We start from the raw sequence: 1,140,516 nt of genomic DNA, 5'->3' as shown, positions 1-1,140,516 counted from the left end.
TTATTATTATTATAAATTATTATTTTTGCTTAAGCCCAGGGCCCCGGACTGGGAGTGTTTTCTGATAAAGTGACCACAAGTGCCTTTCAAGTAATGAACAATGACGAAACAGTGCGTTTTTATCTTTTTAAGTTAAAATGAAAGGCAACATGTATAAACATTAATTAAATGATTCTTAATACTTAAAAGCCACGGTGTACAGAACAGCACACAAAGATAATACACAAAACATTTTTGATAACTAAACCTAAAAAATAACAAATGTGATCCTGTCTGGGCAAGTTCAGTGATCTTAATTCATTTTGAGATTTAGCGCATAAAAGTAGTGAATGACGAAAATGACATATAATTTGTTACTGTAAATGATAAAAACGTAGCCAGCATAAACAATTTCTTAAACGTTGATTTATAACAACAACAAAAATGCTAAAATTAATAGTTTTATAGACACTTATTATTTTGCACAGAAATATCTGCTTGCTTTCACTTTGATTATCTCTCCATTCACTTTAAACACCTAATGTTTTCTATATCATTTGTTTTAGAAATCCCTTTTCTATCATCTGAAACACCTAATATTAAATAAAAGACAATCGTGTCAGGTTCGGTGCAGATATTTTTGGTGTCATCATCAAAATTTAAAAAACGGCTTACCTGTTTTGTAGCTCAACTTTGGAAAAGATAACCATCCTGATAAACACTTAAATATGATCACGAAGAGCACCTAGCATGTTCGGCTAAATTGAATGTGACAGCACGCAACAGCATAACATCGACACAACCATGAGCAATCAAAAATGTACAGACTTAAATTAGATCAGAATTTACCGTTATAATAAATAATAAATCAAAAATAAAAACAAAATTAAGTCAGAATCTACGGAGCCCGTCTCATGACATGGTAAAACTTTTTTTTTAATCGTGGCCTCCTTTTTCGTTCCCTCGTTTAAGAAATCGTTTAAGAAATATATACTCTCCCCCTCATTATTTACCATTTTCATTGAGCCATTAGCAACAGCTATCCGTCAAAACAGCTACATCAAAGGTATTCAAACACTAAATATGCATCATAAAATTAGACTTTACGCTGATGATATATTACTATATTTACAAGACCCGTCATCCTCATTACAAGAAACGATTAAAGTCATCGACACATTCTCAAATATCTCTGAATACTCGATCAACTGGAGCAAATCTTCAATACTTTCATTACATCCCAACAGCTTGGATGTGACATCCCAAACACCACCAATTCATTTGTGCTCCAATCACATCACATACTTAGGCATTAATGTTTCCCCCAGACTGTCAGAGCTGTTTGGACTTAACTTTACTCAATTACTTAAAACAATAAATGATGACCTTCAGCGTTGGATGAACTTACCTCTATCTATTATGGGCAGAATATCAGTAATTAAAATGACAATACTCCCTAAATTAAACTATTTATTCACAATGACTCCAACAATACCCACCCTCACCTGGTTTAAATCTTTAGATTCAACCATCACTAAATTCTACTGGAAAAATAAGACCCCACGAATCAAATTGACTACCCTACAAAAACAAAAAACACAAGGAGGACTAGAAGCACCAAATTTCTACCACTACTTTTTGGCTAATCAGCTCCAAATTATATATAAATGGTTTCATCCTAACCCATCAGAAAGCACGTGGCAAGATATTGAACAGTCAATTTGTAAGGACATTAACATTTCAGAATTACCCTTCTTTAATCAAACAATCAGAAAGCATCACTGTTTTAAAACACCAACAATAGCCGCAGCTCTGACAGCCTGGTGGAAATTTCACCAAATCACAAACACTCCTCTTGCACCATCTAAATACACCCCGATTTGGAATAACCCAGACTTTACAGTTAACAGGAAGCCACTCAATTTACAAACATGGGTAGATAAGGGCATCACACAACTTCAGCACATCTTTCTTAATAACAAACTGGCACCATTCTCACACTTGGTCCAGAAATATGGCATTGGAAGTAATTGTTTTTTAGAATATTTACAAGTCAAATCATCTATTCAATCAAAAATCAACACTCAGACAATTAATTTAGACCTTTCCCCTCCAATCTTTGAATTAATTAATATATCCTCCCCCAAAAAGCTACTTTCCAAATTGTATAAATTAATATCCAAATCAGACAACACATTAAGCCTACCCAGTGCTAAATGGGAATCAGATTTATCTATTGCTCCCAATGCCGATTTCTGGACACAAATCTGCAAAAATATATACTCCATGACAAAAAATGCCAACTTACAACTCATACAGTATAAAGTACTTCATAGGTATCATCTAACTGGACGGAAATTATTTAAAATGGGCTTCACTTCGGAAACATGCTCACATTGCACACAAAACACCCCAGACACTTATTTACACGCTATTTGGCATTGCACCTCGGTTAAAAATTTTTGGGAAAACATTACTGACTCACTATCCAACCTTTTGGGATGTCACATCCCGCTGTCTCCATCCCTCTGTATATTAGGTGACATATCTATAATTAATCTAAACAATATAAACACTCAATTACTCCTAGTGGCCCTAACTATCGCCAAGAAAACTATCCTCATGAACTGGAAATCAAGGAACTCCATACACATTACAACTTGGAAAAATTTATTAATAGAGTACATCGCCATGGAAAACTTGTCTATCTCAACACAAAACAATACATCAGAATTACACCCCTCTTGGTCATCTCTCCTTAACTTCCAACCGTCTTAAATCTACTGACCTTCTTTGTCTGAAGCCATCCCCAATGACACACTATCAATAGTCATACATGATTGAGGGGAGGGGGTCAGGAAGAGATAGAACCTTTGAATAATATCAAATATATATAAAATACTTTTAATAATATACTTAAATCTCTCTCTCTCTCTCTCACTCACTCTCTCTTTCTCACCCAATATTGGCTGTGGCATATCAATCCCTGCACTGTGCGAACGTTATTATTTGTGGGTGGGTGTGTTGTGGGGCCGGGGACCCTGGGCTTTCGCGCCATAGCTTGTCCTCTCGACCGGCATTTCTTGTCTCCGGCCGATGCATCACATGTCTCGCGGTTTTAATGCATCACATTAGACAAGGTGCTCACACACACACACATTCATTTGAAGCTTTAAAAATAATAAAAATTAAGCACACACGAAAAAAAAAAATATATAAAAAATACTAATAAATAAATTAAAATACAACACATATAGGGTAAGCGAGGCTTGGGCGTGGCGGCCTCGGATTTGCACCGGGTTGGTTCCATGCTGCACGCCTTGCTTTTTTAATGCATCACACTCTAGTTGACACAAACAAATGCTTGAACATAATAATAAAAGGGAAAAAAAAAAAACATAGACAGGGAAGACGGGGCATGTGTATGGGTCGGCCTGGGGATGGATTTTGGGTCCCTGGGCCCCGCAGCACCTCACCTTGATGGCTCGTTGTAACATGACAGTGGTGGGGATCTAACCTATGCCATAGCCATGAGGGGGGTCAGAGGCAGTTTTATAACACCTTATTATTAATATCTGTATTAATATTATCATTAATATATCATTATTAATATCCTTATCAAATATTATCATGATTACTATTATTAATATTATTATTACTATTATCATACATTATAACTACTATTATCATTACTACTATTGGATGTATCAATATTACTATTATTTTGATTTTTTTTTTTTTTTTTAAATATTATTATTGTTATTATCTCTACTATTATTTATAATCCTCTTCCTGATCCTCCCTCTAAGTCCAGATGAAATTTGTATATTTATTAATTAATTTGTTTATTATTTCTATTACTACTATCTGCCATTTCATATTAATAGATTTTTCATTATTATTAATATTGATACTATTATTATTATTATTATTATTGCTATTATCACTTTCCTTATCCATTTTGTTTATTTATTTACTCCTAATTATGTCTGCTCCTTTATTCAACAATTTCAACTGTCATGTCTATTATAGTTACACACACACACACACACACACACACACACACACACACACACACACACACACACACACACACACACACTACTGGCTGTTATGTTATGTGTTTTGTTGGTCTTTGTACTTGTATTTTTTTTTTCATCTGTAAATATTGTATTTTTCTGTTTGCAAAAAAATAAAAATAAATAAATAAAATAAAAAAAGAACTAAAGATAAAAAAAAAGAAAAAAAAAAGAAATCGTGCCCACGTTTTATCTTATTAATTAGTGCCCAGAATTTCATTTAAACCATCGGGACATTAACACAATTAAAATATCAAGTTTACTATAGACATAATTAATGACGCATACTAAATACAGTTTTATAAATTCCTGCCAAGAATTTCATTAAAATCATCGGAATAGTGACGCGTATCGCAGCTCAATGCATTAATACTGTTATGAACTCTGTCTGTGTACCCTGTCTTGTACTCTTATTTTGAAGTCATGTCTGTGTCATCCATGTCTGTAGTTCTTTGTAGTTCTTTTGTTCATTGGTCTGTGTGATGATTGTTCCCCAGGTGTGTCTTGTTTTCCCTGATTACTCTGTGTATTTAAGCCTAGTGTTTCCAGTGTCTGATGTCGATCGTTGCTCAATGTTATGGTGTTTTTTTCGTGGTCCTGTCTTGTTGGATTACCTGCTATGTTTTTGTTTGTTTGTTGTTATTTTTTAATAAACCTCACTGCATTTGGATCCGCATCCTGTCTTACCTGGATTTATCCGTAACAGAACGATGGACCACTCAGGATCCAGCAGTAATTCCTCGTTCCCGTGTTTTTCCGAGTTCCCTGGTGTGTCCCTAGTGTTAGTATGTCCATTTACAGCCGTGCAGATTTTTGTGTTCCCTCCCCCACCTCTGACAAGGAGTTCTGGCAGAGGCGTAACAAACTTGCTTCCCTTCGTCCGCGGGGCCAACCAGTGGAGGATTTTGCTCAGAGGTTTTGGGCAGAGTCACAGGGTCTGCGTCTCAACGAAACAGAGATGAAGATCTGGTTCAATCACTGCTTGGGTGAGCCTGTCTCGATGCAGGAGATTTATGAGCTTAAGGTGTTGGACTTTTTCACTTTTGCCCGTCATGCGGACTTGCGTAGCAGAGGGCATGTGCGATTCAGGCCGGAGTTGCCCGAGGCAAAATCTGCAGCCTCCGCGCTACAGACTCTCGTGCCAGTGGACGTTAACCCCTCACGTTGCTCACGACACCGGCGACGGAGGAGGAAACCCATGCCCGAGCGAGCTACTGTGAGCACGGACGCTATTCTCCCGAGTCCTGTTTCCCCTGTGTCACCGCCCGTGCTGAAGATGGCCGCCACGTCATCCCACTCCATGCCTCAGTTCGCTGATGTTCATCCTGCCCCAGTATTCGAGTTTGCCACAACTATACCAGCCCCGACTTGTCAGAAAGCCACCATCATCACCGTTCCAGTAGTTAAAGGTGCAGTAGGAACACCCGCACCCATTCTCGAGATGGCTCCCATACCCGAACCAACTCATAGAATGACTGCAACACCCACTCCACTTCACCAAACTGCTTTGATGAACTCTCCAGCACTGCCAAAAATCCGACAGTTAATCACCAGTCTGATGGATGTACCATTGGTATCCGTACGGGTGGCCGGGGTGCCCCGTCCTGTGGTTTCCAGCTCCGTGGTGCATAATAAGTCTGAGGTATGTTCTCTGCACTCAGTAATTTCCATATTTGGCATGGCTTTGTGGAGTGTGTGGTCCGCGTACTGCTCTTCTGTCTCCTATGATGCTTTCCAGGTATCCATTGAGTCATCTGAGCCCATTGAGTCCTCTGAGCCGAGTGAATCTCCCGAGTCCTCTGAGCCGAGTGAATCTCCCGAGTCCTCTGAGCCGAGTGAATCTCCCGAGTCCTCTGAGCCGAGTGAATCTCCCGAGTCCTCTGAGCCGAGTGAATCTCCCGAGTCCTCTGAGCCGAGTGAATCTCCCGAGTCCTCTGAGCCGAGTGAATCTCCCGAGTCCTCTGAGCCGAGTGAATCTCCCGAGTCCTCTGAGCCGAGTGAATCTCCCGAGTCCTCTGAGCCGAGTGAATCTCCCGAGTCCTCTGAGCCGAGTGAATCTCCCGAGTCCTCTGAGCCGAGTGAATCTCCCGAGTCCTCTGAGCCGAGTGAATCTCCCGAGTCCTCTGAGCCGAGTGAATCTCCCGAGTCCTCTGAGCCGAGTGAATCTTCCGAGTCCTCTGAGCCGAGTGAATCTCCCGAGTCCTCTGAGCCGAGTGAATCTCCCGAGTCCTCTGAGCCGAGTGAGTCTCCCGAGTCCTCTGAGCCGAGTGAGTCTCCCGAGTCCTCTGAGCCGAGTGAGTCTCCCGAGTCCTCTGAGCCGAGTGAGTCTCCCGAGTCCTCTGAGCCGAGTGAGTCTCCCGAGTCCTCTGAGCCGAGTGAGTCTCCCGAGTCCTCTGAGCCGAGTGAGTCTCCCGAGTCCTCTGAGCCGAGTGAGTCTCCCGAGTCCTCTGAGCCGAGTGAGTCTCCCGAGTCCTCTGAGCCGAGTGAGTCTCCCGAGTCCTCTGAGCCGAGTGAGTCTCCCGAGTCCTCTGAGCCGAGTGAGTCTCCCGAGTCCTCTGAGCCGAGTGAGTCTCCCGAGTCCTCTGAGCCGAGTGAGTCTCCCGAGTCCTCTGAGCCGAGTGAGTCTCCCGAGTCCTCTGAGCCGAGTGAGTCTCCCGAGTCCTCTGAGCCGAGTGAGTCTCCCGAGTCCTCTGAGCCGAGTGAGTCTCCCGAGTCCTCTGAGCCGAGTGAGTCTCCCGAGTCCTCTGAGCCGAGTGAGTCTCCCGAGTCCTCTGAGCCGAGTGAGTCTCCCGAGTCCTCTGAGCCGAGTGAGTCCTCTGAGCCGAGTGAGTCATCTGAGCCGAGTGAGTCATCTGAGCCGAGTGAGTGATCTGAGCCGAGTGTGTCATCTGAGCCGAGTGAGTCATCTGAGCCGTGTGAGTCATCTGAGCCGAGTGAGTCATCTGAGCCGTGTGAGTCATCTGAGCCGAGTGAGTCATCTGAGCCGAGTGAGTCATCTGAGCCGAGTGAGTCATCTGAGCCGAGTGAGTCATCTGAGCCGAGTGAGTCATCTGAGCCGTGTGAGTAATCTGAGCAGCGTGAGTCAGCTGAGCCGGGTGAGTCATCTGAGCCGGGTGGGTCATCTGAGCCGGGTGGGTCATCTGAGCCGAGTGAGTCATCTGAGCCGAGTGAGTCATCTGAGCCGAGTGAGTCATCTGAGCCGAGTGAGTCATCTGAGCCCCATTGGTCACCTAGGGTGGTCACCGCGATGCCCCAGAGACTCTTTGTCGTCACCAAGACTATGACCAGTGCTGAACTCTCTGCATGTCCTAAGAAGACTGTCCCCAAGCTCTTTGCCCTCACTGTCTGGTCTGAGATGTCAATATGTGAACTCACTGCCCTGTCTAACCAGGCCCAGAGGGCCTCTCTCTGTTCTCTTCTACCCAGGTTCATGATACCACCAGCACCACCCTGGTATCCAGTCCCTCTCTGGTCTCCGGCTCCGCCCTGGCTTCCCGCCCTGCCGGCTCCGCCCTGGCTTCCCGCCCTGCCGGCTCCGCCCTGGCTTCCCGCTCTGCCGGCTCCGCCCTGGGTTCCCGCTCTGCCGGCTCCGCCCTGGGTTCCCGCTCTGCCGGCTCCGCCCTGGTTGCCAGTTCTGCCGGCTCCTCCTTGGTCCCTGTCTCCGCCTGCGGCTCCTCCTTGGTCCCTGTCTCCGCCTGCGGCTCCTCCTTGGTCCCTGTCTCCGCCTGCGGCTCCTCCTTGGTCCCTGTCTCCGCCTGCGGCTCCTCCTTGGTCCCTGTCTCCGCCTGCGGCTCCTCCTTGGTCCCTGTCTCCGCCTGCGGCTCCTCCTTGGTCCCTGTCTCCGCCTGCGGCTCCGCCTTGGTCCCTGTCTCCGCCTGCGGCTCCGCCTTGGTCCCTGTCCCCGCCTGCTGCTCCGCCTTGGTCCCTGTCCCCGCCTGCGGCGCCGCCTTGGCTCCAGCCTCCGCCCGCGGCTCCGCCCTGGCTCCAGCCTCCGCCCGCGGCTCCGCCCTGGCTCCAGCCTCCGCCCGCGGCTCCGCCCTGGCTCCAGCCTCCGCCCGCGGCTCCGCCCTGGCTCCAGCCTCCGCCCGCGGCTCCGCCCTGGCTCCAGCCTCCGCCCGCGGCTCCGCCCTGGCTCCAGCCTCCGCCCGCGGCTCCGCCCTGGCTCCAGCCTCCGCCCGCGGCTCCGCCCTGGCTTCAGCCTCCGCCCGCGGCTCCGCCCTGGCTCCAGCCTCCGCCCGCGGCTCCGCCCTGGCTCCAGCCTCCGCCTGCGGCTCCGCCTTGGTCCCTGTCTTTGCCTACGGCTCCGCCCTGGCCCTTGGACTTTCATGGCCTTGGCCCACCATCCCTCCCCCGGGTCCACCTCCATGCCACCGCCCTCCTAGACTGTTGTACTTTGGGGTTTTCTGGGGGGCGTCTGGAAGCCGCCTTTTGAGGGGGGGCTATGTTATGAACTCTGTCTGTGTACCCTGTCTTGTACTCTTATTTTGAAGTCATGTCTGTGTCATCCATGTCTGTAGTTCTTTGTAGTTCTTTTGTTCATTGGTCTGTGTGATGATTGTTCCCCAGGTGTGTCTTGTTTTCCCTGATTACTCTGTGTATTTAAGCCTAGTGTTTCCAGTGTCTGATGTCGATCGTTGCTCAATGTTATGGTGTTTTTTCGTGTTCCTGTCTTGTTGGATTACCTGCTATGTTTTTGTTTGTTTGTTGTTATTTTTTAATAAACCTCACTGCATTTGGATCCGCATCCTGTCTTACCTGGATTTATCCGTAACAAATACATTGCAATTAAGGATAAAATTCATACACCTTATGGGTCGTATACAGTTTTATTAACCACTTCCAAGAATTTCATAAAAAACTTCGGGACATAACGAATTGATGCAGTATAAGGATCAAATTCATACATCTTGGGTCTTAAACCGTTTTATTCATTCCTGCCCGGAATAATAATAAAACATCGGGACATTAACGCTTAACGCATCAACACAGTGCTATTTAAAGTTCAAGTTTGCTATATAGGCATACCTTATTAATGAGTCATACTTCATATACAGTTTTATTAAATCCTGTGCAAAATAAAAAAAAACTTAACACAACCTTAGGGACATTAACATGACGCTTAATGCATGCTTATGCATTAAATACAGTGCTATTAAGATCAAAATCACTATATACCTTATTAAGAAGTCATATACATATTCCGTTTTATTTATTCCTGCCCAGAATTAAAAAACATATTGGGACATTAACGTGACACAGTAATTAATTCTGTATATATACGACCCATAAGGTGTATGAATTTTATCCTTAATAGCAATGTATTAATGCACTGAGCTGCGATAAGCGTCACTATTCTGATGATTTTAATGAAATTCTTGGCAGGAATTTATAAAACTGCATTTAGTATGCGTCATTAATTATGTCCATAGTGAACTTGATCTTTGAATAGATGTGTTAGCATTGTGTTAATGTCCCCATGAAATTCTGGGCACTAATTAATAAGATAAAACGTGGGCACGATTTCTTAAACGATGGAACGAATTACTAAAAGGAGGCCACGATTTAAAAAAAAAGTTTTACCATGTCATAAGACGGGCTCCGTAGATTCTGACTTAATTTTGTTTTTATTTTTTATTTATTATAACGGTAAATACTGATCTAATTTAAGTCTGTAAATTTTTGATTGCTCGCTAAATCTCAAAATGAATTAAGATCACTGAACTTGCCCAGACAGGATCACACTTGTTATTTTTTAGGTTTAGTTATCAAAAATGTTTTGTGTAGGGATGTCCCGATCAGGTTTTTTTGCCCTTGAGTCCGAGTCATTTGATTTTGAGTATCTGCCGATACCGAGTCCCGATCCGATACTTCTATAATACATAAAAAAGAATAAAGAAGAGCGAAAAAAACACGCGTTGCTGTTTCTGTGTGGAGTCAAAAGAGTGTAACTCTGTGCCAGCGCATAACTATAAATGTGTTAAAAAATAATGAGAATATATGAAGAGTTTGGTTCCAAAACGCAATAAACGCCATTTTTGAAAAAAATGAGTTACTGCCAAAATCAGTATTATATCAGGTCAGTATTTAAAAGTAAATAATTAATTTTACGCAAAATCCAATATCCGCCGTGTTATTCTGTCATCTTTTCTACCTTTTTTCCCAAAATGCGATAAACGCCACTCCTCCTTTTTTACAGAACGCAACAAATCCATTCCTGATATTACAGCGGACCATTCACGCAATGTAAACAAACATGGCGGGGCGCGCTGAGTACACGGAGTCCTAGTTTTCCTCATCTACTTTGTACTTCGTGATCAACAAACAAAACAAAATAATACTTTAATTGCATTGATAAACCTGTGATGGTTTACTGTGACGGGAAAGATTGTCATCAACATCTAATAATTTACGCGAAGCACTCGGGAGACTGGTGCTTATCTCCCGACAGCATCAAGCTTCTCATGCTAACACATTGACCCCAGGAGATCTTATGAAAAACTTTCCATTATTTTACTCAAAGTCAACGAAAATCGAGCAGGACCAAAACATTTTACAGCTGATCGCTGTGAAAAATGCTAAGCAACGGCGTCAAGTATAACCGCTGCAATATGACAGTGATCTTAATATGACAAAGTGTTTTGATTAATGCCATTAATGTTTATTTTTTATCAATGTGTACAACTGTTCAACTAAATGAATACAAAATGGCAAAGATGAATGCACATTTGTACATTGAATTAATAGATTTCTAGCATTTCGAAACAAAAACTGTCATGGATTTATTGCATTTTGTGGAAAAAATAATTCGTTTTTATAATAAATCTTTGAAAATCAAGTTATGGATTTGATTTTTTTATGTATTTATAACCTAAAGATGCTGTGTGAAAGTTTGTAACAGAAAATAGTGGTTTTCATCTTGTCACTTTCTTGGTATAGAAAACACGTTTTTACCGAAATTTGTCAAAATGGATTTATTGCGTTTTGGAACCAAACTCTTCATATATAGTATATGTTCAGGGGTTAAATTGGGGTTTGTTTTGTGGGGATGCTCTGTTGGGAGGGAGGGTTCGAGGGGTAACATGTTTAATCCTGATGACAGCAAAGCCACTGGTGTGTTTCAATGACATTTTGTACCTCTGATAGGATTTTATAAGTTTCAGTTTTAAAGCTTTGCCACAGGTTGACCCAAACTTTAAAACCTGAACTTTAAATTATGCAAATCTATGAGTCTGACACTTTATATGCATTTGTTGCACATGTCATTACGCACAATTGATAAACTTTGAAGGAAGTTTTAAGAATCAACCTCCTTGACTAATTCTAAGCATAAGACTCAATTAACAAGAAAAACAACATACTGATTCAGCAATATATCTTATAAATTAGCCATAGAGATTCCCTAAGCTGGTCAGCAGTTAGTTAAAAAATACCTATGTCGTTGGTCCCGTATGTTCGAGTTGTGCAGCCTTCCTTCATTCATACATACAAAACATTACCACTTGCATTCTGTGAAGACTCGTGCTCTACCTCTGATTGGGTTATGTCATCAAGCCAAGCTAATATAAAAACAATAAATATTACAATTGAAACTATTAATAGAATGTGCTTTGGCGGGCACCTCACAGACTCTGTGCAGGCTACCTACTGCCCGCGGGCACCACGTTGGAGACCCCTGTGTTAAGATATCAGGGCCAGGGGTTTCTTAAATTAAGGCAGCTCAAACATGCATTTTATTCAGGGAGTAGGATAAGACCTGTCCAGCAAACCGCCCCATAATGTGAAGTATCTAGGCCTACATTATGCCTGTATAGCCTATAATTACCAAAATGCTAAATGGAAACTGAATAAATAATTACATAATAAAACTGGTTAAAAGTAGCTTGGATGTAGCAAGCTACTATTGATGTAGCTTAGCTTGCTACATTTCCCAGGGGGGTAGCTTCAGTGTAGTGAAGCTTCATTTAATGTGAAGTAACTGGTAGCTTAGCTCACTACATTTTCCAAGTAGCTTGCCCAGCACTGTGTGTTATTACCTTAACTAAGAATTGTTGATACATCCCTCTATCATCTGTGTGCGTGCAACGTAAGCGCTGGAGCGGGCTGCGACACTTCAATAGCATTTAGCTTAGCCCCATTCATTCAATGGTACCATTTAGAGATAAAGTTAGAAGTGACCAAACACATCAACGTTTTTCCTATTTAAGACGAGTAGTTATAGGAGCAAGCGGATTTAAAAGAGGAACTATATTGTATGCGTAATAGCACTTATGAGAGTACTTCGACTCGGCGCAGTAACACCCTCCCTCTCCCATTATGAGAGGGAGAAGGGGAGCGGACTTTTCAGGCGAGTCGAAGTACTCCCAAAAGTGCTATTACGCCATAAAATATAGTTCCTCTTTTAAATCCGCTTAGAAAAGCGCTACGTTTTATTTTGTACCACCAAACTTGCTCGTATAACTACTCGTCTTAAATAGGAAAAACGTTGATGTGTTTGGTCACTTCTAACTTTATCTCTAAATGGTACCATTGAATGAATGGGGCTAAGCTAAATGCTAATTATGCTATCGTAGCGTCGCAGCGCGCTCCAGCGCTTACGTGCACGCACACAGATGATAGAGGGATGTATCAACAATTCTTAGTTAAGGTAATAACATATTTTAATATTGAAAATGAGTAGACTATTCCTTTAAGTGCCATGTCCTAAAATACAGCCATTGTTTCAGCTTTTTAGAAAGTTCAATAGTGTCAAATACATATCATGTTTAAATCTTTAAAAAAGTGTTTGCACTTTGAAAATGTTCATTTATGAATGTGATATTTGGCTAACAGAAACATTAGGTTTACAAAATAAATTTTTTCCTTTCACATTCATGAAAGCCAAAAATTGCATTTCTGTATGTACATTTACAATTATGATAAACATATCATTTAAAATAGTCACAAAGTCACACCAAAATTTCAGTGTGTGATAGTTAAAATAATCGTACCGAAGCGGTATACTAAGCTTTTATGGTTTTATGACACAAGGAGCTGAATGCTTTCCCCCCAGCAATTTGCACTAGACATTTAAACATAGCAGTGGAATTAAAACCCGTATTTTGAGTGCCCCTGCTTTTTGTTCATGTTTGTTTTTAACTACAGTTCAACTACCAATGTAACACTCCATACATTTTATAAAGTAAACATTATGTTGTGATATTTAGATGTGAACATCAAATGAAACATTATGCGGAGTGCACAATGTTTGAAAAACGCTTTGGAAAAGGAGACTGGCCTACTAACAAAACACACTTATAGCCAATCAGCAGTAAGGAGCGTGTCTACTAACTGAGATCCTTGCCGGGTTGCGTATGTGTGGGGCAGGTCTTTTAAAAGAATGTCCAGATTCTATTGGGGTAGGGGCGTGTTGGTTTAGGTGATTTCAAATATCAACATTGGCTTTCAAACATTGTGCACTCCACCTTTAAATAAATTTATATTAAAATGAAAACTATAAATAAATTTAATTTAGAACTAAATCAGAATTTTGCATTTAAAGCTAAATAACAACATGAGTCATCCCAGAGTTATGGATGTGACATCTGCAGTGAAACTCAATAGAATGCAGTCATTACCAATACATTTAACAACCTTTTTAAAAGTTTTCTAAACATCTAATGTTAAGAGTCCAGACAACCGCTATCAATCTATACTCAAATTTTCTATTTTAGATTAGGGAAACATGTATGCGTTTTGGTTGTGACAAGGACACTGGTTTTGTAGGAATTATATAAATTATAAGGCATAAATCAGGATTAATAATACCCCCAAAAATGGGGAAGGAATGGATCTTCAAAGAACAAATTATATTTATTTAAATTTTTGTATGCACATTTATGAGGAATAAAAAGATTTACAGATGTGACAATTATGACATTTTCTTTGAAAATATCAAAATATGGGGGAAAATGCTTAAAACTTTTAACAGACATTGCATGGGTATTTAAACCATGTTTGACATATGAGATACCAGTGTGATTAAAAACTTTACTTTTCGTGATAAGTTTAACATTTGCAAGGAATTGCTCATATACAAATCAGCTACAGTGAAATAATGAAGAATCCACAATTTCCACAATTTTACCAGTTTTAATTGTTTTTGAGTAAATACAAAAACCATCTTATGCTATTTTAACAACATACATGAAGTTTAAGTGACCACAAGTGTTAAAGTAAAGACACATTGTGCCTGCACACACACACACATTCTGGTTTCCATGTTTTGTGGGGACATTCCATAGACGTAATGCATTTTATACCGTACAAACTGTATATTCTATTCCCCTTACCTACCCCATTCCCTAAACCCAACCATCACAGAAACACTTCTACTACTTCAAAATTTCAAGAAACATCATTCTGTTTGATTTATAAGCTTGTTTCCTCATGGGGACATCAAAATGTCCCCACAAGGTCACAAAAACACTGGTATTCCTATCTTTGTGGGGACAATTGGTCCCCACAACGTGATAATTACCAGGTACACACGCACACACACACACACACACAAATGCACGCATGCACACACACACACACGCACGCACACACACACACGCATGCACGCACACACGCGCACACACACACACACACACACACAGCACTATTCTGTCTATGAAGCAATCCCAGTAGCCAGGGTGGTCATCTGAGGAGTAAAACCACAAAAGCACTCCACGTTGTTCATTTCCCTAGAAGCCAGCCCCATAGTCTTTGAAAACTTGCTGCACTGTAGGCGGCTGCACCTAGAGATGATTTACGGTTTTCTGTACATTGTCCGGCGTCTCTCTGACAGTCTATTCTAATTCACTACACCTGTTTAGTATCAAAACACAATCATAACAGCACATTAAGTCACACAATTCAGACAGTGAATTAACACATCTTTAACAGTCAAAAATGTCATGTTATGGAAATGAAAGGAAGTGTGATTAACATAACCTAATTGTTATACCCACAAAAAGCATGATGGAGCATCCACACTTATTAAACTCACTATAAGGCCAGCTGAAGTGTTCCTCCTGCTGAAAATCCTCCTGGCTTTCAATGTTGTTGAATCTTTGTCATGTTAAAGCCAGTCGGATTGCAGAGCAGCCGTCTTCTACAGAAGAACAAAGACAAGGATCCTCTGGAGCATACATGGGCAATATACAGCCCGGGGGCCGGATCCGGCCCGCATAGTGCTTCAATCCGGCCCTCGCGATGCACTCGCAAATTTCAATGAAACTGTCATGGTTGCAGTGTTTCCATACAGTGATTTATCAGTGACAGAATCAACACTGGCTGCCACATAGATTTTTCATGATTCCCATTTACACTTTTTTTTACCATTTAAAACGTCTTAATTCATTGCAGCGAGCGCTCAGCGTGCCTCCTCTCTATCTCTCTCTCTCTCTCTAGCCGTTTCTCAATACCAAGTACGCCAAGTTCGGACTTGTGTCCTTCCTAGTTTGGACTTGCAAGTTCAGACTCGGAAGAACGAACTTCCGACGCGAAATGCATTCTGGGAAACTTCGCTGTCATAAGTCCACACAAGTATCCTCTGATGCATCCTCGATAAAATGGGCGGATCAAGAACACATCCGGGGATTTTATGTGAACTTGGGCTTGATGCGAACTTTGAATTGGAACAGTACTTGGGCCGCGACTGATGACGTTTCACAAGTCCACAAGAACGCAAGTACAGACAAGAACACATATTGAGAAACGGCTTCTCTTTCTCTCTCTCGATACGTGCAGCGCCTCAACAGCGCTCGGCCCCTCCCCTCTCTCATGTTGCATGCAGCACAGCTTTCTCACATAACAGTGAAAAGTATTTTAAATCCACGTTACTGCGTGTACTTTCTTTTTCGCGTTAACGTCAACAGTCACGGATGTTATAAACAGAGAAGATGGCTGATCATATTCATCATGACTTAACAAAAGGTTAGCAGTAGTGTTTCCCACAGATACCCGTTCTGGTGTGAGTCTGTGTCCGAGCTCTCTCCCTACCTATGATGCGGTATGCCCGTGCACATGTTCTGTAGTAACAGCAACCGTGTAGTCTCTCATATTTTTGAATTTGCAACAAATTGTCAGCGATATACAATAAAACTACCACTCATATTTAAAATAAAAAAGCGCTCATAACACAACAACACTGATGAGAAGAGCAACATTAGTACAGCCTCAATGTAAATGTATGATGATTTTTTTTAGACAATGTCGCGTTTTTAGCAGCAGTTAAAGAAAGAGCTGGTTAGATTAGGGTCCTGTTTAGTCACTATTTTATAGACAACAGAACAGATAATATGTAAAAAAAAAAGCATTCAGTTGTGTTAAAATGCAATATAATGTGACAAATCAAAGAGTAAAACACGACGCAATGATGTCACATATATGCTAATCAGTGTGTGACGTCATCACCGCCCCAGTCTCTCAAAATCCTGTGGGAAACACTGTGGTTGTCAATATAAAATAAAATATAAAAGAAATAATAATAAATCGTGTGTGTGTGTGTGTTGCTGTAGTATGAATGACAGTTGAACAATATGCAGGGTAAGAAATGAATCCTTGAAATTTAATCCAGTTATTGTAATGTTAGAGTAGCCTAGCAAAAATAAATATCAGGCCTTGAAATAGGCTGTCAAAGTAACTGTAGAGTAGCCTTAATTTTAATTAATTTTTTACCATTTAATCATGTAACTATGTTTAATGGCAGTTTTCCCAAGTGTGGCCCTCCGCTAACTTTGCCAAAGTAAATGTGGCCCTCAGGCTAAAACTGTTGCCCACCCCTGCTCTGGAGAATATCATCTGGCAACTGCAGATATGAAACATGGTTTATTATAGAGACATTACAAGCAATTTTCATCAAAATTAAAGTGATTATGAACACATGCCTGCAAAATGTCAGTAGCCACTGCAACATTGTCATTTTTGCTGGGAGTGTAGGTACGTAAAACGGTCAAATATCTGCATCATGCTCAGGGTGGCCATTCGTGCCAGTTCCGCCGGACACATCCCGAACATGTTTTCAGGTTTGTTCTCCGGAAGTCCCGTTGCTCGACCGCATACGTCATCGAGGTTCTCACATTTTAGTTAAAATACATTAGAAAATTAAGATTTATTTCTTTTAAGACATACAATCATTGTAGTTTCATTCTTACCTTGAAATGTAAAAGTTGCTTTTCTGAAATTAAACCCGAAATATTAAACCTTGATGACGTTTGCGGTCGACCAACGCGACTTCCGGAGAACATGTTCCGGACGGGTCCGTCGGAACTGGCACGGATGGCCACCCTAATCATGCTTTCCACATAACGTTTCCTATAAAGGAGTGAGAAATTAAATGTGAAAACAGCCTCCTCGTACTACTTTTAACTAGGGGTGTAACGATTCATCGTGCAAATGCACGTTTTCTCAATGAATGAATTTGAATGAATTACGGCGAAATCCCGGCACATCTGAACGCCAGAGGGCGCTCTCATGCAGAAACTCCTTTGTGCCACAGAAGTAGCAGCATTACAAACGCTATTGCAGGAAATGTCTACACAGGAATATTTATACGCTGTTCTTCAAATTGTTTCAGGTATTTTCATGATAATAAAGAATATTTTGAATGATTTTGTTTAACGAAATACACGTTATAAACGACTCCGACTCATAATGATTTTAGATTGATAAGGACTTCCTACTGACCAAATGCCGTAATACAGGCACAAGCTGTGCATAAAACAAAGAATCGCAGCCTTGCGATTCAGAATCGATTTCAGACAGGCATTTTTAATGAGGACCGCGATTGAATCGCGATTGAATCGTTACATCCCTACTTTTAACGTTATACTACAAATGCAACAAACACATATACAAAACGATCGTGTACTTTCATTACTACTTTGTTTTAACACAATAAGCCATCAAAATATAGGTTACGAATATGTTGTCATTATCAGCTAACGTTAACATTCGCGAGACATAAATGTTGTTCGTCAGAATAAAATATATATATATATAAATTGTTTATTCATTCTTTTGTGTTTGATTACATGCAAACCCTATGTGTTCTGCTTACATTGCATGTTACAATAATGTCAGTTTCCCAGTGTAATAAGGTAAATTACCTGAATTTAAGTTCGAACTAAGAGCTCCCGGTGACGACATCTTCATCTCATAAATTCAAGTGGAGGTGACGTATTTCCGCTTGCCCGCTAGTGGAGGTGACGTATTTCCTGTTTGAGAGTGGAGCTCCACTCGCCCATGGTCTGCAGCCAGACCCTCTTGAACCTAACACCCAACATCTCGCGAGATTTGGCCGTAACTGTATCCTCTCTAGCAAAAACCCTAGGAACGGGACAAAACGGCTGCAGCTGACTTGCTGCCTCGCTGTCTCTGTCAGTGTTACAGATATTATATTACACATTATTTTTTAGTGGACAAAAATAAGTAAAACAAGCAGACTGTAATTTAAATATGTATTGTCAGATGACAAGTGATAACATACACTTTAATGAAGCAATGATGCTCTTTTATTTACTTAGGGTGACCATACGTGCCATTCTTCCCGGACGCATTCCCGTCCAGGATTTTGTGTTCGTCTCCCGGAAGTCGTATTTGTCGACCGCATACGTCATGGAGGATTATTATTATAGAAAAGCAACCGTTACATTTTAAGGTAAGAATGAAACTATGATTGTATATCTTATGTTTTTAACTGAATGGTGTATGCGGTCAACAAATACGACTTCCGGAAGATGCACCGAAATCCTGGACGGGATGCGTCTGACTTGCTGATGACACAGGGATAGTTCACCCAAAAATTAAAATTCTGTCATCATTTGCTCACTCATATGTTGTTACAAACCTGTATAAATTTCATTGTTCTGATGAACACAAAGGAAGATAATTTGAGAAATGTCTGTAACCAAACCGTTCGTGGACCCCATTTACTTCCATTGTATTATTTTTTCCTACTATAGAAGTGAATGGGGTCCACGACTGGTTTGGTTACAAACATTTCTCAAAATATCTTCGTGTTCATCAGAACAAAGAAATTTATACAGCTTTGTAACAACATATGAGTGAGCAAATGATGACAGAATTTTCATTTTGGGGTGAACTATCCCTTTAAAGTGCCCATCTTATGACTGCTTTTCCACAAGTTAAATAGGTGTATGAGTTCCATAAAGCATGTTTCAAAAGTTGTTTGCTCGAAATAGCTTGTAGGAAAAGATTGTTACCCATCTCTAGAAGCCTCTGTTTCAGGGCATTTCAGATTGTGCCGTTTTGAGCTAGTCATTAGATATTTATGAGCTGCTGCTCCTTTGATCACGCCCCATTACTAACGTCATGTGCGCGTGCATAGTGATATCGTGAGCAGTACAGACCATACTGTGTTATTATTTTATATATTATTATTATTAACGGTTTATGTTGCCAACAGACAAATCATGCAGAAAAGTATCACTAATAAACACAGTACAGGAGAAGAAACTCATGACACACAATGATTCCAGAGGTCCGGACCGTAAAGTTATAAGAGGCTCGGGGGTTAGCCTCGTCGGAAAAAACGGGGCGGTAAGGCCCGGTCTCTGTGTGTCAAACTCATCATGACACACAAAGATTCCAGCGTAAATTGTGATGTAGCAGTCTCAACAATACACTCGTTTTCCCTGGACAATACTAACATATTCCCGTTATAAAACATTTTCAAACGCATTATTTTCGCAAATTACAGACATTAAGACCCGGCGGGGGATGTATACTGCTTGTGGACCACGTGCTAATTGCTAGAAACTAGCGGGAGGTCCGGGCCGTAAAGTTATAAGAGGCTCTGGGGTTAGCCTCCTCAGAAAAGCCGGGGAGGTAAGGCCCGGTCTCGGTTAGTTTGGCAAAAAACTTTTCGTTTGGCAAAGCACTATTACTTAGTTCTTGTAGAATTGTAAAATAAAGCTGTTACATTTTTTTTTACTTTCGAAACCATGCTGTAAACTATCTAGCCTGCAAAAATATCTATATAGCCTACTGTCTACAAACAATTTTAACATCACTATACATTTAAAAGGTATAATTTACTGGATTAGCATCAATGTATGATCTCTGTTTGAGAGACAGATGCTCTAGCATCATAAATGTGGTATTTTGTGACAGAAGATGACAACATGTAAAATATAACGTGACTTCTTACCTTTTGTGTTGATACAACGATCGCGAATCGAATCCAGTCTGTTTCAGATGTGTGAATGATCCATGAAAGTCCAATAAAATACATCCAATGACATTTTTGTCCACAAATGCGTATAATCCGTGAAATATAGATACATAGTCTGTTGTTTACATCAGATTTCGCATGATGGTCTTATCGCCTACAATCTGATGACTATTTGCGTCATAACACACTGTATATAAGATTACTCCGGGTTCCAATAACCACGCGTTAAAACTTTGTTTTTAAAAGTAGGCGGGAGTATAATACATAATATCCAAATAGCCCTGTTATTTTTGTGAGAAATGATGACAGCACAGAGGGTATCAGCGAAGTGACTGCTCTCTGTGCTCTCTAGCTACCTGGTGGGTGGAGACCTGCGAGTGGGGTGGTGTGCTGGAAAATTCAAACTGAATGTGACGAAACGGCTAGTTACGTCACTTCGGAGCTGAGTTTGAAACCGTGTAATCTGAGCCTCAAGGCAGAGGACATTCAGAAACCTGTATCTCACTCAAAACAGCATGGATGGATTTTTTTCCAAGTTTGTATGCGTGTGGAAGCATCAAAGACACAAATGAACACCCCAAAACCCAGAAAAAGTTTTTCATAATATGGGCACTTTAATGCTTAGTGGCCCGAGGATGTCAGCTGATGACTTCTTAATTCTAAAAACTCTAATTCCTGTAGTAGTCTTTATATTTATTCAATTGTTCTTGCCTTATGACATTTATATTTTTAATGAATTCCTGTAAACTTTTGTATTTGTGTTGATACATGTGAGCTGTTTATATTTCACACAGAAACGACTTAGTATGACCACTATAGATTACATCCCAATATTTACTAAGTAGCCTTTTCCAGAAAGGAACAGTTCACCTTTTTTGATTCTCATTATAAACATCTTATTGTAAATGCATTCGTTGGTATTTCAGTTCCATCTATTTAATCCGGGATAAAATACACGAACGCAAACGCGATCCCTTCCATTGCTGACGCTTGCAGTCCACAACACAGCGATATTCAGGAAATGTCCGGTGTCATGAGCAATTCGGTCCCCCCAGCCGCCTACTCTCGCCTATTGTAGTATCCTGGAGTATCAACTAGGGGTCAGTGTTGGTTTATATAGGTGATGTATTTCATGGTGTAACACAAAGTAGAGTGCAATGTGAAGCACGTTGTGAATTGTTTGTCTTGTGTGTAACTGGAACACATCAGTAAAGTGTAAGCTTTGATATGCAGCATCTGTTGTTGCAGGGACGTGCACAGGGGATTTGCTCAGTTTGCCCGGGCAACTGCCCATATGCCCTTCTCGACTCAAGTTGCCCTTCCGAGGTGGAAACAAATAAATTGTACTTTTACTTCGTTACACTGTGCGGCGTTCCTTCTTACTGTAGCCTATTTTAATTAATTACGAAATGGGTATTTTATTTTTAAAGTGCCGTCTTGTGTTTCTGGGGCATTCGCGTATTAATGACTCGTTTGAGTTGATTCCTTACAAAGTATTGCAAATAAATTAGTCTTTTGAGTCGATTCTTTACAAAGCAAATGGGCCAAACGTTTTGAATTGATTTGCGAACCAGTTTGCATGATTTGTTCTGATCTCTTCAAAAACTGAATCGTCTGATGATGTTTTACTCGTAGCTTATGTAGAAACACGCAGAATATAAAAAGTTTTGGATAATGTGAATATAAGTACTATGTATTATGTACTAATCTTTTAACTAAAAGCAAAACTTCACACATGTACCCGCCATTATATATGCGCGACCTGTTCGTTGTCAGACACGCGTGCAACCTCCAGAAACACTGTAGCACAGATTGAAGAAAATCCATTGATGCTTGATGTCTGATTCACTGTATAATGTAGTGCAGGGGTCTTCAACTAAAATTGGTTGAGGTCCAGTAAATGAACCCTCCGCACCAGCCGAGGTCCGGACATGTACTGCACGTAAAAACATAAATTGACAGCTTTCGCCAGATTAAAGAAATTAGTGTAAATATTTGTTTTACTAAACAAAATATAGTGTTATCAAGTATATTGAAGTGTTTCTTCATATGTATAAGCATAAATAATCCTTCACAAAGGAGTGACAAATTACTAGGAATGCATTAGTCTCCAACAAAACATAAGAGTTCATCACCTTTCAAATCCTATTTTCCGGTGACCAGAGGTAATACTGTCGGACTAATTCAGCAATAATCAAAATATACATTGGAAGCAATAAAGTGTAAACATGTAAGAGCATTAAACAAAAAAACTCTCCAGCCTTTTTTTTAAGAAGAAGAATATAGAACAACTTAACTAGAGTTCAAAAACGTAAACTGTAACATCTCTAGTGCAAATACGAACTGTCAGGTGACTCATTCAGTGACCCAGCTCCCATAACGTAACGGTTGTCTGCGCTGACGCTGGGGCCGAGGTTTGCGCGAAGACTGGTGGTGTGGCTCTCCCACCACACCCCCACCATGGTCAAGCATCACATGGGAAAGGGTGGAGGGACGAGACCCGACCACGCGAGGATTAGGAGGGAACTGGTGATGTGGCTCCCCCACCGCACCCCCACCATGGTCAAGCATCACATGGGAAGGAGTGGATGGAAGAGCAGTGGCGGATTTAGCAAATTGGGGGCCCTAGGCGAAGGTATTTTTACTCCAAAATAAAGATGGAAAGCAGAGGTCACACAAAGTGCAGCACTACACAAACCAATAGAGAATAAGTCAATGGGGCAAAAACAGCCACGAACAGTAAATGAGGAAGAAATAATTGAAATCTGATGCTGCACAAAAACTAGCAATGCATCAAAGCCAATGTTGTTACTAATCTTTCACATACCCAAGACTGTGATAAAAGGTTTAAAAAATCCAGTCTACAATCACTTTATATTAAAACTATGTTTTCTTTGATGTTTTCTTCACAAACATAACAAAAGGGTTGTGAATTTTACCACAGTGTATTGTTGAGTTTTTGAAAAATGTTCAAAGCATTTTCCCAAAATATGTGTCAACATAAGATTTTTCACCAAAAATCATTCCATATGCTGAAAGTTGTGGCCAAATTAAGACTCAACAGCACCCCATAGTGGACGAAAACATCCCCAACATAACATCAGCAGGGCTCCAGACTAACATTTGAGAGAAACGTCCAAACAAGTTTAATGCATTAACAAATTAATTACAAATACAAATAATTGTATTCTTTATATACATTAATTTTTTTTTACTTTACCATACTTATTATTTTTAACATTTGCCTTACTGTAAACTATTAAATTTACAATCAACTTTTTATTACTTTGTTGTAAAAGCTTTAGGTTACTTTAACACAGACTTGAGTAAAGAAATCACATTCTTGTGCTGTAATCACTACAAAATGTCTCCATGCACTCTGAAGATATCATTTGGCCAGGACTTGTAATCTGAGGTACTGAGCACAATGTATTACGTTTTTTCTGACTTTTAGCGTGAATACGCAGTGTACCGCGCTATTTTTAGACTTTCATTGATTAAACGAAAGCAGCTGATCTCCGCCTCTTTTATTAGTGTCATTTTGCGAGCGTGTGGAGGTTGTGGGGAGATTATTTCATCAACTGCGCTGAAATATCAGAGAAAGCTCTTACATACACATAAAAAAACACTGTGCAGCATCGTTAATTACAACACCAGACTCTGACATCACATAATATTAGTTCGCGTCATTTTAAACCCGTCATTTCTCCCGAAAACGAAAGCAGAGGCTCTCGCCCGCAGTCTCCATAGACCACCCCTCAAAACAATCAGGGCAGAAGCGGTCGAAAGTGGACAAAAGAGACGGATTTAGAGAGGTGATATGCACCTGAACTGTGATAGAAAGGCAGGGGAGCGGGCAACAACAGGAAGAGTGACTGAATGCGTCGCAGACGTAATCGCCTGCGCATTATATTAATATAATTGTATTTAAATTTCACAGTCCAGCCAGTGCGACATTTAATAAAAAATAGTCGCATAGGTAGGGAAAATACTCGCAAAATGCGACTATTTACTCGCAGTCTGGAGCCCTGTAGGGTTACATTAGTTTTTTGCTGTAGTAACATTATTTACTTCACCACAAAATAATTTTTATCAATGTAGGGCTATTACTAGCCGGTTGACTTACCAAAGCCCCATTTTCGCGTTTATATTTGTCTTTAAGTCTCTGTTCATGTACTTTCCCAGTCCCCGTGTCACTTTGTGTTTATCTTTCGCGCCGCAGCACGCACCGTTATGGACTAGTCCATTTCATTGTGAAAGAAGGGGGTGTAAGTGTTTAGTGAAAGAACATGAACTGGACATTTTATCTACTATTTCAAAGTTTCAACGTATTTCTTAAGAATATTAATACAATTTACAATGCTTTTGAAGTGTTCGTGATGATAAGGGTTTTATTTATTTATGTAGAGTTCTTTTGGAGTGTGGCGTTGAAACGTTCAACCTGGCCGTCGGACTGCGGTCTGAATGGTGTAGTGTGGGTTTTGTCGATGCCAAACAACCGGCACATTTCTTGGAATACCTCTGATTCAAAGTTGCGTCCTTGGTCGCTGTGCAGAGAGTGAGGCATTCCAAAGCGACATACCCATTCAGTTGCTACAACGTTTGCCACTGTCACAGACTTTTCGTCTGGGATTGCAAATGCTTCAGTCCATTTTGTGAAGTACTCCTGTATTACGAGAATATAACTATTTTTCCGGTCTGTCTCATTGAGTGGGCCCATAATGTCTAGTGCAATGCGCTCCATGGGGGCTCCGACTCTGACAGTTCCCATGGGTGCTTGTGGAGCCTTGTGGGGAAGAACAATTTGAGGATAGAACTGTGTGTCGTCCAAACAGTAAAAGCGGCGGACCAATACTCCATCTTTGAAGTAAAGTCTTCTCCATTGACTCCAGTACGTTTTAGTGGCTGGGCTGCATGGGGAGACTGTGACCCACGGGGGCCGTTCACCGCTGGTTTCTAACCAAGATCTGATTGGTGCAATATCTGCATCGGCAGCTTGAGCCTGGCGCAACTCCTCCATAGTCCAGCCCGAAAACGGTATGGTCTCGCTTATGTTTGTTACATAAACTTTCTCTGTTTGTTTTAAAATGTCTGTGTTGGTAACATTGGCAACGCTTACCCCCACTGGACTCAACAATAGGGGGCTGGTGTCTGAGTCCAAATTACACTGAATTGCTTGGTGACTTGTGGTTTTAGGCTGTAATGAAGGGTCCTGCAGATTACAAGGGCAGAACTGACGGCAGGGCCTGCGGGAGAGACTGTCAGCATTTGTGTGTAAGCGACCTGGACGATGGATGATTTCGAGCTCGTATTCCGCTAGCTTCTCAAGCCACCGGGCTAACTGACCTTCCGGCTCTTTCATTCGCGTGAGCCACCGCAGGCTGCTGTGGTCAGTTCGTACCTTGAAAGGTCTCCCCAGTAAGTATTGCCGAAAGTGAGATGTGAAATCAACAATGGCTAACAGCTCCCGCCTCGTAGTGCAAGAATTGTGTTCAGCTTTGGCTAATTTACGACTGCCGTATGCTAACACACGTTCCGTGCCGCCCTGCATTTGCGTCAGGACAGCACCGATACCTATGTCGCTGGCATCGGTGTCCAGGATCATTTCACCATGGTCCAGAGGATAACCCAAGACTGGGGCTATTGTGAGGCGGTGCTTGAGCATGTCAAAGGCAGCTTGGTGTTCAGCGTGCCACCGGAAGTGCGCATTCTTTTTCGTCAGGTTATGTAACGGTTCGGCAATGGACGCAAAGTCTTTCACAAACCTGCGATAGTAAGAGGCGAGGCCAATGAAACGTCTGACCTCCTGGACTGATGTGGGATTGGGCCAAGCTTGGACCTTGTTGACTTTATTGGGGTCAGTGGCCACACCGTGTTCAGACACAATATGACCTAGATAGGCCACTCGGCGGCGGAACAAGCAGCATTTGGCGGGTTTCAGTTTGAGATTTGCCTGTTTAAGTCTCTGGAACACCTGGCTCAGTCGCTGCATCATCTCAGGCACATTTTTAGCCAGCACAATGATGTCGTCCAGGTAGACGAGGCAAGTCTCCCACTGCATGCCGGCAAGGACACGGTCCATAAGACGTTGGAACGGTGCCGGCGCATTACATAACCCGAATGGCATAACGTTCCATTCGAATAGTCCATTACAGTGGCAAAAGGCGGCTGCTCGGCGGGCTCTGGGTGTTAGCTCAACTTGTCAATAACCTGAAGCAAGATCTAAAGTGCTGAACCATTTGGCCGTAGCGAGTGTATCCAGCGTGTCTTGGATGCGGGGTAGCGGGTACGCGTCGGTGATGGTGTGGCTGTTTAGTGCTCTGTAGTCTATACACAGGCGATAGGTTCCATCTTTTTTTTTTACCATCACGATCGGTGAGGCCCAACTGCTGTGACTGCGTGCGGCGATGCCGCTTTGGAGGCCCTCACTGATCTGCTGTTCCGCGCTTCGCTGCTTTTCCCCAGCCATACGACGAGGAGGCTGCTTTACTGGAGGTCCCGGCCGGGTTATGATGTCGTGCTGAACAAGACTGGTCCGGCCCAGGTCACCAGATCCCCTGGAAAAGACACTTTCATAGGCACATAACAGGTTAGTTAGTTCAAGTTTTTCATTATCATTAAAGTCAGTGGAACTCTGGGCATAGAGCTCCTGAAGGTGCTCTGGCACTACAGGGGGACTGGCTGAGGAATCTGCCGCTGTGGGGACACTGGGCGAGGACAGAGCTTCAGCTGGCTGGAGAAGGCCTGCTATGGCACCTTCTTTAATAGTCACCGCCTTGTTACCAGGGTTAAAGAGGCGTAATGGAACGAGGTTGGTGGGCTGTGTGTTGACTATGGCTCTGGCAATGAGTACTTTGTGTTTTTCAACAAAACCTTTTGTGGGACTAAGCATCATGTCTCCCTTAACTTCTTTGCAAAAGTGCACGTTGCCCTTAACTAGGTACTCTTGTCCCGCTTCAACCACAACAGTTCTGGCTACTCTTACTGCGTGTGACTTTGGAGCAGCCTCTGGGTGAAAGTAGGGCACTTCCTCACCAAACAGAATTATGCGGTGCTTACGGAAATCAAGGCGGGCCTCTGCCTGGGTGAGGAAAGGGTGGCCAAGCAGCACCTCATTGCCCTCTATGTCCGCAACAAGGAAGTCCACTTCAACTTGACGGTTGTTAATACTGACTGGTACCTTGGCCTCCCCAAGCACCGGCACGTCTCCCGGTCCCACCCCGAACAGAGTCTCTACGATGGATGACTGAAGCGGTGGTCTCACGTCTTGGTGAATGGCATTGTATTGGTGAAGAGGCAGCACGCTCCTCCTTGCTCCACTGTCCAGGACTGCACAGACCTCCAGTTCAGATATGCGCATGTGAATGTTCATTTCACAATTCTGGCCTTTAAGGTGGAACACTGTGGTCAGCGGAATTTCTTTGGCAGCGCTCGACAGAAAAGTCTTTGCATTTCTTTGAGGAGACGAACACTGACTATGTTTGTGACCCCAACCATTACAGTTATAGCAGCGAATGTCACCCTTTTTAAAGTTCTTGTGCTGCTTTGGTGTTTTTGCAGATGTGCGTGGGACAAAGTGATTTGGTGACGGGCTAACTCAGTGTTTCCTCTAGGATTTTTTTCAGCTGTGGCGGCAGGGGGCGCCCATGATGATTATAAATGTACATTATTTTTTTTAAAGTAGAATATAGGCTACAGTAAACTAACATGTATTTTTTATCATTTTCATGCTGTCATTTACTTTTCCTCATATTTATAGCATATTGCTTTTCTATGTTTGATCTAAAATGTATTTTCTTAAAAAACGTTAGATAGCTACGTACGTAGTTCGGATATTTCATTGTAGTTTTAATGTAGTATGCATTGCAAGTTGTGCTCGTGTTTAGCGTTACAGAGCTGTTGCAAACTCACGCACAGTCCTGTTTGATAATCCGCACCACTGTGATTGACCGAACATCCATCAGCAGCAATTTTATTTCACACCCGGTCCGGACCATTTGACATAAAGACCCCGAGCCGGTCACACCGCAAATCGCGCAGTTGAATAGAAACCTTTAACGGTCTTCAGACAGATCTTAAACACAAAGCACGGGGCCATTTAAAAACGAGTCGAATTTTGGTCTTGGATGTTAGACCCGCATTTTACTCTTGTCTATTGACTCCCGACCTGCATCTACAACACAAATGACACGCGAATAGTCTATTATTACACCCGTTAGATCAAATCCCGCGGGTACCCCGACCCTGCTGTTTCGTCTGAAAACAGATAAAACAGTCTCACCGTCTGCCTCAAGTTTCTATTACCAACGTTCTTCTCTTCCACGGGAATAATGTAAGTTTCCTTACAAACAGATTCGACTATTAATGTCTTGCAGTCGCATATAAGTAGTATTCAGTATTTAGCCTTTTGTTTTTGGGACAAATATCATATAATTTAATGTGAAACTTTGTGAGTGTCGATCTAAAGCACAGAAGATTGATTGACAGCTGAGCGGTCAGCAGCGCGCTACTGCGCTTATTCTGAATAACTAATGACCAGATAAGTTGATAATATGACTGAGTACAGTGATTCCAAATGAATGTCCAAAAAACTCGTAATATGTTAAATCGAAAGTTTAATAATGTCTTTTCTCGCAGCCCTGCGCTGCGTCCGCGTTGAACATCAAATGCGTGATGACCTTGCACCTTAAATTACCCTAAATTTATAGTCATAAAGATAAAAGTAAAACAATATTCGAAACTTCAAATTATGTATTTTTATTTGTGTAAACTCACAATAAGGAGAAAACTTTGTGCTTACTTAAAATCATTAAAAACATGACGTGCTTTCTGCTGCTTTGGTCAGCGCGTCACAAAAAAAACAGAAACTCAAATACTTTTTTATTCGTTTTGTCAATTTAATTATTATTTAAGTGTAACATATTTCGTATAGGCTTATTTATTTTATTATTATTTCTCAAAACAGAGACGAAGCCTAATCATCCTCTGTTGATTTAAATCTATTTGTTCATTAAACTAAACCCATGGAAGAATTTATGATACTTAAGGAGATTTATTTATAAATGAGTTAACAACGCGAATCCAGAAAGGAATTTATTTCTAAGACAGCCAGTCTGGCAGGGCGGACATTTCTGTAGCTTTTTTGCGAGCTGCCGCCGTGGGTTTTGTCTAGAAGGGATACAGCAAATGCCGAAAAGTTAATGATTAGATTTGGAGGTAGGATTATTAGGATGAAAACAGCGGCTCTGGCTAAATGAGATACAAATACATCCTACAATCGTGTGAAATTTTGTGTTTAGAGTTGGGTTTGGTTGAAGGATTAGATTAAAACAGTGGTCATCCAGCGAGATTTCGTTTGCTGTATCCCTTCTATCCACAACCGCAGGCGTGGCGGGGATGTTTTAGGCATGGCGGGCCGCCACGGTTGAATGTATATAGCGGAAACACTGCTAACTGCAGAGGTAGTGGTAATCACAGTCTCATTTTTGTCTCTTTCTCTGACAACAGCGGCCCGGGGCCTGCGTTCAGGGAAGTTTTGGGCCCCTGGCTGCATGATGCTGGTGACATAGGAAGCAGCTCTCTTGGTGGTGTCATAGCGGTGGGCTATTTCATAAGCTTTGGCTAATGTAGCTGGACGTTTTTCTAATAGTCTGTGAACTAGCTCTGCATCACCCAGACCGTTTGTGAAAACTTCAACAGCTATAGCGTCTTGCTCAGCCTCTGACCAATCACCATAAGCTATAGCTATTTTTCCATAAATGTCATCCCTGAATACATGAAGCGCCTCGCCGGGTTTACGCACTCTTTGCCTCAGCTCTACTGCTACTGCCGCTGCATGATCTGAAGAAGGGCCATAAGCAATTTCGAGTTCCTCCAGAAGGCGGTGGTAGTCCCATTTGGATGAACGAGGGTTTCTGTGGACGATGGCGCCTGCAGCCCCAGTGAGGCAGAATTTCAGCTGAATGGCCATTGTTTTGACTGACCAGTGATTTGCCTCGGCACAGCTCTCAAATCTGTGCAGAAACTCCCTCCACGGTGTGCTGCCGTCGTAGTGGCCGGGACGTAGAGTGGGGACTCTCTCTTTGGGGTCATAGTCATCATCACTGTCCGACTGAGGAGGCGGACGGGGCGCAAAACGTCTCTCTTGTGTTGGAGATGAGGGACAAGGGTGGCGCAATGGGAAATGTCTATGTTTTACAGCCATGTCTGCATTAATAAAAGGACAGGGCATGGGAAGCGTACTGGCTTCAGGTTTGGATATAAATGGTGTGCTCTGTACAAAACTTCCCATGTGAGCATTGGCAAAGGGGTTTGTGACTTCATAGTGTCCCTTTAACGGCATGTCTGGAGCGGTATATGTGAAAATGTTTACGTCTGGGCTCCCTGCAGAACCATAGCTTTGATGGTGGTCTCTGCTAAAAGGGTTTGTGGGCGGGACATGGCCGGGGCTGTTAAATGCTGCAAACAAATCCTCTCCATTAGCAATGGTGTTAATGCAACTGTCATCACACAGGAATGGGTTATAATGTTCACATTTTCTCTCAGCCTTGCATTCATAAGCTGTCACAATACCACGACTGTTGTCCTCAACATTGATTAGCGACATGAATGGATTTGAGTAATTAGTTTCTCGTCCGTAAACATCGGAGGGATAGCGAGCGGCCGCCATTTTGTATTGGCTTAGACACGCCGCTATTAACCTACAGTTGTATTACAATCACTTTGTTTTATTCATTATTCATTCTGTTTAATTGTCCTTTGATTTCAAATGCTCACCAGCTTATCTTTTCGTTGTAACAACGCTCAGTCCCTTCGTGGTCGCCAGTGTTAACCTTTCCTGTTTATCACCTAACCGTGGTTGGGTGACGCAGTGGAGATCTGTCTTCTCCAGGGCCGGTCGTTCTCCTTCCGGGGTTAACTCCTTTAAACTTCACGCTGTTAACGTTAGATGTGGTGGCATATATGAAAACAGGAGGCTTTCGTGCTGAATAGTTATTTGCTTTATTTCCAGCCGCACTTAATACACTGCATACCATCAAAACAACTTGCTACCCGCCGCAGATCACCGTCTCTCCTATACACACTCTACACTCTTAGCAGCGAGCATCCAAAAAAAACAGAGCGGGCGGGGGGGAAAGCACGCCACGGGCATGCGCACTCCCTCACTCTCATTCGCACACAAACTGAGCTGTCCTAAACGAACACATTGGAGACACATCCCACAACAAAGCTCATAGTTGCAGTAAGTATAATCTTAATCGCATTTATTCTGCACTAACTGAAGTGCACGTGTGTTTTAATCACGCACCTTAAGCACAAATTCGATTTAACCTTTTCATTAGGAAGTTTTACGTGAACTCTGCCAACACGACTCGCTGTCAGCAGTCTGTCTTCATTCAGAAATAGCTCAAATAACACGACATCAGTGTATTAAACCATTAAGGGACATTATAACAATAATTATAACGATAAATATATTAGTGACTACATCATAATGATAACTTCATGCTGATTCGCTCAACCAGCACGGCATTACCTAATATTGGATATTTCTTGTAATAAAAACTTTTTACAATTGTTTACATGTCACTGAATTTGCTGTTCTTGTTGCATTTACACAGCGGGAAACCAGCAAATGTCCTCATCTCGCTGTGTTTCGCGTAACTAAACATTGAATGTAGTAGTGTGTAATAATATCTTACCTTTTGGTGTAGTCAGTGTGGTAGAAAAAGCATTAAGTAGTAAATTTCACAGCAACTGCATCAGCACTGGATACCTGAGGTAATTTTATGTTACAGACCTCAGCAACGAATTATCTTTTTTACTGCATTTAAGTGCGCATGCACTTCAAGTTAAAATAGATTTGATTGGCTGTCAATGGTTCATCGTTCATCATGTGCCAAAATCGCTATCGTTATAGTTGTTATGTGAACTCTGCTATTATCTTTAATATAAAACGATTTTTAAAACTATATTTTTATATCGTTTTAATGTGAACGCCCTTTACAGGCACTGTATATTTATATCTTCATCACGGCACCGGATAATGAAATACATCCATAACAACGTGTTTGTCATTTAACGTAAGTAAACTAAAACAGTGGACCATATATGTGAGTTCATCATTTGTGCTCTGCACTGGGCTATGTGTGAATAATCCGAAAATAAAAACTGCATGTAAACCGGAGTGAAGAGGTTAGCTCCAGTCATGTAAACATCTTACTGCGATTAAGTCCTTACCCGCCTTATTGGAAATAATCGCATTATTGGTGTGCATGTAAACGAGCTGATTGTCTGACAAAAATATGAAGGGAACAGTGCAAAATGCATTCACTTCTAAATCTTCAAAACACACATTCATTTCCACAAAACAACTTAAAAGGAAAACTAAAGTGCTCTTTTCTGCTAAACTGAGATTAACAATCATAATAAATGATTACAAACCTCTTTGGCTCAATCAAATCATATCACATGTTACCTTCATTCTCATTTATTGTCTGTACTTAACTAAATTTAAGGTTGAACACTCTCTTCTGTGCTTCAAGTTGCACTGGTAAAAGATCATCATCAATATCAGTCAGAAACACAAACAGGCAACACTAAACTGCCACTGTTGGAAAAATAAAAAAAGTGCAGGAAAATATCTCTCCTAATTTGTACTGTTTCTTCAAGTCTATAGAAATGTAATTAAGCTCAAATGAAAAATAAATAAAATAGGCTGAACTAAGTTGAACTTAAAGAGTAACTAAACCCTAATCCAACTTTTTTTAGTTAATGATATGTAAGAATGATGCTTTATTAGTGCTGTTCATTGATTTTAGTAAGTTTTTTGACATTTGGATATAAAGTGTTTCAATACTACAATATATGGTGTAAAACGTCTGAGTGCTGCCCTCTTCAGGTTGAATGGTGGCTACTGCAGTTGAATTTTTCTATTGGATGGTGGGTCCAAAAAATAACTCGTGACGTAAGCAGGTTCAAGCTTACCATGCCCTTTTTACGATCTCACCACACACTTAGTTCGTCCCTCTATCTCCGTTGGGATCTGCCCACTTTTCTTGCATTTTTCAAATATTGCCAGTGGGTGGAGTCAGGCTCTCACCAGGGGTTTAGTTATGCTTTAAAGACGAAAGCATGAAGTCCTAGTAAAAAAAAAACAATGTTTATTGATCATTTTTGACATGTATTTACTTTTGATAATGTTAAGTGTTGAGTATGCTGACTCGCAACTATACAAGCCAAAAATCCAGTATCCATGCACTACTATTTCCCATCTGTAAATGGCTTGTTATGCTTTCCTAAAATCCACTGTATTTTCAGTGAACACTCATAGATGACTCGTCATAACTCATTGTTGGGCAATGAGTGAGTGAGAGAGGACCTGTGTAGGTCACTCATACTGGGCTTTTAGTTCATTTATTTTTTATTTTTTTATATATATCTGTGAAACAACACATGTAAACCAATAATATACTCTGAGTAACAGTCATAGGAATACTTACCGGAAGTGTCGCCGAGGGAGACCGCCAGCGATTGGTAACCGATGGTGGAAGAGTATTCGACAGCTAAAAGGAGAAGGAGACAAAGGAAGAGTGTAATCACCACTTGTGAGTAACTCTGAGCATTGCTATATTACATCATATTGTAAACCATCTAGCGAGTGTTGTGAGTTTCTAGCATGCAGGTTAGCGGCCCCACTGTAGAAAGGAGTTGTGGGTGAGCCGGGGATCACAAGTACAGGAGGACGCAGGGGGTTGCGACGGTCCCATTTCGACCCTCCGTCGCAATCAGCGCCCAGTGAATCCCTGGACGAGTCCTAGTCAGCCGTGGTTCTGACCCTATTTCACTTAGAGTGTGTGGAGTGCAGTGGGTGAGTCATTGTCATTGCCGTGAGTGTGTACACTTGAAAAACTTGCAGTGTTATGCTGTGTTTGTGCCATCAGTAACCACCTCTAGGCTGGACGAGTCGTGGTGAAACAAGTGGAAGTCAAGGCTGGTGAGGTGACATCTTATTCACATGCCATTCGCGACTTCCTGCATGAATACCCTACATTGATGCCCTAGATCCACATCTTGGATCTTCCTGTCCCTGCGGAGGCAGTGGTGAACTAACCACGCATGAAAGACGGGTTTGAGTAAAGCGGGAAGTATATATTTGCAAGGAGAAAGCTTGGCTGCTGCGTGAGGAAAGGTAGCTGTGTGGATAACCTTACCCGCCGTGGAGCCCCTTCAAAGGTTCGCCCCTGTCTAGATCTCTGTCCCGTCAGCTGGAGGAGAGGAGAGGGAAGCGTTCGGCTTGGCACAGCAGTTCCCAGCTCAACCGTTGTCCATTGGAGGCTCAACGTAGGCCAGTGCAAGACGCTCTCGCTGTTTAGGGTCTGTAAGCTCCATTTACTCACTGTTTCGCAGTCTACCTACCAAAAGTCCACCGCCCAGGAAGAGTCATGTATGTGAAGTACCCGCCTGTTGTTGAGAAGTCATAGAGGAAAAGTAAAGCCCCAGTCACCTGCAAATTACTTACCTTTCTGCCTAAAGCTAAGAGCTAATGGAGTGAGTTGTATGTTACCTGAAGTAACTGTAAAGCCCCAGTCGTCTGTAAACTACTTACCTTCTGCCTAACGCTGAGAGTCAGGGGATTGAGTGGTACGTTACTTGAAGTAACCGTGAAGCCCCAGTCACCTGTGAATTTCTTACCTTCTGCCTAACGCTAAGAGCCGTCAGATTGAGTCATACGTTACCTGAAGTAACTGTAAAGCCCCAGTCCTCTGTACAATACTTGCCTTCGGCATAAAGTTAAGAGCCCGCAGTTTGAGTTATACGCTACCTGAAGCCGAAGCAAAGGCCCAGTCGTCTGCAAAGTACTTACCCTTCGTCCATAGGAGAACTAGCAGATTGTGCCGTACGCCACCTGAGAGAAAACCAAAGCCCCAGTCATCTATAAACGCTGCTCATCCGGCCGTAGGGCGAGTAGGGACACCCCTACGGGGCCGACTTGGAGTTGGACACGTACAAGTGCAGGTACCAATACACCAGCCTCCAAATACTCACCCTCTGTTCTCCTTATACCCAGGAAGAGGAGAGTGCCCCGGACCGGGCCGCTATAAGCAAAACAAAGAAAATTAGTGAATAAACTGTTTGTTGTCGCAAGGCCAAGAGATAAGCAAAGGAAGGACCCACCTGAGATTTGCCTGCGACGGAGTTCAGGAGACTCGGAACTGTGCCAGCCAAGTGGATTTTAGCTTTCCCCTCCCTCATATTTTAAAGTAATTTAAATAAAGTTTGTTTTAATTATACTTACGCTCTCTGTGTGTCTGGTCATTGGGGTGTTCTTGGGACCTCCTCGAGGTGGAAACTAGGAAGGGGCGTGACTCACGACATCTGTGGTCCGCTCCGACCTGTGACAGCTCTCTGCTTTCTTCCCTGCACACCTGTCTGTAACTGTTCGCGCTGGCACAGCACTCGAAACCTGTGTCGATGTAGGACCCATATAGCGCTACTGGGCTGACCATATATGTGCCTGATATAAATTGGATTTTATAATAAGTTTAAATAGCGTTTGCTATTTATGTAGTTTATTGTGTTAAAAGTCTTTGCTGTCCGGATGGACGCATCTCGCGGTCCGGATTCGGACCGGAGTCCGCCAGTTGGGGATAGGGTTGCCGCGGTGATGTAATTTTCCCACCGGTTAATCGGCGCGTCACAAACTTAGTGATCCCGGTATCACCAGGTGGGAGGGGCTTATAAATGCGCATACAGACGTGCACATTTTACTTTCACTTTTGAATTACGCAAAAGCATTGCTTGCGTACGCTGCGTTAAATCGCGTATGAATTTGCGTGCAATGTGAGTGCAACAGCTGGTTTAATTAAGTGCTTGAGTCAATGTGCGCAGATAATTCTCACAGAACCCCCCCAGTCCCAAGCAGAGCAACCGGCTACTTCTCCATAAAAGCGCTGCTTGAATGATGGGTTTAATATTTTTCTTGATGAAAAACACAACAAAAAAACGATCTCGCTTATATTAAACATCATATATGTATATTATAACAAAAACGAGTAAGCACGTGGCTTCTGTCATCATCAGCTCGTCTCGCAAACTCTGACAGAAATAAATGAAATCTGACACCTGCTGCTCTGTGACGTGATGCGCGTTCAGCTCCGCAGCAGACACATTCAGTTGTAAGTGTTTGCTCTCTCTAACGAAACTAAATTATTTAATTACACAAAAATATCAAAACGACGGTGTCGCGGTGGGTAAGTGATCTAACCGGTGAGAGGCTGAAGCACCGGTTATCACCGTTTCACCGACTATCGCGGCAAGCCTAGTTGGGGACCCCTGCTGTAGTGTATGATGTAAGTGCTTCTCACAACACACACGTGACATGAGATTCACAACATAAGAAAACATGAGTTTTGTCTAAAATCAGTTTGTATCATGTAAGTGTAAACTGTCGATGTCCTCAGACCATCTTAGGAGATTCTATAACTTATGTTGGGTACACACCAAAAGATAATCGGACTGATTTTGGTCCGATTTCCCCCCTTCCGACAATCCTAGCTATGTCCCGAGTATCGCGATGGTTCTACAGATTATTTTATCAGATTGTCCCTTCGTGTGAGGTGTTAACAGTGTCCGAACCTTCTCGGAAGAATGAAATCCTGATGTGTGTGAGGAATCCCGAGGACAAACGCGAGCACGCTATTGAGATTATCACGTGAAATGAAATTATATCCAATCAGAAAGCGAGATGAGGGAAGACGGAAGCAATCATGGCGCAGCACAAAGGCCGCTTCTCAATCCGTAGGTTGCATTTCCAAGCTGTATATACGTCATCAACGTCTTATTTCAGAATATTAACAGTTATAAAATTGACTATTATTCCTAGTTTATCATATTGTGTTAATATAATTATGGTTCGACATTTCCGACTCGTTCGACATTTCCGACTTCCTGTTCCTGATGAAAGATGCTGAGGAGTGACAAGAGACGCTGAGTCGCAAGCACGGAGCTCTGTTGAGCTTATCTAAATCCTATTTTCTCACTATCTTATTCCTATCTATATAATATAACCTATTAGTTTATCTTAGAAATATTTACCTTGTTGATTACTGAATTGTATTACTTAGCTAAACGATTTATCACGAGTAACACCCTGTTAGCATATAGCCCGCTAGCATCACCAGTCGGTGCCGGCTATAGTTAGCATTTCTTACCGTCTTTTACCGTAAACCTGCCCTCATTGCCGATTTAATGGCGGATTCATCCGATGTATGCTTTTCTGACCTATCCACACCAGATCGGGAAGCTGTGGAGGAGCTGCTGCCCGGCTGTGGCAGATCCAATTTGCGGTACAGCGTGCCTCATATCACCCTGGCTCCAGACGTTCGCAGGCGACCGAGGCGTACTGCAAGCGAGCACCCTTCGCAATGCAGCTTCACGGACCACGTTCAGGCGAACGGAGACGCCATCGCCCAGCATGAAAGCAGTAAGACTCCGCTTGTTATTGTAACCTGCACTACCTGCCACATGTACAGTTTAGCTTCTTCCGTCAGCACAGAGGGGTTTACATGTGCTAAGTGTATTGAAGTAGTAAGGCTGACGGAGAAGGTTGCAGAACTAGAAGCGCGCATCCAAACGCTCGTTGAGGACAGTAAGGCCGCTAATGCTAATGTTAATGTTTCAAACACTGTTTCGGGTGCGCCTACTGTAACGCGTAATACACATAGCTCGGATCCGGAAACTGAGTTAAGGCGGCCGACTAACTGGGTGACCGGTTTTCAATTAAAAAGTAGTGGAGAGGGGGTAGGATTAAATAAGCTTATGCTTCTTCCTACTCCTTTTCGGACATGTGTAAGTTAAAATTGTTTTCTTGTTTTCCATTTTAAAATAGAGAAAAGGGGAAAAAACGTATAATTATTATTATGATTGTTTGTTTTGTCTTACTTTTTGTATTGCATGTTCGAAATAAAATCTATTCATTCATTCATTCATTCACTGTCAGGCGGCACCCACCAAGCAAAACCAGGTTGAAAAGACGTCGAAACGACGACTTCTCCAGACGTCTTAATGACGTGAAATTCTGGTTGAAAAGTGAAAGGCTAAAAGACGTCTTTTCATGGTCGTTGAAAAGACGTCTATAAATGGGCTAAATTTCTATAATATTTCCTATGTCTTTCCAAGGGTTTAACCTCGTTTCAAGAATGTATTATGTAATATTAATTATATATTATTATTAGGCTAATAATTATCTCAAAATAGGACAGCTAACAAAAAGGTAATACGAATATATATGTCAAACACACATATGACATGAATATTTCATTAATTGGTTATTGTTTTTTCAGCCATAATATACCCCTTACCTGGCATGGTTAAGGTTCTTACCTTTATGATCAGTTATCCTTGTTGTCCCACTTTTTGACTGCATTTCTAATGACACAGAAAGCCTTTGTGTTCTGCTATTTATACCAGAAACTGCCTTTCACATGATCTGAGATAGCCATACATACATGGAATTGTTTTAAAATTCAAATTACTATCACAAATTCAGATATCACAAATACAAAATACTGTGTGGAAAAATTTATTTAAATACACATACTTCGGGAAAATTATGGGACCACTGGGCATTCTATGGGCAAACTGTGAGCACATATCTGTGTCTTAAAACACATAAAAGCTGTTCATTTCTTAAAGTACAAAATAAGCTTGGCTGAATAATTAGTCTTGTTGAAAGTAGCAGTAACAAAAAAAGACTAACTAAAAATGTTTAACATACATTTCTTTTACCCCTGGGTAGGGTTGTGCACGAAGCCGAATACGTTATTCGGAAGGGCACGGATAATAGCTTCAAAACGAATACCGAATTCATCCGAATAACAGAGAAAATATTCGGCCAGACATTATCACGTGTTTACTGGAACAGCTCTAAATTATAAACCCCTTAAAGCACGAATAATATGTGTGTGAAGTAAATGAGTGCAATCTATAAAATGACATTTTCGGCGCAACCCTTATTTAGAAACGCGAGCTGTTTTGGAATTAGTTTAAAATCTTAAAAACGCTGCTAATATCAAACTTCTTTTAACCCAAATGTAAAAAAAATTCAGTTTTATTTAATTAGACCAGAAAACCTTGATAAAATGCTGCACTCTGATAATAAAATATTCGTTAATAACTCTGTATCTCTGTGGCACAGGTAGATGATATTTTAATTACTTCTAGTCGAAGCACGCTTTATTGTCAATCTAGCTGAATATAAAATAAATAAGTAAATAGATAAAAATATGAAAATGTAACATTTTAAAAGCAAAATTTAAACTGAAGAATACTATGACATGAATTGCAATTAATATAAAAATAAAGTAAGCAAATAACAACTGAAACATTTTAATTAAATATTTCTAATTACATTATTGTTTTAAATCATGTTGCTGGTTTTGAACTAAGTCAAAACTGATTTTTAATAGAGCATATTTTTATTAAAAAATTTAAACAAATATCTGATTATTTATTTATTTAGATGAAGATTAATAAGAAAGTTTTTTTTTAAACAATTCGTTAAATTCGCGCAAACGCTATATGGACATAGATAAAAATGAGCTCAGCAAGTTTGTTCTAATGCTTATTATGCTTTCGTAAATTCTTATCAAAACAGATGATTTTGAACTATTCTGTGCATATACTGCGCCACTTGCGTGTCTCTGCGTTGCATTTCGGATCTGTCAGTCAGCGCGAGTTTGTCGATCTTAATAACTTTTTTAACATAAATCAGTTCCCGAACTTTATCTCCCTTAATAGCTCTTTAAACATCAAGCAAGTCCTGCATTTTATTCTCAAATTCCTGCATGTTTTTAAACTGAAACCAAGATGTCAGACACGGATATAAGAGTAGTATTAGGTTATATTTCACTCTTTTAGAAAACTTACAAATAACGATCATTTTAGATGTTTAATTACTATATTTAAATCGCTAGACTAGGGATTAATGTAGGCTACTTATTTTTTCTGAAAACATCGCACTCATTTAGATAGAATGGGTCTCATGGAACTGTGCTGACAGGCACAATAAACATTTAAAGGTGATGTAGCCTACAGTTTTGTCAACGTGCTTTCAAGTTTGTTATTTTAATGCTACAATACAATGATGCATAGCACAAGCTGTATGAGGCTTTAAAAGTGAGTTGTTTGCTTTCCATGAGTATTACTAACGAGAATCAAGTTATTTGTCTTTTTGATAAAAAATTTGTATTATTATTTTTAATAACTATTTACAGTTATTTAAGTTATAATTATAATAAAAAGCAAAAATGCATTTAAAATGCCATTTTAATGTAATATGACAAACTTCCGGTTTAAGACACGCCCACTTCCGGTTCCATCCGAATACAAATACAGATACAAATAATTTTGAGACTGTTACAGATACAAATATTGACTCCGCTGCACACCCCTACCCCTGGGTATAAAAATGTTAAAGGGGTGCTTCACCCAAAAATGAAAATTATGCCATCATTTACACACTCTCATGTTGATACAAACCTGCATAAATTTCTTTGTTCTGATAAACAGGAAGGCAGATATTGTGAGAAATGTTTGTAACCAAACTGTTTGTGTAAATGACAGAATTTTCTTTTTTGGGTCAACTACCCTTTTAAGAAAATGTAGGAAATTTAGCTTGTGGATTGAATATTAAATTACTTTTATGTAACCACATAAAACCACTTATTACTAAACAGAAAAAGCAGGTCCAAGAACAATATGTCTCCTCATGGGCACCAGTTGACATTTTCTCATCCAATTCTTTCTTCATCCTGCTCTCGGTCACTCCAGGTGTGTTGTCCTGGTTGCATTATGGTTACAGCATCCAAGTGAGAACATAAAAAAAATTAAATGTAAACATTAAAAACAGGGGTTGTCTTAACAAAAGGTAAAGCATGATCAATCCAATTAGGTACACTAATATTTAAAGGAATGTATATTTTATTTTACCTTTGTTTTTTAGTCCCAATTATGTATTGCTATACTCCATTTAAAACCTTAAAGCGATAATTCAGACAGATTTTAAAATTACCACATGATGTACTCACACTCAGTAACTCCAGATACACATGTTCAGACAAACACATTTGGAGTTATTCTAGTAAACGTCGGAGCTTTTCCGAGCTTAATATGGGAAAAAACATGGATCAGGGTACATTTTCTGACTTTCCAAAGAAGTGTAGCCTTTAAAGAATTAATCCACGCTCCAAGGGGTTAATAAAGGTCTTCTGTGGGTAATCGATGCTATATAGTAAGAAAAGATAATGTTTTAAAATTTATAAACTATAATAACTAGTTTCCGGTAACAATGTCTTGGACTCACACGATTCAATGCGCAATGAGTGGCAATATTTGAGTATGGATTACCTCTGTGAAGGATGAATGCACTTTATTGAGGTTTAAAGTCAGAAGTTGTCCCCTAACTGTTGTTTTCTACCATTATAACGCTTGGAAGCGCAAGTAAAAAAGGGGGCGTTTACACTCGGTATTAAGATGTGCTGTTGTCGATCGGATCACAAGTGGACGATGCTAAAGACAGGTGTAAATGATGTTCAAAACATCTTGAGCTCGTCCACTTTTGACCACATTCAGAGGTAGTTGAAAACACTTTTGATTGGATTGCTTTTGTAGTGTAAGCGCGCATGTGGTAGAATGTGTTCCAACAGCCACAAGAGAATATCAAAGAAATATCAAAGAAAGCTTTTACATATAAAAGTACAAAACACTGTGCAGCATGTTTACTTACAAGCAGCGGACTCTGGCATAATATTAGTTGCATCCATTTAAACCCGTCATTACTCCTCCTCATGTTTAAATGACAGCAGAAGGAATCGCCCACAGTATCCACAGACCATCACCTAAAAGTATTCAGAACAGAAGAGGTTGAAAGGGGTCAAAACTGACGGATTTAAATACCAGGTGTAAACAGAATTTGTCCTTCTCATCCACTTATGATCCGATCAACAAAAAAAAAAAAACACACACATCTTAATACCAAGTTTAAACAGCCCCAAAAACACAATCACTTCACCAAAGTGTGTCATTCTGCTTATAAAAGAAATGTGCATGCAGTGAGCAAAGACGTTTCTCATGATGATGACGACTCACCTTTATGGTTTCAGTCTTGCATAAGCAATGTGACACGAAACAGGAATTTGCAGAAATACTGATGGGAAAGGAAAGAAACTGAAGTTAGTTTCAAGTTAGACAACTGTTCCCATATTTATCAAGCTTCTGAAAATGCCATTTTTGTCTTAAGTACTAAGAATTCATGAAATATACTCCTACTTTCAATCTTAAGTATAAAAGCAAGTTGTCAAAATTCTTAAAGCTAAGAATCACTCTTAGGGGCCAATCACACCAAATGCATTTATGGCAGTTGCAGGCGCCTGTTTTTTAATGATATTCTATGGGCAGGGAGTATTTGCGCACTGTTTATGCGCGCCGAACGCCTTGTGTTTTTTGCCACCAGCCGCAGCACACGCTTTTGAAGAAGCGCTGAGAGTGGAAAAGCAGCCGACGTCATTCGCATCTTTCCATTGTCCAATTGCAAGCCTTACGGTGTGGTGAGGGAAGTTTACAGTTGCTTTGAAGAACCGGACTCCACTCGCTCACTCTCCTGCGTGTTTGTGCACCTCTCATCCTCAAACAAGATCAGAGCAAGCGTCCTCTTTTTAAAGTTTCTGCTAATATGACAGTTAATAGCAAAATAATATAACGCTTCAATATTTGATTGACAAGACAGCTGACTCGTTGGTTGCTAGCAATATGAAAAGCTGTGTCACACTGCTCTTTTTTAAAAAACGCAGTGCGTCGCGCCTTGCATTTCCAAGCATTTAAAGCGCGTTTGGAGTGATTATTTGAGAAAAATAAAACTGAATTCCGGACAAAAAATGTATGGATTTCATAGGATCCTACTAGATGCCGCTCCTCCACGGCTTTAAAGAATGATTCTACAGCCCTAGAAATATGACATCAAACACGGAACAGGAAAGGAGATTCCTGTGGCAGACACCCTCTCCAAAAAGTCCATAGCAACAAAACATGACAATCTCATCAAAGATATGGACATGTAGATTCACTTAATTATAAAAACTTACCAGTCAGTGACACAAAGCTCCAACAGATAGATGATCTTGGATGGATGGCCTGCAAAGAGGAGAGAATTTCCACATACATTATTGACTTTTAAGACAAACTTTCATTGACCAGTGAAGATAAGAAAATAGTCATATCTGACCTGAGATATGCGCACACGCTGAGAAGTCTAAGCTAAGAGCACGAAATGTTATTCTGGCTAGGAATGTGTAAGTAGACAGAACACATGATCGAAAGATGGAGTACTTGCCTGGTTCAACATAATTCAAATACCAAGGAACCCATGATTCCTCATGAAATACCAATCAGACCGTGGCAGGTATTAGCTTCAGACCTCTTCACCTCGGAAAATGAATAAATGGTTAATGTAGATTACTATTACCATTTCTTCCAATTAGACAAACTCAACACTACTATGGCTGCTACTGTCATCAGCAAGCTTCGTCACTTTCGCGAGACATGGCATACCAGAGAATTAAATGGTCCACAAAATCAACACAAAGAGTTTAAAGACTTTGCAAAAACATTAAGTTTCACACACATTGGCCCACATGACTGATCCCTATCTCATTTTGGTAGAGTATAGGAACACACCTGTTGAAAACCTCTTCATGTCTCCAGACCAGCTCCTCATGAGTCGCAGACCGTGATCCATACTGCCAACCACAAACCAGCAGTTCCACCCTGAGATTGTCAGTTTCACAGAGACTTGCTACAATGGAGTAAACAGCAGCATCATTATTATTATCGTAGTTATACGAGCAAGTTTGGTGGTACAAAATAAAACGCAGCACTTTTCTATTTCTTTCAAACGAATGGCGATGTAACATTCACGTCAGTACTAAAAGCTCAATTTGTACTTACTCTAAATCTCCTTATTTGCACTACAAAAAATCAAGAACAAGACAGAAGCAATAATAAGAGAAGTGCTTAGGATACCATAATTCATATCTACACTGTACTAGTTTTTCTTACCCCAAAACAAGTATGTTTACTGCTGTAACTGTATATGTTTTACTGGCTCCTGAAGGATTATCTTATAGTTGTCTTTGCTTTATATATCTCTATGCTTTTATTGCTATAAAAAGAAAGCAGACATATAGCCAGTGTCACTGTTTGATTTGTATGAATGAGCTGTGTTTTGACCTCGAGCAAACTGTACATAAAGTCAAAGTGAGATATGACTATTTCATTAGTTATAACTATTTTATTTATCATTGCATTGAAGAGGCCAACATGCTATTTTACTTTTGAGCACTTACTTCTGATTCTGGTGGCTGTGAAAATATGAACAAAGTAATACTTACTCTTTAGCCAATAGAAAACATCAACACACCAAGAAAAGGATCTGAAAGAAGTAACAATAAATATACAACAGTTATTTATTCAGAATGGCCTTTTAACATTTTAAAGTAGACTAGTTAATGTAATTTTGATAGGGAGCTGAACAAAGCACACATACATTGCAATACATGGAGTAAACTTGCGATATAATTTGTTTAATACATTTAAGAAAAAAGCACAACACGTTTTTATAAAAGATATAAAACAAACATCCACTAACGTTAACTGCTAGCTCACAGCTGTGCCACGAGCTCAATCAGGCTAGCCGTAAGCTGAAAAAAGCCCACACTACAATACTTGGAGTAAACTTGCATTATAATTAACTAAACAATTTAAAATACATTTAAAAACAAGCATAACACAATTATATAGAAGATATAAAGACAAATAAAAGATTTCCATTAACTGACCTGCTCGTCACCTGCGCGACGAGCTCAGTCAAGCTGACAGCGCTTGAACATTACTAACAAACGATAAACATTCAAATTGATCATTTATTAGTCGTATCGACATATACTGACAACTGAATTAACATCCCTGTGAACTAATTTCAATAAAGTAACCACGAATTTAAGGAAACTTACCCCAGAATCGACCACAAAACAGAAACACTTGTCTGAGGAGAAAATCGGTAAATCCAGAACGCGCGTCTCCCCGTTGAATAATCACGTGATCACAAAGCATGAGACGGACGCGCGCCTCTGCCAATAATATCATATATAAAAAAAAAGATATTTGTTAAAAGATGAAAATGAAGTGCTTCTGTCAGTGTTGTACAGGACCGAAATTACCTGTTTAGAGCACATTTAACATATTTATTTAATTAAAATAAACAGAAATATTAATAGACTTTAAACAAAGCATGTGTTTCATTATCGTTCAATGTGCTCAGTATTTATACATTCATGCATATTTTGTCAGGATTATTATTGAATGGAGACACGTTGAAAAGTGGTCCGAAAAAGACGTCTAATTTTAGGCTAAATTTGGACTGAATTAGACGGACCAAACAAAGACCCGTTTTCAACGTCTTTTTTTGGGCTAAATGAAGGTCATGACGGGCCGACGTGATTTAGCCCAAAAAACAACGTCTAAATGACGTCTTGTGCTGGGTGGGCATAGTCATATCCGATGCCCACCCAAGACCCCCCTAGTAATTTCTAACAGATTCAACATTCTAAGCAATACACCGGCTGAGACATCTGTTAAAAGTGCCTTGGTTATTGGAGACTTGATACTCAAGAACGTGAACATTGAGGCACCAGCCACCATAGTTGACTGTAAACCGGGAGCCAGATCGTCAGACATTAGATCCAAACTTAAAGTGCTGGCCAATGCTAAGCGTAAGTTTTCTAAAATTGTTATTCATGCCGGCACAAATGACACCAGACTCCGCCAGTCGGAGATCACCAAAGATACTATTAAAGAGGTGTGTGAAATTGCAAAAACAATGTCAGATAATGTTATATGCTCTGGTCCCCTCCCTGCCTACCAGGGTGATGAAACTTATAGCAGATTAGTTTCTCTTCACGACTAGATGTCAAAATGGTGCCCTCAGCATAACGTAGGGTTTATTAACAATTGGAAGTATTTCAGGGGGAGACCTGACCTGCTAAAGAGAGATGGCCTTCATCCGTCATCGGAAGGAAATGCTATACTCTCTAGAAATCTGACCAATACTCTTACTTCTAATACAGTCTGACTACCAAAGGCCCAGGTCAGGAAACAGATAAATCGGCTTACCCGTCCGTCTGTTAGCTGCCTTGACATGTCAAGATCACATATATCCCAGCACATCTTACCAGAGTATCAACACATTTCAACTAGGTTCGTTCCTCGAACAAACAAATACAGAGCACCGTTTACCTCATCTCGTACAAATCTTATTAACATAAAATTAGAAAACAATACACTTACAGATGAACCTCGAATGTTAAAATTTGGCCGCCTTAACATTAGATCGCTTACAAATAAAGAACCTATTGTCAATGAAATAATAATGAAATAATTACTGACCAAAACTTAGATGCACAGAAACCTGGCTTAAAGTAGACGATTACATTAGTTTAAACAAATCCACCCCACAAGACTACTATTATAAACACAAACCTCATTTAAAAGGGAGAGGGGGTGGTGTAGCTACAATATACAACAACATTTTTAAAGTAAACCATAAATCCGAACTAAATTTTAATTCATTTGAAATAATGTTGTTAAATATGTAAATAACTGATCGTAACCACAAACAGCTTTCTTTTGTCCTTGCTACAGTCTATAGACCTCCGGGCCATCACGCAGATTTTCTTAAAGAAATATCAAATTTCCTGTCTGAGCTTGTAGTCACTGTAGATAAAGCTCTTATCGTTGGTGACTTTAATATACACGTTGATAACCCAACAGATACATTAGGATTAGTGTTTATGGATATTCTAAATTCTCTTGATATTAGACAAAACGTGACAGGGCCCACGCATACCCGTAGACACACATTAGACTTAATTCTGTCACTCGGGCTCAATATTAATGACATCGAAATATCACCTCAGAGCGATGCAGTTTCAGATCATTGCCTTGTCTCATACACGGTACTTCTAGATAGGATCACTTGATCCACAATATGCTACGGACTAGCCAGAACACTAATTTCCACCACTAAAGCTAACTTTATTAGCACTCTTCCAGACCTGTCCCAAATGAAACATGTAGCAGATAACCATGAAGATCTAGATATTGTAATTGAAAACCTGAACAATATTTGTTCTAACACATTGGATGCCTTTGCTCCCATTCGAAAAAAGAGAATCAAAGAAAAAACACCAGTTCCATGGTATGACCATCATACTGCAGCCCTTAAAAAAGTAGCTAGAAAAATGGAAAGAACTTATAGAAGCACAAAACTAGAGGTATGGCGTGCAGCATGGAAAGAGAGTGTTCAACACTACAGACAGGCTATAAAAATCGCCAGATCTACGTATCTCAGCAATCTTATTAAAGAAAATCATAATAACCCTTGCTTCCTCTTTAGCACAGTTGCGAAACTGACTAGAAATAAAGAACAAACAGAACCCACTAATAAACTCCCACACAAAAGTAACAACTTCATGAACTTCTTTACTAAGAAAATGACGATTATTAGGGAAAACATTGTAGGTACGCAAGCACCCACCACTCTACCCAATAATACATTTAACGCTAGCTTACCATATGAACATCTTGAGTCATTTAAACCTACAACAATAGAAGAGCTATCTAAATTAGTAACGTCATCCAAATCATCGTCATGTATATTAGACCCCGTTCCCACAAAATTACTTAAAGAGGTATTTCCTGTAGTGTCAGACCCAGTACTAAATATCTTTAACTCATTACTAGAATTTGGCTACGTTCCAACAGCTTTCAAACTAGCAGTTATTAAACCGCTCATTAAAAAAGCAGACCTTGACCAGGGAGATCTTAATAACTTTACACCAATCTCAAATCTCCCTTTTCTTTCTAAAATATTAGAAAAAGTAGTGGCAAGCCAGCTACGCACATTCTTAGCAAATAATAGTACGTATGAAAAGTTCCAATCAGGATTCAGGCCCCACCATAGCACAGAGACAGCACTGCTTAGAGTTACAAATGACCTTCTCCTAACATCTGATCGTAGCGAAATCTCACTCCTTATATTATTAGACCTTAGTGCAGCCTTTAACACAATAGATCACACAATCTTACTCAATAGGCTTGAAAACTATGTTGGCATCAGTGGTCAGGTGCTAGCCTGGTTCAGATCGTATCTAACCAATCGCGATCACATTGTTTATGTAAATGAGGAGGAGTCATATCACTCCCTGGTAAAATACGGCGTACCGCAGGGATCAGTTTTAGGTCCTATCCTGTTCTCGTTATATATGTTACCTCTAGGAGATATTATCAGGAAACATAACATACGGTTTCACTGCTATGCAGATGATACCCAGCTGTACATCTCCTCACATCCCAGCAAAACACACCAGTTTTCTACGCTAACAGACTGCATCAGTGATATTAGTGACTGGATGGCACATAACTTTCTTATGCTAAACTCCAATAAGACAGAGATACTTGTTATCGAATCGAATCGCCACAAACATAATATGACAGATTACAAGTTGCCCATAGATGGCTGCACTGTGGTGCCAACCTCCACGGTAAAGAATTTAGGTGTGGTGTTCGACAGCAATTTATCCTCCGATAGCCATATCTCCAATGTCTGCCGCACAGCATTCTTCCATCTTAGAAATATCTCAAAAATATGCCATATGTTGTCTGCATCAGATGCAGATAAGCTTATCCATGCTTTTATGACCTCTAGAATAGACTATTTTAACTTGTTACTCGGGGGATGCCATGCAACTCAGGTAAACAGGCTTCAGCTAGTTCAAAACGCTGCTGCAAGAGTGCTTACTCGTTCTAAGAAGTATGACCACATAAGCCCAATTCTGGCATCTTTACACTGGCTACCAGTTAAATATCGCATACAATTTAAAATATTACTAATCACCTACAAAGCCTTAAATGGCCTAGCACCCTCATATCTTAGAGAAATTCTGGTCTCTTAATTATCCCTAAAATATCAAAAGTGTCTAAAGGTTGCAGATCCTTTTCCTACTTAGCCCCTTTTCCTTCTTAGCCCCTACTTAGCCCCCGATGTCCGATAATCAGAGAAGTAGATAACTTTAAATCTAGACTTTAAACTTTTCTCTTTAACAAGGCATTCAAATAATTTGTTTTTGTAATGGTACTTATCTCACAATAGCTAGCTTGTACAAGCTAGCTAAATAAATAAATTAAAACCTTATTTTCGTCAACACTCCAAAGCATGGTAAATGTCATTAATACTCTTTAGTAATATGTTGAAACTTTGAATTAGTTGTCGGTTGAGTCTTAATTTCCACATATGGTCGGGTTGCAATTTTAACCTTTTCCCATGATCTTGAGAATAGTATGTCATACAGAACCGTTTGCCACTGTGCGTTAGTATTAACGACGGCAGTGGGGCCTCAGGCCTTAGTCAAACGAGTTTCTGTTTTTGTTCTAAAGATCATATGGGGGGCCCCATACATAGGCTCACCCTGGGCCCACAAATTTTCTAAAATCATCAACTATATGTAATACACTTAACCAGCAATAGTTAGCCTGTCCGGAACCGAGCTGACTTAAACCACATCACTGACACCCTGACTACTTTGTGAGTTTCACATCTTTGTAAACGAAAGCTTAATGCATTTTAGGAAGGATTGTTCCAGTGCACCTATACAACCATTGTAGAGGTGGGAGGGGATAAAAAACACCAGAAAATTTTCGGGGCAGCCGCATATGTCGAAATTTTAGTCAAAACCGTTCTATTTCATCATAAACAATCTGAAAACAGGACTTTAAGTGTAAAATAACGAACTTGCCGTTTAACTTGAATAAACCAGGTTTCATGAGGTATGCAGCCTGCATATGCGACCTCCGCAGGCTACAGCCTTCGGATTGAGAAACGGCGAAAGTGAAGTTGATGTGGACAGCAGAGATGAAGGATCAGCTTGTTGATTTGTGGCAACAGCATGAATATACAGTGTGTCTTGTAAAAATTATTCCAAGCACTATCATTGAAATGTCTTCCTGCATATCGTCCGCCATGCTTATTCTAAAGTTTCGCAAGATTTTGTGGGATTTCCTGTGTTCACAGTCGAGACTCTGGTTAAAAATCTTTGTTTAGTTTGTGTGTGGTGTGCTGTCTTTGACACATATGGCACACCACACACTATAGGAACAAAATGGTTAAATCTAGGATTTTTTATCCTCGTGTTTGTGGTCTATCACATTTTTAAAATCTTTTAAGATCTTTTGGTGTGTACCCAGCTTTAGTGAATGCAAAACTCTTGTCATTTTACTTGTCTGATATTACAGCTAAAAGCTACATCAACATTGAGACTAGAGTTAATTTGTTAATTAAAAATGCTTGTCTATTCTGTGTTTGTATTCTTTTTTTCTGTACTGTTTGTGTATGTTGCAGTTTTACACATACTCTATAAGTGCCCTTTATAAGTATTGGGAAAATACAGGCAAAGTTCCTGTTTGCTGTGGGGTCAAGAAATGTCTAAACATTAAAAGATGAACATGAGACAAAAGTACAGAATCTGTCACAATTAATTTTTTACTTGTTTTAACAGACAATATTCCACCTCAATTGAACAACACATTTGTATGTTAATACTCCTATCTAATGTGGGAATATTGAGACCATTACAGAAGTGTTGAAGTGATGAACTGTGTCCTGATGCATTAACTGTTCACACATGAAAGCATAAAATGTGTAGGACCAGTTTGATTCACTTATGTGCATTTGGGTACAACACACATAAGTCAGCATTAAATGCTGTTGTTCTTTGTTGGTAAAGCATGTAGGCTATATGTTGAAACATAATCAAAGGTTAATAAAATGTGACATTCTGTACTTCTGACATACTGATATTCATCTTACCAATTTCTGGTCTCCACAGCAAACACAAAAATATTTTCTTTACTCTTCTGATACTTATGGAGGGCAAATTTAAATCTTTACTAATAATTATTTATTTAGTTACTTGTACTTTTACTTAAAGACTAAACCAACTTTTTTAGTTAATGATCTGTAAGAATGGGGCTTTATTTTTCCTGTTCATTAATTTGAGTAACTTTTTGACCTTTGGGTAAAAAGTGTTTCAATGCTACAATGGTGTAAAAACATCTGAGTGCTGCCCTCTTCAGGTTGAATGGTGGCTACTGCAGTTGAATTTTCCTATTGGATGTTGTAGTACTGCGTGATGTAAGCGGTACGATCCTACGTAAGCAAGTTCAAGCTCACCACGCCCTTGTTACGATCTCACCACCAGAGTATGTGAGCAGAGTGGAGTGGAAAGAATTTGCGCTCCGCGCTCAAAGCATTTCATAATTCCATAATTCCTACTTCCTGCTTCCCTACTGTTCCCTAGTTCCCTAGTGGAAAGAATATGCGCTCCGCGCTCAAAGCATTTCATAATTCCTACTTCCTGCTTCCCTACTGTTCGGACGCTCTTGCTTACTGCTCTGCGCTTTGCTCTATCGCTTTTTATATTTTATCTTATAATTTTAACTTCAGCAAATCAGCATAGTGCTCAAACAACAAAGCTTGGCATCAACGTTAAACTTTCGGGACTGTAGGATTACAAAAAAGTGGCATTTTTCATCTGTCTAGCCTCCCACCGCCATCAGCTTACATTCCAGAAGGAAAAACACAGCTGCCTTCATTCAAAAGGATAAGAAAAAGAAATGCCTCATCAAAAATCTACTTGCTGCACAAACTGCCACAGACTTTTACAAAGGATTGCTGTTCTTGAAACAAAGTTACTTACAGGACTACAAAACCAGACGGAACACACAACAGAGCTTCGTCATCATGGACACCCTCAGCATACAGCCGGTAAGTCCCATGAATCTAATGGTCAACACACCAATCAATGGTACAAACAGGGAGCAAGACCCAAAATCACTCGAGAAATCAGACTGTCACGAGCATCACATTTTGCTGCAGTTCAAATCACAAATGCTCTTCCAAATTTAAGAATAAAAAGGGGAAATTAAAGATTACGAGATTAAATTATAAGAATAAAGGGTTTCATTTTCAAAAGGAATGTGTGCTAGGACAGATGATGGTTTGTTGTGTGAATGAGTTTCATTGTTTTATTTTTGTCGTTGAGTGGCTTGGATAAAGATTTAATGTTAAGTTGAGAAAATGCCTAAGAAGTTTCGCGAACCTGAGTGTTACCGTGTCGGGGCAGACACGTTGGGGTTCGGAGAGAAGAGTTATTAAAGTCCTGCAGGTCAGGTACGGTCTATGTGTTATTTGTCTTGTTGTTTTGGAAGGCCCGGGCTGATGAGAGATATTGTTTTTGTTTTATTTGTCATGTCGGATTGGTAAATTGTGTAAGTGAATTTTTTCCACGTTGATGGAGGTGTAGTGGAAAGATGAATTTGGCCAGGTAGTCTAGATAGAGTTGTTTTATTTTATTTGTGTGAGAATGCAATGTGTCTGTGATATACAGAGTCTGTGTGTGTGTGTGAAGGTCTGAGATGGAAAGAGTGGGGGCTGAGTGAGCAGTGGGTGTGTCTTTCTTCTGCTGCTCTGTAGAGAAGCACAGAGAGTTGTTGTGTTACAGGAGTGAAGATTGTTCAAAACTATAAAAAAGGGGATAAAGTTTGAAAGTATGTGAATAAGAGTAAGAATATGATTATGGATAAGAGACAGTTACAAATGCTGGGTATTAAAGATTAGATTTGAAGACATTGTGGTTCTGAGGTATTGTAGTCAAAAATTTTAGTTAAGTATACAGCTACTTCTAGAAATTAAATAATTCGTTTAAATGATTGATTAAAAATAATAAAAAATTGTGCTCAATAGGAAAAGATTGCTTGTCCAAAAAAGGACAATGTTGGTGAAGGTATTTGATTCTATTTGACAAAACATTACAAAATATTATAAAGGAAATTTTATTTTAAAGACACATTGGAAATCTAAGTAATTATTTGGAGAATATATAAATTGGATAAATAAAAACAATAAGTTTGTGAAGTGGTTAAATGAGAAATAACTATAAAATATAAGGTGTGTTATATTGCAAAGGAAAGATTATGGCAGTCACATTAATGGAAAAATAAGGATTAAACAACTGTTGTGTGGAGAATTAGAAAATAGAATAATTGGATGTTCAAATGAGGAAACATTTGATGTGGCATTGTGTGAGGAGAAGTACAACTAAATAAAAATATAAACTAATGAAAGATAAGAGGAGATAATTAACAGACAAAGAAATGCTCAAAGGGAGAAGGAGAGAAAGAGAGAGAGAGAGAGAGAAAGGGAGGGGGAAAGCCATAGCTCAAGGGAATTGTGAGATTAAAATCTAGCAGGAAGACAGAAGTAAAGCCTTGAAAAGAAAAAACAACAAATTAGAGAAAAAAGTAGAGACCAAGTTATTAAAGGTGGAATTAAAGAGAAAAATAAAAAGGACAGGAAAATTATTAAAAGGTGAATGACACAGATAAATTATACAAAGATAAATTATTACAAAATGAAGAGGAGTCTTCATCTGATGATGGAAGGTGGTCACAAAATAAATTTTATTTTAAATCAAAAGGCAATATTTTGCATGGGTCAAGCTAAAACCTTGTGGGCTGATCATTCTGATCCTTTGACATTCAAGAAAGTGAACAAAAGCTGGCGATGAAAAGACAATGGCAAAAACTGTGTGACATCAAAGTGTTGGAGTTGCAAAGAGGACTATGTGAAGCAGTGATGGGGGCACTGCACAATGTTCTGAAACATGTTCAGAAAAAAGACTGAGTGGAGTCCAGAAAGACCCACAGAGACAATAATGTTCTTGGAGGCAAGAAAAACTGGACTATACTTTTTCATTTTCATACGAGACTTTGAGTGAAAGAGGGGAAGAGTGAAAGCAGCCGTTCAATGTTTAGCAAAGGAGTTTATAACTGTAGGGACACATACAATCTTTAGGTGAAAATCAGCTAGACAAATTTAAAGGCTGATCAAGAACTTATGTTGTTAGGTGTGACTACCTTTTCTGAAATCAAATCAGACTCCTATTAATCTGACAGGAAGAAATGCATAATGAAAATTGGGGGGTTTGAATTTGGTATCTACAGAGGAAGTTAGAACTCCAATGATGGTACTAAGCTAAAAAGCAAATATATATGGCATCGAACAGCTATGGCAGAAAGGAAAATAAAATAGATAAAAGAAATAAATTGAAAAAACACCATAGGATACTATAAAAGGTAAACAAGAAAAAGCTGTGAGAATAGAAAAAAGAAATAACTAATTATTGTAACAAACATACAATTTAAGGAAATAAATCTAAATTGTATCTAGTCACGATTTAAGAGCAATTAATGACAAGAAAAGATTGATGATCCAAAAAAATTACATACTTTGCTTACAAGTGTTTCTCCATTTGTTAAACATTTTTACTGTGACTTATTATTTGCAGAAGTAGATACTTGCATTTACGTATTTAATTATAAGGGAAAATATTATACAGGTTTAGAATGGAGGAACTACTATTCCAACATGCGGAAAGTTAATTTGGTTGCTTACTGCTAAAAAGGTGCTAAAATGATTGGTTGTTATTGAGTTATAGGGACACAGGAGAACAGTTGATTTTGCCAGCAGGGGCAAACAGATGGGGAAGCTAAAAAGGGCCTCAGAGTGTCAGGAGATCTTTTTAGATTGTATAAGAAGTGAAGAAATCTCAGTCATAAATATTATTATCATAGATGTACATGGGGCGAATAAGTGGAATGAGAATAAATCATTTGATTCATGAGAAGAATAAAGATTTTGAGTTGAGATAAAAAGGGAAAAATTGATGTGACGGGTAAGAGAGAAGAAAAATTAGACTATCATCTATAATCACAAAGGATGGTAGATAAAATGGTATAGAAAAGGAATAATCATCAAAGCCATACTTAACAAAATGTGTGAAAATACTAATCGTAACAGAATTGATGTTTTACCTAAACTAACAACCGTACACCTTTAACACTGCATGAAATATTCGCCGATAGACCTATGCGTATTGTAAAAACATCTGGAATTAAGTGTTATATGAACAAACTAATTGTCTATGTATTGAGTTATTTGTGTACAGAAAAAGCTGAAAGGAGTGGAGGAGGAGATGAGAAACATGACTCCTTGTGCGAGATGATCTAGCTTATCTGAGGTTCGAGAGGTCGGAGGAGGCCAAACACGGCCACAGGGCGCCTAACTGGGGGAGACAAGATGAGACCAGCTCCAGAATGTCCAAGTGGAAGGAGCAGCCACTGTATAGCAGAGCTCGTAGGAAGGAGAGAAGGAGAAAGAATGCCAATGATATGAAAGAAGAAACATCAAAACCAAATCAAAGTTAAAGCAATTCAAGTATACCGACGGATGGAGAGCAAAGTTTTGAACACCGAGAGGAAAAAGTGAAAAAGAGAAATTGTCAAAAGAAATTGAATTGAAAAAAAAACGAAACTGATTACTACAGAAGATTTGCATTGCTACAGTCAATTAAACTTCATGGCGATGGACTTTTGCCTTAAACGAGGCCCAGTGAAATATCTGCAATAATTTCAAAGGAACAGACTCTGAAAGAAAGACTGAAAACATAGAGACATTGAACAGAGAACTTAAGGTGGACATTTTATGGGAAACATCCCAAAGATAACAATGATACAAATGGGTAATATTTACAGTTAAGGAAATATATTTGCAAAACCAGATTTCAATAATTCAATAACATTTTCAAGTCCACATACTTTGGGGTGATAAATTCAACAAGAATTCTTATGGATTACAAGAAAAAGTTTAAGGTCAACTTATCTGGATAATATTTAGGTCTTTTGGGAAATTCTGAGTTTAAAAATACATCTGGTAGGCCACAATTTGGAAATTTGTGTCAATGGAAGTAAATAACACTAAAAATAAAAAAGGAAGGACAGATATTTCAGAATGGTACAGTAAAATTCTGAATGGTACAGTAAGATTACAATCAAGAAAATATAAGCCTTATGGAATTATACACTTAAGGAAATTAAATAGGAAATGTTTTATAACAGGAATTTTGAATGAATCAACTAAAAAACCTCTAGATCTATTATGAAGACATCAAAAAGTATAACTTAAGGTGTAAAAGTGAGAAGAGAAATGCTATTAGAAGAATAATATAATCAAATCAGAGCAACATATACAATGAAGGTATTGGAAGATCAAATAATATCGATTGGAGAATTATTTTGGATTGGTAGAAAAAGAAAATGCTTGACCTCATTAGGAGGGAGAGAAAAAGTACTTAAATATGATGGAGACAAGAAATCACTACAAAAGAAGGGTATTTAGAATCCTTATAAAAGGATGAACACAACAATTAATCATCAATTATATGTAGATTCTGTTGATCAACCAAATGGATACCAAATTAGATTAAGGCGTGGGATTAAGCTAAATAAGGAATTTAATAAAGTTTTGTCAGAATAAGAATACAGAATAAATAAATTATGTACAGTACTACAATCAAAAAGTAGATTATTAAGTTTATAAATAAGGCATTAATTTATATCTTAGGATAACAACTAGATGCAGCCATTAGAAATACATGATAACATATACTGAATCAATTTTAATTAGAGGTTAGTGGGTAAATGAGGCATTAGTGTCTGGTTAGAGAACCAAATGAAAGTTAAAATATTAGGATGATGGAAAATTTACTTGAAATCAACAAGAATGTTATCAGGAATTACGTTACAAGACAGTAATGAATTTACAAATAGTAAATGAGAATTCAAGCACCTCTGATAAGGATGGGAAAAAAATTATTTAAATTGTTATCAAGAATTATTATGGATGATTTACTTAGTTATATTATGGGTTATTTCCATTTACTAGTTTTATTTGAATTAATTACATTTATGCGTGTAAAATGCAATCTTTAATTAGTTTATTATTGGTTATTTACATTTAATTGTTTTATTTGGAGTAATTTACTTTCATTTGTGTTGAAATCTTTCTTTACCTAGTTTTATTATTGGTTATTGCTCTTTACTTTGTTTATTTGAATTAACTTACATTTATACTTGTTTATTATACTTAATTTTTGAGTTTTTATGGTTCAATTCAGTATCAATTATTTATATTTACTTGTTTTGAATTTGAATATTGAATCTATAACATTTAATTTGTGTTTATTATGCATACTTTACTTTTGTTTTATTATTTTTTACTTGGATTCATTAACGTTGACTTTACATTTACGATGCTTTATCATATACTCTACAAAGCTAAAACGATAACTGTAAGCGTAGAACCAATTGCGCACAAACTGTTTAGGGCTTAAGTACTTTTACTTTTACATTCAAGTCAAAATGAGAATGGAAAGATGTTTGTCTTATTGTCCATAGTTCGAAGTGCAGTGGCATAATTTAGTAATTGGTAAGGTATAGTGGCTTTCTTTAGCCACAAAATATTAATAATTGAAACGCTGAATTATGAAACTGCACTCCGGATTAAAATAAACAGGAAAGGTGAGGCTAAATTAAGCCTCAGAGCGGGGATTATGAAGAAGTTTTATTTTAATCCCAATCTACATGAATATGATGAATATGAGTTTACCATTATAATCACACGTAATTTGTTTACTATGAAGTTATGCAGGTCATGTGTTATGTTGTGTGGATCAGGAGTTTGTTTGCCATGGGATTGCTATTGGAACCCAGCTGTGTGTCTTCATGTTTCAGGGCACAAAGGATTTTAGTATTAGCAAATAGCCAAGGGTCAAATAGGTCAAGGAAAGGAGACACTGGTCTGGTCTGGGGACTGTCATGTGATTCTTCAAGTTACAAGCCTGAACAGAAACATATTGTTAAAGCATATGGAGGGGAGGGGACAAGGACCCGTATATTTACCAAGCCTGGCTGAGAGATTCAGACTGATTTGGAGAATGTCCCCAGAACTTCACTCGGGTTCTGGGGAGATTCATCAGGCAGGCTCGGCTTCTTATTTTGTCCGGAAAATAAAAGTCTATCTCTTGAAATCGGAACCTAAGACTGAAGATTGTTTTATTTGAGGAAAAGGAAAACCACAACACTCCTCACTAGATATGTCATTCCTCTCTCCAGCATCCCCGCTTTTGACCTTCTCCGGAAAAATGGAGGAACTGGTTTATGCTGGAACTAAACTATCCCACTCTTTTGCTGCGAGCCCCCAGCTTTCGACCAGAAAACGGCAAGCCCCACAACCACCAAAACCAGTGGGCCCAGCTTCCCCTCCTCGTCCTGTGAGAGCTCTTCGGTCTCAGACACAACGCCAAGACACACACCCTCCTCCATCTGCTGTAGGTGAACCAAAAACAACTGATAACGGCTCTCAGTGATGTGTGTCGAGTTTCTGCTATGAAAATACTAATACTTTCAATTATATACATAAAAAGCAGAAACTCAGTGTACCTATATCTTTCTCTATTTCTGTTTTAGTACATGATAGAAAGCCTAAGGCTGTATCAAACCGTGTGGCAAATCAATCTAATCTGCTGCCTGTGATATATCAAACTAAGATCTCTGTTAGGGAAAAAATTTGTACTGTTACGTTAGCACTTTTAAACATCTGTTCACTTAAAAATAAATCACTTCTAGTCAGCGACTTAATAACCACAAACAACCTGGATTTTATGTTTCTAAATGAAACATGGCTAGAAGAAAGCTACAGTGCAACAGTCCTTAATGAAACAGCCCCTCCTAACTTTACTTATATGAATGTCTGCAGAAATGCTAGGAGAGGGGGAGGTGTAGCTTCTCTTTTTAAAGATGTCTATCAATGTAAGCAAGTGTCATTTGGGAATTACCCGTCTTTTGAACATCTAGGTATTGTGTTGAAAGGTACCCCACGCATTCTACTGATCATTATTTACAGGCCCCCAAAATACTCTTCAGCATTTGTTGAGGACTTTACAGAACTGTTATCAATGATTTCCTCAGAGTTTGCCTGTTTTGCTCTTGCAGGAGATTTTAACATTCACATAGATAAGCCAGACAGTATTATGGCAAAAGATGTCACAGCTGTTTTAAATACTTTTGATCTGACTCAACATGTACATGGACCCACACACAATCGTGGACACACTCTAGATTTAATTATCAGTAAGGGTTTAAACATCTCATCAATTGTTATTAAGGATGTAGCACTGTCTGATCATTTCTGTATTTTCTTTGATATATTAATCTCTCCTACTATTGAAACTAAATCTGTGTCTGTCAAAAAGAGATGCTTAAATGAGAACACCAGTGTGCTATTTATGAAGGCTATATCTTTAACACCAAGCATATCTGCAGACTCTGTTGATTTTCTCCTTGATTCCTTTAATTCTAAAGTTAAGAGTGCAATCGATGATATTGCTCCTGTGAAAGTCAGGAAGAAGAATGGCAGGCAAAAATCACCTTGGAGAAACTCAAGAGCAGTGCAGAATATGAAGAGACAATGCAGAAAAGCTGAGCGCATGTGGCGGAAGACAAAACTTGTAGTCCATTATCATATCTATAAAGACAGCCTTCGTGCTTTCAGTGTGGAACTAGGCAAAGCTAGACAGACTTTCTTTTCAAATATTATAAACAACAACATAAATAACACACGCACTCTTTTTGCTACTATAGAGAGACTAACAACCCCACCAAGTCACATTCCAAGTGAAATGCTCTCAGACAGCAAATGCAGTGAGTTTGCTAACTTCTTCTCTGAGAAAATCAATAATATCAGAAAGGTGATCAGTACATCCTTGAGCTGCGCAGGGGTCGGACAAGTCAGATCACAACATCAGAAAGTAGTTACGATGTCTGATTTCGAAGCAGTTGATGGTAAAATTCTGGAAGAAACAGTACAGCATCTTAAAACATCAACCTGCGCCCTTGACACAATCCCAACATCTTTTTTCAAAAGTGTCTTTAACTGTTTAGCAGCAGATCTCCTAGAAGTGGTAAATTCATCACTTATCTCTGGGACTTTTCCAAAGTCCCTTAAAACTGCAGTTGTTAAGCCCCTCCTGAAAAAGAGCAACCTAGATAACACTGTATTGAGCAACTACAGACCAATCTCAAATCTTCCTTTCATAGGCAAGATCATTGAAAAAGTTGTTTTCAATCAGCTGAACAAATTCTTAATTTCGAATGGTTACTTTGACATTTTTCAATCTGGTTTCAGACCACACCACAGTACAGAGACAGCGCTCATAAAGATAATAAATGATATTCGCCTCAATACAGACACAGGCAAACTATCAGTGCTGGTGCTACTCGACCTCAGTGCTGCTTTTGACACTGTCGATCACAACATACTTCTTGACAGGCTGGAAAACTGGGTCGGGCTTTCTGGGATGGTCCTAAAATGGTTCAGGTCATACTTAGAAGGGAGAGGTTATTATGTAAGTATAGGTGGCCATAAATCTGAGTGGACATCCATGACATGCGGAGTCCCGCAAGGCTCAATTCTAGCGCCACTCCTGTTCAACCTGTATATGCTCCCACTAAGCCAAATAATGAGAGAGAACCAAATTGCCTATCACAGTTATGCAGACGACACTCAGATCTACTTAGCTCTATCCCCTAATGACTACAGCCACATTGACTCCCTGTGCAAATGCATTGATGTAGTTAACAGTTGGATGTGCCAAAACTTTCTTCAGTTAAACAAAGAGAAAACTGAAGTAATTGCGTTTGGAAACAAAGATGAAGTACTCAAGGTGAATGCATACCTTGACGCTAGGGGTCAAACAACTAAAAATCAAGTCAGGAATCTTGGTGTGATTTTGTAGTCGTACCTTAGTTTCAGTAGTAATGGGAAAGCAATAACTAAATAAGCATATTATCATCTCAAAAATATCGCAAGAATTAGATGCTTTGTTTCCAGACAAGACTTAGAGAAACTTGTGCATGCTTTTATCACCAGCAGGGTGGATTATTGTAATGGCCTCCTCACTGGCCTTCCCAAAAAGACCATTAGACAACTCCAGCTCATTCAGAATGCTGCTGCCAGAATTCTGAGCAGAACCAGAAAATATGAACATATCACACCCGTCCTCAGGTCTCTACACTGGCTACCAGGTACATTTAGGATTGATTTTAAAGTATTATTAATGGTATATAAATCACTCAATGGACTAGGACCTCAATACATTGTTGATATGCTCATTGAATATAAACCCAACAGGTCACTCAGATCATTAGGATCACATCAGCTAGAAATACCAAGGGTTCACTCAAAGCAAGGAGAGTCAGCTTTTAGCTATTATGCCAGTCGCAGCTGGAACCAGCTTCCAGAAGAGATCAGATGCGCTCCAACAGCAGTCACATTCAAATCCAGACTCAAAACACATCTGTTTAGCTATGCATCCACAGAATGAACACTATGCTGCGTCCGAACTGATTGCACTATATTTTATATGCACTATTTTAATTATTTTTATTTCTCTTGTTTTTATTCTTATTTTTTAAAGTTTTAAACTTGTATTCCTGTTTTATTCTTTTTCATACATGTAAACAGTTTTTTATTAAAATCACATTTATTTTCTTTTAATTGATATTTAAAATTCATGTATATTTGATTTTTTTGTTTTCTCATTTCTATGTAAAGCACTTTGAATGACCTCTGTGTATGAAATGTGCTATACAAATAAACTTGCCTTGCCTTGCCTAATAACTCCGCTCAAGCTCCGCTCTGGATGTACAATATTCCGCTCCTCGCTCCCTCCCCACGCCCTCCTTATTAACGCCTCGCTCCGCATTCACTCCATTGTAAATTTTAATTCTCTTTTGAAACAACACCAACCTCGTTGGCTCGTTAAAATATCAGAGTCCATTGCAGTTCTGTAGCAGAATGGGCCATTTATTGTTCAACTTTAATAAAGCATATGGCATAACTGTGTCACTTCGCAAATCGCGAAGGGGTCAGTAAAATATAATTAAAACCTTAAAAAATAAATAACATGATATTATATTAATGTTTGTTTAGTTAAACAATACAAAACAAATGCAATTGGGGCCAAAATATATGTTTAGAAACATTTTCAGTGCCCCTCCCTTGTCTCACAGTGTTTTTGGTTCTTGCTCGTGACTGAGTGATAGTGGAGCTTTTTCGGACAAGAGAAAATCACGACGCTCCGACATTCAAAAAATCCGCTCCTCGCTCCTGGCAAAATCACGCCACTCCACTCCTCGCTCAGCTCCCACTCCGCACCGCTCACATACTCTGCTCACCACACACTTGGTACGAGCTCAGTTCGTCCCCTTTATTTCCGTTGGGGTCTGCCCACTTTTTTTGCATTTTTCAAATATTGCCAGTGGGTGGAGTCATGCTCTGAATAGGGTTTACTTACTCTTTAAAGCTCCACTGTGTAGGATCTACTCCCATCTAGCGGTGAAATTCAACCAACTGATTATTACTTTCTAGCCCCCCCCATTCGGAACGCGTTTTAACTCGTATGGTGGCCGTGTCATTCCAAGGTTAACATGGCTTCCAGTAGCTACAAAGCAAAAGCAATGAAAAATATAGCTGCAAGCAGCAATTGCGGGGCCAAGCACCTTCAGCGCAATGAGCACCCAAAGCACAGCAAAAACCACACGACGCAGCAAATGTGCAAAGCGCAGAAAGCGCGCAATACAGAGGCCGAACCCGAAGCAAAGCAAATGCAGAGCAGAACCACTGCAGTGCGGAGCAACAACAGTAAAGATGGCAAAAATATAACACGTGTGGAAAACCAGACAGGTCGAGAAGAACGTGTTAAAGTGAACACAAAAGGAAATCTCAATAAGTGAAAGTAAGAGCTGGGATTTGAACCCTTGACCTCAGGCTCCCAAAGCACAGCACTAACCGCATGCACCACTGAGTAAACGATTAAACCACTGAGTTGGTGTGTCCAATACGGTGGCCTCTGGGTGCAAAAATAAATTACAATGGTAAATTACTTATTTACAAGATTAAAAACAAATTTACATTTTTTTTAACAAATTTACAAGTCTTTTAACAAATTTACAATGAGTGAATAAATGTACAAGTTTTCTTAACAAATTTACAATGAGTGAACAAATTTACAAGTCTTTAAACAAATTTACATGTTTTTAACAAATTTACAATGAGTGAACAAATGTACATGTTTTTTAACAAATTTACAATGAGTGAACAAATTTACAAGTTTTTAAACAAATTTACAATGAGCAAACAAAATTACAAGTTTTAAAACAAATTTACGTTTATTACGGAAAGGGTAGGTACAATACGATGACGTCACGCATCCGAGCCTCCGGTGAGAAGAAACCCGGAAGTATCGCCGTGAATCTCATGAGAGTTGTGAATGCGATGTTGTGTATTAGGCTGTATAATATTAACGTAAAGAGAGTGATAATATAACCTTTCATCGCTTCCGAAAGTGACTAAAAGGGATATTGGACCTTATTTTCAGGTAAGTGAAATAGTTTTAGTTAGCTAACGCTAGCTGTCCAAGTTGCACACGTTTTGGATGGCAGTTATCAAAATAATTCACTGACTTTCTCATTAGATTACAGACAACACGACAGGGTGCTTAGAACGTTTTAATCAGGACTGCATTGTTCGTTCGCTCCCGGGGTTACATAGACTGAAACGAGGAAGTGTGACAAGTTTGTTTACATGGTGCTGTAAACTCCAACCCAGGAGGACACTTCAGAGGAATCAAGGGTGCGTTAACTTGTTCGATGATATAATCTGAATAATCTGAAAAAGAGTAGGATTTTATGTAATGAGACGATATGTTAAAATTACCTATATTTATACTATAAATTATATTTTCATTAAATCATTTAAACCTCTTGTGACAGTACTGTAATGTTTTATCATATTACTAATACTCTAATGTTGCCTAAGCAAACTGACATTTGTCAGATAGATAGATAGATAGATAGATAGATAGATAGATAGATAGATAGATAGATAGATAGACTGCCAAGACTGAAATCATGATTATGTTAATTTCCAGTGTCTGTGATATTGAAACACTAAAGGAAGAAGAGGAGGACCACCATTCGTTTCCTGATCAGAACACGAGAGAAGAGTGAGAAAAAAATTAAGCATGTTATTCATTGATGAAAATTAGAACAAATAAATCTTATGTCCTCATTGATCTTTCTTTTTTTACATGCAATTTTCTCCTCTTTCTCAATACACAGATCTAACAGTGGTTTGGGGGCATTGCAAGACTATGATTACCTGGAAACATCTCCTATTATGGAAGATTATTGCAACATTTGTGTCTTGGATCAGTTTTTCTTGTTTCTCTGCCGTATGAGGCAGGGGCTTCTTTCCGCAGATTTAGCTGTAAGGTTTAAAGGTCCCGTTTATCCTGATCCCATTTTTTAAACTTTAGTTGGTGTGTAATGTTGCTGTTAGAGCATAAATAATATCTGTAAAATTATAAAGCTCAAAATTCTATACCAAGCGATATATTTTCTTTAATATAATTTCCCTTTCAAAGCCTATAGCAAACGGCCAGTTTGGACTACAGCCCTCTACTTCCCGATTGAATGACATCCAAAGAAGAGTTTTTTTTACTAACCTCCACCCACTGGAATACGTCAGTCGCCAGCTAAGCTCAAGTGGCTCTACTAAGCTAAGCTGCTGTTAAATCACAGCACACTGAACAAACTACACAATCAGAACTCTATATGCATTTCTGAAGGAGGGACTTTATAGAACAAGGAAAACATCAGCTCGTTTTTAGGAAAGTGAAAACAGCGCTATAGAGAGTAATTATGTGAAAAATATTGTCTTTTTTTACACACAAAACATGAACACATGCTATATTGCACACCATAAACACAATCATAGTTTGTGTTAAATACTCATATTCTTACGGCACCCATTCACTGCAGAGGATCCCATTGTAAGCATAATGCTTAATTTCTCCAAATCTGTTCCAATGAAAAAACAAACCATCTATATCTTGGGTGAAAAATTCCTTTAATCCTAAAAACAAACGTTTTTCATTTAAATGTTTTTACTTTGCTTTATTGTTACAATTTGTACAGTAGATAGAAAATATACATTGGAACAAATTTATAAACAGTGGTGTGAAAAAGTGTTAGCCCCCATCCAGATTTCCCATGTTATTATTGCATATTTGTCACACTTTAATGTTTCAGATCATCAAACAAATTAAAATATTAGTCAAAGAATAAAACCCAAGTGAACACAACATGCAGTTTTTAAATGAAGGTTTTTATTATTAAGGGAAAAAAATCAAAACTACATGGCCCTGTGTAAAAAAAGTGTGTTTGTACCCACTGGCTTTTAATGTAAATATGATTGGTTCTAAAAATGTACATATATATTTTTTCATACTTGAGACAATATACATTGAAGTTAATTTATAAATAAAACTATATTTTGAACAATGAGGGAAATTAAGTTTCTTTAATGTATAAATGAGTTGTTCTAAAACCGTACAGTTATTTACTTAACACGTATCTAATGTGTGCATTGCATGTCTGTTAGAAGTGTGTGTGTGTGTCTGCTATTTCTGGGTTTATAAGCAGTTTGTTAGGCAGCCAGTAGTTAAAAAGAACGAGTCCAACTTAATTTTTACTGACTTCCATTTCTCTAAACATACTATTTGGAGGGTTTAGCCTCCGCCCACATCTGCATCAAAGTAAATGCGTTCGAGGTGGATTCGGAAGTCAGTTCTGGTTTTGACAAAAAAAATCACACCATGTTATCCCTGTGATTCCTCTGAAGTGTCCTCCTGGGTTGGAGTTTACAGCACCATGTAAACAAACTCGTCACACTTCCTCGTTTCAGTCTATGTAACCCCGGGAGCGAACGAACAATGCAGTCCTGATTTAAAAAGTTTGAAGCACCCTCTCGTGTTGTCTGTAATCTAATGAGAAAGTCAGTGAATTATTTTGATAACTGACATCCAAAACGTGTGCAACTTGGAAAGCTAGCGTTTCACTTACCTGAAAATAAGGTCCAATATCCCTTTTAGTCACTTCGGAAGCGATGAAAGGTTATATTATCACTCTCTTTACGTTAATATTATGTACAGCCTAATACACAACATCGCATTCACAACTGTCATGTGATTCACGGCGATACTTCCGGGTTTCTTCCCACGTGACCGGAGTCTCGGATGCGTGACGTCAGCGTATTGTACCTACCCTTTCCGTAATAAACGTAAATTTGTTTTAAAACTTGTAATTTTGTTCGCTCATTGTAAATTTGTTAAAAAAACTTGTAAATTTGTTCACTCATTGTAAATTTGTTAAAAAACTTTTACTTTTGTTCGCTCATTGTAAATTTGTTTAAACACTTATAAATTTGTTAAAAAAAACTTGTAAATTTATTCACTCATTGTAAATTTGTTACAAAACTTGTAAATTTGTTTAAAAACTTGTAAAGTTGTTAAAAAAAGTGTAAATTTGTTTAAAAAACTTGTAAATTTGTTTTTAATATTGTAAATAAGTAATTTACCATTGTAATTTATTTTTGCCTTTCCAGGCCACGGTAGTCCAAGCTATAGAATAGAGATTTAGAGCTGTAAACATTGATATCCAGCAATTACCAAAAGTGCAGAAATGACAACAGAGAGCACAAATAACTAAAATACAATGTATAGTATGAGATTCACAAAACTTAAGTGAGAAAAAAGTTAAGACAAAATATCACTGCACATGGGATTCGAACCCATGACCTCAGAATCTCATGGCATGTGGTTAACCAGATGCACAACTCAGTTAACACAGCTCAAAGGGCAGCAAAAAAAACAGCTTAGGTGCTGCAAGGATTGACATGTGCCAATCAACACAGATGCAGAACTGACAGTGCAGAGCAGAACTAACAGAAATACAATGTATATGAGAATCAAAAAGCTCAAGTGAGATTGAAGACAGGAAGATCATTCTATATAGTAATGCTATACAATGTAATATACAGTCACATTAATTTACTATGACAAATGGACAATGTCACAGGCACGGTCAACTTTGGAGTGGTATTTCTAAGAAAGAGAACAGAATATCAAAAATCTGTTCGGTCATTTCTGTGCGGATTGCTCCAAACATTATACGAGCAGTACCTGGCATAAAATAAACAAAATTTGTAAAAGGAGTAGCGAAAAAATCATCTACCATATGCTTTACAATAACACATGAACAGAATGTTGGAAAATGCCAAACGAGGTATCGTTGCAATCGGCATAAACCAGTGAATACAATTTCACAAAGAAATTAATATCAGACAAAGTATTCAGAAGTTATAAGCAGTTCCATAAGAACTGTTATAGTTTATAACCCCTAGGTGGCGCTGTACTCTGACTTCCCAGGTACCTTCAGGACATCATGTCGAAGCTCCTTACTAATTTTTGCGCGGATATGTCCAACTGTTCAAAAAATATAACAAATTATTTGAAATTTCAAAATGGCGGACAGGCGGTTTGGTCAAACCCGACATAATACACATCGACAGATGCGGCATGAGGTAAGCAATCCATAGACATCAAGATCATAATTTTCTGACAAACAGTTCAGAAGTTATGGGCAAAAATAGCCTATTTTCATATCTCATGACCCATAGGTGGCGCTGTCACCAAATTTGTCATGAACCCCAAGTTCATGTTCCACATGAAGTGTACCAAATTTCATTTCAATTGATCAAAGAATGACCGAGCTACAGCTTCAGAACCATTTCTGCGTCAACCTCGTTAAGTTTGCGCATTTATTACTTTTGAACAAAGATAAATATCAAAATTCTGTTCGGTCATTTCTGTGTGGCTCACTCCAAAGTTCACCTGTGCCAAATTTCATAACAATTGAACCAAATTTGAAGGAGGAGTAGCGAATAAACGGAATACTGTACATTTCAAAATGGCCACTACTGTAATGGGTGGAGTTTTACTGTAAGGTATTAAAAACAACAAGCATGAGGAGAGCAATCACGTGAACTAAGTATAATTTTCATAGATCAAGCGGATCAGCAGTTATAACCATTTGAACATTGAATTTTTGCACTGCTGGTGGCGCTATAGAGTTAGGACTAGAGAACCCATTTTTGGTCACATGACTTTTTAAGACCACCACTACAACTGTGCCAAATTTCATCATTTTCCTACGTACGGTTCATAGGGCTGCAATAGAGTCCCATTGGGGAAGAAGATGAAGAATAATAATACTGACAGTTCCAATAGGTGCCTCAGCACCTTCGGTGCTTGGCCCCTAAAAATGAACAATTTGCAATGTCCTTTGCCTGTGATCCGTTTATGTTAAACATGGAAAAAGTCTGATTTTCATTATAGCCTATGTCCGCTTAAAATCACAAAAAGCAACCACAAACGCAGCTTAGACACTCCTTTTTCATCGACACGAGGAATAATATCCCAGGGGCTGTTACACTTGGTATTAAGATGTGGTTTTGTCGATCGGATCACGAGTGGACGAGAGAGACACATCACGTTTACACTTGGTGTTTAAATCCGTCTTTTTTTTGTCCATTTTCGACCGCTTCTCTCCAGATTACTGAGGGGATGGTCTGTGGACGAGTCCCTCTCCTGTCTTTTAATCATGAGCGGGAGTAATGACGGGTTTAAATGGACGCAAACTAAAACCGTGTCACCGTGTGTTTGTGCTAGAGGTCAGAAAAGATGTAAAACATTTATCTCAGTACCTCAGATTACATAAATGGGCAGAGAGACGGCATGTGGCTGTTCGAACACATTAAACCACATGCGTGGTTACACTAACAAGTGTTATGCATAACCATGCTATAGTTAGCCAAGGAACTATAAAACTTCAAGTTTACAACATAGACTGTATAGATGTTAACGAATATGCTGAATTACCTGTGAAGAAGATAAAAGTAGGCAACTTCGGTTTCCCTTGAGCTCCATCTTGGAAAACTAACATTACTCCAATACTGACTTTGGTCTTGTTGTTTTTCCTGTCGCGTTGTCGTTTTAAATCCCCTTTTCGCTTCCTTGGCGACGTGTTTTAATGTCCTCGAAAATAGGTCTTCAACAGGCTTTCAAATCTGCCTCAAATCAAAGCATTAGATTGTTCTAAATATACAAAAATCCAAGGCACTCGAGTGAGAAAAATATTAAAAAGCCTTTAATACACTGGGCTACATACAAAATTAAAAGGTAGAAGGTAGAACATTAGATTGTTCAGTCTGAAGGATTCAGTTTACACAGGTTGCATATGCGGGCTGCATACGTCATCAAGCCTGGTTTATTTAAATTAACTGAGCATTACATTCGCAAGTCATAAGCATATTACATCAATTTACAATTAACTAAGAATATTGTCAGCTTTATAATTGTTAATTGTGAATTTGTACAGTGAATTTGTACAGAGATTTAAATTTGAACAAAGACACCAACAAAGACTGTAACTGAGTATGAAGCAGAGTTACGATGTTTAGCACAAGACTGTAATTACGGCACAACATTAGATCAAATGCTAAGAGATTGACTTGATTGTGGCATAGAGGAGGATCGAATTCAAAGACGATTGCTTTCAGAGCCTAATCTGACATTTGAAACTGCTTTTAAAATTGCATTAGCCTCCGAAGCAGCTAACAAAAATGTGCTAGATTTACAAAGTAAATCCAAGGTGCAAACATGTAATAACGTCAGGTTTAAGGCAAGGAAACCAGTTCACGAAATCAAAGGAGAAACAGGTGAACAAAAAGAAGCTAAAGCATGCTACAGGTGCCATGGAAAAGGTCACATGTCTAATGAATGTAGATTTAAAAAGAACAAATGTTATGTATGCAGTAAAATTGCCCATATTGCAAGAGCCTGTCACTATAAAGCTAAACCGAGGGGACGAGATGTCACCGAAAAGAGAGGAAAAAGTCTGCGGCCGTATAAAGCATTTAATGTCAGTGAAAGTAATTATGAAAGTGACGAACCAGAGGAAACGTTCACTTTGGCATGTGTTAAAACTGATTCAGCGAAGAAAGTCAAGCCTTTTACTGTTGAATTACAAGTGGAGGACAGACCTGTAAATTTTGATACAGGAAATTGATACAGGATGCAGCATAAGTCTGATGAATGAAGGAATGTTGAAAGACATTTGGAAAGACTCTAAAGTTCCTAAAAGATCTTCAAAAAACGTATACAGACAGTCTGACGTGATGACATTACAAGAAGTACTGTCTAAGCATGATGAAGTATTTAAAGAGGAGCTAGGAACTTTAGGGCACCACTGCTACTCTTCATGTGCCAGCTGATGCTAGCCCAAGATTTTTTAAACCTAGAAAGCTAAGGTGGAAGAAGAAATTAAGCGGTTGTTGCAAAACAAAATGATCTCACCTGTTAAATATGCAGAATGGGCAGCTCCTGTGGTTCCTATCCTAAAACCAGATGGTAGTATGTGGTGACTATAAACTTACTGTCAATAGAGTGTCAACCTTGGAACAATACCCTATACCAGTGGTTTTCAAACTTGGGGCCACGAGATGGTGCCAGGGGGCCTCAGTTTTATGACATTTTATAAAATACATTCATTTATCATGAATTCTGTGTAATTAAACCTAAAAAATAATAAGCCAACTAACCAACAGCCCTACTAGGTATAATTTTATATGTTTTGTTTAATTAAAATATTACATTTAAAACTGTTTTTGTCATACATTTTCTTTCGGGGGGCTGTAAAAAATGCACCGTACACAAGGGGGGCCGCACGCTGAAAAAGTTTGGGAACCACTGCCCTATACCAAGAGTGGAAGATCTGTTTGCTCGATTGGATGGGGGTAAGCAGTTTACAAAGTTAGACATGACTCACGCACAGAGGCGGACAGAGTAAACAAGTTCATTACTTGAGTAAGAGTACAGTTACCCCTCGCTAAATTTTACTCAAGTACAAGTAAAAGTACTGCAGTCAGATGTCTACTCAAGTAAAAGTAAAAAGTACTTGTAAAAAGTACTTGTTTTTAAAAGTACTTGAGTATCAAGAGTACAAGAGTAAATTTTTTAATTTTGCATTGCTATTGCCACAGTGCACATTGAACCACGTGAGATGATTGACAGCTGTACAGCAAATGATAGAGCTCTGAGGTCACAATCTGACACAAATCAGGAAGAGGAGACACACATCAGGAAGAGGAGAAACACATCTCACTCCGTTTCGCTCTTTGAGCTCTTCAGATCGCATAATTCAGTGGAAAATGAATAGAAATCTTATTCTGTAAGACTAAATATTTTACTAACATGTGATAATTAATCATTATTTCTTCAAATATGCGCACCATTTTACTAATAGCCCTGGCGGATTGTGTATATTTTATGTATGTGAATACAAAAAAACCCCGGAGAAGACGAGAATAAATGTTTAATGATTTCTATTCAAAAACGTTTCAGATTAATTATTTTGCACTCCTGGCATAAATTAAGAAATTAATGTCACTGCAAACCAGTTCAATAACAAATAGTGGTCAAATGTCGAAGCTGGAGTCTTAAACCTGTCTTATGATGTTGAGTTTGTCCAGATCAAGTAAGAGTGTGATGTTTTGAAGAGGAATGAATTTTGAAGAACAATAATCCGGGATCACCAGTGATTCCTGACGCTCTCAAGGGGTTGGATTTTTGTTAGCGGTGATGAAGCTCTGTTTTGGTAAACACAGCAAACACTTAAAGCGAAAACTATCATCAACTTGTTTATAAAATTAAAATAGTCTGGCGAGGTGGAGCCACGGGTTGTCACATTCCCGGGATGGACCTGCTATGTCTTCATCCATTGTTTCGTCCATGATTTCTTCTCTTATCTAAATCTGACTATTGGGACTTTGGCGGAAAGCTCAAGGTGATAGCTGATTGGCTGTCCCAATCAGTGGCGCCTGCACAATCCAATCACGTTTGAGAAAAGGAAAACAACAATTCGAGGGTTTCTGAGATTTTTATTTTTTCCTTCTTTTTAAGAAGAAGTAACGGGTACTCACGGTTATGGATAGAAATATAATGGAGTAAAGAATACAATATTTGCCTCTCAAATGTACTTGAGTAAAGTCATGAGTACTCCCCAAAAATAATACTAGAGTAAAGTACAGATCCCTCAAAATTGTACTTAAGTACTGTACTCAAGTAAATGTACTCCGTTACTGTCCGGCTCTGGTCACGCATAGCAACAAATTGTTATGGATGACAACTCTAAGAAGTGTTGGACTGTAAACAGGATTATTTACCTATAATTGTTTACTATTAGGAATTTATTCAGCCCCTGCTATTTTCCAGAGAACCAGGAGGGACTGTTACAAGACATTCCAGGAGTGGTTGTGTATCTGGATGATATACTGGTGACTGGTGTTACCCAGGAAATTCACTTAAAGACAATAAATGAAGTGTTAGTGAGATTGCAAGAAGCTGGTTTGCGCCTGAAGCGAGGAAAATGCACATTTCTGGCAGACAACGTGGAATATTCACAACAAAAGTCACAACAGAAAGCATTTAAGGAATCTAAAGCCCTATTAAAAACGTGCAATGTGCTAGTGCATTATTCAACCGATACAGACCTGATTCTGGCCTGTGATGGAAAGAGTGTGGAGAAACCTCTGGGATTTATGTCAATAACGTTAACGCCTGCAGAGAAGCATTATTCACAGTTGGACAGAGAAGCTTTGATTTTTGGCATTCAGAGATTTCACAGGTATTATAATGGTAGATCATTTACAATTCTTGCTGAGCAAAAGCCCTTGATTAATCTTTTCAATGAATCCAAGGCAATTCCTCAAATGGGATCACCTAGAGTACAGAGGTGGGCTGTAATGTTACAAGCATACCAGTACAAAAGTGAATATAAACCAGGGAAATGTCATCAAAATGCAGATGCTCCGAGTAGACTCCCAATGCCTGGTAACAGAGAACCTGATGACAATGACGATCAATTACTGATGATGGAATTAATGGATGATTTGCCTGTTAGTGCTGAAATTAAGAAATGGACAAAAAATGACATCACACTCTCACATGTACATGAGTACATTCTGAAGGGCTGGCCTAGCATAGTGAAGCCACAATTCTTGCCATATTATCATAGGAAAGATGCACTGTATGTTAAAGATGGATGTGTGACTTGGGGAGCTCAAATTATTATACCATCACGGGACAAGCTGCTTTATTGACTTTATTGAATGAAAGGATTGGCCCGATCATACATGTGGTGGTCTGGGATGGATCAGGATGTGAAGAGAGTCGTGCAGAAATGTGAGGTATGTCAAAGTTTTAAGAAGGCACCTGCTCAAGATCTTTTGCACCCATGAGAGTGAACGGGCTCACCCTGGGAAAGACTTTATGTAGACTACTAAATGTTTTTAATTTTTGGTAGATTCTCATTCTAAATGGTTGGAAATTTACCCTGTAAAACATGCCACTTCACAAACTACCATCATGAAATGAGACAGTGTTTTAGCACACATGGATTACCTAAAATGATTGTAACGGACAATGAAACATGTTTCACAAGTAAAGAGTTTAAGATTTTCATAAAGAGAAATGCCATTCAGCATGTTATGTCTGCTCCTTATCATCCTTCATCAAATGGCCATACAGAACGTGCTGTACAAACCTTCAAGGAGGAAATTAGGAAGTTAACAGGTGACACTGTGGAGACAAGAGTAGCAAGATTCTTGTTTAATTATAGAGTCACTCCTCATGCAACAACTGGATTAGCACCTGCTGAAATGTTAATGTCCCGTAGGTTGAGATCAACCTTTGATTTGCTCATTCCTGACCTGAGGACCAAAGTCCTACAAAAACAACAAAAGCAAAAAGAAAGCCATGATAAACATTGTAAACTCAGAAGTTTTAAACCTGGAGATTCCGTGTATGTGAGGAACTATAGTTTTGGTCCAAAGTGGATTCCGACCATAGTGGAAAGTTGTACTGGACCCTTAACATACAAAACTGCTATCGGACAAGGACAAATTGTGGAAAAACATGTGGACCAAATGCAAACTCGCTGTGCTGATGAGATGTTGGAGATATTTCTACCCTCAGAAAATGAACAGGGTGTTGATGCTTCTGTCTTGCCAAATGTGGATTTTCCTACATCACCTTTAGGGAATGAAATGTCTGCCCTTGAAACAGAACAACCATCAGAATTGCCTGTTACTAAGAATCAACAATAATCTGAATTGCCTGTTACTGAAAAAGACACTAATAATGCCCTCCAGCTTATTTGAAAGACTATGTTAAGTAAATGCATAAAAAAGGATCAGTAAAATACATTGGTCCAAGTGTTTATGTGATATGTTGGATAATGTGTTGTTAATACACGGTTGTATAACTTATGTAATTCTATTTGTAAATTCTACTTGTTAATTAGTCCTATTATGTGAAAACCTTGAGTACAATAAAAAAAACACATTTCCAGCTTAAGAAGGAGGGGATGTAGTATCATGGAGTATCCACTAGGGGTCAGTGTTGGTTTTAATATATATATATATATATATATATATATATATATATATATATATATATATATACATACACACTCACCGGCCACTTTATTAGGTACACCTGTCCAACTGCCTGTTAATGCAAATTTCTAATCACCCAATCACATGGCAGCAACTCAATGCATTTAGGCATGTAGACATGGGCCCTGTTTACACGTACATGGTTATTTTTAAAAACTGAAAGATTTACCTTCGTTTGTGCCCCTCGTTTACACGCAAACGAAGAACTCGCCTCTGAAACCGATTGTTTCTAAAAACTCTGGCCAGAGTGGGGATCTTGAAAATCTTCGGTTGCACGGTTGCATGTAAACTGAGACAAATGGATGTTTAAGCAGGCAACGTCACAGAGTATGCGCCAGAGCTCGCACTACGTCAAAAGTGAGACCTATGTTTACATGTGACTGCTACTCTGAATGCTTCCAAGATCACATTTATGTTCGTGCCAACTCGTTTCGTGTGTTTGTATTTGCAAATACAGCTGCTCCATTATGTCGAGGAGCAGAGACGAGTGCTCGGAGGTCAGCAATTTTATGCGTGTTTGACTTCATGCGGCGCTGCAAGAACCAACAGATGGATGATGTCAAAGTACAGTGAGAGCGATTCGAAATTAGACCTCTACGTGTGATTCCGCAACTCGCTCTTGCGGTACTTTGACGTCATTGATCACCTACTGCAACAACTCCTCCCTCCAACATGAAGAACCAGTCCGCGTCACCACCAGCGCTGCCGGTGATTGGCTTACGTGGGCTTGAGCTTCTCTTGATGGCATGTATGCACGGGTACGTGTAAATAAACACTTTTCTGAAAACTGACATGTGTGCACGATATTATTTTTGAAACCGGAGAGGTTGAAATGTCCGTTTATGAAAATAGCCGCCCACGTGTAAATATAGCCATGGTCTAGACCAGTGTTTTCCAACCCTGGTCCTCGGGCACCCCCTCCCAGAAAGTTTTAGATGTCTCCTTATTTAACACACCTGATTTAACTCATCAGCTTGTTAGGGACACATGTTTACCATTTTGGAAGGAGGCTGATGAGTCGAATCAGGTGTGTTAAATAAGGAGACATCTAAAACTTTCTGGGAGGGGGTGCCCGAGGACCAGGGTTGGGAAACACTGGTCTAGACGATCTGCTGCAGTTCAAACAGAGCGTCACAATGGGGAAGAAAGGTGATTTAAGTGACTTTGAAAGTGGCATGGTTGTTGGTGCCAGATGGGCTGGTCTGAGTATTTCAGAAACTGCTGATCTATTGTGATTTTCAGACACAACCATCTCAAGGGATTACAGAGAATGGTCCGAAAAAGAGAAAATATCCAGTTCTGTGGGCGCAAATGCCTTGTTGATGCCAAAGGTCAGAAAAGAATGGCCAGCCTGGTTCGAGCTGATAGAAAGGCAACAGTAGCTCAAATAACCACTCGTTCCAGCAGGATAACGCGCCATGTCATTAAGCGCAAATCAACTTAGGTTTCTTGAACATGACAATGAGTTCACTGTACTTAAATGGCCTCCACAGTCAACAGATCTCAACCCAATAAGGCATCTTTGGGATGTGGTGGAACGGGAGCTTCATGCCCTCGATGTGCAGCCGACAAATCTGCAGCAAGTGTGTGATGTTATCATGTCAATAGGGACCAAAATCTCTGAGGAATGGTTCCAGTACCTTGTTGAATCTGTGCTACGAAGGATTAAGGCAGTTCTAAAGGCAAAAGGGGGTCCAACCCGGTACTAGTAAGGTGTACCTAATAAAGTGTCCGTGAGTATATATGGAAGCTTAGCAAAGCGTAGCGTAAGTTCTACCAGGAAACTCGAATGTTACGTCATTCATTGCACAAAGCGCAATCAATCACTCCTAATACTGAAAGTATTTAAGCCTCCCACTCACCTGTCTTTGCGTTCGCAGATACTGATGTCAGCTTTTACACGCTTGATGTCCAGTGCATATGCTAATGCTAACTAAAGCGTTAGTTACCCGAATCACGCCGATTTAAATGTTGAGTGATTTTATCGGGCATTCGAACTGGTTTCCTGGGATTTTCTCATCTCGTTTCGTTTCACCTGCAACATCGCGTGGAGCTCTTACAGAAGGTTAAAGACTTAAAAAGGGAAGTCTGCAAGCTTCCTTAAGTGTGTAACCCTGCAGTAGAGAAGGATACCACAGGCCGTTTCTTTTTATGAACAGTGCATGAATATTTGGATGATCTGTAAAGTGTAAAATTAATATTGACTGTCGCACACTCTGAACGCCCGCAGCAGATGTCAGTAATCATCATTGAGTGGCGAAGCGCCGCACCTGCACGGGTTTGGAAGAATGCCGAAGCTTGTTATCTCCCTCATCACAGGATCTTTGTCTTTCATCTACAACCCCAAAACAGAAAAAGTTGGGACATAGTAGAAATTGTGAGTAAAAAGGGAATGGAATAATTTACAAATCTCATAAACTTATATTTTATTCACAGTAGAATATAGATAACAATCAAATGTTGAAAGTAAGATATTTTGAAATGTCATGCCAAATATTGGCTCATTTTGGATTTCATGAGAGCTACACATTCCAAAAAAAGTTGGGACAGGTAGCAACAAGAGGCCAGAAAATCCAAATGTACATACAAGGAACAGTTGAAAGACCAATTTGCAACTTATTATGTCAATTGGCAACATGATTGGGTATAAAAATAGACTCTCAGAGTGGAAGTGTCTCTCAGAGTGCAAGATGGGAAGAGAATCACCAATTCCCCCAATGCTGCAGCGAAAAATAGTTTTCTGAGCTTCTCAGAGAAAAATTGCAATGAGATTGAAGTTATCATCATCTACAGTGCATAATATCATCCAAAGATTCAGAGAATCTGGAACAATCTCTGTGCGTAAGGGTCAAAACCGGAAAACCATACCGGATGCCCGTGATCTTCGGGCTCTTAGACGGCACTGCATCATATACAGGAATGCTACTGTAATGGAAATCACAACATGGACTCAGGAATACTTCCAGAAAACATGGTCAGTGAACACAATCCACCGTGTCATTCGCTGTGGCCAGCTAAAACTCTGTAGGTCAAAAAAGAAGCCATATCTAAACATGATCCAGAAGCACAGGCGTTTTCCCAGGGCAAGGCTCATTTAAAATGGACTTTGTTAGAGTGGAAAACTGTTCTGTGGTCCAACGAATCAAAATTTGAAGTTCTTTTTGAAAAACTGGGACGCCATTTCATCCGGACTAAAGAGGACAATGACAACCCAAGTTGTTATAAGCGTTCTTTTCAGAAGCCTGCATCTCTGATGGTTTAGGGTTGCATGAGTGCGTGTGGCATTGGCCGCTTACACATCTGGAAAGGCTCTATCAATGCTGAAAGGTTTATCCAAGTTCTAGATACATATGATCCCATTCAGATGTCGTCTCTTTCGGGGAAGACCTTGCATTTTCCAACATGACAATGCCAGACCACATACTGCATCAATTACAACATCAAGACTGCGTAGAAGAAGGATCTGAGTACTGAAATGGCCAGCCTGCAGTCCAGATCTGTCACCCACAGAAAACATTTGGTGCATCATCAAGCGGAAGATGCGACAAAGAAGACCTAAGACCGTTGAGCAACTAGAAGTCTGTATTAGACAAGAATAGGACAACATTCCTATTCCTAAACATTGGTCCTCCTCCAGCTGTTCCTTGTGTGCACATTTGACTTTTCTGGCCTCTGGTTGCTGCCTGTCCCGGCTTTTTTTGGAATGTGTGGCTCTCATGAAATCCAAAATGAGCCAATATTTGGCATGACATTTCAAAATACCTTACTTTCAACATTTGATTGTTATCTATATTCTACTGTGAATAAAATATAAGTTTATGAGATTTGTAAAATATTCCATTCCCTTTTTACTCACAATTTCTACTATGTCCCAACTTTTTCTGTTTTGGGGTTGTACAATACCAAATGCTCCGCTTATTATTGGTTTTAAACCGTACGCAAAAGTTTTGTGAAGCAAAGACATGGAATCGACTTGGATGAACGACTATTGCTCGCGAAAATTTCACACATTAAATACGGCGTGTATGCAATGCATGACATGCTGCAAACAGGCAAATGACGTGGTCTAATGTTCGTGTGTTTCATTGGAATAAGGAATGCGCAAAGTATACGAGCTTTATCTGAACTGTCCCTTTCAGTGTTTCCCTAAAACATCAATAATATAAGGTACTATTTATTCATGTAACAGGTTCTTGCAACGTCCTATACCTGCTACGGTACTACAATGCAAGTTGCTTAATGCCTAACAGTATTCATGCAAACTGTTCATATCAAATGCAAATATTCACGTTAGATCTTCACTCACCTGACCTTAATTACAGACTTTAAGGATACGGGGATACGCTGTTTTCGAACTTTAAATCTTATGGTAGGACACACCATTAAAGGTGTTTGAAAAACGCGTTGGAAAAGGAGACGGGCCGACTACCAAAACACACTTATAGCCAATAAAATCAAATCAAATGCCGGGTTGCGTATGTGTGGGGCGGGTCTATCAACAGAAGGTCCAGATTCTATTGGAGTAGGGGTGTGTTTGTTTAGGTGATTTCAAATATCAACATTGGCTTTCAAACATCATGGACTCCGCCTTTAATATATCATTGGAGAATAAATCCTGGTTATACAGCGTAAAGTTTTCAAGCACACATTTTGTTGCTGAGCAAATCGTAAGTGTGTGTGTGGTCGAATGGCAACAGTAATGCATATTGTCAATTTTTTTGAGCACGGGGTTCAGCATAAATGTTTCCATCTAAAGCTTTGTGCTTTAAGATCTTCAGTTATGCACATGTATAAAGTACGAGAATGCATCAACTTTTAACTGTACTTTTCAAATGAGACTTTATTCCAGATCTCAGTCAACTTCTTATCCGAGCTCGGTTGCGTTGAACATCCCATCTATTCATTTGGATTATCTTCTCCTAAGGTAAGCTCTCTTATTATACTGGATTGGCTGGCACATGTACATGCTTTTACAACCGAAAGATGGCAATGACTATGTCTTACAGCGCAATAAGGAGACGGAGATGAGGTTGTGTGGTGTATTTAATACAATTAAAACGTGCATTGGTGTTATTCCTGAGGGCTTGCCGTTGTTTTGATCGGTGTGCATTCTGCGGATGTCTCAACAAAAGTTGAGCCTGTACACCCTCATGTTGAGTTTGTTTGTTATGCAGTAGACCTCACAGTTGAAAAACGCGCGCCTTGCTTCTTTAAGAACACGACAGGTTGCATCAGTTTGAACCATTTAAGTGCAATGTGCTTTGCGCATGCGCATGGGTACCCTGCAAGCAAGCCTATGATGGCCCCATACAGGCCTACTTTGGGCTTGCCTTAGGGCCCCTAGCTGGCTGCTAGAGCAGGGCCCCTGAGATTTTGCTCATCGGCAAAATGTTGGCCCCTTAGCACTGGCCCTGCATGGGCAGCCCTCACTTAGCCCACAAAAAGCCCCCACAGGCCCTGCACGTGCAACCCTAACATGTCCCACAGAAAGCCCTCACCAAGCCCACACAGGCCCTACACAGGCAGCCCTCACATGGCCCACAGCAAGCCCTCACTAGGCTCATACAGGCCCTACACAGGCAGCCCTCACATGGCCAACAGAAACCCCTCACTAGGGCCATACAGGCCCTGCATGGGCAGCCCTTATTTATCCCCCAGGAAGCCCTTACAAGGCCCACACAGGCTCTGCAAGGGCAACCCTCATTTAGCCCCCATAAAGACTACACTCGGCCCACATGGGGCCTGCACTATTAATCTACAACAATACATCTTTTACACCATAAATACTTTCTGGCTGCTACAACTTCAGTCTTAGAGAAAAAAAGTATTATTCATCTGAAATGGATTTAGGCACCACATAACTAATGTTTGTATTGTCAAAGATGTACAGCAGTCAGAGGAATTTCAAGCAAATGGATTTATTAAACACAAAACAAGAAACTTTTAATTTAAATCAACACCCTGAAAAGGTAAATTTATTCAAATAAAAAACAGAACAAAAAATAAAGCTTTGCAAATGGATACTTTTGAAAAAAAAAACATTTTCAGCAGAGGTCACTCCCCCCCCCCCCAAGGTCTCAACTCAACTGATGGTGGTAGCGCTCCTTACGTCCACCTGCTCTGTCTCTTGAATTACGCAACCAGACCTTAATTTCATCCTCAACTTCAGAATCAAGAGGACTTGGCTGAAAGGAGCATTTTCTTACAGCCTCTGAAAAGCAAATGGGCCTATATGAAACACCACTATGTGCGGAATGTAATTCATATATGCAACTTCTCATATCTCATGCTAGTAGCTTACCTGTTACAACCCTCCTTAGCCTTAGGTTATTAAAAGGTCTTTTTTGATTTGTGCCACTCCAGTTCAACTGAGTGGCTAGAGAATGGCCAATCAATGTTGATAATATTCTTCTTGTTGCCACTTGGACACTACACCCACCAATGGTTCCGAGATAGGCAGTCTAACATGAAGAAAAAAAACAAAAATTACAAAGTGATTTGCATTTGGAAAAATATAGTTTCAGGACAAACATTTTTCTTTTTTTTTTAAATCTGACTACATAATTCTCAAATTAATTTAGATATCAAAGATTTGAATATAAAAACAGAAATCAAACAACATATATGTGTTGCTTGGCAGAAAGTCAGTTGCAGTTGCACTGCTGCCAGTTTGGGGACTTTGTCATTATGTTCTCTTACATTTCAAAGACATGTTTTGGGGGGGTGACTTCTTGTCAAATGCAAATGACATTTTTATGCAAAACTTTGTTGAGAAGCTGCAGTGCTTAGAACAGCATCACTAGTTGATCAATATGACAATGGGTCAATTTCCAGGCAAGGGACTGAAAGTAAAAGTGACAAGCTTTGTCAAGTATGCAACACAATGTGATTCCTGCATTTAACATATCCCAGTGAGTCGTGAACACACACCCACAGCAGTGGGCAGCTATCCCAGCACCTGGGGAGCAATTAAGTGCCTTGCTCAAAGTTGCAACTTGCCTGCCGTGAGACTCGAAATGCAGACTGCAGATAAACTATATGGACACTATAACACCCACAAGAACACTCTTGTGGATGAATGAGCTTAAAATTCCACTGACCCCCCCCCATAATCTTGTACAATTCCTTTTCAGAAGAGTGGATGTTGTTGCAACTGCAAAGGGGTCAATGGACATAATTTTTTAATAGCATGCCATTTAAGTGTAACAAATAGTACTTTGGTCCATATAGTGTCAGGAACAGGAGCTATGACATGTAGTGTATGTTAGAGCCGGAAGCTCTGTCAATACTTAATACTTGAAATACTAAAAAGTATTTCCAGTCTTGAGAAGAGATATTGTTGACAAACCAAATCATTCCGGCATTGATGATCTTCCATTTTTTGCTCCAAAATATCCATGTCCTGGTAGCTTTGAATGGGTAATATGATGTCATCAGGCAATGTGATGTCTTTTGTGCTTGATCGTGAGATTCTTGATACAGTTCTCTCTAGCATGGTCAGTCTGTCCTTTATCTCATCTAATGTAGTGACTATATATCTCTCAATACCTGAAAAAGAAAAAAAAACAATTGAAACTGAACACAAACATTGTTTTAGCAGATTAACAAAATAAAGTGTTACAATGTGCACAAACAGTGTGCCCCTGGATTTCTATATTGTACAGCATTTTGGCTACGTTCAGACTGCAGACCAAAATGACCCAAATCTGAACAGCCCAAGTTCTTTTCGATTTGGGGTAAAACACTCAGGAAGAACCAATACTCAATAAATACCCATTATTACAAGATGTAACATTAAAGGGATACTCAATCATTTTGTCATATTAAACTATGTTATTAGCTTAACTAAGAAGAGTTGATACATCCCTCTATCATCTTAGTGCATGCACTTAAGCTTTGCCCAGTTCATTCAATGGTACCAAACAGACATGAAGTTAGAAATGACCAAACACATCAACGTTTTCCCTATTTAAAACAAGTAGTTATACGACTAAATATGGTTGCACAAACTAAAACGTGGGGCTTTTCAAAGCGGGTTATAAAGGGTAACTATAATGTATTGCAGAATAGCACTTTTGGGATTACTTCGACTCTGCGCAGTAAAACTCTCCCTCTCATTATGAGAGGGACTAGGGGAGCGGATTTTTCAGGTGTGACTTTTTACTGCGCCGAGTCAGGTTTAATTTTGTGCCACCATACTTGGTCATATAACTACTCGTTTAAATAGGGAAACGTTGATGTGTTTGGTCATTTCTAACTTCATCTATGTTTGGTACCATTGAATGAACTGGGCTAAGCTAAGTGCTATCAAAGTGTCGCTGCACGCCACAGCGATTAAGTGCACGCACTAAGATCATAGAGGTATTTATCAAAGTTAAGGTAATAACATAGTTTAATATGGCAAAACGATGGATTATCCCCTTAAAAAATGCCTTTGCTTATTGATGCTAGAGAGGTGTAACTACATTTTTACAGCCTACTAAACATACCTGCTGATAGAGGCACTTTCGTTGCAATAAACTGAAAAACATGGACAAAATGTTTTCATGGCTGGCAAGTTATACTGTAGTACCACAATCATTTTTAATAACCTAATGTCTAAACATGAAATCTGCTATTTCTAGACCATTACAATAATCAATTTTTTTAAATATCAGAAATCAAAATTCTTAACAAAATTTTAATTTTGACAACAGTACATTGTGTTGTCGACAAGTGCACCAGAGAATGCAATTCATGCCTGCGCCTTTGCTTATTGATGCTAGAGAGGTGTAACTACATTGTTACAGCCTACTAAACATACCTGCTGATAGTGTCACGGTGTGTATAACACCGAATAAAGGAAACTAAAGAAGACGAACCCAAACGCAAAGAAGTACAAAAATATAACTATAGGTTTATTTACAAGGGAGAACAAAAACACCCACGTGGGGGTAAAACAGAAAGTAAACCAAACACTGTGATGAACACAAACTAAACACTGGTAAACAGGAACAGATATGGACACGAAGCACATGAACCGAGTTTCCTCAAACAACGCACGCACACCACACAGAGAACACGAGGGCATTATATAGACAGCGCATCAATGGGGAACAGGTGAACATAATTAATCACTTAAGACACGAGTACGTAAGGGAGTAGGGTAAAAGTGACAAGACACTGGGAACACGTGTTACACATAAACACCATGCTGCCATAGTCTTGCCCTCTAACATACCACCTGGATAATAACCAGGGTCAGGCAAGACTATGACAGCCACAAAACACTGGGAACACGTGTTACACAGACATAATGTGAAACACACGTGTTCCCATGTAGACACAATGCTGTCGGGATCTTGCCCTCTAACATAGACCTGAACTATACTAAGGTCTGGCAAGATCACGACAGCAACAAGACACCGGGAACATGTGGAAGCCACACACACCATGTGATTCCACATGCGCCCACACAGAACATGATACTGCCACGGTCCTGTCAGATGCACTCAGACCTACATCTAGCACAGATGTCTGACAAGACCGTGACAGTACCCCCTTCTTCAAAGACGGATACAAGACATCACAAACAAACAAAAACATTAAACACGAGGAACGAAAGACTGTACTACAGAAGACAACCACGACAACACAACAATAAACATCAACGGTAAACAAACATATGTAACAAAAGGGTTGGGATGATTCAACAAAAACAATACATGATGAAGGGGTGGAGGGGCAAAAACAGGGGGAACAAAATGTCCAGGGTGCATAAACCGAGTCCCAAAGTTCAAAGGCTGAGATGCCGAGGGATGACGTGGTCCTGGTCGCGCGTGTGATTGCGCATGCGTCTGCGCAGGTGGCTGCGCCGGCGTGTCACGTGTCTCCGGCTGCACCGGCGTGTGACGTGTCTCCGGCTGCACCGGCGTGTGACGTGTCTCCGGCTGCACCGGCGTGTGACGTGTCTCCGGCTGCACCGGCGTGTGACGTGTCCCCGGCTGCACCGGCGTGTGACGTGTCTCCGGCTGCACCGGCGTGTGACGTGTCCCCAGCTGCACCGGCGTGTGACGTGTCCCCGGCTGCACCGGCGTGTGACGTGTCCCCGGCTGCACCGGCGTGTGACGTGTCTCCGGTTGCACCGGCGTGTGACGTGTCCCCGGCTGCACCGGCGGGTGACGAGTCCCCGGCTGCACCGGCGGGTGACGAGTCTCCGGCTGCACCGGCGGGTGACGAGTCTCCGGCTGCACCGGCGGGTGACGAGTCTCCGGCTGCACCGGCGGGTGACGAGTCTCCGGTTGCGCCGGCGGGTGACGTCTCTCCGGCTGCGCCGGCGGGTGACGAGTCTCTGGCTGCACCGGTTGGTGACATGTCTCCGGCTGCGCCGGCGGGTGACGAGTCTCCGGCTGCGCCGGTTCCGAGGCCCTCTTCGTCCTCTTCCTCCTCCTTCTGGACGCAGAGAGTGCAGGACCGAGACTGGCCCCGGGAATAGTCTCCAGCACCGGGGAGACGGGAGTCGACCTCTCCAGCCGGGTAGCCCCGGTCCTAATGCCCCTCAAGCTGGCCTGAGTCTGGCGGGATCCAGCCGTTCCGGTTGGTCGCCGCCCGGCGTAAACTTCGGGTCCGCATACGAGTGGGTCATAGAATTCGTAACCCGACTCGTATGCGGGACGTGAACCCCTACCCCGTATCGCCAGGCGGCTACCGGCAAACATCTTCGCTGGGTTCTAGTTTGGTGCGTGCGTTATGTCACGGTGTGTATGACACCGAATAAAGAAAACTAAAGAAGACGAACCCAAACGCAAAGATGTACAAAAATATAACTATGGGTTTATTTACAAGGTAGAACAAAAACACCCACGTGGGGGTAAAACAGAAAGTAAACCAAACACTGTGATGAACACAAACTAAACACTGGTAAACAGGAACAGATATGGACACGAAGCACATGAACCGAGTTTCCTCAAACAACGCACGCACACCACACAGAGAACACGAGGGCATTATATAGACAGCACATCAATGGGGAACAGGTGAACATAATTAATCACTTAAGACACGAGTACGTAAGGGAGTAGGGTAAAAGTGACAAGACACTGGGAACACGTGTTACACATACATGATGTGAAACAACACGTATTCCCACATAAACACCATGCTGCCATAGTCTTGCCCTCTAACATACCACCTGGATAATAACCAGGGTCAGGCAAGACTATGACAGCCACAAAACACTGGGAACACGTGTTACACAGACATAATGTGAAACACACGTGTTCCCATGTAGACACAATGCTGTCGGGATCTTGCCCTCTAACATAGACCTGAACTATACTAAGGTCTGGCAAGATCACGACAGCAACAAGACACCGGGAACATGTGGAAGCCACACACACCATGTGATTCCACATGCGCCCACACAGAACATGATACTGCCACGGTCCTGTCAGATGCACTCAGACCTACATCTAGCACAGATGTCTGACAAGACCGTGACAGATAGAGGCACTTTCGTTGCAAAAAACTGAAAAACATGGACAAAATGTTTTCATGGCTGGCAAGTTATACTGTAGTACCACAATCATTTTTAATAACCTAATGCCTAAACACGAAATCTGCTATTTCTAGACCATTACAATAATCAAAATTTTTAAATATCAGAAATCAAAATTCTTAACAAAATGTTAATTTTGACAACAGTACATTGTGTTGTCGACAAGTGCACCAGAGAATGCAATTCATGCCTGCAAGTTATGTCCATATTGTTATGTCATATTGCACAACACTACTCTGGAGAAAGAAAGCATACTGAAATACAGTGCCAGCAGAACTCACACTATGGCTAATATTTAAACACCAAAGATAATGGATTAACTTAGAACTAAAACTCACCTCAGAATCAGGAGAATTCCAGTTGATTGAAGGCAATTAGGTGTTGATAAGTGACATGTGATATATCACCACGCACTTAGGAGTCAAATGCTGCTTATTAGCGTTCTTCAGCCAAAAAAGTAGTTCCAGGAAAAGTAACATTTTTAGCTTCACAAATAAATTAGAATTATTAATTTTATTCCTGATATGCAGTATTCTAAATATACTAGGGTGGTAGATTTTTTAATTATGAGACAGACAGATTTTTACCACATATTTGCTTGGTACACTGTTAATTTTGAACCCTGTTTTAAATATTATATTATATCCAGTAAAAATAATCATCTTTTTAAAGTAACATTTGTTCATGGGTTTTAAGGAATCATGCATTGACTTGTAGACACAATCCAATTTAAATGTGCAGACTTATGAGGTCGTATTGAATTTCACATTGCATTTTTTAAAGTAGCCAAACAGAGCATGGACTGCCTACACAAAACCTGCATGGGCCCTATGGTCCAAAAGTTGTTCTGGGCCCAAATGGCTTGGCCCACACTGGGCCATCATAGCCTTAATTAGGGCAGATTGCCTGTGTGGGCTGCTCACAGAGAGCCTAGTGTGAGTGTAGTGGGTTGAAAAAAATGAATGTGTTTTAAAATAAAATGCATGTGTATATGTGTAGAGAGGAAGGGAAAAAAAGACACGCCCCCTTTAAAATTTAAATGTCATGTGGCATTTATGTGTTAAAAGCATTTTCATCATATTCTTCAGTTCATTTTATTGATATAAATTGATGTAAATTCATCATTTTCATTCATACGGAGCCCCTCTGGTCACCCCCTGGATAAAAGAAAACAATCCGTGATCACGGTTTTGTGGTTCGTCCCCTCAGTTTGTAGACCGTGCTCACGGATTGTTGAACTGTTCCCTCAGTTTTGCAAACCGTGCGCTCGGATTGATGGACCGTGCGCGCGAGTTGGCGATCCGTGCTCTTGGATTTGTGGACCGTGCCATCGGTTTTTGCAATCCGTGCCCACGAGTTTGTGAACCGTGCGCACGCTTTTGCGGTCTGTTCTCGCAGTTTTGCTGGCTGGATTTGTGGCCCCTCCCTCGTTTTGGAAATCGCTGTTCATTCTTGTTCATTCTTTCCAAGTTTCCTGTTGATGTTTGATATTTTCGGAAATTGGTAAGGTTTGGGCCGTGTTGGGCTGTTTTGTGCGTTCCTGACTGGAAACGTGCTTTAGTGTTTGCGAAGTGTTTTGATCGGATGCTACAGTAAACAGATATCTTTGTGTAATATTAACATATGTTATTTAGATTTATTCATCAAATAAAATAAATATTTAACTAACAAATGATTTCTACATATCCTTAATATTTTAATCAATATACTTAGGCTTGCTATATATTTTCGTTTTTAATTGCTCATTTCAAATTCATATTTTATGTATTTAACATCAACTTATTAGGTAAGATTAAAAAATTATTAAGAGCTGCACAATTATAAACATATAAGTTTTATATACCTATAATTCTTAATTATTGTAAATCAATATTATTTGCATTTAACATCAACTTCATGCCAAACTTTTATTATGATTTACTTAATTTTTTGGTGAAACATTTTTACATTATGTTTATTATCTGAGCTAATGTAAGCAAAAAAGTAGTTAGAAATTAAGTAGATCACATGTTAATTTAAGGATCAATGAGAAAATAATCATCAAAGGAAACTTCTGGGATGACAAACATCTGAGAAACTCTTTAAAAAATCCAGATAAATTTGGAGTTTATTAATATTTAAACTTAAAATTTGTACTTTGTTAATTAAATATTGTCTTTGTCCTTGCGTAAAGTTTTTTTATCTGAATACTTGAAGTTATACTGTTATATTAACTGGGTAACAGCTTTCTGTGCAAATACTGCTAGAATAATCGTGACTATTTGTATTGTACGTATTTATTTAGGTCACCAAAGTGTTAAAATAGCTGTGCTCTTTGAAATGTGTGTAAAATAATCAATTTCTGGTCATATTTTTAATGCACAATGAGCGGGTATATGAGCCACACTCTGTAAAACATTTACTATGATTTATTCAAGTTTTGGTAAAACATTTTATACTTACAAATACTGAGTAAATTTGAAAGCTTTAAATCTGGTATTAACAATAATTAAATTGATTTCCTATTAAAAATAAAATTGAGTAAAAATAAGTAATTGCAAATGTTAAGTAGATGTAGCTGTTTTTTATGAATTTTATTTAAATAAAAAATGAGTTGAATTTACTTAATGTAAAGTGAATTTATTTCATACCATCCTTTATGAACGATGAACAAAGCAATTGTACACAATTATTTTATTGAACATTTATTTACACATGACATAACTCTACAGTCATCACGAAACTCCAAAAATGCCAAACAGTACATGTTACAAATACAATGAGCTGAATAAACTCTGAGAGGTTGCAGAATCACTTCTTCATTCCAGACAGGTGGATCAGCAGAATCCTGCACCTATATTGTAAATGTAATTACTCATACTCCACACTTACCAGGATTTTTGAGGAGATTCGGAGATGTTCATTGTCTGCAAAAGACGCAATTTCATCTGCTGCTGAATAAAACCCGTTTGCTTTGTTGATTTTTAAATTAACACGTGATCTACTTTGTTTGCCTATATTTACTCAAATAATAGGCTACAATGTAAAAATGTTTGATTGTCGATGTTATGTTGATGTTAAATACATAAAATATGAATTTGAAATGAACAATTATTATTATAAGTTTTAAAACCTGTAAATATTTAAGTGTGAAATTCTCAAATATATTGATAATCAGATATAATAATATTGATTTACAATAATTAAGAATTAAATGTATATAAAACTTATATGTATATAATTGTGCAGCTCTTAATAATTTTTTAATCTTACCTAATAAGCTGATGTTAAATACATAAAATATGAATTTGAAATGAGCAATTAAAAACGAAAATATATAGCAAGCCTAAGTGTGGCATTCTCAAATATATTGATTAAAATATTAAGGATATGTAGAAATCATTTGTTAGTTAAATATTTATTTTATTTGATGAATAAATCTAAATAACATATGTTAATTTTACACAAAGATATCTGTTTACTGTAGCATCCGATTAAAATATTTCGTAAATATTAAAGCACGTTTCCAGTTAAGAATGTATAAAACAGCTTAACACGGTTTAAACTTTATTAATTTCCGAAAATATCAAACATTAATAGCAAACTTGGAAAGAATGAATAAGAATGAATAGCGATTTCTAAAATGAGGGAGGGGCTACAAATCCAGTTAGCAAAACTGTGAGAACAGATTGCAAAAGCGTGCGCACGGTTTATAAATTCGTGGGTACGTATTGCAAAAACTGAGGGTACGGATTACAAATCTAAGAGCACGGATTGTTAACTCGTGCGTACGGTTTATTAATCCGAGCGCACGGTTTGTAAAACTGAGGGAACAGTTTAATAATCCGTGAGTACGGTTTATAAACTGAGGGGACGAATTACAAAACCGTGATCACGGATTGTTTTCTTTTATCCAGGGGGTGACCAGAGGGGCTCCGTACATTCATCTTTTCATTGAGTAGAAAAAATAATGCTTTGTTGCTGTTTATAATTGCTGCCTGTAGAGGGCGCTGAGCGCTATTGCTTCTAGGTGATGAACCGGGTGAGTCAGAGTCAATTAAACATTGTCCATGACTGCAGCCAGTACTCCGGTTTCACAGTGTCTTTTATTATTACCTTACAGGTGAGCAAAACTGTTTCAAAAACTGGTTTACACTAATGTTAAACACTGTGCTTCAAAGACGTATGTGTTTATTTCTGTTAGATGACTGAGAAATACTGTTGTTAAGACACATTGAGCATTACTGGGTTATGTATTAGACATAAGATGTATGAATAGGTGAATGTAAAGTGAAATATGATAAAATATACATGTGAAAAGTGTTCATGGACGTTTTAAAAGAGTTTATAATGTTGATTGTTATCGGATGACCACGTTTGAGTGAGTTTAAAAGGCGTTTGCAACTGAAAGTATCTCGAGCCAAAATGGCTGCGTAAGCATGAGTGAGTCAGAGCCAAAATGGCGACGTACATGTAAAACACGAGGATAATGTGAAACAAAATGCAACTTCATTTGTGACAGTTTAGAAAATGAAAACATAGTCTTGTGAATGTTGTTATGATGTGAACAATATGATATTTGGTTAAAAACTCAGATTAAAATGATTATGATTAAAATGTAACTACTCTTATTGAACTATGTTAATGTTGTTAATGCATTGAAATGATGATGATTTAAATGTTGGTTTTGTAACAAAGTTTTCATATTTTGATATACATTTTGAATGATCTGCAAATGTTCACAGTTAACATTTTGGAGTATGTTGGACACATTTATTAAGACATTTGCACTTGTGATTTATGTCACTGTTTAAATGCACATGTTTTGTAAAGTGTTTTATATTTGACTTTAATGAACACTATTTCTATGAGAGTCAATTAAACATTGTCCATGACTGCAGCCAGTACTCCGGTTTCACAGTGTCTCTTATTATTACCTTACAGTGCTGGCCAGTGTGGTACATGCAACTTACTCCCTCAGGCTTACCAGACTTGAGGAGGGTAACATGAGCCCAAAGTTGTGGGCCTCAACTGGGCAAGCTCGCACTGGGCCTGTTTCGGTTTAGTGTGGGCTGGCCCTAGCCCACTGTGCCCACAAAAAGCCAACATGGGCCCCGCAGTGGCATGTTTGCAGGGTAGGCTACAGCAGATGTCTGGACACTGGTTTGAAGATGTAATGTGACTGCTAGCTTTTAAATCACAGCACGTAATTCCAATTTAAAGTGCTGTTGAACGTTGGCAATGTATGTTTCGCCCGAAATGGTGGTGCCACCAGCTATAAACACAGAATACAAACACAATTTCCTTCTTGTTTTAACATGGAACCCAATGGAAATAATGTCTAATATTTCTTCAAGTGGTGTTATGTTTGAATATGGTGGTGTTCGATTATCTTATGTGTTTCAACTATTTAATTTCAATTGTCTCATGCTGTTTTAATGACGTCCAACATGACTGGAGAATTGGAATGCATCTGAAATAACTTGTTTCTAATTTAATTCTATGTTCTGTTTAAAGCCTGGAATACACCACAGTAGTGATGGTCAACCCGGATCTTTTTAAGGATTCGGGTTAATCTGAGTCACTCACTAATATGATCCGGGTTGTGCGAGTCACTTGAGTCACTTGAATCACTTGGTCAAAATCTCCCAGTTCCAATCGCTAATACTAATGTAACCAAGCAACTCAGATCACGCATGCAGCTACGAGTCTACGACTCCTCTGCTCGCAAAAAAGGGCTCATGTGACCTGAGGAACTTGTAAAAAAACATGCATGTCCGTGGTAACATCAATAATATAATTGTAAAAGTTCGGTGTGTGTGTTTAGTTTCATTTCATAACGACAAATATATCAACACCACGTTTAAAAGATGTGAGGCTTTGTTGAATTGGGACGTGAGAGGAACATGTCCTGTTTCAGATTGACTTACAAGATCCATGATAGGCTTCCGTTAATGCAGCCACACAGTCACTCATCCGCGCAAGAACATGATCTTGTAAGTGAGTCCCAGACAGAGCCGCTCGCCCGCTCCTGCACGGGTCCTGTGAGTGAACCACTCACGTCACTCTGAGTGACTAAGTCAACAAGAGGAGCCGTATACGTCCGTCGGTGGTGGATCTTTACAGCAGCACTGCTGCAACAGTCCTCGTATTTAAATTTTTTAAACATTTGCAGCTTCTACCCAAAACATTGTGCCAGTCAAATATTGCAACAGATTAGCCTACATGAGTCAGTGGGTTAATAACACGAGCAAGGCTCGGCGGATTCAAGCTCTATTGAGTCACTCTCTGTGTGAATCCCCGAGCCGCCGACCAACTCATTGTCGCACGCACGCATCCCTTTGTACTCGGACTCGGAGCTGCAGAAAATTACGAGTGAGCTTTTGCTCACTCGGTACCCCCAGTCGACATTTGGTGATGTAAATTAACTCATTGTTGCAAGTTATAGAACATATGGCAGCTTATGTAGAGTTATGTGTTGTAATTCTGTTGTAAACATTTGAAGAGCTTTGTGTTTGATCCAATTTCTCATTTTAAAGCAAAATCTGAGAGGATTCAACTGACTCGGGTTAATGGTCACTAAGGACTCATGGTTCTCGAGTCATTTTAGGGATCGGGTTAAATGATCCGAGTTTCGAGTGACTCGCTCATCACTAGTGCGATTTTCACAGCCCACGACACAAGTAGGCATTTTTGACAGTAACGAATAATACGCAACTCAACCTGCTGTAATGACTTTTCTGACCCCGACAAGCACAGTGGGAACCGCCTGTGACATGAAATGTGAAGGGGTCTATATATAGGTGATGTACTTCATGGTGTAACATGAAGTAGAGTGCAATTTGAAGCACATTGTGAATTGTTTGTCTTGTGTGTAACTGGAACAGATCAGTAAAGTGTAAGCTTTGATATGCAGCATCGGTTGTTGGTGATTCTTTACTGGAAGATACTACACCTATATTTGAGGCAAGGCAAGCTGCATCTCAAACAAGCCTATTTCTACAGCTTTATTTTCATGAATCAGCTGAGCACTTTGTGGTATATCCTGGGTCTGTGCATGAAGTCAGGGTGCTGAGGAACAGCCCTGTGTAACGTATCGAAGTCACCTGATTGGCTGGTCTCTGGTTGATAGCTTTGCTTTCCTGTGGCATCATGGGAAAGCTGGGATAGAAGTGTCCATCTGGTGCCGTATTTTGAGCCTAATTATTTTGTCCCGTATGGGACGTCTCGCATCCCATTGTTTGACTGCTGCACTGATCTAACCAGTGACTGATACAACAGGCTTGTTCAACTTTATGTGGCGTCACAAGAACCGAGCGGCAAATAAAATCAAAATCCAGCGATTCGAGAAATCATAGAGGAGACTGCATTCAAAATGCTCTCGGTACTTTGATGTCATCCACCTGTCAGCTCTTGCAGCGCCACAAGCAGCAACAGCAGCAGTGCTGATGACGATACTTAATGATGATCTCCGACACTTTTCATCCTAGGACAATCAGTATACGTTTAAGAGGGTCAAATAATAAGATTTCATGTTTTCTTTTTTATAAAGTGCGTTATTTAGCTGTCTGAGCATGTATAAGATTTGCATAGTTACAAAGTTTGTTTTCAAATCTGAAGAGATTGCTGATCCTGAGACCTACCTAAAACGTGTAAGTGTGCTTTAATTAAAGTATTTAATGTTGACTCAAAAACTACAGCTCACAGAATCTATGTAAGTTTAAGTTTGTCACACGTACGATTAACATAAAGAGGAGAAAGTTTTTTACCCTTAATGCAGGAGTCACAAGTGTTTTGTTTTAGACAGATATTAAAAGTATATGGTTAAATTAATTACAAACTATAAATAAACCTGTTGGCAAGGCATAAAAGTTATAAATTACAAAATAACAAAATATTTAAAGTAAACCATAAATCCGAACTAAAATTTAACTCATTTGAAATAATGTTGTTAAATATGAAAATAAATGATCGTAACAACAAACAGCTTTCTTTCATTTTAGCTACCATCTACAGACCTCCAGGCAACCACACAGATTTTCTTAAAGAAATTGCAGATTTCCTTTCTGAGCTTACAGTCACTGTAGATAAAGCTCTTATCGTTGGTGATTTTAATATCCACGTGGATAACCCAAAAGATATATTAGGACGAGCGTTTATGGATATTCTAAATTCTCTCTGTATTAGACAGGGCCTATGCATACTCGTAAGCACACATTAGACTGAATTCTGTCACTTTGACTCAATATTAATGACATCGAAATATCACCCCAGAGCGATGCAGTTTCAGACCATTGCCTTGTGTCATACACGGTACTTCTAGATAGGATCACTCAGTCTACAACATACTACAGATTAGGGATCGACCGATATGGATTTTTTTTGTGCCGATGCCGATACCGATTTTTTTCCCATCAGCCTTAGCCGATGACCGATACAGTCTGCCGATTTTCTTTAGCCGATATTTGGAGCCGATACTGCTTTTGCTCATTCAGTTTTTATCATAAAAATGACACAATGATTTTACATTTAAAAAAGGAACATTTATTGAACTATATTTAACAAATAGTAAAAACAGGTGAGGTAGAACAAGTAAGAAAATTCAGGGCTGCTTAAAATATATAAATAAAATAATTACACCATTGCACACAGTAGCAGCAACCAAGCAGCATAACAAGGGGAACACTTTACTTTATCCATGAAAGTAACCAACTATTTACAACCTATTTAATGCTTAGGTCTTAAGTTTTAGTGCACTTAACTTAATCTTTTGTAGAGCAAATGTCTTTCATAAGAAGACAAGGAAAATGTAAACAGCAATACTGATCAAAAAACAACTTAAAAAGAATTCTGAATAACATGCGGATTGCCCCACTTCTGTATCTCACACACCCTAGTGCCCTATAATAAATGCGAGGGATAGTTAGTTTGCCTCAGCTCGCTTGAAATGCATAAAACTGAACAAACACATGAGGATTTGTGTACGGACTTCGGTCAGATAGTAGAGCGCGTGCACGTGGGAGAGGTGCAGTGAGAGAGACATGGATGAGAGAGTGCATGTATCTTTGCGCTCCCAGTGAACGGAAATGTTGACAAAACTTACAAAATAACACTTCTCAGGTCACATAAAAGTCATGTAGGAACTGTTTGGAACTAAGTGCTTTGGGTCGAATTCCTTTTTTTTTTTCGCTGACGAACATTCCGCGAAACTCCGCGTTAACAACCATAAACGTATGCAACCATGAACTGCGCTATCCACAATGACGAGAAACTATCAGCAATGGATATTGATTTTTAGCCTTTTACTACTACATATATTTATGGAGATGAGAATTAAAAACCCACCCTGTCCAGCTATGATCAGCTGTTCGGTTGATCACATGACCTGCGTTTGCTTGCGGCATTATGAGCACGCGTCGCGTCCAAATGTCAGACTGGTGGTCGCTGAATAAAACTCCTACAAATACCACGGAATCACGGAACAACGTCAGCATTATTTAATCCTATGACCAGTTTTCGTAACAGCTGCCGTATGTATACGGTTAGCCTAAAAGCTATTTGAAGCTCCCTAAATACAATGGCAAGCAGTTTTATAAGCATTCGCGTTTTCCATTATGACCACCAAACTTTCTTAGCTATGATTGCACGCACATATAGAGCAACGTGTTTACACTTTCAAAGTATATGGCAATATTTCAGTCAAACAGTTAAAAGATGCTTTGAAGTTTAAAACTTACCAGCGCAGGCTTGGAGCGCTCCGCTCTGCTAGTGGGGGGAGGGGGACTGCACGATACACCTAAAACCTAGTAAAATCGGCCCGATGTATCGGCCGGCCGATATATCGGTCGATCACTACTACAGATTAGCCAAAACAATAATTTCCACCACTAAAGATAGCTTTATTGGCACTCTTCCAGACCTGTCCCAAATGAAACGTAGCAAATTACCGTGAAGATCTGGATATTGTAATTGAAAACCTGAACAACATTTGTTCTAGCACGCTGGATGCCGTCCTTAAAAAAGTAGCTAGAAAAAAATGGAACGAAACTATAGAAGCACAAAGTTAGAGGTATGGCATGCAGCATGGAAAGAGAGTGTTCAACACTACAGACAGGCTATAAAAATGCCAGATCTACCTATCCCAGCAAGCTTATTAAAGAAAATCATAACAACCCTCGTTTCCTCTTTAGCACAGTTGCGAAACTGACTAGAAACAAAGCACAAACAGAAACCAATAGTAAATTCCAACACAATAGTAACGACTTCATGAACTTCTTTACTAACAAAATTATGGTTATTAGGGAAAACATCGAAGCTACACAAGCAGCCATCACTCTACCCAATAGTACATTTAACACTAGATTACCATACGAACATCTTGAGTCATTTAAACCTACTACAATAGAAGAGCTCTCTAAAATAGTAACATCATCCAAATCATTGTCCTGTATATTAGACACAGTTCCCACAAAATTACTTAAAGCGGTATTCCCTGTAGTGTCAGACCCGGTACTAAATATCTTTAACTCATCGCAAGAATTAGGATACGTTCCAACAGCTTTCAAACTAGCAGTTATTAGACCACTCATTAAAAAAACACACATTGACCAATAGGGGTGTCAACAATAATCGATTCGGCGATACATCGCAATGTGCACATGCACGATTCAGCATCGATACAGCAAGTGCCATAATCGATTATGTCACTGGTCTCGAGTGGACAATAAAGTTGTGAAGTTTCAAATACTTCCGGGGCATAACAACAACAATCAAGATGGCTGAGGCGGAGAGAGATGATCGCGAGAAACGGGTAATTAAAGACGCACCCAAAGCTTGAAAAGCGGACATATGGGCACATTTAGGTTTCTACGAAATCAACAGGAAACTTGACAAGACTTATGCAGTGTGTAAAACGTGCCACACTAAAATCAAGCATGTTGGCAATACAACTAACTTCACGAACCATGTTGATCGTTGGCATACTGAGTTGGCTTCAACAACAACAACACAAAAAGTCGACACAACACAGCCAAGAATTGACGAGTCGCTAATGTCAACATTGCCACACAACTCTGAGAGAGCAAAGAGGATCACACGATTGGTGGCATGTTTTATAGCCAAGGATCTACGTCCCTATTCAGTGGTTGAAAATGCGGGGTTTCGCCACATGCTTAAAACAATTGAGCCCCGGTATAAGCTACCGACAAGAGCTACCTTCACTGATTCTGCGCTTCCCGCATTGTACAAAGAAACCAAAGCAAAGGTAATGGAATCAATGTGTAAAGCCAGTCGTGTAGCCATTACAAGTGACGCCTGGACTTCAGTCGCAACAGAGTCCTATGTAACCAAAACGGCACATTATATTAGCGAGGATTGGCAGATTGTATCACATGTGCTGCAGACGAAAGGAGTTTATGAAAGCCACACTGGTGCTCATATGGCGAGGCTACTTTTGGATGTTGTGGAGGAATGGCAGCTAACAGAAAAATGTGTTGTGCTTGTGACGGACAACGCCGCTAATATGATTAGTGCTGCTGAAATTGGTAAGTTCCCTCACGTTAAATGCTTCGGGCATACGTTGAACCTCGCTGCGCAGCGAGCGCTTAAGCTACCGCCGGTCTCCAGGCTTCTGGGCAGAGTCTGACGTATCTCAGCATACTTTCACCGCAGCACAAAGGCAAAGCACCTGTTTGAAGAAAACCAGAGAGTTGTTCTTAAACTGACAAGTCCACTTAAATTGATGACTGATGTCGCCACAAGGTGGAATAGTGCTCATGATATGATGGAGAGGTTTTTGCAACTGCAAGCTGCTGTGCATGCCACCCTGCTGTCACCTGCCCTAAATGTAGATGAAAGTGACATTGTCACTCTCAGCAGATCAGATCTGGCTAACGTGGAGGAAGTAGTGAAGACATTAAAACCAGTGAAGGATGCCACTGTTTTTATGTCAGAGGAGAGTAGTCCTACAGCCAGCCTCATTGCACCAGTATATGCCCAACTCCTCCAGAGCATGTCAGACTGTATTGGAGATCAACCACTGATCCGCGATGTGAAGAATGCTATCAAAACAGATTTCCTTAAATGGTACAACAGTGGGGCAGCGAAGAAGATCCTGTATACATCCTCTGCCCTGGATCCTCGCTTTAAGGGGTTACCTTTTCTGACAGAGGAGGAGAGATTGGATGTCTCAGCAGGAGTGACTTCAGTGACTGGACCTTGGACTGGTGGCTTCGCCATAAGGGCACATTTCCTCTCCTCTCTAGGTTGGCAAAGAGATACTTGTGCATCCCAGGGACAAGTGTGTCAGCAGAGAGAGTGTTCTCCACTGCAGGAGATGTTATCACTGCAAAAAGAAGTGCTCTCAAACCAGACCATGTCGATCAGCTTGTGTTCTTGCACAAGAACCTTGAAATTCCCAAATGCTGAACAGTGAGAAGTTATGATGTAGGCTTAGGTCAAACTATATATTTCCTCACTCTGAAGAAACAGATTGTTGTTGATAGTTATGTTGAACTTAGACCGAAGGTGTTGTTTGCACAAATTTGGTAGTATGCTACACTTTTTTTTTACATTACAATCAATGTATTTCACATCTTGATATTTTGTTGTATGCAGCTGATGTGATTGCAAGATGGGATTCTCATCTCAGATTTGTCTTAAATCTGCTAAGCTGCTATTTTGTTGTGAATAGTTGCACTTTTGACTTTAATACTTGAAAAAAGTTTGACAGTAATAAGTGGTTACTGTGTGTTGCACTGAATATTTTTATTGCTGGGTGCCTGTTACACTAATGTGACTGTGATTACTGATTAATGTTTGCACAGGAGTTCAGGAAGTGCTGCTATTTTACTGTGTGTAAAAAAACTTATGGTCACTTCTGGAAAAAGTTGGCTGTTATTGCTCTATTTAATTTCAAACGGTTCTAAAGCAGAGAGAGAAAAGAAAAAATTCTCAAAGCACTAAAAGCGGTTTATTTTCTTTTTTAGGTTTTAAATGCCATTCTATCCAATACACCCTGTACCATTTTATTTTATGACATTTATGTCAAAGATACAGGAAAGTGATAGTACACACATAGCAGCCAATAAAATCTTTTTTTAAAATATCTGACTGCTTCAGTGCTTGTATTGCCTCATGACTGATGAAAATTTGCCTTGTTGTGTGCAGTAGAATTTCGATGCATCGCAATGCATCGTAGAATCAAATTGAATCGTTACCTGGTGAATCGTAATTGAATCGAATTGTGAGGGCAGTGCCAATGCACACCCCTATTGACCAGGTAGATCTTAATAACTTTAGACCAATCTCAAACCTACCTTTTCTTTCTAAAATATTAGCAAAAGTAGTGGCAAGCCGGCATACGCTAAATTCCAGGGGTTTCATTACCACGACGTAAAGTGGGCGTTTCTGGGCGTCTTGGAAATGTCATGGGCTTCCCAGACCTTTTGTACTAGACTCAGGTCTGAGTGTATCTGGCAAGGCCATGACAGTATTATGTTCTGTGTGGGGACATGTGGAGTCATATATTATGTGTGGCTGCCACGTGTTCCCAGTGTTTTGTGGCTGTCATGGTCTTGCCTGACCTTGGTTATGTTTCAGGTCGGATGTTAGAGGGCAAGGTTATGGCAGCATTGTGTTTACGTGGGGACACGTGTTTTTTCACATCATGTATGTGTGACACGTGTTCCCAGTGTCTTGTCACTTTCACCCTACTCCCTTATGTACTCGTGTCTTACGTGATTAATTATGTTCACCTGTTCCCCATTGATGTGGTGTCTTTATTATGCCCTCGCGTTCTCTGTGTTGTGCGCGTTCGTTGTCTAAGTTCAGTGTTCGTGTCATCCGTGTTTGCTGATATCTGTTCCCGTGTTTGTGTTCCATCACGGTCTTTAGTTATCCTTTGTTTTACCCCCACGTGGGTGTTTCTGTTATTTTGTAAATAAATTCATAGTTATATTTTTGTATCCTTGCGTTTGGGTTCTTTCCTTTAGTTTTGTGTAAACGTATCGTGACAGGAAAACGCCCTTTTTCAAAAAAAGAAAAAAAAGAGGTCATCGATCATGCGCAGAATGCTGTTTTACGAGTTCGCCTCACTGACAATAAAGTGGGACTGCTAATATGCGTGAGTGGCGTGCTGTCCTGGGGCGAAGGTTCCGAGCTCGGGAAATACCCCCCGAGTTCAGAACGTTCGTCCCTTGACCGGGGAAGGAGCCCCGGGCCTGGGGCGTGCCCTGACCTGGGTTATCCCCGGTGCTGAGCTAAATGTACGTAGTGAGGCGAAGGGGTGGAGGTGGGTTTGCAATAATGTCCCAGAGAATTGAGGGTAAGGACTCTATGATTATTTATAGAGCTGGTACTAAGTTGTTGTGTTGATTAGTGATTGATAACCAGCCGTGTTCATTGCTTAATCATCGAGAGCCAGCCGTGTTCATTGATTAGTGATTGAGAGCCAGCCAAGTTCATTGATTAGTGATTAAGAGCCAGCCATGTTCATTGATTAATGATTGAAAGCCAGCCGAGTTCATTGACTGATCAGCTCCTCCCAAACCTTGTTTATATAAAACATCATTTTATTGCGCGGGAATTTCCAATCCCGGGATTAACTCCGATGGATAACGATGGAGAAATAAAAGCACCTATGATGGATAATGAAGGAGGTCATACAGGTAGATTTTATATTAATTATGCTTTATTATCTTACAGTTAAGCTATTTTCAAGAACAAGACATGTAAAACGTGCCGTAACGTTGGTACTCAACTTACGTTTTACTGTAAATTTGACCACAAACCAAACAAACATGGTTATTGAAGTCCATGGTAACAAATAGGGATGCTCCGATCAGGATTTTTGCAGGCCGATACCGATCACCGATTTGTTGTCTTCGTGATCGGCCGATATCAATGCCGATACCGATTTTTCAAGCTGCTATGCAAGCTCTTTGATGACTGTAACTTTTAACATTTTTTCTAGGTAAAGTAAAACCACAGATGTTGCCTTTGTTATATTACTTGCAGTAATTAGGTATATTATTGTTTTAATAGAGAATCAAATAAATTAGCACAACAAATATTTCTTCTGCAAAGAGAAATTTAATATGCCTTTAAAAAGGCTTATGTCTGTAAAAACTAATGAAAATAAAACAGTTAACAGTCTTTACTGTATAAATTAAATATACACGCATTCGTATGAAGTACAACAGTTCTTTAGTGAAGAGCAGAGAGTGATTTTATTGAGAGATGAATTAGGTTACTGTAGCTTTAAGACTTGACAGAGATCGCTCTGTTCACGTGCACTGATGACAGGCTGCTGTGTGCGCGCGGCGGGTGTATGCAGACGAGAGCAGCTGTGAGGAAAATGAAAGTTTAAACGCTCAAAACTTTAAAACGCATGCAAATAAACTTTTGACACGAGGATGCAATTGTCCGCGATAGATATGTGTTGTATATGCTGTTTGATGGGGATGTGAAGACGGGTCGCGCTGTTAGGACCGGACCGCGTCCTCATAGAAAATACACATATCTCTGTGAAGGCAAAGAGAGAAATGCAAATCTACACGTCGCTCATCAGCCACGGCCCACGGGTTATAAAAATGCTCTCACTGCGTAAAAAAGGTCTCTACGTGCAGCCGCATTGAGGAGCCATTTCATGGCAGACAAAAGTAAACAGAAAGATCGGTTCACGAGATCGGCAAATTTAACGAGGACCGATTGAGTCATTTAATGCCGTTATCGGCCGATACCGATCTGCGGCCGATCGATCGGAGCATCCCTAGAAACAAATGAATCATGGGTTTGATAATCTTACCATAGTTTAATCATGGCATTTGTATAAAAACCGTGGTTATACAAATGGTAATCAATCCGCCAACGTTTACTACACTTTTACTATAAAAAACATGGTTAATATGATCTTAGTAAAACGTGCCGTAACGTTGGTACTCAACTTACGTTTTACTGTAAATCTGACCACAAACCAAACAAACATGGTTATTGAAGTCCATGGTAACAACAAATTAATCATGGGTTTGATAATCTAACCATAGTTTAATCATGGCATTTGTATAAAAACCGTGGTTATACAAGTGGTAATCAATCTGCCAAAGTTTACTACACTTTTACTATTAAAAAACATGGTTAATTTGATCTTAATTAATTAACTTACGTTTTTGTATAGCGCATTTTTCCACAGTTTAGTTATACTGAATGAATATAAATAAAAAGAACATGGAGACGAAAGTAATAAACCTCTTTATACTTTAATACTTTATTAATATACTTTGTTTCTATCAGATTGGCTCCCAACAAATTTCAAAATATGTACATCATCGGAAGAGTACATCACAGGAATAGTTTCTTCAGAAGAAGAACTGAAACACCTACTGGAAAATCACAAGCGTGCATCAGGCACATCTTACACAGTTTGGTAATTTAACACTCCATATATTTACTGCATGTTTTTCCCCTTATGAGAAATAAATACTTTTGTAACGTTACTTGTTTCTGTATTATGTAGGGATGCACCGAATCCAGGATTCGGTTTCGGATTCGGCCGAATACTGGGCTTTTTGGCGGGGTTCGGGTTCGGCCGAATCCTAGATTTTTTTTCCACCGAACCGAACCCTAGGCTTGCGCTACGCTTGTCGACGTCACGCAGCCGTTGATTACACACATCGGGTGCTGACGTGGAGATGAGCTTTTTCTTTCGGTCAGCTGGACACACCAAAACTTTTAAACACCGCTGAAAACGCCTTGAGGACCCCAAAATGCCAGCTGTTTTTCAGCCGAGCGCTTGGTAGCTGTGATGCTTCAGCTGTGAGCCGGTTGGTTGCTGTGGTAATGTCCCGCCCCTCCTCCACTGTAATTGGACGGCCGTGTGAAGACTGACATTGACGAGCGGAGCTTCTCACTCAAAGTTAAATATAGTTTTCAGCGCGGAGCTGCTTGCTTATTGGAAAAACGAGCGTGTCGCAACGCATCGCTTTCATTATGCATAGGCTTATGGTAATTGTCAAAATAGTTTTTCCAACTTGTCATCCTGGCATAATGTACAGTTAAAATTAAATAAAATGAAAAATACACTGCTGTGGACGTTGTTTACTTCATTCATGTGTTTTACTGTGTTAATGGATAAGGATGCGAGTAGGATTCAGTTTTCGGCCGAATCTTAAACGGTGGATTCGGTATTCGGCCGAACCCAAAAAATCTGGATTCGGTGCATCCCTAGTATTATGGAAATATCTTGTAAACATTATTTGCCATGATATAAGAAATGTATATTGTTTCAGATATATTCACTACAGAAAATACATTACAACAAATATAGTATAATTCTCTTATAGAGAAATATTAGGTAACACTTTACAATAAGGTCTCATTTAACAACAGTTAAAGCATTTACTAACAGTGAGCAATACATTTATTTATTTATTCATGCTGTGCCCGTCCCATAATGTTCTGTTTTTCTTTCATTTTTAATTTTAAGTGTATTTTTCCTCATAAAAGGTCTGATGACAGTCACAAAAAACAGAAAGTGACACCACGATGTCTATGGAAAGTAGAAGACTATTCAGAACATGTCCCACTCTCTGTGAAAAGAAGGGTGATATATGCTTGTCAGCACGGAAATAACTACAAGAAGATAACCACAACAGATGATTTGGTATGTATTGCTAAACATTTTGTTGACCACACTGGTTATGAATTCCATGTGGAAATGACAGAAAATGACAGAAATTTCATTTCTGGATGAACTAACCCTTTAGTGCCAAAAATGTTTAAAGGTACACTATGTCATTTTTGCCACTTTAGGGGGTAATAAATACAATTTTATGCATTTAGCAGAAGAACATTGCAGCTGGAGCTACTCCACAGCAATTGGTGTCTCACTTGGTTTTAAATAGTATAATATGAATACGTACACTCTTAAAAGTGAACGGTACTGATTCAGGACAAAAGACAAAAACATGTTTTGGAAGATGTGTTCATGGTGTACTCAACCATTATATAAATGTTGTAAAAGAAATATATGGGGCGGTTTCCCGGACAGGGTTTAGGTTAATCCAGAACTAGGCCTTAGTTATGACATTCAAGTAGGTTTTACAAACAAGCCTTACAAAAACAATACTGGTGTGCATCTTGAGACAAAACAATGACACTGATGTATGTTAAGATATATCAGTACAAGATGTTTTTAAATTAATTTGCATTTTAATCTGGGACTTGGACAAACCCTGTCTGGAAAACCACCCCATATAGTATGCATTTACAATTTAAGAAATTCATATATTTGCAGAGTTTATATTTGTTGACATAACTAATTTGTACCATTTGAGCATAAAACATTCAATCTTTTTTTAAATCAGGGAAATTGGGTTTCTGCTGTAATTCAACAAATTTATATACATACAGTGCCCTCCATAAGTATTGGAACAGTAAAGACAAAATTGTTCTGTTGCCTGTGGTGTCAAGACATCTATAAATACGATCAAAATATCAACATGAGGCAGAAGCACAGAATGTCACATCTCACCATTGACTGTTTCAACACAAAATGCCTCACTAAGTAGTACAGCACTTTTCATCATCACAGCAAAATCAGCAGCGCCAAATCAACACTTCTGGTGTTTATATGAGTAACACCAGACCTGGTGATCCCCATATATATACACCAACAGTGTTGATATAACACTGGTGACCTTGCTGTGATCCCTCTGCCTAATGTGAGCATAAGTATTGGTATGGTTTAACTTTTATAAAAGTGAATGTAAAATGTAAAATTGTGTAAAAGCTTATATCCAATTGTAAATCCCCTGCAAGCACAGGAGCGAGTCTGTGACCCACAGACACCACCAGACCCCCGGTTCCACACTTTTTCAGGCCTTTAATCCAGCCATTCTAACAGTTGCTTGTTTTGGGTGATTTTACTGACAGTAATTTTAGTGTTTTTTTTTTTTTCATTTGTCTGTCATCAAGTGCTGTTGATCTTCTCATCTGACCTGGTTGTTCTTGGTTGCTGAAGTTTGCCAGTGGTTTCTATCTTTTTCAGAACATTCCAAGTCAATCTCCAGATTTAAATCCTATTGAACAAGCATTTCACCAGTGGAAGAGGAGACTTCCTGAACAAGCACAGTTGAAAATGGCTATTTTAAAGGCCTTGCAAAGTTTCAAAGCGTAAAACCAAACGTCTGGCGACGTCCATGGGCCACAGACTCACCCCTGTAAATGATTGCAAGGGATTCACAACTAAATATCAGCTCTTACACTTTTATATTTACCTTGTTAAACTGTTCCAGAACTTATGCTTACAAGGGGTTGACACTTTAAAAGTGCTGTACTTCTTAGTTGGTAAAACATTTTGTGTTGAAACAGTCAATAATTAAAGGTGACATTCTGTACTTCTTCCTCATGTTCATATTTTAATTATATTTAAAATGCCTCGACACCACAGCCAGCAGACCAATCCTGTCTCCACTGCTCCAACACCCATGGAGGGAACTGTATGCTATATGAAAATGTTTGTTCACTTACAAATAAATGTTTGTGCCTGGCCCAAAAAATATTTAATCTAAGTTTTATTTTCTTTTGTTCTGCAGCATACTGAACATGACTACAGAAGAAGAAAAAGGTTCCATATTCAAAACAGCAAGAAAGTGGATTGCCCAGCAAAACTTTGTCCGATATGTAGAAAGGTAAGTACATATTGGACTTAGCATGGCTTTATATACAGTTTACATAATCTGTAGACAGAGATACATTTTTAAAAGTGATTGATATACAAAAAAAGTTTGAAATAAAAAGCAATTTCTCTTCTTTAAAATGTCACTTAATATTTACTATTTGAATACTACTTAATATTTATCTTTTGAATACAAATAGTTGTACAACTTAATGTAGCTTTAAAACAGCGGAAACACCGGGTCTCATTCACTAACATTTGTGTAATTTTCATGTTTATAAGACCATCAAGAGTATTTAATTTATTTTTATTAGTTCCTACATTTTCCAGTAAATGTAGAATACGATTTAGAATCAAAGTTGTTGATGAAACATAATTTGTTCATGAAAATGTTCATACACAAATTTGTGTGTTGCGTAGTGAATGAGACCCAGTGGTTCTCAACTGTTTTTGCTTAGTGCCCCAGTTTGACATCAAGTGCTGATGAATCAACTAAGCTACAGATTTGTAACTACAGTATTTCTACCATGTTTTTCATGACTATATAAACAGACTCACACAATTGAGAACCACTGCTATATAGTTTATACGAATACGATTTGTTTCTTTTTGTGTAAAATCTATTTAATTAGTGATGAATTGCATATTTGTTGTGTTGTCTTATAACAGGGTGGTTCAACATATTGAAAAGTTATTGAATGGGTATCATTAAACAATGTTGTTTTCACAGATATGATCAGTTTGCAGTGGCTAAAACAAGTTCTAGAACTGAAAAACAAGTTGCAATTAAGGGTGTTCTGGAGTCATTAAAAGAAAACGGCACCGTCACTTCAGAAATTATCCATGTCAAAATACCTTTGGCAGGAGCACACAAAAACCACAACACTTCACGAAACTGTCATTTCTCAAATAACATTCATTACATGGTGCGTGACAAAATACAGGAATATGTGTCACTTGGAATAACCTCAGTTCCTTTCCTTAAGAAGGTTCTGAAAACCTTTGTCCAGAAAGAGCTTTCAGGGATGGGAAGCTTTCTACCGCATCCACAAGACCCATCGTACTACCCTTCAAGCCATGTTATCCAAAACCATGTGCATCAAGCCTTAGTTTGTGGAAAATATTCTGGCTTTGATCAACTGCAGGTAGAAAAAAATGTATGAATGGAAATTAACAGATCCAAATGCCAAGTTTTTCTTTCGGAAATGTACAGAGAACAACATCGAGCAGACAGTTCTGAAGTTTGAAATGAAAGCAGAAGAACAAGGATTTCCAGGCACTGAAGACTCTGATTTGGAGGGAAACAACACACAGGAGATAACATCTTCACAAGAAACTTTCTTGTTTATTCATCAAAATGTACAACAACAGGAATTACTTAAGGGTTATGGAGATATGGTCCTTCTTGATGCTACTTATAGAACAACTAAATATGCTTTGTTGCAACTGTTTGTGAAGGATACTTTTTATTCCAACATGAAAATACAACTGTTATATTACTTTTGTTTTTTCTTGCAATAGCCAAGCCTGTTTACGGTATTAAAAGTTAAGTTGTATCACTTGTCTAATAACACTTAATCTCCCATGTACTCTCCCTGACAGCCAAGAACAAGTTGTCCCTCTCTGAGCAAAATGAACTGCTTAACCACCTTCGTGACATAGCTAGTGCTCCAAGTGAAGCATCTTGTGATAGGGAGGTTGAAAGACTCAAGGAGAGCAAAGTTTACAAATCCCTTGAAGTCAAAAATTATGTTGATAGAAGGTGGTTGTGTGTTCGGGAGGTGAGGTAGGGGAGACCCGGGCTGGTTGTCTCACGGGTTGGTTGTCACACTGCTTATTCCAGACATACTACATGGCACTGTGGTACAATTTTGATATCAATTTGTTAGCCTTTAATAGCTTACTCATTTGCAATTGAAGTTTTGCGAGCAGACACAAAAACATTGATGTTAGGAGACAATTTTTTATTTTTATTGGTCAGAGTAAATTTTCATGTTGGTGTTGTTTTTGTGTTGAGATCTTGTAGGATATTAGTCATTCAAAAACAAAACACTCATTAAAAAGCTAAAAGTAGTAGCTTTATTTTGAGTCATCTTTTAGTGATCAAGTTAAAGCCGTGTGGCAGCTAGCTTATTATGTTCGTCAAGAAGTCAGTTGGGGATGGTTGTCACATAGCTTGCGGGGTTGGTTGTCACATAAGAATATTGGACATGTAGACCTTTTAAGACTGTTTGTGTGTTTGTTTGTTTTTGTTTGCTGTTAAAATAAAATAAATAAAGCATTAAATAAAGAGGTTTTAACACTAAAAATTATTTCATTTTATTTCTCAACACAGTAGACAATAGGTTTATGCCCAGCTGCACTACTTCCTGAACTTCAGCCAGCTTCTTGTTTCCTGTCTGCCATTATTGGACAAACTGATTAATCCAGGGGCCTATACCATGAAGGTAGCTGAACAAACTCGGGGTTACAGGATTGGTTTTGAGTTGACAAAACCAAACCAATGCAATCAGGCTTTATTGGTCCCATGAAGCGGCTTATCAACTTTCTCTGTCAACTCAGGCTTTGATCTTTAGGCTATGATTACTCCACCCGCGCGTGCACGTAAAAGAGTGACGTCGGCACCGAACAACCAATCGGAATAGAAATAGAGGGAGCACGTACGAGCAGTGTATTTTTTTAGCGGAGGAGCATGAGCTAATTATACAAAGTATGAAGATTAATTTTAAAAGCGAAATAATACTGCCTCTGCTCTTTTTAATATAACATGTACATTAACATGTACTTCATTGAATAATATATTTAGGTACCCAAAGTGAAACATGCTTTTTTAAAAAAAAATTTTGTACATTGTTAAATTTGTTAATAATCTTACAGATAATTTTATAATACTAATAGCCCTCTTTTAAAGACATGGTCGGGAAATGTCCGGGGAACACTATGAAGATGTTAATGTAGGCTTTTTTACAGTGCGAGGACCACCTTGCGCATGCAAACCGTGTTTTCCCCATCGACCGCATGTACCACTTGCAAAAAAGCGCAACGCTATACACATCATTTAAGGTATAGTAAGGGCACGGATTCAACGTAATACATTTCTTATGTGAGGCTAGAAGTTGGCAAAGATAAGATATTCCTTCCGTGGAAAATCTAGATATTTCATACAAATAACGGGGCAAGGGAAAACTAAAAACTCTCTCTCTACGAAGTGCTCTAACAATTTGCGTGGAGAGACTTCTTTCTGCTTTGGATGTTTAAGATTAAGACCCTCACCCTCCTTTTCTTTTTGTTTTTTCTTAGTTTTTTTTCCTCTTTTTTTCTTTAAATGCGGTATCAACACGGAAAATAGTGATTGTTAAATATGCCTTAATGTTTGTATTTGAATATGTTCAATAAAAAAATACAAATAAATAAAGTTTGCGCGAAGACGCTAGTAGTTACGTCACCTACATATTTCTTTGCTCGCAGCTGATTGGTCAAACTGCAGTCTCAGATCTCGAATCCAGAACATAACCTTCCCCGGGGCAGGTTAGCCGTGCAGCGTAAGATACCATGGCGACGAACACTGATTAAAGCCGCGCTACTTTCATGGTACCTAAAACCCAGGGTTGGCGCAAACTAATCTTAAACTTACCTGGCTATCCACTTAAACCGGCTCCATGGTATAGGCCCCAGGTGTGCCTGACCTCAGTAGTCACAACAACAATAATCAGACACACCTGGATTAATCAGTTTACCAAGTCGCTTGAAGAAAGTCAAACAAAAAACATCCAGGAAACGTAAAACAGTTTTTTTTTTAGAAATACAGTATCAAACTAAAAATTATTTTTTTCATCCTTTACTCATGCTCATGTTGTTCCAAACCCATATGGTATACGGTTAATGATAAATTAGTGAAGTTTGATCTCGCAAGTCTTTTTGAGTTTTCATTTACCGTATTTAATGTGTGTGTTGATCAGTGTTTATGTGAATAAAAATCTAAATGAATATTAGTTTATCATTTTTTACGTTTTATTTGTCTCTCTTCAAAACTTTGATGTCTATGTACTTTTTGAAGGGTGAGGTTTTTATTTCATAGACTTTAATAGTTCAATTTGTATTTCAAAGATTAACTTGAGGATGAGTAAGGATGAAAGAATTTTCATTTCTGGGTGAACTATCCCTTTTACTGTGCTAATGTTATTTTCCTGTTTACAATTTTGTGAACAATTCATCTTAGCTCATACAGTACCTGGTGCCGGTACCCTTTTATGGTTCATTGTTTAAAATGCCTTTGTGTTATTTTCTCATGAAAATGTAATGTTTTGATTTAATTAATGTCATTATCAGAGGATGCAGATATCCATAAAAAGTCAAAAACAAATATACCAGAATTCCAGAGGACCGAAGACACAGAGATGGACAAAAACTCTGTTCAGGTAATATGCACTTCTTTGACCTATACTATTCTGTTGTTGTTACTGAAAATCTCACTTGTAACTTAGCAAGTTGTTTTGTGCATTTGCCTTGACATAAAAAAGGCATGTGGTGTGGATCTCTCCAAAGAAGACTTGACACAAGCAACCTCTATGATACATGGTGAACCATGTGCTTATTTGTCCCATAGTGAGCACTTACCCAGGCTGTCAAAGGTGAAATTAAATGTTTAAATATAAATAAATTAATGTATTTGTGTATACACACACACACACACACACACACACACAAAGTGATGGTGAAATGTTTACAGTGTGTTTTGTAAATAAAGTCTGTCCACAGATCAAGATTATTTTAGCTTGTTTATTAAGTTTTTCTGTTGTGTAGGACATGGAATCAGAGGTGAAGGATATTCTGGCACTACAAGACCCAAACCTGGTAATCAGCAAAGCCTTCAAACTGTGTATTACACAGGGTGACTTGGCAACACTGAAGGACTTGATATGCCTAAGACAAATACCTTGGTTTATTGGAAATAATGCATCACTACAAAGGTTTGTCCACAATATTTTATCAAAATAAATAAATAAATTGGTTCTGCACTCACTGCACATTCGGGCTGGGTATTGACACAAAATTAACAACCAATTCAATGTCAACAGAATCAAGTAAACAGACAATTGTTGATCATAAAGCACTTGGATGGATATCACCAATGTCACGCATTCCTAATGAGTATTTTTCCCCCTTGTCACTTTTCAAGGTTATCAACTTCTATTTGTCTAATGAAGAGAAACGGTGATCAGCTGGGGAGCCTTAAAGTCTTCTTTTTCAGCACTTTTTTCTACTCAAAGCTTCAGAGTGGTGAAGGCCATGCTGGAGTGAAGAACTGGACAAAAACTCAAGACCTCTTCCTCTTTGATCTTATTTTTGTTCCTTTGCACCTAGGCATGCACTGGGCTTTGGCTGTAAGTCATTTATAAGTTGGGATGCATTGTTTTAATATTTACATGTTTTTAAAAGTGTAAAACAATATTAATTCTTTAACTTGCCTATATTGCTTTTAACCACCAGGTAATTGATTTAAAATCCCAGACCATACAGTGCTATGACTCAATGAGTCAGAGACATGATGAAATCTGTCACATGTTGTGGTGAGTCTCTCCTTATTTTTGCTGTTATTCTGTGGTTTGATCATTCATCTTTAAAAAACTGGATATGCATCTTCTGTTTTATTTAACAGTGCGTACCTTACTGAGGAGCACAGGGTCAAGAAAGGATGCATCTTGGAGGCTTCCAGTGTCACGGTGTGTAAACACAGAAAAAGGAAAACTAAACGAGAACCCAAACGCAGACTCAAATACAAAAATAAACGATGCTTTATTAATAAATAACTGAAACACCCACGAGGGGGTAAAAACAGAAAGTAACCAAACACTGTGATGAAACACAAAACTGGAACAGATCTAACACGAAGCATATACACGTAAAGAATTCAACAATGATCGCGCACACAACAGAGGACGAGAGGGCATTATATAGACAGCACATCAATGGGGAACAGGTGAACATCATTAATCACGTAAGACACGAGTACATAAGGGAGTAGGGTAAAAGTGACAAGACACTGGGAACACGTGTTACACATACATGACGTGAAACAACACGTATTCCCACATAAACACAATACTGCCATAGTCTTGCCCTCTAACATACCGCCTGGATACTAACCAGGGTCAGGCAAGACTATGACAGCCACAAAACACTGGGAACACGTGTCACACAAACATGATGTGAAACACACGTGTTCCCACAAAACACAATGCTGCCCTGACCTTGCCCTCAGAACATAGACCTGAACCTATACTAAGGTCTGGCAAGATCACGACAGCAACAAGACACCGGGAACATGTGGAAGCCACACACAGAATGTGATCCCACATGTCCCCACACAGAACATGATACTGCCACGGTCCTGTCAGATGCACTCAGACCTACATCTAGCACGGATGTCTGACAGGACCGTGACAGTACCCCCCTCTTTAAAGACGGATACAAGACGTCACAAACAAAAACAAACAAAAACATTAAACACGAGGAACGAAAGACTGAACAACAGAAGACAACCATGAAATCATAACAACAAACATTAATGGGAGACAAACATAAGTAATGAACGGGTTAGGATGGTTTAACAAAAATAAAACATGATGAAGGGGTGGTGGGGCAATAATAGGGGGAACAAAATGTCCAAGATAAGGAAAATGAGTCCCAAAGTTCTGCTGACAGACTGAGTGGTGATGTGGTCCAAGTTGCGGCTGCGCCTGCGACTGCGCAGGTGACTGCGGCGGCGTCTGACGTGTCCCCGGCTGCACCGGCGGGTGACGTGACTCCGGCTGCACCGGCGGGTGACGTGACTCCGGCTGCACCGGCGGGTGACGTGACTCCGGCTGCACCGGCGGGTGACGTGACTCCGGCTGCACCGGCGGGTGACGTGACTCCGGCTGCACCGGCGTGTGACGTGTCCCCGGCTGCACCGGCGGGTGACGTGACTCCGGCTGCACCGGCGGGTGACGTGTCCCCGGCTGCACCGGCGGTTGACGTGTCCCCAGCTGCACCGGCGGGTGATGTGACTCCGGCTGCACCGGTCCCGAAGCCCTCTTTGTCTTCCTCCTCCTCCGACTAGAGGCAGAGAGTGCCGGACGGAGACTGGCCGTGGAAGTAGTCTCCAGCGCCGGAGGAACGAGAGCCGGCTTCCCCAGCTTGATCGCCCCCGAGAGAAGACCCTCCAGCTTCGAAGCGGGTGGACGGGGTTCGGCCCTCTCGGTTGGCCGCTGGAACTGTTGTCGATGGCCAAGACAGTCAACCAAATCCCAATAGGGCAGCTGGAGTAACTCCTCTCGCTCCTGAAACGGTGGAGGCTCGTCCAACCCGGCCACCAGATAAGCGCAGGCGAGAACTTCCGGGTAACACCCCCTACTCTCTTCCACCGCCTGGGCATAGTCCCTGAGGGGAAGACCCCTCTGCGGAGGGAACGGCCCACAGCCAGAGAGCGTCTGGTCCGCAATCGACGACCACCACTCTGGGTCGGAAGCACACTTCATTCTCCTTGGTCTGCTGGGTTCAGTTTGGCGCGATCATTCTGTCACGGTGTGTAAACACCGAAAAAAGGAAAACTAAACAAGAACCCAAACGCAGACTCAAATACAAGAATAAACGATGCTTTATTAATAAATAACTGAAACACCCACGAGGGGGTAAAAACAGAAAGTAACCAAACACTGTGATGAAACACAAAACTGGAACAGATCTAACACGAAGCATATACACGTAAAGAATTCAACAATGATCGCGCACACAACAGAGGACGAGAGGGCATTATATAGACAGCACATCAATGGGGAACAGGTGAACATCATTAATCACGTAAGACACGAGTACATAAGGGAGTAGGGTAAAAGTGACAAGACACTGGGAACACGTGTTACACATACATGACGTGAAACAACACGTATTCCCACATAAACACAATACTGCCATAGTCTTGCCCTCTAACATACCGCCTGGATACTAACCAGGGTCAGGCAAGACTATGACAGCCACAAAACACTGGGAACACGTGTCACACAAACATGATGTGAAACACACGTGTTCCCACAAAACACAATGCTGCCCTGACCTTGCCCTCAGAACATAGACCTGAACCTATACTAAGGTCTGGCAAGATCACGACAGCAACAAGACACCGGGAACATGTGGAAGCCACACACAGAATGTGATCCCACATGTCCCCACACAGAACATGATACTGCCACGGTCCTGTCAGATGCACTCAGACCTACATCTAGCACGGATGTCTGACAGGACCGTGACATCCAGATGGACCATTGGCCGAATGAGAACTTTTGTATAACACCATATCATTAATTATATGGATCTTCTCTGAATTAAGTGCCATTTTAAGACTTTGGGCCCTATTTTAACGATCTGAAACGCAAGTCCGAAGCGCAAAGCGCAAGTGACTTTGTGGGCGGATCTTAGGAGCTGTTGCTATTTTCCCGGCGGGAGAAATAAGTCTTGCGCTGGGCGCAAATCAATAAGGGGTTGGTCTGAAGTAGGTTCATTATTCATAGGTGTGGTTTGGGCGTAACGTCAAATAAACCAATCAGAACGCTATCCAACATTCCCTTTAAACGCAAGGGTGCAAGTTCCATGGCGGGGTTGCTATTATTATGAAGGATTTGACAGGCGCAAGCCAGGAGCGGTTCACAGCCTAGGAGACCGACGTTCTTGTAAGAGCAGTCAAAGACAGAGAAGTTGTTTTGTATGAGGATAGGAGAAACCCGCCCAAATCAGCGTCGGTTAAACAGGCGTGAGAGGAAATAGCCGCAATTGTCTCATCAGCTGCGCCAATGATGTCAGGAGACGGGGGGATCCCAAGCTTGCCAGCATAAATCGGGCACGCCGGGCACACAGGAGTGTAATGTTTCTTATTTCAATAAAGTAAACATTGCGTAATTAAATGATCTTTTATTCATGCGAGGCTCACTCAGCAGTCTACACCCAGCATTAATCACTACACAGGTGTTCTTGTAGTCTTCTCACTCTTCAGCTGTATACTCTACAGATAAATGTAATGCTACTGACACCTAGTGGTTAGGTTCTGTACCGTACACATATATATACACACTATCACTACATCCCCTTTCCACTAGACATCAAGAACAAGTTATTACAAAAACACTAGTGACTTAATTCAGATAAATACTAAGCTAACAATAAGCACATTATACAAGATGTACTGCATTGCACAACAATATTTAAGCAATATCGCTTGAGTAGGAGTGTGATATAGCTCTATATCATCACGGCTGTGATTAGGCCAGAGGCACGAGGCCGCAGGCCGAGTGCCGGAGGCAATCACAGCCGTGATGATATAGAGCTATATCACACGACTCCGAGAGCGATATTGCTTTTATACAACAGTTCGACGGCACATGTTTGAAAAACGAAAACTAGAAAACAACAACGGAGTTATTTTAAAAGCCTCTTTGTTTGAGAACTACTTCTTCCGCCACGGCTTTGAGGGCGGCCAGAATGACAGGTAAAACTTTCGGCTGCTTTGAAGCTCATAACAACTCAATGGACAGAAAAGCCGTTACTTTATATTACCGTTTCTTGGTCACAAAGTGTAGTTTTAAGATTAGTTCAGTCGAGAATGTATATGTATTATATTTAAATCTGCAGTCGATTAGTAAAGATAGCGCCTGTTTGAACGTTTGCTTAGTGAGATTCGGTACGAATGAGAACCAAAGCATGAGCGGACATCAGTGTTCACTCGCCCCGCTGACCACCGCCCTCTCTGGGCTACATTTCTGAAAGAGATACCCTGGCTCTCATGTTGGCCTTGTTTGTTTATGATCGTCAAAATGAGATCAAATCAGCAGTATCTGGTGTCATGATCAAACTATTACTTGTTTTTTAATTCATATTTAGTGTCTTTTGTGTTGTTATTGTTTTGGCGCGAGGTAAAAGTTAATAAAACTATTTGTATAACGTTACTATTGCGTTCTCATTTATTCTTAACGTGATACGAGCACTCGATTATTATTATTAAACTTTGTTCTTGTCAGTACTATATAAAACTGTTTTTTATAAGTGTCAGAGATATGTTTTTGCATGCTGCTTATAAATATACCAGTGGCGATATCTCATAACATGTTTTAATAGTCAGGTCACGATAAAGTAAATGATCAATGTCCACATTTAAAAGCTGCGGTGCTTACCTGCAGTTCCACGGTGTTTTCGCGTTCTGATAAGAAATATAGCTCCAGAAAAAAAACGAGTGTTTATATTCCTCTTTCCAAGTGTTAATCGTCCACACGATGTGATAAGACATTACTCCCATTAACTGTAACGTAACATCCAAGAGCGCTGATCTTTGACGGAATAATACTTCTGATTGGGGATTCAGACTGATTTATGAGCCAACTAATGAGACACACGGAGCGTGATTCAAACGGCGCGTCTGTGTTTTTCCATTCAGAGATGAGCCTGCTTAGGACCTCCATTCACTAGGTGGCGGAATAATACGAAAGGTGAAGAGGTTACAGTGCTGTTATCAGCACAATATCGTATGGCTCTTAGCCAATCAGATTCGAGAACCAGAAAGAACTGTTGTATAACAATAATTATTGCCTTACCATCCCAATAACACTAATCAATTGTTAACATTTAGTATTAGCTTGACTTTTATGATAATTCAAAAACTTAAGATATATTTCAGCAATATTCAGAGGTTCAGTCTATCAGGAGGTTTTACTGTGCGTTGAGATCTTCTCAGTACAGGTGAATGCAACTCTGAATGTTCTTTAGTTGGCTCTTTGTTAGACAAATCTGAACACATTTCTTTAACTAACTCTTCGTTATGCACTGGAAGTGTTTCAGATGTGGTTGTTGACTCTGCACAGTCTATATCACCTGTATCTGCATCTCCTAGCACAGTCTCTTTTGTTTTCAACAGGCTTCTTCGATTTCTCCTAAGAATTTGACCATCCTCTGTCCTGACAGTGTAAGATCTTGGCTTCACCTCCTCCAGGACTGTAGTTCTTTTAGTCCAAGTACTGTTCCCCTCAAGTCTTACTGTGTCATTATTGGAAAGTGGTTCTAAGCTTTTTGTTGTCTTGTCATAGTTAGCTTTTTGTCTCAGTTTCAGATATTCTTGTTTTCTTTTCAGGTAATTGTTCTTATTTGATGTTACTAAGCAAGGAAGTGTGGTTTGTAATCTGCGCCCCATCAGTATTTCGCCAGGAGACACACCGTGTTCTAGTGGAGACGCACGGTAATTCAACAAAGCTAAATAAGGATCTGATTGACTTTCCATTGCTTTCTTGAGTAGTAGTTTCACTATATGAACTCCTTTCTCTGCCTTTCCATTTGACTGTGGATAAAATGGGCTTCACATGCTGAAATCCATATTCCTTAGCAAACTTCTGGAAGTCTTTACCACTGTAGCACGGCCCGTTATCACTGTAAACCACCTGCGGAATGCCGTGTCTTGCAAAGATGGATTTTATGTGTGTTATCACACAAGCAGCAGATGTATTAGAAAGCAAAGCAATCTCTGGGTAGTTTGACAGATAGTCTATCACAAGCAAATAATTTTGACCATTGAGGAAGAATAAGTCTGTCCCAACTATCTGCCATGGTTCATCTGGTGGATCAGTAATGATCATTGGCTCCTTCTGTTGCTTAACATGATGCTGCAAGCATGTATTACAGGTTGACACCATCCTGTCGATGTCTGCGTTTATTCCGGGCCAGTAGATTGCAGTTCTAGCCCTCCTTTTACATTTTTCTACTCCAAGGTGTCCCTCATGCAGTTTCTTTAACATCTCCTGTCGCAGTGACTGAGGGATAATGATCCTGTTCTGTCTCAGCAGAAGTCCCTTTACAACACTTAACTCTGCTCTGATGTTGTAGTACTGGGCACATTCTCCTCTAGTCCAACCTTCATTCAGATGTGTAATTACCAATTGCAGACACTTATCCTTCTCAGTCTCCACTGCAATTTGTTTAAGTTTAGCATCTGTGACTGGAAGAGCTTCAGCTACCATGTTCACATGCTGAATCACATCAGCTTCAGTGGAGCTTTCACATTTTTCACTCTGTTCCACAGCTCTGGACAGAGCATCTGCCATAACTAGATGCTTCCCTTGAGTGTAAATAAGCTCCATGTCATACCTCTGCAATCGCATCATCAGTCGTTGGATTCTTGGAGACATTTGGTTCAAGTTCTTATTAATGATGTTAATTAATGGCTTGTGATCAGTCTCTGTCACAAATGTCGGTAAGCCGTACACATAACCATGAAATTTCTCCACTCCATACACTAAGCCCAGGCACTCTTTCTCGATTTGTGCGTATCGCCCTTCAGACAGAGTCATTGTTCTCGAGGCATATGCAACAGGCCTCCAATTCTCTCCCTCCGCCTGCAGCAGAACCGCACCTATTCCATCTTTGGATGCATCAGTCGATATCTTTGTTCTCTTTGTAGGATCAAAGAATGTCAGAACAGGTTCTGTAGTGAGGAGAGTTTTCAGTCGTCCCCATTCTTGTTCATGGTCAGCTGTCCATTTGAACTCACCTTTATCACTTAACAGTTCTCTCAAATAAAATGTTTTTGAAGACAGGTTAGGTATGAACTTTCCGACGAAATTGATCATCCCCATCACTCTCAATACAGCCTTTCTGTCTGTGGGTCTGGGCATTTTGAGTATTGCCTGTATCTTTCTCTTGTCTGGTTCTACACCCCTTTCTGACAGCTTATCTCCCAAAAATGTGATTTCCTTCACTCCAAACTCACATTTGTCCTTATTCAACTTGAGCCCATACTTCTTTACTCGCTGTAGGACATCCATGAGTCTTTTATTGTGCTGTTGTATTGTGGATCCCCACAATACTATGTCATCCACATAAACACGCACACCTTCAATGTCTTCTATTATGTGTTCCATTGCCCTGTGGAATACTTCTGGAGCTGAGGAAATTCCAAATGGCATCCTTAAGAAGGAGTAACGGCCAAAGGGTGTGTTAAATGTGCAATACTTTGTGCTGTCCTTATGTAATTTCAGCTGCCAAAAACCCTGAGATGCATCTAACTTTGTAAAGAATTTAGCACCTGCCATCTCACTTATAATTTCCTCACGTGTTGGAATTTGATAATGTTCTCTCTGTATGTTTGCGTTTAAATCCTTTGGATCCATACATACACGTAGATCACCATTGGCTTTCTTCACACACACCATTGAATTAACCCACTCTGTAGGCTCTTCCACTTTTTCTATGACTCCCATTGTTGTCATTCTATCCAGCTCTCGCCTCAGCTTATCACGAAGTGGTGTTGGAACCCTTCTTGGTGCGTGGACTACTGGCTGTGCATCTTTTTTCAACTGCATTTTATAAGTGAATGGTAATACTCCAAACCCCTTCAAAAATTTCTGGAAATTGTTTCACTATATTTTCCACACTGTTCTGTATTTCTTCATTATTTATAGTGTATACTCTTCTTACCAGACCCAGATCTTCACATGCCTCGTCTCCCAGAACAGAATCATGACCATCTGGAACAACTACAAACTTGAGGTGATGTTCTCTACTTTTACCTTTTACTTTAAGAGTGCATGTCCCTTTTGTTGGAATGTTCTGCCCATTATAGGCTTTGAGTTGCACCGTTTTTTGACTTATATGTGGCTTGATTTTCATTGCTCTGACATCATACTCTGAAATCAGATTGACTTTTGCTCCTGTATCTAACTTGAGTGATACTGTTACTCCATTTATTTCCAGAGCAGTCATCCACTTATCCTGTGCAACACTATTCACATCAGTCTGTTCTGTTCTTTCATCAAAGATATCAGCTTGCTGCACCATTCCAATGAAGAATGTGTCACTAAGGTCTGTTTCTTCTACTGTATGCACACGCTCTCTTTGATTTTGTCCACATTTTGAAAAGCATTGCTTGGCAAAATGATTCTGCCCTTTACATCTGGCACATATTTTACCGTAAGCTGGGCACTGTTTGGGAGGGTGTCTTTTACCACATCGTTTACAGTTAAACTGCTCTTTCTCCTTTTGTTGTTTCCATTTACTTATTCTGTTTTTCTGCATCTTCTCTGTTACTGCAGCTATAGCTGAATTATCACTCATTTTTGAGCTTTCACTGAAGGTCTTAGCATGCTGAAGAGCTATCTCACTGCCATGACATATCCGCACTGCTTCATTCAAGGTTAGCTCTGTCTCTCTCAAGAGCCTCTCCCTCACTTTTTTATCATTGATGCCAAATACAATCTGATCACGGATCATTGAATCTTGCAACAGTCCGAAATTGCATGACTTAGCTTTCAACTTTAATTCTATTAAAAAACGGACCTTTCAAAAGTCTCGTTTTTTCTGGGTGTGCAGTGTGAATCAAACTTCTCCATTACCACATCGTATTTGCCTTTATCCGCTGCCTCTTCAAACACAAGTGTATTAAACACCTCTATCGCCTGAGGTCCCGCGACGGTAAGAAGCAATGCAATCCTGCGTGCATCCGATGCTCCATCCAGGCCCACTGCTTGCAAGTACAGCGTAAACCTCTGTTTAAACATGCGCCATTCGTGATCAATATTCCCAGTCCAGTTTACAGCGTCAGGCGGTTTAACACTTTCCATGACGACTGTCGAAATTGGTGCTTATCACCACTCCTGGTACCATGTAATGTTTCTTATTTCAATAAAGTAAACATTGCGTAATCAAATGATCTTTTATTCATGCGAGGCTCACTCAGCAGTCTACACCCAGCATTAATCACTACACAGGTGTTCTTGTAGTCTTCTCACTCTTCAGCTGTATACTCTACAGATAAATGTAATGTTACTGACACCTAGTGGTCAGGTTCTGTACCGTACACATATATATACTATCACTTCATCGCTGCGTCCACCATCACCGCTAAAAGGGTTTGGGGGCTTTGAAATCGGACACAAGAAACGCAAGCAAGGTCCAACCCCAAAGTACACTTACAAATCAAGTTCACATACATGAAGGTTTCTTATGAAAACATTTTAATTATTATTTAGATAAAATAAACGTAATACAGCCACACAACAAAAATATTTTAATCGTTATTTGCATGATAATTGTTTAACGCTGCCACACAAAATAAATAAAAACTATCACCACAATGCTCACCAAAATGATTTCCCTTATCTCATGTATTAATATTTTTTATTGTAACAATTTATGATTTAATGATTTTCCTTATCTTATATTTTTTATTGTAACAATTTATGATTTGCAAAAATAACTGTTGCATCTGTGTAGATTAGATAAGCAATGCGCGTTGTGCACGCTATACATTATGGTCAAGCATGCGCCCTTAAAATAGCATAATGAACCACGCGCAAAGCGCCACTGACTTTAGACTAGTTTTTTTTGGTTAGGGTTAGGGTTAGGGCCCTAAATGTTCTGCTTACAATTGTGTCTAGGCAATTCCTAAACAGTTGAATGGCAATGACTGTGGTGTTTTTGTCTGTAAATATGCAGACTTCCTTTCTCAAGGAAAGCCACTCACATTTAGACAGGTACAAAAGTGCTCCTGTTCACACATTTAATCGTCAAACAGTTTATTATGCTCCAGATTCATCTTTCTCTGTAGGATGACATTCCACTCTTCCGAAAAGTGATGGTTTGGGAGATAGTACATCAGAAGATCCTGTAAGCCCTGAAGCAACCAGTCCTTCAAACATCATCAAACTTTTTTATATTCCATGTTTACATTGAATACTTTTTGTGTAAATTAAATTTACACACAAGGATGGAATTGTGAATAATTACAAAGGTTTTCTATACAAGCAGTGGGATGTGGAGAAGTACAGAGATGAATAAAATCTGAGGTTAAACTGGAGATTTGTCTTGTGTGATAGAACTCATAATAGAAGTAAAGTAAAGCCATTGAAGTGAAATGGCCATACCATAACTGGAATATTATATTGTGAACATGGACGGGTATCTTAAGTTACAACAATATTAATATAATTTTAATAATATTAATGTAATTTAACATGAAACACCTGAAGTCATAACTATATTAATGTAATTTAACATGAAATACCTGCGATCAGGACGGGTATCTGAAGTCATAACTGTATTAATGTAATTTAACATGAAACACCTGAGATCAGGACGGGTATCTGAAGTCATAACTGTATTAATGTAATTTAACATGAAATACCTGCGATCAGGACGGGTATCTGAAGTCACAACTGTATTAATGTAATTTAACATGAAATACCTGCGATCAGGACGGGTATCTGAAGTCATCACTGTATTAAAGTAATTTAACATGAAACACCTGAGATCAGGACGGGTATCTGAAATCACAACTGTATTAATGTAATTTAACATGAAACACCTGCGATCAGGACGGGTATCTGAAGTCACAACTGTATTAATGTAATTTAACATGAAATACCTGAAGTCATAACTATATTAATGTAATTTAACATGAAATACCTGCGATCAGGACGGGTATCTGAAGTCACAACAGTATTAATGTAACATGAAACACCTGCGATCAGGACGGGTATCTGAAGTCATAACTGTATTAATGTAATTTAACATGAAACACCTGAGATCAGGACGGGTATCTGAAGTCATAACTGTATTAATGTAACATGAAACACCTGAGATCAGGACGGGTATCTGAAGTCATAACTGTATTAATGTAATTTAACATGAAACACCTGAGATCAGGACGGGTATCTGAAGTCATAACTGTATTAATGTAACATGAAACACCTGCGATCAGGACGGGTATCTGAAGTCATAACTGTATTAAAGTAATTTAACATGAAATACCATGTGATCAGGACGGGTATCTGAAGTCACAACTGTATTAAAGTAATTTAACATGAAATACCTGCGATCAGGACGGGTATCTGAAGTCACAACTGTAATAATGTAACATGAAACACCTGCGATCAGGACGGGTATCTGAAGTCATAACTGTATTAATGTAACATGAAATACCTGCGATCAGGACGGGTATCTGAAGTCATAACTGTATTAATGTAACATGAAACACCTGCGATCAGGACGGGTATCTGAAGTCATAACTGTATTAATGTAACATGAAACACCTGCGATCAGGACGGGTATCTGAAGTCATAACTGTATTAATGTAACATGAAACACCTGCGATCAGGACGGGTATCTGAAGTCATAACTGTATTAATGTAACATGAAACACCTGCGATCAGGACGGGTATCTGAAGTCATAACTGTATTAATGTAACATGAAACACCTGCGATCAGGACGGGTATCTGAAGTCATAACTGTATTAATGTAACATGAAACACCTGCGATCAGGACGGGTATCTGAAGTCATAACTGTATTAATGTAACATGAAACACCTGAGATCAGGACGGGTATCTGAAGTCATAACTGTATTAATGTAACATGAAACACCTGAGATCAGGACGGGTATCTGAAGTCATAACTGTATTAATGTAACATGAAATACCTGCGATCAGGACGGGTATCTGAAGTCATAACTGTATTAATGTAATTTAACATGAAACACCTGCGATCAGGACGGGTATCTCAAGTCACAACTGTATTAATGTAACATGAAACACCTGCGATCAGGACGGGTATCTGAAGTCATAACTGTATTAATGTAACATGAAACACCTGCGATCAGGACGGGTATCTGAAGTCATAACTGTATTAATGTAACATGAAATACCTGCGATCAGGACGGGTATCTGAAGTCATAACTGTATTAATGTAATTTAACATGAAACACCTGCGATCAGGACGGGTATCTGAAGTCATAACTGTATTAATGTAACATGAAATACCTGCGATCAGGACGGGTATCTGAAGTCATAACTGTATTAATGTAATTTAACATGAAACACCTGCGATCAGGACGGGTATCTGAAGTCATAACTGTATTAATGTAACATGAAATACCTGCGATCAGGACGGGTATCTGAAGTCATAACTGTATTAATGTAATTTAACATGAAACACCTGCGATCAGGACGGGTATCTGAAGTCATAACTGTATTAATGTAACATGAAATACCTGCGATCAGGACGGGTATCTGAAGTCACATCTGTATTAAAGTAATTTAACATGAAACACCTGAGATCAGGACGGGTATCTGAAGTCATAACTGTATTAATGTAACATGAAACACCTGCGATCAGGACGGGTATCTGAAGTCATAACTGTATTAATGTAATTTAACATGAAACACCTGCGATCAGGACGGGTATCTGAAGTCATAACTGTATTAATGTAATTTAACATGAAACACCTGCGATCAGGACGGGTATCTGAAGTCACAACTGTATTAATGTAATTTAACATGAAACACCTGCGATCAGGACGGGTATCTGAAGTCATAACTGTGTTAATGTAATTTAACATGAAACACCTGCGATCAGGACGGGTATCTGAAGTCACATCTGTATTAAAGTAATTTAACATGAAATACCTGCGATCAGGATGGGTATCTCAAGTCACAACTGTAATAATGTAACATGAAACACCTGCGATCAGGACGGGTATCTGAAGTCACATCTGTATTAAAGTAATTTAACATGAAACACCTGAGATCAGGACGGGTATCTCAAGTCACAACTGTATTAATGTAACATGAAACACCTGCGATCAGGACGGGTATCTGAAGTCACAACTGTATTAATGTAATTTAACATGAAACACCTGAGATCAGGACGGGTATCTGAAGTCATAACTGTATTAATGTAATTTAACATGAAACACCTGCGATCAGGACGGGTATCTGAAGTCACAACTGTATTAATGTAATTTAACATGAAACACCTGCGATCAGGACGGGTATCTGAAGTCATAACTGTGTTAATGTAATTTAACATGAAACACCTGCGATCAGGACGGGTATCTGAAGTCACATCTGTATTAAAGTAATTTAACATGAAATACCTGCGATCAGGATGGGTATCTCAAGTCACAACTGTAATAATGTAACATGAAACACCTGCGATCAGGACGGGTATCTGAAGTCATAACTGTATTAATGTAACATGAAATACCTGCGATCAGGACGGGTATCTGAAGTCATAACTGTATTAATGTAATTTAACATGAAACACCTGCGATCAGGACGGGTATCTGAAGTCATAACTGTATTAATGTAATTTAACATGAAACACCTGAGATCAGGACGGGTATCTGAAGTCATAACTGTATTAATGTAATTTAACATGAAACACCTGCGATCAGGACGGGTATCTGAAGTCACAACTGTATTAATGTAATTTAACATGAAACACCTGCGATCAGGACGGGTATCTGAAGTCATAACTGTATTAATGTAATTTAACATGAAACACCTGCGATCAGGACGGGTATCTGAAGTCATAACTGTATTAATGTAACATGAAATACCTGCGATCAGGACGGGTATCTGAAGTCATAACTGTATTAATGTAATTTAACATGAAACACCTGCGATCAGGACGGGTATCTGAAGTCATAACTGTATTAATGTAACATGAAACACCTGCGATCAGGACGGGTATCTGAAGTCATAACTGTATTAATGTAATTTAACATGAAACACCTGCGATCAGGACGGGTATCTGAAGTCACATCTGTATTAAAGTAATTTAACATGAAACACCTGCGATCAGGACGGGTATCTGAAGTCATAACTGTATTAATGTAATTTAACATGAAACACCTGCGATCAGGACGGGTATCTGAAGTCACAACTGTATTAATGTAACATGAAACACCTGCGATCAGGACGGGTATCTGAAGTCATAACTGTATTAATGTAACATGAAATACCTGCGATCAGGACGGGTATCTGAAGTCATAACTGTATTAATGTAACATGAAACACCTGCGATCAGGACGGGTATCTGAAGTCATAACTGTATTAATGTAACATGAAATACCTGCGATCAGGACGGGTATCTGAAGTCATAACTGTATTAATGTAATTTAACATGAAACACCTGAGATCTGGACGGGTATCTGAAGTCACAACTGTATTAATGTAATTTAACATGAAACACCTGCGATCAGGACGGGTATCTGAAGTCACAACTGTATTAATGTAATTTAACATGAAACACCTGCGATCAGGACGGGTATCCGAAGTCACAACTGTATTAATGTAATTTAACATGAAACACCTGCGATCAGGACGGGTATCTGAAGTCATAACTGTATTAATGTAACATGAAATACCTGCGATCAGGACGGGTATCTGAAGTCATAACTGTATTAATGTAATTTAACATGAAACACCTGCGATCAGGACGGGTATCTCAAGTCACAACTGTATTAATGTAATTTAACATGAAACACCTGAGATCTGGACGGGTATCTGAAGTCACAACTGTATTAATGTAATTTAACATGAAACACCTGCGATCAGGACGGGTATCTCAAGTCACAACTGTATTAATGTAACATGAAACACCTGCGATCAGGACGGGTATCTGAAGTCATAACTGTATTAATGTAACGTGAAATACCTGCGATCAGGACGGGTATCTGAAGTCACAACTGTATTAATGTAACATGAAACACCTGCGATCAGGACGGGTATCTGAAGTCACAACTGTATTAATGTAACATGAAACACCTGCGATCAGGACGGGTATCTGAAGTCATAACTGTATTAATGTAACGTGAAATACCTGCGATCAGGACGGGTATCTGAAGTCACAACTGTATTAATGTAACATGAAACACCTGCGATCAGGACGGGTATCTGAAGTCACAACTGTATTAATGTAACATGAAACACCTGCGATCAGGACGGGTATCTGAAGTCACAACTGTATTAATGTAATTTAACATGAAACACCTGCGATCAGGACGGGTATCTGAAGTCATAACTCTATTAATGTAATTTAACATGAAACACCTGAGATCAGGACGGGTATCTCAAGTCACAACTGTATTAATGTAATTTAACATGAAACACCTGCGATCAGGACGGGTATCTGAAGTCACAACTGTATTAATGTAATTTAACATGAAACACCTGCGATCAGGACGGGTATCTGAAGTCACAACTGTATTAAAGTAATGTAACATGAAACACCTGAGATCAGGACAGGTATCTGAAGTCACAACTGTATTAATGTAATGTAACATGAAACACCTGCGATCAGGACGGGTATCTGAAGTCACAACTGTATTAATGTAATTTAACATGAAACACCTGCGATCAGGACGGGTATCTGAAGTCATAACTGTATTAATGTAATTTAACATGAAACACCTGCGATCAGGACGGGTATCTGAAGTCATAACTGTATTAATGTAACATGAAACACCTGCGATCAGGACGGGTATCTGAAGTCATAACTGTATTAATGTAATTTAACATGAAACACCTGCGATCAGGACGGGTATCTGAAGTCACATCTGTATTAAAGTAATTTAACATGAAATACCTGCGATCAGGACGGGTATCTCAAGTCACAACTGTATTAATGTAACATGAAACACCTGCGATCAGGACGGGTATCTGAAGTCATAACTGTATTAATGTAACATGAAACACCTGCGATCAGGACGGGTATCTGAAGTCATAACTGTATTAATGTAACATGAAACACCTGCGATCAGGACGGGTATCTGAAGTCATAACTGTATTAATGTAACATGAAATACCTGCGATCAGGACGGGTATCTGAAGTCATAACTGTATTAATGTAATTTAACATGAAACACCTGAGATCTGGACGGGTATCTGAAGTCACAACTGTATTAATGTAATTTAACATGAAACACCTGCGATCAGGACGGGTATCTGAAGTCATAACTGTATTAATGTAACATGAAATACCTGCGATCAGGACGGGTATCTGAAGTCACAACTGTATTAAAGTAATGTAACATGAAAAACCTGCGATCAGGACGGGTATCTGAAGTCACAACTGTATTAAAGTAATGTAACATGAAACACCTGCGATCAGGACGGGTATCTGAAGTCACAACTGTATTAAAGTAATTTAACATGAAACACCTGAGATCAGGACGGGTATCTCAAGTCACAATTGTATTAATGTAATTTAACATGAAACACCTGTGATCAGGACGGGTATCTGAAGTCACAACTGTATTAATGTAATTTAACATGAAACACCTGCGATCAGGACGGGTATCTGAAGTCACAACTGTATTAAAGTAATTTAACATGAAACACCTGAGATCAGGACGGGTATCTCAAGTCACAACTGTATTAATGTAATTTAACATGAAACACCTGAGATCAGGACGGGTATCTGAAGTCACAACTGTATTAAAGTAATTTAACATGAAACACCTGAGATCAGGACGGGTATCTCAAGTCACAACTGTATTAATGTAATTTAACATGAAACACCTGAGATCTGGACGGGTATCTGAAGTCACAACTGTATTAATGTAATTTAACATGAAACACCTGCGATCAGGACGGGTATCTGAAGTCATAACTGTATTAATGTAACATGAAATACCTGCGATCAGGACGGGTATCTGAAGTCACAACTGTATTAAAGTAATGTAACATGAAAAACCTGCGATCAGGACGGGTATCTGAAGTCACAACTGTATTAAAGTAATGTAACATGAAACACCTGCGATCAGGACGGGTATCTGAAGTCACAACTGTATTAAAGTAATTTAACATGAAACACCTGAGATCAGGACGGGTATCTCAAGTCACAACTGTATTAATGTAATTTAACATGAAACACCTGTGATCAGGACGGGTATCTGAAGTCACAACTGTATTAATGTAATTTAACATGAAACACCTGCGATCAGGACGGGTATCTGAAGTCACAACTGTATTAAAGTAATGTAACATGAAACACCTGCGATCAGGACGGGTATCTGAAGTCACAACTGTATTAAAGTAATGTAACATGAAAAACCTGCGATCAGGACGGGTATCTGAAGTCACAACTGTATTAAAGTAATTTAACATGAAATACCTGCGATCAGGACGGGTATCTGAAGTCACAACTGTATTAATGTAATTTAACATGAAATACCTGAGATCAGGACTGGTATTTGAAGTCACAACTGTATTAATGTAATTTAACATGAAACACCTGCGATCAGGACGGGTATCTGAAGTCACAACTGTATTAATGTAATTTAACATGAAACACCTGCGATCAGGACGGGTATCTGAAGTCACAACTGTATTAATGTAATTTAACATGAAACACCTGCGATCAGGACGGGTATCTGAAGTCACAACTGTATTAATGTAATTTAACATGAAACACCTGCGATCAGGACGGGTATCTGAAGTCACAACTGTATTAATGTAATTTAACATGAAACACCTGAGATCAGGACGGGTATCTGAAGTCACAACTGTATTAATGTAACATGAAACACCTGCGATCAGGACGGGTATCTGAAGTCACAACTGTATTAATGTAACATGAAACACCTGCGATCAGGACGGGTATCTGAAGTCATAACTGTATTAATGTAACGTGAAATACCTGCGATCAGGACGGGTATCTGAAGTCACAACTGTATTAATGTAACATGAAACACCTGCGATCAGGACGGGTATCTGAAGTCACAACTGTATTAATGTAATTTAACATGAAACACCTGAGATCTGGACGGGTATCTGAAGTCATAACTGTATTAATGTAATTTAACATGAAACACCTGCGATCAGGACGGGTATCTGAAGTCATAACTCTATTAATGTAATTTAACATGAAACACCTGAGATCAGGACGGGTATCTGAAGTCACAACTGTATTAATGTAATTTAACATGAAACACCTGCGATCAGGACGGGTATCTGAAGTCACAACTGTATTAATGTAATTTAACATGAAACACCTGCGATCAGGACGGGTATCTGAAGTCACAACTGTATTAAAGTAATGTAACATGAAACACCTGAGATCAGGACAGGTATCTGAAGTCACAACTGTATTAATGTAATGTAACATGAAACACCTGCGATCAGGACGGGTATCTGAAGTCACAACTGTATTAATGTAATTTAACATGAAATACCTGCGATCAGGACGGGTATCTGAAGTCAAAACTTTATTAATGTAATTTTACATGAAATACCTGCGATCAGGACGGGTATCTGAAGTCATAACTGTATTAATGTAACATGAAACACCTGCGATCAGGACGGGTATCTGAAGTCATAACTGTATTAATGTAATTTAACATGAAACACCTGCGATCAGGACGGGTATCTGAAGTCACATCTGTATTAAAGTAATTTAACATGAAATACCTGCGATCAGGACGGGTATCTCAAGTCACAACTGTATTAATGTAACATGAAACACCTGCGATCAGGACGGGTATCTGAAGTCATAACTGTATTAATGTAACATGAAACACCTGCGATCAGGACGGGTATCTGAAGTCATAACTGTATTAATGTAACATGAAACACCTGCGATCAGGACGGGTATCTGAAGTCATAACTGTATTAATGTAACATGAAATACCTGCGATCAGGACGGGTATCTGAAGTCATAACTGTATTAATGTAATTTAACATGAAACACCTGAGATCTGGACGGGTATCTGAAGTCACAACTGTATTAATGTAATTTAACATGAAACACCTGCGATCAGGACGGGTATCTGAAGTCATAACTGTATTAATGTAACATGAAATACCTGCGATCAGGACGGGTATCTGAAGTCACAACTGTATTAAAGTAATGTAACATGAAACACCTGCGATCAGGACGGGTATCTGAAGTCACAACTGTATTAAAGTAATTTAACATGAAACACCTGAGATCAGGACGGGTATCTCAAGTCACAATTGTATTAATGTAACATGAAATACCTGCGATCAGGACGGGTATCTGAAGTCATAACTGTATTAATGTAACATGAAACACCTGCGATCAGGACGGGTATCTGAAGTCATAACTGTATTAATGTAACATGAAACACCTGCGATCAGGACGGGTATCTGAAGTCATAACTGTATTAATGTAACATGAAATACCTGCGATCAGGACGGGTATCTGAAGTCATAACTGTATTAATGTAATTTAACATGAAACACCTGAGATCTGGACGGGTATCTGAAGTCACAACTGTATTAATGTAATTTAACATGAAACACCTGCGATCAGGACGGGTATCTGAAGTCATAACTGTATTAATGTAACATGAAATGCCTGCGATCAGGACGGGTATCTGAAGTCACAACTGTATTAAAGTAATGTAACATGAAAAACCTGCGATCAGGACGGGTATCTGAAGTCACAACTGTATTAAAGTAATGTAACATGAAACACCTGCGATCAGGACGGGTATCTGAAGTCACAACTGTATTAAAGTAATTTAACATGAAACACCTGAGATCAGGACGGGTATCTGAAGTCACAACTGTATTAATGTAATTTAACATGAAACACCTGCGATCAGGACGGGTATCTGAAGTCACAACTGTATTAAAGTAATTTAACATGAAACACCTGCGATCAGGACGGGTATCTCAAGTCACAACTGTATTAATGTAATGTAACATGAAACACCTGCGATCAGGACGGGTATCTGAAGTCACAACTGTATTAAAGTAATGTAACATGAAACACCTGCGATCAGGACGGGTATCTGAAGTCACAACTGTATTAAAGTAATGTAACATGAAACACCTGCGATCAGGACGGGTATCTGAAGTCACAACTGTATTAATGTAATTTAACATGAAACACCTGAGATCAGGACGGGTATCTGAAGTCACAACTGTATTAATGTAATTTAACATGAAACACCTGCGATCAGGACGGGTATCTGAAGTCACAACTGTATTAAAGTAATTTAACATGAAACACCTGCGATCAGGACGGGTATCTCAAGTCACAACTGTATTAATGTAATGTAACATGAAACACCTGCGATCAGGACGGGTATCTGAAGTCACAACTGTATTAAAGTAATGTAACATGAAACACCTGCGATCAGGACGGGTATCTGAAGTCACAACTGTATTAAAGTAATGTAACATGAAACACCTGCGATCAGGACGGGTATCTGAAGTCACAACTGTATTAATGTAATTTAACATGAAACACCTGAGATCAGGACGGGTATCTGAAGTCACAACTGTATTAATGTAATTTAACATGAAACACCTGCGATCAGGACGGGTATCTGAAGTCACAACTGTATTAATGTAATTTAACATGAAACACCTGAGATCAGGACGGGTATCTGAAGTCACAACTGTATTAATGTAATTTAACATGAAACACCTGCGATCAGGACGGGTATCTGAAGTCACAACTGTATTAATGTAATTTAACATGAAACACCTGCGATCAGGACGGGTATCTGAAGTCACAACTGTATTAATGTAATTTAACATGAAACACCTGAGATCAGGACGGGTATCTGAAGTCACAACTGTATTAATGTAATTTAACATGAAACACCTGCGATCAGGACGGGTATCTGAAGTCACAACTGTATTAATGTAATTTAACATGAAACACCTGAGATCAGGACGGGTATCTGAAGTCACAACTGTATTAATGTAATTTAACATGAAACACCTGCGATCAGGACGGGTATCTGAAGTCACAACTGTATTAATGTAATTTAACATGAAACACCTGCGATCAGGACGGGTATCTGAAGTCACAACTGTATTAATGTAATTTAACATGAAACACCTGCGATCAGGACGGGTATCTGAAGTCACAACTGTATTAATGTAATTTAACATGAAACACCTGCGATCTGGACGGGTATCTGAAGTCACAACTGTATTAATGTAATTTAACATGAAACACCTGAGATCTGGACGGGTATCTGAAGTCACAACTGTATTAATGTAATTTAACATGAAACACCTGAGATCTGGACGGGTATCTGAAGTCACAACTGTATTAATGTAATTTAACATGAAACACCTGAGATCAGGACGGGTATCTGAAGTCACAACTGTATTAATGTAATTTAACATGAAACACCTGCGATCTGGACGGGTATCTGAAGTCACAACTGTATTAATGTAATTTAACATGAAACACCTGCGATCTGGACGGGTATCTGAAGTCACAACTGTATTAATGTAATTTAACATGAAACACCTGCGATCAGGACGGGTATCTGAAGTCACAACTGTATTAATGTAATTTAACATGAAACACCTGCGATCAGGACGGGTATCTGAAGTCACAACTGTATTAATGTAATTTAACATGAAACACCTGCGATCAGGACGGGTATCTGAAGTCACAACTGTATTAATGTAATTTAACATGAAACACCTGCGATCTGGACGGGTATCTGAAGTCACAACTGTATTAATGTAATTTAACATGAAACACCTGCGATCTGGACGGGTATCTGAAGTCACAACTGTATTAATGTAATTTAACATGAAACACCTGCGATCTGGACGGGTATCTGAAGTCACAACTGTATTAATGTAATTTAACATGAAACACCTGAGATCTGGACGGGTATCTGAAGTCACAACTGTATTAATGTAATTTAACATGAAACACCTGCGATCAGGACGGGTATCTGAAGTCACAACTGTATTAATGTAATTTAACATGAAACACCTGCGATCAGGACGGGTATCTGAAGTCACAACTGTATTAATGTAATTTAACATGAAACACCTGCGATCAGGACGGGTATCTGAAGTCACAACTGTATTAATGTAATTTAACATGAAACACCTGCGATCAGGACGGGTATCTGAAGTCACAACTGTATTAATGTAATTTAACATGAAACACCTGCGATCAGGACGGGTATCTGAAGTCACAACTGTATTAATGTAATTTAACATGAAACACCTGCGATCAGGACGGGTATCCGAAGTCACAACTGTATTAATGTAATTTAACATGAAACACCTGCGATCAGGACGGGTATCCGAAGTCACAACTGTATTAATGTAATTTAACATGAAACACCTGCGATCAGGACGGGTATCCGAAGTCACAACTGTATTAATGTAATTTAACATGAAACACCTGCGATCAGGACGGGTATCCGAAGTCACAACTGTATTAATGTAATTTAACATGAAACACCTGCGATCAGGACGGGTATCCGAAGTCACAACTGTATTAATGTAATTTAACATGAAACACCTGCGATCTGGACGGGTATCTGAAGTCACAACTGTATTAATGTAATTTAACATGAAACACCTGCGATCAGGACGGGTATCTGAAGTCACAACTGTATTAATGTAATTTAACATGAAACACCTGCGATCAGGACGGGTATCTGAAGTCACAACTGTATTAATGTAATTTAACATGAAACACCTGCGATCAGGACGGGTATCTGAAGTCACAACTGTATTAATGTAATTTAACATGAAACACCTGCGATCAGGACGGGTATCTGAAGTCACAACTGTATTAATGTAATTTAACATGAAACACCTGCGATCTGGACGGGTATCTGAAGTCACAACTGTATTAATGTAATTTAACATGAAACACCTGAGATCTGGACGGGTATCTGAAGTCACAACTGTATTAATGTAATTTAACATGAAACACCTGAGATCAGGACGGGTATCTGAAGTCACAACTGTATTAATGTAATTTAACATGAAAGACCTGAGATCTGGACGGGTATCTGAAGTCACAACTGTATTAATGTAATTTAACATGAAACACCTGAGATCAGGACGGGTATCTGAAGTCACAACTGTATTAATGTAATTTAACATGAAACACCTGCGATCAGGACGGGTATCTGAAGTCACAACTGTATTAATGTAATTTAACATGAAACACCTGCGATCAGGACGGGTATCTGAAGTCACAACTGTATTAATGTAATTTAACATGAAACACCTGCGAACAGGACGGGTATCTGAAGTCACAACTGTATTAATGTAATTTAACATGAAACACCTGCGATCAGGACGGGTATCTGAAGTCACAACTGTATTAATGTAATTTAACATGAAACACCTGCGATCTGGACGGGTATCTGAAGTCACAACTGTATTAATGTAATTTAACATGAAACACCTGAGATCTGGACGGGTATCTGAAGTCACAACTGTATTAATGTAATTTAACATGAAACACCTGCGATCAGGACGGGTATCTGAAGTCACAACTGTATTAATGTAATTTAACATGAAACACCTGCGATCTGGACGGGTATCTGAAGTCACAACTGTATTAATGTAATTTAACATGAAACACTTGCGATCAGGACGGGTATCTCAAGTCATAACTGTATTAAAGTAATTTAACATGAAATACCTGCGATCAGGACGGGTATCTGAAGTCATAACTGTATTAATGTAATTTAACATGAAATACCTGCGATCAGGACGGGTATCTTAAGTCATAACTGTATTAATGTAATTTAACATGAAACACCTGCGATCAGGACGGGTATCTCAAGTCACAACTGTATTAATGTAATTTAACATGAAACACCTGAGATCTGGACGGGTATCTGAAGTCACAACTGTATTAATGTAATTTAACATGAAACACCTGCGATCAGGACGGGTATCTGAAGTCACAACTGTATTAATGTAATTTAACATGAAACACCTGCGATCAGGACGGGTATCTGAAGTCACAACTGTATTAATGTAATTTAACATGAAACACTTGCGATCAGGACGGGTATCTCAAGTCACAACTGTATTAAAGTAATTTAACATGAAACACTTGCGATCAGGACGGGTATCTCAAGTCACAACTGTATTAATGTAATTTAACATGAAACACCTGAGATCTGGACGGGTATCTGAAGTCACAACTGTATTAATGTAATTTAACATGAAACACCTGCGATCAGGACGGGTATCTGAAGTCACAACTGTATTAATGTAATTTAACATGAAACACCTGCGATCAGGACGGGTATCTGAAGTCACAACTGTATTAATGTAATTTAACATGAAATACCTGCGATCAGGACGGGTATCTGAAGTCACAACTGTATTAATGTAATTTAAAATGAAATACCTGCGATACGGGTATCTGAAGTCATAACTGTATTAGTGTAATTTAACATGAAACACTTGCGATCAGGACGGGTATCTGAAGTCATAACTGTATTAAATTAATTTAAAATGAAATACCTGCGATCAGGACGGGTATCTAAAGTCATAACCGTATTAGTGTAATTTTAACAATATTAATGTAATTTGACACGAAAGGCCTGCGATCGCGGACGGATAGTTTATGCTATAAGTATTAATGTCACGAAACGATCGCGAGTGCGGAAATGTTATCTTAAGTCCTAACAGTATGAATAACATTTTAAAAACACCCACCACCTCGGACAAGTAACGTTATCTGAAGCAATTTATGCCAACGGATTTCCTCCCAATCTGCGCATGATCGTTGACCTCTGCAGATTATCAAATAGGCCACGCCTACCCGAAGACGCAATATCTGTTACGCTGTTCTGAAATCCCTGGAAATAAGTGCATCCCGTGGCAAGCCAGCTACGCACATTCATAGCGAATAATAATACATATGAAAAGTTCCAATCAGGATTCAGGCCCCACCATAGCACAGAGACAGCACTGCTTAGAGTTACAAATGACCTCCTTTTGACATCCGATCGTGGTGAAATCTCAATCCTTATACTACTAGACCTTAGTGCAGCCTTTGACACAATAGAAATTAGAAAACTATGTTAACATCAGTGGTCAGGCGTTAGCCTGGTTTAGATCGTATCTAACCAATCGATATCACTTTGTTTATGTAAATGAGGAAGAGTCATATCACTCCCCGGTTAAATACGGCGTACCACAGGGATCAGTTTTAGGCTCTATCCTATTCTCGTTATATATGTTACCTCTAGGAGACATTATCAGGAAACATAACATACGTTTTCACTGCTATGCGGATGATACCCAGCTTTACATCTCGTCACACCCTAGCGAAACCCACCAGTTCTCTAAGCTAACAGACTGCATTAGCGATATTAGTGACTGGATGGCCCATAACTTTCTTATGCTAAACTCCAATAAGACAGAGATACTTATTATTGAACCAAATCGCCCCAAACATAATGTCAGATTACAAATTGCCCATAGATGGCTGCACTGTGGTGCCATCTTCCACGGTTAAGAAATTAGGCGTGATGTTCGACACCAATCTATCTCTCGATAGTCATGTCTCCAACGTCTGCCGCACAGCATTCTTCCATCTTAGAAATATCTCAAAAAAACGCCACATGCTGTCTGCATCAGATGCAGAAAAGCTTATCCACGCTTTTATGACCTCTAGAATAGACTATTGTGGAATGATTTAACAAATAATGTTCGAGTATCAGACACAGTCAATCAATTTAAATCTAAACTTAAGACATTCTTCTTTAACAAAGCATTCACATAAAAAATGTCCAGTAAATGTACTTATCCCACAATAGTTAGTTTGTCTAGAACAAAGCATTCACATAACTCAACTGGGCAATATACTTATGCCACAATAGCCTGTCTGGAACCGAGCCGATTTAAACCACAATACTGTATGACACTTGTATTACATGTGAACGCTAATAGGATTCTGTTTTTCTCTCCTTGTCTCGTCCTCGACCCTGAGGACAATGAGACAAACAGACCCAGTTCCTGATGCTGTGAAGGTCATCACACCACTGATGCACTCAAAAAAAGATTTTTCAATGCAGTTCACTTTACATAAACTATTCATGTTGATTTAATGTGATTGTGGCTATTTCTTATTTAAACACGATTGCATCATGTTAAACTGAATTCAAATTGGGACTCTTTGGCTTAACTTGATGTTTTCATTTTGAAAGAACATGTTTCAATCAAGGTGCAGTTCATATGGCTGAAGAATAAATTATACAACTAAAATAAAGGATATTCTTGCTTCATTTTAAATAATTGTATTATTATTTTCTAGCTTGACCAGATTATATGATTGCAGAGCCGGACAGTAACGGAGTACATTTACTTGAGTACAGTACAATTTTGAGGGATCTGTACTTTCCTCGAGTATTATTTTTGGGGAGTACTCATGACTTTACTCAAGTACATTTGAGAGGCAAATATTGTACTCTTTACTCCACTACATTTCTATCCATAACCGTGAGTACCCGTTACTTCTAAAAAAAGGGGGAAAAAAAAATCTCAGAAACCCTCAATTTGTTGTTTCCCTTTTCTCAAATGTGATTGGATTGTGCAGGCGCCACTGATTGGGACAGCCTATCAGCTATCCCAATCAGCCTTTCCGCCAAAGTTCCAATAGTCAGATTTAGATAAGAAAAGAAATCATGGACGAAACAATGAATGAAGACACAGCAGGTCCATCCTGGGAATGTGACAACCCGTGGCTCCACCTCGCCAGACTATTTTAATTTTCTAAACAAGTTAATGATAGTTTTCGCTTTAAGTGTTTGCTGTGTTTACCAAAACAGAGCTTCATCATCGCTTACAAAAATTTAAACCCTTGAGAGCGGCAGGGATCGCTGGTGATCCCGGATTATTGTTGTTCAAAATTCATTACTCTTCAAAACATCACACTCTTACTTGATCTGGACAAACTCAGCATCACAAGACAAGCTTCGACATTTGACCGCTGTTTGTTATTAAAATGGTTTGCAGTGACATTAATTTCTTAATTTATGCCAGGAGTGCAAAATAATTAATCTGAAACATTCGTTATTTTGAATAGAAATCATTAAACATTTATTCTCGTCTTCTCCGGTTTATTTGTATTCAAATACATAAAATATACAGAATCCGCCAGGGCTATTAGTACAATGGTGCGCATATCTGAAGAAATAATGATTAATTATCACATGTTAGTAAAATTTTTAATCTTACAGAATAAGATTTCTATTCATTTTCCACTGAATTATGCGATCTGAAGAGCTCAAAGAGCGAACGGAGTGAGATGTGTGTCTCCTCTTCCTGATTTGTGTCAGATTTGACCTCAGAGCTCTATCATTTGCTGTACAGCAGTCAATCATCTCACATGGTTCAATGTGCACTGTGGCAGTAGTAATGCAAAATTTAAAAATGTACTCTTGTACTCTTGATACTCAAGTACTTTTAAAAACAAGTACTTTTTACTTTTACTTGAGTAGACATCTGACTGCAGTACTTTTACTTGTACTTGAGTAAAATTTAGCAAGGGGTAACTGTACTCTTACTCAAGTAATGAACCTGTGTACTCTGTCCGCCTCTGTATGATTGTAGAAGCGAAATCAAATTGTTCTATTTTTTTGTTATTTGTCTTAAATTGCTGTTGTGTTAAAAACAACGTTGTCAAATATGCACATATTAGCCTGAGTATTAAAATGTAATTTAAATAATTAAATAATTGAAAGCAACATAAATGAAAACTAGCCTATTTAAAGGCTATTAAAATAAAATACAATTGGCCTTTACATGTATTTTTCGACAAAGGTCTAGTTTTTGAAAAAGAATACACGTACAACATTCACATGTACTGTAGCTTCAAATTAAAATAACTTTTTAAAATGAAAAACCTACTGCTGTAAAATGGACATTCATGATTGGATGCTGTCTCCTGACATCACACCTTATTAATGGACTGATATAAATCATATTTTAAAATTGAATCGGACTAATGAAAAATAATATTTTACAAAGTCGGACTGAGGGTCAAAACATCTGAGGAAAAAATATAATCTTAACCTAAGAAAGCTGTATGAAAGTTGCTTTGACGCAATGTGCATTTCTTGGTGGCAACATTCACCAGGACTGCTGCGCATGCCCCATTTTAAGCCTGATTGACATCTCCGTGGCGTGGCATCAACGCACGTGCAACATTAAGCGAACAGGTATGTGGCAATCTTTTGCATCTGTGTTATTAGAAACAATTTTAGACAACTTTGTGTCGGTTGATACTAATGTATTTCTGACAGAATATTCATATATATTTGTAGACGGAACGTAATTCGGTTCATCTTCTAAAACTTGGGGCGTTCTCGGTCAAAAATGACTGGCCTACAAACAATAGCGAATATATCTCTCATTATGCTATATTATCAACAAATGCTGGCTTCAATCTTTTTGTCTACTTTTTTTTGTTGTTTTTTCATTTAGGACTAGTTTTGTATTTCGTTTTGCATCTGATTAATTGCATAGACTAACTGTGTTCCGTACACTTTCTGGCTTTTCCGGAAGCTTTTCATACTCATCGAAGCAACTTGCTAAAAACAAGCATGTTTGTGTGCGCATTCTCTGGGGGAAGTCTTTATATACCAATACATAAGTAAAATGTAAATACTCTGAAAAAGCGAGTATAAAAGTTAAAGCTCCCGTTCTGTCTGTGATTTTGCAGCCATATCACCCTGTAGCCCAAGACAGCTTGCCCACTGAAGCTAAGCAGGGCTGAGCCTGGTCAGTACTTGGATGGGAGACCACCTGGGAAAACCAGGTTGCTGCTGGTAGAGGTGTTAGTGAGACCAGCAGGGGGTGCTCACCACCCTGTGGTCTGTGTGGGTCCTAACACCCCAGTATAGTGATGGGGACACTATACTGTCAAAAAAAGCACCGTCCTTCGGATGAGACGTTAAACCGAGGTCCTGACTCTCTGTGGTCATTAAAAATCCCAGGATGTCCTTCGAAAAAGAGTAGAGGTGTTCCCTGGCATCCTGGCCAAACTTGCCCATTGGCCTACTAATCATCACTCAAACTAATTGGTTATATCACTCTATCTCTTCTCCACCAGAGTTGTATAATAAGAGAGTTACGACAATCACATAGACGTCCATTGTAAGAATGGAATGCGGAAGTAACAGCGTGTCATGGAGTGACGCATAGTTACAAACGCAGCACTGAAGCCCATTCATTTCAATGGCACCTGCTGGTAAATCGATGAAATTACAGTTTCTCTTTACATTTTCAGACATTTTATGAATATAGTCAACAGTGATATTTTATGAACTCTGCTGTAGGTAATGATTATCGTTAATAATAAGTAGTAAAATTTTTATATTTTAATGAGTTATATATAATGTGTGAATAATATAGATTTAATGGTTTAATATTTTATTACTGGTGGCCATCTACTTTATACTTATCTTTTTTTATATATTACGAGTAACTAGGGGGCAAGAAAGTCACACTGCTTCACAATGCTGCTATGTGTTTCATTGTGTTTGGTAAGTAATACGAGTGATATATCCTCGAAAATCGTGTATAATTATTTTAACATTTAATGTGTACTATAAATACAATTAAATATAAATTTAGTGTGTTTCTGTTATGCTTCACTGTTACAAATAACCGCGTTGGCGATCTTTTTTGTGATTTTAATATAGCAAAAGTGTAGGAATTATGTTTTTAGCAGATTGAAAGCCATTTATATATCCATATTTTTGCTACAAAAATAAAAGATAAACTGTGTTGCTGTAGTTGGTATAGATAACTACAGTTATCTTTGGGTCACCATTAACTGTTTTTTTTTTTAATAAAGAGTAACTAAACCCTTAACCAACTTTTTTTAGTTAATGATCTGTAAGAATGATGCTTTATTAGTGCTGTTCATTGATTTTAGTAAGTTTTTTGACATTTGGATATAAAGTGTTTCAATACTACAATATATGGTGTAAAAACGTCTGAGTGCTGCCCTCTTCAGGTTGAACGGTAGCTATTGCAGTTGAATTTTCCTATTGGATGTTGGGTCCAAAAAGTAACTCGTGACGTAAGCAGGTTCAAGCTCACCACGCCCTTGTTACGATCTCACCACATGCTTGGTATGAGCTCAGTTCGTCCCCTCTATCTCCGTTGGGATCTGCCCACTTTTCTTGCATTTTTCAAATATTGCCAGTGGGTGGAGTCAGGCTCTGACCAGGGGTTTAGTTACGCTTTAACTGATTTACTGTATTTCCATCACTCCCTAGTAAAAAACAGTTACATTGCAAAAAAATACCACTAGATGGCAATTACATTAGAGTAAAGACACCAATAAATAGAACTCTTAAAAAAAAAAAAATTACAAAAAGGGACTAAAGTCAATTTCATCATTGAGTTTCATCAAGAGTTCTATTTATTGGTGTCTTTACTCTAGTGTAATTGCCATCTAGTGGTCTTTTCTTGCAATGTTTTACATATGGGAATTCATTACCTTTGTGATGTCATTCAGGTTTTTGTGATTAGCTGACTTTTTAAGTGAAGATTGTTTGTTTGATCAGTATACCCTGAAGAAGGCTATCTGTGCCGCTACGCGTGGGTTACTGCCCTGTTATATGTTTTTAATGTTACAGCCATATTTAAATAAAGGCTTTTTACCTTTTGATATATGAAGAGTGCCATGGATTTCCCTTTTTTTCCACAATTATTATTATTATTTGAAGCTTTGATTGTGTTTATAGTAACATGTTTATAGTATTCTTCAGTAACATGTGATCATGTTTCACGTGTAAAAAAACACGGTATTTTTCACACAATTTACTTTTCACTGTCCTCAAAACAGACTGATGTCTTCCTTGTTATGTGAAGTCCCTCCTGCAGAAATACGTATCGAGTTCTGATTGTGTAGTTTGTTTAGTGTGCTGTGATTCGATAGCAGCTTAGCTTAGCAGAGCCGTTTGAGCCAAAGCTGGTGACTGACCTATTCCTGTGGGCGGAGTTTAGTCAACAAACTGTTTTACTGACGTCATTAAAGCAGGATATAGAGGGCTGTAGTCCAAACCGGCTGTTCGTTGTAGGCTTTTAAAGAGGAATTCTATTGAAGAAAATATACCGCGTGACAGTGAACTTTGAGCTTTATCATTTTACAGGTATTATTTATGCTATTAGAGCAACATTACACACTAACTAGGGTTTAAAAAATGGTATCAGGAAGAACGTGACCTTTAAGGGTCTGTAGACCTTTCACGACTGTTCACAGCTAATTATTTCCATTCCCAAAACAAATGATTGGCTTGCGCGCTCTCGCGACCATGGCTACCACCCCCCCGTTGATACAGGATCTGCCCGCACATGCGCACACCGGATTGTTTTGAGAGTGCACGAGGGACGGAGTCTAGGAAGAGCAGAAGTACAGCCGAGAAAGAGAGTTAAAAAGGAATAAACAAAGAAATCAAACAAGAGTAAATATCGCGTGGCTTTTCCTCGAGTTGACGATGCGGTAAGTTAGCGGTACTGTCGAATCTTCCACGAAATTCACCTTCATCACAGTGTAACTGATGGTAATGGAAAAACGTGTATCAATGCAACATGTTTTTTAGCTTTGCCTTATAAATATAACTAGCTTGTTCGTTACCAAATCAAACACAATATATTTTAAACTTTACCAGTATCGATATGCTAATTTGATCATGAGTACTAAATGACATCCTATTTGTTTATGTTATAAGTGATTCATGTGATTCTGACATAATGTTACTACATGCACTAAATAAATCCAAACTGAATGATGATAACACAGAATAACATACAGTCAGACTAGTGTTCATTAATCCCTTTTTATATACATATACCTCCACACTAACTAGGGATGCACCGAATCCAGATTTTTTAGGTTCGGCCGAATCCCGAATCCACCGTTTAAGATTCGGCCGAATCCGAAACCGAATCCTACTCGCATCCTTATTCCAACACAGTAAAACACATTAATGAAGTAAAAAAACGTCCACAGCAGTGTATTTTCCATTTTATTTAATTTTAACTGTACATTATGCCAGGATGACAAGTTGGAAAAACTATTTTGACAATTACCATAAGCCTATGCATAATGAAAGCGATGCGTTGCGACACGCTCGTTTTTCCAATAAGCAAGCAGCTCCGCGCTGAAAACTATATTTAACTTTGAGTGAGAAGCTCCGCTCGTCAATGTCAGTCTTCACACGGCCGTCCAATTACAGTGGAGGAGGGGCAGGACATTACCACAGCAACCAACCGGATCACAGCTGAAGCATCACAGCTACCAAGCGCTCGGCTGAAAAACCGCTGGCATTTGGGGTCCTCAAGGCGTTTTCAGCGGTGTTTAAAAGTTTTGGTGTGTCCAGATGACCGAAAGAAAAAGCTCATCTCCACGTCAGCACCCGATGTGTGTAATCAACGGCTGCGTGACGTCGACCAGCGTAGCGCAAGCCTAGGGTTCGGTTCGGTGGAAAAAAATCTAGGATTCGGCCGAACCCGAACCCCGCCAAAAAGCCCAGTATTCGGCCGAAACCGAATCCTGGATTCGGTGCATCCCTAACACTAACACAATATAACAACATAGAACACAACTTCCATATACATATATACCCTAGGGGTGTAATGATACACCAATGGCACGGTTCGGATTGGTTTACGGTTTTGGAGCCACGGTTCGGTCTGATTCAGTTCAGTTTTCTGTGGGTGTAGGGTTCCTGTCATTTTACCAGCAATGCTAAGGAATGATAGATTAACTTAAAACTGTTTTTATTTTACTGTTGAAGTCAACTAATGCATGAAATGAATGTACTATGAATCTGTTAATTTGAATATAATGTGGTTTATTATCAGTAATGAACTAATCAAGGTAATCAACACCAGGGTCGGACTGGGAACAAAATTCGGCCCTGGCAATTTTCTTGTGGAACGGCCCACAACTGGACCAACGACACCCCCCTCCCCCCACTAAAATCGCCCCACTAACCCAATGCTTTGATTTATTGAACATTTATATTAATTTCACAGTAGGCTATAGTTAAAATTCAACCGCCGCAAACTCTCTTTGCCATGAACAAAGCTGACACTGTTTTGTCAAAGCACCACAAAAACACTTTACAATTTTTGCACTGATATATAAAGCAATAATTGTGTAGATAACCCCTTTTATATTGAATACAATAATATGTAAAGTATATTACTGATAGAAAGTGCAGGTCTACAGATTATAAAAGTGACCGGTGTTATAAAGTTTATGTAGCTTTCTTCACTTTCTATTAGATAGAGCAGAAGCAGTAAAAGTGCCTCTCTTTCTATTCCTCCCTTGCAGATTAAAAGAGCTTAATCCACTCATTATGTCAGATTCAAAATTTTACTTGCTGTCACTAGCTAAGTTTCCATCCACTTGTCAATCGAATTATCTGAAGTTCGTTTAAAAAACGTATGCGAATAAAGCTGGTGAAAGTGTGTTTCCATCCAACGGCTTTAAAGCGAATAAAAACCTGTGCGTAATGACGTCACATGCTGGTTTGCGATCAAATTGGTATATCGAATTGATTTGAGACATTTGAAGGTGTTTCCATTCATTTTCGCACTGAATCGCACAATATTCAAGCAAACATTTGCGAACAAAGTTTTGCTAGACAAATTTGCGGCATTTCACAAGTTATAAGTGCTTATGTGCCAGCTGAGCTGATAGCAACATATCAAGCTATAATAATAAGAAAATTACGTTAACATCAAATTGCTATCAAATGATAGTCCGGATCAATTCTTAACGTAAATGAGAATGAAAAAATATCTTTAGAGTTGTTAATAAGCCAATAAAGCTACGAGGGTTCTTTGGCCGAGGATCCATCTACTCAAGGTCGAATTTGCTTTTATTTTCCCTCCGGCACCGTTGCGAGATAACGTCTCGGTTACGGATGTAACCCTCGTTCCCTGAAGGAAGGGAACGGAGACGTCACGTCATGACCGACGAATTGGGAACTCGCATAGAGAGACCAATCAGCTTCGCTTGTATGTAAAAGAGCCAATGAATGTTGGCATGCAGTATTTGCATAATGCTGGCTCCACCCCGCCAGGTGGGTATAAATGCCAGCAGCAGACTGCATTCAGTAGTTTTTTGCTGAGGAGCCATCTAAAAGGCCGGCCGACTCAGCAATGGTACAGCGGCCGTGGCGACGGGACGTGACGTCTCCGTTCCCTTCCTTCAGGGAACGAGGGTTACATCCGTAACCGAGACGTTCCCTTTCAGTCGGTCACTACGACGTCACGTCGTGACCGACGAATTGGGAATCCCTACCAAAACGCCACGGAAGGCTGTCCCTTCCAGTGCCCTGCATTAACCTTTCACCCCTTTACGTAAGTGAAACCTGGGTCTATGCAGAGGAGGCCGGTCACTGCTGTTCCAACCCACTCAGTAACCACTAGGCACCACTGGGAGTGTTCCCGTTGGCGGTAGCAGAGAACACTGCGGAAGCCACATCCCATAAAGGTTTCTTAGGCGGCATATTACGATATGGAATAACCGCATAGGGCTTTCTGCATATCAAAAAATCTCTGGGGTGGCTATCTAATAAGACTACACCTATACAGAGACTGCAGACTTAAAGTCTGCTGAGGGAAAAATGTGGGATTGAATTAGCTCCATAGACATTACACACATGGGATCCCCTGTCTAGGGGTCGCTCATATGGACGCCAAAGCTCAACACAGGTTTTCAAGAATTCATCTGATGCAAAGCCGTCATCAAACGCTCCGCCACGTCTGATTATCATGGGCGTTGGAGGAAGTACCAAACTCTACCAAAACATCTCTTTGGGATTTATGGCACCGAAATAACGCCATACCGGCAAGGCAAGCTGACACATGAACCTGGGGCTCCCAGTGTCTCTACCTATTAGAGGTGAGTACACAGGAGGAAACCGGTTCAACACGAACACTATAAAATCTAGTGAAGGTATTGGGCGTCGCCCAGCCCGCAGCCCTGCAAATGTCTGTCAGCGAGGCGCCACGCGCCAGCGCCCAGGAAGACGCTATGCTCCTAGTGGCATGCGCCCGTAACCTGAGCGGGCACGGGAGGTCTTGCGATTGATACGCAAGGGAAACGGTGTCCACTATCCAGTGTGACAGCCTCTGCTTGGAGACAGCTTTTCCCTTCTGCTGTCCTCCGTAACAGACGAAGAGCTTGTCTGAGGTCCTAAAGCTTCGCGTTCGGTCCACGTACAGTCGCAAAGCGTGGACGGGACACAGCAAAGCTAAGGCTGGGTCTGCCTCCTCCGGGGGCAGTGCTTGCAGACTCACCACCTGATCTCTGAAAGGAGTGGTGGGAACTTTGGGCACATAGCCAGGCCTGGGTCTCAGTGTAACACTGGAGTCAGCAGGCCCGAACTGTAGGCACGACTCGTCGACCGAGAAAGCGTGCAGGTCCCCTACCCTCTTTATCGAGGCCAATGCGAGTAGGGTCAAAGTTTTCATAGAAAGAAACTTGACATGCGCTGACTGCAGAGGCTCGAAGGGGGCGTCCTGGAGAGACTTTAGCACCACGGACAGATCCCAAGAGGGTATGGAGGGGGGACGGGATGGATTCAACCTCCTCGCCCCCCTAAGAAACCTGATGACCAGGTCGTGCTGACCGACCGACCTGCCTGCTATAGGGGCATGGTAGGCGGAGATTGCCGCAGCATAGACTTTAATGGTGGAGGGGGACAGCCTCCTCTCCAACCGGTCCTGTAAAAAAGAAAGCACGACACCGATCGGGCAATCCTGGGGGTTCTCTTGCTGAGAGAAACACCACTTGACGAACAGGTTCCACTTCAGTGCGTAAGCCTCTCCGCACGCAAGACATGGGCATCTACATCTTTCACCGTGGTGAAGAGGACGCCCGCAAACTTGGGGGGACGCCGGGCGAACTGGATCGCGTAGCCGAGTCTGATGGTGCGCAGAAGCCGCGACGGGCTGGGGAGCTCTGACCAGGCTTCCAGGTACCGTACGAGCGGGACTAGAGGCACCACAGACGTACCCACAGTGGGGCAGCCAAGCGAAGCCGAGATGCCCACAGCGGTGCGCTGTGTAGGCGCCCGTGAGGGGACAGGCGAGCGTATGGGAACACTCGGCCGGCTCCGCTGTTGGACGGCGGGGCAGCGAGGATGCCCGTGCACGTCCGCTGGCGAAGGAGGAATGAGCGGGCGGGTTGGCTCCAGAGGGCCACCCTGCATGCTCATCACTCTCTGATAACCTGGAGAAGAAATAGGAAATTGCTCTTTTGGTGAAGTTGTGGGTGCCGTCTCAGGGCTGCTTACCCTTATGTTTCCTACCGGGATTCGCGGGAGCCTGGACGGGCGTGGCGCCCTGCCGACGACCGGATCCACGACGCCGCTTAGGTCGCTGCTGGGGCGGCGCAGGACCGGAGGCAGCCGCCGGTGGACGCCCTCGGCGGGAAGCAGGCTGAGGCGCTGCCACTGGCGCAGTGATGGTAGCAGCAGGCTGACGCCGAGGCAGGATGTGACGGATCGCCTCAGTCTGCTTCTGTGCGGCCGAAAACTGCTGGGCGAAGCTTTCGACCGCATCGCCGAAGAGGCCGGCCTGGGATATGGGGGCGTTCAAGAACTGTGTCTTGTCCGCCTCGCTCATATCAGCCAGGCAGATGGCCAGAGATGGCGCTCCTGGACCACCATGGTGGACATCGCACGCCCAACAGCCTGTGCGGTGACCTTGGTCGCCCGTAGCGCCAGGTCGGTAGCCGCACGCAGTTCTTTAAGGGCTGTCTGGTCGTGACCACCCTCGTGCAGGTCCTTCAGTGCCTTAGCCTGATGGACCTGGAGCAGCGCCATGGCGTGCAGGGCTGAGGCCGCTTCCCCACAGGCCCTGTAAGCAGCTCCCGTCAAAGCGGACGAGTACTTACAAGCCCGCGAGGGCAGGGACGGCTTATCCCTCCACGAGGCAGCAGTGGCTGGACACAATTGCATCGCAACCGACCGTTCCACGGTTGGAATAGCTGTGTACCCCTTGGCGGCCCCGCCGTCGAGAGTGGTGAGGGGGGAAGGCTTACAAGGCCGGTTACGGGGGGCAAAAGGAGCCGTCCACGACCTCGTAAGCTCCTCATGCACCTCGGGAAAGAAAGGAACCGGGGCGGAGCGGGATGGACCAGCGCGAGCCGCCCCGAGAAACCAATTGTCTAGGGGCGAGACGGTTCAGGTGGTGGAGGTGGAGTCCAATCCAAGCCGACCGTCTCAGCCGCCCGAGCGAGCATGGCAGCCACCTCCGGATCTGACTCGGTTTGCGCTACAAGCCCCGACGGCGGCAGCGGGTCCGAGCCGGCATCCGAGAGTGACTGCCCACCCTCCGATGCTGCGACCGACATACGGTCCTCATCGGGAGAGCCGAAGGATAGGTGTGGTACACTCGGTCCACTACCTCCCTCCGAACTCTCAGCTGGCAGCAGAGCTGAAGAGTGAGAGGACCCGGAGGGTTGGTTCCCTGCGGGGAGCACTCCCACTGTCACCCGTGGCAGCCCGGAGCTCGTCGACACCGAACGAGGCAGCGGGACGGGGGGCGTCTTACCCAGGATATAAGACAGCCTAGTCTTCAGCTCCGAGATGGTCATCTTCCCGCAATGGGAACATGAACCATCCACGAACGCTGCCTCAGTGTGTGTAACACCCAGACACGAGAGGCAGCGATCGTGACCATCCGACGGTCCCATATATCGACCGCATCCAGCAGCACACGGACGGAACGCCATCTTTAAAAAGACGCGAAACCGCCCGTGGAGCACAGAGAAATGTAGTCTTTAAAAAGACACAAATCACTGTGCAGCTCTTTTTGTGAGGAAACTACTCTTTTAGTGCAGATGGAAGATGAAGCACACAGGGGAACAGTAACCACACGCTCTGGTTTAAACTCAAAAATGAACGCAGGCAGTGGAAGCCGCTGTAGCGCTGTCACGCCAACTACCACGCACAGGTTCCTACTAATAACACACACAAGTTGCTTCTGACTCAGCAGTGCAAAGCTGATGGCTCCGAAGCGAAAAGCTACTGAATGCAGTCTGCTGCTGGCACTTATACCCACCTGGCGGGGTGGAGCCAGCATTATGCAAATACTGCATGCCAACATTCATTGGCTCTTTTACATACAAGCGAAGCTGATTGGTCTCTCTATGCGAGTTCCCAATTCGTCGGTCATGACGTGACGTCGTAGTGACCGACTGAAAGGGAACTCTCTTTTTTGAAACACGTATCGCTGTTTGAGCGCCTCATTTACTCCGGAGGACGTCCCACGTCTTGTCATAACCATTGTTGGACATTTCCTTCGCGAGTTCCTGATAAATTATGGCATTTCTTAGATTTTTGCTATCTAAAATAGAGCTGTAATCGAACCCGAAAGTATATTTAGATTGACATATTTTTAAAAGCCCGAATCCGTTTACAGCCATACATTATTTAAATTTGCGCACACAAACAGCTTTTATCAAGAATGAGTAATTTACAGGTTTTAACATTATTTATTAATGACTAACTGGGCTACACGTCACTTGGAAGTTGAAACAAAGAAAAAAAATTAGTAATCTGTAACATCTCGTTCTAAATAGGCATATGCAATACATTATAGGCCAACATGCCAATAAAAACAATTATTTCTTAACGAATTAAATTAAGATAATACATTCTGAATAAGATGGTTATTTGGGAATAACGAAATTAGGATAAAGGTTCTGTGGTATTTGCTTCGGCACTTTACATTAATGCCAACATTAGTCTATATCCTCTGTCTAAATTATGTATTTAAGACTAAGTAATATTTAGTTATACATTAAAAAACCTTTACTCACCAAGATTAGGCATTTTTGTTGAGGAAATTATTAAATCCACTGTAAATGGCTTCAGCGTGGTCCTGCGCTTACTGATAAGGCATTCAGCAGCATTGAACTTGACCGCTCATTTACCGTGCAAAGGCGGAGCACGAGCCTGTGTAAAATGTTAGAAATGAAGCCCGAATCCGACCGAACCCGTTGGGTTCGGGCAAAGATCTTCCGCTCTATAGCCGTTATTTTCTCTGCTAAATTAAATTTAAAATGAATCTCGTCTCGTCGTTTGTCCACTTACATCTGACTTTGTTGACACACGCCATTTGTGACACTAGAGCGGAAATGACCTAAAACTTTTTCTTCTTGTTTTGTGTGTGGGTTGCAACCATAAAAGGACCTAAACCTTAATCCCAAATCATTATTTATTCGGCAAATAACGTTTCCATCAGCGTTTATCGCATAAGCCATATATCGATCAAGATAAAATCCGATGAGATCGAACGTATTTCTTTTGAGTCGATATTCATGAAATTCAATCGAATTTTACTGTTTCCATAACGCATTTTTCATTCAATATCACTTAATTCGGATAAAAACATGTGGATGGAAACATGGCTACTGTGACGGGTGACTTGACTTTACAGCTTTGCGTTTTTATATCTTGAGTCAGCTTATAATGACTGTTTGCCCATCTGAGCTATAACTGCTTGTTTAGTGCAATGGGCTTGATATTAACTTTGCTTATTTGCTACCATCTCCATCTCTTATATCTAAAATGTTTGTTCAGAAAGCAAAGATGGTTCATTAATAATATTTATAAAAATACGAAAAAGAAAGTGCATTGTGACTTTCAAAACAAGAGGCAGTTGTTATAGCCATAGAAACCAGAGGCACGCTTGAGACTGCACATACGCTTTAACGCATTAGCGCCGACTGACTCTGATCACGGACCGAAGTAATTAAACTGGAACAGACCCAGTCCCAACTGCCCCTTTAAAATATAGACCCGGAAGTGTACGGGTCCTCTGTGAAGACCTCTAATGCATACAACTCTGCTCAAGTTCAGAAACATGGACACAATGTGACACTGAGCTTGCCTCGGCTCGCACTTCATCGAGAAGCATGCAAACACATACCGAACTCGTTGGAAGAGACACGTGCTCGCACGCAAATGTCATTGTCACGAAAAAACAAAAAAAAGTTATGCTAGATATACTTGGGTGGTTGTTAATATACCTGGCCGACTTTTTCTCGCGGATCTTCTCCGCTCCCCCTTTCTTCTTTTTGGAGCCTCTGTTGTCCATAATGATTATTCTTAAGTGCAAGGCTAAATGATGCGCTATCATCACTGTATATTTCCCCATGAACCTCGCGGCTGCTTGGACAAATCCACTTGAGGGGTGGAGCAGGGGTGCGCGATCGTAACACACACTGAACCTGTCATGAAGAGGCCGAAAATATTTACCTGTCACCCGCCCCCCAAGCTAAATGCAACTGCATTTATACATCACGTGCCGAAAATAAATAACTTTAACATTTTGGCATTAAAAAAAATTAATCTCGGGGGCCACCGGCCCACCGGGCATTTGCCCGGTTGTACAGATTATCAGTCCGAGCCTGATCAACACACACACACACACACACACACACACACACACACACACCAGAAGTCGCGTTAGACTTCTTCACTTTTAAGAATTCCGCCATCACTTATCCGTCATTTCATGCTTTAATGATAATAATTGTTTTTGTTTACATGATCATTTTTAATCATGAACTTATGAATCATGAGTCTGTTAGCATTAGCTAGCCCATCTGTCTTTTTCAAACCCAGGGGGCGCACCCTGAAGGCTTCCTGAATAATCACTGAAACAGTTTGCAGGAGGTTCTCTTTCCTGGTCGTGGATGAAAGTTGTGGAAATGAGGATGACACAATAAATAATTTAAGGTCACACATAAAATTTATATCTGAGTAAGTGGCAGTTAAAGGTCGTCTGCACAGAACATTGTTGTGTATGGAACACAGTTAGTCTACGTTAATTGTCTCACGACCTGCCACCTCATTTTAGGAGTGAAAAAAACATTATTTTATTAATAATATTCACAGTATGAAATAAAAATTACTTTACAATTTTTGGTGTTACAGGTATTTGAACACAAAACTTAACATTTATTTACAATAAATTTCAAAAAACTCTCAAGTGTTATATGTAGCATTTTTAGAAGTATAAGATGAACAATAACCACCTGACATTTTCCAATGTCAGCACATGGTCGAAAAGGGTTGGTCCTATTGTAATGGAAGTATTTTGGGCGTAACGTGCAATAAACCAATGAGAGTCTCAGCTCTCATCCCCTTTAAAAGCCAGTTGCGCTGGCGCTATGTCTAATCCCTATTTGGATGACGGACTTTGTAAACTGAAAAACTAAGCGGAGGAAGAAAATCCCCAGTTTAAGCCTAATGTTAAATAATTGTGTTGTTTTTCACTTGTATTGAAATTGTAATTTTTTTATTAAAACCTTTAAAAATCGTTTTCTTTTAGTCATGGAAGTAAAAAAGCTGACTTTTAATTGCTTTAAATGTATGGCTGTCCAATATCAACAAAAAATAGTTTACAAGTATGTCAGAGAAGGTTTGTACTCTATAAATACTTTATTTGTAACAAACAAGGAGATAAGGAATTTACAAATGGCTCTCTGGACGTTTCACCACTTGGACACCGTTTTTTTTTAAAGCAATGAGTTTTTAAGCATTACTTAAAAATGTTTCTCATCTCACCATATCCACAGGTACAGAGTCATCTTATACAATAAATCCGTGAGGTAGCATTTAAAAAAAAAACATTTAAAAACAGATGCATTTGTTTAAAGCAAAGCATTTATTTACTTACCAGGCTGCAGGTGTAGCAGCTCTTTGTGCCTTCTAACGTCTCATAATTAGTCCTCATTTATGTCCAAGAGACTCAATAATAATCTTTTACATTTCAATCCTTTAATCTTTTTATATTTGAAAAGCGTTTTTGTGCTTCTGAGCATTCATATGTGATAAGCAAACCTGCGTTTTCGTCCCGTTTATATAGCTCATATTTCTAACGCGCTCTTTAAATAACAAAAAACATATTGCGCCATTGACTTTAGAGCAGGTTTGTGTTGGTCAATGGCGTAGTATATTTTAGTTGCCTCAAAATAGCAACGCGCCAACAATGCGCCTGAACACACCTCGTTTTTAGATCAGAACGCCCATGGGCGCAAACATGGGCGCAGGTACAGAAGATGACGGAGACAGATATTAGAGCAGAATGTAACAGTTTATTAAAATGATGCAAAATGATAAATAAATAGCAGATGATATGGCTTTGTAGATCCAAACGGGAAACACAGACACACACTCTGGCTCTGGAAGTCCCACAGAAGACGATGAAGATTATATTGATCTGAATAATAAACAGAGAGTCAGGTTAGTCCAAAGTAGCTCACAGTAATGTTTGCTTAGACGAGACCGGACAAAGAGTGTGTGTCTGTGACTGCCTTATATTGAGTGGGTGATGATGAGGCAACAGGTGCAGTAAATCAATATTCCGGTAAATTTGATCTGGGATAATGAGTGATGTGTGTGGAAGGACCTGGTGTATCCGTGACATATGTTCTCCAGTTGTGATTTTAAAACAAATGTTTATGGTACCTTTAGGTCCCACAAAAACAGAAAACATAGTCCCCATTCATTGAGTGACTTTAAGTTTGGTGTAGTTTCTACTTCTGGGACACGAGTCTGACAGTGGTGTTCACAATATTGTACAGATTAATGAGGCTGCTTCTAATAGTTTGTGTTCACAAAGCAGTGCAGAAGTTCAGGAGCTACTTGGTGTTATTGTTGAAAATTTTGCATCAATGTTATTAAAACTGGAACATTTCTTTCATGTTCCTGGCGTAGCAGTTGATGAGTTTTTAGAAGAGCTACACTTTTTGTTGAGTGTCTCATCCCAAACTGTTACATGTGACAGGTTCAAAGATCTGTTTCAGGAGCACAGTGTTGCCTGTGATGATGCACTTAATCAAGACATTGCTAATGCTTTGTGTGATTCTCATCCATTGCACACAGCAATAGGACAGTGTGGTCCACTAAGCACAGTGTATCGGAAAAACATTTCAGTATGTTCCAGTTTTAAAATTTCTGCAACAGCTGTTAGCCAAGGAGGATGTGATTCAAACAATACAGGCAAACCACAGATCACAGCATAATGAAGGTATTTATTCATCCTATCAGGATGGCAGTATATTTAAGGAAAATGCATTCCTGTCAGGAGATGATCTAAGACTTTTGTTAAGGCTGTATGTTGATGATTTTGAGGTGTGTAACCCACTTGGTACCTCTCGTAGAGTACACAAGCTCTGTGCAGTGACTGGACTTTGAGCAATTTGCCTACTAGCTCTCATTCAACAATGTCGTCCATTTACTTGGCTTTGTTGTGTAAAAGCAATGAAGTGAAACAGTACGGCTTTAACAAAATCCTTGAGCCTCTTCTTGAGGACCTGACACATTTAGAAGAAGTTGGCATTTTCATTCCTTCAATTGGTCAGTTTGTGAAGGGTACTGTTCATGTTGTGATTGCAGACAACCTTGGGGCCCATAGTGTAACTGGCTATGTCGAGAGCTTTTCTGCCGAGTATTACTGCAGATTTTGCACTGGGAAGAGCTTGGACATTCAGACTAATGAGGTTTGGTCAGGTGCGTTTAACCTTAGAAAGAGAGAGAGGTATGATGATCACCTGAAGTCTGCACAACAGACCGGTAGCAGTTGTTTTGGGGTTAAAAAAGAATGTTTCTTCTCCAAACATCTTGCACATTTTCATGTTCTCTCTGGTTATCCACCAGATGTCATGCATGATGTTTTTGAGGGTGTTGTGCCATTTGAGCTTAAACATTGTTTATCAATGCTTTTATCCAAGAAGTGCTTCACCTTTGAATTTCTCAATGAACGTATTGTTAGTTTCCCGTATAAGTGGACGGATAAGACGAACAGACCTCATGCAGTCACTCGCTCAATGCTCAGCCAGAATACTGTTGGAGGTAATGCTCACGAGAACTGGAACCTGATAAGATTGCTTTCGTTCCTTGTAGGACACATGGTGCCAGAAGATGAGCCTGCATGGCTGGTGCTTATGGATCTTAAAGATATTGTTGAGTTTGTGGTGTCACCAATTCACACTGATAAGTCAATTGCGTACCTTGATGGTAAAATTTCAGAACACAGATGTTTATGGAAGTTTGTCCTGGTGTAAGGTTAATACCAAAACAACACTTCTTGGAACACTATCCTGGCCTTATTAAGTCATTTGGTCCACTGGTGCATCTGTGGACTATGCGCTTCGAATCCAAGCACAGCTTTTTCAAGCAAGTTGCTCGACTCACCAATTGTTTCAAAAATATCCCCCTTACACTTGCAGCTAAGCACCAGCTTATGATTTCTCACTGTTTGAAATCGTATCGCCTTAAAAAAACTGCACTAGATGTATCAAGTGTGTCAACAGTGCCTCTGACTGTTTTAAGAACAGAAATTACACAGGTCATCCAGGACAAGTACCCAGACACTGAATTCATCCAGATTGCCACAAGTGTCACCAGTGAAGGCCTCAGTTACAGAAATGGGATGATTGTTCTTTGTCGCTCTTTAGACGGACTCCCTAATTTTGCAGAGATTATTCAGATATGTATAGTGGAGAAGACACTGTGTTTTGTACTTAAAGATCTGTGTGGATGGTATAGGGAGCATTTTAGGGCCTTTGAACTTACCCCTTCTCCATCAAGGGAGATTTTCTTTCTCAAACTAAGTGAGTTGGCTGATGACTATCCATTGGCTGACTACAAGGTTGGAGGTCTTCGTTTGGTGTCACTGAAAAGACAAATTCATTCATAGCAGGTGCCCTTGTAAATATGTTTATCTTGTTTAAATGTATGAATGCAGCTTATGTACCTACAGTGCAGACAATACTGATTTGTTTTTTCTTGTTTCAATAGGATTTAAAAATGACCTCCCCTGTCACCCTGCGTGTTTTTCTGGGAGAGAACAATTCCCATAAAGTGACACTTCAGAATGGTGTGCCTTGTTCATTGGAAGAATTACTGAAAGAGATACAGGCACAGTGTAATTTGATGGAAGGAATCAGACTTCAAATTATGGACCCTGACTTCAATCATTTTTTGAACCTGACTTCCACAAATGATGTTCAGAACAAAAGTACCTTAAAGGTCATCAAACTCTCTGAATCTTTAGCAGTATCTTCATCTCCCTCATCATGTGACACAGACATTTTGACTTCTCCTGCAAGATCATCCTCTGAACCATGACCTCCTTCATTCTTTGACCCCCAGGAGTCAACTTCGAACCCCAAGTCTTCTTGGCCAACATGTTTTGTTGTGCCCTGTTTCTTCTATGATGCTGAAATTCAGCTGGAAAAAGGCAATTCAGATAACCAAAAAGATGGCTTTCTACTAAATCCAGATCCGAAGCTGAAATCGGCAATTTTGGATGGACTTGCTGAAGAAATTATCAAATTCAAAGTTTACCTCTCTGATGCAGAATTTGGCGAAGTTGCTGAAGCTCTTATAAAACGGCATCCTTGCCTTAAGGAATGGGGATCAATAACAGGCTGCAGTGGTTGGAAAAGAAGCCTTAAATATGAAATGGCAAATTACAGAACCAAGTTGCGTAATCTTGGTTGTAGTGAAGTGACCATTAATTCCATGAAGCACAAACCTACTGGTATAACCAATCCGGCCTTTGGTGTTAAAAAACCACGCAAGGCTGAAGTTAACTTTTGTCCATCATTTCCTCCAGGTGGAACGGCTGACAGAGCAAATCAGATGCTCCCTTCTTTCTGAGGTTAAGAAGAAAAACAACGAGCAAACTGTGAGGAGATTAATGAATCTTTCTTTTGCGTTCAGGAGAGAAGAGGTGGTCAAAGGATCTCCACTTATTGCTGACTTTAAGAGCAGATGGCCAGCTTTGTTCCAAGAAAGTGAGGTAATTCAGTTAATGTGTTAAAGTGGGATTTTAAATAAAATCAATCAAAATGTCAATAAGTAAAATAAAATTAGTTTGCAGTAGTGTACTCTGTATTAATGTTAATACATTATTTAACCATATGAGCACATATTTTTGCCAAGAGAGGTGGAGCTCAGGGACAAAGAATGAGGAAACTTCTTGTGCTATCTACACAAGTGTGATAACTGTGAATATTGTTTTTAGGGTTTACACCTTCTCATTGTGATTTGTGTAACTTAAAAATATTAGTTTATGGGTATGTATTGCTCATTTTGTTTTTTACCCCTAGTATGACTGCATTCATGTTAAGAGGGAGTTCATCATGAAAGCCTGATTGTCTATCTAAATGAGGATCCTGACAACCTCATCAAGGAGTACATGGTATATATTGTGACAAAGGGTTGGTGTATAACAGTGTATTTTATATTATTATTAATGTACTTTGTTTTGTTTTTATAGGATGTAGATTTTTCTAACGCCCAGGCTGCAATTGAAGAAATGGTGACAGGCATTGTTGTCATCAGGCGTGAAGTTGGTGCTAAACCTGCTGACGTTGGAGTAATTCTCGAAGGGGTTGAAGCTTTTCAAGAGCTTGGTAATGTAGCTAATGGTGTTGCGTTGCTAATTGGGCTAATATATGCCCTAAATCTAAGTTATCCGAAGGTGCTTCGACACACCTTTGAACTCCTGCAAAAAGTGTTCATGGAGCTTGATGGACACACACTCTCATCCCAACTTCAAACACTTAAGACCAAGCTGTTTACACTTGATTAAAGAATTTTCATGTTCAAAAAACACAGATATGTTCTTGATTTATTCTTCTGTTTATTGTTGTTTTAAATGTTTTAGGACTTTAAGGTATACACACCTTTTTAAGACTCTTTAATACTATGAAGAGTGGTGTAAATGCACTTTAAAATAATAGTTTGCCTGAAAAGTCATTAACTCACCTCTGTGTTTTTCAATTCCTTGATGGCTTTAATTGATCTGTAGAAACACTAATATTTAAACAAAACAAAACAACCTCTTAAGATGTAACTAATGGGGTTTTGAAGGTCAAGGGTTTGAATGACACGTATAGTAAATAGTGGCAATTTTCATTTTTGAGTAAACTGTCCATTTAAGCAGTTTGTTTCCAAGGATGGTTTTAAATGCTTTTAAATGTTCTTGAAAGAAAAGAGATATTTATATAAGCAGAGTTGTTTTAAAAGAGCACAACAGGTCTAAAGTTTATATATTTTTGCTTTTCCTTTACAAAAATTGTGCAGACACATTTTGGCATCAGAATGGATTTACAGACAGCTTGTTAGACACAAACTGTTAGGTAAATTAAGCACTTAAGGCCAAGCTTTTTACACTTCGTTGAATGGCTGAAATTTTCAGTTTTTTTATATTTTTTATATATATATATATATATATATATATATATATATATATATATATATATATATATATATATATATATATATATTAGGGCCGGGACTTTAACGCGTTAATTAAGATTAATTAATTACACAAAAATAACGCGTTAAACATTTTTAACGCATTTTAATCGCACTTATTTTTGCACCGCGGAACATTTCTCATGAGTTTCGGCGGACCGATTATACTGGAGCACCAACTAGCGTTCATGACTTCACAACAAACCACAGTGAGCATGAACCAAGAGGCTGATGAGATCGCATTGGTTGGCCCCGTGGATGGGAATTTTTTTATAAAAAACGAACGGATGTAAGCGTCGATAAAAGCATGGTTGTGTGTAAGCTATGCAACAAGGAATTCACATATCACCGCAGCACATCGAGCATCTCAATGCAAAACATACAGCAGCTAGCGTGGACATTAGCCCGACTCTGGGCACAACGACTTATTCGGACGGGATTAGTTTTACATAGGGATGTGGGGTAAAGCAAGTTTTTATCAGAGCTTCTCAGTGATTTTAGTCCAGTCCGAATGCTCCATGTCAGTAATCATTACGGACAATGTCAGTAAAGATTACGGCGTCTTTTACCTTCTGTAAAAAGGTCCGGAGAAATTACCTCAGGTAATACACATCCAGTGCGAATAGACCAGCTGTAAATATACACGTAAATCGCGTCATTCCCTTTTAATTTGCGGGTTTCTTTTAAATATAAAAACGCTTAAAGAAGCATTTACTGGCGTTCTAGACGGAGAAACAAGTCAGTTACAAGTCATGTTTCTGAATAAAACACGACACAAACTTAAAAAAAAAAAAAGTCAAATTTACTTCTCAGAGGCATGGAACTGTTTATGAAACTGACGTTCTCCCCAAACTGAAATTAAACACAGTGTTTCGCGTTTTCCTTGTCTGTGTCATGTTGTTTGCACATCTGATATCTGGAAGCAAGGTAACGTGCACGTGAAGACGAGAGGTGACGCGCTGCGCCAACGAGTTACCCCTCCCACTTCTGAATGTTTTACAGAGATTTCTAATCCCGTCCGAATTGACCATTAATATTACCGACGTCCTGTGGTAAAATTACATTACGCCATCTACCCCTGTAAAACTAATCCTGTCCGAATAAACAATATTTTGTTGCTTAAGCATTCAGTCATTATTCATGGTACACTCTAAGAACGAATGTGTTAAAAACAACACATTAGTGTTGATTCTGGGACAACACACTAACTGCGTCGTCCTGGAATCCACCCATCTCTGTGTTATTATTGAAACAACACATTTTGTGTTACTTTTAACACAACATGTGTTATACTTGAACACAAAATCAAGACAAAATGACTCATAATGTGTTAAAATTACACATAATGTGTTAAAAGCTTACAGCACAATGATGTGTATAAAATTAACACATCCTTTCTAAGAGTGTATACTAAAAATCCATGTAAAAAATGACTTCTTAATGTTCTCAGGTCAAATATTTATATGCGATTAAAATGCGATTAATTTAGATTAATTAATTACAAAGCCTCTAATTAATTAGATTAATTTTTTTAATCGAGTCCCGGCCCTAATATATATATATATATATATATATATATATATATATATATATATATATATATATATATATATATATATATATATATATATATATATATATATTGTTTTGATTGTGTTGCCAAGGAGGGTTTTCCTCCTTAAAAGGTGTTCTTAACAGTGGCGGAGCCAGAGGGGTGTCCAGGGTGGCACTGGACACCCTTGACATGTCACTGGCCACCCCGTGTGCCACCCCAAATTTAATGCGCTACTTTCACTTAATCGCTATGTTTATTTTCAACGTGCGGCAGCGCAGCACATTGTTAAAAACAAACATTATGAATATTAACCCTCCCTGCGGTCGTGGCGCAAACTCTTTATTTTTCAATCACTGCGCAAAGAGACTTGGATTACTCTGCTGGTTTTGGACATACAGATATGATTTATACATCATTTAAAACGTTCAAATGTCATTTTTTTGTGTGTCTATAAAACTGAATGTTGTGCTTTTCACAAAATTAAGAAAATATACATAATTCGCGTTCTGTTATCTCTTCATCAGTGACGTCTTTTCAAAAACGCGTCAGAAAAATTGCTGCAACTTAACGAATAATTTTCATACCATCAGAAGATAAATGTCATGTCTACATAATGCTTGGAATCTTTAAAATGATGTAAGTGAAGTCGTACATTTTGCTAATACTACATGATTTATTTTCTCCGTATATGCTGGAAGTGTAGTAATTGTCTAAGATTGCCAATTCTTTTTACAACAAAACCCAGCACCATGTTTTCATTCTTGACGTGATCTTTGTATAATTGTTAATTCGGCTGGATTGCCACATTGAACTTGAAAGCGCGACGCGCATATCCGATAGTGCGCGTGCACAGCCAGAGCAAACGACTTCATATTCGCGTCTTTTTGGCTTAAACGGACAAATGCTCATATGTCAAAATAGCTGTCTTGGTGATTTTCATACTAAACATTTGGTTACTGTACGTCTTAAACGAATAAACATTTTATTGCATTCGTTCTTAGCCTAACCTGTTGAAGTCTCTCTGTCATTAAAGTTACTTTAATATCAAAAGAAAAAAGAAAACTTTTGCATCTTCTGTATCTTCGTAAATAAATATTAATAGAAACATCCTTTGTTTTGAGCTCTGCTATATTTGAAGTAAGTTTAAGGTTTATCATGTAGTTTAGATTTCCTGATCTTTTGCTTCATTAAAGGGATAGTTCACAAAATTAAAACTCTGTCATCATTTCTACATCCCCATGTTGTTCCAACCCTGTACGAATTTCTTTTTTCTTATGAACACAAAAGAAGATATTTTGATAAATGATGGTATATGCACACAGCTGTTAACCATTGACTTCCATAGTAGGAATAAAAACAACATAATGGAATTCAATGGATATACCATTAATTGTGTGCTTACCATCATTTATCAAAATATCTTCTTTTGTGTTTATTAAAATAAAATACAGGTTTAGAACAACATAAGGGTGAGTAAATGCCTTTAACAGACAGTAAATCAGATGTAAGAAATACAGTAGAAAGATTTAAAATTCACCCTTATTATGTTTACATCTAATGCGATCAAAAGATTAATTTATACTTTCTTGATACATGGTTACATGTCATTTTCTTTTATGGACTATGGACCCCCTAAAGTAGCTTTGGCCACCCCCTGGCCACCCCATTAAAAAAATTCTAGTTCCGCCACTGGTTCTTAATGGGGATCTTTCCTTAAGGGCACGTGGTCATGGACAAATAGAAAGAAGCAGCAGGTTCAGTAGTTCCTGTCTAAAGGAACATGCTTCTGTGTTTTAATCAAATTTGTTTAAATACATTTGTAAGCCAAAATGTTTATAGTGTTTTATGAAAATATGGCAAATTTTGTAAGCTATTTCACAGTAAAATGCTTTATTACATATTGTTTGCTGCTTCTGTCATTCTTGAAAGTTACTGAAACATTGATATTCATTATTTTATAACATGTAGTTGATTAAATCTTTAATTAAATTCAATTCAATTCAATTCAATTTTATTTATATAGCGCTTTTCACAAGTGTTAATTGTTGCAAAGCAGCTTTACATGAGAAGATGTAGAGGAGAACACAGAAAATCAATAGATAATATAAGAAGTAGAGAAAGCGGTTAAACCGTACAAGCGAGCATATTAATAAAGTAACGTATACTGTAAAGTGCTAAGTTAAGCCAAAGTTGGCTGACTCTCCCTGGGATTAAAAACCCTCTAGGAAAAAAAACCCAATGGGAAAAAGTCCTAGAAGGACAAAAACCCTTGGGAGGAATTAATATATATTTATATATATATATATATATATAGAAACGGTAGGGATAGGAGGCGGGTAAGCGAATTAAACTGGTTTAGCCGGTGGTCGTTGGTCGGGCATCGGCTGGTCATCACGTTGAAGGAGAGCCAGTGGATCAGTGATGCAATGATCTTCACAGCAACCGGAACTGGGTCTGTTTGTCTCATGGTCCTCGTGGTTGAGGACGAGACAGGGAGAGAAAAACAGAATTCTATTAGCGTAGGGGCCGTTCGCATGCAATGCAAGTGTCAAACATTATAGTGGTTCAAGTCGGCTCGGTTCCAGACAGGCTAACTATTGCGGCATAAGTATATTACCCATATGAGGTATGTGAGTGCTTTGTTCTGGACAAACTAACTACTGCGGGAAATGTACATTTACTGGACATTTTATGTGAATGCTTTGTTAAAGAAGAATGTCTTAAGTTTAGATTTAAATTGATCGACTGTGTCTGATACTCGAACATTGTTTGGTAAATCATTCCAGAGCTTAGGGGCTAAGTAGGAAAAGGATCTACCACCTTTAGACACTTTTGATATTCTAGGGATAATTAAGTGAACAGAATTTTGTGAGCGCAGTTTACGTGATGGATTGTATTCTGATAGTAGTTCTTTAATATACGAAGGCGCTAGGCCATTTAAGGCTTTGTAGGTGATTAGTAATATTTTAAATTGTATACGATATTTAACTGGTAGCCAGTGTAAAGATGCCAGAATTGGACTGATGTGGTCATACTTTTTAGATCGAGTAAGCACTCTTGCGGCGGCGTTTTGAACCAGCTGTAGCTTGTTTACCTGATTTGCATGGCATCCCCCGAGTAACGAGTTACAATAGTCTATTCTAGAGGTCATAAAAGCATGTATAAGCTTTTCTGCGTCTGATGCAGACAGCATATGGCGTATTTTTGAGATATTTCTAAGATGGAAGAATGCTGTGCGGCAGATGTTGGCGATATGACTATCAAAAGATAGATTGCTGTCGAACATTACGCCTAAATTCTTAACCGTGGAAGATGGCACCACCGTGCAGCCATCTATGGGCAACTTGTAATCTGACATATTATGTTTGTAGCGATTCGGTTCAATAATAAGTATCTCTGTTTTATTGGAGTTTAGCATAAGAAAGTTTTGTGCCATCCAGTCCCTAATATCACTAATGCAGTCTGTTACCTTAGAAAACTGGTGGGTTTCGCTAGGATGCGACGAGATGTAAAGCTGGGTATCATCCGCATAGCAGTGAAAACTTATGTTATGTTTCCTGATAATGTCTCCTAGAGGTAACATATATAACGAGAATAGGATAGGGCCTAGAACTGATCCCTGAGGTATGCCGTATTTAACGGGGGAGTGATATGACTCTTCCTCATTTACATAAACAAAGTGATATCGATTGGTTAGATACGATCTGAACCAGGCTAACGCCTGACCACTGATGCCAACATAGTTTTCTAGTCTATTGAGTAAGATTGTGTGATCTATTGTGTCAAAGGCTGCACTAAGGTCTAGTAATATAAGGATTGAGATTTCACCACGATCGGATGTTAATAGGAGGTCATTTGTAACTCTAAGCAGCGCTGTCTCTGTGCTATGGTGGGGCCTGAATCCTGATTGGAACTTTTCATATGTATTATTATTTTCTACGAATGTGCGTAGCTGGCTTGCCACTACTTTTTCTAATATTTTAGAAAGAAAAGGTAGATTTGAGATTGGTCTAAAGTTATTAAGATCTCCCTGGTCAAGGTTTTGCTTTTTAATGAGCGGTCTAATAACTGCTAGTTTGAAAGCTGTTGGAACGTATCCTAATTCTAGAGATGAGTTAAAGATATTAAGTACAGTGTCTGCCACTACATGAAATACCTCTTTTAGTAATTTTGTGGGAACGGGGTCTAGTATACAGGACGATGATTTGGATGACGTTACTAGTTTAGAGAGCTCTTCTATTGTAGTAGGATTAAATGACTCAAGATGTTCGTTTGGTAATCTAGTGGAAAATGTACTATTGGGTAGAGTGATGGCTGCTTGCATAGTTTCTATGTTTTCCCCAATAAACATAATTTTGTTAGTAAAGAAGTTCATGAAGTCGTCACTATTGTGTTGGAGTTTACTATTGGTTTCTGTTTGTTCTTTGTTTCTAGTCAGTTTCGCAACTGTGCTAAATAGAAAACGAGGGTTGTTATGATTTTCTTTAATAAGCGTACTGAGATAGGTAGATCTGGCAGTTTTAATAGCCTGTCTGTAGTGTTGAACACTCTCTTTCCATGCTGAACGCCATACCTCTAACTTTGTGCTTCGGTAGTTTCTTTCCATTTTTCTAGCTACTTTTTTAAGGGCTGCAGTATGATGGTCATACCATGGAGCTGGCGGTTTTTCTTTGATTCTCTTTTTTCGAATGGGAGCAACGGCATCCAACGTGCTAGAGCAGACGTTGTTCAGGTTTTCTATTATAATATCTAGATCTTCACGATTATCTGCTACATGTTTCATTTGGGACAGGTCTGGAAGAGTGCTAATAAAGCTATCTTTAGTGGTGGAAATTATTGTTCTGGCTAATCTGTAGCATGTTGTAGACTGAGCGGTCCTATCTAGAAGTATTGTGCATGACACAAGGTAATGGTCTGAAACGGCATCGCTCTGGGGTGATATTTCGATGTCATTAATATTTAGTCCGAGTGACAGAATTAAGTCTAGTGTGTGATTACGAGTATGCGTGGGCCCTGACACGTTTTGTTTAATGCCGAGAGAATTCAGAACATCCATAAACGCACGTCCTAATGCATCTTTTGGATTATCCACATGGATATTAAAATCACCAACGATAAGAGCTTTATCTACAGTGACTGTAAGCTCAGATAGGAAGTCTGCTATTTCTTTAAGAAAATCTGTGTGGTGGCCTGGAGGCCTATATATGGTAGCTAAAATGAACGAAAGTCGTTTGTTGTTGCGATCAGTTATTTCCATATTTCCATATTTAACAGTATTATTTCAAACGAATTAAATTTTAGGTTGGATTTATGGTTTACTTTGAATATTTTATTGTATTCAAAGTAATATTTTATTTATATTTTATTGTATATTGTAGCTACACCACCCCCTCTCCCTATTAGGGATTTATTAAAAGTGATGTAAATATTTGGACTTAACATAAATAATTAAAATAAGGATAACACCCAGAGGCGTCATGCCCATTCAAACTGAGGGGGCACATGCCCCCGTGGTTTTTTTGAGCCAATGGATGGTGCATCCAACCTCAAAATCAACTAAGCGTCCATTAATCTGTTATTTGACTTTTAATCTGTTTAATATGCACAATATTATACATTCTGTGCTGCATCCTTGTCACTTTTCTGAGATTTTCGCCGTTTTGATAGTGTTTTGATCATGTTACATTACTTTTATGTTGACGGCTGCAGTCAGGGCAGTCGCAGACGTCATCAGCGTCTGGGCACGCTCACAAGCTCTCTGCTGTTGCTGGCTTGCTGCTGCATTTGGCTATCTGAGGAATTAAAATGTGTTAGAAATGCTCACAACATTTCCAAGCCCCAGTAACTTACGGTAATGTGCAGTTAACCTCCTCTGTGTAGAAAATGTATGGTTTTAAATGTGACCGTCTCAACGTTATATTAGTAGAGATTCATCTTCTTGGCACAATGCCAAAGTTCACGCGGGCGCGGAATCTCACATGCTCACATGAGGTAAAATTTAATGCAAAAATCCGTTCCTCTAATAATTTTATCTAAACATATTTTTTAAAATCATTATTGAACATTAAAATCAATCCCGTGGCTATAGCTTATGTCATTTTCGTTGTTTATATACTTTATGGATTTAAAATTACATTAATTTTATATGATAATGTAGTTGTTGTGCAAAATGCATTAATGACACAATTAAACAAGCCATTAAGTCTTAAATAAAACATGCCATTTCAGATGTAAATATGATGCAAATGTGTCATTATTCCGATTGAATAGTATTTGATATTAAAGTTAGTCTTCACTCTTATTTTGGAGGTTTTTGCATGAAAGCAGGGGTTTTCAGATTGTTAGAAATGTAAGTGCCATGGAAAAGACTGAAAGCTCTATAATATTTTGTTTGATGTCTGTGTATGCACAAATTTCTGTGAGCTGTTGACACTGTGCCCCCTTAAAAAACAATTGGTGCATGACGCCCCTGATAACACGAATAATTAAAATTCAACAAAAAACGTTCATTCAAATTAAATAAATCCATTTCAATCATGTTTAACGAAAGTCATTTGTTTATGTTAAACGAACATATAAAAAACGTTTATTCAAGTTAAATAAATACATTTCAATCATGTTTAATGAAAGTCATTTGTTCATGTTAAACGAACATGTCAAAAAAACGTTCATTCAAATTAAAAAAATCCATTTCAATCGTGTTTAATGAAAGTCATTTGTTCATGTTAAACGAACATATGAAAAAACGTTCATTCAAATTAAATTAATATATTTCAATCATGTTAAATGAAAGTCATTTGTTCATGTTAAACGAACATATAAAAAAACATTCATTCAAGTTAAATAAATACATTTCAATCATGTTTAATGAAAGTCATTTGTTCATGTTAAACAAACACACGTATTTAGAATAGATTTAACATCATCCAGGGTTGTTAAGATAATGTGGTGTAATCATGTGGCACCACTGTCCATGACTGAATCATGTTTAACCAAATGTCTATTTTTTGAGTGTACTGATCATCCTTCAACGTGATGCCCAGCCTGACCAATGACCACCAGCGGAACCAGTTTAATTCACTTACCCGTTCACATACCTTGATAGTATTTATATATATAAATATATATGTATCTCTCTCAGGGGTTTTTCCTCCTCCTAGGAGTTTTCACCCTGGACTAGCCAGGAGGGTTTTTCTCCTAGGGGTTTTTTTCATCCCCTGGCGAGTCCGCAATCTTTGGCTTAACTTACTACTTTACTGTATATGTATATTACTACTACGCTCGCTTGTCTATGCTTTTCCTACATCTATTAATGTAAAGCTGCTTTGAAACAATTAACAATTGTGAAAAGCACTATATAAATAAAATTGAATTGAATTAAATGATTATTTAATTAGGAGATAAGCTATCAGGTTAAATACACTGTATACACAAAACCATATCCTCACTGCTGCGGCAGGCCATCCTTTGTCCGGTATCAGAGTGAGAAAGTTGGCATCTCTAATTACAACTATAAGATTTCAAATTGTTGTGTCTATTGTGACGCTATGGGTCATGCAAAATCTTCAGTATTCACCTCTGTTGCCAAGATTTAGGGAATACACACAAAAAAGCATGTAAGAGCAAATAGAAGGATAATAAAAAATGATTGATTAAAAAATAATGATTTTGACATTTTTTTTTTTATTAGTTTTCAGTCTTATTGAAGGAACAGAACATAGAACATGCATTATCTCCTTCTATAATAAAATGGTGGCTAACCTTGCTCCATTAAGTCAGAATTTAAAATTTCTCAAACTGAGCTGGAAAAATCCAAAGTTGCCTTGATTGTTAGAGCGTTTCCAATTTATTGGGAGATAGACAGGAGTACAAAAAGTAATTAAAATAAAATTAAAACATTGCTTACTCTTTTCCTTGATCTTCTCTGTGTTTTTTCCGAACATGTCAATGTCAGTGTTATCTGAATCCTCTGACACTGGAGTAGATGTTATTGGTGGTACTTTTTTCTTTTGTAAGTTCTGGATGTCTCTTTTGAGTTTGTCTCCCATTGCAACATCAGCTGTACTTTGTGATGTACGTACAATCTAAAAACAAACATTCATATTTAACATTTCACCAAAAAGAAAAAAAGAAGAGAAAAATAAAAAAGCAGGCAGTTATTATTGTTAAACAGTACAATCATTCTGAAGGATAAGAGAAACAAAAACCTTTACGGATGTTTGCTGTGTGGTGGTCTCCCAGATATATTCTCCTTTCTTAAAAGCATCTCTCTTCACAATTAAGTCTTTGTAAACATCTGTAATTACAATATAAATTTACCAAAAAATTACATACTTATAGGGTTAAAAGCATAATGAAGTTAAAAATGTTCTGATGCTATTACTATAAAGACAAAACAAGTTATTTAAAGTTCGTCCCGTGTTGTATCATGGGAAAATATTGAGTTAGTGAGTGTACATCGCATGTACATTCAAAATCTCAATGCAGTGTGGGTTCTTCACTTAGGTTTCATACAGACACTACTACAAAATGGCGGATGCCCAATATAGTTAACTATTTTAGAGATAGAAAGCAAGGGGTGCACGATTCAGAAAATGTTGCGATTCGTTTCCGATTTTTAGCCTCAAGATTTGATTCAAAATCGATTTTCGATTTAAAAACGATTCTCGATTTTTTAAAATGATTCACAGTATGTAAATGTAGTTAGCTTTTTCCTATGCGATTGATTGTAGTAGATATACAATTTTAAAGAAAAGAAACACAACAAATTAAATGTAGTTTGATATTACTTTGTCTGCATGCAAAAATAAAAACTTGCCACCAAAAAGTGCAAAGTGCCAAGCTTTGGCCAGCTTTCAAATACATTTCAAGTTTCATTTAGCTTTAAAGTGCTGTAGGCTAACAGGTTAACTGTTGAAATGTGAACTTGACTAGGCACATTGAACTTCATAAAGCCCCTTCTTTTTAGCAATCTGGCAATATAGTCCATTCAACAGAACTGTGATGTATCAGAATCACATAATGGATCAACATTTATGCGTATGTGTGTGTGTAACCACATTATAGTCCACCACTTGCTGGAATGTGTAAATTCTTTTGCAGAAACACAAGCTGGTCTACGTGTTCTGGAGTGAGCATGCTCCGCTGTGCAGTTATTATGTCTCCGGCAGTTGAGAACACTCTCTCTGACGCAACGCTAGTACCAGGCATGCATAAACCCAGCTAACAGGGAACGTTCCCATAACTTTGGCTAACGTTCTCTAAAGGTTCTGCTAAAGTTATCCAAAAACGTTCTTGCAATAACATTAGTAGACCGTTTCCCTAACATTATCTGCAATTAACAAACGTCCTTAAAACGTTAGCATTAAAAACGTTATTATTGCATTGTTAGTGGAACGCTCTACACACCTTAGCCATGAAAACTGTTACATTACATACACAATAGTAAATTCTTAAAACTGTAGCATTGAAAACGTTACCATTGTGTATGTAATGTAACATTCTTAAAATAGTAACATTAAAAACGTTATAATTGCATTGTTAGCAGAACGTTCTACACACCCTAGCATTGAAAACGTTACTATTGTGTATGTCATGTAACATTCTTAAAACTGTAGCATTGAAAACGTTACCATTGTGTATGTAATGTAAGGTTCTTAAAACAGTAAAATTAAAAACGTTATAATTGCATTGTTAGCGGAACGTTCTACACACCCTAGCCTTGAAAACGTTACTATTGTGTATGTAATGTAACATTCTTAAAACTGTAGCATTGAAAACGTTGTGATTGCATTGTTAACAGAACGTTCTACACACCCTAGCCTTGAAAACGTTACCATTGTGTATGTAATGTAACGTTCTTAAAACAGTAACATTGAAAACGTTATAATTGCATTGTTAGCAGAACGTTCTACACACCCTAGCCTTGAAAACGTTATTATTGTGTATGTAATGTAACATTCTTAAAACAGTAACATTAAAAACTTTATAATTGCATTGTTAACAGAACGTTCTACACACCCTAGCCTTGAAAACGTTTCTATTGTGTATGTAATGTAACATTCTTAAAACAGTAACATTGAAAACGTTATAATTGCATTGTTAGCAGAACGTTCTACACACCCTAGCCTTGAAAACGTTACTATTGTGTATGTAATGTAACATTCTTAAAACAGTAACATTAAAAACGTTATAATTGCATTGTTAACAGAACGTTCTACACACCCTAGCCTTGAAACGTTACTGTTGTGTATGTAATGTAACATTCTAAAAACGGTAACATTAAAAACTTTATAATTGCATTGTTAGCAGAAAGTTCTACACACCCTAGCATTGAAAACGTTACTATGGTGTATGTAATGTAACGTTCTTAAAACGGTAACATTAAAAACGTTATAATTGCATTGTTAGCAGAACGTTCTACACACCCTAGCATTGAAGACGTTACTATTGTGTATGTAATGTAACATTCTTAAAACAGTAACATTAAAAACGTTATAATTGCATTGTTAACAGAACGTTCTACACACCCTAGCCTTGAAACGTTACTATTGTGTATGTAATGTAACATTCTTAAAACAGTAACATTAAAAACGTTATAATTGCATTGTTAGCAGAACGTTCTACACACCCTAGCATTGAAGACGTTACCATTATGTATGTAATGTAACATTCTTAAAACAGTAACATTAAAAACGTTATAATTGCATTGTTAGCAGAACGTTCTACACTTTCCTAGAACATTAATATAACAACAAACCGAACCATTCTAGAAACGTTTTTAAAAACGTTCTTGTAACCAAACAATAACGTTAATACTACGTCTAAAAAACTGGACGCTTTTAACGTTCCAAGAACGTTTAAACTTAGTGTTTTTGTAACCAATTACAAACGGTAGAAAAACGTTCATAGAACATTAATATAATGGCAAATGGAAGGTTTCAAGAACGGTTTTAAAAATGTTCTTAGAACATTAATATCATGGTGAATGGAACGTTTGAATAACGTTTTGAAACTTGTTCCTAGAACATTAATATAACCACAAACCGAACCATTATAGAAACGTTTTTAAAAACGTTATTGTAACCAAACAATAACGTTAATACTACGTCTAAAAAATTGGACGCTTTTACTGTCTAAGAACGTTTAAACAATGTTTTTATAACCTGTTACGAACGTTAGAAAAACGTTCTGAGAACATGAATATAATGGTGAATTTAACGTTTCAATAACGTTTTCAAAAATGTTATTAGAACATTAATATAACAACAGACTGATCCTTTCTAAAAACGTTTTGAATAACGTTCTTATAACTAAACATTAATGTTAATACCACGTCTAAAAAACTGGACGCTTTTAACGTTGTAAGAACGTCAAAAAATAAACGTTTTCCAAACTTTCGCAAGACGTTCTGGGAACGTTTTTATAACGTAAAATTATTAGCTGGGAATAGCTCTTAGCTAACTTAGCCAGGAGGGGAAAGACAGTCTCATGGCTCCTCCACCAGATGAGGGGGTCTTCTGAGAGTGATAATGGAGAGGTTTTTCCAGATACTTTTTCATCTCCTCCTCAGCTCTGGTGTTGGAGGATTAAGGGACCACCCCGGCATCACTGAATGTCTTGCCTAACAGGCTCCAGTGAAGTAAATATTCTTTTGGATCCAAGAGGGCCTTCAATTTCATCATTTAGCCATTCACCTGGGCCACTGGGCATGGTCACCTCAGCATAATTAGGACCCACCTCTTGCTGCAGTAAAAGATCATAAAAGAAATCACAATCAACAAATAAGCCTCATATTTCAATTCAAAGTTCAGTGTTTTAATCCCTTACCTTGTTTATAATAACAAGGTCCCACTACAAGATAAAATGGAATACATCAAAAATATGTGACCCTGGACCACAAAACAAGTCACACAGGTATTTTTGTGGTAATAGCTAACAAAACATTGTATGGGTCAAAATTATTGATTTTCTTTGATGCCAAAAATCGATCTTTAAAACATACACGGAGTTCTTTCTCTTTCACGTGAGAGTTAAACATACCAAAAATGTATTTTGGTGAGTGAATGCAGCACAATTGTCACCAAAAATGGAAAATTTTAAAGGCAATTTTCTTAATATTTAGATTTTTTTGCACCCTGAGATTCCAGATTTTTAAAGGGCCATTTCACCCATAGGAACATTAATCTTTATGGAAAGTGGGTCATATTTGTAGTCGAAATGTAACATAAATGTAGAATTTTGTGCCTATTTGACTTTAGAACACATTTGTATGAAAAACTACAACCCCCACTATGCACCACAATGCACAGCTCTGCAAGCCACTCCCATTAATCGGAACACCGCTCAGATATGCTATTGTGTACATAAATGGCAAGTTAGTAAAACAAAGAAATTAGCCACCACCACTGTTTCTGACAGACACCAATCATGAGTTACTTTTAAAAGTGATGTTACATTGTGTTACACACAATAACACTCTGGTCTGGTGTGTAGCAAAGTCTTATTCAAACAGTAATGTGAGGTGTCAGATCTGCAGTACAAATGTCTTTTCAAGTACTTAAAGGGTATGCATTTTAAATGTTTATTTAGTTTTACCAATTTTCTTTTTGTCTCTTGTTTACTGTAATTACATCTGTGTTATATCGGCCTCATTGCTTTCACAATATAGACATATAAAACTATATTGTGTACATAAATGCCACCTTAGTATAACACAGAAAATAGAAACACTCACTTTAGTCAGACGTCCGTTTATCCCTGCATCCTCCACACAAATGCGTCCCCTGCACAATATCTCCACAGACGCGCTGCCTCAGCTCTTGGAGCTTGTAAGCCGAAACACGTCTTTGAATAAGCACGCGTCCGGAAACATTCACAAAACAAACTTTCATATCCTTATATCCTATTATAAATATTCAAAAATGTTGGCAAACTATATATTGTTGGAAAGCTCTACGAATGTAGTTTTCATATTTTAAAACATTTTAGCAGTAATAATAATGCAGTGAGAGTAATTGAATAAATTGTGACAAGAGTATGCAGCAAACCGTTGACACCTAGTGGCCTTTGTTGGTAAAACGACTAGTGACACAAACCACATTTTTTGTGATTTTAACTTGAAATTTGGATCACAACTACTTGAGACGTATGGCTTCAAGTTTACATTATTTCTTTTTTGAAACATTTACTTTTTTATACTTTCATTTATAAATGTAACATATACTGCATTATTTTTAATTATTAAACATACATTTTAACTGCTATAATTTTTTTCTGTTCAACATTTAACACCTCCAGACACTTCAGTGAAGAACCTTAAATTGTCTTCTTTAAAACTGTTGTGGAAATGAAGGACTCAAATGCAGGAATTAGCAGATAAATGTTCTCAGTTTAATGAAGCTGACCACAGGCAAAATAACGGCATCAACACAAACTCTGATGAACAGAAAAATATCCAGATGGCTGGCAAAAGGTCTACTTAATAGTCCTCTGTGGCAGAGAAAAACAAAAGTGGCAGCAAGGCTTCACAGGGCAGCCGGTCTAGGTGAAGAGCCCGACGAGAGATTGGCAGTGGCACCAATGAGGCGACAAAACTCTCTCCAGAATAGAGAGGAAAATTGTGGTCCTCTGTCAGAAACTACTTCAGAGGGTAGACCATGTAATTTGAATACATGATTGACAACAATCTGGGCGGTCTCCTTGGCAGAGGGGAGTTTAGTGAGCGGTATAAAGTGTGCAGACTTAGAAAACCGATCAACCACCGTCAAAATGACCGTGTTACCATCTGACGAGGGAAGACCGGTGATAAAGTCGAGCACGATGTGAGACCATGGGCGAGTGGGTACGGGTAACGGACGAAGCAGACCCGCTGGCGGGGCATTACCAGCCTTAGTCTGAGCACAAACGGCACACGAAGCAATAAAACGGCGAGCATCGCGATCTAAGGTAGACCACCAAAAACGCTGGCGGATCGCCGCAAGTGTGCCCCGAACACCGGGATGAGCAGATAATTTAGAAGCGTGTCCCCATTGGAGGACAGCCAAGCGTGTGGGCACCGGAACAAAGAGTAAGCCTTTAGGGTAATTTCGTGGCACGGCAACGCGAGATAATGAGCGCTTAACCTGTCCCTCGATTCCCCACCCTGCGGCCCCCACCACGAGACCTGGAGAAATAATTTCCTTCTGTGACGTGGAGGGGGTCGAGGAATCAAAGAGCCGAGACAATGCATCCGGTTTAACGTTCTTAGAACCGGGGCGGTAAGAGATAGAAAAATCAAAGTGCGTGAAAAATAATGCCCAACGAGCCTGACGCGCATTTAATCTCTTAGCGGAGCGGATATATTCTAAATTACGATGGTCGGTCCAAACAATAAAGGGAATAGAAGAACCCTCCAACCAATGTCGCCACTCGCCAAGCGCTAAGCGTATGGCGAGCAGCTCCCGGTTGCCGACATCGTAATTACGTTCCGCAGGCGAAAGACGATGGGAATAATAGGCGCACGGGTGGATCTTTCCATCAGCTGCAGATCGCTGTGATAGAACAGCACCCACCCCTACCTCAGATGCATCAACCTCGACGATGAACTGTCTTGTGACATCAGGCGTAATAAGAATTGGTGCGGTAGTGAAAAGAGACTTTAAATGATCAAAAGCCCTTTGAGCGGATTCTGACCATTCAAAGCGTGACTTGACAGATGTTAGAGCGGTGAGAGGGGCGGCTACCTGACTAAAGTTTCGGATAAAGCGGCGATAAAAATTTGCAAAACCAATGAAGCGTTGTAACGAGACGCGAACCTTAGAAGGATCCATACTAATCCCCTCTGCCGAGATTACTGAACCCAGAAACGTGACCGAAGATACGTGAAACGAACGCTTCTCTGCTTTGACAAATAGCCGGTTCTCTCGTAAGCGTTGAAGAACGCGGCGTACATGCTGGACATGAACTTGGAGAGACGGGGAGAAAATTAGTATGTCGTCAATATAGACAAACACAAAAATGTTAAGCATGTCACGGAAAACATCATTGACAAGAGCCTGAAACACGGAGGGGGCGTTGACTAGACCGAAAGGGAGGACCCGATATTCAAAATGACCGAGGGGCGTGTTAAAGGCGGTCTTCCACTCGTCTCCCTCTTTAATACGCACCAAATGGTATGCGTTGCGGAGATCGAGCTTGGTAAAAATCTTAGCTCCCGGCAGGATCTCGAAGGCTGAAGACATCAATGGCAAAGGATAGCGATTCTTAACAGTGATGTCATTCAGCCCTCGATAATCTATGCAGGGACGGAGCGATTCGTCTTTCTTCTTTACGAAGAAAACCCCCGCACCAGCGGGAGAAGACGACGGAACAATGGTACCCGCACTAAGTGAATCAGAAAGATAATTCTCTAGCGCCTCCCGTTCAGGAGCCGACAGAGAATAGAGTCTACCCCTAGAAGGCGTGGTCCCCGGTAAGAGAGAGGGAACAGCTCAGCTTGTAATACGAGTTCACACTGAATTAACAATCTGACAATGAGACAAAGGCAGAGCACGATAGATAAAGCCAAAGTTAATGAGAGAAGATGAGAGACAGGTGGAGAGAGGAGAGAGTGGAAACAGCTGCGGCTGTAGGTAAAGAGAGCGGCTAATGAGTGAGTGAATGTGTGTGTATGTGTAAAAGAATGTAGAGAAAGAGAGAGAAAGAAACTAGGTCATAACAAAAACAAGACCAAGATTAGGCTTCTAGCTCAAAAAATGCCAGAGTTATATTCATTTGAAGTGCAAATCAACTTTTCACCCCCCCCCACTCAAAAGGGTTGTGTGGCAGTTATTAACAAATGCTGTGTTTAGTACACAGAGATAGGTGTACAGCAAATAAAAGACCACTTACCACCAACATAAATACCCCACAATCAATTCCTCCTTGCTGTAGAGGGGCACCCTGTTAATTATAGACAATACAATTAGACTATATACAATTAATACAGTATATAGCTGTCACATCTAGGGATTGATTTTTTTTTAAGTTAAGTCTTTCTGTTTGTTTACAGTTTTGTTAAAAACGTGTACTTGGTTTACTTAACTGACCCTCAGTGGGTTATTTGTGACAACTGTGTACTTTGTTCTTTCTTAATACTCCATAAAGATATTTAAACAAGTTTACAAGCAAGAAGTTAAAAAGCTGTACCTCAAAATCAGTACAGACATGTTCCAATGTCGAGGGGATATAAAGTTGGGGATGCTGATGCTGGGGATGAAGGTGGTGCTGCAGCCAATAGGAGGTTGTCCAGAGGCTGGATTTTTACACATTTTAAAATGCTGATGTACAGCAGTGAACATGTGGGATCGTCTGCACTTGAGACCAGGCTTGATGATGATAAAATCTAAAACATTGAAAGAATAAATTAGCATCATTGTCTTGTTTACATGTTTTGTACAGTGCATTGCATATAAACAGCTTTTGTGATGAATCACCTTGCTCAAGAGCACAACATAAAGAGTATTTATATACATGTTTTTAACTTGTCATAAGTAATGTTACGTAGAAAAACTATTATAACAACAGATAGTTTAAATTCAGACATCCCAAAGGTTTCACAACACAAGAAAATATTAAATAAACAATATGTTTTAGTTTTAAATGCAAGGAAGAAATTACTATGACATGCACAAACAGAAAGGTTCAACAAACATGATGTTTATCACACACAGTATAATTAAAATATTTAATTCACACACACATACCTTTTTGTTGAACTGCATGATTTCAGAGCTCGTGTTAATTTTTATTTACAGTAGGCACAGTGATATAGACAGCAGAAGATCCTGTCCTCGCAAAAGTATTGTCTGGTGCACCTGTGCAGGCTAAACAAATATTTAAATACAAAAAATAAAAACTACAATAAAAACACTACGTACCACTTGTGGTGAACAGAAGAATGTTAGCACATTAGCTATCGAGTGTTGAACGCGAAACTCAACATACTCCCGAAAATCACGTTGAGACAGCGATAATTGTATGATTAAGATTTTATATACATATTAAAGCTCAGTTTATCTTTAAATTACCGTTTTCTTCCCGTGCAATACTCAAGAGTACTTGATACAGGCTGTACAGGAAGTTTAAACAAACTCTATCTGCACCTGCGCATTTGATGCTGCCAAGCCCACTAGATCCAGCGAGGGTGCCCCACTTCGCTAGAACTCCAGCTCCGCCCATTTGGCTCTGCAGCGGGCACCACTTGCAATTAACGAAAAATGAATTGACTGAAGTTCAAAGACACTCTTTATTTTTTGTTTAAAAAGGAATAACAATAAAATGATCGCCAAAAAACGAAAAACGGGACGTTTTTAATTGTTTTTTTTATTCTGACACCAAGAACGGTTATTTGGTTTTTCGTTTTGAAACAAAAAACAGAAAAACGTTATTTTTTCGTTTTATAATTACAAACGAATTACGGATTATCCAGAGATCCCCTGACCGGTACAGAAATTAGTTAAAAACTGCAAACATTATAAACAATAATTACATTATTAATATAACTTCAATGTACAATTATTTAATAATAGAGATGCTTAATGCTTTTTTTAGTTTTACTCTGTAAAGACAAAGACTTGTAAATGTTACATGTTCATTTAACTTTGAACAAAATGTTGCCAGTAAATAACATACTTTGAAATCTAATTACCGGCAACCCAGCTGCAATTTCTACTGATTTTTTTTACAGTGTAACTTTATAACATGCAATGATGTACACATAAATACTGTACACATAATTGTTGTTTATTGTTTATACTGTATATCATGCCAGCAAAAAAAAGAACTAAAACACACACGTGTGCACCACAGATCCCGAAGAAACATTTAACAATAATTGAGAGAGACTGACAGAAACAATAGCAGAACACAACTTTTATTTTTCAGACAAAGTTTATTGTACCCACTATATAGTATGGAAGTAGGTGGTTTCGGACACAGCATCTGTTTCACTTGGAAATACGTCATAACCCAGAAGTATAAAGTTGATCGTGACTTCCTGATCATGGGGACTAAAGTGCAAGTTATAGTTGTGCATAAGGTCTATGCCGTAGTTATGTACGTAGCTCAGTGTAGCCTGACGCGCACCCCGCCAAAATTTTAACAGCGCGTCCGTTCTCTCTTTTATTCTTTTTGATTATGCAAGTCTTTATCCTTATAGCTGATTAAAAGAGGGGTGAAAGTGGAAATGTTTTTTTTTATGTTTTAAGTGCAATGGAAATTTCATTTTGTTCAAGGTTTTCACACTGTTTTAAACCATTGGCCTGTGTGTTAAGGCAATTATTAATTAAGCTTTTACGGACAGAATAGACCCCTTCAAGGTTTGTAAACATTGAATGACTATCGGGTGCGCGCGCAGCATGGGGTCAAACTGTTCATACAATCGAGGCTTTATAATTTTATCTAGCAGGGCTGAAAAATGATGACTTACCTCAAATGAAGTGAGCACTACAAACACAAGCCTCTTTGCAAAGCTGATCTTTGCATTGTCCCAGTCTGCACGTTAATTGCTTGCAGTCGCAGATGTGTTATTTTTGTTTTGTTTTTGTGATTCTGCATGAATTGCGAAAACTTAACGGAAGACCTGGTGCGATTTTCACAGCCCACGGCGTAAGTAGGCATTTTTTATGATACCGAATATTACGCAACTCAATCTGCTGTAATGACTTTTCTGACCCTGATTCATATTGTCAGGATGAATAAACTGTAGTAGGCTAATCTGTTTTGCAGCACTTTCTTATTCCATGCCTTGTTGAAAGCACATATGTCGGGTCAGGTTTCTCTATAACCCTGCTGAATGCCTCATCCTTTAACTTTCAAAACAGCTGTGAATTTTTTATGATCATACCCACTAAAGCCACAAGCTACTTTTATCATCTATTTAAAATAAAATCATTTTTGAATGTATTTTTTGTAAATTTATTTAATGTTAGTAGCATATGTAGGGTGTAAAACAGGTGCCATTAGATGCCCAGAAAATTAGGTGTGAAATATACATACCTTGGCTATAAATATATGGTTTTATCTTGCTACGCCACGTTGCTAACTTTAGCCCGTCCCGTAGTTCAGCACGCAGATACGATATTACATGGTTTGTCGCAAGTCTTTATCTAACTTCTCTTTAAACTAATGAGCACTCGAGAAGAGGTTAAATTCTATCTAAAGCGGATGGCATTATTCGTGCTCTCTGCACTTTACATACTTATTCTACAAACCTCCGCGTTACGGCTACGGACGAGACCGAACCATATGGACGTCGAGCGCTTTCGAGTTGAAAGAGCTCCTTTAAAACCTAAACAGCCCCCGCATATTATCTTCATCCTTACGGATGACCAGGGCTTCAATGACATCGGTTATCACAGCAGGGACATCCACAGTCCGACGCTGGACAAACTGGCGGCAGAAGGAGTCATACTAGAAAATTACTATGTTCAGCCGCTGTGCACCCCGTCCCGCAGCCAGCTCATCACGGGCAGGTCATTCTCTGAACCATATCTTATTCATATATTTTTTACAGTGTGAAGATGACATTGTTTTGGTGAAAGAGACCTGTGTGTAAAAGAAAGGTTACAAATGCAAAAAAAAAAATGTTCAGGAGTTTAACATTTTCTCATAAAGTTAAACATATCTTGTGTTTTTTTACATTATATTATAACCAAAATAACATTGTCAAATAGTTGTTTACAAGACAACATCATAGATGTAAAATACACGGTGTTCCTATGGTACTACATAAAATAAACATAATGTAGCCAAATGCAGCATACAAAGCCAGATCAGCTGGTTGGCTGGTTTCACAACCTGATTAAGCTGGCGTAGCTGGTTTTAAAGGAGTTTTAGCCACGTTTTAGGCTGATAGACCAACTCACCCACTGGCTTTAGCCATCAGCTAAAGCTTTAGACAACAGGAATAGATTAATATGTATTTGCAAGTGGGTAAATGTAAGATAATAACCGAAAACAGTGTAATTGTCAGGAAAAATGCAAACATTTTGAAACAAAATATATTATGTATTAATAATAAATGGTCTATAAAAAATGACCACTATACCATTACAGAGTAAAAAGTGCTCATTGATATTTGAAGGGATGTCCTTATTCATTCTTTATTCCCATTGCCATTTCTGATCATTTTACTGTGCAGCTTAATTATGCGTGGGATCTTTGGAAACTACATAAAATGTAACCAATCACTTTAAGCTTTAAGTCAAAGATATCTTTTGTCTCCTGCAAAGGAAACTTTGTGGTTTCTTAGACTTCTGAAAGATGTTGTCCTCACAATAATCTCTCCTGCCATCTGATCCTTACTTGAAATGGAGAAAATACACACATCATTAATCGTTTAAAAATCACATTGTTTGTAACATATCAAAGGAAGATGAGCAAAATATTTTTATATGTATTAATAAAAACATTGAAAATATAAATAGGACCTGGCTGTCACAGCTAAAATTTAAGAAGTACTCAAATTATAAACAAATGTAAAGCTTTTTAGATTAACGCTAAAATTGGCTATATGAATGTGAAATTAAAAATAGTACAAATGTAAATGCATTTTTTTTACTCTGAGGATGACACATTGTTTACATCACAAAACATGATATGGAGGGCCAAATCTGACAAAATAAATAAATATATGAGGAAATGTAAACAAACAAAAATACATACAGAATATATACAGAACAAGAAAATATGAGTATACATTTTCTTATTTTTCCACATTTGTTTATACATTTATTTATTTCCACTTTTATTTATTTTCCATGGGAACCAGGAAGCTATAAAAAGAGCATTCGGCAATGCTGGCTTCAGCGTTTTGTGCCTCAGCAAGCATGTGTGTCTTTCATGTCCAAGCAAAGTTTCAGAGTGTGACTTCCCTGTCCTCGCTTCATAACGACCGAGGACTTGCATCATCTTTTAGTTATGTGTCCCATGGCACAACAAGCACGGTCAGCCCTTCAGAGGATTTACAGCCCTTGCGTACATTGTGAAGCGATGCCGCTCCGCTCTTTGAGGAGGGTGCTGAGTAGTGATGCACCGTAGGGGTGGGCGATATGACCAAAATCTTCTATCACGATAGGATTAATTTTATATCATGATAACGATATGTATCACGGCAGTTTATAATAAAGGTTTAAATCTTTAATACCATAGAAATTTTCATAATTCTCACAAAAAACATATAGAAAGAAGATAAAAACAAACAAAACTCAAGCTCACTGAAGATAAACAGTCAATGACATAAGAATGATAATAAATAATTATGCATGTATGTATAAGCCTATATATTTTTTTATTTAAGGTAGAAAAGTGATTTAATCCGGAGCAGTGAAAGATTTTCTCTCAATGCTGTTTGATTAACAGGAGTGACAGACAGGAGCAAAATTATGTAACTTCCCCTTTAAGACCAAAGTCCAGATCCAATACACTGTTAAACATGCGCTTTCTCTTTAAGCTGTTTACTTTCTCTTAAGACCTAACTGGTTGTGTTAATGATGAGGATGCTTGCAAAGACGTGAATTTTGACGCATATGTGTATTTAAGGCCAATAAAGCGGAAAAATGCTCACGAGCTTAATGAGCAGCGGTCGCGCGACTTGCGCGCTCCTCACAGACAGAAAGATCAGCGGTTGCGCGACGTGTCCGCTCCTGACACACAGAAAGAACGCACGCTTACAGATCTGTTGTCTGTGTTTCAATGGCTTACAATAACTTGTTTTAAAACTAAATACGTGTACAAACGTTACGTTTTGCGGCCACGCTCACAGGAGCGTGACGTGGGCGCGTAACCTTGATAGAAACGATAGTCCAAAATCTCTACCGGTTGACAAATTTCTACTGGTTAATTATGTCTACCGGTTTATCGCCCACCCCTAATGCACCGATGTGAAAATTTTGGCGATAACGATAACCGATATGACTCTTGTCTGTTATGCCGATATGTCTCTGTATAGAAAACACATTTTTATAATAATCAAATAAAGTGCTATTTTCCAAAACACTTTTTTAACTTTAATAATTTATTTCCAGAAATGACTGATTGGGCACCTTTAGCCATGTGCAAAATGTCATCAATTAGCTGATTTCCCATATTCTTTGTAAGCTTCGGGATGCTTATTTTTTAAGTGGGTGATCAAATTGGTTGTGTTGAACAATTTGGCCCGAACTCCCCCTCGCATCACCCGGCCCTCACTCTCATTGCATACAGCAGGGGTGTCCAGACTTTTTTGTGTGGTGATCTACTTTTAAAATGATAAAGCCGACAAGATCTACATGCTAAAAAACACTTTAAATGCGTGGACTATACTGCATATATCTCTACATTGGATTAAGGGCTGTCACCATTAGAGCCCGACCGATTTATCGTTTTGCCGATTTTATCGGCCGATATGAGCATGTCGCAGATATATCTGTATCGGCGTATAAGCCGCAGATATGCGCCGATATGAACGTTTGTTACAGAACACATTAAATGCATTTGAAAGATGTAAGTACTTGTTTGTCCAGCAGAGTGCGCCATACTGGTTGCTAATGGCGACCCAGGTCACTCACTGTAGTGACACCATCCAATCCCCCACCCCCTTCACTTCAGTCAGTCTCTCAGTTCAGGTGGCATGGAAGCAGTCACGCAGTGTCTTCTTCACAACATTGTTACACCTGGTATTAAGACACGCTTTGGTCAATTGGATTATAAATGGACAAGAGAGACGCATTCCCGTTTACATTTGGTGTTTTTAATCCGTCTCTTTGTCGACTTGCGAGTTAAAACGCAAGCGGGAGAAATGACGCGAGACGGAGAAATGACACGTTTAAACTACCCGTAGCCGTGCACTTATATATCACTATATGAGATTACTGCTGCTTGTGTTGTTAGTTAACATGCTAATTTCAGAGCAATTGATTCAATAAGCTCGCGCAACTCTACCCCCTTGCTAAATAAAAGAGGCGGAGCGAAGACGCTTTAGTTTTATAAAAGTCTAAAGTTTGCACGGAACCCTGGGTTTGTGTTATAAAAACGTTGTGCACAACATTAAACATAGCGTACATTAGTATGTGCTCCATCAAGCATTGTCTTCGTAACGGTGAGTGGCTAACAAATTTGTGAAGTACACAACTTACTTTAAAGCTAATAATCAATGACTTCATAAGTTTCTCTTTATAACGTTCTTGTCAAAATTGCAAATGATGCAAGTTTTATGTATTTTGTTCTCTTTGTGTTTTAAAGTTATTTATAATAAGTCAAGTTTACTGTTTAGTGCACTGATATCCGACTAATTTTGGATAATAAAGTTATTGTTACATATCTTTGTCACATCAATATAAGTGTTGGATCACCACATTTGTGAGTGATCATTGCATTTAATTGTATTTATTCATATACAGTATATTATGTTGAAGTATATAGTGTATTCTATGTACAGTACTGTAGTATAATATACAGCAGTATATGTCTACTGAACTATAATATACACATAAAGATATCGGCCGATATATCGTTATCTGTCTTTTTTTACTCCCTAATATCTGTATCGGCATTGGCCCAAAAAAACGCATATCGGTCGGGCTCTAGTCACCATTACTCTATTTTTTTGAGGAGTTTAAAAAAATCCTAGAGTACATGTTGAGTACTGTTTTAAATAGCGGAGATACGGTTTAGTGAAACAAACCAAAAAGAAAATTACAATAGTATCAGAAGCATATAAATCAGCACAACGCTTCCTCTCACTCTACCTCGTTCGCTCGCTCGTGTGCGTGAACACACACACACACACACACACACACACACACACACACACACATTCTGGTTTCCATGTTTTGTGGGGACATTCCATAGGCTTAATGCATTTTATACTGTACAAACTGTATATTCTATTAACCCTTTATAGGGCACTCATTGAAATCTTTGGAAATTCTAATTTTTAACCTCAGAAAGCTAATGGGGGATGTTACAGGACATTCTTTAAAAAAATGTAACAATATTTTTCACCTTTGGCTGAGAGAAAACTACATGACTCTATTACTTCAAATGAAGGCAGGTGGAGGGCACTTTGAATGTGTGCGGAAGTGACTAAATATGGTCACTTGCCCCATAAAGGGTTAATAATAATAATAATAATAATACCTTACATTTATATAGCGCTTTTCAAAGCGCTTTACATATGAACGGGGGAATCTCCTCAACCACCACCAATGTGCAGCATCCACCTGGATGATGCGACGGCAGCCATATTGCGCCAGACCGCTCACCACACACCAGCTTATTAGTGGAGAGGAGACCGAGTGATATAGCCAATTAGTATGAGGGATGATTAGTAGGCCAATGGGCAAGTTTGGCCAGGATGCCGGGGCACACCCCTACTCTTTTCGAAGGACATCCTGGGATTTTTAATGACCACAGAGAGTCAGGACCTCGGTTTAACGTCTCATCTGAAGGACGGTGCTTTTTTGACAGTATAGTGTCCCCATCACTATACTGGGGTGTTAGGACCCACACAGACCACAGGGTGAGCACCCCCTGCTGGTCTCACTAACACCACTACCAGCAGCAACCTGGTTTTCCCAGGTGGTCTCCCATCCAAGTACTGACCAGGCTCAGCCCTGCTTAGCTTCAGTGGGCAAGCTGTCTTGGGCTACAAGAGGTTCCCCTTACCTACCCCATTCCCTAACCCCAACCATCACAGAAACCCTTCTACTACTTCACATTTTCAAGAAACATCATTCTGTTTGATTTATAAGCTTCTTTCCTCATGGGGACATCAAAATGTCCCCACAAGGTCACAAAAACACTGGTATTCCTATCTTTGTGGGGACAATTACCAGGCACAGACACACACACACACACACACACACACACACACACACACACACACACACACACACACACACACACACACATAAGATTTATAAAAAGACATTTGAGAAGAAAGGCACAGCAACTCAAAAAGACTTACGTGATTCACAATTACTCTAAGACCATGCTAATTTCACGCTCGGTTTTTCGAAGCTCGTAGAGGCATGGAGCAGCATGAGGATACACAGTTAACTTATGTGCGATCTACCGGCATTGCCTTTGCGATCGACTGGTTCAGACACTTTGAAGAATGACCAGGCAGACGACAGAACCTGCTTCAGCACACACGTGTAACTTATGCGCTCGTGCAAAAACAAGCATCCTCACCCCCACACTCACATCTCCTACACACACGTCAAATACACAGGAATGATTATTGGCCTGTTCACATTGGCCCTATTTTGACATCGGAACGATGTATCGTGCATCACTAGTGCTGAGCCGTGTGTTCCTCACGGTTCGCCTACGCTTCCCACTAAAACGGTCAGGGTAACATCTTTACTAGTGGGCAAAGCATATAAATTGGCAGGGCAGGCTGGGGCTTCTCTGCACACTTAAGCTATCCTGCAAGCGTATAAAGCAGAGATGCTGAAAATTTTAAATGAAGAGGCAGGGGGTACGTCTGATACTTTGTCGAGTCACGGATGTGTTGCTCAGGGCTATTGAAGGAACTGCTGGAGCTGTGGGGAGATCGATGGGAGCTCTTGTAGCCACAGAAAGACATTTATGGCTCAATCTGTCTAAGCTTAGCTTTTAGATGCACCCGTTTTGCCCTTTGGTCTCTTCAGGGGTGCTGGGAACACCTCAGCGTACGGTGCCTGACTCTTCTCGATGCCCTCTGAATGCCAGTCGGACAAAATCTAAACAGTTCAATTCAATTTTATTTATATAGCGCTTTTCACAATAGTTAATTGTTTCAAAGCAGCTTTACATTAATAGAAGCAGTGAAAAGCACAGAAAAACGTCAGATAGCATTACATAATACACAATAGCATAAGCAGTTAAATTTGTTGTGGCTATGACTGAACATTATAAGCGAGCGTATTACTAATGTAACGTCTAGAAGAGGAAGCTAAGTTAAGCCCAAGAAGGCTGCCTCCCTGGGTTGAAAAACCCCCTAGGAGAAAAAAAACCCAGGCTTTTTAGCCGAGTAAATAAAAAAGTCCTAGGAGGAAAAAACCCTTGGGAGATATTAGGGGTGTCCTCGACTAAGGATTTACATATTCGAATCAGAATTGTCGAATCTTTCCATAGTCGACCGATAGTCGAATCATATCTGTCTGCATGGGTCTAGACAAGGTACAAATTGGTAACTTTTATTTTCTTTCACAAGCAGCACACATAAACAACTTTCTGTTAAATTGAACTAACCTGTCTTTCAAGTGATGAACAAAGACAAAACTGACGATGCATTTATATATATATGGGTCAAAGACGAAAAGGGGGTTTAAAGCATAAAAAAAATTAAAGTGTAAAAGAGCTTTAAATTTAGTCTATTTCACATACATTAGAATATGTCCTGTTTAACTTTATGTTTTTCTGAGCAAAAAATAATTACTACCATACATTTTTACTGGAATTGTACAGAAGACACCAACTAAAATGTCATTCAGTGTAACAATATTTTTATGCAAAAAATATTATCAGACATTTTTAGAAAAACTATTATTTGATGACACATTACAAGACTCTATTTATAGATCACAGTGCAGACACAAAATACTAACTATTTGTCATTTTAAAGCATTTTACTTCGCCAATATCCTTTAAACCATTAGGTTTTACCCATTTGTCAGCAAGAAGTTTTTGTAAGGAAGTGAAAATCAATTTAAATAAAAAATTTTGAAGGATCACACATTATTATACATTTTTTAATAAGTACAGCTCAGAATAAGTATATTGTTTCATTTCTACATAAATATATGTGTTACACCGAATGACCATGGTTTGTTACACTGAATGACATTTTTGACAAAAATAGTGTCATTTTTCCATTATTGCAATGTTTTGAATATTCTGTATCATTTTATTCCTTAACAAATCACAGAAGTAGATGCTGAAATTAATAATCATTTTTATTCCATAATGCATATCATATTCGTAAAAATTAACTGAACAGGTGGTAATACTGTATAATAAGATCCAGAACTGCCCTTATACATTTAGCTTCTGCCCTGTGTTTTCTTTGATTTTTCCGCCATTGCTTTCGCCTCTTCTCAGCTGCAGCATCTGATAAATTCCTGATTGACAGCTGATCAGGATTTGCAGCCAAGGCAGCTTGCTTTCTTCTCTGGTTGCTGAAATACAGATTCCATGTAATTATTGACACAGATCTATATAAAACGTGTTATTAATTAAAAATACTTTCTGTTTGGCAACATAAATGACATGTTATCAGGATTTGTATTATGGGCGGAGAATCCCCTCAGTGGCCTCTCTTAAAGGGATAGTTCACCCAAAAATGAAAATTCTGTCATCATCCACCCACCCCCGTGTTGTTTCAAACCCGCATAAATGGAAGGAAGATATTTTGAGAAATGCTTGCAACCAAACCTTTTGTGGACCCCATACTATGATACTAAAAATAATACTATGGAAGTAAATGGGGTCCACGGACGGTTTGGTTACAAACATTACTCAAAATATCTTCCTTTGTGTTTATCAGAACAAAAAAAAAATCATACAGGTTTTTACCAACATGAGAGTGAGTGAATAATGACCAAATTTTCATTTTTGGGTGAACTATCCCTTTAACTTGTGGTATAGGTAGGGTGGAGTCTCTATCTAAAAACAGCAGTAAACTATTATTCTGTAGGGCTAGGCTTGGACACAAATTTCACGGTTTGATTCAATTTCAAATCAATTTGATATTGATTAACATCAGCTGAAAACAGCATAGACTGATTATTGGGATTTACAAATCACTTTTGTTTCTTCAAAATTAGAATTGATTAAAATGGGGAAATCTATCTTTTTAAACCCAGCCCTATTATTTTTACATTGCACTCCTCAATACCTTTCTCGTATCCTTGCTAAATGCATTGCCCTAGCTACTGGGTCTGCATTAACTTTCTGCCAGTGCCTAGAAACTTTCTCTTTGTTTGTGGGCATCTAAAAGAAATCAGTACCAAAACGACAAAAATACATTAAAACATTAATATTGATAAAGTTTGATATATTTTTTTGTGCTAAACATCCCTCATTTATCTGAAATAGAAATAAAATGCTAAAAATGTTATCTAAACAGTGACACTATCATTCAGTGTAATGGATGACACTGTGGTGTAACATACAATTTGCATTACACCGAATGACAAAACATTACCCTGAATGACGAAACTTTTACTTAAGCTAATATTAGAAGTTAACAACTAGATACCTATATCAAACAGTGAACTTGACCAGAAAGGTTTATCATCATTATTCACAACATCTACTTATTTTTCAAAAAATCTAACAATAAAAGTGTTTTTTTGCATTTCACTGAATGACAGTCGTTTTTGTAACTCAAGATACCACACTATGAAAAGGTGAAATTATCAAATATTTAAGAGCAATAAACTTACCTTGCTGAATCAACAGATGGTCTTCAGGGGTCCTTTTGATGATGTCACAGACTGCTTGATGAGTATTGTTTGTTTATTTAATTTCAAAATGGTTTCCTGATCCCGTTACACTGAATGACCTCTGACAAACTGCATATTCGGGACAAAAGTCACCTATTTGTTTCAATATTTAACGAAAAAAATAACACATAGTCCTATTAATATAAAACAGCCAACACTTATGTGAACATGCCAAGGAAGCAAATATATTTTTTAACATGGTATTTTATACGTTTATTTAAAAATGTATTAGTAAAATCATAGTCCGGACCATTACGCTGAATGACGATTTTACACTTTGGAGCATTATTAAACTCATATTTGGTCATTGTATTTTCACAAAAGTTATTTGAAACATAAAAGTAGACATTTTACTTGCATTTTATATGTTTTTTTTGTATGTAAAATCACTTTTGTAAATTATATTTGATGCGGACACCAAAATGGTGACGTCTCGTCTTTGACCCATATATATTTTTTTTAAGGTAAAATATATAAGGCAACATTTGTTTATTTATTCTTCATAACATTTTAAAGCCACGATCTACAGAACATCACACAAAAATACATTTTGATAACTAAACCTAAAAAGCCTTGGAAACCCCGGCTACAATTAAGTGTTTTTATTTAATTTGGAGATATAGCGCGTCAAAGCAATCATGAACCAAAAAAACCCCGACAAATGAGAAATGACAAATAATTTGTGATTGTGACTGTAAATAATAAAAAAATGTGCAAAATGCCTCAAGTGCACAGAAACAAAACACAAGCCAAATAGTTAAATCAGATAACCCAGAGTGATTTATAAATAAAATAAAATAAATTATTAAAAGAATAGAAAAGTATAGCCATAATATAATTGCCAGCTTTGTCTTTTAAATGTAGAAACAAAGAGGCAATGGTTTATTAACGAAGAAACCTCCGTGTAGTCCGGGTTGCTGGATTTATTAACGCATTTTAAAAATATTTATTGAAAGCTGTTACTTCACATATTATTTGCAGCATTATCATATAATGCTGTATATTAATATATTGTGAGAAAGCTGTTATATGTGAAATCAGATAATGTGTGCACCCATATACGGCCAAAATTGAATGATCCTCATTTCATAACACATCTGCGACGATTCGACTGTGAGATTGGTAGTCGAATCAGGCTTCTCCTATCGATGCATCGAATCTTCGACTATTCGGGGTCACCCATAGGAGATATATATAGACACTAGGGATGCCACAATTCTCAATACATTATTGAACCGTTCGGTTCGACCCCCACGGTCCAATACGCGCAGGTGAATTGCGGTTTTTCGGTTTATCCATCTAAATCTGTCAGATTTACATTCCCTGCTCTTTTGTTAATGTGCGCATGCGCGTGATCTGCACGCTTATAAACGCCACAGCGAGTTGATATCCAGTCACTGTGCGCTAGCTGCTAGCTGCGTTAAACTCTGCTTGAACTCTGCTTGCAATGCTGGTGTCAGATTTCATTCGCGTGCGCACACACCCAACAGAAGTACGACAACAAAAAGAAGCAGCACAACTGTCTTTTAAATCTGAGGTGTGGATTAATTATTTGCGGGTGTAGATTACATACAACATCAATGTAAAGATGCAAATTCGTGTGGGGCAATGCGCATAACGCAAATTGGGCTTGTTATTGATGCAAACGCGCGTTATTTGCCTCAAACACGTCTTCTGCGCAAGTTGAAAAAGTTTAACTCAAGAAGAGAATGCGCATGATGCTAAAATAAATCCCACCAGTAATCTTGATTGAGGAACGCATTTTTGGTTTCTACACAGACAGCATGATGTTGGATTTAACAGTATAGTGCAGTAAGGTATAGCCTTCATTTACAATGTAAAGTTTATTTTACTAAGTACAGGTAAATAAAATGGCCAATTTATGTAATGTAATGAATTCACATGTTCCCCAGTTTGAATAGGATATCATTTTTATATGTCTTTATTTAATTATATCTTATATTATTGTATCAATACACTAGAAATATGATGATTTTTGCATTTATATAAAATAAAGAGAACCGCAATTAAACCAGTATTTTTTCTTCTTAACATCTCAATGTTCCTGTTACCTAAGCATAGAATAATTAAAAACACTTTAATAGTCCAAGGCATCAGAACCGAAACCGAACCGTGAACAAGAACCGAAATATGTATTGAACCGTAAACTAAGTGTATTGTTGCATCACTAATATACACACATATAAACGGATAAGGAGATTAAGCGTGTTCTGCCGGTGATCGTTGGTCAGGCATCAGCTGGGCATCACGTTGAAGGACGGCCAGTAGATCAGAGGTGTGCTGAGTTTCACATTTACCGGAATTGGGTCTGTTTGTCTCATTGTCCTCGGGTCGAGGACAAGACAGGGAGAGAAAAACAAAATCATATTAGCATAAGGGGCCGTTCACATGTAATGCAAGTGTCACACAGTGATGTGGTTTAAATCAGCTTAGTTCCAGACAGACTAACTATTGTGGCATAATTATGTTATCCACAGTTGAGGATTTAGCAAATTGGGGGCCCAATGCAAAGGTATATATGGTAACTAAGGGTCACCTTTCGATCTTTAACACTCTGGGGTCGGCTGCGGCGCGGGCGCCGCCAACTCTTTATTTTTCAATCACTCCGTAAAGAGACTTAGATAACTCTGCTGATTTTGGACATACATATATGATTTATACATCATTTAAAACGTTAAAGTGTCTAGTTTTTTTTCTGTCCACTCCCAATAAAAACAGAATGTTGTGCTTTTCGCAAAATTAAGAAAATAAACATGATGCGCGTTTTGTTCTCTCTCCCTCAGTGAAGCCATTTCAGAAACGCGTCAGAAAATTAACTGTAACTTCACACATACATGTCATATAAACAAAAGATAAATGTCTACATAATGCTTGGAATGTCAGCTTTTAAATGATGTAAGTGAGATCGAAAACATATATTGTCATTCGGTGTAAACTGTATGAGAAGTAGGAGAGGGACCATCTTTCTAATGTTACCTGATTATCTGTAATGAGAAGAGATCGCCACGCCCCCGCGCCATTGAAGTGAATGAGCAGAGACATCCATATGCATAACTTGTGCCTCCTGCAGTCAATGTTTACGCAATCCAGTCCACAACCCAGTCTCTCTATTCCTTGTTGTTTCATCCGATTGCACCAAAACATGACATCTAAATCCTTATTTACTTGCGTACGTTATGTGTGTCAGTATCTCCAGACGCGAGTGTTTTCATTGTTCTTCCGTCAAACATTTCACGTGAGGGGAACACACATAAACAAACACGCGAGTCAGGAAACTCGACGCGGTTTTTGGTATTCTTATAAAATACACGATTGAAAACAGTACAATCCTTATTTACTTGCGTATGTGTGTCACTATCTCCAGACGCGAGTGTTTTCTTTGTCTTCCGTCAAACAGTTCACGCGATGGGAAACGCATGCACAAACACGCGAGTCAGGAAATCGACGCGGTTTTTGGTATTCTTATAAAATACGCGACTGCAAACAGTACAATCCTTATTTAGTTGCGTCTAAGCATATATCTCCGCACAGCACGTTTATTAAATACAGGATCACTCTGTGCACACATAAGTTAATAGGCTTGTTCGACTCAATGCGGCGCCACAAGAACCGGCAGCCGAATGACGTCAGAGTTTCGCGAGAGCGATTTAAAAGCAACCTCTTCCATATAATTTCGCGGATCACTCTCGCGGTAGTTTGACGTCACCCGGCTGTCGATCTCTGCAGCGCCGCATGAAGTCGAACAAGCCGACTGCTTTCATGAGCAACACGTGAGGTAATGGCGGCGGCTGTAAACAAACATTGAGCAAGTTTATCGTGCAAGTTTATCATGCTTGTCCCTTGTTGTGTTTCTACTATAATGATATAATGATTACAAAAACACAACTAAGAGTCCAAACAACGATAGGCAGTTGTTCTTTTGAGCTTTTTGCTGCACACAAACCCTGTGTTCACTTTGATTAGGCTACTATGGTTTTTAAAAGGTAACTTATAGCCTACATGTGAAATTAATGTAATATATATATATATATATATATATATATATATATATATATATATATATATATATATATATATATATATATATATATATATATATATATATATTGTGTGTGTATTTACATTTAAATTGAAAAGTAAACCATCATGGTTTTACTACAGAGAAAGTTACATTCCTGTTGAACATCACCACAAGGCTCATGTGGCTCATTATGCAACCCTTTTGTTTCTCAGCTGTCAATCACTGATTATTCAGGAGCTTTCCCCGCCTCCACGCATACAGCCTTTCCCAAGCAAAAGTGTCTTAGAAATTCTAAATCAATATCTTGCTTTATGTGAACGAGTAGGCCGAATGATTTTCACATCATTTTGAAGAAAAAACTCTAGACTACTAGATCCTGTTTTGAAAAGTCTTGGGAAAACATGTTTAGAATTAGTTTTGTGGACTTATATCAGTGACTTAAAATTTTTGCTTTTTCAAAAACCACGCATAAACATTTTTCTCTCAAAAATACAAACATGTACATACATGTTGATTATATGATATTGTAGCCCAGTTTGTGCTGAACGCAGTGTTATGAGACTTTTGCCATTAATATGTTTTTAAGCAACTGAAAAAAGCACAAATGTCAGTGGATGTCAAAACTTCCCCAGGGCCCTAAAAACCCCTTAGACCCCAGAGGGTTAAGGGAAAATGAAACCTGTCGACCCGTTTGACTAAGGCCTGAAGCCCCACTGTCGTCGTTAATGCAGGTTCACATATTGCATACTATTCACAAGACACGCGAAAGCGCAAAAATCGTAGCCCGACCATATGTGCCAACCCGTTTGACTAAGGCCGGAAGCCCCACTATCGTTGTTAATGCAGGTTCAGTGGCAAACGGGTCTATATTGCATACTATTTACAAGACTACGAGAAAACGCCAACATCGCAACCTGACCATACGTGTCAACCCATTTGACTAAGGCTGGAGGCCCCACTGTCGTCGTTAATGCAGGTTCAGTGGCAAACGGGTCTGTATGGCATACTATTCACAAGACACACGAAAGCGCCAAAATCGCAACCCAACCATACATGCCAACCCGTTTGACTAAGGCCAGAAGCCCCACTGTCGTCGTTAATGCAGGTTCAGTGGCAAACGGGTCTGTATGGCATACTTTTTCGCAAGATACAAGAAAGTACCAAATTCCCAACCCGACCATATGTGCCAACCCGTTTGACTAAGGCTGGAGGCCCCACTGTCGTCATTAATGCAGGTTCAGTGGCAAACGGGTCTGTATGGCATACTATTCACAAGACACACGAAAGTGCCAAAATCGCAACCCGACCATACGTGCCAACCCAAACGGTGGCAAACTATTTAATGCAATTCATTTTGAAGTGTTCATGCTGATAAGGTTTTTATTTATTTATTTGGTTGGTCTGTGTTATGACCGTGAGTGCTTTGTTTCGTAAAAATAACTATTGCGAGTTAAGTATCTTTGCTAGACAAATTATGCAAATGCTTTGTTGAAGAGAAAAGTTTTAAGTCTAGATTTAAAATTATCGACTGTGTCTGATTCTCGGACATAGGTTGGTAAGTCATTCCAGAGCTTAGGGGCTAAGTAGGAAAAGGATCTTCCACTTTTAGACACTTTTGATAGTCTAGGGATAATGAAGAGACCAGAATTTTGCGACCGTAGTGTGCGTGATGGATTGTATTCTGATATAATTCTCTAAGATATGAGGGTGCTAGGCCATTTAAAGCTTTGTAGGTGATTAGTGATATTTTAAATTGTATGCAATATTTAACTGGTAGCCAGTGTAAAGATGCCAGAATTGGGCTTATGTGGTCATACTTCTTAGATCGAGTAAGTACCCTTGCAGAAGCGTTGTGAACTGGCTGAAGCTTGTTTACCTGATTTGCATGGCATCCCCCGAGTAGCGAGTTACAATAGTCTATTCTATAGGTCATAAAAGCATGGATAAGCTTCTCTGCGTCAGATGTAGACAGTATATGGCGTATTTCTGAGATATTTCTAAGATGGAAGAATGCTGTGCGGCAGACGTTGGCGATATGACTATCGAAGGATAAGTTGCTGTCGAACATCACACCTAAGTTCCTAACCGTGTAAGGTGGCACCACAGTGCCGCCATCTATGTGCAACTTGTAATCTGACATATTAGTAGCGATTCGGTTCAATAATAAGTATCTCTTAGTGTCTTATTGGAGTTGAGCTTAAGAAAGTTATTTGCCATCCAGTCACTTACATCGCTAATGCAGTCTGTTAGCTTAGAAAACGTGTGTGTTTCGCTGGGATGTGAGGAGATGTAAAGCTGGGTATCATCCGCATAGCAGTGAAAACTTATGTTATGTTTCCTGATAATGTCTCCTAGGGGTAACATATATAACGAGAACAGGATGGGACCTTAAACTGATCCCTGCGGTACACCGTATTTAACCAGGGAGTGATATGACTCTTCCTCATTTACATAAACAAAGTAATAGCGATTGGTTAGATATGACCTAAACAAGGCTAGCGCCTGACCACTAATACCAACATAGTTTTCTAGTCTATTGAGTAAGATTGTGTGATCTATTGTGTCAAAGGCTGCACGTTTATACTTTCATGATTTCTGTGGTAACTTAGCAGACACGCCCATTACTACTTCAATACACTTAGTGCATGTAAACCCATCTATGCTAACGGCAGAAGCTAAACTATACGTGTGGCAAGTAGTACATGTTACAATTACAAGCGGAGTCTTACCGCTTTCATGTTGGGAGATGGCATCTTCGTTTACCTAAACGCGGTCCGCGGAGCTGCATCACGTGGGGTGTTCGCTTGTTGCATGCCTCGGTCGCCTGCAAACATCTGGGGCCAGGGTGATGTGGGGCAAGCTGAATCTGCGATGGCCGGGCAGCGGCCCCTCCACAGCTTCCCGATCGCTTTCATGCTGGGCGATGGCGTCTCCGTTCACCCGTTCACGGTCCGTGAAGCTGCATCGCGTGGGGTGCTCGCTTTTTGCACACCTCGGTCGCTTGTGAACGTCCGGAGTCAGGGTGAAGTGGGCGCTGTACCTCGCGTTGGATCTGCTAAAACCGGGTATCAACTCCTCCACAGCTTCCCGCTCAGGTGAGGACAGGTCAGAAAAGCATATATCAGATGAATCCGCCATTAGATCGGAAAATGCTATGTTCAGCCGGCACCTTTGGTTGATGCTAGCGGGCTATATGTTAACACTGGGTGTTTATTAGTGATAAATAGTTTCACGTGGTAGTACTGCTCAATAATCGTCACGGTAAAGTATTCCTAGGATAAACTAATAAGTTATATTATATAAATAGGAATAAGATAGTAAGAAAAAATGATTTAGGTGATGAACTCGATGGAGCTCCGATGCACGATGTGTTCAGCATTATCAGCAGTAAGGTTGACTGAGAAAGTTGCTGAACTAGAATCATGCATCCGAACACTAGTTGAGAATAGCAAAACCGCTAATATTATTGTTGCAAATACTGTATTGAGCGAAAAGACTAATGGCTCCGTTCCGACATCAGATGCGAATGTAAATATTACAAATACTGTATCGAGCGCGCACGGTGTTTATCAAAATACACATGGGTCAGTTCCGACATCAGAGTCAAGTCGGCGGACTAACTGGGTGACTGTCAGGCGGCATAGTCATATACGGCGTCTTTCTAAGACCCATACAGTAATTTCTAACAGATTCGATCCCCTAAGCAGTACACCAGCTGAAATGCCTGTTAAAAGTGCCCTGGTCATTGGAGATTCTATACTCAGGAACACTAACATTGAGGCACCAAACACCATAGTCGTCTGTATACCGGGAGCCAGAACGTCTGACATTAGATCCAAACTTAAAGTGATGGCTCATGCTAAGCGGAAGTTTTCACGCTGGCACCAATGACACCAGGCTCCGCCAGTCGGAAATCACCAAAGATACTATTAAGGAGATGTGTGAAATTGCAAAAAAATGTCAGACAATGTAATATGCTCTGGTCCCCTCCCCGCCTACCGGATGTTAATAGGAGGTAATTTGTAACTCTAAGCAGCGCTGTCTCTGTGCTATGGTGGGGCCTGAATCCTGATTGGAACTTTTCATATGTACTATTATTTGTCAACAATGTGCGTAACTGGCTTGCCACTTTCTAATATTTTCGAAAGAAAAGGGAGATTTGAGATTGGTCTAAAGTTATTAAGCTCTCCCTGATCAAGCTGTGGTTTTTTAATCAGCGGTTTAATAACTGCTAGTTTGAAAGCTGTTGGAACGTATCCTATTTCTAGCGATGAGTTAAAGATATTTAGTACCAGGGTTGACACTACAGGGAATACCTCTTTAAGTAGTTTTGTGGGAATGGGGTCTAATATACAGGACGATGATTTGGATGATGTGACTAGTTTAGAAAGCTCATCTATTGTAGTAGGATTAAATGAGTCAAAATGTTCGTATGGTAATCTAGTGTTAAGTGAACTAATGGGTAGAGTGGTGGTTGCTTGGGTAGCTACAATATTTTCCATAATAGCCGTAATTTTGTTAGAAAAGAAGTTCATGAAATCATTACTGTTGTGTTGAAGTTTACTATTGTTTCTGTTTGTTCTTTGTTTCTAGTCAGTTTCGCAACTGTGCTAAAGAGGAAACGAGGGTTATGATGATTCTCATTTATAAGCTTGCTAAGATAGGTAGATCTGGCGGTTTTAATAGCCTGTCTGTAGTGTTTAACACTCTCTTTCCATGCTGCACGCCATACCTCTAACTTTGTGCTTCTATAATTTCTTTCCATTTTTCTAGCTGCCGTTTTAAGGGCTGCGGTGTGATGGTCATACCATGGAGCTGGCGGTTTTTCTTTGATTCTCTTTTTTCGAATGGGAGCAACGGCATCCAATTTGTTAGAACAGCCATTGTTCATGTTTTCTATTACAATATCTAGATCGTCACAGTTATCTGCTACATGTTTCATTTGGGACAGGTCTGGAAGAGTGTTAATAAATCTTTAGTGGTCGAAATTATTGTTCTGGCTAGTCGGTAGCATGTTGTGGATTGAGTGATCCTATCTAGAAGTACAGTGTATGACACAAGGTAATGGTCAGAAACTGCATCACTCTGAGGTAATATTTCAATGTCATTAATATGTGACCCGTCACGGAAACCAGGGACACAAGTCGGCAGCACAAGTTTCGAGAAAATGAGAAACAAAGGTTTTTTTCAAAATTTGTGATTTTTGTTTTATTGCAGAATCTGTTAGTTGAGATCACAAAGAAGCCTCTCCATGTTTGAGATAGCAGTTTTTGTATATTTAAAAGTGTACATTTTGCGGTTAAAATAGGCTTGTTTTTCCGGCGATTCTAGCATGCAGCGGGGGGGGTCATTGTCTGTGTATATTTACATACTGGATAAGCTTGTGTTTTCGCCTCCGCCCCCAAAGGGAACAGCGTGACTACTAAATAAGGATAGTTCGCCCAAAAATGAAAATAATGCAATTAATGACTTACCCTTATGTCGTTCTAAACTCGGAAGACCTCCATTCATCTTCGGAACACAGTTTAAGATGTTTTATCGTTAGATTTAGTCCGAGAGCTTTCTATCTCCTTCATTGAAAATCTATGTAACGTTATGGTTTCCATGTTCAGAAAGGTAATAAAAACATCATCAAAGTTGTCCATGTGACATCAGTGGGTCAGTTAGATTGTGTTGAAGCATCGGAAATACAGTTTGGTCAAAAAATAGCAGAATTACGACTTTATTCAGCATTGTCTTCTCTTCCGGCTCGAGCGTGAAGTCACGTGACTGTAGTGACGCGGCTGCCCTGTTCATCAGACATGTTTGCTAAGTTTTTTTTTTTCAAACTTATAGCGTGCATCTCCCCAGACTGTAAAGCTCTGGCACACAAAACAAAAGAAAAATAAAAGAAGCTGGGGCGGAACAAATAACAGTCAGCCGCATCGTACGTCAGCCGCGTCACTGACTTTATGCGGTGCCGCAGTCGGATGACGTCAAAGTACCGCGAGAGCTCTTCAAGAAATCTTGTGGAGTAGTTTAGTTTCGACTCGCTCTCGCGGTACTTTGATGTCAACTCTATGTCAGTTCTTGCAGCGCAGCATGAGTCCAAACACACAGAAGTTACACAGAGATCGTTGTCTTTATATAATTGGCTACATGCTTTGTCTATCAATATTTTCCATGAAGTTATTGGCTGATGGAGGAACGAGCGAGCGATTGGTTACATCCCTAAAGGACTTCACGTTTTCGACGGCGCTGTTTGGATGATCTATGATACTACCTCCCTCCCTATTTAAAATACAAACTTTGAAGGCGGGTTCATGTGTTTAACGGAGTGTAATCTCATATACCCTTACATGTTACGTTGTAAATAGTCTTCAGATTGTATTTTATATTGTATTACCAGACATTCATGCGAAATCGGATGTAAACAATCTATATATGGTCATTGGATAATCTGAAACAGACTGGATTCGACTTGTGATCCCCACAAAGGTAAAAAGAGTCATGTTTATTTTTGCATGTTGTTATTTGGTTATAAAATACTATAGCATATTATGCTATAACATCTGTATCTCAAAACGGCTTTACAGGGGGTATGGCTTAGCTAAATGAGATGTAAATGAGCCCTATTGTCTCCCTCAGTTGGAAAGAAGAGTCCCTTTCGTCTCGATTTTCTCGGTTTGAGTATTTCTGAGTTCCTATATTCAAATGGCCACAACTTCTCCAAATCTTATCAGATTTCCACGTGTTACACATCGTTGGAAAGCTTAGAAACTGCACTTTCAGAATCTGTCAAAATGCCCCAGATCCGACTTGTGTCCCTACTTTCCGTGACTGGTCACATATTGAGTCAGAGTGACAGAATTAAGTCTAATGTGTGCTTACGAGTATCCGTTGGCCCTGTCACGTTTTGTCTAATGTTGAGAGAATTCAGAACATCCATAAACGCACGTCCTAATGCATCTTTTGGCTTATCCACATGGATATTAAAATCACCAACGATAAGAACTTTATCTACAGTGATAAACTTTATCTACAAGCTCAGACAGGAAATCTGCTATTTCTTTAAGGAAATCTGCATGGTGGCCTGGAGGTCTATAGATTGTAGCTAAGGCAAAAGAAAGCTGTTTGTTGTTACGGTCAGTTATTTCCATATTTAACAACATTAGTTCAAATGATTTAAATTTTAGTTCAGATTTTTGGTTTACTTTAAAAATGTTGTTGTAAATTGTAGCTACACCACCCCCTCTCCCCTTTAATCGAGGTTCGTGTTTATAATAACAGTCTTGTGGGGTGGATTCGTTTAAACTAATGTAGTCGTCTAGCCTGGGTGCCAGCCGATCTTAGCCCCGCCCACCACATTTGAAAAACGGGGAAGATCGGTCTGGGGATTCACCGTTGAGGAGCTACTATGCGAATACCAAAACCGGCCGACGAATCAAATTGTGAGGGCGGGCTTTATACGATGATGGACAGATGATCAACAGTAACGTATCAACCACGTCACCAAAGAGCGCGTGTGTTCAATCTGTTTACAATGAAATGGCTGCCGCTGGTGAATTCAGATGTGTGGATTCTGACATTGAGTCTGTTCTAAAAGATATCGACAGAGCATTGATTTAAAAAGAGGAACAGTGAAACGCGATCAAGGCATTTGTTTATGTTTTCGCCGTCCTTTCTATGGAGGACAAAGTTAAAGAAGCAACTGAAATGGGTATCATGGCGATGCAACTCGGCGTGCACGACGAGATGGATATAATTAGCGGTCGTTGCCAGCTTCTTTTCGGAAGCCTGGAATCATGACTGCTGAATAAGTGGAGGGATATGCTAGGCTCCGATATTTTTCAAGCCAACGTAATGGGTAGCTATCGTCGTGGATGAAGTTCACCTAACGTACAAATGGTAAGAGATAACGTTAGTCTTACTGTATGACCAGAGATGGGCATAAATACATGGAAATGTATTTCAAATACAAATACAAAATACTGTGTTGAAAAATGTATTTAAATACAAATACAAAATACTGTGAGGAAAAATGTATTTAAATACAAATACAGTATTTTGTATTTTGAAAATACAGAAAATACATGTGAAATTGGTGATTCTGTGCAAGTATCCCTATTAGGCTGAAATCTATCTGGGTCTATTTCTGAATGCTAAAAAGCATTTAGATGTGTGCAACTGCTTAGAAACTTTCATTTTATTTTACGTACCTCTTGCTTTCCCCTGCCCTGTAGGAAACAAAAAACTAGAAAAAAAACTTGGTAACACTTTACTTGAAGGGGTGTGCACAAGACCGACATGACACACTCACAATCACGACACGACACGTGTCATGAACACGAAGAAGATTTTATTCACATCTATGACAACTGCCATTAAGTGTCATTTACTCAATTATGTAATTTTTAATAGAAAGATGGCATTGTTAGAGATATCTTTGTTATGACAACTTGACACATAAACCAATACAACACAACTTGTTATAAATCATAAACAATAATTATCAAACTTAAGAAACTACCTTTGTGGATTAACATTACATCAAACTGTGATTTAAATGTCATTAAGTATTGATACTATGTCAAATATTATTAATACTCAGTCAAATAAACATTATGAACTGAAGAATATTCATGATGCTGTTATAAAACTAACAGAGTATTAACACTTAGGCCTAATGACATTTTAATGACAAATTCAATTTGTATCACTGGTACAAAGTGGTCAGTAATGTTGTCTTGATTAAAGTCAAGTTGTCATGACAAGTTATGATGTATGGGTTAATGTCAAGTTGTCATAACAAAGACATTTCAAACAATGTCATCTTTGCATTAAAAATGAAATGACATAATTGAACAAATGACACTTAATGGCAGTTGTCATAAACGTCCATAAAATCTTCTTCATATTCATGACACGGGTCATGTCATGATTATGAATGTGTCATGTCAGCCTTATGAACATCATAAAAACTTTTTCATGTGTCGTCGACCAACAACCTAATCAGTTTATATGTGGAAAAAATCCACGTATTTACTTCTCACGAGACGAGTGTTTGACAAATTATTCGGCAAACTACTTTCTCTCATCGCTGCTTTTTGATGATTTTGAGAACAATTACTCACGAGTCGCCCTCTGTCATTTCACAGAATTATACAACGGAGAGCACGTCAAACATAAAAGTCTTGTAGGTTTACTGAGGAGTCTGCAGGTTCAGCAGGTTCACGCCGTAGAGTAGAGCCATGTGAATTGCAAAAGTGTAAACAAGGCTTCAACTGCACAAAGCTAAAAAGAACCACTTGCCGCGTCCGTGTGAAAGGGCCTTTTATAGGAAAACACCACAGTTTTTCAATATTTTACAATGTTCTTACCTCAACTTACCTCAAGATGAATGAATACATGCCTATCTTTATTCAATATGTGCACTTCATCTTTGCACAGCGTGTCATGAATGTGTTAGCATTTAGCCTAGTTCCATTTATTCCTTAGGAGCTAAACATGGAAGAATTTAGAAGCCACCAAACACTTCCATGTTTTCCCCATTCAAAGACTGTTACATGAGTAGTTACATGAGTAAGTATGATGGCACAAAATAAAACGTGGTGATTTTTAAGTGAATAAAAAATGAGAACTATATTGTATGGCGGAAGAGCACTTAGTTTGCAGCACTTCAACCTCTGGCACAGTTACATCATCACTCCTGTGAAGATGTTACTGTGCGCTGAGGTCGAAATGCTGCAAACTAAGGGCTCTTCCTCCATGCATTGAAAATAGATAATTATTCATTTGTCTAAGTTGAGGTAAGAACATAGTAAAATATTAAAAAATTGTGGTTTAGGCAAAAGTGTAGGCCTATTTGTCAGCATTCCACACTCTGTCTCAGGCATGCATTAAACTGCCTGCCAACGTGCAAGTGTGAATTTGAATTTCCTTTCGCGACAGTTATAATAAAACAAATCACATCACACCCAATAATTCAATCGCTCTTGCTTTTTCCCACTTCGACATTTCAATTATTGCCCATTAAAAGCTGCACAGATATATTTGCTTACCTGAACTCTGGTGTCTGGTCTGAACTGTTGATGCATGAAAACAGCACCCTGACTGGTTGACTGGCTCAAAGTATTTTGAGTATTTTAAAAATACAAAAATACTCATCTTAAATGTATTTAAATACAAATTACATTTCATTTTTTTCAGAGGCTTTAAAATACAAAATACTATTTTGTATTTCAAATACGTATTTGAAATACATGTATTTGAAATACTGCCCATCCCTGTGTATGACTTAGTAAATACTTAATGTTGTGATATAAATGAAATGTTGTAAACATAGTAGGTGTTGATATACCTTCGCTAACTCAGACTTAGTATAATTACAATGATGTTAGTATCATTGTAGCGAAATTACTAGCAGTTCGGTCAGGCTGCTAAAGACGCCATTTCAACATCACACACTCCGTTGCTCTGATTGGTCGTATGTCTATCCAATTGAGTGCAGAGGCATTTTTCGGTTGAGACACGCCTCATAATTTGAGCTCAATGGAGCGGTATCAGACTCAAATTCTGACTAGATTTGAGTATGACAACGTCAGGCTAGTATTCGTCTGCTTTAAGCCAGGTTTCTGTTAAACAGAGTGCATCTAAGTTTTGGTCATTAGTTATTTCATTGACAATAGGTTCTTTATTGGTAAGCGATCTAATGTTAAGAAGGCAGAATTTTAACATTCGAGGTTCATCTGTTAATGTATTGTTTTCTAGTTTTATGTTAATCAGATTTGTACCAGATGTGGCAAGCGGTGCTCTGTATTTGTTTGTTTGGGGAACAGATACAGTTGAAATGTGTTGATATTCTGGTAAGATCGACTCAAAGTGCTGGGATATAAGTGATCTTGACATATCACGGCAGCTAACAGATGGACGGTTAAGCCGATCCGTCTGTTTCCTGACGTGGGCACTGAATAGTCAGACTATATCAGAATTAAGACTATTAATCAGATTTCTAGTGAGTATAGCACTTCCTTCCAATGACGGATGAAGGCCATCTCGGGATAGGAGCAATAGTCTCCCCCAGAAATGCTTCCAATTGTCTATAAACCCTACATTATGCTGAGGCCACTTTGACATCCAGCCATTGAGAGACACTAATCTACTATTTGTTTCATCTCCCCGGTAGGCGGGCAGGGGACCAGAGCATATGTGACCAGTCACGGAAAGTAGGGACACAAGTCGGATCTGGGGCATTTTGAGTTATTCACAGATTCTGAAAGTGCAGTTTCTAAGCTTTCCAACGATGTGTAACACGTGGAAATCTGATAAGATTTGGAGAAGTTGTGGCCATTTGAATATAGGAACTCAGAAATACTCAAACCGAGAAAATCGAGACGAAAGGGACTCTTCTTTCCAACTGAGGGAGACAATAGGGCTCATTTACATCTCATTTAGCTAAGCCATACCCTCTGTAAAGCCGTTTTGAGATACAGATGTTATAGCATTATATGTAGTATTTTATAACCAAATAACAACATGCAAAAATAAACATGACTCTTTTTACCTTTGTGGGGATCACAAGTCGAATCCAGTCTGTTTCAGATTATCCAATGACCATTTTGTCCACAAATGCGTATAATCCGTGAAATATAGATTGTTTACATCAGATTTCGCATGACCCGGCAAAACGTGACATTTTCACGTTGGTCCATACGTGAAATAGTCACGTATTTGCGTGATATAGGGTTGCAATCTGAAGACTATTTACAACGTAACATGTAAGGGTATATGAGATTACACTCCGTTAAACACATGAACCCACCCTCAAAGTTTCTATTTAAAATAGGGAGGGAGGTAGTATCATAGATCATCCAAACAGCGCCGTCGAAAACGTGAAGTCCTTTAGGGATGTAACCAATCGCTCGCTCGTTCCTCCATCAGCCAATAACTTCATGGAAAATATTGATAGACAAAGCATGTAGCCAATTATATAAAGACTACAACGATCTCTGTGTAACTTCTGTGTGTTTGGACTCATGCTGCGCTGCAAGAACTGACATAGAGATGACGTCAAAGTACCGCGAGAGCGAGTCGAAATTAAATTACTCCATAAGATTTCTTGAAGAGCTCTCGCGGTACTTTGACGTCATCCGACTGCGGCGCCGCATAAAGTCAGTGACGCGGCTGACGGCTGCCGACTGACTGTTATTTGTTCCGCCCCAGCTTCTTTTATTTTTCTTTTGTTTTGTGCGCCAGAGCTTTACAGTCTGGGGAGATGCACGCTGTAAGTTTGAAAAAAAAAAAAACTTAGCAAACATGTCTGAGGGACAGGGCAGCCGCGTCACTACAGTCACGTGACTTTACGCTCGAGCCGGAAGAGAAGACAATGCTGAATAAAGTCGTAATTCTGCTATTTTTGACCAAACTGTATTTCCGATGCTTCAACACAATCTAACTGACCCACTGATGTCACATGGACTACTTTGATGATGTTTTTATTACCTTTCTGAACATGGAAACCATACATAGATTTTCAATGAAGGAGATAGAAAGGTCTCGGACTAAATCTAACGATAAAACATCTTAAACTGTGTTCCGAAGATGAATGGAGGTCTTCCGAGTTTAGAACGACATAAGGGTAAGTCATTAATTGCATTATTTTCATTTTTGGACGAACTATCCTTATTTAGTAGTCACGCTGTTCCCTTTGGGGGCGGAGGCGAAAACACAAGCTTATACAGTATGTAAATATACACAGACAATGACGCCCCCCGCTGCACGCTAGAATTTTTGGAAAAACAAGCCTATTTTAACCGCAAAATGTACGCTTTTAAATATACAAAAACTGCTATCTCAAACATGGAGAGGCTTCTTTGTGATCTCAACTAACAGATTCTGCAATAAAACGAAAATCACAAATTTTGGAAAAAAAACTTTGTTTCTCATTTTCTCGAAACTTGTGCTGCCGACTTGTGTCCCTGGTTTCCGTGACGGGTCACATATTACATTGTCTGACATTGTTTTTGCAATTTCACACATCTCCTTAATAGTATCTTTGGTGATTTCCGACTGGCGGAGCCTGGTGTCATTCGTGCCAGCGTGAATAACAATCTTTGAAAACTTCCGCTTAGCATTAGCCAGCACTTTAAGTTTGGATCTAATGTCAGATGTTCTGGCTCCCGGTAGACAGTCGACTATGGTGTTTGGTGCCTCAATGTTAGTGTTCCTGAGTATAGAATCTCCAATGACCAGGGCACTTTTAACAGGCGTTTCAGCTGGTGTACTGCTTAGGGGATTGAATCTGTTAGAAATTACCGTATGGGTCTTAGAAGGATGCCGTATATGACTCTGCCGCTTGACAGTCACGGAACCGAGCCATGTGTATTTTAAAAACACTATGCGCGCTTGATACAATATTTTTAATATTTACATTAGCATCTGATTATGGAACCGAGCCATTAGTCTTTTCGCTCGATACAGTATTTGCAACAGTAACATTAGCGTTTTTGCTATCCTCAACTAGCGTTCGGATGTGCGATTCTAGTTCAGCAACCTTCTCAGTCAACCTTACTACTTCAATACACTTAGTGCATGTAAACCCCTCTATGCTAACGGCAGAAGCTAAACAATACATGTGGCAAGTAGTACATGTTACAATAACAAGCGGAGTCTTACCGCTTTCATGCTGGGCGATGACGTCTTCGTTTACCCGAACGCGGTCCGCGGAGCTGCATTGCGTGGGGTAGAGGTCTGCGCGGGACACAATTTTCAGTCCCGCTCCCGCCCGCACCCGCAATGTTTAGTCCCACTCCCGCCCGCTCCCGCAAAGATTTTTAATTTTTAGTCCCGCTCCCACCCGCATCTGTGATATTTTGTCCCGCTCCCGCCCGCAAATGCCGCAGGCAGGATGGATGGATGTTTACTTTCTGTCTCAGGAAACGTCTTAAAAAAACGTGCGTGCACATATAATTCCTTACCAATACATGGTAACAGGCCAGATGGCTAATCGGACAAGGAGAAATCCTGATGGGCCGGTCTGTTTTGGCAACGAGGCCGGTTGTTGTCATGCCACCAGGTTGAAGGTTGCTGTCATAGGCTGCCTGCAGTCACAGCAGCCCCACCACTTTATGCCCAAATTGATTGTGTCCTGAGTCCCGACCACTTATTGGAATAATTTTTGCATTTGAGTCCATTAACTTAACATCTAAAATGAATGGAAAACGCAGGACGCACTGAATTTTAAATACGAGTTTCTAAATACGAGTTTTGTTTCAGACGCATCTATATTTGAGTGTGCTTGACGCCTATCAAGATTTAAAATAAACTTGGCAACTTGATGCGAACGATCTCTAAAAAGAAAAGGATACAAATCGTAATTTTTTAAGTCATAGATGTAACAATGAATCGTCTGTGAATCGTCATAAATCGTCTATTGCAAGAGTATCAAAAATCTATTTGATGCAAAACTCATCAGTTTATTGGAAAATAAAATAAGTTTCATATATGATGTTAAGTTAAAAAAATTCACTATATTAATTCTTTTTGGACACAAAGTATGCGTATCTTACGACGTTATTTACCTATATACATGAATAACATGATATAATTACTAATAAAAAAATTAAAAAGATTTGATAAAGCTTTGATCAATCTTGCTTATGTATTAAAGGGGTTTGCAAACTTTTTCAACCCCACAGGTAATCTCAAGACCCACCATTTAAAAATAGAAACAAACACATTTATTTCCTTTCAGTAGTTTTTGAATAAGTTTAACTGAATAATATTTTAAAAAGTTCTGAATTTATATATAAATTTCATAGTGTGGCCAATTCAAACAAATTAGCGTCGCACACCTGAAGTCAATAGATAGGTGCGTAGGATAAGATGACAAAAAGTCTCAAAATTTACAAGGAACAATTCCAGCACACTATCTGATTGCTGAAAAAAATTATTTAATGAAAGTTGCGTTGCAACGTTTTGATCAACTGATCTTCATCAGGCAACTACAATTGTTCATAATCAAATTTAAATGGACAAATGTCCAATCACAATGTAGATACATCAAGTCACATGATAGGTGCATCATTCAGAAAAGTCACATGATTACATCTCAATTCAATAATTCAATAAACTCATGATATCATTTAACATATGCAACCCGATACAACACTCATATGTAAGTCTAATCAACATTTCAAAGCATCACATTAAACAGTGTTTCATCATTTAACCCTAAAGGTGATAAAGTTTGAAGAGTATCAATCCAATAGAGTTCACGTCTCAGTAATAGTAAATCAATATCACCACCTCTAGGTGGCATATTCACCTTTTCAATTCCACAAAAGCGTAGAGAGGAAATATCATGATTAAGTGCATTAAAATGGGTAGCTACTGGGTAATTCATATCCTTTCTTCTGATTGAACTTTTGTGTTCACTAATTCTTAGCTTAAGTTGACGTGTTGTTTTGCCCACATATCCCAAACCACAAGGACAGCGTATCAAATAAATCACGTGTGTAGAGACACAAGTGATTACTGACTTAATGTCAAACTTTTTTCCGGTTCTAGGATGACAAAAAAAAGGAAGTTTTAAAGGTGTTGTTACATTGTGCACAATTTCCACTGCGATAATTTCCATTAGGTAAAGGGCTGATTAATCTCTGTGAGGGACTCGGAGTACTCTTCTGAAATTGAGCATGTACAAGACAATCTTTTAAGTTCCTAGCCCTTCTAAATACAATCAATGGGGGATCTTGGAAAATGACACTTAATTCTGAATCGGAAGACAAAAGGTGCCAATGTTTTTTGAAGATCGATCTAATCAGATGAGATTGAGAAGAATGGGTGGTAATGAAAGAGAAAGAATGTTTTTTAGATAATTTGGTCTTCTTTTTTAACAACTCTGCGTGTGTCTTATGGAGAGTTACAGTCCGTTTGTCCAAAAAAGCAGAAGAAGAATCATGGGCGCTGGAGTCACTGTCCATAGTGAAATCACTGCTCGTTGCAGCAACAGATCCATGATCGATACGTACTCCACCTCTCCTCTGTGTATGCGAGCGCCATGCTACTCTCGCGGCTCCTCGGGCTGCTGAAGTAACCGAGCGCTGGAGGGTAATGGTCGGCTCGGATGGACTAAGATCTATAGAGACTTCCACGAAGAAATACACGGAGAACTTGAAGGAGATTAAACTTAGGAAATATAAACGTGACACTGAGGATTATCTCCGTAATGAAGTTTACCCATGGGATCTTAGTCCATTCGAGCCGACCATTACCCTCCAGTGCTCGGTTACTTCAGCAGCCCAAGGAGCCGCGAGAGGAGCATGGCGCTCGCATACACAGAGAGAGGAGAGGGTGGAGTACGTATCGATCATGGATCTGATGTTGCAACGAGCAGTGATTTCACTATGGACAGTGACTCCAGCACCCATGATTCTTCTTCTGCTTTTATGGACAAACGGACTCCGGTAAACAGACCACACAGAAGAAAAATGCCGAAGAGGCCGTAGAGCTTTAGACACTCACGTCCGTGGACCCGCAACTTCGTAAAAAGACGGTAATTAACATTTCGGGCAAAGAACTTTCTGATGATCAAAACATTATCCTGTCTAAAGGTTTGTCTTTTGTCCCGACTAGTGGTGTTAATGCATTTGGCCTGAAAGTTGATTTATTTAAATGTTTCAGACAGATAAAATTGCGTTACTTCTTTTCTCAGTCCACTAGTACGGATTCTTCTAAGACCCCTTTCAAACCTAAGAGCACTTTTTGTCCATATGTTAATAACCACAAGATTCATACCTTTTTTCGGGTGGTTGAACAAGACATTATGAAATCCTGCTCAGTGTCTAACAAACTGTCTCACAATCTTTCTCTTCCTGAAAAAAAGCCCTGTCTGAATTGATTAATGACCCGACGATTATCATTAAACCAGCGGACAAAGGAGGGGCTATTGTAGTCCAACATGTGATTAAGTATCAGCAGGAGTGTCTCTCACAACTACAAAACTTGAAATTTTATAAAAAACTTCCTAATGACCCTACTAAGAGGTTCCAAACTGAAGTTCTAAAGTTTTTGGAAAATGCTAAAGCATTATATTGGATATCTCAAGCTGAGTTTCAATTTTTGAATTGTTTACATCCTGTGATACCTGATTTTTACACTCTACCTAAGATACATAAGAGGTTAACACACCCTCCAGGTCGCCCTATTGTGGCACAGACTAATTCCCTGTTAGCTCCTTTATCTGAATATGTGGACTATTTCATTAAACCTTATGTACAGGCCTAACCTGCATACATTAGGGACTCAACTGATTTTATTAACAAGATTTCTGAATTACATGATTTACCTAAGAATGCTCTGTTACTGACTTTGGACATTACTAGTCTATATACCAACATCTCACATGAGAAGGGACTAGATGCCCTGAAGTATTATCTTTTTACACGTAGTGATGTTACACCTCCGACTGATTTTTTGTTCGACATGGCAAAATATGTTCTGAAATATAACTATTTCAGCTTTGATAAAGACTATGTTCGATTCTTGCCCCCAATTACGCCAATTTGTTTGTTGGTCATTTTGAACATTGTTTTGTGTCTAATACTGAAAAAAAATCCATATTGTTCCCAGATCTTGAAATGGTACAGATATATTGATGATGTGTTTTGTATTTTTTTGGGCGATCACAATGATGTTTGTAAATTTGTGTCGATCTTGAACAGCTTTATTGAGGATTTGGAATTCACTTGTGAGATCAATGACACCAAAGTGCATTTTCTTGATATGTGGGTCTTGAAAAATGATGGGAAATTGATTACGACTTTATACACAAAAGATACTGATCGTAACACATTACTATTAGCCAACAGCTTTCATCCTATCGCTTTGAAAAAGGGCCTTCCAAAAAGTCAATTCTTCAGACTAAGAAGAATTTGCCATTCTGACACTGATTTCATCGAGAAGGCTTCAATTATGAAAAATTAATTCTTAGAGCGGGGATATCCCTCTAAATGGATTGACAAAGGTTTTAGTGTAACTCTCCATAAGACACGCGCAGAGTTGTTAAAAAAGAAGACCAAATTATCTAAAAAACATTCTTTCTCTTTCATTACCACCCATTCTTCTCAATCTCATCTGATTAGATCGATCTTCAAAAAACATTGGCACCTTTTGTCTTCCCATTCAGAATTAAGTGTCATTTTCCAAGATCCCCCATTGATTGTATTTAGAAGGGCTAGGAACTTAAAAGATTGTCTTGTACATGCTCAATTTCAGAAGAGTACTCCGAGTCCCTCACAGAGATTAATCAGCCCTTTACCTAATGGAAATTATCGCTGTGGAAATTGTGCACAATGTAACAACACCTTTAAAACTTCCTTTTTTTGTCATCCTAGAACCGGAAAAAAGTTTGACATTAAGTCAGTAATCACTTGTGTCTCTACACACGTGATTTATTTGATACGCTGTCCTTGTGGTTTGGGATATGTGGGCAAAACAACACGTCAACTTAAGCTAAGAATTAGTGAACACAAAAGTTCAATCAGAAGAAAGGATATGAATTACCCGGTAGCTACCCATTTTAATGCACTTAATCATGATATTTCCTCTCTACGCTTTTGTGGAATTGAAAAGGTGAATATGCCACCTAGAGGTGGTGATATTGATTTACTATTACTGAGACGTGAACTCTATTGGATTGATACTCTTCAAACTTTATCACCTTTAGGATTAAATGATGAAGCACTGTTTAATGTGATGCTTTGAAATGTTGATTAGACTTACATATGAGTGTTGTATCGGGTCGCATATTAGTGATGCGCGGGTCGTCTTGTAACCCGCGGGCCCCGCGGGTAACCCGCGGGTCGGGTTGGGGCGGGTAAAGAAATTGTAACTTTAATGCGGGACGGGTTGGGGCGGGTCATTAAAAACAAAATTAAAAAACTGATATGTTGCGTCTAATTCCCTGTAGCATATATATTAAATATTTGGGAATATATATTTTTACATTTAATTACGTTCTTTGATAAGGTTAAATTACGTAGGCCTATGTGGCAACGTAACTTTCGCAACGTAACTTGATATCCCCAAACCTTTGACGTCACGGAAGCGCCAAGTAGCTCCCGCTGGCTGCCAGCCACAACAACAAAACAAACGGAGAATTAAAAGATGAAAGACGATCTGCAGGAGAAATTAAGGTAGGGAATTTGTGAATAGATAATACAAATGCTGCTTTTTTGTGTGGTGATCTACTTTTAAAATGATAAAGCCGACAAGTTCTACATGCTAAAAACACTTTAAATGCGTGGACTATACTGCATATATCTCTACATTGGATTTAGGGATGTGACCATTACTCTATTTTCTTGAGGAGTTAAAAAAAATCCTGGAGCACATGTCAAGTACTGTTTAAAATAGCGGAGATTTAGTGAAACAAACTTGAAAGAAAATTACAATATTATCAGAAGCATATATCAGCACAACGCTGCCTCTCTCTCTCTCCCTCCCTCGTTCCTCGCTCTCGCGTGCTTCAGCTCGTGCATGAAAGCAAGAATGCGATGCGATTGCATGCTTGTAAATTTCGGAAGTTTACACGACTGAGCTGCAGCGGGCAGGCATAAGATTTACAAAAACACATATGAGAAGAAAGGCACAGCAACTCAAAAAGACTTAAGTGTTTCACAATTACTCATAATGCCAATTTTCCCGTGGAGGCATGGAACAGCATTAGGGCTGGAATGACGCATCGACGTAGTCGATTACGTCGATTACGTAATTACGTCGATTTGCCGGAAATGCGTCGATGCGTCGCATTGTTTACGTTTTCAAATGACGGCGGCTTCAGCTCCGACCGGATAATACAAGTGTTATACCAAACAGCCAGAACGTGATCAAAAGTGTGGGAATACTTTAAGCAGAGACCAAATAAAACACATACTGTGTAAAACTGAAATGGCATACCACAGCAGCGCAACATCTGTGCATGATCATCTTAAAAGAAAACAACTTGGAGCTCTCCAACCTCAGAATGACGCGACGGCAGCGTAAGTATTTGAATTTTTACAGTAAGTTTTTATACAACAATAGAATCAATGCAGGCATATATGGTGCTTAACCCATTTGCGCCTGATGCTGCGCGCCGAAACATTACATCTACTGCCGGTGCGCACAGCATCAGGCGCCAATGGGTTAATACAGCTGTGTTTACATCTTAGTTTAATACGAGCTGCGAGACGCCTGACAGACACGACTGTGTTACACTGAGATAGGCATGTGCCCGCGTGCACTGAAAGCCAGCTGGCAGCGCGGAGTTCCCATAGCTTATTTTTTTGCTATGTGCGCAGATATTATAAAAGCTCGTCTCGTTAGGTATTCCTGACATGCGTTTATTTAAAGTAACAGCAGCGTAAACGCAGTTTATAAAATATTAGAAGATCATGCTAACTAAATTTGTATTTACCCGAGACTTAAGAAAAGTTAAATGTTAAAGTTGATGCTAAATGAGAATGCAGTAACGTTACTACTGATAGTAATAATATTAACAGTAATAATATAATGGTTACATTTTATAATAAGGGTTCATGAATCACAATGAACTTATTTTTACTTCAGTCTGAACTAATGCTGAGTAAATGCATGTACTAATCATAAACTAATGAAGTCATCATTAAGTACAACATGACATGTTTTTTAGTTAATGTATTAATAAACAATGATTTCATGTGAGTCATTTTGTAGTTAATGATGACTCTTCATTAGTTTATGATTAGCACTAGGGCTGGAACAATAAAGAGCGGGAGATGTTTTTATATTAATAAGGAGTTATTATTCAGTTTGATTTATTTTTATTTTTTTTCTTTAATATTAATATATTTTATTTGTTTAAGGTGAATAATGCCCCTTTTGCACTGTTAATGTTAGGCTGAATTAATGTTGGACTTGTTTTTATGTGATTTGTTATATTTTCCTTGGCACTGGCACTGTTTGTGTATTTGTTTAATTGAGAAAATGCTTCAATAAAATGTTGGCATTAATAGTAGATGTTACATTTATTATTTGTAAAAAAAATCTTTAGACTTTTCGATTAATCGAAAAAATAATCGATAGACTAATCGGTTGAAAAAAAAAGTCGAAATTTGCAGCTCTAAACAGCATGAGAATACACAGTTAACTTATGTGCGATCTACCGGCATTGCCTTTGCGATCGATGTATTGGACACCCCTGGTTTACCATTATCCTATCTTTATATTAATATGACCATACTGGTTTCTGTGGCTCATTGGTGTATGTTGTTGCCAGTTTACAGGGCGATGTAATCTAATGGTTGTTTCCAAGCACTCTTAGGCTGAAATAAAGCCTCTTTTTATTTACATTACAAATGCCTAGTATGTCTATTTTAATGGTTGCGGGCGCGGGGCGGTTATATTTTATAAAAGTGGGACCCGCGGGTTGGAAAAACGCAGACCCGCGCATCACTATTGCATATGTTAAATGATATCATGAGTTTATTGAATTATTGAATTGAGATGTAATCATGTGACTTTTCTGAATGATGCACCTATCATGTGACTTGATGTATCTACATTGTGATTGGACATTTGTCCATTTAAATTTGATTATGTCTGGAACAATTGTAGTTGCCTGATGAAGATCAGTTGATCGAAACGTTGCAACGCAACTTTCATTAAATAATTTAATGTTAGTAGTAAATATGAGGGACATACTGTCAAAATGATTGATGGTGACCTTTGACCTCAGGGGAGGGGGCTAACCTTTGACCTTAGGGGAGGGGCTAACCTTTGACCTCTGAGGGAGGGGCTAACCTTTTGACCGGACCACCCACGTCATGAACTTTTGACCGGACCTCCCACGTCGTGAACTTTTGACTGGACCGGCCACGAAGTGTTGAACTTTTAACCGGAACAGTCACATAGCGTTGACATGTTTATGACCGAGGTTATCTCCGGGGGCACGTTAAATCATGTACTCCTACCCTATTAATCCAAGCTGGAACATTACAAAGCTTCCGGCCTCTGACAGGGTTAATCGACGCGTTGAACTTTTAACCGGAACGGTTACATAGGGTTTACATGTTTATGACCTGGGTTATCTCCGGGGCCCCTTAAATCATGTCCTCCTATGCTGAAACAATAAAAACAGTGTTTACACAAGTGGCCATTGTTAAAACCACATTCCGTGCTCCCATCATAAATTATATAAGTTGGGGCCCCAATATGTATAATAAAAGCCGGGAAAATCAGAGTTACGAAAATCACAAACATGGATAGCCCAATGCGGCTCGCGATATATATTGTGAAATCCTCTCATTGAATAGTTTCATTAAACACAAATTTTTTGGTAAAATGTTCAAAGAAATTAAGTGTTCTTCTTTTCTTTAAAAAGCCATACCGGTTTCTTAAGCTATATTCATGGTAAAATTAAACTGTAATTAAATAAAGTAAGACTAGAAAAGATGTTTAAAATTAAATTCCTCTAAAAATCTTAGCACTATGTCTGATTAAAAAACATTTTCAAAAGTATCAACAGAATAAAAAAGTTTTTTTCACGGCGGTAGATGAAATACAATCTAGAAGAATAATGAACAATGAATTCTGTCAAGATAAACATTTTTGGTGTATTTTCTCCAGAGAGTAAAAAACAATGCGTCATTTTAAATGTCCTATTCTGCATTTTTGTGAAGATGACCTGATTCTCAAAACAGAAATTATGTTTTTCAAATAAATTGTTCAATACACTCTGTGATCATACTGATACATACCCAGAGTGTGGTCCTTTCCTTCAAGCTGCAGTCCTGAGAGAGAGAGATGTCTGCTGGTGGGCCGGGGTTATTTGAACAAAGATGAAATGTCTTTGTTTTAACTCGCAAATCATTAGCGTCCTAATACGATTATCTCAAGACCCTCCATCCTAAAGTCATTAGTGGAGGTCTCCATAGGTCAGGAGAGACATTCGTTCGCTTCCGTTATGCCTTAGTCAGTCGCTCCATGGAGCATTGCTTTCATCATACTAATAAGTACAGCATAAGTAAAGACAAAAAGACACATATTACAAAACATTGCCTGTCTAAAAACTGAGACTTTTAACTTTAGGTTATTAGTACATTAGGTTTAGTATAGTTTTCAGACTTCCAGAAAGAACTTATCAACTCTAGTATTTATTATTGTACCTGAAATACAAGTACCTAAAACATTTTAAAACATGCTCACACTTCTTAGCCGAAACACTGAAACTTTTAGTGCTTTTGTATTTAATTTAATATTTAATAATATTAAGACAAACAAATTAGATACATTCAATGAACACACACAATCTTACTTCATTACATGCTTTGATGCCCTAATGTTACCGTCTCTGCTGTTCTCCGTTAGTAATGTCTATAAGACAGAAGTTAAAAATCAAACTCCTTACACATTTGTTGGCTATATAAACTGTTAAGTTTTTTTAATAAAGTGTATTAAACTCACACTACTCTTTACCCAGAATAACATCTACTTCTTCGGTGCTGACAAAGCGATGTGCATGATTTCTTCAATGTATAAAATCACAAGTAAACATTTTATTGTAAAATGGTCAAATAAAAGAGTAAGACAATCACTAAAGACATAGGCTAACTGATGAGTCTTACACATGAAATACACTCACAGAAGCATCTAGGTATATTCTTAAAGTGAAGTTGGTTTTGTTACACCATAATATAAGACGTATAAATCAGTATATATTATAAAGATACACTTTGCTATCATTACCAACTAATGTTGATTTATTGTGTTGTACGCAAAACATCTGACCTTATTCATTTATTTTTAAAGATTCCAACATCTAGTTGATTTTGGAAGATTCCAATATCTAGTTGATTTTTAATCCTTACCTATACATGATGCTTGGTTCACTGTAAACCGGCATGCTTACCGTTATGTTTAGCTTTAAATGACAACAGAGAATATAATAGTACTTACAGCATAAAAACAAAAAATGACATCACAGAAAACAGAAACAAACAATCTGGTAAATCGTGTGTTGTATAACAACGAGTGAAATCTAAGTGTTAGTTCAGATAAAAAATACCTCACTTTATTATATACAGCTCCACAAGACAAATCAAAGATCTCACGTAGTCCATCATGTTACACCGGCAGTTTGATTATCGTGACTTCCGTATCCTTTAGTGCACTAGAGGCATTATGGGAAATGTACTCATTTTCAAGGCGAATTGAATGCTGTATATGTTAAAGGTGTATTGTGTTACTTTTAAAAGGGACCTTGACAATAATTTAAATAATTATGTCAACAGTGGTGTATAAGGACCTTACATAATGAACTGAATTGTTTTTATTACCTAAGATTGACACCGTGGGTCCCCTTATATGGAAGTTGCCATCATATCTCTACAGTAGCCCTAAACGTACAAACTGCTCTACAGAGCACGTTTCTTCCCTACGTTGTCTCAGACGATGAAATGTTTGTCCTGCGACAGCTACCATATGAGTTTTAAAATTGAAAAGTGAGTTGTCTGTGGCAATTCACAATCTCACCACTAGATACTGCTAAACTCTACACACACCACCTTTAACTGGTTTCTGTTTCCAAGATCCATTATGATCTAAGCCATCGCACTGGGAGAGAGACTACATAGTGAGACATATTATTTACCATTTTATTTGTAGTTGTTGACGCAATTTAATGTAAAGTGTAAGATCTTATTCATTTATAAAAAATAACAGCTTAAAGACAACTATTAGGACTGAAACTAAAAACCCTCGTATTAGCTGTGTACATTATGAAACTGATTTTATTTCACGTGTTTTACAAGTTAAGAAAAATGTAAGGGTTCCAAATAAGAAGCAAGAATTCCTTTTCCTACGGGTGCATAGAGCGGAGAGGATGATAGAGAAAATACGGGGAAAGACTTGTCCCACTGACACTTTAATATTCTATAGCTTCATAACTCACACCGCTGACTACGTGATGAGGGGCGTGTGAATTGCTACAGCAACCCATTTGATGCACTCAGACCTTAATCTAGTACAAAAGGTCTGGCAAGCCCATGACACATATGACAAAACTATAAGTGACGATTGTACTAGTTAAACATTATTAGTTTTCTTCCTACTGTTTTTACAATTTGAACTCGTCTGTACATCATTTTACAGTTTTCAGTTAAACGAAATAAGTATAGTGTGAGATGTTGAAGGGCTCTTGTTTGGATTATAAACCTTCAGGATTGTGGCATGATTACAGTTTAGGGATGGGACGATTACCGGTTATACGATTAACCATGATAAAATGTCCTGACAGTTAGTATTATCGTTTAAAATTTAATTATCATTACAACCGTGTTTGATTACCGTGATTTTGAAAACCGCGGGAAATCCTGTCCAGCCAGAATCAGTTTGACGCAGGCGCGCACATGCAACAGTTTTTTGCACAAGAAGGCATTTAAGGGATAATCTATTGTATTCATTCACAGTAAACTTATTAGACAGATTTATTTATTTTTTTTACCACAGAAATAATTTCAGGGACATTAAATATTAAATTGTGATTTTTAAAAATAAAACTTGTTCAAATGTTTTCAGTGTGTGTATCAATTCTTTTTGAACATTTCCATCTCATTTTAACAAAACCATGATAATGTTAATAACCGTGATAACTTTGGTCACTATAATCATGATATGAAATTTTCATACCGTCCCATCCCTATTACAGTTTACCCCTGTTAAACCAGCACTCACTCCTGGGGACAATTAAAAGTAAAATGTATCATAATTCCGTGTAAATGTGAGTTTCTGAAACTTTCTATAAAAAGGAATGGTGTAAACTAAAAAATATGACATAAAGTATAGCAAATAACAGATAAGTAATAAATACATTGATGGCATTAAGACAAAGGTTTCAAAGGTTTATGAAATCTGAGAAAGATATACAGAAGAAATTGGACATGAACAGATCAAAACTATGAAAACAAAAGATAGTCTAAATAAATACAGCTAAAAACAGCAAAGACATAGGTTTGGTGTAAGTGTTCAGATGAATAATGTAAACTTTCGGAAACTAAAAAACAAGCAACGTTTTGATGATTCACTGTTGCTTTCTGTGAATTATGTCAAAAATCAAAGTGCTTAACTACACTTGTTTGCAAATGTTTGTATTCCTGTTTGCCATTGTTAAGATACACTTAGGTGTAGTGTGTTGTCTGTAAATATAAGCAACCTTTTAGAAAAAAACACAATGTAAAGTGTAGAAATGTAAAGTCTAACTGAATGGTAGTGTTGCAACTACGCATGTTTTACGAATGGTAAATAAATGAAGGTTTGTTTTAATGTGCTTAAAATGGTCCTGATAAGTATTGAATTGATGATTCAGTTATTGCACAGGTTTCATAGATTTATATAGGTTATGCAAAGTAACTGACGTGTCTATGTAAAAAAATCACTGAGTAACAAAATCACCAAATTTATATCAGGTCATGCATGCGAATTTAGCTTTTCATACTGATGCAAGTCACTTTTATTTTACATAACATAACAAGTGTCACACTTTGTATGAACAAGATGTCTACATGTCCAAATGACCGAATGTGGCGGTTACATTTCACACAAACATTTATCACGAACTTTCTAAGAGCTGAAACCAGAACTTATTCAATAAACAGCCTATAGATGGAAAGAAGTTGAAGAAAAATTAAAAGACCATGTTCAAATGTTTAAAGTTAGGTCGTGAAAAAAAAGTGAATGAGTTTTCAGGTGTACGAGGTGTCCCAGGAACTCGCATTGTTTTCAATCATCACCAAAGGTTATGATGTTGTCTAGATACAATAGAAAGTGTATGCATGCGCCAAGACCTTTGTCGATCATAAAGTCAGCGGCAATTTCAGCAATTTCACGCACATTGATTTGGTCCTTCTTTGTCGCTATGGCAACACATACATCTATTACATATGCAGACATGAAGAGGATGTTAGCAATGTCAAACTCCTCCTCATCATCACATACATACCTAGCATCTAGGGCTTTTTTGATGAACACATTGATCGGTTCATCGGCGTTAACAGACACTTGAACCATCTTATCAAAAGATTTGTCCAGACTTTTCACGACATCTGTTTTTTTCTTGAGGTTGGTTACACGCTCAGCATCAGTTTTGCAGTAATTTTGTGGCAAGCACACATCAGCATTTGCAGATATTACCGCACACAAAAGATTAACAAGCTCACTCCTGCAGTGTTCTGAAAGCATTTCTTTAAAAACTGGAGGACCGCGCACATATGGCATCTTGCGTTTGTGATCACGCTCAAGCGACATTTGTGCTCTCTTTTCAAGAATCCACAGCGTCGTAGACAACTTTACACAATGTACGTCCACAAGTCTCTCCTTGATTTTGTTAAGCTTCCGGTCGTCCTTGCAGCGTCCTCAAAAATAGCGTCTGCAACTCCTTGAATCCTGCACAGTTGAGCTATGCCGTGTTAAAAACTTTGCTTTAAAAATTTACTGGAGAATTCCTGATAGTAGCCTTCAAATTTGCCGCTAAACGAACATGCCAGAGTGTCGTCTGAGTAGTGAGAGCTCCAAGTTTCAGGCTCTGATTTGAAACCTAAAAATCCTGACCCGTCCCCTCTAAACACAGCAATTCACACGGCCCTCATCACGTAGGCAGCGGTGTGAGTTATGAAGCTATAGAATATTAAAGTGTCAGTGGGAAAAGTCTTTCCCGTATTTTCTCTATCATCCTCTCCGCTCTACGCACCCGTAGGAAAAGGAATTCTTGCTTCTTATTTGGAACGCTTACATTTTTCTTAACTTGTAAAACATGTGAAATAAAATCAGTTTAATAATGTACACAGCTAATACGAGGGTTTTTAGTTTCAGTCCTAATAGTTGTCTTTAAGCTGTTATTTTTTATAAATGAATAAGATCTTACACTTTACATTAAATTGCGTCAACAACTACAAATTAAATGGTAAATAATATGTCTCACTATGTAGTCTCTCTCCCAGTGCGATGGCTTAGATCGTAATGGATCTTGGAAACAGTAACCAGTTAAAGGTGGTGTGTGTAGAATTTAGCAGTATCTAGTGGTGAGATTGTGAATTGCCACAGACAACTCACTTTTCAATTTTAAAACTTATATGGTAGCTGTCGCAGGACAAACATGTCATCGTCTGAGACAACGTAGGGAAGAAACGTGCTCTGTAGAGCAGTTTGTACGTTTAGGGCTACTGTAGAGATATGATGGCAACTTCCATATAAGGGGACCCGCGGTGTATGGAGATGAAAATGGGTCAATCTTAGGTAATAAAAACAATTCAGTTCATTATGTAAGGTCCTTATACACCACTGATGACATACTTATTTATATTATTGTCAAGGTCCCTTTTAAAAGTAACACAAGACACCTTTAACATTCGATTCGCCTTGAAAATGAGTACATTTCCCATAATGCCTCTAGTGCACTAAAGGATACGGAAGTCACGATAATCAAACTGCCGGTGTAACATGATGGACTACGTGAGATCTTTGATTTGTCTTGTGGAGCTGTATATAATAAAGTGATGTATTTTTTATCTGAACTAACACTTAGATTTCACTCGTTGTTTATACAACACACGATTTACCAGATTGTTTGTTTCTGTTTTCTGTGATGTCATTTTTTGTTTTTATGCTGTAAGTACTATTATATTCTCTGTTGTCATTTAAAGCTAAACATAACGGCAAGCATGCCGGTTTACAGTGAACCATGCATCATGTATAGGTAAGGATTAAAAATCAACTAGATATTGGAATCTTTTAAAATCAACTAGATGTTGGAATCTTTAAAAATAAATGAATAAGGTCAGATGTTTTGCGTACAACACAATAAATCAACATTAGTTGGTAATGATAGCAAAGTGTATCTTTATAGTATATACTGATTTATACGTCTTATATTATGATGTTACAAAACCAACTTCGCTTTAAGAATATACCTAGATGCTTCTGTGAGGGTATTTCATGTGTAAGACTCATCAGTTAGCCTATGTCTTTAGTGATTGTCTTACTCTTTTATTTGACCATTTACAATAAAATGTTTACTTGTGTTTTTATACATTGAAGAAATCATGCACATCGCTTTGTCAGCACCGAAGAAGTAGATGTTATTCTGGGTAAAGAGTAGTGTGAGTTTAATACACTTTATTAAAAAAACTTAACAGTTTACATAGCCAACAAATGTGTAAGGAGTTTGATTTTTAACTTCTGTCTTATAGACATTACTAACGGAGAACAGCAGAGACGGTAACATTAGGGCATCAAAGCATGTAATGAAGTAAGATTGTGTGTGTTCATTGAATGTATCTAATTTGTTTGTCTTAATATTATTAAATATTAAATTAAATACAAAAGCACTAAAAGTTTCAGTGTTTTGGCTAAGGAGTGTGAGCATGTTTTAAAATGTTTTAGGTACTTGTATTTCAGGTACAATAATAAATACTAGAGTTGATAAGTTCTTTCTGGAAGTCTGAAAACTATACTAAAACTAATGTACTAATAACCTAAAGTTAAAAGTCTCAGTTTTTAGACAGGCAATGTTTAGTAATATGTGTCTTTTTGTCTTTACTTATGCTGTACTTATTAGTATGATGAAAGCAATGCTCCATGGAGCGACTGACTAAGGCATAACGGAAGCGAAGTAATGTCTCTCCTGACCTATGGAGACCTCCACTAATGACTTTAGGTTGGAGGGTCTTGAGATAATCGTATTAGGACGCTAATGATTTGCGAGTCAAAACAAAGACATTTCATCTTTGTTCAAATAACCCCGGCCAACCAGCAGACATCTCTCTCTCAGGACTGCAGCTTGAAGGAAAGTACCACACTCTGGGTATGTATCAGTATTATCACAGAGTGTATTGAACAATTTATTTGAAAAAAATTATTTCTGTTTTGAGAATCAGGTCATCTTCACAAAAATGCAGAATAGGACATTTAAAATGACGCATTGTTTTTTACTCTCTGGAGAAAATACACCAAAAATGTCACGGTTTATGAATACATTGTTTCCTTCTGATTCACATGGCTGTGTTGTGTAGTGGTGTGTGTGTGTGTGGGTGTGTTTGGCACTTACCTCCAGCGCACCTGATGCTCATCACTCGCTCCAGCTGCAGCTCATTAACTCACCTATTTATACTCACTCAGTTCTCGTGTTCTTTGTCAGATCGTTCTGGATGTTCTAGATGTCAGTGAGGTCTCGTGCTGTGTGTTCCTGTCTGCTGTGTTCCTGCTCTCGTGTTCGTGTTCGTGATCGAGTTTTGGATTTTGGATTTGGATTATCACAGACTGGAGTTCACTGTCTTCACGCTGGCCACCTCAACTGCCTGTGTCACCCGCTCAGCTGTTCGCATTGATCATATTACTCTTTTTACAATAAAACTCTTAACTTGCATTTGCTTCCTCTCATGTTTCGTAACAAAACGATCTGACCACATCATGGAAGCAGCGAGTTCAAATATTACATCCATGGAGGAGTTCTTCAATCGCAGCAACAGACGTATGGAGTCTCAGGAACGTAATCTTTGTGAGACTGGTCGCGCTGTTCAGGCGTTGGTGGCACAGGTATCGGAGCTCACCCAACAATTTCAACAACTTCAGATGCCCACTGCGCCGCCCACACCGCCTGTTCAACCCATACCACCGAATAACAACACGTCCTCGGAGCCCCGCCTACCGATTCCCGAATCCTACACTGGTGAGCCGAATTTTTGTAGAGCATTTCTAACACGTTGCTCAATGCATTTCTCTTTGCAACCTAGAACCTTCAACAATGAACACACCAAGGTGGCGTTTGTGTTAACCCTTTTGACGGGTAAGGCGGCGCTCTGGGGAACGGCGGTGTGGGAGAACCAAGATCCATGCTGCGCCTCATTCCAGACACTTTCAGCGGAGATGAAGCGAGTCTTCGATCGAGCTCTCGCTGGTAGGGAAGCGGCTCGTCTACTGGCGGAGTTGAAGCAAGGAGAGAGGTCAGTTTCTGATTATTCGATTGAGTTCAGAACGCTTGCTGCCGAGTGTCAATGGAATGAGGAGGCGCAGTGGGACATGTTCCTGCATGGGTTGGCTGATCGCGTCCATCGGGAGATTTACACCATGGAGTTACCCACTACACTCAACAGACTCATTGAACTGGCTTTAAGAGTCGATTCCCGGTTGATCGCAGAGTCACGCCCAGCTCCGGCATCAGCAGAACGGAGGGAGTTCGAGTCACTGGTGGAGACGCGGTCAGCCCTGTCAACGATCCCGAGCCCATGCAGGTGGGTCGAGCCCGACTCTCCCGGGAGGAGAAGGAGCGGCGGAGGTCCCAGGGCCTTTGTTTATATTGCGGTGGAACTGGTCACTTTGCCTACAACTGTCCCGTAAAAGGCCCAGCCCGGTAGTAAGTTCGAGGCTACTATCGGGCGGGGTCTCAGCCGAAAAGTCCTCATCTACGTTCCTTCCGGTGAGACTGAGGTGGTCAGAGGGTGATTCAGGGGCAGAGGGTAATTTCATGGACCGTTCATTTGCTGTCAAACACCAGATTCCCTTCAGACCTCTTTCACGTCAGATTTCAGTTCATGGACTCAACGGACAAGATCTTCCCACCATTGTTTCTGTCACTGAGAATATCACACTCATCACCTCGGGCAATCACACTGAAACTATTTCATTTTACATTCTGGACACACCTCTGGCTCCTGTTGTACTCGGACATCCCTGGCTAACATTACACAACCCCAAAGTGGACTGGCAGACTAATTCAGTGTGTGCTTGGAGTGTAAAGTGTCATGAGTCTTGTCTTGTTTCTGCTTGTTCGTCTGTGCCTTTGTCTGTGTTTCAGGAGGAGGCAGTGGATTTATCTAACGTGCCCGCAGAGTACCATGACCTGAAGGAAGTGTTCAGTAAGTCGTGGGCTGCTTCTCTTCCTCCGTCCCTATGACTGTGCTATAGAATTAATGTCAGGTAAGTCTCCGCCTAAAGGCAAGTTATATTCGCTTTCGATTCCCGAAAGGGAGGCTATGGAGAAATACATTTCTGATTCTCTAGCAAACGGGTTCATCCGCCCTTCCTCTTCTCCAGCAGGGGCGGGGTTCTTTTTTGTGGGGAAGAAGGATGGTTCTCTGCGACCTTGTATTGATTACCGAGGGCTGAACAACATCACGGTTAAGAATACTTATCCTTTGCCGTTGATGTCTTCAGCTTTTGAGAGGTTGCAGGGAGCATCCATTTTCACAAAATTGGATTACGTAACGCTTATCATTTGGTCCGCATTAGGGAGGGGGATGAATGGAAAACTGCTTTTAACACCCCTCGTGGCCATTTTGAATATTTAGTGATGCCTTTCGGGCTATCTAATTCGCCGGCAGTTTTCCAAGCACTCGTCAATGATGTGTTGCGAGATATGGTTGACCAGTTCATATATGTCTACCTGGATGACATATTGATTTTTTCTTCATCTCTCCAGGAACATGTGCAACACGTCAGATGAGTGCTTCAGAGGTTGCTAGAGAATGGGCTTTTTGTCAAGGCGGAGAAATGCGAGTTTCATGCACAGTCCGTACCATTTTTGGGGTACATCATCTCTACTGAGGGAGTGCGTATGGATCCTGAAAGGGTTAAGGATGTGGTATATTGGCCAAGTCCAGATTCCCGTAAGGCCCTGCAAAGGTTTCTGGGGTTCGCCAATTTTTACCGGCGTTTTATTCGCAATTTCAGCCAACTAGCCGCGCCTCTGACTGCCTTGACCTCTCCACGAACTACGTTCAGGTGGTCAGACGTAGCTGAAGCTGCGTTTGCCAAACTGAAAGGTTGCTTCGTTTCAGCCCCTATTCTCATTTCCCCTGATCCTTCACGTCAGTTCGTGGTCGAGGTCGATGCGTCAGAGGTGGGGGTAGGAGCAGTGTTATCCCAACGCTCTTCCTCAGATGACAAGATGCACCCTTGCGCGTTTTTTCACATCGATTGTCCCCCGCGGAACGTAATTACGATATTGGTAATAGAGACTTGCTGGCAGTCAAGTTAGCATTGGAAGAATGGCGCCACTGGTTAGAGGGTTCCGGGGTACCTTTTATTGTTTGGACCGATCATAAGAACTTGGAATATATTAGAACTAAAAGACTGAATTCCAGGCAGGCTCGGTGGGCACTTTTTTTCGGTCGTTTTGATTTTTCTCTCTCGTATCGTCCGGGTTCCAAAAACATCAAACCCGATTCTTTGTCACGCATTTTTGATCGTTCCGAACGCCTGTCTACTCCCGAGTGTATTTTACCAGAGAAGATAGTTATCTCTGCACTCGTATGGGAGGTCGAATCGAAAGTCAAAGCGGCTCTAGAAGGGGTAACGCCTCCGGTCGGGTGTCCACCAAACCGTTTATTTGTGCCGGAGAGGTTAAGGTCCAATGTTATTCAGTGGGGTCATTGTTCCAATATTGCTTGTCATCCCGGAGTAAGTCGAACCAGATTTTTGGTCAAGCAACGATTCTGGTGGCCACCTATGGCTCGGGACATTCACAGTTTTGTTTTGGCTTGTTCGGTTTGTGCCAGCGGTAAGACTTCCAATCGTCCTCCTGATGGGTTACTTCAACCGCTGCCTGTCCCTTCGAGACCCTGGTCCCATATCGCTCTAGATTTTGTTACCGCCCTCCCGCCCTCCCAGGGCAACACGGTTGTTTTGACCGTGGTGGACCGATTCTCGAAGGCGACTCATTTCATTCCCTTGCCCAAATTACCGTCAGCCAAGGAGACAGCGGTGATTGTCGTAAACCACGTCTTTCGCTTACATGGCCTCCCGACAGACGTGGTTTCCGACAGGGGTCCCCAGTTCGTGTCCAAATTTTGGCGTGAGTTTTGTAGATTACTAGGGGCGACAATTCTTTACCGGTATCATCAACGGGCCTATCGCCGTTTCAGTGTAGTGTAGGTTACCAACCACCTGTTTTTCCCAGTCTGGAATCCGAAGTCACGGTCCCCTCTGCTCACGCATTTGTTCAGAGGTGTCGTCGTACCTGGACTAGAACCCGTGAGGTTTTACTCCAGGTGCGGGAGCGCACCAAGGCCAAAGCCAATCGCCACCGGTCTAGGCCTCCGAGATACGTCGTTGGTCAAAGAGTGTGGCTTTCTACCAAGAATATTCCTCTCCGATCCGTATCTAATAAGTTAGCTCCCAAATTCATTGGCCCGTTCAAGGTCACTAAAATCATTAATCCAGTGACTGTCCGCCTTAGTCTTCCTCCTGCGTACAGGAGAGTTCATCCCGCCTTTCATATTTCCAAGATTAAACCTGTGTTTTTGTCACGCCTTAATCCGCCTGCCCCGGTCCCCCCCCCCGCCTCGTCTCGTAGATGGGGAAACCACGTATTCGGTAAATCGTATTCTGGACTCTAGGCGGAGGGGACGCGGATTTCAGTACTTGGTGGATTGGGAAGGTTACGGTCCGGAGGAGAGAAGTTGGGTTCCTGCTCGGGACATATTGGATCACTCTCTTATCGAGGAATTCAATCGACAGGTAAAGGAGTCTGGGAACGCCAGGCGGCGTTCCTAGGAGGAGGGGTACTGTCACGGTTTATGAATACATTGTTTCCTTCTGATTCACATGGCTGTGTTGTGTAGTGGTGTGTGTGTGTGTGGGTGTGTTTGGCACTTACCTCCAGCGCACCTGATGATCATCACTCGCTCCAGCTGCAGCTCATTAACTCACCTATTTATACTCACTCAGTTCTCGTGTTCTTTGTCAGATCGTTCTGGATGTTCTAGATGTCAGTGAGGTCTCGTGCTGTGTGTTCCTGTCTGCCGTGTTCCTGCTCTCGTGTTCGTGATCGTGTTTTGGATTTTGGATTTGGATTATCACAGACTGGAGTTCACTGTCTTCACGCTGGCCACCTCAACTGCCTGTGTCACCCGCTCAGCTGTTCGCATTGATCATATTACTCTGTTTACAATAAAACTCTTAACTTTCATTTGCTTCCTCTCATGTTTCGTAACAAAAAATGTGTATCTTGACAGAATTCATTGTTCATTATTTTTCTAGATTGTATTTCATCTACCGCCGTGAAAAAAACTTTTTTATTCTGTTGATACTTTTGAAAATGTTTTTTAATCAGACATAGTGCTAAGATTTTTAGAGGAATTTAATTTTAAACATCTTTTCTAGTCTTACTTTATTTAATTACAGTTTAATTTTACCATGAATATAGCTTAAGAAACCGGTATGGCTTTTTAAAGAAAAGAAGAACACTTAATTCCTTTGAACATTTTACCTAAAAATTTGTGTTTAATGAAACTATTCAATGAGAGGATTTCACAATATATATCGCGAGCCGCATTGGGCTATCCATGTTTGTGATTTTCGTAACTCTGATTTTCCCGGTTTTTATTATACATATTGGGGCCCCAACTTATATAATTTATGATGGGAGCACGGAATTCAATTCAATTTTATTTATATAGCGCTTTTCACAAGTGTTAATTGTTGCAAAGCAGCTTTACATGAGAAGATGTAGAGGAGAACACAGAAAATCAATAGATAATATAAGAAGTAGAGATAGTGGTTAAACCGTACAAGCGAGCATATTAATAATGTAACGTATACAGTAAAGTGCTAAGTTAAGCCAAAGTTGGCTGACTCTCCCTGGGACGAAAAAACCCCCTAGGAAAAAACCCAATGGGAAAAAATCCTGGAAGGACAAAAACCCTTGGGAGGAATTAATATATATTTATATATGTATAGATACGGTAGGGATAGGAGGCGGGTAAGCGAATTAAACTGGTTTAGCCGGTGGTCGTTGGTCGGGCATCGGCTGGTCATCACGTTGAAGGACAGCCAGTGGATCAGTGGTGCGATGATCTTCACAGCAACAGGAACTGTGTCGAGGACGAGACAGGGAGAGAAAAACAGAATTCTATTAGCGTAGGGGCCGTTCACATGCAATGCAAGTGTCAAACATTATAGTGGTTCAAGTCAGCTCGGTTCCAGACAGGCTAACTATTGCGGCAATAGTATATTACCCATATGAGGTATGTGAGTGCTTTTGTTCTAGACAAACTAACTACTGCGGGAAAAGTACATTTACTGGACATTTTATGTGAATGCTTTGGTAAAGAAGAATGTCTTAAGTTTAGATTTAAATTGATCGACTGTGTCTGATACTCGAACATTATTTGGTAAATCATTCCAGAGCTTAGGGGCTAAGTAAGAAAAGGATCTTCCTCCTTTAGACACTTTTGATATTCTAGGGATAATTAAGTGACCAGAATTTTGTGAGCGCAGTTTACGTGATGGATTGTATTCTAGTTCTTTAATATATGAGGGCGCTAGGCCATTTAAGGCTTTGTAGGTGATTAGTAATATTTTAAATTGTATGCGATATTTAACTGGTAGCCAGTGTAAAGATGCCAGAATTGGACTGATGTGGTCATACTTTTTAGATCGAGTAAGCACTCTTGCGGCGGCGTTTTGAACCAGCTGTAGCTTGTTTACCTGATTTGCATGGCATCCCCCGAGTAACGAGTTACAATAGTCTATTCTAAAGGTCATAAAAGCATGGATAAGCTTTTCTGCGTCTGATGCAGACAGCATATGGCGTATTTTTGAGATATTTCTAAGATGGAAGAATGCTGTGCGGCAGACGTTGGCGATATGACTATCGAAAGATAGATTGCTGTCGAACATTATGCCTAAATTCTTAACCGTGGAAGATGGCACCACCGTGCAGCCATCTATGGGCAACTTGTAATCTGACATATTATGTTTGTAGCGATTCGGTTCAATAATAAGTATCTCTGTCTTACTGGAGTTTAGCATAAGAAAGTTATGTGCCATCCAGTCCCTAATATCACTAATGCAGTCTGTTAGCTTAGAAAACTGGTGGGTTTCGCTAGGATGCGACGAGATGTAAAGCTGGGTATCATCCGCATAGCAGTGAAAACTTATGTTATGTTTCCTGATAATGTCTCCCAGAGGTAACATATATAAGGAGAATAGGATAGGGCCTAAAACTGATCCCTGAGGTACGCCGTATTTAACGGGGGAGTGATATGACTCTTCCTCATTTACATAAACAAAGTGATATCGATTGGTTAGATACGATCTGAACCAGGCTAACGCCTGACCACTGATGCCAACATAGTTTTCTAGTCTATTGAGTAAGATTGTGTGATATATTGTGTCAAAGGCTGCACTAAGGTCTAGTAATATAAGGATTGAGATTTCACCACGATCGGATGTTAATAGGAGGTAATTTGTAACTCTAAGCAGCGCTGTCTCTGTGCTATGGTGGGGCCTGAATCCTGATTGGAACTTTTCATATGTATTATTATTTTCTACGAATGTGCGTAGCTGGCTTGCCACTACTTTTTCTAATATTTTAGAAAGAAAAGGTAGATTTGAGATTGGTCTAAAGTTATTAAGATCTCCCTGGTCAAGGTTTGGTTTTTTAATGAGCGGTCTAATAACTGCTAGTTTGAAAGCTGTTGGAACGTATCCTAATTCTGGAGATGAGTTAAAGATATTAAGTACCATGTCTGACACTACATGAAATACCTCTTTTAGTAATTTTGTGGGAACGGGGTCTAGTATACAGGACGATGATTTGGATGACGTTACTAGTTTAGAGAGCTCATCTATTGTAGTAGGTTTAAATGACTCAAGATGTTCGTTTGGTAATCTAGTGGAAAATGTACTATTGGGTAGAGTGGTGACTGCTTGCGTAGTTTCATTGTTTTCCCTAATAAACATAATTTTGTTAGTAAAGAAGTTCATGAAGTCATCACTATTGTGTTGGAGTTTACTATTGGTTTCTGTTTGTTCTTTGTTTTTAGTCAGTTTCGCAACTGTGCTAAATAGGAAACGAGGGTTGTTATGATTTTCTTTAATAAGCGTACTGAGATAGGTAGATCTGGCAGTTTTAACTCATTCACCGCCATTGACGAGTTATCTCGTCATTTATGAGTTCATATTTAACTAATAAATATGCCTTTTTGGACGAATTTCAAAGTGAAAGTGTAATACCACTTTTATCCACTTGATGGCGCCAAATCGTATTTATCAAAAACGGAAGTTAAAAAGATTGAATGGTTATTTTAACTGCCTTTATGTTTGATAGTCATTCTGAGTCTGATCTCTAACATAAATTCCTTTACAAAAACGCAATTTTTTAAGCTTTTTGCTCAAAATGTTGTATTTTTGAAGAGAAATATCCATATTTCAGTGGTTAAATTAAGTAGAAAAAGTAAATATATAATGAAACGTTTTTTCCCCATTTTGTTTGTTTGTTTATTGTTTGTTTGAAAACAGAGGGTGTGTTCTTTAATTTAATATAATTTGTATGTTTATATATTTATAGAAAATGATTTTTCCTGCAAGGAATTTTGTGAAAATTTTGTTAAAATCACAAAAATGCAGGTGGGCAACTTTTCTCAAAAAGGCTGGCGGTGAATGAGTTAATAGCCTGTCTGTAGTGTTGAACACTCTCTTTCCATGCTGAACGCCATACCTCTAACTTTGTGCTTCGGTAGTTTCTTTCCATTTTTCTAGCTACTTTTTTAAGGGCTGCAGTATGATGGTCATACCATGGAGCTGGCGGTTTTTCTTTGATTCTCTTTTTTCGAATGGGAGCAACGGCATCCAACGTGCCAGAGCAGACGTTGTTCAGGTTTTCTATTATAATATCTAGATCTTCACGGTTATCTGCTACATGTTTCATTTGAGACAGGTCTGGAATAAAGCTATCTTTAGTGGTGGAAATTATTTTTCTGGCTAATCTGTAGCATGTTGTAGACTGAGCGGTCCTATCTAGAAGTATTGTGTATGACAGAAGGCAACGGTCCGAAACGGCACCGCTCTGGGGTGATATTTCGATGTCATTAATATTGAGTCCGAGTGACAGAATTAAGTCTAGTGTGTGATTACGAGTATGCGTGGGCCCTGACACGTTTTGTTTGCGGAATGCGGTTTTAACAATGGCCACTTGTGTAAACACTGTTTTTATTGTTTCAGCATAGGAGGACATGATTTAAGGGGCCCCGGAGATAACCCAGGTCATAAACATGTCAACACTATGTAACCGTTCCGGTTAAAAGTTCAACGCGTCGATTAACCCTGTCAGAGGCCGGAAGCTTTGAAATGTTCCAGCTTGGATTAATAGGGTAGGAGTACATGATTTAACGTGCCCCGGAGATAACCCGGTCATAAACATGTCAACGCTATGTGACTGTTCCGGTTAAAAGTTCAACGCTTCGTGGGCGGTCCGGTCAAAAGTTCACGACGTGGGCGGTCCGGTCAAAAGTTCATGATGTGGGTGGTCTGGTCAAAAGGTTAGCCCCTTCCTCAGAGGTCAAAGGTTAACCCCTCCCTCGCAGGTCAAAAGGTTAGCCTCTCCCCTAAGGTCAAAGGTTAGCCCCCTCCCCTGAGGTCAAAGGTCACCATCAATAATTTTGACAGTATGTCCCTCATATTTACTACTAATGTTTGTTCATTATTATTCCTTATATATGTATCAGGGGCGGAGTGAGACCAAAAAATCTACCGGGAAATTTCGTATACCACCGGCCCTCCGTGGTAAAAAAAAGGTCTTGTATTTGTAGTAAAACGGTAATACAAATCGCAATCAATCTGCAAAAAAAAAAAACATTTTCATAATAATAATAAAATCTTCAAATCATGGATAATTTCCCTAAATGAGTAACTTTACAAAATGATACCTGTTTGAAAGAAGGAGATGCGCACCTGTCAATCAGCTATTACATAACAGAGCGAGGCCAGAGATGAACGTGCTCATAAACGGGAGTAATATGGAATACTTTCTTTACATCTTTGAAAAACTGTAAGAATTTTTCCTTTAAATATCATTTTTGTCATATAAAGTTTTGAGAGATAATAATGTTTTTTTTCACTGTGATTGCTCATTTATTTTAACGTGTTTACCTCGCGCATTTACCTCAGAGTTAATTTCAGTTATTTTGCTGTTTTTCCGGTAATAATAATACAATTTACATGCCAATCCTACTTCCTTGTCTTTTATTCATTTCATTATGCTGTTATATTAAGTTATGTGGATATGTATTGCCATATAAGCAGAGATGGGCATAAATACATGGAAATGTATTTCAAATACAAATACAAAATACTGTGTCGAAAAATGTATTTAAATACAAATACAAAATACTGTGAGGAAAAATGTATTTAAATACAAATACAGTATTTTGTATTTTGAAAATACATCTGAAATTGGTGATTCAGTGCAAGTATCCCTATTAGGCTGAAATCTATCTGGGTCTATTTCTGAATGCCAAAAAGCATTTAGATTTGTGCAACTGCTTAAAAAACTTTCGGTCACACTTTATTTTACGGTGTCACTGTTACAGTGTAATTATACATTTAAGTACTAAGTAACAATCATTAATAACATGTACTTACTATAGGGTTGGGGTTAGGATTAGGGTTTGGTTTAGGGTTAGTTGCATGTAATTATGCATAATTAACTGTTATTACAATAATAATTACATGTAGCATGTGTAACAAAGACACCGTAAAATAAAGTGTTACCAAACTTTCATTTTATTTTACGTACCTCTTGATTTCCCCTGCCCTGTAGGAAATAAAAAACTACAAAAAAAACTTGGTAACACTTTACTTGAAGGGGTGTGGACAAGACTGACATGACACCCTCACAATCACGACATGACACGTGTCATGAACATGAAGAAGATTTTATGCACATTTATGACAACTGCCATTAAGTGTCATTTACTCAATTATGTAATTTTTAATGCAAAGATGACATTGTTTGAGATATCTTTGACAACTTGACACATAAACCAATACAACACAACTTGTTCTAAATCATAAACAATAATTATCAAACTTAAGAAACTACCTATAGCTTTGTAGGTTAACATTACATTAAACTGTGATTTAAATGTCATTAAGTGTTGATACTTTATCAAATATTATTAATACTCGGTCAAATAAACATTATGAACTGAAGAATATTCATGATGCTGTTATAAAACGTCAAGCATAAAAATCTTGTAGGTTTACTGAGGAGCCTGCAGGTTCACGCCTTAGAGTAGAGCCATGCGAATTGCAAAAGTGTAAACAAGGCTTCAACTGCCCAAAGCTAAAAAGAAATCAGCAACTGTGTGCTGATTCCACCACTTGCCGCGTCACGTGTGAAAGGGCCTTTAAAGGAAAACACCACAGTTTTTCAATATTTTACTATGTTCTTACCTCAACTTATATGAATGAATACATGCCTATCCTCTTTCAATATGTGCACTTCGTTGCACAGCGTGTCATGAATGTGTTAGCATTTAGCCTAGTCCCATTTATTCCTTAGGATCTAAACAGGGAAGAATTTAGAAACCACCAAACACTTCCATGTTTTCCCCATCCAAATACTGTTATGAGTAGTTAAATGAGTAAGTATGGTGGCACAAAATAAAACGTGATTTTTAAGTGAATAAAAAATGAGAACTATATTGTATGGCGGAAGAGCACTTAGTTTGCAGCACTTTGACTTCTGGCGCAGTAACATCATTACTCCTGTGAAAATGTTACTGCGCGCTGAGGTCGAAATGCTGCAAACTATGTGCTCTTTCTTCATGCATTGAAAAAAGATAGTTATGTATTAATTTGTCTAAGTTGAGGTAAGAACATAGTAAAATATTAAAAATAGTAGTTTTCCTTTAAGTCAAAAGTGTAGGCCTATTTGTCAGCGTTCCACACTCTGTCTCAGTCGTGCAACGTGCAAGTGCAACTGCAACTGCCTGCCAACGTGCAAGTGTGGATTTGAATTTCCTTTCGCGACAGTTATAATAACACAAATCACATCACACCCAATAATTCAATCGCACTTGCTTTTTTCCCACTTCAACATTTCAATTATTGCCCATTAAAAGCTGCACAGATATATTTGCTTACCTGAACTCTGGTGTCTGGTCTGAACTAGTTGATGCATGAAAACAGCACCCTGATTGATTGACTGGCTCAAAGTATTTTGAGTATTTTAAAAATACAAAAATACGCATCTTAAATGTATTTAAATACAAATTACATTTAATTTTTTTTAAAGGGTTTAAAATACAAAATACTATTTTGTATTTCAAATACGTATTTTAAATACATGTATTTGAAATACTGCCCATCCCTGCATATAAGTTAATTGCTGTTATATACTCTCGACTAATATTCAAATCATATGCGGAAAAATGTGTGCATCTTTGAATAACTGTAAGAATACAGTTAATCCTTAAAAATAATTTTTGTCAAAGTTTTGAGAAATAATAATGTTGTGAGGATATATATTGCCATATTGCAGTTGAATACTCTCGTTTATAATATGAATTATATTCACATCAAGCCGCCAGACGGGGTTGCTATAACTCGCATTGTGTAACTATTATCAGAGCGACCCTTGCAGCCTCAAAATCAACACCAATAAAATAGTAGGCTTACAATGACAAACTCACTTATATTAACTCTTTCCCCGCCAGCATTTTTCATGATTTTCAAAAAAGTTTAATGCCTTCCAGAAAATGCTCCTTTTCAAATATATAAACATACAATACATGTATTAAAAATAAAAGAACAGACCCTCTGCTTTTAAACAAAAAAATCTGTTTCATCCTACCTTCCTGTGTTCTGTTTTTATCACCTCTCAAATATGTGTAGGTTTCATCAAAAACACCAAATTTTGAGCAAAAAGCTGAGAAAATTCCATTTTTGTGAAGGACTTTTGATAGAGATCAGATGCAGAGCGATCTTTAAAACCGGATTTTATAAGTTGCGGAATAGCGCCACATGGTGCATAATAGCGGTATTGCAGATTGACGAGATAACTCGTCAATGGCGGGGAAAGAGTTAAACAGTTTGTTTTATTAATAAAACGAATTCGACGGATGCTATCTGCGTTATAACGAATAAATGAAAGACATAATTTTCCATTACTATGAATAGTATTTTTTTTTATTAAAACAGAACAACAATAAATTAGTTAAATGACTCATTTATATTAAACAGAACGTTTAACAAATATTAATAGACAGAAAACATTTACCCATCTTTTAACATAAATAAATCTAAAGTTTTGTAACTAATATTTAATTTGCGGGAGTGCAGCATATCATCCCTCCCCCCCGCACCCGCAAGTGCATCTCTATCATCCCGCCCGCTCCCGCAATGACCATTCAAAATTTGTCCCGTGCCGCACTGTTTTGCATCGGGACCCGCGGGAGTGCAGACCTCTAGCGTGGGGTGCTCGCTTGTTGCACGCCTCGGTTGCCTGCGAACGTCTGGGGCCAGGGTGATGTGGGACACGCTGAATCTGTGAAGGCCATGCAGCGGCTCCTCCTCAGCTTCCCGATCGCTTTCATGCTGGGGATGGCGTCTCCGTTCACCCGTTCAAGGTCCGTGAAGCTGCATCGCGTGGGGTGCTCGCTTGTTGCACGCCTCAGTCGCTTGTGGACGTCCGGAGCCAGGGTGAAGTGGGCGCTGTACCTCGCGTTGGATCTGCTAAAACCGGGTATCAACTCCTCCACAGCTTCCCGCTCAGGTGAGGACAGGCCAGAAAAGCATATATCAGATGAATCCGCCATTAGATCGGAAAATGCTAGCTTCAGCCGACACCGTTTGTTGATGCTAGTGGGCTATATGCTAACACTGGGTGCTTATTAGTGATAAATCGTTTCACGTGGTAGTACTGCTCAATAATCGTCATGGTAAAGTATTCTTAGGATAAACTAATAAGTTATATTATATAAATAGCAATAAGATAGTAAGAAAAAAGGATTTAGGTGATGAACTCGACAGAGCTCCGATGCACGATGCATGATCTGTGTAGCAGCTCAGGTAGCACGTCTGCTCAGGACGTATATTAAGAGGCTGGTCCCCATTATAGAAAATCAGGCAGCGTGGGAAATGCTTCAGTTTTGCTACCAGCCGCCCCGATTCAACGCAGTGTTACCTACCATAGTGGGCGCTGGGCAGGATCTAATAATGGAACAAGAAGTTGAAACCCATAGAATATGTACCTCCTCACGACAGGGAGTCAGGGTTTTACAGAGTTATTTCATAGTTCCAAAGAAAGATGGGGGCTATATCCTATCTTAGATCTGCATCATCTAAATTGGTATGTTGCAAAATTAAAGTTCAAGATGTTAACTCATTCACCGCCAGCCTTTTTGAGAAAAGTTGCCCACCTGCATTTTTGTGATTTTAACAAAATTTTCACAAAATTCCTTGCAGGAAAAAATATTTTCTATAAATATATAAACATACAATTATTTCAAATTAAAGAACACACCCTCTGCTTTCAAACAAACAATAAACAAACAAACAAACAAACAAAATTGGGGAAAAACGTTTCATTATATATTTACTTTTTCTACTTAATTAAACCACTGAAATATGGATATTTCTCTTCAAAAATACATTTTGAGCAAAAAGCTTAAAAAAATGGCGTTTTTGTAAAGTAATTTATGTTAGAGATCAGACTCAGAATTACTATCAAACATAAAGGCAGTTAAAATAAATCATTAAATCTTTTTAACTTCCGTTTTTGATGAATTCAGTTTGCGGATAAAAGCGGTATTACACTTTCACTTTGAAATTCGTCCAGAAAGGCATATTTATTAGTTAAATATGAACTCATAAATGACGCGATAACTCGGCAATGGCGGTGAACGAGTTAACTGTGATACAACACACCAGGGGCGTTACTAGGCCCTTTTAAAATTCTGCCCAGCCCCCCTAAAAAAATATTTGATTCCTTTGTGATCGCTTCAGTCAGTTCCCTATAAAAACTCTTTAGAAAAGGCGACATGCTGCGTCAAGTTTCGGCTCCTCCCCTATCTGAGTCAGCATGGATTTAGCGCATTTTTAAATCCGCAGGGGGGCCGAGCAGAGCGAACATCAGGTGCAAAAATGCCACGACATGACCTACGGCGGCAACCCACTGCCTTTTTGGTTTATCTAACAAATATGCAGCGCAAAGGAGAAGCAGAGAGAGAGACAGACGCAGCGAGATGTTGCAAAATCACAGAAATATTTGTCAAGAAAGGAGCAGGTCAGTCAAGTTAACATTAAAAGCACACATCTATATATTGCTGATTAACGTTACATGTACAGTGTCCATATTAGGACATCCTCAGACCTCAGCGTCAGTACTCAGGCATCAGATGAAAAGGCATCGCGCTTCAGACTTAAAAGCATCAGTTCTCAGAAAAACATGGTCTCGTACATTAGACATCGGGCAATACGGCCTCGGACTAAACGGCATCAGGTGAAACGGCATCAGGTGAACTGGCATTAGGTCTCGCACAACAAGACATCGGACAAAACAGCGTCAGACTTAAAAGCATCAGGTCTCACTATCAGGATCAGACGAAGCGGCCTCAGAGGAAACGGCCTCAGGCTGAAAGGCTTCAGATGACTTTTCGCGTAACCCCAAACTTCCACCAGCACTTTTAACAGCGAACGGAGACGGCTAAAGATGTAAGGTAAGGCGTCTTTGATATCGTTTATTTTTATTTTATTTTACTGTTTTTATTGATCGTTGCAATCTCTTAAGTGTACAACGTGTTGCATGACCAAACATTTATAACACCAATAGCTAAAATAAATGTAATTAGCATGCGTTAATGCTTGCTGTGCTTAACATCTCTCTCTTTCTCTCTCTCTCTCTCTCTCTGTGTGTGTTAACGAAGAATGGATTCACATAGAAGTATCCTACAATTAACGTTTTAAGCTGGCTAGAACACTTACAACTACACACATTGCTGTTTTTAATCTTAGTACTGTGGTTTTCTGTTAACGCAGCTATCTAGAACTTTGATTTATTTACATTTTATATTCATGGATTAAAGTTCTCCGTCATAGCGACGGATTTCCGTCGATTGCAGCGAGTCTACGACGGATTTCCGTCATTTGCAAAATTATTAAATTAACGTTTCATAAAGACGCAGTGTATTTACCTTGTTAAATGGAATGTGATCAAAGCCTGGAGTGGAGCGAAATCACGTTCCTCTCTCCACTGTAAGCGTTCTGTAATCACCACGCAACGGCGGATCCACTCCGGGTTTTCTGGCTGCATCACGTTAAGCTGAGGTAAAACTTTATTTCTGCTAGCATGGACATACTTGTAATGCAGAAAGGATCCGATGTTTTGGACATCGATAAAGGTGTATAAGACCAATGGAGATTAACTTGGCTTAGTGAAATGAGGAAGATTGGCAAGCCTTTCAGTTCGTGGGCTAAGAAAATCAAACAACCAGGTAATTTACGTGTCTTTGCACAGTAAGCATAGGGTCCTGTATTTTGGGGGTAATTGATTTGTCTCGTCCGTGATCGTTTTTGACTGCTCCGCTGATCTAACCAGTGGCTGATACAACGAGTTTGTTAAACTCATGGGTAAACTTCACATGGCGCCACAAGAACCAAGAGGCAGTCAGATGACATCAGAGTCCCGTGAGAGTGAACCGAGAACTCATTAGACGAGACTGCTTCCGAAATGCTCTCGCAGTACTTTGATGTCATCCACCTGTCAGTTCTTGCAGTTGCATGTGCGGTCAGGAAATCTTGACGTTTGTACATGTATCCGCATTCAAAAACAAGTGATTTTAAATTGAAACAATAACAACAGTGTTAAATGTGCGCACTGTTTCTGTATGAGGGGAATAAGCAAGTCGTGCATTCGCTTCTCTTTGAGCTTGTGAGTACTTTTGCCGCTTTATTGGCCTTAAATACACATAAGGTTATGCGTCAAAAATCCCGTGCGTCAAAAATCCCAAGTATCCTCAAACACGACCATTTAGGGCTTAGGAGAAAAGTAAACAGCAGAAAAAAGGGTAAGTTACCTTTTTTTTGCTTATATCTGTCACTAATGTTAATCAAACAATTAATATCTCACTGCTCTTGACTAAATTAATTTATACCTTTACTAAGATATATACATTATTGTTTTTTATCCTTATTTTATCACTGACTGTTTATCCTTAGAGACCTTGAATTTTGTTTTTGTGTAATATACGCACGTTGCGCACAATGCGTTGTTTTAAGTGCATAACATTGCGCCTAAAATAGCACCTCAGCTCTGCCTCTATTGTAAAATAATAATTTGTTGATAAAGGGTACAGTCATTTAATGTACAACTGTCACTATGATTACAGGCATCCTGTGTGAATTGTACACAAGTTTTATTCGAGTTGCTCGTTCAGGGTTTATATTCACACATACTGTATTAGAGCTGTGACTGTAAGCTGTTGTGTGAGCAGAACAGACCCTGGATTATTCGTTTATGTGCACTGAATAATATGATATAAACATTTCTATACCACTTTTTAAAAAAGTTGTATTGTTCACATTATTAAATGTATTATATAACATGAACAAACTATGAAAAATATAGAGTATATAAGCATTTATTAATTCATGTTTATGTCCTTAAAGTAATTGATGTTAGTTCATGGTGCATTAACTAATGTTAACAGTTTCAACCTTGATTTAAAAAAATGTATAAGTAAATGCCAAAATTAATAAGATTTACAATTAATAAATAATTAAGATTCATTAAAGGTGGTGATATTCATATTTCTTATAGTGAGTTATTTAGCTGTTTCACCTTAATCTAAAATGTCCTGCAAACTACATCTTACAGAATAAATTTTTTTTGTCTGTCACAAGTAGATTAACATGACCGGATAACGTTTTTAACCCTTAGTGCAGGAGTCACAAGTGTTTTGTTTTAGACAGATATTAAAGGTAATGGTTCAATTAAAGGACTGTGTTAAAAGTAAAGCTGTAAATTAACAAACTATTAATAAACCTATCACATGTTGTAATTAAGTGTTAACACTGTTTATTCACAAAAAAACATATGGTATTAATGGCAAAAAAATCTCCCCTTAGAATGCTATTGGTGTCACCTATTTACAAGGAATATGACTTGGCCTGAAAAAAAATTCAGTCAGAAGAATTTTTTTCACTTTAATCCATGTATATTAAACGTAAACATTAATGATTGTAATGTGTCAGTTTATAAAATGAATACAAAGTCACTTAAAGGGCCTTGACTTAAGTAGATGAAATGATAAAATTCCCAATGGCTGTAAACAGAGAGAAATATTCTCTATTCTTTGTGCATCTGGATTCAAAATCAGGTGATTTTTAAATTGTTGTACAGTATGCTACTGTTACTGATAATATTGTTCATAATGTAAAAAATACAATGAAACTTTGCAGTTAACATGTTTGCTTTTGCCTAGCTTCTGTGGTATTTTAAACAATTTACATTTTCATCTTTTATCAGTGAAAGGCATTTAAATTTAAGAAGATTAATTAAATCCCTTGGTTTAAGGCGGAGGAGTTATGACAGGCCCCTTGATGAAATACGTCAAGCTATAATGGTTTGTTATGAAATAACTTTGCTTATAATATAATGGAATTGTAATAAATGTACAATTTTATTTTTATATGAATGCGTCTGATGCAAAATTGTAATCATTTACAGAGTGAGTTGAAACACTTGTCACCTTGGCAGGGCATCCGTGCCATGCACAAACGAGTACGTGATGTCAGAGCAATCCAGCCTTGCTACAGGTACTTTAACACTATCATTCAATTTACCCTATAAAGGTTCTTATTGCCCATACTTATAATGTTCCTTTGTCTGTTTATTTCTAGGAACGATGTAGGTGTAATAATGGGAGAGCTTGATGCCAGTGGTCTAATTAGAAGATGTCCTGGGAAAAAAAAATTGAACGAAGGAACTACTTTAGTCGTGGACCAAATTATACTTGGCACATTGATGGTAAGTACTATTAACAGGGTAACCTTTAAAAAATCATTATTTATCCATCCTTTTGTTGTAAGCCTCATATAAAACCTGCTTGGGCACCATTCACTTCATTGTATGAAAAATATTTTATTGTTGAACACAAAAAGTTGCCAAGACATTTCAAAGACATACTAAACAAAGTAAAAATTGCCAGAATTTTCATTTTTTGACAGAACTATATATGTTTTTGAATCTTGATGTTTTGTCTCAAAAATAGATTTTTGTATTATACATCGATGGTGATACATCTTTTATAATTGGTTGCAGGAAATGACAAATTGAAATTCTTTGGAATATGGGTGCATCTTGGTATTGATGGGTATGTAACTTGTACAGTACATACATTAGAATTAATTAGGCTTTTATTCTCAATATTTTGCACTGAGATCTAAAGATTTGATTTATTGTTTTGCAGTTTTGTATTGTTAAAGCAATTTTGTGCTTTAAAGTTGTATGTCTTAATAGATTTTCTAGGAAAATGATTTGGCTTAAGGTTGGCACCACTAACTGACAGCATAGCTTCATTTCAAGGTACTTCTATGATGCTGTTTGGGAACACAACGGTATGTATTTTTGGCTGCTTGCATGACAAAATTGTGTATATACACTTTATACAGTTGTGTGAAAAAGCTAAGATGCCCCATTAAATATTAAGTTTTTGTTAAGAATGTCAACATGTTATTTTTTAATCTTGTTTTAATGTGTACCTATTAGAAGAAAGTGATGTACCGTAATTGCATACGAACAACAAAAAATTAACTTTTTTTCACTTATTAAACAATCAATCAAAAACGAGTATTTCAACAAGGTAGTAAGTTACCCATTGGTAACTTAAGCTGTTTTAAAGGAATATTCCATTTTCTTAAAGGAACACGCCCACATTTTGGGAATTTAGCTTATTCACCGTATCCCCCAGAGTTAGATAAGTCCATACATACCTCTCTCATCTCCGTGCGTGCTGTAACTCTGTCTGACGCAGCCCCCGCTAGCTTAGCTTAGCACAAAGACTGGAAATGCATGGCTCCAGCTAGTATACTGCTCCCAATAAGTGACAAAATAACGCGATCATTTTCCTATTTATGTGTTGTGATTTGTATTGTCAAACCGTGTACAAATAACAAGGTGATATGAGACACAGCGATCTTTTAACAGTATACATACTGAGAACTATATTCTCTGAAGACGAAGCACTGCCGCATGGGCGGAGTGATCTGCTCGCAGCACACGAGAAGCCCCTGGTGAGGAGCAGAGAATTCGGTCAGAGTTGTGCAAATCACTCCGCCCATGCGGCAGTGCTTCGTCTTCAGAGAATATAGTTCTCAGTATGTATACTGTTAAAAGATCGCTGTGTCTCATATCACCTTGTTATTTGTACACGGTTTGACTATACAAATCACAACACATAAATAGGAAAATGATCGCGTTATTTTGTCACTTATTGGGAGCAGTATACTAGCTGGAGCCATGCATTTCCAGTCTTTGTGCTAAGCTAAGCTAGCGGGGGCTGCGTCAGACAGAGTTACAGCACGCACGGAGATGAGAGAGGTATGTATGGACTTATCTAACTCTGGGGGATACGGTGAATAAGCTAAATTCCCAAAATGTGGGCGTGTTCCTTTAAAAGAAAAATCCAGATAATTTACTCACCACCATGTCTTCCAAAATATTGATGTCTTTCTTTGTTCAGTCGAGAAGAAATTATGTTTTTTGAAGAAAACATTGCAGAATTTTTCTCATTTTAATGGACTTTATTAAAACCCAACATTTAATACTTAATTCAACACTTAACAGTTTTTTTCAACGGAGTTTCAAAGGACTATAAACAATCCCAAACGAGGCATAAGGGTCTTATCTAGCGAAACGATTGTCATTTTTGACAAGAAAAATAACAAATATACACTTTCAAAGCACAACTTCTCGTCGTGTAGATCCGGTCGTGATGCGCCAGCTGACCCCACTACGTCACCGCAATACGTCATCACGTCAAGAGGTCACAGTGGACGAACGCGAATCTCCGCCCCAGTGTTTACATGTGTTGAGAAAGAGGACCGTTCCTACGTTGTTGTATGTAAACTGATACTAATTAATGTCTTTGTGGCAGTTTATTGTTTAAAATGGTCCGCAAATGTGCATTTTAGATATGTAACACGTGACCTCCCTACGTCATTACGCATTTACGTTAGATCGCGCTGGACTGGACCTTGACGAAAAGTTGTGGTTCAAAAGCATATATTTTTCATTCTTCCTGTCAAAAATGACAATCGTCTCGCCAGACAAGACCCTTATGCCTCGTTTGGGATCGTTTATAGTCCTTTGAAACTCAGCCGAAAAAAACCGTTAAGTGTTGAGTCAAGCACCAAATGCTGGGTTCCACCAAAGTCCACCAAAACTAGAAAAATTCTGCAATGTTTTCCCCAAAAAACACAATTTCTTCTCGACTGAACAAAGAAAGACATCAACATTTTGGATGACATGGTGGTGAGTAAATTATCTGGATTTTTATTTTAAGAAAATGGACTAATCCTTTAAGTACAAATAAATGTGGGGGTGTCCTTACTGTTTCCTCACAAGAAATTGGATTTTTGGAAATTCTGGATTTTTTTTCAAATTTACAGAACATTTTTTTATACTTTTCTTTAGTTTTTGCTTAGTTTTATTACTTTATTATCCCAATATTGTTAATATATAGATGAAATGTCCATAACAGGGTTTCATGGGGAGTTTTTCACATGACTGTATTAAATGCTTTAAAATAATAATTTTGATTCTAGGTTGTCCAAGATTTATTCGGGCAGACAGAGGAAAGGAAAACCTTACTTACAGATGCAAGTGGCATTTCACTTCAGGCAGGCTAGTGATCACGGACGAGACTCTTTCAGAATGGGCAAATCAGTACACAATCAGGCATGTAATTGTTGTTGCTTAATTACTGCATAATTTAATTAAACATTAGTTTAAAATGTTTTTGGAGTATGTGCTGTGCAGACAAACCTGTATTATACAAGAAAGTTTAAAGCAAAAATAGCCAACATATAATGATTTAATTGGAAGTAACTCAATTGCTTTTGCATTTCTTTTGTTATTCTAAATATCATCTATTTTAAATATTAATATTTTGTGCCCAATTATTAACTTATGCAATAAGTAGTTATTTAAAGCAGTGGTTCTCAATTCCAGTCCTTGGGACCCCCCTCCCAGAATGTTTTAGATGTCTCCTATATAAAACACCTGGTTGGTGTATTATTGTATTGTTCTTATTTTTTCCTCATTAGAGAGCTTAATTCTTCAACAGCATCTTGAAGAAAACCTGGATCAAAAAATGGCAGGTGACATTTGAGGTCAGGATTTTATTTTCTTTAGTCAGACGTTCCAAATTGCAGATAAATGTTGATTAATTACAATAGTGATGGCAGTTTTATGCACTTTTATTTTAGACTATGGTGGAATCAGGGATCCTTGATTTGGACAATCCAGTACATATGTTAGTTAAGGCTGGTTGTTTACTGCAGATTAAATGAACTTGTAGTCAAATGAAATAACCAGATGATGTTGACCAACAGAAATTGCCTGCAATACACACACCTTCCCCATCTCCAGAAAGAGCTGACCACAGAACAAAGACTATGGAACACTCACGACATTCGCAAGCAGCGGAATGTTGCAGGTCCATTCGGAAAGCCAGACATTTTGTTCACTTTACCCCCTCAAGGTACAGTAAGTCTCAAATTTATATAAATTCAAATGGTTATAAAGCAGTAGCCTATTTCTAAATACATCTTACTCTCTTCAATGTAGGTTTTGCTGATATGCTCTGCAAAGTGTATGATGACCTTCTGCAATATGCAGAACAACTTGTGTGTGCCACACATGAGCCTTTGTTGGTGGCGAATGAAACATTCAGAACAATAGCAGAGGCCATTCTTAGAGACGCAAACTTCCCATTATCTCCAGATGGGTCTCTAGCAGCTTACCTTATGCTGGTGGAGAAATTCATCACATGCATTGAAAGAAGAGACATTCACATACCATCCACATATGCAGAAGCAAATACTATATATGAGCTACTGGCTAATGACACCTTCTAGTTGTTTCAATTATTTAATGTTTTATAGCGATTTTAATTTTAAGCATTAAAAATGTGTAGAGGTGCTTATTGAATAAAAATGTCCAAACAAGAAATCCAACAAGACTTATCTTTAATCTTTACTGATCTGAGCTACTTGCTCATTGAAACTGCAAAACGCAGCAAATATTCAAACATGTCAGTAGCAATATGGAACATTCTGACAGATGGATAAATAACACAGCAGTAGGCCAAAAACTGAACTACTAACACACTTCCAAGGTCACGACAGTTAGTTACATTCACCACGTGTAACCATAACGACTCAGATAATCTGGCCCTTCAACTTTTTTTAGAGAGAGAACAACTGATGAAGCTTCAGGTCTTGATGCTGGGTCATAGTGTAGCATCATGGAAATGAAACTGTATTTTTCACACAGATGTTCAAGAGCATGTGGCTGTGCATTTTTGGTCATTAGGCCAGACAACTGCTTTTGTTTTTTTTACTGTCCAGGGCTTTAACTTTGTGAAAAGTTCAAGGTATGTTGCTCCCAAAGACCAAATGTCAGAGCTTCTAGAAGCCTCTTCAAACTCAATAGCCGCTTTTGCACTATCGGGCCTGTGCGAGCCAGGGCTTCAAACGGGCCTCACGGAGCCAATAGCCTTAGACCTCCAGCTGTGTAGCCAAAATCACGACGCGTTTGCATTGTCAAGCCAATAGCGCCGCAGCGCTTCAGAAAACCCCGCCCTTAATACGCCTACCTGGATGTAACTTCACACAACTCCGCCTGTTTTACCGTGAGGAAGTCACTTCAATCTGACAGGAGACGGGAGTGAGATCGCATCATCATACAACAAACATAAAGAACATAACTGAGGCGGCTGTTTGCACGGTGGAAGCCAAGATGAGAAGATAGAGATGTTTGCTCCATCCGCGGTGTTACTCTTGAAGTTTATGTTGGCTGCACACGAGCGATCTCACAACAAGACAATTTCAGATCAATAAGCAATAGTAAACTTTATGAAGTAGGATAATTACAAATAAAGCGTTCATCTACCTAATGTGCCATTAAACACAATATTTTAAAGAATATAACGAGTCCTAGTTTTACATTTATGTAAAATAATATTATTTTAAAATACAGGTATGCACGTGTGTCTAAATACGTTAAGTTTGTAATTATAGTTCTATGGCGATGTAATCATACTTACACATTATAAGATATCTTTGATATCTTTAATCATGAAAACGTTAATAGTTGAGCATCACATGAAACACAAGGTAACTGTCTAATAGCTATTTCAATAATGTGTCAATCAATAAATACTTTTGTCTATAAAGAACTGCCTCGAATAGCTGAATAGGACTGAAAATCACTTTACTTGCATCTCAAAAATCAAAACGTTTGAGAAATCATTAGAAAATTTACTCGTTAAGAATCAACTCTGAATATACACAAGTATTTAAAAAGCTATGTTAACAGTGGTTAAGTTAATGATGGTTATATTTACCATTTGTTGCATCTTACCATTTCTGTGTTTCAGATGTGATCCTTATTAAGCAATCATTTTCAATAAACTGACAAGCAGCCGTAGTAATAATAGCGCAGTACTTTATTTACATATGAAGTTTATATCAGTGCACAAACAGTGTATTTAAAGACATCTCCTCCGGACGGATTTTAACATCCATGGCTCCTGTCGTCTCATCATCATCATCTTCGTTTCATCTCCTGCTCTTGCATTTGTTGCTGTGTCATCTCTCATATACAAAATAAAAACTCCTGGATGACAAACTGAAAGCTTTACGTTGGCATTTTTTCTGTAAAACGTACACAAAAGAATAAAGCAGCACGTGTGATGTTTTGTATAAAGGGTTTGTAAATACACATACAGTATACCCACATATAAAGTTTGCTACATTCATATAAGAGTTAAATTAATCTCCAAAATACCATAAAGCATGGCTATGACTAATATAATAAAACCATGGTTACTTTTTCTAAGGGCTGACTAAAAATTCAACAGAGATGACAATATAACACAAAACACACAATAAACACCCATGTAAGACATTTATGCAATCGTTATTTGTATTGTATTTTAAGTGTTTTGTATGCAAACGTTATGTAGCATGTTAACTCACCGACTGTAGATACCATCGTGACTTGAGTGATCGCTTCTTTAATACATGGACGATGAAATGATGATCCAACACACATCTTTAATTTCTCAGCACTGTTGCACTTTAAACACTTTGTTCTGTGCCCGAAACTTTATAAACTTCTCCCGAACCGGTAGCGGTGTGCGCCGGATCCTTAGCATGGCGAGTTCGGCATTGTAAAGCGTCTTTGTTTTTTACATATGCAGATCATTTTCTTCAGTCCGAAGTACAAACATAGCAGGCATCTTCCGTTAAACAGTAAATTACTGGTGATCCCGATTATTTTTAAAGTTTTAAATCTGCAGACAGATGGATGCGCATCTTGCCAGAGACTCAGATAAACTCCGCCTTTGACCTTTACCACTCCCCTAGCCCCGAGAAGCCCGCTCTGGCCCAAGGAATTCGGCGGGCCAGAAAAGCCGGGCCTTAAGCCCCAACGAAGCACCAGTGAAGCACGATCATGCCCCGGAAGTGACAATGCAAACGCCACAGGCCTCGGCAGGCACTCGCACGCCCGCTTGAAGCCCGATAGTGCAAACACGGCTAATAAGGCACTCTGGAGCCATGTAAAGAAAAGTTCCACCCATTGGTCCTAACCTGCCTCCGGTAATTCTTCTTCCTTGTCGTAGTACAACAGTGTCCCTTATGTTGGCTAGTCCCCAGTCAGTAAGTACAGCTTTTTTAGAGAATCTGTCAATCTGTTGACAATTAAAAAGAAAAGTTCAATTATACAGATGTATAATATAAAAGATAACACTTTACAAAAAGGTTGTATTTGTCACACAGTTCGGAGCGGACCCGAGATAGCTAAAGGGTCACGCCCCTTCCTAGTTTCCACCTCGAGGAGGTTCCCAAAGCCACCCCAATGACCAGACAGACAGAGTGAACTACGTTTAAAACAAATCTTTATTTAAATATTTAAAAGTAAAGGGGACGGGGGAAAGGCAAATTAAAAGTACTCTCTTCCTTCTTGCTCCCAGGACTGAACTCTGCAGGAAGCAGAGGGTGGGGCTCCTGTCTAGGCTCTCTGCTAGCCGTGGCGCCCTCCGCTTCTCCTGGAGGCAGAACAAAGGAAATGCAATGAGTACTTGATTCAATGGTTCTCAGCTTCTTGCCAGCTAAGCTCGTGTAGATCGTATCTAAGATGGTGTTTGCTTTTCTCGCCCTTAGGATTCTCTTCCAGATCGTGTTGGAACAGGGGTCGAAGATCTGCGTTCCAGGTGCTCTCGTCCTTCTTCGAAGTCGTACTGCAGATAGAGGTAGGTAGGCACCACAAAGGTAAGTTCGTCCTACGCTGGGGCTCTTCGTTCCTCCCCACAGGCGTACTGAAAGCAGAGGTGGGTTATACTTCACAAACCTACGTGGTACACAGACTGGAGCTTCCCGTTTCTCCTCACAGGTATGCTGAAAGCAGAGGTAAGTTGCACTTCCTAGCTGTAAGTGTTACACAGACTGGGGTGTTTCCGTTTCTCTCCACAGGCGTGCTGAAAGCAGAGGTAAGTTATACTTCACAGGCACACGTGATACACAGACTGGGGCTTTTCGTGTCTCTTCGCAGGCGTGCTGAAAGCAAAGGTAAGTTATATCTCATAGGCATACGTGATACACAGACTGGGGGCTTTTCGTGTCTCTTCGCAGGCGGGCTGAAAGCAGAGGCAAGTTATCTTCATAGGCATACGTAATACACAGACTGGGCTTCTCGTGTCTCTTCGCAGGCGGGCTGAAAGCAAAGGTAAGTTATATCTCATAGGCATACGTGATACACAGACTGGGGCTTTTCGTGTCTCTTCGCAGGCGTGCTGAAAGCAAAGGTAAGTTATATCTCATAGGCATACGTGATACACAGACTGGGGGCTTTTCGTGTCTCTTCGCAGGCGGGCTGAAAGCAAAGGTAAGTCACACTTCATATGACATATGTTGATATCATACCTCACCCAACGCTTCTCCCGGGGGCGGTGGACTTACAGGGCCATGGCAGACAGGGCATGCGAGGCCGAACGCTTCCCTAGCTCTCCCTCTCTCTTTTCTGATTCCAGGGATGCTGAGCAGGGGCGAACTTTCTGAAGAGGCTCCGCACACAGGTGGTTAATATGAAAGGCTGCCCACAACAATGGCCTTCGGCCCAAACAGTAAATACTCGTAAGTTACTCACTCAGATACACAATGTGTTTCACCACCGCCCTCTCTCAGGATCGGCGATGGTTCAACTGGTCACACTGGAGATACTGGTAATTGTTTCCCTTCACTTGCACTGGGCTATACTCGACGTGTTGTTGCTCTCACACGGGGTCTCTGGGCTAGGGCAGCCTCTATCTCTAAAAGCACAGCACTGCACTGCAAGCTTTAGTGTACATACACAGAATAAAAATCAAGACTCACCCACAGCATCGCACACACACACTTCGTGAACTAAGGATATGGCCTGCTAGGTCCCAGGTTTCTCGTGCGGCTCGTCGGGCGTGGTCTCCAGCACAAAGAGAAAGGTGGTTAAGATTTATCGGTGGATCTCTTGTCCGTTTTCACCATGCGACCATCAGCTCACCCACACTTCTTTCTCCGGTGGGGCCGAAACTATATAATGACATTCACAACACACGCCAAACAGTTCCTCCTTCTCAATGTTTGTATGATACTCCAACGTTACTCACGTGTCAGCATATCAGTGAATCCATACTGCTTATCCTCCTTTACCCAGTACGTAATACATCGATCTCCTGTTCGCCCAGTCACCTTCAATGTGAACTTCTCCTAGCTGGAATGTTTTGTAGTCATCCACTTCTTTTCCCCAAGGGAATGGTTTCGTCGCACACCAGCCTATAGCGCAGCCAAACACAGCACAATAACACACCACCACGGGCGCAACAGAGAAGCACACTCCGGTGTAGTGCTCCTTTAACTCTCTCTCCCAGCTCCGACCTTTTCGCCTCTCTTGGCTGCCGCACTCTTTCCTTTTCGCTATAAGTGCTTCGCGGATCAACGGCGCCCTCCGGCTCCTCCAGGGATGGAGCGTGGGGTTTGGACTGCCCTAGGAATAAAGGATCACACTTCAGAAAACAACTCTCTCTTTGTGTGTTGCTACAGCTCTATTTATGTTGCCTTTCCTCATTTCATCTTCGAATCGTGGTTCACCACATTAATGCTGCGCACCGGTTTCTTATAAGCCCTGATTGTGTTGTCAGGGAAACCAGGAAGTACAAATGATTAAAAATCGGGTCCGGGCGGAAACCATCTTCAGGCGGAACCAATCTGCCACTTTTGGTTCCGCCCCTCAATAGTCACCCTGTTACATATTAGTTAACATTAGTAAATGCATTAACTAAAATGAACAATATAGTTTTTCAACATTTATTAATTCTTGTTAATGTTAGTTAATGGTGCATTAATTAATGTTAACAGTTACAACACTTGATTTTAAATGTATTAGTACAGTATGTTGAAGTTAACATGAACTAAGATTAATAAATGCTCTAGAAAGAAGTATTGCTTATATAATGGTTAACCGATTCAACCTAACTGTAAAGTATTTCCATACAAATTATATTTTCTACATATGCTTAAAATGTTATTGCCAAGCTGTTACTGTTTGTTTTTTACTTTCTCTAGTAAACCCATAACTTACCAAAATATTTTCAGGCTTTAGATCCTGATGAATGACATTTTTTGAAAATGTATTCAACGGCCATGGATATGTCAAGGGCAACAAAATGACTGTCGTTTCCTTCAAACTAAGAGGGAATTAAAATAGTTTTTAAAATAGTATAAAAACAGTAGAGAGATTTGAATGCACATCACAAATCTTATGCTACTTAACAAAATAAAAAGCTGCAATTCATAACCATCACTGCCTCCATTGTCATCTATCTAAAACAAAGTTGAGGTCAAACGACATCATACATTTTCAGTGAAATCATACCCGACAGCTCAAATTTAAAATCATTATTTTAAGCTTACCAATGTGAATAAGGATATAGTAAGGTCACAGTTTTGAACACTGTCTGTATCTTGCTCAATAATAATTTGTTTATTTTTAAATAAAATAATTAAAGATTGCAGCTTTAAAGGAAAAACTATTACGCTGTATAGATTAAAGGTGCAGTGTGTAAATGTAAGCGTCATCTAGTGGTGAGGTTGCAAATTGCAACCAACGGCTCAGTCCTCTGCTCACCTCTTGCTTTTGAAACACATAAAGAAGTTACGGTAGCCGCCACCGGACAAACATGTCATCGTCGGAGACAACTTAGTAAAAAAGTTTGTCCGTTAAGGGCTTCTGTAGAAACGTGGCTGCACAAAATGGCGGCTTCCATGTAAGGGGATCCTCTGTGTATGTAGATAAAATGTCTCATTCTAAAGCAATAAACAGATAACGGTTTATTATGAAAGGTCTTTATACACCCCTGATAATGTAGTTTTGTATATTATTTTGCATTTTTGTCAAAACATCCTTCTTAAAATTACACACTGCACCTTTAAGAAAAACTACATGAAACACATCATGACAAAATAAACAGACTCTCACCTTAACACAAGCATTGCCATTGTGTATCACATGATCCAGGATTGTGCCATGAACGTATTCATTGGCCAGCAAAAAGGTGTTTTCAGTGCGGGCTGCTGCCATGAGTCGAACAATATTGGGATGGCTCAGTCGCCTGAGAATTACAAATACCAGGCATTCACCAGGCTATCAACAAAACCAAAGCAATTAACAATATATGATCTAATAACAACAATAATGTCTTTATCCCAAAACAATCTTCTTTTTTAACAAACATCTTACAGTGAGACGAGAATCTCATGCTGTATGTCCCGATCTTCAAGTCCTGCTATGCCATATGGAATCCTTTTTATGGCAGCTGGGGTTCCCTGGAAAGAACCTCTATACACCTTTCCAAATGATCCTTCACCCAAGAGGTCCCGTTCCTTGTAATTGATAAGTGACTCATCCAAAAATGGCAGGCGTGGAACATACACTATTGAGATATCAAATAACAAAGATACATAACGTCACCTTTTACTCTTAATATATCTTTAAAGGCAAGCCATTTCTGGTAACCGCTGTCCCCACCCCAAAAAGATCTGGAGCCTCTTTTGATAGACCCGCCCCACATGTACCAGGCAACAATGTCGTGAATGAGTGAAAACAATGTGCGTTACTATGGTAAACCAGGTCGAATGTGTTTTTATAGTACTGTGTGTTTTAACGTGTGAATAGTTTGGCTCCGTTTACATAGATAGTACTCTACCCAACTAGCATTTTTCAAAAATTGCCTAACCTACCTTTAACAGCAAGACATTATTCCAATAGTAGCATTTTATAAAACATAAAATGAACTTAAATGATTAAAAATTTAGTTGAATTACTTACATGATGGTAAGATGGTGACAACATTAGATGATACATAAAACACCTCATTCTGTGGGCAAACACCTTTGACTACAGATACCGCTATTCCTCCTTCCACACACCTCTCTGCATCATGTTCTGGTTTTGTAGACTCCTTTGCACCCTGATCTAATATTAGTCCACATAAAAAATTTAACTGTCATCATTATGTACTTTTGGACAGACACTAATCAAAAGAAACTTACAGTGCATTTAAGCTATTAATTTTTATATAAGTATGTCAACATGTGTGTTGTAGCGTGGTCACCTTTAAGTGGGTTAGTTGGGCGCCAGACAGTTAAACTGTCACAAATAATGTTGTAAACATAAAATGGAAACCACACTCAGCAAACCTTCATTAATAATACACTCCACAACCAACGTGATATTATGATAATATTATTTCATAAACTTCAGTTCTCATATAATCAAACACATAATTAAATTAAACACATTATACAACATGATTTGCACACTCAAAAACAGATTAGACATAAAGAGCAAATCGTCAATAATCTGCTTTAGACCTCAATAACAAGTGAAAATAAATAATAATAAAAATTAAATGAATACCCAACTCAAAATAGTTTAAAAAAAAACGTGTGTTGGCCTTGGGAGGAACAAAGGGATTTAATTGCGACTGGATGATTCCTTCGTTAAAGAATAGATGAAATCAAGTAGGGGGGTTTTTAAGCATGGCAAGGTGAAGTATACTAGTTCTCCGTTATCCAAATCTTCATTGAAGAATTTAGTGGGCACCAGTAGAACAAAAGAATATTCAAACCGTTATGGCGTGTATCTCTCGCGGAGTATCATCAATTGTGGCTCAGAATTCGTGCAGGATATATTAATCCTCAACTTCAGGAACAATATCCACAAACTTGAGACGTAGATAGATGAAAATCCAAACGGTAAACGAGGATTCCTCACACAGCACACGCCGCCGCCATTACCACTGCGCTTCCCCCTTTCCGCTCACCTGTTCTCTTTCTTCACCTTTCCCGCAGACCACACCCTTTTCCCGTGCCTTCCGTGGGTTTTTTCGTTAGTATAAATAAAAACACTAGTTTTAATAAAGAAATGAACTATGGTTTTTAATTTTCTAAGGATTATTCGTTTATTGAAAATAAACAAGAAGATTTAATCTTGTATGCAACCAGTGTATTTCGTTACAGTGTTTCCTGGGAATAAAACCCATAACCTTTTGAACTGCTAACTCAATGATCTACCAATTGAGCTAGAGGAACACTTAATAACATATTCCACTATTGCTTGAAACTCAAAAGAAGAATAACAAGAATAATTGTCTGTGTACAGTTTGTAGGGCAATGTCTGTCAAACTCCTAAAATACAAAAAAGCAATATATACAACTAATGCATTTTATTCCTATAATAGCTGTGTGTGAAAAACATACAGAAATGTAAGTTATTCACTTAGTATCTATAAGGAACTAAAATGGCTTTATTTTGAATTTAAATCAGAATTTCATGTCTATTTATTTATTTTGTGTGCCATGTAATAAAATGATAGCGTAATGTCAGTTAATTGTTAAAGAGACTAATGACACCAATCCACTCTAAACAGCATTGGGACAAGAACTACTTTATCATTTATAGGTAAAGTGTACGTTTAAGTATTTACCAGTAGGTGGATCTGAGTTCGGATCAGTGTGTGTGCTTGTTTCTGTGCCTCCATTCAAGGATCTCTCTGAACCTGGATCTGGACCACCATCAGCACTTTTAATTTTTCAATTCAATTTTATTTATATAGCGCTTTTCACAATACTCAATTGTTTCAAAGCAGCTTTACATTAATAGAAGCAGTAAAAGCACAGAAAAACGACAGATAGCATAACATAATACACAATAGCATAAGCAGTCAAATTTGCTGCGGCTATGACGCGACATTATGAGCGAGCATATTACTAATGTAACGTCTAGAAGAAGAAGCTAAGTTAAGCCCAAGCAGGCTACCTCCCCGGGTTAAAAAACCCCCTAGGAGAAAAAAACAAAAACCCCGGGTTGTTTAGCCGAGGAAATAAAAAGTCCTAGGAGGGAAAAACCCTTGGGAGATATACATGTATATACACACATATAAACGGATAAGGAGCTTAAGCGGAGATTAAGCGGAGATTAAGCAGAGATTAAGCGGATATTAAGCGGGTCCTGTCGGTGGTCGTTGGTCAGGCATCAGCTGGGCATCACATTGAAGGACGACCAGTAGATCAGAGGTGTGCCGACTTTCACATCTACCAGAACTGGGTCTGTTTGTCCCATTGTCCTCAGGGTCAATGGGACCCAGGGACGAGACAGGGAGAGAAAAACAAAATCATATTAGCGTAGGGGCCGTTCACATGTAATGCAAGTGTCACACAGTGATGCGGTTTAATCAGCTTAGTTTCAGACAGACTAACTATTGAGGCATAATTGTTTTATCCACTTTTACCTGAACCTAAGGATTTCCCTGTACACCTGGATCTCTTAGGCTGGAAATCCTACAGTCATTTAAAAAGCAAAATAAATAAGCAGCAGGGCCTAGTTAAGCATTAAACTAGCTTCTAAAGACACTGATTACACAAACAAGATGAATCAATCAATTTTGTCTTACCATATCAGAGTCCATATCAACTTTGCTATTTTCTTGAAAAAAGAAGCAATTCATAATTAATTTAAAAATATTAATTTACACATTAAAAAATAATAACAACAATAAAAACATCATTTTCTCACTGGACTACCACAAACATTTTGGTACATACCTGATGGTGAACTGGTTTCACCAAGGCAGATAATATCTGTAGACACAACACAATATGTAAGTTCCAATAAGCTCATAAATTAGACATTATGATCTTATTGGAACTTACATACTGTGTTGTGACTACAAATATTATCTGCCTTGGTAGAGAAAACATTTTCTACTATAACCATTTCTCTACGTCCAATATAAAATGTCCTCTTCCAAAGGGTTGGGATCTCCGAAACAGATCCATATTCTTGGTTAAACTGCTCCTTTGTCTCCACCTCGTGCCATCTGCATGGCAGAGAGTAAATGTACTTCCCTCTCTTTCTTTTGCCGTCCAAAAACGCCTCCTGTGTCATGAATTCGGTCTTATCGGCCGCTTTGTCTTTGTTTCACTATGTGTTGTGTTTTGTTTGGACAGCTCCACATGTGTACACTTCCCACCTGGTGATCTCATTATCTCCGACTCTTTTCACCGGCGTCACACACCTGAATTTAATTATTTGCCCAATCCGGTTTGATTTAAATTCCCCTCGTTTCCTCTGTTCTTTGCTAGTTCGTCATTGTATGTTCATGCCCGCTAGCCTTGTCTAGTTCATGTCTTGTCGTGCTTTAGAAAGTTTTCTTATTTATATCCATGTTCTCTGCTGCCTTTGCCCCTTCAGATTCCCCCGACCCGTTGTTACTCCCCTGTTGATTTATTTCCAGTCCTCGCCTTCACGCTGCTGGATTATATTAATCTCTGCTGTCTGGCTCTCTCGACTGGTGTGGCAACAGCCGAGTTAGCGCTCTATCTATCAGTGGATTCTCCGAGCGCTGTCCATCTTCCTGCGCTGACCAGCATTAGAGCGCTGTCCAGCGCCATAATCAGCTGAAGGCTTGCCTGCTAAATCTCTCTCTCTCTGTGCCCGCCAGGATTTTCTCTCTGTGTCCCGCGAGGATTTGCCTCAGTGACTTTCGGATTTTGTGGATGTCCTATAGCCTCGCTGTGTTTCCCACATTTGTGATCTACCGAGAGGATATCGCTGTGGCCACCTCTCTAGTGTTTTCTCTTCATCACATTTTTTACATACAGTCACTGAGTGTTTTTCTATTATACATACAAAGGATCTACAAGTGTTTTTTTCCATTTATATTTCTGATGACATTGAGTGTTCTCTTCTATACATATTGGCCCTCATTTATCAAAAGTGCGTACACCAAATTTCCAGCGTACACCTGGCGTACACCCAAAACCACGGTGACTTTGAGATTTATCAATAAGGACGTTGGCGTACGGCACGCTCAAATCCTACGCCAGCTCAGAAGGTGGTGTACGCACATTTTGAGTTAGTGCAGAAATGCGCAAACACTTCCTAACACCACAAAACGCACTGACAAACTAAAAGATATGATATATTATGACCCACTGTAAAAAAACATAGTAATTATAAACTTCATTGTTTATTTGTATGCAACATGGACTTCAATGTTTAATTTGTGAGATTTTACCAAAGCATTTGATTTGTATGCATATGTATTCCTTCATTTGAGAGCCTGTGCGCTTTGCCTGACGTTTCAGAGCGAGCATGTGAACGGAGCTTAGCGGGAGCGGAGCGTTGAGCGGTGCGGTAACATCAGAGCCCCTTTCCGAAAATTGCTACCGCTCGTAATTGAACCCAGAACGCCCTTTGATAATTTGCTAGTTCGAGAATCTGTAAAAACGTCTACCAATAAGTTATGGAATTCAAGCCTTATACATAAATGTAAAGTAATTACTATTACAATTATTATTATTTCAAATTATGAATAGCTTAGTAAAACATGTGAATGTCGTGGAAACACAAATTGTTAATTTGAATTATATCCGGAGCTCCGTATCAAACTGGATCTAAGATACAGCTAACAAACAACTGTATGTAAATACAGAACTACACATAACAAAAGTTACTCCATCATTTTAAAATATTATTTAAAACAAAACTTAACTGAACCATTAAGCAGACATAGAATTTAGATGTAGGCAACAGTAAATAATAATAATAATAATAATAATAATAATAATAATAATAATAATAATAAATAATTATTCTTCTAAATATCAATAAGCGGCATTTATAATAAAAAAATAATACAAATATTACAAATTGTCATGCAATTATTAATGTGTCTTTAATCCCACTCTTTAAACTCCTAAATAAAACAGCTTTGTTTCTTTCCACGTCCCCGTCTTGTGTTCTTTGCCGTCTGACGTGTGTCAATGGCGTAAAATGAGGGCGTGGGGGAGGCGGAGACTTGAATTTATATGGGCGTGTTATTCTAATGACGATCGTTTTCAGCCGCGGCATTTATGAAGGGCAGGTATTGCTTACACCTGAATATCAAGGGTACGCACAATTTCATAAATCAGGCGGTGAGAGTGAGCATAATCTTACGCCAACATATACGGCCGTTTCTACGCAAGAATGATAAATGAGGGCCATTGTGAATAAACACCTCTGCGCTGGGATTCCCGTGTTGTGTCTTCCTAACATCCTGAGCAATATTGATGAGTTCATCATAACCCTCGTTGCCTGTGACTATGATCCTTGGTGGGGCCTCTTCAAGAATTAGTTTTTGGTACCTCCCAGGTTTTTTGGATGTTCGTGGTTTCCACTCCATGGGACTCAGTTTTATCTTGCAGTAAAACAAAAATATATGGTTGGTAACATTCTTTAGGCCTACACAAATCAAATTACATACATACAACAATGCCATAATAATTGCAAAAACTAACCTTTAATAAGGACTTTTCTTTTTGGAAAAGGGGAAACTGACATTTTTTCACCTGTGGTTTGATTAATTGTTTTGCCTTTGTAAATATTTGTGCTGCTACTGTGGTATAGAAATCAGTTAAGATTTGCAATAAACAGTAACAACACTGTAAAACTAAAACTGCAAGCAGTGATGGAAGGGCCCTCGCACACATGACACCGCCACGCCGGGGCATAAGAATTAAAGGGAACAGTAGTAAATAGGCATTTAAGCATGTAAACATAGGTGAACCATTTAAAAGTGTAGTATAATGTGCCACCTTTCCTTGTTGCTAATTACAAATGACAGCGAGGTAGCATCGTGTAAGATAGCATGAGAGAGAGAGAGAGAGTGAGCGAGTGTGTGTGCGTATGAGTGACTACATGTAAATATGGCACGTAGATGTGTTCAGTCCAGGACTCTTATCAATCATGTGAAGTTTGGGACAAATCCGACATTGCATTATCATTGTAAACATGTTACTTCCTGTTACCAGCTGGTGGCGCTATGATCATAACTGACTATTGGCATCATAAGTGACTATCAGTGATGGGAGTAACGCGTTACAAAGTATCATCAAACTGTAACTCCACTTCTTTTAGCAGTAACGAGCATGTAACGAAGTATTTTTTTAAATCAAGTAACGCAATTACAATTACTGAAATTTAAATGAGTTCGTTACTCGCGTTACTCTATTTTGACATATCTGACGTCGCAGGACCGTAGTTGGCGGCGCAATGATTCATTACACTTCATCATAGCTGACAGTGCATATAGAATGAACATGAAAAATCCGGTCTCATGTTTGTAAATTATCTTCACCAAGCAATCGCAGTATGACATCAACTTGCATTTGTAGTCCACAAAGGTAATAAATCTAAGAAATGTTCATATATTCTTAGATGTTTACATCGGCTTCATGGAAGAGAACGATCCGCGATTGTTGTTTCCACTAAAATATTCAAACTGCGCTGTACACCCGTAGTATGCGTGAGCTAGCTTTTAGTTTTAGTTTCAGTCTCTCCGTATCCGAACAAACAATCCACTCGCTCTGTGTTCGTCTGACAAAACAATCCACTCGCTCTGTGTCCGTCCGACAAAACAATCCACGTAGCCTACTCCGTTTTCTGATTAAATATCTTCCTTTAATCCTGTGTATCATTTAAATCCAACAGAAAACAAACAATATATGACCAAAGAGCGCAGTCCCTGCGGCAAGCTTCACAAGCTGTGTTCCAATTCAAGGGCTGCACCCTACTAAGCATGCGATAAAAGGTGAGCACTCTGCCTTTCAAGGCGCTCAGAAGTTCGCGAAGAGAACTGAAATGAGACGGTCTAACCTTCGGAGGACCTATAATTTGCCTCATCTGCTGTACGCGCATCGCGCCTGTCAGCAGGACACAGCGGAGACGTTTCTAACTTATTAAAATAAATATGAAATCAGAAAAATTATAATTTATTTTAGAAAATATGACATGTTGACACAATTGTCTCCAAATTTTTAAAGAGACACTACACAATTGTAACACATAATATATTTTTGTAAACATGCAGAATATTTGTCTAAATGGTCTAAAATGATATACATAAATAAACTAAGTTTGAATCTAAAGCAAAATAGGCTCCTACAGTGTGTGATATATTAGAGTCTTACGTGTAAAATAGCCCATCCATATCATTTTACTGTTTGACTGTTCAGTACTGTTCATATTTACATTTAAAAAGCAGACATAAAAGTAACTTAAAAGTTACTTTTCTAATTAACTAATTACTTTTTATATACAGTAACTGGTAGAGTAATTCAGTTACTTTTAAAAGAAGTAACTAGTAACTGTAACTAATTACTAATTTTCAGTAACTTGCCCAACACTGGTGACTATTGACATGTAGATGTGTTCAGTCCAGGACTTTTATTAATCATGTGAAGTTAGTGAAAGATCGGACATTGCATAATCAGTGTAAACATGTCACTTCCTGTTGCCAGCGGGTGGCGCTATAACCATAAGTGACTATTGACATGTAGATGTGTTCAGTCCAGGACTCTTACTAATCATGTGAAGTTAGGGAAAGATCAGATATTGCATAATCAGTGTAAACATGTCACTTCCTGTTGCCAGCTGGTGGCGCTATAACCATAAGTGACTATTGACATGTAGATGTGTTCAGTCCAGGACTCTTATTAATCATGTGAAGTTAGGGAAAGATCGGACATTGCATAATCATTGTAAACATGTCACTTCCTGTTGCCAGCTGGTGGCGCTATAACCATAAGTGACTATTGACATGTAGATGTGTTAAGTCCAGGACTCTTATTAATCATGTGAAGTTTGGGACGGATCAGACATTGCATAATCATTGTAAACATGTCACTTCCTGTTGCCAGCTGGTGGCGCTATAACCATAAGTGACTATTGACATGTAGATGTGTTCAGGTCAGGACTCTTAGCAATCATGTGAAGTTTGGGACAGATCGGACACTGTATGCCTGAGTTCCAGCCACCTGTTTCATAGCGAAACATCAAATTTTGGCTGGCCGAAACAGACACAAATTTTACTATAGAATCAAATCCTTCGCAATTTAGCATCACAAAGGCCTTAAGATGAGACTCGCCAAATATGATGATGATCCGACGAAAACTGTAGGAGAAGTTAGTTAAAGTATGACTACTAGAAATGAAAAAAACTGAGCCAAAATCTGAGAAATAATTCAAAATAGCTGACTTCCTGTTTGGTGTAGGGCGTTGCTCCAAGAGACTTTTTGTAGGGCTTGTAATAATACATGAGCATACCGAAATTCGTACATGTAAGTTAAACACAGTCCAAGGGCTGCTTCATTCAATATTTGAAAGTGGCGCTAAAACATGTTCCTTCAGGTTGCCAGCTGGTGGTGCTATGGCTATAAATGAAAATTGTTATGTAGATGTGTTCAGGTCAGGACTCTTAAGGGCTCGTTATAGTCGTGCGTAGGTCCTACGGCGTAGCAGCGACGGCGTAGGTTCCGCGTCGGTTTTCATTTATACTTTTGCGTCGTCCTCCGCGTCGACGTGCAAACACCGCGCGACCGCTGGTGGGCAGTATCCTCGCGTGTAACCACAGTAGCAGCACACACGTGAAAGAAGAAGAAGAAGCCTAGCAAGTTAACCCACAAACGAAGAAGAAACAGCAACTTGTTGTGTATAATTTGAGAAGACCAGCAATAATTGAAGTAAATAAACAGCGACTTTTGATGCAGTTTTAGTTAAATCACTCCTCAACTTGGCTCATCTTTGTTTTCACTGTCACAAAAGGAAATACCTGTGACGCATCGAGCCATTTCTACACGCCCACTTCTGACGCCTATACTACATGTAATTTTTCACCACCTTTGACATGTGTGCAACGTTTCATGACATTTTGAACTTGTTTAGACTGTCAAAAATGCGACTCATTTAACAATATTTTGCGAGGCCGCCACGGACACACCCTTTAACGAAAAGTCAAGGTTGTCACTAGTGATGGTCAACCCTAGCCTAGAAATCTAGACGCACCCTAGCGGCCGCAAAATATATTTGCTGCCAGGGTTTAGTCTAGGCACTCACAATACACTTAACAGCTCCAAAAACCAAAATTTGGTCAGGCCAATCACATCGTGTGTAGCGTCTGTGGGGCGGGCTTAACATGATGACGACAGAGCTGCCTGCGACGGTTCCTACTTGAAAACAAAGAATGGCTGCGGCTGCTGGCGAACAGCTTTCTTTTGAAGCGGCTTTGGCCGCGACTCTGGAGGACTTAGACTTATGTTTTTCTTTGAGAGAAGAGCAAATAACCCTACTGAAGTCCTTTTTAAGCAAGAAAGATTTGTTTGGAGTTTTGCCGAATGGTTACGGTAAAAGTTTGATATACCAATTAGCTCCACTGGTGGGGAAACGCAGGGGACTCATACGTCACCTTCTTCGTTGCTCTGATTGGTCATAGCGCTATCCTATTGCGTGCAGAGGCATTTTGAGGGACAACCTTATATCCCGCCCCTTGCATTGAGCCGTTTGTGTGAAGAGTTGCCAGACCTTACATCTTGATGTAGGTCTGGCTAACCAGGCTAGGTCAACCCGGATATTTTTAAGGATTCGGGTTAATCTGAGTCACTCACTAATATGATCCGGGTTGCGCGAGTCACTTGAGTCACTTGAATCACTTGGTCAAAATCTCCCAGTTCCAATCGCTAATACTAATGCAACCAAGCAACTCAGATCAAGCATGCAGCTACGAGTCTACGACTCCTCTGCTCGCAAAAAAGGGCTCATGTGACCTGAGGAACTTGCATGTCCGTGGTAACATTATCAATAACATAATTGTAAAAGTTCGGTGTGTGTGTTTAGTTTCATTTCATAACGACAAATATATCAACACCACGTTTAAAAGATGTGAGGCTTTGTTGAATTGGGACGTGAGAGGAATATGTCCTGTTTCAGATTGACTTACAAGATCCACGATAGGCTTCGGTTAATGCAGCCACACAGTCACTCATCCGCGCAAGAACATGATCTTGTGAGTGAGTCCCAGACAGAGCCGCTCGCCCGCTCCTGCACGGGTCCTGTGAGTGAACCACTCACGTCACTCTGAGTGACTCGGTCAACAAGAGGAGTCGTGTACATCCGGCGGTGGCGGATCTTTACAGCAGCACTGCTGCAACAGTCCTCGTATTTAAAATTTTTAAACATTTGCAGCTTCTACCCAAAACATTGTGCCAGTCAAATATTGCAACAGATTAGCCTACATGAGTCAGTGGGTTAATAACACGAGCAAGGCTCGTCGGATTCAAGCTCTATGAGTTGAGTCACTCTCTGTGTGAATCCCCGAGCCGCCGACCAACTCATTGTCGCGCGCACGCATCCCTTTGTACTCGGACTCGGAGCTGCAGAAAATTACGAGTGAGCTTTTGGCTCACTCGGTACCCCCAGTCGACATTTGGTGATGTAAATTAACTCATTGTTGCAAGTTATAGAACATATGGCAACTTATGTAGAGTTATGTGTTGTAATTCTGTTGTAAACATTTGAAGAGCTTTGTGTTTGATCCAATTTCTCAGTTTTAAAGCAAAATCTGAGAGGACTCAACTGACTCGGGTTAATGGTCACTTAGGACTAATGGTTCTCGAGTCATTTTAGGGATCGGGTTAAATGATCCGAGTTTCGAGTGACTCGCTCATCACTAGTTGTCACTATTTATCATCACACAAGGTCTTGAGATTAGACTAATGAAATATGATGTTGATATGGTTAAATCTCTAAGAGCAGTAAGTCACAGCATAAAAGGTGGTATTTCCTGCTGCCTCTAGGTGGCGCTATGACTGATACTGAATGATGCCATGTTGATGTGTTCAGGCCGGGACCCTTATGAAACGTGTGAAGTTGGGGGCAGATCGGACAATGTATGTCTGAATTACAACAGCTTCCTGTTTCATCGTGAAACATCACACTTTGCCAGGCCGCCACGGACACGCCCTTCAACGAAAAGTCAAGATCTTTGCAATTTATCACCGCAACGGGCTTAACATCAGTCTGACCAAATATGATGATGATTTGATTAAATCTCTAAGAGCAGTAAATCACAGCGTAAAACATGGTATTTCCTCCTACCTCTAGGTGGCGCTATGAGTGAAGTTGAATATTGGCATTGAAATGTGTTCAGGTCAAGACCCTTATCAAACGTATGAAGCGTGGGGCAGATTGGACATTGTATGCCTGAGTTAGAGCCACTTCCTGTTTCATGGCGAAAATGCAGAAATTTGTCAGGCCGCCACGGACACACCCTCTGACGAAAAGTCAAGATCTCCGCAATTTAACATCGCAAAGGCCTTTAGATGAGATTGACCAAATATGACCATGATCGGATTAAATCTGTAGGAGGAGTTCGTTAAAGTACGAAGCCTGGAAAAGCCAAAATTTGCTCAGAAATCACAGTGAAAATTAAAAATGGCCGACTTCCTGTGGGGTTTAGAGCTTCCCTCCAAGAGACTTTTTTGTAGGTCTTGGGGTGATAGATGATCCTACCAAATTTCGTATCTGTACGTTTTTCGTAGCGGGGGGGCTGTTCTCTTTTAATTTTGCAGGTGGCGCAGGTGGCATTAGATTGGACATTGTATGCCTGAGTTATAACAACTTCCTGTTTCATGGCGAAAATGTCTAACTTTGTCAGGCCACCACAGACACACCCTCCAACGAAAAGTCAAGATCTCCGCAATTTATCATTGCAAAGGCCTTTAGATGAGACTGACCAAATATGATAATGATCGGATTAAATCGCTAGGAGGAGTTCGTTAAAGTACGACGCTTGGAAATGTCAAAAAATGACAGAGAAATTTAAAAATGGCCGACTTCCTGTGGCGTTTAGAGCTTCGCTCCAAGAGACTTTTTTGTAGGTCTTGGGGTGCTAGATGATCCTACCAAATTTCGTATCTGTAAGTTTTTTTGTAGTGGGGGGCTGTTCTCTTGAAATTTTGCAGGTGGCGCTATCGAGCCATTTCTACACGCCCACTTCTGACGCCTATACTACATGTAAATTTTCGCCACTTCTGATGCGTGTGCAAATTTTCATGAGTTTTCGGGTATGTTTAGGCCCTCAAAAATGCGATCCATTTCGGAGAATAATAATAATAATAATAATTAAAGCTGCAAGCAGCGATGGAAGGGCCCTCGCACGCATGTGCACTGCCACCCTATGGCATTAGTAAAGCAGTAAACCGGGGGGTATGAATTAAATTGGGTAAATACAGGTGAATATTCAAAGGGAAACTGATGTGCCACACCGCCTGTGTGCAGCAGGTGGCGCTATGACGGTACCTGATTATTGTTATATTGACGTGTTCAGGCCGGGACCCTTATCAAACGTGTGAAGTCTGGAGTAGATCAAACAATGTATGCCTGAATTACAACAGCTTCCTGTTTCATGGTGAAACATCACACTTTGCCAGGCTGCCACGGACACGCCCTTTAACGAAAAGTCAAGATCTTCGCAATTTATCATCGCAAAGGGCTTAAAATCTGTCTGACCAAATATAATGATGAGTTTATTAAATCTCTAAGAGCAGTAAATCACAGCGTACAACATGGCATTTCCTGCTACCTTTAGGTGGCGCTATGACTGAAGCTGAATATTGGCATTGAAATGTGTTCAGGCCAAGACTCTTATCAAACATTTGAAGTGTGTGCCAGATTGGACATTGTATGCCTTAGTTATAACAACTTCCTGTTTCATGGCGAAAACGCTGAACTTTGTCAGGCCGCCACGGACACACCCTCCAACGAAAAGTCAAAAGCTCCGCAATTTAACATCGCAAAGGCCTTTAGATGAGATTGACCAAATATGATGATGATCTAATAAAATCTCTAGGAGGAGTTCGTTAAAGTACGACGCTTGGAAATGTCAAAAAAATGACAGAGAAAATTCAAAATGGCTGACTTCCTGTGGGGTTTAGAGCTTAGCTCCAAGAGACTTTTTTGAAGGTCTTGGGGTTATAGATAACCCTACCAAATTTCGTATCTGTACGTTTTTCGTAGTGGGGGGGCTGTTCTCTTGAAATTTTACAGGTGGCGCTATCGAGCCATTTTTATACGCCCACTTATGACACCTATACTACATGTAAATTTTCGCCACTTCTGACGCGTGTGTAAATTTTCATGAGTTTTCGGGTATGTTTAGGCCCTCAAAAATGCGATCCATTTCGGAGAAGAAGAAGAAGAAGAAGAAGAAAAATAATAATAAACTGAGCAAAAACAATAGGGCTTTGCACCCACGGTGCAGGCCATTCTGGCCTGCTCCTCGGTGCTCGGGCCCTAATAATAATAATAATAATAAACGGAGCAAAAACAATAGGGTCCTCACACGCTGGTGTGCTCGGGCCCTAATTAAAGCTGCAAGCAGCGATGGAAGGGCCCTCGCACGCATGTGCACCGCTACCCTATGGCATTAGTAAAGCAGTGAACCAGGGGGATATGAATTAAAATGGGTAAATATAGGTGGATATTCAAAGGAAAATGTATGTGCCACACCGGCTGTGGGCAGCAGGTGGCCCAATGATTATATCTGATATTTGTTATATTGACGTGTTCATGCCAGGACCCTTATCAAACGTGTGAAGTTGGGGGCAGATCGGACAATGTATGCCTGAATTACAACAGCTTCCTGTTTCATGGCAAAACATCACACTTTGCCAGGCTGCCACGGACACGCCCTTCAACGAAAAGTCAAGATCTTCGCAATTTATTATCGCAAAGGGCTTAAGATCAGTCTGACCAGATATGATCATGATTTAATTAAATCTCTAAGAGCAGTAAATCGCAGCGCAAACATGGCATTTCCTGCTACCTCTAGGTGGTGCTATGACTGAAGCTGAATATTGGCATTGAAATGCGTTCAGGCCAAGACCCTTATCAAACATGTGAAGCGTGGGGCAGATTGAACATTGTATGCCTGAGTTAGAACAAATTCCTGTTTCATGCGAAAAATCCGAAATTTGTCATGCCCCCACGGACACACCCTTCAGTGAAAAGTCAAAAGGTCCGCAATTTAGCATCTCAAAGGCCTTTAGATGATACTGACCAAATATGATGAAGATCGGATTAAATCTCTAGAAGGAGTTCGTTAAAGTATGAAGCCTGGAAATGACAAAATTTGCACAAAAATCTCCGATAAAATTCAAAATGTCTGACTTCCTGTGGGGTTTAGAGCTTCGCTCCAAGAGACTTTTTTGTAGGGCTTGGGGTGATAGATGACCCTACCAAATTTCGTATCTGTACGTTTTTTGTAGCGGGGGGCTGTTCACTTGAATTTTTGCAGGTGGCGCTATCGAGCCATTTCTACACGCCCGCTTCTGGCGCCTATACCACATGTAAATTTTCGCCACTTCTGACGTGTGTGCAGATTTTCATGAGTTTTCGAGCATGTTTCGCTCCTCAAAAATGCGATTCACTTTGGAGAAGAAGCGGAATAATAATAATATTAAAGCTGCAAGCAGCGATGGAAGGGCCCTCGCACGCATGTGCACCGCTACCCTATGGCATTAGTAAAGCAGTGAACCAGGGGGATATGAATTAAAGTGGGTAAATATAGGTAGATATTCAAAGGAAAATGTGCAGCAGGTGGCGCTATGACTGTACATGATTATTATTATATTGACGTGTTCAGGCCGGGACCCTTAACACACATGTGAAGTCTCGAGCAGATCGAACAATGTATGTCTGAATTACAACAGCTTTCTGTTTCATGGCGAAACATCACACTTTGCCAGGCCGCCACGGACACGCCCTTCAACGAAAAGTCAAGATCTTCTGAATATATCATATTAAAGTCCTTAAGATCAGTATTACCAAAAATGATGATGATTTGATTAAATATCTAAGAGCAGTAAATCACAGCGTAAAACATGTAATTTCCTGCAACCTCTAGGTGGCGCTATGATTAAAGCTGAATATTGGCATTAAAATGTGTTCAGGCCAAGACCCTTATCAACCTTGTGAAGCATGGGGCAGATTGGACATTGTATGCCTGAGTTAGAGCCACTTCCTGTTTCATGGCGAAAATGCCGAAATTTGTCAGGCTACCACGGACACACCCTCAAACGAAAAGTCAAGATCTCCGCAATTTAACATCGCAAAGGCCTTTAGATGACATTGACCAAATATTACGATGATTGGATTAAATCTGTAGGAGAAGTTCGTTAAAGTATGAAGCCTGGAAATGACCAAATTTGCACAGAAATCACAGAGAAAATTCAAAATGGCCGACTTCCTGTGGGGTTTAGAGCTTAGCTTCAAGAGACTTTTTTGTAAGTCTTGGGGTGATAGATGATCCTACCAAATTTCATATCTGTATGTTTTTCGTAGTGGGGGGGGCTGTTCTTTTGAAATTTTGCAGGTGGCGCTATCGAGCCATTTCTACACGCCCACTTCTGGCGCCTATGCCACATGTAAATTTTCGCCACTTCTGATGTGTGTGCAACGTTTTATGACTTTTTGGGCTTGTTTAGCCTGTCAAAAATGCGATTCATTTATCGATACTTGGCGAGGCCGCCATGGACACGCCCTTTAATGAAAAGTCAAGGTCGTTGTTTTTTATCATCACACAAGGTCTTGAGATTACACTGGTGAAATATGATGTTGATATGGTTAAATATCTAAGAGCAGTAAATCACAGCGTAAAACATGGTATTTCCTGCTGCCTCTAGGTGGCGCTATGAGTGTTACTGAATTATGCCATGTTGATGTGTTCAGGCCTGGACCCTTGTCAAACGTGTGAAATCAGGGGCAGATCGGACATTGTATGCCTGAGTTATAACAACTTCCTGTTTCATGGCGAAACATCACACTTTGCCAGGCCGCCACGGACACGCCCTTTAACGAAAAGTCAAGATCTTCGCAATTTATCAAGGAAAAGGGCTTAACATCAGTCAGACCAAATATGATGATGATTTGATTAAATCTCTAAGAGCAGTAAATCAGAGCATAAAACATGGTATTTCCTCCTACCTCTAGGTGGCGCTATGAGTGAAGTTGAATATTGGCATTGAAATGTGTTCAGGCCAAGACCCTTATCAAACGTATGAAGCGTGGGGCAGATTGGACATTGTATGCCTGAGTTAGAGACACTTCCTGTTTCATGGCGAAAATGCCGAAATTTGTCAGGCCGCCACGGACACACCCTCTGACGAAAAGTCAAGATCTCCGCAATTTAACATCGCAAAGGCCTTTAGATGAGATTGACCAAATATGACGATGATCGGATTAAATCTGTAGGAGGAGTTCGTTAAAGTATGAAGGCTGGAAATGACCAAATTTGCACAAAAATCAAGGCAAAAATTCAAAATGGCCGACTTCCTGTTGGGTTTAGAGCTTCGCTCCAAGAGACTTTTTTGTAGGTCATGGGGTGATAGATGATCCTACCAAATTTCGTATCTGTACGTTTTTCGTAGTGGGGGGGCTGTTCTCTTGAAATTTTGCAGGTGGCGCTATCGAGCCATTTCTACACGCCCACTTTTGGCGCCTATGCCACATGTAAATTTTCGCCACTCCTGACATGTGTGCAAAATTTCATGAGTTTTCGAGCATGTTTCGCCCCTCAAAAATGCGATTCACTTTGGAGAAGAAGAAGAATAAATAATAATTAAAGCTGCAAGCAGCGATGGAAGGGCCCTCGCACGCTTATGCACCGCTACCCTATGGCATTAGTAAAGCAGTAAACCAGGGGGGTATAAATTAAAGTGGGTAAATACAGCTGGATATTCAAAGGGAAACTGGTGTGCCACACCGCCTGTGTGCAGCAGGTGGCGCTATGATGGTACCTGATTATTGTTATATTGACGTGTTCAGGCCGGGACCCTTATCAAACGTGTGAAGTCTGAAGCAGATCGGATAATGTATGCCTGAATTACAACAGCTTCCTGTTTCAAAACATCTCACTTTGCCAGGCCGCCACGGACACGCACTTCAACGAAAAGTCAAGATCTTCGCAATTTATCACGGCAAAGGGCTTAACATCAGTCTGACCAAATATGATGATGATTTGATTAAATCTCTAAGAGTAGTAAATCACAGCGTAAAACATGGCATTTCCTGCTACCTCTAGGTGGCGCTAGGACTGAAGCTGAATATTGGCATTGAAATGTGTTCAGGCCGAGACTCTTATCAAACATGTGAAGTGTGGGGCAGATTGGACATTGTATGCCTGAGTTAGAACAACTTCCTGTTTCATGGCGAAAACGCTGAATTTTGTCAGGCCGCCACGGACACACCCTCCAACGAAAAGTCTAAAGCTCCGCAATTTAACATCGCAAAGGCCTTTAGATCAGATTGACCAAATATGATGACAATCTGATAAAATCTCTAGGAGAAGTTCGTTAAAGTACGAAGGCTGGAAATGACAAAATTTGCACAGAAATCACAGCGAAAAATCAAAATGGCCGACTTCCTGTGGGGTTTAGAGCTTCGCTCCAAGAGACTTTTTTGTAGGTCTTGGGGTGATACATGATCCTACCAAATTTCGTATCTGTACGTTTTTCGTAGTGGGGGGGCTGTTCTTTTGAAATTTTGCAGGTGGCGCTATTGAGCCATTTCTACACGCCCACTTCTGGCGCCTATACCACATGTAAATTTTCGCCACTTCTGACGTGTTTGCAAAATTTCATGAGTTTTCGAGTATGTTTAGGCCCTCAAAAATGCGATTCACTTTGGAGAAGAAACGGAATAATAATAATAATAATAATAAACCGAGCAAAAACAATAGGGTCCTCACACTGGTGTGCTCGGGCCCTAATTAAAACTGCAAGCAGTGATGGAAGGGCCCTCGGACTCATGTGCACCGCCACTCTATGGCCTTAGTAAAGCAATAAACCAGGGGGATTGAAATTTCCGTGGATAAATATAGGTGGATATTCAAAGGAACTTTGAAGTGCCACTACTCCTTTATGCAGCAGGTGGCGCTATGATTGTAATTGATTGTTGTAACATTGATGTGTTGAGGCCAGGACCCTTGTCAAACGTATGATGTCTGTGACAGGTCGGACATTGCATGTCTGAGTTACAACAGCTTTCTCATGGCGAAAAATCAAACTTTGACAGGCCACAACGGACACGCCCCTTTAACGAAATGTCAAGATCTTCACAATTTATCATTGTGAAGTCCCTAAGTTCAGACTGACCAAATATGATGATGATCTGAATACATTTCAATGAGCAGTAAATCCCAGTGTAAAACATGTAATTTCCTGCTTCCAGCAGGTGGCGCTATAACTTTTACTGAATATTGACATATTGATGTGTTCAGGACAGGACAATTATCAAACTTGTGAAGCGTGGGTCAGATTGGACATTTTAAATCTGAGTTAGAACAACTTCCTGTTTCTTTGAGAAACATAGAAATTTGGCAAGCCGCCACATACACACCCTCCATTGAAATGTCAAGATCTCCGCAATTTAGCATTGCAAAGCCCTTTAAATGACACACACAAAATATGATGATTATCTGATTAAATTTATAGGAGGAGTTCGTTAAAATACGAAGGCAAGAAATGGCAAAATTTGCACTCAAATTAAAGAGAAAATTAAAAATGGCTGACTTCCTGTGGGGTTTAGAGCTTTGCTCCAAGAGACTTTTTTGTAGGTCTTGGTGTGATACATGATCCTACCGCATTTCGTATCTGTACGATTAACGTAGTGGGGGGGCTGCTCTATTGAATTTTTGTAGGTGGCGCTATAGAGCCATTTTAACACCCCAAGTTCTGAAGCCTATATCACATGAAAATATTTGCCACCTTTGACATGTGTGCAACGTTTCATGACTTTTTGAGCTTATTTAGGCTGTCAAAAATGTGATTCATTTAACAATACTTTGCGAGGCCGCAACAGACACGCCCTTTAATGAAAAGTCAAGGTCGTTGCTATTTATCATCACACAAGGTCTTGAGATTAGACTGATGAAATATGATGTTGATATGGTTAAATCTCTAATAGCAGTAAGTCACAGCATTAAACATGGCATTTCCTGCTGCCTCTAGGTGGCGCTATGACTGTTACTAAATTAAGCAATGTTTATGTGTTCAGGCTGTGACCCTAATCAAACGTGTTAAGTCGGGGGCAGATCGGACAATGTATGCCTGAATTACAACAGCTTCCTGTTTCATGGTGAAACATCACACTTTGACAGGCCGCCACGGACACGCCCTTTTTACGAAAAGTCAAGATCTTCCCAATTTATCATCGCAAAGGGCTTAAGAACAGTCTGACCAGATATGATGATGATTTGATAAAATCTCTAAGAGCAGTAAATCCCAGCGTAAAACATGGTATTTTCTACTACCTCTAGGTGGCGCTATGACTGAAGCTGAATATTGGCATTGAAATGTGTTCAGGCCAAGACCCTTATCAAACATGTGAAGCGTGGGGCTGATTGCACATTGTATGCCTGAGTTAGAACAACTTCCTGTTTCATGGCGAAAACGCTGAAACTTGTCAGGCTGCCACGGACACACCCTCCAATGAAAAGTCAAAAGCTCCGCAATTTAACATCGCAAAGTCCTTTAGATGATACTGACCAAATATGATGAGCATCGAATTAAATCTCTGGGAGGAGTTCGTTAAAGTACGACGCTTGGAAATGTCAAAAAATGACAGAGAAAATTCAAAATGGCTGACTTCCTGTGGGGTTTAGAGCTTAGTTCCAAGAGACTTTTTTGTAGGTCTTGGGGTGCTAGATGATCCTACTAAATTTCGTATCTATATGTTTTTCATAGCGGGGGGGCTGTTCTCTTGAAAATTTGCAGGTGGCGCTATCGAGCCATTTCTACACGCCCACTTCTGATGCCTATACCACATGTAAATTTTCACCACTTCTGACGCGTGTGCAAAATTTCATGAGTTTTCGAGTATGTTTAGGCCTTCAAAAATGCGATTCATTTCGGAAAATAATAATAATTAAAGCTGCAAGCAGCGATGGAAGGGCCCTCGCACGCATGTGCACCGCCACCCTATGGCATTAGTAAAGCGGTAAACCGGGGGGTATGAATTAAATTGGGTAAATACAGGTGAATATTCAAAGGGAAACTGATGTGCCACACCGCCTGTGTGCAGCAGGTGGCGCTATGACGGTACCTGATTATTGTTATATTGAAGTGTTCAGGCCGGGACCCTTATCAAACGTGTGAAGTCTGGAGTAGATCAAACAATGTATGCCTGAATTACAACAGCTTCCTGTTTCATGGTGAAACATCACACTTTGCCAGGCTGCCACGGACACGCCCTTTAACGAAAAGTCAAGATCTTCGCAATTTATCATCGCAAAGGGCTTAAAATCTGTCTGACCAAATATGATGATGATTTTATTAAATCTCTAAGAGCAGTAAATCACAGCGTAAAACATGGCATTTCCTGCTACCTCTAGGTGGCGCTATGACTGAAGCTGAATATTGGCATTGAAATGTGTTCAGGCCAAGACTCTTATCAAACATTTGAAGTGTGTGCCAAATTGGACATTGTATGCTTTAGTTATAACAACTTCCTGTTTCATGCGAAAACGCTGAACTTTGTCAGGCCGCCACGGACACACCCTCCAACGAAAAGTCAAAAGCTCCGCAATTTAACATCGCAAAGGCCTTTAGATGAGATTGACCAAATATGATGATGATCTAATAAAATCTCTAGGAGGAGTTCGTTAAAGTACGACGCTTGGAAATGTCAAAAAATGACAGAGAAAATTCAAAATGGCTGACTTCCTGTGGGGTTTAGAGCTTAGCTCCAAGAGACTTTTTTGAAGGTCTTGGGGTCATAGATAACCCTACCAAATTTCGTATCTGTATGTTTTTCGTAGTGGGGGGGCTGTTCTCTTGAAATTTTGCAGGTGGCGCTATCGAGCCATTTTTATACGCCCACTTCTGACACCTATACTACATGTAAATTTTCGCCACTTCTGACGCGTGTGTAAATTTTCATGAGTTTTCGGGTATGTTTAGGCCCTCAAAAATGCGATCCATTTCGGAGAAGAAGAAGAAGAAGAAGAAGAAGAAGAAGAAGAAGAAGAAGAAGAAGAAGAAGAAGAAAAATAATAATAAACAGAGCAAAAACAATAGGGCTTTGCACCCACGGTGCAGGCCATTCTGGCCTGCTCCTCGGTGCTCGGGCCCTAATTAAAGCTGCAAGCAGCGATGGAAGGGCCCTCGCACGCATGTGCACCGCCACCCTATGGCATAAGTAAAGAAGTGAACCAGGGGGATATGAATTAAAGTGGGTAAATATAGGTGGATATTCAAAGAAAAATTGATGTGCCACACCGCCTGTGTGCAGCAGGTGGCGCTATGACGGTACCTGATTATTGTTATATTGATGTGTTCAGGCCGGGACCCTTATCAAATGTGTGAAGTCTGGAGCAGATCAAACAATGTATGCCTGAATTACAACAGCTTCCTGTTTCATGGTGAAACATCACATTTTGCTAGGCTGCCACGGACACGCCCTTCAACGAAAAGTCAAGATCTTCGCAATTTATCATCGCAAAGGGCTTAAAATCAGTCTGACCAAATATAATGATGATTTTATTAAATCTCTAAGAGCAGTAAATCAAAGCGTAAAACATGACATTTCCTGCTACCTCTAGGTGGCGCTATGACTGAAGCTGAATATTGGCATTGAAATGTGTTCAGGCCAGAACACTTATCAAACATGTTAAGTGTGGGGCAGATTGGACATTGTATGCCTTAGTTATAACAACTTCCTGTTTCATGGCGAAAAAGCTGAACTTTGTCAGGCCGCCACGGACACACCCTCCAACGAAAAGTCAAGATCTCCGCAATTTAACATCGCAAAGGACTTTAGATGAGATTGACCAAATATGATGACGATCTAATAAAATCTCTAGGAGGAGTTTGTTAAAGTACGAAGGCTGGAAATGACAAAATTTGCACAGAAATCACAGCGAAAAATCAAAATGGCCGACTTCCTGTGGCGTTTAGAGCTTCGCTCCAAGAGACTTTTTTGTAGGTTTTGGGGTGATACATGATCCTACCAAATTTCGTATCTGTACGTTTTTCGTAGTGGGGGGGCTGTTCTTTTGAAATTTTGCAGGTGGCGCTATCGAGCCATTTCTACACGCCCGCTTCTGGCGCCTATACCACATGTAAATTTTCGCCACTTCTGACGTGTGTGCAGAATTTCATGAGTTTTCGAGCATGTTTCGCCCCTCAAAAATGCGATTCACTTTGGAGAAGAAACGGAAAAATAATAATAATAATAATAATAATAATAATAATAAACCGAGCAAAAACAATAGGGCTTTGCACCCACGGTGCAGGCCATTCTGGCCTGCTCCTCGGTGCTCGGGCCCTAATTAAAGCTGCAAGCAGCGATGGAAGGGCCCTCGCACGCATGTGCACTGCTACCCTATGGCATTAGTATAGCAGTGAACCAGGGGGATGTGAATTAAAGTGGGTAAATACAGGTGGATATTCAAAGGGAAACTGATGTGCCACACCGCCTGTGTGCAGCAGGTGGTGCTATGACTGAAGCTGAATATTGGCATTGAAATGTGTTCAGGCCAAGAACCTTATCAAACATGTGAAGTCTGGGGCAGATCGAACAATGTATGTCTGAATTACAACAGCTTCCTGTTTCATGGCGAAACATCACACTTTGCCAGGCCGCCACGGACACGCCCTTCAACGAAAAGTCAAGATATTCACAATTTATCACCGCAGAGGGCTTTACATCAATCTAACCAAATATGATGATGATGTGATTAAATCTCTAAGAGCAGTAAATCACAGCGTAAAACATGGTATTTCCTGCTACCTCTAGGTGGCGCTATGACTGAAGCTGAATATTGGCATTGAAATGTGTTCAGGCCAAGACCCTAATCAAACATGTGAAGCGTGGGGCAGATTGGACATTGTATACCTGAGTTAGAGCCACTTTCTGTTTCATGGCGAAAACGCCGAAATTTGGCAGCCCGCCACGGACACACCCTCCAACGAAAAGTCAAGATCTCTGCAATTTAGCATCGCAAAGGCCTTTAGATAAGACCGACCAAATATGACGATGATCGGATTAAATCTGTAGGAGGAGTTTGTTGCAGTATGAAGCCTGGAAATGACCAAATTTGCACAAAAATCAAGGCAAAAATTCAAAATGGCCGACTTCCTGTGGGGTTTAGAGCTTCGCTCCAAGAGACTTTTTTGTAGGTCTTGGGGTGATAGATGATCCTACCAAATTTCGTATCTGTACATTTTTCGTAGCGGGGGGGGCTGTTCGCTTGAAATTTTGCAGGTGGCGCTATCGAGCCATTTCTACACGGCCACTTCTGGCGCCTATGCCACATGTAAATTTTCGCCACTTCTGACATGTGTGCAACGTTTTATGACTTTTTGGGCTTGTTTAGCCTGTCAAAAATGCGATTCATTTACCGATACTTTGCGAGGCCGCCACGGACACGCCCTTTAATGAAAAGTCAAGGTCGTTGCTTTTTATCATCACACAAGGTCTTGAGATTACACTGGTGAAATATGATGTTGATATGGTTAAATATCTAAGAGCAGTAAATCACAGCGTAAAACATGGTATTTCCTGCTGCCTCTAGGTGGCGCTATGAGTGTTACTGAATTATGCCATGTTGATGTATTCAGGCCTGGACCCTTATCAAACGTGTGAAGTCAGGGGCAGATCGGACATTGTATGCCTGAGTTATAACAACTTCCTGTTTCATGGCGAAACATCACACTTTGCCAGGCCGCCACGGACACGCCCTTCAACGAAAAGTCAAGATTTTCGCAATTTATCAAGGAAAAGGGCTTAATATCAGTCAGACCAAATATGATGATGATTTGATTAAATCTCTAAGAGCAGTAAATCAGAGCATAAAACATGGTATTTCCTCCTACCTCTAGGTGGCGCTATGAGTGAAGTTGAATATTGCCATTGAAATGTGTTCAGGCCAAGACCCTTATCAAACGTATGAAGCGTGGGGCAGATTGGACATTGTATGCCTGAGTTAGAGCCACTTCCTGTTTCATGGCGAAAATGCCGAAATTTGTCAGGCCGCCACGGACACACCCTCTGACGAAAAGTCAAGATCTCCGCAATTTAACATCGCAAAGGCCTTTAGATGAGATTGACCAAATATGACGATGATCGGATTAAATCTGTAGGAGGAGTTCGTTAAAGTATGAAGGCTGGAAATTACCAAATTTGCACAAAAATCAAGGCAAAAATTCAAAATGGCGGACTTCCTGTTGGGTTAAGAGCTTCGCTCCAAGAGACTTTTTTGTAGGTCTTGGGGTGATAGATGATCCTACCAAATTTCGTATCTGTACGTTTTTCGTAGTGGGGGGGCTGTTCTCTTGAAATTTTGCAGGTGGCGCTATCGAACCATTTCTACACGCCCACTTCTGGCGCCTATGCCACATGTAAATTTTCGCCACTCCTGACGTGTGTGCAAAATTTCATGAGTTTTCGAGCATGTTTCGCCCCTTAAAAATGCGATTCACTTTGGAGAAGAAGAAGAATAAATAATAATAATAATAATAATAATAAACGGAGCAAAAACAATAGGGTCCTCACACTTGTGTGCTCGGGCCCTAATAATAATAATAAACCGAGCAAAAACAATAGGGTCCTCACACTGGTGTGCTCGGGCCCTAATTAAAGCTGCAAGCAGCGATGGAAGGGCCCTCGCACGCATGTGCACCGCTACCCTATGGCATTAGTAAAGCAGTAAACCAGGGGGGTATAAATTAAAGTGGGTAAATACAGCTGGATATTCAAAGGGAAACTGGTGTGCCACACCGCCTGTGTGCAGCAGGTGGCGCTATGATGGTACCTGATTATTGTTATATTGACTTATCAAACGTGTGAAGTCTGAAGCAGATCGGATAATGTATGCCTGAATTACAACAGCTTCCTGTTTCATGTCAAAACATCTCACTTTGCCAGGCCGCCACGGACACGCACTTCAACGAAAAGTCAAGATCTTCGCAATTTATCACGGCAAAGGGCTTAACATCAGTCTGACCAAATATGATGATGATTTGATTAAATCTCTAAGAGTAGTAAATCACAGCGTAAAACATGGCATTTCCTGCTACCTCTAGGTGGCGCTAGGACTGAAGGTGAATATTGGCATTGAAATGTGTTCAGGCCGAGACTCTTATCAAACGTGAAGTGTGGGGCAGATTGGACATTGTATGCCTGAGTTAGAACAACTTCCTGTTTCATGGCGAAAACGCTGAATTTTGTCAGGCCGCCACGGACACACCCTCCAACGAAAAGTCAAAAGCTCCGCAATTTAACATCGCAAAGGCCTTTAGATCAGATTGACCAAATATGATGACGATCTGATAAAATCTCTAGGAGGAGTTCGTTAAAGTACGAAGGCTGGAAATGACGAAATTTGCACAGAAACACAGCGAAAAATCAAAATGGCCAACTTCCTGTGGGGTTTAGAGCTTCGCTCCAAGAGACTTTTTTGTAGGTCTTGGGGTGATACATGATCCTACCAAATTTCGTATCTGTACGTTTTTCGTAGTGGGGGGGCTGTTCTTTTGAAATTTTGCAGGTGGCGCTATTGAGCCATTTCTACACGCCCACTTCTGGCGCCTATGCCACATGTAAATTTTCGCCACTTCTGACGTGTTTGCAAAATTTCATGAGTTTTCGAGTATGTTTAGGCCCTCAAAAATGCGATTCACTTTGGAGAAGAAACGGAATAATAATAATAATAATAATAATAATAATAATAATAATAATAAACCGAGCAAAAACAATAGGGTCCTCACACTGGTGTGCTCGGGCCCTAATAATAATAATAAACCGAGCAAAAACAATAGGGCTTTGCACCCACGGTGCAGGCCATTCTGGCCTGCTCCTCGGTGCTCGGGCCCTAATTAAAGCTGCAAGCAGCGATGGAAGGGCCCTCGCACGCATGTGCACCGCTACCCTATGGCATTAGTTAAGCAGTGAACCAGGGGGATATGAATTAAAGTGGGTAAATATAGGTGGATATTCAAAGGAAAATTGATGTACCACACTGCCTGTGTGCAGACTGAACCTGATTATTGTTATATTGACGTGTTCAGGCCGGGACCCTTATCAAACTTGTGAAGTCGGGGGCAGATCGGATAATGTATGCCTGAATTACAACAGCTTCCTCTTTCATGGCGAAATATCACACTTTGCCAGGCTGCCATGGCACGCCCTTCAACGAAAAGTCAAGATCTTCGCAATTTATCACCGCAAAGGGCTTAACATCAGTCTGATCAAATATGAGGATGATTTGATTAAATCCCTAAGAGCAGTAAATCACAGCGTAAAACATGGCATTTCCTGCTACCTCTAGGTGGCGCTGTGACTGAAGCTGAATATTGGCATTAAAATGTGTTCAGGGTCAAGCCCCTTATCAAACATGTGAAGCGTGGGGCAGATTGGACATTGTATGCCTTAGTTATAACAACTTCCTGTTTCTTGGCGAAAACGCTGAATTTTGTCAGGCCGCCACGGACACACCCTCCGACGAAAAGTCAAAAGCTCCGCAATTTAACATCGCAAAGGCCTTTAGATGAGATTGACCAAATATGATGACGATCTGATAAAATCTCTAGGAGGAGTTTGTTAAAGTACGAAGGCTGGAAATGACAAAATTTGCTCAGAAATCACAGCGAAAAATCAAAATGGCCGACTTCCTGTGTGGTTTACAGCTTAGCTCCAAGAGACTTTTTTGTAGGTCTTGGGGTGATACATGATCCTACCAAATTTCGTATCTGTACGTTTTTCGTAGTGGGGGGGTTGTTCTTTTGAAATTTTGCAGGTGGCGCTATTGAGCCATTTTTACATGCCCACTTCTGGCGCCTATGCCACATGTAAATTTTCGCCACTTCTGACGTGTGTGCAAAATTTCATGAGTTTTCGAGTATGTTTAGGCTCTCAAAAATGCGATTCACTTTGGAGAAGAAACGGAATAATAATAATAATAATAATTAAAGCTGCAAGCAGCGATGGAAGGGCCCTCGCACGCATGTGCACCGCTACCCTATGGCATTAGTAAAGCAGTGAACCAGGGGGATATGAATTAAAGTGGGTAAATATAGGTAGATATTCAAAGGAAAATGTGCAGCAGGTGGCGCTATGACTGTACATGATTATTGTTATATTGACGTGTTCAGGCCGGGACCCTTAACAAACGTGTGAAGCCTGGAGCAGATCGAACAATGTATGTCTGAATTACAACAGCTTTCTGTTTCATGGCGAAACATCACACTTTGCCAGGCCGCCACGGACACACCCTTCAACGAAAAGTCAAGATCTTCTGAATATATCATATTAAAGTCCTTAAGATCAGTACCAAAAATGATGATGATTTGATTAAATATCTAAGAGCAGTAAATCACAGCGTAAAACATGTAATTTCCTGCAACCTCTAGGTGGCGCTATGATTAAAGCTGAATATTGGCATTGAAATGTGTTCAGGCCAAGACCCTTATCAAACTTGTGAAGCATGGGGCAGATTGGACATTGTATGCCTGAGTTAGAGCCACTTCCTGTTTCATGGCGAAAATGCCGAAATTTGTCAGGCTTCCACGGACACACCCTCTAACGAAAAGTCAAGATCTCCGCAATTTAACATCGCAAAGGCCTTTAGATGACATTGACCAAATATTACGATGATTGGAATAAATCTGTAGGAGGAGTTCGTTAAAGTATGAAGCCTGGAAATGACCAAATTTGCACAGAAATCACAGCAAAAATTCAAAATGGCCGACTTCCTGTGGGGTTTAGAGCTTAGCTTCAAGAGACTTTTTTGTAAGTCTTGGGGTGCTAGATGATCCTACCAAATTTCATATCTGTATGTTTTTCGTAGTGGGGGGGCTGTTCTTTTGAAATTTTGCAGGTGGCGCTATCGAGCCATTTCTACACGCCCACTTCTGGCGCCTATGCCACATGTAAATTTTCGCCACTTCTGACGTGTGTGCAACGTTTTATGACTTTTTGGGCTTGTTTAGCCTGTCAAAAATGCGATTCATTTAGCGATACTTGGCGAGGCCGCCATGGACACGCCCTTTAATGAAAAGTCAAAGTCGTTGTTTTTTATCATCACACAAGGTCTTGAGATTACACTGGTGAAATATGATGTTGATATGGTTAAATATCTAAGAGCAGTAAATCACAGCGTAAAACATGGTATTTCCTGCTGCCTCTAGGTGGCGCTATGAGTGTTACTGAATTATGCCATGTTGATGTGTTCAGGCCTGGACCCTTATCAAACGTGTGAAGTCAGGGGCAGATCGGACATTGTATGCCTGAGTTATAACAACTTCCTCTTTCATGGCGAAACATCACACTTTGCCAGGCCGCCACGGACACGCCCTTCAACGAAAAGTCAAGATCTTCGCAATTTATCAAGGAAAAGGGCTTAACATCAGTCAGACAAAATATGATGATGATTTGATTAAATCTCTAAGAGCAGTAAATCAGAGCATAATACATGGTATTTCCTCCTACCTCTAGGTGGCGCTATGAGTGAAGTTGAATATTGGCATTGAAATGTGTTCAGGCTAAGACCCTTATCAAACGTATGAAGCGTGGGCCAGATTGGACATTGTATTCCTGAGTTAGAGCCACTTCCTGTTTCATTGCGAAAACGCTGAAATTTGTCAGGCTGCCACGGACACACCCTCCAACGAAAAGTCAAAAGCTCCGCAATTTAGCATCGCAAAGGCCTTTAGATGATACTGACCAAATATGACGATGATCGGATTAAATCTGTAGGAGGAGTTTGTTAAAGTATGAAGGCTGGAAATGACCAAATTTGCACAAAAATCAAGGCAAAAATTCAAAATGGCCGACTTCCTGTTGGGTTTAGAGCTTCGCTCCAAGAGACTTTTTTGTAGGTCTTGGGGTGATAGATGATCCTACCAAATTTCGTATCTGTAGTTTTTCGTAGTGGGGGGGCTGTTCTCTTGAAATTTTGCAGGTGGCGCTATCGAGCCATTTCTACACGCCCACTTCTGGCGCCTATGCCACATGTAAATTTTCGCCACTCCTGACATGTGTGCAAAATTTCATGAGTTTTCGAGCATGTTTCGCCCCTCAAAAATGCGATTCACTTTGGAGAAGAAGAAGAATAAATAATAAATATAGCTGCAAGCAGCGATGGCGGGCCCTCGCACGTTTGTTTACCGCTACACGGTGCCTCCGAGAAAACGATGCACGGTGGGCATGTGCATCAAGTGGGTAAATATCAGTGGGCTATTTAATGTTGTTTCTGAGCCATTTGGGGACTGTAGATAAAAGAAACCCCACATTTTAAACAAACGGGGGCACTAGTGAGCCACTTAAGAGACACGCCTATGTCTGACCTTTTTGTCAACACTTAACAGCCGACAACTCTGATGTGTGTGCCAAATTTAAATTTAATCTAAGCACGCCAAGAGCCTTAAATATGCCTGAAATGAAAGTAAAGTTTGACGCGTTGCCATGGGAACAGCGTTCGAGATGTCAAAAATTCCTTCGCAATTTATCATCTACAATGTCTCTGCATGATGTTGACCACTTTTGGTGTCAATCGCATGAATCCCATACAAGGAGTATTCAAAAGTTCACAGCATGTAACTGTCAGTCTTAAATATGTGTAAAAATGAAAGTAAAGTTTGACACGTTGCCATGGGAACAGAGTTGGAGATATCAAAAATCCCTTCGCAATATATCGTCTACAATGTCTCTGCATCATGTTGACCACTTTTGGTGTCAATTGCATGATTATTCTAGAAGGAGTATTTAAAAGTTAAATGCATGCAACTGAAGGGCTTAAATATGCCTTTAAAATGAAAGTAAAGTTTGATGCGTTGCCATGGGAACAACGTTTGAGATATCAAAAATCCCTTCGCAATTTATCATCTACTATGTCTTGGGATCATGTTGACCACTTTTGGTGTCAATCGCATAAACATTCTAGGAGGAGTATTTCACATGGAACTGTCAAAAAAATCAACCTTTGTGACTGCAACACTTCCTGGCGCCTGGTGGTGGCGCTATACCCGAGACTCACAATAGGCACATCAATGCGATCGGAATCTTCAGACGAACAAACACCCCACGTGTCATCACTATAAGACATTTTTTGCCTTAGATATTAGACACTTCCTGTTTCTCTGATTTCGCCATGACTTTGCCACTTCGCCATGGCAACACCGTTCGAGATATCAAAAATCCCTTCGCAATTTAGCAAGTCCAATGTCTTGACATCATGATCACCACATTTGGTGTCATTTGCATGAATCCCCTAGGAGGAGTATTCAAAAGTTCACCGCATGCATTTTTTAAACAATCCAAAATGGCGGACTTCCTGTTGGGCGGAGCTAAAATGTTAGAGGGCGAAAGTTGTTCGGGTCGATGAGATCTATATGTGTACCAACTTTCGTAAATGTGCGTACATGTTTGCCCGATCTGTGCACTCCTGTTTGTTTTTGCATTACAGGGGGCGCTACAGAGCCCCCGTGCCACGCCCGTGTTCCAGCCTTTGGCTTTCGGCGATCACGGACGACTCTGATGTCTGTGCCAAATTTCAAGAGTTTTCGAGTATGTTAAGGCCCCCAAAATGTCCAAAAGTGTTGAAAAAAAAAAAAAAAAAAAAAAAAAATAAAAATAATAATCTGAGCAAAAACAATAGGGCTTCGCACCTTTCGGTGCAGGCCATTCTGGCCTGCTCCTCGGTGCTCGGGCCCTAAATATAGCTGCAAGCAGCGATGGCGGGCCCTCGCACGTTTTTTTACCGCTACACGGTGCGTCCGAGAAAACGATGCACGGTGGGCAAGGGCATCAAGTGGGTAAAATATCAGTGGGCTATTTAATGTTGTTTCTGAGCCATTTGGGGACTGTAAGTAAAAGAACCCCCACATTTTAGACAAACAGGGGCACTAGTGAGCCACTTAAGAGACACGCCTATGTCTGACCTTTTTGTCAATACTTAACAGCCGAAAACTCTGATGTGTGTGCCAAATTTAAAGTTCAACTAAGCACGCCAAGAGCCTTAAACATGCCTGAAATTAAAGTAAAGTTTGATGCGTTGCCATGGGAACAGCGTTCGAGATGTCAAAAATTCCTTCGCAATTTATCACCTACAATGTCTCGGCATCATGTTGACCACTTCTGGTGTCAATCGCATGAATCCTATACGAGGAGTATTTAAAGGTTCACAGCATGTAACTGTCAGCCTTAAATATGTGTACAAAATGAAAGTAAAGTTTGATGCATTGCCATGGCAACAGCGTTCGAGATATCAAAAATCCCTTCCCAATTTATCATCTACAATGTCTCAGCATCATATTGACCACTTCTCGTGTAAATCGCATGAAAATCCTAGAAGGAGTATTTAAAAGTTAACTGTATGCAACTGAAAGGCTTAAATATGCCTTTAAAATGAAAGTAAAGTTTGACAGGTTGCCATGGAAACAGCGTTTGAGATATCAAAAATCCCTTCGCAATTTATCATCTACAATGTCTCGGCATCATGGTGACCACTTTTGGTGTCAATCGAATGAATATCCTAGAAGGAGTATTTAAAAGAACATCGGATGGAACTGTCAAAAAAATCCACCTTTGTGACTGACACACTTCCTGGCGCCTGGTGGTGGCGCTATACCCGAGACTCACAATAGGCACATCAATGTGATCGGAATCTTCAGACGAACAAACGCCCCGCGTGTCATCACAATAAGACATTTTTTGCCTTAGATATTAGACACTTCCTGTTTCTCTGATTTCGCCATGACTTTGTCGCTTCGCCATGGCAGAACCGTTCGAGATATCAAAAATCCCTTCGCAATTTAGCAAGTACAATGTCTCGACATCATGATCACCACGTTTGGTGTCAATCCCATGAATCCCCTAGAAGGAGTATTCAAAAGTTCACCGCATGCATTTTTTAAACAATCCGAAATAGCCGACTTCCTGTTGGGCGGAGCTTAAATGTTAGAGGGCGAAAGTTGTTCGGGTCGATGAGATCTATATGTGTACCAACTCTCGTACATGTGCGTACATTTTTGCCCGATCTGTGCCCCAATGTTTGTTTTTGAATTACAGGGGGCGCTACAGAGTTCCCTTGCCACGCCCGTATTCCAGCCTTTGCATGAGCCTAGTGGCACGCGACTCTGATGTGTGTGCCAAATTTCAAGACTTTTCGAGTATGTTAAGGCTCCCAAATTAGCACAAGTGTTAAAAAAAATAAAAAAAATAAAAATAATAAATTTGAGCAAAAACAATAGGGCTTCGCACCTTTCGGTGCAGGCCATTCTGGCCTGCTCCTCGGTGCTCGGGCCCTAATTAAAGCTGCAAGCAGCGATGGAAGGGCCCTCGCACGCATGTGCACCGCCACCCTATGGCCTTAGTAAAGCTGTGAACCAGGGGGATATGAATTTAAGTGGGTAAATATAGGTGGATATTCAAAGAAAAATGTATGTGCCACACCGCCTGTGTGCAGTAGGTGGCGCTATGACGCTACCTGATTATTGTTATATTGATGTGTTCAGGCCGCCACCCTTATCAAACGTGTGAAGTCTGGAGCAGATCAAACAATGTATGCCTGAATTACAACAGCTTCCTGTTTCATGGTGAAACATCACACTTTGCCAGGCTGCCACGGACACGCCCTTCAACGAAAAGTCAAGATCTTTGCTATTTATCATCGCAAAGGGCTTAAGATCAGTCTGACCAGATATGATGATGATTTTATTAAATCTCTAAGAGCAGTAAATGACAGTGTAAAACATGGCATTTCCTGCTACCTCTAGGTGGCGCTATGACTGAAGCTGAATATTGGCATTGAAATGTGTTCAGGCCAAGACTCGCATCAAACGTGTGAAGTGTGGGGCAGATTGGACATTGTATGCCTTAGTTATAACAACTTCCTGTTTCATGGCGAAAACGCTGAACTTTGTCAGGCCGCCACGGACACACCCTCCAACAAAAAGTCAAAAGCTCCGCAATTTAACATCGCAAAGGCCTTTAGATGAGATTGACCAAATATGATGACGATCTGATAAAATCTCTAGGAGGAGTTCGTTAAAGTACGAAGGCTGGAAATGACAAAATTTGCACAGAAATCACAGTGAAAAATCAAAATGGACGACTTCCTGTGGGGTTTAGAGCTTCGCTCCAAGAGACTTTTTTGTAGGTCTTGGGGTGATACATGATCCTACCAAATTTCGTATCGGTATGTTTTTCGTAGTGGGGGGGCTGTTCTTTTGAAATTTTGCAGGTGGCGCTATCGAGCCATTTCTACACGCCCACTTCTGGTGCCTATGCCAAATGTAAATTTTCGCCACTTCTGACGTGTGTGCAAAATTTCATGAGTTTTCGAGTATGTTTAGGCCCTCAAAAATGCGATTCACTTTGGAGAAGAAACGGAATAATAATAATAATAATAATAATTAAAACTGCAAGCAGTGATGGAAGGGCCCTCGCACGCATGTGCACCGCCACTCTATGGCCTTAGTAAAGCAATGAACCAGGGGGATTGAAATTTCAGTGGGTAAATATAGGTGGATATTCAAAGGAACTTTGAAGTGCCACACCTCCTTTGTGCAGCAGGTGGTGCTATGATTGTAATTGATTGTTGCAACATTGATGTGTTGAGGCCAGGACCCTTGTCAAACATATGATGTCTGTGACAAATCGAACATTGCATGCCTGAGTTACAACAGCTTTCTCATGGAGAAACATCAAACTTTGATAGGCCACCACGGACACGCCCCTTTAACGAAATGTCAAGATCTTCACAATTTATCATTGTGAAGTCCCTAAGTTCAGACTGACCAAATATGATGATGATCTGAATACATTTCAATGAGCAGTAAATCACAGTGTAAAACATGTCATTTCCTGCTTCCAGCAGGTGGCGCTATAACTTTTACTGAATATTGCCATGTTGATGTGTTCAGGAAAGGACACTTATCAAGCCTATGAAGCGTGGGTCAGATTGGACATTTTAAACCTGAGTTAGAACAACTTCCTGTTTCTTTGAGAAACACAGAAAATGTGGCAAGCCGCTACGTACACACCCTCCATTGAAATGTCAAGATCTCCGCAATATAGCATTGCAAAGCCCTTTAGATGACACACACCAAATATGATGATTATCTGATTAAATTTATAGGAGGAGTTCGTTAAAATACGAAGGCCAGAAATGCAAAATTTGCCCTCAAATTACAGAGAAAATTCGAAATTGCTGACTTCCTGTGGGGTTTAGAGCTTTGCTCCAAGAGACTTTTTTGTAGGTCTTGGGGTGATAAATGATCCTACCGCATTTCGTATCTGTACGATTAACGTAGCGGGGGGGCTGCTCTATTGAATTTTTGTAGGTGGCGCTATATAGAGCCATTTTAACACCCCAAGTTCTGAAGTCTATATTACATGAACATTTTCGCCACCTTTGACACGTGTGCAACGTTTCATGACTTTTTGAGCTTGTTTAGGCTGTCAAAAATGCGATTCATTTAGCGATACTTTGCGAGGCCGCAACGGACACGCCCTTTAACGAAAAGTCAAGGTCGTTGCTATTTATCATCACACAAGGTCTTGATATTAGACTGATGAAATCTGATGTTAATATGGTTAAATCTGTAAGAGCAGTAAGTCACAGCGTTAAACATGGCATTTCCTGCTGCCTCTAGGCGGTGCTATGACTGTTACTGAATTATGCCATGTTGATGTGTTCAGGCTGGGACCCTAATCAAACGTGTGAAGTCGGGGGCAGATCGGACAATGTATGCCTGAATTACAACAGCTTCCTGTTTCATGGCGAAACATCACTCTTTGCCAGGCCGCCACGGACACGCCCTCCAACGAAAAGTCAAGATCTTCGCAATTTATCATTGCAAATGGCTTAAGATCAGTCTGACCAAATATGATGATGAGTGGATTAAATCTCTACGAGCAGTAAATCACAGCGTAAAACATGGCATTTCCTGCTAGCTCTAGGTGGCGCTATGACTGAAGCTAAATATTGGCATTGAAATGTGTTCAGGCCGAGACTCTTATCAAACATGTGAAGTGTGGGGCAGATTGGCCATTGTATGCCTGAGTTAGAACAACTTCCTGTTTCATGGCGAAAACACTTAACTTTGTCAGGCCGCCACGGACACACCCTCCAACGAAAAGTCAAAAGCTCCGCAATTTAGCATCGCAAAGGCCTTTAGATGATACTGACCAAATATGATGATGATCGGATTAAATATCTGGGAGGAGTTCGTTAAAGTATGACGCTTGGAAATCTCAAAAAATGACAGAGAAAATTCAAAATGGCTGACTTCCTGTGGGGTTTAGAGCTTAGTTCCAAGAGACTTTTTTGTAGGTCTTGGGGTGATAGATGATCCTACCAAATTTCGTATCTGTACGTTTTTCGTAGTGGGGGGGCTGTTCTTTTGAAATTTTGCAGGTGGCGCTATCGAGCCATTTCTACATGCCCACTTCTGACGCCTATACCACATGTAAATTTTCACCACTTCTGACGCGTGTGCAAAATTTCATGAGTTTTTGAGCATGTTTAGGCCTTCAAAAATGCGATTCATTTCGGAAAATAATAATAATTAAAGCTGCAAGCAGCGATGGAAGGGCCCTCGCACGCATGTGCACCGCCACCCTATGGCATTAGTTAAGCAGTGAACCAGGGGGATATGAATTAAAGTGGGTAAATATAGGTGGATATTCAAAGAACAAAAAATGTGCCACACCGCCTGTGTGCAGCAGGTGGCGCTATGACTGTACCTGATTATTGTTATATTGACGTGTTCAGGCCGGGACCCTTATAAAACTTGTGAAGTCGGGGGCAGATCAGATAATGTATGCCTGAATTACAACAGCTTCCTGTTTCATGGCGAAACATCACACTTTGCCAGGCTGCCACGGACACGCCCTTCAACGAAAAGTCAAGATCTTCACAATTTATCATGGCAAAGGGCTTAACATCAGTCTGACCAGATATGATGATGATTTGATTAAATCTCTAAGAGCAGTAAATCACAGCGTAAAACATGGCATTTCCTGCTACCTCTAGGTGGCGCTATGACTGAAGCTGAATATTGGCATTAAAATGTGATAAGGTCAAGACCCTTATCAAACATGTGAAGTGTGGAGCAGATTGGACATTGTATGCCTGAATTATAACAACTTCCTGTTTCATGGCGAAAATGTCGAACTTTGTCAGGCCGCCACGGACACACCCTCCCACGAAAAGTCAAGATCTCCGCAATTTAGCATCGCAAAGGCCTTTAGATGAGACTGACCAAATATGATAATGATCGGATTAAATCGCTAGGAGGAGTTCGTTAAACTACGACGCTTGGAAATGTCAAAAAATGACAGAAAAAATTTAAAATGGCCGACTTCCTGTGGGGTTTAGAGCTTCGCTCCAAGAGACTTTTTTGTAGGTCTTGGGGTGCTAGATGACCCTACCAAATTTCGTATCTGTACGTTTTTCGTAGTGGGGGGGGCTGTTCTTTTGAAATTTTGCAGGTGGTGCTATCGAGCCATTTCTACACGCCCACTTCTGACGCCTATACTACATGTAAATTTTCGCCACTTCTGATGAGTGTGCAACGTTTTATGACTTTTTGAGCTTGTTTAGGCCCTCAAAAATGTGATTCATTTAGCGATACTTTGCGAGGCCGCCACGGGCACGCCCTTCAACGAAAAGTCAAGATCTTCGCAATTTATCACCGCAAAGGGCTTAAAATCAGTCTGACCAAATATGACGATGATTTGATTAAATCTCTAAGAGCAGTAAATCACAGCATAAAACATGGCATTTCCTGCTACCTCTAGGTGGCGCTATGACTGAAGCTGAATATTGGCATTGAAATGTGTTCAGGCCGGGACCCTTATCAAACGTGTGAAGCGTGGGGCAGATTGAACATTGTATGCCTTAGTTATAACAACTTCCTGTTTCATGGCGAAAACGCTGAACTTTGTCAGGCCGCCACGGACACACCCTCCAACGAAAAGTCAAAAGCTCCGCAATTTAACATCGCAAAGGCCTTTAGATGAGATTGACCAAATATGATGATGATCGGATTAAATCTCTAGGAGGAGTTCGTTAAAGTACGACGCTTGTAAATGTCAAAAAATGACAGAGAAAATTCAAAATGGCAGACTTCCTGTGGGGTTTAGAGCTTAGCTCCAAGAGACTTTTTTGTAGGTCTTGGGGTGATAGATGACCCTACCAAATTTTGTATCTGTACGTTTTTCGTAGTGGGGGGGCTGTTCTCTTGAAATTTTGCAGGTGGCGCTATCGAGGCATTTTTACACGCCCACGTCTGACGCCTACACTACATGTAAATTTTCACCACTTCTGACGAGTGTGCAAATTTTCATGAGTTTTCGGGTATGTTTAGGCCCTCAAAAATGCGATCCATTTCGGAAAATAATAATAATAATAATAATAATAATAATAATAATAATAATAAACGGAGTAAAAACAATAGGGTCCTCACACCCTGGTGTGCTGGGGCCCTAATAAACGAAGCAAAAACAATAGGGCTTTGCACCCACGGTGCAGGCCATTCTGGCCTGCTCCTCGGTGCTCGGGCCCTAATAATATTAAACAGAGCAAAAACAATAGGGCTTTGCACCCACGGTGCAGGCCATTCTGGCCTGCTCCTCGGTGCTCGGGCCCTAATTAAAGCTGCAAGCAGCGATGGAAGGGCCCTCGCACGCATGTGCACCGCTACCCTATGGCATTAGTAAAGCAGTGAACCAGGGGGATATGAATTAAAGTGGGTAAATACAGGTGGATATTCAAAGGGAAACTGATGTGCCACACCGCCTGTGTGCAGCAGGTGGTGCTATGACTGAAGCTGAATATTGGCATTGAAATGTGTTCAGGCCAAGAACCTTATCAAACATGTGAAGTCTGGGGCAGATCGAACAATGTATGTCTGAATTACAACAGCTTCCTGTTTCATGGCGAAACATCACATTTTGCCAGGCCCCCACGGACACAGGGCCGGATTAACATAAGGGCTAGGTGGGGCTGAAGCCCCAGGGCCCGCGGGATTAGGGGGCCCGTGATTGGCTGGAGGAAATGAGATTGTCAAATCATAGGTGGTTGATTTGTGTATAATAAAATAACAAGACGTTATTGGAAAATCTGACTTGAATGATATAATTCACCGCCCAATCAAATTAACTCTACAATTTGCGCAATGACGTTGGGAAACGCCTCTTTTCCTTATGCTTTCATGAACATTGTAGCACTAAAAAACACTCGCTGGAGCAATAGTTACGCCCATCTCTTGCAGACAGACCCTAGAGCCCTGCAAGCCCATCGGGGCCAGCTTATTTTAACGTCTCTCCTCATTGTGTGTGTGTTTGCGTGTGTAGCAGAGACAGCGCGCATCTGAGGCTTACATTAATGGGTTTATCCTTTAAACGTTACTTTTGCTACGTTTACTCCTTTCATTTACACGCCACCGTTTTCGACCCTCATAAACGGATTCGTTCGCAAAAGCTGCAGACCTTGTTTTAGTTTGAGAACTCAAGACGTTGCGCTGCAGTGTAAATGAACGTAGATGGAGTCTTATGTAAATGAACAGCTCATGTTAATGTGACAGGCGCTGTCAGTGACAGGGTGTGACAGCGCATCATTTTCAAAGTAAAAATTATTTTTATTCAGGTAAATGGAGGTTTGCAACTGAGGTTTTGCCAAAAATATTAAACATCTATACCAACCAGCTATTATAAACGCTATATCAGATTGTTTTATGTATCCTTATAGATAATATTTTCAAAGTAAAAATTATTTTTATTCAGGTAAATGGAGGTTTGCAACGGAGGTTTTGCCAAAAATAGTAAACATCTATACCAACCAGCTATTATAAACGCTATATCAGATTGTTTTATGTATCCTTATAGATAATATTTTCAAAGTAAAAATTATTTTTATTCAGGTAAATGGAGGTTTGCAACGGAGGTTTTGCCAAAAATAGTAAACATCTATACCAACCAGCTATTATAAACGCTATATCAGATTGTTTTATGTATCCTTATAGATAATGTCTGTTTAATATTTATGTTTGAGTATTGTTAGGTTTGAATATTGTTGTAATGTTGTTGTTGTTGTTTTGTTTAAATGTATTTAGCTTATTACGAAAGATTGACCGTCATTTTAAACGCCATACGCATTGTAAAGATTAATTTGAAGGGAGAATTGTAATGGGTAAAACATTATTTTCGAGTTTAATTTAAGTTTTCTTGCTACTTTAAAATGAATTTCGTTTTATATAATTTGTCTCTTAATTTTAATCGATGTTTTGTTGATAAGTTTTGTGAATATAAATGAATAAAAACAAAAAAACCAACGTCATATTAATATTTAATGCTCGTTTAGCCGATTGCGCTTTTTGCTATAGCGGAGGACGTGCACGGACCTCGCACACTTTTAAAAATTAACGTCATACTAATTTTTATTTATTAATTGCACACTGAACAGCGACAGGTAAGGGAAGATAAGTTATTTAGTGTTTTTCTGAAGAATACAGTCAGTTCGTACAAAAATGTTCAAATGGACTATAAGATCATAAATATGAACTGTGAACAATGAACTATTAACTCCCTACATTAAAGCAATAAGCCTTTCTGTAGGCTAAAGCTATACTTCACCTCTTATTAGGCATCCGAGAAAGAGAGCGCGCATCAAAGAGCGCGCGCGTCAGAGAGAGCATACAAGTGATTGATATTGGTCTCGGGTCACGTCGGGTTCGGCTGAAAAAATTGCATGCATTTTCGGGCTGTGGTCGGGTAGGGCTTGAACACTTCGGGCCAGGGCCGGGTTAGGGCTGGAGTTTTTGGCCCGTGCAGGGCTCTAACAGACCCATCTCCGCTGGAGTTCAAAAATTATGAAAAAAGTGATAGTGGTTCACAAAAAAAGGAGAAACAAGCTTCACCCCCCTGCCTCGTCCCCGATCCGCGTGTTTTATATGTCGAAAAGGGTAAGCAAGCAGCTGAAGTTAATGAGTTAAGCACTATTTGGATGATAATCGCAGTGTTTCCCGTACATTATTTGTGGCACGCCGTCACAGAATCAACACTGGGCGCCACGAATAGATTTTTCATGATTACCATTTACATTTTTTATTTTAATATTTAAAACGGCTTAATTCACTATTGCTAGGGCTCAGCGGCGCCTCTCTTGTGCGCACGCGCTTTCTCTGTCTCATGCTGTGTGCGGCACCTCGACAGTGCATCTCTCACATGACACTGAGTGAAAGAATTAAAAGTTGGCGGTGTTCATTTTTCAATGTACTTGTATTTTCACGTAAACGTCAACAGATGTTACTGACAGAGAAGACGGCTGACAGACTTTATCATGACTTAACGAAAGGTTAGTAGTGTTTTCCCACACACACATCGGTTCTCTGTGTGCGAGCTCTCTCCTTCCCTATGGTGCGGTTCGTTATGCGCGCGCGTTCTGTAGTTCTGTGTATTCTCTCATATTTTTTAATTTGCGCTGAATTGTCTTCGCCATACGCGATCTACAATCCAACTTGCATTTAAAATTAAAAGCGCTCATAAACACAACAAGATGAGAAGAGCATCAGTAGCCTAAAGCTCTGCAATGCTTGAGAGGTAGTGTAGCCAAAATCACCTTGTATATCAGCTCTTTAATAAACTCTTCTAAAATAACAATCATAGCATTTATGTAATTGTAAATGCAGTGTAAATGTAGGCTATTAATAACCCTCATGCTATCAACATGAGGGTGATGTTTTTGAACTATCCCTAAATTATTCAAGTACTTATTGAGGAAGTATGACTGAAGTAGGAGTAATGTTTTTGCTAATTTTTGGCAACCTTTATGTTTTTGAGTTCATATCTGGAGTAAATGCACTACATAGGGTACAAATGTTTTATCAATAAAATGTTCCCAAAATCTGTGCAGTTGTACCCTTACTGTGTTAAATAGCCTGAACTCTTTAGTGTGCAAAAATAATAATAATAAATAATGATAAAGAAAAACATTAATTAAATACATTGATTAATAACAATAAAAAATATGTAGGCTATTGCTATTGCGGTAGAAGACTGGCTTGGCAATCAGATGAAGGGGGGCCTTTGGTGTTTGCTATAGCCCCAGGGCCCAAAGTCCTCTTAATCCGGGCCTGCACGGACACGCCCTTCAACGAAAAGTCAAGATATTCACAATTTATCACCGCAGAGGGCTTTACATCAATCTAACCAAATATGATGATGATTTGATTAAATCTCTAAGAGCAGTAAATCACAGCGTAAAACATGGCATTTCCTGCTACCTCTAGGTGGCGCTATGACTGAAGCTGAATATTGGCATTGAAATGTGTTCAGGCCAAGACCCTAATCAAACATGTGAAGCGTGGGGCAGATTGGACATTGTATACCTGAGTTAGAGCCACTTCCTGTTTCATGGCGAAAACGCCGAAATTTGGCAGCCCGCCACGGACACACTCTCCAGCGAAAAGTCAAGATCTCTGCAATTTAGCATCGCAAAGGCCTTTAGATAAGACCGACCAAATATGACGATGATCGGATTAAATCTGTAGGAGGAGTTTGTTGCAGTATGAAGCCTGGAAATTACCAAATTTGCACAAAAATCAAGGCAAAAATTCAAAATGGCCGACTTCCTGTGGGGTTTAGAGCTTCGCTCCAAGAGACTTTTTTGTAGGTCTTGGGGTGATAGATGATCCTACCAAATTTCGTATCTGTACATTTTTCGTAGCGGGGGGGCTGTTCGCTTGAAATTTTGCAGGTGGCGCTATCGAGCCATTTCTACACGCCCACTTCTGGCGCCTATGCCACATGTAAATTTTCGCCACTTCTGACATGTGTGCAACGTTTTATGACTTTTTGGGCTTGTTTAGCCTGTCAAAAATGCGATTCATTTACCGATACTTTGCGAGGCTGCCACGGACACGCCCTTTAATGAAAAGTCAAGGTCGTTGCTTTTTATCATCACACAAGGTCTTGAGATTACACTGGTGAAATATGATGTTGATATGGTTACATATCTAAGAGCAGTAAATCACAGCGTAAAACATGGTATTTCCTGCTGCCTCTAGGTGGCGCTATGAGTGTTACTGAATTATGCCATGTTGATGTGTTCAGGCCTGGACCCTTATCAAACGTGTGAAGTCAGGGGCAGATCAGACATTGTATGCCTGAGTTATAACAACTTCCTGTTTCATGGCGAAACATCACACTTTGCCAGGCCGCCACGGACACGCCCTTCAACGAAAAGTCAAGGTCTTCGCAATTTATCAAGGAAAAGGGCTTAACATCAGTCAGACCAAATATGATGATGATTTGATTAAATCTCTAAGAGCGGTAAATCAGAGCATAAAACATGGTATTTCCTCCTACCTCTAGGTGGCGCTATGAGTGAAGTTGAATATTGGCATTGAAATGTGTTCAGGCCAAGACCCTTATCAAACGTATGAAGCGTGGGGCAGATTGGACATTGTATGCCTGAGTTTGAGCCACTTCCTGTTTCATGGCGAAAACGCTGAAATTTGTCAGGCTGCCACGGACACACCCTCCAACGAAAAGTCAAAAGCTCCGCAATTTAGCATCACAAAGGCCTTTAGATGATACTGACCAAATATGATGATGATCGGATTAAATCTCTGGGAGGAGTTCGTTAAAGTACGATGCTTGGAAATGTCAAAAAATGACAGAGAAAATTCAAAATGGCTGACTTCCTGTGGGGTTTAGAGCTTAGTTCCAAGAGACTTTTTTGTAGGTCTTGGGGTGATAGATGATCCTACCAAATTTCATATCTGTACGTTTTTTGTGGCGGGGGGGCTGTTCTCTTGAAATTTTGCAGGTGGCGCTATCGAGCCATTTCTACACGCCCACTTCTGACGCCTATACCACATGTAAATTTTCACCACTTCTGACGAGTGTGCAAAATTTCATGAGTTTTTGAGCATGTTTAGGCCTTCAAAAATGCGATTCATTTCGGAAAATAATAATAATAATAATAAACGAAGCAAAAACAATAGGGCTTTGCACCCACGGTGCAGGCCATTCTGGCCTGCTCCTCGGTGCTCGGGCCCTAATAATAATAATAATAATAATAAACGGAGCAAAAACAATAGGGTCCTCACACTTGTGTGCTCGGGCCCTAATAATAATAAACCGAGCAAAAACAATAGGGCTTTGCACCCACGGTGCAGGCCATTCTGGCCTGCTCCTCGGTGCTCGGGCCCTAATAATAAACAGAGCAAAAACAATAGGGTCCTCACACCCCGGTGTGCTCGGACCCTAATAATAATAATAAACGGAGCAAAAACAATAGGGTCCTCACACTTGTGGGCTCGGGCCCTAATAACTCCTTGAAGAACAATAGGGTCCTCACACCCCGGTGTGCTCGGGCCCTAATAAAAGAACTTGCAACCAAACAAATTAAGTTTTTTCATAATGCCATTGATATAAATTTGAATTGTGTCTCCTTACCCATAAATGCCTTCTCATTTTTTTCTTTTGTCTCTAAAATATTAGGTAGAGATATTTTAAATATAGATGAAAACAAGTAAAAAATATTAGGGCTGCATAACAATTAATCGCAACTATTCGTTTACAGAATAATAGGTTTTATTTACGTCATATTTGTATGTATACTTTACTGTGAATAATAATTATGTATATAAACACACATACACACTAGGGGTGGAACGGTACACACAAGTCCCGGTTCGGTTCGTACCTCGGTTCAGGCTTCACGGTTCGATTCACTTTCGGTACAATGGAGGAAAAAAGCAAACAAAAATGAAGAAGGCATTTTTTTTAAGCTAATCTTAAAAACATAGGTGTCCTTATCAGTGTTATTTTGAGATGTCATGAATATGAACTGAAATGCATTTAACATACTATCTCGTATTTCAAAAATATATACCACTTTAAGTAATCTTGTACTCATCTTTCATACAAATAGAGGTTCAAATGTATTACAAGTGTTACCTAAATACATTTTTAAATTACATTTTTGGCCTTATTTCATATTAATGTACTAAAGAACAAAAAATAGGCTTGTAGGATGCCTGTTGTATATAGCAGGACAATTTATCTCCTACTTCTCAGCGTGAGAAATACAAAGTGTGGCGTTTGAACTGACTGAAATGCGTGTTTGTCAAGGTGAATGCGTGAGACTTGAGAGCCCTGATTAGATGTATTTCCACTCACATACCTAACAACTGCTGAACAACGCCGACGCAAAGTCCTAGTCTTTTCCACCACTCTCTCGCCTGTACTATTGTAACTGACTGGAAAACTGAAGTTTTGCCAAACTTGCGATCTTAAAGGGGCCGGCGGATCCTCACCACCATTTGCCATACTCGCTGTCGCTGCTATTTCACTCACTGGACCGTGAACCTGACAAAAAACTGCAGAGTGCCAGAATGTAGACGGGCTCTGATAGAGCGCATACATAGGCGGAGCTCGGATGCATCAGCGCCAATCAGAGCTTCAGAGCTAAAGCGGAGCAACAGATTAGCTGTCCATAAAGAACCCGCGGATCTAACAGTAGTTCCGCATTACATTAATTATTTTGCACGCAAGTTTTTTTTTATTTTCATACCGTGTATTCTCCGTTTAAATTCATGCACCGAACCGTGACCCCCATACCGATTCGGTTCGAAACGAATACATGTATTGTTCCACCCCTAATACACACACATGCATGTAAAATTTCAAGAAAACAATATATTAAGCATTTTTATACAACAGTTCTTTCTGGTTCTCGAATCTGATTGGCTAAGAGGCGTGCAATATTCTACTGATAATGGCACAGTAACCGCTTCACCTTTCGTTTCATTCCGCCACCTAGTGAATGGAGGTCCTCTAAACAGGCTCATCTCTGAATGGAAAAACTGCCCACACACGGACACACACAAACGTGCTGTTTTGAATCACTCTCCGTGTGTCTCATTATTTCACTAGCTCGTAAATCAGTGTGTGAATCCCAAGTTATTATTCCGTCAAAGATCAGTGCTCTTGGATGTTACGTTAAACTTAATGGAAGTTATGTCTTGTCACATCGTGTGGACGATTAACACTTGGAAAGAGGAATGTAAACTATTTTTTTCTGGAACAATATCTCTTCTCAGAACGCGAAAACACAGTGGAACTGCAGGTAAGCACCGCAGCTTTTAAATGTGGACATTGATCATTTACTTTATCGTGACGTGACTATTAAAACATGTTATGAGATATCGCCACTGATACATTTATAAGCACCATGCAAAAACATCTCTCTGACACTTATAAAAAACCGTTTTATATAGTACTGACAAGAACAAAGTTTAATAATAATCGAGTGCTCGTATCGCGTTAAGAGTAAATGGGAAAGCAATAGTAACGTTATACAAGTATAGTTTTATTAACTTTAACCTCGCGCCAAAACAATAACAACACACAAGACACTAAATATGAATAAAAAAAAAACAAGTAATAGTTTGATCATGACACCAAATACTGCTGATTTGATCTCATTTTGACGATCAAAAACAAACAAGGCCAACATGAGAGCCAGGGAATCCTTGTCAGAGATGTAGCCCAGAGAGGGCGGTGGTCAGCGGGGCGATATTGCTTTTATACAACAGTTCGACGGCACATGTTTGAAAAACGAAAACTAGAAAACAACAACGGAGTTATTTTAAAAGCCTCTTTGTTTGAGAACTACTTATTCCGCCACGGATTTGAGGGCGGCCCGAATGACAGGTAACACTTTCGGCTGCTTTGAATCTCATAACAACTCAATGGACGGAAAAGCCGTTTCTTTATATTACCGTTTCTTGGTCACAAAGTGTAGTTTTAAGATTAGTTCAGTCGAGAATGTACAGTAAAGAGAATGTATTAGTAAAGATAGCGCCTGTTTGAATGAGAACCAAAGCATGAGCGGACGTCAGTGTTCACTCGCCCCGCTGACCACCGCCCTCTCTGGGCTACATCTCTGACAGGGATTCCCTGGCTCTCATGTTGGCCTTGTTTGTTTTTGATCGTCAAAATGAGATCAAATCAGCAGTATTTGGTGTCATGATCAAACTATTACTTGTTTTTTATTCATATTTAGTGTCTTGTGTGTTGTTATTGTTTTGGCGCGAGGTAAAAGTTAATAAAACTATACTTGTATAACGTTACTATTGCTTTCCCATTTACTCTTAACGCGATACGAGCACTCGATTATTATTAAACTTTGTTCTTGTCAGTACTATATAAAACGGTTTTTTATAAGTGTCAGAGAGATGTTTTTGCATGGTGCTTATAAATATATCAGTGGCGATATCTCATAACATGTTTTAATAGTCACGTCACGATAAAGTAAATAATCAATGTCCACATTTAAAAGCTGCGGTGCTTACCTGCAGTTCCATGGTGTGTTCGCGTTCTGAGAAAAGATATTGCTCCAAAATAGTTTCCATTCCTCTTTCCAAGTGTTAATCGTCCACACGATGTGACAAGACATAACTTCCATTAAGTTTAACGTAACATCCAAGAGCGCTGATCTTTGACTGAATAATAACTTGGGATTCCCAGACTGATTTATGAGCTAGTGAACTAATGAGACACACGGAGAATGATTTAAAACAGCGCGTTTGTGTGTGTCCGTGTGTGTGCAGTTTCTCCATTCAGAGATGAGCCTGTTTCGAGGACCTCCATTCACTAGGTGGCGGAATGATACGAAAGGTGAAGCGGTTACTGTGCCGTTATCAGTAGAATATTGCACACGCCTCTTAGCCAATCAGATTCGAGAACCAGAAAGAACTGTTGTATAAAGCTCTATATCATCACGGCTGTGATTGCCTCTGGCCTAATCACAGCCGTGATGATATAGAGCTATATCACACTCCTACTCGAGCGATATTGCTTAAATATATAGGTCTATAATATTATAAACATTTATATACACGTCTAAATTATTTCTTACACATGAACTATTATAGACAGTACACACATATTATGTCAAAAAAAAAATGTTATTATGCATAATTGTTATGCAGCCCTAAAAACATTTGCACTTGTCAATAGGTACATAAAAAGGGATATCAGAAGCTCTTTTACCTCTTCCACTGTGTGACGACTCTTCACTCAGCAAATGTTTCACTCTGGCATCAAAGCCCTTTTGAGTAAGTTCATCTAAAAGTCTAATTTGTTGATGGATTAACTACGAGCAGATGTGAATATTACAGAAGTATGCATTTAATGTACACAGAAAGGTAATACAATGTAATTCAATGTTATAGAAATGTTTCCCCATTACATTCCACGTTCAAGTTGTTTTTTAAAATCTTCATATTCTTTTATCTTATCCATCCTTTTAAAAGAAACAAATGTAAAACATTTGTACATTACTTTAGTTTATATATATATATATATATATATATATATATATATATATATATATATATATATATATATATATATATATATATATTAGGGCTGTCAAAATTAACGCGTTAATAACGCGTTAACGCAAATTCATTTTAACGCCACTAATTTTATTAACGGAGATTAACGCAACGCGCAATTTCTTTTTGACCCTTGGTCCAGCCCATAGTTGAATGAACAGAGACGCAGACAAATGTGACTCTCTCTAAATGAGTAAAAGGTTTTCATAGAAATAAGAACATTAAGCAAATCGTCTACCAAATCCAATGCTCTAAATGCTCGTTGGACATCTGATATGATCGTTATTTATACGTCTGAGAGGTGTAACGTTACCGTCCTCCTAATGCTTAATCTAATACAAAATGCGTCTCAATTCATTTTGGTTTCGCTTTTATGCATGACTTAGAAAATAGACTGCAGGACTTGCTTGATGTTAAAATAGTCATTAAGAGAGATAAAGTTCGGTACCTGATTAATGTTAAAGAGTTATTAAGAGCGACAAGACTCAAAAGCGATCCCCTCACGCTGACTGACTGATATCTGAAGCGCGTGCACACAGACGCGCGAGTGCGCGACCCGGATATAGAGACATCTACACAAAATTACAGTTTTACAAATATCTGTTTTGATAAGAATTCACGCAGGTAGGCTCTATAATCTGTTATGTTTTAAGTAAATGTTTGGTTAACTGTTGGGTAAAAATATCTGATGTGTAACATTATATTAGATCACTTAGATTTTAAGCAGTCTGTCTCAATGTCAATCAAACAAAAGGAAAAAAAGTTGAACATACATTGATGATGTTTTTGCTTTGTGTGTGCTAAATCTATTAGTTTTACCAGTGATTTTAAGGTATTGATGTGGTAATATAATGTATGGATGTGAAAATTTTTGTAGTAATTTGACTCTTTCAACTTCAAACACGTGTAGTTCTGTCATATTTTGTTATATTTCAACAAATCATGCATTGTTCTATGTTTTAATAGAGAATGTCAAAATATGAACAACTATTTTTTAAAAATTTGCTAATTCCGACTCAACTTGCCAGCACAGGTCACAAATGATGCAGCAGCAAACAAAAATGGAGAAAGAAAAATCTTCTGAAAGGAAAATTCATATACAAAGCAATGGCTGGTGATTCTGTTAAAATGTAAACAGGCTGTTGTTAACATACATTTGCATAAAGCATCTATATATGTATATATGATTAGAATATTAAAAACCTGAAAAGTGTTAAATTAGGGTAAATTTAGAATGGATAAAAATGTGCGATTAATTTGCGATTAATCGCAGTTAACTCATGAAATCATGCGATTAATCTAGATTAATTTTTTTAATCTATTGACAGCCCTAATATATATATATATAAGATTACCTACTGAAAAATCCAGCTAAGACCAACATAAGCCGGTGAGCTGGTTTTAGCTGGTCTACCAGCTTGGTTTTAGCTGGTATTGCTGGTGTAGCAAGCTGGTCTAGCTGTGTTTTAGTCACCTTTTAAGCTGGTCATGCTGGAAGACCAGCTGGCCCACCAGCTTGACCAGCTTTGCCAGGCTGGGAGGACCAGCTTAGACCAGCAACTGCTACCTTAAACCTGCTAAAACCAGCTACCAGCTTATGCTGGTCTTTGCTGGATTTTCAGTAGGGTTTTTATATATTTTGTATGTTTTTGACGTGTACTACTGTGTGTACGATATCATTTTTTGTAAACAGTTTATCAGGAGGTTCATTTATAGAATGCAATGACGCATCATTATCATTTTAAGCAATACAACTTTTTAACTTTTAAGACAAACTCCAATCATGTTTTAATAACAATTGCTCACCAGCATGCACGCTAACGTTAGATGATGGTTTGCAACGTGATGTTAACAATCTAACTGCTTAAACGTAAAAATTAAATGTACTAATAATTGAGGCAATGTGTTCCACACTTTAAGGGACTGCAACGATCAATAAAACAGTAAAAAAAAAAATTAAATAAACAATGTCAAAGACGCCTTACCTAAAGCCCGGAATACACTGCACGATTTTTGCCCTCCAATAGACCTTTTGCGTGTTTGCAAACAGAGATGACGTTTTTTGTGGGCAGAGCCCAACTGGTGGCAGAAAGTGAATGCTTCTCAATAGCTGTGTGAAGTGTTTTAGCATTAAACTGTGATTTTTAACGATCCGGTGTTCTGTAGAAGTCTGTTTCCCCTATATTTCTCTTAAGTGTAATGTTTCTTATAACGTTTTCACCAAGTTACGTTTATTTTTTAAATAAATTAAAAGTTTAAATGGCTTGGCTACTGATATGTGTGCATGCATGTAATGTATATGTTTTGTTCTTTATTGGTAAATAAATTATTTTTACAGTATGAATCGCTGAAGTACTTATAAGAGCAATACTATCATGTATTCTGTATAATATAATTTATTAAATATTTCATCATTTCCTGTTTTCAATTTCTTCCTCATATTTTTAGCCTACGTGTTTGATCTAAAACTATTATGTTTGCATACAAATTAATTTGTATAGGCCTGTTTATATATTATTAACACTTTACATCGTGTGTGTGTGTGTGCTATGTTTATATATTTATTAGTAAACATCATAATTTAGAACAAACAGGAAGAAGACATAGGCTAAGATAGAATGTAAAAAGAAGTAATAGAAAACGGAAAAAAAACGAAAACTTTAATAAATGGTAATATTATTGATATTATGAACTAATTCAAATCTTTAATCTTTCTAAATAAATTATAAACGTAACGTGATGAAAACACTATAAGAAACACATAGAGGGATCAGACTTCGACAAACACCGGATATCTTCTCTAATTATTTTATATTCAAATTATTAAAAGATTTTCAGATGATTTCATCACTCCAGTCTGTCCGGTTGAGGGCTTTTATTGCAACCATAAACACCTACATTTATCTTCAAATGGTGTCTTCGACGACGGTATACTATAAAAATGAAGGTCATCTATTTTGGCATTCCTATTCTGACACTCAACAGCACAACAAAACATTTTCTAGTGAGTTATATTGTTCGTTTTACTCGTGTCTCATTCATTTCCACAGTTTTTCTGCCACCACATGCGCGCGTGACGTAACTGTGACGTCGACTAGCAAAAGGTCTATAAGATCATTACCTTATCACACTGTGTGACATGTCTCGTTTAAACTCGGGTACGAGAGGCATGTAGACTGTACGATGATGACACGGAAGCTTCAGCGGCAGCGGCACACGTTGCGCAACGTCACCAGCATGCGCTTGTGGTAAACAAATACCGGCGCGCAGGTCGTAGCAGCAAACACACTGTGCGGTGATCATGCCGAATTTCTGACACTGTCAGAAAACTATTGTAGGCTATCTTTGGACGCAACACCGGGAAAACGGCTGTCTTTGAACCTCTCTCATTGTACAACATAGGACCACCGATGAAGAGCCATGATCACAGAAATCGCGGCGATTGTTTCATGATGGCAATCTTTCGTCTGGGACAGCCAATAATCGTGCAGTGTATCCCGGGCTTTACATCTTTAGCCGTCTCCGTTTGCTGTTAAAAGTGCTGGCCGGATGTTTACGGAAGTGACGTCACGCTAAGGGGCGGGGTTACGCAAAAAGTCCTCTGAAGCCTTTCTGCCTGAGGCCGTTTCGTCTGATACCTGATTTACTGAGACCTGATGCTTTTAAGTCTGACGCCGTTTCGTCAGATGCCTTGTTGTGCGAGACCTGATGCTGTTTCATCTGATGCCGTTTCACCTGATGCCTTTTAGTCCGAGGCCGTATTGCCCGATGTCTAATGTACGATAGAGCTGAAGATCTTTGCCCGAACCCGACGGGACCCGTCGGAACCCGACGGGCTCGGGCGGGTTCGGGCTTCATTTCTAACATTTTACTAAATATTAATTGAGTCTTAAATACATAATTTAGACAAAGGATATAGACTAATGTTGGCAGTAATGGAGAGAAGTGCTGACGCAAATCCCACGGAGCCTTTCTCTTAATTTCGTTATTGCCAAATACCCATCTTAATTCAGAATGTATTATCTTAATTTAATTCGTTGAGAAATAATATTTTTTATTGGCCTATTTATAGTGTATTGCATAAGCCTATTTAGAATGAGATGTTACAATGTTACAGATGACTTATTTTATTTCTTTGTTTCAACTTCCAAGTTTGCATGTAGATTATTAGTAATGAATAAATAATGTTAAAACCTGTGTAAATTACTCATTCTTGACAAAAGCTGTGTGTGTGCGCACATTTAAATAATGTTGGGCTGTAAACGGGTTCGGGTTTTTAAAAAGCTGTCAATCTAAATGTACGTTCGGGTTCGGGCTGCATTCTGTCGGGCTCAGGTCATTTCGGGCAATCCAACCGTCTCCATTGACTTTGTATTGCGAGAGGCCGCCTCCTTGTCATTTTTGGCTTATAACAAAAAGCTGAATGTGTGACAATATGTACAGGTAACAAGCCAAAGAACCCAGAAATAAGTTTTTATAAGCTGTCGAGTCGTAAAACCCAGCCTTTAAGGAGAATAAAGTGGATCGCCGACTACGTTTCCCCCTAGTGGACGCAGTTTTACTAATAGTAGTACTATGAAAAGTTGCCTGTTTCCATTTCTGTGTCTTTAAACGCTCGTTTTTTAAAGTCGACAGCTTATAAAAACGTATTTGGGTTTTTTTTGGCTTGTTAGATGTACACCTTGTCAAACACCAGCTTTAAGGTATTATTCTGATTTTAAGTAATCTGTAAATAAGTTTTTATAAGCTGTCGACCCCAAAAAACGAGCGTTTAAAGCAGGGCCGGGGCTGGGGGGGGCATTGCCCCCCCAGATATTCCTTCTGCCCCCCCAAAAATGTCCAGCCAACCATAAAATAACGGAGTCTATTTAAACAAAAAGCGACTTCTGTTGGCAAACGCTAATGTCTACAGCTTTCGCCTACTATTGTCTGATTAACTTATTCACCCTTAAAAGGTCTTTTCAGCAGTATTTAACTCACAGCAAAAGTACTACTGTTCTCTATGACGGTAACTAAAAAAACGCAAATAAAATATATATCAGAAACAATGCAATTTAGTATTACACAAACGTAATAACACAACACATATTAAAATGAAACTTTTTTTATAGTAAGACATGCCCAAAATAGCCCCTTATCCTTTCTTAGACTCACCTCATTATTTATTCATGCAAATACAACAGCAAGTCTCCAGCAGCATTTAATGTGTTTTAGACGTAGTTCTGTTTATTCAAATTGGAATATGCAGTTTGCTTGTGGCATACTAGATATAAATGATATAAGATGGTTATACAGTGAATATACAGTCCCACTGCGCAAAGTGACGTCAGAATGACGTCTTTTTCATGGAATTTTTGGACGTCCGAATTCGGTACATAAAAGGGGTTGTTTTGTAACGCCAGGCGACGTCTTTTTTGCGACGTCTTCTGCACGTCTAAATGTTTACATCCGTAGGACCTCCGTGTAAGGAAAAAAGACATGAAAAAAGCGAAAAGAAATGATTGTCTCTGCACTTCACCCATCCATTGCAACACCGAACGCTTCAGTCATTTCTTGCCGGCCGCGGGTTTCGAACCACCAATCTCTGGATTACAAGCCAATGTCGCTAACCACTCAGCCACAAGGCCATATGTTAATTTTGTATATAAGGCACACTTATTGCATTCATAACACGAACGCAACATTATGAGAACAGGTGAGAATATTTTCATGTTAAATTGTTAGTATGATCATATATTGTAATATAACGAACTACGCATTTAATTACAGATTTTTAATTGTACATTTAGATGAATTTGTATATAAATAAAGAAAGCAGAAAACACAGTACTGTATAAAATAATATAGACTATACGTAAGTATTAATCATGTTGGTACAATAATGCTGATATTTGTAAATAAATTTTTTTTAATAGGCCTAATCATGTAATACAGACATAGGCCTGTCATAGACGTCCAAATGACCTCCAAAGAATTACCCAGTTCAAACGTCAAATGTTGCCCGTAAATATGACGTCCAAATGACGTCCAAAATATTACCCAGTTTAAACGTCAAATGTTGCCTGTAAATATGACGTCCAAGTAGGGTCATGGTTGGACGTCCAAATAGTGGACCTAGTTTGGACGTCGAATAGATCCAGAATTGGTCATGGACCGACGGACCCAATATAGACACAATCTGCACGTCTATTCGACGTCCTGTGTTTAGTGGGGTATTGTAACAGCTGAGCATCGTGTGCAGTTTTAAAATCAAATTTTAGCGGTTTTGTCATCGTCATTCATCAGCTCATTCAGCTCGCGTTTGAAAAAAACTTCACACGCAAAAATTTACAGACTTTTAAGTTCAGTCACTCTGCAAGGTCATCGTAAGGTAAACGTTGTATTTTATAATGTTGTGTTGTGTTAGTAGTAGTTGTCTAATTTGCTGTGTTATGAACAAAGCAGGGTGATTTATCTTTGGTCTCGTCGCAAATCACACTTACAGTATTTTAGGGCTTGTGCTTTTGTCTGGTGCTACAGGATAACCTTTGACGAATTTGTCATGCATGTCACATTGCTTTCATGATGTTTCAAAATAGATTATTTAAAGTGTTGTGCTTTGTTGTGATATTTGAGGTTGCTGCAGCAGCATGTATGATAGGGTCAATAATTAATGAAAATATTTCTTATCACATATCACATTGAAAATGCATTATTTTAAATGAAGAAAATGTTTGAGAAATGGAAATAAAGTTCCTAACAAGTGTTTATTTAGAATAAAGGCATATGTTGGATAGGGTAGGTATAAGAATGGCTTTAATTTATCTAAAAGTGAAATAATAGATTAAATGCATTGCACATTAATAAAAAATAGCTATGTACAGCTTTGCATTCATATCACCTGCTTGCCTGATTTCATTAACTGTGACTTAATGTGTAAAACTACATTAAGTGTAATCATTATAACATAAGTCATTATTAATAAAGGGCCATTTATATGTCCTTAGATTTATAAGACATATGCAAAATAATATTGGATCGAAACATCCATAATTTTAGTGTATGAATCATTTTATTCGAGAAATGGCCACCCAAAAATCCTGACTGCCCCCCCAGTCCAGCAAGCCTAGTACCGGGCCTGGTTTAAAGACACAAAAATGGATACAGGCAACTTTTCATAGTAATTCTTTTAGTAGAACTGCGTCCACCAGGGGGAAATGTATTCGGCAATCCACTTTATTCTCCTTAAAGACTGAGTTTTACGGCTCGACAGCTTATAAAAACGTATTTCTGGGTTCTTTGGCTTGTTAGCTGTACATATTGTCACACAGCAGCTTTTAGGCATTATTCAGTTTTTTGTTATAAGCCAGAAATGACAAGGAGGCGGCTTCTCGCAATACAAAGTCAATGGAGACGTTGGATTGCTTCCCCCCCGGTGGGCGTGGTTTTCAAATTTGCATAAATGCGCTCTGTCTCTGTAGTAGAAACACTGATCAGCAACGCTGTTATTGGCCAGTTGTTACAATGGCCAAGAACACGCCCATTTTTAACCCCTGCAGTCTGAGAGTTATTGATGAAAGTTTGTGAACTTTTTATGACACTGAATTTAAAAACCCAGTTAAAGCTACTTTTGTACATAAATCACCATAAATTATGTAAAATTTTCTGTAAAAATATAATCTTGATATCTTTACTATGCTTGTCAAAGATTGAAATTAATGATTGTAATTAAAATTTGATGCTTGTAAAGTACTTTAAATCTCTTTTAAAAACAGTTAAATGCTATTTTGTCCATTTATAACAGCAACCTAAAAAGCAGAATAAAAAAACCAAGGTGGTGGTCCTGTATCTTCATGTGATGTGCTAGCAGGAGTGATGTCTCTAAACTGATTGATTGTGCAGATCATCTATGGAGGAAGCTGCTCTCTTAAACCTATAGCCAATGCAACAATTTAATTTCTGATGAATAAAATTTGAATTGTAGTGCACTATACGATTGTGTTTTCCTCTCTTTTGTGCAGCTGTAGATAATGCACCAACACTTTTAGCATTTCCCAAGAATGTGGTAAATAAAGTATGATGTGCTGTAACTGAATGTTAATGTTGTTGTACATCAAAAGGTTATAAAGTGCAACTGTTTCTGAGCAATGCACAGGACAGTAAAGAAATCCTCTCAGATGACAGTCCTTTAGAGAAACTATATGCAAGTGGTTAAATAAGTTTACTTTAATTGCATTATTCTTAACTGATTTCTGACTTTATTAGCAATATTAGTAGTACTCCACATTAACTGAAAGTTAATATTAATTCGAAAATATTAGAAAAGGTAGTGGCAAGCCAGTTACGCACATTCTTGACAAATAATAGTACATATGAAAAGTTCCAATCAGGATTCAGGCCCCACCATAGCACAGAGACAGCGTTGCTTAGAGTTACAAATGACCTCCTATTAACATCCGATCGTGGTGAAATCTCAATTCTTATATTATTAGACCTTAGTGCAGCCTTTGACACAATAGATCATACAATCTTACTCAATAGACTAGAAAACTATGTTGGTATCAGTGGTCAGGCGCTAGCCTGGTTTAGGTCGTATCTAACCAATCGCTATCACTTTGTTTATGTAAACGAGGAAGAGTCATATCACTCCCTGGTTAAATACGGTGTACCGCAGGGATCGGTTTTAGGTCCTATCCTGTTCTCCTTATACATGTTACCTCTAGGAGACATTATCAGGAAACATAACATAAGTTTTCACTGCTATGCGGATGATACCCAGCTTTATATCTCCTCACATCCCAGCGAAACACACACGTTTTCTAAGCTAACAGACTGCCTTAGCGATGTTAGTGACTGGATGGCACATAACTTTCTTAAGCTGAACTCCAATAAGACAGAGATACTTATTATTGAACCGAATTGCTACAAACATAATATGTCAGATTACAAGTTGCACATAGATGGCTGCACTGTGGTGCCATCTTCCACGGTTAGGAACTTAGGTGTGATGTTCGACAGCAACTTATCCTTCGATAGTCATATCGCCAACGTCTGCCGCACAGCATTCTTCCATCTTAGAAATATCTCGAAAATACGCCATATACTGTCTACATCTGACGCAGAGAAGCTTATCCATGCTTTTATGACCTCTAGAATAGACTATTGTAACTCGCTACTCGGAGGATGCCATGCAAATCAAGTAAACAAGCTTCAGCTAGTTCAAAACGCTTCCGCAAGGGTACTTACTCGATCTAAAAAATATGACCACATTAGCCCAATTCTGGCATCTTTACACTGGCTACCAGTTAAATATCGCATACTATTTAAAATATCACTAATCACCTACAAAGCTTTAAATGGCCTAGCACCCTTATATCTTTGAGTTTTACTATCAGAATACAATCCATCACGCACACTACGGTCGCAAAATTCTGGTCTCTTGATTATCCCTAGACTATCAAAAGTGTCTAAAAGTGGAAGGTCATTTTCCTACTTAGCCCCTAAGCTCTGGAATGATTTACCAACCGATGTCCGAGAATCAGACACAGTCGATAATTTTAAATCTAGACTTAAAACTTTTCTCTTCAACAAAGCATTCGCATAATTTGTCTAGTAAAAGTACTTAACTCGAAATAGTTATCTGTACGGAACAAAGCACTCGCGGTCATAACACAGATCAACCAAATAAATAAATAAAAATCTTATCTTAACCTATAGTCGGATTGCGATTTTGGAACTTTCGTGTTCTTGTGAATAGTATGCCATACAAACCCGTTTGCCACTGAACCTGCATTAACGACGACAGTGGGGCCTCCAGCCTTAGTCAAACAGGTTGGCACGTATGGTTGGGTTGTGATTTTGGCGCTTTCTTTGTATTGCGAATAGTATGCCATACAGACCCGTTTGCCACTGAACCTGCATTAACGACGACAGTGGGGCTTTTGGCCTTAGTCAAACGGGTTGGCACGTATGGTTGGGTTGTGATTTTGGCGCTTTCTTTCTATTGCGAATAGTATGCCATACAGACCCGTTTGCCACTGAACCTGCATTAACGACGACAGTGGGGCCTCCAGCCTTAGTCAAACGGGTTGACACGTATGGTCAGGTTGCGATGTTGGCGTTTTTCGTGATCTTGTAAATAGTATGCAATATAGACCCGTTTGCCACTGAACCTGCATTAACGACGACAGTGGGGTTACAGGCCTTAGTCAAACGGGTCGACAGGTTTCATTTTCTCTTAAAAATCGGAAGGTGACCCTTAGTTACCATATATACCGTCGCAGTGGGCCCCCAATTTGCAAAATCCTCAACTGTGGATAATATAATTATGCTGCAATAGTTAGTCTGTCTGAAACTAAGCTGATTCAACCACATCACTGTGTGACACTTGCATTACATGTGAACGGCCCCTACGCTAATATGATTTTGTTTTTCTCTCCCTGTGTCGTCCCTGGGTCCCATTGACCCTGAGGACAATGGGACAAACAGACCCAGTTCCGGTAGATGTGAAAGTCGGCACACCTCTGATCTACTGGTCGTCCTTTAATGTGATGCCCAGCTGATGCCTGACCAACGACCACCGGCAGGACCCGCTTAATATCCGCTTAATCTCTGCTTAATCTCTGCTTAAGCTCCTTATCCGTTAATATGTGTGTATATACATGTATATCTCCCAAGGGTTTTTCCCTCCTAGGACTTTTATTTTTATTTCCTCGGCTAAACAACCCGGGGTTTTTGTTTTTTTTCTCCTAGGGGGTTTTTTACCCCGGGGAGGTAGCCTGCTTGGGCTTAACTTAGCTTCTTCTTCTCGACGTAACATTAGTAATATGCTCGCTCATAATGTCGCGTCATAGCCGCAGCAAATTTGACTGCTTATGCTATTGTGTATTATGTTATGCTATCTGTCGTTTTTCTGTGCTTTTACTGCTTTTATTAATGTAAAGCTGCTTTGAAACAATTGAGTATTGTGAAAAGCGCTATATAAATAAAATTGAATTGAATTGAATTGAAAGTCCTGCATCTGCTGAGTCTGCCCAGAAAAGTGTAGTAAAGATGATAAAGATATGTGAAAATATATGCAAAAAACCTATTTGGTTATTTTGGTCATTTTTGTCAGGAAAGGGACAGGGTAACATATTTGTAGACAACGTTTTAAAGATAGAACAGATAGAAATTCCTAAACGAAAACCCTTTCATGCATGACATTGTAAGCTACTTGACAATTAAAATAGGAGATTAGTTTATTCAAATGAAAATTATTTCACACTGAGTAATAGTCTTTATTGTACATAACATCTTTTAGTGCTGGGTATGATTGATTGCTGTTTTTTTTATTAAGGAAAATTCAAACTAATTTAAAATGAATGTGATCAGCATGTTCGTCTTCTCGTTCGTTTAAGAATAATAATCAAAACACCTGTTACACAAAAACAAGTTGCACAAGTACAGAAAAAGAATATTAGTTATATTATATATTTTTTAAATAACATTGCTAAAAGATTTAATTAATCTATCCTTTTTTATTATGTGTTGAATTTGAAAAGCTCTTTATATTAATCATGCATCTTGCGCAGATTGCGCTTGTATAATAGAGAATACGCGACTGCGTCTGTTAAATCCTCTCTTGTTCAATTTCCAAAGGACACAAGAACAACTCAAATTTCCAGCTTAATCACTTTTATTTTTCATTTGGCTTTGTCAGTTGATTAATTTGTTCAGTGAATTAGGCAGTGAATTAGCAGCGAATTAGGTTGTAAACCTTTAAACAGAGAACAAAAGTAAAAGTTTTTAACTAAACAGTTCAATTAAACATTCTTATTAAACATTTCATTTAAACATTTCACTTAAACATTCTAATGAAACATTTTAATCAAATATTTTAACTAAACATTTTACATGAATTTTATGATAAATTAAGTACTTAAACCTTTTACATGGAATAAAACAGTACACTACAAAGTAAATAAACATTTCACAAACCATTGGCATCTTTGGACTGAACCTATGAGTGAATTTGGAGTGTGTTCTATGTGAAGTTTGTTTGTCTGAATGGCTGAGGAACTCCATGTTTTAACAGGTGCTCCAAATCAGTGACAATGACTGATCACATGACAAGCAGCTGATTTACTGCTGCTGATGCACTCTGGGAAATGTAGTTCTTTAAGTCTCATTTCTGAGATTCTGCTCAACAGCGTCAGACTTTCTGTATCACATCCGCTTAAAAAGGTACAAACTAATCTTGTTTACATGAAATAAGCCTGCTCCCGAGCAGGTTTGAGCTTACGGACCTGTTGCTATGACAGCAAGTCTAGGACAAGCTTCGAAGAACCAAATAATCCAAGATCATGCCAAATCGTCAACAATCAAATACAGCTAACTGAGTTAGCGACGTTCGAAGAACGGGCCCCTGTAATATTTTTGTAAGGTGTGCTTGTAAAAACTACATAAACATCCTAATATAACTAAGATCTAGTCCTGGATTAATCTAAACCCTGTCCTGAAAACCACATCATACTGCATCTTGACAACTCGGTATTAAGGTAGATAACTTGTTCGTCAGTTCCCTTTCTATATTTTAGATCTGTATAAATTTGTTCCCAGATTAACACAGTGGCTATATCAACTAATAATATTAACCTTTAAAGCAACACTATGTAGTTCCCTTTCAGTCGGTCACAACGACGTCACGTCGTGACCGACGAATTGGGAAACGCTCCGCGGCGACCTATCTACCTTGAGAAACTATAAAAACGCCAATTGAACTTGGCATGCAGGTATTTGCATAATGCCGGCGCCGCTTCGCCAGGTGCGTATAAGCCGCAGGTGCACAATAACAAATTAGCTTTTTTTGCTTCGAAGCCGGCAGATATCTGCTCACGAGAAGCTAAACTGATCTTCGTAGATCCTGTGCTTTAAAGAATGCATATTTTGCAGCGATTTTTGTGTGAGCATACCAGTGAACACCCCTGACCACTCGGTGAGTTTCATGTATTTGTAGACGAAAGTTTAATGCATTTTAGGAAGGATTGTTCCAGTGCACCTATCAACCCATTGTAGAGGTGGGAGGTGAAACACAAACACCCGAAAAATCTCGGGGCAGCCGCATATGTCGAAATTTCAGTCAAAACCGTTCTATTTCATCATAAACCATCTGAAAACAGGGCTTTAAGTGTAAAATAATGAACTTGTCCTTTAAAGAAAAAAGTCTTAAGTTTAGATTTAAAGTGATCGACTGTTTCTGATTTACGGACATCAGTTGGCAAATCATTCCAGAGCTTAGGGGCCAAGTAGGAAAAGGATCTACCACCTTTAGACACTTTTGATATTCTGGGGATAGTTAAGAGACCAGAATTTTCCGACCGCAATGTACGTGGTGGATTGTATTCTGATATTCTCTAAGATACGAAGGTGCTAGTCCATTTAAGGCTTTGTAGGTTATTAGTGTTATTTTATATTGTATGCGATATTTAACTGGTAGCCAGTGTAAAGATGCCAGAAGTGGGCTTATGTGTTTATACTTCTTAGAGTGATTAAGCACTCTTGCAGCGGCGTTTTGAACTAGCTGAAGCCTGTTTACCTGATTTGCATGGCATCCCCCGAGTAACAAGTTGCAATAGTCTATTCTAGAGGTCATAAAAGTGTGGATAAGCTTCTCTGCATCTGATGCAGACAGCATTTGGCATATTTTTGAGATATTTCTAAGATGGAAGAATGCTGTGCCGCGAACGTTGGAGATATAACTATCGAAGGATAAATTGCTGTCGAATGCCAGACCTAAGTTCTTAACCGTGGAATATGGCACCACAATGCAGGTATCTATGGGCAACTTGTAATCTAACATATTTTGTTTTGAACGATTCGGTTCAATAATAAATATATCTGTCTTACAGTTCACAGTTACAGCATAATGAAGTTATGTGCCATCCAGACACTTATATCCCTAATACAGTCTGGAACTGGGGTGTATTGCTAGGATGAGAGGAGGTGTAAAGCTGGGTATCATCCGCATAGAAGTGAAAACTTATGTTTCCTTATGATGTCTCCTAGAGGTAACATATGTAACGAGAACAGGATAGGACCTAAAACTGATCCCTGCGGTATGCCGTATTTAACTGGGGCATGATATGACTCTTCCTCATTTACATAAACAAAATTATAGCGATTAGTTAGATAGGATCTAAACGATGCAAGCGCCTGACCACTGATGCCGACATAGTTTTCTAGTCAATTAAGTAAGACTATGTGATCTTTAAAAGATTTTAAAGAGGAACTATATTTTATGGCGTAATAGCACTTTTGGGAGTACTTCGACTCGCCTGAAAAGTCCGCTCCCCTTCTCCCTCTCATAATGGGAGAGGGAGGGTGTTACTGCGTCGAGTCGAAGTACTCCCATAAGTGCTATTACGCCATACAATATAGTTCCTCTTTTAAATCCGCTTAGAAAAGCGCTACGTTTTATTTTGTACCACCAAACTTGCTCGTATAACAACTCGTCTTAAATAGGAAAAACGTTGATGTGTTTGGTCACTTCTAACTTTATCTCTAAATGGTACCATTGAATGAATGGGGCTAAGCTGAATGCTATCGAAGGGTCGCAGTGCGCTCCAGCGCTTACGTGCACGCACACAGATGATAGAGGGATGTATCAACAATTCTTAATTAAGGTAATAACCAATGTTCCCTCTAAGCTGCGCGCGCGCGCACCCGCGCAGGCCAGTCAAAGTGGCCGCGCAATAGATTTGTCAGACCGCGCACATTTTTCAGACCGCACAGTCTGAATGCATTTGCTGTTGTAAAAGAATTAAGAGAGAGAGAAGGCGAGTGTTCTAGAAGGAGAAGAAACTTTCAACCAATCGCTGATCTTGCTACGGTGACAGACACTTTTATGAGCCAATGTTAGCAGCGCATTCAGTTCACACAGGTGCCAGCACGAGCACAGAGCGAGTCAGATGAGCAGCTGCACGGGGCGATCTGAAGAAACTAAAATATTTATTCAGAGGAAAAAGTGATTCAAAACAGTGATTTAAAACAAATTATTGGATTCCTGAAGTGATGCGATAACTTGGAAAAGCTGTCGCTAGAGTGAGGAGAGAGCAAAATAGAGAATTAGAACGGAGGCAGATGCAGAATCACAGAGCATCAAAACACTGCGAATGAACTTCTTCTTTTAAATAAGAAGTTAAAATTTATGCTTTGCTGAGTTATATTCTAAATATTAACTTGACATTATGGCATAAGTGTTGCAAATTTGGCAGCAAACTATGAGTTTTATTAGTTTGTTTACATTGGCCGTTGGTATATAACGAACGAGCTGAAGCTATTTACATTTGAAAGTTACAGTCAAGTAACGTAAATGTGATTAAAAGATAACATTTTAAGTGTCAATATGTTCAATAAGTGTTGAAACCCTGAGTTAGGTTGATATTTGAAATGTTTACATGATGCTTATTGATAAATCTGTTAGATTAAAGATTAATTACTGTTCTGCCTTGTGTTTTTACAAGGCTGGGTTTTTTTGTGAGAATTGCGAACATCTGTGAAGTTCTCCTGCTCCATCTTGGACACGCGAGACAATTAAGTATATACTGAAGGTGTATACAAAAAGGCGAGCCAACCAGAACTGTGCTTTAAACTCATCAGAACTGGTAGGAGGATATTTTTCCTTTTTGTTTCGGACAACTACTAGGACGTAAATTCGCTGAAACTTAATTTTCCGTATTTTCTTGGATTTTCTTCAAAGGACACTGACTTTGAACTGAACTATTTGAACTATTTAAAGGAACAAACGGTCCTTTGAACCTAATCAATTGATTCATGAATTTAATCCAACTGAGTCATTTAAGTGCATCATGAATTTGATTACAAACAAAATGAAACAGTGTTACACTTTTACAAGTATTTTATTTATTTATTTATTTATTTGCACTGTAGTATATGAGAACTGATTTTCAGCTTGAGTTGAACGGTTCAATCTGCTAAACCCAGGTACCTGGTAAATTCAAAGAGAGTGTTAATTACATGTATTGGGATTTATAAACAGGCCCACATTGAACATTATACGTGTGTATACACTAAACCCCGTTACACGCTACACTGTCATCTCTTTGAATCTCCTATGGTTAACGCAGGCTCGTGGTCATTTTCGGCAGGTCGTGTGGTTGCGAATTGGTCACAGTACTGAAATGTGCGCTCAGAAAAAAAAGAATTTGCTCAGTGCTGAAAAAAATTAGAGGGAACATTGGTAATAACATATTTTAATATTGAAAATGAGTGGACTATTTCTTTAAAGATATTTAATACTGGGTCTCACACTACAGTAAATACCGTTTTAAGTAATTTTGTAGGAACGGGGTCTAATATACAGGACGATGATTTGGATGATGTTACTAATTTAGAGAGTTCTTCTATCGTAGTAGCCTTAAATGATTCAAGATGTTCGTATGGTAATCTAGTATTAAATGTAGTACTGGGTAGGCTGCTTGTGTAGCTACGATGTTTTCCCTAATAACCATAACTTTCTTAGTAAAGAAGTTCATGAAGTCGTTACTACTGTGTTGAAATTTAGTATCAGTTTCTGTTTGTTCTTTGTTTCTAGTCAGTTTCGCAACTGTACTAAAGAGGAAACGTGGGTTATTATGATTTTCTTTAATGAGCTTGCTGAGATGGGTAGATCTGGCGGTTTATATAGCCTGTCTGCAGTGTTGAACACTCTCTTTTGTTGGACTTTAAATGTCCTGCATGTTCTTTGAATGAGGAGAATAGATACATAACTCAAATCAAATTATTTTTAATAAGTATCTCAAATGAAGTATTACAGAGCTCTGGGTCAAAACTGTCCCTATCTTTACACAACACCAATGCAGAAACAGGTCCCCCGAGGAGCGGTTGATCTGATCTGCCTCTCCCTCTGACCCAAAAATATATATGTGTAGTTGGGTGGGGGCCTGTTCGATGGAAAGTTTTACTTCTTTCACCAGACCCGTTCGATGGAAAGTTTTACTTCTGTCTCAGAAGTTCATGCTGCTATAAACAACATTGACCTTTAGTTTACCCTGTCGCCCCGACATCCTGTTTTTCTCCCCAGGTGTCTCTGCAAAGCAAAAGTTAAAAAACACACATACATACATACCACACAAGACTGCAAGCCTCCAAAATTCTGCAGACATGACCTTTTAGAGTCAAATGCAATGGATTCATATATAAGCTTTGATCATGCACAACAAATAAGACCAATCATAAACATAACTAATTTCAATACTATGTGATAAACTGCTAAATATTAATACTCATAACTGCTTTATAATATTAGAAGCAATGCAATTATTAATAATGAAAGGATATACTGATGTGGGAAATGTTCTAATTTTCCTTCATTCCCCCTTTTGATCTCCTTTACAGGAGATCAACCACTGGTTCATCCTCCTCCTAGCAGTGGCATCTATTCAATTCAATTCAATTCAATTTTATTTATATAGCGCTTTTCACAATTGGTGATTGTTTCAAAGCAGCTTTACATTAATAGAAGCAGTGGAAAGCACAGAAAAACGACAGATAGCACAACATAATACACGATAGCACAAGCAGCTAAATTTGATGCGGCTATGAATCAACATTATAAGCGTGCGTATTGCTAATGTAACGTAAAGAAGAGGGTGCTAAGTTAAGCCCAAGAGGGCTGCCTCCCCGGGTTGAAAAACCCCCTAGGAGAAAAAACCCCAGGCTCAGCCGGGGAAGTAAAAAAAAGTCATAGGAGGGAAAAACCCTTGGGAGGTATATTTATATATACATTGAAACGATTAAGGATAAATTTATATATAATTGAAACGATTAAGGAGATTAGGCGGAGGTTAAGCGGGTTCTGCCGGTGGTCGTTGGTCATGCATCAGCTGGGCATCACGTTGAAGGTCTGCCGGTGGGTCAGAGGTGTGCCGACTTTCACATTTACCGGAACTGGGTCTGTTTGTCTCATTGTCCTTGAGAGAAGGACGAGACATAAAGAAAGAAAAACAAAACCCAATTAGCGTAGGGGCCATTCATATGTATACACATGTACATATACACAAACATATATCCATATATATCTATATATATATTCACACATACCTATACATACATACATACATATATACATATATATATATATATATATATATATATATATATATATATATATATATATATATATATATATATATATATATATATATATATATATATATATATATATACACATACATACACATACATACACATACACATACATACACACACATGTACACATACGTATTGAAGATACAACGTCATCCTAGTGAAAGACTCTGCACAGTTTGGTTTAGGGAGAAAGAGAAAAATGCACGGGACGGCGAATGTTTTGGAAATGGGTGCAGTGACACCCTTTTAAGGACTGAAGTCCCGCCCCCGACTAGTGGGCTTAACACCACAAATCTATACCCATCGTGCTTTATTGAAGTCCGGACGAGCAAGGGAGTAAAGGGGAGACGGGGACGTGACTGCGCCAGCCATCTCCCTGATGCCTGTCTGGGCTTCACAGTACTCCCCTACTCGACTCAGAAACCTTAGGAGAAGGGCCGAGCAAGTGATAACATAATGCCATACATAACTTTCAATCACTCCTCTGCGCTTGGCAATTAATGGCCCGATTCGGGGATTTATTGGTGTAGGTTTGAAGTTTTGGCCTTGTATTGTGGTTTGTATGTGCACAGAGTAGCGTTTCTTTTCCTTGTATGTAGCCTTTTCTATTTTATACGTGACATTTGTTTTTAAAAGTTTATGCCCGGCTCATGGTTTGCTGCACATATGTAAACGAGTAAGGAGAGATTAAACATTTTTCTTAAGAATATTAATAGCATTTACCATGCTTTGAAGTGTTGACGAAAATGAGGATTTAGTTTATTTATTTATTAGGTTGTTCAAGCTATCTTTGTGAGATGAGTACCATTAATAAAACAATTATGTGAATGCCTTGTTAAAGAGAAAAGTTTTAAGTCTAGATTTAAAGGTATCTATTGTGTCTGATTCTCGGACAACGGTTGGTAAATCATTCCAGAGCTTAGGGGCTAAGTAGGAAAAGGATCTTCCACCTTTAGACACTTTTGATATTTTAGGGATAACTAAGAGACCAGAATTTTGCGAACGCAGTGCACGTGATGGATTGCATTCTGATAGTAATTCTCTAAGATATGAGGGTGCTAGGCCATTTAAGGCTTTGTAGGTGATAAGTGATATTTTAAATTGTATGCGATAATTAACTGGTAGCCAGTGTAAAGATGCCAGAATTGGACTTATGTGGTCATACTTCTTAGATCGAGTAAGCAGTCTTGCAGAAGCGTTTTGAACTAGCTGCAGCTTGTTTACCTAGTTTGCATGGCATCCCCCAAGTAGCGAGTTACAATAGTCTATTCTAGAGGTCATAAAAGCATGGATAAGCTTCTCTGCGTCAGATGTAGACAGCATGTGGCGAATTTTTGAGATATTTCTAAGATGGAAGAATGCTGTGCGGCAGACAATGCCGATATGACTATCGAAGGATAAGTTGCTGTCGAACATCACACCTAAGTTCCTAACCGAGGAAGATGGCACCACAGTGCAGCCATCTATGTGCAACTTGTAATCTGACATATGTTTGTAGCGATTCGGTTCAATAATAAGCATCTCTGTCTTATTGGAGTTGAGCTTAAGAAAGTTATGTGCCATCCAGTCACTAACATCGCTAATGCAGTCTGCTAGCTTAGAAAACGTGTGGGTTTCGCTGGGATGTGAGGAGATGTAAAGCTGGGTATCATCCGCATAGCAGTGAAAACTTATGTTATGTTTCCTAATAATGTCTCCTAGGGGTAACATATATAACGAGAACAGGATAGGACCTAAAACTGATCCCTGCGGTACACCATATTTGACCAGGGAGTGATATGACTCTTCCTCATTTACATAAACAAAGTGATAGCGATTGGTTAGATACGACCTAAACCAGGCTAACGCCTGACCACTGATACCAACATAGTTTTCTAGTCTATTGAGTAAGATTGTGTGATCTATTGTGTCAAAGGCTGCGCTAAGGTCTAGTAATATAAGGATTGAGATTTCACCACGATCGGATGTTAACATGAGGTCATTTGTAACTCTAAGCAGCGCTGTCTCTGTGCTATGGTGGGGCCTGAATCCTGAATCTGATACGGTGGAGAATCCTTTCCCTCCACCGTCTTTACGATCCACCTGTTACACAAAGATCTGATACATGGAATACAACAACATCCACAGTTTACTATTATTGCTGCCGCCACCGCAATAGACATTATCAATGAGGTTATCAGTGCACTGTATTGCCCAAACCATTTTGTCATCCAGCTATTACATGGGTTCTTAATCCCTGAATTTTTGTCACTTTATTTCTTTGTTCATTTATTTATTTCAACAGGCACTACCACAAATATATGATTTTGTGTAAATCTTATCTCGGCTTGAAAATATTCCAAGAAGATAGGCACAAACCTATATTTAATATCGTAAAAGAGGTATGAAAAATTTAAATTTGGTGAACGTATTATAAACGTATTGTAAAATATAGCAAAAGAATTTCCTCCACACACTGTCAAATATAACCAAAATATAGTAAATATTCCTCTAAAAACTGTCACGTAATAAAAATGTAAAATATCCCAGAAATAAAAGAATTATAAAACATTTATAAAAATATAGATGAAGGCTGTAAAATATAGTCAAACTGGATGTAAAATAATTTCAAAACACACACGTTAAAAGTAAACTGATAAGCCTACAAATCTATACCACAATATATTTTAATTCAAGATAATTGTAGAATGTCTTCAAAATGCCTTTGTAAAATAATCCATAAACATGTAAAACAATAGTATTAAAAAATACTCCTGAAAGGATATATGAAAATTGTAGAATTTTATCAAATATTTTCAACAATGCTCACAAAAGGATATATTAAAATGTAAGTCCTTTGAAAATCATAAAATATTGTAAACTGGAAAACCCTTGAAAATCACAATATGTAGAAAAATGTAAAATCTTTAAAATCTGAAAATAGAAAAGTGTCAAATATTTGAAAATCATGAAATAGAAAAACGTAAAATATTTGAAAAATCTCAAAATAAAAATGTAAAATATTTCACAATCTCCCCTTTTTTCCACTTATTATTCCCTTACATACACAGTAATGGTTATTTTAGTGTTTTGGAACTCTTCTTTGATTAAATCCCTTACTTTTTCCCACTCTAATTTATCCAGACCACACCCAATCCTGGGTATAACCAACTTTTTTACCCTTTGTTCTTCACAGTGTTTTTTGAGTTCTTTTATTGCCTGTCTCAATGTGTCGTATTTTGGCAAATCTTTGGCTTTCTCTTTTGAAAAATTGTTCTTTTTGCCCTTCCTGTGTTACCGCACACTGTCCCACCACTTTCTGTTGTCTAACTACTTTGTCTACTCCATATCTTTTTCTGAATTCCAATGCTATTCCTTTTCCAAATGCACAATCTTTGCTAATGCAGTGAGCTAATGCTTCATGTTCTGGACTGTTGAATAAGTCCCCCTTTAGTTCTTTGAGTGTTAGTTTTGTGTTCTTTTGGGAAATGTCAACCTGCTGTTGTGAAATGTCAACCTGTTGTTGTTCCCCTGTGTTGGATTCCCCCTTTTGGTCCTGCAGTTCCTGCAGGTCCAATCTTACCGTATCCAACGATCTTTCTGGTTGGTTGGTAGGGGAACAACAAGACCAATGGAACCCAGTGTCACCTTTACCAGCTACTCTGACACTATGTGTTGTGCGCTCAGTCACTCTGTATGGCCCAGTCCAACGAGGTTCGTTCCACTTCCGCTTAAACACCCTGAGAAGCACCCACTCTGCCGATGGAGTGATTTCTGCGTCTGGATGGGCCGGGGAGATGGTTTTCTGTTTGGAAAAGCTTGAGACAAGAACATTCAGCTTGGTAAAATACGTTCTGTGATCAAGATCATTAATCGGTTCAGGGTGCACTGGGTTGAACGGACCAGGAAATGAGCGACCTGTCAAAAGTTCGAACAGTGTGAATGACGTCATGCGGTTAATGGACGATCGTACAGACAAAAGTGCCAAAGGCAACGCCGTTACCCAGTTCACTTTCCTCTGTGTACAGATTTTTGCGATTTTTGTTTTCAGCGTGAGATTCATGCGTTCGACCTTACCCTGTGATTGATGATGGTATACGGTACCGAAACGGAAGCGCAATCCCAGTGCACTCTCAACCTTTTGCAAATCTGTATTCTTAAAATGTGTACCGTTGTCTGAGCGAATAATTCGTGGAAAACCGTGACGCGGAATATATTGGTTAATCAAAAACTTAATCACCGAAATCGAATCTTCCTTCCCCGTGGGCCACGCCTCTGGCCAACCTGAAAACACATCTACGAAAACCAAAAGATACCGTTTACCTTCCACTCTGTCCCCCATGTCTGTGTAATCGATAACCACTTCCTCACCAGGTCCCCGTGGCGGGAAGACACCTGGGGCACATTTCACTCCAGCACGTACATTGTGTATGGAGCACACCCTGCAGTTAGCGATAAATTCTTTAACTGTAGCAGCCAGGTATGGGTGCCACCACTGGTTAAGATTGGAAATGGTTTGTTTGATTCCAACATGTGAGGGGGTGTGTGCTTCAGTGATAAGAGGTTTTTTCATACTAGGTGGAATAACTGGTTTACCGTCCGGTCCTACCCAGCCAGTTTGCGTCCATACAGCTCCTTTTTGGAGCCACATGGATTTTTCCTCATGCTTTATCTTGTTCTACTGCTATGTTTGGATCATGCAAAATGTCGGTGGTACATTCTTGTGTGGCATTCTGCAATACCATCTGTGTTACGTACTCTGCACCTATCTTTACTGCCATGTCCGCTATCCGGTTACCTTGTGCTGCATCTGAGTTACTGTTATCATTACCTTTGCACTTTATGATCGCCACCTACTTGGGTCTCAAAATAGCTGCTGCTAATGCTATGATGTCTTCCTGATGTTTAATAGGTATGTTGTTAGCTGCCATAAAAACACATCTTTTCCACTTAGGTAATTCTGTTACTACTGCACCCACTTCATAGGCAGAGTCACTAAAAATGTTAATTATTTTCCCTCTCCCCACTCCAAAGCCTTTGTCATTGCCACAATTTATGTTCTCTGAGCTGACTGATGTCCCTGTAAAGGTTCTGCTCTCAATATTTTAATCTCTTTCTCTTCCAGTGCTGCAATACCTATTCCTGACCTCAGTGTTCCACTCGAATCTCTGAAAAAACATCCATTTGAAAACACCATAACTCCCTCCGTAATGATGTGTGTCAACAAATCTGGTCTAATTTTCTCTTCCCTTTCCACGGTCATACAACAGTCATGGGGTTCTCCTTCTGTCCAATATGAGGCCATGTTTATGCCCTCATGTGTGAAAACCAAATTTAGTTGTGCAGACTGTTTTCCAACCGTCTTTGTCTCAGAGTGGAAAGTATAAATGATGATTAATTAACATAAGTTACCACATAGTGCGCGGTGAGTACGGTCAAACAATGTCCCTCACGTGCTCTGCAAGAGGTAAACAGAAGAAAGCATTAGCGAGATCGATGCAAGTATACCATGATTGATTTTGAGTGATTTCATTCAGAAAAGTGTATGGATTTGGAACAGGTAAAGTTGGAGTTTTAATGATTTGATTGATTGTTCTCAAATCATGTGCCATTCTGAATTTTCCTGTGTTTTGTTTTTCCACAGGCAGAATGGGTGTGTTCCAATTGGAATCAGCATACTCTAAAACCCCTGCGGTTAACAAACCTTCAATGGTATCTCTGATCCCTTCCTCTGCCTTTGGTTTGTGCTTGTATTAAGGCCTCCAAATTGGATCATCACATGTCAGCTCGAACGAAATTTCTGGGTAATTTTTACAAAACCCTACATCTGTGGGACTCTATGTCCATAATTGATCGGGCAAACTTTTTAACATTGTTTCAGCATCTTCATGATCACTTTTCTCCCTACCATGCCATCTTGTGAGCCATTCGTGTTCCAACACTACAGTGTCTTTTGTTTCTTGTGTGATCAAATAATACCCTGAGCTAGGTGAATATTTTACACCAGGAAGTTGGGTTTCCCTCCAATCTGTTAAATTTATTCCCTTCTTTACCATTGGTCCTAGATCTTTAGCTTGGTGTTGGGGATGTACTAATAATGATATATGGGGTGATGCCTCTTCCCTCATTCTATACCATTGTTCCTGTTCGGGGGTAAGTTCTACTATAGCTGCCACTCCCTCTTTGCCTATCATTATTCCTGCCCCACAAATTTCCCATTGTTCTCCTGCGATGTTATCAAATTGTTCTTGGTACCAGTACTCTTGTGTTCTATCATAAAACAAAGTGACATGCAGTGGATCTATTAGCTGAGTGTATGGCGCTAATGATAATATCCAAGGTTCCTATTGACAGTACAGATCATTCAGGGTGTCCCCTGTGTCCCCCAGAAGCACCCTCCCCCAGTAAATGTCAGCTCCCTGTGGAGAGGTGTTTGCAGAAAGTAACCATTGTCCATGCGTTCTCATTGTGGTCATGATGGAACAGTTCATGGTGATACCATTTTTCATAGTTACTATAATCCCCTCCGGGCTGCATAGTATTTCAGCTCCAAGTTTCACTAGCAAGTCTCTTCCCAACAAATTTGTCGGTGAGGAATATGACAGCAGAAAAGAATGAGTCAGTGATTGTTTTTTCATGCACTGCACTGTGAGTTCTTTGGAGAATGGCAGTCTAGTTATAGCCCCGGAAAACCCCCTTACTTCAGTGGTTTCATCTGAAATAAGATTTTTTGGAAGTTCATAGTTCAGTGTGGAGTATGTTGCTCCACTATCCACCAGGAATTCAACAGGACGTGAGTTCACCTCCAAAGTCAGCAAGGGTTCCGCCCTAACACTGCTGAGGTCGTTCCGTGGGCTGTCTCAGTATCACTCCCCTTCCCCTCCAGTGGACAAAGGGTACTGGGAGTGTGTTCGTGGTGCTTTTTCCACGTTAGGGGCCATGTGTGTGTTATGGCCTCTGCCCCGGTATGGTCTCTGTTGGGGTCCGCTAACAGGTTGCCGACACTCACGAAAGAAGTGTCCCGGACGACCACAATGGAAACACCCGTCTTGATACTGTACTATTCCCCTCCCTCGATTGTAATCCCCACCCCTACCTCTATTGGAGTAATACATTGGTCTTTGGGTGGTTCTTTCCCATTTAACATTTGATTGGTCAGCTTCCTGTTCTTTGTTAAATCTTGGAGGGGTTTTCATTTCCTGAACTACCATTTGTTTATCCTTCTTTTTCCCTTTTTCTTCATTTATTTTAGATCTGGCCTCATGCAACTGTAATTTTAGCAACTGTTTTTTCAATTCCTCTACTTCCCCTACTTTTTCTTTTTCGTTCGCCCTTGACATGTGATGAAGGAAATGTCGTTCCCAAACCTCACATACAGCACCTGGTAAATCGGGGTTGGCTTTTATTTCATCTTGTACAGATTTAGGAGTTCCTTCCAATACAGCAGCTCTGAACATTTGTTCTTGTATTTTGTCTGCATGTGGATGAGCCCCAGTGTGCTCCTCCCATTCTCCTTTGCATCGACTCGGGTATGCTGCTGCTGTTTCTTCCCCTTTTGGAGAAAATTTGATATTATAAAGAGTGCCTGCTGGCGCTGGGTACAGCTTTCGCAGGGCCTTTCCCCAAACTGATGCCACTTGACAATATGGGTGGTCATCATATATCCCAACCGTTCCTGCCTCTTGCTCAATTTCCGTGATCTGTCCTACAGTCAGTACCTGTCCCAATAATGCCCTCAGGTCTCCTATCGCCAACGTATGGCCCTGCGTCAAAGTTATTACCTTCCCTATCCATTTACCCCCTCCACTCGTGATATGAGGTAACTTTGCAAGGATAGCTCCCATGTCTGTGAATGACCATGGTTTATATTCTAAGTTTCCATTTGTGTCCACTAGTGGGCACATATTTGGTATCCCTTGAATGAGACCTAGTTCCCTATATTCCTGTACTTCTCTTTCCTGCTCTCTTTCTTTGGTGTCTTTATACTGGAGTTATATTTGCTCTCCTTTCTCATCTTCTTACCCATCCTCATTTCTCCTCTGATTTCCACTGGATATGTTCCCTGATTTTCAACCTCTATCTGACTCCCAGTCTCATCCACTGTTATAAATCTGCTGCTCAATGTTTCTCCTGGGGTGCTTTGTGCTCTGGGCTGAAATGTCCTTTCCTGTGCTACGCTGTTCCATTGTTCCCTTATTTCCTTTTCCAGAGCTGCCATCCTCTGTTCTGCCTGTGCAGCTTGCTCTCTATGTGTTCTCATTAATTCAGCTGTTTCTCTTGCTATCTCTCTCTCCTCCATCTCATTTTCTGTTATTAAATCTAATTTACCTGATTTTATTTTCCAGCGATTTCCCTCCCTCTGCTCCATGTCCAACACACCCTTTTGTACTTCAAATACAGGTAATTGTGTGCGGGGCGGGACATATGGAGGTGGAACAGTGGGTGGCAGTACTGGATATATGGATGCTATCTCCCTCCCTTCTTGAATTGTGTTTGCTTCCTTTTCTTTAACGTCACTCTTTTTTATTTCCACTTTCTTTTCTGTCTCTTTTCTCTCTTTGTCCAGCTGTACCAAAGCCACACAACTTACTGCCATACTATGCCACAAGTGAAACTCCTCACGTAGTCTCTTCACTTCCTTTTCATGCTTCTTTCTAGCGAGAAGCCCCACTTCCTTTTTGTCCTCTCTCTGAAACTTCCTGTGTGCGTCACTTTCTTGTGCTATTATGTGTTCTTTCAAACGTATTTTTGTTCTATCCTCATAACCTTTAAGTTGTTTCCACTCTTCATACATTTCCTGCAATTTCTTAATTTTCTTGAGCCTTGCTTTTTCTGGTAAACCGCTCACTAACTGTTCTACTGCTGCCTCCCATTGTTCTTTAAGAATCTTCATTTTATCTTCCACTACAATATTTCTTACCCTGAATATCTCGTTTATTCTTCCTTTCAATGTTATTCGACACCAGGCCTTCTGTGTTTTTTCTTAGTCAAATGAATAATAATCACCTCTTTATTGAAATTAAAGTTCACCTTAATAATAAAATACTTGCCAGACAATAAAATTCAGTACTGTTACTTCTTTATTGTAATGAAAATGTAATAATATTCAACTCCTGCTCGATGATGATTCAAAGAGGATTCAAAGGCGTTGTCAAAACTTAAAAGAAATTCAATTTGGTATTATGTAATTCTTGTCAAAATTCAAACTAAATTCATTATATAATACTGGTCAAATTTGAAATTTAAAATCTGTCAAAGCCCAAAAAATGTAATGATATTTAACACTTGTTAAATAAAAAAAAATTCAATTCAATCAATAACATTTCATTCTTATCACTCGTTGAAATGCCAATTTCCATAAAACAATGAGCACTTCTCTAATCTCTTTACTGATCTCACTAATATTCTAACGTTTTTCCTAAAAGTTACAATATTCTTATTAGAAGTCAAAACAATTTATACAATACGCGTCTCAATCAATTCACAGGCACTGTATACTTTTATGATAACCATGGCCGAGTTTCAAACAGAGTCGGTTGATTTTTATTAAACCCTGTCCCATTACTGCAATCAAAACTATTAGATATAAGTAACCGTTTGAATCTTTTACACTTCAACACTTTATGTCTCTTGTCTATCTCGGACTGGGTTTATCTCTCTTCCGCACGCCTTTTTACCATGGATACTCTATAATATATAACTACTTCAATTTTATTTTTCCAAAATGAAAGTAAAACTACAGCCCCGTAGCGGACAAACAACAGAATAAGAGAACAACTTCTAAAGTGAAACTAAATTACGCTACGAGCTGAGAAGTTCACAGTTTCCTCTCCCTTATTTTATAACCTGTTAAATATGAAACAATCTCTTCTGGTAATAAATTCACCGAAATCAATTCTCAATTTCAATGTATTTTAAAATCAACTACAAATAAACCACTCTTTCTTCCCGAGTCACACCCCGGATTGAAATAAGAAAATGGACATCCACACTAAAATACAATAAACATAAAATATACTGCAGAAACGTCTACTCCTTTAAACATGAAATAACACTAGACAACTCCGGAGAATCACACATTCACACTAACAAAACAAAAATAACAACTGGATCCGTCTAAACTTGTACCGTGCAAATAAAAATGATACTAAACACAATCCCCCAAATACACACAATAGTAAAATATAATATACACAGGATATAAAATATGCTTTTCTACAAATTGAGTTAAAATTTGCTGACAGTAAATTGCAACCACAATAAATTTTCTAAAGACGGAATCCGACGACTTTTAAAACTAGAAATTTTATTCCAACTTCACTTACAATAAAACGATTAATAATTGAACACATAAAAACTGAATTATAATTTTACTGATAATAAAACTAGATAATACTCAAACTTTAAAAAAAACTGAATTGAAATTTACTGATCATAAATCTGAATCACAGTAAACTGTAAAACGTAAAAATAGGAAATGATAGCTTTAGCGTAGCGTTGCGCAAGTTCTACCAGGAAACTCGAATGTTACGTCATTCATTTCACAAGGTGCAATCAATCACCCCTGATACTGAGAGTATATAAGACTCGTACTCACCTGTCTTTGTGTTCGCAGATACTGATGCCAGCATTTACAAACCCACCCTCCCTACCACCATCACCAGGTCGGTTCCGTCCATACTCAAGGGGGATTAGATTCTGGCCTGTCTTCATCTTCAGACAGGAACCGCAAGAATCCGTGACCCCCGGATTTGAACTATGGTCGGGGCCTACGCCAAAGAACTATACTGTGTTACATTCTAACCTTGGTTGCTAACTACTGTTAAATAAACTCATATATCAAGTCTTAACCTATCTTCGAGTCTTTCTGGTAGAACTTAAATTAAAACTTAAGTAAGAAAATTAAGTAACATTTTTACTGATAGTAGAACTGAATTAGGAAAATTGAATTAAAATGTTCTAATAGTGAAACCGAATAATAATAAAAATGTTTCATAAAAATATAACACTGAACTGCAATTTCACTGGCAGCAAAAATCAATAAAAATATTTATCCAAAGAAGAAGTTGAATTAAAATATACTCACAGTAAAGCTGATAATATACCGGTAGCAAGCAGATAGCACATTTACAAATAAACAGCCATTCCGTACAATCTTCAATTTAGCACAACTTAACAATATTGCTTACAATAAAACTTTTTCATATATCATTATTCTCTTCATATTTTCAACTACTTCGTGGCTTTCTTACCACTTTCTTACTTTCACTTTCTCTTATGCGGTCTAACCGCTGCGTTGTGCTTTCCTCGCACTTCCTCGGGTATGAGACCCAATTTAATCTCCATGTATCGCGGTCCAACCGCTCTGTATCATCCGCGGCTAAGCCGCCCGTGGTCCTTGACCACGCTCCGGGTCTGCACCCTGACCTTTAAAGGATGAGCTACGTCCTAGGGATTGGAAACCCAGAAAATTTAAGCCCCCGTCGGGGCTAGCGTTGCCAACGTCGAGCCCCCTTTTTATATTTTCTTTTCTTTTACTATTTTTATTTTATTTTGTTTTATTTTAATTTTATTACTGTTAATTCCCTTTTTATTTTATTGACACATTTAATAGTTCATTTGAGATATGCAATTTAGATAAAAATGACAATATTCATTGTATCATTAATTATTCTTCACGACATTTAAATAAAGCAGAATTTTGATATAACAGGTATCTGCTTACCTTTCCTATTTTGCGCAAGTGGAATGTCGAGAAGAAAAATCAATGATGTCGGATTCTCCTCATCACGTCGACGGGGTCACCAATTGTTGGACTTTAAATGTCCTGCATGTTCTTTGAATGAGGAGAATAGACACGTAACTCAAATCAAATTATTTTTAATAAGTATCTCAAATGAAGTATTACAGAGCTCTGGGTCAAAACTGTCCCTATCTTTACACAACACCAATGCAGAATCAGGTCCCCCGAGGAGCGGTTGATCTGATCTGCCTCTCCCTCTGACCCAAAAATATATATGTGTAGTTGGGTGGGGGCCTGTTCGATGGAAAGTTTTACTTCTTTCACCAGACCCGTTCGATGGAAAGTTTTACTTCTGTCTTAGAAGTTCATGCTGCTATAAACAACATTGACCTTTAGTTCACCCTGTCGCCCCGACATCCTGTTTTTCTCCCCAGGTGTCTCTGCAAAGCAAAAGTTAAAAAACACACATACATACATACCACACAAGACTGCAAGCCTCCAAAATTCTGCAGACATGACCTTTTAGAGTCAAATGCAATGGATTCATATATAAGCTTTGATCATGCACAACAAATAAGACCAATCATAAACATAACTAATTTCAATACTATGTGATAAACTGCTAAATATTAATACTCATAACTGCTTTATAATATTAGAAGCAATGCAATTATTAATAATGAAAGGATATACTGATGTGGGAAATGTTCTCATTTTCCTTCACTTTCCATGCTACTCGCTATACCTCTAACTTTGTGCTTCTATAATTTCATTCATTTTTTCTAGCTACCTTTAAAAAAAAAATTATTCTCTTTTTCCGAATGGGCGCAACGGCTTCCACCGTGTTAGAACAAACGTTGTTCAGGTTTTCTATTACAATATCCAGATCTTCACGGTTATCTGATATATGTTTTATCTAGGACAGGTCCAGAAGAGTGCTAATGAAGCTATCTTTAGTGGTGGAAATTATTGTTCTAGCTAATCGGTAGCATATTTTGATGTCATTAATATTGAGCCCAAGTGACAGAATTAAGTCTAATGTGTGTTTACAGGTATGCGTGGGCCCTGGCACATTTCATTTAATACAGAGAAAATGTAAAGCTGAAGTGTTTCTTTAAACCAAAGACTTTCTTTAAAATTGAAATGGTGTCTATATATCCAAGGGCATAAGTTTAATTTTGACATTGGTGGGGAAATAAATAAAATAAAATAAATAAAGCCGCATTGTCACCGCATTGTGGTTTATCGCTGTTTACTTGAACAATAGTTAAAATAGTATTCCACCCCCCTCCCCCTCTTACCCAGAAAAAAGTATATAAATGGTAGGTATGTTTATTATGAAAAATGGAAAAAAATAGGAGATTACAAAATTGTGAACATCATACTGCCATATATATTTTTATGGGTGGCCAAACAGGAAATAATTAATGAAAATATAGTTATACGTTTGAATATATAAATGTAAATCTGAATATATAAATGTAAGTCTGAATATATAAATGTACGTTTGAATATATAGTTACAAGTTTGAATATATAAATATAAGTCTGGATATATAAATGTAACTTGTGAATATATAATTATAAGTCTGAATATATAAATGTAAGTCTGAATATATATTTATAAGTCTGAATATATAGTTATACGTTTAAATATATATTTATAAGTCTGAATGTATAAATGTAAATCGTGAATATATAAATATAAGTCTGAATATATAAATGTAAGTCTGAATATATAAATGTAAGTCTGAATATATAGTTATAAGTTTGAATATATGGTTATGAGTTTGAATATATAAATATAAGTCTGAATATATAAATATAAGTTTGAATATATAAATATAAGTCTGAATATAAATGTAAACCGTGAATATATAGTTATAAGTCTGAATATATAAATATAAGTTTGAATATATAAATGTAAGTCTGGATGGTGACACACTGGATGTGTGGCATAAGCATCTCTGCGTGGCGTGTCCATTTTTATATCGGCTCCCATGTTAACAGGTTAGAGCTTGCAGACTGCCTGCGTGAGACACGCGTCTCAGGCGAGGCCCTAGCCACACGGAAAATGCGTGCATGCTAGAAATAGAACCGATGCCTATTTTTCACGCGACGCGCAAGCGTGTTGGAAGCGTGAATTCCAAATTTCAGGATTCACTTGACAGGAATTTATCAATTCAGTTCGCATTTACAAAAACCCTATAAAAAACATGCTTCATGCTTACAGTAACAGATTATGACACATATGGTCAACAATTTTGTATGTGAAGAAGTTTATTTTAATCACAATCTACATGAATATGAGTTATAATCACATGCAATTTGTTTACTATGAAGTTATGCATGTCATGTGTTATGCTGTGTGGGTCAGGAGTATAAAAGCCATCTGTGTGGTGTCTTATGTGTTAGAAGTTTTAAAAGCCATCTGTGTGGATTTGAGAACAGCTGTGTGTATTCAAGTTTCATGGTAGTTTAAAGAGCCATCTGGACAGGCACAAAGGGTTTTCAGCCAAAGGGCAAATAGGTCATGGGAAGGAGCCACGGGTCTGAGGAATGTCATGTGTTTCTTTGGATTACAAATCCTGTGTTGTTTTGGCCATGAGGGGAGGGAACCAGGACCTGTATATTTGCCAGGCCCTGGCTTGGAGAAGCAGACTGATTTGGAGAATCCTCCCAGAACGTCACTCTGTTTTTGTCCGGAAAATAAAAGTCTATCTCTTGAAATCAAAACCTAAGACTGAAGAGCGTTTCATTGGAGGAAAAGGAAAACCACAACATTTGGTGCCGAAACCCGGGATAGAAAAGAGCTGGACAGTCACACCACCTGAGCGAACCTGACGAGCAACACAAACAGCGTATGGCCATATATAAGGTAAGCACTTTTTGCTTATTAATTAGGTTTGTGTTGTTTGCCAGAATTTGCTCAACGTGGTAAGAAATTTAAGCTCTTCTAAATTTAAGAACCATACATGTGAACTGGGTTTTGATTTCAAGGGTACAATCTAATTAAGGCATGCATGCAGGAATCTGTATTTAGTTACTTTGGCTTTGATGATCAAGGTGAAATGAAACAGATTTTAAGTGAAGAGAACGCGTAAGAGTTTCCTGTATCTGTCGGTGTAAGTGTATGATACAGAAGTCTATACTAGTGGAAGGAGGTGTATGGTATAGAGGTCAATTTTGTGTGGGTGTAAGTGTATCAAAATTGACAGTATACCGCTTTAAAGTGGTATATTTTATTGTTTTAGTTAACGACCGTGTTGAAGGAGGTGTAATGGTCATTTGATTTGGTAATATAAGGTGATATCAAGGGGTGGCGTACAAGGTTTTATGTATGAAAATATATGTACTCTGTGTGTTTGAATTTTGAGTGTGTATGCAGCTGCAGAGTGTGTGTTAGTGAGAGAAATGTGAACGTGCATCTGGCAGGCAGGGAGAGAGTTTCCCTTAGGCAGTCTCTGCGGGCTGTTAAGGGGGGTGTAAGTGCTGTCCTTTGAGTGTATGGTGAATGAATACTGTGTTATAGTGTGGAAGAATGAGCCCTAAAAAATAAATAAATAAATGCTAATTGGTTATTACTGAAAAATGGTTGGGTTAACAATTTGGTTTATAGGTTATCAAACATACATTTGAAATTTAAGGTTTGGTAAAGACAATTGACACCAGATGGGACATCAAAAAGAGCACAGAACCAGAGACCACAGCTGGCTTTCTCAATGGACAATGCAATCAGGTGGCCACCTACAGAGATGAGCAGTTTTGCTTGTTTAAAGATTGTATTGTTCACCTGAGATGGCTCGTGGGGGTCAAATCACAAATGCTCTTCCAAATTTAAGAATAAAAAGGGGAAATTAAAGATTATTAGCTTAAATGATTAGAGTAAAGGGTTTCATTTTCAAAAGGAATGTGTGTTAGGACAGATGATGGTTTATTGTGTGAATGAGTTTTATTTTTTGTCATTGAGTGGCTTGGATAAAGATTTAATGTTAAGTTGAGAAAATGCCTATGAAGTTTTGCGAAAGAGTCATGAGGAACCTGAGTGTTACCGTGTCGGGGCAGACACGTTGGGGTTCGGAGAGAAGAGTACTCAAATCCTGTAGGTCAGGTACGGTCTATGTGTTATTTGTCTTGTTGTTTTGAAACGCCCGGGCTGATGAGAGATATTGTTTTTGTTTTATTTGTCATGTCGGATTGGTAAATTGTGTAAGTGAATCTTTTCCACGTTGGTGGAAGTGTAGTGGAAAGATGAACTTGGCCAGGTAGTCTAGGTAGAGTTGTTTTATTTTATTTGTGTGAGAATGCAATGTGTCTGTGATACAGTGAGTCTGTGTGTGAATGTCTGACATGGAAAGAGTGGGGGCTGAGTGAGCAGTGGGTGTGTCTTTCTCCTGTGGCTCTAAAGAGCCCACAGAGAGGTGTTGTGTTACAGGAGTGAAGATTGTTTAAAACTATAAAAAAAAGGGGATAAAGTTTGAAAGTATGTGAATATGAGTATACGGATAAGAGACAGTTATAAATGCTGGGTATTAAAGATTAGAGTTGAAGACATTTTGGTTCTGAGGTATTGTAGCCAAAAATATTAGTTATTACAGTGAAGTATACAGCTTAATTTTATTTTAAAGACACATTGGAAATCTAAGTAATTATTTGGGGAATATATAAATTGGACAAATAAAAACAATAAGTTTGTGAAGTGGTTAAATGAGAAATAATTATAAAAAATTAGGTGTGTTATATTGCAAAGAAAAGATTATGGCAGTCACATTAATGGAAAAATAAGGATTAAACAACTGTTGTGTGGAGAATTAGAAAATAGAATAATTGGATGTTCAAATGAGGAAACATTTGATGTGGCATTGTGTGAGGAGAGATACAACTAAATAAAAATATAAACTAATGAAAGATAAGAGGAGATAATTAACAGACAAAGAAATGCTCAAAGGGAGAAAGAGAGAGAGAGAGAGAAAGGGAGGGGGAAGGTCAACTCCCATAGCTCAAGGGAATTGTGGGATTAAGCAAAATCTAGCAGAAAGACAGAAGCGAAGCTTTGAAAGAAAAACAACAAATTAGAAAAAACCCCAAGTTATTAAAGGTGGAAATAAAGAGAAAAATAAAAAGGACAGAAAAATTATTAAAAGGTGAATGACACAGATAAATTATACAAAGATAAATTATTACAAAATGAGGAGGAGTCTTCATCTGATGATGGAAGGTGGTCACAAAATAAATTTTATTTTAAATCAAAAGGCAATATTTTGCATGGGTCAAGCTAAAACCTTGTGGGCTGATCATTCTGATCCTTTGACATTCAAGAAAGTGAATAAAAGCTGGCGATGAAAAGACAATGGCAAAAACTGTGTGACATCAAAGTGTTGGAGCTGCAAAGAGAGGAGAACTCATAAACTAAACTGTGGACACATCCTATATGAATGGGACTATATGAAGCAGTGAAGGGGGCACTGCACAATGTTCTGAAAAAAAAAGACTGAGTGGAGTCCAGAAGGAGACTCACAAAGACAATAATGGTCTTGGAGGCAAGAGAAACTGGACAACACTTCACTGGACACTGAACTTTTTCATCTTCATACGAGCCTTTGAGTGAAAAAGGGGGAAGAGTAAACAGCCATTCAATGTTTAGCAAAAGACCCTGTTACTATAGGGACACAGACAATCTTCATGAGAAAATCAGCTAGACAAATTTAAAGGCTGATCAAGAACTTATGTTGTTAGGTGTGACTACCTGTTCTGAAATCAAATCAGACTCCTATTAATCTGACAGGAAGAAATGCATAATGAAAATTGGTTTTTTTTATTTTTTTTATTTGGTATCTACAGAGGTTAGAACTCCAATGATGGTACTAAGCTAAAAAGCAAATATAAATGGCATAGAACAGCTATGGCAGAAAGGAAAAATAAAATAGATAAAAGAAATAAATTGAAAAAAACACACCATAGGATACTATAAAAGGTAAACCAGAAAAAGCTGTGAGAATAGAAAAAGAAATAACTAATTATTGTAACAAACTTAGGATTTAAGGAAATAAATCTAAATTGTATCTAGTCACGATTTAAGAGCAATTAATGACAAGAAAAGATTGATGATCCAAAAAACCACATACTTTGCTTACAAGTGTTTCTCCATTTGATAAACATTTTTACTGTGAATTATGATTTTGCATAAGAAGTAGATTGCATTTACATATGTAATTATAAGGGAAAATATTATACAGGTTTAGAATGGATGAACTACTATTCCAACATGCGGAAAGTTAATTTGGTTGATTAATGCTAAAAAGTTGATAAAATGATTGGTTGTCATTGAGTTATAGGGACACAGGAGAACAGTTGATTTTGCCAGCATGTGCAAACAGATGTGGAAGCTAAAAAGGGCCTCAGAGTGTCAGGAGATCTTTTTAGATTGTATAAGAAGTGAAAAATCTCAGTCATAAATATTTTTATCATAGATGTACATGGGGGAAATAAGTGGAATGAAAATAAATTATTTGATTCATGAGAAGAATAAAGATTTTGAGTTAAGAAGGGAAAAATTGATGTGACGGATAAGAGAAAAGAAAAATTTGACTATCATCTATAATCACAAAGGATGGTAGATAAAAAGGTATAGAAAAGGAATAATCATCAAAGCCATACTTAACAAAATGTGTGAAAATACTCATCGTAACAGAAGTTATGTTTTACCTTGTATTAATGAGCATGTAAACTAACAAACGTACACCTTTAACACTGCATGAAATATTCGCCGATAGACCTATGCGTATTGTAAAAACATCTGGAATTAAGTGTTATATGAAGAAACTAATTGTCTATGTATTGAGTTATTTGTGTACAGAAAAAGCTGAAAGGAGTTAAGGAGATGATGAGACAACATGACTCATTGTGCGAGATGATCTAGCTTATCTGAGGGTCGAGAGGTTGGGGGAGCCTAAACACGGCCACAGGGGGCCTAACTGAAGGATGAGACCAGCCCCAGAAATGTCCAAGTGGGAGGAGCAGCCAATATAGCAGAGCTCGTAGAAAGGAGAGATGGAGAAAAGAATGCCATGATATGAAAGAAGAAACATCAAAACCAAATCAAAGTAAAAGCAATTCAAGTATACCGACGGATGGAGAGCAAAGTTTTGAGCACCGAGAGGAAGAAGTGAAAAAAAGAAATTGTCAAAAGAAATTGAATTAAAAAAAACGAAGCTGATTACTACAGAAGATTTACATTGCTACAGTCAATTAAAGAACAAAGCCAATTACTACAGAAGATTTGCATTGCTACAGTCAATTAAACTTCCTGGCGATGGACTTTTGCCTTAAACGAGGCCCAGTGAAAGATCTGCAATAATTTCAAAGGAACAGACTCTGAGAGAAAGACTGAAAACATAGAGACATTGAACAGAGAACATAAGGTGGACATTTTATGGGAAACACCCCAAAGATAATAAATTATACAAATGGGGAATATTTACAGTTAAGGAAATATATTTGCAAAGTTGCTTTTTATGCTTTAAACTAAACCACCTTTTAATAAGGTAATAACAATTTCAAGTCCACATAAATATGATAAAGGTGATAATTCAACAAGAATTCTTATGGATAAGAGGAAAAGTTAAGGTCAACTTATCTGGATAATATTTAGGTCTTTTGGGAAATTCTGAGTTTAAAAATACATCTTATAGGCCACAATTTGGAAATTTGTGTCAATGGTAGTAAATAACAAAACAATAAAAATAAAAAAGGAAGGATAGATATTTCAGAATGGTACAGTAAAAATTCTGAATGGTACAGTAAGATTACAATCAAGAAAATATAAGCCTTATGGAATTATAGACTTAAGAAAATTAAATAGGAAATGCTTTATAACAAGAATTTTGAATGAATCAACTAAAAAAAACTCTAGATCTATTATGAAGACATCAAAAAGTATAACTTAAGGTGTAAAAGTGAGAAAAGAAATGCTATTAGAAGAATAATATAATCAGAGAAACCTATACATTGAAGATATTTGAAGATCAAATAATATCGATTGGAGAATTATTCTGGATTTGTAGAAAAAGAAAATGTTTGACCTCGTTATCATTAGGAGGGAGAGGAAAAGTACAAGAAATCACTACAAAACAAGGGTATTTAGAATCCTTATAAAAGGATGGCCAAAACAATTAATCATAAATTATATCTAGACTCTGTTGATCAACCAAATGGGTACCAAATTAGATAAAGGGATGGGATTAAGCTAAATAAGGAATTTACTAAAGTTTTGTCAGAATAAAAATAGAGAATAAATAAATTATATAAAATACTACAATCAAAAAGTAGATGATTAAGTTTACAAATAAGGCATTAATTTATCTTAGGATAACCACTAGATGCAACGATTAGAAATACATGATAACATATACTGAATCAATTTTAATTAGAGGTTAGTGGGCAAATGAGGCATTGGTGTCTGGTTAGAGAACCAAATGAAAGTTAAAATATCAGGATGATGGAAAAATTTACTTGAAATCAACAAGAATGTTATCAGGACTTACGTTACAAGACAGTAATGAATTTACAAATAGTAAACGAGAATTCAAACACCTCTGATGAGGATGGGAAAAATTCATTTAAATTGTTATCAAGAATTATTATGCATGATTTACTTAGTTGTATTATTGGTTATTTCCATTTACTAGTTTTATTTGAATTAATTACATTTATGTGTGTATTATGCAATCTTTACTTAGTTTATTATTGGTTATTAACATTTACTTGTTTTATTTGGAGTACTTTAATTTGTGTTGCAATCTTAACTTAGTATATTAGTGGTTCACATTTTCTTATGTTATTTGAGTTAATCTACATTTATTTGTGTTTTTGATGCCATCTTTACCTAGGTTTATTATTGGTTATTGCTCTTTACTTTGTTTATTTGAATTAACTTACATTTATACTTGTTTATTATAATTAATTTTTGAGTTTTTATGCTTCAATTCAGTATCAATTAGTTATATTTACTCGTTTTAAATTTGAACATTGAATATTTAACATTTATTTTGTGTTTATTATGCATACTTTACTTTTGTTTTTATTATTTTTTACTTGGATTCATTAACATTAACTTTACATTTACAATGTTTTTCATATACTCTACATAGCTATAATGATAACTGTAAGCGCAGAACCAATTGCGCACAAACTGTTTAGGGCTTAAGTTCTTTTACTTTTACATTTAAGACAAAATGAGAATGGAAAGACGTTTGTTCTTAATGTCCATAGTTCAAAGTGCTGTGGCATAATTGGGTAATTGGTAATGTATAGTGGCGTTCTTTAGCCACAAGACAGTAGTAATAAGGGAGATACTGAATTATGAAACAGCACTCCGGATTAAAATAAATAAACAGGAAAACTGAGGCTAGGTAAGCCTCAGAGCGGGGATTATGAAGAAGTTTATTTTAATCCCAATCTACATGAATATGAGTTTACCATTATAATCACATGCAATTTGTTTACAATGAAGTTATGCATGTCATGTGTTATGCTGTGTGGGTCAGGAGTATAAAAGCCATCTGTGTGGTGTCTTATGTGTTAGAAGTTTTAAAAGCCATCTGTGTGGATTTGAGAACAGCTGTGTGTATTCAAGTTTCATGGTAGTTTAAAGAGCCATCTGGACAGGCACAAAGGGTTTTCAGCCAAAGGGCAAATAGGTCATGGGAAGGTCTGAGGAATGTCATGTGGTTCTTTGGATTACAAATCCTGTGTTGTTTTGGCCATGAGGGGAGGGAACCAGGACCTGTATATTTGCCAGGCCCTGGCTTGGAGGGGCAGACTGATTTGGAGAATCCTCCCAGAACGTCACTCTGTTTCTGGGGGGATTCACTAGGGCGGCCTCGGCTTCTTATTTTGTCCGGAAAATAAAAGTCTATCTCTTGAAATCAAAACCTAAGACTGAAGAGCGTTTCATTGGAGGAAAAGGAAAACCACAACATATGCAGGGGCGTCATGCACCAATTTTTTTTTAGGGGGCACAGTGTCAACAGCTCACAGAAATTTGTGCATACATAGACATCAAACGAAATATTATAGAGCTTTCAGTCTTTTCCATGGCACTTACATTTCTAACAATCTGAAAACCCCTGCTTTCATGCAAAACCCTCCAAAATAAAAGTGATGACTAACTTTCATATCAAATACTATTCAATCGGAATAATGACACATTTGCATCATATTTACATCTGAAACGGCATGTTTTATTTATTTAAGTCTTAATGGCTTGTTTAATTGTGTCATTAATGCATTTTTCACAACAACTGCATTATCATATAAAATTAATGTAATTTTAAATCCATAAAGTATATAAACAACGAAAATGACATAAGCTATAGCCACGTGATTGATTTTAATGTTCAATATGATTTTAAAAAATATGTTTAGATAAAATTATTAGAGGAACGGATTTTTTCATTAAATTTTACCTCATATGTGAGCATGTGAGATTCCGCGCCCGCGTGAACTCTGGCGAACTTTGGCGTTGTGCCAAGAAGATGAATCGCTACTAATATAACGTTGAGACGGTCACATTTAAAACCATACATTTTCTACACAGAGGAAGTTAACTGCACATTACCGTACTGGGGTTTGGAAATTTTGTGAGCGTTTCTAACACGTTTTAATTCCTCAGATAGCCAAATGCAGCAGCAAGCCAGCAACAGGAGAGAGCTCGTGATTGCGCCCAGACGCTGATGACGTCTGCGACTGCGCTGACTGCAGCACCAGCTGCCGCCAGAATAAAAGTAATGCAACATGATCAAAACACTATCAAAACGGCGAAAATCTCCGAAAAGTGACAAGGATGCAGCACAGAATGTATAATAGTGTGCATATTAAATAGATTAAAAGTCAAATAACAGATTAATGGACGCTTATTTGATTTTGAGGTTGGATGCAAAATCCATTGGCTCCAAAAAAACCAAGGGGGCACGTGCCCCCTTAGTTTGAATGGGCATGACGCCTCTGTTTGTATGACATGCCTTGCACGATGCACTAATTCCTAAATGTGTTGATATGTAAGACTATTCAACAGAAAACAGTATAATGTATTTAATTGAAAATGAAAATTGAAAATGTTGAAAACAGCAGTCAATTGTATATAATCATCTGCTTGATTGTATGAATGCATTAGCAATGTGTCCAGTCAATGAGAATTAAACTGTAAAAATTCTATAACTATATGTTTTGAACAATGTGATTTCTATTTTTTGGTGTAGTGTTTACTCACTGTTTGGTAGTGTATATAATTATGATCACTTTGTTTATGGATTGAGGGCAGTGCTTGATTTTGAACTCAAGTAAAACTGTTTTGGGGCGAAATTTTCATTTTGCAAGAGGAGTCAGAGGTTTTGCAAATAGTGCTTGAAGATGAGGTTTTGTGTTTAATGTTTTCAGAAAAGGTTTCAGAAATTGTGTTTTAGCAATTGAGAAAAACTGTAATATGTGAAAAACTGCTAAAACTGTTCTCAAATTGTCACGTTACGGTTTAACACAAAGAGAGAACCCAAACGCAGATACTATAAAATAAACTGAAGGTTTATTTCCACAGACACAAAAACCCACGAGGAGATAAAACAGACGATAACTACGATGATGAACACGAAACTGAGAACAAACACTGGAACAAATTAACACAGGTACAAAATAACAAAGATCAGAGACACGATTCAGGCAGCCCGGATGACGGGAACAAAACACACTGAATCAAGAGGAACGAACGAGCACACGACAGAGAACGAGAGGGCATTATTAAGAAACACACTAATGGGGAACAGGTGTACAAGATAATTAATCAAGACAAGAGCACATAAGGGAGTAGGGTAAAAGTGACAAGACACTGGGAACACGTGACACAAATACATGATGTGACTACACGTGTCCCCACACAAAACACAATGCTGCCATGATCTTGCCCTCTGAAATCAGACCTGAATCTTACCCAAAGGTCTGGCAAGACCATGACAGTGACAAGCACTGGGAACACATGGAAGCCACACACACAATATGACTCCACGTGTCCCCACACAGAACATAGTACTATCATGGTCTTGCCAAATGTACTCAGACTTGAATTTCGTACAAAGGTCTGGCAAGCCCATGACACAAATAGAATAAAAGTGGTATATTTTCATTCTATTTTCTAGTTTAATACACTAAATTTATGTGCACATTTTTATAGAAATTAATCTATTAAATAAACAATTTATGTATATAAATAAATAAAAGTAATGTTTTTCCTACATTTTTATTTTTAAATTTAAAGTTATTTGGCATATATCAAACTATTTTGGGTCAATTTGACCCCAAACATTAAAAGTGTTGCTAAAATTTTAACATAACATGAGGGTTAAAATGTCTTTGCACACATTCTAGAAAATGTGCATCATCAACAGATCTGACACTTGTACATGGAAGCATGAAATGATCTACTATTAATCACATTTAATGTAAATGCACTGACAGCACTGTGTACTCATAAGGAGCCTCCAGCCCCTTCTCCCATGGTATAGTCAATTCAACCATGAGGACTGTATTAACAGGGGTGGACCAGAGGACTATGCTAGGGCGTAAAGAGGTTACAGTGATCTCAACTTCAATAAACTGTAGCCTTTCTCAACAACCATTACAAGTCATTGTCCCAGAATGTACTGAAACCGCACAGAAAACGCCCGTACCCCTTTCTTTCAGATGTGAAATCTATAAATAGCAAATGATCTTGAAATGGTGCGCAACTGAGCAGTTTCAAATCTCCGCCTTAATTAATGTAATTGACATATAAAAGAGCATCTGTTAAAGTTCAAATCCTTTTCGAGCAGCAAGAATGTTTTTTTTTTTCCAAAAAACCTGCAGCAATCAGACAAGCAAAAGTGTGTATGTCTGCTCAGACCCTGACGTGGCGCTAAGCACTTTTCCACGTCAAAGACATTTTTTATAGATGGATTTTGCTGTGGATTTTTGCATACGCACACTTTATGATCAAAATTTGTGTACCCACAATTTATAAATGAGACCCCTGATATGCACACAAAGCAAATTAGGGCCACCCCGATCATATCAAACATATTTGATATTTAGGAGTTTAAATTGGGATAATTGCACAAGTTAGCAAAAGTGCATATTACTACTACAGTTTTTTTCCAATTGCTAACACACAATTTTGCAAACTAGTCTGGTTTTATCAAAAAACTTAACACAATTTACAAAACCACACACCCAAATAGCAAAATAACACATATATCCTGCAAAATGAAGCACTCCAACCTAAACTACATATAACATTATCAAAATCAAACTTTGACACAAATTGGAACACACTTCATTCATATTACCAGATTTTTGTCTAACCAACTACACACAGTTGGGCATAATGAAAGTGCACTTTTCTTTAGTATGCTTTGCCATAATACTAAAATACTGTATGTATTAGATTGTTCACATGCACAAAAATATTTGCAGATACAACACATGCTGTTGAATTTTTTTTATTTTTCACCAAACAAGTCACAACGCCTCGTCCACATAACAGGCAATATATTCCCTTGCCAGACATCGAGGGAAAAAGCGCCTTGATCCCCTTATCCATCCCTAAATTGCACCAACATCAATCTCATCACATGCCTCTTCCATCGCCTGCAAAAGAGGCATGCGCACAAAGGGCTGCTGGTCATATACCTTCCATATAACTCTTCTATGGGGTTCAAAAATGGCAAGTATGGGGGGAGGTATTGCACGATAAATGTTTGGTAGTCAGCAAACCAGTTTTGGACTGGGGCTGCACGATGAAAGCTCATGTTGTGCCATACTACAACATACCGGTTTCTTTGGTCTGCATAATTCATACACTGTGATGGTATGAGAATGTTGTTACAGTTTTTTCCAATTGCTAACACACTAAAATGACATGAACAGCACGACTATTTAAACTGACACACAGAGAGCAACACCTCTTCTCTAGTCTCCAAAAGTCTAAACACATTTCCTGCTTTACACACATTTTGCAATTCACAATGGCACTTTTTAAATGCACTGAACACGGTTCTCTGCACAAGACACAACAATCTGACATAAAGTCACATGTTTGCCTTTTCAAAACACTACCATTCAAAATGACACTACATGAGCTAAATGGCCAATATATGTGCCACCTGCCCAAACACCTGAATGGTTAATTGTTAACACTTCAATCAGGATGTAAGCACTAGAAAAGACCACAGGACGGTCAATGGCCACAGAGCCATTATAGATGTTCCTGGCTAACGTGGTGGGAACATCCCAATGTGTGCTGCCATCTCCAATATGGATGGTGTCCTCCACCGTCATGCCAACCTTGGACCATACAACACACCCCATATTCTCACATTTCTAGAAAGACTCCACAACATTCTCATACCATCAGAGTGTATGAATGATGCAGACCAAAGAAACCGGTGTTGTAGTATGGCACAACGTGAGCTTTCATCGTGTAGCTCCAGTCCAAAACTGGTTTCCTGACTACCAAACATTTATCGTGCAATACCTCCCAACATACTTGCCATTTTGAACCCCATAGAAGAGTTATATGAAAGGTATATGACCAGCAGCCCTTTGTGCGCATGCCTCTTTTGCAGACTATGGAAGAGACATATGATGAGATTGATGTTGGTGCAATTTAGGGATGGATAAGGCGCTCAAGGCGCTTCTTCCCTCGATGTCTGGCAAGGGAATATATTGCCTGTGATGTGGACGAGGCGACTTGTTTGGTGAAAAATAAAAAAAATTCAACAGCATCTGTGTGTATCTGCAAATATTTTTGTGCATGTGAACAATCTAATACATATTTTAGTATTATGGCAAAGCATACTAAAGAAAAGTGCACTTTTCATTATGCCCAACTGTGTGTAGTTGGTTAGACAAAAATCTGGTTATATGAATGAAGTGTGTTCCAATTTGTGTCAAAGTTTGATTTTGATAATGTTATATGTAGTTTCGGTTGGAGTGCTTCATTTTGCAGGATATATGTGGTATTTTGCTATTTGGGTGTGTGGTTTTGTAAATTGTGTTAAGTTTTTTGATAAAACCAGACTAGTTTGCAAAATTGTGTGTTAGCAATTGGAAAAAACTGTAAGTCTTTCTAGAAATGTGAGAATATGGGCTGTGTTGTATATTCCAAGGTTGGCATGATGGTGGAGGACACCATCCATATTGGAAATGGCAGCACACATTGTGATGTTCCCACCACCGTTAGCCAGGAACATCTATAATGGCTCCGTGGCCAATGACGTTCCTGTGGTCTTTTCTAGTGCTTACATCCTGATTGAAGTGTTAACAATTAACCATTCAGGTGTTTGGGCAGGTGGCACATATATTGGCCATTTAGCTTGTGTAGTGTCATTTTGAATGGTAGTGTTTTGAAAAGGCAAACATGTGACTTTATGTCGGATTGTTATGTCTTGTGCAGAGAACCGTGTTCAGTGCATTTAAAAAGTGCCATTGTGAATTGCAAAATATGTGTAAAGCAGAAAATGTGTTAAGACTTTTGGAGACTTGAGAAGAGGTGTTGCTCTCTGTGTGTCAGTTTAAATAGTTGTGCTGTACATATCATTTTAGTGTGTTAGCAATTGTAAAAAACTGTAATAATAAATCTGTCACAATCTCTGTTGAAATCAGCTTCACCATGAGGTCACAAGTGCTTTCAATGGAACTATAATCATAATAATATCTTATAGTGCATCATGCACCATGATTTTCAGATCTTGTAGTGTGAGCATGTTTAAGATTTGAGAGGAGAAAATCTGTCAAGATTCTCTTTGTTTGTGCTGCAACCTGCAATCCTAGTGTGAGCCTGGTCTTATGTGATATGTTATTTGATTCTATGCAAAAGATCTTACAGCAGGGCTTCAGACAAGCGTTTAAACCTATCTGTTTCCCTGTTTGGCTCAAATTTTATCTGAGACTGCTTGTCACCTTGACCTTCATCTTCCTCCTACTCTTTCACCACGTCCTCCTCCTCTTCCTCCTCCTTCACCATGTCCTCCTTCTTTCCCTCCTCCTGTTCCTCCTTCTTTCCTCGACCTATTACTTCAATTCTCTGTGGATCCATTGTTCCAAAGCTCAGTGAACTGATTCAGGCCCTTGTATCTATTTGTTGAAGGATCTGAATGATGTGTGTTCAATTTTGACTCTTAGGGCTCTATCTTACACCCGGCGCAATGCAGCGCAATGCGCGACGCAAGTGTCTTTCGCTAGTTTCCACCCTAATTTTCACGTTTAACGCCGCGTTGTTTAAATAGCAAATGCATTTGCGCCCCCTTTGCGTCCATGGGCGTTCTGGTCTGAAAAACGAGGTGTGTTCAGGCGCATTGTTGGCGCGTTGCTATTTTGAAGCAACTAAAATAGACTACGCCATTGACCAACAAAAACCTGGTCTAAAGTCTAAAGTCAATGGCGCAATATGTTTTATGTTATTTAAAGAGCGCATTAGTAACATGCGCCTATAAACGGGAGGACAACGCGGGTTTGCTTATCACAAAGTACATGAATGCGCAGCAGCACAAAAATGCTTTTAAATATGGAAGATTAAAGGATTGAATGTAAAAGATTATTATTGAGTCTCTTGGACATAAATGAGGACTAATTACGAGACGTTAAAAGGCACAAAGAGCTGCTTCACCTGTAGCCTGGTAAGAAAATAAATGCTTTGCTTTAAACAAATGCATCTGTTTTTAAATGTTTTTAAATGCTACCTCGCGGATTTATTGTATATGATGACTCTGTACCTGTGGATTTGGTCAGATGAGAAACATTTTTTAGCAAAAACTCTTTGCTAAAAAAACGCTGTCCAAAGTGCTGAAACGTGCGGAGAGCCGTTTGTAAATTCTTTATCTCCTGTTTGTTACAAATAAAGTATTGTTAGAGTACAAACCTTATCTTACATACTTGTAAATTATTTTTTGATTATATTGGATAGCCATACATTTAAAGCAATTAAAAGCCTGGTTTTTTACTTCCATGACTAAAAGAAAACGGGTTTTAAAGGTTTTAATAAAAAAATTAACAATTTCAATACAAGTGAAAAACACAATTATTTAACATTAATCTTAAATTGGGGATTTTCTACCTCCGCTTAGTTTTTCAGTTTACAAAGTCCGTCATCTAAATAGGGATAAGACATAGCGCCAGCACAACTTGCTTTTAAAGGGGATGAGAGCTGTGACTCTCATTGGTTTACTGCACGTTACGCCCAAAATACTCCCATTACAATAGGACCTACCCTTTTCGACCATGCGCTCGGCGCAAAAAAACATTTTTCCCGTCGTTAAATTAGCAAAAGTGGATTTGGACACGCCCATTTAAACCGTGCGCCGTCCGCTTTCGACCATGCACTTAGATCGTTAAAATAGAGCCCTTAGTGTTTCCACCTTGGTAATTGTTTGCTAATTGAGACTAAGCTGTTCTGACTTGAGTAAACAGTATTGAATGCTAGTGCTTTCCATATGACCATATGGTGTAAGGATTGAGAAATGTAGGGATTTGTGTGTAGAGTTTTGAAGTAAAAGTTAAATCTGACTCATGTGTTAAAGCAGGGGAGTAGTGTTTATAGTTCAGCAAAATTATTGTGTTTCTTGAAAAATGCCGTAATGGTTTTGAAATTTCAGTTCAAAAGCCTGGTTATAGTGTTTTAGCAATTGAGAAAAACTGTAATCTACTGTAAACATGTAAATGAGCGGTAAAAACCATGGGTGCCCCATGCCACAAAAGGCGACAATTTCGTCACAGTCTTGAGCCCTAAATGGTTATAAGAACAACAAACATGGTAATACTGTACGGAGAACTACTTTATTTGAATTATTTAAGATAAAAACATCTAAGGTATTAGAAACCTGAAGGTTTTTTAAATTTGGGTAAAGCTTGTGTCATCATTTTCTAGTGCAGCAGGTCAGAATACAGCTTGTTTACACAAACCAAATAGTGACACATTGGCAGTCTGCTTTGAGTTTTTTTTAAAGGGGACATATCATGAAAATCTGACTTTCCATGTTGATACCAATTTGGGTATCAACTAGGGGTGTGCATTGGTACTGCCCTCACAATTCAATTCAATTAAGATTCACCAGGTAACGATTCAATTCGATTCGATTCTACGATGCATTGGGATGCATCAGAATTCTACTGTACACAACAAGGCAAATTTTTAATCAGTCAAGTAGTAAAGTCAAGTGCAACTATTCTCAACAAAAACGGAAGCTTAGCAGATTTAAGACAATGACAATTATATACCTGAGATGAGAATTTTACACACAGCATAAGTCTTGTCTAGTTTCCCATTAACTTCATAGACTCCGAAATGTGCCCATATGTCCACTTTCCATGGAAAAGGGTGCGTTTTTATTTACCCATCTATCACGGTCATCTCTCCGCCTCAGCCATCTTGATTGTTGTTGTTATGCCCCCGGAAGTAATTGAAACTTCACAACTTTACTGTCCACTCGAGGCCAGAAAATAAACAGTGACATAATCGATTATGGCACTTTGCTGCATCGATGCTGAATCGTGAATGCGCGCATTGCTATGTATTGCCGAATCGATTATTGTTGACACCCCTAGTATCAACCTAAAAACAACCCAGTAACTTAGTTTTGGTAAACCATTCTCTGCAAGCATGTGAAAAAAATAGGTAATTGAAATCTGACTCCCCTTGTGATGTGTGCCACTTAATCTGCACTAACCAACCATGGCACTGCCATTTAGTGCAGAGATTAGCTCATTTGCATTTTCGTTACTCGGAGAATGCCATGCAAATCAGGTAAACAAGCTTTAGCTAGTTCAAAACGCTTCTGCAAGAGTGCTTACTCGATCTAAGAAGTATGACCACATAAGCCCAATTCTGGCATCTTTACACTGGCTACCAGTTAAATGGGGCGGCAGTGGCTCAGTGGTTCATGTAGGTTGTCTACAAACCGGAAGGTTGGTGGTTCAATCCCCGGCTCCACTGGACCAAGTGTCGAGGTGTCCTTGAGCAAGACACCTAACCCCAGCTGCTCCCGATGAGCTGGCTGGCCCCTTGCATGGCTGACACCGCCATCGGTGTATAAATGCGTGTGTGAATGGGTGAATGTGAGGCTAATTGTAAAGCGCTTTGGATGGCCATAGGTCTGTTAAAAGTGCTATATAAATGCAGTCCATTTAAATATCGCATAGAATTTAAAATATTACTAAACACCTACAAAGCCTTAAATGGCCTAGCACCCTCATATCTTAGAGAATTACTATCAGAATACAATCCATCACGTGCATTGCGGTCGCAAAATTCTGGTATCTTAATTATCCCTAAAATATCAAAAGTGTCTAAAGGTAGCAGATCCTTTTCCTTCTTAGGCCCTAAGCTATGAAATGATTTACCAACCGATGTCCGAGAATCAGAGACAGTAGATAACTTTAAATCTAGACTTAAAACTTTTCTCTTTAACAAGGCATTCACATAGTTTGTTTTAGTAATGGTACTTATCTCACAATAGCTAGCTTGTACAAGCTAATAAATACCGTATTTTCCGCACTATAAGGCGCACTGGATTATAAGGCGCACCTTCAATTAATTACCTATTTTAGAACTGTTTTCATATATAAGGCGCACCGGATTATAAGGCGCATAGAATAGAAGATACTAGAGTCAAACGTTTAACTGGGTTTGCGTTATGCAACCACTAGATGGAGCTGTGCTAAAGAGAATGTCACCAAAACAGTCAAATAAAGTCAAACTTTATTTAGCGCTCTGACAACTCCGTTCACTCCCATGGTAACGTTGTTTAAACATTGATGTGCATATTAACAATTTCCTTAATTCAGTAAACACGTAGTAAAAGTAACAGTCTGATACCACAAAATCAAACATTAGTGCAAATGCTCACTTTTCAGTTCATTTCGAATTCTTCTCCCAAATGCGGAGGGGAACTTTTTCCAAAATTCAATAAACATGTAGTAAAAGAAACAGTCTGATACCACAAAATCAAACATTAGTGCATAACTCAACATTGTTCAGCTACGTATAACATGTAAAGCTCACTTTTTCAGTTCATTGCTCATCTCCCAAACGTAAACATGTAGTAAAAGAAACAGTCTGATACCACAAAATCAAACATTAGTGCATAATTCAACATTGTTCAGTTACGTTTAACACGTAAAGCTCACTTTTTCAATTCATTCCCCGTCCACGAATCCCTCGAATTCTTCTTCTTCAGTGTCCGAATTAAACAGATGGGCGATTACGGCATCCAAACTGAACGGCTCCCTCTTGCATCATCCGAGTAGGTGTCGCTGCTGTTGCCTGGCAGTTCAGCGATTCTTCCTGCCTTCGTGAAAGCTCGGGTCACAGTTGAGGCTGATATATCACCCCAGGCATCCACGATCCATTGGCAAATAGTAGCGTAAGTCGCCCGGCGCTGTCTCCCCGTCTTGGTAAACGTGTGTTCACCTTCTGTCATCCACTGCTCCCACGCAACTCGCAGTTTAGCTTTGAACGCCCTGTTGACACCAATATCTAGCGGCTGGAGTTCTTTAGTTAATCCACCCGGAATGACGGCAAGCTCCGAATTAGTATGCTTCACTTGTTTTTTGACAGCATCGGTGATATGGGCGCGCATGGAGTCGTAGATCAATAGGGACGGAGCTGTGTGGAAAAGCCATCCTGTCTCTTGACGTAAATTTCTCTCAGCCACTCACTCATCTTTTCCTCATCCATCCATCCCTTCGGGTTAGCTTTGATGACGACACCAGCCGGAAAGTTTTCTTTTGGCAAGGTCTTCCTCTTAAAAATAATCATGGGTGGAAGTTTCTGGCCATTAGCCTGGCAGGCGAGAACTACAGTGAAGGACGACTTCTCATTCCCTGTGGTGCGTACAGACACCGTACTGGTCCCCGTTTTCTCCACAGTGCGGTTCACAGGAATATCAAAGGTGAGTGGAACCTCGTCCATGTTGATGATGTGCTCGGGCCGGATCTTATTTTCAGTGATCTTTTTTTTGCAGTATGCGCGGAAAGTGGCCAGCTTTTCTTGGTAATCTTTTGGCAGTTGCTGCGAGACGGTAGTTCGTGTGCGGATGGAGAGATTACGTCTTTTCATAAAACGAAAGCACCAAGAAGGACCGCCTCGAAATTCATCGATGTTCATGTCACGTGCTAGCGCTATTGCCTTCATTCGAATAGTGACTGTAGAGACGCTTCTACTTGCCGCTCTCTGTTCAACAACCCACTGTTCGAGTTTGTCCTCTAACTTTGGCCATCTCGCTTTGTTCCCTCTGAAACTCTTTTTAGTCTTTTTTACTTGGCGCAGGTCATCTTCTTGCTTCCTCCACTTACGTACCATTGATTCATTAATGTTGAATTCTCTCGCTGCTGCTCTATTCCCATGTTCTACTGCGTGACAGACAGCCTTGAGCTTAAACTCTGCGTCGTAAGCGTGTCTCTTAAAAGGTGCCATTTTTGTGGTCTTTATACACACACAAGTGAGAAAGCGCAGTAGTGTTTACGGACTACGGTAGCCGTAATGCTGCACGCGCTGCATTTTTTCATACTACAAATTTCTGACAGTGATCCGTATATAAGGCGCTCCGAATTATAAGGCGCACTGTCATTTTTTGAGAAAATTAAAGGCTTTTAAGTGCGCCTTATAGTGCGGAAAATACGGTAAATAAATTAAAACCTTATTTTCGTCAACACTCCAAAGCATGGTAAATGTCATTAATACTCTTTAGTAATATGTTGAAACTTTGAATTATTTGTCGGTTGAGTCTTAATTTCCCTGGGCCCACAAATTTTCTAAAATCATCAACTATATGTAATACACTTAACCAGCAATAGTTAGCCTGTCCGGAACCGAGCTGACTTAAACCACATCAATGTGTGACACTTGCTTTACATGTGAACGGCCCTTACGTTAATAAGATTTTGTTTTTCTCTCCCTGTCTCGTCCTCGATCCCGAGGACAATGAGACAAACAGATCCAGTTCCGGTAAATGTGAAAGTGGGCACACCTCTGATCTACTTATCTGTTATACATATATATATATATATATATATATATATATATATATATATATATATATATATATATATATATATATATATATATATATATATATATATATATATATGAAGAGTTTGGTTCCAAAACGCAATAAATCCATTTTGACAAATTTTGGTAAAAACGTGTTTTCTATACCAAGAAAGTGACAAGATGAAAACAACTATTTTCTGTTACAAACTTTCACACAGCATCTTTAGGTTATAAAAACATAAAAAATTCAAATCCATAAGTTGATTTTCAAAGATTTATTATAAAAACTGATTATTTTTTCCACAAAATGCAATAAATCCATGACAAGTTTTTATTCAAAATGCTATAAATCTATTGAATCAATAGCCTATATAAATGCGCATTCATCTTTGCCATGTTATATTCATTTAGTTGACTAGTTGTACACACTAATTAAAAATATAAACATTAATGTTATTAATCAAAACACTTACTTTGTCATATTAAGAACCCTGTCATTGCGGTTACTTGACGTCTTCGCTTAACGTCTTTCACAGCGATCAGCTGTAAAATGCTTTTGGTCCTGCTCGATTTTCGTTGACTTTGAGTAAAATTATGTAAAGTTTTTCATAAGATCCTCTGGGGTCAATGTGTTAGCATGAGAAGCTTGATGCTGTCGAGAGAACAAGCACCCGTCTCCCGAGTGCCTCTCAGGGAAATTATTAGATGTTAATGGCTTACGTTTCTTTCCCATCACAGAAAACCATCACAGGTTTATCAATGCAATTAAAGTATTATTTTGTTTTGTTTGTTGATCACAAAGTACAAAGTAGATGAGGAAAACTAGGACTCCATGTACTCAGCGCGCCGCCATGTTTGTTTACATTGCGTGAATGGTGCGCTGTGGGATTTATTGCGTTCTGTAAAAAAGGGGGAGTGGCGTTTATCGCATTTTGGGAAAAAGGGAGAAAAGATGACAGAATAACACGGCGGATATTGGATTTTGTGTACAATTAAGAATTTACTTTTAACTACTGACCTGATATAATGCTGATTTTTTCAAAAATGGCGTTTATCGCGTTTTGGAACCAAACTCTTCATATATATATATATATATATATATATATATATATATATATATATATATCCCAAGGGTTTTTTCCCCCTAGGACTTTTTTTTACTTCCCCGGCAAAAAGGCAGAGGTTGTTTTTCTCCTGGGGGGGTTTTCAACCCGGGGAGGCAGCCTTCTTGGGCTTAACTTCGATACGTTACATTAGTAAAACGTTCGCTTATAATGTTGATTTATAGCCGCAGCAAATTTAGCTGCTTGTGCTATCGTGTATTATGTTGTGCTATCTGTCGATTTTCTGTGCTTTTCACTGCTTCTATTAATGTAAAGCTGCTTTGATACAATTACCAAATTGTGAAAAGCGTTATATAAATAAAATTGAATTGAATTGAATTAAAGGACACACCCAAAACAGCACATTTTTGCTCACAGCTACAAAGTGGCAATTTTAACATGTTATAATCATTTATTCATATGCATCTGAGCTAGAACTACACATACATACTCTGGGGACACCAAAGATTTATTTGACAAAAAAGTCTTGTGAAATGTCCCCTTTAAAGGAATGATTGTATACAGTTATACTCCAAAACAGACAATTAAAAAGACTATATAAGTTCTTATGGATCCATAAAATATTTATAGTTACAGTGGTAAAAATTGTGCTTGTAACCCAAAGTTCATGTGTGTGAGTCTCACATCCAGCAGATAATGACTGTGGTGCCTTGAGCAAGGCACTCTTTGTGCAGTTGCTCCCTGGATAGCTGCCCACTGCTCTGTGTGTGTGTTCATGACCTGCAATGTATGTGTTCACTACGCACTGGGATGGGTTATTTGGAGAGGTCACATTTTAAGTATTGGCTACCAGAGCATGTGAGCGGAGCTGAGCGGTGAGAAATTCCACTCCCCGCTCATGTGGGTGTTCGCTAACTCCTCTTCGTTGGACCAGACAGTTTCACTCAATTCTGCTTCCCGCTCACCAGAGATGTATAGTAATGAAGTAGAACTACTTCACTACTGTGCTTAAGTACTAAATGGCCATATCTGTACTCTACTGAAATATAATTTTTTTCCTCCTACTTCCACTTTTACTTCAGTACATATTTTTGATGAGTTTAATACCTTTACTCCGATACATTTTTTATGTGCTGCATCGTTACTCGTTCCACTCATTATAAAAATGTTACGAATCATTCCAAACCCACATTATTACTGCCAGAGCGGTGATACACATTAGAAATAAACACACATCGTGGTCTAAACCAGTCGGAGATAGTGAAGGGTGGACCCCTCCCTCTCACTCACAAATATGAGCCGCGGTTGTGGACAAATGTGAAGCGAAGAGAGAGACAAAGTGCGTGAGAGAGACTGAGTCTGTGCGCGGGAGAGAGAGAAAAAATGCATGAAAGAGGCAGAGTCTGTGCGCGCTAGAGAGAAGGAGAGCCAAAATGCGCGAAAGAGATCGAGGCGAGTTTGCGTGAAAGAAGGAAACCTAAATACATTGAAACACCTTGTACCTTTACCTATTACCCTTATATTGACTATTATTTCCATTAATACTGAATTCTCTATTGCCATATCAGTTAAATTAATCTGAATTAATCAGAACATTCCTGTCCTTGTACTGCTGCTACAGCCAAAGGAATTGTGAGTGTCCTTTAGCTTAAATATTTGAAATAATATAAACAATATTATATGCAAACTTTTGACTATTTTCTTTAATAACTAGATTACACAATACTTGTACTTTTACTTTCAGTACTTGAGTAGTACATTTTAAAATCAACTACTTGCAATACTTTAGTACTTCCACTTAAGTGTGGTGCTTAAAGAGCACTTCAACTTTTACTCAAGTCACTTTTTTGATAGAGCACTTGTACTTTTACTCAAGTCTGGGTCCCTAGTACTTTATACATGTCTGCCACTCACCTAGAATTTCATCACGCTCCAGTGAAATTGTCCACGCTCCCTCAAATTAAAAATTCCTCTGCAGGCCTAACACCCAACGTTTTCGATCGATCCGGCCTTTGGATAAAAACCCGCTCTGCTCTCTAAATATATTTCGCACACTCTGCTACTCGCTCACTCCCCGCTACGCTCCCCTCACATGCTCTGTTGGCTACCATACTTGACAATCACTTTTTTGTAGTATGTACATATATGCATTATTTCTATTTTACAGTATTTCAAACTGAATGCACTCAAAAAAATTAACTTGGTTGGAGTCAGTTTTACTAAATAATTTCTTGTTCACTTTACTTAACAAACAAAAGTAAAGGTGTAACACTTTCCAATGTATAAATGATAATTCACAGTGGGGGTTGCATATTTATTGTATTTTCTTTTAAATCTGTAACACAGATAAACACAATCATCAATGGCAGTCGCACATGTGACCGTGAAAATCACACACAGAAGGTCTCATTTCACAAATCACGTTATATGAAATCATTTATGCATACAACTAAGTCACCCAATCTATTTGATCAAATATTCAAACACATCAAAATCAGACAAGATACTATTTACTTGCTGCATAGCAATATGATAGGATAGTTTAACCTTCACATGAACTCCCATTAAACTCATCAAACTTTGGATTGCAACACCATTGTTCAACTATATGCATTTAATTTATCTCTCTCAAAGTTACTTTAATATATGACACAATATAATCAACAGAACGATTAAAACGTTAGAATAAACTTCCATCAGCTTACCTGTAACACAGATAAACACAATCATCAATGGCAGTCGCACATGTGACCGTGAAAATCACTCACAGAAGGTCTCATTTCACAAATCACGTGAGACCTCGCGAAAGTGCGGTTTCACGACAGACACAGCGCTGCTGCCATCTACTGGCAAACACTTCAAACTGCAGCCCTTTAACATTATGCTTTAATATGCTATATCAAACACTTTTATTCTTCTATTAATTACCAATGTATGTAGTGCAAATACTGAACACATTTATTGCGCTACACTCTCCCCTACTAATTTCAAATGTATACAACATTTTGGATTCAAACATTGTTTCATCCTGAACAACTCTGACCTTTTAAAAGTTATTAGTGACTTAAATTTCAAAGTGATTAAAATTCACCCTCTACATAAGGTCAAAATAACCATTACTTCTATTATATATTGTCACGTAGATACTTTCAACAACAGTAAACAGTTGTCTAACTAATACTCCATTGTAATAGACTCGCAATTCCGGCCAGACAATTCTTCAGTCCATTACCAATCTTTGTCGTTTACCTTACAGAGTTAATCAATGATGTTTAGTTTTTTTTCTTCAACCAAAGAAACAAATCTTATTGAAACATTAACTTTCACTCACGATTTGTCCAGTGTTTTTATGAAGGGTAATTTCAACGGATTGCCTCTAACATTGCCCATGGTCGCCATAGTCCCTGTGCTATTGGAGCATTACCCATGACCAGTCTATCCACATCAATTTCCACTACAGACGGCCGATTCATAAGTTAGAATTCTTGGACGGCGCCCTCTCTTTTTGGGTGCATATTGAAGGAGGGGAGGTCAAGCCCATTATCCTCTAATGCTTGTCCTTCTGAAAATTCGGACTGTTCCTCAGATGTTTCGATATCCTCCTCAATTTGTTCCTCAGGTAAGTCCTCCTCTGTCTCCTCAGTTTGTTCCTCTGGTAAGTCCTCCTCTGTCTCCTCAGTTTGTTCCTCTGGTAAGTCCTCCCCTGTCTCCTCTGCAATTCCTTGCTGAAGTCTTTCCGACTGTTGTTCCATTGCTGGTGTAAATGGATCTGCTTCAGGGTTTAGACCACTAGGAGTTTTGCACTGATCAAGGTAAGAAGGAAACTGTAACACCAGTTCAACATCTTGGAAGTCCTCACCCTCTGCCATGTCATCTTGTACCTCCTTTGTATTTTGTCTATTTTTTCTTAGTGTCCTTTCTTTAACTGCCTTTTGTTTCAGGTTTGCTTCCGAGCTCTCCAGTGGCAAGCTATCACAAGGGAGAAGGAGATTTTGATGGAGCACCCTCATCTTACCCCCTTTTTCTGGTATCACCTCATACACAGGGCTATCATTACTCCTCCTTTTGACAATGACATAAACTCTGTTTTCCCAATAGGATCTGAGTTTTCCGGGTCCCCCTCTTTGTGACAGATTGCGAGAACCCTTCCACCAGATTGAAGACCTACTCCATGGATTTTCCTGTCATACCCCTGCTTACTTCTAGAGGATTCTTTGCCAGTTTGGAAAAATCAGGTATATATGCACGGTAATATGAGAGAAATCCAAGCAGTTTTCTCAAATCACCTACAGTTGTGGGAACTCTTTCTTTTAAAGCTTGTACAGAAGCCACTTCAGCCGGATCCATACTGTATCCATCACCTGACACCAGGCGTCACAGGAATCGTACTTTTCTTTTGAAGACCTCACACTTACGTGGACTGAGCTTCACACCGTACTGCTGATATCTCCGTAACACAGCCCTGAGGTGGTCAACATGGTCTTCAAAACTAGGGCTGTGTACGAGATTATCATCAAGGTAGGGCTGACATATAACATCCCGAAGGCCTACGAGACACTCCTCCATACTTCGCTGAAACTCAGCAGGTGCCGAACTAAGGCCAAACGGGATCATTACCCGCCGATATAATCCCCAAGGGGTTATGAAGGCAGTCAGGGGCCTGCTTTCCTCGTCCAAAAACCCCTGGTGGTATGCTTTACCCTGGTCCAGCACCGAAAACCAGGAACTGCCTATCAGGGAGTCCAGCATATCTTGAATTCTTGGAATTGGATGTCGGTCCGGTACTTATTTTCTGTTCAGCTCTCTGTAATCACAACACAATCTTAATGTCCCATCTCTTTTTCTCACACAAACAACAGGTGATGCATAAGGTGAACGGGATTTGGTGATCCACCCACGATTCAACAGATCTTGTAAGTACTCTTTTACTTCTTGATGTAATGGTTTTGGGACTGACATGTATGTTTTGTTTACAGGTGGGGTGTCTTTAAGTGTGATATGCAGGTTCAGGGAAGGAATACAGCCAATATCATCTTCATTGTATGCAAAGGCATGACACTCCTCTCTCAACATCTGTCTCACCATTTCTTGCTGTGCTTCACATAGGCTAGGCTTTTGTGTCTTTGAATCATCACTGCTCACATTAGCCTTTACTTTTGGTTTGTCACTATCATTATCTTTATTGCTGTCTGTGGAATTATCTTCATTTGCCTGTTCTGTGTTCACAGGAAGTGTAGATTTTATGGTTTGGAGATGACCTATGACTGCTCGACGACCTAGAGTAACAGCATAGTTATTGGTATTTGCGATGGGCACTGACAGGACTGAGGGTCTGTCAACAGGGACAGTAACTAATCCCTCTTCAATGACAACTCCTTCTGGCAGTGAAGGCTCTTCATTAGGAACTAAGAGTAGGCTGTGACCCTTGTACTGAGACCCTGCATTGACTTTGACTAAAACAGTAGTGACTTGTTTGGCTGCCAAATGGATTTGTCTTTTCCCTGTTTGTACAATACCGGCATCAACACTAAAATTTGGAGACTGGATTAACTTCAGTACTAACTTTGCAGTCTTGAATGTCACAGAGAAAGCTCTACTCACATTGCAGATAATGTCTTTTTCTGTCTGATGGTCCCTGTTTTGGCTGAGAACCGCTTCAATTACATTGAACCCGATGATGGGCTGTTCTGCCACCTGTGGGTCAGTCGATACTAAGATGGGTACCAGAAGTGATGGTATAGTGCTTGAGTCTTGGCTTAAATTAAATTCAGCTTCAATCCAGCCTGAGAATGGTATTTCGGTTTGATTTACAGCCAGTCCGACCAGTGTGCAGGAATCCAAGAGTTCATGGAGAGGTCTTACGGCCCGGTGGGGTATGTTTGCTTTTCTCCATTCTTCATTGATTACACTTGCCTGTGCACCTGTGTCCCACAGCACTTCCACAGGAACTCCTTCTAGTAAACACTGAACAAGACATTTTCTGCCGATGAGGTTTAAAAGTTTTGCATTTTTACAGGGAGACATGGTTTTAACAATCTTTTCTGTGTCCTCTGGTTTTAAAGTATGTACCAAGTGTTTTAGAGGGGACTCCAACTCATAGGCTACTGAGGGTCCCATCACAGCAGCCCTCTTCCATTTCCCTGCTGTTCTCTGGGTCGCCGGCAGCCTCTAGAGAGATGTCCCTCTTGTCCACAACGAAAACAATGTCTGCACTGCTCACCAACTTGGGCTTCCTGACATTCTCTGCATCCACGTGGTCTGTTGATGCTCGTAAGAGTTGCCCGTTCAGTTCTGCTTCGCAGTTTAGATGTTTCCATGGTCTCATTTACCATCTTTTTCATTTCTAGGACCTCTGCTCTGAGCTGCTCAATAACTGCCTTGTGCTTGAGTCTGTCCCTTCATGCCTCTCTTGGCTCTTTTTGCTGGTGGTGGCAGAGTCAACTTTACCTGCAGACGATCTAACATCTCTTTTTGGCTCTGTGGAATTGTGTGGATGTACCTGAGGCTCCAATGGGCATATGTTAGTTTGTATTTCCTGCAGTCTAGTGGGTTTTGTCAGTGCAGTCTTTTTCAACTTTTGCTGGCGCTCCTGTTCTAAGTTTGCAGCTTCATTTACTCGCTCAATCAGCTCCACGTCCGAGACTTTAGGGTTGCTCAGGTAAGGCTTCAGTTGCAACTTCACAGCATCATTTAACAATCCAGTTTCTATGGAGCGAAGGAATTTCCTTTGAATTAATTCTGGGCTGAACTGCTCGTCCTCATCCTCTTCACTTAGTTTCCACAGTAATTTCTCTCTGAGCTCGATTCCTCTGAATAGAAAATTTTGTGCTGACTCTTTCGGGTCTTGTGATATGTTCATTAGCTTTTGTAACAGGTCGGAGGGAGGATCAACTTTGAAATGGCCCCTTAGAATTGTCTTCAAGGTAGGGAGAGTGAGGTCTCGTTTTATTTCAACCATGTCCCTCAAGTGAAGGCCTGGGCTCACTGCTCGAGTCACAGCTTCAATGATTTCTGTCTCTGAATGACCTTTTCTCAGTCCCGACTCAATCTGGTTTATAAGGCTGGTGTACGACAGTTTCTCTCTCTGTCCTGCTTCGCCAATTTGCCCAGAGATTCGAAACTCCCTTCTGAGGGTCACTTCAGATAGCACAGGTTGTGACACTGCAGTAGCTCTTGTCTCCTCCACTGTAACTCTGGTTTTTAGCCTTTGTTCTATTGCAGCGATCTCCCCCTCGAGTGACTGTCTCATTTGGTATGGTTTTTGATTCTGTGTCTATAGGCTGTTTCAGAGTATCTATTACGGACAACATATCCTCAAGACACTGTAGAAATACCTCACTCTCCTCTGTTTCTTCAATGTCATCCAATGACCCCTCCACCACCCTGATAAGGGCCCGTTTGGTTTTGCTGGCATAGCCACCCTCTGGCTACTCACATTTTAGGTGTTTACAAACATGAATGAGGTCTGAGGTGTGCAGCATCAGAAGTGCTTGGCTAACTTTATTGCGTAGTTCTTCCATGCTTGATATTTACACTGCTTTATCCTCTAAATTCGGCTCTGAAGCTCACTCACAATTTTTAGGAGGCTGGCTCGCCAAAATATGTAACACTTTCCAATGTATAAATGATAATTCACAGTGGGGGTTGCATATTTATTGTATTTTCTTTTAAATCTGTAACACAGATAAACACAATCATCAATGGCAGTCGCACATGTGACCGTGAAAATCACTCACAGAAGGTCTCATTTCACAAATCACGTTATATGAAATACATTTATGCATCCAACTAAGTCACCCAATCTATTTGATCAAATATTCAAACACATCAAAATCAGACAAGATACTATTTACTTGCTGCATAGCAATATGATAGGATAGTTTAACTTTCACATGAACTCCTATTAAACTCATCCAACTTTGGATTGCAACACCATTGTTCAACTATATGCATTTAATTTATCTCTCTCAAAGTTACTTTAATATATGACACAATATAATCAACAGAACGATTAAAACATTAGAATAAACTTCCATCAGCTTACCTGTAACATAGATAAACACAATCATCAATGGCAGTCGCACATGTGACCGTAAAAATCACTCAGAGAAGGTCTCATTTCACAAATCACGTGAGACCTCGCGAGAGTGCGGTTTCACGACAGACACAGCGCTGCTGCCATCTACTGGCAAACACTTCAAACTGCAGCCCTTTAACATTATGCTCTAATATGCTATATCAAACACTTTTATTCTTCTATTAATTACCAATGTATGTAGTGCAAATACTGAACACATTTATTGCGCTACAAAGGCATATGATTCATTTAACTTAGTCATTTCAACAAAAGACTGTGTCTTGTCAGCTTTACTTCAAAATTATTTGTTCAGCCAATATAACATTGTTGCGTAAAAGTAACAGATAAATAAAACCAATACAGACTTGCATCTCATTGGCTAATGATGCTGCAGTGTATTATGGGTAAATTGTTGTTCTGGCAGAATTGTTGTACCCTCTTGCAGAAGTGTAGCACGATTAGATAGGTACGTGAGTAATAAGTGGCCAATTATAAGTTATTTAACTTGTTCTGATATATTTTAGAACATTACAAACCAACAAACGGTTTGAAATGTTACATTGTATTTCAAATATGTTTGTGATATGTTTGATAAACTGTAATTAAATAAAGGTTTTATTGAGCAGCTGCACCCCTATTGATTGATTCGTTGTTATGGAGTTATTAAATCATTATTTTTAATTTTGTTTCATCAATTAAATGTTTCATAATAGTGACTTTACTGGGATTTCTTTAGTCCATGCAACATTTAAATTGTCAATTTTACACAAACTTTTTTAGTAAATACAACTTACATTTTATTTGTTGACATTACTTAACAAAGCTATGTGGAACCCACTTGACGAAGTTTTTTTTAAGTAAATCCAACTTTTTATTTTTTTGAGTGTGCAGTGTGTTCTGACCATAGATATCATGTACTTTATATGAGTAAATGATACTAGTCTCCACAGTAAGAAAAATAAGCCTAAACATGTGTTTTCATAATTCCTTATGACAACAAATAATTTTCCACGCCTGTTAAGATTCAACTGAAATAACTGGAGACTAAAACTTTTTTTGTATAAACTTGTGTTGTGTTATAATTTTTCAACCTACTACATTTTTAATTGTGCCTTAGCATTGCTAATTTATTTTTGCTTTCCTTTAGATATCAAATTCACACGGGCCTGCAGCATTCCATTATCAGACCACGCCAGCCAAATTGTCTCCCTTTAGACGTGGTCACACTCCCTCAACACCTACAGAAGGTTGGGTACTCTACTCACATGGTGGGGAAGTGGCATTTGGGCTTTTACCGAAAAGATTGTTTGCCCACACGTCGTGGATTCCACACATACTTTGGTTCATTGACTGGCAGTGTGGACTATTATACGTATGGCTCATGTGATGGCAAGGCCTTGTGTGGCTTTGACCTCCATGAAGGTGAGTCAGTGGCATGGGGCAGAGGGGGCAAGTACTCAACTCACCTCTACACCCAGAGAGTGCGTAAAATCTTAGCAACACATGACTCAACCAGTCAGCCTCTTTTTATCTTCCTTTCCCTTCAGGCAGTGCACACGCCTCTAAAGCCACCCAAAGAGTATATCTATCCATATCGCCACATGAGCAATGTTCCCCGGCGGAAATATGCAGCAATGGTTTCTATTGTTGATGAAGCGGTCCAGAATATTACTTATGCACTGCGCAAGTATGGCTTCTACCGTAATAGTGTTGTCATTTTCTCCACTGATAATGGAGCTCAGCCACTCACTGGAGGCAGTAATTGGCCCCTACGGGGGTGCAAGGGAACATATTGGGAAGGAGGGGTTAGAGGAGTGGGTTTTGTGCACAGTCCCTTGATACGCCATCGAAGACGGGTCAGCAAAGCTCTTATACACATTACTGACTGGTACCCAACCCTAGTTGGACTTGCTGGGGGCAATATATCTCAGTTTCAAGGATTAGATGGGTTTGATGTTTGGCCAACCATTAGTGAAGGAAAAGAATCCCCACGGATGGAAATTCTTCACAACATTGACCCTCTACATCGACGTAGCCAGGGCTCAGTCAGGGAAGGCTATGAATTATGGGACACAAGTGTTCAAGCAGCCATTAGAGTGGGTGACTGGAAACTCTTGACTGGTGATCCAGGTCATGGAGATTGGGTGCCACCACAGGTCCTTACAAACTTCCCTAGTAGCTGGTGGAACTTGGAACAACAGAGTGGAAAAAACAGGAAATCAATTTGGCTGTACAATATTACCGATGACCCTTGTGAACGGCATAATCTTGCAGTACAAAGGCCTGATATTGTTAAGAAACTCCTAGCACGACTAACATTCTACAATCACACAGCATTGCCTGTTCGCTACCCCCCAGATGATGCCCGTGCGGATCCTAGTTTAAATGGAGGTGCATGGAAACCTTGGGTAGCTGATGATGAAGAGGAGGAAAACTGGGATGGAATTTATTACAAAAGAGGAAAGAATCGTAAAAGGAAGAAATGTAGGCTCTGCAAAATACAATCTTTCTTTAAGACGTTTAATTCAAAGATCATGTCAAACCAAATGTAATTATTTAATGTGTAACTCTTATTTAAAGTAACTATGAATTAACTTCATATCAACAGTCACATACATTGAAATAAGGTCTGATCCTGTAAACTTTTTCGGCGTGCCGTCCCCCTTTGTGTAAGGTGCCCCCCACAAAAAAGTAAAACCTATTAATTTGTATGACACAAAACATATTAAATTCTACAATGTGGTGCTGTTGCTGTAGTAGCCTTATTTTTCTGAGGTTCAAACAGAATTTATGATAATGTACTTTACAAAATGTTATAAAATTTGGGGGCCCCAGTTTGAGAACCACTGTTGTAACTATAAATAATACATTCTGAAAAAAATATGTTTACTTAATTACTTTGAATTACTCATGTTACCTATCATCACTGAAAGGGTCAAATATGGTACTGTAACTCTTTAGGATTCAATTCTTATGTTGCATTACATTTTTATTCTGTTTTCTATCTTATTGATTTAACCATAAACAACCTAAGAATACACCTCTTAATCTCAAACTAACTTACCTCACAAAATACAGATTCCATGTTTTCAACCTCTGTTAGATATATCCCTCCTTATTGATGTTTAGACTGACTTAATAGGAAAATCATGGTAACCCATTAGTAATTATTCAAGGATTACCACACTGTTCTTAATGAATTACTTAAAATCTTGACCATTATTTTAAAGTGAAAAACACGGTAACTTATTAGTAATTACTAAGGACCTAAGACATAAATCTTAAGAAATTATTAAAAATTTTGACCATTATTTTAAAGTGAAAAACATAGTAATGTACTAGTAATTAGCACAATGAATTATAAGAAACTGTATTCTAAGGCATGGGTCTTCAACCCGGGGGTCCGTGACGGAACTGCATGGGGTCCGCCAAATGATGTTTAACAACAAGCTATTTTTTGCTTAAAACGTAAAATATATGTACAAAACGTTACGTCCCCTTTAAGTTGTGCACGTGCGTTTCCGTATAGGTTTGAAGGCACGCGTTCAGTTTAGCCAGCGGACCAAAATAAAATATCTAAAGATTATAAATGTCCACTCAGGAAGCAGCAGTAGCGACTGAAAAGTCATCATAAAACAGGTAAATCTTATGTGTGTCTTTCTTTCAGAATGTCATTTTAGAATCAATGCGACATGTTGTCTCATCAATATTTCTGAACTTGGACGGCTGTTTCACGCGGTTAAGATTTAAAGCGCTAATTCAACAGGCAAATGACACCACACCGCGTCTGCATTTTAAACTGACAAAACTATCGCTTGCATTTAAAAATTAATGAAACGTGCGCCGTGATGGTGCTTTGTGCAAGATTCATAGTCAGGTTGAAATCCGCCTCTCAAAACGTTTCCCCAAAGAGATGCGCTCGGACTCGTTGCATGTTGTTCTCCTGAGTCTGATATGAAGCTATACAGAAAATAAACCTGCGTTACTTAAACTCGTGACAATGATGATATACGAGCAAGGCAACAGACCTCAAAATTATAAAGTAGCACAACCTCTATCCCCACCAGAATAGAGTTTTTGTGCCATTCACCATGATCAGTCATCTTTATAAACTGAAAGCCCTTGTCCAATTCACAGTAAAATGAAAATTTATTACACTGCAAATACCTAAAAATTATTAATTATTATTATTATTATTATTATTATATTAATATAAAAACTAAATCTACTTTAACAAAAAAATTATGCATGTTAATATAGTATGGCTGTGTGCCAATATGGTTTGTTTCTATTTATAAAACAGTTCCAGTCCTTGATTCTGACCTTACTGCTTACTTAAATATCTCTGTCTTACACATTTATTATTAGGGGGTCCCTGCTCCATGCCTCTCTCATCTAAGGGGTCCCCGACCCAAAAAACGTTGAAGACCCCTGTTCTAAGGTACAAATCATGGTAGCCCCCTAGTAAAGACACAATCCTGTACTTTTATAATAATAACACCATTACCAATAAAAGAAATGGTACTGTAAAGGCATAAAGTAACGTTATGCAACTTGAAGTGAGTAACAACACAAACAGTAGAGCAGACCTTTGTCTGCACCCAACCCTAGTAATCAAAATAATTTTGATTTGGTATAATGGTTTTAAATTATCTTTAGATCAAGGGGACCCCCTAGTGGTGTATGCACTCTAAAAAAACAAACGGTGCTATATAGAACCAAAACTGTTGATTTGAATCGTAACCATAGAAGAACCGTTTTTAGTGCCATATAGCACCGGTGAAGCACCTGTGTAGAACCATATAGGGGCCATATAGAACACTATAGCACCACATTTGGTTCTACATAGCACTATATGGTTCTACACAGGTGCTTCACCGGTGCTTCACCGGTGCTATATGGCACTAAAAACGGTTCTTCTATGATTACGAGCAAAGAACCACTTTTGGTGCTATATAGCACCGTTTGTTTTTAGAGTGTGGTATGACTTTTGTGTCAATATTATTCAATCAAACATACAGTATTTGAGAGCAAAACTATTAAATTGTTGTAAAAAAATTAATTCTCATTTAAAAAATGTTATTTTAAAATTATTTTAGTTACAAAATACAGGAATTGTTAACCAAATTCTTTGCAATATGAATTTTTCTTTGAGTAGTTTCATCGCGTGTTCCTACATTTTGCTCTCTACTACGCTGTTTTTGTTTGCGGATCAAAAATCTTTGCTTTTGAGTCAAAAAGGTTTGGATGCAAGTTACAAGCGTCTCATTGGGCGGGATCAACCTAGTTGAATGAAAGACCCGTTTCTATTGGCCACTACTGTCACCATTTGGCCACGCCCACCACGGAAGTCTGCCACCGAGGAGAGCGATGCTGTGCTATGGAGAGCGGCATATTGTTTGTAAGGTACGAAAGAACATTTAATGTCATAAACTCTGTGGAATGTCTATAAAAATGAATATCTTGTGTTTAACCTTCCATATGTTTTAATCTCTCTTATCTAAATATGCAACGTTAGTTATTAGCATTAGCTTCCGGAGGCTATTGTGTCCAGAGTTTGCTTTATCCAGCTAACGCTAAGTCTTACACCGATATTAATACCACGCTTTTATAAGAAGTTAATCACTTACTGCATACGGACATCAAATTTACTCATGATGTGACGCAATCGTGCAAGTTTGCTTTTGCAGGCTGAATATTTTTGCGTAATTGACTACTAAATTAGTATTTCTTTTTTTGAACAGAAATGATAAATTATACAATTATTTTATACAACTAATTCTAGCATAGCAGCTATGACATATAGGGGCGGTTTCCCGGACCAGGATTAGCTTAATCCAGGACTAAGCCTTAGTTTAATTAGGAAATATAACTAGTTTTAACAAACATGCCTTACTAAAAACATTACATGTGTGCATTTTGAGGTAAAACAAAGGGCACTGATGTATTTAAAGACATGTCAGTGCAAGTTGTTTTCAGTTTGTCGAGCTCTTAAAAGTGTTTAAGTCTAGGACTAGTCTAAACCCTGTCCGGGAAACCGCCCCATAATAGAGTAAGATCATGTGGGCATTTAATGACATTGATAGATCCAAATATGACTATGCCAAAAATGTTAGATTAAACCGATACAAGAAGCAAGTCCAGTTCACTAGTTCTTAGTTTTACTAGACCTCTCTTTTAGTCAGGAAAATGACTTTGTCCATTGCTCAAAGATAGACAACTCTGTGGTGAGTTAATGCTTTTACTCAATCACAAGGTAGACAGAGATGAGAGCATCAGGCAGGGGACAAAATGATGAAGAATAAAATAAAAATGATTTATTGAATAATCTTAGCTGCACTGTCAATGGTCTGTCTGACTCGTCTTGTAACATATTTTAAACAACATATAAAATATTACACAATGCTACTTTGTCTTATGACATTATCAAAAATCTTTAGCCAGAGGAGACCACTGATATACCTATATCTACTAATGAAGACAATGCGTCACCCAACATAAATAATCTGCAGTAATGAAACAACAAGCAAAATAGTTTAGGATAAAATGAATGAAAATGAAAAAATGTGTAAATGTAAATAAATATATTGGTAACTAAACAAAATTCATTAATAAACATCCAGTATTTAAGACATTTTGATATGAAGATCTTTTAAAAGTAGCAAGTAGACCAGACTTTAATGACAAACTGTGATTTGTGACATAAAAGTAATTTGTGCTTCTTGTGTTACAGGACTGATTGGGAGGATTGTAATCAGAGAGGCTAAGAAAGATGTCAATATCACTTTGTAATGCAAGATCTGTTGTGGAGAGGATGCATTGTGGCATCCTCATCTCTGCTGTTGACTTCAAACAATTCAATTTTGTTCACATTTATTTGTATAGCGCTTTGAACAGTTTTGAAGTCCTCGTGATGGCCGATGTCAACTTTCCTTATGTGTAGGGTCATCTGATAGAGACAGGATCCAGACTGGGGTAATCTGAAGTTTTAAAAAAAAGCAAACAGAGAAAATTACCATAGCTGCTGTTTAGAGCTTTTAGGTTAAGGATAATTTAAAAAAAAAGTTATTTTAACTTAATGCAAAGTTACAGGATGAAATTATGTTTATGCACACTGAAGAGGTGTCTTTAAGTTAGATTTAAACTGGGAGAGAGTGTCTGAACAGTGTCAGTAAGGCTGTTCCACAGTTTCCATAGGTGGAAAAAACTTGCCCTGCTTTGGTAGATTTTGCTATCCTAGGAACTACTAAAAGTCTGAGTTTTGAGATATTGTGGAGCATGATTGTTTGTAGCATACTAGAAGTTCTGTCTGTGGGAGCTAAACCATTTGGGACTTTATAAGTGAGTAGCAATATTTTGTAATCGATACAGAATTTAACTGGTAACTATTGTAGAGATGCTAAATTTGGGGTTATATGAACTTGCGTGACCTTGTAAGAACTCTAGCAGCTGGGATTTTGCACTAATTGTAGCCTATTAATTAAGGATGCAGGACAACCACCCAGTAATCTAATCTAGATGTTATAAATGCATGAACAACGTTCTTCACATCAGAGACGGTTGATATGTTCTACTGGAAGAAGGCTGCTTTTGTGATGTGAGATATGGGTTTCAAAAGAAAGATTTCTGTAAAAGTCATTTACTGTATTTGCTGAGGTGACCAACATCCTTCTATTTGAAAACTGTACTCCAAATTATTCTGCTTACAGGTCTTTGGTCCCATGAGTAGTCCAAGTATCTTCATGTAACTTTTTTTATTAGATCTTGGAATCCCCAGCCATCCTTCCTGTCATTGCCTGACTTCAATGTAACCTCTAGTGAAGAATCATCTGAGAAATAAATACAAATTACTGAGATACAAAATGATAAACAAGTGTTGTATATTTAGTGTCTTACTAAACATTACATGGGCCTTTGGACAAAACATTTTGGGGCGGTTTCCCGGACAGGGATTAGACTAGTCCTAGACTAAAATAAATGTAAGAGCTGTCAAAACTGAAAACAACCTGCACTGACATATCATAAAATACATCAGTGTCCTTTGTTTAGCCTCAAAATGCACACAAGTAACGTTTATAGTAAGGCATGTTTGTTAAACCTTGTTATATTTCCTAATTAAACTAAGGCCTAATCCTGGTTTAAGATAATCCCTGTCCAGGAAACTGCCCTTAAATGTTTTTTCATTTGTAAATGGATTTGAATAAAGGCATCTGCTATGTGAATAAACGTACATTCAAATTTCTTCACCTGGATATTGTTTGAATACATAAACATTTACATAAGTGCCATTACAGGATTAATTCTACACGTATTGAGTAATATTTAAGCAGTATCAACACTAAGAACTTCCAATGTAAAAATAACTTGGGGAAAATATAGTCATGCAATTACATAATATGTAATATTAATATTTGTTTTATGTCCGTATGCAGTAAGTGATTAACTTACTAATAAAAGCGTGGTATTAATATCTGTGTAAGACTTAACGTTAGCTGGATAAAGCAAACTCTGGACGCAATAGCCTCCGGAAGCTAATGCTAATAACTAACGTTGCATATTTAGATAAGAGAGATTAAAACATATGGAAGGTTAAACACAAGATATTAATTTTTATAGACATTCCACAGAGTTTATGACATTAAATGATCTTTCGTACCTTACAAACAATATGCCGCTCTCCATAGCACAGCATCGCTCTCCTCGGTGGCAGACTTCCGTGGTGGGCGTGGCCAAATGGTGACAGTAGTGGCCAATAGAAACGGGTCTTTCATTCAACTAGGTTGATCCCGCCCAATGAGACGCTTGTAACTTGCATCCAAACCTTTTTGACTCAAAAGCAAAGATTTTTGATCCGCAAACAAAAACAGCGTAGCAGAGAGCAAAATGTAGGAACACGCGATGAAACTACTCAAAGAAAAATTCATATTGCAAAAAATTTGGTTAACAATTCCTGTATTTTGTAACTAAAATAATTTTAAAATAACATTTTTTAAATGCGAATTAATTTTTTTTACAACAATTTAATAGTTTTGCTCTCAAATACTGTATGTTTGATTGAATAATATTGACACAAAAGTCATACCATAGTGGTGCGGGGCCCTATGCAAATTGCGTAATTTGCTTATAGGAAAGACCGACACTGATTTGAATGCATTTGTAAATTAGTTAATATACATTGATAAACACATTTTTACATGCTTTATAAAGTGAACCCTAATGTAAAGTGTTACCAGTTGACATGTAGTTGCAAATGAATGACAATAAGTTGACAAGAAATTGCAAAGTTAAGAGTAGCCTATTTACTGTAAGTTTAGAATTGGTGCCTCAGTGCTGTTAAACATATTCTTAGGTGAATGCATATTTGAGACTAAAATATTTGTATAGTTAACAGCTTACTGGTGCTATTTGATCACTTACCATCTAACAATACCCTTTTTCACATTAAAACAAAGCTGGCCAGTATGCATTGTATGCCTACGGTTATTCTTGTAACTAGTATTAAGAAACATGTAGTCTCCAACCTGTATGTGGCAGATAACTTTGAGAACTATTGAAAATGTGAGTGTTTTGACATGCCATCTTGAGTACAGGTTTAAAACATGCTCCTAGACATGAGTATGCTTTTTACTTTGTTTAAAAAAAAGAGAGCTCCAATATAAATGCAATGATACCCAAAAATAATTGCAAACGCTCTGTTATTTTTGAAACCCAGTCTTGGGTCAAAACAGGACAAACCCAACCCTTTATGTTGCATGTTTTTAACCAATGAAAAGCTTCAAAATAAAGGCAATGTTACACTCAAAAAAATGTTCAACCCATTGTTGGCTCTTATATAAACATTTCCTGGTTTAATTTCACCAAGTGGTTGGGTTGTCGTTTTTTGATCCTACCATGGATAACACAAAATTCTTTAGGTTGTAATGGTTTAAAAAAATATTTTACTCATAGATTTTAAACTAACTTAATTGTTTGCTGGATTTATGGAACATAGTGTGCTGATAGACGGGCTCTTAGGAGTATACTTTACTTTTCCACCCACCTCATGCTTCAGGCATCTGAATGTGCTCTAAAAATGAATCATACCTTACTGTTACCATGGTGATGTGGCTACATGTCTTGGGAGATGGTTTGAGAGAGCATAGGCACGCATTAACACTGATTGCACAAGCATGCAGCAAACAACAATACTAATGGCTCCATCTTATTCGGGCATTTATATTAGGTATTGCAAAAATAGTGACACTCAAATATATGAAGGTACAAATCCTTTACTCAGTTCTCAAATTGTGGGTGATGCTAATTACTACACTCGATAGTACGGTTTAATCTTAGCCGCTGTACTCTGCAGACAGGGGTGTCATGCACCAATTTTTTAAGGGGGCACAGTGTGGACATCTCACAGAAAATTATGCATACACAGACATCAAACGAAATATAGTATAGAGCTTTCAGTCTTTTCCATGGCACCTTCATTTCTAACAATCTGAGCGTCTTCATGCAAAAACCTCCAAACAAAAGTGTTTACTAACTTTTATATCAAATACTATTCAATCGGAATAATGACATATTGGCATCATATTTACATTTGAAACGCCGTGTTTTGTTTATTTACGTTTTGTTTAATGACTTGTTTAATTGTGTCATTAATGCATTTTGCACAACAACTGCATTATCCTATGAAATTAATGTAATTTTAAATCCATAAAGTATATAAACAATGAAAATGACATAAGCTATTGTTAGAATCTAATTCTAAGCAGGTCTAGAGGTATGAGATTTTTGTTGAATCTGTAGTGGAAAGACAGGTCTGAGATGAGCAGCAGAGAATTTTGATATATATCAGGGGTTATGAAAGACACTGACAAAGAGATGCAGTTCAAACATAGACCAAAGTTTACTATACAGACTTCAGATTATATAGGGTACAAAAAGGAAGTACTAGTCACCTGTTAGACAATATGTGATATCTGGCACATATCTTGTGATCAGCACATTGAGTAAATCCGTCAGGCATGATCAATATCTCTGCACAATGGCATTATTCCTAAATGGGTGCACATTCTAGATTTAGGGAAGTAATGTTTAGAACAGAGAAGTAGGGCCCGAACACGTCCTTAGATGCACTTACACTGCATGAAAAGAGCTGTATATGGACAAATACGGGATGGGAAATCCCTGCTAAACTGTAGGTTTGCCAGATTTTTCAGGAAGAGTGCTTGGAAAGGTAATACACAGAAGTAAACTCGTGAAACATGCAGAAACCTTACTTAGCCTATGTGGATGTATATAGGAACTGGTGGAAGTTTCCAGGAATCATTACAGCTGGTTGTGAGGAGGGGTGGGTGTGAGGGGCTTTTTATATGTTAATGACCCACAGGTAGAGTGAGGTGCCTTTTCTGTTTTCAAAGCTGGGTGGGGGGTGGGGGGAGGGTTGACCATGTCTCTTTAAGACAGCACATACAGTATTGTGGTACATAAAAACTGTCTTTGCTAAATACGTTTATATAATTAATATAATTGAATTAGTCTATTCAAGACACTTACCATCATTCAAAATAACTGAAATTCAGTGGACACAATTACCATTTTAATGTGTGAAAATTGTGTCTCTGACTTAATGTAGTCAAGAGGAATGCAAATGTTATTTGAGAATATAGATTTCCAACCCTTTGAAAACATGTCTCCAACTGCCATAGGTCAGGATGTTGGGCACGTATCTCTCATTGCTGCATACATCGTTTAAAAGAAGATGTTCAAAGGAGACAGTTTGTTTAAAAAACATCATGTAACACATTTTGCTAGCTAGGATATTGATAAATTTAGTACCATTTTCATAAGTCAGTGAAATGTTAAGCTGCTTGTTTTGTTAAATGCGGCTTGTTTTTGCTGATGTCTCATGATTTGAAGTTCACTGTTTCTATTGTTATTATAATTTTACCCTAACATTTCATTAAATTGTTTAAAAAAAATCAATAGACAGGTCCACAATCTAAAAGACAGTCTTTCACATGTGAATGCAAAACGTTGTGGGTGATACAGACCAGTCGCGTAGCTATGGGTGGGCCTCACCCACCTGTCAGCTAGGCCCACCCACCTGCCTATCCAGTAAAGCCTATTAGTTATCCTAATGAGTAAATTATGTTGCAATTATCACTATACTTGACCTATAAAATATTTTTTTAAAACTCTTGTTTGTTATTATAATAAGGAATAAGTTAATTTGTAAATAGTATTGTAATAAATAGCGCATTTCGAACAGCCTCCTCGCCCCTCCTACACCCCACATCATAGAAATGAACACCCGGTTTAAGGCTGACACGTAAGGAATAATGAGAGCTGCGATGCTTCATTGTCTTAGAATGAAGGTCACGAAGACCTTCGGTGAGAAGACTTTATTGAAGCTTGATGGTGCACCCTTTAACATTACCATTGAGGATTCTGAACATGAGGTGTTAATTCGGCAGCTAAAAAAAGAAAAGTCTTTGCAGATAATAACATTTGCGCCCACTTTTGCGCCCATGAGCCTTCTGGTCTGAAAATGAGGTGTGTTCAGGCGCATTGTTGGTGCGTTGCTATTTTGAAGCAAATAAAATAGACTACGTCACTGACCAACTAAAACCTGCTCTTAAGTCAATGGAGCAATATTGCTTTTGTTATTTAATGAGCGCGTTAGTAATATGCGCATACGGGACGACAACGCGCATTTGCTTATCGCATGGATGCGCAGCAGCACACAAATGTTTAAAATATGAAAAAAATCAAAGGATTAAAATGTTAAAATGTTTAAAAAGATTATTATTGAGTGCCTTGGACATAAATGAGGACCGAGTATGAGACGTTAGAAGGCGTATAAAGCTGCTTCACCTGTAGCCTGGTAAGTAATTAAATGTTTTGCTTTAAATAAATGCAAATATTGCATTTATTTAGAATTTTTTTAATGCTACCCCACAGATTTATTATATATGATGACTTTGTACCTGTGGATATGATGCGATGAGAACTGTTTTTATGTTATGCTTTTATTTCAAAACACCCGGCGCTGTTCTATTGCTGAAACGGCACGCTTGTAAATTATTTATCTCCTGTTCGTTACAAATAAACTATTTTAAAGTACAAACCTTTTCTTGCATATTTGTAAACTATTCTTTGAGATTACACCGATCATGCTATCCATACATTTACAACAATTAAAAGCCTGCTATTTTTACTTCCATGACTGAAAGAAAACGACTTTTAAAAGCTTAAATGAAGAATTTCGTTGCAAAACAATATAACTACGTTTTTAACATTTTTGTCAAATTATTATTATGTTATCAGGTTATTATTTTGTTTTATGGTGCTACTTAGCTGTATTTTTTTAAGTTATGAAGGTTTAAATCAAAACAAACCAACTGCAGTTGAATTGATATTATTTGGAATGCACAACCAAAAAACAAGATTTCTGGAAAAAAAACCCCGGAATTATCTCTTTTTGCAACGAAACTCTTCAAATACCAACAAATTATGATACTATTTAAAGTATTTTTAAAGTACAAAGCTTTTCTTGCATATTTGTAAAATATTCTTTGAGATAACACTGATCATCTGGGCTATCAATACATTTACAGCAATGAAATTACAGAAATGAACCTGCTATTTTTACTTCCATGACTGAAAGAAAACAACTTTTAAAGGTTTTAATACCAAAAACTTACAATTTCATTACAAATAAAAACAACTCAATTTTTTAATATCAATCCTAATTCTGCCAAAATATGGAATCGGGATGGCGCCACCAACTGGCTTTTAAAGGGGATGAGAGATGAGACTCTTATTGGTTTATTGCACATTGCGCTTAGATTGTTAAAATAGGGCCGGGCCCATACAGGCTTTTGTTCTTAATAAACGGTGATATATTGAAGCTGGTGTAGTTGTGTGTTTGTATATTTTGATAACAGATGCATTTTGGGTTAAGGCCCACCTGATTTTCTCTGGGCCCACCCACATTGTGAATCCTGGCTACGCTAGTGATACAGACTGACAAACTCGGGTAAACATATCTGCAGATACCTGTCAGCTACTGTACTTCTTGTCCAGAGGTGCCCAAAGTTGCCCCACAATAGACCTTTAATTTGGCCTGTCATGCCACGTGAGATAAGGAAAAGGGATAAAAGTCATTGACGCAGATATTCATATTTCTAATTAAAAAAAAATTATAATGTATCTTTTGTATTTGTACATAACAAAAATGTAAATTAAAATTAAATGCAAGGGATTAAAGTGAATTTTTTTATGTACATGCATACTTGAAGGTGTATAACATGCGTCACGAAACTTAATGAACTCTGGTACTACAGGCTAAAAATGAAGAGGTTGTGGCAGTGGCACACAGACAAAAGGATATTTAAAATTGATTGGAAAAATGAAAATAAAACTGCATTAGTTATGCATAAACAGAGTAATGTTTGCTTTTTTTTTTTTAAATATTAGAAAATTATACATTAGGGGTTATCAGGGCAACTTTAATTTTAATATGACACAGCAACATTTACTTTGGCCCACGGCCCTCAGTCAGGTTTTATTTTTGACCCTTGGTAGGAAAATGTTTGGGCACCAATCAATGTTGTAGTCTATCTGAGGAGATAACTTTTAGCATATGATAATGCATGCCTGTACAAAGTCAGACCACATATTATAATATTTGTATTCAATCAATCAATTTAAACAAAAGAGATGGGGACTTTTTAAATATAATAAGGGTCCACAGTGATAAAAGACATACATTTATTTTTACTGAACTAATGCTGAGTTAAGGCATATACTAATCATTAACTAATGAAGAGTCATCATTAACTACAACATGTTTTCATTGTTAGTTAATGCATTCATTTACAATAAATTAATTTGAGTTCATGTTGTAGTTAAGTAAGTTCAGTAAGTTACATGTCTTAACTCAGTGTCACGAGTGACTATCGGTGCGGAACCAAAATTATGAATAAGGGTTCCGCCCGGACCGATTTACCCGAACACCGGCACTTTTGGGTTACCCCAGGCAACGAAATTAGCGGAAACCAGCGTCAGCTGTGAGCGTCGGCGTGGCGAACGCTGATTGGAGGATTCAAGGGAAAAGGAAGTATAAATAGAGCATGTGAAACACAGTATGTGGTTCATTGTTTTGCTCTGCTCCCTTGTTGGTGGATGTTGGAGCGGGCGTTGTGGCAAGCGGTGTATTGTGGTGGCAAAGTGGACAAGTAGGAACTGAAGATAGGATTCGCTGGAGGAAAGAGGACAGAGAAACAAGTGATTGGAAACAGGTTTGGAAGAACATTGACCGTATTGAAGCAGTACATTCTCACTTGTGTGTATTAGTGATGCAAAGTCCGATTCATTTCCGCGAACCCGCTCTTTTCGGACTGTTCGGCTCATTGAACCGGTTCAAAAAGCTGATTCGCCGGTTCCTGACGTCATCAAGAAATGACATCACTACGCATTTATTGTATCAATGAAACATTCAAATAAAGTTGTTTGTGTTAACACATTAAAAAATGTAAATAAAAAGTTGTTTTTGTGAAGGCATAGCTGATTTATTGCCTTTTATTCACAAGTTATATTTGTGGTCACAGTTTTAATCGCGGATTATAAATATTAAATAAATAGTAAATGCCAGATACAACTGACCAGTTTTAACAAGCCTACAACAATGAGATTCCTAAAAGTCACTGATGCACAATTGCGGATGTGTAAGTATAAATAATAAGGGTTAAACTCATTGGTCTTCCTTAAACAACTACAATATGATTTGCATGCACAATAAATCATACCAAAACTAAAGCTTTTTAATAAAACAAGCATACCAAGAAACTAATAAAACACGAAACTTCGCGCATCAGGCTTGTTCAAATCCTCGGTGATTCACACGCAGTGCAACTGATCCGTCAGAATCGTCGGCAATCATCGACAAACTTCGTTCGGTTCATTTTGAGTCCGCCGTGCTATTTCGGCTGTACGTCCTGTGTCATCAACCCGGAACCTATGCCCAAAACTAAAGTTCGATTCAGTTCGATTTGTGAACCGGCTCAACCGGTTACTTCCGAGAACCGGCTCAAAAGAACGATTCGTTCAAAAACCTAACATCACTAGTGTGTATCTGTAGTAAAAGCCACCGTGGAGCACGACCTCTGGCAGAGAGTCCGGGAGTCGAGTGACTTCGTGGGAAACTGCAAAAAGGAAAGGAGAACAACACAAAAGGAGAGAAATGAGTATCATCGGATTGTGAGTACCAGTGGTTTATTATTCATCCTGAAAGCATTAGAGGAACAGACAGTGACTATTTGCAAGGGGTGTGTTGTTGTGTAGTGGCCCTACCGTGGAGAATGAAGCCGGTGGGAGAGCCCGTGGTTTGCAGGACATCTGGAGCGCAGTGCGGGGACCCGTGTCATCTGTCCAAATCGCGGGTGTCCGCGAATGTAAACATCTCCCTTCTCAGCGAAGTGTATTGACCCAGCGTGGAGGTATGGACCTAAATTGTTACTAACAAAGGTGTGGATTGCTGTGTTTGTGTGTGCATTATTGACGTGTGTGCACCTGGAGTATTTGCAGTGCTGTGCCATGTCTCCTGTCGCTCCTACCGCCCCTAGGTCAAGTCAATCGTTGTGAGGTGTGTCGTGGAGCCGCTGTGGTGTTATCATCGTGGACTTACCTGTCTATTCTCCCCGCCTGCGTGTCCAGCAACGACAGATTCCGTGAGTACTGGGTCTGAATGCTGTAGAAGAGATCAAAGTGGAAATTAAAGGAAGTAGAGTAATTGCGAAGGGGCAAACTAACTTATGTGTGTAAGCCCTGTGTGGAGGAAGAGCCTAGCTGTTGTTCCATCAGTATAGGTATCGTCCTGACCTTGAGGAGGAAGCGACGCCGGCGAGCCTGCTACAGATACCATCTTGCAGCCCCATCTGCCTTCCCACCACCGGTCTGGATGGCATCGGCCGTGACGGGTCAGACAAAATTGTGTGGAAGAGAGGTAACGACCATACTCGCTTGTCGAGGACCAAGGCCAGGTGACGTACAATCTTTTCCCTACTTATGGTGTAACACCCGCCTGTGATGTGTCGAGTGTGAGGGAGGAAGAACAAAGTTAAAGACCATACTTACCTGAAGAAGCATTGAATTAGAATTAAAAGTCATACGTACCTGGATGTCTGTCGATGCAGAGCAGCACGTTTATTGAACCATAGAGCCACATCAGAGCCGAGCTAAGAGCTATATGAACTTGAACTGTCTTGTCGATACAGTGCAGCACGTCTATTGAACCATAGAGCCACATCAGAGCTGAGCTAAGAGCTATATGAACTTGAACTGTCTTGTCCATACAGAGCAGCACGCCCACTGAACCGCAGGGCCACGTGAAAGCCCGAGCTAAGAGCTACATGTATTTGAACTGTTCGTTGATATAAAGCAGCGCGCCCATTGAACTACAGAGCCACATCAGAGCCCGAGCTGAGAGCTACATGTCTCTGAACTGTCTTGTCTTTACAGAGCAGTACGCCCATTGAGCCGCAGAGCATATCAGAGCCAGAGTCAAAGCTGTACGTACCTGGACTGTCTGGGATCACAGAGCCACCCTAGAGTGAGTAGAGTTAAACTTACCTGAGAGACCGTAGATGCAGTTCTGTGCGCCGCTTGAAGTCCACACCTGCCTGGGACGTTCGCAGGCCCAGTAGAGTCACCTCCTCGAAGAACCCTGGAAGAGAAAGTAGAGGGTGTTTATTCCAGCAGCCTGTCATTGCAAATCAGTGAGGTTTTTCCCCTAACCTGTTTCTTGTGTGTGTGTGTGTGTGTGTGTGTGTGTGACTGCAGTAGGCCCCCGGGACGAGCGTGGACTCCAGTGGGTTGTGGATGGAGAGGAGTGGGTTCGGTACCCTGTGTTAGAGAAAACAGAAGAGAGAGAGTTACGGACACGGAAAGGATCCCGCTTATACTTACCTGATTCAACACGGTCGAGTACTGGAACAAGCTGTGGAACGGCTGAAAAGCCACGGAGCAGGTAGTCGCCCTATACCCCCTTACAGCCATTATTTTGTGTTTATTCTGCCTCCAGGAGCAAAGGAGGGTGCCACGGGTTCAAGAAAACAAAGAGAAGAGTCTCCGTCTCCCTGGCTCCCCCTTTCCCTCAGTAGTGCTTTGGCCCGGCACTTGGCTCCTCTTCCCCCGAAGAGTCTGTGGAGGACAGACGAGGAGACCCTTTTAAATCCCCCCTTCCCCTCCTGCTTAACAGCATTTTAAATAATTTAAATAAAATTTATTTTAATTTTATTTACCTGTTCGTGTGATTGGTCATTGGGGTGCTTTTGTGGACCTCCTCGAGGTGGAACGCGCTGGAGGGGCGTTCAGTAACCCGCTCCGGCTAGTAACATCAGCATTAGTTTATTTTTACTTTAAGTAAGAATTCATTTAGGTACAGTATACGTTCAATGTTTCCAATGATGAGCCGTTAATCCACTAAATGATGTTTATTAACCCTCTGGGGTCTAAGGGGATTTTAGGGCCCTGGGGAAGTTTTGACATGCACTGACATTTGTGCTTTTTTTAGTTGCTTAAAAACATATAAATGGCAAAAGTCTCATAACACTGAGTTCAGCACAAACTGGGCTACAATATTATATAATCAACGTGTATGTACATGTTGGTATTTTTGAGAGAAAAATGTTTATGCGTGGTTTTTAAAAAAAGCAAAATTAAGTCACTGATACAAGTCCACAAAACTCATTCTAAACATGTTTTCCAAACACTTTCCAAAACAGGATCTAGTAGTCTAGAGTTTTTTCTTCAAAATGATGTGAAAATCATCTGGCCTGCTCATTCACGTGAAACAATATATTGATTTACAATTTCTAAGACATTTGCTTGGGAAAGGCCGTATGTGTGGAGGCGTGAAAGCTCCTGAATAATCAGTGATTGACAGCTGAGGAACAAAACAGTCGCATAATGAGCCACATAATGAGCCTTGTAGGAATGTTCAACAGGAATGTAACTTTCTCTGTAGTAAAACCATGATAAGGTTTACTTAGGAATTTATGACAAAAAATTATATATAATGTGTGTATATATAGAAATATATAGAAATATTTCCTATTAATTTCACAAGTATACCTTTAAAAACCATAGTAATTATAGTAAAGGTACTGTTTGGCCATCGTAAAAATTAACACAGGGTTAGTATTTGGTTGGCCAGCGAGAGGTTTACTTTTGTGCAGTAAACAACTCTAAAGAAGAACTGCCTATCGTTGTCTGGACTCTTATTTGTGTTTTAGTAATCATTATAGTAGAAACACACACAACAAGGGACAGCCCAGATAGCAGACGGACTCGGCCCGAATGTGGCCTCATGATGGCACTGCTGGCGTGCTGCCGGCAACGGCATGCAACATGTCAGCCAAGTATGGGCCAGGTGTGGCAATGATGGCACTGGATTCATAATGGCAGATAATATTTGGGCCAGTTGTGGATGGGATGTATGTGGCCCAGATCAGTGTAGTGATTCTGGCCCAGATCAGTCTAGTGATTGTAAGCCACATTTAAAATACTGATTTATAATAAATAATTATAAGAATAGATAGATTTTCAGGCTATCTTAATCTTAATCTTAATTTAACCTTTATTAAATAAAATGTTAGTTTTGTATTAAAAGAAACTAATATATTTGGACAATAATGTTTGTCTACATTTCAATCACATAAACTTGCCTTCAGATCATGGGTCAAGATTATTTTGTTCAAATGACCCTGAACTTCCAGACGTTTTTCTTTCTGAATTTAAAAGTTTCTATAATGTTGCTTTGAGAAGCATGTGGATCGTTTCTATTTTATTTATTTTATTTATTTATTTATTTATTTTGATAGGGACAATGCTCATTGATCAACAGACAAAATAACTTGCTGTAAACAAGCCAGAATTAGCTACAAGTGCTAGTTTCCATCTGTAGTCCCTAGCCAGATCTTAACAGGCACCCTAAAATACAAAAGCGATAAAAAATAAACTTGCTTTTGCGCGATTTTCATTGTAGCAGGGGTTTATTCCTGCTGAAGATTTCTGACTTCAATGACTTATGCTGCGTTCCAGGCAGGCTTTTAAACCCATGAGTTACGACTTCAAAACCACGACTCACGACCCTATGCGTTCCAGGCAGCTTGTAACTCGTGTTTTTACAACCTTCTACCGGTGAAAGTGCACTGGAACGGCAGTCAAACCTGTGACTTCCCACCCGTGAACTCGTACTAGATCGATGTACTCCCAGTTCAGAGTCGTGATTCATGGTTTTGAACTCGTGAGTTATGGGTTACCGGTTGCCTGGAACGCAGCATAAGTAAAACTATCATTGTGTACAATCAAATGTTAGATACTGCAGAAATAAACAATATGTTCACTGTGCTTTTGCCTGCCGAAGTGTTAAAAAAGATAAAAATCTTTGTATCAGTTATCCTTCGCGTTACGTTAAGGATGCGCAGTTTATTTATGAAATGCAACAAGAACATACACGCGGATGACATCAAAGTACTGCGAGAGCGACTCGAAAGATCATGGACAGCATTCTGATTTCAAATCACTCTCGCGGTATTTTAACGTCATCCGTTTGTCAGTTCCTGCAACTCAACATTACGTTGAACACCTTATCAAAAATGATTGAGATGGCCAATCAAATCATAAAAGGCGAGTGCCACTGGCCAATCACGAGGTTTCCTGTTAACGGAAGTCGAGCGGCGGCCAATCAAATTAACCAATAGGCGGGGTTACCGTTGGAGTAGCAGTTACACCGCGCCACAATCATAACGGACACAGATTTCAAAGGCAGCAGGATGAAAGATAACCAGTAAGTACCTGAACTTAAATATTTAAACTTTTCCAATCATAAAAATGTTTTTGTTTAAATGTCTAACAAACGTATTAAGGGATGCAAACGTTTATGTGATTCGTGTGTAACGTAATGTGTGACAATTAACGTTATATTGATATTAAATTAGCTGTTTTCTATCAGGTTAAAAATAACTGTGATCATATTATAATGAAGTAATCGAATTTGGTTATCTGGTCTTCATGATGTTAGAACATTTATATAAAAACATATTTAAAAATGTATTTCTGTAACGTTTAATTTTCTTTTTTGGTGAAATTGTGTCTGTGTTCATCAAGACATAAAGACTCTGGAGTGGGACAAGAGAAGGATGATGGGGTGTATAGCCTATTCCAATAGACACATCAAGGTAATATTGAGGCTCATGTTTGCATCTTTGTGTTTATTTATCAAAAGATTGCTCTATATGGCTAAATAGTCACATTGTGATTTCAGTGAAAGCTGATAAATACAGAGGGCTAGACAGTGGTTTCATTCATTAGGTGAGTAATAACTGACCATATCCTAACATTGCTTTAATTACCTGAATTGCATTGTTGAATACCAAGGAAAATTGTAAAAATACAAATATTTTGAATATATGGAATACTGTGAAATTATTTTCTGTTAATCATCTGCTGTGTTTGCTTCAGGTAAAGAGGTGGGACAATGATGCTGACAGGACAGGAGGAGGTGACATTCAGGTTAGTTACAGTACATCAGGGCCACCATTTAATTTAATGTTAATTTGTTTGCTTCCAAAATCAATACTTGACAAATCTTTAGAATTATATCTGCAAAGCTGAATTTCTCATAGGTGGATAGAGTATGACAGCAATTGTGAAGACCTTAGTCGTGCAGTATATGGTTCTTCTCTCTTTCATTTATATTGATTTGACTTAATTGTCTTGGTAACTAATAATGGGGATATTCCTAATAATATATTTTAAATACATGCTTAGAACATATCTCATTTGCTCTGTATCTAAATGAAAAGTACCTCTTTAAGGTCTAAGCTATGTTTCATTTTATTTAGACATTCAACGCAGACATTTTCATCCAAAGCAACTTGAGGAAGAAAACAGAAGCAGTTCATCCTAAAAAGGTTACTCTTCTATTTCTCTATCTAACTGTTTGTTTTAAAGTATATCACTATGCTTTTAATTACTTTATTATATGGCTTTTGCTTCATAACAATTATTGATTTGCATTTGTTTTCTTTTATATAACAGTGGGCTGCTGTAATGTTTACATCTATGGAAAGAGGAGCCGAGAAGAAAAGAGACACTGGAAAGCAGTACTTCTTGTTGAGGACAATCCTGAATAGGAACACTTTCTCATACACATAGATTATTATTAGTGTTTGATTTTTTTCTTTATGAATTGTATTGTTTTAATTTTTCGTTTTATTTGAAATTACCTAAGTTAGATTCATGCTAATACTTTAACTGGACCTTTTATCTTTGCTGGCTGGCTGTAGAGTTGGATTCACATACACATGAAGTTTCTATAATTAACTAACTTTTAAGTTCAGTTTGGTTTAAACTTGTATTTACCCATGGTAATTCATTTAAATTTCTATTCATGCTAATATATTAATTTCAATGAACTTCTGTATTTGTATATAGGTGGCAATTTGGGCAAACTACGTTTCACACACAAATGTAACTGTCAAAAAGTTTTTTTTTTATTATCAGTTTGTTCTAAACTTTTGTTTGTTTACTAAGGATGAAATTGCTTTGTAATTTAAGTTGTTGGTGTTAGATTCATGCCAATAATGTATTTGAACAAACTAGTATTTTTGTTTATTGCTGGCAGTTTATAGTAGAAGAGTTTTAACACATACAATGTTGTAGTGTTAAATTGACTTGTGTGCTATTGATTAATAAAAAGGCAAACAATTTGAAAGTAATTTTTCGTGTGATTTATTTATTAATATAATTTGGGCAAGATTAGGCTGAGTTATGGCTCAGTTTTGGAAGTTCTGGTTAAATGCTGGTTTTAATTTGGTTGACCTATGGCTGAGAACTGGTACCGATGTTAGAAGGTTTGGGCCAATTATGGGCTATTATATGGCAGGGACATGGGCCAGTTGTGGCTCATGTGTGGCCTTTGTCTGTAATTCAGAACTGGGCCACTGTAGGGCCGTCATTCTTCGTTGTATGTGGGCCGAGGAAAAACTGGTTGTGTGGGCCGGAGCTGGGCCGAAACAAAATTGCTATCTGGGAGGCATGACAAACTTGTTTTTTTACAGCCGCCGCCGCCATTACTCCCTCACGTGTTGATCATGAAAGCAGTAATGCGAGTGATCCTGTGTTTAATTAACTTGCTGTGCGGAGATATAACCTTAGACGCAAGTAAATAAGGATTGTACTGTTTGCAATCGCGTATTTTTTGTACGAATACCAAAAACCGCGTCGATTTCCTGACTCGTGTGTTTGTGTATGTGCGCTTTCCCTCGCGTGAAATGTTTGACGGAAGAACAAAGAAACTCTCGCGTCTGGAGATATTGACACACATACGCAAGTAAATAAGGACTTAGAAGTCATGTTTTGGTGCATTCGGATGAAACAACAAGGAATGGAGAGACTGGATTGTGGATTGCGTATCCATTGACTGCAGGAGGCACAAGTTATGCATATGGATGTCTCTGCTCATTCACTTCAATGGTGTGGGGGTGTGCCGATCTCATCTCATTATAGATAATCAGGTAACATTAGAGAGACGGTCTCTCTCCTACTTCTCATACAGTTTACACCAAATGACAATATATGTTTTCGATCTCACTTACATCATTTAAAAGCTGACATTCCAAGCATTATGTAGACATGTATCTTTTGTTTCTTTGACATCTATTCGTTAAGTTACAGTTAATTTTTCTGACGCGTTTGAGAAAGGACTTCCCTGAGGGAGAGAGAACAAAACGCGCATCATGTTTATTTTCTTAATTTTGCGAAAAGCACAACATTCTGTTTTTATTGGGTGTGGACAGAAAAAAATAGACACTTTAACGTTTTAAATGATGTATAAATCATATCTGTATGTCAAAAATCAGCAGAGTTATCTAAGTCTCTTTGCAGAGTGATTGAAAATTAAAGAGTTTGCGGCGCCCGCGCCGCAGCCGACCCCAGAGTGTTAACAAGGTTCGGGAGGAGCACGATCAGATAATTAACTAATCAAGCACAGGTGCATCTCATTTGGTAATCAGCCAAACACTACATATACAGACATCCTACCACCTCAGTCTTGAGATTGCTTACCAATATACTGCATCATACAGCTATGTCCGAGATCGAGCTTTATCCATCCGACAACGAGCTAGATGCTCCACCTCAAGCCACCGGCATAAAGAAAACCTCCGGTTCAAAGCAAGCAACGGGCTCTAAGGTGTTTCCCTCTACTAGCTCTAAGGGAATCCCGAGCCAACCTGGACCTTCTGCAGAGCCCCACGCCTCAGTTTGCGGGCGGAAGCTCACAAGGCCCGTCGCCCGCACTCCTAAACCACGCAATACCCGTTCACCTCCCCCTTCAAGACAGCCTTCACAATCCCCTACATCATACGGCTTGGCTTCACCATCCATCCCTCCCATTGGAAAATGGACCGTTGTGGGTCTAAGACAAGCTCTCACCAACTCCGAAGTCAAGTTTTCTCGTAAAATGAGCAAAGCTCAACTTTACAGCCTTTACATTTCTATGGGAAATAATTTACCATCATCAAAGAAGGTAACAAAATCTCACAAATCAGAAAAACAACATGTCTTTCTAACATCTCCTTCCAGTTCAAGCTCCGGTTCCTCTCAACCTCAGGACGCAGTAGACCGTCAGCAAGGCTAGACCACGCCTCAGGCTCAGTAATCCTTCTAACTACACGGCCTCCTTCCTTTCAACCAATCACTGCAACAGTTTCAATTCCAGCAAACCAATCAGCTACAGGCATGGTTTCACAAACCTCTGTTTTTTCTCTGGCTGAAAACGCCGACGTGAGGATGCCTCCGCCAGCCGCTCAAACTCAGCCTCTTCTCCCTTTTCCTCCCGCTACCTATTCCTACCAATGGCCAGCAGCTCCTGCTGCGGGTGCCGAAGCAGGGCACCATCAGTCAGCTACAACGCACTGGTCTCCTACCACCTTTCCACTTTCTGTATCATACGGGCTTCTCCAAGCACCAGGGGCTAATCCGTGTGTGAGGCTGCCTCTGCAAACTGCGACGCCCCCCGTATGTCCTCCTTTCCATTCTACATCTTTCTATGGGCTACTCCAAGACCCAGGCGCTGATCCCTGCATGAGGCTCACAATTCATCACGCCCCCTTTCTTTTCCCGAATTCACAATTGCTTTCAGCCGCTACACAGAAATAATCTGGTCCGGTTTTCACCATAGACGGCCCGAACTTAACGATTACCCGACAATTATAGCAGATCTTGCGCTGTCTTATGGCGGAACACATTTTTACACTTACCATAAATTATTGCAGTACGCATTGCCCAGTGGAACCAGTGTCCATATTGGGGTGCCCTGGATTCCAATCTCCACAACAGAGTATTTTTTCAGCTGCAAAAACATCTCATGCGCAGTTTGACGATCAGTAGCTCACTCTACCACCTCATGCCCTCAAACAATCTTGCCATAGCACCCTGCCCAGAACCAAGTGCAATAAAATCCACCATCTATGTCTCTCGCCCAGCAACCACAAATCCAGCACTGGAATTCAGCAGAGAAAATCACCATTTCTCTAACAGCCAGGTGTGCGGAAATCTCAACAGGGGGAAATGCGTGAGACAGCATTGCAAATACCTACATGTCTGCAATTATTGTGGCGAGGCTCATGCCCGTTCCATTTGCCCTGTCATGAGGAATTCTAATAAAAAATAGTAGTTATAGCAGGCCACCACTTGTCAAAATATGATTTATGACCCTGTCAATCAATTTTTGACAGGTAGTACCCGACCAGCTTTTGAGGGACGTTTTTATGGGTTTTCTACCCGGCTGTCCGGAGCTGCGCGTTTTACGACGTGTCAATCAGCGCGTTGTTTTTCCTGTGTGTGTTTTTTGTCATGCGAATGTTTGTCATATTTATTGATGTGAAAAAAGTTTGTTGTTTTGGCTGTCCAGTTTCTGGACTGTCAGTTTTATGACCGGAGCTTCTCTCTCCCCCTCTCACCCCATCAGTTCTCAAACCTGCAGCCCCCAGCGTGTCTCACAGCAGGCGTGTGTTGTGTAAGTGGTTGTTATAAAATAGGCTTGTTTAAAACAGGTTATAGGTTTTCAGTGAATGAAAAGACTGTGGCTCTGTCTTAACCGCTGAACAATGGCTGGCTCGTTTAATACCCCTATGGCTTCTGGTATGGAAATGGATGAGGATCTGACTTTTGCACCTAAGAGGGGCGTGGGACATTGTGTTCGTATGACAGAGTTTTTACAGGATTCTGAAGAATTGGTTAAATACAAGTTTCCAATGGCTGACACGCGTGTGGGGTGCTATGAGTTTGACAAGAAATTGCGCCCTGTAAAGCTTTATAGTATGGATTCTGGCGAGAAACATGCATACGGCGATCCAAGCCTTTTTCTCCCTGCTAAAGACTAGACCTTGTTCTACAAATTTATTCCTGATGTACCATTGTACGTTGGAGAGTGGAACGGCGTGACACGGGGCATGCGCTATCGTGTGGTCGCCAACTAGTGTAAAAAGAAACTTGATGAGCTCGTATACGTTTTCACCTGTAGAGACACATCAAAGATTTGTGAGCGTACATGGCCTATCCCAGAGGATGAGCACAACAACCACTACGATCTGCAATTCATATTCCAGTGGCGTGATGTTCGTGTGCTTGGAGATGTTTTTTCACACATTGACAAAATGTTTAGATGGTGCAAGATGCACGACCAATACAACTCCGTAAGGGTTAAATTGTTTGACCCCCGGGGAAGCATGGCAGGGACCGACGAGCTTCCGTCTCCGCCCACTTACTACCAGCATTAAATGAACTGGACCACAGACCCCAGACACATTGATGGATCATGTCTCAAGCCTCTGAAACTACCTGTCACACCGTCAAATTCAATTCAATGCAATTTTATTTATATAGCACTTTTCACAATAGTTAATTGTTTCAAAGCAGCTTTACATTAATAGAAGCAGTGAAAAGCACAGAAAAATGACAGATAGCACAATAAAATACACGATAGCATAAGCAGTTAAATTTGCTGCGGCTATGACTCAACATTATAAGCGAGCGTATTACTAATGTAACGTCTAGAAGAGGAAGCTAAGTAAACCCCAAGAAGGCTGCCTCCCCGGGGTAAAAAACCCCTTAGGAGAGAAAAAAAGACACACCCGATACCATGAATGCTGCCTGTGCTGAAAACAGCCAAGTGCTGAAAACAACCTGCCTATTAACAGGTGGCTGGATGATTTCTGCAGAGAGCTGGGGTATCACAACCTGACTTTCCTAACAACGCGTAGCTGTAATATCGCCGCAGCCGTGCACGGAGCAACAAAGGACTGCGTGGACGGCTGTATCGGCGTCGCTGGCTTTAACCTCCTGGGGTCCAAAAACGCGGGGCCGCGTTTTGACGTGTTTTTTCCTTATCATGGCAGAATCAACTTAAAATACTCCATCATTAATAATCATACACTTACGTGTTTGACATCATTTGAAACGGTAAAGGGTCTTCTTTAATATATGTTCATTCACAATAACAAGAGATCTTTGTGTTTTTGTCAAATAAAGAAAATAAACAGGGTGCGCATTCAGACATTTCTGTCTCCGCCAGCTGTCTCTCAAATCACGTTAGAAAAAATTAGTTGAAACTCCGCGACTACTCGTCACACAAACATAATACATATATCCAAAGAAAGCCTGAAATGTCTACTTTTAAACAAGCTAATTATAATCAAAAACAAATATTTCCTTTTTATATAATCTGCATTGAAGTAAAGAGAGTACCGTTTTTCCTGGCTGAGCTCATTATCTCTAATTCGGTCACGCTCACACGCTGTTGACATGGTAATGAAGAGACAGCAGTTCCAACAATAATAAACAAAACGTAAAGTTTTATCAGATTTAAAGACTTTACCGCATGTTTGGACTATAAACTTTATACACACACGTGAGGAATATCTTCATTTAACGTTATGTATGGACATTAAGGAAGAGAAGCGTTTATCTTTAACGTTACCTAAGAGGAAGAACAATGGAAGACGCAGCAATGGAGGAAGATATATTCCTGAAGAAACTGTAAGTCATTTGTCTTCATTTATATTTGGTATCATTTAATATGTTATGGCTTGTGCAGTTCAGCCTACATAAGCAACCTTAGCAGACTGCACGCTTCGGATTGAAAAACTTTCGCATTGTTTACAAACGAGTACGCGTGATCACGTAATGGCGGATTGCATTGTTACATGCTGTACAGTGTTAAACACAGTTATTCACTTCGTATCCTTCATGGCAACTTTGAGTAATGCTGCACTGCTGTATCTTTTAAGTGTGTGCTGTAATATGATTCCATGTTTACATGCTTATTTACAAACGATTACACGCGTGATCATGAATGCCGTTTTATTATGAGCTCCGCGTTGTTTACACGGAGACACGCCATGTGCGATGTGTTTTTAAAGTTCATACTCGCTTACAGAAACGCGTTTAAAACAGAAGCTAGACGATAAGGGGATGGGCATCTGAAAACAGTCATCTGAAAACAGCTTTTTATATAACTTATCATTGCAGATGTTTATCTGAGATACTAATTTAGTTTATGATAGTTTATCTGAATGTAGTGCTATCATTTACCCATCTGTTATGTATGTAAGGGTATTTCTGTGGACAATTTATGCTAACAGCTGTTCATAACTCTCTTACAGGTCTGCATCCCTCTCATCAGTACAAAAATATGAAGTGGAAAAACATATTCACACTTTTTGGGCATAAAGTTATATGGTAACATGAGCCACATGAAGTTTACAGCTCTGTTGTTTATCAGTTTCTTATACAAGTTAAGTTTTTTAATAGGGTTAGTTTCCAAATAAACTGAAAATGTCCTACTGACCTTCATTTCTATTTTGATTATATTGTTAACTTCTTAATAAACCTCAAACAAACATGTATACATTTGTCCTCACATTCTTTACTGTAGTTCCCTCCTGCCTCATTATGCAGCTCATTATGCGAGCCTTTGTTTGCTAGCTGTCAATCAATCCTTCTCGCATACGGCCCCTCTAAACAAAAAGTGTCTTACCATTTCTAAATCAAAATATTGGTTTATGTGAATGAGTAGGCAGGATGATTTTCACATCATTTTAAAGAAAAAACTCTAGACTACTAGATTCTGTTTAGGAAAGTCTTGTTAAAACATGTTTAGTATGGGTTTTGTGGACTTATATCAGTGACTTAAAATTTTTGCTTTTTTAAAAACCACGCATAAACCTTTTTCTTTCAAAAAATACAAACATGTACATACATGTAGCTCATATAATATTTTAGCCCAGTTTGTGCTGAACACAGTGGTATGAGACACTTGCCATTATTATGTTTTAAAGGAACTGAAAAAAGACCAAATGTAAGAGCATGTCAGAACCTCTGACAGTGTCCCAAAAGGGTTGGACCCCAGAGGGTTAATATGCTCATGGCTTGTGCAGTTCAGCCTACATACAGTAACGTTAAGCAACCTTAGCAGACTACACGCTTCGGATTGAAAAACTTTCGCATTGTTTACAAACAGACGCGATCTCACGTAATGGCGGATTTCACTGTTGCATGCTGTAACAGTGTTAAACACAGTTATTCACTTATATCCTTCATGGAAACTTTCAGTAAGCCTGAACTGCTGTATCTTTTAAGTGTGTGCTGTAATATGATTCCATGTTTACATGCTTATTTACAAACGAGTACGCGTGACCTCCCGTAATGGCTGATATCTGTTACATGTTGTACAGTGTTAAGACACAGTTATTCACTTTCGTATCTGTCATGGCAACTTTGAGTAAATGCTGCACTGCGGGATTTGCTGTAAAATGATTCCATATTGTTTACATGCAAGGTAATTCCATACATTGCGCTTTACACGCGACACCGTTTTTATGAGCGCTGCGTTACATGAAGACGCGGGCTCGCGCACATGGACGCGCCATATGCGATGTGTTTTTAAAGTTCATACGCGCTTACAGAAACACGTTTAAAACAGAAGCTAGACGATAAGGGGATGGGCATCTGAAAACAGCCATCTGAAAACAGCTTTTTATATTAATTGCTGCAGATGTTTATCTGAGATTAAGTTTATGTACAAGATAGTATAATGTAACTTAGTATCAGTGACATTTACCCATCAGTTATATAAGTAAGGGTATTTCTGTGGACAATTTATGCTAACAGCTGTTTATAACTCTCTTAGAGGTCTGCATCTCTCTCATCAGTACAAAACTATGAAGTGGAAAAACACTTTTTGGACATAAAGTTATATGGTAACATGAACCACATGAAGTTTACAGCTCTGTTGTGTATCAGTTTCTTAGTTTATACAACGTTTTTGAATAGGGTTTCTTTCCAAATAAACTTAAAATGTCCTACTAACCATCATTTCTATTTTGATTATATTGTTAACTTAATAAGCCTCAAACAAACATGTATACATTTGTCCTCACATTCTTCACTGTAGTTCATTCTCACATTCCTGCCTCATTATGCAGCTCATTATGCGAGCCTTTGTTTGCTAGCTGTCAATCAATCCTTCTCGCATACGGCCCGTCTAAACAAAAAGTGTCTTACAATTTCTAATTGGCGCCGCCAACTCTTTATTTTTCAATCACTCCGTAAAGAGACTTAGATAACTCTGCTGATTTTGGACATACAGATATGATTTATACATCATTTAAAACGTTAAAGTGTCTAGTTTTTTTTCTGTCCACTCCCAATAAAAACAGAATGTTGTGCTTTTCGCAAAATTAAGAAAATAAACATGATGCGCGTTTTGTTCTCTCTCCCTCAGTGAAGCCATTTCAGAAACGCGTCAGAAAATTAACTGTAACTTCACACATACATGTCATATAAACAAAAGATAAATGTCTACATAATGCTTGGAATGTCAGCTTTTAAATGATGTAAGTGAGATCGAAAACATATATTGTCATTCGGTGTAAACTGTATGAGAAGTAGGAGAGGGACCGTCTTTCTAATGTTACCTGATTATCTGTAATGAGAAGAGATCGCCACGCCCCCGCGCCATTGAAGTGAATGAGCAGAGACATCCATATGCATAACTTGTGCCTCCTGCAGTCAATGTTTACGCAATCCAGTCCACAACCCAGTCTCTCCATTCCTTGTTGTTCCATCTGATTGCACCAAAACATGACATCTAAATCCTTATTTACTTGTTGCGTACGTTATGTGTGTCAGTATCTCCAGACGCAAGTGTTTTCATTGTTCTTCCGTCAAACATTTCACGTGAGGGGAACACACATAAACAAACACGCGAGTCAGGAAACTCGACGCGGTTTTTGGTATTCTTATAAAATACGCGATTGAAAACAGTACAATCCTTATTTACTTGCGTATGTGTGTCACTATCTCCAGACGCGAGTGTTTTCTTTGTCTTCCGACAAACAGTTCACGCGATGGGAAACGCATGCACAAACACGCGAGTCAGGAAATCGACGCGGTTTTTGGTATTCTTATAAAATACGCGACTGCAAACAGTACAATCCTTATTTAGTTGCGTCTAAGCATATATCTCCGCACAGCACGTTTATTAAACACAGGATCACTCGCATATGCACACATAAGTTAATAGGCTTGTTCGACTTAATGCGGCGCCACAAGAACCGGCAGCCGAATGACGCCAGAGTTTCGCGAGAGCGATTTAAAAGCAAACTCTTCCATATGATTTCGCGGATCACTCTCGCGGTAGTTTGACGTCACCCGGCTGTCGATCTTTGCAGCGCCGCATGAAGTCGAACAAGGCCGACTGCTTTCATGAGCAACACGTGAGGTAATGGCGGCGGCTGTAAACAAACATTGAGCAAGTTTATCGTGCAAGTTTATCATGCTTGTCCCTTGTTGTGTTTCTACTATAATGATATAATGATTACAAAAACACAACTAAGAGTCCAAACAACGATAGGCAGTTGTTCTTTTGAGCTTTTTGCTGCACACAAACCCTGTGTTCACTTTGATTAGGCTACTATGGTTTTTAAAAGGTACATGTTAAAAGGTGTATAGCCTACATGTGAAATTAATGTAATATATATATATATATATATATATATATATATATATATATATATATATATATATATATATTGTGTGTGTATTTACATTTAAATTGAAAAGTAAACCATCATGGTTTTACTACAGAGAAAGTTACATTCCTGTTGAACATCCCCACAAGGCTCATGTGGCTCATTATGCATACCCTTTTGTTTCTCAGCTGTCAATCACTGATTATTCAGGAGCTTTCCCCGCCTCCACGCATACAGCCTTTCCCAAGCAAAAGTGTCTTAGAAATTCTAAATCAATATCTTGCTTTATGTGAACGAGTAGGCCGAATGATTTTCACATCATTTTGAAGAAAAAACTCTAGACTACTAGATCCTGTTTTGAAAAGTCTTGGGAAAACATGTTTAGAATTAGTTTTGTGGACTTATATCAGTGACTTAAAATTTTTGCTTTTTCAAAAACCACGCATAAACATTTTTCTCTCAAAAATACAAACATGTACATACATGTTGATTATATGATATTGTAGCCCAGTTTGTGCTGACCACAGTGTTATGAGACTTTTGCCATTAATATGTTTTCAAGCAACTGAAAAAAGCACAAATGTCAGTGCATGTCAAAACTTCCCCAGGGCCCTAAAAACCCCTTAGACCCCAGAGGGTAAGCTAATAAAGGCCATCTTGGGTCTGTGCTGGGAAGCGCCATTGGCTCAAAGATGAAGCGTGAATGCTACGGCTGCGAAGTGAACCACCCTAGCCAAATACAACGCGGCTGTCTTTATGAACCCACACCCTATTACTTTGACTTTCATTATGAAGATTTCACCAGTACATTGTTTAAACCGGAGTTTAAACACATCATCGTTCAAGCCCTGAACCAGATCGGTCTGAAATCTCATCCCCTGAGGATTCAAGGTGATGTGGACGCTGTTATGTTTGAATTAACTCATTCACCACCAGCCTTTTTGAGAAAAGTTGCCCACCTGCATTTTTGTGATTTTAACAAAATTATTTTCTATAAATATATAAACATACAAATTATATCAAATTAAAGAACACACCCTCTGCTTTCAAACAAACAATAAACAAACAAACAAAATGGGGAAAAAACGTTTCATTATATATTTACTTTTTCTACTTAATTTACCACTGAAATATGGATATTTCTCTTCAAAAATACAACATTTTGAGCAAAAAGCTTAAAAAATTTCGTTTTTGTAAAGAAATTTATGTTAGAGATCAGACTCAGAATGACTATCAAACATAAACGCAGTTAACCCACATGGAAGAAACATATATAAACATATATGTTTCAATATAGGTTTTGATATAGGTTTTACATATATGTGACATATATAAAATTGGCCGTTTTCCTATATTATATGTACATATATGTACATATATGTTAACCTATATATTGGTAAAATTATTAAAATCTGTAGCTGCTAATAAATTAAACATAAATAAAGGTCCAACCAATGACAGTCTGCACCTGCAGGAGCCAGGATTCAAACATCCTACCTTTCTGATTACAAACATGCAATCTCACCCGCCACTGCTGGGATTCGAACACCCAACCTTCCGATCATTAGACAACTCACTCTACCATCTGCGCTACTGTCACTCTTAAAGAACTTGAAACAGTAGCTCTTAAATTGTAAACCATTTTGTTATACATGTCCTAGACAGACCTTGTAAATGTTTTAAAATGTGCAGACATCATAACTTTTCTCCCTGTATTTGCCATACACTCTTAAAACGAATGTATTAAAATAACACATCTAATGTGTTGTCCTTAACTTAACACAACTCTGTGTTATTTTTGTGACAACACACTTTGTGTTGTTTTAACACATCTTGCCCCTTTTCTTTATTAAACTCAAAATCAAGATGGAATGACACATAGTGTGTTAAATAGGATTAACACATCCTTTCATAGAGTGTAGTTAAATTCCATAAAATGCCAATTACATACAAATTTCATGTGTTTGCACATACATGAGTTATTGCATTTTTTTTGTTAGTTCTTAGTTATTGCCTTGATAATAGAAAATATGAGCTGGGCATGTATGACATTTGCCAAAGTGAGATATGAGCTACAATATGACCAGATCCTGCTTTATAGGAGACATAACTAATAGGGCTCATATGTGGATATAAAGCAGCAATACAGGAGACCTATATGGCCTGTATATGCACCTCAATTTTGCATATATGCAGCATATATATTATCATATATGGGCATATATGCTGTATATGTGCAGCATATATGTGCATATTAGCTGCATATAGGTTTCATATATGTGCATAAATATTATTATATATGTGCATATATGCTGTATATGTGCTGCATATATGTGCATATTAGCTGCATATATGTTTCATATATGCACATATATATTTTTATATATGTGCATATATGCTGTATATATGCAGCATATATGTGCATATAAGCTACATATAGGTTTCATATATGCAGATATATCCACATATAAGTTCTTTCCATGTGGGAAAATAAACCATTAACTCTTTTTAACTTCCGTTTTTGATAAATTCGTTTTGGCGCCATCTGGTGGATAAAAGCGGATATTACACTTTCCCTTTGAAATTCGTCCAGAAAGGCACATTTATTAGTTAAATATGAACTCATAAATGACGAGATAACTCGTCAATTGCGGTGAATGAGTTAAGGAACGAGCCTTATATCGTGGCTAAGTTACAGACTAACTTGTGGATGAGAGCTGTGAAAAACTTGTCTTCGATTGTGTGGACTCCTGGAGTAAAGTTTGCTGACTACCGCTGATTTGACATCGACTTTCAGATGGGGAATCTGTGTTTTACCGGCCTGATTAAAAATATGTTTAAAAACCATTATAAACATGAACTGGTTAATCTCTTATGTAGTGTGATATCTCTTGAAACTAACTCTGATATGAAAATTGATGCTTGTGAAAGCAGAACCAAACGTGTGACCAATCTCAAACAACAAATGTCTGATGTGCGTAAAATTGCTACGTCATGGGATACCATGGTCCAGATGTGTGTTAATGCCGAAGAGCAACCTTGTATTTTTATTTAAAACAACTCTAGATTTGATGTATAAAAGTAATGATAATTTTTACATAGGTGATGTAATCACAATGTCTACATATGTAATTGATTTATGCATTGCTATGATTTTAAGAAATCCACAATTTACAAACTTGATGTGGCGTTTTTTTAACAGCCACAAACTCCAGGAGGTATATTGACGTGTTACAAGATATCACGCTGGGCTATAACACCAGTTATCACAGGAGTATTAAGATGAGACCTGTGGAGGTCAACAAGGATATTGCACACATTGTGTTTAAAAATCTGTATGGATCTGCAGGAGTGCGACGAGACAAGCCAGTGTGTTTTAAATACAAGATCGGTGATGTTGTTAGAATCTTTAAAGTTAGGGGGGCGTTCGCGAAAGGTTATGAACAGAATTACACAGAAGAGTATTTTACAATCGCAGTGCATACCCCGGGATCCACCGGTCTACAAATTACAGGATTATGATAACAATGTTATTGATGGTTGCTTCTATGAACAAGAATTACAAAAAAAATCTGTGTGAAAACAAAGCATTTAAGGTAGAAAAAAATCTTAGACAAGAAAAAACGTGGTAAAAAAACAATAGTTTTAGTGAAATGGCTCGGGTGGCCTGATAAATTTAATAGTTGGGTCGCAGAAAAAGACGTTGTTGATATACAGAATTCTTAAAAAGGAGGAACCCACGCAGAATACAGACAGTCCAATAAAAAACAGACATGGGTGAGGGCAGCTTTATGTTACATTACCATGCAACACATCTTCGGATGTCTACACCAACAATACTATCTCAAATTATAGGACCAGGTTAGGCTATCCTATAGAGGTAAATGGGAGGTTGGGATTGTTGAAATTGAATATCCTAGAACATGGTACAAATTTAGTACCGAAGATGCATTTTTTTTATTTAAATACAGAAGTAGGATTGTCCAATATTTTTAACGACAGCAAGCGACATTTTATAAAAGCAGGATATTTGAAAATGTCACATCGGTGATTAGTGAAATAAACAAGGCTCTAAAACCAATCGGATTCATGGGCTATGATAACATAAGAAACAAGGTCTTCTTAAAAGCAGCGCCCTGTATTTTGTTAATGTTTAGTGGAAAGTTGGCTGTTATTTTAGGACTGCAGCCGAATGTGCCTATAGGGATCGCCATGCGAGCACCTGCCTCTCCTGAGTCTGTCAAGGATGTTGTGACAAGAGCCCCGTATCAAGAAGACATACACGGCGGTTTCTACACGCTCTATATCTACACTGACTAGGGATGGGCGATATCTTATCGTCTGCGATATATCGTCAAGATTTAGCCTCGCGATGAAAATCTGTCGCCTCGCGATAACAACGATAAATCTTGTTGATGAGTTAGTTTGTGCGCGCCCAATTCACTGTTCACGTGCGGAGTGAAAACAAACATTGCGGAAGGCGGACGTGAGGCTGAGGAGGTACTTGTTATTACCATGAATTTACCAGAGAATGCATTTACCAGTAAATACAAAAACGTGCTGTTCACACATGCAGTGATGTTCCGTCTTTTTACATCATTCACACATATCAAAATACCAGTAAACTCAGAGAAAAAGCGGAGGTTACCTGTGGCGCGCGGCCGGCGAGCTCAGTGTCGTATTTGTAAACAATGGCGGGTTATGACTTAATATCCACGGTACGTATTTTGTTGTTTTCACATCTGTGGCAAACGCTGATGGTCGCGAAGTTGCTCGTGACCAAACAACATTAGGCGGCGTCAAACGTTTAGCGAGGTAAAGTTAGTTTTAGGTTTGATATTCGCTGCATATCCGCCTAGGCTGCTTAAGAAGCCGTCTGCAAATCACAGAGGGTGTGCTAAGGATGTCGGCAATTTGGCAAATAGATGAAAAAGCGGTTTGAAACAACTTTGGTGAAGAAATGTGGATGTTAACTTCAGGTGTGCTCGACTTTTAAGCAGCACATGTGTGCTGTCTGTCTGTAAACAGTGCGGGGGTAAACGCGTCATCTATAAAAAAAAACGTTCTGATTGGCCCGAAGCTCTCCACGCGGTCTGACGTCGTCTGTTCTAAATGACGGTAATCCTATATTTTTCGTTCATAAATAGCACTTACTGGTAAATTACTGGTAATCTTACAACCTGTCTTACTGGTAAATTGGGAGCTCTGATTTACTGGAAAGGTTCTGTTCACACATTACCTGTTAACTGCAATTTACCAGTAAATTACCAGACTGTATGTGTGAAAGGCGAAATATCACTCCTTATATTATTAGACCTTAGTGCAGCCTTTGACACAATAGATCACACAATCTTACTTAATAGGCTAGAAAACTATGTTGGCATGAGTGGTCAGGCGCTAGCTTGGTTTAGATCGTATCTAACCAATCGCTATCAATTTGTTTATGTAAATGAGGAGGAGTCACATCACTTCCTGGTTAAATACGGCGTACCGCAGGGATCAGTTTTAGGTCCTATCCTGTTCTCGTTATATATGTTACCTCTGGGAGATATTATCAGGAATCATAACATACAGTTTCACTGCTATGCAGATGACACACAGCTTTAAATCTCCTCACATCCTAGCGAAACACAAAACTTTTCTAAGCTATCAGACTGCATCAGTGATATAAGTGACTGAATGTCACATAACTTTCTTATGCTAAACTCCAATAAGACAGTGATACTTGTTATCGAACCGAATCGCTACAAATATAACATGACAGATTACAAGTTGCCCATAGATGGCTGCACTGTGGTGCCAACCTCCACGGTTAAGAATTTAGGTGTGATGTTTGACAGCAATTTATCCTTCGATAGCCATATCTCCAATGTCTGCCGCACAGCATTCTTCCATCTTAGAAATATCTCAAAAATACACCATATGCTGTCTGCATCAGATGCAGAAAAGCTTATCCATGCTTTTATGACCTCTAGAATAGACTATTGTAACTCGTTACTCGGAGGATGCCATGCAAATCAGGTCAACAAGCTTCAGCTAGTTCAAAACTCTTCTGCAAGAGTTCTTACTCGATCTAAGAAGTATGATCGCATAAGCCCAATTCTGGCATCTTTACACTGGCTACCAGTTAAATATCGTATACAATTTAAAATATTACTAATCACCTATAAAGCCTTAAATGGCCTAGCACCCTCATATCTTAGAGAATTATTATCAGAATACAATCCATCACGTGCATTGCGGTCACAAAATTCTGGCCTCTTAATTATCCCTAAAATATCAAAAGTGTCTAAAGGTGGCAGATCCTTTTCCTACTTAGCCCCTAAGCTATGGAATGATTTACCAACCGACATCCGAAAATCAGAGACAGTAGATAACTTTAAATCTAGACTTAAAACTTTTCTCTTTAACAATGCTTTCACATAGTTGTTTTAACAATGGTACTTATCTCCTAATAGCTAGCTTGTACAACCTAATAAATAAATTAATTAATGAATAAATTAAAACCTTTTTTTCGTCAACACTCCAAAGCATGGTAAATGTCACTAATACTCTTTAGTAATATGCTGAAACTTTGAATTGGTTGTCGATTGAGTCTTAACTGCCAAATATGGCCGGCTTGCAATTTTGGCCTTTTCCCATGACCTTAAAAATAGTATGTCATACAGAACCGTTTGCCACTGTACGTTAGTATTAACGACGGCAGTGGGGCCTCTGGCCTTAGTCAAACTAGTTCTGTTTCCGTTTCTAAAATCATCAACTATATGTAATACACTTAACCAGCAATAGTTAGCCTGTCCGGAACCGAGCTGACTAAAACCACATTACTGTGTGACACTTGTTTTCTATGTGAACGGTGAAGAAGTTTTATTTTAATCCCAATCTACATTAATATGATGAATATGAGTTTACCATTATAATCACACGTAATTTGTTTACTATGAAGTTATGCAGGTCATGTGTTATGTTGTGTGGATCAGGAGTTTGTTTGCCATGGGATTGCTATTGGAACCCAGCTGTGTGTCTTCATGTTTCAGGGCACAAAGGATTTTAGTATTAGCAAATAGCCAAGGGTCAAATAGGTCAAGGAAAGGAGACACTGGTCTGGTCTGGGGACTGTCATGTGATTCTTCAAGTTACAAGCCTGAACAGAAACATATTGTTAAAGCATATGGAGGGGAGGGACAAAGACCATATATATTTACCAAGCCTGGCTGAGAGCTTCAGACTGATTTGGAGAATGTCCCCAGAACTTCACTCGGGTTCTGGGGAGATTCATCAGGCAGGCTCGGCTTCTTATTTTGTCCGGAAAATAAAAGTCTATCTCTTGAAATCAGAACCTAAGACTGAAGATTGTTTCATTTGAGGAAAAGGAAAACCACAACATTTGGTGCCGAAACCCGGGATAGAAAAGAGCTGGACAGTCACACCACCTGGGCAAATCTGACGAGAAACACAAACAACGTATGGCCATATACAAGGTAAGCACTTTTTTGCTTAGTAATTGTGTTGTTTGCCAGAATTTGCTCCAGGTGGTGAGAAATTTAAGCTCTTCTAAATTTAAGAACCATATAGGTGAACTGGGTTTTGATTTCAAGGGTACAATCTAATTAAGGCATGCATGCATGAATCTGTGTTAATTACTTTGGCTTTGATGATCATGGTGAATTGAAAGAGGTTTAAGTAAAAGAGAACGCGTAAGAGTTTTGTATGCAAGGTTGCATATGCTGCGTCCATCGGGGAAAAGGATGACGTAGAGGTTTAAGTAAAAGAGAACGCGTAAGAGTTTTGTATGCAAGTTTGAATATGCTGCGTCTATCGGGGACAAGGATGACGTAGAGGTTTAAGTAAAAGAGAACGCGTAAGTGTTTTGTATGCAAGGTTGCATATGCTGCGTCCATCGGGGAAAAGGATGACGTAGAGGTTTAAGTAAAAGAGGAACACGTAAGAGTTTTGTATGCAAGGTTGCATATGCTGCGTCTATCGGGGAAAAGGATGACGTAGAGGTTTAAGTAAAAGAGAACGCGTAAGAGTTTTGTATGCAAGGTTGCATATGCTGCGTCTATCGGGGAAAAGGATGACGTAGAGGTTTAAGTTAAGAGAACGCGTAAGAGTTTTGTATGCAAGGTTGCATATGCTGCGTCGGTCAGTAAGTGGATGACGTAGAGGTTTAAGTTAAGAGAACGGATAAAAGTTTAAATCGTTATGTGAATTAACGATTGGTTATTTGTTGAATGATTTGTGTTTGAGTGTGTATGTATGCAGCTGCATAATGTGTGTTAGTGAGAGAAATGTGAACGTGAATCTGGTAAACCAGGGAGAGGCTTTCCCTTGGGCAGTTGTGCTGTTAAGGGGGGTATATCCTGTGAGTATAGGGTAAATTACTATGTTAGAGTGTGGAAGAATGAGCCCTAAAAAATAAATAAATAAATGCTAATGGGTTATGGGTTAACAATTTGGTTTATCTGTTATCAAACATACATTTGAAAGGTAAGGTTTGGTAAAAATAATTGACACCAGATGGGACATCAAAAGGAGCACAGAACCTGAGACCACAGCTGGCTTTCTCAATGGACAATGCAATCAGGTGGCCACCTACAGAGATGAGCAGTTTTGCTTGTTAAAAGATTGTATTGTTCACCTGAGATGGCTCGGGGTGGTCAAATCACAAGTGCTGGTCAAATCACAAATGCTCTTCCAAATTTAAGAATAAAAAGGGGAAATTAAAGATTACGAGATTAAATTATAAGAATAAAGGGTTTCATTTTCAAAAGGAATGTGGGATAGGACAGATGATGGTTTGTTGTGTGAATGAGTTTCATTGTTTTATTTTTGTCGTTGAGTGGCTTGGATAAAGATTTAATGTTAAGTTGAGAAAATGCCTAAGAAGTTTCGCGAACCTGAGTGTTACCGTGTCGGGGCAGACACGTTGGGGTTCGTAGAGAAGAGTTATTAAGTCCTGCAGGTCAGGTACGGTCTATGTGTTATTTGTCTTGTTGTTTTGGAAGGCCCGGGCTTATGAGAGATATTGTGTTTGTTTTATTTGTCATGTTGGATTGGTAAATTGTGTAAGTGAATCTTTTCCATGTCGACTGAAGTGTAGTGGAAAGATGAATTTGGACAGGTAGTCTAGATAGAGTTGTTTTATTTTATTTGTGTGAGAATGCAATGTGTCTGTGCTAGAAAGAGTCTGTGTGTGTGAATGTATGAGATGGAAAGAGTGGGGGCTGAGTGAGCAGTGGGTGTGTCTTTCTTCTGTTGCTCTGTGGAGAGCCCACAGAGAGGTGTTGTGTTACAGGAGTGAAGATTGTTTAAAACTATAAAAAAAAAAGGAGATAAAGTTTGAAAATATGAGTAAGAGTATGAATAAGAGACAGTTATAAATGCTGGGTATTAAAGATTAGAATTGAAGACATTGTGGTTCTGAGGTATTGTAGCCAAAAATATTAGTTATTACAGTGAAGTTTACAGCTACTTCTAGAAATTAAATAATTCGTTTAAATGATTGATTAAAATAAAAAAATTGTGCTCAATAGGAAAAGATTGCTAGTCCAAAAAAGGACAGATGTTGGTGATGGTATTTGATTCTATTTGACAAAACACTACAAAATATTATAAAGGAATTTTTATTTTAAAGACACATTGGAAATCTAAGTAACAATTTGGGGAATATATAAATTGGATAAATAAAAACAATAAGTTTGTGAAGTGGTTAAATGAGAAATAATTATAACATATAAGGTGTGTTATATTGCAAAGAAAAGATTATGGCAGTCACATTAATGGAAAAATAAGGATTAAACAATTGTTGTGTGGAGAATTAGAAAATAAAATAATTGGAGTTCAAATGAGGAAACATTTGATGTGGCATTGTGTAAGGAGAAATGCAATTAAATAAAAATATAAACTAATGAAAGATAAGAGGAGATAATTAACAGACAAAGAAATGCTGAAAGGGAGAAACAGAGAAAGAGAGAGAGAGAGAGAGAAAGGGAGGGGGAAGGTCAACTCCCATAGCTCGAGGGAATTGTGAGATTAAAATCTAGCAGGAAGACAGAAGTAAAGCTTTGAAAAGAAAAAACAACAAATTAGAGAAAAAAGTAGAGACCAAGTTATTAAAGGTGGAAATAAAGAGAAAAATAAAAAGGACAGGAAAATTATTAAAAGGTGAATGACACAGATAAATTATACAAAGATAAATTATTACAAAATGAAGAGGAGTCTTCATCTGATGATTGAAGGTGGTCACAAAATAAATTTTATTTTAAATCAAAAGGCAATATTTTGCATGGGTCAAGCTAAAACCTTGTGGGCTGATCATTCTGATTCTTTGACATTCAAGAAAGTGAATAAAAGCTGGCGATGAAAAGACAATGGCAAAAACTGTGTGACATCAAAGTGTTGGAGTTGCAAAGACAGGAGAACTCATAAACTGGACTGAGAACACATCATACAAGAATGGGACTATAACTGATCTCAAGCAGTGAAGGGGGCACTGAACGGAAAAAAAAAGACTGAGTGGAGTCCAGAAAGAGACCCACAAAGACAATATTGTTCTTGGAGACAAAAGAAAAACTGGACTATACTTTTTCATTTTCATCCGAGCCTTTGAGTGAAAGAGGGGAAAGAGTGAAACAGCCGTTAAATGTTTAGCAAAGGACTTTATAACTGTAGGGACACATACAATCTTTAAGTGAAAATCAGCTAGACAAATTTAAAGGCTGATCAAGAACTTATGCTGTTAGGTGTGACTACCTTTTCTGAAATCAAATCAGACTCCTATTAATCTGACAGGAAGAAATGCATAATGAAAATTGGGGGGTTTGAATTTGGTATTCTACAGAGGAAGTTAGAACTCCAATGATGGTACTAAGCTAAAAAGCAAATATAAATGGCATCGAACAGCTATGGCAGAAAGGAAAATAAAATAGATAAAAGAAATAAATTGGAAAAAAAAAACACCATAGGATACTATAATAGGTAAACAAGAAAAAGCTGTGAGAATAGAAAAAAGAAATAACTAATTATTGTAACAAACATACAATTTAAGGAAATAAATCTAAATTGTATCTAGTCACGATTTAAGAGCAATTAATGACAAGAAAAGATTGATGATCCAAAAAATTACAGACTTTGCTTACAAGTGTTTCTTCATTTGATAAACATTTTTACTGTGAATTATGATTTGCATAAGAAGTAGATACTTGCATTTACGTATTTAATTATAAGGGAAAATATTATACAGGTTTAGAATGGATGAACTACTATTCCAACATGCGGAAAGTTAATTTGGTTGATTAATGCTAAAAAGTTGATAAAATGATTGGTTGTCATTGAGTTATAGGGACACAGGAGAACAGTTGATTTTGCCAGCATGTGCAAACAGATGTGGAAGCTAAAAAGGGCCTCAGAGTGTCAGGAGATCTTTTTAGATTGTATAGAAGTGAAAAATCTCAGTCATAAATATTATTATCATAGATGTACATGGGGCAAATAAGTGGAATGAAAATAAATTATTTGATTCATGAGAAGAATAAGGATTTTGAGTTGAGATAAGAAGGGAAAAATTGATGTGACGGATAAGAGAGAAGAAAAATTTGACTATCATCTATAATCACAAAGGATGGTGGATAAAAAGGTATAGAAAAGGAATAATCATCAAAGCCATACTTAACAAAATGTGTGAAAATACTAATCATAACAGAACTTATGTTTTACCTAAACTAACAAACGTACACCTTTAACACTGCATGAAATATTCGCCGATAGACCTATGCGTATTGTAAAAACATCTGGAATTAAGTGTTATATGAACAAACTAATTGTCTATGTATTGAGTTATTTGTGTACAGAAAAAGCTGAAAGGAGTTGAGGAGGAGATGAGAAAACATGACTTGATGAGTGCGAGATGATCTAGCTTATCTGAGGGTCGAGAGGTTGGAGGAGGCCAAACACGGCCACAGGGGGCCTAACTGGGGGAGACAAGAGGAGACCAGCCCCAGAATGTCCAAGTGGGAGGAGCAGCCAATGTAGCAGAGCTCGTAGGAAGGAGAGAAGGAGAAAGAATGCCAATGATATGAAAGAAGAAACATCAAAACCAAATCAAAGTTAAAGCAATTCAAGTATACCGACGGATGGAGAGCAAAGTTTTGAGCACCGAGAGGAAGAAGTGAAAAAGAGAAATTGTCAAAAGAAATTGAATTGAAAAGAACAAAACTGATAACTACAGAAGATTTGCATTTCTACAGTCAATTAAAGAACAAAGCTGATTATTACAGAAGATTTACATTGCTACAGTCATTTAAAGAACAAAGCCAATTACTACAGAAGATTTGCAATGCTACAGTCAATTAAACTTCCTGGCGATGGACTTTTGCCTTGATGGACTTTTGCCTTAAACGAGGCCCAGTGAAAGATCTGCAATAATAATAATAATAAGGAACAGACTCTGAAAGAAAGACTGAAAACATAAAGACATTGAACAGAGAACATAAGGTGGACATTTTATGGGAAACATCCCAAAGATAACAATGATACAAATGGGGAATATTTACAGTTAAGGAAATATATTTGCAAAACCAGATTTCAATAATGCAATAACATTTTCAAGTCCACATACTTTGGGGTGATAAATTCAACAAGAATTCTTATGGATTACGAGAAAAAGTTTAAGGTCAATTTATCTGGATAATATTTAGGTCTTTTGGGAAATTCTGAGTTTAAAAATACATCTGGTAGGCCACAATTAGGAAATTTGTGTCAATGGACGTAAATAACAAAACACTAAAAATAAAAAAGGAAGGATAGATATTTCAGAATGGTACAGTAAAAATTCTAAATGGTACAGTAAGATTACAATCAAGAAAATATAAGCCTTATGGAATTATAGACTTAAGGAAATTAAATAGGAAATGTTTTATAACAAGAATTTTGAATGAATCAACTAAGAAACCTCTAGATCTATTATGAAGACATTAAAAAGTATAACTTAAGGTGTAAAAGTGAGAAGAGAAATGCTATTAGAAGAATAATATAATCAAATCAGAGCAACATATACAATGAAGATATTTGAAGATCAAATAATATCAATTGGAGAATTATTTTGGATTGGTAGAAAAATAAAATGCTTGACCTCATTAGGAGGGAGAGAAAAAGTACTTAAATATGATGGAGACAAGAAATCACTACAAAAGAAGGGTATTTAGAATCCTTATAAAAGGATGAACACAACAATTAATCATCAATTATATGTAGATTCTGTTGATCAACCAAATGGATACCAAATTAGATTAAGGGATGGGTTTAAGCTAAATAAGGAATTTAATAAAGTTTTGTCAGAATAAGAATACAGAATAAATAAATTATGTACAGTACTACAATCAAAAAGTAGATTATTAAGTTTACAAATAAGGCATTAAGTTATCTTAGGATAACAACTAGATGCAGCCATTAGAAATACATGATAACATATACTGAATCAATTTTAATTAAAGGTTAGTGGGTAAATGAGGCGTAGGTGTCTGCTTAGAGAACCAAATGGAAGTTAAAATATTAGGATGATGGAAAATTTACTTGAAATTAACAAGAATATTATCAGGACTTACGTTACAAGACGGTAATGAATTTACAACTAGTAAACGAGAATTCAAGCACCTCTGATGAGGATGGGAAAAAGTCATTTAAATTGTTATCAAGAATTATTATGCATGAGTTACTTAGTTGTATTATTGGTTATTTCCATTGACTAGTTTTATTTGAATTAATTACATTTATGTGTGTATTATGCAATCTTTACTTAGTTTATTATTGGTTATTTACATTTACTGGTTATATTTGGAATACTTTACTTTCATTTGTGTTGCAATCTTTACTTAGTATATTAGTGGCTCACATTTTCTAATGTTATTTGAATTAATCTACATTTATTTGTGTTTATTATGCCATCTTTACCTAGTTTTATTATTGGTTATTGCTCTTTACTTTGTTTATTTGAATTAACTTACATTTATACTTGTTTATTATAATAATTTTTGAGTTTTTATGCTTCAATTCAGCATCAATTAGTTATACTTACTCGTTTTGAATATTGAATCTTTAATATTTCTTTTGTGTTTATTATGCATACTTTACTTTTGTTTTTATTATTTTTTACTTGGATTCATTAATGTTGACTTTACATTTACGATGCTTTATCATATACTCTACATAGCTAAAATGATAACTGTAAACGTAGAACCAATTGCGCACAAACTGTTTAGGGCTTAAGTACTTTTACTTTTACATTCAAGTCAAAATGAGAATGGAAAGATGTTTGTCTTAATGTCCATAGTTCGAAGTGCTGTGGCATAATTGGGTAATTGGTAATGTATAGTGGCTTTTTTTAGCCACAAGATATTAATAATTGAAACGCTGAATTATGAAACTGCACTCCGGATTAAAATAAACAGGAAAGGTGAGGCTAAATTAAGCCTCAGAGCGGGGATTATGAAGAAGTTTTATTTTAATCCCAATCTACATTAATATGATGAATATGAGTTTACCATTATAATCACACGTAATTTGTTTACTATGAAGTTATGCAGGTCATGTGTTATGTTGTGTGGATCAGGAGTTTGTTTGCCATGGGATTGCTATTGGAACCCAGCTGTGTGTCTTCATGTTTCAGGGCACAAAGGATTTTAGTATTAGCAAATAGCCAAGGGTCAAATAGGTCAAGGAAAGGAGACACTGGTCTGGTCTGGGGACTGTCATGTGATTCTTCAAGTTACAAGCCTGAACAGAAACATATTGTTAAAGCATATGGAGGGGAGGGACAAAGACCATATATATTTACCAAGCCTGGCTGAGAGCTTCAGACTGATTTGGAGAATGTCCCCAGAACTTCACTCGGGTTCTGGGGAGACTCATCAGGCAGGCTCGGCTTCTTATTTTGTCCGGAAAATAAAAGTCTATCTCTTGAAATCAGAACCTAAGACTGAAGATTGTTTTATTTGAGGAAAAGGAAAACCACAACAACGGCCCCTACGCTAATAAGATTTTGTTTCTCTCTCCCTGTCTCGTCCTTGATCCCGAGGACGAGACAAACAGATCCAGTTCCAGTACATGTGAAAGTCAGCACACCACTGATCTACTAGCTCTTCTTCAACGTGATGTCCAGCTGATGCCTGACCAAAGACCACTGGCAGAACCCGCTTAATCTCCGCTTAATCTCCGCTTAAACCGTTTCAATGTGTATATATATATAACTCCCAAGGGTTTTTTCCTCCTATGACTTTTTTTTTTCAACCCGGGGAGGCAGCCTTTTTGGGCTTAACTTCTATACGTTACATTAGTAATACGTTTGCATATAATGTTGATTTATAGCCGCAGCAAATTTAACTGCTTGTGCTATCGTTTATTATGTTGTGCTATCTGTCGATTTTCTGTGCTTTTCACTGCATCTATTATGTAAAGCTGCTTTGATACAATTACCAAATTGTGAAAAGCGCTATATAAATAAAATTGAATTGAATTGAATTGAAAAGGGACTATTGACTGTTCCACACTAAACTTCTTTACTTTATCAGGTTACTTTAACATGTTTTTTATTTTATCAGGATTTATTTGCAGTTGTACTCTGTTGTAATTTTGAAACGCATCTAAAGACAACTAACGAGCCTGATGGATAATTTCATGCAACACACATTTCCTAGGAGTGGTGCCGTTTGACCATTTACCAGATGACCCCTTAAGAACATTGCCGGCCATGGTCATAATTAATACACACCCATCCAGACTCCCTGGCGAACATTGGTTAGCTATTTACATAAACAAATACGGAGTGGGTTGTTTTTTTGACAGTTTTGACAACAGACCGGATCATTACAGTTTTCCCCATCAAATCAATGACTTTTTAAATCTCAATTCTGTAACTGTGCAATACTCTGTCAAGCAAGTCCAGGATTTCTCAGCAAAACAACATCGTTCTTGCCGTAAAGTGCCAGTTCTTTTTTAAAGTCAAATAGTTTACACTCTATGGACTTGTACCATTCGTCAAACTGCTCCCTTTCCTTCTCTGACATTGTGTCATATCCGTAAATTTTTTTGTCCGGATATGGGCCTATGTAGCTTTCATTCTCCAGCCGGTTAAAATGATGTGTAAAATATCCCTTCTCTGCACAGGTCAGATTCATGGCAGACCCTGTCTTGGCTAGACGCATTGGGAGAAATGAGAAGCTATCGAGAAATCTTTTGCTTGAAACTCACGTCGAGTTGTAGTGGGGCTTATTTTTTGTCATGTATTTTTCCAAAGCACCAGTGCTTGATCTGTGGAAAACCACAATTTTGATGTTTAGCAATTTTTCAAACAAGGCAACGTCATTAAATTGTATCATGTTGGGTTGAAAATCCAGCAGCATTTTGCATGGCAGCAGCTATGGGCACTTGTTCTGGGTCTGTTGTTTGGGGGTTCAGGAAGTGTGCCAGACAAATTGCGAAGCATAGCTTATCATATTAGCTATGGGCATATTAGTAGGGCAAAAAAGATTCATTCTGTTTTTTTTATAACCTAATTGTGTGCTAGATCGCGGAATTTTCTGCGAGCGCCGCCGTTTTTGCTTCTGACAATAGACACGTTTAACATCAGATTTTCATCAATGCACACGTCTGTGTTGCTTTGCATGATTTTTTCATGCTGATCTGTGAACGCAGAGACGTTATAATCGTTGGCGGGGGTAATCAGTGCGTTTACGTCAGATGTTAAGGTCGTTCCTCGTAATATTATATTTATAATTCCCCCTTCACCCCCCAAAATTCTAGATAGAGAGACTATTTCATTCAGAACTCAATCCAAAAATACACCGAACAAGGCCATATCTGTAGAAGCAATTAACGTCATATGTATATTCCTGCGTACTTCCAGACTGTTAAATCTTGTACGAGACACGATGGTATAGCCATTAAATTCACCTTAGACCCATTTCAGAATTGTGATGGGGGTCGTCCGACCCCTCACCAACCTGGTGAACATTTACATTTTCGACGGCCCCATCGAGAACCTGATGGCCGTTTAAATTATCGCCTGGAACCTCTGGATCAATTTGATTATTGATAAAACCAGTATCTGAAGCCCCAGGTTCAATCTGCTGATTGATAAATCCAGTTTCTGGAATCTCAACAACTTGATGCGTATTTAAAACATCAGGATCTAAGACCATACTCGGCTCTGGCGGGCATGTGAAAGGGAGCGCACCGTATTTATTAAATCTGTGAAACCGTCTGTAATAGCGTCATCTCTATTCATAGATCTGACAGTTTGTACTAGCCTTTGCATCCCCAATGTGATATCAGATTCATCTGCATCCGCGGATTCATCGCGCCTTATAATTAGTGACGGGAAGTCCGATTCTTTTTTGTGAATCAGTTCTTTCGGACAGTTCGTTTCAAAGAACTGGTTCAAAAAACCGATTCACCAGTTCTTTAACGTACTTTAAGTAATGACGTCATTCGCATCTAATTTTATCATCCAGGAGGGTAAAATACATTAAAAAAAATCTAAAATTCCAACTAAAGCACATTCAAAAACTTTTAACAGAAATCATGATCAAGCACATAACAACTTAAAATATAATCTGCAAACACACTGTGTTTAATAAAACTGTTCCATGCATATTTCGCGTAAGTTTTATGGTAAAATTAAATAAACTTACTTTATGTCTGTCAATCATCTTAGTTCATGTAGGCTATAGTATTAGCACAGCAACTCACTGATGTCCGTACTGTTTGGCTCATGCTAGCTCAGTATCCACAGTTCTTTGATTAGTTCTTTGAATTATTTTGTGGTGAAGTAAATAATGTTACTACAGAAAAAAAACTAATTTAACCCTACAGGGCTCCAGACTGTGAGTAAATAGTCGCATTTTGCGAGTATTTTCCCTGCCTATGCGACTATTTTTTATTAAACGTCGCACTGGCGATTTAAATACATTTATATTAATATAATGCGCAGGCGATTACGTCTGCGGTGCATACAGTCACTCTTCCTGTTGCTGCCCGCTCCCCCGCCTTTCTATCACAGCTCAGGTGCATATCACCTCTCTAAATCTGTCTCTTTTGTCCACTTTCGACCGCTTCTGCCCTGATTATTTTGAGGGGTGGTCTATGGAGACTGCAGGCGAGAGCCTCTGCTGTCGTTTTCGGAAGAAATGACGGGTTTAAAATGACGCAAACTAATATTATGTCGGAGTCCAGTGCTTGTGTTGTAAATAAACATGCTGCACAGTGTTTTATATGTGTAATTGTGTATGTAAGAGCTTTCTCTGATATTTCAGCGCAGTTGATGAAATAATCTCCCCGCAACCTCCACAAGCTCGCAAAATGACACTAATAAAAGAGGCGGAAATCAGCTGCTTTAGTTTTATCAATGAAAGCCTAAAAATAGCTCTGTACACTGATATTCACGCTAGAAGGCAGAAAAAACGTAATACATTGTGCTCAGTAACTCAGATTACAAGTCCTGGCTAAATTATATCTTCAGAGTGCGTGGAGACATTTTGTAGTGATTACAGCACAAGAATGTGATTTCTTTACTCAAGTCCGTGTTAAAGTAGCCTAAAGCTTTTACAACAAAGTAATAAAAAGTTGATTGTAAGTTTAATGGTTTACAGTAACGCAAATATATGTTAAAAATAAAAGTATGGTAAAGTAAAATAAAATTAATGAATATAAAGAATACAATTATTTGTATTTGTAATGAATTTATTAATGCATTAAACATGTTTGGACTCAGTTTTTAATTAATTCATTAATGCATAAAAGTGGCCATCTTATGACCCCAAAACCCAGAAAAAGTGAGTTTTTCATAATATGGGCACTTTAAACGTATTTGGACTTAGTTTTAGTGTTAATTTTTTGTTTTTACACCACCCAGTGACTGGTGCCACCAAATTCAGGCCCAGCGCCACCAGCTGTACAACTTGGTGGCGCCAGTGCAACCTCTCTCAAATGTTAGTCTGGAGCCCTGCTGATGTTATGTTGGGGATGTTTTGTCCACTATGGGGTGCTGTTGAGTCTTAATTTGGCCACAACTTTCTCTGTGTTTCAGCAAATGGAATGATTTTTGGTGAAAAATCTTATGTTGACACATATTTTGGGAAAATGCTTTGAACATTTTTCAAATTTTTTTGAAAGATTTGCAGTGTTATGCTGTGTCTGTGTTGTCAGTAACCACTTCTAGGCTGAGTAAGTCTTGGTGAAGTGAGTGGACGTGAGGCTGGGGAAGCAACATCTCTATTCATATGCCATTCGCGACATCCTGTATGGACATCCTGTATTGACATCCTGTATGGACATCCTGTATGGACATCTTGTATTGACACCCTGTATTGACATCCTGGATCTTCTTGTCCCCGCGGAGGCGGTGGTGAACTAACAAGGCAAGTAAGACTTGTGTGAGTAAAGTGGAAAGTATATATATACAAGGAGAAAGTTGGCCGCTGTAGGAGGAATTTAGCTGTGTGAATAACATTACCTGCTGTGGAGCCTCTTCAAAGGTTCGCCCCTGTCTAGATCTAGAGGGAAGCGTCCGGCCCACCCAGTGCAGTGTACCTAAGGCGAAGTCTCTTACTGGAGTCGATCGGTGTGCTGACACCAGCGGTAGGCCGCGTTCGGCCCAGCACAGCAGCCTCCAGCTTTATCAGCTTTCCCATTGGAGCCTCAAAGCAGGTCAACGCCAGGACATTCTTCACCGCTTAAGGTCTGTAAATTTCATCTACTTACTGTTCCGCAGTATACTCATCATAAGTCCACCGCCCAGGATAAATTATGCTGTGTGAAGTGCTCACCTGTTGTTGAAAAGTTGTAGAGGAAAGCAAAGCCCTAGTCATCGTAAAGTACTTACCTTCTGCCCATAGCTAAGAGCCAACAGATTGTGTTGTACGCCGCCTGAAGTCAATGTCAAGTTCCAGTCACCTGTAAAGTACTTACCTTCTGCCCATAGCTAAGAGCCAGCAGATTGTGTTGTACGCCGCCTGAAGTGAAAGTAAAGCCCCAGTCACCTGTACATTACTTACCTTCTGCCCATAGCTAAGAGCCAGCAGATTGTGTTGTACGCCGCCTGAAGTGAAAGTAAAGCCCCAGTCACCTGTACAGTACTTACCTTCTGCCCGTAGCTAAGAGCCAGCAGATTGTGTTGTACGCTGCCGGAAGTCAAAGTAAAGCCCCAGTCACCTGCAAAGTACTTCCCATACACGAACAGCTATAAGCCAATATACTGTATTGTACATCCCCGTGCGGGCCAAAGGGAACCCCGTGCCCGCCCCCCTTTATCCATCGTGTTGCATACTTACCTGTTGTTCCACCGCAGATCGAGTGGTCTCCTTCCCACAGTACTCATCCGTGCCACGACCTAGGGAACCGGTGGAGCACTCACACCAGCACCATCTTGTATATCTACCTGGACGGGCGGAGCCGAGCCCGGCAACAGGAGCGCTGTTCCCCTGGTGGTAGGACAAGCGGGAACACCCCTGCTGGATCAACTTGGAGTTAAGCATGCACAAACCCAGGTACTGATACTCCATCCTCTAAATACTCACCCTCTGTTCTCCTTACGCCCAGGAAAAGGCGAGAGCCCCGGACCGGTACCCTGGAAGCAGATCACAAAGAAGCCTGTGAGTAAACTGTTCGACGTCGCAAGGTCAGGAGAAAAAGCAAGGAAGGACCCACCTGAGACTTACTGGCGACAGAGCCAAGGAGGCTCGAGACTGTGTCTTCCCAATTGGACGATTGGATTTTAGCTCTCCTCTTTCCCCTCCCCCTATATTTTTAAGTAGTTTAATAAAGTTTGTTTTAATCATACTTACGCTCTCTGTGTGTCTGGTCATTGGGGTGCTCTTTGGACCTCCTCGAGGTGGAAACTAGGAAGGGGCGTGACTCACGACACCTGTTGTCCGCCCCGACCTGTGACAATTACCCTATGCTTGAACGAAAAACAAACTTGCCTGTTGTTCACTCTATACAATAAGTTAAAAGATTTGAATTTTAATTCCTGGTGTTTCCTTGTATTTGGTCTGACAGCTGGGGAGTCTAATGTCACGGTTTTAACAATGAAACAAACCCAAATGCAGTCGTAGATGAAAAATAAGGAATTTATTAAACAGACAGGAAAAACAAAACCCACGAGGGGGCAAAACAGGACAGGTCTCTATCAGTAAGTAGTCAGTCTATTAGGTTCAGGAAAGAAAAAACATAAGTTGCTTGAAACATAAATATCTCACTTCAGAAGACATTTTGCATCATAATCGATCAACAACTGACCATATGCGACCATATGGTTCTCCTTTGCAGAGAGAAAGATTTTCAGTTTTTTGGGCAGGACTTGGTGATGGGACAGCTGCTAAAGGACCTCAAAGACCTAGAAGTCAGTGGCATCCAAATGGTGAGATTTGGAAAGCAATTTTTTGTGTTATTGCTGGAGATAATTCAATTCAATTTATTTATATAGCGCTTTTCATAATTGTTTAATTGTTCCAAAGCAGCTTTACATTTTTAAAAACATGAGAAAACAGAAGAAATCATAGGAGAACAAAACAACAAAGTACAGTGGCTAAAATTATTCCATACTAGTGAGCAGAGTAATAATGTAACGTAATGTCATGTAACATAGTTCTAAGTTAAGCTAATGCCAGCTGACTCTCAAGATGTTGAAAAAAAACTGAGGGGAAAAGTCATTGGGGGGAAAAAACCCTTGAAAGAGAGTTAAACATAGCTGATCCTATAGAAGATATACTATATATTTGTCATGAACTCTGTCTGTGTCTCCCCTGTCATGTCTCTTATTTTGAAGTCCTGTCCATGTCTGCCGTGTTTTGTAGTTCTGTGTAGTCCTTTTGTTTCATTGGTCTGTGTGCTGATTGTTCCCCCAGGTGTTTCCCATTAACCAGTGTATTTAAGCCCAGTGTGTGCAATGTGACGATTAATAGAATGTGCTTTGGCAGGTACCTCACAGACTCTGTGCGGGCTACCTATTGCCCGTGGGCACCACGTTGGAGACCCCTGTTCTAGGCCAGTGGTTCCCAAACTTTTTTAGCGTGCGTCCCCCCCTTGTGTACGGTGCATTCCTTCGCGGCCCCCCAAAGAAAATTTGTGACAAAAAACTGTTCTAAAACTCATTATTTTAATAAGAAAAAACATTAAATTATACAAAAAAGTAGTGCTTTTGGTTAGTAGCCTTATTTTTTAGGTTTAACTACACAGAATTCATGATAAATTAATGTATTTCATAAAATGTCATAAAACTGGGGCCCCCCTGGCACCATCTCGGCCCCCAGTTTGAAAACCACTGTTCTAGACGATTTAAGGCTTTATAGGTGATTAGCAAAATTTTAAAATGTATGTAATATTTATACTAGAATTGGGTTTATGTGATCATTCTTCTTAGATTGAGTAAACACTCTTGCCACAGTCTTTTGAACCAGCTGAGTCTTGCTTACCCATCATGCATGACAAACCCAGTGTAACGAGTTACAATAGTCAATTCTTGAGGCCATAAAAGCATGGATGAGCTTCTCTGCATTTGATGCAGACAGCATATGGCATATTTTAAAAATATTTTTATGATATAAATATGACCTAAACTAGGCTAATGCCTGACCACTGATGCCAACATAGTTTCCTAGTCTATCGGGTAAGATTGTGGGATTTATTGTGTCAGAGGCCGCACTAAGGTAGGCATGTTCTTTTCGAAGGTGTTGTGTTTTGATTTGGCTTTATGCATTAAACCAAGTTGAGAAACAGTTTGTATGTAGAACTGATGTAACGAATCAGCTGGAGGAGGATAACGGCGTTATTTACAACACTATAAACCTCCGACCGAAACACTACAGGAATTTAAGGGAATTTGGGGAAATTCCCAGATTTAGCTCAAATGGAATAATAAGTACAATTAACTGTAATTAATTATACAAATTATTAAGATTTTAAACTGATTTAGCAGAATAATAATAACAATTAAGTAGTGTATTTGTCCAGCAAATACTCATAATTGTACATTTAAGAAGTTAATTCCGTGGCTTTTAGAAAATAACATTCTTACTGCTATAAAGTATTTTTAAGCATGTAGCTTTAAGATCTTAAAGGCAGATTAAGTGACATTGATTTCATGAGCATTTTACAGCGAATGAACAAGCGATACTTGCGTTGGCTTTTGTGATGCGCATCTTTACATTGGCTACCAGTTAAATATCGCATACAATTTAAAATATTACTAATCACCTACAAAGCCTTAAATGGCCTAGCGCCCTCGTATATTAAAGAACTACTATCAGAATACAATCCACCACGTAAACTGCGCTTACAAAATTCTGGTCACTTAATTATCCCTAGAATATCAAAAGTGTCTAAAGGTGGTAGATCCTTTTCCTACTTGGCCCCTAAGCTCTGGAATGACTTACCAAACAATGTTCAAGTATCAGACACAGTCAATCAATTTAAATCTAAACTTAAGACATTCTTATTTAACAAAGCATTCACATAAAATGTCCAGTAAATGTACTTTTCCCGCAGTAGTTATTTTGTCTAGAACAAAGCACTCACATAACTCATATGGGTAATATACTATTGCCGCAATAGTTAGCCTGTCTGGAACCGAGCTGACTTAAACCACTATAATGTATGACACTTGCATTATATGCGAAACAGCCCCTACGCTAATAGAACTCTGTTTTTGTCTCCCTGTCTCGTCCTCGACCCCGAGGACAATGAGACAAACAGACCCAGTTCCCGTTGCTGTGAAGGTCATTGCACCACTGATCTACTGGCTGTCCTTCAATGTGATGCCTAGCCGATGCGCGACCAACGACCACCGTCTGAACCAGTTTAATCCGCTTACCCGTTTCCTATCCCTACCGTTTCTACATATATGAATATATTAATTTCTCCTTAAGGGTTTTTGTCCTTCTAGGAGTTTTTCCCACCGGGTTTTCTCCTAGGGGTTTTTTTCGTCCCAGGGAGAGTCAGCCAACTTTGGCTTAACTTAGCACTTTACTGTATACGTTACATTATTTATACGCTTGCTTTTATGGTTTAACCTTAGCCGCTAGTGATGCGCGGGTCATCTCGTAACCCGCGGGCCCCACGGGTAACCCGCGTGTCGAGTTGGGGCGGGTAAAGAAATTGTAACTTTAATGCGGGGCGGGTTGGGGCGGGTCATTAAAAACAAAATTAAAAACTGATACGTCTAATTCCCTGTAGCATATATATTAAATATTTGGGAATATATATTTTTACATTTAATTACGTTCTTTGATAAGGTTAAATTACGTAGGCCTATGTGGCAACGTAACTTCCGCAACGTAACTTGATATCCCCAAACCTTTGACGTCACGGAAGGGCCAAGTAGCTCCCGCTTGCTGCCAGCCACAACAACAAAACAAACGGAGAATTAAAAGATGAAAGACGATCTGCAGGAGAAATTAAGGTAGGGAATTTGTGAATAGATAATACAAATGCTGCTTTTTTGTGTGGTGATCTACTTTTAAAATGATAAAGCCGACAAGTTCTACATGTTAAAAACACTTTAAATGCGTGGACTATACTGCATATATCTTTACATTGGATTTAGGGATGTCACCATTACTCTATTTTCTTGAGGAGTTAAAAAAATCCTGGAGCACATGTCGAGTACTGTTTAAAATAGCGGAGATTTAGTGAAACAAACTTGAAAGAAAATTACAATAGTATCAGAAGCACATTTCAGCATAACGCTGCCTCTCTCTCTGTCCCTCGTTCGCTCGCTCTCGCGTGCTTCAGCTCGTGCATGAAAGCAAGAATGCGATGCGATTGCATGCTTGTAAATTTCGGAAGTTTACACGACTGAGCTGCAGCGGGCAGGCATAAGATTTATAAAAACACATATGAGAAGAAAGGCACAACAACTCAAAAAGACTTAAGTGTTTCACAATTACTCATAATGCCAATTTTCCCGTGGAGGCATGGAGCAGCATGAGAATGCACAGTTAACTTATGTGCGATCTACCGGCATTGCCTTTGCGATCGATGTATTGGACACCCCTGGTTTATCATTATCCTATCTCTATATTAATATGACCATGCTGGTTTCTATGGCTCATTCGCACATGTTGTTGCCAGTTTACAGGGCGATGTAATCTAATGGTTGTTTCCAAGCACTCTTAGGCTGAAATAAAGCCTCTTTTTATTTACATTACAAATGCCTAGTATGTCTATTTTAATGGTCGCCGGCGCGGGGCGGTGTGGGTTGTAAAAATAGATACAGTGTTGCGGTGCGGGTTGGGGCGGGCCAAATATTTCATAAAAGCGGGACCCGCGGGTTGGAAAAAACGCTGACCCGCGCATCACTATTAGCTGCTATATTCTACTTCTTATATTATCTATTGATTTTCTGTGTTCTCCTTTACTCATGTAAAGCTGCTTTGCAACAATTAACAATTGTGAAAAGCGCTATATAAATAAAATTGAATTGAATTGAATGTGCACGTCCAGCTGTGGGTGCGTGGAAGAGAGTTCCTGAGTTTGTGGTCACATGAGGAGTCCTGAGGTGTCCATAGGAGTTGTTCCTTTTTAGGTTAATCCGTCGGTCTGGTTAATCTGTGGCGATTAATTTGTCCAGTTTGTTCGAAGTTTGTCCAAGTGGCGGATGCCCGTAACTAGAGGGATAGGCGTCCCACAGCAGGAAGCTGTAAGCCAACTGTGAGCTGTGAGCAGGCCTCTTAACCTGAGCTTAGACCAACCCCTTTGAAGTTTAGATGACAAATCCAAATGGGTGTTGATAGAGCGGGAAGACAAGTCTTTGTTCTCCCAAGACTTAATCTGCATGGTTTGTTTAATGCAGAGATGTTTCAATAATAACTTGGATTAATCTTAAATGGGTTTGATATCAGTTAGAATAAGATGATGCACATCATTGATCAGGAAAGGAAAAGGGAATTATTTAGAGTGTAGACAAGATATTAAAAACGTATTTATACTCTTGTGCGTTTAATGTTTTGTAAATGTTGATTTTTATTTCTTGGAGATATGTTGTACAGCACTTTGGTCAACCAAGGTTGTTTTAAATGTGCTTTATAAATAAAGTAAACTTGAAACTTGAAGATATTACTTAAACACACATCAAATAGTAATCTCATAAATGTGAATTATGAGACATGCTAAGATAAACAAAGCATCCCTATAGTGTTACAAGAAAGTGGTTCATTACAGATACCAACATGCAATACAAGGATATATAATATATACAATTTAAACCAATTTATTTTGGTCTTAGCTGTGATCTTAGACACATTTTTGTGTCATGGCTGCTTCGTCTCTGGCCACGGTTTGAAGTTTGCTTTGAGGTGTTAATTTGCTTAGATTGGCGCAATAAAGACAGCCAGAGAGAGTCGATAGGTCTGGAAATGTGTGTTATCAGGAGATTAGGATCTTCTGATGAAAGCGTCCAAGCAGACCTGGTTACAAAACTCAATCTAGGGTCACAGCATAAAACCGTTAACGACCCAGACTGAAGAGACCTCCAGTTAACGTCCAGCCAGATGTTACATATCCCCCCTTCACGACCGTTAAAGTCCAGGGAGACTTTGGTGGGCGATGATTAGGCAGGTCATGAAGTCTGGATGGCAGGTGTTTCTTAATTGTCAGCAGTATTCGGTCAAACAGGCAAAGGGTGATTTGAATGAGTTTGGGTTCTGGCTCTGCCTGGGTGTCCTGCCTTCCACGGTTCCATTTGAATTTCTGACAGGAGGGCAGCTGTGCACCTGTCCACCGAACTCTTGCATCCCGTTGACTCTTTGTTATGGGATGAAGGCTAGGCTGAGAGTAAGGACATATCCTATTCCTGCAGGGAGGCATAGCACCGTATCAGTGGCGGTCCAAGATCAGACAACACAAAGGCTGTCTGTAGTGGGCATCCGAGCGAGTCTCTGGAGGACAGTGTCGAAGGCTGTGACATCAATTAGTTTGGGTCCCCCCCTTACGCAATCCTCATTTCTAGTTCAGGGTTAACGATGAAGTGGTGGTCCCTGAAGAAAGGTGAGATTTCCAGTTTGATGTGGTACTACTCACTGTAAAAGTGATCAAGTGCCAGGTCATCAATGCGGAGGATCCCATCTTTTGAAGTTTGAATCCACTTTGTCTGGTTGTGCAGGCTGATGTGGGTGGTGGTGTAGGTTAAAGCGTTTGTATAGGCTGGGGTGTTGAACAGCCATCAGTCACCTGCGAGTGTTAGTGGCATCGGCTAGTGGTTTAACCGAAGCGGAACACTGGGAGTCGATCTTCATGTTCATGGGCTGCAGCCCATAGATGTCATCAGTGTTGTCCTTAAAAAGGAATGCTTGGGCAGAGATGGTGAATGTCTTTAGTGTGGCTGCACCTGCGCAGGTTTGATGCAAGATGCAGTTGCTTGTTTGGTGGTGAGGCATTAAGGAGGCGGTTTGGTCTAGTTGGAACTAGTCCCCCCTTTTCTGTTATGCCTCAATGTTTAGGGTGTTGGTTGTGTTATGATGGACCCATCTGAAGATTGTTTCTTTCTGCTCCCTGTCCATCCTGGTCTGGCATGCAACAGCAGAGATTTTGTCCACAATCTGATGGGGTCCTGTCCAGCGTGGCAGAACTTTCTTCGACAGTCACTGGTGAGTTGTGTGAAGTGACTGTGCAAAGCTGTTGTACCAAACATCGTCATACACGTCCAGTTCCTCTGATGATGATTCTAGCCCTCAGCCATCTTCTGTAGCTGTTCCTGGATGGAACCGAAGGGTTCCAGATGGCTGTGAAGTGCATTGGGATTCTGGTGAGTGGTGTTGGCTGTGATGAGATTGGAATCTCAAGGTTGGTACAACAGCTGTACTGGCAGTGTCATCTCCCGTCCCGTCAATGGTTTAAAGGGAGACACACCAGTAAATTAATTTGCGGTTGATCTGATAGCCATAAACACTAAAGGGAGGTTTCGATCCCAGTCCATCTGATTTGTTGACACAAATTTCTTTAACATGCTAACCACAGTCTGTTTGGTTCGTTTCACTGGGTCCGATGATGGCTGATGTGGAGTTGTGTGCCTATGGGTCTTCACACATCTTTACTAATTTCAGCAGTGAAATGGGTACCTCTGATTGAGTTGACTCTCAGTGGCAGTCCGAACCAGGCGAAGATGTGGATCATGTGTAGAGGGTTGTGAGGTTAATGGGGCCCATTCAACTTCATTGATAGGTTCAGATGAGTTTTGAGATGAGCCAGGAAGTAGTTGGTTAAACACTGGCTGTTCCATTTCAAGTTCAGTGTGTCGATGCCCATGGCAGTCACCATGGTTGACAGGTGTGCGTTCAATGTGAATCGAGTGAGCTTGGCAGCAACTGAAATGTCTGGTGTCTTCTCGATGAGTGAGATTTGCAGTTGCTTATAATCCAACTTGACACTTTCTGACTGCCGGTCCAGGAAGCTCCTCACCTAATGGCTTGAAGTAATCCATAGCAGATACAGCTTGTCTCTTGTGGTTACATTAGGCAGCGTTTGCATATAAAAAGTCAATGTTCTGCAGGTAAGCATGGATGTCATGGCCACCTGCAGTGTTTGGACTAAATGTTGGACTGTTTCTAGCCAGCTTGTTGAGGTCCTTGGGTGCCACGCTGTGTGTCTGCAGACACCCTTGGGAAAGGTGTTGGCCCCATCCCCCATGTGTTCTTGTGAGAGGGTTGTGGACGCTGGCAAAGTTCTTAACAATGGGCTCTCACCCCCCTCTTTTTCAGCAGGACGCTTTGGTGGGGGAGTGCAGAGACACTGATTGGATGAGAGGAGAATGATGCTTTCTCTCTCAATGGTTAAGCTTGCATTCTGAAACCATATAACAGTTCTTTTTGGACGGAATCACGTTCGTCCTTAGGTTGGTGATGTTGCTGAACAAGAACTTGAATTTCAGCTTGAGCAGCTTGCAGGTGGTTTTCGTAGGCCTTGGACTTGGCATCATGTTCTTTCTGTTCTGCCTTGGCTCTTACCGGAAGACTTTCGGCCTGCAGGAGCTTTCCCAACAGCTCCTCTTTGGGGGTCTTTTCCTGCTGCTCTCTGTGCTCGGTGTCTGTGTGGAGTTGTGACATGGCCTTATGAATTTGTCTCGCCTCATTCTTTATCCTCTTGTGTTCCTCCTCAATCAGCTGCTGCTGATCCTTGGATTCCTGTGTCAGCCGATCTAGACGAGTCTGCGCGTCCTCCTGAGTACTCCATGCTTCCTTTGCTTGGAGCTTTAGCGTTGCTGCATCCTGTTCCTGTTGGGTGATGTTCCTTTTGTCCCGCTTAAGCTGGATGATGAGGTTGTGAGCGATGGCACCTGTGATCCTTGCCATCTCCTTGTGGCTGTAGCTCTGTGTTGAATCACGGGCTATGATCCTGTCCAGGTTGCCATTCTGTTGCTCTCGGTCTCTGCGCTGCAGATCGTTGGCGACATTGGGCAGGAAGTCAGATGTCGGATCGTTGAGCCATGCCTCCAGCTGGTCACAGTGGTTGGCAGGGCTGGGTGATCTGGACACGTTGGCACACTGGTGGGTGACAGAACACAAAGAGCCAATACAAGTCTGCACAATTTTAACAAGCTAAAATAAATAAAAATGTGGGCTATGCGGGTCTAACTGATGTGATCAGCTAGTGGCACAAAAAAAACTATTATCAGGGCCTTGCTTCGGCGGCGCAGATAATTAGTGTGGGCAAAAAGAGAAAAAGTTTAGTGAATGGGCAATGTGTTTTAACCTATTGGTCGCTTCAGACATTTGGTTAATCGGTCGCATTACTAATACATTTTCTCATGGTTTGTGCAGATATGGTCTTTCAGCCCAAAATAAAATAAGATCAAAATAATTAAAGTTGATTAATTATAATAATAAAATAAAATAAAAAGAAAATAAAAGAAAATAAATAAAGGATGAGAAATATAAACTGCTGAAAATTAAATGAATAAAACAAAATGGATAAAAATTAAAGAGATTCAAATAAAAATAAAATTGAAAATAAAATAAGACAGCCGAACAGACAAAGCCAGAAGGCTGAAAAATGAAAAGGATAGGAGATGAAAAATAGAGATGAGAAAGTGTTCCCTGTTTCCGCTTACCAGGTTCTCTACCCTAGATTTAATGACAGGGCCTTACAGGGAGAGGGCACTATGGAGTCTTGCGAGCTAGAGGAGTGGCTTAGCTAGAATGGCTGGGCTAGGCCCAATCTGAGAGGGATCTGGTGCCTCTAGTGGCTACAGAGGGGAGAAAAGTGCATCTCTTTGCGCTACACTTGTTGACTATTTAAGACAACCCAGGGTGGAACACAGAAACAAGGCGCTTCCCTGAGCACGCAGCCAAGAGTGCCAGGCCTTCTGCCCTCCCCACCTCGACTGCTCAACAGTCACGGCCCTTCACACCACCGGGCCGCACTCAAAGGTTTCACCCACCAACTGGCACAGCCGCTAGGGCTTTTGTGTGTCAGCTGGCACGGTTAGCGATTGGAGTGGCCGGTGGCAGAGGTCGCACTTCGTCTTGCTGCCTAAGGTGCTAAAGGAAGGAGCTACCGCAGCACCCCGACTGTAACACACTCGAGTCAGTTCAGCGGGACCGGTCTCTTGTAGAACTCACCGCTGGCGAAGCCTTTGATTCATCTATCAAGTGTCAACTTACAGAGATGCACAGGGGCTTATCACATTGCACCAGTTAAAAACATAAATAAATTCACTGAGAATGGGACTTATGGGGATGGATTCTATTCACAGTAGAGAATTGATTAAATTAAAATTTAAAAATAAATCAAACTGCATTACATTTAAATTCAAACTTAATTAAAAATGCAATCTCTACAATAGAAAAGAGAATAAGAGGTAGTAAGGAGTGAGAGAGAACAGCAAAAATGAAATAAAAGAAAAAAAAATGTAAATAAAGAAATAATAAATTAATAAAGCCATAGCAATATTTAAGGGGACAGAGAATGAAAAACCATTTTTACCTTGTCTTTGTTGAATAATGGTAGTCTACCCGCATTCACAAACATACAAAAAGTTATAGACATTCTAAACATCTCAGTCTCATAGAAATTCCTCTTTTAGAAATGTCAGCCAGAAAACAGCCCAATCTGAAAAACTGATGCTTATGACATCACATGCATCTCCCTGCCCCTTCACTTTAAAATAATTGGCTACATTTTTAGAGTGGCAGCAAAGTCAGCCAATCAGTAATGAGATTGCAAGTTAAGCCAGTAGGGGGAGCCAAATAGGTGCAAAATTGTTTAAATTCCCCCACCCTAATAGAGCTATTTGAGAGAGGTTTTTAGGAAGCTTGTAAGGCATTACAGACCCAAACAAAAACATTTTTGTCTACATGTCACATCACAGAACAAGGATAAATACCCTGTTCAATCATTCTATGCCACCTTTAATTATTATTATAATTTAAGACCATAACATTTCAATACGTAGGACATCAAACTAGCTAGTAGTATGATAACTAATGATTAAAGTAAGATCAAAATAAAGGTAAGCAAATCAGATTTTACTCCCAAAAAATGTATGAGAGGACCAAACGAGATTTTCCACCAGATGGCGATCTATCGCCCAACAAAGCGGAAGTCAGGCGTAAAGTAATAGAGAAGGAGAAGTGTTAGACACTCAAGACTGACATCTAGTGTTAGAACTAGGTAGTACGCTTTAAACTGACAAAGATTCACTTCCATACAATAATTACCTCGGCGACCGCTGCGTTGCTAAGACGACGGATATAATTCTGAGCTCGTGTTCGTCCGGCGCCTGTTTTGGCTTATTTTAACTGGGACACGGAATAAATAAGAGTCCAACGTGCTTTCTTCTACGTTGTGACATAAGTTACTTGATCAAGGTTTCATCTCCTTTAAAATTGAAAAGTCTTACCCTCGGTGCTTACAATTTAAAAAATCCACGTACGTGAATAAAAATGGAAACATACAAATAGACAGCTTCTCTAATTGTAAATGATTTCCTGGAGATTTAAAAGAAGGCCTTATCAGATGGGAGTACTCACTCGACCAAGAGAGTTCCTGAGTTTGTGGTCACATGACGGAGTCCTGAGGTGTCCATAGGAGTTGTTCCTTTTTAGGTTAATCCGTCGGTCTGGTAAATCTTTTGCGATTATTAATTTGTCCAGTTTGTTCGAAGTTTGTCCAAGTGGCGGATGCCCGAAACTAGAGGGATAGGGGTCCCACAGCAGGAAGCTGTCGTTGAGAACTGTAGGCCAACTGTGAGCTGTGAGCAGGCCTCTTAACCTAAGTTTAGACCAACCCCTTTGAAGTTCAGATGACCAATCCAAATGGGTGTTGATAGAGCGGGAAGACAAGTCTTTGTTCTCCCAAGACTTAATCTGCATGGTTTGTTTAATGCAGAGATGTTTCAATAATAACTTGGATTAATCTTAAACAGGCCCGGCTGGAGGATGAAATGACTGAGGGGGCATGTGAAATTGTTGAGGGGACTTAACTTTATACCATCAATGATACAATGAGATCTTGCTTTGAAAAGACATATTTTTAAATGCAGCAGTCAATAAAAAACTCCATATTCAACTGCACAGCACAGGTAACCAGAAACTCACTAATGATGATAGAGCATGAGATATTATTTGATAGACTAGTAAGCAGGGCTTGACATTAACTTTTTTGCTCACCAGCCAAAGTGGCTAGTTGTTTTCCAAAGCTAATAGCCACTCATTTCACTGTCCACAATTTTGTTGCTGGTAAAATACATTTATTTATGATTAAACTTGACTTAATCATAAAATGACTTTAATTTGAGCAAATTTGCTTGGTTTAGCTATATTAGATGCAGATTGAATTTCAAATGCAGTGTGCCCACCCAAATTAAGACTACATTTATTAGCTGGTATATACCAGGTATATTAGTATAGATCATATCATATATTTAGGTACATGAAAAACATGCTAGTAAGGTATAAATAGGTTAGCTTTGAATGAATATATTAAAAGTGGAGCAGGGGTGTATAAGATTAACTGAAAAAATAAACACAAAACCCCTCGACAACCACTTTAAATATTTATTAACAGCAGTAAATACTGTCAAGAAATGTATATGATTTTTACTCTCGACTTGTTTATGCAGATTGTATTTTATATGCTTGATCATGGTTTCTGTTAAAAGTGATTTAAGACTTTTAATGACAAATGTCGAGAGGGAATTATTGTTGTCCAAAGTAGCCTACATTAAAATGATGCTCAAACCTCTTAGCTGGCGGGTTTCCTTTGATTTCATGTGCATTCAGGTATGCGCTATGAATTTCTCTCCGCACGCAATTTATATCTCTTCAATCACTTCCATGCACTTGTTTTATCTTTCCCGAAGTGTTTATGCGCTCAGACTGCGTCCTCTTGTTCATCAAATCCATCAGCTCGCGTGCGCGCTCTGGAAGGTGGCGCTTTGGTCCGCAACACTCCGCTGATCGCGCGCGCGTCTCAACCAACAGTCTCTGTTTGTTGCGCTGGGTGCAGAGTGCTCATGGGAGTTGTAGTTTCGGGGGGCGCATTGCTTATCATTTCGCATAACTTTTTAGAAAACTCCAAATAAAAAATTATATTCAACCTGCCAAAGTGGCTAGTGGGATTGGCTGTCTTACCTGCCACAGCCGAAATCTACCCGCATTTGGCGGGTGTTAATGGCAAGCCCTGCTAGTAAGTGTGGATTAAGAATGTTTAAAAATTTCTTGCCTTGTGGTCAGGACATGAATGTATCACGGAGTGACACAACATGCAGCTGCGCCGTTGACGTGGCGAACGGCGATTGGGTGAGTCACGCTGAGTAGAGAGTATATGAGTGAGAGCGAGAGGAATTAGGTGTGTTCGTATTGAGTGGAAGAAGATCGCTGGGAGTAGTCACGGGCCGAGTCGTTGTGTGAGGAGACCACAGTAGGCGAGTGTTGTAGACCTGTAAACAGGAAACCATCGTTAGAGAGGATAACAGGGTGAATATCCCACCAGTTAAGCTGTTGATGATCATTTGGATTACTGTTACATGTGGACGTCGGGCAGACTGCATCCTTTGTGTTGACAACGAAGAATTCTCCTGGAGGAGAGAGACGTCATTCAGCGATCCCGGAACTGTGAGTAGCCGCTGTTAAGTGGGCAGGACGGTTGTTATATTAAAGGAGTGTGTGTTGTATCATCCGTTAGCGGCCCCACTGAGTTAAGCCGGTGGGCGAGCCGGGAATTGCATGTGGCGATCTGAGACAACGAAAGAGTGAGTAAACCCAGCATTTGTATACGATAACTCGTAATGTATTAAAGGAGTGTGTGTTGTATCATCTTTTAGCGGCCCCACTGAGGAAGCAGGTGGGCGAGCCGGGAATTGCATGTGGCGATCTGAGACAACGAAAGTCTGAGTAAACCCAGCATTTGCATACGATAACTCGTAATGTATTAAAGGAGTGTGTGTTGCATCATCCGTTAGCGGCCCCACTGAGTGAAGCTGGTGGGCGAGCCGGGAATTGCATGTGGCGATCTGAGACAACGAAAGTGTGAGTAAACCCAGCATTTGCATACGATAACTCGTAATGTATTAAAGGAGTGTGTGTTGTATCATCCGTTAGCGGCCCCACTGAGTGAAGCCGGTGGGCGAGCCGGGAATTGCATCTGAGGCAACGAAAGTGTGAGTAAACCCAGCATTTGTATACGATAAATTGTAATGTATTAAAGGAGTGTGTGTATTAAAGGAGTGTGGGGCTGCTTCCTCAGCGGCCCCACTGAGGAAGCAGGGGGCGAGCCGGGAATTGCAAGTGGTGATTTGGAACAACAGGAGTGTGAGTAACCTCAGATTTGTGTGTACAATAATCCGAATATATTAAAGGAGTGTGTGCTTTGTTATCTCGTCGGCCCCACCCAGTGTGTAGTAGGTGGGTGAGCCGGGGACCAAGTGTGTTCACAGGCGAAGGCCAGCGAAGTATCCAAGCTCGTTGAGGACCTCATCGGCATCATTAGTAAGATCTTTCTCCCTTTTCCTCAGCGCTGGTCTGCGCCCACGGAAGAGTACAGACCCTATTTATTCACCGGAGTCTTCTAGGAAAAGGGCCAGTGTCTGTAGGCTCCATTGTTACCTAGTAACATTACCTGTGACACGATCTAAGCCTTCACTTACCTAGCGCCACTCGTAAAGCCAGACGCCCTGAACAGCAACATACCCATTATGATACGAGCTAAGAGCTACCACTCCCCTAACTGACTCGAAGCCCTGACATCCTGTAAAGTAAGATACTCACCATTGTACAAGTTAACCCCCTGGGGTCCAAAAACGCGGGGCCGCGTTTTGACGTGTTTTTTCCTTATCATGGCAGAATCAACTTAAAATACTCCATCATTAATAATCATACACTTACGTGTTTGACATCATTTGAAACGGTAAAGGGTCTTCTTTAATATGTGTTCATTCACAATAACAACAGATCTTTGTGTTTTTGTCAAATAAAGAAAATAAACAGGGTGTGCATCCAGACATTTCTGTCTCCGCCAGCTGTCTCTCAAAACATGTTACAAAAATTAATTGAAACTCCGCGAATACTCGTCACACAAGCATGATACACACACCCAAAGAAAGCCTGAAATGTCTACTTTTAAACAAGCGAAAAATAATCAAAAACAAATATTGCCTGTTTATGTAATCTGCATTGAAGTAAAGAGAGTACAGTTTTTCCTGGCTGACTTCATTATCTTTAATTTGGTCACGTCCACAGCGGTTGACATGGTAATGTAGACACGAGCTGTTCAACCATAACAAGCAAAGCGTAAAGTTTGATCAGATTTAAGGACTTTTTACCGCATGTTTGGATTATAAACTTTATTCACACACGTGAGGAATATCTTAATTTATGTCTGGACATTGAGGAAGAGAAGCATTTATCTTTAACGTTACCTAAGAAGAACAATGGAGAACGCACTGCTGGATTAGAAGTAAGTAACGTTAACAGTTAATTTATACCATTTATATTTGCTATCATGTAACTTAATATGCTCATGGCTTGTGCAGTTCAGCCTACATACAGTAACGTTAAGCAACCTTAGCAGACTACACGCTTCGGATTGAAAAACTTTCGTTGTTTAAAAACGGACGCGATCTCACGTAATGGCGGATTTCACTGTTTCATGCTGTAACAGTGTTAAACACAGTTATTCACTTATATCCTTCATGGAAACTTTCAGTAAGCCTGAACTGCTGTATCTTTTAAGTGTGTGCTGTAATATGATTCCATGTTTACATGCTTATTTACAAACGAGTACGCGTGACCTCCCATAATGGCGGATATCTGTTACATGTTGTACAGTGTTAAGACACAGTTATTCACTTTCGTATCTGTCATGGTCACTTTGAGTAAATGCTGCACTGGGGGATTTGCTGTTAAATGATTCCATATTGTTTACATGCAAGATAATTCCATACATTGCGCTTTACACGCGACACCGTTATTATGAGCTCCGCGTTGTTTACACGGAGACGCGAGCTCGCGCACATCCATTTGCGATGTGTTTTTAAAGTTCATACTCGCTTACAGAAACGCGTTTAAAACAGAAGCTAGACGATAAGGGGATGGGCATCTGAAAACAGTCATCTGAAAACAGCTTTTTATATAACTAATTATTGCAGATGTTTATCTGAGATACTAGTTTAGTTTATGATAGTTTATCTGAATGTAGTGCTATCATTTACCCATCAGTTATGTATGTAAGGGTATTTCTGTGGACAACTTATGCTAACAGCTGTTTATAACTCTCTTAGAGGTCTGCATCCCTCTCATCAGTACAAAACTATGAAGTGGAAAAACATATTCACACTCTTTGGACATAAAGTTATATGGTAAAATGAGCCACATGAAGTTTACAGCTCTGTTGTTTATCAGTTTCTTATACAAGTTAAGTTTTTTAATAGGGTTCGTTTCCAAATAAACTGAAAATGTCCTACTGACCTTCATTTCTATTTTGATTATATTGTTAACTTCTTAATAACCTCAAACAAACGTGTACATTTGTCCTCACATTCTTTACTGTAGTTTCTTCCTCCCTCATTATGCAGCTCATTACAGCTCATTATGCGAGCCTTTGTTTGCTAGCTGTCAATCAATCCTTCTCGCATACGGCCACTCTAAACAAAAAGTGTCTTACAATTTCTAAATCAATACATTGTTTTATGAGAATAAGTAGGCAGGATGATTTTCACACCATTTTAAAGAAAAAACTCTAGGCTACTAGATTCTGCCTAGGAAAGTCTTGTTAAAACATGTTTAGTATGGGTTTTGGGAACTTATATCAGTGACTTAAAATTTTTGCTTTTTTAAAAACCACGCATAAACCTTTTTCTCTGAAAAATACAAACATGTACATACATGTAGCTCATATAATATTTTAGCTCAGTTTGTGCTGAACACAGTGGTATGAGACACTTGCCATTATTATGTTTTAAAGCAACTGAAAAAAGACCAAATGTAAGAGCATGTCAGAACCTCTGACAGTGTCCCAAAATGGTCGGACCCCAGAGGGTTAAACTTACCTCTTCTAGCGCCAAGCCGACCACCTGAGAAAGAAGATACTTACCGTTACGCACATTGAACCCACCCTAGTGTGACCCCCAAGCCCAGAGATCCTGTAAAGTAAGATACTCACCATTGTACAGGTTAAACTTACCCCTTCTAACGCCAAGCCAACCACCTGAGAAAGAAGATACTTACCGTTACGTACGTTGAACCCACTTTAAGTGACCCCAAGCCCAGAGACCCGGTAAAATCAGATACTCATAGTTGGACAAGTAAACTTACCGCATCTAACGCCAAGCTGAACACCTGAAAGGGAAGATACTTACCGTTACGCAAGTTGAACTTACCTCAAGTGACCTCGAGCCCAGTGGCCCTGTAAAGTGAGATACTCACCGTCATACAAGTTAAGCTTAACTTACCCGACGTCAGTGGAAAACCTGAAAAGGAAGATACTCACCGTTACATCAGCCCGATCCATCGTCGAAGGGAAAGAAAGCTTATCTAGGAAGTACAGAGTCGATTGGAAGTATACGCATTACTTACGTCTGTTTGCTTTACCCTCAGGAGGAACCAAGGAGCCCCGGGAAGTCTTCCTTTGCAGGAGGTGGGCCGAGGTTGAAGGAGCTCCGCCCGGCCCTTGCCCTGCCCCCTTCCTGGATCCCCTGGAACCAGGCTCCTCTCCCTCCAATGCCCCCTGGCCCGTAGTTCCCCCTGAGGGAGAGAGAGAGAGAAATTTTAGATTCCCTTTCCCGTTCCCGTTTGCTATTTTAATTAAATTAAAACTTTAATAAAAATTATTTTTCTATTTTACTTATCTCTTGTTGGCTTGGTCATTGGGGTGCTTTGGGGACCTCCTCGAGGTGGAACTGTTGTAGGAGCGTGACCCACGTAGTCTGTGGTCCGCTCAGGCCATGACAAATGGATCAAATCAGCAGATTTGCAAAGGTTTATTTATCTCCACATATAAATTAAAATTAGCAGGGTAACTGTGCAGTATAGCACATTATATAGCCTATGTCCTATGTGATTTCCATATAGACGAGAGTATTCAACGGCAATAAACGTCTGCAATAAACATCCTAACTACATTATTTCTCAAAACTTTGATTATTCCGCATATGATTTGAATATTAGACGAGAGAATTTATATAACGCCAATGGACGTCTCATATAAATATCCACTTTTTTTTTATAAAGGACAACACACATTAATCAACATTTTTGTAAATGTGCCAGTATTAGCCAGCTGGCTAATTTTCAACTGCAGTCCTTTGGCCAGATGTTTTTGGACCAGAAAACAACAAGAAAACAGCAAAAACAATTAATACAGGTTAAAAACTATACATACAAGATACAACAAAACACATTTTAGCATATCTAAACATTAAAACAGAAATTCCTCATACGCATCCATGCAATGTGGGGCATATTTAAATTTTGATACAAGGCATGTTAAACAAAACAAAAAAAAAACATCAGGAACGTTAGCAGCAAGTCAGCCTAAGAACAACTTCAAAAATGTATGATAATAATAATAAAACTAAAATAGATAATTAAAAATGTTCACATGTCTGACTATCCAAGAGCCAAGTCTTGAGACTTTTTCTGAAATTAAGATACGTAGTACAATTTCTTAATTCATTTGGTAGAGTATTCCACGTCTTAGAGGCTCTAACCGAAAAGCATGATTGACTGAAAGAGCTGGACCTGTAAGGGGTTTCACAGTCCCCTCTCAGAACCGACCGAGTGGTTCTATTGTTAGAATTTTTTGTATAATAAAAGAATTCAGTGGTGGAGGAGCTTTACCATGCAGAATCTTATAAATTAAGCAGATTCATTGTATTTAATTAAATTTTCCCAACTAAGGATGTCATATTTGTGAATTATTTTACAATAATGATATGTATTTTTTTTCTGTCTAGCACTTTCAGTGCCCGTTTATAAAGATAGAAAACAGGCTTCAGGGTTGTGTCTTTTGCATGCGTCCAGCTAGTCATACAATACAAGTAGATGAGGAATAATCATTGAATCCAAATATAATTTTGCTGCTGAGGTTGTAAGGCAGTGTCTTATATACCTAAAATTTGCAATATTATATTTAGTTATTCAAGTTACCTTTTCCACTTGTTTTTTGAAAGATAAGTTGGAATCTAGGATGATACCAAGATATTTAAAATAAGAAACAACTTGAATACTCTCACCAGACACATAAACTTTATGCTCACAGTCTGAGATGGATTTTGTCTTTGAAAAAAACATACAAACAGTTTTCTTCATATTAAGACAGGTGAGAGTTTTCAAGCCATGTAGTTATATTTTCCATTGTTGAGTTAAGTTTAAGAGTTGCTTCTTTTTTGTTTTTTGCATGGACATATATTACAGTATCATCTGCATACATCAGAACTTCACACCCAGTACAAAATTGATGGTAAATCATTTACATATAGGCTAAACAAAAGTGGTCCTAAAATTGAGCCCTGAGGCACGCCCATCTCATTGATCAGAAAGTGTGATGTTTCATTACCCACTCTCACACACTGAATGAAAAATTAAAATTGGCCAACCTGGAGTTGAGTATTTGATGATTCACCGTTTCAAAAGCCTTTTTAAAATCCAGGAATATAGCCCCAACAACACCTCCTTTTATCTAGTTTAACTTTGATGTTCTCCAGAAGGAAGCAGTTTGCCGTCTCAGTTGAATGATTTACTCTAAAACCAAATTGCCTATAATGCAGTGTGTAAGGGCTAGTGTTGAGATGAGTGGTAATTTGTTCAACAACACATTTCTCTGCAATTTTTGAAACGACTGGTAAAATACTAATAGGTCTATAGTTACTCACATCAGTTGGGTCCCCCGTTTTATATATTGGGACAACTATAGCTGATTTTCAGTCTTTCGGAAATGTCCCTTCTCTAATTGACGCATTTATTAACTTTGTTATTGGCTTAATTAAGGTATCAGTATGTCTTTTTATAAGCATGACATCCAGTCCAAAAACATCCTTTGATTTAGAATTTTTAAGAGAATTTAAGGTTGTTCTAACTACAGATTCCGTTACATTTGTTAGGGAAAAGACTGGTTGAGAGACATCTATAGATGGTAAATCATGGACTACTGGAATTGTAGGATTTACAAGTTTCTTTACCGAGCTCACAAAGTAGGAGTTAAGCAATGTTGCTGTTTCAGCAGCTCCTTTTACCAGGCATCCGTTGTTGTTAATATCTGGCTGTTTTGTTAAATTATTAGGCAGTTTTCCAGTTAATTTTTTTAGATTGTCCCAGATTTGTTTGGGATTTCCTTTAGCTTCCCCTATCAAACTTATAAAGTAATTAGCTTTTGCCACTCGGATATCCTTTGTTACCTTATTCCTAAGTGAAGTGAAAATAGGTCTATCATTCTGTAATTTTGTCTTAAGAGAGCTTCGCAGAGCAAGATCTCTCTTCTTCATTAGTTTCCGTATGTCACAATTTATCCAGGGCAGTGTGCATTTCCCATTACCTTTAAATTTACTTTTCTTTAGAAATCGTTCTGTTATATTTTGCATTGTAGATAGAAACACATTAGTGTCAGCATCCACATTTGAGCCAGACAGTAGATCATTCCAATTTATATTCATAATTGCGTTTTCGTAGTTACATAATTCACTCTTTGGTATTCTAAATTGGCTACGCTTTACATTTGATGACATATAAAACCGTTTTTTTATAAGTTTTCTATTTAAGAGAATTATATTATGGTCTGATAGACCTGTAATTATATTAAATGATTTAATTATTCTATCAGATTTATTTCTAAAAATTAAATCAATTTGTGTTCTGGATGATGTGGTTATCCTAGTCGGTCCCTTCACTAACTGTCTAAAATCAAATTTATTTGTTATTTTTTCCAGTGCCTTTTTATCTGATTTATCATCCCAATTTATGTTAAAATCACCCATTAAAATTACTTCCTTATCTGAACCGCATTCTCTTAATATTGCATGTAATTTTTCAAAGAAAACTGATTTTGCAGAGGGTGGTCTATATACCCCAATGAGAATCAAACCCATTTGCGGTGACAGTGTTACATTTAAACAGATACGTTCTATATCATTCTCAGCAGAGTTATGAATCTCTTTACAGGAGATTTTATCTTTAACGTAAAATAACACACCTCCACCCCTTCCCCCTATTCTATCTCGCCTAAAGTCATTATAGCCATGAATGGATAGGGCAGAAGATGGGGAGTTTTTATGCAGCCATGTCTCTGACAAGCAGAGGAAATCTAGATTAGAATCTGTAAGAAGATTATTAATTTGTTCACTTTTTGGGACAATACTGCGAATATTCAGGTGCCCACTAAGCAAACCTTTTGGTTTAGCTCCGGGATCCCACAGTATTTTGGCACTGTTAACAGTTTGAAAAAAATTCAGTTTTCGTAGCTTCTTTATTGCTGGGTTTAATCCAGTGGTTTTTCGTAGCTGATTAACTTGAGCTTTGTTATCGCTATGGTCACTTGATAGGGTTATATTTGGACAGTCCTGCAACACTCTGGAGTTGTTTTTTATTGGCCAATGGTTACCTGAACAACCGCGGGTGCCGACCTGTCGTTTGTGCTGAAATGAGCCTGCACAGTTGGACTCAGTAGTCCTCGGATCATCCACAGTGGTCAATCCCCAAAACCCCTCCATGCAGCCGACATCGCGACAGCCCGGGGAGCTCACCACGCCACCGGCCCTCTCGTAGCCATCACCGCAACAACATCCGGTATTCGCCACTCCGCAGGGCCGCTGCAGCGTGCCCGCAGGTGTGCGCTCGTCCCCTCTCCGTTCAGGTGACAGCGCCCCTCCGCAACACCGCGCCGGAACATCCACTTCGTCATCCAAGCCCTCCGGTCCCGACCAACCAGCAACCGAGGCTGACATAGTCCACATGTCACTCGAGAAGCACACAGCCTTCCTAGGTGGGTAGTCCGCCTTTAAAGTCTCATTGTTACTGATGTTTGTTTGTAATTGTAGAACGGAATGCACACCCGCCGTGGTGTGTTTGTTAGCCATGTAAATTTCTGTTGCAACTGTGGGGCTAGACAATGGGCCTGGGCATTGGTGAATATCGCCCGCTAATAGTAGATTAAACACGATTAGCAATAGGTCCCCTTGTTGACAGTCTGCCTGGATGAGATATTTTTTGTTTGTAGTCCGATTTGCCATGCCTGGCCAGATGAAGGTGTTAAGCAAGATGTTTACCAAACATGTTTTTTTGCACCCTGGTTTCTTTGATAATTCAGCAGATTCAATTCGCTTAAATTATCGTAAAAGCAACATTGCAATTTAAAATGTGGGTTTAACGAATTCCAAGAGACATAAAAGTTTATAAGAAGTGCATATAAAAGGACCGCTGCTAATGCGCCCGTCCTGCCTGCCGCCATATTCCATTTATGAAAGTGTACTATTCTCTAGTACATAGGCTATAACTTATCATAACAGCATAATAAAATTAATAAACAGCGAAGGTAGCAGGATTGACATGTTAAATGTATTATTATTACCGGAAAAACAGCAATATTACTGAAATAAACTCTGTGGTAGGCTAAATGCGCCAAACACACTGTTAACCGCAAGTTTAAATAAAAGTGGATAAAACATTATTATATTTTTGTCATATTAAGCTTTATATGACAAAAATGATATTTAAAGGAAATGTATTCTTACAGTTATACAAAGATGCACAAATTATTCCATATAGCCTATTATTTCCTGCACGTTTGTCTCTGGCCTCGCTCTGTTATGTAATAGCTGCTTGACAGGTGCGCATCCTCGTCTTTCAAACAGGTATACTTGTAACCTTTATAATAATAGAGTAAACTTTATAGTTGCTTCCACTGTGTTTGTCTGATATGAATAACACGCATCTGCAAAATAATATTACTTGAAAATAATTTTTATTTATTATTTGCAAATGATGATCTTATTTGAATAGATTTTTATTGCTGCTTCCACAGACATCAGGGTGTATTTTACAAACTATAGGCTAATGTTTTACCAGTGTTTGTGTATTTAAATGTCTGAAATCTAAAATAAACATTATGAAGTTGAAAACACTCAATAGTGTTGATATATAGTATGACACCGCTGAGCTCATCCTTCTGGCTCAGCGCCAAACAACGCGAAAGACGTTTGAATCTGGCAGTAATGTCACGTCATTGAACATTCAAAATCCCGTATGGGGATAAGGTTAAATTATTATTTAACTCAAAAGGATTAAAATTTTATTTGTAACCAGGAATATAAAAATAAAACAGAGGGGGCACAAATTAGATCTGAGGGGGCAATGCCCCCTTTTGCCCCCTCGTGGCGCCGGGCCTGATCTTAAATTAGTTTGATATCAGTTAGAATAAGATGATGCACATCCTGTACTGTCACTTCCGGTTAGAGTCGAACACACCTTGAGCATCGTGCATCAGAGCTCCGTCGAGTTCATCATCCAAATCCTATTTTCTGACTACCTTGTTCCTATTTATATAATATAACATATTAGTTTATCTCAAGAATACTTTACCGTGACGACTATTGAGCAGTACTACCACGTGAAACGATTTATCACTAATAAACACCCAGTGTTAGCATATAGCCCGCTAGCATCAACAAAACAGGTGCCGGCTTTAGTTACATTTGCCGATCTAATTCACCTGAGCGGGAAGCTGTGGAGCAGTTGATACCCGGTTATCGCAGATCCTACGCGACGTACAGCGCCCAGTTCTTCCAGGCTCCAGACGTCCACAAACGACCGAGGCGTGCAAAAAGCGAACACCCTACGAGGTGCAGCTTCACGGACCGCGCTCGAGGGAACGGAGACGCAATCGCCCAGAATGAAAGCGATCGGGAAGCCGTGGAGGAGCTGCTGCCCGGCCTTCGCAGATTCAGCGTGCCTCACATCACCCTGGCTACAGACGTCTGCAGGCAATGGGGCGTGCTGCGAGCGAGCTTCCCTCCCGATGTAGCTTCACGGACCACGTCCAGGTGACCGAAGACGCCATCACCCAACATGAAAGCGGTAAGACTCCGCTTGTTATTGTAACCTGCATTACTTGCCACATGTACAGTTTAGCTTCTTCCATCAGCATAGAGGGGTTTACTTGTGCTAAGTGTATTGAAGTAGTAAGGCTGACGGAGAAGATTGCAGAGCTAGAAGCGCGCATCCAAACGCTAGTTGATGACAGTAATACCGCTAATGCTACAAACGCTAATACCGCTAATGCTACAAACACTGTTTCGGGTGCGCCTAGTGTTAAACGTAATACACATAGCTCGGTTCCGGCATCTGAGTCAAGGCGGCCGACTGACTGGGTGACTGTCAGGCGGCACAGTCGTATCCGGTGCCCACCCAAGACCCCCCTGGTAATTTCTAACAGGTTCCATATTCTAAGCAAAGCAATACACCGACTGAGACGTCTGTTAAAAGTGCCTTGGTTATTGGAGATTCGATACTTAGGAAACCGCGAACATTGAGGCACCAGCCACCATAGTCGATTGTATACCGGGAGCCAGGTCTTTAGACATTAGATCAAAACTTAAAGTGCTGGCTAATGCTAAGCGTAAGTTTTCTAAAATTGTTATTCACGCCGGCACGAATGACACCAGACTCCGCCAATCGGAGATCACCAAAGATAATATTAAAGAGATATGTGAAATTGCTAAAACAATGTCAGACAATGTAATATGCTCTGGTCCCCTCCTCGCCTACCGGGGGGATGAAACTTACAGTAGATTATTGTCTCTTCACAACTGGATGTCAAAATGGTGCCCTCAGCATAACGTAGGGTTTATAGACAATTGGAAGCATTTCCGGGGGAGACCTGACTTGCTAAAGAGAGATGGCCTCCATCCGTCTCAGGATGACCAATAGTCTTACATCTAATACAGTCTGACTATCCAGGGTACAGGTCAGGAAACAGACGGATCGGCTTAACCGTCCGTCTGTTAGCTGCCGTGATATGTCAAAATCACTTATATCCCAGCACTTCGAGTCAATCTTACCAGAATATCAACACATTTCAACTGTATCTGTTCCCCGAACAAATAAATACACCGCTTGCCACATCTGGTACAAATCTGATTGATATAAAATTAGAAAACAATACATTAACAGATGAACCTCAAATGTTAAAATTCGGCCTTCTTAACATTAGATCGCTTACCAATAAAGAACCTATTGTCAATGAAATAATTACAGACCAAAACTTAGATGCACTCTGTTTAACAGAAACCTGGCTTAAAGCAGACGACTACATTAGTTTAAACGAATCCACCCCACAAGACTATTATTATAAACACGAACCTCGATTAAAGGGGAGAGGGGGTGGTGTAGCTACAATATACAACAAAATTTTTAAAGTAAACCAAAAATCTGAACTAAAATTTAAATCATTTGAACTAATGTTGTTAAATATGGAAATAACTGATCGTAACCACAAACAGCTCTCTTTTGCCTTAGCTACAATCTATAGACCTCTGGGCCACCATTCAGATTTCCTTAAAGAAATAGCAGATTTCCTGTCAGAGCTTGTAGTCACTGTAGATAAAGCTCTTATCGTTGGTGATTTTAATATTCATGTGGATAACCCAAAAGATGCATTAGGATGTGCGTTTATGGATGTTCTAAATTCTCTCAATATTAGACAAAACGTGACAGGGCCAACGCATACTCGTAAGCACACATTAGACTTAATTCTGTCACTCGGACTTAATATTAATGACATCAAAATATCATCTCAGAGTGATGCAGTTTCTGACCATTACCTTGTGTCATACACTGTACCTCTAGATAGAATCACTCAATCCACAACATGCTACAGATTAGCCAGAACAATAATTTCCACCACTAAAGATAGCTTTATTAGCACTCTTCCAGACCTGTCCCAAATTAAACATGTAGCAGATAACTGTGACGATCTAGATATTGTAATAGAAAACCTAAACAATGTCTGTTCTAACAAATTGGATGCCGTTGCTCCCATTCGAAAAAAGAGAATCAAAGAAAAACCGCCAGCTCCATAGTATGACCATCACACCGCAGCCCTCAAAAAGGCAACTAGGAAAATGGAATGAAATTATAGAAGCACAAAGTTAGAGGTATGGCGTGCAGCATGGAAAGAGAGTGTTAAACACTACAGACAGGCTATTAAAACCGCCAGATCTACCTATCCTAGCAAGCTTATGAATGAGAATCATAATAACCTCGTTTCCTCTTTAGCACAGTTGCAAAACTGACTTGAAACAAAGAACAAACAGAAACCAATAGTAAACTTCAACACAATAGTAACGACTTCATGAACTTCTTTTCTAACAAAATTACGGCTATAAGGGAAAACATCGTAGCTACCCAGGCAGCCACCACTCTACCCATTAGTTCACTTAACACTAGACTACCATACGAACATCTTGATTCATTTAAACCTACTACAATAGATGAGCTCTCTAGACTAGTTACATCATCCAAATCATCGACCTGTATATTAGACCCCGTTTCCACAAAACTACTTAAAGAGGTATTCCCTGTAGTGTCAACCCCGGTTTTAAATATCTTTAACTCATCGCTAGAAATAGGATACGTTCCAACAGCTTTCAAACTAGCAGTTATTAAACCGCTGATTAAAAAACCACAGCTTGATCCGGGAGAGCTTAATAACTGTAGACCAATCTCAAATCTCCCTTTTCTTTCGAAAATATTAGAAAAGGTAGTGGCAAGCCAGTTACGCACATTCTTGAAAAATAATAGTACATATGAAAAGTTCCAATCAGGATTCAGTTACAAATGACCTCCTATTAACATCCGATCGTGGTGAAATCTCAGTTCTTATATTATTAGACCTTAGTGCAGTCTTTGACACAATAGATCACACAATCTTACTCAATAGACTAGAAAACTATGTTGGTATCAGTGGTCAGGCGCTAGCCTGGTTTAGGTCGTATCTAACCAATCGCTATCACTTTGTTTTTGTAAACGAGGAAGGGTCATATCACTCCCTGGTTAAATACGGTGTACCGCAGGGATCGGTTTTAGGTCCTATCCTGTTCTCTTTATACATGTTACCCCTAGGAGACATTATCAGGAAACATAACATAAGTTTTCACTGCTATGCGGATGATACCCAGCTTTACATCTCCTCACATCCCAGCAAAACATACATTTTCTAAGCTAACAGACTGCCTTAGCGATGTTAGTGACTGGATGGCACATAACTTTCTTAAGCTCAACTCCAATAAGACAGAGATACTTATTATTGGACCGAATTGCTACAAACATAATATGTCAGATTACAAGTTGCACATAGATGGCTGCACTGTGGTGCCATCTTCCACGGTTAGGAACTTAGGTGTGATGTTCGACAGAAACTTATCCTTCGATAGTCATATCGCCAACGTCTGCCGCACAGCATTCTTCCATCTTAGAAATATCTCGAAAATACGCCATATACTGTCTACATCTGACGCAGAGAAGCTTATCCATGCTTTTATGACCTCTAGAATAGACTATTGTAACTCGCTACTTGGGAGATGCCATGCAAATCAAGTAAACAAGCTTCAGCTAGTTCAAAACGCTTCTGCAAGGGTACTTGCTCGATCTATAAAGTATGACCACATAAGCCCAATTCTGGCATCTTTACACTGGCTACCAGTTAAATATCGCATACAATTTAAAATATCACTAATCACCTACAAAGCTTTAAATGGCCTAGCACCCTCATATCTTAGAGAATTACTATCAGAATACAATCCATCACGCACACTGCGGTCGCAAAATTCTGGTCTCTTGATTATCCCTAGACTATCAAAAGTGTCTAAAAGTGGAAGGTCATTTTCCTACTTAGCTCCTAAGCTCTGGAATGATTTACCAACTGATGTCCGAGAATCAGACACAGTCGATCATTTTAAATCTAGACTTAAAACTTTTCTCTTCAACAAAGCATTCGCATAATTTGTCTAGTAAATGAACTTAACTCAAAATAGTTATTTGTACGGAACAAAGCACTCGTGGTCATAACACAGACCAACCAAATAAATAAATAAAAACCTTATCTTATCGTACGGTCGGGTTGCGATTTTGGAACTTTCGTGTGTCTTGTGAATAGGATGCCATACAGACCCATTTGCCACTGAACCTGCATTAACGACGACAGTGGGGCTCCCGGCCTTAGTCAAATGGGTTGGCACGTGTGGTCGGGTTGGGATTTTGGTGTTTCGTGTGTCTTGTGAATAGTATGCCATACAAACCCGTTTGCCACTGAACCTGCATTAACGACGACAGTGGGGCCTCCAGCCTTAGTCAAACGGGTTGACACGTATGGTCAGGTTGCGATGTTGGGGTTTTCTCGTGGTCTTGTAAATAGTATGCAATTAGATTTGATTAGATCAGCCTTTATTTGTCTCACAAGTGAGAAATTTCAGCATTTACAGCAGAAAGCAAAGAAAAAAGTATACATATTATATAGTACAATATATTAAACATGAGATACCACAATAAAAATAATTAAAAAATATAAATACTTTATACCTACAAAATTACGACTATAAAAACCAGTGCATTCATCATATTTACATAAATGGCTTGCTTTCCATTCCACTTAATCACAGATTCTATATAATAATTCATGATCAACAGTTCTGGTTATAGAGTCTCACGGCTGCAGGGAGAAAAGATCTCCTGAATCTCTCGGTCACACAGCGTGGATGTATAAGTCTGCCACTAAAAGAGCTACTCAGTGATGTTAAAGTCCCATGAAGGGGGTGGGACGAGGTCTTTTGTATGGATGACAGTTTAGCTCTCCCCCTCCTCTCTCCCACCACCTCAACTAGCTCAAGTGGACAACCTATCACAGAACTTGCCTTCTTGATCAGTCTATTTAGCCTCTTCCTATCAGACGCTGTAATACTGGAACTCCAGCATACCACACCAAAAAAATGGCTGATGCCACAACAGAATCATAAAAAGTATTGAGAAGTGGACTTTGAACTCCAAAAGACCTTAGTCTCTTGAGCAGGTACAGTCTCTTCTGGCCCCTCTTATAGAGGGCATTAACGGTGTCAGAACAATTTAATTTATTGTTTACCTGGAAACCAAGGTACCTGTTTGAGTCCACGATCTCAATATCCAACCCCTGAATATTCACAGGTACTGTCGGGCCACTCTTACTCCTTAGGAAATCCACCACCAACTCCTTAGTCTTAGCTGCATTTATAACAAGGTGGTTTTGATTACACCAGACCACAAAGTCCTGATTCAGTTCTCTATACACACTGTCATTCCCATCGGAGATAAGGCCAACGATGGCAGAGTCATCAGAGAACTTCTGAAGGAAACAGTCCGAGTTGTTAAAGGTGAAGTCTGCAGTATAGAGTGTGAAAAGGAACGGTGCCAATACAGTTCCTTGTGGTACCCCCGTACTGCAGACCACTGTGTCAGACTGACATTCCTTGCTCCTCACGAACTGCGGTCTATTGGTGAGATAATCCAAGATCCAGGCTGCGAGGTGGGGATCAACTCCAGCATCCCCTAACTTATCCTTCAGCAGTACTGGCCGGATGGTGTTAAACGCACTGGAGAAATCATAAAACATGATCCTCACAGAGCTACCAGCTTTCTCCAGATGAGACAGTGATCTGTGGAAAAGGTAGATGAGGGCGTCATCGACTCCGATGCCAGCCCGATAGGCGAACTGGAGTGGGTCCATTGATGGATTCACCAGGGGACGGAGATATCCCAGGACAAGTCTTTCGAATGTTTTCATTAAATGAGACATCAGAGCCACCGGTCTGTAGCTGTTCATGTCCTTGGGGTGCGATGTCTTAGGGACAGGAACCAGACATGATGTCTTCCATAGCTGAGGTACCTGCCCCAGCCTCAAGCTCAGATTGAACATGTACTGAAGAGTGTCACACAATTGATCAGCACAAGACCGAAGGAGCCTAGAACTAATCCCGTCTGGTCCCGCTGCTTTCCTCATCTTCAGTCTCTTCAGCTCTCCTCTCACTCTCTCCTCTGAGAGGTTGGATAATGAGAAGTAAAAGCTCCAGGGATATGAGGCTCAAGACCAGGTGTCAGTGATGGTAATATGCTTGGTGGGAGTGGCTGAATAGTAGGAGGGGCAGATGCCTGATCAAATCTATTAAAAAAAATGTTTAGGTCATTCAGCCACTGATGGTCCACCTCAGATTGTGGTGTGATGGCTTTATACCCAGAGATGGTATTCAGGCTCTTCCAGACCCCTCTGATGTCATTATTTTGCAGCTGATCCTCCATTTTCTTCCTATATCTGCATTTGCCATCCCTGATTTTTTTCCTCAACTCCCTCTGCACAATTTTTAGCTCTTCTTTGTTTCCTGACTTGAAGACCCTCTTCTTCTCCCTAAGAAGCACTTTTATATCTGGAGTAATCTACGGTTTGTTATTGGAAAAACACCGAATGTTTTGTTTGGGTACAGTGTTTTTAACACAAAAATTTACATAATCAGTAATACAATGTGTCAGGTCGTTTATATCATCCCCATGATCCTTTATCAAAACGTCCCACATGGTCATCTCAAAACAGTCTCTCAAGGTCTCCTCCGCCTCCTCCGACCATTTCCTCACCGTGTGGGTCACAGCTGGCTGCCTGCATACCAAAGGTTTGTACACAGGCATGAGATGCACCAGGTTGTGATCAGATCTTCCCAACGGGGGGAGAGGAGCAGAGGTATATGCATCCATGGTGTTAGTAAATAATAAATCCAATATTTTATTGACCCTGGTATGACAGGTGACATACTGCTTAAAAGTGGGCATAATCGAGGACAGGGTGCAGTGATTAAAATCACCAGAGATAAGGAAGAAAGCATTTGGGTGCTGTGTCTGCAGTCTGCTGGTAGCATTATGGATAAATTCACATGCAACATTTGCATCAGCTGATGGAGGACCATACACAGCTAACACAATAACATGTGTAAACTCCCTCGGCAAATAGCCAGGACGCATGCTTACTGCTAACAGTTCTATGTCCTTATCGCAGTATTGTTCTTTAACAGTGATGTGATTTTGGTTACACCATCTGTTATTCACATACACTATCAGTCCTCCTCCTTTACTCTTACCGCACACTCTCGTCCTGTCAGCCCGTCTCATCTCGAAGCCACGCAGCATAATGTCTGTGTCCGGAATTTGCTCCGTAAGCCATGTTTCCGTAAACACCATGACGCTGCTCTCTCTGTACTCCCACTGATGCCGCACTAGCACCCCAAGCTCGTCCATCTTGTTGGAGATCGATCTTACATTCCCCATAACAATAGAAGGAAGAACTGGATGGTATCGTCTCCTTCTGACTCGTCGTCTTATTCCAGCACGGCACCCTCTCATTTTCCGCCTCAGCTCTGGGGGGATTTCAGGTCTTTCTCTCAGTAGCAGCGCCGAGCTGCGGAATGCTAACAGCTGATCCCTAGTGTAAACAAAGGGACCGCTGCCAGCTACCCCGTCTCCGAAAACAACCGTCATAAAAAGTGTTCCAGTGAGTAGATAGGCCAGCAAGACCACTTCAATATTACTATACATACTAAAAAAGAAAATATTGCAACAATATATAAAATATGAGTATATAAAAATATATAAAAAGGAAAAGAAGGCTCGTCGAGCCGGAGCTGCTGCAAATAGGCTGCCGCTGCGTGCAGCGCCACCATAAACAATTTTAGACCTGTTTGCCACTGAACCTGCATTAACGACGACAGTGGGGCCTCAAGCCTTAGTCAAACGGGTTGGCACGTATGGTCGGGTTGCGATTTGGCGCTTTCATGTGTCTTGTGAATAGTATTCCATACAGACCCGTTTGCCACTGAACCTGCATTAACGACGACAGTGGGGCCTCCAGCCTTAGTCAAACGGGTTGACACGTATGGTCAGGTTGCGATGTTGGGGTTTTCTCGTGGTCTTGTAAATAGTATGCAATATAGACCCGTTTGCCACTGAACCTGCATTAACGACGACAGTGGGGTTACAGGCCTTAGTCAAACGGGTGGACAGGTTTCATTTTCTCTTTAAGACCGGAAGGTGACCCTTAGTTACCATATATACCATCGCAGTGGGCCCCCAATTTGCAAAATCCTCAACTGTGGATAATATAATTATGCCACAATAGTTAGTCTGTCTGAAACTAAGCTGATTAAACCACATCACTGTGTGACACTTGCATTACATGTGAACGGCCCCTACGCTAATCCAAGACCCCAAGGACAATGGGACAAACAGACCCAGTTCCGGTAGATGTGAAAGTCGGCACACCTCTGATCTACTGGTCGTCCTTCAACGTGATGCCCAGCTGATGCCTGACTAACGATCACCGACAGAACCAGCTTAATCTCCGCTTAATCTCCTTATCCGTTTATATGTGTGTATATACATATATATCTCCCAAGGGTTTTTCCCTCCTAGGACTTTTTTTTATTTCCTCGGCTAAACAGCCCAGGGTTTTTTTCTTCTAGGGGTTTTTTTACCCCGGGGAGGCAGCCTTCTTGGGCTTAACTTAGCTTCCTCTTCTAGACGTTACATTAGTAATACGCTCGCTTATAATGTCGAGTCATAGCCGCAGCAAATTTGACTGCTTATGCTATCGTGTATTATGTTGTGCTATCTGTCGTTTTTCTGTGCTTTTACTGCTTCTATTAATGTAAAGCTGCTTTGAAACAATTAAGTATTGTGAAAAGCGCTATATAAAATTGAATTGAATTGATATTTAATGTACTTAAGTATTTGAAGTAAAAGTAAAAAGTTTTTTTTTTTAAAGCAAGTGGTTAGAACTTTGATTGTGAACTTTATTGTGGCTTTCTTATAGTAAAGCATATTCAGGGTTCCCATTATCTTCTTAATCTCAATCATCAAATAAAAATCGGTCTTTTCCAGGACTTTTCAGGCACAATTCTCTTAAGTTCAAACAGCAAACAGCATGTTTTTAGAGCTGACATCAAATAAAAAAGCAGAAATTTCACTTTTGTATGAACTTCAGGTAAAAATGAAAAATACATAATAACTTATTTCTTTCAAAACATGAGCATATTTTTGAAAAAAGTGGAGTATCCCTTTAAGTTAGCTACTCTACTAAGAATAAAAATTCCAACTAGTCGTGTGGCAATGAAAGCACTGTGACTTTGATCAACAATGCAAACGTACATTCACAATGTATAACATTAGCACAACATTATCCTATAAGTTTTGAGTTAATTAACATAAAAGGAAATCTCAAGTTTGACAAAACGTATGATGCTTTTGAAGATGTGAATACAGTCCTTAACACTTTCTTTCTAACCTGCCACTGATTAACATAGCAGTTTTAAAAATATATATTTCTCAATCTAACATTAGCCTACCGGAGTTATGCTATAATGTTACCATAAACAGTTAAGCGTGTTTCAGTTGAGAGTTCTCTGTGAATTAAATAAATCCATGGGAAAATCAGCGGTGTAACATTAACGTTGACGTTTATTAAACGTGCGCCTGGCCATCACATTAGACAGATAATTATCTAATACGGCTTATGATAACTAATGTTTAATCACATTGACATTGTGGCTTACCTTAATAACTATTATTTTAACGTACCTTGATGTGATTCTTCAGGTTGGACGGGGAGTTTTTAAATTACAAAATGTAAGTGATTGAGAAAAATATGTCCTGGGACGTAACAGGGTCTAATATACAGAATGATGATTTGGATGATGTTACTAATTTAGAGAGCTCTTCTATTGTAGTAGCCTTAAATGACTTAAGATGTGCGTATGGTAATCTAGTATTAAATGTACTACTGGGTAGAGTGGTGGCTGCTTGCGTAGCTTCTATGTTTTCCCTAATAACCGTAATTTAGTTAGTAAAGTTGTTCATGAAGTCGTTACTATAGAGTGCCGAAGTAATGGCGTCACTTTGTAGGCTAAAATGCGGAAGTGAGTTAGCATTTTAGCACTTACGGTTCCCTCGCCCTGAGGTCTATGGGTTTTTTAATGGGTTTTTGCTAAATCGCCTGAAATAAGATCTGTGGTTAGCGCAAGGCCTAAAATAACAAACAAAACAACACACTAACTATTTTTGTGAGGAGTCCTACCTAACCTAGGAGAGGTTAAATAAAAAAAAATAAACAACAAAAACTTCCCTTAACTCCCTAGCTATACAAAAAACAGGGGTAAAACAGTATTAAAGAAAATAGGCACTCACCTCCTACAGCTTCCCTTACATGCAACTACTAAACAGGTTAACTAAGCCTCTAAATATTTTCACGTTTTGTTCTATGACATAAAATACACCAGTTATAATCTGCTTGTGATTTTTTAAAACTTTATTGTGTCATAAAAACGGTGGTTGCTAACAAGTTGCTAATAGGGACTACATCCTTGGCGGGGAGTTTAGACGTCATCATGAAAAGAAATCTGTCACTAGCCTTTCAGCCTCACGTTCTCAGAAGTTTACCTTTCAGTTAATATACATAACGTTATATATTTAGTCTTTTCAAATTGTAGTTTTTCCAAATGTTGTTGTACTGTGGAGAGACTGTAGTTTGACATGTTTTTTTTTGTCCGGAGATGCAACCACAAGTCCACAAGATGCAACATGAAAGATGCTCGTTTACCATCCGATGTTCCCCAGCGGAGACTGTTCGTGCTGTAAGGTAAGCTCACACAACGATGATTTCCATGTGAACACCGTATTTAGTGCCTTAATGTGGCCATGACCAAACTTTAATTGTGCATATTACTTAACACGCTAATGATATGGTACTTCGACGGTCAGATGGAATTAACTCATTCACCGCCATTGACGAGTTATCTCGTCATTTATGAGTTCATATTTAACTAATAAGTATGCCTTTCTGGACGAATTTCAAAGTGAAAGTGTAATACCGCTTTTATCCACCAGATGGCGGCAAAACGAATTTATCAAAAACGGAAGTTAAAAAAATATAACGTTTTATTTTAACTCTCTTTATGTTTGATAGTCATTCTGAGTCTGATCTCTAACATAAATTTCTGTACAAAAACGCAATTTTTTAAGCTTTTTGCTCAAAATGTTGTATTTTTGAAGAGAAATATCCATATTTCAGTGGTTAAATTAAGTAGAAAAAGTAAATATTAGGGCTGTCAATAGATTAAAAAAATTAATCTAGATTAATCGCATGATTTCATGAGTTAACTGCGATTAATCGCAAATTAATCGCACATTTTTATCCATTCTAAATTTACCCTAATTTAACACTTTTCAGGTTTGTAATATTCTAATTATATATTCATATATAGATGTATATACAAATGTATGTTAACAACAGCCTGTTTACATTTTAACAGAATCACCAGCCATTGTTTTGTATATGAATTTTCCTTTCAGAAGATTTTTCTTTCTCCATTTTTGTTTGCTGCTGCATCATTTGTGACCTGTGCTGGCAAGTTGAGTCGGAATTAGCAAATTAAAAAAAATAGTTGTTCATATTTTGACATTCTCTATTAAAACATAGAACAATGCATAATTTGTTGAAATATAACAAAATATGACATAACTACACGTGTTTGAAGTTGAAAGAGTCAAATTACCACAAAAATTTCCACATCCATACATTATATTACCACATCAATACCTTAAAATCACTGGTAAAACTAATAGATTTAGCACACACAAAGCAAAAACATCATCAATGTAGGCTATGTGCAACTTTTTTTCCTTTTGTTTGATTGACATTGAGACAGACTGCTTAAAATCTAAGTGATCTAATATAATGTTACACATCAGATATTTTTACCCAACAGTTAACCAAACATTCAAAAACATAACAGATTATAGAGCCTACCTGCGTGAATTCTTATCAAAGCAGATATTTGTAAAACATTAATTTTGTGTATACAGTATGTCTATATATCCGGGTCGCGCACTCACGCGTCTGTGTGCACGCGCTTCAGATGTCAGTCAGTCACCGTGAGGAAGATCGCTTTTGAGTCTTGTCGCTCCTAATAACTCTTTAACATTAATCAGGTACCGAACTTTATCTCTCTTAATGACTATTTTAACATCAAGCAAGTCCTGCAGTCTATTTTATAAGTCATGCATAAAAGCGAAACCAAAATGAATTGAGACGCATTTTTGTATTAGATTAAGCATTAGGAGGACGGTAACGTTACACCTCTCAGACGTATATATAAAGATCATATCAAATGTCCAACGAGCATTTAGAGCATTGGATTTGGTAGACGATTTGCTTAATGTTCTTATTTCTATGAAAACTCTCATTTAGAGAGAGTCACATTTGTCTGCGTCTCTGTTCATTCAACTATGGGCTGGACCAAGGGTCAAACATATATTGCGCGTTGCGTTAATCTCCGTTAATAAAATTAGTGGCGTTAAAATGAATTTGCGTTAACGCGTTATTAACTCGTTATTAACGTTTTTTCCCCATTTTGTTTGTTTGTTTGTTTGTTTATTGCTTGTTTGAAAGCAGAGGGTGTGTTCTTTAATTTTATATAATTTGTATGTTTATATATTTATAGAAAAAAAATTTTCCTGCAAGGAATTTTGTGAAAATTTTGTTAAAATCACAAAAATGCAGGTGGGCAACTTTTCTCAAAAACACAATGTTAAACTATTGTATACTATTGTAACTATACACCAGTCAGCTCACAGTAATGTGAGATAAAATTTACTACACAGGCTCTCACATTGGGGCTTGTGGATTACCAGGTAAAAATATATAGAAAATGTGAACAAAATTAGTATATATGGTTTATTTAGGGAACATATATGGTTTAGTTATAATATATTGTATTTAAGCATTGATGCTATTGGACAATTCTCTTTAAATTCAACATATATAATTATATATAACTATTATATTAAATGTTTGGAATGTAACAGTGTTCTGTTTGTTCAGAGATTGTATTCAATTCAATTCAATTTTATTTATATAGCGCTTTTCACAAGTGTAAATTGTTGCAAAGCAGCTTTACATGAGAAGATGTAGAGGAGAACACAGAAAATCAATAGATAATATAAGAAGTAGAGATAGCGGTTAAACCGTACAAGCGAGCATATTAATAATGTAACGTATATAGTAAAGTGCTAAGTTAAGCCAAAGTTTGCTGGCTCTCCCTGGGACGAAAAAACCCAATGGGAAAAACTCCTAGAAAGAAAAAAAACCCTTGGGAGGAATTAATATATATTTATATATATATAGATACGATAGGGATAGGAGGCGGGTAAGCGAATTAAACTGGTTTAGCCGGTGGTCGTTGGTCGGGCATCGGCTGGTCATCACGTTGAAGGACAGCCAGTGGATCAGTGGTGCGATGATCTTTACAGCAACAGGAACTGGGTCTGTTTGTCTCATTGTCCTTGTGGTCGAGGACGAGACGGGGAGAGAAAAACAGAATTCTATTAGCGTAGGGGCCGTTCGCATGTAATGCAAGTGTCAAACATTATAGTGGTTCAAGTCAGCTCGGTTCCAGACAGGCTAACTATTGCGGCAATAGTATACTACCCATATGAGGTATGTGAGTGCTTTGTTCTAGACAAACTAACTACTGCGGGAAAAGTACATTTACTGGACATTTGATGTGAATGCTTTGTTAAAGAAGAATGTCTTAAGTTTAGATTTAAATTGATCGACTGTGTCTGATACTCGAACATTATTTGGTAAATCATTCCAGAGCTTAGGGGCTAAGTAGGAAAAGGATCTACCACCTTTAGACACTTTTGATATTCTAGGGATAATTAAGTGACCAGAATTTTGTGAGGGCAGTTTACGTGATGGATTGTATTCTGATAGTAGTTCTTTAATATACGAGGGCGCTAGGCCATTTAAGGCTTTGTAGATGATTAGTAATATTTTAAATTGTATGCGATATTTAACTGGTAGCCAGTGTAAAGATGCCAGAATTGGACTGATGTGGTCATACTTTTTAGATCGAGTAAGCACTCTTGCGGCGGCGTTTTGAACCAGCTGTAGCGTGTTTACCTGATTTGCATGGCATCCCCCGAGTAACGAGTTACAATAGTCTATTCTAAAGGTCATAAAAGCATGGATAAGCTTTTCTGCGTCTGATGCAGACAGCATATGGCGTATTTTCGAGATATTTCTAAGATGGAAGAATGCTGTGCGGCAGATGTTGGCGATATGACTATCAAAAGATAGATTGCTGTCGAACATTACGCCTAAATTCTTAACCGTGGAAGATGGCACCACCGTGCAGCCATCTATGGGCAACTTGTAATCTGACATATTATGTTTGTAGCGATTCGGTTCAATAATAAGTATTTCTGTCTTATTGGAGCATAAGAAAGTTATGTGCCATTCAGTCCCTAATATCACTAATGCAGTCTGTTAGCTTAGAAAACTGGTGGGTTTCGCTAGGATGCGACGAGATGTAAAGCTGGGTATCATCCACATAGCAGTGAAAACTTATGTTATGTTTCCTGATAATGTCTCCTAGAGGTAACATATATAACGAGAATAGGATAGGGTCTAGAACTGATCCCTGAGGTACGCCGTATTTAACGGGGGAGTGATATGACTCTTCCTCATTTACATAAACAAAGTGATATCGATTGGTTAGATACGATCTGAACCAGGCTAACGCCTGACCACTGATGCCAACATTGTTTTCTAGTCCATTGAGTAAGATTGTGTGATCTATTGTGTCAAAGGCTGCACTAAGGTCTAGTAATATAAGGATTGAGATTTCACCACGATCGGATGTTAATAGGAGGTAATTTGTAACTCTAAGCAGCGCTGTCTCTGTGCTATGGTGGGGCCTGAATCCTGATTGCAACTTTTCATATGTATTTTTATTTTCTACGAATGTGCGTAGCGGGCTTGCCACTACTTTTTCTAATATTTTAGAAAGAAAAGGTAGATTTGAGATTGGTCTAAAGTTATTAAGATCTCCCTGGTCAAGGTTTGTTTTTTTAATGAGCGGTCTAATAACTGCTAGTTTGAAAGCTGTTGGAACGTATCCTAATTAGGGCTGCACGTTTTTAAGTTTTGAATTAACCGTTAACCGACACCCTTAGCGGTTAATACTCGGTTAACCATATTATGCGCAAGGCAACCCAGAGATACAGACACACGAGAAAGGGGTAGTTATTCATTTTTAACACCTTTAATAATTGGTTGGACCACATTTAAAACAAAATTAATTTATAGAAATAAAACGCAGTGGTAAGGACAGAGCAGCTTAAGTATGTCACTGACTTTTGCGTTCGCGGGGATGGTAGGCTGGGCGAAGGTACTCGCAGGCTCCGCGGCCGCCTCTCTATGATGCCCGGGTGTTGGCTGGGTTTGCCGCGATAGTCGGTGAAACGGTGATTGCCGGTGCTTCAGCCTCTCACCGGTTAGATCACTTGCCCACCCCGACACCGTCTTTCACCGTCGTTTTGATATTTTCTTGTAATTAAATCATTTAGCTTCGTTAGAGAGAGAGCAAACACTTATAACTGAATGTGTCTGCTGCATGAATTCACAGCGGAGCTGAACGCAAGTCACGTCACAGAGCAGCAGGTGTCAGATTTCATTTATTTCTGTCAGAGTTTGCAAAGCGAGCTGAATGACCAGACGATAGCAGAAGCCGCGTGCTTACTCTTTTTTGTTATAATGCACATATATGATGTTTAATATAAGCGAGATAGTTTTGTTGTATTTTTTTATCAAGAAAAATAATAAACCCATCATTCAAGCAGCCCTTTTGGAGGAGCCGGTTGCACTGCTTGGAACTGGCGAGTTCTGTGAGAATTACCTGCGCACATTGACTCAAGCACTTAATTAAACCAGCTGTTTATTCATAAACACGCAAATTCATACGCGATTTAATGCAGCTTACGCAAGCGCTGCATTTAAACAATTGCGTAATTCAAAAGTGAAAGCAAAATGCGCATGTCTGCATGCATTAACCGGTGGGAAAATTCTGTCACCGCAGCAAGTATATAAGCCGCAGCAAGTATATAAGCACTGCATTGCAATACTTGCATTTTGCCCTGTCATTCTCGATTTTAAAGTGCTCCCACGCTGTGCTTTTCTTTGTCCGCTTCATATTAGAAAACTGCTACTACTTGTGGACATTACAAATGTCTGGGAGCGCTTTGGCGGTCTCTGGTGGTGCAAAAATGTATTTCAATTCAATGCACACCATTGATGCCATTTAACCGAGCAAAATGTTTCACTCGGTTAAACAATTTTTAACGGTTAATCGGTTAATCGGTTAACCATGGACACCCCTAATCCTAATTCTAGAGATGAGTTAAAGATATTAAGTACCGTGTCTGACACTACATGAAATACCTCTTTTAGTAATTTTGTGGGAACGGGGTCTAGTATACAGGACGATGATTTGGATGACGTTACTAGTTAGAGAGCTCTTCTATTGTAGTAGGATTAAATGACTCAATATGTTCGTTTGGTAATCTAGTGGAAAATGTACTATTGGGTAGAGTGGTGGCTGCTTGCGTAGTTTCTATGTTTTCCCTAATAAAATAATTTTGTTAGTAAAGAAGTTCATGAAGTCATCACTATTGTGTTGGAGTTTACTATTGGTTTCTGTTTGTTCTTTGTTTCTAGTCAGTTTTGCAACTGTGCTAAAGAGGAAACGAGTGTTGTTATGATTTTCTTTAATAAGCGTACTGAGATAGGTAGATCTGGCATTTTTAATAGCCTGTCTGTAGTGTTGAACACTTTCTTTCCATGCTGAACGCGATACCTCTAACTTTGTGCTTCGGTAGTTTCTTTCCATTTTTCTAGTTTCTTTTTTAAGGGCTGCAGTATGATGGTCATACCATGGAGCTGGCGGTTTTTCTTTGATTCTCTTTTTTCGAATGGGAGCAACGGCATCCAACGTGCTAGAGCAGACGTTGTTCAGGTTTTCTATTATAATATCTAGATCTTCACGGTTATCTGCTACATGTTTCATTTGAGACAGGTCTGGAAGAGTGCTAATAAAGCTATCTTTAGTGGTGGAAATTATTGTTCTGGCTAATCTGTAGCATGTTGTAGACTGAGCGGTCCTATCTAGAAGTATTGTGTATGACAGAAGGCAATGGTCTGAAACGGCATCGCTCTGGGGTGATATTTCGATGTCATTAATATTGAGTCTGAGTGACAGAATTAAGTCTAGTGTGTGATTACGAGTATGCGTGGGCCCTGACACGTTTTGTTTAATGCCGAGAGAATTTAGAACATCCATAAATGCACATCCTAATGCATCTTTTGGATTATCCACATGGATATTAAAATCACCAACGATAAGAGCTTTATCTACAGTGACTGTAAGCTCAGACAGGAAATCTGCTATTTCTTTAAGAAAATCTGTGTGGTGGCCCGGAGGCCTGTAGATGGTAGCTAAAATGAACGAAAGCTGTTTGTTGTTACGATCATTTATTTCCATATTTAACAGTATTATCTCAAACGAATTAAATTTTAGTTCGGATTTATGGTTTACATTAAATATTTTGTTGTATATTGTAGCTACACCTCCCCTCTCCCTTTTAAACGAGGTACGTGTTTATAATAATAGTCTTGTGGGGTGGATTCGTTTAAACTGATGTAATCGTCTGCTTTAAGCCAGGTCTCTGTTAAACAGAGTGCATCTAAGTTTTGGTCTGTAATTATTTCATTGATAAAAGGTTCTTTATTGGTAAGCGATCTAATGTTAAGAAGGCCGACTTTTAACATTTGAGTCTGGTGTCATTCGTGGCGACGTGAATAACAATATTAAGAATCTTACGTTTAGCATTAGCCAGCACTTTAAGTTTGGATCTAATGTCAGACGATCTTGCTCCCGGTATACATTCGACTATGGTGGCTGGTGCCTCAATGTTAACGTTCCTGAGTATAGAATCTCCAATAACCAGGGCACTTTTAACAGGCATCGAACCAAAAGTAGGGAAGATGGGTTCCGCCCGACGATGGGTTCCGCCCGGAAGACAAACTGCAAACACCGGAACTTCCGGTGTTCCCCCGAAGGCAAATCAAGCCGTATTGAGTACAGGTGCGGGCAATAAGCAAAGCGATCGCCGATAGGTCGTTGAAGAGGAGGAGCAGAGTATAAGAAGAGCTCTGAAAACACAAAAGGGGTGCTTTTTGTGTTCTTTGTTCTCTGCTGTGCAGGCCCGTGTGTGTGGTCAAAACCGATCCCTTAGGGAAGGAAACGGAAGCTTGATTGCGGTCCAAATAGGAGAAACAGAGGTTGGAGGTGACTGGGTGAAAGGAATACCGATGATCTACGCAACTGGGCTGAGTATAGAGGAATAGCAATGTTGACTTACGGATGTATTGACATGTGAGGGTGTTTTGAAGATCTCTCACCAGAGCTGACACCTATAAAGGCTGCTGACGCCGGAGGAGCTGGAATCAGAAAGGAAGACCGGCAGCGGGTTAGCAATGCAGTGTGAGTAACAGTTTGGAATATCGTACAAAATATTAAGAAGGTAGAGTTGCCTGACGTGTGTTGTGAGTGTGCCGAACAGTTACGGCCCCACGGTGGAGGGAAGCGTGGGCGAGCCGGGGAATAACATTGGAGCACAAGTAGGAAAACACGCCCTGTGAAACGGACCCCATTACATGTGAGTAATTCGAATTTATCGTACGGAGTAATGTTAAAGTGAGTCTATTTACCTAACCTATGTTGTGAGTTTTGACAATTCAAAGTTTGGCCCCACTGGTGAGAGAAGCGTGGGCGAGCTGAGAGAAGTGTACTAAGAGTATTTGGGAGGTCCGACGACGATATCCAAGAGCCTTTCCCTTTTGTGTTAAGAACAACGCCCAACCAATCACACGAGAGACCTGGGTTGAGCTGGCCAAGTCTCTTTTTCACGTGAAGTGTGTGCGTAATGCTGTGGGTGAGTCTTGGTCTTCATTTTGTGTGTTTACACTAAAGCTTGCAGTGTGGTGCTGTGCTCGTAGTGACAGAAGCTGCTCCCAGTCCAGCGAAGTCGTGGGGAGATACTAGCACGTTGAGGCCAGAACCACGCAAGGGAAGGCAACTAAATATAGGACCTCCTGTGTGCCAGCGATAGCCCTCGCCGATCCTGAGAGGGGGCAGTGGTGAAACGTACCTGCGTATCAGTGTAAGTAAGCGATTGGTGTTTACTGTTTGGACCAAGGGTCATTGTTGTGCATATTTGCATACACTAATCACCTGCGTGCGGAGCCTCTTCAAGAGTTCGTCCCAGCTCAGTACCCCTGGAACCGTATAGGAGGGGGGGAGCTAGGGAAGCATCCGGCTCCGTGCGCCTCGACCCGACGTCCCCACAACGCCCAAAGGGCCCCAGGTACACTGTGCACAGTTGTCGCCCTGAGAGTCCACTGCCCGGAGAAGCGTTGGGTGAGATAACCCTTGTGAATAACTTACCTCTGTGGTGTATAACTTACCTCTGCTTTCAGCACGACCCTGAAGAGGAACGAAAAGGCCCAGTTTGTGAATAACTTACCTCTGTGGTGTATAATTTACCTCTGCTTTCAGCACGACCCTGAAGAGGAAAGAAAAGTCCCAGTTTGTGAATAACTTACCTCTGTGGTGTATAACTTACCTCTGCTTTCAGCACGACCCTGAAGAGGAACGAAAAGTCCCAGTTTGTGAATAACTCACCTCTGTGGTGTATAACTTACCTCTGCTTTCAGCACGACCCTGAAAAGGAACGAAAAGTCCCAGTTTGTGAATAACTTACCTCTGTGGTGTATAACCTACCTCTGCTTTTAGCTTGACCCTGAAGAGGAACGAAAAGTCCCAGTTTGTGAATAACTTACCTCTGTGGTGTATAACTTACCTCTGCTTTCAGCACGACCCCGAAGAGGAACGAAAAGTCCCAGTTTGTGAATAACTTACCTCTGTGGTGTATAACTTGCCTCTGCTTTCAGCACGACCCCGAAGAGGAACGAAAAATCCCAGTTTGTGAATAACTTACCTCTGTGGTGTATAACTTACCTCTGCTCTCAGCACGACCCTGAGGAGAAACGATAAGTCCCAATCCTGTGAAATAACCTACCCTTGTAGTGTGTAATTTACCTCTACTTTCAGCACGACCCTGAGGGGCGACGATAAGTCCCAGCCTGATGAAGTAACTTACCTCCGTGGATTTAAGTAGACCTCCTCTCCTCCCCCCTCTCACCGACTCATTCTTGCCGTCTGGGAAGGGTCCAGCAGACTCTACCATGGCGACCCTAAGAGGCGAGAAAAGAGACGAAGTATCAGACACAGATTAAACATCGAAGGGTTGAGTGTACCCCCATCGACCCCTACAGTCGCTAGTGGCAGGTAACGGAAATTACTGGACCAAATCACTAATTGCATGTTCCTTGTTCTGCCTCCAGGAGAAGCGGAGGGCGCCACGGATTAAAGGAAGCCCCCTGGAAAGGAGTCCTACTCCCCGCTCCACGTAAAGTCCGGTCCTGGGGGCAAGAAGAGAGAGTTGTTTTAATTTGCCCTTTCCCCTTCCCCTTTAAATATTTAATAAAGTTGTATTTTAAAGTAGTATACTCTGTCTGTCTGGTCATTGGGGTGGCTTTGGGACCTCCTCGAGGTGGAAACTAGGAAGGGGCGTGACCCTTTAGCTATCTTGGGTCCGCTCCGACCTGTGACATATTGCTGAGTGGAGAAAATAGATATTACTACAAGAACATAATTTGGGCGCCGTATGTGACTATGCCACCTGAAAGTCACCCAGTTAGTCAGCCGCCTTGACTATGAAGTCAGAACCGAGCCATGTGTATTACGTTTAACACTAGGCGCACCCGAAAGTGTTTGTAACGTTAACATTAGTGGTCTTACTATGCTCAACTAGTGTTTGGATGCGCGCTTCTAGTTCTGCAACCTTCTTTGTCAGCCTTACTACTTCAATACACTTAGCACATGTAAAACCCTCTATGCTGACAGAAGAAGCTAAACTGTACATGTGGCAAGTAGTGCAGGTTACAATAACAAGCGGAGACTTACCGTTTTCATGCTGGGCGATGGCGTCTCCATTATGTTGGGCGATGGCGTCTCCATTTATCAGAAGGCACGGAGAACTCCAGGCTGTAACTCGGTTTGGCAAATCATTTTTCAGTAAGTAATTAACTTTCATCACTGACCTTTTAGTGGCATTAATTCGGTAAGGGAGTTGTTTAATAGGAATAGCATTACCAACATCAATGTCATGTTGTAATACTGTAGTTTGGGTGGGAATGTCACCAAAAAGGGATGACAAATTACAAATTATTTGTACAATGTCATGTCCCTGCGAATCTGACAAATGAGTGAAGTGTGATGGTAAATCTTTTAATATTTCAGAGTTGGAGAGTCGTGCACACTGCTGAGGACCTTTGCGTAACACAATGCCATCCTCATCTGTACCATTCACAAGAGCGAGAGAGTCAGCAGAAGAGACCGCAGCGACCGGGAGAACAACAGACTCACTCGCATTCTCTGTATCCCTTTCATTATATGCCTTTAACATGTTTACATGGCATACACAAGACTGGCGTTTTCGGTCAGGAGTACGAATGGCGTAGGTGGTTTCACAGATTTTTTTAAAATTAAAAATAAAATAAAAAGAATTAAAAAGGGCCAGCAAAGTGTGCCGATAATGCTGAACCAGGGATGGGTAGTAACACCAAAACTTTATCACCAATTTTAAATGAGCGGGGCACAGCGTTTTTATCAAAAAGATGTTTCATGCCCTTCTGTGCGTCAGCGAGAGATTTTTTGCGATAGCACAGGCAGAATGCAGCCACTCTTGGAATTTACAAACATATTATGTTGTGCTATCTGTCGTTTTTCTGTGCTTTTACTGCTTCTATTAATGTAAAGCTGCTTTGAAACAATTGAGTATTGTGAAAAGCGCTATATAAATAAAATTGAATTGAATTGAAATTGAATAACCAAGATGTTAGTTTTTGGACTTAACCCAATTTCCATCATGCTCTCTTTTAGTACTTTTAATGGTCCCCTAACCGTATGACCAAAGACAAGCTTCGCTGGACTAAAGCCGAGACTTTCTTGCACGGTTTCACGAGCAGCGAACAACACTAAGGAGATTCCCTTGTCCCAGTCTTTTTCCGTATCCAAGCAATACTTTCTTAACATAGACTTTAGAGTCTGATGAAACCGTTCCAGCGCATCCTGGCTTTCAGGATGGTACGCACTGGAAATTCGGTGAGTAATGTTTATTGACTTTAGTACTTGTGTAAATAAATTGGATAGGAAATTCGTACCCTGATCAGTCTGTAAAATTTTTGGCAAACCAAAAAAAAAGAATTTAATCAGCGCCTTAACAATGACAGGTGCAGTAATCTTACGCAGCGGAATTGCTTCAGGGCGAGTGGCACTACACATTCTTGTGAGCAAAAACTGGTTTCCCGATTTCGTTTTAGGCAAGGGACCCACGCAATCCACAATAATGTGCTCAAAGGGCTCCCCAATAATGGGAATGGGTGAGAGGGGAGCCGGCGGAATCACCTGATTCGGCTTTCCCACATACTGACAGGTATGACAAGAACAACAAAAATTTGCTACGTCCTTCTTTAAAGCAGGCCAAAAGAAATATCCGGTTGTATGTTTTCGTGATACCAAGATGACCAGACAATTCATGGTCATGAGCCAAACTTAATACATGGTGTCTGTAAGGAGTAGGGACAACAACCTGACACACAACATCCGTGTATTTAACAAGTGTATTTATATTCTTCTGTTTATCAAACCAGAGCGGTGATGATGTGGAGAGGCAGACCAGAGGGATACATGGCGAGACTGTCTCCTCATGTACGGGCAAAAGTTGTTCTCCTAAATGGCCCTGCAGTGCTTTTTGGACTGTTTATGCCCTCTATTTAGAGAAGACTTAATTCTGTATGTTCAGTTTGTATGATAAGTGACTGAAGTTAATAATTTTTATGTGACTGAAGTTAATAATTTTGTTAACAACACCAGCCTAAATTATTTGATAATTAAAAAAAGTTTATTAAAAATTCCCAAATAATAAATATTAATTGAAGTAATAAATACTTAAATTTTAATTGAGAGTCTTTGCTGTACGTTTTTTTAAGATTCAACTGATTAAAACATTTTTGTTGAATGAACTAAAAAGCTAGTTCAGCAAACATACTTTTTAATATTCGAGTCAAGTTTGGGCAGAGCCGATCCTGACCTCCCTGGGGCCCTAAGCAAAATTCTGCTAAGGGGCCCTCCTACCTAACCCATGAGCCATGGTACTGTACCTGACCCGGGCGTGAGCCATGACCTGTGAGCTTTGACACACATTCACACTTGACACTAGGGCTGGGCGATATGGAGTGAAAATTATCCGTGTGTCTCAATCAGCTCCCTTGTTCAGTAGTCAGGGCACTGATCAGGGAGTCGGCCATTTTAAGGGTTGTCTCAATCGCAAAATCCGTTCAGTGCACTGGAACGTTCGTTCCCTAAAAATTCCCACAATGCAACGCAAAAACCAGTGAGCATCGATGATCCCTATGTTCCCTAACCGGAAATCACGTGACCTTTTCTAAAGCTCGACAACCGAACATCACGTGATCCAACGCAATAAACTTTATGAAATGTTACAGAACTTTTATAAAGACAAACGTTTGTTTTAGTTGTAAATATAAACACACATTGCTACACAGTAAGGGACCACAATCTACTCAATATTTAAAAGAATAATATTTATTTAAAATTGTAAATATATTTATTACATTTAAAATGTAATTATATGCCTCCAATTTTATGCACAGATATGTAAGAGAATAATGACAGCATTTTTCACAATGTACTGCTTTTAAAATTAAGTCAGAAAGATGTTGGTTTTGCCGGTTGTTGATGAGTAACAGCTGTGAGTGATTACAACGCGCTTAAGCAGCCGTGACAGAAAAATAAGTGAACATCGTCCCAATGTGAAGTGAGCTAGGGTCCTTACCAGTGCCCGAACCTGTGTACACGATATACTGATTCACGACCTCGGGAGCTAGGGAACGAATTGAGACACGTGGTATATCTCGGTATATTTGGCTATATCTCGATAGGCGATATATATCTCATTGGCTTTGCGTGAAAAATACCCTCCCCCAAAAACTACTGCAAAACAAATATGTCAAAATCCACAAGGTCTATTTTTATTGAAGTGCAAAGAGGTAGTTCACGTAGGAACAAAGTGCTTCTGCAACATAAAAAAATTATATATATACAAAAATTATACTTTAACTATAAAATAAGAAAATACATATTGTCTTCTTTTTATTCAAAAATAAAACAACTCAAATTCAAATATTAAGTTTTTAGTAGACATTGACAAATATACACGCATATCTCAAAGAGCCGCTTCTGGGAAGTCCGCGGCTGTATAAGCGTTGACTAAAAAGGCCGCAATCAGGTCCGGTACTTCCGCACACGCATGCAGGGTAAAAAATAAGGTAACACTTTATTTTACGACCCGCAAAGTGCCGCGTGGTTGAGCCGAATTTGCAGCGTGCCTATTTGTAGCAACGGGGTGCCTCTACAGTACGTGCTTGTAGTTATAGGGGAACGGTGTTTTGAGTTTGGGGTAATAAGGGGGTAGGAATATATGGAAAATTATTCTCTTAGTATTTCATAACTACAGGGTACCTATTGTAATATTACGTGGTATGTATGACTTACGTCTATCGGTAATATGGTCTATGTGTAATATGTTTTTTTTTCATATTTGCTACTTACCTGATGAAGTGTTTTGTATAGCCTACAGTTGATGTCTACAAGCCACGTCGGCAAATAAAATATAACACACAATAAAAATAATAGCAACTTGTACCTCTTTGATCTGTATATGTATACATGAGTTACGAGGTAACTCTTATATTTGCGGGCTGTAAATTAAAGTGGGGCTTATTCCCCGATTGTTCTGTGTATGTACCAGGTAACTCTCATATTTGCGGGCTGTAAACTAAAGTGGTGCTTTGTTCACCTCTTGTTAATAAATGTTATAGGGTAAATACCATAAACATACAGAATATTGTTATTTTTATTTTAAAACAACTTATTTCAAAACATCTTTAAAACACTATAATTAAGCCAACACTTAATGTTTATTATCACATAACTTTTATTTAAAATAAAAAGTCATGACAATTTTTAATTGTTTTTGCGGCTTGGCTTCCTCTGTTCATGTTCTTGTCCACTCGGATGATGAGTTGATGTCGTCTCACAAATGCTGTTCTGCATCACATATAAAAAACATAAATGAAAGCCTTCAGTAAATGTTTCTTCACTGTGCCTTGACAGAAACAGAGTTTTCTGAGCCAGTTACGTTAATAACTTTAGGCTAACTTATGTGCTAGCTAACCTGCGTGAGTCATGCATTAACAAAACCAGTCACCTTATCCAGCATGCGGATCCTGCTAACATCACTCGCAGCCGTACTCCACAGTGTAGAACGTTTTTAAAACCTCTTAAAGAAATTTCACCTCAGGATCGCGTTCCAGCAAACCTCCTACAGACGGCCGCGCGCTCTACACCTGCGCAGTAGCCTACGCATGTAGTCGTCTTTTGCTTTAGCGGGAGCTGCTGTTGTTTCATTCTGGTTTGCCATTGCATAAATTATATTTGGCTAAAATACTTGTGTTTACAGTAAATAAATTTCAAAGCACCACTTCAAATATGTTCGCAAATGTAGGAGTTTCCTGGTAAATAGGGAATAAGTTGCTATTTTTATTGTATTTACCTTAAAAAAAAGATAACCACATTAAATCAGCTGGACTTTTGTTATTAAAAGCAAGTATAGGCTACTAAAATAAAAGTGATGTGCTGTTATATTTATTTGCCAATGTGGCTCGTAGACATTGACTGTATACAACATTCAGTAGTCAATATGAAAAATTCACAATAAAAAAAAAATAATAAAACATAATTTTCCCCATAGACTAAGTCATACATACCACGTAATATTACAATAGGTACCCTGTTGTTATAAAATACTTAGAGTATAAATAATTTATAATTCTTCATATTCTTACCCCCTTATTGCCCTAAACTTAAAATATTATTTCCTTATACCTACAAGTACGTACTGGTGAGGTACCCTGTTGTTACAAATAGGTACGCTGTAAATTTAATTACGCGGTACTTTGCGGGTCGTAAAATAAAGTGTTACCAAAAATAATTCTGCGAATGAGAGCACTAAGTAAAAGCAACCGAAAGTTTCTATCGGTCTCACATGCTGCTTGAACCCCAGAAGTAAAGAGACTTTTAGAAAGCTTGTCAATAAAATCCATATCAACACCAGCAATGACAAGGTAAGCTAACATTGCTATGGTTACAGTCCATATACATAATAAATTGCTAGGCTATTCCTATGCTAAATACAGTTTTATAACAAACAGCAACCAAAACCACAACGTAACATTAGTGTAGACTTAAACATAGTTATCTAAATATAATTTAATACATTTAAACATCACTGTTTAAAGTTTTTACCAGCCTTTGTATGGTAGCCTATATGCATTGTTTGGCAAAAAGCAGTGTTCCTCTGTTTGTCTGTTTTATTAAGCAATTATATGTTAGCCTACATGTAATCCTTATATTGTACTGAAATGAGCTGTAATTCCTTGATGCCTAATTCTCCAATAGCAATTTCTGATAAGTTGTGTCAACCCAGTGCATTATAGGTTTGTGCTGTGAATCTGAATTAAAAGTGAATTAAAGAAAAGAAATGAAATGAAATGAAAAGAGGTTGCGTGTCTTGCCATGTTATTAGGCTATAGGTTGCATTATAGTGGGCTCTAGCTCTATTGTGTTTGGTATGTGTACCATAATTTACCAGACTTTTACCAGATCATTTGTCTATGTTTATGATTCGGACAGTGATTGTTACTGTATTTTGCCATAAGTCTTCACTGTGCCTATTCAAAGCTCGAGGGCCAACACATAACTTCTAGATTTATAAGCAGCAACAAACTACATTTGAAAATTTTTGTAATGCCTAGTCATACTTCTGTTATTTTGATGAAAGTAACTCAAAAGTAACTCATTACAGTTCAGAGACAGTTATATTGTAATGTAACTAATTACTTTCAAATGACAATAATTGTTGATATATAATGTATAACACTTTGGAAGTAACTTGCCCAACACTGATGGTTACTACCATAAATCACACTCTTAATATTTATATTTTAAGTAGTGAAAACGTCTCGGGTTACGAATGTAACCATTGTTCCCCGAGAAGGGACGAGACGCTGCGTCGCCGAAGCTACGCTATGGGAACGCCCTCTGCGTGATTGCGTCTGAAGCACGTATGTCAAATCAGTCCAATGGTCAAGTGACACGTCATAGGCGGGTGACGTGGGAACCAGGAAGCTATAAAAAGAGCACCCAGCAAGCCAACTTCAGCTAGATTGTGCCGAAGCAAGGCGAGACAGGGATGCAGGGAGTATGGCAGGGAGATGCAGCGTCTCGTTCCCTTCTCGGGGAACAATGGTTACATTCGTAACCCGAGACGTTCCCCTTCGAGGGAACTCGAGCTGCGTCGCCGAAGCTACGCTATGGGAACGATGTACCAAAACACCATACTACCAAATGCCTGTCTGTGTGTAAAAACGCACACAGCTTAAGACATAAGCACCTGGGCTCCAGGCGTAGCACCAACATCTAACTCGTAAAACCGAACGAATGTGAGCGGAGAGGACCAGCCTGCCGCATCACAGACATCCTGCATTGAAGCCCCTAGCCACAAGGCCTTAGAGGCTGCCATACCCCGGGTAGAATGAGCCCTGATGGCGATAGGTGAAGGCCGTCCAGTGGTCTCATAAGCCAGAGAGATAGCCTCAACTATCCACTTACTGAGTGTCTGCTTGGTCGCCGGCAGGCCTTTCTTGGGCGAGCCAAAGCACACAAACAGTTGCTCAGACCTCCTCCACAAAGAAGATCTGTGAACATAGGCATCCAGTGCTCGCACTGGACACACCAAGTTAAGCTTTTCCTGATTCCTATCCCTAAATGGGGGAGGACAGAGGGCCTGAAGTACGACAGGTCGTGGCACATTAGTCGGTACCTTAGGCACATAGCTGGGCCTTGGGTACAAGAAAGCCTTAACCATCCCCGGTGCGAATTCAAGGCACGTAGGGGAAACCGACAGGGCCTGAAGGTCACCCACTCTCCTCAGAGAAGTGACTGCCAACAGAAGTACTGTCTTAAGTGCCACAAACTTGACTGGAACGGTCTCAATGGGCTCAAACGGAGCCAAGGACAGACCTTCCAGCACAACGGCCAGGTCCCAAGCTGGGACCCTGGGTCGGACTACAGGCCTCAGCCTCCGAGTGCCACGAAGGAAGCGAACCACCAGCGGGTCTCTCCCAAGGGATTGCCCGACCAAAGGAACATGGTAAGCCGAGATGGCCGCCACATACACCTTCAGTGTAGAAGGAGATAACCCTGCGGTGAACTTTTCCTGCAGAAACTCCAAGACTGTACCAATTGGGCAGTTCACAGGGTCATGCAGTTGTTTGCTGCACCAGGAAGTAAAGACTCTCCATTTAAAGGCATAAAGCTTCCTCGTGGAGGGAGCTCTGGAGTGAAGAATGGTCTCAGCAGCCTCAGCTGAGAGACCAGATTCTATGAGTCTGGACCCCTCAGTGGCCAGACCCACAGTTTCCATAACTCTGGGCGGGGGTGAAGAATCGAGCCACCCGCCAGAGAGAGGAGATCCCTCCTGACGGGTATTTCCCAAGGTGAGCCGTCGAGGAGGGACACCAGGTCCGAGAACCATATTCGGTTCGGCCAGAATGGGGCTACCAACAACAAGCGGACGTTGTTGCGACGAACCCTCCCCAGAACTCTCGGGAGCAGAGCGATCGGGGGAAAAGCGTACAGCCGTAGCCTCAGCCATGGCTGAACCATGGCATCCAGTCCCAGCGGTGCTGGATGTGTGAGAGAAAACCATAGCGGACAGTGTGTCGTCACTCTGGACGCAAACAGATCCACTTCCGCCTGGTAAAATCTCGTCCAGATGGACTCCACCACCTGAGGGGGGAGCCTCCACTCTCCGGGCCTCAGCCCCTGTCTCGACAGGACGTCTGCTCCCTGATTCAGACACCCGGGAATGTATACTGCTCTGAGGGACAGCAACTTCCCCTGTGTCCAAAGAAGGATATGCCGCGCCAATTTGTACAAAGGGCGTGAACGCAAACCCCCCTGGTGGTTGATGTACGCGACTACCGACGTGTTGTCTGTCCGGACTAACACGTGATGGCCCTGCAGGTGAGGGATGAAACATCTCAGGGCGTAGAAAACTGCCATCATCTCTAGGCAATTTATGTGCCAGCTGAGCTGTCTGGCCCCCCATAATCCATGAGCCAGATGGCTCCCCATAGTTGCTCCCCAGCCTGTGAGGGAAGCATCCGTTGTCAGTGTAACTCGACGGTACTGAGCCCCCAACATCAGTCCTTGGGAGAGAAACCATGTTCTCTTCCAAAGATCTAAGGCACGAAGACATCTGCGCGGGACCTTGATCAGACGGAACGGGTTGCCCCTCGGGGAAAACCCTTTGGTTTTGAGCCACCACTGTAGCGGTCTCATGTGAAGCAGCCCAAGGGGTATCACATTGGATGCTGCTGCCATGAGCCCCAACAACCTCTGAAATTGTTTTACAGTGTGTGACTGGCCTAACTTCACTCTGCCTACAGCCAAAAGAATGGATTCCACACGAGCAGGGGACAGATGTGCCTGCATTGTTGTTGAATCCCATATAACGCCAAGAAAAGCTGTCCTCTGTACTGGAGAGAGCATGCTTTTCTTTGCATTTAGCCTTAACCCCAGTTCTCTCATGTGGGTCAGCACAGCATCTCGATGCTGCGCTGCCATACTCTCTGATTGGGCTAAAATTAGCCAATCGTCTATGTAGTTTAAGACACGGATGCCCCGGAGTCGTAATGGAGCCAGCGCTGCATCCATGCACTTTGTAAATGTACGGGGTGACAGAGATAGACCGAAAGGGAGAACCCGATATTGGTAAGCCACGCCCCCGAAGGCGAACCTCAGGAATCTCCTGTGTTGCGGGAGGATAGATATGTGAAAATACGCGTCTTTTAGATCTATCGTCACAAACCAGTCCTCGGATCTGATTTGTGTGACGATCTGCTTTATAGTTAACATCTTGAACTTTAGTTTTGCAACAGACCGGTTCAGATGACGTAGATCTAAAATCGGACGTAACCCCCCGTCTTTCTTTGGAACTATGAAATAGCGGCTGTAAAACCCTGACTCCCTGTTGTGAGGAGGAACACATTCTATGGCTTCCTTGCACAAGAGAGTTTCTACTTCTTGTTCCATTGTTAGAGTCTGCCCAGCACCCACTATGGTAGATAACACGCCGTTGAATTGGGGTGGCTGGTTGCAAAACTGAATTTTGTAGCCCTTTTCTATTATTTGCAGAACCCACTGAGACACGTTTGGCAGGAGTTTCCACGCTGCCAAATTTTCTATAAGGGGGACCAGCCTCTCGAGACTGGCTTTTTGTGTACTGCTTAAACTTTTCCCGGTGCCCTGAACCAAACTGGCAGGGTTCAACCTGGGTGATATTAATGCCTCCCTCCTCGGAGAGAGGTGTTGCGTGCCTCGGGCACGAGGCACACAAGAATATGAAGCCGCTGTGCCCCGAAACACACACTGCGGCGGGGTTAACACACTGGCATCCCGAGGGCATCGAGGAGAGACGGGCACCGTGTTGTGAGGTGACTGCCGGCTCTCCCCGATTGGGGGCTGCCCTCGGAAATATGACACTACGTCCCTCAGGACTTCTTTTTAGCCGACGCCTTCCTCGCCATAATAACAGCCCTCAGGTCTGTTTTCTGCTTGGATGATGTCTGAGCGCGACCGCCCAAACCCCAGTTTTTTTGAGGGGGACCACGAGTGGCAACACTATGCTTTTGCGATGCTCTATATGATGTCGATGGCTGCTCCCGCCCAGCAGCCCTATAATCAAGAGCACGGCGGGGGAGATAGCGTTCGAACGCCGCCGACTGCTTACGAGCCTCCGCAAATCTCTCGACGACAGTATTAACGGCATCGCCGAAGAGACCGGAGGGCGCAACGGGCGCGTCTAAGAAAAAAGCCCTATCTGAGGTTTTAAGCTCGGACAGATTAAGCCATAAATGGCGTTCCGTGGCTACGAGAGCTCCCATCGATCTACCCACGGCTTTCGCAGTTTCTTTAATCGCCCTGAGTGACACATCAGTGAGTCGACGAAGCTCTTTAAATACATCAGACGTACCCCCTGCCTCGGTATCTAAATCTTTAAGCAGTTCTGCTTGGTACGCCTGTAAGACAGCTAGGGTATGCAGTGAAGCCCCAGCCTGCCCTGCAGACGTATAAGCTTTACCCACTAAAGATGAGGTTAACCTAACCGGTTTCGTGGGAAGCGAAGGCGATTTTAATGATGACGCCGCAGCGGGGGAGAGATAGCTCGCAAGCGTCTGCTCCACCCGGGGCATCGTTAAATATCCGTGCTCACCCATCCCCACAATGTTGGAATACATGGTGGCGTGAGGGGTATGAACACGGGCTGAATACGGGGCTTTCCATGATCTCGACAGCTCGCAATCCAGGTAACACTTTGGAGACAGAAATTGAGTGAACGTAAAATTTCTGTGGAACTAGTTACTAAAAAGTAATTCATTGAGCCAACATTTTTTACAGTGTAGTCTGCCTGCTCTGCTACACACTGTATTTAGAGTGTATTTAAAAATCGCTCTTTGCACATATCCATTTTTTATAGATGGACATATATTTTTTTTAAGATGTCAGCAAAAGGTGAGAAAGTATATAGCCTAGTTACTAAGTATATAGGCAGCTCATGTTTTGCTTATATGTATTTCACTAAAAATTCACCTCAGAAATACATTGAAAGAAATTATGAAAAGTGAATTCCTAATCTCTTGCATAACAATATGCTTATGTGTGATAATTGTCAGTGCAAAGAGGGAGAGATCGCTTTCATAAGCAGGTGGGAATTTGTTCTGCTAGTGAAGTCAAAATTGTTTTTCTTTCTTATGTAGTTTCATTACTGGATAACAGCATAACGTATTTTGCCAATTTTTGGATAAGAGAAGTTAAAGTGTCATTGTCAAAATTTGTTATGTTACAGTTTTAAAATGATAATACAGAGAACACTTAGATTAACATTTTTTTTGATAAAGCTGCTGTAAATGGAGAAAAAATATCAGCTGGGGACCATGCTTTGGAACACCTAGATTTGGGCTAAGTCCCCAAAGTCTACAATGTCTGGCTCCGTCCCTGGTCATTGCTAACCCTTGTGAGAGCAGCTACACTTTTTCACTGTTTTTAAAACAATAATAATAAATATCTATTGTATTCAACACCTTTCACACACACAGCTTGCAGAAAAGACATTTTAGCACATACTGTTGCATGCTATATTGTTGCACATTTGACTTTGGTAAATGTTATTTTTTTTTAAAAGGCACAGTAAAATAAAATCAGTCATTCTACCAAATGTGTTTTTAACACAAGGTGCAGCACATCCCACTTCCTTTATTTAGTCAAAGGTCACGTTATTTATTTATTTTTTTGCGTTATTTTCTGTTAGAGCCTGTAACAATTTTGCATTGGATGGTGCATATCCCTGCATACGCTGTATACCTTTTTCCTTTCCTTGGTTTATTATTTTTCCTTTTTTATGTATACTGTAGATACAGAAGATAACATACATCATTAATTGTCATCATTGACAATATACAATATGCAGATCTTTTCAAAACATTGTCCTCTGAATTTACAAATTAAAAGCTATTGTAGCCATTATTTTATTTGTCTACTCATACAGTTTTTATGGCTGCTCTTAAGTAACAGTGGGGTGCACTCAAAAGGTGTGTGGGTGTGTTTTACATATCGTCATGTGTGTAAGCATGTGATGAGAGGCATGTGGCTGCCATGGCAACGGGTGCTGTGTATGGAGAATAGCAGCCAGTAACAAGCAGCCAGAGAAAGATCTGTCCTTCCTCCTTCATTCCACTTCCACTTTTCTGATCTACAATCTGATCATCTCTACAGACCAGATTTCACACTTTTATAACACTTATATCACTTGGAGAAACTCACACATCCAGGATGGCAACCATCACCTGCACACGCTTTACGGAGGAATACCAGCTGTTTGAGGAACTAGGAAAGTAAGTTGAAACAGCTTATTTCTCAATAATTTTTGAACATCCATTTTGAGATGCCAAATTTACCATATTATTAGATTCAGGTTCATTACTTTTGACATTTAGTTGATTTCTGCAGAGCTTCAATATATCAGTAGCAAAATATCAGTGTGTTGTATACTATAAAGTCAGTTGTCAGAATGTAAGGAATTGCTTACTTAATTTTTTTTAAAGTAGACATTGGTTGACAAGTTTATTGCAAAATCTTAAGACAATATGGATGCACTGATAGAATATTTCTTTGACCTTATGCTTATACTGGGAATAAACATGTAGGTGGTAACAAACTGATTTGGTTAAGCTATATGGACTATATGGACTACTCAATTTTAAAGTTCACCACAGTCTGACTGTACACAACAAAGATTTTATGAATACATGCTTTTTATCTTTGAGATATAAGAGAATTTGACAGAGCATTACACAAAACGAATCCTTCGTTTACATTTATATATTTTGCATTGCAGTATTTAAAAGAAATGCAATGCAATAAAATGATCAAGAGTACATCTCATAAATCTATAATTTGGATGATGGTTATATAGAATTTATACAGTAACCACTAAAGTGCTAGTCACAGTGTTCCAAAATATTTAAGTAGATTTGGAAAAAAGATCACCCATCCACCCACTCTATACTACAACATTCTTTTCTGAGTGATCACACTGTATACTTGTTTGCTTGATTTGAGAGCATGTAACACCTCCACAGAGATGGGTCTCTAACTCCATCTGGCCTTGTGTATACAGCTGTACTCCCACATACACCCTCATACTGCACACATACTTTTCTGCATGTGGGCAGTCAAACCGCTTACATAACTGCATTTGTGGGTGGCAATTCAATATGAGATTGGGAAATTGCATAATTCAGTATATTAAAACTGGTTTTGTTTTCTTAGAGGTTATATTTGCAATGACATATTGTACTACAATTTTCTAAATATATAGACAAATTTCATTTATTTTCCTCTGATTATTAGGGGGGCCTTTTCTGTGGTGCGGAGATGTGTGAAGGTTCTCTCTGGGCAAGAGTATGCTGCCAAGATCATCAATACAAAAAAGCTGTCTACTAGGGGTAGGTACTGTGGATATCTTGGTCCAATATATAGTTTAAACAGGGTAATGTCTTTTCATAGCTAAAGCTTATCAACCATTACACAGAGCTAATTTTACTGTGTAAAATGTATGTACACAATGTTAGCTTTAGATCCTTAAATTCTTATCTGGCTGTCAAATTATCCATGCACACTGTCTCCCCTCGTATTTTGGAAACTGAAACATTTTTATTTTCCACAAGGTATTTGTTCCAGATGTCAGTTTAATCATTAGCCAAACCAATAAACAAGTACAGACTAAAATTTACCTTCGGGCCAGGCACATAACCACGGCAACGCACATGCATCCCAGGCATGAAAATGGGTCATGGGTGAAAAAGGTGAATAGGGTACTCGAGGAGGGATGTGGCCTCTGATGGGGCAGGGAGGTGAGGGACTACACCAGATGGTATAGATGGTGTAGATCCGAAGAGTTTTTGTGTGTGTGTGTGTGTGTGTGTGTATGTTGGGGGGGGTCGGTCCGTCAGTCAGTCAGAAATTGTAAGATCATAGACTAAAGTGAGACCATTTTTCAAGCTGATGCCACGCGTCTCTATCATCCTCCCGTCTTTTGGACCAATCAGCATTCAAAAGCAATATAAGGTCATCCTCTTATTTTTCATGTACTACTTTTCGTGATAACTTTTTCAGCAATTCTGAAGTTTGTTTCTAATGATGTTATGCTTTTAAATTGACTTGGTACTAGTTGCTAAAGTTTGCCAAATTAAGTGTAGTCTGTTAGCGTAACAAAGGGTGCTGCTTACGCAAAGCGAGAGAGGAAGTGGGAAGGTGAAGTGTGACATGACCAGAATTCAAAATAAAAAGACTGGAAACAAGAACATGATATCAAAATAAATGACCTTACAACCAAACACAAGACAAAACCCCTTACATAACCCCCCCCCCCTCTAAAGGTTGACTCCTGGAGCCCATAAAACAGAACACAAGACAAAAAACATAAATACAAAGAGTCCATGGATGGGTGGACCACGGTCATGGGGCCAGGACAGACCATGATTACAGGGCAGCAGAAGACCATAATCGGGAGGCAGATGTGGACCTGGATCGTGAAGCAGACGAGGACATGGATCGTGAGACAGCAGCAGACCTGGATCATGAGGCAGCAGCGGACCTGGATCATCGTGAGGCAGCAGCGGGCCAGGATCGTGAGGCAGACATGGATGATTAGACACCTCGGCCACGTCCTCGGGGTCCTCTGCCTCCTCCATGCGGTACTACCCCCCCAAAAAATACTTAGGGGAGCTTCAGCCAACACACTGGAAACCAGGGTGGTGCTGGTGGCGCTCTAGACCTGCAGATAGTGACAGCAGAGAGAGAGAGAGGCTGGCATAGCCAGGTTAGCAGACAACAGGTATATAAATGTAATTCATTCAGTGAGTTCATTAATGTCCATCTTGAGCAAAGCAGAGAGTTTAGGGTTGGCTATCTTGAAACAGGCAGAGAGTTCAGTGTTGGTTATTTTGGGCAGGATAGAGAGTCTAGAGTTGGTCATTTTTAACAGGGCAAAGAGTTCTGAGTCGGACATCTTAGGCAAGGCAAGGAATCTATAGGAGTCATGCACGGCCATTTTGGAAAGGGCAGAGAGTCTATGGAGCTTAGGAGTGACCATCTTAGCTGACATACAGGGCACAGGGAAATCAGGAGTAACCATCTCGGCCTCTAAATGAAACTCAGGGAACTTAGAAACGGGCCTTATGTTCATTACAGGAAATTCAGGAAACTTGGGATAATAAGCTCAGGGGACTCAGAATCGGACCTTCCAACAGAAACAAGAAGTGTAGGTGACTCGGGTGAACCAGGCGACTTAGGTAAAACAGGTGAACCAGGTGATTCAGACGATTCACTTTGACAGAATGTGCAGGAGACTCAGGTTCTAACCGTGACAGGAGGTGTACCAGATGATTCAGATTTATGGGCTGTTTCTTCACATGAAACAGAAGAGTAGAAAACAGACCACGCACACCACAGGCCCTGGCAAATACAGGAAGCACATAATTCAAAAGACATACCTCCATTGCCATAGGGACCATGGACCAGGACATAACTGGACTAAGGCTGGTACACACCAAAAGATTTTTTACATCTTATAAGATTTTAAAAATGTGATAGACCACAAACATGAGGATAAAAATCCTAGATTTAACCGTTTTGCTCCTATAGTGTGTGGTGTGCCATTATGTGTCGAAGACAGCACACTACAAACAAACTGATTTTTAACCAGAGTCTGGACTGTGAACACAGGAAGTCCCACAAAATCTTGCGAGACTTCAAAAAAGCATGGCAGACGATATACAGGAAGACATTTCAATGATAGTGCTTGGAATCATTTTTGCAAGACACGTTGTATAAACATTCGTGCTGTTGCCACAAATCAACAAGCTGATCCTCCATCTCTGCTGTCCACATCCACTTCACATTGGCCGTTTCTCAATCCGAAGGCTGTAGCCTGCGAAGGTCGCATATCCAGGCTGCATACGTCATGAAACCTGGTTTATTCAAGTTAACTGAGCATTACATTCGCAAGTTATAAGTATATTACAACAACAATAATCAATTTTATAACTGTTATTATTCTCAAATAAGACAGTCTTGATGACGTATGCAGCCTCTAAATGCGACCTACGGATTGAGAAGCGGCCTTTGTGCTGTGCCATGACTGCTTCCGTCTTCCCTCATCTCGCTTTCTGATTAGATAAGGTTTCGTTTCACGTGATAATCTCAATAGCGTGCTCACGTTTGTCCTCAGGATTCCCCACACACATCAGGATTTCTGATCGTAAATATTTAACATGTTGAATATTTACGATTCACGATCGGCGCGGCTCAGACATTCTTCCGAGCAAGTTCGGACACTCGTAACACACCTCACACGAAGGGACAATCTGATAAAATAATCTGTAGAACCATCGCGATACTCTGAACATAGCTAGGACTGTCGGAAGGGGGGAAATCGGCCCAAAATCAGCCCGATTATGTTTTGGTGTGTACCCAGACTAAGACTCCTATTGGTCTGTACAGACATCAACTAGGCATCCATCAAATTAGAAATCAATTGTCAGGTCTTGGCATGAACTGGAGAGTTTGCTGAGGCAGCCATTTTGTGAAGTGGCTCGGGTGTGACAGCCATCTTGTGAAGTGGCTCAGGTGTAGGCATGGCGGCCATCTTGATAGCAGGTGCAGGGATGACAGTGGCCCTCTGGAAGACATGTGTGGTCGTGGTGACAGCTCTCTAGACAGCAGAAAACAGAGACAGGCATTGCGGCAGCCATCTTGGAAACAGAGACAGGCTTGGTGGCGATCATCTTAAGTACAGACATTACTTGAGCTGGTTCTGGTGAGGTGGTTGCTGTGGGAATGTGGAGCTCCTCATTCATAGCTCCCACATTGAAGGAAGACCCACTCCATATCAAAGCCAAGTCTATGTACCAGCCTCCAATGATAAGTATTACCTGGCATCAGGCAGGATATATCAAAACAAGGCAATGAACAGAACGCTTGGTAATGCAGTGTTACACAAACAATACTTAGCAATGTGACTATGAGTTTGAATTAGATATATAGTGACAAACAGAAGTGGAAAGGTGAAGTGTGACATGATCAGAATTCAAAATAAAAGACTGGAAACAAGAACATGATATCAAAATAAAAGACCTGACAACAAAACACAGGACAAACCCTTACAGTTAGTAAGTTTAGTAAGTTTGTCGTGATTCATTTTTTCCCTAAGGTTAACATTACCGCATTAAACTTATTCTTAAGCTTGTTAGCATGCAAGGGATGGGCAACAGCAACTGACAGGCAAGGGACTCATACAGACTGCAGTGTCTATAAATAAGGCCCGCAGAAACATATTAAACTAGAAGTATTAATTTTAAAACATTTGAAAAGTCAGTCACGAAACAGCATTCTGATTATGCAAACTACACCTAGAAGACAACGCTTATTTCAAGGCTGCGTCCTCCGGAGGACACATTTAAAGGCTGCACACGCCATCAAGGATGTCTTAAAACTAGGGCTGTCAATAGATTAAAAAAAATCATCTAGATTAATCGCATGATTTCATGAGTTAACTGGCGATTAATCGCAAATTAATCACACATTTTTATCCGTTCTAAATTTACCTTAATTTAACACTATTCATGTTTTTAATACTCTAATCATATATACATATATAGATGCTTTATGCAAATGTACGTTAACAACAGCCTGTTTACATTTTTAACAGAACCATCAAGCCATTGTTTTGTATATGAATTTTCCTTTCAGAATAATTTTCTTTCTCCATTTTTGTTTGATGCTCCATCATTTGTGACATGTGCTGGCAAACTGATTCGGAATTAGCAAATAAAAAAATTGTTGTTCATATTTTGACATTCCCTATTAAAACATAGAACAATGCATGATTTGGTGGAATATAACAAAATATGACAGAACTACACCTGTTTGAAGTTGAAAGAGTCAGCAAAGTTAAAGAGTAACTAAACCCTAAACCAACTTTTTTTAGTTAATGATCTGTAAGAACGCTTTATTAGTGCCATTCATTGATTTTAGTAAGTTTTTTGACATTTGGATATAAAGTGTTTCAATACTACAATATATGGTGTAAAAACGTTTGAGTGCTGCCCCCTTCAGGTTAAATGGTGGCTACTGCAGTTGAATTTCCCTATTGGATGTTGGGTCCAAAAAATATCCCGTGACGTAAGCAGGTTTAATCTCACCACGCCCTTGTTACGATCTCACCACACACTTGGTACAAGCTTAGTTCATCCCCTCTATCTCCGTTGGGATCTGCCCACTTATCTAGCATTTTTCAAATTTGCCAGTGGGTGGAGTCAGGGTCTGACCAGGGGTTTAGTTACGTTTTAAATTACTAGAAAAATTACCACATCCATACATTAAATTACCACATCAATACCTTAAAGGCATTCTAAGCGAATCGGTGTGTTGATTTTTGAAATGTGTTTTCAAACAAACTGAGCCTAGTTAACTCCTCCCCCTTCCCCTCTCTTCCGTGCTTTCATGAATGCGCCCAAACCCAACCCCCAAATCCTTCTTGGTGTTTATTGGCTGGAACACTTTGTTTTGTGGTGCAGGTTTGGCCACTGTGTTTATATTGAAGTTTGTAGAGCCTGGGCTGTCTACAGAGATCGCGTTTTTTTACAGTTTGATCAGCGGATAGGCAGCAAGCAGATAGTGAGGAGATGTTTGCTGTATGTAACAAAAATGTTTTATGGTCTAAAACGCATGAATTCGCTTAGAGAGCCTTTAAGGTAATAACATATTTTAATATTGAAAATGAGTAGACTATTCCTTTAATGTGTGTATTGCTAGTGGTTCAGTGGTTAGTGTAGGTTGTCTACAAAATGGAAGGTTGGTGTCTCAAACCCCAGCTCCACCTGACCAAGTGTTGAGGTGTCCATGAACAAGACATCTAACCCCAACTGTTATATGTCATAAAAGTCATGAACTGAGGGTGCATGAAACGATTTGTCACAGGGCCACCTAGTTGTCACGAGATTTGAAAAGTGATTATTTTTGCTTATAACTACTGCAAAATTGAGTCTAAATTCATGAAATTGCTATTGTTAGATTCCTTGAGGCATGCAGAGTCAAACGATACCAAAATGTTTTCGGATGGCCATTTTCAATTACAAAGCATACCAACTTTTTCAAACTCCTCCTACAGCATTCATTTGATTGGCTTGGATTTGGTACACACAATTTAGACTCTAGACAAAAAGTCATAAAAAGATTTTGATAGACCAATCAGTTATTGTATAGCGCATCAACAAATATGATGACGAGCACGCCGAAATGGATTTGAGGACAGGCAGCAAGCAGATAGTGAGGAGATGTTTGCTGTATGTAACAAAAATGTTTTATGGTCTAAAACGCATGAATTCGCTTAGAGAGCCTTTAAGGTAATAACATATTTTAATATTGAAAATGAGTAGACTATTCCTTTAATGTGTGTATTGCTAGTGGTTCAGTGGTTAGTGAAGGTTGTTTACAAATCGGAAGGTTGGTGGTTCAAACCCCAGTTCCACCTGACCAAGTGTTGAGGTGTCCATGAGCAAGACACCTAACCCCAACTGTTATATGTCATAACAGTCATGAACTGAGGGTGCATGAAACGATTTGTCACAGGGCCACCTAGTTGTCACGAGATTTGAAAAGTGATTATTTTTGCTTATAACTACTGCAAAATTGAGTCTAAATTCATGAAATTGCTATTGTTAGATTCCTTGAGGCATGCCGAGTCAAACGATACCAAAACGTTTTCGGTCGGCCATTTTCAATTACAAAGCATACCAACTTTTTCCAAACTCCTCCCACAGCGTTTGTTTGATTGGCTTGGATTTGGTACATACAATCTAGACTCTAGACAAAAAGTCATAAAAAGATTTTGATAGACCAATCAGTTATTGTATAGCGCATCAACAAATATGATGACGAGCACGCCGAAATGGATTTGAGGCTATATCTTCGCAAAAGTTTTGGCTGACACTGTATAAATAGGCAAATGTTTTACAACTTGTAAATGTCATGAACTGAGGGTGCATGGAATGTTTTGTTACAGCGCCACCTATTTCATCAGCGACATTTTTTGAAAGCCCTCGTAAACTTTTCAGTGCCCGCTGGTGGTTAAGAGTTTTGAGGCTTTATCTCCAGATCGCTTTATTGTGTGTACACCATATTTGGTGGGTGTCATCACAATCATGACCTGAGGCACCATCTATTGTTTCGGTGCAGTGCCCACTAGTGGTCAAGTCATTTGAGGCTATATCTCAACACTGCTTAATCATATGTATATCAAATTTGGTGGGTGTTATCACAATCATGACCGAGGCACCATCTATTGTTTCGGTGCAGTGCCCCCTAGTGGTCAAGTCATTTGAGGCTATATCTCAACATTGCTTAATCATATGTATATCAAATTTGGTGGGTGTCATCACAATCATGACCCCAGGCACCATCTATTGTTTCGGTGCAGCGCCACCTAGTGGTGTTAAGATTTGAAAAATTGTTATTTTTGCCTTAATCTACTGAAAACTTAGATCTAAAATCATGAAAGTCATTACTGATACTTTATTTGGTGCCCTTTTTGGCTTGACCCCGGCATCACTGCTTTGCAGCTATATTTTCAAATTGGTTTCTTGAACATGAAAATGAGTTCACTGTACTAAAATGCCCCACTCAGATCTCAACCCAATAGAGCATCTTTGGGTTGTGGTGGAACGGGAGCTTCGTGCCCTGGATGTGCATCCCACAAATCTCCATCAACTGCAAGATGCTATCTTATCAATATGGGCCAACATTTCTAAAGAATGCTTTCAGCACCTTGTTGAATAAATGCCACGTACAATTAAGGCAGTTCTGAAGGTGAAAGGGGGTCAAACACAGTATTAGTATGGTGTTCCTAATAATCCTTTAGGTGAGTGTATATCATAGATTCTTTTTCCATTTCTTTCATTCCAATATTATACTGTTTTGCCAGGAAAAAAAAGAAAGATAAATAAAAAAAATGTTGGGATAATGTACATGTTTCCAGGTTCAGGTGTCTACTAAACTGAAATATTGTAGAAATGGGTTCCAGATTGTTGTGATTGAGGGCATTGTTTTTTATTTTGTATTGGTGAATGTCGTTTTTTCTAATGTGATGTATTCTATAAGGGTATTGGTCCAATGATTAAAATGTAAACAGATTTTAGATTTCCAATTTCTTTCTTGGCGATAGTTAGAGAAATAAGAAATGTATTTTTATATTTGGCTGGAAAATTATCAATTTCTGTAATTGCCAAGTAAACAGAGTGATAGAGAGAGGGATTCTACAGCCCAAAATTGTAGAGAGTTTCTTAGTGACAGGTTGACAGGCAGGGCCGCATTAATACATGGGCTTACCTGGGCTTAAGCCCAGGGCCTCGGGCTGGGAGGGGCCCCGAGATGCCGGAAAAAAATAACAACCGCATTTTATAAAAAGTTGATACTCCCTTTAAAATTATGCTTAATCACTTTGCTTTGAGTGTCCGTGCGTGAATGCAGTTCCTGCGCAAGAAAATCTCTCACTTACTGTAGGCTACCCTGCAATCATTAGTGAGCTTTTTAAAATTTCTGTCTGAAATATCCATTATTGCATTTCTGAAGGCAAAACACCGACAGCTTTCTGATAAAGTGACCACAAGTGCCTTTCAAGTGATGAACAAAGACTAAACTGAGGGCGCGTTTTAATCTTAATATGAAAGACAACGTGTATATAAACATTCATTAAATGATTCCTCGTAACATTTTAAAGCCAAGATGTACAGAACAGCACACAAAGATATTACACAAAACATTTTTGATAACTAAATCTAATAAATAACAAATTCGATTCTGCCTCGGAAGACACGGCTAAGTTCAGTGATCTTATTTCATTTTGAGATTTAGCGTGGCAAGGAAATAAAAGACGAGAAATTACATATAATTTGTTACTGTTAATTATAAAAACAAGCTTTATGACTTCCGGTTGGCGAGCGGAATGGAGTAGCGGTGTTTTTCCAGGCTCCCGCCACACAGTCCCTGTTTTTCAGTATTACCCGGTCGGATTTATCCTAACTTTGCCACATTCGCCTCGTAAACATTAGTTTGTCAGTAATAACCAGCCAATATGTCCAAAACCGCCAAACAATCAAAGAAAGAACCTGCCCCACCGGACTCTGCTATCGCTAATGCTACTTTAGCCTGCATGCTAGCTGAACTACGGGCAGACTTGCTAACGAAGCCTGACTCACTATCCGTCAGATTTGAAAACAAACTCGCGGCCATCGACACCAAATTAGATGGTATGCAGACCACGGTCACTAACCATGAACAACGTATTTCTGACCTGGAATCCGGGCTGAACCAGCTGCAGTCATTGGAATCCCAGCTAACCAACATGGCTGACGATAACGCTAAACTGAAAGCTAAGATAACTGACCTGGAAGGGAGAAGTAGACGGTGCAACGTGCGTCTCATTGGAATACCTGAATCCGTGGAGGGATCACGACCAACAATATTCTTTTCTAATCTCTTGGTGGACTTACTGGGCAAAGATGTGCTGACTTCTCCTCCGGAGCTTGACAGGGCTCATCGGGCGTTGAGACCCAAACCAACAGAGGGGGATAAACCTAGACCCGTAATCATTTGCTTCCACAAATTTCAGACCAAGGATCTGGTAATTCGCGCGGCCCGCAAGAAACGTGACGACCTAAAATATGACGGCAAGTCAGTGTTTCTATATGAGGATTACTGTCCGGAAGTGATGGACCAGCGAGCAGAGTATAAAGAAGTCATGCATCAGTTGTTCACTCGCAAGCTTAAACCCTCACTTCTATATCCGGCGCGACTGTTCATCAAAGCTGGCGACGGAGAGAGACGGCGCTTATTTTCGGTGAAGGAAGCCAAACAATTCCTGGCATCGTACCAGAAACCCTGATCTTTGATGTCAAATGGTGTCTGATCCTTACGAGAGGCGAATTGCTATCCATATTACCCATATTTCTACTCACACACTTTGTTCCCTTTTTCCTGACATGCGTTCTTCTCTACCACAAATGACTAAGTTGCTTAGTAACCAAAAGCCCAAGCTAATCTATGATCCCAGACGGTCTGATGACTTTACAGGTAGGCGCTTGGGTTTTTTTTTTTTTTTTTTTTTATATATTTTTATTATTTTTTTTTATTTGACATTCCGTTGATACTTTGATCCAATTCTAATTTAACCTATATATTTTTTATGTAACCTCTGTTTGAAGTAAATATGGCCATGGACAATGCAATACGTATGTGGTTTTCTTTTGGCCAAGTGGGAACGCATGTCAGTGTGAGTTTCGGTGTGAGTTGTAGTGGAGCGTTTTCTCTCCTCCTGGACTGTAACAACTATCAGCTCACCGCGCTGGTACAAACTGTTTAAAAAAAAAGGGGGGGGGGAGTGAGAATTCACTGTTCAGAGGTGTTTTGAAAAGTTAAAGGTGAATCACTTGTTCATATTACTGTGTGGGGGGGGCGGGAGGTTAAACGACAGAGGAGCTCCGGGAGAATCTTGATAAGTAGAGTACATGTCTGTCTCTGGGGTGGGGGTGTTTACGGGTTGGGGGGTGCTACCTGTTCATTAATTTACAAATATTTGTCTGGTTGCTTTTTTTGTTATTATTTTTCCTTTTTTTTTTTCTCACAAACTGCTCATATCTCATTGTATATCTTAACCCACTTTTGCTTTAATGGAAAATAGACATACAATAAATAACATTCGCTTTATATCATGGAATGTCAAGGGGGCAAACCGACCTACTAAGATAAATAAGATTATTTCTCATCTTCAAGATTTGAAAGGAGATATAATATTTCTACAAGAGACTCACTTAAATAGTGGAGAGTCCATGCGCATCAAAAGGAGTAGATTTAGCCAATTATACCACTCTAAATTTAGTGCAAGAGCCAGGGGTGCAGCTATTTTGATTCAAAACAATATTCCATTTGAAGCAGAAAATGTTATTGCGGACTCAGCCGGACGGTTTGTTATTGTGTCAGGGACACTTTGTCACATTAAAGTCATCCTAGCTAGTGTCTATGCACCTAATTGGGATGACGAAAAATTTATTTCAAGGATTTTTACTTCTATTCCCAATATTGAAACACACCACATTATCATTGGGGGAGATTTTAATTTTGTACAAAATGCTGATTTGGACAGGTCTTCCAATAGACCGCATACCCTTACAAAGTCTGCTAAGCAGCTACTAGCATCCTTTGCAGAAGAGCTGGGCATGTCTGATCCATGGAGGCATAAATTTCCTGAAAAAAAATCTTTTTCCTTTTTTTCACATGTCCACCGCACCTATTCGCGAATAGATTTTTTTCTGATAGATAACAGACTGCTTTCAAATGTCTTATCATGCGATTACAGTAGCATTGTGATCTCAGATCATGCTCCCACATTGCTAGACATAAACTTCCCCAACTACAACCGTTCTTTCAAACCATGGAGATTTAACTCGAATCTGCTTGCCAATGAGTCAGTACTGGACTTTTTAAGATCAAGCATTGAACTATTCTTTACAACGAATGACAAACCAGATGTGACAAGGGGCACTTTATGGGAGACTTTTAAAGCGTATTTAAGAGGTCAGATAATTTCCTACACAGCCCACCTCAGAAGAACTGCCATGTCTGGTCAAACTGAGCTAGCACGAAAGATTCAGGAAATTGACGACGACTTTGCAAATAACCCAGACCCCTCACTTTATAAAAAGCGTCTACAATATCAAACGGAGTTCAATCTTTTAACCTCAAATGATACAGAAATACAGCTACTTAAGTCAAGACAAAGAATATTTGAGTCAGGGGACAAGGCTGGTAAACTCCTTGCCCAGCAAGCCAGAGCTGCAGCAGCATCAAGGTTCATTCCTAGTATTAGATCCTTATCAGGCGCCATTACCACTGACCCAAAGCTTATAAATGAAACGTTTTCTAAATTTTACTCTGATCTATATGCCTCTGACCACCCTAATATTAGCTTAGCAAATGGGCTAAGCGCCATTGAGCTTCCTAAAGTAGATCAGGGGCAAGTGGAGAATCTAGCTGAGCCAATCTCCACAACTGAGATTATGGAGGCGATTACTACACTGCAGAGTGGGAAATCACCCGGTCCAGATGGATTCACAGTGGAATTCTATAAGAAATTTGCGCCACTTGTCTCCACAGTTTTAAGTGACATGTATAATGAGGCTCTGTCACTCGGCCGACTTCCTCCAACTCTGACCAATGCCACAATTACACTACTCTTAAAAAAGGATAAGGATCCCTTACTTTGTAGCAGCTTCAGACCCATATCATTATTGAATGTAGACTACAAAATTCTTGCTAAAATTTTAGCGCTCCGCCTTCAGAAGGTCTTACCAGGAATCATTTCAGCAGACCAAACCGGCTTCATGCTGGGGAGACAGTCTTTCCACAACACCAGGAGACTCCTAAACATTTTGAGCACGCCTAGCTCCAGCACCCCCGAGTTATTGGTGTCGCTGGATGCTGAGAAAGCTTTTGACAGGGTGGAGTGGGAGTTTCTTTTTGAGATGATGGATAGATTTGGTTTGGGTTCAGGTTTTATATCATGGGTAAAGTTGCTATATTCATCCCCAGTTGCATCTGTACAAACAAACAATGTGCTCTCACCCTCTTTTCAACTTCACCGTGGCACAAGACAAGGGTGTCCGCTGTCCCCTTTATTGTTCGCCATAGCCATTGAGCCTTTGGCTATCTGGCTAAGATCTGAAGAAAAATTTGAGGGAATTCTACGTCAAGGAACAGTACACAAGCTATCACTGTATGCGGACGACCTGCTTCTGTACGTATCTAATCCTTCTACCTCCCTCCCCACAATTTTAGAAATCTTAAAACAATTTGGCCAACTGTCAGGCTATAAATTAAATCTTGGGAAGAGTGAGTCATTCGCAATCAATAATTTAGTAGGCAAATTGCCAAACCATATAGCCCCTTTTAAATGGGTAGACCAAGGTTTCAAATATCTGGGTGTTTTTATTACTGGAACCTTGGCAAACACTTTCAATAGCAATTTTGTCCCTTTGCTTAAAAAAGTCGAGGCAGACTTCAATAGATGGTCTACTCTCCCCCTCTCTTTAGCTGGTAGGGTTAATTTAATCAAAATGGCCATTCTCCCCAAGTTCCTTTACCTATTTCAACATATCCCTGTACTTTTTCTAAGAAGTTTTTTGCTAAAGTAGATAAATTAATCTCACATTTTCTTTGGGGCAATAAACCAGTGCGCATGCGGAAAAACTTATTACAGCTCCCTAAAATGTCTGGGGGGCTAGCCCTCCCCAATTTTTTACATTATTACTGGGCGGCTAACATTCAAAAACTTCTATATTGGACAATTGAACCTGCTGCTAATCAACCAGCCTGGGTCCAAATAGAATCCTCCTCCTCAAAGACCTCATTACGATCATGGCTATGCTCCCAATTTCCAATGTCGGCTATGGACATAACTGTCAACCCTGTAGTCACCCAATCGCTCAAAATATGGATACAATTTAGAAAGCATTTTAGCCTGCAGCATGCCTCTATCCATGCCCCAGTTTTTCATAATCATAGCTTCAAACCATCCATTATGGACTCGGCCTTTCAACTCTGGAATGACAGAGGTATTATGGCTATCAAAAACCTCTTTGACAAAGGCACCTTCATGTCTTTCGCCGACCTGACAGCCAAGTTTCAACTCCCATCTGCTCACCTTTTCCGCTTCTTTCAAATTAGGCATTTTGTACAGAGAACCTACCCTGACTTTCCAAATCTCCCTCCGGAGTCCTTGGTAGACATGCTTTTCAAAGTAAGCCCCAATCAGAGAGGGGCTATTTCTCATATCTGTAAAGCCCTTGACTCCACCTTCTCTAATTTTCCCCAAAAAAACAGAGACTCATGGGAGCAGGACTTGGGGCATATTGAGGAAGACCAGTGGGAACGGATTCTGGAGTTAGTCCATAACTCCTCTATTTGTGCCCGCCACGGACTGATTCAATGTAAACTAAAACATAGGACTTACTACACTAATCACAGATTGTCCAAGTTTTACCCTAATGTTGCTGATGCCTGTAATAGGTGCAAACAATCTCCCGCAGACTTCATCCATATGTTCTGGTCATGTCCCAAGCTGGCAAATTTTTGGTTTAAAATATTTGACACTATCCACACGGCTTACCATTGTGTAATAAACCCGCATCCCCTGTCTGCCCTTTTTGGTATACCACAAGGCAATGCTCTATCAGCTGAAGCACAACATTCTTTGGCCTTTTGCACCCTGCTTCCCAGGCGTCTGATCCTTCTTAACTGGAAGCAGGCTCTGCCTCCGTCATATGACAGATGGATTAAAGAAGTTTTATATAATCTTAAACTTGAGAAGCTAAGATTCTCTCTTAGAGGCTCCTTGAGTAAATTTTTTAAAACTTGGAACCCCTTGCTTGCCATTATAGACTCCCTAGACATCATGCCAGATGAGTGAAATATTCAAGACTGTTGTTTTTTTTTTTTTTTTTTTTTTTCATTTGCCTATGTTTGGCTCTTATTTATTTATTTATTTATCGTATGTATGTATATGTGTGTTTTGATATCCAGGAACAGGGGGCCTAGGGTGTGGGTCTTCATGTAGGGGACAGGGACGTTGTGCAGAGGGAGGGGATGAGGTGAATGGGGGGGGGAGAATTGTAAAAATTGAAAAAAATTGTGAGCACTGTCTTATTGATTTTAAGCATTGTTTCATTTGATGTACTCTCTGTATGCTTCGTGCTCAATAAAAAAAAAAAAAAAAAAAAAGCTTTACATATTTGATTGCTTACTTTCACTTTTATAATCTCTGTATTCACTTGAAACACCTTTTCAATTCAATTTTATTTATATAGCGCTTTTCACAATAGTTAATTGTTTCAAAGCAGCTTTACATTAATAGATGTATGAAACAGAGAAAAACGAGCATAGTAATAATGTAACGTATACAGTAAAGTAGTAAGTTAAGCCAAAGGTGGCGGACTCTCCAGGGGATGAAAAAAACCCCTAGGAGAAAAACCCTCCTAGCTAGTCCAGGGGGAAAACTCCTAGGAGGGAAAAAACTCTTGAGAGAGATACATATATATTTATACTACCGGGGTATGTGAACGGCTAAGCGAATTAAACTGGTTCCGCCGGTGGTCGCTGGTCAGTAGAGATGCGCGGATGGGCTATTATTTCATCCGCAACCGCATCACAAAACTCATCATCCGTCCGCCATCCATCCGCACCAACATTTCTGAACGGTTTTCAAAACCGCACCCGCCCGCCATCCGCTGACTACAGATTCAGTCTCCCAAAACGCCGGATCCGTGTGGATGAATCGGCAATACGATAACAAATTTATACGTATACGGTGATACGCGTCTCCGTGTGGACAGCCTCTCAGTCAGTCATCAGATCCTCGTTCACGAATCATATAATTTCGGTCATGTCGTTCAAGACTTCGTTCAGATGCAGATGACTGATTTAAGTTCAGTGAAAGGGTTGATTAAACTATATAGAAAACTATATTAAACAGAAATACCAAATTTTACTAAATTTCTACTAAAATTTTTTGCTTTATTTTTACTAAAATAAAACCACATGATTCTTTCACAAGATTGTTTACGTTGCACTCGCTTTCTATACGATCTCTCTCATTCATTAGGTTGTAACTTGTACCAGTCATTCAGTTTGTTTAAGAACGCGATCTCTCTCTCTCTCTCTCTCTCTCTCTCATTCAATCAGACCTAAAACAGCGGTGGTCAGTGAAGGGCGTATTCATTCAATACGTTGAGCCAATCATATGCTCGGCCACAGCTTATACTCGATTGCCATTGGCTCGTAGTTTTCAGGCATGTGATTGGCCAAGGACAAAAAAGAAGGAAGGAACTTAACATCCCTTCACGTGGGCAGAAACAAAATGCACACCATAACATACGCAGAAAATACATTATGACCATTATTTCAATTATTTAATTCTGACGGAAAATTTAGATTTCAAATTTAAAATGTAAACATTTGACTGACAGAAACCATGTTTAATTAAATGGGTTGATAAATGTGGAAAGCTGTAACAAGTAGCATTCCCTTACTATTTTACATCTGCAATAATTTTATTTTGCCATAATCTGACTATGACTCGCAAGGTTATACAATTTTAAGTTGGCCTTGGAATAAGGTGGACCTGAAGGCCTACATCTAATTTGAAATGAATTAATTTTACAATATAGTACTGGTTAAATGAATTGCATTATGGTTTTTGAATCATGGGTTGAATAATTTTCAGATAAGCAAAAAAGTGATGTGGGAAAATAAAATAAGAACAAAAAAAGAAATTACAAGCATATAAAATAGAAAATTACAAAGTTACAAATAAAGTAAGATGATCTAACAGTATTGATTAGGTAGAGAAACAGTATTAAATTAATATATAACACTGTTTTCATTCTATAAATTAAATATAATGATCTTTTTAAAGCTATAAAAGTGATTTTCCTTTTGTCTTGTAGTTTGATTAACATAATGACTCAAACATAAGCATTTCTTATAAGATGAACTGTCCCTTTAACACCGTGAGAATACTTGCAGAGGCTGTGATATTACAATATAGTTTTTGCGCATATCTCCTGTCAAGCCCAAAGAAATTATGTGTTTGCGTGATTTTTGAAACGCGCGTGGGCTTTGGAGTTTATGCGCGTATGCGCACTGAAAACAGTTCACTTTAGCATCTTTGTCGCTCAAATAGTCTAAAATCGCTTAAATGTTACTGTAAACTGTAAACTTTCTTATTAACAGTATTAGTAACAGTATGTCAGTATGTTCTTATTACAGCATTTCATGCAATATTTTGCAGTTTCACCATATTTACATTTAAGTACTTACAGCCGTAGACTAATGTGACTTACAAGCGAGGAGTACGTCCATAATCCGTTCAAATCCATTCCAACAAAAATCTTTTAGGTCACTTTGCAATGTCAGTCTGTGTATATGTTGTTTTAATTGATTGATGCCTTAATATTCAACAATGAAAGTTTTACAGCGCTTTGTGTTGACTTTACATCCCGAAGGCAGTCGCTCTACGCATCTTCAACAAGCTTGTATGACGAAGAACACAGAAATGCGGATGACATCAAAGTAGCGCGAGAGCCGTTCGAAAGCAGACTTCCTTATGACATCTCGATTCGCTCTCGTGATACTTTGATGTAAGTGTGGGATATATATAGAAATACATTTGTGATCAGACAGTGGAGATGGAATCATGTCAGAAGATGCATTAATTAAGTCTCTAGAAATAAGCCACATATCAATACGTGACTGGTTAGAGAGAGAATTGTTGTTAATTATTTAGATTAACTATTTAAGCGCAAATAATCCTGCGCTGAATCGAGCGGACTGTGGGTGGCAGTAGTCTTCATAGTTTAAAGACAGATGGGGAAAGTTTGTCGTATTTGCCCAGATTGCCCTTCCTCCTCTGCATCTGTGCGCAACAGTGAAACACACATCGCCAACAGACAGACAGGTAGGCAGGAGCTCTTCACACAGGTCGTATTCCAGCTGTGTTTTTCTTGACTTGTGGGGAAGTCAGTGGAGATCAAATGACATAACTACCAGTACCTCAGTTTTACAGCTCATTATCCAAAAGACAATTGTTGTCTTGCTAACATGACTCATAATACGTTTTGTAAAGTGTAGATAAGCCAATAGTAACAGGTTTTAGTTTAAAGTTGAATACTTTTTGAAACAGTTTCAGTTGCTTTATTTTTTATTTTGTCAATCTATCTGTAGTTTTTTCCCCACTTTTTTGCAGCATTTTTCCTGTGAAATTAACAATATAGCAGCAACCCTCCTTTTTTAGTTTAGTGTAAATATGTGTTATTTTAACACCAAAAGAATTAAAAAGATTTACTACCACGTGCAAAATAAACAAACACATTATTAGTGAAACTGTACCCTCTCCTTGGCGCAGTCATTTATTCTAAATATATTTGAAACCAGTAGAACAGACAACATGCACATTGTTGGCAGTATCATTTGCTGTCTTTTGTTCTTGTGATAAACACTTTGTGTGAACTGATTATTTTGTATTTTGTAGAAATCTGTAGAGTATGAAACAGTTGGGTGTGTGTGAAGGAATTAAAATAAGGAAGTTGTGTCAATATATGTAATCTTTTGTTTAAAAAAGAATTTGTCCTAAGAGAAGTGCCCTTTTTTCACTTGAGCATCTGCCCCCTGTGCAGGTCTCTGTGCAGGTCCCTGCTTGCAACAAAAATATCTACATGTATTGAAATTGTCCTACAGGTAGTGATCATCGGCTGTAATGTGTCAGTGTAAATCCTGTAAAAGTAGAGGTGTTTCTAACGAAAATAACCATATATAACCATTTTATATATATATAGTTTGATTGTGTGCGTGGAGGGCCTACAAGAAATTGTGCCCAGGGGCCTCAGAATTCTTAATCCGGGCCTGGCTCCACGTAAACATTTTTTGAGAGGGATGAGCTTCTCTCCAGCAGTCGATTAAAGAAAATCGTTGCATAAAAGCCTTCGAATAAAGATTAGATTTATCGGGTGGTTTTGGGGGCCATCTATCTAAGGAATTATCTAAAGCCACATTGAAGTCCCCTCCAAAAACTAAGTAATAATTTCAGTACAAGTTCCTCTACATGTTCAATAAGTTTTTCATTCTCTTTATGTTGATTGAAGCCATAAAAATTAACAATTACCCATGTTGCATTTGACATTTCAAGTACTAAGCAAATAAAGCGCCCACCAGGGTCACAATCGGAACATAAAATCTTTCTATTAAAACGGTTTTTAAGAATGCAGACACCTGCTGAATTATACGTCCCATGAGCCATCCATAACTCTGATCCCCATTGAGATTTCCAAAAATTATAATCCTCTTTAACTGAATGACACTCTTGCAAAAAACAAAAGTCAGACTTAAAGTGCTTAAGATATAAGAACACTGCTTTTCTTTTAGTAATGTTTCTTAACCCTCTAGTGTTTAAAGAAAGTACAGAAAAAGACATAAAGAAAAATTATATATATATAAAGGAATATTAAACCAGTCTCTGGAAATGTGTGTTAACAAGTATGAACACAGAACAATGAGAACAACAAACTCTGTTAACATACATAATGTAGTGCATTCAAACAAACGTATCAAATCCCCTATAAACAGAAGTGTAGGAGAAAATAGCAGCAATATTACCTTATTTTAACGCAAAGGCCCGAATGCCAATTGTAACCCTGTTGAAAAAGTTCATTAGTATAAGATATTAAAGTTTGAATTAATAATTTCATAATTTAATAAATAGAATTTAAGGTTAAAACAAGCTAAAATGTATTGATCAGGAATGAAGTTATTATTTTGCAATGAGAGAAATGCATATTTGGTAATGTTCATGGTTTAATGAATACAGCATTTAAAGTGTTAAATATTTTTTGGTAACTAATATGTGAAAATGTGTTAAAAAATGTCTTTAAAAATAAGAAGAAAGTGTTACACAAATGTTTGTGAATTTATTTTATTTCTGAAAGTTTTGTTTATGAGCCAATCAGAGTAGAGGTCAAAGAACCAGGAAGTAGAGACGAACGCGAGTTGTGTGAGCAAGCGAGTGAGATCGACGGGGATTGAAAATGTAATGTATGCACGTGTTTAGTGAAAGTGTTCAACAAGGACTCTTGTACTGAACATAAAGTGTGATAGTTTTGTCTGTGTGAGTGGTAAACTCATCACACAAAGACAGAAATAAGTAAAAGTTAGCAGCTGATTAAGTGGTTAGTGTTTTTGCATGGACTTTTCTGATAAGTTTGCGGCCAGCGACCTCGTTCAGTTAAGCCTGTGTGTAACTGGAATCGACGATGATCAAAGACCCTGACGAAGCCGGATAGTGTTATCGAGTTGTGGACTTTGCTGAGATCGTCAAATATGTGAAATCTTCTTTTCAATCGTCTTTTCTCCATCGTGAATCCTCTCGTCCTGTTCTCTGCTGCTGATGCCTTTGATCCTGTGCGTGTGAGGCTATTCACGTTGAGTAAAGGTACCATATTTTTTGTTTGGCCTGTGTGGTGAAGCAGCCATTTGGTTTGAGGCTACAACGTACCCGAGCTACATTCAGGCCTGCATCGTTTGAACATTTTAAAGGATATTTTCACTTTAAACTAGGGTGTTGCCGGCTAGTTTATTGTTTTGGGCCCTTATGTGTTAAATGTGAATTTGAATGCCTTTGTGATCTGAACAGTGATTTGATTATTTACATTTAATTTCTAATCTACATTTTACTAAGTAAATCTGTTATTTTTTTATAAACGGTTGTGATTACTGACTCTATTGATAATATTTTAAGTTAATTAAGAAAGAGTTTAAGGTTTATTTAAAGGTGAAAGTGTTAATTTAAAGGTGAAAGTGTTTATAGGTTAAAAGTAAGTCAAAGACATTTCAGTTTCTGTTAAAAGTGTATTTTCTGTTAAAGGGTACCTATTACTGCTTAAGTAGTATTTAAAAGTTCAGAGGGGAAAAGTATTTCATATTTTTACAAGTAGTAAACACACACACAAGTTAAACACTGATACATTTATTAGTGAAACCTCACTTATTTAATTGAAAAGGTATTTAAAGAACTCAGGATAGCCACCTCTCATTATAGTCAAGCACGCTAGAGAGGCGCTACATAAAATGGAGGCACCGCTGGGATAATAAGTGTGGGTTTTTGTTATTTTGGGTTATTTTTTTTTTCTCTTCACTCTACATTGAAAATTAGCTTTTGAGGCTTTAAATAGAGCTAATATGGAACGCCAGAAAGAGTTAGTTTCAGAATTAAAAGGTTGGTGCCGTGGCGAGGCATTAGATGAGGCTCATGCAGTGCTGGTGCTCATTCGAGAAGATGTAGACACAAGTGCAATAGAAGAGACAATGCAAACTGTAAAGTGTTTTGGACGTGTGCGCGTCAGAGGGCGAACTTACAACCGTCAACTAAACCAATACTTGGTCTTGTGTGAATGTAAGGAAGTAGTAAAAAGTGGAATTGTCCCCTTTGAAGTGTTTCCTACAGACGGTGGAGGGCCATGGCCGGTTATCACAGCACATGCAGCTACACATGCCGGTCCACAAGTTGATACGTCCGGAACGCAACAAGCTCCAGCTAAACCTGTTGAACACCTGCGCACATTGTTCCCAGAAGATGAGGCTGCTGCTAAGTCAACCGAGGCCATTCTGCGAGCTGTGAGTGATTTACTGGACAAGACATCCAAGTCCTCAAGTGAGCAGGGAAGCTATCGCCGCCTACGAACTTTCTCTGGGTTGTTGCCCACCCCTGCTGGAGAAGAGCAGTTTGACCACTGGTTGGGTCAAGCACGGCTCATGGTGGAAGAGTGTGACTGTTCTCACAAAGGGAAGAGGCGGAGGCTGATGGAAAGTCTTAGAGGCCCGGCGCTGGACATTGTAAAAGCAGTACGGGCCAGTGATCCTGACGTGGGCCCCGAAGACTGTTTGGAGTCAGGAGAAGAGTTGTATTTCGCATTTTGCTTACTGCAGCAACAACCAGGTGAGAAGCTGTCTGACTTCCTCAGACGTCTAGAGCAGTCATTGAATAGGGTGGTGCAGAGGGATGGACTCCCCCTAGGATGTGCAGATAAAGCAAGACTCGACCAATTGTTGCGTGGTGCGATAGCCTCTGATCTAATGCTAGTTAACCTTCGTCTGAGAGAGAGGAGAGCAAAGCCCCCAACGTTTCTCCAGCTATTAAAGGAGATACGCACAGAAGAGGATTATGAGGCCTCACGAAAGAAGATTACTCCTGTCATGCAAGGTGGAAATGTAAGGCAGAATGCTGATGTGAAACAGACTGAAATTCAGAACCTGAAGTCTGAGATAAAAGAACTTAAGGCCTTGGTTGCTGCTGTCGTGTCTAAGCCTGCAAACGACCTGTCAGTTAACAGTGAGAAAGTTCCCCCACCTGTAGTACACAGTGAGTGCGGTTTGGACAGTGAGATAACAGCTTTGAAGAAACAAATGAAGCGTTTGCAACAGAAAGTAACAAATAAAGTAGCTGAACATCAAGCTGCCATTTCAGCTGTGAACACCTCAAATCCAGTAGTCAGCCCCCCACAACGATCATTCAAAGTATCGGAGGAACATTTCTGTTACAGATGTGGTGAGAATGGGCATTTTGCAAGGAAGTGTCAAGGCCCAGAAAACTAGGCTAAAGTTATTAAGAGACTTATACAAGCTCTGAAGCTGTCCAAGAACAACCAGCCATCAAGTGAGGCCACCGCTAATTCAGTTAACTGTTCTGTTGAGAAAAGTACAGCTGAAATGCCTGAAGGTGTGTCTATTCCAGATGGATTAGTTGGGCCACCTAGCCTGGTGCCGCTGAAGGTCAATGGACAACCCTGCACTGCTCTTTTAGATAGTGGCTCTCAGGTGACGATCATTTTTGAACCCTGGTACCTGAAGTACTTGTCTGATATCCCAAATCAACCAGTATCTGGTCTTTCCCTGTGGGGCTTAAGTGAGTCTGGATCTAGTTACCCTTACCGTGGCTATGTGGTAGTTGATTTGGAGTATCCAGCTGAGGTTTTAGGAACCAGTCATACTGTAACTGTCCTAGCTCTCATATGTCCCAATCCTAGGCCTGAAGATAAGACGTCTGTCATTGTGGGCACCAATGCAAGCCATGTTCGACGTTTGGTGACTCAATGCAAAAATAGTGGCATTGATATCACTCGTACACTAGGCCTTCGTGTTCATGTTGAGGAAGATCGACCTGCAGTAAAGAGTGTGGAGGCTCCAGTCCAAGAGGAGGAGGCTGGCTGTGTCCGATGGATGGGCCCAGGCCCCTTGGTCTTACCCCCAGATGGTGACACGCAGGTTGTGTGCAAAGTTGAGCTAAAGAAGCCTGTTGCTCAAGAAATCTTGATGATAGACACCTCACCAACTGCTGCCTTACCTGCTGATGTAATTTTTCATCCCATGGTTGTGCCTAGTGGAGCATTGGATGTCAACAGTTTGAGAATACTACTAAAAAATGACTCTTCAAGAGAAACTTCCATACCTGTGGGATCATTGATTGGATGTGTGTACCACATTGATTCAGTTGCGACGATTCCCCCTAAGGAGACTGCTTCCTCTGGTTTCGATGAGAGCATGATCAACTTCGGGGACTCTCCAATCTCAGAACAATGGAAAAACAGACTACGTAAGAAACTGGCTCAGAAGTCTCATGTATTCTCAATGCACGAGTGGGACGTGGGATTAGCAAGAGGAGTAGAGCACAGGATCCGTCTTTCTGATTCCCGGCCTTTCTGTCAACGATCACGCAGGCTAGCCCCAGCAGATATCGAAGATGTGAGAAAGCATTTACAAGAGCTGCTGCAGGCAGGGATAATAACAGAGTCGCGAAGCCCCTACGCATTCCCAATAGTTGTAGTCAGAAAGAAGACTGGTGCTATTAGGATGTGTATAGATTACCGACTGTTGAATAGCCGCACAATACCGGACCAATACACAACACCATGCATTGAAGATGCACTAAATGCCTTAACGGGGAGTCAGTGGTTCTCTGTACTGGATTTGCGCTCGGGCTACTACCAGATAGCTATGTCTGAAGAGGACCAAGAGAAGACGGCATTCATTTGTCCTTTAGGATTTTTTCAGTTCCAACGAATGCCACAAGGCATTACAGGGGCACCAGCAACCTTTCAAAGGTTGATGGAAAAGGCTGTCGGAGACATGAACCTTTTACAAGTGCTGGTGTACCTTGACGACGTGATAGTGTTTGGGAAAACTCTCGAGGAGCACGAAGAGAGGTTGCTCAAGGTCCTAGATCGTCTCGGTGAAGTTGGGCTGAAACTTTCAGTAGACAAGTGCCAGATCTGTCTGCCAAAGGTCAAATACCTGGGGCACATCGTGTCTGCGGAAGGAGTTGCTCCCGATCCAAACAAGATTAAGGCAGTCACTACATGGCCCATGCCAACAAACCTGAAGACGTTACAATCTTTCCTGGGATTTTGCGGTTATTACCGCCGATTCATTCAGAACTATTCTGAAATTGTTAGACCACTGACTGAACTCACAAAAGGATATGCTCCGACGCAGAGGAGAAATAAGTATGTCCAAGATCTGAACAAAGTCTACTTGAAAGAATCAGAGCCGTTCGGGAATAGATGGGACAAATCCTGTACAGATGCATTTCATCTCATCATCCACTGTCTGACACATGCGCCTGTCCTGGCATTTGCCAATCCCCAACGTCCATACATCCTGCATGTGGATGCCAGCTTGAAAGGCCTTGGTGCTGTTATCTACCAAGAACATCCTGAAGGCCTAAGACCAGTTGCCTTTGCAAGCCGAAAGCTTAGCTCTGCCGAGAGAAACTACCCCATACATCAGCTAGAATTCTTGTCACTCAAGTGGGCAGTAGTCGACAAATTCCATGACTATTTGTATGGGGCAAGATTCACCGTACGCACAGATAACAACCCACTTACGTACGTGCTGTCCACAGCCAAGCTCAATGCGGTGGGACATCGCTGGCTAGCTGCCCTATCGACATACGAGTTTGATGTGCAGTATCGCCCAGGCCGTCAGAACATTGATGCTGACCTGTTGTCCAGGAATATGTCAGAGGAGGATGATGATGGCTGGGTAACCATACCTCAGTCTGGAGTGAAAACCATCTGCCAAAGAGTCTGTGTCCCAGAGTCTACAAACAGTACTCCAGTCTGTGTTGCTCAGCTTGGAGCATCTCCTCACTGTGTTCCTGACCTGTATGCATTTCCCACACACATGGAGTTAAAGTCCCTAGAACTCATGTCCAAACCAAGTCTCAGGAAGGCTCAGGAAGAGGATGAAGCCATAGGACCAGCCATCCAAGCCGTCAAGAAGGGATGCTGGCAAGAGGAGGGAAACATGAGTCCTGAGTTGTCCAGATTGAAAAGGGAAGTGGGAAAGCTGACAATGAAAGATGGATTATTGTACCGGTACAGCAAGAGACCATCTGGAGAGGTGATTAGTCAACTCGTTCTGCCAAGAGAGTTCCGTGAGATGGTTATGAAGGCCATGCATGATGACTTGGGACATCTTGGACAAGAAAGAACTGTGGACCTGCTCCATAGTAGATTCTTTTGGCCTAGGATGTCGATGCAAGTGGAGGAATACATCAAAAACTGTGGGGAGTGCATCACTCACAAGACCCCTATACAGAGAACTGCTCCGTTGCACCAGATCATAAGCCATGGACCTATGGACTTAGTGTGCATGGACTTTCTTTCCATGGAGCCTGACTCCAAAGGAATAAGTAATGTGCTAGTGGTCACAGACCATTTTACAAGATATGCTCAGGCTTTCCCAACCAAAAGCCAGAAGGCCCATGTTGTGGCACAGGTCCTAATTGAGAAATATTTCATACATTATGGACTGCCTTCAAGGATCCATTCAGATCAAGGAAGGGATTTCGAGAGCCGTCTGATCCGAGAACTGTTAACCTTGATGGGGATACGCAAGTCGCGGACAACGGCGTATCATCCGCAAGGAGACCCACAGCCAGAAAGGTTCAACCGTACTCTGCTCTCTATGCTAAGTACATTAGGCCGGGAGAAGAAGCGTACGTGGAGTCAACATGTGCCTCACTTGGTACACGCGTACAACAGCACCAAGTGTGATGCCACAGGATACTCGCCTTATCATCTAATGTTTGGGCGAGAGGCAAGACTTCCTGTTGATCTGTGTTTTGGAACATCCCCAGATGGCATAGAAGAGGCGTCTCACACCCGATATGTCACAAAGCTGAAGGAAGACTTGAAACAAGCTTACAAGTTAGCTTCTGATGCTGCAGACAAACGGCACCAGAGAAACAAGAGATTGTATGATCGCCGAGTTACCTTTCAGTCCATAGAGATTGGCGACAGAGTACTGCTCCGGAATCTAGGTTTGAGAGGCAAGCACAAACTGGAAAGTAAATGGAGTCCTGATCCGTATGTTGTCATTGGAAAGATGCCCAACCTACCGGTGTTCAAGATCAAACGAGAAGATGGAAGGTTAGGAACAAAGACTATACATCGGGACCACCTTCTTCCGATTGGACAGCTAGTAAGAATGCCAAGCACTGACCAGGATGTTGATCCGCCTAAGAAACCTAAGACCAGAGCAGACACTCATAAGAGAAATCAAAGGGACTCAAGACCAGTGACTCCAGAGTTACAGGAGTTTTCTGATTCGTCCTCTGACATGGAGTATTATGTCTCTCACCATGTCACTCAGAGAGAGCCTGTCCCAAGGGTGCTAAATACTGCCAGACCAGTAATTGAATTAGAAGATGACCATGAGACAGAATATGAAAATGACCTTGAAGCTGAACCTGTTCCTGAAAATGATTCAGATTTGGAAAAGAGTGATCACAACACTCTGTGTGATCCAGAAGTAGCCAACTATTAGACTTACCTATGATGAGCCTGGTAAATCAAGAGATGAGCCTTTGACCATAGTTCACAGAGGGATAGTCATTAAAATAGGAAAACACTAGACACCTTAGTTATTATGCCCTTCAGACTCCTTTGTTAGTTTTTAGTGTCTGATGAGGACATGCAGACATTTAAAAAGGGGGAGGGTGTAACCCTGTTGAAAAAGTTCATTAGTATAAGATATTAAAGTTTGAATTAATAATTTCATAATTTAATAAATAGAATTTAAGGTTAAAACAAGCTAAAATGTATTGATCAGGAATGAAGTTATTATTTTGCAATGAGAGAAATGCATATTTGGTAATGTTCATGGTTTAATGAATACAGCATTTAAAGTGTTAAATATTTTTGGTAACTAATATATGTGAAAATGTGTTAAAAAATTTCTTTACAAATAAGAAGAAAGTGTTACACAAATGTTTGTGAATTGATTTTATTTCTGAAAGTTTTGTTTATGAGCCAATCAGAGTAGAGGTCAAAGAACCAGGAAGTAAAGACGCACGCGAGTTGTGAGCAAGCGAGTGAGATCGACGGGGATTGAAAATGTAATGTATGCACGTGTTTAGTGAAAGTGTTCAACAAGGACTCTTGTACTGAACAATAAGTGTGATAGTTTTGTCTGTGTGAGTGGTAAACTCATCACACAAGGACAGAAATAAGTAAAAGTTAGCCGCTGATTAAGTGGTTAGTGTTTTTGCATGGACTTTTCTGATAAGTTAGCGGCCAGCGACCTCGTTCAGTTAAGCCTGTGTGTAACTGGAATCGACGATGATCAAAGACCCTGACGAAGCCGGATAGTGTTATCGAGTTGTGGACTTTGCTGAGATCGTCAAATATGTGAAATCTTCTCTTCAATTGTCTTCTCTTCATCGTGAATCCTCTCGTCCTGTTCTCTGCTGCTGATGCCTTTGATCCTGTGCGTGTGAGGCTATTCACGTTGAGTAAAGGTACCATATTTTTAGTTTGGCCTGTGTGGTGAAGCAGCCATTTGGTTTGAGGCTACAACGTACCCGAGCTACATTCAGGCCTGCATCGTTTGAACATTTTAAAGGGTATTTTCACTTTAAACTAGGGTGTTGCCGGCTAGTTTATTGTTTTGGGCCCTTATGTGTTAAATGTGAATTTGAATGCCTTTGTGATCTGAACAGTGATTTGATTATTTACATTTAATTTCTAATCTACATTTTACTAAGTAAATCTGTTATTTTTTTATAAACGGTTGTGACTCTATTGATAATATTTTAAGTTAATTAAGAAAGAGTTTAAGGTTTATTTAAAGGTGAAAGTGTTAATTTAAAGGTGAAAGTGTTTATAGGTTAAAAGTAAGTCAAAGACATTTCAGTTTCTGTTAAAAGTGTATTTTCTGTTAAAGGGTACCTATTACTGCTTAAGTAGTATTTAAAAGTTCAGAGGGGAAAAGTATTTCATATTTTTACAAGTAGTAAACACACACACAAGTTAAACACTGATACATTTATTAGTGAAACCTCACTTATTTAATTGAAAAGGTATTTAAAGGCGGAGTCCACGATGTTTGAAAAACGCGTTGGAAAAGGAGACGGGCCGACTACCAAAACACACTTATAGCCAATCAAATCAAATCAAATGCCGGTTTGCGTATGTGTGGGGCGGGTCTATCAACAGAAGGTCCAGATTCTATTGGGGTAGGGGCGTGTTTGTTTAGGTGATTTCAAATATCAACATTGGCTTTCAAACATCATGGACTCCGCCTTTAAAGAACTCAGGATAGCCACCTCTCATTATAGTCAAGCACGCTAGAGAGGCGCTACACAATCAAATTATTAATATGTCCATAATATTATACGGTTTGCTTAAGCAAAAAATATAATAAACTTAAAGAAAACACTCCTGAGAGTACCATATAAGCTCATATTTTAAAAGTTTTCACGAGCTTCCCAAAGAAATACCGCTTAAAAAAATCCTCCACACACAGTATTTGTATAATAAATCTAGTTTCATATCCAGACCAGCTTTATGAACTTTCAGGCCGGTGGAAATATTTAGTTTCCGTCAACAAATGCCCTACCTCCAATAAAGTAAGCACGCTTATTAGCTTGCCTTGCTTTTTCCACCATCGGCCACAATTTGTTTCTCATCTCCTTATCCGCTGTTGACAGGTCCTCTGAAATTTTCAATTTCTTTTCTCAGAGATAAGTTGCGTTCTTTGCTGAACGCCATACAGCATCGCGATAGAAGCGGGAGGTAAACTGAAATAATATTCCCCTGGTTTTGTTTGGTTGTTTGCGACCGAGCCGGTGCACAGTGTCGATAGCATTTGGGAGTTGGTCCTTGTTCTCTGGCAAGAGTTGCTGACATATCTGGATGATCTTTCCTCTGACATCCTCTCCATCGTTTTCTGGAATTCCATGAATCCTTAAGTTCCATCGTCGCTAGTAGTTTTCCAGATGTGAGAGCCTTCTTTCTTGTTCCATGGTATTTTGCTCCACTTTTACCACCTTGGACTCCATTAATCCATGCTTGACTTTTAGACTGTTAACTTCAGTACTTATAAATTCAATAGCTTCTTTCACACTTGTGATTTGTTTGGTATTTTCATTAATTACCTCCTTCATGCTAGTAATCGCGCGTGTGTTCTCACCGATTATATTATCCAGGGAATCAGACCGAGTGTTTATTAATTGTGTGAGTGCCCCGAGTTGTGAGAGAATGTCGTCAGTATCAAAGCTTTCCGTCTTGCGTTGTTTTGCGGCTGGGGATTTGCATGGAGTCTCTACAAGTGTAAGAAGTTCCTCCTCACAAAGCAAAAATTCGTCTGATTCAATGCTTGTTGTGGCATAATCATGTGAAACATCCATCACAAGACTTCTAGAAGTTTGCCCCGTTTCGCTGCCTGCTTTGCTAACAGGGTTAGCATTTGCAAGAGACACGCTCTTGTTCTTTCTTTTTTCAGATCTGCTCATATTGCTGGTGGTTTGTATAAGTGTTATTACCAACGTACTAGTTAAAAAGAGTCATTCATTTTTCCGCTAATTGCACTGAAAACAAAAAACACGATTTGAGTTTGCAGAGCTCACCGATTCACATGTTGCTAGAGCGCCATCTTGAACCGCCCCAAGTCTGTCAGTCATTTGTGCATGATGGGGACGCAGAATGATGCCACCATGGCTGAAAACTCGCTCCACTGGAGCACACGAAGCAGCCACTGCTAAGACTTGGAAGGCTACTTGAAAGAGTGAAGGAAGAGTCTTACTTTTCAGTGCCCAGAACAAAAGGGCATTCTGTCCTTCTGCCATGTCAATGTTGTGACTTAGCTGTACTGCTGGTGGGGTCCCAACATTATTTTTCATTTTGCAACATATAAAGCTTTAAAATTATTATTTAATTTACATATTAAAATTAGTGTATGAAATGGCAAATTATATAATTGAATTTTCATTTTCATTTTGCACCACACATTGCACAAATGTATGGGAAAATTCAAATTTAAATACAGAAATGCATTGCCATTTTGCCTATTACATTTCAAATTGAATATCGCTACACATAAGGGTCCGTGTACTTTTTCGTTCATTCATTATTCTATTTCGGAATGACAGATGAAATTTAAAAAAGGGTGCAGCTTGATTTTTTGTTTAAAAGAAAAAAGCAGAAATGGCTGTTTTTTGTTTTTCAAATGTATTTGTTATCATTAAATAATAGTATTAGAAAAATGGACGACATTTCGGGTCCGTGTACTTTTGCGTCCATTCATTTTTCTTTTTTAACCAATAAATATAAAAACGAAAAATGTGATTTTCTCTTTTTCTGTTTTTAAACTGGTGAAAAGATAATCAAAATACAAAGTTATTCTAATTATTTAATAGAATTTTACAATTGAAAAGCAAATAATTGTAATTTATTTACTTTACTTACACAGTTTTGCTGTTTCACATTAAGGCTTCTTCTGGCTGTGAATTCGCAGAGCGCGGCTTTATGCACGTGAACATCACAGCCTTTCTTACTCATTTAGACTATATTAAAACGCGTAGATTATAACTGGCAAGACTGAACATCTACAATTTTTGAAATTATAAATGTTGATTTGTGATAATGGGCTCTATCTTACACGCGGCGCAATGCAGCGCAACAAAAACCTGGTCTAAAGTCTAAAGTCAATGGCGCAATATGTTTTTTTTTTGTTATTTAAAGAGCACATTATAGTAATATGCGCCGAGACGGGACGACAACGCGGGTTTGCTTAACACATATGATACATGAATGCGCAGCAGCACGAAAACGCTTTTAAATATGAAAGGTTTAAGGATTGAATGTGAAAGATTATTATTGAGTCTCTTGGACATAAATATGGACTAATTATGAGACGTTAGAAGGCACAAAGAGCTGCTTCACCTGCAGCCTGGTAAATAAATGCTTTGCTTTAAACAAATGCATCTGTTTTTAAATGTTTTTAAATGCTAACTCACGGATTAATTGTATATGATGACTCTGTACCTGTGGATATGGTGAGATGAGAAAATTTTTAAGTAATGCTTAAAAAAACTGACGCTGTCCAAGTGCTGAACCTTGCGGAGACTTTGCGGTATGTAAATTCTTTATCTCCTGTTTGTAACAACGTAACGAATAAAGTATTTTTACAGTACAAACCTTTTCTTATATACTTGTAAATTATTTTTTGATGATATATTGGATAGCCATTTAAAGCAATTAAAAGCCTGCTTTTTTACTTCCATGGGGCAAGTGGCCTTTCTGTGTGGAGTTTCTGCATGTTCTCCCTGTGTCAGCGTGGGTTTACTCCAGGTACTCCGGTTTCCTCCCACAGGCCAGAAACATGAAAGTTAGGAAAATTGGAGATACCAAATTGTCCCTCCCACAACTTGTGTATAAATCAACTTGTCTGAATAAACTTGTGTATGGATTACCTGGTTCTCGCCATGCAACCCAGTATCACGAAATTGCGTAACTATTTCACGCATGGACCAGCGTGACAATGTCACGCTTTGCCGCGTTTGAGCGTGAGCATGTCACGCTTTCTGTTTGTGTCGCTGTCACGTATTGGTTACTCAACTTTTTTGTCCTAATTTCTTACCATTGTCGCTTCGGTTTAGGGTTAGATTTACATAAAATGACACCCTTACCTAAACAAACTCTAACCCCAACGTCAGGTGACAATGGCTTAAAGTTTAGAAAATATAAAAGAATAAGTATTGTATCTTTTTATTTTATAAACCAATACTTTAAAGTGACATATAACACAAGCACCAAATCTAACCCTAAACCGAAGCGACAATGGTTTGAAAATAGAACAAAAAAAGTTGAGTAACCAATACGTGACAGCGACACAAACAGAAAAGCGTGACATGCTCACGCTCAAACGCGGCAAAGCGTGACATTGTCACGCTGGTCCATGCGTGAAATAGTCACGCAATTAGATGCTGGAATGGCGTTAAGAAATAAAGGAAGAAGATTTTACTTCCATGACTAAATAAAAACGGGTTTTAAAGGTTTTAATGAAAAAATAACAATTTCAATACAAGTGTAAAACAACACAATTATTTTACATTAATCTTAAACTGGGGGTCTTCTTCCTCCGCATAGTTTTCCAGTTTCAATTGAGGGGTTTTACCATTAACGGCAGTCGGTGTTCATGCCAATTTGATTGTTTTAGATAGAGCCTGATTTGTGAAAATTATATCATATATATAAATAACAAACTACTTTTTTTACTGTTTCAGACGGACGTCTGTCTTTTTTTATACTGCATAATCTCTCTATTTTCGCACAGTCCTTCCCGTTCACTTTGAACATTTCTCGTTGTGAATGAATGTTGATTTGCGTTTAAATACCTGTGTCTGAACCATAACTTGTTGCGATGACAGATGAGCACAGGCTGAATCTAAAACTAGTCGATTGTTTCTGACTGCAACACTGCATGTTCATTTAAATAGCCGTTAATTAAATAGCCGTTAATTATAAAATGTGTATCTGTCTTCCGCATGCACCGGCTTCCCAGCAAGCAATTTTGGCTAAAACAAGGCAAAATTTAGGTTGTCAGTGAAAGTCTAATAGTCTAGCCCAAGAATAGACGATGCGTATGTTTACAACATGTAAAAGAAATGAAAGCAAACACCTTGAACACCTGTTGCTTGCTTACATAATGGAATACAGTAGGCCTACTTCTCCAAGTTATTTTGACAAGCGGAATGTAACCAAATTTAAGGTTATTTAGGGTAGAAGTGTGTTCCTATTGCACATGGCCGGACTAGAGTCTCGGTTTTTGCTTGCTGTGTTAACATAATTTGACAAAACTTGAAGAAATGTACAAAATGCGTAGAATGATGATGTTTACATGCATGAAACAAAGCACTGCGATCACTGCCAAAGAAGTCTGAATGTGAAATAGCTAATAATCGCGTTTTTTAATTTTAGTTTTAAATGTATAATAAAGGTGCAAAAATCATAAACAAAAACCTGAAAATACATCAATATTTGTTTTTTTGGGGTAGGATGTTCTAAATACAGTTTGAATTTAAATTTTGAAATGTAATATTGCATTTTAAAAATACAACAACCGTTTATATTTTATTTTTCATATCATGGTTTATAAAGGAAACATGAATGGACGCAAAAGTACACGGACCATTTCGGTAAGAAACAGGGTATGTTTTACTAATTTGATATCCTATCTGAAATCAAGTAAAGAGAAATTGGAAATCGGCTAGTTTTTTTTTTGTTTGTTTAACAAATGGAAAATGAGATTACAGCTCGATTTTTCCATTTGTGGTTTACAAATCAGTTCATGAGTTCTATATTTCATTTAAGCCTCTGGTCGTCGCTAAAACGCCCCCTCCATCTGATTGGCCAAACCGTGCCCTGGCTTTCTTGTGTCAGGCAGAAAAAGAGTCCCTCAAGTAACTCCCCATGATATTTGATGCAGAAATATATTTCGGAACACATAATTAATGCTGCTGCGAAGCTTTGCCTCTAATAAACAACACTTGAGAGATCAGTATACTGACACAGAGTTTGAGATTGTATAATTTTTTATTTTTGTGAGGATCATTTTTGTAGTAGCTCTTTACGTATCCCAGCGATAAATGCAAAAGTAAAACGTACTGTAGCCTATTACCCACTGGATGGAAAATTATTTGACGTAAAAAAAAATCATTATAATGTTAATATTAAATATGTTAAAATGTTGATTTTTACGTCAAGTACAAGTGTAAAATATTACAATATATATCACACTTAATAGCCTACACAACCTCGGTGTGCATGTGTCACAACTGAATTAATAATAATAATAAGTTAAAGTTAAAACTTTTAAGTTAAAAAGTCCGACTGTAAGCGTGTGTACTCCATTTACACGAAAAAAATAGCTTTGTATGTTTGTAATATTCCTGCAGTGGTTTTTGTCGCTATATAAGCAAATCTAGAAATCACAAAAGGGGTTGACATAATGACATGTAAAACATTTTTTTCTAATTCCTGCAGTATGTTGTTCAGTAAGTAAAGGTCAAACAGGGTATGAGCATTAATAAACACTTTTGTGATGATATCTTGATTCTCAAAACAAGCTTATTTGCATCTTTGTGAAATTTAAATCAGATGTTTGCATATAATTTTCTATCGCATTAACTGACATGCATCTGTCTGCACCTATGCATCTTAGTTATTTAATTGTTCTGCACTTGTTAAAGGAATAAAATTATCATGAAAATGGCCTAGATAAAAAAACAACTGAACATTCTAATAAAAACACAATTTATTTAATATTTTATTTATTTATTTAATATTTTCAATGTGTTTATAGGGTTTTTAAAGACTCCCTTTGAAATCTTGCACTGTAAAAAGTATCTTAATAAAATGTATTAATGTTTTTTTTAAAAAAAAACTTTATATAGATCACATTAATTAGATCACATTAATTTAAAAATCACAGAGCCAGCGGTTTTTAATCAGCAGCAGAAGAAACGTCTCGGTTACGTATGTAACCCATGTTCCCTGAAGAAAGGGGACGGAGACGTCACGTCGTGACCGACGAATTGGGAACTCGCTTAGAGAGACCAATCTGCTTCGAATACTACAAAAAACGCCAATGAACTTGGCATTGAGATATTTGCATAATGCTGGCGCCGCCCCGCCAGGTGCGTATATAAGGCGCACGTGCAAATAAGGAAATCAGCTTCTGTTCGCTGAGAAAGCCGGAAGGTGACCGGCCTAAACAGCAGGTGGCAGCACCTGTGGCGACGGGACGTGACGTCTCCGTTCCCTCCTTCAGGGAACGAGGGTTACATCCGTAACCGAGACGTTCCCTTTCAGTCGGTCACTACGACGTCACGTCGTGACCGACGAATTGGGAATCCCTACCAAAACGCCACTAGGGGCTGACCTCTTCCAGTGTCTGCGTAAAGCCCTCCGGTTCCACTTAAGGATAAGGAGAATTAGGTTTTAAGGCAGAAGGCCGGGCACTAGATGTTCCTTTAACCCACAGTAGTGCCAGCGACTGGGAAGCGCCCTATCTGAGCGGTATAGGGACGCTGCGGAAGCCACCGCCCCGTTAAGGGCTATTGGTGGGCGAAAGTCAACCGTAGTTGAGGTCTAAATGACAGCCGTGGCTGTGTAAGCAAAGCAGTGCTCTGCTAAGGGAGACGTGGGCTGGTAGGATTAACCCCACGGAATAATACTCACAAAGGAACCCGTTGGGACGCAATGTGGAGCCCAAGCCAAACACGTAGGTTCGTAAGAATACAGCTAGTGAAAGGCTGACAGCCAATGCTCCGCAACAAAGGCTGTCAAGGCAGTGGAGGGAGCAAATCAAACCATTACGCATTTTTGCTCTGTTAGCCTTCCATACTGAAAACTCAATTTGGAGCCTCAGTCGGAGGCTGCAAGCCGACTTGCGAGTCTGCTCTCCGTGCCCTCCCTGGTGAGGAAAGAACACGAGAGGATACAGGCTCGATACGAACATTGTACAATCTAATGAACGTATTAGGTGTCGCCCAACCCGCAGCTCTACAAATGTCTGTCAGCGAGGAACCACGAGCTAATGCCCAAGATGAGGCAACACTCCGTGTGGAATGCGCCCTCAGTTTAAGGGGGCAAGGAATGCCCTGCAAATTGTAAGCAAGGACGATAGTATCAACTATCCAATGAGACATCCTCTGCTTAGTGACAGCTTTCCCTTTCTGCTGGCCACCATAACAAACAAAGAGCTGGTCCGAGGTCCTGAAGCTTTGCGTGCGGTCCACGTAGAATCGCAGTGCGCGTACGGGGCACAACAAAGCCTCGGTTGGGTTTGCCTGCTCCAAAGGCAACGCTTGCAAGCTCACCACCTTATCTCTGAAGGGAGTGGTGGGAACTTTGGGCACGTAGCCTGGTCTGGGTCTTCAGTGAGACAGCAGGACCAAACTAAAAGCACGAATCGTCAACAGAGAATGCATGTAAATCCCCTACTCTCTTCATGGAGGCCAATGCTAGCAGGGTCAGAGTTTTCATTGATAAAAACTTCAGACTCGCAGACTGCAAAGGCTAAAATATGAGACCAGAAGGCTTCAGCACCATGGACAGGTCTCAGGAGTAAAGAGGGAGGGCGCGAGGGGTTTAGCCTGCGAGCGCCTCTTAAAATCTAATAACCAAATCATGCTGGCCAACTGATCTGCCGTTAATAAGTGAGTGATGAGCAGAAATAGCGGCGATATCAACTTTAATGGTGGAGGGTCACAGCCTACCATCTAACCTATGTTGAAGATATATAAAAGCACAATGTTAAGCATTCTCTGGGGTCCTCGCGTTGCGAAGAGCACCAGCTGACGAAAAGCGTTTCATTTAAGCGCGTAAGCCCTTCTTGTGGACGGTGCTCGTACCGCGTCGATGGTGTTAGATACCGCGGGTGCCATAATGTGCCCCTTCCTTGAGAAAGAAAGTCCTTCCTCCGGGGAATTCGCCAGGGAGGGGCTGTCGCAAGGAGCATTAACTCTGAAAACCAATTCCTGGTCGTCCAGTACGGGGCGACTAATAAAAGGCTCTCCTCGTCCTGCCTGACTTTGCACAGTGTCTGTGCGATTAAGCTCACTGGAGTGAATGCGTATTTGTGCGTCCCCCGCGGCCAGCTGTGTGCCAACGCATCCACGCCGAGGCTGCCCTCGGTTAGTGAATAAAACAGGCGACAGTGGCTATCGTCCGGTGACGCAAATAGATATATCTGCGCACGACCGAACTTCTTCCAAATTAGCTGAACCGTCTGGGGGTGGAGTCGCCATTCGCCGGGGCGTGCAGCTCGGGAAACGCATCTGCTGCTGTATTGAGCGTACCCAGGATGTAAATGGCACGAAGGGACCTCAGATGCTTCTGACTCCAAAGGAGGAGATGACGAGCGAGATGCGACAGGTGACGAGAGCGCAAAAACCGCCTTAACTGTAAATAACGCAACAGTCGCAATGTTGTCGGTGCCGGCTAATACATCCTTCCCTCGCATCTCCATAGCTGAGCGTACAAGTCCCAGATATACAGCGCACCGCTCGCGGCAGTTGGGGTGCTAAGCACACCCCTGAGACTGCAAGCCCGTCATACGTGGCTGCTCATCCTGTGCTGGGGGCATCGCATGTGCGACAGAATGCCAGGAGACCAGACTCAGGGGCATATCTTGCTATCAGCAATGCTGGGTCTGACCACAGGGTAAAATAGAAATGACACGCAGGTGTAATGGTTACACGTGTATGCCGTTGCGCCATGCTCTCCTCGAGACTCGATCGTAAAACCAACGCTGAAGCGGTCTCAAATGAAGCAGCTCGAGTGGTGTCAAAGCCGCATCTGCTGCCATATGTCCAGGAGCTTCTGAAATTGTTTCAGAGAGACCGCGTACTTCCCTCGAATTAAACCAAGGCAAGTCAGAACTGACTGGTTGCGCGCTCTTGTAAAACACGCCAATTAGTCGATCGAGTCTATTTTCATACTGAGAAAAGGATCCTCTGCACGGGGCAACGTTGCTCTCTTCCCAGTTGACCTGATGATATAAACGAGCAAGATGCCGAAGCATTAAATCTCTGTGTTCGCGCACGTCTGCCAAGAACGCTATTATAAGTTGACGTAAATATAAGCAGAATGCGAACAACGCTCTCTCTCTTGGAGATTTTAATGCCGTGACTAGCACTTTCATGGAGACACGGGGAGAGAGAGACAGCTCGAATGGTGTACTTAGTATTACTATACCCACCCGCAGAGCGAAAAACGGTCTAAGGCGAGGGGAGATGGATACATGAAGTACACGTCTAAAGGTCTAAGGCTGCAACCGATCTGAATATAGAAATACGAGCCTCAGCGTATCATCCTAAAGGATCACATTTGTAGAGCCGGTGCGTAAATAAATCTGTCGTAACCCGCTGCGTATTTTGGGTACTATGAGATAACGGCTGGAAAAACCCTATCATCATCTCAGTAAGAGGGACCGGCTCAAAACGTCCTTCGCCAGCAGGACATCGACTTTTGCACGCAGTACATGTGCATCGGACGCTTTCACTATAGTGAAACGAATGCCCGAGAAGTTGGGGGAGTGCTGGTAATTGTATTTTGTAACCGAGGCGGACAGTGCGTAAAACTCAACGAGACGGGCTGGGAATTGAAGTGAAGCATCGAGGGACCGTACGAGGAGAATTAACGACACTACTGAAGTACCCGTGGTGGGGCAGCGAAGCGAGACAGGTAGGACTGCTGGTGCGTCTGCTGTGACAGCATAAACATCTACAGTATGAGTGTGTGTGACACTGACCTGAGCCCCCTGAGGGTGACGGTCGTCTGGTCTCCGCGCAGACTCCGGAAAAACACCCGCTGGCGATAGAGGAGAGGTAGGGTAAGCTGGTGTGTGCCCGCTCACGGCTCTCTCGATCCTCCGGAGACCTGGAGAGGGAAGAGGAATGCACTCTTATGTGTGGTTAAGTGGGTACCAGCTGAACAGCCGGTGGAACAGATGCAAACCAAGGATTTTCCACCCGACCCTCTACCGGGGGAAGGAGCGAATCACCGTCTCCTGAAGAGTGATCCTCTGCCACTCCGGGTCACCCATCTCTGGCCACAAACTCCCGATTTTCACGGGAAGTGGCTAAGCGGGCGGGGCGAGCTGCTGACGACTGGTTCCCATGCGCTGCCGAGATGGGTCCGAGGAGGGGAACAGAGGTGGCCGCCGCAGGACGCCGACGGCGAGAGACAGACTGAGGAGCCGGTGTGGTGGACCAAGGGCAGCTCTCTTTCGCCGGGGCATGACCTAGGAGATCGCCTCAGTCTGCGCAGCGGAGCTGTACGACTCCACGGGCTCGCCGAAGAGGCCGGTCTGTGAGACAGGAGCATTCAAGAAGTTGTTCTCGTCTGCGTCCGTCATGTAAGCCAGACATAGCCAAAGGTGGCGATCATCAACACTGTGGTGGACATCGCACGACTGAAGGTCGCGGCTTCCCTCGTAAATCTTCGCTTGGTGAACCTGCAGTAACCATATTGCTTGCAGGGCTGAAGCCGCGTCTCCGCATGCCTGATGGGCAGCGCCCGTAACCGGACGCCTGTCTATACAAACACGGGAGGGAAGGGTTGGGTGGTTCCTCCAGGAACGCAGCTGAGTCGCAACCCCCCGCTCCACTGAAGGGATCCCCCCCTTAGCGGCTCCGTTGGTGAGGGAGGTGAGGGGTGAAAGCTGAACGGCCGAGACGGCCGCAAATCACGTCAGCTCTTCGTGCCGTCTGGAAAGGCAGGCACAGGAGGTGAGGACCGTAGAGGCCCGGGCAGCTCCAAAGTACCAATCATGTGGGGGGGAGGTTCGGGCAGAGAGGGGTTAACCCCTCCAACTCTACCGTTTCCACCGCTCGAGCGGGCACGGCCGCCATCTCCGGGACGACTCCGCCTCGGAGGGAAAAAATGGGCACCCCTGATGCTGCAGAAGTGACGGGACCAGAAGGAGGTCCAATGGATTCGGCAGAAATCGCAGAACACGACTCTGCAGTCTCCACCGGAGCCTCAACCGGCTGAGGATGAGAAGGCCGGTAGGTGAAGGACGCATCCTCCGTCCTACTTAGCGTAGTGATGCGAAGAGCGTCCTGCGAGTGCTTGACAGCCGCACCATAGCGGCGTTCAGTACTGCAAAGGCGCGGACATCGTTCCCGTAGAAACGACAGTCGTCTCCGCAATCCAAGAGATTTATGCTCTCACAGAGAGAACAAAAGCTCTCCACGAACGCAGCCTCGGAGTGCTCGATGTGCAAGCACGAAGACAGCGCTCGTGACCGTCACTGGAATCCCTGTACTTCTCGCACCCAAGATCGCACAGAGGAAAAGCTATCCTGAAAAGGACGCTGATCTCCGAATATACGAGAGAGTGGCTGTCTTTAAAAAGACACAGAGTTCTCATGTTTCACTCTTTAGGGAAATCACTCTTTAGGTGCTCAGCTGATGATGCGCACAGGGAGAGACAACGCACACACTAAACTCAAAACAAAAAATATGCAGAGCAATGGAATACTGCGAGCATGTTAGTACTGCTTGTCAATCAACTTCAGCAACCGTTCCCAGAAGAGCAGAGAGTAGCTTCTCAGTAGCAGATAATGCCAGCTTTCGAAGCGAAAAAGCTAATTTCCATATTTGCACCTGTGGCTTATATACGCACCTGGCGGGGCGGCGCCAGCATTATGCAAATATCTCAATGCCAAGTTCATTGGCGTTTTAGCAGAGTACGAAGCAGATTGGTCTCTCTAAGCGAGTTCCCAATTCGTCGGTCACGACGTGACGTCGTAGTGACCGACTGAAAGGGAACTGCGCATTTTGCAGACGAGAAACACCTTAGAAACTCCTCAAAAATCCTGGTAAGTGTTGAGTTTATGAATATTTACATTTACAATATTTACTTTGTTAATAAAATATTGTCTGTGTTTTTGTGTAAACAACTTTAATTTAATTTATCTGAATACTGTCGGAGTCTGTCATGTTAACAGCTTTTTGTGCACATCGTGACTATTTTTATTTTACGTATTTATTCAGGTCACCAAAATGTTAATAAGACTTTGCCACTTGAAATGTGTGTAAAATAATCCATTTCTGATCGTTTTATTACTGCACAATGTGGCTGTATGCGTAGACAAACACGCCGCGTCAGAGTTTATTCAGCTCATTGTATTTAAAACTTCTACACTGTTTGTGTTTTACTTGTCATATTTGACAAACAAATGTTAAAATAACGTGTGTACAATTGCTTTGTATATAATTGATAATTGATGGTTCAGTATGAAATAAATTCACTTTACATTAATATTGTAAATAGTGCTGCTATATAGTAACAGATGGCATGCATTGTTTATGAAGTAAATATGAAATCCTTAATAACATATTTTACCTGGCCCACTTATTCAGCTCGCATATCTTTCATATATTTCATAAAATATCAAAACTGCAAGTGGGAGATACTACAGACATTGTAATTTTTGTTAGTGATTTTAAAGTATGTAAAATCACTTCCCATCCAGTGGGTAATAAAGTAACGTTACTTTTGCATTTATCAACACGAAAAGGTAGACCTACAACAAGAATGATAAAATGCTCTTAACAAACTCAAACTCTGTGTCAGTATACTGTGCTTGTGATCTCTCAAGTGTTATTTATTAGAGGCAAAGCTTCGCAGCAGCACTAATTATGTGTTCCGAAATATATTTCTTCATCAAATATCATGGGGAGTTATCAGTGAGCCCTGCTTCACGTCGCAAACTTGAGTGACTCCTACTCTGCCCGACACAAGAAAGCCAGGGCGCGGTCCGGCCAACCAGATGAAGGGGGCACTCCAGCGACGACCAGAGGCCCAAACGAAACACAGAACTCATGAACTGATCTGCAAACCACAAATGAAAAAAGAAAAATTGAGCCGTAATCTCACTTTCCATTGTTAAACCAAACGGAACAACGAAAAAACGAGCCGATTTCCAATTTTTCTTTACTTGATTTCAGATAGGATATCAAATTAGTAAAACATACCCTGATTCTTACCGAAATGTCGTCCATTTTTCTAATACTATTATTTAATGATAACAATACATTTGGAAAACCAAAAACAGCCATTTCTGCCATTTTCTTTTAAACGAAAAACCAAGCTGCACCCTTTTTTAAATTTCATCTTTCATTCTGAAATAGAATAATGAATGAACGAAAAAGTACACGGACCCATAAGCTTCCATACAGTTCAGCTTAGTTCTGATTAACCAAAATTACATAAACAACCTCAATGAGGCAGCACACCAGCAACTCTGAAACTGAATAATTGAAAGAGTAAAACTGGAAGGCCTGATTTTTTTCTTATATGTGTGTTGGAGAGACTGAGATATACATTTGTGTTTATCCATCTAGCAGCAAGGTAGAAATGGTCCTTAAAAAATGAAGTTGACATGATGTTGGCGAGGTTTTCCATCTGAGTGTGCTACACTCATGTACCTCATATAATCCGGGTTCAAAAATCCCTATTTTGTTAGCATAACCAGCAAGGGAGACGTGCGTTTACTGTCTCGTTGATACAGTAATATGCAGCAGCTAGTAAGTTACGGTACGTGCTTAGCATTCGTTCAAAACTTACCTTTCTTTGTGCAACTTCAGGTGTCGAACAAAGTTGGACGTTGTGGCAGCTCTGTCTGTCATCTTTTTATAGTTAAACGGCACGTTGTTGCTTGTTGCGCTTCAGTGGCTGTCTTGCAATGTGCCTGCTTAGATGCTGTCGAATCAAACCAACGTGGGACTACAGTGACTGGATGTCGTGCAGGCAGCGCGCGTGCTCTCTGCATGCATACAGGTGGTGCACATTTTTTTCACAGATGCAGAATCACTGAAAGCGGCGCAGCTGTGTAAGCATTTTCCCCCCCAGGTTTTCATTGGAAGTAGCAAGTCTTCTCGAGTCAAAAGGCGCAAGTCCAAGTGAAGTCACGAGTCATTGATGTTAGACTCCAAGTCAAGTTGCAAGTCTTTGTGCATTTTGTCGAGTCGAATCTGAAGTCATCAAATTCATGACTCGAGGCCACACCTCTGCTTCATACTTTGGTAGTGAAAACCAGAGTCGTATAATAAGAGAGTTACGAAACGCTTTGATCTCGCCGCCGCACGGTCACGTGATTCATGTAACGTTCTACAGTTCCAAACCAAGCAGGGCTGTCAATCTGTTTGCATAGGTTTTCAGCTATTTTAGGTAAATATTAGCTTGTAATGTGAATTGATCACTATACTTTACTTACTATGTTTATAACGTTTTTTTTTTACTAGGGAGTGATGGAAATACAGTAAATCAGTTAATAAAGATAACCAGTTAATGGTGACCCAAAGATAACTGTGGTTATCTATACCAACTACAGCAACACAGTTTCTCTTTTATTTTTGTAGCAAAAATATGGCTATATAAGTGGCTATCAATCTGCTAAAAACATAATTCCGACACTTTTACTATATTAAAATCACAAAAAAGATTGCCAACGCGGTTATTTGTAACAGTGAAGCATAACAGAAACACACTAAATTCATATATAATTGTATTTATAGTACACATTAAATGTTAATATAATTATACATGATTTTCGAGGATACATCACTCGTATTACTTACCAAACACAATGAAACACATAATATGGAATACATTTCCCGCCTAATGTATTTAGGTCATGGGTTAAAAAATAATATGCATGAATAAAAAAATAATAAGCACAAATCAGAACTTTAAACAGATTTAAAGTTATATTGCAGAAAACTGAAAAACGAATGCAAAGTTATCCAAATTGCATACAAAATGACGTTTTCTTCGTTTATATTTTTCATTTGTTTCTTCTCTCTAATATATTCTGCTCATATAATTTTTTTTGTATGCTTGTGCTGTTTTTCCCTTGCTCTTATTTCCACACTCTGCGCTTGCATTTCCAAAAGTTGCAGTTAGAGTTTCATGCAAATCAAGGCAGACTTTAAGTGTTGCCATTGGTCCGCTAGTTTTAGATTGACAGCTCCTCCTCTAGCCAATCAGTCGAAGAGAGGGTGATGACGTAACTTCGGTGCGACTCAAAGAAGGCGATCGTGCAGGTGAAGATGGATAACCTTCAGATGGGCTTTGATAATTTCAGATAACTTTTTGTATATTCACAGGTAGTGAAGTGCGCATGTACAGTTTCTTTAAATATAATTATTGGCATTTATAGAGTCCGTTTTGAGAGAAAATGTAATTTTTCTACTGTTATTGAGCTTATTTAAGCTTAGCGGTTAGCGCTTAGCGTATTTACCTCAAAGTTTACTTCAGTAATATTAACTTTATTTTAGTAATAATAGTACAGTTTGCATATCAATCCTGCTTCTTTATGTTTATTCATGAATTTATGCTGTTATGTGCAGTCATGAGAGCTATGTTTATTGTAATACGAGACATTAAATGCCGTTATATGAATGCTTTTGCTTTTAATGTGCTCATTATACACTCACAGTGGCATTTTTGTGCTGGATTTAAATGCATGTTTTTTATATTTGTTTTTACGTTTATATTGCAAACTTTTTGGCACAATATAACGTGGTACTATAAAACTGTACACGTGCCTTCCCGTGTACAGATTGAAACACATGTAGCCTTTCTACAACCCTGCCTGTCGCCTTAATAATCTTAATATATGTGGAGATAAATAAACCTTTGCACTAAATCTGGCTACTTTGATCCATTTCTGTGTTCTGGCTGACACACCAAGAGACAGGGTGGAGATTTTAAACATCTTTAAACCACTCTCCTTTATATGTTCAATAATATCTAAAGTATATTGTTATGTGTATCTATTTATTCACACACGTCATATCATATGCAATAAAGTAATGCAGTGTTTTTAAACTTATTTTCTTTGTATGCTGTCAGAATATGAATATTGGCTCAAAAGTACTATTAATGGAAATTCACAATTCAGAGATTTTTGGCAGATATATTTAGTTTCATTTTGTGCAGCTTGCTGGATACTTTGGAGCTTAAAGCATCAGTTTATAATTGATGTAAATTTAGCATACAGTTATTTTAATTTGTGTCATTTAACTCGGTTATGCAGTTCATCTATACCCAGCACAGATAATAAACAAAGCTTTGTCTGTATTGTTGAGTTGTATTATTTATTATTTATTTGTATTAATACAAATAATGTAATGCCCGAGTAAACACAATGGGTCTCAAAATAAAACAAAAGCAATTGGTTTGAAAATGCTTTATTTCTTATCAATATTGGGAAATCCCCTACAAGTAAACACAAAGCTTCCTTTTATATCATGTTATAACTACTGTGACGTCACGCTGAACAGATCACGCTGAACAGATCGTGCATCGGAGCTCCGTCGAGTTCTTCATCTAAAAACCTTTTTTTACTATCTTATTCCTATTTATATAATATAACTTATTAGTTTTACCTAGGAATACTTTACCGTGACGATTATTGAGCAGTACTACCACGTGAAACTATTTATCACTAATAAACACCCAGTGTTAGCATATAGCCCGCTAGCGTCAACAAACGCTGCCGACTGAAGCTAGCATTTTCCGATCTAATGGCGGATTCATCTGATATATGCTTTTCTGACCTGTCCTCGCCTGAGCGGGAAGCTGTGGAGGAGTTGATCGGTTTGAGCAGATCCAACGCGAGCTACCGCGCCCACCTCACCCTGTCTCCGGACGTCCACACGCGACCCAGGCGTGCAGCAAACAAGCACTCCACGCGATGCAGCTTCACGGACCATGAACGAGTGAACGGAGACGCCATTGCCCAACATGAAAGCGATTGGGAAGCTGTGGAGGAGCCGCTGCCCGGGTTTCGCAGATTCAGCATGCCCCACATCACCTTGGACCCAGATGTTCGCAGGCGACTAAGGAGGCGTGTCACAACCGAACACCCCACGCGATGCAGCTCCGCGGAGCGCGCTCGGGTAAACGAAGACGCCATCGCCCAGCATGAAAGCGGTAAGACTCCGCTTGTTATTGTAACATGTACTACTTGCCACATGTATAGTTTAGCTTCTGCTGTTAGCATAGAGGGGTTTACATGCACTAAGTGTATTGAAGTATTAAGATTAACTGAGAAGGTTGCTGAACTAGAATCGCGCATCCGAACGCTAGTTGAGGATAGCAAAACCGCTAATGTTACTGTTGTAAATACTGTATCGAGCGAAAAGACTAATGGCTCGGTTCCGACATCAGATGCTAATGTAAACATTACAAATACTGTATCGAGCGCGCATAGTGTTTATCAAAATACACATGGCTCGGTTCCGACATCAGAGTCAAATCGGCGGTCTAACTGGGTGACTGTCAGGCGGCATAGTCATATACGGGGTCCATCTAAGACCCATAACGTTACGGTAATTTCTAACAGATTCGATCCCCTAAGGAGTACATCAGCTGAAACACCTGTTAAAAGTGCCCTGGTCATTGGAGATTCTATACTCAGGAACACTAACATTGAGGCACCAAACACCCTAGTCGACTGTATACCGGGAGCCAGAACGTCTGACATTAGATCCAAACTTAAAGTGCTGGCTAATGCTAAGCGGAAGTTTTCTAAGATTGTTATTCACGCCGGCACAAATGACACCAGACTCCGACAGTCGGAAATCACCAAAGATACTATTAAGGAGATGTGTGAAATTGCAAAAACAATGTCAGACAATGTAATATGCTCTGGTCCCCTCCCCGCCAACCGGGGAGATGAAACACATAGTAGATTAGTGTCTCTAAATGGCTGGATGTCAAAGTGGTGCCCTCAGCATAATGTAGGGTTTATAGACAATTGGAAACATTTCTGGGGGAGACCATTCCTCCTAACCCGAGATGGCCTTCATCCGACATCAGAAGGAAGTGCTATACTTACCAAAAATCTGATTAATAGTCTTAATTCTGATATAGTCTGACTATCCAGGGCCCAGGTCAGAAAAAAGACGGATCAGCTTAACCGTCCGTCTGTCAGCTGGCATGATATGTCAAGATCACATATATCCCAGCACTTCGAGTCGATCTCACCAGAAACTCAACACATTTCAACTGTATCTGTTCCCCGAACAAGCAAATACAGAGCACCGCTTGCCACATCACGTACAAATTTGATTAACATAAAATTAGAAAACAATACATTACCAGATGAACCTCAAATGTTAAAATTCGGCCTTCTTAACATTAGATCGCTTACCAATAAAGAACCTATTGTTAATGAAATAATTAATGACCAAAACTTAGATGCACTCTGTTTAACAGAAACCTGGCTTAAAGCAGACGACTACATTAGTTTAAACGAATCCACCCCACAAGACTATTATTATAAACACGAACCTCGATTAAAGGGGAGAGGGGGCGGTGTAGCTACAATATACAACAACATTTTTAAAGTTAACCAAAAATCTGAACTAAAATTTAATTCATTTGAACTAATGTTATTAAATATGGAAATAACTGATCGTAACAACAAACAGCTTTCTTTTGTCTTAGCTACAATCTATAGACCTCCGGGCCACCATGCAGATTTCCTTAAAGAAATAGCAAATTTCCTGTCTGAGCTTGTAGTCACTGTAGATAAAGCTCTTATCGTTGGTGATTTTAATATTCATGTGGATAACTCAAAAGATGCATTAGGACGTGCGTTTATGGATGTTCTAAATTCTCTCGGTATTAAACAAAACGTGTCAGGGCCCACGCATACTCGTAAGCACACATTAGACTTAATTCTGTCACTCGGACTCAATATTAATGACATCGAAATATCACCTCAGAGTGATGCAGTTTCTGACCATTACCTTGTGTCATACACTGTACTTCTAGATAGGATCACTCAATCCACAACATCCTACCGACTAGCCAGAACAATAATTTCCACCACTAAAGATAGCTTTATTAGCACTATTCCAGACCTGTCCCAAATGAAACATGTAGCAGATAACTGTGACGATCTAGATACTGTAATAGAAAACCTGAACAATGTCTGTTCTAACACACTGGATGCCGTTGCTCCCATTCGAAAAAAGAAAATCAAAGAAAAACCGCCAGCTCCATGGTATGACCATCACACCGCTGCTCTTAAAAAGGCAGCTAGAAAAATGGAAAGAAATTATAGAAGCACAAAGTTAGAGGTATGGCGTGCAGCATGGACAGATAGTGTTAAACACTACAGACAGGCTATAAAAACGGCCAGATCAACCTATCTCAGTACGCTTATTAAAGAAAATCATAACAACCCTCGTTTCCTCTTTAGCACAGTTGCAAAACTGACAAGAAACAAAGAACAAACAGAAACCAATAGTAAACTTCAACACAATAGTAACGATTTCATGAACTTCTTTTCTAACAAAATTACGGCTATTAGGGAAAACATTGTAACTACCCAAGCAGCCATCACTCTACCCATTAGTTCACTAAACACTAGATTACCATATGAACATTTTGATTCATTTAAACCTACTACAATAGATGAGCTCTCTAGACTAGTTACATCATCCAAATCATCGTCCTGTATATTAGACCCTGTTCCCACAAAACTACTTAAAGAGGTATTCCCTGTAGTGTCAACCCCGGTACTACAAATCTTTAACTCATCGCTAGAAATAGGATACGTTCCAACAGCTTTCAAGCTAGCAGTTATTAAACCGCTGATTAAAAAACCACAGCTTGATCAGGGAGAGCTTAATAACTTTAGACCAATCTCAAATCTCCCTTTTCTTTCGAAAATATTAGAAAAGGTAGTGGCAAGCCAGTTACGCACATTCTTGACAAATAATAGTACGTATGAAAAGTTCCAATCAGGATTCAGGCCCCACCATAGCACAGAGACAGCGTTGCTTAGAGTTACAAATGACCTCATGTTAACATCCGATCGTGGTGAAATCTCAATCCTTATATTACTAGACCTTAGCGCAGCCTTTGACACAATAGATCACACAATCTTACTCAATAGACTAGAAAACTATGTTGGTATCAGTGGTCAGGCGTTAGCCTGGTTTAGGTCGTATCTAACCAATCGCTATCACTTTGTTTATGTCAATGAGGAAGAGTCATATCACTCCCTGGTCCAATCTGGTGTACCGCAGGGATCAGTTTTAGGTCCTATACTGTTCTCGTTATATATGTTACCCCTAGGAGACATTATCAGGAAACATAACATAAGTTTTCACTGCTATGCGGATGATACCCAGCTTTACATCTCCTCACATCCCAGCGAAACCCACACGTTTTCTAAGCTAGCAGACTGCATTAGCGATGTTGGTGACTGGATGGCACATAACTTTCTTAAGCTCAACTCCAATAAGACAGAGATGCTTATTATTGAACCGAATCGCTACAAACATAATATGTCAGATTACAAGTTGCGCATGGATGGCTGCGCTGTGGTGCCATCTTCCTCGGTTAGGAACTTAGGTGTGATGTTCGACAGCAACTTATCCTTCGATAGTCATATCGGCAACGTCTGCCGCACAGCATTCTTCCATCTTAGAAATATCTCAAAAATTCGCCACATGCTGTCTACATCTGACGCAGAGAAGCTTATCCATGCTTTTATGACCTCTAGAATAGACTATTGTAACTCGCTACTTGGGGGATGCCATGCAAATCAGGTAAACAAGCTGCAGCTAGTTCAAAATGCTTCTGCAAGACTGCTTACTCGATCTAAGAAGTATGATCACATAAGTCCAATTCTGGCATCTTTACACTGGCTACCAGTTAATTATCGCATACAATTTAAAATATCACTTATCACCTACAAAGCCTTAAATGGCCTAGCACCCTCATATCTTAGAGAATTACTATCAGAATACAATCCATCACGTGCACTGCGTTCGCAAAATTCTGGTCTCTTAGTTATCCCTAAAATATCAAAAGTGTCTAAAGGTGGAAGATCCTTTTCCTACTTAGCCCCTAAGCTCTGGAATGATTTGCCAACCGTTGTCCGAGAATCAGACACAATAGATACCTTTAAATCTAGACTTAAAAATTTCTCTTTAACAAGGCATTCACATAATTGTTTTATTAATGGTACTCATCTCACAATAGATAGCTTGAACAACCTAATAAATAAATAAACTAAATCCTCATTTTCATCAACACTTCAAAGCATGGTAAATGCTATTAATATTCTTAAGAAAAATGTTTAATCTCTCCTTACTCGTTTACATATGTGCAGCAAACCATGAGCCGGGCATAAACTTTTAAAAACAAATGTCACGTATAAAATAGAAAAGGCTACATACAAGGAAAAGAAACGCTACTCTGTGCACATACAAACCACAATACAAGGCCAAAACTTCAAAACTACACCAATAAATCCCCGAATCGGGCCATTAATTGCCAAGCGCAGAGGAGTGATTGAAAGTTATGTATGGCATTATGTTATCACTTGCTCGGCCCTTCTCCTGAGGTTTCTGAGTCGAGTAGGGGAGTACTGTGAAGCCCAGACAGGCATCAGGGAGATGGCTGGCGCAGTCACGTCCCCGTCTCCCCTTTACTCCCCTTTACTCCCTTGCTCGTCCGGATTTCAATAAAGCACGATGGGTATAGATTTGTGGTGTTAAGCCCACTAGTCGGGGGCGGGACTTCAGTCCTTAAAAGGGTGTCACTGCACCCATTTCCAAAACATTCGCTGTCCCGTGCATTTTTCTCGTTCTCCCTAAACCAAACTGAGTCTTTCACTAGGATGACGTTGTATCTTCAATACGTATATGTACATGTGTGTGTATGTATGTGTATGTATGTGTGTGTATGTATATATATATATATATATATATATATATATATATATATATATATATATATATATATATATATATATATATATATATGTGTGGATATATATAGATATATATGGATATATGTTTGTGTATATGTACATGTGTATACATATGAATGGCCCCTACGCTAATTGGGTTTTGTTTTTCTTTCTTTATGTCTCGTCCTTCTCTCCGAGGACAATGAGACAAACAGACCCAGTTCCGGTAAATGTGAAAGTCGGCACACCTCTGACCCACCGGCAGACCTTCAACGTGATGCCCAGCTGATGCATGACCAACGACCACCGGCAGAACCCGCTTAACCTCCGCCTAATCTCCTTAATCGTTTCAATGTATATATAAATATATCTCCCAAGGGTTTTTCCCTCCTATGACTTTTTTTTACTTCCCCGGCTGAGCCTGGGTTTTTTTTTCTCCTAGGGGGTTTTTCAACCCGGGGAGGCAGCCTTCTTGGGCTTAACTTAGCACCCTCTTTTTTACGTTACATTAGCAATACGCACGCTTATAATGTTGATTCATAGCCGCATCAAATTTAGCTGCTTGTGCTATCGTGTATTATGTTGTGCTATCTGTCGTTTTTCTGTGCTTTCCACTGCTTCTATTAATGTAAAGCTGCTTTGAAACAATCACCAATTGTGAAAAGCGCTATATAAATAAAATTGAATTGAATTGAATTGTACATTTATTCAAAATAAAAACCTGAAGCACCACACTGATATTCAGGCCGTTTGCTATTATGTTTTTTTTTTTGTGAAGATCGTTCAGATGTACAACTTGGCTGAAGTCTACCAATGGTAATTTTATAAATGTATTTAATTTGTCCTAAAAAGCAGACAGCCATCTATGAAAGGTCTGAATGCCTATGATATCGTAATATAGTTTTATACGGTAACTATTATCACTTTATCATTATAGTGTACTGAGCATAGAATGTGTAAAGCCAATGTATGTAATTCATTTTAGCCTTAAAGGAATAGTCTACTCATTTTCAATATTAAAATATGTTATTACCTTAACTAAGAATTGTTGATACATCCCTCTATCATCTGTGTGCGTGCACGTAAGCGCTGGAGCGCGCTTCGACGCTTCGATAGCATTTAGCTTAGCCCCATTCATTCAATGGTACCATTTAGAGATAAAGTTCGAAGTGACCAAACACATCAACGTTTTTCCTATTTAAGACGAGTAGTTATACGAGCAAGTTTGGTGGTACAAAATAAAACGTAGCGCTTTTCTAAGCGGATTTAAAAGAGGAACTATATTTTATGGCGTAATAGCACTTTTGGGAGTACTTCGACTCGCCTGAAAAGTCTGCTACCCTTCTCACTCTCATAATGGGAGAGGGAGGGTGTTACTGCGCCGAGTCAAAGTACTCCCAAAACAACAAAAACTTGTCATCACAGCATCTTCTAGATATGATGTTTACACACTAACTAGCTGAAGTGTCTGTGGGCAGGTCCGGGTTTTTGTTTCCCAAGGGCAAGACTGTAGGTGGAGATTATTATGCAAAGTGTTCGTATCTACGTAGATAGAGACAAGCAGGAGATTCAACTATATGACGACTCGGTTCAGTGATTCAGAGTCGACTCCCTACTTTAAAAGCCAATAACCATACAACAGTCACCAAAAGATATCCCCCGATAATAGGTGGTGCAGATGAAACTTTTTTTGTTCATTCTATATGTGTGTGTGTGTGTGGGTTTTGTTTGTGTTAAATGTATTTATTTTCTTTTTTGTTTTGTTGCTGTTGTTGTTTTTGTTTAATAGATTCTACCTGCAATGTAAGCCTGAAGGGTTGCAATTGTATTGTCTTTATTATTTTTTTCCTTCATTAAAATACTATTATGGAAAAATCATTAAAATTAACTAGAAAATGCACTTCCAGAGGAACCGCAAAAGTGTGCTTGCTCTGGTGCGGTCACTAACGTGATTTGTGAAATGTAAAATTTTAGAATTTTTTTATATCTTTTGCATCCTCGCATTGGAGTCCTAAGTTCATGTACAAAGTTTGGTTTCAATACGTGAAAGCATTCCTGACACACACACACACACACACAGAAATGTACACAGGCTTGTAACCAGGGATGTCTCCAGCATTGAAGGCCATCCGGGGCTTAGCCCAGACCATTTTATGTAAATACAGGGATCACTAGCCTACATCACCTGCTCTAGCTAGCCTAGAACCAATTATAATGGCTGTGCTGCACATGTTCAGTGTTTTCTTATAAAAATAAATTAGAATTGTAATTTAAATAATTTGAATTTTGGGTGAACAATCCCTTTAAAGTGCCCTATTTTCACACACTAGTTTTGTACATAATATACCAAAAATTCTTCTTTAGTACTTAAAGCTCCACTGTGTACTTTTTTGAGTTAATTCTTAGCAAAAACCCATGTTTTCTTTCAAAAGTATGTGCTCATTTATGTGTAATTACTTCCACCCACTAATCAAAGTATTCTCGTAAGTGTAGAATCTGCTATTTAAAATACATACGGTCGAGTCGCTCGCCTGGCTGAATCCATGTTGTGCCTCCATCTTTGAAATACATTCGCCGACGAGGGACATTCCTGAAATTCAAGCTCCGCGCTTCGCGCTTTCAGACTACACTCACGCTGCCCGCTAGCTGAAGCCTCCAGAGGTTGCATGTGTGGGAGGTATACGTCATCAAGACTTATTTCGGAATATTAACAATTATAAAGCTGACAATTATTATTAGTTAATTGTAAATTGATGTAATATGCTTATGACTTGCGAATGTAATGCTAAGTTAATTTAAATAAACCAGGCTTGATGACGTATGCAGCTCAAATATATGCGACCTTGTAGACTGAATCCTTCGGATTCAACAACAGCTGCACACCGTGATGATCCCGCAATCTAATGCTTTGATTTTAGGCAGATTTGAAAGGGACATTATTTTCTAGGACATTAAAACACGTCGCCAAGGAATCGAAACGGGGATTTAAAACGACAACGCGACAGGAAAAACAACCAGAACAAAGTCAATATTGGAGTAATGTTAGTTTTCCAAGATGGGGCTAAAGGGACACCAAAGTTGCCTATTTCTATCTCCTCCACAGGTAATTCAGCATATTCGTTTACATCTATACAGTCTATGTTGTAAACTTGAAGTTTTATAGTTCTTTGGCTAACTATAGCATGGTTATCCATAACACTTGTTAGTGTAAACAAGCACATGGTTTAATGTGTTCGAACAGCCACACGCCGTCTCTCCACCAATTGATGTAATCTGAGGTACTGAGATAAATGTTTTTATCTTTTCTTTTTAGCCTTTCATTGATAAAACTAACACCGCTGATCTGTGCGTCTTTTGTTTCATTTTACAAGCGTGTGAAAGTTGCGCAATTTATTTCACCAATATCAGAGAAAGCTCTTAGCCTATATACACTGACATGTAACATGTTTACTTAAAACATAAGCATTGGACTCTGACATAATATTAGTTTGTGTCCATTTAAACCCGTCATTACTCCCACTCATGATTAAATGACAGGAGAGGGACTCGTCCACAGACCATCCCCTCAGTAATGTGAAGAGAAGCGGTCGAAAATGGACAAAAAGAGACAAATTTAAATACCAGGTGTAAACGTGATGTGTCTCTCTGCTCCACTTGTGATCCGTTTGGCGAAAACGCATCTTAATACCAAGTGTAACAGCCCCTGGGCTAGTAAGTAATATTCAGTTGGTTGTCATATAGAATTTTACCGCTAGATGGGAGTAGATTCTACACAGTGGAACTTTAAGATAATCTTAAAAACATGAGCCTTAAAGGTGCAGTGTGTAAATTTTAGCGGCATCTAGTGGTGAGGTTCCAAATTGCAACCAAAAGCTCAGTTCACAGCTCACCCCTTGCTTTTGAAATGCATAGAGAAGCTACGGTAGCCACCACCAGATAAACATGTCATGATTGGAGACAACGTAATAAAAAAGTTTGTCCATTAAGAGCTTCTGTAGAAACATGGTGGCACAAAATGGCGACTTCCATGTAAGGGGACCCTCTGTGTATGTAGATAAAACGTCTCATTCTAAAGCAGTGTTTCTCAAACTTTTTCAGCCCAAGGACCACTTTATCTTCCAATTTTTTTCTGAGGACTACCTAACAGAATCTCACTCTAACACTCCCCCAAAAAACATCAAAATAGGAAGGATAAGCTAAGTTTAAGCTTAACTGTTTCAATCAAAAACTAATTTTTTAAAAACAAATGCAATGCTAAGTTCAGAAATTATTATATGAATTTTATTTCATTTGAAAAAGTAAATGTGAAATGAGTTGCAGCTTAATATGAACAACAAACTGCACATTTGTAGAAAAAAATGCAGTTAAACATACTAAAACTGAGGTGGTGGGTATATGAAGTCTATGATTGTAACTATGGTAACAATAAAATACTGGAAAAAAATGTTCCTTAATGTCCAAAATCACTGAAATTACAGGGATTTTACACATGAACAAAAACTAGTACATTACAAAACTAATAGATCTGTGGATCTGTGGATTTTAGCTGCTTTCAGTTGATGCTTGATCTTTTATTTTGACTCCTCTTTGGTTTAGCCAACCGATCCATTTTTATGTTATTAAAACAGAAAGGCAAGAACTGATATCACAGTTTCCCAAGTGCACTCGTTTTATTTTCGGACCAGGAATACTCTTAAAGTAGCAAATGCACACATTTAGCAATCACATAGAAATTAATGCACTTGTAATATGAAGTGGACGCGGGTCCGGATCCGGACCGCAGTTCGGACTTTGAGAACCCCTGGTATAAACACTTGCCTACTTTAGGTCATCTTTTGGCGGACCACTGGGGGGGGTTTGGCGGACCCCTTGCTTCTAAAAATTACACACTGCACCTTTAATGTAGGCCAGAGTTCACGTCACAAAAAAGCAGCAGATATAAGCTGCATTTTATTGATCATAAGCTCATTTTTAAAATAAGCGATAGGAAAGAGCGACAGCAGCACTGATACCCTAATATTGTTTCATTTCTTTACTATTTATGAATATGATTGTGTGTTGAGCGTCTACGACAGGGCTATTCAATTAGTTTGTCATGGGGGCCAGAGATATATCAGTGATGATGACTACATATACATTTAAACATACTCATGTTGTATTTTGAAACTGCATAACAACAAAATAAGTGCATTGTACAATATACTTTTTCTAACAAACATGTATTTTCAAACTGCATACAACAAAACTTGTGCATTGTAATATGACCAAGTAGGCTTTATCTACATCCAGACATGTTCGTATTTTGTATTTTAAAACTGCATAACAAAATAAGTGCATTGTAAGATACCCGAGTAAGCTTTATTCTACATTTAAAGGGGTAAATAAGAGCCATATCACACTCATTGAGAATTTAACTTATTTACTCACTTAAGTACACATAACCAAAAGTTTATAATATGGAACATAACATTGTTTTATGCAGTTTTTTGTCAATGCTAATTAGGGTTGTGCCGATAGACTATAGTATCGTGTATCGACGATCTTCAGACATATCGCCAATGGCAGGCTTTCATGGCGATAGTCAAGACGATAGTTAGCGAATGGTTATTATTATTATCATCATAGTTTTATATTAACACCGACAATGCATGCTTTTCCTCACATGAGGGTTTGTGGGCTTCACTTTACGCGGAGAGCTTGTAAAGAGAGTATTCCTTAATGCGCGCGTCTTGGTCTCCTTCTACCACTAAATCCAGCGCGCCGCGTCATGAGCAGCTGCGCTTCTCTCTGTTTCACGTGCACGCGCTCTCGCGTCTGTCCGCAGTCTAAACATAAACTAAAGTAGTAATCCTTATTTGTTCAGTTTAATGCGTTTCATGCGAGCTAATGCAAACTTTACTTTTTGTTTAAAATATGACCCGCTGCATATTAGCGCCTCTCTCTCACTCTCGCGTACGTGCAGAGAGCTGCGCTCTGTCCGAAGTCAGATCACTAGGTATTAATCCTCTTTATGATATGCATTTCAATGAGTTGTAGCAACACGTCCCTCGTGTTTAATATGTGATTGTGTTTAAAATATGATCGCGTTCCGCTGGACCGATGCGTTTAACTGCACCTCATGAGAGCACCACTGCTTGACAGGTGTAGTCTTCTAATAAGAGAAATTATACTTTTAGATTTCATCAGGGCAGTAAAATCAGGTGGATGTTTGTCAGCGCGATACGCATACAGTGGTGCAGGTGCTGTGCTGTGAGCGATGGCCGATTAACTTACTCGTTTAAATTGCATTCTTGTGTGAGAACGATGACTCGCATAATATTTGAGCCTTTGCTGTATGAACAAGCACAGAGAAAACATTCGCGTGTGGAGATAACTGTAGTTACAGTCCCGAGTAAACAAGTAGATGTGATGTTTTCAGCACTCGGATTAAAACTCAACACTGAATGGCTGCAGAGACGGAGTCTCCATTGACTGTGGCGTTGACTAATGAATATGGATGATCTCTGTTCTTCTCTTCAATGGAGCGGGGCGTGGCTCTTTATAAATAATGCAGTAACATGAGAGACGGTACATCCTCTTTTAATACAGTTAACAACGAATTACAATATTTGTTTTCGATTTCACTTACACCATTTAAAAGCAGACATTCCAAGCATTATGTAGACATTTATCTTTTGTTTCTATGACAACAATTCGTTAAGTTACAGCTCATTTTTCTGACACGTTTCTGAAAGGACGTCACTAAGACAGAGAACAAACGTGCATATGTTTATTTTCTTAATTTTGCGAAAAGCACAACATTCTGTTTTTAATGGGAGTAGACAGAAAAAACACTAGACACTTTAACGTTTTAAATGATGTATAAATCATATCTGTAAGTCCAAAATCAGCAGAGTTATCTAAGTCTCTTTGTGGAGTGATTGAAAAATAAAAAGTTTGCGGTGCCCGTGCCTCTGTCGACCCAGACTGTGAAATTAATGATAAAAGAAAATATTTCACTCAGTGATTGACAGCATAATGCAATCAATCGTGTTCCCGTTCAACAGTAGCTAAGCATACGATTTAGATATATGTATCTTCTTACCTGAAGATTATGTAAATGTCATATATATGCAGTCTTCTGGCAAAAGCTGTGTTTTTAAATATGTCATACATTTCTCAAAGTCATTACTGTTTAAATACACTTGGCATCACATGCATGATTTAAGGTAAAGTGACACTTTTTCGCGTCAATTCACAATCATTTAAACCATGCAGCTGTCATAGAGCCGACGCCACACGATCACTGCTACGCGAGCGAGGACGCGATACTGATGCGCGCGGATCCTATGCGTCTTAACAAACTAATACGTTTACAATGTATTACATTGATGAAAAAGGGAATTAAACTTGTCATGTCATATGTCACTGAAATAAAAGAAAGGGTTTTAAGTGTGAATCCCTGAAACATTCCTACCTGTACTGCACGTTCTCCAGAGAGCTCGCGTTGATTCAATCCTTCAGAATATAACATCCATTTGCACAAACGTATATGAGAAATATTAATATTCCATCGGATTTAGTATCAAATAATCCTCAGTATATAAAGTTTTCAATAGGCACGCACTTAGTTTCGGTCTAGTCACGTGTGAAGACAATAAAACTCGCATGGGTTGCCCTCTAGTGGTAAAGTCGTATAAAAATGTCATTTTTTACATAGGGTTTTAGTGGACATTTTAAAGTGAAAATAACATAATATAGACATGTTACTGCAATGTTTTTTATCATGGGCATCTTCACATTGGAGTACAGAGTTCATATAAAATATTTGGTAAATAAATGTTTTAGGCATACTGAGATATGAACTACTTCCTGTTTGGCGACTACGCCACAGGTATATTTTGAGCTGTGATGGGCAAATGCTTCTGAAAATCAAAAATCCTTTTAGTAACTTTTGTGAGGCTTGGTCCAAGGATCGTGTACGTGTAATTTCATGAAGTTTCGACAAAATTTGTGACCTGTGAAACTTTTTTAAGGTTTTGTGTTCTATTCAATATGGTGGAAAAACGACATGGATCTGTGACTTCATCTTCTCAAGCAACTTACACCAGTACTGCCCGAACATTTTAAAGTTTGAACGGTGTCTCTGCGTCAAACGGTCTGGTCACTAGAGCTGACACAAAAAATCTACCCGGGAATAATATTAATAACTAGAAAATGCATTTCGGGACGAACTGCAAAAGTGTGCTTGCTCTGGTGCCGCCGATTTAGTTTGTGCATCCTCACATTGGAGTCCCAAGTTCATGTACAAAGTTTGGTTTCAATACGTGAAAGCGTTCCTGAGATAAACTACTTCCTGTTTTGGCGGCGTCGACGCACATTTAGTTTTTGCGGTTAACTTATTTACTCACTTAAGTACACATAACCAAAAGTTTATAATATGGAATATAACATTGTTTTATGCAGTTTTTTGTCAATGCTAATTATTTCACGACCTCTATTTAAACTACAACCGCCATTTTAATAGCTGGCAAACATTAGGCTAGCTTCTAATAAGAGAAATTATACTTTTAGATTTCATCAGGGCAGTAAAATCAGGTGTATGTTTGTCAGCGCGATACGCATGCAGTGGTGCAGGTGCTGGGCTGTGAGCGATGGGCGATTAACTTACTATCTGTCTGATTATTTAGGCTTCAACGTGGCAAACTCAGCCTAGATTCATGAAGATTTTAACAGAGGTGGAAAGAGTAGCCAAAAACTTTACTGAAGTTAAAGTAAAAGTAACTAAATAAATAATTACTCAAGTAGAAGTAAAAAGTATGCAATGAAAATAATACTCAAGTAGCGAGTTACTAGTTACTCATGAAAAAATAAATCTAGATATATGCACACACACGCACACACACACGCACACACACACACACGCGCACACACACACACACACACACGCAGTGCCCTCCATAAGTATCAGAACAATAAAGACAAGCTTTTTCTGTTTGATGTGGAGACCAGAAATTGGTAAGATAAATATCAGTATGCCAGAAGTTTAGAATGTCACATTTTATTAACCTTTGTTTATGTTTCAACACATACATGCTTTAACAACAAAGAACAACAGCATTAAATGCTGACTTATGTGTATTGTACACAAATGCACATAAGTGAATCAAACTGATCCTACATATTTTATGCTTTTCATGTGTAAACAGTCAGGACACAGCTCAGTGCCCATTAAAAAAAATAATGTGACAGATTCTGTACTTTTGTCTCATGTTCATCTTTTAATGTTTAGACATTTCTTGACTCCACAACAAACAGAAGAATACTTATGAAGGGCACTTCTACAGTATGTGTAAAACTGCAACATACACCAACAGTACAGAAAAAGAATACAAGCACAGAATAGACAAGCATTTCAAATTAACAAATTAACTTTAGTCTCAATGTTGATGTAGCTTGTAGCTGAAATATCAGACAAGTAAACTGACAACAGTTTTGTATATGTATAAAGTTGGAATCTCCTAAGATGGTCTGAGGACATTGACAGTTTACACTATAACAAAACTCATGTTTTCTTACGTTGTCATGTCACGTGTGTTTTGTGAGAATCACTTACATCATACAGTACATTAAACAGCGAATCAGACGTCAATCATCGAATTCATGGATCATGGATTTTCTTCAATCTGTGCTACAGTGTTTCTATAGGTTGCACGCGTTTAACTGTGTCTGACGACGAACAGGTCGGCGGTCGCGCGTATGTAATGGCGGGTACATGTGTGAAGTTTTGCTTTTAGTTAAAAGATTGGTAAATTAATTTCCACGTCACCCAACACTGGTTATATTCTGCGTGTTTCTACATAGGTTACGAGTAAAACAGCTTCGGACGATTCCGTGTTTGAAGCGATCTGAACAATTCATTCAAACTGATTCGCGAACCACTTTAAAACATTTGGCCCATTCGCTTTGTAAAGAGTCGACTCAAAAGACTCATTTATTTGCAACACTTTGTAATGAAAACGACTCAAATGAGTCATTAATCCGCGAATGCGCCAGAAACACAAGATAGCAATTTAAAAATAAAATACAAATTTCGTAATTAATTAAAATACCGATGCCAAACGATCACTGCTACGCGAGGACGCGAAACTGACGTCTTTACAAACTAATACGTTTACAATGTATTACATTGATGAAAAAGGGAATTAAACTTGTCGTGCCATATATCACTGAAATAAAAGAAAGGGATTAAAATATGTCTGAATCATATAATTCCTACCTGTATGTGAAAATGCACGTTCTCCAGAGAGCTCGCGTTGATTCAAGCATTCAGAATATAAAATCCATTTGCAGTTTTGCGTCCGAAACCGCATATTGTATAGTGAATAAGATGAAGTTTACGATTCTAAAAATATGTATCCAGGAATCTGTCCATATACGATACGAAGATTGGGTGGCAGCCGAGGTTACTGAGTCCTCCACGGGCTCGCAGCAGAGTCTGAGGGTGTCGCCTCTTCTCCGGGCTTCTCTGCTTTCTCTTCCTCAGCTCTTCGCTGTATTGTGGCTCTTAAAGGAACACCGATTCTCTGAAAAGCTCTTTTAAATTCCATTTTGCCATTTTAACATTAAAACTACATCCCGCCATTGTTATTCAAACTTTTCCACGGAGCAATAGCCTGTTAGCTTAGCTTCTAAAGATGGCTGCCGCTATCTTTACATTCTGTCTAAAAAACACGTTTGAACGTAAAGGCTGCCCTCTACTGGTAAAGGCTAATGACATTTTTTATTTTTACACAGGTTTTAATTGGACATTTTAAAGTGAAAATAACATAATATAGACATGTTACTGCAATGTTTTTTTATCTTGGGCATCTTCACATTGGAGTAAAGAGTTCATATACAAATTTTGGTTAATAAATGTTACAGACATATTGAGATTTGAACTACTTCCTGTTTTGGCGGCGTTGACGCACATTTAGTTTGGGCTGTGGCGCGCAAACGCTTCCGAAAATCAAAAATCCTTCTAGTAACTTTTGTGAGGCTCGGTCCAAGGATCGCGTACGTGGAATTTCATGAAGTTTGGACAAAATTTGTGACCTGTGAAACTTTTTTAAGGTTTTGTGTTCTTTCCAATATGGCGGCCGAACGACATGGATCTGTGACTTCATCCTCTCAAGCAACTTACACCGGTACTGCCCAAACATTTTAAAGTTTGAACGGTGTCTCTGCGTCAAACGGTCTGGTCGCTAGAGCTGACACAAAAAATCTACCCGGGAATAATAATAAGAATAATAAAACTTAAGAAGAACAATAAGTGTGCTTTTGCAAGCACACTTAACTAGAAAATGCATTTCCGGAAGAACTGCAAAAGTGTGCTTGCTCTGGTGCCGCAGATTTAGTTTGTGCATCCTCATATTGGAGTCCCAAGTTCATGTACGAAGTTTGGTTTCAATACGTGAAAGCGTTCTTGAGATATAAACTACTTCCTATTTGGCGGCGTAAAATTTTAGAAAAAATGTTTTTTCTTTTGATGTTGTTCATCCTCACATTGGAGACCCAAATTCATGTACAAAGTTTGGTTTCAATACTTGAAAGCATTCCTGAGATATAAACTACTTCCTGTTTGGCGGCGTAAAATTTTAGAAAAAAAAATTTCTTTTGATGTTGTGCATCCTCACATTGGAGACCCAAATTCATTTACAAAGTTTGGTTTTAATATATGAAAGCGTTCCTGAGATATAAACTACTTCCTGTTTGGCGGCGTAAAATTTTTAGAAAACAAAATGTTCTTTTGATGTTGTGCATCCTCACATTGGAGACCCAAATTCATGCACAAAGTTTGGTTTCAATACGTGAAAGCGTTCCTGAGATATAAACTACTTCCTGTTTGGCGGCGTAAAATTTTAGAAAAAAATTGTTCTTTTGATGTTGTGCATCCTCACATTGGAAACCCAAATTCATGTACAAAGTTTGGTTTCAATATGTGGAAGCGTTCCTGAGATATAAACTACTTCCTGTTTGGCGGCGTAAAATTTTAGAAAAAAAATGTTCTTTTCATGTTGTGCATCCTCACATTGGAAACCCAAATTCATGTACAAAGTTTGGTTTCAATACATGAAAGCGTTCCTGAGATATAAACTACTTCCTGTTTGGCGGCGTAAAATTTTAGAAAAAAAAAAATGTTCTTTTGATGTTGTGCATCCTCTCATTGGAGACCCAAATTCATGTACAAAGTTTGCTTTCAATACATCAAAGCGTTCCTGAGATATAAACTACTTCCTGTTTGGCGGCGTAAAATTTTAGAAAAAAAAATGTTATTTTCATGTTGTGCATCCTCACATTGGAAACCCAAATTCATGTACAAAGTTTGGTTTCAATACGTGAAAGTGTTCCTGAGATATAAACTACTTCCTGTTTGGCGGCGTAAAATTTTAGAAATTTTTTTTTCTTTTGATGTTGTGCATCCTCACATTTGAGACCCAAATTCATGTACAAAGTTTAGTTTCAATACGTGAAAGCGTTCCTAAGATATAAACTACTTCCTGTTTTGGCGGCGTCGACGCACATTTAGTTTGAGCTGTGACGGGCAAACGCTTCCGAAAATCAAAAATCCTTCTAGTAACTTTTGTGAGGCTTGGTCCAAGGATCGTGTACGTGGATTTTCGTGAAGTTTGGACAAAATTTGTGACCTGTGAAACTTTTTTAAGGTTTTGAGTTCTATCCAATATGGCGGAAGAACGACATCGATCTGTGACCTTATCTTCTCAAGCAACTTACACCGTTACTGCCCGAACATTTTAAAGTTTGAACGGTGTCTCTGTGTCAAACGGTCTAATCGCTAGAGCTGGCCAAAAAAATCTACCCGGGAAAAATAATAACTAGAAAATGCATTTCGGGACGAACTGCAAAAGTGTGCTTGCTCTGGTGCCGCCGATTTAGTTTGTGCATCCTCACATTGGAGTCCCAAGTTCATGTACAAAGTTTGGTTTCAATACGTGAAAGCGTTCCTGAGATAAACTACTTCCTGTTTTGGCGGCGTCGACGCACATTTAATTTTTGCGGTTAACTTATTTACTCACTTAAGTACACATAACCAAAAGTTTATAATATGGAATATAACATTGTTTTATGCAGTTTTTTGTCAATGCTAATTATTCACGACCTCTATTTAAACTACAACCGCCATTTTAATAGCTGGCAAACATTAGGCTAGCTTCTAATAAGAGAAATTATACTTTTAGATTTCGTCAGGGCAGTAAAATCAGGTGTATGTTTGTCAGCGCGATACGCATGCAGTGGTGCAGGTGCTGGGCTGTGAGCGATGGGCGATTAACTTACTATCTGTCTGATTATTTAGGCTTCAACGTGGCAAACTCAGCCTAGATTCATGAAGATTTTAACAGAGGTGGAAAGAGTAGCCAAAAACTTTACTGAAGTTAAAGTAAAAGTAACTAAATAAATAATTACTCAAGTAGAAGTAAAAAGTATGCAATGAAAATAATACTCAAGTAGCGAGTTACTAGTTACTCATGAAAAAATAAATCTAGATATATGCACACACACGCACACACACACGCACACACACACGCGCACACACACACACACACACACACGCAGTGCCCTCCATAAGTATCAGAACAATAAAGACAAGCTTTTTCTGTTTGATGTGGAGACCAGAAATTGGTAAGATAAATATCAGTATGCCAGAAGTTTAGAATGTCACATTTTATTAACCTTTGTTTATGTTTCAACACATACATGCTTTAACAACAAAGAACAACAGCATTAAATGCTGACTTATGTGTATTGTACACAAATGCACATAAGTGAATCAAACTGATCCTACATATTTTATGCTTTTCATGTGTAAACAGTCAGGACACAGCTCAGTGCCCATTAAAAAAAATAATGTGACAGATTCTGTACTTTTGTCTCATGTTCATCTTTTAATGTTTAGACATTTCTTGACTCCACAACAAACAGAAGAATACTTATGAAGGGCATTTCTACAGTATGTGTAAAACTGCAACATACACCAACAGTATACAGAAAAATGTAGCTTGTAGCTGAAATATCAGACAAGTAAACTGACAACAGTTTTGTTTTGTATATGTATAAAGTTGGAATCTCCTAAGATGGTCTGAGGACATTGACAGTTTACACTTAGACAAAACTCATGTTTTCTTACGTTGTCATGTCACGTGTGTTTTGTGAGAATCACTTACATCATACAGTACATTAAACAGCGAATCAGACGTCAATCATCGATGGATTTTCTTCAATCTGTGCTACAGTGTTTCTGGAGGTTGCACGCGTTTAACGGTGTCTGACGACGAACAGGTCGGCGGTCGCGCGTATGTAATGGCGGGTACATGTGTGAAGTTTTGCTTTTAGTTAAAAGATTGGTAAATACATTTCCACGTCACCCAACACTGGTTATATTCTGCGTGTTTCTACATAGGTTACGAGTAAAACAGCTTCGGACGATTCTGTGTTTGAAGCGATCTGAACAATTCATTCAAACTGATTCGCGAACCACTTTAAAACATTTGGCCCATTCGCTTTGTAAAGAGTCGACTCAAAAGACTCATTTATTTGCAACACTTTGTAATGAAAACGACTCAAATGAGTCATTAATCCGCGAATGCGCCAGAAACACAAGATAGCAATTTAAAAATAAAATACAAATTTCGTAATTAATTAAAATACCGATGCCAAACGATCACTGCTACCCGAGGACGCGAAACTGACGTCTTTACAAACTAATACGTTTACAATGTATTACATTGATGAAAAAGGGAATTAAACTTGTCGTGCCATATATCACTGAAATAAAAGAAAGGGATTAAAATATGTCTGAATCATATAATTCCTACCTGTATGTGAAAATGCACGTTCTCCAGAGAGCTCGCGTTGATTCAAGCATTCAGAATATAAAATCCATTTGCAGTTTTGCGTCCGAAACCGCATACTGTATAGTAAATAAGATGAAGTTTACGATTCTAAAAATATGTATCCAGGAATCTGTCCATATACGATACGAAGCTTGAGTGGCAGCCGAGGTTACTGAGTCCTCCACGGGCTCGCAGCAGAGTCTGAGGCTGTCGCCTCTTCCCCGGGCTTCTCTGCTTTCTCTTCCTCAGCTCTTCGCTGTATTGTGGCTCTTAAAGGAACACCCGATTCTCTAAACAGCTCTTCTATATTCCATTTTGCCATTTTAACATTAAAACTACATCCCGCCATTGTTATTCAAACTTTTCCACGGAGCAATAGCCTGTTAGCTTAGCTTCTAAAGATGGCTGCCGCTATCTTTACATTCTGTCTAAAAAACACGTTTGAACGTAAAGGCTGCCCTCTACTGGTAAAGGCTAATGACATTTTTTAATTTTACACAGGTTTTAATTGGACATTTTAAAGTGAAAATAACATAATATAGACATGTTTCTGCAATGTTTTTTTTATCTTGGGCATCTTCACATTGGAGTAAAGAGTTCATATAAACATTTTGGTTAATAAATGTTACAGACATATTGAGATTTGAACTACTTCCTGTTTTGGCGGCGTTGACGCACATTTAGTTTGGGCTGTGGCGCGCAAACGCTTCCGAAAATCAAAAATCCTTCTGGTAACTTTTGTGAGGCTCGGTCCAAGGATCGCGTACGTGGAATTTCATGAGGTTTGGACAAAATTTGTGACCTGTGAAACTTTTTTAAGGTTTTGTGTTCTCTCCAATATGGCGGCCGAACGACATGGATCTGTGACTTCATCCTCTCAAGCAACTTGCACCGGTACTGCCCGAACATTTTAAAGTTTGAACGGTGTCTCTGCGTCAAACGGTCTGGTCGCTAGAGCTGGCCAAAAAAATCTACCCGGGAAAAATAATAATAACTAGAAAATGCATTTCGGGACGAACTGCAAAAGTGTGCTTGCTCTGGTGCCGCCGATTTAGTTTGTGCATCCTCACATTGGAGTCCCAAGTTCATGTACAAAGTTTGGTTTCAATACGTGAAAGCGTTCCTGAGATAAACTACTTCCTGTTTTGGCGGCGTCGACGCACATTTAGTTTTTGCGGTTAACTTATTTACTCACTTAAGTACACATAACCAAAAATGTATAATATGGAATATAACATTGTTTTATGCAGTTTTTTGTCAATGCTAATTATTTCACGACCTCTATTTAAACTACAACCGCCATTTTAATAGCTGGCAAACATTAGGCTAGCTTCTAATAAGAGAAATTATACTTTTAGATTTCGTCAGGGCAGTAAAATCAGGTGTATGTTTGTCAGCGCGATACGCATGCAGTGGTGCAGGTGCTGGGCTGTGAGCGATGGGCGATTAACTTACTATCTGTCTGATTATTTAGGCTTCAACGTGGCAAACTCAGCCTAGATTCATGAAGATTTTAACAGAGGTGGAAAGAGTAGCCAAAAACTTTACTGAAGTTAAAGTAAAAGTAACTAAATAAATAATTACTCAAGTAGAAGTAAAAAGTATGCAATGAAAATAATACTCAAGTAGCGAGTTACTAGTTACTCATGAAAAAATAAATCTAGATATATGCACACACACGCACACACACACGCACACACACACACACACACGCGCACACACACACACACACACACACGCAGTGCCCTCCATAAGTATCAGAACAATAAAGACAAGCTTTTTCTGTTTGATGTGGAGACCAGAAATTGGTAAGATAAATATCAGTATGCCAGAAGTTTAGAATGTCATATTTTATTAACCTTTGTTTATGTTTCAACACATACATGCTTTAACAACAAAGAACAACAGCATTAAATGCTGACTTATGTGTATTGTACACAAATGCACATAAGTGAATCAAACTGATCCTACATATTTTATGCTTTTCATGTGTAAACAGTCAGGACACAGCTCAGTGCCCATTAAAAAAAATAATGTGACAGATTCTGTACTTTTGTCTCATGTTCATCTTTTAATGTTTAGACATTTCTTGACTCCACAACAAACAGAAGAATACTTATGAAGGGCACTTCTACAGTATGTGTAAAACTGCAACATACACAAACAGTACAGAAAAAGAATACAAGCACAGAATAGACAAGCATTTCAAATTAACAAATTAACTTTAGTCTCAATGTTGATGTAGCTTGTAGCTGAAATATCAGACAAGTAAACTGACAACAGTTTTGTATATGTATAAAGTTGGAATCTCCTAAGATGGTCTGAGGACATTGACAGTTTACACTATAACAAAACTCATGTTTTCTTACGTTGTCATGTCACGTGTGTTTTGTGAGAATCACTTACATCATACAGTACATTAAACAGCGAATCAGACGTCAATCATCGAATTCATGGATCATGGATTTTCTTCAATCTGTGCTACAGTGTTTCTGGAGGTTGCACGCGTTTAACTGTGTCTGACGACGAACAGGTCGGCGGTCGCGCGTATGTAATGGCGGGTACATGTGTGAAGTTTTGCTTTTAGTTAAAAGATTGGTAAATTAATTTCCACGTCACCCAACACTGGTTATATTCTGCGTGTTTCTACATAGGTTACGAGTAAAACAGCTTCGGACGATTCCGTGTTTGAAGCGATCTGAACAATTCATTCAAACTGATTCGCGAACCACTTTAAAACATTTGGCCCATTCGCTTTGTAAAGAGTCGACTCAAAAGACTCATTTATTTGTAACACTTTGTAATGAAAACGACTCAAATGAGTCATTAATCCGCGAATGCGCCAGAAACACAAGATAGCAATTTAAAAATAAAATACAAATTTCGTAATTAATTAAAATACCGATGCCAAACGATCACTGCTACGCGAGGACGCGAAACTGACGTCTTTACAAACTAATACGTTTACAATGTATTACATTGATGAAAAAGGGAATTAAACTTGTCGTGCCATATATCACTGAAATAAAAGAAAGGGATTAAAATATGTCTGAATCATATAATTCCTACCTGTATGTGAAAATGCACGTTCTCCAGAGAGCTCGCGTTGATTCAAGCATTCAGAATATAAAATCCATTTGCAGTTTTGCGTCCGAAACCGCATATTGTATAGTGATTAAGATGAAGTTTACGATTCTAAAAATATGTATCCAGGAATCTGTCCATATACGATACGAAGATTGGGTGGCAGCCGAGGTTACTGAGTCCTCCACGGGCTCGCAGCAGAGTCTGAGGGTGTCGCCTCTTCTCCGGGCTTCTCTGCTTTCTCTTCCTCAGCTCTTCGCTGTATTGTGGCTCTTAAAGGAACACCGATTCTCTGAAAAGCTCTTTTAAATTCCATTTTGCCATTTTAACATTAAAACTACATCCCGCCATTGTTATTCAAACTTTTCCACGGAGCAATAGCCTGTTAGCTTAGCTTCTAAAGATGGCTGCCGCTATCTTTACATTCTGTCTAAAAAACACGTTTGAACGTAAAGGCTGCCCTCTACTGGTAAAGGCTAATGACATTTTTTATTTTTTACACAGGTTTTAATTGGACATTTTAAAGTGAAAATAACATAATATAGACATGTTACTGCAATGTTTTTTTATCTTGGGCATCTTCACATTGGAGTAAAGAGTTCATATAAAATTTTTGGTTAATAAATGTTACAGACATATTGAGATTTGAACTACTTCCTGTTTTGGCGGCGTTGACGCACATTTAGTTTGGGCTGTGGCGCGCAAACGCTTCCGAAAATCAAAAATCCTTCTAGTAACTTTTGTGAGGCTCGGTCCAAGGATCGCGTACGTGGAATTTCATGAAGTTTGGACAAAATTTGTGACCTGTGAAACTTTTTTAAGGTTTTGTGTTCTTTCCAATATGGCGGCCGAACGACATGGATCTGTGACTTCATCCTCTCAAGCAACTTACACCGGTACTGGCCGAACATTTTAAAGTTTGAATGGTGTCTCTGCGTCAAACGGTCTGGTCGCTAGAGCTGACACAAAAAATCTACCCGGGAATAATAATAATAATAATAATAATAATAAGAAGAATAAAACTTAAGAAGAACAATAAGTGTGCTTTTGCAAGCACACTTAATAAAACTTAAGAAGAACAATAAGTGTGCTTTTGCAAGCACACTTAATAATAATAATAAGAAGAAGAATATAGCTGCAAGCAGCAACACGGGGTCAAGCACCTTCGGCGCAATGCAAACACAGCACAGCAAGCACACAAAGCACAGCAAGCTCACAATGCACAGCAAGCTCACAAAGCACAGAAAGCACACAAAGCACAGAAAGCACACAAAGCGCAGCAAGTACTCAAAGCACAGCAAGCACACAAAGAACATCAAACACCCAAAGCACAGCAATAAACATACAACGTATCAATCACCCAGGGCGCATTGAGCACCCAAGGTGCATCAAGAAGACAAGGCACTGCAAAGAACCCAAAGCGTAGCAATCACAGAGCACAACCACCGCAGTGCCAAGAAGCAACCGAAAACATGGCAAAAACTGAACATATGTGAACTACAGACAGGTCGAGAAGAATAGGTGAGAAAGAACAAAATGTAACAGAAGCGATGAACACTTGCCTCAGGCGGGATTAGAACCCAAGAACTCAGAATCTCATTGCGTTTGCCTTACCCGCCACGCCACTCAGTTGACACAGTTCAAGGAACAGCAGAAAATAAATTACAGAGATGCAAGGATTGACATATGCCAATTACCAAAGATGTGGAAATGACACTGCAGAGCAGAAATAACAGAAATACAATGTATATGAGAATCAAAAGGCTCAAGTGAGATCAGTGCTTTAAGTGGCCCAAAAGAGGTGCCGGTACTCTATTTTTTTTTGCTGACTCGACTCCTATATTGAAGGGGTTTTATATTTAGCAGTCAACAGACGACCTTGTAAAAAATAATTAATCCTTTTATAAATTTGTGGATTTGCTTGAGCTAGAAATAGCTACTGAACATAAATAAAATGTGCAAAAGGATTTTGAAAAAATACCATTAGAAAGAGCTATTGTAGAAAGAGTTTTTGAACATAAATAAAATGTGCAAAAGGTAGATATGTGAGTAAAATTTTCAGCATGGTTAAATGCTAAAACTAGTGGTTCAGATAGAAAAAGCTTGAAAAAAAAAACATTAAAATGACACCAAGACCATGTCTATGGGGTCAAGAATAACAAAATTCTGGCCATTTGAAACTCTAAAGTCATTTATTTTGTCCCATTTTTCCATTTTGCGGGTGGTAAAACTACTGTGCACGTCGTTCAAATTCATTGAAATTTCGTCTACTTTTAGTTTAGCAATTAAACTAAATGTATATTACAATTTCAAGAAAGTTTTCTGCACATCGCCTGAGGAAATCCGAAGTTGCGTCGAGGGGAACCAAACTGAAAGCCGCGACAGCGGAGATTATCACGTACCTACAAGGCTTGCGTCTGACCTGCAGCTATCATTCTGGCTTGGTGGGATGTCAGCGAGTCCTCTGATTCTGACCTTGTTCTTTTACTACTCAGAGTCTAAAACAAGGAGGGCATATTACCTGTTCATTGTATTTTCATTTTAACCGAGCAGCTATGGTTGAGCGTTTCACACACAAACACACACCTCTCCAGAGCACGTTGACACTGCCTGAAGGACGCATGCGCTTTTAACTTGTAAACGCAAGGGTGTATGGGTAATGTAGTCTCTGCTCTCGGTGGAACGAATTAGGAAGCGTACATTAAGGGCGCTCTGAAAAGCGGCAGCGCAGCCAAATGCTTAAATTAAACCTCTGATTTTTAAACAGATGAGCGTTCCGGTACGCTAAAATCACGTTCTGGGCGCACGTAGAGGTGGTGGTACGCTCAAGAGCTATTTTTAGAAGTGGCGGTACTGAGTAATAATACACATCCACAGATGCGGCATGAGCCAAGGAATCCGTAGACAACACAATCATAGTTTTCTGACAAACAATTCAGTAGTTATGGGCAAAAATAGCCTTTTTTCATAACTCATGACCCATAGGTGGCGCTGTCACCAGATTCAGCATGGTCCCCCAGTTTATGCTTGACATGACGTGTACCAAATTTCATTTCGATTGATAAAATAATGACCGAGATACAGCTTCAAAACCATTTTTGCGTCAACATCGTTAAGTTTGTGCATTTATTACTTTTAAACAAAGACAAATATCAAAATTCTGTTCGGTCATTTCTATGCGGCTCACTCCAAAGATCACCTGTGCCAAATTTCATAACAATTGCACCAAATTTGAAGGAGGAGTAGCGAAAAAACAAAATACTGTACATTTCAAAATGGCTGCTACTGTAATGGGTGGAGTCTTACTGTAAGGTATTAAAAACAATAAGCATGAGGAGAGCAATCACGTGTGCTAAGTAGAATTTTCATAGATCAAACAGATCTGCAGTTATAACCATTTGAACATTGAATTTTTGCACTGCTGGTGGCGCTATAGAGTTACTGCTAGAGACCCCATTTTTGGCCACCTGACTATTTATGACCACCACTACAACTGTGCCAAATTTCATCATTTTCCTACATACGGTTCATAGGGCTGCCATAGACACCAATGGCTAAGAAGAAGAAAAAAGTACAATTCCAATAGGTGTCTCAGCACCTTCGGTGCTTGACCCCTAATAAAACTTAAGAAGAACAATAAGTGTGCTTTTGCAAGCACACTTAATAATAATAAAACTTAAGAAGAACAATAAGTGTGCTTTTGCAAGCACACTTAATTACTTACAGCTAGGGCAAACTTTAACACTCTGGGGTCGGCTGCGGCAAAATAGTCTTTATTTTTCATTCACTCCGCAAAGAGACTTAGATAACTCTGCTGATTTTGGACATACAGATATGATTTATACATCATTTAAAACGTTAAAGCAGGGGTCTCAAACTCAAACTGGCTTGGGGCCATTTCTGAGACTGACATTTCATCAGAGGGCCGCAGAGCTATTTTAACGTTCAAAAAAGTACAATATTTCTTTAAAATATTTTTTAATGTATAATAATACTTGAAAATATATAAACAGTGTTTTTTATTTTTTAATATACATTATTTTATAAAAGTAAGTAAATATTTTCTTAACCTTATTAGGCTTTGAATTATTAACTAAGGCCTATTAAAACTAACAAATTTTCCTATACATTTATAAACTATTATAAAAAAAATTACCAACAGTACGTGTTTCTGTTTTTATTTATTTTTGACTGTTTTCAGTCATAGTATTGACTTCATTATGTTCCTTTTTGTTATTCCACCGTTTTAATGAATTTGCTATTATATTTAGAAAAATATTTGATTGAAAGTGAAAGTGATCCTAAAACATTTGGATGGGTAGTCAATGTTACATAAGCTAGTTGGACAGTAAAAATAAATAATACTGCTCTATGTATAAGCAAGCAAGATAATAATGTATTATACTTCATATATATTTCATATAGAAGTGTACATACTTGTATCCTCTGTAATTTCTCCTCATCTTTCCTCTTTTCCTAACCTGGGCACTTTGATGGGTCATTTTCTCATCCGTAGTTTAATATTAAACTGTTGCAGTACATCTCCCACTGCGGTGTCTCCATTAGAAGCTGTGACTTAATGTGAACTACGGTAATAACCCCACAGCAGCTCTTCTCTGAGTAACAGAGTATAAACCCGGAAGTAACAAATCTTCTCTGGACAAACACTACAAAGTCGCGATCAGATGAACTGATCGCATTGTGACAATGATATGATTGACGCGAGAGGAATTAAAATTCGATCACGCATTCCGTTACCCTCGTCATCACGGAGCGCGCGCTCGTGGCTGCGTAGCAACGGGTGACGCGATCCCACGCTGCGCAACCTCCGCTCCCAAGCAAGCACTTTGAAAAGTAAACATACTTTAAGAAACGCCCCGACTCGTTTTAACTCGCGTTGTTAGACGCGACATGTGACCGAACCCTTAAACGTTTAAATAAAAAAAAACGAATTTAAATAAAAATCTTTCTGCGGGCCAGATTACGTTATATTGTTGAAAGGTGACGCGGGCCGCAGAGAGGGGGAGGGCGGGCTGCAAATGGCCCGCGGGCCGGGAGTTTGAGACCACTGCGTTAAAGTGTCTATTTTTTTCTGTCCACTCCCAATAAAAACAGAATGTTGTGCTTTTCGCAAAATTAAGAAAATAAACATGATGTGCGTCAGAAAAATAAACTGTAACTTAACGAATACATGTCATAGAAACAAAAGATAAACGTCTACATAATGCTTGGAATGTCAGCTTTTAAATGATGTAAGTGAGATCGAAAACATATATTGTCAGTCGGTGTAAACTGTATGAGAAGGAGGAGAAGTACCGTCTATCTCTTGTTACCTGATTATCTCTAATGAGATGAGATCGCCACACCCCCACGCCATTAAAGTGAACGAGCAGAAACATCCATATGCATAACTCGTGCCTCCTGCTGTCAATGGATACGCAATCCACAATCCAGTCTCTCCATTCCTTGTTGTTTCATCCGATTGCACCAAACACGACATCTAAATCCTTATTTACTTGCGTATGTGTGTCAGTATCTCCATACGCGAGTGTTTTCTTTGTTCTTCCGTCAAACATTTCACGCGAGGGGAACACACATAAACAAACACACGAGTCAGGAAACTCGACGCGGTTTTTGGTATTCTTATAAAGTACGCAATTGCAAACAATACAATCCTTATTTAAATGCGTTTAAGTGCATATCTCCGCACAGCAAGTTTATTAAACACAGGCTCACTCGTGTGTGCACACATTCACTGCTTTCATGATCAACCAACCCATCCTCACCCCATGTCGTCAATATTTGACGACACTTGACCATTCGTCAATATGTGACGGGGAGGGTATACCTTTCGCGTAGTTTTTTGACGAACTGGGGACTTCAATACTGTTGCGTCCGTTGCATTCTCTTTCCTATTTTCTTGCCATTTTCGCGTCGGTTTAGAGTTAGATTTACATAATGACATCCCTACCCAAACCTAACTCTAACCCCAACGCCAGGTGACAACTGTCGTACCTAACTCTAACCCCAACGCCAGGTGACAACTGTTTAATTTCGCGTACACTGTTTAATTTTGCGTAATCTAACCCTAAACCGACGCGAAAATGGTAAGAAAAGAGGAAAGACAATGCAACGGACGTAATAGGATGGAAGTCCCCACTTCGTCAAAAAATGACGCGAAACGTATACCCTCCCCGTCACATAGTGACGAATGGTCAAGTGTCGTCAAATATTGACGACATGGGGTGAGGATGTGTTGGATCAACACGTGAGGTAGCAATTGCGGCGGCTGTAAACAAACATTACAAAAACACAAATAAGAGTCCAGACAACGATAGGCAGTTTTTATTTTGAGCTGTTTACTGCACAAAAGTAAAACTCTCGCTGGCCAACCAAACACTACCCTGTGTTCATTTTTACGATGGCCAAAACAGTACCTTTATATGATTACTATGGTTTTTCAAGGTATACTTGTGAAATTAATAGAAAATATTTCTATATATACACACATTATATATATCATTTTTTGTTATAAATTCCCAAGTAAACCTTATCAGGGTTTTACTACAGAGAAAGTTACAATATTTTTTTTTTTATTCGCAGCCAACGCCGCACGCCACACGGTGCCTGAAAACTTTAAATCATGCGAAAAAGCAATTTTGGGCCATTTTACACCAATTAACATGCTAAAAAGTAACTGTACACGTTTTTATCTATTTACTTACACTAGTCAAAGACGACTTCTCTTTCTACTCACGTCTCGACAACAGCTCGGTGTCTAACACTGCATAGCTAGCAAAAATGTGCATGTGGCTCCTGATTAACGTTAACTTACCAATCAAGTTGTCTTAAATCAATACGCAAACGAAACAAGCCTATTTTTTTACATGAAAGAAAGAACAAATCGGGGTATTCTTACTATAAAAAACATCTGTAGTCGTTCAAATAAGAGCTCGTGTAGTGATCTTGTCCTCTCGTGCAGAAAATGGCGATGGCGCGTTCAAATTCGTTAAAGTAGTACGTCATTATGACGTAGAGATTCTGGCACATGCGCATGAGGCAAAAAATTGAAAGAACCTATGTTTTGTTGTTTAAGTTTTCAATTTCCCTTCAAGTTGAGGTTGTTATAACTCATCCTATTGCGTAGTGAAACACTGCAAGTTGACAGGACATGATTTTACTGGTCCACCTGACTAAAACTCAGAATCACTTTTTACAGTGTGGTAATTATCACGTTGTGGGGACCAATTGTCCCCATGAGGAAATAAGCTTATAAATCAAACAAAATGATGTTTCTTGAAAATGTGAAGTGGGAGAAGGGTTTCTGTGATGGTTGGGGTTAGGGAATGGGGTAGTTTGTACGGTATAAAATGCATTACGTCTATGGAATGTCCCCACAAAACATGGAAACCAGAATGTGTGTGTGTCTGTGTGTGTGTGTGTGTGTTTGGTTGATGTATTTGGTAGTTTTGGAGTATTGATGTCTTTGAGGTTTTTTGTGATTGTGTCATGTGTGTAATATGTATTAAAATTTTGCATTCACAAGATTTGTACATCCTTTTAGTTCCATCTATATTAACTGAAATGGGAAAACAAACCTTTTGGTACACGGCACCCAGTGCAGGGGCGCGGCACCCCCTGATGGCAAAGATTTAAAACTGCGATGACAATAAAATGATGGCTTAAAATATCTCTGATTGTTTGTTTCTGTTCGAAGACATTTTGTATGTCATTGGGGTGTGTGATGAAGAGAGGGATAATAGGCTAGTAGCTGTGTCTGTAAGTCAAAATGCCAAGGAGTTGTTGCGTGGAAAATAGTACCAACAGAGTCAGTGCTGGGTGCCTGATGTTAACATAGGTGCAACTATTACGTTACTAGTCTAACATTATAATTCATACATGTATCACAGTAACACTGCAAAAATAAAGACAGAAAAACAGACCCAACTAAAATCAAGTTTTATTTATATACAAACAATAAAGAACGCTTCAATAATTAAGGTTGTTGCAGTAGCGGATCAGCTCACCAAGCGGGCTTTCTGCCTCCTGGATGCGCGCGCACCCAGTAGTAAACCTGCAACCGGTCTATACGTATAAGCATAACAGACAAGCTAAGCATGCACACTCACAGCCACAATGACAAATGCATTTAGGCTATCTGTATCTAACAGCTTCGCAATGTCTTTTTGGATTTTTTTCAATCACACAGCCCAAAAGTTACTATAAATTATTCCCATGCATCGATTTTAATGTTAAACATCTATAAATCCAAATGAATCTATATGGAATATATTCCGACAATTCAGGATATGATGTTTGAATTCTAAAGTCGAAAAATATCTTATTTTTACACCGCCGTGCAGGAGGCATGACAAACTGAAACAAAACTTAAGACAAAAATAGAATTAAATGAAACCCGTGAATTAAAAGGTCCACTAATCGCCTTAACTCTAGTGATGTCAATAAAGTTTCCATGTTAGAATTTAGAAATACTAAAAACTTAAGCAAAGGAAAACAAAGGCGGCGTATAGGCTACTGGCACAAGTGAGAATGTATACATAAACTGTTTCCATGCCTTCGACTTTCCTGCAAACTTGCTCAAAGTTAATTCTCCTGTTTTTCTTTTTTTCTTTACATCTTTAAACTCCATGTTGCACTAAAGCTACACCATACAGAACAGCAGACCTGGTGCGTGATGCGTGCCAGAGGAGAAACCGCACATGACTCGCGTTGCATTTTGTAACTTTTACAAAGCATTTTGTAATTTGTGTAACTTTTTGGACACCTTTGTTACTTTGGCCTAGTCTATATATAATATTTCTGATTATATGGCATAGCTTTCTCCCCACCCAATGAGGCTAATAAAGTAATAATGAAAAATATGCTTAATCAACGGCCGGCTAGAGGATATTAGCAGAAAATATTGACCCTGGCAGAGAATTTAAACTCTACTATGTTGCAATAGGCTATATACAGTGGGGCAAAAAAGTATTTAGTCAACCACCAATTGTGCAAGTTCTCCCACTTAAAAAGATGAGAGAGGCCTGTAATTTTCATCATAGGTACACTTCAACTATGAGAGACAAAATGAGGAAAAAAATCCAGAGGATCACATTGTCTGATTTTTTGGGAATTTGTTTGCGATTTGTGGTGGAAAATAAGTATTTGGTCAATAACAAAAAAGCAAGATTTCTTTCTCTCACAGACCTGTAACTTCTTCTTTAAGAGGATCCTCTGTCCTCCACTTGTTACCTGTATTAATGGCACCTGTTTGAACTTGTTAGCAGTATAAAAGACACCTGTCCACAACCTAAAACAGTCAGAATGCAAACTCAACTATGGCCAAGACCAAAGAGCTGTCAAAGGACACCAGAAACAAAATTGTAGACCTGCACCAGGCTGGGAAGACTGAATCTGCAATAGGTAAGCAGCTTGGTGTGAAGAAATCAACTGTGAGAGCAATTATTAGAAAATGTAAGACATACAAGAACACTGATAATCTCCCTCGATCTGGGGCTCCACGCAAGATCTCATCCCGTAGGGTAAAAATTATCACCAGAATGGTGAGCAAAAATCCCAGAACCACACGGGGGAACCTAGTGAATGACCTGCAGAGAGCTGGGACCAAAGTAACAAAGGCTACCATCAGTAACACACTATGCAGCCAGGGACTCAATTCCTGCAGTGCCAGATGTGTCCACCTGCTTAAGCCAGTACATGTCCGGACCCGTCTGAAGTTTGCTAGAGAGCATTTGGATGATCCAGAAGAAGAGTGGGAGAATGTCATATGGTCAGATGAAACCAAAACATAACTTTTAGGTAGAAACTCAACTTCTTGTGTTTGGAGGAGAAAGATGCTGAGTTGCATCCAAAGAACACCATACCTACTGTGAAGCATGGGGGTGGAAACCTCATGCTTTGGGTCTGTTTTTCTGCAAAGGGACCAGGACAACTGATCCGAGTTAAGGAAAGAATGAATGGGTCCATGTATCGTGAGATTTTGACTCAAAACCTCCTTTCGTCAGCAAGGGCATTGAAGATGAAACGTGGCTGGATCTTTCAGTATGGCAGTGATCCCAAACATACCGCCCGGGCAAAGAAGGAGTGGTTTCGTAAGAATAATTTCAAGGTCCTGGAGTGGCCTAGCCAGTCTCCAGATCTCAACCCCATAGAAAATCTTTGGAGGGAGTTGAAATTCCGTGTTGCCCAGCGACAGCCCCAAAACATCACTGCTCTAGAGGAGATCTGCATGGAGGAATGGGCCAAACTACCAGCAACAATATGTAAAAACCTTGTGGAGACTTACAGAAAACGTTTGATCTCTGTCATTGCCAACAAAGGGTATATAACAAAGTATTGACATAAACTTTTGTTATTGACCAAATACTTATTTTTCACCATAATTTGCAAATGAATTCTTAAAAAATCAGACAATGTGATTTTCTGGATTTTTTTTCTCATTTTGTCTCTCATAGTTGACGTGTACCTTTGACAAAAATTACAGGCCTCTCTCATCTTTTTAAGTGTGAGAACTTGAACAATTGGTAGCTGACTAAATACTTTTTTGCCCCACTGTAGTTTGTATGCGCCTTCAGCTCATCTTTACTTTATGGGTGGGAGGTGCGAGTGAGTTTTTAAAAGAAGACATTTATAGGTAGAGTGGTCTGCATAATAAAAAGCTTGTGAACAACTTTAACATTTTATAACTCTAATGCCACCCCCCCCCAACTGCATACGCACCACAGCACCCTGTACGAAAAAATCTTCCCGCGCCTCTGACCAAGTGATTGGAACATTTTACAAAATACCTTGAAATTACAGACCCTAGTGTTGATTAACACTTTAAAATCTTTTTTAGTGAGCTGTTAGTGGAAGTATGGAATAATTTGTAATTTTTTAAATCTGGACTAATGTGTTTATACTATGTTTGATGTGGTGGTGTTGTTGTTTTTTGTAATTTAAATACTGTGCTGCTCATTTTGGCCAGGTCACTTCTGTAAAAAAGAGATTTTTAAACTCAAAAGTTATCTGGTTTAACAAAGGGAATAATAATAATAATTTGTATGTATTTCAGATCACCAGAAGCTAGACAGGGAGGCTAGAATCTGTAGACTGCTGAAACACTCCAATATTGGTAAGTTCCCCGCACACGAGATCTAACTGTTAATTTTTTTTCTCAAGACTCCTAAAGGTACATTCGACTTTGACATCAGCAGCCAAACTTAAGATACATGTTTTATTTACTTGCAAATTGTTAATAAATTACATTTGTAATTGTTAAGTAGTTTCTTTCGAAAAAATTTTTTATATTTGGTTCTTGCATGGTTGGGGAAACAAAGACAACAGGTACACACAGGTAGAGGTCAGTCAGAATTGTTACCAAATAAAATTTAGGGTATTTATCGTCAACCCTTTACAGCCACAGGTTGCCTTATGCTTATAACTTAGAAACAAAATTGAGATTCTTCTGATTCCTGGGCAAATGCAAAAGCGCAATGGTTCAAATTTCCTGTGACTATATTTTCTGTCATTTCGAATTTTTAGGGAAACGCCTTTTGAATTTTTTTAGACCCTTTATTTTTCTGCTGAAACACTACAATATTGGAAAGTTCACAACACACATGCATGTTTATTTGTTGGGAATGGATGAGAATCTAAAGGTTAATTATTTCTCAAGACTCAAAAATGTACAACTGACTTTGACATCAGCTGCAAAAATTATAATACATTTATTTAAAAAACTTTATTAAAAACTGTTCATTTAGATTCTTGTATTCTAAAGAAACACATAGCAAAAAAGAATTATTATTATTATTATTATTAAAAGAAATCTATAGCCCTTAGGAGCAGTGGTTGCCAACCAATCGATTGCAATCTACTGGTCGAACTTTGAGACTGTCCTGTTGATCCCAAAAATTATATTAAAATATATTCACATACATTATGCATAATTAATGTTCAGTTTAGCGGCTCTCTCTACTGTTTTTATTTTCATTGCTACATTAACCATTTGTACTTGCATTTAAAATTTACTGTGTGAGCATATTTAAATTTCTATGGTGACTAAGGGTGGCACTGTTCACAAAACCCTCGGTTCGGTTCGTATCACGGTTTAATGGTCACGGTTCTCGGTTCAGTACGGTTCTTGTTGTTATTTTTTCTTTTAATTTTAACACTCCAGAAATGTATTATCTTATTAATCTATTAATTATCCATAATTTAGTATACAGTATTAAAAAAGTTATATCATGTAATCGTGTACAAACTGAATTTGGCTAAGCACATTATTGGGACCATCCCTGAGGAAAGCCAGGTGAGATTTTGATACAGCAAGAGGGAAGACGTTGATGATTTCAGCATGCTTTTCGTTTATTTGACAAAAAAGAGAATGTGTATTGCCATCTAAATGAACTTTATGTGCATTTTTAGCACACAAAGATAACTTGCATTTATCAAAATGCCAACTTCAGTGTAGCTTTTAGATTTATCACTGAGAGGCTGCTTAAATACTGCAGAAAGTATGTGGATGAGAGAGAAACATAACCTTTACACCTGTAATATTTAAATCCGTCTCTTTTGTCCACTTTTGACCACTTTTGTCCTGATTACTTTGAGGGGCAATTTATGAAATAAGATTGCGCAACTTTCACATGCTAGCAAAATGAAACTACGCGGAAATCAGCCGCTTTAGTTTTATCAATGAAAGGCTAAAAATAGCGCCGAAAATGAAAAGACGTAAAATGTGTTCAGTACCTCAGATGACGGCGGTCTCCTGTGGCTCTTCGAACACATTCAACCTGTAGACTGCAGTTCTATCTATTGTTTTATTTCCGCTGTCATCATGTAAATGAAATAAAAAATGTTTCCACACACCAAACTTATACGACGCTGGCGCATCCTCCAACTCCGGGTAGACTTCCTTTTCTCTCCCACTTGACATTTCTACACGTAACATAACCCGCAGTACTAGACTCCAAACCAGTCACCTCTTCTTTCGTGCAAAAGGGAAACACGCTATCTGAGGTAACATGCAGGGCATGAGGCTACATTGCGCATGCCATGAACCGTTGAACCGTGCGATGCACCCACGCTCCGAACCGAGACAAGCGAACCGAACGGTTCGGATTTTTTTCATGAACCGTGCCACCCCTAATGGTGACACATCAAGCTTATCACCTGAAAGAGCCGTTTTTAAAGACAGATTAGCCTTAGTCAAGACCGTGCACGGGGGGGGGGGATATGTGTGGCCCGGTGGCTAAGATGCCCCTCTCACCAACCGCCAACCCCGGTTAAAGTGTTCTGTTACCGCTCATCTAAAGATCCACTGTTTCTGGTAATCCACTTCATGATTTCCCGCTTGCTCCACAGCATCTCTCAGAATTTTGTCCCCTCTTTAAAGGCCGGAGACAACAGTTTCCGAAGTTTGTTGAATTAACAGGTAGATTCACTACATTACCTCAGTTGATAAGCTGCTGAATTAGTAATTTGGTAGTTTGTTTATGTATTCTGTCGGTAATTAACTGCTCTGGGTCTTCTAAAAGTGCGAACAACTTAGAAAGTAAATAAAAACAAAATATCCACATTCTTAAAATTACAGTGCTTGTGTCACGGGTAGTCTGTGTCATGTTTTGTGTTCCGATTGTTGTCACCTGGACATTCATTAACTGATTCCTTGTCATATCACACCTGTTATCACTTACAGAGCTGCCAACTTCTGAGTTCAGCTTGGAGTGAGATTTTTTTTTTGGGGGGGGGGGTATTAATTTTTTTATATATGTCCTTACCATTTGCCAATTGATAATAGTGTGGATTTCAGCTATTTCTGTGTTAAATAGTTGGAAAAGACTGCTTAAAAATGGTTTACAATACAAATATAATCATATTTTAGAAATTAAAATGAAATAAAAGCTTTTACTGAGTTTAAATGCCTGAGATTAGAGTCTTTATTATTATTTTATACACTTAGGGCGCAGTCACACCAAAAGCGCTTTAAACGCTTGCAAACGCAAGGCGCGACGCACTGCCTTTTTTAAAAAAGAGCAGTGGGGCGCGGCTTTTCATATTGCTAAGCAACCACCGAGTCAGCTGTCTTGTCAATCAAATATTGAAGCGTGAGCGCTCTTTTGCTGTTAACTGTCATATTAGCAGAAACTTTAAAAAGAGGGCGCTTGCTCTGACCTTGTTTGAGGGTGGGAGGTGCACAAACACGCAGGAGAGAGTGAGCGAGTGGTGTCCGGTTCTTCAAAGTAACTGTAAACTTCCCTCACCACAACGTAGGGCCCGCCTCTCCCTTCATTCGATTGGACAATGGAAGACGCGAATGACGTCAGGCGCTTCTCCGCTCTCAGCGCTCCTTCAAAAACGCATGCGCGGCAGGCGGCAGAAAACCGCAAGGCGCTCGGCGCGCATAAACAGCCTTTCCACTGAGAAAGAGAAGCATAAAGTGATGATTTGTGATTGATTGGTGATAGAAGGACTGTCACAATCAAATAAATCAAATGATTACTTTATATTAAACTAAAGCAACAGATAATGTGCATGTCAAGACTATATAATTATATTTCGTATATATTATTGTTTATAGATGTCAAATATCAATAGACTTTTTTCTCTTTTATTAAAAACTGCCACAGCAAACATCAAGCAGGCTTGTACTGCTTACAAACATGCACACGCGGGTGATGGTTGATTAAAATGGCTGTTTTCTGAGGGTTTCTGTGTGCGTGGAATCCGGGCAGGTCCCTGCTTTTCATCCAGACCTTGACGCTTGTGTGTTCGACTGGTGCGGCGCTGACTGATCGCCATATGACATCAGAGTAACGCGAGAGCAAAGGTAAAGGCGGATCCTTTTGTAACATTTCGACTTGCTCTTGCGGTACTCTGATGTCCTCGCTGCCGAACTTTATGCGCAGCGCCACATAAAGTGAAATGCTCTTTGACTCTTTGCAGCAAAGTACAAGCAACATGAGAAGTGGTGGCACGCAAAACACAGTGAAGGTACGCTAAAATATAAAAGTGTCAGTAGCCTACTGCGGGCACTAGTTTAGCTACTTACATCGTGCTTTGCTCTTTCACCAGCCCGCAGCCGCGCACTCGCTCTGTATTTTGTAGCTGGCGCTCCGGCTTCTGTAAACAATAACTCCACCTTCTTTGATTTGATTGGCCATCGCATCATTTTGACTTTGACGAGCCCTTTATGCTGATTGAGGCACATCAGATAGAGAGATCAGCATTTTTACAGTATTTACAGTTAGGTATATTAGGCAATTATTTCATGACTTTTATTAAACTCAATGGGAATCTCAATGGTGGGCACGAGCCTGCGTGAGAAAATGGATGTGTGGCGTGAGAGCGTGAGAATGGGGTCAAGAGTTGGCAGCTATGCACCAGGCTTGTGCAGAATTCAGAATTGAATTGAGAATGACTCCAAAATTCCAATTCAATTCTTGAATTTGAATTAAATTTGAATTTATGTCAAAAACTGGATCTAGAATTACAATTCGAATTTGAATTAAAGGAAGCGGAATTGCAATTCAATAGAAATTCAAAGAAATTCTTATACATATTATACAGGAAGTGAAGTGTTAAAAATGAAACTTTCAGTATATGTCAGATATGATTGCATTACATATTCTATAAATATATTCGTTTGTACAGATTACATTAACAGGAAATGTTTTCCCCTAGCAATTAATTTTAAAAACTCTAGTCACATAACAAGTAATTAAGTTAGATTTTTTTGCAATTGTAATTTTATGGAACATGATGTAACATGACTTCATTTCCCAGAATGCTTTAATTTTACCAAGTATTTAAAAGGGTTGCCAAACAATTTTCTAAAGTAACTTTCCTAACACTGAATGTATGTGAGATTCTTGTGACTGTAGAATTCTTTGAATTGCTATGAATTTAATTCCACTTCCTGTCATTCCAATTCCAATTCCAATTCAACTTCCTGTAGGGCGGAGTCAATTCAATTCAAATTCCAATTCATGAATTGAATGGAGGCCAATTCTGAAATTCTGAATTGTGCACAAGCCTGCTATGCACTTAGTCTGTGTATTTTTACCTCTGTTTGTGCAATACTCACTGCCAAATCATTGTTGTTACTCTCATGTTGTTCCTGTGTTATCTACCTACCCGTTGTTTTACTCCTCGTGTTTTGTTCCCTGTTTAATTAATAAATGTTACTATGTTTCGTGAACCCTGCGATTGCATCCTGATTCCTGTAACCAGTCATGACAGCTTGTCTGATCAAAGTAATGTACCCGATAAGATCTAATATAAATAACACCAAATTTGCTGTTGTTGGCACACTATATATTACAATGTGTATTTTTACTGTAAAATTTCCTGTGATTCATTGTCCCATTTCTATTTACTGCAAAACTGCACAACATTTAAATAGAGGTATTAAAACAGCTCTTAGTAAATAACAAAAATAAGCAATGACAACATGTTTTTTAAATTTCTTTTAGTTGTTCAAATACATGAAATCAGATTTTCATATTTTTGCACATTGAACTTTCAGCTTGAATCACAAACTGTTTTTCTCAAACCTGCAATAACATTTACTCATATCATATTACAGAATTTTAAATCAAGTCATGAACTAATTCAGTCATAATAACAATGTTCAAAACAATGTTCAAATACAAAATACTATCCTGAGTAAAATAGATTTGCTTATATTCCTTATTTTATCCTGTAACACACAAAACATTTACACACACATATCACAGCATCAATTCATGAACAATACATTCAAATGCAGTCATAAGCAATGTCAAAAACTTATACATTCAAAATATTATCCTGAGTAAATTGTAATTTCTTGCAGCAACAGCCTTTTCAAAGCCAAAGTAACATTTACACACAGTTTCATTTCACAGTATTATCAAATAATACTAGTACCAATTCAGTTATAACTATAAGAATAAAAAAAAACATCAAAACCTCTCCTGCGTAGACACATTTTGCTTTTAGTAGCAACAGTAGTAACATGTATACACTAGAGTTTCAACCTTTAAGATAAAAAAGAACTTCACAAACCTTTGGTGAGTTGAGTAGAATGTATTTGCTTTAGTACCTTAATAGGTTTGCTTAATTCATAAACTCCTTAACTCTTTCACCGCCAGCATTTTTTTTTAAAGTTGCCAGCCAGTGTTTTTCATGATTTTCACGAACGTTTAATGCCTTCCAGAAAATGTTATTCTTTAAATATATAAACATACAATATACCAAATGAAAGAACAGACCCTCTACTTAAAAAAAAAAAAAAACGTTTCATCCTACCTGTCACAAGGTGACGATCTTTTTGGGCGGAACCAAAAGTTGGGAAAGTTTGGTTCCGCCCGGATGTTTCCGCCCAGACCGGGAAGAGGAAACACCGGACATCCGGCAGCATCGCAAGGGCTGTAATCAGCCAAATCAAGCACAGCTGTGCGTTGTTAGGAGGAGCGCCGGGTGATTGGAAGATTGCAGCACACAGAGGAGTACTTAAGAGCAGTTTAAACCACAGTTTGTGTGCTTAGTGTGAGTTGAGGTGCGGAGCTGTGCTCGTTTGATACGCATTAGTGGCTGTCTATACTTTCTCTCTCTCTCTCATTCGTAGTCTGCGGTGGACACGCTGGAGTATTAGGAAACCATACGAGTGGAAGAAACATCAGTCTAAGTGACACATCTAGAGGAACAAAGGAGGAAGGAGACGGATGGTGTTTTGCAACGTAAACAAAGGCGGGCCGCTGTGAGTATCAGCTCCTGTAGTAAAACAACGTAGAGAGCTAACTTGTGCATTCATTGAGTACCTCCAGGAGAAGGAGGGCGGCCCTACCCCTGAACCAGCGTGGTAGGCGAGCTGCAGGAACGTTTCATCCAAGCAGCCATAGCAACGGACTAACACCTCCAGGCCGTATTATCATCGCCCTCATCCAACCCAAGTGAAGTGGAGGATGTCGGGCATCTCTTTGTGTACACCTGTAGTGTGGTGGGTGAGTCCTTGTATTTTGCAAACTTTTCACGTTGAAGTGGTGCTGTGTATATTGATGTGAGTTGCTGTGCAAGTGCTGTGTGTCTTGTCAGACGTAACCCCGCATCGTCCATTTCATTGAGGAAGAGACGGAGAGGCTTACGGTCCTAGGAAGAATGATCTATTATACGTAGTGTGCTGTTTGGAGTGTGAAGTGACGACGCGGGCCTCTGGGAGCCGTCCCCGTCTGTATATTGGCAGATTTAGGAGAACGGCGGTGAAGATTGGAAGCTGGCAGTTGTGTGAGTACGAATATGGGCGATTTCATTGATACCTTACCTGTGTGTATGCCCTTGTTGCAGAGTTAGAGGCGAAGGAGTTCCGCCGCCCCGTGGTCTCTTCAAAGGGGCGCCCCTGTCCGGTATTCGACCCCCCCTACGGGTAGCGAGGATAGGGCAGCGCTCGAGATGGTGTGTCATTTTCGCCCCTCTGCTCGACCAGCGGACTCGCCGAGAGGGTCTTGTCCCCGGCACCTTTTAGGAAACCATCGCCCGTTCGACTCCCTGTGCATGCCAGCCGTCTTGCCGCCTGTAGAGGAAGAGAGAACGAGGGTGAACGTCAGGAGAACGAACTGTGGAAAGTTATACCTACCAAGAGCTGTAAGCAGCAGAGAGGTGAGAAGTATCCTAAATCCAACTTAACAGTGCCTTTGTGTCCAAGCTGCTACCTGTGGAGTAAGAGAGAAGAGGAGTAAACATTAGGAGAACGAACTGTGGAAAGTTATACCTACCAAGAGCTGTAAGCCGCAGAAAGGTGAGACGTACCCTGAGTCCAAATTAACCGTGTCTTTGTGTCCAGTTGCCGCCTGTAGAGAAAGAGAGAACGAGAGTGAACGTCAGGAGAACGAACTGTGGAAAGTTATACCTACCAAGGGCTGTAAGCAGCAGAGAGGTGAGAAGCATCCCAAATCCAACTTAACAGTGTCTTTGTGTCCAGTTACCGCCTGTAGAGAAAGAGAGAACGAGAGTGAACGCCAGGAGAACAAACTGTGGAAAGTTATACCTACCAAGAGCTGTAACCAGCAGAAAGGTGAGAAGCACTCCAAGTCCAAATTAACAGTGCTTTTGTGTCCAAGCTGCCGCCTGTGGAAAAGGAGAACAGAGCGAGCGTCAGGAAAACGAACTGTGGAAAGTTATACCTACCAAGGGCTGTAAGCAGCAGAGAGGTGAGAAGCATCCCAAATCCAAATTAACAGTGTCTTTGTGTCCAAGCTGCTGCCTGTGGGGCAAGAGAGAAGAGGAGTAAACATTAGGAGAACGAACTGTGGAAAGTTGGACCTACCAAGAGCTGTAACCAGCAGAGAGGTGAGAAGCATCCCAAATCCAAATTAACAGTGTCTTTGTGTCCAAGCTGCTGCCTGTGGAGTAACGGAGAACAAGAGTGAACATCAGGAGAACGAACGGTGGGAAATTATACGTACCACGAGCTGTAACCAGCGACGAGCTAACTGGGTCTTGTGTTCTAGCTGCCGCCTGAGGAACGAGGAAGGAAGGAGAGTAAGCTGAACATAGGCATTGTGTAAACCTGAGCAGTGAAGTCCCTGCGGAGCGAAATTCAGGTAAGCAGGTGGAGAGAGTTAACCCCAAAATACTCACACTATTTTACATTTGCCTCCAGGAAAGAAGAGGAGGGCGCCACGGATAGCGGGGACAGGCAGGAGCCTGCTTTTACGTCTTCCCCTTTGGTCATCAGCCCCCTAGACCCCTGTCGCCCCCTGGCTCCTTGCCACACTCTTGGCCGTGGCCCACCTGGAGGGCAGAGTCCTATACTAGTTTTAATTCCCCTTTCCCCATTTCCCCAGTACACTCTAAATATTTAATAAATAAAGACTATTTTATACTTACCTGTTCTCGTGTTGTCTGGTCATTGGGTTGGCTTTGGGGACCTCCTCGAGGTGGAAGTAGAGAAGGGGCGTGGCTTTAGCTAGACACAGCCAGCCCCTGGCCATGACACTACCTTCAGTAGTTCTTTTGTAATCAGCTTTTGAATATGGGTAGGTTTCTGCAAAAACACCACATTTTGAGAAAAAAGCAGAGATAATTCCATTTTTGTGACGGGCTTTTCATAGAGATCCCATTCAGAGCGATCTTTAAAACAGACACAGACATGCAGCCGCTTGCCATAGGGCAATACTTCTGGGTTTAAAAAGTTGGGGAAGGGAGCCATCTGGTGGATAATAGCGCTATTGCGGAAAGCCGGAAATACTCGTCATTGGCAGGGAAGCGTTTTCTCTTGATTGACGAGATATCTCGTCAATGGGGGCAAAAGAGTTAATAAAGGTGGATATATACATGATGGTTCAGGCCAGAGTTCTTCCTTTGCACCATCTTCCCACTTCTTTTGCTCACCTGGAACTTAGAGGAGCACTTGCTGTTGTCGGGGTTGATCCACACAATAAATCTTTACATAAAAAAATTCATTAGATCATTTGATGTGTAAGAGAGGGACACTCCACTTTTTGAAAATAGTGCCATTCCTAATCGTTGCTATACAATAATATCCTCATATTGCTCAGGCCCACTGTAATTAACCAGGGCCGGCGTCAGGGGGGGGGGCATTCGCGGGCCGTGCCCCCTAAACAGGTTGTTGTGCCCCCCAACAAAGTTTTTTATTAATTTAATATATATCAAGAATAATTAAAATAAATAAACATTGAATGTTTCATGACTTGTAATGTAATCATAGGAAATATAGTTGATATATGTTTTCTTTAATTAAAATAGACCAGTTTCTCTGATTGGATGTATTGCCGCGTCTCATGCGTATTACGTCTTTAGCATATTTGTGACTTGATACTAGCAACATGTTTTTCGCGACATTTTATGGATCGTGTAAAATATGGATATTAGAACACTTAGAACGAACCAGCACCGCCTGCTCCATCTGACTTCATGCAAACACCGACTGGCTCAAACTCAGAGATTAGAGGTCGAGGTGGAATTTTCAAATCTACAGGACACTGTTTTAAGGAAGTTTAATGTTTGTACACGCTGTCTTCAGCTATTTTAAAGGTAAGAAGCACCCAGAGTCCAACTTATTTTAAAGGTAAGTTAGCGTTGTTTTAAATTACGTAAGCTTAAATGTGAAGTGTGGCTATAGACCGTTAACAGCATTACGACGTGATTATGGTAAAGCGGCTTTTAGGACGCGGTGTGCGCTGCGCTATGAAACCCATTCATTTCAATGGCTTGCGCCACGCGAGGGCAGTTTGTTGTTGCATCTAGCAAAGCGCGAGCGCAAAGAAGCGCAGCTTGCGCGAGCGCCGCGGTCAAAGTTCAAATTAGTTTTGCGCATTGTTTGTGGTCTTTTGCACTTTATACGGGAAATGAGCTGACAGTTTGTACCGGTTGTATGAGTGTGTGCTTGCACTGTATTTGTTGTTTTAATGTCTTGTTTTTGCACGTTGTTGTTGCTATTGCGTGCCCCCCGTTGGAAACCATGTGCCCCCCTGTTAGTTATGGTCTGGCGCCGGCTCTGTAATTACCACAAGGACCAGCAGTTGCTAATAGAGGACAAGACTTTGCCACTTTCTGAAATCTAAAATCCTATATAAAATCCCTTATGTCCTTCCTAACCTGTATGCACTTCCTTTAGTGAATATCAAAAGAAGATATTTAGAAGAATGTTTGTTACCAAACAGCTTTGTTTTTTTCCATATGATGGGAGTCAACAAGGAACCAATAAAAGTTAAGGAACTAAAAATGTTTGGTAAGCTAATTTTTTTTAAATATATCATTTTGTGTTGCACTGAAGAAAGCGCATACAGGTTAGGAAGGACATACACGTAAGTAAATGATGACAGAAGTCTTTCTTCAATATTTACCAAATGTTATAGCATAACGAAAGATGTACTTACCTCTGAATAAACTCCAAAGTAGTGGCTGCTTCCACTTGGTATTCGATGATGAGCACGTAGTAGCAACCAAAGAGTACAGCAAATGCTGAAGACATAAATGGTAGGTCGATCGCAGGAAAGAGGACAGCATCCATTTTTTTGTTTTGTAGATCTGAATCCCCTGAAAATAATTAATTAGGGGTCAAGCCCAGATTGGGCGAAGACCCCTATTGAAACTGTTAGTTTTCTTTTTCTATTGTATCTGTTAGTTTTCTTTTTAGGGGTCAAGCCCCGAAGGGCCCCTATTGTATTTGTTAGTTTTCTTATTATAATAATTAGGGGTCAAGCCCCGACACATAAAGAACAGTCCAATGTGTCTCCATAGCAAATTTGGAGTCTCTATGTCTAACCCGCTAGCGCCACCAACAGTCCAAAGTTGCACTTATGTTCTTGTTTATAACTTCTAATCCGTAAGTCCTAGAAACAAAATTCTTGCTTCATCTGATACCTTGGCTCAAGACGATTCGACCGGACCCTATGACGTAATTTTCTGTCATGAAAATTTTTCCGCCATTTTGAATTATTCGTAAAACCTACTCGTCCTAGAGCTTTTGCCCGATTTCCACGAAAATCGGTATGTAGCATCTACAGACCCTCACGGCAAAAAGTTATGGAATTCATGTCAATTCGTCAATCCGTTTCCGTAAACCGCGTCAACGAATTTTACGAAGAGCGCAAAAAAACGGATTTGAGGCTGTATCTTCGGCAAACTTAAGCCTATTGACACGATACTTGGTACTTGTGATGCCAGTCAGGAACTACGGGTGCATGCAGAGTTTCGTCACAGCGCCACCTAGTGGTCAGACTTATGCTTTACACACCTATAACTTTGGCTCCGATTGACGTATTTTCACGGGACTTGTTTCTTTGGAGTTCTGAATAGTTGCCGAGTTCAACGATACCAAACATGCCAGAATTCGCCGGTTAACCCTGCGCAGCAAAATAACGCTTAAAAAACACGCGTGAATATCTCCACGAGCGTTTTTCCGATCGACTCAAAAACACCATAGCAAGAAACTTACCTTACCTTCTGAACAAAAAGTTCTATTGGCGTTATATTAAAATTTTCATCAGAAATGGCAGAAAATTGCAAAAACCAAAAAATTACCTTCAAATTTTGTATTTTTTACACATAACTGGTTTCACCATATTTGATACGCTGATGTACGACCACAGTCTGAGGCTACACAAAAAAAATGGTATGCTTGCACCATTAGTTGGCCTTATAATTGAACAAAACCTTTGAAATCAAGCCACCCTATGGTCATACAACTGTTTCTTCACTAAACTAGATAAAACTAGCTAGATGTAACACAGTTATGACCTGAGGTGGCATGCACAATTTTGTCATTGCGCCACTTAGTGGTTTTGAGATAGAAATATGGTATTTTTGCCTAAAACTACTCCAACAGTACATCTAAAATCTTGGGTCATCATGTATTATTCCTTTCATGGCTTGGAGATCATTGGTGCATGCCAATTAACTCCTTAGCAACCAATTAGGATACCTTATCAACCCTTTTTACAAGAGCTATATCTCTGCATCAGAACATCGTAGAGACATGGGGGTGGTCTCTTTTGACTCATTAACACCACTGTAACATTTTGTGAGCTGAGAATTGCCACTGCAAGCACCACTCACATTTTCTTCAGTGTTCTAGTTGTCAATGCTCCTCGAGAAGAGAGGGAGAGATTACACTGAATGAAAATATTATTATATTATTTAGTCTGTTATATTATTTAGTCTGAAATCAAGAGATTTTCCTAGGTTCTTTAAACTGCTCATCCGAATTCAACTTTACTTTCTTCTGTGCCCTTTTTGGCTTGACCAGCTATATTTGCTGCTTGCAGCTATATTTAATAATAACGTTTTTTTTTATTTGATTTTAGTGTCAGTAACAATATTTAAATGTTAGAGCTTTTCTCAATAATATAAAATCTATCATTTTAAAGTGATAGTTCATATGTCCCCAAAATTATGTCATCATTTACTTACCCTTGTATTGTTCTAAGCCTGTAGGAGTTGATTCTGTTGTATTTATTAAAACACAAAAGAAGATATTTTAATAATTGATGGTAAGCACAGTTGATGGTACCCACTGACTTCCATAGTAAGAAAAACAAATACTGTGGAGGTCAGTGGGTATTGTCAACTATTCAATTACCATAATTTATCAAAATATTATTTTCGCTCAAGAAATTTAACTCATGCAGGTTAAGAACAACGCAAGGATAAGTAAATGTGTAGAAAAGGCCCCAAAGTTATGCTAGAGTTGTTATTATTTAGTCAATCATGCTTTATGTTTCATGTTTTCTCCCGTTTATTCAGTGCTTGTAACAGAGTAGGAAAGTGCTCACTGGGAATTTTGGGCACCCTAGCAACATCTCCCATAGACTGCCATTATAAAATGCCCAGATGGATATCTTTGCACCACAGTGTCATAGAGAACATACATCACAATGGGGTGTAAGCTGTACCCCTGGGGCTTATAATGGGGCAGGGAACATGCCCATATAAGGGAATAAAAACATCCCAGATGGAATATCTTAACTTTAGAGTGTCGTAGAGACATGGGGGTGGGCTCATTTTACTCAGTCATCCAATCAGTCTCTTAGGATCACCCCAGAGCTATTAAGCCAGGCCCCTAGCAACAATTTTGGGTACCCTAGCAACATCTCCCATAGACAATCGTTATAAAAAGCCCAGATGGATATCTTTTCATCACAGTGTCATAGAGACAAGGGATGGTCATTTTACTCAGGCATCCAATCATTCTCTTACGAGTCTTATTGAAGTATTAAGCCACGCCCCTAGCAACAAAATATGAGCACCCTAGCAACATAATAAACAAAGCCTTATATCTCTGGATCCAAACATCATAGAGAAATGGGGGTTGGGTCTTTGGGTCATGTTGGCTTCATGCTAGCTTCATGCTAAATCATACTAGCTTCATGCTAGTTTCATGCTAGCTTTATGCTAATTTCATAATAAATCTTGTTAACTTCATGCTAAATCATGCTAGCTTCATGTTAATTTCATAATAAATCATGCTAGCTTCACGTTAAATCATGTTAGCTTTATGCTACTCATGCTAGCTTCATGCTAATCATGCTAACATCATGCTAATCATGCTTACATCATGCTAAATTCATGCTAATCATGCTAACTTCATGCTAATCATACTAGCATTATGCTAACATCATGTTAATCATGCTAACATCATGGCAACGTCATGTTAATCATGCTAGCATCATGCTAATCATGCTAACATCATGCGAACATCATGCTAATCATGCTAACTTAATGTTAACTTCATGCTAATCATGCTAGCATCATGCTAGTTTCATGCTAATCATGCTAGTAATGTTAACTTCATGCTAAATCATGTTATCATCATGCTAGCTTCTTGCTAATCATGCTAGCTTCATGCTAATCATGCTAGCTTCATGATAATCATGCTAGCTTCAAGCTAACTTCATGCTAATCATGCCAGCTTCATGCTAATCATGCTAACATCATGCCAGCTTCATGCTAATCATGCTAAATCATGCTAGCTTCATGCTAAATCATGCTAGCTTCATACTTAAACATACTAACAGCCAGATAACCTACTAAACTAACTTCTGTCAAACCGTTTTAAACATTCAGGCTACGCTTTGTCAAGCCAACATAAAGTTTGTCCTCAAACTTTAATATCTAGTTCTTTCTCTTCTGCTTTCTGTTGCACTTTAAATGAAACAAACTCCATTTTTCCAACTTCCAATGTATTCTTATTTACCTTTCTCTGAACCAATACGTTCCTATTCCATTCATGATTTTTGTTCACTCCCTGTGTCTGCTCAATTTGATTTACCTTTTGGATAGCCTCAGAACATGCCTTCTCCCTTATTTATTCTAACATTCTGTACTTTTACTGCATACTTCTGAGTGCTCACAGTGCTTGAATTGAATCAATTCTTATGGGGGGGTCCCCACTATGACAGCAGTAAACCCAAAATGGCAACACATTACTATATTTAAACACAAATGTGTGATTTATGTAATACATTTTAAATTAAAAAAAGTTTGTATAAAGGCTAGGATCTGAAAAATTTGAACAATTGGCTGAATTACGGAGCGGAGCCGAAGACCGTTGACATTTTCATATGAGATTTAAATAAGACTTAAAAGCAACCACGAATTTGTGTACCAATTGAGGAATAAATCTAAAAAGGACCTATGATGCCACTGACAATAATTATGAAATGATTAAAGTAAAAGTAAACATAAATACGTCCAATTTATGTTGTTAAGGAATGCCAAAGCCCAGACATTATGTTGATAAATAGGCTACAGTACAGTGACAAAGGGAGAATATTACCCTCTTAAAAATGTAATGTAAAAGCATTTTCTTTCCCATGCTGAGCGAAAATTATTATTCTAAATTTTTAAAGTTAAAGTTTTATAGAGGGTCCCGGATCCCCCCAGCCCCCCCTCAATTCGAGCACAGGGCTCACCACCACAATTGCAACATTTAGCCTTTGCTCCTTCATCCCTTTTAGCATATTCATGGTTTCCCCTTATATCTCGCACATCAGAGTTTGTCTCTGCAAACCGCACTAACGTGCCCATACTTTTGACACTTTCTTAGAGGAAGAGGAGCATATGGTCTTACTGTGTAGCTTATGTAGCCTAATTTAACCCTGTCTGGCATTCTTTCCTGATCAAACTGTAGCATGACTGACATAATATCAATTCTTTCTTTACTTTTAGCATATTGAAGCCTTTTCACTACAATAACTTTTTCTCCTTCAATGCAGCTTTTAATTGCATCAGTAGATACACCAGTTGGAATTCAGTAATCACACCTTTTACCCAAGGTTTCCTATTGTACAATGTGTTATCTACTGTTTCTGATTCTTGGACATCGGTTGTTAAATAATTCCAGAGCTAAGTAGGAAAAGGATCTGCCACCTTTAGACACTTTTGATATTGTCGCTGTCCGATGAAAACCACGTATGTCCATTTTGCAGATTTTGAGACGGATTGAATGTCCAGGTTAATTTCCGTATACAGTATGCGTCACATACCTAAATGGCCAATGAAAAGTTGTGAAATCATGTCATCTGATTTTCACATATATATTTATTTCTAGTCAGTTTTGCAACTATGCTAAAGAGGAAACGAGGGTTATTATTATTTTCTTTAATAAGATTGCTGAGATACGTAGATCTGGCGATTTTTATAGCCTGTCTGTAGTGTTGAACACTCTCTTTCCATGCTGCACACAATACCTCTAACTTTGCGCTTCTATAATTTCTTTCCATTTTTCTAGCTACCTTTTTAAGTGCTGCAGTGTGATGGTCATACCATGGAGCTGGCGGTTTTTCTTTGATTCTCTTTATTCGAGAATCGGCATCCATTGTGTTAGAACAAACACTGATCAGGTTTACGGTTATCTGCTAAATGTTTCATATATGTGATCTTGACATGTCAAGGCAGCTAACAGATGGATGGGTAAGCCGATCAGCCTGTTTCCTTGAGCAAGTCACTGCTATAAATCCACAAAACTCATTCTAAACATGTTTTCCAAGACTTTTCAAAACAGGATCTAGTAGTCTAGAGTTTTTTCTTCAAAATGATGTGAAAATCATTCGGCCTACTCATTCACATGAAACAATACAATTTCTAAGACAATTTTTCCTGTGAAAGGCTGTATGTGTGGAGGTGGGATAGCTCCTGAATAATCAGTGATTGACAGCTGAGGAACAAGAGTTGCATAATGAGCCACATAATGAGCCTTGTGGGGATGTTCAACAGGAATGTAACTTTCTCTGTAGTAAAACCATGATAAGGTTTACTTTTCAATATAATGTAAATACACACACATTATATATATGTAAAGGTACTGTCTGTATACATAGGCTACTATGGTTTTTAAAATGAATATATATGTATGTATGTATGTATGTATGTATATATATGTATGTGTGTATATATATATATGTGTGTGTGTGTGTGTATGTGTATATATATATATATATATATATATATATATATATATATATATATATATATATATATATATATATATATATATATATATATATATATATTAGGGGTGGAACGGTACACAGAAGTCCCGGTTCGGTTTGTACCTCGGTTCAGGCGCCACGGTTCGATTCCCTTTCAGTACAATGGAGGGAAAAGCAAAACAAAAATGAAGAAGGCATTTTTTTTAGTACGTAAGCTAATCTTAAAAACATAGGTGTCCTTAGTGTTATTTTCAGATGTCATGAATATGAACTGAAATGCATTTAACATACTATCTCGTATTTCAAAAATGTATACCTCTTTAAGTAATCTTGTACTCATCTTTCATACAAATATGGGTTCAAATGTATTGCAAGTGTAACCTAAATACATACATTTTGGCCTTATTTCATATTAATGTACTAAAGAACAAAAAAATAGGCTTGTAGGATGAATTAATAGGTGTGTACGACTTCACGAGGGGCTGCAAGAAACGACAAGTGGATGACGTCAGAGTAACGCGAGAGCGATTTGAAATCAGCCTCCTTCGCAAGATTTCTCGCAGTACTCTTACGCTGATGGCGCGGCGTAAAGTTGAGCACACTTAAAAAACTGAAAGCAGCTGAACTCGACAGAACTGCCCTGCGTATGCCTGTTGTATATAGCAGGACAATTTATCTCCTACTTCTCAGCGTGAGAAATACAAAGTGTGGCGTTTGAACTGACTGAAATGCGTGTTTGTCAAGGTGAATGCGTGAGACTTGAGAGCCCTGATTAGATGTATTTCCACTCACATACCTAACCACTGCTGAACAACGCAGACGCAAAGTCCTCGTCTTTTCCACCAATCTCTCGCCTGTACTATTGTAACTGACTGGAAAACTGAAGTTTTGCCAAACTTGCGATCTTAAAGAGGCTGGCGGAACGTGTAACTCTTGTGAAACACCACTTGCCATACTCGCTGTCGGCTGCTCATTCACTGACTGGACCGGCGCCGACGTGACAAAAAAAATGCAGAGTGCCAGAGAATGTAGACGGGCTCTGATAGAGCGCATACATAGGCGGAGCTCGGCTGCATCGGCGCCAATCAGAGCTTCAGAGCTAAAGCGGGGCAACAGATTAGCTGTCCATAAAGAACCCGCGTATCTAACAGTAGTTCCGCATTACATTAATTATTTTGCACGCAAGTTTTTTTTATTTTCATACTGTGTATTCTCCGTTTAAATTCATGCACCGAACCGTGACCCCCCGTACCGATTCGGTTCGAAACGAATACATGTATTGTTCCACCCCTAATATATATATATATATATATATATATATATATATATATATATATATATACATACATACATACATACATATATATTCATTTTAAAAACCATAGTAGCCTAATCATGGTAAAGGTACTGTTTGGCCATATATATGTATGTATGTATGTATGTACATATATATATATATATATATATATTAGGGCTGTCAATAGATTAAAATATTTAATCGCAGTTAATCGCATGATTTCATGAGTTAACTCGCGATTAATCGCAAATTAATCGCACATTTTTATCTGTTCTAAATTTACCTAAATGTAACACTTTTTAAGTTTGTAATGCTCTAATCAGCATGGATTTGGATAATATATATGCTATATGCAAATGTATGTCTACAACAGCCTGTTTACATTTTCAACAGAACCATCAGCCATAGTTTTATAAATGTTTTTGCCTTTAGAAGACCTTGTTCTTTCTCCATTTCTGTTTGCTGCTGCATCATTTGTGACCTGTGCTGGCAAATTGAGTTGGGATGAGCAAATTTTCAAAAATGTGTCATTTATATTTTAACATTCTCTATTAAAAAACTTCAAAACAATTGGAACAATTGTTGGAATCTGACAAAGCATGACAGAACTTTACCTGTTAATGCAGAGCAAAAACAATATCAATATTCATATATGTTTTTCTTTTATTGTTTAATTTTGACATTGAGACAGACCACTTTAAGACTGTAGGATAATGCAAGGGTTTAACATAATGACACAACAGATACTTTTCCTTAACAGTTAACCAAACATTCACTTCAGATATAACAGATTATAGGTCATACCTGCGTGAATTGTTGTCAAAACAGATATTTTTAAACCTGTAATTTTGTGTTAGATATCTATATATATCAGGGTCACGCACTCGCGCATTTGTGTGCATGCGCTTCAGACGTCTGCGTCAGACATTGCTTTTGAGCCTTGTCACTCTTAATAACTCTTTTAACATCAATCAGATCCCGAACTTTATCTCTCTTAATAATTATTTTAACATCAAGAAAGCCCTGCGGTCTATTTTCTATAATTTCTGAATGCTTTTTAAAACGAAACTAAAAAGTGAAAGAAGACGCATCTTTGCTTTATATGGATTTGGGACGGTACACCTCACAGAAAACGTGCAGATAAAGAAAAAACTGCACGTGCAGAAAACGTGCATTTTAGATGTTTAAATAACATTTAGAGCATTGGATTCGTTAGACGAGAGCTTAATGTTCTTATTTTTATGAAAAGCTCCGACTCATCTAGACAGCGCCAGTCACTTGCTGCGTCTCAATTCATCCAGCTGTAGGTCAAACAGAAATTGCGTGTTGCGTTAATCGCGCGTTAATAAAATTAGTGCCGTTAAAATGAATTTGCGTTAACGCGTTATTAACGCGTTTATTTTGACAGCCCTAATATATATATATATATATATATATATATATATATATATATATATACACACACACACACACACACACACACACACACACACACACATATATATATATATATATATACACACATACACATATATACATACATACATATATACATATATACATACATACATACATACATACATACATACATACATACATATATATTTATATATATATATGAATATTTTCTATTAATTTCACAAGTATAAGTTCCTTTTAAAAACCATAGTAGCCTAATCATGGTAAAGGTACTGTTTGGCCATTGTAAAACGAACACAGGGTGGTTGGTGTTTGGTTGCCCTGCGAGAGGTTTACTTTTGTGCAGTAAAAAGCTCAAAAGAACAACTGCCTGTCGTTGTCTGGACTCTTATTTGTGTTTTTTTAATCATTATAGTAGAAACAAAACAAGGGACAAGCGTGATAAACTTATCAATGTTTGTTTACAGCCGCCGCCATTAAGTTACTCCTTCACGTGTTGATCATGAAAGCAGTATGTGTGCACACGCGAGTGATCCTGTGTTTAATAAACTTGCTGTGCGGAGATTTGCGCTTAGACGCAACTAAATATGGATTGTACTGTTTGCAATTGCATATTTTATAAGAATACCAAAAAGCGCGTCGAATTTCCTGAATCGCGTGTTTGTGTATGTGCGTTCCCATCGCGTGAAATGTTTGGCGGAAGAACAAAGAAAACACTCGCCTCTGGAGATACTGACACACATATGCAATAAATAACGATTTAGATGTCATGTTTGGTGCATTCGGATGAAACAACAAGGAATGGAGAGACTGGATTGTGGATTGCGTATCCATTGACTGCAGGAGGCACGAGTTATGCATATGGATGTTTCTGCTCGTTCACTTCAATGGCGCGGGGTTAGGTGATCTCATCTCATTACAGATAAGCATGTAACAGGAGAGAGACAGTACATCTCCCTCTTCTAATACAGTTTACACCGAATGACAATATCTGTTTTCGATTTCACTTACATAATTTAAAAGCTGACATTCCAAGCATTATGTAGACATTTATATTTTGTTTTTATGACAAGTATTCGTTAAGTTACAGTTAATTTTTCTGACGTGTTTCTGAAAGGACTTCACTGAGGGAGAGAAAACAAAACGTGCATCATGTTTATTTTCTTAATTTTGCGAAAAGAACAACATTCTGTTTTTATTGGGAGTGGATAGAAATAAAATAGACACTTTAACGTTTTAAATTACGTATAAATCATATCTGTATGTCCAAAATCAGCAGAGTAATCGAAGTCTCTTTGCGGAGTGATTGAAAAATAAAGAGTTTGCGGCGCAGTCGACCCCAGAGTCTTAAATACTTTTTGGAGAGAGTAATTTGTAAAGTAATCTAATTACATGATTGAAGATGTAATTAGTAACTAGTAATTAATTACTTTTTTGAGTAACTTACCCAATACTGCCAGCAATGCACCTCCTCATGCTCCGCCAGGACTGTCGCTCCCTTGAGGATCACACCCAGGACTTTTTGCACCTTGCGCCACAGACCCACTTCCCAGATAAGTCACTCTGTTTTTTATCAATGCAGTTTAAATGAGCCACTCAAATCACAACTCTCTCAATATGATCCTCAGGGGAGTTTTAAGAACTGTGTGGAGTTGGCCCTGGTGTTGAGCAGCTCCTCCTTCACTGTGGGCGAGACAGAGGCAGACTCCTCACCTAAACCGTTTTTTAGGGAGGGCAATAGACACCAGGCTCCGCAGGCTGGAGAGCCAGGCCGGTCAAGGATGCCTGTGTGTGTTACGTTATTGGTGGCTAGTCCGAGACTCACACCCGATCCTGTTCCCAAAACGGCTGCCATTTCTACTCATGTTCCTAAGACGGCCATTCCAGAACCCACTGCACCAGTTAAACCAGGACGAGGTTCCAGGATGGCAATCAGAAGCACACCCTTCTCAAAGAAGACCGCCATGCCTGCACCTGTCTATGAGATGGCCACTGTCATCCCTGCTCTTGTCTTTGAGAGGGCTACCATCATGCCTGCACCTCTTCACAAGATAGCTGCCGCCACACCCGAGCCAGTTCACAAGATGGCTGCCGCCACACCCGAGCCAGTTCACAAGATGGCTGCCGCCACACCCGAGCCAGTTTACAAGATGGCTGCCGCCGCACCCGAGCCAGTTCCCAAGATGGCCACCTCTACAGTGTTTCTGGTGAATTTTCGGACCAGACGGCTAGTCTCGAGTCTGGTGGACACTCCGCTGGTGTCAGTGCAGGCGGCTGGTGTTCCTAGTCGAGTGGTCTCAAGTACAGTGGTCTCCAGATTCATGGAACCTATGGTGCCCAAAGTATGTCCTTTGACTTCTATGTTCCCTGTATTTACCATGTCTCTGTGGTGTGTGTGGTCTGCTTTCTGCTCCTCTGTTCCACAAGAGGTCTCTCAAGCCCATGAACCTGAGTCTCCTGAACTTCCTGTCATGCCTGAAAGGTCCGAATCTGAGTCTCCTGAAATTCCTGTCACAACTTAGAGGTCTGAATCTGAGTCTCGTGCACTTACTGTCTTGGCTGAAAGGTTAGAATTTGAGTCCCCTGAGCTTCCTGTCTCGACCAAGTTAGTTGAACCTAAGTTTCCTGAATTTCCTGTCCTGACCATAAAGCTTGTTTCTGAGTTCCCTGAGTTTCCTGTAAAGGCCGAGATGGTTACTGCTGAGTTTCCTGTGTCCTGTAGGTCAGCTAACATGGTCGCTCCCAAGCCCCATAGACTCTCTTCCCTTGCCAAAATGCCCATGCACGATTCTCTAAGTCACTCTGTCTTAACCAAAATGGCCACTTCTGAGCTCCCCAAACTCTCTGCCTGGTCCAAGATGGCCATCCCTGAGCTCCCTGAACACTCTGCCTGGCCCAAAATGGCCATCCCTGAGCTCCCTGAACACTCTGCCCTGTCTCTCTGCTCTCTCCCTCTGACTAGGTTCCTGTTGACGCTGGCACTACCCTGGTTTCCAGTTCCGCCTTGGTCTCTGGCTCCACCTGTGGCTCTCTGTTGATTGATTGCTCCACGCCCTTGTTTGTTTCCATGGACACTCATTGACTCACCCCACCACCTCTTGATTGTTGTCATAGTAACTCATTGTCTGAGATGTGATTGGTTCTTGTCTTATATATACAGTGCACATCATAAATGAGTACACCCCATTTGAAAATTAAGATTTTTCTTCATTTGTTAGTTAATATGAGACCAAATTGCTTTCTTTTTTTACAAAACAGTTTTATTAAACATTTATTTTTATTAACAAAAGAGTGAAAGTCACTGACCATCTTTAGGATACAAAAAATTAACAAATTTTAATCAAATGGGGTGATGCAAAAATGAGTACACCCCGATGAATATGTTAGCAAAAAAATAAAAAATAAAGTGTAATTAAAAGGAATTCACTAGGAGATGATTAATATAATTAATCACCACACAGGTGGCCACAGGATAACTGGCAATTGAGAGTGGTATTTAAGAGAGAACATCCACTTTCATGTAATGGTGACAGAATAGCACCACATGGTAAAGAAATGTCTCAAGACATTAGAAATAAAATCATTTCTTTGCACAAAATGGTCAAGGTTTCAAGATAATTAGTTAAGCGTTGCTAATAAGTTTGAATACTGTCACGAAAGGGATCCAAAAATTAAAAAAGGATGGACTTGTGAGAAGCTCTCTGCTATCTCCAGGACGTTTACTGAAGTTAACACCTCGTCAAGAATGTTTTGTGATGAGAAATGTTGAAAAAAGTCATCATGCGAGTTCAGCACAATCATTAGAAAGTCAATCTGGGTGTTTCCCATGACACCACACGATAGATGTACAGGGCAAAGGAGAGGCATGCATGACTGTCATCCACAGAGAAATCCACTGGTAAAGCCAGTGCACAAAAAGCCTTTTCCTAGAGCTCATATTGTGAAAGGTAAAGACTATTGGGTCTGTAGTTCTCTATACTGTGGAGTAATGAGACAAAGATTAATCTTTGTGGCTCTGAGGTGTGTTACCAAACTTTATGGTGTGGTAAGAGTGAGGAGTACAATGAAAAATGCAGGATAGTACCAAAATTAAAGCAGGATGGTGGCAGTGCGCTTCTGTGGGCTTCTTGAGTGCTGCAGGTGTCGGAGAGTTGAATTATATAAACGGCATCAAGAATACACAGATGTACTGTGAAATATTAAAACAGAAGATGCTACCATCACTCTGTGCCCTTGAGTAACGGGCAATCTTTTAACATGATTGTGACCCAAAACACACATCCAAGGTCACTAATTCATTTTAGAAGAAACACAGGGTAAAAGTGATTCAGACATCAATCCAGGTTGAGATATGGGGAGTTCTGAAGAGACAAGCAGAACGTCATTCTCCATCTAGGATCTGAAAGAGGTCATTGTTCAAGAATGGAGAATAAAAGATGGAACTGTGTGTTGTCAACTTGTTTATTTAATGTCTAGAAGAATTAGTGCTGTTTAAAAAAAAAAAGAATGGAGGCCATACAAAATATTTAGGAATCTTTGTAGGGTGTACTTATTTTTGCATCACCTCATTTGGTTTAAATGTGCTATTTTTTGTATCCTTAAGATGGTAATTGAATTTGACACTTATGTTAAGAAACATACATGTTTAATAAAACTGGTGTGTAAAGATACAGCAGGTTGGTCTCTCATTTACTGACAAATGGAGAAAAATCTTGGTTTAAAAAGGGGGTGTACTTTGAAGGGGGTTCAGACGTCACGGTTTGGTTCAATTTCGGTACAATGGAGGGAAAAGCATAACAAAAATGCAGAAGGCAAATTTTTTAAGTACTTAAGATAATCTTAAAAACATAGGTGTCCTTATGTGTGTTATTTTGAGATGTCATGAATATGAACTGAAATGCATTTAACATACCATCTTTTATAACAAAAATGTATAGACTTGTGTACTAATGTACTAATCTTTCATACAAATATGGGTTTCAAATGTATTACAAGTTACCTAAAAACATTTTTAAATTACATTTTAGCACATTTATTTAATATTAATGTACTAAAGAACAAAAAAATGTAGGCTTATAGGATGCATTAATGGGTGTATATATATATATATATATATATATATATATATATATATATATATATATATATATATATATATATATATATATATATATATATATATATATACTAGGGGTGTGCAAAAAATAGATTTATAGAATAGACAATAGGGTGTGCGATTTATAGAATTCCAAAAATCGATTCATAATTTTTTTTGTAATGCCGTGTTACTATTTTCCTGAAATTAGTTTATCTCAGTATTCCCATAGATGGCGCTGCGTCGTATTCAAACTGATGCCCGCACACTCTTGTCACAGTCTTTCCCACACATTGCTGCTGCAGCGCTGCCCAGTTATATTAACAAGTGCCCAAGTATATCTGTCATCAAATTTTGTCTTTTTTGTTTTTACGTGATGATGACACTCTTTAATAATGACATTTTGTGTGCGACATGATGAGTTTGGTATGCGTTCCTGTGCTCTTTGTTTCTCAATGAATTGGGATGCGACGTGAACAAGCTCGTGTCCCATTGTATCCTTCATGTTTCTGAACTTGAGCAGAGTTTTAACATTAGAGAACTTGACGGAGCACCCGCGGACCGTATGGTTCCGGGTTTGTATTTGAAATGGTCAGTCGGGTCCGGGTCAGTCATAGTTAAATTACTTCGGGTCCAAAGTCTGATTAATATTATGTATAAAACCTGAGTCGATCGGAGAATGACCGTGAGCGCTACCGCGCTAAAGCTTGCATGCAGTATCAGCATGCCGACGGTTTCTATGGCGATAAAACTGGCTCTTTTCTATTATTATTAATAAACCATATATTTTCTAAAATCTATTGCACTGAACGAGCAAAGCTCAAGCTGACTCAATATTTACAAAACGCAAAGCTGTAATGTAAAGTCCCCTGTCAGTGGGACAGCAAGTAGACTTTTGAATCTGAAATAATGAGTGGATTAAAGAGAGACACTTTTCCTGCTTCTGCTCTATCTAATAGAAATAATAACCATTATAAAACCAGTCACATTTCTAATCTATAGACCTGCACTGTCTATCATTAATATACTATATTATTGTATTTAATAAAGTTTGATTGAAGGGGTCATCTAATTGCTTCATAACAGTTTTTATTTTTCCATAAAGACATAAAGTAATATCAGACTACATTTAATTTGTTGTGTTTCTTTTCTTTAAAATTGTATTTCTACTACAATCAGTCACATAGGAAAAAGTAAACTACATTTACATACTGTGAATCGTTTTTTTAAAATCGAGAATCGTTTTTGAATAGAAAATCGATTTTGAATTGAATCTGGAGCCTAAAAATCCGAATCGAATCGTGAAATTTTCTGAATCGTGCACCCCTAATATATACCCTGTTTGTTCAGTACCTGTTGCGAGTCTGTATATGTTACCCTGAGTTTAGCCTGTGTTTCCCTGCGTTTATCTGCCTTGTTTTTATGTATGTTTTAACTGTGTATGACCTGCTTGTTTAATGGATTATGTTAATGGATTACCCTCTAAATAAAACCCAAGCTGCATTTGGATCCACACCTTGTTTTGTCTGCCATCACCGGTAACACTAACATTAGCTAGCAACTTGAAAAAACATTGATTTTGTTAATACATGACTAACGCGTTTCAAGCAGTCACCTTATCCAGCGTGCGGATCCTGCTCACATCACTCGCAGCCGTACTCCAGTGTAAAAAGTTTTAAACCCTCTTTTTGAAAGAAATTTCACCTCAGAATCGCGTTCCTGCAAACCTGCAGATGGGTAAGTAGCAAATATGAAAAATGCAATGAGGAAGAGGAGAACGTAGGGTTTTGAGACCGTCCGAACCTCCTACCTGCCTCAGGAGAAGGAAGAGGAATTTGCTCTTTGAGGTTTAGTGGCTGCCGACTGAAGCCGGCGGAACAGAAAAAACGAAACCAAGGATTCCACACAGGGTTCTTTAGCCGCTGGACCGTGACCCTTGCCTGTGCAGATCCTTCAGTGCCTTAAGGGCTTGTTATACTCGCGCTTTGGTCCGCAACGCAAGCCTCCGCGGATCGTGCGCGCGTCTCACCAAACGGACGAGGCGTTTATAGTTAACGTGCTCGCTGTTGCACTATTTTTTGAACCACCAGGCGGCGACGCGAGCAACAAAGTAAAAAACAAACACAAAGAAGAGGATAGAAGAAGTCAACCGCTGGAACAACCCTAGTGCTTTTAACATTAAGAGTTTGATATATATAAATATGAGAACATGAATAAAACAACAATCTTTTAAATATGTCTTTATTAAACAGTATCATTTCATTAACGTTTTTACTAAACAAACAGTACAGACATCTTAAGGTTTGTATTTTATTCCTCATCCAGTGGTTCATTCAATACAAATATAAGCCAAACATTTTGAATCATGTAAAATAATTCTTGTTTTAAACTGCAAAGTTTCCATACTTTACTTCCAGAGTGTCAGATAAATATATACATTGTTTTGCTTGGATTGATCAAAGAGATACGTCACAGACTTGCCTGCTCGGACAGAATCGCCTCGAGTTCGGTCATTTTCGAATGCGGAGCCGTGCGGAAAGTTAAAAAAAATGCCGTGCACAGCGCCACGCGAAATGGGGTCTCGCGCACCCAACGCGCGCGACCGCCTACTCCGCGTTGATGCATTTTTGCCGCGCGCACCAACGCGCTCTTGCGGACGCGGCGACCATAAACTAGGCTTTAGCCTGGCGGATATGCAGCAATATCATGGTGCGCACGGCAGAGGCCGCCTCCCACAAGGCCGTGGGTCTGTGAGGGGAGGGTGGCTGGTCTCATGGAACAGAGTAACCCTTAGCGGCCTCGCCGTCAGGAGAGGTGAAAGGTGATGGCTGAAAGGTCGGTTCCGGGATGAAAATGAGTTTTCCACGACCGTGTCAACCCACATGCACCTCGGGAAAGAAAGGCACAGAAGGTTGGGGCTGTTCTTACAGTCCCGAAGTACCAATCATCTAGGCGGGACGTGTGGGTGGGGGAGGAGTTCTCCACTTCACACAGACCGTCTCCGCGTTCATGGCTGCCACTCGGGTCGAGCACGGGAGCCCCTACCCCACTCCGATGCTGTGGCAGACATAGAATCTTTGTGAGGACATGTCCTCACAAAGATTCTATGTCTGCCACAGCATCGGAGTGCATTTAACACCTGACTATGCATGAAAAAATGACAGTAAAATAGACCATCCTCAATTTACTGCAGTAATTCCCTTCTCAACCAGCAGAAAATGCATTTAACACCTGATTATGCATAAAATTATTCATTTTTACAAAAACAGTAAAAAAAAATCGGTATAATTTTGAAAAAAAACGTGATTTTCATTTTTGGTCAAACCGCCCCGCACTAAGATTCATTCATGCTTTTTTTTTTTTTTTTTTTTTTTAACAGTTTTTTTATTATTTTGACATGTTTTGTCCAATGTAAGCATGTACAATATACAATGTGTCTTCCCAAGACAAAAACTATAAGAGCACGTAAACAGAAGATCTTAAAAGATTTGTGACAAATTGGCATCAAATAAACAAAGAAAAGCAAAAGAATAAGCAAATAAAAACAATTCATGCTTTTTTAATGCTTTTTGCACGTTGTTTTCTTTCATGGACTATTTAAGATTTACATTTATATATTCAGACTTACATTTATATTTTCAAACTTATAACTAATGTATTCGCCGTTTAAATTTATATATTCAGACTTACACTTATACATTCAAACTTACATTTATATATTCAGACTTATATTGTTAGTTTGAATTTATATTGAATTTATATATTTATATACTCAAATTTATAACTATATTTTCACGATTTACATTTATATATTCAGACCTAAATTTATATATTCAAACTTATATATTCAGACTTATAACTATATATTCAAACTTATAACTATATATGCACGATTTACATTTATATATTTAGACTTATAACTATATATTCTCACTTACATTTGTGTATTCACACTTATAACTATATATTCTGACTTACATTTATTTTTTCAGACTTATGACTATATATTCTGACTTACATTTATATTTTCAGACTTATGACTATATATTCAGACTTACATTTATATTTTCAGACTTATATATTCAAACTAGGGCTGCACGATTAATGGCGTGAAAGAGGACAAGAGCACGTAGAATACACGTAGAACATGCACCACCCATCTCTAACGGCACATCTGGCTGTGGATGGGGGTGCTGAGAGTCACTGGACGAACCAGCTAACCGATTCAGCACCGTATATACAGAGATAAGACTTCCAGAGTTTTGCCACCGCAAGAAAAACTTGGAGATGACCTGATGCTCCAAAAACTCACATTTTCAACCCACATAAAACTCAGATCAGAACTCAAACTCAAAACTCCATTAGAACTCAGATAAGAACTCAAGGTGTGTTCTTAGGCAGGGGTTTTTAAGCTGTGAAGAGGTCACACCTTAAAGAGGTGTCTGACCCAATCAGAGGTCATACTTTTAGAGGGTAGAGTCTTCGTCTGTTTTGCATATGGAATTCGATTTAATTCGATTTAATGTTGACGTGGAAATGCCCAAACATGGTCTAGATATGAATAGGATTAAGTAAGTAATAGCCTACTAAACATTCATTTAAACTAGTTTGGGTTAAAGCTGTAGTCTACGATGTTGAAAATCGGTAGAGAAAGCCTGAGACGGTTAGTAAGTTTTAAAAAACTCATCCCGCCCCTCTGTGCTACCTGATCCCTCCCCCCGGGAAACCACCTGAACAACGTCACTCATTCAAGCTGTGATCACTGGTAGTAAACATCAGAACAGAGATTTACAGAGCAGTAAACACATAAAGGCTTGTAATTTATGATTGTAATTGACGTTATTTACTTTCACAACAACGTTTGGCATACGTTTCCCCTCCTGAGCTTCAAGAAATGACTTTATAAATATAATTATTTTGACCCGTGATACGCGATGCTAAACGGCTAACATTCCAATGCCGACCGGCAGCATGGGCATGTTCTCAGATTGATAATACTATATTTATGTAACACAACCAACCCCAGCACACCTCACACAATCTTTGTAAATATAATTATTTTGACCCGTGATACGCGATGCTAAACGGCTAACATTCCAATGCCGACCGCCAGCATGGGCATGTTCTCAGATTGATAATACTATATTTATGTAACACCTCACACAATCTTTGTAAATATAATTATTTTGACCCGTGATACGCGATGCTAAACGGCTAACATTCCGATGCCAACCGACAGCATGCTGTCAGACTCATAAAAAGATATTTATGTAACACCTCACACAATAAAAGTATAAATAAATGCGTACCTGTTCAACAAAAGTCTGCCGTGTCGGCGTCGGTTTTCAGCCCCAAATCTCCCTGAAGCTTCCTCCAACAGTCAATGGCGGACCATATATTGATTCTACTTAGAGTCCGGCGTTTTTCAAATTTTTTTAACCTCTGCTCTTTCTTCAACAGACTTCCTTTTCTTCCAACCTTTACTGTAGGGACAAGCAGGGGCTGCTTGCTGCTGTCGTTTAGTTTTTTTTTCCCATTAGTGAGATGTTGCTGCTTCGCTAGCTACCATACACTGACACAAATTTCATGTCGCAGGCAGGAGAGGGGCGGGGTGGTGTGCGATGGGGTGGAGACGCGAGCACGAGGTGGATTTTCAAATGTAGCAGGGATTGGATGAGAGCAGTTAACCAATGTAAGATGTCCGGCCGGACAGTTTACATTGGTCAACTTATCTGCTACCATACACCCAATAGACTGAATGGATTTTTTAAATTCTTTTTTCTTTTCATATTGTTAGGATGTTACTGTAGAACCATAACCAGCATATAAACGAGGTTATTAATAATGAACAATCTTTGAAATCGTAGACCATAGCTTTAATATACTAATATTACATAAACACCAAGAACATAATCCATGATGAGATTAGAAATATTTGATTAAGACATTTCCTTTATACATTTATAAGTGAATACATGCATGACTAAATAGAAAGTTTTTCTGTCTGTCTCAAAATCTCCCACATTCTTTTGTGGTCGTAAAACTTTAATCTTGATGTGTTGCCATAGTGGCCAGAGGCCTGGTTCTGCGTTTGAGTGTTAAAAGCAGTTTGGGGGTAGTGTTAGAGACCCCTGGTCCCTGGCCTGCTGGTCGGGTGAGGGTCTTGTGGTTATATTTATAAAATATATAAGTAGTTATTGTGTGTCGGATTTGGCTCAGTCGTTACATAGTTATACATTTGAATATATAATTATACAGTGTAAATATATATCTGTAAGTCTGAATATATAAATGTTATTTTGAATTGGGGCTGCACGATAAATCACATGCTATTGTCAAGTGCATCTCGTCAGTAGTCCGGTTTCTTGATTAGTAGTAAATCGCCATCACCTGCTTTCAGATGGAGCGGCATTTACTACACAGAGCCATAGTTCACTGAAAAGCTAGGCAATATTGCAGGCAATTATGAATGCAATATTTCCCAGCTTGTCAGTGAATTATGGCTTTGTGTAGTAAATGCCTTTCGATCTAAAAAGCAGGGGATGGCTATTTACGAGATGCTTGAGACAATCGCACGCCATTAATCGTGCAGCCCTAGTTTGAATATATAAGTCTAAAAATATAAATGTAAGTCTGAATATATAGTCATAAGTCTGAAAATATAAATGTAAGTCAGAATATATAGTTATAAGTCTGAATACACAAATGTAAGTGAGAATATATAGTTATAAGTCTAAATATATAAATGTAAATCGTGCATATATAGTTATAAGTCTGAATATATAAGTTTGAATATATAAATATAAGTTGAATATATAAATATAAGTTTGAATATATGAATATAAGTTTGAATATATAAATGTAAGTTTGAATATATAAATTTAGGTCTAAATATATAAATGTAAATCGTGAAAATATAGTTATAAATTTGAGTATATAAATATATAAATTCAATATAAATTCAAACTAACAATATAAGTCTGAATATATAAATGTAAGTTTGAATGTATAAGTGTAAGTCTGAATATATAAATTTAAACGGCGAATACATTAGTTATAAGTTTGAAAATATAAATGTAAGTCTGAATATATAAATGTAAATCTTAAATAGTCCATGAAAGAAAACAACGTGCAAAAAGCATTAAAAAAGCATGAATGAATCTTAGTGCGGGGCGGTTTGACAAAAAATGAAAATCACGTTTTTTTTTTTCAAAATTATACCGATTTTTTTTACTGTTTTTGTAATAATAATTTTTCATGCATAATCAGGTGTTAAATGCATTTTCTGCTGGTTGAGAAGGGAATTACTGCAGTAAATTGAGGATGGTCTATTTTACTGTCATTTTTTCATGCATAGTCAGGTGTTAAATGCATTTTTTGCTGGTTGTGAAAGGAATTACTGCAGTAAATTGAAGATGGTTTATTTTACTGTCATTAGTCAATATTGTAGAATAATTCCACAATAGAAGTAGTAATACAGGTTTGCATGGCCCCAGAAAACTATGCTGTTGTTTACAAATAAGAGCCAGTCATGATTCTAATGAACTGATGGTGGACGGTTGCCAGGTCTGTTTTGAGCTTAGCTCTGTGCTTTTGGTATAAGTTGGGGATAGCACTTTCTGCTCGGCATTTCATACCTGGGATCCAGCGTCTTGATCATCTGCTTAAAGACGTCTTTTTTGACTGTAATAAGCGGGACCATGTCTTTGGCAATGTGGTTAGTGATAGAGTTTGTAATCTCGATCGACCGTTTGCTATTTATGTCGTAGCAAGTCCCTCTTAACTCTTTCGCAGCCACTGACGAGATATCTCGTCAATTAAGAGAAAACGCTTCCCCGCCAATGACGAGATTTTCTGTCTTTCCGCAATACCGCTATTATTCACAAGGTGGCGCCCTTCCGCAACTTTTTAAACCCGGAAGTATTGCCCTATGGCAAGCGGCTGCATGTCCGTGTCTGTTTTAAAGATCGCTCTGAATGGGACCTCTATGAAAAGTCTGTCACAAAAATTGAATTATCACTGCTTTTTGCTCAAAATGTGGTGTTTTTGCAGAAACCTACCCATATTCAAAAGCTGATTACAAAAGAACCACTTAAGGTAGGATGAAACGTTTTTTTTTTTTTTGAAAGCAGAGGGTCTGTTCTTTCATTTGGTATATTGTATGTTTATATATTTCAAGAAGAACATTTTCTGGAAGGCATTAAACTTTGGTGAAAATCATGAAAAACGCTGGCGCTGGCTGGCAACTTTTTTTAAAAACGCTGGCGGGGAAAGAGTTAAGTGACATCTGGCTCGACTTTTCTTTTGCTTTCCCAATGTTACCTGCTGATGTGGAGGGCGCTGAGTCCGCTGACTTTAATTTCATACATTCTTGATATTCCAAGATGTGCTTGCGGCTAAGGTGCTGGAGAAAATTGCTTGTGTTGCCGCCTTTGGCTTGAATTTTAGCCTGACAGCACTTGCATAAAATGTTTATTTGGTCGACGTTGGATTTTTGGATCTGGCTCCTTTTTTTGGCAGAAGTTCTTCTGTTTCATGTTTTACTAATTCTTCAGCATCCATCTTCCCTGTAACGTAACACAAGAGCACTGCTCGTCCACTCGTCACTGCTAAGGAAGTGGAACATTGTAAAGGGACCGTCTGAAACAGTGTCGCGTGGCGGAGTGTAACGTTAGTTCCGAACGTCGTGTAATTAAATACGGTTTAAATGGCGGTTTATTAAAAATGTAAATCGTAACAAAAATCAAAACAGGTTTTCGGTTTGAAATGGTTTACTGCCCAGCACTAATGAATCTCGCTGATTACATTACATTACCACACAGTAAAGTCAGATGAAGGGGGGGCAGACAAAGAAGAGTAGAGAAGGTCTTGAAGAGAGCACGAGAGCCAGGTGAGCTGCTGATTTTTGGGTGATAGTACTGAGTATTAGTAGAGGAGACAACTGTGGAGAAAGAGGCAAAAAGTGACTGATAGAGACAGGCGTCAGTAGGATCTTTCGATCTGCGCCACTTCCTCTCCACAGCCCTGAGCCTGGAGCAATGCTCACAGAGAACATCAGATAGCCAAGGGGCAAATGGGTAGCCCGGGAGATCAGTTATTGTCACAAAAATATTTCTGGATACTGTGTTAAGAAATTAACATACAAACATGCCTAAAACATCAGCCTAGTGAGATAATAAATAATTGTGAAAACAAAAGTTGCATAGATTTTGTAATTATAGGTGAAAGTACCTGAATACTTTACAAACGCATTTTAAAAACAGACATTATTGTAGTGTGTTTTTTTTACTTTTGGCCTTCCATTTGATTCATCCCTTGCATCTTTCACCAGTACGGCTACATGACAGCATCTCAGAGGAAGGTCATCATTACCTCATCTTTGACTTGTAAGTTCCCCTGCCAAATATATAATAAAATGTTATTATGAAGCAATAAGATATATTTAATTGTGTATTTAAGTGCAATATGAATATTAACTCATTCACCGCCAGCCTTTTTGAGAAAAGTTGCCCACCTGCATTTTTGTGATTTTAACAAAATTTTCACGAAATTCCTTGCAGGAAAAATTATTTTCTATAAATATATAAACATACAAATTATATCAAATTAAAGAACACACCCTCTGCTTTCAAACAAGCAATAAACAAACAAACAAACAAACAAAATGGGGAAAAACGTTTCATTATACATTTACTTTTTCTACTTAATTTAACCACTGAAATATGGATATTTCTCTTCAAAAATACAACATTTTGAGCAAAAAGCTCAAAAAAAGAAATTTATGTTAGAGATCAGACTCAGAATGACTATCAAACATAAAGAGAGTTAAAATAAAACGTTATATTTTTTAAACTTCCGTTTTTGATAAATTCGTTTTGGCGCCATCTGGTGGATTACACTTTCACTTTGAAATTCGTCCAGAAAGGCATACTTATTAGTTAAATATGAACTCATAAATGACGAGATAACTCGTCAATGGCGGTGAATGAGTTAAATAGTTTAATTAACATTTTGTCATTATTTACTCACCCTCAAACCTATATAAATGTATTTTTTCCCTTTCAGTCGGTCACTACGACTTCACGTTGTGACCGACGAATTGGGAACTCGCATAGAAAGACCAATCAGCTTTGCTTGTATGTAAAAGAGCCAATGAATGTTGGCATGCAGTATTTGCATAATGTTGGCTCCACCCCGCCAGGTGGGTATAAATGCCAGCAACAGACTGCATTCAGTAGCTTTTCGCTTCGGAGCCATCAGCTGTGCACTGCTGCTGTGTTAGAAGCAACTTGTGTTTTTATTGATAGGAACCTGTGAAATTTTTCCCTCAGCAGACTTTAAGTCTGCAGTCTCTGTATAGGTGTAGTCTCATTAGATAGCCACCCCAGAGATTTTTTGATATGCAGAAAGCCCTATGCGGTTATTCCATATCGTAATATGCCGCCTAAGAAACCTTTATGCGATGTGGCTTCCGCAGTGTTCTCTGTTACCGCCAGCGGGAACGCTCCAATTTGTCGGTCACGACGTGACATCTCCATTCCCTTCCTTCAGGGAACGAAGGTTACATCCGTAACCGAGACGTTCTGCTGAATGCAAAGAGACATATTTTGAACAATGTTTGTAACCAAACAGTTTTTGAGCACTGTTGACTTCCATAGTAATTTGTTTTCCTACTATGGAAGTCAGTTGTGCTACTGCTTACTGCATGATTACCAGAGGTGGAAAGTAACGAATTACATTTACTCACGTTACTGTAATTGAGTAGTTTTTTTGTGTATTTTTACTTTTTTGAGTAGTTTTTAAAATCTGTACTTTTACTTTTACTTAAGTATGTTTTATTTAAAGTATTGTACTTCGCTACATTTTAAATCATATCCGTTACTGAGTAAAAAAATATTTTAAAAAGCAAGGTGATAAAGACCCGCAACGGATGTAAATGGGCGGGGCCCGGGGGAACGCTCAAAAAGAACCATGGAGACGGACGAGACAGGCGCACGCAGACCCGCCTCAGTTCAAATCTTATGAAAGAAACCCCTGGTCATATTTAAGCGACCACTTTCCACTGACGCGAAGCGAGTGTTTCATTTCTATGAAAGGTAGGATTCATGCTCTTAAGTACGAAATTGCACGACGCGTTTTTTAATACCATGCGCATTATCTTCCGAGGTCTAGCAGCTTCGCGTCAAGTCAAAGACAACTTCAAAACGTCCTCCAGAATGCGCAGGTCATTAGACATTGCAGAGAGAGAGAGAGAGAGAGAGAGAGAAAGAGAGAGCAAGAGAGAGAGAAAGAGAGAGAGAGAGAGAGAGAGAGAGAGAGAGAGAGAGAAAGAGAATAAAGGTCATCAGGTACCCAGGTCAGGGAAGTAAGAAGATAATAAACGTGTCAAATGTATATAGAAATGGCACTCATCTCATTATATGCTCATTTAAACAATAAATTTTTTAATAAAATAATTTATGTTACCAGCTATACATCATTTACAACCTTACTATAGTGATTGTATTTACAAGCTGCTGACTACCTTCAAAAGTGCATAACTCACATGTAAAAATCATGAAACAATTCCATAAATGTTTCTTACTTTAAAAAAGCTTTTTATTTTATTAACTTTTTGTTATTGCACTTTAATTGTAAAGATGTTCCTACAATTAAAAATAACTAGTTTGAGATTTATGTTCCCTTGTCGTTTTTGAACTATAGTAGAATCCTCTACCTCTTACCGCTGTAAAAAAAAGTAACTTTTACTCTGAGTAAAGTTAAAATGACTTACTTTTTACTTTTACTTGAGTAGATTTTTAGACAAGTAACTTTACTTTTACATAAGTAAAGTATTATAAAAGTAACTTTACTTTTACTTGAGTACAATATTTTAGTACTTTTTCCATCTCTGATGATTACAAATATCTTCCTTTGTGTTCAACAGAACAAAGAAATTTGTACATGTTTAGAACAATTTGAGGGTGAGTAAATGATTACAGAATTTTCATTTTTGGATTAATTATCCCTTTAAATAATTTACTTCCAAGATTTTTTTCTTGAAGTGGCCAAAATACTGTTGCTTTCCAATGTGAGAGTATTCTTGGAGTATTCATGTAACTTGTAAGAATACTATATTCCAGAGATACCATTTCTAACTGAAATTATTACCAACACTTTTAACTAGTGCCCTTTCTATCGTTGTCTGTTGCAGAGTAACAGGCGGTGAACTATTTGAAGACATTGTGGCCAGGGAATATTATAGTGAAGCAGATGCCAGGTAGGTGGGCAATTGTTACGACACCTATGGAGAGTTGTAACAGAGCTCTAGACTAAACTTTGAGAGGAGTGGCATTGGTGCCAACTACCTGTACAGTTGGTGGCACCGCAATTTAATTTCCATTAAATGTATTAAGATACATTAAACATTTGATACATTATACATTTGAGAGATACACAATGCTTATCTTCCTATCTTAACTCAGGGAAATGTGCAGTACTGTTTTAGAAGTACAAGATGCATCACTATTCTGTTATTTTTATTTCTCCTTTGCTAATTTTAGTATTTTGTTTTGCACTTTTTGCTTTGCACTTTTTGCTTTGTTTTATTTGTATATAAAACAGTATGAAATTACAACATGTTTGGAGTTTTTACACAACTAGTAATAGAAAACAGTTTTTGTTTCCTATTAGGCTGCCCTACATTTACTTAAAGGATAATTCCGATATTTAACACTTTGAGTCTCATTTCTGATTTGTTTTGGATAAACTACAATGATGGACACAGAGGCTTTGACGGTGGGTCGTGTCTTGACTTTTCGGCTCGTTTGGAGGCGTCTCTTGGCTGCTTCAGAGTGGAGGTCAATGGCCATGCACAAACATGTCATTGGAGCAACACTTGGCGTTCATTTTCGGGGCTGTGCTGCTCACCGAGTGGTTCGTGGTGTTCGTTGATTATTAAAAATAATATATATGCACAATGTATGATTTCAATCCGTGTTATTTGCTATAGTGGAACTATTTTTTCAGATACCTCACAACCGCGTATATACTTCCGCTCTATATTTGAGTCTGAAGCATGAATGAACGTAGTCCAACAAACTGTAATAAAACGGTAGCATACTTTCAAAATCAAGTTTATTTGTAACACTTACACCATCCAATATGTTTTTTCATCGGCAGAACAATAAAAAAGATATTTTGCAGAAACCCCAGTGCTCCGTCATGCAAGTCAACAGATCCGCACACTTTAAGAGCTAAAGCATATATATCCAATGCAACAGTAATCCCCCATAACTCCGTGTGACATATTGACGTCTTGTGAAGCAAATCAATCAGTTTTTGCAAGAAACTGAACGTTATTTACAACATTATTAGCGTGAATGCCAAAGCAGGAAGCGTGTTTTCCGTTTGAGACGATCTCTTCCACTGGTGTGCGTTTGGTGGCTGTTGGCTATGGATGTTGGTCTCTCTGCGCCACCTATAGAGCGGGAGCGTGAAGCGCACTTCCTGCTTGGCAAAAGCTCTGCATTAACGCTGTAAAATATTTATATATATATTCGAATCTCAAAACTGAATATCGAATGTCAACCCACGGAACGAATATTCTGGTCCAGCCCTACTAATATGGGAAAAATTTATTCTGAGAGAAACCGAGCGAAAAAAACAACAACCACATGTAAACAGTCCCTTTTCTGTTTCCCGGCGGCGGAGTGATATATCAGCGAGCAAACAGTCTTCCAGAGAAGTCAATGGAATTTTACAAAATGCCAAATAAAACACGACAGAAACTGTATTTCGCTACACAACTTGTTTTTAATCATCAACGAACACCACAAACCACTCGGTGAGTAGCACAGTTTTGAAAATGAACGTTAAGTGTTGTTTTAATGACATGTTTGTGCATGGCCATTGACTTCCATTCTGAAGCAGTCAAGAGATGCTTCTAAACGAGTCAAAAACTCAAGACACGACCCATTGTCAAAATGTCTGTGTCCATCACTGTAGTTCATCCAAAACAAACCAGAAATGAGACTCAAAGTGTTAAATACCGGAATTATCCTTTAATACAGCAAAAAGCATCTCAGTAGTATTTCTACCACATTAAAACATACATACAATAAAATGTACTAAATGCTGATTTTATTGCAATGAATACTATGTTATTATTTTAAATATATTATTTTTGTTGTTTTGTATGTAGCCATTGCATTCAGCAAATTCTCGAGGCAGTCCTTCATTGCCATCAGATGGGTGTTGTGCACAGAGACTTAAAGGTACATTTAAAATTAATTGATCAACCTCAAACTTTCAATACTATTATGCCACCCATTTCTTTATTTGGTTCCTCTAGGGATAAGAGGATATGCTGAAAAAATGTGTTACAATTTACAATCGAATTTAAACTTTGTAGGCTGTATATAAACTTTAACTACACTGATTAAAACTGTCACTGGGAAAGTAAACTTTCAAAAGGTCCTGATTTGAACCATAAGGTACAAATATGAATGCATGTGGTACTTATATGTACCTTTGAGAGATGAATTCTTTGCAGAAACATTGAAATTTAAACATGGTCTGTGTAACGTAATTTAAATCCCGCGTCTCGGTCTGATTGATGTTTCCGCTTTCTTGTTCTTGATGTTCGCTGAATTCTGGGTTTATATTTTAAACTGCCGCTTCAGTAACAATGACAAGATCAAATGCCTGAGTGACAGGTTATTGTGTGTATGTGTGTGTGTGCGTGCGTACGTGTTTGTGTGCGTTTCCAAAATATTTTAAAAATTTAGAAAAACTAGACAAAGCTGTGCATTTTTTTGTCTGTGTAAGTTTATAAACAAAATGATTGGAACACAATTGTGATTCTAAAGGGCACCAGGTGAAATCTTGCCTAGGGCAGCAAATTGGCCAGGGCCGGCCCTGCATCCTTTCATGTATATGGGATATTTTTCAAACAAAGGACTCAGTACTTGGTTGAAATTCCGAGGATCCTCGACATTGGAACAGTCCTTGAACGGATGTTGATTATGTAGCATCCTTGAAATTCTGTCTTCCAAGGATCCTTCCTTGACATTGAGAGACACCTAAGCTGTGTCCCAATTCAAAGTCTGCAACCTTCTTAGCATGCGACCTTAAAAGGCGAGCACTCGGTCTTTCAAGGTGGCAGCCTCAGAAGTTCGCGAAGAGAACTGAAATAAGTCTAACCTTCGGAGGACCCATAATTTGCGTCACCTGTTGCACGCGCTCACCGCACCTGTCAGCAGGACACAGCGGAGACGTTTCTGACTTATTAAAATAAATATGGAATCAGAAAAATATTCATTAGATGTAGATTAAACTATTCAACAGTATATCAAATTAATCAACCTTAGATATATACGCAACATAAACAGAGTAATATTAACACAAAACATAACTTATAATACTAAAACAGTGACAAGAAAATTTTTTCTGATAAATACACACTTTTATTTAATAAAGGTTTTAACTGTTTATTTTAGAATATCCATCCGTTATATGCACAGGTGCGCAATGAATCTTGGAATAGCCTCGGCTGTTAAGTCTATCCTTAACAGCGCGGAAAAATAAGGATGCATTTTGAGGTTTCATTCTAAGCATCCTTTGAATTGACCTATGGCTAAGCCACGCCCCTAAATGCGATGAGCCAGTCACAGTCAGCAACCCAATACACTCAACATTCTTTCCTTCCACCTCCGTTGAAATGCACTGCAGTTAGTTTTCATTCGCTGGTCGTAGGTGTGTATTTTAACCTTTTCCCAAGCGACATCTCAACCGAGATAAGTGTCTGCTTAATCCAGATTAAGTTATGCTGTAGACCACAATACCAACTAAACGTGGAGAAATTAGACAAGAATGTGTACATCTGTTCTAAGGTATTTGTATTTGAACGTTATCTTTAACATCTCTAACGCAACGTTGGCCTAACATTAGAAAACGTTAATGTTAGCTTCTAGTGTTGTGGTTTTCCTTTTCCTCAAATGAAACAATCTTCCGTCTTAGCAGGTTTTGATTTCAAGAGATAGACTTTTATTATCCGGACAAATAAAAGCCGAGCAGTCCGGCAAAAACGCCAAGACTCACTGAAAAACTTTTCCTTGTACCACAGTATTTAAGCTTTCTTCGCACGCAATCCATGACCTTTACATTGACCTTAGCATATGCTTCTATTCCCAAGGGTTCGTAACATGAAGAAACATATGGTTTATATCATATAGAATAACATGGTGGTCACATTCCCAAGACTGTATAGGTCTTTTGTCCCTCGCCGTGTAGATTTTCCCCATGTACTTTTTGAACAAACTGCAATGGATGCTGGTAATTTTCCTACCCACACAATGGTTCACTATACATATAACTGGTTATATTCGTATAGAAAAACATAAAAACATAATGTAGAAAAACATAAAAACATAATGGTAAAGTATTTGATATACATATTCGGATTAAACCAAACGGTAACACTTTATAATAACTGCACACTATGAAGCATTAGTAAAGCATTAGTTAAGCATTACTAAATAGTCAATTCTTCATTTATTAAACATTAATAGACATTAGTAAATAGTTTATCAATGCTTTATTCTTAATTTATAAGCGTATATATAATGTGTTTAATAATTGTCTTTTCATACTTTATTAATGATCAATTAATTATTTCTAAAATAAGTATTACATTATTTACAGATCAGTTATTAAGATGTTGTCAGTGGTTCATAAGATCATTTAGGAAGTGTAAATAAATGATTAATAAACTATTTAAACATTCATTTATACATCTTATTATTTAGACGTATAGTAATAAGTTAGTCAGTGCATTAATAAATGCTTCATTCACACATATTCCTACTGTAATTCATGATTAATTCAGGTAGTTATAAAACATTTAGAAGTGGTCAGTTAACAAATTTTTTGAGCTCATCTAAAGTGAGGACTATTTATGTATGGAGCCAGATCTGTTTCAAAAATAATACATTTACAAAACAAAATTCATAAATTCAAAGCCCAATTTGCATTTTCAAAATCAGTTTCGTAAATTCAAAGCACAGTTCATAAATTCACAAGTACAATTCATAAATATGTGCCCAAATGCTCACAAAATAAATAAAACCTAAATAAATGTAGACTGTTTTCACAAATGTGTATATGTGAAGTTCCTAAATTTATTTCTATCACACATTTATGAATGATGTCACATGTATTTATGTATCGTTGAATCTGCATTTACAAGTCGTCACACACGCGTGGATTGCTTTGAATTTGTGTGCAATATTTTTGAGACTGTCCTGCCACATCAAGATTCATAAATATCTTTTTTTTTTAGGAGGTTTCTTTTTAGCCAATCGCGTTGAGCTCTTGATCCACCAATCAAAACGCTCCTTACTGAACAGACTCAAGAAGCACAATTTTAGGCCGTTTAGGCCTACTTTATTTTATTAAAGAACATTTATGATGATTTATATCGTTAGTACAAAATACAGCTACAGTCATTTTAACCAAAGTTGCACATAGCCTATACTGTTTTCACATCATTATATATTTCATGTTGTTGTAATGTTACTGTTAAATGTCCTGAAATTTATTTAACAAAGTCTGTTTTTATCACTATTATTAGTTGTAAGTGTAGTTGTAGGCATATGAAGTGGTGCGTTCTCAAATACTTTTGTTCAGGCATTAAAACAGCTACCACGAGAGATTTCGAACACAGCGGAGAGAGATTTCATCATGGAGGATGAAAACCAGACGCAACGAGTAAGTAAAGTTGTTTAAATCAGTGGTTCGTTATTTTTTTAGTCAATGGAGTGTGTAGTTTGCAGTGTTACCGAGTTGTTATAGATATCTTGTATCTACAGAAAATTACACGCAAGCGGCAAGCTCTGTGTTTATTGTCGAAAATCACGCGCATCGCTAAACGCAAACTCTTCACATATTACGTTAGATGTGAATGATCAGCGAACTATATGTCACTAAATTATGAAGCTCACGTGGACTGTCATACATTGTGCATGATATAAAAACGTATTGTATTAGCAAGAGCTGCTGAGTTTGACTCTAGACCATTTCACAAGATGTAAACAACACTGGTCCAGAAGCACTTCCTGTTTTCAATTTTTACCACTAGATAAACGTTGGGATAAAATACAACCAACAGAACACATAGAACTGAATCAAAAAGTTAAAGAAACATCTTTAAGATAATGATATATGTGAAAAAACAGTCACAAACTGAAACAGGAAGTGTTTCTGGACTAGTGTTGTTTACATCTTTTGAAATGGTCTATAACTTGACTACTGTTAAGCTATTATGCTTATAATTGGTGCATCACTAATTTTACTATTTGGGCATAACTTCAGCATTGAGTGTTTACTGCTACAAAAAACAATAGGGTCAGTTTTATCTGCTTGTCATTTTGAGTGTATTAGCATATTTATTTGCTCATTTGCACATTCATCAGATGTTAAAAATATTTTCTTAACTCCTTAGGAGTTGCTGAAGGATTACGTTCTCCAGCGACTTCAAGACCGTGTGCTACATGTATTGGAGAGACAGCCTCTGGACACAGATTATTTGCAGTTTGTCTGCAGACAGGAGCTTGTACTAATCAGTGCCTTAACTAATATAATAAACATTTCTGAGAATGTTATTTTAGCCCTTACACGTCTAAATATTGCGATAAATCGCCAGATGGATAGTGGAGAGGTGTGTGTAACAGTGGATGTGGAAAGAGGTGGTGGTCGTGGACGTCCAAGATTGACAATTTCAACAAACACTCTTATCCACCTTATTGAACTTGGTTTGCCTTTAAAATGTGTTGCCAATATATTGGGAGTGTCTCGAGCAACATTGCATAGAAGGATGGCGGACAACAATTTGTCAGTTACTGCACTGTACAGCACTTCTACCGATGAAGAGTTAGATGCTCTTGTGACAGAAGTGAAGAACTCTATGCCAGATGCAGGATACAGAATGGTCCGAGGGGCTCTCCTTGTAAAAGGCCACCGGGTTCAGTGGGACAGAGTCGTTGCATCTATGCATCGTGTGGACAGTGTTGGTGTCTTGTCAAGAATGACCAACCTAAGATGCATTGCTCGAAGAACATATAAAGTTCCTTATCCCAAGTACATAGTTCATGTAGACACCAACCACAAACTCATCAGGTAAGTCTGTGTGTAATTTCACAATTGTATTTTGTATATTTGAGAAATGCTGTCAAGTAATATATCAGAGTATAGTTGGAAAGACATCTGTCATATTTGCTGGCCTGCTACTGCATCATTCACACTGTTTAATTGTGAAAACCCAGCTTAAAATCCTTTTGTGATTTAATGTTTTCTAAATAAAATTATTCTACGTAATGTAATAACATCTGGTGAAAATATAACCTTGATATTTGATAACCGAGTAAGGTCATGTTAAAGGGATAGTTCACCCAAAAATGAAAATTCAGTCATTTATTCACTCTCATGTTGTTACCAACCTGTATAAATTTCTTTGTTCTGATAAACATGATGGAAGATATTTTGACAAATGTTTGTAATCAAACCGTTTGTGGACCCCATTCACGTAAGAAAAAAGAATACTATGGAAGTAAATGGGGTCCACGAACGGTTTGATTACAAACATTTGTCAAAATATCTTCCATCATGTTTATCAGAACAAAGAAATGTATACAGGTTGGTAACAGCATGAGAGTGGGTAAATGATGAGATTATTTTCTTATTTTTTTGGGTGAACTATCCCTTCAAATCTTGAAATCATAGTGAAAAATATGACTGAAATCAAAGATTGATGCATGTTCTCTCTTAATTATAGTACATTACAAGATTGACATTCTGAGAGAGACTATAAACTGCACATTACAAAAAAAAGTAGGATATCATATGTGATAGCAATGTATTTGCAGCCGTTTTATTGTTTCTAGTGATATTATGCTTTTACCTAGGTACAACATTATAATCTTTGGAGGAATAGATGGTTATTCAAGAAAGGTAAGAATTGTATTGCTTTTCTTGATTGATGGGGACATTTTATTTGTCTCAAATGTTATTTTAAACAATTTGTATTTACATCATATTATGTTTTACTGTACAGATAATGTACCTAAAGGTAGCAAACAATAATCGCTCTGACACCCATTTGTCAATCTTCAGTGAGGCTGTAAATGAACATGGGTTTCCGGAGAGGTAAAAGTGTTTTAAATAGATATGTGAAGCTTGGAAATCAGGAAATATTTAATGGTTTCTTTCTTTGTCACAGTCAATGCTTCAATGTTTCATGCTTTGTTTTGTTAGAGTAAGAGGTAATCATGGAGGGGAAAATGTGGGAGTGGCCCAGCTAATGTTTTCAGTTCGTGGAACTGACTACAATAGCTTTATTGCTGGTAAAAGTGTACATAATCAAAGGTAATTTGAATTCTGTGTTACTCTTTGCTGTTAACAATTGTTTTATTTTAATCTCATTGTTATGATCTAAAATGTCTTGCTTTTTAAAACTCAGACCACAATTATAAATCACAGAATTTAAACAAACTTTATTAAGTTACAGTAACGTTTACATTTGTTTAGTCTTGTACCACAGTGGTTCTCAATTCCAGTCCTCAGGACCCCCCTCCAGAATGTTTTAGATGTCTCCTTATATGAAACACCTGATTCAGTTCCTCAGCTTGTTAGTGTGTTAATTAAGGAGCCTGATGAGTGAGATCGGGTGTTTCATGTGGGGAGACATCTGGGGCATTCTGGAGGGGGGTCCCGGGGACTGGAATTGAGAACCACTGTTGTAGCATAGAAACATGCATTTGTGCTCTAAATTACACCCTTTGTAAATATGACCAAAGAAGGCTGTGATGATGGTTCTGCATCATTGGTACTTTTGATCTTTTGTTTTGGGGATCTACAAGGGTCCAACCTTTCATTTGAGAATGATTTTAAATGGGGGAAAATCTCATTATGAGAGAGATATTTTTCTGTAATACACACTGCTCACAATTAATCTTCCCCTTTTATCAAAACCTTTTTCAACCTCCTTTCCCAAGAGAACAGCTCTGAGTCTTTACCTATAATGCACAGTGGCGAACCATGAGTACTTCAGCTGGGCCTTCAAAATATGCAATGAAGTGCAAATGCCTCTCCATGCGCAATTACGCATGGCGCAATAAATGAAAGTCACAAATTTAATGGATAGGTTCTTACTACACCGCCTTAATTCTTAAAAACAGGAAAATGGAGACAAGTGAGCATGGGGGAAAAAACACCAAAATAAATTGAGAGTAGTTTGTTTTTCATAAATTTTAAAATTCAGAATATAATACAAGGCTATTCGTATTTCGTTAAATCATACAGTGAACGTGTAAAAATTCTGAGCACGCAAAGTTAAATTACAGAATAGGCATCGTTTGCCTTTAAATGCAGTTTTAAAGTTTAAAATTACTTTAATCTAACTGATAAACACAAATACAGACTCTGCTGCTCTGTAAATTTGCATTTAATTTTTGTTTTTTGTAAATATATATTTAGCTGTAGGATAGCTTGTTAGTCTTTTTTCATAAGGGGAAATATAGCACCCTGCGTTCTCAGTGCACCTCCTTGTGGCTTATAACTGTTATATTTTGCGGGCTCGCAAAATCCCTAGCCCGAGCCCCGGTGAATGTTTTTGCATTCTCTGAGATTTAGTTAGGTAATTATATTGTATGTAATTCGGCATCGCCTGCAGTCATTACTATCCTCAAGTAAAACTGTCAGGAAGTGAAAGTATAATTAAACCCATTATTTTTCTCGTGTTCACGTCTGATATGCGCAGCGCAGCTGCACGCGCATCTCTCGGCTGTGCTCTTCACGAGTACCCGCTTAAGTAATTTCGTTTTTACCTCAGCCCTATCAAACTAGCCACAACGTCAATCACGTTTTCTGCCATTTACCTCAACCACTCTCAACGCAGAGATTCGGGCCATTAGACGGTCTATGATTAGGACTTCTTCTTCTTTGGTGTTTTACGGCAGCTCGCATCCAGCTTGTTGCATGATTAGGACTTCATGAAGGCTTACAATGCTTTGTTTTTTACCCGCCCACTTGAAATCAAAGCGTGATTGGTCGATTTGCCCGTCACTCTCCACACCAAAACACATAGCTTGGCCTTCCTTGGGATTCTTGAAGTCCTAACCAATGAATGAGCCAGTTTACCGGGCCTTAATAGAGACAGACGATTCTGATTGGATATGAACCTGACAGTAAGCTTAACGTTAGAACATAGATGAGAGAAAATATATTACATGTATTAAATTAAATTAAATATAAATTTAAACATGTAAAAACATATTTTTATTGAATACTTTATTATTTATTAGTATTATTATAAAAAATATTTTTATTAATTTTTTTAGGCCTTCTCTGAAGGCGTAGAAGGCCCTGAAGGTTCCCCACTGATAATGCACCTAATAAGTGTTTGCTGCTAAAAAAGCAATTTTTGCCTCATTTGACCATAGAACTCATCCCGTTTGAAGTTCCAGTAGTGTCAGTTACTTTTCAAATGTTCTATGGTCAGATTTTTTAGCAGCAAACACTCAACATTAGGTTGGTGCACACAGGGGTAAAAGTCCTCCATATGTAGAATGAAATATACTGCTGTATCTTTATTGTTGTGGGGCTATTTTTCTGCTGGAGGTCCTGGTCATCTTGATCAGATACATGGCATCATGTGTTCTATAAAATACAAACAGATAAAAAATCATAACCTGACTGTCCCTGTTAGAAATCATATAATGGGCCATGTTTGGATCTTCTTTCAGGGCAATGATCCAAAACTATAACAAAAATGAGTCACTGAGCACAAAATGAAGCTTTAGCCATGACAATCCCAGTCCCCTGACCTGAACCCTAAAGAAAATGAGTGGGATTAACTGAAGAGACGCACCACCAACATGGAGCTGTAATCTGAAGGATCTGGAGAGATTCTGCATGAAGGAATGATCTCTGATCTCTTGTCAGGTGTTCTCCAAACCAGGGCCGTGCACAGACATTTTGAGGGGCAGTGGCCCAAATCAAAAAGGGGGCACGGGGGGCACAATTTATATGGTTTTAACAATATGATGTGTTATAGATTAGTATCAAATAATATAAGTGATTATAATGGAAAATAGACTTTATAACAAGATTTAGAGTGTGACAAAACTTCTTAATATTCTATATGATTTACATGCAGAAGCTTTGAATCCATGTTTGCAATTTTGAACAGCTTTTGCAGCCTCCCTTCCAACTCTGACTTTTTAAAAAAAAAAAGCATTGTTGTGCCAACAACAACAAATTTGGTGTTATTTATATTAGATCTCATTGGGTACATTACTCATTAGACAATCACTGTAATTCTAAAAATGTTTGCCAAGTTGTTAGCACTTTAAGAAGACAGAGAGCAAATCATCCACATAAATACAAAAACATAGGAAAGCCGAGAGAGGTCATCCATATTTTTATTTTTGCTGCTTGTTTTCTCATGATCTCAAGATAACAAAAGTTGTTTTCTCGCTATCCAGACATAATAATCCAAATGCCATAATGTAATTTCCTGTCCATAATATTTCATTTATTTTGAAGTGGACTGCTGATGCATAAGTCTTCGCCGTTACCACGCGTAGCTAATTGTCGATAGACTTAATAAATAAATAAAGTTTGATGTTCGTGAATTTAGGGACCATCTCTAAAGTGCATTGTACACGTTTCTATCTTCAATAGTATTTAACAGTTTATTTGAATAAATATAAAACATCTAAAAAAGTGTGCATTGTAGTTGACAACCACGAACACTTTACAGTTGGTTTTGTGACTGTTTGTTGACTTTAAGTTATTCCATTTTAATGCTGTTTAAAGTAGAAACATATATAGAGTACTTTAAAGACGGTCCCTAAATTCACCGCTATCAAATGTTCAATTATTGGCAAATCTGTTTCATCTTGAGCGAATCCCTGATCTAAGTAAAATATCATTTGTTCATCCATGCTCATTTAGCTAAATATGCTTTTGCTGTCTAAAAATTATGTTCTATTGAGTACACGTATGCTTTTATCACATCACAAGAAAACAACTTTTGTTATGTCAAGATCACGAGAGCTGATGTTTTCTCAAGATAAATTTAAGTAGTAATCACTAGAACACAACCAAGCAAAAATAAATATAGAACACGACCTCTCTCGGCTTCAAACTACCAAATTACTAATTGAACAGCTCAACAACTGAGGTAATGTAATGAATCTACCTGTAAATACAACAAACTGTCGTCTTCGCCCTTCAAAGAGTGGACACCGAATGTGAGAGATGCTGCGGAGCGGGCGGGAAATCAAAAAGTGGATTACCAGAAACAGTGGATCTTTAGACGAGCGGTAACAGAACACTTTGACTGGGGTTGGCGAGAGGGGCACCTCAGCCGATTAGGGCAGAAGGGCAGTTGCTCTAGCCACCGGGCCACCCCCCTGTGCACGGCCCTGCTCCAAACCCATCAGGCATTATAGGTGAAGACTCAGAACTGTTCTCTTGGGAAAAGGGAGGTTGCAAAAAGTATTGAATAAAAGGGTATTATTAATTGTGAGCAGTGTGTATTAGAGAAAAAATATTTCTCTCATAATGAGATTTTCCCCCATTTTAAAATTATTATTTTCCAAGGAAAGGTTGGATTTTTGTAGATTTTTTAAATAAAAGATCAATAGTATTAATGATGCAGATTTATTTTCATAGACTTTGTTCATATTTACAAAGGGTATGAATAATTTGGAGCACGACTGTACATTGTAATATATTGAGTCTGTCTACATTTTGTTTTTAAAATACAGAATAGAGCGACTGTGGCGTGATGTCTACATTGGAGTTACAAGCGTTTATCAAAACATCCTGCGCACCTTGGAAGAGAATCACCTGTTGGACATCAGTAACAGCGTCCATTTATTCTGCTGCCATTTTGTTTTCCTGCCACGCATCCAGGAAAGTCTGGATTACTTTTCTGGTGGGTGGGACAACCATCCCATGAGGACCGAACAAAATCTCACACCCAATCAGTTGTGGCAAGTGGGTCAGCTCCAAAACCCAATCATGGATCCTGAGGTACATTTGCAGTTTGGTAAAGATTATTATTAAACAAATGTTTATTTTTTGCCAACCAGCAATTGACACCTTTTAAATAAATTCTAACTATTTGGCTAGACTCACATAAAGTCTGGTCATATAGGTTAAAAGTTTTCTGCCATGTAAAAATTTATTATCGAAAGCCCACTTGCCTCTTGGAATCTGTCATTATATATTTTTGATAATTTGACTTGCAGGCAGTTCAAGAAACACGCATATATTGGGATTTTCTTGTTCTCTGTTTCCCCCAGAGTAAGATAAGTCCAAACATACCTTTTTCATGTCCGTGCGTCCTGTAACTCTGACACACCCACCACTAGCCTGGCTTAGCACAAAGACTGGAAGTAAATGGCCCCAGCTAGCATACTGCTTCCAATAAGTGACAAAATAACACAATTTTTCTATTTATATGTTGTGATTTGTATAGTCACAGCATGTAAAAATAACAAGGTCATAAGACATAGCTATCTTTTAACCATATACATACTGGGAACTATATTCTCAGAAGGTGAAGCACTGCAACTTGGGCAGAGTGATAAGCACAACTCTGACCAAACTCTCTGCTCCTCACAAGGGGGATTCTTAGGTGCTGTGAGTAAACCACTCCGCCCAAGTAGCAGTGCTTCACCTTCTGAGAATATAGTTCCCAGTATGTATATTGTTAAAAGACGGCTGTGTGTCTCATGACCTTTTTACATGCTGTGACTATACAAATCACACCATATAAATAGGAAAATGTTGGTGTTTTTTGTCACTTATTGGGAGCAGTATGCTAGCTGGAGCCATTTACTTCTAGTCTTTGTGCTAAGCTAGCGGTGGGTGCGTCAGACAGAGTTACAGGACACACGGACATGAAAAAGTTATGTATGGACTTATCTAACTCTGGGGGAAACGGTGAATAAGAAAATCCCAAAATATGGGCATGTTCCTTTAATAGGGCATATCTATAATGAATGACCTTTGTTTGATGCAGTATCCGTGCTGACAGCCCACTCTGTTATATTACTTCAATCAGCTGTCGAAATGACTAAGTGTAGTATCAGATAATTTGGTCATTTTTTGTACCTATATTTAGATCAAATATTTTTGCTTTTCAGATTGATGTTATGCCAGACATTGAATGGGAAAACAGTGGATACAGTGAAGAGCCAAACCAGGTCAGTTAATGTTCCAGAACTACACATTCCATTAACTGACCATGACATATCAGAACTTAAACAAATGATTGACCCACTGCAACACTCGGATTGTTTTGGAATAGACATATATCTTACCACTGTTCAGTATGTGGAGAGCTTAACTGAAGTGAGGTAATTGGAGACATGATTATATGATCTTTCCAAAAAACCCAAAACAACATATGGTCAGTCACTAAGTATTTTCCACAGTTACATTAATTAAGAAACATTTGGTTAAGGTCAAAATTATTTGTAATGCTACATTTTAAATGGTCATGCTTGTTCGAAGATAATTCTTGCCAAAATAAATATTACAATTCAAAATAAATATTACAATCCTAAATAAAGGTGTTTCTTGTTTATCAACATATCATTGCGGATAAGTACGACCTTCTGTTGTAGGACTGTCCAATAACTTCTGATAAATCTCTTACTGTAGACCTTATTACAATCACTTTTTTTACTTTTTTCACAATTTCTAATTGAAACTAGAATTAATATAATAATAATTTGGGGCTGTTGACACATTTCAGAACACAATCATTAGTTATTGACCATTGTTTGTCAAGACAATGCTACTTTTTGCAAAAACATTTTTATTTTCTCATACAGATTGCATGTTAACAGATTTTACAGTTTTGCTTTATCTTACAGTAAACTTTTGTGAAAGGGAAACATGTAAACCAGTGGTCACCAATCCTGGTCCTGGAGGGCCGGTGTCTCTGCAGAGTTTAGCTACAACCCTATTCAAACACACCTGAAGCACTTTAATTAGCTGCTATAGGTATGTTTGAATAGGGTTGGAGCTAAACTCTGCAGAGACACCGGACCTCCAGGACCAGGATTGGTGACCACTGATGTAAACTATAATTGTGTAGTGTAACATTTAATTTAAATGTTTTCTTGCAATCCTGAAATATACTGAACTTTCTAAGAACATCTTATAAAAACACCTGCCATTTGTACAAGCTTAAATAACATAGTATTTTACTTTAACTTTTGCAGACTTAAATCAACACAGCTTTCGTAGTTATACAACCTTGTAAGGGAGAAACATGTACAACATGAATGTATAACAATTCAACCTTGTCTAACTTTTGCAGACTTAAATCAACACAGCTTTCGTAGTTATACAACCTTGTAAGAGAGAAACATGTACAACATGAATGTATAACAATTCAACCTTGTCTGACAATCCTGAATTAAATAAGAACAAATGCTTGCAGACTACTGCAACGAAACGGGAATTTGGAATAGGACTACACAAGGCCAAATCCACTGCTAACAGATTTGAGGCACATTAGCATTTCCTTTTTAAAAGTAGCATAGTTATGGTAATGGCACGGGAGGCGGAGTGTGTTGAAACACGTGTGTGCCACTGGGTATTGACCAGTCACAATTTCTAGGACAAGGTATTCTTCTGGTATATCACACCCAGAACCTTGTCAGGTCACTCAGTAGAGATGGTGATGCTACAAATATGCAGACAATTAAGTTATGGAAAATAATGCAATACAATACATGGCAATTTATCCCCAATATTCGTTCAACATGATCAAGCTCATTGGCTTACCTTCCTCAATAAAAGTGCGCATGTAGCCAGAAATAAGGGTCAGCTTCTCCACAGTTATGTCGTCGTCGTCGTCTTCATCGTCGTCATCCTCCTTTAGTTTTGGCCACGTAATTTTCTGGAGGAGAGTCTAGAAGTGTAGAATTAAGATGTGAGATCAAGAGTCTCTCCTTGGCTGTAGTCTCTATAGCTTATTCTTTGTAAATTGCTTTAGATAAAAGCATCTGCTAAATTCATAAATGTATGTTATAACAGTCATAAAAAAGAATTACTAGCAATTATATTTACCTGTGAATCAAGAACTACTGATGATTCCCTTGGAAAAAGAAACCTGTGGACATCTTGTCTTTTGGAAACAAGTGGCCAGATTCCCGTGTCCATTATCCCTTTGCGTAGATCTTTGATTTGCTTCTTTACACGCCCAAGGACCTGAACATTTAAATGATTAAATATTAACATTTAAGTAAAAATACATATTACACCTTAAAGGGATAGTTCACTTTAAAATGAAAATTCTGTCATCAATTCCTCATCCTCATGTTGTTCTAAACCTGTATGAATTTTTTTCTGATGAACAAAAAAAGATATTTTGAGAAATCATGGTAAACACACATTTTTTAGGAATAAAACATATGATGGAATTTAATGGGTACCATCAACTGTGTGCTTACCATCATTTATCAAAATATTTTCTTATCACAACACTTTCAAAATATTTGGAAGTCGATGGTCACTGCTGTGTGTTTACAATCATTTCTCAAAATATCTTTTGTCTTCATCAGAATAAAAAAAACTCATACAGATTTAGAACAACATGAGAATGAGGAAATGATGACAGAATTTTCATTTTAAAGTAGGGATGCACCGAATCCAGATTTTTTGGGTTCGGCCGAATACCGAATCCACCGTTTAAGATTCGGCCGAATCCGAAACCGAATCCTACTGGCATCCTTATTACATTAACACAGTAAAACATATTAATGAAGCAAACAACGTCCACAGCCGTGTATTTCTCATTTTATTTTATTTTATTTTAACTGTAAAAAATAGGCAAAATTATGCCAGGATGACAAGTGAAAAAAAACTATTTTGATAATAACAAGCCTATGCATACCCAAGTACAAACCAAAAACTTTCAATTAAAGTGCAACAATGCAAATAAAAGTGTTTTTCTTTTCTTAAATTTTAAATCAAAATATGGTGACTTAACTGAACTTTATGTTATTGAACATTTATTCAATAAACATGGATAGTAGGCTGTTTTCTTTTTTTATATAACAGTAGGCCAGGCTACGATTAGAACAGTAGCCAAAAACGAAAAAATATTACGGAAGATCACACACATCTCCTGCATCATAATTAAATAACCTCTAACTTTTCACATGAAATGAAAGTTTCCTTTAAAAAAAAACAAGACACTCTGCATTAACAGGTGACAGCCAGGTGCCAGTGTGGGAACAAATGTCCCCAGCAGTACTGAAATGTCTTTCACTAGGCACAGATGTTGGTGGCGCACAGAGGTAAATCTTTTCCATTTTTGCCAGCAGTGGAAATCGCTGCTGGTTTGTCTTCCACCACTGAAGAGTATCATCTCTAAGAGGTATCAAAGGCTCACCGAAAAAAAAACCTCATCTCCACGTCAGCACCTGACGTGACTGGCTCTGAGTCTGTATTGCTACGGTACAGATCGTCCCAGCCGCTCCAGATTCCTGAACAGTGTCGCTTTGTGCAAACTTTCGCGCCGTGTTCCTCCTCAGGCTGTTCAGTTGAAGTAGTATGCCTAGCAGATGCGTCTTGGTCGAATTCAGATAAACGCGATACAGCCTCCTGCACAAGCAACTTTGATCGACACTGTTCTGTGTCACTCCCCCAAAATTTCGCCTTGTATCTGGGATCCAGACTTGTTGCCACAACTAAGTGGCTATTCTGCTCGCTTCCCTCAAATCTATCCTGTAGAGATTTCAGCAAGCGAGTTTTCATCTGCTTGATTCCATGATCGTCTGTTTCGTTGTGGACATAGCGCTTCAGCATCATCACAGCTGGCAGGACAGTGGATATGCATGCATTTTCTCCGCTTATTTCTCGAGTCAACTCCTCGAAGGGTCTGAGCACCTTGAGAACATCCTCCATCAGAGTCCACCTTTGTGCATGAATATGCTGCATACCATCTGTTTCGGACACGTATATGTTTATGGCACGTTTTTGTTCTGTTAAACGATTGAACATCAAATATGTTGAATTCCATCGTGTTGACACGTCCTGTATTAAATGGTGATTTGGCAGCCCCAACTCCTGCTGTAGATCAGAAAGCCTTGATTGAGCACTTGAAGAATGTTTAAAGTGACCAACAGTTTTCCTGGACAGTGCGATCAGGTCAGAGACACTTTGTTGTGATAAAAGACTGTCGTGGATGCACAACTGGAGCGTGTGCGCAAAACAACCAACACTTGGAACCCCTGCCTCGGACATGGCTTTCCGCATGTTTGCAGCATTGTCCCTCAAGACCAGGTGACACTTGTTAACAGGTATGTCCCACGCGTTCATACTTTCTTGCAGTGCATCAGCAATGTTTAATGCGGTGTGCCTTCCATCGAATGCTTTACATTGAAGAATAGCATGTGTGCGCTTAAAATCAGCATCAATCCAATGTGAGGTAACACTGATGTAGGACTGTGTAGTGTACTCACAAGTCCATATGTCGCATGTAAATGCTAAAGCATGTGCTTCGGCAACGTGTTCTTTTATGCGGGAAGTGATGGACTTGTGCATTTCTGGGATGATTTTGTCAGCAAAAAAGCGCCGGGAGGGGATTTTGTAACGTGGCTCAAGCAGATGGAGTAGCTCGTTAAATCCAGTGTCTTCCACTATGCTATAGGGCTGCAAGTCAATGGCTATCATTTTCCCAATTGCTGCATGAATGGCTTTAGCTCGTGTGTGATCTGAGGGCCACTGTTTATTCGGTGTAGGGCTAGCAAAGCTAGTAATGGTCGTCTGGTTAACACACGTTTTTAGCTGTGACTGTCCTTCCTCTGCCGTACCTGAAGTTGCTGCATTTTGCCTGCTGTCTGTAGATTCCTTCATGCACATCTCGTATTCTTTCAGATGTTTTAGACGCAAATGTTTTAACAGCGGCGATGTTGTGTACTGCTTAGGGTCCTTGCCACCACGAGACAAATCGGCTTTGCAAATTGAACATGTAGCTCGACTTGAATCGCCTTCTTTTGGTTGAAAGTACTGCCAAACAAAACTTTTTTTGCTTACGAGTTCCATTTTCAGATTCTCACAGCCTATACATTCGAACGGTCCACATGTAAACACTTCACTTCACTTATTCAAATGGCCGCGTGACGTCAACCAGCGTAGCGTAAGCCAGGGTTCGGTTCGGTGAAAAAAAAATCTAAGATTCGGCCGAACCCGAACCCCGTCAAAAAGCCCAGTATTCGGCCGAATCCGAATCCTGGATTCGGTGCATCCCTATTTTAAAGTGAACCATCCCTATCATACACACTGCTGAAATGTAATCACTACATCAGATCAATTAGTAAATGAAGGTAAAAAACACAGTTTTGTTACAGCATGTGTCAGCAGTTGCTGGAACAGCCACTCCTTGTTTGTAGAAGATGGGATCGGAAGGTCCCAGAACAAACACAAATCAGTTAGTCGTGTGTGTTCTGCTTCATCAAGTTTTGCTTTATTGAGCTGCGTGAAGGAAAAAAGTCTATGGTTAGACATGACGACAGTATGGTTTTGTTTTGTAACTCTTTAAAAAAACAGTTTATGCTTAAGACAAATTTTCTAAAGTTTAAAATAAAAAAATAAACATGACTGTCATACATGACATAGTCCAACACAGTACGCATTTTAAGTTCAATACTGTTTCCTTACCAAACTAATAGTTTCTCTGTGATCCAAATCAGGACAGTCCTGCAGAGTTAAAGCTGATGCAGCGCTGTCGATAGTTCCACCAGTTAAAAGGATAACAACAGGCACACTTAATCCAGAAAGACAAGGCCCACCATGAATAAAAGAATGCCCGATCATTCGACCTGCCATCTGGAAAAGATTGCTGTCACGGACTACAGCAGAAGCTGTGGGGACACGATGGTCTTTCTCCAATTCAAAAAGTGTTGCAGCAGATGAGCCTTTGAAACGATAATAATTAACCTTAATTATTAATTGCAGTATTTTTTTTTAAATATACAGTTTAACAAAACCTCACAAACCTAAATTTAACATGAACCCAGTCTTCAATTTCTCCATAACCATAGATAAAACATGGCGGTTCACCCCGGTACCCACAGCTGCATCCCCTTGGGTTCCAAAAGTACAAAAGTACATTAAATATTGTGGAACAGTTGTTTACCAAATATTATTTTAAATGAAAAATGACAAAAACATTTAATAAAGAACATGAAGACCTAGTAGTTTCAGTTTAAAAAAATAAGTATAACACTTTACAATAAGGTGCTATTAGTTACCCTTAGTAAATGCATTGTCTAACATTGGATAATCAACTCTTTTCAGCATTTATTAAGGCTCGTCAATGTTAGTAAATGTCAACAGTAATCCACATTAGTTTAAGATGTATTAACTAATGTTAAAAGTAAAACTGTTTGATTTCAAAAATGTAATAGTAAATGCTGAAATTAACATAAAATAACATTAAAGAGTACTGTATTAGTATTGTTCATTGTTAGTTCAATTTAGCTAATGCATTACTGGTTAACAAATAGCATCTTATTGTAAAGCTTTATTTGGTGACACTTTACAAGTAAAACAAGTAATACACTACCTCTTAGTCTGCACTTCAGTGGAGCTGCCCAGGAAACATTGTTCTTTTTGTAAAATGAAATAAGGGTGCTATCCTGCTCATCCACAGAATCAAACTGATTAATGAGAAGTGTCAGACTTGGCTGTTCACTGTTCAAATTAAGTAATTCCTCTCGGAACAAACTGCATGCCTTCTGGGGATCCATTTCATTTTCCCATCCTTAAAAATTTAAAACAAACAATTGGTTGTATAAAATATTTTACTCTCACATCTTTAATAAATTAAAAGAGAGAGGGAACAAGTTTTTACGCAGAACTATTTCCAGTTAATTGAACATTTTACTTGGAAGTCCCTGCTGCCTTCTTAGCTATCTGCATCTCCTGTTAGTGTGTAACCAAGTAATATTTTATTGATAAGAGGCAAGTAAGAGTCTAATAAAAATGCTTACAATGTAATTGTTTCAAAAAGTTTAAAATAGTGACAGTGGAAAAACTATTTCCATATTTCAAATTGTTTTGAGTACTTCAAGAGCATAATACCTGTTTTAGGTTCTGATGCTAATTGTGTCCGTGAGGATCCTGGCTGCTCCTCTGTTGTGGAAGTGTCATCAAATGTAGCCTCTCTAAAAATGCAATAAATTGCATTAGTCTTACACTGATGACTTCACAGATATCTTTAATATGAAACCATTTAAAATTTAAAAAGAGTTTATACATATAGTATAACCATGTGTGTATTGCTTACTTTTCACCACACATACTGGCATGATATGGAAGGAGATCAGATGGAAACGAAAGCTGACAAATGGGACAAACCTGCATACATACCAAGTGTAAATACTGGATGTAATATATACAATTTTTATCACATAAAACATTATTCTTTTGAAAAAGTGTCAGCTAATTCAACTTTGTTTAAAAAAAGTTATCATTTGATTATTTTATCTTGGGTTACCTGTGATTTCTCTTCACTCCCTCTGGATTGCATGTCATTAAGGGTTGTCTCGTCATCTGCATGATCCTCGTCATCTGCATGATCCTCGTCATCCTTAATTACAGTTACTTCAGTCTTCTGGGCAAAAATAAAGGCACAGTACATAATTTAAGAAAGAACATTTGAAGTGTGTAAAACAAATTGTAGTGTTGAAACATTCAGTTGTACACACAAATGAAGAGGTGGAACAGCATTGAAAAAGTAATTACATTAAAATACATACTGTATCAGTTCTTCACAGCCTTCAACATGATGTGTTAACAACTGCAGTGGTATTTTTTTGCCACACTTAATGCAGCTTGCCTGTGGCATTTTTGAGAACTCCGCTGAACCATATGGCAGTGGTTCAGTGGAAAGTTCCTCCTGTAATGGAACTACATACAGGACGTTCTTGCCATTATTAGTAGAAGATTTCAGGAGACGAGTGGAATACCCCTCACTATCTGTTGGAATAACTGACAGCTTACGCTGTCCACCACCACCTTTTTTAAATCAGAGAAAAACATTAGCTGTGTATAAGTCTATTTGTAGCAACAAAACATTAAGGCATACAACACCAGTTAAAATCAATATTGCAATTAATACCTGTAGATTTATAGAACATTCAACCGCCTTCTATACTTTTTAATTTGGGAAATCATCCTCTAATTGAGAAACAATCTAAAAATAATAAACAAAAGTTGTTTAAGTTAAAAAACTCAACACTAGCCTGACTACGTCAGACTTCGTACTTCCGCTAAATTTCATTACGCTTCTGTACTCAGTCTGAGATACCTCCCATTCAAACCGTTTTCCACCGGTCTCAAAACGACCGTCCAATCAACGAACAGAGGGCGGGCTGAGAGCTGTGACGTAGACGCTAAACGCCGAATCACGGTTGAAGTCTGTTGAGGACATGGAGACACAGAAAGCTCTGTTGTGGAAAACCGGCACTTGCCAACTTAAACCCGAACAAGAAAAGTGTTTGTTAAACATTTGAATGGAGATTATGTTGTTGCCCTGCTCCCGACAAGTTTTTGGAAAAGTTTAATTTATCAACTTTACCGATCGTCAGCGTGAAACTGTGTGCAGCACAGCTTGACGTGCACAACGATCGAGAAATCATGGAAGGGAATTATATTGTTCACAGTTAATGGTGGAGGACGCGTGGGCAGGCATTCTTTGGTGACATTCCTGATTAACCAGAAAATAAGGTAGGAAGATTTAATTTACATATGGTTATGGTTGTCTGGTGGAAGAGTTTGAGAGGAGAGAGGGGCTTTCCTCCCGTTAGACGTGAGTGGAAAGCCACCGTAAGGATAGTGTTCAACTAGCTCTGGCCCGATTTACTTTACATAATCTGCAAAAGTCGTTCATAGCCATGTTAACTCTGGTATTTCGCTCGATGGGTTTGTTTTCACATCATACATGTATTTTACAGCAGAGATTCGATGCGGCTGATCCGGCGCATAAAGCACATCATATCCAAATGTTATGTGTGATTGGCTTACGTTTAGACCAATGATTTTAAACTTCAAACAAGCCCCTCCCACGAGAAGGAAAACGATTGTCAATTATGCCCAGCCAGACTCTGTCTATGAAGCGAAGCAAAATAGCAGAGGATGGTATTACCAGGCTAACTCAACACATTACTAGTCACAAAACATTTTGTATGTCATTACCTCGCTGTGTTTTAAGTTGTCTGTGCAAACTCTAGGTCTTCTGTGCCTTTTGGAGTGACAGGGGTCAGTTTGGGCAGGACATACACCTGAAAGTCTGTTGTTTTCACACTTGTTGATGGTGTTGAAAGGAAACGTTTTTTCCCCCTAGGCTGATCATTTTGAGACTTGAACATCCAGGAAACTGCCTAATGTTAACACAGATCCAAGAAAAGAACACAGTTTTTGAAAGAGAAAAATCTAGTACAAAGACCTTATAATGTAATTTCTTAGTGACATCTCATCACTCATTACAATTACAAAAACACTTTAAAATCAGTGACTTGATTACCTTCTTAGTGCCTGCCTCACCCTAGTCTGTGAATCAGAACAGGAAGGAATCAAAGGAGAAGGGGCACTGACTCTTGCCCTATCTGAAGGAAGGGATGCTTCCCTTATTCTTGGGCTGTTCTCGGTGTCAAGGTGTCCTGCTCTTGATGAGCCTGGTGCCAGATCCCTGGCTAACACTTCTACCAGAGCTCTCGCAGCTGATTCCACCTCCGATGACAATGCCTATGAAAAGCTCATTTTATTATGACTATGTGTGAGAGGGCATCAGTCATCTCTCGTGTACTGACTGAATCATAATTTGTTACATTAGAGAAATAACTTTAATGGTATGCTTATTTAGCATACATTATTTGTAACGTTTACATGATACACTGTTGCTAAGCATAGGGTGACGCACAGTGGTTCGTTCTTGTCACATGACTTGCAGTGCGCGCGCTCATTTTGGAAAATTGAAATGTTTTTATCTCGATGCAGCGTCGATGCGCCTAGAAAAAGAAGCGCGCCGCGAGAGTCCCTACTTGAGCGCGGTTGACGCGAGTTCACATTTCGCAAAAGACGTGAAATGTAAACGCCCCCTAACCCGACCACATAAAACAAAACTAATCACAGCGGAGACTCATAACTCCTGTCGGATGCGAAAACTGAAAACGAGCACTTTGGGTAGCTACATATAACCAATAATTTACTAGCTGGCTGAAGTGGCCAGGCCACCTCGATGACTAGCCCAGGCCTGCCAAACACGAGCAATCGGCGTTACAAAAGCCGCTCGTGTCCGGCATATACAGTGTTGCATCTGCATGCTTGAGATGCAAGAGGCACTCAACCATCGAACAACTTAAACGATTAAAACAATTACAGACATTGTATTATAACGAGATTCCATTTCTAATGTTATCGTGGAAGAGTTGAAAAACGTGTACATCCTAATCAAATTAAATGATCCCTGTGGATTGCAATTATAAATTAACTTTGGGACTTACTCGACGAGCGCTATCTTCAGCAGCCATGTTGAAGAGTCCTCCTGCATTGCGCAGTACAAGCGCAGAATTGTGCTTGTAATGGTTTTGTTCTGTGTTCTGTGTATTTTTGTATTTTGGACTTTTATTTTGATACCCTGCTCTGTTCGGACTTTTATTTTGAAATCATCATGCCATGTCACAGTTCACACTTCCTGTCTGTTTTGTATTTAAGTCACTTCCTGTACACCAGTTCCCGGCTGAATATTATACATAGTAAGCCTGTCTGTTACCTGAATTCTGTTTTTGTTATCTGTTTATCTGTTTAATCTGTTACCTGGATCTGCCTGTTTTTTGACCTGTGCCTGTTACCTTGGATTTTGATTGTTACTCTGCCTGCCCTGAACCTAGCCTGTATTTGGATTTCGATTATTGGATAACCCTGTTTGGATTTGTTTGCTGGCCCTTATTGGGATTTTACATAATAAACACCTTTTGCACATGGATTCATATCTCACTCGCTTTTGTTAAAGCAACCCGTTACAGTGCTTCTTGAGTCTGTTCAGTAAGGAGCGTTTTGATTGGTGGATCAAGAGCTCAACGCGACTGGCTAAAGAGAACGTCCTCAAAAAAAATATATTTATGAATCTTGACGTGGCAGGACAGTCTCAAAAATATCGCACACAAATTCAAAGCAATCCAAGCGTGTGTGACGACTTGTACATGCAGATTCAACGATACATAAATACATGTGACATCATTCATAAATGTGTGATAGAAATAAATTCAAGAACTTCACATATACACATTTGTGAAAACAGTTTACATTTATTTAGGTTTTATTTATTTTGTGAGCATGTGGGCACATATTAATGAATTGTACTTGTGAATTTATGAACTGTACGAAACTGATTTTGAAAATGCAAATTGGGCTTTGAATTTATGAATTTTGTTTTGTAAATGTATTATTTTTGAAACAGATCTGGCTCCATATTTATGCTTTGTAAAGCTTTTATAAAGGAGATTTAAAGTCTCAGTTATCTTTAAAAAGAAAACAAACACAACACAGAGTAATACAGAACATAAAACATTTATTTCAAGATGCAAAAATTAAACTGTACAACTGTACACTTCCTACGTGATTTAATGAGAATACATGTGTATTTTATGTTTCAGTGTACCATATGTACATTTACTTGCATTCAAAACACACTGAAACATATATTACTTACGTATTATTTACGTATTTACAGATCTACAAACGTACAAATTTGTACGTAAGTTATTCCTATTCATAAATATTACAATCGCGGGCATTGATGTTTCTTACTCATATTAATGACATGTTTTATTATAGTAATATTTTCTGATTAATTTATTTAAGACAGTTTATCCACTATCCTAATGAAATGATTATGATATTCAGATAATTTCACAATATTGAACATTTCTGTATTTATTTAACGATTTTTAAATATTTAGTTTGCCATGACACACAAAAACGCGTTTTCTCTATACAATACGTGTCTTCTATGCAATACGTTATTTTACTAAACAAAAAAATACAGCAAAAATTCACAAAAGATGTTACTTTTATTCATTTGCTGTAATCCACATCTTTAAAATTCATACGATTGCGAGGAACAGATCCAAATTCAGCCCTTGTGCGTTCGTCATAGGCTAATATAAATTTGAATTCAAAATTCAAATATCACGGCTCAAGAAGTTTACGACACATTGCTTTACGGCAGTGATATAAAAAGCTCATTGGCTCTTTGCTTGCCACGTGACATATTTGCGTCGTTTCCATTTCCGTTGGTGTACTGAAATTTTAAAAACATGCGCTGTGACAGAGGGAAGGCGGATCAACGTTCTCTTGGATTAGTAACTTTAATACTTCTCTTTACTTTACTTCATATACTCCAGAGAGGACCTTGGCATTACATAAAGTTTCAAACATTCCATAACAGCAGTGCAGATTGTGGACATGTTTCAAAAACTTAAAAAAATAATAATTTATATATTCACTTTCTTTGTTGTTGTTTATTTTGTTTTTTTCTTTTATGATATAGCAGAGGTATATTTTTCCTTTGATATGAAGTGTACAGTTGTACAGTTTAATTTTTGCATCTTGAAATAAATATGTTTTATGTTCTGTATTATTCTGTGTTGTGTTTGTTTCCTTTTTAAAATATAACTGACACCTTAAATCTCCTTTATGTAGGCTTTGCGGAGCATAAATAGTCCTCACTTTAGATGAGCTCACAAAAATAGTTAACTGACCACTTCTAAATGTTTTATAACTACCTGAATTAATCATGAATTACAGTAGGAATATGGGTTAATGAAGCATTTATTAACACACTGACTAACTTATTACTATATTGTCATGATCCTGTCAGCACTGTATGTATTTTCCCTTGTTTCATGTGATAGGATCATGGCAGCCCTTATTACTGTTGTCTTGTTTTGTGTGAAGAGTCACGTGGCTTGTGTTTGTGTATCTCTGGCTCTCCTGTCTTAAGTCTTGACCCCGCCCCCTCGTTCCCTGGTTAATTATTCATTATTAGTTAACTCCCTTCACCTGTGTGTCCTTGTTCCCTTGATTAGTTCTCCCCTATTTAATGCCCTTGTGTCTACTGTCTCGTGCTGGATCATTGTTCATCTTATGATGATGTCGTGTGTTCTTGTTTTGTCTCATCCTGCCCTGTTTAGTGTCATGCTATTCATTTGGATTATTGTCTTTGTTTTACCCCCTCGAGGGTGTTTTTGTTATATAATAAAAGTATTTTTGGTTGAGAGCTGTCTGCACTTGGGTTCTGTTTTCCCACACCTGACATATATGTCTAAATAATAAGATGTATAAATGAATGTTTGGATAGTTTGTTAAACATTTGTTTATACTTCCTGGGTGATCTTGTGGGCCACTGGCAACATCTTGGTAACTGATCTGTAGGTAGTGTAGTACTTATTTTGGAAATGATTAGTTGATCATTAATAAAGTATGAACAGACAATTATTAAACACATTATAAATACGCTTATAAATCAAGAATAAAGCATTGATAAACTACTTACTAATGTCTATTAATGTTTAATAAATGAAGAATTGACTATTTAATAATGCTTAACTAATGCTTTACTAATGCTTCATAGTGTGCAGTTATTATAAAGTGTTACCAAACAAACTTCTTCATTCCCCGCTCTGAGGCTTATTTAGCCTCAGTTTTCCTGTTTATTTATTTTAATCCGAAGTGCCATTTCATAACTCAGTGTCTCAGTTATTACTATATATTGTGACTAAAGAAAGCCACTGTACATTACCCAGACCGCACGTTCAGTCTTACCGACGTCGGCAATTGGAGGGCACCAGCGGCAAAGTGTCGGTTGGGTTTTTTCCCCTGCACACAGAATAAAAGTAGGTGGGTAAACGATCGGCGCGATGAGTCTGCAGCCCACTACTCTCCGGAGGTCGGCAGAGGAACCGCGAGCAACCTTTATGCCGACCGCGCCTCTTTTTTTCTTCACTAGATAACTTACGCAGTTGTTGGTCCACATCAAGCCGGCAGTGTAAGCGCGAAGGTATGTTGATTAAATATGATTGTGTAAATGTTTTCGATAAACGGATGACAGAAATTGGCGTCGGAGGCAACGTTACATGTTTTTGGACTTGGTTTGTTGTTATAACTGTTGACTTGGGGTGCGTTTCCCAAAACCATAGTTGCTAACCTGTTGTGTTAGCAACTAGTTGGTTGGCAATGGAAAATAAGCAACATGGTTTAGGGAAACGCACCCCTGGTTAGTTATTATTAAAGGGATACTTCACCGTTTTAGCATTCAGCTTTGTATCTGTAGAAACCCGGCAGTATTACTGAATGACCATGTTTCCCTCCCTCATTTCCCCCTGAGAGGAGAGATATCTGCATTTTGGTTCTGCAAAAAAGTCCTCCGATGATGTAATATGACGATTTTTGCATCATCGGAGGACTTTTTTGCAGAACCAAAATGCAGATATCTCTCCTCTCAGGGGGAAATGATGGAGGGAAACATGGTCATTCAGTAATACTGCCGGGTTTCTACAGATACAAAGCTGAATGCTAAATCGGTGAAGTATCCCTTTAATATGTTCGCGTATTAAATATTTTTCAGTGAGTTGTTTTAGACAGTATTTTTGACGTGAGGGGATCGTTCGGTAAACAGTTAGGTAAACGGTAATAAATTGACGGACTGTCTTTTGTCTACACAAAAATGACATCTGTCATTTTATAATATGGACCCCTTACACTCTAAATGCATTTTTAATGATTTTGTCTAAGTGACATGCTTAAAATTAAAGGCAGCTCTTGTTGTGCGTTTTTATGGTAACGTTAAAAGTAGACCTGTCAATCAAAGAGCTAGTTTAGTGCACAGCCACTGTAGACAGTCAGACAAAGTGGTTATTAAGTAATAAAGTGATAGGAAGTAAGTGTTTTTGGACACACACCTATTCATAAAATAGAGCCTTTATTTAACCTTTGTAATTTAAGCAAAATAAAATGTCTTTTCTGTTTTTTTCACTCAGGTAAATACGATGAAGGCATGGCTTGGTGGCCTCCAGAACCTTTTACAGCCCACGTGATCAAATAGCTTGCGCGCGCATTTCGGCCACGGAAGTGTTGTTGTTCCCCAGTGGTTCTCTAACCTGTTAGCAACTCAGAAAGTTTATTAAAACGGTTTCCCAGCATCAAAATGTCTGGTTGTTGCGTTTGGTTGCACTAATATAATATACTAATATACGTATATATGTATCTGGCCACTTTATATTTGGCCATCTGCTAATGTCTTCTATCCACTCCACTATAGTACACGGATCTGGTAGATGTGTTGAAAAAGTTGATAAGTCAACTTTTTAAAATAACTTTGTCTGTGTTACTTCACTGCTGATTCTTACCATACTTCCGTTGCCAAACTGCGTGCACCTACGTTGCCACATCATCATTGTGTACAAAGAGTAAAAGGGTCTATAAAGACTCATACAAAATACTCCAAAGTTTTTTCAAGAGGACATCACCCAACCCATCTAAAGGATGGAAACAATACTCTTGTTGAATACTACATGAGACAAGTGAGAGTGGGGGGCTATGGTGTTCTGATGTTACTCATTGTACTTTCTATGTTCGATGTGATCAATATGAAAACTAATCTTTGTAAAAACTTTTCATTTACAGACCATCCTGACTTAGATCACCATCACCACCATCATCCCCTGCATCGTGCCCTTCATCAGACACCCAAAATGCACCACAAACATCACAGGCGAAAAAGAAGAAAACGCACAACAAACATTCCAAAAAAACCTCCACCCCCTTCCCTCCTACCAATGGCTGGAAACAACATAACAGTTGGCAAGTTGAATTAACTATTTTGACCTTAAAGGCTTATTTTTTATCTTATTCACTGTATCCCCATAGTTAGATAAGTGCATACATACTCCTTGCATCTCTGTGCGTGCCGTAACTCTGTCTGATGCACCCACCGCTAGCTTAGCTTTGCACAATGACTTGAAGTAAATGGCTCCAGCTAGCATGCTGCTCCCAATAAGTGACAAAATAATGCCAACTTTTTCCTATTTATATGTTGTGATTTGTATAGTCACAACATGTACAAATAACAAGGTCATGTGAGACACAGCCATCTATTAATCATATACATACAGGGAACTATATTCTCAGAAGGCAAAGCCCGGCTACTTGGGTGCAGTGATTTGCTAGCAGCACCTGAGAAACCCCCGGTGAGGAGCAGAGAGTTCGGTCAGAGTTGTGCAGTTACTCCCCCCAAGTAGCAAGTGCTTCACCTTCTGAGAATATAATTCCCAGTATGTATACTGTTAAAAGATGGCTGTGTCATGACCTTGTTGTTTGTACACGGTGTGACTAAACAAATCACAACACATAAATAGGAAAATGTTGCTGTTATTTTGTCACTTATTGGGAGCAGCATGCTAGCTGGAGCCATTTACTTCAAGTCTTTATGCTCAGATAGGCTAGCGGTGGGTGCGTCAGACAGAGTTGCGGCACGCGCGGAGATGAGGGGGTATGTGTGCACTTATTTAACTCTGGGGGTTACTGTGAATGAGCTAAAATCCCAAAAAGTCGGCGTGTTCCTTTAAGTTTCCATATGTCCATTAGAAAATTGAAGGGATAGTTCACCCAAAAATGAAAAATAATGTCATTAAGGACTCACCCTCATGTCGTTCCAAACTTGTAGGACCTCTGTTTATCTTCGGAACACAGTTTGGGATGTTTTGTGTTTGGTCCGGGAGCTTTTTGACCCTACATTGAAAATCTATGCACGGTATACTGTCCATGTCCAGAAAGATAGTGGAAGCATCATCAGGGTTGCCATTTGACATCAGTGGGTCAGTTGGAATGTGTTGAAGCATCCAAAATCTTGGTCCAAAAATGACAAATTTATTCAGCATTCTCTTCCATGTCTATTGTGTAGCGCATGTGTCTGACTAAAGTCTTGTGATGCAGATGGCGTGTTATCCTCAGATATGTTTGTGATTTTTTTTTCACATTTACAGCATTGGTCTCCCTCAGACTGTAAACGAAGCTCGGGCGCACAAAAAAAAGCGGGGACGCACCTAATAACACATCAGCCACGTTGTACGTCAGCTGCGTCACTGCAGTCATGTGACTTTAGTCTCGTGCGCGTTCAAAACAGAACCGGAAGAGAAGACAATGCTGAATGATGTCGTAATTTTGTCATTTTTGGACCAAAATGTATTTTCGATGCGTCAACACATTTTAACTGACCCACTGATGTCAAATGGCTACTTTGATGATGTTTTTTTATTACCTCTCTGTTCCTGGACAGTATACTGTGCATAGATTTTCAATGGAGGGCCAGAAAGCTCCCAGACCAAATCTAAAATATCTTAAACTGTGTTTCGAAGATGAACGGAGGTCTTACCCTCATGTCGTTCCAAACTCGTGAGTCATTAATTACGTTATTTTCATTTTTGGGTGAACTCTCCCTTTAATTACATGCTCATACTTGTAATTATGCCTGATAAGAATTTGTAATCTTTGTGTTTAAACCTTTTTCGAATTTTAATCCTTGTTTTTAAATGGCCATGACAGTGACAAAAAGGAAGCAGCCTTCTCTAGCCCACCCAAGTTTCCATCAAAGGAGCAAGCCTAGTAAGACATTTTATGTGTATAATGCTGCACTTCTCATACAGCGAATATCAGATGTAGATATCTAAGGTGCAAATCTTATGGTTGATGTGCCTTTTTGATCATCTTTCTGTTGTAACCTTTTTTAATCTTCTTGAAGTGTCAGTAAGAAGAAAGCTGGCTAACCCTCCCACCCCTTGTTTAACTCCTCCAGCCCATCCCACATCAATGTAGAGTGAAGGTAAGTGTACCCTATATAGTAAAATGCATCAGGTCCCTAAATTCAAGCAGACACAATGTACTCCACAGGTCCACAGCACATACCATAGTTTGATGTTCCAGAGATATGATTTTTGAGTTTATATTAGTAGTGTGATCAGTAAACCAAGGTTTTCTGTCTTTCCAAGAGACTGCGGTTAATATTCAGAAAGAGGCGCCGAGAACTGAAGGCTTTCCTGACTGTAAGCCATTTAAAACGCAGACAATGAAAACACTGACACGTGTGTGTGTGTAGAAATGTGTGGCAATTACTCAGCCCACTGACATTAGTTTATCTAATTGTGATAAACTTGACTTACTGTTCACTCCAATAATTTCGTTTTTCTGTATTTTCTAGTGACACCGAATAATAACGAAGGCCTGTGTGCTTTGCAGCAGCCTCCACGTCACCCTCTTCCAGGGCTCCGTCAGAGGACTAACGATAGTAAGATATTTTACATGTAATGTATGAATCTGCACTTTTTACTCAGAACATCATACTGAGGTAGTAAAAGAATACATTTCAGAATAATTCAATAGCAAATGAATTAGGGCCAGATTTTAAAATCAAGCTGGATCTGGGCCATTTGTGTTTTTTCCATTTAAGTGATTACATCAGTGAATGAGGACCTTCTTCGTACTGAATGTAAGTTTCCGTTAAATATGTGATGCATAGACCCTTTTACAGCCCACGTGATCAAATAGTTTGTGCGCGCATTTCGGCAACGGAAGTGTTGTTGTTCGCCAGTTGTTCTAACGTGTTAGCAACTCAGAAAGTTTATTAAAACGGTTTCCCAGCATCAAAATGTCTGGTTGTTGCGTTTGGTTGTACTAATATAATATACTAATATACGTATATATTAGTATACGTATATTAGTATATATTTTTTGAAAAAAATGAGTTGCTGCCAGAATCAGTATTATATCAGGTCAATATTAAAAAGTAAATTCTTAATTTTAAGCAAAATCCAATATACGCCGTGTTATTCTGTCATCTTTTCTCCCTTTTTTCCCAAAATGCAATAAACGCCACTCCTCCTTTTCTACAGAATGCCATAAATCCGCTCCACAGTTTGCAGCGCACCATTGCAATGTAAACAAACAATGGCGGCGCGCTGAGTACACGGAATACTAGTTTTCCTCATCTACTTTGTACTTCGTGATCAACAAACAAACAAAAACAAAATAATACTTTAATAGCATTGATAAACCTGTGATGGTTTTCTGTGACGGGAAAGAAACGTAAGCCATCAACATCTAATAATTTACGCAAGAGACACTCGGGAGACGGGTGCTTGTTTGCCCGGGCCGACAGCATCAAGTCTCTGTCATGCTAACACATTGACCCCAGCAGATCTTATGAAAAACTTTCCATAATTTTACTCAAAGTCAACGAAAATCGAGCAGGACCAAAACATTTTACAGCTGATCGCTGTGAAACACGTTAAGCGACGACGTCAAGTATAACCGCAGCAATGACAGTGTTCTTAATATCACAAAGTAAGTGTTTTGATTAATGCCATTAATGTTTATATTTTTAATTAGTGTATACCACTAGTTAACTAAATGAATAACATGGCAAAGATGAAGGCACATTTATAAAGGCTATTGATTCAATAGATTTATAGCATTTTGAATAAAAACTTGTCATGGATTTATTGCATTTTGTGGAAAAAATAATCTGTTTTTATAATAAATCTTTGAAAATCAAGTTATGGATTTGATTTTTTTTATGTTTTTATAACCTAAAGATGCTATGTGAAAGTTTGTAACAGAAAATAGTGGCTTTCACTTTCTTGGTATAGAAAACACGTTTTAACAAAATTTGTCAAAATGGATTTATTGGGTTTTGGAACCAAACTCTTCATATGTATCTGGACACTTTATATTTGGCCATCTGCTAACGTCTTCTATCCACTCCACTATAGTACACGGATCTGGTAGCTGTGTTGAAAAAGTTGATAAGTCAACTTTTTAAAATAACTTTCTCTGTCTGTGTTACTTCACTGCTGATTCTTGCCATACTTCCATTGCCAAACTACTCGTGCATACGTTGCCACGTCACCATTGTGTACAAACAGTAAAAGGGTCTATTGGGTCTTTAAACTTGTGGCTGTAAGCGCACTTGAAAAGTTTGAGAGCAAAAAGCCTACACACTGTTTAGCAGTTTCACAATCTAATTTTATCATTTCATAGTGACAACCGTTAATTGGCAGCAGGAAGATGAATATGAAGGGCTGGGCTCTCCTGAACATAAGCTGTTTAGCATGCAGATCAAGAACACACTGAGACAGGCACACACACACAAAATACACAGCGCACACACAGCACAGTCCTACATAAAATGGGAAATGACAAAAATGACAGAAAAAGTTTTAGAACCACTGCTGTGGGGTCACTTGTTTAGCTCTGTTAGTTGGACCTGGGTGATGCTGTTCTTTGTGTAACGGGCCTTTTTCTGTATTTCCTAGTGCCACAAGATGATTGGCAGCAAGACACACCCAGTGATGAAGGGATGTGCTCTCCTTAAATCACAGCCTATTCATCAGGTACTCCTGAGTAAGTCCTACAATGTGTTGAAACAACATGATTTTATTTTTTGCAAAATGCTCTGACTTTTCTGAATTGTCTTTTTAGAAACCATCCACGAAGATATATAGACTTTTGTGCTGTCTTATTTTTTTCTGTTGCTTTATTATTACATTTTTTTAGGTGCTGTGTTAAGAAATCCTGCCTACAAAGTTCCACTGAGGCTGATATAAAGATGACTGTGAGAAACTGGCTGCGGCTGTCTGAGCAGAGACAGGAATGGGGGCAGCAAAGGCGGGACAAGCAAGCATCTTAAGTGAAATAATTGATTGGACTGATTCTGGAGTATGACTTATTCTGGAGGGAATTTCTTATTTTTGTTGCAGTTTGCTATGGGACGGTTTCAAGGACAGGGATTAGACTAGTTCTAGACTAAAATAAATGTAAGAGCTGTCCAAACTGAAAACAACTTGCACTGACATATCATAAAATACATCAGTGTCTTTTGTGATGCTTCAAAATGCACACAAGTAATGTTTTTATTAAGACATGTTATTAAAACTAGTTATATTTCAGAATTAAACTAAAGCCTAGTCCCGGTTTAGGATAATCCCTGTCCGGGAAACCACCCCAAAGTGTAATTTGTGGAGTGTTAAAATAAATGAAACTGCCTTTGCAAAAACAAAGTAAAAAAATGTTTTCCAGATGCCCTTCTGTTTTGTTATTTCTCCTGGAAAACTCACTGATCCATTTTTTTCTGTTAGACTGACATTTACCAGGTTGTCAGATTGTGTATGAAATACACCCTACACATAACAATCACTTACTTTCAATTTAAACTTTTTTTGTCATAAAACCTGGCAACTCAAAAGGAAGTGGCTGCAGACTGCGGAGCCACGGACGGAGTCTTGCATGCAAGTGGGCTAGTTGCCTACTTCTCAACTAGCTCTTGTCAAATTGTTAGGGAAGAAATTTTATGATTAACACAACATAAACTGTTATTGAGTGTTGATTGTTGTTGATACACAATATGAAATGAGTTAGCCTGCAGGGGTCTCCAACATTGTGAGCAAGGGCTACAACAATATGGATAAAACAATCTGGAGGGCTACTTTTTTATTTATTCTACTCAAAACTTTTTTGTTTTACTTACTGATTTTATTTTATTTTACTTTTTGATATGTTTTATTGTTTAACATGTTAACATACGTAAACCAAGCCAAGTTAATATAAAACATATGTATGTAATAAATAAATATTACAATTGAGACTAATAGAATGTGCTGGCACCATGGAGACCCCTGGCCTAAACAAATCAATTATATAACGGTGGGTTCCTGATGCCTCGCTCCCTTTAACACTGGAACAGCTGCTTTATAAGCATGCTGAGACGTTTACAGCGATGCAGCCGAAAATCAGCTGTGTTCAATGGGAGAGCGAAGCGGATCGCGCCGCATATAGGTCATAATAATTAGGGCGGGTTTACGTTGGCTCACGGTCGGCGATCATTCTAATGCCACCATCTTCCCGATATCTTGCCTATTAGCTACCGATCTCCATAAGACATCTCACCGAGGCACTTTATGTCGGGCAAGTACATGCGCCCCAACGTCGGTAAGAGCTAATTTGCTGTCTGGGTACCAATTACCAAATTATGCCACTGCACTTCGAACTATGGACAATAAGAGCAAACATCTTTCCATTCTTCTTTTGTCTTTGAATGTAAAAGTAAAAGAACTTAAGTCCCTCTTTATAAACAGTCTAAAGAATGTGTGTGCAATTGGTTCTGCACTGTTATGCAGAATATATTGTAAAGTTTAAACAAAATAAAAGCAAGGAAACCCAAAAAGTAAATAAAACAAAAATTACTAGAAATAAAAACAAAAAGTAAATCATTCATAATACGAAATGTTTGTTTCAATACAAATACAGCGTATTCCTCCTCTTCTTCTTAATCATCATCATCAAAGGTACTTGAATATTATCTACCAGTTATTAATTCAATACTGTTTTGTACTAGCCTGACGTTGTCATACTCAATTCTAGTCAGAATTTGAGTCTGATACCGCTCCATAGAGCTGAAATTATGAGGCATGTCTCAACGGAAAAATGCCTCTCCACTCAATTGGATAGACCTATGACCAATAAGCAACGGAGTGTGTGACGTATGTTGAAATGTCGTCTTTTGCAGCCTGACCGAACTGCTAGTTATTTCGGATTTTAAACTCAGAATTTCCCAAAAGACCTTAATATTTATCCCGACAAGTTGACCTTAACTTTTTCTCTAATCCATAAGAATTCTTGTTGAATTTATCACCTTTATCATATTTAAGGCAAAAGTCCATTGCCGGGAAGTTTAATTGACTGTAGCCATGCAAATCTTCTGTAGTAATCAGCTTCGTTTTTTTCAATTTCTGTTGACAATTTCTCTTTTCCTCCCGGTGCTCAAAACTTTGTTAATACGTCGGTATACTTGAATAGCTTTTGATTTGATTTGATTTGATATGATTTTGATGTGTCTTCTTTCATATCATGTGTTTCTCCTCCTCTCCAATTGGCGTCCTACGAGCCCTGGTGCATTGATTGCTCCTCCCACTTGGACTTTAGAGCTGCTCTCATTACTCTGCACCCCCTTTGACTGTGTTTGGTCCCTTTTGGCAGGCTCACTCCTTCCTCATTCTCCTGCAGCCCCTCAGATACACTTAATGAGGCATGTTGTCTCCGTCACCTCCTCCTCCGTCATCTTTCAGTTTTTCTGAACACAAATAGCTCAATACATAGACAATTAGTTTCTTCATATAACACTTAATTCCAGATGGTTTTTACAATACGCATAGGTCGATCGGCGAATAACTATTCTGTTAGTTTACATGCTCATTAATACAAGGTAAAACATCCATTCTGTTAAGATTATTATTTTCATACAGTTTGTTAAGTATGGCTTTGATGATAATTCCTTTTCTATACCTTTTTATCTACCATCTCTTGTGATTATAGATGATAGTCAAATTGTTCTTCACTCTTATCCGTCAAAATCAGTTTTTCCGTTCTTATCTCAACTCAAAATTTTCATTCTTATCACTAATCAAATAATTAATTTTCATTCCACTTATTCACCCCATGTACATCTATGATAATAATATTTATGACTGAGATTTTTCACTTCTATACAATCTAAAAAGATCTCCTGACACTCTGAGGCCCTTTTTTGCTTCCACATCTGTTATGCATTTGCCCATGCTGGCGAAACATCTGCTCTCCTGTGAGCCTACTTCAATGACAACAAATCACTTTATATACAATTTAGCAGCAATCAACCAGACTAACCTTTTAGCATATTGAAATGGTGTTTCATCAATTCTAAACCTGTATAATGTTTTCCTTCATAAGTAAATACAAACGAGTATCTATTTCCTATGCAAATCAAAAACACAGTGAAAATGTTTATCAAATGGAGAAACATTTGTCAGCAAAGTATGGTTTTTTGGAACATCAATTTTCTTGTCATTAATTGCTCTCAAATTGTAGACTAGATACAATTTAGATTTATTTGCTTGAAATGCTAAGGTTGTTACAATAATTTGTTATTTCTTTTCTCTATTCTCACAGCTTTTTCTTGTTTACCTTTTATAATATCCTTTGGTGTTATTTTAATTTATTTATTTAATCTATTTTATTTTCCTTCCCTTCCTCTGTAGTATACCACATTTAAAGCCCTAATTTTCATTGTGCATCTTTTCTTATTAAATTTATAGGAGTCTGATTTGATTTCAGAAAAGGTAGTCACACCTAACATCATAACTTCTTTATCAGCCTTTAATTTTGTCTAGCTGATTTTCTCATAAAGATTGTCTGTGTTCCTATAGTTACAAGGTCCTAACTAAACATTGAACGGCTGTTTCACTCTTCCCCTCTTTCACTCAAAGGCTTGTATGAAGATTCAAAATTGTAGTCCAGTTTTTCTCTTGTCTCCAAGAACAATATTGTCTTTGTGGGTCTCCTTCTGGATACCACTCAGTCTTTTTGTTTTTCATCTTGTAATTGTCTCTGAACATATGCGCAGTGCCCCCTTCACTGCTTGAGATCAGTCCAGTTTAAGAGTTGTTGCCTCCTCTTTGCTCCTCCAACACCTAGATGTCACACAGTTTTTGCCATTGTCTGTTTATTGCCAGCTTTTATTCACGTTCTTGAATTTCAAAGGATGGGAGTGGTCAGCCCAACAAGGTTCTGCTTTGACCCATGCAAAATATTGCCTTTCAATTTAAAATAAAATTTATTTTGTGACCACCTTCCATCATCAGATGAAGACTACTCTTCATTTTGTTAAGTCTTATTTATCTTTATATCATAGAAGAAAATATGATATACCATGTGTCAAAAAAATATGATTTATGACCTTGATTTATGACCTAACACCTTATGAGTTGTTTGCTTCCTGTAATAAAATTTTATGGCGGAAATTGATGTTTATACTCAGGAAATTACTCAGGAAATGATGTTTATCCAGGTGTCCTATAGTCTCTGTTGTTTCACGCCTCCCCTCTCCTGCGTGAGTGTTTAAATAAGGTCTGGTAGTTTGTATTTTAAACAAGAAGACTAGCAGTTTAAACAAGAAGACTAGCAGTTCTAGCATTGCAATGGCTGCTCCAAAGACTCCTAAAAGGGTGAGACGAGTGTTGTGTACTTTTCCGGCAAGAGGTATTGTGGAAATGGAAGAAATGATTACTTTTGCTCCTAAGAAAGAACAGAGTGTTAGTTTGACAAAGTTTCTCCATGAAAATGAGAAATTTGTGAGACATGATTTCACAATGTCTGATAGACGTGTGGGAAGATATCTGTTTGACAAGGAGTCACGGTTCGTCAGGCTCTTTGTGGGCGATTTGGTAGATGGAATTACTTTGGATTCAATTCAATTCAATTGAATTTTATTTATATAGCGGTTTTCACAAATGTTAATTGTTGCAAAGCAGCTTTACATGAGTAAAGGAGAACACAGAAAATCAATAGATAATATAAACAGTAGAACATAGCGGCTAAGGTTAAACCGTACAAGCAAGCGTATTAATAGTGTTACATATACAGTAAAGTGCTAAGCTAAGCCAAAGTTGGCTGACTCTCCCTGGGACTAAAAACCCCCTAGGAAAAAAACCCGTGGGAAAAATCCTAGGAGGACAAAAACCCTTGGGAGAGATTAATATGTATATATATATATATATATATAGATATAGATACGGTAGGGATAGGAAGCGGATTAAACTGTTTCAGCCGGTGGTCGTTGGTCGAGCATCGGCTAGACATGACGTTGAAGGACAGCCAGTAGATCAGTGGTGCGATGACCTTCACAGCAACAGGAACTGGGTCTGTTTGTGTCATTGTCCTCGGGCCCGAGGACGAGACAGGGAGACAAAAACAGAGTTCTATTAGCGTAGGGGCCATTCGCATGTAATGCAAGTGTCATACATTATGGTTGTTTAAGTCAGCTCGGTTCCAGACAGGCTAACTATTGCGGCAATAGTGTATTACCCATATGAGGTGTGTGAGTGCTTTGTTCTAGACAAAATAACTACTGCGGGAAAAGTACATTTACTGGACATTTTATGTGAATGCTTTGTTAAAGAAGAATGTCTTAAGTTTAGATTTAAGTTGATCGACTGTGTCTGATACTCGAACATTATTTGGTAAATCATTCCAGAGCTTAGGGGCCAAGTAGGAAAAGGATCTACCACCTTTAGACACTTTTGATATTCTAGGGATAATTAAGTGACCCGAATTTTGTGAGCGCAGTTTACGTGGTGGATTGTATTCTGATAGTAGTTCTTTAATATACGAGGGCGCTAGGCTATTTAAGGCTTTGTAGGTAGTTAGTAATATTTTAAATTGTATGCGATATTTAACTGGTAGCCAATGTAAAGATGCCAGAATTGGACTAATGTGGTCATACTTTTTAGATCGAGTAAGCACTCTTGCGGCGGCGTTTTGAACCAGCTGTAGCTTGTTTACCTGATTTGCATGGCATCCCCCGAGTAACGAGTTACAATAGTCTATTCTAGAGGTCATAAAAGCATGGATAAGCTTTTCTGCGACTGATGCAGACAGCATATGGCGTATTTTTGAGATATTTCTAAGATGGAAGAATGCTGTGCGGCAGACGTTGGAGATATGACTATCGAAAGATAGATTGCTGTCGAACATTACACCTAAATTCTTAACCGTAGAAGATGGCACCACCGTGCAGCCATCTATGGACAACTTGTAATCTGACATACTATGGTTGTAGCGATTTGGTTCAATAATAAGTATCTCAGTCTTATTGGAGTTTAGCATAAGAAAGGTATGTGCCATCCAGTCCCTAATATCACTAATGCAGTCTGTTAGCTTAGCAAACTGGTGGGTTTCGCTAGGATGTGACGAGATGTAAAGCTGGGTATCATCCGCATAGCAGTGAAAACGTATGTTATGTTTCCTGATAATGTCTCCTAGAGGTAACATATATAACGAGAATAGGATAGGGCCTAAAACTGATCCCTGTGGTACGCCGAATTTAACCGGGGAGTGATATGACTCTTCCTCATTTACATAAACAAAGTCATAGCGATTGGTTAGATACAATCTAAACCAGGCTAACGCCTGACCACTGATGCCAACATAGTTTTCTAGTCTACTTAGTAGGATTCTGTGATCTATTGTGTCAAAGGCTGCACTAAGGTCTAGTAATATAAGGATTGAGATTTCACCACGATCGGATGTTAATAGGAGGTCATTTGTAACTCTAAGCAGCGCTGTCTCTGTGCTATGGTGGGGCCTGAATCCTGATTGGAACTTTTCATATGTATTATTATTCGCTATGAATGTGCGTAGCTGGCTTGGCACTACTTTTTCTAATATTTTAGAGAGAAAAGTTAGGTTTGAGATAGGTCTAAAGTTATTAAGATCTCCCTGCTCAAGGTTTGGTTTTTTAATGAGCGGTCTAATAACTGCTAGTTTGAAAGCTGTTGGAACGTATCCTAATTCTAGGGATGAGTTAAAGATATTTAGTACCGTGTCTGACACTACATGAAATACCTCTTTTAGTAATTTTGTGGGAATGGGGTCTAGTATACAGGACGATGATTTGGATGTCATTACTAATTTAGAGAGCTCTTCTATTGTAGTAGGTTTAAATGACTCAAGATGTTCGTATGGTAATCTAGTGGAAAATGTACTATTGGGTAGAGTGGTGGCCGCTTGCGTAGTTTCAATGTTTTCCCTAATAAACATAATTTTGTTAGTAAAGAAGTTCATGAAGTCATTACTATTGTGTTGGAGTTTACTATTTGTTTCTGTTTGTTCTTTGTTTCTAGTCCGTTTCGCAACTGTGCTAAATAGGAAACGAGGGTTGTTTTGATTTTCTTTAATAAGCATACTGAGATAGGTAGATCTGGCGGTTTTAATAGCCTGTCTGTAGTGTTGAACACTCTCTTTCCATGCTGAACGTCATACCTCTAACTTTGTGCTTCGGTAGTTTCTTTCCATTTTTCTGGCTACTTTTTTAAGGGCTGCAGTATGATGATCATACCATGGAGCTGGCGTTTTTTCTTTGATTCTCTTTTTTCAAATGGGAGCAACGGCATTTAATGTGCTAGTGCAAACGTTGTTCAGGTTTTCTATTATAATATCCAGATCTTCACCGTTATCTGCTACATGTTTCATTTGAGACAGGTCTGGAAGAGTGCTAATAAAGCTATCTTTAGTGGTGGACATTATTGTTCTGGCTAATCTGTAGCATGTTGTAGACTGAGGGGTCCTATCTAGAAGTATCGTGTAAGACACAAGGCAATGGTCTGAAATGGCATTGCTGTGGGGTGATATTTCGATATCATTAATATTGAGTCCGAGTGACAGAATTAAGTCTAATGTGTGCTTACGAGTATGCGTTGGCCCCGATACGTTTTGTTTAATACCGAGAGAATTAAGAACATCCATAAACGCATGTCCTAATGCATCTTTTGGGTTATCCACATGAATATTAAAATCACCAACGATAAGAGCTTTATCTACAGTGACTGTGAGTTCAGATAGGAAGTCGGCTATTTCTTTAAGAAAATCTGTGTGGTGGCCCGGAGGCCTATATATTTGGTAGCTAAGGTGAACGAATGCTGTTTGTTGTTACGATCAGTTATTTCCATATTTAACAGTATTATTTCAAACGAATTAAATTTTAGTTCGGATTTATGGTTTACTTTGAATATTTTGTTGTATATTGTAGCTACACCACCCCCTCTCCCTTTTAGACGAGGAACGTGTTTATAGTAATAGTCTTGTGGGGTGGATTCGTTTAAACTGATGTAATCGTCTGCTTTAAGCCAGGTCTCTGTTAGACAGAGTGCATCTAAGTTTTGGTCAGAAATTATTTCATTGATAATTGGTTCTTTATTGGTAAGCAATCTAATGTTAAGAAGGCCGAATTTTAACATTTGAGTTTCATCTGTTAATGTATTGTGTTCTAATTTTATGTTAATAAGATTTGTGCGAGACGAGGTAAACGGTGCTCTGTATTTATTTGTTCGAGGAACAGACACAGTAGAGATGTGTTGTTACTCTGGTAAAAAAAGGGTCTATGTGCTGGGATATATGTGATCTTGACATGTCAAGGCAGCTAACAGACTGATGGGTAAGCCGATCTGTCTGTTTCCTGACCTGGGCCCTGGATAGTCAGACAATATCAAAAGTAAGACTATTGGTCAGATTTCTAGAAAGTATAGCACTTCCTCCGGAGACGGATGGAGGCCATCTCTCTTTAGCAGGTCAGGTCTTCCCCAGAAATGTTTCCAATTGTCTACAAACCCTACGTTATGCTGAGGGCACCACTTTGACATCCAGCCATGAAGAGACACTAATCTACTGTAAGTTTCATCCCCCCGGTAGACGGGGAGGGGACCAGAGCAAATTACATTGTCTAACATTGTTTTTGCAATTTCACACACCTCTTTAATAGTATCTTTGGTGATCTCCGACTGGCGGAGTCTGGTGTCATTCGTGCCGGCGTGAATAACAATCTTAGAAAACTTACGTTTAGCATTAGCCAACACTTTAAGTTTGGATCTTATGTCAAACGCTCTGGCTCCCGGTATACAATCGACTATGGTGGCTGGTGCCTCAATGTCAACGTTCCTGGGTATAGAATCTCCAATAACCAGGGCACCTTTAACAGATGTCTCAGCCGGTGTATTGCTGAGTGGAGAAAATCTGTTTGATATTAAAACAGGAACGTTATTTGGATGCCGAATGTGACTAGGCCGCCTGACAGTCACCCAGTTAGTCAGCCGCCTTGACTCTGAGGTCGGAACCGAGCCATGTGTATTACGCGTTACACTAGACGCACCCGAAACAGTGTTTGTAACATTGACATTAGCGGTCTTACTGTCCTCAACTAGCGTTCAGATGCGCGCTTCTAGTTCTGCAACCTTCTCCGTCAGCCTTACTACTTCAATACACTTAGCACATGTAAACCCCTCTATGCTGACGGAAGAAGCTAAACTGTACATGTGGCAAGTAGTGCAGGTTACAATGACAAGCGGAGTCTTACCGTTTTCATGCTGGGTGATGGGGTCTCCGTTCACCCAAACGCTGTCCGTGAAGCTGCATCGAGACTGGTGTTCGCTCGCAACACGCCTCGGCCGCCTACGACGGTCTGTGGTCAGGGTGATGTTAGGGACGCTGACTCTGCGAAGGCCGGGTATCAGCTCATTCACAGCTTCCCGATCTGGTGTGGACAGATCAGAAAAGCATACATCGCATGAATTCGCCATTAGATCGGCAACGAAGGAAGGTTTAAGTAAACAGACGGTAAGAAATGCTAGATTTAGCCGGCACTGGCTGGTTATGCTAGCGGGTTATATGCTAGCGGGCTATATGCTAACACTGGGTGTTAAATCGTATCGCTTAGTAATACAATTCAGTAATCGTCAAGGTAAAGTATTCCTAAGATAAACTAATAAGTTATATTATATAGATAGTAATAAGATAGTGAAAAAATAGGATTTAGCTGATAATCTCAATCCTATTTTTTCACTATCTATATAATATAACTTACACCAGTACCTTTGCGCTCCCCGTACCAGGACTGGATGAAGATGAAAGAACCTACAGTTGGACCAGTGCCCTCAAGCCAGCCCCGGCGATGCCTGATGACAATGCTACACCCTACAGCGGCAGCGACCCTCTTGAGACGGTCCCTACAATGCCTGATGTTGTTCCAGCATGCTACAACAATATCCTTGGGACTGCTCCGCCAACGCCTGAAGGGTTTCCAGTACCCTACAACCACAGCCTCGAGACGGATACTGCAAAGCCTGATGATGAGCCATCCCCAATGGAGATTACTAGGCCAATTTCTGACAACTCTTTGTTGGATAAATTTTGCATGGACCTGGGGTATCACAACCTGACCTTCCTTACGACTCCCTATGGTTGTACTGGTTCAGTAGCTGGAGCAGCACACTTTGCGGGGATCGACTCCACAGACGGATGTATCCGGACTGATGGCTTCAAGATCATAAAAACAATCGTCATGGCACTTTTGCAGCATCTTGTTGACAAAAAGCTGAAAGAGCTCTGTAGCGGTTGTGAGGTTAATCATCCCAGTCAGCTTAGGCACAGCTGTATTTTTGAGGCTAATGCCTATTTCTTTGACTTTTACTTTGAGGAACTGTCACGTGCTCTGTTCAAGCCATAACTCAAACATATCATTTCTCAAGCATTGAACCGTTGTGGATTAAGGATTCATCCTCTGAGGGTTCAGGGGTCAGTTGACAGCATCTTGCACAAGCTGCGTGAGGAAATTTTTATTGTGGAAAAACTTTCTGAGATCAGAGAAAAACATATTTAAAAACACATTTAAAACAGCATCGCAAAATAGTAGAAAAACCCGGCATCACCAAAATAACCAAAACATATTTAAAAACACATTTAAAACAGCATCGCAAAAACAGTAGAAAAACCCTGCAACAACAACACTTATTTCAACTATAAACCATCATTGTGTGAAACAGCATCTTTAACTTGTTGAAGTAGAATTACCGTACTTCCCTGTAGGTCTAATTCGTTTCTCTGGATTTTTTCAATGTTCGCCAATCGATCAAGCAGCATTCTGTTCACCAAGTTTTGTTCTTCAGACATCTTCTGGAGAGCTTCAAATATATGTCTGGTCAATACCTCTTGATCTGTACACCTTGAAATTATGGCAGCGATGCCTTCAGCCTGTCTTCTCAGCAATGTCTCTTGATCTGTAGACCTTGAAATTAAAGCAGCGACGCCTTCAGCCTGTCTTCTCACTTTCGAGGTCAAATCCAGCAACAACTCATTGTTGAAATTATCCTGATTTGCAGGTAGAGATGTTTCAAAAATCACAGAAAATTCATCCTCAACACCGGCTCCAACCACATGCTGCAGATTAACCGCCGCAGATGTCTGCGAGTCCAAAGACGATGTCGGTACGGTAGTAGCTACCGGTACTATCGCATCACCGTTAGCTTCTGAGACTCTTGCCAACGCTGCAGACCAGGAATTTGTGTCATCTCCAGCTCCTAACAGGTTTTCTGTATAGAAATCTGTTTAAAATTAGTAAGATTAGTACACTACAACACAGCAGTATTTAAACATTGAATATTTAGCCATATAAATCACACTTACCAACTGTTTTAATGAAATCTGTGGTAGTATCCAGAGGTTGCGCATCAGAGACTAGTGTATAGTCCGGGCATGCCCTTTTATCATGCGTAATAGAACGGGCCTGCTTTCGTTTCCGACTAAGACTAAGTCTTGAAGATTTTGTAGAGGTATTCTGTGGTACAAACCCTGGCGCTGTAACTAGTAATGCAGCATCTACATATATAAAACAGGAAGAAAAGTTTTTTTTTTAAGAATTAAGACGTGTAACAGTCAATAATACAGATTAAAGTAAAGTAAAGATCACATAATATAGTTACCTTGCAGTTCGCAGCCCTCATTAACGCCTTGAGAACCCTCATTTATTGCTGGATCATTTACTATTGGTATAAAAGTGTAAAATGTAAGTATCACATTTTCAGAAAAAAATCTGAATGTATAATTAAAATAACACAGTATTACCTTGCAGATCGCTGTTCCTAGTGTCGCTTTGCTCTTCAACATTTATCAAAGTAGAATTCACTAATTTGGAATAAACGTGTAATATAAAATATACATATATAAATGTGCTCATATAATCATTCAGGAAATTTTCTTGAAAATATACTTAAAACACTTACAAAGCTGGTCGATCTGGTCAAAATGTTGGTAGGTGGGCTTTAAAAATTCCTGCATCGTATACATCTACATTTAAAAGCCTGTTAAATGTTAAAAATAAAAACAAAATACGACTGTTTTTACAAATGAAGATAACTTGGTATATCAAACTTGATAAATAAAACATATAAAACTAACAAAATAACTTACCAGCTAGTCCTGAGTCCATTGTTTGAAAAAAATAAAACAAGGCCGCTTTAATATAACTGAGAGAAAGAGATGTCCTCGCGAAAATCAGTTACTGCTGTAGGGGCCCAAATGAGAAACCGACCTTTTGAACTACGGAGGCGGGGCTTACCAGACTCAGGAGGCCGTACCCCACATATTTGCATGGCACAAACCCCTCCCTATTTTTATTTGGTTATTTATTTTTTATTTTTTTAAACCTTTTACAAATAAGATTATCAATTAGAAATATAAGCTTCTCTAGTAAATTATAAATACTTATACATTTATAATGTAAAGAATATATCTTCATGAAAACTGATGGGAAAAAGAATGAACTAGACAAACCAGTAGTTAAAAGTATATACTTACTCATCACTGTTAAAAGAATATATCTTCATGAAAACTGATGGGAAAAAGAATGAACTAGACAAGCCAGTAGTTAAAAGTATATACTTACTCATCACTGTTAAAAGAATAAGTTTATTTTAAATCATACATTTACCATTATGACATTGTAAACAGTATAAGACAAATGGCAGAACATTTCACCCACGCAAACTTATAGCGATATGTATACAACTTTATGTATACAACTATTTGTGTAAACATCTAACATACAAAAGAATAAGCAATTCTATGCTTAAATCTACTTTTTTATTAAATTACATTTAAACACTACAATTCAAAAGATCTGTTTTCCCCAAGAAAAAGGTGTGTGTTTAAGAAAGGGTGAATTAAAATATCAAGCAAGGACCTTTTGGCATGAGCAGTCACTAAGTCTGCAGGGAAAGGAAATGTCTTAACACCTAGCAGAGCTCGTATAGTTTCCATCTATTGATCTAGATTATTGTAATACCATGGCACCTTGTTGGTGGGAGATGACAGAGACTGCAAGGAAGTAATATTTGAATATCAAGGAAGGACGTTTTGGCATGAGTAGTCACTAAGTCTGCAGGGAAAGGAAATGTCTTAACACCTAGCAGAGCTCGTATAGTTTCCATCTATTGATCTAGATTATTGTAATACCATGGCACCTTGTTGGTGGGAGATGACAGAGACTGCAAGGAAGTAATATTTGAATATCAAGGAAGGACCTTTGGCATGAGTAGCCACTAAGTCTGCAGCGAAAGGAAATGTCTTAACACCTAGACGAGTTCCTAAACTTTTATTCTATTGAACTGTACCGACGTATCAGAGGTCTTGGGGCGTGACCCGGATAGACGACGATGACTGGCTTGGAAGGAAAGATTTACATTACAACTTTCAAGACAGGAAGACAACAGCTTATTCAATTGAGCTCCTAACTGGTACCTCTTTTAAAAAAACCTACCTAAATACTATTACAATTTATTTTATTTAACATTGTTTCTTCATCAGGTCTTCTTATTTTTTTAATCATATGTATTGATTTATTCGCAGACATTATGCTTAAAAGCAAAACATTCTGGCAAACAAAATTCTAACTTATCTTTTTTTTTACTGACTACTTATTTCTTTAATCATATGTATTGATTTATTCACAGACATTATGCTTAAAAGCAAAACATTCTGGCATACAAAATTCTAACTTATCTTTTTTTACTATCTTCTGATTTCTTTAAACACTCACGCAGGAGAGGGGAGGCGTGAAACAACAGAGACTATAGGACACCTGGATAAACATCATTTCCTGAGTAATTTCCTGAGTATAAACATCAATTTCCGCCATAAAAATTTATTACAGGAAGCAAACAACTCATAAGGTGTTAGGTCGTAAATCAAGGTCATAAGTCATATTTTTTTGACACATGGTATATCATATTTTCTTCTTATCATTTATCTGTGTCATTTACCTTTTAATAATTTTTCTGTCCTTTTTACTTTTTCTCTTTATTTCCACCTTTAATAACTTGGCCTCTACTCTTTTCCTTCTAACTTACCTTTTTCTCTTTCAAAGCTTCATCTTTGTCTTTCTGCTAGATTTTGCCTTAATCCTACAATTCCCTCGAGCAATGAGAATTGGCCTTTACAGGTCACATCTGGTGATCATCAGTACCCCCTCCATTTTCCTCTTCTCCTTCTCTCTCTCTCTCTCTCTCTCTCTGTCTCTCTCTCTGTCTCTCCTCAAACATTTCTCTGTTTTTAAACTTAAATTTTCTTTCTTTTAGTTTATATTTTTATTTAGTTATATTTTTTCTCACACCATGGCACAGCAAATGTTTCCTCATTTGAACATTTAAGTTTCTTATTGTTGTGGTTTCCCTTTTTCAGATGAAACAATCTTCAATCTTAGGTTTTGATTTCAAAGATGTGTCACGACACGGAAGGGTTGTAAGGACAGGACGCAAACGCAAGGTTCAAAATAAATAACATTTAATAATAAAAACACGAGGGCAGACATGGTGAAGGCAGGAACACAGGAACATGAACACAGGAACAGACAGGGTATCAATGACAATGATCCAGCCGTGAGCAAACAGAAGACAGAGGTATATATACACACACAGACTAAATGACAAACAGGTGTGATGAGGCAGGTAATTAATCAATGAATGTCCAGGTGATAACAATCGGAACAGAGACAAGACATGACACGGATTAACCGTGACATTACCCTCCCCTCTATGAGTGGCTACCAGACACTCACATAAAACAACAAAAACAAAGTCTGGTAGCGAGAGTCCAAGGGAGGGGTGGAGGGCTTGGGGACCCTGGCGAAGCCGGCAGCCGCCGGGATGAGACCAACAGGACGGTTGGCCGGACTGCGCCAGGAGAACCGGAGCGATCGCTCCGAGAACCGAGGCAGACGAATTACCCCCCTCCTGGGAATCGTCGACGATCAGATGCCCCCGGAAATCATCTCCCATCCCCTCGCGGAAACGGAGACCCTCGGTAGCCACCCCGGGGAAATGATCGGGCGTGGTCCGTTCTGGATCCCCCTGCGAGCAGGATGGTGGTCCTCCGAGGGACCGTCGACGACGACTCAACCGTTGGGGGACCGCCTGGGCCGAGCCGCCTCCCGCAGGAGCGAGCGATCGCTCACGGTGGTCCCCAAGAGACATCGGGGCTGATGGGGAATGAACCCCGATGTCACTACTCCCCCTCGACGAAACTCCTGGGGGAGCCGCCCTCCGTGAACCTGCTGCGTCCAGTTTGGCTGGATCATTCTGTCACGACACGGAAGGGTTGTAAGGACAGGACGCAAACGCAAGGTTCAAAATAAATAACATTTAATAATAAAAACACGAGGGCAGACATGGTGAAGGCAGGAACACAGGAACATTAACACAGGAACAGACAGGGTATCAATGACAATGATCCAGCAGTGAGCAAACAGAAGACAGAGGTATATATACACACACAGACTAAATGACAAACAGGTGTGATGAGGCAGGTAATTAATCAATGAATGTCCAGGTGATAACAATCGGAACAGAGACAAGACATGACACGGATTAACCGTGACAAGATGGACTTTATTGTCAGCAAAATAAAGCCGTGAGGAGATCTTGCAAGATCCACTAAAGTTTTACTGTACCCCAAGTGGTATATATAAGGTGGCCTCCCCACCCCATGTACTCCATATATGGTCTAATATTCAGTAACATATGGTTTGTATCATATGGAAAACATATGGCATCACTTTGTCAAGAATACAGTACGTCTTTTGTCTCGGCCTTCGACATGTAACAACCTTCGCCATGTATAAGAACATACTGCAATGCATGCTGGTAAATTTCATACACACAATGGTGAACTATGGTTATATTCATATAGAAAACATAATGGTAAACACACACTGGTAAACTATGGTTATATTCATATAGAAAAACAATGGTAAAGTAAGATTATACTTAATTCCTTTATATTCGGATTAAAACAAACTTCATCATAATCCCCGCTCCGAGGCTTACCTAGCCTCACTATCCTGTTTATTTATTTTAATCCGGAGTGCCGTTTCATAATTCAGTTTCTCAGTTATCACTATACAGGGCCGGCCCTGGGCATAGGCGGAATAGGCAAATGCTAAGGGCGCCGCCGACCCCTTGGGGCGTCCGTGCGCCCAAATTATTATTTTTTTAATATATGTATATAAACATTTAACTATAAATATTTAATTTTGCACAAGAAAACAGCAGTTATTAATGAATTATTAGTAGCATATAATCTCGGAAGATCGTGCTTGTTAAATAGCTCTGTGGCTATACTGCCTGAAGCGGCAGTTTAAAATATAAACCCAGAATTCAGCGAACGTCAAGAACAAGATCAGAACGGAAACAACAATCAGACAGAGACGCGGAATTTACATAATGTTACACAGACCATGTTTAAATTTCAATGTTTCTACACAGAAATACCAACTTGTTCACTTTGTTTGGTATTAATAAGCTGCGCATTGGAGTGCTGGCCGCGGTGCTGAAGACGCGCTCAGACAGAGAACTGGTGGCACATGCACAGATATTTACGTGCAACCTATTGGAAACTATTATTCGTTATTATATAATTATTATTCGTTATTTTACTTTATTACTTCCACTTAAGAAGAGTTTTGCAGTTTTTAATTTCAATATTTCTCTTTATATAAATATTATTTTGTACTTAAATCTATAATTTCATTATTTTACTAACCAAACTCATCTGCGTTTCCGATAGGTTGCACGAAAGGGGAAAGTATAGCTTTCTTCCCCTTAAGAAGAGTTGTGCACTTTTAAACTTAAAAAAATCTCTTTACAAAAAAAACTTTTTTCTTCCATTTAAAAGCTATAATTTTGTTATTTTACTAATCCAACGAATGACTCCTCCGCTTTCCAATAGATTGCACGTAAATATCTGTGCATAGTGCCATCACGCGTCTTCAGCACCGCGGGGAGCAGCCAGCACTCCAATGTGCAGCTTATTAATACCAGATAAAGTTGGTATTTCTGTGCAGAAACATTGAAATTTAAACATGGGCCGTGTAACGTAATTTAAATCCCGCGCCTCGGTCTGATTTATGTTTCCGTTTTCTTGTTCTTGACATTCGCTAAATTCTGGGTTTATATTTTAAACTGCCGCTTCAGTGACAATGTCAAGATCAAATGCCTGAGTGACAGGGTATTGTGTGTATGTGTGCGTGCGTGCGTGTGTGTTTGTGTGTGTTTCCAAAATATTTTCAAAATTAAGAAAAACTAGACAAAGCTGTGCATTTTTTTCTGTGTAAGTTTATGAACAAAATGATTGGAACACAATTGTGATTCTAAAGGGCACCAGGTGAAATCTTGCCTAGGGCCGCAAATTGGCCAGGGCCGGCCCTGTCACTATATATTGTGGTTAAAGAAAACCACTATACATTACCAATTACTAAATTATGCCACTGCACTTCGAATTATGGACAATAAGAGCAAACATCTTTCCATTCTTATTTTGTCTTTGAATGTAAAAGTAAAAGAACTTAAGTCCTACATAAACAGTTTGTGTGCAATTGGTTCTGCACTTGTCTGCAGCTGTTGTAGTCATATTGAACATATGTGGTAAAACTGGGTAAATACATGGTACAAAATATATGATAATCATACCGTATATATAAATGTTGGCAAATGAAAAGCAATAATATAGTAAGTAATTAAAACAAAAATAAAGTATGCATAGAGAACAAATAACTGTAAAGTAAAATCAAACCAAGTAAGTAGAAATAAACAAAATTAAGTAAAGCATGCATAATAATTATAAAGTAAATATAAAGTTAAATCAAAAGATAAGTAACCAGAAATAATCAACAAAACTAAGTATGTATGATAACCATAAAGTAAAATGTAAATTTAAATCAAACCAAATAAAATAAGTAAATTGAAATAATTGATACTACAATCTAAGTTATGTATGCACGATAAACACGAGAGACATGTAAATTAAATTGAATAACACAAGTGTATATAAAATTCCCCAATATAAACTAAAGCTAAGCATACATATAAAACCCAATATAAACTAAAGCTAAGCATACATATAAAACCCAAAACAAAAAGTAAACTCAAATCAATAAAACAAAAGTACCACCTAATAATACATTTTAAGTAAGATTCGTGTAATACGTTTTGATTATACTTAACCTACATGCGCTTGAGATTTGCTTTTATTCCTCGTTTTCATCCTCCTCAGAGGTGCTTGAATATTCATTTACTAACTGTAGGTTCATTACTGTTCTGTAAAGTAAGTCCTGGTAATGCACGGACTGATCATTTTGTGCCTTTAGTTTTTTATCATCCTGATAAGTTGTCATTTCCATTTGTTTAACAGTAGCTTTGATAACGAGGGATTTTAATTGCGGTATGACACAACAAAATAATAGTCCTCCGATGCCGATCGCTACTCCTACAAATATTCCTAATTTTGCTAACCAAGCTCCCCATGCTCCTAGTTTTAAATCGAACCAATCCCACATTTTCTCATCCCTTCCGGCATTAGTTGCCATTTCAATCTGTAACTCTTTGAGTTTGGTCATGGCTTTTGTAAACGTACCTTCTGGTGCTGTATTATTAGGAATGAAAGTACAGCAGTAATTAGAAAATAAAATACACACTCCTCCTTTATCCGCTAATATCCAATTAAGCGCGAGTCTATTTTGCCATGTCATTTTACTGGTTGCATCTAGTTGCTCTCCAAGTGAAGTTAAAGCTTCATTGGTGTGGTTAATGAATCTCTGCTGGTTATAGTATATATAATTGATCCATTCTGTATTTTTATTTTGTGAAATCCAAATGAATATTGACTCAAAACCTGCTTTAATTTCATCTCGGGCCTTAAATTGATTTGGTATACCTCTGGGTTGACCTATTGCGTCTATGTATACTGTAGGATCTGATTCGTAACCTCTCTTAACTCTAAGGTTACTTGTGTCCTTTGGTTCTGACTTGTAATCGAAATCCCATTCCATTATATGAATCTCCTGTATTAGTCGTACTCTTGTACATTTTCCTTTCCATCCTAAAGGCAAAGAAGGTAAAAGTTTTCTATGTCCGCAAACCCAGAAAAAATCTGCTATTGCTTGTGTTTGATCAGTATAGGTGCACGGGTGGAGTGGACCTTTCCAATGCCCTAATCAGCTATTATAAATTGATCCACAAAACCCAGAAGTGGTAAAGGCCTTTTTTATCATTTCTTAGACATTGCCATTGTGAATGCCTTTCTGATTTACAAGCATATCACTAAAGGTAAAGGGGAGGTGCCAATGCACCAGAAGGCATTTAGGGGTAGTGAGTAGCTGGCAGCGGCTGCTGACATACCCGCTCCATCGCCCACTTCACACAGAGCACATCACAACCCTTTGCATATTAGTGGAGACAGCACCACAGGTCGTCTAAGGTACAGGCACTGCCATGCAAAGACTACTGTAAAATGTTCTTCATGTGATGTGCCTTTGTGCTTTTTGCCAAGCAGTGATTGTTATAACGAGTGGCATGTTGCCAATAACCTGTAATATTATTGTAAAATTTCTAAATAGTTTTTATACGTTTATATATTTAGATTGTGTTTTGTTCTAATATTAAAAGTATTTTATTACTATAGCACTTGTTTTGTCTCTTTATTTTCACAAGTATAGTTTCAAGAATTTAGTTTTTTTCAACACTATGTGTTTATGCTTCATTTACTATGTGTCAGCAAATATTGACAGTGAATTTGGACTAGAAATAGAGTAGCTCTAAGTGTAACCATTCATTAGAGTCCAAAAATATGATTGTACATTGAAGCATTCAAGAAAAACAGCATGTTATGTCAATGGTTACAAAGGGCCATTTGGTGTCTCCAAGTGCCCATTTTAGAAGGCCGCCTAGACATAAACTTGGATAAACATGTGAAAAAGACACATTTTCTAAGATATTGTAATCAAATTTGCTTGGTAAAGCTTAGTAAGGCTTCATGCTATGATCCCAATGTGTTTTTAGCTAATAGCTCCCCATTATTAGTCATCTGCAGGCAACTGTTTACAAAAAAAGTAGGCAGAATATTTTTTCCCCTCTTTCAGTGTGTTTAAAATTCTATTACTTTATAACAGTGACACTTGCAGTGATTCTGACTGTATAGGAACAAACCTCAGAGTCTTACCTTTCAAAAGATATGCATAACCATGCATATACTCCAAATACTTCAAGAACAGTATGCAATTTACTTTGGGTATGTTTTTTTTAGGCATTTTTGCAAAATATAGCAGGAATGCAAAGGGGTTAATTGTTATCTCCCATAGTGTGATTGGCCCTTTAGCCTTTTGCCAGATGTTTTTATACTATTTGAAATTGTCATTCACATATTGACTTAATTTAGTTCCATAAATGAAGCATTCCACAGTATTCTCCAGTAAACATGTTACATATGTGACCGACTTTCCATGTAATTATGTGCAAACTTAATGGATTTGTCAATACATATTAATAAGTATTTTTCTGATTCTCTTGTTTGTTTTTCATGTGTCTAGCCAGAGAACCTGCTCTTGGCTTCCAAATCCAAAGGTGCAGCTGTGAAGTTAGCTGATTTTGGCCTTGCAATTGAGATTGAAGGGGACCAGCAGGCCTGGTTTGGTAAAAAAATTATATTGCCTCCATACAACATTAAAGTGGAAATATAATGAAAATCTGACTTTCGGGTCCCCAGTGTGCCTATTACCTAGAAAACGTGAAAAAGTTTACCATAACAAAGTTACTGGGTTGTTCCATTCTCTGCAAGCATGAGTGCTGTAGAAAACGAGTTTTATTACAATAATACCCTCTTAATCTGCACAACAATTGACAGCACAACTGATTTTCAATTTCAACTAACCACCATTATTGCGATCAGTGTTTGCATTTTCATTTAAAACGACAAACTCAAAACGGAAAATGTTTGCTCACACAAAGTGGCAATTTTAACATGCTATAATAAATTATCTATGGTGTATTATAAGCTAAAACTTAGGCAAGTATTATCTGATGATTGACTGGGTCAAAGGCTGCCAGAATGTCTAGTAAAACCAGAATCTATGATTTGGATTCTGTCTTAGCTAGCCGTAATGCTTCCCTGACCGACAGCAGTGCTGTTTCACTGCTTGCACTGTAAAAAAAATCCGTAGAAATTGCAGCTGAGTTGCCAGTAACTTGCCGTGGATTTGTATTTATGTTATTTGCTGGCAACATTTTGTTCAAAGTTAAATGAACATTTAGGTCTTTGTCTTTACAGGGTAAAACTAGGAGAGCAGCATCGGGCAAAACATTCTGGGAAACAAAATCTGAAGCAAAAAACAGAAAAAGGTTGATGATGATTTCTGGTTCCCAGAATGCTTTGCATGAAGTTGTTATTGTGTGGTTTTGTTCTGTGAAGATAGAGACTTGTTGATGTTTAGGGTTTATTTGACTTTGAGCAAACTCTTGCCAGTAAATAACGTAGGTGTGGATCTGCGGTGAATTGCCGGCAACCCAGCTGCAATAACATTGAAATTTTTACGGACTTTTTTTACAGTGTGTGATCGAGTAGGTCGTTCAGAGTTTGAATGGAAGATACCTGGTTGAAAACAGCTCTCTCTAGTGTTTTTGCGATGACTTTCCTGTGTATGCCTGCACCTCGTCCATTAATTAGCAGGAAAAGTTATCAATTACTTTTCAGCATGAGAAACCCTTACGGAAATGAACTATGGTTTTACTACAGTTAAAACAAAACACCATGGTTACTGTAGTAAAACCATCGTTACCACAAAACAATTGTGGTTTTGACAACCATAGTTTCCAAAAACCATAGTTAAATCATGGTTACTGTAGTAAAACCATGGTTTTGCTAATAGTAATCAATTCACAAAAAATCCTGGTTACTTCACTTTTACCACAAAAAACATGGTTAATTTTCGTAAGGGAATTCAAGCTGTGGCGTGTCAGCATGTGAACTAGCTAAAATGCATGTTTGACTTGAGAGCTCTATATATAGCCATGATAAAATGTTCTCACATAACTCACACTCAAAGCATTTTATCCTGTTATGTAGGGTGTAACGATACATAAATGCCACGGTTCGTTTCATATGACAGTTTTGGAGCTACGGTTGTTCAGTTTGGTTTTCTTAGCTGTGAGGGCAGGATTTATGGTATTGTAGCATTCAAGAGAAATGCACAGACACTCGTTTAACAAAACTCCTGGCTTTATTTTAACCGAGCACCCGTAGGCCGATGCTCACGCCTTACACATCCAGTCGCGCGCCCGCCCCCAAGCGTGCACAACATCACAGCCCAAAACAAAAATAAAAACCCCAATCACATTTCAGGCAATACATGGCAAAGAGAACAGAAACTCAGCTTTAACCCTTACAGAACAGAGTTTTAATAAACATCCAAGAACATAATTTTAAACACTGCTACAACCCCCAATAAGTTCCTTGTCCTCGAGGATACACATAAAATCTTGGAAACGCCGCGGCGGCCTCCGATTCCTCTGAGGCCGTGGCTGTTTACCCTGTGCATCCAGAGCCAGGGTTCCTCCACCTAAATTCACACGTGGGAACGCCGGAGAACCAGAAGTGTTCTGCCGGGGCACCCTTTCCTTGCTGGCGGGAGGTGTATTCGCAGGGGTTGCCTGTATGGGGACTGCAACCGTACCTCCACTGACCACAACTGATCTCTGGCGAGCTCTCCCTGGACAGCTGGTGGCATGTGTGCATATGCCCGACGAGTCAAACTCTCTATGTTGTTCGCCAATGTACGCAGTTGCTCTCCTGGGTGTCTGCGTCTATTTCCCAGTTCAGAACGCAGAAGCCCCGGCTGTTCAAACTGTCCAAAACGCCGTTTCAATGCCCCGACGAGCGCCTTGTAATTATGTCTGTCTTCAGGGTTAAGCAACAGTAAGCAGTTTAGAGCATTATCAGTAAGGCACACAGCCAGTTCCAAAGCTTTACGGTCTTCTGACCATTTGCCAGCATGAGCCAACAGTTCAAATTGTGCATGAAAAGCTTCCCAGTCAGCCTTACCGGAGAATTTTGGGGTCTTTATGGTTACCGCAGCCGTGGTCCCGCCCACGCCGCCATTGCTGTTTACATCTCGGGGCAGCGTGATTCCCTGCGCGCCTCCGTGATTGCTTACATCCCGCGACAGCGCGGTTCCATACGCACCGTCATGACATGGTTTCATGCGCGCCGCCATTACTGTTTACATCCCGGGGCCGCGTGATTCTATGCGCGCCGCCATTACTGTTTACATCTGGGGACCACGTGCGTCCATGGGCGACGCCATCTTTCTTTACTGACCTCGCGAACATTCGGTGACCCTCGGTGGTGTTCGGTTCAAGACCCGAAAGACCCGCTATTGCAGCCATCTCCCTGGTGGCTTCTTTTACTCGAGCTTTGTGCAACTCCAAACTGTCCTTCTCCGCTGCAAACAGATCAGAAGCCCACCCCGACGCGCTCTGAGCTTCTAGAAACATCCTCCTCTCACCCCGTTCAAACTGTGGTGTTTAAGCCTGCTTCCGCATCTCGCATAGTGTAAGTTGACAGCAGTACCGTCACCGACGTTTACTTTGTTTACTTCTGACACCAGTGTAGCATTCAAGAGAAATGCACAGACACTCGTTTAACAAAACTCCTGGCTTTATTTTAACCGAGCACCCTTAGGCCGATGCTCATGCCTTACACATCCAGTCGCGCGCCCGCCCCCGAGCGTGCACAACATCACATGGCAAAGAGAACAGAAACTCAGCTTTAACACTCTGGGGTCGGCTGCGGCGCCGCAAACTCTTTATTTTTCAGTGAGATCGAAAACATATATTGTCATTCGGTGTAAACTGTATGAGAAGTAGTAGAGAGACCATCTCTCTAACGTTACCTGATTATCTATAATGAGATGAGATCGCCACACCCCCGCGCCATTGAAGTGAACATGCAGAAACAACCATATGCATAACTTGTGCCTCCAGTCCTGCAGTCAATGGATACGCAATCCACAATCCAGTCTCTCCATTCCTTGTTGTTTCATCCTAATGCACCAAAACATGACATCTAAATCCTTATTTACTTGCGTATGTGTGTCAATATCTCCAGACGCGAGTTTGTTCTTCCGTCAAACATTTCACGCGAGGGGAAACGCACATACACAAACACACGAGTCAGGAAATCAACGCGGTTTTGGTATTCGTATAAAATACGCGATTGCAAACAGTACAATCCTTATTTACTTGCGTCTAAGGTTATATCTCCGCACAGCAAGTTTAATAAACACAGGATCACTCGCATTACTGTTTTCATGATCAACACGTGAGGGAGTAATGGCGTAATGGTATATTTCTATATATACACACATTATATATAGGCCTATAATTTTTTTGTTATAAATTCCCAACGAAACCTTATCATGGTAACAGTACCTTTACTATGATTACTATGGTTTTTAAAGGTATACTTGTGAAATTATTAGAAAATATTTCTATATATTTCTATATATACACACATTATATATAGGCCTATAATTTTTTTGTTATAAATTCCCAACTAAATCTTATCATGGTAACAGTACCTTTACTATGATTACTATGGTTTTTAAAGGTATACTTGTAAAATTAATAGAAAATATTTCTATATATACACACATTATATATATATATATATATATATATATATATTAGGGGTGTAACGGTACGTGTATGCGGAACATAATACGTGCGTTTCCGCACGAACATATTAAGTGGCGGAAGTCTCCGCGTTCAGCGCAAGTCTTCTGTCAAACATATAACATAATTCGGCCCGCAGAAAGATTTTTATTTACTTAGTTGTATATACGTTTGATTATTGATGTAAACGTTTACGTGTCGTATCTAAAAGCGCATGTTAAACGCGTGTCAACGCGCTGCTTTGTTCTTTCAAAAGTGCGTGAGAGGATGCGCGTCTTTCGTTGCTACGCATTCATGAGACGCGCTTTCTGTGACAGCGAGAATAAGGAATGTGTGATCAGATTTTTCATCTGCACATCACGTCAATCATATCATTGTGCCAATGCGATCAGCTGGTCGGGACAGAGAAGAGCTGTAACCCGGGGTTACTCAGCTGTCACTCAGCTGCGGAGGGGTTCGTTACAGCTTACATTGACGACACAAGCAAAGATTAGGAGAAACATGCAAAAGATCAAAGATGGCTAGGTATGCAACTCACTAATCTCAAAATGAGTGTATAATAAGTATATCATCATGTTGCTTGCTATGCAGTTACACATAGAGCAGTAATATTATTTTTATACAGAGATGGTACATAGCCAATTCAATACTGTGAGTTAAACAATCCAAAATAAATCAAAACAGAAAATTTTTGGTGGCAAAAATGTAGGCAAATAGTTCATAAATGTATTCAGGAATTGAATTTGTTAGTTCAAGGTTTTAGTAGAAAAAGTTTAAGAGAAGGTTTAGAAAAGAGTTACCTTCTGTTATAAAATAATGTAAAAAAAAGAACTTTGCAGTAGTATTTTATTTATTATTTTTTCATTTTATATATATTTTATATGTTATATTTTAATAAAAAGTGTTTAAAAAAGTGTAAACAAATTGTAAAAAAAAGTTTATAGTAATAAACAACCTGCAGTTCAATGTTTGCATTTCTCCCTTACTGTACCGAAAATGAACCGAACCGTGGCTTCAAAACCGGGGTTCGCACCGAACCGTGATTTTTGCGTACCGTTACACCCCTAATATATATATAATTTTTTTGTTAGAAATTCCCAAGTACACCTTATCATGGTTTTACTACAGGGAAAGTTACATTCCTGTTGAACATTCCTACAGTGCTCATTATGTGGCTCATTATGCGGCTCATTATGCGACTGTTTTGTTCCTCAGCTGTCAATCACTGATTATTCAGGAGCTTTCACGCCTCCACGCATACGGCCTTTCCCAAGCAAATGTGTCTTAGAAATTGTAAATCAATATATTGTTTCATGTGAATGAGCAAGCCAGATGATTTTCACATCATTTTGAAGAAAAAACTCTAGACTACTAGATCCTGTTTTGTAAAGTCTTGGGAAAACATGTTTAGAATGAGTTTTGTGGACTTGTATCAGTGACTTAAAAATTTAGCTTTTTCAAAAACCACGCATAAACATTTTTCTCTCAAAAATACAAACATGTACATACATGTTGATCATATAATATTGTAGCCCAGTTTGTGCTGAACTTAGTGTTATGAGACTTTTGCCATATATATGTTTTTAAGCAACTGGAAAAAGCACAAATGTCAGTGCATGTCAAAACTTCCCCAGGGCCCTAAAAACCCCTTAGACCCCAGAGGGTTAACCCTTACAGAACAGAGTTGTAATAAACATCCAAGAACATCATTTTAAACACTGCTACACTATGGTGCCAGCAATACTAAAGAACAACAGATTCCCTTTTAACTTAAATAAACTGATAATAACAATTTTAATAATTTAACTTATTAAAGTTTGTTAAAGTATAAAACCTTGAAATGACATTGATTGTGCAAAAATCAATTCAATTCAATTGTATTTATATAGCGCTTTTTTACACTTGTTAATTGTTTCAAAGCAGCTTTACATGAATAGATGTAGGGGAAAACACAGAAAAATCGATAAATAATATAAGAAGCAGAATACAGCGGCTAAGAATAAACCGCACAAGCGATCGTAGTAATAATATAACGTATACAGGAAAGTGCTAAGTTAAGCCAATGTTGGCGAGCATAGTAATAAAGTAACGTATACAGGAAAGTACTAAGTTAAGCCAATGTTGGCTGACTCTCTATGGGATGAAAAAACCCTAGGAGAAAAACCCTGTGGGAAAACTCCTAGAAGGAGAAAAACCCTTTAGAGAGCAGGCTTGTGCAGAATTCAGAATTGAATTGAGAATGACTCCAAAATTCCAATTCAATTCTTGAATTTGAATTGAATTTGAATTTATGTCAAAAACTGGATCTAGAATTACAATTCGAATTTGAATTAAAGGAAGCAGAATTGCAATTCAATAGAAATTCAAAGAAATTCTTATACATTTTATACAGGAAGTGAAGTGTTAAAAATGAAACTTTCAGTATATGTCAGATATGATTGCATTACATATTCTATAAATATATTCGTTTGTACAGATTACATTAACAGGAAATGTTTTCCCCTAGCAATTAATTTTAAAAACTCTAGTCACATAACAAGTAATTAAGTTAGATTTTTTTGCAATTGTAATTTTATGGAACATGATGTAACATGACTTCATTTCCCAGAATGCTTTAATTTTACCAAGTATTTAAAAGGGTTGCCAAACAATTTTCTAAAGTAACTTTCCTAACACTGAATGTATGTGAGATTCTTTCTGTTGTGTGACTGTGGAATTTCTTTGAATTGCAATGAATTTAATTCCACTTCCTGTCATTCCAATTCCAATTCAACTTCCTGTAGGGCGGAGTCAATTCAATTCAAATTCCAATTCATGAATTGAATGGAGGCCAATTCTGAAATTCTGAATTGTGCACAAGCCTGTTAGAGAGATACATATATATTTATATATATAAAAATGATAGGGATATGAAACGGGTAAGGGGATTAAACTGGTTCAGCTGGTAGTCATTGGTCAGGCATCGGCTGGGCATCACGGTGAAGGACAGCCAGTAGATCAGTGGTCGAGGACGAGATAGAAATAACTTAAAATAGCTGACCTCCTGTTTGGTTTATGGCTTCGCTCCAAGTACGTCAAACACAGTCAGAGGGCTGCTTCATTATAAATTTGTAGGTGGCACTATAAAGCCATTTTGGTAACACTTTATTTTACGACCCGCAAAGTACCGCATAATTAAACAGAATTTACAGCGTACCTATTTGTAACAACAGGGTACCTCTACAGTACGTACTTGTAGGTATACGGGAATAATATTTTAAGTTTGGGGTAATAAGGGGGTAAGAATATAATTATTTATACTCTAAGTATTTTATAACTACAGGGTACCTATTGTAATATTACGTGGTATGTATGACAGTCAAGTCTACGGGAAATTATATATTCATTTTTTATGATTTTCTTGTGAATTTTTCATATTGATTACTGAATGTTGTATACAGTCAATGTCTACAAGCCACATCAGCAAACAAACACAACAGCACATCACTTTTATTTTAGTAGCCTATATTACTTGCTTTTAATAACAAAAGTCCAGCTGATTTAATGTGGCTATCTTTTTTTAAGGCAAGTACCCTAAAAATAGCAACTTATTCCCTATTTACCAGGTAACTCTAACATTTGCGGACATATTTGAAGTGGTGCTTTGCAATTGGATATGCTTGACTCTGAAACTCTTTTATTTCAAATGACACAATGATGACCACAAAGCAGCACGCTATTTGTTTTGTTTTTTAATAGGTGTTATCATTGGTAGAATAAAACTTTGCAACATGTGTAAGCGCAAGTATTTTAGCCAAATAATTTATGCAATGGCAAACCAGAATGAAACAACAGCACATGGGTATCCAGGTCGTGCTAAAGAAAAAGACGACTACATGCGTACTGCGCAGGCGTAGAGCGCGCACCCGTCTGCAGGAGGTTTGCTGGAACGCGATCCTGAGGTGAAAGTTCTTTAAGAGGTTTTAAAAACTTTTTACACTTACAGCCCGCAAATATGAGAGTTACCTGGTAAATACACAGAACAAGGCTGTAACAAGCGCCACTTTAATTTACAGCCCGCAAAGGTAAGAGTTACCTGGTACATACACGGAACAAGTGGAGAATAAGCACCACTTTAATTTACAGCCCACAAATATAAGAGTTACCTGGTAACTCCTGTATACATATACAGATCAAAGAGGTACAAGTTGCTATTATTTTTATTGTGCTGTTATATCCTACTTGCGGACGTGGCTTGTAGACATCAACTGTAGGCTATACAATACACTTTCATCAGGTAAGTAGCAAATATGAAAAAATATATAACAAAAAATCAATAGACCATATTACTCGTAGACATAATTCATACATACCACGTAATATTACAATAGGTACCCTGTAGTTATGAAATACTTAGAGAATAAACCATTCACAATTTTCCATATATTCTTACCCCCTTATTACCCCAAACCCAAAACACCGTTCCCTTATACCTACAAGTACGCACTGTAGAGGCACCCTGTTGCCACAAATAGGTACGCTGTAAATTCGGTTTAATTACGCGGTACTTTGCGGGTCGTAAAATAAAGTGTTACCGCCATTTTTTTCCACGCCTAATTTCAAAGCCTAAACCACATGTACATTTTCACCACTCTTGACGCCTGGGCAAAGATTTATGACTTTTCAAGCATTTTTAGGCACTCTTAAGTTTCACTGAATACTGATAATAATAATAATAATAATAATACCGTATTTTTACCGGATTATAAATAACACTTTTTTCGTAGTTTTGCTGGTCCTGCAACTTATAGTCAGGTGCATCTTATGCTGGTCCTGCAACTTATAGTCAGGTGCATCTTATACAGTATGTCAAAATGAATTCATATGAACCAAAAGAAACCAGGGGGGCTTAACTTTATACCATCAATGAGAGTCTAAGATCTTGCTTTGGAAAGACATATTTTTAAATGCAGCGCTCAATAAAACACTTCATATGCTGCGCAGCACAAGTAACCAGAAACTCACTAGCAAATGATGATTGACCATGAGATATTATTTGATAGACTAGTAAGTGTGGATTAAGGATGTTTAAAATCTGTAGCCTGGTGGTCAGGACATGAATAAATTAAATCAGCAGCAAAGGTTTATTTATATACACATATAAATTAAAATTAGCAGGGTAACTGTGCATTATACCATATTATATATTTTCTATGTGATTTACATATTATAGACGAGAGTATTCAACGGCAAACGTCTTCAATAAATATCCTCAACAACATTATTTCTCAAATCTTTGACAAAATTTTTTTTCAAAGGAACTGTATTCTTACAGTTATTCAAAGATGCACACATTATTCCGCATATGATTTGAATAAGTATTTATATGATGGCAATAGACGTCTCATATCCACATATAACTTAACATAACAGCATAATGCAATTAATAAACAGACAAGGAAGCAGAATTGACATGTAAATTGTATTATTAAAACAGCAATATTACTGAAATAAACTATAAGGTAGGCTATGCGGCAAACATGCTGTTAACTGCAAGTTTAAATAAGCTATAAAAGTGGACAAACATTATTATCTCTTAAAACTTTATATGACAAAAATGATATTTAAAGGAAATGAATTCTTTCAGTTATTCAAAGATGCACACATAATTCCATATATTAATTCCTGTTTAAGAGCACATACGTCTCTGGCCTTACTCGCCTAATAGCTGCTTGACAGGTGCGCATCCTCATATTTCAAACAGGTATCATTATAACCTTTAAAACAATAGAGTAAACTTTATAGTTGCTTCCACTGTGTTTGTCTGATATGAATAACACACGTCGGAAAAATATTATTATTTGAAAATAATATTTATTTATTATTTGCAAATTATTATCTTATTTGAATAGATTTTTATTGCTGCTTCCACAAACATCAGTGTGCATTTTACAAACTAAATGTAGGCTATTGTTTTACCAGTGCTTATTTGTACTTAAATGTCTGAAATCTAAAATAAACATTATGAGGTTGAAAACACTGCATAGTGTTGATATATGACACACTTGTTCCCTGAAAAAGCGGAACGAGATGCTGCGCTGTCATGCCATACAGTGGATGTCCCAGGACTGGTCTTCAAACAAAAGATCTGATGACACAGCTGGTGGTCATCTATTTTTTAGCCTCACATCGGGTGCGCTGTGATGTCGTCATCAACCGAGGCTATATACCTCCGGGTCAATTCCATTGCCGTGTTTACACACTATATTCAGCTGGTCAACAATAAAGACGTTTCCCCATAGTGCATAGCAGCGCAGCATCTTGTTCCGCTTTTTCAGGGAACAAGGTTACACTCAAGTAACCCCTTCGTTTTACTACGGTTAAAACAAAAAACATGGTTACAGTAAAACCATGGTAACCACAAAATAACCGTCTGGCTCAGCGTCAACCAACGCGAAAGACGTTTGAATCTGGCAGTAATGTCACGTCACTGAACATTCTAAATCCCATACGGGGATATGGTTAAATTATTATTTAACTCAAAAGGTTGAACATTTTATTTGTAACCATGAATACAAAAATTAAACAGAGGGGGCACAAATTAAACAGAGGGGGCACAAATCAGATCTGAGGGGACAATGCCCCCTTTTGCCCCCTTGTGGCGCCGGGCCTGCTTAGAACATTTATTTTGCTTTATTACTTTAAGGCATAAATTAAATTTGCCATTTTAGTTTTGTAAATTAACAAAAAGCTCCATTCATAACTAGATGACATTAAAGTTTGTGAACAAACTTTATGTTGGCTTGAGAAAGCCACGTCTGAGAGTAATAGATGGAGCTGCAGTTGGGGCAGTTGAGTTAGTTGGGGCAGATGGGTTAGTTAGGGCAGAATTGGGCAGAATGGGGCAGATGGGACATTTGGGGCAGAATTGGGTAGTTGGGGCATTTAGGGCAGATGGGGCATTTAGGGCAGTTGAGGCATTTGGGGCAGAATGGGGCATTTGGGGCAGATGAGGCGTTTGGGGCAGAATTGGGCAGGTGGGGCAGATGATGCATTTGGGGCAGAATGGGGCATTTGAGGCAAAATTGAGCATTTGGGGCAGAATTGGGCAGTTGGGTCAGACGGGGCAGATGGGGCATTTAGGGTAGTTGGGGCAGAATTGGGTAGTTGGGGCATTTAGGGCAGATGGGGCAGTTGGGGCATTTAGGGCAGAATGGGGCAGATGAGGGATTTGGGGCAGATGAGGCATTTGGGGCAGATGAGGCATTTGGGGCAGAATTGGGCATTTGGGGCAGCTAGGGTATTTGGGGCATTTGGGGCAGTTAGGGCATTTGTGGAATTTATTTGTGTGTTTGTGTGAGTATTTTTGTGTGTGTAATAATGTGTTTGTGTGTGTAATATTGTGTTTGCGTGTGTAGTTGTGTGTCTGTGTGTGTGTAGTTGTGTGTGGTTGTGTGTCTGTGTGTGTCTGTGTGTGTGTGTGTGTACCTGGTAATTATCACGTTGTGGGGACCAATTGTCCCCACAAAGATAGGAATACCAGTATTTTTGTAACCTTGTGGGGACATTTTGATGTCCCCATGAGGAAACAAGCTTATAAATCAAACAGAATGATTGTCATGGTAGGATAAGTCCATCGTGACTTTCTGTGTTGTGTTTGTCTGTATGACTGAAGTGTGCGTGTGCGTGTCTGATCACTAATGATCTGAGTGAGTGCAGGTGTGCGTGATTGCTTTGCTCCAGCTGGTGGTAGTTACTCAGACGGCATATATACTCACTCATTCTCTCTTCTCACTGCCAGATGATTACGCTACATGTCTTACATGTGTATTCGTGTTCGTGTGTTCCTGTGGTCTCGTCTTCGCGTGGAGTTCAGCCTGTTTGTGTATCCGGTTTCATCCGTCAAACTACTTCATTCACGAGCACCAGGATTTGTCATCGCAGCCTTTGTCTGTCCAACCATTTCTGCCATACCATCTGTGTCATCTGTTTAATAAATCATTGTTCATCTAATCCTGCATTGGCTTCCTGATCTTTTCAATCCAGTCATCACAGAATCATCTGGCCACCATGGAAGCAGCAGGTAAAGGATCCCCGGCTCGGTTTGAAGAGTTTATCTCCGCCGCCATACATCGTTTCACCACTCAGGACAGCAAGATTGAGGAACTGAGCCGGGGAATGAAGGATATGACAGACAAACCAAAATTATCAACGCCAGAGAAATACGCAGGTGATCCAGAATGTTGTAGACCATTTCTATCTCAATGCTCTCTCCATTTCTTTCTCCAGCCCCAGACCTACACTACGGAGGAGAGTAAAGTGGGATTTGTGTTATCTCTGCTGACGGGAAAGGCGGCGCGCTGGGGAACAGCGGTGTGGGAAAATCACGACCCGTGTACCCAGAGTTTCGAGGCGCTCTCAGCGATGATGAGAAAGGTGTTTGATCGATCTGCAGTAGGAAGAGATGCAGCTAGGAAGTTGGCCGATCTGCATCAGGGTACACGGTCCGTTTCGGATTATGCCATTGACTTTCGTACACTAGCTGCGGACACGCATTGGAATGAAGAGGCGCAGTGGGATATTTTCCTGCATGGGTTAACCGGCCGCATCCAGCGTGAACTTCAACATGGGGAGATCCCAGCCTCTCTTAATGGTCTCATTGATGCTGCCATCCGAGTGGATATTCGACTGAGGACAATTCCTGTTTACGACGATGAAGGGTTTTCCCACGCTGTTCCAGAACGAATGCCTTCGTCGAGAGAGACTGCGGCCGGTTCTTCCATGTCCGATCCGGAGCCCATGCAGGTGGGTCGAGCTCGGCTTTCCCGGGAGGAGAGGATTCGCCGTCGATCACTGGGGCTTTGCTTGTATTGCGGAGAGGCCGGGCACATCCTCCATCGGTGTCCGGTAAAAGGCAGCGCCCGGGAGTAGTTCTGGGGTTACTTTCGGGTGGAATCTCTTCAGCAAAGACCCCTTTAACATCAACCCTCCTCCCGGCGAAGCTGCGGTGGCGTAACACACATCTCACCTGTGACGCACGAAGGCAATTTGGGCAAGGGAATAAAATGAGCTGCCTTCGAGAATCGGTCCACTACGGTTAAAATCACTGTATTACCCTGGGAGGGTGGGAGGGCGGTAATGAAATCGAGCGAAATATGGGACCAGGGTTTCGAAGGGACAGGCAGCGGTCTAAGTAATCCGTCAGGAGGACGATTAGACGACTTACCCACAGCACAAACCGAACAAGCCAATACAAAATCGTGTGTGTCACGAGCCATCCCTGGCCACCAAAATCGTTGCTTAACCAAAAACTTGGTTCGACTGACCCCTGGATGGCAGTATTTAAGCAGCCTCTCAGTGATAAATCTTAGAGCTACACTGAAGTTGGCATTTTGATAAAGGCAAGTTGTCTTTGTGTGCTAAAAATGCACACAAAGTTCATGTAGATGGCAATACACATTCTCTTTTTTGCCAAATAAATGAAAAGCATGTTGAAATCATCAATGTCTTCCCTGTCGCTGTGTCAAAATCTCGCCGGGTTTTCCTCAGGGATGTGCCCAATAATGTGCTTAAAGTCAAATTCAGTTTGTGCATGATTACATGATATAACTTTTTTTAATACTGTATCCTAAATTATGGCTAATTAATACATTAATAAGATAATACATTTCTGGAGTGTTAAAAAAATAACAACAAGAACCGTACTGAACCGAGAACCGTGACCATAGAACCGTGATACGAACCGAACCGAGGGTTTTGTGAACCGTGCCACCCCTAATATATATATATATATATATATATATATATATATATATATATATTGAAACGGATAAGGAGATTAAGCGGAGATTGGGCGGGTTCTGCTGGTGGTCGTTGGTCGGGCATCGGCTGGACGTCGCGTTGGGGAGCAGCCGGTGGATCGGAGGTGTGCTGACTTTCACATTTGCCGGAGCTGGATCTGTTTGTCTCATTGTCCTCGGGATCGAGGACGAGACGGGGAGAGAGAGATAGGGTCTTGTTGGCGTGGGGGCCGTTCGCATGAGGAGCGGGTGTCACGCAGTGACGTGGTTTTAGTCGGCTCGGTTCCGGACAGGCTAACTTGGACAAGACAGGGAGAGAGAAATAGAGTCTTGTTGGCGTGGGGGCCGTTCGCATGAGGAGCAAGTGTCACACAGTGACGTGGTTTTAGTCGGCTCGGTTCCGGACAGGCTAACTTTTGCTGGTTAAGTGTATTACATATAGTTGATGATTTTAGAAAATTTGTGGGCCCAGGGTGAGTCTATGTATGGGGCCCCCCATATGAGCTTTAAAACAGAAACTCGTTTGACTAAGGCCAGAGGCCCCACTGCCGTCGTTAATACTAACGTACAGTGACAAACAGTTCTGTATGACATACTATTCTCAAGATCATGGGAAAAAGCCAAAATTGCAACCCGACCATATGTGGTAATTAAGACTCAATCGACAACTAATTCAAAGTTTCAGCATATTACTAAAGAGTATTAATGACATTTAATATGCTTTGGAGTGTTGACGAAAAAGGTTTTAATTTATTTATTTATTAGGTTGTACAAGCTAGCTATTGGGAGATAAGTACCATTACTAAAACAAATTACCACGTTGGCACGTTCCCAAAACGTTCGTATGCTTAGTGTATCTTCTGTAAGTCACACTTTCGTAAGATAGGTCTGGACCATTCGTAAGCTCTCTCTTAGCGTTGTTTGAGCGCAAAACGCTATCGCCGCCACTGTGCAGCAGTCTAGAAATCAGCGCAGTACAAGTCAAACTATGGTATGTTGACAATGATTTTATGCTATGGACATTTTAAGACTTATAATAAAATATGTTGGCAATGGATACAGGACTATTTATAAAGTTGACTTTATTTGGTATCAGAACTAATGAATCAAAGGCGGCGCCGGTGTTGTGTCAAAGTTTGTTCCCCATCGAAGTCTGTTCTAGGGATGTCCCGATCCGATCACGTGATCGGAAATCGGCCCCGATCACGTGGTTTCAGACTCGAACGGAATCGGACGTTACCTCCCGATCAGGACTCGGATACATATGCAGGGTTTAAAATCCATTAAGGTCTCGCTCTGCTCCGCGCCAGTGTACGCGCTGCGCTGGTGCGTGTGAACTGAATCAGTTCAACTGATGAAAAGAGAATAGGCTTGTTCGACTTCATGCAGCGCCACAAGAACCGGCAGCCGGATGACGTCAAAGTTCCGCGAGAGCGATTTAAAAGCAAACTCCTCCGTATGATTTCGCGGAACACTCTCGCGGTAGTTTGACGTCACCCGGCTGTCGATTGTTGCGGCGCCGCATGAAGTCGAACGAGCCTGTTGACATGCTTTCATTCATAGGCTTCACACTCGTGCGTGCAAGGAACCCACGACAAAACCGGATTTTTACCGCTCATTTTAACGACGCGTTGATCGTTTTTGTCACCATGTGCTCAGACGCAGCTCCGCGTCTCAAGAACGCGCATTCGCGCAGGATACTGTAGAGATGAGAGATAGAGAGAGAGGTAAAGGGCTGGTTATACTCGCACTTTGGTCCGCAACGCAAGCCTCCGCGGATCGCGCGCGCGTCTCACCAAACGGACGAGGCGTTTATAGTTGACGCGCTCGCCGTTGCACTATTTTTTTAACCACCAGGCGGCGACGCGAGCAATAAAGTCAAAAACAAACACAAAGAATAGGATAGAAGAAGTCGTCCGCTGGAACAACCCTACTGCTTTTAACATTAGAGTTTGATATATATAAATATGAGAACATGAATAAAACAACAATCTTTTAAATATGTCTTTATTAAACATTATCATTTCATTAACGTTTTTACTAAACAAAAAGTACAGACATCTAAAGGTTTATATTTTATTCCTCATCCAGTGGTTCATTCAATACAAATATAAGCCAAACATTCTGAATCATGTAAAATAATTCGTGTTTTAAACTGCAAAGTTTCCATACTTTACTTCCAGAGTCTCAGATAAATATATACATTGTTTTGCTTGGATTTATCAAAGAGATACGTCACAGGCTTGCCTGCTCGGACAGAATCGCCTCGAGTTCGGTAATTTTCGGATGCGGAGCCGCGCGGAAAGTTACAAAAAATGCCGTGCACAGCGCCACGCGAAATGGGGTCACGCCCACCCAACGGGCGCGACCGCCCACTCCGCGTTGACGTCATTTTTGCCGCGCGCACCAACGCGCTCTTGCGGACGCGGCGACCATAAACTAGGCTTTAGAATGGTGCCCACGTCGAGAAAACTTAATAGAAGTCTAGAAACAAAGTATTAAAGTATGTATAGCCATTTCACTCATCTCATTACAATATCTTAACCAGATAACTGGATACAACTGATTGTATAGTTTAATAAAATAATGTATTTTGATTATACAGATTAATTACGACCTAAATATAGGTATTTTATAACTAACTGCTGACCAGCTTAGGGAATCTCTATGGCTACTTTATAAGAGATATTGCTGAATCAGTATGTTGTTTTTCTTGTTAATTGAGTCTTATCTTATGCATAGAATTAGTCAAGGAGGTTGATTCTTATAACTTCCTTCCAAGTTTGATCAATTGTGCATAATGACATGTGCAACAAATGCATATAGGGTGTCAGACTCATAGATTTGCATAATTTAAAGTTCAGGTTTTAAAGTTTGGGTCAACATGTGGCACAGCTTTAAAACTGAAACTTATAAAATCCTATCAGAGGTCCAAAATGTCATTGAAACACATCAGTGGCTTTGCTGTCATCAGGATTAAACATGTTACCCCTCGAACCCTCCATCCCAACGAGCATCCCCACAAAACAAATCCCAATTTAACCCCTGTACATATACTATATATATTCTCATTATTTTTTAACACATCTGTAGTTATGTGCTGGTTCAGAGTTAGACTCTTTTGACTCCACACAGAAACAGCAATGCGTGCGGCATGACATAAGGAACATCCTGGTTCTGTTTTTTCGCTCTTATTTATTCTTTTTTTATGTATTATAGAAGTATCGGATCGGGACTCGGTATCGGCAGATACTCAAAATGAAATGACTCGGACTCGGACTCGAGGGCAAAAAAACCTGATCGGGACATCCCTAGTCTGTTCCCTCTATTTTTATAGCGTTTTCATCACGTTACATTTATAATTTATTTAGAAAGATTTGAATTGGTTATACTAAAACGCAATAATGTCATGTATTCTATAATACTATTTATTAAATATTTGACAGTTTTATATCAGGGTATGTCTTTTAACATATTATTACATTATACTGTTTGTTGTAAAAAGTTATGTTTGCATACATAAAAAATAGGGATGTCACGATTCTCCAAATCCTCGATTCGATTACATTTTCGATTCTAAGGCCACGATTCTGTCACGAGTGACTATGGGGGCGGAACCAAAGTTGTGAAGGAAAGTTCCACCCGGACCGATTTGTGCAAACACCGTCACTTCCGGGTAACCCCGGGCAACGGAATCAGCGGGAACAAGCGACAGGTGTGTACGCTGAGGTGGCGAACGCTGACGGGACGGTTCACAGGAAGCATAAATAGAGCGTGTGAAACACAAGACGTGGTTCATTGTTGTTCCATTTTTTCCTGTGGATGTTTGGAGCGGGTGTTGTGGCAGAGCGATGTGTTTATGTGGCGAAGTGATTGATAAGAAACCGAAGAGAGGACCTGTTGGAGAAGAAAGAACAGAGAGACGAGTCACTGAAACAGGTTGGGAGGAAGACGAACTATATTGAGGTACATTCTTACCTGTGTGTGTGCATGTGCATTGAAGGCCACCGTGAAGCACGATCCTTGGCAGAGATCTCCTAGAGTCAAGCGACTTTGGAGAACCGCGGGAAGAGGACGAACGCATGCGAGGAAGAGAGAAACATGTTATCAGACCGTGAGTATAAGTAGTTATTTACATTCATTTGAAGAACGGACCGTAAACTGTTTTGTGGATTGTGTTGTTGTGTAGTGGCCCCACCGTGGAGAACGAAGCCGGTGGGCGAGCCAGCAGGTTGCAGAACATCCGGACCGCTGTGCGGGGACTCGTGTCGTCTACACAATCGCCTGTGGCAGCGATTGCAACGTCTCCCCCCCCATTAAAGTACTTGACCCAGCGTGGCGGTATGGGCCTTTCCTGTCACTAAAGAGTGTGGATTGCCGTGGGTGAGTGTGAATTATTGACGTGTGTGCACCTGAAGTATTTGCAGTGCTGTGTCTCCTGTCGCCCGTACCGCTCCTAAGTCAAGCCAGTCACTGTGAGGTGCGTCGTGGAGCTGCTGTGGTGTGATCACCATCATGGGCTTACCTTTCTATCTTCCCTGCCTGCGTGTCCAAGCAACGAAGGAGATTGTGTGAGTACAGTATCGACGTGCTGTGGAAGAGATCATAGTGGAAATTAAAGGTAGTAGAGAAATTGTGAAAACACAAACTAACTGTTGTGTGCAAACCCTGTGTGGAGAGGAGGCCTAGCCGTCTGTCCCACTAATTTAGGTGTCGCGCTGACCCTGGAGAGGAAAAGGAGCTGACGGGTCGGTTACGGACGTCATCTTACAGTCCCATCTACATTTCCCTCCATCTCTCCGGACGGCACAGGCCGCGACCCGGGCCAGCAGTGATCGTGTGGAAGTGGGTAACGACTGTACTCTCTCACCGTGGACCAAGGTTAGGTGATGTACAAATTCTTTCACCTATGTTGTAATACCCACCGGAAATGCTTCGAGCGTGATCGAGAGGGGGTTCAGCTAAAAGCCACACTTACCTGTAATACCTTTGAGTGTTGTCGAGAGTGAGTCAAGTTAAAAGTCATACTTACCTGAAGAGCTTGTTGACCCAGAGCAGCATGCCTATTGAACAGCAGAGTCACACTAGAGTCAGTGCTAAAAGCTATACGTACCCATGCTGTCTTGTTGACCCAGAGCAGCACGCCAGTGAACCGCAGGGCCAAACTAGAGCCAGAGCTAAAAGCTGTACGTACCCAAGCTGTCTTGTTGATCCAGAGCAGCACACCAGTGAACCGCAGGGCCACACTAGAGCCAAAGCTAAAAGCTATACGTACCCGAACTGTCTTGTTGACCCAGAGCAGCATGCCTATTGAACAGCAGAGTCACACTAGAGTCAGTGCTAAAAGCTATACGTCCCCAAGCTGTCTTGTTGACCCAGAGCAGCACGCCCATTGAACCGCAGAGCCACACTAGAGCCAAAGCTAAAAGCTATACGTACCCATACGCTTCATTGACCCAGAGTAGCACGTCTCTAGGGCCATTGAATGGTCTGGAGTGGAGCCGTAAGTCATACTTACCCATAGAGTCACGGGGATACCGTTTAGGCCGTCCAGAAGGCCGTAGAACATGACCAGGGTGGAGTCAAAGGCCAAACTTACCTGAGAGACTTTGTAGATCCAGTCCAGCGCGCCTAGTGAAGTCCATACTTACCTTGTACATCCGCCAGCCTAGTGGAGTACGACCCCGCAGCGTCCCCGAAGCAACCTGAAATAGAAAGTGGAGTTGTTGTTATCCCAGCAGCCTGCCATTGCAAACCTCCAGTGCCGGAGGAGGGCACGATAATACAGTGAGATTTTCGCTAACCTGTCTCTTGTGTGTGACTGTAGCAGGCCTCTGGGACGAGCATGGGAGCTAACAGACCGCAGACTGAGGCAAGTCGCCCAGGCACCCTGTGTACAAAGAGCAGAAGAGGAAGTTACGGACACAAAGGAATCCCCGTTTATACTTACCTGATTACACTACGGTCATTCACAGGAGCGAGATGTAGCACGGCTTGGGAAGCCACGGAGTTGATCCCACAGCAGAGCAGGTAGTTGCCCCGCACTCCTACATCCACTAATTGTTGTTTTCACTCTGCTTCCAGGAGAAGAGGAGGGCGCCACGGGTTCAAGAAACCAAGGAGAAGGAGTCCTGTCCCCCTCCCCCCCCTCAGCAGTGCCTGAGGCCTCGGCACTTGGCCCTCTCCTCCCCCTGCAAGACCCAGCTGGAGGGCAGAAGAAAGTTTATTTTAATCCCCCCTTTCCCCTCCCCAATCATAGTTTTAAATAATTTAAATAAAGTTTGTTTTAAATTTCACTTACCTGTCTCGTGTGCTTGGTCATTGGGGTGCTTTTGGGGACCTCCTCGAGGTGGAACTTACGAAGGGACATTAGTAGTCCGTTCCGACTGGTACCAATTCAATTCGATTCTTGTCCCCCCCCTTTTTTGAAAGATAAAAATGCTATGTCTTTGTTATTAATTAATTATTTTTATTATTATTATAGTTTCACATTAACATGCACATTGCGTGTGTAATGTGTTGTCCCTGTGTTTATTTGTATTAGTTTTTTTGGTTTATTCATACGTCTCTGTGCAACCTGTGTTTGACTTGTGTTCGTGTATGCCCTTCTCCCTGTGTTGATTAGTGTCTTCGCCCCCTTGTTTGTTACTATGGATACGCATTGTTTTCATGCGTTTCCCCTTGTTTGTTGTCTGAGTTACTCATTGTTTCTGTTCTGTGATTGGACATTGTCATGCATTTATACCCTGCCTGTTCATTCTTTGTTTGTGGTTCGTTGTATGATGTCACTGTCTCTTGTGTGTTCCCTAGCTCTTGTTTTTGCCTTGTTTACATATATATTTTGGAATAAACTGCATTTGGATCCGCCTCTTGCCTCATCCTGTCTTACCTGGATTTTAGCCGTGACAGAGTGCTTTTCCTCGCATGGGGGTTTGTGGGCTTCACTTTACGCATGTAAGCTTGAAGGATTCCTTCTTGCACGCACATGGACTTAATGCGCGCGTCTTGGACTCCTAACATAAATAAATCCAGTGCGCCATAAGCAGCTGCGCTAGAGGTCGACCGATTTATCGGCCGGCCGATTAATTGGGCGATTTTTGGCGCGCATGCTTTCTGCCATTAAACTGTCTCCCTGCTTTTATTACTCAAAACAAAACTGACTCGATGGCGAAAGGTCGGAAGACCAAATCATATCCACAGAGGAAATGTTTTTCGTGTTCTTACAGTAAAACTTTGTTTACAGTTTTGCGCTGCTCAGCCTGGATTACAACACAATGCGTCCGATTCGCGAACTGACTCCTTTGAACGGATTCGTTTGAATGAACGGTTGAAACAACAGATCTGTCCCAACACTAAACTCACAAGACGTCACTGTCAGCACAATCAGTCACTTATAGCGCCTCAGAAATGAGAATGTAAATGTGTTTAGAAAGATTAGCCCTAAATAACAGTCTCAACTAAAAAACATAGACATTTACTATGTTAACTTTATGATGAATAAATAATTAATCAGGTCTACAAAATAAGGATTTTATTCTACAAAGCAATAAATACCATGGTAAAAAACTGATCAAAGATGATGACAGCAGTGTCAGGTAATATGTGTCTGATAAATGCATGGTGCAGAGGAGGTTGTAAAACTCTTCAGAAAGACCAGTCATAATTTTTTTTAATTACTTTGACTTAAATAGTGACATTTTTACATTTAAAATATCTGCTAATGATGAGAACATTTTGATTATTATGTACATATAGAAAATCGGCCAAACACATCGGCCATCGGCTGCCCTGATTTCTAAGTATCGGCATCAGCCCGAGAAAAATGCTAAAAACAGTTGTGACTGGTGAGTTAGCACTACATGCCAATAAATGCTATATGCTAGCGTTTAGCTGAAGTTCTATTAGTTAACAATTAGTTGTTACCAGAGTTCTAAATTAAAACTGTTATTCTGTTATTAAAAACTTACTAGCCAGTTTGGCCGGTGATGCATGTGGCATTGCATGCATGATACATAATGCTCTGTTCTTGGACATTTATCCCACTGGCAGTACTACATTTCCCATGAACACTGTTATGTAACTCTACGTGATGATGTTTCATACACCCATTGGCTGCGCGCAGTTTGCAGTGAAACCAGCGCGAGAAACCATGGAAATGAACGGAGGCGTCCACCAAAACACAAGGAAGGTGGGACGTGCCCCAGTCTAAATCTTTTGTGCCCCGGTGTAAATCTCAAGTTAAAATTTTAGCAGTTAACTAATGTATTCCTTTTACAAAGATAATAGCGGCAAAAACGGATCTACAGTCGTGGCCAAAAAAATTAGCACCCTTGGTAAATATGATCAAATAAGGCTGTAAAAAATTCATCTGCATTGTAAATCCTTTTGATTTTTTATTTTAAAAATTCACAAAAATGTATCCTTTCGTTGGATAATGGGAATTTAGAGTGGAGGGGGGGTGTCATTGTGAAATGAATGTTTTTCTCAAATGCTCGTTGGACACAATTATTAGCACCCCTAGAAATTCTTATTGGTAAAATATCTCTGAAGTATATTCCCATTCATTTTCACAATTTTCAGAACTCCAGCATGATTGTAAACACAAAATCATTCAGCTCTGGCTTCTGTTTCACAAAAATATAAAGAGGAGGGGAAACAAAGCCTAAATTCCCTTAATCACCCATCACAATGAGAAAAACCAAAGAATATATTTCTGATGTGCAGCAAAATATAATTGATCTTCACAAATTGGTGAAGTGGCTTTAAGAAAAGAGCTAGAGCAGTGAAAATGACCATTTCCATCATCAGGGCAATAATTAAGAATTTCCAACCATCAGAAAATGTTACAAAACTGCCTGAAAGAGGACCTATGCCTATATGGTCCTAATGTGTGGTGAGAAGGAGAGTTTGAGTAGCTAAAGACTCTCCTAGGGTCACAGCTGGAGAATTGCAGAAAATTGTTGAGCCTCTGGTTCAGAAAAACTTTCAAAAAATTGTCAAACAGAACCTACATCAACACATGTTGTTTGGTAGGGTTACAAGAAAAATTCTCCTAGCTCATTCAAAAACAAACTAAAGCATATTCAGTTATCAGTCATGACTGGAACTTTAAATGGGAATGGCTTCTATGGTCAGATGAAACAAAAAAAAAGAGCTTTTAGCAGCAAACACTCAAGATGGGTTTGGTAAACACAGAGAAAAAAAGTACCCCATGTGTACAATGAAATATACTGCTGTGTTTTTTATGTTGTGGGCCTATATTTCTGCTGGAGGTTCTGGCCATATTGTTAAAATACATGGCATCATGGATTCTATCAAATACCAACAGATAAAAAATCCGTAAGTGACTGACTCTGTAAGAATTCTTATAATGGGCCATGTTTGGATCCTATAACTGTACAATAACCAAAACACAAACCTCAAAAACAACACAAAAATGGGTCACTGAGCTCAAAACCAAGGTTCTGCTAAATCCATTCCACTCTTCTGACCTGAACCCCACAGAAAATGAGAGGAGTGAACTGAAGAGGAGAAGCGCCAACATGTAGCTGGGAATCTAAAAGGTCTGGAGTGATTCTGGATGAAGGAATGGTCTATGATCTCTTGTTAGGTGATTTCTTACCTCATCAGGCATTATAGGAGAAAATTTAGACCTGTTAAACTGGCAAATGGAGGTTTTAAAAAGTATTGAATAAAAGGGTGCTAATAATTTTGGACAATGTGTATTAAAGAAAAACATTTATTTCATAATCATATTTCCCCCTCTTTTAAATTCCTATTATCCAATAAAAGAATACATCTTTGTGAATTTTTCAAATGAAAAATCAATAGGATAACAATGCAGATGAATTTTCACAGCCCCACCTGATCACATTCACCAAGGGTGCCAATATTCTTGTGCAATGCAGTTACCCAATTTACGCTTGTAAAAGCGACGTAGCAGGCGCACTGACGCATTCCAGCACAAATCCTGTGTCCGCGCGTCTTTGCCTTCATCCACGAACAACCGCATTCAAAAGTCCATTGAGCGATTGAGTTAGCTTATGAAAACATGACGAAACTAAAGTAAGTTTCTAAATGATAATCTTATTTTGACTATTTGACTTTGATCATTATTGGCTTCTGTGGACATCAGAAATGTTTTGTGCAAAGCAGGGAAAGGGAAGCAGAAAGGAGAGATGATGAGTTTAAGGGAGGTAAGACAAATTACATCCTAACTCAGTCAGGTCTCAAACATTAGAGGAAAAATCTCAGGAAAACCTCTGTCAAGTCTATAGGATTGCATTGTTGCTGAGAAAATTAGCACATGTATGTGTTATACTATTCTGTATTTTCAGATATGAAATTAATATTTAGTTTACTAATGTTTAACTCTAGGGCACTACATAAACAGTTAGCAGTAACTATGACTGAGATTATTTTAATATAGCAGTCACAAAATGACTGGTTTCTTAAAATATTGTAAAAATATCCTTGTAAAAATAAGTTATTAATCATTGCTATCATGTTGAAAATATGCATGTACGCAAAAGAAAAAAACGAAATGAACAATTTTGTGGTGGGAATCATTTTAAAGTTGAGGCAGTAAAGGACCATGAGAGTGACCAAAGTCATCACAGAGCCTAAAGTAAATTAAAACTGCCAAGACAGGTCGTATCAATGCATTCAGTGGCAATCCTAATTTCTAAATTCAAAATTTGGCTAGTGGAAATGCTGATTGGCTGGTGATCAAAAAAGTTAATTTAGAACCCTGGTTGTTACTCAAAATCTGTATTTTCGTCTAATAAGGGCTCAAAATATAAGGTCTGTTTACTAATGTGAGCTTCTGGCATGAGCCTCAGAGCAAAGCCAATCAGAGCAGAGCTCAACATTATTATTCATGACCCTTCCATAGGGCAAAAATAGACCATTTCATTCAAATGACAAATTCTAGGGTTGTAAATGGACATGTAAAAACGTTTCTGGATATTTGTTGCACTTAATAAAGCCACATACCTTCTATGTAATTATCAAAGGACAATTTAACATATCATGGCAACACATCCTTTGGCACCTTTAATCTTAGGTTTCATATTTATAAGGGTTACGCGTGTCAGAAACAACTAATATAAATTAGGCCTATTTTATATTTTACTTTTATGTGATGACAGTGAAAATTCTGACTGGGCAAGTAAAATACTGAACCATCAGATTTCTTCCCAATCTACTCCAGCACTCCAGTATAACACATTATAGGCTACTTATTTAACAGCCATTACAAAAAAAACGCAAACAAAATAATCTTACTACTGTAGTCAGCAATGATACTATTGTTTGTGCTTTATTATTTTCTGAGCAGTCTGTTTAAACTACATACACTATACGGTTACAAATTTGCAACTCTTCAAGTTAATATGGGATTGCAGTGGAAAACAATGTCCCTGAATCGTTATGTGTAACAACGTGTCCCATATTTTGTGCATAAAACTGTTAATATAAGAATGCTTTCTTCCTCACACACTTACCAGTAGACTGCTGCTGCATAATCATGCACATCGCGTCTCTTTCAGGATGAGCTTTGGCGCTTCTTACAAGCGAGAATGCAGCACGAGTAAAGACAAAACCAATCATAAAGCGAAGTAGGTTAGAGAGGTGGGACTTAAAGGCAGAGTGCACAAAGTTTGAAAGCCAATGTTGATATTTGAAATCACCTAAACAAACATGCCCCTACCCTAATAGAACCCGCCCCACACATATGCAACCCGGCAAGGATGTCGGTTAGTAGACACGCTCCTTACTGCTGATTGGTTATAAGTGTGTTTTCGTAGTCGGCCCGTCTCCTTTTCCAAAGCATTTTTCAAACATTGTGCACTCTTTAAGAAAGGTAAAGCCAATCATATAAGCGGTGTGAGTTTTGGAGGCGGGACTCGTCTGTTAACCGTTTGTGTACCACAAATAGCGCTATTTTTCTTTTTATAAGAGTTTAAATTTAAATTAAATAAGTAAAACAGACAGACATCAGTTGTTATATGAATAAAGATCATATTAATTAAAAAAAATAAAAAAGCACCCCATAAAAAGGGCACTTTCTCTCCAGGAATAAAAAGGGCAGGTGCTCAAGCCCCCTTTGATGTCTATGTGTGCACGTGCCTGCTTAGGAACATAAACAACTTTTGTAAGATATATATTTTTGAGTTTTCTTAGCACGCTAAGAGTCGGGGAACCGGGCCTTGTGCTTTTTAGCTAAGATGTAACCCAGCTAACACAAATACGTAACTGTTACGTAACGTCGACGTAATATGATGACCAAACTTACGTCGTGGCGACGAACCGAGTTACGTCGTGGGGACCGGAAAAGTGAAATTCCTGGATCAGTCGCCTGCACGTAACTTTGCAACGTAATCTGCCTGTCGTGGGCACGTCGTGACAATGTAATGGATTAAAAGTTTTATGTTAGTAACCAGTTAGTAATTTAAATCTTTTATTTAATATTCTTTGGGCGGACATCTGCAGTATAACTAATTTAACTTGTCCTTATTTGCCCATTACTAAAAGAGTTACCATAACATATGAATGACAGACTCAGAGCTTGAATACTTCATTTATTGAACATGAACATTACAAACATTTAAATAAACATATGTTAAAATGAACATTTAAATGGATTCTCCATATAAGTTCATTTAAAATGTAATTTCTGAATTCTGCAGGCGTAGTTTTGTCAGACGGAGAGAGAGCGCACGGTCCTCTTCATGTTCCGGTTGCCAGGGTAACGATGCTCTAACCTTCACCGGTCCAAAACGCCAAACGTGTCCCACAAAACTTTTAAATAAAGACAATAAAATAAATAAAGGTTAAAAAATATCTACACGTTTTCATAAAAATCTATTTATTTGTTGTGAAGTTAGTATCTTACCTGATAAAACGAAATTTCCTGTCAGATGAACATTCCTGTCAGTGCAGCATAAAACGCGGTTTATACTGTCGGGCGAGATTCTGTGAGCCTTAATAAGTATGTTAACATGCTGTTTTCATAACTCTTAAGCAACTAAAATAAGTGTATTTTAAACAGGTCTCAGTTCAGAGAAACAACACCGCGTCCTGTCAGCCACCGTTCTGCTGTGCACGTGCGGTCGCGCGCTCTGGTTGAGGTCAGCTGGGCGGGAGGCGCGTGCTGTTTCATGTTTCCCATTTAAATGGCAGTTCTTGTGTATTTAATCTATTTTGACTTATTTAAGGGAAACTTTGAGACTGAAAAGTTTTAATAAGCTAACCTAAATAGAAAACAAAATTAATGTTTATATAATTGTAAAGGTAATGAAATTACCTCCCTGGGACGTAACAGTTACGTTGCCAGTAAGTTATGAAATTACCAAAATAGTACGAATTTATTACGTAACTGGGACGTACTTGGTTATCTTGCGACGTAAGGAGTCCGTACTGGCGACGTGGTGATTTGGTACTGTAATGGTAATGGAATTACCTCCATAGGACGTAACAATTATGTTGCCAGCTGGTAAGTCATGAAATTACCAAAAATGACCAATAAATTACGTAACTAGTACGTCTTGTGTTAGCTGGGAATGTGTAGTTATAGTTTTCTCATACTCCTTTCCCATGCAATACTGTGCTTTATCTAGAAAACCTGGTTCAAATGAATAAAAAATGGTTAAATAAATTAATATAAGCCAGTGACTCTCTGTATCTTATGTGGTCAAAATGTGGCCCTCTAGACCCTTGAAGTTGAGAACCTCTGCACTAAACTAACAAATAACTATTGAATGGGTAGTCAATGTTACATAAGCTAGTTGGACCGAAAAATGTAATAATATGGGAGAACCGGGGCGAAAGTAACAAAGCGATTTTCTCCGAGCCCTGATAACATTTGCATTCCAAACTATGACAGCATCTTTGGAACGCAACCCTTGATAGAGCTTTTTTTAACCCTTGATAGAGCTGACAAATATCACGTTATTTACTCACCGCGCGTACATCCAGAAAGGTGTTTTCGACCATGATAAGTAAATTCCAAAAGCGGTCATTTTTTTCTTATAACGCGTTGTGTTTCTCGTTTCATGTGTTATAATACTGATCAATCTGCAGGTTATTTAGTGCTCGAACACATCCTGAAGTTTGACTTCTCAGAGTTTTTCAAAATAAAAGTTAATCTGGTTTAAATGTCTGGAGATCTTGTCGGGACGAAAGTAACATTGGTTACTTTTGTCCCGCTGCTAATACTGTTGTATATGTTGAAAATTTATATTATTCTAAATTTTATTTAATTTAATTTTATAGTGTTCAAACTGTTGAATTTTTTTTTATTCTCAACAATTTAAGTTTGTATCGTTTCTGTTGGTAGCTTTTGAAACATTTGATATAACTGAAATTTAAAATGAAAATGTAATTTCATTATTTTTTACAAAGATATTTATATTATTTAGATATTTATTATATTTACAAAATATGTTGGCATTTACATAGTCATGTATATTTATTAAAAACAAGTGTAACGCAAAAATCTATCTTGTTTTGTTGTGTTACTTTTGACCCACATGTGTGTTACTTTCGCCCCCTGCGGACCAGGCTTGTGCACAATTCAGAATTTCAGAATTGGTCTCCATTCAATTCATGAATTGGAATCCGCCATAAAGGAAGTTGAATTTGGAATGACAGGAAGTGAAATTAAATTCATGGCAATTCAAAGAAATTCCACAGTCTCACAACAGAAATAATCTCACATACATTCAGTGTTAGGAAAGTTTGGCAACCATTTTAAATACTTGGTTAAAGTAAAGCATTCTGGGAAATTAAGTCATGTTCCATCGTGTTCCACAAAATTACAATTACAAAAAAATCTAACTTAATTATTTGTTATGTGACTAGAGTTTTTAACATTAATTGCTGGGGGAAAACATTTCCTGTTAATTCTGAAAGTAGTTCAAACTTATTTAATTTATAGAATATTTAATGCAATCATATCTGACATATACTGAAAGCTTCATTTTTAACACTTCACTTACTGTATAATATGTGTATGAATTTCTTTGAATTTCTATTGAATTGCAATTCTGCTTCCTTTAATTCAAATTCGAATTGTAATTCTAAATCCTGTTTTTGACATCAATTCAAATTCAATTCAAATTCAAGAATTTAATTGGAATTAAGGAGTCATTCTCAATTCAATTCTGAATTGTGCACAAGCCTGCTGCTGACAGGATCAAAAGTAACAATACGCTACTCATGTTCAAAGTGAAATGATACAGAAGTCATTTTACATTTGTTTAAAATTCCACATGGTATTGATAGACCAGACTTGTGAGTTACGGACCACAGCAAAAATATATCTCTGTCTAAAACATTATCTTTTAAAACAATCCTTATTCACATCTCTTCTGTTGTTCTCCTCCATTTGGAAAAGGTCAAAGGTTATCTCATCTTGGCAACTTGTGCATCAAAATATTCTATGAGATGCTGTAAAGTGCTGAAAGGTGACGGGCTGCAAATGGCCCGCGGGCCGGGAGTTTGAGACCACTGCTATATAAGATATACTATATATTAGATACTTAAGTATTTATTATCTATTAATTTATTTATATATTAAGTAATAATGTTACTTATCTGTATACTGTATATACAGTATCTCCAATGAAATGTTCCTTTTCAACAGTGTAGACTTATTAACAGTTTTTCTTCCCCTTTGTGACATCAGGCTTTGCTGGCACACCTGGTTACCTGTCCCCTGAAGTCTTGCGGAAAGACCCTTATGGAAAAGCTGTTGACCTCTGGGCATGTGGTTAGTGTTTTATATTTCCCTGGCTGCTTCCAAAATCGCATTCCTTACTGAGTAGGTACACTCTTAAGAAAAGTTGTTCTAAATAGTACCAAATAAGGGTTCTTCAGCAAATAAACAATACAGTTTGGTAAGGAAAACATTCAAAATAGACAAAAATTACATGAAATCATTAAAATCTTGACATATGTCACATCAAGACATGCAAATAAAAATAAATACTAAATATTTACATATTATGACATTCAGATGTATACATTTTATTATGTGTTAAAGGAATAGTCTACTCATTTTCAGTATTAAAATATGTTATTGCCTTGACTGGGAGTTGTTGATGCATCCCTCTGTCATCTGTGTGCGTGTACGTGGGCGCTGGGGCGCGCTGCGGCGCCTCGATAGCATTTAGCTTAGCCCCATTCATTCAATGGTACCATTTAGAGATAAAGTTAGAAGTGACCAAACACATCAACGTTTTTCCTATTTAAGATGAGTAGTTATACGAGCAAGTTTGGTGGTACAAAATAAAACGTAGCGCTTTTCTAAGCGGATTTAAAAGAGGAACTATATTTTATGGCGTAATAGCACTTTTGGGAGTACTTCGACTCGCCTGAAAAGTCCGCTCATAATGGGAGAGGGAGGGTGTTACTGCGCCGAGTCAAAGTACTCCCATAAGTGCTATTACGCCATACAATATAGTTCCTCTTTTAAATCCGCCAGAGCTGCTACTGTACCACACCAGGATGTTGTAAGTAAAGACGCTCTCTACGGAACAACGGTAGAAAGATATAAGCAGCTGTTGTGACAAATTGACCTTCCTGAGAACCCTCAGGAAGTATAGTCGCTGCTGAGCCTTCTTAATCAAGCAGTTGGTATTGTGTTTCCATGTGAGGTTCTCCGAGATGTGAAGAACTTAAATGTTGATACTCTCTCCACAACCTCCCCATTTATCACCAAAGGCTGAAACGGCTCTTTCTTCCTCCTAAAATCAATTATAAGCTCTTTTGTTTTTTTTGTATTTAAAGACTACACACCAGTCTATTAACCTCTGGACCTCTTCCCTGTAAGCCAGCTCGTCTCCCCTGCTAATTAATCCAACCACTGTCGTGTCATCAGCAAATTTGATGATAGTATTGGTGTTGTGGGTCGGTGTACAGTCATGGGTGTATAGAGAGTACAGGAAGGGACTCAGAACACAGCCTTGTGGAGCACCTGTACTAAGAGACAAGGGCGAAGAATGATAGTTGCCCATCCTGACCGTCTGTGATCTGTTCGTTAAAAAGTTTCGTATCCATAGACAGATGGTATAATCAAGGCCTAGGTTAGTCATCTTGTGGAACAATCTGCCTGGGAGGATGGTGTTAAACGCCAAACTGTAATCTACAAATAACAGCCTGGCATATGTTCCAGGTTGTTCCAGGTGTTGCAGTACAGTGTAGAGGGCAATGGAAATAGCATCGTCTGTAGACCTGTTTGTTCTGTAAGCATATTGGTGGCAGTCTAGAGTGACTGGTAAAGCAGCCTTGATTTTTTCCAGCACCAGTCTCTCAAAACACTTCATAATAATGGGTGTCAATGCCACGGGTCTATAGTCATTGAACGCCGTTATAACTGTCTGCTTGGGTATTGGCACAATTATAGAAGATTTTAGGCAGGTCGGAACAGAGCACTTTGACAAGGATATGTTAAAAATGTCAGTGAAAACCCCCGCCAGCTCCCTGGCACAGGCTCGAATGACCCGTCCCGGGACGCCATCTGGACCCGTTGCTTTCCATATGTTGGTTTTCCGGAGTGCGCCTAGTACCTCCGCAGTCTGTAGCACGAGTCCCTGGTTGTTAGTTACCGGAGCTAGGGTCCTAGCAGGCTCTGCGTCCACTACCTCATGGCGGCTGAAGAAATTATTGAGATCTCCAGCTATGACAGTGCTGTTGTTAGTTGGTGAATTATTGTTGTTAACCTGTTTTATGATATGTTGTATCCCTTGCCATGCATGCCGGGGATCTGAGTTTTCAAAATGCCCCTCAATCCTCCTCCTATAGGCCGCTTTGGCATCTCTGATACTCCTTTTCAGTTCTGACCTGGCAACATTATAGTTCTGTAAGTCACCGGACCTGAAAGCCATATTACGAGCCTTAAGCTGTAGTTGGACATCTTTATTCATCCATGGCTTGTTGTTTGGAAAGATATGGATTTGTTTTGTGATGGTAACCATATCCATACAACTTTTTATATAAAACAGCACAGAAGAGGTGTAAGTGTCTATATTGTCATCCACAAATATAGACCAATCGGTGCATTCAAAGCAGTCCTGTAGTTGTTCAGATGCACCCTCAGGCCACACTCGAATCACTTTAACAGCTGGTTTCACAGTATTAATAAGTGGTCTGTATACCGGAGTCAAAAATAGAGAAGTGTGATCAGAATTCCCTATATGGGGGAGAGCCCGTGCTTTAAAACAATGCTTAATGTTACTATACACATGGTCTAAAGTACTTTTCCCTCTTGTTGGACACTTAACATGCTGGTAAAGTTTAGGGAGAACAGTGTTAAGGTTAGCCTGATTAAAATCGCCTGCTATCATTAATACCCCATTTGGGTGAGCACTCTGTTGCTTGCTAATAGCAGTTAGCAAGTAGCCTAGCGCTATAGTAATGTTAGCATGAGGGGGAATATAAACAGCAGTGATAATGACAACCGAGTGCTCTCTCGGTAGTTAAAAAGGGTGACATTTTACAGTCAAATACTCCAGATCCGGGGAACAGTGCATGTCAGTGATCTTAGCGTCTGTGCACCAGCTGTTATTTATATATGCACAAAGACCCCCTCCCCTGCTCTTACCAGAGTCACTTGTCCTGTCAGCCCGATGTGTAGCGTAGCCTGCTAGCTGGATAGCTTCCTCTGGAATTGTTGCGTTGAGCCATGTCTCCGTGATCACCAGGACGCAGCAGTCCTGTATGTTCTTTTGTGCAGACATGGTAAGTTCCAATTCTTCCATCTTGTTTGGTAATGATCGTACATTTGCTACGAAGAGACTTGGCAGTGGTGGTCTATATGGGTCTCGTGCTAACCTTGTACGTACACCAGCTCTACAGCCCCGTTTCTGCTTCCTGTCTTTGCGCCGCCTTCGTCCCCGCCCGGCAGGAACAATAATCCACGGAGACCCTGACGGCCTCACAATCTCAGTTGGAAAATCAGTTTGGTCATAAACACCGCTGATACCGCCAATATGCGCCAAACCGATGTTTATCAGTTCGTGTCGGCTGTATTTTATGCTTACATAAGCATACGTAGTACTTACCGACAAATAAACTAACAGAAAACCTATTAATGAGAGCCTTCTTACAGAGCACAGAGCCGCAGCGTGTACACGCGCCGCCATATTGGATATGAATTAGAAGATGAACCTTTTAGGATGAACTGCTTCTTGTTTTCTTCCTCAAGTTGCTTTGGATGAAAGTTTCTGCGCTGAATGTCTAAATAAAATGAAACATAGCTTAGACCTTAAAGATGTACTTTTCATTTAGATACAAAGCAAATGAGATATGTTCTAAGCATGAACTTAAAATATATTATATTAGGAATATCCCCATTATTATTTATTAAGAAAATTAAGTCAAATCAATATAAATGAAAGAGGGAGTAAACATCAATTTGTGAGAAGAATCATATACTGCACGTCTAAGGTCTTCACAATTGCTGTCACACTTTATCCACCTATGAGGAATTCAGCTTTGCAGATATAATTGTAAAGATTTGTCAAGTATTAATTTTGGAAGCAAACAAATTAACATTAAATTAAATGGTGGCCCTGATGTACTGTCACTAACCTGAATGTCACCTCCTTCTGTCCTGTTAGCATCATTGTCCCACCTCTTTACCTTAAGCAAACACAGCAGATGATTAACAGAAAATAATTTCACAGTATTCCATATATTCAAAATATTTGTATTTTTACTATTTTCCTCTGTATTCAACAATGCAATTCGGGTAACTAAATTAATGTTAGGCTATATGGTCAGTTGTTACTCGCCTAATCAATGAAACCACTGTCCAGCCCTCTGTATTTATCAGCTTTCACTGAAATCACAATGTGACTATTTAGCCATATAGAGCAATCTTTTGATATATATAAACACAAAGATGCAAACATAAGCCTCAATATTTAATTTACCTTAATGTGTTGTCGTGGAATTTTAGCCGCATCAAATAATACTCACTAAGAGTCAAAGTCAAGGATCACACAGACACACTGTCGACAGAATTTTCTTTGTCTGAATTTTATATATTCTGCAGAATAGGCTCTCACCCCCATGGTGCTAGAAGTTTAAAAACCTAAGAGCCCCGATTACAAGGTTGAACACACATTTATAGTAAGATGCTGAAACGTGTAGTCATCAGTTTCTACGTCATTTAGAAGATAAGCTTCAATTTGTCAGTGATTAAGAACATGAACAGTTAAACACAAATCTAGTGAAATCATAAAACGTATGTCTTGTTCTCAGTAGGGCTGGGCGGTATGAGCAAAAATTCATATCCCAGTATTTTTTTTAGGAATGCCGGTATCCGATATATATCCGGTAGGCTATTTTTTACAAAAAGGATAAAAATGTTACTTGAAAGTCAAAGCCTTTATTTAAACAGTTTGCATAATCTTTGTGGCTGAAGTTGTTGTACCATAAAGTTGTAAACACTCCCTAATAAACTATCTATTCCACTTCATATCAAAACAAAAATTATATACCATGCAGTACCATATAAAAAATCATCTTTGTTAGAGCCTTTATCTTACCCGAAATGACTGTATGCTCATGTCCTTGATGGGTGGTAAATGTTTGTCATACCAAAGTTGTTTAGCTGGGTTTAGTTAACTTTATATACAAACCAGTGAAGTTCTTAATCATATCTTTTTTTTATTTGTTTTGTGCACATGGGCATTATCATGTAATATGATCTTTAATCTATAATATAATTATAATTATAGAAAAGTGTCCTGCCCATACTATTGAAATTATTATCCATAAAATTAGAAACACACAATTCTCATTAATATACTGAACTGTCTGTAGCATTAAGATTTGTGTTCACAGAATTTACTAAAGTAGTCAAACCTCTTCATTAGAAGGGGGTGTCACAGTCCTTTTGTCCTTACAGTGTATTCCAGTCACAAAAATGGACAAAACTTAAAAACATATGATCCAAAATAATTAAGTTTATAGAACAGATGTGGTTCTGGAATCTGATTGGCTGCGTGCAAACTGAAACTGTAACGCGCACACATTCAGCACATTTAAAGTGTCTTTGTTTCATTCACACACATCCTCCCTTATTATTTCTTAATAACAATCTCATTAATTCACACTAATAGCTTCACTGAAGCAGCACAATCATTCGTTACTAATTCTAAAGTGACGTTTTAAAATTAAACGGAGACTTGTTTGTGGCTGTTATACTGGGCTTTGAATCTGAGGAAAAAGTTCACCACAAAATATATCTCCTTCGGAGTTTCTGTTTTATCTACGTATTTGTCCCATCGAACTAAAGTATAAACACAGTATCACTCACCTGATATTGCTATAATAGTGATGAGAAATAACTGCAATAGCGTATTAGATAAATAGGTGTTGTGATGGAGCATCAGACATGTTGTTGGGATGAAAGCACACATATGCAGCGGTAACTTAATTCCAATGATCTCTCTGTAAAAGCAGGTTGAGGAGACATTTTATTTTAGTCTTGAACTCAATTATTACAATCCTCCGAGTGCATGCAGCCGCAGTTTTTGAATGTCCACATTCATGAGGCGCATCCAAGCGTCACAGAGTTTCTGCGTGCTTCTCCGTGTCGCGTATTTGCTGTGACGGGCGGGCTCGCGCAGAGCGCGTGTACGCGCGCATGAGTTGCATTAAACCATATCGATATGAACGGTATGGGCTAATTCCGCGTCGGGAACCCATATCGATATATCCCCTAAATCCGATATACCGCCCAGCCCTAGTTCTCAGTACATGATGTTTAAGTCCTTGGACATTGTACTTTGCTCAAAAGACAGAAAGAGCCTAATTCTGTACGTTAGCAGAAAAACATGATCTCCATATGAATCACAGTTTATGAGCTTATGATTGTAATTAAAAAATGAAAAATAGGATGAAAAATAAAACATAATAATATGAAAATAAAAGCATAATAAAAGTCCTCCACTACACTCCTCCCTTTTTATGATTTATTCATAACTTCATTTACTGTCATCGTTACGTAGCTCTGGTTATTACCCTTAACCATAGTGTACATATAGTTCTGTGCAGTTGCAAAAGCAAAAATGCACACACACATAGTATGATTATGAACCTCATTTTTGAAAGAAGAAAAATAGTTCGTTTTCTAGAAGAAATTGAGCACAGTTATAGTTGGGGTCGTGAGCCCTTGATGATTCCTGGATTGAGCACAGTTAGAGTTGGGGTCGTGAGCCCTGAGCACAGTTAGAGTTGGGGTCGTGAGCCCTTGTTGATTAATTTCCTTTGTAGGTTTGGTAGGACCACGCGGTGCAGTCGTGCCAAGCTATCATTAAAAATGTTGTGTGCGTGTGTCCAAACCAAACCCAGAATACTGGAGTCGTCCTCCAATACCTTGTGAGCTGTTGCCGTTCTCTCGTGTCATTCTTCGTACAAACTTGCAGGATACAGGGGTCTGTGGCTCCCTCCAATGCGGAAAGTGGTCCGTAGCAGTCGACTAGTCGTCCTCCCTTTGGTTCACACCTTGCAGTCCAGGACCAACCCTCCGGCAATGGGCAGCGTGCACCCAGGTGGCAAGCTGTGCGACCTTCACGGCGATGTGGGTCGTTAGCAGAACCTCAAATGGCCCCTCCCACCGTCTCGCCTTCCAGGATTTCCTCCTCAGGTTTTTCACCAACACGAAATCTCCTGGTTTAATGTTGTGCAAAGGTCCCCCTGTGGGGCGTGGTAGTGCTGCTTTAACCTGTTTTGAGATATTTTGAAAAATAGAAGACATAGAAATACAATACTGCAACATGTCATTTTCATTTTGAAGGATATCACCTGTCGCCCTGTGTGGTTCCCACCCCATATGTGGGGGTCTTCCAAAAAGTATTTCAAAAAGGGGACAATTTTGTTCGGTCTCTGACCCCCATTCTCATATACATGAGTACCAGTGGTAAGCACTGAACCCAATTCAATTTTGTTTCTTCACACATTTTGCTTAGTTTTGCCTTGATGGCGTCATTCTCTTTTTCCACTGCACCTCCACTTTGTGGATGGTAGGCACAGTGATTGGTCAAATTGATTTGAAAAAATTTACCCACATCTTTCACCACTTGAGCAGTGAAGTGTGCTCCATTGTCACTGGAAATTTTGTTTGGGATTCCCCATCGGGGAATAATGTCTTTCAAAAGCATTTTTGTCACCCCAGCACTATCTGCATGTTTGGTGGGCGTGGCTTCAGTCCATTTTGAAAACATGTCTGTCATCACCAAACAGTACCGTTTACCTTCTGCCGGTGTCAATTCAATGTAATCCATCATTACATGTGTGAATGGTCCCTCAGGAAATGGGATGCCCCACAGGTGCGGTTTTTACCCCTCTTGCAACATTATTACCCAGACATATATGACAGTTTTCACAATGTCTCTGCGCTACAGGAGAAAAACCCTTTGTGAACCAATTTTGTGCCATGGCTGTCAGCATTCCTCCTTTGGACACGTGGTCTAAGCCATGTGTCAACCTAGCAAAATGGGAATAAAAGTGTTTAGGTAAGCAAGTCCCTTCAGGAGTTTTGGTAGCTCCACACGAGTTCCATAGAGCTATTTCTGTTGAAAGAGAAAAAGTTTGCATTCTTATTAATTACTCCTGTGCTGTCTCAGCTTCATTTCCTTGGGAGATCTGTGTAAGAGAAAAGTTTGTGTTAGTAGTCATGAGCAATGCTGGTTTTGCACATCCGGGCGTGCTTTTCCTCTGGAGATCACGTCCTGTCCGTTGGTGTGTGCTTTGCATTTACACACAGTTATTTGAGAAATGAGTAAAATTTCCTCTAAAAGAGAAACAAGCAGTCAATGTAAATGGTTATAGATTGATTAGTAGCAATTTTACAAGCTTGTGTTAGTGCATGCAATTCAGCCACCTGTGCAGATTTGTGAGGTGGTAAGCATCCGGATTTCACTACTTCAAAGTCAGACACAACTGTCCACCCCATCCTATTTATGCCTCTGTCATCTCTGGAAGAGGAACAATCCACATAATATGTGGGGGTGCAATCAGGTATGGGTGTGTCAGCAAGGTCAGGCCTTGGTGTACATACTTCCCGTGGGGCAGACAAACAACAATATGGTGTACCTTCATCAGGTGTAGGTAACAATGTCGCCGGGTTCAGAACTGTACATCTTTCAACTGTGACATTAGACATTTGTAACAATGCACAGGAATAACGCAGCCACCTTGCTGCAGACAAGTGAGATGTGCGCTGTTCAAGCAGTATGTGAGACACAGAGTGAGGAACCAACAGACGCAGCTGTGCGTATCCCACAAACTCACTGCTGGCTTGTACAGCTTTCTCTGCAGCTGCCACTGCTCTGAGACATCCCGGTAGGCCTCTGGCCACCGTATCAAGACGACCTGAAAAATATGCCACTGGTCTCAACTTGTCACCGTGTTCTTGCAACAAAACAGATGTCATACAGCCATTTCTTTCATCCACAGTTTGAATAAAGGATTTTTTTTTTTGGATCTGGCAGCCCCAAAGTGGGTGTCTGCTGTAATGTCTGTTTTAGTTCCACAAATGCCCTTTCAGCCTTCTCTGTCCACTTTACCTTCTCTGATGGTGCCAAAGGTTTCTCATAAATCATGTCATGCAATGGTTGTTGCATCTCAGAATAATTAGCCATAAAAGTCCTGCAAAAAGATGTCATACCCAAAAATGACATTACTTGTTTCTTTGTAATGGGTTTTGGTATGTTAGCTATCGCCTCTATTCTCTTTGGAGAGAGAGACTTACCCATTGGTGTAATTTCGTGTCCTAGAAAGGTTACTTATGGACAGAGCACTGTACCTTCTTGAGGTTGACCTTGTGGCCCTCCTCAGCTAGATGAGTGAGCAGACGTATGGTGTTGTCTGTGCACGACTGCTGAGTCGGTGCCGCCATCAAGAGGTCATCCACGTACTGCAATAAAGCAACATCATCATCCAACACAAGTTTCTGTAATGAACAATGCAATGCAGGGTTGTAAATCGTGGGGCTCTCGCTGTACCCCTCAAATGTAAAAGTAAACCAAAACTGGCTATCAGGATGGACAGGAAACTGAAAGATGCATTTGAAATATCCACTACAGAAAACCACTGGCCGTCAGCTGGTATCTGTGAGAGAATTGTGTAAGGGTTCGGCACGTTTGGTGCCCTTACCTGCACCGTAGCATTTACTGCTTGGAGGTCTTGAACAAACCTCCACTCTGTGGGCTGACCTGCATCTCTGACCTTTTGTACAGGAAAAATGGGTGTTCTCACAGGTGAGTTTGGGCAGGGAACAATTATCCCTTTCTCCAATAAGGCCTCAAATACTGGCCTTATTCCCTCAAGCGCCTCCCTTTTCAGAGGGTATTGAGGTTTGCATGGTCTGTAATCACTCTTTGGGGTGATAACTACTGGTCCACACCCTTTAATCAAACCCACATCATATTTATCTTTAGCCCACAGGTAGTCAGGTACTTTGTCAAGAACCTCTTGCGGTAAATCAATGCTAGCACACGTCATGTGTGCTGGCAAAATGTTTTGTAAATTTGAATCTGCAGAAACAGCTTTCTGTATTATAACTCTCTCTCTCTCAGCAATGAAAAAAAAGAAACACAACTTCTCCTGTGTGCTGTTATCTGCTCTGAGAACTGCACATTTTCTGACAACATTTCCCAATCAACAGCCTCGCTACAGGCCTTTGCAAATTCACCTGCTTTTTCCCATGGCTGACTGGTATTTTTGCAATGGAAACATGGGGTTACCGAATTTTCAACATCAAAAATTTGTTCTTGCTTTTCTGTCAATTTGAACGAGTGCCACACACCATGAGTCATTCCAGCATATATGGGTTATAGTCAAACCTTCTGTTTTCATAGAGAACCATTTCTATGAGCTGTGCAATGCATGTTATCAGCTGGAATGACCTCGATGGCTTGTGGCAATCTTATCTTCCCTTCAGCATGCAACTCTTCACTCTGAAAAGGCCCATTCATACACACATACAACAGAGACACACATATAGATGACATTCTGGGATCCCAGCAAGAAATATTCAGGCCTTGGTTGTTACATAAGATGCTAGCATTAATTTTACACATCAAATCCCTCCCCATGAGGTTTACCGGACACGCGTCAGATAAGAGGAACATATGCATAAACTCGTTACCGTCATGCATACAACAGAGTGGAGCAGTAAATTCTTCCCTCACTATATGCCCCGTAGCACTCATAGATGAGTTAAACTGCCCACTCAAGGTGACAAATGGGAATTCATCTTTGCGTATGACAGAGTTAGTTGCATCCAGAGTCTACCATAAACAACAATACCTGTCCCTCAACCATTATTTCTTATCAATATCAAGCAAAGCAAGTCCTTCATTGCATAGAGCATTTCTTTCCCTATCACACACATCAGAAAAAACAGAATTAGCAAGCAGATAATATGGCATTTGAACCGCAGAAAAAACAAGATTGAACTTACCCCCTTCCGTCTGATTCTCTCTTTCCCCCTCCTGGCTTCAGTCCCCTTTTTCTTTACACCCCGCAAAGTTTCCCGCGCCCGCTTGGGATTCCGGTGTCTCTTGAGATTTCAGGAATTGGAAACATTGGTTTTTCCAGTGTCCTTTCTGTCCGCAATACCAGCAAACTTTTTCTTTTGGATTTTCCGGCCACTGCTTTGCAATCCTCTTCTCTCGTTCTTTCTGCTGCCAGTTCTCCTGGAAAACATTGTCCTTGTGAAAGGAAACTGTGCTGATAACGCCGTTGCTGGCCCCATTCGCCTATCTTGACAAAAGCTGAAGATAGTTGTTGATCTGCCTTTCTCTGCTTCTTTCGTTTTTCTTTGTCATGCAGGCATTCAGCATGTAGATAATGTGTAATGACCTCACTCAGCTTTCCTGATTCCCATCCGATGCAGGTTTGCTTCACCTTCGTTGGAATTTCAGGTTGAGGTCCCCCGAGGAACATTTGCTTTAGGTAGGATTCCCAGGATGTTACCTCTCCTGTGTTGATGTTTTTATCTGGACTTCCTCCTCTTCCAAAGTGCTGTCGAGGAGGATTGGTGAGTTTAGCTCAGGTGGTAGTTCTTGTGCTGGCGGGGGTGCAGTTTGTATTCAATTCAATTCAATTCAATTTTATTTATATAGCGCTTTTCACAATACTCAATTGTTTCAAAGCAGCTTTACATTAATAGAAGCAGTAAAAGCACAGAAAAATGACAGATAGCACAACATAATACACAATAGCATAAGCTGTCAAATTTGCTGAGGCTATGACTCGACATTATGAACGAGCGTATTACTAATGTAACGTCTAGGAGAAGAAGCTAAATTAAGCCCAAGCAGGCTACCTCCCCGGGGTAAAAAACCCCCTAGGAGAAAAAAAACAAAAACCCCGGGTTGTTGAGCCGAGGAAAAAAAAAATAAAAAGTCCTAGGAGGGAAAAACCCTTGGGAGATATATATGTATATAAACACATATAAACGGATAAGGAGATTAAGCGGGGATTAAGCGGGGTTTAAGCGGGTTCTGCCGGTGGTCGTTGGTCAGGCATCAGCTGGGCATCACAGTGATGGACGACCAGTAGATCAGAGGTGAGTCGACTTTCACATCTACCGGAACTGGGTCTGTTTGTCCCATTGTCCTCAGGGTCGAGGACAGGACAGGGAGAGAAAAACAAAATCATATTAGCGTAGGGGCCGTTCACATGTAATGCAAGTGTCACACAGTGATGTGGTTTAATCAGCTTAGTTTCAGACAGACTAACTATTGCGGCATAATTATATTATCCACAGTTGAGGATTTTGCAAATTGGGGGCCCACTGCGACGGTATATATGGTAACTAAGGGTCACCTTCTGATTTTTAAGAGAAAGAGAAAATGAAACCTGTCGACCCGTTTGACTAAGGCCTGTAGCCCCACTGTCGTCGTTAATGCAGGTTCAGTGGCAAACGGGTCTATATTGCATGCTATTTACAAGATCATGAGAAAACGCCAACATCGCAACCTGACCATACGTGCCAACCCGTTTGACTAAGGCTGGAGGCCCCACTGTCGTCGTTAATGCAGGTTCAGTGGCAAACGGGTCTGTATGGCATACTATTCACAAGACACAAAAAAGCGCCAAAATCGCAACCCGACCATACGTGCCAACCCGTTTGACTAAGGCTGGAAGCCCCACTGTCGTCGTTAATGCAGGTTCAGTGGCAAACGGGTCTGTATGGCATAGTATTCGCAATATAAAGAAAGCGCCAAAAAGCCCAACCCTACCATACGTGCCAACCCGTTTGACTAAGGCTGGAAGCCCCACTGTCGTCGTTAATGCAGGTTCAGTGGCAAACGGGTCTGTATGGCATAGTATTCGCAATATAAAGAAAGCGCCAAAAGCCCAACCCAACCGTACGTGCCAACCCGTTTGACTAAGGCCGGATGCCCCACTGTCGTCGTTAATGCAGGTTCAGTGGCAAACGGGTTTGTATGGCATACTATTCACAAGAACACGAAAGTTCCAAAATCGCAATCCGACTATACGTTAAGATAAGGTTTTTATTTATTTATTTGGTTGGTCTGTTTTATGACCGCGAGTGCTTTGTTCCGTACAGATAACTATTTCGAGTTAAGTACTTTTACTAGACAAATTATGCGAATGCTTTGTTGAAGAGAAAAGTTTTAAGTCTAGATTTAAAATTATCGACTGTGTCTGATTCTCGGACATCGGTTGGTAAATCATTCCAGAGCTTAGGGGCCAAGTAGGAAAATGACCTTCCACTTTTAGACACTTTTGATAGTCTAGGGATAATCAAGAGACCAGAATTTTGTGACCGTAGTGTGCGTGATGGATTGTATTCTGATAGTAATTCTCTAAGGTATGAGGGTGCTAGGCCATTTAAAGCTTTGTAGGTGAGTAGTGATATTTTAAATTGTATGCGATATTTAACTGGTAGCCAGTGTAAAGATGCCAGAATTGGGCTTATGTGGTCGTACTTTTTAGATCGAGTAAGTACCCTTGCGGAAGCGTTTTGAACTAGCTGAAGCTTGTTTACTTGATTTGCATGGCATCCCCCGAGTAGCGAGTTACAATAGTCTATTCTAGAGGTCATAAAAGCATGGATAAGCTTCTCTGCGTCAGATGTAGACAGTATATGGCGTATTTTCGAGATATTTCTAAGGTGGAAGAAAGCTGTACGGCAGACGTTGGCGATATGACTATCGAAGGATAAGTTGCTGTCGAACATCACACCTAAGTTCCTTACCGTGGAAGATGGCACCACAGTGCAGCCATCTATGTGCAACGTGTAATCTGACATATTATGTTTGTAGCGATTCGGTTCAATAATAAGTATCTCTGTCTTATTGGAGTTCAGCTTAAGAAAGTTATGTGCCATCCAGTCACTAACATCGCTAAGGCAGTCTGTTAGCTTAGAAAACGTGTGTGTTTCGCTGGGATGTGAGGAGATGTAAAGCTGGGTATCATCCGCATAGCAGTGAAAACTTATGTTATGTTTCCTGATAATGTCTCCTAGAGGTAACATGTATAACGAGAACAGGATAGGACCAAAAACCGATCCCTGCGGTACACCGTATTTAACCAGGGAGTGATATGACTCTTCCTCGTTTACATAAACAAAGTGATAGCGATTGGTTAGATACGACCTAAACCATGCTAGCGCCTGACCACTGATACCAACATAGTTTTCTAGTCTATTGAGTAAGATTGTATGATCTATTGTGTCAAAGGCTGCACTAAGGTCTAATAATATAAGAATTGAGATTTCACCACGATCGGATGTTAATAGGAGGTCATTTGTAACTCTAAGCAACGCTGTCTCTGTGCTATGGTGGGGCCTGAATCCTGATTGGAACTTTTCATATGTACTATTATTTGTCAAAAATGTGCGTAACTGGCTTGCCACTACCTTTTCTAATATTTTCGAAAGAAAAGGGAGATTTGAGATTGGTCTAAAGTTATTAAGCTCTCCCTGATCAAGCTGTGGTTTTTTAATCAGAGGTTTAATAACTGCTAGTTTGAAAGATGTTGGAACGTATCCTATTTCTAGCGATGAGTTAAAGATATTTAGAACCGGGGTTGACACTACAGGAAATACCTCTTTAAGTAGTTTTGTGGGAACGGGGTCTAATATACAGGACGATGATTTGGATGACGTTACTAGTTTAGAGAGCTCTTCTATTGTAGTAGGTTTAAATGAATCAAGATGTTCGTGTGGTAGTCTAGTGTTAAGTGAACTAACGGGTAGAGTGGTGGCTGCCTGTGTAGCTACGATGTTTTCCCTTATAGCCGTAATTTTGTTAGAAAAGAAGTTCATGAAGTCGTTACTATTGTGTTGGAGTTTACTATTGGTTTCTGTTTGTTCTTTGTTTCTAGTCAGTTTTGCAACGGTGCTAAAGAGGAAACGAGGGTTATTATGATTCTCATTTATAAGCTTGCTAAGATAGGTAGATCTGGCGGTTTTAATAGCCTGTCTGTAGTGTTTAACACTATCTTTCCATGCTGCACGCCATACTTCTAATTTTGTGCTTCTATAATTTCTTTCCATTTTCCTAGTTGCCTTTTTAAGAGCTGCGGTGTGATGATCATACCATGGAGCTGGCGGCTTTTCTTTGATTCTCTTTTTTCGAATGGGAGCAACGGCATCCAATGTGTTAGAACAGACATTGTTTAGGTTTTCTATTACAATATCTAGATCATCACAGTTATCTGCATGTTTAATTTGGGACAGGTCTGGAAGAGTGCTAATAAAGCTATCTTTAGTGGTGGAAATTATTGTTCTGGCTAATCTGTAGCATGTTGTGGATTGAGTGATCCTATCTAGAAGTACAGTGTATGACACAAGGTAATGGTCAGAAACTGCATCACTCTGGGGTGATATTTTGGTGTCGTTGGTATTGGGCCCGAGTGGCAGAGTTGGGTCTGGTGTGTGCTTGCGGGTGTGCGTTGGCCCTGTCACGTTTTGTCTAGTGTTGAGAGAGTTTGGAACATCCGTGGGCGCACGTCCTGGTGCATCTTTATGGTTGTCCACATGAATATTAAAATCACCAACGATAATAGCTTAATCTACAGTGACTGCAAGCTCAGACAGAAAATCTGCTATTTCTTTAAGGAAATCTGCATGGTGGCCCGGAGGTCTATAGATTGTAGCTAAGGCAAAAGAGAGCTGTTTGTGGTTACGATCAGTTATTTCCATATTTAACAACATTAGTTCAAATTATTTAAATTTTAGTTCAGATTTTTGGTTTACTTTAAAAATTTTGTTGTATATTGTAGCTACACCACCCCCTCTCCCCTTTAACCTAGGTTCGTGTTTATAATAATAGTCTTGTGGGGTGGATTCGTTTAAACTAATGTAGTCGTCTGCTTTAAGCCAGGTTTCTGTTAAACAGAGTGCATCTAAGTTTTGGTCATTAATTATTTCATTAACAATAGGTTCTTTATTGGTAAGCGATCTAATGTTAAGAAGGCCGAATTTTAACATTCGAGGTTCATCTTGTAATGTATTGTTTTCTAATTTTATGTTGGTCAAATTTGTACGTGATGTGGCAAGCGGTGCTCTGTATTTGCTTGTTCGGGGAACAGATACAGTTGAAATGTGTTGATATTCTGGTAAGATCGACTCGAAGTTCTGGGATATATGTGATCTAGACATATCATGCCAGCTAACAGACGGACAGTTAAGCTGATCCGTCTGTTTCCTGACCTGGGCCCTGGATAGTCATACTATATCAGAATTAAGAATATTAATCAGATTTCTGGTGAGTATAGCACTTCCTTCTGATGTCGGATGAAGGCCATCTCGGGTTAGGAGGAATGGTCTACCCCAGAAATGCTTCCAATTGTCTATAAACCCTACATTATGCTGAGGGCACCACTTTGACATCCAGCCATTGAGAGACACTAATCTACTATGTGTTTCATCTCCCCGGTAGGCGGGGAGGGGACCAGAGCATATTACATTGTCTGACATTGTTTTTGCAATTTCACACATCTCCTTAATATTATCTTTGGTGATTTCCGACTGTCGGAGTCTGGTGTCATTTGTTCCGGCGTGAATAACAATCTTAGAAAACTTCCGTTTAGCATTAGCCAGCACTTTAAGTTTGGATCTAATGTCAGACGTTCTGGCTCCCGGTATACAGTCGACTAGGGTGTTTGGTGCCTCAATGTTAGTGTTCCTGAGTATAGAATCTCCAATGACCAGGGCACTTTTAACAGGTGTTTCAGCTAGTGTATTCCTTAGGGGATCGAATCTGTTAGAAAGTACCGTAACGTTATGGGTCTTAGATGGACGCCGTATATGACTATGCCGCCTGACAGTCACCCAGTTAGACCGCCGACTTGACTCTGATGTCGGGACCGAGCCATGTGTATTATGATAAACACTATGCGCGCTCGATACAGTATTTATAATGTTTACATTAGCATCTGATGTCGGAACACTATGTGCGCTCGATACATTGTTTGTAATGTTTACATTAGCATCTGATGTCGGAACCGAGCCATTAGTCTTTTCGCTCGATACAGTATTTACAACAGTAACATTAGCGGTTTTGCTATCCTCAACTAGCGTTCGGATGCGCGATTCTAGTTCAGCAACCTTCTCAGTTAATCTTAATACTTCAATACACTTAGTGCATGTAAACCCATCTATGCTAACGGCAGAAGCTAAACTATACATGTAGCATGTAGTACATGTTACAATAACAAGCGGAGTCTTACCGCTTTCATGCTGGGCGATGGCGTCTTTGTTTACCCGCACGCGCTCCGCGGCGCTGCAGGGCGTTGGGTGTTTGGTTGTGGGACGCCTCAGTCGCCAGCTAACCACGGGGTCCAGGGTGATGTTGGGCATGCTGCATCTGAGAATGCAGGGCAGCGGCTCCTCGACAGCTTCCCGATCGCTTTCATGTTGGGCAATGGCGTCTCCGTTCACTCGCTTACGGTCCGTAAAGCTGTATCGCGTGGAGCACTCGTTTGTCGCATTCCTCGGTCGCTTGTGGACGTCCGGAGACATGGTGAAGTGGGCGCTGTAGCTCGCGTTGGATCTGCTCAAACCGATCAACTCCTTCGCAGCTTCCCGCTCAGGCGAGGACAGGTCAGAAAAGCATATATCAGATGAATCCGCCATTAGATCGGAAAATGCTAGCTTCAGTCGGCAGCGTTTGTTGAAGCTAGCGGGCTATATGCTAACACTGTGGGTGTTTATTAGTGATAAATAGTTTCACGTGGTAGTAATGCTCAATAATCCTCACGGTAAAGTATTCCTAGGTAAAACTTAATATATAAATAGGAATAAGATAGTAAAAAAGGCTTTTAGATGAAGAACTCGACGGAGCTCCGATGCACGATCTGTTCAGCGTGAAACCGGAAGTGATCTGACCACTTGGTAATGCTTCTTGTGCGGGTGGTTGTGGGACTCTTCTTGGAGGGGGTTGGAGATCATCGTCTAGAAGAGGTACCTTTGTATAAGAGAAATGTACCCCAGGTGGGGTACGTGCAGGTGCATATGGAGGAGGAAAAAAACAGAAAGTTAGGTTCATCATGTAATGATAAGTTTCCTGATGTAGGAAAACATTATGCTTAATGTTTAGCTCTGACTTAGTCTGAGTCAGTTCGTCCTTGGTCTTTATCTTACTCTGTGCTCTCATTTCTCTGCCATCCGCAATGATTTTTTTCCCTTAATAAAGTGAGTGCACTCAGAGTTCCTTTAGGAGGAAAATCATACCTTTTCTCCCAGATTTTACGCTTTCCAACGCCTCCGTGCCCTTTGATTTGATCACTCGAGCATACTCCCTTTCGAATTACCCTGACCCATGGTCACGAACGAAACATAACGCTTACCGTATTATCTATTCAGATGCCACCACAACGGTTCTTTTTCAGATTCCGTCAGCTTTGACTTCAGAAATGGTTGAGACTCTCCCTTCCCTTAGGCCTGGGGTACGGAGCCCGAGACCTCTTGTCTCAGGGGTGATCAGTCAGTCTCTCCCAAACCTTCTGGAGTCTTCAGCTGTGGAATCCGCATCCTCGTCGCCATTATTGTCGTGGAATTTTAGCCGCATCAAATAATACTCACTAAGAGTCAAAGTCAAGGATCACACAGACACACTGTCGACAGAATTTTCTTTGTCTGAATTTTATATATTCTGCAGAATAGGCTCTCACCCCCATGGTGCTAGAAGTTTATAAACCTAAGAGCCCCGATTACAAGGTTGAACACACATTTATAGTAAGATGCTGAAACATGTGTAGTCATCAGTTTCTACGTCATTTAGAAGATAAGCTTCAATTTGTCAGTGATTAAGAACATGAACAGTTAAACACAAATCTAGTGAAATCATAAAACGTATGTCTTGTTCTCAGTACATGATGTTTAAGTCCTTGGACATTGTACTTTGCTCAAAAGACAGAAAGAGCATAATTCTGTACGTTAGCAGAAAAACATGATCTCCATATGAATCACAATTTATGAGCTTATGATTGTAATTAAAAAATGAAAAATAGGATGAAAAATAAAACATAATAATATGAAAATAAAAGCATAATAAAAGTCCTCCACTACAGTGTCTATTGGAATATACACCCCATCATCCTTCTTTTGTCCCATTCCAGAGTCTTCATGTCTTGATAAACACAGACTGGATACACTTTCACAAAAAAAATTAAACGTTACAGAAATATATTTTTAAATATTATTATTTTTTAAATAAATGTTCTAACATCAGGAAGACCACATAACCAAATTCGATTACTTCATTATAATATGATCGCAGTAATTCTTAACATTATAGAAAACAGCTAATTTAATATCAATTTATGTCACACTGACAATATAACACATTAACTTACATTACACATGAATCACGTAAACGTTTGCATCCCACGTTTATTAGACATTTAAACAAAAACATTTTTATGATTGAAAAAGTTAGCATATTTAAGTTCAGGTACTTACTGGTTATCTTTCATTCTTCTGCCTTTGAAATCTGTGTCCGTTATGATTGATTGACGCGGTATAACTGCTACTCCGACGGTAACCCCGCCTATTGGTTAATTTGATTGGCCGCCGCTGGGCTTGCGTTAACAGGGCTGCGTTCAGCCCCGACAAAACGTTGCACAATGTTTATTAAACAGAAACGGCTGTGTGTTGAACGCCCTGTTGTGATGACGCAAGAGTTGCAACTACGGTAGCTGAGAGGCCATTCTTTGTGTTCTTTTTTAAATGTTTCTGAAGCCTGATGAAATCGTTATAAATGTGTGTTTAATACTGTAAAAGACCCTCAATGTTACAGTCACTGACCTTGCCGTCCAGAATGAAAGACAACATTCCAACTTGAACCCATTGAGCGAGCTGTCTCTTTACTAACGCGTGGTTTTATACATCTTGCCGCTGATAGGGCCGACATTTCTGACACACCCACCAAACAAGAGAAAACGCTTCTAAAACCTGTTGCATTTCGTTGCACACCGTTTCCAGGAAACATGTCGTTCAACCCGGAAACCGTAGCAAAACGTTGTGCACCGGTGTGAGCTTGAACGTGCCCCAGGAAAGCTGGTCTTCTGTTATGTGATTGGCCAGTGGCATTCGCCTTTTTTTATTTGATTTGCCATCTCAATCATTTTTGACAAGGTGTTCGAAGTAATGCTGCATTGCAGGAACTGACAGGCGGATGGCGTTAGGGTGCCGCGAGAGTGATTTGAAATCAGAATCCTGCCCATGATAATTCCAGTCGCTCTCGCGGTACTTTGATGTCATCCGCATGTAGGTTCTTGTTGCACTGCATAAATAAACTGCGCATCCCTAACGTAACGCGAAGGTTAACTGACACAATGATTTGATCTTTTTTAACACTTCGGCAGGCAAAAGCACAGTGAAACATATTGTTTATTTCTGCAGTATCTAACATCTGATTGTACACAATGATAGTTTTACTTAGTCATTGAAGTCAGAAATCTGCAGCAGGAATAAACTCCTGCTACAATGAAAATCAGGCAAAAGCAAGTATAAATCGAATCGATCCATGGTGCTCCTCAAAGCAACGTTATCAAAACTTTTAAATTCAGAAAAAAATCTTCTGGAAGTTCATTGTCATTTGAACAAAATAATCTTGACCCATGATCTGAAGGCATGTTTAAGTGATTAAAATGTAGACAAACATTATTGTCCAATATTAGCTTATTTTAATACAAAACTAACATTTTATTTAATAAAGGTTAAATTAACATTAAGATTAAGAAAATCCTTCAATTCGTATAATTATGTATTATAAATCACAGTATTTTAAATGTGGCTTACAATCACTAGACTGATCTGGGCCACAATCACTACACTGATCTGGGCCACATACTTCCCACCCACAACTGGCCCAAATGTTATCTGCCATCATGGATCCAGTGCCATCATTGCCACACCTGGCCCATACTTGGCTGACATGTTGCATGCCGTTGCCGGCAGCACGCCAGCAGTGCCATCATGAGGCCACATTCGGGCCGAGTCCGTCTGCTATCTGGGGAGTTAATATAGTTTTACTACCTTATCAATACAAACAAAATCTGATCGATCAACTTTGCCAGCACGGCTTGAGCAGGACCTAACAAATTGGTAAGGTACTGCAGGGATTACTAAAACATTAAAACCATGTCTGCATTTGTGATCATATAAATAACAATCAAAAAGTGCTACCCTGCACGGCACAAAAAGTTTGTTTGGATCATTGTTTAGTCAGTTGTAAAATCAATAAATATGAAAACATACTTTACTTTGGGATTTGTACTTTTTGCATATCGTAAGCATGTACTAATACACACTTACACACCAAAGGAAATGTAAAATCGTGAATCGGATAATTGGTGCCCTTTAATGTCACAAGAAATGTGGCTGACCGGATTTTAAAATGGGAACATCATTCCACCAGCAGGGAGATGTGAAGGAAAATGAGCAGGTACATGATTTACTGCCCCCCAGCAGCGGTGTTTTGAACCAATTGCTGTAGTCTAGCCTAGAGATTACAAGGGTCTGGATCAGAAGTTGTGCAGCATGCTTAGTAAGGTATGGCCATATCTTCCTGATTTTTTATAATGCAAAACGGCATGATTGCGCTTGTCTTTGCAATGTTATAAGAGAATGACAGTTCATCATCAAAGACTACACTGTGAGGTTTCTGGCAGTTTTGGAAGGAGAAATGGTTGTGTTGTCAAGTTAACCTCTTAGTGGGGTTCAACTGGAGATAGTGTTTTTTCATCCAAGTCGAGATGTCTTCTAAGAAGGCTTAATACGTGCTGCTAAGGTGGGATCATCTGGGGGAAATTAGAAGAAAATCTGGGTGTCATCAACATAGCAATGGTAGGATAACCCTGTATGATATGTCCTTATAATGTGGTGTAGATGGAGAAAAGGAGTGGACCAAGCACTGATCCCTGTAGGACCTGAGAGATAAGATACAAACCATTGGAGAGGAGTACCCGTGATCCCTAGCAATCCATAGTTAGTGCTTAATATTGTTAAAGCAACTGAAAAAAGACCAAATGTAAGAGCATGTCAGAACCTCTGCCAGTGTCCCAAAATGGTCGGACTCCAGAGGGTTAAACAATGAACAGGAGAACAAGGGGGCGGAGACAAGAGACGAGACACCGAAGACACATGACTCGATACACAAGAGGCTTATTTGACTTCATGCTGCGCTGCAAGAACCGACAGCTGGATGACTTCAAAGTTCCGCGAGAGCGATTTTAAAGCAGACTCCTTCGCAAGATTTCACGAATAGCTCTTGCAGTACTTTGACATCATCCGGCTGTCCATTCTTGCGGTTCCGCATGAAGTCGAACAAGCCAAAGGTCATGAACCTTTGCATAGAACATGGGACTGACATAAATATTAAACAAGGCTTTTGGCAGGATCCTGACAGTTGTGTTTATAATTTTGTTCAGTATAGTTGGGTCAATTATTTAAGTTGAATGAACTTGACTTTTAATACAATTCAATTCAATTCAATTTTATTTATATAGCGCTTTTCACAATACTCAATTGTTTCAAAGCAGCTTTACATTAATAGAAGCAGTAAAAGCACAGAAAAACGACAGATAGCACAACATAATACACAATAGCATAAGCAGTCAAATTTGCTGCGGCTATGACTCGACATTATGAGCGAGCGTATTACTAATGTAACGTCTAGGAGAAGAAGCTAAGTTAAGCCCAAGCAGGCTACCTCCCCGGGTTAAAAAAACCCTAGGAGAAAAAAAACAAAAACCCCGGGTTGTTTAGCCGAGGAAATAAAAAATAAAAAGTCCTAGGAGGGAAAAACCCTTGGGAGATATACATGTATATACACACAAATAAACGGATAAGGAGATTAAGCGGATATTAAGCGGATATAAGCGGGTCCTGCCGGTGGTCGTTGGTCAGGCATCAGCTGGGCATCACATTGAAGGACGACCAGTAGATCAGAGGTGTGCCGACTTTCACACCAGAACTGGGTCTGTTTGTCCCATTGTCCTCAGGGTCGAGGACGAGACAGGGAGAGAAAAACAAAATCATATTAGCGTAGGGCCGTTCACATGTAATGCAAGTGTCACACAGTGATGTGGTTTAATCAGCTTAGTTTCAGACAGACTAACTATTGCGGCATAATTATATTATCCACAGTTGAGGATGTTGCAAATTGGGGGCCCACTGCGACGGTATATATGGTAACTAAGGGTCACCTTCCGATTTTTAAGAGAAAATGAAACCTGTCGACCCGTTTAACTAAGGCCTGTAACCCCACTGTCCTCGTTAATGCAGGTTCAGTGGCAAACGGGTCTGTATGGCATACTATTCGCAATACAAAGAAAGCGCCAAAATCACAACCCAACCATACGTGCCAACCCGTTTGACTAAGGCTGGAGGCCCCACTGTCGTCGTTAATGCAGGTTCAGTGGCAAACGGGTTTGTATGGCATACTATTCACAAGACACATGAAAATGCCAAAATCACAACCCAACCATAAGTGCCAACCCGTTTGACTAAGGCTGGAGGCCCCACTGTCGTCGTTAATGCAGGTTCAGTGGCAAACGGGTTTGTATGGCATACTATTCAAAAGAACACGAAAGTTCCAAAATCGCAATCCGACTACAGGTTAAGATAAGGTTTTTATTTATTTATTTGGTTGGTCTGTGTTATGACTGCGAGTGCTTTGTTCCGTACAAATAACTATTTCGAGTTAAGTACTTTTACTAGACAAATTATGCGAATGCTTTGTTGAAGAGAAAAGTTTTAAGTCTAGATTTAAAATTATCGACTGTGTCTGATTCTCGGACATCGGATGGTAAATCATTCCAGAGCTTAGGGGCTAAGTAGGAAAATTATCTTCCACTTTTAGACACTTTTGATAGTCTAGGGATAATCAAGAGACCAGAATTTTGCGACCGTAGTGTGCGTGATGGATTGTATTCTGATAGTAATTCTCTAAGATATGAGGGTGCTAGGCCATTTAAAGCTTTGTAGGTGATTAGTGATATTTTAAATTGTATGTATATATTTGACTGGTAGCCAGTGTAAAGATGCCAGAATTGGGCTTATGTGGCCGTACTTTTTAGATCGAGTAAGTACCCTTGCGGAAGCGTTTTGAACTAGCTGAAGCTTGTTTACTTGATTTGCATGGCATCCCCCGAGTAGCGAGTTACAATAGTCTATTCTAGAGGTCATAAAAGCATGGATAAGCTTCTCTGCGTCAGATGTAGACAGTATATGGCGTATTTTCTAGACATTTCTAAGATGAAAGAATGCTGTGCGGCAGACGTTGGCGATATGACTATCGAAGGATAAGTTGCTGTCGAACATCACACCTAAGTTCCTAACCGTGGAAGATGGCACCACAGTGCAGCCATCTATGTGCAACTTGTAATCTGACATATTATGTTTGTAGCGATTCGGTTCAATAATAAGTATAAATAATACAGACAACTTTAAAAGTAAATTTACAATATTTCAACTTAACTTTGTGAGGTAACTGTCACGGTAGGAAAATCCATTGTTTTCCTCCGTGTCATGTTGGTGTGTGTGTGTTGTTCACTTACCCTGCCATGTGCTCGTTAGAGCGATCCCTTTCACCTGTGTGTTGATTGTCTTGCTCCAGCTGTTCATCATTACATCATCTCCATAAAGACTCACCTGACTTTCTGTTCCCTGCCAGATTCTATTGTTTGCTCAGTCTCCGTGTTGTTTGGTTGTTCCCTGTGCTTTGGATTACGTGTTTCAGTTGGATGTGTATTGTCGTCGTCGTCTTCGTGTAGATGTTCCGTGTCAGCCTGGATTTCACCACTGCTCACCACTCCACCAACGTCGCACTCAAAACACCAACTTCCACCGTAGTCATCGTCACCATTGCCAACAACAACACCGGACTGGATTACTTCCGCATTTGACTTTGAATTCTCTCTCTTTGTTTATATTTAATAAACATTGTTTCATTTTTACACCTGCGTTTGCTTCCGTCTTTACAAGTCATTACAGAAGAATCTGGCCAACATGGAAGCAGCAGGTGGCCAGCCGATCTCCGGGTTGGAAGAGTTTCTCCAGCGATCTCTGGCTCGTATGGATCATCAGGATCAAACCATCGAGGACATGCGGAAGGCCGTCCAGGCAATGGTGGCGAAGGTTTCCGAGCTCTCTCAGCGATCTCCGAACATCACGCCTCCCACTGCGCCACCCATGCCGCCCGCACCATCTTCACCTCCAGGGGGTAGTTTCATCCAGGAACCGAGACTGCCGATCCCGGAGAAATATGCCGGTGAGCCCAACTACTGTCGTACTTTTCTCTCTCATTGTTCTCTACATTTCGCCCAACAGCCCCGGACATTCTCGCTCGAGGAGACCAAAGTGGCGTTCACGCTCTCACTGCTCTCGGGCAAGGCTGCCCTCTGGGGGACGGCGGTATGGGAGAACCACGACAGCTGTTGCTCCTCGTTCGCCTCGCTTTCCGAGGAAATGAAGAGGGTTTTCGATCGCTCCGTCGCCGGGAGGGAGGCCGCCCGGCTCCTCACGGATCTCCAGCAGGGGGAGCGGTCGGTCTCGGACTATGCCATCGAGTTCCGTACCCTGGCGGCGGAGTGCAGGTGGAACGAGGAAGCGCAGTGGGACCATTTCCTGCATGGGTTGGCGGATCGGATCCATCGAGAGATCATCACGGCGGAATTACCGAAGTCGCTCAACGGTCTGGTGGACTTGGCGATCCGGGTTGACGCACGCCTGTCTACCGTTGCCAGAAGGAAGACTCAAGTTCTGCCCCTACGTCAAGCGGAGTCCACGGATCCTCCCATCGAAGTTTCCGCCGGTGGTCTCTCAGATCCGGAACCCATGCAGGTGGGTCGAGCTCGGTTACCCTGGAAGGAGAGGAATCGGCGGAGATCCTTGGGTCTTTGCCTATACTGTGGTGAGTCGGGTCACCAATGTCAGAGGTGCCCGGTAAAAGACCAAGCCCGATAGGAAAACAGAGGCTACTATCGGGCAGGATCTCCGCACAGAAGACCTCTACTACATCCACTCTCCTTCCGGTGAGACTACGGTGGTCCACTATGTCACACTCGGGGCACGCACTTCTGGATTCGGGGGCGGAGGGCAACTTCATCGACAGCTCACTAGCACGTAAGCTCAAGTTACCTTTCACTGCACTTACCCACCAGATTGCGCCCTTCGCCCTCAATGGACATCAGTTACCCACTATCAAGTACACCACAGCACCTATCACACTCATCACTTCCGGAAACCACACAGAGACTATTTCATTTTTTATTACTGACACTGCTCTCTCTCCCATAGTTCTTGGTCATCCGTGGCTTCATTCCCATAACCCAAGAATTGACTGGAAACTGGGTTCTGTTACCAGCTGGAGCGAGGAGTGTCATAAGTCCTGTCTTGTCTCTGCTTGTGTTTCTGTGTCTGAGTCTGTGTTTCAGGGGAAAGCAGTGGATTTGTCTACCGTGCCCGCGGAGTACCATGACCTGAAGGAGGTGTTCAGTAAGTCGCGGGCTGATTCTCTTCCTCCTCATCGTCCCTATGACTGTGCGATAGACTTATTGCCAGGTACGTTTCCGCCTAAGGGCAAGTTATACTCTCTGTCTGTTCCGGAGATGGAGGCCATGGAGAAATATATTTCTGATTCTCTGGCAACGGGGTTCATTCGCCCTTCCTCATCTCCAGCGGGGGCGGGGTTCTTTTTTTGTGGGGAAAAAGGACGGATCCTTGCGACCTTGTATTGACTACCGAGGGTTGAACAACATCACGGTAAAGAATACTTATCCTTTGCCGTTGATGTCTTCAGCTTTCGAGAGGTTGCAGGGAGCGTCCGTTTTCACTAAATTGGACTTACGTAATGCATATCATTTGGTTCGCATCAGGAAGGGGGATGAATGGAAGACTGCGTTTAACACCCCTCGTGGCCATTTTGAGTACTGCGTGATGCCTTTCGGTCTCACGAACTCGCCGGCAGTCTTCCAAGCACTCGTTAATGACGTGTTGCGAGACATGGTAGACCAGTTCATATATGTTTACCTGGATGACATATTGATTTTTTCTTCGTCTCTCCAGGAACATTTGCAACACGTACGACGAGTGCTTCTGCGGTTGTTAGAGAATGGGCTTTTTGTCAAGGCGGAAAAATGCGTTTTTCATGCACAGTCTGTTTCTTTTTTAGGACACATCATTTCGACTGAGGGTGTTCGCATGGATCCTGAGAAAGTTAAGGCTGTGGTAGATTGGCCATCCCCAGAGTCTCGCAAGGCCCTGCAGAGATTTCTGGGGTTCGCCAATTTTTACCGGCGTTTCATTCGCAATTTCAGCCAACTAGCCGCACCTCTGACCGCTTTGACTTCCCCTGGTTTGACGTTCAGGTGGTCAGACGCAGCTGAGGCTGCGTTTGCCAAACTGAAAAGCTGCTTTGTTTCAGCTCCCATTCTTGTAACCCCTGATCGTTCACGTCAATTCATAGTGGAGGTCGACGCGTCAGAGGTGGGGGTAGGAGCAGTGTTGTCCCAGCGCGCATCCTCAGACGGAAAGGTTCATCCTTGCGCGTATTTTTCCCATCGTTTATCTCCTGCGGAAGTTAATTATGACATTGGAAATCGAGAGTTGTTGGCGGTCAATCTAGCACTGGAAGAATGGCGTCACTGGCTTGAGGGGTCGGGTGTACCTTTCATTGTATGGACGGACCATAAGAATCTCGAGTACATTAGAACTGCCAAAAGACTTAACTCCAGGCAGGCTCGGTGGGCATTGTTTTTCGGACGTTTCGATTTTACACTTTCTTACCGGCCGGGTTCCAAAAACATCAAACCCGATGCTTTATCCCGTCTTTTTGAGCGTTCCGATCGTACTGCTACTCCCGAGCCTATTTTACCAGAGAAAATCATTATCTCTGCGCTCAGATGGGAGGTCGAATCGAAGGTTTTGACAGCCTTAGAAGGGGTAACGCCCCCGGCTCGCTGCCCACCGAACCGTTTATTTGTGCCAGAAGGGTTACGGTCAGACGTTCTCCAGTGGGGTCATAGTTCCAGTGTTGCTTGTCACCCAGGGGTTAGTAGAACTAGGTTTCTAGTCAAGCAACGATTTTGGTGGCCTGGTATGGCTCGTGACGTCCACGACTTCGTCTTGGCTTGTTCGGTTTGTGCCGTTGGTAAGACTTCCAATCGTCCTCCAGATGGGTTACTTTTACCGCTGTCTGTCCCTTCGAGACCCTGGTCCCACATTTCGCTAGATTTTATTACCGCCCTCCCACCCTCTAAGGGTAATACGGTGATTTTGACCGTAGTGGACCGGTTCTCGAAGGCGACCCATTTCATTCCCTTGCCCAAATTACAATCAGCCAAGGAAACAGCGGTAGCTGTCATTGACCACGTCTTCCGAATACATGGCCTCCCGACAGACGTGGTCTCTGACAGGGGTCCCCAGTTTGTGTCCAAATTTTGGCGAGAGTTCTGCAAATTGCTAGGGGCGACTGTTAGTCTTTCATCCGGGTTTCATCCCCAGAGCAACGGTCAAACCGAGCGAGCCAATCAGGACGTCGAAAGGGTGTTGCGATGTCTGGTTTCCAAGAATCCTTCGTCCTGGTGTCAGCAACTCTCAATTGTGGAGTACGCACACAATTCTCTGCCGGTGTCATCTACGGGCATGTCTCCATTTAAGTGTAGTTTAGGGTACCAACCACCTAATTTTGTCAGTACTGAATCCGAGGTGTCGGTTCCCTCCGCAAACGCACTAGTCCAGAGGTGCCACCGCACCTGGATCAGAGCTCGCAGAGCTCTGCTCCAGGCAAGGTCACGCACCAAGGCCAAGGCCGATCGCCACCGGTCGAAGCCTCCCCGATACGTCGTCGGTCAAAGAGTGTGGCTTTCTACCCAGAATATTCTGATGCGTTCCGTCTCGAATAAACTTGCTCCCAAATTTATTGGCCCGTTTTCTGTTACCAAAATCATTAATCCGGTAACAGTGCGTCTTAGCCTTCCTCCTGCGTACAGGAGGGTTCACCCCGTCTTTCATGTCTCCAAAATTAAACCGGTGATTTCTTCCCGTCTTAATCCGCATACCCCGGTTCCCCCTCCGCCTCGTATCGTTAATGGGGAGACCACTTATTCGGTTAACCGTATTCTGGACTCCAGACGGAGGGGACGCGGATTTCAGTACTTGGTGGATTGGGAAGGTTACGGTCCGGAGGAGAGAAGGTGGGTTCCTGCTCGGGACATACTGGATCACCGCCTTATTGATGAGTTCAATCAACAGGTAAAGCAGGCTGGGAACGCCGAGGGGCGTTCCTAGGGGGGAGGGTACTGTCACGGTAGGAAAATCCATTGTTTTCCTCCGTGTCATGTTGGTGTGTGTGTGTTGTTCACTTACCCTGCCATGTGCTCGTTAGAGCGATCCCTTTCACCTGTGTGTTGATTGTCTCGCTCCAGCTGTTCATCATTACATCATCTCCATAAAGACTCACCTGACTTTCTGTTCCCTGCCAGATTCTATTGTTTGCTCAGTCTCCGTGTTGCTTGGTTGTTCCCTGTGCTTTGGATTACGTGTTTCAGTTGGATGTGTATTGTCGTCGTCGTCTTCGTGTGGATGTTCCGTGTCAGCCTGGATTTCACCACTGCTCACCACTCCACCAACGTCGCACTCAAAACACCAACTTCCACCGTAGTCATCGTCACCATTGCCAACAACAACACCGGACTGGATTACTTCCGCATTTGACTTTGAATACTCTCTCTTTGTTTATATTTAATAAACATTGTTTCATTTTTACACCTGCGTTTGCTTCCGTCTTTACAAGTCATTACAGTAACTTTAAATAAATAGATGGGTAAATTGTTTAAGTTGAATGAACTTGAATTTAATACAGACAACTTGAAAAAGTAAGTTCATGATCAACTAAACTTTCACAACCACAATTTCCCATGATCCCTCACTCTCCCTCACCTGATTGTCATTTTCATCAGCACACCTGCCAGCAATTGTCATCAGTCACCATATTTATTTTCTGTTTGTCCTCCTCACTTGGTTGGTCATTGTTTGTTTAAGGTTATGTTTCTGTTGAAGTTCTGTATTAAATGAGCATTTCACGCGTAGAAACATTAATATTTAATGAAAGTGCGTCATATTTGTGAATTTGGTGCCTATTTGACCAAGAAAAGGGGTGTATTTTTAGTCTAGTTTGTAGTCTCACCCCATCAACCAAGATATTGGACTTCCTGCTTTCAATGATGCAAAATTATGATTTTTACATCATTGAAAGAAGGAAGTGCAACACCGAAATCTGTATTTCTCCTGTCAACTGAGGAAATGATGCACGACCATTCAAAAACATGACTGGGGTTCTAACTATACAATGCTTAATGCAAATGGGTGAAGTGTCCCTTTAAGTCACAGTGTATGTTCCAGTTTATGTGTATTCATTAAAAGTATCATTTAATTTATTTCCTTCGTCATCATCTTGCCTTCCTCCATCACCACACCCTGACAGAATGACCAACCACAACAGGATTACCAGCACCCATTCTCCAGAGGACCTCAAAATCTTCACCATTTTCCAGGATGGTCGGCCTCTGGAGGACTATGTGCTGGAATTCACAGACAATGCCCATCAGGTAAGCTGGAGGGATACCACCCTTAACAACTGCTTTCGTTTGGGACTGGATCATGATCTTCAGGTGATGGTTTCGCCCGATCTATGTGAAATCTCTTTTATAGATTTCTTAAATTATGTTCTCCAATTAGGAGTATGGATGTGAATGAGGGCGCATGCACGAGTGATGACGAATGTGCTGTTCCGGCTGCTCCATTTAAAGCTGGAGAGGTGTTGGGACGCAATGACTACAGATATGTGGGCAAGATGACCTATAGCCATGAGGATCTACTGAGCATGCGACACTGAACCCTCCATGTGATATACCTCATGAAATTTTCTGTTCTCCACAAATAAAATGCAGGAGGAGAAATGACAATGACAATGACAATTTATTTATATAGCACAATTTAAAACAACAGCTGTTGACCAATGTGCTTTCCAAATAGATAAAATAACAGATAAAAGACAAAAGAGAAAATAAGATAAAAACACATCAGTAGATAAAAAACACAGGAAAAAATAAAAAAAATAAAAATAAAGTAAAGTAAAATCACATTAATTTAAATTTTCATCAAAGGCTTTTGAGAATAAATAAGTTTTGAGTCTGGATTTAAAAGTAAGGAGAGATGGAGCCTGTCTTAAGCTAACAGGTAAGCTGTTCCAAAGCCTTGGAGCCGCACTGTAAAAAGCTCGATCTCCCCTACACTTTAGTCTCGATTTTGGAGTATGTAATAGAGCCTGGGTAGACGATCGAAGAGATCTTGGAGGGTTATATTCAGTTAAAAGATCAGACAAATAGGTAGGTGCTAAGCCATTTATGGATTTATAAACTAGAAGTAATACTTTTAAATTCAACTCTGAAAGGCACGGGAAGCCAATGTAGTGAGCGTAAAATAGGAGTAATATGCTCCCTCTTTTTTACGCCACACAAAAATCTTGCTGTTGCATTTTGGACAATTTGTAGGCGGGACAGTGTTTGCTGACTAATCCCCAAGTAAAGTGAATTGCAATAGTCAAGCCTAGATGAGATGAAAGTATGAATTAATTTCTCAAGGTCCCTAAAGGAGAGGAACGGCGTTGCTTTTGCAAGCAGACGCAGCTGGTAAAAGCAGGTTTTAACAACAGAATTTATTTGGCGATCAAACTTTAGATTATCATCCAGAATAAAGCCCACATTTTTTACCCAGGGTCTCAGGTAAGAGTTATACCCTCCTAAATCCAAGTTTTTAGATTTCGATGACTCAGATGGACTAAACACAATGATTTCAGTTTTTGATTCATTAAAAATTAAGAAATTCAAAGAAAGCCATGCCTTAACCTCCTCTAGACAAGCTATCAAAGACCCTAAACCTGCAGAATTTTGTTTGACAGGTAAATAAACCTGCGTATCATCTGCATAGCAGTGAAATGATATGCAATGTTTCTTAAAGATGGACCCTAGGGGAAGCATATACAGAGAAAAAAGTAGTGGAGCCAAAATAGAGCCCTGAGGAACACCACAAAACAGATTGGCTTTACTAGAGTAATGTTCGCCCATCTTAACTGAGAAACTCCTGTTTGTTAGATATGATGTTAACCATTTTAAGGCTGTACCTCTTACACCGACATAGTTTTCAAGACGATCAATTAAAATAGTGTGATCAATTGTGTCAAAAGCAGCTGTTAGATCTAGAAGCACAAGTACTGCAAAATCACCAGAGTCACATGAAATCAGAATATCATTTAAAACCTTGATTAATACAGTCTCTGTGGAGTGACATTTTCTAAAGCCAGATTGAAATGTTTCAAGCAATGAATTCTCAACTAAAAAACTCTGTAGCTGTGAACACACAATTTTTTCCAAGAATTTGGAGATGAATGGCAAGTTTGAGATAGGTCTAAAGTTTATCAAAGCAGATGAGTCCATGTTCAATTTTTTAAGCAGTGGATAAACCACTGCATGCTTTAGGCAGTCAGGCATAATCCCTGATTCTAGACTATGATTAATTATAATCAGCAGATGGGGAGCTATATCCGTGAAGATTTGTTTAAATAGAGAAGCAGGAAGAATGTCCAACGGTGATCCAGAGGGCTTGAGCTGCTTAGCGATTTCTAGCAAGTCTAATTCAGTAATGGAGTTAAACTCATTTAGAAAGCCAGTGACATTTGAAATATGGTTAAAAGTAGTGATAGTAGTAGTATTAGACAAGGGAATTATAGAAGAAAAAAGAAGAAAAAAGAAGAAAAAAGAGGCGCCAGAGGAGGAATTCGGAACTGACTTAAACAACGCAGTAGCCGGTTTCCTTTGCCCACATTGACGCTAACCAACGCCGTTCACTTAAGAACAAGATGCCGGAACCACTTATGAGATACAACCATGACTTCAAGGAAACAAATCTGCTTTGTATTACTGAAACATGGCTAACAGATGATACTGATGATTTAAACTTTGAGGGACAATCATTATTCAGGCTGGACCGTAACAGACAAGAATTAACAAAAACTATTGGAGGAGGATTGTGTATGTTTATCGATAATCATTGGGCAATAAACACCAAGGTACTTGAGACTTATTGTTCAGTCGACTATGAACTACTATCTGTCTCATTCAAGCCATATTATCTGCCCTGTGAGTTCAGACAAATCACTGTCATCCTTGCTTATGTTCAATGATTCGGTTCAAAGGACCGTTTGTTTCTTTAAATAGTTCAAATAGTTCAGTTCAAAGTCAGTGTCCTTTGAAGAAAATCCAAGAAAATACGGAAAATGAAGTTTCAGCGAATTCACGTCCTAGTAGTTGTCCGAAACAAAAAGAAAAAAATATCCTCCTACCAGTTCTGATGAGTTCACAGCACAGTTCTGGTTGGCTCGCCTTTTTGTATACACCTTCAGTATATACTTAATTGTCTCGCGTGTCCAAGATGGAGCAGGAGAACTTCACAGATGTTCGCAATTCTCACAAAAAAAAACAGCCTTGTAAAAACACAAGGCAGAACAGTAATTAATCTTCAATTCAACAGATTTATCAATAAGCATCATTTAAACATTTCAAATAACAACATAACTCAGTGTTTCAACACTTCTTGAACATATTGACACTTAAAATGTTATTTTTTAATCACATTTACGTTACTTGACTGTTAACTTTCAAATGTAAATAGCTTCAGCTCGTTCGCTATATACCAACGGCCAATGTAAACAAACTAATAAAACTCATAGTTTGCTGCCAAATTTGCAACACTTATGCCATAATGTCAAGTTAATATTTAGAATATAACTCACCAAAGCATACATTTTAACTTCTTTTTTAAAAGAAGAAGTTCATTCGCAGTGTTTTGATGCTCTGTGATTCTGCATCTGCCTCCGTTCTAATTCTCTATTTTGCTCTCTCCTCACTCTAGCGACAGCTTTTCCAAGTTATCGCATCACTTCAGGAATCCAATAATTTGTTTTAAATCACTGTTTTGAATGACTTTTTCCGCTTAATAAATATTTTAGTTTCTTGAGATCGCCCCGTGCAGCTGCTCATCCGACTCGCTCTCACTCTGTGCTCGTGCTGGCAGGCAGCGGCACCTGTGTGAACTGAATGCGCTGCTACCATTGGCTCATAAAAGTGTCTGTCACCGTAGCAAGATCAGCGATTGGTTGAAAGTTTCTTCTCCTTCTAGAACACTCACTTTCTCTCTCTCTTAATTCTTTTACAACAGCAAATGCATCAATGTTTATGTGCGGTCTGAAAAATGTGCGCGGTCTGACAAATCTATTGCGCGACCACTTTGATTGGCCTGCGCGATTGCGCGCGCGCGCAGCTTAGAGGGAACATTGACAATGGGTAAATGGGGTTACCACAGGGTTGCGTATTATCACCGCTACTCTTTTCTGTTTACATCAATGAACTTCAGTGCAACAGGGAGGACCTAACCCTGATTAAATATGCATATGACTTGGCTCTGATTTCCTGCCAAACAAATATGAACTGTCCAACCTATTTTGAGTACATTGACTATCTTGTAAATTGGTTCAACAACAGTTGTCTACAATTGAACATCTTAAAGACTAAAGAACTGTATTGTGGAAGTCAAAACAGGAGGGGTATGGCAGAAACCTCTTATGGGAAGGTCACTATCCGAGGAGTAAAGGTAGAGCCAGTACCTCACTTTAAATACCTAGGGCCCTATTTTAACGATCTGAAACGCAAGTCCGAAGCGCAAAGCGCAAGTGACTTTGTGGGCGGATCTTGGGCGCTGTTGCTATTTTCCCGGCGGGAGAAATAAGTCTTGCGCCGGGCGCAAATCAATAAGGGGTTGGTCTGAAGTAGGTTCATTATTCATAGGTGTGGTTTGGGCGTAACGTCAAATAAACCAATCAGAACGCTATCCAACATTCCCTTTAAACCCAAGGGCGCAAGTTCCATGGCGGGTTGCTATTATTATGACGGATTTGACAGGCGCACGCCAGGAGCGGTTCACAGCCGAGGAGACCGACGCTCTTGTAAGAGCAGTCAAAGACAGAGAAGTTGTTTTGTATGGGGATGGGAGAAACCCGCCCAAATCAGCGTCGGTTAAACAGGCGTGAGAGGAAATAGCCGCAATTGTCTCATCAGCTGCGCCAAGCACTGCAATGATGTCAGGAGACGGGGGGATCCCAAGCTTGCCAGCATAAATCGGGCACGCCAGGCACACAGGAGGACATCGCTGCGTCCACCCTCACCGCTGAAAGGGTTTGGGGGCTTTGAAATCGGACACAAGAAACGCAAGCAAGGTCCAACCCCAAAGTACACTTACAAATCAAGTTCACATACATGAAGGTTTCTTATGAAAACATTTTAATTATTATTTAGATAAAATAAACGTAATACAGCCACACAACAAACTTATGAAAATATTTTAATCGTTATTTGCATGATAATTGTTTAACGCTGCCACACAAAATAAATAAAAACTATCACCACAATGCTCACCACAATGATTTCCCTTATCTCATGTATCAATATTTTTTATTGTAACAATTTATGATTTAATGATTTCCCTTATCTTATATTTTTTATTGTAACAATTTATGATTTGCAAAAATAACTGTTGCATATGTGTAGATTAGATAAGCAATGCGCGTTGTGCACGGTCAAGCATGCGCCCTTAAAATAGCATAATGAACCACGCGCAACGCGCCACTGACTTTAGACTAGTTTTTTTTGGTTAGTAGCGCAATTGTTTTTTGAAACTGCAAAATAGCATAAGAGATGGTTTGCGCCGGAGCACGCCTCCTTTTTTGCGCTGAACCGCCCAGGGAGCGCAAGTTCATTCCCTATTTTGCCGACGTGCGTCTGTGGAGGGAAAAACCCGCTGTGCGCTGGTGCAAAATACGAAATGATACATGCGTCACTGACAAAGTCAATTGCGCTGGGTGCAAGATAGGGCCCCTAGGCACAATCATTGATGGCAAACTTTCATTTCAGGAGAATGTGGATTATATGCACAAGAAAGCAAGACAGGGGCTTGGTATGCTTAGGAAATTAAGTAACTTCAATGTTGAGAAGAGAGTTTTAACTATTGTTTACAGATCAATGATTGAGAGTATTTTAACATACAAAATTGTATCTTGGTTTGGATCCCTAAAAGTGAAACAGAAAGGTAAATTAACACGAGTAATCAATGATGCCGGTAAAATTATTGGCCAGAGGCAGAGAACGATGCAGGATTTTTTTCAGCTTTTATGAAGGATAAAGTATTGCTGTATATTCAGATCAAAGTCATCCACTCAATGTTTGCTTTGAGGTTCTCCCCTCGGGGGCAGAGATTGAGGGTGCCGATGGCAAAAAGGAATGTTTACAAGAGATAATTTATTCCACTACACTGTAAAACCCGACAAGTTCAGAGTACTCAAAAATTTTGTTGAAACTGATTACATAAATTTTTTTAAGTAAACCAACATCAAAAATTTTAAGTAAATATAACTTAAAAAATTTCAGTTAACCCAAATTGAAAAGTTTATGCTTCGTTTTATTAAATATTTAAGTACAATATACATAAAACTACTGTTTATTATAAGGACTGTTTTACCATATATATTTTTTGTATACCGTACTTAAAACCTCTTTTTACCAATAAATTTTGTTCACAAGTCACAGAAACAGATCATGTGACTCATGAAAATTTAAGACAAGTGAAGTGAAAGTATATTGACACTGAACTCAGTGCAGACTTTCACACAGTCATAGTTTATATGATAAAGCAACATATATCCGACCTACAACCTAAGCACAGGCACTACACTTCTGAACAATGGTAACCACAAAACTAAAAAATAGCAAACTCTTCTAAATCTCCAACATAAATAAATGTTTAACACTACTGAGTCTCTCTCTTTACTAAAAAACACATAAAATAGCACTTAATTTAAAAAATGCTCTCGTATTGCAGGCTCATGCAAAGCATGCTGGGAACTGGAACCTCCTCAACCAATCGTGTTGATTTAACTTTAAACTGAAGTAAATTTGCAGTGCCAGACTCTTTCTTGGCTTACCTGGCAATTTGAACTCATCACAACTACCAAAAGTTTGTAATTATTTGCAGTGTTTAGTACAGTGAAGCAGTGGTATTGAAATTACTCCGTTTGGAAGTAATAAATAAATTTTTTGAGTTCTTTGACTCATTTTATTTGAGTTTGTGGAACTTAAAATGGCGAACTTGTTGAAAACACATAAAAATTTTAAGTCCAATAAACTTTTTCACAGTTTTGAGTTCAGTTCACTCATTTTAAATGAGCACATTATACTGTTTGGGTTTACAGTGTAGCAGTGACAGTTTTAAATAATCTCTTAATTTAAAATTTGCTATTTCATTGCAAATGGGTAAAGTATATAAACATGTTTTTATTATATGTTTGGTTTTATGTATTATCTGTATATGGTTTCATTGTGCTGCTTGAAGTGTGTGTTGTGAGTTTATGTATTGTCTGTTACATTGTGCCAGTATGAATTTCTGTTCCTAGGAACAGACAATAAATTGAAGTGAAGTGTGAAGTGAATTAAACAGCTCTAATTTCGAGATTGATATTTTTCCTGAGAACAAATTTCATGTAAATGATCCAGTCCCAAACCGAAACTGCCCTCCAGTTCACCATAGCCATCACAGAGTGCCTTTCACCTCATCCTACCTTCACCAGTGCCCGGTTCGAACCTCTGAGATCTGCAAACCTCTTAATCAGATGGCCATCACCATTCCTGCCTCTGTTCCCTCTGAGCCGCAGACTCGCTCCTCTGACCCCGCGAGCCGAGGATTCGCTTTTCTGTTTCCCGCGAGCTGGAGACTCGCTTCTCTAATCCCCGCAAGCCAAGGACTCGCTTTTCTGTTTCCCCCGAGCTGAAGACTCGCTCCTCTGATCCCCGCGAGCCAGGGACTTGCTTTTCTATTTCCTGCGAGCTGGAGACTCGCTCCTCTGATCCCCGTGAGATGAAGACTCACTTATCTGTTCCCCGCGAGCTGGGCCCAAGATGGCCGTTCCCGAGCTCTCTGAACTCTCTGCCCAGCCCAAAATGGCCATTTTCGGGCTCCCTGAACTCTCTGCCCGGCCCAAGATGGCCGCTCCCAAATACCCTGAACACTCGGTCTGTCCCAAATAATTTTTTTTGGGGGGGGCCGTACCACCATGGTTGCAGTGACTGTGAGCTCTTCGTGCTTACCTGTCTTCAGAGTCATGGTCACTGTGACCGTTGGTGTCCTGCCGGTGCATTCAGCACCTCATGTCCTGCTGGCACCTCTGGCACCTCCTGTCCTGCCAGTGCCTCCGGAACCTCCCGTCCTGCCCACGCCTCCGTGGCCACCCGAACTGCCCGCACCTCGGTGGCCACTAGTGCAGGCAGCACCGGGTTAACCCCAGTTCATCTGGACCATCCTCCAGGTTTTAATATCCAGTCCCAGCCTCCAGGATGCCTACCCCCCTCCCAGTTAGTACTTTGCTACTTTTTAGGTGTGAGGACGCACCTCCCGGGAGGGGGAGTACTATCACAACCCTATTGTCTGTGCCCTCATGTTTTTTCTCCTGTATTCACTATCTGGTCTTCATTTCCCATGATCCTTCACTCTCCCTCACCTGATCATCACATTCATCAGCACACCTGCCAACAATTGTCATCAGTCACCATATATATTTATTTAGCACTTTTCACGATTGTTTCAAAGCAGCTTTACATTAATAGAAGCAGGGGAAAACACAGATAAATCGACAGAAAACATAAGTAGCAAAATACAGTGGCTATAAATAAACTTTTCACTTTCACTTTTTTTGGCCTGGGAGGAACAAAAAGTCATAGGAGGGAAAAAAACCCGTTGGACATATATATATATATTACGTTATATATACATTTATATGGGATGTAAACGGTATGTAAACAGATAAAAGATTACACGGGTTCTGTCTGTGGTCATGGGCCAGGCATCGGCTGGGCATCACGTTGAAGGACGGCCAGTAGATCTGTGGTGTGTTGACCTTCCTGGCAGCCAGAACTGGGTCTGTTTGTCTCAATGTCCTGGGATTTGAGGATGAGACAGGGAGAGAGACACAAAATCCTATTAGCATAGGGGCCGTTCGCATGTAATGCAAGTGTCACACAGTGTTGTATTTTAATATATGCTTGGTTCCAGATAGGCTAGCTATTGCGGCATTAGTATACTAACCAGACGAGTTATGTGAATGCTTTGTTTCCGTACAGGCTAACTATTGTGAGAAAAGTACATTTACTAGACAAATTATTTGAATGCTTAGTTAAAGAAAAAAGTCTTAAGTTTAGATTTAGTGATCAACTGTGTCTGATTCTTGGATATTAATTCTCTAAGACACGAGGGTGCTAGGCCATTTAAGGCTTTGTAGGTGATTAATAGCATTTTAAATTGTATGCGATATGTAAGCCACTGGCTACCAGTGGTAGCCAGTGTAAAGATGCCAGAATTGGGCTTATGTGGTCATACTTCTTAGAATGAGTAAGCACTCTTGCAGCAGCGTTTTGAACTAGCTGAAGCCTGTTTACCTGATTTGCATGGCATCCCCTGAGTAACGACTTACAGTAGTGTATTCTAGAGGTCATAAAAGCGTGGATAAGCTTCTCTGCATCTGATGCAGACAGAATATGGCGTATTTTTGAGATATTACTAAGATGGAAAAATGACTTTTCCTCATTTACATAAACAAAAGCAGCGCTGTCTCTGTGCTATGGTGGGGCTTGAATCCTGATTGGAACTTTTCATATGTATTATTATTCGCTATGAATTTGCGTAGCTGGCTTGCCACTACTTTTTCTAATATTTTAGAAAGAAAAGGTAGATTTGAGATTGGTCTTAAGTTATTAAGATCTCCCTGGTCAAGGTGCGCTCCTCAATGAGCGGTCCAACAACTGCTAGCCTGAAAGCCGCCGGAACGCATCCCAACTCTAGAGATGAGTCAAAGATACCCAGCACCGTGTCCGACAGTAATTTTGTGGGAACGGGGTCTAATATACAGGACGATGATTTGGATGACGTTAATAATCTAGAGAGCTCTTCTATTGTAGTAGGTTTAAATGACTCAAGATGGTATGGTAATCTAGTGTTAAATGTACTATTGGGTAGAGTGGTGGCTGCTTGCGTAGGTCCTATGTTTTTGTCACAGGTCGGAGCGGACCACTTCTAACGTGAGTCACGCCCCTCCCTCAGTTTCCACTCCGAGGAGGTCCCAAAATGCCCCAATGACCAAACAGATGAAAGAACGAGATAAAATATAACAAACTTTATTAAATATTAAAAGAAGGGGGAAAGGGAGAGGGATTCTTAAAAAGGTAAGTACGGGAACTTGTAATGGCTCTAAGTCGCTTCTGACTCTCACGGGGATCACAGGTAAGTCCTCTTAGCCTGTCTTTTTCTCCTTTGTCCACTCGTGAATTACAGGGGGGTATTCTCAACTTTCGCTCTTTTATCTTACAGATGGACTCCAGGTAGATGCTCCAACCTCTCTTCCTGGGTGTCAAAGCAGAGACAGGTACAAGTACCCTGGGGAATGGGTAGGTAAATATCTTGACAGGCCACCTTCGGCGTGTAGAGGGGTACGCTGGGCTTACGGCGTCTAGAAGGAATACAAGTACATGCCTGGATTTGGAACTGGAGACGTCTAGGAGGTACACTGGTGAGTATACAGGGAGGATCACTGAGCTCTTGGCTTTGGGCGTACAGGTGAGTATACAGAGAGGTACACTGAGCCCCTTGCTTTGGGCGTACAGGTGAGTATACAGTGAGGTACACTGAGCTCTTGGCTTTGGGCGTACAGGTGAGTATACAGAGAGGTACACTGAGCTCTTGGCTTTGGGCGTACAGGTGAGTATACAGAAAGGTACGCTGGGCTCTTGGTTTTGGGTGTACAGGTGAGTATACAGGGAGGTACACAGGGCTCTTGGCTTTGGGTGTACAACAATAGACTATTTCGGTGAATATGTAGAGAGAAATACAACACCTCTTGACTTCAAACAGACGAGCAGATGGAGGAACAGGCCGGGGCTGCTGCACGTTGGGCCAAACACGGCCACAGATGGAATCGTACACGGTGGGTAGGATTAAGTAGGGCACCACACCGATGATGTACTGTACGAGTGGGCCAATCGCTTCCCTCTCCTCTCTTCCAAACAGCGTGATGAGAGATCTAGACAGGGGCGGGCATCTGCAAACACTAAACAGGCGTATGATCATACACCACAACAGCACACTTACTTTCTTCCACACAACAGCCGGTTAAAGCTCTTCCTCCTTCAAATGCTCCACACCATGTTCACAGCAATATTCTTACTTCTTACAGTTGGCACGCCACCACCAGGTGGGGAAAGGGATTACGAGTCACTGTCGGGTTGTATAATAGATGTATCAGTCGTCCACCTACACCAGCTCACTTCCTTCAATCCAGGGCTCTCCACTTCGGCCTAGTGAATGATCGCTGACAACATTGACACAGCACAACACTACAATTCTTCAAGTGTACACATGTCAAAAGACTCACCCACGGCACGCCACAAACACTCACAGTGAATTAAGGTCTGATCACCACTTTGGGCTGGGAATTGGTCCTGAACAGCAGAAAGGGGTTGATACGGAGAATGACCAAATGGAGACGTTACATCCACGACTTGTAACCACACTCTTTCCTCTTCGTAGCTAGCTTAGGCTCGCCCACCACTCCTTTCTATGGGTGGGGCCGTATACACGCTGAGCGAGCACTTAAGAGATGTCACTGGCAAAACAACAACTCCACATCCTCACAGCTTGTTGACTCTCGACGTTTCCCTCTCTCTTCCAGAGGAATAGCGTATACAAGGTTGCTAGTAACACACTCCTTCGTTCCTTCCAGTGTATTACACAATGGCTCCTCAATATCCACAATCTCTTCGAAGTAAACAGCACAGGTCAACACAATTACTTTGGCAGGAATTTCCTAGGTACTTAGCTTTGTTTTCATTCAGCTCAACCCTCCACTTTGTCTTCGCCCAGTCTGCAATCTCCACAATAATACGCCTCTCCAACACACCAAACACTTCCGTCTCCCCCACAATGTTTGCTGGAATAAACTTCGTCTTCCTGTTTTCCTGATGCTCTATTTATACTCCTTCTCTCCTCAGAACTGCCCAATCGCCAATCGCCACGCTTAATAAGCACACCTGATGCCGATATCGCCTGAATTATTTCCGCCATGTTTTTGGTTCCGCTACTTGCAGTCACTCCGTGACATTTTCCCTAATAACCATAATTTTGTTAGTAAAGAAGTTCATGAAGTTGTTTCTATTGTGTTGGAGTTTACTATTGGTTTCTGTTTTTTCTTTGTTTCTAGTCAGTTTCGCAACTGTGCTAAAGAGAAAACTGTCATGAATCCGGGATGATCAGTAGTGGGTGTGTATGTATGTTTGTTTATTTTACCTGTTGGTGATGGATCCTCTCGTGTGCACTCACTCCTCCCACTTGTTTCAGTAATTATCCTCCAGCCGTGTCTCATTTTCTGCCTTTCTATTTATAGCCCTTTTGTCCTGTCTTTGTCACACGCTCATTGTCGGATGATCTCTGTCACGCTCACTGTCCAGGGTTCCAGCTCGTTTGTCTCTGCTTCACCTCTCTATTCTCGCTCCAGGTTTAGTCACCGAAATCTGAGGGTTTTCCCCGCTCCGGACTCTGTCATCTTGTGTTTCGGCTGTGGAATAGTTTTGTATGCACTTTGATCCTGTTCTCCGGCACTACAGGTTCGCTTCGCCTTTAAGCGGTAGACCTGTCTGAGCTTGTAGTCACTGTAGATAAAGCTCTTATCGTTGGTGATTTTAATATCCATGTGGATAACCCAAAAGATGCATTAGGACGTGCGTTTATGGATGTTCTGAATTCTTTTCTGACCATTACCTTGTGTCATACACTGTACTTCTAGATAGGATCACTCAATCCACAACATGCTACCGACTAGCCAGAACAATAATTTCCACCACTAAAGATAGCTTTATTAGCACTCTTCCAGACCTGTCCCAAATGAAACATGAAGCAGATAACTGTGACGATCTAGATATTGTAATAGAAAACCTGAACAATGTCTGTTCTAACACATTGGATGCTGTTGCTCCCATTCGAAAAAAGAGAATCAAAGAAAAACCGCCAGCTCCATGGTATGACCATCACACCGCAGCCCTTAAAAAGGCATCTAGAAAAATGGAAAGAAATTATAAAAGCACAAAATTAGAGGTATGGCGTGCAGCATGGAAAGAGAGTGTTAAACACTACAGACAGGCTATTAAAACCACCAGATCTACCTATCTTAGCAAGCTTATAAATGAGAATCATAATAACCCTCGTTTCCTCTTTAACACAGTTGCGAAACTGACTAGAAACAAAGAACAAACAGAAACCAATAGAAAACTTCAACACAATAGTAACAATTTCATGAACTTCTTTTCTAACAAAATTACGGCTATTAGGGAAAACATTGTAGCTACCCAAGCAACCACCACTCTACCCATTAGTTCACTTAACACTAGATTACCATACAAACTTCTTGATTCATTTAAACCTACTACAATAGATGAGCTCTCTAGACTAGTTATATCATCCAAATAATCGTCCTGTATATTAGACCCCGTTCCCACAAAACTACTTAAAGAGGTATTCCCTGTAGTGTCAACCCCGGTACTAAATATCTTTAACTCATCGCTAGAAATAGGATACGTTCCAACAGCTTTCAAACTAGCAGTTATTAAACCGCTGATTAAAAAAACACAGCTTGATCAGGGAGAGCTTAATAACTTTAGATCAATCTCAAATCTCCCTTTTCTTTCGAAAATATTAGAAAAGGTAGTTGCAACAGTTATGCACATTCTTGACAACTAATAGTACATATGAAAAGTTCCAATCAGGATTCAGGCCCCACCATAGCACAGAGACAGCGCTGCTTAGAGTTACAAATGACCTCCTATTAACATCCGATCGTGGTGAAAACTCAATCCTTATATTACTAGACCTTAGTGCAGCCTTTGACACAATAGATCACACAATCTTACTCAATAGACTAGAAAACTATGTTGGTATCAGTGGTCAGGCGCTAGCCTGGTTTAGGTCGTATCTAACCAATCGCTATCACTTTGTTTATGTAAATGAGGAAGAGTCATATCACTCCCTGGTTAAATACGGTGTACCGCAGGGATCAGTTTTAGGTCCTATCCTGTTCTCGTTATATATGTTACCCCTAGAAGACATTATCAGGAAACATAACATAAGTGTTCACTGCTATGCGGATGATTCCCAACTTTACATCTCCTCACATCCCACCGAAACACACACGTTTTCTTTTTTTTTCTTTTTTTTCTTAATTTTAATTCTTATTACAAAAAACAAAACAAGAAAAGGAATACATGACATACATTACAAACAAAAACAACACAGAAAAAAGTGGCAGTTCAAAAAAAGCAAATAGAATACTCAGAATACACAATTCAATCTTTAAATATGTAAAATAATAATAATAATAATAAAAGAGTAAATTAAAAAGAAAGAAAAAAAAAACAGCTGAAGCATAGAATCAGTCTTCATCTAAAATTGCCACATGGTCCTTGACATGTTGTTTGAAAGGATCCCAAGTTATATTGAATTGGTTAAGCGCACCTTTCATGGAGTACCTAATTTTTTCCAACTTTAAAAAAAAGGACATCGTGAATCCATTGCTTAGAGGATGGTGGTTTCTCGTCTTTCCATCTCATCAATATCAGCCGTTTAGCTAAGAGCATAGTGAAAGCTATACAGTGAGTCTGTATTTTAGTCAGTTTATATGAAGCTGGAGTAACTCCAAAAATTCCTATCAGAGGACAAGGGATAATTGACTTTCCTAGAAACCCTGAAAGAGTTTCAAAAACAGTAGACCAAAAGTCTCTAAGCTTTATACAGGACCAGAACATATGTGCATGAGAGGCTGGAGTATCCTTACAGCGGTCACAAATAGGGTCTAAATGTGGAAAGTGTCTAGATAATTTCAACTTTGTCCAATGCACACGATGAACAATTTTACAATCCATGTCCCGCACAAATAGAGGACTTATGTATCTTACTTAAAATTAAATCCCATTCCTCCTCTGATATAGCCCTGTCTAAGTCTTCCTCCCACGAAGCCTTTATTTTTGAAAGAGAAACATAGGTTGGAGTCAAAATTTTACTATAAAGTGTTGATATAATGCCTTTCCAATCTAAAGGGTTCTCTAGTAAGTAGTCATATGGGGAGCAAGAAGGTAGGGAACTGGGAAAACATTTTACGTACAAAATCCCTTATTTGAAGATAACGAAAAAAGTTATTCCCAGAAATATTAAACTGTTTGGATATCTGCTGGAATGAGCAAAAAGCCCCTTCCTGGTATAAATCATTGATTTCCCGAATACCTTTTGAGTACCAACATGAAAATGATTTGTCAGTTATTGAGGGACTAAAAACGTGATTGTTACATATGGGAGATTTGGAAGACATAGATTGCCAGCCGAAATAACTTCTTATCTGCTTCCATATTCTTAATGTAGATCTGACCAACAGGTTTCCTGTAAATTTACTACAGGGAAAAGAAAGAGGGGCATAGACCAAGGCAGCCAGGGAAGAAGGTAGACATGAGTTAGATTCAATCATTAACCAAGATAAAGCATCAGCACCAGGATCTTCATACAACCAATGTGGAATAGGACGGATATTTGAAGCCCAGTAATAACACTGAAAATTTGGCAGGGACATTCCTCCAAGTGGCTTAGGGCGTTCTAAAAGACTCCTACTCATTCTGGCAGGTTTACCATTCCAGATAAATGAAATGAGAGCTCTGTTAAGTCTATCAAAAAAAGAGCGAGGAATAAATATCGGAATACACTGAAAAAGATAAGTAAACTTTGGAAGTACATTCATTTTGATAGAGTTTATGCGACCTACAATTGACAGTGGTAATAGAGCCCAACGTTTTAAATCATGCTCCACTCTTTCCAGTAAATAAATACAAATTTCTGTAAAAAGTTTAGGGAAAGTGTTGGTCACACGTACACCAAGATATGTAAATGATTGCGAGACTTTAAATGGGAATGATGAAAAACAAAAATCTCGGGCTGCCTTATTAATAGGAAAAATTTCACTTTTCTGTAGGTTCAATTTATAACCTGAAAGCTTACCAAACATGTCAAAAGTATTCAAGACCTGGGGTAGAGATTTTAATGGATCAGAGATGTATAAAAGCAGATCATCTGCATATAAAGAGACTTTATGTTCTTGGCCTCCTCTCATTATGCCAGCTATTTTTACATTTTGACGCAGGGCAATGGCCAAGGGCTCAATTGCAATTGCAAATAAAAGAGGTGAAAGGGGACACCCTTGCCTTGTACCTCTATTAATTTTAAAATATGCTGATGAAGTATTATTGGTACGTACCGAGGCCAATGGAGACTTATATAGTAATTTGATCCAAGAAATAAAACTTTTACCAAAACCAAATTTATAAAGGGTATGAAATAAATAATTCCACTCCACCCTGTCAAATGCTTTTTCAGCATCAAGAAGGATCAGAGCTTCAGGTGTTAATGAAGACAGGGGATGGTAGATTATATTAAATAAACGCCTGACATTAAAAAAGAGAATCTGTTTTTAAGAAAACCCGTTTGGTCAATGGAAATTATATTTGGAAGGATTGATTCCAGTCTTGAAGCGAGAATTTTAGCTAAAACCTTAACATCGGCATTTAATAAAGAAATTGGGCGATATGAACTACACATATAAGGGTCTTTGTCCTTTTTCAAAATTAATGAAATCGATACTTCTCGTAGAGATTGAGGAAGACAGGCCACATCCAGTGATTCATTGTACATGTTTAACTCATTCACCGCCAGCCTTTTTGAGAAAAGTTGCCCACCTGCATTTTTGTGATTTTAACAAAAGTTTCACAAAATTCCTTGCAGGAAAAATTATCTTCTATAAATATATAAACATACAAATTATATCAAATTAAAGAACACACCCTTTGCTTTCAAACAAACAATAAATAAACAAACAAACAAACAAAATGGGGAAAAAACGTTTCATTATATATTTACTTTTTCCACTTAATTTAACCTCTGAAATATGGATATTTCTCTTCAAAAATACAACATTTTGAGGAAAAAGCTTAAAAAATTGCGTTTTTGTAAAGGAATTTATGTTAGATATCAGACTCAGAATGACTATCAAACATAAAGGCAGTTAAAATAAACCATTACTTCTTTTTAACTTCCGTTTTTGATAAATTCGGTTTTTATCCAGTGGATAAAAGCGGTATTACACTTTCACTTTGAAATTCGTCCAGAAAAGCATATTTATTAGTTAAATATTAACTCATAATTGACGAGATAACTCGTCAATGGCGGGGAATGAGTTAACAAAAAGGGGGCTAATTGTCCGGAGAACTTCTTTAAAAAATCGACTGGGAAACCATCAGGCCCAGGGCTCTTACCACTTTGCATAGCTAAGATTGCCTTATTAACTTCTTCTAAAGAAATGGGACTATCCAAAGATTGCATAGCATCAGTACTGATGCAGGGCAATGAAAGGTCTTTAAAAAAAAATCATAGTCCATGTAATCAGGATCTTGGTCAGAAGCATACAATGATTGATAAAATTCCGTAAATGCATTATTAATTTTAAGGTGACCTGACACTAGGACATTGCTTACTTTGATAGCTGAAATAATATGGGAAGCAGAGGATTGTCTAAGCTGGTGGGCTAAGAGCTTATGTGCTTTCTCCCAATATTCATATTGAACCTGCCTTGACTTAGTCAACATCTCTTCAGTGGATACGGTAGCAATAGTCTCAAACTCTGATTTTAACAAAAGGCGTTCTTTGAGTATGTTAGGTGAGGGGTTGTTTACATATTGAGTTTCTAACTGAGATATTCGATCTGTCAGCTCTGACATTATTCTTAGAGCCCGACCGATATGCGTTTTTTCGGGCCGATACCGATACAGATATTAGGGAGTAAAAAAAGACAGATAACGATATATCGGCCGATATTCTTTATGTGTACATTATAGTTCAGTATATACTACAGTATATTATACTAAAGTACTGTACATAGAATACACTATATACTTTAACATAATATACTATGAATAAATACAATGCAATGCAATGATCACTCACAAATGTGGTGATCACTCACAAATGTGTTGATCCAACACTTATATTGATGTGACAAAGATATGTACTATAGGCAAGAAGTTAACAATAAACTTTATTATCCAAAATTAGTTGGATATCAGTGCACTAAACAGTAAACTTGACTTATTATAAATAACTTTAAAACACAAAGAGAACAAAATACATAAAACTTGCATCATTTGCAGTTTTGACGAGAATAACGTTATAAAGAGAAACTTATGAAGTCATTGATTAATATTAGCTTTACAGTAAGTTGTGTACTTCACAAATTAGTTAGCCACTCACCGTTACGAAGACGACGCTTGACGGAGCACATACTAATGTACACTATGTTTAATGTTGTGCACAACGTTTTTATAACACAAACCCAGGGTTCCGTGCAAACTTTAGACTTTTATAAAACAAAAGCGTCTTCGCTCCGCCTCTTTTATTTAGCAAGAGTGTAGATTTGCGCGAGCTTATTGAATCAATTGCTCTGAAATGAGCGTGTTAACTAACAACACAAGCAGCAGTAATCTCATATAGTGATATATAAGTGCACGGCTGCGCGTAGTTTAAACGTGTCATTTCTCCGTCTCGCGTCATTTCTCCCGCTTGCGTTTTAACTCGCAAGTCGACAAAGAGACGGATTAAAAACACCAAATGTAAACGGGAATGCGTCTCTCTTGTCCATTTATAATGTTGTGAAGAAGACACTGCGTGACTGCAGCCACCTGAACTGAGAGACTGACTGACTGAAGTGAAGGGAGTGGGGGATTGGCTGGTGTCACTACAGTGAGTGATCTGGGTCGCCATTAGCAACCAGTATGGCGCACTCTGCTGGACAAACTTACATCTTTCAAATGCATTTAATGTGTTCTGTAACAAACGTTCATATCGGCGCATATCTGCGGCTTATACGCCGATACAGATATATCTGCGACATGCTCATATCGGCCGATAAAATCGGCAAAACGATAAATCGGTCGGGCTCTAATCATTTCTTTTCAAATGATACATAAGATATAATTTGGCCTCTAATGTAGGCTTTAAATGTTTCCCAGACAAGACTGTGTGATACTTCTGAATTAGCGTTTATATTAAAGAAAAGATCTATTTGGGCAGAAATAGTTTGAACAAAATCTTCAACAGTTAAGAAGCGAACATTCAGTCCCCAGAATGAATGGTGTTGAAGTTTACACTCCAACTTTAGACTTAAAGTAAGAGGGGAGTGATCTGAAATAACTATTGCATTGTATGAGCACTGGTTGACTAAAGGTAGGAGCTTATTGTCATTTAAAAAATAATCTATACGAGAAAAAGATTGATGAACATGCAAAAAAAAAGAATAGCCTCGTGTAGATGGATTTAAAAACCGCCATATGTCTGTAACAGCATATTCCTCAAGGAAAGTATTTATTATTCTTGCCGATTTTGAAATGGTAACTCCTGTTGGAGTGGTTCTATCAAGTTTAAACAAAACTTGTTTAAACAAAGATTAAAATCTCCCCCAATAATCAAAAAGCTTGAGTGTAGATTTGGTAAAACAGAAAAAAAAATAGGAAAAAAATGATCAACATCAAAATTGGGCGCATAAATGTTCGCCAACACTACAGGGGTATTGAATAATATTCCAGATACCACAATATATCTGCCATTGCGGTCAGTCAAGACATCACGTAGATGAAAAGAGATGTCTTTATGAATTAAAATAGCCAATCCCCTTGTTCTGCTTGAAAATGATGAGTGAAAGGATTGTGCGATCCATCTTCTACGCAATTTAATATAGTCCGAAGTTTTAAAATGTGTTTCCTGTAAGAATGCAATTTTAACTTGTAAACTATCCAAATGGGTAATCACTTTATTTAGTTTAGATGGACGACCGAGACCTTTTACGTTCCAGCTAACAAAGTTTATAACCCTACTTAGAATATTTTCAATAATTATCCCCTACTTTAATATTTATAAGTAAATGAAGTAATATAATGTATTGCCACAATATAGAACCAAGAAAAAAACATGGAAAAGGGAAAAAAAAAATAACACATAATATTAACCACCCACCCATTTCAACACCTCCCCAAATCAGGTGTATACAAATCCCTATTACACAAGGACGGTACAGATGATGGATAACGCAGTATACGCAGGCAAAGACCAAACTGAGCGCCTCCACAGATGAAAAAAAAACATTAATTGAATAAACCCCAACATAAGTATCCAAACACTCAAAAAAAGCAAACAAACAGTTGACATATTCAGAGTGATTCCTTTTCAATCAAAACTGTAAATTTGTTAGTTTTCCATATAAGCAAACAATTCAATGCAAACAAATAATGAAATAGGAAAAAAAGATTACAAGCTATCAAACGAAAGTCAATATCTTACGTATCATCACCTAGGGAAAAAAAAGAAAGTACCGTATAGGGTTGCAGGATAAACCACGTCTTCAAGGGATGATTACAGTCTCAATGCAACATGAAGATTGCATATCTTCACGGCTAAATGTTTAATTTTTTTTAACATAGTCCATCGCTTTCTGAGGGTCTGTAAAAAGCTGTTCAGACTTGCCGGGCAAAGTAATTCGAAATTTAGCTGGGTGACGAAAGCCAAACTGAGCTCCCTGGACATTCCGTAAATATTTACGCACATCTCTAAAGGCTGTTCTTTTCTTAACTTCGCTGGGTGTAAGATCTGGAAATAGGAAAACAGGTTTTCCCCTGTAAATCAACTTTCCGCTTTGACGCGCCTTTTGCATAATCTGTTCACGGATGTGGAAGAAATGAACCCTAATAATAAAGGGTCTCGACGGTTGTCCAGGTTTAGGTTTCGGCCGAAGTGACCTGTGGGCTCGGTCAAGCAGCGGATTTTCGTCCAAGTTTAATAGGTCGCGGAGAAGGTTCGACATGAATTTTGTTGGGTGACCACCCTCTTCACCTTCATCAACTCCGATCAGCCTGATGTTATTTCTCCTTGACCTACTTTCAAGATCCTCGCATTTTAACGACAAAGTTTCAACCTCAGACTGAAGTTTAATCACGGTAGATTCAAGCTGTACAAGTGTGTCGCTAGCGGTTGTCGCAGAGTATTCAATCGCCTTCAACCGGTTCTCATAGGCACCAAGGGACTCCTGTATTGTAGCGACGAGTGAGGAGAACTCTTGTTTCACCACGTTAATATCTGATTGAAGGCCACCAATAGCATTGTCAATCTTAATGCAGATGTCATTTTTGATGGATTCAATCGCTTGTTTAAAAGTCTCAGTTGAAAGTAATTCCACATCATCTCTTGATTCAGCTGGGCCAACGCTAGCCGGATTAGCTCGCGTCACTTTGCCACCGCGTTTGTTGCCCGGCTCTGCCATAAGATACACAATATCCTCCGTTTTGTGTTCAAGGGCGATTAGGGATCACTTAACTTTTAAATCAGCGAGTTAGAAAATAATGAAATAAGTCTTAAGGTTTACTTATTGCTTAATTGAAGTTGCATCTGTGGGGAGCTCAAGAAAAGCGTGCTCACATCGTAACTCCTCCTCCACACACACGTTTTCTAAGGTAACAGACTGCATTAGCGATGTTAGTGACTGGATGGCACATAACTTTCTTAAGCTCAACTCCAATAAGACAGAGATACTTATTATTGAACCGAATCCTTCGATAGTCATATCGCCAACATCTGCCGCACAGCATTCTTCCATCTTAGAAATATCTCAAAAATACGCCATATACTGTCTACATCTGACGCAGAGAAGCTTATCCATGCTTTTATGACCTCTAGAATAGACTTTTGTAAATCGCTTACTCGGGGGATGCCATGCAAATCAGGTAAACAAGCTTTAGCTAGTTCAAAACGCTTCTGCAAGGGTACTTACTCGATCTAAGAAGTATGACCACATAAGCCCAATTCTGGCATCTTTACACTGGCTACCAGTTAAATATCGCATACAATTTAAAATATCACTAATCACCTACAAAGCTTTAAATGGCCTAGCACCCTCATATCTTAGAGAATTACTATCAGAATACAATCCATCACGCACACTATGGTCGCAAAATTCTGGTCTCTTGATTATCCCTAGATTATTAAAAGTGTCTAAAAGTGGAAGATCCTTTTCCTACTTAGCCCCTAAGCTCTGGAATGATTTACCAGACACAGTCGATCATTTTAAATCTAGACTTAAAACTTTTCTCTTCAACGAAACATTTGCATTATTTGTCTAGTAAAGGTACTTAACTCGCAATAGTTATTTTTACAGAACAAAGCACTCACGGTCATAACACAGACCAACCAAATAAATAAATAAAAACCTTATCTGCATGAACACTTCAAAATGAATTGCATTAAATAGTTTGCCACCGTTTGCCTCTGGCCTTAGTCAAACGGGTTGGCACGTATGGTTGGGTTGCGATTTTGGCGCTTTCTTGTATCTTGCTAATAGTATGCCATACAGACCCGTTTGCCACTGAACCTGCATTAACAACGACAGTGGGGCCTCCAGCCTTAGTCAAACGGGTTGGCACGTATGGTCGGGTTGCGATTCTGGCGCTTTCATGTGTCTTGTGAATAGTATGCCATACAGACCCGTTTGCCACTGATCCTGCATTAACGACGACAGTGGGGCCTCCAGCCTTAGTCAAACGGGTTGACACGTATGGTCAGGTTGCGATGTTGGTGTTTTCTCGTGGTCTTGTAAATAGTATGCAATATAGACCCATTTGCCACTGAACCTGCATTAACGACGACAGTGGGGCCTCCAGCCTTAGTCAAACGGGTCGACAGGTTTCCTTTTCTCTTAAAGATCGGAAGGTGACCCTTAGTTACCATATATACCATTGGGCCCCCAATTTGCAAAATCCTCAACTGTGGATAATATAATTATGCTGCAATAGTTAGTCTGTCTGGAACTAAGCTGATTTAAACCACATCACTGTGTGACACTTGCATTACATGTGAACAGCCCCTACGTTAATATGATTTTGTTTTTCTCTCCCTGTCTCGTCCTCGACCCCGAGGACAATGAGACAAACAGACCCAGTTCCGGTAGATGTGAAAGTCGGCACACCTCTGATCTACTGGCCGTCCTTCAACATGATGCCCAGCTGATGCCTGACCAACGATCACCGGCAGAACCCGCTTAATCTCCGCTTAATCTCCTTATCCGTTTATATGTGTGTGTGTGTATATATATATATATATATATATATCCCAAGGGTTTTTCCCTCCTAGGACTTTTTTTATTTCCTCAGCTAAAAAGCACGGGTTTTTTTCTCCTAGGGTTTTTTTACCCTGGGGAGGCAGCCTTCTTGGGCTTAACTTAGCTTCCTCTTCTAGACGGTACATTAGTAATACGCTTGGTTATAATGTTGAGTCATAGCTGCAGTCATTATGCTATTTTCATTTCATTCATTTCATTTATTTATTTATTTCAAGCAAATAGTATAACAATGGAAGAATACTCAATAATAATAATAACTAGCACCAGGGGCGGAGCCAGACATTGTAGACATTGGGGGCTTAGCCCAAATCTAGGGGTTTCAAAGCTTGGTCCCCTGTTGACATTTTTTCTCCATTTACGGCAGCTTTATAAACTATTTTTTTAAGTGTTCTCTGTATTGTCCAGTGTTGGGTGTAACTAGTTACTAAGTAATGTGTTACTGTAATTTAATTACTTGAAAAAGTAATGTAAGGGATTACTCTTATTTTTCTTGTAATCGAATTACAGTTACTTCTGATGTAACTAAAAACTGTCTATGGACTGTAGAACAATTATGTATACTATAATTAATAGTGGATTTTACATGGTTTTAGTTTACAATTCTCACTATTAACTGGTTGATTATTAGCATTAATATTACTGAGATGTTGACTGTTTTTTAGTAGGCCTACTTAAATAGCACATATTAATGCCTGATTCTGCAAAACCTTATTCTACACCCTTAACCCACCCCATTTCTACAAATACTTCAAATAAACAACTACATAGTATTAATAAGCAGTAGTTGGAGTATATTGAGGCAAATGTAGTTAATAGTTAATTAATAGAGAGAAATGAACCCTAAAGTGGGACCAGAATAATTGATGTACTTTTATATATTGTTTCTTCGAGCCATTTCAAGCCTATTCTTGTATCATGTACTAAATAGGATTTAGAAAGTAATTAGTAATTAAATACTTTTTGGAGTAATTAGTAAAGTAATTTAATTACATGATTGAAGATGTAATTAGTAACTAGTAATTAATTACTTTTTTGAGTAACTTACCCAACACTGGTATTGTCATTTTGAAACTGCAACATAACAAATTTTGATAATGATACTTTAACTTCTCTTATCCAAAAATAGGCAAACATGTTTGCTGAAGGCTAATCCAGTAACTATAAAGCTACATAAGAATAACAATTTTTGACTTCATTGACAGAACAATTTCTCACCTGCTTATGGAAGCGTTTCTCTCTCTTTCTCTCTTTCTGTCTATCTGTCTGTCTGTGATCTCTCTCCACCCTCCTCTCTTCCTATTTGCACTGACAGTTATCACACATAAGGATATTTTAATGTAAGAGATTGGGGATTCACATTTTATAACTGTCTATCAATGTATTTCTGAGGTAAAATCATTGTGAATTTCAAATGCATATGGACAAAACATACCTAACTAACTATATACTTTCTCACCTTCTTACTTCTGACATCTTTAAAAATATAAATCGTATATCCATCTATAAAAAAGTATACATGCAACAATGAGCAAGTTTTTTCAAAGTTTTAATTCACTGTTATTAAATGTACTTTAAATACAACGTTACCAATGACCAATGAGGCAGACTAGACCAGAGCACCACAGTAAGTTAGACGTTAGCCATGCAGATAATATATCAGTTGACGCTATTTAACAGTATTTACATCACATAACTATAAATATACACTTACAGTAATAACGAAGGCACTGTAATAATAAAGACACTTTGAAAATGCGTTTACTGTGGGGAGATTCAGAATGTTATTTTTACCCTTCAACACGCATCTCTTATTCATTTTCAGTTGAGTGGGGGACCGGAGAGTTAAAGCTGAGTGCCGCCACCTAGCGTCCTGGATGAATTCATTTTACAGATCTAAAAAAAGATTCGGGGCTTTTGACAAAACATTCGGGGCTCGAGCCCCAAAAGCCACCCCCCCGCTCCGCCCCTGACTAGCACTTATGCTTGAAATGGAGTGGGGAGAAGTAAAACTTATGGAACCCCACCCCAGTCTATTAAAGAATTTATACAAATCGAACAAAATGCTTCCGTCTTCAATTATATCAATGGAAAAAAGAAAGAGAGAAAAGAAAAAAAAACATCAAAGAATTAAAGAATTTATACAAACCGAACAAAATGCTTCCGTCTTCAATTATATCAATGGAAAAAAGAAAGAGAGAAAAGAAAAAAAAACATCAAATAAATAATGGTAATAATAATACCTCATTAAGAAACATTATTCTGGTAGTATATGTGCACAACCATACATACAGACATACTATACATGTTCATAATATTCAAAATTTCCTGCAAGTAACATTGATTTATCAAATACCAACAATGGTAGACAGAATACACACAAGGGTACATAACAATGACGGACAGCTACCAACAATGGTAGACGGAATACCACAAGGGTAAATAGAAATAATGAATAACTACCAACAATGGTAGACGGAATACAACAAGGGTAAATAGAAATAATGAATAACTACCAACAATGGTAGACGGAATACCACAAGGGTACATAATAGTGACCAATAGCTACTAAAAACAGTAGAAGAAATACCACAAGTTAGATACACATGTTGGATAACAACACTCCAGTCATTGATACAATCAAACCTCGGTATCATTGTAATGGGACCAGACCTTTTGTTTATAAAGACGTTTGAAATGGTGAATGCTTTGATGATTCTTTCCAAAGAACATCACTTTAGATTTATCTAAGTTCAATGATAATTTATTACCTTCCATCCATTTTTTTAAATTTATTTAATTCTTTGATTACAACGCTGATAAGTCGTTCCAAATTGTCGTCACTATAGAAAATGTTTGTATCATCAGCAAACAATACACATTTAACCAGATAAGAGACATTGAAAATATCATTAATATACAAATTGAATAACTTGGGGCCCAGTACTGACCCCTGGAGTACACCACAAGCAATGTCAAGACATTCAGAAGATAACTCACCCATTTAAACATACTGTACTCTGTCGCTCAAATAACTTTTAACCCATTTCCCTGTCACCCCCCGTATTCCATATCGATCTAATTTCTTTAGTAGTATATCATGGTTGATGGTATCAAATACTTTTTTGAGATCAATAAAAATTCCTATTGCATGTTTTTTATTTGATAATGCCTGCAATATTTCTTCAGTGGCATCAATTATTGCCATTGAAGTGGATATATTGTGTCTGAACCCATATTGTCCTTCATCAATTAACTTATGCTTATGTATGAAGTTGTCTAACCGTTTGTCAAAAACTTTTTCAAGAATTTTTGAGAATTGGGGAAGGAGTGAAATGGGTCTATAATTTGTGAAGTGATTCCTATTTCCACTTTTGAACAATGGTATAACTTTAGCAATTTTCATTTTTCTTGGAACACAGCCATTTACTAATTTATTCATTTCATGGTTTTCTCCATTGGAGTAAAAAAAACATTCTGAGTAATCCATTTTATTTGATCCTCGCCTAATGATACTATTTAATAATGCCCAGGTTTTTTATACTAGATTTATTGGCAAGTAATAGTTTTTCATAATATAGTTTTTTTTGCCATTCTCATTATAGCTGTCAATTTATTTTTGTACTGCTTATATCTATCCTCAGCTTCTTTGGTTTTAAACTTAACCTTTACAAATTGTTTGTTATTTTTCTCCTTGCATGCATTCTGCAGGCCTTTAGAAATCCAAGGGCATTTTTGTTTGTTTGTTTACTAAATACTCTGATGGGGCAGTGCTTGTTGTACAAGGCAGTAAATATTCTATACATTTATTGTAAGCCACATCAGTCTGCATCTCTCCATAGATAGTGTTCCAATCTTGTGAGCTTAATTCTTCATTAAACCCATGAATAGCTTCCTCAGTTCGTACTCGTTTATAATTCAACTTGCTGGTTATATTACGTTTACAAACATTACAGTCATATATTGTAAAGACTGGCAAGTGGTCTGTGATATCACAGATCAATAGACCATTAATGGTTTTGTTTGGGAGGTTGTTGGTAAAGATGTTATCAATTAAAGTTGCACTGTGAGAGTTGATCCTACTAGGCTTAGTGATTGATGGAAATAAGGACATACTATACATTCTATCAACAAATTCACATGTAGGTTTGTGTGTGTTTGAGTTTAAAAGGTCAATATTGAAATCCCCACATACAAATCAGGGCTTTTTAATCACTTCTGAAAACAGTTTCACCATCCATTCATTGAATAAATCTATGCCTGAACCAAGTGACCTATAGACACAACTTATGATAATATTCTTTTGCTTTTCATTTTTTAGTTTGATGGTTACACATTCCATTACGTTATCAAGTGCTATTGACAGACTATTTACTATTGAAAAGTGTATTGTTTTGTGGACGTACAATGCTACACCACCACCTGTTTTGTTTTGTCTATTAATATAGTTGAAATCATAGTCATTTATTGCAAAGTTGATTCCTTTGTCATCATTAAACCAAGTTTCAGATATTGCTATGACACTAAAGGGATGAACAAATGACTCTAGATAGTCACGTATTTCACTGAAATTAGAGTACATACTTCGACTGTTGAAATGGATAATTGACAATTTACCCTTAGTCATTAATTTAGTATTATACTGTGCATTAGTATAATACTTGCAGTTAATATTATCCGAAGAAAGAAAATTATTGTCCGGGTCAATATCTGTCTCTGTGTCATAATTGTTGTATTCTGTATAACTGAACATATTCAGGTCCAGCAGTTGGAGTTCATGGATTCTCCGCAATAGTTCATTATTATTGTCTTTTGGATTGGACATACTGTATAGTTATATAAAGTTCAACTGTAAATCAGCAGTTACCTTGATGTATTCACGACGACGTATGCGTTGACCCATTACATTCATTGATACTTGTCCAATTCCTCCAAGTGTTTCACCGTGAGAATCTTTGCTTCCTCCGCTGAGCCGTTTAACTTGATAAATATTTTGCAGTTGTTTAGCCATGTGTTTTGGATTTTATGTTGTTTCTTGAGGTCTGTTGCTTTCCAGGCTATTTCGGCGTTCTTCTTTGTCAGGTGTTCGTTCAAATAAACATTTGTTCCTTTGAGTTTGCTCCCTTGCTTCAACAATGCTGTTTTATTCTTCCTGTTGACAAATCAGATGATGACTACGGACTTGGTGTTGCTCTTCCTGGGTAGAGGGTGGCATGCTTCGATGTGGTCCAGGTTTATCTCCACTCCGTTACTTTGGAGAAAGCTTTCCACCTGTTGCTCCACCGAGCGCGTCTCCAGCTCTGGCTCATCGCCATTGTCCCCAGTCACTGCGCGTGCATAGGAGCGTGGTTTAATTGGTAGACCGGTGATGACCAGATCATTCATCCGAGAGTATTGCTCGAGCTCGTTCACCCTCCGCTCCAAATCCACAATCCGTTTGTCTTTAACTTCAATTTGGAGACGCAGCATTTTCACCTCCTCCACTAGGTCCAGGAGATGATCCTGCTGCCTCCGGACAGCAGTTACTTCTTCGAACAAAAGATCGATGGACTTTTTTACGTCCTCGCTGTTTTCTGACGCATTTTTCCTCTGCCGACTCATCCTGTGAATGAGGCTTTTGACTCAAATTTTGGGATCCGTAAGTCATCAGTCTATGTACAATTTACAACCGCTCAACACTGTGTAAGCACGCCGTGTAAGCACGCCGCCGTCCAACAACTGAACCGGAAGTCATCCAGCTATCTTGTATTATGTTGTGCTATCTGTCGTTTTTCTGTGCTTTTCACTGCTTCTATTAATGTAAAGCTGCTTTGAAACAATTAACTATTGTGAAAAGCGCTATATAAATTGAATTGAATTCCCGGTTTGTCATGGGCTTGCCAGAGCTTTTGTAATAGACTCAGGTCTGAGTGTATCTGGCAAGACCATGACAGTACTATGTTCTGTGTGGGAGCATGTGGAGGCATATAGTTGTGTGGCTTCCACATGTTCCCAGTGTTTTGTGGCTGTCATGGTCTTGCCTGATCCTGGTTATTATCCAGGTTGGATGTTGGAGGGCAAGATCATGGCAGCCTTGTGTTTACGTGGGAACACGTGTGTTTCACATCATGTCTGTGTGACACGTGTTCCCAGTGTCTTGTCACTTTTACCCTACTCCCTTATGTACTCGTGTCTTACGTAATTAATTATGTTCACCTGTTCCCCATTGATGTGCTGTCTATATTATGCCCTCGTGTTCTCTGTGTGTTGTGCGTGCGTTGTTGTATGTCAGAGTTTCATGTCCTTCGTGTGCTCTGTTACAAGTTCCAGTTTGTTCCAGTTTTTGCTTCGTGTTTTACCAGTGTTAAGTTTATGTTCTGTTTTACCCCCTCGTGGGTATTTATGTTCTGTTCAAATAAAATCATAGTTTATTTTTGTAGTTTGGGTCTGCGTTTGGGTTCTTCTTTGTTTTCCACTTCCCGGTGTTTAACCGGTCGTGACATAACGCACACACCCCACTGAACCCAGCGGATCAGCTATGCAATGTGCATCGGACCCGGAGTGGTGGTCCTCCATTGCAGCACAGACGCTCTCCGGGGGTAGCCCCTTCCCACCGCAGAGGGACCTTCCACTCCGGGACTATGCCTTGGCGGTGGAGAACAGTAAGGGTTGTTACCCGGAGGTTCTTGCCAGCGCTTACCTGGTGGCCGGGATGAACGACCCTCCGCCGATTCGGGAGCGAGCGGAGCTTCTTCATCTGCCGTATTGGGACTTGGTTGACCGTCTCGACCGCCGACAGCAACCACAGAGATCGGCCGAGACGGTCGTATCCATTGCTCCCTCATCCAACCCGAGAGGCATCTTGACCGGGGCTGTCAGACTGGGGAGGTCGACTCCCGTCCCTCCGGTGCTGGAGACCTTTTCTTCGCCGACCTCACCCACTCCTGCGCTTGATCTCCGTCCCGCATCCTCCGCATCCAGACGGAGGAGGAGAAGGATGAAAGACGCTCCGGATCACCCGCCGGTGCAGCCGGAGACTCGTCACCCGCCGGTGCAGCCGGAGACTCGTCACCCGCCGGTGCAGCCGGGGACACGTCACACGCCGGTGCAGCCGGACCTCGTCACACGCCGGTGCAGCCGGGGACACGTCACACGCCGGTGCAGCCGGGGACACGTCACACGCCGGTGCATCCGGGGACACGTCACCCGCCGGTGCAGCCGGAGAGACGTCACCCGCCGGTGCAGCCGGAGACACGTCACCCGCCGGTGCAGCCGGAGACACGTCACCCGCCGGTGCAGCCGGAGACACGTCACCCGCCGGTGCAGCCGGAGACACGTCACCCGCCGGTTCAGCCAAGGCCACGTTATGCCCCAGCAGGGCAACAACAGAACTTTGAGACTCATTCTTTTCACCCTGGACATTTTGTACACCCTGTTGTTGTCCCACCCCCCCTCCCTGATTTGTTATTTTTGTTAAATCATCTGAACCCTTTAGTTACTTATGTTTGTCTTCCGCTTCTATTTATTGTCATTGTTTCTTGGGTGTTTTCTGTTGTGCAGTCTCTCGTTCCTCGTGTTTAATGTCTTGGTTTCTTTTTGTTTGTGACGTCTGGTATCCGTCTTTGTAGTTGGGGGTACTGTCATGGGCTTGCCAGAGCTTTTGTAATAGACTCAGGTCTGAGTGTATCTGGCAAGACCATGACAGTACTATGTTCTGTGTGGGAGCATGTGGAGGCATATAGTTGTGTGGCTTCCACATGTTCCCAGTGTTTTGTGGCTGTCATGGTCTTGCCTGATCCTGGTTATTATCCAGGTTGGATGTTGGAGGGCAAGATCATGGCAGCCTTGTGTTTACGTGGGAACACGTGTGTTTCACATCATGTCTGTGTGACACGTGTTCCCAGTGTCTTGTCACTTTTACCCTACTCCCTTATGTACTCGTGTCTTACGTAATTAATTATGTTCACCTGTTCCCCATTGATGTGCTGTCTATATTATGCCCTCGTGTTCTCTGTGTGTTGTGCGTGCGTTGTTGTATGTCAGAGTTTCATGTCCTTCGTGTGCTCTGTTACAAGTTCCAGTTTGTTCCAGTTTTTGCTTCGTGTTTTACCAGTGTTAAGTTTATGTTCTGTTTTACCCCCTCGTGGGTATTTATGTTCTGTTCAAATAAATCATAGTTTATTTTTGTAGTTTGGGTCTGCGTTTGGGTTCTTCTTTGTTTTCCACTTCCCGGTGTTTAACCGGTCGTGACATAACGCACGCACCCCACTGAACCCAGCGGATCAGCTATGCAATGTGCATCGGACCCGGAGTGGTGGTCCTCCATTGCAGCACAGACGCTCTCCGGGGGTAGCCCCTTCCCACCGCAGAGGGACCTTCCACTCCGGGACTATGCCTTGGCGGTGGAGAGCAGTAAGGGTTGTTACCCGGAGGTTCTTGCCAGCGCTTACCTGGTGGCCGGGATGAACGACCCTCCGCCGATTCGGGAGCGAGCGGAGCTTCTTCATCTGCCGTATTGGGACTTGGTTGACCGTCTCGACCGCCGACAGCAACCACAGAGATCGGCCGAGACGGTCGTATCCATTGCTCCCTCATCCAACCCGAGAGGCATCTTGACCGGGGCTGTCAGACTGGGGAGGTCGACTCCCGTCCCTCCGGTGCTGGAGACCTTTTCTTCGCCGACCTCACTCACTCCTGCGCTTGGTCTCCGTCCCGCATCCTCCGCGTCCAGACGGAGGAGGAGAAGGACGAAAGACGCTCCGGATCACCCGCCGGTGCAGCCGGAGACTCGTCACCCGCCGGTGCAGCCGGAGACTCGTCACCCGCCGGTGCAGCCGGGGACACGTCACACGCCGGTGCAGCCGGAGACTCGTCACACGCCGGTGCAGCCGGGGACACGTCACACGCCGGTGCAGCCGGGGACACGTCACACGCCGGTGCAGCCGGGGACACGTCACCCGCCGGTGCAGCCGGAGACACGTCACCCGCCGGTGCAGCCGGAGACCCGTCACCCGCCGGTGCAGCCGGAGACACGTCACCCGCCGGTGCAGCCGGAGACACGTCACCCGCCGGTGCAGCCGGAGACACGTCACCCGCCGGTGCAGCCGGAGACACGTCACCCGCCGGTGCAGCCGGAGACACGTCACCCGCCGGTTCAGCCAAGGCCACGTTATGCCCCAGCAGGGCAACAACAGAACTTTGAGACTCATTCTTTTCACCCTGGACATTTTGTACACCCTGTTGTTGTCCCACCCCCCCCTCCCTGATTTGTTATTTTTGTTAAATCATCTGAACCCTTTAGTTACTTATGTTTGTCTTCCGCTTCTATTTATTGTCATTGTTTCTTGGGTGTTTTCTGTTGTGCAGTCTCTCGTTCCTCGTGTTTAATGTCTTGGTTTCTTTTTGTTTGTGACGTCTGGTATCCGTCTTTGTAGTTGGGGGTACTGTCATGGGCTTGCCAGAGCTTTTGTAATAGACTCAGGTCTGAGTGTATCTGGCAAGACCATGACAGTACTATGTTCTGTGTGGGAGCATGTGGAGGCATATAGTTGTGTGGCTTCCACATGTTCCCAGTGTTTTGTGGCTGTCATGGTCTTGCCTGATCCTGGTTATTATCCAGGTTGGATGTTGGAGGGCAAGATCATGGCAGCCTTGTGTTTACGTGGGAACACGTGTGTTTCACATCATGTCTGTGTGACACGTGTTCCCAGTGTCTTGTCACTTTTACCCTACTCCCTTATGTACTCGTGTCTTACGTAATTAATTATGTTCACCTGTTCCCCATTGATGTGCTGTCTATATTATGCCCTCGTGTTCTCTGTGTGTTGTGCGTGCGTTGTTGTATGTCAGAGTTTCATGTCCTTCGTGTGCTCTGTTACAAGTTCCAGTTTGTTCCAGTTTTTGCTTCGTGTTTTACCAGTGTTAAGTTTATGTTCTGTTTTACCCCCTCGTGGGTATTTATGTTCTGTTCAAATAAAATCATAGTTTATTTTTGTAGTTTGGGTCTGCGTTTGGGTTCTTCTTTGTTTTCCACTTCCCGGTGTTTAACCGGTCGTGACATAACGCACGCACCCCACTGAACCCAGCGGATCAGCTATGCAATGTGCATCGGACCCGGAGTGGTGGTCCTCCATTGCAGCACAGACGCTCTCCGGGGGTAGCCCCTTCCCACCGCAGAGGGACCTTCCACTCCGGGACTATGCCTTGGCGGTGGAGAGCAGTAAGGGTTGTTACCCGGAGGTTCTTGCCAGCGCTTACCTGGTGGCCGGGATGAACGACCCTCCGCCGATTCGGGAGCGAGCGGAGCTTCTTCATCTGCCGTATTGGGACTTGGTTGACCGTCTCGACCGCCGACAGCAACCACAGAGATCGGCCGAGACGGTCGTATCCATTGCTCCCTCATCCAACCCGAGAGGCATCTTGACCGGGGCTGTCAGACTGGGGAGGTCGACTCCCGTCCCTCCGGTGCTGGAGACCTTTTCTTCGCCGACCTCACCCACTCCTGCGCTTGATCTCCGTCCCGCATCCTCCGCATCCAGACGGAGGAGGTGAAGGACGAAAGACGCTCCGGATCACCCGCCGGTGCAGCCGGAGACTCGTCACCCGCCGGTGCAGCCGGAGACTCGTCACCCGCCGGTGCAGCCGGGGACACGTCACACGCCGGTGCAGCCGGAGACTCGTCACACGCCGGTGCAGCCGGGGACACGTCACACGCCGGTGCAGCCGGGGACACGTCACACGCCGGTGCAGCCGGGGACACGTCACCCGCCGGTGCAGCCGGAGACACGTCACCCGCCGGTGCAGCCGGAGACACGTCACCCGCCGGTGCAGCCGGAGACACGTCACCCGCCGGTTCAGCCAAGGCCACGTTATGCCCCAGCAGGGCAACAACAGAACTTTGAGACTCATTCTTTTCACCCTGGACATTTTGTACACCCTGTTGTTGTCCCACCCCCCCCTCCCTGATTTGTTATTTTTGTTAAATCATCCGAACCCTTTAGTTACTTATGTTTGTCTTCCGCTTCTATTTATTGTCATTGTTTCTTGGGTGTTTTCTGTTGTGCAGTCTCTCGTTCCTCGTGTTTAATGTCTTGGTTTCTTTTTGTTTGTGACGTCTGGTATCCGTCTTTGTAGTTGGGGGTACTGTCATGGGCTTGCCAGAGCTTTTGTAATAGACTCAGGTCTGAGTGTATCTGGCAAGACCATGACAGTACTATGTTCTGTGTGGGAGCATGTGGAGGCATATAGTTGTGTGGCTTCCACATGTTCCCAGTGTTTTGTGGCTGTCATGGTCTTGCCTGATCCTGGTTATTATCCAGGTTGGATGTTGGAGGGCAAGATCATGGCAGCCTTGTGTTTACGTGGGAACACGTGTGTTTCACATCATGTCTGTGTGACACGTGTTCCCAGTGTCTTGTCACTTTTACCCTACTCCCTTATGTACTCGTGTCTTACGTAATTAATTATGTTCACCTGTTCCCCATTGATGTGCTGTCTATATTATGCCCTCGTGTTCTCTGTGTGTTGTGCGTGCGTTGTTGTATGTCAGAGTTTCATGTCCTTCGTGTGCTCTGTTACAAGTTCCAGTTTGTTCCAGTTTTTGCTTCGTGTTTTACCAGTGTTAAGTTTATGTTCTGTTTTACCCCCTCGTGGGTATTTATGTTCTGTTCAAATAAAATCATAGTTTATTTTTGTAGTTTGGGTCTGCGTTTGGGTTCTTCTTTGTTTTCCACTTCCCGGTGTTTAACCGGTCGTGACATAACGCACGCACCCCACTGAACCCAGCGGATCAGCTATGCAATGTGTATCGGACCCAGAGTGGTGGTCCTCCATTGCAGCACAGACGCTCTCCGGGGGTAGCCCCTTCCCACCGCAGAGGGACCTTCCACTCCGGGACTATGCCTTGGCGGTGGAGAGCAGTAAGGGTTGTTACCCGGAGGTTCTTGCCAGCGCTTACCTGGTGGCCGGGATGAACGACCCTCCGCCGATTCGGGAGCGAGCGGAGCTTCTTCATCTGCCGTATTGGGACTTGGTTGACCGTCTCGACCGCCGACAGCAACCACAGAGATCGGCCGAGACGGTCATATCCATTGCTCCCTCATCCAACCCGAGAGGCATCTTGACCGGGGCTGTCAGACTGGGGAGGTCGACTCCCGTCCCTCCGGTGCTGGAGACCTTTTCTTCGCCGACCTCACCCACTCCTGCGCTTGATCTCAGTCCCACATCCTCCGCATCCAGACGGAGGAGGAGAAGGACGAAAGACGCTCCGGATCACCCGCCGGTGCAGCCGGAGACTCGTCACCCGCCGGTGCAGCCGGAGACTCGTCACCCGCCGGTGCAGCCGGGGACACGTCACACGCCGGTGCAGCCGGAGACTCGTCACACGCCGGTGCAGCCGGGGACACGTCACACGCCGGTGCAGCCGGGGACACGTCACACGCCGGTGCAGCCGGGGACACGTCACCCGCCGGTGCAGCCGGAGACACGTCACCCGCCGGTGCAGCCGGAGACACGTCACCCGCCGGTGCAGCCGGAGACACGTCACCCGCCGGTGCAGCCGGAGACACGTCACCCGCCGGTGCAGCCAAGGCCACGTTATGCCCCAGCAGGGCAACAACAGAACTTTGAGACTCATTCTTTTCACCCTGGACATTTTGTACACCCTGTTGTTGTCCCACCCCCCCTCCCTGATTTGTTATTTTTGTTAAATCATCCGAACCCTTTAGTTACTTATGTTTGTCTTCCGCTTCTATTTATTGTCATTGTTTCTTGGGTGTTTTCTGTTGTGCAGTCTCTCGTTCCTCGTGTTTAATGTCTTGGTTTCTTTTTGTTTGTGACGTCTGGTATCCGTCTTTGTAGTTGGGGGTACTGTCATGGGCTTGCCAGAGCTTTTGTAATAGACTCAGGTCTGAGTGTATCTGGCAAGACCATGACAGTACTATGTTCTGTGTGGGAGCATGTGGAGGCATATAGTTGTGTGGCTTCCACATGTTCCCAGTGTTTTGTGGCTGTCATGGTCTTGCCTGATCCTGGTTATTATCCAGGTTGGATGTTGGAGGGCAAGATCATGGCAGCCTTGTGTTTACGTGGGAACACGTGTGTTTCACATCATGTCTGTGTGACACGTGTTCCCAGTGTCTTGTCACTTTTACCCTACTCCCTTATGTACTCGTGTCTTACGTAATTAATTATGTTCACCTGTTCCCCATTGATGTGCTGTCTATATTATGCCCTCGTGTTCTCTGTGTGTTGTGCGTGCGTTGTTGTATGTCAGAGTTTCATGTCCTTCGTGTGCTCTGTTACAAGTTCCAGTTTGTTCCAGTTTTTGCTTCGTGTTTTACCAGTGTTAAGTTTATGTTCTGTTTTACCCCCTCGTGGGTATTTATGTTCTGTTCAAATAAAATCATAGTTTATTTTTGTAGTTTGGGTCTGCGTTTGGGTTCTTCTTTGTTTTCCACTTCCCGGTGTTTACCCGGTCGTGACATAACGCACGCACCCCACTGAACCCAGCGGATCAGCTATGCAATGTGCATCGGACCCGGAGTGGTGGTCCTCCATTGCAGCACAGACGCTCTCCGGGGGTAGCCCCTTCCCACCGCAGAGGGACCTTCCACTCCGGGACTATGCCTTGGCGGTGGAGAGCAGTAAGGGTTGTTACCCGGAGGTTCTTGCCAGCGCTTACCTGGTGGCCGGGATGAACGACCCTCCGCCGATTCGGGAGCGAGCGGAGCTTCTTCATCTGCCGTATTGGGACTTGGTTGACCGTCTCGACCGCCGACAGCAACCACAGAGATCGGCCGAGACGGTCGTATCCATTGCTCCCTCATCCAACCCGAGAGGCATCTTGACCGGGGCTGTCAGACTGGGGAGGTCGACTCCCGTCCCTCCGGTGCTGGAGACCTTTTCTTCGCCGACCTCACCCACTCCTGCGCTTGATCTCCGTCCCGCATCCTCCGCATCCAGACGGAGGAGGTGAAGGACGAAAGACGCTCCGGATCACCCGCCGGTGCAGCCAGAGACTCGTCACCCGCCGGTGCAGCCGGAGACTCGTCACCCGCCGGTGCAGCCGGGGACACGTCACACGCCGGTGCAGCCGGAGACTCGTCACACGCCGGTGCAGCCGGGGACACGTCACACGCCGGTGCAGCCGGGGACACGTCACACGCCGGTGCAGCCGGGGACACGTCACCCGCCGGTGCAGCCGGAGACACGTCACCCGCCGGTGCAGCCGGAGACACGTCACCCGCCGGTGCAGCCGGAGACACGTCACCCGCCGGTGCAGCCGGAGACACGTCACCCGCCGGTGCAGCAGAGGCCACGTTATGCCCCAGCAGGGCAACAACAGAACTTTGAGACTCATTCTTTTCACCTTGGACATTTTGTACACCCTGTTGTTGTCCCACCCCCCCTCCCTGATTTGTTATTTTTGTTAAATCATCCGAACCCTTTAGTTACTTATGTTTGTCTTCCGCTTCTATTTATTGTCATTGTTTCTTGGGTGTTTTCTGTTGTGCAGTCTCTCGTTCCTCGTGTTTAATGTCTTGGTTTCTTTTTGTTTGTGACGTCTGGTATCCGTCTTTGTAGTTGGGGGTACTGTCATGGGCTTGCCAGAGCTTTTGTAATAGACTCAGGTCTGAGTGTATCTGGCAAGACCATGACAGTACTATGTTCTGTGTGGGAGCATGTGGAGGCATATAGTTGTGTGGCTTCCACATGTTCCCAGTGTTTTGTGGCTGTCATGGTCTTGCCTGATCCTGGTTATTATCCAGGTTGGATGTTGGAGGGCAAGATCATGGCAGCCTTGTGTTTACGTGGGAACACGTGTGTTTCACATCATGTCTGTGTGACACGTGTTCCCAGTGTCTTGTCACTTTTACCCTACTCCCTTATGTACTCGTGTCTTACGTAATTAATTATGTTCACCTGTTCCCCATTGATGTGCTGTCTATATTATGCCCTCGTGTTCTCTGTGTGTTGTGCGTGCGTTGTTGTATGTCAGAGTTTCATGTCCTTCGTGTGCTCTGTTACAAGTTCCAGTTTGTTCCAGTTTTTGCTTCGTGTTTTACCAGTGTTAAGTTTATGTTCTGTTTTACCCCCTCGTGGGTATTTATGTTCTGTTCAAATAAATCATAGTTTATTTTTGTAGTTTGGGTCTGCGTTTGGGTTCTTCTTTGTTTTCCACTTCCCGGTGTTTAACCGGTCGTGACACGGTTTTCCTGCTGAGACTCCTGTTCCATCCGCGAGTGGATTACGTTGTTTGGATTATTGATCCCGTTCTCCGGCTCTACAGGTTCGCTTCGCCTTTAAGCGGTACACCTGTATTCCCGGTTTTCCTGCTGAGACTCCTGTTCCATCTGTGAGTGGATTACGTCATTTGGATTAATTCCTTCAGTGTATGGACTACGTCGAGGTGCCGAATGTGGTTTCTACCGTGGACTGTGAAGTGATCTATCTGTGCTCTTTGCTCTCTTCACTTTTCTAAATAAACTGTTATTGTTTACTCGCAAGAGACTCCGACCCTTGTGTTTTCCTGACAGAAACAGGGGTTGTTATAATTTTCTTTAATAAGCATACGGAGATAGGTAGATCTGGCGGTTTTTATAGCCTGTCTGTAGTGTTGAACACTCTCTTTCCATGCTGAACGTCATACCTCTAACTTTGTGCTTCGGTAATTTCTTTCCATTTTTCTAGGTACTTTTTAAGGGCTGCAGTTTGATGGTCATACCATGGAGCTGATGTTTTTTCTTTGATTGTCTTTTTCGAATGGGAGCAAGGGCATCCAACGTGTTAGAACAAACGTTGTTCAGGTTTTCTATTACACTATCCAGATCTTCACGGTTATCTGCTACATATTTCATTTTAGACAGGTCGGGAAGAGTGCTATTAAAGCTATCTTTAGTGGTGGAAATTATTGTTCTAGCTAATCTGTAGCATGTTGTAGACTAAGTGATCCTATCTAGAAGTACAGTGTATGACACAAGGCAATGGTCTGAAACTGCATTGCTCTGGGGTGATATTTCGATGTCATTAATATTGAGTCCGAGTGACAGAATTAAGTCTAATGTGTGCTTACGAGTATGATAGGAAATCTGCTATTTCTTTAAGAAAATCTGTGTGGTGGCCCGGAGGCCTGTAGATGGTAGCTAAAACGAACGAAAGCAGTTTGTTGTTACGATCAGTTATTTCCGTATTTAACAGTATTACAGTTTTTTACAATCACTTTGCTGCTGTTTTCGGAACGTTGATGTCATTTTTCACAACTCCAGACACAAAACTCACAACCAAAGATCAAAATGCACATTTTTCAAAACTCTTAACTCTTTTCTCAATTGCTTGGATACAATACACATAAAACTTGGATCATTTGTTCATTCAACCAAAATCACATGTTCAATATGACACAACTTAACATCAAAGTACTACTGTTTCAAAAGGCTATTCACACATCACATTTCAAATAAGTGTCTATTCATTTTCTTACAATGATCTAACTATCAATCAATACAACTGCCCAAAATGATAAGTAACTGTTGCATTATTCGTAATAGTTGTATGGAAACAGACAAAGAATCTTCCATGTTTACTGAAAATCATGAAAGTTTCAAGATAATGAGGTTCATTGTAACCAATAAGCATGGAGCATGAACCAATTATCACTGTACTGTATAGATGCAGGCCATTGTAATTGCTTGTCCAATTCTGCCAACTTGTTACTGATGATTGAGAGCAGATTGTGAAATGATGTGACCTATGTTGTGATTGTACTGTAGTGTTTTCATCAATACATTACAAACTTTGTTCAATGATTCCAATGTGTCTGTCGTATTCTCTCTACTACTGCAGAACTTTTACAGATATGTATTTGCTCTACATGTACCATAATGAAATCTGTATCACCAATTTTGTTCTACAATATTTAATGATTGTACAAACAATGACATAACGAAACTATCAGTTGCTTGTGTGTGGGTGATCTATAGTTATGTTTCCATGGTATTTCACAGTAAATTTGTGTTTTGAAACAATGATTGTGCAAGTGCAAGATGTCTTTAAAGATGTGAATGCACAAATGCAATGTTTTGAACACTAGACAGCCTGTGTTACAAGTGATTACCGTTTTGAGTTTTGTATCTAGAGTTGTGAAAAGTGACATCAAGGTTCTGAAAATAGTAGCAAAGTGATTGTAAAAAACTGTATTTCAAACAAATTAAATTTTAGTTTGGATTTATGGTTTACTTTAAATATTTTGTTGTATATTGTAGCTACACCACCCCCAAGAGTTATATGGAAGGTATATGACCAGCAGCCCTTTGTGTGCATGCCTCTTTTGCAGGCGATGGAAGAGGCATGTGATGAGATTGATGTTGGTGCAATTTAGGGATGGATAAGGCGCTCAAGGCGAGTGAATATATTGCCTGTGATGTGGACGAGGCGTTATGACTTGTTTGGTGAAAAATAAAAATAAAATATTTTAATATCTGCAAATATTTCTGTGCATGTGAACAATCTATTACATATTTTAGTATTATGGCAAAGCATACTAAAGAAAAGTGCACTTTTCATAATGCCCAACTGTGTGTAGTTGGTTAGACAAAAATCTGGTAATATGAATGAAGTGTGTTCCAATGTGTGTCAAAGTTTGATTTTGATAATGTTATATGTAGTTTAGGTTGGAGTGCCTTATTTTGCAGGATATATGTGGTATTTTGATATTTGGGTGTGTGGTTTTGTAAATTGTGTTAAGTTTTTTGATAAAATCAGACTAGTTTGCAAAATTGTGTGTTAGCAATTGGAAAAAACTGTAACGTTCCAGAGTATTGAATCTCCAATAACCAGGGCACTTTTAACAGACGTCTCAGCCGGTGTATTGCTGAGTGGAGAAAATCTGTTTGATATTACTACAGGAGCGTGATTTGGGTGCCGAATGTGACTATGCCGCCTGACAGTCACCCAGTTAGTCAGACTCCTTGGAACGAGCCATGTGTATTACGCTTAACACTAGGCGCACCCGAAACAGCGTTTGTAACATTAACATTAGCGTTCTTACTATGCTCAACTAGTGTTCGGATGCGCGCTTCTAGTTTTGCAACCTTCTCCGTCAGCCTTACTACTTCAATACACTTAGCACATGTAAAACCCTCTATGCTGACGGATGAAGCTAAACTGTACATGTGGCAAGTAGTGCAGGTTACAATAACAAGCGGAGTCTTATCGTTTTCATGCTGAGCGATAGCGTCTCCGTTCACCCGAACGCGGTCCGTGAAGCTGCATCGCGTAGGGTGCTCGCTCGCTGCATGCCTCGCTCGCCTTCGAATGTCTGTGGCTAGGGTGATGTGAGGCACGCTGACTCTGCGAAGGCCGGGCAGCACCTCCTTCACAGCTTCCCGATCTGTTGTGGACAGGTCAGAAAAGCATACATCGGATGAATCCGCCATTAGATCGCCAACAAAGGCAGGTTTACAGTAAACAGATGGTAAGAAATGCTAGCTTTAGCTGGACCCTCTGGTGATGCTAGCGGGCTATATGCTAACACTGGGTGTTACTAGTGATAAAATCATTTCGCTTAGTAATACAATTCAGTAATCGTCAAGGTAAAGTATTCCTAAGATAAACTAATCAGTTATATTATATAGATAGGAATAAGATAGTGAAAAAATAGGATTTAGCTAGTAAGCTCAACGGAGCTCCGGGCTTGCGACTCAGCATCACTCATCTCTCATCGTCACTCGTCTCTCAGCGTCTATTATAATCTAGTATTAAATGTACTACTGGATATAGTGGTGGCTGTTTGCGTAGCTACAATGTTTTCCCTAATAACCGTAATTTTGTTAGTAAAGAAGTTCATGAAGTTGTTACTATAGACCCCTTCAATGTTTATAAACATCGAATGCCTAGGTTGGGTGCGTGCGCAGCATGGGGTCAGAAAAATGGCGCGGCTAATAAAAACTGATCATACAATACAGGCTTTCTAATTTAATCTAACAGGGCTGATAATTGATGACCTGAGATGAAGTGAGCATACAAACACAAGCCTCTTTGATCTTTGCAATGTCGCATTCTGCACGTTTAATTGCTTGCAACCACATATGTCGCCTTTTTTAATGGATGAGTGTCAGGGATGGGGAAGACAGAACCCAAGTGCAGACAGCTCTCAACCAAAAAGACTTTTAATATACAACAAAAACACCCTTGAGGGGGTTAACAAGGCAAGAATATAAATGTTAACATACAACAAGACATGGCAAAACAAAACTGGACACATTACAGTGTCAAACGTGACACACATAATGATCCGACACAGGACATCACACACAATGGCTTTAAATAGGGAAGAACTAAACTGGGGAACGAGGACACACAGGTGAAGGGCGTAAACTAATAATGAATAATTAACAAGGCAACGAGGGGGCGGGGTCAAGACTTAAGACAGGAGAGCACGAGGCACACAAACACAGGTCACGTAACTCTCCACACAACACAAGACAACAGTGAGGGCTGCCATGACCCTGTCACATGAAACACATAAGACATACAGGGCTGACAGGATCATGACAGTACCCCCCTCAAGAACACATAACACAATATAAAAGTCAACAAGGCAAGACAGTGCCAGGGATCCGGACCCCCAAGACAAGAAGCGGGACTCCAGTCTCCGCAAGGAGGTGGGCACAGAATCCCGCGCCGCTCTAGGCTCACCGGCCAGCCACGCCCCCGCGTGAACATATATAAACAAGTATAAACATTTTATAAACATTTTTAACATTTCTACAACATAAGTGCACCATTATACAGTATATAAAGGTGTAATATGTAATTTTTAGGAGGATCTATTGACAGAAATGCAATATATATATATATATATATATATATATATATATATATATATATATATATATATATTAGTTATGGATTATAAAGTGTAATATGGAGGGGTATAAGAGGGCCCTAAATCAGGACTTAATACTGATAATACAATAATACTGAATGGAAATTGAAAACACACACAACAATATGCTGTTATACTTCATATAACTCAAAGCTTGCATTCTGGTTGGTACATTGTTTTTGCACAGGCCTACTAAAGGGTTAATGGTACCACATGGTGATCAACAGTTCCTCTTTGCAAAAGTAAAAACCACCAACAATCAAGAATGCATGACTATGTTGGTGTCATGGCTTTGCAATCAAAAAATGTCATTATAATGGAAGTCAATGGAGCAAAAACAGCCCAAACAATAAATAATGAAGAAAAAATAAATAAATCTGATGCTGCACAAAAACGAACAATACATCACATTAGCCTACTAATCTTCGACATGCCCAAGAACGTGATAAAAGGTACACAAAAAATCCAGTCCATAATACTTTACAATACAATACAATACACTTTGTTTGTTTTTCCCCCAAATCAGTAACATCACTTATGAACATGCCAATTAAAGAGTTAAAATCATGGAATTTTTGTAAACATTTAGTAGTTTTGATCATGAGGTTGATTGACAGATTTATGCAAAAAAGTGAAAACATTAATCTAAACTTTTAAAGCTGTTTAATTTAGTGGATGTTTTCAGCCAAGAACAACAAAAAAGGGTAGTGAATTTGAACAATGCAAACAGTGCATTTGTTAGTATAGCATTGTAAAGTCAATTTTAAATGAAAGGGCTCCTGGGAAACCTTACTTGACCCTTCAATCTCATTTTCGACTTTAGGAGTGATTCTCTATATACTGCTCGTTGGCTACCCACCGTTCTGGGATGAAGACCAACATAGACTCTATCAGCAAATTAAAGCGGGGGCCTATGATGTAAGTCAAATCATTTTAATAACTTATTAGTGATAACAAATTATAACAATTTATAACATCTTACCAGCAAAACTGATTCATAGATCATCATATTTGGTTATTTAATGCATCCACAGTTTCCATCACCTGAGTGGGACACAGTGACCCCTGAGGCAAAAGATCTAATTAATAAGATGTTGACTATGAATCCATCCAAACGCATCACTGCTGCAGATGCACTAAAGCACCCATGGATTTCAGTGAGTTCACAACTGAAGAATATTTTCTATTTATACTATTGTCTATAATAATGCCTTTAAATTTAGTTTGTCAGCAAATTAATTTACTCACTATTGAATCATTATTTACATACCCTCATGTTGCACAAATTGTATAAAATGTATATTTTATTTTTAAGTATATTATGGTCACTCTTTTCTATATAATGCAAAAGTGAAATGTGAGTAAATCTTTTTATTAGAAAAGAATCCTGAAAGTACAAGTAAAATTATCCAGGTCTTCTAAAATCATACATTAGCTTTCTGTAATTAAGTTGTTATTTACTGGTAATCTTCCTGTCATCTGCCATACAAAATAAACCTTGCTATCTTTCATGATTCCCCTCTATGTGATTTCAGCATCGCTCCACTGTTGCATCTTGCATGCATAGACAGGAGACTGTTGAATGTTTGAAGAAATTCAATGCCAGAAGGAAACTCAAGGTGAGTTCATATAAATGAAATTCTGAACTTTTAATTTATTCTCTGAATGCAGACATTCTTCCTGTTGATCTATAAATATGGTTAAATCCTTTCTTTCTGAGTTTGTGTAAAACCTGGAGCTGGAAAGGTAGTTTGTTTACAGAGAAAACTGCAGGGTTATTTTTGTAAGCTAAAACTAGAACTAGAACAAAAACGATGGATACAAATATTTTGTAAACTGAAATAAAATAATACAAAAATAAAAACTGGAAAAACTTAACTAACAACAGCTATTGAACTAATATAAAATAATAGTGATTAAAAATAGTTTTCGAAAGTAATAAGCTTTCACTTCAGTGCACATGTTTCAATTACAAGGCCCGCGGGCCAAATCCGGCCTGCGCAATGATATAAGTTTTTAATTGATCTTGGCCTGCTTCAATTCAGAATGCGCAGCAGTGCACTACAAGTCCCAGCAAGCACTGCAGACGTGCTGCGCGGTAAACATGTGATCTCAGCGTCTCGCGTGAGAGACCGCTCTAGTCCAGCACACTGACAAAATTCCAGCATTAGTGACAGTACAAACGGCTTCAGCCACATCACTGTTCTTTTTATCAAAAACGTGGCCAGTCAGCCAGAAAAATCTGGGTGTTTTTTGTCAGGTGTGAGTTTGTATTAGCCAAAGTTACTTAATTCAGAGCCTAAAGAAACAGAAGATTAAGGGCCCAATTTTAAAGATCTGAAACGCAAGTGCGAAGCGCAAAGCGCAAGTGACTTTGTGGGCGGATCTTGGGCGCTGTTGCTATTTTCAATAAGAGATGGAACACACCTCCTTGTTTGTGCTGAACCGCCCAGGGAGCGCAAGTTCATTCCCTAGTTTGCCGACGTGCGTCTGTGGAGGGAAAAACCCGCTGTGCGCCGGTGCAAAATACGAAATGATACATGCGTCACTGACAAAGTCAATTGCGCTGGGTGCAAGATAGGGCCCTTAATGTTATATTCTTTCATTATGGCTCATTCGATCTTAAATGTGTTGAAAAATAAACTAACATTTTAGCTTGAAAGGCAGACATTTCAGGAAGTTCTTTCTGTGAAGTCAGCAGATAAGTGGTATGTTTATCAATAATTGTCACAATAAGATGCACACGGAAATAAATAGGCTATTATAAATAGTTCAAACCAAATAGAAAAGACTAATGAATCAGTAAAGTCAAGATTTTTAAATAACAATGAAATCATTCTTTTATTAAAGGCGGAGTCCACGATGTTTGAAAAACGCGTTGGAAAAGGAGACGGTCCGACTACCAAAACACACTTATAGCCAATCAAATCAAATCTCTTGCGGGGTTGCGTATGTGTGGGGCGGGTCTATCAACAGAAGGTCCAGATTCTATTGGGGTAGGGGCGTGTTTGTTTGGGTGATTTCAAATATCAACATTGGCTTTCAAACATCGTGGACTCCGCCTTTAACAAATATGCACAAAATACAGGACACGTTGTTTCACATAATGCTTTAGGGACAGTGTTTTCCATGGCAATCCTATAATCTGAGTTGCAAACTTGTAACAGTATAGTGCACACTAAGCTATCTGTATCTAGTTTAACTAAAGAAAGCACAAAAAAATGCTGACTACAGTAGTTAGTAATTATTCTATTTTTGTTTGAGATTTGTTTTTGTGATGGCTATTGAATAAGTGTAAGGATGCACTGTGAGGCTAAGGATCCATTTGCAGGCCTTTATTAGTAATACTCGTAGACAGACAGATCAGGGTCAACACCAGCAAACACAACAATGTGAGATTGGCAAGTATCATAGTCATAAACAGGCAAGAGGTCAGGGCAGGCAGCAAGCAATCACAACATCCAGACAAACAGATCAAAACAACAAACCGGGAATGAACAGACAGGATAAACGCTCGGTAGTGACCAGTGTTGGGCAAGTTACTGAAAATTAGTAATTAGTTACAGTTACTAGTTACTTCTTTTAAAAGTAACTGAATTACTCTACCAGTTACTGTATATCAAAAGTAATTAGTTACTTAGAAAAGTAACTTTTAAGTTACTTTTATGTCTGCTTTTTAAATATAAATATGAACATTACTGAACAGTCAAACAGTAAAATGATATGGATGTGCTATTTTACACATAAGACTCTAATATATCACATACTGTAGGAGCCTATTTTGCTTTAGATTCAACCTTTGAATATTTTTGTTAGAAATTATCTTAATATGTAAACTTAGTTTATTTATGTATATCATTTAGACCATTTAGACAAATATTCAGCATGTTTACAAAAATATATAGTGTGTTAAAATTGTGTAGTGTCTCTTTAAAAATTTGGAGACAATTGTGTCAACATGTCATATTTTCTAAAATAAATTATAATTTTTCTGATTTCATATTTATTTTAATAAGTTATTAAAAGCGTGCAGCAGATGAGGCAAATTATGGGTCCTCCGAAGGTTAGACCGTCTCATTTCAGTTCTCTTCGCGAACTTCTGACCGCCTTGAAAGGCCGAGTGCTCACCTTTTATCGCATGCTTAGTAGGGTGCAGCCCTTGAATTGGAACACAGCTTGTGAAGCTTGCCGCAGGGACTGCGCTCTTTGGTCATATTTAAATCCAACAGAAAACAAACAATATGATACACAGGATTAAAGGAAGATATTTAATCAGAAAACGGAGTAGGCTACGCGGATTGTTTTGTCGGACGGACACAGAGCGAGTGGATTGTTTTGTCAGATGGACACAGAGCGAGTGGATTGTTTGTTCGGATACGGAGAGACTGAAACTGAAACTAAAACTAAAAGTGAGCTCACACATACTATGGAGTTTTAACACGGGTGTACAGTGCAGTGTGAATATTTTAGTGGAAACAACAATCGCGGATCGTTCTCTTCCATGAATCCGATGTAAACATCTAAGAATATATGAACATTTCTTAGATTTATTACCTTTGTGGACTACAAATGCAAGTTGATGTCATACTGCGATTGCTTGGTGAAGATAATTTACAAACATGAGACTGGATGGATTATGACTTGCGCACAATTTTTAAACAAAGGTATGTTGTCCCGTTTAGATTTTTCATGTTCATTCTATATGCACTGTCAGCTATGATGAAGTGTAATGAATCATTGCGCCGCCAACTACGGTCCTGCGACGTCAGATATGTCTTGTCTGTTTTTTACAAAATAGAGTAACGTGAGTAACGAACTCATTTAAATTTCAGTAATTGTAATTGCGCTACTTGATTTAAAAAAATACTTTGTTACATGCTCGTTACTGCTAAAAGTAGTGGAGTTTGTAACTTTGTAACGCGTTACTCCCATCACTGGTAGTGACAGCCGTGGCAAATCAAGACTTTGCACTTAGGTGAAGTATAAGTGAAGCTTAAATAGGCAGTTTGTAATGAGCCTCAGGTGGCAGTGTAATCAGTTCCGGTATGTGAGTTGTGGGAAATGTAGTCCGAATGGAACACCAATAATCGGTGGACGGCTCCCTCTGGTGGCAATCAGAAGGTGGAGCAGGCGCCTCATTCATGACATAGCCCCCCATGTGAGCGGCTCCTGAAGCGAGAATGCGTGCGAAGCCGGGGTCTTCCACGAGGTCGAAGAGCCGATTTGTCTGGGTGACTTCTTTGGAACTCAGCGGTGAGTGAAGGATCAAGGATGTCCCCCACCCTTTCCCAAGAGCATTCCTCAGGGCCGTACCCCTTAGTTGACCAAATATTGTAAGGTGGGTTGTGGGAAATTTAGTCCGAATGGAATAATCGGGGGATGGCTTCCTCTGGTCACGATCAGGAAGCGGAGCAGGCATCTCATTCATGGCAATAAATATAATATAGGACTGTAACGATATGCAATATAAAACTGAAATCGTGAAACCCACATCATGAACCTGTGTTGCGGTCTGAGAAGGCAGAATCGCGACACACCCCTTTCAACTCCCAGAGTTATCCTTCCCGTCCAGATCCAATGCTACCACATCTTTAAATTGCTATTAGTATTATTTGAAGTTAACATTATAAAATATGTAGACCTGCAACACAATACTAGTTGAGGATAAATTATCCTCCAAATGTGACTAGGGCTGTGGCGGTGAAGGAATTTCTCTTGCTGTGATTTTTCGTGGCTCACAAGCTTGGTATGCAGTTTTCCAGCCTTTATTTATTAAAATGATTAAAAGAAAATTATGATTTAAATCCAAAACAACAAGGTCCACTGAGGTAGAAGAGGGGTGCTCTCTTTTCTCTTATGAGAAAAAAATTAACGCAAGCTATAGCTACTACAGCTTAATAGCCTATATATTTTTTAAAACAAAAATAAATTGAAGAACATTGTTTAGGCTTGTTGTGCAAATTAATAGAACCTCGGCCAATAGGCTACAGAACACAGCAGTGTCTTAATGAATTTAAAATGAGCCTGTATTTGTGCACCTGTAAATGTAAACTTACATTATATCTTGTGTGCTTCTTGGTCGAATATATGTAGAAATATATATGAGTAAAAAAGTCCCGAACAAATGTGCTGATTTGATCCATTCATGTCCTGACCACCAGGCTAGAGATTTTAAACATCCTTAATCCATACTTTTCAACGCTGCAGGTTCCGGTCCAGAGCTCTACAAAAGCAGCGAAGAATCCTGGGCATCGAAAACAGACGCTGAAGGGGTACCCTGCTCGTCATATAGTGACGCTGAGGGCTCTGCACACTTCTCTGATTATTTTAGACACAGTTTGTCACAGTTTTACTACTAGTCTATCAAATAGTCTATCCGCTTGATGGATCCGACCGCATACTGCAATAAACAGGCGTTTAGCGGCTTTTTACATCAAAGGCTGACAGGCTATGCCATTTGAAGAGGGGCCGTTCACTGATCCCCCAATATATTTAAAAATCCTAGACATGGTTGGACCTCCTGAACAGGTTGAGCACTTCTATATATTGTTTTGAGCAAAGAGGCTACACAGTTTTACCAGCGGCAAGGGGCCGCACATCATGTGGGAACTGCTCGAAACTAAGTGCTTAGCGTCAAATTTCTTAATTTTTTTGACTGACGAAAATTCCGCGAAATTCCGCGTTAACAACCATGAACGTATGCAACCATGAACTGCGCTCTCCACAATGACGAGAAACTATCAGCAATGGATATTGATTTTTAGCCTTTTACTACTATATATATTTATGGAGATGAGAATTAAAAACCCACCCTGTCCAGCTATTATCAGCTGTTCTGCTGATCTCTTGACCTGCGTTCGCTTGCGGCATTATGAGCACGCGTCCAAATGTCAGACTGGTGGTCCTATGACCAGTGTTCGTAACAGCTGCCGTATGCATACAGTTAGCATAATAGCTATTTGAAGCTCCCTAAATACAATGGCAAGCAGTTTTATAGGCATTCGCGTTTTCCATTTGGACCACCAAACTTTCTTTGCTATGGTTGCACGCACATATAGAGCAACGTGTTTACACTTTCAAAGTGTATGACAATATTTCAGTCAAACAGTTAAAAGATGCTTTGAAGTTTAAAACTTACCAGAGCAGGCTTGCAGCGCTCCGCTCTGCTAGTGGGGGGAGGGGCAATGCACGGGCTGCAGGCAGCGTCTCAAGCAACACAGAGCTGCCTGTGGACGCCTGTCTGTAATTAATGCCGGGGAAAAACTATCGGCAAACGCAAGCCGCGTATCGGCCAATGCCGATATACCTAAAACCTGCTAAAATCGGCCCGATGTATCGGCTGGTCGATATATCGGTCGATCACTTCTATTCACAAGACCACAGGAAAACGCCAAAATCGCAACCGACCATATGGAGGCCGGAGGCCCCACTGTCGTTGTTAATGCAGGTTCAGTGGCAAACGGGTCTGTATGGCATACTATTCACAAGACACAAGAAATGGCTATTTATATTGTTAATAATTTGCATAGTTAATCTTTTTCTTTGGTGTTTAGTTTATATTCAATTCAATTAAATTTTATTTATATAGCGCTTTTCACAATAGTTAAAGGCGGAGTCCATGATGTTTAAAAGCCAATGTTGATATTTGAAATCACCTAAACAAACACGCCCCTACCCCAATAGAATCTGGACCTTCTGTTGATAGACCCGCCCCACACATACGCAACCTGACTATAAGTCTGTTTTGGTAGTCGGCCCGTCTCCTTTTCCAAAGCGTTTTTCAAACATCGTGGACTCCGCCTTTAATTGTTGCAAAGCAGCTTTACATGAGTAGATGTAAAGGAGAACACAGAAAATCAATAGATAATATAAGAAGTAGAATATAACGGCTAAGGTTAAACCGTACAAGCTAGCGTATTAATAATGTAACTTATACAGTAAAGTGCTAAGTTAAGCCAAAGTTGGCTGACTCTCCCTGGGACGAAAAAAAACCCTATGAGAAAACCCGGTGGGAAAAACTCCTAGAAGGACAAAAACCCTTGGGAGAAATTAATATATTTATATATATATATATATATATATATATATATATAGATACGGTAGGGATAGGAAGCAGGTAAGCAGATTAAAATGGTTTAGCCGGTGGTTGTTGGTCGCGCATCGGCTAGGCATCACGTTGAAGGACAGCCAGTAGATCAGTGGTGCGATGACCTTCACAGCAAGAGGAACTGGGTTTGTTTCTCTCATTGTCCTCGGGGTCGAGGACGAGACAGGGAGACAACGAAATCATATGGAGGAGTTTGCTTTTAAATCGCTCTCACGGAACTTTGACGTCATCCGGCTGCCGGTTCTTGTGGCGCCGCATGAATTCGAACAAGCCTATTCTCTTCTCGTCAGTTCACACGCACCAGTACAATGGCGCGGAGCAGAGCGAGACCTTGATGGACTTTAAACCCTACATATGTATCCGAGTCCTGATCGGGAGGTAACGTCCCATTCCGAACGAGTCTGAAACCACGTGATCGGGGCCGATTTCCGATCACGTGATCGGATCGGGACATCCCTAATAATATATTATATTTTTTTTGCTGGGGCAGATTGGGAAGAAATCTGATAGTTCAGTATTTTGCTTGCCCAGTGAGAATTTTTACTGGCATCACAAACACCTAAAATTAAGATGATGACATAATGTATGTCCCCACCAATGTCAAAATCAAAATTTTGCCCTTGCCTTAGCTAAATGACTGTAGTGTTTAAAATGTTTATTTGTAAATAAAAGTTAATGGTTTTATTTATAACTGTGTTTTTGTTCATTTAAAGAGGACTTATTTAAGTAGGTAAATTCAGTTTTTACTTATAAACAGTTTGTGGCCTAGTTGTATTTTAGTTTGTATAATTAATGTCAGCATAATAAAATTTGGCCCTCATAAGACAACATTTTTTTCCGATCCAGCCCTCAGCCTAAATGATTTTGACACCCCTGCTCCAGTGCAAAAAATCCTAACCTGTGTGGCTGTTTCTAGAAACACCTGAAGGCAAAACCTCATGCAAGTGAGGTCAGCTGAAAGAGGTTAGGCTAGTACAGGAAAGGCTACATAGTTTACTCGATTCCCCTCTAAATAAAACTGTTAAAGGTAGGTTTCAAAGAAATCATATGTATAAAATAGGGTGTTTATGCACACATGAGAATATTATATTTCCAGTCAGGTTAGCTACATTAGCTTGATAAATAGTTACTTTTGTTACTATGCAACTGATGCATAGTAGCCTAGACAACAGATACAATATGCATTTACTAACTTACTTTGACTTCCTGCCTTGCTCTTCGCTAGGACCAATAGACAGAGAACAGAGGACCAATAGACACATGACACATCATGGAACAGGGAAACAAAAGACAAACATGTCAGCCATCTTGGGTGTGGCAGGTGGCTCAGGAGACTCTAGTTCATGAGCTGCAGTGAATTAAGTTGGAACTGTAGTGCAGTGTGTGGTCCAAAGACCCCACAAAGCTGTAGCCACCACGGTAAATGGTAAATGGACTGCATTTATATATTCAATTCAATTCAATTTTATTTATATATCGCTTTTCACAAGTGTTAATTGTTTCAAAGCAGCTTTACATGAGAAGAAGATGTAGAGGAGAACACAGAAAATCAATAGATAATATAAGAAGTAGAGATAGCGGCTAAGGTTAAACCGTACAAGCGAGCATATTAATAATGTAACGTATACAGTAAAGTGCTATGTTAAGCCAAAGTTGGCTGACTCTCCCTGAGACGAAAAAACCCCCTAGGAAAAACCCAATGGGAAAAACTCCTAGAAGGACAAAAACCCTTGGGAGGAATTAATATATATTTATATATATATATATATATAGATATAGATATATATATATATAGATACGGTAGGGATAGGAGGCGGGTAAGCGGATTAAACTGGTTTAGCCGGTGGTCGTTGGTCGGGCATTGGCTGGTCATCACGTTGAAGGACAGCCAGTAGATCAGTGGTGTGATGACCTTCACAGCAACAGGAACTGGGTCTGTTTCTCTCATTGTCCTTGGGGGCGAGGACGAGACAGGGAGACAAAAACAGAGTTCTATTAGCGCAGGGGCCGTTCGCATGTACACTTGATCCACTTGGACCATTTTCCGCAATGTGGGGTTGAGTCCAAGCCAATTCCATGCCCTAAGGCATCGTTCAGGGCAATCAGCCTGGGACACCAAACCCCAAAACAGGCAGTAAAATCCTCAATTGTACTTTAGCGCAAATCAATCAGTCCATCTGTTAGATCCACAGTGGTGGTTGATTATTCTGTAATGTGTTGTCCAGACATGAAACAAATGCGGAATCTAAGTGCAGATGAAAACTTTAATACATCCAAAAACATGACCAATAATTCAAGAGATTAAGTAACCCATGAACAAGAACATGAGCAAGACCATAAAACAACATGTAAGGGTGGATTCACTACAGTGCTTCAGTCTGTAGGAATGCTAAAATGACTGATAAATGTTAACAGCAAGATGGTGTAAAACTGTGTATTTCTCGTCAATTATCACCCTTCTGCAACTTATACCAACGGCGGAAGTAAGTGCAATTATAATAGCAAAATATAGCTGCAAGCAGCGATACGGGGTCAAGCACCTTCAGCGCAATGAGCACCCAAAGCACAGCAAAAACCGCACGACGCAGCAAATGCGCAAAGCGCAGAAAGCGCGCAATACAGAGCCCGAACCCAAAGCAAAGCAAATGCAGAGCAGAACCACTGCAGTGCGGAGCAACAAGAGTAAAGATGGCAAAAATATAATATCAGACAAAGTATTCAGAAGTTATAAGCAGTTCCATAAGAACTGTTATAGTTTATAACCCCTAGGTGGCGCTGTACTCTGACTTCCCAGGTACCTTCAGGACATCATGTCGAAGCTCCTTTCTATTTTTTGCGCGGATATGTCCAATAGTTAAAAAAAATAACAAATTATGTGAAATTTCAAAATGGCGGACAGGCGGTTCGGTCAAACCCGGCATAATACACATCGACAGATGCGGCATGAGGTAAGCAATCCATAGACATCAAGATCATAATTTTCTGACAAACAGTTCAGAAGTTATGGGCAAAAATAGCCTATTTTATTATCTCATGACCCATAGGTGGCGCTGTCACCAAATTTGGCATGGACCCCAAGTTCATGGTCCACATGAAGTGTACCAAATTTCATGTCAATTGATCAAAGAATGACTGAGCTACAGCTTCAGAACCATTTTTGTGTCAACCTCATTAAGTTTGCGCATTTATTACTTTTGACCAAAGATAAAAATCAAAATTCTGTTCGGTCATTTCTATGCAGCTCACTCCAAAGATCATCTGTGCCAAATCTCATAAGAATTGAACCACATTTGAAGGAGGAGTAGCGAAAAAACGAAATACTGTACATTTCAAAATGGCCGCTACTGTAATGGGTGGAGTTTTACTGTAAGGTATTAAAAACAACAAGCATGAGGAGAGCAATCACGTGTACTAAGTAGAATTTTCATAGATCAAGCGGATCAGCAGTTATAACAATTTGAACATTGAATTTTTGCACTGCTGGTGGCGCTATAGAGTTAGTACTAGAGACCCCATTTTTGGTCACATGACTTTTTCAGACCACCACTACAACTCTGCCAAATTTCATCATTTTCCTATGTACGGTTCATAGGGCTGCCATAGACGCCTATGGCTAAGAAGAAGAAGAAGAAGCAGAATAATAATAATAATAAATATAGCTGCAAGCAGCGATTCGGGGCCAAGCACCTTCAGCGCAATGAGCACCCAAAGCACAGCAAGCAACATAGAAGGTATCAATGACCCAATGCGCATTGAACACCCAAGGTGAATCAAGAACACAAGGCGCAGCAAGTACCCAAAGCGTAGCAATCACCGATCAGAACCACCGCAGTGCAGAGCAGCAACAGAAAACATGACGAAAATAAAACCCATGTGAACTACAGACAGGCCGAGAAGAATAGGTGAGAAAGAACAAAACTTTAATAGAACAAATTAAAACTTGCCCCAGGCAGGATTTGAACCCAAGAACTCAGAATCTCTTTGCATGTGACTAACACGATACGCCATTTAGTTGACACAGTTCATGAGGCAGCAGAATAGAGTGTACAGAGATGAAAGCATTGACATATGCCAATCACCACAGATGCAGAAATGACACAGCAGAGCAGATATAACAGAAATATAATGTATATAAGAATCAACAAGCTCAAGTGAGGTTGAAGACAAGAAGAACATTCTGTACAGAAATGCTATGAAATGTAATATGCCGTAATTAACTATGACAAATAGACAACATCACAGGCCCGGTCAACTTTGGAGCAATATTTCTAAGAAAGAGAACAGAATATAAAAAATCTGTTCGGTCATTACTGTGCGGATTGCTCCAAACATTATACGAGCAGAACCTGGCATAAAATAAACAAAATTTGTAAAAGGAGTAGCGAAAAGATCATTTACAATATGCCTTACAATAACACATGAAAAGAATGTTGGAAAATGACAAACGAGGTATCGTTGCGATCGGCATAAACCAGTAAAACTAATTCCACAAAGAATATACATATCAGACGAACGATTCAGAAGTTATGTGCAAAAATAGCCTTTTTTCATATCTCATGACCCATAGGTGGCGCTGAGACCAAACTTGGCATGGACCCCCAGTTCATGGTCGACATGAAGTGTACCAAATTTCATTTCGATTGATCAAAGAATGACCGAGATACAGCTTCAGAACTAATTTTGCGTCAACCTCGTTAAGTTCACGCATTTATTACTTTTAAATAAAGATAAATATCAAAATTCTGTTCGGTCATTTCTATGCGGCTCACTCCAAATATCACCTGTGCCAAATTTCATAACAATTGAACCAAATTTGAAGAAGGAGTAGCGAAAAAATGAAATACTGTACATTTCAAAATGGCCGCTACTGTAATGGGTGGAGTCTTACTGTAAGGTATTAAAAACAATAAGCATGAGGAGAGCAATCACGTGTACTAAGTAGAATTTTCAGAGATCAAATGGATCACCAGTTATAACCATTTGGACATTGAATTTTTGCACTGCTGGTGGCGCTATAGAGTTACTGCTAGAGACCCCATTTTTGGCCACATGACTATTTATGACCACCACTACAACTGTGCCAAATTTCATCATTTTCCTACATACGGTTCATAGGGCTGCCATAGACTCCCATTGGGGAAGAAGAAAAATTTACTAACAGAAACAATGACCAATATAGCTGCAAGCAGCGATTCGGGGCCAAGCACCTTCAGCGCAATGAGCACCCAAAGCACAGCAAGCAACATAGAAGGTATCAATGACCCAATGCGCATTGAACACCCAAGGTGAATCAAGAACACAAGGCGCAGCATGTACCCAAAGCGTAGCAATCACCGATCAGAACCACCGCAGTGCAGAGCAGCAACAGAAAACATGACGAAAATAGAACATATGTGAACTACAGACAGGTCGAGAAGAATTGGTGAGAAAGAACAAAACTTTAATAGAACAAATTAAAACTTGCCCCAGGCGGGATTTGAACCCAAGAACTCAGAATCTCTTTGCATGTGACTAACACGATACGCCATTTAGTTGACACAGTTCATGAGGCAGCAGAATAGAGTGTACAGAGATGAAAGCATTAACATATGCCAATCATCACAGATGCAGAAATGACACAGCAGAGCAGATATAACAGAAATAAAATGTATATAAGAATCAACAAGCTCAAGTGAGGTTGAAGACAATAAGAACATTCTGTACAGAAACGCTATGAAATGTAATATACCGTAATTAACCATGACAAATAGACAACATCACAGGCACGGTCAACTTTGGAGCAATATTTCTAAGAAAGAGAACAGAATATAAAAAATCTGTTCGGTCATTTCTGTGCGGATTGCTCCAAACATTATACGAGCAGAACCTGGCATAAAATAAACAAAATTTGTAAAAGGAGTAGCGAAAAGATCATTTACCATATGCCTTACAATAACACATGAACAGAATATTGGAAAATGACAAAAGAGGTATCGTTGCGATCGGCATAAACCAGTGAACCTAATTTCACCAAGAATATATATATATCAGACAAACGATTCAGAAGTTATGCGCAAAAATATCCTTTTTTCATATCTCATGAACCATAGGTGGCGCTGTCACCAAATTTGGCATGGACCCCCAGTTCATGGTCGGCATGACGTGTACCAAATTCCATTTCAATTGATGAAGGAATGACCGAGATACAGCTTCAGAAACATTTTTGCTTCAACCTCGTTAAGTTTGAGCATTTATTACATTTGAACAAAGATAAAAATCAAAATTCTGTTCAGTCATTTCTGTGCGGCTCACTTCAAAGATCATCTGTGCCAAAATTCATAACAATTGAACCAAATTTGAAGGAGGAGTAGCGAATAAACGAAATACTGTACATTTCAAAATGGCCGCTACTGTAATGGGTGGAGTCTTACTGTATGGCATTAAAAACAATAAGCATGAGGAGAGCAATCACGTGTACTAAGTAAAATTTTCATAGATCAAATGGATCACCAGTTATAACCATTTGAACATTGAATTTTTGAGCTGCTGGTGGCGCTATAGAGTTAGTGCTATAGACCTCATTTTTGGTCACATGACTTTTTAAGATCACAACTACAACTGTGCAAAATTTCATCATTTTCCTACATACGGTTCATAGGGCTGCCATAGACTCCCATTGGGGAAGAAGAAAAATTTACTAACAGAAACAATGACCAATATAGCTGCAAGCAGCAACACGGGGTCAAGCACCTTCGGTGCAATGCACACAAAGCACAGCAAGCACACAAAGCACAGCAAGCTCACAATGCACAGCAAGCACACAAAGCACAGCAAGCAAACAAAGCACAGCAAGCACACAAAGCACAGCAAGCACACAAATCACAGCAGGCACACAAAGCACAGCAAGCTCACAAAGCACAGCAAGCTCACAAAGCACAACCAGCACACAAAGCACAGCAAACTCCCAAAGCACAGCAAGCACACAAAGCACAGCAAGCACACAAAGCACAGCAAGAACCACCACAATGCAGAGCAACAACAGCAGACATGGAAAAATAGAACACATGTGAACTACAGACAGGTTGAGAAGAATTGATGAGGAAGAACAAAACGTCATGACTCAGGTGGGATTCAAACCCAGGAACTCAGAATCTCAATGGATCTGGTTAACTAGATGCGCCACTCAGTTGACACAGTTCATGAGGCAGCAGACAAGAGATTAGAGAGCTGAAAGGATTAACATATGTCAATCACCAAAGGTGCAGGAAAGACACAGCAGAAGCACCACAATGCAGAGCAACAACAGCAAACATGGAAAAATAGAACACATGTGAACTTCAGACAGGTTGAGAAGAATTGATGAGGAAGAACAAAACATCATGACTCAGGTGGGATTCGAACCCAAGAACTCAGAATCTCTATGCGGTTGCCTTACTCGCCACGCCACTCAGTTGACACAGTTCAAGGGACAGCAGAAAAGAGATTACAGAGATGCAGGATTGATATATGCCAATTACCAAAGATGTAGAAATGACACCATTGAGCAGAAATAACAGAAATACAATGTATATAAGAATAAAAAAGGTCAAGTGAGATTGAAGACAAGAAAAACATTCTGTAGAGCAACGCTATAAAATGTAATATACAGTAATTAACTATGACAAATAGACAACATCACAGGCACGATCAACTTTACAGAGGTATTTCTCAAAAAACTGCCTAGGTGCCAGAAAAATCTGTTCAGTCATTCCTGTGCGGATTGCTCCAAACATTATACCAGCAGAACCTGGCATAAAATAAACAAAATTTGTAAAAGGAGTAGCGAAAAGATCATTTACCATATGCCTTACAATAACACATGAATAGAATGTTGGAAAATGACAAATGAGGTATCGTTGCAATCGGCATAAACCAGTGAATACAATTTCACAAAGAAATTAATATCAGACAAAGTTTTCCGAAGTTATAAGCAGTTCCATAAGAACTGTTATAGTTTATAACCCCTAGGTGGCGCTGTACTCTAATTTCCCAGGTACCTTCAGGACATCATGTCGAAGCTCCTTACTAATTTTTGCGCGGCTATGTCCAATAGTTCAAAAAATATAACAAATTATGTGAAATTTCAAAATGGCGGACAGGCGGTTCGGTCAAACCCGGCATAATACACATCGACAGATGCGGCATGATGTAAGCAATCCATAGACATCAAGACCATAATTTTCTGAGAAACAGTTAAGAAGTTATGGGCAAAAAAAGCCTATTTTCATATCTCATGACCCATAGGTGGCGCTGTCACCAAATTTGGCATGAACCCCAAGTTCATGGTCCACATTAAGTGTACCAAAATTCATTTCAACTGATCAAAGAATGACCGAGGTACAGCTTCAGAACCATTTTTGTGTCAACCTCGTTAAGTTTGCGCATTTATTACTTTTGAAAAAAGTTAAATATCAAAATTCTGTTCGGTCATTTCTGTGCGGCTCACTACAAAGATCACCTGTGACAAATTTCATAACAATTGCCCCAAATTTGAAGGAGGAGTAGCGAAAAAACTAAATACTGTACATTTCAAAATGGCTGCTACTGTAATGGGTGGAGTCTTACTGTAAGGTATTAAAAACAAAAAGCATGAGGAGAGCAATCACGTGTACTAAGTAGAATTTTCATAGATCAAACGGATCTGCAGTTATAACCATTTGAACATTGAATTTTTGCACTGCTGGTGGCGCTATAGAGTTACCGCTAGAGACCCCATTTTTGACCACCTGACTATTTATGACCTCCACTACAACTGTGCCAAATTTAATCATTTTCCTACATACGGTTCATAGGGCTGCCATAGACACCAATGGCTAAGAAGAAGAAAAAAGTACAATTCCAATAGGTGTCTCAGCACCTTCGGTGCTTGACCCCTAAATATAGCTGCAAGCAGCGATACGGGGTCAAGCACCTTCAGCGCAATGAGCACCCAAAGCACAGCAAAAACCGCACGACGCAGCAAATGCGCAAAGCGCAGAAAGCCCGCAATACAGAGCCCGAACCCGAAGCAAAGCAAATGCAGAGCAGAACCACTGCAGTGCGGAGCAACAAGAGTAAAGATGGCAAAAATATAATATCAGACAAAGTATTCAAAAGTTATAAGCAGTTCCATAAGAACTGTTATAGTTTATAACCCCTAGGTGGCGCTGTACTCTGACTTCCCAGGTACCTTCAGGACATCATGTCGAAGCTCCTTTCTATTTTTTTGTGCGGATATGTCCAATAGTTAAAAAAATATAACATATTATGTGAAATTTCAAAATGGCGGACATGCGGTTCGGTCAAACCCGGCATAATACACATCAACAGATGCGGCATGAGGTAAGCAATCCATACACATCAAGATCATAATTTTCTGACAAACAGTTTAGAAGTTATGGGCAAAAATAGCCTATTTTATTATCTCATGACCCATAGGTGGCGCTGTCACCAAATTTGGCATGGACCCCATGTTCATGGTCCACATGAAGTGTACAAAATTTCATGTCAATTGATCAAAGAATGACTGAGCTACAGCTTCAGAACCATTTTTGTGTCAACCTCGTTAAGTTTGCGCATTTATTATTTTTGAACAAAGATAAAAATCAAAATTCTGTTCGGTCATTTCTATGCAGCTTACTCCAAAGATCATCTGTGCCAAATCTCATAAGAATTGAACCACATTTGAAGGAGGAGTAGCGAAAAAACGGAATACTGTACATTTCAAAATGGCAGCTACTGTAATGGGTGGAGTTTTACTGTAAGGTATTAAAAACAACAAGCATGAGGAGAGCAATCACGTGTACTAAGTAGAATTTTCATAGATCAAGCGGATCAGCAGTTATAACCATTTGAACATTGAATTTTTGAGCTGATGGTGGCGCTATAGAGTTACTTCTAGAGACCCCATTTTTGGTCACTTGACTTTTCAGGACCACCTCTACAACTGTGCCAAATTTCATCATTTTCCTATGTACGGTTCATAGGGCTGCCATAGACACCAATGGCTAAGAAGAGGAAGCAGAATAATAATAATAATAATACTAACAATTCCAATAGGTGTCACAGCACCTTCGGTGCTTGACCCCTAAATATAGCTGCAAGCAGCGATTCGGGGCCAAGCACCTTCAGCGCAATGAGCACCCAAAGCACAGCAAGCAACATAGAAGGTATCAATGACCCAATGCGCATTGAACACCCAAGGTGAATCAAGAACACAAGTACCCAAAGCGTAGCAATCACCGATCAGAACCACAGCAGTGCAGAGCAGCAACAGAAAACATGACGAAAATAGAACATATGTGAACTACAGACAGGTCGAGAAGAATAGGTGAGAAAGAACAAAACTTTAATAGAACAAATTAAAACTTGCCCCAGGCGGGATTTGAACCCAAGAACTCAGAATCTCTTTGCATGTGACTAACACGATACGCCATTTAGTTGACACAGTTCATGAGGCAGCAGAATAGAGTGTACAGAGATGAAAGCATTGACAAATGCCAATCACCACAGAAGCAGAAATGACACAGCAGAGCAGATATAACAGAAATATAATGTATATAAGAATCAACAAGCTCAAGTGAGGTTGAAGACAAGAAGAACATTCTGTACAGAAACGCTATGAAATGTAATATACCGTAATTAACTATGACAAATAGACAACATCACAGGCACGGTCAACTTTGGAGCAATATTTCTAAGAAAGAGAACAGAATTTAAAAAATCTGTTCGGTCATTTCTGTGCGGATTGCTCCAAACATTATACGAGCACAACCTGGCATAAAATAAACAAAATTTGTAAAAGGAGTAGCGAAAAGATCATTTACCATATGCCTTACAATAACACATGAAAAGAATGTTGGAAAATGACAAACGAGGTATCGTTGCGATCGGCATAAACCAGTGAAACTAATTCCACAAAGAATATATATATCAGACAAACAGTGCAGAAGTTATGGGCAAAAATAGCCTACTTTCATATCTCATGACCCATAGGTGGCGCTGTCATCACATTTTGCATGGACCACCAGTTCATGGTCCATATGAAGCGTACCAAATTTAATTTCAATTGATCAAAGATTGACCGAGCTACAGCTTCAGAACCATTTTTGTGTCAACCTCGTTAAGTTTGTGCCTTTATTACTTTTGAACAAAGATAAATATCAAAATTCTGTTCAGTCATTTCTGTGCGGCTCACTCCAAAGATCATCTGTGACAAATTTCATAACAATTGAACCAAATTTAAAGGAGGAGTAGCGAAAAAACGAAATACTGTACATTTCAAAATGGCCACTACTGTAATGGGTGGAGTTTTACTGTAAGGCATTAAAAACAACAAGCATGAGGAGAGCAATCACGTGTACTAAGTAGAATTTTCATAGATCAAGCGGATCAGCAGTTATAACCATTTGAACATTGAATTTTTGCACTGTTGGTGGCGCTATAGAGTTAGTGCTAGAGACCCCATTTTTGGGCACATAACTATTTATGACCACCACTAGAACTGTGCCAAATTTCATCATTTTCCTACATACGGTTCATAGGGCTGCCATAGACTCCCATTGGGGAAGAAGAAAAATTTACTAACAGAAACAATGACCAATATAGCTGCAAGCAGCAATTGCGGGGTCAAGCACCTTCAGCGCAATGAGCACCCAAAGCACAGCAAAAACCACACGATGCAGCAAATGCGCAAAGCGCAGAAAGCGCGCAGTACAGAACCCAACCCAAAGCAAAGCAAATGCAGAGCAGAACCACTGCAGTGCGGAGCAACAACAGAAAAGATGGCAAAAATATAACACGTGTGGAAAACCAGACAGGTCGAGAAGACATGTTAAAGGAAATCTCAATAAGTGAAAGTAAGAGCTGGGATTCGAACCCGTGACCTCATGTTCCCAAAGCACAGCACTAACCGCATGCGCCACTGAGTAAACGATTAAACCACTGAGTTGGTGTGTCCAAGCTATAGAATACAGCTTTACAGCTATAAACATTGATATCCAGCAATTACCAAGTGTAGAAATGACAACAGAGAGCACAAATAACTGAAATACAATGTATAGTATGAGAATCACAAAATACCACTGCACAAATACCAAACAAAATACCACTGCACATGGGATTCAAACCCATGACCTCAGAATCTCATGGCATGTGGTTAACCTGATGCGCAACTCAGTTAACACAGCTCAAGGTGCAGCAAAAAAACAGCTGAGGGCTTCAAGGATTGACATGTGCCAATCAACACAGATGCAGAACTGACAGTGCAGAGCAGAACTATCAGAAATACAATGTATATGAGAATCAAAAAGCTCAAATGAGATTGAAGACAAGAACATCATTCTGCATAGTAATGCTATACAATGTAATATACAGTCACATTAATTTACTATGACAAATAGACAACGTCACAGGCATGGTCAACTTTGGAGTGGTATTTCTAAGAAAGAGAACAGAATATCAAAAATCTGTTCGGTCACATCTGTGCGGATTGCTCCAAACATTATACGAGCAGTACCTGGCATAAAATAAACAACATTTGTAAAAGGAGTAGCAAAAAAATCATCTACCATATGCTTTACAATAACACATGAACAGAATGTTGGAAAATGACAAACGAGGCATTGTTGCAATCGGCATAAACCAGTGAATACAATTTCACAAAGAAATTAATATCAGACAAAGTATTCAGAAGTTATAAGCAGTTCCATAAGAACTGTTATAGTTCATAACCCCTAGGTGGCGCTGTACTCTGACTTCCCAGGTATCTTCAGGACATCATGTCGAAGCTCCTTACTAATTTTTGCGCGGATATGTCCAATAGTTCAAAAAATATAACAAATTATGTGAAATTTCAAAATGGCGGGCAGGTGGTTCGGTCAAACCAGGCATAATACACATCGACAGATGCGGCATGAGATAAGCAATCCATAGACATCAAGATCATAATTTTCTGACAAACAATTCAGAAGTTATGGGCAAAAATACCCTATTTTCATATCTCATGACCCATAGGTGGCGCTGTCACCAGATTTGGCATGAACCACAAGTTCATGGTCCACATGAAGTGCACCAAATTTCATTTCAATTGATCAAAGAATGACCGAGCTACAGCTTCAGAACCATTTTTGCGTCAACCTCGTTAAGTTTGCGCATTTATTACTTTTGAACAAAGATAAATATCAAAATTCTGTTCGGTCATTTCTGTGCGGCTCACTCCAAAGATCATCTGTGCCAAAATTCATAACAATTGAACCAAATTTGAAGGAGGAGTAGCGAATAAACAGAATACTGTACATTTCAAAATGGCGACTACTGTAATGGGTGGAGTTTTACTGTAAGGTATTAAAAACAATAAGCATGAGGAGAGCAATCACGTGTACTAAGTAGAATTTTCATAGATCAGGCGGATCAGCAGCTATAACCATTTGAACATTGAATTTTTGCACTGCTGGTGGCGCTATGGAGTTAGTGCTAGAGACCCCATTTTTGGTCACTTGACTTTTCAGGACCACCTCTACAACTGTGCCAAATTTCATCATTTTCCTATGTACGGTTCATAGGGCTGCCATAGACACCAATGGCTAAGAAGAGGAAGCAGAATAATAATAATAATAATACTAACAATTCCAATAGGTGTCACAGCACCTTCGGTGCTTGACCCCTAAATATAGCTGCAAGCAGCGATTCGGGGCCAAGCACCTTTAGCGCAATGAGCATCCAAAGCACAAAAAGCAACATAGAAGGTATCAATAACCCAATGCGCATTGACCACCCAAGGTGCATCAAGAACACAAGGCGCAGCAAGTACCCAAAGCGTAGCAATCACACAGCAGAACCACCGCAGTGCAGAGCAGCAACAGAAAATATGACAAAAATAGAACATATGTGAACTACAGAAGGGTTGAGAAGAATAGGTGAGAAAGAACAAAACTTTAATAGAACAAATTAACACTTGCCTCAAGCGGGTTTCGAACCCATGAATTAAGCATCTCTTTCCAAGTGACTAACACGATACGCCATTCAGTTAACACGGTTCATGAGGCAGCAGAATAGAGTGTACAGAGATGAAAGCATTGACATATGCCAATCACCACAGATGCAGAAATGACACAGCAGAGCAGATATAACTGAAGAATAATGTATATAAGAATCAACAAGCTCAAGTGAGGTTGTAGACAAGAAGAACATTCTGTACAAAAACGCTATGAAATGTAATATACAGTAATTAACTATGACAAATAGACAACATCACAAGCACGGTCAACTTTGGAGCAATATTTCTAAGAAAGAGAACAGAATATAAAAAATCTGTTCGGTCATTTCTGTGCGGATTGCTCCAAACATTATACAAGCAGAACCTGGCATAAAATAAACAAAATTTGTAAAAGGAGTAGCGAAAAGATAATTTACCATATGCCTTACAATAACACATGAACAGAATGTTGGAAAATGATAAACGAGGTATCGTTGCGATCGGCAAAAACCAGTGAAACTAATTTCACAAAGAATATATATATCAGACGAACGATTCAGAAGTTATCTGCAAAAATAGCCTTTTTTCATATCTCATGACCCATAGGTGGCGCTGTTACCAAATTTGGCATAGACCCCCAGTTCATGGTCGACATGAAGTGTACCAAATTTAATTTCGATTGATCAAAGAATGACCAAGATACAGCTTCAGAAACAATTTTGCGTCAACCTCGTTAAGTTCACACATTAATTACTTTTGAATAAAGAAAAAAATCAAAATTCTGTTCGGTCATTTCTATGCGGCTCACTCCAAAGATCACCTGTGCCAAATTTCATAACATTTGAACCAAATTTGAAGGAGGAGTAGCGAAAAAACAAAATACTGTACATTTCAAAATTGCCGCTACTGTAATGGGAGGAGTCTTACTGTAAAGTATCAAATTCAATAAGCGGGATGAGAGCAATCACGTGTACTAAGTAGAATTTTCATAGATCTAATGGATCACAAGTTATAACTATTTGAACATTGAATATTTGAGCTGATGGTGGCGCTATAGAGTTACTGCTAGAGACTCCATTTTTGGCCACATGAATATTTATGACCAACATTACAACTGTGCAAAATTTCATCATTTTCTTACATTCGGTTCATAGGGCTGCCATAGACTTCCATTGGGGAAGAAAAATGTACTAACAGAAACAATGACCAATATAGCTGCAAGCAGCAATTGCGGGGTCAAGCACCTTCAGCGCAATGAGCACCCAAAGCACAGCAAAAACCACACGATGCAGCAAATGCGCAAAGCGCGCAATACAGAGCCCGAACCCGAAGCAAAGCAAATGCAGAGCAGAACCACTGCAGTGCGGAGCAACAACAGAAAAGATTTCAAAAATATAACACGTGTGGAAAACCAGACAGGTCGAGAAGAACGTGTTAAAAGGAACACAAAAGGAAATCTCAATAAGTGAAAGTAAGAGCTGGGATTCAAACCCATGACCTCATGTTCCCAAAGCACAGCACACACCGCATGCGCCACTGAGTAAATGATTAAACCACTGAGTTGGTGTGTCCAAGCTATAGAATACAGCTTTACAGCTATGAACATTGATATCCAGCAATTACCAAAAGTGTAGAAATGACAACAGAGAGCACAAATAACTGAAATACAATGTATAGTATGAAAATCACAAAACTTAAGTGAAAAAAAAATTAAGACAAAAACCACTGCACATGGGACTTGAACCCATGAACTCAGGTTCTCAAAGCACAGCACTAACCGCATGCGCCACTATGAATCATGGGTTGAAAGGCTTTGGAAAAGAGGCTTCAAAGCTGCAAACATTGACATGCCAATCACTGAAAGGGCAGAAATAACACAACAAAGCAAAAATAAACAGAAATACAAAGTGTAGGGCAATCAGATAACTTAAATGGCACTGAATTCGTGAAGAACATTTTGTACAATAATGAACAACATGGGCAAATTTTGTCAGATTCTTTTTAATATGACAAAGGGACAGCATGACAGGCATGGTCCGCTTTACAGAGGTATTTCTCAAAAATTTGACACTCAGCAGAAAAATCTGTTCAGTCACGTCTGTGCGGATTGCTCCAAACATTATACAAGCAGAACCTGGCATAAAATAAACAAAATTTGTAAAAGGAGTAGCGAAAAAATCATTTATCATATGCTTTACAATAACACATGAACAGAATGATGGAAAATGCCAAACAAGGTATTGTTGCGATCGGCAAAACCAGTGAATAAAATGTCACAAAGAAAATGTATATCAGTCAAAGTATTCTGAAGATATAAGCAGTTCTATAAGAACTGTTATAGTTTATAACCCCTAGGTGGCGCTGTACTCTGACTTCCCAGGTAACTTCAGGACATCATGCCGAAGCTCCCTAACTATTTTTGCACGAATATGTCCAATAGTTCAAAAGATATAACAATTTATGACCAATTTCAAAATGGCAGACAGGTGGTGTGGTCAAACCCGACATAATACATATCGTCAGATTCGGCATGAGCCAAGGAATCCGTAAACACCAAGATCATAATTTTCTGACAAACATTTCAGTAGTTATGCGCAAAAAAAGCCATTTTCCATATCTCATGACCCATAGGTGGCGCTGTCACCAAATTTGGCATGGACCCCCAGTTTATGGTCGACATGACGTGTACGAAATTTCATTTCAATTGATGAAAGAATGACAGAGATACAGCCTCAGAACTATTTTTGTGTCAACCTCGTTAAGTTTGCGCATTTATTACTTTTGAACAAAGATAAATATCAAAATTCTGTTTGGTCATTTCTGTGCGGATCACTCCAAAGTTCACCTGTGCCAAATTTCATAACAATTGAACCAAATTTGAAGGAGGAGTAGCGAATAAACGGAATACTGTACATTTCAAAATGGCCACTACTGTAATGGGTCGAGTTTTACTGTAAGGTATTAAAAACAACAAGCATGAGGAGAGCAATCACGTGTACTAATTAGAATTTTCATAGATCAAGCGGATCAGCAGTTATAACCATTTGAACATTGAATTTTTGCACTGCTGGTGGCGCTATAGAGTTAGTACTAGAGACCCCATTTTTGGTCACATGACTTTTTAAGACCACCACTACAACTGTGCCAAATTTCATCATTTTCCTATGTACGGTTCATAGGGCTGCCATAGACGCCTATGGCTAAGAAGAGGAAGCAGAATAATAATAATAATAATACTAACAATTCCAATAGGTGTCACAGCACCTTCGGTGCTTGACCCCTAAATATAGCTGCAAGCAGCAATTGCGGGGTCAAGCACCTTCAGCGCAATGAGCACGCAAAGCACAGCAAAAACCACACGACGCAGCAAATGTGCAAAGCGCAGAAAGCGCGCAATACAGAGCCCGAACCCGAAGCAAAGCAAATGCAGAGCAGGATCACTGCAGTGCGGAGCAACAACAGTAAAGATGGCAAAAATATAACACGTGTGGAAAACCAGACAGGTCGAGAAGAACGTGTTAAAGGAAACGCAAAAGGAAATCTCAATAAGTGAAAGTAAGAGCTGGGATTCGAACCCATGACCTCAGGTTCCCAAAGCACAGCACTTACCGCATGCGCCACTGAGAAAACAATTAAATTACTGAGTTGGTGTGTCCAAGCTATAGAATAGAGATTTAGAGCTGTAAACATTGATATCCAGCAATTACCAAACGTAAAGAAATATCAACAGAGAGCACAAATAACTGAAATACAATGTATTGTATGAAAATCACAAAACTTAAGTGAGAAAAAAAGTGAAGACAAAAACCACCACACATGGGATTCGAACCCATGAACTCATGCTCCCAAAGCACAGCAGTTAACGCATGCGCCACTGAGCAAACGATTGAACCACTGAGTTGGTGTGTCCAAGCTATAGAATAGAGATTTAGAGCTGTAAACATTGATATCCAGCAATTACCAAAAGTGCAGAAATGACAACAGAGAGCACAAATAACTGAAATACAATGTATAGTATGAAAATCACAAAACTTAAGTGAGAAAAAAGTTAAGACAAAAAATGACGGCACATGGGATTCGAACCCATGACATAAGAATCTCATGGCAAGTGGTTAACCAGATGCGCAACTCAGTTAACACAGCTCAAGGGGAAGCAAAAAACAGCTTAGGTGCTGCAAGGATTGCCATATGCCAATCATCACAGATGCAGAACTGACAGTGCAGAGCAGAACTAACAGAAATACAATGTATATGAGAATCAAAAAGCTCAAGTGAGATTGAAGACAAGAAGATCATTCTGTATAGTAATGCTATACAATGTAATATACAGTCACATTAATTTACTATGACAAATAGACAATGTTACAGGCACGGTCAACTTTGGAGTGGTATTTCTAAGAAAGAGAACAGAATATCAAAAATCTGTTCAGTCATTTCTGTGCGGATTGCTCCAAACATTATACGAGCAGTACTTGGCGCAAAATAAACAAAATTTGTAAAAAGAGTAGCGAAAAAATCATCTACCATATGCTTTACAATAACACATGAACAGAATGTTGGAAAATGACAAACGAGGTATCGTTGCAATCGGCATAAACCAGTGAATACAATTTCACAAAGAAATTAATATCAGACAAAGTATTCAGAAGTTATAAGCAGTTCCATAAGAACTGTTATAGTTTATAACCCCTAGGTGGCGCTGTACTCTGACTTCCCAGGTATCTTCAGGACATCATGTTGAAGCTCCTTACTAATTTTTGCGCGGATATGTCCAATAGTTCAAAAAATATAACAAATTATGTGAAATTTCAAAATGGCGGGCAGGTGGTTCGGTCAAACCCGGCATAATACACATCGACAGATGCGGCATGAGATAAGCAATCCATAGACATCAAGATCATAATTTTCTGACAAACAGTTCAGAAGTTATGGGCAAAAATACCCTATTTTCATATCTCATGACCCATAGGTGGCGCTGTCACCAGATTTGGCATGAACCCCAAGTTCATGGTCCACTTGAAGTGCACCAAATTTCATTTCAATTGATCAAATAATGACCGAGCTACAGCTTCAGAACCATTTTTGCGTCAACCTCGTTAAGTTTGCGCATTTATTACTTTTGAACAAAGATAAATATCAAAATTCTGTTCGGTCATTTCTGTGCGGCTCACTCCAAAGATCATCTGTGCCAAAATTCATAACAATTGAACCAAATTTGAAGGAGGAGTAGCGAATAAACGGAATACTGTACATTTCAAAATGGCCACTACTGTAATGGGTGGAGTTTTACTGTAAGGTATTAAAAACAATAAGCATGAGGAGAGCAATCACCTGAACTAAGTAGAATTTTCATAGATCAAGCGGATCAGCGCTATAACCATTTGAACATTGAATATTTGCACTGCTGGTGGCGCTATGGAGTTAGTGCTAGAGACCCCATTTTTGGTCACTTGACTTTTCAGGACCACCTCTACAACTGTGCCAAATTTCATCATTTTCCTATGTACGGTTCATAGGGCTGCCATAGACACCAATGGCTAAGAAGAGGAAGCAGAATAATAATAATAATAATACTAACAATTCCAATAGGTGTCACAGCACCTTCGGTGCTTGACCCCTAAATATAGCTGCAAGCAGCAACACGGGGTCAAGCACCTTCGGCGCAATGCACACAAAGCACAGCAAGCACACAAAGCACAGCAAGCTCACAATGCACAGCAAGCACACAAAGCACAGCAAGCACACAAAGCACAGCAAGCACACAAATCACAGCAGGCACACAAAGCACAGCAAGCTCACAAAGCACAGCAAGCTCACAAAGCACAACCAGCACACAAAGCACAGCAAACTCCCAAAGCACAGCAAGCACACAAAGCACAGCAAGCACACAAAGCACAGCAAGAACCACCACAATGCAGAGCAACAACAGCAGACATGGAAAAATAGAACACATGTGAACTACAGACAGGTTGAGAAGAATTGATGAGGAAGAACAAAATGTCTTGACTCAGGTGGGATTCGAACCCAGGAACTCAGAATCTCAATGGATCTGGTTAACTAGATGCGCCACTCAGTTGACACAGTTCATGAGGCAGCAGACAAGAGATTAGAGAGCTGAAAGGATTAACATATGTCAATCACCAAAGATGCAGGAAAGACACAGCAGAAGCACCACAATGCAGAGCAACAACAGCAAACATGGAAAAATAGAACACATGTGAACTACAGACAGGTTGAGAAGAATTGATGAGGAAGAACAAAACATCATGACTCAGGTGGGATTCGAACCCAAGAACTCAGAATCTCTATGCGGTTGCCTTACTCGCCACACCACTCAGTTGACACAGTTCAAGGGACAGCAGAAAAGAGATTACAGAGATGCAGGATTGATATATGCCAATTACCAAAGATGTAGAAATGACACCACAGAGCAGAAATAACAGAAATACAATGTATATAAGAATCAAAAAAGTCAAGTGAGATTGAAGACAAGAAAAACATTCTGTAGAGCAACGCTATAAAATGTAATATACAGTAATTAACTATGACAAATAGACAACATCACAGGCACGATCAACTTTACAGAGGTATTTCTCAAAAAACTGCCTAGGTGCCAGAAAAATCTGTTCAGTCATTCCTGTGCGGATTGCTCCAAACATTATACCAGCAGAACCTGGCATAAAATAAACAAAATTTGTAAAAGGAGTAGCGAAAAGATCATTTACCATATGCCTTACAATAACACATGAATAGAATGATGGAAAATGACAAATGAGGTATCGTTGCAATCGGCATAAACCAGTGAATACAATTTCACAAAGAAATTAATATCAGACAAAGTATTCAGAAGTTATAAGCAGTTCCATAAGAACTGTTATAGTTTATAACCCCTAGGTGGCGCTGTACTCTGACTTCCCAGGTACCGTCAGGACATCATGTCGAAGCTCCTTACTAATTTTTGCGCGGATATGTCCAATAGTTCAAAAAATATAACAAATTATGTGAAATTTCAAAATGGCGGACAGGCGGTTCGGTCAAACCCGGCATAATACACATCGACAGATGCGGCATGATGTAAGCAATCCATAGACATCAAGACCATAATTTTCTGACAAACAGTTAAGAAGTTATGGGCAAAAATAGCCTATTTTCATATCTCATGACCCATAGGTGGCGCTGTCACCAAATTTGGCATGAACCCCAAGTTCATGGTCCACATTAAGTGTACCAAAATTCATTTCAATTGATCAAAGAATGACCGAGGTACAGCTTCAGAACCATTTTTGCGTCAACCTCGTTAAGTTTGCGCATTTATTACTTTTGAAAAAAGTTAAATATCAAAATTCTGTTCGGTCATTTCTGTGCGGCTCACTACAAAGATCACCTGTGACAAATTTCATAACAATTGCCCCAAATTTGAAGGAGGAGTAGCGAAAAAACTAAATAGTGTACATTTCAAAATGGCTGCTACTGTAATGGGTGGAGTCTTACTGTAAGGTATTAAAAACAATAAGCATGAGGAGAGCAATCACGTGTACTAAGTAGAATTTTCATAGATCAAACGGATCTGCAGTTATAACCATTTGAACATTGAATTTTTGCACTGCTGGTGGCGCTATAGAGTTACCGCTAGAGACCCCATTTTTGACCACCTGACTATTTATGACCTCCACTACAACTGTGCCAAATTTCATCATTTTCCTACATACGGTTCATAGGGCTGCCATAGACACCAATGGCTAAGAAGAAGAAAAAAGTACAATTCCAATAGGTGTCTCAGCACCTTCGGTGCTTGACCCCTAATAATACTAACAATTCCAATAGGTGTCACAGCACCTTCGGTGCTTGACCCCTAAATATGTGGAAGAGCATTGCTAGAATATAAATAAATTGAATTGCAATATGTAGCATTTATGTATTAACACTAAATCAAAACGATAAGACAGATTTGTAAATCTGAAAAGGTTTAATAACCGTACTGACTTAAAGCTGCAGTTGGCAACTTTTTTAAACATATTTTTTTATCATATTCACTGAAACCAACACTAGGCTCCAGTAGAACAACATAAATTAGACTGTTTAAGAAAAAAATTGCTCTTCTAGAAAATTGTAAACATTTAAAATCAGCTTAACTTTAAGAGAATAGGCTTGTTCGAATTCATGCGGCGCCACAAGAACCGGCTTTACAAGTTACAATTGAAATGGTTACACTATAAATGCAAGAAATCGTAAATAGTACATGTACACTTAACTGTTTCCAATTTATGTGAGATATTACCTAATAGTATAGGAATCTAGGCCTAATGGCCTGATCACCAGAGCTCAGGTAAAGAAGAAAAGTATAAAGAATCCAAGAGCAGAGTTCATGGCGACCAGCCCAAAGAAGAAGAGTGCAAGAGGAAGAAGAGAAGAAGAAGAGGACCCCAAGACCCCCCAAAGATATTATTTCATCCTTTAGCCTTGACCATGTGACTAAATCCAACATGATACAATCAAACTGACCAATCAGATCATCACCTTTAACCCCTACTGTACTTGACCAAACCCAATATAATACAATCAAACTGACCAATCAGATCATCACCTTTAACCCCCACTGTATTGGATAAACAGCTGTGATAATAGTCTTTAATCACTATCAATAAGGACAGGAATGCAGATGGTACAGGATGAAAAGTTGTGACAAAGTAGTACATTTCTATATTTTTAATCTTACAAACACATAACAATACAAACAATAACCAACAAAAGAAAATGGCAACATGGGGGCTATATATAAGGACAAGGGACCAATAGAAACATGACACATCATGGAACAGGAAATCAAAAGACAAACATGGCAATAAATAACTTCAAAATAAAAGACATAAACATGAGAACTAGAACTTCAAAATAAAAGACCTGAACATGACAAGACAAGACCCTTACAGACAACAGGCAAGCCAAGCACTCTGATAGTGGGTGACTCTATTATCAGAAACATTGGAAGCAGAGCTACCAGTACATACTGTTTTCCTCAGGCAACAATTTCTTTATATAAGGTCTGTTTATTCAAAGTTTTATAATATGCAACAAAAGAAACAAGAAAAAACTGAAACAGTACAACATACTGTATAATTAAACCCCCCAACATACCCCACCTCTATTCCTATCAGACAAGACAATTACATTGTTTACTAATTAAAGAAAGAAGCGAGAGAAAAGGTAAACATATCTTGGGATTGTATTCCTTACCTACATTTTTCAACAAATGACTTAAAGGTATCTCTATAGACCATTAAAGAAAGTATCTTATCTTATTAAAGTCTCTTTAATGCAGCGAAAGAAAGAAAGAATGAGGAAGGGGGTCTTTCCATTTTAACAGAATTAATCTTCTGGCAAGTAGTGTGCAAAAGGATCAAATTTAACAATCATGGCTACATGAGTGCATATTTTGTGCTGTGACACCAAAAATAGCAAAAAGTGAGATGGGTCTATTGGCACACCTATTATTTCTGAAAATGCATGCTAATTTCAATTTCCAAAATAATAATTTCAATTTCCAAAACTTATGTAGATGATGTCAAGAACATATGGATAAGCTTTTCTGCATTTGATGCAGACAGCATGGCATATTTCTATGATGGAAGAATGCTGTGTGGCAGAAATTGGAGATATTTCTATCGAAAGATAGATTGCTGTCGAACATCACAAATTATAATCTGACATATTTAGTTTGGAGCTATTTGGTTCAATTAAAAAGTATCTCTGACTTACTGGAGTTTAGCAAAGGGAAGTTATATGCCATCCAGTTACTGATGCTGCTAATACAGTCTGTTAACTTAGAAAACTGGTGGATTTGAATACTTGGGCTCGCCTGAGCGCGATTCAAAAGGTGAAGACGTCAGTTGTGCGACCACTCACCTTCATCTGCCTCTGTAAAAACCATTTTGATGCGCGCAGCAGGGTAAAGTGAATGTCCGAGCTGCACATGTGACTGATCAACTAAGCAATATGATGACATGTGAGAGGGCTGTCTGTAATCGTGCACCAAACGACACCAAATAAAAACACAGACTCAACAGTACGGTGGGTTCCAGTGTTAAGAGAGCGTATTACTTTTTTCAAAACAATCGTATCTTAATGACGAAAGCGCGCACGGGCTCGGATCAATAAAAGTACAGTGTAAGTGCGTGCATCTGGGGGAGTAGGGAGGGGTGACAATCGCGCTGGGGCTTGGTTTGGATAATGTGAGTGCGCCCTAATGTTTTAAGAGCCACACAGATCCAAAATCAAAAATTACCTGTATTGCAGTGTATCATCTAGCTGTCCATCAATGTAAACAATGTGCAAAGTAGTTAAACCAAAAAGTGCATGATTAATAGTTATTGGCTTCTAAAGTAGGGAGTCGACTCTGAATCACTGAAATGAGTCGTCTGTGAGGGACCTGAGCGGTCAGGAAAGAAGAACACAAAGTCTTTTTGGCAAAAGTAATGGGTCTTTATTTGAACCCAATAGAAGTCAACCAAAACAGCATACAAAATCAAAACTTGTTGCAACAAAGAACTAAGAACAAACAAAAAAGAATCTAATCAGCTTAAACCAGACCAACCGAATGAATAGTGATGTTAGGTTCTTGAACGAATCGTTCTTTTGAGCCAGTTCTCAGGAAGATTTGAATGAGCCTGATGCGAGAAGTTTCTTTTTTATTAGTTTCTTGATATGCTTGTTTTATTGAAAAGCTTTAGTACGATTTATTGTGCACGCAAATCATATTGTAGTTGTTTAAGGAAGACCAATGAGTTTAACACACGAGTGTATTTATTATTTATACTTATACATCCGCAATTGTGCATCAGTGTCTTTTAGGAATCTTATTCAAGTTGTAGGCTTCTCAAAACTGGTCAGTTGTATCTGGCATTTATTATTTATGATCCGCGATTGAAACTGTGACCACAAACATTACTAACTTCTTGTGAATGAAAGGCAATAAATCAGCTATGCCTTCCCAAAAACAACTTTAAAAAAAAATGTTTTAATATGTTGACACACATGACTTTATTTGAATGTTTCATTGATACAGTAAATGCGTAGTGATGTGATTTCATTTCTTGATGACGTCAGGAACCGGTGAATCGGCCCGGGAAAGCCCAGGATCAAGCGTCAAGAGCTCATTATTATTCGACTGAAGCGCGCAGCCGAATAACACTCGCTGCGTAGACGTTTGTAACACGGCCAGCTACGCAATGCTCGTTCCCGTTATTTCAGGGAACCGGGGTTACATGAGTAACCTAAGCGTTCCCTTTCAATACGGTTCACTTCGCATTGCGTCAGTTGCTGACGCTATGGGGGAACGTAATCCCATCACGCCGTGCATACACAACGGACTGAAGTGCCTTACCAGAGAGACACTGTATGTGGCTCTATATCCAGCATATTCACAGCTTTTAAAGCAAGTGTAAGCACCATATAAAATGTTAACGCGCAAACAGTGGGGTTTTAAACGCACCGGAAGCACATAACATAGCACAAGACGGCAAGATCACAGAGCGCGCCGTGGGTGTGCGTGAAAAAGGAAAGTTCAGAGTCACATTGGTGAGCTCGCTGAGCGCACTGCGGTTTACACATAAAACGCATCAATGAGCGTGCATGGTTAAGCCGAGAGAACCTGCGCTCGTAGGGCAGGGACGTCTAAGCTGTAAAATCTGACAAACGTAGACGGCGAAGACCAGCTGGCCGTGTTGCAGATATCAAGAATAGATACTGCTGTAAACCAAGCCCACGATGAAGCCAACTTCGCGCAGAGTGGGCTCTAATATCATAGCTCATGAGGAAGGCGTGAGCCAGTTCGATGGCTTCAACAATCCTTCTAAATAGCCACTGTTAGTAACCGGCATATTTAGTGAGTGATCTGCGAAGCTCACAAATGGCCGATCTGACTATAATATGCGGCAGAACGGTTAGTAGCGTGGAATTATACAGATACCACAATAGTGTGAGCCCAGGTGAACACTTGAGTACATCGTGAATGCATATAGATGAATCAGAGTGTTATAGTGCACAGGCCGGCAAGATTCTCGAGCGCACCGTCATGTGTTCTGATAATAAATAGTGCGCACACAGGTGAACCCTTCAGTGCACCGTGAATGCGTATAGATAAATCAGTGCACAGAACGCACGGTGAATGTGTACAATGTGAGCGCTGCGCCTCGGGCACTGTCCGCATTTGAGAAATGACAGGCTTGTGAATTAAATAGAATGGCCGGCCGTAAAAGCATGGTTCGCTGTTATCGCCGCCGTCCGCATCTGAGAAATTACAGGCTTGTGAATTAAATGACTGGTCGGTCGTAAAATCATGGTTCGCCGTTATCGCCGCCACATAGATATTAGCGTAGGGGGAGAGATCCGCCGTGCACGAGCCTCTGTAGTGAGGAGAAAAGTGTTCCACATGACAATTCGCGGGGGTTTAGACTTTTCGCCGTCACCAGACAAGGATAGATCAGACTTTGCATAAGGACGCCTCGCGAAAGGGGTCCTAGCAGCTTGTGTCAACGTGTCATAAAACATGCAGGTCTTGTCTCACGGATGCAATCTCCACACGCCCGTCGCAACGGGGGAATATGTCTGCACCTTGGTGGTTTAAGCACGAGATGCGTATCGCTCTGATTGAACATAGCTTATAACAGCGATGCAATGAGCTTATAAAGGAGATGACTCGTCAGCTTGTACAGGGGGCGAGATCTCAGCCTGGCTCGGTGAATAATGAAAACCACCGTAGTTTGCTCGACCGCATTATCACAATAACACTGTCGAGAGTGCTGCAGTGCTAAAATCACCCCCTTAAATGGACTGTATGTACAGTACGAGGTGATTGATATGAGACAAACGGGCTTTCCACGCGCCGAAGGCAGATTGCCGTCGCAAGGCGTGTCCAACCCACAGCAGATGCTGGGCGAGCTCGTAACGACAGCACTTAATGCAGCCGTGTGTAACTTAAAGCATAAGCGTCCCGGCAGTCAGCTCGGGGCGGGACCTTTGCTTAGTCAAACTGAAGTGGTCTTCTGAACAGAATGCCACGATATTCAGCTCTCTGGGACTCGCTAGGGGGGTACGTGAGCCTTAAATGAGATGCCACGCGTCTGACTGTGAGCGCGCTCTGGTGTTAAGCTCGCTTTCCGAGCGTCATAAACGAAACTCATTGTGGCGGGTAGCAAGCTCACTTGAGGTTGATATTACCCTTAATTTCTCAGAGGATTGGAGCGGAGCGGAGGTGCGAGCGTCTTCGGAACCACTGATATAAACCAGCCATATGGCCGAAAAACGTCATAAACCGCTTGGCTGTAAGCTTTTGAGTGGCCGTCCGGAGAGGGCGTGATTCAAACACTTGGAGCCTTGAAAAGGTCTGAGGCTGCAGTCTCTCTAGGAAGAGAAAATAACAGCCGTAAGACCGTCCTCGCTTGCACCGTCAGTATCGTAGCGGATAAACTGAGGTGGGATGCGAGCGAATTTCAGCGAGAAAGCGTCTGAATTATTGTTTAGAATCTGGCGAGCGTCGATACAATTATGGACAGCGGGCCATGTGTGCTTATATTGACTGCTTGTCGGTAAGGAAAAAAAGGGTTTAGAGACACCGTACAGCCGTGGGGTGTCAATACACAGTATAGTAAGCACAGAAATTGCTCTTAGAGCAACTACAGTGAGGTCGCATAACCGACAGTATTACATGTGAATGTTTCTGGATAAACAGAGCACACCAAAAACATTTCAGGGCAGTCCAGCCGAGGCGCAACTTAACCCTTCCTCTCTCAGACAGTCTGTTCTCTGTCGATGCAGCTATGCTGCGATTAAGACCAGAGCTCGGCCATTCAGGTGCACGAGCCTCTGTAGTGACGGTGACCAGAGCGGCTCACAAAGCAGAGCATTATGTCTAGGTGGTTTGATGTCAGACTGAACCCATACGCAGAGAGGAAGTCTGCCGTGAGGCCCGCGGGTTTGCCGTTTATTAAAAGGGCAGAAAAACCAGGATATATAAGAAATGTACCAATATTCAGCGCACTGATATAGGACAGGACTTAATAAGTGTTTGGGCCTCAGCATATTATCAAACAAATTCGTTCTGCCTCTGATTCCGTCTAAGCCAGAGAGAAATGACAGGGCAGACAAACATAGTGAGCTCTACCGGAGGGAGATAAGTGTTCTTGGTGCTCCAATAGCGGCGTGTTCGCCCTATCGAGCAGACGAATGAGATTGCGCTGCTCCAGGAGGGGAGGGGCATGAAGCTCTGTAATCGTTGAACACTAGACAGCTGCACTTAGAGGCAAGGAGCCATAAGACCGCGTGCTAATTCTAAGAAGCCGCTAAGAGACCTCGCCACTGTGGAGGGAGGAGCGAGGGACTCCGCGAGCGTAGAGCACGAGTGACTGTGTTATGACAGAGAACAGGGGCCGGACCCGCCCGTGTTTGGTTGTCCTATGCATCTATCTTAGTTCTACGGCTCCGCCACTTGTTCATCCCAACAAGAGAGGAACAGCAGAGGGGAGCATTTAACACAGATAGAACAGCCATGCATCGTATGAGCGGTCTTCACCCCGCGATGCACTCTGAGGGAATTCATATGAGCGTGCCAGAGATCTCGCGGCTGACTGTGTGAGGAGCGAGGGACTCTGTGAGTGTAAAGCATGAACGGTTGCGTTGTGACAAAACACGGGGGGGGGTAGCCCGTGTGTGCTTGTGTATGCATCCATCTTAGTCTCAAGGCTCGCCGCTTGTTCGTCTCAGCGAGAGAGGAACAGCAGGGGGAGCATGAAACATAGATAGGACAATCGTGCATATGAGGGCGGTATCTGCGTTGGAGGTCCCAGACCGGCGACGCGCTCTGAGGAAAATCATAGCAGAGAGGCTCACTCGAGCCGCTGTGCTGGACGCTATTGCAACAGCGCCCGCTCTTTTAGCTTATAGCTTTATATTAAAAATATTGATCTTACCGGGCGGCCGCAAAGGGAGACCTCGTCAGGCATGTGTCCGCTGCACAGGGCTCGTACCACGGCAAGCAAAGGCTATCTTCGGTTCTCAGCCGGAAAGCGGCAGGGGAAGACGCTAGACCTGGATTCTGCTATCTTCGGTTCTCAGCCGGAAAATGGCAGGGGAAGAAGCTAGGCCTGGATTCCGCTGCAGGGCTTGTGTCGACGGCAAGTAAGGCTTCTTCTTCTTCGGAGCAGTGAGAGGGTCGCGCTGAAGGAGAAAATTAATGAGCTCTTGACGCTTGATCCCGGGCTTATATAAGGACGTGTGCCACGCTGCGCATGAGCTCAAACGTCATTGGTCTGTATTTTCTACAGACGTTAACCAATAGGCTTCAATCACGGAGTGAACAGGAGTTTCCCCCATAGCGTCAGCAACTGACGCAATGCGAAGTGAACCGTATTGAAAGGGAAACATGTGTATGCAAGGGTGTGGTCTACATTACCGCTAATGTGTGGCCGCTTCTTGGGCCATCACATCGTCATATAGTTTGAATCTGCCTGTCTCTATCTACGTAGATACAAACACTTTGCATAATAATCTCTGCCTATAGTCTTGCCCGGGAGAAACAAAAACTCTGACCTGCCCACAGACACTTCAGCTAGTTAGTGTGTCATATCAAGAAGACACTGTGTTTTCAGCTGTGAAGGCAAGTTTGTGTTGTTTTCACTACCAAAGGATGAAGATATTAATAATCTGTGTTAAAATTACTTTGTCAAAGAGGGATTTACTAAACATTTGGCTGTGAAGAATCAGTGGTTAAAATACTTTTTCACTGAAAGATTTACTAAACGTTTAGCGATTAAAGATGGTTCAGTACCCACTTTATTTGGAACAACATGCCTCTCCTAACCCTGCTGAAAAAAACAGCATCAAACCAGCATGGACCAGCATGGGAATTATGCTGGTCTATGCTGGTTTGATACTGGTTTAGCTGGTGGTCACTAGCATACCAGCACCAAAACACAAAATATGCTGGTCTTGCTGGTATGACCAGCATGTTATGCTGGTGCCTATGTTGGTTTGGTGCTGGTTTAGCTGGTGCTAATGCTGGTTTAGCTGGTGCTAATGCTGGTGCACCAAACCAGCACCAAAACACAACAAATGCTTGTCTTGCTGGTATGCTGTTTTTTCAGCAGGGAACCACAATCTGTAAGTATGATTATTATTAGGGCTGGGTATTGTTAGGAATTTCACAAATCGATTTGATTTCGATTCTTGATGCTTCGATTAAATTCGATTTGATTCAACTCAATATTGTTTTGTTTGCTTCGATATCGATTCAGTGATAAGTAAATACACAATTAATTAAGTACCTGAGTATATTTTTACAGTGTTTCCCGCAAGATTTTGAAAGACTGTGGCGGTGATGACGTCACACGCCGATTAGCATATATGTGACGTCCTTGCGTTTTACTCTTTGATCTGTCACATTATATTGCATTTTTACACAACTGAATGGTCTGTTGTCTGTAAAATAGCGACTAAACACACAGAGAGAGAGAGAGACGGACTCGCTCACTACAATAGATTAAGCTATTTTAAATAGTAAAATAAAAATGTTAATGGGAATTATGCTGATTTTGGTGAAGCTTGTACAACACTGAACGCTCTCACTAGAGCGTTGCCCACAGCGCCGCCACTGGCCGGTGGGCTGAATCGATAGAATTTTATGAATCGATATTGAATTGAGAAACAACAAAATCCAATGAATTAATGTATCGATATTTTTACCCAGCCCTAATTATTATATTGTGTTTATTTTCCTCAGAGTGTTCTAAAATTTCTGGTTTACTGTAATGTCTTATCAGTAAGCTGCGCTAGCAATGTTGCAGTTAAACTGTGACCGGGTTAGCTACATACTTGCTTAAATGAGTATAAAAATGTTAGTGTCTGTGTCATTTTTATAACTTGGACTAATGATGAATGATGTGTATGATGTTGGTGTTGCATCCCAACAACTACATCAGATTACAAAATGATTCACTCTCACAACGGAGGTAAACTTCCCTTGCGTTCAATTGTTTACTTCGAGAGAAAGAAAGAACAGGATATGAATATCACTACGCATGCCAAACCACCAATAGGAAAAACAATGCTCAAGGGGAGTGACTACACTAAAATAAATAGATCCTGTTTAAACACTACAGTTGGTGCTTAAACTTTTAATGTCTTGATAGAAAGTTGCACTAGCAAGCAGCTGACACATGTGCACTAGTGTTTACATTTTTGTTATGGCCCGGTTAGCTTTATACTTGCTTAAATTAGTGTAAAAATATAAGTGTCTGTCATTGTTTTTATAACTTGGAAAATTATCAATGATGTGTATTGATGACGCTAATGTCTTCTCAGTAAGTCATGTTAGCACTATTGTTGGTCTGTGCCACTGATCAATGGTCTGTGCGGAGCCTGTGTCAGTTGACCAATCAGAGCAGAGTAGGCTACTGAAAGGTGGGGTTTAGGCAGACTGAGTCATTCAACGGCTTCACACAAATCGTTTGGGGATCTCTGAGAAATGGGGTAGTATTAAATTTATATTTTGAGAAAATTATTAAATTTTTTGTTTTTTGACCTTGCATGCATTTAAATGCCCAGGATAGGATGCTTAAAATTTGCATCTTACTGGCTCTTTAATACGACTCTAGTACTGAAGGCATTTATGTACACTATTCAGTTTTAGTTATTGCACCTCCTGCTGCAAAATAACATTGCCCTATTCCTCCTATATTTACCCACTTAAGTACATATCGCCCACTGTTCACTGCTTTCCTAAGGCCAGGGGTGTCCAAACTTGGTCCTGAGGGCCGGTGTCCTGCAGAGTTTAGCTCCAACCCTAATCAAACACACCTGAAGCAGCTAATTAAGGTCTTACTAAGCATGCTACAAACTTCCAGGCAGGTGTGATGAGTCAAGTTGGACCTAAACTCTGCAGGACACCGACCCTCCAGGACAGAGTGTGAGGGCCCTTTCATCGCTGCTTGCAGCTTTAATTCTTTCTATTCTTGCTTTCAGGGTGCTATTCTCACTACAATGCTGGTCACAAGGAACTTTTCGGGTAACTATAGTTTTTTTTCCATTGTCTACTATTGTTTGTTAATCTGAGTATTTTATGATCTAGAAAAGCAAATAAGGGATTCTCATACATTATTGTAAAATCATTAGAGTTTGTACATTTGCTAGTCTTAATCTTAAAGTGCTTGTTTTATTTTAATTTGTTTGGTTAGGACTAAAACTGTTAAAAATGTTTCTACAAAAAAAATGAATACAAATACAAAAATTGTTAGTGCTTGTGGAACCTGGATTAAAATATGGTGTTAATTTTTCTGCCCCAAACATGACTAATATTGAAAATTATTTTTATTTAGTGATTAAGATTTAGTCAATAATACTAATTAGTGTCCTGCTTTCACTGAAAAAAAAAATCTAATTAATTAATTAAAGTTATATTACGTTCAATAATTGACAACAATTGACAAATGACAATAGTGCTAAACCCTATATTGAGCAATATACTGTAGGTAATTTGTAAACTGCTTGTTTCCTTTATTATGGTGGTTGGTTGGTGGTGATATCTGTAAAAGGTCAGATATGTCTCAGCTGATCTAAAATAGATTTCTCCATCTGCCATGAAATTCTGTTATGGTGACAAGTTTAACAGCTGTAGCTTTTGCCAACCATTTTAACATTCATTGCCACGTGATTATATATATATATATGCGCGTGCACGCACGCACGCACGCACGCACGCACGCACGCACACACACACACACACACACACACACACACACACACACACACACACACACACACACACACACACACATAAAATTACTTATCAATGTTGGACTGTTAAACATATAGCTGTATATTACAAATGTATGCTCCCAAAGAAGCATAAAATAGTAGGTTTTTGTTTAAAAAAATAGTTGGGACATGCCTACACAAAATTGTTTGCTGCATGAGGAATAAATAGCTTGACCGCTTAAAAAAACAACTTGGCTTGGCATTGATGAAGCTATTGAAATAATTCAGTTCTGTTGAGGGTCTATATCTGGAGTGTTTCTATTTCTGGCATAATTCTTGCCACATCTTTTGTTGTGGTTAACAGATGTAAATAGATTTTTTAATAATTAAAATAATTTTTTCAAACATATAAAATAACTGTATTGTTTAATATCTTCAAACATGTCTGGGGTGTGGGTAATATGTGGTTATGGTCTACTGTAAAATCCCAACACCTGTTTCAGGAACTCAACAGATCTCCAGAGAACAACTTGAGTTGAAAAGCTGTCCAGTGCTATGCCTTTCACTATGCTTTTCTGGGCATTTCTGCCCTTTTTTATTGCCATTTCACTCTTTTTCTTTGTTTCTCATTCAGGAGGAAAGAGTGGGGTCAGCAAGAAGACAGATGGTGTTAAGAAAATGTAAATCATGTCCTAAAAAATAATATTGATCAGCTGCTGAATAATTTTATGTATGATAATGAAGACCGAGGATGATAAATTTTAACTTTGTTGTCCACAAATTATTCTATTCTATTCTATTCTATTCTATTATATTATATTATATTATATTATATTCTTTAAAAAATATATTTTTCTACAGTAAGACATTTGGAAAGCAAAGCTGTATTACCAATCTTCTTTGGAAAACAATATTGTGGAAAATAATCTTCTGTTTCATTAAAAAAATATTTTGTGTTTGTGATGGGTTTGTAATCACATAGGTAAAGTAAATGAAAGCAAACAGTAAATAGCAGAATTGTAATTTTTGGGTGAACTACAGCAGTGATTCCCAACCAAGGAGTATGTGAAGAATTTCCAGGGGGTACCTGAAAAGATTTAGATTTTGCTTTAAATAATATATTGAATAAAATGTCTCTCATTTACCACCACTTTAAATGTAATTTTAATCTTATCATTAATATTATTAGCAGTGGTGAGTAAATGCGCTGCATGCTCCAAAATGCAATAGCAACAACCAATTTAAGAACGTTCTGACTATTTTCAATGAACCTGAATCGTTTCTAAAAACAAAAAGTTTATGAACTATAAATTATGTTATGGTCTACTGTACCAAAATGTAAATATGTAACATTTTATGGCAGCGGTAATGAATATTATCATTTAATAATGTTCATTCCCAGTGCCATAAAATGATACATATTTGTCCCATGTGATGTCTTTTGTATTTATATTGAATGTCTTAACACATTTTAGAACACTAAGAAGCAGGGCTTTTAACCAGAATTTTTTCCCAATTGTTTGTTCCGAACAGAAACAGTGTTTTAACGTTTCCGGTTCAACCCTAAAATTGACGTTCCTGAACCGGTTAGAACAAAAAAATTAAGTTCACGAACCGGTTAATAACATTCCATGTCAGCTGTAGGAAATACAAATAAGTAGGCTGATCATCAGGACGTTAAACTTAAATTATTAGTCTCTGTCTTGTCATCAAACATTAAAAAAAGGCTACATAACTGTAATTCTGACATGCCTACATTTGTTAAGTGCACTTAAACATTCGCACACACACAGACAGAGGACGAATTCCAATTAGCGCTTTGGGAAGAAGATGCAGCATAAACAGTCGCTCCACATAAAGGGAAAATTATGTTGTTTTTCAGTGCTTTATTTGCCAAATGTATTTTAATGGACTACAGTATGAGACACAGTACCGCAACTCTCTCTCTCTTCTAATTTTTGAAAGGTATAGGCAAGGCCGCCTTAATGCACGGGCTTACCTGGGCTGAAGCCCAGGGGCCTCCCAAGTTCAAGGGCCTCCCAAGTTTGCGTTCATGACGAGCAGAAAATGTCATATTGTTTTGTAACTTGTCGGGTTTTCTGTCAATCACTCTAATTGCACGTTACATGGCTGCTGATTGGTCCGTTGTAACTTAACGTGAAATAAAATGTCAGACGTAACATATTATTTATTCCGCGTAATGTAATTAAGTGCGCGTTGTCAACTTGACATTCCTGCACGTTAGACTGAGTGTGACAGAGAAACGGGAAATAATCCACCAACAAATGAAAGAGTAATTTCTGAAATTTCATAATAAGCACCAGTGAGGTGCAGGTCTCTCTCTCTTTCGTGCGCGCGCTCGCTCGTTCGCTCTCTGTGCTCGTTCAGCTGAGTCTCTGGCATGCAGAAGTCTCTCCCACCGTGCACAAGACATTGTGCCGCTAAATTAAGAAAGGAGTTCCCGCACATAATGCTGTTAGTTGTTATAAAGTTTAAGTTTACTCGCGTTTATATCAGTGACGCGTGCGCAGCTGGAGCGATGTAGTTTGACGCGACGTCAGCTCACAGTACACACATCTGTTGGTAGAAAGACGAGAAAGAGACGCAACGGTAAGGTGCAAGTCTAAAGTAAAGAGCGACAAAACCATCTCAAATGATGATCCCCTGATAGCACCATTATAATATCATTATCTAAAGATCTTATATACAGGTATGTTCCCTGTCTGTCTTGTGCATATTCATACTTGGTCGTTTTACATGCTTATGTATGCATAAATACTAAATACAATGCATACTATATCTTCAGTAGCCTACAAAATAAATAACTGATTAAAAAACAAGATTCTGTCTATAAAGACTTTTCTTTTGTTATCATTAATGCATTTAACATGATTCTGTCTATAAAGACTTTTCTTTTGTTATCATTAATGCATTTTCACTTTAAAACTAACTTTAACTTATTATATTTTTAAAACTGTGGTGAGCATTTAGTTAGTGAGTGGCAATTTTCTGCAAATTATATTCCAAAAACTATATAAACATAAAGCTTATAAACATATAAACTTTCACACATTTTGGTTTTATTATCACCACAAGTTGCTGTGTGTGGTTGTTAAATAAAGTGTCTTGTGTTTATGCTCAAGTGGGCTCAGTGATATGTTAATAACAATATTATGGTGTTTTCTGGCTCAAAGAGGGAAAACTCAATGTTGGATGTCTCGAAAGAAACTAATGCATTTTGTGATGTAGATTACCTAGATATTACATTTAAAAAAGAGACTATAAATCGAGGGGAAGGGGGGCCTACAAAACCTCTTAGCCCCGGGGCCTCACATTAGGTTAAGGCGGCCCTGGGTATAGGGATAATCATGTTTGATTGGAGTTGGACACATTCAACCACATGTGCGTCTGTGTGTATGGAAATTTGCTCACTTTAGCGCCTTTTTGTGGTTAAATTGTTTAATTGTTTCATGATTTTCACAAAAGTTGAATGCCTTCCAGAACATGTTGTTCTTTAAATATATAAACAATATATCAAATGAAAGAACAGACCCTCTTCTTTCAAACAAAAAATCATCCTACCTTCATTAGTTCTCTTTTTATCACCTCTCAAATATGGGTAGGTTTCTTCAAAAACACCCAATTTTGAGTAAAAAGCTGAGATAATTCCATTTTTGTGAAAGACTTTTGATAGAAATCAGATGCAGAGCGATCTTTAAAACATACATGGAGTTCTTTCTCTTTTACGTGAGGCGTTACTTCCGGGGTTGTATATTATCCACCTGGTGGATAATAGCGGTATTGCGGAAAGACGGAAATTCTCGTAATTGGCAGGGAAGCGTTCTGTTAATCGACGAGTTATCTATTAACATTTGCAAGCATTTGAAACGTGCAAATGATCCACTTTCACCCTATTTAAATTTGCGTATTAATCCGTGAATGGCATGCGAGCCAAACCGTGGGTCGTGATCTGTACGGATCACGGATCAACTGCGATCCGTTACACCACTAATTAGTAAAAAACAAACATCTTGAGATACTTGGTAGCCTACAATATTTACCTCTCATGATTGGGCATTAGAGACTTGGGCATGGGTAGGCTACTTGCTGTTGGCAAGCTTCGCATTTCTCTGAGTCAACAACGACCGTAAGTGAACTTCACAGAGTCATATTGAACAGAAATCTTGTCAAAGAACGGTATTAACCGGTTACCATTATTTTAAATAAACGATTCTGTTCCGGAACATATATATTTTTAAAGTTTCTGGTTTCGTTTCTGTTCCTTGCCAAACATCAAAAGTTTCTGGTTTTCGTTTTTGTTCTGTAAACCGGTTCAAAGCCTTGCTAAGAAGAACCAAAAGAGGACAAAAGATGAAGGCTTACAATAAGTTTTGAAACACAATATGTGACTTCTCCTTGTGACTCCTCTTTTCTCCAGCAAATTAAACATAGCAAGGCTTACCATATGATATTTTTGGAAAATATGTTCCTTTGGCAATCTAAATTTAATTACTCTCCTCCCATTAATGTTGCACATTCTGTTCTCTCTCCCTCAGTGAAGTCTTTTCAGAAATGTGTCACAAAATTAACTATAACAGGGCTCAAAATAAACTTTTTTTATTTGGTAGCACTGGTGCTCCCAACTTTATAGAGTTAGGAGCACCAGCAAAAATTTTGGCGCATCCATCCAAAAATTAAAAAGCACCACAACTACAATGTATATGTTATTTATTTTATTAAAAATAAAACACCTTTCCACATCCTATGGCCAGCATTTAAAATTTGGTTTTCTATTTTATTTTATAATTTTTTTTTGCTTCATAGATTCCTAAATTAATACCCAAATGCTGTTGAAATAGAATAGGAGCATTAATAATTTAACAATTACAGGTAACATGATAAAGATTACAATAGAAAATCCAGCAAACACGTAAAACACTGATTAATTGGGACATTACAAAAGTGACCTTAATATAGAAGGCTAATATATATTGGTATTGATAACTGCATTACCAGGATGCTATTACTACTAAATAGGCAATGTTTTAAAAAATACAACAAAAAGATACCATCAGCATTGTCGTGTTCCACATCTACATGGACCACATGGATGTTTGTCGGATGTCCATTTACCAGCGCATGCGCACATACACTATCAAACACTCTCTGACAGACAGGTCGGTGTCTTTATCAATAATGAACACATTTGTCATGACACGTCTCGTGTTTTTGGCACTTTCACCATGTTTAAGCAAGGTCTGGAGCTTAAAATGTTTTGATTCCTTCACAAACGCCATTTTACGGGATTTACAGTAACACAGTAAGTTACATCGAGCCATTTTCATAGCGGAGACACTCAAAATCTTTATGCCACTCTCTCCGAAAGGTTTAACGTAAAGTCTTATTTTCCGGTGGTGGAGTCGCATTTGAATCATCGTCATTAATAACAGTAGTAACATTAGCTGTAATCGTCTCGTTCTCGTCATGCTGGCGGTCTTTTCACATTTTCACGCTTCACATATCAACGTAGCACGGCAACAAGGATTGACTGACGCTCATATTAGCCAATCTGCGGGCTTCATTAAACGCAAGAACTTAATGGTGAAATTTGATTGGTTAAGTAACGTTGGAGAGAACACTGAACCTGGGACAGCAGCATGCAGCATCACAATCTAAATCAAGTAGCACCACAACAAAATGGGCAGTCGCACAAATGCTCCCAAATATATTTTAAGGTAAAAATTGTCGCAATTTCGAGCCCTGTATAACTATAATTCAGACAACCAAAAGATAAATGTGTACATAATGCAGAGGTCTTCAACGTTTTTCGGGGACCCTTTTTAGATGAGAGAGGCATGGAGCAGGGACCCCCTGATACTAAATGTGTAAAACAAATATTTAAGTAAGCAGTAAGGTACAAGAGGCTGCCTTTTCGTATTAGGCATAACGCAAAGTGGAGGAAAGTACCAATTATCAAATTATTGATTGTGTTACACGTGCTACAGATAAGTCACGCTGAGGTGTTCCCAAAAGCGTTGCTATAAGGGAACCATGGTTTCTATTAGATATACTACTGAAATTATAACATTTCTGTAGTTTAAATGTATTGAAACATTAAACATTCACTGTAATTCCAAATCAAAGCCTTTAAGAAAATGTATCAAGTCTGTCTTTTCTTTTGAAGCAAAGCAACAACATCAAAAAAAAAAAAAATATTTAGCTGTTCAAAAATAGCAATGTCAACATTTTTTCTTTGTAGACATCTAAAACTGAAGACATTTCTTAAGATTTAACTTCACTTTGAACCATTGGCAGCCGGGGATTTGTTTTTCGAGGGTTTATGAAGTGACGCTTGCGTTTGCCAGATACTCAATGTCTAATCAGAGTGTAGTGTTAAATTAGTGTCTTGCGAGTATTTTGTGAATGTGAGCGTTTCTTTCATCATAAACCCTTTTGATGCGTGTGCAGCAGGCACTTATTTTGACAAGACGCATGATGCCCATTGTTCACATGACGCAACAAACACATATTTTAAAATGACGAGCAACACACATGACACTCCAAACACATATTTTCCATTTGCGCCCCTCGGAAGAGGTCACCAGCCATACTGCTTTGAACTTCTAGGTTAGTAATATTTAGTTGGATAACCCTTGTTGTTGATAACTGCTGCACACCTGTGGCAAATTGAGTCAACCTCAACTTCTGGCACCTAGAAAAATAAGAAGCTTTCTAAATTATCTCAGCTTTTTGCTCAAAATGTGATGTTTTTGATGAAACCTACACATATATGAGAGGAGATAAAAACAGAACACATGAAGGTAGGATGTTTATATATTTAAAAAGGAGCATTTTCTGGAAGGCATTAAACTTTTGTGAAAATCATGAAAAATGCTGGCGGGGAAAGAGTTAAAGTAGACATTGCTGCAATCTATGCACACCATGCCCTGATAAACGGCAGGTCAGTGGGACAACACAACCTGGTCATTAGGTTTCTGAGAGGAGCGTGGAGACCGATTTCTCCTTGGGGCCTGTCTGTGGTGCTGAAAACCCTCCAGGATGCTTCCTTCGAGCCTTTAGAGTCAGATAGCATCCAGGTTGCATTGGCCTCCATAAAGAGGGTAGGGGACATCCATGCCTTTTCTGTTGACGATTCGTGCCTTCAGTATGGGCCTGCTGTCTCTAGTGTTACACTAAGGCCCAGCCCCGGTCCCAAGGTTCCCACCACTTCTTTCAGAGATCTGTTGGTAAGCCTGCAAGCCCTGCCCCCGGAGAAGGCAGACCCAGCCCTATAGCTTTGCTAGTTTCCCTTACACACACTGCGGTTGTACGTTGACAGAACTCAAAGCTTTAGGACCTCAGACCAGCTCTTTGTCTGTTACGGTGGTCAGTAGAAAGGGAAAGCTGTCACTAAGCAGATGCAACCTGATCTCACGAATTTCCGTGGCATAGTCACGGAATTTCGTGCTAATTTTTCCGTGGCATTCTCACAGATCTCCGCATTTTTCCGTGGCCCTGCTACGGACTGTCTTTTTCCGTGGCATTCTCACGGATTGGTTACTCAACTGTTTTGTCCTATTTTCTTACCATTTTTGCTTCGGTTTAGGGTTAGATTTACATGAAATGACATCCCTACCCAAACCCAACTCTAACCCCAACGCCAGGCGACAATTGTTTAAAGTTTAGAAAATATAAAAGAATAAATCAGAAAAAATAGTATAAACCAATAGTTAAAGTGACATACTAACGCAAACACCAAATCTAACCCTAAAACGAAGCGAAAATGGTTTGAAAATAGGAAAAAGCAGTTGAGTAACCAATCCGTGAGAATGCCACGGAAAAAGACAGTCCGTAGCAGGGCCACAGAAAAATGCGGAGATCCGTGAGAATGCCACGGAAAAATTAGCACAAAATTCTGTGACTATGCCACGGAACTTTGTGAGATCATGTTGGCAGATGATGTCCCACTGGATAGTGGACACCATCGCCCTTGTGTATGAAATGCAGGACATGCCATGCCCATTTAAGTTGAGAGCTCACTTCACAAGAAGTGTTGCATCCTCTTGGGCATTAGCTCATGGTTCCTCGCTGACAGACATCTGCAGAGCTGCTGGCTGGGCGACACCTAACACTTTTACTACATTCTATAGCAGTGGTTCGCAACTCCACAACTTCCCACTGCTCTGCATATTGTGCATGTCTCCCTTATTTAACACACCTGATTCAGATCATCAGCTCGTTAGGATAGATTCCATGATCTGAACTGAGTGTGTCAGATATGAGAGATATCCAAAATGTGCAGAACTGGAGTTGAGAACCACTGTTCTATAGTGTTCATACCGAGCTGTATTTACTGTAACCTGTGTTAAGGCCTGGTTACTATATAATATCCCCTACGTGAGGTTCCTATTTGTGTAATTTCCGTGCTGTTAATACTACCAGCCCACATTTTCCCTTAGCAGAGCCCACTCTGCGTCTCTGTTTCAGAGACTTATATATGCAAGAACCTATCGGTTGTTCCATGTTATATTACGCCTCCCAGTAAACCTCCTTAGGGTGTGGCTTCCACAGTGTTCCTAGTTACACTCAGACGGGTTTGCTTCCCAATTTTGTCTAGTTCACTATCATGGATTAAGGAACAAGTAGTGACTGGCCTTCTGCAGTAAGCCCGGGGACCTCCTCTTCAAATCTAGAGACAGAAGGTTTACGCAGGCACTGGAAGGGGCAGCTTTTGTGGGGCTTAGGTAAGGATTCCCAATACGTCATTTACAACGTCACATCATACTGACCAACTGAAAGGGATCATCTTGGTTACGTATGTAACGGGTTACATCCCGTCGCCACGACTCTGCTGTACCATTACTGCATTTGTCCGGGCACTAGATGCTTGGCTTTCTCAGCGAAAACAGCTGATTTGGTATTGCCCCAGCTACCCATTTGTACTTGTGCAGCGGTGCCAGTGGATGCAAATACATGCATGCCAAGTTCATTAACGTTTTACAAGTTTCAGTCAGTCACAAGGGTAGGAACGAGGGATACATACGCAACTGAGACAATTCTGTTCAAAACCCTTGATTTCGTTTTTGTTTCTTATTAAATTTTGTTTGTTTTCTGGTTCAACAAACTGGTTCAGAGCCCTGGTTTTATAATTGGTTCATTTGTTTTAGGATTTTTTTTTTATTAATGTTGTGGTTGTATGTGTAGTGTAATTCCTTCCTGGGAATTATGCACAAAGCTGAAACATTGACTGTTGTGGGTACAGAAAAGTCAATATTTAAAAATCCCATTTGCACCAAAAATCCTATTTTACCGAGATTGGGTAGAGCATTTTTTTTCAAACAATCATGTTTGCTACTGTCACCCATCCCTTTGTCCTTGATATAGTGTTTGTTCTTCTTTATTCCTGTCTGACTTCTTTTCATTTCTCTTCTAGAAAAGGAAGTCCAGTTCAAGCACCCAGTTAATGGTGAGTTTAAAAAAAGCTCCATTGTGTTGAGTACTACAGGAAAAGTTATTTCAAATGGTTTAAATATATTTAAAGGCAACCCAACATAGAATGCGTAAATAATGGCTGTCATGGAGCTGGACTTTCTTTTCACTGTTGTTGTTGTTGTTGTTGTTACATTCCATCTGTGAAGTTGATCTAAATCTGATGGATTTTTTGCAGGAGAAATAGGAAGCCAGACTGCTTGACCCAAATGATTTTTACTAACTCATCCTTTCTTCAAGGCACAAAAAAGGAGAGAGCAGATGGTCAACTCTGCTCATGCGTTATATGATCCTAGCAAAAAATATAATTCAACCCTGAATTTAAATGTATCATTTACAGGAGTCATCTGAGAGTACCAACACCACAATTGAGGATGACGACACTAGAGGTAAGGGCTGTCTTTCTTCTTTTATTTTTTTCTTACTTTTTGAAAGAAAAGTCATGTGAAACAATGTTGTGTTTAATATAGTGTTATTTTGACAGTTTTTTCCTCAATGAAAAATAATTAATTTAAAATACTCCATCATTAACTCATTCACCGCCATTGACGAGTTATCTCGTCATTTATGAGTTCATATTTAACTAATTAATATGCCTTTTTGGACGAATTTCAAAGTGAAAGTTTTATCCACCAGATGGCGCCAAATCGAATTTATCAAAAAGGAAGTTAAAAAGAGTTAATGATTTATTTTAACTGCCTTTATGTTTGATAGTCATTCTGAGTCTAATCTCTAACATAAATTCCTTTACAAAAACGCAATTTTTTAAGCTTTTGCTCAAAATGTTGTATTTTTGAAGAGAAATATCCATATTTCAGTGGTTAAATTAAGTAGAAAAAGTAAATATATAATGAAACGTTTTTTCCCCATTTTGTTTGTTTGTTTGTTTGTTTATTGTTTGTTTGAAAGCAGAGGGTGTGTTCTTTAATTTGATATAATTTGTATGTTTATATATTTATAGAAAATGATTTTTCCTGCAAGGAATTTTGTTAAAATCACATAAATGCAGGTGGGCAACTTTTCTCAAAAAGGCTGGCGGTGAATGAGTTAATAACCATACACTTACATGTTAGACATCATTTGAAACTGTGAACAGAGTTTCTACAAAATTTTCATTTCAAAATTCCATCCTTTTTTAGACTCAAATTTCCAGACTTCCCTTTCTGACCATATTTAACATTTTCTGATCAATTGTTATATTCTAAACTCTTAGTATTGGTGTTTATTAGGATAGGAAAGTAGCTAGACAGGAAGTAAGGTGGGGGAGAGAGGGGGGCGGGATGGGGAAAAGTCCATGAGCCAAGACTCAAACTCGGGTCTCCTGAAGCACAACAGCGCTACATGGTGACCCACTTACCCACAATATCAGCACCGACAAGTATGTTACACTCTGAGTCAAAACCTCTATGTAGCTTTCATGACATCACTATCATGTACAATTAACCAGAAATGTGAAAATAGAGCTAAAGTCAAATGACAATGCTTAATTTGCTGTTAGGTACAGAAAACTTGAAAAGTCTGTTTAAACACTAGGTTAAAGGTATAGCAGAAGATTTTCCTGAATTATTTAAAAGAACCGCCCCTCCATATTTTTTTAAAAATGCACACGCAAAACTCTCTCCTCCCGAGAGGGAACGCCTGTTAAACGCGTGCACGAGACAGAGAGAGAGCATGCAGGAGCTCAGTTCTTCTCTTCGCTCTGTTTACAAGTTGCTTCCGGCATGTTTACCGTGTCTGTGCGGTTCGTGACTCGTGCCAGGGCTAGCATCGCTAATCATAGCTTACATCAACTTTTACTAGCAGTGATTTTAAATGGATTTCTCCAAATAGCATGACAAAATGTACCTTTCCAGTAGAAACTTCGCATGGGAAGCCTAACCTGTCCTTTTAGCTCACGGCAGCGTGTGAAATAGTCTCCCATAAACACTCTGGTCTTGTTTCTTTCTTCATAGTCCTTTCTCTTCTTGTCATAGACACTTTTTCTCTTGCGACCCTCAGACATTTTGAAAAAAAAACACAGTGGGAACGCGAGCTTCAATGAATGGTTGAAACCGTAGCACAACACACATACACGTGAAAGTGCGCATGTGCAGAAAGCGAACCTAGAGGCGAGCACGTACAACAGTTATACGTGAACATATTATCAGAATGATTGACATCTGGGATGACCAATAACAGAGGTGATCCACCCGGAAAACGAAAATCTTCCGCTATACCTTTATTATAAATAAAATATTTAGAAATTCTATATTAAAACATTGCCTTTTGTGACCTTAATGAACAAAATGCTAAATCAGTCACAATTTTTAAAGGGTTATTAATTTTCCCTAAAATTAAATTGATGTCATCATTTACTTACCCTAATATCATTCTAAACTAATAAGGTTAAGTGTAAAAACGATCTTTTGGCAGTGCTGGCAGACTGATCCAATCGCCATGAAAAAACAATGGTATATATGCAACATGATCTCACAAAGTTCCGTGGGATAGTCACGGAATTTTTTGCTATTTTTTCCGTGGCATTCTCACGGATCTCCGCATATTTCCGTGGTCCTGCCACTGACTTTCTTTTCCGTGGCATTCTCACGGATTGGTTAGTCAACTGCTTTTTCCTATTTTCAAACCATTGTCGCTTCGGTTTAGGGTTAGATTTGGTGTTTGCGTTAGTATGTCACTTTAAGTATTGGTTTATACTATTTTTCTGATGTATTATTTTATATTTTCTAAACTTTAATCAATTGTCGCCTGGTGTTGGGGTTAGAGTTGGGTTTGGGTAAGGATGCATTTTATGTAATCTAACCCTAAATCGAAGCGACAATGGTAAGAAAATAGGAAAAAACAGTTGAGTAACCAATCCGTGAGAATGCCACGGAAAAGAAAGTCCATGGCAGGACCACGGAAATATGCGGAGATCCGTGAGAATGCCACGGAAAATGAGCAAAAAATTCTGTGACTATGCCAGGTTGTATATATAATATATAGTTATATCTAGAAATTCTTAATTTTATATTTAGAAAACAAAATAGGGACAATAGTCTGGAAACATAAATATTTTTCCATACTCTGATTTGTTTTTTCCATACTTTTCCAGACCTGGAAATTACTCAAATCCAATTCCATACTTTTCCATACTTTTCCAAACCCCGTAGGAACCCTGCTGTGAAGGGTCTTCTTTAATTTGTGTACATTCTCAATAACAACAAATCTTTGTGTTTTTGTCAAATAAAGAACATATACTTTGTATTAAAGTAGAGAGAGTACAAGTTTTTCCTGGCTGACCTCATTATCTGTAATGAGGTCACACCCACAGGCGGTACCCGCTATTCATTTGGAAATGAATAGGCCAACAGTTTAAACTTTAAACTATGAAAAACAAAGCATAAAGTTTTATCAGATTTAAACTTCTTCAAATTGTACTTTAGATTTTTTACTTTACTGCGTGTTTGGATGATAAACATTATTTACACACGTGAGGAAGATCTTCAGTTATGTCTAGACAATGAGGAAGAGTATAGAAGCATTCATCGTTAACGTTACCTGAGAAGAACAATGGAAGACTGACTGGAGGAGGATAATATTCTTGAAGTAAGTCATTTATCCTCATTTATATTTGCTATTATGTAATAGGGTTATGCTTGCGCCGTTTAGCCTGCATATGCGACCTCAGCAATTGGCAGGTTTCGGATTGAGAAACGTTGCCATTGTTTACAAATGAGGACAAGTGAACTTGTTTAATGGCTTAAAATTCTCTACATGCCGTGCAGTTTAGACACAGTGATATCATGCATCCTTCATGGCAACTTTCAGTAAGGTTGCACTACAGGATATTTTAGGTGTGTGCTGTAATATGATTCCATATAGGGCTCCACGATATATCGCATGTGAATGTCTTTACACATCTCATCAGTGAAGTCGTTCCTTGATTACTAGTGAAATGTCATCACCTGCTTTCAGATGGGGTGGCATTTACTCCACAAAGCCATAGTTCACTTATAATCGGGGTAATTTTGAGGACACATCACCTGCAATAATGTATGCGATATGGCTTGGCATGTAAGTGAACTACGGCTCTGTGTAGTAAATGCCGCTCCATCTGAAATTAACTGACGAGATGTGCATTACTATTGCATGCAATTTATTGTGCAGCCATAATTTCATACATTGCACTATTGTTTACAATGCAAATTGTTTATGTGCGAGAAGACGCGAGTACTCACGCACGTGGATATGATGCCATATGCAACATTTTTTTTAAACAGTTTAAACTAGGGTTGTCAATAGATTAAAATATTTAATTGCGATTAATCGCATGATTTCATGAGTTAACTCGCGATTAATCGCACATTTTTATCTGTTCTAAATTTACCTAAATGTAACACTTTTTAAGTTTTTAATGCTCTAATCAGCATGGATTTGGATAATATATGCTATATGCAAATGTATGTCTACAACAGCCTGTTTACATTTTCAACAGAACCATCAGCCATAGTTTTATAAATGTTTTTGCCTTTAGAAGACCTTGTTCTTTCTCCATTTCTGTTTGGTGCTGCATCATTTGTGACCTGTGCTGGCAAATTGAGTTGGGATGAGCAAATTGTCATTTATATTTTAACATTCTCTATTAAAAAACTTCAAAACAATTGGAACAATTGTTGGAATCTGACAAAGCATGACAGAACTATACCTGTTAATGCAGAGCAAAAACAATATCAATATACATATATGTTTTTCTTTTATTGTTTAATTTTGACATTGAGACAGATCACTCTAAGACTGTAGGATAATGCAAGGGTTTAATATAATGACACAACAGATACTTTTCCTTAACAGTTAACCAAACATTCACTTCAGATATAACAGTTTATAGGTCATACCTGCGTGAATTCTTGTCAAAACAGATATTTTTAAACCTGTAATTTTGTGTTAGATGACTATATATATCGAGCCCAGTCTCCTGAAGATGCGTATAAATAGCACGAAGTGTCACAAACTCGCGCGTTTGTGTGCATGCGCTTCAGACGTCTGCGTCAGACATCGCTTTTGAGCCTTGTCACTCTTAATAACTCTTTTAACATCAATCAGATCCCAAACTTTATCTCTCTTAATAATTATTTTAAGATCAAGAAAGTCCTGCGGTCTATTTTCTATAATTTCTGAATGCTTTTTAAAACGAAACTAAAAAGTGAAAGAAGACGCATCTTTGCTTTATATGGATTTGGGACGGTACATCTCACAGAAAACGTGCAGATAAAGAAAACTGCATGTGCAGAAAACGTGCATTTTAGATGTTTAATGACCATTTAGAGCTTTGGATTCGCTAGAGGAGAGCTTAATGTTTTATTTTTATGAAAAGCTCCGACTCATCTAGACAGCGCCGGTCACTTGCTGCGTCTCAATTCATTCAGCTGTTGGTCAAACAGAAATTGCGTGTTGCGTTAATCGCGCGTTAATAAAATGAGTGCCGTTAAAATGAATTTGCGTTAACGCGTTTATTTTGACAGCCCTAGTTTAAACGCATTTACAGAAATACACGCATTAAAACATTGTTAAAAACAGAAGCTAGACAATCAGTCGATGGGCATCTGAAAACTGTCATCTGAAAACAGCTTCTTATATAACTAATCACTGCAGTTCATAGTTTATCTGAATTTAGTGTTATCAGTGAAATTTACCCATCAGTTGTGTATGTAAGCTTATGTGGTAGTTCTCTGGACAGTATACCAGCTGTTTATAACTTTCTTACAGGTCTGCATCACTCTCATCAGTACAAAACGTCTTGCTTACATATGTAACCCTCGTTCCCTGAAGGAAGGGAACGGAGACGTCACATCGTGACTAGGGATGGGACGGTTAGCAAATTTCATATCATGATTATAGTGACCAAAGTTATCACGGTTATCAGTATTATCATGGTTTTCTTAAATTGAGATGGAAATGTTCAAAAAGAACTGACACACACACTGAAAACATTTTAACAAGTTTTATTTTTGAAAATCAGCAAACAACCAATACAATTAGCAGCTATATGCACCTTTTAAGCATAAACATTAAATCAGGGCTGTCCAGCCTTTTTTGTGTGGTAATCTACTTTTAAAATGATAAAGCCGACAAGAACTACCTGCTAAAAAACATTTTTTAACGAAACACTGTTACATGTTTTAATAACACTTTAAATGTGTGTTAGGAGGACTATTTCTACGTTGAATTTAGGGCTGTCACCATTACTCCATTCTTTTTGAGGAGTTAAAAAAAATCATTGAGTACATGCCGAGTACTCCTTATAGCGGAATAGCGGAGATGCCGTTTTGATGAAATAATCTAGAAATTGACAACATTAACAGATGCATCTCTCTCTTTCTCTCTCTCTCTCTCCCTCTCTCTCTCTCTCTCTCTCGTTCGGTCGGTCGCGCGCACATACAAGAATGTGCATCCAAATTTCGGAAGTTAGACGATTCAGCTGCAGCAGGCAGGCATAAGATTGATAAAAACACACTTGAGAAGAAATGCGCAGCAACTCAAAAAGACTTGTTTCTAAGACCATAATGCCAATTTGGCGCTTTGTTTTAAGTAAAGGGTATGGAGGCATAGAGCAGCATACAGTTATTAACATGTGCGATCTACCGGCATTGCATTTGCGATCGACTGGTCGTATTGGACACCCCTGCATTAAATGAACATTAACATGGAGCCCTGAGATGTATGAACCTGTTTTAATGAATAGTACCTTAAATAAGAACATCAAATGCACACATAAGCAATGCATTAAAACACAGTGCACCTGTTACTGCCTTCCGCCACGCCTTCTCGTGCAAAAACCACGCGTCAAGCTGATTCTGACTGGAAAGGATTTACCGGGAGTTTTCAAAATCACGGTAATCAAACACGGTTGTAATGATGATTACATTTTAACGATAAAACTAACCGTCAGGACATTTATCATGGTTAATCGTGAAACAGGTAATCGTCCCATCCCTAATTGTGACCGATGAATTGGGAACTGCTCCGCAGTGACAAATCCACTTCGAGAAACTATTAAAAAGGGCCAAAGAAATTCGCCCAGCCGGGTGGGTATTTAAAGAGAGGCAGGTGCAATAATCAAATCAGCTCTTTTCATAGTGGAACAGCAGCTGTGGTGGTCGTCACGTTGTGACCAACAAATTGGGAATCTCTACCAAAACGCCAGTGAAGCTGACCCTTCCAGTGCCTGCATGAAACCTTCCGTCTTCTATCTACGAAAGGCAGAACCTGGGTTACAGCAGAAGGCCGGTCACTACTTGTTCCTAAACACACGGTAGTGAACTAGGCAAACTGGGAAGCGAATCCTTCCTGGGCAGAACTTGGAGACGCTGCAGAGCCAACTCTAAGGAGTTTGTACGAATGTGTGGCGCAATAAAAATAATAATAATAAAAATAAAAATAGCCCGTAGGTCTACAACTTGACTCTCAGAACTGTATGATTACTAGAGAGAGCAGAGTGGGCTCTATGAAGGAAAACGTGGTAGATTAGCTCCACGGAAATACACGCATAGGACACCTCACATGTTTTCAAAAATACAGCTAGTGAGAGGCTGACAGCCGATGCTCCACAACTTCAGCCATCAATGCGGTGGAGAAGTACAAAAATGTTTATTTTTATAACGTTTTTGCACTAAAGGCCTTCCATAGTTTTGCAACCTTGCAGCACCAAAACGGAGGCTGCAAGCCGACACAGGAGCCGACTCTTAGTGTCTCTAGTGTTCTCTAGTCGACTCTTAGAGAGAACACAAGATGATACCGGCTCAATACGAACACTGTAATATCTGGTGAACGTGTTAGGTGTCGCCCAGCCAGCAGCTCTACAAATGTCTGTTAGCAATGCCCAAAATGATTCCACACTCTCAAATTAAAGGGGCATGAAATGCCCTGCTTTTCGTAAGCAAGGGCGATTGTGTCTACAACCCAATAAGTCATCCTCTGCTTGGTGAAAGCTTTCCCTTTCTGCTGACCACCAAAACAGACAAAGAGCTGCTCTGAAGTCCTAAAGCTTTGAGTTTGATCCACATATCTACGCAATGAGAGCAGGACATAACAAAGCCATGGCTGCCTCTGCCTCCTCCAAAGGCAGCACTTGCAAGTCTTTAAAAGGAGTGGTGGGAACTTTGGGCACGTAGCCAGGCATGGGTCTCAGTGTTACACTAGAATCTGCTGGCCCGAACTGAAGGCACGAATCGTTGGCCGAAAATGCATGAAGGTTCCCTATCCTTTTAACCAAAGCCAATGCGAGTAATGTTAAAGTTTTCATTGTGAGAAATTTGATACTCACAGAATGCAGAGGCTCGAAGGGGCCGTCATAAAGGGCTTTCAGCACCACAGACAGGTCCCAAGGAGGAATAGAGGGAGGGTGTGAAGAATTCAGCCTTCGTTCACATCTTAAAAATGTAATGATCAGGTCCTGCTGACCCACTGATCTACTGTTTATCAGCGTGTGGTGCACGGATATCGCCGCAATATCTTATCAAAGATAGTGACAGCCTCTTCTCCAGACAATGCTGGAGATACAAAAGTACGACTCTGATCGGGCATCCTCGGGGGTCTTCTTGTTGAGAAGCACACGAGTCAACAAACAGGTTCTATTTAAACATATAAGCCTGTCTAGTAGACTGTGCTGTGATAGTGTTAGATACCGCTTGCGGTAAATCACTTATAACCTCCGCAGGTGCCATAATGTGCCCCCTTTTTGAGAAAAAGGTCCTTCCTCAGGGGAATCTTCCAAGGGGGGGCTGTCGCAAGGAGCACGAGTTCTGGAAACTAATTCCTGGTTGCCCAATACGGCATGACTAACAGAATGCACTCCTTGTCCTCCCTAACTTTGCACAATACCTGTGCAATGAGGCTCACTGGGAGAATGCGTATTTGCATAGACCCCGTGGCCAGCTGTGCGCCAATGCATTCACGTGTTCCCTCGTTCAATGAATAAAACAGGCGACAATGATTAGTTTCTGGTGAGGCAAACAGATCTACCTGCGCTCTGCCAAAACGTTTCCAAATCAGCTGAACCATCTGGGAGTGGAGTCGCCATTCGCTGGGGCACGCTGCTTGTGAAAGCGCGTCTACCGCTGTGTTGAGCGACTCGGGGATGTGAATGGCACGAAGAGACCTCAGATTATTTTAACTCCAAAGGAGGAGATGACGGGCAAGATGCGACAGGTCACGCAAACTGCCTTGGCGATTGATATATGCAACAGTCGCAATGATGTCGGTGCGAACCAATACATCCTTGTCTCGAAGCTCGTTGCTGAAACGAATGAGAGTGAGATGCACAGCCAACAACTCGAGGCAATTTATATGCCCGAATCTCTGGAATGCCATCCAGACACATGGGACTGTAAGCCCGTCGTACGTGGCTCCCCACCCTGTGTTGGAGGCATCTGTGCACACAATGGCATGCATGTCTTAGTGATGCCCCTGCTTTGAGGAATGACAGGTCTGACCACAGAGTGAAATTGAGACAGCACATTGGTGTGATAAGGCTGCTTCCGGGAGGAAAAAGGATTTTTCCACGACCATGTCAGTTCCTCATGGACCTCGGGGAAGAAAGGTACTGGCGGCTGGGACTGTACTGTTCTGGCAGCCCCAAAGTACCAATCATCAAGGTGGGATGGCTCGGGAGGAGATGATTTGCGGCACTCCAGTCCGACCGCCTCTGTCGCCCGAGCACGGTCTCAGCTACCCTACCTAAAGGTTCAGCACAGTAATGCGCAGATCATCCTTCACCAGCCTCACGGCAGCCTTCTTAGCCCTGGAAGGTGTAGGAGGGGGCAGCGATCCCGGAGATACACCACCCGACTGCGCAGATCCACCATGGTCATGTTCCCACATATGAAACATGAACTATCGCGAAATGCCACATCAGCGTGCTCGATGCCCACGCATGAGAGACAGCGATCGTGGCCGTCAAGAGGATTCATGTACAGCCCGCATCCAGACGTTGCACACGGCTGGAATGTCATCCTTAAAAGGACGCCACCTGAAAAAAGCTGATTTGATTATTGCACCTGCCTCTCGTTAAATACCTGCACGACTGGGCGGCGCGGCAGATGCAAATATCAGCATGCCAATTTCATTTTTTACGTTTTATAATAGTTTTTAGAAGTGGATTTGTCACTGCTGAGCGGTTCCCAATGCATCGGTCTGTGACCGACTGAAAGGGAACCATGAAGTGGAAAGACATATTCACACTTTTGGCCTTAACGTTATTTAGTAACATGAGCCACATGAAGTTTATGTTACAGCTTATAGCAAAGCTCTGTTGTGTATTACTCAAAGTTTCAGTTTCTTATAATTGCTTGGATAAAGACTTTGGAAATGCCAGACATGTGATGTTCACTTGTATCTTCAGGAATTGTTTTCCAAACTGACAGAGTTATCTGCTAAAATGTATGTGTACAAAATTTACATTTGATACTTATTATTTAGATTTAGATTTTATTGTACACTATTATTAAACTGTTATTAAACTACACGCAAAACATTTTCTCTTTAAGTCTCCTCAAATTCATTCTAGCACAACATTCCTGATTGAGGCATTAGGGGGTTGGGTCTTTATCTCCAGATGTAAATCACATAAATATTCATGACTATGACCCTCCCTTGCATATTGCCTTTAAACAAGAAAAAGGTGTCTTACGAAAGTTAAATCAATATATTGTTTATGTGAGTAAGTGGGTACAATGGTTTTTACATCTTTTTGTAGCAAATTCCCAACTTTACAAGATCCAGTGCTTTTTGTTTGTGAAAAAAAATTGGCCTTATTTCAGCAACTTTTTATTTTTTTATTTTTACTAACCACGCATAAACATCATTTACTTTGATTAATGTACACACATTACTCGCATATTATTTTATGACACAAATTGTGCTGAATAAAGTGTTATGTGATATTAATATGTTAATAGCAACTGAAAAAAGTATATTAATATGTTAATAGCAACTGAAAAAAGACAAAATGCAAGAGCATTTTAGAACCTGGTTTAAATTTGGTAACATTTTTATATTGTAGCCTATTTATTTGATTTGTCTGTAATAATAGCACTAGTTAGTTATTTGTATTTATAATTATTATAAGTGGTATGATTAATATTAATATTATTATTATTTGTGTGTGTGTGTGTGTGTGTGTGTGTGTGTGTGTGTGTGTGTGTGTGTGTGGGTTGGCAAATGTGGTTTACGGGGACATGAATAGTGTATAATGACATGTTAACTATGCTATTACCATGGTTTATGAGGACACAGAAAGTGTCCTCATAAACTGAAACGCTAAAAAAACATACTAAATGGTAGTTTTTCATAGATTAAAGACTGGCAACAGGTTTTTGTGACATTGGGGTTAGGGATTGGGGTAGGTTAGGGGAATAGAATATAACAGTTTGGACAGTATAAAATGCATTGCGTCTATGGAAAGTCCTCATAAACCATGTATGCCTGACCGTGTGTGTGTGTGTGTGTGTGTGTGTGTGTGTGTGTTTAAATTTTTTTCTTCTCTCTTTTCTGGGGTTGGACTTTGTTTATTATTAACATGGGTTGAAAAAGGGGGGTGGTATGATATTGAACTATTTGGAAGTCACTGTTTCCATGCCAAACGGAACTGGGAGTTGAGGCTTTAACAAAGCATGTTTCTTAGGGAAGAGGGGAAGGGGGAGGGAGGGGGCATATGTTATGTGTTTATATGATATATGTTGGTTTGAATTTTTTAGGTGTTTCCTACTATTTTTGAGCAAAGTTATATTTACAGACTTTATAAATTAGTAATCAAAATAAAATAAAAATGCATACAAGTATAAAAGATATCTTAAACACATTTAAAGTAGTAACTTGGAATGTTAATGGATTACAAGAGGGTTTAAAAACACAAAGTTGTTTATCATTTGGAAAAAATTTCCGCTAACATAGTTTTTCTCCAAGAACTCCATTTTAAAGCCAGCCAAATAGAAAATTTGAAAAGACAATGGGTGGGGGAGGTCTTTGAGGCATTATATACATCCAGAAGTAGAGGAGTTGAGATATTGATCAATAAGCGAATACCCTTTAGATTAGTGTCACAGTTCAAAAAATATATAATCAAATGCAAATTATTTGGGGAAACGTATACGCTTTTGAGCATTTATAGACCTCCGGCTTCAAATATATGGAGCCAGATGGATCTCATTAATAATACATTTACAAAACAAAATTTATAAATAAACAGCACAATTTAAATTTTCAAAATCAGTTTCGTAAATTCAAAAAACAATTCATAAATTCATAAGTAAAATCCTAAATATGTGCCCAAATGCTTACAAAATAAATAAAACCTAAATAAATGTAAACTGTTTTCACAAATGTGTATATCAAATTCTTGAATTTATTTCTGTCACACATTTATGAATGATGTCATATGTATTTATGTATCCCTGAATCTGCATTTACAAATCATCACACGCACGTGGATTGCTTTGAATTTGTGTGTGGTATTTTTGAGACCGTCCTGTCACGTCAAGATTCATAAATATCTTTTTTTTTTGAGGATGTTCTTTAGCCAATCACGTTGAGCTCTTGATCCACCAATCAAACGCTCCTTACTGCGCTTGTACTCCGCAATGTCTCATGATGCACCGTATAGACACATGTTCTGAGGCCACAACAGTCACATCTTTTGCTCTTACAAAATGACAAGCATGAGAAGAGCATGGACGTGATTTTGAGTGTAGTGCAAGTGAAATGAATGTTGAGATAGGTGGGCGAAATGGCAAAAATCACAGTTTAAATAACTTAATATCTATGGAGCAAATTTTGTGCCAGAATTATACAAACAAATCCAGCATTTTGCAAACAAACTCAATCTGCTTTGCAAAGGGAAAACTCGACTCGCAAACAAACAGAAAATGCTTTGCAAATATGTACTGTGTTTTGTAAATGTGACCATGATTTTCTCACAAATGTGACCAAGAATTTCCTCACAAATGTAAAGCCGTTGTTGGGATTCTGTTTGTGTGTTTTTGAGAATTATTATTTCCTTGTCATGTCATGTTTTGTTTTATTTTGCTTATTGTTACCTGTGTCCTTGTTTATTGTATTATGTACTGTTTTTTGATTGGGGTCTTGTCTTTCAATTCAATTCAATTCAATTTTATTTATATAGCGCTTTTCACAATTGGTGATTGTTTCAAAGCAGCTTTACATTAATAGAAGCAGTGGAAAGCACAGAAAAATGACAGATAGCACAACATAATACACGATAGCACAAGCAGCTAAATTTGCTGCGGCTATGAATCAACATTATAAGCGTGCGTATTGCTAATGTAACATATGGAAGAGGGTGCTAAGCAAAGCCCAAGAAGGCTGCCTCCCCGGGTTGAAAAACCCCCTAGGAGAAAAAAAAACCCAGGCTCAGCCGGGGAAGTAAAAAAAAGTCATAGGAGGGAAAAACCCTTGGGAGATATATTTATATATACATTGAAACGATTAAGGAGATTAGGCGGAGGTTAAGCGGGTTCTGCCGGTGGTCGTTGGTCATGCATCAGCTGGGCATCACGTTGAAGGTCTGCCGGTGGGTCAGAGGTGTGCCGACTTTCACATTTACCAGAACTGGGTCTGTTTGTCTCATTGTCCTCGGAGACAAGGACGAGACATGAAGAAAGAAAAACAAAACCCAATTAGCGTAGGGGCCATTCATATGTATACACATGTACATATACACAAACATATATATATATATATGCACACATACACACACATGTACATATACGTATTGAAGATACAACGTCATTCCAGTGACAGACTCTGCACAGTTTGGTTTAGGGAGAACGAGAAAAATGCACGGGACGGCGAATGTTTTTGGAAATGGATGCAGTGACACCCTTTTAAGGACTGAAGTCCCGCCCCCGACTAGTGGGCTTAACACCACAAATCTATACCTTTCAGTATGGTTTTTATTTGCATTATATCTTGTTTTGTTTCTTACCCTGTCTTTGTATTTGAGTAGTATTGTCCCTGTGGTTAAAGTATTATTTCTAGTGTTTATGTTTGTATTTGAGTCTTGCCTGTTTCTCCTCGTGTTGATTTATTGTTACCGCCTAGTCATTTGTTACCTCGGTTACTTATTGTCTTCATGCTCCTCCCCTTGTTTGTGTCATGGTGTTTTATTGTTCTGGTTATTTCATTGGTTTACATTGTGTATTTATTGACTTCCTGTTTACTCCCCTGTCACGGTCCATTGTGTTTGTTGCGATGTCTTGTGTCGAAGTGTTTTTTGTGTTTGCTTACCAGTGTCATTAAACTCTTTAAACTGCACCTGGATCCGTTATCGTGTCATCAGTGTGCCATCGTGACAGAATGGACCGTCAAAGGAAGGATCCAGCAGTTTCCGGTACTCTTGTGAGTCCCATTAGAGGAGTTATTTTCTCCAGCGTGCGTTTTGCCCCGCCCGGATCGAAAGAGGAAATTACCGCTAGACGAGCTTCTTTGCTTTCGCTTCGTCAGTGAGGCATGACTGTATCCTGTTTTGCCCAATTGTTTCACACTCAATCCAGTGGTCTGGGTCTTGACAAGGAGGAATTAAAAGCATTCTTTAACCATGCTTTGGACGAGCCTATTCCTATTCAAGAGTTGTATGGATTGGAGAGTATGGACTCCTGGGGCTTCGTCCATTACTTAACCATGCGTAATCAATGGCGTGCGTGGGTCCCTCCGGAGAGTTCCGCCGAGATGACCACCGCACCCGGGCTGGAGATTGTTGCGCATCCCGAGCCGGTGAGCACGAAGTCTTCGGGTGGCCCGCGCAATCGGAGGAGAAAGAGGAAGCCAGTTTTGCCCGTTAACCCCGAGCAAGTCGCTTGCGCCCCTGAAGTGACTTTGTTCAGTCCTGAGCTCTCTCTGTGTGCGTCCAATCCCATTCACGAGGAGATTGCAGTCATGTCCGAACCGATACATGATCCGGTGTATCCTGACAAGGTTCGTATTAATCGCTTGATCTCCAGTCTGGCGGATTCTCAGCTGGTGACCGTTCGTGCGGCAAGCATCCAGGGACCGCTCGTTTTTTCAATTGAATTGCCCAAGACAAGCGAGTCACCGAATCCCAGTGGACTGAGTGAACTGTCCGGTTCGAATGAATCAATTCGGGTAAATGATTCTGAATTTAACTCGTCTGAATCGCCTGCTACGGCTGGAGGATTCGAACTTAGTTCACCTGGACTTCCTAGTACAACTGAATGGTCAGAACCTGTACTACATGTATCTTCTGTGTCTAGTGAAACTTTTGAGGTACTTCACCAAAAGTCTCCTGAAAAGTCTCAAACTTTTGAATCTGAACTCAGTAAACTGCCCTTTGAACTGCCTAGTGTATTGCCCTAATGAATCTTCTTGTGGATCACCTAGTGAGTCGTTTAAGGCTAATTATTTAGTGGAGTTGTCTCAATCCCATGAATTGGCAGGAGGATCTAAATCTTTTGAATTCCCCGAGATGCTCGACTTAACCTATTTGATTGAACCCTTTGAATCTCCTATCTTTGCACTGGCTTTGTGTTGTGTTTGGGCTGTCTTTTGCTCTTTTGAATTGCAGAAGTTTTCTCAAACACAGGAGTCTGAATCTACTGAACACAGTATTGCGGCTGGAGGTTTTGAACCTGTGTCACCTATCACGACTAGAAAGTCAGTTTTTGTGCCATATGCACTTCCTGCCGTAATCAAATCCCTGGAGTCAAGGTCACGTGTTGTTTTTTCTGAGAATTTTTTGAATTTTTGCCCCCTGTTTCCTGTAGTTCAGTTATTATGGACGTTCCCAAACTTCCTGCCCTGCCTGCGCCGCCCTGGCGTCCTGCCCTGCCTGTGCCGCCCTGGCCTCCTGCCCTGCCTGCGCCGCCCTGGCCTCCTGCCCTGCCCGCGGCGCCGCCCTGGACTGTGCCTCTGCCCGCGGCGTCGCCCTGGACTGTGCCTCTGCCTGCGGCGCTGCCCTGGACTTGTTTCCTCTTCTTTTTGACTTGTGTTGCCCTCCGTCTCTCCCCCGTTCCACCTCCGCTCCACCTCCCACCTGATTTGTTACCTTTTGTCTTGTAAACGTCTGGTATCCGTTTCCGTAGGGAGGGGGTACTGTTGGGATTCTGTTTGTGTGTTTTTGAGAATTATTATTTCCTTGTCATGTTTTGTTTTATTTTGCTTATTGTTACCTGTGTCCTTGTTTATTGTATTATGTACTGTTTTTTGATTGGGGTCTTGTCTTTCAGTATGGTTTTTATTTGCATTATATCTTGTTTTGTTTCTTACCCTGTCTTTGTATTTGAGTAGTATTGTCCCTGTGGTTAAAGTATTATTTCTAGTGTTTATGTTTGTATTTGAGTCTTGCCTGTTTCTCCTCGTGTTGATTTATTGTTACCGCATAGTCATTTGTTACCTCGGTTACTCATTGTCTTCATTCTCCTCCCCTTGTTTGTTGTCATGGTGTTGTTCTGGTTATTTCATTGGTTTACATTGTCTATTTATTGACTTCCTGTTCACTCCCTTGTCACGGTGTGTTTGTTGCGATGTCTTGTGTCAAAGTGTTTTTTGTGTTTGCTTACCAGTGTCATTAAACTCTTTAAACTGCATCTGGATCCGTTATCGTGTCATCAGTGTGCCATCGTGACAGCTGTGAAAAGCCCTGAATTGTAACCTACATATCACCCCTGACAGTGCCAGCAACTGAATAAAGACAAATTTAATTTGCCGGGCTTCATTCTGTTAATCTCATTGAATTTATTGAAAATGTTAATAATAATAAATGTTTATTAATAGGAAAAAACTCTGTGTCAAGACATTGAATTCAACTTACAATGCTTATCAAAAGATACAGGATAATAAATGAAACTCTTTGGAGCAAGAGTGTGGTAGGGACACAATAAACCCTATGTAAGGTGGTGCCAAACCCTGGCAAAAGGCATTTCTAAACCCAACAGCAAATGGCTGAATCCACAGGGATCTGCTTTGTAATTCCTATTGAATTATCATCTGAAACCTTTCTCAAAGAATTCACATCTACCCCTCCCCCAAGACAGCTAGGGTGGATTAACTACAGTGGTTCAGTCTATAGGTATGCTGAAATGACTGAGAAGTGTTAACAGCAAGATGGTGTAAAACTGTGTATTTCTGGTCAATTATCACCCTTCTGCAACTTATAACAACGACGGAAATAAGCGCAGCTATAATAGCAAGATATGTGGGAGAGCATTGCTAGAATATAAATATATTGAATTGCAATATGTAGCGTTTAAGTACTAAATCAAAACTAAACAACAGATTGGTAAATGAAAAGGTTTAATAACAGTACTGACTTAAAATTACAACAACTGAAATGGTTACACTATAAATACATGAAATGGTAAATATGCCCGAACTACTGTGCCGGCGTGGGCTCAGTCTCTTCTTAAGGTTAAATTATTATTTAACTCAAAAGGTTGAACATTTTATTTGTAATCATGATACAAAAATTAAACAGATCAGATCTGAGGGGGCAATGCATAATAAAATTAATAGGCAATGAAAACTATAATGACTGTGTGCTATATAACATTAAATAATTAATCATTACACATAAAACAATTTCCCATCCTTGCAGCAGTAGTAACTAAGATAATAACTAAGATATAAGGAAGCAGGATGGACTTATAAATCGTGGTAGCCTATTATTACCAAAAACCCGAAATATGAAAAAAGGTAAATCGTGCCAAATGCGCTATTTTACCGTTCACAATAAATCTAAATACGCTTAATGATGTTAAAGAAACATAACATAAACATACATTGAAATAGGTTTTACAATTTACAAAGATTGTATTTAAAAATTACGCACAGAGTAACACAAATAAATGCTGCTGTTCACAGCGCAAATCTACTCCACTATATGCAATAATGATGATTGACACATGTGCTAATAGGCTATTCGTCTTTCCAACATTTGGCTGAACATAAAATATGTGTCCTATTATAAAACTATAAGACAGTAGCTATTGTCTATTATTCGACAAAAAATGCTAGAATAAAAACTCCATTTCTCAAATACATGAAACAGCCTTCAGTGTTTGCTTGGTAAAGAAAATGCTGTAACAGTTACATGTTCATAGAATTAATTTATAGGCTACTCTCTTGCATTACATACAAGCAGTTATGACAGAGATGCTCCAAAATGTGTGAGGCATTTCATGCACTTCGGGGTAGGTTGAGAGTCCTTGTTGGTTTACTATGGGAAAACGCTTAATGCGAAACATCCTTTCGTGTCATACCGTCTGTTACCAGACCTGTTTAAAATGCGTTTTCTGTAATGTGTGCAAGAATCCCGAACGGATGTTTATAACGCAATGTCCGAGGTAAAGAATAGGCATGCTTATCCTATACAGAAACAGTGATATTAAGTTATTTAATTAAACTGTGCCATTTCGCCCACCTATCTCAACATTCATTTCACTTGCACTACACTCAAAATCACTTCCATGCTCTTCTCATGCTTGTCATTTTGTAAGAGCAAAAGATGTGACTGTTGTGTAGACCTGTTTGAGTCGCGACTCACTCGGATCTTTAACCCGGATCTTTAAATTAACTCATGAGTCGCGAGTCTCTAGTGTCATTTACCAGGATCAGTTGAGTCCTACTACAATTCAATGTAAAACCATAAACAGCGCCACCACACACACAAACCTCTTTCAACATTATTGATGAGACTTTGCTCGCACTACAGATCCACTCGTAACCGGCTTATCTGCGCGAGAACTGACCCGAGATTCTCACCCAGAGCCGGAAACATTGCAAACTCGAGAGACCCACGGATCCGCGTGAGCCGCGAATTGACCCGAGATTCTCACTCAGAGCCAGAAACATTGCAGAGAGATCTGCGAATCTGCTCTGACTCGAGAATCTTTCAACTCGTATCCGGCTGATCCGTAACCGGCTGATCAGCGCGAACTGTCTCTCCGCCTCTGGGGGCTGCATAAGCAGGACACAGGTTTTTTCTATATTATTATGCTATTACTATTAGGCCTATTTTTTAAATGGTCGACCATACACACCAAACCTAAAACCTATAAGCATGTTATCTCAGAAGTGAAAGGCTTTTGTTGTGGATTTGCTTTTGAGGAGACTTCAGTCGCTCTATAGATCCACTAACCGGCTCCAGCTGATCCACGCGAATCAGCCGGTTAGTGGATCTAGAGCAAGTCCCATGGTCTGCGAGTCTGCAATGTTTCCGGCTCTGAGAATCTCGAGTCGCGTGGATCAGCCGGTTACAAGTGGGTCCGTACTGAGTTTCCTTGGCGATTTAGCAATACTGACTCAAGTGATTCAAGTGACTCACACAACCCGGATCACTTTAGTGAGTGACTCACAATAACCCGGTTCCTTAAAAGGAGTCGAGTTTGCCAGGCCTACTGTTGTGGCCTCAGAACATGTGTCTATACGGTGCATCATGAGACATTGCGCAGTACAAGCGCAGCATTGTACTTCTTGAGTCTATTCAGTAAGGAGCGTTTTGATTGGTGGATCAAGAGCTCAATGTGATTGGCTAAAGAGAACATCCTCAAAAAAAAAGATATTTATGAATCTTGACGTGACAGGACGGTCTCAAAAATACCACACACAAATTCAAAGCAATCCACGTGCGTGTGACGATTTGTAAATACAGATTCAGGCATACATAAATACTTGTGACATCATTCATAAATGTGTGACACAAAAAAAAATTCAAGAATTTGATATACACATTTGTGAAAACAGTTTACATTTATTTAGGTTTTATTTATTTTGTGAGCATTTGGGCACATATTTAGGATTTTACTTATGAATTTATGAATTGTTTTTTGAATTTACGAAACTGATTTTGAAAATGTAAATTGTGCTGTGTATTTATACATTATGTTTTGTATATGTATTATTAATGAGATCCGTCTGGCTCTATACAAATATGGCCTTTTTAAAAGATATTCAAACTGTCAGATCCTTGTTTGTATTTAGATCTAGTCAGCATGGCAGGGTTCTGACAGTACAATGTACAATGGACGTGGTCCAAAAGTGGGCCCTTGAATGGGAATTTAGAATATCTATAGATAAGACTAAGACAGTATTTTTTACCAGGAGAAATATTCCTCAAGATTTAAAACTGAAGATATATGGTGCAGATTTAGAAAGAGTTGATTGTTTTAAATATTCAGGATTATGGTTTGATAAAAGGCTTACCTGGTCTGTACATATACAGAAAATGATAGAGAAATGTAAAAAAGTGTTAAATGTGATGCAGTGCTTGCGTGGGGTGGATTGGGGGGCAAATAGACCAGCCTTAAGAGCTATTTACATTGGCCTCATTAGGTCTGTATTTGACTATGGGTGTGTAGCTTATAGATCTGCAGCTAAGTCTCTCTTAATGAGATTGGATGTAATTCAACATAAAGCTTTAAGGCTATGCTGTGGTGCTATGAAGAGTACCTCAGTTAATGCAATTCAGGTTGAGATGGGTGAAATGCCTCTGTATATCAGGAGGGATCAGTTAACGCTGGTTTATTGGGCTAATCTTAGAGGGCAAAAGGAAGATCATATAAGTAAAACCTCTTTAATTTATTGTCAAGAGAGAGAGAAGTCCAAAAGTGGAAGTTTTGGGTGGATTATATCTCAAAAGATGAGTGAAATGGGTCTTCAGTTGATTAATGTGTGTCCAACAATGTCTTATCCAACAGTTCCATTGTGGATATTGAGAAACCCTGAAATTGATTTAGATCTTTTAGAGTTAAAATTGAGTGAGGAAATCAACAGTGGAATAGTAGAACATCATATTAGAGATGTATATAGAGACAAAATAATGGTATTTACAGATGCATCAAAGTCAATAGAAGGTAAAGTTGGTGTTGCGTTTGTGATCCCTGGTCTCAATATATGTAAAAAAAGAAAGACTGAGTAATGATCTTTCAGTTTACACAGCAGAGTTACTAGCCATTTTTAATGCTTTGTCCTGGGTTGAGAGTAATAGACCTAGGAATGGGGTTGTGGTTGCTTCAGATTCACATTGATGAGCATCCAAGATGCCATGTCGCAATCCAGACAAGACATTGTTTTAGAAATTGTACAGTTGATTAGTAGATTATTAAATTCTGAAATAAGTGTCAGTTTTCTATGGGTTCCAGCGCATTTAGGAGTGTGGGGCAGGCTTGTGCACAATTCCGAATTTCAGAATTGGCCTCCATTCAATTCATGAATTGGAATTTGAATTGACTCCGCCCTACAGGAAGTTGAATTTTAATTGGAATTGGAATGACAGGAAGTGGAATTAAATTCATGGCAATTCAAAGAAATTCCACAGTCACACAACAGAAAGAATCTCACATACATTCAGTATTAGGAAAGTTACTTTGGAAAATTGTTTGGCAACCATTTTAAATACTTGGTCAAATTAAAGCATTCTGGGAAATGAAGTCATGTTACATCGTGTTCCATAAAATTACAATTGCAAAAAAAATCTAACTTAATTATTTGTTATGTGACTAGAGTTTTTAAAATTAATTGCTGGGGGAAAACATTTCCTGTAAATGTAATCTGTACAAATAAATATATTTATAGATATGTAATGCAATCATATCTGACATATACTGAAAGCTTCATTTTTAACACTTCAGTTACTGTATAATATGTATAAGAATTTCTTTGAATTTCTATTGAATTGCAATTCTGCTTCCTTTAATTCAAATTCGAATTGTAATTCTAGATCCTGTTTTTGACATAAATTCAAATTCAATTCAATTTCAAAAATTGAATTGGAATTTAGGAGTTATTCTCAATTCAATTCTGAATTCTGCACAAGCCTGGTGTGAGGGAATTAATTAGCTGATAAGAACGCAAAGGAGGCATGTGAATCTCTTGAAATTACAATGAATATAAGTCATAGTAAGTCTGAAATTAAAACCATAATCAAATCAAAGTATAAGGGAAAATGGCAACGTGAATGGGGATAATGCTATTTCTGGTAGAGAATATTACAGTATCCAAAAGTTTGTGGGCTGAGCAAGACCATAGATCTACTCATGAGGAAAACATTATCTCTAGGATGAGGTTTGGACACACTGGTTTGGCTAGTACTTTATTTCTTTAAAAAAAGCATGCTGATGGAAAGTGTAGTGTTTGTGATGCTGATGAGACTGTAGAACATGTTATAGAACATTGTATTAAGTTTAACCAGGAGAGACAGCTATTAATTCAAGAGATGGAGATAGAAAGTGAACATTTAAAAATAAAAGTAATTCTTCAGAAAAGATCAAGTGAAGTTTGTTTTTTAAGCTAGTGTTAAACATATCCAGACTCATACTCCATTTCGGTAGGTGGCGGTAATGCTTCCAAAAGTTGTTTGCCATCCGCCATAAAAAGGAAAGAAGAAGAAGAAGAAAAAGAATTTACTTTCTCCCTATTTAAGAGTCCTTGTGTGTGTTCAGTACGGGTTCATCTGTTGTTCTTTGTTATTTCATGCCAGTCGGTGTCTTCAGTTTGTTCCAGTTATCAGTTCCTGTTCAAGTTAAGTGTAGTGTGTTTTGGTTAAAGTTTAGTGTTTTGTTTACATGTTATGTTAGTGTAGTTCTGAGTTTTAGTGTTTGATCTGTTTGTTTGCCACCTCGTGGGTTTTTGTTTTCTGTTTTTTGTTATCAATAAATTATTATCATTTTCCCTATTCGTGTCTGCGTTTGGGTTCATCCTTCAGTCGAATTCCTGACAGTACGAACCTGTCATAACTGAACCCAGCGGACCGGTATGGATATTACCCAATCCACCCAGCGAGCCACCCAGGCCCATTTATTATTCAGTCTCTGCCAGAAGGGGGCCGACATCAAGACGTTCGCATTTCAATTCCTTGAAGCAGCAGGGGGTTCCGGTTTTAACAAGGCAGAACTTAAGACTGTGTTCAATGGCTTCCTTGACGAACCCCTCAACCTCAGTGAGATGAGGTTGCTGAGACCTCTGGGCTTTCCGGACATGATCAACTTTTTGATGAATCGACCTGAGCCCAGGGTCTCAGCCAAAACCGCTGACCCAGCCCCTTTGCCTCCTGTTCCGAGGGGTCCCATCATGGGATCAATAAGGCTGGGAAGTTCCGTTGTCCCCTCTCCGACCCCGGGGGGGCTCTCTCTTACCTGTCTCAACTGGAGCTTCTCATTCTGGTCCGCTTTTCCCCATCATGGAGGATAGGGCCATGGGGGTTGTGGCCCTAAGCGACCCGAGACCCTCCTCTCCTACCCTAGAAAGCTCCACTCCACCTGTCTCCCTCTGTGGAAAACGTGAGAGGAGGGTTTCGTGGGAGTCGCCATCCGAGGGGTCCTCATCTGAGTTTGCTGCTCCCACCACCGTGCTCACCTCTCCTGCCATGGCTTCTGCGCCTCGCCCGAGGAGAAAGAAGAAGAGGAAGGGGCTGATGTCACAGCCTTCTCCATCATCTCTCACCGGGCAACCAGCGCAGCTCCAGCCGTCGGCTCAGCTGGCGCAGCCTCTGCCACAGCCAGCACACCCAGAGCCGCAAGAGCAGCCGCCAGCGCGCCCAGAGCCGCCAGAGCAGCCGCCAGCTCGCCTAGAGCCGCCGCCAGCGCACCCAGAGCCGGCAGAGCAGCCGCCAGCGCGCCCAGAGCAGCCGCCAGCGCACCCAGGGCCGCCAGAGCAGCCGCCAGCGCGCCCAGAGCTGCCAGAGCAGCCGCCAGTGCCCCAGAGCCGTCTGCGCAACCCACGTTCAAGTTAAGTGTAGTGTGTTTTGGTTAAAGTTTAGTGTTTTGTTTACATGTTATGTTAGTGTAGTTCTGAGTTTTAGTGTTTGATCTGTTTGTTTGCCCCCTCGTGGGTTTTTGTTTTCTGTTTTTTGTTATCAATAAATTATTATCATTTTCCCTATCCGTGTCTGCATTTGGGTTCATCCTCCAGTCGAATTCCTGACACAAACAAGAATGGATAGTTCACAAACAGGTACGATAATTATGGGAGGAGACCTAAACAGCATTTTTAGCGTTTGTGACAGCACAACAAAAACCACGAAGATCAATGTTCCAAAACATTTACAGAAATGTATTTCTGTCAGTGCTTTCCGAGATATGGAGGACCTTACATCCAAATTCAAAAGATTATACTTATTATTCAAATTCCCAAAATAGTTATAGAAGATTGGATTATCAAGGAGGAATTAATAATTGTATATCATGTAAAATTTATAAAATTATTATATCTGATATTATGCTTCCGTTTTTTGTACCATGACTCCAAAGGAAAATACTTCACAGCATAGATTGATAGATGGAGAATGAATAGGAAATATTTAATGAATTTGGCATTCGTGGCATATGTAAAAGAACAAATTAATATTTTTATTTTAACCAATGTGCAGCAACCTCTTCCTCAAGATAAGCCAAATATATGTATTATATGGGACTCTTTAAAGCATACGCTGTAAAAAATTTGCTGTAATTATGCAGCTGGTTGTCAGTAACTTACTGTAGAAGATAAAGACTGAAAATGTTTCCTGTTCATTTAACTTTGAACAAACTGTTGCCAGTAAATCACATAAATGTAAAATCTACAGTAAGTTACTGGCAGCTAGTTGCCAGTAACACCCAATAATACTGTAATTTCTACAGAATTTTTTTACAGTGGGGGGGTAATGATAGCCTTTGCAGCAAAAAGGAAAGTTAGTTCTGAGTGGAAAATGGCTAAAATAAAACAGGATATTGATTTAATGGAAACCCAATTAAAAAAGGGAGACCAAACAATTAAAAGTAAATTGCAAGAAAAGAAATTAGAAATGGACACTATGTTGATGGAAAAGTTAAAGACCTTAGACAAAATTCGAATAAGTTTAATTATATTTCAGCTAATAAATCGGGTAAACACTTGGCATCAATGGTCATAGGGGTTGCAAGGACCCAGCATATATCTTTAAAAGAGGAAGAATCAGATGATGTTATTACAAACAATGAAATTATAAATAAAAGATTTAAACAATTTTATGAACATCTGTATACATCAGAGTTTAAAGATGAAGACCCGGATTTATTTCTTAAATCGGTTAAATTACAGCGCTTATCAGATTGTCAGAAGGAGGATATAGGGAAAGGCTTTGCAGCCTCTGAGATTGAAGATGCAATTAAGGCATTTTCCGGAAAAAAAAGGCCCCAGGAATCAGAGATGGGGACTCGAGTTTGAGACTCGGACTCGAGTGCGACTTAAGTCGCACACACAGTGACTTCAGACTCGACTTGAGACTCGACCCTCAAAGACTTCAGACTCGACTCGTGAACAATGTTTATTTTTAGGAAACGTCTGATGAGCTCGCTGTCATAGCTCCCTCCGTTACCTACAACCTGCCCACGACGTAACACGTGACGTATCTGCTCCACGCGCGCGGCCGCGAACATACATGAATGCACCGGCCGCTGCTGTGGCATTCATCCGAAGCTTTGGGTAGTGCTGTGACGGATCCGCGGTTCGGCTGGCATGCGATTTGCGGATTAATATGCAATTTAAATAGGGTAAGTTTATCACTGTTTCTAAGGCTTGCAATTGTTTAAATAAACAATTTAACCGCAAAAAGGCGCTCAAGTGAGCAGATTTCTGTACGCACATGCGGTTAAGTGTGTCCGGTCCAGCTCCAGTCAGGTCCAGAGTTGCGCTACTTTGTGTCATACTGTAGTGTTGTTCATCAACATACATTTGCTGAATAGAGCAATGAAAAACAATGTAACGTTTTTATGTGAAGCGGCTGCTGCATCTTCTTCCTGAAGCGCTCCGCCTGTGTTTGAGCAAGCGTTTAGTGCCCTCAGTAGTGTACATACAGAGAGAAGTGTTTCAAAAGTTAAGCCAACATAAAATCTTTCTTTTCTGGACAAGGCACATACATACACGCAAAATGATCTCACAGTATTCTTTTTCTAATAAAACATTTTTGTTTATGTCTTAAGAAACCAGTCAGAAACCAGTCAGAAACCAGTCTGGGCTTATTTGTTCTTAATAAAGAGACAGTAACCTCAATTAACCTACTTAAGTCTGTGTCATTTATGTTAATCAAACAACCCAAGACAAACAGAAAATCACTTCTATTGCTCAAAAATAATAATAATAATATTTAATTTGTACAATAAAGACAGTGTTATAATCCATTTAATTTAATTTCTGTACATAATGCTAATTTTAGACCTTACTTAATGTGCAACTATGTTCCTTTTTATAAATGTTTATAATTTCTTTATTTGTTATTAGAGTTTTATTTGTTACAACGAGACTTGAGACTTGACTTGGACTGGAGCCCAGAGACTTCAGACTTGACTTGGATTCACGCTCAAAGACTTCAGACTTGACTTGGACTCGAGCTCAAAGACTTCAGACTTGACTCGGACTCGAGCTCAGAGACTTGTGAACATTTCTGCCAGGAATAGATGGCCTCCCTATTGAATTTTATGCAACATTTTGGCCAAATATTAGATCTTAGTTTCTGGCAACTTCTGTTGATTAACAAATGAGTTAACAGCTTCCAGGAACAATGTATTTTTCAACTCTTTCTGTGATACCAAAACCAGGTCGTGATTGTAATAAGCAGGGATGGGCAATATTTCAAATGCATGCATTTAAAATACGTATTTGAAATACAAAATAGTATTTTGTATTTTAAAGCCTTTGAAAAAAATTAAATGTAATTTGTATTTAAATACATTTAAGATGAGTATTTTTGTACTTTTAAAATACTCAAAATACTTTGAGCCAGTCAACCAGTCAACTTTTGACTTAAAGGAAAACCAAAATTTTTTATATTTCACAATGTTCTTACCTCAACTTAGACAAATTAATACATAACTATCTATTTTCAATGCATGGAGGAAGAGCACTTACTTTGCAGCATTTCGACCTCAGAGTGCAGTAACATCTTCACAGGAGTGATGATTTTACTGCGCCAGAGGTTGAAGTGCTGCAAACTAAGTGCTCTTCCGCCATAAAATATAGTTCTCTTTCAGTCGGTCACTACGACGTCACGTCGTGACCGACGAATTGGGAAATCGCTTAGAGAGACCAATCTGCTTCGAGTACTACTAAAACGCCAATGAACTTGGCATTGAGATATTTGCATAATGCTGGCGCCGCCCCGCCAGGTGCCTTTATAAGCAGCAGGTGCAAATAGGGAAATTAGCTTTTTTGCTTCGAAAGCCGGCAGTATCTGCTACTGAGAAGCTACTCTACTCTGTTGGGATCGATTGCTGAAGTTGGTTGGACTAGCAGTACCACAGTGGACGCTTCGCAGAATTCCACGGCTCTGCATCTTTTTGTTTTGAGTTTAGTGTGTGCGTTGCCTTTCCCTGTGCGCATCATCAACTGAGCATCTGAGTTAATTTCCCTAAAAGAGTGATACGGAGAGCTTTGTGCCTTGTTAAAGGCAGCCACTCTCTCGTATATCCGGAGATCAGCGTCCTTTTCAGGATGGCTTTTCGTCCGTGCGATCTTGGGTGCGGAAAGTACATGGGTCCGAAGGACGGTCACAAGCGTTGTCTTTCCTGCTTGGGCATCGAGCACGCGGAGGCAGCGTTTGCTGGGGGTAAGTGTTCTCACTGCGAGAACATGTCCCTTGTGGATTTGCGGAGACGGTTGTCTTTCCTCTGGGAAAAATGCAACCCGCGTCTTGCGAGTGCTGAACGCCGCCACGGTGTGGCTGTGAAGCTCTCAAATAATGATCTTCGCATTACTGTGCTGAACCGTTCGGGGGATTCGTCCTCCAGCTCTCAGCCTCCTCATCCACAGCCGTTAGATGTGCCGATGGAGACTTCAGCGTCGTGTTCTACGATGTCTGTAGAATCTGTTGTGCCTCCCTCCGGATCCACGGAGACCGCAGCATCCGAGGGTGGGCCCCCTCCCCCTGACGTGGACCCCGACGCCCTTCCTCCCTCCGGTCGGGTTGGGACGCTGGAGTTCGATCCAGAGATGGTGGCCGTGCTCGCTTGAGCAGCGGAGACCGTAGGGTTAGAGTGGGTTAACCCCCCTCAGCCCGAACCATCCCGCCTGGATGATTGGTTCTTTGGAGCTGCCAGGGTTTCACAACCCTCTCCGCCGGTGCCATTCTTCCCCGAGGTGCACGAGGAGCTGACTAGAACCTGGAAGTCGCCGTTTTCAACCAGAATTACGGTCGTTTCAGCCCTCACCTCCCTCACCAGCGGAGCCGCTAAGGGTTATACGGGGATCCCTCCCGTGGAGCGTGCGGTCGCGATGCAGCTGTGTCCGGCCACCGCTCCCTCCTGGAAGGACCGCCCAACCCTCCCCTCCCGTGCTTGCAGACAGTCCCCCGGTTTAACGGGTGCTGCCCACCAGGCATGTGGAGAGGCGGCTTCAGCCCTGCACGCTATGGCGTTGCTGCAGGTTCACCAAGCGAAAGCCTTGAGGGATCTGCACGAGGGAGGACACGACTCGCCTGACCTATCGGAGCTCCGGGCTGCCACTGATCTGGCTCTCCGCGCTACGAAGGTGACAGCGCAGGCGATTGGTCGTGCTATGTCCACAATGGTGGTCCAGGAATGCCACTTATGGCTACGGAGGGGGACCAGCCGTCGACAGCCCGCCCCGCCCGCCCCACCCGCTTCCCGTGGCAAACGGAAGACGAAGCGGCCCTGAGACAAGCGACCTGGATTTGGATGGGATCACTCTGCGGGAGACGGTGATGGCACCGCTCCCTCCACCGGTAGAGGGCCGGGTGGAGAACCTTTGGTTTTGTTTTGTTTCTGTTCCGCCTGCTTCTCAGCCGGCACCCACGAAACCACAAAAAGAGTGCATTCCTATTCCTTCTCCAGGTCTCCAGAGGATCGAGAGAGATGTGAGCGGGCAGTCAGATGCTCTTCCTCCCTCTCCTCTATTGCCAGCGGGTGTTCTGAGGAGTTCGAGCTCTCCACTGCGGAGACCGGACCACCAGCACCCTCTTCGAAGTCTGCGTTCTCCGCTGAAGCGGGCTCAGGTCAGTGTCACACACACACATTCTGTACACCGTCTTCCGGGTACACAGGTAGTGCCGTTAATTCCTCTCGTGCGGTCCCTGGGGGCTTGGCTTCAGCTTCCCAGCCCGTCTCGTTGGGTTTTACGCACAATCCGCCTCGGTTACAAAATTCAATTCAACCAGCACACACACAAATTCTCGGGCGTACGTTTCACCACGGTGAAAGCGTCCGATGCACATGTACTGCGTGCAGAGGTCGAAGTCCTGCTGGCGAAGGACTCGATCGAGCCAGTCGCTCTTACAGAGATGAAGTCGGGTTTCTACAGCCCGTAATTCATAATAACCTAGAAAGGTGGTGGGTTAAGACCGATTTTGGATTTGCGCGTCCTGAACAGATCTCTTCAGAAGAGGTCTTTCAGGATGATTACACCGAAGCAAATATTCAATTCAATACGCCCCCAAGATTGGTTTGCAGCAATAGACCTGAAAGACGCCTACTTTCATGTGTCCATTCTCCCTCGTCACAGACCGTTTCTCCGGTTTGCGTTCGAAGGTCGGGCATATCAGTACAAAGTTTTACCGTTCGGGCTGTCTCTCTCTCCCCGTGGTTCAGCGGTGGCTTCACGATTGAGTCCCGAGGAGAGCATGGCGTGCCGGCATCCATCGTGTAACCATTACACCTGCGTGTCGCCTAACATTCCCCCCGTGGTCAGACCCCGCGTTTCTCAGGGCTGGTGTGCCCATGAGACAGGTCTCTTGGCATGCTGTTGTCCACACAGATGCATCCGACACGGGCTGGGGAGCCACGTACGACGAGCTTACAGCTTCCGGGGTGTGGACAGCACCGCAGTTGCATTGGCATATAAATTGCCGCGAGTTGTGGGCTGTATATCTAGGACTTGTACGCTTCGCTACGGAGCTGCGAGGGAAGGATGTACTAGTACGCTCCGACAACACTGCGACCGTTGCGTATATCAACCGTCAAGGCGGTTTGCGCTCCCGTCACCTGTCGCATCTTGCTCGTCATCTCCTCCTTTGGAGTCTGAGCTCCCTTCATGCCATTTACATCACAGGCTCGCTCAATACAGCGGCAGACGCGCTTTCCCGAGCTGCGCGCCCCGGCGAATGGGACTCCACCCCCAGACGGTCCAGCTACTTTGGAAGAAGTTCGGTCGTGCGCAGATAGACCTGTTTGCGTCGCCGGACGATACCCACTGTCGCCTATTTTATTCACTAACCGAGGGCAGCCTCGGCGTGGATGCATTGGCACACAGCTGGCCTCGGGGGATGCGCAAGTACGCATTCCCCCCAGTGAGCTTAATAGCACAGACGCTGTGCAAAGTCATTTTTTTTATTTGTTTTTTTTAATAGGGACAGATACAAAAAACATATATTATTACATCAAGAACAATCCGATGCCTGTATCACAGTGTTTATAGCCATGGCTAATTCGCAACACCTGTCCCTAGAAGGGCTTTTCAACAGTTAAGATAATAAGAGAATAAAACATAAGAATAAAAAACAGCAAATACAATATAATGTCCAAAAACCAGTTAAAACCAGTAAAAATAAATGTAATAATTTAACACAGTCACTCTAACTATAACAGATGCATACCTCACACACTATACATCTCATAAGACATGATCACACTGCTGCTGCTGTATGGCTTTTGTTATTTTTTTAAAGGTGGACAATTTAGTTAGAGTCTTTATATTTGTATGAAGCCAGTTCCACAGACTGGCTCCAAAACATTTTGAGCAAAAGATGTTTTAAAGAATGGAACTTTACAGTTTCCACATGTAACTGCTCTTGTTGGTCTGGATGGGTCCAGCCTGTTAACAAATTTACGAAGTGGCTCCGGTGCAAGTCCAATCAAACATTTAAAAAACAACATTATATATCTACGATTAACAAAATTAGCAAATTTTAAAATTTTATATTCATTTAAAATATAACAATGATGAAATCGAATAGGCTTTTTGACTAAAATTTTTAGAGCACGGTTATAAAGCCTCTCAATAGGCTTTAGGGTAGTTTGGCTAGTCTGGGTCCAAACAGTGGTGCAGTACGACAGGTGAGACAGGATCATAGTGTTCAAAAAAACATGAGCACATTCTAATGTTAGACAGCTCCTAATCATTCTAAAACAGTTCATACTGGCTTTCATTTTTCTTGAGATGTTTTTAATATGACTTTTAAAATTTAACTGAGAATCTAAAATCCCTCCTAAGTATTTTTCTTGTTCTACCTGATCAATGAGTTCACCATTCATTTTAATGTTAAGGTCATTTATTGTACGCGTTCTTGTTATAGAGAAACACATAGATTTAGTTTTCCTCAGATTAAGTGTTAAGCAAGATTTATTCAGCCAATTAGACACTTTCTCAAGACTTCTAGTTAGTGTACTACCGATAACAACAGGGTTTTTGCCAGACACATAAACCACAGTGTCATCGGCATACATTTGAAGGCCAATTTCAGGACACACTTCAGGCAGCTCGTTCACGTACAGGGTGAAGAGAACAGGCCCCAGTATGGTTCCCTGAGGGACTCCGGTCTTAATTTTACATGGGGCAGATTTTACATGATCAATATCTACACATTGTTCTCGCCCCTGTAAGTAAGACTCGAACCATGATAGTGCCTGGTGTGACATGTTATAAGATGACAGTTTTGAAATAAGATGCCCATGATTTACTGTATCGAATGCCCTCTTTAAGTCCAGGAATACCACACCCACGATGTTTCCTTTATCAAGCGGCTGCACAATATTTTCCAGTAATGCACAGATGGCTGATTCAGTAGAATGGTTCTGCCTGAAACCATACTGTTTGGGGTGTATATACTGATGCATTTCTAGATATTGAGTTAGCTGTTCTGAAACAATTTTTTCTAGTATTTCTGACATTACCGGAACTAGACTTATTGGTCGATAGTTACTAACGTCTGTGGTATTCCCGCACTTAAAGATGGGTTTAACCAGTGCCTTTTTCCAGGCCTCTGGAAATATTCCAGTTTTTATAGAAACATTTATAATGTGAGTCAATGGCTGAATAATAATTTGTGCATATTTTTTGAGGAAAATTTCATCTATGTTGTAGTTGTCTTTAGATGAATTGGTATTCAGATCTATAATAGCTTTCAATACCACTGCCTGATCCACTTCTCTAATTTTAAAAGAATTCTCATTTACTGATGACAATATGTTTAAGTTGCTACTACTGGGCTCACCATCCAAAAAATTTGAAGCAAGATCTTGAACAGATTTAATAAAAAATTTATTAAAAACATTAGCAACTTGAACAGGGTCTGATATGTTTTTTCCTTCATATTTTAATTCATATGAATTATTTATATTTGCATTAGGTTTAATTAAACTGTTTATTTGTCTCCATATTTCTTTAGAATTTCCTTTAGCTTCAGTCAGAATTGTCATATAATAATTTGATTTTAAATTGCGCAATTCTTTTATTACTTGATTTCGTAGACCTTTAAATAACATAAGATCTGTATCATATCCAGTGCTTTAAGTGGCCCAAAAGAGGTGCCGGTACTCTATTTTTTTTTTTTTTTTTTGCTGACTCGACTCCTATATTGAAGGGGTTTTATATTTAGCAGTTAACAGACGACCTTGTAAAAAATAATTAATCCTTTTATAAATTTGTGGATTTGCTTGAGCTAGAAATAGCTACTGAACATAAATAAAATGTGCAAAAGGATTTTGAAAAAATACCATTAGAAAGAGCTACTGTAGAAAGAGTTTTTGAACATAAATAAAATGTGCAAAAGGTAGATATGTGAGTAAAATTTTCTGCATGGTTAAATGCTAAAACTAGTGGTTCCGATAGAAAAAGCTTGAAAAAAAACATTAAAATGACACCAAGACCATGTTATTGGGGTCAGGAATAACAAAATACTGGCCATTTGAAGTCATTTATTTTGTCCCATTGTTTTCCATTTTGCGGGTGGTAAAACTACTGTGCACGTCGTTCAAATTCATTGAAATTTCGTTTACTTTTAGTTTAGCAATTAAACTAAATGTATATTACAATTTCAAGAATGTTTTCTGCACATCGCCTGAGGAAATCCGAAGTTGCGTCGAGGGGAACCAAACTGAAAGCCGCGACAGCGGAGATTATCACGTATCTACAAGGCTTGCGTCTGACCTGCAGCTATCATTCTGGCTTGGTGGGATGTCAGCGAGTTCTCTGATTCTGTCCTTGTTCTTTTACTACTCAGAGTCTAAAACAAGGAGGGCATATTACGTGTTCATTGTATTTTTATTTTAACCGAGCAGCTATGGTTGAGCGTTTCACACACAAACACACACCTCTCCAGAGCACGTTGACACTGACTGAAGGACGCATGCGCTTTTAACTTGTAAACGCAAGGGTGTATGGGTAATGTAGTCTCTGCTCTCGGTGGAACGAATTAGGAAGCGTACATTAAGGGCGCTCTGAAAAGCGGCAGCGCAGCCAAATGATTAAATTAAACCTCTGATTTTTAAACAGATGAGCGTTCCGGTACGCTAAAAGCACGTTCTGGGCGCACGTAGAGGTGGTGGTACGCTCAAGAGCTATTTTTAGAAGTGGCGGTACTGAGTACCGGGGCGTTCCGGCCCACTTAAAGCACTGGTCATATCTAGTTTTAAGATAGGTTTTTAGGGCAAAATCTCTTTTTTTAATTAACTGTCGTACTGCATCACTTACCCATGGAAGCTGTATCTTTCTTTGTGGCCTTCTACATTGTTTTAAGAATTTATTTAAAATGTTACCCATTATAGAAGTAAATATATCACAACACATTTTCACTTGATTATGTTGTGAGACTTCATTCCAAGTAGTATTTGCTAACTCATTCTCAAATTTAACAAGATCTTTGCAGGGAATTATTAACTGAGTTGCTTTTGGTCATATTTATGTTCATTTAAACGTTTTTTTGAAAGTTTTCTGGAGATTAATATCATGTTGTGATCTGATAAGCCACACACCAGATTGTATGTTTTTAAAACTCTTTCCGGCTTATTTGAGAAAGCTAAATCTATTGCTGTCTGTGATGTTTTTGTCAGACGAGTGGGTTTATTTACAAATTGATGAAAGTCATATTTTGATGTTAATTCTTTAAGTTGTTTCCTACTGGATTTATTTAACCAGTTAACATTAATATCTCCATAAATAAGCACCTCACTGTTCAATTTAAAAGATTTAAGAATTTTTTCTAAAATTTGATAAAAAGTTTGTGAGCAACTAGATGGTGGATTATACACCACAAGGATATTAAACATCATGCGTGGGGATAGAGACACGTTTACACATAAACTTTCAATTGAGATGGATTCATCTAATTGGACTTCCTTGGTCTTGAAGGAGTCTTTAATGTAAACCAAAACTCCTCCTCCTCTACCTGTAACCCTGTCCTTTCTATAGCATGTATATCCCGGCACCTCTATCATTGAGGTGGGGATTTTAGCATGCATCCATGTTTCACCTATGCACAAGTAATCAAGATTGGAACCAGTTAGCAGAATTCTAATTTCATCACATTTTGGATACAGGCTTCTAATATTTAAATGCCCTCCCAGAATACCTTTGGGCTTTACTGTAGGATCCCAGATTATTTTCACATGATTTACTGTCTGAAAAAATAAATATTGTCTCTGCTTTATTATTGCTTGTGACTGCAAGGTTTTTATATTGTCAATAATGTCCCTGTTCATTCGCTTGACTGTACTCTTAATATAGTCAGTCTTACGGTTAGTCTTACGTTTAGGAGCGCTTTTGGATCCTTGCACGCACAGTGCTTTTAAATCCTCCGCCTCATCGACAGAAGAACCCGTGGAAGGATGGCCGCAACTCTGGGCCAGGTCACCCCAGCAATCCGCCGGGTCATTCGCGGGCAAAGCCCCCGCCGCAGCTTGGTCGAATCGGGCACAAGGATCCACTCCCTCCGGTATCAGCGCCCGATCACTCGTCCGCACAAAGCATCTGCAACTATCTCCCAATGAAACTCTGCCAGCCACCTCAGGGTCCGCCAGCCGCCGCAAATGACGTACTAGCTCCGATGCAGAGGCTCCCGCTCCCCGCTCCGCCTCCACACCGAGACCCAGCCCCACGCCGGTAGCATGGACCTGCGGTGTACAATCAGCGGCTGGGCCGGGATTAAGCTGGATATCTCCCGCTAACAGGACCAGAAAAGAGGGGTACATTATTGCATGCCACATATCTTTTTTCCTACTACCCAGCTCCGCTTTGGTGCGCCCGCCCATTGCGCGTGCATTTCCAAACTTCAGGAGAGAATAGTAGATGGTAAAACGACCATATCCAAAGTTGTTCAAGTATGGCGTGTGGCACGGAAGACATTCAGGCTCGTTTTGTGGAATCCTTAGGACAAGTGATCCAAATATTAGCAGCAGTAGAAGCCATACCAAACAGGTGAACAGCATGTCTGGACGCTGACGCTGCTTATTTACTCCACGCCGATATTTTAGTTGTTGTTTATCCTTATTACTTACGGCATCTGTTTTTTTTACATATTCACATATTTGCTGCTTATTAATCATAATGTCAGTAAAAAGTCCATCAGAATGCATATCAAAATGCAAGCAATTACCAGTTTTTTTGCCTTCAGTTTGGCCCTGCTGTCTCGAGTGTAACATTGAGACCCAGACCAGGCTACGTGCCCAAAGTTCCCACCACTCCCTTCAGAGATCAGGTGGTGAGCTTGCAAGCGCTGCCCCCGGAGGACGCAGACCCAACCATGGCTTTGTTGTGCCCCGTACGCACACTGCGACTCTACGTGGATCGCACGCAAAGCCTCAGGACCTCAGATCAGCTCTTTGTTTGTTATGGTGGCCATCAGAAAGGGAAAGCTGTCACTAAGCAGAGGATGTCTCATTGGATAGTTGATACTATCGCCCTGGCTTATAATCTTCAGGGTATTCCGTGCCCCTTTAATTTGAGAGCGCACTCCACACGGAGTGTTGCCTCATCTTGGGCTCTTGCTCGTGGTTCCTCGCTAACAGACATCTGTAGAGCTGCTGGTTGGGCGACACCTAATACGTTCATTAGATTTTACAATGTTCGTATCGAGCCTGTATCCTCTCGTGTTCTTTCCTCACCAGGGAGGGCACGGAGAGCAGACTCGCAAGTCAGCTTGCAGCCTCCGACTGATGCTCCAAATTGAGTTTCAGTATGGAAGGCCATCAGAGCAAAAATGCGTAATGGTTTGAATTGCTCTTCCTCCGCTGCCTTGGCAGCCTTTGTTGCGGAGCTTTGGCTGTCAGCCTTTCACTAGCTGTATCCTCGCGAACCTACGTGTTTGGCTCGGGCTCCACATTGTGTCCCACCGGGTTCCTTTGTGAGTATTTTTCCGTGGGGTTAATCCTACCAGCCCACGTTTCCCTTAGCAGAGCACTGCTTTGCTTACACAGCCACGGCTGTCCTTTATTAGTAAAAGTAAGTAAGTAAAATTTATTTATATAGCACATTTAAAACACAGCTTGCGCTGACCAAAGTGATGTAGATAGTGCAAAAAATTAATAAAATGATTAAAAGTAGTACTCAGAAATTTAAGACAAAATCAAGAAGAAAAACAAAACAATATACTACAGACAAACGGGACAGGACAGTTAAGACATAGTAAAGGCCACTGTAAATAGGTGTGTTTTTAACCTGGCTTTGAAAATAGTTACCGAAGACGCATTTCTAATGTCAGGTGGCAATTGGTTCCACAGCTGGGGACCAGCAATAGAAAAGGCTCTATCACCTTTTTGCTTAAGCCGGGACCGTGGGACATGGAGAAGACCTTGACTTGAAGATCTGAGTGAGCTGAGAGCTTCATAAGAATGGATACAATCAGCCAAGTAACTAGGGGCCAAGGCGTGCAGAGATTTAAAAACCATCAACAGTACTTTAAATTGTATCCTAAACTGGACTGGTAGCCAATGCAAGGAGACCAGGACAGGTGTAATGTGTTCATGTTTCTTTGTGTTTGTGAGAAGTCTAGCCGCTGCATTTTGGACCATCTGGAGCCACGCTACTAGTGTTGAGGGGAGACCAAAGTAGAGAGAGTTGCAATAATCTAAGCAGGATGTTATGAAAGCATGGATGACTTTTTCCAGATCATTGTACGACAAAACAGGCTTGAGTTTGGAAATGATTCTCAATTGATAAAAACTATTCTTAACAACAGATGAAATTTGTTTGTGCATGTTCAGATTGGAATCTAAAATGACACCCAAGCTGCGTGCATGAGATTTAACATAAGGAGCAAGAGGACCTAGGTTGCCAGTGAAAGAATTTTTTGATTTTGAAGGACCAAAAACAATTACTTCAGTTTTGTTGTCATTTAACTGTAAAAAATTATTAGTCATCCAGTTTTTTATTTCTTTCAGGCAGTCCAAAAGAGGCTGCAAGGAGCTGCTGGTTTTAAGTGGGATGTAAAGTTGAGTGTCATCTGCATAAAGATGGAATGAAATATAAAATTTTCTGATAATGTTACCCAGGGGAAGCATGTAAAGGCAAAAAAGTATTGGGCCCAAAATAGATCCCTGAGGGACACCATACGACACAGGGGCAGAGGATGAGGAATACTGGCCTATAGATATTGAACCAGACCTTTGTTGGAGATAGGAACGAAAAAGGTTAAGTGCTATACCCTTTATGCCAGCCCAGTGTTCGAGACGCTCTAATAATATAGCATGATCTACGGTGTCAAATGCAGCGCTAAGATCCAACAGGACCAAGATGGCGTAGTCACCTGAGTCAAGAGTGAGCAACAGGTTGTTTGTCACTTTTAACAGGGCTGTCTCAGTGCTGTGACGTGCTTTGAATCCAGATTGAAATGGCTCTAGAACCTTTATTGAGTTGAGGTAGGGAAGCAACTGTGTTAAAACCACCTTTTCTAAAATTTTTGATAGAAATGGCAATTTTGAAATTGGCCGATAATTATCAAGACATTTTCCATCCAGGTTATATTTCTTTAGCATAGGCTGGACAACCGCATGCTTGGAACATATAGGAACTGTGCCAGTGGTAAGACAGGAGTTAAAAATAAATTGAATAGAGGGACCAATAGCGTCAAAAGCATCCTTTATAATCTGTGCAGGGATAGGATCATGTGGAGCTGTTGCTGGTTTCATTTGCTTTACAATGTCCCATAGTTCATTGTAAGACACTGCTTGAAATTGATCAAAAGTTGCTCTAGCATTAGAATATAGTGGTTTGTCAGCTACAACAGGAATGAGCTGTGTTCTAATGTGTTCAATTTTCTCAGTGAAAAATTTCAAGAACTCTTCACAGCTATTTGTAGATGCTTCGATCTCAGAAGGGACATGTGGGTTAACAATTAAATTAATTGTGTTGAATAAAACTTTGGGTCGCTGGGAATGTTTGCTAATAATGTCAGAGAAATACCTAGCCCTGGCTTTTTTAGCTGCAGTTTGAAAATTTGCCAGGGAAGTTCTGTATATTTCTAATGAGACTGAGAGGTGGTCAGTTTTCCACTTACGCTCAGCTCTTCGACATATCTGTCTGAGATGGCGGGAGGAATCGTCAAGCCACTGCTGAGATTTAAAATTAGGGCGTCTGAGCTTAAGAGGGGCCACAGATTCAAGAATAGCTACGCACGATGTGTTAAAGGAGGATATAAGCTCATCAGGACATAAGGGTTGGTCATGGGCAGTTATAGAGGCAGTTATATCAGTACCCAAAACACCTTCAGAAAACGTATTTGCAGTAAAAGGGTTAATATGACGAGAGTAATGACCATCAGTTCTAGCTGTATATAACGTATTAAATAATTTAACATTGAAAACAATAGGCATATGATCAGAGAAAGATGCATCCTCAATGCTTATGTTATTAATGGAGAAACCATGAGATAAAATCAAATCAAGAGTGTGCCCCTGCACATGAGTTGCCTGATTTATGTGCTGCACAAGACCAAATGACTCCATTATATGGCAAAATTCACTGACCAGAGGTTTATCTGGGCAACAAACATGAATATTAAAATCACCCAAAATCAACAATCGATCATAAGATGTTACATAATGAGACAGAAAGTCTGAAAATTCTTTTATGAAATGTTTATCTGATTTGGGAGGCCTGTAAACAACTGCACATATCAATGGTATAGTAGATTAAACTTTTACACATTGAACTTCAAAGGAAGAAAAGCTCACAGCAGACAGTTTTTGTACCTTAAGCTGATTTTTAAAAATCAAAGCCACTCCGCCTCCTCTTCCCGATCTTCTCGGGGTGCTTATGAATGAAGAGTTTATTGGGCAAAGTTCACCAAAAACAGATGACTCACCAGCGCCGGAGCCAATCCATGTCTCCATTAAAAACAACATGTCCAAGTCTCGCTGTGTAAAAAGGTCATTTAAAATTAAGGTTTTGTTTGATACAGACCTGCAGTTCAGTAACACTACCTTAGCCGTGAGGTAATCCAAAGGACGCGGAAGTTGAGAGCGTTGCAATGAACGAATGCTCCGGTGATTCACTCCGCCATTTCGGAAACGAAGTCTCGGTGGAGCTGCGGGACAGTCGGGCATCGCCGACCGTGCCGGTAAAATGGAGAGATGACAGGAATATCTCGAGTCCCATGATTGATGAGCCAGGTAGAGGCCTCTGCCTCTTGCAGAGTTACTTAAAGGTTGGTAAATCAATGACTGCGCAAGATAGACAGTCACAAATCTTCTGATCCACACTTGAACACTGCTGCAATTTCCTCGCTTCCTGCGCCGCTTCTTGCGGTGGGAGATGCAGCAGGAAAGCTGGCGAACGCAGTCCGCGGAAGGGTTGATGAAGTTCGGGTGGCATCTGTAATGAGGGCCAAGACTCCCAGTGGATTGTGTATCTAAGGACATTTGGATATGTAGCAATATAGAGCGATCATAAGTCTTTAGGCATTGGTATACTGCAAGAGCGACAACAGGAGAAACACAAACACAACGAGCGAACAGGTAGGAGGGGACGGCAAGCCGACAAAAACACTGGCGCCATCTTTCTCCTCTTTGAGGATTAACACTCGCAGCCTATTACTGTTTACTAGTCCACCATTAGCGCTTAAGAGGGGCGGTGGCTTCCGCAGCGTTCCTATCCCGCTCTGGTAGGGCACTTCCCAGTCGCTGGCACTTCTGTGGGGTTAAAGGAACATCAGGTGCCCGGCTTTTCTGCCTTATCCTATTTCTCCATTCCCTTAAGGGGATTTGAAGGTTTTTTTTGTAGACACTGGAAGAGGTCAGCCCCTAGTGGCGTTTTGGTAGGGATTCCCAATTCGTCGGTCACGATGTGACGTCGTAGTGACCGACTGAAAGGGAATGTCTCGGTTACGGATGTAACCCTCGTTCCCTGAAGGAGGGAACGGAGACGTCACATCACGTCGCCACAGGTGCTGCTCCCTGCTGTCGGCCGGTCACATTCTCCCGGCTTTCTCAGCGAAAAGAAGCTAATTTCCCTATTTGCACCTGCTGCTTATAAAGGCACCTGGCGGGGTGGCGCCAGCATTATGCAAATATCTCAATGCCAAGTTCATTGGCGTTTTAGTAGTACTCGAAGCAGATTGGTCTCTCTAAGCGAGTTCCCAATTCGTCGGTCACGACGTGACGTCTCCGTTCCCTCCTTTAGGAAATGAGGGTTACATCCGTAACCCAGACGTTCTCATTTTTATTCACTTGAAAATCACTTTTATTTTTTGCCACCATACTTACTCTTGTAACTACTCATGTAACAGTCTTTGAATGGGGAAAACATGGAAGTGTTTGGTGGCTTCTAAATTCTTCCCTGTTTAGATCCTAAGGAATAAATGGGAATAGGCTAAATGCTAATACATTTATGACACGCTGTGCAAAGATGCACATATTGAAAAAAGATAGGCATGTATTCAATCATCTAAGTTGAGGTAAGAACATAGTAAAATATTGAAAAACTGTGGTGTTTTCCTTTAACTCTTTCACCGCCAGCGTTTTTAAAAAAAAATTGCCAGCCAGCGCCAGCGTTTTTCATGATTTTCACAAAAGTTTAATGCCTTCCAGAAAAATGTTCTTCTTTAAATATATAAACATACAATATATAAAATGAAAGAACAGACCCTCTGCTTTCAAACAAAAAAAAAACGTTTTTGAATATGGGTAGGTTTCTGCAAAAACACCACATTTTGAGCAAAAAGCAGAGATAATTCCATTTTTGTGACGGGCTTTTCATAGAGATTCCATTCAGAGCGATCTTTAAAGCAGACACGGACTAGTGTTGGGCGATATGCCCTATTTTCAGATCGTCCTATCGTCAGCCTGTGAGATCGGCGATACACGATATTATCGGGGGGCATGGCAGTAGTTTACTCTTTTTTTTTATTTGTTAATTTTTACTCATTATAACAAGTCACTTGATGGGTGGACAAAAAAAAACAAGACCGTAACACCGTCATGACCGCAACCTTCTTAAAACTGATGCCATTAAAGCAAGCGCGTCATTAAAACCCTATCATGATTACTTAATAATTCAATTCAATTCAATTCAATTTTATTTATATAGCGCTTTTCACAATACTCAATTGTTTCAAAGCAGCTTTACATTAATAGAAGCAGTAAAAGCACAGAAAAACGACAGATAGCATAACATAATACACAATAGCATAAGCAGTCAAATTTGCTGCGGCTATGACGCGACATTATGAGCGAGCATATTACTAATGTAACGTCTAGAAGAAGAAGCTAAGTTAAGCCCAAGCAGGCTACCTCCCCGGGGTAAAAAAACCCCTAGGAGAAAAAAAAACAAAAACCCCGGGTTGTTTAGCCGAGGAAATAAAAATAAAAGTCCTAGGAGGGAAAAACCCTTGAGAGATATACATGTATATACACACATATAAACGGATAAGGAGCTTAAGCGGAGATTAAGCAGAGATTAAGCGGAGATTAAGCGGGTCCTGCCGGTGGTCGTTGGTCAGGCATCAGCTGGGCATCACATTGAAGGACGACCAGTAGATCAGAGGTGTGCCGACTTTCACATCTACCGGAACTGGGTCTGTTTGTCCCATTGTCCTCAGGGTCAATGGGACCCAGGGACGAGACAGGGAGAGAAAAACAAAATCATATTAGCGTAGGGGCCGTTCACATGTAATGCAAGTGTCACACAGTGATGTGGTTTAATCAGCTTAGTTTCAGACAGACTAACTATTGAGGCATAATTGTTTTATCCACAGTTGAGGATTTTGCAAATTGGGGGCCCACTGCGACGGTATATATGGTAACTAAGGGTCACCTTCCGATTTTTAAGAGAAAATGAAACCTGTCGACCCGTTTGACTAAGGCCTGTAACCCCACTGTCGTCGTTAATGCAGGTTCAGTGGCAAACGGGTCTATATTGCATACTATTTACAAGATCACGAAAAACACGCCAACATCGCAACCTGACCATACGTGTCAACCCGTTTGAGTAAGGCTGGAGGCCCCACTGTCGTCGTTAATGCAGGATCAGTGGCAAACGGGTCTGTATGGTATACTATTCACAAGACACAAGAAAGCGCCAAAATCGCAACCCGACCATACGTGCCAACCCGTTTGACTAAGGCCGGAAGCCCCACTGTCGTCGTTAATGCAGGTTCAGTGGCAAACGGGTCTGTATGGCATACTATTCGCAATAGAAAGAAAGCGCCAAAATCATAACCCAACCATACGTGCCAACCCGTTTGACTAAGGCCAAAAGCCACACTGTCGTCGTTAATGCAGGTTCAGTGGCAAACGGGTCTGTATGGCATACTATTTGCAATACAAAGAAAGCGCCAAAATCACAACCCAACCATACGTGCCAACCCGTTTGACTAAGGCTGGAGGCCCCACTGTCGTCGTTAATGCAGGTTCAGTGGCAAACGGGTTTGTATGGCATACTATTCACAAGAACACGAAAGTTCCAAAATCGCAATCCGACTATAGGTTAAGATAAGGTTTTTATTTATTTATTTGGTTGGTCTGTGTTATGACCGCGAGTGCTTTGTTCCGTACAGATAACTATTTCGAGTTAAGTACTTTTACTAGACAAATTATGCGAATGCTTTGTTGAAGAGAAAAGTTTTAAGTCTAGATTTAAAATTATCGACTGTGTCTGATTCTCGGACATCGGTTGGTAAATCATTCCAGAGCTTAGGGGCTAAGTAGGAAAATGACCTTCCACTTTTAGACACTTTTGATAGTCTAGGGATAATCAAGAGACCAGAATTTTGCGACCGTAGTGTGCGTGATGGATTGTATTCTGATAGTAATTCTTTAAGATATGAGGGTGCTAGGCCATTTAAAGCTTTGTAGGTGATTAGTGATATTTTAAATTGTATGCGATATTTAACTGGTAGCCAGTGTAAAGATGCCAGAATTGGGCTTATGTGGTCATACTTTTTAGATCGAGTAAGTACCCTTGCGGAAGCGTTTTGAACTAGCTGAAGCTTGTTTACTTAATTTGCATGGCATCCCCCGAGTAGCGAGTTACAATAGTCTATTCTAGAGGTCATAAAAGCATGGATAAGCTTCTCTGCGTCAGATGTAGACAATATATGGCGTATTTTCGAGATATTTCTAAGATGGAAGAATGCTGTGCGGCAGACGTTGGCGATATGACTATCAAAGGATAAGTTGCTGTCGAACATCACACCTAAGTTCCTAACCGTGGAAGATGGCACCACAGTGCAGCCATCTATGTGCAACTTGTAATCTGACATATTATGTTTGTAGCGATTCGGTTCAATAATAAGTATCTCTGTCTTATTGGAGTTCAGCTTAAGAAAGTTATGTGCCATCCAGTCACTAACATCGCTAAGGCAGTCTGTTAGCTTAGAAAACGTGTGTGTTTCGCTGGGATGTGAGGAGATGTAAAGCTGGGTATCATCCGCATAGCAGTGAAAACGTCTCGGTTACGTATGTAACCCTCGTTCCCTGAAGGAAGGGAACGGAGACGTCACGTCGTGACCGACGAATTGGGAACCGCTTCGCGGGTGACCTATCTACTTCGAGAACTATCAGAAACGCCAATGAACTTGGCATGCAGGTATTTGCATAATGCCGGCGCCGCCCCGCCAGGTGCGTATATAAGGCACAGGTGCATAATACCAAATCAGCTATATTATTGCTGAGAAGCCGAGCAACAGTGCCCGGCCTGGACAGCAATGGAACAGCAAACTGTGGCGACGGGACGTGACGTCTCCGTTCCCTTCCTTCAGGGAACGAGGGTTACATACGTAACCGAGACGTTCCCTTTCAGTCGGTCACTACGACTTCACGTCGTGACCGACGAATTGGGAATCCCTACCAAAACGCCACTGCAGCTGAACCCTTCCAGTGCCTGCAAAAGCCCTCCGCCCTCCACATAAGGGGCGGAACCTAAGGCGAAATGCAGAAGGCCGGTCACTACCTGTTCTTTAACCCACGATAGTGAAGCAGCGAACTGGGAGAAGCGTCTAAACTGAGCGGAGCTAGAACACTGCGGAAGCCATCCCCTAAGAAGGTTAAATGGATGACATAAAAATATATGAAACAACCGACAGGTTGCTCAATAAAGTCTCTGAACAATACATGGTATGTTGAGAGATGCAGAGCAGGCTCTGCTAAGGAAAAACGTGGAGGATTAGAACCCCACGGACTATACACACAAATGAACCCCACGTAGGGGACAAATGTGGACGCCTAGCCTACACAGGTTTACAGAGAATACATCAGTGATAGGTTGACAGCGGATGCTCCGCAACACCAGCTATCAGGGCGGTGGAGGAGAGGCAAAAACAGTTTTTTAGACGTTTTTGCCCCGATGGCCTTCCATAATGGTGCAAATGTGCAGCACCAAAATAGAGGCTCCAAGCCGACACACGAGCCGACCCTCGGCATTCTTAACTAGTTAGTAGAAAGAACCCGAGTGGAAACCGGTTCGACACGAACACTATAGAATCTTGTGAACGTATTAGGTGTCGCCCAGCCTGCAGCTCTACAAATATCTGTTAGCGAGGAACCGCGAGCCAGTGCCCAAGATGATGCCACACTGCGAGTAGAGTGGGCACGTAAATTAAATGGACAAGGCACATTCTGCTTTTGATATGCAAGGGCTATAGTATCCACAATCCAATGGGACATCCTCTGCTTGGTGACAGCTTTTCCTTTCTGCTGACCACCGTAACAAACAAAGAGCTGATCTGAGGTCCTAAAACTTTGCGTCCTGTCTATATACACACGTAGTGCACGAACAGGACATAACAAAGCCATGGCTGGTTCTGCCTCCTCCAAAGGCAGTGCTTGGAGATTGACCACTTGATCTCTAAAAGGAGTGGTGGGAACTTTGGGCACAAAGCCGGGCCGGGGTCTCAGTGTTACGCTGGATGCAGCCGGCCCGAACTGAAGGCACGATTCATCGACCGAAAATGCATGAATATCCCCTATCCTCTTAACAGAAGCCAAAGCAAGGAGAGTTAAAGTTTTCATTGTAAGAAACTTAACACTCACACTATGCAGAGGCTCGAATGGGGCTTCCTGGAGTGATTTCAGCACCAAGGACAGGTCCCAAGGAGGAATAGAGGGGGGACGCGAAGGATTCAGTCTTCGAGCGCCTCTGAGAAATCTAATGACTAGGTCGTGCTGACCCACTGTTCTACCGTTTACGGGTGAATGGTGAGCTGATATCGCAGCGATATCGACTTTAATAGTGGATGGTGACAGCCTATTCTCCAAGCGACGCTGGAGATATAAAAGCACAACACTAATCGGGCATTCTCGTGGGTTTTCACTTCGGGAAGAACACCAGTCGACAAACAGGTTCCATTTAAGCGCGTAAGCCTGTCTCGTAGACGGCGCTCGCGCAGCAGCAATAGTGTTAGATACCTCTTGCGGTAAATCACTCATATCCTCCGTGCCCCGTCCAGAGACCACACATGGAGGTTCCACAGGTCGGGGCGCGGGTGCCATAATGTGCCCTCTTGTTGAGAAAGAAGGTCCTTCCTCAGGGGAATCTTCCACGGAGGGGCTGTCGCGAGGAGAGAGAGTTCTGGAAACCAACTCCTGGTTGTCCAATACGGTGCCACCAACAGCACGCTCTCCTCGTCCTCCCGGATTTTGCATAAGGTTTGCGCAATGAGGCTCACCGGAGGGAACGCGTATTTGCGCATGTTTCGCGGCCAGCTGTGTGCCAATGCATCCACGCCGAGCGAGTCGTCGGCTAGTGAATAGAACAGGCGACAATGGGTCGTCTCTGGGGAAGCAAACAGATCTATCTGCGCTTTGCCGAAACGTCTCCAAATTTGCTGAACCGCAATGGGGTGGAGTCGCCATTCGCCGGGACGCGCAGCCCGAGAGAGCGCATCCGCCTCTACATTGAGCGTGCCCGGGATGTAAATGGCACGAAGAGACCTCAAATTCTTCTGACTCCAAGTGAGGAGGTGACGGGCGAGATGCGACAGGTGACGCGAGCGTAAACCGCCTTGACGATTGATGTACGCCACGGTCGCAGTGTTGTCTGTACGAACTAATACATCTTTGCCCCGTAACTCGTTGCTGAAACGGACGAGCGCAAGATATACAGCCCACATTTCCCGGCAGTTTATGTGCCAATGCAGCTGGGGTGTCGTCCAGACCCCCGAAGCCGCAAGCCCATCGTACGTGGCCCCCCACCCCGTGTCTGACGCATCTGTGCATACTATCGCGTGCCTGGAGACCTGTCTCAGAGGCACACCGGCTCGGAGAAACGCACGGTCTGACCACGGAGTGAAAGTGCGACGACACGCAGGTGTAATGATAACACGGTGAATGCCGCGCAACCACGCTCTCCTCGGGACTCGATCGTGAAGCCAACGCTGAAGCGGTCGCATATGAAGCAGTCCGAGCGGAGTTACAGCTGCGGCTGCTGCCATATGCCCCAAAAGCTTCTGAAATTGTTTCAGCGGGACCGCGCTCTTGCTCTTGAATGTATTCAGGCAAGTCAGAATCGACTGTACACGCGCTTCTGTTAGACGAGCTGTCAAATCGATCGAGTCCAGTTCCATACCGAGAAAAGAGATTCTCTGCACGGGGCAAAGCTTGCTCTTTTCCCAGTTGACCCGAAGACCCAAACGAGCGAGGTGTTTTAAAGTTAAATCTCTGTGATCGCACAGCGTCTGACGTGTTTGAGCTATTATTAGCCAATCGTCCAGATACGCGAGAATGCGCACACCTCTCTCTCTCAGGGGTTTTAAAGCCCCCTCCACTACTTTGGTGAATACACGGGGCGACAGAGAGAGCCCGAATGGGAGGACTTTGTACTGGTATGCTCGCCCCTCGAACGCAAAGCGGAGAAACGGCCTGTGCCGGGGGAGAATCGATACATGAAAGTACGCGTCCTTCAGGTCGATAGATGCGAACCAATCGTTTGGACGAATGCATGGAAATATGCGTTTGGGCGTCAGCATTTTGAACGGCATTCTGTGAAGTGCACGGTTCAGCGAACGCAGGTCCAGGATCGGTCGCAAGCCGCCGCTTTTCTTGGGTACAATAAAGTAAGGGCTGTAAAACCCCGACCTCATCTCAGCTGGAGGGACCGGCTGAATCGCGTCTTTCGCCAATAAGACAGCGATCTCCGCACGGAGGACGTGCGCATCGGCAGCTCTCACCGTAGTGAAACGAACGCCGGAGAATTTGGGGGGACGCTGGGCAAATTGAATCGCATAGCCGAGACGAATCGTGCGTAAAAGCCAACGCGACGGGCTGGGAAGCTGTTCCCACGCCCCCAGATACCGTGCAAGAGGGACTAAAGGCACGATCGGTGTACCCGCGGCGGGCGCAACGGAGGTGATCGCCGGTGTGTGCGTAACGGCCGCACCGACAGCAGTGTTGTGTGTGATAACACTCACCTGAGTCCGTTGCTGGGTGGTTGAGTAAGGGAGGCTCTGCTGAAGACACCTCACACCACTCGATGCACCCTCTGGCGAAGGAGGAGGGAGACGATGGGTTATGAGCCCGTAGCTGTCTCCTACCGGCTGAGAGCGCGGTGGGGTTATGAGCCCGTGCGTCGCTCTCGTTCTCCTCTGATGAGTCGGAGAACGAGGGGGGGTTATGAGCCCTCTCGTATCCCCGGAGCTCATCTGAAGACCTAGAGATGGAAGTGGAATTCGCTCTTTTTGTGGATTTGTGGGTGCCGACTGAAAAGTCGGCGGAACAGAAAAATGAAACAAAAGATTCCCCAACCGGCCCTCCTCCGGTGGGGGGAGTGGTGCCTTCACCATCTCCCGAAGAGCGATCCCCTCCATCTCTAGGTCGCCCGTCTCAGGGCCGCTTTGATCTTCTTTTACCACCCTTTGCAGCGGGCTGAGCGGGCGGGGCGGGCTGCTGACGACCGGTTCCTCGCTTCTTAGAAGAGCCCCGGGGAGGAACGGAGGCGGCCGCCGCAGGACGCCCTCGGCGAGGAGCAGGCTGAGGCGCCGACGTGGATGGGGCAGGCGCAGGACGCTTCCGACGTGGCATGATCTGAGCGATGGCCTCAGTCTGCTTCTTGGCCGCGGAGAATTGCTGGGCAAACTCCTCGACCGTCTCGCCGAACAGGCCGGTCTGGGAAACCGGAGCATTCAGGAGCCGGGTTTTATCAGCGTCCTTCATGTCCGCCAGACACAGCCAGAGATGGCGTTCCTGGACTACCAGGGTCGACATCGCACGCCCGACGGCGCGTGCGGTGACCTTGGTCGCACGAAGCGCCAGATCTGTAGCCGCACGTAGTTCAGAGAACTCCGCCGAGTCGTGACCTCCCGCGTGCAGATCCCTCAGAGCCTTAGCCTGATGAACCTGCAGCAATGCCATGGCATGCAGGGCAGAGGCTGCCTCCCCACAAGCCTTGTAAGCAGCACCGGACAGCGCCGAAGACTGCTTACAGGCCCGTGAGGGGAGAGTAGGCTGGTCCCGCCAGGAGGAAGCGACACCGGCCGGACACAACTGCATCGCGACCGGGCGCTCCACTGACGGGATACCAGTGTACCCCTTGGCATCTCCACCCTCGAGAGAGGTGAGAGGTGAAGGCTGATACGGCCGGTTCCGGGCGGAAACGGGGTTTTCCACGACCGCGTCAGCTCTTCATGCACCTCGGGGAAGAAAGGCACCGGGGGCGAGGACTGAGAAGCCCTGGCACCCCCGAAGAACCAATCATCGAGGCGGGACGGTTCAGGTGGGGGAGGTTTAGTCCCCTCCAAGCCGACCGCCTCCGCCGCCCGAGCGAGCATGGCTGCCATCTCCGGGTCGAACGCAGAAGCCGCAACCTGGCCCGAAGGCGGGAGCGGATCCGGATCGACGTCCGAGGCTGACAACCCCCCCTCCGACGTTACGGTGGATATCGCGTCAGGTGGAGGCTCGACAGAGCGCGAGGACACCGTAGAACACGGGCCGCTCATCTCCATCGGGACCTCCACTGGCAACGGATCAGGGCGCTGGGAGCTACTGGACGAACCAGCAGACCGACCCAGCACCGTTATACGGAGGTCATCCTTCGCCAATCTGGTAGCTGCGCCCTTAGCAGCACCAGACTGGGAAGGCGGGGGCCGTTGCCGGAGGAACGACACCCGTCTCCGCAAATCCGCTATAGTCATGCCCTCGCAGACGGGGCATGAACTATCACGCAACGCTGCCTCTGCGTGCTGGAGCCCCAGACACGAGAGACAACGCTTGTGGCCATCCTGGGGGGCGATAAACACACCGCATCCAGAAACGGAGCACGGACGGAAATCCATCTTTAAAAAGACGACCCCGACCGTGACACGAATGAGTGGCTGTCTTTAAAAAGACACAAAGCTCAAACGTGCTGCTCTTTTAGGGAAATCACTCTTTTGTGCGAGCTGGTGAAACACACAGGGAGAGGCAAACGCACTCACTCGAACTCAAGTCCTAAATTAAAGAGACAGAGAGAGAGAGAAAGGGTGGAAAAAACACTGCGAGCCTCCACTGAGGTGTCTTTGCCCAACCAACTTCAGCAAGCTGAGATATTTTTTCCCACACAGCACAGGATCTACGAAGATCAGTAACAGCTTCTCGAGAGCAGATGTCTGCCGGCTTCGAAGCAATAAAGCTGATTTGGTATTATGCACCTGTGCCTTATATACGCACCTGGCGGGGCGGCGCCGGCATTATGCAAATACCTGCATGCCAAGTTCATTGGCGTTTCTGATAGTTCTCGAAGTAGATAGGTCACCCGCGAAGCGGTTCCCAATTCGTCGGTCACGACGTGACGTCGTAGTGACCGACTGAAAGGGAACTTATGTTATGTTTCCTGATAATGTCTCCTAGAGGTAACATGTATAACGAGAACAGGATAGGACCTAAAACCGAACCCTGCGGTACACCGTATTTAACCAGGGAGTGATATGACTCTTCCTCGTTTACATAAACAAAGTGATAGCGATTGGTTAGATACGACCTAAACCAGGCTAGCGCCTGACCACTGATACCAACATAGTTTTCTAGTCCATTGAGTAAGATTGTATGATCTATTGTGTCAAAGGCTGCACTAAGGTCTAATAATATAAGAATTGAGATTTCACCACGATCGGATGTTAATAGGAGGTCATTTGTAACTCTAAGCAACGCTGTCTCTGTGCTATGGTGGGGCCTGAATCCTGATTGGAACTTTTCATATGTACTATTATTTGTCAAGAATGTGCGTAACTGGCTTGCCACTACCTTTTCTAATATTTTTGAAAGAAAAGGGAGATTTGAGATTGGTCTAAAGTTATTAAGCTCTCCCTGATCAAGCTGCGTTTTTTTAATCAGCGGTTTAATAACTGCTAGTTTGAAAGCTGTTGGAACGTATCCTATTTCTAGCGATGAGTTAAAGATATTTAGAACCGGGGTTGACACTACAGGGAATACCTCTTTAAGCAGTTTTGTGGGAACGGGGTCTAATATACAGGATGATGATTTGGATGATGTAACTAGTCTAGAGAGCTCATCTATTGTAGTAGGTTTAAATGAATCAAGATGTTCGTATGGTAGTCTAGTGTTAAGTGAACTAACGGGTAGAGTGGTGGCTGCCTGGGTAGCTACGATGTTTTCCCTTATAGCCGTAATTTTGTTAGAAAAGAAGTTCATGAAGTCGTTACTATTGTGTTGAAGTTTACTATTGGTTTCTGTTTGTTCTTTATTTCTAGTCAGTTTTGCAACGGTGCTGAAGAGGAAACGAGGGTTATTATGATTCTCATTTATAAGCTTGCTAAGATAGGTAGATCTGGCGGTTTTAATAGCCTGTCTGTATTGTTTAACACTCTCTTTCCATGCTGCACGCAATACCTCTAACTTTGTGCTTCTATAATTTCTTTCCATTTTCCTAGTTGCCTTTTTGAGTGCTGCGGTGTGATGATCATACCATGGAGCTGGCGGTTTTTCTTTGATTCTCTTTTTTTGAATGGGAGCAACGGCATCCAATGTGTTAGAACAGACATTGTTTAGGTTTTCTATTACAATATCTAGATCGTCACAGTTATCTGCTACATGTTTAATTTGGGACAGGTCTGGAAGAGTGCTAATAAATCTATCTTTAGTGGTGGAAAATATTGTTCTGGCTAATCTGTAGCATGTTGTGGATTGAGTGATCCTATCTAGAAGTACAGTGTATGACACAAGGTAATGGTCAGAAACTGCATCACTCTGAGGTGATATTTTGATGTCATTAATATTGAGCCCGAGTGACAGAATTAAGTCTAATGTGTGCTTACGAGTATGCGTTGGCCCTGTCACGTTTTGTCTAATATTGAGAGAATTTAGAACATCCATAAATGCACGTCCTAGTGCATCTTTTGGGTTATCCACATGAATATTAAAATCACCAACGATAAGAGCTTTATCTACAGTGACTACAAGCTCAGACAGGAAATCTGCTATTTCTTTAAGGAAATCTGCATGGTGGCCCGGAGGTCTATAGATTGTAGCTAAGGCAAAAGAGAGCCGTTTGTGGTTACGATCGGTTATTTCCATATTTAACAACATTAGTTCGAATGATTTAAATTTTACTTCAGATTTTTGGTTTACTTTAAAAATTTTGTTGTATATTGTAGCTACACCACCCCCTCTCCCCTTTAATCGAGGTTTGTGTTTATAATAATAGTCTTGTGGGGTGGATTCGTTTAAACTAATGTAGTCGTCTGCTTTAAGCCAGGTTTCTGTTAAACAGAGTGCATCTAAGTTTTGGTCTGTAACTATTTCATTGACAATAGGTACTTTATTGGTAAGCGATCTAATGTTAAGAAGGCCGAATTTTAACATTCAAGGTTCATCTGGTAATGTATTGTTTTCTAATTTTATATTAATCAGATTTGTACCAGATGTGGCAAGCGGTGCTCTGTATTTATTTGTTCGGGGAACAGATACAGTTGAAATGTGTTGATATTCTGGTAAGATTGACTCGAAGTGCTGGGATATAAGTGATCTTGACATATCACGGCAAGGTTATTATAGTTTTGCTTTTTTTAAATTAGTTTTTATTTTAGTATCGTTTTCAATTTTGCTTTAAATTTAAGTTTAGTTTTAGTTAGTTTCATGAATGGTTTTGTTAGTTTTAGTTTAGTTTTTATTTTGCAAACACATTTCTATTTAGATTTTATTTTATTTAGTTTCAGTTATAGTTTTAGTAATTATAGTTTAGCAGCTAACAGCAGCTAGACTGTCTGACATATTTATTAGTTAACTGAGGTTGCTGTCAGTTTTAGTAATTATAGTTTAGCAGTTTAGCAGCTAACAGCAGCTAGACTGTCTGACATATTTATTAGTTAACTGAGGTTGCTGTCAGCTGCTAAACTATAATTAACCTCACATGCATAAAGCGCCATCTACAAATAAAGAGTCATTAAAAGTTTGTAAACATTGCAACGTCTCCGGGTGGGCGGGGATTAGTTGGAGGCAAAAAGAGGCGCGGACGCAATGCTGACAAGCGTAAGCCAGGACGTTTTAGGAGGGATTTATTAAACATAGATGCAGAAGAAGGTTCGGAACTGTCCGAATATGTTACTGACTCTGCGTGACAGCTTTTTTTGTAAATTAACTCTGTAACAATTAGTTCTTGTATCTTGTTCTCATTGGAAACATTTTAACCAGGTTTTGGATATTTCCTACATATGAAGTATTTTCGGCTGGTTTGGGGAATTTTCTCAAGGCTTATTGTTATAGCTGGGCTAACTATGATTAGTAATGGGGATTATTTTTAAAAGATCATTCAAAGAATGGCACACACATCTATCGCTGTATCTTTGTTTAACATTTAAGTTAACTAGTGCACTGACGGTTGACTTATCATCACCTATAAAACAGAAACTTTCTGATTTGTACTAGATAAGACCAACACACCAATACATATGCATAGATTATTTTACCTGATATGAAGTGTGCACTGCAAACACGAGCATTATTTGCGATCGTCTCCGTCCATTCAACCACAATTGTCTTCTTTATTTCTGTGAAGGAGTATCTGCCGGGATCCGGTAAAACTTTAGTTTTGAACCAAAAGTGCTGTTACTTCTATTTTGGCAGCCAAAAACACAAGAAGACGACATTTTAAAGTCAAAACCTCAAACTTTTAGTGCGCCTGCTATGAGTTCTTCATGTTTTGCCTCCAGCTAGAGCGGTGACATCACAGTGACGTAGGCGATTATGGGGTCTATTATAAAGCCTGTTCAGATTTTCCGCCACAGGATGAGAGCTTATTAATTACGAAAACAAATACTTATTTTTGATAATTATTATTTTATTTCAGTTAGTTTTTCAATAAATGTTGCTCGTTTCGTTTCGTTTTAGTTTTTAATTTATTATGAATTCTTAATTTTATTTCAGATAACGAAAATGTTTTTTAGCTGATAGTTTTAGTCTTAGTTTCAGTTTTCGTTTACGAAAATAACCTTGTATCACGGCAGCTAACAGATGGACGGTTAAGCCGATCCGTCTGTTGCCTGACTTGTACCCTGGATAGTCAGACTGTATTCGAAGTAAGACTATTGGTCAGATTTATAGAGAGAATCGCCCTTCCTTCCTGAGATGGATGGAGGCCATCTCTCTTTAGCAGGTCAGGTCTCCCCCGAAAATGCTTCCAATTGTCTATAAACCCTACGTTATGCTGAGGGCACCATTTTGACATCCAGTCGTGAAGAGACAATAATCTACTGTAAGTTTCATCCCCCCGGTAGGCGGGGAGGGGACCAGAGCATATTACATTGTCTGACATTGTTTTAGCAATTTCACATATCTCTTTAATATTATCTTTGGTGATCTCCGACTGGCGGAGTCTGGTGTCATTCGTGCCGGCGTGAATAACAATTTTAGAAAACTTACGCTTAGCATTAGCCAGCACTTTAAGTTTTGATCTAATGTCTGAAGACCTGGCTCCCGGTATACAATGGACTATGGTGGCTGGTGCCTCAATGTTCGCGTTCCTAAGTATCGAATCTCCAATGACCAAGGCACTTTTAACAGACGTCTCAGTCGGTGTGTTGCTTAGAATATCGAACCTGTTTGAAATTACCAGGGGGGTCTTGGGTGGGCACTGGAAACGACTTTGCCGCCTGACAGTCACCCAGTTAGTCGGCCCCCTTGACTCAGATGATGGAACCGAGCTATGTGTATTACGTTTAACACTAGGCGCACCCGAAACAGTGTTTGTAGCATTAGGGGTATTAGCGTTTGTAGCATTAACGGTATTAACGTTTGTAGCATTAGCGGTATTAGCGTTTGTAGCATTAGCGGTATTGCTGTCATCAACTAGCGTTTGGATGCGCACTTCTAGTTCTGCAATCTTCTCCGTCAGCCTTACTACTTCAATACACTTAGCACAAGTAAACCCCTCTGTGCTGATGGAAGAAGCTAAACTGTACATGTGGCAAGTAATGCAGGTTACAATAACAAGCGGAGTCTTACCGCTTTCATGTTGGGTGATGGCGTCTTCGGTCACCTGGACGTGGTCCATGAAGCTACATCGCGAGGGAAGCTCACTCGCAGCACGCCCCGATCGCCTGCGGACGTCTGTAGCCAGTGTGATGTGAGGCACGCTGAATCTGCGACGGCCGGGCAGCGGCTCCTCCACGGCTTCCCGATCGCTTTCATTCTGGGCGATGGCGTCTCCGTTCCCTCGAGCGCGGTCCGTGAAGCTGCACCACGTAGGGTGTTCGCTTTTTGCACTTCTCGGTCGCTTGTGGATGTCTGGAGCCTGGGTGAACTGGGCGCTGTACGTCGCGTAGGATCTGCGATAACCGGGTATCAACTGCTCCACAGCTTCCCGCTCAGGTGAGGACAGGTCTGAATAGCATACAGTGGATGAGTCCGCCATTAGATCGGCAAAATGGTAACTAAAACCGGCACCTGTTTGTTGATGCTAGCGGGCTATATGCTAACACTGGGTGTTTAGCAGTGATAAATCGTTTCACGTGGTAGTACTGCTCAATAGTCGTCACGGTAAAGTATTCTTGAGATAAACGAATATGTTATATTATATAAATAGGAACAAGGTAGTCAGAAAATAGGATCTGGATGATAAACTCGACGGAGCTCTGATGCACGATATATTTAGAGGTATGTGGTCTTCAGCCAAAGCACAGCTACCCATCAGTTTTTAACTGTAAAAACATACATCTGCGCACGCACACAGACGTGCGCGCACATACAAACTATTCAATGCAGTTATTTAGTGCTGTTGCAGAAGACTACACGTGTCAAGCAGTGGTGCTCTCATGAGGTGCCTTTTTAAACGCATCGGTCCAGTGGAACGCGATCATATTTTAAACACAATCATATATTTAACACGAGGGACGTGTTGCTACAACTCATTGAAATGCATATCATAAACAGGATTAATACCTAGTGATCTGACTTCGGACAGAGCGCAGCTCTCTGCACGTACGCGAGAGTGAGAGAGAGGCGCTAATATGCAGCGGGTCATATTTTAAACAAAAAGTAAAGTTTGCATTAGCTCGTATGAAACGCATTAAACTGAACAAATAAGGGTTACTACTTTAGTTTATGTTTAGACTGCGGACAAACGCGAGAGCGCGTGCACGTGAGACAGAGAGAAGCTCAGCTGCTCATGACGCGGCGCGCTGGATTTAGTGGTAGAAGGAGACCAAGACGCATGCATTAAGTGCAGGTACGTGCAAGAAGGAATACTCTCTTTACAAGCTCTCCGCGTAAAGTGAAGCCCACAAACCCTCATGTGAGGAAAAGCATGCATTGTCGGTGTTAATATAAAACTATGATGATAATAACAATAACCATTCGCCAACTATCGTCTTGACTATCGCCATGAAAACCTGCCATTGGCGATATGTCTGAAGATCATCGATACACGATACTATCATCTATCGGCACAACCCTAACACGGACATACAGCTGCTTGCCATAGGGCAATACTTCCGGGTTTAAAAAGTTGCGGAAGGGCGCCACCTGGTGGATAATAGCGGTATTGCGGAAAGACGGAAATACTCGTCATTGGCGGGGAAGCGTTTTCTCTTGATTGACGAGATATCTCGTCAATGGCGGCGAAAGAGTTAAAGGCCCTTTCACACGTGACGCGGCAAGTGGTGGAATCAGCACACAGTTGCTGATTTCTTTTTAGCTTTGTGCAGTTGAAGCCTTGTTTACACTTTTGCAATTCGCATGGCTCTACTTTACGGCGTGAACCTGCTGAACCTGCAGGCCCCTTAGTAAACCTACAAGACTTTTATGATTGACGTGCTCTCCGTTGTATAATTCTGTGAAGCAGCGATGAGAGAAAGTAGTTTGCTGAATAATTTGTCAAACACTCGTCTCGTGAGAAGTAAATACGTGGATTTCTTCACATATAAACTGTTTAGGTTGTTGGTCGACGACACATGAAAAAGTTTTTATTATGTTTTTATAAAACATCACTTTACATAAGGCTGACATGACACATTCATAATCATGACATGACATTTTGCAGCGATTTTTGTGTGAGCACACCAGTGAACACCCCCGACCACTCGGTGAGTTTCACGTCTTTGTAAATGAAAGTTTAATGCATTTTAGGAAGGATTGTTCCAGTGCACCTATACACCCATTGTTGTCCGCGATAGCTATCGAACCCCTGGCTGAGAAAATAAGACGGACAGATAACATAACTGGTATTACTTTAGGTAAAAATGAATATAAATTAAGCTTGTTTGCTGACGATATGTTGTTGTACTGAAGTAATGTTGACAATTCAATTCTGAGTGTAATTAATATAATGAGTCAATTTTTAAAAATTTCAGGTTATTAAATTAACAGTGGCAAAACTGAAATTTTGACATTTGGTCAAACAAAAATAAACCCAGACGTAATTAAACAATTTAAAGTACAAAGCTGTGAAATTAAATATTTAGGTGGTTATATCAGTGCAAACAAAAAATAATTGTATAAAAGTAATTTTTTAACATTGAAAAACAATTTAAAACATTATATTAAACAATTATAGCAATCTCAAATTAAATGTATTTGGTAGAATAAATCTGGTAAAGATGATGTGGCTTTCTAAGTTTATTTATTTATTTCAGTGTATCCCGTTGCCACCACCAAAAACTTTTTTAAGGAAATAAATTCTATAATTACATCTTTCATTTGGGCTGGAAAAGAATAAAAAGAAACCTATTGTTTTGCACTAAACTGGAAGGGGGATTAAACCTCCCGAATTTGGAATTGTATCAGATGGCAGCCCAGAGGTTTTATATTGATCGAATTATAAATAACACTAATGAAGACCCATGGCTGGAAATTGAAAATCATCAACTACATCCAAATAGTTATTATCCATTATGTTTTCAAAGAAAAAAGTAAAGATTAATAACTTGTTGTAAATAGTACATTAAATATGTGGAAAAAAACCAAACAGAATTCAGCGACAGAGATTGATACTCCAACACACATTAAGATCTGGAACAATCCGTCTACTACATTAATGTAGAAAACTTGGATAAATGGTGGTATTGAAACATTATCAGATATTATTAGCTCAAGTAATATATCCTCATTTGATAGATCCTCATTTGATAGATGAGGATAGACAGATAGACTGATAAACAGAGATATTTAAAGGTCCTGTTCTTTCCGTGTTTTTGAAGTTTTGATTGTGTTTACAGTGTGCAATATAACATGTGTTCATGTTTCACGTGTAAAAAAATGCTGTATTTTTCACACAATTAACTTATCTGTATACCGCTGTTTTCACTGTCCTCAAAACAGGCTGATGTCTTCCTTGTTCTTTGAAGTCCCTCCTTCAGAAATGCGTATCCAGTTCTGATTGTGTAGTTTGTTTCGTGTGTTGTGATTCTACAGCAGATTAGCTTGCCGTTATCTTAGCTGGCTACTGACGTATTCTTGTGGGCGGAGTTAAGTCAAAAAACTGTTCTAGTGACATCATTAAAACAGGAAGTAGAGGGCTGTAGTCCAAACTGGCGTTCGCTGTAGGCTTTGAAAGGCGAATTCTGTTAAAGAAAATATATTGCCTGGCAGTAAACTTTGAGCTTTATTATTTAACAGGTATTATTTATGCTATTATAGCAACATTACACACTAACTAGGGTTTAAAAAATGGGATCAGAAAGAATGTGACCTTTAAATATTTGCAGTTAAAGAATTGGGTCACAGAGAATTGTGATATAGTGAACAATGTTCCAGAAAAGATAAAGACCATTTTGGAACTAAGTAAGGAAAAGAAAAAAAGCTATTAATTCAATTCAATTCAATTCAATTTTATTTATATAGCGCTTTTCACAAATATTAATTGTTGCAAAGCAGCTTTACATGAGTAGATGTAAAGGAGAACACAGAAAATCAATAGATAATATAAGCAGTAGAACATAGCGGCTAAGGTTAAACCGTACAAGCAAGCGTATTTATAGTGTTACATATACAGTAAAGTGCTAAGCTAAGCCAAAGTTGGCTGACTCTCCCTGGGACTAAAAACCCCCTAGGAAAAAAACCCGGTGGGAAAAATCCTAGAAGGACAAAAACCCTTGGGAGAGATTAATATGTAAATATATATATATATATATATATATATATATATATATATATATATATATAGATATAGATATAGATACGGTAGGGATAGGAAGCGGGTAAGCGGATTAAACTGGTTCAGCCGGTGGTCGTTGGTCGAACCTTTAAAACGCTAAACGATCAACATTTTGAGGCATCAGGGAGAAACGCAGTCATGTTACAACTTTCTGATAAGGAACTCGTGGCAGAAGCCATTTCTCAATCTGACGGTTGCAGCCTCCGAATGTCTAATTTCTAAGCTGCATACGTCATCAAGACTGTCTTATTTCAGAATATTAACAAATATAAAGTTGACTATTATACTTAGTTAATCGTAAATTGTTGCAGTATGCTTATGACTTGTGAATGTAATGTTTAGTTTACTTTAATAAACCAGGCTTGATGATGTATGCAGCCTGCATATTTGACCTCTGGAGGCTGCAGCCTTCCGATTTAGAAATGACCAGAAGTATTTCCTTGCCTTTTTCGAAACAAATGTTGTTGCATCGTATCTCTCTCCCTCGCCACCAGGATTTTCCGCAATGGCGCTCGTTTTTCCTCTCTTTTTTGTGAAAATTGTCGCTCCAAATCCAAGTAAACTGATGTGTTTTGGTCTGCCGCTTTGTTATATGTCACGCGAGTGACAGCGGAACGCAGCAAATGAGGAAGAGAGAAGAGAGAACCCCTCGGATCTGATTGGTGAATGAATAGGGATTGGTGAATGAATAGGGTCTGGTTTTACACTGTGCGAGTTTGAGCAAGTTTGACTGCTATAGCATCCTGGATTGTAATGTAAATACCATAGACATTAAAAGAAAGATAAATACGTAAACACATGAATGCCGCATCTGAATACAGGGAACTATATGCAAGATAATCGCCGTCATTTATAAAGAAGATCGCATTTATGTATGAATCAAGATCGTGAGTTTATATAAAAAATTGCCTTAAAGGGGAATCGTCGCCTGTGTCATAGGTACATGACACTAACACGGTGTGTGTGCATATATATATATATATATATATCCCAAGGGTTTTTCCCTCCTAGGAATTTTTTTATTTCCTTGGCTAAAAGCCCGGGTTTTTTTCTCCTAGGGGTTTTTTTACCCCGGGGGGGGGGGCAGCCTTCTTGGGCTTAACTTAGCTTCCTCTTCTAGACGTTACCTTAGTAATACTCTCGCTTATAATGTTAAGTCATAGCCGCAGCAAATTTAACTGCTTATGCTATCGTGCATTATGTTGTGCTATCTGTCGCTTTTCTGTGCTTTTCACTGTTTCTATTAATGTAAAGCTGCTTTGAAACAATTAACTATTGTGAAAAGCGCTATATAAATAAAATTGAATTGAATTGAAATTGCTCTCTACACTCCTTCAGTAGCCTCCAGCAAAATTCACGTAATTAAAAAATTGTGTGGAGGAAGTGACGTATGCCGTAAAGCAGTCGAATTTTGTAGTTTTTTGTGCTCTGGTTACTACCAGAAACCCTAAGTTTTAAATTACGAGTAAAAGCGAGACAGACCCCGTCAGGCTATGGTAGACATGTCATTCAACCTATTTAAAGTCGATGTACTATCACAATTTATTATGAAGGTTGAAATATTACATGGTGTCGCTTTAACAAACACTAGGGCTTTATATACACAAGGGAAAACGAGGTAACAAGAAACACCTAGTATACAATCAAACAAGGACCAATGAAAAACAGAACTACAACATGACTCATCATTATCATCATCAGGCGGCTGCAAATATTTGTGGTTTTCAGGTGTCAACAATCTTCTTCCATCCCGTTATGTTTCTTGCTGCTGTTTTCATTTTGTCAACTGATGGTGGTATGTCTCTGTTGATCAATTTGCCTATGTACTGCGGGTAGAGAAGCTTTGGATTACCACACTTTCTTCGACCATTTCTTTCAATTGGTTGATAAAGAATGTACTTGTTGATCGACATATCTAAGTTGCCTGCATTGTATCTGGAGGTCTAGCGGGTCAATACTGATCGTTTGGTATATCACTGCGTTTGAGACTTGGTCCAAGCGCTTGATGTATAGCATTACTCTGTAGCAGTTGGTGGCAAAACTGTTGAGGCTTTTATTTAAGCTTCTCTGTTATAATCCAGCTTTCGCAACCATACAGAAGTATTGATAAGCATGCTGCTTGGAAAATTTTTGTTTTGACATGAATGGAAAGGTTCTATGAGTGAAATATATCCTTCATTTTCCAGAAGGCTGCCCACGCTAGGGGCTTTCTTGTGCTGATGTCAGTTTCGCTCGACTTGACCATTGATCCCAGGTACTTGAAGTTGTTGACCCACTCAATCCTTTAGCTACCTAGCTCTAAGTTTTTACTCTGATCCTGGTTAGTGAATGCTTCTGTTTTCTTCACGTTTACCATGAGCCCGATCTGTTCTGGTTGTTTCATCGAGTTGGGATTGAGCTCTTCTTGGTTACCTTCCAGTAGTGCAAGATCGTCGGCGAAATCAAGGTCGAAAATTGCTGTTGCTGGTTCTCATCGACATTGTCTTGGTTGAGTGACAAAGCCGTTTTCGCCTTTGTTGATGCCATGAGATCTCCCATGATTGAGTTTTGCATTCTTCAGGAAGTAATCAATGATGATGATGAAGAGAAAAGGAGCAAGAGTATCTCCTTGTTGGACTCCAGTTGTTATGTCGAATTCTTCTGTTAGTTCTCCTTTGACTAGGACTGCACTTTTGGAGTTGTTGTATATGGTCTTGATTGCACTGACCAACTTGATTGGGATTCCATAATGATGCAGGATCTCAAACATTTTTCTTCTATCTATTGAGTCGAATGCCTTCTTGAAATCTACGAAGGTCATGTTGTCATGGTTCTGCCAGCTTATTCTGTATTTAATCTAGTCTTGTGGCAGGTTCATGACATGCCCATGTTCTGTGTGAGATCCCGTGGTCTGAGTATTGGTTTAACTAGACCAAGTGTTCCGGGTGTCTTGTCACTTTTCCTTGTCACTGGTCCTTGTGTTTGTTAGTCTGTGCCTATTCATTGTTGTTTCATGTGTGATTCCATGCCTTGTTCCATACCTTGTTAGATCCATGTGAGTACTTTGTCTGTTTAGTCTAGTTTATTCAGTGTTTAGTGTTCTTTCTAGTTTATGTTTCAGTGTTACCTTGTTTAGTGTTATCATTCATATTTATTATCTTGGTTATGTTGTTTTGCCCCCTCGTGGGTTGTTTATTTGTGTTTTTTGTTATAATAAATTCCTATTTTTGATACACCTGTGTCTTGCGATTGGGTTCTGTCAAACGTAACGTGACAGAATGAACAGGCCAAATGAACCCAGCAGACACATGGGCCTATCCAGAGACTCTGATTGTTTTCGAGGTACCAGGTTGGCAATCCGCAGGACACCCTCCTCTAGGGGGCCGCAACTAGAGCTTCTCATTCCATCCTGCTTTTCCCTATTATGGAGGATATGGCCATGGGGGTTGTGGCCTTAAGCGATTCGAGGCCCTCCTCTCCTACCCCAGAAAGCTTCACTCAACCTGTCTCCCTTCGTGGAAAATGGGAGAGGAGGGTTTTGTGGGATTCACCGTCCGAGGGGTCCTCGTCGGAATTTGCTGCGCCTACCACAGTCCTCGTCTCTCCTGCCGCGGCTTCTGCGCCTCGGCCGAGGAGGAAGAAGAAGAGGAGGGGGTTGTTGCCATAGCCGGTGCAGCCTCTGCCACAGCCCGCTGCAGCGCCCCTTGTCTCGGCTTCCTAGCCTGCTGCAGGGTCCCCAGTCTCGTCTCTAAATGTAGAGTTATTTATTTATTTTGTGTGTTAGTTGTGTGATGTGTTTGTTGGCTGTATGGTTTAGGTGGTGGCAAACCAGTTTCCCCTTGGGGATTAATAAAGTTCTCTCTCTCTCTCTCTCTCTCTCTCTCTCTCTCTCTCTCTCATTATTCGTTCAGATATCTTCACAATAGAGCTGAGACTCTTTGAAAGTGTAGTGTTTATTAGGATACCTATTCCGCCTTGACCCTTTGATGTTGCTGAGGAATAGGCAAAACGGCAGGTGTTTCCATCTTCGAGTATCTCTGTGTGTGTGTGTCAACTTGTTGATTCGTTTGCCATTGTTCTTGTATGGTGACGATTTCTATTCCATTTTCAATACAATTATGAATTAGCTAATGTAGTTTGCTGGTCTTCTTAAGATATTATTGTGGCCGACCTTGGTGAAAACGGGGAAAAACAAATACGATAAAATCTTCATCTGGGAAATATACTTATGCCACAATTGTTAGCTTGTCCGGAATCAGGCAGAAAATCATATTGAACGACACTTGCGTTACATGTGAACTGCTTTTTTTAATGTAAAGCTGCTTCGAAACGATTAAACAATTGTGCAAAGCACTATATAAATAAAATTGAATTGAATAGATAAATTAGATGACAAACTCTGTCCAATTTACATATTAAGAGTTTCGTTGCAAAACGAGATAACTCAGTTTTTTTAATTTTTCAGAAATCTTGTTTTTTGGTTGTGCATTACAATTAATATCAATTCAACTGCAGTTGGTTTGTTTTGATTTATACCTTCATAACTTAAAAAATACAGCTAAGTAGCACCATAAAACTAAATAATAACACAATAACATTATAATAAACATGTTTTGACAATTTTTTTTTAAACTGAGTTATCTCAGAAAAACAACTTTCTATTATTCATCTTGACAAGAGATGAGTTGCTACAACTTATAAAATAAAGTTGACTTTTTTCAACTATATTTTATAAGATATAACAACTTATCTGTGGTTATAACAACTCATCTTTAGTCAAGATAAATAATAGTAAGTGGAAATCACTTGTGATTCAACAAAAAAATTAAGACAGCAAACATTTTTTGCAGTGTAGGAGTTTGCTGTTCTCATCAGTATAGTCAGGCTTTGCTTTCTTGCCCAGATACCGTCCAGCAGATTTTAGCTCCAACCCCAATCAAACACAGCTGAAGCAGCTAATCAAGGTGTTCAGGGTTGCTTGATAATTACAGACAGGTGTGTTGGAGCTGGGCCGGAACCGAAGCCTGCAGGACGGCAGCCCTCCAGCAGCAGGGCTGGGCACCCCTGCTCTATGGCCTGTCATGTCCACAGCAAGTCTTCATTCACACAACAGCCATTGAGCCAAATCATCCTTTCGAGTTCAGGTTCAGTTTATCTTTTGTTCTTGCTTACTGAACACAGCATCCTGGTTATTTTTCTGACTGTGTCAATATGCTTCTTGTTTTTAATTTGTATGTTTCCCTATATTCTTGACAAGCATTGTTTAGGGAAACATGATTTATTTATATTTGGATTAATATTTTGGATTAATGTTCTTGTCTTGTTTTCGGAATCTTAAAATACATACTGCATTTGGGTCCAAATGTGGTCTCCCATAGTGTCAATTATGTTTTTGTTTTTTTTTCATTATAAATTGTGTATATCATACAAATGATGCCAATGAATTGCACTTTGACTTTCATTTAAGCCCTTAATTTAACATGTTTCTGCTTCTCAGTAAGGAAACAAGAAATCATCAAAGTAACTGAGCAGCTTATTGAAGCCATCAGCAATGGAGATTTTGAGAGTTACACGTGAGTTCTGAAACCATTTCTCAATAATGTTATTTTTAAGATCTACCAAAGGTTTTATAGAAAAATATGCCATGCAAAAATAAATGATCTTCCCTTCAATAGAGCCAGATGGGTTTTTGGTGGTGGGGGGTGCAGTGCTTCTGGTTACTGCTGACCAACATGATCTCATGGAAATCTGTGTTATAGTCACTAAAAATTTGATCACTTTATCCATGACCATGTCACGGAATCCAGCTTTTTTTCGTGACGGGACCACAGATGTCTTTTCCGTGTCACTTTCACAGATTTCTCGTGACTTGTGTTCATGTATTTACATGCGAGATAAAATATATTAGTATTAGTCTGCCTTTTCTGATTTCTAAGATGAACCACAGGAAGACAACCATTTGGTAAAAAATAAAAAACAAGATTTTTTTGTTTAACTCTTTCCCCGCCAGCGTTTTTTTAAAACAAACATTTAATGCCTTCCAGAAAATGTTCTTCTTTAAATATATATACATACAATATATCAAATGTAGGAACAGACCCTCTGCTTTAAAAAAAACCTTTATTAGTTACCATCCTCTTTTTATCACCTCTCAAATCTGGGTTGATTTCTTCATAAACACAAAATTTTGAACAAAAAGCAAAGATAATTGCATTTTTGCGAAGGACTTTTGATAGAGATCAGATTCAGAGCGATCCTCAAAACATACATGGACATACAGCTGTTTGCCCTAGGACGATACTTCCGGGTTTTATAACCCAGCCAACATTGACATGTGGGCCCCACATGGGTCCCATCTGGGCAGCATGGGTTACATGTGGGCATGGGCTTCACATGGGCAATATATGTGGGTCCCATGTGGGTTTCCTATGTGGGCCCCATATGGGTTTGCCCATGTGGGATAATAATGTGGGCCCCTCATGGCACCTATGTGGGCAAACATTTTTATGCTTGAAATACATCTTTATACATTTACAATCTTAAAATAATAACTTTTGGTTGATTGTCACTTTTAAACAAATAGCAAATAATATAACAGATATGATTTGATCAGTATAAAACATTTTCAATAAAAATTCATTATTTTTTACATTTAATTAACATTGATATGTGGGCCCCATATGGGTCCCATATGGGCAACATGGGTTTCATGTGGCCATGGGCTTAACATGGGCAATATATATGGGTCCGATGTGGGTTGACTATGTGTGGATCCCATGTGGGTTTCCCTATGTGGGCCCCATATAGGTTTGCCCATGTGGGATAATAATGTGGGGCCCTCATGGCACCTATGTGGGCAAAAAAATTCTTGAAATATATCTTTATACATTTACAATCTTAAAATAATAACTTTTGGTTGATTATTACTTTTAAACAAATAGCAAATAATATAACAGATATGATTTGATCAGTATAAACATTTTAAATAAAAATGCATTATTTTTTACATTTAATTAACATTGATATGTGGGCCCCACATGGGTCCCATATGGGCAACATGGGTTTTATGTGGCCATGGGCTTAACATGGGCAATATATATGGGTCCCATGTGGGTTGACTATGTGGGTCCCATGTGGGTTTCCCTATGTGGGCCCCATATAGGTTTGCCCATGTGGGATAATAATGTGGGGCCCTCATGGCACCTATGTGGGCAAAACATTTTATGCTTAAAATACATTTTATATACATTTAAACTCTTAAAATTATACCTTTTGGTTTATAGTCACTTTTATACAAAGAGCAAATAATATCACAGATAGGATATCATCAGTATAAAACATTTTAAATAAAAATGCATTATTGTTAACATTTATTTGTGATATTTGTAATGTTTACCTGACAATTATTAATTTTAATTTGCACAGCTGAGCATGAGTGAAAATAAGAAATGTCAGAAAGTTCATCAGTTTGATAAATGTGTTAATTAAAGAAATGTTTCAAACATTCTGAAAGGAGTCTGATTAGTGGAGTCAGGTGTTTCATATAAGGAGACCTCATTACGATCTGCTCACTGCAACGACACATTACGCTTGACAAAGTAGTCCTGCTTCAAATGTTTTTAATTGTGATTTTTATCACATAATATAATATCATATTTTAAATAATCCTTGCTAAAATAGGCAGACTTTTAAAATTACAACTATAAAGATGATAAACATTTAAACTACAAGAAGTTCCGCTCAGGCGCAAGGATACGGTTTCTATCGGAGCAGCAGGAGTCTCTCACAACTGTTACACTTGTAATTTATTCTGAGTTGTGTTTTTAGAAAATGTAATACTACGGTACAAGTTCACAGACTGCACAGGGATGAATCAAAGCAAACGTGCAAGGACATTTAATGAGTTTGGCTGTGGATGCTTTGGAAGTTCTTCATAAAACGTTTGAGCAAAGATTAATTGATGATCAGAAGACCATCTCCAGAAGAGTGAGCAATGTTTGTGTTGTTTTTGAGTTCGAAATATTTTAAGAGTTTGACTTCTTTCAATGCTTATTTTAAGTGTTATGTTAAATTGTTAGTCATTACCTGCCTTAGCAGTTTTTAAATGTTCATGATTATTTTAGCATTGTATTGTTATAAATTGACAATAAAGTATTTTGATATATTGAACCTTTACAGTTTTTTAATTTGATTTCTCATATTGCACCTCCTTCATGTTTTGTGATGTTACAGATGAATGAACTGTTGAATATTTATGCTGAAATCTGATATTTACCGAACTAAAATTATTTGCTTTTATCGGTTTTCAATTTAAAACAAATATATTATTTAACTAAATTACAATTAAGCATTAAAAGTATAATTATTTCATAATAAGAGACCAGTCCAGTACCCATTAAAAATCCATTCTGGGCCCTGATATGTAACGTGGGCTTCATTACGTGGGTGCAATATGGGCCCTATGTGTGTTGCCCACGTGGGCCCCACATAGGCCCCACTCAGTTTCTATATCAAATTCATGTGGGCAACCCAGGTGGGGCCATAGAGGAACCCATGGACAAACCCATGAAGAGCCCACATTGGAAGCCCATATGGGGCCCATATAGGCCCCATGTGTGTTGCCCAGCTGGGCCCTACATAAGCCCCACTCAGTTTCTATATCAAATTCATGTGGGCAACCCACGTGGGGCCATAGTGGAACCCATGGACAACCCCATACAGGGCCCACATAGGAAGCCCATTTGGGGCCCACATGGGCCCCACCTTGCAATGTTGGCTGGGTAAGTTTCGGAATAGCGGTATTACGGATTGCCGGAAATACTTGTTATTGACAGGGAAGCGTTTTCTCTTAATTGACGAGTTAACGGGGAAAGAGTTAATCAGGATTTTAACAGTATTTGTAAGTCTTAGTAAATAAGCTATGTTTGTGTGCAGGAAGATGTGTGATCCCAGTGTAACAGCATTTGAGCCCGAAGCCCTGGGAAATCTGGTGGAGGGGTTGGACTTCCATCGCTTCTACTTTGAAAACTGTAAGAAGCATTTACATGAAATATAAAACAAATTTTTTTTATTTGTATAGAGGAAGGGAACAAATGAAGTGAACATCCTAAATTACCTTTGCTAATTGCTAATTATTATTACTCTTTTAGTTATAGACGGTTTCATCTGATACGGTTGCCACGCCTGGTCCAAAGTAAACTTCATGTATTGAAACCAAACTTTGTACATGAATTTGGGTCTCCAATGTGAGGATGCACAACATCAAAAGAACATTTTTTTCCTAAAATTTTACGCCACCAAACAGGAAGTAGTTTATATCTCAGGAACGCTTTCACGTATTGAAACCAAACGTTGTACATGAATTTGGGTCTCCAATGTGAGGATGCACAACATCAAAAGAATTTTTTTCCCTAAAATTTTACGCCACCAAACAGGAAGTAGTTTATATCTCAGGAACGCTTTCACGTATTGAAACCAAACTTTGTACATGAATTTGGGTCTCCAATGTGAGGATGCACAACATCAAAAGAACAATTTTTTTCTAAAATGTTACGCCCCCAAACAGGAAGTAGTTTATATCTCAGGAACGCTTTCACGTATTGAAACCAAACTTTGTACATGAATTTGGGTCTCCAATGTGAGGATGCACAACATCAAAAGAACATTGTTTTTCCTAAAATTTTACGCCGCCAAACAGGATGTAGTTTATATTTCAGGAACGCTTTCACGTATTGAAACCAAACTTTGTACATGAATTTGGGTCTCCAATGTGAGGATGCACAACATCAAAAGAAATATTTTTTTTCTAAAATTTTACGCCCCCAAACAGGAAGTAGTTTATATTTCAGGAACGCTTTCATGTATTGAAACCAAACTTTGTACATGAATTTGGGTCTCCAATGTGAGGATGCACAACATCAAAATAATTTTTTTTTCTAAAATTTTACGCCGCCAAACAGGAAGTAGTTTATATCTCAGGAACGCTTTAATGCATGGGTCTTCAACTGGGGGTCCGCGGCCCCCAGGGGGTCCGTGACGGAACTGCAGGGGGTCCGCCAAATGATGTTTAACAACAAGCTATTTTTTGCTTAAAACGTAAAATATATGTACAAAACATTACATCCCCTTTAAGTTGTGCACGTGCGTGGCTGCATAGGTTTGAAGGCGCGCATTCAGTTTAGCCAGCGGACCAAAATAAAATATCTAAAGATTATACATGTCCACTCAGGAAGCAGCAGTAGCGACAGAAAAGTCATCATAAAACAGGTAAATCTTATGTGTGTCTTTCTTTCAGAAAGTTATTTCAGAATCAGTGCGACATTGTCTCATCTAAGTTATATTTCTGAACTTGGACGGCTGTTTCACGCGGTTCAGATTTAAAGCGCTAATTCAACAGGCAAATGACACCACACCGCGTCTGCATTTTAAACTGTGACAAAACTATCGCTCGCATTTAAAAATGAATGAAACACGCGCCGTTATGGTGCTTTGTGCAAGATTAATAGTCAGGTTGAAATCCGCCTCTCAAAAAGTTTCCCCAAAGAGATGCGCTCGGACTCGTTGCATGTTGTTCTCCTGAGTCTGATATGAAGCTATGCAGAAAATAAACCTGCGTTACTTAAACTCGTGACAATGATGATGCACGAGCAAGGCAACAGACCTCAAAATTATAAAGTAGCACAACCTCTATCTCCACAAGAATAGAGAGTCTTTGTGCCATTCACCACTATCAGTCATCTTTATAAACTGAAAGCCCTTGTCCAATTCACAGTAAAATGAAAATATATTACACTGCAAATGCCTTAAAATATTATTATTATTATTATTATTATTATATTAATATAAAAACTAAATCTACTTTAACAAAAAAAAATTATGCATGTTATTATAGTATGGCTGTGTGACAATATGGTTTGTTTCTATTTATAAAACAGTTCCAGTCCTTGATTCTGATTGGTCATCAGTTGTACTTTACTCCACTTTGCGTTGTGCCTAATACGAAAAGGCAGCCTCTCGTACCTTAGGCTACTGCTTACTTAAATATCTCTGTTTAACACATTAAGTATTAGGGGGTCCCTGCTCCATGCCTCTCTCATCTAAGGGGTCCCCGACCCAAAAAACGTTGAAAACCCCTGCTTTAATGTATTGAAACCAAACTTTGTACATGAATTTGGGTCTCCAATGTGAGGATGCACAACATCAAAAGGACATTTTTTTTCCTAAAATGTTACGCCGCCAAACAGGAAGTAGTTTATATCTCAGAAACGCTTTCATGTATTGAAACCAAACTTTGTACATGAACTTCGGTCTCCAATGTGAGGATGCACAAACTAAATCGGCGGCACCAGAGCAAGCACACTTTTGCAGTTCCTCCAGAAATGCATTTTCTAGTTATTCTTATTCTTATTATTCCCGGGTAGATTTTTTGTGTCAGCTCTAGCGACCAGACCGTTTGACGCAGAGACACCGTTCAAAATTTAAAATGTAAGTTGCGAGAGAAGATGAAGTCACAGATACATGTCGTTCTTCCACCATATTGGATAAAACACAAAACCTTAAAAAAGTTTCACAGGTCACAAATTTGGTCGAAACTTCATGAAATTCCACGTACATGATCCTTGAACCAAGCCTCACAAAAGTTACTAGAAGGATTTTTGGAAGCATTTGCCCATCACAGCCCAAAATATACCTATGGCGTAGTCGCTAAACAGGAAGTAGTTCAAATCTCAATATGTCTGTAACATTTATTAACCAAATTTTTTATATGAACTCTTGACTCGAATGTGAAGATGCCCAAGTTAAAAAAACATTGCAGTAACATGTCTATATTATGTTATTTCCACTTAAAAATGTCCAATTAAAACCTGTGTAAAAATAAAAATTTCCATCAGACTTTACCAGTAGAGGGCAGCCCGAGCGTGTTTAATTGCCTTCACACGTGACTAGACCGAAACTAAGTGGGTGCCTATTGAAAACTATATATACTGAGGATTATTTGATACTAAATCCGATGGAATATTAATATTTCTCATATACGTTTGTGCACACAACTGCCAATGGATTTTATATTCTGAAGGCGTGAATCAACGCGAGCTCTCTGGAGAACGTGCAGTCTCACATACAGGTAGGAATGTTTCGGGGATTCAGACGTAAAACCCTTTCTTTTATTTCAGTAATATATGGCATGACAAGTTTAATTCCCTTTTTCATCAATGTAATACATTGTAAACGTATTAGTTTGTAAAGTCGCGTATTCGTGCGCGTCAGTTTCGCGTCCTCGCGTAACAGTGATCGTTTGGCATCGGCTCTATAACAGCTGCATGGTTTAAATGATTGTGAATTGAAGCGAAAAAGTGTCACTTTACCTTAAATAATGCATGTGATGCCAAGTGTATTTAAACAGTCATGACTTTGAGAAATTTATGACACATTAAAACACAGCTTGCCACAGCTATTAGATATGCCATTTACATAATCTTCAGATAAGAAAGCTATATATCTAAATCGTATGCTTAACTAACGGGAACACGATCGATTGCATTATGCTGTCAATCATTATGCTGTCAATCACTCAGCGAAGCATTGATTTCATATGGAAAGCAAGAGGACAGGGTCGCAATCTTGATGCGCATGCATCTGTTGCATGAGATGCAAAGCGCGAGTCGCCCCTTCACGTGCATTCGCGCTTTGGTCTGCCCGCGTCAAGATGCAAAGACTGACAGTGGTGAGTTAAGAGACCACGGACTCTATGGCTGTTTTAACTTTATTTATTGTATTTCCAGCTTACAACAACTCCTTTTCCGACAGTTGTTGTCTGATATGTCGGCTCAATGATCACTTGCTTATCCACAATGACATTAGATGTCTTAATAAAGGAAACGATTTTTGTGAACTAGATAAAAGATCATGGCGTTTCTCCTAAGTTCAAAGCAGACAAAGGATCAAATATTATGCGAGTCATCGTTCTCACACAAGAGTGCAATTTAAGTTCATCGGCCATCGCTCACAGCCCAGCACCTGCAGCCCTGTATGCGTATCGCGCTGACAAACATACACCTGATTTTACTGCCCTGACGAAATCTAAAAGTATAATTTCTCTTATTAGAAGCTAGCCTTATGTTTGCCAGTTATTAAGATGGCGGTTGTAGTTTAAATAGAGGTCGTGAAATAATTAGCATTGACAAAAAACTGCATAAAACAATGTTATGTTCCATATTATAAACTTTTGGTTATGTGTACTTAAGTGAGTTAATAAGTTAAATTCGCAATGAGTGTGATATGGCTCTTATTTACCCCTTTAAATGTAGAATAAAGCTTACTCGGGTATCTTACAATGCACTTATGTTGTTATGCAGTTGTCACTGATATATTTCTGGCCCCCATGACAAACTAATTGAATAGCCCTGTCGTAGACGCTCAACACACAATCATATTCATAAATAGTAAAGAAATGCAATGATATTAGGCTATCAGTGCTGCTGTCGCTCTTTCCTATCGCTTATTTTAAAAATGAGCTTATGATCAATAAAATTCAGCTTTTATCTGCTGCTCTTGGTGACGTGAACTCTGGCCTACATTAAAGGTGCAGTGTGTAATTTTTAGAAGGATCTCTTGACAGAAATGCAAAATAATATACAAAACTATATTATCAGGGGTGTATAAAGACCTTTCATATGGCTCTTATATGGCCGTTATGTTTTTATTACTTTATACACCCCTGATAATATAGTTTTGTATATTATTTTGCATGTAGATAAAAACGTCTCATTCTAAAGACCTTTCATATGGCTCTTATATGGCCGTTATGTTTTTATTACTTTAGAATGAGACGTTTTTATCTACATGCAAAATAATATACAAAACTATATTATCAGGGGTATATAAAGACCTTTCATATGGCTCTTATATGGCCGTTATGTTTTTATTACTTTAGAATGAGATGTTTTTATCTACATACACCGAGGGTCCCCTTACATGGAAGTCGCCATTTTGTGCCACCATGTTTCTACATTAGTCTTAATGGACAAACTTTTTTATTACGTTGTCTCCAATCATGACATGTTTGTCTGGTGGTGGCTACCGTAGCTTCTCTATGCATTTCAAAAGCAAGGGGTGAGCTGTGAACTGAGCTTTTGGTTGCAATTTGGAAACTCACCACTAGATGCCGCTAAAATTTACACACTGCACCTTTAAGCCTCATGTTTTTAAGATTATCTTAAAGTTCCACTGTGTAGGATCTACTCCCATCTAGCGGTAAAATTCTATTTGACAACCAACTGAATATTACTTTCTAGCCCCCCCCCCCCCCATTTGGAACGCGTTTTAACTCGTACGGTGGCCCGGCCGTGTCATGCCAAGGTTAACATGGCTTCCAGTAGCTACAAAGCAAAAGCAATGAAAAAAATGAACAATTTGCAATGTCCTTTGCCTGTGATCCGTCAAAGCACACAGATTTATGTTAAATATGGAAAAAGTCTGATTTTCATGTGATATATCTGTTGTATGTTAAAATCACATACAACAAGCAACCATAAACGTAGCTTAGACACTCCTTTTTCATCAACGCAAGGAAAAATATCCCAGGGGCTGTTACACTTGGTATTTTTAAAGATGCGTTTTCGCCGATCGGATCACAAGTGGACAAGAGAGACACATCACTTTTACACTTTTTAAATCCTTCTCTTTTTGTCCATTTTCGACCGCTTGTCCACAGACCATCTCCTCAGTAATCTGGAGAGGAGTCCCTCTCCTGTCATTTAATCATGAGCGGGAGTAATGACAGGTTTAAATGGAGACAAACTAATATTATGTCAGAGTCCAATGCTTATGTTTTAAGTAAACATGTTACATGTCAGTGCATATAAGAGCTTTCTCTGATATTGGTGAAATAAGATCGCGCAACTTTCACACTCTTGTAAAATGAAACGAAAGACGCGCAGATCAGCGGCGTTAGTTTTATCAATGAAAGGCTAAAAAGAAAAGATGAAAAACATTTATCTCAGTACCTCAGATTACATAAATGGGTGGAGAGACGGCGTGTGGCTGTTTGAACACATTAAACCACATGCGTGTTTACACTAACAAGTGTTATGCATAACCATGCTATAGTTAGCCAAAGAACTATAAAACTTCAAGTTTACAACATAGACTGTATAGATGTAAACGAATATGCTTAATTACCTGTGGAGAAGATAGAAATAGGCAAGTTCGGTGTCCCTTTAGCCCCATCTTGGTAAACTAAATATTACTCCAATATTGACTTTGGTCTGGTTGTTTTTCCTGTCACGTTGTCGTTTTAAATCCCTGTTTCGATTCCTTGGCGACGTGTTTTAATGTCCTCGAAAATAGGTCTTCAACAGGCTTTCAAATCCGAAGGATTCAGTCTACAAGGTCGCATATATTCGGGCTGCATACGTCATCAAGCCTGGTTTATTTAAATTAACTGAGCATTACATTCGGAAGTCATAACCATATTTCATCAATTTACAATTAATTAAGAATAATTGTCAGCTTTATAATTGTTAATATTCAGAAATAAGACTGTCTTGATGACATATACCGCCTACACATGCAACCTCCGGAGGCTTCAGCTAGCAGCCAGCGTGAATGTAGTCTGAAAGCGTGAAAGGCGGAGCTTGAATTTCAGGAATGTCCCTCGTCGGCGAATGTATTTCAAAGATGGAGGCACAACATGGATTCAGCCAGTCGAGCGACTCGACCGTATGTATTTTAAATAGCAGATTCTACACTTACAAGAATACTTTGATTAGTGGGTGGAAGTAATGAGCACATACTTTTGAAAGAAAACATGGGTTTTTGCTAAGAATTAACTCAAAAAAGTACACAGTGGAGCTTTAAGTACTAAAGAAGAAATTTTGGTATATTATGTACAAAACTAGTGTGTGAAAATAGGGCACCTTAAAGGGATTGCTCATCCAAAAATTAAAATGATTTAAATTACAATTCTAAATTTTTTTTTATAAGAAAACACTGAACATGTGCAGCACAGCCGTTATTGGTTCTAGGCTAGCTAGAGCAGGTGATGTAGGCTAGTGATCCCTGTATTTACATAAAATGGTCTGGGCTAAGCCCCGGATGTCCTTCAATGCTGGAAACACCCCTGGTTACAAGCCTGTATACATTTCTGTGTGTGTGTGTGTGTGTGTGTGTGTGTGTGTCTCAGCAATGCTTTCACAATGCGAGGATTTGATTTCCAATTCGAGGATGCACAAGATAAAAAACATTCTAAAATTTTACACGTTAATGACCGCATCAGAGCAAGCACACTTTTGCGGTTCCTCTGGAAGTGCATTTTCTAGTTATTATTATTATTCCGGGGTAGATTTTTTTGGCCAGCTCTAGCGACTAGACCGTTTGACACAGAGACACCGTTCACACTTTAAAATGTTCGGGCAGTACCGGTGTAAGTTGCTTGAGAAGATGACGTCACAGATCCATGTCGTTCATCTACCATATTGGATAGAACACAAAACTTTAAAAAAGTTTCACAGGTCACAAATTTTGTCCAAACTTCACGAACTCGACATACACGATTCTTGGACCAAGCCTCACAAAAGTTACTAGAAAGATTTTTGATTTTTGGAAGCATTTGCCCATCACAGCCCAAAATATACATGTGGCATAGTCGCCAAACAGGAAGTAGTTCATATCTCAGGATTTCTTTAACATATCTAAACCAAATTTTTTATATGAACTCGGGACTCCAATGTGAAGATGCCCAAGATAAAAAAAAACATTGCAGTAACGTGTCTATATTATGTTATTTTTACTTTAAAATATCCAATTGAACCCTATGTAAAAATAAAAAATTTTATGTGACTTTACCACTAGAGAGCAGCCCAAGCGTGTTTAATTGCCTTCACATGTGACTAGACAGAAACTAACCTGACTGACCTGACTGCTTGAATACGGTATACCTATATATAGGGATGTCCTGATCAGTTTTTTTGCCCTCGAGTCCGAGTCATTTGATTTTGAGTATCTGCCGATACCGAGTCCCGATCCGATACTTCTATAATACATAAAAAAGAATAAAGAAGAGCGGAAAAAAAAACAGATCTAGGATGTTCCTTATGTCATGCCGCACGCGTTGCTGTTTCTGTGTGGAGTCAAAAGAGTCTAACTCTGTGCCAGCGCATAACTATAGATGTGTTTAAAAAATAATGAGAATATATATAGTATATGTACAGGGGTTAAATTGAGATTTGTGGCGAGGCTCTGTTGGGAGGGAGGGTTCGAGGGGTAACATGTTTAATCCTGATGACAGCAAAGCCACTGGTGTGTTTCAATGACATTTTGTACCTCTGATATGATTTTAAGTTTCAGTTTTAAAGCTGTGCCACATGTTGACACAAACTTTAAAACCTTAACTTTAAATTATGCAAATCTATGAGTCTGACACCCTATATGCATTTGGTGCACATGTCATTATGCACAACTGATCAAACTTTGAAGGAAGTTATAAGACTCAACCTCCTTGACTAATTCTAGGCATAAGATGGGCTACCCAAAAAGACTCAATTAACAAGAAAAACAACATACTGATTCAGCAATATCTCTTATAAATTAGCCATAGAGATTCCCTAAGCTGGTCAGCAGTTAGTTAAAAAATACCTATAGTTAGGTCGTAATTACCTTGTATAATCAAAATACATTATTTTATTAAACTATACAATAAGTTGTATCCAGTTATCTAGTTAACATATTGTAATGAGATGAGTGACATGGCTATACATACTTTAATACTTTGTTTCTAGACGTTTATTACGTTTTTTCGACATGGGCACCATTCTTACCTCTCTCTCTCTCTCTATCTCTCATCTCTAGGGTTGGGTACCGAAACGCGGTGCCATTATGGCACCGAAGCCTATATGGGCGGTACCTACCGGACCGAATCAGAACACAGATTTCGGTGCCTCATTTCGGTGCCTCTTAATGCATGAACGGTTGACTGAAGTATTTTGCTCTCTGTAGCGCAAAAAGCATAATCACACAAGCACAGCACAATCGCTAGTTAAATTATACTGCACTCATATGGTGTAAATAATTTCCTCACTTACAAAATTCACTTGAATGTGAAAGTCGGAAAGATTTGATAATACAGAGGATTCAAGTTTGATTTCTTCGCTTAACTTAGGTGAGTTTGTTCATATTTTACATTATTGTAGTTTTATATTGATAAAAAAGGGAAACCAATCATTTGTTTTGAAAAATCTAAGGATCTTAGATTTATTTATGTTATAGGGCGGGTAAAATGTTTACCGTCTATTCGTTTTTTGTTAAACGTTTTGTTTAATATAAGCGAGTCATTTTACATTTTTATTGTTGTTCTGTTTTAATAAAAAAAAAATGAACAAATAAGCATTCGTAGTAATGAAAATTATGTCATATAAATCTTTCATTTATTTGTGTTTTAACGCAGATACCATCCGTCGAATTCGTTTGATTAATAAACAAGCAATATAAGCAAGTTTGTCATTGGAGCTACTATTTTATTGGAGTTGAGTTTTTCGTTAAGAGTAATAATGAACAAACATTTTAAAAATTAATTTTATTAATAAATAGAAATATTAAATAATGTATTGTTAAAGATTAAATAGCCAACTTTTAAACTTCTTTGCCAAATATATTTTCATTTAAAATATGCGCTGTGTTTAACTCATTCACCGCCAGCCTTTTTGAGAAAAGTTGCCCACCTGCATTTTTGTGATTTTAACAAAAGTTTCACAAAATTCCTTGCAGGAAAAATTATCTTCTATAAATATATAAACATACAAATTATATCAGATTAAAGAACACACCCTTTGCTTTCAAACAAACAACAAACAAACAAACAAACAAAAACAAAATGGGGAAAAACGTTTCATTATATATTTACTTTTTCCACTTAATTTGACCACTGAAATATGGATATTTCTCTTCAAAAATACAACATTTTTGAGCAAAAAGCTTAAAAAAATGCGTTTTTGTAAAGGAATTTATGTTAGAGATCAGACTCAGAATGACTATCAAACATAAAGGCAGTTCAAAATGATTTAAATCTTTTTAACTTCCGTTTTTGATAAATTGGCGTTTTAGTGGATAAAAGCGGTATTACACTTTCACTTTGAAATTCGTCCAGAAAGGCATGTTTATTAGTTAAATATTAACTCATAATTGATGAGATAACTCGTCAATGGCGGTGAATGAGTTAATAAGTTTAAAATGTGAAAAAATCCTCATCTGCACATCCCTAATAATACAAATCGAACAAATTTTGTAAGAATATATATCCAGGTTATTTTTATATTCTGACTTAAAAGAACAATTTGGAAAATGAGATCCTCAGAGGAGCGCGTGAATGCCGCAATTGATCTGATGGCAGCTTTTTTTATATTTTATATGGTAACATTCCTTCAGAGAATTTGCTAAAACGTATTACCTCACTAATGTTTTTATTAGTACTTCGGCTGATATTGGCCTGAGATGGCCCACGGCAGTCACAAGTGTCAAGTTCATCGGAGACAAGCAGAAAGCGTCAAAACGTGAATGGTTTTACAAGCCGATAAGAAAATATTTTGGATGAATTCCAAATGCTGTTTTGCGCCATTGAAGGGCACTTCACGAAGAGGATTTCGCATGAACAGTCGATCCAAATAAAGAGAAAAAGACGCTGTATTTTATTGCTCTATTTGCCAAGTGTGTTTAATTAGCCACACTATGAGACACAATTGTGCAACTTTCTCTAGAGTTCAAGAGATCTGATCTTCGAAGGGAATAGGACATAGGGAGGATCACTTTCGATTAGAACTCGCCCTTTATCTTTTTGTGAGCGGCAGCCGCGTAGGCTTTAACCAATCATTGAACAGATTATTAACAACCAATCATAGAACATTTTTCTGAGCTCAAAGTGGAGTGTTGAGAAGATTTTATTTAATTCACAAATCAAAAATTTCATGAAAAAGAAATCAAGAATGCAGGTCTTAAAAGATGATGGTGCTTTAGGCAAATCATTAGTAAACAAATGACAAACAGAGAAGAATTTTCATAATGTTTTATGCTGTACTTTCATCTACCATCTTTCTGTGACTCTTTTTTTCAAAGTACCGCTTTAGGCACCGTTTAGGCACCGGAACCGTTTTAAAAGTATCGATTTGGCACCGGTATCGAAAAAACCCCAAACAATACCCATCCCTACTCATCTCTACAGTAATGTCAAATGATCCTGTGCGAATGCGCGTTCTTGAGGTTCTGAGTGAGACGCGGAGCTGCGTCTGAGCACGATGACAAAAACGATCAACGCGTCGTTTAAATGAGCGGTAAAAACCCGGTTTTCTCATGGGTTCCCTGCACGCACGAGTGTGAAGCATATGAATGAAAACACGTCATGGGCTCGTTCGGCTTCATGCGGCGCCGCAACAATCGACAGCCAGGTGACGTCAAACTAACGCGAGAATGATCCGCAAAATCATACGGAGGAGTTTGCTTCTAAATCACTCTCGCGAAACTTTGACGTCATTCGGCTGCCGGTTTTTGTGGCGCCGCATGAAGTCGAACAAGCCTATTCTCTTCAGTTCACACGCACCAGCGCAGGGTGTACACTGGCACGGAGCAGAGCGAGACATTGACGCCGGATTTAAAACCCTGCATATGTATCCGAGTCCTGAGAGTCTGAAACCACGTGATGGGAAATCTGCCCCGATCAATTCGATCGGATCAGGACATCCCTACCTATATATACTGAGTATTATTTGATACTAAATCCGATGGAATATTAATATTTCTCATATACGTTTGTGCACAAAACTGCAAATGGATGTTATATTCTGAATGCTTGGAGCAACAACCTCGTCTGTAGGATGCCTAGTTTCAGGTAGGAATGATTCAGACATCTAACGTTAAACCCTTTCACCCTTTCTTTTTTTAATGATATATGGCATGACAAGTTTAATTCCCTTTTTCGTCAGTGTAATACTGTAAACGTATTTGTTTGTAAAGACGCATGAGTGGCACGTCCTAGCCCAACAAGGACAGTGCTTATAGCTGCGATCGGTTCGGCGTCGGCTCTATGACAGCTACATTGTTTATGGTTTAAATGATTGTGGATTGACGCGAAAAAGTCAGCATTACAATAAAACCATGCATGTGATCAGGGATGTGCACAGGGGGAGGGGGGTTGCTTAGGTTGCCCAGGCAACTGTGCCCTTCTCGACTCAAGTTGCCCTTCCGAGGTGGAAACAAATAAATTGTACTTTTACTTTGTTACACTCTGCGGCGTTCCTTCGTTACTGTATTTTAATTAATTACTAAATGTGTATTTTATTTTTGAAGTGCCGTCGTGTTTTTCTTGGCCATTGGCGTATTAACTCTTTCCCCGCCATTGACGAGATATCTCGTCAATCAAGAGAAAACGCTTCCCCGCCAATAGGGCTGTCAAAATTGCTCAAAAACGACGTTCGAATATTCCCTCTAAAAAAAAAAAACGAATATTCGAACTATTCAAATATCTGGTTGCGCATTTTGTCAATGACGCGCATTACGTCAATAACATGACAAATTAATACAAAGAGACATAACTACTTGTATAGGTAGTCTATTTAAGTTTAAACATATTTGACAACGTATTACCTACACAAAAACTAGTAAATCAACTAATGGCCAAGACCGCAGACCTCACTCTCTCTCTCTCGCCCTCACGCTCTCTGCGCAATGTGCGCATAATGGTTTAAATGAACAAACAAATTTTGAGTGCTGATCAAAAGTCTTGTGCAAGCAATTTAAGGTCACGACTCTTGTTCCAAATATAGCAGGCTTCATTCAGTGATTGAAACAAATAATATTAATTAAAGTTTTACAGTATATAACTGACATTGAACGCTCCGAGCGAGCTGTGCTGTGGTAAACGTGAAACTTTTCATTGACATGAAACGGTAAATAATCAAACAGTGAAAGCAGTGCATTTATCCTTTATTAATGCAATTTGTATTCAGTCAGTACAGTAGCCTACACTTTAGTAATATTTCTGTTTAACGTTAAATAAAATGAGGCACACAATTCCGAGAAATGTGACAAAAAAAAATGTGAAGACAAATTTACCCTGAGGTTCATAAAAATTAAAGTGCTATTAAACACGAAAAAGGCTACTTACATTCTTTGTGCTTGTATAAAAAAAGAAAAAAACTGACTGCAAGTTTATTGTACTGTGACCGTCGGGCCTTATGCCTAAAGGCCTACAGGTTATTTGCCAAAAACACAAGATAGTCCACATTTGAAGGAGCCAGTGTGTCACGGCTAGTCCGTGTCATGTTTTGTGTATTGCACTAATCCGTCTCACCTGGACTCTCATTGACTCATTAAGCCAATACACCACACCTGTCTTATGTTTAATTGTCTTTGTATTTATATGCCTTGTTTCTGTCACACCGGTTGCCGGATTATTGTCATTGTCATTACTTCCATGTCTGTTCCTGTTCACGTTGGATGTTCCTGTGTCACTTACCTGCCTGTTATTTTACTCCTCGTGTTTTGTTTCCAGTTTTATTATTAAATGTTATTTATTGGTTTGAACTCTGCGTTTGCGTCCAGTCTCTCCTTCCCTGTCATGACACAGTGCTGATCTCTTTTTATTTACTATATTCCCGGCGGAGGAAAAGACGCGTTCTGAACGCACTGAGGATCCGGGGATGGAAAGATATTTCTTTGCCATCTGGGCGACGTGAGGGTATCTCCCAGAGCCCAAAGTTTTCCACCACATGAGAGGATTTTGTTGAGCAGGTATTGGAGACTCCTGTTCATACATCAACATCTCTCTTTGAAGCTGCAGACTGATGTCCTGGTCTGGGCTGTCTGTGCAATACGTGTCTCCGAAGAGACAGCCCATAGCAGATAACGCAGTTTTCTCCGCGGGTTGTCCAGCAGCGGCCTCACTGTCTGTGCTTCCTGCCACATTCACTTGTTTCATCTACTCCAGTATAGCCGCCTGCACCTGCCGTCTCTGCTCCTCTTTCAAATGAACGAGGCGATGAAAGCGTGGATACAGGTAACTCGCTTTCTTAAGCAGCATAAACGCGCCCTTTTCCACACTGTAACGCTTCTCAAGATCTGTGACGATCTTTATCTTCATCTCTGACAATGCAGGTGGTTCTGGTTCATCTGGCGTTCGCTTCAGTTGAGCGAGCAAAACATGTATTAAAGGCAGTACAGCCGACGCTGTTGGATATTTGTCAGTTGAGAGTGCTTCTGTTGCAACTTTAAAAGGTTTAAGAACCTCTTGCACCTGCAATAAATATAATGCGTTAATATTACACTGTAAAACCTAATAAGTTCACAGAACTCAAAAATTATTTTGTAACAGATTACACAAAAATATTTTAGTGATGTTTTTAAATGTTTTAAGTTTAGATAAAACAAAAATTACATTTTCAGTTGCCTTAAATTATTTCAATGTTATCTTATAAATATTGATATTCCTCAACTTATAATTAGGGAGTAATTCACTCAAAATTTTAAATATTCTTCAACTCATATTATGTGGAAAATACACTCAAAAGTTTAAATATTCTTTAACTCATATTATGTGGAAAATACACTCAAAAGTTTAAATATTCTTCAACTCATATTATGTGGAAATACACTCAAAATTTTAAATATTTCTCAACTCATAATGTGGGAAAAACACTCAAAAATTTTTAATATTCTCAACTTAATGTGGGACATGCACTCAAAATTAATTCTTAACTGAAATACTGATGTCGGACCACTACACAGTTATAATCAGCTAGCAATGTTAGAAAACACAAAAGTGACACCACAGTAACAATTTAAAGTGCCCATCTTATGACTGCTTTTCCACAAGTTATATATAGGTGTATGAGTTCCATAAAGCATGTTTCAAAAATTGTTTGCTCGAAACAGCTTGTAGGAAAAGATTGTTACCCATCACTATGAGCCTCTGTTTCAAGGCAGTTTAGATTGTGCCGTTTTGAGCCAGTCATTACATATTTATGAGTTGCTGCTCCTTTGATCACGCCCCACTACTAACGTCATGTGCCCGTGCGCGTGCTCAGTGGTATCGTGAGCAGTACAGACCATACTGTGTTATTATTTTATATATTATTATTAACGGTTTATGTTGCCAACAGACAAATCATGCAGAAAAGTATCACTAATAAGTACACTACAGGAGAAGAAACTCATGACACACAATGATTCCAGAGTAAATTGTGATGTAACGTTAGCAGTCTCAACAATAAACTCGTTTTCCCTGGACAATACTAACATATTCCTGTTATAAACATTTTCAAACGCATTATTTTTGCAAATTACAGAAATTAAGACCCGGTAGGGGATGTATACTGCTTGTGGACCGCGTGCTAATTGCTAGAAGCTAGCGGGAGCTCCGGACCGTACAGTTATTAGAGGCTCGGGGGTTAACTTAGCCTCGTCAGAAAAGCCGGTGCGTAAGGCCCGGTCTCGGTTAGTTTGGCAAAAAAAATTTAGCTCTAGCATCATAAATGTAGTATTTTGTGATGGAAGATGACAACATGCAAAATATAACGTGACTTCTTACCTTTTGTGTTTGATACAAAGATCGCGAATCGAATCCAGTCTGTTTCAAACGTGTGAATGATCCATGAAAGTCCAGTAAAATACAATACAAATAAAAAATACATCCATTTTTGTCCACAAATGCGTATAATCCGTGGGAGCTACATAGTCTGTTGTTTACATCAGATTTCGCATGAAGGTCTTATCGCCTGCAATCTGATGACTATTTGCGTCATAACACACTGTATATAAGATTACTCCGGGTTCCAATAACCACGCATTAAAACTTTGTTTTTAAAAGTAGGCGGGAGTATAATCCATAATATCCAAATAGCGCTGTTATTTCAGTGAGACATAATAACAGCAGGGTATCAGCGAGCGAAGTGACTGACTGTTCGGGGCTCTCTCTAGCTCCCTGGTGGGTGGGGACCTGCGTGTGGGGTGGTGGGCGGGAAAATTCAAACTGAATGTGACGAAACGGTTTGTGACGTCACAACGGAGCTGAGTTTGAACTCGCACAATCTGAGACTCAAGGCAGAGGACATTCAGAAACGTGTATCTCACTCAAAACAGCATGGATGGATTTTTTTCCAAGTTTGTATGCGTGTGGGAGCATCAGAGACACAAAATAACACCCCAAAACCCAGAAAAAGTGAGTTTTTCATAATATGGGCACTTTAACAACTGTTTTTATTAAACACAATGTGCTTTTTAAAAAGGCACGAATCAAAATGGATCAGTCAAAACAAAGTGCTTGTGACAAAACAAATCTATAAAAACAAAATGTGTTTTAAAGTACATTAAGTGCTATAATTTCCATGTCTGATAGTGGTCATTGCTACAGAGGGTAGATTCAGTATTTTTGGTAAAAATAGGATAAAACTCAAAGGATTCATGATAAAATCTATAAGATTTTAAGTATAATCTATCCTCAACAACAACAACTATTAGAATGTGGAGCCATTTAACACGTTTTGATTCTACTGTATCTTAAAGGCTGCAACTTACTTTTTTAAAATACAACATTCAAATAAAGTGCTGTTTTTTTCTGTGCCGCACTTCAACTGACAACATCAAGGCAATGCATCAAGGTAGGCATTAGGCAGCAGAACATTAAACATGTATAGTGCATGAATTGAACATATTTAGTACAAGAACTTGGGCTGGGCAATACATCAATGTTTTTAAAATTTAACAATCAATGTATGAAATCTGAGGTAGAACAGGCAAAGTGTCACACCTTAAATCTGAGGTAGAACAGGCAAAGTATCACACCTTAAATCTGAGGTAGAACAGGCAAACAGTGTCACACCTTAAATCTGAGGTAGAAGAGGCGGAAATGGATCGAAAGAAATGGAAAAAAAACTTCCTCAATACCCATCTCAACTCTGAGTAATTCACTCATTGAACAAATCATTTTTCAGCGTCAGTAGACGCCCTTTTAGTGGTTTGTTGTCCTCAAGACACATGACAACCTTTTGGACAAATGTAAATGTAAGCTCAAGATTTTTTGGGTACTGTAGGTCTAGTGCATAGATGTACCCAAAGAGCAGGAGAAATGAGTCAGCCAGATTTGTGGGACCACTCACAAGTATTTCATCCTCCACGACAATACTGATGCTCTCAGGGCTGAAGAGGGCTGCATCAGTAGGTTCATCCGTGACAACTGTCAGGAGAGCCACTGGAGTGTCAGTGAGGTCTGGACCATCTGCTGACTATAACACACAAATAAGACAAGAATGAGTTCAGCCCTTCAAGGATACAAATCATGCTAATGATGTCTAGAGATTACTGTCACTTAGCACTTAGACTGCAACTAACTTACATGTTTAAACTATTTTCTTTTCATATGCTTATATCTTATGTTAGTTTCACACCTATCTGTTGGCATACTTTTGTTAAAGGAATAGTCTACCCTTTTGCCATATTAAACTATGTTATTACCTCAACTTAAACGAATTAATACATATCTATCTTTTTTCAATGCGTGCACTGCACAGCGCATCGCGAATGTGCCAGCACCCAGTCCAGACCCATTCATTCCTAAGGTACCAAACAGGGAAGCCACCAAACACTTCCGTGTTTTCCCTATTTAAAGACTGTTACATGAGGAGTTATACCAGTAAGTATGGTGCCACAAAATAAAACTTTTTTTTGGTACCATAGGAATGAATGGGGCTAGGCTAAATGCCAACACATCCACAACGCGCTGCACAGTGCACGCACCGAAAAAAGATAGGTATGTATTCATTCGTCTAAGTTGAGGTAATAACATAGTTTAATATGGAAAAAGGGTAGACTATTCCTTTAAAAAGGTAAGTATAAAGTATTCCACTTATTTATGTAATTTCTACATGCCAGTTTGAAGAATAACAACTCAAATAAACTTCAAAAACAGGTTCTGGAGGGTATTCCAGAAAGGAGGTTCAACAAACTCTGAGCCTAACCCTGAACTCATTAAGTACATTAACTTACTTTTACTCAAGTAAAATAACACACTTAATGTAATTGGGTATTAAATACATTTTAATATGCAATATTGGCGGACGGCGGAGTGTGGAGGCGTAATGCAGCGGAGCCGATCTGCAGCTGCTCCGCAATAAGTGGAAATCCAGTGTTAGTACAGTCTATCACATACAGCTTTTTCCCATTTCGACGCGTTTTCGGCGATGTCACGCTGTACTCAAATGCTGCTGCTCTGTCTTTTGCCACGAAATGGGCGTAACCGCAGTCCCTCTCACTGACGGTGACGTCATGTGCATACCCTCTATACTGTGATTCACCATGGCAACAGGAGAAAACAGGAAGCAAACATTTTCTGGCTGTGGCCGTAATAAAAATCACTAACACAGATAAGTCACTAAGTTTTAAATGCAGTTGTCTTTTCATTTTGAATTTAACATCACTTTCTTTTATATTAGCTTTTGAAGAAAATGAAATATAAGAACAGTCTCACGAGTTTCCCTCATCTCAGTGTTCACTCTGAGTTTTCACATAACCCGCTTTCTGGAACACCCCCCTGGTTCTCCTAGAGTCCGTTAAGTGATGTCATATGTTTAAGCTGACTAAATAGCTAGGCAAAGGGATTGGTAGTAAGGCCAGTACACTTACATTACAGATCCTGAAGAACTTGAAGGAATCTTCACGTAGGTACACAGGAAGTGCACGAAGGACGAGGGCCCGTCTCATATTTACATCACGCTGTTCCTAGATGGAGAAAAAGTATCCATTACAATAGTAATTACACAAACGCAGAGCAAACACTTAATAAAATCTAAGTGTTTAATAGCTCCATATGTTGATGGTGGTCATTGCTTTAGATCAGGGATGGGCGGCTTGGGTCCTGGAGGGCCGGTGTCCTGCAGAGTTTAGCTCCAACCTTAATTAAACACACCTGAAGCAGCCAATTAAGGTCTTACTAGGCATACTAGAAACTTTTAGGCAGTTGTGCTGAGGCAAGTTGGAGCTAAACTCTGCAGGACACCGGCCCTCCAGAACCGAAGTTGCCCATCCCTGCTTTAGATGGTAGATTCAGTACTTTGGGTCACCATTTCTTCAGTAAAACATTTTCATATGAATAACTTTCTGTTGTAAATACTTTAATAACTCACAAAGGAAAAACACTTAAAACTGTTAATCAAATTTACGAAAACAGTAGTTATTTGGACTTCTTCAAATTGAAGCTGCTAAAGTATCTTTTTAGGGTACCTCTTTTGAATGCATCTTGTCAAGACACTGATCTCTGATGAGACAACGTTGTGTTCATGGCATAATCATTTAACCTTGGGCCACATTAGAGGCAATTCAGACTATGGCTTCTTACAGTTCTCTACAAACAATCTGTTAATAATCTGTTTCTGAATCATGCAAAGTTCACCTGAAGGTCATAAATCCTCATGAGCTTGGCTAGCTCCTCCGCTATCTTGCCAGTCTTGATGGCCTTGTCTCTGAACAAGGTGATTAGTTTAGGCGTGTGTCTGTCCAGCTCCTTGTAGAATTGATTGCGCAGGTTAACATTGTTAATTCGGTGGAACTCTGCAAACACCTGTTACATGGACAAAATAACACAAAAATGTACAAAGATGAATTAGGAACAGAATTGTGAATAGAGGTCGACCGATATGCAGATATTACCTGACACTCTGCTGTCATCATCTTTGATCAGTTTTTTACCATGGCTTTTATTGCTTTGTAGGATAAAATCCTTATTTGGTAGAGCTGATAAACTATTTATTCATCATAAAGTTAACATAGTAAATGTCTATGGTTTTTAGTTGAGACTGTTATTTAGGGCAAATCTTTCTAAACACATTTACATTCTCATTTCTGAGACGCTATAAGTGACTGATTGTGCTGACAGTGACGTCTTGTGAGTTTAGTGTTGGGACAGATCTGTTGTTTCAACCGTTCATTCAAACAAATCCGTTCAAAGTAGTCAGTTCGCGAATCGGACGCGCTGTGTTCTAATCCAGGCTGAGCAGCGCAAAACTGTAAACAAAGTCTTACTGTAACAACACGAAAAACATTTCCTTTGTGGATATGATTTGGTCTTCCGACCTTTCGCCTGCCTATTAATCGGCCTAATTTTGCAGCAAAATCGGCCAAAGCCGATTTTTAAAAATATGCCAAAAATCGGCCAATTAATCGGCCGGCCGATAAATCAGTCGACCTCTAATTGTGAATGTATTTTAAGAAGTTTTCAGTTGACAGGTAGCAAAACCAAGGGCAATTCTATTAGGGATGAGTCAGAACCAAGGTCAAATAGAAAGTTAATTGTCATTCTTTAAAGGAAATTGCTCTCAACAAGGACAATTTTGGCAAAGTTAGAATGTGTTATAAAATTTTGAATGGGGGGTAATAATGCCAATCAGTTGACAACACATCAGTAATTTGATTAAGTCTGTTCTGCTGCAGAAACCTAAACAATGTGAAAAATTCACGGCGAAATTCTTCATTTACAAAACTCACCTGTTGGCACCTGTCTGATGGTGAAACAATGACCCTCTGTAGCACTCGTTGTAGTCCAATATCTGTACACAACATGCAAGCAAAGATGATTTGTTAATCTTTAAAAACATTTTAAAATAAAACATAATAATAAATTAAATTTAAAAAGTTAATATACAGATAAAAAGTTTTCAAACCTATCAAAAACATTAATTGTACACTAATTATAGTAAAAATTATAATGTTAGTAAAAATTAAAACATTAAAAGTTGAGCAAGTTAGTTATCAACAAGCAAAGCATCAACGTTGTGTGCTTATAGATCTGTTTTTTCTAGTGTTGTTGTTTTAACAAAGTATTAATAAAGGGTTCAAGTGAAAACATTTAAATAATAGCAAAAGAACAACTGTGGAAACACGTAAAATAAAACAAACGCTTAATAACACTATTTCACACTAATACATCCTACCTGAACTGTTAAAATTGTTTCGAGATGATCTCAAAGCCACACACTTGTGCCTACGAAGAAATAAAAACACATGCCTGGTTAGCATCATGATAACACACTCACATTATGTTGTTTAATATTGTTCGTTTCACGATAGCACACACATACAGACAGACAGCTCGACAACGTAAAATATTGACGGTGTAATGCAGACACTTACTGAAATAAATATACTCAAAGTAAGCACATGCATTTAGTGATGTTACGTTTGACACCGAAGCTTCGATGCTTGCTTCAGACTCGAAAAGTCCTTGCAATGAACCACTGCTTCGGAGCTTGTATCGTTACGTCACTAGTCACGTGAAATACGACGTCTGAAGCAAACACACTGGTTCATTTCTCTAGTGAACCACACGACTGCTTTGATAGCCCAATCCGGCATTGACAGGTTTGAAACTGGCGGCTTTATTTTCCACACAAGTGAAGCCAAACCATAGAAAAGCTTTCTAAACAATTTTTGTGTACTCCAGCATCATCTGTTTCATGTGAGAGAATATTCTCCAAAGCTGGTGAATTTGTTAAAAAAAGAAAGAAATCGCCCACATCACCAAATGTATAGCCTATTAGGCTATATTATAAAATTATTAAAAAATATACAATTATATTATAATTAATATAAAATTATATTTCTGAATAAAACCACAACATTTAATGAATACCCTCCTCCACATTGTCCAAGCCCTGTCCAGTTGCCCTCTGCCACATTATAAATACATTTTTAAATACATAAATGTCCAGTTATAGTAAGTTGTAGAGTGCTGTATTTTACGGCTAAATATTCACACACAAACACATCTCATGCTCAATGTTTTATTGAGGGTTTTAAACATGAACACAGTGTCAAAGCTCTGACAGCCCAAATGGGGCGGGTACATTAACCTACTCGCATTGTCAGCTTTGTTGCATTACATTTACTTCACCAGCAGATGGTGGTGTGCATTTTCTGTTTGAATGAAGCTTCGAGTAATGAACCATTTTCGACACAATTGTATCGGAAAGCAATAATGCTTCGAAACGCTTCATTTGGCCATCACTACATGCATTAACGGCGAACAGCGAAAACAACAACCGGGAAGATGGTGTAACTTTATGCTTTCGTTATCTCTCTGCCTCAGAAAGTTCAAACTAACCTCCACCGTTAATGTCCCGGGCATACATGCATTATGGGAAGTGTAGTTCAAAACTTCTAACGTTGCGATTACTTGGATTTGTAAACTATTTACAACAAATATTCACAATGCACATTGAACAAATGTATTTCTTGTTTAAAAATATAAGACTATTTATCGATATTCAATAAATATAAACCGTTAAGAGTTACTTACCAAATCGGGGCTGATGATAAGACGGCGCTTAAGAAAAGGAGGGCAATAAGACTGATGAAAATAACCTAGGTAGTTGTGTTTTGAAGCGGGGGGGGGGTAAAATTGGACATTACAAACATATTAAAACAAATTAAACTGTGTTCCCATCCACACGTGCTGGCAAAAACTTTCCCGCATCAGGGCAAATTCAAGATGGCTGACTCCACATTCCTGAGGGAGAGATAAGACCCACCCACAGGAACGTCATGACGTCAATAACGTCATGACACTACTGTGTGGTTCATAAACTTTTTGAGTGTTCCACAGAAATTAGCTACAAAATATTGAGCCCTATTCAATTAAAGTGGCATAAATCTCAAAAGAGCTCAATATTTTATAGTGTGGTAAATTGCATAACGACATTTGACTGTTATGACCTTATTAGTATGAGCTAGTACAACTGTTAGGGATTACAGTGTAGAAAATTACATTAATATTAGCATTCACACAAAGTAAATTAGGGCCATCATTTTACCTATTTAAAAGGTATATTAGAAAGTTATGCATTTGTCGGTCAGTGGTGGAATGTAACGATGCCAATTTTCAGTGCCGCCGCCAAAAATAACTGGCAAAAAAGTAATGATTTTGAATATGTAAAATAAATGTTAATTGTATATAAATAAACAAGTGTTTTTCTTTGTCAGTGGCTGCAAAGATGAAGTCGGCTATGCTGACTCGCGATCTTTGCAGTAGTGAACGCGCCTGAGAGAAATGTACATTTCTTACGGATTAGCCTGCATAAGCAGAGAGCAGAGGTGGAAAAAGTAATAAAATATTTTACTCAAGTAAAAGTAAAGTTACTTTAATAATATTTTACTTAAGTAAAAGTAAAGTTACTTGCCTAAAAATCTACTCAAGTAAAAGTAAAAAGTAAGTCATTTTAACTTTACTCAGAGTAAAAGTTACTTTTTTACAGCGGGAAGAGGTGGAGGATTCTAGTATTCTAGTTCAAAAACGACAAGGGAATATACATCTCAAACTAGTTGTTTTTAATTGTAGGAACATCTTTACAATTAAAGTGCAATAACAAAAAGTTAATAAAATAAAAAGCTTTTTTAAAGTAAGAAACATTTATGGAATTGTTTAATGATTTTTACATGTGAGTTATGCACTTTTGAAGGTGGTCAGCAGCTTGTAAATACAATCACTATAGTAAGGTTGTAATTCATGTATTGCTGGTAACATACATTATTTTATTAAACTATATATAGTTTAAATGAGCATATAATGAGATGAGTGTCCATATACATTTGACACGTTTATTATCTTCTTACTTCCCTGACCTGGGTACCTGATGACCTTTATTCTTCTCTCTCTCTCTCTCTGCAATGTCTATGACCTGCGCATTCTCGAGGACGTTTTGAAGTTGTGTTTGACTTGACGCGAAGCTGCTAGACCTTGGAAGATAATGCGCATGGTATTAAAAACGTGTCGTGCAATTTCGTACTTAAGAGCATAAATCCTACCTTTCATAGAAATGAAACACTCGCTTCGCGTCAGTGGAAAGTGGTCGCTTAAATATGACCAGGGGTTTCTTTCATAAGATTTGAACTGATGCGGGTCTGCATTAGCGCGCGCCTGTCTCGTCCGTCTCCATGGTTCTTTTTGCGCGTTCCTCTGGGCCCCGCCCATTTACATCTGTTGCGCGTCTTTATCACCTTGCTTTTTAAAATATTTTTTTACTCAGTAACGGAGTAAAATGTATCGAAGTACAATACTTTAAATAAAACATACTTAAGTAAAAGTACAGATTTTAAAAACTACTCAAAAAAGTAAAAATACACAAAAAAACTACTCAATTACAGTAACGTGAGTAAATGTAATTCGTTACTTTCCACCTCTGGCAGAGAGCAGTCTGTGTTCTTTCGTTTTGCATTGCTTCTGTTTAAAAGTAGACATTTCGATATAGCTAGATATATTTATTACAAAACGAAATTAACTTTAAAGAAAGGCTTTTATAATGATAAAATTATAATTTATAATGATAAATTCAAATAGGGTGTGTGTCGTGATTTCAGTTTCATTTTGTTACAGTCCTTATTATTAGAATTATAGACATTACGAAAATAAATTGTAATGCAAGTACTTTTAATTTTAATACTTAAAGTAGCCTACATTTGAAATAAGGTAGGCTACTTTTTACTTAAGTAGGGTTTTCTTTGTTGTACTACTTTTAGGCTACTAAAGTAAATATGTCTCTGGTTATTTGTACTTTTACTTAAGTAGGCTACTGAGATACTTCCTCCATCACTGACTGATTGCGGTACATATTTTATACACTATGCTTACCTTTTCCATTAGGGACCATTAAGTTGTGGTGAGCTCCATTCTTGACAGTTTTTTCTCAAAGATGACAGCTGACACAGCTGCTTGCTGCTCCGATGCACGGCAGATCATTTCATATGTGCTGTTCTATCGTGTCGGACAGTCGTTAATCAGCTTCTCAGTTTTAATCCCAAAAGTTGTTGTTTCTGCTGAAGAAGGTAACTGTCGGCTGAAGATTTGCTGAAATGTGAGGCCGCCACTTTCAGTCTACTAACGGGGATTTCAATGGCTCTGACCCCGAGCCCTTTACGCACAGCCAAGTTTATTGTGTGCGCCACACATGGTATATTTACCGTTTGAAGATGTCTCTCCACTGCATTGACGTAATTTGTGGCATTGTCCGTTGTGATGGCAATCACAGATCCCCTTTCTATGCCAAAAACTTCCAAGATCTCTTGAATGCATTCCCCTACATTTTCTGCAGTGTGGCTTAACTTAAGCTCTTTAGTTTTTAGCACATTGTTAAGCATTTCCCAGTCATCATTTATCCAATGGGCCGTTGCTGTTACGTAGGATACTGTCGCTAGGGATGTCCACCCGTCCATGGTAAGAGCCACATCTTTGCCTTTGATTGATTCCTTTATTTTGTCTGAGGTGCTGTTATACACTTCTGCGATTCTATTAGTGACTGTTCCACGGCTAGGAATATGGTACCTCGGTTCCATTGCTTGACAGAACTCCCTGAAGCCTGTCCCATCCACGACACTTATCGGTCGCATGTCCTTACATATAAACGAAATTAATTTCTTCGTTATGGCCTCTTGTCGTGTTGCAGACAAAGAGCTTGTGGTGGGCGATGCAAAGAATGTGTCAATACGTGATTGTTTAGCTGGAGTTCCAGACATGCCATACTCATTTGGGTGAAATTTTTCAAGATGCGACCTCATGTTGCTAGTGGTCGAATGGTATGCTAACTCTATTTTACATAGCTTGCATACTACTTTATCTCGCGGCTCAACGATTTTACCTCCTATTGCCCAAAATCCAAAAAACTTTTTAGATTTTGAGGTGTTAAAATAGCTTTCTCTGCTGCGGGCGAGTTGGGCTCTGCACTTTCTGCCATCTTGCAAGACGCGTAAATTTTTTGCAGTGATGCTGTGCCAGACAGTGCGACTCCTGTGACCTGTACCTGAACCTAGCGTGCCCACTCGCAAAGCAGACAGCCACGCCTCTACTTTTTTTCACGTTTTTTTATTCGAATATTAATTTTCACATTCGAAATTCGTTTTTTTACTATTCGAATATATATTCGAATTTAGAATATTCGTTGACAGCCCTACCCGCCAATGACGAGTATTTCCGTCTTTCCGCAATATCGCTATTATCCACTAGGTGGCGCCCTTCTGCAACTTTTTAAACCCGGATGTATTGCCCTATGGCAAGCTGCTGTATGTCCGTGTCTGTTTTAAAGATCGCTCTGAATGGGATCTCTATGAAAAGTCCGTCACAAAAATGGAATTATCTCTGCTTTTTGCTCAAAATGTGGTGTTTTTGCAGAAACCTACCCATATTCAAAAGCTGATTACAAAAGAACTACTCAAGGTACGATGAAACGTTTTTTTTTGTTTGAAAGCAGAGGGTCTGTTCTTTCATGTGATATATTGTATGTTTATATATTTGAAGAAGATCATTTTCTGGAAGGCATTAAACTTTTGTGAAAATCATGAAAAACGTTGGCGCTGGCTGGCAACTTTTTTAAAAAACGCTGGCGGTGAAAGAGTTAATGACTAGTTTGAGTCGATTCCTTACAAAGTATTGCAAATAAATGAGTCTTTTGAGTCGATTATTTACAAAGCAAATGGGCCAAATGTTTTGAATTGGTTTGCAAATCAGTTTGAATGAATTTTTAAAACTAGATCGTCTCATGCTGTTTTACTAGCCTATGTAACGTTAGAAACGCGCAGAACGTAAACAGTGTTGGATGATGTGGATATAAATTTACCAATCTTTTAACTAAAAGCAAAACTTCACATGTGTACCCGCTAGGGGTGGGCGGTATGAGCTAAAATTCATATCAAGGTATTTTTAACTGTCTACACGGTATCGGTATTATGTTGCCATATGAGAGAGAAAAACATTATGTTTTTTAACCTTGTATAAATAAATAAAAACTTACATTTTCATCATCTCCTTTGCTCCTTAAGTATTTTGCTATATGGAAAATAATCAACTCATATCAACTTTCTGCTTCAAGTTTCTTTTTAATTGTGCAAGTATTAATTTTTTCAAAAAGTGCAAACCTGCAACATGAGGCAGTAGGCCTAACTTAAATATCATGTTAAAATGAATAAAATACTGTTTTTTAAGTACACAGGATATCAAAAAGGCCATTCAAAAAAGTCCCTTTTTCAAAAAGTGCAAACCTGCAACATGAGGCAGTAGGCCTAACTTAAAAATCATGTTAAAATGAAAAAAATACTGTTTTTTTAAGTACATAGGATGTCAAAAAGGCCATTCAAAAAAGTCCCTTTTTCAAACAGTGCAAACCTGCAACATGAGGCAGTAGGCCTAAATTAAATATGTTAAATTGAATAAAATACTGTTTTTTAAGTACACAGGATATCAAAAAGGCCATTCAAAAAAGTCCCTTTTTCAAAAAGTGCAAACCTGCAACATGAAGTAGGCCTAAATTAAATATGTTAAATTGAATAAAATACTGTTTTTCAAGTACATACAGTAGAATATCAAAAAGCCATTACTACAAACGTGATTATGTCAAACACTGCAAGCTTTTCAAAGGAATATCAAAAAGCCATTACTACAAACGTGAACATGTCAAACACTGCAAGCTTTTCAAGCCTCAACTATCAACTTGACATGGCACCAAACTCTTTACAAGTTTTGTGCCAGGAACACCAGCCTGTTGACCATTTCTGGCTTCAGTGCCGCCCTGCTACATGTGACAACATTGCCCCCAGTGCTGAATGCCCTCTCAGAGGGCGAACTTGTGGCAGGGATGCATAAATACTTCTTTGCTAGACAACTCACACGTGGGAAATTAGATTCATGCAATCGCCCCACTCCAAAGGATCAGTCTCACTGTCTGGTGCCATTGCCTGAACGTAGCTGTTTATTTCTTGCTCGATGATCTGCTTCTCTGAACATAAGGCAGATGCAGGTCTTCTTAAAAAAGCTTCCAAGGCTCTTTTTGAGCTTTTTGGCTGATGGTGGTGGAGCAGTGGCTTCTTCTCTCTCACGTTCAGGTTGATCCTCTGCAAGAGATGATTCCACCAGCGCAGTGTTCTCCACCAGAAGGGATTGTGTCTCTGAGGCAGCTCTCACTTTAATGTCTTCCAGCTTTTCAGTGGACATGTACATGGTCTTAAATCGTGGGTCCAAAAACATAGCCATAGTGAGTAGCTCATCTGTTGCAGGGTCAGTATACTTTTATTTTAAGTAATCGAGAACCTTACTCTTAATGCCTAAATATGATGATGATTTGATTAAATCTCTAAGAGCAGTAAATCACAGCGTAAGACATGGCATTTCCTGCTACCTCTAGGTGGCGCTATGACTGAAGCTGAATATTGGCATTAAAATGTGTTCAGGTCGAGACTCTTATCAAACATGTGAAGCGTGGGGCAGATTGGACATTGTATGCCTGAGTTATAACAACTTCCTGTTTCATCGCGAAAATGCCTAACTTTGTCAGGCCGCCACGGACACACCCTCCAACGAAAAGTTAAGATCTCCGCAATTTAACATCGCAAAGGCCTTTAGATGAGATTGACCAAATATGATGATGATCGGATTAAATCTCTAGGAGAAGTTCGTTAAAGTACGATGCTTGGAAATGTAAAAAAATGACAGAGAAAATTCAAAATGGCCAACTTCCTGTGGGGTTTAGAGCTTAGTTCCAATAGACTTTTTTGTAGGTCTTGGGGTGATAGATGATCCTACCAAAATTCGTATCTGTACGTTTTTCGTAGCGGGGGGGCTGTTCTCTTGAAATTTTGCAGGTGGCGCTATCGAGCCATTTCTACACGCCCACTTCTGACGCCTATACCACATGTAAATTTTCACCACTTCTGATGCGTGTGCAAAATTTTATGAGTTTTTGAGCATGTTTAGGCCTTCAAAAATGCGATTCATTTCGGAAAATAATAATAATTAAAGCTGCAAGCAGCGATGGAAGGGCCCTCGCACGCATGTGCACCGCTACCCTATGGCATTAGTAAAGCAGTGTACCAGGGGGATATTAATTAAAGTGGGTAAATATAGGTGGATATTCAAAGAAAAATGTATATGCCACACCGCCTGTGTGCAGGAGGTGGCGCTATGACTGTACCTGATTATTGTTATATTGACGTGTTCAGGCCGGGACCCTTATGAAACGTGTGAAGTCTAGAGCAGATCAAATAATGTATGCCTGAATTACAACATCTTCCTCTTTCATGGTGAAACATCACACTTTGCCAGGCTGCCACGGACACGCTCTTCAACGAAAAGTCAAGATCTTCGCAATTTATTATCACAAAGGGCTTAAGATCAGTCTGACCAAATATGATGATGATGTGATTAAATCTCTAAGAGCAGTAAATCACAGCGTGAAACATGGCATTTCCTGCTGCCTCTAGGTGGCGCTATGACTGAAGCTGAATATTGGCATTGAAATGTGTTCAGGCCAAGACCCTAATCAAACGTGTGAAGTGTGGGTCAGATTGGACATTGTATGCCTGAGTTAGAACCACTTCCTGTTTCATGGCGAAAACGCTGAACTTTGTCAGGCCGCCACGGACACACCCTCCAACGAAAAGTCAAAAGCTCCGCAATTTAACATCGCAAAAGCCTTTAGATCAGATTGACCAAATATGATGATGATCGGATTAAATCTCTAGGAGGAGTTCGTTAAAGTACGATGCTTGGAAATGTCAAAAAATGACAGAGAAAATTCAAAATGGCTGACTTCCTGTGGGGTTTAGAGCTTAGCTCCAAGAGACTTTTTTGTAGGTCTTGGGGTGATAGATGATCCTACCAAATTTCTAATCTGTAAGTTTTTCGTAGTGGGGGGGCTGTTCTATTGAAATTTTGCAGGTGGCGCTATCGAGCCATTTCTACACGCCCACTTCTAACGCCTATACTACATGTAAATTTTCGCCACTTCTGACGCGTGTGCAAATTTTCATGAGTTTTCGGGTATGATTAGGCCTTCAAAAATGCGATTCAGTTCGGAAAATAATAATAAATATAGCTGCAAGCAGCAATGGCGGGCCCTCGCACGTTTTTTTACCGCTACACGGTGCGTCCGAGAAAACGATGCACGGTGGGCAAGGGCATCACGTGGGTAAAATATCAGTGGGCTATGTAATGTTGTTTCTGAGCCATTTGGGGACTGTAGGTAAAAGAAACCCCACATTTTAGACAAATGGGGGCGCTAGTGAGACACTAAATAGACACGCCTTTATCTGACGTTTTTGTCAGTACTTAACAGCCGAAAACTCTGATGTGGGTGCCAAATTTAAAGTTCAACTAAGCACGCCAAGAGCCTTAAAAAAGCCTTCAAAAAAGTAAAGTTTGGCGCGCTGCCATGGAAACAGCGTTCGAGATGTCAAAAATTCCTTCGCAATTTAGCATCTACAATGTCTCGGCATCATGTTGACAACTTCTGGAGTCAATCGCATGATTATTCTAGAAGGAGTATTTAAAAGTTAACTGTATGCAACTGAAAGGCTTAAATATGCCTGAAAATGAAAGTAAAGTTTGACGTGTTGCCATGGGAACAGCGTTCAAGATATCAAAAATCCCTTCGCAATTTATCATCTACAATGTCTCAGGATCATGTTGACCACTTTTGGTGTCAATAGCATGAAAATCCTAGGAGGAGTATTTAAAAGTTCAACACATGCAACTGTCAAAAATCCACCTTTTGTGACTGCCACACTTTCTGGTGCCTGTTGGTGGCGCTATACCCGAGACTCACAATAGGCACATCGATACGATCGGAATCCTTGGCTGAACATACACACTGCGTTTCATCCCTATAAGACATTTTTTGCTTTAGATATTAGACACTTCCTGTTTCTCTGAATTCGCCATAAATTTGTCGCCTCGCCATGGCAACACCGTTCGAGATATCAAAAATCCCTTCGCAATTTAGCAAGTCCAATGTCTCAGCATCATGTTCACCACATTTGGTGTCAATCGTATGAATTCCCTAGGAGAAGTATTTAAAAGTTCATGACTGACACACTTCCTGGCCCCTAGTGGTGGCGCTATACCTGAGACTCACAATAGGCACATCGATGCGACCGGAATCTTCAGACGAACAAATGCCCCGCTTGGCATCACAATAAGAATTTTTTTTGCCTTAGATATAAGACACTTCCTGTTTCTCTGATTTCGCCACAACTTTGTCGCCATGCCATGGCAGAACCGTTCGAGATATCAAAAATCCCTTTTCAATTTAGCAAGTACAATGTCTCAACATCATGATCACCACGTTTGGTGTCATTCGCATGCATCCTCTAGGAGGAGTATTTAAAAGTTCACCGCATGCATTTTTTAAACAATCCAAAATAGCCAACTTCCTGTTGGGCGGAGCTTAAATGTTAGAGGGCGAAAGTTGTTCGGGTCGATGAGATCTATAAGCGTACCAATTCTCAAACATGTGCGTACATTTTTGCCCGATCTGTGCATCAATGTTTTTTTTTGCATTACAGGGGGCGCTACAGAGCCCCCGTGCCACGCCCGCTTTCCAGCCTTTGCCCGGTCGCAATGACGGACGACTTTGACATCTGTTCCAAATTTCAAGAGTTTTCGAGTATGTTTAGTCACCCAAAATGCCCAAAAGTGTTAAAAAAATAAAAATAATAATAATAATAATAATAAAAAAAATAATAATAATAAATTTGAGCAAAAACAATAGGGCTTCGCACCTTTCGGTGCAGGCCATTCTGGCCTGCTCCTCGGTGCTCGGGCCCTAATAATTAAAGCTGCAAGCAGCGATGGAAGGGCCCTCGCACGCATGTGCACCGCCACCCTATGGCATTAGTTAAGCAGTGAACCAGGGGGATATGAATTAAAGTGGGTAAATATACGTGGACATTTAAAGGGAAATTGATGTGCCACACAGCCTTTGTGCAGCAGGTGGCGCTATGACTGTACCTGATTATTGTTATATTGACATGTTCAGGCCGGGACCCTTATCAAACTTGTGAAGTCGGGGGCAGATCGGATAATGTATGCCTGAATTACAACAGCTTCCTGTTTCATGGCGAAATATCACACTTTGCCAGGCTACCACGGACACGCCCTTCAACGAAAAGTCAAGATCTTCGCAATTTATCACGGCAAAGGGCTTAACATCAGTCTGACCAATTATGATGATGATTTGATTAAATCTCTAAGAGCAGTAAATCACAGCGTAAAACATGGCATTTCCTGCTACCTCTAGGTGGCGCTATGACTGAAGCTGAATATTGGCGTTAAAATGTGTTCAGGTCAAGACTCTTATCAAACATGTGAAGTGTGGGGCAGATTGGACATTGAATGTCTGAGTAATAACAACTTCCTGTTTCATGGCGAAAATGTCGAACTTTGTCAGGCCGCCATGGACACACCCTCCAACGAAAAGTCAAGATCTCCGCAATTTAGCATCGCAAAGGCCTTTAGATGAGACTGACCAAATATGATAATGATCGGATTAAATCGCTAGGAGGAGTTCGTTAAAGTACGACGCTTGGAAATGTCAAAAAATGACAGAGAAAATTAAAAATGGCCGACTTCCTGTGGCGTTTAGAGCTTCGCTCCAAGAGACTTTTTTGTAGGTCTTGGGGTGCTAGATGATCCTACCAAATTTCGTATCTGTACGTTTTTCGTAGTGGGGGGGCTGTTCTCTTGAAATTTTGCAGGTGGCGCTATCGAGCCATTTCTACATGCCCACTTCTGACGTCTATACTACATGTAAATTTTCGCCATTTCTGACACGTGTGCAAATTTTCATGAGTTTTCGGGTATGTTTAGGCCCTCAAAAATGCAATCCATTTCGGAGAAGAAGAAGAAGAAGAAAAATAATAATAATAATAAACGGAGCAAAAACAATAGGGTCCTCACACCCTGGTGTGCTCGGGCCCTAATAATAAACGAAGCAAAAACAATAGGGCTTTGCACCCACGGTGCAGGCCATTCTGGCCTGCTCCTCGGTGCTCGGGCCCTAATTAAAGCTGCAAGCAGCGATGGAAGGGCCCTCGCACGCATGTGCACCGCCACCTTATGGCCTTAATAAAGCAGTGAACCAGGGGGATTTAAATTTAAGTGGGTAAATATGGCTGGATATTCAAAAGAACTTTGATGTGCCACACCTGCCTGAGTGACAACAGCTTTCTCATGGCAAAACATCCAACTTTGCCAGGCCACCACAGACACGCCTAATTAACTAAATGTCAAGATCTTTACAATTTAGCATTGTGACGTCCTTAAGTTCAGACTAACCAAATATGATGCTGATCTGAATACATTTCTATGAGCAGTAAATCACAGTGTAAAACATGCCATTTCCTGCTGCCAGCAGGTGGCGCTATAACTTTAACTGAATATTACCATGTTGATGTTTTCACGTCAGGATACTTATCAAATTTGTGAAGTGTGAGTCAGATTGGACATTTAAAGCCTGACTTAGAACAACTTCCTGTTTCATTGCCAAACACAGAAATTTGACAGGCCGCCACAGCCACACCCTCCAACGAAATGTCAAGACCTCTGCAATTTAAGATCGCAAAGGCCTTTAGATGACACATACCAAATATGATGATGATGTGATAAAATTTATAGGAGGAGTTCGTTAAAGTACGAAGCCAAGAAATAGCTAAATTTGCACTCAAATTACAGAGAAAATTCAAAATGGCTGACTTCCTGTGTGGTTTACAGCATGACTCCAAGAGACTTTTTTGTAGGTCTTGGAGTGATACATAATCCTTCTGCATTTTGTATCTGTACATTTAACATAGTGGGAGGGCTGCTGTCTTGAATTTTTGTAGGTGGCGCTAAAGAGCCATTTTTACACCCCAAGGTCTGAAGCCTATATCACATAAAAATATTCACCACATTTGACATGTGTGCAAAGTTTTATGACTTGTTGAGCTTGTTTAGACTGTCAAAAATGTTATTCATTTAGCGATACTTTGAGAGGCCGCCACGGACACGCCCTTTAATGAAAAGTCAAGGTAGTTGCTTTTTATCATCACACAAGGTGTTGAGATTACACTAGTGAAATATGATGTTGATATGGTTAAATATCTAAGAGCAGTAAGTCACAGCGTAAAACATGGTATTTCCGGCTGCCTCTAGGTGGCGCTATAAGTGTTACTGAGTTATGCCATGTTTATGTGTTCAGGCCTGGACCCTTATCAAAGTTGTGAAGTCAGGGGCAGATCGGACAATGTATGCCTGAATTACATCAGCTTCCTGTTTCATGGCGAAACATCACAATTTGCCAGTCCGACACGGACACGCCCTCCAACGAAAAGTCAAAAGCTCTTCGCAATTTATCATCGCAAAGGGCTTAAAATCAGTCTGACAAGATATGATGATGATTTGATTAAATCTCTAAGAGCAGTTAATCATGGCGTAAAACATGGCATTTCCTGCTACCTCTAGGTGGCGCTATGACTGAAGCTGAATTTTGGCATGGAAATGTGTTCAGGCCAAGACCCTTATCAAACATGTGAATGGTGTGGCAGATTGGACATTGTATGCCGGAGTTAGAACAACATCCTGTTTCATGGCAAAAACGCTGAAATTTGTCAGGCCGCCACGGACACGCCCTCCAACGAAAAGTCAAAAGCTCCGCAATTTAACATCGCAAAGGCCTTTAGATGATACTGGCCAAATATGATGATGATCGGATTAAATCTCTAGGAGGAGTTCGTTAAAGTACGAAGCCTGGAAATGCCAAAATTTGCACAGAAATCACAGCAAAAATTCTAAATGGCCGACTTCCTGTGGGTTTTAGAGCCTGGTTCCAAGGGACTTTTTTGTACGTCTTGAGGTGATAGATGATCCTACCAAATTCCGTATCTGTACGTTTTTCGTAGCGGGAGGGTTGTTCTTTTGAAATTTTGCAGGTGGCGCTATCGAGCCATTTCTACACGCCCACTTCTGACGCCTATACCACATGTAAATTTTCGTCAATTCTGACGCGTGTGCAAAGTTTCATGAGTTTTCGAGCATGTTTAGGCCCTCAAAAATGCGATTCATTTCGGAGAAGAAAAAGCAGAAGAATCTGAGCAAAAACAATAGGGCTTTGCACCTATGGTGCAGGCCATTCTGGCCTGCTCCTCGGTGCTCGGGCCCTAATAATAATAATAAACGGACCAAAAACAATAGGGTCCTCACACCCTGGTGTGCTCGGGCCCTAATAATAATAATAATAATAATAAACCGAGCAAAAACAATAGGGCTTTGCACCCACGGTGAAGGCCATTCTGGCCTGCTCCTCGGTGCTCGGGCCCTAATAATAATAACTCCTTGAAGAACAATAGGGTCCTCACACCCCGGTGTGCTCGGGCCCTAATAATAACTCCTTGAAGAACAATAGGGTCCTCACACCCCGGTGTGCTCGGGCCCTAATAATAATAACTCCTTGAAGAACAATAGGGTCCTCACACCCCGGTGTGCTCGGGCCCTAAATATATTACAGTAATATATTAGTTTTGGCTGTAACACAGTAATATAAAGCATTACTAATAAAATTTCTGTAATTTTTTATAGTTACAACACTGCATTTCAAAATTAGACTGTGTTATTTTTATTTTTTATTTTTGACCAATGCCGCGTGACCAGCATCCACTCAGGAAAAAGCTGTGAGGAAAATAGTATGTCTGTTTCTGTGTGCTGTCTGCAGCATGTTCATTTTTACTTTCATTTTGTATTTGAACTGGATTTGGACACGGTACGTGTCAAATATATACGCGTTTCTTAAAGAGCCGAATCTGGGAAGGCCGCGGCTGTATTAAGCATTGACTAAAGTGGTCGCAATCAGGTCCCGTAGCGCCGCACACGCATAATTCTGCGAATGAGAGCACTAAGAAAAAGCAACAGAAAGTTTATATCAATCTCCCATGCTGCTTGAATCCCAGAAGTAAAGAGACTTTTAAAAAGCTTGCCAGTAAAATCCATATCAACACCAGCAATGACAAGGTAAGCTAACGTTGCTATGGTTACAGTCCATACACAATATATAATAGAGATTGCTAGGCTATTCCTATGCTATCTACAGTTTTATTACAAACAGCAACCTAAACTACAACGTAACATTAGTGTAGACTTAAACATGGTTATCTAAATAGTACATATAAACATTACTGTTTAAAGTTTTTACCAACATTTGTATGGGAGCCTATATTCATTGTTTGGCAAAATGCAGTGTTCCTCTATTTGTCTCTGTTTTATTAAGCAATTATATGTTAGCCTACATGTAATCCTTATATTGTACTGCAATGAGCTGTATTCCTTAAGGCCTAATCCTCCAATTTCACTTTTTGATAAATTGTGTCAACCCAGAGCATGCCAGGTTTGTGCTGTGAATCTGAATTAAAAGTGAATTAAAGAATAGGAATGAAAAGGTTGCATGTCTTGCCATGTTATTAGTCTATAGGTTGCATTATATTGGGCTCTAGCTCTATTGTGTTTGGTATGTGTACCATAATTTACCAGACTTTTACGAGATCATTTGTCTATGTTTATGATTCTGACAGTGATTTTTACTGTATTTTGCCATAAGTCTTTACTGTGCCTATTCAAAGCTTGAGGGCCAACACATAACTTCTAGATTTATAAGAAGCAATAAACTACATTTTAACATTTTATAATGCCTAGTCATACTAGTTATTTTGATTAAAGTAACTCAAAAGTAACGCAAAAGTAGTGTAACTCATTACAGTTAAGAGACAGTAATATTGTAATATAACTAATTACTTTGGATTACACTTTGGAAGTAACTTTCCCAACACTGTCAGGCAAGTGAAAACAGGATCCAATAGCAACTTAGAAGTTTACTGACACAATTGCAGTAAACAAAACTTTCAATAACAGTTCCAATAACTCTTTGCTCGGCGTAGGTGAAAAATATCCAGTGGCACAGAATATCTCAGAATAGCACTGAGTAGCAAGGAGCAAACTAGGAGACAGGCAAGACAAAACAAGGAAAGTAACGCAACGATCCGACACAGATGCACGATCATACTCCATATATATACAACCCGTGATTATTTACGGGTGTAGCAATCAGGGTCGTAACCGGGCAAGCTCACACACTCCAGAGAGAGAAAACAGATCCATAAACCATGACAGATATAGGACTAATGCATTGTTTTTGTTAATATGACTCATATACAGTCTGTTTAAGGGTATAATCAAGTATTTTCAATCGGCACACAAGTATTGGGATAGTATTGGATTTCCAGATTAGTGAATCGTCCCAGCCCTAGTAAGGGTGTAGCCCAGCCTGTTTGGAGACAACCTTCATCTTCTGCTGATCTCTAAAGCAAACAAAGAGCTGATCAGAGCTGATCTAAAACTGTGTGTGTGGTCAGAGTAAATGCTGGACACAGCATGGCTCAATCACCTTCATTAGGAAGGGCCCGAAGGATCACTACCTGGTCCCGAGAGGGAGTAGGAACCTTGGGCTCACAGCCGCAAACCAATGCTGGTAAAGAGCACATTTGAGAATAAATTTTTGTATGAGTATTTTGAACAGGAGCCTGTGAAGTGCTTGACTCAGAATGCGCAGATCCATGATCGGCTGTAACACCCCTACCCTTCTAGGGCACTATGAAGTATGAGCTGTAAAACCCGCGGTTCATGTCGGCCACAGGCTCTATTGTGCCCTCTGAAAGAAATACATTGATCTCTGTCCAGAGAACCATGGCTTCCTTCCCACCCATGGAGGAGAAATATTGCAGCAGAACCGAATCATGTAATTCGGCGCTCGAAGGGGGGGCACAAAATAGTGGAGACATACCCTGTGAGGTTGTAAAACCACCCTCTGCTTGCATGACCCGAGGCTGCTCTCACTGTCAACTTGCCGCTTATTTGGGCAGCGCAACCTAGTTACGCCCCCACCATCTGGGTGGGAAAGACAGCAACAGCAGCCCCATCTGGCCTGGGTCCTTCACCCCAGGCAGAGAGCAGGCGGAAGCGAGATTGATAGACGAAGCCTCTGACTGCAAGGTAAAGCCAAAAAGTTGTGACTGTTCATCGCCGAAGGACGAGGTTGATCGCTGTGCACTTTTCCTGTATTCATTCTGAGTTGTGACCACACTTATGGAATCTAGGGATAAGTCAGCCTGTCCAGCCTGTCCGAGTCGAGTCTGAAGTCTTCGAGGGTCGAGTCTCAAGTCGAGTCTGAAGTCACTGTGTGTGCGACTTATGTCGCACTCGAGTCCGAGTCTCAATCTCGAGTCCCCATCTCTGGCACTGACATTTGTGGTTTTTTCAGTTGCCTAAAAACATTTTAATGGCAAATGTCTCATAACACTGTGTTCATCACAAACTGGTTTGTGTTTGGTTAGCCAGCGAGAGGTTTACTTTTGTGCAGTAAAAAGCTCAAAAGAACAACTGCCTATCATTGTTTGGACTCTTATTTGTGTTTTTGTAATCATTATAGTAGAAACACAACAAGGGACAAGCGTGATAAACTTATCAATGTTTGTTTACAGCCGCCGCCATTACCTCACGTGTTGATCATAACGTAAATGTGTGCACATGCGAGTGATCCTTTGTTTAATAAACATGCTGTGCAGAGATATACGCTTAGACGCAACTAAATAAGGATTGTACTGTTTGCAGAGTTATCTTAAAAATTAGACACTTTAACGTTTTAAATGATGTATAAATCATATCTGTATGTCCAAAATCAGCAGAGTTATCTAAGTCTCTTTGCGAAGTGATTGAAAAATAAAGTATTTGCGGCACCCACGCCGCAGTCGACCCCAGAGTGTTAAAATAACGAAGTACGAATGATAATCCACAGATTTCATAAACTCATCATACTCTTCCAGGAGGGAAGGCACCAAAGCCAGGCATGGCTGAGAGTCAGGACCCGACTTCAAAATACCAATCCTCCAGCCCAGAGGGGGTCGTCCACTCTGGGGTCGGGCGAAGGTTCCATCCAGCTTGATGCTCTTGGCTGCCTGGGAAAGCACAGCTGGCGTCTTGGAAAGCACATGCCTGCCATACCAAAACAATGTCGACGCACCAGAAGGTGGAGTGGCAGCCGAGTCATCAGTCACTGATGGCAAAAACCAAAACCCTTCGATGCTGCAATTGACAACTCACCCTCTCATGAGTTCCAAAAGTAACTGAAAGACAGCTTTAGGTTGCCCAACAATATTCTAGGGAACTTTGCAACACGCGTGCTGGGCAATGTAAATATTTGCAAAATATTTATTTGCAAAATAAATATTTGAAGAGTTTGGTTCCAAAATGAGAAAACTTTAATTCTTAAGTAACTGTGAATTCCAGATAAAATCAGTTGCAGTTGGTTTGTTTTGATTTAAGTGTTCATAACTAAAAAAAACTCTTAATTTATACATTTTTAATTTGTAGGGGGGTGGCTAAGAACCACAGTTGGCAACTCTCGCGAGACAAATTGTATTGATGTACCGTGAGGCTGAGGACCCATTTGCAGTCTTTATTAACTCTCAATTTAAAACAGTGCAGGTTAAACACCAACAGTATCAATGCAAGGGATAGGCAAACTCGTAATTGTATAACAGGCAGTAAATAAGGGCAAGCAGCTAGCAATCGTAATGTAAATAAACAGATCAAAGTCACAAACCAGGAATGTTAACACACAGGGAAACGCTCAGAAATGACAGTCGTGGCAAATCAAGACTTCGCAATGAAAGAATGTCCAAGTGGAGTTATTAAAGGGTTCATGATGGGATACAGGTGAAGTGTAATCAGTCCCAGTATGTGGAATCATGGGAAATGAAGTCCAAAATGAGCATTAAAACTCAGGGGATGGCTCCACCTGGTGGTGATCAGAGGACGAGGAGGGCGCCTCGTTCATCACACAAATGAGCAACTGCAGCTTCAAAAACAAGCCCAAAACAAGCCCAGTATTATAATTAGGGGTGACCCCGAATGGTCGAAGATTCAATGCATCGATAGGAGAAGCCTGATTCGACCACCAATCTCACAGTCGAATCGTCGCAGATGTGTTATGAAATGAGGATCATTCAATTTTGTCCGTATATGGGTGCACACACATTATCTGATTTCACATATAACAGCTTTCAACCAAAATATTTTATATTTATATTTAATATATAATGCTGCAAATAATATGTGAAGTATCAGCTTTCAATAAATATTTTTAAAATTAGTTATCCAACAACCCCTGTGACGGGGCTACACGTCCATAAGAGGTTCCTATGTTAATAAACCATTGCCTCTTTGTTTCTACATTTAAAAGACAAAGCTGGTAGCCTGGGTGCCAGCCGATCTTAGCCCCGCCCACAAGAATTTGAGAACGGGAAGATCGGTCTGGAGTTTTTCCGTTGAGGAGCTGCTATGCTAGGACTAGAGCTGGGCGAACCAATCAAATTGTCAGGGCGGGCTTTATACGATGATGGACAGATAATCAACAGTAACGTAATGAACCACGTCACCAAAGAGCGCGTGTGTTGAATGGCTGCTGCTGTAGAGTTCAGATGTGTGGATTCTGACATTGAGTCTGTACTAAAAGATATCGACAGAGCATTGATTTTAAAAGAGGAACAGAGAAACGCGAGCAGGGCATTTGTTGATGTTTTTGCCGTCCTTTCTATTCGGCAAAAGTTGGTCGCAACTGAAATGGGTAACGTTATCACGGCGATGCAACTCAGCGTGCACGACGAGATGGATATAATTAGCGGTCGTTGCCAGCTTCTTTTCGGAAGCCCGGAATCGTGGTTGCTGAATAAGTGGAGGAACATGCTAGGCTCCAATATTTTCAAGCAAACGTAATGGGTATCGTCGTGGATGAAGTTCTCCTAACGTACAAACGGTAAGAGATAGTCTTGCTCTATGACTTGGTAGGTGCTTCATGTTGTGATATAAACGAAATGTTGTAAACATAATAGGTGTTGATGTGCGTTCGCTAGCTCAGTGTAATCACAATGTTGGTGTCATTGTAGCGAAATACTTCGGTCAGGCTGCAAAGACGTAATTTCAAAATACACTCACACACACACTCCGTTGCTCTGATTGGTCGTAGGTCTATCCAATTGAGTGCAGAGGCATTTTTCGGTTGAGACACGCCTCATAATTATAGCTCAATGGAGCGGTATCAGACTCAAATTCTGACTAGAATTGAGTATGACAACGTCAGGCTACAAAGCTGGCAATTCTGGCAATACTTTCGTTCTTTTAATAATTTCTTTATTTTATTTTATTTATAAATCACTCTGGGTTATCTGATTTATCTATTTGGCTTGTGTTTTGTTTCCGTGCTCTTCATGCATTTTGCACATATTTGTTCTGCACTTTGTTACTTCTGACCTTATTTTAGTAAAAAAAGTATTTATTACAAACGTAAATTCTGATCTAATTTAAGTCTGTACGTTTTGGATTGCTTTTCGTTGTATCGATGTTGCGCTATTGCGTGCTGGCCATGCTTCCGCATGCAATTTAGCCGAACGGGCTAGGTGTTCTGCGTCTCATATTTAGGAGTTCATCAAACTAAACATTAAAAAACGGATGTTTTTCGACGGGTATAAGTTTTAAAATTTATTTAAAGCAGAGTGATTATCTTGTCAAAAGTGAAACTACAAAACAAGTATAAGCCGTTTCTTTAAATTTCGGTGATGAAACGGAAAATATCTTCACCGAACCTATATTTATGCCTGACACGTCTGTCTTTCTTGTGATTTAATATTATGGTTGCTGTTCACTTTAAAATGATAGCAAAGAGATTCCTGAAATAAATAATATAAGAAACATTCTGTATCTAAAGTGAATACAGAGAGGATCGAAGTCAAAGCAAGCAAGCAGGTATTTCTGTGCTAAATAATAACGCGTTGTGTCTATAAAATCATTAATTTCAGTGTTATAAATTATAAATTAATGTTTAATGAATTGTATATAAAGCTTAGTTTTTATCATTTACAGAAACAATCACAAATTATTTGTCATTTCTAATTTGTCGGTATTTTTTGTCATGACGGCTTTGACGCGCTAAATCTGCAAATTAAATAAAAACACAGAATTAGCCGAGGTTTCCAAGGCAGGATCACCTTTGTTGTTTTTTTAGGTTTAGTTATCAAAATGTTTTTTGTGTGATGTTCTGTAGATCGTGGCTTTAAAATGTTATGAGGAAAAATTAAACAAATGTTGCCGTACATTTAACCTTAATATATATATATATAAATGCATCGTCAGTTTTGTCTATGGTCATCACTTGAAAGACAGTTTTGGTCACTTTATCGGAAAGTTGTTTGTGTGTGCTGCTTGTGAAAGAAAATTAAAGTTACCCATTTGTACCTGGTCTGACCCACTCCCAACCCATGCAGACAAACATAGATATGATTCGACTATCGGTCGACTATGGAAAGATTCAACAATTCTGATTCGAATATGTAAATCCTTAGTCGAGGACACCCCTAATTATAATACTATTTAGTTTCAGCATTATAATTTATAATTTATTATTTATTTTCCAATAAATGAGCTTGCAACATGTTAAACTGAAACCTCTCCAAAAGGATAAACAAGTTATTTAGCAAAATCTTCTAAACAGGAGGAAAAGATAAGAGAATTAATGGGAGCTGTAACATATTTAGCTTAATAAAATACATTTGAACCATAAGTATCTACTTTTAGTATTAGTATACTACTTGTTTTATACATTACATATGCATTAATACATCACAAAAACATTGTAAAAATTACATATTTACCTTACAAAAGATGCCCATCCATTACACAGTCCATTATCTCCTCAGCTGTCTCCACTTGACTATCATAACAGGCTAACGTTAGTTTAAATTACAGTTTCGCTGAGTTATTAGCTCTCGCAAGCACGCTGCCTGCGCAGTGAACGTGACTTTTCTCCAATGAGAAGGAGAAGGGGCGAATTCGGTTGGATGTTTTTACAAATTACTCCACAGCACTTACTGTATATTAGCTGTGAGCAGACAATCAATGTATTGGATATTGACAAAATGCCAACCATAAATGTAAAGAAAACTGATTTTCCTAACAAGCAACCTTATTTCTTTAAATAAATGTCACGGAGTGACTTCGGGCGGAACCAAAAGTGGGAGAAGAGGTTCCGCCCGGACCGAATTTGACAAACACCGCACTTCCGGGTACCCCCGGGGGAAGCCCTAAATCACTAAAACCGGCAACAGGCTGGTCGATCAGGCGATCGCTGATTGGATGAATCAGAGGGTGAGGAGGAATATATAAAGAGTGTGGAAATGCAGGAAGAGAGGCTGATTTTCGGTGAACTCACTCTCGCCAAAGGCGAAGCGTTTGACTTCGGGGCGGGTTCCTTTCCGCCAAAGGCTGACCAAACCACACACACACCCTTGTGAAGAGTCGGAAGGCCCCGCTGATCCGGGGATCGCTGGAACGCGAGCGGAGAGAGTGCGGGGCTAGAAAAGATGAAAGTAAGGATGTGTTTTGTTGATGAAGAGACGCCACGAGTGAGTAAACAGAACACGATTTGGGGGAAAAATTGCGACGAGCGAGCGGTGAGCCAAAACCCAGAAGTGGAGTGAAAACAGGTTGAAGCTCTTGAGACAACGTGTAAAGCACGGAGAAAGAGGACGACCACGAATGGCACGGAGGTGAGAGAAATCATATATGTAAGAAATTATACTTGCCGGTTGGGTGTGTGTCACACCAAAGGATTACCTGGATTACACGCTTGGGTAAAGCTCCCGCTGTAGCTCTGCATGTGGTGAGGACCTGCGAAAGAAGGAAAGACAAAGGGAGAGAGTATTAACACGGGCACAGTGAGTACCAAAGTCTTTACATCATTGATGTTGGATGCAAGTAAGATTGTGGAATAACCATCTGTTGTTTACACGGCCCAGCCGTTCATACTGAAGTAGGCGGGCGAGCCGAAGTCGAATTAGCCGGCGTTATTTACGGGACTACTACGACCCGGGAAGGACATCGTTGGGGCAGTATATCGAAGTCTCCAGTTGGGGCTAGTCTCGACTGGGCGAACAGTGTAGACCTTCTTCAATTCACCGAAGTGTGTGCTGTGCCGTGGGTGAGTCTGTCTGTGACGTGTGTGCACCTGAAGCTTTGCAGTGTCGTGCCGTGTCTCTTGGTGTCTGCACTTATCCCCAGGTACAGAAGGCCCCGTGGAGGCGAACGTGAGCTACCGCAACGGTGGTCCCCCAACCTCTATCACTGCCCGCTATAATTCCGGCCCAACGAACGTGGATTGGGTCGTCAAGTGAGGTACTGTGCCCAGCGTTACAGAAAATCACATACTGTCGAAAGGGACGCCGTGAGTGTTATATGAAGAACCTGTAAATCGAATAAGGAGCCTGTGATTGCCAGTGATACTTACCTCACCCCTAGCTAAAGCTCACCTCGAGGAACCTGTAAACCGAACAAAGAGTCTGTGATTGTCAGTGACATTTACCACACCCCTAGCTAAAGCTATACTCACTTCGAAGAACCTGTATACCGAATTCAGAGTCTGTGATCGTTGGAGATACTATTCACAGTCCTAGCTAACGCTATACTCACCTTGAGAAACGGGTGCGAGGAATTGAGACCTTGTGATTGTTCGAAATACTTACCTGTGTATGCAGTTAGGACCACACTCGCCTTGAGAAACCTGTAAGAGGAACAGAGAGCCTGCGCTTAACAGGGACCCCTACCTGTAGTTCAATGGAAGAGCCATACTTACCCACATCTTGTGTTCCAGCTATACTCACCCCGAGGCCTAGGGTGGCCATTGGAGTCAAGGGTCCGTTGGGAGTCTGCGTGGAGTAGATTGAGTGAACGACAGAGAGCCTGCGCTTAACAGGGACCCCTACCTGTAGTTCAACGGAAGAGCCATACTTACCCACATCTTGTGTTCCAGCTATACTCACCCCGAGGCCTAGGGCGGCCACTGGAGTCAAGGGTCTGCTGGGAGTCTGCATGGAGTGGATTGAGCTAACGTGCCTCTGCGAGACTCAGGTAGTTACTTCCTGCTCCCCCCTCATTATACTCATCGTGTGTTTCTGATTTCTGCCTTCAGGAGAAGTGAAGGGCGCCACGGGAGCAATTTACACCAGTGGAAGTGGACAGGGACGAAGGAGCCCCGTCAAGTCCTTTGCCTGGGAGCACTTACCTGGCTGGCTTCCATTCCCCCATTCTCTGGATCCCAGTCGTCTCCTGAAGGAGAAAGAGAGAGAGAGAGAGAGAGAGAGAGAGAGAGAAAGTTATTTTAAATTCCCCTTCCCCACTCTCAACTTATTTTAACTAATTTAATAAAGATTGTTACTATTTTACTTATCTTATTCGTGTGTCTGGTCATTGGGGTGCTTTGGGGACCTCCTCGAGGTGGAACCTAGGGAGGGGCGTGACTCACAAAGTCTGCGGTCCGCCTCGGCCTATGACATAAACCTAAAAAACCGCAACAAGTGATTTTTTTAACGCACCTTGCATAAATAAGAAGCCTAAAGTCGCGTATTATAAGCGGACTTGGCAACTATGCTAAGAACGATGACGTTGAGGTCCTGCGTCAGTTTGAGTTGTAGTTCAGTAATGGCAGCGGAGAAAGACGTGAGAAAATCTATTCGGTCTGTTGTTGCAAAAATGCCAAATATACAGAAGTTAAAGCCTGAGCAAAAACCAGGTTTGCTAAGTTTTGTTGGTCTGATTATTCTCGTAAATGTTGTGTCCGGCCTGTTTCGGCGCATGATATACGTCACGACCAGACGTTAGCGATCGCCTATGCCAGATCCTGAGAGACTCTGGGCAGATCCAATAGTTTTAAACTTCAACAGAGGACCCTCCTTAATGGAAGTAACACTTTGCAATGGAGCGTGGCCAGACTCTCTGTACAAATGAAATAAATATACGAGAGTCTGGTTGGATCAGGCTAATCAGTTACTCCACATTAAATCAAGCTTCACTACACTGAAGCTACACTCCTGGAAAATGTAGCAAGCTAAGCTACATCATTAGTAGCTTGCTGCATCCAAGCTATTTTTTTTATTTTTAACCAGCTTCATTATTTAACTATTTATTCATTTTCCATATTACTATTTACAACTATTTACTCATTTTGGTAATTATAGGCAATTAAAGCACAGGCCTAGGTACTTCACATGTGGGGTGGTTTTCTGGATAGGTCTTATGAAAATTAATCATTGTTTTAGTGTGGTAACCATGTTGTTGTTTTTTGGTGTTTTGATTACTATCAGCAAAACCATAGTTTTACTACACTAACCATTGTTAACTATAGTTTTTGAAAACCATGATTGATCAAAACATGGTTATTTTGTGGTTACCATGGTTTACTACAGTAACCATCGTTTTTTTGTTTTAACTGTAGTAAAACCATGGTTAATTTTCTTAAGGGTTGTGTCAAGATGCACACCAGTATTGTTTTTGTAAGATATTTTTGTAAAAACCACTTAAATTACATAATATAACTAAGGCCTAGTCCTGGATTCATCTAAACCTTGTCCTGGAAACTGGAATATAAACAGGTTACTGTTATAATACGTAATGTGCATCTTGTACACTAGATGACAATAGAGTGTGGAGTACTTGGGGACAGTGTTGGGGGTAACGCATTACAAGTAACTTGAGTTACGTAATAATATTACTTTTCTGAAGTAACGAGTAAAGTAACGCATTACTTTTTAAATGTACACATTAATATTTGAGTTACTTTTTCAAAAAAGTAACTCAAGTTACTTTTTTAGTTTAATTAATTTTATTAAAAAATATGTACTGAATTAAACTAAACATATGCACTGTGTGGAAACAGAGCTAAACATTTTTGTGATGAAATATGCAATTTCTGAATGCAGAACTTTTCAGTCATAAAAACTCCTGCAAGGCCTGAAAGAGATCAAGCTTTAGCCAAGAAAAAGTAACGCAAAAGTAACTAAAAGTAACGTAAGCATTACTTCCCATGAAAAGTAACTAAGTAATGCAATTAGTAACTTTTTTTGGGAGTAACTTAATATTGTAATGCATTACTTTTAAAGGTAACTTTCCCCAACACTGCTTGGGGATGTGTCGGTACTAAAGAAGAGTTGTTGATGGTTTATGCAAGCCTGAGCTGTGAATGTAGTCATTAAATGTTCCTGTGCATTTTCTAATATAAGATGTTAATAAAGTGAAACATTTAGACACTTTTGGAGCTTTATTAAAAAATCACATGGTGTCAGAAGTGGAGCGCTATTGACACGATGGCAAAGTTTCAACCTCCAAACAATTTTGACTTCAGCCACCCCGATAGATGGCCAGAATGGCGTCAGAGGTTTCACCGCTACAGAAAAGCCACTAAACTGGATAAGGAAGAAGCTGACGTACAGGTCTGTACGCTGCTTTATTTGATGGGAAAAGAAGCGGAACAAGTGTATCAGACATTTACGTTTGGAGAGTGTGAGAGAGAAAGAGAGGATTATGATAACGTGATTAGGAATCTTGATGAATACTTTGTGCCAAAAGTTAATGTTATTCATGAGTGTGCAAGATTTCACATGAGAGTTCAGAGGCCAGGGGAAATGGCCGAAGAATATATACCCAGCCTGCATGAGCTAGCGGGTACATGTGACTTCGGGGGAGCAAATTATGAAATCATTCGCAATTGGCTTGTGATTGGGATTTTAGACAGAAAACTGTCGGAAAAGCTTCAATTAATGCTCGATTTGATGCTCAAACATGCCATCAAATTGACTTGTGAGACAGTCTGAACAGGTACAAGGACATGTTAAAGAGCAAGCTGCATGTGTTACTCAAATTAGCAAAGTGACTAGCAGGGGAGCCGTAAGGGGGGAAAAGTTAGGACGATTGTAAGGGCCCATGATTTTTTTGGGGCCCCAGCCAAGGATAGTGCCGCACACTGAGATAAAAAGCATCACAGCTTGATTTCAAGTCAACATTAAAGATATCAATTTTATATTTTCACAAAATGTTCTTTACATTATGTAGGTGTCAGGAACAACAAGGCGGATGAACCCAAACGCAGACACTGATAGAAAACTGAACAATTTATTGAACAAAAACAAGAAAACAAAAACCCACGAGGGGGTAAAACAAGACAATATACCAGAGATTTATAGTAACGAAGTAGAAACTTCACTACTATACTTAAGTACTAAAAGACAGTATCTGTACTTTACTGAAGTATTATTTTTTTCTCCTACTTCCACTTTTACTTCAGTACATATTTTCGATGAGTTTAATACTTTTACTCCGATACATTTTTTATGTGCTGCATAGTTACTCGTTACACTCAAATGTTACGAATCATTCCAAACCCACATTGTCACTGCAGGAGCGGTGATACACATTAAACACACACACGATGGTCTAAACCAATCGGAGATAGTGAAGGGCGGACCCCTCCCTCCCTCTTACTCACAAATATGAGCCGGCGTTGTGGACAAATGTGAAGCGAAGAGAGAGAGAGAGAGAGAGAGAGAGAGAGAGAGAGAGAGAGAGAGAAAGGGCGAGTGTGCGCGAAAGGAGGAAACCTAAATTCATTGAAACACCTTGTACCTTTACCTATTACCAGTATATCGACTAATATTTCATTAATTCTGAATTCTCTATCACCAGATCAGTTAAATTAATCTGAATTATCTGAACATTCATGTCCTTGTACTCCTGCTACAGCCAAAGGAATTGTGAGTGTCATTTAGCTTAAACATTTGAAATAATATAAACAATTATTATATTCAAACTTTTGACTGTTTTCTTTAATAACTGTATTACACAATACTTGTACTTTTACTTTCAGTACTTGAGTAGTATATTTTAAAATAAACTACTTGCAATACTTAAGTACAAAACATGTTTAATACTTTAGTACTTCCACTTAAGTGCTGTGCCTAAAGAGCACTTCAACTTCTACTCAAGTCACTTTTTTGATAGAGCACTTGTACTTTTACTCAAGTCTGGGTCCCTAGTACTTTATACATCTCTGCAATATACACAGGACCGTATAAACACTAAACTGGACTAGACTATGACATTAAACTAGACTTTGACTGAGTAAACACTAATAACATACAAATACAATGAACAGACAATAAACTTGGCTTACTCAATATAGTTACAGACAGGAACAGAGCTTGATAACACTCTACGATCACAGACAGAACACTGGGCACAAAGACTTTAAATAGGGAGAAAATAACGAGGGGAACATGTGATAATGATAAGGGAGCGGGTAAAAAGTGACGAGACATAGGAAATACGTGTTCTAGTATAGTCAATACAGACCACGTATTCCCCACACAAAACATTGTACTGTCAGAATCCTGCCATACTGGACTAAATACTAAAACAGGACAAGGTTCCGGCAGGATCCTGACAGTAGGATGATTTTATGTGGAAAACAGTAAATCACAAATAAATACTTCATCTGGGTTTTTACAGGCATTGTCACAATTATCTTTAATCTATGTTTAATAATGTTACATTTTCTCTGCGTATTTGATTAATGTACTGTATTTTTCAATTAAATTTACATTGCACAATAAATTATCTTAGCTGCAGACATTGTAATATAATTTCTAGTCTCTATAAATACTGTTAATTGTGGTCAAAACAATAGCAAAAGAAATAGTTAAATTTCTTTTTAAATTGCATGTTGTATGTTTGGTGGGAAATGGGTATGGTGGGGGCCCGACCTCCTATTCTTTCATAGGGCCCAAAATTGCTAGCGACGCCCGGAAAATCACATTACAGTGAAAGAGGTAGACAACACATTAGCTCAAAACAAAATCAGAGCAGGCAACAGAACGGAGATGTAAAAGATATAAAAAGAAATCATGGAAACCGACACCCTCAGCCCACCATTTCAGCAGACGTCTCTGAATTAGTGCTGGAAGTGGAGTCTTATGAAAATGTTGTCAGTGATGCATGTCCTATCTCTAAACCTAAGCTGGACAGCTAGTTAGTCTGACTGGTGTCAAAGTTTATAAGTCTCTTCCTGTTTTTTGATATGTGTTTACTCCCTGAGGTAACACTTTATTTCGATAGTCCACTTTAGACATTTTACTAATTATAAGTAATTTTCAACTACTTATCAACTACCAATCTTTAGAGAATTAGTAGACTGTCTGCTTAATATCTACTAACACTTTATTGTGATAATATCTCAACAGACATTCAACTGTCTATTATGCCGTGTTCCAGGCAACCTGTAACCCGTAAATCACGACTTCAAAACCACAGCTTACGACTCTGAACTGGGAGTACATCAACCTAGTATGAGTTCACGGGTGTGAAGTCACGAGTTTGCTTCTGTTCCAGTGCACTTTCACGGGTAGAAGGTTGGAAAAACATGGGTTACAGGCTGCCTGGAAGGCATACTCCCAGTTCAAAGTCATAAGTCGTGGTTTTGAAGTCGTGATTCACGGACTCAAAAACCTGCCTGGAACTCAGCATAAGTATCTATGCAGGTGCATGTCAACTTATTCCACTAACCCAAACCTCTTCCCTAACCCCAAACCTTACAGTCTACTAATACACTAATGACAGTTAGTTGACGTATAGTTGCAAATTATTGACAGGCATTTGACATGTAGTTGCAAAGTTATTTATAGTTATTAGAATGTCTAAAGTGGACTATCAAAATAAAGTGTAACCTCCCTGATGAAGGCTTGTTTGCCAAAACGCGTCGGATTTACCATATGTCCGTAGGTTTTTATTAGGTTTATTATGACCAAGTCATATCAATAAAGGCTTTTTTACTTTTTTAAGAGAGAGCCTTGGAGTTTTTTTTTTTTTTGGTTTGTTATAAAACATTAAGACACTTTTGAAGCTTTATTAAAACATCATAGAAACAGCCCCTAGATTTTATAAAATCAGTATTAAAACATATCTCTTTTAACTCTTATTAAATTAATGATTATGTGTCTGCCTATATAGACTACATCTAAGCCTTCATAAAGAAATATCATAACGTGGGGATGTGATTAATTTTCATTTTTAACAATATTTCTTAACAAATAGCCAGCATTTAAAATGTAATGTAAACAAACAGAAAATGTTTAAAAGAGAAAACTGCCTTTGACCCTGATTGGCCCTGACCTGTGGTCTCATTTATAAAAGGATCCCTACTAAAAGTTAACATGTGCCCGAAAGCCAAAAATTGCATACGCCAAAAAATACCATTTATAAAACCATGCGTACGCACACCTGCAATGTTTCCTTGATAAATCACAGATCACTTGCAAAGTGTGCGTACATGAACCAGCCTCATGTCCGGTCCTGTACACACCATTTTTAACCATAGTCAATGCAAATCACCTTCCGAATGCTGATCTGCATAAGAATGGTATGTGCTCCGCCTATTAATCAGTATTTAATTAAAGCACCTTTGCCAGTAATTGCAGCCTTCAAGCCTTTTTTGTGTGATGCAAATTCTCAACCTTGGTCAGGTTGAATAGAGACCATTGTAAGACTTCCATTTTCAGGTTTCTCTTCAGAAATGCTTGGTAGGTCTCAAGTGAGGCTCATGTTGGGACACTTTACGACATTCACAGAAATATGTCATAAATTAACTACACTGCAAAACATTGACCAGCATACTTTATTCAGGCATGAAAATGGGTCAGGGGTGAAAATGTTGAGAAGGATATTACCCCTCTAGGGGGGGCTAGCGGCATGCTCCCCACAAGAACATTTAGAAAATTCTATATTTTAAACCATCAATCTGATGCATTTTGAGATGCATTTGTTTGCCATAATGCCATATTGAAGTTTCATGAGTTATATATATAAGGTTGCCAACTGTCACTATAAAATGCAGGACAAAAGGTGGGCTACAGCAACAGTGCGGGTATTGTTTTGTGTGAATATAGAGTGTATTGATTGAAGCCATTTGTCGAAATGATAGCTAATGATAGCCTACAACATATGGTAGGTTTATTAATAGTTAATTGAACCATTACCTTTACTATATCTCTAAAACAAAACACTTGTGACTCCTGCATTAAGGGTTAAAACATTATCCCCTTCATGTTAATCTACGTGTGACAAAAAAAAACATCTTACATAGATTCTGTAAGCGGTAGTTTCCAGTCAACATCATATACTTTAACAAATAAGTTAATTAAAACACACGTAGGCTATGAATCACGCATGAGAATGTCAAAGCAATGTTGGTAATGCTTTTGAGGCATATTAGATTGAGGGGAAACGGCTTAATAACCCACTTTAAAAAATAATATATGAAATCGTATTATATTATCCCCTTTAATGTACACTTGAGGGGGTCTGTGATTGGATGACAGGTGTTCATTCTCATGTGTTGTGATCAGCATTGCTGCTGGTTCGACTTCGTGCGGCGGTGCTGGAACTGACAGGCAGATGACATCAAAGTACCGCAAGAGCATTTCGATTGCAGTCTCCTCTGTAGGTTTTCTTGAATCGCTCTCACAGGATTTTGATGTCATCTGCCTCTCGGTTTTTGTGGCACCAGATGAACTTTAACAATCCTGTTTCAGTCACTGGTTAGATCAGCATATCATTCAAAAAAAGGGATGCAAGTGATCAGGTACGGGACAAATCAATTACCCCCAAAATACAACCCTAGGCATACAGTGCAGTACAGTTTACTAAGGCTAAACTAGTCCAGTTATGTATATTAAAGCTTCTCACCTTGCAAAAGGTTTAAGAAATCATTTAAAATCTATGTTGTAAACTGCTATAGTTGTCATTCATTTCATTTTAGAGCCCTGTTGATTAAAAACTGTCTGAAGAATCATTTAAGAGTATAGCAGTTTTCTCAAGTTCACGGTTTCAATGATCTGTCGTTATTTTTGCTTAACTGAAGCTGCTGGTGTGTGAAACTTGTTCTTTACCTTATAAATAATGCTAATAATTATAATACAAGCTTTGGTCAAGCATTTTTGACCCAGTCTTATTTGAGGCAATGTAAATGTATAGAAAAGATGCATTGTTGTTGTTTGCCATTTTTAAATGTTACAATGTCATTGATGTGTGTAACAGCTCAAGTATACAGTATGTCACTGAGACTCCCTGTGAAAATCAGACTAAAGTCTCAAATCTTATTGTGAGATAAAAAGCATCACAGTTTAATTCAGTCCCGGCGCCATGGGCGGGCTTTAGGGGGCCGGGCCCGCCCTGTGAGTCACCAGTGCCCGCCCTGGACGAGCCTGCGGTCTCCCTTCACCTGTTCATCAGCTCCATGTTTTAATCAATAGGCTACTGTTATTAATTAAAATGTATTGTTTTGGACAAATATAACTCCTGAATAAAAAATAAAATGTGTTTGGTCTGATTTAAAAAAATATTTATTTTAAACGTATTTGATTGGTTTGTCAATAGTGAGAGCTGAAATGTTTGGTTGTTTGCTAAGCGCGCCCCACCGCTTAACGTTAAGACACGATTTGTAGTGAGACTGACACGTTATAGTTCTGCTGTTATCTTTCAACTATTTTCGCTGCTGAAACAACAAAAACACAGTCAACATTGCGTCTAAAATGTAAGTGGCTTAATATTAATTACTTGTTTGTTGTTGTCATGAAATCTGTCACATTTTCAACTGTGATGTGATGCTGCTTAACTGTATCATGTTATTAAAAACTCCACATTTTTACCGCAGTATGTTTAACACACTTTGTTAACACACTTTGTGTTTGCTGAGCTTATTTGTTTAACTTTGCTTTATTACATTATGCACTTTCTGTCGCCATTGAGACTAAAGGATGCAGAATCATTATCGTGTTTTGGTGATTGTTATTGCCGTTTTTAATCAGACTAGGCTACTTGTTCGGTCGGGCAAGTAAAATTCTCTTTCACTTGGCCTTTTAAAAAATCAACTTGTCTCTGATATTAAGCGGACAAGCGTTGATGTCGAGCCCTGCGACGTGTTTTATTTGCGTTTAGACTGCTTCAGTAGGCTGGTCCAATCTTTACAACTTCTCCGTTGTATTTCGTTAATGGAGAGGTATGTTAGTTCTTCCTCGCTTTTTGTCCATTTAATTCATAATTAATGATATTATGCATTGCAATGAGGTTGATCACATTTGTGCCCCCCCCTGAAAAATGAAATGCCCGTCTGTGAATTTGTGTCTGGCGCCGGGTCTGGTTTAATTTCAAGCATTAGTTTCACTATGATTTCACATGACATTACTCAGTCAATATTAAAGCTGCCGTCGGCAACTCTGGAGGATTGAGCAGTTTCCAAATGTTTACAATTTCATGTCCCTCCCCCACTACCTCCGAGCAACCTCCCTCAGAGCACGTTCTCGTCAGCGCGTGTGCAAAAGTATTATTGTGATCGCATACTTAGCAAGAATACTTAGATTACTTACATAACACTCCGAAATACAATCAATGGTTGATAAAGCACAATTACCTGTTGAGAAGAAATGTGGCAAGCTCTGCATTCAGCTTGAAACTCTCGTAGATTCCTTTCAAATGCCGGTCCGATATTGATCCTAGTTTTAATACGGTCACAGTTGCTTTCTATCTTTGTTTCCTTCTTTTCATTGGTTGTTTTCCTAGCTCTACTTGTTAACCGAGAAATCGGAAGTTTGTTACTGAAAGTTCTCTCCGCCATCACGCTGTTCAAACCAAAACAACTATGAATTCAGGCGGATGCATGTGATATTGTAACGCGCGCGAGGGGGATGGGGATCTGTGGCGCGTGCAGGTACTGTGATTGTCAGGCAGATTTTACACAGCCCTGCGCTGATTGGACCAAATGAACCAGCCTGCGCTGATTGGACCAAATGAACCGGGAGCGGTGGATTTTTGCAAAACAAATAACAGGCTCCAGGTGGAGCTAGAAGCGCGGGTTTTTTTCTTAAACAGTCTAATTGATGTTGTTCTATCGGAGCATAGTGTTGGTTTCAGTGAATATGATCAAAAAATATGATAAAATAAGTTGCCGACCGCAGCTTTAAAGATATCAAGTTTATATTTTCACAAAATGTTCTTTACATTATATAGGATGATTTTATGTGGAAAACAGTAAATAAAAAGAAAGAACTACTTCAGCTGGGTTTTCACAGGCATGGTCACATTTATCTTTAATTGAAAAATACAGTACTGTAATAAAATATTCAGAGAAAATGCAACATTCTTTAAGATTAAATTTACATTGCACAATAAATTATCTTAGCTGCAGACATTTTAGGTATCTATAAATACTGATAATTGTGGTCAAAACAATAGCAAAATAAATAGTTCTGTATTATTAAATTACAGACAAAGATTTTGAATAGCTACATTGGGTTGGATTGTATGTTTGGTGCGAAATGGGTATGGTGCGGGCTCGACCCCCTATTTTTCATAGGGCCCAAAATTGCTAGCGGCGCCCCTGTAAGTAACGATAACTGCGTTATAACGGGGGAAACAGCAATTTATTTGATTACTCGTTACTGAAGCCGATTACTTACTCAATGAGTCTATACAGTTAGCATAATGTTAGCTTTTAACTGCTGGATCATGCTAATGGTTCAGACTTGTAGGTCTGGGGATGATTTGTGCCAAAGGGCCTGGGTTAAGTTGTGCCAGAGGTGATGTGCTCAAGAAACTACCCACACCCCAAAAACTTGGTGGTACAGCCATAAGACTGGATAAGTTTACATTCCCCTGCAGTATTGACAAGTGGGATGTTAAATAGTAGGCCAGATCCAGACCACTTAGACCTACATACTCGCATGGGATAATCTGGAGAAGTTTTTTTTTATTCTTTTCAAAAACAATGTACATAACAAAAGTGACAAATAATAACAATACAAACAAGAGTATCAACAACAAAATAGAACAACCAGGGGGAAGTTAAATGTGTTATTCATAAATAGAATTATACGACCTCAAAAAAAAGGAAAGGAATTACATATAGAGACATTCTTATATTAGTAAGGTATTTTTCAAATTCTTTCAATCAAACAAGAAAAAGAGGTTTTGCTTTCAAGTATTTTGATTTATGAATGTGGAACTTTGCAAGTAGCAATATCAGATTAATAGTAAAAAACTGATTTCTCTTAGATTTATCATAGTCTACAAAACCTAATGCCACGTCCTTCCAAAACAACACACATTCATTATAAATTTCTTTCCTAATAAATCGTAAAATATCTTGCCAAAATATCTTAGTAAATGGTAATCTGGAGAAGTGAGGAGATGGACATGCGTCATCAGGGTTTGACTTAGGCCTACCTGCCATTTGTTTCATTTAGCTAACATTGATTTCGGTTTTGAGTTTGCACTATGTTATTAAAGAGATGTTTTATTAAGTTTTTAAGTGGCTAAGTCACAATAGGATGTTTAGAAATAAGTCTGGTCACTTTATTCTTATATATTACATAATTGACAGACAGCGTTCTGTGTATGTCAACAGGCATCTATTGCCAAAGCCACTTTGCCTGAAATTATTCAGAAATATCATATATTGTGTATTTAAGTTGTGTTTTTCCAAAAACTACAAAACATGACTTATTCCAACAGTTTAATATAGTGACACTGTTCCTACCCCCAGTTCCTACGCCTTTGGTACACATACCAAACACAATAGAGCTAGGGCCGACTATAATGCAACCTATAGCCTAATAACATGGCAAAACTGTAGATAGCATAGGAATAGCCTATCTATTATTAGCAATCTATTATTTATATGGACTGTAACCATAGCAACGTTAGCTTACCTTGTCTTGCTGGTGTTGGATTTTATGGATTTTACTGAGAAGCTTTCTAAAAGTCTCTTTACTTCTGGGGTTCAAGCAACATGGGAGACCGATAGAAACTTTCTGTTGCTTTTACTTAGTGCCTTTATTCGCAGAATAATTTTTTTAAATTGCATGCGTGTGCGGCGCTACAGGACCTGATTGCGGCCATTTTAGTCAATGCTTGGACAGCAGCGGACTTCCCAGAAGCGGCTCTTTAAGATACGTGTCTATATTTGACGCGCACCACGTCCAAATCGCATACAGCACCCAGAAACAGACATACTATTTTACCCGCAGCTTTTTTCTGTGTGGATGCTGGTCGCGGGGGCGCGGCATTGGTCAAAAATAAAAATAACACAGTCTAATTTTGAAATGCATTGTTGTAACACGCATTACTAAGACTGTAACGAGTACAATATTACCAACATTTTATTAGTAATGCGTTATATTACTGTGTTGCAGTAAAAACTAATATATTACTGTCAGGGGTTAAATTGGGATTTGTTATGTGGGGGAGCTCTGTGGGGAGGAGTACTTCGAGGAGTAATATGTTTAATACTCATGACAGCAAAGCCACTGTTGTGTTTCAATGATATTCTGGACCTCTGATAGGATTTGATAAGTTTCAGCCAATTTTACGGAAATTTTCTGGGAACAAAGTGCTGAGTGAATGAGGTTATGAAATATGCACAAAAGTACATAAAGGTCTCCCAAATTGTGAGAAATAAGATTTTGTAGTCTGATGAAATTGATGATATTATGATATTGAACTGTTTGCCCTCAATATTAAACATTATGTCTGGCGGAAACCAGGCACCACATGTCTTATCCACCCTATTCCTGACGTAAATGCGGGCGACGCCATCTTTGAGCTCAGATCGGTAAAACTTCCGGTGAGCCACTACAACTAATGGTAGTCCTATTGCGAGGGATACGAGTGTGCCGTTTTGACTGGCATTTTAATGCTTATTATGAAATCCAGGAAGACAGGCATAACTTGTGCAGTTAGGGGTTGCCATAATAGATGATACAAATGCAGTAAATCTCTACAAAACATTTGTTTTAACTATAATACACGTACAAGAAATGAATGTGACGCACATGCATCTATTATTCACACATCCATCCAGTAAAACATTTCATAGAAACTGACAGTGAACAATAAATACAATAATTATTCAAAAAACAACATAATATGCTGATAAAAATATGCTGATTTATTAATTCTGCTACTATATATTATTACAAAAATGAGATTACATAAACTGCTTATTAGTTAATGTTTATAGTACTTCGTGATGTGTTTACACGTACCGTTACTTTTGTTATGTTTTAAATGATTTTTTAAGCAAATAATTTCATAAGCTTATGTCTTACCTACTGCATAAAAATATTTTCATAAAACGAAAACAATACTGAAAACATGTAATAGTAGTTTAATATGTATATTATGGTTTGTTTAACCCTTTAAGTGCCACACCAAGAAAAAGGCATTTGAAAAAATTTTTGTTTGCATTTCTTATCTCCTTATGTCACCACTAAACACAATCAATGTATTTTTTTTCAACACATCCCATAATTTTTTAAAAATCGGCCTCTACCAAACGGTTGATATGTCACTTAAAGGAATTCAAACACATACTATGGAAATTAGAAAATATGAACTATAATACTAATTTTTTACAAACATAATCCAAATAAAATGGTTTTGTATATTAAATCTTCTTTATTTATTGAAGTATAACATATTAAAATATTTCAGGTTTTCATTTTAACGCAGGACATGACATGTTTTCATGTTTTTTGCAATAAAAATGACCAAAATTAACAAAAATAAGGATATTCTGCATTTAAAACCTAAAATAAAAGAAGGCCAAATATAGTAATACAATGGCATATTAGTATTTTATGATTTAAGAAACACACTGTCAAGTTTGGTAGTGCAAAATAATTTTTTTTGTCTTTTTTTTAGATAAATTAAAGGGGTCACGGCATGAAAATCTGAGATTTTCCATGTTTAAGTGCTATGATTGGGTGCCCAGTGCTTCTATCAACCTAGCAAATGTGAGAAAGATCAACCCAGTAACTTAGTTTTGGTAAACCATTCTCTGTAAGCATGTGAAAAAATAGGTAATTGAAATTTGGCTTCCCTTGTAATGTCAGAAGGAGCCCTTATTATAATAATACCACCCCTTAATTTGCACTTTCCAACCACAGCACTGCCATTTCCAGTGTTTTAATCCAGAGAGGGAGAGACAGAGAAAATAATTCACAGCACAACTAAGTTTCAATTTCAACAAACCACCATCATTGTGATCGTTGTTTGCACTTCATCCGCTCATTTGCATTTTAAAGGACACACCCAAAACTGCACATTTTTGCTCACACCTGCAAAGTGGCAATTTTAACATGCTATAATAATTTATTTATATGATATTTTGAGCTAAAACATCACATATGTGCTCTGGGGACACCAAAGATTTATTTGACATCTTAAAAAAGTCTTCTGACATGGCCCCTTTAACATTTATTTGTAAACCAGCAATGCTGTGTAGAGTAAGCCAACATTGCAAACAATCCTTCAAACAATTTAAAACATAATTTAAGAAGTAATTATTGATTAATTAATGAGTAATTATGATTTCCATACATTAATTATTTGAATTCATTATAGTTATTTAAAAAAAATATCCAGAAGTGGCAAAAATACATACCTAAGAAATGATCTCAATATATTAAATAAGAAATAACAATAGCTGTGTCATATTCATAGCTGTGAATGATCAGAAATGTATATTTCATAGCAAATAGTACACTCTGACTGCAGAAATGGATGATCTGAAAACATTACCCTAGCTTTTCTTACTTTTACCATTAAGTGACAAATCAACCGTTTGGTTGAGCATGTTTTTGAAAAATTATTCAAAACATATGAAAGTTTTTTCATTGCACCAAGTAACATAATTTTGTAAAGTTAGGGCTCTTACAGTGTAATATGTCAAAAAAAATATGGTTTCCTTGCAAAATTTCAACAAGAACAGTTCATATAACAGAAGTGATTTTTTTATTTCTAAAATCCACATAACAAGATGTGTTGTGACAAGTGCTGTTGATTGATACATTCATATCTAGTGAATTTTTTTGGCAAAACATATCTTACACAAATAGTAGAGATGGCTCAATCAGCTTGAGTTAAGTTAGGTACTCCTCTCAATAAAATATAGGGACTCAAAATGTGCTCAACCGTTTGAGCTGGAAGTTAAAGGGTTAAATAACTTACAATGTGTTGAATGAGAAGCATAAGTTACTGCTGCTGTCGGATCGCGTGAAGCTTGATTTGTCGCCATAAAATCTCAAACAAGTCCATTAAAAATTGTCGTTTAAAAAAAACTCACACAAGGGACAGTTGTGACATTTTAAACCATCACTTGAAAAGGTTAAAAACAGGAAGTCTCAGTATATTCCATGTATTAAACCCTCGACTGACTGTCACACTGTAGAGATACTGGTATGTCTCTGTGCTTTCAAGGCAGGCGGGTTTCGACCGATCTTGGATTTACGCGTCGAAGCACATATTTCAATGTATTCGCCCCCAGATCGGTTTGCAGCATAGACCTGTAAGACGCATACTTAATGTGTCTATCCTCCCTCGCCACAGGCGTTTCTCTGCTTTGCGTTCAAGGAGAGGGCATATCAATACAAAGTACCACCATTTGAGCTGTGTAACACACACAGATGCCCCCAGCGCGAGGTGAGAAGCCACATATGACAGGCGTGCAGTCTCAGGGGTGTGGATAGCACCCCAACTGCTGCGAGCTGTAGGCTGTATATCTGGGACTCGTACGCTTTGCTATGGAAGCTGCGAGGGAAGGATGTATTAGTTTGCACCGACAACATTGCGACTGTTGTGTATATCAACCGTCAAGGCGGTTTTGCGCTCTCGTCACCTGTTGCATCTCGCCCGTCATCTCCTTCTTTGGAGTCAGAAGCATCTGAGGTCCCTTCGTGCCATTCACATACCCGGGTCACTCAACACAGCGGCAGACGTGCTCTCATGAGCAGCGCGCCCTGGTGAATGGCGTCTCCACCCCCAGACGGTTCAGCTGATTTGGAAACGTTTTGGTCGAGCGCAGATAGATCTGTTTGCGTCCCCGGGCACAACCCATTGTCACCTGTTTTATTCATTAACCGAGGGCAGCCTCGGCGTGGACGCGTTGGCACACAGCTGGCCGCGGGGCATGCGCAAATATACTTTCCCTCCATTGAGCTTAATCGCACAGACGCTGTGCAAGGTCAGGCAGGACGAGGAGAGCCTTCTACTGGTCGCGCCTTACCGGACAACCAGGAATTGGTTTCCAGAACTGATGCTCCTCGCGACAGCCCCTCCCTGGCGGATTCCCCTGAGGAAGGACCTTCTTTCTCAAGGAGGGTGCACGTTAAGGCACCCGCGCCCGACCTGTGGGATCTCCATGTATGGTCGCTGAGCGCGTAGAAGGTTTAGGTGATTTATCGCAAGCTGTATCTAACACCGCCGAGAATGCCCCATTAATGTTGTGCTTTCGTACCTTCAACACCGGTTAGATGGTAGGCTGTTAAAGTTGACGTTGCCGCGGTATCTGCACATCACTCTCTAATAAACGGCAGATCGGTTGGCCAGCACGATTTAGTTATTAGGTCCATGGTGCTGAAAGCCCTGCAGGGACCCCCGTTCAAGCCTCTGCAGTCGGTGAGTCTGAAGTTTTTATCAATGAAAACTTTGACCCTGCTCGCGTTGGCCTCTGTTAAGAGCGTAGGTGACCACCATGCATTCTCCATCGATGAGTCGTGCCTTCAATTTGGTCCTGCTGTCTCAAGCATAACACTCAGACCCAGACCAGGCTACGTGCCCAAAGTTCCCACCACTCCTTTCAGAGATCAGGTGGTGAGCTTGCAAGCGCTGCCCTCGGAGGAGGCAGACCCAACCAAGGCTTAATTATTTTCCGTACGCACACTGCGCCTCTACGTGGATCACACACAAAGCCCCAGGACCTCAGACCAGCTCTTTGACTGTTACGGTGGTCAGCAGAGACCTGTTACTAAGCAGAGGATGTCTCATTGGATTGTAGACACTTTCGCCCTTGCTTATAATCTGCAGGGCACCCCATGCCTACATAATTTGAGAGCACACTCCACTAGAAGTGTTGCCCCATCTTGGGCTCTCGCTCGTGGTTCCTCGCTAATAGACATCTGCAGAGCTGCTGGTTGGGCGACACCTAACACGTTCATTAGGTTTTACTATGTTCGTGTCGAGCCGGCTCGCATGTCGGCTTGCAGCCTCTGACTGACGCTACACAATAAGTTTCAGTATGGAAGGCCATCCAGTCAAAAATGCGTAATGGTTTGATTTGACTCTCCTCCACTGCCCTGGCAGCCTGATGTTGTGGAGCATCAGTTGTCAGCCTCTCACTAGCTGCATCCTCATGAACCTATGTGTTTGGCTCAGGCCTCCACATTGTGTCCCCTATGCGAGGTTGTTTTGTGAGTATTTTTCCGTGGGGTTAATCCTACCAGCCCACGTTTTCCCCTTCAGCAGAGCTTACACAGTTAAGGCTGTCTATTACATCAACCACAGTTGACTATTCTCCACCATTAACCCCTGACAGGGCGGTGGCTTCCGCAGCATTCCTATTCTGCTCATATAGGGCACTTCCCAGTTGCTGGCACTACTGTGGGTTATAGGAACCTGTAGTGTCCGGCCTTCTGCCTTAATCCTATTCTCCATCTCCTTATGTGGACCCGAAGGGTTTTATGCAGACACTGGAAGAGGTCAGCTCCAGTGGTGTTTTGGTAGGGATTCCCAATTCGTCGGTCACGATGTGACGTTGTAGTGACCGACTGAAAGGGAGCGTCTCGGTTACGGATGTAACCCTCGTTCCCTGAAGGAAGGGAATGGAGAAGTCCCATCCCGTCGCCACAGGTGCTGCTCCTTGCTGTTTACAGCCGGTCACAGTTTTATACGCACCTGGCAAGGCGGTGCTGACATTATGCAAATACCTCAATGCCAAGTTCATTGGCGTTTTGTAGGGAACTCTCTAAGCGAGTTCCCAATTCGTCTGTCATGACGTGACGTCTCCGTTACCTTCCTTCAGGGAACGGGGGTTACATCCGTAACCGAGAAGTTATGGTATACCTCTTTGACACAAGAATTTAAACGCAGATTAACATTTACGACGAGAAATGTCGGCTAACTGGACTGAGGCAGAGATCAGGGAGCTTGTCACTATCCACACTGAAGGTGATAGAACAGCCCATCACACGCTTCTTATGATCTTGTTATGAACTAAATGGTCTAGAGAGAAATCATGGATAATTAGCAAACTTGATATGCATTGTCAGCTGTGAAACCTTTTATAGTAGCAAGCAAGAAAGCAAATTTTATTTATATAGCACTTTTCTAAACAAATTAATGCAGTTCAAAGTGCTTGACAAAGAACCAATAGATACAATAATTAATACAATTAAAAGAAACAATTTAAAAAAAGTAAAATAGACCCATTAAGATACATAAAATAGAATTCATAAGAATCGAAATATTAAAAAAACTAAAATAGAATAAAATAAAATAAAATACAATACATAATTTAAAACAAATCAAAACATTATATATATAATAGTGTAAGGTTTTGTCTTGTATTTTCTTGTATTTTGTGTATTTTTGTTATTTGTACTTGTATTTTGAATCTCTGCTCTGTTTGGACTTTTATTTTGAAATCATCATGCCATGTCACGCTTCACACTTCCTGTTTGTTTCTGTATATTAGTCACTTCCTGTACACCTGTTGCCCGCTGATTATTACATCGCCCCATTGTGTCTGTATCTGCCTGTTATCTGTTTATCTGTTTCTGTTACCTGGATCTGCCTGTGTTTTTGACTTCTGCCTGTATTTTGGATTTACTGCCTGTTTGCCGCCTGCCCTGATCTTTCGCCCGTTTGTTTGGTTTTATGATTGTGACTCTGCCTGCCTTGACCTCTCGCTTGTCTTTGGATTACGATTACTGGATTTACCCTGTTTTGGATTTGGTTGCTGGCAGTGGCGGATGCAGAACGTGACATATGGGTGGGCATGGATTAAGTCCGGGTGGGCCTGAATCTATGGGTGTCACTTTTGAATAAGAAACTATAACAAGTCTATAAAATTCGTCAAAACTTCAGAACACTAATCTAAACAGCATACACACACACCCGAACTGCACGTCACATTTTTGACATTATTGATACTTTAAATTGTAATGCAACGTTACATTTATTAAGCCTTTTTGGTAAAAAAAATATTGGGCTCTCATAGCCTACAAAAAAGAACCTGCACACAGTGACAGGAAATATAAATGAACCCCAAAAAAAAACTTATACTTTTTTAAATAACCTATTAAAGTGTTTAAATAAATACGGCTACTAAATGCTTAAAATGAAGCTTCTAACATCATATTCTCTTCATGCAAATCACTAAAAATATATTTTCGTTCTCACATATTTAAGTTAACTTACTAAATAAAGAAAGAAAAAGGGAATTGCTAGAATAATGTTAGACTCTGGGGTTAAACGAAATGACAAATAAATAAACATTTAATATACTTTTTGATGAGCACAAGAGCAAGCCTACTCGTGAAGAGCGGAGCCGAGGAGCGCGCATATCAGACGTGAACGAAAGGAATAATGGATTTAATGCTTTCATTTCCTGACAGTTTCACTTGTTAGTGAGGATAGTAATGGCTAACAAGATGACGCCGAATTACATACAACATAATTACCTAACTAAATCTGAGAGAATGCAAACACATTACAATATTTTTTTCCTCCGCCCGACGGCCAAGGCGCATCATTTTTTTTTTAGCCCGCCAGGAATTCGCCATAGCCCGTAATGGACATCGGGCAAGCGATTTTGCGAGGTTTGTTTTGTAGAAAGACTTTCTTTAAAGTGAATTTCGTTTTGTATAAATTGTATCTTAATATTAATCAATGTTTGATCAAACAATTGCCTCGATTTAATAAATAAGAAGCAAACCAAGAACGTCTGTGGTGTGGATTGAAGTGAACCCACTATATTTCCGCAGCCTACACGTCTTTCTGCTTTAATGCATTTCTTAAATTAATGTCTCAATTACACAGTAGGCTTATATGTTGTTATGATAGGCTATTTGTTGCTTAAAAGCAATAGGCTATATTGTATAAAGTCTAGCAATAAACGTGGCGGGACTTATAGTGCTGCTATATCGCTATATCAAACAACATCACTATGATCAGATGTTTTCTTTCTATTTTACCCCGCTGTCATATTTGTTGTGTGTTTATGTTATTGAGAGAAAAGCGCGCAGCACATATTTATAACGTGTTGTTATTCAAAATACGTTTTCTACTTGCTTGCAAAAAAAGTTCTCAAAGTGATCATGGCTGAAAGCTGCTCGGGAATATTTCATTATAACGCAACATTCAACTGCTTTAATAGTTTTTAAATAGTTATCAGGCTTACTTATAATTTTACTGTTTTTAACATAACATGCAATAGATAAATGACACCACATAAAGTAGTATACATGTCTAACTATACAGAGTAGTATTTTTTACATTTCTGATTGGGCGGGCCAGCTGTCAATCTGGGCGGGCCCAGGCCCGCCCATAGCTCCGCGCCTGGTTGCTGGCCCTTTATGGGATTTTACAATAAACACCTTTTGCACATGGATTCACTTCTCATTCACTTCATTTGAAGCATACGTTACAGAATAATCAGCCTACCCGGAATCCAGCAAAGGATTGTATTTCCCACCAGCATTATGAACCCCGCGGTAAGTCTGTTACGTCTTCGTCAGGGCAACCGCCCCATTGAGAATTATGTTCAGGATTTTTTGGACTTATGCTATTTAGTAGATTACAATGATGTGGCTCTCATGGATTTATTCCGTTGTGGTTTGGATTATGATGTGTCCCGCCTGATGCCAGTGAATACTATTCATTGGAAGTTAGAAAAGTACATTGACTTAGCGCTGATATGGAGTGGGTCTTCCTTCACTGTGGGAGCCATGAATGAAGAGCTCCATACTCCCACAGCACCCATCTCACCAGCAATAGCTAATGCCATGCCTGTTTCTAAAATGGCTGCCACCATGTCTGTTCCTGAAATGGCCGCCCCCATGACTGATCACAAAATGGCCGCCATCCTGCATGTTCCCAAAATGGCTGCCATCCTGCCTGTCTCTGCACCTGCACCTGTCTATGAGAGAGCTACCACCATTCCAGCACCTGTGTTTCAGAGAGCCATTGTCACCACCACACCTGCACCTATGAGGGCGGTAGTTCACCCTGCACCTGCCATTAAGATGGCCGTCATGCCTGAATCTACCACCACAGAGGTATATCTCATTGACTCTGTTATTTTTGAGTTTGCCATAGCCCTGTGGTGCGTTTGGTCTGCCTGCTGCTCGTTTGTCCCTTGTGTTTCTCAAGGCCCTGAACCCGAACCCCTGGACTCATTTGGTCTGCCTAATTCATCCAACTCATCCGATTCATCCAACCCATCTGATTCATCCGACTCATCTGATTCATCCGACTGCTCTGATTCACTCGACTCCAATGATTCATCTGATCTGGTCGACTCATCTGATCTGCCCGTCTCATCTGATCTGCCCGTCTCATCTGATCTGCCCGTCTCATCTGATCTGCTCTACTCATCTGATCTGCCCGACTCATCTGATCTGCCCGACTCATCTGATCTGCCCGACTCATCTGATCTGCCCGACTCATCTGATCTGCCCGACTCATCTGATCTGCCCGACTCATCTGATCTGCTCTACTCATCTGATCTGCTCGACTCATCCGATCTGCCTGACTCATCTGATCTGCCCGATTCATCTGATCTGCCCGACTCATCTGATCTGTTCGACTCATCTGATCTGCTCGACTCATCCGATCTGCCTGACTCATCTGATCTGCCCGATTCATCTGATCTCCTTGACTCATCTGATCCGCCTGACTCATCGGATTTGTCTGTCCGGCCTGATTCCCCATCTGAGACATCGCCACCTGGGACAGTGGGAGCTTTCCCAAGTTTTTTTTTGGGGGGGGTAGTACCCGGACACAGGGAGGAGGCAGAGGACACCAAGGCGGAGGCCGAAGTGTGCTCGGACCCTTCCTCTCCTTGTGTGCCAGGTCTATTCCTGCCCTATGACATAGCTCCAAGCCTGCCCCATGACCCAGGTCCAAGCCTGCCCCATGACCCAGGTCCCAGCCTGCCCCATGACCCAGGTCCCAGCCTGCCCCATGACCCAGGTCCCAGCCTGCCCCATGACCCAGGTTCCAGCCTGCCCCATGACCCAGGTCCTAGCCTGCCCCATGACCCAGGCCCACACCTGCCCCATGACCCAGGCCCACACCTGCCCCATGACCCAGGCCCACACCTACCCCATGACCCAGGCCCACACCTGCCCCATGACCCAGGCCCACATCTGCCTTATGATCCGGGACCATGCTGGCCCCACGACCCTGGACCATCCTGGCCTCATGACCCAGGACCTCTTACGAACTGCCCTGCCTTGCCAAGAGGTCCTGGCCCGCCCGCCCACCCTCTATTTGGACTTTGTTTTTTGAATGTTGGGCTCCGGGAGTCGCCCTTTAGAGGGGGGATTCTGTAAGGTTTTGTCTTGTATTTTCTTGTATTTTGTGTATTTTTGTTATTTGTACTTGTATTTTGAATCTCTGCTCTGTTTGGACTTTTATTTTGAAATCATCATGCCATGTCACGCTTCACACTTCCTGATTGTTTCTGTATATTAGTCACTTCCTGTACACCTGTTGCCCGCTGATTATTACATCGCCCCATTGTGTCTGTATCTGCCTGTTATCTGTTTATCTGTTTCTGTTACCTGGATCTGCCTGTGTTTTTGACTTCTGCCTGTATTTTGGATTTACTGCCTGTTTGCCGCCTGCCCTGATCTTTCGCCCGTTTGTTTGGATTTATGATTGTGACTCTGCCTGCCTTGACCTCTCGCTTGTCTTTGGATTACGATTACTGGATTTACCCTGTTTTGGATTTGGTTGCTGGCCCTTTATGGGATTTTACAATAAACACCTTTTGCACATGGATTCACTTCTCATTCACTTCATTTGAAGCATACGTTACAAATAGTGATAACACTAAAAAAAGACTTATCACTGATCTTAACCAAGAAACGACTATGCCACCCCAGTATTAATATCTGGGGACCTATTAAAACAGGACACACAAGTTCACAGTTCTCCTGACCTAAAAATGGACAATGAGACATGTATATGGCAATACACAATTTTTATTGAGAAATGTATACTTTATTAAATATTCCTAAGCTTAAAAATTGGCCAAGCAATAATAAAATGCCAATTTAATGGCAGTTAGAAATTGCAAAAACATACAGCGAGTTTGCCCCAAAAAAATAAGGACACCAACAAACTCAAGGAGCTGGGCCAGGCCGGGTGCTGGACCTCCAAGAGACCCACAGCAAAAAAATATAAATGTGCACCAAAAATCACTCACACTAGTGAACGTCACAGCAAAAAGAAAGAAAACTACACGATCAGTACGAAAGGTACAGCACCTGAAAAACAACCTGCCCACCCTGGAACCCCCCAGCTCCTGAGAAGAAAAGAAAATGCAATTATTCAAAATGAAACAAATGAATAATAGGCAAAAGCACAAAGTCAAATTATGAAAAGAAAACTTAAATTCAAATACACAAATATAACAAGAAGAAATACAAAACCACAAAATAGACACACTTAGCTCTGGGAGAAGCAATTCCAACGCAAATCAGGCGATAAGCCCCTTGACTCCTTCAAAAAGGAACACTGGAATGTGCTACAGAAACAAAATTCAACACTAATAGCCAGAGATGTTCACGAGTCTCTCATCTGAAGTCTGAGTCGAGTCTGAAGTCTTTCAGCTGGAGTCCGAGTCAAGTCTGGAGTCTTTATCACTGAAGTCCGAGTCGAGTCTGGAGTCTTTTGTCACGAGTCCGAGTCGAGTCTCGAGTCATTTCATGCATTGCCGAGGGGAAAAAAGGTCAATTTAAAAATTCTGTAAATACCCTTTTTTATTTAGACAAAACAGTTATCAGTACATAATATACATGTAAAACACATGTAAAAGTACACTTTTATTTAGTTAAAACTAATCAAACTTTACCTTGAGATTAAACCTATTTTTTACACTAAACGGTGTAAGCTTTTAAGAGGGTTTGCACAACAAGAGAATAACATGAAAAAAAATCTTATGTTTTTAGGTGACATAGTGATTAAACTGGTATGTTTAAGCATGTGATTGTCCAACTGAATAGTGACTACTCTAAAACAGTATTGCACTTCAAAAATATTAAATTTGACAGGGTGTTTGCTGTAAGTTATTAATGTATTAGCCGTGCAGCTTGTAATTACCTAAACTTAATGCTTGCCTGTACAGTACACAGAAGAAGGAATGCGCATTTTTTTGATGAAGGCACTAGCAACAAGGATATTACGACGACTCCAAGACCCATATATGGTAAAGACAACTCAAGCGGAAACAGCTAGATGGTCAGTCACATTTAATGTTTGCTACATCAGAGTTAATTCAACAAATGGGTTTCCATCTCCCTTTACTCGAATTTACTCTTTTTGTCATAAATCAAAAACCACCTCAAGCGAGCGTATAAACTTTTTTGCGCATTAAGGGATTTTTATTCGAAATTTGGCATTTCCATCAATCGTTTTTGATGCAATACTTCAAAATGAGCATAAAATTATGGTGATGGAAACCAAATGGGGCGAGCAGAGTTAACGTGACTAACCTGTGTGGGTGTGTTCTCAGGTGTCTAATAAAGTTCGAAGTTGTTGTCCCAGTATCCTTTATGGTTTTTCCACATTCTTTGCATGTGGCTGTCCTTCCAGAAATGCCGTCTAAAACATTTAAAAAACCAAACGATAGAACATATGGCACTGCCGGTCCCGCCATCTTTATGAGACTCTTATCACATTTCAGATTTTACGCGCCGCACGTCATTGAATTCTATAATAAGGGTCCGGTCCGATCCCGTTTACTGCAGTACAGCATACACAAAAAAACACACATAATCCTTTTAATGAAATCAGTAGTTAAGGATAAAAGACTCGAGTTGATTTTAAAATATTCACGAGTCTTTTATGTCGAGTCGAGTCAAGTCTGAAGTCATTTCAGTTCGAGTCTGAAGTCGAGTCTGAAGTCCTTAAAAATGCGACTCGAGTGCGACTCGAGTCCGAGTCACTGACTCGAGTGCCCATCTCTGCTAATAGCACAAAAAGGCTGTTATTAAAGCCACAGTTCCAGAAAGCAAAGCAAATAGCAAGGTAGCCAAGCGAATGCTAGTAACAGATGAAATGTAATAGCATCCCCCGACCACCAGCTGGCACATAAACAATACAAAAGGAAACCAAAACAAAAAAATTAAGCTCAGCAAAACTGCAGCGTTGAAGCGTCAAGCCATGCAGCGACAGAGCTCAGCAAAGAGCAGCACTGGAAAGAGCATTAGTTGCCTAGTTTACATCTAAATCCAAAGCAAACACATACAATAACTACACATACCTTTAAACAAATTATAGGAACAACAATTGGGTTTTCCTACCAGAATGCAGGAACTACATCTCCCATCTGGCAGCTCACAGCCTAAACACTATTTCCCCGAATAAATATAATTAGAGAAAGTCTTGATGACGCAAAATATTAAATCAATATCATTTACTTACCAAGCAGTAGGACAGCAGTCACTCCCGCACTCAGCGTTATGCATAAACATAGACACGCTAAGATACCACCCCCATGAAACGGGAAACAGTAGCACTATGCGACCCGGTAAAGCACCGAACAGACACCAGCCTTCCAGAACAAACAATACAGTTAAAAACGAAACTACATCAACCAGACGCAAACGCCAAACACCTACCTCTACCACAAAGCAGCGACACACCGGAAAGCGGAACCCTCAGTCAGCTGAGAAATGACGCAGCATCTCGTGTCCTTAGCAACGCCTTTATATACCTGTTCACTCACGGGCTCATCAATAATGGGCATGAACCTCAACATTACACACAAAACTGTGTCTCACCACATATATAAATTAAATCAAATAAAAAAAAGGTTGTTAACTTAATTTTTTTGTACACTATAAGGTACCTTTAAAAGAAAAGAATCAGAAGATCTGAGAGTCCTTCTCGGTTCATATACTGTAATCATATTTGAAAGATAGTCTGGAGCAAGTCGGTGCAATGCCTTATAAACTAATAAAAGATTTTAAAAATCAATTCAAAAAATTATAGGTAACCAGTGTTATGACTTTAATACTGGTGTAATATGATCTATTTTTTAGTGTAATGGTTCTGTCATGTGTTCTTGTCTTGTTCATTGTTCATGTCTTTAATTTTGAAATCTTATGTTACAATTGTGTTACAAGTTCGGTGGATAAACATTGGGGCAAGTAACTGATAGAAATTCTATTTGGTGTTAACTAAAATAGCTTCACATGGGCTAGCTTAAGAGTCATAACACAACACAGAAAACAAGTCGCTTTTTTTAAATAGCTTAATGACTTCCCTGTCTAACTCTGACCTCCTTTTCAAATTTTTTCCTCTTTTAATTTTTCTGATTTAGTCTGGACCATCGTTTGCCATCTACCCGATGCACATAACAATCTGAAGTGTGAGGTTTACATGTTTCTGATTCATGAATGTCTTAAGCGGACATACACACTTGGCACAGTCTGAAAGCATTCATTATTGCGTGCTACTTAATAGATTATTGTGCAATTTAAAAACCAATATCATACAAGAAAATACTGGGTTCTGCTTGGGCCCCTGTGTGAATAGAGCCCTTAGAATCATCCTAATCATCCCCCTGTTACAGTGCTACTGACCATATGAATTGCTACTTAGAGAATATGGAAAACTTTTGTGAAAATGTGTTTTTATTTTTACAGTGTGGTCAAAGAACAGCAAGCCAGTTCACACCACCATTCTGAATCCTCACATCCATGTGATCGGTGACGAGGCTGCCTGCATTGCCTACATTCGCATAACGCAATACCTTGACATAAACGGCATGCCCTGTACTGCCCAATCAGAGGAGTCACGGATCTGGCACCGCAAAGATGGCAAGTGGCAAATAGTCCATTTTCATCGTTCAGGCACTCCCTCTGCCATCACAAAATAAGAGTCAGGTATTTTCTGTTTTGATACAAGATCTTTTAATTTTTTTGTTGATTAACTTTTGAATGTCATACTTTCCCCAACTTTCATCAATTATTTCTTATGTTTTTGAAGTCTGTAGAAAATTTTTCACTACAAGGAAGGCAGCCCTCTTGGGCTTAACTTATCACCCTCTTCTTTACGTTACATTAGCAATACGCACGCTTATAATGTTGATTCATAGCCGCATCAAATTTAGCTGCTTGTGCTATCGTGTATTATGCTGTGCTATATGTCGTTTTTCTGTGCTTTCCACTGCTTCTATTAATGTAAAGCTGCTTTGAAACAATAACCAATTGTGAAAAGCGCTATATAAATAAAATTGAATTGAATTGAATTGAATTGAATTGAATTGAATTGAATGTTTTGTGCAGCAGAAAGGCTGTGTGGATATTTAAAGTTCTAGAACTATTTACCGAAAATACCTTTTTGTCAGACCCCAAAAACTGGAAACGATTTAAGTTCAGGAACACATCTTGGAGGGTCTAAATTAGCTCATAATTTGAAGTAGGGTCTAACCAGCACAACACAACTATAAGTGTATGTTTAATGGCCAAAAACATGCACAACGTTTTTAAAAGCCTTGCAAATATACAGTTAGGTCCATAAATATTGGGACAGAGGTTTTTGGGCTCTATCTTACACCCGTCACAATGCAGCTCAATGCGCAATGCAAGTGTCTTTTGCTAGTTTCCACCCTGCGCGATTATCATTTTCACGTTTAGCGCCATGTTGTTTAAATAGCAAATGCATTTGTGCCCCCTTTTGCGCATATGGGCATTCTGATCTCTAAACGAGGTGTGTTCAGGCGCATTGGTGGCGCATTGCTATTTTGAGGCAAGTAAAATAGACTACGCCATTGACCAACAAAAACCTGGTCAAAAGTCTAAAGTCAAAGGCGGAATATGTGTTTTGTTATTTAAAGAGCGCATTAGTAATATGGGCCTATAAACGACAACGCAGGTTTGCTTATCATATAAATGAATGCGCAGCAGCACAAAAACGCTTTTAAATTTGAAAGATTAAAGGATTAAATGTAAAAAAATTATTATTGAGTCTCTTGGACATAAATGAGGACTAATTATGAGACGTTAGAAGGCACAAAGAGCTGCTTCACCTGCAGCCTGGTAAGTTAATAAATGCTTTGCTTTAAACAAATGCATCTGTTTTTAAATGTTTTTTTTTTTAATGCTACCTCACGGATTTATTGTATCTGATGACTCTGTACGTGTGGATATGGTGAGATGAGAAACATTTTTAAGTAATGCTTAAAAAAACTCATGACGCTGTCCAGGTGCTGAAATGGCTCTCCTCAAGTTTGTAAATTCTTTATCTCCTGTTTGTTACAAATAAAGTATTTTTAAAATACAAACCTTTTCTTACATACTTGTAAATTATTTTTTATGATATTGGATAGCCATACATTTAAAGCAATTAAAAGCCTGCTTTTTTACTTCCATGACTAAAAGAAAGTGGGTTTTGAAGGTTTAAAAAACAATTTCAATACAAGTGAAAAACAACACAATTATTTAACATTAATCTTAAACTGGGGATCTTCTTCCTCCGCTTAGTTTTTCAGTTTACAAAGTTCGTCATCTAAATAGGAATTAGACATAGCGCCAGGGCAACTGGCTTTTAAAGAGGATGAGAGCTGAGACTCTCATTGGTTTATTGCATGTTACGCTCAAAATACTCCCATTACTCATTAAAAAAAATAGAACCAACCCTTTGTGACCATGCGCTCAGCGCACAAACCATTTTTACCGTCGTTAAATTAGCAAAAGTGGATTCGGACATGCCCATTTAGACATTGCGCTGTGCACTTTAGACAATGCGCTTAGATAGTTAAAATAGGGCCCTTTCTGTTATTTTAGCTGTTTAGCAAAACATTCACATCCAAATTGGCTGAAGGATTTAGGAAATACAGCCATTTAATATGTAGCTCCCCCTCAAAAGTAACGGGACAGATGACTTAAAAGCTGTTTTGTGGACAGGTTTTGTCTATTTGTTAAATTATTTCCTCATGAATTACAGATGTTTAAGGTCTGGAGTTCATTTTAAGTGTGACAATTACATTTAAAAGCTGTGCCTGTGAACCCAAATCATTCTGTTCGGTGACATCTCCATGCAAGTGATACAAACCATATTTAGTTTTCAAAAACACAACAAACCCATCAGAGAGATAGCATGAACATTAAGATTGGCCAGAACAATAATTTGGTGCATCCTGACTAAAAAAACAACACACTGGTTAACTCAGCAACATAAAACTCCTGTACTGTATGTCTATATAGGATAACAGTGGTGGATGATCACTTTGTCCTCTCCATGATAAAGAAAACCCCCTTTACAATGTGCAGACAAATGAAGAACACTCTACAGGAGGTAAAGATGTCATTGTCAATCAAAACAATAAAGATAAGATATTACAAGGAGAAATACAGAGGGTTCACCACAAGATACAAAAGGCACAAGAATAGGAAGGGAAGATTAGACCCCAAAAAAGTCAGACAAGCTCTCAAAAAGATTTATTTGGAGAGATTAAAGTAATATTAACCTGTATAAGACTAATGAGGATAAAAATGATGAAGAAGGCCAAGAACATCTCATAATATCACCAGACAACATCTTCAGTAAAATAGTGTTCAGGCAGTGGGATTGCAGTTCCATGCATGGTTTCCTACCTTTTTTGGTGATGTAACAGAAGGCAGAATCATCCAGATTCATTTTTCATTTCTCATGATATTGTGAAGAAGTTTTTTCTTTATCATGAAGAGGATAATGCAATCATCCACCACTGTTATCTGGTATGAACGTCCAGGATTTGTTTGTTGCTGAGCTCACCAGTGTGTTGTTCTTTAGTCAGAATGTTCCAAATTGTTGATCTGACCACTCTTAATGTTCCTGCTATCTCTCTACAGGATTTGTGGTGTTTTTGAAACCTAAAAATGGTCTGTATTACTTGTATGGAGATCTCCCTTTACCACATAATTTGGGTTCACCGCCACAGCTTCCAAATGCAAATGCCCCACTTCAAGAACTTTAACATGCTTCATTTATGAGGAAATCATTTTAAAAATGGTCAATAAGTGGCCATAGGGCAGATTTTGAGTCAACTGTCCCATTACTTTTGGACCCTTTTAAAAAGGGAGCTGCACGTTGGACGGCTTTAGTTCCTGGATCCTTCAGCAAATTTGAATGTGAATATCCTCTAAATAAAGCTGAGAGTGTTCACTTTATGCCAATATTCATTATATGACTGTAACTGGAAAAAAATTAGGTAAACAGCTACAATAACACAAAATGTGCCTCTATCCCAATATTTATGGACCTAACGGTATAGTGCTTACTATACCAACATGTTACATAAATAAACAAACATACATAAACGTTATTTTCTCAGCCTTTGTTATATATAACGCTTCAAGATGTCATAGGGGATTAAATCTCTTAGCCCTCCTTTATTATTTCTCAGCAGTAATACGGAGCTTAATCACATTCATAGACAAACATACCTGATTATGAAATGTGTTCATAACATTATTATGAAACAATCATATTTCACTGTATCATAAATACAGAAGGGCTTATGCTGTATATCGATGCCATATGTTTAATAATATCCATGTGTAGTTTTAATCCACGAGAGTTAAACATAGAAGAAATATTGAAATATCCTCCACTGTTTACTTAAAAAAACGGATTACTTTAATTTACTCAATTTTTTAAGGTAAGCGGTTGCGATAAATTTATTTAAGCTACATTTAAACAAAAAAAGTTGAACTTAATCAATTTTATTCAGTTACCCAAGTATAAAAAAGTTCAGTAATTTCAGCCCTATTTAATTATGCTACTTCCTCTTAAATTATTTATTTATGATTGATGAAAAATTATTAATTGAATTTACTACATTTGTTTAAGGTAAGTGGTTGGAATCAATTTATTTTAGCTACATCTAAATGAACACATTTCATTGACTAACTATCAACATTTTTAAGAAAATTGTCTGCAATCACTAACCTTAACAAAAAAAAAAAACAATATATAAAATGACCCTTAAATGGCTTTGCAAATAGACCAAGTAGTAAGTTTAATGTTATCTTTTTAATGTCAGCAAATGTAGTGCATGTACAATAACAATTTCTTTGTGTGTGTAAAACAAGTGCTTACTTAAAGGATAATTCCGGTATTTAACACTTTGAGTCTCATTTCTGGTTTGTTTTGGATGAACTACAGTGATGGACACAGAAATTTTGTCTTGGTCGTGTCTTGACTTTTCGACTCATTTAGAAGCGTCTCTTGACTGCTTCAGAATGGAAGTCAATGGCCATGCACAAAATGTCATTAAAACAACACTTAACATTCATTTTCAAAACTGTACTACTCACCGAGTGGTTCGTGGTGTTCGTTGATGATTAAAAACAAATATATTGGCGCAATGTATGATGTCAATCCGTGGTATTTGCTATAGTGGAACTATTTTTTCAGATACCTCACAACCGCGTATATACTTCCGCTCTATATTTGAGTCTGAAGCATGAAGGAATCTAGTCCAACAAACTGTAATAAAACGGTAGCATACTTTCAAAATCAAGTTTATTTATAACACTTACACCATAAACATCAAATTCCACACATCCAATATGTTTTTTTTTCATCGGCAGAACAATAAAGAAGATATTTTGCAGAAACCCCAGTGCTCCGTCATGCAAGCCAACAGATCCGCACACTTCAAGAGCTAAAGCATATATATCCAATACAACAGTAATCCCCCATAACTCTGTGTGACATATTGACGTCTTGTGAAGCAAATCAATCAGTTTTTGCAAGAAACTGAACGTTATTTACAACATTATTAGCGTGAATGCCAAAGCAGGAAGCGTATTTTCCGTTTGAGGCGATCTTCCACTGGTGCAGTTTGGTGGCTGTTGGCTCTGGATGTTGGTCTCTCTGCGCCACCTATAGAGTGGGAGCGTGAAGCGCACTTCCTGCTTGGCAAAAGCTCTGCATTAACGCTGTAAAATATTTATATATATATTCGAATCTCAAAACTGAAAATCGAATGTCAACCCACGGAACGAATATTCGAATATTCTGGTCCAGCCCTACAAATATGGGAAAAATTTATTCTGAGAGAAACCGAGCGAAAAACAACAACCACATGTAAACAGTCCCTTTTCTGTTTCCCGGCGGCGGAGTGATATATCAGCGAGCAATAAGTCTTCCAGAGAAGTCAATGGAATTTTACAAAATGCCAAATAAAACACGACAGAAACTGTATTTCGCTGCACAACTTGTTTTTAATCATCAACGAACACCACGAACCACTCGGTGAGTAGCACAGTTTTGAAAATGAACGTTAAGTGTTGTTTTAATGACATGTTTGTGCATGGCCATTGACTTCCATTCTGAAGCAGTCAAGAGACGCTTCTAAACGAGTCAAAAACTCAAGACACGACCCATTGTCAAAATTTCTGTGTCCATCACTGTAGTTCATCCAAAACAAACCAGAAATGAGACTCAAAGTGTTAAATACCGGAATTATCCTTTAACACTGCACATTCACAATACAAAGTCAAAAACAGTAGTGCTGACTTCACATTGCACAATAATTAATTATAAAAAGTGTTACATTTTTACAGACAACAGTACATTTGTTTATGAATCATTAAAAACATTATTAAAATGTTTGAACTACTGATTCCCGGGTTTTAAATGAAAAATAGAGTAGGCTGTGACATCTGGACTAACATTTCATGCAGAGCATGCACATACATGTTTCAGTATTAAAACATTTTTCAGTCCTTGAATTTTTGGGGAGAGCTTTATAATCCATCTGCAAAATGAATTTCTAAAAATTCATAGTAGTATTTTAGTTCTTTGGAACACGCCAAATTGAGCACATAAATTGTACCTGTGACGGATGTCAGCGCCAACGCTCCCGGTACTTCCCATTCACCCGAATATTGACTACATTCCCCATCATGCACTGTGACCCGCTGATTACACATCAGCTGCAGCGTATCAGCGGGTCTATTTAACCTGGGACTCTGCCACTTGTACTTTGCGAAGTCTTGTTTGCCCTAGCAGCATTTCTGAGCGTTTTCCTTGTGTATACCCGTGTTTGATTTCCCAGTGTTACTTTGGACTGTCTCTTGGTGTTTTGATTCTTGCCGCCTGCCCCGAACCTGGACTGTATTACGATTACGACTGCTTTCTGCCTGCCCCGATCTTGGACTGATTCCCGTTTATGATTGATAGCCGCCTGCCCCGAACCTGGTCTGTTTAACGTTTATGATTACTTGGATGTGCCCTTTGTTCACTACTGTTTGCTGTTTACTTACATCAATAAAGAGTTGCAAATGGAACCTAACCTGTCAGTCTCGTCACAGAAGACTTCGCCACCACAGGCTCCAGCAACCGTGGCACAGCTTTCAGGCGAGCTGTCCACACAAGCAAACATCCTGGTGGCTCATCAACATCAGTTAGTCCGGCTAACATCTCTCACGGAGGAATTAGTTCGCTCTGTGCAGAGCTTAGCAACATCGGCTAACACTGCCGCTACACCAGATCCCATTCCTCCTCCACCTCGACCCATAGCCACGCCTCCGGCTTCAGTTACACCCCGTCTGGCATTCCCTGAAAAGTTTGATGGCACCCGAGATCGATGTAAAGGCTTCCTCATGCAGTGTGAGCTCTTCATCGCCCAACAACCCCACATTTACAACACGGAGGTTAGTAAAATCTCATTGATTTGTTCTTTGCTTACTGGGAAAGCATTGGAGTGGGCTACGGCATTATGGGCAGCTGGCAACTTTAACCAATGTACCTTTGATTAGTTTAAGAGCACCATGAGAGCTGTGTTTGAACACCCAGCAGGAGGTCGAGACCCAGGTGAACAATTACTCACCCTTAGACAGGGGCGTCGCTCAGCGGCCGAATACGCCCTGACCTTCCGCACACTCGCTGCACAGACTAACTGGGTTGAGGATACATTGAAGACGTTGTTTCGCCAAGGTCTAAGTCAAGAGTTACAGTCCGAGTTAGCCTGCCGTGATGAAGGGAGGAGTTTTGATGAATTCGTCAAGCTGTCCATTCGAGTGGATAATTTAGTACGCATTGTGGTGAAGCTGGTCATGTTCTTGCTGTCTGTCCCTCACGACCAGCCCAGACACGCCTTGGACGGGTGAGTGCGTCTATACCATCCGCTACATTTGAATGTATGGAGGTTTCTGTCACGTTGTCATGGCAACAATGTAACTTCACTACCAAAGCACTACTTGATTCAGGGGCTGCGGGAAACTTTATTGATGTGAGTTTAGTGAAGTCTCATGGTATCTCAGTAACCCCTTGTGTACCCCCTCTTTCCATCGCAGCGTTAGACGGACGACCGTTGGGCACCGGTCACGTCACGCATATCACTCAAAGTATCACACTTGTCACCGAACACAACCATACTGAAGAGATTGTTTTCTACGTCATTTCATCTCCTCACAACCCTGTCATCTTGGGCTTCCCCTGGCTGCATCTACACAATCCGCTCGTTTCTTGGAAGAAGAAGAGGATTCTAAAGTGGAGTGATGAATGTATGAAATCCTGTTTAAGTAAGTCACCTGAATTATCTGTGTGTACATCACAAATTAACCCAGTACCCAGTTTACCTGACAATGTTCCCCACGAGTATTCTGATCTAGCCATCGCTTTCAGTAAAACCAAAGCCACACAATTACCACCTCATCGATCCAGTGATTGTGCCATAGACCTGTTACCTGACACTGTACCACCTAGGGGGCGCATCTTTCCTCTATCTGAACCTGAACAACAGGCTATGAAGAAATACATCGCAGAGGAGCTTGAGAAGGGCTTCATACGCCATTCTACATCACCAGCATCTGCAGGGTTTTTCTTCGTGGGCAAGGAAGATGGCAGTCTAAGACCCTGTATAGATTATCGGGGCCTGAATGACATCACGGTGAAGTTTCGCTATCCATTACCTCTGGTGCCAGCAGCTTTGGAACAACTACGCAGTGCCAAGATCTACAGTAAGTTGGATCTCCGAAGTGCTTACAATTTGATTCGTATTCGTGAAGGGGATGAATGGAAGACAACATTCTCCACTAGTGATGGTCACTATGAATATTTGGTGATGCCCTTCGGTCTATCTAACAGTCCGTCTGTGTTCCAGTCCTTTATTAATGATGTGCTCCGGGGCATGCTTAACCGATTTGTTATTGTTTACATTGATGACATACTAATTTACTCTGATTCTCTAGAACAACACGTGGTGCATGTCAGAACTGTCCTCCAACGCCTCATTGAACACCAACTCTACGTGAAAGCAGAAAAATGTGATTTCCATCAGTCATCTACGTCCTTCCTGGGGTATATCATAAGTCCAGACGGGGTGGCTATGGATGAAAAGAAGGTGGAGTCAGTTCTGCAATGGCCCAAACCCACGACGGTAAAAGAACTCCAAAGATTTCTGGGATTTGCTAACTTTTACAGAAGATTTATCAAGAATTTCAGTATGATTGCAGCACCTTTAACTTCACTTGTGCACAAGTCTAATCACAAGCTCTCATGGAATCCAGAAGCCGAAGCTGCATTCAGTGACCTTAAGACTCGCTTTACCTCAGCTCCCATCCTGCATCATCCAGATCCCGAGAAACCCTTCATCGTCGAGGTGGATGCCTCGAATTCTGGAGTGGGCGCGGTTTTATCACAGAGGCAAGGTAACCCAGGCAAAGTTTACCCCTGTGCTTTCTATTCTAGAAAACTGAATCCTGCTGAGCGTAATTATGACGTGGGTAACCGGGAGCTTTTGGCCATGAAGGCGGCTTTGGAAGAGTGGCGGCATTGGCTAGAGGGCGGCAAGCATCCTTTTCTGATTCTCACAGACCATCGCAACCTGGAATACTTACAATCGGCTAAACGTCTCAATACCCGGCAGGCAAGGTGGGCTCTGTTTTTCACAAGATTTCAATTCACCATCACATATCGACCTGGGTCCAAGAACACCAAAGCAGATGCATTATCACGTATTTTTGATTCTTCACCCCAGCCTGTTTGTTCCGAGCCCATCATCCCACCCTCCCTCATTGTAGCTCCTGTTCAATGGAACGTGATGCAAGAAATAAACCAGCTCAACAATGCTAACCCACCACCAGCGGAATGCCCTGCAGATCGTATTTACGTTCCTCCATCTCACAGAAAGCAGGTCATCCAATGGGTTCATACATCTCTCTCTTCTGGACACCCGGGCATTAACTCGACATTGGTGATGCTGAAGAACAAGTTTTGGTGGCAGTCCATGTTACCTGATGTCAGCGCGGTGGTGAATGCTTGTACGGTTTGCGCAGCCAGTAAAACTCCACATCAGAACCCAGCTGGTCTCCTCCAACCCCTTGTGATCCCACAGAGACCATGGTCTCACATAGCGGTGGATTTTGTGACGGATCTGCCTAGGTCTGATGGTAACACAGTGGTACTTTCTGTCATAGATCGTTTTTCTAAAGCATGTCGTTTTATCCCTCTGCCCAAGCTGCCATCTGCCATGGAAACTGCTGAACAGCTACTTCACTGTGTGTTCCGGTATTACGGTCTGCCTGAGGACATCGTATCGGACCGGGGTCCACAATTCACATCCAAGGTATGGAAAGCATTCTTCAAAGCATTAAACATTAACATCAGTCTCACATCCGGTTATCATCCACAATCCAATGGGCAAGTTGAACGTCTTAATCAAGAATTAACCAAGTTTCTCAGAATTTACTGTCATAAGAATCAGCATGACTGTGGTCGCTTCCTACCTTGGGCGGAATATGCACAGAACTCCCTGAAGAAAACCTCCACGGGTCTCACGCCTTTTCAATGTGTCCTGGGTTACCAACCGCCCATCTTTCTCTGGGATGAGGATCTCGCAGATATCTCGGCCATTGATGCTTGGTTCACCCGAAGTCAGGAAACTTGGCAACAAGCTCATGTTCATCTGTCTCGAGGCATTAAAAAGGTTAAAGAAAAAGCGGATCGCCATAGAACGCCAGAACCCCTCTACGAACCTGGTCAGTTGGTTTGGCTCTCGTCCAGAGACCTGAAACTTTGTCTCCCCTGCAAGAAGTTGAGTCCCAGGTATGTTGGTCCTTTTAAAATTGTTAAACAAGTTAATCCTGTCTCCTACCGTCTTGATCTCCCCCCTAATTACCGTATCTCTCCCACTTTCCATGTTTCCCTGCTAAAACCTGCTGAGGACCCGGGAGCGGCTGTAGATTCTGGAGGATCAGGGCCCCCTCCCATCATGGTGGACGGAGAAGAGGCCTATCTGGTCAGCGAGCTGCTGGACTCCAGACGACAGGGCTCCAATCTGCAGTACCTCGTCAACTGGGAGGGGTATGGTCCCGAGGAGAGGTCGTGGGAGAACGCAAACAACATCTTGGATCCCAACCTCACCCATGAATTTCACAGACTACACCCGGATAAACCTGCCCCTCGTCCCAGAGGTCGTCCTCGAAAGAACACTTCCCGCGTCTGGAGCCGCTCGCGGGGGGGGGGGGGGCTCTGTGACGGATGTCAGCGCCAACGCTCCCGGTACTTCCCATTCACCCGAATATTGACTACATTCCCCATCATGCACTGTGACCCGCTGATTACACATCAGCTGCAGCGTATCAGCGGGTCTATTTAACCTGGGACTCTGCCACTTGTACTTTGCGAAGTCTTGTTTGCCCTAGCAGCATTTCTGAGCGTTTTCCTTGTGTATACCCGTGTTTGATTTCCCAGTGTTACTTTGGACTGTCTCTTGGTGTTTTGATTCTTGCCGCCTGCCCCGGACCTGGACTGTATTACGATTACGACTGCTTTCTGCCTGCCCCGATCTTGGACTGATTCCCGTTTATGATTGATAGCCACCTGCCCCGAACCTGGTCTGTTTAACGTTTATGATTACTTGGATGTGCCCTTTGTTCACTACTGTTTGCTGTTTACTTACATCAATAAAGAGTTGCAAATGGAACCTAACCTGTCAGTCTCGTCACAGTACCCAACATCAATGCACAGGCTTGTGCCACAGATTTGAGCTGCTCAAGAATCATTACTTCAACAACGATTCCAATATCGTTATAGTCTCCAAGAACACCCTTCTTTTTGATTACACATGGTGATGTTTTCCAGGTCTTTTTAAGAAGTCATTTTGTTGAATGTCCTACATTTAAATAAAAATAAGCTGTTATTAGAGATTGTTCTGATTCATAACAAGTCTACAGGTAATTACAAAAACCATAACACCCCTGTCCCCCATATATTATACAGTGCCCTCCATAAATATTGGGACAGAGTGCACACTCTGAGCTTTATGTAGAGGGTATTCAAAAATTCCAATTTGTCTTTAGGATTTAGGAATTACAGTCATTTAAAGGGGCCAAATGTAATGGAACAGTTGACTTAAAAGCTATTTAATGGACATGAATTTCCTCATAAATTAAGCAATTTTATGGTCTGGAGTTGATTCTTAGTTTTGCATTTGGACGCTGTGGCTGTGAACCCACATCATGTTCAAAATTCATGTCTATAAAACAGCTTTTAAGCGAACTGTCCCATTACATTTGGACCATTTACATTTGGACAAATTGGACGTGAATACCCTCTAAAAATAAAACTGAGAGTGTGCATGTTTTAGCAAATGTTCATTAAATAACTAAAATACATTTTTACATATATAATAACATATCCCAACATTTATGAAGGGCACTGTGTATGTGTGTTCCTTCACCAGGGATCTCCTCACCAAAATAAGTTAGATACATAGAGCTCTGATGATGGCCTCTCTATTTATATTGACATCACATCACTGTAAATATTAAATATTTGATTATTAGTTCAATCTATAAAGAGCTGTCAGGAATGAATTCTCCCCCGGCCACCCCTACTTTTCTCGATCACCAGCGGTTGTAGTTACATTAGCAGATTCAACACATTTGCAATAAAAAAAAACAACAATTTCCAACAATGTTATTGTATTATAACTGCAGAATTACACACAAAACATATATTCTGAGACATGAACTAAAATAAACTGTGAATTTTCTTGACATTAAATCGTCCTCCTATTTACACCACCACATTTTGGTGCCTTCCTCCCATATGTATAAAGGCTAGATGTGTTATGGCGGAGTCTCTAACATCATCACCTGGCGGCCATCTTACCTCAGACAGCTCGCTCACTCATGGTCATTTAAAAGTACCTGCACCATTAAACTCAATGCTATAACTTGCTCAATTTTCTACCAATTTTCAAATGGTTTGGTTTCTTACAAAGTTATTAACGCGGCTATAATTCTGGAAGCTTTAACATGTTTCATGTTTTTTGTATAAGTATGCAGTGTCATAGGTACATCTTTGACGTTTCTAACAAACCAAACCGTTTGAAAATCTGTAAAAAAAAATAAGCAAGTAATGGTCATTTAAATGTACCTGCACCATTAAAACTCAATGCTACGAGTGAGCAAGCGCACTGTGATAAGATGGCCGTCAAATGCGGACGTTCCACTTAATTGGCCAGCAGCACGGGCGAGACATCTAGCCTTTATACATATCTATGACTCGACCGACAAGTTGCACTAAGTTAACTTACCTTAACTTAACCACCGCCAAAACAAACTGCTTTAGAACAAATAATAAGATAATAAGAATTAAGATGATAAAATATTACCCGTCCAAAACGATTTATATATTTATATCTCATGTTTAACCAAATTAGAAGCCGGCAGATTCCTGAAAGACTGTCTGTGGTAATTCTGACGTTAAACTGGAACAGCCGATGCCTGGAGGTGCTATCTTATAGCACCTTTTATTACAGTGAATATTTTTATAAACTTAAAATACACTGTTTATATTACTTACTATGCAAAAAGACCGCCTAAGCAAAACTCCCCTGTGAACCTGACTGGAAACTCCTTTTAGCGCCAGGGAAAATGTGCATTTGCGCACATGTGCAAAGAACCAACCAAATTTAAAAAAACTGAATTTAATAAATTTACATGACTTGGATTTAAAACACATGTAATTCACTTTGAACATAGGAAGTGAAATGTTACAACAGAACAAGATAGATTTGTTAGAGCACTAAATAACGTCTCGGTAACGGATGTAACCCTCGTTCTCTGCAGGAGGGAATGAAGACGTCACGTCGTGACCGACGAATTGGGAACTCGCTTAGAGGGACCAATCGGCTTTGATAACTACTAAAACGCCAATGAACTTGGCATTGAGGTATTTGCTTAATGCTGGCACCGCCCCGCCAGGTGCGTATATAAGCAGCGGGTGCAAATATGGAAATTAGCTTTTTTTCGCTGAGAAAGCCGGAAGAATGTGACCGGCCGTGACAGCAGGGAGCAGCACCTGTGGCGATGGGACGTGACGTCTCCGTTCCCTCCTTCGGGGAACGAGGGTTGCATCTGTGGCCGAGACGTTCCCTTTCAGTCGGTCACTACGACGTCACGTTGTGACCGACGAATTGGGAATCCATACCAAAACGCCACTAGGAGCTGACCTCTTCCAGTGTCTGCAAAAAGCCCTCCAATTCCACTTAAAGGCGGAGCCCACGATGTTTGAAAGCCAATGTTGATATTTGAAATCACCTAAACAAACACGCCCCTACCCCAATAGAATCTGGACCTTCTGTTGATAGACCCGCCCCACACATACACAACCCGACAAGGATGTCGGTTAGTAGACACGCTCCTTACTGCTGATTGGCTATAAGTGTGTTTTGGTAGTCGGCCCGTCTCTTATTCCAAAGCGTTTTTCAAACATCGTGGACTCCGCCTTTAAGGAGATGGAGAAATAGGATTAAGGCCGTGCATGAACACTGTAAAATCTAATGAACATATAGATGTCGCCCAACCAGCAGCTCTGCAGGTGTCTGTTAGCGAGGAACCACGAGCGAGAGCCCAAGATGAGGCAACACTCCTAGTGGAGAGCGCTCTCAAATTAAATGGACAAGGAATGCCCTGCAGATTGTAAGCCAGATAGTATCAACTATCCAATGAGACATCCTCTGCTTAGTGACAGCTTTCCCTCTCTGATGACCACCATAACAGACAAAGAGCTGGTCTGAGGTCCTGAGGCTTTGCATGCGAACCACTTAGAGTCGCAGTGCGCGTATGGGGCCCAACAAAGCCATGGTTGGGTCTGCGCTTGCAAGCTCACCATCTGATCTCTAAAGGGAGTGGTGGGAACTTTGGGCACGTAGCCTGGTCTGGGTCTGAGTGTTACGCTTGAGACAGCAGGACCAAATGAATGCACTAATCGTCGATGGAGCATGCATGTAGATCCCCTACCCGCCTAACGGAGGCCAATGCGAGCAGGGTCAGAGCTTTCATTGGTAAAACTTCAGATTCACAGACTGCAGAGGCTCGAATGGAGGTCCCTGCAGGGCTTTTCAGCACCATGGACAGGTCCCAAGGAGGAATAGAGGGAGGGCGCGAATGGTTCAGCCTTCGAGCACCTCTTAAAAACCTAATAACTAAATCGTCCTGGCCGACCAATCTGCCGTTTATTAGAGAGTGATGCGCAGATGTGGCGGCAATATCAACTTTAATGGTGGAGGGTGACAGCCTACGCTCCAACCGGTGTTTAAGGTATAAGAGCACGATATAAATGGGGCATTCTTGTGGGTCTTCGCGTTGCGAAGGGCACCAGACAACGAACAGGTTATTTAAGCATTTATGCGTGTCTATTAGACGGCGCTCGCGCTGCAGAGATGGTGTTAGATACGTTGCGATAAATCACCTAAACCTACCGCGCGCTCAGCGACCAAAGTGGAGATACCACAGGTCAGAGGGACGGGTGCCAACGTGCCAGGGAATCCGTCAGGGAGGGGCTGTCGAAAGGGGCAACAGTTCTGGAACCAATTCCTGGTCGTCCAGTAAGGCGCGACCAGAGAAGGCTCTCCTCGTCCTGCATGACTTTGCACAGAGTCTGTGCGATTAAGCTCTCTGGAGGGAACGCATATTTCCGCATCCCCGCGGCCAGCTGTGTGCCAGCGCATCCACGCCGAGGCTGCCCTCGGTTAGTGAATAAAATAGGCGACAGTGGGTATTGTCCGGCGACGCAAACAGATCTATCTGCGCACGACCGAACTTCTTCCAAATTAGCTGGACTGTCTGGGGGTGGAGTCGCCATTCGCCGGGGGCGCGCAGCTCGGGAAAGCGCGTCTGCCGCTGTGTTGAGCGAACCCGGAATGAAAATGGCATGAAGGGACCTCAGATGCTTCTGACTCCAAAAGAGGAGATGACGAGCGAGATGCGACAGGTGACGAGAGCGCAAAAACCGCCTTGACGGTTGATAGACGCAACAGTCGCAATGTTGTCAGTGCGGACGAATACATCCTTCCCTTGCATCTCCGTTGCGGAGCGTACGAGTCCCAGATATACAGCCCACCGCTCGCGTCAGTTGGGGTGCTAGGCACACCCCTGAGACTGCAAGCCCGTCATACGTGGCTATTCACCCCGTGCTGGGGGCATCGTATGTGCTACAGAATGCCAGGAGACCTGTCTCAGGGGCATATCTTGCCCTCAGAAATGCTGGGTCTGACCACGGGGTGAAATTGAAATGACACGCAGGTGTAATGGTTACACGGTGTATGCCGGTGCGCCACCCTCTCCTCGGGACTCGATTGTAAAGCCAACGCTGAAGCGGTCTCAAATAGAGCAGCCCGAGCGGTGTCACAGCGGCAGCTGCTGCCATATGCCCCAGGAGTTTCTGAAAATGTTTCAGAGGGAACGCATTCTTCCCTCGAAATGAACCGAGGCAAGTCAGAATTGACTGGATGTGCGCTTCTGTTAAACACACCGATAAAATTATTGAGTCTAGTTCCACACCTAGAAAAAGATCGTCTGCACGGAGCAAAGTTGCTCTTTTCCCAGTTGACCAGAAGACTACAATGAGCGAGATGCCGAAGCATTAAGTCTTTGTGTTCGTGCAGCGTCTTCCGAGAACAAGCTATTATAAGCCGAAGTAAATATAAGCAGAATGCGAACACCGCTCTCTCTCTGGGACTTTAATGCCGTCTCTAACACTTTCATAGAGACACAGGGAGAGAGAGACAGCTCGAATGCTGGTACTTTGTATTGATATGCCCTCCCCACGAACGCAGAGTGAAGAAACGGCCTGTGGGGAGGGGAGATGGACAAATGAAGTACACGTCTACAGGTCTAAGGCTGCAAACCGATCTGAACATTGAAATATGTGCTTCGGCGTTATCATCCTGAAGGATCTCATTGGAGAGACGGTGCGTAAATCAAATCGGTCGTAATCCACTGCGTAATTTGGGTACTATGAGATAAAGGCTGGAAAAACCCTATTATCATCTCAGTAAGAGGGACCGGCTCGATACGTCTTTCGCTAGCAGGACAGAAACTTTTGCACGCAGTACATGTTCATCAGATGCTTTCACTGTAGTGAAACGGATGCCCGAGAATTTGGGGGTGTGCCGGTAAATTGTATTTCGTAACCGGAGCGGATCGTGCGTAAAACCCAACGAGATGTGCTGGGAACTGAAGCCAAGCACCCAGGGACCGTACGAGGGGAATTAACAGCACTACCGAAGTACCCATGGTGGGGCAGCCGAGCGGGGCAGGTGTTACTGCCTGTGCGTGTGCCTTGCGAGCACAAACATCTACAGTGTGCGTGTGTGTGTAACACTGACCTGAGCCCGCTGAGGGTGACGGTCGTCTGCTCTCCTGAGCGGAGAGGGCAATACATTCTAAAAGTAAAAAGTATACACATGTAAAGCCAAGACCCCAAGTTTTTATTTCATGTAGGAATTACTGTTGAAAGATTTTTTGAAGATGAGCAATTCATGCATGAGTAAAAATTGTGACAACCAACCCCGGTCTCCCCTACTACATGAACCATAGAAACACAAAGCTTTATAAGAAAAAAATACTGCTTCAGGAATGTACTTATCGTGATTAAAAACAGCTTTCTGGACCTATGCGCAAAACGAAATAACGCGATATTTGTCAGCCCTGTCAAGGGTTGCACTCTAAAGATGCGGTCATAGTTTGGAATGCAAATGTAATCGGGTCCTGAGAAAATCGCATTGTTACTTTTGTCAAGCGTTACTTTCGCCCCGGTTCTCCCATAATAATCAGTCATCCAACAACGTATGCATACAGAGCACCATGCGATCCATTAGTCTTAAAGGCCACTATTTTCCTTTTCATGATTTTAAATTTCTTTTGGCGTGTAAGTAGGGCACATGTTAATGATATGCAAAGTTACAAATCTCAAAGTCTACAATGATGCAAGTTATCATCTCCAACTGAAATCTCTTTTCTTAGACTACAATGAATGCAAGGATTGTAGGCAACAGTTAACTAGTTGGCGTGGACTTAATGCACATTATAATATAATTCCGCCTGCTTATGATTCACAGCCTGTAAGTAGCCTTTGATGTTGTCTTTGATCCTATGTTGTCCTTTGATAACCAGGAATTGGTTTCCAGAACTGATGCTCCTCGCGACAGCCCCTCCCTGGCGAATTCCCTTGTGGAAGGACCTTCTTTCTCAAGGAGGGGGCACATTATGGCACCCGCGCCCTGACCTGTGGGATCTCCATGTAGTCGTTGAGCGCGCACAAGGTTTAGGTGATTTATCGCAAGCGGTATCTAACCCCATCGCCGCAACGCGAGCGCCATCTACTAAACACGCGTACGCGCTTAAATGGAACCTTTTCACCGATTGGTGCCCCGAGAACGCCCCATTAATGTCATGCTTTCATACCTTACCGGTTAGATGGTAGGCTGTGACCCTCCACCATTAAAGTTGACGTCGCCGTTATATCTGCACATCACTCTTTAATAAACGGCAGATTGGTTGGCCAGCACGATTTAGTTATTGTATTTCTGGGAGGCGCACGAGGGCTGCATCCTTCGTGCCCTCCCTCTGTTCCTCCTTGGGACCTGTCCGTGGTGCTGAGGGCCCTGCGGGGACCCCCGTTCGAGACTTTGCAGTCTGTGAGTCTGGAGTTTTTGGTCAATGAAATCTCTGACCCTGCTCGCATTGGCCTCCGTTAAGAGGGTAGGTGACCTCCATACATTCTCCATCGATGATTCGTGCCTTCAGTTTGGCCCTGCTGTCTCGAGCGTAACACTCAGACCCAGACCAGGCTACGTGCCCAAAGTTCCCACCACTCCCTTCGGAGATCGGGTGGTGAGCTTGCAAGCGCTGCTCCCGGAGGAGGCAGACCCAGCCATTGCTTTGTTGTGTCCCGTGCGCGCAGTGCGCCTCTGCGTGGATCGCACACAAAGCCTCAGGACCTCAGACCAGCTCTTTGTTGTTACGGTGGTCAGCAGAGAGGGAAAGCTGTCACTAAGCAGAGGATGTCTCATTGGATTGTAGACACGATCGCCCTTGCTTATAATCTGCAGGGCACCCCATGTCCATTTAAATTGAGAGCTCACTCCACTAGAAGTGTTGCCTCATCTTGGGCACTCGCTCGTGGTTCCTTGCTACACACATCTGCAGAGCTGCTGGTTGGGCGACACCTAACACGTTCATTAGGTTTTACAGTGTTCCTGTAGAGCCGGTCTCCTCTCACGTTCTCTTCTTATCTGGGAGATCACTGAGCACCGGCTTGCATGTCGGCTTGCAGCCTCCGGCTGACGCTACACAATAACTGTCAGTATGGAAGGCCATCCAGTCAAAATGCGTAATGGTTTGATTGACTTTTCTCCGCTGCCCTGGCAGCCTGATGTTGCAGAGCATCCGCTGTCAGCCTCTCACTAGCTGCATCCTCGCAAACCTATGTGTTTGGCTCGGCATCCACATTGCCTCCCACCGGGTTCCTTTGTGAGTATTTTTCCGTGGGGTTAATCCTACTAGCCCACGTTTCCCTCAGCAGAGCCCTGCTCTGCTTACACAGCCACGGCTGTCTTTTTACCTCAACTATGGTTGACTTTCGCCCACCATCAGCCCTTAACGGGGCGGTGGCTTCTGCAGCGTTCCTATCCCGCTCCGATAGGGCGCTTCCCAGTCGCTGGCACTACTGTGGGGTTAAAGGAACATCTAGTGCCCGGCCTTTTGCCTAAAATCCTATTCTCCATCTCCTTAAGTGGAACCGGAGGGCTTTATGCAGACAGCGTTTTGGTAGGGATTTGGTAGGGATTCCCAATTCGTCGGTCACGACGTGACGTCGTAGTGACCGACTGAAAGGGAACGTCTCGTTTACGTATGTAACCCACGTTCCCTGAAGGAAGGGAACGGAGACGTCCCGTCGCCACAGGGCTGCTCCCTGCTGTTTACGGCCGGTCACACTTTCCGGCTTTCTCAGCGAAATGAAGCTAATTTCCATATTTGCACCTGTGGCGGCGCCAGCATTATGCAAATATCTCAATGCCAAGTTCATTGCCGTTTTAGTAGTAAACGAAGCAGATTGGTCTCTATAAGCGAGATCCCAATTCGTCAGTTACAATGTGACGTCTCCGTTCCTTTCCTTCAGGGAACGTGGGTTACATACATAACCGAGATGTTATATGTGGGAGACATTGCTAGAATATAAAAATATTGAATTGCAATATGTAGCGTTTAAGTATTAACACTAAATCAAAACTAAACAACAGATTTGTAAATGAAAAGGTTTAATAAACAGTTCTGACTTAAAGTTACAATTGAAATGGTTACACTATAAATGCATGAAATGGTCAATAATACGTAGCACAATTAACTGATTCCAATGTATGTGAGATGTTACCTGATAGTATAGAGAGCAGAGAAAGAAGAAAGAAAGTTTAGAAGAAAGAAATTCACACTTAAGAACTGGAATCTCCGCCTAAAGGCCTAAACCCAAGAACTCAGGTGAAGAAGAAAAGGAAGGGAAAAAGGCCAATGCAAAAGGCAAAAAGCCAAAGGCAAAAGCCAAAATGCAAAAGCCCAGAGCTCATAAAAACCTTGACCTTTATCCTTTATCTCTTGACCATGTGACTAAACCTAACATGATACATTCAAACTGTCATGGTTCTGCCATCTTGTGCTTTGTTTAATCTAGTCTTGTGGCAGAATCATGACAGACCCATGTTTTGTGTGGGTTCACGTGGTCTTAGTATTGGTTTACTAGACCACGTGTTCCCTGTGTCTTGTCTTTTTTACCCTGCTCCCTTGTCATCCTCCTCATTATTGTTTGATTTATATCACTAAAAACACTATGATACATACATCAAATGACTGTTTACAGTGTATTTATGTCTCTTCTTTGTATCTGTCCCTACTAAAATAAACGTAAATAAATCACCTGTTCCCCTCTTGATTTGTTCCCCTATTTAATCCTCTTGTTTTCATTGTCCTGTGCTTGTGCATTGCTCCTATTTCCTGTGAGTACTCTGTTTGAAAGTCAAGTCTAGTGTTTATATATCAAGTGTTTTGTCTAGTTTATTGTTAAGTGTATCCAGTTTAGTGTCACAGTTTAGTCCTGTCTAGTTTAGTGTTCTTAAGTCTTCCTGTTTATATTGTTTTGCCTCCTCGTGGGTTTTGTTTTCTGTTTATTATATATTAAAAGTCTTTTGTTCATCCACCGCTGTCTGCATTTGGGTTCATCCTTCACCCTCATAACAGAATGAACAAACCAGTAAAGAACCCAGCGGACTGTATGTACCGGCGCTGTGCGAGGAGAGGACGCAGTTTTTCTGTGTTTCTTGAACCGGGTCCCACCTGGTACGATCCCCTTCTGTTGGGACCCGGGGTCAATTCTAGGAGGGAGCCAGCCAGAACCGCTGGTCCCATCCCTTTGTCTGCTATCCCGGAGGATCGAGCCATCGGAGGTATTGTGGTCGGCGACCCGAGTCTTCCTCCTTTGGCCCTGAGAGCTTCTCCGCAGCCATGTCGCTTCGTGGAAAGCGTGAGAGGAGGGTTTCGTGGGAGTCGCCATCCGAGGGGTCCTCCACAGATCTTGCCTGCCGTCTGCGCAGCCACCCGTGCAGCCCCTGCTGTCTGCGCAGCCACCGCTGCAGCCCCTGCTGTCTGTGCAGCCACCGCTGCAGCCCCAGCCGTCTGCGCAGCCACCTGCAGCGCCCCCTGTCACGGTCTCTGTTTTGTCTCCGCTGCCGGACGCAGCGCCCCGTCACGGTCCTTGTCTTGTCTCCGCTGCCGGTCGCAGCGCCCCCTGTCACGGTCACTGTCTCGTCTCCGCTGCCGGACGCAGCGCCCCCTGTCACTGACACTGTCCCTGTCTCGTCTCCGCTGCCGGACGCAGCGCCCCCTGTCACTGACACTGTCCCTTTCTCGTCTCCGCTGCCGGACGCAGCTCCCCCTGTCACTGACACTGTCACTGTCTTGTCTCCGCTGCCGGACGCAGCGCCCCCTGTCACTGTCTCGTCTCCGCTGCCGGACACAGCGCCCCCTGTCTCTGTTCCTGTCTCGTCTCCGCTGCCGGACGCAGCGCCCCCTGTCTCTCCAGCTCCTTCTGTTGCTTCCTCCCCAGCACTGTCATCCTGTTCGTCTGCCTGGTCCCCTGCTACTGTCTCCATGTCCTCCCTTGACTCTCTCTCCTACCCTGTGATTCCTGGCTCGCCCCCATCTGCTCCCTTGTCTACCCCTTCCACGCCCTGGAACCCTACCTTGCCTCCTTTTGTACCCCTTACTTAGTCTGCTTCCCCAGCCAAACCTGTTCCCTCCAAGATCCCCACCAAGCCTGCCCGGACTCCTCGTCCCAAGCCCTCCACTACCCCTGAACCCAAGACCCCTTGCCCACCCAGCTCCACCCTACCTGGACTTCCTCACATGAACTCTGTTTTGCCTCCGCCCCCCCTCCCTTGTTTGTTGTTTTTACTATGTCACCCCAACCCTCTTGTAATTTTTTCTTGTCTGCCCCTATGTATATTTGTCATGTTTTCTTGGTGTCTGTCTATCTGTCAGTCTGTCTTGTCCCGTGTCTAGTGTTCCCCTGGGGAGCTTCTGGAAGCCGCTCCTTTAGGGGGGGATTCTGTCATGGTTCTGCCATCTTGTCCTTTGTTTAATCTAGTCTTGTGGCAGAATCATGACAGACCCATGTTTTGTGTGGGTTCACGTGGTCTTAGTATTGGTTTACTAGACCACGTGTTCCCTGTGTCTTGTCTATTTTACCCCGCTCCCTTGTCATCCTCCTCATTATTGTTTGATTTATATCACCTGTCCCCTCTTGATTTGTTCCCCTATTTAATCCTCTTGTTTTCATTGTCCTGTGCTTGTGCATTGTTCCTATTACCTGTGAGTACTCTGTTTGAAAGTCAAGTCTAGTGTTCAGGGCCGTGCACAGACATTTTGAGGGGCAGTGGCCCAAACCAAAAAGGGGGCAAGGGGGGCACAATTTATATGGTTTTAACAATATAATGTGTTATAGATTAGTATCAAATAATATAAGTGATTATAATGGAAAATAGACTTTATAACAAGATTTAGAGTGTGACAAAACTTCTTAATATTCTATATGATTTACATGCTGCAGCTTTGAATCCATGTTTGCAATTTTGAACAGCTTTTGCAGCCTCCCTTCCAACTCTGTCTTTTTATTAAAAACATTGTTTTTTATTTTTTGTCGACAAAGTGTGCCAACAACAGCAAATTTGGTGTTATTTATATTAGATCTCATCGGGTACTCATTAGACAATCACTGTAATTCTAAAAATGTTTGCTAAGTTGTTAGCACTTTAAGAAGACAGAGAGCAAATCATCCACAGAAATACAAAAATATAGGAAAGCCGAGAGAGGTCATCCATATTTTTATTTTTAGTGGTTGTTTTCTCATGATCTAGAGATAACAAAAGTTGTTTTCTAGCTATCCAGAAATAAAAATCCAAATGCCATAATGTAATTTTCTGTCCATAATATTTCATTTATTTTGAAGTGGAGTCTTCGCCGTTGCCGCGCGTGGCTAATTGTCGATAGACTTAATAAATAAATAAAGTTTGATGTTCGTGAATTTAGGGACCATCTCTAAAGTGCACTGTACACGTTTCTATCTTCTATAGTATTAAGCAGTTTACTTCAATAAATATAAAACATCTAAAAAGTGTGCATTATAGTTGACAACCACGAACACTTTGCAGTTGGTTTTGTGGCTGTTTGTTGACTTTAAGTTATTCCATTTTAATGCTGTTTAAAGTAGAAACGTGAGTGGAGTACTTTAGAGACGGTCCCTAAATTCACCGCGCTATCAAATGGTCAATTATTGGTAAATCTGTTTCATCTTGAGCGAACCCCTGAAGTAAAATCTCATTTGTTCATCCATGCTAATTTGCTAAATATGCTTTTGCTGTCTAAAAATTATGTTCTATTGAGTACACGTAAGCTTTAATCACATCACAAGAATACAACTTTTGTTATGTTGTGATCACGAGAAAACAGCAGCTTGTTTTCTCGTGATCTCGACATGACAAAAGTTGTATTCTTGTGATGTGATTAAAGCTAAAAGATAACGAGAAACTTAAGTAGTGAACACAAGCAAGCAAAAATAAATATAGAACACGACCTCTCTCAGCTTCAAACTACCAAATTACTAATTGAACAGCTCAACAACTGAGGTAATGTAATGAATCTACTTGTTAATACAACAAACTGTCGTCTTCGCCCTTCAAAGAGTGGACACAGAATGTGAGAGATGCTGTGGGGCGGGCGGGAAATCACGAAGTGGATTACCAGAAACAGTGGATCTTTAGACGAGCGGTAACAGAACACTTTGACTGGGGTTGGTGAGAGGGGCACCTCAGCCGATTAGGGCAGAAGGGCAGTTGCTCTAGCCACCGGGCCACCCCCCTGTGCACGGCCCTGCTAGTGTTTATATATCAAGTGTTTTGTCTAGTTTATTGTTAAGTGTATCCAGTTTAGTGTCACAGTTTAGTCCTGTCTAGTTTAGTGTTCTTAAGTCTTCCTGTTTATATTGTTTTGCCCCCTCGTGGGTTTTGTTTTCTGTTTATTACATATTAAAGTCTTTTGTTCATCCACTGCTGTCTGCATTTGGGTTCATCCTTCACCCTCATAACACAAACTGACCAATCAGAAGATCACCTTTAACCCCCAATGTACTTGACCAAACCCAACATAATACATTCAAACTGATCAATCAGAAGGCCACCTTTAACCCCCACTATATTGGATAAACAGCTGTGACAATAGTCTTTGATCACTATCAGCACAGGGGGTTGTGACCAAGTAATAAATTCCTATATTTTTAACTATCAATAGTTCCCAGCATGCTTTGCATGGGACTGCATTTGGAGAGTATAATTTAATTTAAACTATTTGATGTGTTTTTAACTAAAAAGAAAGACTTCGTAGTGTTTAATGTTCGTTTGTCTTCGAGATTTGGAAGAATTTCTGTTTCTTCTTTTGAGTTTTGTAGTTACCATTGTTTAGAAGACTGGTGCTTGGGCATAGACTGCACACTGAATTATGTTGCACTTTAAAGCTGCCCAAACAAAACTGAGTGGGTGCGTTGATTGAATAAACGTTTCGTGCCCTCATCTCACGGAATAAAAGAACAACAACATTCCACAAATAATATAATAATAATAAAATTAAGAAATCAGAAGACAAAATAACATAATAAGAAGACAATTCATTTAAATGTCACCTATTTTATTTAAGTCTGTGTATAACATGCTGATATTTTTACATTGGTTATACTTAATTTATTAGCTTTTTCTTAAAATGTTACTTATTTTTAATCAATATTTAATTTTAAGATTTTGCTTAAAAGCTTTACATGGTTGTGCTGAAAACCTCAGACTCATTTAAACATCACATTTACTGTCTAAGGCTATGTCTCAATTTATCCAATGGGCTAGACCAGTGGTCAAAAACCTTTTAATCCCCAAGATACCCAATCTCAGGCTTGATGAATGGAAATATCTACCTATCAAAGGGCCTGTATGAAATAAACATTTTACACTAAATGCAAGAAGAATATTATCCAACAACCCTAACCCAAAACTAAAGGGTAATATAAAAAAAGAATAAAGAAGAATATAGAATAAAAAAATATTTCCACACATATTCAACAGTGGACAAATATCTGACAATATGCAAAGCAGATTTAACAAAGAAATAAAATGTAACAAAATTTTATGTAAAGTTGTTTATAATTTTAATACTGTTATTCTGACTGTATTAAATAGCCTCTACCGACTTTTTTTTTTACAGATAAGAAGTTGAAACATCACCTGCTTGAGGACATACAAATTCCAGCTTTTCATGTTTATTTGAACGTCTTTGCTCCTCTGCTTAATCCTGACATTCACATTATCATTTATTCCATTTTGCTCACATTTCTTTATAGATAAACTATTGTATTGTGGACAATACAGTTTCCTTCAGTGTTGTGGTCCATCAGTGCTATCGCTGATGGGGGGCCATCATGCCACACAGGGCAAAGATATTTCTTTGCCCTGTGTGGCATGATGGTTTTTTGTCAGCGATGGTGCTGATGGATCGTGACACTGAGGGAGGCTGTATTGTCTATAATGCAATTAGTTTTTTCGAGTATCTTGAATATGTTAACAAAATGACTTGCCATTTTTTAACATAAATAATATGGTTAATTTTTTTTGATATTATAGCACAAATTAGAAATTTAGGGATGGAACAGTTACAGCAGATTTTTACCAGTGATTCAAAGCAAATAAAAAATGTCTGATTTGTTTAAATTCAATCTTTTTTCGGTCCAGTACACACAATAAACTCTTTAGTCTCTCTTTTCATGCCTTAAAAAGTGTCTTAAATGTTTTAATTTTCATGCATTTGAAATTAAGTGCTAGTTTTAAAATACACATTTATACCGTTATGTTGCTTGATTGTTTCCTAATAATTGGATTAAAGCGTCAGCTAAATGCCTAAATGTAATGTTTAACTGTTAAATTTGTCTCTAGGTACATTTGGACTTTTTTGCAATGAGCCCAAAGAATGTGTTTATTCTGTGTTTGTGATTTTACAAAACCACATTGATATCACTACACTGTAAAAAATGATGTGTTGATTTTTTGCACATTGTGTGGGTCGTGCCATTTGGCGTGTTGTTTCATGTTGGGGTAGATTGGGGGGACAACACGGGTTGTGTTGGGAACAGTGATGGGAGTGACGCGTTTTAGGGTGGTTCCGTTGCTGTGGTTCCGCTATTTTTGGTGGTGGCGAGCATGTAACGAAATATTATTTTTTTTAATCAAGTGGCGCAGTTACAATTACTGAAATTTTAATTAGTTCATTACTCGCGTTACTTGCTGACAAGACATTTCTGATCTAATGTCGCAGGACGGTGGTGGGTGGCACAATGAATAATAACACAGAAGGTGTGTTAGTTTAGGGCAGTGCTTCTCAATTATTTTCTGTCACGCCCCCCCCCCCCCAGGAAGAGGTAAACATTTCGCGCCCCCCCCCAAACTCTCCGCCGCGACTGTAAATAGTATAATTTGTCTATAAAATTACACATCTGCAAAACATTGTATCCTTATTAACATTGAGAAAACACAAAAAGAAAACGCAAAAAAAGAAATATCGATCAACTTACAACAAAGAATAACTTTATTAACATTGTTTTTTAGTCTGTAACAGAAAAGACTTAAAATGCATCAATTTGCCTGAAATAAAAAAAAATCAATCCTAATTTAAAGTATAATATTTTTTGACCATTTGATACTGAAAAATAAAATATAATCAATAAATAATAATAAAAAACACAAGCGGCTTATCAGCGTGATTGGGGTGTAATGTCTTTAAAAATCACTTCCTGAAAAAGTATTTTCCCTGGGGTCTCGCGCGCCCCCCCTGATGTCGCTTCGAGCCCCCCCTGGGGGTCCCGCCCCACTATTTGAGAAGCACTGGTTTAGGGACGACACAAACTCATTTAAATTTCAGTAATTGTAACTGCGTTGCTTGATAGAAGAAATTCTTCGTTGCTTGCTCGTTGCCGCTGGGGGTGGTGGAGTTGCAGTGGCGGAGTTGCTTTGTGGCGCGTTGCTCCCATCACTGTTTTTGGCACAGCTTGTGTTGTCCCTTTTATTTATTTTAATATGAAATAACATGTTGAATGGCATGCACACACAATGTGTAAAAAATTAAAACATCATTTTTTTACAGTGTAAGTGAAATAGGAACAAGGTTGTCTACTGAACCACTACTTTTCCAGACTTCATTAAGACTTGCAGTGTTTTTGGGTTAATCGATGCTTTTGATCAGGGTTGTTTTTGTATAATATTTTTCTCTGCAGTCTGATACTTTGGTATGACATGCTTAGAGCACTTTTATTAAGTTCTTCCAGAAGAAATAACTGGTATATTTGCTCTTCCTTTTGTATTTAGGATTCAACCTTCAGCTTTAAGGAGAGCAATACTGCTTTCTGATCTGAAAGGCAAAATATTGTTTTTGTAAACCATTTTGTCTGCAGTCAGGTATATGTTTTAATATATAATAACTATTTACATTAGAAAATCAATGGTTAACTCAATGCATAAACATATTTATATAATGTCATCTTTAATTAAACAAAGTGGTGATAGAAATGCTATTTGTAATATATCTGTTGTAGTAAATTATCTTAAATTATTTGTTTAACTTTTTAATATATTTAAAAATATCTTTGTCATAATAGCTTGAAATATTTTGATGTCTAAATTTATTCAGAGTATTTGTTGATTGCAATGCTTGTAAAGAAAATATGAAAAGTATTACATAAATTGTACTTTTTTATAGGTTATTTAGTAACTAGATGAGGTTAAAGTTTGTGGCCAAACTTTATGATGGCTTGAGAAAGCCTAGTCTGAGAATAATAGATGGAGCTGCAGTTGGGTCAGCTGAGTTAGTTTGGGCAGATGGGTTAGTTGGGGCAGAATGGGGCAGATGGGGCATTTAGGCGAGTTAGGGCATTTGGGGCAGAATTGGGCAGATGGGGCATTTAGGGCAGTTGGGGATTTGGGGCAGACGGGGCATTTTGGGGGGCATTTGTGGCAGAATTGGGCATTTGGGGCAGATGGGGCATTTAGGGCAAGAAGGGCAGTTGGGACAGAATGGGGCAGATTGGGCAGATGATGCATTTGGGGCAGACGGGGCAGTTGGGACATTTATGTTTGTGTGAGTATGTTTGTGTGTGTAATATTGTGTGTGTGTGTGTGTGTGTGTGTGCATGTCTGTGTTTTTGTGACAGTATGTTATATATAATTTTGTGTTTGTGTGTGTAATTGTGTGTCTGTGTGTAGTTGTGTGTCTGTGTGTAGTTGTGTGTGTGTGTGTGTGTGTGTGTGTGTGTGTGTGTGTGTGTGTGTGTGTGTGTGTGTGTGTGTGTGTGTTTTTGTGACAGTATGTTATATATAATTTTGTGTTTGTAATTGTGTGTCTGTGTGTAGTTGTCTGTTTGTGTGTGGTTGTGTGTGGTTGTGTGTCTGTGTGGTTGTGTGTGCGTGTGTGTAGTTGTGTGTGTTTGTGCTATTGAGTGAGTTTTGTGAGACAGAGATAGACTGAGAGAATTTGAGAGATGATGTAATGTATTTGTATGAATGAGAGTTGACAGTTAGAATTTGAAAATAAACACTCAGCCTAAACATTCTATGAATGTAAGTCTATGGGACTTTCTTGGGATGTTCGATCGGACGGGTTAGGAGAACCGTAAGTCTGATCCCTTAGAAAAGATATAGCAACTCAAGTCAGATCAGACTCAAGGTCTGTGCAAAGTTTGGTGGCTGTAGCTTGAAAGCTCTAGGAGGAGTTAGAGTTAGAAATTTGTAGCTCTGAAGAAAAAGAAGAATAAAAATAAGTTTTCAAGCCAACATAATAAAAAGTTTAAGTGCAACAACAGTATGTTGGCTTTCTCAAGCCAACATAATCAGTCAACTCATATTAATAAGAACAATTTAGCACATTACGTTATCATTAATGAGTCAAGAAAGAGGGTAGCCATATTTCCAATTTAGGATCAAAATGATCCACATTTTCACCATTTTGATATTGTATTAAAGCTATCTTTGTTTTGGGCTGTTTAACTGTTTTAGTCTTTCACTGTTACAAGCAGAAAAAAAGCTTCTGCTTAGAATATATATATTAACACATCAATACATGTTTTACCTTTGCAACTTGTATGCACATTTAGGCCTTGTCCACACGGACATGGGTATTTTTAAAACCCTGACTTTTTTTACACAGTTCATCTGTTCTTCCACATGGAAACGCAGTATCAGGTCACTGAAACTGCAACCAGCGTTTCTGAAAATCCTCAGCCTGGCAGGAGTTTTCAAAAATGTTCAGTGTTGTCGTCTAGACATTAAAACCGTTTTGTTTTGTTTTTTTGCTTCAGATTAAGGCTTCTGATTGGCCAACGTGGCTTTACAATTATGGTTATATCACCCCCTGATGGTGTGGCATGCTCTTGGCAGCGCGTGATAGCGTGTTTTTGCTTTTTCATGTAGACGTAGATTTCTTTTAAACTGAGCATGTGTGGAGGGGATTTTTTTTAAACCGCAGAAGGAAAAACTCTGGTTATAAAAACACCAGTGTCAGTGTGAACTAGGCCTTAGATTTACCAGAAACACTTTAATTTGTGCAGTTGGTGATATATTTGTTACCATGGATGAATTAATTATGTTCTAAAAATATTTGTACTGTTGTATGAACTGATTAGAAGTTACCTATTGTTGCTAATTGTTATTATTGTTATTACAAAAAGACAATGTGATGATTTTATGCATGATTTTTTATGGTTTTACTTTTTATCTAAAAAAGGTGGGTTTAGCACTGTTTGTATATAAATAGTATCATACGACAGACTAGAGAAATCACAGCTAACATTGACATGCCATTATCAATAAATTCCTTTAAGCATTTTTGACTTCCAATATTGAATACTTAAAGGGATAGTTCACCCAAAAAATTGAATTTTGTCATCGGTTGTTCATCCTAATGTTGTAGGAATGTCTTTTTGATGAACACAAAAAATATATAATGATAAATGATGGTAGGCGCGCGGCTGATTGTAACCATTGAATTCCTTAGTAGAAAACAAATACGATGGAATTCAATGGGTATCGTCAGCTGTGTGCTTATCATCATTTGTCAAAATATCTCCCTTATCATTTATCACAATACATTCATAATATTTGTTCTCCTGCTATGGAAGTGAATAGCGAATCAGAGGTGTGATTACCATTATTTATCAATTTATTACCATTATTTATCCATTTATTCTTTTGTGTTCATCAAAATAAAAGGTAGCACTTTGTTTTGGTGGTCCACTTTGGACATTTTACTAACTATAACTTTAGTAACTTTGCAACTACTTATCAACTACCAATCTTTAGAGAATTAGTAGACTGTCTGCTTAACTCTTTCCCCGCCATTGACGAGTTATCTCATCAATCTGCAATACCGCTATTATCCACCAGGTGGCGCTCTTCCGCAACTTATAAAAACCGGAAACAGCTGTATGTCCGTTTATGTTTTAAAGATCGCTCTGCATCTGATCTCTATCAAAAGTCCTTCACAAAAATGGAATTATCTCAGCTTTTTGCTCAAAATTTGGTGTTTTTGATGAAACCTACCCATATTTGAGAGGTGATAAAAACAGAACACATGCAGGTAGGATGAAACCTTTTTTTTTTGAAAGCAGAGGGTCTGTTCTTTTATTTCATATATTGAATGTTTATATATTTAAAAAGAAGCATTTTCTGGAAGGCATTAAACTTTTGTGAAAATCATGAAAAATGCTGGCGGTGAAAGAGTTAGGCCCAATCCCAATTCTATTTTATACCCCTCTCCCTTGCCCTTACCCCTACGCCTTCCCCTTGCCCCTTGAAACAGAGTGTCAAGGGGTAGGGCTGAAAATATTCCCCTAAGAAATGGGACACCACTACTAGACCGTTACACGTCATCATAAGTCGTTGCTAGCTCCTACGTCATAGATGCTCCAATGTAATAATACAATAAAATTTAATATTACAAGAAATTATTAAAAAAATATATGTTGTGGAACTATCACAAAGTCAATAACATTAGCAAACTTTTTTCATGGCGATTTTTACAAATCTTTTTTCTTAGAACATACATGAACACAAGATTAAAGGCAAAATAAAACAAGTGATTATTTGTTATTAAAATACTTTTTAATGTCCAAAAATACTTAAATTTATGGGCCATATTGGAAATGTATCATACCCCTTCGTCTGAAGTGTGGTCCTGAAAAATCTTCGTTTGAAGGGCTATCTGGCCCTTACCCCTACCCCTTCCCCTTCAGCCAAAAGAGAATTGAGACACCCCTACCCCTTCACGTGAACGCGCGAAACAAAGGGGAAGGGGAAAGGGGTAAGGGGTAGAATTGGGATTGGGCCTTAATATCAACTAACAATTTATTGTGATATCTCACCAAACATTCAACTGTCTATAAGTATCTTTGCAGGTGCCTGTCAACTTATTCCAGTAACCTAAACCTCTTCCTTAACCCTAACCCTTACAGTCTACAAATACTCTAATGACAGTTAGTTGACGTATAGTTGCAAATTATTGAAAGTTAGTTGACATATAGTTGCAAAGTTTTTTATGGTTGGTGGAATGTCTGGGGTGGACTATCAAAATAAAGTGTAACCAAATAAAAAACTCATGCAGGTTTAGAACAACACAAGGGTGAGTAAATGACAGAATTTTTTTAATTTTTGGGAGAACAAGTGTTTTATTATGTTCACAAATTTGTTTTAGTTTCTTTACTTGATAACTTGAGAAAGCCACATTTAGAAGTGCAAAAAATGAAGTGCATGAAAACGTGTTTTATGTCTTCTAGTATGATGTGGATCAGTGCAAATGTTGATGTTCTTTGACAAATGTATTTTGTTGAGGCATGCTGTTTTTATACAGTTGGGTGATGTTTTCTTTGTAAATTGTATTTTCCACAGTTAATCTTTTTTTTGCAAAATAAAAGTGCTTCACAAAGTCTTGTAGTTTTATTTTTTGACATGCCATTTTGTTACTGACAAACAGCAGTTTTTACAACAATGACATGTGAATTCAAACAACCTAATTAGGACTGCATAACAACTAATCACAACTAATCGTTTGCAGAATAAACGTTTTTTGTTTACATCATATATGTGTGTGTGTATTATGCAGTGTTGGGAATGTTATTTAAAAAAAGTAATTAGTTATAGTTACTAGTTACTTCTCACAAATAGTAACTGAGTTAGTAACTGTCTTATATCATTATACAAGTAACTAATTACCAGGGAAAGTAACTATTGCGTTCAAATATTGCAAATAACTTGAATGCCCCCAATATTAAATCTGCTAAATGAATGAAATGGATACTAAAAAGAAACCACTAATTTTGTGGCATCATGTGACGATGTGAGGTGCTTCATAAGATCAGAATTACTTGCCACTAGTGATGGTCAACCCGGATCTTTTTAAGGATTCGGGTTATTCTGAGTCACTCACTAATATGATTCGGGTTGTGCGAGTCACTTGAATCACTTGGTCAAAATCTCCCAGTTCCAATCGCTAATACTAATGCAACCAAGCAACTCAGATCACGCATGCAGCTACGAGTCTACGACTCCTCTGCTCGCAAAAAAGGGCTCATGTGACCTGAGGAACTTGTAAAAAAACATGCATGTCCGTGGTAACATTATCAATAACATAATTGTAAAAGTTCTGTGTGTGTGTTTAGTTTCATTTCATAACGACAAATATATCAACACCACGTTTGAAAGATGTGAGGCTTTGTTGAATTGGGACGTGGGAGGAACGTATCCTGTTTCAGATTGACTTACAAGATCCACGATAGGCTTCGGTTAATGCAGGCACACAGTAACTCATCCGCGCAAGAATATGATCTTGTGAGCGAGTCCCAGACAGAGCCGCTCGCCCGCTCCTGCACGGGTCCTGTGAGTGAACCCCTCACATCACTCTGAGTGACTCAGTCAACAAGAGGAGCCGTGTACGTCCATCGGTGGCGGATCTTTATAGCAGCACTGCTGCAACAGTCCTCGTATTTAACATTTTTAAACATTTGCAGCTTCTACCCAAAACATTGTGCCAGTCAAATATTGCAACAGATTAGCCTACATGAGTCAGTGGGTTAATAACACAAGCAAGGCTCGTTTCTCCTAGTCCAGGATTCAAGCTCAATGATTTGAATCACTCTCTGTGTGAATCCCTGAGCCGCCGACGCATCTCTTTGTAGTCGGACTCTGAGCTGCAGAAAATTACAAGTGAGCTTTTGGCTCACTCGGTACCCCCAGTCGACATTTGGTGATGTAAATTAACTCGTTGTTGCAAGTTATAGAACATATGGCAGCTTATGTAGAGTTATGTGTTGTAATTCTGTTGTAAACATTTGAAGAGCTTTGTGTTTGATCCAATTTCTCATTTTTAAAGCAAAATCTGAGAGGACTCAACTGACTCGGGTTAATGGTCACTAAGGACTCATGGTTCTCGAGTCATTTTAGGGATCGGGTTAAATGATCCGAGTTTCGAGTGACTCGCTCATCACTACTTGCCACAGAAGTGGAGAGACTCTTTCTTCATGGGCATAAGTTGCATGTTACATAAACATTCTTGTCTTTCACCTCAACAATGAAAAAGAAGTACTTATTATACTTTGTGTTTGCGATACGTATCACTTCTTTATATGGGCTTCCACCGGAAAACTTCCCCGGAAAACCCCGCCCACCCGTCAATCAGCAGGAGACGCTAAAGCTGCTAACAGCTTATCACGCCACTCAGCTTTGTTTAATTTCAAAAGTCAACAATAGCACGAATGAAGAAGTGTGTTTTTGGATGTAAGGAGAAGACATCCAGCCTTATATAAACAATGGTTTATATGGTTTATAGTTTATTATCCGGGGTAGCAGCAGAGTTTTGCGTGTGTGTTTGATGCAGTGGATTTTCCCAACCGGGTCATGACGAGTTGCACGCGGTAAGTAAGACTTCTGTCTTATGTTGGAAATAGTCGCGTGCATATTATATAAATGACACGAACATGTAGTGAATCATAAGTTAAAACAGTGTTGTATAGTGTTGCATGACTCGTACTCGTTCCTCCCGCGATATAACTCCTCCTTCTTCATTTTTTCGTACGTTATCGGAAAGATTCGGTAAAGCTAATCTTTCTTTAATAAATCAGAATAAACTAAAGACTCTTTAGAGATATAAAGGATGTCATACTACTCTATAGGTACTCCAGATTAACATCAGAAATGCAGAAACAGCGTGTGTTACGTGAGCTTTAAATAAATTGTCATAATTTACTCGTCCTAAAGTTATTTCAAACCTGTGTACGTTTTTCTTCTGCTAAACACAAAATAAAATATTTTGAAGAATCTTAGTAGCCAGAAAGCTGATGAACCCCATTGACTGCCATGTTATTTTGTTCCTACATATGAAGTCGATGGGATCCATCAACTGATTTTGGTTACCGACATTTTTAACTCTCTTCTTTTTTGTATTCAGCAGAAGGAAGAAACTCATACAGGTTTGAAACAAGTTTAGGTATACGACCATTTAAATTAAAGGTAGGGTAACAGATTTGATCTTAAAAACATTTTTTGTTATGCTGGTTAATAGGGCTCTAGTATGATGTCTAAAAAAGTCTCCTTACATCCTGATAGCAATCACTGTGTTAAGTTGTTTAAATGTATTTGTAGAAATTTATGTCATCTGTGAAAGGCGTAGGACCAAAAAATGTTCAACAAATCATAGATTTCGCTCCGAACGGACGTTTCCATTTTTGTCCCTCATACGTAAGCGTAATTTGAATGCCCTCCGCGCAGCGAGTCCACGCAGACACCATACATCATCGGCGCATTCACGTGCGATCACCTCCTGCCTGTAAACAATGAGAACAGCAAACTTTTCTGCTAAATTGACAACCTACACAGGAGGCACAAAACTAAAGGCATCTTTTATAACAACAACAGCAAAAACTGCCTGGATCAGCAAGAGCAAAAACCCAAATTAAGATCGGTAACTTTACTGCTTTACCACGAGATGAAACAGCTGCAGGAGGCAAAGGGTCTGAAAGAGTCGTTGCACTGTTTATTTTGGTAAGGTAGGTACGCGATTTGTTTGTATTGAGATGGATTTAGATATTCTACTTTGATGAAACATTGTGTTGCTTATGAAATTTGTGTTCGTTTGCGGATTAGCGTAACGATAGTATAGTTACTACGTCTACACAACCGAACGTGTGCTTAAACTAATTCTGATTTAAACCAGTTGTTTGGTTATTTTGGAAGTGTTATTCGACTTTGTACTGCAAAGTTTTCTCACTGCTGAATGAGACATGAGATGTGACCGTCTGATCTGTGCGTGTTCATGTGTTTTGAAAGAGGCATGACTTTGGATGGCGATTTGACTAGGGAGTGAGATTGGGATTTTATTGCTAGGCGGCTACCGTTAGCATTTTTCAAAATGTGTTACCCTACCTTTAAGTGAACTGTTCCTTTAAGTAGGCTATCTAAATTACACAGAGTTACGTGTAGCTGGTATTAGTTAATGTTCTGACATATCAGGACCGTTTGGGAAAATATTAGCCTTCTTAAAAATGTGTTTTTAGACTCTGTCTGATCTGACTTTCATTGTTTATTATATTGTATTTTAACACAACTGAATGCTATTTTTACATATTATATGTTCTGTTGTCAGACATAAAGAAAGAGTTTAAAATAGTGACTAAACACAACCCAATAACACCTCGTGTACTTTAACTACTGCTAAAATCCTGATTTAAATGCGACATTGTCTGATAAAATACATTTGAAGAGCTGATACGAGGTGATTTCGGATTACCTGTGTGTCTCATGCAGGGTTGCTCTTCTCATCTGGTTGTGTTTATGAGCGCTTTTAATTTTAAATGCGAGTGATAGTTTAATTGTATATCACGTATAGTGCAGACAATTCAGCGCAAATAAAAAAATATCAGAGAATACTGTTACGGGTGCGCGTGCATACCGCACCATAGGGAGGGAGAGAGCTCGTGCACAGAGAACTGGTGTGTGTGTGTGTGTGGGAAAACACTAACCCATTAAGTCATGATACTCGATCAACTGTCTTCTCTGTCAGTAACATCTGTTGACTGTTAACGTTTACGTGAAAAGACAAGTACACGGAGGAACCCAGGTAGAAAACACCACCCACTTTGAACTCCTTTACTTAGTGTCATGTAACCCCGGATTTACACCGCACGAGTCCGCGGCGCGCTCACGGCCCCGAAGAGGCAACCGGAACTGGTCGCGGTCATTCTAGTCAATGCTTGTGTTTACATCAGATGCGCCGCGGCATGTTTCAAGAGCGTCCCAGAAGCTTCTCTACGCGCCGCTTCGCTAAAGATAGGTGCCTAGTCTATTTTTGACGGACGTCACGCCCCTACAACACAGCAAAATAAAAGTCGAAAAATCATGTCAGCTTCTGAATATTGGCAGGAGGCCAGAGATGGACGACGAGCGGTTCATCCTCGAAGTACAAAAACACTTGGTGTTATATGACACCAGAAATCCTTTTTACAAGGACAATGCCAAAAAGGAGAAGGCCTGGAGTTTGATTGCTGAAATTGTAGGAATGGAAGGTGAGTACCATAACCTCCAATTACTAGTGAGTTGTTATGCATCTTTAAAATGCTCAATGACCTAGCATGACAAAGGACATGTGACATTACTTGATATATGAAGATACGTGTTACATATTACAAAGCTTTTAACCCATGTGGCAAAAAATGTCTTGGCCCACAAATTTGTTTGAAATATATGCTAAACCAAATTTGTAGAAAGTAAAGCTTAAAGATACATAGGAATTTTAAAATATATGTAGTTATAAACATTCATTTTATATATATATATATATATGTATGTATGTGTGTGTGTGTGTGTGTGTGTGTGTGTGTGTGTGTGTGTGTGTGTGTGTGTGTGTGTGTGTGTGTGTGTGTGTGTGTGTGTGTGCATTATATGGCCATTTTTGTTTATTTAGAAATATACTTTCAATTATATAGGAAAACATTTTTTGCCACATGGGAAGGAATGTGTAGTTTATGTAATCCAAATACACTGAAAAAAAAGATTCATTTAATTCACTCAAATTTTTTAGGTAAGTGGTTGCAATCAAATTATTTAAGCTACATTTAAACAAAACTTTTTATTTTATTTTACTATTCTTTTTTGTTTAAATGTAAATTAAAAAATTGATTGCAACCACTTACCTTACAAAAATTATTACATTGAATTAATCTTTTTTTTGCGTGTGTAATTAACCTTTTGTTTTGTTCTTAGAAGGTGGTTAGACTTGCAATTTCTAGCTTTTGTAATGCATAAGTGATTGGCTGGGAGTGACATGACCTCTTTTCCAAGGAGTTTTTGATAAGAATTACACCAAAGTTGGCAAAGCAAAGCGGTTTTATTTAACATTACAGGCCTCTGTTGATGCCCTGTGGGGAAATTAATTTTGTTCCATTTTATATTTCTTTAATTAATCATTTTATTTTATAAACATTGTGTGTGTTACATATATGCACTGAGCTATTATGTAGAAATGAGGTGTTTGTGTTTGAGAGTGGAAAGTTACTGAGGGGGAGCAGCTTGTGTGCTGTGTAAAAGCTGCAAGGAGGATTAGCTAGGAATGTACGTCTGGCAATGGTCAAGATAAGAGCGAGGCCTGAGGGGGAAAAGCAAACAGACAACCATGTTATTAACCAATGCTTTAATATTCACAGGATAAAATATGCAATGTATTTCTTACTTAATCAGTATTAATCATTGAATAATTGATGTAATAAAGATAAGATGTTGTCTTTGATAAATGTGTATTAACCAATGAAATGAAGGTTGCATACAGAATAACCTAATGGGGGCATGGCAGCTCAACCTTGAAGAACAGAATCTCCTGTGCTTGTTCTGTATATTGTGTGTGTATGGTATGAAACCCCCACAGGTATGTGGAGATGGAGTCAGATGAACGAGAACAGCCTTTGTGGGTGGAGATTCTAAGAAGAAGATTAACGTCACATACTTTAAAAATAATTGTTTCCCCAAATGCTGGGGGTTAGTTGCTTGCCGATTGTGGCCTTGAGACAACCCAGCGCGCTGTAAAACTTTTTCATATCTGATCAATAAATAGTTTAAGTTTTGTTACGGTGTCTTCCCTCTAATTATGAATATGCAATGGACGCCTTAAAGTCCAACAATTGGTGACCCCCGACGTTTTGTGGAGGGAAAGGAGAGAGTGAGAGGAAGAAGGGTTTCGTTGCAGAGACCTAAGTAAGGGAGGAGTCCATTTCAACACAAAAGAGCGCTCTACTAAAATAAGGTAAGCAGAAACCTGTTTTATCGAATTCTGCTATTTGGATATACCAAATTACTTGCGTTGATAAGGAGATCCGAACTGAAATTAATTATTTAAATAATAAGAAATGATCAGAGTGAAAAACTTTTAATCTAATTGATTACAGTATTAAATTTAAGGGTTGAGAAACCTTTGGGTGAAAGGCCCAGGAATAATCTAATTGATTACAGTATTAAATTTAAGGGTTGAGAAACCTTTGGGTGAAAGGCCCAGGAATAATCTAATTGATTACAGTATTAAATTTAAGGGTTGAGAAACCTTTGGGTGAAAGGCCCAGGAATAATCTAAGTGATTACAGTATTAAATTTAAGGGTTGAGAAACCTTTGGGTGAAAGGCCCAGGAATAATCTAATTGATTACAGTATTAAATTTAAGGGTTGAGAAACCTTTGGGTGAAAGGCCCAGGAATAATCTAATTGATTACAGTATTAAATTTAAGGGTTGAGAAACCTTTGGGTGAAAGGCCCAGGAATAATCTAATTGATTACAGTATTAAATTTAAGGGTTGAGAAACCTTTAGGTGAAAGGCCTAGGAATAATCTAATTGAGTACAGTATTAAATTAAGGGTGTGGAAACCTTTGGGTGAAAGGCCCAGGAAATTCCATTGTGTACTTGATTCTGCAGTTATATTTGGGAATATTTCATTTTGACATTATATAAATAGAGGAATTGTATTTACAGTTGTATAAAGAATGGCTGAATTTCAGAAAGAGTGTGATGAATATGGGTGTTCACCAGTGTATGTACAATGGCAAAAAACAAAATTAAATTAATGATGGCCCAAACTGATCCTAAAGATGTTAAGAAAAGACAAAAAGAGGTTGCATTAGCGTGGAACACGTTGAGAGAAGAAAACTGTTGGGAGGCAGAGGAGAAAAAGAGAGTTCCTCTCACGCCTATTCTTTTTGCCATGGAACATAGACTGGTACACAAAATTGAGATTGTAAAGGCAGAAGGAAAAAGTGGTTTGGCAAAGGGCCAAATGTGACAAGCTTAGAGAAAGAGTTGAGAATTTGGACGAGATTAGCTCTGGTTGCTGCTGCCATGCAGGCTATTAAATCAAAGAAAAAGGGGAAGTTGACAGTGGTGCAGCTGCAAAGCAAAAGGAAGTAGAACAAGGAAGCACTGAGCCAGTACCCTCAGCCCCACCCATGGCTCCTCCTCAAGTGAAGTCACTATACCCCTCACTGCACACACCTCCTCCTTATGAGGAAAAGTCTGTTTCGATCTCAAAGCAACAGCCGGTGTTAACAGTAAACAGCGGTGAACTAGATGTTGAATTTGATAAAAAATAAAGGCCCTGAAAAGAAAAATGGAAAGATTACAACAAACAATTATGACACAGGGAGAGATAATCACAACTCTATTAAGATTACAGAGAAATACAAATGATAACAACATGGGAAAGAGATCTTGTGTATTACACAGACAGGGCCATAAACAAATCACACAAACAGAACTTGTAGAGGTAGATAAGATTAAGAATGAGCTTTTGAAACTGCAGCTGGAACAGGCCAACACAAAAAAGAAACAAATGCCCCAGCAGGCCCAACCAACACCAGTAGCTATGACAACTAGTGTCCTGGACAACGTACAATATCCCAGTCAGCCCATAGATCCATATAAAGGCCCACCATATACAGGAAAGTGCTGGAAATCCTGACAGAAGTGTTTAGAGACCTGAATATCACAATTACCATATATTCATTATAACCTGATTAACATTTTAATGCTTAAGAGTTTTAAGTTTTCTATAATTATTACATTTTACATTACTGTTGATTTTCTTAAGTTTCGTATAATATTATAGTTTACGTTTTCTGTGTGGATTTGAGTCCACAAGAATGAAGTTGGAAAATTGGAAGGTTCTGTGGGCCCTGGGGGTCATAGCGGTGATTATAACTGCTCTAATATTCAGCTTAACTGAGGGAGAAGATCTGAAAATTGGCAAGAGATCCAAAACTACATCACAAGATTCTTGTGTACAGAGATATGGGGGAATTGAATTGAATTACACAAAAAATTCAACGACGTCATACACCTTTGATTTATGCAGTATGATAGACTGTGGAGGCAATAGTAACCTCCATAGTAGTGTCCATTGGTGTATTCGTGGCCATCCTGGTGACCTCTGGATGTTGTTGTATTCCCTGTTTTAGATCCCTGTGCAACAGATTAATAATATCTGCAATAGAGAAAAAAGAGAACAATCCACCCCCATATAGCATGCCCCTATTAGGCCTACGGAACCTCGAGGATGATGAAGAAGAAAATGTGTGACCTCTTTCAGAGGTCAAGAGAGGGAATTGTGGAAATTAATTTTGTTCCATTTTATATTTCTTTAATTAATCATTTTATTTTATAAACATTGTGTGTGTTACATATATGCACTGAGCTATTATGTAGAAATGAGGTGTTTGTGTTTGAGAGTGGAAAGTTACTGAGGGGGAGCAGCTTGTGTGCTGTGTAAAAGCTGCAAGGAGGATTAGCTAGGAATGTACGTCTGGCAATGGTCAAGATAAGAGCGAGGCCTGAGAGGCAAAAACAAACAGACAACCATGTTATTAACCAATGCTTTAATATTCACAGGATAAAATATGCAATGTATTTCTTACTTAATCAGTATTAATCATTGAATAATTGATGTAATAAAGATAAGATGTTGTCTTTGATAAATGTGTATTAACCAATGAAATGAAGGTTGCATACAGAATAACCTAATGGGGGCATGGCAGCTCAACCTTGAAGAACAGAATCTCCTGTGCTTGTTCTGTATATTGTGTGTGTATGGTATGCAACCCCCACAGGTATGTGGAGATGGAGTCAGATGAACGAGAACAGCCTTTGTGGGTGGAGATTCTAAGAAAAGATCGACGTCACATACTTTATAAATAATTGTTTCCCCAAATGCTGGGGGTTAGTTGCTTGCCGATTGTGGCCTTGAGACAACCCAGCGTGCTGTAAAACTTTTTCATATCTGATCAATAAATAGTTTAAGTTTTGTTACGGTGTCTTCCCTCTAATTATGAATATGCAATGGACTCCTTAAAGTCCAACACCTGTTACCTCCCATGTGTCTCACTGGTGCCATGTGTCTCCCCAGCTGCTCTGCCTCGTCTAGCAACCTCTGGTTTTCACTAGGGGCCAGCAGGAAATTGTGAAGGATGCATGCAGCCATTCAAAGTGTGTCAACGTGTTTTGGTTGTAGGTTTATTCTGTTCAGAAATATTCTCCATCTGGCAGATAGAATGCCAAATGCATTTTCAACCACCATCCTTGCTCTTGAAAGTCTGTAGTTAAAAATCCTCTTGTTGGACGTGAGGTGTGCTCTGGGGTATGGCCTCATCAAGAATGGTTTGAGGGGGAAAGCGGAGTCACCAACCATAACGAATGGCACAGCACCTAGGTGGGCAGCCCCAGGTAGAGAGGTACTGGGTGGCACATGTAATGTGTTTGTCTCCATTCCTCTCCCCAAATCTGATCTGGCATATACCCCCCATCACTGCTTTTTCCAAAGTCCCCCACTTGAATCACTCGAAATCTTTACTCAGCATCCACAAGTGCCAAAAGTACTATGGAGAAACTATGTTTGTAATTGAAAAACTGACTTCCAGACCGTGGTGATGCTTGTATTACTATATGTTTGCCATCTACTGCTCCAAAGCAATTTGGGAAATTCAATATTTCCCAGAATCCTTGGGCCACCTCCTTCCAAGTATTTTGTGTTGGACTGGGTAGAAACCTCTTCATCATCAATTAATGTAAAGCTGCTATTAATGTAAAGCTGCTTTGAAACAATTGAGTATTGTGAAAAGCGCTATATAAATAAAATTGAATTGAATTGAATTGAATTGAATTGAAATTGAATCACCTTTTCAATGGCTGCACACACCATATGAACAGAGTTCATGACAGTTGTGTGCCCTAGACGATAGCAGAATCCTAAGCACAATAATATAAGATTCCATATAAATAAAAAACATTTAAAATTTACATCACAATCACTCTTAATTTACAATGAATACTTTCATTTTCTCAATGTATCCCCCTTCCAAAAATTAATCCCACCCAAACACAAAATATACAATAAATCCTTACCTATCCCAATTTCAATCACACACACACACACACACATCAAAAGTGTGTACAGTTTTGTTGTGACAGTAACCAAGCTTTTATCAAACCCGAGAAGATGAATGGATTTGTACATGTAATAAGGTGTGTGGGGAGAGTATTCCACTGAGTTGTAGCCACAAAAGAAAAAGATGATTTACCAAAAGAAGTTCTACGATTGGGAATATTGCACTCTCCTCTAGTGGCTGATCGAGTAGCTCTTTTCTTTTCTGAGTTGAGTGCAATACTTTTTTTTTAATGGAGGAGCGACACCATTATGAATTATTTTAAAAAGTAGAGCTGCTATAGAACCCAAGCAGAGGCTGGCAGTTGGATTGAGGTAAGTTGATAGAAAAAAAATGCTGACCACAAAATGAAGAATGACAACAATTTCTGACAAACACCTTCTTTTTTATTTGTAATAATTCAAATTAAATCATTACTCAGCTTTCAAAAACTGCCAAGGCTCATATTTGTTTTGTTTCATTACCAAATATGCTAAATTAATCAAACAATTAATCAAAAGTACCAGCAGGCACAAAATTGCAAAGTAAAGGTACTTGCAATAAATGTCACATTTTTACAGCAATTACGTTCAGCAACTTACGTTCATCATTGTGTACAGATGAAAGGTCCAGTACCCCTGGACTTGCCTTGCAGAGGTCTACATCTGTATCTCCGCCTCCATCATTTAATGTGGCCGCAAACTCAGAGGAGTGGGAAAGGCCCTCTAGGTCCCGTAGCCCTATGGAGAGGATGTCCACAGTAGTAGTGGAACGTGCTTCTAACGAAAAAAGGAGGAGCCAGAGACCACAGACCACAGACATTGGGGACCGGCTGATGTCTTTACTTCAAGAGCCTATTCCAAAACCACACATGCCTGATGCCGAACTGGATGAATCTTACCACTTTGCTCTCAGCCTTGTACCAATGTTGCACAGACTGGATAAGGACAGGAGGCAGCAAGCCAAAATACAGATATTGAACACTTTACATAGACTAGAAAAGGGTCAAACTCTGCAAACTTTTCCCCCACAACATTCAGATGGTTGGCAACCAGTTCATCCTCCAACATACACACCAATACATCCACCCACTCAGGAAATTTCAGGGCAGTCCACTCACAGCTCCAGGCCATCAGTTTTTCGAACAAATACCCTTCCTTCACAACAAGGTAGACCATGGGAAGACGAGAGCACTTATGGGTCTTACTACTGAGGCTTGTAGTCAGTACAGACTAAAACTGACTCAGTGAACGTAATTGCTGTAAAAATGTGACATTTATTGCAAGTACCTTTACTTTGCAATTTTGTGCCTGCTGGTACTTTTGATTAATTGTTTTAAGTTTAATGGTTATTTTGCATATTTGGTAATGAAACAAAACAAATATGAGCCTTTGCAGTTTTTGAAAGCTGAGTAATGATTTAATTTGAATTATTACAAATAAAAAAGAAGGTGTTTGTCAGAAATTGTTGTCATTCTTCATTTTGTGGTCAGCATTTTTTTCTATCAACTTACCTCAATCCAACTGCCAGCCTCTGCTTGGGTTCTATAGCAGCTCTGTAATTTGTTGACTGTCTAGTCAGTTCAGGGCCAATGAGGGACAAAAGTTCATCCATCTGCTCTGCATTCATTCTGAAATACTGATGATGGCGTTGGCTGTCCAGCCTTAGTTCAGCTACAAGATGATAAAAATGTCCTTGTTCTTTCCTCCGCTGGTTTAGAGGATGAATCCAATACCGTCTCCTTCTCCTTCTGCCCCTTTGCAATATTTGAAGTAGGAGAACAAACGCCAAAGCTCTCCTCCTGCTTACAGGCACTGTATGTGATATATAGATATAAGATAACTGAGGATGTATTTCGAATGGCTAAAACAAATAAAAAAAATATTGGACTTAAATGTATTAAATAGGACATAGTAATAAACACAAATAAACTGGAAAAGTACAGTAACAATTTAGCTAACTTACCCATGGCGGAACCCCAAAAGTCAAGACGATAACAAACAACATCTGACAGGGAAATCACGTGATCACACGATCCCACTGCTACGCTTCTTGTATGCTGCTGGTGTGAATTGGCACTGCGTAGAAGACGAAACAAAGCCACCTCGGAGCTGTAACGCGCCGCAGACTCGTGCGGTGTAAATCCGGGGTAAGAGAGGCACTGTCAAGGTTCCGCACGCAGCAGTGAGAAAGCGTGCACGAGAGAGAGAGAGACGCTCGTGAGCGCTTGCAACAGCGAATGAAGCCCTTTTAAATAGTAAACTAAAATGTAAAATGATAATCATGAAAAATCTAGTTGATTTGTACCAGTGTTGAGTCTGTGGCGGGGCGCCCGATTCTTTTTCGCGTTCTCACGAGTCTCAAATCAAACAGTGATTGACAGCTCTCTGGTCCAATGGTGCGGTGGGTGTCGTGGTGTCTCTTTCCTCCTGTTTTAAAAACGCGCAACTACTGTGCTTCTTCTTCACGTTCGCGCGACAGTGATTGACCCCAACCAATAAAAATCTGGTTGAAAAGACGTCAAAACGATGACTTCTCCAGACGTCTTAATGACGTGAAATTCTGGTTGAAAAGTGAAAGGTCAAAAGACGTGTTTTTCATGTCGTTAAAAAGACGTCTATAACTCGACGTCTAGAAAAAGGCTAAATTTGGTTGAAAAGTGAAAGGCTAAAAGACATCTTTTCATGGTCGTTGAAAAGACGTCTATAAAAGGGCTAAATTTCTATATTATTTCCTATGTCTTTCCAAGGGTTTAACCTCATTTTAAGAATGTATTATACAATATTAATCATACTATTATTATTAGGCTAATAATTATCTCAAAACCGGACGGCTAACAAAAAGGTAATACGAATTTATATGTCAAATACATATATGACATGAATATTTCATTAATTGGTTTATTGTTTTTTCAACAATAATACATCCCTCACCTCAGGGCCGGCGCCACGAGGGGGCGTGAGGGGGCGTCGCCCCCTCACTGGCACTATCCCGCCCCCTCAGATCACCATTAATGTTGAATGGGATTTTAATGATAAAATTTTATTTAAAAATCACATTTGCCTTGTGTATTGTCTTCCTAAAGTAAATTTTATAGTCTTATTATTTAACAAAACAAAAAAATCAAGTGTGCATGTATTCTACCGTGATATATATATATATATATATAGATACGGTAGGGATAGGAGGCGGGTAAGCGAATTAAACTGGTTTAGCCGGTAAGCGAATTAAACTGGTTTAAGTTTGGTCGTTGGTCGGGCATCGGCTGGTCATCACGTTGAAGGACAGCCAGTGGATCAGTGATGCGATGATCTTCACAGCAACAGGAACTGGGTCTGTTTGTCTCATTGTCCTCGTGGTGGAGGACGAAACAGGGAGAGAAAAACAGAATTTCTATTAGCGTAGGGGCCGTTCGCATGTAATGCAAGTGTCAAACATTATAGTGGTACAAGTCAGATCGGTTCCAGACAGGCTAACTATTGCGGCAATAGTATATTACCCATATGAGGTATGTGAGTGCTTTGTTCTAGACAAACTAACTACTGCGGGAAAAGTACATTTACTGGACATTTTATGTGAATGCTTTGTTAAAGAAGAATGTCTTAAGTTTAGATTTAAATTGATCGACTGTGTCTGATACTCGAACATTATTTGGTAAATCATTCCAGAGCTTAGGGGCTAAGTAGGAAAAGGATCTACCACCTTTAGACACTTTTGATATTCTAGGGATAATTAAGTGACCAGAATTTTGTGAGCGCAGTTTACGTGATGGATTGTATTCTGATAGTAGTTCTTTAATATACGAGGGCGCTAGGCCATTTAAGGCTTTGTAGGTGATTAGTAATATTTTAAATTGTATGCGATATTTAACTGGTAGCCAATGTAAAGATGCCAGAATTGGACTGATGTGGTCATACTTTTTAGATCGAGTAAGCACTCTTCCGGCTGCGTTTTGAACCAGCTGTAGCTTGTTTACCTGATTTGCATGGCATCCCCCGAGTAACGAGTTACAATAGTCTATTCTAGAGGTCATAAAAGCATGGATAAGCTTTTCTGCGTCTGATGCAGACAGCAAATGGCGTATTTTTGAGATATTTCTAAGATGGAAGAATGCTGTGCGGCAGACGTTGGCGATATGACTATCGAAAGATAGATTGCTGTCGAACATTACGCCTAAATTCTTAACCGTGGAAGATGGCACCACCGTGCAGCCATCTATGGGCAACTTGTAATCTGACATATTATGTTTGTAGCGATTCGGTTTGATAATAAGTATCTCTGTCTTATTGGAGTTTAGCATAAGAAAGGTATGTGCCATCCAGTCCCTAATATCACTAATGCAGTCTGTTAGCTTAGAAAACTGGTGGGTTTCGCTAGGATGCGACTAGATGTAAAGCTGGGTATCATCCGCATAGCAGTGAAAACTTATGTTATGTTTCCTGATAATGTCTCCTAGAGCAGAGGTCCCCAACCACCGGGTCGCGACCCAGTACTGGGTTGTGGACAGTTGCCACCGGGTCGCAAGAACGTCCCGGAAAAAAATGGTATAATAGCCACGTAATAGCTTAATCTGGTATTTTGTACTTAAGAGCCGACTTCAAATAACATCAATCATTTCCACTTCTGTTCAGAGCCGCGCTCTCTCTCTTTTTCTCCGCCTCTCTCTCTCTACCAGCGTATCAGCGATCACATTGCTGTCATTAGAGTTTGAGCATACAGTACTTCTAAAACACAATCGATCAAAGAATTAGCATACAGTACTTCTAAAACACAATCGATCAAAGAATTGCGGAGGTTGCGGAGGTATGACTTGGGTGTGAGACTGTGTTAGACTTTATGAATAATTTGCAAATGTACGTCGCAATGATGTACATATGCGGAGACGTTCAACTGTGTGACAGCGCAAATGACTGAAAAGTAATTATTTTATTCTTCTTTAAAACAACTTCAGAATTATCCATCGATCGTAGCACCATGATCAAAATAAACTATTAGGCTTATTATATTTTAACGGCTACACTTTTAACGTAGGTATGAAAGGAACCTAAACTTGTCAATCATCATTAATCATGGTAAACTTGAGTCTCCGTGCCTCTGCGCCAAGCCGCAATTCTTCTGGCATCTCTCCTCCTTCACTGCATTTTCTTCTCTTCTGTTACTTGGAATTGGGTCTCGAGCCCGACCAGGATTCGAGCTGCCTTCGAGAACAGCAAGCCAAGTTCGTTTAGGTTCCATTAATTATTAAGACTAAATGGGCAGGCAAACTGTAAAACAATGAAAGTAAAAAACAATCCGCCAAAATATGATTTTACACGTCTATAGAAAATATACTATAGCCTAAGTAAAGCAATTATTAATTTTCCTAATGCATGGTTGTTGTCTTTACTTTCGTTTTTCAGCAAGTTTGAATAGCAACTCAGCGACCCCCCCCCCCCCCAATCTCATCCCCGGTCCGCGAATTTTTTTTAAAGCTGAAACCGGTCCGTGGTGGAAAAAAGGTTGGGGACCCCTGTCCTAGAGGCTGTAAGGTACCACCCACAAGCCCAACGACAGATACAAGTGGAGTGGGCGAAGGGGTCTCGTGTTCGTTCCTTCCTCAGCGCTTCTAGAAGAATAATTCCATATCATGATTAAATTAATTTCTTTGATCTCTGTGTTTAAATTATAATCTGACTCCAATTTATAAAATATCAATATTATTCTGATGCTGATCATAATTTATATTTATCATTATTATGTTTTCATTCTCTTAATTATTTAAATATACATAGAGAATAAGTTATAATCCTGAAGGTGCTAAGGCAGTTCCATACAGCTGGGCGTAGAGGCATTCTCCTTCTTACTTAAATTAAAAGAAGAGGTTTCTCCAAAACACATTGAAAATAAGAGGATCCACTATAGTTTAGGTTGAGGCATTTCTCCATCCAACCTATAAAGTGAGGCAATTATACACATCATATTTTCAATAGAGGTCATTTTCCTAATCTAGGCCCCCTTCGGTATCTTTCTCAATTCAATTCAATTCAATTTTATTTATATAGCGCTTTTCACAAGTGTTAATTGTTGCAAAGCAGCTTTACATGAGAAGATGTAGAGGAGAACACAGAAAATCAATAGATAATATAAGAAGTAGAGAAAGCGGTTAAACCGTACAAGCGAGCATATTAATAATGTAACGTATACTGTAAAGTGCTAAGTTAAGCCAAAGTTGGCTGACTCTCCCTGGGATTAAAAACCCTCTAGGAAAAAAAACCCAATGGGAAAAAGTCCTAGAAGGACAAAAACCCTTGGGAGGAATTAATATATATTTATATATATATAGAAACGGTAGGGATAGGAGGCGGGTAGGCGAATTAAACTGGTTTAGCCGGTGGTCGTTGGTCGGGCATCGGCTGGTCATCACGTTGAAGGACAGCCAGTGGATCAGTGATGCAATGATCTTCACAGCAACCGGAACTGGGTCTGTTTGTCTCATGGTCCTCGTGGTCGAGGACGAGACAGGGAGAGAAAAACAGAATTCTATTAGCGTAGGGGCCGTTCGCATGCAATGCAAGTGTCAAACATTATAGTGGTTCAAGTCGGCTCGGTTCCAGACAGGCTAACTATTGCGGCAATAGTATATTACCCATATGTGGTATGTGAGTGCTTTGTTCTAGACAAACTAACTACTGCGGGAAATGTACATTTACTGGACATTTTATGTGAATGCTTTGTTAAAGAAGAATGTCTTAAGTTTAGATTTAAATTGATCGACTGTGTCTGATACTCGAACATTATTTGGTAAATCATTCCAGAGCTTAGGGGCTAAGTAGGAAAAGGATCTACCACCTTTAGACACTTTTGATATTCTAGGGATAATTAAGTGACCAGAATTTTGTGAGCGCAGTTTACGTGATGGATTGTATTCTGATAGTAGTTCTTTAATATACGAAGGCGCTAGGCCATTTAAGGCTTTGTAGGTGATTAGTAATATTTTAAATTGTATACGATATTTAACTGGTAGCCAGTGTAAAGATGCCAGAATTGGACTGATGTGGTCATACTTTTTAGATCGAGTAAGCACTCTTGCGGCGGCGTTTTGAACCAGCTGTAGCTTGTTTACCTGATTTGAATGGCATCCCCCGAGTAACGAGTTACAATAGTCTATTCTAGAGGTCATAAAGCATGTATAAGCTTTTCTGCATCTGATGCAGACAGCATATGGCGTATTTTTGAGATATTTCTAAGATGGAAGAATGCTGTGCGGCAGATGTTGGCGATATGACTATCAAAAGATAGATTGCTGTCGAACATTACGCCTAAATTCTTAACCGTGGAAGATGGCACCACCGTGCAGCCATCTATGGGCAACTTGTAATCTGACATATTATGTTTGTAGCGATTCGGTTCAATAATAAGTATATCTGTTTTATTGGAGTTTAGCATAAGAAAGTTTTGTGCCATCCAGTCCCTAATATCACTAATGCAGTCTGTTAGCTTAGAAAACTGGTGGGTTTCGCTAGGATGCGACGAGATGTAAAGCTGGGTATCATCCGCATAGCAGTGAAAACTTATGTTATGTTTCCTGATAATGTCTCCTAGAGGTAACATATATAACGAGAATAGGATAGGGCCTAGAACTGATCCCTGAGGTATGCCGTATTTAACGGGGGAGTGATATGACTCTTCCTCATTTACATAAACAAAGTGATATCGATTGGTTAGATACGATCTGAACCAGGCTAACGCCTGACCACTGATGCCAACATAGTTTTCTAGTCTATTGAGTAAGATTGTGTGATCTATTGTGTCAAAGGCTGCACTAAGGTCTAGTAATATAAGGATTGAGATTTCACCACGATCGGATGTTAATAGGAGGTCATTTGTAACTCTAAGCAGCGCTGTCTCTGTGCTATGGTGGGGCCTGAATCCTGATTGGAACTTTTCATATGTATTATTATTTTCTACGAATGTGCGTAGCTGGCTTGCCACTACTTTTTCTAATATTTTAGAAAGAAAAGGTAGATTTGAGATTGGTCTAAAGTTATTAAGATCTCCCTGGTCAAGGTTTTGCTTTTTAATGAGCGGTCTAATAACTGCTAGTTTGAAAGCTGTTGGAACGTATCCTAATTCTAGAGATGAGTTAAAGATATTAAGTACCGTGTCTGACACTACATGAAATACCTCTTTTAGTAATTTTGTGGGAACGGGGTCTAGTATACAGGACGATGATTTGGATGACGTTACTAGTTTAGAGAGCTCTTCTATTGTAGTAGGATTAAATGACTCAAGATGTTCGTTTGGTAATCTAGTGGAAAATGTACTATTGGGTAGAGTGATGGCTGCTTGCGTAGTTTCTATGTTTTCCCTAATAAACATAATTTTGTTAGTAAAAAAGTTCACGAAGTCATCACTATTGTGTTGGAGTTTACTATTGGTTTCTGTTTGTTCTTTGTTTCTAGTCAGTTTCGCAACTGTGCTAAATAGAAAACGAGGGTTGTTATGATTTTCTTTAATAAGCGTACTGAGATAGGTAGATCTGGCAGTTTTAATAGCCTGTCTGTAGTGTTGAACACTCTCTTTCCATGCTGAACGCCATACCTCTAACTTTGTGCTTCGGTAGTTTCTTTCCATTTTTCTAGCTAATTTTTTAAGGGCTGCAGTATGATGGTCATACCATGGAGCTGGCGGTTTTTCTTTGATTCTCTTTTTTCGAATGGGAGCAACGGCATCCAACGTGCTAGAGCAGACGTTGTTCAGGTTTTCTATTATAATATCTAGATCTTCACGATTATCTGCTACATGTTTCATTTGAGACAGGTCTGGAAGAGTGCTAATAAAGCTATCTTTAGTGGTGGAAATTATTGTTCTGGCTAATCTGTAGCATGTTGTAGACTGAGCGGTCCTATCTAGAAGTATTGTGCATGACACAAGGCAATGGTCTGAAACGGCATCGCTCTGGGGTGATATTTCGATGTCATTAATATTGAGTCCGAGTGACAGAATTAAGTCTAGTGTGTGATTACGAGTATGCGTGGGCCCTGACACGTTTTGTTTAATGCCGAGAGAATTTAGAACATCCATAAACGCACGTCCTAATGCATCATTTGGATTATCCACATGGATATTAAAATCACCAACGATAAGAGCTTTATCTACAGTGACTGTAAGCTCAGATAGGAAGTCTGCTATTTCTTTTAGAAAATCTGTGTGGTGGCCTGGAGGCCTATATATGGTAGCTAAAATGAACGAAAGTCGTTTGTTGTTGCGATCAGTTATTTCCATATTTAACAGTATTATTTCAAACGAATTAAATTTTAGGTTGGATTTATGGTTTACTTTGAATATTTTATTGTATATTGTAGCTACACCACCCCCTCTCCCTGTTAGACGAGGAACATGTTTATAATAATAGTCTTGTGGGGTGGATTCGTTTAAACTGGTGTAATCGTCTGCTTTAAGCCAGGTTTCTGTTAAACAGAGTGCATCTAAGTTTTGGTCAGTAATTATTTCATTGATAATTGGTTCTTTGTTGGTAAGTGATCTAATGTTAAGAAGGCCGAATTTTAACATTTGAGTTTCATCTGTTAATGTATTATGTTCTAGTTTTATGTTAATAAGATTTGTACGAGACGAGGTAAACGGTGCTCTGTATTTATTTGTTCGAGGAACAGACACAGTCGAGATGTGTTGGTACTCTGTTAAAAAAGGCTCTATGTGCTGGGATATATGTGATCTTGACATGTCAAGGCAGCTAACAGACTGATGGGTAAGCCGATCTGTCTGTTTCCTGACCTGGGCCCTGGATAGTCAGACAATATCAAAAGTAAGACTATTGGTCAGATTTCTAGAGAGTATAGCACTTCCTTCCGGAGACGGATGGAGGCCATCTCTCTTTAGCAGGTCAGGTCTTCCCCGGAAATGCTTCCAATTGTCTATAAACTCTCTTAGAATACAAGAAAAGACTTGACAAGTTTTAAACTGAATAAACATTAACAATTCTTTTTGCCAGATAGGTTACACCTAAATCAATAATTTGCTTATTCAAATCAATCAATTACAAATATATCAAAACATTCACTAAAAGATCAGCATAGAAAAATGAACGTTTCACAAAATTCAAATCATACAATTACAGTAAAGACACACAAAGTGATCTAGGAAGATTCTTGTTAAAGTTTTCTTCCATTATGTTTTAATACACACAGACAAAGTGTGGGGAAGATCCATGCTAAAGAATGCTTCCCAGAGTCTCTTGCAAAGCCACCTTATATACACAGAATGAGACAAAGAATATACACAGAATGAGACAAAGAATAGTAACATCTCAAATTAGGATTTGGTTTGGGTGGTTCTCGTGACCTGAAGAGGAGCACCAAATGGGACTGTTAACCATCTGTAATCTAGATCTCCTCATGAGTTGACACCCATCACAGGAGTACAGATTATGTCTTAAGTTTTAAACTTTGATATACTTTCTCTTAGCATTATAGAAATTAGACCTTTTTAACCATCGCACCATGACCTTTAAAACAACACCAAACATGAAGATGAAACCTTTGTAGCATCACAACATATGATATACCCAATGTTACATGTGTTTAGTATATTTCCAGTAACCAAAACCTTAAAGGAGAAGAGAGAGGGGGTGAAATACAGATCAGTTCCTGGGTATCCGTGACCCCTGTGGAGAGAGACAACACGTCTCTCAAAAATAGACACAGAATGTGTTTTTATTGTTTTTGGTCCAGCTCCAAAAACAAAACTTGTCTACATCTCCTCCCCTGACCATTGGGGAACTGTCAAAGTATTCTAAGGGGTCATTTTGGGTGGACATCTTTGGTCTCCATACGTCCTTGTAATTGTAACAGTCTTTTCGAGATGAACACCTGTAATGTTAAACAATGCCTGCAGATATCAAAGCAGGAACTTAACTGTGCTGAACAGGTGTCTGTGATGGACAGAATCTCTGTGGTTCTCGTAGTTAGATTTTCTCTCAACTGGATCTGGTTGAAATTTGTTGTACAAAGTCCATTGTGTCAGCCAAACGCATGTGCTCTGTTCATGGAAGCTGTCTCCTCTCACCATTTAGAAGCATTTGTCTGTAATGGATATTTTCCTGACCTTTTGAACAGTTTTCTGTTACCTATTGGCAGAAGGTATTTTTTGATAGAAAAGTCAGACCTTCGTAGGTGAAGGAATTCCTCACACTGAGAATTTACCACTGTATGAGAGGGAATTGGAATATAATACACATGACCATGAAATGACTGAACACTGATGAACGTGACTTTCCTTGGAAGGAAATAGTTGTGAAGGATTACAATAACACATGACATTATTAGATGTTTCATGATATTGGTGCGAATGGTAAATAAGGTCTCCTTTCCTTTTTCAAAATAATTTGTCCCAAAAGGTGATCCCATTACCAAACTCTTCACTACTATGCATATTGAACATAGAGTGGAATATAATCTGTGTATTTTAAAGGGAGAGTGGCAAAAGTTATTTTAACTAGCATATTTACCAGTGGTATACATCATTAAAGCATATAATAACAATACCATTCAAATATAATACAAATAAATGTAAATTATATGTATATAAAATACAGATATTTATACTAAAGTATATATAATATGATATATTTATAATTTTAATAATAATAGAATTATTCAAAAACTTGAAATGCAAGTTAACCATGTATATCTAAGAATTCAATTAAGTACTTAAAACATACCTAGACAACTTAAACTTAAATCAAGATTTCAATGAAGTAACTTAAAACATACCCAGACAACTTAAACTTAAATCAAATAATTTCTGAATTTCTTATTTATCCATTGTCAATAATTCTTTGCATGTTGTCAAATAATTCTGTACATATATGTTGGTTTAGTCACATTCAATGGTAAGGAGTCTGATTTATGTGATTGATCAGTAGAAGTGCCAGCACTTCAAATATAACCATTTTGTAAAGTTTGAAATGTTTAGACATGTCTGCAGCCATGCTAGCCATTTCATTCTTCACTTACTTATTGTAATCTGAAATAGGTCTTATGTAATCAATTAATAGTTCTTATTTCACCTGTATTTGTACAATCAGAGACAAAACAATTGACATGTGACTTTACATATGTTCCATGCACACTGAAATGTTTAGTTCAAGAGAAAAATTGACCCAATAGTTTATATTACCATGAAATTAAAATCATAAGTTGACCTTTAATTTTCTCTCCTATGTGTGAGATGCTAAATGGGTTTGCATGTATGACAAACTCTAGAGTTTGGATTCTAAGTCATTAATCATACATATGTGTGATGTTTTAGGCCTGGATAGTTTTAAAACTTATACCAGGTTGCAGTGTTATGTTGTTGTAATGGTGAAAATACGTGCATTATATGTTCATGCCTGGAAGTGGGTGGATTCTAACCTAAAGTAATCTGTGTTGCAAAATTTTAGTTCCGATGCTACATCGGGAGGTCATATAATGAATATAGTAGTTAATTACTGTGAGATGTGTATGACCCCTCAAAGCATCTGCATTTTAGGTTTTTGCCTGTATTTGGGCTCAGACACGTCTCTAGTGTCAGGGCTCTTAAGGAGTCATAGTAATCCACCTGAAAGGAAAAAAGTTAAGATAACAGACAAAGAAACATTAATTTCTAAAATTTTGGGCAATTTGCATTAAGACATGGCATCATCTTTAGTTTAAAATGATGTCACTACCACACAGCTGTCAATGACAGCAATGCATTAGGGTGTAAATTCTTCCTGTTAAGAAGATTTGTATCATTACTTTCTGCAAATTAATTTCAGAGGCCAGATTAAGTTGGGAATTTTCTGTTATATTTGACTATGTTGTTTCAGTATAGTCTGAGTGTGTATAGTCCTATAAACTGCACTTGCATTTAAACTGTGAGCATAAGAAGTCCCATTTTTGCTGGGGAATTTTCTGGATTAACTTTAATTTTAATCTTAAACTTAAATGGCTTTACTCTGAGTTGTCCTCAGTACCGTCAGCTCATATGTTTAACTGCTGTGATGTCTGTAAGCCGGTACACACTATTAAACTTTTCAATCTCTGTGACCTGTAGGACTGTAATTTCTGATGATTTAACATTTCCCACAGTTTTAACCAACTATAAAAGTACGTTGACTGATCAGATTCAGTTTAAATTGATGTTTCAAACTTATATAAGAGTTGTTTGGTTTGCTATCTTGTGCCATGATATTATCAGTGTTCCTGCAAAGCAAAAAACAAAGCCAAACAACAACAAACAAACAACAATAAACAACAATAAACAACAAAACGAACAACAAGCAAAAGCATACACATACCCCGTTTTGGCACGAGATAGTGGACCAAATAAATCTGAATCTAAATATTCCCTGGGCCTTTTTGTGGGTCTTAATCATGTAAGTTTGAAATGCATGTAATGCATCATTTTTCAACATATTAGGCCTGTCTGCCCATTATAATATAATATATATTATAATGTAATTATAATATAAATTACATTATATTAAAAATAATATTAATTAAAATAAATGTTATAACTGGTCTCAAGGGCTTCTAGAATGATGGTACTTTTGCAAAATTGAGAACACATCTCTGTGAATTGTCCCTGCAGTAGCAGCTGCATTAACAGGTCCACTAACAGCAACAGTTCTCTGTTGTTTTTAGCGTGCAATAAACCGCAGCACATGCTGGGTACAGAGCTTAACTCATTGCTCAGCTGGGGTTTTTTGTGACCCTCTGGAATGATTTTGCCTTTCATTTCCCTTTTTGTCCACAAAAGATAAACATCATTGTAACAATCAAATTGAAATTTTTAAGTGACAGATTGTCTAAGTATTCATCAACACTTAATATTTGTATAATATCTATACAGTCACAATCAGGCTGTTTGGAGTTGCTTCAGACAAACCAAAAGTTATTTAGCTGGATATGTTTTATACAAATGGTACACTTGCTACAAATTTTTTTTTTAAACAAATATTGAATCCATAGGCAATGAAATGCTCTTCTATTAGCTTAAATATAACCAAAGTCAAAGGCTCAAAATCAATGCATTAAGTGCTTCTATGGCAGGGTCATATAGACCATGATATGGGGGAGAAACTGTTTGGGCAGGGGTATGGGCATTGATATCAGCGGCTGCTACAGGGACATTCGAGGCTGCTATGGGAACTACAGGAATTAATTCTGGGCTTTCGTTTTGTGGCAGGGGAAGTAAAGGAGTGGCATGTAAGGGAGGGGTTGGCCTTGCTCCTAGAGTAGTTTCATTATAACCATTATTTCTCCTTCTTTCTTTTCCTCTCTTTTCTACCTTCCTTGTTTCCCTCTCACACTTTCATCAAAACATTCTCTTGCACTTGCTTTTTCTTTCTCTAAATTTCTTCTCTTTCCTGTTTTAAAAGCTGCTTTCTAACTTCTGCACCAGTTACTCACATTCATATACATTCAATTTCCCTGATTTCTTTTTCCATTTCTTATCATTTCACTTTTTCATTTTCTTTACCCCACATATACTTCTCAGCTCCTTCTAAATCCTTTTTAGCACAAACACTTCAAATAAAAACAAACACAAATTCAACAACAAAAATTAAACAGTTTCTTTCTTTTCGATTTCTTCAATTTTTTCCCTTTTCTTTCTCTCCCATGGAAATCCTAAACACCACATTCTGTTTGCTTACACGGTGTGCTTACTTCAGCGTTTACACGGTGTGCTTACTTCAGCGTTTAACTGATTGGTTGTTTTGAACCTTCAGGGTTTCTCTCCCTGTCGCTGTTTCAGTACACGGGGTAAATTCACAGTATATAATATCATACAACATAATACAATTGCTTCAGCACATCAAACACAAAACCCCGCATAATATACAAAGCATACACAGAATAAAATTTTTTGGTTTCTACACAAATATAGTAAAATCTTTCGGGTGATCCCCAGGATCCCCTTCAGCTACTGGGGGACTCGAACCCTCCATTCGGCTGACTGACAGTTATTGGGGGACTCGAACCCACTCAATTCAACTGTCCAACAGACATTGGGGACTCGAACCCACAATTCTGTTCTTGGGCGACACTGTAGGACTCAAACCAATCCAGCTGTCCCCTTTTCTTATGGTAAATAACAAATCAAATTACCAATCAGAAACTCACCCGATTCACTGCGTCTGAGTCGTCTTCTTAGCTTCAGATTCCGTCAATCCCAAGATCACCAGCCGAGGAGACCTAAATGCCGGCCTGGCGAGGAATTCTCACCACCCAGGACTTTCTTCAAATTCCTAGAACTCGGCCGTCGACGGGCTTCGGCATGTCTCCTCCACTGTTGATCACTGGATGTGTTGGAATCCGGCTCGAAGGACCAAAATGTCAGGTTTAAAATACTTATGAACCTTAACAAAAATACGACGCACTCAGACCATGAATGGGGTAGTAATACTGCAGGGAGAACCCTGATTGAGATGTCTCATCAGGAAACATTCAACTGTCTCTCGACTTGAGCCTCTCTGCGGACTGTTTTTATTTAGGATTTAATCACTGGTTCACTCGGTTCATTCCGAAGGTCGAACCTCACAGACTGTCACAATTGTAACAACATCACACATTTTGCTAAGTCTAGAAAAATAGTATTGACTACATTTGACCAAAAACAAGATAGTAACTTGATGATGCAGTTTGATGATGCAGTTACCAAAGGTCATATGATAACAAAAGAACATTCTACGTACTTTTTCACCTTGGCAGGTTTTCTCTGAGTGGCTAGTAAGACAATATGGTTCTAAGCAAATGATTGTACATTCATAAATCTAAGACATGGATTATACATTCATAAATGGTAACATAAAACATTCAAATATGTAATAAGAAAAACATTTACTCCAACATCCGCAATGTTATTATATCTCTGACAGCTGTGTTGTTATTCTAATGTTCATGCCTAACCGAATTTCACCGGACTTTCAATGGGAGTTTACCGTCCCATTCTACAACATACGGGTGCGTTTATGCTCACCCTCAACATTTCTAATAGGCAAATAAAATCAACTTACCAACACAGCTGCAGACAGAAAGATAGACGTTTAAACCTCCTATTTTGCGATGAATGGAATACTCTGTTATGGTTGAAATGTCGCGCTGGAAAGCTTCCTGGAGTACCACGTCACTCGTTCGGGTGTACTACGTCATCACGTCCCGTGGTATACGTCATCACGTCGGGACCACCAAGCTGTAAGGTACCACCCACAAGCCCAACGACAGATACAAGTGGAGTGGGCGAAGGGGTCTCGTGTTCGTTCCTTCCTCAGCGCTTCTAGAAGAATAATTCCATATCATGATTAAATTAATTTCTTTGATCTCTGTGTTTAAATTATAATCTGACTCCAATTTACAAAATATCAATATTATTCTGATGCTGATCATAATTTATATTTATCATTATTATGTTTTCATTCTCTTAATTATTTAAATATACATAGAGAATAAGTTATAATCCTGAAGGTGCTAAGGCAGTTCCATACAGCTGGGCGTAGAGGCATTCTCCTTCTTACTTAAATTAAAAGTAGAGGTTTCTCCAAAACACATTGAAAATAAGAGAATCCATCTATAGTTTAGGTTGAGGCATTTCTCCATCCAACCTATAAAGTGAGGCAATTATACACATCATATTTTCAATAGAGGTAATTTTCCTAATCTAGGCCCCCTTCGGTATCTTTCTCTTAAATACTTAGAATACAAGAAAAGACTTGACAAGTTTTAAAATGAATAAAGATTAACAATTTATTTTGCCAGGCAGGTTACACTTAAATTAATAATTTGGTTATTCAAATCAATCAATTACAAATATATAAAAACATTCACTAAAAGATCAGCATAGAAAAATGAACGTTTCACAAAATTCAAATCACACCTGGCAATTTAAGACACACAAAGTGGTCTAGGAAGGTTCTTGTTAAAGATGTCTTCCATTATGTTTGAATACACACACCCAAAGTGTGGGGAAGATTCTTGCTAAAGAATGCTTCCCAGAGTCTCTTGTCAAGCCACCTTATATACACAGAATGAGACAAAGAAGGAGCACCAAATGGGACTGGTAACCATCTGTAATCTAGATCTCCTCATGAGTTGACACCCATCACAGGAGTACAGATTATGTCTTAAGTTTAAACTTTGATATACTTTCTCTTAGCATTATAGAAATTAGACCTTTTTAACCATCGCACCATGACCTTTAAAACAACACCAAACATGAAGATGAAACCTTTGTAGCATCACAACATATGATATACCCAATGTTACATGTGTTTAGTATATTTCCAGTAACCAAAACCTTAAAGGAGAAGAGAGAGGGGGTGAAATACAGATCAGTTCCTGGGTATTGTGGGATTTGATTTTGTTTTATTAATCGTGCTGTTTATAATCTTAATTCACGTGTATTTTTACAACAATGATTTCTGTGCTGAGTACAAGAAAGTTGTTTGTGTGTGTGGAAAGTTACCAAGGAGGGGGTGACTGATGTGTGTGTGTGGGAGCCGGGGGGCTGTAAAAAAGCCCTGAAGGGAAAACACACAGAACAGATGGTTTCAATAAACAAGTTGCTTGCTTTATAACTATGTTACATTTAGAGAAAGTGAAAATGAGTATGTTTAACTAATGAATGCATTTAACCAATTTATGAACAATGGAGTATTGTTGTGTTGTTGAATAATTATGTTTTACATATTTACTGCCTACATTTCATGATGATTGCTAAAAGTGCAAAAGTTACAAAGATGTCCAAATAAGGACATAATGCCCCAGGGAACAGAATGGTCTGTGTATGTCTTTCTGTCTGTTTGCTATGCAACCCCCACAGGTATGTGGTGATGGAATCTGATAAGGAAAATGTGGGGAGGAGAATGTTGAAGAAAGAACGACGATAAATACTCATGTTTTTGTCCTGAGCTGGGAGTTGTTGGTCGAATCTTGCTGTTAAGACTTGAGACAACCCGGCATGCTGTAACTTTTTCATATCTGATCAATAAATATTCAATTTAGATATTTGTGTCTTTCTCCATTGATGAACACGTTTTGGACGCCTTAAAGTCCAACAATTGGTGATCCCCGACGTTGTTGGAGGGAAAAGAAGATTAAGAGAAGTTTCGAATTGCTTAAGATCGAGTAAGGGAGGGCTCCATTTCAACACAAAAAGACCGGTCTTCTAAAACAAAGGTAAGCAGAAGCCTGTTTTATCAAATTCTGCTATTGGACATATACCAAATTAATTGTGTTGATAAGGAGATCCAAACTGAAAGTAATAAATAATTGAATAAAAGATCAGATTGAAAAACTTAAAAGAATAAGAGATATAAGTTTGGGTTAGAGGCCCTTAATGTATTAGACATTATAAATTTATTAGTTTGGGTTAGAGGCCCTTAATGTATTAGACATTATAAAGTAATAAGTTTGGTTAGAGGTCATCGGGTTAGAGTCCCGTAAATTTATTTATTTTTTTTTGGGTTAAAGTCCCTCGGATGAAAGTTCCGTAAATTCTTTGTTTATCGTTTAATTTGCCTGGGTTGAGTTGTTCAAATTGATTTGTTGGTTTGAGTTGTCCAATTTGAGTTTTTGTGATTAATCGTGTTGGTGAAATTTTGATGTATTGTTTTGACATATTGTTGTGAAGTTGTTATTTTATGAAAATTGCATGAAAAATGGCTGAATTTCTGAAAGAATGTGATGAATATGGTTGTTCACCAGTATATGTGCAATGGAAAAAGTGGTTAAACTTATGATGGTCCAGACAGACCCAAAAGATGTTAAGAAAAGACAAAAAGAGGTTGAATTGGGCTGGAAAATATTGAGAGATGAGAATTGTTGGGAACCAGAAGAAAAAAAGGGTTCCATTAGTGCCGATTATTTTTGCTGTGGAACAAAGAATTGTGAATAAAATCAATGAAGTGAAGGGTAAAGGTAAATGGTATGGAAAGGGAAAAAGGATTAAAGACTTAGAAAAAGAATTGAGACTGTGGACTAGAATGGCATTGGTAACAGCCGCAGCTCAGGCCATTAGTAAGAAGAAAGGGGATGTTGACAGTGGTGCTGCTGCAAAGCAAAAGGACATAGAACAAGGAAGTGCTCAGCCAATACCCCCCGTTCCGCCCACAGCTCCGACTGTAACTCCTTCTAAAGTAAAACCACTGTACCCCTCCCTTCATACACCTCCTCCTTATGAGAAGGAATCTGATGTAATTCCCATGCAGCAGCCAATGATGCAAGTGACTGGAGGTGAATTGGACATAGACATAGGGGAATTAAATGGTCTTAGGAATGAGTTAGTACAATTACGAAACATAATTCTAAAACAAGACATGGCAAACAAAAGGTCCATCAGTGAAACAGGGAGTGTAAATGAAAGGGCTCTGAGTGAAAATAGTGTAACACAACCAGTTGACCAGAGTAATAATGGAGAGGAAAATAGCAACAGGCACAGACACAACAAAGATGATAAGGGAGGAAGTGACTCCGAAAGTGAAGATGAAAGTGTAGTTAGTGTTTCTTCATATAAACAACTGGTACCAACACCAGGAAGACCAAACACGTCAACATTAGCTGATAACCCACATGAGACCGAGACTGAGGTAAGCATGCCAATGGATGTGAAAATAGAGGGCAAAATGATCATAACACAGGGCTCACCTCCAATGGTAAGGGCATCTATACCACAAGGTAGTGGGCCAGGTAGACAGAAAAAGGGGTTAAGAAAGCCTGCAGGAGAACCATATGATGGGCCAGCGAGTAACACCAGATCCAAAGACAAGAGTAGGGTAGACGTAGCAATGGATGAGGTTTTCCAGGCATGGATGATGGAACAAGAACAGCCAATGAGGTCAGAACAGCCAGCAAGGTCAGGCCCATATTCCCAGTTGGCCAGTAATAATATGCCTTTGATAGCTAAATCGGGTGGTGACAAATACAAAGCTTGGTCTCATAGTGATTTAACTGCCATTATGAGTAAACTCCCACCTATCACCAGTGGTGGTGGCAGATGGTTAAATAAATTAACCACGCTATGTCATGGCACAATGCTGGCTTTGGGTGACATCAGATGCCTGTTAGGTCAGATCCTGACCAATGCACAAGTAAAAGATTTTGAACAAAATGCCAATATAATATTGCATGACAATGACAAGCCATATACCACTGTGAGCACTGCAATAGGCAAGGCTCTGAGGGCTCAGTTTCCTACTCCACCAACCGTATACCAAAATATTAAATTTAAAATCAAACCGGATGAGACAGGTGCAGCATATTATTTCAGATGCACAGCTGAATGGGAACAGCTAACTGAAGAGAACGGTATTAACAACCCAGTCACCAGGGATGTTTTTAGGTCAGCAGTAATGGCAGGTGCCCCACCCAGTGTTAAGCAGATCATGGAAAATAACCCAGACATCCCCTCAGCGACAAATGAGGTATGGGAGAGACATCTCATATATCATACGGATAGAGCCCTTGAAAAATCAAGTAAAGAGCTAGCTGAGGTAGATAAAATAAAAAATGAGCTCCTAAAACTGCAGCTAGAACAGGCCAAACAAGCAAACACAAAGAAGAAGCAAATGCCACAGCAGGCCCAACCAGACACCACCACAGGTACACCTAATGCACCACAAACTACCCAATACCCCAATTCATATCCCAATGGCCCACAAGACCCATATATAGGACCACCATATAGAGGAAACCCATGGGGAGGTATCAGCAGAATAGGGGAGGCCCAAGAGGTAGGGGTGGAGCAGGTGGAGGTGGTTATGGTGGAATTGGAAGGAATACATGTTATGTGTGTGGACAGGAAGGTCATTGGGGACGTGATTGTCCCATAACATGGTCACGGGCCCAAAATTCCAGTGCTAGCTCACACAATGGACCACCTGCGGGGGGATGGGGTCCCCGAGGAGGTGGGGCCGGCCGTGGAGCTGGTGGCTATGGCAGGGGGTCACCTAGACAGCACAACCTCCCACAACCAAATTATATGGCGCCTATGCACCCAACATGGGGCCAAGGGGGTGGGGCGGAGGAATGACGAGGCACACAGGAAACCACCATGAGGGGAATGGCTGAGCCTCTCATGGACATAGTGGTAAACGCTACACCACTAAAAGCTCTAGTGGACACTGGAGCTACATATTCCACCGTAACTAAAGGCACCATAAAGCCAAAACAACTCAGTAGTAAAACGGTGGATGTGATGGGTTTCTCTGGTGAAATTGAAAAGTGGCCATTAACTAAACATTTACCAACCACAGTAGCTAACCAATCTGTGTCACATGCATTTCTGTATTCTTCCAATGCACCTATTCCTTTACTTGGTAGGGACCTACTAATTAAATTAGGTGCTAGCATACTATGTTCACCGGACGGTGTCATAGTTGGGTTTCCGGACGGAAATACCATAAATTGTTCACTGGGTTCAACAGAAACAGGAAACCAATGGATGCTAGTGGGGGGAAAATATAAGGAATTAGTTGATATCTACTGGGCAGAATTAGAAACTGACTGGGAAGATGAAATGTCTAGTAACAGTGTAGTTACCCTATATAACACATATAAGCCCTGGATACAAGATATAGCCCTATTTCTACCACCTATAGACCCATTACATTGTACTATGTTTTATGACAGGTTTGATACCACTACCTATGAGGAATTGTTTCAATCTATTGAGGGAACCAAATGGAGATTAGTGGGTAATGGCATTATGATAGGGAATCAGGGCGTGGCAGCTCCAATCATCTTAACAGAAGAACAAAAAGAATGGTACAAAATGGCAGACACAGTCGCACCACACATCTCACTTGCGTTACACCCAAATCATGAGGCTAGGGAGCTGGGTAGCATGATAAAAAGATTAATGGCTGCCACTGATTGGGTGGAGACAAACATGAAAGGGGTGTGGTTTTCCCTAAGGCAAGATGCTTATTGGATTAGGCAGCACACAGAAGACGTAGGTATTTTGAAGCATGAACAGCTACCTAGAAGCCATGGCAGAGAAAACACAGATGGTGAAGGGACAGAGGAGATGATAGGAAGTATGCCACATGACTTATGGTCACAGGGCCCAACAGATGTAGGGTTTTGTAATATCACTCCTGTCACATTTAAACTCTCCAACAAAGCACCAGTGTGGGTTCCACAATACAGAAATAAACCAGATGCAGAAGAGGGAGTTAGGGCCACAGTGGAGGGTTTATTGAGTAAACAAGTTTTAACTCCGGCAAGTTCTGAATGGAACACGCCCATCTTTCCAGTACCCAAACCCGGTACAAACAAGTATAGGCTAGTACATGACCTGAGAGCCATTAACAGTTTGGTGGAGACTGGAACACTGAATGTACCCAACCCATATGTTGCTTTATCAAATTTATCACCTGCACATCAGTGGTTTACGTGCATTGATCTAGCAAATGCATTTTTCTGCATCCCTATAGCTGATGAATGCAAACCATGTTTTGCATTCACCTATAGGGGGCGCCAGTACACATATAATCGTTTGCCACAGGGTTTTGTTCTATCACCTGGCATTTTCAATCAGGTATTACAAACTGAATTACGTAAATGTGAAATGCCAATGGGATGTGTGCTGATTATGTATGTTGATGACCTTTTGCTAGCAGCCACATCCATGGAGACGTGTATGGAGGCAACAAAACTTGTGTTACAACAGCTACACAGGTCAGGGTTCAAGGTGAGCAGGGAGAAGCTGCAGATATGCAGACCATGCGTCACTTTTATGGGTAGGATGGTAACGGCACAGGGCTCCACACTGACACCACAACAGAGACAAAGCATCATGTCTCACCCAAGACCAGAGACTGTGAAAGACATGTTGTCATTTTTAGGCCTGACTGGCTTCAGCAGACAATATATACCTATGTATGTGTCTGCTACTGCACCTTTAAGAGAATTAGTGAGAGAACAGGGCATGAAAAACCTAAGGGCAGAGTTAATGTGGACCCCAGAGGCAGAATCAGCTTTCATTTCACTAAAAGCACAGTTATCGCAGGCAGCTCATCTTAATTGTGCAGATTATGTCAAACCATTCATCCTGGATGTATCTGAAACTCAAAACAGTGCCCATGGTGTGTTATATCAGAAAACAACAGGGGGAAGAAAGGTTTTGATGTACAGTAGTGTTTTGTTGGACCCCATTGAGCAGAGACAGCCAGCATGTGCTCGCTACGCGGCAGGGTTAGCCAAATTGATAACAAAAACATCTCATATTGTAATGGGTCACCCGTTGACCATTCTCACTACTCATTCTGTAATGTCATTTGTCAATTCAACTGCTTTCACTTTCTCACCTCTCAGGCAAAGAAAGCTGGCCAAGATTTTGGCCAGCCCCAACATTACATATGCGCATGAAGGTGTTAACATGGCTGACCTAATCACTGAAGGAGAGCCTCATGATTGCATACCATTGACTGAGAAAGCCAGCAAAATTAGAGACGGCCTCTTTGCAGTGCCACTGCCAACTCCCCCACCAGCAATGACATTGTTCACAGACGGTTGTTGTTTCAGGGCATCAGATGGTACATTAAAGGCAGGGTTTGCTGTGGTTGAACAGATTGAGGGTGATTTTGTGACTAGAGTGAGTGGTAAATTGGAGGGTAAGCAGTCAGCACAGAGAGCTGAAATGATAGCTGTAACCAAAGCCTTGCACTATGCTGGTGAAGAGAGGGTAACTATTTATAGTGACTCTGCATATGTGATAGGAGCTGTACATGTAGAGCTGCCTGTGTGGCAGAGATGTGGATTTGTTACAACAACAGGCCGGCCTATAACTCATGCTAGCGAAGCCAGAGACCTATTGCAGGCTCTGATGATACCCAATGAAGTGGCTGTGGTGAAATGCCAGGGACATGCTAAAGCAAACTCAGTTATTGCTCGTGGAAATGACTCTGCTGATTGCGCTGCAAAAAATGCTGCCGGGTACACAGCCACACAATTTGTTGTGACCTCAGACAAAACAAAATCAGACATATTACCACGTTTCACTCGTGAATATCTGATAAAGGAACAAGCTGGTTCCTCACCTGATGAAAAGAATGCATGGAGCGACCATGGTGCTGTCCGTGCCGATGACGGCCTGTGGCAGGCCCCGGATGGGAGACCTGCCATGCCCATGTCACTCTGTGACTCATTGTTTAAACAAGTGCACACAGCGAGTCATGTGTCTGACAAACAGATGTTACGTGATCTTCAGTATTGGTGGCATCCATTTTTGACGTCTATGGTGGCCAATTACATCAGATCTTGTGAAGTATGCTGTGAACATAATGTGAAGCCCACTGTTAAGCCCCAGAGAGGGTATCTTCCAATCACAACAGGACCTGGGGATGAAATCATTATTGATTTCACTGACATGGTAACTCTAGTAAGAGGGAAAAGATATGTTTTGGTGATCGTCGACTCGTTCACTGCCTGGCCTGAGGCCTATCCGGTAGGCAGAGAAGACAGCACAGCTGTCATCAAATGTTTGATAAATCATTACATCCCTAACCATGGTTTCCCCAGACGTGTGAGATCTGACAATGGAAGTCACTTTAAAAATGAACATCTCAGACAGGTTGAGCAGGCATTGGGCTTGACCCACAGCTTTGGGGCTGTTTATCACCCACAAAGCCAGGGAAAAGTTGAAAGAATGAATCTGACCCTGAAATTGAAACTTGCTAAAATCTGTGCACAGACAAAAATAACATGGCTCGATGCACTACCAATTGCATTAATGTCTATCCGTTCTTCTGTTAACAGGATTTCTGGTTTTACACCCTTTGAATTGTTTACAGGTCGACAGTTTCCAGGCCCAAGGAATGCCTTGGTGCAGGATCCAATCCTGCCATTAACTCATGCTGCTTATTTTGATAAACTAACTGCTCTGATTAAACATTTTTCCTGCCAGGCTACCAGAGAACGGGACTGGGATAACGACCCAGCCCCTAGCCAGGCTGATTGGGTGAGAGTGAAGGTGTTCAGGAGGAAGTGGAACGAACCCAGATGGTCCAAACCGCTCAGAGTGACTGCCAGAACGTCACATTGTGTGCAGCTACAGGGAAAAGGCGAAACCTGGTTCCATCTCTCTTCTTGTGTTCCATGTGATTCTCCTTCTAGGTCTCTGACAGATACAGGGGTGGACCTGAGGACTCGGGTCCAAGAGAGGGAGAGTGTTGAAGGTGAAAGTGCTACAAGTGCTACAGAACAGAGAGAAATTGAATCAACAACATTGGTAACACCAACACAACATCAACAACAAAGCCAACAAACAGTTTGTAAAATTTTGTACAAAACAGGTGACCTTTTTTCCAGTCCAACAACAGAGCCGTTAGCACACTGTGTTAGTGCAGATTGTGCATATGGAGCAGGTATAGCCGTACAATTCAAGGCAAAGTACGGAATACAAAAGGTTGTAAGTCAAAACAAACACACAGGTGAATGTGCAGTTACTCATGAGGACGACGGCAGACTGATTTTTCATTTAATAACCAAACAAAACTGTACTGATTTACCAACATATGAGAATTTTACCAACAGCCTCAGATGCATGAGAGATTGGTGTGAGGAAAAAGGAATAACAAGTGTATCTATTCCCCGGCTGGGGTGTGGGTTAGATAAATTGGACTTCCATAAGGTGGTGGAGATCCTGACAGAAGTGTTCAGGGACCTGAACATCATAATTACGGTTTATTCATTGTAAATGACATCTAAGTTTTAGTTTTTATTATTATTATTGTGTTATTTCCTTTTAACTTTGTATTAGTATTATCGTTTTACTTCTTTCACTATACTCCTACCTTTTATCAAGTATTAAGTATAAGAGAGTTTTTTTTTCTTTTTGAATTTAGCCAATAGGCATAAGTGTATTTTTCCACAGAGATGAAGCTGTGTGGGAATTGGAAGGTTCTGTGGGCCCTAGGGGTTATAACTGCAATTATAATCACCATAATATTTGGCATAAACAATGGAAGTAATCTGAAAAATGACAAAAGGTCCAAAACAACATCACAAGATCAGTGTTTAAAGAGATATGGGGGAATTGAATTAGATTACATAAAAAATTCAACGATGTCATACACCTTTGATTTATGCAGTGTGATAGACTGTGGAGGGAAGAATAGCTCATGGAGGGGGTTTGACATCTACATATGTGGGATGGAGAGACCAACGCCACAATGGTGTCCCATATAGGGTCATGTGTGGTTAAATACGTTACGACCAAACTTGCAGAATTCAAGGAAGGCAAATTCCATGGCACTACAGAGAGATTATAGTATGAGTCAAAATCCCGTAACTTTGTCCCTGAAGGGAATGTCTCAAATTTATGAGATAAAATCTAGGAATTTAGGAAAAGGTACTTGCTAGGGAACAGTCGGCCAGGGTCATTATTTTGTGTTAGGAGTTGACGTGGCAGGGAAGGATCCGATGGGGTTGATAAAAATAAATCTGATAGAACCAACAACCCAGAAGGAAACTAATAATGATATAGTTGAGGTATTACCCATAAGGAAAAAGTCAGAAATCATAGAAATAGATTACACCAAACTGAAACCGGAAGACATAATAGAGATGGCCACAGGATATGGGGAAAACAATTTATGGTTGGAATGGATAATTTCCACAGCCAGAGAACAGAAATTAGAAGATTGTGTAGGCTGTGCTAGAGGCCGACCAGTATTATATACAGAACCAGCTCCCCTATACCCGGAAGACCCATGGGGTTATAAATGTATGTTAGCATTAACTAAAGAGGCCTCTCCAAAAAACTGCACAACCTTATCCTCAGTTTTTCCACCAATAGGTAAGAATTCGAGAGTGGGACCATTTAGGCCCCATATAGCTAATTACACCTGTTTTAATTTCACCAGAACCAACCCAAAAATTAATCTGGGAACCATTGACCCCGGGTGGTGTAATATCACCTACCAAGACAATGGGTCCATGATTGGAGAATGGGCTAGGTCAGGAATATATTATTATTGTGGGGGTCAAAGGTTAGTAACTAGAATCGAACAAGCATCTAAAGGAATATGTGCCAGGGTAAGGTTAGGGGCACCGATAGTCTTAATAGGAGAAAAAGCTGTAAAGCTCCAATCACAACCCAATGCCATCACTGCCAGATGACGTAGGCATGTTCTAGCTAAAAGAGCAGCAAAAAGCAACTTAGATTTGTCACTAAATAGTCCCACATACATCGATGCAATAGGTGTGCCTAGAGGTGTACCTGACGAATACAAATTAGCTGACCAGGTAGCTGCCGTATTTGAAAATATCCCAATAATATCGGCCCTCTTTCCAGTTACGCCGAATAAAAACGTGGACAGGATCAATTATGTGCATTATAATGTTATGAGATTAGCTAACATGACCAGAGATGCGGTGGACGGCCTAGCAGAACAATTAGCACCCACTTCCCTTATGGCAGTTCAAAATAGAATGGCCCTAGACATGCTATTGGCTGAAAAGAATGGTGTATGTCATTTATTTTCAGATTTTTGCTGTACGTACATTCCGAATAATACAGCACTGGACGGGTCAGTGACCAGGGCACTGGAAGGATTAAAAACTCTGTCCATAGAAATGCGAGAACACTCAGGTGTTGAAAACCCCATATCTGACTGGCTGGATAAAATATTAGGCAAATGGAAGGCAATAGTAACCTCAGTAGTAGTGTCCATTGGTGTATTCGTGGCCATCCTGGTGACCTGTGGATGTTGTTGTATTCCCTGTCTTAGATCCCTGTGCAACAGATTAATAGTGTCAGCAATAGAGAAAAAAGAGAATAATCCGCCCCCATATAGCATGGAATAAGAAAATGTGTGACCTCTTTCAGAGTTCAAGAGAGGGAATTGTGGGATTTGATTTTGTTTTATTAATCGTGCTGTTTATAATCTTAATTCACGTGTATTATTACAACAATGATTTCTGTGCTGAGTACAAGAAAGTTGTTTGTGTGTGTGGAAAGTTACCAAGGAGGGGGTGACTGATGTGTGTGTGGGAGCCGGGGGGCTGTAAAAAAGCCCTGAAGGGAAAACACACAGAACAGATGGTTTCAATAAACAAGTTGCTTGCTTTATAACTATGTTACATTTAGAGAAAGTGAAAATTAGTATGTTTAACTAATGAATGCATTTAACCAATTTATGAACAATGGAGTATTGTTGTGTTGTTGAATAATTATGTTTTACATATTTACTGCCTACATTTCATGATGATTGCTAAAAGTGCTAAAGTTACAAAGATGTCCAAATAAGGACATAATGCCCCAGGGAACAGAATGGTCTGTGTATGTCTTTCTGTCTGTTTGCTATGCAACCCCCACAGGTATGTGGTGATGGAATCTGATAAGGAAAACAGCCATCTGGGGGAGGAGAATGTTGAAGAAAGAACGACGATAAATACTCATGTTTTTGTCCTGAGCTGGGAGTTGTTGGTCGAATCTTGCTGTTAAGACTTGAGACAACCCGGAATGCTGTAACTTTTTCATATCTGATCAATAAATATTCAATTTAGATATTTGTGTCTTTCTCCATTGATGAACATGCTTTGGACGCCTTAAAGTCCAACAGTATCCGTGACCCCTGTGGAGAGAGACAACACGTCTCTCAAAAATAGACACAGAATGTGTTTTTTATTGTTTTATGGTCCAGCTCCAAAAACAAAACTTGTCCACCTGTCCTACAGTAACATATATAACGAGAATAGGATAGGGCCTAGAACTGATCCCTGAGGTACGCTGTATTTAACGGGGGAGTGATATGACTCTTCCTCATTTACATAAACAAAGTGATATTGATTGGTTAGATACGATCTGAACCAGGCTAACGCCTGACCACTGATGCCAACATAGTTTTCTAGTCTAATGAGTAAGATTGTGTGATCTATTGTGTCAAAGGCTGCACTAAGGTCTAGTAATATAAGGATTGAGATTTCACCACGATCGGATGTTAATAGGAGGTCATTTGTAACTCTAAGCAGCGCTGTCTCTGTGCTATGGTGGGGCCTGAATCCTGATTGGAACTTTTCATATGTATTATTATTTTCTATGAATGTGCATAGCTGGCTTGCCACTACTTTTTCTAATATTTTAGAAAGAAAAGGTAGATTTGAGATTGGTCTAAAGTTATTAAGATCTCCCTGGTCAAGGTTTGGTTTTTTAATGAGCGGTCTAATAACTGCTAGTTTGAAAGCTGTTGGAACGTATCCTAATTCTAGAGATGAGTTAAAGATATTAAGTACCGTGTCTGACACTACATGAAATACCTCTTTTAGTAATTTTGTGGGAACGGGGTCTAGTATACAGGGCGATGATTTGGATGGCGTTGCTGGTTTGGAGAGCTCTTCTGTTGTAGTGGGATTAAATGACTCAAGATGTTCGTTTGGTAATCTAGTGGAAAATGTACTACTGGGTGGAGTGGTGGCTGCTTGCGTGGTTTCTGTGTTTTCCCTAGTAAACATAGTTTTGTTAGTAAAGAAGTTCATGAAGTCATCACTATTGTGTTGGGGTTTACTATTGGTTTCTGTTTGTTCTTTGTTTCTAGTCAGTTTCGCAACTGTGCTAAATAGGAAACGAGGGTTGTTATGATTTTCTTTAATAAGCGTACTGAGATAGGTAGATCTGGCAGTTTTAATAGCCTGTCTGTAGTGTTGAACACTCTCTTTCCATGCTGAACGCCATACCTCTAACTTTGTGCTTCGGTAGTTTCTTTCCATTTTTCTAGATACTTTTTTAAGGGCTGCAGTATGATGGTCATACCATGGAGCTGGCGGTTTTTCTTTGATTCTCTTTTTTCGAATGGGAGCAACGGCATCCAACGTGCTAGAGCAGACGTTGTTCAGGTTTTCTATTATAATATCTAGATCTTCACGGTTATCTGCTACATGTTTCATTTGAGACAGGTCTGGAAGAGTGCTACTAAAGCTATCTTTAGTGGTGGAAATTATTGTTCTGGCTAATCTGTAGCATGTTGTAGACCGAGCGGTCCTATCTAGAAGTATTGTGTATGACAGAAGGCAATGGTCTGAAACGGCATCGCTCTGGGGTGATATTTCGATGTCATTAATATTGAGTCCGAGTGACAGAATTAGGTCTACTGTGTGATTACGAGTATGCGTGGGCCCCGACACGTTTTGTTTAATGCCGAGAGAATTTAGAACATCCATAAACGCACGTCCTAATGCATCTTTTGGATTATCCACATGGATATTAAAATCACCAACGATAAGAGCTTTATCTACAGCAGTGGTTCTCAATCCCGGTCCCGGAGCCCCACCGCTCCGCACACCCTGCATGCCTCTCCTATCTGACAGACAATGAGATCTCTGCTAATGAGCTAATGATTTGAATCAGCTGCGTTAAACAAGGGAGACATACAAAATGTGCAGAGCAGTGGGGCTCCAGGACCAGGATTGAGAACCACTGATCTACAGTGACTGTTATCTCAGATAGGAAGTCTGCTATTTCTTTAAGAAAATCTGTGTGGTGGCCCGGAGGCCTATATATGGTAGCTAAAATGAACAAAAGCTGTTTGTTGTTGCGATCAGTTATTTCCATAATTAACAGTATTATTTCAAACGAATTAAATTTTAGGTTGGATTTATGGTTTACTTTGAATATTTTATTGTATATTGTAGCTACACCACCCCCTCTCCCTTTTAGACGAGGAACATGTTTATAATAATAGTCTTGTGGGGTGGATTCGTTTAAACTGGTGTAATCGTCTGCTTTAAGCCAGGTTTCTGTTAAACAGAGTGCATCTAAGTTTTGGTCAGTAATTATTTCATTGATAATTAGTTCTTTATTGGTAAGCGATCTAATGTTAAGAAGGCCGAATTTTAACATTTGAGTTTCATCTGTTAATGTATTGTGTTCTAATTTTATGTTAATAAGACGAGGTAAACGGTGCTCTGTATTTATTTGTTTGAGGAACAGACACAGTCGAGATGTGTTGGTACTCTGTTAAAAAAGGCTCTATGTGCTGGGATATATGTGATCTTGACATGTCAAGGCAGCTAACAGACTGATGGGTAAGCCGATCTGTCTGTTTCCTGACCTGGGCCCTGGATAGTCAGACAATATCAAAAGTAAGACTATTGGTCAGACTTCTGGAGAGTATAGCACTTCCTTTTCAAGACAGATGGAGTCCATCTCTCTTTAGCAGGTCAGGTCTCCCCCAGAAATGCTTCCAGTTGTCTATAAACCCTATGTTATGCTGTGGGCACCACTTTGACATCCAGCCATGAAGAGACACTAATCTACTGTAAGTTTCATCCCCCCGGTAGGCGGGGAGGGGACCAGAGCAAATTACATTGTCTGACATTGTTTTTGCAATTTCACACACCTCTTTAATAGTATCTTTGGTGATCTCCGACTGGCGGAGTCTGGTGTCATTCGTGCCAGCGTGAATAACAATCTTAGAAAACTTACGGTTAGCATTAGCCAGCACTTTAAGTTTGGATCTAATGTCAGACGCTCTGGCTCCCGGTATACAATCGACTATGGTGGCTGGTGCCTCAATGCCAACGTTCCTGAGTATAGAATCTCCAATAACCAGGGCACCTTTAACAGATGTCTCAGCCGGTGTATTGCTGTGAAAATCTGTTTGATATTAAAACAGGAATGTGATTTGGATGCCGAATGTGACTAGGCCGCCTGACAGTCACCCAGTTAGTCAGCCGCCTTGACTCTGAAGTCGGAACCGAGCCATGTGTATTACGCTTAACACTAGGCGCACCCGAAACAGTGTTTGTAACATTAACATTAGCGGTCTTACTGTCCTCAACTAGCGTTCGGATGCGCGCTTCTAGTTCTGCAACCTTCTCCGTCAGCCTTACTACTTTAATACACTTAGCACATGTAAACCCCTTTATGCTGACGGAAGAAGCTAAACTGTACATGTGGCAAGTAGTGCAGGTTACAATGACAAGCGGAGTCTTACCGTTTTCATGCTGGGCGATGGCGTCTCCGTTCGCCCAAACGCGGTCCGTGAAGCTGCATCGAGATGGGTGCTCGCTCGTTGCGTGCCTTGGTCGTCTCCGGGTGTCTGGAGCCAGGGTGATGTGAGGCACGCTGTACCGCCTGGTGCTAATGCCGGGACACAACTCCTCCACAGCTTCCCGCTCTGGTGAGGAAAGGTCTGAAAAACATACATCGGATGAGTCCGCCATTAGATCGAAAAGGAAGGCAGATTTACAGTAAACAGACAGTGAGCAAGTGCTAACTTCAATCGGCACGTTTGTTGATGCTAGCGGGCTATATGCTAACACTAGGTGTTTACTAGTGATAGATCTTTTTACTTATTAATACTGTTCAATAATCGAAGAGTACTAGTTAAAGTATTCCTAAGATAAACTAGTATGTTATATTATATAGATAGGAACGAGATAGTAAGAAAATAGGATTTAGATGATGAACTCGACGGAGCTCCAATGCACGGAGCAGCGTTTCCCCGTTTGCTAATGCTAGCGGGCTATATGCTAATACTGGCTGTTTACCAGTGATAAATCGTTTCACTTATTGAAACTGTTGAATAATCGTCACGGTAAAGTATTCCTAAGATGAACTAGTAAGTTATATTATATAGATAGGAACAAGATAGTAAGATACGGTTAGTAAAATAAGATTTAGATGATGAACTCGACGGAGCTCCGATAACAGTGTTGCCACTCTCTTGCGTCTCTCTCTTGCGTCTCTCTCTTGCGTCTCTCTCTTGCGTCTCTCTCTTGCGTCTCTCTCTCTTGCGTCTCTCTCTCTCTCTTGCGTCTCTCTCTCTCTCTTGCGTCTCTCTCTTGCGTCTCTCTCTTGCGTCTCTCTCTTGCGTCTAGGGCTGTCGCGGTGAAGGAATTTCCCTTGCGGTGATTTTGCGTGGCTCACCAGCGCGGTATGCGGTTTTACCGCCTTCATTTACTAAAATAAAATTCTTTTTTAAATCCAGAACAATGAGGTCAACTAATAGATGAAGGGTAGGCTACAGGTATTCCCCCTCATGAAAAAAAAGATTAACCCAAGCTATACTACAGCTAAATATATTTTTGAGAAAACAAAAATAAATTGAAGAACATCATTTAGGCTTGTTAAGCGCAAATTAACAGAGCATCGGCAAATACAGAACACAGCAGTGTCTTAAAGAAATTAAAATTAGCCAGTATTTGTGCACCTGTAAATGTACAAAACGAATGCAGAAGGCAATGCATAATAATTTAGGGCATTTTAATAATACATTAGTAGATAAATTAACGTTTATATAAAAAGTATGAAAACGAATGTATCATTATTTTGGCTAAATTAAGCTGGAGAGGTCATATTTAGTCACAAAGATTTGTCATCATTTCAGAACAAGCTTAAATGCTATCTATAATAACTTACATTATATCCTGTGTCTTCCTTTGTCGAAAATATGTAGAATTATATGCGAGTAAAAAAGCAAAAAGCGGAAACGTTTAGCTCACGCGGAGCGAAGGAAAAGCCGTTAATAAAGCAGACTCTTGTATAGAGGATGTGATGAAACAGTCGAGTCGGCAGATGATCATCAATGTTTATATTATAATGTATCACGCAGATACTGTTGATGAAAAAAACCTCGGTTAGCACATTCTGGATATTTAAATGTGAAAGTCAAGTGTGCAGTCAGTCAGTTCAGAAAAGCTACCGCGGCGTTTTATTGGCTGCATCCACGGAGCGGACGCTGCAGATACACAAACAGGGTTTCCGCGGGGTTGTAAAAGGTAGTAAAAGGTAGTAAATTAAATTATGCCAAATTAAGGCCAGTAAAAAGTAGTAAAAAGTAGTAAGCGTCATCTGACGAGGTAGTAAATTTTCGATTGCCTTTTGTAATGTTATGATGCCTGGAAATTAGTTCAAATCACCTGCATATCTGGGCAAATAATCAAAGATCTTTCGTCTCTGGGATGTGATCAAAGCCTGGAGTGGAGCCAAATCACGTTCCTCTCTCCGCTGTAAGCGTTCTGTAATCACTACGTACCGGATCCACTCCGGGTTTTCTGACTGTATCACGTTGAGGTAAAACTTTTTCAGCTAGCATGGTCAAACTTATAATGCAGGAAGGCTCCGATGTTTTGAAGATCGATAAAGGTGTAAAAGACGATTGACTTGGCTTAGCGAAATAATGAAGATTGGCAAGCCTTTCAGTTCGTGGGATAAGAAAACCAAACAGCTAATTGCGTGTCTTTGCACAGTATGACTAACGTAAGGGGTCCTGTATTTTGGAGGTAAATGATTTCTCACGTTACTGATGCTATGCTGATATAGCCAGTGGCTGGTACAACGGGTTTGTTTAACTCGTGGGTAAACTTCATGTGGATCCACAACTTAAGAACCAAGAGGCAGATGACATCCAAATCCTGTGAGAGCGATTGACGAGGAATCATAAGAGGAGACTGCTTCCGAAATGCTCTCGCGGGACTTTTATGTCATCCACCTGTCGGTTCTTGCAGTTGCATTTGCGTGTGGTCACAAAAACGTAACATTTGTACATATATTTAAGCACAGCAGTTTAAAAACAGGTGATTTTAAGACATTCAAACACAAACAACAGTGCGTCCGCTGTTTCTGTGTCAGAGGAGCACGCAAGCCGCGCATTCGATTCTCATTGAGCATGTGTTGTACGTATTTTTGCCGCTTTATTGGCCTTAAATAACACATATGCGTCAAAAATCCCGTCTTTGCAAATATCCTTATATAAACACGACCATTTAGGTCTTAGGAGAAAGTAAACAGCAGAAACATTGCGCATAAACTAGCACATCAGCGCTGCCTCTATTGTAACATAATATTTTGTTGATAAATGTACAGTCATTCAATTAACAACTGTCACTATGGCTACAGACATCCTGTGTGAATTGTACACGAGTTTGACTCGAGTTACTCGTTCAGGGTTTATATTCATACATAACGTTACTGTATTAGAGCTGTGACTGTAAGCTGTTGTGTGAACAGAACAGACCCTGGATTATTTGTTTATGTGTACTGAATAATATGATATGAAAAAGTTGTATTTGTTCACATTAGTAAATGCATTATATAACATAAACAAACAATGAAAAATATAGAGTGTATATAAGCATTAATTAATTCTTGTTTATGTCATTACAGTAATTGGCGGTGGTTCATGGTGCATTCACTAATGTTAACAGTTTCAACTTTGATTAAAAAATTATTAGTAAATGCTAAAATAAATACATTTACAATTAATAAAAAATTAATAAAAGATTCATTAAAGGTGGTGATATTCATGTTTTCTTTTTATACAGTATAGTGAGTTATTTAGCTGTTTCGCCTTAATCTGAAATGCCCTGCAAACTACAGCTAGCTATATGCCACATGAGACTTCAATATTGAATTTATGGCAAAAAAAAATCTCCCCTTAAAATGATATTGGTCTCGCCTACATAAATGGTTAGGGAAAGGAATATGACTTGTCCTGAAAAATATTTCAGTCAGAAGAATTTTTTCACTTTATTTCTTTTTTGTATGTTATATATTTAAAAATCTGTGTAAATAATAGTAAGTTCGATGATTAACAATTGCAATTCAGTTTCGTGATGTTTTTAAAAAATATTCTGAAGGTAGTAAAAAAGGTAGTAAAAAGTAGTAAATTTAACTTAAGGATTTCTGTATAAACCCTGACAAAGAAAAAACCTATAAGGTCTTCTTTTTTATGAGGTTTTAATGCTGGTAAGCAACCAGTTATATTTTGGCGTCATTTGGGTTGATCAGTTATATTAAAGTACTTTTAATCTTTAAAACTGGATCTAGAGGAAGACTACGCCACAGTTATATCTTCATCTCAGTTTTACTTTTTCACACATTCACTGTATGATTTAACGAAATATGAATTATTACATTTTTATTTGAAATTTACGAAAAACAAATTGGCCTACACTCTTAACTTTTGGAATCTATTTGGCCTTTATTATACATGTCAACATGACGTGAAAAACAAGGCGGCATATAGTTTCATGAATTTAACGTGAAAGGCGCGGTTGTTGCGGTTGTTTTTTTTCCATGCGGTTGGGCTTGTCAGTAGCGCGGTCATGCGGTTACCGCGACAGCCCTACTTGCGTCTCTCTCTTGCGTCTCTCTCTCCAGAAACTGGCATGGTAGAACATAGCCTGATGTCGGTCATTGATAATTGTAATGTTCTCTCAGTCGCTATGCAAACACAGGGATTAAATACACAGAGTAATCAGGGAGAAACAAGACACACCTGGGAAACAATCAACACAAGAACCAATGAACAAAAGGACTACAAAGGACTACAGAAATGGCAGACAGAGCAGAACTTCAAAATAAGAGACATGACATGGGAGACACAGAACAGGATCATGACAGGCGTATTTATGTAAAATTAAGAAATGGTCACTGAACGAATCGGTGAACGAATCTGAACGAATCATTTTGGTGAACGAACTGAAAATGAACGAGTCGCCTAAATGAATGAAAATTTCCATCACTACTAGTTTATTCAAACGCCGGGTGAGCACTGTGCAGCGCGTCTGCGGAGAGCGTTTGCTGCGCGTGGCCATTGTGCTTTTACACCGGCTGTGTTTAATAACAATCTCAAGTTCACATTACTTTCTTTTACCTGCATTTATGAGCAAAACCTCTTCAATACGCTTTTTTTAATATTTCAGTGCTTTCTGTTAAATTGTTCAAAGTTATTACTGTTTAAAACACACTTGGCATCACATTCGTGATATTATGGTAAAATGACACTTTCCCGTCAATCCACGAGCATTTAAACGAGCAAAACGCCCCCGACAGACGGTTATGTTACAAACCGTCACATTTGACTCACGTCATCACCAATTCTGAAACCGGCACACCCCTAGTAAATCACCAAACCACTATACTTTTCAATTCAATTCAATTTTATTTATATAGCGCTTTTCACAATACTCAATTGTTTCAAAGCAGCTTTACATTAATAGAAGCAGTAAAAGCACAGAAAAACGACAGATAGCATAACATAATACACAATAGCATAAGCAGTCAAATTTGCTGCGGCTATGACGCGACATTATGAGCGAGCATATTACTAATGTAACGTCTAGAAGAAGAAGCTAAGTTAAGCCAAAGCAGGCTACCTCCCCGGGGTAAAAAAAACCCTAGGAGAAAAAAAACAAAAACCCCGGGTTGTTTAGCCGAGGAAATAAAAATAAAAGTCCTAGGAGGGAAAAACCCTTGGGAGATATACAAGTATATACACACATATAAACGGATAAGGAGCATAAGCGGAGATTAAGCGGAGATTAAGCAGAGATTAAGCGGATATTAAGCGGGTCCTGCCGGTGGTCGTTGGTCAGGCATCAGCTGGGCATCACATTGAAGGACGACCAGTAGATCAGAGGTGTGCCGACTTTCACATCTACCGGAACTGGGTCTGTTTGTCCCATTGTCCTTAGGGTCAATGGGACCCAGGGACGAGACAGGGAGAGAAAAACAAAATCATATTAGCGTAGGGGCCGTTCACATGTAATGCAAGTGTCACACAGTGATGTCGTTTAATCAGCTTAGTTTCAGACAGACTAACTATTGAGGCATAATTGTTTTATCCACAGTTGAGAATTTTGCAAATTGGGGGCTCACTGCGACGGTATATATGGTAACTAAGGGTCACCTTCCAATTTTTAAGAGAAAATGAAACCTGCCGACCCATTTGACTAAGGTCTGTAACCCCACTGTCGTCGTTAATGCAGGTTCAGTGGCAAACGGGTCTATATTGCATACTATTTACAAGATCACGAGAAAACGCCAACATCGCAACCTGACCATACGTGTCAACCCGTTTGACTAAGGCTGGAGGCCCCACTGTCGTCGTTAATGCAGGTTCAGTGGCAAACGGGTCTGTATGGCATACTATTTACAAGACACAAGAAAGCGCCAAAATCGCAACCCGACCATACGTGCCAACCCGTTTGACTAAGGCCGGAAGCCCCACTGTCGTCGTTAATGCAGGTTCAGTGGCAAACGGGTCTGTATGGCATACTATTCGCAATAGAAAGAAAGCGCCAAAATCATAACCCAACCATACGTGCCAACCCGTTTGACTAAGGCCAAAAGCCCCACTGTCGTCGTTAATGCAGGTTCAGTGGCAAACGGGTCTGTATGGCATACTATTTGCAATACAAAGCGCCAAAATCACAACCCAACCATACGTGCCAACCCGTTTGACTAAGGCTGGAGGCCCCACTGTCGTCGTTAATGCAGGTTCAGTGGCAAACGGGTTTGTATGGCATACTATTCACAAGAACACGAAAGTTCCAAAATCGCAATCCGACTATAGGTTAAGATAAGGTTTTTATTTATTTATTTGGATGGTCTGTGTTATGACCGCGAGTGCTTTGTTCTGTACAGATAACTATTTCGAGTTAAGTACTTTTACTAGACAAATTATGCGAATGCTTTGTTGAAGAGAAAAGTTTTTAGTCTAGATTTAAAATTATCGCTGTGTCTGATTCTCGGACATCGGTTGGTAAATCATTCCAGAGCTTAGGGGCTAAGTAGGAAAATGACCTTCCACTTTTAGACACTTTTGATAGTCTAGGGATAATCAAGAGACCAGAATTTTGCGACCGTAGTGTGCGTGATGGATTGTATTCTGATAGTAATTCTCTAAGATATGAGGGTGCTAGGCCATTTAAAGCTTTGTAGGTGATTAGTGATATTTTAAATTGTATGCGATATTTAACTGGTAGCCAGTGTAAAGATGCCAGAATTGCCCAATTCTGGCATCTTTACACTGGCTACCAGTTAAATATCGCATACAATATTGCGGAAGCGTTTTGAACTAGCTGAAGCTTGTTTACTTGATTTGCATGGCATCCCCCGAGTAGCGAGTTACAATAGTCTATTCTAGAGGTCATAAAAGCATGGATAAGCTTCTCTGCGTCAGATGTAGACAGTATATGGCGTATTATACGATCACATAACTGAGTGAAATTGGCTAAATATTGTCTGATGATAAATGTGTTTCCTGTTAAGTGTAATGTTAATGTAAAGGAAAAGTGTACATGTTGAATTTATTTTATTTTGTTATATAATTTTTGTTTATGTATATTTTTGTAAGAATTGTAATGAGTGACCAAATAGACTGTTTGTCAATTGATCTTTATTATGGAGATTTGCAGTTCTACATGTGACTGGAGAGAGTCAGATAGACTGTTGGTGAGAGGATGTGTGTGTGATCCCGTGTCTCTTGTTTATTAAACTGCAGACGTGGTTCACCAAAGAGCTTGGAGTCGGTGTGTCATTTGTGGTGCTGGTTGAAATCCGCTACAAATAGTTTTGAAAAGTTCAGATGTTTATGTTCTTCAGCATCCTTGTAAGTTAAAGTACAACCAACCTATTATTGTTCTGCATTTAACGTTAAAGGTAAGCATACGATCTCTCTCTCACACACATCAGAAGTTTATCAGAAGTAAAATACATGTATTATTATTAATATTAATAGATAAAAAACAGACATTGAATTTATAATTAACGAATAGGTATTTGAATTAGCCTATCCTAAAGCATAGCTAAATGTGTAAACGAGTTATTGTTATTTTGCTATTGTGGTTCTCTATCTGCTGGTGTTTAATCGCTAGTTTATGGTGCATTACTTGTGGCAGTTAAAATAACTATGTTAAATGATCAAATTGAACCAAAATTTTGATAAAATGTTGCGTTTGGACCGTTTTTGCGCTAGAAACCATTTGCAAACACTGTCCCCCACCATTATGTAAAAATTATTTGCACTACGGAAAGCAAACACGAAGTACGAACATTTCATAATATCAGGGTTTTATATTGCATCAACTAATTTCACCATTATGGAGGACGAGGAGTGCAAAAATTAAAAATAAATAAATAAATAAATACATGTACAAAGAAATATATAAAACAAACATAAATGAGTATTGCAACTTTGATTTCTTTATTTTTGTATTAAAATATATTTAAAACTTTTATTTATTTCTGTATTTAATTATACATTTTTATTTATTCTTTTATTCATTTCCACATTTATGTATTTATTTATGTGAACATTTAATTATTTTTTTACATTTATTTATTTCTATATTTATTTATTTAAACGTTTATTTATTTCTACATTAATTTTTTCCACATGTATTTATTTATACATGTATTTATTTCCACACGTATTTATTTCTACATTTGTGTCTAATATGTTAATGAGGAGAGGGCGTGTTTTTCTTCAGCCATAGCAATGGAGCACAGAGTGTCAATGCTACAGTAGTGTATACACGTGTTCTGAGGCCACAACAGTCACATCTTTTGCTCTTACAAAATGACACCCAAGAGAAGAGCGTGGACGTGATTTTGAGTGTAGTGCAAGTGAAATGAATGTTGAGAGAGGTGGGCGAAATGGCAAAAATCACAGTTTAAGTAATTTAATATCACTGTTTCTGTATGTATTTACAGGATAAGCTTGCATATTCTTTACCCCGAACCAGACCTGCAAACTCCTCAGAGAAAAAAAGGTGACAGTGGCTGAATCCGAAATCGCATACTTACTGTGTAGGTACTGAATTTCATTGGGTACCTACTTAACGTGCACTAAGGCAGTATGTACGTTCGCGTTAAGTATGTACAGCATTCACCATGTTGACGTTATCATGTGACATATGACGTAGTAGACTTGTTCGAGTTCATGCGGAACCACAAGAACCGACAGGAGGTTGACATCATAGATATGTATAAAGGCTAGATGGCTCAAGGCGGAGTCCCTAACGGCATCACCTGGCGGCCATCTTACGACAGGGCGCTCGCTCACTCGTAGCATTGAGTTTAATGGTGCAGGTACTTTTAAATGACCATAACTTGCTAAATTTTCTACCGTTTTTTAAATGGTTTGGGTTTTTACAAACGTTATTAACGTGGCTATAATTCTGGATGCTTTAACATGTTTCATGAATTTATTTTTTATTTTTAGTATAGGTATGCAGTGTCATAGGTACATCTTTGACGTTTATAACAAACCAAACCGTTTGAAAATCGGTAAAAAATTAAGCAAGTTATGGTCATTTAAAAGTACCTGCATCATTAAAACTCAATGCTACGAGTGAGCGAGCGCCCTGTCGTAAGATGGCCGCCAAAATGCGGACAATGCACTCAATTGGCCAGCAGCGCGGACGAGCCATCTAGCCTTTATATACATATCTATGGTTGACATCACAATACCGCGAGAGCAACTCGAAATCAGAGTTCTCCGTGTGATTTCTGGAATCGCTCTCACGGTACTTTGATGTCATCCAGCTGTTGGTTCTTACAGCGGTGCATAAACTCGAACAAACCTAATAATAGACATGAAAACGTATGCGTGTGTATGAGGGACAGGTGCACTAACACCTGATTGCATCAGTAACTTGATCTGTAACAGTGTTACAGATATAATACACATTATTTTGTAGGGGACAAAATAAGTAAAACAAGCAGATTGTAATTTAATATCTATTGTCAGATGACAGCTGTGCTTGAATACAAACAATGCAGGCAATGTGATTATATACATTTTAGTGAAACAATCTCTTGTATTTACTTAAAACGACAGGAAACATGAATAAAAAATGAATGAATAAAACCATCACAATAAATGAAAACGTATTGAAGTGAATCCCATATGAAACAAAACTTTATTCAAATGTATTTTTCTAACAAACCATCACATATTTACTGTCAGCTCAACATAGCTGTGACAATTCTACAGCTTTATTTTCATGAATCAGCTGATAACTTTGTGGTATATCCTGGGTCTGTGCGTGAAGTCAGGGTGCTGAGGAACAGTCCTGTGTAACGTATCAAAATCACCCGATTGGTGAGTCCGGTCGATTGCTTTGCTTTCCCGTGGCATCATGGGAAAGCTGGGATAGAAGTGTCCATCCGATGCACGCTTCAGAATCGGGGCGGACTCAGTAGGGCATCCGGGGATTTGTCGCCTACTGATTTTATGGATACTGAGGATTCGGACGTACTACTCTGTTTACGTGCTGTTTCCCCTACTACATTTTCAGTAAGTAGGCGGTTTCGGACAATACTCAAGTACACGTGCCTCTGAATCTCGCGAGAAATAGTCCAAAATCCCGCTAATTCTCGCCTACACTTTTACGTATACTGAGGTTTCGGACATACTATTCGTTCGCCTACTGCTTTTTGCCTACTATATAGTATGGTTTCAGCCAGTGTCACGCGCGGGGGTGGGGGGGTACTTTTGGGGCGGTTACCCCAGCTCTATTTTTTGTGTGATTTTAATATGATTCTGGACGTGACTTAACAAAAATCACCATACTTTAATCAAAAATCAATGTTAAAACATCCTTGAAGCTTAAGGAGAATGACACATTTAATATTTTACAAATGTTTTTATTTACAACTCACGGAAACGCCTGGAAGTGTTGTGAAGCATGACACTGAAATAAAAAATAACAGGAGACAGACAGAAATAAAAAAATATATATATATATTTTGCCGATGTTCGTGCGACAGAGCCACTTTGTCCTCAGCCGGCATCTCTGCAAGGATGACGATGACGGGCCATTGTGAATGGCAGTGAGTGCTCCACCAAAGTGCCCAGAACCATTGCCTGAAAGTAAATAAAATCATTAAAATATAACCTTGCAAACTATCATACATAGGACTAATATGATAAAACAACGTGTCTCCATACTGTATGGCTGATATGCAGTGAATATCAACATACATTTCTGTTCAATAATTATAATAATAATGCATTTTATATGTAGGGCTTCTTACATTGAATAAACAATCTCAAAGTGCTAGTGTTCATAATGTAAATTCAACTTACAACACAATGTAAAGATTTCATTGACAGACTTTGATGCAAAATGTAGCCCTTTATTATACAGAAATTTGCTGTTGGTGTATTAGCCTAGGACAACACGCTCGCCAGATTGTTTTGTCTAAATAGCCCTGTTGTTAAAAATTACTGTTTACCAGGTATACACCCACCAGGAATGAACGGGGCTAGGCTAAATCATATTCACAACGCGATGTACAAAGATTAAGTGCATGCATTTAAAAAAGATAGGTATGTTTTAATTAGTTTAAGTTGAGGTAAGAACATAGTAAAATATTGAAAAACGGTGGGTTTTCCTTTAACATTACTCTCGCATCAGCTATTGTGTAAACATTTACCCACATCACGAATGACTGCCTGGCCTGCGCAAGCGCGCACCACAGCCACCGTAATGAAGTTACTCAGGGTAACGTTAGCTCAGAATTCGAGTAAGTTAGTAGCCGTATATCTCGGACTCAGGGCAGAGCACCTGGGTAACGATAAGCCTAGCTAACAATCGTCCTGCTAAGTTAGCTAACATTAGTCATTTTGCTCGAAGCATAGGCAAACTTTATGCAAGGTCTACGTTTGTGCATTACTCGGCGTAGACTCGTTCCTAAAAATACAATATAAGCGGTAGCTAACGCTAATTTAAATCAAGCAAACAAATAGTTGTTGTTTTTGGTCCAAAAAAGTTGACTTACCTTGAATAAGATGGTTCCATCAGGTTAAAAGTGTCCATCAGACTCGCGTGGTGGTGGCCAGGTGTGTCTCTCATCCAAAGGACCGCGGCGCGCTCGCGCGCTGTCTTCAAGATTCTGAAGGAAGTGCCAAGATTCCGATTGGCCCAGAGAAAAGCAAATGCCAAGATTCCGATTGGCCCAGAGAAGTGTCAATTATAAGCATTATCCAATAATGTTTGGCAATTCTAGCCCGCATGGCATTCAGATAAAGGGCAGCCTCCCGACCCCCCCACCACCACCACCACCACCTCAAAAAAAAAAAAACTCTCCGGTTCTACGCGATTCACGTGAATGACCCAATTGACCAAGAAAACGGCGATTGTCGCCGAAAAGCAACAAGTTTGCAGGTCTGCCGAACATCGCGTTATAAACATCCGTTCGGGATTCTTGCACACATTACAGAAACCGCATCTTTAACAGGTCTGGTAACAGACAGTGAGACACGATAGGGTGTGCACATGAAATACACTGATCATATTTAAACGCCATATGCAGCTGATAGATAGAGCTTGATGTCAACGAGGTTTGTGCACGATAAGGAGAAAAACCACACGCACTTTCACTGATGCCCACAAGCATATTGAATATTGCGTTTGAAACGCGACTGAAAATCACTTTAATATTCGCGTTTCTTAATTTTGTATGAACAATGCGTGATGTAATCATTCATATGCCTGAGATGTGGGCTCAGTCTCCTCTTCCAACGTGCCCCTCTCAAACACCAGCGCAAGTTGAAACACACGGCCTGTCCAAGCGGACACCTCTCTCCTATCAGCAGGCAAATGACACGAACAAACCTACCATGCCTCTTCAGTGAATGAAATGCCTCACACATTTTGGAGCGTCTCTGTCATAACTGCTTGTATAATGCAAAAGTAGCCAAACTAATTTTACAAACATACAGCATTTTCTTTACCCGGCAAACACCGAAGTCTGTGTTTCATGTATGTGAGGAGTGGAGAGAAGTTTTTGTCTAGCATTTTTTGTCGAGTCATAGACAAGTCTTATAGTTTTATAAACATATTTTATGTTTGGCCAAATGTTGGAAAGACGAATATTAGCACATCTGTCAATCATCATTATTCAACCCAGTATCACGCTAAAGCATGTAATAGACACGCTGGTCCACTAGAGGATGCGTGTCAATGTCACGCTTTGCCTCCTCTAGGCGTGAAAATGACACGCATTTATGAGGATGATAACCAATAGGGGGCGATAATTTCTTATTGCCAACAACTTCAACAAGAGAAGCGACGCAGTGATATTGCGTTCTCTGGAGTTCCATGGGTAAGGCTTTCTTGGAAATTTGGTGATTAATGTTACTAAAATTGAGGAAATCCTGTGTTTATGTTAAGTCTTTGTTGCAACGTTAGCAATATAATATCACCACTAAGGCAACAGACGAGTCGCACGCGTTTGGTCAGAATCCAATTGGCTCATATTTAGGACATAATTGTTTGTTCAGCTGCGGTCATTTAAGAAATCCTAAAGTTGGTGCATCATAACATTTAATTTGCGTGTGTGGACTATGGAGTTATCTATAGTGGTTTTTACGTTACTAAGGTCAGAAACATTATTGGATGACTGTTTGATAATCAGCTAATGTATTAATCACAGAAAGCTGCAGTGACTGCATTATATTATGTTGCTAAACGGTTGTTCTAGCGTTTTTAAACCAGTAGTTTTATTAATTTCGCGCGGAATACAGTTCGTGAAATAAGCTCTAAATGAAAAAATAACCGATTTAAGTAAATAATTGTGTTCATTGTAAATCTGCTCATCTAAACATACAAGGCGGAACTAATCGATCACAGAGAGCGATCGCTGCTGACACCGTCAGCAGCACTTACATTCAGATTACAATAATATTTCACATTATTACATTCAGATTACAATAATATTTCACATTATAAGTGTTTTTATATCAAATAAATGCAGCCTTGGTGAGCAGAATAGATTTATTTAATTATTTAATATTATTTATATAATAAGGCTAGTTTGTGCAGTTACATTTATGTCAATTGATCGTTAGAAGGGATTAAAATTGATTGTGTTATGTTCTGTAATTGCTGTTAATAAATCTGTCAGAAGAAAGTGTGTAAAAGTTTGACTACAGTAACCATATCTAACCAAGCTTCAAGTACCAAGATAATTATTTCATTTATTTCTCTGAATTCAGATCAACTGTTCATTTATGCAGTTTATGCTTTATTTATAGGTAGCATAACTGTTACCTTTTTTTACAGTTCTGCATATATAATATGACAAACCTAGGAGACTTTGCTGTAAGAGAATTAATCATGTTTTTGTTTTCTTTTCTCAGGTCCGGTCAGTACCCACCACCCTTACCTGTTAACATCACCCACAGTTTATACTTTTTCTTAGAAAACCAACGGCTCTTTTAAGAGCCACTTCAATAGACCCTTTTACAGCCTACGTGATCAAATAGCCTGCGTGCGCATTTTGGCAACGGAAGTGATGTTATTTCCCAGTGGTTCTAACGTGTAAGCAACTCAGAAAGTTTATTAAAACGATTTCCCCACATCAAAACGTCTGGTTGTAGCATTTGGTTGCACTAATATAATATACGTTTAGTATTTGGCCATCTTCTAACGTCTTCTATCCACTCCACTATAGTACACAGATCTGGTAACTGTGTAGAAGATAAGTCAACTTTTTAAAGTAACTTTCTCTGTCTGTGTTGCTTCACTGCTGATTCTTGCCGTGCTTCCGTTGCCAAACTGCGTGCGCATACGTTGCCACGTCATCATTGTGTACAAACAGTAAAAGGGTCACTCACTCTTTCGCAAGCTTCTCTGTTTTCAAGTAAGTATTGTAATTTTATTAATTTTACTCTCTCTCACACTGTCCAAAACAATTAGCCTATGCCTCTTTGTCTGACCAATGTAGTATTGTTGAAATGGCTGCTGAGCAAGACAGAGGGAGAGCAGAGGGTGTTATTTTCATAGCAGACATGCTTCTTGCTCAAATCAAGGTGAGTATATTTGTTGAGATTGTGTTCTTGCAGTATTGTGATAATTCTAAAGTGTGTGATTTAGAGTGCAATAATTGTGTGAACTGCTCAAGAGTTGGCTGTATTTCAGTATTACCATACAAGGCACAATTTCTTTTATGCAAAGGAACCCAAGGGCAAAGCAACAGCCATTAAAGGGAGTACATTTAATGTCCGATAGGTGGAGAAAATGCTGAAGGACATCCACTACTAAAAAGCAGCAGAAGTGAAGAGATACAAAGCTTCAGCTACAGGTATCCATGTTCTACCAGACTATTTGTGATTTGTCAGCCTCATTTTTTCTAAGCTATATTACTGTGCCCATTGTTAATGCTTTCTCACAAATTATTGAACTTCTGTTTTCAGTCTGTTTATTGTCTACAGTGAGACCTCCACATTTCTGCACTTGTGATCATGCAAACATCCAGTGTAGAGCACTTCACCTGCCCGGCATGTACACCCAACAATGCTCGCTCTTTGTGCAGATGGCAACAGAAAAACCTACAGATTCCGTCAGTCAAAAGAGTTAGTTATTTTACTCTTGTAGTTTTAAGGAAAAATAAACTTTTTGATTTAAATCCATCATTTGAAATGTGTAATTTTTGCTTTATTAAATAGTTAGTGTATCCCGGCTGTTGTGAGCTTATATAATACGTAAGGAATATTTTACAGTGGGCTGCTACGCAGCAGGTGTGCATTATTTTCAAACAATTCAAAGGACTGGAGTCAATTCTGCCTACACCACAGTTACCACAAACATTGCCCTGGGTATTTTAAGACATTTGACATGTTAGGTGTGCGTTTTACAAAAATAATCATTTGGATATGGGAATGTGTGCTGGCACCCAAAGTGGCTAGTTTAATAGCTTGGTCATTCATTATTACATATCAATTTGTCACCCTGACTTTCAACTAGTTTGTGTACCTGCCTGGAGTAGAGAAAGCAGAAGATTAACTTTTTAATGCTCCATGAATCTTGAAAAACCCTTAGTTTAAAAGTAAACCTTTATTGTCTACAATCATTATAAAGATGCCTGTTGGTGTGATGTAATTTGAAACTAACAGAAAAGTAAGCAAACTTGATGAAGAGGGCCTTGAGGTGGTTGTTTGCAGACACGGAGTGCTACTCAAAGCTCTTAATGTGCCGGGGAGTAATATTTTCTTATCCACCTATACCTACCTGCAGAAGGAGCTTCAAGCAGCCACAAACGGAGAGTTCTTTTGAACAGATATTGCTTGCAAGTATTGGCCATACCTTGAGAAGGCGTCAGTCTCCATGTTGGAACTCAGACCTTTACTGCAGATGAGACCTTTCCTTTCTGTCATGCATGCCAAGGCTCATTCAACCAAGTGTCAGGTAATGCATATTCTTTATCGTACCATTTGAAACTGTATTTGTCTTACTTATTAATACACTGTAACTGTTTATGGTTGTAATATAGGTGTCACACGTTTGTTAGATAATCTGGCAAAAATCAGGAAGGTGCTGGTACAACTGCAGTTGAGGAGGTCAAAATAATCAACAGCTACCTGTCTCGTTGTGGCCTCACAACCAAGTATCTAATTGATGCCTATTTATAATATTTTAGGAAACCTGTCTTTATTTTTTCACTTTTTTATTCTTTCTGTCTAGTACTTTGAGATTGCATAAGAGTAAGCTGTAACTGTTCAAAGTACATAAAAAATTGGCATGTAGTTCTCTCTTAAATTTTAAACTCAATTGTCAGTTTCTGGATTAATTGAAATACCACAAGCATTAATGGGACCTTTCTTCCTTCATCACATACATGTCTTGTTAATAGCCAGGAATGACATGCTAACTGTCCATGCTATTGGGTGGAACCAACGGAAGCAAGAAGGCCTTCAGCATTATCCAGCAGATACATCAAGGTCTTATATTATGACTGAGTTATATAGACACAAAGATTTTTCTCACTTTTAAAGATTGCAAGGACAAACATATTTTTATGGCGTTCTTTCAGAAAGGCTGAGTCTCAGAGACCGTAAGATTTGAGCAGTGAACTGGGGTGTCCTGAGAACATTGTGAATCAGTGGGTACAAGATGTCAGACAAAAGGCTACTGATGGTAATGTATTTTATGGACATTATTGAAATTGGTTTTTGCAGTGTGATAATAAATTTTGTAACTGAGAATCTTTTCCATGTATAAGTATTTAAGTAAAAGTATGTCCTGTTTTAATCGCAATAAACTTGTGTCCTTGTAAACTCCTTTGAGACATTAATTTGATTTGGGACATGTACAACCTAAAAGACATCATAATCATTTACTTGTATTATTATTTTTGCTTTAGGATTTGGTAGGTACCAGATGTGATGACCTACATAACCTTCAGAAATGAATTGAACAAATGTTTCTTAGTCTTCATCGAAAAGCCAGCCTTTATAATCACACTGGTATGTTGATAACTCATCTAAAACATTTAGGGCCCTATTTTAACGATCTGAAACGCAAGTCCGAAGCGGAAAGCGCAAGTGAGTTTGTGGGCGGATCTTGGGCACTGTTGCTATTTTCCCGGCGGGAGAAATAAGTCTTGCGCCGGGCGCAAATCAGTAAGGGGTTGGTCTGAAGTAGGTTCATTATTCATAGGTGTGGTTTGGGCGTAACGTCAAATAAACCAATCAGAACGCTATCCAACATTCCCTTTAAACGCAAGGGCACAAGTTCCATGGCGGGTTGCTATTATTATGACTGATTTGACAGGCGCACGCCAGGAGCGGTTCACAGCCGAGGAGACCTACATTCTTGTAAGAGCAGTCAAAGACAGAGAAGTTGTTTTGTATGGGGATGGAAGAAACCCGCCCAAATCAGCGTCGGTTAAACAGGCGTGAGAGGAAATAGCCGCAATTGTCTCATCAGCTGCGCCAAGCACTACAATGATGTCAGGAGACGGGGGGATCCCAAGCTTGCCAGCATAACCGGGCACACAGGAGGACATCGCTGCGTCCACCCTCACCGCTGAAAGGGTTTGGGGGCTTTGAAATCGGATACAAGAAACGCAAGCAAGGTTCAACCCCAAAGTACACTTACAAATCAAGTTCACATACATGAAGGTTTCTTATGAAAACATTTTAATTATTATTTAGATAAAATAAACGTAATACAGCCACACAACAAACTTATGAAAATATTTTAACCGTTATTTGCATGATAATTGTTTAACGCTGCCACACAAAAAAAATAAAAACTATCACCTCAATGCTCACCACAATGATTTCCCTTATGTATTAATATTTTTTATTGTAACAATTTATGATTTAATGATTTCCCTTATCTTATATTTTTTATTGTAACAATTTATGATTTGCAAAAATAACTGTTGCATCTGTGTAGATTAGATAAGCAATGCGCGTTGTGCACGCTATACATTATGGTCAAGCATGCGCCCTTAAAATAGCATAATGAACCACGCGCAACACGCCACTGACTTTAGACTAGTTTTTTTTGGTTAGTAGCGCAATTGTTTTGTGAAACTGCAAAATAGCATAAGAGATGGTTTGCGCCGGAGCACGCCTCCTTTTTGCGCTGAACCGCCCAGGGAGCGCAAGTTCATTCCCTAGTTTGCCGACGTGCGTCTGTGGAGGGAAAAACCCGCTGTGCGCCGGTGCAAAATACGAAATGATACATGCGTCACTGACAAAGTCAATTGCGCTGGGTGCAAGATAGGGCCCTTAGTCATTTTTGTTGATTGCAGTTATACCAGGGGTATGTTGAATGCTGTATTCTGATTGGCTAAGAAATGTTCTGTGGGTATGCATTAATTTCTGATAACTGCACACCTAACTTGTCAAATGTCTTAAAAATAGGCACCAGAGCAATGTTTGTGGTAACTGTGGTATAAGAGGAATAATTGACTTCAGTCCTTTGAATTCTTTGAAAATAATGCACATCTGCGGAGCATCCAGTTTGCGCGGTGCCTCATTGCACCAAATGTGCTTTTGCACCAAAAGTGCTTTTGAGAGAAACAACAGATAAAGAACAAACATAATATTTTTTATCTGTACTTTTAAATTATTGAGTGACACAATTACAGTATTCATTTTAATTTTACTGCTACTCTGAAGATTTAGTCCATTATTTTTCATTAGGGTGATGTTGAAACTAGGTCTTCAGCAGGCTTACACCACATGTGATATAAGGAGAATTATTTAAAGGCTCATAAGCAGCAAAGAAGTTGTTCTTATATAGATATAAAGATAATGGGAGACCATCTTTACTGTGTGAGTGTTTCTTTTTAACCTCTCATAGCCAAATTTCTGAATCAAATATTTTGCACCCTGCACCAGATTATGGGCTGTACATGCACTGCTTTTGTTTTGCTTGCTTTTCAGAATATACCAGTCAAAATTGTGTTTAAGATGTTGTTATTTGTGTGACTTCAGAATCCAGCAACACCCTCACCAAGAAGATTTTTTTGATGTATACATGTCAAAAGTGCGCCTTCAAAAAAGCAAAGCTCATTTTGATGAGGGAGATGAGACACCACTGCACCGCACCTATCTCAGAAGCCTGGCTAGGAACATCAGGAAAATTATTTCAGAAATGTCTTTAGGCAAAAACAGTGGTAAGAGGCTAACTTTTAATACCATCTTGCAATGATGCATGCCATTGGTTTCTACAGTTGTGTTCAAAATTATTCAACCCCAACTGAAATTGATTGTTTTGGCCGGTTTGACATTGATTTTGATCATTCAGTCATCCTCCTTACAATTACATCAAAGAGGCATGTGTAGGTCAGACAAATATAACATAACATTTATAATGAAATAACCACAAATGTCTTTTCTGTGCTCACATCATTTTCAGTTTTATTCAACCCCCAAGTGACATTCAATCTTAGTACTTAGTACAACATCCTTTTACAGTTAAAACAGCTTTTAAACGTGAAGCATAGCTTGACACAAGTGCCTTGCAGCGATCTACGGGTATCTTCGCCCATTCATCATGGGCAAAAGCCTCCAGTTCAGTCACATTCTTAGGCTTGCGCACTGCAACTGCTTTCTTTAAGTCCCACCAGAGGTTCTCAATCGGATTTAAGTCTGGTGACTGCGATGGCCACTTCAAAATGTTCCAGCCTTTTTTCTGCAACCATGCTCTAGTGGATTTGGAGGTATGCTTGGGATCCTTGTCCTGTTGAAAGGTCCAACGTCTCCCAAGCCTCAGGTTTGTGACGGACTGCAACACATTGTCATCCAATATCTCCTGGTACTGAAGAGAATTCATGGTACCTTGCACACGCTGAAGTTTCCCTGTACCTGCAGAAGCAAAACAGCCCCAAAGCATGATTGACCCCCCACCATGCTTCACAGTAGGCAAGGTGTTCTTTTCTTCATAGGCCTTGTTTTTCCTCCTCCAAACATAGCGTTGATCATGGGCCCAAACAGTTCTAATTTTCCACAGAACACTATCCCAAAACTTCTGTGGTTTGTCCACATGACTTTTGGCATACTGCAGTCGACTCTTCTTATTCTTTGGAGACAGCAAGGGGGTGCGGCTGGGAGTTCTGGCATGGAGGCCTTCAGTACGCAGGGTGCGCCGTATTGTCTGAGCAGAAACTTCAGTACCCACATCTGACAAATCTTTTCTCAGTTCCTCAGCAGTCACGCGGGGACTTTTTTCCACTCTACGCTTCACAGCAGTCGCAGTTAGCATCTTTTTTCTGCCACGACCAGGAAGCGTTTCAACAGTGCCCTTTGCCTTGAATTTGCGAATGATGCTTCCTATGGTGTCTCTTGGTATGTTTAACATCTTTGCAATCTTCTTATAGCCATTGCCCTTCCTGTGAAGATTAATCACCTCTTCTCTTGTCTTCCTGGACCATTCTTTTGGCTTCACCATGTTTGTAACCACACCAGTAAATGTTTAGAAGGAGTTGAGTATCACAGTCATTTAAAAGCTGCCTAATTGGTGCTTATTAGGCTTTATTGCTGTTCCCTGATATCCATAGGTGTTTTCAATACCTGATTGAAAACACTTCAATGAACCTCTGTTCTTCAGAGTGGTAGTTCTTTAAGGGGTTGAATAATTGTGTCAATGAAGAATTCACAAAAGAAACATTTACTACTATATTACAAAACCAATTGATGTCATTTTAGTTGCATATGGTTCTTTAAGAAGTCATTGTAGGATTTCATTCTGAATACAATTACAAATGTACACTAAATTCCCTAAAACCCTTAACAGCATTGGGGGTTGAATAATTTTGAACACAACTGTATAAATAAGGGTTACAACAGTCTCAAGACACATGTTAGTTTTACATTCTGAAAAGTTCCTTTGTCATTTGGTGATAAAAATCACAGATAATCTAGATGATTAGACACACTGAATAGCAAATATGACAATAAAACCCCACTCATTTTTAGATCCTGAAGTGTTACGTTATAGTTTTCTTGTGGTTGGATCTTAATGATCTGTAGTTCTTTACATAGAATAGAAACAAAGAAAATCAAGACACAATGAAAGCATGGCAATTGTTGTATATAGTTTAGAAAGGAGTACATGGAGGTATTTAAATTTATTTCCTAATAGTATAATGTAATTAGTAATACTAATGTGAAATCTTTAGGAATATAATTGGACCTTAATAATGAAAGCAGTATTAACATAATGTACAAAATAAGCCTCAAGTAAAACCTCTTAAGTATTTTCATGCATCCCTTCAATTTTTCCTTTTAGGCAGTTTAAGTGAAGAGTGTCATCGCTGGCTACTGTGTCGTCTTCAGAAAAGGCTTGCAGATGTAGAGAAGAAGTTCTAAGTTTGCTCAAGTTACAGCCAGGCTTTAGGACAGTGTTCTTCACTCTCCATCCTGGAGAGCCGGTGTCCTGCAGACTTTGGCTCCAACCTTAATCAAACACATCTGAAAGCTAATCAATGTCTTCATGATCTCTAGAAAATCACAGGTAAAGGTGTTTGATTAAGGTTGGAGCTAAGCTCTGCCGGACACCGGCTCTCCAGGATTGGGAGTGAAGAACACTGCTTTAGGACCAAATGCTGTTTCGCTGCTGGAGGATGAGCCCGAGGAGATACTGGAGGACCACGAAGGGCTGGATTATGAGAGTTCAGATGACATTTTGGATTTGGAACTCTGAACTGGTGTATGCATTTAGACTGTGTGTCACACTGAACTGCAGGTGTGTTTCATGGAAAACATAAAACTATTTGGAAATGTAATGGATGTCTGATACAGTGCTTTTATTTTAGACAACCGTTTCCTGCAGTGTGTAAGCAACATTAGCCTCATAGATTGATGGGAAACTACTGTTAAATAAGTTTTTGTATGATAATCCATATCTCCGTTTACAAGCAGCAGGTTAGCTATTAGGTTTCCCCTCCACCTCCGATGTTTCACAGACTACTCCTACAGTCAACTGTGTTGCTACAACTTGCAAATGCCACAATCCTCTTGCAGTGGTTACTTCACCAAACTGTGCCCATATCATCTTGTCAACATAATGACATTTACTGTAGAAAAATGTGCAAATCTATTTTGCCTGTGTTACATATGTTACTATTATTGTTATATAGTTTTATACTGTATCAAGTTTTTTTCACAGTGATTGTGGATACTTTTGGAGTGAACTAACTGTATGTCATTAGATGAAATACTTTACATAAATGACTGATCAATAGCCTACCCATATTTGATGCATGAGTTAATACTGTTGTTACCTTTTCAATGAAAGGAAATGTTTTACAATGCCATTTTCTTGAGGTAACTATTAAACTGTTTCATATGTGTACCTGCAAAATTGTTTGCTAAAGCGTTGTTTACTTTTCCCTGTTTTGAAAATGAGATGCAAAACTACTTATATTTTTAAGGCATAAATAAATAATGATAGTTTAATACAGGGTAAATAATAAAAACTTGTTAATTGGTTAGTATATACAGTTGTGTTGTGTTGTATTATTTATGGCATAGTTGTTATAATTAATACAAGTTTTTCATTACACTGCTGCATAACTTTGCTCTAGATAAAACTAGACATAAACACACTAGACAGTTCAAAGATGATTAACTTTTAAGTTATGTATACTATAAATACATATATTTACGTGTAGTATGTGTGAATGCTTTTGGTCTTTGATTAAATGCTTGCCAGCACGGGTGCTTTGTAAATAAAGTTATTTTTATTATTTGCTGTGTTTTCTGTATTAAAACCTAAAAGTTAGACATACTAAACTTAACCCAAAGAAAACGAATACAACAGAGAAATTTTAGGGTCTCCAATTATCCTAGAGAGTGTTGTTTCTATTAGTAAATCAGTGATGGTGACCAGTTCGACTTAAGGGTGTAGCAAACACCGCGTAGCCCAGCCAAACAGATAAGCAATGGATGGATAGAAATAAATAGCCAGCCCCTAACATTTAGTGCCTAAATTTCAATCTGAAACGCAATTATAAATAATGACATTTTAAATGATTTCTTAGCAATATCAGTATCTTTTTCCCCCAATACGTTTACCTTACTTAGGCCTATGTGTCAGGCTGTTAGCTTAGCAACTAGCATGAACTCGTTTGAATTCTTACAATATGTTTTATTGTTTGGCAATAGCATGTCTGTTAGAAAGTCACGTTATACTATAGTTCTTTTGAAAAGATGTAAACAATACTGGTCCAGAGGCATTTCCTGTTTCAGTTTGTGACTTGTTTTTTTTTTTATTTCACACATAGGCTATATCATTATCTTTAAGATGTTTGTTTAACTTTTTGACTCAGTTCTATATGTTCTGTTGGTTGTAATTTATCCCAACATTTATCTAGTGTTAAAAAACCGAAACAGGAAGTGCTTCTGGACCACTGTTTACATCTTTTGAAATGGTCTATTTACAACCCTAGTTTGCAAACCTAAGAACGGAGGGTTACGTAGGTAACCTAGGTTCTATGAATGAAGTCAACACGCCACAGTATGGGTCAGCCTTGCTAAGGATGAGCTTTCAGGAGATGGTATTCCAAATTAACCACGCCCCGCTCGTTACATCATCTATATATACAGGTGCTAACTAGCTGCCTCTTTCTCTTTTCCGACTGGCGGCAAGAATTCCCCGAGTGACTACACTGTGTAGTCATTCATAGAACCTAGGTTACCTACGTAACCCTCCGTTCTATTTCACTTCAGTCAACACGCCACAGTATGGGTCAACAGCAGACATGGGGACTTGTGACTTGGTGACTTGGACTCGAGTCGACTCGAGTCGCTATTTTTGTGACTTGTGACTTGACTTGACAAAAAGTAAAATACTTGAGACTTGACTCGGACTTGGAAGTTAAAGACTCGGGACTTGACTTGACTTGAGACACGATGACTTGAATGACTTGAGTGTTAATCACATCATGTTTTCAGTTTGAATATAAAATATATAAATAATTTTAAAAAATAAAGTTGACGCACCTGGGTAGGGTTGCACCAGTCGTTCGTAAGTTCTTACTTAAACTGGGACGTAAAGTCCAAACTAGAGGCTTAGTAACTACTAGCTAGTTTATAACTAACTCTTTACTTAATTCGGTTGCACCATTTGTTCTTAAGGCAGAACGTAGCTAGTAGGTCGTAAGCTCTCCGTAAAGTATAGCGTTGTCGCATAGAATGACGTCTATTTTTTTTAATCCAATCACAAGCCTTATAATGGGTAAACAGGAAATAGTCTGAACAGTACATATATTCAAACTCATTCTTGTCTCGCCTAAACTGAAAGTTAAAAGCAAACTTTATCTAACTCAAAACATTACACTTTTAATTGAAAATATCTATCCCACACATGGAGGAGAAAATAAACAGGAAGAAATTTTAAATCTTATTTTAATTGATGGATACACAGAAAATTAAACAGCTCTTGAAAACTCGTTGACGAGCTTGCGGCTCTTCATAATTAATACGAGCTCATCGATGTAATATAATCTGTCTGACATCTTATTCCAAGCATTATTCATAGACAGGGGCTTCCGTAAATATTTAGTTACAACGTATTGTTACGTTTAAACTAAGTTTAATGGTGCAACGCAAAAACATTTAGTAGTGCGTAAGTTGTAACTTAGTGCCCATTTACGTCGTAACTAGGCTACGTTGTAACTTACGCACAGCTGGTGCAACCGGAGCGCAGGCTAAGAATGGCGTTGTCATGACTGAATCACGACACTATTATCAGCTCTCGTACCTTACGCACGCCACGCCCACTTAGATCAGATATCAACATGTCAGCCGGAGGGGTACCGAGGGTCATCGCTTTCAGCTTCAACAAGATGTCAAAAGATGAACAGTGCATTGCAAGACATGCAACATTAAAATCACGGGCAGCCACGTGACAACCTCCAATTTTGTCCGTCATTTGAAGAGCCATAGTAAGTGCTTGTCATTTTTTTAATGTCTGGTTAGTTGGTAGATAGCTAATGTAATAATCGCTAAAGTAGCCATTAACCCTCATCAATGATGAGTCATTATACCGTGTTGGGGACAAATGTGGGCAAAATCATTTAGATTTTTTTTTAAAATACTTCCCTTGATCTGAGCGGTATGAGACTTGGCTACTTTTTCTAAGTTTGTAAGCGCCTTTTGCGCGCTCAAGTTCGTTATTTCAAATGTAGTTGCACGAACGGAAGAGACGCGCACGCGGTACGACGCGCTCGTTTTTCTGGCCGCAGCCTTGAGCATTCAGAGCATTACACAAGTGTGTGTGTGTGTGTGTGTGTGAGAGAGAGAGAGAGAGAGAGAGAGAGAGAGAGAGAGAGTGTGTGTGTGAGTGAGTGAGTGAGAGAGAGAGAGAGAGTTTGTGTGTGTGTGTGTGTGTGAGAGAGAGAGAGAGAGAGAGAGAGAGAGTGTGTGTGTGTGAGTGAGTGAGAGAGAGAGAGAGAGAGAGAGAGAGAGAGAGAGAGTTTGTGTGTGTGTGTGTGTGTGTGTGTGTGTGTGTGAGAGAGAGAGAGAGAGAGAGAGAGAGAGAGAGAGAGAGAGAGAGAGAGGGAGGTGTTCAGAGAGGAGTCTGTTGGATGTTAAGCTGTTATTTGTTTTATGAACTCAGTGTTGAAAATTTCAAACATTTCAAACACGGTTGGCAAAAGTGAAAGTTACAATTTTGTTTGATTTCATGATGTATTTTACTGAACATCAGTATTTACAATGCAAATCCAAATTATTGTAATTTACTGATAGTTACTTACTGTATATCTTGTCTTTTCACTTTTTTAAGATCAGATTCTGCAGGTAAAATTACAATAATAAGGTGACTTGACTTGGACTTGACTTGTCCTACTACAGGACTTGACTTGACTTGACTTGATATAGCCTGTGACTTGACTTGACTTGACTTGCCCAAGACAAAAAATACTTGGGACTTACTTGAGACTTGAAGGTTCAGACTTGAGACTTACTTGAGACTTGCACATGTGTGACTTGGTCCCATCTCTGGTCAACAGTATACCAAATAAGGTCATGAGGGGAAAAATAGAAGTAGCGGGGCAAAAAATGAGAAAGCCAATTCTGTTAGTACAACCTTTTATTGGTTTTCACATAATACAAAAATAAACCACCAGGCAATGTAATACCTTGAATATTCCCAACATAAATTATTCCTGTTCTGCCGTCTGCAGAACCAAAGGTGTAACTGTAGAAGCAACATCCAGACGATAGAACTTGGCAAAGGTCAAAGAGGACTTCCAACCTGCTGCTGCACACACCTCCTCTAGAGAGGCACCCTTGAACAGTGCCCAGGAGGCAGCCACCCCTCTGGTAGAGTGTGCCACAACTCTTTTGGGAGGAGGTATTCCCATGCTTTGGTAGGCTAACTCTATCAGCCTTACCACCCATTTTGCCAGTCGCTGCTTGGACACCGGCTGGCCCTTAACAGAGTCCCCAAAGCAGACAAAAAGCTGATCCGTCTGTCTTATGTGCTGAGTGCTATTAATGTAACCCCTCAGTGCTCTAACTGGGCAGACCAGATGCATTCTGGCTCCTTCTTCAGAGGTGTGTGGAGGGGCACAAAAGGGTTCCAAGATCAATGGTTTTGAGACAAAGGAACGGGGCAAAACTTTAGGCAGAAAGGAGGGATTTGGAAGAAGTGAAATAGATGAGCCTTCTTCCCCTAACCTCAGGCATGCTGGGTGTACAGACAAGGCATGTAGCTCACTGACTCTCTTTACTGAGGAAATGGCCAAGAGAAACGCTGTCTTTAATGTGAGAAGTTCCAATCCCAATTTATCCAGGGGTTCAAAGGGGGAATTTGTCAGGGCCTTTAACACAACACTTAGATCCCATGAGCGGATCAATCGTGCTTGAGATGGGCACAATCTACGAGCCCCTTTCAGAAAACGTTTGACCAGAGGATGAGAACCCACGGAGCAACCCCCATGGTCTGAATGGTAGTCAGAAATAGCTGCTACATACCCCCTCAAGGTTGACTCTGTTAGACCAGATTCCAACAAGGACTGGAGAAATAACAAAATTGAGTCAATCTCACAAGAAACTGGGTCAGTGTTCTTCAACTGACACCATTTAGAGAACCTTTCCCATCGTAAAGCATACAGTCGCCTTGTAGATGGGGCTTTAGCTGCCTGCAAGGTTGTTAAAACTGCCTTTCCAAAAGCTCTGGAAGACTCCCATCTAGGGGCCAGATGTGGAGCTTGTACCTCCCTGGATCCGGATGCCAGAGCTGGCCCTGTGCCTGAGACAACATGTCCTGCCTTACTGGGAGACACCACGGTGATCCTTCCAGCAGTGTCACCAGGTTCGGCATCCATGACTGCTGGGGCCAATCTGGAGCAATCAGCAGGACTTTGGCCTTCAAGATCTTCACTCTGGCCAGGACTGCTGGCAGCAGTGGAAAGGGTGGAAATGCATACAGGAGCTTTGAGGGCCATACATTTGCCATGGCATCCACCCCTAGAGGTCCCTTGGGCCCCGTCATTGAAAACCACAGGGGACAATGTGTGGTTTCTTGTGAGGCAAAGAGGTCCACCTGGGCCTCTCCGAAACGATTCCAGATGGATTGGACTATTGTAGGGTGGAGACGCCATTCTCCTGGCCTGGGCCCTCCTCTGGACAGGAGGTCTGCTGCAGTGTTTTCCTGGCCCGGTAGATGCACAGCCCTTAGGGACACCCCCTGAGCATGTGCCCATAGCAGGAGATCCCGAGCTTTGCTGTGTAGGGATTGTGAGCGCGTCCCTCCTTGATGGTTTATGTAAGAAACCACTGTGGTACTGTCTGACCGGATCATTACATGCTTCTCTTGAAACTGAGGTAGAAAATGTAGCAGAGCCCGGAAAACTGCTTCCAGCTCCAGGAGATTTATATGGGTTCCTCTCAATGAGGCCTCCCATTGTCCCTGTACTGGATTTCCTCTCCAGACAGCCCCCCAGCCTGTCTGTGAGGCATCTGTTGTTAATGTCTCTCTTGAACACTGAGGGCCCAGGACAACTCCCTCCTTCAGGCCTGGAGTTGACAGCCACCACTGGATTGCTGGAAGACAATCGATATTCCTTTGAATCATTCGTTGTCCATTTTCGTATGGGCTTACTCTGTGTGCTCTCAACCATCGCTGTAGTGGGCGCAAACTTCACTGTAACCTGTTCCCTCTTGAGAAGCTGGTACAGACATTGTTTCAACACTGCCTGTCTCTGTGTAGTCAGAGATGCTTTCATTGTCATAGAGTTCAAATTCAGTCCCAGGTACGTTACTACCCTGGTAGGGGTAAGACAACTCTTTTTGCGGTTCAAAGACAGCCCTAAGTTTTGTAAGTGGGCCAGAACCAGCTCTGTGTTCTGCCTGGCCTGCTGCTCTGTAGGGGAGCAAATTAACCAGTCGTCTAGGTAATTGGCTATTCGTATGCCCTGGCACCGAAGAGGAATAAGGGCAGCATCCATACACTTGGTGAAGGTCCGGGGAGCTAATGACAGGCCGAAAGGGAGAACGTTGTATTCGAATGTGTTGCCCTGAAACTGGAACCTGAGGTACTTCCTGTGGCTCTTGTGAATTGGGATGTGGAAATAAGCATCCTGAAGGTCCACTGTTGTGAACCAATCCCCTTTTCTGACAAAGGTCAACAGGGTTGAAAGGGAAAGCATGTGAAAAGGCAGCCGCTTCAGGTGACAATTGAACTTTTTTAGATTGAGAATGGGGCGAAGGCCCCCATCCTTCTTTGGGATTAGGAAATAAGTGGAATAAAACCCCTGCCCTATCAATTTTCCCAAGGGCAGGCGTGTTATTGCTCCCTTTCCTAAAAGAACCGAGACCTCTGCTACCCAAACTCTCCAGAAGCTGCAACAGACAGCTCATCCGGGTGGCGGAATGGATGTTTAAACATCGGTTCTCCAGGCAATGCATCCTCTTCTGAAAATTGCTGAGCCTGCATCAAATCATTCAGAGTTTTTTGCATGCCTTGCATTTGCCTCTGAAGTTGATTGATGTCCTCCTCTGCATGCTTGCGTTTGCTTGCATGTTTACGTTTCACTCCTTCCTCTCTGGGATTCTGAGCAGGCCCAAGTATCACCTGGCCTGCAGGAATCTCTGAAGGTGATTCAACAACATCTTTTTCCACTTGCATTTTCCAAAAGGAATTAACAAACAAAAGAAATCAATCCAAATGGCATTCGTCTTCACAGACAAAGTGGCCTTTTGTTGGATGATTGTATGATAATCACAAGTGTAAGTGCTCCAAAGTGATAGCTTTCACCTTAACAGGTGAAGAGGCTTATGTGGCTAACTGCAAACAAAACAAAAGACACCTTTAATATATTGAATTACACTAAGTAAATATACAATTTTAAATGACACTAGTAATCAATTCTCTCTTACTTACCTTGCCAAAAAGCTAATCAATGCATGCCAAGTGGTAGCATACACCCTCATGGGTGAAGAGGCTCATTAAACTAATCAACAGAAATGTGGCACAGCCAACACAGTAACATCCACCTTCACAGGTGAAGAGGCTTGTGTTGGACAGAAACAAACAAAAAGGTAGCAAAATCTTACCATCAAACAGCTCAAACAATAGCCAGGAGGCAAAAAGAGAAAGAGGCAGCTAGTTAGCACCTGTATATATAGATGATGTAACGAGCGGGGCGTGGTTAATTTGGAATACCATCTCCTGAAAGCTCATCCTTAGCAAGGCTGACCCATACTGTGGCGTGTTGACTGAAGTGAAATAGAACTACATATTTAACAGTCTATAATACACTGCAACAGGGAAATTATTTGTACGTATAGTTTTTTTCATGTCTGGAATATTAAACCCTAATGGAAAAAACAGCATAGACCAGCATAATTCCCATGCTGGTTTGGTGCTTGTTTAGCTGGTCACCAGCATACCAGCACCAAAACACAACATATAGCATGCTGTTCTTGCTGGTATGACCTGCATGGGATTGGTGCTGGTATGCGATGACCACCAGCACCAACCCAGCATGGGAATTATGCTGGTCATCAGCAAACCAGCACCAAAACACATAATTTCCCTGCTGGAAAAAACAGCATACCAGCATGAGTATGCATTTAGGGTTATGCAGAAGTGAAGCACAGTAGTGTTGTCAGAATTAAAAATGATTCATGACAGCAAAGTGAAATTTAATTTGTATCACGTTTTGTGATGCTATCTATTAGTGATCACACCAAACAGTACTCCTCATGATGGAAGAGTTCAAGGGCTTTGTAAAACAGTTGGTCTCATCATTGTAGTCCCTCTCCTTTGCTTTGATATATTGACCTCTGAACTATAAAAATGATGCATATATGTGAGTCTCATCATTCAGAAAAGCAACTGTATATTTGGTTTAGTCCTATGACAACATTTTTTATTTCACTCTGCCCACTCAGCCCTTGTATCACACATTTCAAAGACATGAAATGGTCTGTCAGACATAGTATTCAATTCCTTAATGAATTTTTTTCTTATTTGAATCAAACACTACTGTGGGCCTCATAACAGTGTCATTATAGATGGCCCTCAAAGCAGCAACAGTTGAGGGGGGCTGATCACATCCCAATTAGCTTCAAGTAATGTACTGCAGAACTCCAGTGTCCATCCTCTTAATTTTATGTCTGTCTGTTTGGGCTGTGCACATATGGGTAAGTGGTTATTTTCAGAATCATCATCTAATTTAAAGAGCTATTTCTGGTGCACTTATGTATTGTTGTTCTTGTGTTGCTCTTAATGCTACCTCATTTGTAAGTCGCTTTGGACAAAAGCGTCTGCAAAATTATTAAATGTATAAACAATTACTTATTTCCCACCATCAATCTTCAAGTAAAAAAAGCTTTGTATAGAGTTGTCTATCAACATTAAAAATTAAGGTGCTCTAAACCACATCATTTCCATTGTTTGATAGATAAAATGTGTAGGTAAAATATGTGATCAATTAGAATGGATGATTGATTTGTTTTTAACAACACAAGACAGGCAGAACAAAATATCTTGTTTCTAGAAACTAAACAGTTTTACTATAAATCAGTGTTCTTCATTGCGCGGCTCCGCAAGCTTTAATTTGTGGCTCGCATAGCAGTAAATAATACAGTGATATGATCATGCAGGCATGCGTTTTTTCTGTTTTCTCTGCTCCGGACGCTAACTTTGTTAGAAAACCATACCTATTAGATCAAGATGCACGTCGAGAACCGTGCTCAATCGCATGCAGCGCTTGCACAGAGCGATCGTCATATGACATCAAAGTACCGTGAGATCAGACTGCTTGTTATGCTTTCGAATTGCTCTCGCGGCACAGATGTCACTCGCCAACCGTTCTGTGCAGCGGCGCATGAAATTACGAGAAAGGTGGCCCCCTGGTGGTTTGGGGGGTACTACATAAGCATATTATAAGAATGCTTAACATTAAAATCCTTTTTTTGTCATTAAAGCTGCGGTCAGCAACTTATTTTATCATATTTTTTGATCATATTCACTGAAACCAACACTATGCTCCGATAGAACAACATCAATTAGACTGTTTTAAAAAAAAAACCCGCGCTTCTAGCTCCACTTGGAGCCTGTTATTTGTTTTGAAAAAATCCACCGCTCCCGGTTCATTTGGTCCAATCAGCGCAGGCTGGTTCATTTGGTCCAATAAGCGCAGGGCTGTGTAAAATCTGCCTGTCAATCACAGTACCTGCACGCGCCACAGATCCCCATCCCCGTCGCCATCCCCATCCCCGTCGCCATCCCCATCCCCGTCGCCATCCCCATCCCCATCCCCATCCCCATCCCCATCGCGCGCGTTACAATATCACGTGCATCCGCCTGAATTCATAGTTGTTTTGGTTTGAACAGCGTGATGGCGGAGAGAACTTTCAGTAACAAACTTCCGATTTCTTGGTTAACAACTAGATCTAGGAAAACAACCAATGAAAAGAAGGAAACAAAGATAGAAAGCGACTGTGACCGTATTAAAACTAGGATCAATATCGGACCGGCATTTGAAAGGAATCTACGAGATTTCAAGCTGGATGCAGAGCTTGCCACATTTCTTCTCAACAGGTAATTGTGCTTTATCAACCATTGATTGTATTTCGGAGTGTTATGTAAGTAATCTAAGTATTCTTGCTAAGTATGCGTTCACAATAATACTTTTGCACACGCGCTTACGAGAACGTGCTCTGAGGGAGGTTGCTCGGAGATAGTGGGGGGAGGGACATGAAATTGTAAACATTTGGAAACTGCTCAATCCTCCAGAGTTGCCGACGGCAGCTTTAAGGGAAATCATATTGTCTCAGACTGGTAAATGATAAAGAATGATTTGCCCTTATATTTATTGCATTGCAACAGATTGACGGATTGATAGGCAGACATGCTGTTTATGACTGCATGTAACTTTTGATACTTTGCGGTAAAGGCGGCTCTCCTATTGACCCTGACCTATCAGTGTGGCTCTCATGAAAAAAATTGTGAAGACCACTGCTATAAATAATACAAGGATCAGCAGCTATGGATGTTTTTTATTCTCTGAGCAAATACATTTTATGTTGTCTTGAATGTTCACCAAGTAGACTTTTTAATAAATAGTGTGTGTGTGAAAATAAAGAAACCAATGAATTCCTCAATGCTTATTGAAAAAAGTAAAGTAAATAGACTCACTGTACTTAACATCATTACATCACAGTAGGATATAACATCGATTAAAACAGTTAAATTGACAATAATTTGGTTGCAAAACAGTTTTAACAGTATTCAGTATTAATATCCAAAAAGTGCAAAAAAGCAAGTGAAAGGAGGAGCAATAAAAGGGTCCAGGAAACAATGGTTTGTTTGAAACAAGTTACACAGAGAAAATAATAGTGCTTCTTATTGTATCAGGTCCCCAAGAAGATGCTGAAGCACTAAGTGTCCCCATCCGCCACCCACTCCAATGGCCACTTCTTTTATCTGTAACACAAAAAGAAAAAATGCAATTACATGTTTGGTTGGGCAAATAAACTGTAGACACATTAAAGGAGAACACCACAGTTTTTCAATATTTACTATGTTCTTACCTCAACTTAGATGAATACATATATATCTTTTTTCAACGCGTGCACTTAATCTTTGTACAACGCTTCTTGAATGTGTTAGCATTTAGCCTAGCCCCATTCATTCCTTAGGATCCAAACAGGGTTCAATTTAGGAGCCACCAAACACTTCCATGGTTTCCACACTTTCCATGTTTTATTTTGTGCCACCATACTTACTCATGTAACTACTCATGTAAGAGTCTTTAAATATGGAAAACATGGAAGTGTTTGGTGGCTTCTAAATTCATCCCTGTTTGGATCCTAAGGAATGAATGGCGCTAGGCTAAATGCTAAAGCATTCAAGAAGCACTGTAGAAAGATTAAGTGCACGCATTGAAAAAAGATATGTATTAATTTGTCTAAGTTACATAGTAAATATTGAAAATGGTGGTGTTTTCCTTTAAGACACACATTAAAACTTCAGCTGTTTTCCTAAAGCTGTGTTTTGGTGGGGTTTTATTAAATCACAGTAGGATATGCAAGTCAACAATGCAAAAGAAAGCCTTCATTGTTCTTTTACATCAATTTTGTGTTAAAGCATTACTTGACTTATTGCATTTTGTTCTGGTAACTCCAAAGAGAGGAATGTTAAGTTCACATTTAACTTTAAGACAACATATGTGATAAATGAATCACAATGTTAACATTGTTTATGTCTCAATTTGGTGTTTTTAACAATTAAAGACAAGCCATGCGCAAATTCATTATTCAACAACTTTGTCTTTAATTATATGGAGAAAATATTCCGCAGTCTAATTCCCATAGTTTAAAATCACCTGTGTTTCCAACGTCACAAACATAATATAACCAATCACATCAACACAGTTAAACGCGTGCATCAGTAGTATGTATGTATGTATGTATGTATGTATGTATGTATGTATGTATGTATGTATGCATGTATGCATGTATGCATGTATGTGTATGTATATATAGTCTAAGCTCAGCAGTTATGCGTCTAGACAGTGGTCACCAATCCTGGTCCTTCAGGTGTGTTTGATTAGGGTTGGAGCTAAAATCTGCAGAGACACCGTCCCTTCAGGACCAGGATTGGTGACCAATGGTCTTAGACCATATACATGTAAGTAGATGCTACATACAGATGTTTTAGCTGTGCAATTGAGTAGATTAGCATATTCATAGATCTGCGCATACAATGTGACAAGCAAACTTTTTTTATATTATTATATTATATATATTTTTTTTATGATGTTCAAAGATGCATTTTAACTGATACAATTCTTGACTAGAATGAGACTTTAAAGAAAAGCACATGAGCAAGGTAACAGGGAATTCTATATAAATACCTAGAGACAAGGAATGCCAAAATCTAAAATTTTTGTCTCGACCTTATCTTCTACAAGGAGTTTAATGGGTTGACAAATCCTCAGAACTATGACTTCACGCAGGCCATTTAGTTTTGGCATACTACCTTAATTTCATTATTTGTCTAAATTGTTTTGCATGTTAATTGTGGACAGTAGGTGTTAGTGGCAATTAGATATACTGACAACAGATTAAAATTAACAGTGAACATGCCACTTCTCATTGGCATGCGTTTTAACTAGGGATGCATATCAATTAATCGCGATTAATCTATAGCAGAATAAAAGTTTTTGTTTACATCATATATGTGTGTGTACTGTGTATAATAACTTTGTATAGTTAAATGCACACACATGCATGTATATATTTAAAGCTCCAGTGTGTACTTTTTTTAGTTAATTCTTAGCAAAAACCGATGTTTTCTTCCAAAAGTATGTGCTCATTCATGTGTAATTACTTCCACCCCACTAATCAAAGTATTCTCGTAAGTGTAGAATCTGCTATTTAAAATACATACCGCCGTAGCGCTCTCTAGCTGAATCCATGTTGTGCCTCCATCTTTGAAATACATTCGCCGACGAGGGACATTCCTGAAATTCAAGCTCCGCCTTTCGCGCTTTCAGAGCACACTCAAGCTGGCCGCGAGCTGAAGCCTACGGAGGTTGCATGTGTAGGCGGTATACGTCATCAAGACAGTCTTATTTCAGAATATTAACAATTATAAAGCTGACATTTATTCTTAGTTAATTGTAAATTGATGTAATATGCTTATGACTTGCGAATGTAATGCTCAGTTAATTTAAATAAACCAGGCTTGATGACGTATGCAGCCCGGATATGCGACCTGCGTTAGACTGAATCCTTCGGCCGCACGCCGTGATAAACCTGCGATCTTGAAAGCCTGTTGAAGAACTATTCTCGAGGACATTAAAACAAGTCGCCAAGGAAGCGAAACAGGGATTTTAAACGACAACGCGACAGGAAAAACATCAAGACCAAAGTCAATATTGGAGTTAGTTTTCCAAGATGGGGCTCATTGGACTCAAGTTACTTTCTATCTTCACCACAGGTAATTCAGCATATTCGTTTACATCTATACAGTTTATGTTGTAAACTTGAAGTTTTATAGTTCCTTGGCTAACTATAGCATGGGTATGCGTAACACTTGTTAGTGTAAACATGCATGTGGTTTAATGTCTTGGAACAGCCAGACGCCGTCTCTCCGCCCATTTATGTAATCTGAGGTAGTGAGATAAATGTTTTTCATCTTTTCTGACCTCTAACACAAACACACGGTGTACAGCGCTATTTTTAGCCTTTCATTGATAAAAGCGTCTGATCTGCGCGTCTTTCGTTTCATTTTACAAGCGTGTGAAAGTTGAGCGATCTTATTACCAATATCAGAGAAAGCTCTTACATATACACGGACATGTAACATGTTTACTTAAACATAAGCATTGGACTCTGACATATTAGTTCGCGTCCATTTAAACCCGTCATTACTCTAGCTCATGAGTAAATGACAGGAGAGGAACTGGTCCACAGACCATCTCCTCAGGAATCTGAAGAGAAGCGGTCGAAAATGGACAAAAAGAGACGGATTTAAACACCAAGTGTAAACGTAATGTCTCTCTCTCGTCCACTTGTGATCTGATCGATGAAAACACATCTTAAAACCAAGTTTAACAGCCCCTGTGATATTTTTCCTCGCGTGGATGAAAAAGGAGTGTCTAAGCTACGTTTATGATTGCTTTTTGTAACTTATGTGATTTTAAGCGGACATATCATGACAATCAGACTTTTTACATGTTTAACATAAATCTGTGTGCTTTGACGGATCACAGGCAAAGGACAATGCAAATTGTTCATTTTTTTTCATTGCTTTTGCTTTAGACTGGAAGCCATGTTAACCTTGGCATGACAGGGCCACCGTACTAGTTAAAACGCGTTCCGAATGGGGGGGGCTAGAAACTAATAATCAGTTGGTTGTCATATAGAGCTTTACCGCTAGATGGGAGTAGATCCTACACAGTGGGGCTTTAAGCAATGTTTACATGTGTATATACATTTGTATATTTAGGTATAATTTATATTATATATAAATATAAATACTTAATATATAAATATATTTTTTTCTTAAAATTATACATGCATGTGTGCATATTTATATATACATAATTATTATACACAGTTCACACACATATATGATGTAAACAAAAACTTTTATTCTGCTATAGATTAATCGCGATTAATTGATATGCATCCCTAGTTTTAACACTGAGACGTTGTACATACCAAAGTTTGCACGGCTCCCACTCCACCTGCTTCCATTTCTGGCCCTAAAAAATAGTGGGACTTTTTTAGTTTCAAATATTTACTGTGTTTACCAATAAGTTTAAGACCATTACATCAATAACAAAACAAAAAAAAATTATATCATCCCTTTTCAACTGGAACATTATATAACCTGTGTATTGTTTGCGTTGTATTACATTTAACCTTAATATAACTCTGGATTTGGCAACCCTCTTCACAGGGTAAAAATCCTGTCTCCCTGTCACATTGTGTGGGCATTCAGAATTTCTGAATAATACATTTTAGAAAATGGAATGGGAGTAATAGTCTGAAATTTTTTTTTATATACACTCCTTAAATCAAATCCGTACTTAGAGTGCAAGAACCACCATGTACAACAGTTTCCACACTGCAGATAAGTACTGTTCATTAATTCACAACAGACTGTAATACACTACATACTAGTGCTGCACAATTAATCGCATGTGATTGTAATGCGCATCTCGTCAGTAAATCTCGTCCGTAAATCTCGTCCTTGTTTAGTAGTAAATGGCCATCAGCTGCTTTCAGATGGAGAGCATTTACTACACAGAGCCGTAGTTCACTGACAAGAGGGGAAATATTGCATTAATAATCGCACGCGATTCATCCTACTACATAAATATCCCCTCCTGAATTTAAAGGCCATTGCTGATTAATCTAGTTAGATTGTGATCTTTTTCCCCATCAACCAATTCAAATTTAGCTTAAAAGTCATTTAACTGTCCGTTGTCAACACACCTTTCCTTTGATCTGGCCGCACTGTAGTCAGAGCTGGAAAGCCTTCTTTCACACCATCTGTTAACAACAGAGAAACATTTAAAATGTAGAAATTATTATGAAAATTAGTCCAGTTTATAATAAAAACTTATTTTCATAAAGGCTGCACACGGTGAGCACTGGATGCAAAAGGTCTTGTACAGTCAGGAAGAAATAACGCCATCACAGTAAAGTAATCACAACAAAAAATAGCCTATTATTCCACAGCTTTATAATCTCAAATAGACAGTTTATACTTGCATGGACACTTGCACATGACTGGGCAACTGGCCAATGAAACATGATCATTAGCAGTTCCAAGTGGGCTCTAAATCTAACGCAACTAAGCCACACAGTCAACAGAAAGTATGCCGTTTTTCTTTATATTATGCAATGAAATATTGTGATAAAGGTACAGAGTCAATTTATTTTGCACCCCTAATTGGAGCCCACCAAAATTATGTCTTAGATATAGGCAAACACAGGCATGATTCAAGTTATGACAACAGCATTTCATGGAATTTGCCAAACACACACAAAACTGTTATTTGATTGATGGTACCTCTCGTCAAAATTCATGCAATGCTGTTTTCATTACTTAAAGTGGTGGCCAAAATGAATAAAACACCTGACAGATTATTAAACCCACATGGGCTATGAGATAACATTACCGATAAAGTTCTGAGGAAATATATTGACACTATGCCAGAGAGATGTGCTGCTGTAATTGCTGCAAAAGGTGAACATACCAAATAATAAAGTTAAAAGTGGATAAAAACAGTAGGACTCACCTCATCTGATATTTGTTGTGCTCAAAGCAACCATTGTTATGAAAAGTAATCATGTTTTGGAAACAAAAAAAATCAATATTTCAGATCTGTCAGGGGCCCGTTAAACAAACTCAGGGTTACAGGATTAGTTTCAGGTTGACAAAACCAAGCCAATGTGCAGGCCTTGTTGGTAAAAGCTATTTTCATGGTACCCAAAGCCCAGGATTTGCACAAACTAATCCTAAACAAAGCTGGCTAACCAACTAAACCAGCTTCATGGTATAGGCCCCAGGTGTTCGAATAATTTTGACCACCACTGTATATAAATATCAATTTCTGCAACTCCTATTCCAAATGCAGGGATCCCAGGACTCTTAATTTGATTACAGTTTCACATTACACAAAGTAACAGTATGGTTTTTTATAAAGCTTAGAATTTATTTTCAATGCACTTCATAAAGGTCCTTTTTGCTTACCTTTTCTAAGAGAAACTGGGGAGGCTCTTGGGGGTCCATCTGGGTAATGGGTTTCTTTTCCCAGATTGCTGCAGTGGGGTTGCATGGTGTCCTGAGGGTCCTAAAAGGGATACTGGCTGTCAAATTGGGGACTTTGGTGGTCCAATAAGGGCTGCTGGTGGTCCAGTTGGAGCTGCTCTGGTATGAGGCAGGGCCACTGGTACCTGGAGATCAGGTTGGGCCATTTGTGGTCCAGTTGGGGATTCAACTCGGGCTGATGAGGTTTTATTGACTTGTTCTGCAACACCTTGTGTAGTCCCGCCTACATTTTAGAAATACAGAAATATTTAGAAAACACTGATCAACCGTTTTAACAATTTTATAAACCAAACACCTAAACAATTATTTTAAGAGAAAAACGACAATAAAAATAATCATAATAAATTGCAGCCACAGTAGTAACAAGAGATGTAGACCTTACAAATGTAAAAAGTGCGTATTGTTCTACCAAAAAGTAATAATTTAAAATAGAAATGTGATGGATGTTTGATAGTCTGGATGTTGACCAATTGTGCCACTTGTTCTACTGGTATACTGAAATTGTATAACTACAATATTCATATTTACTATTTACAGTGTCTACCAATTCAATGTGATAGTTAAGGTTATAAACAAATGATAAAATATATGCAATTGTAAAGTTACTCTGAAGTAAAATGCATGTTTGAGCGTTTTAATTAGAAAAACACCTTGTGCTGACATATCTTAACATACATCAGTGCCAATGTTTGGTCTCTAGATGCAGACACTGGTTCCTTGATTAGTAGTAAATCACCATCACCTGCTTTCAGATGGAGCAACATTTACCACACAAAGCGAAGTAAACTGACAAGCTACGCAATATTGCATTTATCATCGTTGACAAATTGCCTGTGACAATGAACTGGATATTGCCTAGCTTTTCAGAGAAACACAGCTTTGTGTAGTAAAGGCTGCTCCATCTGAAAACAGGTGATGGTGATTTACTACTAATCAAAGAACTGACTTCACTGATGAGAAGTGCAGGACAATTTCATGCAATTTATCCTGCAGCCCTATTTGCAAGCATTTGTAGAATAAAATGTCAACCTGTAACGTGTGTTGCTTTAATGAAAGCGAGTGAGAGGTAAATCCATTTGCAAAAGGTGTTTATTGTAAAATCCCATAAAGGGCCAGCAACCAAATCCAAAACAGGGTAAATCCAGTAATCGTAATCCAAAGACAAGCGAGAGGTCAAGGCAGGCAGAGTCACAATCATAAATCCAAACAAACGGGCAAAAGATCAGGGCAGGCGGCAAACAGGCAGTAAATCCAAAATACAGGCAGAAGTCAAAAACACAGGCAGATCCAGGCAACAGAAAGAGATAAACAGATTACAGGCAGATACAGACACAATGGGGCGATGTAATAATCAGCCTTGAACTGGAGTACAGGAAGTGGCTTTATACAAACAGACAGGAAGTGTGAAGTGAAACATGGCAGGATGTATTTCAAAATAAAAGCCAGAACAGAACAGGATGTCAAAATAAAAGTCCAAAATACAAAAATACACACAATACAACCAGAACACATAACAAAACCCTTACAGAACCCCCCCTCTAAAGGGCGACACATGGAGCCCAACAAACAAAACATAAAGTCCAATCGAGGGTGGGCAGGCGGGCCAGGACCTCTTGGTAATGGCAGGACAGTTCAGGAGAGGTCCTGGGTCATGTGGCCAGGATGGTCCAGGATCGTGGGGCCAGCATGGTCCCGGATCATGGGGCAGATGTGGGCCTGGGTCATGGGGCAGGTGTGGGCCTGGGCCATGGGGCAGGTGTGGGCCTGGGTCATGGGGCAGGCTGGGACCTGGGTCATGGGGCAGGCTGGGACCTGGGTCATGGGGCAGGCTGGGACCTGGGTCATGGGGCAGGCTGGGACCTGGGTCATGGGGCAGGCTGGGACCTGGGTCATGGGGCAGGCTTGGAGCTATGTCATAGGGCAGGAATAGACCTGGCACACAAGGAGAGGAAGGGTCCGAGCACACTTCGGCCTCCGCCTTGGTGTCCTCTGCCTCCTCCCTGTGTCCGGGTACTACCCCCCCCCAAAAAAACTTGGGAAAGCTCCCACTGTCCCAGGTGGCGATGTCTCAGATGAGGAATCAGGCCGGACAGACAAATCCGATGAGTCGGGCGGATCGGATGAGTCGGGCGGATCGGATGAGTCGGGCGGATCGGATGAGTCGGGCGGATCGGATGAGTCGGGCGGATCGGATGAGTCGGGCGGATCGGATGAGTCGGGCGGATCGGATGAGTCGGGCGGATCGGATGAGTCGGGCGGATCGGATGAGTCGGGCGGATCGGATGAGACGGGCAGATCAGATGAGACGGGCAGATCAGATAAATCATTGGAGTCGAGTGAATCAGAGCAGTCGGATGAATCAGATGAATCGGATGAATCAGATGAATCGGATGAAACAGGCTGCGTCCGAAACCGCATACTGTATAGTAGGTACTGAATTAGATGAAGTACCTACTTACTTGGCGTTAAAACAGTAGGTACTGTATAGTATGAATCCTGGTAGTATGAATGAGATTCGGACGTACTACATCCGCCATGTTGCTACGTCACGTGACATACGTCGTCATCACGTCATGTCATTTCAGCGCGAAAACAACCGCATGCCTTGTCTTCTTCGTTGGATAACTCCTCTCCCGGGGCATCATGGGATAGTGAAGCGTCCATCGTATGCACACTGCAAAATCTAACCGGAAGTAGTAGGTCCTCCGGGTACTTTTCGCATACTGTTTTTCGAATACTATGTATTCGGACATACTACTCGCCTCGCCTACTGCTTTTCGCCTACTAGATAGTTAGTAGTAGGCTGTTTCGGACGCAGCAACAGATGAGTCGGATGAATCAGATGAGTCGGATGAATCAGATGAGACGGATGAATCAGTTGAGTCGGATGAATCCGATGAGTCGGATGAATTAGGCAGACCAAATGAGTCCATGGGTTCGGGTTCAGGGCCTTGAGAAACACACGGGACAAACGAGCAGCAGGCAGACCAAACACACCACAGGGCTATGGCAAACTCAAAAATAACAGAGTCAATGAGATATACCTCTGTGGTGGTAGATTCAGGCATGACGGCCATCTTAATGGCAGGTGCAGGGTGAACTACCGCCCTCATAGGTGCAGGTGTGGTGGTGACAATGGCTCTCTGAAACACAGGTGCTGGAATGGTGGTAGCTCTCTCATAGACAGGTGCAGAGACAGGCAGGATGGCAGCCATTTTGGGAACATGCAGGATGGCGGCCATTTTGGGAGCAAGCATGGTGGCGGCCATTTTGTGATCAGGCATGATTTTAACAGGTTTGGGCAGAACGGGCAGAACATGGCTAGGTGTGTGGTGAATATTCCCTGGTTCATTATCCACCACACCCACAGTGAACGGAGAACCACACAACAGCAATGCAAAGTCAATATAACTCTCCAGGGACCAGGCAGACATATCACGTGGCATACATAAGCGCAACCATTCATCCAATGCATTGTAGAAAATTGGTTTTAAAGTGTCCTCATCAATGTACTTGATTCGATAATTCCAGAAAGTCACTCACAAAATCCTCAATGGGCCGGTGGTTCTGACGGAGTGCAAGCAGTGCAAAAACAGGTTTCATGGTGCTGGTGGGAGATTACTGACCTTCGCTGGATTCCGGTTTATGGCTGATTATTCTGTAATGTGTGTTGCTTTAATGAAAGCGAGTGAGAGGTAAATCCATTTGCAAAAGGTGTTTATTGTAAAATCCCATAAAGGGCCAGCAACCAAATCCAAAACAGGGTAAATCCAGTAATCGTAATCCAAAGACAAGCGAGAGGTCAAGGCAGGCAGAGTCACAATCATAAATCCAAACAAACGGGCGAAAGATCAGGGCAGGCGGCAAACAGGCAGTAAATCCAAAATACGGGCAGAAGTCATAAACACAGGCAGATCCAGGTAACAGAAACAGATAAACAGATAACAGGCAGATACAGACACAATGGGGCGATGTAATAATCAGCCTTGAACTGGAGTACAGGAAGTGGCTTTATACAAACAGACAGGAAGTGTGAAGTGAAACATGGCAGGATGTATTTCAAAATAAAAGCCAGAACAGAACAGAATGTCAAAATAAAAGTCCAAAATACAAAAATACACAGAATACAACCAGAACACATAACAAAACCATTACACAACCCTTTAATCCACATTAGAGTTCAAGCTTAGTTTAATATCGTCTGTCGTCCTGTGTCTGGACTGGATCATCTGGTGTGTGCATTTAATTTTATTTTAGATTAAACTGACAACCAAGCAGATGGAGTTATTAATGTTATTTTATTGATACTTAAACATGATCAGCTACATAAAGCTAGCTAGCTTTTAACCTCTCCCAACACTTGAGAGCAGTTGTAGCTGCAGTGATAGCTGCCCACTGTTCTGTGTGTGTGTGTGTGTGTGTGTGTGTGTGTGTGTGTGTGTGTGTGCTTACTACTCACTAAGATGGGTTAAAAGAATAGTTCACACTGTCATCATTTACTCACTCATTATTTTATACCTATATGAGTATCTTTAGTCCTTTGAATGCTAAAGATAATAATTTGATGAGCAAGGATGGCAAGGATGCAGTTGACAGTACTCAGTGACTTCCATAGTATTTGTTTTAACTACTATGGAAGTCAATGAGCAACATCATCATACATTATCAAAATATCTTTTGTATTCAATAGACAAAGGGAATTCATACTGGTTTAGAACAATGTCAGAATGAGAAAATAATGACAATGTTAATTATTTGGGTGAACTATCCCTTAAAATTGCATGGGTCACTTTCGAGCATGCATTCAACACTTGACAAATGTGTCACACACACACACACACACACACACACACACACACACACACACACACACACACACACACACACACACACACACACACACACACACACACACACACACACGCATGTTAGTTGTAAACTAAAAGCAATCAATCACAATCCGAGTACTACATTAGTTGAGAGAAGGCACCACATTTTTACCTGTAATTTTTAATATTATTTTTTTATTTCTTACCTTGAATAGGTTCTTTAATCTTTCCAAGCATGTAATGGATGTCTCAGTCAAGTGACAACGGGGTGTCAAAACCTCAGACCCTCAAGCATTTGGTTTTCTTCCAGGCCTTGACAAATACAAAACATAACAAACACGCAAAATAACATATATATGTTGTATGTATGTATGTATATAAAACAATAATCGCAATTTCATACCAGCATATCTTCCATATCTTCATCATGCACCCAGCTCTCCCGCTTCTGATCAAATTTCTTCAGTTCTTTTTTACCCCAAGCTTATGTGGCTGCTCTACCTTGCATGTGTTGCAGGTTTTGCAAGCAACATTTAGTTGTGTATGGCAGACCACACACTTTCTAGTTGTTGACCCCTGGCCTGGCATTTCTAATAAAGATAAGAGTAAACGGGAGAGAGTGAAAGAGACTTTGAGAAGTACAAAGCAGGGCAAGATTATAAAATTAAAAAGCAATACTTACTTGAGGAGAGTGAGTGAGTGAGTTGATTATTGAAGTGGCTCCTGAAAGAGCCGTTGGTTTTCTAAGAAAAAGTATAAACTGTGGGTGATGTTAACAGGGAAGGGTGGTGGGAACTGACCGGACCTGAGAAAAGAAAAGAAAAACATGATTAATTCTCTTACAGCAAAGTCTCCTAGGTTTGTCATATTATATATGCACTATATAGAACTGTAAAAAAAAAAGGTAACAGTTATGCTACCTATAAATAAAGCATAAACTGCATCTGAATTCAGAGAAATAAATGAAATAATTATCTTGGTACTTGAAGCTTGGTTAGATATGGTTACTGTAGTCAAACTTTTACACACTTTCTTCTGACAGATTTATTAACAACAATTACAGAACATAACACAATCAATTTTAATCCCTTCTAACGATCAATTGACATAAATTAAACCTACTACAATAGATGAGCTATCTAAATTAGTAGCGTCATCCAAATCATCGTCCTGTATATTGGACCCTGTTCCCACAAAATTACTCAAAGAGGTATTCCCTATAGTGTCTAACCCAGTACTAAATGTCTTTAACTCATCATTAGAATTAGGCTACGTTCCTACAGCTTTCAAACTAGCAGTTATCAGACCGCTCATTAAAAAACCAAACCTTGACCAGGGAGATCTAAATAACTTTAGACCAATCTCAAATCTCCCTTTTCTTTCCAAAATATTAGAAAAGGTAGTGGCAAGCCAGCTACGCACATTCTTAGCAAATAATAGTACGTATGAAAAGTTCCAATCAGGATTCAGGCCCCACCATAGCACAGAGACAGCGCTGCTTAGAGTTACAAATGACCTTCTCCTAACATCCGACCGTGGTGAAATATCACTCCTTATATTATTAGACCTTAGTGCAGCCTTTGACACAATAGATCACACAATCTTACTTAATAGGCTAGAAAACTATGTTGGCATCAGTGGTCAGGCGCTAGCTTGGTTCAGATCGTATCTAACCAATCGCTATCACTTTGTTTATGTAAATGAGTAGGAGTCCCATCACTCCCTGGTTAAATACGGCGTACCGCAGGGATCAGTTTTAGGTCCTATCCTGTTCTCGTTATATATGTTACCTCTGGGAGATATTATCAGAAATCATAACATACAGTTTCACTGCTATGCAGATGACACACAGCTTTACATCTCCTCGCATCCTAGCGAAACACAAAATTTTTCTAAGCTATCAGACTGCATCAGCGATATAAGTGACTGGATGTCACATAATTTTCTTATGCTAAACTCCAGTAAGACAGAGATACTTGTTATCGAACCGAATCGCTACAAATATAATATGACAGATTACAAGTTGCCCATAAATGGCTGCACTGTGGTGCCAACCTCCACGGTTAAGAATTTAGGTGTGATGTTCGACAGCAGTTTATCCTTCGACAGCCATATCTCCAATGTCTGCCGCACAGCATTCTTCCACCTTAGAAATATCTCAAAAATACGCCATATGTTGTCTGCATCAGATGCAGAGAAGCTTATCCACGCTTTTATGACCTCTAGAATAGACTATTGTAACTCGTTACTCGGAGGATGCCATGCAAAACAGGTCAACAAGCTTCAGCTAGTTCAAAACGCTTCTGCAAGAGTTCTTACTCGAACTAAGAAGTATGACCGCATAAGCCCAATTCTGGCATCTTTACACTGGCTACCAGTTAAATATCGTATACAATTTAAAATATTACTAATCACCTACAAAGCCTTAAATGGCCTAGCACCCTCATATCTTAGAGAATTATTATCAGAATACAATCCATCACGTGCATTGCGGTCACAAAATTCTGGCCTCTTAATTATCCCTAAAATATCAAAAGTGTCTAAAGGTGGCAGATCCTTTTCCTACTTAGCCCCTAAGCTATGGAATGATTTACCAACCGACGTCCGAAAATCAGAGACAGTAGATAACTTTAAATCTAGACTTAAAACTTTTCTCTTTAACAAGGCTTTCAAATAGTTGTTTTAACAATGGTACTTATCTCCTAATAGCTAGCTTGTACAACCTAATAAATAAATAAATAAATTAATGAATAAATTTAAACCTTTTTTTTTTTTCGTCAACACTTCAAAGCATGGTAAATCTCATTAATACTCTTTAGTAATATGCTGAAACTTTGAATTGGTTTTCGACTGAGTCTTAACTGCCAAATATGGCCGGCTTGCAATTTTGCATGGGAAACCATGACCTTAAAATAGTATGTCATACAGAACCGTTTGCCACTGTAAGTTAGCATTAACGACGGCAGTGGGGCCTCTGGCCTTAGTCAAACGAGTTCTGTTTCCGTTTCTAAAATCATTAACTATATGTAATACCTTAAAATAGTATGTCATACAGAACCGTTTGCAACTGTACGTTAGCATAAACGACGGCAGTGGGGCCTCTGGCCTTAGTCAAACGAGTTCTGTTTCCGTTTCTAAAATGATTAACTATATGTAATACACTTAACCAGCAATAGTTAGCCTGTCCGGAACCGAGCTGACTAAAACCACATTACTGTGTGACACTTGTTTTCTATGTGAACGGCCCCTACGCTAATAAGATTTTGTGTCTCTCTCCCTGTCTCGTCCTTGATCCCGAGGACGAGACAAACAGATCCAGTTCCGGTACATGTGAAAGTCGGCACACAACTGATCTACTAGCTGTTCTTCAACGTGATGTCCAGCTGATGCCTGACCAAAGACCACCGGCAGAACCCGCTTAATCTCCGCTTAATCTCCTTCCGTTTCAATGTGTATATATATATATATATATACCTCCCAAGGGTTTTTTCCTCCTATGACTTTTTTTACTTCCCCGGCTAAAATTCCGGGGTTTTTTTCTCCTAGGGGGTTTTTCAACCCGGGGAGGCAGCCTTTCTGGGCTTAACTTCTATACGTTACATTAGTAATACGTTTGTATATAATGTTGATTTATAGCCGTAGCAAATTTAACTGCTTGTGCTATCGTTTATTATGTTGTGCTATCTGTCGATTTTCTGTGCTTTTCACTGCATCTATTATGTAAAGCTGCTTTGATACAATTACCAAATTGTGAAAAGCGCTATATAAATAAAATTGAATTGAATTGAATTGAATAAATGTAACTGCACAAACTAGCCTAATTATATTATATAAATAATATTAAATAATTAAATAAATCTATTCTGCTCACCAAGGCTGCATTTATTTGATATAAAAACACTTATAATGTGAAATATTATTGTAATCTGAATGTAAGTGCTGCTGACGGTGTCAGCAGCGATCGCTCTCTGTGATCGATTGGTTCCGCCTTGTATGTTTAGATGAGCAGATTTACAATGAACACAATTATTTACTTAAATCGGTTATTTTTTCATTTAGAGCTTATTTCACGAACTGCATTCCACGCGAAATTAATAAAACTACTGGTTTAAAAACACTAGAACAACCGTTTAGCAACATAATATAATGCAGTCACTGCAGCTTTCTGTGATTAATACATTAGCTGATTATCAAACAGTCATCCAATAATATTTCTGACCTTAGTAACGTAAAAACCACTATAGATAACTCCATAGTCCACACACGCAAATTAAATGTTATGATGCACCAACTTTAGGATTTCTTAAATGACCGCAGCTGAACAAACAATTATGTCCTAAATATGAGCCAATTGGATTCTGACCAAACGCGTGCGACTCGTCTGTTGCCTTAGTGGTGATATTATATTGCTAACGTTGCAACAAAGACTTAACATAAACACAGGATTTCCTCAATTTTAGTAACATTAATCACCAAATTTCCAAGAAAGCCTTACCCATGGAACTCCAGAGACCGTAATATCACTGCGTCACTTCTCTTGTTGAAGTTGTTGGCAATAAGAAATTATCGCCCCCTATTGGTTATCATCCTCATAAATGCGTGTCATTTTCACGCCTAGAGGAGGCAAAGCGTGACATTGACACGCATCCTCTAGTGGACCAGCGTGTCTATTACACGCTTTAGCGTGATACTGGGTTGCATTATTGCATAGTGGGGCTAGATGTGCGCTGTGAACAGCAGCATTCGTACAGATATTTGTGTTTTTGTGTGCGTCATTGCATGAATGTGAGTATACACCAGTTTTAAATACAATCTTTGTCAATTAAAACCTGTTTCAGTTATGTTTCTTTGTCATTATTAAGAGTATTTAGATTTATTGTGAACGGTTAAAATAGCGCATTTGGCACGGTTTACCTCAGAGTTACCTCAGAGTTTTTTCATATTTCGGGTTTTTGGTAATAATAGACTACCACGATGTATAAGTCCATCCTGCTTCCTTATATCTTAGTTATTTAAGTTACGCTGCAAGATGGAAAATTGTTTTATGTGGAATGATTAATTATTTAATGTCATACCACATGCTGTCATTACAGTTTTTATTGCTTTTTAGTTTTATTATGCTTGATATCATATCATGTATGTTATTATTGTAATGGCTTTGATATCATATGTTCATATTTATTTTGTAATTGTACTAAATAGTGTGGTACAGTGTGGTACACATGGATTAAAGTTTTCCGTCGCTAGACAGATTTCCGTCAACTGCAAAATTATTAAATTCACTTTTCATAAAGACGACGTGTATTAAGTGATCAAAGCCTGGAGTGGAGCCAAATCACGTTCCTCTCTCCAGTAAGCGTTCTGTAATCAGCACCGGATCCACTCCGGGTTTTCCGGCTGTTTCACGTTAAGCTGATAATGCAGGAATGTTTCGATGTTTGGAGATCGATAAAGGTGTAAAAGACCAATGGAGATTGACTTGGCTTAGCGAAATGATGAAGATTTGCAAGCCTTTCAGTTCGTGGGATAAGAAAACCAAACAGCCAGGTACCTTGCGTGTCTTTGCACAGTATGACTAGTGGTCCTGTATTTTGAGGGTAAATGATTTCTCCCGTACGTGATCACCCGCGTCCCGTTTTTGACTGCTATGCTGATTTAACCAGTGGCTGATACAACGGGTTCGTTAAACTCGTAGGTAAACTTGTGGTGGCATCCAAATCCCGTGAGAGCGATTGACGAGGAATCATAAGAGGAGACTGCTTCCGAAATGCTCTCGCGGGACTTTGATGTCATCCACCTGTCGGTTCTTGAAGTTGAATTTGCTGTGGTCACAACATTTGTACATATTTTTAAGCACTGCAGTTTAAAAACAAGTGATTTTAAGCCATTCAAACACAAACAACAGTCTTAAATGCCCCCGCTGTTTCTGTGTAAGAGTATGCAAGTTGCGCATTCGCTTCTCATTGAGCTTGTGTTGTCTTCTCATTGAGCTTGTGTTGTATTTTTGCCACTTTATTGGCCTTAAATACAAATATGCGGCAAAAATCCCGTATTTGCAAGTATCCTCATATAAACACGACCATTTAGGTCTTAGGAGAAAGTAAACAGCATAAACATTGCGCATAAAATAGCACATCAGCGCCTCTATTGTAACATAATATTTTTTGATAAAGGTACAGTCATTCAATTTACAACTGTCACTATGGTTACAGAGATCGTGTGCCTATTGTACACGAGTTCGAGGTAATCGTTCAGGGTTTATATTCTTACATAATGTTACTGTATTAGAGCTGTGACTGTAAGCTGTTGTGTGAACAGAACTGACCCTGGATTATTCGTTTATGTAAATGCATTATATACCATGAACAAACAATGAAAAATATATAGTATATAAGCATTAATTAATTCTTGTTTATGTCATTACAGTAATTGACAGTAGTTCATGGTGCATTTACTAATGTTAACAGTTTCAACTTCAACTGATTTCAAAAAATTATTAGTAAATGCTAAAATTAATACATTTACAATTAATAAATAATTAATAGAAGATTAATTAAAGGTGGTGATATTCATGTTTTTCTTTTTATATAGTGAGTTATTTAGCTGTTTCGCCTTAATCTGAAATGCCCTGCAAACTACAGCTACCTATATATGCCACAGGAGACTTTAATATGGAATTAATGGCAAAAAATGCTCCCCTTAAAATGCTTTTGGTCTCGCCTACATAGTGTTAGTTAAAGGAATATGCCTTGGCCTGAAAAAAATTTCAGTCAGAAGAATTTTTTTCACTTTAATCCATGGGTACAGTGACAGACATACAGTAGAAATAATCCTCCTTCCAGTTACAACCTCAGCCAAATGACAGAAAAATATTGAAAGCTAGATTGCCACAAACTTTATAACCTGTGAGATGATGAAAACGTTATGTGATGCACTACTAGGACGTTATGTATGAATTTTATAATGAACCGTAGAGAAGCATTTTCTTATCATTCGATATGACGTGAAAACACTGAATTTATCGGGTCGCTTTCATATTCCGCTCTGTACATGTTATGTTTTAAAGCGTGTACTGAATTTTGTCTTTTAATATCACTTTCTTACTCCGCGTAATGCAGTGTCTAATGTTTTACTATTGGAGAACACTTAACGCGAAATTGTTGCCTTTATATTCTTTGCCTATCTGCTTGCCTTTACATACGCTTGCATTTTGCCATTGCCTGCTGATAGCGAGGTGTCCGACTGGACGAGCCGTGTGTTTCAACTTGCGCTGGTGTTTGAGAGGGGCACGTTGGAAGAGAAGACTGAGCCCACATCTCAGGCATATGAATGATTACATCACGCGTTGTTCATACTAAATTAAGAAACGCAAATGTTAAAGCGATTTTCAGTCACGTTTCAAACTAAATATTCAATATGCTTGTGCATCAGTGAAAGTGTTTTTTCTCCTTATCGTGCACAAACCTCGTTGACATCAAGCTCTATCAATGATCTATCAGCTGCATATGGCGTTTATTAAATATGATCAGTGTATTTCATGTGCACACCCTATCGTGTCTCACTGTCTGTTACCAGACCTGTTAAAGATGTGGTTTCTGTAATGTGTGCAAGAATCCCGAACGGATGTTTATAACGCGATGTTCGGGGTGAAGAATATGCAAGCTTATCCTGTAAATACATACAGAAACGGTGATATTAAATTACTTAAACTGTGATTTTTGCCATTTCGCCCACCTCTCTCAATATTCATTTCACTTGCACTACACTCAAAATCACGTCCACGCTGTTCTCTTGAGTATCATTTTGTAAGAGCAAAAGATGTGACTGTTGTGGCCTCAGAACACGTGTATACTGTAGCATTGCCATTCTGTGCTCCATTGCTACGGCTGAAGAAAAACACGCCCCCTCCTCATTAACATATTAGACACAAATGTAGAAATAAATACGTGTGGAAATAAATACATGTATAAATAAATACATGTGGAAAAAATTAATGTAGAAATAAATAAACGTTTAAATAAATAAATGTGTAAATAAATACATGTAAAAAAATAATTAAATGTTCACATAAATACATAAATAAATACATAAATGTGGAAATGAATAAAAGAATAAATAAAAATGTATAATTAAATACAGAAATAAATAAAAGTTTTAAAAATATTTTAATACAAAAATAAAGAAATCAAAGTTGCAATACTTATTTATGTTTGTTTTTTATATTTCTCTGCATATTTATTTTGTATTTATTTATTTTTGTTTGGTTTATATATTTCTTTGTACATGTATTTATTTATTTTTAATTTTTGCACTCCTCGTCCTCCATACACCATGGACATTCGAAATGGATTAAAAAGAAACTACCTCTGGGACGGAACTTCAAATGAGCAGTGTTGTGCTGTTAAGCAACGTTAGGTATGCTTTTTTGTTGTTGTATATAGTAAAAGTGTTCAGATCATGTACGTTGCTCTAAACAGAAAACCATGTCCAAGAACAATATGTCTCCTCATGGGCACCAGTTGATATTTTCTCGTCCGATTCTTAATTCATCCTGCTCTCGGTCACTTCAGGTGTGTTGTCCTGGTTGCTTTATGGTTACAGCATCTAAGTGAGAACATAAAAAAATAAAATGTTAACATTAAAAACAGGGGTTGTCTTAACAAAAAGTAAAGCATGATCAATATATTTTATTTTACCTTTGTTATTTAGTCCCAATTATGTATTGCTATACCTAATTTAAATACTTAAAGCGATACTTCAGACAGATTTTAAAATTACCCCATTATGTACTCACACTCAGTAACTCGAGATACACATGTTCAGACAAACACATTTGGAGTTATTCTAGTAAATGTCCTTGCTTTTCCGAGCTTAATATGGGAAAAAAACATGGATCAGGGTACATTTTCTGACTTTCCAAAGAAGTGCAGTCTTTAAAGAAGTAATCCACCCTGCTCCAAGGGGTTAATAAAGGTCTTCTGTGGGTAATCGATGCTATATAGTTAGAAAATATAATGTTTTAAACTTTATAAACTATAACAACTAGTTTCCGGTAAACATTTGAATATGGATTACCTCTGTGAAGGATGAATGCACTTTATTGAGGTTTAAAGTCAGAAGTTGTTCCCTAATTGTTGTTTTCTACCATTATAAAGTTTGGAATCGCAAGTAAAAGAGGGGTTATTTACACTTGGTATTAAGATGTGCTGTTTTCGATCGGATCACAAGTGGACGATGCTAAAGACAGCTGTAATGATGTTCAAAACATCTTGAGCTCGTCCACTTTTGACCACATTCAGAGGTAGTTGAAAACACTTTTGATCGGATTGCTTTTGTAGTGTAAGCGCGCATGTGGTAGAATGTGTTCCAACAGCCACAAGAGAATATCAAAGAAATATCAAAGAAAGATTTTACATATAAATGTACAAAACACTGTGCAGCATGTTTACTTACAAGCAGCGGACTCTGACATAATATTAGTTGCGGCCATTTAAACCCGTCATTACTCCTGCTCATGTTTAAATGACAGCCCACAGTCTCCACAGACCATCCCCTCAAAGTAATCAGGAGAGTAGAGGTTGAAAGTGGACAAAACTGACGGATTTAAATACCAGATGTAAACAGAATGTGTCCCTCTCATCCACTTATGATCCGTACAGAAAAAAAAACTTAATACCAAGTTTAAACAGCCCCGAAAACAATTTCTTCACCAAAGTGTGTCATTCTGCTTATAAAAGAACAACGTCATTCGCATCTTTCTATTGTCCACTCGAATGGGGGGAGAGGCGGGCCTTATGGTGTGGTGAGGGAAGTTTACAGTTGCTTAGAAGAACCGGACTCCACTCGCTCACTCTGTCCTGCGTGTTTGTGCACCTCTCACCCTCAAACAAGGTCAGAGCAAGCGCCCTCTTTTTAAAGTTTCTGCTAATATGACAGTTAACAGCAAAAGAGTGCTCAAGCTTCAATATTTGATTGACAAGACAGCTGACTCGTTGGTTGCCTAGCAATATGAAGAGCCGCGTCACACTGCTCTTTTTTAAAAAAGGCAGTGCGTGACGCCTTGAGTTTCCAAGCGTTTAAAGCGCATTTGGTGTGATTAGCCCCTTACTCTCCCAATTATTTAAAACAGCTCATTAGGTCTCTCAAGTGAGAGTTTCCAGTAGGGGCTTGTGATGGCGCTGATGAGAGCGACGTGCGCAAATCCACGAGCTGTGGGGTGAAGACTGTGCAGTGTTTTATTTGTATTTATTGCTAATGTTATATCATATATTAGTTATGAAGTTTTCAGAAAATAAACTAATTTACATTTAATACAGTTATGGTTCAACATAATTCAAATACCAAGGAACCCATGATTCCTCATGAAATACCAATCAGACCATGGCAGGTATTAGCTTCAGACCTCTTCACCTGGAACAATGAAGAATACATGGTTACTGTAGATTACTATAAACATTTCTTCCAATTAGACAAACTCAACACTACTACGGCTGCCTAAAGCTTAGTCACATTCGTGAGACATGGCATACCAGTGAAATTAAAAGGTCCACAATATCAACACAAAGAGTTTGAAGACTTAGCAAAAACATTAAGTTTCACACATTGGCCCTCATGACTGTTCCCTATCTCAGTTTGGTAGAGTATAGGAACGCACCTGTTGACAACCTCTTCATGTCTCCAGCCCAGCTCATGAGTCGCAGACCGTGATCCATACTGCCAACCACAAACCAGCAGCTCTTACCAGAGATTGTCAGTTTCCCAGAGGCATGCTACAATGGAGTAAACAGCAGCATCAGAGAAAGTATCATTATCGCTCAGCTTGTCCACCTTCACAACTACACACTGGACAGCTTGTTCGCATACAATAGCATGGCCTTTGGAAACCAGCTGTTGTTGTTCACCATGCCAATACACAAAAATCCAATCATGTTTGCAGTTCAGAGGGTCAAGTGTAGTGCAGAAACTATCTCCATGTTCTTAGCACAAATGAAGAGCCCATGGAAGATGTACACACATCTGCGGCTTTAAGGGTGGAAGAACAGAACACCAATACCTCACCAATGCTTCAGGTACATGCCGAAGTACCAGCACAGCATTCAAAGGCAATGAGATCCAGCCCACAAAATACCAGACCAGGTCATCCAGTGCGACCAAGAGTAATTCTTGATTTGTAAATTATCTTGGTCCGGTTGCTAAACTAATCTGAAATTAAAATACGCATTATGTCTTATGTAGAATTTACATCTGTTGCACCATCTAGGCACAGCATACGTCAGAGACTAAATCTTACGTCTAGTCAAAGGTAGGCGTAAGTATAAAGTCTTGACTTGTTTCTATGGCAAAATAGAAATAATTAAATTGAGACGACATTGGAGCATATAACTGCATGTGTGACGGTCTTGCCTGGGTGGTCCTTTCTGCTGAGCTGCACAATGGAGAACACATTGAAATAAGGGAAACAGCATGGAGAATAAAAATCACTTCCACAGCATGTCTCATTATCTCTGCTCGTTTATTGTAAACAGTTCTTTCTTTTTTAATATTTTAAAGCCAATTTAATCTTTATGCATTGTGATCGTAAAGTGTATAGAATGTTGCAGTTTGACAATTTCAATAGACATTTTCAATGAATTTATTACAAATAAATATAAAAGGATTGGAGGTTAAACATCCCCACCTAGTGGTGAAAATATGCAATTCCAATTAAACAGTACATTAAACACATTAAAGCTCCCGTTCTGTCTGTGATTTTGAAGCTTAGATTGTGTTTATAGTGGGCAATATAACATGTGTTCATGTTTCACATGTAAAAAAAGCGGTATTTTTCACACAATTTACTTATCTGTATAGCGCTGTTTTCACTGTTCTCAAAACGGGCTGATGTCTTCCTTGTTATGTGAAGTCCCTCCTTCAGAAATATGTATCGAGTTCTGATTGTGTAGTTTGTTTAGTGTGCTGTGATTCGATAGCAGCTTAGCTTAGCAGAGCAGTTTGAGCCAAAGCTGGTGACTGACGTATTCCTGTGGGCGGAGTTTAGTCAACAAACTGTTTTACTGACGTCATTAAAGGGATACTTCACCGATTTAGCATTCAGCTTTGTATCTGTAGAAACCCGGCAGTATTACTGAATGACCATGTTTCCCTCCCTCATTTCCCCCTGAGAGGAGAGATATCTGCATTTTGGTTCTGCAAAAAAGTCCTCCGATGATGTAGTATGACGATTTTTGCATCATCGGAGGACTTTTTTGCAGAACCAAAATGCAGATATCTCTCCTCTCAGGGGGAAATGATGGAGGGAAACATGGTCATTCAGTAATACTGCCGGGTTTCTACAGATACAAAGCTGAATGCTAAATCGGTGAAGTATCCCTTTAAAGCAGGAAATAGAGGGCTGTAGTCCAAACCGGCCATTCGTTGTAGGCTTTTAAAGAGGAATTATATTGAAGAAAATATATCGCCTGGCAGTGAACTTTGAGCTTTATCATTTTACAAAGGGACGTGCACAGACATTTTGAGGGGCAGGGGCTCAAGTGAAATAAAGGGCACCTTTCATAATTATGTATATTTTTTTCTTTTTTTTTTTAAACAAAAAGTATATATAAACACAATTCCCTTTTTTAAAAAATTATTAAAAAAGTTAATTAATTTTATCTTCCTCAAACTCACGCAATTGTTTAATTTTCAAAAGATGTCTACAAAATAGTCAGTTCACACAGACACCATGGTCTCCTAGTAGTCTAGGTTTATAGAGCAGCAAAGGAAGCCATTACACAATGTGCATGTTTTGAAAACATTAAATTACCCATTAATTACAAATTTGTTAAAATGCTAAAAACAAAGTTGTGACTGCTGAGTTAGCGCTACATGCCAATAAATGCTATATCATATGCTAGCGTTTAGCTGATTAGTTGTTAGTTGTTTCTCAAAATGTATTTTTGTCTGATAAGGGCTCAAAATATAAGGTCTGTTTACTAATGTGAGCTTTTGGCATGAGCCTCAGAGCAGAGCAATCAGAGCAGAGCTCAACATTATTATTCATGACCCTTTCAAATATGGCAAATATAGACCATTTAATTAAAATGACAAATTCTAGGGTTGTAAATAGACATGTAAAGACGTTTCTGGATATTTTTTGCACTTAATAAAGCAACATACCTTCCATGTAATTGTCAAAGAACAATTTAACATATTATGACAACACATCCTATGGCGCCTTTAATCTTAGGTTTCATATTTATTAGGATTACACATGTCAGAAACAACAAATATAGATTAGGCCTATTTTATTTGTATTTTATATTTAACTTTTTTGTGATGTCAATGAAAATTCAGACTGGGCAAGTAAAATACTGAACCATCAGATTTCTTCCCAATCTACTCCAGCACTCCAGTATAACACATTATACTTATTTAACAGACATTACAAAAAACGCAAACAAAAAAGCTTACTACTGCAGTTAGCAATTATTTTATTGTTTGTGCTTTATTATCCCTTACGTAAATTAAACATGGTTTTATTGTGGTAAAAGTGTAGTAACCATGGTTTTTTGATCAATTTATTACTATGAGCAAAACCATGGTTTTACTACACTAACTAAGCAAAGGTAAAGCCAATCATATTAGCGATGTGAATTTTGGAGGCGGGACTCATCTGTTAACCGTTTGTGTGCCACAAATAGCGCTATTTTTCTTTATATAAGAGTTTAAATCTCATTTAAATGATTCCTGAATAAATTCATGTTAAATTAAATAAGCAACAAGTAAAAAACACAAGAAACAGACAGACATCAGTTGTTATATGAATAAAGATCATATTATTCTTTTTTTTAAAGCACCCCAGAAAAAAAGGGCACTTTCTCTCCAGGAATAAAAAGGGCAGGTGCTCAAGCCCCCTTTGATGTCTATGTGTGCACGTGCCTGATTTTACAGGTATTATTTATGTTGTTATAGCAACATTACACACTAACTAGGGTTTAAAAATGGTATCAAGAAGAAGTGACCTTTAAAACAACACATCTTACAACATACCTGCACAATGGAGAACACATTGAAATAAGGGAAACAGCATGGAGAATAAAAATCACTTCTGCATAAAACAAAGACAATGCACAAATCAATTACGATTAGGCCTCGTAGTACAAACTAAAAATAACTTGATATAAAACACCGCATTTGATGCCAAACACATATCAACAGTTCTACAATTAGTTCATTGCAGGATAAATCAACAATAAAGCAGTTAGTTATGTGTTTTTAATCGTTTTAACGTTTAATTCTCCAGCTGCTGAAAACTTGCAACTTACCCACAGCATGTCTCATTATCTCTGCTGTGGGCGGTCCCCATTTCACATGCTAAATGCCATCACTCAGCAGACAGATGGCGCTGTCCCCATTTATGCATCAATTTAACTTTAACACACCGTAACATGCACCCCCCTTAAATTATGCTAAGCTGGGGAAGCGCCTATATTGTAGAAAACTTAACACAAGAACCAGAAAAGAGAAGTAAAAAACAAAACAACAAATCAATAAAGGTGACATTGTGAATGTCCTTGACACATTTCAGTATAAATGTCAATTACGAAATCCTTCCACAGGAAGTATGCAAGTGTGGACTGGTACCAAAATCCACACTTAACATAGACTTAAAGAGATGCCCTAAACACCCCTCTTTACATACACAATACAAGGAAAGAAATTACTTCTGAAAAGGCAATCCCAACTCAAAATAACAAATCAACTTATAAGCTACCCATGAAAAAGGCCTTTCACAACATCAAAAAGAGAAATCACTGAAGGTGAAGAATCCTGCACAGACTGACTATTCATCTTACAGATCAATCTTTTTGGAGGTTTAATGGTTCTACCAGCCCTAGTACTAACTGCATCTTTATGAATGGGTTTTGGTTGAGTACAAATTACAGGTTCAACTGTATCTGGAACAGTGCTATTGACTACATGTGAATGTGGAGAAACTGGCAGGGTCAAGGAGTGATGAGGGAAACTTTGATTTGTCTCATTATCAGGAGGCAGTCCTTCATTCAACAAATGCGGGATGTCACTTCCTAGTCCAGTACATACAGAACAACTATGAGTATCAGAGTCTGCTTTTGAATTGGGATTGTGCACATCCAAAGAATCCTGATTTCCAAACGAAACAACTGAGTCACTGTCATTATCAGGGCAGCTGTGCTGATCAGACTGCATAACCCAGTGAGCTCATTACTCTCAGGATGATCAGGCAAGTCCATAGTTGAATCACTTGAATTGGACTTAGAAGGTAATTTAACTTCGTCTTTGTACAGAAAGTTAACAGGTTAACAAGAGATTCCTGTGCACAGTATTTTCTCTGTTTGTTTCAGTGTCTCTTATCCGATATACATTAATGGGTGATCTCACAGACATCACTTCATAAAGGTTGGACTCCCACTTGTCTGCAATTTTCCATTTGCCACACTCACCACAATTCGCCAGGGGGACTCTGTCACCAATGGTCAACGGTGATCCTTTCACTTTCCGATTGTAGATCCTTGCATGCTGAGCTTGCTCAGTAGAACTGTGCTTCTGTGCAATTTTCGCAGCTTCGCCGAGATCACATTTGAGCCTGGACACAAACTCTGAGTATTTCACAACGGTATCATTGCTGAGTACATCTTGGAACATCACATCAATAGTAAGACGTGGAACTCGCCCAAACATCAAATAGAAAGGCGCAAAGCCTGTGGTCTCGTGAACAGTGCAGTTATAACAGAATGTCAGCATCTGCAAAGACTGTGGCCCCTTAGCTTTGGACTGGGGAGGTAAAGCTCTTATCATACTCCCTAAGGTTCTATTGAAGCGTTCTGTAATCCCGTTTCCCATCGGGTGATAAGGAGTAGTGTGCGATTTCTCGACACCAGACATATTCAACAACTCCTTTATTAATTTGCACTCAAAACTTGGACCTTGATCCGAATGCACTCGCAGAGGGAATCCGTAGATGCAGAAAAGTGACATTCCATAGATGGCAAGCAACCTGTTTTGCAGACTGGTTCTTGCAGGGAAAAGCGTAGGCTAATTTAGTGAAATGATCTGACGCTACTAGAACGTCCACACTCTTGTCACCTCGCTCTGCTGTCCAGAAATCAATACAGATGAGTTCCATTGGCTCAGATGTATGTATGTTCTCAAGGGGAGCACAATCTTTTGGTTCAGGAGTCTTTCCTACAATACATCGCATGCAATTCTTCACATAATCTGCTATGTCGTGCTCCATGCCTTTCCAAAAGAACCGTTGTCTGGCCAATGAAAGAGTCCTGGAGCGCCCATGATGACCAGCTGCATCATGCAAACCAAACTTGTTGTTTCAGAGCATCTGGGACAATGAATTGATGCAACTTTTTGTTCATTTGATTGTCTCTTTTGACTTTAAAAAGCATGCCGTGCCTGATAGCAAGTTTATTCCAATGCTTGAGAAGCTTTAGGACAGTACGAGGCTCACTAGCACGTTAGCGCTTGTCAGGGCGTCGATGTCTCTGAACATAGAAAAGTGCTCTACTCACAGCGGTGTCCTGTTCTTGTGCAGTTGAAAGTGTGCTCACATTGAGTGTAGCAGTCTGGTCCACATCAATGAGGTGTGGGATGGATTCCGCACCCATGAATTGTCCAACACCACCAGAGCAATGTGCATCCAATACAGCAGCAAGCCAGCAACATCCTGTGAACTCAAAGCACCTGCAGTTGTCTGACATTGACTGCCAACCCTAGGCACTCCAGAAGAATTGTCAGCAGGACTCAATACTTGACAGTTAGTAGTAAGTCGTAAAGAATCTTGGACGACATGATCCACAACTCCATCAACTTGACTGAGCAAAGACTGGTACGGTTCAGTAACTAGTCGATGGCTTACACTGGACTGGACAAAGGGTAGGCATTCACATGACAGTACACATGTCTCAATAAAAGACTGAATAACACATAAACCATACTCAGTATAGTGATTTACGAGCTCACTTACCAAGAACAAAACAATAGCGATCAGAAAAACTCCCGATGTATTTAGAAATACTGCTTTAAGATGTATTTTCATTGGATGGATCAGCCCAACGTCTCAATATATCTCTAAGGTCAATACAAACGCAATTTAGATTTGATTAACAACACAATCGGGTTATCTGTGTTTTAAACTATGCATTTTACCAATTAATCTAGTGTTTCACTTACTTTTCTCAATCTTTAAACTCTGATTTATGCACATATATAATCGAAAGGCCATCTCACTTCTCTCCGTGACGAGAGACTGCTCGTTTCTGATCACCGCACCGATGACGTAATTCACAAAGGGCGGAGTTATTCTCAATTTCTTAATACAATCACACTTTTAATTTTTGAATATTTATTACTGCTTTTTAACAGAAATGTATGTAAAATAATGAAATAAATTGCTCATATGGATATATATATATATATATATATATATATATATATATATATATATATATATTCTGTTCTCACTTTTACACTTGAGGGTTATGTGGGTAATAGTAACCTGGGTTACACTCTCCCCTCTGGAATATATGCACGTCCCGTTGCATTTACTGTATAAGTGGACTATGGGGGCTACGGCTGACTCTTCTAAAAAAGAACTAAAAGCTTCATTTAGACCCTGTAACAAGGACTGAATCACTAAGGTGAGTGGATTCCCTAACTGGGGGTATTCAAATTTCTTAGGGGGGCGTCGCTCTCTCTGAGCGTCGGGGGCCAATATTGTTTTCAGGTTCAATTCTCCTTTCTTTGTTTTCAGTGTCTTGAGTGTGACTCATTTCATTTGAAGTCAGATTTCTCTCTTCACTCTCTGATTCAGAATTGATAGGTGCTGTTTCGACCATGTGAGCAGAGTGTCGGTCCAGGGACTTAGAGAATTGTTCTGATTCTGGTATTTGCTCCACAGTAATTTCTGGGCTGGTGCAATTTGATGCAGGCTCATCCACACATGTTTCCACTCCTACAGGTTCATTAACATTTTTCTCCACAGGTTCCTGGACAGGTAAGTACTCCAATAAAGGTTCTTCAGGATTTCTTTCCACAGGTTCCCGGACAGGTAAGTTGGATAAAGCAGATAAGGGGGGTTGGACACAAGGTAAGTGCTCAAGGCGTGTAATAATTTGAGTTTCAGAGCCCAATATTCTCCCAGGTACATAACATGGAGCTTGTTCATCCTCAGATTGTGAATATTCAGAAGCAAACTCTGACTCCTGTTTCCCTTCGTTATTGTAAGGGTTCAAATAAGATATATATCCATCCGTTTGGCCCAACGGCGGTAATCAAACATCATGGCAGAAGGATCACTCGTCAGGACGTTTTAACGTTACGCAACTTAGGTAGCTTCATCTGACTCCAAGAAGATAAAGACATATTGTAATATGAATCAAATTTGATGTAATTATGCAATTTGGATAAATGTTTGATCATTCTACTCACTCGTGTTTACATTGAACTCATTCATTCGATTACCAGTGTCATATCAGCCCATACCGGCCGTTGTGTGGATACTGAACACAAACTCGACCGTACTAGAGGTTGTAGCTAAAGCAATTTAACAAAGTCAATCTCTTGTTAAAAGGTCCCCATGTTGCTCTGAAAAATCGCCAATTAAATATAAAACATAAGACCATAATCAGAGGTTCAATCTAGCTCCTTCTAGACGCATATAGTTAAATCATAGAACTATATAACAACTTAATTATGAAGAGGTAATTATAATTACCAAATGCGATTACAAAACAACTTAGTTAAGGTTCAATAATTAATCTGACCATACAAAAACTAGAGGTTATGGTTAAAGCAATTTTATGATACCGCTTCATGTTTACGTGTTCTCATTAAATAGTATCCATATAGCCCCCACAGTCGCTTACACCACTTAATGAATTATAACCAGAGGTTTAGCTTAGCTCCTTCTAGCTGCCTATAGTTAAATCATATGACTATAGAATAACTTAATTATAAAATGGATAATAGAACTATCACTCTGATAATCCATGCGACTGCCCACCAACATAGTTAAGAGACAGAATCTAATTAACATGAATTAACCCCGATTTGTGGTAACAAAGGATATCGTACTACTTTATAGAAGAGTCAACAATACAGAGCAAATTAGAATGAATGCAAACGAAACAATTTATTAACCAGGTAGATAAAACATAATTCAGAAGCCAATTTACATTCCAATTCAAATACGAAACAAACAAATCAAAGATACAGCATCATGGGGGTGCATTTCTAGATATAAAAAGTCCCCCCTGAATCTTCTACACATCTCCTTAAATAACCAGAGAACAAAGCATATAGGAATTTGGTAATGATTGGTTGTTGTAAAACAAAGGGCTGTCCTTAATTTGTATACAGTGGGTGATTGGTTTATGCTTAGAATGGGAGATGTCTATCAACATTGAATGAAGTTTCACCTATACTTAACATTGAATTCTGTTGTTATATGAGTGAGACCAGTGTAACCACTTGCAATGAGATATTTCAATAGAAAACAAATAAGATCAGTTTTAGATTCTTTGTGCATGTAGAATGTGGCATTTCTTATACAGTTTGCTTTGAGAGAATAAGAATACAAATGTATGATGCCCTAAGGTGTGATCTTTGAAAACTAAATGTGCTCTCGGTAGGAAGTCCACTGTGAATCGTGGAGAGTTGTTTTCCTGGGCTCACATGGCGAACTCATGCTGTGTCCTTTGGGGAGGGGCTATCTTTATTCAGGAAATTGTCTTACATTATCATGAGAAGCTCTGGTTCTGGTAAGAGGTTTAACGATCTTGGAGTAGTCACGTACAAACCTCCGGTAGTATCCGGTAAAACCTAGAAAGGCCCTCAACTCTTTTAGGTTTTTTGGCTTTGGCCAAGTTTGTAAGGCTTCTACTTTTGTGGGATCAGTTTCTACTCCATCTTGAGAGACTATATGTCCCAGGTATCTGACTGATGTCTGAAAGAATTGACATTTCTCAGGCGACAGTTTCAGCCCATACTCCTTTAGTCATTTGAGAACTTGCAGTAATCGGGATTCATGCTCTTCTAGAGTCTTTGAGAACACTATGAGGTCATCGATGAAGACCAGTACCTGCTTCCTGTTTAAGTCTCCCATGCACCGTTCCATTAGTCTCTGGAACGTGCTTGATGCATTGGTAATTCCCTGTGGCATCTTGTTGAATTCCGAAAATCCAAGCGGGCAAACAAATGCTGTTTTACACTTATCGGCCTCTTCCATGCCGATCTGATAAAAAGCAGATTTCAAGTCGAGCACAGTGAACCACTTGGAACTGGTCAGTGTTGAAAAGACCTCTTCTAGGTTTGGTAAGGCATAAGCATCCTTGATTGTCTGCGAGTTGAGCTTTCGAAAGTCAAAAGTTTAACCTTTACCTGTCATGCAGTAACATAAAACCTTTACAATGTGATCAGATGATATCCTGGCATGCATTTAAACCTTTACAATGTGATCAGATGTTACCTGTCATGCAGTTATATTAAACCTTTACCTGTCATGTAGTTATATAAAACCTTTACAATGTGATCAGATAATATCCTGTCGTGCAGTTATATTAAACCTTTGCAATGTGATCAGACACGCAACCCGTTCTCATCAATATGCGTATAAATAACACGACTTTACACTTTCAAATTGCGTGTAATGTATACGCCAAATCCAATTTTTGCGTGCATATGATACGCCAATCCTTTCCATTCACTTTGATTGAGCGCAAATGCGTCTAAAAGCCACGCATCATCTTTAACGGAATTGACGTCACCAGCAGAGCTCAGTTCACCTAATAGATGAGATGACTCCTAACTCAGATTAATTTAAATTTTGTGCACGAGAGTGTGTTTTACTAAAATAAATCGTGCCTGCAGAAAAAACGAATGTTATATGCAATTTACGGGCCGCTGTGGTGTCCCAGTAATCAGTGTATCGATGGGTGCTGACACCAGATCGGTATTTGGGATCATACGGCCAACTACATTCACTATATAAGCCGATCTGAGATCTGTTGCTAACACAGGCACGTTGGTATAATGCTGGCAGGCAGTACTAGTTGCTTGCAGATGCACGATGCAGTACAGTTGGATTCCCGGGATATTTTGTTTCTAATGTCATCATAAATACACACGTATTTGCTAATTAAGCACAATTTATTCTAAAGTCTTTGTCTTCATCAGATAAACAAGCTTTATATTTTGCAGTAACCAATAAAAAAAAACCATACATCTGAAATTGATGATGATAGCTAATCGATTTCAGTGGTTCCCAATACCAGTCCTTGGCCTCCCTCCCAGAACATTTTAGATGTCTCCATATATAAAAACACTTGATTCAGTTCATAAGCTTGTTAATGTGTTAATTAAGGAGCCTGATGAGTGAAATCAAGTGTTTTATTTAAGAAGACATCTAAAACATTCTGGGAGGGTAGGACTGAGGACTGTAATTGAGTACCACTAGATCAGGTGACGTAATCTTAGCCTTAATACACATGACAGAACTAGGATAACTTTAGACAGCATCAGTGTTTCTCAGCAAAATCATGTTGTGGTTGTTTAGTTTCACACTTTCCCTACACATAATCTTAAAGGGAAACTTCACCCATTTGCATTAAGCTTTGTATCGTTAGAACCCCAGTCATGTTTTTGAATGGTCGTGCATTATTCCCTCAGTTTCTCCTGAGATGGGAGAAATACTGATTTCAGTGAGGCACTTCCTTCTTTCAATGATGCAAAAATCGTCATTTTGCGTCATTGAAAGAAGGACATCATGTATCTCTGTTGAGTGTGAAAGACTACAGACACTCATTCCTCATTTTTCCAAGGGGGGGGCTATGGGTGGGACCCACTCACGCTACAGACCTATTACAGATCAGTGGGTGATATACAAATATACAAACACAGATGGAAAAAAATGATCAGCCGCCATCTTTATGCTAAGCTAAGCTAAACAGAAGTTGTGGAGCGAGCCAGACTTCATGTTACAATAACAGTGGAAGTTAATCAATATTGATTTCGCAAGCGTGTTGCTCTAATCCGCTGTTCATTGCACCTTTATGAGCCACAATACAGCAAAGAGCTTAGGCAGATAGAGGAACAGAAGCCCGAGGAGTAGGCCGGACCCTGGGCTTCGGCTGAGTAGAGGAGCCTGTGGAAGACGCAGCAACCATCGGCCTCTGCTGCGTAGAGAAGCTTGGACAGACTACTGCCTGTACTCTCCCTGTGTGCTTGCTTTATAACATTTCTGCATCAGATAAGGATATGGATGTTTGTTTGGTGAATTTTCCAGGCAAAAGAGCAACTTTGCGCATGTTTGGACGTGTTTATTTCACAGACGTGTTTCGGCTTACGAGCAGACGCGCTGCGGAGTATATGAGCTTGGACAGACTCGCGCTGTGTGCTTTCTGTTTAACATTTCTGGATCAGATAAGGATATGAACGTTTGTTTTGTGAATGTTTCCGGGCGTGCTTATTTCAAAGACGTGTTTCGGCTTACAAGCTCCAAGAGCTGAGGCAGCGCGTCTGTGGAGATATTGTGCAGGGGACGCATTTGTGTGGAGGATGCAGGGATAAACGGACGTCTGACTAAAGTGAGTGTTTCTATTTTCTTTGTTATACTAAGGTGGCATTTATATACACAATAGGATATCTGAGCGGTGTTTTATATGTCTATATTGTGAAAGCAATGAGGCCGATATTACACAGATGTAAATACAGTAAAAAAGAGACCAAAAGAAAATTGGTAAAACTAAATAAACATTTAAAATGCATAACCTTTTTAAGTACTTGAAAAGACATTTGTACTGCAGATCTGACACCTCACGTTACTGTTTGAATAAGACTTTGCTACACACCAGACCAGAGTGTTATTGTGTGTAACACAATGTAACATCACGTTTAAAAGTAAGTCATGATTGGTGTCTGTCAGAAACAGTGGTGGTGGCTATTTTCTTTGTTTTACTAACTTGCCATTTATGTACACAATAACATATCTGAGCGGTGTTCCGATTAATGGGAGTGGCTTGCAGAGCTGTGCATTGTGGTGCCTAGTGGGAGTTGTAGTTTTTCATACAAATGTGCTCTAAAGTCACGTTCTGTCTTTTCTCGGTCAAATAGGCTCAAAATTCTACATTTATGTTACATTTCGACTACAAATATGACCCACTTTCCATAAAGATTAATGTTCCTATCGGTGAAATGGCCCTTTAAAGCTGACATAACACAAGGGGCTCTATCTTACACCCGGCGCAATGCAGCGCAATTCGCGACGCAAGTGTCTTTCGCTAGTTTCCACCCTAATTTTCACGTTTAGCGCCGCGTTGTTTAAATAGCAAATGCATTTGCGCCCCCTTTTGTGCCCATGGGTGTTCTGGTCTGAAAACGAGGTGTGTTCAGGCGCATTGTTGGAGGTGTTGCTATTTTGAGGCAACTAAAATAGACTACGCCATTGACCAGCAAAAACCTGGTCTAAAGTCTAAAGTCAATGGCGCAATATGTTTTATGTTATTTAAAGAGCGCATTAGTAATGCGCCTATAAACGGGAGGACAACGCGGGTTTACTTATCAAAAAGTACATGAATGCGCAACAGCACAAAAATGCTTTTAAATATGAAAGATTAAAGGATTGAATGTAAAAAATTATTATTGAGTCTCTTGGACATAAATGAGGACTAATTATGAGACGTTAGAAGGCGCAAAGAGCTGCTTCACCTGCAGCCTGGTGCATCTGTTTTTAAATGGTTTTTTTAATGCTACCTGCGGATATGGTGAGATGAGAAACATTTTTAAGTAATGCTTAAAAAAACTCTTTGCTAAAAAAACGCTGTCCAAAGTGCTGAAACGTGCGGAGAGCCGTTTGTAAATTCTTTATCTCCTGTTTGTTACAAATAAAGTATTTTTAGAGTACAAACCTTATCTTACATACTTGTAAATTATTTTTTGCTGATATTGGAAAGCCATACATTTAAAGCAATTACAAGCCTGCTTTTTTACTTCCATGACTAAAAGAAAAGGTTTTAAAGGTTTTAATAAAAAAATAACAATTTCAATACAAGTGAAAAACAACACAATTATTTAACATTAATCTTAAACTGGGTATCTTCTTCCTCCGCTTAGTTTTTCAGTTTACAAAGTCCGTCATCTAAATAGGGATTAGACATAGCGCCAGCACAACTTGCTTTTAAAGGGGATGAGAGGTGTGACTCTCATTGGTTTACTGCACGTTACGCCCAAAATTCTCCCATTACAATAGGACCAACCCTTTTCGACCATGCGCTCGGCGCACAAACCATTTTTCCCGTCGTTAAATTAGCAAAAGTGGATTCGGACATGCCCATTAAAGGCCGGGGTATACCTTTTTTCCGCGTCCGCGTCTGGCTCGCGCACGCACACGTCCGCGCAGCTTTTCGAGTATACTCCCCACTGCTACATGCGGATGGCCGCGTTCGACACTATACGCAATACAAATGATTTCTTATTCAAATTATTAGTCTAACAGGCTGTCAGGACAGCACTGATTTGGCGACATTTACAGTACATTAAAACATTAGGATAGGTGAAGAAAAGTAACAGATCCACCTTTGCAAACACAGTTTAGAACAAACAACAAGACAACAAAGAACAGGAATCAAACAAACATGCTCCAGTGCTTTCTGTTCTTGGAAGAAGTAAAAGTTAAAGAAGAAAACCGATAGTGTGTGTGCAAAATGCTGTCTATTTCCTTTGTATAATTGTTTATAGTGGAGTGCCCTGTCTAAATATTTTCACGCGCATGCGCTGTTGTACGCGTACGCGGACATCCCTAGTATACTTTCGGCTTTAGACGTTGCGCTGTGCGCTTTAGACAATGCGCTTAGATCGTTAAAATAGGGCCCTCAGTTTACAAAGTTCGTCATCTAAATATTTTTCCCGTCATTAAATTAGCAAATGTGGATTCGGACACGCCCATTTAGACGTTGCGCTGTGCGCTTTAGACAATGCGCTTAGATCGTTAAAATAGGGCCCAAGATGTTTTTGCCAATCTAATGTTAATCTTGCTTATATATATAGTATTTCATCATTCATATGTTCAAAGAGTCTTTCGTTTAGTCAAATTTATAAAAGAAAAAACAGCCTTTCCGATTTTTGGCGGAAAAGGTCAAACACTTGAAGGCGTGCGGTAGGCGGAGCTGAAGAGTTACTAGTACGCGCAGCTTCGGATACTACTTTTGGATTACAGCCGACATAGATGGAAATCAAACTTTAAAAAAACTTTTTTTTAAAGGTGACATAGAATGGTTGAAAGGAGTATTTATCCTTGTTCTGTGATGTGACATGCAGTGCCGGGTTAAGCCTTTGTGAGGCCCTGGGCTAATGCTGCTTTGAGGCCCCCCAATATACGCTGAAAAAAATAAAGACTGGATTTACTAAAAAATATAGTGCCCCATTGCTTAATTTTTTTTGTAAAACTTACTGAAAAAAGGGGATGCAAAAACGATGCACTGTCTGTATTTTGTTAGTAAATCCAGTGTTTTTATACAGCGTATGTGCAACATTAAATGGCTAAAATTATTTAAATAAATTAAACAATATTATGAAATATTATCAAAAAGTGCTTCTTTCTGCTCTTCTTTAAAGAGAATTCCTCAATTAAATCATTAAAATCAAGTTGACGCAAAAGTAGGCTGAAATTATTTAAATAAATGAAACAATATTATCAAGTAATAATTTTACAATCAGAAATAGCCCAGAAAATAACATTCATTCAATAAAACTCACAACTAAAAATGCTTCTGTCTGCTCTTCTTTAAATATAAATCCCTAAATTAAATTATTAAAATCAAGTTGACGCAAAGAAGCCTAAAATTATTTAAACAAATTAAACAATATTATCAAGTAATAATTTTACAATCAGAACAGCACAGAAAATAACATTTATTAAGCAACTAAATGTTACGAACCAATAGCGTGGAGGAAGCAAGTGCAGGCGATCAAAACAGGTTTATTATAAATGATGGTAAATACAGTGAAATAACAAAGAATATGACTGAGTCCAGGATGTTGGCAATGGTGATCGAAGGTCTACGGTGGCGTGAAGAGTGTTGCAGCGTGAAGTCGGTGAAGAGTGTGATGATGGTCAATGGATGAAACCAGGAACGGACCCAAACACTCACACGAAGACGACAACACGAACACAGATCCAAACACGACGACGAGAGACGATAATCCAAGTGGTAAGGCTGGAACATGAAATGAGGATCTGACAACGGGAAGAGAGAGTGAGTATATGTAGCTGATGGGTGATGAGGATCAGCTGGAGCGAGGCAATCAAGACACAGGTGACAACACTTAATCAAACGAGCACATGGCAGGGGTGAGTGAACAAACAAACACACACACACATGACACGGAGGAAACAGTGGATTTCCTACCGTGACAGTACCCCCTCCCCTAGGAACGCCCCTTGGCGTTCCCAGCCTGCTTTACCTGTAGATTGTAATCATCAATAAGGCGGTGATCCAATATGTCCCGAGCAGGAACCCACCTTCTCTCCTCCGGACCATAACCTTCCCAATCCACCAAGTACTGAAACCCGCGTCCCCTCCGTCTAGAGTCCAGAATACGATTAACCAAATATGTGGTCTCCCCATTAACGATACGAGGCGGGGGGGAACCGGGGCAGGCGGATTAAGATGGGAAAAAATCACTGGTTTAATTTTGGACACATGAAACACGGGATGAACCCTCCTGTACGCCGGTGGAAGGCTAAGACGCACTGTTACCGGATTAATGATTTTGGTAACAGAAAACGGGCCAATAAATTTGGGAGCAAGCTTATTCGAAACGGAACGCATCGGAATGTTCTGGGTTGAAAGCCACACTCTTTGTCCGACGACGTAACGGGGAGGCTTCGACCGGTGGGATCGGCCTTAGCCTTGGTGCGCGACCTTGCCTGGAGCAAAGCTCTACGAGCTCTGGTCCAGGTGCGGTGACACCTCTGGACTAGTGCGTTTGTGGAGGGGACCGACACCTCGGATTCAGTACTAACAAAATTAGGTGGTTGGTACCCTAAACTACACTTAAATAGAGACATGCCCGTAGATGACACCGGCAGAGAATTGTGTGCGTACTCCACAATTGAGAGTTGTTGACACCAGGACGAAGGATTGTTGGAAGCCAAACACCACAAAGCCCTTTCGACATCCTGATTGGCTCGCTCGGTTTGACCATTGCTCTGGGAATGGAACCCGGATGAAAGACTAACAGTCGCCCCTAACAATTTACAAAACTCTTGCCAAAATTTGGACACAAATTGGGGACCCCTGTCAGAAACCACGTCTGTCGGAAGGCCATGTATACGGAAGACGTGGTCAATGACAGTTACCGCTGTTTCCTTGGCTGATGGCAATTTGGGCAAGATGATGAAATGAGCCGCCTTCGAGAACCGGTCCACTACGGTTAAAATCACCATATTACCCTTAGAAGGTGGGAGGTAAAATGGTAAAATGGGCTCTGGAGTAGCAGTACGATCGGAACGCTCAAAAAGACGGGATAAAGCATCGGGTTTGATGTTTTTGGAACCCGGCCGGTAAGAAAGTGTAAAATCGAAACGACCAAAAAACAATGCCCACCGAGCCTGCCTGGAGTTAAGTCTTTTGGCAGTTCTAATGTATTCGAGATTCTTATGGTCCGTCCATACAATGAAAGGTACACCCGACCCTTCAAGCCAGTGACGCCATTCTTCCAGTGCCAATTTGACGGCCAACAACTCCCGATTGCCAATGTCATAATTAACTTCCGCAGGAGATAAATGATGAGAATAATACGCGCAAGGATGAACCTTTCCGTCTGAGGATGCTCGCTGGGATAACACTGCTCCTACCCCCACCTCTGACGCGTCGACCTCCACTATGAATTGACGTGAGCGATCAGGGGTGACAAGAATAGGAGCTGAAACAAAGCAGCTTTTCAGTTTGGCAAACGCAGCCTCAGCTGCGTCTGACCACCTGAACGTCAAACATGGGGAGGTCAAAGCGGTCAGAGGTGCGGCTAGTTGGCTGAAATTGCGAATGAAACGCCGATAAAAATTGGCGAACCCCAGAAATCTCTGCAGGGCCTTGCGAGACTCTGGGGATGGCCAATCTACCACAGCCTTAACCTTCTCAGGATCCATGCGAACACCCTCAGTCGAAATGATGTGTCCTAGAAAAGAAACAGACTGTGCATGAAAAACGCATTTCTCCGCCTTGACAAACAATCCATTCTCTAGCAACCGCAGAAGCACTCGTCGTACGTGTTGCACGTGTTCCTGGAGAGACGAAGAAAAAATCATTATGTCATCCAGGTAAACATATATGAACTGATCGACCATGTCTCGCAACACGTCATTAACGAGTGCTTGGAAGACTGCCGGCGAGTTAGATAGCCCGAAAGGCATCACGCGGTACTCAAAATGGCCTCTAGGGGTGTTAAATGCAGTCTTCCATTCGTCCCCCTCCCTAATGCGGACCAAATGATAAGCGTTACGTTAGTCCAATTTAGTGAAAACGGATGCTCCCTGCAACCTCTCAAAAGCTGAAGACATGAGCGGCAAAGGATAAGTATTCTTTACCGTTATGTTGTTCAACCCTCGGTAGTCAATACAAGGTCGCAAGGATCCGTCCTTCTTCCCCACAAAAAAGAACCCCGCCCCCGCTGGAGAAGAGGAAGGGCGAATGAACCCCGTTGCTAGAGAACTGGATATATATTTCTCCATGGCCGCCGTCTCTGGAATAGACAAGGAATATAACTTGCCCTTAGGCGGAGAGGTACCTGGCAATAACTCTATCGCACAGTCATAGGGACGATGAGGAGGAAGAGAATCAGCCCGCGACTTACTGAACACCTCCTTCAGGTCGTGGTACTCCGCGGGCACGTTAGTCAAATCCACTGCTTTCCCCTGAAACACAGACTCAGAAACATTAACACCAGCAGACAAAAGACAAGACAAATGACACTCCTCGCTCCAGCTAACCACAGATCCGAGACGCCAATCGATCCTGGGGTTGTGTTTATGGAGCCAAGTGTGGCCGAGAACAATGGGAGTCTGAGGTGAGTCTGTGATGAGGAATGAAATCTTCTCCATATGATTACCAGATGTGATGAGTGAAACAGGGATGGTGGTCTGAGTGATGACTGGAAGCTTGTGTCCATTAAGTGCAAAAGGTGCAATGGGGTGTTTGAGGGATGTGAGAGGGATCTTAATCTTACTTGCGAAGTTGATGTCCATGAAACTACCCTCGGCCCCAGAATCCACCAAAGCGTGCTGATCCAGTGTGTGGGTGGACCACCGTAGTGTCACCGGAAGGAGTGTCGATGTTGATGAGGTCTTCCTGGCAGAGATCCCACCCGATAGTAGCCTCAGATTTACTATCGGGCTTGATCTTTTACTGGGCAGCACTGGATGTGATGTTCTGGGCTGCCACAGTATAAACACAGTCCAAGGGATCTCCGCCTGATCCTCTCCTCCCGGGAGAGCCGAGCTCGCCCCACCTGCATGGGTTCCAGATCTCCAGGTGGGCTGACCGCAACCTCTGGCGGCCGGTGCTGAACCTCTGGACTGGTTGTGCGAGTGGTCCTCCCCCTCCGTCTGGCTGCTTGGTCGAGATGGTTGTCTATCCTGATAGTGAGGTCTATTAATCCATTGAGTGAAGAGGGAAGTTTAACGGCGCGAATCTCCTGTTGGATGCGGTCAGCCAACCCATGCAGGAAATGATCCCACTGCGCCTCTTCGTTCCACTTACACTCCGCCGCCAGGGTGCGGAACTCGATCGAGTAGTCTGATACGGACCTATCCTCCTGCCGTAGGTCCGCTAGAAGTCTGGCCGCCTCCCTCCCGGCGACGGAGCGGTCGAAGACCCGTTTCATCTCCTCCGAAAGGGCGTGGAACGAAGCACAGCAGCGATCTTGGTTCTCCCACACCGCCGTCCCCCAGAGGGCAGCCCTCCCCGTGAGTAGAGAGAGTACGAACGCCACCTTCATCTCCTCGGTGGTGAACGTGCGGGGCTGCAAGGCGAAGTGCAGAGAACAATGAGAAAGAAATGATCAACAAAATTTTGGCTCACCCGCATATTTCTCTGGAATGGGGAGGCGTGGCTCGGACTGGGGAAAACCCCCGGTGGTGATCGGCGGTGTGGGTGGCGTGGGGGGCGCAGTGGGTGGCGGTGGATGATGATGTTGGGCCTGGAGAGCGAGCTTGGAAACCTTCGTCACCATTGCTTGGAAAGCTCGACCCATCTCATCTATCGCCTTGTCCTGACGATCCATTCGACCCACGGTGCGTTGTAAAAACTCCTCCAGATGAGATGGGGAGCGATCGCCTGCTGCTTCCATGATGGTCAGATCCTTCTGTTACGACACAATAGAGTGGAGGAAGCAAGTGCAGGCGATCAAAACAGGTTTATTATAAATGATGGTAAATACAGTGAAATAACAGAGAATATGACTGAGTCCAGGATGTTGGCAATGGTGATCGAAGGTCTACAGTGGCTTGAAGAGTGTTGCAGCGTGAAGTTGGTGAAGAGTGTGATGATGGTCAATGGATGAAACCAGGAACGGACCCAAACACTCACACAAAGACGACAACACGAACACAGATCCAAACACGACGACGAGAGACGATAATCCAAGTGGTAAGGCTGGAACATGAAATGAGGATCTGACAATGGGAAGAGAGATGAGTGAGTATATGTAGCTGATGGGTGATGAGGATCAGCTGGAGCGAGGCAATCAAGACACAGGTGACAACACTTAATCAAACGAGCACATGGCAGGGGTGAGTGAACAAACAAACACACACACACATGACACGGAGGAAACAGTGGATTTCCTACCGTGACACTAAAAGTGCTTCTTTCTGCTATTCTTTAAAGAGAATTCCTCGACTAAATCATCAAAATCAAGTTGACGCAAAATGTCATACTCACTTGACATTAATGTATGTAATTAAATAATGTAATTAAATTAAACAATAGTATCAAGTTATAATCTTACAAATCAGAAAATAACATTTATTAAATACAACTCACCACTAAAAGAGCTTCTTTCTGTTCTTTTTCAAAGAGAATTCCTTAATTAAATCATTAAAATCAAGTTGATGCAAAATGTTTTACTCACTTGACAACCTCAGTTTATTCCAATTTCGAAAATGACCTTTCTCCCGAAGCATTCGACACAAGGATGGTGAGAAAGAATCTTATAATGCAATTTACACATTGGGAAAAGCACACTGGAGCAGTAAACTGAACAAGCTCCTGTAGTTGCTGTTCGAAAAAGTGCTGAAGATCCTCTTTTTCGAAATGTATAACGTTTTAAACAGAAGTAAAGATAAAACAATCATACATTAGGAAATTTAATAATTGCTTTATTTATTGTATGTAAAACCATATTTTGGCGGATTGTTTTAGCCTACTTTCATTGTTTCACGAGATTGCCTGCCTATATTAGTCATAATAATTAACGGTAAACGAACTTGGCTCGCTGTTTTTGAAGGCAGCTTGACCTTAGGTCGGGTTCGAGCCCCAAGTTTAAGTGAAGGAGGAGATGATGAGGAGAGATGCCAGAAGAATTCCGGCCGGGCGCGTATAGGCACAGAGACTGCAGTTTACGATATGATTTTAATGATGATTGACACTGTTGAGGTTCCTTTCAAACCTATGTTAAAAGTGTACCCGTCAAAATATTATTACTGCAGTTAAAGAGTTTATTTTGATCATGGTGTCACGATCGCTGGATAATTCTAAAATTACTTTTCAGTAATTTGCGATGTTACCAGGTTGAACGTCTTCACGTATACATGATTTGCGAGGTACATTTGCAAATGATTCATAAATAATACCTCTGTGTTTTAGAAGTACTGTATACTCAAACTCTAAAGACAGCAATGTGATTGCCGATGCGCTGGTAGAGAGAGAGAGAGAGAGAAAGAGAGAGAGAGAGAGAGAGAACGAGAGACCGCGGCCTTGTACAAGAGTGGAAATGATCAATGTTATTTGAAGTCGGCTCTTAAAGGACAAAATATCCCATAAGCTATTACGTAGCTATTATACAAATTTTTTCAGAACATTCTTGCGACCCAGTGGTTGGGGGCCTCTGCTCTAGGTAGCGCTTACGCATAATTATGTCAATCATGTTTTTAAAAACTCAAATGTCTCAGAGTGTTCGGGGCCCTGGGCTGCAGCCCATGTTGCCCATTAGGATAACGCGGCCTTGGTGACATGTAGACAAAAAATGTTTTGTTTGAGTCTGTAATGCCTTAGAAGCTTCCTAAAAACCTCCCTCAGATAGCTCTATTGGGGTGGGGGATTTCAAACAAGTGGTTTTGCACCTATTTGGCTCCCCCTACTGGCTTAACTTGCAATCGCATTACTGATTGGCTGACTTTGCTGCCACTCAAAAAATGTAGCCAATTATTTTAAAGTGGATGGCCAGTTAGATGCCTGTGATGTCATAAGCATCAGTTTTTCAGATTGTGCTGTTTTCTGGCTGACATTTCTAAAAGAGGAATTTCTATGAGACTGAGATGTTTAGCATGTTTAGCACTTTTTGTATGTTTGTGAATGTGGGTAGACTACCATTATTCAACAAAGACAAGGTAAAAATGGTTTTTCATTCTCTGTCCCCTTTAAAATAACCAGCCTTATATTATAAATATGATCCAGAATCGGATACTTAGTCATTATTGGACGAACAGGAACAATAGCAGCAACGATTACAGCAGGACGTCTCTATTCAATTCAATTCAATTTTATTTATGTAGCGCTTTTCACAATAGTTATTTGTTTCAAAGCAGCTTTACATTAATAGATGTATGAAACCGAGAAAAACGAGCATAGTAATAATGTAACGTAAACACTAAAGTAGTAAGTTAAGCCAAAGGTGGCGGACTCTCCAGGGGATGGAAAAAACCCCTAGGAGAAAAACCCTCCTGGCTAGTTCAGGGGGAAAACTCCAAGGAGGGAAAAAACCCTTGAGAGAGATACATATATATTTATATATATAAATACTATTGGGGTATGTGAACGGCTAAGCGAATTAAACTGGTTCCGCCGGTGGTCGCTGGTCAGGCATCAGCTGCATCTCGTAGAAGGACGGTCAGTAGATAAGCGATGTGATGACCTTCACGGTTGCAGGAACTGGGTCTGTATGTCTCATTGTCCTCAGGGTCGAGGACGAGACAGGGAGAGAGAAACAGAATCCTATTAGCGTAGGGGCTGTTCACATGTAATGCAAGTGTCATACAGTATAGTGGTTTAAGTCAGCTCGGTTCCAGACAGGCTACCTATTGCGGCATAAGTATATTACCCAGTATGAGGTATGTGAGGGCTTTGTTCTAGTCAAACTAACTATTGCGGGATAAGTACATTTACTGGACATTTTATGTGAATGCTTTGTTAAAGAAGGATGTCTTAAGTTTAGCTTTAAATTGATTGACTGTGTCTGATACTCGAACATTATTTGGTAAATCATTCCAGAGCTTAGGGGCTAAGTAGGAGAAGGATCTACCACCTTTAGACACTTTTTATATTCTAGGGATAATTAAGTGGCCAGAATTTTGTGATTGCAGTGTACGTGATGGATTGTATTCTGACAGTAATTCTTTAATATACGAGGGTGCTAGGCCATTTAAGGCTTTGTAGGTGATTAGTACTATTTTAAATTGTATGCGATATTTAACTGGTAGCCAGTGTAAAGATGCCAGAATTGGACTAATGTGGTCATACTTTTTTGATCGAGTAAGCACTCTTGCGGCGGCGTTTTGAACCAGCTGTAACTTGTTTACCTGATTTGAGTGACATCCCCCGAGTAACGATTTACAATAGTCTATTCTAGAGGTCATAAAAGCGTGGATAAGGTTTTCCGCATCTGATGCAGACAGCATATGGCGTATTTTTTAGATATAAGAATGCTGTGCGGCAGACATTGGAGATATGACTATCGAAAGATAGACTGCTGTCGAACATCACACCTAAGTTCTTAAGAGTGGAAGATGGCACCACCGTGCAGCCATCTATGGGCAACTTGTAATCTGACATATTATGTTTGGAGCGATTTGGTTCAATAATAAGTATCTCTGTCTTATTGGAGTTTAGCATAAGAAAGTTATGTGCCATCCAGTCTCTAATATCACTAATGCAGTCTGTTAGCTTAGAAAACTGGTGTTTCGCTAGGATGTGACGAGATGTAAAGCTGGGTGTCATCCGCATAGCAGGGAAAACTTATGTTATGGTTTCCTGATAATGTCTCCTAGAGCTAACATATATAACGAGAATAGGATAGGGCCTAAGACAGGATAGGGCCTAAGACAACCCTGTGGTACGCCGTATTTAACCGGGAAGCGATACGACTCTTCCTCATTTACATAAACAAAGTGATATCGATTGGTTAGATACGATCTAAACCAGGCTAATGCCTGACCACTGATCCCAACATAGTTTTCTAGTCTATTAACTCATTCACCACCATTGACGAGTTATCTCGTCATTTATGAGTTCATATTTAAAGGGGACATATTATGAGATTTTTTTTTAAGATGAAAACTAAGTCTAAAATAGGTCTGAGCAAAAGTGTGCCGTTTTGGGTGTGTCATTTAAAATGCAAATGAGCGGATGAAGTGCAACCACTGATCACAATGATGGTGGTTTGTTGCAATTGAAACTCAATTGTGCTGTGAATTATTTTTTCTCTTTCTTTCTCTCCATACTAAATGGTTGTGCTGTGGTTGGATAGTGCAGATAAAGGGGGCAGTATTACCTTATTCTGACATCACAATAAGGGCCAAATTACAATTACCTATTTTTCACATGCTTGCAGAAAATGGTTTACCAAAACGTTATTGGGTTGATCTTTTTAACATTTTCTAGGTTGATAGAAGCACTGGGGACACAATTATAGCACTTAAACATGGAAAAAGTCAGATTTTCATAATATGTCCCCTTTAACTAATAAATATGCCTTTTTGGACGAATTTCAAAGTGAAAGTGTAATACCGCTTTTTTCCACGCCAAATCGAATTTATCAAAAACGGAAGTTAAAAAGATTTAATGGTTATTTTAACTGCCTTTATGTTTGATAGTCATTCTGAGTCTGATCTCCAACATAAATTCCTTTACAAAAACGCATTTTTTTAAGCTTTTTGCTCAAAATGTTGTATTTTTGAAGAGAAATATCCATATTTCAGTGGTCAAATTAAGTGGAAAAAGTAAATATATAATGAAACGTTTTTTCCCCATTTTGTTTGTTTGTTTGTTTGTTTGTTGTTTGTTTGAAAGCAGAGGGTGTGTTCTTTAATTTGATATAATTTGTATGTTTATATATTTATAGAAGATAATTTTTTCTGCAAGGAATTTTGTGAAACTTTTGTTAAAATCACAAAAATGCAGGTGGGCAACTTTTCTCAAAAAGGCTGGCGGTGAATGAGTTAATGTGAAACTATAATAATAATAATAATAATAATAATAATAATAATAATAAAGGCATATAATTTTTTGTCTTAAAAAAATTCATTTAAAAATCGAGAATCGAATTGAATCGTGACATCAGAATCGAAAATGTAATCAAATCGAGGATTTGGAGAATCGTGACACCCCTAATTATTATTCGCTATGAATGTGCGTAGCTGACTTGCCACTACTTTTTCTAATATTTTAGAAAGAAAAGGTAGGTTTGAGATTGGTCTAAATTTATTAAGATCTCCCTGGTCAAGGTTTGGTTTTTTAATGAGCGGTCTAATAACTGCTAGTTTGAAAGCTGTTGGAACGTATCCTAATTCTAGCGATGAGTTAAAGATATTTAGTACTGGGTCTGGCACTACAGGAAATACCTCTTTAAGTAATTTTGTGGGAACAGGGTCTAATATACAGGATAATGATTTAGATGATGTTACTAATTTAGAGAGCTCTTCTATTGTAGTAGGTTTAAATGACTCAAGATGTCCATATGGTAATCTAGTGTTAAATGTACTATTGGGGAAAGTGGTGGGTGCTTGCGTAGCTTCTATGTTTTCCCTAATAACCGTAATTTTGTTAATAAAAAAGTTCATGAAGTCATTACTATTGTGTTGGAGTTTACTATTGGTTTCTGTTTAGTCTTTGTTTCTAGTCAGTTTCGCAACTGTGCTAAATAGGAAACGAGGGTTCTTATGATTTTCTTTAATAAGCGTACTGAGATAGGTAGATCTGGTGGTTTTTAAAGCCTTTCTGTAGTGTTGAACACTCTCTTTCCATGCTGCACGCCATACCTCTAACTTTGTGCTTCGGTAGTTTCGTTCCATTTTTCTAGCTACTTTTTTGAGGGCTGCAGTATGATGGTCATACCATGGAGCTGGCTTTGATTGTCTTTCTTCGAATGGGAGCAACGGCATCCAGCGTGCTAGAACAAATGTTGTTCAGGTTTTCTATTATAATATCCAGATCTCAGAGATGGGGACTCGAGTTTGAGACTCGGACTCGAGGGCGACTTAAGTCGCACACACAGTGACTTCAGACTCGACTTGAGACTCGACCCTCAAAGACTTCAGACTCGACTCGGACTCGAGCCGCGCGACTCGTGAACAATGTTTATTTTTAGGAAACGTCTGAGGAGCTCCCTGTCATAGCTCCCTCCGTTACCTACAACCTGCCCACGACGTTACACGTGACATATCTGCTCCGCGCGCGCGCGGCCGCGAACATACATGTCGACTGCACCTGCAGGCAGCCGCTGCTGTGGCATTCATCTAAAGCTTTGGGTAGTGATGTGACGGATCCGCGGTGCGGCTCGCATGCGATTTGCGGATTAATATGCAATTTAAATAGGGTAAGTTTATAATTGTTTCTAAGGCTTGCAATTGTTTAAATGGTTAAACAATTTAACTGCAAAAAGGTGCTCAAGTGAGCAGATTTCTGTACGCACATGCGGTTAAGTGTGTCCGGTCCAGCTCCAGTCAGGTCCAGAGTTGCGCTACTTTGTGTCATACTGTAGTGTAGTCCATTAACATACATTTGCTGAATAGAGCAATGAAAAACAACGTAACGTTTTTATGTGAAGCGACTGCTGCATCTTCTTCCTGAAGCACTGTTTGGAATTCGCCCTCTGCCTGTGTTTGAGCACGCGTTTAAGTGCCCTCAGTAGTGTACATATTGTCACGGTCTTGTCAGACATTTGTGCTAGATGTTGGTCTGAGTGCATCTGACAGGACCGTGGCAGTATCATGTTCTGTGTGGGGGCATGTGGAATCACATTGTGTGTGTGGCTTCCACATGTTCCCGGTGTCTTGTGGCTGTCGTGATCTTGCCAGACCTTAGTATAAGTTCAGGTCTAGATTAGAGGGCAAGATCACGGCAGCATTGTGTGTACGTGGGAACACGTGTGTTTCACATCATGTCTGTGTGACACGTGTTCCCAGTGTTTTGTGGCTGTCATGGTCTTGCCTGACTTTGGTTATTATCCAGAGGGCAAGACCAGGGCAGCATTGTGTTTACGTGGGAACACGTGTGGGTTTCACATCATGTATGTGTGACACGTGTTCCCAGTGTCTTGTCACTTTTACCCTACTCCCTTATGTACTCGTGTCTTAAGTGATTAATTATGTTCACCTGTTCCCCATTGATGTGCTGTCTATATAATGCCCTTGTGTTCTCTGTGTGGTGTGCGGGCGTTGTTGTAAATTCTGTGTTCATGTTCTCTGGTACTTGTTTCAGTGATTCTTGTGTTTCATCACAGTCCTTTGTTGATCTTCTGTTTTTCCCCCTCGTGGGTGTTTTTGTTATAGTCAATAAATTCATAGTTATATTTTTATACATCTTTGCGTTTGGGTTCATCTTTTACTTTTCTTATTCGGTGTTTAAATCACACCGTGACATAACGCACGCACCAAACAGAACCCAGCGAGGATGTTTGCCGGTAGCCGCCTGGCGATACGGGGAAGGAGTTCACGTCCCGCATACGAGTCGGGTTACGAGTTCTATGACCCACTCGTATGCGGACCCGAAGTGAATGCCAGGCGGCGACCAACCGGACCTGCTGGACCTCGCCTGACTCCATCCAGCCCGAGGGGCATTAGGACCGGGGCGATCAGGCTGGAGAGGTCGACTCCCGTCTCCCCGGCGCCGGAGATCATTTCTGCGTCCGGTTCCCATCCTGCACTCCCTGCCTCTGGACGGAGGAAGAAGAGGAGGAAGAGGGCTTTGGAACCGGCACAGCTGGAGGGTCACCCGCCGGTGCAGCCGGAGACTCGTCACCCGCCGGTGCAGCCGGAGACTCGTCACCCGCCGGTGCAGCCGGAGACTCGTCACCCGCCGGTGCAGCCGGAGACTCGTCACCCGCCGGTGCAGCCGGAGACTCGTCACCCGCCGGTGCAGCCGGAGACTCGTCACCCGCCGGTGCAGCCGGGGACACGTCACCCGCCGGTGCAGCCGGGGACACGTCACCCGCCGGTGCAGCCGGGGACTCGTCACCCGCCGGTGCAGCCGGGGACTCGTCACACGCCGGTGCAGCCGGAGACACGTCACCCGCCGGTGCAGCCGGAGACACGTCACCCGCCGGTGCAGCCGGAGACACGTCACCCGCCGGTGCAGCCGGAGACACGTCACCCGCCGGTGCAGCCGGAGACACGTCAGCCGCCTGCGCAGCCGCAGGCGCAACCCGGACCACGTCACCCCTCTGCGTTTAAGCAGAGGTTTGGGACTCATTCTTTTCACCCCGGACATTTTGTTCCCCCTGTTTTTTCCCCACCTCCCCTTCATCATGTATTGTTTTTGTTACACCACCCCAACCCGTTTGTCACATATGTTTGTTTACCTTTGTTGTTTGTAGTAATGTTGTCGTGGTTGTCTTCTGTTGTGCAGTCGTTCGTTCCTCGTGTTTAATTTTTTTGTTTGTTTTTGTTGTGACGTCTTGTATCCGTCTTTAAAGAGGGGGGTACTGTCACTGTCTTGTCAGACATTTGTGCTAGATGTTGGTCTGAGTGCATCTGACAGGACCGTGGCAGTATCATGTTCTGTGTGGGGGCATGTGGAATCACATTGTGTGTGTGGCTTCCACATGTTCCCGGTGTCTTGTGGCTGTCGTGATCTTGCCAGACCTTAGTATAAGTTCAGGTCTAGATTAGAGGGCAAGATCACGGGAGCATTGTGTCTACGTGGGAACACGTGTGTTTCACATCATGTATGTGTGACACGTGTTCCCAGTGTCTTGTCACTTTTACCCTACTCCCTTATGTACTCGTGTCTTAAGTGATTAATTATGTTCACCTGTTCCCCATTGATGTGCTGTCTATATAATGCCCTTGTGTTCTCTGTGTGGTGTGCGGGCGTTGTTGTAAATTCTGTGTTCATGTTCTCTGGTACTTGTTTCAGTGATTCTTGTGTTTCATCACAGTCCTTTGTTGATCTTCTGTTTTTCCCCCTCGTGGGTGTTTTTGTTATAGTCAATAAATTCATAGTTATATTTTTATACATCTTTGCGTTTGGGTTCATCTTTTACTTTTCTTATTCGGTGTTTAAATCACACCGTGACACATACAGAGAGAAGTGTTTCAAAAGTTAAGCCAACATAAAATCTTTCTTTTCTGGACAAGGCACATACATACACGCAAAATGATCTCACAGTATTCTTTTTCTAATAAAACATTTTTGTTTATGTCTTAAGAAACTTGTCAGAAACCAGTCTGGGCTTATTTGTTCTTAATAAAGAGACAGTAACCTCCAGTGTTGTATAAAGTACTAGAAAGCAATACTTGAGTAAAAGTACAAGTATTGTACTAGAAAAAGACTTTGGTAGAAGTGAAAGTTGTCTTTTAAAATATTACTCAAGTAAAAGTCTTAAAGTATCTGATATATACTGTACTTAAGTATCAAAAGTAATTTTCTGATATTTAATGTACTTAAGTATTTGAAGTAAAAGTAAAAAGGTTTTATTTTTTTTAAAGCAAGCGGTTAGATCTTTGATTGTGAACTTTATTGTGGCTTTCTTATAGTAAAGCATATTCAGGGTTCCCGTTATCTTCTTAATCTCAATCATCAAATAAAAATCCATCTTTTCCAGGACTTTTCAGGCACAATTCTCTTAAGTTCAAAGAGCAAACAGCATATTTTTAGAGCTGACATAAAATAAAAAAGCAGAAATTTCACTTTTGTATGAACTACAGGTAAAAATGAAAAATAAATAATAACTTATTTATTTCAAAACATGAGCATATTTTTGAAAAAAGTGGTGTATCCCTTTAAGTTAGCTGCTCTACTAAGAAAAAAATGCCAACTCGTTGTGTGGCAATGAAAGCACTGTGACTTTGATCAACAATGCAAGCGTACATTCACAATGTATAACATTAGCACAACATTATCCTATAACCACTGAGTTTAGAGTTAATTAACATAAAAGGAAATCTCAAGTTTGACAAAACGTATGATGCTTTTGAAGATGTGAATACAGTCCTTAACACTTTCTTTCTAACCTGCCACTGATATAGCATGAACATAGCAGTTTTTAAAACATATTTCTCAATCTAACATTAGCCTACCGGAGGGAATATTCGGCCGGCAGTTATGCTATAATGTTACCATAAACAGTTAAGCGTGTTTCAGTTGAGAGTTCTCTGTGAATTAAATAAATCCATGGGAAATCAGCGGTGCAACGTTAATGTTTACATTTATTAAACGTGTGCCTGGCCATCACATTAGACGGATAATTATCTAATACGGCTGTAACGTATGCTTCAAATGAAGCGAGTGCGAGGTAAATCCATTTGCAAAAGGTGTTTATTGTAAAATCCCATAAAGGGCCAGCAACCAAATCCAAAACAGGGTAAATCCAGTAATCGTAATCCAAAGACAAGCGAGAGGTCAAGGCAGGCAGAGTCACAATCATAAATCCAAACAAACGGGCGAAAGATCAGGGCAGGCGGCAAACAGGCAGTAAATCCAAAATACAGGCAGAAGTCAAAAACACAGGCAGATCCAGGTAACAGAAACAGATAAACAGATAACAGGCAGATACAGACACAATGGGGCGATGTAATAATCAGCATTGAACTGGAGTACAGGAAGTGGCTTTATACAAACAGACAGGAAGTGTGAAGTGAAACATGGCAGGATGTATTTCAAAATAAAAGCCAGAACAGAACAGGATGTCAAAATAAAAGTCCAAAATACAAAAATACACAGAATACAACCAGAACACATAACAAAACCATTACAACGGCGTATGATAACTAATGTTCAATCACATTGACATTGTGGCTTTACTCAATAACTATTATTTTAAAGTACCTTGATGTGATTGTTCAGGTTGGACGGGGAGTTTTTAAATGACAAAATGTAAGTGATTTTCGGTAGCATAAGAGGCACTTTATTCGGTAATCGGGAATCTTTAATTCCAATGTACAAAAACATTTATTACAAATAAGGCCACGGATGTATAACGTTAGCTTTCTCACCCTGTTCATCGTCGGGGTGGTCGACTACGATAACGGGAGGTCCTCCAGTAGGTGCTTTTATTGCAGTTACAGTTGTGCTTCCTCATCCTTTGGCAACACTACGCTAAAAAAGAGTGTGCGTGAAATAGAGTGTGCGGAGCGTGCGTAAATCAATCTAGAAGCACTGATTCGCCAAAACCTCCCTTATTGAGTGTGCGGAGTGTGCGTAAATCAATCTAGAAGCACTGATTCGCCAAAACCTCCTTTTTTGAGGTTGCAAACATTTGTTGATTTTATTTTGTAGTAACGAGTAACGAATATGCTTAGTGGAAATATATTGGAGTAAAAGTATACATTTTATCTTGAAAATGTAGTGGGGTAAAAGTGAAAGTTGACATAAATTTAAATAGCGAAGTAAAGTACAGATACGTGAAATTTCTACTTAAGTACAGTAACGAAGTATTTTTACTTCGTTACATTACAACACTGGTAACCTCAATTAACCTACTTAAAGGAATAGTCTACTCATTTTCAATATTAAAATATGTTATTACCTTAACTAAGAATTGTTGATACATCCCTCTATCACCTGTGTGCGTGCACGTAAGCGCTGGAGCGCGCTGCGACGCTTCGATAGCATTTAGTTTAGCCCCATTCATTCAATGGTACCATTTAGAGATAAAGTTAGAAGTGACCAAACACATCAATGTTTTTCCTATTTAAGACGAGTAGTTATACGAGCAAGTTTGGTGGTACAAAATAAAACGTAGCGCTTTTCTAAGCGGATTTAAAAGAGGAACTATATTGTATGGCGTAATAGCACTTTTGGGAGTACTTCGACTTGCCTGAAAAGTCCGCTCCCCTTCTCACTCTCATAATGGGAGAGGGAGGGTGTTACTGCGCCGAGTCAAAGTACTCCCAAAAGTGCTATTACGGCATAAAATATAGTTCCTCTTTTAAATCCGCTTAGAAAAGCGCTACGTTTTATTTTGTACCACCAAACTTGCTCGTATAACTACTCGTCTTAAATAGGAAAAACGTTGATGTGTTTGGTCACTTCTAACTTTATCTCTAAATGGTACCATTGAATGAATGGGGCTAAGCTAAATGCTATCGAAGCATCGCAGCGCGCTCCAGCGCTTACGTGCACGCACACAGATGATAGAGGGATGTATCAACAATTCTTAGTTAAGGTAATAACATATTTTAATATTGAAAATGAGTAGACTATTCCTTTAAGTCTGTGTCATTTATGTTAATCAAACAACCCAAGACAAACAGAAAATCACTTCTATTGCTCAAAAATAATAATAGTAATATTTAATTTGTACAATAAAGACAGTGTTATTATCCATTTAATTTAATTTCTGTACATAATGCTAATTTTAGACCTTACTTAATGTGCAACTATGTTCTTTTTTTATAAATGTTTATAATTCTTTATTTGTTATTAGAGTTTTATTGGTAACACTTTAGTATGGGGAACACTTATTGATTATTAATTATGACTTTTGTCTCAGTAAACTCTCAATTTACTGCTAATTAATATCTAATAAGGTAGTTGTTGTAGCTGTTAGGTTTAGGTATTGGATTGGGTTAAGGGATGTACAATATGGTCATGCAGAACAAGGCATTAATATGTCCTTTATAAGCACTAATAAACAGCCAATATGTAAGCTAATAAGACACTAGTTAAAAGTGAGAATTGGTCCCTATACTAAAGTGTTACCGTTTTATTTGTTACAACGAGACTTGAGACTTGACTTGGACTCGAGCCCAGAGACTTCAGACTTGACTTGGACTAAAGCTCAAAGACTTCAGACTTGACTCGGACTCGAGCTCAGAGACTTGTGAGCATCTCTGCCAGATCTTCACGGTTATCTGCTACATGTTTTATTCGAGACAGGTCTGGAAGAGTGCTAATAAAGCTATCTTTAGTGGTGGAAATTATTGTTTTGGCTAATCTGTAGCATGTTGTAGACTGAGCGGTCCTATCTAGAAGTATTGTGTATGACACAGGGCAATTGTCTGAAACTGCATCGCTCTGGGGTGACATTTCGATGTCATTAATATCGAGTCTGAGTGACAGAATTAAGTCTAATGTGTGCTTACGAGAAGGCCTTAGACACATTTTGTCTAATGCCGAGAGAATTTAGAACATCCATAAACGCACGTCCTAATGCTTTTTTTTGGGTTATCCACATGGATATTAAAATCACCAACGATAAGAGCTTTATCTACAGTGACTGTAAGCTCAGACAGGAAGTCTGCTATTTCTTTAAGAAAATCTGTGTGGTGGCCCGGAGGCCTGTAGGTGGTAGCTAAAACGAACGAAAGCTGTTTGTTGTTACGATCATTTATTTCCATATTTAACAGCATTATTTCAAATGAATTAAATTTTAGTTCGGATTTATGGTTTACTTTAAATGTTTTGTTACACCACCCCCTCTCCCTTTTAAACGAGGTACGTGTTTATAATAATAGTCTTGTGGGGTGGATTCATTTAAACTGATGTAGTCGTCTGCTTTAAGCCAGGTCTCTGTTAAACAGAGTGCATCTAAGTTTTGGTCTGTAATTATTTCATTGATAATAGGTTCTTTATTGGTAAGCGGTCTAATGTTAAGAAGGCCAAATTTTAACATTTGAGTTTCATCTGTTAATGTATTGTGTTCTAATTTTATGTTAATAAGATTTGTACGAGACGAGGTAAACGGTGCTCTGTATTTATTTGTTCGAGGAACAGACACAGTCGAAATGTGTTGATACTCTGGTAAAAAAGGCTCTATGTGCTGGGATATATGTGATCTTGACATGTCAAGGCAGCTAACAAACGGATGGGTAAGCCGATCTGTCTGTTTCCTGACCTGGGCCCTGGATAGTCAGACTATATCAAAAGTAAGACTATTGGTCAGATTTCTAGAGAGTATAGCACTTGCTTCTGGAGACAGATGGAGGCCATCTCTGTTTAGCAGGTCAGGTCTTCCCCAGAAATGCTTCCAATTGTCTATGAAACCCTACGTTATGCTGAGGGCACCACTGTGACATCCAGCCATGAAGAGACACTAATCTACTGTACTGTAGTTTCATCCCCCCGGTAGGCGGGGACCAGAGCATATTACATTGTCTGACATTGTTTTTGCAATTTCACACACCTCTTTAATAGTATCTTTGGGGATCTCTGACTGGCGGAGTCTGGTGTCATTCGTGCCAGCGTGAATAACAATCTTAGAAAACTTACGTTTAGCATTAGCCACCACTTTAAGTTTGGATCTAATGTCAGACGCTCTGGCTCCCAGTATACAATCGACTATGGTGGCTGGTGCCTCAATGTTAACGTTCCTGAGAATCAAATCTCCAATAACCAGGGCACTTTTAAATCATTCACCGCCAGGCTTTTTGAGAAAAGTTGCCCACCTGCATTTTTGTGATTTTAACAAAATTTTCACAAAATTCCTTGCAGGAAAAATCATTTTCTATAAATATATAAACATACAAATTATATTAAATTAAAGACAACACCCTCTGCTTTCAAACAAACAATAAACAAACAAACAAAATGGGGAAAAAACGTTTCATTATATATTTACATTTCTACTTAATTTAACCACTGAAATATGGATATTTCTCTTCAAAAATACAACATTTTGAGCAAAAAGCTTAAAAAATTGCGTTTTTGTAAAGGAATTTATGTTAAAGATCAGACTCAGAATGACTATCAAACATAAAGGCAGTTAAAATAACCATTAAATCTTTTTAACTTCCGTTTTTGATAATTTCAATTTGGCGTGGAAAAAAGCGGTATTACACTTTCACTTTGAAATTCGTCCAAAAAGGCATATTTATTAGTTAAATATGAACTCATAAATGACGAGATAACTCGTCAATGGCGGTGAATGAGTTAACAGACGTCTCAGCCGGTGTATTGCTGAGTGGAGAAAATCTGTTAGATATTACTACAGGAGCGCTAGTTGGGTGCCGTACGTGACTACGCCACCTGACAGTCACCCAGTTAGTCAGCCACCTTGACTCTGAAGTCGGAACCGAGCCATGTGTATTTTGCTTAACACTAGGTGCACCCGAAACAGTGTTTGTAACATTAACATCAGCAGTCTTACTGTCCTCAACTAGCGTTCGGATGCGCGCTTCTAGATCTTACTACTTCAATACACTTAGCACTAGGGTTTAATCCCGAGAAACGGGATTCCCGGGAAATCTTATCGGCCCAGTTTTTTGGATCGGCCCAGTTTTTAGTAGGATTTTGGATAACGGATTGGATCAAATCTTGAAAATGGGTTGTTCAAAAGGGAAAGAAGGAATCTGAAATCAGATTGGATCACAGAATCCAATCCTAGTTCTAATCTGGATCAAACCTTCAGTTTGTGTTGTTCAAAACTTGTCAGTAGGATTTGGATAACTTTGATCCAAAAAAACTGGATTATCCTGATCCCAACAGGGGGTAGGATTTAAAGGTGGATTCCAGGAGGGAAATGTAGAAAAACTTTAAAATTTGTCAAATAATACATTTGTTTCATTTAGTGTATATACTTTTATTTATATTTTGCACTTGAATTGTGTAACGGTTGTAACAGTGATAAAGCAGGTATAGTAGACATAGGCTACCAATTAAGCTATTCAGTAAAGTAAAAACAATGAAATATGAAATAATCCCTGAAACAGATTTCAATAACAAACAAAAATAATATATTCAATTCATCACCGTATATTAATTTCAAAGAAACAATCATTAGAGATGAGCCTGTCAAAAATAATGTCTAACAAATGCATCCCTTACTATACGTCCACTCAGTCCCTCATTCTGACAGAATGCCAGAGGTTGGTCTGGTTCTTCAAATGGCTCAGGTGCATCATAAACATCACAGAGAGGGACATTGTGCCTGGTAGCGATGCTGTGCAGGACGATACATGCTAGTATTATGTTGCATGGTCCCTGTGGTTCCACTCGCAAGTAGTTAAGGCATGCAAAGCGCCTCTTCAGAACTCCGTTTAAACGCTCAATTGCACATCTTGTTTTGCAATGAGCAGTGTTGAAGCGTGCCTGCGCTGGTGTGGATGCTGCAAGAAAAGGAGTTATCAGCCATGGTAGGAGTGGATAGGCACTGTTTCCGAATATTATGCCATCCGGTCGGTTGGTTTGGAGCTCTCTGTATAAAGCACTCTCTCTCAGGATACGTGCATCATGAACAGACTCGGGCCACTTCATGACACAGTTTGTGATGATGAGGTCAGCATCACCCACAAGTTGGATGTTGATGCTGCGCCTGCCCTTTCGGTTGATGTACTCCCAATCCCTCTCATGAGGTGCTTGGATATGCACATGTGTGCAGTCAATAACCCCAATAGTATTGGGCATGTTCCCCAGAGTAAAAAACTTGTGCTTGGTCTGGGCAATCTGGACATCATTTGGAAATGATACAAACTGATTCACCAGGCTGGCCAAAGCAATTGACACAGCTTTCTGTTCCACAGACAGACTGTGACTTCTTCGGGTTCTCCGTTGAAGTTTTGGCCTGACAAGGTCTGCAATGTACTTAATATCAGCATTCCCAAAGTTGGAGCAAGTGAAATTTAGATGGAATAATCTGAGGGCCAGAACAACAAAGGACCTTGCTGAAGCCAAAAAACCCCAAACAGGCAACAAACCCTTTAAGAAAGGTGAATACACAGATGTGGTTCTGGACATTATTGGAGGTGAGAACTCTAAAGCTCTGCACGGGATTCAAGGTGTTGTAGGGGATGGTGACCCAGATAGCAAAATTGCTGTGGCCCAGATCTGGTTCACATCTGACACCTTCATCTGGCCCACCTTTGGCATGGAATGATGGCACTTGAGCGGTCCACCTCTGTTTTTCCAGATCTTTACCACAAACAAACCATAGAAACCCCACATGTCAGCCAAACACAAAGCAAATAATGCAGATCTGGCCCAAATCTGGGTAATAGTTAATTTAAATTTTGGCCCAGATTCGGCCCAGACACAACACCGTTATCTGGCCCACACCTGGCATGGATTGATGGCACTTGTGTGGTCCACTCCTGTTTGACACGTCTTGCCCACGAGCAAGCCAGAATGATGCCACAAACAGAGTATGAATCTCAACCATGGTGACAATTAAATGAAAAACTTCATGCTGCAATGCATGCTGGGTATAAACAAATTTCAAAACTCATCCAGGACTCCCAGCATGCACTGCGACATGGCTAAATAATGAACTTTTTACAATTTTCTTTGTCACCATGGTTGAGATTCATAGTGTGATTCTTGATGTTTGTACGTCCCAAGTGTACAGCGGTTATTTTTTGCCAAAATTTCTAAAACTCCTTAATGACAAACTGCTGTGAAAGTGCTTGATCTCATATACAACATTGACAGAAGATAAACTTTTGATGACTAAGTCCTTTAATCAGATGATGGTTTTACCATTATATATCAACCACCACAGAATTGCACTAATAACTCTACAATAGCATAACAAATGTGTTTTATACACACAAAGTAAGTCAACTAGGAAAAATTGGTAAAGAAGTCAGGGGTCCAACTAAAACAAACACTAATCACAATAATGGTGACTTAAAGGGGACATATTATGAAAATCAGACTTTTTCCATGTTTAAGTGCTATAATTGTGTCCCCAGTGCTTCTATCAACCTAGAAAATGTGAAAAAGATCAACCCAATAACTTAGACTTAGTTTTCATCTTAAAAAAAATCTCATAATATGTCCCCTTTAAAATTAAACAAAGCATCAACATCTAAACCTAATAAGTGAATTGTGTTTTCTACAGCAATATTTTTACTGAACATTCAGAAATAATGTTTTATAACAGTTTTAAAATAATACAATGTTTTGCTATCATTTACATAACAAGCAAACAAGTCAATTTAAAAAAAAAAGTTGTTTTAAACATTGTGTGAACATTAAAACAGGACATTGTCATAACGTTTGAAAATGGTAAAATGTAACATTCCTCTAATGTTCAGACAACACAGAAATGTTCTTAGAACGTCAAGAAAACTGGACACTTTTTATGTTGGCAGAAAGTTTTTGGGAACATTGCGAACTTTCAAGGAATGTTCTTAGAACTTTTCTCTGTTAGCTGGGTATATGGATCACTTCAGACTCACACCCACATGAGCTTGTGCCTACTATGCCACATGTTTGCCAAAACCGGGCCGAATACGTTTTAAAAGAACCGGGCCACATTTGCTGCAACATTTGTGGGCCACTTTAGACACAAACCCACATGAGCCGGTGCTTACCATGCCATAGCTTTGCCAAAACTGGCCCAGACATGTTTGTAAAGAGCTGGGCCACATTTGCTGCAACATGTGAGGGCCATATTTGGTTTATTCCAAGATTAGGCTGTGTCTGTTATGCAGCATTTTTGCCAAAGGTGGCCCATATTTGTTGTTTGATATTTGGGCCATATTCACTATTTGGTGGATGGGCCACTTTTGGTTCATATTCAGATGACATGTTGCCGTGGGCACCGCATCTTTGCCTTAAAAGGCCCACATGTGATTTGATATATGTGGCCCATTTTTGCTATTTTACATGTGAGCCACTTTAGGTTCACATCCCTTTTATTCGGGCCATAAGAAGACCAGCAGTGCTGCATCTTTGCCTGAAGTGGCCCACATGTGCTTGCTATCTGGGGAGCCTACGATTGTAGAGGAAAGTGAGCCTGTTCCTCCTAATGCAGAGGAAACATTCATTCTGGATCTCAGCCCTATTATTGAAATTCAACCTGGACCCTCACTGGTAGAGCCAGCAGTCACAGGAGCTCAGAAAAGACGCTTGAAGCGTCCTTTGCAGAAAAATAATGATGATGCCTATGAATTACTTCTAAAACGAGAGATTGAAAGAGCAGAAGCACAGATACTCCTGGCAGAGGAATAAATCAAGCTGACCAAACTGCAGCAAACCAAAGCAAAACTGCAGATCCGCCTCCTAAAAGCAGAACTTGGAAATGGTGGTCTCTCCTCCTCAGATAAAAAAACTCCCTGAACATTCTTTATTTTGTTAACTATTGGACATTTAGCCATTTTATTTAAGACGTTTTCAAAATATCCACAATGTATTTGTTAATGTATATTTGTTTTTTTATTGTTTGTGACTCAGATGAGGGGTCATAAAAGAAATTATGAATGGAAGTGGATGTTTGTTATTTTTGTGATTTGTCTCAAAATAAAAAAACTCTTACAGTGACCCCATTTTGTCTCTTCTACCTGTTCTTTACATAGCTGGTAGCCCATGTTGTGATATGTTGTCCCATTTAGAGCACATGTAATCTGGATTTGGTAATCTTGAAAACTGTGTATCTGGATCAGGGTGATCCAGTCCAATGTTGCTTTGAAAAACCGGCATAAAAGTAAGACGGATTACCTGATCCTGAATAGGAAAAAATGTGATTTCCAAATCCGGATCATTTTGATCCAGATTAAACTTTTTGAACAACTGGCCCATCAAGACTATTTCCCGATTCCCGGGAAAAGTTATGACGGGAAACGGGAAATGTATATATATTTTTTTATATAAACGTGCGCTAGATTAGATTTGCAGCTGGCTTTTTCAATGACCACTAAGCCAGCCTCAGAGAAAATGAAAGACGGTGACTTCATGAGCATTCTAAACAAAGAGTTTTCCCTCTTCGAAGCCACCAAAAGGAGACCACACCACCTGCAACAGCTGTTTGATGCTCTTAGCACTATATCTGTGGAGGCAGAGAGAGCGTTCTCTATTTGCGGCCAATTTGTTACAAAAATACGAAACCGCCTGAGTCCATCGACGCTCTCTGCTTTTTAAAAGCACATTTCCAAAAAAAGGGCAAGGTGAGAAACAAAAATGGTTTGAAATGCAATGCTGATGTTGTGATAGACACTTTCGCTTGTAATTGCCCTATTGCAGCAGTGTTACTGTTTATGCGTTTGTTTTAGTTTTTAAATTATTATTTCAATTCTGTTTTACCCTAGGCATGGCCCTGTCTTAAATCTTTCCGTGCACATTTACACATTTCTGAGGGTCGTTTGCTTTTATTCAGTTAAAATTGTTTTATGTTTAAAAGAAAAATATACCTGCCCTAATAAAGAAATTGTTGCTTAACTTGTAAGTGACAGTTTTGCGCGAAGTTGCCCTATTGCGACAGTGTTACTGTTTGTGTTTATGCTTTTGTTTTAGTTTTTTAAATTATTATTTAAATTCAGTTTTAGTCTACATAGGCATGGCCCTGTCTTTAATTATTGCCGTGCACAGTTGCATTTTTCTGTGGGTCGTTTGCTTTTATTCAGTTAAAATTGTTTTATGTTTAAAAGAAAAATATACCTGCCCTAATAAAGAAATTGTTGCTTAACTTGTAAGTGACAGTTTTGCGCGAAATTGCCCTATTGCGACAGTGTTACTGTTTGTGTTTATGCTTTTGTTTTAGTTTTTTAAATTATTATTTAAATTCAGTTTTAGTCTACATAGGCATGGCCCTGTCTTTAATTATTGCCGTGCACAGTTGCATTTTTCTGTGGGTCGTTTGCTTTTATTCAGTTAAAATTGTTTTATGTTTAAAAGAAAAATATACCTGCCCTAATAAAGAAATTGTTGCTTAACTTGTAAGTGACAGTTTTGCGCGAAATTGCCCTATTGCGGCAGTGTTACTGTTTGTGTTTATGCTTTTGTTTTAGTTTTTTAAATTATTATTTAAATTCAGTTTTAGTCTACATAGGCATGGCCCTGTCTTTAATTATTGCCGTGCACAGTTGCATTTTTCTGTGGGTCGTTTGCTTTTATTCAGTTAAAATTGTTTTATGTTTAAAAGAAAAATATACCTGCCCTAATAAAGAAATTGTTGCTTAACTTGTAAGTGACAGTTTTGCGCGAAATTGCCCTATTGCGACAGTGTTACTGTTTGTGTTTATGCTTTTGTTTTAGTTTTTTAAATTATTATTTAAATTCAGTTTTAGTCTACATAGGCATGGCCCTGTCTTTAATTATTGCCGTGCACAGTTGCATTTTTCTGTGGGTCGTTTGCTTTTATTCAGTTAAAATTGTTTTATGTTTAAAAGAAAAATATACCTGCCCTAATAAAGAAATTGTTGCTTAACTTGTAAGTGACAGTTTTGCGCGAAATTGCCCTATTGCGGCAGTGTTACTGTTTGTGTTTATGCTTTTGTTTTAGTTTTTTAAATTATTATTTAAATTCAGTTTTAGTCTACATAGGCATGGCCCTGTCTTTAATTATTGCCGTGCACAGTTGCATTTTTCTGTGGGTCGTTTGCTTTTATTCAGTTAAAATTGTTTTATGTTTAAAAGAAAAATATACCTGCCCTAATAAAGAAATTGTTGCTTAACTTGTAAGTGGCAGTTTTGCGCGAAATTGCCCTATTGCGGCAATGTTACTGTTTGGGTTTATGCTTTTGTTTTAGTTTTTTAAAATATTATTTAAATTCAGTTTTAGTCTACATAGGCATGGCCCTGTCTTTAATTATTGCCGTGCACAGTTGCATTTTTCTGTGGGTCGTTTGCTTTTATTTAGGGTAGTCAAAACTTGTAGCCTATATTTATTTAAAAGAGAAATATACCTGCCCTAATAAAGAAATTGTTGCTTAACTTCGAGTGATTATTCCTCAGTTATTCTTAATTATAGTTTTATAATTTTAAAGATTTTCAGAAGTCACAGACAATCCACCTGGCATTTCGCTACGGCAGGCTGTCACGCACGCAGCTCACTTGATCCGCAGCAGAATTGATCATTGCAAAAAACGTTGTTGATATGGACATAAACTGTGTTTCTTGCCCTAATAATGATACAAATAATATAAAACATGTTGGGAATGCATATTTGAATGATATTGATACATTACTTGTGCAAAAAAAAACAGCTATTTCCCGGGATTCCCGGGAAATGGGTCGTCTTTTCCCGGGATTTGATTTGATCTAATTTTCGGGAAAAATATTAAACCCTACTTAGCACATGTTAACCCCTCTATGCTGACGGAAGAAGCTAAACTGTACATGTGGCAAGTAGTGCAGGTTGCAATAACAACCGGAGTCGTACCGCTTTCATGCTGGGCGATGGCATCTCCGTTCACCCGAACGCAGTCCGTGAAGCTGCATTGTGTGGAGTGCTCGCTCGTTGCATGCCTCGGTCGTCTGCGGACGTCTGGAGCCAGGGTGATGTGAGGCACGCTGTACCGCACGTTGGATCTGCGAATGCTGGGCACCAACTCCTCCACAGCTTCCTGCTCTGGTGAGGACAGGTCTGAACCATATATTGGATGAATCCGCCATTAGATCGAAAAGGAAGACAGATTTACAGTAAGCAGACAGTGAGCAAATGCTAACTTCAGCCGGCACCATTTGTTGATGCTAGCGGGCTATATGCTAACACTAGGTGTTTACTAGTGATAGATCGTTTTACTTATTAATAAATGCGTCTCTCTCTTGCGTCTCTCTCTTGCGTCTATGATCCTTGGACCAAGCCTCACAAAAGTTACTAGAAGGATTTTTGATTTTCGGAAGCCTATCAGGTAATTAATCCTTGCTTGTTTATCCGCTATTTAATAAAAAAGCAACATAATCCAGTTTTTATTGCATTTGCCCGTTTTAAAAGGTGTAAATATTGTAAATGCAGTACAAAATGCTGTTGTTGGTGTTGTTTACATTACATGCTCGTATGCACGATTGCAAACAAAACACGTGAGATTTTGAATTACTTGCGCCTGTGGTTGTGACTCCTAAGTGGGGTCTTTTAAAGTTTTGACCGCTCCAATAGTTGTAAAAAAGTGGAAAATCCGTCGTCAAATCTGAGCCTTGTTTGTAAAGCAGTTCTCTCCGAAATACAGCCTCGGAACAAACAAACTCATTCGCAATTACGTTGCTGTCCGGGAAAAACGAACTGCATCCACTGTTGTCTTACGACAGGGAAAGCTAAATAAGGTTTTCTTCTCCTTACATCCAAAAACACACTTCTTTTGCCAAAATATCTTGCTAAAACAAAGTTGTCGCGTGCTGTGCAGTGATACCGGTGACTTCTACTGCCCGTTCTAGCTCTCACTTGACGTGCAGGGCAGGTGTGCTTTTCTGGAGGTGTAAAGGCCCATAAAAGGAATATGGGGACAATCAGTCGTAACGGATACCCCCATTTAAAAAAAACAACAATGTTGGCAACAGGCGAGGCCACAAAACCTTGCCAACTTGTTGACAGCTGAGAACATTGTCCAAATGACATGTAATCACTGTCACAAGAAAGAAGCCATCATTCGTTGTGGGGAGGGTTTACCGCTGAGTGGTTTTGTGCAGAGTGTGATCAACTGGTACATAAACGCCACACTCTGCACAGTAGGCAAACCACAATGTATGTTTTTTTAAGTACATCCCTCCAACAGAGTTTGTGAAACTCCATGATGACAAATACATCATCTGTAAACAAGGTTAGTGCCTATTTTTCAGGACACACTCACATTATACCCAACCAGCCTGAACCATGTTTGAGCGTGATCGTAGCCACTCCCTCACCTGCACACAGTCACACTTTTATCAATCCATGCTCAAGAATGCTTTTGTCAGTAGGATGCAGCTGTTTTGAAGAAAACAGAAAGTAAACTCTCCCACAACACCAGAGCCCATTGTAATGTTAATTTGAGGGCTTCTAGTTTGAGTCAATCAGGATGTGATGACATGCAGACCCCTTACCATGCCGTCATATTGCTTTGACGATCTATTGCTTGCACCACTTATACTTTCACGTAACTCTGCCCCACACTTCAGAAAGTTTTTACCGAGGCAAATTAAGTTCATGACTGTTGTGCAGCTGACAATCTCTTCTTTTGAATTGCGTTTGGCACGATTTGCGGTGACATTGTTCATTTCAAACCTGAGCCCAAGTGAACAGTACCAGAGCCCACCTATGCAAGTGGGCCAGGGCATGATTAACCAAACCATGCACTGGCACAGTACAAAGCAATCACACTAGTCAAACAAACTATGATTTGGGGGTCAAACATTCGGGCATGGTTTGTTTTGGATAATGTGAGTGCGCCCTCAATTGATTAGCATTAGACAACATTATTAAATAATGTGTTATGTTTTTCAAGTACTTGCTCACAACCCAAACATTCTTTAATGTCATCCTGATTATCCTTTTCTCTTGCAGATTGTTTGCTGCCAACATCCTTTCCTCCAAGAATATGCTCCTGTAACACTGGTGATGTTGCAGTCTCTGCTGGTAGATCCATCATTCTGGTTTGCATAAATGGTAGGATTGTGTGAAATAAAATAAATGTTTATTTGACACGTTACTTGTTATTTATTTGTCTTTCATTTGCTCTCAGGCCGTTACAATCTTTAAGATCCCGGAGCTTACATGCAAACATTGCAATAAGCAATGGGCCCCAGAAGTCAGTGACTACCATGCAAGCACAGACACTGTTCCACCGAGATCTGTTCCATTCCTTTGAGGCTATGAAGACCGCAGCTCAAGGAATGTCAGTGAAAGCCTTCACAGCAATGTTGGACCAGAGAACGAGGCAATTTGGAAGAGTATGTAAAAATGTGAAGCTGAAAGACAAATGCAAAGCTGTAGTTTTGCTTTGACATTTTTTTATCCAAAGTGATCTACAAAGATTAGAAAACAAAGAAATTAGTCATATGCAATAATACAATAAGTGCAACAGTTGTTGAGAGAGAAAGTATTTTTTTTTAGGAAAGATAGAAGAGAGTGAAGAGCAGTCAACAGCTGTAAGGCTGGACAGTATGAAAAAATAGTGTTCAAATCTAAGCAGGGCATAAATTAAATAATTAAAATATAGTATATAGACGAATATACTTGGATATGAAAGTCCAAAAGTGGCTGTAATAATTCAGGTTACTGAACAGAAGACCATACAAGACCAGATTGTAATTAGCATCCTTCTTGGATTTAAAAAGGTACACAACAAAATATACATCGTTCCCACCGTTTATGGATTTTCAGGAATATCATGAAATTTTCAAACGTCTTTTCCAAACATTAAAAGTCAACAAATGGTTTTTTTATCCATGTCATGGACAATTCAGCAATTCATGGATTTTGTTTGTCACTTTACAGTTTAGTTTCCATTCATTAAAATGTAACATGCTTGTTAAATTTTGACAAGGAATGACATTTCTGAGTCCAAGCCTCCACTGATTTCAAGTGAGACTACAATCTAAACAGCTGTTTATTGGTATTGTTTATTAATTTCCTGCATTTAAGTAAATTTTCTATAAATGCATAGTGTGCACTACATTATCAGGCTCAGGAAAATTCTGCATTGTTGTCTGTGAAATAGCTCAGGGAATTTGACATTTGGCTTAGAGTGGGAACCCCACAAAAATGGGTGATTTTTAAAAGCTATACTATCATGTGTTTTGTAAACTCAATGAATACAAAATATATTTTCTTGTAGGAGTGAAGAGCCAGGATTCTTTGATGGAGTATTTTTAGCCCAGGACTCTGAGGTGTCCAATTTTGTTGAGGAAGTCCGGGGGGCTTTGAAAAATTTAAGTTTATTAAAAAGAGTGAGAGTGACAAAAGTGTAAAGTTGGATAAAAAACAGCTAGATTCCAAACCGGAGGGCACAGTATATCCATAATATTGGTTGTTGCACATATGTTTCTAACACATCATCTCAGACTATTGTAATTAACCTTCTATGTGCTAAATAGCAAAGAACATCTGTTGGTTTGTTATCCTCCAGAGAGCTACAAATGAAAGATGGGTAAATCAGGCAATTCAAGACAAAATCCTGACTGTAATTGTTAAGATAATAATGTTGGTGTGTTCGAGGGGGCAATAGCCTTTATATTTAATGTCCATGAATTAACTTCTGACATGTTAAAACAATTTTGGTAGATTGCAGGAAAAGCGATGTGTGGGGAATCCCACTGGAGAGCAGCAAGAGAGACATCAAAGCAGGCCAACAAGTTGGATGAAGGTGTTGAAATTGCTGTGTGCAGGCATGGATTCCTACTCAAAGGTTGGTATTGGATTTTATCAATTGCAATTAAACATATTAAGCATTTGAAGCCTTTTTCTGTGTGCAATGTGCTCTTAATTCCCACCCCAAAGGTCTGAACATGTATAGAGGAGAAATATTTGCGTATCCAATGTTTCTCCAAAAACACTTCCAGGATGCTACGTTTTTGCCTATGGATGTGACCTGCCATTACATTATGTGCCATATCTGGAGAAGGTGTCAGAGGCCCTGAGTCATCTTCAGGCTCTTCGGAAAATGAAACATTGCTTGTCCGTTATGCATGCCAAAGCCCACAATAAAAAATGGTGGTGATGGATTAACTACTTTTATATTCTAGGGTATAGTGTAGCCAACAATTAATGTAGAGTGCCACAATGCATGACGTGCATTCATGATCTCACTAATTTTGCATGTGGATTTGATTTGTATAGCTAGATTTAATAATCAGATATCATTGCACACTAATTCCTTGCGTGAAAATTGAAATACACATTGACACATTAATCAGCAATGCTGTGATTGGCCGATTGTTACAATGGCCAAAGAACACACCTAGTTTTTTAACCCCTTCAGAACAATATTGTTATTTAAATGAATAAGCCTGCTTCCATTCAGGTTTAAGCTTACAGACTTATTGCTATGACGACAACTCCATTATAAGTCTTGAATAATCAAAGATTATGCAACAATCAAATCCTAATTGAGTAATTCAAGTATGAAGAATAGGTTTTGTGTTAAACATGAGCCCCTATGTCAGGGCTATTTAAATGTCAGGGCTATTTAAATGTTACTGTCACAGGATTAATGTTGGCAAGACCCATTTGCCACTGAACCTGCATTAACGACGACAGTGGGGTTACAGGCCTTAGTCAAACGGGTCGACAGGTTTCATTTTCTCTTAAAAATCGGAAGGTGACCCTTAGTTACCATATATACCGTCGCAGTGGGCCCCCAATTTGCAAAATCCTCAACTGTGGATAAAACAATTATGCCTCAATAGTTAGTCTGTCTGAAACTAAGCTGATTAAACCACATCACTGTGTGACACTTGCATTACATGTGAACGGCCCCTACGCTAATATGATTTTGTTTTCTCTCCCTGTCTCGTCCTTGGGTCCCATTGACCCTGAGGACAATGGGACAAACAGACCCAGTTCCGGTAGATGTGAAAGTCGGCACACCTCTGATCTACTGGTCGTCCTTCAATGTGATGCCCAGCTGATGCCTGACCAACGACCACCGGCAGGACCCGCTTAATATCCGCTTAATCTCTGCTTAATCTCCGCTTAATCTCCGCTTAAGCTCCTTATCCGTTTATATGTGTGTATATACATGTATATCTCCCAAGGGTTTTTCCCTCCTAGGACTTTTATTTTTATTTCCTCGGCTAAACAACCCGGGGTTTTTGTTTTTTTTCTCCTAGGGTTTTTTTTTCCCCGGGGAGGTAGCCTGCTTTGGCTTAACTTAACTTCTTCTTCTAGACGTTACATTAGTAATATGCTCGCTCATAATGTCGCGTCATAGCCGCAGCAAATTTGACTGCTTATGCTATTGTGTATTATGTTATGCTTTCTGTCATTTTTCTGTGCTTTTACTGCTTCTATTAATGTAAAGCTGCTTTGAAACAATTGAGTATTGTGAAAAGCGCTATATAAATAAAATTGAATTGAATTGAATTGAACAGGGTGACTATGATAGGGCGGTACCAAAAGCAGAGAGGATTGGTTCCGCCCGAAGATGGTTTCCGCCCAGGGCGGGCAGTGCAAACACCAGCACTTCCTGGTTGCTGTGACAACATAATCGGGGCTGATAAGCAACAGGTGAGGAGGATTAATGTTGGCAATGCGCATAATCGGGGCTGATAAGCAACAGGTGAGGAGGATTAATGTTGGCAATGCGCGATTGGAAGAGGTAATGAAGATGGGAAGGATAAATAGACCTGCAGCAACATAAGGAGAAGAGAGTAGATTTCCGGGGCGAGCGCTGCTCCGCCAAAGGCGGACCACAAACTTACACTTCGCAAGAGAGAGACGCAAGAGAGAGACGCAAGAGAAAGACAACACTGTTATCGGAGCTCCTCATCCAAATCCTATTATCTTACTATCTTGTTACTATCTATATAATATAACTTACTAGTTCATCTTAGGAATACTCTAGCGTGACGATTATTCAACAGTATTTATAACTAAATCGATTTATCACTGGTAAACACTTAGTGTTAGCATATAGCCCCCTACCCTGCAAGTAAGCTTACGATGGGCCTGTATGGGCATAGCCTAAGGGCCCCGCACAGGTTTGCTCACTGGCGAAACGTTGGCCCCTTAGCGCTGGCCCCGCATGGGCAGCCCTCACTTAGCCCCCAGGAAGCCCTCACATAGAGAAATCCCCAGAGTTAAATGAACACTGCTGGATGTATATATTGTCCCAATCTTACAGAGTGTTAAAAAGTAACAATGAAGCAGAATTAAAACCGCTGTTATCCTCTCTCTCAACATCTCTGTCTGAAATCTAAAATTGCATTTTACATCTTACTTGTAGAGTCATTTTCTTACTTTAGGTTGAGATTTGTTTCATTTAAAGTCACCACTATTGTGATCAGTGTTTGATTTAGTTAAACTTGACTCTTGAATCTGGCCTTGTTCAGTCTTTTGATTGCTATAACTTTGTGTGTTTAAAGCATGTTTGTTATGGCAGCATGCGATCCTTTGGTGGTGGTCAGTTCAGTAAATAAAGTCTGAACATCATCATATAAAAACTTATGTATTCATTTATTGTTTGCACGCTTAACAGAAGGATCTTTCTCTGACAATGTGATACTATAGTATGAGATCGAGCTCTCTCTTAGCAGTTTGTCTTTCTGAAGAATTTTGAAACACTGACACTTAAAATTAACTGCTCTACAATGTAGACACACAAATATCAAGAATCAGAGTATGAATCACAATGATGGTGACAATAAAACGAAAAGCTTCATGCTGCAATGCATGCTGGTTATCAACAAATTACAAATCTCATCCAGAACTCCCAGAATGCACTGCGGCATGAATACATAATGACCTTTTTTTACCATTTTCTTTGTCACCACTGCTGAGACTCACACTCCGACTCCCGACGTCCGTGCATCCACATTGTTCAGCGGCCAATGTTTATGTGCAAACTATCAAAATCCTTCAGAATGACAAACTGCTATGAGAGTCCTGGACCCCACACCGTTGTATTTCACTATTAACAGAAAATTATGCTTCTGATGAGTGGGGAAAACTATTTTAATAAATCTGTTCATTAAATGATTATGTTTGACAATGTTTATGTATCAACCAGCAATATTCAACTACTACTGCCTTTTCTTTGCTATAACATGTGTTTTAAACACACTTAGATATAGCAGTTAGAAAACACTAACAAGCCAACGGTCAAGAGTCAAAGTCCAATCAAAACAACCACCGATCACAACTATGGCGACTCCAAATGAAACAGCCAACATCTCAACATAAGATAAGAAAATGACTCTACAAGTAAGATGCAAAACGCAATTCCATTTTCCAGACAGAGATGCTGAGAAAGAGGACAACAGAGCTTTTAATTCTGCTTCATTGTTACTTTTTAACACTCTGTAAGATGGGACAGTATATACATCCAACAGTGTTTATTTAACTCTGGGGATTTTTCTGTATGAGGGCTTCCTGGGGGCTAAGTGAGGGCTGCCTGCGCAGGGCCAGCGCTAAAGGGCCAACGTTTTGCCAATGAGCAAACCTGCGCGGGGCCCTTAGACTAGCCCTAAGTGGGCCCATAAAGGGCCATTGTAGGCTTACTTGCAGGGTAGCGTCAACAAACGTGCCGGCTGAAGTTAGTTTACCGTTTCCTCACTGTTTGTTTACTGTAAATCTGTCTTCCTTTTCGGTCTAATGGCGGACTCATCCGATGTATGTTTTTCAGACCTTTCCTCACCAGAGCGGGAAGCTTTGGAGGAGTTGTGGCCCGGCATTCGCAACAGTCGGTACAGCGTGCCTCACATCACCCTGGCTCCAGACACCCGGAGACGACCGAGGCAGCCAGCGAGCGAGCACCGGTCTCGATGCAGCTTCACGGACCGCGTTCAGGCGAACAGAGATGCCATCGCCCAAAATGAAAACGGTAAGACTCCGCTTGTCATTGTAACCTGCACTGCTTGCCACATGTACAGTTTAGCTTCCTCCGTCAGCACAGAGGGGTTTACATGTGTTAAGTGTATTGAAGTAGTAAGGCTGACGGAGAAGGTTGCAGAACTAGAACCGCACATCCGAACGCTCGTTGAGGACAGTAAGACCGCTAATGTTAATGTTAATGTTTCAAACACTGTTTCGGGTGCGCCTACGGTAACGCGTAATACACATAGCTCGGTTCCGGCAACGGAGTTAACACGGCCGACTAACTGGGTGACTGTCAGGCGGCGTAGTCATATTCGATGCCCATCGAAGCCCCCCCTAGTAATTTCTAACAGATTCGACATTCTAAACAATACACCGGCTGAGACATCTGTTAAAGGTGCCCTTGTTATTGGAGACTCGATACTTAAGAACGTGAACATTGAAGCACCAGCCACCATAGTTGACTGTATACCGGGAGCCAGGTCTTCAGACATTAGATCAAAACTTAAAGTGCTGGCTAATTCTAAGCATAAGTTTTCTAAAATTGTTATTCATGCCGGCGCAAATGACACCAGACTCCGCCAGTCAGAGATCACCAAAGATACTATTAAAGAGGTGTGTGAAATTGCAAAAAACAATGTCAGATAATGTAATTTGCTCTGGTCCCCTCCCCGCCTACCGGGGTGATGAAACTTATAGCAGATTAGTGTCTCTTCACGACTAGATGTCAAAATGGTGCCCTCAGCATAACGTAGGGTTTATAGATAATTGGAAACACTTCAGGGGGAGACCTGACCTGCTAAAGAGAGATGGCCTTCATCCGTCATCGGAAGGAAATGCTATACTCTCTAGAAATCTGACCAATACTCTAAATTCTAATACATTTTGACTACCCAGGGCCCAGGTCAGGAAACAGATAGATGGGCCTACCCGTCCATCTGTTAGTTGCTCTGACATGTCAAAATCACATATATCCCAGAACTTAGAGTCTATCTTACCAGAGTATCAACACATTTCAACTGTGTGCGTTCCTCGAACAAACGAATACAGAGCACCATTTACCTCGTCTCGTACAAATCTTACTAACATAATATTAGAAAACAATACGTTTACAGATGAACCTCGAATATTAAAATTCGGCCTTCTTAACATTAGATCGCTTACCAATAAAGAACCCATTGTCAATGAAATAATTACTGACCAAAACTTAGATGCACTCTCTTTAACAGAAACCTGGCTTAAAGCAGACGATTACATTAGTTTAAACGAATCCACCCCACAAGACTACTATTATAAACATGAACCGCGTTTAAAGGGGAGAGGGGGTAGTGTAGCTACAATATACAAAATTTTTTTTAAAGTAAACCATAAATCCGAACTAAAATTTAATTAATTTGAAATAATGCTATTAAATATGGAAATAACTGATCGCAACCATAAACAGCTCTCTTTTGTCCTTGCTACAATCTATAGACCTCCGGGCCATCATGTAGATTTTCTTAAAGAAATATCAAATTTCCTGTCTGACCTCGTAGTCACTGTAGATAAAGCTCTTATCGTTGGTGACTTTAATATACATGTTGATAACCCAACAGATACATTAGGATTAGCATTTATGGATATTCTAAATTCTCTCAATATTAGACAAAACGTGACAGGGCCCACACATACTCATAGGCACACATTAGACTTAATTCTGTCACTCGGGCTCAATATTAATGAAATCGAGATATCACCTCAGAGCGATGCAGTTTCAGACCATTGCCTTGTCTCATACACGGTACTTCTAGATATGATCACTCGATCCACAATACGCTACCGACTAGCCAGAACAATAATTTCCACCACTAAAGATAACTTTATTAGCACTCTTCCAGACCTGTCCCAAATGAAACATGTAGCAGATAACCCTGAAGATCTAGACATTGTAATAGAAAACCTGAACAGTATTTGTTCTAACACATTGGATGCCGTAGCTCCAATTCGAAAAAAGAGAATCAAAGAAAAAACGCCAGCTCCATGGTACGACCATCATACCGCTGCCCTTAAAAAGGCTGCTAGAAAAATGGAAAGAAATTATAGAAGCACAAAGCTAGAGGTATGGCATGCAGCATGGAAAGAGAGTGTTAAACACTACAGACAGGCTATAAAAATCGCCAGATCTACGTATCTCAGCAATCTTATTAAAGAAAATCATAATAACCCTCGCTTCCTCTTTAGCACAGTTGCGAAACTGACTAGAAATAAAGAACAAACAGAACCCACTAATAAACTCCCACACAATAGTAACGACTTCATGAACTTCTTTACTAAGAAAATTATGCTTATTAGGGAAAACATTGTAGGTACCCAAGCAGCCACCACTCTACCCAGTAATACATTTAACGCTTGCCTACCATACGAACATCTTGAGTCATTTAAACCTACTACAATAGATGAGCTATCTAAATTAGTAGCGTCATCCAAATCATCGTCCTGTATATTGGACCCTGTTCCCACAAAATTACTCAAAGAGGTATTCCCTATAGTGTCTAACCCAGTACTAAATGTCTTTAACTCATCATTAGAATTAGGCTACGTACCAACAGCTTTCAAACTAGCAGTTATTAGACCGCTCATTAAAAAACCAAACCTTGACCAGGGAGATCTAAATAACTTTAGACCAATCTCAAATCTCCCTTTTCTTTCCAAAATATTAGAAAAGGTAGTGGCAAGCCAGCTACGCACATTCTTAGTAAATAATAGTACGTATGAAAAGTTCCAATCAGGATTCAGGCCCCACCATAGCACAGAGACAGCGCTGCTTAGAGTTACAAATGACCTTCTCCTAACATCCGACCGTGGCGAAATATCACTCCTTATATTATTAGACCTTAGTGCAGCCTTTGACACAATAGATCACACAATCTTACTTAATAGGCTAGAAAACTATGTTGGCATCAGTGGTCAGGCGCTAGCTTGGTTCAGATCGTATCTAACCAATCGCTATCACTTTGTTTATGTAAATGAGGAGCAGTCACATCACTCCCTGGTTAAATACGGCGTACCTCAGGGATCAGTTTTAGGTCCTATCCTGTTCTCGTTATATATGTTACCTCTGGGAGATATTATCAGAAATCATAACATACCGTTTCACTGCTATGCAGATGACACACAGCTTTACATCTCCTCGCATCCTAGCGAAACACAAAATTTTTCAATGATATGAAATTTGCTAACTGTCCCATCCCTAGTGAGTTTACCACGTAGCGTTGCGGCCCCACTGGAAAGGGAAGCGTGGGCGAGCCGGGGAACCACACTGGAAGTATAAGACACATGTGACTGGCATTAAAGTCTGTGTTACGTATTGTGAATTTAAAGTAAAGTGGGTGAGCCGAGGAGCACCAGCAATAACCACCGGGGGGTCCTGTGTCCATCTCTTAAGCACTTCTTCCCCTCCACCAAGAACAATCACCCAACCAACTGCACGGCAGGCCCGGGTCAATTTCTGGCTTTTGATCCATAGTTCACCAAGTGTGTGTGTAGTGCCGTGGGTGAGTCTGTGTCTTCATTGTGTGTGTACACCTAAGCTTGCAGTGTCGTGCCGTGCTCATGTTGACAGAAGCCACTTCGAGGCCAGAGGAGTCATGAGGAGATCCCAGCCGTTGAGGTCGGTGGAGTGTGAGTTGGATGAATTTGCAACTTAGGACTTCCTTGAGGGTGAAGTGACGGACCTTTTCTCGATGAGTGAATGGGCAGTGGTGAAGTATCTGTTTACTGAAGTTCGCCCCTGTTCCGTGTCTCCGGTACTGTGAGTGGAAGAAGAACAAGGGAAGCATTCGAAGTATCTGTTTAATGAAGTGAGTAAACCATTTTATGTTCAGTGCTTTTGACGGAGGGTTGTTGGGCTGACGTCTGCACGAAATAACTGTCCTTGTGTGGAGCCTCTTCAAAGGTTCGCCCCTGTTCCGTGTCTCCGGTACTGTGAGTGGAAGAAGAACAAGGGAATCGTTCGGCTCTACACGTCAGCCCAACGTCCCCCTCCTGCCCTCTTGGAGGCCGTAAGTCGAAGCACATTGTGTTAAATCCTCACCTTGTTAAGCCCACTGCCCCAGAGTAAAGTTTATATGGAGAGACCGTTGTGTCGAGAGGAATTTGGAAGAAAGTAAAAGTCTCAGTCTTGTGTAACACTTACCTTTGCTTACAGCACGAACCCGAAGAAGGAAGGAAAAGTCCCAGTCTTGTGTATTACTTACCTTTGCTTACAGCACGAACTAGAAGAAGGAAGTAAAGTTTCAGTCTTGTGTAACACTTACCTTTGCTTACAGCACAAACCTGAAGAAGGAAGGAAAAGTTCCAGTCTTGCGTATTACTTACCTCTGCTTACAGCACGAACCTGAAGAAGGAAATAAAGTTTCAGTCTTGTGTAACACTTACCTTTGCTTACAGCACGAACCTGAAGAAGTAAGGAAAAGTCCCAGTCTCGTGCATTACTTACCTCTGCTTACAGCACGAACCTGAAGAAGGAAGGAAGTCCCAGCCTTGTGTATTCTTTACCTCTGCTTACCGCACGAACCTGAAGGAGGAAGGAAGAGGCACAGTGTTAAAATTGGTAGACAGTATACTAACCACCATTCTTCTGTGATCTGCCTCCAGGAGAAGATGAGCGCGCCACGGGTTCAAGAAGACCAACCTCAAGGAGTCTGTCCCCCTGTCCCCATGGAAGCTCCGCCTGGAGGCGGGAAGGATTCATTGTTTTAATTGCCCCCTTTCCCTTCCACTTTGAGTCACGAGTCAAACGGTCCAACCCCCGTGTCTCTGCGATGTTCGGATGCCGAGATATAACTGTTTGAATTTTATGTTGCTAGGGTGCTCAAAAGGGGCGTGGCTTAATACCTATGTAAGGATCCTGAGAGACTGATTGGATGCCTGAGTAAAATGAGCCCACCCCCATGTCTCTATGACACTGTGGTGCAAAGATATCCATTTGGGCATTTTATAATGGCAGTCTATGGGAGATGTTGCTAGGGTGCCCAAAATTGTTGCTAGGGGCGTGGCTTAATAGCTCTGGGATGATCCTGAGAGACTGATTGGATGCCCGAGTAAAATGAACCCACCCACTTATCTCTACGACACTGTAAAGCAAAGATATCCCATCTGGAACTGTTTTATTCCCTTATATGGGCATGTTTCCTGCCCCATTATAAGTCAATGGGAATTTTCGGGTGCCTCTTTCTTACACCCCAGGGGTACAACTTACACCCCAATGTCATGTATGTTCTTACATAGCCTACCACCCTCTTCAAATTTAGTAACCCACATGTTTCTATGGAATCCTCACTCAGGCCTATGACCCATCAAAATTTTTCGCAATGTTAGTCTATGGGATTTTCGCCCCATTGACTTTCATTGGGGCAATTTTGGGAGCCTCTTACACCCCAGCGGTACAGCTTACACCCCAATGTGATCTATGTTCTTACAGATTCTACCACCCTCTTCAAATGTTGTAACCCACATCTTTCTACAAAATCCTCGAGCGGAGCGTTTACGCACTGCAAATGACAGCATCTAGCTTACCTTGTTAAGTAGAATGAGTTCTAACTTGCTTTCAAACGGAAAAATGGAGCATTACATTGTTTTCTTCCCATTCGTCATGTTATAATAACACACAGATAAGTTTTCAGTCCTGTAAATACTGCGGTACGGGCTCAGTGTTAAATCAAGATCCGTAGGGACAGCTTCAACCCTACGAAGATCACTCGTGTGTGCGTGTGATTTCGTAGTGACTGCTAAGGGGTTGAGGAGATCTATAAAAGAAGCTATATCGGTTCCCTTACACTGAACTTGACTATTATACTTTATAATTTATGTATTTCTTATATTTCGATGTAAATGTCACAAGGTGACAATCTTTCTAAGGGCGGAACCAAAGTTAGGGAAGTTTTGGTTCCGCCCGGAAGGTTTCCCCACCGGGCCACATATGAAGACGGACCTTTTTACTTCCTGGTTTCCAGGGCAACGCTAACAGGGCTTTACGAGCCACAGGTGTGAGGCATCAAGTAAGCAAAGTGTGATTGGAGGCTGGGGGACAATGAAGCACTTAAATAGCTCTGCTGACATACAGAAAGAGAAGGGATTGACACGAGAGCGATGTACACGAGCGGCGGCTGACACGGGGGAAGCTCCTTTGCCAAAGGCAAACAAAGACACGCACCTTTTGAAGAGCCCGAAGGCTCTGCTGATCCGGGGATCGCTAAGCGACTGGAAAGAGGACAGAGCCACAGGAGGCGAAAGGAAGGCAGGCCGTGGATCTTTAAGAAGGAGCACCCCGAAGTCGTTGTTGTTATGACCAGTGTTGATATTGAAGACCTTACGGGTTGGAAAGTAAGTGGAGACTGACCTTGTATAAACGAAGTGAAGGAAGAAGGAACGTGCTATCGTGAGTACCCATCTCTGTAGCTGGAATTATCGTAGGAGAAGTCAACCTAAGGAAGCGTGAGATAACAGAAGCACCGCAGTTGTGAGTAAACGAACTCATTCAGTGAATATACCTTGCATGTATTTTACCTGGACATCTTTTAAGTGCTTTCCAGCGAGAGTGAGTGGCCCTGCCCCTGAGTCAGCGTGGTGGGTGAGCCACAGGATCTTTGTGTGAGACAGCCACAGCGACGGAAACCAACTGCTAGGCCGTGTTACCATCTTCACATTCTTGCCCAATGCGAGGCGAAGGAAGACGGGCGTCTATTGTGTGCACTGAGCGTGGTGGGTGAGTCTTGGATGTAGAAATTTCACTTTGAAGTGGTGCTGTGTATATTGCAGTGAGATTGCTGTGTCGTGTCAGACGTACCCCGCCTCCAGTCATTCGCTAGGGGCGCTGAAGAGGAAAACGGATTCTAGAATAACCATGTGTACGATTATGCTGTGAGTGTGTTTCAGCCTTAGAAATTACGGAGTAGTTCCTGAAGTACTTTCGTAGCCAGTTGCTTGTCGGACTTGTGTTAGGAGTGGCGGTGAAGATCTGTACGACTGGCGGTGTGAGTATTACCAGTTACATTGTTGCTTTACCTGTGTGCTGTTTATCATCACAGAGTCAGAGGCGAAGGAGATCCGCTGCCCCGAGGTCTCTACAAAGGGGCGCCCCGGTCCGGTTGTCGATTGCCAACGGGCGTCGAGGGAAGGGCAGCGCTCGACCCGGGTGTGACGGCGTGACACTTCCGCCCCTCTGTTGAATTAACGAGTCAGCCGAGAGGGTTTGGTCCCCGGCGCTATCTTGGAAACCACTGCCGGTCGATGCAGTACGCCTAGCCGTTATCGTGAGTCCGCTACCCTGAGCGAATATAACATAACCTGTCCAGTCTGTCCATCAACAGGGAAGAAAGTTGTCGTCTGTGGAGGAAGAGAGAGAGAAACAGTGTGAGCTCTAAGGAGACCCGTTGTGAAGGAGAACCATACGTACCAGAAGCTGTAATCAGCGACGAGGTGAGAGAACTAACTGAGAACGATTCACTGTGCCTTTGTGTCCCAGCTGTCGTCTGTGGAGGAAGAGAGAGAGAAACAGTGTGAGCTCTAAGGAGACCCGTTGTGAAGGAGAACCATACGTACCAGAAGCTGTAATCAGCGACGAGGTGAGAGAAATAACGGAGAATGATTCACTGTGTCTTTGTGTCCCAGCTGTCGTCTGTGGAGGAAGAGAGAGAGAAACAGTGTGAGCTTTAAGGAGACCCGTTGTGAAGGAGAACCATACATACCAGAAGCTGTAATCAGCGAAGAGGTGAGAGAACTCACTGAGAACGATTCACTGTGCCTTTGTGTCCCAGCTGTCGTCTGTGGAGGAAGAGAGAGAGAACAAGTGTGAGCTCTAAGGAGACCCATTGTGAAGGAGAACCATACGTGCCAGCAGCTGTAATCAGCGAAGAAGTGAGAGAACTAATCGAGAACGATTCACTGTGCCTTTGTGTCCCAGCTGCTGTCTGTGGAGGAAGAGAGAGAGAGCCAGCGTGAACCCTGAGAAGCCGAGCTGTGGAGAGAGCCTAGAGGGGCCGTTATTTTAAGTTCCCCTTTTCCCTGCCCTATTTATTATTTTTAAGTAAATTAAATAAAATACATTTTAATTTATGCCTACCTTGTGTGTCTGGTCATTGGGGTGGCTTTGGGAATCTCCTCGAGGTGGAAAAAGGGGCGTGACCTTATTTACATCTGGGTCCACCCCGACTTGTGACAGATTTGGCGTAGTCGGCAGTCCACCTCGGGTTGAGACCAAGGTCCCCCAATGACCTACCACCTTTTTTTAAAAAAGTAAAATTTCCCATCAACACATTATCAGTCCCCAAACAACGCGTTCTCGGGACGAGAACGGATTGGCGGGGGAGGATGTCACAAAGTGACAATCTTTCTGAGGGCGGAACCAAAGTTAGGGAAGTTTTGGTTCCGCCCGGAAGGTTTCCCCACCGGGCCACATATGAAGACGGACCTTTTTACTTCCTGGTTTCCAGGGTAACGCTAACAGGGCTTTACGAGCCACAGGTGTGAGGCATCAAGTAAGCAAAGTGTGATTGGAGGCTGGGGGACAATGAAGCACTTAAATAGCTCTGCTGACATACAGAAAAGAGAAGCGATTGACACGAGAGCGATGTACACGAGCGGCGGCTGACACGGGGGAAGCTCCTTTGCCAAAGGCAAACAAAGACACGCACCTTTGGAAGAGCCCGAAGGCTCTGCTGATCCGGGGATCGCTAAGCGACTGGAAAGAGGACAGAGCCACAGGAGGCGAAAGGAAGGCAGGCCGTGGATCTTTAAGAAGGAGCACCCCGAAGTCGTTGTTGTTATGACCAGTGTTGATATTGAAGACCTTACGGGTTGGAAAGTAAGTGGAGACTGACCTTGTATAAACGAAGTGAAGGAAGAAGGAACGTGCTATTGTGAGTACCCATCTGTGTAGCTGGAATTATCGTAGGAGAAGTTAACCTAAGGAAGCGTGAGATAACAGAAGCACCGCAGTTGTGAGTAAACGAACTCATTCAGTGAATATACCTTGCATGTATTTTACCTGGACATCTTTTAAGTGCTTTTCAGCGAGAGTGAGTGGCCCTGCCCCTGAGTCAGCGTGGTGGGTGAGCCACAGGATCTTTGTGTGAGACAGCCACAGCGACGGAAACCAACTGCTAGGCCGTGTTACCATCTCCACATTCTTGCCCAGAGCGAGGCGAAGGAAGACGGGCGTCTATTGTGTGCACTGAGCGTGGTGGGTGAGTCTTGGATGTAGAAATTTCACTTTGAAGTGGTGCTGTGTATATTGCAGTGAGATTGCTGTGTCGTGTCCGACGTACCCCGCCTCCAGTCATTCGCTAGGGGCGCTGAAGAGGAAAACGGATTCTAGAATAACCATGTGTACGATTATGCTGTGAGTGTGTTTCAGCCTTAGAAATTACGGAGTAGTTCCTGAAGTACTTTCGTAGCCAGACGCTTGGCGGACTTGTGTTAGGAGTGGCGGTGAAGATCTGTACGACTGGCGGTGTGAGTATTACCAGTTACATTGTTGCTTTACCTGTGTGCTGTTTATCATCACAGAGTCAGAGGCGAAGGAGATCCGCTGCCCCGAGGTCTCTACAAAGGGGCGCCCCGGTCCGGTTGTCGATTGCCAACGGGCGTCGAGGGAAGGGCAGCGCTCGACCCGGGTGTGACGACGTGACACTTCCGCCCCTCTGTTGAATTAACGAGTCAGCCGAGAGGGTTTGGTCCCCGGCGCTATCTTGGAAACCACTGCCGGTCGATGCAGTACGCCTAGCCGTTATCGTGAGTCCGCTACCCTGAGCGAATATAACATAACCTGTCCAGTCTGTCCATCAACAGGGAAGAAAGTTGTCGTCTGTGGAGGAAGAGAGAGAGAAACAGTGTGAGCTCTAAGGAGACCCGTTGTGAAGGAGAACCATACGTACCAGAAGCTGTAATCAGCGACGAGGTGAGAGAACTAACTGAGAACGATTCACTGTGCCTTTGTGTCCCAGCTGTCGTCTGTGGAGGAAGAGAGAGAGAAACAGTGTGAGCTCTAAGGAGACCCGTTGTGAAGGAGAACCATACGTACCAGAAGCTGTAATCAGCGACGAGGTGAGAGAACTAACGGAAACCGATTCACTGTGTCTTTGTGTCCCAGCTGTCGTCTGTGGAGGAAGAGAGAGAGAAACAGTGTGAGCTTTAAGGAGACCCGTTGTGAATGAGAACCATACATACCAGAAGCTGTAATCAGCGAAGAGGTGAGAGAACTCACTGAGAACGATTCACTGTGCCTTTGTGTCCCAGCTGTCGTCTGTGGAGGAAGAGAGAGAGAACAAGTGTGAGCTCTAAGGAGACCCGTTGTGAAGGAGAACCATACGTGCCAGCAGCTGTAATCAGCGAAGAAGTGAGAGAACTAATCGAGAACGATTCACTGTGCCTTTGTGTCCCAGCTGCTGTCTGTGGAGGAAGAGAGAGAGAGCCAGCGTGAACCCTGAGAAGCCGAGCTGTGGAGAGAGCCTAGAGGGGCCGTTATTTTAAGTTCCCCTTTTCCCTGCCCTATTTATTATTTTTAAGTAAATTAAATAAAATACATTTTAATTTATGCCTACCTTGTGTGTCTGGTCATTGGGGTGGCTTTGGGAATCTCCTCGAGGTGGAAAAAGGGGCGTGACCTTATTTACATCTGGGTCCACCCCGACTTGTGACATAAATACATTATGAATGTTTCTAATTGTAAACGTTTCTTAATGAACTTCCAATGAAAGTATTTCTAAAATGTTTTCATGTAAATACTTTATAATCAATGTTTCTAATTGCAAGTTTCCAGTTAAAACCTTCTAATGAATGTATTTCTAAAATATTTTAATGTAAAAACTTTAGAATTAATGTTCTATAATTTTGTTAGACATTTACTTACCAGAATTGATTAATTAAACAGTATTTTGTTGACATCTTTTACGTTATTAAAAAGGTAATTATTTTCAAACAACTGTGTACACTTATATAAACCCTTTAAACCCCATTCTCCACAACTTATGAGATGGACAGTTACACGTTACCACTAAGGAAAGTTTAGCATTGCTGCTGCTTTATACACCTGACTCACAGCATGATGGCATTAAGAGGAGGCCACACAAAGGAGCACATTAAAAGTAATATATTTATTTTAATACTTAACTGTATCATTATTACCAATATTATTTATAAAGAATCAATGTTATATGTACAGTGGATTTTAAAGAGGAAAAAATGTAGTGCATATTATTCAAATTAAATCCCATAAGTGATGCGAACCCTCTTCAAACATTCATGTAAAAATAAAAATAATCTCCCTTATAGTTTTAGCCACCTCACAGTCTCTGTAGATGCATTGTATGGGAATACCCTCCTCTGTAAAAACACCAAAAATCACACCACTACATCCCTATAAGAAGTAGCTGTCCTTGCACCTGCTAGTAGTAGCTGTGAGTCTGCTTTAATTTCAGCGTTGCACTCTGCATTTTCAAGTAGCTACAGTCATTTAATTGGGACATTTAATGTCCAGCAGTCCGAAGGGTGGGCTCTCAGCTGGGTCAAACACAACATAGTGGTTGCAGAGTGCTCTTTCAGCCACACATGAACAGTCTGCCACTGAAATGTCAACTGGTGAGCAGTCGTCAAAGACAATCTACACATTAAAACAAAATATACAGCATGTTATTTCACATACAGAATCAGGACACAAATTCAATACAACACAGAAAATGACAAAGCTGAGAGCAGGCTGATCAGGTAAGTTAGGAAAATAGGCTTAACCATGTCAGGTTATCAAATGCATAACACTATACACAATACTGTAATCTAAGGACATCCAAATAGATCACCTGTCTCAATTTACTCACTTTCATATAGAGTGTTATAAAAACAGTGAAAGTTTAAAGCATAAGATAGGTACAGGGTAAAAAATCAGTACTTAAATATAACTGGCCAATGAACCTTAAAGATAACTGACCATTCACGGTTTATAATTAACATACAGTAAAAACACAAGCCGTCAGAATCATGTTCTGTGGTTTCCATGAAAGCTTGGTGTATGTTAAGATTCTTTATTCATCATTTTGCAACACATGCACATCAAAACCACAAATAATAAAACCGATTGAGGCTTTGAGCTGATAAACACTACCTTCGTATTTTTTACTCCCACTCCGGGAGTTCTAAGGGTTCTTCTCGCCCTTTCTCATCTGTAGCATGTAGCCCTGACTCCCTCCCTGATATACTGTGAGGTTTGAACATCATAAATGTTCCCTTTCAGTGGGTCACTACGACGTCACGTCGTGACGACGAATTGGGAACTCGCTTAGAGAGACCAATCTGCTTCGAATACTACTAAAACGCCAATGAACTTGGCATTGAGATACAGTTGTGTTCAAAATTATTCAACCCCAACTGAAATTGATTGTTTTGGCCGGTTTGACATTGATTTTGATCATTCAGTCATCCTGCTTACAATTACATCAAAGAGGCATGTGTAGGTCAGACAAATATAACATAACATTTATAATGAAATAACCACAAATGTCTTTTCTGTGCTCACATCATTATCAGTTTTATTCAACCCCCAAGTGACATTCAATCTTAGTACTTAGTACAACATCCTTTTACAGTTAAAACAGCTTTTAAACGTGAAGCATAGCTTGACACAAGTGTCTTGCAGCGATCTACGGGTATCTTCGCCCATTCATCATGGGCAAAAGCCTCCACTTCAGTCACATTCTTAGGCTTGCGCACTGCAACTGCTTTCTTTAAGTCCCACCAGAGGTTCTCAATCGGATTTAAGTCTGGTGACTGCGATGGCCACTTCAAAATGTTCCAGCCTTTTTTCTGCAACCATGCTCTAGTGGATTTGGAGGTATGCTTGGGATCATTGTCCTGTTGAAAGGTCCAACGTCTCCCAAGCCTCAGGTTTGTGACGGACTGCAACACATTGTCATCCAATATCTCCTGGTATTGAAGAGAATTCATGGTACCTTGCACACGCTGAAGTTTCCCTGTACCTGCAGAAACAAAACAGCCCCAAAGCATGATTGACCCCCCACCATGCTTCACAGTAGGCAAGGTGTTCTTTTCTTCATAGGCCTTGTTTTTCCTCCTCCAAACATAGCGTTGATCCATGGGCCCAAACAGTTCTAATTTTCCACAGAACACTATCCCAAAACTTCTGTGGTTTGTCCACATGACTTTTGGCATACTGCAGTCGACTCTTCTTATTCTTTGGAGACAGCAAGGGGGTGCGCCTGGGAGTTCTGGCATGGAGGCCTTCAGTACGCAGGGTGCGCCGTATTGTCTGAGCAGAAACTTCAGTACCCACATCAGTCATTGTAGGATTTCATTCTGAATACAATTACAAATGTACACTAAATTCCCTAAAACCCTTAACAGCATTGGGGGGTTGAATAATTTTGAACACAACTGTATTTGCATAATGCTGGCGCCGCCCCGCCAGGTGCGTATATAAGCCACAGGTGCAAATGTAGAAATCAGCTTTTTATCGCTTCGAAAGCCGGCAGTATCTGCTACTGAGAAGCTACTTTCTGCTCTTCTGGGAACGGTTGCTGAAGTTGATTGACAAGCAGTACTGACACAGCGGACGCTCGCAGTATTCCACTGCTCTGCATATTTTTTGTTTTGAGTTTAGTGTGTGCGTTGCCTCTCCCTGTGCGCATCATCAGCTGAGCACCAAAAGAGTGATTTCCCTAAAGAGTGATAAGTGAGAGCTCTGTGTCTTTTTAAAGACAGCCACTCTCTCGTATATTCGGAGATCAGCGTCCTTTTCAGGATAGCTTTTCCTCCGTGCGATCTTGGGTGCGAGAAGTACAGGATTCCAGTGACGGTCACGAGCACTGTCTTCGTGCTTGCGCATCGAGCACTCCGAGGCTGCGTTCGTGGAGAGCTTTTGTTCTCTCTGTGAGAGCATAACTCTCTTGGATTGCGGAGCCGACTGTCGTTTCTATGGGAACGACGTCCGCGCCTTTGCAGTGCTGAACGCCGCCATGGTGCGGCTGTCAAGACGGAGGATGCGTCCTTCACCTACCGGCCTTCTCATCCTCAGCCGGTTGAGGCTCCGGTGGAGACTGCAGAGTCGTGTTCTGCGATTTCTGCCGAATCCATTGGACCTCCTTCTGGTCCCGTCACTTCTGCAGCATCAGAGGGGTGCCCATCTTTTCCCTCCGAGGCGGAGTCGTCCCGGAGATGGCGGCCGTGCCCGCTCGAGCGGCGGAAACGGTAGAGTTGGAGGGGTTAATCCCTCTCCGCCTGAACCGTCCCGCCCATATGATTGGTATTTCGGAGCTGCCCGGGCCTCTACGGTCCTCACCTCCTGCCTTTCCCGACGGCACGAAGAGCTGACGTGATTTGCGGCCGTCTCGGCCGTTCAGCTTTCACCCCTCACCTCCCTCACCAACGGAGCCGCTAAGGACGGGGATCCCTTCAGTAGAGCGGGGGGTTGCGATGCAGCTGCGTTCCTGGAGGGACCACCCAACCCTTCCCTCCCGTGTTTGTATAGACAGTCGTCCGGTTACGGGCGCTGCCCATCAGGCATGCGGAGACGCGGCTTCAGCCCTGCACGCAATAACGTTACTGCAGGTTCACCAAGCGAAGGCTTTAGAGATTTACGAGGGAAGCCGCGACCTTCAGTCGTGCGATGTCCACCACAGTGTTCAAGATCGCCACCTTTGGCTATGTCTGGCTTACATGACGGACGCAGACGAGAACAACTTCTTGAATGCCCCTGTCTCACAGACCGGCCTCTTCGGCGAGCCCGTAGAGTCGTACAGCTCCTTCCCCTGGTAGAGGGTCGGGTGGAAAATTCTTGGTTTGCATCTGTTCTACCGGCTGTCCAGCCGGTACCCACTTAACCACACAAGAGTGCATTCCTCTTCCCTCTCCAGGTCTCCAGAGGATCGAAAGAGCCGTGAGCGGGCACACCAGCTCACCCTATCTCTCCTCTATCGCCAGCGGGTGTTTTTCCGGAGTCTGCGCTCTCCGCGCAGGAGACCAGACGACCGTCACCCTCAGCGGGCTCAGGTCAGTGTCACACACACACATACTGTAGATGTTTATGCTGTCAGCAGATGCACCGGCAGTTTCACCTGTCTCGCTTCGCTGCCCCACCGCGGGTACTTCGGTAGTGTCGTTAATTCTCCTCGTACGGTCCCTGGATGCTTCACTTCAGTTCCCAGCCCGTCTCGTTGAGTTTTACGCACTGTCCGCCTCGGTTACGAATACAATTACTGGCACTCCCCCAAATTCTACGGGCATTCGTTTCACTATAGTGAAAGCGTCCGACGCACATGTACTGCGTGCAGAAGTCGATGTCCTGCTGGCGAAGGACATTCGAGCCGGTCCCTCTTACCGAGAATGATGATAAGGTTTTTTTCCAGCCTTTATCTCATATTACCCAAAATACGCGGTGGGTTACGACCGATTTATTTACGCACCGGCTCTACAAATGTGATCCTTTAGGATGATACGCCGAGGCTCGTATTTCAATATTCAGATCGGTTTGCAGCCTTAGACCTGTAGACGTGTACTTCATGTGTCCATCTCCCCTCGCCTTAGACCGTTTATTCGCTCTGCGTCATGGGGTGGGCATGTTAATACCTAGTACACCATTCGAGCTGTCTCTCTCTCCCCTTGTCTCCATGAAAGTGCTAGTCACGGCATTAAAATCTCAGAGAGAGAGCGTTGTTCGCATTCTGCTTATAATTACGTCAACTATAATGGCTCGTTCTTGGCAGACGTGCGCGAACACAGAGATTTAATGCTCCAGCATCTCGCTCGTTTAAGTCATCAGGTCAGCTGGGAAAGGAGCAACTTTGCCCCGTGCAGAGGATCTTTTTCTCAGTATGGAAATAGACTCGGTCGATTTATTGGCGTGTTTTACAAGAGCGCGCAACCAGTCCGTTCTGACTTGCCTCGGTTTAATTCGAGGGAAGTACGCGGTTCCTCTGAAACAATTTCAGAAGCTCCTGGACATATGACAGCATGCTGCGGCTGTGACACTGCTCGAGCTGCTTCATATGAGACCGCTTCAGCATTGGTTTTACGATCGAGTCTCGAGGAGAGCGTGGCGCAACGGCATACACTGTGTAACCATTACACCTGCCTGTCATTTAAATTTTACCCCGTGGCAGACCCAGCATTTCTTATAGCAAGATATGCCCCTGAGTCGGGTCTCCTGGCATTCTGTAGCACATACGATGCCCCCAGCACGGGATGAGCAGCCACGTATGACGGGCTTGCAGTCTCAGGGGTGTGCCTAGCACCCCAACTGACGCGAGCGGTGCGCTGTATATCTGGGACTTGTACGCTCCGCTATGGAGATGCGAGGGAAGGATGTATTAGCCGACACCGACAACATTGCGACTGTTGCGTTATTTACCGTTAAGGCGGTTTTTGCGCTCTCGTCACCTGTCGCATCTCGCTCGTCATCTCCTCCTTTGGAGTCAGAAGCATCTGAGGTCCCTTCATGCCATTCACATCCCAGGTACGCTCAATACAGCGGCTGACGCGCTTTCCCGAGCTGCGCGCACCGGCGAATGGCGACTCCACCCCCAGACGGTTCAGCTAATTTGGAAGAAGTTCGGTCGTGCGCAGATAGATCTATTTGCGTCACCGGACGATACCCACTGTCGCCTGTTTTATTCACTAACCGAGGGCAGCCTCGGCGTGGATGCGTTGGCACACAGCTGGCCGCGGGGGACGCACAAATACGCATTCACTCCAGTGAGCTTAATCGCACAGACACTGTGCAAAGTCAGGCAGGACGAGTAGAGCCTTTTATTAGTCGCTCCGTACTGGACGACCAGGAATTGGTTTTCAGAGTTAATGCTCCTCGCGACAGCCCCTCCCTGGCGAATTCCCCGGAGGAAGGACTTTCTTTCTCAAGGAAGGGGCACATTTGGCACCTGCGCCCCGACCTGTGGGATTTCCATGTATGGTCGTTGATTGCGCGCAAGGTTTAGGTGATTTATCGCAAGCGGTATCTAACACCATCGACGCGGTACGAGCACCGTCCACAAGACGGGCTTACGCGCTTAAATGAAACCCTTTTCGTCACCTGGTGCTCTTCGCAACGCAAGGACCCCAGAGAATGCTAAACATTGTGCTTTTAAATATCTTCAACATAGGTTAGATGGTAGGCTGTCACCCTCCACCATTAAAGTTGATATCGCCGCTATTTCTGCTCATCACTCACTTATTAACGGCAGATCAGTTGGCCAGCATGATTTGGTTATTACATTTTAAGAGGCGCTCGCAGGCTAAACCCCTCGCGCCCTCCCTCTATTCCTCCGAGACCTGTCCATGGTACTGAAGCCCTACTACAGGTACCGCGTTCGAGCCTTTGCAGTCTGCGAGTCTGAAGCTTTTGTCAATGAAAACTCTGACCCTGCTAGCATTGGCCTCCGTGAAGAGAGTAAGGGATTTATATGCATTCTCTGTTGACGATTCGTGCCTTCAGTTTGGTCCTGCTGTCTCACTAAGACCCAGACCAGGCTGCGTGCCCAAAGTTCCCACCACTCCCTTCAGAGATTAGGTGGTGAGCTTGCAAGCTTTGCCCGCGGAGGCGGCAGACCCAACCATGGCTTTATTATGCCCCGTACGAGCGTTACGCATCTACGTGGATCGCACACAAAGCCTTAGGACCTCAGATCAGCTCTTTGTTTGTTACGGTGGTCAGCAGAGAGGGAAAGCTGTCACTAAGCAGAGGATGTCTCATTGGATAGTTGATACTATCGCCCTTGCTTATAATCTGCAGGGCATTCCTTGTCCATTTAATTTGAGAGCGCACTCCACACGGAGTGTTGCCTCATCTTGGGCACTCGCTCGTGGTTCCTCGCTAACAGACATCTGCAGAGCTGCTGGTTGGGCGACACCTAATACGTTCATTAGATTTTACAGTGTTCGTGTCGAGCCTGTCTCCTCTCGTGTCCTTTCCTCGTTAGGGGAAGCACAGGGAACAGGCTCGCAGGTCGGCTTGCAGCCTCCGACTGGTGCTCCAAACTGAGCTCCGTATGGAAGGCCATCGAGGCAAAAATGCGTAATAATTTGTTTTGCCTTCCTCCGCTGCCTTGGCAGCCTGATGTTGCGGAGCATCCGCTGCCAGCCTTTCACTAGCTGCATCCTCGCGAACCTGTGTTTGGCTCGGGCATCCACATTGCGTCCCACCGGGTTCCTTTGTGAGTATTTTTCCGTGGGGTTAATCCTACTAGCCCACGTTTCCCTCAGCAGAGCACTGCTTTGCTTACACAGCCACGGCTGTCATTTATACCTCAACTACGGTTGACTTTCGCCCACCAATAGCCCTTAACGGGGCGGTGGCTTCCGCAGCGTCCCTATACCGCTCAGATAGGGCGCTTCCCAGTCGCTGGCACTACTGTGGGTTAAAGGAACATCTAGTGCCCGGCCTTCTGCCTTAAAACCTAATTCTCCTTATCCTTAAGTGGAACTGGAGGGCTTTACGCAGACACTGGAAGAGGTCAGCCCTCAGTGGCGTTTTGGTAGGGATTCCCAATTCGTCGGTCACGACGTGACGTCGTAGTGACCGACTGAAAGGGAACGTCTCGGTTACGTATGTAACCCCCGTTCCCTGAAGGAGGGAACGGAGACGTCACGTCCCGTCGCCACAGGGCTGCTCCCTGCTGTTTATCGGCCGGTCACACTTTCTGGTTCTCAGCGAAAAAGAAGCTGATTTCTACATTTGCACCTGTGGCTTATATACGCACCTGGCGGGGCGGCGCCAGCATTATGCAAATATCTCAATGCCAAGTTCATTGGCGTTTTAGTAGTATTCGAAGCAGATTGGTCTCTCTAAGCGAGTTCCCAATTCGTCGGTCACGACGTGACGTCTCCGTTTCCCTCCTTCAGGGAACGAGGGTTACATACGTAACCGAGACGTTATTTATACAGTTAAGTGTACATCGTCAAAACCCTCAAATAACCTGTCAAGTTGTCAAAGTCAGTTGTCATTTACTACCTGTTAGAGCGAGCTAGCCAGTCAGTTAGCTAATGTTATAACGTACCTTCTAGTTGTCGATGTAACTTGATATATACATCTTGAACCACTTTTCTCTTTTGCTCATCGGGGCTGAGCATCCTGCTTGAACTATCCGATGGACATCGGTGATTGTTACTTTGATAGATCTTCTTCTTCTTCTTCTGTTGTTTAAATGGCGGGTGGCAAACCAACTTAAGGTGCATTTACCGCCACCTACTGGATTGGCATATGGAGCACTACTTGGTTGAATACATTTGGTGAAAATAGAGAAAAAGAAAAGATAAGGAAAAAAAATAAGAGGAAAACAAGGAAAGAAAAATTAATTTATTACTTTGATAGATCTTGCAGACATTGTGTGTAAAACAGCGCCATGATTCATATCTTCCTCTCTTCATATCGCGAAACCGGAAGCTTACATGCGTACACGCAAGAAAGCGGAAATAGAAAAACGTCATCCCTTGAACCTAGTCCATAGTAATAGTGATGCCTTGCATAAATGCAAGCACCACTAACAGGGGCGCCCGCTAGCAATTTTGGGCCCTATGAAAGAATAGGGGGTCAGGCCCCCACCATACCCATTTCGCACCAAACATACAATCCAACCTACTGTAGCTATTCAAAATCTTTGTATGTAATTTAATAATACAGAACTATTTCTTTTGCTATTGTTATGACCACAATTATCAGTATTTATAGACACATACAATGTCTGCAGCTAAGATAATTTATTGTGCAATGTAAATTTAATTGAAAAATACAGTGCATTCATTGAATATTCAGAGAAAATGCAATGTTAAGGTTAAAGATAAATGTGACCATGCCTGTGAAAACCCAGCTGAAGTATTTATTTGTGATTTACTGCTTTCCACATAAAATCATCCTGTATAATGTAAAGAACATTTTGTGAAAGTATAAACTTCATATCTGCAATGTCATGTCAGCGATTGAAATCATAGTGAAATTAATGCTTGAAATTAAACTGTGATGCTTATTATTTTACAATAAGATTTGAGACTTTAGTCTGATTTTCACAGGCAGTCTCAGTGACACACTGTATACTTGAGCTGTTACACACACCAATAACATTGTAGCATTTAAAAATGGCGAACAACAACAATGCATCTTTTCTATACAGTTACCTTAAGCCTCAAATAAGACTGGGTCAAAAATGCTTGACCAAAGCCTGTATTATAATTATTAGCATTATTTATAAGGTAAAGAACAAGTTTCACACACCAGCAGCTTCAGTAAAGCAAAAATAACGACAGATCATTGAAACTGAACTTGAGAAAACAGCTATACTGTTATTAAATGATTCTTCAGACTGTTTTTTATCCAACGGGGCTCTAAAATGAAATGAATGACAACTATAGCAGATTACGACAGATTTCCATTGATTTCTTAAACCTGTTGCAAGGTGAGAAGCTTTAATAAACATAACTGGACTAGTTTAGCCTTAGTTGCATTTTAGTTTTATCACAATCAACTCGATTCTCGACTGCATAAAAATACTTTCTTGGCATATTGCGTTGCAAAACTTTGAAGTGTGTAACCGATCGCATTTCTAGTTTATGTTAATTAGCTTATACGGGCTAAGTTAATTAAAACAGCTTATAAGGGCTGACGTCGCGTTAGAATCATAACACAAAACAGGGAACGTAAATCACCTTGTTTATTTTTAAACTGAGGTGAACAGAGCGAAGACTTTACAGTGGAAAGAAAACTGCATTGTATTGCTCCAGCGTCACATTGTGTAAACTGCATTTATAGTAAGGAAGCGCACATATGCAGATATCATAGCAAATAGCAGTAAATACACACACCTTGCTCTCTTGTGAAGTTCACGCGCACTGTGAGACCGTGGATTGAAGACGGCGCTAATACGCAGAGTAACGACGGGGGCGGAGCTAAGAGGGCTCAGCTTAAGGGGGTTGCGTTTGCGGCACAGTCCTTGGCTGGGGCCCTCAAAAGTTCATGGGCCCTTAGAATCGTCCTAACTTTTCCCCCCTTTACGGCGCCCCTGACCACTAATAACCGAAAGCAATAATAATAGTGATGCCTTGCATAAATGCAAGCACCACTAATAATAATATCCCTGGGTTTACGTCGGGGAACGGGCTCCCGCCTTTGGTTCCCTCTGCCCGTGGCGCGCTCCTCTTCCTTCCTGGAGGCAGAATAAAATCACAATGAATATGGCATGTACTGTTTCCTGTCCGTGTACCTGCGTGTAGTTCGCGGCACTCCGCCATCTTCCCACGCAGCTCCTTGGTTGTCGACTCACTCTCCCTTCCTGTTTTCCCTTTCTCTCCACAGGCTACAGCTGGGGCATGAAGACACAGTGGATCGTTCTCACGTGAGTCTCCTCACCTCTCCACCGACTACCACTGCTGGGTAAGTATGAATTTTCCTCCTCGACTCGTTACTTTAATGCTCACACTTGTTCTCTCTCTTCTCCCACAGACAACAGCTGGGACACAAAGCACAGTGAATCAACTCCAATTTGTTCTCTCACCTCGTCGCTGACTACAACTCCTGGCACGTATGGTTCTCTTTCACAACTGGTCTCCTTAGAGCTCACGCTTGTTCTCTCTCTTTTCCTCCACAGACGACAGCTGGGACACAAAGGCACAGTGAATCGTTCTCGGTTAGTTCTCTCACCTCGTCGCTGATTACAGCTTCTGGTACGTATGGTTCTCCTTCACAACGGGTCTCCTTAGAGCTCACACTGGTTCTCTCTCTCTTCCTCCACAGACGACAGCTGGGACACAAAGGCACAGTGAATCGTTCTCGGTTAGTTCTCTCACCTCGTCGCTGATCACAGCTTCTGGTACGTATGGTTCTCCTTCACAACGGGTCTCCTTAGAGCTCACACTGGTTCTCTCTCTTTTCCTCCACAGACGACAGCGGGGACACAAAGGCACAGTGAATCGTTTTCAGTTAGTTCTCTCACCTCGTCGCTGATTACAGCTTCTGGTACGTATGGTTCTCCTTCACAACGGGTCTCCTTAGAGCTCACGCTGGGTCTCTCTCTCTTCCGCCACAGACAACAGCTGGGACTCAATGGCACAGTGAATCGTTCTCAGTTAGTTCTCTCACCTCGTCGCTGATTACAGCTTCTGGTACGTATGGTTCTCCTTCACAACGGGTCTCCTTAGAGCTCACGCTGGTTCTCTCTCTCTTCCTCCGCAGACGACAGCTTTCTTCCCTGTTGATGGACAGACTGAACAGGATATACTTCTCGGGGTGGCGGACTTACGATAACGGCTAGGCGTACTGCATCGACCGGCAGTGGTTTCCAAGATAGCGCCGGGGACCAAACCCTCTTGGCTGACTCGTTGATTCAACAGAGGGGCGGAAGTGTCACGCCGACACACCCGGGTCGAGCGCTGCCCTTTCCTCGACGCCCGTTGGCAATCGACAACCGGACCGGGGCGCCCCTTTGTAGAGACCTCGGGGCAGCGGATCTCCTTCGCCTCTGACTCTGTGATGATAAACAGCACACAGGTAAAGTAGCAATGAAACTGGTAATACTCACACCGCCAGTCGTACAGATCTTCACCGCCACTCCTAACACAAGTCCGCCAAGCGTCTGGCCACGAAAATACTTCAGGAACTACTCCGTAATTTCTAAGGCTGAAACACACTCACAGCATAATCGTACACAGGGTTATTCTACAATCCGTTTTCCTCTTCAGCGCCCCTAGCGAGTGACTGGAGGCGGGGTACGTCTGACACGACACAGCAATCTCACTACAACATACACAGCACTACTTCAAAGTGAAATTTCTACATCCAAGACTCACCCACCACGCTCAGTGCACACAATAGACGCCCGTCTTCCTTCGCCTCGCTCTGTGCGAGAATGTGGAGATGGTAACACGGCCTAGCAGTTGTTTTCCGTCACTGTGGCTGTCTCACACAAAGATCTTGTGGCTCACCCACCACGCTGACTCAGGGGCAGGGCCACCCACTCTCGCTGGAAAGCACTTAAAAGATGTCCAGGTCAAATACAAGCAAGGTACATTCAATGAATGAGTTCGTTTACTCACAACTGCGGTGCTTCTGTTATCTCACGCTTCCTTAGATCGACTTCTCCTTATGATAATTCCAGCTACACAGATGGGTACTCACGATAGCACGTTCCTTCTTCCTTCACCTCATTTATACAAGGTCAGTCTCCGCTTACTTTCCAACCCGTAAGGTCTTCAATATCTGCATCCGCCGAAATCCCACGATGCACAAAGAGAGAGAGAGAGCAAGTCCAATAATCCGACTGGCGTACCCGGTGAGTTTAACTCAGCGCCACAGCACACACCAACACTGGTCATAACAACAACACAAACTGTGATTTAAACTGCTCTTAAGTATTCGCCCGGGTGTTGCCTTCGTCCAATCACCCGGCGCTCTTGTTAATTACTCACAGCTGTCCGTAGTTTGGCTAATTACAGCCCTCGCGGTGCTACCGGATGTCCGGTGTTTTCTCTTCCCGGTCCGGGCGGAAACATCCGGGCGGAACCAAACTTTCCCAACTTTTGGTTCCGCCCAAAAGATCGTCACTCCTGTGACAATTATACAGCGGATATTTTTGTCCAAACTTTCTAGATCTGCTTAATGACAAACTGTTTTGCTGTGGAAGCACTGGATCTCATTTGTAGTTTTGACAGAGGATGGACTTTTGATTGGTGGATTAATTGGGTGATGATCTTTACCACTATGTGCCGGGCACCACAGAACTACACTATTGACTTTTCATACCAAATGTGGTGCATTAACACAAAGTTAACACAACTAGGGAAAAAAAGTAAACAAAAAGTCAAGTGTCAAGAGTCCAACTAAAACAGACACTATTCACAATAAGGGTGACTTAAAATGAAACAAAACATCAACATCTAAACCTAGTAAGTTAATTGAGTTTTCTACAGCAATATATTAACTGAACATTCAGAAATAATGTTTTCTAAAATAATAAAATGCAATGTTTCTCTATCATTTACATAACAATTAAACAAGTAAATATAATAAACAGTTGTTTTAAACATTGTGTGAACATTAAAACATGACATTGTCATAACGTTTAAAAATGGTAAAATGTAACATTACTCTAACGTTCAGACAACAGAAACGTTCCTAGAACTAAAAAAACTGGACACTTTTAACGTTGGCAGAATGTTTTTGGGAACATTGGGAACTTTCAGGGAACGTTCTTAGAACTTTTTATTTCTAGCTGGGAATAGTGATGCCTTGCATAAATGCAAGCACCACTAATAAGTATGGAGAATAATAATAGTGATGCCTTGCATAAATGCAAGCACCACTAATAATAAGTATAGCAATAATAATAGTGATGCTTTGCATAAATGCAAGCACCACTAATAATAATAAAAAGTTTAAGTGCAACAACAGTATGTTGGCTTTACTCAAGCCAACATAATAATCTAGTGGGAGTGTAACTCTGTTACCCCGTGATCTTCCCCCAATGCAACTTCAAAAATGTTATACCATGTGTGTGCTATTACATACAGTGACCGGGAGGGGACATGTTTTGTTAGCTTAGTTTTGTCTTGTGAATTTAAATTTTCCAGCAAACAGAAAAAAGGTCTAAGAACGTTCCTTGAAAGTTCCCAACATTCCCAAAAATGTCCATTTTTATAACGTTCTAAGAACGTTTCTGGGTTGTCTGAACGTTAGAGGAATGTTACATTCTACCATTTTCAAATCTTATGACAAAGTCATGTTTTAATGTTCACAAATGATAGAGAAACGTTGCATTTTATTATTTTAAAACTGTTATAAAACATTATTCTGAATGTTCTAGGGGTGTCAAGATTCTCCAAATCCTCGATTCGATTACATTTTAGATTCTGATGTCACGATTCAATTAGATTCTCGATTTTTAAATGAATTTTTTTAAGACAAAAAATTATATGCCTTTATTATTATTATTATTATTATTATTATTATTATTATTATTATAGTTTCACATTAACATGCACATTGCGTGCTTTTCCTCGCATGGGGGTTTGTGGGCTTTACTTTAAGCGGAGAGCTTGTAGAGAGAATTCCTTCTTGCACGCAGATAGACTTAATGTGCGCGTCTTCTCCTATCATCTGAAATAAAACCGGTGTGTCATAAGCAGCTGCACTTCTGTCTCACGTGCACACGCTTTCGCATCTGTCCAAAGTCTAAACATAAACGAAAGTAATAATCCTTACGTATTTGTTCAGTTTTATGCGTTTCATGCGAGCAGGGGGCAAACTATACTTTTTGTTTAAAATATAACCCGCTGCATCTTGGCGGCTCTCTCGTGCACGTGCAGAGAGCTGCACTCTGTCCGAAGGCAGATCACTAGGTAGTAATCCTGTTTATGATAAGCATTCAATGAGTTGTAGCAATACATCCCTCGTGTTTAAAATATAAAGTGCGT

At 39.9% G+C, this 1,140,516-nt stretch overlaps 5 protein-coding genes and 17 long non-coding RNA genes across 41 annotated transcripts; 10 read left to right on the top strand and 12 right to left on the bottom strand.

Moving 5' to 3' along the window:
- Nucleotides 1-41,490: 41,490 nt before the first annotated feature.
- Nucleotides 41,491-43,464, bottom strand: LOC141366199 (uncharacterized). The gene is made up of 3 exons (XR_012371298.1): nt 43,419-43,464; nt 42,427-42,484; nt 41,491-42,176 (listed from the first exon to the last, which is right to left on the bottom strand). It is a non-coding gene; the product is annotated as an uncharacterized lncRNA (long non-coding RNA).
- Nucleotides 43,465-63,443: 19,979 nt separating this feature from the next.
- Nucleotides 63,444-64,789, top strand: LOC129423515 (uncharacterized). Its single transcript, XR_008637755.2, has 4 exons — nt 63,444-63,779; nt 63,876-64,033; nt 64,332-64,406; nt 64,522-64,789. It is a non-coding gene; the product is annotated as an uncharacterized lncRNA (long non-coding RNA).
- Nucleotides 64,790-65,613: 824 nt separating this feature from the next.
- On the bottom strand, nt 65,614-66,697 carry LOC141366021 (uncharacterized). The gene is made up of 2 exons (XR_012370946.1): nt 66,307-66,697; nt 65,614-66,227 (listed from the first exon to the last, which is right to left on the bottom strand). It is a non-coding gene; the product is annotated as an uncharacterized lncRNA (long non-coding RNA).
- A 13,420-nt stretch (nt 66,698-80,117) lies between these two features.
- LOC141366198 (uncharacterized) lies at nt 80,118-82,442 on the bottom strand. The gene is made up of 3 exons (XR_012371297.1): nt 82,167-82,442; nt 81,120-81,279; nt 80,118-81,029 (listed from the first exon to the last, which is right to left on the bottom strand). It is a non-coding gene; the product is annotated as an uncharacterized lncRNA (long non-coding RNA).
- Nucleotides 82,443-103,688: 21,246 nt separating this feature from the next.
- On the bottom strand, nt 103,689-122,895 carry LOC141366018 (uncharacterized). 2 transcript variants are annotated; one of them, XR_012370942.1, is made up of 3 exons: nt 122,767-122,895; nt 121,541-122,481; nt 103,689-103,918 (listed from the first exon to the last, which is right to left on the bottom strand). It is a non-coding gene; the product is annotated as an uncharacterized lncRNA (long non-coding RNA). The 2 variants fall into 2 exon arrangements; XR_012370943.1 differs by lacking the exon at nt 122,767-122,895 and adding an exon at nt 122,537-122,641.
- Nucleotides 109,747-111,484, top strand: LOC141366020 (uncharacterized). The gene is made up of 3 exons (XR_012370945.1): nt 109,747-110,426; nt 110,529-110,639; nt 110,812-111,484. It is a non-coding gene; the product is annotated as an uncharacterized lncRNA (long non-coding RNA).
- On the top strand, nt 119,691-121,873 carry LOC141366019 (uncharacterized). The gene is made up of 2 exons (XR_012370944.1): nt 119,691-121,550; nt 121,625-121,873. It is a non-coding gene; the product is annotated as an uncharacterized lncRNA (long non-coding RNA).
- A 19,526-nt stretch (nt 122,896-142,421) lies between the features above and the next one.
- LOC129424391 (uncharacterized) lies at nt 142,422-157,838 on the top strand. Its single transcript, XR_008638026.2, has 3 exons — nt 142,422-143,093; nt 157,357-157,435; nt 157,746-157,838. It is a non-coding gene; the product is annotated as an uncharacterized lncRNA (long non-coding RNA).
- Nucleotides 152,852-156,839, bottom strand: LOC129424392 (uncharacterized). Of its 2 annotated transcripts, none has more exons than XR_008638027.2 (4): nt 156,654-156,839; nt 156,386-156,534; nt 156,205-156,304; nt 152,852-153,847 (listed from the first exon to the last, which is right to left on the bottom strand). It is a non-coding gene; the product is annotated as an uncharacterized lncRNA (long non-coding RNA). The 2 variants fall into 2 exon arrangements; XR_008638028.2 differs by having other exon boundaries at nt 156,390-156,534.
- A 10,438-nt stretch (nt 157,839-168,276) lies between the features above and the next one.
- On the bottom strand, nt 168,277-172,195 carry LOC129424131 (uncharacterized). The gene is made up of 3 exons (XR_008637970.2): nt 171,918-172,195; nt 168,661-168,749; nt 168,277-168,537 (listed from the first exon to the last, which is right to left on the bottom strand). It is a non-coding gene; the product is annotated as an uncharacterized lncRNA (long non-coding RNA).
- A 7,308-nt stretch (nt 172,196-179,503) lies between these two features.
- On the top strand, nt 179,504-364,676 carry arsib (arylsulfatase family, member Ib). The gene is made up of 2 exons (XM_055180341.2): nt 179,504-179,946; nt 363,082-364,676. The coding sequence occupies exons 1-2, from the start codon at nt 179,600-179,602 to the stop codon at nt 364,484-364,486; spliced, it is 1,752 nt and encodes a 583-aa protein (XP_055036316.2). The 5' UTR covers nt 179,504-179,599; the 3' UTR covers nt 364,487-364,676.
- Nucleotides 251,241-253,680, bottom strand: LOC141366017 (uncharacterized). The gene is made up of 4 exons (XR_012370941.1): nt 253,410-253,680; nt 252,822-253,014; nt 252,561-252,693; nt 251,241-251,769 (listed from the first exon to the last, which is right to left on the bottom strand). It is a non-coding gene; the product is annotated as an uncharacterized lncRNA (long non-coding RNA).
- A 3,555-nt stretch (nt 364,677-368,231) lies between the features above and the next one.
- LOC141366197 (uncharacterized) lies at nt 368,232-370,875 on the bottom strand. Its single transcript, XR_012371296.1, has 2 exons — nt 370,591-370,875; nt 368,232-369,763 (listed from the first exon to the last, which is right to left on the bottom strand). It is a non-coding gene; the product is annotated as an uncharacterized lncRNA (long non-coding RNA).
- An 11,142-nt stretch (nt 370,876-382,017) lies between these two features.
- LOC129423863 (uncharacterized) lies at nt 382,018-387,674 on the top strand. Of its 2 annotated transcripts, none has more exons than XR_008637889.2 (5): nt 382,018-383,167; nt 383,254-383,300; nt 383,451-383,501; nt 383,834-383,902; nt 384,030-387,674. It is a non-coding gene; the product is annotated as an uncharacterized lncRNA (long non-coding RNA). The 2 variants fall into 2 exon arrangements; XR_012371295.1 differs by having other exon boundaries at nt 383,237-383,300.
- A 75,256-nt stretch (nt 387,675-462,930) lies between these two features.
- LOC141366195 (uncharacterized) lies at nt 462,931-464,392 on the bottom strand. The gene is made up of 2 exons (XR_012371294.1): nt 463,873-464,392; nt 462,931-463,712 (listed from the first exon to the last, which is right to left on the bottom strand). It is a non-coding gene; the product is annotated as an uncharacterized lncRNA (long non-coding RNA).
- Nucleotides 464,393-471,452: 7,060 nt separating this feature from the next.
- On the top strand, nt 471,453-968,367 carry camk2a (calcium/calmodulin-dependent protein kinase II alpha). Of its 7 annotated transcripts, none has more exons than XM_073871007.1 (19): nt 471,454-471,679; nt 472,698-472,792; nt 551,613-551,672; nt 585,619-585,673; nt 588,481-588,546; nt 590,470-590,542; nt 643,687-643,789; nt 673,292-673,375; nt 747,239-747,333; nt 747,450-747,572; nt 747,951-748,034; nt 786,507-786,549; nt 787,873-787,918; nt 796,677-796,704; nt 797,068-797,116; nt 861,172-861,247; nt 864,609-864,703; nt 936,177-936,416; nt 963,761-968,367. In XM_073871007.1, the coding sequence occupies exons 1-18, from the start codon at nt 471,618-471,620 to the stop codon at nt 936,407-936,409; spliced, it is 1,470 nt and encodes a 489-aa protein (XP_073727108.1). In that variant the 5' UTR covers nt 471,454-471,617; the 3' UTR covers nt 936,410-936,416; nt 963,761-968,367. The 7 variants fall into 7 exon arrangements, with proteins under 7 accessions (XP_073727109.1, XP_073727111.1, XP_073727108.1 ...); XM_073871006.1 differs by having other exon boundaries at nt 471,455-471,679; nt 961,611-968,367; XM_073871008.1 differs by lacking the exon at nt 551,613-551,672 and having other exon boundaries at nt 471,453-471,679; nt 961,611-968,367.
- On the top strand, nt 591,804-603,282 carry LOC129423853 (uncharacterized). The gene is made up of 7 exons (XM_055180349.2): nt 591,804-594,035; nt 594,769-595,442; nt 596,228-596,273; nt 596,377-596,468; nt 596,577-596,687; nt 601,097-601,364; nt 602,483-603,282. The coding sequence occupies exons 1-7, from the start codon at nt 594,009-594,011 to the stop codon at nt 602,549-602,551; spliced, it is 1,287 nt and encodes a 428-aa protein (XP_055036324.2). The 5' UTR covers nt 591,804-594,008; the 3' UTR covers nt 602,552-603,282.
- On the bottom strand, nt 603,345-610,601 carry LOC129423856 (uncharacterized). Of its 2 annotated transcripts, XR_012370940.1 has the most exons (11): nt 609,859-610,601; nt 609,649-609,719; nt 609,444-609,526; nt 608,926-609,123; nt 608,357-608,443; nt 608,019-608,275; nt 607,707-607,832; nt 604,422-604,562; nt 604,137-604,263; nt 603,701-604,035; nt 603,345-603,602 (listed from the first exon to the last, which is right to left on the bottom strand). XR_012370940.1 is itself a non-coding variant. In XM_073871005.1 (10 exons), the coding sequence occupies exons 1-10, from the start codon at nt 610,000-610,002 to the stop codon at nt 603,992-603,994; spliced, it is 1,278 nt and encodes a 425-aa protein (XP_073727106.1). In that variant the 5' UTR covers nt 610,003-610,601; the 3' UTR covers nt 603,345-603,991. The 2 variants fall into 2 exon arrangements, 1 of the variants encoding a protein (XP_073727106.1); XM_073871005.1 differs by having other exon boundaries at nt 603,345-604,035.
- Nucleotides 616,081-626,408, top strand: LOC129444269 (uncharacterized). Of its 5 annotated transcripts, XR_012370936.1 has the most exons (8): nt 616,953-617,944; nt 618,048-618,224; nt 619,965-620,024; nt 620,161-620,241; nt 620,408-620,461; nt 620,617-620,703; nt 622,730-622,817; nt 622,971-626,406. It is a non-coding gene; the product is annotated as an uncharacterized lncRNA (long non-coding RNA). The 5 variants fall into 5 exon arrangements; XR_012370937.1 differs by lacking the exon at nt 616,953-617,944 and adding an exon at nt 616,081-616,422 and having other exon boundaries at nt 619,965-620,241; nt 622,971-626,407; XR_012370935.1 differs by having other exon boundaries at nt 616,952-617,944; nt 619,965-620,241.
- Nucleotides 670,171-673,284, bottom strand: LOC129423860 (uncharacterized). Its single transcript, XR_008637887.2, has 2 exons — nt 670,499-673,284; nt 670,171-670,404 (listed from the first exon to the last, which is right to left on the bottom strand). It is a non-coding gene; the product is annotated as an uncharacterized lncRNA (long non-coding RNA).
- On the bottom strand, nt 876,157-890,249 carry LOC129423854 (E3 SUMO-protein ligase ZBED1-like). Its single transcript, XM_073871669.1, has 8 exons — nt 889,656-890,249; nt 886,999-887,063; nt 885,635-885,684; nt 885,189-885,250; nt 884,098-884,265; nt 883,332-883,427; nt 881,810-881,935; nt 876,157-878,949 (listed from the first exon to the last, which is right to left on the bottom strand). The coding sequence occupies exons 1-8, from the start codon at nt 890,247-890,249 to the stop codon at nt 878,635-878,637; spliced, it is 1,476 nt and encodes a 491-aa protein (XP_073727770.1). The 3' UTR covers nt 876,157-878,634.
- A 54,769-nt stretch (nt 968,368-1,023,136) lies between the features above and the next one.
- On the top strand, nt 1,023,137-1,032,295 carry LOC141366015 (uncharacterized). 6 transcript variants are annotated; one of them, XR_012370932.1, is made up of 11 exons: nt 1,023,137-1,023,746; nt 1,024,783-1,025,454; nt 1,025,654-1,025,726; nt 1,025,857-1,025,997; nt 1,026,659-1,026,829; nt 1,026,933-1,027,028; nt 1,027,275-1,027,362; nt 1,027,455-1,027,558; nt 1,027,785-1,027,887; nt 1,029,874-1,030,055; nt 1,032,170-1,032,295. It is a non-coding gene; the product is annotated as an uncharacterized lncRNA (long non-coding RNA). The 6 variants fall into 6 exon arrangements; XR_012370931.1 differs by having other exon boundaries at nt 1,023,148-1,023,746; nt 1,026,915-1,027,362; nt 1,032,170-1,032,294; XR_012370933.1 differs by having other exon boundaries at nt 1,023,152-1,023,746; nt 1,026,933-1,027,362; nt 1,027,795-1,027,887; nt 1,032,170-1,032,293.
- Nucleotides 1,032,296-1,140,516: the final 108,221 nt, after the last annotated feature.

The sequence above is a fragment of the Misgurnus anguillicaudatus genome, chromosome 9 (genome assembly GCF_027580225.2).
Source record: "Misgurnus anguillicaudatus chromosome 9, ASM2758022v2, whole genome shotgun sequence".
NCBI lineage: Eukaryota > Metazoa > Chordata > Actinopteri > Cypriniformes > Cobitidae > Misgurnus > Misgurnus anguillicaudatus.
Note: the sequence above shows the minus strand (reverse complement) of the source record. Positions and strands in the feature narration are given on the sequence as shown.

Bases quoted from the DNA above. Each gene is read 5' to 3' on its own strand.
- arsib (XM_055180341.2), top strand. From the start codon at position 179,600: ATGAGCACTCGAGAAGAGGTTAAATTCTATCTAAAGCGGATGGCATTA. The intron at 179,947-363,081 runs GTCATTCTCTGA...GCTTTCCTTTAG, and splicing joins AGCCAGCTCATCACGGGCAG to ATATCAAATTCACACGGGCC.
- camk2a (XM_073871007.1), top strand. From the start codon at position 471,618: ATGGCAACCATCACCTGCACACGCTTTACGGAGGAATACCAGCTGTTT. The intron at 472,793-551,612 runs GTAGGTACTGTG...TATGTATTTCAG, and splicing joins AAAAAAGCTGTCTACTAGGG to ATCACCAGAAGCTAGACAGG. The intron at 588,547-590,469 runs GTAGGTGGGCAA...TTTTGTATGTAG, and splicing joins TATAGTGAAGCAGATGCCAG to CCATTGCATTCAGCAAATTC.
- LOC129423853 (XM_055180349.2), top strand. From the start codon at position 594,009: ATGGAGGATGAAAACCAGACGCAACGA. The intron at 594,036-594,768 runs GTAAGTAAAGTT...TTAACTCCTTAG, and splicing joins ATGAAAACCAGACGCAACGA to GAGTTGCTGAAGGATTACGT. The intron at 601,365-602,482 runs GTACATTTGCAG...TTTGCTTTTCAG, and splicing joins ACCCAATCATGGATCCTGAG to ATTGATGTTATGCCAGACAT.
- LOC129423856 (XM_073871005.1), bottom strand. From the start codon at position 610,002: ATGTACTGTGCCTTTATTTTTGCCCAGAAGACTGAAGTAACTGTAATT. The intron at 608,444-608,925 runs GTAGTGTATTAC...TTGGAACCCAAG, and splicing joins ACTGAAGTGCAGACTAAGAG to GGGATGCAGCTGTGGGTACC. The intron at 604,264-604,421 runs GTAAATATAATT...CTACACTTCTAG, and splicing joins CAGTAGTTCTTGATTCACAG to ACTCTCCTCCAGAAAATTAC.
- LOC129423854 (XM_073871669.1), bottom strand. From the start codon at position 890,249: ATGAGGTCGCATCTTGAAAAATTTCACCCAAATGAGTATGGCATGTCT. The intron at 887,064-889,655 runs GTAAATATACCA...ACAACTACCTAG, and splicing joins TGGAGAGACATCTTCAAACG to GTTATTTTCATCAGTCTTAT. The intron at 878,950-881,809 runs GTGAGTGGTCCC...TATTTATTGCAG, and splicing joins TCGTGGAGGATGAAATACTT to GTGCAAGAGGTTCTTAAACC.